The sequence below is a fragment of the Canis lupus genome, chromosome 19 (assembly GCF_048164855.1).
Source record: "Canis lupus baileyi chromosome 19, mCanLup2.hap1, whole genome shotgun sequence".
Taxonomy (NCBI): Eukaryota; Metazoa; Chordata; class Mammalia; order Carnivora; family Canidae; genus Canis; species Canis lupus.
Window position 1 is genome coordinate 13,184,836 of NC_132856.1, and position 1,148,475 is coordinate 14,333,310.

Below are 1,148,475 nucleotides of genomic sequence, written 5' to 3' on the forward strand. Positions count from 1 at the left end.
TCTGTAAAATATTCTCACCAGAGCTTTTGTTTTAAGAAAGAATACCACTGTTTCTTAAGGGTTTAAAATTGCAGGGTTAAATAATTTCTAAGATATTTTTCAAAATTTAATTTCCAAGGATTGTAGCACTTACACAGAATGAATCAACTTACTCATTCTAAGGTCAGAATTCTTTAACTGTTGTGTGTAGCTGCCTACTTCTCCCCAATATCCTGACCATATATTGGGAGGGAAACAGTAGGCCCAGAAGCATCATTAATGCTAATTGCCCTGATTTATCAAGTCCTAAGCAAAACATTTTTCCTTCTAGAAACCTGACAGCTACTAGTGAGAACATTCAATGCTGTTTGCCCAAAACTGTCCTAGTTTTAGTACAAAAATCCTTATGTCCCAGGAAACCCCTCAGTCCTGAGCAAACTAGGACAGTTGGTTGCCCTCTGACTCACAGACAGTGAGAGGTGGCTCTATTCTATTGTATAATTTCGCCATGCAGCCTCTGGGTATGCTCAATTCATGGAGCAGAGGAGACTGGTTGGATAAGTCATAATCTAGAAATCAGCAACCTCATTTCATCTGATGATCTTTAGAGGTGTAGGTGTCCAGAGCAGCCTATGTCTAGGGAAGCTGTAATCATCTATTATGTTTGGATAGCACTTAATAAATGAAGGCATTTCTGGGAACTTTATCTCATTTAACTGACCCCCTCACTTTCACCTCTTCATCATGAAGTTAGTATAGCTTCCATTAGCTTACAATCATATATTCATTTCCTTCAATCAGTATACACTTAAAATTCTATTTTCTTCCCTCTTTGTTTTTCTCTATGTTTCTAGCCTTTCTTCCTTGCCTTTACTTTTTGTAATGTGTTTCTGGAGTTGGATATTTCCACTGTGGCAGGAAGTCTTTTTGCTTAAAGCCATGATGTTTTCTCCTTCTTTCTTCAGTATTCAGCTAGTAATGGCCATCATTTACACAAACTTACTATAAACCAGGTACTATGTTAAGCAGCTTTAAGTATATTATCTTATTTGATCTTCACAATAACCTTAGGGGATTAAAGATAAGCAAATAGTGGCTTTGAGAGACCAAGGATCTGGCTGAAATTCATATGGAAAATGGCAAAACCAGAATTTAGATTCCCAACTCTCTCTTCCCATAAATCTGAGTAATCACACTACTTTGGTTTCCCAAGTGTATTCTTATTGCCATGTGCTCCCACTTATCCTAAAATTTTTGCCAGGAGCCTCCAAGTATTAAATCCATCTGCAAAGCCACATAACGATAAACTAGACAGACAATGTATTTCCCAAATAAGAGATAAGCTGACAGAGAAACAGACTTCCCTAAGATCAAAAGGGTATTACCAGAGTCAAGACAGTTCATTTTACTATTTAAATGTTCCTAAAATCAGTTAGTTTGCCTCTCTGAGATTTGGAATATGTTTTGGGACTTCATGAGTTCTGTCAGACATATGTTCTTACATTTTATGTCATCAGTTCCATGATAACTAGAGACAGCCATGTAAGCATGTCTGAAATCCTTAAACAGTGTGATCCAATAGATATCTCTGTAAAAATAGAAATATTACATATGAAAGTATTTTTTACCTGCATTATTCCAATATGGTAGCCACTAGCCATATGTGGTTCTTAAGCATCTGAATGTGGTTAAAACACAGAGAAACAGGGATGCCTGGATGGCACAGTCTGTTAGGCATTGGACTCTTAGTTTTGCTCGGGTTCTGATCTCAAAGTCGAGAGTTTAATTAAGCCCTTTCTTGGGCTCTGTGCTCAGCACAGAATCTGCTTAAGATTCTCTCTCCATCCCCGTCTGCCCCTCCTCTCTGTGCTTGCACACTTTCTTACTCTCCCTCTTTCTCAAATAAATAAATAAATACAGACATACATAAAACACAGGGAAATAAGAATAATTATATTAATTTTAATTGAGTTAAATGCAATATCAAGATATGTGTCTAATTGATATCATTATTAGACAACATGATATCTAGATTAGAAGTCTCAAACTATAGCCACAAGCCAATAAGTTCAGGTAGAACACAGCTATAACTATTTTTTAAATATATTGTCTGTGGTTGCTTTAGGGCCATCATGACAAAATTGAGTAAGTGACAAGAGAGCTGTATGACCCTCAAAGCCTAAAATATTTATTATCTAGCCCTTCACAAAAATTAACTAATCCCTAGTCTAGATCGCCACTTAAGGCCTATCTTTGCATTTATGTTTACAGTGGACTTTATGCCATCATAATTTGGAATAAGAAAAAGTGATAGAAAAATTGAGTCAAAGCACAATAGTTTAGGTATGCTGAGTACTTAATAGCCTACATACTAGCCATCAGCACCATATCCACACAGCAGTAGATCTACTGAATTGCTCTTAACTTTGTACCAACTTACTACAGATTATTAATAAAAAATGTGGTATTAAATACACAAAGAAGAAATTTTCTGTTTCTAATTCACTCATTAATTAGACTGGGTATTAATTTAATTTGGATTTTAATAGCTACGTAACATTAACCATATCTTCAATTAGGTAAGAACACTGTGTAGAATTATCACCTATCAGTATCAAGTGGTACTTGAATACTAGTCAGTGGCACTGTTTGGGTTAAAGAGGAGTATAAATATTCTGAACCTAGCTAACAAAACCTGAAGATTATTAATAATGTTCTCTTCAACACACTATGCGGACAAGCAAAGTACTGTTTAAGAAAAAAACACAAATAAATTAAGTACTAAAGCCAACTTGAGTTTCTAGATTTCTATTATTATCCCCAACATGAGCAATTTTGTTTCAGCCAAACAAGATTATCTATCACATTTAATTATTGGTGGTAATTTGAATTTCATATGATTTTTGTCTTTTTAAAAATTTTTATTTATTTGAGAGGGAGAGAGATTGAGAGAGAGAGAGTGGTGAGAGATAGCATGAGTCGGGGAGGGGCAGAGGTAAAAAGAGAAGCATGCTCTCTGCTGAGCAGAGAGCCTGATGCTGATTCCATCCCAAGACTCCAGGATTATGACCTTAGCCAAAGGGAGACACAACTGACTGAGCTACTGATGATTCTTATCTTTGCACCCCATGATTCTTATCTTTGTTTGCATTTATGTATACGTATCTCAGATCTGTAAGCAAAGAATAAGATAAAGAAAAACAGGAAAAACAAACAGATACAAGAGTGGAAGATAGCAAAGGTCATTGGCAGGGACCTCAAGAACGCCTCAGAGTTTGAGGATTCCCTGATGGGGGCACATTACAAAGACCCCTTCCCTGAATACTCCTCCTCATCCCCTCCAGTAATAGCTGACTATAGAATGAATATGGAATCATATGTTTTACAATAAAGTATTTTGTGTAAAATTCAAAAACTTCTGTTTGTTAAATCTTCTGAGATGTTTAGATGAAAGAAATAGAATCAGAAAAAGTGTCATGGTTAATAAAATTGCACAAATAGCTGCAGTGACCCACAAAAAGGAGACAGCTTCAGTTTTCAGATCAAAGCAAAGAGCACCAGACATTGAGCCTTTTCTACAACCTTCATGTTGTTTAAAAGATTAAAAGTATCTTTAGACCCTAGTCTCAGTCATAATCTGTGCATATGATTATAGGCAAAGGTAGGAAAGAATCCCACCTACTGCCACAATCTATTAAAAGTCTTTAAGAGGCAATGGATTTTCAACCATCTATACTTTGTTTCATTGACATAAATATGAAATAAGCAACACTGTCAAAAGATAATCAGCATCTAAAGTTATAGAATTATTTTAGGAAAAGAAAATACCAAAACTCATCTGCTTCTTGACTTTATCTTCTGCCAAATAATTTAGGTTGACATTTGATCATTGGAATAATGATGTTCACTGGAACATTATTCTGCATTTCATACCATAACATTTTATAGCAAGTGTGATCATAACAACCTGTTATAATAAGTGAGATAAGAAAGTAAGATCTAAAAAAAAGGTAGTTTAGTTATATAATTTCTAAGGCTTTAGAAGATAAAAGAAAGAGGAAAAAATAGGAAGGGAATTATAAATTGATTTCTTGAGTCCACAGTTCAACACAAGCCTTCTCTATTTAGGTCTCACCAAATAAATCTCTGCCCACCTCCCACAGAAAAAGTAACAACAACACAAATTATTTGGCTCATACGTAATGTTAGACATCGTTTGGTCTTGCAGCTCTAACCTTTTAAGAGCTGATAGACAAAGTCAACACCTTGGAACTAAATCCATGATTAACTCTTGCTGAAAAATCTCTTTCCTTTCCCACACTAAGGAGGAAGAACATCTCCTAAAGTTACATACATACTAAACATTCTACTTTGGAGATGTTTCCTTTATACTTTGCTAATTAAGGGAAAGAGATTCAACTCTGCAACTGCATATATTAAATCTGATTGATGTTAATCTTTTTTTTTTTTTTTTTACTTAATAAATCTCCAATCATTGCTATTTAAGACTTCATCATTTCAGGAGTAGGGAATGTTTACAGCTCTCAAAAAATGCCCAAGGGAAAAACAAATCCCCAAACACATAGATAAACATGCATACCCATATTGAAATAGAATTTTAATGCATTAAATCTACAAATAAAACATACCCAAATTATTGATGGGGTTTTGGTAAGAAAGCAAAACTCCATTAACCTTTAAAAGGGAGTCATACTGCACATATATTAAACTTGGAAAAAAAGAAAATCCAATCACTGACCACACCAAACAAAGGTGATGTATTTATTTGTGAGCTTTGTGATTTTAAGGCTCTTAGGTTGGATTGGCATGGCAATGTGGGGACCTGGGGTGCATATATTATGCTCTCTTGCACAGAAATAGAGTAACTTAATATTAATAAGGATGCTAAGTATTATATAACCTTAAACACAAAACATTTATAGCTTTGAATTGAAAAAAATTTTTATTCATGTTTGCCCCCAGTTGGAAGCAATCAGGATGTTCTCAACAGGTGAAAGAATAAACCAACTTTGGTACATCCTCTAATCAAAAAAACAAGTAGCAATGCATATTGCTAAGAAATCAATCTTTAAAAAAAGCTAGATGCTGTACAATTCCAAGTATATGATACTCAAGGAAAGGCAAAACTATGGAAACAGTAAAGAGATCAGTGGTTGCCATGGGTTCAGAGAGAGAGGGAGGAGGAATGACTAGATAGGCACAAGAGTTGTTTAGGGAAGTGAAACAATTCTGTATGATACCATAATTGTGGATACATGACATTATGCATTTGTTAAATCTATAGAACTGTGTAACACAAAAAGTAAACCCTAGTGTAAACTATGGACTTCAGTGAATAATAATGTATCATTATTGCTTCAATTGTGAAAAGTGTCCTACCCTAAGATGTGAACAACAGGGGAAACTATGCACAGGATTGGGAGGCACCAAAGAGTACATGAGAAGTAACTCTGTACTTTCTGCCTAATTTTCTGCCCGTAGGGGGAAAAAAGTCTATTAATGAAAAAGTAACAAGGCTAGAAAAATAACTAAAGGCAAGATCATGCCAAATACAGTAAGGAATTGTGTTTTGCGCCTAAATACAATGGACTATTGAAGACTTTCACTAGGGCAAGAAAGATTGCATGGTCAAATCTGTTTTTCAGATTAGTAATTCTGCTGTGTGCAGAAAAGTCTGGTGGGATTGGAGAGTAGAGAAATCACTCATGAACTATTGTAGTATTCCAGGTGTGAGGTGACGGTTCATGAACTGTGGAGACAGAGAAAAGTGGACAGATCTGAAAGCTATGTAGGAGGTAAAATCAAAAGGACTTAGTGCTGCACTGCTTTGCATAAGGGAATATGGGTTAAGATAAACAGTATAAATATTTTGACTACCTGGGACATTCGCTGAGATAGAAATGGCTGGATATATTAGTATCCTAGGGCTGCTATAACAAATGACCAAAAACTGGTGGCTTAAAATAACAGAAACTTATTTTCTCAAAGTTCTGGAGGCCAGAATTCCAAAATCAAGGTGTCAGGAAGGCCAAGCTCCCTCCAAAGTCTCTAGGAGAGAATTCTTCCTTGTTATAGGTGACTCCAGGTATTCCTTGGTTTATGCTAACATATTTGCAATTTCTGCCTCCCATCTTCACACAGTCTTCTCCTCTGTGTGTTTTCCTTTTCTGACTTTTAACAAAGTCAGTTGTCATTGAATTATCTAGATGCATCTAGATAATCCTGCATGATCTCATCTCTAGATCTTTAAATTAATTACATATACAAAGACGTCTCTTCCAAATACCCTCATATTCTCAGGTTCTGGAGATTAATGGACATTTTTGGGGGGGTAGGGGGGGCACCAAAACTGGCTATCATTTAAAACTTCCCATCATGAAAAAGAACCAAAGTTTGGTGAAAGATCATGGGTGCAATTTTGGACATGTGAAGTTAAATATGCCTTTGTGATGACTGAGAGAAGATAACAAGTAGAGTTTAGAGGGCAGACAAAAGTTAACAATGTAAATGTGTCATCTACATACTTTGTCAGTTTCTAATGAAAGAATGACCAAGGAAATAGTGCATTTATTTTCTATTTACTATGTGAATCTTATAAATAACTGGAGTCATTTCTTCAAACGGATCAAAAAGTATGTAAGATAAGCCATTCTAATGTATGATGCATATTTATAATAGCATCAAATCAAGAATACAAGGATTTATTTAATATTTTTGTAGGAATTTTACTCTTCTTTAAAGTCAAAATTCTGCATCATAGCAGGAAGACGGTGCTCTGAGCATATCCAGAAAAACATGTGAACTTCCAGAAATAGAGGGTGGCAGTGCAACATCAGTCATAGCTGAAGGGATGAGAGGAAATTAGGCCTAGTCACAGAAAAAGAGGCAACTTTTTCATGGTGTTATCATTTTCATCCATATATTCTTCAAAATAATTTGAAAATTTACAGTCAGCTAAGTAAATCAAGTACAATTTCTTTAACCTACCATGTGAAGCTCTCCAAAATACATCTCTATTTTGTCATTCCAGTATCATCTTATGTGCTTTAAATGTTTGTCAGATCAGACTCCTTGCCATTGGGTAACTTAAAACTACATTACCCACTTTATTCTTTATTGACATATTCATTCCAAATGAGACACTTTGCTCTTGATCTTGGTTTCTTGAATCTTAAACACTTTTTAAACTTCTGTAAGTGCCACTCCCTCCAGGAAGCCTTATGTGACAATTCCTAATCCACTATTCCAAGCCCCACCAAAAATCTCTTTGTCTCTATTTAGTATTTCCAGAACACAATTATTGAAATGTGATTTTCATGACTGAACAGGCCTTTTTTTATTCAAAATTTGGCCAATGGTTTTATAGTTAATAGCTACTACATAAATGTACACCAAGTAAAAGGGGTCTCATGTAATCCTCTTGTGTTATCCTTGCTCTAGAGACATGAAACCTGTTCTTGAAATATGCATTTATTATGATGACACATTTGGTTTTCTGCTCATTAAGAACTGGGGCCTATATCCTCTTTTCTTGAATCTGGGAGATCTTTGTGACCACGGTGCCTAATAGAATATAGTAGAAGTCACATCCTGTCAGCTTCTGTACCCAAGTCTTAAGGCAATGGCAACATTCATTTTCTGTCCTTTGGAATACTCATTCTTGGAACCCACCTGCCATGCTGTGGGGACGTCCATGTGTGGAGAGGTCCATATGAGGAGGTACCGTGGTTGGTAGCACGTGAACCAACATACACTTGTAAGCCATGCACATAAGCGATGTTGGGAGTGGATTCTCCAGCTTGGGCTTACATTGTATGGACAAGAGAGGGGTCATCCCTTCAAGTCCTGTTCAAATTGAAGATGGTGAGAAAAACAAGTGGTTGCTGTGTGTAGGTCACTCATATGTGTGTGGACAGTGAATTATAAGCAGGGAGATACTTGCCACTTCTAGGCCACAACAAGTAATAGCTGGTACAATAGGCCTTTCCAATTTCTCCTCTTGTCAACAAGGTTTGGAGGAGATTTGTGTTGAAATGGAGGAAACAGAACATGGAAAAACCTAGATTCTCAAGTAGCCACATAAAAGGAAATTGTTCTGGAAAAGCACCAGGGGCTGCAGCAGGCTTTTTTCTCAGAGAGTTATTTATTAGAGGATTGTTAATACTATTGTGTTAAGCCACACAATTTGAGGTCATGTTACCTTAGTATTACGATATCTCTCTCCTGATCAATTGATACATCAATTCCATTCTTCACAGAGAATCTTGAGAGAGTTGCAACTTGAAATAGGCTTTCAAACCACGTTGAAAGGAAATATAATTATTTTGGAGAACAGTGAGGACTTTGCAGTCAATATACATGTGTATGGGATAGGAAAGAGCTGAGTTTGTGTTTCTGTGAATGCTCCTAATTGCTTTTGGGCTATCAAACTGAACTTATCTGAGGATGCAGATGGAATATTTCTGATAAGTCATCCAAAAACAAACAGAGCAAACAAATGAAAAAAATTTAAACTAGTGTTTCATTCTATTTTTTAATAAGACAGGAATTCTCCAAAAATAAAAGCCTGCCCTGAATGTCTTATTGAAATATTTTAAAGATGTTTTGCTGTTACTTTTAAAACTTGCTATAGAAATTGTGAGAAGCTGAAAAGGCTGTCAGGCAGTGGGAGAATGAGCTAATTAACAAATTTTAAAAATTGTGTAGCATTGAGAAGGCCCTATATTTTCAAAATGTTACATAATTACAATAAAAGGGTTATACTGTCACAGTGTTTTAAGACCAAAAACAAAACAAAACAAAACACTTCACTGGAGTTTTTCCTACAGAATGATACTCACAGTACAAATAAACTGTATGAATACTATTACCTTTGATTCCTTCATTCTTGCTTCTCCAGTTCTGGCCCCACAATCCTCCTCCATGTCAATAAAAGAAATCTGCATTTATCTAGCTATCTTACCTCCTGCAAAATAAATAACTAGATAGGATATTTAGTTAAACAACTAAATAGCTGGGTAAGTCGATAAATAAATAGCTTTAAACAAAGATTTCCTCTTTGACCCTTCTTTTCTCACATTGCACTTCAGATTTGTCAGTTCCATCTTCAAGGTGCAATCATATTACACTTTGTCTTCTACCAAGGCCTCTCATTTGGAGGCAGCATCATGCCCCTTGTAGAAATTGCAGTGGCTTCCAGTGTGGGGCATGCTTATCCCCATAGGCATTATGGATTCTTCTCTACTCAGAAGCCAGAGGGATCTTTCCATAACTTAAACCAGTTCATGTCCATCCTTACTCAGAATCCTCCAATGGATGATTCCAATCACATTCAGAATGAAATGCAAGTGCCTCGCCTGGCCCACAAGGCCCTAAGTGATCTGATCCATGGCCATCCTGCCAACCTCATCTTTTCCCTCTTCACTCTTTGCTTATCCCTTTCCAACTTCAAAAGCCCCCTCACTGAACCCTAAGCATATCCAGCAGGCCCTGATCCAGAAATATCCTTTGCCCTGTTACACACCTGGCTCACTCAGTTTGGGGGGCTGCTCTATTGACGCAACCTCAGAGAACCTTCTTTGACCTCCCTGTCTAGAATCACAGCACACTTTCTATCCTCCCTGCTTTATTTTTCCTTCATTTTTCCTGCAACACTAAACTGATAAGTTATATATTTATAATTAACACTCCTTCCCACCCCATGAAAATGAAAATCTTGTATTTCCTCACCTTTCTATCATGGAAAGTATTGTACTGTGAACATATTTCACTGTTGGTTTTTGAAATTTAACAAACGTATTGTAGAGGTCTTGCCATAACAGTATAAGGAGATAGCCATTATTTCTTTTCATTAATTTTGATGTCATCTTCTTCCTCCCTTGACTTGCAGGAGTTTTCCATACATACACAGCTCGAGGGAATAAAGAGGAAGTAGCTTTGGTTAGTGACTCCTTGTGACCAGCAAGATACTCTGACCAAACTAACATGGTCCACTGGAAATAGAGCAACTCTGGAAATGGCATGCATGCATGTCCTCACCGTTCATTGTAGGAGCTCTTGGGAAGAGGGACATCATGAATAAAAAGGGCACAGGCCCTTTCACCTCCCAAGACAACAGCTCCCTCTGGACTCTCAGGTTTAAAGGACTTTCCTTGAGGGCTACTTCAGTCTCCTCCAGTAATAGCTCTGCCACTCTCTTTCTTGTATAAAACATCTGCATTGCTTCCATTGGCCTAAACATGTACCATAGAAGTTGATTTACCCTTCTTTCAGAGCTGAAGGACACGAAAGCCTAATTCTCCTCCTGACTCTCCTCCTTCATCTTCTCATCCTTCTCTCCTATTTTGTAACAAAAGTGACAGAATTTAATCTTGTAATTGGTTTGATAAATATTTATTGAAAGCTGTGTGTAAGACATTGTTATTGACATATTGACATATTTTCTGTTCCTGTTATGCTCATTTAGATTTCAGTATGCTTTTCTTTACATTAATCTTTGCTTGGGATTCACAGATTATCTTGAAAATAATTTAATGTCTTTCATGTTTTGGAAAATTCTTAACTAATATATCTTCAAATATTGCATCTGCTCCATTTTCTACAGTTTTTTTTAGATTTAAATGATAGATGCAAATTTGTATTGTGTGTGCATACATGTTTTTTAGTATTATTTTGTTTTTTCTCTTTCAGTTTGGATATCTTCTGCTATCTTTCAGGCCACATAACCTATACTCTGCAGAGATCAGTCTTTTGTTATCTAAACCCATCCAAAGACATCTTATTCTTGATACTGTATTTTCTTCTAAAATGCTCTTTTTTGAAAATAAAAAGAGTTCTCTTTTGTTTACTTGTTGATATATTTCTTTGCTTATTTCAATCATAGACCTTTTTTTAATGTTGGTCTATTAATAGCAACATTTGAATCATCTGTGAATCTGATTCTATTACCTATTTCTTCTCTCAGTTTTCAGCCATTTCATTCTTGTTTTCATCATGCCTCATATATTTATATTGGATGCCAGGCAATGGAAAATAAAATTATAGAAGCTCTAGATTACACAGTCTTCATCCTAAGCTGTTTTGTTTTCTCCTAGAAACATATAGAGCATAATTGGACTATTTTGGTCATATCTAAAACTTGGTGTTAGGCTTATTAGCTCTATTCTATATCACTTTTGCTCTTATTTTTAGAGTATGAGTCTTCCTCTGAGATTGTGGTCTTTACTCTTGGGGTATGGCCTTTCTTGGGTCTAAACTGAATGCCTGTGTTTTTGCCATTCCTTTTATGCTTTGGTGGAGCTTGTGATTCCAACTTTTTTCCCCAGCACTGCACACCAGCTACAAGTCTCTGCTCAGCTCTTTAGCTTCATGAGCTGTTGGGTTTTTATTAATTTTGTTGTTGGATTTCTTAGACCCTTACTTTGGAACACATATAATTTAAGAATAAAATACTGACTTAATGGTAATCAGTATGTAGGTATCCGTACTCCTTCTCTGTTATTTCAGTCTCCAAGATTTCCCCTGTTCTTGGCAACTCTAACAGCCTTGAACTTCCAACTCATTATGACTGCTGCTTCTGCTCAGGTTCTATTCCACTAAACTATGATCTGCAATATATCCCCAGAAAAATGTCTGGGATAGGGTGGCCTGAGTGGGCTCAGCAGTTTAGCACCGACTTCAGCCCAGGGCCTGATCCTGGAGACTCAGGATCGAGTCCCATGTCAGGCTCCCTGTGTGGAGCCTGCTTCTCCCTCTGCCTGTGTCTCTGCCTCTCTCTCTCCCTGTGTCTCTCATGAATAAATAAATAAAATCTTTAAAAAAACAATGTCTGGGATAAATGTTCTTTCCTTCCATGCTAATTGCCCTTCAATGATTTTTAAAAGTTATTTTATATATTGTATTCAGATTTTGTAGTTGTTGTTTATAAAATATTCTTTCATGGCCAGAACTGGAAATATTCAAAGGAAACTTAAAAAATAGTCCTTAGCTTTAGAGATGTAACTAAAATGTCTATAAATGATAGATGATACTTGAAATTTCATCAAGATAATTTGGAAAGGGAAGACTGCACTGAGAGAGGGTGTTTCCTTCTCATGGAGCAAAGATTGACCCATCTGAGAAAGGGAATATGAGGGGAAAGGCCTGATAAATTTATTCTCCCTTCCTTCCTTCAATAAACTGCTCCTAGGCATGGTTTCTTCCTACCAGTTCGCCTAAGACATACCATGAAGCTGTGCCATGTAATTGAATGGTGACCTCTGTTTTTATTTTTTATAGCTTATTATAATGGTGGCCAGAAGATAACACATCATCTGGTACTGCCTCTCATCCTTTTCTGTCTCCCTTCTCTTTTATCTTACTCTCACTGCCCTCGGTTAGCACCTTCCAAATAATGCACTAGCACTAGGGAGTTTCTATTTGTCTGGTTCTCTGGTTCTGTTTCTATTTGTCTGAAAAGAGGTAGCAAAATGAATTTGTTTTCTTTGGAACTCTTAAATAATAGTAGATGAAAATAGATCTATTTGAATTTTCAATGAAATGTCAGACAGATCAAAATTGAAATATCTAATATATTGTAAGAAATTACTATGTACCAACAAAATTCTGTGTTTAATGTTATTTTTTCAGAGAGGAAGAAGCAGAGTACTACAAATGTTAAGTTAAAGACCTTTCCAGCATCACAAAGCCAGTAAATGTACTAAGATTAAGATTGTAACTCATGTAACAAATTTTGAGCTCTTAATCACTACAGTTTTATTATAATTATAACTATAATGCTTTCTTATTATAACTGAGGCTATGTTTCTTTTTCATTGCTAATAATTTTCCTGAATGAAATAAATATTTTGGTATTATGGAACAATATCACAATGTTCTAAATAAATTTCAGCTGAATGACATTATTTTAAAAGAAAAAAACAAGCCAAAACTGGTACTAAAATTTGCTTTGTGCCATCTTTGGGAATTAGGGACCCAGAGCTAAATTAGATTTGATTGAGTAACAACAAATATTTGGAATGTTTTCCTCCTCAAATGTTCCATAGTGACTTATTTGTTAGACTTGATTTCACATGGCCTATTGGCTAGCTTCCTTTTATTCTTTTCTCAAGCTTGAATGTCAAGATCTGTACCTAGAAAGTCATCATAATTCATACATTTGGCTTTTCTCCTCTTCAGCCAAATAGCAACCATCATGTCCATGAAAACAGTCAGGTGCATATCCTCAGAAAGAATTAACCAACTTGGCTTTACTAACAGAAAGAAGCTAGCTGCTTACTCGGTGAGCTTTAATTTAAAGCTCACAGGCTCATTCACCAGCCCTTGGGTCATTTGATTTTTGAAGCACCTTTGATAAGAAAAAATTTAAAAATAAATTAAGAATACAGATACAAACATACACATATATATACACACACATATATATGTATATGTATTAATTCAGCTGTTACAATGAAAAACAGATTAATCATAGACATATAGACATTTCTCCTTAAATTTAACCTACTATTCTGCTTGGATGTGAGCTTGCATAAAACTGAGTAAAGTATTAATGACTTATTGCTTTCATTACGGATAATATCTACAATGATTTAACATTTTTTTTTAATTTTTCGAATACCTACATTCCTTTTCTTTCTTCCTTTCTTTCCTTGTTTTTGTTTTTGTTTTTCAAATTTCAGTTCTATTATAGGTTGGTACCTAAGAATTATGTGAAGTCATTATTTGTTTGTTTTTTACAGAAAGGATTTGTTTTCCTGAATACAATCTCCTCAAAGGACTGTTGCTCTCAAGGATTGAGCTGTTATAGGGGTATGATCAGAATGAGATTCTTTCTCTTTTTTCCTTGGACACAACAGAAAATCAGGGTGATTTTGTGTCATATTTCCATACCCCTAAGACCACTACCATAGCTGCCATGGCTAACAAAGAAATCTAGATTTATACAGCACCTTGCCACTTGTAATTTTCTTTTCATTTGCCCTGTCCATCTGATCTCTGCAACAATTTTGAGGCAGAAAAGATTATTACAATTTTTTAAATAAAGAAAACTGAGGCTCAGAAAAGTTGCATCTGTTGCTCCATGATACACATTTACTAGATAGATAATCCAGGACATAAAGTCTTGCTAAGTCTTTCAATTTTAAATTCACCTCTCCTCTTCCAGAAGGAGGCTTCTATGTTTGAAAAACATACTAAGTTAGCTGTCAATAGCACACAGATTCATAATAAGGGTCAACAGTCAAATCATGCTGTTTTTGCAAATTAAGGTTTTTTTTTAAGATTTTATTTATTTATTTGAGAAAGAGAGAGAGAGCATGAAAAGGGGGGGAGGGTGAAGGGAGAAAAAGACTCCCTGCTGAGCAGGGAGCCAGATGTGGTGCTCGATCCTAAGACCCCAGGTTCATGACCCAAGCCTAAGGTAGATGCTCAACTGACCAAGTCACCCAGGTGCCCCTGCGATTAAAGTTTTATTAAGACACAGCTATATCTATTCTCTATAGCTGCTTTCACACTACATTGGCAGGTTTGAGTACTTGAGATTTTATGGCCCACAAAGCCATATTTGTTACATAACTCTATAAATTTCCCTGCCTCTGTTTTATAGACAGTCTTCTTTATGTACCTTTTGTAGTAATATGATGTTGAGTTATTAAGAACTTAAGTGTAGTTGGAGACTATATTCAAACTTTGTTATTACTTAGAGTTACACTATCTGAGAAGGGATCTCATAATTCACTTAAAATGACCCCTCTATTGCACTTGCCATAAACTATGGAAAATATCTCATGGTCTATGAATCACTACTGCAAATTTTATTATTAATACTATAAGACTTATCATTAGTGATATAAGAATACTTTTCATTGTGAATTTCCTTGACTACTTCCAGTTAGAAGTATGAGGTTAATACAACCCACAATAGCTCTTTAGGTTTTGAACAACTCTAATCCTTGAAAGACTCTTTATATTGTCAGAAAATTATCTTCTTATGAAAAACATTAAATACTTATAAATCTTGCAATAGGTGAGAAAAATTTATAGATTTCAAATTCAACTAAAAGTTTTTATGCACTGAGAATATTTAAGGCATTGAAATAAGCATGTTAAGATGTTATGATGATTAAATATGATAATATGTATCAATATTTGTTATGTTTCCCATTTTAAAACTTAGGAATCAAATGTATTATCATTCTAAGAAAGTGTTAGGGTTAGAATTTAAGCCAACTTTTTCTAAGAATTAAAATCTGAGAATTTTATTATTATCATAAATTATTAAACTATAAAATATTAAAATAATAATTACTATAAATTACAAATTATAATTATTTATTATAATTTTATTATTTCCTAATGATTTACTATATTCTGGATTTTTTTCTATGCCATTTTCTGTATCAGTTATCTACATTGGTGAGTCAAAACTGTTTTCCTATTTTCCTTAAGTAGACTAAATAAATTCTCTGTTTTTGTCAATCTAGGCCTCTATGTGACCTGTTTGCTTCCCCAGAATTATGAAAGTATAGAGTCTGAAAGTTTTTTAAGCCCTTTATGGCAATATAAGCATTTCTACATTTCAAATATTAGCTCTCTCATTCCCAACTTTTCTCAAACATTTATTTATTTATTCATTTATTCATTTTTTACTGATTACTTTTAGTAAAATATCTATTGGTTAGCTTTTGAATTTTTCTTTCATTTAGTTCCAGAGTAGACCATCCTTTTTATCTGATTTTATTCTAACAAATGCTTGCGCCTCCATCTTATCCATTCTTGACATACCATAGCATCTTTTTCTTTCCAAGGTCATGAAATGCAGAATAGTTCTTATCTTTGAGCATGTCTCCAACAAGGTGCTGGAATTCAGCTTTACCTATGTCTTAGTTTCAATTCTATTAGATTCATTTCTTTCTAGCCAAAATGATAGCTTCATCCAGGTTCTATCCTGATATTATTTAAAGTAACTGGTGATTGATATGCCTTGGTTTGTTGGCCCCTCCATTTGTCTGATGCATATTTACTGAGCATCTCCCACTTTCCACACTGGACTAGGCACTGGAGATATAGTGATGAGTAAGCCAATGTCCTTGCTCTCAAAAATCTTAATTTTTACTCCGAATGATAAAACTGAACTCAAACTGAAGTGTGTATTAAACCTACAATGCCACTCCCTCTCTAATGGATTATTTCAACAAATAATTGGAAAACATATTAGTAATAATATAATAGTGTCTAACATTTATATGTTGCTTTTCCTGTCCCAAAAACTACTCTAAGACTTTATCTGGATTACTTTATTTCTCACAACTGCCCAATAAGACATATCATTATGATCACTATTTTATAAACAAGGAAACTAGGGTACAAAATGGTTGAATAATCTATATGACATATAGTACAGACAATATTCATGAAACGTGCCATACTTTTAGTCAAATAAGTCAGTCTTTGGTAATATGGACCAGGACATTGATATTTTTATAACCTTCAAAATGATTCAAATGTGCAACCCAAATTAGGTCTATTGCACTTGCCAAATCTCTTTCCTTCCCATCCTAAAGGATGATCCATTCCTGTTTTTTAAACATCAACTTGCAGGTCTCTCTAATGGAAAAAAGAAAAGCTGCCCTGTTCATTAACAATTTGTTCTCCAATGTCAAACATGGGTGTCAACAATGAGCTCGTAATTAGGAGAACCGACTTTTTCTTCCCTCTCTGATGAGGTAGGTATTTGTGGACAAACCACTTCTGCCTCTTAAGACTCTAGTTGTCTCTTTTCTGTGCACTTGCTATAAACTTTTAAAAGTGTACATTTATGGATCTCACCCTTTGAGTTTCTGCTATGTCAGTCAGCCCAGGCAAGATTAACTGGGAAAGAGTGTTTCTGGTAAAAACAAAAAAACAAAAGACAACTACACAAAATCTGAAAGGATTAATGCAAAAAAAAAAAAAAGCGAAACTTTCTCCAACCTGTAAAAACTTTGTAGGTTTTTGGTGTGTGAGCGCAGTGAGTTAAAATAACACTAAGATTGGTGAGTATGACTTCATCGGAAGTCAAAATAACAGGAAATGCCATTACCAAAATCTACCCTTCCTATCTCTTTTGTTAAAGATCGGCTGCTTCACCTGGGAGGCAGGTTGTCATGGTAATGGAAGGCAAATGGGCAAGACCTGGGAACAATGGGCAAAGAGATTATTTATAACCTCTATTAATGTCTTCCTTGAGCCAAGGCATGGGATATTGTATTACCTGTCTATCCTCTCATGAGGCAAGGATGTTTCTAAACATCAATAAAGTCACCCCAGAAACTAGTCTCTGCCTTTCTAAATTAATCCAGAATCTTGAAAGGATAACAACTACAGGTTGAGGACTTTAAGGCAATGCAGAGTTAATGAGGCAGATCAAAGAATGTTTCCGGTAAAATAAAACAAAACCCAAAGCCTCCACATTTCCTGTTCAAAAAACATGGCAGCACTGGAAAGAATGCTATATTCTGGAAACCACATGTAATTCTATATGGCCAAGTGGGTCAGACAACGCAGACCTCATACACCACGTTAAAAAATTTGGACTATGTCCAGAAAAGCAATATTGAGTTGATTTTCTCAAGATCACTTATCAAATTGAGAGCAGAATATTGACAGGATTACTTAGAACACCTGATTCTGAGATTAGGAACACATATTTGTGTGGACATATAATAAATGCATATCTTATAACGATCTCAGATGGAAAAGCATCTATATGTAACACCGATAACTCAATTGTGGCATACATTTTTCAAGGAGTAAACATCACTCACATAGATCCTTAACTTTTAGTCATTATCACATATTAATCCTCTTTGAAACTGAAAAACATATGTAAATTCCCTAAAGATTTTTTCTTTTCTTTCCACAAAGTAAACACAGTAGCCTCTCTCCTGCTGTTCTAGAAGCATTCAGGCAGCTCCTATTCCTTCCATTTGCTTCCTTGTTGGGTCTTCACAACTTCAATAATATTGCCAACAAGTGTCATAATTCTAGCATACTATGTTGTAGAAATTCCCATAAAGTCACTGTAAAACATGACTCTTTAAGCACCAGAAACAGATGTATGGCATTTTAAAAGCCACTAGCATAGGCAAAGTAAAAATTACCCCAAATCTCACATTATCCTAACAATAATACTAGAAAACATAACACCAAGTTTTCACACTCAGATAAATTTGCTGTTAAATATTTATCGGGCAGCCCCGGTGGCGCAGCGGTTTAGCACCGCCCGCGGCCTGGTGTGTGATCCTGGAGACCCAGGATCGAGTCCCACATCAGGCTCCCTGCATGGAGCCTGCTTCTCCCTCTGCCTGTGTCTCTGCCTCTGTCTTCGCTCTCTCTGAATGAATGAATAAATAAATCTTAAAAAAAAAAAAAAAAGATTTATCAACACTGTCCCAAATGGGACTATATCAAACTAATAAGCTTCTTCACAGCAAGGGAAATCATCAACAGAATGAAAAGGCAACCTACTGAATGGGAGAAAATATTTGAAAATTGTATACCTGATAAGGGGCTACCTATATGTCTAAAATATATAAAGAATTCATATGACTCAATAGGAGAAAAAAAAAATCTGACTGAAAAATGGGCAGAAAACCTGAATAGACATTTCTCCAAAAAAAAAGATATACAGATGACCAAGAGGTACATGAGAAGATGATCAACATCACTAATCAGCAGGGAAATATAAATTAAAACCAGTGAGATATCACTTCACACCTTTTAGCATGGCTATTATCAAAAGGATAAGAAGTAACAAGTGTTAACAAAGGTATGGAGAAATGGTGGCAAAATGGATGAAGGGGGTCAAAAGGTACAAACTTCTAGTAAGAAAATAAGTAAGTCATGGAGATATAATACACAGCATGGTGACTGTAGGTAATAATACTGTACTGTATATTTGAAAGTTATTAAGAGAATAAATCTTAAAAGTTATCACAGAAAAAAGAGATTGGAACTAAGTGTAGTGATAGATGTATTAGCAAGACTTACTGGGGTGATCACTTTGAAATATATACAAATATTGAATCCTTATGCTGTACACCTGAAACTAATATGCCAATTATACTTCAAAAAAAAGTCCCAAACTTTGATATCTATAAGAATCTCCTGAAGGATCAGTTAAAAAAAAATCACTCAAAATCTAAATTTAGCCAAACAATAACATTAGAAAATGTAACACCCAGTTTTCACACCTGCATGAATTTACTATCAGAGATGTATCAGTACTGTTATTTTTTTACTCTGGGATTTTTTTGGGGGGCATTTTTTGTTTGTGTTTTTCTTTTCTTGTCTCTTTTTTCAGCAATTTTGATTTGCTCCATATTGTTGATTTTATTTCAGGGCTTTGCTACTAGCTTTTCAGATTCATCCATGTGTTTTGCAATCCCTCTCTCATTAAATAAACTTTCTTAACCACCTACTACATGTGGCAAAGTTATAACAAATTGCCACATTATTTTCACTTGGGATCATTCCTAGGCAGAACAGATCTGATATTGGATAAAATATTTCAAAAGAGGATGTACACTGAGTTGTAGGGACATAAAGCTTTAAAGAGCAGTTGTGTCAAAACAGACAAGAGGTCAAGTCTGGTACCAGCATGGATGGTAGTATGCTTACTGTAATTGTAAACAAATTTAGAAATTCAGCCTGCAAGAGTCAGAGAGCTTATTTGAGAAAATGAATAATCAAGTGTCAAGGATCTTGGTAGTAAGAAGGTAAGATTTAAGTTGGAGGTCTGAACAATATATATAAAGTATCAGCAGCAAGACCTGTCATTTATAATGAGCCCCAAACCATATATATATCCTGTCTGGAAATGAGTTTCTCTCATGACAGTCAAGGAACCAAGAGATGACATTAAGTGGAGGATGAGAAGTAGGCAACTGGGAAGCTGTTGACTTAAAGGCTCCAGTTGCAGAAATCAGTTATCAGTTGAGTCGTTCTTAGGAGCAGCAATGAATTTATAAGGACCTAGACAAAAGAACTTTACAGAATTCTGGAGAATGTCAGGGTACTGGGAGCAAGGGTAAAATAAAGAAAAAGAAGACATAATGACTAATCAGTTCCCTGGCTGTATTTTCCATATCCAAGAGGCCCTTTATCAAGACTAGAGACCAAAGAAGAAGGTGGCTAGCTGTAAATATCATCATTTAACAGATGAAGGAACCCCTCAACTGATGTATCTTCTTTTCAGAACCCAACATCTGAATGCCCTGTGCTCACCTTAGGTTTTTTATAACATTTTGTATGATCCAGGGAATGAATGCTCAAATGACAATGTACTTACCTCAGATGAAAAGCAATAGCAGCACGCAATAAACACATTTATATTTAGTGAGGGAAATATTTTTCTCCCTATTAGTTAAACATGCCTTTATTTTCACTGTTCTTTGTCACAAGGTGGGAATTTATTTTCTCTCAACAAAAGCTTCCTAGAATGGGTTGTTAATAGATATCATGAACTCCTCGCCCCAATATTACTCTCATCTCTAGCTTTGTGTTGTCTGGTTTTAGGATACTGAAAAAAAAAAAAAAAGACCGTAAACCTCAGGGTCACCCTTTAGCCAAGTACTGATAATACCATCTTATCAAAACAAAGTAAAACAATACAACAAAACAAAAAACAAGAACATTGACACGTTCATATCTCTGTATTAGCTTCTCCTTCATTCAACAATGATTTTTCCTTTTAGAATCATCAGTTTAGACTTCAAGGTAAGGCAAATATGACCCCTCTGACACACCCAGGGAGATCACACACTTGGTCCACTGGGTACTTGTGGCTATCTTTAAGAAGTATGTACAGACAAAGGCTTGTTACTCTCTCATGGACTTTGACCTTCTTAAGGATTTATGAATCTCCCAGTCATGACCTGATTTACACATAATATAGTAGAAGCTCCCCAAATAGTTGCTGAATAAATGAGATGATCGACCAGGTGGCTGAAGTCGCCCAACTTCTTTCTAAATTAAATCTGGACCAAAGCTTCTTAGAAGCTTCTTAGAAGCTTAAAAGCTCCTCTACTACAGCCCAGAAAAGACCTATCTTTTAGGATAAATATCACCAAATATGTTTTTTTTTTTTAATTCTAGTGAAAGAAACTAACACTCTACCTTTTACCTCCTTTGTTAATGTGAAACATTTTAACACATTATAAGAAACATGTAACTAAGACTGCAGAAACTGACACCAGAATAGAAACATTCCATTTCTTCAGGCAGAAGGGCAAGCTGTGAGATGATTTTTGAGCTCAGGCTCTAGACAAAAACATCCCGGATTTGATCCTCAGCTCTGCCATAATTAGTAAGTGAGGCCACGAATAAATGATGCAGCCTCTGTATGCACTAATTTCCTCATCTGCAAAGTGACATGAAGCTCATAGGATGAGTATAGTATCTAGAACATAGGATTCCTATGGGGATTGATAAACTAAGACATGAAAAAGAGCACAGAGAGTACAGAGCCAGGCACATGGCTTTAGGTATTATTCATATTCCAAGCATGGGGTAGCATGAGAGCAACATTCACATTATGAATTATTTTCCACAGTAGGTCTATGAGAAAGTCCCAGAAATCCTCTTACGGCGTATGCTATTTTGCAGACACATTTTTAATAAATTGGTAGTGCTCTTTAGGGCAGCTGCTGTCAGAAACAAGGATTTCAGCTGCTCTTTCCTACTTGACTTCTATTGGATATAGTACCTGATATGTTCTCCACTTAGCAATAAGAGAGTTGATAGCTCAGCACTTTTGTTGACTAATTTTCTGTATTAGTTTCCTGATGGAAGAAACAAACAAACACAGAAATCAACTGAAACCAATTTGTTAAGGAGATTAAGGTAGAAACTGCCTATGAGAATCTGTCAGAAAGTGCTACAAACAGAGGTAACCTCCCTAGGGAAGAGGAGAGTAATTCTCAACATGTAAGAGTTAATAGTTTAAATTTTGTTCTTCATGGCTTCATGATCTGGGAAAAGGAGCAGATTTCTGGGTGTCAGGTACCCACATATTTACCATGGGTGTTCTGTGGTTTAGCAGGGAGGGGTGTATGTGGAAAGCCCCACTTTGTAGTCCTGGTGTCCTGCTTGCCAGTAAGCCAGTAAGCTCGATCAGTATATGGTAGCTGAGTCGGAGAACCAAGGCAAGACCTTTAATGAGGTTTCCTCATCTGAAAAGAGTAGAAGTAATAATACAAAATCTGTAATGCAATAGTGGTGACTTTAGAAAATAACTTTCAGAAGCATGGGTGCTAAGCATTTACATGTTCTCTTTTCCTCCATCATCCTTTCATACACATAACACTTTTCATGTAGCAGAGTTTATATTATAGAAAATATTTTTTTAAACTTTTTTATGGATTGGAAGGAAGTAGAGAACCTAGTGCCATAATTTCAAGCCAACCTTTCAGTCCTTTCTAGACAGACTAAGTTTGACATGATGGCAAAGTCAGGCAAATCTGACTTCAAATCTAATAATACATATCTAACTGGTGGCAGACCTTATTATGGGAGTCCAAGTACAGCCATCCTTTACAAACCAACCCTCAAACCTTATCCTTTCCATCCTTTGATTAAAATAGCTTATTTCTGTAATAAAAATATGAACCGAGTCCTAAAAGGAATAGTTGTGGTAGCATTAGTTACTATGTTTTTACTATAATCATGACAATAATATTAAAGATAGCAAGTTAATATTGAACAATCGCTGACTTCATGCCAGAGGCTATTATTGTCCCCTGACATGATCATCTGGGATGTCTGTCCTTCTGACATAAACCACCCCTTCTTCTTCCTCTCTCAGTGATGATGGTCTAGGTTGTCCCTGTGTTCTGACCACAGGAGTGGACGATTGAACTAGACCTGGTTCATCTGTGTATTTCCATCCTCCTGGGGAGTTAGAGCTAGGGATTTATCTAGAAATAATGAGAATAAGAAATTTCTCTTTTCCTTCAATTTGGCAAGTAGGAGGGTATCAGCCTGACTTTCTGACATGCCTTTTCTTATATCACAGAGAGAAGCTATCTGGAGATGAAGCAAAGGAAACTAGAACCAAGGGATAGATTTCTGATTCTATCCTGGGAGTTCCTAGAACCAGCCATCTTAGGACAATTAATCAGGGATGATTAAGTGATATGAGCCATTTTTTACTGAAATTTTTAAATTCAGTTTCTATCATTTAAAACCTAAAGTTCAAAGTGCCTACCCCTATTTTTTCAATCAAGAATTAGCACAGAAGTGCTTAGCTGGTTCAGCTGGTATGCAACCCTAGATCTCAGAGTTGTTACTTCTAGCTCCACGTTAGGAATAGAGATTACTCAATGAAGTAAAATTAAAAAGAAAAAGAAAAAAGAATGAGCATAGTTGCCAAAGGGCTTTATTATTCTATAGATTTAACATTTCTACCATATTCTCATAAAGACAACTTCCAGATAATCATATGCATGTGTACCTAAGCATGGAATTCAGACTTCCTTCTTAATACTGTACTGATGCACCAGGTTTTCAAGATCATCCTTCTTCCCTCTCACCTGCAACAATCTGAAAACCTAGAACTCTGATTTGGGATGCGAGTGTCTATATAGAAAATTAGTTTAAAATTCTGCAGTAAAATAAAATTTTAATATATCATGCCCCCAAAACATAAGCCTTATATGGAATCCCCAAATGTGGTTGAATTCTACAGAATGAGATCTGGAACCATAGAACAATGGTTTAGCTTATGTTCTGGAATTAAGGTTGCAAATTTTAGCAAGTCACTTTACTTCTCTCATCCTCTGTTTTCTCCCTTATGAAACGGGAGTAAACAGCAACAGGACTTCATGTGAGAGGAGTAAGAGTGGTGAACAGCAGATAGTGCATTCTGGAAAATGCCTAATAGCCACTTTGGCATCATGTAAGAGGCAAAAACATGGCATATCTCTAGACCCTGCTGCCCATTTTACAGACCAGGGTGACGGGATTTAGTGAGGCTCATTGCAGTAGCCACAGAGATGGCCAGAATTTCTCTGAGTTTTCCCCTTTATTGTGCTTGAATACAGATTCACTAACTCAATACACTATAATATTTATCTTTCTTCTCTCAGCAACATCACTATTCTGTGAACTACCTGGGGGTTGTTTAAAATGATATTTTCTAGTCTCTTTTCTCAAATATTTTGATTTTGAATTGGGGATAAGAGCCAGAAATCTGAATTTCTAACAACCATGCCTCGAATTTCTGATGCTGGGGGTGCACAGGTCATGCTTGGAGAAACATTGAGTCTAGACTGTGTTATGAAATCAAAGGAATGTAATCTCTATTCTCTTGGGTTATAGTTATCCCATTTTGTGAAGTGTTTAGGTTTAAAACTGAAATGTTCTGGCCACTTGTGTTGCAAAGGCCCCTGGGAAGGTGTTTAGGTGATAATTTCCCCATAGTACATGTTATAGTGGAAATTATAAATAGAAACTGCCTATACTTTAGGAAACATATGAGGTAGTATTATCATTTCCTTTTTGTGGCTAATGTTAGAGTCAAGAGAAGGTAATATGAAAAATGTGTATCATTTGCCTGACTAATGCTATGATTTAAAAAGACCAATTATTACACAGTGTTTTGTACTGCACGAAGCTAGGCACGTGAACAATAAATTAACATTTCTACAAAGCAAGAAGGTTCCTGAATGAATGACTATCTGTGTTGTTTAAGGGAAAAGCCTCAAATGTTATTTATAAATATTCATATTTCCCTCCATATGCTTAGTGAACACTGCTTCTTTATTGAATTTCTAGGAAACAAACAAAGCAACTTTTTAACCTGCAAGTGAAATGAGACTATCATTATGTTTATGCAGAATTGAAGGGGAGCTCCATCAAAATGTTATAGCAGAATTTTCCTAACATTTTATTCAAATATTTTTGGAAAACTGGAGAGACAAGATGAGTAGAATGTTTCATGTTGCCATGCAAGTGTTTTACCTGAAAACATTCTGGTTAAAATCCAACCTGTGAAGCAAAAAAAGCCTTGGAGGTAATCTACCCTAACACCTTGGCTTTACATTTAAAGACTCAGAGGGTCTATAAATTCAGAGATGGAGTCAAAGATACCAAATAAATTTAAAAAGAGATGGAATCCAGAACTTTCTTCCTCTTCAGCTAGTTTTGCCTCCTGTATACTTAGACCTCTGAGGAGGGAGAAAAAAGGTAGCACCCATTTTTTTAGAGGCCAAGTATTTGCACTTAATACTTGCTCTTTTGAATTCATAGATGGCTTTCTTGAATTAGCTAACTAGGTTGATACTGCTCCATCTTGCGACATGCTGATATTTTTCATAGACAAATTATCACCTTGTAAGTTTCATTAGCCATCAATGAAAATATAATACTGCTTTACATTTGTATAAAGTTGTAAAGCATTGTTCTCCTTTGCTCTTTTGTAAGGTAATTTACTGAAAGTAGATTGTGAGGAGTTCCCTCAGCTCCGAAGACTAATGCTCAGAGAGATAAAGTATCTTAGCTGTACTCTTCTAGCTCCGGACTCCTGATATGGTACTCTTTATACTCTCATAAACTGCTTCATAAAATAACTAAACTTTCATTTGATAGCTTCTTTCACATGCCTAACTACCTCCTAGGATAGGAGTCCTCTTTAGGAAGGTTTAGATGGCAATGTATTTTAAATGAATATATTTTTTTCAGTATTATTCAAGGAGTTTTGCAATGTCACAAATGCATAGATCTGACTAAGAGGTCCTGTACTATGTAAACTGAGGCAATATTTGCTTTTCTGGAAGAGTTTTGACAAAGGTCAGCTAATCAGGAATAATAACATGCAGTTGGCTTGCTGTGATTTCCTTCATTCATATGGATGACTAAGAACCAGGCTGCCTGCATTGCTTGTATATAAATCAGATGCAACTCTGATACATCATCTCTGACCTGTTTGACATATGTCAGATGGTCATAGCCCGAAGACTGAAATCTGGGGCTTTAGCCTCATAACAGGGGATTTCCCTTAAAGATTTATTGTACCTATCTTAAGGCCACTGTTAGAATGACTAACCCCTCTGTTCTAGTATTACACAAAGACCACAAATAGAAAGGGAAATCTTATTTTCTTCTGCCCTGAATCACTGGCCATTAAAAAGATAGACTCAGTTTTGTCCCCACCTTATAAAAGTGGTTGAAGATTATAGTACAGTCTTCAGAATGAAAAATTAACCTTGAGTCTAGGTTGATATACACTGTTAGCTAATGAGGATGGAAACACCTTTCACCTCCTCCTTTGGATTAAACCTCAGATACAGAGAGGTAAGAGTTTAAGATGCAGTTGAAGCAAAAGTTGAACTTTCAGGAAAATCAACAGAAGTAGGAGAAGCAGAGAGAACAGACAACAAAAGAATAGGGCAGTGAGATGAACACAGATACGGACAAACTGAATCTTTTCTCACTTCTCTGAAACCTGTCCTACCAAATGGGAATGACATTATTTTTCACATCATCAGGCAAGATTTAATGCATATCTACTTAGCTGTTTCATTAAGACAAAGACATATTGGTTGCATTGTCTTTATGTAATATTGATTAGCCCTCCCTTTCTAAAATCTAAGTACTTAGAAAACTGGTAACAAAGTCTCTTAGGAGGCATTATGGAAGGCACTGATTAATATTTGCTGCCATGTAGTCAATGGGGATTATTTATCATGCTCACCTTCTAAATCAGCACTCAGGTAGATACACATGCCTCAGTAAGCCTTCTGGGTATTAGATGATGGGTAATAGGACTTGTTCAAGCACAGGATTTCACACGAGAGACAAGTTTGCTTTTAGAAAGATGAAGGTCTTTTTTTTTTTTACCTCCCAGCAATTCCTGTTATTTGTTGGACACTGTCTAATAATATTTGGCTTGCACATGATTTCAGACCAGACGCTATTTTCTGACTTGAATTTAAAATGAAATAAAGATTTCTGGGTTCAAAGCCAACTACCACCATTTATTAGTTGGGTGACCCTGCAGAAGTCACTTAATCTCTCTGAGCCTTATATTTTAAAAAAAAAAAAAAGGTAATATGCAGATAATCATGACCTTATAAGGTTCCTATGAGGATGACTTGAGATAGCACAAGTAAAGCCCATAGCACTGTGCCTGACATATTAGAAGCCTCAATACATTTTAAACATTGTATTTTTTTATTTTTATTATAAGCTTAACATTCCTCTTCAACAGAGATTTTCGTACAAATAGAAACAATGGCATGTGGGATGGCCTCATCAAAACTAATCATTACAAACCCCTTAAACAGTGGTTATTGGCTTTCTCTGCACAATGGAATCAACCAGATTTTTTTTTTTTTTAAATATCAGTGGTACAGTCTGTCCACCAAGTGAAATAAATGAGATTCCCTGGGGTTGAGACCTAGATATCAATATTTTTTAAAGCTATTATTCTCAGGGAATCATTTTATTTGGCAGTTTGGGCTAAAAATGATTTGTTAGGGCAGCCCTGGTGGCTCAGCAGTTTAGTGCTGCCTTCAGCCCAGGGCCTGATCCTGGAGACCCAGGATTGAGTCCAGTGTCAGGCACCCAGCATGGAGCCTGTTTCTCCCGGTACCTGTCTCTGCCCCTCTCTCTCTCTCTCTGTCTTGAATAAATAAATAAAATCTTTAAAAAAATGATTTGTTAAAAATATAGACCATGTAGCCTAGGCCCTAGGCAAGCCTTATGGAATGTTCTTTCTCTACAGTTTCTGGTATACCTCTTTCTTTGAATCAGTTTCCAAAAAGGGTAGTTAGGGCCAATGGGAATCTCCTTAGTCCATCCACAGATCCCAATGATCTTTAAACATTTGTGGCAAGATATTTTTTTCTCATTGAAATCTTAATATGTGAAAACATTATTCTAATAGGATAAAAGCATTTTATGAATTCTATCATTTAAATATTAAATTTTTAACAACATTGGGAATTTTTTGATAAACACAAAATTTGAAGGTTGGTGTTCAGAATGTTGGTGTTCAGTCTCTTTGGGCTCAGTGTTCCAATTTTTACGGTGTTTCGTTTTTGTAGTACCAGACCAAGCAAATTCTAATTAACAAAGATCCTCTCGGCAATGGTATATTTTTCTTATATTTTTAAAGAACTCATTTGTAACCTAGGATATTTTTGATTACCTGAATTAGTTGCCTAAAAGGGTAGCAATATTTTTGGATTACTCTTTCAAATGTTTCTGCTGAAAAGATCTCCCTCATTTCATTTCATAAATATGTTATATAAGAAATATTAAAACTTAAAATAAGTACCTAAAGTCTACAAAATACAATCAGACATGTACTGACAAGAGCACTGTGATTCACAGATAATATGCCTGAGTTTTGCATAACATTTTAAAAAAATATAATGCCCATGAACTGTATAAATTGTGTGTGTGGATATGCAATTTTGAAGTGAGTAGATATGCAGAAACCTGAGATTGTAAAGATAAAAAAAAGGCTCTAAAACTTCTCCAATCAGGACTCCTGGGTGGCTCAGCGGTTGAGCATCTGCCTTTGGCTCAGGGTGTGATCTCAGAGTCCTGGCATGGAGTCCCATATCGGGCTCCCTGCATGGAGCCTGCTTCTCCTATCTCTGCCTCTCTTTATGTCTCTCTGTGTGTCTCTCATGAATAAGTAAATAAAATCTTTAAAAAATAAATAATAAAAATAAAACTTCTCCAATCAACGGATAAAGTTAAAAAATAAATAAAACCTCAAAAATATGATGTGAGACTGCAGCTTTATTCTGAAGCTTGTACAGCCTTATACAAGTTAAACCAGTGGTGGTCTCCAGTATTTTAAAAGTTGTGATATGATTCTTACGTGTTTAATTACTAAGAATAAATTTAATTTAATGAAATGTTTAATAATACCAGAAATATTTTAGCAGAACTTCAGAGACTTTTATTGTGAAAATTACTGAAATAATTACCAGCTTATCCCAAACAATATTTGCAAGCTAGTGGACTATGCTATGGTTCTCATTTAGGTCCTTATACATTCTTCATAACCATCCTTTCAGGACCGGTATAAATTTTATTCTTGAGAGGTCTGGATTACTTTGTACAAGACTAACACCCTGCAAGAAGGCCATCACTAGAAAGAAACTATCGTATTCATTGTCAAACAAGAAAACACTTGAAGGTCAATTGATAGCCTTGCCCGCACTGTTTATGTTCTGCCCCATTTGCGGGTTATCTTTAATCAGAGCCAAGATGGTCTTACTTAAGTCCCCTCAGTTTTGAGTTCCCATCTGCTCTTCCCCTCCCACCAGCCTACTTTCCCCTGAGGGTCCACCCAGTTTCATCCTTTTGTTGCCTTATTTTTCTGAGATAGTAAGTTGTGTTTCCCAAGATTACATCACCCTCAGATTTACTGAAAACTAAATCCTGTTTTTGCTTAAGACTCAAATTCTCTCAAAAGGATCCTGAAATGTTGACTGTTTTTCCTCAAACTCATCTCTTTGAGGGAGAGTTTTTAAAGCAATGACAAAATAATGGAAGTTATGCTTTGATAAAGTATACAAAGACCTTTGCTATTAAGTTCGTAATACAAAACAAATCATATACTTTTGTGGTCCCTGTATAAAATAAAACTGAAGAAAAGCAAAAATAACTTAGCTCTTTGCTTCGGAAAATAAGACTTTGAATTGAGTAAAACAGTATCCTTTTCAAAATAGAGAACTTGCTTATCGATACTTTAAGAGCCTCGACAGCCCTTATGTCATAAATTCAGCCCAGTTCTGAGCAGTTCCTCACCTTGCAAGGTCTGCTTTAACATTGCCTAGGGCAGATCCTAAAAACCAATAACCTCTGAAATCCCTTTTTTGAGACTCAACTAATTCTCTGTCAACATGTGTTCTTCCCTTAGACAGTCAGGCCTGATACACTTAGCTTTGTTCGCTTATCAACAGATTTTTCTGGTGGTCTTTTGAGGAATGAGAATTGATAGCCAGACTCTACCAGTGAAAAATAAGTAAAATAAAACAAATAAAATGGTATAAAGGGCATGTAGGCAGTTCATAGAAGAGGAAGCCCTCAGGACCTATAAAAGTCATGAAATATATTCAAAGGAAGAAAAGTTATTTCTAAATCATACAGAACATAGATGAAAATTCCTTACAAAGAAGGAGGCCAAACTTAGACTCTTTTGAAGAGCAGGATTCACATCATGAATCAGAGGTAGGCAACACAATGTAAGGAAAAATTTCAAGGCCAAAAAGCTCAGGATAGCCTTAGCAAATAAAACTATGTAATGTGGTTGGCAGACTAGTCCTGTGGGTCAAGTGCAAGTCAAGAAAAGGCTGGACAAGACACTGAAGACCAGATCATGAAGAATCTGGAGCACTTTGCAAATGTGACCTAAAGGATATAGTTGTCCTAGATGGCCCCTTCATCCTCATGTTGCTGATTAATTCTGATTAACAGGGAGCACTGCTCAAGCAGGTTATAACTTCCTAGAGGCCAGGGGATTTACTGTGAAGTGTACCCTCCACGTTCCAAGCAAGTGCCCTAGATGTAGGGATTTGAAAGCTTTGAAAGAAAATAATAAATACAACAAACATCTTTATTAGGGCCTTGTATTTGTGTAAGAAATTTATCATACGTAGCTTTGTGAGGCAGGGAGGCAAGGCAAGTATTATTCTTTGATAAATGAACAAGTGATGATTCAAAGAAAGGGGAAGAAAATTACTGACCACTGGCAAGGCAGCAGAACGTTTATACGTGTGTGTAAGCACATTTACATATATATGTTTGTATACTTATGCACACACATATTCATACATGCTTTTGTTTTTAGTGCTCACAACAACCATGTAAGTCAGATACTGTTATTATCTATTCAAAAACAAAGAAGCTGACACTCTGATTGGTTATCTTCCTAATGTCAGTTGGTGGAGCTTGCGCTTGAACTCAGCTCCCCTGACTCCTAGTCTGGTGTTCACTTCATTATATTATGTTTCTTCCCTCCACTCATAATTTTTCACAGTTCTTTTCTGAGATTACTTTCCCAACTCTTCCTACAATGCAGAACTCTAACTGCTGAGCTGATCTTCCTTGACATGCCCTGGGCAGATATTGCCAGCTTTGCTGACTTGTTTATGGCTCCAAACTGAAGAGCTTTCCTATTAGGTACTGAATTCAGACCCACATATCCTTGGGCCCCCAAAGACAGATGTGTGTAACATTCAGCTCACAAAACTGAAACTTGGGATGTGTCTATGCTTTTCTTTAGACAAGACTGTGACTTTTGTTCAAGCCTTCTGCCAACAGCTTCTTACAAAACATCTAATATCGGTTTCTCAAGAAGACAGCCAACTGTTAAATATATTCCATTTCTCATAAAGCTGGAAATAATTTACCTTCAGTCGCATTGCAACATATTTGAAAATTAGATCTCTTTGAGAAGGGACGTGGGGGGCATTCTTATAAGAATTTCTAACCATAGCAGCATCAAACATCATGCTTATGAAAAATGTGTAAGAGCTGAATCAGTAAATCCCATGGATCCTACCACCTACTGCTTTGTCTTGTTCTCATTAACTATCAACTCTCTTCTCTGCATCTTAAACTTTCCTCATAAATGCACAGTGCTTGGCATACAGTAGGGGAGTAAGTGCTTAAGATCATGGACATTTCTCTGTATCATAACCTCAGGCCCATAACAGGCAAAATATGTCAATTAGTTAGAAGGCTTTATTCAGAAATGATATTTTGAACTAGATTTTAAAAGAACTATTATCTTAAAAAATAAGCCAACTCATCAACTCAAGGTCAAGAATTATTTTGAGACACCTGCTGAATACAGTCATCAGTAAAACTTCAGTGCAATCTCATGTAAAAGCTACAAACTGGAATGTAGAGGAAGAGCAGTAAATCTGATTTTCATCTATTTTTAAAACCATTATAAAGTTTAGATCCACACAATAGCAAAATACTTTCTATATTCAAGGCCGCATCTAGTAATTTAAAGCAAATTAAAAAGAGGGTGAAAATTGATGGATATTTCCAACTCTCCCTAATCCTCATACCTACAATACATAAATGATTCAGATAAAAGCTGCAGGGCTGGAAGCTGCTGGAAAATCAGTTTCCCCTTATATTCTCTTCACTGGAAGGGCAAGTCTTTGACTCTACCTTCAGTGAACAACTGTTGACTAGAGAAAGGATTTCTTTTACTCCAATATGGCTACTAGCAGCTGAGTCAATTTCAGCCTACCTATTTCAGGCTCTATAGTCGTGCCCACATTCTGATAGACGAGCAGAAATAAAGAGGTGGCACTATTTGTCTTAGTTCAGGCTTTCGAGACTGGGTGTCTTCAACAACACACATTTATTTCTCACTGTTCTGGAAGCTTGAAGTCCAGGATCAAAGTATCTGCACAGTCGAGTTCTAGTGAGAACTATCAACCAGGTTGCAGACTGCCTACTTGTCCTCACATAGCACAAGGAGACCAGTCAGTTCTCTCCCCATTCTTAAACATGCCCTAATCCCATTCATGAAGGCTTTGCTCTCATGACCTAATCACCACTCACAGTCCTCAGCTCCAAATGCCCTCACAGTGAGATTAGGGTTTCAACATAGGGATGCAAGGGAACACAAATATTTGGTCTAGAATAACCACTGCAGCTAATCTTTTCTTGCAGACCATCTCAGCATTCCTTTTTATTTCCTAGGAATATTGAAGTTATTAGAAGAGCAATTCTATTTCTGAAATGACTTGTTTGGTTCAATACATTTGTGCCCCAAATATTGATGTGTATCTATGTATCAGTCACATTTTTAGGCACTATTACCTCAGTGACAAGACAGATCTGGTGCTTGCCTCCAGGGAGGCAAACAAGAGCTATGTCATATCTCGCCCTGGGGTCGGATTTAAAAGACTCTAACGGCCAATGAATTGTTTCCAGCCTAACTTTTCATGCTTTCTGCCATTTTAGAAAGGAAAAATGTATCCCAGGAGACCCAAGGGGCTGCTTTTAAAAGGACACCTTAGGTTGATAATTAAGGCTGGTGAGCATTTTTTTTTTACAGAAGACGTGCTAGTCGAGGAGCATTTAGAACCGTAGCAAGGAGAAAAAAAATAAGCCATCTATCAGGCTTTCTCAATTGGTTGAATGAAAAGGAGTAGAATACCAAGAATTTACTAATTTGCTTATTTTTGACTAATTTAAGCAATGATGCACATGCCCACCCATATTTATCAAGGATACACTGAATGGCAGGGAAATTTTCTGCTCTTATGTGAGGATGCTTTGCTATAGCTATATATAGACCCTAGTTAACATATCAACTTATCACTATAGCATCTTAGAAGCCATATGTATTTCTCAGAACAATTCACAACCATGATTATATTATAGCTTATACAGAAAAACGGGTTATTATACACTACCTGGAATTGCAAAGAAGAAGTGTAAAGTGTGTGTGTGTGTGTGTGTGTGTGTGCATGTGTATAAGAGGAAAATTGGGCAGAGGTGTGAGAGGAAGGCCAGAATATGTTTTGTCTAAGCCTGCCTTCTTCACACCAATTACAGTGAAAAGAAAATGTTCAATAATGATATGAGTTGAGAAACACCAAGTCTATAATTTTTCATTTAAAAAGGAAACCATGGTAAGCGTCCTGTGAATTTCTTCTATGGAACATGGCAAGCTGAACTCAGAAAACAGGATATGCACGGCCCTATTTAGCTCCAGGATTTATTTCTGTTTCCATGGCAATCCTGCCACATAAAACTGCATTACTCCTCCTGGTAAGAGGTCTTTCATTTGTCATGTAAACCTGTAACCCAAAAGCTGCCTTCAACAGCTGAGTCCAGTACTAAATGCACAGAAAACTGGCTAATACATTTATTTTAAATCAATAGTGTCACTACATTTTAATAACAATGGCATTCTTATTTGACATTTTATTTGCTACATCAATTCTAAAGTCCTATTTTATTAGCTAGTATGGGCCTTCTGAGTACAACTGCACTGGAGCTGCAGAAGTCAATAAAAGTAATAAATTAAATGTACCAGTCAGTCATTTTTCCTTTGCTCAGCTCTGTAAATCCCTCTGCAACCCTGTCAGCACTGAAACACCTATGCTAATGTCCTCCACTTATGTCACTGTTAAAAATAATAATAGATCGAGACTCTATTAGACTGGAGTGTGGCTTCAAGTGCCATTTGAGTCTCCACTGCCAAAGGAATATTACCATCAGTTTATCAATATTCTCCTGGGCACTTCTTCCAGTGAATGCTCACACTTGCACGTTCCATTCTGAACCTTGTCATAGCGCCATTTGAGTGATATACATCAGAATCATAGCCTTAAGCTAAAGGGATCTAGGGGTCTATATACTCCAATCTCTTCCTTTTAAAGATGAAAACAAAATTCCTGTGAGGTTAAAAGGTTTTATGTAAGGTCATACAGTGAGAGGTAAAGCTTGGAGAAGCTAGGATTTTGTTCACAATGGCAATTCTAGACAATCCACAGGTGAATATTTTACTCCCAAGAAGAAAAATTTGTAACAGAGATATTTTCCAAGGATCATCTGTAAACTTTGAAGTTGTAAATACGCTATTTTGATTGGTAGAACTGAACCGTGTGTTAGCAAGAGTTGTTTGAATATTACTCAAATATAATGAGTGTAAGGGTCACCTGGGTGGCTCAGTCAGTTAAGCATCCAACTGTTGATTTCAGCTCAGATCATGATCTCCAGGTTGTGAGATCAAGCCCCAAGTTGGGCTTCATGCTGAGTATGGAGCCTGCTTAAGATTCTCTCTTCTCTCTCCCTCTGCACTCCACTCTCCCTCTCAAATATATATATATATATATATATATATATATATATATATGATGGGTTTAATTCTATACAGTAATTATATGTATTGAATCCTAAAAGAAGTTGAGTTTTCTATAAGACTTGACGCTTCTGACAATGATTTATATGACTAAATATTTGAATTGTACTGGTGGTGAGTGTATACTATGTGCATGAATTTATTGGATTATATTGGAGGGGGGGCACTGAAATTACACGCAAGGCCATCTGCCTATCTGGCTCTGGCTAATCTGGCATCTACACTTGCCTAAGACAAAGGAAATCTAGCACCAATTAAAGTATGAAAGCTATCTTAACAAAATTTGTAAGCCCAGTTTGAATGTGGCTTTATATGGTAAAAAAAAAAATCCCTTCCTCTAATTCTTCCTAACCCAGTTGGTAGCCAACATAGCTGTCCACTGGAGGCCAACAAGTACCTGAATTCTTTGTTCAAGGATCATGCTATCTGAGAAGCATTCATATTACACTATCTTCCCACTTACCTGGAGCTCATTTGGGTATTCAGGATGGTAGATGGCCTCCATACGTTTGTTTGCTGCAATCAACACTATTTTATTTGTTTGTTTATTTATTTATCTATCTTTATTCAACTTTTTTAACCATCATCAATGGGCACTAACAGACATTTTTAAAAGTAAACTCTATACCCAATGTGGGGCTTAAACTCATGACCCCAAGATTAGGAGTCACATACTCTACCAACCAAGCCAGGAGGCCTCTGTAATAAACAATTTTTTTAAAGATTTTATTTATTTATTCATGAGAGACAGAGAGAGAGAAGCAGAGACATAAGCAGAGGGAGAAGCAGGCTCCTGATACCAGGACCCCAGGATCAGGACCTGAGCTAAAGGCGGACACAGTACTACTGAGCCACCCAGGTGCCCCTTGAAATCAACACTATTTTAAAGGGCACCATTTGTTGGGGGGGGGAATAGTGGTTTAAACAAAAGCCTTTGGAATCTCCTGGTAATTTTTAAAAGCTGTGGTCTATCTAATACATTAACATTCATAGCCCTTAAACAACTAACTTTTATTAGGTAGCTACTAAGTTCCAGATTCTGCTTTAGCTGCCATATACGATATTGAGAGAGCACGTGTGAGACAATTTATCCTTCATGGAGCTCTCTTTGCAGTGGATGTAGAAAGATTTCTATTATATCACATTTTCAGAATCTACTAAAAAATACTTTGAGCATTATTTCTCTTAGTCGAGAATTTATATAGCAGAGATACAGTGTTTCCACATTTTGAGAAAAGATGGAAAGTATTTTCACCTGAATTTCATCAAGAAATGATATTTGAAAGGCAGTGCTTCAGAAGTGCTCAGCTCTTCAGCTGTTTTTATATAATGCATAATTATCAGTGGCTGTGTCTCTGGAATTGACAAATTGAAGATCAACCTAATAGCATATGATGATAGGACTGGATCTGGGGAATCTCAATGAAAGTTTCAATGCAGTTGAAATCATGAAAACAAAGTTTTTAAAATACTGTTAAGTTTGCCTGGACTTATATATAGACAAAATAGAGTTTTTCAATTTATATTTTTTTTTCTTCTCATGTTTTAACTATGGTGAGTTATTTCTAACTAGGAATACATTTGGACACCAACTGGTCTCATCCTCTGCCAACCCCTTTACAACATACCACGAAAGACCACCAGATGGTCATACAGTTTCTACATGAGTACCTTGAATAATGGTTAACTCACTATCTTTAGGCTAATTGTTCAAATTATAATCATTATAAGGTTTATGTTCACATGAAATAATTTTTTACCCTATAATTTCTGCAAAGGCCATACAGAATAAATCTGACCTTTTTCTTGTGATATCTGATTGCATTTATAAAGATAGTTATTGTGACTGCTTTAAGTATTCTGTTCTCCAGGCTAAAAATTCTGAGTGGTCCCTTATCCTGTAGAGAAAAAGAATAAAAATACATGACAAAATCTACCAGGTGCCACAAGATCTGTTTTAAATTTTCTCTCTTTTAAATCTTACTTTTGGGATAAAGCGTTAATTTGCCTAATTGGACATGAACTTCTATCACCAGGGAGGATTACTATTCTAGCATTTGTTTCTATCAACAAACATTACTCATTCCTGGGTGACATGGATATATAGACATTGATAAAGACTAGATCTTCCTTAGATGAATTCATAGCCCTGGTAGGAAAGTCTTCCCTATATCCATCCATTCATCCATCAGTTCATTCAATATTTAGTGAGCACCAATGATTGTGACCAGAACTGAGAAGGCACTAAGAATTCAGTAGCAAACAAGACAGACAAGGTCCTGCTGGTAGAACTTGCATTTTTACGTAAAATTGTCAAATGACTAGAGAATACTAGAAAAAGATAACCTCATCATTATTACAAAGCAAAAGGAGCAAGACAGGGAAGCCTCTTTAATGCAAGTTGCATGAAGGATCAAAGATTCTCAGTATAGCTAGGACAGCCTACTATACAACTTAGTCTATAGCATTTATTAAGTATCATTGTATGCAAAATGTCTGGTCAGGGAATAAAGTGTAAAAGACTAGGGCATTGGACTAATTCCCTGAAAAGACTAAGAAAATAATGCCACTTGACATTGATACACAACTTTAAAGTTTGAAAAAAAAATCTCCACATAATAATAAATAAGATTTCTTACTTAGTGAGTAGGAAGTATTTCTGCATATCTCATTATTTAAGACATTAAAACCATCATGTCACTTGAATCTTATAGCAACTGCACGATGTAGCAAGTGACAGGATCATTAGCACCATTCTACAGATGAGAGAGAGAACTAGAATCTCAAAGAAGTGAAGCAACATTGTCTGCACTCAGTAAGAGATGAGCCTGAGAATTAAGACAGACTTCTAACTCATGATTTTATAGGGTTTTAAAAAATATTTGTGAGTATCAATTTAAGTCAAATGAAACTCTTATCTCAGGATCCTGGGTCTTGACCAAATTACTATTAATAAGTCTCTCTACTGAAGTACTGAAGGTTAAATTGTGGGAAGAAAAAAAAAAGAAATCTGTTAACTGTTATTTATATTTTCATTGGAATTCTCCTTTGAAAGCCTATGCTCCTCTTCATGAAAATGACATTGAAAGATATCCATTGGCTTATGAATGGAGAGTTTAGTGAACAAGTGTTTCTCTGCAGTTGGGCATGTCTGATAATAATTGGGGTATGGCACTAGGATGGCATTATGTTATCTTCAGGGACCACCAGTGCTTTTTAATGATATTTATCTTGTGCAATCATAAGTTTCAAATGCAAGTTTTTTCTCAAAAAAAATCAAAATATGCTAATAAATATGTGATGCCTATCTTCCTTGAGTTTAATCCCACAAAAATATTCAGCATCTGTTGACCATAATAATTCAACGTGCTGAAAAATCTCCAAACCTACAGTTAGTTAGCCATATAAATATTTGCTTATTTTTTTCAAACTAGAGGGCTTAAGTACAACTTCAGTAAAAATTAAAAAGCATTTAATAAGTATTAAATGCTGAATCTACACTTTAATAGTTTGCCCATTCTTCCAGAACTTAATTTAATAAAATATGTATATATCATGAGAAATATCCGAAGATAAGTCAACACTAACAAATAGATTCTATTAGAGGAAAATAGTATCCCCCTGCTGAAAAAAACAAAAAACAAAACGAAAAACCTGAACATGTTGCTTTAAGTTAAAACTCACCTATAGATTCTATTCAGTAATTTAAATGTGGGTAGGCCTGAAACAAAGAGGACAACTCTCCAATAGAGTGATAAGAATATATCTGGGAGAGGCATCCCAGCTGCCACTAAGAAACCTCTTCAATCCAAGCTCACAGACATTTGATGAGCAGCTACTATAAGCCAAGCACTGTGCTTGAAGTTGTGGGTATAAGGTCTGTGGCCACAAATGGTTTCCCAAGGACTTAAAGCCTGTTATGATAATGGAACAATGGATTATCATTACCCAGAAGAGATTCAATTTGATTTGTTTGACACTTGATAAAAGAGGTGATATTTGAACTAGGATGTGGAAGACAAAATGAAAAACAACATTGCAGACACAGTAAATAAAAGAAACAAGGCTTAATGATAGGGGAACACATGGCACGGTTTTTACAGACCAGTCCATGTTACGAGTTAGTAGGGGGGAAGATGGAAATGGAGAGAGCAGAAAGAGTATGCAGGTAGGGGCTACATTGCATGGGATCTTAAATATTAGACTTAGGATGTATGTTGTTCTTTCAGAATATTTCAAATTGTTTTACAAAGCAAATAAAACCATTTATCCCATAACCAAAAGCAAGGCTTATAAATCATATCCATTTTAGAGAGAAAACATAGTCAGAGCTGAAGAAAGGTTCTTATTCATTGAGAGGTCTAGAAGTGGAAGAGAATTAGATCATGTAAGACTATTGGAGGAGATGGTGAAGAGGATGTATGTTTGGGAGCTGAGCCAGCTACAGTTATATGTCACAAAGTTATACATGTAAGCATAAATATTTAGCAAATAAATCCTGAATTCATATTAACACACACACACACACACATACACACACACACACACACACACACACACACACACACACACACGACTGTCCACTTTCTTCCAGACCCTAGGGGTATACTTTTATGGTGCAAAATGCTCCACATTTCTGGAGTGTGATTTGCCTTTCAGGTGTAAGTGTCCTCATCTCTCAAAAGGGTTAACAATGACACCTGCCACATAGGCCATTAGGAAGACTGAAGAAGATAATGTGTGTAGGTACTGTGGTATTGCTCACTTAACATTTTGTCATCTGTTTCCTTAGGCCTCTGTTGTACTTTAATGTGTTTCTGAAGCTGCGCTGAATTAATTTGTATCATGCTTTGGCTTTATTGCTACATAAGCCCTATAACATTTGCAGTTTGTATCATGGTTTATGTTTGCACATATTTAACTAATAGTGGAGAAAAATCAATTAACCCAGAATCTTCTATGCCTACCACTTTACTATAAGTTCTAGGAAAGTAAAGATGCATTTTAATCCTTTCTGTAAACCTAGCACAGTGCAGAGTTCTAATACATAATACATGTTTGTAGAAAGAAGGAAGATGGTAAGGAAGAATGAAACTCAAGGAATATTTCAAAGCATTAAAAAATGACTAAAGCTGAATCAGTACAAAGCAGTTTAGAAGAAATAAAAGGTACAGATTACAATTGTCCTGTAAACATTTTTGTCAAAACAATGCAAACTCTCCTACTAACATTTATAAATGTAAGGAAGTGAAAAAAAGAGAAAAAATAATTTTTATTTAGTACACTGTCATTTAAAACACTAGAAAAGATGAGAATTAAGTTCTATTTCTTTGTAAAAACAAAACAAATCAAAACTTTAACAAGATAGGACATCCCCTCTGGAAAGATGGAATAGATGTAAATAAATATCTCTATTTTCCCACTAAGTGCAACTAAAAACCTACCTGTAAAACAAAATAAAGAGCCATTCAAAAGTGGAGAGAAGGCAGGACAGTTATAGTCCTTGCGACTCAAAGAATAACAGAGTGGAAAGCTCCCTAGGTTTTCATTTTGCCTCATACATCCCAGACTATGAGGTGGAGAAGCCATCAACCTGGATACAAAAAGAGAAAAATCTGCAAGAAAAGCCTGCTCTTCTTAGCCAAAGGACCACAAAAGGGGAACCTAGCAAGCTTTTAGATAAACATTCAACTCTAGCCAAACACCACAGAAAAACTGTGAATGCTCCCCACCTACACCATCAAATGACAAATGGGCAGCTTAGAAACTTCTAGACCAAGACAGTTTCACTGGAAAATTCTACCAGATATGTAAAGAAGAATTAACACCAATTTGAGAAAGTTAGACAGAAAAAATACATCTCATTTTATTTTATTAGTATTACCGTGATGTTAAAACCAGACAAAGATAGTATAAATTAAGTAAGTAGGTAAGCAAATTAATTAAATAAAACAACAGATCCCCTCATGAATGTAGACACAAAAATCACAATCAGAATGTTAGTAAATCCAATTTAACAATATATAAAAATATTTATATACTATGACCAAGTGGATTTTATTTCAGGGATGTAAGGTAGTTTCAATAATTAAAACAACAACAAGAACAACAAATCAGTGTAAATCCATCATCTTAAGAGAAGGACCACATGATCATATAAATTAGCAAAAAAGCATTTGACCAAAGTCAGTACCCATTCATGATTGAGATCTGAGGAAAATAGCAGTAGAGAAACCAAACTCAGCTTGATGAAGAACACATCCAAAACCTGCAGCTAACCTGATGCTTCATGGCAAAAGACTGAATGTTTTCCCCTATGACTGGGAGCTAGGTAAGAATGCCTGTTCTCATATTTTTTTAACTCAACATAGTGCTGGAAATTTTAGCTAGAATGGAAACCGAAACAAAAGAAACAGACACAAAAGGCATACAGATCAGAAGGAAAAGAAAGAAAACAGTCCCTATTTGCAGATAATATGTCTACTTAGAAAATCCCAAATAACCTACTAAAAAAAAAACCCCCAATACGCTTAAAACTAAGAAGCAGGTTCAGCAAGATTGTGGGATACAAGAAGAACATATAAAAATTGATTATATTTTTATATACTAGAATGAACATGTGGACTCCCTAATTAAAAATGTAATATTGTTTTCATTCACTCAAAAAAAAAAAAAAAAGAATACTAAGGGGTAAATCTAATAAACCATGTATAAGCTTGTTTGCAGAAACTATAAAATGTTCATAAAGAAATCTTCTAAGACCTAAATAGAGATTCTCTGTTCAGGGATTGGAAAAGTTCACATAGACAAAAGGATGTGAAGAAATATGTGAATCATATATTACTGGTAGGAATGTAAAAATGTACACCCACTTAGGAAAACCATTTGAAAATATTATTCTTAATAAATTAAATATACAACTAAGACAAGATGTAGCACCTGAACCCTTGGGCATTTACTGCGGGGAAATGAAGACTCATATTAGCATAAAACCTGTATACAAATGGATATAGCAGGTTGACCCATAATAGCCCTAAATGGAAACAACCCAGATGGCCTTCAGTGGATGGACTATGCAAAATAAGGACTGCCTATATATTTTTTTTTCTTAGGAAGCCACCAAACTGGGGACCTGGGCGGCTCAGTGTTGAGCATATGCCTTTGGCTCAAGTCATGATCCCAGGGTTCTGGGATCAAGTCCCGCATCCGGCTCCCTGCAGAGAGCCTGCTTCTCCCTCTGACTATGTCTCTGCGTCTCTCTCTGTCTCTCATGAAAAATAAAAAAAAAAAAAAATCTTAAAAAAAAGAACAGAAAAAAGAGAAAAAAAGGAAGAAACCCGCAGTCAGGCCTAATCTCCTAAAACTCAAATTTAACAATCTAGTGCTTTAGGGGATCCCTGGGTGGCTCAGTGGTTAAGCGCCTGTGCCTGCCTCGGCCCAAGGCATAATTCTGGAGTCCCAGGATGGAGTCCCACATCAGGCTCCCTGCATGGAGCCTCCTTCTCCCTCTGCCTGTGTCTCTGCCTCTCTCTCTCTCTCTCTCTCTCTCTCTCTCTCTGTGTCTCTCAGGAATAAATAAAATCTTAAAAAAAAAAAAATCTAGTGCCTTAAAATTCTGGGCCTCAAAGGAGAGTAGTGGAGACAAAGGCACATAGTAAAGCCAACGGGGCCTGATTTAGACAGCCTGAGTGTAGATCATAAGCTTCCCACAAGCTTACTCAGTATTTTTCTGCTCACTACTTTCCTCTCACCTCTTGGTAAGAACTCTGCCTAGAGGGCACAAGGAGATTAATAGGAGAAAATCTGGCAGAGAATATAGTTTATATAGTCCAAATGTTCAAGTGAAAACTAAGAAGCAAACAAAGGAAAAATTGTCTTTTTTTCTTTTTCTTTTTTTAAAAAAAAATTTGGGATGCCTGGGTGGCTTAATTGGTTAAGTGTCTGCCTTCCACTCAGGTAATGATGCCGGGTCCTGAGATTAAGCCTTACGTTGGGCTTCCTGCTCCACAGGGGACCTGCTTCTCCCTCTCTCTCTCCCTCTTCCTGTCATTCCCCCGGCTTGTGTGCTCTCTCTCAAATAAATAAATAAAATCTTTAAAAGAAAAAAAAAAAGAAAACATTCTTTCTGTGGAGGGCTTCAGGACTTACAGAAGTAACAGACTAGAAGCTAGGATCTAGTTTCCTGTTCTGGCATTGTCATTTAACATCCAAAGGAACTTGGTCACAAGACATCTTCTCTACTAGCTTCAATTTCTTTATTGTAATATAGGAATAGAAATCTCTGATCACTCCAAAGTAGTGGTTAATTTTTAATACATATAACATATCATAGATCTCTACACAGGCACTTCAGACATGGGAGTGAGGCTGATGTATGTAGCATGTATGCTCCGAATATGCTTCAATATTATCTGAATCCTGGATTTTAAGTATTAAATACCTTGGCTCTTCTAATTTGAAGTAGAGAAAATGTAGTCACTTCTGCACATGTCATATGTTCACAAAATGTAGCACACATGTTTGGAATTCAAGGAGTAGGAGGGCAAGAATGTGTGAACAAAGTCTGCTTGGCTTGGAGGAGGAGAAAGGTAACTCTATGTGGTCTGTCAATCAGTGTCAGTAAACATATTGAAGTGAGCAAAGGTTGTAAGAATTTAACAAGGTATCTTGCACCTAGTAAGCACTGAACAAGTAAGTAGTGGTTATTATTTATGACAGTTTCTGTGATTTTTCAAGTGATTCTTCTCACTTTTTTCCTCACTGCCCCTGAACATCTGATGCCTTTTTCCACACTCACTTTGTTAGAGCATTTTGACATATTAGAAACTCTTCATACCATAATTCAGCCTTCTCTAACATTTTCAACGTTAAATCACTCCCATGACATGGACATCCAATGATAATGTTCCAGACCTGCTGACTGATCACAGAAATGATGGTATTGAAGAAATCCTTGAAAGATTTCAAGTAATTGATGCTTCTGTAGGGAGGGAATGGAAGGAAAAAGTAACTAATATTTCAAACTCTTGGAAGTGGAAATTAGGTTGAACTATGCCAATCATGTAATGAATAAGATATAAAAATGACTTAGTCGTGAATGAAAATGCTATGATGTCCCTTTAGCAATTTATAGTGTTGATGGCCTCCTCTGTATTATCCTAACAAACTTAAATATACATGATATAACTTGGAGGGAGAAATATCTTATATATGTATTATATAATGACAGATTATTTCTTTAATGCTTTCCAGAAATACTTAATTGTGAAATAGCACACAAAGTGACAGGGGACTGCCCTTTCAAATGTCACTGAAATAAATGGTTCAACAACCAATCCTTGATTTTCATCCTTGGCAATAATAGTCAAGTGACTTTACATTAGGATTAAATTTCCTGATTTTTATGCTACTATAAAGATTGTACTCATAACCTGTATGTAATACCACTTTGCATAAGCCAATTTACTTTACTCTCAGCCCTGATATAATAAGCATTGAAGATTTTACTGTATTTCAAATAAATTATTATATCTCAAAATAGGGACACTTCTATGTGATGTTGAAATTCTCAAGTCACCAAAGTTGGCTATAATAATAAGTTTTACCAATCAACAATTGAAGAATAATCATTTACCTAGAAGCACCAATACCTCCTATCTCCTCCCAGTTTGAAGTAATTGTTCTCTTTTCTAAATTCTGGTAACATTCTATCTCTGTACTTCTAGTAGCATTTACATTATTTATATCTTGAATTATAATGATTAATGCTTAGATATTATCTCTCTCTCTGTGGATTTTGCTCTTCTCAATGTTCTTAATGCATGGATTTATATCCCTCTTACAGCCAAACTCAAACCATTAAAAAAGTCAGGTGGTCAATAGAGATTGCACAGAATAAAGTTCTTTTCTTTGGTGTTTTTTTTTTTTTTTCTAACTGTGCTGTAATTATAATTCATCAAAAAAATAATGCTCACAAGATTTCAAGCAAGTTTTTCACTTGAACAATGAACAAAATTCTCCAGCTAATGAAAAATAACAACAAAATTTTTGATGTATAAAGAACTCATACAATTCAATAATAACAACAAAATCCAATTAAAAATGTGCAGAGGAACTGAATAGACATTTTTCCAAAGAGAACATCCTAATAGCCAACATATCCATGAAAGGATGCTCAACATCCTGAATCATCAGGGAAGTGGAAATCAAAACCACAATAAAATATCACTTCATACCTGTTACAATGGCTGTCATCAAAAAGACAAGAGATAACAAGTGTTGGTGAGAATGTAGAGATAAGGGAACTTTTGTGCACTGTTGGTAGCAATGTAAATTGGTGCAGCCACTATAGAACACTGTATAGAGGTTCCTCAAAAAATTAAAAACAGGACTACCATATATTCCAACAATCATACTTTTGGGTATGTATCCAAAGGAAATGAGAATAGGATATTAAAGAGATATATTTACTCTCGCACTTATTGCAGCATTATTCAAAATTGTCAAGAAACAGGGACAACCTAAGTGTCCTCCAGAAGATGAATGGATAAAGAATATGTAAGATATACATACATATGTATATACATATATGCATACAATGGAATACTATTTAACCATGACAAAGAAGTAAATCCTGCCCTTTGTGACAACATGTATGGATCTTGAAGGCACTATGCTTAGTGAGATAAGACAGAGAAAGACAAATATTGTATTATATCATTTAGATGTAAAATGTAAAGAAGTCAAACTCATAGAACCAGAGAGTAGAATGGTAGTTACCAGGGATGGGGGTGGGGGAATTGAGATGATCTTGTTAAAGAGGATAAATTTGTGGGCAGCCTGGGTGGCTCAGTGGCTTAGCACTGCCTTCAGCCCAGGGTGTGATCCTGGAAAGCTGGGATCGAGTCCCACATCAGGCTCCCTGCATGGAGCCTGCTTCTCCTTCTGCCTGTGTCTCTGCCTCTCTCTGTCTCTCTCTGCGTCTCTCATGAATAAATAAATAAAATTTTTAAAAAGAGGATAAATTTGCAACTAGAAATGAATAAATTCTGAAGATCAAATGTGCAGCACAGTGATTATATTCAACAATGTGTTATATACTTCAAAATTGCTAAGAGACCAAATATTAAATGTTCTTAAAAAATAAGTGATAATTATGTGACACAACAGAGGTGTTAGCTAAAGCTATGGTCATAATCATTTTGCAATATAAGTGTAATATTAACATGTTGAAACCTTCAACTTACACAATGTTATATGCCAATTCAATCAAAGAAGAGAGAGAAAGAAGAGAAGAGAAGAGAAGAGAAGAGAAGAGAAGAGAAGAGAAGAGAAGAGAAGAGAAGAGAAGAGAAGAGAAAATGAACAAAGAAAGAGAAAAGAAAGGATGGAAGGATGGGAAGAAGGAAGGAGGAAAGGAAGTTAGAAAGATATACTGAAATTATACTGTGGAAGAATTCTAACAACAGATCTTTAGTCTGCTTACTTTTTAGTGTTAGGAAATCAAATTTCTTTTAAAAGTATTATGTTTTACCCTCCAATTCCATCCACATTGGGAGGGTATCATGCTGAGAGAAATAAGTCAATTGCAAGATAATTGTCATATGGATTCACTCATACGTGGAGTATAAGAAATAGTGAGAGGGATTATGAGGGAAATGAGCAGAAACGAGTGGGAAAAATTAGAGAGGAAGACAAAGCATGAGAGAATCCTAACTCTGGGAAACAAACAAAGGGTTGCTGAATGAGAGGTGGGTGGGAGGATGGGGTAGCTGGGTGATGGGCACTGAGGTGGGCACTTGAGAGGATGAGCACTGGGTGTTATACTATGGGTTGGCAAATTGAATTTAAATTTTAAAAACTGTAAAAAAAAAAAAGTCAATCACCAGAAACCAAAAAGTGTTCACCAAATGTATAAATAAATAAAAATACATACATACAGAAGTATGTTTTGCTATTCAATGATAATATCTTGTTTTTAATAAAATAAAATATCTAAAATTATGAGATATATCTTTCCTACATGCCTATTCATACTATGTTAATAACTATATAAATTTGAATTGAATATTTATTTCACCATCCTGTTGAGTGACAAATTCTTGTTTATATCATGCTATAGGTAAGATTTCCAGAATGAAATCAGTCTGTGTTCCTGAGGCTGGTATGAATTTATAAGCATATAATATAATAAGTCTAAGAGGAATAATTGTCTTCATACTTAGACTCAACACTAAAAATATAGGTTGGCATGTATTGTTACCTATTTATAAGTACATGACAAATTAGTCATTAGAGCTATAAAATAAAAAAAATTATCTTTTAGGACTTTATGTTCAGAGAACTAATTTTAAAATATTTTTGGCGGGATACCTGGGTGGCTCAGCGGTTGAGCATATGCCTTTGGCTCAGGGCGTGATCCTGGGATCCCGGATCAGGTCCCACATCGGGCTCCCTGTGTGGAGCCTCTGCCTCTCTATCTCTCTCTGTTTCTTTCATGAATAAATAAATAAAATCTTTTCTAAAAAAATACATAAAATATTTTTGGCTTTTTTGCAATGGATTTGTTGCCAGAACACAGGTGTTGTGAAAACCACCACTAAACCTAAACCAAAATGGGAAAGGAAAAGACTCACATCAACATCGTTGTCATTGGACACGTAGATTCGGGCAAGTTTACCACTACTGGCCATCTGATCTACAAATGTGGTGGGATCAACAAAAGAACTACTGAAAAATTTGATAAGGAGGCTGCTGAGATGGGAAAAATCTCCTTCAAGTATGCCTGGGTCTTGGATAAACTGAAAGCTGAACGTGAATGTGGTATCACCATTGATATCTTCCTGTGGAAATTCGAGACCAGCAAGTATTATGTGACCATCATTGATGCCCCAGGACACAGAGACTTTTCAAAAACATGATTACAGGCACACCTCAGGCTGACTATGCTGTCCTGATTGTTGCTGCTGGTGTTGGTGAATTTGAAGCAGGTACCTCCAAGAATGGGCAGACCTGTGAGCATGCCCTTCTGGCTTACACACTGGGTGTAAAACAACTAATTGTTGGTGTTAACAAAATGGATTCCCCTGAACCACCCAACAGCCAGAGGAGATATGAGGAAATCATTAAGGAAGTTAGCACCTACATTAAGAAAATTGGCTACAACCCCAACACAGTAGCATGTGTGCCAGTTTCTGGTTGGAATGGTTACAACGTGCTGGAGCCAAGTGCTAACATGCCTTGGTTCAAGGGATGGAAAGTCCCCCCATAAAGATGGGAATGCCAGTGGAACCACACTGCTTGAAGCTGTGGATTGCATTCTGCCACCAACTCATCCAACTGATAAGCCCTTGCATCTGCCTTTCTAGGATGTCTACAAAATTGGTGGTATTGGTACTGTCCCATTGGGCCGAGTGGAGACTGGTGTTCTTAAGCCTGGCATGGTGGTCACCTTTGCTCCAGTCAATGTTACAATTGAAGTAAAGTCTGTTGAAATGCACCATGAAGTTTTGAGTGAGGCTCTTCTTGGGGACAATGTGGGCTTCACTGTCAAGAATGTATCTGTCAAAGATGTTCATCGTGGCAACGTGGCTGGTGACAGCAAAAATGACCCACCAATGGAAGCAGCTGGCTTTATGGCTCAGGTGATTTTCCTGAACCATCCAGGCCAAATCAGTGCTGGATATGCACCTGTGCTGGATTGTCAACTGACATTGCTTGCAAGTGTGCTGAGCTGAAGGAGAAAATAGATCGTCGTTCTGGAAAAAAGCTGGAAGATGGTCCCAAGTTCTTGAAATCTGGGGATGCTGCCATTGTTGATATGGTTCCTGGCAAACCTATGTGTGTTGAGAGCTTCTCTGACTATCCTCCTCTGGCCGTTTTGCTGTTCGTGACATGAGACAGACGGTTGCTGTGGGTGTCATCAAAGCAGTGGACAAGAAGGCAGCTGGAGCTGGCAAAGTCACCAAGTCTGCCCAGAAAGCTCAGAAGGCTAAATGAATACTATCCCCAATACCTTCCACCCCAGTCTTAATCAGTTGTGGAAGAATGGTCTCAGAACTGTTTGTATCAATTGGTCATTTAAGTTTAATAGTAAAAGACTGGTTAATGATAACAATGCATCGGAAAAACTTCAGAAAGAAAGGAGAATGTTTTGTGGACCATTTGTGGGTTTTTTTTGTGCGTGTGTGGCAGTTTTAAGTTATTAGTTAAGGCCAAGAATTTTAATTTAATCAATGGTTCATGTTTGCTTAGGCTGACTCAAGGCACACACAAGTCATTCCTCTCTTACATAAGTCTCCAAATAAAACTGAAGATGATTCCATTTCTTATATAAGTAAATATATATAACATTTGATACTTTTATCCATAGGACATAGAAACAGGTTTAAAAATATGTTTAAAATGTATCCAAAAAGTAACATTATTATAGCTTACAAACAATTAAGGATGACAGCCTTAGAGATAGATTTTCTTCACTTTGGAATATCACAAATCTCTCTTATCACAGAAAAATGGAGATTCATGGCTATGTCCCCAATTTTTAAGCTGCCTTATGACTTATATATGGTCGCATATTTGTGGAATTGATAACATAGAAAATAGATTTGTTAGGGAAAGGGTTAAGACTAAATTATTTTTGGACAATTTAGGCTTTGAAAAATTCACCCAAGAAACACCCTAGGACAATACAAATAGTTTGATTCTTACTGGTAAATATATTGGGATCCCATTTTGTTTTTATCAGAATATGGCCAGTGTTTGTCCCTAGGTGTCCCTAGGCCCCCATCTATGACCATGAGAGCCCTCTCTGTATGCAAGCTTTGGGTCTGGGATTCTGTTAGGAAATGTGAGGAACTATCCTTTCCCATTCATAGCAAGGACTAAGTCAAATAGAACTTAGTTACATTGGGGTATCCAAAAGTTGGAAACTGCCCTCTTGAGACAGGCAACACCTAAGAGTGATTTACCTGGTAGATTTCCACAGACATAATCTTCCCTTTAGAAATAAAGATCCTGGTAGATCTACCTGGTAGATTTCCACAGACATAATCCTGATTTACCTGGTAGATTTCCACAGACATAATCTTCCCTTTAGAAATAAAGATCTTCCCTTTAGAAATAAACCTTTTTGGGAAATAAAGATTTCCCAAAAAGGTTTTGTGATCAATAGAAACCCATCATGAAACAACAGAGTAATCAAAAATGTTATTTCTAGAGTCAAATCCTCCGAGTTTGGGACCAAGCTCTCATTCTTTTAACCATGTGTCTTCAGACATATATTTTAACCACTTTGTGCCTAATATTCCTGGTATGAAATGTAGATAACAACAGTATTTATCTCAGAATTATTGCAAGGATTAAATTAGATTATATATATATATATATATATATATATACATATAGATATAGACTATACACATACACATATACACAGGGTGTAGAACAGTTGTAGGCATGACTTAACCACTCAATAAATATTAGGTTCATGTAAGCATAAAAATAAACTTGAGAAACACTGCATACAATAACTCTCTTCTGAAGATTACAGTGAATGCAAGCATCTTAAAGCCTCTGGAAAGTACTCAAAGAAATCTGTTCAACCCAGTATTTCCCAAACCTAAATAGTCATTTACTGACTTATTGAACTAATTTTCAGCAGAATATCCTGGGAAAAACTCTCTCAACAACTTATTGATGTCAAAACCAAGTTGAGTTGATGGGTGGTAGATGGATATTATTCGTTGTTGTAGGCGACAGGACCTACAGACTTTTCAAAAAGAAAACCATTCTCACTTTAAGCAAGTAATGACCTTGATCACTTTGGAAGAGAACTGTATGACAAAATGTACAGATTCAAGGTCAAGCTGCATGAGCGGAGACAGAAAAACCCCAAGATGGATTTTGAAGCACTCTTCAGAAGCCAATTATATCCCAATTCAGGGGTCATCTATCACTCAACACTTGAATGGCCCATCACTTTAGAACTTTTCGTCCCCTAATCAATTACTTATCTACACGTTACAAAGAAAGAAAGGTTGCCCACTGTGCCTTCAGCAATAAAACAAGGGAAAACTCAGACTTGTAGCTATCACTTAAGAGGGAGTTGGCTTCTAAGAACAGATTGAACAAGCTTTAATGGAACATTCAGTAAGTAGTTCAAGAGATCTCATATTACTTCTGATCCCCACTAAAATCTTCAGGTGGGTATTATCATCTTTTTTTTTTTTTTTTTTTTTTTAACATAAAGTAGTAAGAGCCAAAAAATAAAGCAACTGAGTGACACAACTAGGAGTCTGGTAATAACTAAGGCTATATTTGGATCCAGGTCTGTGAGATTTCAAAGGTAGTCCTCATTCTTCCACATGATGCTGGTTATTGATACAATGAGTATAGGTGATCCTTCTTTTTTTTTTTTTTAAGATTTTATTTATTTATTCATGAGAGACAGAGTGAGACAGAGAGAGAGGCAGAGACACAGGCAGAGGGAGAAGCAGGCTCCATGCAGAGAGCCTGACGTGGGACTCGATCCTCGGTCTCCAGGATCGCGCCCTGGGCTGAAAGCGGTGTTACACCGCTAAGCCACCGGGGCTGCCCTATAGGTGATCCTTTTTAACATCACAACTTTTAAATTATCTTTTATCTACGCTTGTCTTTTTTCTGGGACATAGAGTCAGAAACCTCTTAAGATAATGGAGTTATAGGCTTGGGGTTTTTTTGTTTGTCTTTTGTTTTTGTTGTTGTTGTTGTTTTTTCAGGAGATCATGAGAAAGCAAATCCCTATAAACAAGTACCCTCTCCATAAGCTAATCTTGAGTGAGAATGGTGAGAAACCCAGACAAAACTGTTGTGGAAGCTTTAAAATGCTAATATAGAGAAGGTTAATTTCTTAGGAATCTATAATAGAAGCAGAAAGGGGGCGGGGGAGAGAAAATGAAGGGCAATCAGAATTTGGCAGCTGAGAATTCACCTGAGGCCTTAAATTGTAGGAGGTTTTATTTTACTTTTTAAAAAGATTTTATTTATTTATTCATAAGAGACAGAGAGAGAGAGGCAGAGACTTAGGCAGAGGGAGAAGCAGATTCCCTGTGAGGAGCCCAATATGGAACTTGATCCCCAAACCCCAGGATCATGACCTGAGCTGAAGGCAGATGCTCAAACACAGTCACCCAGGTGCTCCTGTAGGAGATTTTAGTTCTCATTCAAACGCAATTCTCTTTGGCCAGTTTCTTCCTCAAGGTAGGTGGCTAGGGCTTAATATTTTTTCAATTTATACAAGTTAATGGCAAAACTGGATTAGTTATGTGGAATTCTGCTTTACCACCACCATTTTAAGAAATACATCTGTTCCAAAGATAGCTGAGGGACTAGCTGCTCATTGGAGAAAAAGAACCTGTTGATTTTGCCATCATCAGAGACTAGGACTTACAGAAATGAAGTTGACAGCAGTCACCTTTACAGTTAATTTAAGTGTTGTGCTAAGACAAGTAGCAAGAAAATGAAAACCATTTTGCATCCCTTCTGCTTCCAAATAATGTTAATAGACAGACTTAAATCCCAAATGTGTCCAGGATGGGCTGGAAGGATTTACAGGCTACATGCACCTGATGATTAGAGATAAATCTGGGCATCATTTATGTTAGTACCTATGGGGAAAGGTTCAATATTTCTACCTTTAATATTTGTTGTAATTCATGCTAATGGCTGTCAGTAGACTTGCTCAATAATTGGACTATAACATTAATGAACTGGTTTTGATTTACAACAATACCTGAGACTGTAAAATTATAATTATGAATGGCTGTTGAGAGAGGTATGGAGTCAGAAATCATATACTGATAGTAGACCAAAGTGCATAAATCATTAGAAGATGCAATATGAATTTGAGAGATAAACTGAATGAAGAAACCAAGGAGATGCAGCCAGCTGCAGGCATCGAAACTCATCAAGTTAAAGGGGAGAACACAGCTTTGTTCTAATAGAGGTGACACTCTCTCTAAAAGCAAATAAATATTTTGGGGTTAGTTCACATTGGAATTCCAGAACTAGAATGGCTCAGTGAGCAATAGAGAAAGTTAAATAATGTCATCAAGCACCTGGCTTTCTGCAGTGCCATTCACAGTATTAGCTTTATCCTGAGAATGGTGCCATTCAGGAGAGTAAGATGATTTCCAGCAGCAATTGGGTTTGTATCTTTGTTGCTTCACATGCAGTAGGAGAGAATAGGTTTTTTTCCCCCATAATCTTTAAACAGAATCCCTGAACTCCCTGGAGGTTGGCTCAGCTATGATCCTACACTGGTAACTAGGGGAATACCATGCTCTGAATAAAACAAAGACTTGGGATCCCTGGGTGGTGCAGCGGTTTGGCACCTGCCTTTGGCCCAGGGCGCGATCCTGGAGACCCGGGATCGAATCCCACGTCGGGCTCCCGGTGCATGGAGCCTGCTTCTCCCTCTGCCTGTGTCTCTGCCTCTCTCTCTCTCTCTCTCAGTGTGACTATCATAAATAAATAAAAATTAAAAAAAAAACAAAAAAAAACCCAAAGACTTTACCTATCTGATCCAGTGACTATGACAAGGGAGTGTTATTATTTTGATTAACTTTGACCAATCAAGTTTCACTCCTGTGACAGGGAGTGGGTCCAACCTCATCGAAAACATGTCTATCAATTGTCAATTTCAGGGAATATATTTTATAATGTCAAAGATATCATTTTCTTTTATTCTTTTAAGACTCAAGTACATATATTTGATAAAAATATAAAGAAGGAAGTGGTGAGGTAGGAGATATTAGCTACACAGATAGAATTACACTTAAATGATAGTTTCTACTATATAACTTATAAATGAGAACATTTTTTCTCCCAATGTTATATTCATTATTTATTTATTTATACATACATACATACATACTTGGAATTATAGGTTTAAACATATGCAGATATATCAAATGTCTTAAGTGGTGTTCTTGTGAACTTGTCAAGTGCCTACCAGTTGATTTTATAATTTAATAAAGACCTCACCTCTAAAACACAAACAGAATAAACTGACTTGGATATACTACATTTCTGAGCATAATCACTTGAATCAAAGAGAGATATCTGCTTAAAATAATTTACAAGTATAACCTAGTATTACCAAGCACTGCACAGGAGATAAAGAAGATTTCACTTATAATTCACATCAGTGAATTATTACTACTTACCAGTATGATTGAATCTGATTATCTTTTTTTCTATATATTTCAATTTATGATATAGGAATTCAGAACTGATTAAAGATGATTACTTTCTTCTTAAATTTTCTCAAACTCTCAATATTGTCCCAATGTGAGGCTGTCATACGGTTAAATTGGTAAACTTACAATGTAAGGAGGCTATGATGGAGCTGGGTCTTACCCAAACGTGGAAATAGTACCCTAAGGGCAACATTTTAGATTTGTTTAGCTTATCTTCTGGGAGTAGCTACCCAAGTACCAACCAATTCTACTGAGAGTGAAATCAGCACTGATCATCAAGTACCAACAAGTGGGAGAGAGGACATCTTGCTCTTTGGTTGAATACAAATTGTGGACAAAATTAAAAACAAAAATAAAAGGAAATCTTGGCAAAATAAATTAAGACAACGTGCTTAGCAGATTTCACAGGGAGCTGCAAAGAATCTTAAAATAATTTTCTTTATTATGCAATTTATTTTGAACTCTGTTAGGCTTTATTGAAGAAACTTGGCCTTAGTCATTAAGATGAATAATGAATTCTACCTTCCTTTGTTCAACACATATTTAAGGCACTGTATCAAGTACTAAGGGAGAAGCAATAAACAACAACAAAATTAATTAAGTGCATTTAGAATTTAATGTAGGAGACAATCCCTAAACAATATCACAAGCATATTATTAACCAGTTGCAATAAGCGGTGTTAAGGAAAAGCTGAAAACATTTAAAGTAGTATAACATAATATAATGTAGACTGGGGAGAAAGGAGATCAGACTTAGAAAGTATGAAATTTAAGCTGAACAGTTATCCTGACTTAAGAGTTGGGATGAAAAGCAATCTATTAAAATAAAGTTGCATCTCTAAAGGCTCTTAGATGGGAAGGAAACTTAGTCATTTATTCAGGAGCATGGCATCATTCTGATGAGTTTTCTCCTGATTTGTTATCTTCTGACAATCTCTCCTCATTTTATTCCAGAAGTTATATCAACTGGTATTTAGGCATCCTATCTATTCTAAATAACAGATTAAGGTACTTTAAACTAAGAAAAGGCTTCACTTGCAAAGTCCAGAGTGTTTACAGTTAGATTAGATAAGGAAATAGGTAGATACTCTGATGAGCTTACCAATACAAAGGTTACATTTATGATTAATTTCCAATCCATACAATAAGTAATCTTAAAAAAAAAAAAAAAAAGAGTTTCTAACTCTGTCCACTGAAAAGGCCCAGAATCAATGGTCAAATCAGTAGCAAAACTCTTAATACTGGATTAAAGTCTCTATCATTTTCTGCAAGATGCTGGGGAACTTTGGAGAAATATTTGGGGTAGAAAATGTTCAAGATAGGCCTAGAACACACTGCTAAACCAGAAACCAAGGAATTTATCAAAACTACTGAGGTCATGCCAAAGACCTCAGGATCCAACAAAAAAGATTTGCTGTGGCCAAAGACAGGAAATTCAAACATAAATAAGAATGACAACAATGACTGAAGCACACTAGGTATTTTACAGTCCCAGAGTTCAAGTAATTAAAGAGGAAATTTTTTTTCTTTCTCAGAGAATAACTCTGAACTCACTTTTAAAATTGGTAATAAATGAATAAATGAATGAACAAATGAATGTGAGTGGGGAAGTTGGGGTATGAATCAAACATTTACTCCTCCCACCTATATGAACTGTATCCTAGGGTAGCCAAATACTTAATTAAAGATGCTTCTCTTTATAGATTAGAATAGGTTAGGCAGACAGAGTTTTAGGAATTAAGAGGAACTATATGTGGCAATAGTAACTATACCCAAGAATTTGTGACTATACTAAGTATTTTACATATATCATCTCATTCAAGCCTCATAAAACTTTATTACCATCATAGGTATTATTCTCATTATGAAAATGAGAAGAGTGTAATTTAGAGAATGTGCCATACATCTATGAAGTGCTTGAATTATGACTTAAATCGTTAAACTCAAGCCATCTAACTCAATGGTTTTCCTTCTTAACCACCTTTAACAGTGATGATCTAAACAAGTTCAGAAGGTTATAAAATAATAAGAAGGAGCATCTAACATACTCTCGGGAGATAAAAGAAAGTTTCCAAGAGGAAGTGATGTATAATGTGAGATATGATTGACAGCAGTTTTTATTCACGAATGAGTGGAGTGAAGGAGATCATAGCAGCAACATTCCAGGCAAAAGAGGCACCATGAATTAAGGTCTGCAGCCTTGAAAAACAATAATGTATCCATTAGTTGTTAGTATGTGACAAACCACTCTAAAATTCAGTGGCATATAGCAATAAAAATATTTATTGCTCATGCACATATGGAATTCATTTCATTAAGTCTCTGCAATGCTGACACTGGTATGATTATTCCTGTGTTGGTGGGTTAACTGGGATCTCTGTTCTATATATCTCTGGCCATTCACCTGGGACCATGCCCTATTCTTGGCAATAGTAGAAAACCAAGAGTGTGAAGAGAAGCAAGCAAGTTCTCTTAAAACTGGAGATAGAATGAGATCTCTGGGTGGCTCAGTGGTTTAGCACCTGCCTTCGGCCCAGGGTGTGATGCTGGAGTCCCGGGATCAAGTCCCACGTCGAGTCCCACATCGAGTCCCACGTCGAGTCCCATGTCGAGTCCCACGTCGAGTCCCACGTTGGGTTCCCTGCATGGAGCCTGCTTCTCCCTCTGCCTGTGTCTCTGCCTCTGTGTGTGTCTCTCATGAATAAATAAATAAATCTGAAAGAAAGAAGAAAGAAAGAAAGAAAGAAAGAAAGAAAGAAAGAAAGAAAGAAAGAAAGAAAGAAAGAAAGAATACTGGAGATAGAAGTAGTGCACTGGCACCTGTGCTCATTCTGTTGCCCAAAGTTAGTCAGAAGACCAAACTCAGAGCTGGAGAGTCACAGTTAATCAACAGTGAGGGTAAGTGCATTAAGAGAATGATGAATAATTAGGGCCACCACTGACATCAATACAACACGTATAGCTAGGAGCTGCAGATGGCACATAATAACTGTCAGCAAAGATCTTAGAAGCAAAACAACTCTAGAACCTATCCTGAAGTCTATATTAGTTGTGATTTGTAGGGAAAGCTAAGAGAGTACATGAATGCCATTGAACGAGGTTGCTTCCTCTTCATAATCTCCAGAATCCTTCTTTATTCCTTATTCTTTAATTGTTGTTTTGAAAGGCAATTTCTTCTAAGTTTTCCAGAAACCAAAGTGTCCCTGTGAACACAACCACCAACACATTTGATTGTGTACTGCTAATCAGATCTTGGTGCTCCATTTTTACTAACTCTCAGTGTGTACCACATCAGCTAGAAAATGGCATTACCTAGGCCATTTACTAGCATCAAGTAAATCAGAAACTGTCAGACTCTTCCCACACAGCCAGCTCCCCTTACCTTACACCATGCTTTGAAAATGGCACTCATTCTTTTTAATGGCTTTTCTTTGGGAAGATACTCTCGCGTATCTCAATTACAGTGCTTGTGAACTGCTGCACCCAAAATGTGGTGAATTTGCTCTCTCCAGCTGTCATGAAGGAAACCAGTTTACAGAGAATAGTAACAGTTTAAAACTTAGAATGAGAAAGAAAGATCCACTCGAGTATCATTTTCTCAGAGAAAATAGATTTTTTCCTAAGTCAGGGCCAGGCTTTAAAATCTGGAATTTCTAAAGCTTTCTTTCCAAGCAGGACACATGGTAGAAATTGTTTGACAGATTGATCAATTTTTAAATTTACCTCCCCTAATGATTTTTGAATATTCAGATTTAAATAGAATTACTTTTCAAAAAATCTTGCCCTTTTCCTTCCACAGGGATCATTAGACTTTGATTCTGTGACATACCATTTGTGGTTTGGGGGTGAAGAGGATGTTTCTGACATATAAGATTTCCCTCACTTAATCATACCAGAATTGATTTCATGTTATTGTTTATGAGAGCAAAGTGAACATAGACATATAGGATTGGGTTTTAAAACTGGTTACTCTGAAGTCACAAGAAAATATAGATAAATATATATGAATAAGAGAAAACATAACAGTAGCTATCAGACATTTTCAAGTAAATAACTCAAAGACCAAGATACATAAGTAGAGAAAAACTTGAATAAAACTGAAGTCCAGGGACACCTGGATGGCTCAGTGGTTGAGCATCTGCCTTTGGCTCAGGGTGTGATCCCAGAGTCCAGGGATCGAGTCCCACATCAGGGTCACTGCATGGAGTTTGCTTCTCCCTCTGCCTATGTCTCTGCCTCTCTCTCTCTCTCTCTCTCTCTCTGTCTCTCATGAATAAATAAATAAAATCTTAAAAAAAAAAACTGAAGTCCACAACTTTTCATAGTCTCTTGGTATTGATTTGGACTTTCTTGATTAAGAATTACTACATTGCACAGAATATCTCAATTCACTTAGACATGTCCTATTCACTTTTTTATCATCTCTAGGCACATTGTTTACTCTGCATGCTTTTTTAAGACTGATGTATCTTCTCAGCATCTTGTTCTAGGTATCTCCACCAACCCTTTCTTTTCCCCATAATGATCTGTTGACAAGACCAAATCATTTACCAGTCCACTTTCTCACAATCTGAATTTTGTCAACTGTACCAACGTGGTACAGATCAACATGTTTCTCTGTCCTTTGTACTTCTTACAAATGGAGAATTGAATGAAGGGATTTGATCAGCATCAGGTTCGATTCTTGTGGTCATTTTGGGAAATAGTTTGCAGTTCCTCAGTTAAATGTAGAGTTTCCATATTACCTAGAATTTCCACTCCTACCTATATACTCAAGAGAATTAAAAACATAAATCTACACATATAAGTATGCAAAAATGTTTATAACAGTTAGAAAAGGTTATTTATAATAGCCAAATAAGTAGAAACAAACCAAATATCCATCAGCTGATGAGTGGATGAATAAAATGTGGTATATCTATGTAATGGAATAGTGTTCAACCATTAAAAGGAACGAAGTACCGATAGATACTACAAGATAGATAAACTCTGAAAATATTTATGCTGAGTGGGAAAAAAAGCTGGTTACTAAAAGCCACATATTGTATGAATCCATTTACATGAAGTGTCCAAAATAGGCAAATCTCTAGAGAAAGGAAATAGATTAGAGGTTGCTAAGGGGTTGTAAGGGGTGAGGAGTGACTGCTATTGGATTGTAGCTTTCTTCTTAAGGTGGTGAAAGTGCTATGGAATAAGAGAATGATTCACAATTTCATGAATATACTAAACACCACTAAATTTTAGACTTTAAAGGGGTAAGATTTTTTGTATGTGGACTGTTATCTCCATTCTAAAAGGTTATAGATGGTATATCAGGAGATGCCTAATGTCCAGTTCTTTCTTTTGTTATGTTAATGACTTTTGATGCTTAAAACCTAGATCCAACAATTCACTGGAGATTGAAAAGTGGTGACATTCTAATTCCATTGTGCTTTTAATAGGGATATTTTGTAAAGAGATGCTTCTCCTCATCTTTTATTTGGTTAACTAGTGGTGCAGTTTCTGTACAAAAGGTGAAATAAATGCTTGATTCTATTTACCTGCTTTCAACATAAATACTAAAGAAGCCAGTTAGTGCAAGTATACCTCAGACATCTTGCAGGTTGGTTCTAAACCACTGCAATAAAGCAAGTCAAATGAATTCTTTGTTTCCCAGCACATATAAAAGTTAGTTCACACTATATTGTAGTAGCATACTATACACTAAGTGTGAAGTAGCATTACATCTAACAAAAGTACATATTTTAATTTAAAAAATATTGTATTGTTAAAAAATTATAAGCATCACCTAAGTGCTCATCAATTATAATTTTTATTTTTTGGTGATGGAAGGTCTTGCCTCAATGTTGATGGCTGCTTACTGATCAGGATGGTGGCTGCTGAAGGTTGTAATGGCTGCGGCAATTTCTTAAAATAAGGCAACAATGAAGTTTGCCATGTGATTGACTCTTCCTTTCATAAGTGATTTCCCTGTAGCATGTGATGCTATTTGATAGCATTTTACTCATAGTAGAACTTTTTTCAAAACTGGAGTCCATCCTCTCAACTCCTGCTGCTGTTTTATCAATGAAATTTATGTAATATTCTAACTCCTATGTTGTCATTACAACAGTCTTCACAGTAACTTCACTAGGACTAGATTCCATCTTAGGAAACCATTTCCTTTGTGGATCCATAAGAAGCAACTCCTCATTTATTTAAATTTTATCATGATATTGCAGCAATTAATCATATCTCCATGCTCCATTTCTATTTCCACCACATCTGCAGTTACTTCTTCCACTCAAGTCTTGAATCCTCAAAGTTACCCATGAAGGTAGGAATCAACTTCTTCCAAAGGCCTGTTCATTTTATTTTGACTTCTCCCCATCAATCATGGATGTTCTTGATAGCATCATATGGCAAATCCTTCCCAAAAGATTTCAATTGACTTTATCCAGATCCATCAGAGAAATCACTATCCATGGCAGCCTTACAAAATATGTTTCTTAAATAATAAGACTTGAAATTCAAGATGATTCCCCCCCCACTTTTTTTTGTGGAGCTTGAACTCATGATCAAGACATCAGCTGAGATCAAGAGTCAGATGCTTAACTGACTGAGCCACCCAGGCACCCTCAAAATGATTATTTGATCCATGGTTGCAGAATGAATGCTGTCTTAACATGCATAAAAACAATAGTAACCTTGTTGTACATCTCCAGTGGAGTTCTTGGGTGACCAGGTGCATTATCAATGAGCCAAAATATTTGGAAAGGAATCTTTTTTTTCTCAGCAATAGGTCTCAACAGTGGGCTTAAAATATTCAGTAAACCATGTTGTAAACACATGTGCTATCATCCACATTTTATTATTCCACTTATAGAGCATAGGCAGAGTAATGTCTAAGAGCCCTAGGATTTTCAGAATAGTAACTAATCACTGGCTTCAGCTTCAAGTCACCAAACGTATTAGCCCCAAAGAGAGTCAGCCTCTCTTTTGAAGCTTTGAAGCCAGGTACTGACTTTCCTTTAGGTATGAAAGTCGCAGATAGCATCTTATTCCAATAGAAGGCTGTTTTGTCTACAGTGAAAATCTGTTGTTTAGTGTAGCCACCTTCATTAATGATCTCAGCTACATCTTTTGGATAATTTGCTGCAGCTTCTATATGAGCACTTGCTGCTTCACCTTGTACTTTTATGTTACGGAGATGGCTTCTTTCCTTAACCCTCATGAACCACCTCTGCTTCAGACTTCTCTTCTATAGCTTGTTCACCTCTCTCAGCCTTTACAGAATTAGAGTTAGGTAGGACCTTGCTCTGGATTGGGCTTTGGCTTAAGAGAATATTGTGACTGGTTTGATCTATCCAGACCACTTAAACTTTCTCCATATCAGCAACAAAGCAGTTTTGCTGTCTTATCATTCATATGTTCACTGGACTAGCACTTTTAATTTCCTTCAGGAACTTTTCCTTTCCAGTCACAACTTGGCTATTTTTTGAAAGATATCTAGCTTTCAGCCTATCTTGGCTTTTGACATGCCTTCTTCACTAAGCTGAGTCATTTGCAGTTTTTAAATTAAAGTGAGAGATGTGTAACTCCTCATTTCACCTGACCAATTAGAGGCCATTGTAGGGTTATTAATTGGCTTCATTTCAATATTGTATCTCAGGGAGACTTAAGGAGAGGAAGAGAGATAGGGAATGGTTGGGTGGTGGAACAGCCAAAACACACAGCATTTATTAAGTTCATCATATTACATGGGCCTTGTTTGTGGTGCTCCAAAACAATTAATATAGTGACATCAAAAACCACTGATCCCAGATCACCATAACATGTATTATAAAATAATGAAAATTGGAAAAAAGAAAAAGAAAATTAGAAATATTATGAGGATCACCAAAATGTGACACAGAGACACAAAGTGAGCAAAAAAATGGTGCTGATGGATTTCTTTGATGCAGGGTTGCCACAAACGTTCAAGGTGTAAAAAAAAACACAATCTCTGCAAAGCACAATAAAACTATATATAGTAAAATGAAGTATGCTTGCATATGTGTATACACACACACTATTATCAGTCCATGAATTTATATATTTAACAAGTTTTGATCAGTTGAATTATTCTTTTATTAAACAACAATTTCATTTATTTATTCATGAGAGACACAGAGAGAGGCAGAGACACAAGCAGAGGAAGAAGCAGGATCCCTATAGGGAGCCCGATGTGGAACTGGATCCCAGGACCCTGGGATCACACCCTGAGCCAAAGGTGGACACTCACCCACTGAGCCACCCAGGCATCCCTTGTATTTTCCTTCTTAAAGTCCAAATGACCTCATCTTTGTCCTGTGGGAGCCTCTACTCATAGGTTCCTGAGTCCATTTGATGTGGCTCTAGCAGTTTTCCATAGCTTCCCCTTTGATCTTTTACATTTTCGGCCTGACATCTGGAATCAGTTATTTCCCCAAGAATTCTTGGTGTCTTAGAGTGAGAAATGGTATTCTAAAAACCACAACTTGCACTCTTAATATGCTCAATGTTACTGGTTTGATCAAGGTTTGAGATCTTTTTCAGGACCAGACAAAAATACACAGATACACACATACATTATATAAAATAAAAGTATGTGATATTATAAAATACATACTATAGTTGATCCTTAAACAACATGGATCTGAACCGTACAGGTCCCCTTATACACATATTTTCTTGACACAGTACTATACATATATTTTTTCTTCCTTATGATTTTGTTAACATTTTCTTTCCTCCAGCTTTTTTAATTTTAAGAATACAGGGTATAATACATATGACATACAAAATATGTGTTAATTGACTATTTACTAGCAAGGCTTCCAGTCAACAGTAGGCTATTAATAGTTAAGTGTTGAGAGTCAAAAGTTATATACTGATTTTCAACTGTGCAGGGGGTCAGTGCCCTTAAGTCTTTGTGGTTCCGGGTTCAACAGTATATACATATAATTAATATATATTAATAAGTATATTATAATTACAATAATATATAAGATACATATGCTGTTATTAAATTTAAAATATATCTTAAGTTCATATAATTCCTCTATCTAAAACACAAGGCTATAGGACTTTACCTTTATAGCTTTTATCTGTATCTCCTTTCTTCTACATTGACAAATGTGGACAATGATGGACACAGAGAATGGTAGAAGTAGAATATCTCATAATGACTCATTTGCTTTTTTCTACAGTACACATAGAATCATTTTAGAATATGATGCGAATATTACTGTCACCAATCACATTCCTAAGAAAAATTGAAATATTTTGAGGAGTACAATCTCTGCCTCATTTAGTTGTGGTTTATGATATACATTGTCTGAGCACAAAGCTACTTCACTGGTGAGTTTAGAAAAACAGAAACATTTAGAAAAATTTTGATTTTTGTTATTCTTTTATGTCTTGTATCATTTTCTTAATGCCTTTTGCCTCATTATTTAATAAAATGTTGCACTTACAATCTGTCTGTGGACAAGTATTTCTGGTATAGTTTGATTATTAATTATTTTGTTCCTTATTACCTTTTCTTAGGATAATTTGATATGGCATTTGACTTCAAAATAATTTTTTATTAAATATTTTTATGAAAATTTGTTGACCTGAACTTTTATTTTTTTGACTTGAACTTTCAAAGGAAGCATGGCTCAGAATATGGTTTCAAGCATCACAAAGTTTGCTTATCCATTCCATGTATAGTATATTAAAAAATATGGTGGTTCACTATGGGATTTCCTGGCTCTGTTCCCTCCATACATTGATCTAGACTTTCTCTATCCTTTTCTATACTCTGATTGTCCTCCTCAATTTAGATTCCATGCATGGTAGTTTCTCCTCAGTTTGAGGTCTTATCCTAGATGGGATACCCTGGAAGGTAAGTTTGGAATCTGTGGGAGCTCGCACTGCACTGAGACTTTCTGTTCTTTGTATTGACTTGTTGCAGAAAACAAAACCCTGTCAGCATTTCTACTGTTCACATGTTGGCCCTCCTGTGTGACAATTGGTCTTTGGGATTTCTCAATTCTTAGGGTTTTCATGATCATCAGACACCCCATTGCTTCTCTCAACCCCAACACCACCCCAGAGATCCTAAGGCTATTGATAGCTGTCTTTTTTTAAAAATTTCTTTTTATTGGAGTTCAATTTGCCAACATATAGCATAACACCCAGTGCTCATCCCTTCAAGTGCCCCCCTCAGTGCCCGTCACCCAGTCACCCCAACCCCTCACCGACCTCCCTTTCCACCACCCCTTGTTTGTTTCCCAGAGTTAGGAGTCTCTCATGTTCTGTCTCCCTCTCTGATATTTCCCACTCATTTTCTCTCCTTTCCCCTTTATTCCCTTTCACTATTTTTTGTATTCCCCAAACGAATGAGACCATATAATGTTTGTCCTTCTCTGATTGACTTATTTCACTCAGCATAATACCCTCATGGTGGGTATTTGTCATTTCTAATGGCTGAGTAATATTCCATTGTATACATATACCACAGCTTCTTTATCCTTTCATCTTTTGATGGACACCGAGGCTCCTTCCACAGTTTGGCTATTGTGGACATTGCTGCTATAAACATCGGGGTGCAGGTGTCCCGGCATTTCCCTGCATGTGTATCTTTGGGGTAAATCCCCAGCAGTGCAATTGCTAGGTCCTAAGGCAGATCTATTTTTAACTCTTTGAGGAACCTCCACACAGTTTTCCAGAGTGGCTGCACCAGGTCACATTCCCACCAACAGTGCAGAGGGTCCCCTTTTTCCACATCCTCTCCAACATTTGTTGTTTCCTGCCTTGTTAATTTTCCCCATTCTCACTGGTGTGAGGTGGTATCTCATTGTGGTTTTGATTTGTATTTCCCTGGTGGCAAGTGATGCGGAGCATTTTCTCATGTGCATGTTGGCCATGTCTATGTCTTCCTCTGTGAGATTTCTGTTCATGTCTTTTGCTCATTTCATGATTGGATTGTTTGTTTCTTTGCTGTCGAGTTGAATAAGTTCTTTATGGATCTTGGATACTAGCCCTTTATCTGATAGGTAATTTGGTTTGTTGTTGTTGTTGTTTTTTATTTATGATAGTCACAGAGAGAGAGAGAGAGAGAGGCAGAGACATAGGCAGAAGGAGAAGCAGGCTCCATGCACCGGGAGCCTGATGTGGGATTCGACTCCGGGTCTCCAGGATCGTGCCCTGGGCCAAAGGCAGGCGCCAAACTGCTGTGCCACCCAGGGATCCCCTGATAGGTCATTTGTAAATAAATATCTTCTCCCATTCTGTAGGTTGTCTTTTAGTTTTGTTGACTGTTTCTTTTGCTGTGCAGAAGCTTCTTATCTTGATGAAGTCCCAATAATTCATTTTTGCTTTTGTTTCTCTTGCCTTCATGGATGTATCTTGCAAGAAGTTACTGTGGCCATGTTCAAAAAGGGTGTTGCCTGTGTTCTCCTCTAGGATTTTGATGGAATCTTGTCTCACATTTAGATCTTACATCCATTTTGAGTTTATCTTTGTGTATGGTTTAAGAGAATGGTCTAGTTTCATTCTTCTGCATGTGGATGTCCAATTTTCCCAGCACCATTTATTGAAGAGACTGTCCTTTTTCCAGTGGATAGTCTTTCCTGCTTTGTTGAATATTAGTTGACCATGAAGTTGAGGGTCCACTTCTGGGTTCTCTATTCTGTTCCATTGATCTATGTGTCTGTTTTTGTGCCAGTACCACACTGTCTTGATGACCACAGCTTTGTAGTACAACCTGAAATGTGGCATTGTGATGCCCCCAGCTATGGTTTTCTTTTTTAATATTCCCCTGGCTATTCGGGGTTGATAGCTGTCTTTACTCACATATATTTTGGAATGTATGGGGTATCTTTTGCCTGGTTTTGTTGCCAATGCTGCCATGGGTTTTGGTTTTGTTATTTACTGGCACAATCTGTTTTTATGTGAGGATTTAAAGAACTTCAAAACTGATGCCACCTTGTCACCTCTCTCTAGAATCCTGCTCATTGGTTTCTGAAAGAACCTAACTTCTTTGGAAAGAACTCTAAAATGTGCATATGAATAAATTATTGCTTAGAAATAACAGGGGAAACTACATTTCTTCAGAGATCCATATATACAAAGTTCTTTGGCCAAAATTTTAGAAAAAGAGTTGCAATTTAAAAAAATCTCCAAAAAGGCAATAATTACTTAAATTTCTACTGATTACATAAGTACAATATGATCTCCTCCAAGATAATTCAATCAGTGATAACCAAAGAATTACTTGATATGGTGACATATCTGGAAACTATTCATCACAAGAGTGACCACATTTTCCTCACTGTGAAAAGAAATTACCTGAAGGTTTCAGAATAACCTTTTCAGGTTCTTCCAGTCATGAAATTCTCCTCTGAATAAAAGTTTTTTCCACATTGGTTATCCTCTTTTGTTTCCTAAATGCTTTAAGAGTTTGTTTGTGTGCTTATTTGTTTGTTTACTAGTCTTAGTATAGAATGGTCTTATCAAGTGAAATTTGAATTCAGCTCCACATTCTCTAGTTATTTGCATACTTTCAGCAAAACTAACAGAAAGGAAAATGTTGATATATACAAAAGGAGCTGACTTACTTCAGCCAAGTATCAATTTACACTTCTGTAAAATATGGATTACGAAAAAACAGATACAATAGTCATGAGACTTCTGACCAGAAACAAATAATAGACATGACATTTTGGTAAAATATTAAGTACTTGATATAAATGCTAGTAATTTCTGTGAGTAGGACTATTCCTCCCTCATAATCAAATTTCATGTCTTTTATGTTTACACTAAACTGTTTTTGAAAGACAGCTTTCCATATATATGTAAGTTGTCATTTCTTCTGTGGTACCTACTGATTCAAAACAGGACATTTTTAATTCATCTGTTTCTAAAAATGTGTCTTTAGTTTTCTCGGAAACTTCTGTAAGGAATTCAGGAAGCTTTAGAAATGTCAGAGTTACCACAGCATAGGGATATAAGGACATTTTGCATTTTGCCAATGTCATCATAAGAAGTCAACAGTCACAGCTGTAACTGCAATTTAAGTAGAATTCTTTTACCATACTTTACTGTGAAATCTCAATCGGCCCACTATTATCTATTTTCTGCTGGAGTGTAAATACAGGTCAAATGACTTTCTTTGACATATGTTCAGTTCTATTCCAGCCCTCTTCTATTCTGCTCCTGTTTGCCTTGTCTAATCAGTGATCCACACATGCTCCGCCTCTTTGTACATCTCAGAAAAGACCTTTCTTCCAGTTGCTGTACAAATATTGCCAAGTTGTTCTAATGTAAAGTCAGATTCTGTAAGAAGAATTTCTGGGTAAGTTATCACACAGTTTCAGGACAGAGAAGCGAAGAAAAAGCCATTAAGGGGCGAGGATTTGAGCAGCGAAGATACAAGCCCTTAAGGCCTGTGCATATTTTCATGAGATGAGTTAGAGACAGTGTTTTTTTTCCTCTGTAGCTCCGTTGGAGCAAATTGTTCAAAGGAAACACCTTTCTGGTTTGGTTTTTCATGGCAGCTCAAAATAGCACAAAACACCCCTTCTTTTAAGACCAGGTTTCCCAACTCATTAAAAAGGACCCTAATGGATGGTTTGTCCCTCAGTGTTGCCTCCGGGAAAATTCAATTCCCCAATTAGAACTGTTAGGGGTTTGTTAACAGTAGAATTTGAGGGAATGTTGGACTCCCTACTGTGCCACTTCTTTTACTTTTCTTGGATGAAAGGAGTGTCAGATTATCTCACATAAACAGACCATTGGAGTAAAGGTAATCTTGATTTATACACACACACACACACACACACACACACACACACACACACACACGAGCTTTGAAATGAATTCTTTCCCATCTATTAAAGAAGACTTATGAGAGAAAAAAAAAGTTGATATGAGTGTTTAAAATATTAAGATCAGCATTTCAGTATCTTATTATGGTTTATCACTAATTGGAATTTTGTGAAGGAAATGTTATTATGCTATTTCAATAAAAAGTACAAGAGATCACAGTGAGTTTCTTCAGTTTTAACCAGTTTGATATCACCATTTTCTCCAACAGAATTGCTTCAAATTCTCTTACAAACCAGTTAGGCTTGTCCATGCCAAAATTCTTTATACCAAGCAGTGAAATGAAATTCTGTAAGATAAATATTCTTTTATTTTCTTTTAAAAATCTGAAACAGCACATGCATCATCTAGGAGCCAGAATGCCTTTCAACAGAGGTTAAAGCAAGCTAATATGGTAGCTTCTCTACTGTTGGTCAGGATCCACCCACCACCTAACACAATTGTGTACCAGGAACAAATTTCTTATACAACTTCCAGGAGCTGACCTTGCAAATTTTCCTTTTGTACAACCTCTGTGGCTTACATTACGAATCTGTCTCTAATCATTACTTCATTCCTCAAGAACAAAATGTTATTATTCAGCTTTCATTCGCCATGTCACTTTTGTGTCTGGGTCACATGAGCTTGGATAAGACCTCCCTTAAGAAGTGTTTGTAGTGCTCAGTTTCCCACAAAAAAGTGCATCCTCAGTAAAAAAAAAAAAAAAAAAAAAAAAAATCTCGTAGTTGCTTAATGTAGATTTAAATTGTCTAAATGGCTTTATTATTTGAAAGTGTGCCTTAAATCCTTAAGGCAATTTAAACCAGTAGTGATGAATGAAATTTAACCCTTTTGTTGCAGTATGCAGAATACAATTCATTTATTAGGCTTGAGAAAGACCTTTAAAATTATCTAAGGCAAAAGCCCAGCTTTTATAAAAGAGGAAAGTGAGTCTCTGAGATGTAAGTGAAGATCACTCAGGAAGACAGAATCAGAGCCCAAATCTTTATTTTTTTAAAAAAGCTTTATTTATTCACGAGAGACACAGAGAGAGAGAGAGAGACAGAGAGAGAGTGAGGGAGAGAGAGAGGCAGAGACACAGGCAGAGGGAGAAGCAGGCTCCATGCAGGGAGCCCTATGTGGGACTTGATCCCAGGACCCCGGGATCATGCCCTGGGCCGAAGGCAGATGCTCAATCGCTGAGCCACCCAGGTGTCCCCAGAGCCCAAATCTGAATGCACTGCTGCCAACACTCAGGGATCATCAGCTGAGGTTTTTAAGAGAAGACGAAAGGAACTCGGGAGTCAGAAAACCTTGATTGAATCCTAGCTTTTCCACTCACTAGCTGATAACTGGAGTCAAGGTTTAGCTTTCTCATCCATGGTGCTATATGAATATTAATTAATTAATCAATTAAAAATATATTTTAAATAAAATATAAATAGATTTTAGACTAGATTGTCCTAACTTTACCTGAATAAGAAGCTCACACATAGCCATTAGTCCAAAGCTTCCACTCTTCTCTTTTGGCCTTTTTTTTTTTTTTTTTTTTTTTTTTTTGAGAGTCCATAGCATAGCATAGATTCTATTATCTTCTTTTTTTTTCCTGCCAGATTTTTGTTCCTTTGAACATGCCTCTTCTCTTATCCTGTGTGCAATGAGAAAGCCAGAAAGCCAGACTTGTACATTTCTCATGTTGAGAATGCTTTACTGAAGCTCCCAAATAACCAGAACCAGTCTCCATTTTCTGAAGAAATTAATAAAACCATAGATGAAACTTCTGCTGGTTGGTCCCAGGGCCTGTCTTTAGAGGAGGGGTTGCAATTTTGACCTCTGAAGGTTGACTGTCACCCATGGACAGGATTTGTTTTGCCTTTCTTTGCAAAAGTTAAAATTGTTTTAAATGATTCCATTTTTGTAAGGCTTCAATAGTTTTATTTTTAATCACTCAATTAAATTTTAGAATTTTATTTTCTACCTTCTAATATTATGCAATTCAATGGCTTTTAATACAGTCATAAATTTGAGGGAACTTCATCACAAGTTAGAATTTAGAATATGGTCACTACCCTCAAAAAAATCCTCATGCCATTTAGCCATCACCCCAAATCCCTCTATCCTCCTAGCCCTGAGCTACCCACTGTTATATCTGCTGTTCTTAGAGATTTGTCTATTCTGGATATTTTGTATAAATGGAATTATACAGTATATGGTCCTCTGTGACTGTTTCTTTCATAAAGCATAATATCTTTAAGGTTCACTCATGTTTTAACACACATTGGTAAACACTCCTTTTTATTTAAATTTGTACTTTTAAATCTTGTACCATTCCTCCTCAGTTTTTCCTGTGAATAGACACACATGCATGTACACACACATACATTTCAATTATAAAAGACAACATTTTAGCTGATTTATGCAGTTATAAAATTAAATGATCAATTAATCTTTAATATTCTTACATGTATATTAGGAAATAAGCAGAGGGCAGGGGAATATAAATATTTTACTATAAAAAACAAGTGGTGCTGATGACAGAATGAGACAATTCTATGTTATATATATATCTTACATATCTTACATATATATATATATATATATATATATATATATATATATGTGCAAAATAGATGGGAAGCAGTGAGTGCCAATGACTTCAGTTCTGTGTGGATCCTTGTAATCCTAATGGGTTGTGTAGAGGGTTCAATTTGAGGAACAGGTGGAGACTGTGCTCATCAATACCTGCATGAGCATTTCCCTTCTTTCTGGTATCTCATATCTAGCTGAACATTTTCAGTATGCCACAGTAGAAGCAAACCACTTCCACAAAATAGCTTTGATGTGGTGGTGGATTAGAGAGATATTTTTAATTGCTACTTAAACCACTTTTAAGTAATTACTAACTAATACCTAGTTTTATTTGACTTAATTCAAAAGGCTGTTTGCAAAATAAATGAAGAACTGATAAGCCACCTTGTAAAGCCAACCTTTTTTTTTGTCTGGAAACTAAAACCCAGTTTGGGGGTACAGATTAAAACAGAACAAAACAAAACACTTAACTTCATATCACCACAGATATTTTGGACCAACTAATATTTTAAAATAAATTATAAAAGAACAGGCAAAATTAACTTAATTTGGAAGACAAAACTTTTTCTCTGCAATACATAAAGCAAAGCTTATTTTTTGTTATTTGAAACTGAATTAATAATAAAAAAATATTAGTTCATATCCCTGGAGTCATGTTGCAAAGCATCTTCTTTCAAGTGTATGTTCCATAATTTGAAGTCTGGCCACTTTTTGCTTCCCACAGATATCTAAGGCATGAAGCCTTCCAGGTGTGTCAACATGACATCCACCTTACAGCTGGGGCTTTGCTTTCAGTGCATCCCCCCTGACATTACTGAAGCAAACACTGGAGAGATTGGATGTAGTCCATGCTTTACTGTCCTTGTGATAAGAGGAAGATCCGTTCGCCTGCTGGACTTTTGCTAGTGGAGTCTAGGAAGATCTTTCATGAAGCCAGTGGAAAGCACAGCGATGGTAAAGGGACCGTGTGGGTTTCATATGAAGTTATTTACATAAAACCCAGGAAGGTTAGCTACCTGTCAAATACACTTTACAAAGGATTCTGAAACTAAAGACTGATTTTTGGTGCAGCTCTTAGATGTGGAAAATGGGAAACATTTTTACATACCACCAGCTTCACAACAGTCAAACATCAACTTGACAAGTTAGGTGCAATTTCCCTCTTTAATACAGATGTGAACACTAAGTTTTAAAGTACTGGTCCAGTGCTACACAGAAAATAAGTGGTATAAACATATTTGAACTCTGTGATTTCAAAACAAAACAAATTATCATGTTGCGCTGAGTTATAAAAGGAAAAGACTCTGTGGGTTCAACCTGTTTCTCCCCAACTCCAACTCAATACCAAATACAGTTAAATTTAAACATAATAATTTCTTCCTTACACACATATATATGAAGATCTTATAATCAAACTAATCCAAATTTTAGATCCTTTGCCCCATTTTCAGATGAAGAATCAAACTGTAAGTGGCAAGGACTTTTGACCACCTATTCAAGCTTCCTCTTTAGGCATAAAACGTATAACCCAGAGTAAGATTGCCTCAAGCCTGGCAATAAAGCCAGGTTAATCTAAACCAATTATTCTTCTGGCAATTATTATTGATTAGTGATGGCAGGGCCGCGGTTGGGGGTGGGGGTTTTAATTTGTGTCCTAAACTGACTCAGTTGGACTGCAAGCCATGAAATGCTGTTGACAATCATCTTGCAATTATGAGAAGAACCAGTCTTGGAATGAGGCCAGAGCTGACAACAGCAGAACCACCTGGATCCTTGATGGTATCATTAAGCCATTGTTGATGTCTTGCCTAGAATCTGCCTTAACTTTGAAACTCTTGTTTTTTTGGATACAATAACTTCCTCTATTGTTAGGTCAGTTTAAGTCAGTATGTTTGCTACTTGCATGATCTGATCCATGATATATAGTCATTGATTATATTGGTCAAATCATTTGTTTTCATTTTTGGACTCTTAAGAGAATATTTGGGGGCACCTGAGTGGCTCAATGGCTGAGCGTCTGCCTTTGGCTTAGGGTGTGATTCCAGGATCCTGGGATCGAGTCCCACATTGGGCTCCCTGCATGGAGCCTGCTTCTCCCTCTGCCGATGCCTCTGCCTCTGTCTCTGTCTCTCATGAATAAATAAATAAAATCTTTTTTAAAAAAAGAATATTGGGAACACACCACAAAAAATTTAGCTGAGCAAGGAAATGGCCAAATTATCAAACAAACAAATTCCAAATTTCTGATTCTCCTGGGGGGAATAAAGAAATCAAGAGCTCGAAATGAAGGGGAATTGGTGACTCAGAGTCAGTACATAAAGAATGGCCCAGAAAAAAAAAAAATTAAAAAAAAAAAAAGAATGGCCCAGGGTGACCCCAAGGGAATCACCCATCTGAGGTAATATCTCCCAAGTAAAATATAAAACTGAAATTATTTAAGATGCCATAATACTTTGTAGAATTAGATGCTAGCCAAGGGCCCTTGCCAAATTCTGGCTTGGGTATTCACAGCCTGTCTACCAACAGTCCTGTCACATGTTTTCTTTGGAAAGTGACAGCATGTTGTTGACAGAAAATTATTTTCTACAGACATTTTTCTATTTAAATCAAGTGCTGTTGAATTGTACAAAGCTACAGGCCAATGTGTTTTCACCCATGAATGATAAATCCAACAAAAATGAAGGAGACCTGGGGGAAATGCAGAATAATGTCACCTTTGTAAGGTTTTTATTATAAGCAAACACATCAAACACTATTGAGGAGAAGAAAGACAAATGTCTCTATTCCTCACCCCAACCCTCTTCTCATTCTTGGAAACCCAGTATATTACCTGACCTGATACTAAGTCAATAGTATCAGACTGTAGGCTCTATATGGAACAGATGTGTGTTACTCACTGATATCCCAGAGACCAAAGCAATGGACACTTCCTGATCCTAACAAATGCATGCTAAATGTACAGAGCACTTACACCTGAGAAGTTCACAATGTTTATGAAATACACATACAATTGGTGGCCATGTTGTCCACATTTGCAAATCTGCTTGGTGATTCTGACTGAATTTATTAAGCATTAACTTAATTTTTATCAGCTTTCAGGATCAATTTGTTTTATTAAACATACTAAGGAATCAAATGGAGTAGTATTATGGAAATATATCTGTGATTTACTAGAATGACTGGTGTGACTAGTCATGACACTTCACCTTCCTGAACTTAACATTCAACATATATTAAATAGTGTGTGTCCCAGGAAGTAATGAGATAAAGCTGAAACAGTAGCCAATACAGGAAAGAGAATAGATGCATACTGGCATATTTTTTGTCTATTACATCCTTAAAAAATATGGGATATAATTCACATACCACAAAACTCACCCTTTTAAGCTGTGCAAACAAACAATAAGTAAGAGAGAAATAGACTCATAAATTCAGAGAACAAACTGGGGATTGCCAGAGGGGAGGGGAGTGGGGGCTGGGTGAAATGGGTGAAAGGAATTAAGAGGTACAAACTTCCAGTTTTATTTTTTTTTATTTTTATTTTTTTAATATTTTGTGATGTCGAAGATCACTTCTTTTTTTTTTTTAATTTTTATTTATTTATGATAGTCATCAGAGAGAGAGGGAGAGAGAGGCAGAGACACAGGCAGAGGGAGAAGCAGGCTCCATGCACCGGGAGCCCGACATGGGATTCGATCCCGGGTCTCCAGGATCGCCCCTGGGCCAAAGGCAGGAGCTAAACCGCTGCGCCACCCAGGGATCCCAAACTTCCAGTTTTAAAATAAACAAATGATAGGAATGAAAAACAAAACATAGGAAATGTAGTCAATAATATCATAATACGCTTATCATGATGAGCATCTTGTATATAATTTTTGAATCACTTTTATACACTTGAAACTAATTTAATATATGTCAACTATACTTCAATTAAAAACATTTTAAGTAAAGTGTATAATTCAGTGAGTTTTAGTATATTCACAAGATCATGCAAGCATCATCGCTAATTCTAGAACATTCTCATTACCCCACAAATTCCATTTGGTTCCCCCCTACCCACTAGTAATCACTTCCCACATTGTCTCCCAGGCTCTGGCAAACACTAGTCTACTTTCTTTCTCTATGGATTTGCATATTTTCTGGACATTTTATATAAAGGGAATCCACAGTATATGGCCTTTTGTGTATGGTTTCTTTAGGTAGCATAGTATTTTCAAGGTTCATCCATGTTTTAGCATGAATCAGTACTTCATTTTTATGGCAGAATAGTTTTTCATTGTATATGCCACATTTCTTCATTTATCAGTTGACGAACACGTGTGTTGTTTCCACTTTTTGGATATTGTAAACATTTGTGTACAAGTATTTGTACAGACATATTTTTATCTCTCAAGTATATAAGTAGGGTCATATGGAAACTCTATGCTTATCTTTATTGAGAAACTATCAAACTCTTTTCCAAAGAGTTTACCTGCCTCATTTTACATTTCTTCCAGCAATGTATGAGGGTTTGATTTCCCCCACCACATCAATACTTATGTTGTCTTTCTTATGATAGCTATCCTAATGGATTAAAAATGGTATCTCAGTATGGTTTTAATTAAGGTTATTTACATTTTACTAATGACTGGTAATGACTAGATTTTGAGAATGTCTTCATGTGATTATTGGTAGTTTGCACCCTTTTAAAAGGAATACCTATTCAAAAGCTTTATCCATTTTTTTGACTGGGTTATTTGACTTTTAATTAAAAGTTGTAAGAGTTCTTTACATATTCTGGATGCTAGACTTTTACTTGCAAATATTTTCTTTCACTTTGTGGAAGTGTGGGGTGTCTTTTCACTTTATTATTCATTCATTCATTCATTCATTCATTCATTCATTTATTCATTCCTCAGAGACACACACAGAGAGGCAGAGACATAGGCAGAAGAAGAAGCAGGCTTCTCGCGGGAAGCCTGATGTGGGACTCGATCCCAGGACCTCAGGATCACGTCCTGAGTTGAAGGCAGATGCTCAACCACTGAGCTACCCAGGTCCCCTCACTTCATTGAGTGTTCTTTGAAACTCAAAAGTTTCCCTTAAGAATTTTTTTTTCACTTCTGATGAAGTTTAATTTATTTATTCTTTTGTTTTTTTTATTATTTATATTATATTTATATATAATATATATATATTTTTTATTATAGTTATATTTGTATTATTTATTCTTGTGTTTATCATGCTTTTGGTGTTATATCTAAAATCATTGCCTAATCCAAGGTCACGAAGATTTATACCTCTCTTTTCTTCTAAGTGTTTTGTAGTCTTAACTCTTATTTAGGTCATTTTGAGTTAATTTTTATGAATGATGTGAGATAGAAGTCTAACTTTATCGTTTCCCATGTGGTAACAGTTGTCCCAGCACCATTTAATGAAAAGATGATTCTTTAATTATTGAATTTTCTTGGCAATGTTCTTGAAATCAGTTGGACATATGTATGAGTTTATTTTCTATATTCATTATTCTATTCAATTGACCTATATGCCCACCCTACAGCACTACCGCACTATTTTGGTTATTGTGACTTTGCAGTAAATTTTTAAAAATCAGGAACAGTGAGTCATCCAAATTTGTTTTTCTTTTTCCAACTTGTCTAGCCTATTCTTGGCCTCTTGCATTTTCATATGATTTTAGAATCAGTCTCTTAATTTTTACATAAAGAAGTTGGGATTTTGATAGAAATTACCCTGAATCTGTAGATGTGTATGGGGAGCATTTCTATCTTAACAGTCTCAGATTTTTTTCAACCCATACACATGGGATGTCTTTCTATTTAGTTAGATCTTCTTTAATTTATTTCAGTGATGTATTTTTTTAGTGTGCAAGTCTTACACTTCCTTTGTTAAATTTATTGGTTTTTTATTCTTTTCAATTTGATGTGAATGTAACTATTTTCTCAATTTCATTCTTTGATTGCTTATTGGTAATGTATAAAATATCATTGGTTTTAATACATTCACCTTGTATCTTATAAAGCTACTTATTAGTTCTAATAGTTTTTAGTTGATTATTAAGGATATTCTATGTGATGTTATATAGAAGTGTGTTTAATTTCCATATATTTGTGACTTTCCCAAATTTCAAATTTCACACTTTGTGTGATGTCAATCCTTATAAATTTATTTAGGTTTTTTTCCTGATCTAACATATGGTTTATTCTAGAGGATATTTCACATACACTTGGAAAGCATGTGTATTGTTTTGAGGTGTGTGTTCTACAGATTCTTTTTTTTCTATTAAATTTATAGTGTTGTTCAAGCCTTCTATTTCCTTTCTGATCTTCTCTCTTCTTTCTCTGTTTATTACTGAAAGGGAAGTAAGAAGCCTCTAATTTTTATTGTTGAATTGTATATTTATTTCTTCAATACTGTCAGTTTTTGTTTCATGTATTTTGGACTTCTCTTGTTATGTGCTAATAACTGTTACACCTTTCTAATGGACTGCTGCTTTTATAAACTAAAGTGTCTTTCTTTGTCTCTAGCAACAGTTTTTTGTCCTTTCTTTTACTTGATACTAATATAAATTATTATTATATTTGTTATAATTATTGATATAATCACTATTGACATATTTATTATGTTAATTAGTTTAACATATTTGATATTATTAGAACATTACTATTTATTATAATAATTAATTGATAACTACTAGTTAAAAATATGAAAGTAATATAAATTAATATCAGATAGTAATATATTGTTGCCATCACCCCAATTATTTTTTAAAATGTCTCTGATTCATCAATTCATTGGCAGTTATGAAAACTAGCTTCTATATAGTGACATAGCCATATTTTCCAGGTCTTTGGATGTTTTATTGCCTTCTCTGTACTCTAAGGGTTAACCCAACCATGATTTCCAAGATTCTTCTTTAAAGGAACCAAGCTTGTTTAGACTGGAAATATAGAAAATAATCTTAGCCCAGGAGAATTTATGTTTGTTTATCGTGTGTTTCATAAACAAATGAAGGCAAAGAGGAAAAGAAACTTGAAGCTGCATTTACATATTAAAATTAACCTTTAAAAAAAGTTTAAAAATGCAGTACAAAGAATCTGACAAACAATCTAGGATCACAAATCTGGGCAATATTACTTGGAGAGTAAAGGAAAGCATACACTGTATTCTGCAGAATATTTAGATACTGTGTTGTTGATTTTTTGTATGTGTGTGGCCATACACAGGCCTATTTTCCTAACATGCTGACTTTAAGAATCACTGCTTCTAACATTTGACAGACTAACTCATGGTACCATACTAAACACTTTTCTGCCTTTACTCATTCAATCTTTGCAAGAACCAATAAAGTTAATGTCATTATGGATGAGTGAACTGAGGCTCCATATATTTAAGTAACTTGATCAAAGATACATATCCAGTAATAGATGGAACTAATATTTGGATCCAAGACTAATTCAGTGTTCTCACAGAGCTTGTAGTGCTCAAGAAGAAGTTCTAAATAGCAACCACAACTCTTCCTTTTGGGTACACTAGATTTCATTGATTTGAAAATTGTAAAGAACCTACTATTTGCACAGTAGTCATACTAGGACAATGAAAAGACAGTTTACAGTACAGTTAGAGAAGCAGACATTAAGCAAGATATTATGCAAATAATGATAAGTATTATGTAAGAAAAATGAGACATAAATGAGAGACTATGACAGAGGAACTTGATTTAGATTGTGGGATTAGTGAATAATGTGTTGATCATGTTGAAGGGTGAGTAGGAGGGCACAGTATTGACAGAGGACATCAGGCTGGAAAGAATTACTGATAGGCAAAAAGCAGAGAAAAAGTCAGAATAAGTAAAGCACCATGAGTGACAGGGAGAGCAGATCATAAGGAAGTTGAAGAAACAGGTAGAATAAACAAAAGAGCAGAGATCATGCTGGAATTTGCAGGCTATAATAATAATGTTTACTTTCCTAAGAAAATCAGAAAAACTTTAAAGGAACTTAAGCAGGATAGTGACATAGCAAGATATGCACTTTTAAAATATTACCTTGAATGGGAACTTTCTGGAATTCTTTTGCAATTTTTTGTGCGTCTACAATTATTTCAAAATAAAAGCTTTTCTCTTTCTTTCTCTTCCTTCCTTCCTTTTCTTTTCTTTTCTTCTTTTCTTTTCTTTCTTTTCTTTTTTCTTTTCTTTTCTTTTCTTTTCTTTCTTTTCTTTTCTTTTCTTTTCTTTTCTTTTCTTTTCTTTTCTTTTCTTTTCCTTTCTTTTCCTTTCCTTTCCTTTCCTTTCCTTTCCTTTCCTTTCCTTTCCTTTCCTTTCCTTTCCTTTCCTTTATGAGCTACAAAAGTACAGAAAATATTCCTCTTACTGAACTGTGAAAAATGAATGGGAAATAGGGAAATAAAGTGAAATCAGGGGAAGCAGTTAAGGGGTTATTTCTGTGGTCCAGAACAGGGATAATGGTGGTCTAGTGAAGGTGTTCGAAGTAGAGCTGGAAAGAAATGTACGTGAGATATATGCTACAAGTAGAACCTTTGTGAGAAAGATAAATGAGAAGGCTCTATCAAAAGGGACTCCCATGCATTTTGCATGAACATTTCAATAGCATCATTTCCTAACATGGAGAAACTAGAAGAAAAAGAATATTTCTGGAGGACAACTAGAAAATAAATTCAAGATGTACAGTGTTTGAAATGCTTCTAAGATGTACATATATCGATGTCAAGTAGACAATTGGATATATGGGTTTCAAACTCAGAAGAGGTAAATGTGTATGTCTTTAAGGTATAGGTAGTATTTAAAGCCATGGAGTGTGTAAACTCATGAAGGGTAAGAGACAGATGAGAAAAGAGTCACAAAGCCAAGTTCTAAGGAATAATACTGTTTAAAGATCTGATAGATCAGGAAAAGCCATCAAAAGAAACTTAAGAAGTTTAGTTAGTGAAGGGTTTACATTCTAAGACCGAAGATTCATTAGCCAAGCTTGAACACCAGCTATCTCTTAGGGTTAAGTTATCATGTTTTCCATATGGACTGAAACACCTAAATGGGATGTAAACTTTACTAGTGGTTGTGCAAGATTCATCAGAAAGAGTTTTCACAGTGGACAAAGTGGAGCTCTTCATCAGCTTCTGGCTTTGGCACACATTACTCATAAGTCTTGAATCACTGAAGGTCCAATTTCCCCTTAACTACTAGAATCCCTTCCATTCCAAAAAGATCAGAGATTGGATAATGGTAATTTTGTGCTACCTGAGGCATCTCCAGACAGATGAAATTGTTAGAAAACTCTTCCTCATACTCAACTAAAATCTGTCATCCTGTAGCTTCCATCCACCATCTTAGTTTTACTCCTTGGAGCCACACAAAACTGGATTCTCTCTGTAACATGACAGTGCTTCAAGTATCTGTACAAAACTCCTATGTCCCCCAAGACTTTTCTCCAGGCAAAATGTCACTGGTACCTTGTTTCATTCCTCATAGGACACAATTATGAGCCAAGTATACTGTGTTCTAACTTATAAAATGAGTCCCTGTTATGAGAGAAAGCTAACCCTATTAATAAGCTGAGTCACAGTGATTCAAACTATTTGTTATAAGAATCCGACTTGTTGGGATGCCTGGGTGGCTCAGCGGTTGAGCACTTGCCTTCATTCAGCTCAGGGCATGATCCCAGGGTCCAGGATTGAGTCCCACGTCAGGCTCCTTGCCAGGAGCCTGCTTCTCCCTCTGCCTATGTCTCTGCCTCTCTCTCTCTCTGTATCTTTCATGAATAAATAAATAAAATTTCTAAAAAAAAAAAGAATCAGACTAGTTTAGTAGTTTGATCAAAATCAGGCAATAACGCTTTAACACTAATGAAATTCCACTTGACTTAAAATATGAAACTGGCTTGATATACTAGTATTTTGCTATGGAAGGGCATAAATAGATAGGCATAAAGAGAAAAGCATTTGAAAAATATATTAATATTTCGTATAGAATACACAGACACACACACATCCTTTTTATTTATTTATTTTTTATTGGAGTTCAATTTGCCAACATATAGCATATCACCCAGTGCTCATCCCATCAGTGCCCCCCTCAGTGCCCATCACCCAGTCACCTCAAGCCCCCACCCACTCCTCTTCCACTGCCCCTTGTTCGTTTCCCAGAGTTAGGAGTCTTTCATGTTCTGGTTCCCTCACTAATATTTCCCACTCATTTTCTCTCCTTTCCTCTTTATTCCTTTTCACTATTTTTTATATTCCCCAAATGAATGAGACCATATAATGTTTGTCCTTCTCTGATTGACTTACTTTACTCAGCATAATACCCTCCAGTTCCATCCACGTCAAAGCAAATGGTGGGTATTTGTCGTTTCTAATGGCTGAGTAATATTCCATTGTATACATAGACCACATCTTTAGCCATTCATCTTTCGACACACATCCTCATTTAAAGCACAGCTAAAACTCTTATGTCTATATACATATCATTAAATAACTTCATTTTTTTAAAATGAAGAAACCTTTTCAAACATTGTCTCAAATTTGGTGGAGTGGATTATCTTTGGCTCCTCTTAATATTCCTAATCTTTGCTCTCACTATATTCACTTCAACTTTGGCATCGATATAAATGTTCAAGGAGAGGTCACAATGTCTATAATTTTATTCCAATATCCTCTTGCAATTTGGCTTAAAAAATAATGTGAAATAGTACCTTTACATCATATTCAAGTCAATAAATATTTTGAACCGTATGCTATTTTTTTCAGATCCTGTTAATGGTACTAGAGAATTGCATTTTTTTCTTCCATTTACACTGTTTTATTTTTATTTTCAAAGCAGGCATTGTTGTTCCCATTTTACAGATGAGGGAACTGGAGTTCAGGGTTGTAGAAGTTCAAAATCCAATAAACCTTTGTCATGCAAAAGATACTTATCTCAGTTCTGGAAATATATGTTTCAGGGTGCAGTATTAGGTGGTTAAAAATAATGGCTTAGAAATCTAAATACTCTGCTTTAGAATTATAAATCTATCACTTGGGAACTGTGCAATCTTTGTCAAGTTACTTAAACTCTCTGTGCCTCAGTGCCCTCATGTATTATTAAACAGGAATACTAATATCCATGTCTTCATTTACAGTGAGGATATAATAAGATGCATACAATATACTTTCAGATATTAAATTCTGGCACATGGTAGGTACACAATAAATGGTAACTAAAAAGAATAAAAATGGAAATGAAAAGTTTTCCTTTTTCTACTAAGGAGTCAGCTGTGTGTGTAAATACATAGTAAATAATTTGCCTTCAATTTCTTATTTCAGAAAACCTGGACAAAACACTGTCCTCTCTAATCCCAAGTCAAATACTCCACCTTTTCATATTTCTTACCTTAAAATATTTATGGGTCCCACTATGGTTGGAGACTTCATATAAATTCACCCAAACTCTTAAGATTTCCTCTAAATAGTGCATAGCTTAATGAAAGTAACTTGTTCTGACACATAAAGTAGGTAAGTCATGTTGAAGTTATGTTCATCTCACTCCCTGATTTTTACAATAAAATGCTAAGGTGCCCAAATAGAATGTGAAAAATGCAATCTTGCCATTTGTTTGGTGTTCCCTATTTTTACTCAATCAAGGGACCAAACCTGTGGCTACTCGATACTCCATGCATTCATCCAAATAAAGTATCAGGATAAATAACATTTAAACTGCATACTTGCAGTCTTTTAAACAAAACAAAAAAGCTGAATTTTTCAAGTTTTGACCAATGTTGGGACGCCTGGGTGACTCAGCAGTTGAGTCTCTGCCTTTGGCTCAGGTCCTGATCCCAGGGTCCTAGAATAGAGTCCCACATCAGGCTCCCCACAGGGAGCCTGCTTCTCCCTCTGCCTAATATCTCTGTCTCTCTCTGTGTGTCTCTCATGAATAAATAAATTAAATCTTTCTTAAAAATAAAAAATATTAAAAATAAAGTTTCAACCAATGTCTTTGACATTATTTAAATATATCCTGTCTCAGTCTGTTTAGTTGTGGTCCTATAAATGTAACAGGCATTTTTTGGCAGGCACAGCCAGAGACTGCTACTGCAAACCACATCCATTATCCCCCCTTGTACTCCTCAGGAGATTTTTTTATTCTATTCATATCCATAAGAGACTTCTTCTTCTTTTTTTTTTTTTTAACTAAGGGAAGAGAGAGAAGTTTTAGGCTTAGGGCAGGAAGGAAAACAGAAGTAAATAGTTGAATAAGCATAATATCCATGAAGGCAGAGTACTGGAAAAATGCATTTGTTCTTCTCTTTTTTAAAGTGCATATATTGGACATATATGGCACTCACTTCTATCTCCAGCACCCCGGACAGTGCCTGCTTGCTCCTGCAAGTGCTCAAATTAAGTATTTGTTGAGTGTAAGGTCCCTGGACTGTGAAGCCATAAAACAGGTGAGTTAGAGAAATGGGCCAGTTAAAGGAACTGCTTAAAAGGAACTCCAGGTTTGAACAATCTCTCCATCTCTAAGTACAACCTGTCACTTTTCTTCTATCCTGTACTTGAATTTAGGGACCCTCTGGAAATAGCATTCCTAGTAGAAATGTTGGTTTTCACATAGTGGCCAGTTCAAGTGATATATTCTCTCTAAATGACTTGGCAACCTCAGGGCACCTGGGTGGCTCAGTCGGTTGAGTGTCCAACTCTTGGTTCTGGTTCAGGTCATGATCTCAGGGTGGGATCAAGCCCTGCAATGGGCTTCATGCTAAGCCAGGAGTCTCCTTGGGATTGATTCACTTTCTCCCTCTCCCTGAATCTATCCCCCTAAAATAAGTAAGTAAATCATGTTGTCAAAAGACTTGGCAACAGGGAATGTGGGGTAAAACATGAATCAAAATATAGGGAAGTTGGGTTTGGACCATGCATTAGCATTCTCAAAGATAATCACATTGGAAATTGTAAGATACTCTTAGGGAGCTATTTGGCCAAACTTATGGTAGTTAGTATGATCAGGAGCTCATGCCATAAAAACTGGAGAATATGAAGGAATAATGACTAAGTTTATAATCATATCCAGTGTTTTCTGGGATTTTGGTGTTTCATAATGTTTATTATTGGATTTCCAATAATCTGGGAAAGTAAACTTGTGCTTATTTTCAATTCTCACTTTGAAGCTCTGTGGATCTATCAAAATTTCCAAGAGATAATGTTAACTGAACTGTTTAACTTTCCCCTTTGAAAACCGCATGTCAACTAAGTACAGAATCCATGCCTCAGTTCTATAATTCAAAGAACATTGTTATAGAGACAGTAACATTTCTTCAATGTCAAATATTTTTAAAAAATTTTTTTAATGTGAAACCATCTTTGAACTTTCAACTATAATGTGGCTGGTTCTAGACATTTAATGTAACAAACATGTTCACGTTTGTACAAAACTTTTCATGGATCTCCACAGGAAGCATTACTTTCTGAGGTTCTTTAGTGACAGAGTTATCAGAAGTGGTAACTGATACAGAATAGCTAGGCATTCAAGAAGACGTTTGCCATTGGCAATCACTGGTAATAGACGAGGAACCTTCACTTCTCCATCCAAAAGTACTGTATATTGTCAACAGCCACAAATTGTTTGCAGTTCCTCCCATCAAGAAGTGGATATTATTTCCCCATCACATGTTCAATAAGGTTTGGCTTTATGAGTTTCTTTGACTAACAGAAGGAAACCTAAGTGACTTTGTGTGACCTCTGAACCTTAGCCTCAAGATACCTTGAAGTTTCTGCTTTTGTGATCTTGGAACGTGAATAAGTCTGAGTTAGCTTCTCTGAAGATAAACACCATCGAGAGAGGCATAGCTGTCCCATCCGAGGCCCCAAACATGAGATTATGCTCATCCCAAAACACCCATCCCCAGCTTAGTCCTTCCAGACCAAAAGAACTACTGAGATAACCAAAAGAATTGTGAGAAATAATGAATATTGTTTTAAAGCCACAAAGTTTTGGGTTAGTTTGTGATGCAGCAAAAGCTAACAACCAAAGGCATAAAAAAATCAGGGGAATAAGTAGGTTAAAAAGTTAGGACCTGTGTTTGGTGTCTGGACTCTATTTCCTTTACTCCTCTCCCCTTCTCTTCCCTTCCCTTCCCCCTTCCTCCCCTCCCCTTTCCTTTCCTTGAGTCCCACATTCTAAGAAAAATTGAAACTATACAATTTTGTAAATTGTTATAACTACTTTTAAAAAATATTTATTTATTAGAAAGAGAGAAAGACAGTCAAAGGGGGAAAACAGAAAAAACTCTGTTAATAAACTTTCTGTTCTATTGTTGGCACCTGTTTGGCTCTCCCTTTTTGCTAGATGATCTTACACAAATATCTAGATGTCCAATACCCCTTCACACCACCCAGACTGGCCTCTTCAAGAAGCTTTAACTACAGACCTCGTAATTATATTTCTCATTGTCAAATTTTTTATGGGATCTGTGTTTCTGGAAGGACTTGATAAGCTCATCTGTACGAGATGTTAATTATTGATAAATCTTGGATTTTTATCTTATCAGCTAGACTTCAACTAATTAAAAAAATCCATGTGTTTATCAGCAAATGGGTTTTGATTCAAATCTTAACTCTCCATAATTACCACTACTTCATCCTTCAAGTGAATGGTTTTGGACAAGCTGTTTAAACTCCACTAATCTTAATGTTCTTACTCCTTCAAATGGTGCTATGGTTTGCGTTCACCATGTTTGCAAAAATTAAACATGTTGAAGCATTTTAAGGGCCGGGAACTTAATAGGTGATCATGAAATATTAACAAATTGCTTTCCAAAATTAGTTATAACCAGGGGCATCTGGGTGGCTCAGTTTATTAAGCATCCAATGATTGAGTTTGGCTCATATCATGATCTTAGGGTCCTGGGATCAAGCCCTGAGGAACAGGCTCCATGTGCAGGAGATAGTCTGCTTCTCCCTCTCCTGCCCCTCCCTCTGCTCTCTTTTAAATAAATAAATATTTTAAAAAATAGTTAAAACAGTTTACAAAATTGTCTATATAGTTTCTGTTTTCCTTAGTTAGACCATGGGATCTTCCAGACATTGATCATATTCTCAACCTTTGGTGCTCAGCACAGTACAGTGTTGAATGGTTAGTAGTTCTAAATAAATGTTTGTTGACTGAACTTTTTTTAAATGGTAGAATTTTCAGTCATATTCTGAAGATGCTTTACACCTGAATAGGTTGGTCTGCTTTTTCCTGAAATGGGGGTCCAGCATCACTGTCAAAAAAGTCCATCACATCATAACTGACTGTGTCCTAGCTGAAAGACAAAGATCATCAGTACCTATGCTTACACATCCCACTTACTACTCCACATTTTTAGGGATTCTAATAGTCCTTAAGCATGGTCAGGATCAACAAATTACACTTCTTGGGGTTTGATCCCAGCTTTGCTATAAATTAGCTGTATGATATTGCATATTTCTTACATATTCAATTTCTACTTCTCTAAAATGAGAACAATAATAGAATTTGTTTTATATAGTTAGGGATATGAATTGAGATAAATCCAATAAAAACATTTATCACACTGTCTGGTACACAGTAAGTGAACAATGAAAACTATTTTTTTTTCCAGAATAGGGACACGATTTTTGGGAAGACCTGACTAATTCCTCAAATAAGATCTCTCCAAATGTGCCTAAACTAGATAATGGGAGGAGGGGAATGGAAAGAAGAATTTGACTGACTACAGAGCAAGGCATTTTTTTCTAGGTCACTGAAGTTAAAACAATGTCAAACTCATAAAATATGGTTGATCATAGTGAGAGAAGACAGACACTAAAAGGTTTTCCATGTGTAGAATTGGACAGATCTAGCTATAGGATTTATGTAGATTCTTGTCATAAAGTAATGATGGTAAAGGAACTCTTAGTTCTGAGTATTTTCAAATTTTAGGTAATTTGTTCTATAATAAATGAAATTTGTGACACAGCCCATAGCTGACAACTCTTAGTGTCAAGTCAAGATTATATTCAAACTTCAATGGGAGCGTAAGTCAGTTTCTAAATCCACACTTAGGGCAGCCCCGGTGGCACAGCGGTTTAGTGCTGCCTGCAGCCCAGGGCGTGATCCTGGAGACCCTGGATCGAGTCCCACGTCAGGCTCTTTGTATGATGCCTGCTTCTCCCTCTGCCTGTGTCTCTCTCTGCCTCTCTCTCTCTGTGTCTATCATGAATAAATAAAATCTTAAAAAAATTAAAAAAAAATCCACACTTAACAAGAGAGTGTGTTAGTACAAGCAGCTGTTTTAATCTAAAATGTTCATATGGGACCTATAGTTTCTATTAACTCATTCAATGATTTGGTCCATGAAATGAATAATTATTAATATAATAAATATAAATATTAACATCTACTAGCCTCAACAAAAGCCATTTTACTGATTTGGAAGCCCCAAATGAGGAAAAAAATTACTGCAGAAAGAATATATGCCCTTTCTCACAGGTGAGGGACATATTACCAGTGCTTGACTTTTGCAAAGACAAAGCCACATAGAGTAGGACTAACAGAAATACAACTTGAAGTTCTGATCATTTTTGAAAGTTCTTGGTCCCTCTCTATCTGGCTGAGTAGTAATGAGGCACACTGCTATGTCTTTGGAGAATGGACTCATTTTAAGAAAAAGTTACATAAGAATTAAAATTAATTGCTGACTATAAATATATGCACGGTGGGATTCATTTATAGTGAAATATTTGTGCAGTTAAAGTTTGATTTGATTTTTTAAAAGATTTTATTTATCTATTAATGACAGAGAGAGAGAGAGAGAGAGGCAGAGACACAGGCAGAAGGAGAAGCAGACTCCACATAAGGAGCCAGACGTGGGACTTGATCCTGGGACTCCGGGTTCATGCCCTGAGCCAAAGGCAGACGCGCAACCCCTGAGAGACCCAGGCGTCCCAAAGTATGATTTTATTTAACAAAATATATCTATATAAAACTTTTTCATAAATATATTACAAAATTATGTACTGTGTATAAAAGAAAGAAATATCTGGGGTGCCTGGGTGGCTTAGTTGGTTAAACATCAAAATCTTGATCTCAGCTCAGGTCTTGATCTCAGAGTCCTAGGTTCAAGCTCTGAGTTGGGCTCCAGATTGAGCCTGGAGACCACTTAAAAAGAAAAAGAAAATAAAGAAACATAACACAAGACCTTGGATACTCTAAAGTCTATTACGTATCAGTTAGAGGGGCCTGTCATACCTGTAGGAGCAGGAAGTGGTAATGTGCATGCTGTGTGTTTGCTGATTTCCTAAGAATCCTCAAAAGATTGTTGTAAATCCCTATTATGATGACTGACTTTCAATCTCTAAATCCAATAAAGTATTTTTAGAAAAGCAACTAAACAAAATAATAAAGGAGAAAATTAGCATATGATTGAGTCCTAAGGATGATGCTTCAGCTTCTATCTTTAATGTGGTTGGCAACCTAGGGCAGGGAGAGGTTTCGCTTCTCTGTAGCATTATATCTAAGTAGCAATGATACATTCCCATTTGTCCAGGACTTGTTTGTCCAGAATTTTTAATTTTGTAACAAAGTAGTGTTATTTTCAGTTGCATTAGAATAAACCTAAAGAACTTTAATAGACCTCCACTTCATATTTTCAGCTTCTGCTAGGACTCATCTAGTTAGTGTGTGAATAGAGGGGTGAGTAGAGTTCTCACCTTAACATGTGGCTAAGTGTGGCCTGACCTATCTTTCCTGAACCTTTTCTGATGAAAACATCATTAATGCTTCCCTTTCAATGGCAGCATGCAGGGCACTTGGAAGTGGGTTATCAGACCAAGTGACTAACTCTTTCTGGTTTGGGTGGTGCTGGAATAAGATTTGGGACTGTTGCTCTGCTGACCACTTAATCACTAGTCAGGAATGTTGTGATCTATGCCATGCCTGGTAGACACAAAAACCATAATGTCACTAATTGGCAGGGATAGCAGGAAGCACGGGGAATTATAGATATAAGATACAAGTAGGCAATAGCAAATCAGAAGTCCTGCTGCAGAGCATATGAAGAATAGTCTGACAAATGTCATTGTTACATGAACCTCAAAAGCAGAAAGGTTAATATCAGTATAAACTTTTAGGATCCTGTTGTTCTCTCCCTAATAAACCAAAATATACTGCCTTTGTTGTGAAATGTTCAGTAAACATTAGAACACAGTTGCCACAACAAACTCTATGACAAAGACACATAGTACTCCTACTATAAATGATACTATTTTATTTAATTGAACTTCTAGCTAACAGTTTGAATACATAAAGAGACAGACCAAACAGGCTAAAATAATTGAATATTAATCTATATAAAAAGCATAACAAAGCACAAGATCAGACTTAACCAATTGTCTCCAGAGTTTAAGTATTCCTAGAGATAAAACTAGGAAGTTTCACATTCTCACTAAAACTTATGGACCATTAAGCACGAAGCAGAGCATCTACATAACCATATTCTAAGCTAAAGGCATATTGTGTTCATGCTACAAGTCATATTTTAAGAAGAAAAATTGAAAAAAGTAGAGCATTTCCAAAAATGGGAGACTAGAAGTATTTCATGCAAGGAATTAAGTCTCACGACCTGGAGAAAAGACTTAAGGAATCAGTAGTTAGCAAAAAATATTGACCCCAATTTAAAATCCAACAAACCTCTCCAAAGTACAAATCAAAGAGCTCTCTGTACTTAATCATTTATCAAGCAAATATTTAGTGAATCTGTACCATATGCCAGGTACTGTTTACAGCCCTGATTGTATGGCAGCGAACATGAAAAATGTGTTGCAAACTTCTATGGGACTTAAAATTCAGTAAGAAAAACAAATTAATAGATAAGAAAGATCATTAAATAAATATCATTTATACCTAGTTAAGTGCTATAAATGATGTAAACAGCTAATCTAATGCAGAAGGACTAGGCTTAGGGGAACCTGCTTTATATCAAGGTTGTCAAGGAAGGTCTTGCTAAGGAAATAACAGTTGGGTTAATATCTGAGAAGACAGCCTGCCATGCAGCAATATGAACATGAGTGTAAAGCACTTCAGGTAGGGAAGTCCAGCCAGTCCAGCACTTCTGGGAAGTGTATGAGTTGGATAATTCAGGGGGAAAAAATCAATTTGTTTAGGCAAGGTTTGGGTCCTTGGCTGTTAGGAAAGATGAACAAAGAAAGAAGTATTTTTAGTTTCCTTCCATGGTAGAGTTTATGAATTCCCAAAGATATTCGGGGCAGATAGAGTGTCAAGCCTATGCCTTCTGGCTTTTCCAGAAAACACAGTGAATTGACATACAAGAGGCTAGAGCTTCATAAATTTCAACATCTCTATTGATATGTTCCTTTCTCTTACTAAACTGTCTCCTCTGAACCCTTGAGGGGGTAGAGTTAACCATGGCCATTCTAAGGGAGAGGTTGCTGAAGCAATTATGCTGTAGGTGAAGAACATTGACCCCTTGCCTTTGGCTGGTGGCTTTAATGCAGATTCATACTATGAAGCCTCCACTCCCCATCATCACCACAGTGTTCTTGCCTCATATAGTTCCTTGGCTGCAACATTGGCTTCATTCCATCACTGGGTGAGCACTCTTCAAATACATGAAAGGCCATTATGTGGGGGAGTAAAAACTGTTCTGTATTACTAATGAGAACCAAACTTGGACTAGAGGGTAGAATTTTAAGTAGAGAGACTTCAGCTCGACCTTTCTAAAAAGGAGCATGCAGCACTGAGAACAAATCATCTTATATGATAGTAAGTTTTCTGTCCCTGGAGGCATTGCAGCAATAGCTTTTGGACTTGTGGGTGATATTGCATAAGAGATTCTTCTTCTGTGAGAAATTATTTGAACTGTCTTCTGTGGCCCTTTCTACCTCTAAGAAGCTGAGAAAGAATCTATTATTAAATAATGTATTGCTTGTATGAAAGAAGAAATATATAGTTTCTCTGAGCTGCCTGGGCTGCTGCTACTACACCATAAAGTCAGTATACATTTACCAATGATATGGGTTGGTTTGGAGGTTTTTAAGATATCTGCATCACTGAGTGCAAGACTTGGTCATATCTTTTTGGGTCCCATTGAGTTTTTTCCCCCAAAATGTAAGCATGATAGTCATGACTATGAATCCTAATGGTTCTCAATCTTTTGGATTCAATGCTTCCCTTGGATAATGAATTTCTTGTAATGTCCTTTCACTATCCTTAAATTAGATTCATATATAATATATCTAAACTATATACATAATTTAAAAAACAATGCCATAGCTCTACTCAAAGGGGAAAAATAGCAACAATTTATAATAAAATGCTATACATTTCAATATGAAAATAGATGGACACAACTACCCTAACAACACACAGAGGGTAGTTAGAAGTATGTTCTACATGTAGGATCACTGTGAATGTGACAATACACTGATTAGAGAGTATTGTATTAGTGGTTCCAAATTCACAAACAACGTTGCCATTGGCCACATGGTTTTCTGTAACAAGGAACAACTCTTGGTAAGGTTTCTAAGCAAAACAGAATACATACAATCTTAGCTCAGTTGACAGAGTAGTTCATTCTCAGAAAATTCAGTGTATTTCAAAACCAGGCAAAAAATACTTTCTGTGTGTGTGTGTGTGTGTGTGTGTGAATAAACTTAGGTCCTAAGCTCAGAGAAAGAGTGGTTCAGGTGATATTAAAAAGGCATTTAATATAGAGGACAATTCTTTTTTTGTTCCTTGTTACTCTATCCATTTTAGAACATCTGACATCCCTGGCCTCCTTACATTAATGCTTCTTTACTCTGATTATTGTGAAAACCAGGGGAAAAAGCACCCACAAATCTCCAAAATAGTACCTGGGGGAAGTTCTAAGTTATTTGAGACTATGGACATCAGACTAGAACATGCACAGTATCTTTATCTCCCTTCCCTTAGCTGTGGGAGGCGGCTAGAGCCAAGGGATATCTTAAACAGGATTGACTTTCTGAATCAGTAATAAGCCACTGTAGCCAAGGCACCGTGAGAACACCCAGTTCCCAAAGTGATCTGAGCAGGCTCTTCTATCAATAAACTGACCCAGATATGATAGTTGTGATCTCAGATAGCTAGAGATAGACCTCACAAATAAAAAACTCCTATTTTGTTTATGTTGTTTTGTTTTTAAAGATTTTATTTACTTATCTGACAGAGAAAGCACACGCAAGGGGAGCTGGAGAGAGAGAAACAGGGAGCTAAGCGGGGAGCATGATGCAAGGCTCCATCCCAGGGTCCTAGGATCATGACCTGAGTGGAAAGCAGACACTTAATAGACTGAGTTACCCAGGTGCCCCCATAAATACACCTATTTTGAAATGAGCAAATGAGGGCTCATATCCCTTCATGCAACCCTAGTATCAAGGCCACCTTGCAAATCACTTTTTTTTGCCTAGACCAGTTAGGTGTTTCAGTGGCTGTTTTAGAGCTAAAATAAGCTAAGACCCAGCTTCCATTGTGTTTAATCTGGTGAACTTTCTTCACATTGAATTTAACAAGGGAAACCATTTACCCCCAATGAGAAAATAGTGTTTACATGATTGATTAATTTCAGAATTACCAAACCCATTTCCTCCATGTAAGTCTGAATAGGACACACATTAGAGTTAGTGCCTGCAGGAATTTTGGAGAAGATGAGGATGTAGGGAAAATATGGGAAAAGAGTCATTTTATCAACATCTTGTTCTCAAAAGAGCTCCAAAATTGATGGCCTATCTACTCCTTATTGGAGCTCTCAACACAGATACATTGTTTCAAGCTGGGTAACTCCTGAAATGGCTGGAGAAACTATTTTATTTTGCTCTAAATTTTGCCTGTTAGCAAACCAAATTCTCCAGATTTGCACAGAAGGGATAAAACTTCAGTGAATACATGCCAATGTTCAGTCAGCTGTTCTCATTTTTCAACATCCCTATCCAGATTTTTTTTCTCACTCCACCCACAGAGAAAGGGGAAATATGGTCAGAAGTTGCTTTTGCAGCAACGGACAAAACGTTTCTCCTGAAGTATCACGACATCTCTGTGTGCGTGCGTGTGTGTATGTGTGTGTGCGTGTGTGTGTGTGTGTATGATAGAAATAAGGATAGAGCTAGGAGGAGAGTGTTAGTTCATTCACTTCTGGGAAAACAAAACATTCATTGTTAAATGACAAGGAAAATCTTATAGACTGATAAATTGATGAGTTCTTTATTGCAAAGTACCTTCTCATATCATTATGACTTGCAGCTTACAAAGCATTTTCACAAACGTGATTTCATTTCATCATCATTACAAACTCCTGGCAAAGGTATTGTCTCCCAGTTACGGATAATGACATAAAGGCCCAGAGATGTTCATAACTTTCCTTAAGTCACACAGTGATAACTAGAGGACCAAAAGCACCAGTGCTCTTTCTTATGTTACTTATCCATACAAATTGAGTTTTGTTTTTTATTTTTTAATCATCCTACTGGCAAGCTAAGCAGAAAGCCCCATGTAGATATAATATGTAAAGATATCGAACCATTTTTCAGAAGGTTGTTTTATAAAAATATTTTGAAGATAGCTAATTTCTGTACTTCAGTATATAAAACAATAAAGCTCTAAGACTTAGAGTGGAATGTGCTGAGGCACCAAGCTAGATTGGTTTGGAAAAATTGAAGACTTCGATCTCTACCTTAAAGGAAAAGCATCAGTAAGACATCAAATTGCCTACAATTTTAAACAACATTTAATGTGAGGCACTTGGGTGGCTCAGCTGGTTAAGTATCTGACTCTTGATTTCAGCTCAGGTCATGATTTCAGGATCCTGGGATCCAGCCCAGAGTTGGGCTCCCTGGCTCAGCGGGGAATCTGCTTGTCCTGCTCCCTCTGCCCTTCCTCCTCCCCCTCCCTCTGCTCATGCTCTCTCTCTCTCTCTCTCTCAAATAAATAAATAAATAACATTTAATGGTAATGGTTAGAATACAATTGTGAGAAATCATATGAAACGAATAAATGTTCAACATAGTTTTCACATATAAATTCTTTTTAAATATAATTTTATAACATTGTGGCTTGTATTGAAAAAATGCAACTTTTTAATTTGGCTTTCTGCTTTACACATAGATATTTTCCAAAGTGTAGAACTCTCCTTAATCACATCTTGGCTACAAATATGGATCAGTGGGCTATGTATTATAGGGGAATTTGGCCTGTTGGCTACATTGTACCTAGTATTATAGGATCATGAGGTTATTCTTGATGAAAGTTTATCTCAAACCAGATTGTCTAGACATTTCTAAGGACATTTCTAAGTCAAGATTGGGGGACCCTCTAATAGGTATCTGCCCCTCCCCTGGGATGAACTTCTCAAGCATGGCATGGCATCTCGGAATTGGAGAGTTTAGTGCCTTTGCATGGATTCAGCATGCGTTATATATCCAAGAAAATAGCATTGATCAGTCCTTACAATAAGTTAGCACTGTGCTAAGTGTTTTCATCCATTTTTCTATTCTATCCTCACATGTTCCTGTGAGGTGGTATTTCATTTAGGGTAATGGTAGCAGCTCTTACAAAAGAAATCTGTAATTTCAGAGCTTTATATAATAGAGATTTATTTCTCAGAGCAAAATCAGGCAGATGTTCTTAGTCTGTAGGCAGTCTTCCTCCATGTGGTGACTCAGAGGCCAAATCTCCTTTTACTGTGAGAGGCTAAACTTTCCTAGAGCAGGGATCAGCAAACTCTGGCCTGTGGGCTGAACCTGGCTGCCAACTGTTTTTTAATGATCCATGAGCTGAGGCTGTTTTTTTAAAGTTTTAAATATAGTAGAAACAAAACAAAAATATAGTATTTTATAATAGAAGAATTATATGAAATTCTTATTCTGGTATCCCCACATAAAGCCTTTCTGGAATATACCTGTGCTTATCTGTTTTTGTATTATCTATGGCTGCCTTTGCAGGACAAAAGCAAAATTAAGAAATTGCCATTGAGATTATGTGATGCACAAAGCCAAAAAATATTTACTATTTGGCTGTTGTGGATTGAACGTGTACCCAAAAATTAATATGATGAGACCCTAGCATCCAATGTGATAATATTCATAGGTGGGGCTTCTGGGAGTAGAAGACATCATGAAGGTTGGGCTCCCATGATTGGATTAGTGTCTTTATAAGTAAAGGAAAATAACCAGAGCTCTCTCTCTCTTTTTCCCATTGTGTGGTGACAGAGCGAAAAGGGCGACTATCTGCAAGCCAGGAAGAAGGCCTTCACCCAGAACCTAGCTATGCTGACACCTTGAACTCAGACTTCGAGGTTATGAGGCATAAATGTTTCTTTGAGCCATCCAGCATATGATACTTAGCAATGGCAACCCAAACTAAGACACTGGACATTGACAGAAAAAGTTTGCTGACCCTGGCTCTACAGCTTCCTTATAGACCGAGTTCTATCCACAGAAGAGCGTGGAACACATTCCAACCCACAGCTAAGAGAGGTTAGTGGCTTGCCCAAGGGTTTATGATTCTATAGTGTTATACCCAGGATAACAAACACAGGTCTCTCTGACCTCAAAGCCCAAAATCTTAATGTTGTTTCTTTACTATTAGACTCTTGAATCTCCCCACCAGTGTATTCATTCATGAATTTCCAAACCGTGTGCATCTTTGAGAGACGAATGATGTCACACAAATATGCCTCATCACATTATTTTAATTTAACATTCATTGAGCTCTAGCCATGCTTTAATAATAACTTCAAGAAAACAATGAGAAGTGTTTAGTATGAAATATAAAAACCCAGTGTGGCTCTGCATGTAATGACTATGTGCCAACCAGTTAATAAATCTTCAGAACAATAGCACTGCTTCCAATAATGTTTTATATTTTAAAATGATTAATTTTTAACAGTACTTTATATCCCTTGTGTAAAATGTCTCAGATCCCATGGGATAAGCAAACCAATCTCCATGTTACTATGAAACAGAAATAAAATATTATAGGATTTTCTGATGACTCTAAGGAGTTGAATGGCTCCTTTGGGACTGTAAAGTTAATTAAAATGAGCACAGAATTGCTATACTCTATTATAGCACAATTATGCTCTCCCTTTCTTTTTTTGTTCCCTCCTTAAAGACTTTACAATGAAGGTCAAAGTGAGAGCATTTTTTTCCAACTTTGCTTTTGAATGAAAGAAGTTCCACTCTTTTCTATGTATATATTTAAAAGAACCCAAGTTTTGCTAGCTTATAATTCCTTGGAGATCACCACATAATGTATAGAGGATAAAAGAATTAGAATTGGTTGTGAAACACTCTTAATCACAATTGCCATAGGTCTTTTCTACCTTATATTTGGGCCTGCAGAACAAGCTTAGACAAATTGATCAATATGATACAGTATGAGAAAAAGTAGAGACAATATCTTGATTTTGATATACTATCCTGGACACATAAATAGAACTCTTTCTTTAAAATATTGTATTTAAACTATACTCCAAGAGTCTTTCTAGCATTGGTAATTATACACAAACATACACATACACACATGCCATACCCCCAATAAATGAAAGAAGACTTTCATTCAGATGGAGCAACTTATTCTAAGGTACAAAGTGATAAGTGTTCCACATTCTTCCTGACTCATACTCTGAGGTACAAATGATAAAGTCTCTCAATTTTGTGGGCATAGGAAGAGCGGAATGAACTGGCTTCAGAAAAAAACTAAGGGTCTTTTGATATTGACAGGAAGTACTATACAGTATCCCAAAAATTCATAAATAAAAAGAATTTACCCTGCATATTAAAATGTTATGTGTTATCTCATTTATTATTTACAGCAAATTATCACTCTTTTACAGATGGGAAGCTGAGGCTCTGAGAGGCCAAACTACCTTTTCAAGAATACATGCTTGATTTGTAGTAGACACGAGATGCTAGCATACATCTTTCTGACACATCATGTTGCCTCTAATGTGATGACCACTCGTTCTTCACGCACATGTCACTCCCACCCAACCCATCAGTTCTTCCTAGCAGAAATGACAGAACGTAGCTTGGCTTTTGCAAGTCATTGGTGATAGTTATGCATCTTTCAAATTTATCACATGACAGAAAAATACTTTATCAGGTGAGCTCTTTTTAGTTCCAGATATCAGAAAAAAAAAGGGCTCTGAGTAGGACAAATAATAAAAGTAATTTATTGGCACATGTAATTATTACAAGAATTAACTTCTAATAAGCCTTCACTTACTAGCTCTAAGATGACTCTAAGGACTTGTTTTCTTTATCTTTCTTCTTAATCTTCTATAATGTCTATTTCATTCCAAAGCTTGCCTTTTTAATATTCAAGAAGGAAAACAAAAACACCCAGAAATATGTGGTTCCCCTTTCACATTGAATAGTAAAGGGAGTAGCTTCATCCTGACAAACTTTACTAATCTTGGATGCATTTTGATTAAATAATCTTATATGATAGGCCCAACTCTGAACTATTGTCTCCAGGAATGCATCAATTGTTTCAGCCTCAAAAATATGCTCCAGACTTGCAGTATAGGAGAAGTCAATTTCCTGGAAGCTACATGGACCCTTAAGATCAGGGGCTGCTAAAAAGCAAAAAGACAGATGGATGTTTCAGAAGTCTATCTAGTTAGAATAGGGTAGAGTATGCTATAGTAACAAATGATCCCCAAATCTTAGTAGCCTAAGACAACAAATGCTCACTTACTGCTAATTATTCATCTTTGTGAGCTGAGATTTCTGCTCTGTGTCATCATTGCTTTCATGGCAGGATCCAGGCTGACTGAACAGCCACATTCTGGAACACTGTCAGATAGGCTAGGTGCAGAAGAGAATGTGAAGAAATATGTCCAGTCTTAAAGAGTCTTCACTTTTGATCAAATTTCGAGAGCAAGTCACATGGTCAAATGTAACTTCAAAGGATGAAGGGATCTTTATGCTATTGTGTTCATGGAAGGGGAAATCTAGACTTTTTATGGGGAGCTTTCATAAGCATTCCTAGAAATAACCAACAAACAGTCATTGTATCTACCCTGAGTTAGAGAGAGAGATGTTCTGAGTTTCAATACCACCAAAGGACTTAAGGAAGACAATGTCATAAACCTGAAGAATTCTAGGCCTCCCTACATGGGAAGGAGGATGAATTGCTCTCAGGCACTCACTGAATTCTTACCTCCTTTCCATTGCATGATAACAGTTGCCTCACAAAGTTTATACCAGGAGAATCAACTACAATGAAAAAAAATACATAGAGCTAGGTTTAGATCATAAAAACACTCTATCTTCAGTTGTGTGGCTGGGCAATAAATTCAAGTATCTGACATTTTTTAGAACTCACAAATATACCATTCACTCCCCAGCTAATGGAAGAGATATGATCAGAAAAAAAGCAGGGGCTAATTTTAAATTTAACTTGAGACCACCAATACTAAGACTTAAGACACATTTTTGGATGCTCTCAGAGTACGTTGTCATAGATCTTTTTTCCATTCTAACAACAACAACAATTTTTGTGAAGCCCTGGCCAAAAGAATTTAAAATCTGTAATTCTGATTTAAAAGTCAATTTTGAAAAGCCATTAAGAGAATAAATAAAAATAAATGAGAAATAGAATGGCCTAAAAGAAAAGAGGTGTTCCAAGACATTGTCCAATGAAGAAGTCTGGAGGGTGGCCCTGATGAACAATGGGAGAGGAAAAAAAAAATCAGGACTCAATCCAGTCTTCCTTCAGAAAATAAGTAATAGGGATCCCTGAGTGGTGCAGCGGTTTGGCGCCTGCCTTTGGCCCAGGGCGCGATCCTGGAGACCCCGGATCGAGTCCCATGTCGGGCTCCTGGTGCATGGAGCCTGCTTCTCCCTCTGCCTGTGTCTCTGCGCCTCTCTCTCTCTCTCTCTCTCTCTGTGACTATCATTAAAAAAAAAAAAAAGAAAAGAAAAGAAGTAATAATGCTAACACAAGAAAACCTTATTTTCAATGTTACTATTTATTCTAGTAAAGGGAAATAAGAATCTTAATGACTTTGGGTAAACCCATCACTTGAATGATGTCATATGATTTTATGAAGTGGGAAGTGAAATGAAGAGTCTTCCCATGTGTATATATCACATTCTGGATCTTAGAGTTTGATCGTCTACTCTAAGATTTTTCTTTAACGGTATCTATCTAATTAACTGTAATAGCTTCTCCTAGCCTAGGAAAAATACTCTTTCAATCTTAAATGTTTAAAAGTGTTTATTTCTTACTTCATTCACTGAATATGTGTTACAGCCCAGCTGTGCACAGATGAGGAGGTAGGAACAGAGTGGTGAACAATACAGACAAGAATTCATGTTGCTAAACTCCTTTCTTATGCAAGCAATAGTCTTAAGGGTTTGACCTGGGCTTATATCCCATGAGGTAAGGACTGGTATAAAAGTTGGTTGGTTCAGGGACTATGGGTTGAAACTCAGAAATTTCTAAAATCAGCATTCAAGTTTGAAGGGAATGTTGTGACTTCAGAAAACCTTGAAATAGAACAAAGGAAAAAGTCCCAAGGTTCTAGGTGGCATGATGTGCAGACAGAACAAGGATTCAAAAGAGGAACAACAGAAAATGATTACACCAGGCTGGTTAGGAGCCTGGCACAATTCTAACTTTAACATAATAGGCCATTTAAACTTCACAGGAAGGCTATGAAAGAAGTGCTTCTATTATTCCTACTGAAAAAGAGAAAAGACAGGCATAGAGATCCAGAAACTTAGTACTTACCCAACATCACATCCATTAGCCTAGCTCCAGAGTTTGTGCTCAGAACCACATATTGCTATTGATAAAAGTAAACTGGAGCAAACAGATTCATTTCCTATTTATAAGGGCTGGACAATATCAGACTTAGATTATCTAAGGTATTAGAACATAAACCATGTTTCCATTTACAGAGCAACTTGCCTACATAGGAAGTAAACCATTTATTTCTGGAAAGACATTTGATTAACCTAGAAGCACTGGAGATTTACAAAAGCCAGGCCCATATTAGAGTGATTCCAGCAACTCTGAGGATGCAAGTATTCCTAGAGTAGACACCAAGTATCATATCTATCTTGATAAAGCATGGAGTTAAAAGCAATAATGATTACAGAATAAATGAATACATAAATGAATGAACTATGAATGACCATGGTTTAACTAAGTTTTCTTTTCAAACTTCTATTTCCTTAAGCAATTTTTGATATCCTTTATAAAGAATTAGACATTTCTCAATGAAGCAAAATAAATAGCAGTTACACAATTCCTAGAAGAATTCAGAACGTCTTAAGAATACATATCAGGATGCACCACACTGCTTGCTTCCTCCTACCCTATATGGGATTAGAGAATGGAGCATTCATGCAATGGTGATTCATTTGTTGGATTCATCAAATGAACCCAATGCTAATATTTGTAAACACATCCCTGTGTACCCTTAATTAGTTTTTCAACTTTTATTCTATTTCTGGCGCTCAAGCTCTGGAACCAACACAAAATAAAATAAACAAGCAACAAAAAAAGTTTCACACACCCATCAAGAGAAATTTTGGGTTGGGGGCATAGTCAGTGATATAGTCAAATGTTCCAGTTAACTAAGAGCACAGGCTCTCACAGTCTCAGGCTGTTTTGCTAGAGAAAATGCAGGATGCTTAGTTTCTCCAAATTTCAGATAAATAGTGAATAATTTTCTTAGGATAAGTATGTCCCAAGCATTGTATGTTTGTTTCTTTGCTTTGCTCTGCCATATTTGGCAAGCTTGTCACCAAGGTTTAAGAAGCAAAGGCTCCACTGGGAGAATGTTATAGTACCAAACACACATATCTGCCTCTAATTGTTTCTGCTATCCTGAGTAAGTTGCCTTGCCTCACTGAACCACAGTTCTTTCATTTGTCAAGGGAAAAGAGCTGGACTAGTTGAATTCTGAGGACCCTTTTTTCTGTATATTTCTATATTCTATTAATCTCTGAGAGTCTGGACTATATGCAAAGAACAGAAGTATGATGTCATTGTTTCTAAAATTCCTGTGAGGCAGAGAAATTATGAAGCATTCACTTATACTCATTCTCCCCAAGAAGGAGAGGAAAAGGACAACAACATATTAAACAAAGGATGAGGATGGGACACAGCTGTCTTCCGGAGAGTTCCTAAGAAGTAAGAGAGTATGCCCTGGGATGTCCTCCTCTCTAAAGGCTCCTGCTGTTCTCTTTGGAGGTTACCATTTGTTCCACCCACAGGGTTCCAAAATTAAGAACTGGCCTCTTTTGTGGGGAAAAATGATTTTAATGCATTTATAAGAAGCTAAAATACATACAGATATAAGAAAAATACTTTTAAAGATATATTTGCATATGTTTAGGCACTAGAATGCTGAATATCATTGTTATAGCTCAAGTTTTATGGGCTTTTAAAATTTTTACTTCTTAAATTTTATTTTATTTATTTTTAATTTATTATTATTATTATTATTATTGTGGGGAGGCAGACAACAGCAGGATACAGCTTGCAATTGCCATTTATCTAACTTAGCAAGACCGATTCATACCCTTTGCAGCACTTTCCCTAAGAGATCTGTATGAAAGATCACCCCAGTGCCTTCATTTCTACATTGTTCACAACTGCTCAGCATTTCCCCCTTCTGACTTGAGTTAAATCAGAAATGCAATGAATTACATGGAATATATGTGTGCACTGTGTGAACCAGAGTCTTAGTAATCCTTTCCTTCCTGGGCATTAAAAATACAATTCTTCAACTTCTACACACCGTGAGCACCATTTCTTTTCAGAGAAAGATAAAAACACAAAGCAACTTCTCATTTGGCAAGGAAATCTTTTAATAACAAGACCTCAAACAGGAGGGTACAGGGCTAGTTTGGAAAACTCACCACGTAACACAGGAGGTGGAGAGGTTTACCTTCTTTTGGCCACAAGGACTGAAGCATTAAAGCACACACTTTCCATCAGGCTTGTACATTTAGAGAATTCCAATCCCATATGATCTCATAGACTGCCCTGAGTATATCTTCCACAAGTCTTCAGCCCTGTTCATATTTCCTGAGTCATATACACAAGATGGCGAGCAGCATGGAATAAGAAAATACAATTCTTAATCAGGGTCTTTTAATAGTGACACTATTGATGTTTGGGTAGAATAATTCCTTGTTGTGGATGACTATTCTGTACATTGTATCATGCTCAGCATCACACCTGACTGCCATTCAGTAGATGGCAGTAACACATCCCTCCATCCTTAGCTGTAACACCAAAAATGTCTCCAGACCCTTCTAAATGTTCTCAGAGAGAAGGGAAGGCAAAATGGATCAAGTCAATCCATGACAGGAGCAATTTCAGCCTTCGGGGAGAGAATTAGACTCTGGTAAAAGAAAGCCTACAAATGAATATGTAAAAGGTGTCCATATTTCTTCTCACTGTGGTGGTATCTTTCTCATAGAGAGAAAGACAACCTTATATAAATTGTACAGTTTACTCAAGCACCATAAACGTTAAGGCATATAAAAATGTGTTGACTGTAATTGTTGTTTTTCTGTCTCTAGATGAACACTTCATTTGAATGTTGCCTTCCTGATTATCCATTCTCAATATGATCGTTACCTCTTAAATGCCACAGCTTTTTTACATACAACAGATTGCTTGCATTGGTATTTTTACATACAATAAATTGCTTTAATATGTATTCCTTCAAGATCTAGCCTCTACTTAGCCCCCAAACCTCCTCTCCTCTTTCTACTCCATGGGCATTCTCAAAACGCTTCTGTGTTATCACCACTGGTCAGCTCTCAGCCTGGAATGCACATCTCCTCATCAGACTGTGAGCTCACTGAAAACAGACCCACTGTGTTCCTCCTTTTATTGTCAACACCAAACAAAGGCTCAGGCACAGTAATGTTTGCTATTTTTTATAAATCATGAAATAAATTAATAATTTGTTCTGAAGAACTCTTAGATGGTAACTCTACTTTCTCTCAGGAGACAAATCATCTCTAATTCTCTAATCCTCCTTGTAGTCAAAGCTAGATACAGAGTTGATTCAAAGACTATGTGTTCTCTATTTTTTTCTCTGAATCTAAAACTTGGGTTATTGGTTAGAAGATGAAAATGGGCGTCTTGTGGTATTTGCAACCCTAATTAATTTTAGGTGTTCAGTAGAAGGGTCTGTTGTGTAATGAGTTAGAAATAAAAAGTGAAAAGAGAAAGCTGTGACTAAGACCCAAGTGCTTTAAAACTACCTAATCTGGAATTAGGTAGTTTGGATGAGGATGGGGGGAAGCGTAAAGAGAGTAGAATGATAGAAACCAAAATAATGAGATGTTTACCTTAAAAAGGCTAAATCAATCATGCAAAAATAAAGTTCCTTTGGAAATAGGAAAATCATCATGAAAGATGATGAAATAAGACACTTCATTAATTCATTACAGTAGAATTCTGTGTTGGTTTTTCGTTTTGTTTTGTTTTGGGTTTTTTGTTTTGTTTCCTTCTGGGGTTTTTGCCAAGGAGTGTTCTCTTCTCAGCCACAGTGTTCCATTTCAAAATTTGAATACCATACAGTGGCCTTAGGGACCAGCAAGCCGAGGGTTTTTCTTTACCAAGAGACGAAACTGGCAATACAAAGATTCAAGTTTTGGAAGTGAATTAAAATTTATCTTTCTTTTTTCATGCCACATTAACAATATTTTTGGTACAAGAGAGGATGGAAAATGTAGTGTCCTATCAATTCTCTATAGCTAATATGAGCCAAGAAAATAATCTAAATAAAGTCCAGTGGCAAAGAAAGCATGAATCATAAAGCAAAGCAATGCCAAACTAAGCCATGTTTCATCAGTCACCAAAATTAATCCTGAATTTCATCAACTCATGCAGACTGTGTCCAAAGAAATGTTCTGGGAGGCATATAGATTAAAATGAAGGACAGAAATAAAATACTAAAGTTGCATTTTATTTTCTAAACATGTGTATCTTCCACTGGTAATCAATGAGAATATGAAAACAGACTTCTAGCTAAAAGACTGTTTCACATAAGAACTACTACAGAATGCCGTAGTGAGGTAGATATCCTTTAATGCCGGAATTTGCAAACCTTTTCTTTCAAGGATCAGAGAGTAACTACTTTAGGCTTGGCAGGTGTATGGCATCTGTTGCAACTACTCAACTCTGCTTTTGTATTAAGAAAGCAACCACAGACAATACTAACGAATAGATGTGGCTATGTACCAATAAAACTTTATTTACAGAAAGAGGCAGTGGGCCACATCTGATGAGAGGGCCACAGGTGGCTGTCCACTGCTTCTTTAATGTATCAGGGTACCAAGAACTGAGAGTACTGATAAAAAACAATGTGGAGTTTGCTATTCTTTCTAATTTCTCAATAGATGCATGTTTACAGTTAATACCTCACGTCATTAATTTAAAATGGAACCTCCAGTGACTCTGAACTGGCAATTAGTTAAAACAAGGTAAATGTGTAAAATGCCTGCCAGTTAGCTATCTGATCTGCATCAATCCACATGTATTAAGTCAGTGAAAGAGCAGAAATGTAATTTTCCAGAACATGCAACCCTACTGCTCTGCACGCCTCTAATGAGGGAAAGCTAATTATTTTATTATCTTAACATAAACCTCCCCAAATTAAATATTTCCAGGGTTATAAACGGTTTGCCTCTGAGCTTTGTGAAAAGCTTAAAACCAGCCATTTCACTTTGGCAGACAACACTCTTGATCTCCTCAGGGTTCAAATAAAGCCTTGACATCTTTCAGAATTTTTTTTTCTTCTCACATAAAAAATAAGGCACTACTGAGTTGTTCTTATAGAGAGGTTGGTTCAATACTAATACTTCCTGTTGCCCAAAGGGTCTAGAAATTTTGAAAAAAGTTGGAATAGCCTTCATCATTCTTTAAATTCAGCTTTAATTTCATCAGTGGTAACTGATTTTATTTGCCCCTATTTTGCATTTTCATTTGAGCTCTTTCATAAATAAATACATATATCTATTTATTCCCCTTATGAAAGACAATTGTGTTATTTATTAACCCTTCCTTGGTTCTCTTCTCCTCCAAGCTAAGTAAATCAACCGTTTATATTCTTCTTTCCAAAATCTGTGTTGCTAGATCTGTCAAATTTGTCATGACAAACCCATTTGGGTGAGAATTTTGTCTCAATTTATTTAATTCTATGGAATTAAATTCTAGGATAAGAGAATGATAGAACAAATAACCAAGTTTGGCTCCTAACACAGTCTGTTGTTGGACTTTTAAAGCCTAGTGTTAAAAGCCTAGTGTTTTAAAGCCTAGATTTATCACTTTGTTCTGTGGTCAACAAAAAGTCACATTTCTTTAAAGCCACCAAGTACAATTAAGTCATAAACACCTGTTCCATGACCATTGGAGTTCATTCCTATGTTTCTTCAGGGAGAGATTATCAAGCCAATTTTTAATTTTCAATACCTGTTTTTGATAAAATGCACTCATATGTAAATGTTTTCATTTCTCCCCAAATGTAAAATACTTCTCAGTCCAGCTCTCTTTCTTTATCCTCTTTCCCATGCTGGTTTTTTAAATTCTCTTATTTTTCACAATACCCAGTGCAAATCCATGACCAATTACTACCCATACTTCCTATTCATAATTGAAGTTTGAAACCTTCAACTGCCTAAAATAAATGAATTCTCTTGGAACTTTAGTGGCAGAGGATAGATCAATGATTGCTATCTGCAAGAGTGCCTGCCATCACAAAGTCAAAGGAGGGGTGTGTTTCCCCCAGACTTGATTGTTCCCTCAGGAAGGAAAGTGTGATAAATGAGAATCCATTACCAGTTCCTTTAGCCTATCTTAAGTAGAGGCTCATGGCCGAGTCACAGACACCAAAATCTCCCAGATAAGCCTATTTGAAGGTATCCTATGCCTTGCTCAAATACTCACATTTATTATGTGTCCTTATATGAAGTTCTTAAGAATTACTTATGGAAGGAAGGAAGAAAAGAAGGAAGAAAAAAATCATTTATACTATTTATATGATAACAGTTCCCTTAGTACAACTGACTAATATGTTTTCTTATAGTTGCTTTAAAGTTTAAAATGCTTGAGTAGCCACCTGGAATTTTTTTTTAAATAAAATTGGAAGAAAGGGCTGTGATAGTCTACTTGTCACAATAACTAGATGAGTAAGAGTATTAGATTTAATGAAGGATATAAGTGAATACTATTTTCTTGTAAGATTTTCTCAATGTACTGTATTTTTATATCTAAGTCTTTGAATTAAGTTTCCAAGCACCCAAATAACATATCTGAGTTTTTTGCTTCTATGTTTGTTTCATTTTTTTATTGTCAGAAGACAATAAGAATGCATAAAGGGTTGGGCACCAAGGAAATGTTTGGGAACAACTGTAATTTGCTTATAGGTTTAGGAACACTCAAGGTTAAAGAGTTCATGTGTTTTCTAAATGAGAGAAAACACATCTCTGAGAATCCAGGCTCAGTTCTTCTCAATATGTCTATCTCATCATGCTATCTTCTCAATATGTCTATCTCATCATCATCTATCTAGGCTATAGAGAAAAACTATAACAATAGGCATGGTGCAGAGTGCTAAAAAACTAAAAGGAATAAAAAGTTTTTAAAAAGTTTTTTAAAAAGAAAAAAAACTAAGAGAAATTTGGTTTCCAGCTTTCTGAAATTCAAAGGCCTTATCAGAATTCATAAGACAATGTAACTTCCTAGTCTGCAAAGCTCACGTTCCTAAAGGCCCAGGGGGACTCAGCTTTTGAAGCTGCTGCCTACCTCTCTTGACAAGCTCAGTCTGCACTTTAACTGGAAAAAAGAAAAGCAAAGGAGAGAGAGAATTATTCTTTAAGTGCTCAGGAAAGGGAAGAGACATTTGCTTTATCATTATGAATCCGTCCTACTGGCTGCAGGAGTAAAATTTAGCATTTGGTCAGACAACCCCCTAACAAAGATCCATGGAGGGTCAGAAAGATACCCTGGGAAGAAATTGAAAATTATCAAATTCATAGAGGCATAGAATGGTGGTTGCCAGGGTCTGGAAGGAGGAAAAATGGAGAAGTGATGGTCAAAGGGTACAAAGTTTCAGTTACACAAGATAAACAATTTCTGGAGATCTACTATACAACATAGTGTCTACAGATGATACTGTGTTGTATACTTAAAATTTGCAAAGTGGGTAGATCTTGTGGTAGGTATTCCTAACACACACACACACACACACACCAATAATAATAAGGGGGACAGGAGGAAACTGGGAGGTGATGAACATGCTTATGGTATTGGTAGAAGGGATGGTTTCACAGGTGTATAGTTGATCCCAAACTTACGGAGCTGTGTATGTTAAATACACACTTTTTTTTTTTTTTAACATTTCAATGATAGCTCAATAAAATGTTTTTTTTTTAAAAAAGAGGTTAGCTAGTCATGGAAATGACACTTAAACCTTGGTTGTGCTTCCTGGTTCAAGTGTGAGGGAATTTTGCCTCCACAACAGAGAGAGGAGAAAAATGTGGTGATACTGAATGTTCTGTGGGTAATGAGAGATTAGAAAATTCAGAGACCAAAACTGATTTTTAGGAATTATCCTTAATGGTCAAAATAATTAAGCCAATTCTTCATTAAGGTCAATATCACATTTAAGAGTATAAGGGTGGTGTTTAGAAATTTGAAAAAAAAAAAAAACAACTAAAATTATTTCCGCCCAATCTGGTAAAAGTGAAAATGTAGTCAAGTGGTATTTAGCATTGTGAAAAAATTCCAACATCTGGAATAGGCACTGGAAGAGGATGGGCATGAAGAAAGAGGTTAGAAATGCTGGGATGATAATAAATAATTATAGGACACAGTTCTTATTCATAAAGGGTTTGCACAGAGGAAAACAACACTGCTGTATTGAAAAATAATGAACACAGGAAAGGGAAATAACTTTAATTGACAACCATGTGATGGACGCTGCATTGGGCACTTGATACATGTTATCATCTTTTGTTATCCATCCTCCTGTGAGAGGATAAAATGCTTCATTTTACTCATAACTAAAGAGACACTCAGAGTTCTTTATGTTTTGCAAATATGTTTACCTTTAAAAGACTAGAGATTGAACCCTGGAATATCCATATTTGTGTGTGTGTGTGTTTGTGTGTGTGTGTGAGATGTGTGTATATCTGTGTGTATATATGTGTGATATGTATACATAAATTATATATATATATATATATCATGAATTCTGTGAAATGTGCCTCTATCAGTCCATTTAGCCACAAAGGTTTTACACAGGGTTTACAATACCTCTTTGCTATTTTCAAACACCCATTGTGAAGGCTGTAGCACGATGCTTACTTGGTAGTTTGAAATTCCAGCTTGACCATGTGTGAACTATGTCTTTAAGCAACTTACATAATCTGCTTTTAGCTTTCTCAACAATAAATGCAAGCTAATGATACCTCCTCCGTAAGATTTGTGAAGATTAACTATGTAAGCCTGAGCACAGTGACTAGTGTATACAAACGCATTCAATAAAAGTTTGGTGTTAATTTATCTGTTTGCTGCTCTGCCTCCAACAATCTGAACTGTAATCAGCACAGAGTACACAATCAATAAATATTTGTTGATGGATTGCTTAGATGTATTATTCTCTCTCCCAATTTTTTTTCTGTAAAGGTAAATCCCCTTCATGCCAGACAAAAGTAAAAGGCATGGAAGGCTTAACCTCTGTCCCAATTAACCTGCTTTGTGTGAGGAGGGGCTGAACCTTCACTGTGACATGAGAAAATTAGAATCACACACATGTGAAGAAAGGCTGGACAGCCTCTCTGCTGAATGAATACAGCAAGCTTCTCTAGCAATGTGTTCTCCTTCAAAGAACCCAGATTCCATTAACTTGAGGTCAGCTTCCCTCATTGTACCTCTTGTTTGTCTCCCCTCCCAAGGCATTTATTTCCCTGACATTCCAGGAATGAGCTGAGCAAACAAAGGAGAAATAGAGCTGCAAGTACCCCCACTGAGCCAACAGGACCCCAGTGTGAAATGAGACAGCTCAAGTTATTATTTTACTTCCTTAAAGGAAACCCATGGACTTGGGTGAAAGAAGAGAACAGGAAGAAAAGAGGCATAAGTGTGTGAACACGAACGAGGCCCAGATCCAGAGTCAGTAATCCTCACTTTTTATTTATAGAGATATTGGCTACCTTCATTTGTTTTATTTCAAGAGTTACATGGCATTGCAAAAGAGCTTATTAAAATGTCAACACTCCTACTGCAGGCAAAGCTAACATTTTTTTGAGAAACTTCCATGGGCCAGTGTTTGTGCACATCCCTTTACATACCTTGCCACCTTCAATCCTCATAATGGCCCTGATATGACCCCATTTTTCAGTTGACGAGATTGAGGCTCAAAAACCTAACCACCATGGGAAAACTATGCTACTGTTGCACCATCAGTCTGACTCCAGAATGCATATATCTTAATCTTACAATTTGTAGCCATATAGGGATTTTGTGATGTTGATTACTTCTTAAAATGAACAAATCTCTTTGACCATCTTCTTGTTGCATAGAATTTTTGTCCATGGCAATATTTATAATGAAGGGGTGTTCATCTACACTTAACCTACATTCTATTCATTAAAGATGCTTTATTGAGTGCTTTTTAGGTAACTGTTTAATCCTACATAACTTTTTAAATGACTTTGTCATTAAATGGATACATGAAAAGTTTACGGTAGACATTCCATTCATTAAAGCAGTACTATACAGTTCACAAGTCTGTTTTCACATGCGTTCATTCATTTAGTTCTCCAACCAAATCCCTAGGGTAAATTGGTTTACTCCTACAACTCTCCAGTTAAGAACTAGGGACACACAGAGCTTGTTAATAGCACATCCAGAATCCAAATCCTGTGCTCCTCCGACTCCAAGCCCAGTGCCTTCCCCACTGAATCAGAGCTATCTACTATGATGACCCTGCACTTAGAATTCATCCAGTACAAACCAACCCCTCCATCAGATGCTCCCTATCAGCAGATGAGCAAAGCATAGTGGCTGGGTTGGTGGTTCAGTGTAACTAAATATTCATCAGAAGTGTGCACATTGGGATCCCTGGGTGGCGCAGCGGTTTGGCGCCTGCCTTTGGCCCAGGGCGCGATCTTGGAGACCCGAGATCGAATCCCACATCAGGCTCCCGGTGCATGGAGCCTACTTCTCCCTCTGCCCCCCACCCCCTCTCTGTGACTATCATAAATAAATAAAAATAAAAAAATGTTAAAAAAAAATCTTTAAAAAAAAAAAAAAAAGAAGTGTGCACATTAACGGCCACACACAATAATTAAACCCAAATTAATTTCCTCAGTCAATACATGCCACAGAATTAAATTAAACCTCAACAGAAAATGGGGCAGACTGTAACTATTAATCCTCCCATAAGCAACAATAATTATTTTTGCCAACATTTTTTCATTTGCATATATGATGCTACATCACAAATTTTCACATACCAGTGACAAGTCTCTCTGCTTTGCCAGATTAAGAATTAAGCAATATATTAGTTCAGATAGTCTGTCGGCAAAAAAATTTCCATGGATCCAGTTCAGGAGCAAACTGTTAACATTTGGGGCAGCCGAGTTCATTAATGTTAGTGTTATAATTCACAATGGGACTCACTGATTGCAAATATGTGTGTGTGTAGCATAACATATATCCCATTCATGGCTGAAGAATAATTTGATATATGGAAAGTGTCTTCAAGTCACATACAAAATACTTCAAAAATTCAACTTCAAAATTAATATATCTACCATTTTATATAATTATTACAGAGATCAGTCATGGCTTTCTCTGATTGGAAAATTGTGTTTGTAAAGTTCATTGATTTAATTTTTCAGTAAATTCTTACTGGAGATGCCTTATGTAAGCAGAGCTATTGACCATGGGAAAAGTAGCCACAGTTCCTTTCCTCAAAAATCTTGTTTTCAGTGGGAGACTGACATAGCTATGGCTAGAAACTAAATGGCTTATGCCAAAGTATATAATGCTCACTCAGGAAACAAAATATGCCTGAGAAATTAATATGAACCTGTCACTAGTTAGATTGTGAAACTTTGAACAAGTCATTTTACCTGTCTCAACTTTAGTTTCCTCATCTGTAAGAGAAGGCATGAGGTGCAAATAAAAAAAATATCTGCTGCATTCAGTGTATGTTCTCTATATACGAGGTATTACACTAAATAATTTGCGTGTGTTTTCCTTTTCTTCCCTCTACAGCAGTCCTATGAGGTGAAATTAACATTATCAGTATTGTCATTTTATAGGGTTAGAGGATTTAACTGTGTTCACATGGCCAGTATGCAAAATGGCAGGTTTTTAATTTGGTTAAGAGACTTTAGAGGTACTCTTATTTACTATTAAGTCATTTTGCCAAGTATGGAATTCAGAGACAGATATCAGCCCACTTCTCATGCTACATCATCAATAATCAGGATATTCAACAAAAACAGTAACTATTTCCTTTCCAATTACCAACTGATATTTTTTTAAAAATTATTTGTTTATTTTAAATAATTTATTTATTTATTTATTTACGAGAGACACACAAAGAGAGGCAGAGACATAGGCATAGGAAGAAGCAGACTCTCTCTGGGGAGCCTGATGCAGGACTCGATTCCAAGACCCCAGGATCATGACCTGAGCTAAAGGCACATGCTTGACCACTGAGCCAGGTGTTCCTACCAACTGACATTTTGTGTTTTAATTGGTAGCTCAACCATGACCAAAGAAAACAAAACAAAAGACCAAACAAACAAACAAACACATAATGAAACTCTTAATAACAAAAATGTTGTTTCTAGTGAGCGCAGTTCTACAGTTTTCACACAAAGCATATGCAATTTTTAAGAAGAAACATATGTGAATTCCAGCACAGAGCTATTTATTGGCAACTGATTAATATTTCCTTGGCTGTGAGCTTATTGGGGGAGTTTTGAGTTCTTCATAAATAGAATCTAGAAGACTGTCACCCTCTCACTGTTCAAGTACCACATTTTATTAAGGAAATTGAAAAAAAAATCTGTGACTTTGGGCTAACATAGCTACTAAGTAAATAAATAGATTTGTTGCCTTTTCGGAGTCCTGCCAAATAATACTTTTCAAGATATGCCTTAATAATTAATAGGCAAAAAAGTAAATAAATAAAAGGACACAGAAAGAGAATAGTATAAACAAACCCTGGAATTCTTTCATTGAGAATTTACCTGGTTGTAGCATATTACTGAGATCAAGATTTCAGTATAACATTTATACCAATGTTCCCATAGACCTTTAAACACAAATAGAAAATGTGGCTACCACATGGTTAAATTGCTCTAACATAATCTGTTTGTAAATGCAATGGATTTGAGTTTTATCTTCACAAATTGACCTTCTGGTCTTATGTATTACTCTGGCTTCCTTGACAGAATGTCTTTTCTTCCTTCCAGTGTTTTCCTCTCTGTCACATAAGAACCAGTCCTCCTTCTAATGGTTCCTGATCTCTGTGTGGGAATCAATGTGGCTTCAGGGAAGTTCATTATTTTCCAGATGGGTATGGCCTAGGCAAGATGTGCTTCTTATTCCACTGGACAGCATTGGTCATGGGATCTAAACTGTTAAGTCACTAAGAATTTCTTTTTATTTTTCAATTCTCTCTTTTTCTCGCTCTCTTTGTTGTTGGCATTGTTGGTATTATTGTTGTTGGTATTATTGTTGGTATTATTGCTGTTGTTGGGAGTATTGGTGCAAAGGCATTCTCTATCTTGCTTTTTGTGCAAAGGGAATAAATACATGGTCCCAGGAGATGCAGATGGCCATCCTGGGACTGCAAGAGAGATGTAATGTAATGAAGACAAGGAAAAGCAGATAAATAGGAAAGAAGGAAGGGAGAAAGATAAGGAAGGAAGGAAGGAAGGAAGGAAGGAAGGAAGGAAGGAAGGAAGGAAGGAAGGAAGGAAGGAAGGAGGGAAAAGAAAAAAGGAAAGGAGGGAGGGAGAAACTCTGACCTCACTGCAATGCTGAATCAAGTCTAAAATGAAGCTAGAAACCACAATAAACTCTTTATTTTTGCCCTAAATCTCCCTTTATTGTTAAGCCAGTTTGAGTTGGCTTCTCTCTTAAGATCCTCATGAACATTCTTACACAAAGTGTATCAGAAAGACTCATCAAACTGAAGTCCTTTTATACATACGATGGCCTTCCTTTTTCAGTTCTCAGACTTTTGGAACCTACCTAATTCTCCTTCACTCATCCATGGAGTGAATTAAAATATCTAAACTATATAACCACCCAGGCTGTGTTCTAGTCTTGGATCACTGGGGCTAATAATCAATTTTGGAGGCAGATAGATCTGGCGTCCAATATAAACTTTTTTAGTTATCGACTTGTTACCTGGCCTCTGCCCCAATTCCTTTTATGTAATTGGATTATTTTGATTTTCACAAAAAATTACCACAAATTTAGCAGCTTAAAGGACATGAATATATTACCTTATATTTCTATAGGTCAGGAGTTTGATAGGATTCTCACTGTGCCAAAATAAAGGAAGATATTCATAAGGCTTTGTTCCTTTCTGTCTTGCTGAGTAGGATGCATTTATTTTCCTAGCTTTTGTTCCCCTCCCTCCATCTTCAAAAGCAGAAAGGGCAGGTTGAGTCTTCCTCACATCACGTCACTCTGACCCTCTCTTTTGCCTTTCCCTTCCACTTTCAAAGATCTTTGTGATTACACTGGGCTCACCCAGATAACCAGGAAAGTCTCCCTTATTAAGGTCACCTGTCCAACAAACTTAGTTCCAGCTGCATTCTTAAATCCCCTTTACAATATAAAGTATTTGGATTCCAGGGATTTGGATATGGACATTTTGAGGGGCCATATTCTGACTACCACAGTAACATGCATTTCCCTTGTAGGTTTGTTTTAAGAATTAAATGGTATAAGCCATGCAAAGTACTTTGCACATAATGTTTACACTATAAATTGCAACTATTATTATTAAGTCAGAGGGAAATGAAGATGTAAAAGTCAAATCAGTTTTTTGACCTGCCTTATGCAACCTGTGGATTAGGGCCTTGAGATCCAGAGAGAAGTGTGTAGAGTTAGCACCTCTTCTCCATCCCACTTGACAATCGACCCCATTCCCAGGCAGTCACCATCCTCATACTGCTCTCTCTCCAGTACCCAGATTCTTGGTGTGGCTCTTACTTGGGTCTGTTCAAACTCTTGGCATGCAGATTCCAGATACTCCTTGGACCTTCACAAAGCAAGCCCGTATTAATCCCATATACTCTAATAAATTATTAAACCAACTGTTTGAGGAGGTTGATTGCTTAGACACCTGGGCATGTAAATTATTACCTTCTAACAAAAACTCCAAAGCTCTAAATCTATTTATCCTAAACTCAGCTATTTGATTCCCATCTTCATATTTGTCATAATATTATACCTCAATTATCACTGAAAGACTTTTTAAATCAATCCGTTCATTTCAATCAAAATTTTTAAGAGAAAATTTTATATCCCCACTTAGAAAAAAGAGAAAAGCTAATATAGTTTTCCATAAATAGAAAGTAACCAAAAAAGATAAACATAAGAAAACAAAAACAATGTCATTCAAATCCAGGTGGTTATTGTTTCTTGACAAGACTGAGCTAAAGGGAGATTAGAATGGTATTAAAAGCCCACAAACCTGGGCAACCTGGGTGGCTCAGTGGTTTAGTGCCGCCTGTAGCCTGGGGTGTGATCCTGGAGACCTGGGATCGAGTCCCACATGGGGCTCCCTGCATGGAACCTGCTTCTCCCTCTGCCTGTGTCTCTCATGAATAAATAAAATCTTTTAAAAAAAGCCCACGAAACCCAAATATTCCTTGACATAGAATAAGTAAATCATGGTACAGTCAATGGAATATGAGATCAAACTCTATAAATCACAAAGAATGTACAAACTCAAAATGGTGAGCATGAAGATGGTGGCTGGAGGGTATTTGAAAATAGTATTACAATGCTGCAGGGGCCAACATACTGGGGTTAATGTGAGATGATACATTATATGAGAATGATGATATGAAAGAGGCCCTGAGAAGGCTTTCTGAGAACCTTTATATTTCATATTAAGAGAGCACTGGACCTGGCCAAGACACAGCAGATCTCGCCTAAAGAACTGTGGACAAAATATGAGATGGATACATCCTACATTCTACCTGAACTGTGTCTGAAAGAGATTATTTGGGAATGAAAAGAGAGAAAAGAATGGGAAAAGAAATCATCATAGAGTTGAAATCTATAGTTGCAGCTGCTCTCAAATATTTTTCAGAAGTTGTGTAAACCTGTGGTTTACTGTGGTGCAGTTGGTAAAGTGTTGGACTCTTGGTTTCAACTCAGGCCCTGATTTCAGGGTCATGGGGTCGATCCCACCAAAAGGGCTCTGCACTCAACTCAGAGTCTGCTTGAGACTCATTCTCCCAATTGCTCTGCCCCTCCTCCTGCTCTTTCTCTCTAAAATACATTTAAGGTCATAATTTTCTTGAGGTGTGTTATATGTCAAAGCAATATTTGCTCCAAAAAAAATCCTCTTTGCAAATACACCCTAGCAACAACCTGAGTCTTTCTCCTAGTTGTAATCTAAAGGTTCACTACCACAACTTAGGAAATGCTGTCTCGAGCCAGAGAACTAATGATATGAAATATGCATAATAGATCAGCAGAGGGTCCCTATCTGTTGGAAGACCATTTCCCCAAGGCTGAGTTGGTGACATTCTCCTACACTTTCAGAGGACCACAGGGCTTACTTGGATCACAACATCTATCTCACTGTATTAAACACGATTATTTCCTAGCCTGCCTCCACCAGCCTCACTTCCTTGAGTACATGAACTGAATCTTTAACTGCAGGACCTTAGCGCCAAACAGTGTGCCTGGCAGATAAGGATGCTCCATAACTATCTGTGGAATGAATGAATGGATGAGGAATATGAATTCATCCTACAGACATAAACTGTATTGAGCTCACAGAAAAGAGAGAATAAGAACATGCATCTGGCAATGGGGAGCAATTGCACATAAATCCTGACACTAGCATACTTACAAGTTGGAAGAGAAAGGAGAACTGGGCTACTGATAATCAGCCTGAAACCCATTGGAGGACAGCTGCTATTACTTTGGTTTAAAAGAGCCTTGAGTGGAACTATACAGAGTCTGATACTTTTTACTATTTAAAGGGCCCAAGGTGGTGCTAGAGCTGTAATATCAGTAATGAAAGCAAATGTGTGAGCTGCTTGGACCTATTAAAGATAAGTTATTTCAGGTGCATTCAGAATAAGCACACATGGAGAGGTAGAGCCATTTCTTTTTATTCTTGCTGAGGACGAATCAGAGAAATAAGGATTTCTGAATTCTCCAGATAAAGCTCCAAATGTCTTTCAGCCACTAATTTACAAGTTTTTTGTATAGGCAGAACAGATAGTTTGTGTATATACATGTGGCGTATTTAGTATAATCTAATGTTACAAAAGCCTCAACATCCTTAGCAAAGCACCAGGTGTCCACTAGACATTCAATAAATGAAATGGATACTATCAAGCCCCGCCACTATCTGTGTGCCATTAAAACATGAAAGAGAAAAGAAATAGAGAAAGAGAGAAAGGGAGTGTGTAGTGGGGGGAAGGAAGGGAAGAAGAGCATGCAAGAAAGAGAAGACAGAAGAGAGACAGAGACAGGGAGGTAGAAGGGTAGAGGCAGAGGAAGGGAGAGAGAAGAAAAAAAGAAAATGAGGAAAAGAGAGAGAGAGAAAATAAGAAGCAAAGTGAGCATCAGAAAGACAGTAGATCTAACAAAACATTTTGGAGGTTTTACAAAAGTGAAAATAAAAATTAACCAAGAAAGTGAATTCTAAATGTATTCAGTAATAAGAGATGGTGTTATTAGATTAAAGCTAATGATGCTAACACAGATCGAAAAGGGAAGGACAAATGATGATGGGACATAATTACTTTATTGTCCTGTGCTATGGAAATTTCTGCTTAGATGTTCAGATCTCTGAAATGATCTTCTATAGCAAGAATCGAAGCAGGGAGTAGACTGTGGAGAAATGCGCCAGACTGGAAAGTCATCATCAATGAAGAAAGTTCATTCAACATCCTGTTCTTCAGATTTGGGAAAATACAAAATCAAAAGAAAGGTTATTCATAACAAAAGACAAGCAAGAATGCCCATGTGTCTATATTCCATCAGAGGGATGATATAAAAACTATTGTCCAGGCTATCAGAAATGATGTCATAATTCATAACTCTTTGTATTCATTCATTGCAGACAGCCTGCTGTTAACTTCTGAAAGGAACTTTCTAACTCTTATGTATCATTTCACACTAGAGTTGGGTATATAGGATAAAGGCACCAAAGTGACTAAATAAATGAGCTCGATGATATATGGTTTATCTCTCAGTGGTAGATTGTATTACTATTTGCTCAAAATTCTCTCTTTAGCATGTACCTCCCTAAGGGTGACTTATATGTTCCTACTCTGCTGAATCAAGATGTTTCATTTTGTTTAATTGGAAGAAGGCAGAAGTGACATCTGTCTTTCCTAAGTAGAAGCTCTAGAGCCAAGACGTGAGTGCCATGTTTCTTTTCCCACTGACACAATAATCAAAATGCTCTGAGAGAGGTTGCTCCATCAACCTAGGCCCTAAAGTGAACACAACATGAAACAGAGCCACAGCTGACCCATAAAGAACATATAGTGTCCTTTGATTTAATGTCCTTTGATTTTATAAGCCTTTGAGATTAGTTGGTATCAGAAAATAATTTATTGTGTCCTGATTGATATAATACCAAAATAAGAGAAACAAAAATAAAGGCCAGATATATAAATGCATTAATTTGTCCAACTAATAGCTATCAGACACATTCTATGTGCAGTCTTGTGCTAAGCTCTGAGGATAAAATTATGGACAAGACAAGGACTCTATCTTCAAGGACAAACAGACTAGAGTTCTAGCATCTCACGAGTAAGGAAGCAAAATGGGCTTGAGAATTCTGGAGAAGAATTGCATACAGAGATTCCATCTTCAGCAAGACATTATCAGAGAGGAGATGTTCCTAACAGCATCACTCAGAGGCAGAACTAAAAGGGAGACTTTGTATAGGGAAATAACGGGAGTTTAGAAATAACTAGTTAGGTCAGGGGAAAGAAAACCTTGGGTGTCTGGGTGGCTCAGTGGGGAGTCTGCTTCTTCCTCTGCCCCTCCTCCACTTGTGCTCTCTCTCTCTCTCTCTTAAATGAATAAAAATCTTTAAAAAAGAAAAAAAAACTTTGTAAACAAACTGTGGCATGTAGAGGCAATGGGAAATTAATAGATTTTTATTAAACATAATATAAGAATTTTTCAGGTGCCTGTGAAGAAAATAAACAGAAATAACTGGACTAGGGATGAAAGCCACTTTTTTTGTCTTAGGATTTGATCAGGATTTTTGGTGTCATTAAAGCCAAAATGTCACCCTGTCAAAATTATGTATTGAAGCCAATAATTTCAATCTCATATCTCATAACCACTGACAATTTGTGCCTTATGAAATGAACGTCAGAGCACCCTGCCTACCATGAATACACAGTGTTTATTCAGTGATAGCCAAAAAAGATCATATAGAAATTTAAAAAGATAGTAACTAATGTCTACAAAAGACCTAGAAACTACACATTGTTAAAAACTTAATCTTTTAATTGATCAGTTCTGCAAGCTAAAACCTGAGACTCAGATCAGAATGACAAGTTACGATATGGTACAGGTTTGTTTGTTTCTTTTTTTAGAAAATCATGGCTGGAAGAGACAATGCTAAGTGTTCATTAAACTTCATTTCATTTTCCTTTTTCTGGGTGCAGTGGAACACTTTTCAGCTTCCCCTGCAGTTAGGTTTAAAATCCTGTGATTAAGGTATATTTACTGGGAGCATGCCAGTATGTCTTTTTTAGTTTACTTGTTTGCTTTTGTTTGCTTCCAGATCTACGGAGGAATCTATTCTCTTGACCAGGAATTCCCCAGACCTACTATTTATTAGCATTATAACTTTCAAAAACTTCAAAGAAGGCCTGGATTAACAAAGGTATAAGAGTGTCAGGAGTTCTCAGCACGTTTAGAAGAACCAAATGAAAAAAGACATCCAAGCAAATGAAAAGAAAATACCTTTAGAGGAGCAATAGACACCAATCAAAAGAGTAAGGCCATTTTAATTCTAAATATCTAAGAGTATGGTCTAATTCAAAATTTATGTAACTTTATACTCAAGAAATAGAGAAGCAGTTTAATTTTAATTTTAATATAGCTATATTTCTAAGCTATAGTCACTTGAAAAAGAAAATATGCTTGAGGATTCCTGAATCTTAGAACTACAACAAGTATTTATTGAACTTGAAAGGTATTACATGGTTCACCTGTTCATCTTCAGAACAGCACTAGCTGATGTGCATGTATTCCTGGCATTCCTTATTTACTTAAAAGGAAATGGATTCTTGGAGAGATAAAGGAACTTACCGAAGCCCACACAATGGGGATACCTGAGTGGCTCAGTGGTTGAGAGTCTACCCTCAGTCAGAGCCTGATCCTGGGGTCCTGGGATTGAGTCCTGCATCAGGCTTCCTGCAGGGAGCCTGCTTCTCCCTCTGCCCTTGTCTCTGCCTCTCTCTGGGTGTTTATTTATGAATAAATAAATAAAATATTTTTTAAAAATTAAAATAAAAAATTAAAGCCCACACAATGGAGAAAATGTAGACATGAGATTCCAACCCAGGTCATCTGACTCCAGAGAGTATACTCTACAGTTTGCACAGTTTCTGTGACAAATGTGAAAATGTTGGTTGACATGAGGGCAGAAAAAGTGGATAGAACTGATATGAATGGACAGAATTGATAATGTGTTTACACCTGACACTGAAGAAGACCATAGCAGCTCTTTACATCATGATTCACTAGTGTGTCCACATGTCACAATCAGCTGGAAAATGTGCTCCAAGTAATTTTCATTACAAATTTCTGAAGGGTGTGAGCGCTTTATTATCATTAAATAAATCAGAATAAATTCAAAGTCATTTCTGTGGTAGCATGGTCCTCACTCATACTCAAATAACCCTTTCTAAATGGGAGATAAAAAAGTACATTGCCACCTTATGTAACAACATGGTATATCTCTTTACATATACAGATGTCAAAAATAATATGTATTTTTTAGCATTAGGTAAAATGCTTAAGAATCATCAAAGAGAGGAGTCAGGTGATCAATGAGAAGATGTGGAGTTTGAAGTATGAAAGCTATCAGTCACTATCATTACTGCCACTGTGGCCTAGGACAAGTCTATGACCATTCTGGGTCTTAGGAACATCCTTTATGAAACTATATATTCCAGGGTTGGCAAACTATGGCCAGTGAACCAAATCTGGACTGATGCCCGTTTCTGCAAATAAAGTTTTATCGGAACAGGACTATATCCATTCATTTTTATGTTGTTTATTGTTGCTTTATTCAAGCTATAACAGCAGACTGGAATGGTTGCAACAGAGACCATATGTCTGGGAAAGTCTAAAATATTTACTATAAGACCCTTTACAGAAAAAAGATTGCCAACCCCTGAATTAGACCATGAGGTCTATAAGATTCTCAAATGTTCCTCTGCTACAACATGTCACTCTAAAGTTATCCATAGCTCTCCTACTTAAATATGGGATAGTACAAAAAATGTACAAAATAGTAGAGCACTAGGATTATAATAATGTTTAATAGAAGTCTTTGGAGTCCAACAGATCTCCTTTTAAATACCAGTTCTACTATTGACCTCTACATCTCATTCTGGTTTCTGTAAAATGGGACAACGCCTATGTCATGTGATGTTGTAGAGCTTCAATGAAAGAAAATAGATAAAGGATTTATCATGGTGTATGACCAGAGTAAGTGTTCATTAAATACTAGCTTCTATTTCCATTGTAAATAATAAGACTACATTTTTATCATAGGGAGCTAGATATCCAGGTCAGAGCAATGGCTTGCTCCTTTATGCCTTCCTCTATTTAGATGCTCTTTGATGGGGAAAGGAAAAGGAGAGCCATTTATGCAGAACAGCATCAGTTATTCTCTTACCTCTGGATAAGATATTACCTGTGTCTGATCCACACAGCTCCCTTTCTTGGTCTATCACATGGTTGTAGCCAGAAAAATTCCTGCTCATCTTTAGAAGTAAAACTCTATGCATTTTCCTGCCTCAGTGACACCTAAATTTGAGTACAAGATAAATTAGTGTGTCTAGAAACAGCTTAAGAGTTCTTAATGGTGGGCAGCCCCGGTGGCGCAGTGGTTTGGCGCCGCCTGCAGCCCAGGGAGCGATCCTGGAGACCCTGGATCGAGTCCCACGAGACCCTGGATCGAGTCCCACGTCAGGCTCTCTGCATGGTGCCTGCTTCTCCCTCTGCCTGTGTCTCTGCCTCTCTCTCTCTTCCTGTGTGTGTCTCTATGAATAAATAAATAAAGTCTTTAAGAAAAAAAAAAAAAGAGTTCTTAATGGTCCACAGCAAAGCTACTAAGAAAAAAACATAGGTGAAGATATTCATTGAAATCAATAACCCCCAAATCACATTAATGCAATGTAACAGGTAATAATATAAAACCTTCTGCCTAAGGTATTCAAAGTTATCAGGCCCAGAGCAACTATAACTTGGTCCCAAGTATCAGACTCCTATTTTGTTTTATGGTTCTCTGTACATGAGCTATAGAAACTACTTCTGAGAAATCTCTAACTTCCAAATCTCTGACTTTTGAATGTATAAATCACATCAAACTACTATTCACCTCCAACAGGAATGAAAATGCAAAGCACAATGTCTACTATGTATTGCTTTTTAAGGTAGTGATTTCCACTACAAATGCTCTGAAACAATACCTCTCAGACTAACAGTGATAAAAGACCAGTGGAGTTTTTGTCTTTTTTTTTCCTAATCTATTACGACTGAGCCTTTAAAAAATACAATAATCATAAATAGCTAGTAAAAATGAAATTAAAAAGATGTACAAAAGAAACGCAAATTTAGGTTTTTCATTTATTAAATTCGAGAGACATAAAAATGACTGTCAAATTGCTCTAAAAATTTCTGAATTCTTTATTTCCATACATAACTTGTTGGGGACCAGGAACCAACAGTTGGCAGCCCCTCACCACTCTGTGCTCTACATTTGCATAAAAAGTAGGCAGATCTGGAACTTCCTGGACTGTGACGGTAACTTGAGATGTCCAAAATAAGCCCACGATGGAGAGATATCTTTGCCAAATAAATCATAGAGACCACCAGGGAGGCACAATTTGAATTCTCCTTAATTGGAGAATGGACGCAGAGGAAGGGCAAAAGAGATTTTCTGGCTTAACCATATATATTGTATGATTTACATTTTGTGCAGTGAGCATATAGTTACTACCTAACTGCATTTACAGTTTTCAAAAATGCAATTTAAAAAAGCAATTAAAGCACTTTAAAGTGGTATATTTTTGTTCAAGATTAACTAAGTGAAATGCAGAAGTCAAAGCCATAAGAGCAGCCATAGGGAATGTTATAGGTTCTCAAAAAGCATATGCTGAATTAGTGTCTGTTTTCATTTTCACTGCGTGCACAGCCAGCCAACTTCGTGCTAAGCTATATAGATACAACAGTGAACAACCCACAATCCTTACTCTTATGGGATTCTAGTTCAGAGAGAGGTACATGCAAATTAATTACTTCCAAATTCAATGCTAGAAATTCTTTTAATATAAAGATAGAGCAAAGGATGGAGTGGTCAATTATTCCTAGGGAAAAGACAGAGTATGTCATCTTTCCCAGAGTGCAACACTTTTATGGTATTGAGGGTATAACTATAGGGTACTAAGAGGTAATTACCCAGAAAGCCTGGCCATGTCAACCGGTATTCATTTTTCCAAGTTTATGTCTAACACTTATAACCCCTGTTACAAAACTTGTAATGCTTATAACATGCTCTCTCCCATTAAATCGCCATCTCTATGCCTTAACTCCTGTTAACTTTTGCTCTTCAGATCACAGAATACATATAGGAACAGGGGGTATCATGGATGATTTCCCCGGAAATGCTCAGGCAAGCACCATTTGATGCCCAGGCTCCACTATCTATCGCGACAGAACGGAGCAAAAACATCACCAAGAACTAAAATCTTGATCCACACTTCCCATTTTAAGGTCTTGGGGCAAGAATAACAGGGTCAAGCAGTACCCTGTGAACTTCCCATTGTAGTAGCTTTTATGACATTCTAATAATAAAAATGGTGATAATTTTTCCCACCAATCATAAACGTTGCCTGACCTATTGTCTGCCTACAGGAGTAGAGACTTGTTAAAACTACAGCTTCAGGGCAGCCCCAGTGGCTCAGCGGTTTAGTGCCGCGTTCGGTCTGGGGCCTGATCCTGAGACCTGGGATCGAGTCCCATGTCGGGCTCCCTGCATGGAGCCTGCTTCTCTCTCTGCCTGTGTCTCTGCCTCTCTCTTTCTCTCTGTGTCTCTCAGGAATAAATAAATAAAATCTTTAGGAAAAAAACAAAAAACTACAGCTTCAGAGAGATCAACTAGGGCTCTCCCAAACTGGTGGGGGAGACAACTTCCTACACCCATTCATACAGTGTCAAGGAAAAATTCTAGAGAGTAGTCAAAGAAAAGGAGCTAATGTGTGCATAATTCCAAGCAATCTGAACGATGGTTTCTTCCATTGGGAAAAGATGATTGTCCTACTTAATTTGAATTCACAAGTTCAGACAGACACACTATCATTCAAAGATTGGTTGAACCACCTTTTCTTCCCCCCATGGATTCCTCGTCTGCCTGAATGAAGCATGTTAATAGGTCACCTCCGCAGCCACAAATTTCACACGTGTGATTGAAAGTACAGAGATTCAGGAATTCATTTCACACTGCATATAGATATGACAGATGCTTTTCAATTCCTTTTTTGAGTGTATGCTATCAGTTCTTGCTCGCATTTTTATGCATACAATAGTACCCCTGGGGAAATGTAATTTAGAGGTTCTTAATTGTTAATAAGACAATTATAAAAGTACTTCTATCAGGGTGCCTGGGTGGCTCAGTTGGTTAAGTGTTGATTCTTGGTCTAGGCTTAGACGGTGATCTCATGAGTCCGGAAATTGAGCCCCACCAGCATCAGGGTCCATGCTCAGTGGGGACTCTGCTTGTAGATCCTCTCTCTCTGCCCCTCCCCCACTCGTGCACAGACACGCATGCATGCTCTCTCTCTCTCTCTCTCAAACTTAAAATAACTAAATCTTTAAAAAATAATTTCAATATTTACAGGCTGGCAAAGTCACACACAGTCTGGTGATTTCTTTCCACCACTATCACTATCTAATGATTTGTACATTACTTCCACACAGGTCTTCCTAAACCCCATGTCTTATTGCATCACTATCTATCTCGGAAATCAATAGCTCCTCAGTATCTACAAATATTAGAATATAAAACATTCTATTCTATTCTATAAAATATTAGAATGAAGTAGAATAGAATGGTTAAGAGTGGTCTTACAAGTCAGACTACTTGCCTTTAAATCTAGACCTTACAGTTATTGCCTATGACTGTTAGGCAGGTTATTTTATTTCTGTTTTCAGTTTGTGTATGTATTGTAGGAAATTATAAAATAATTTTTATTTTATATATAACGTATACACTATAAGATGTATATTATATGTAATATACATATATATAAAGGTGTTATATAATAAGACATTTAATACAGAATGTATAATAGATATACTAACAAATATATAGTAACAGTACATAATAAATATATAACACACAGTATATTTTGCTTATTATAATGTTTGATATATTTATATGTGTATATATGTATACATGCATGTTTAAGTGTACATATATGTTTGTATACATATAAGAAATACCTATATATCTTAATATTCACTTAGAACGTAATAGTGCTGGGAACATTTGTAAGCACACAGGGAATTTTAGCTGCTTTAATTTTATTACCTTCACATTTGGCATTCAGGGTGGCCCAACCATCTCTTTCTGGCTTTATCTGTCATCCTTTTTTTTACATATAGCCTAAATTCCATCAAGACTGCATAATTACTATTCATGCAGTTTTCCAAACTTTCCAACTACCATACATTTATTCCTGCTGCCAGGATTGTTGAGACCACTTACCCACAAATCCCACTTAGGATCCTTAAGCTAAGTTAAATGTAACTCTTACAGGAACTCTTCCTCCTAGTCTTCAATCTCCCTCCTTAGAATATCTACTGAAGAATAGCATGGGGTTAACTTTGATTCACTGGCCATGGCTTCGCAGAGATTCTACAGAGAAGAAATCAGAGATCAGACCTGACGGGAAGATAAGAGCATCGTGATCCATTAGTGATGTCTGCCATGGAGGCTAGAATGGAAGATAGCATCTATTTACCATCTCTTTCCTTTGTTTGTAACATCACCAAGGCACCTGAATGATTTAACTGCTGTTTTATGTTCATCTTTGACCTATGTCAATCTCTTTGAAGATATCTCATACTGCATGAAGGCACAGGCTCCACTTGATTCATGTCTGTGTGCCTTCCAGGGTCCAGCAGAGAATCTGGCATACCATATGTGCCCAAATTTTATTTAATTAGTTTGGGTTGCCCACTCTCACGTCTTTATTTAAATAAGTTCTCCTTTTAAGTCACCTTGGGGCTGGTTCATGTCTGAGCCAGTAAGGTTTTACTCAGGGGTTCTTGACTGGGTCCATGTCATCTCCATCAGCAATCCTGTTCTGCTTAGACCTGGACCTGCAAAGGCTGATGGCCTAATTAGTTCTGACAGCTTCCTAAAACTAATATTCATTCCTCTTGCCATTTTTGTTCTATACCTGCATCTTTCTCATCCTTCTGGTTCACTTATGCATTACCTATGTTACTTTTTTTCTGTATTCTTAATGCTCTGGCATCTGGGTCTTTACTGACAGGGAAAAGACTGTCCTCCCAGGACTAGCCAATTCTTTTTTTTTTTTTTTTTCTTATAAACAACAAATAACTTACTCTGTGAACATTCCTTTCATATGTAAGTAAACCAATGCAGAGTCCACTCCAAACCAAACCACCTCCTCTATCTGGCTCTTATACTCCAGAAGGCAATATTTTTCTGTCCTAATCATCCAGGACCAGTTCCCAGACAACTAGAGATACCCTGTATATCAGAGACAACCCTAAATGTGCTTACTCTGCCTTGCCTTCTTTACCCACAAAAATGACAATACAGGATCTGGCTCATGAGTTCCCCTTGTTCCCTCTACCTTCTGATTGACCCTGGCGTTTCCCTGAGTGGCCCATGTGGTGCAAAATACCCCCATTTTGGGGAGGGGGGGGACTGTGGATAACAAACTTTCTTTGTGATGGTAGCTATCTCTTGATCCATAAACCTTATCATACCTGAATAATAACAAAACCTATGTTTTAAAGCAATCTGCTGTTCTGTAGCCATTGATTCGCATTTCCTCACCTAGTTTTCAATCTTGCTTTTCAGAACACATGAGAGAATCATTATGTGCCTTGAATGACCAATTTTTAAACTCTTTCCTCCATTAGTTTGGAGATAACCATACACATCTTCCTCTCTAAATTACCTTAAAGGACTCTCTCAGCAGGAGCCCTGCTCTGGTTTATTACCTCCTAGGATAATGCCATTAGAGATAATCACATTTTGTAGATACCATCTTCAAAGAACAATTGCCTTAAGAGTCCCTATTGAAGTATTTTTCACTTATAACAAGATCTTATGATAGTTAAAAATAAATACAGCATGGAAACCTAATTCTCTGATTCTCTAATGCTGTGAACTGTCATGCAGATCAACACACTAGCATGTTTTGGAAAACTCCTCAGCAGAAGTAAAGTTTCATGATATTCTCTATCTCTCTTTCCTATTTTCCAGGAAGGCAGGGAGAGGAAGAGTATGTAATGCTACCAATGAACAGACTTGTACATTTAAAAATAATTTTTAGGAGCACTTGAGTGGGTCAGTGGTTGAGCATTTGCCTTTGGCTCAGGTCGTGATTCCGAGGTCCTGGGATCAAGTCCCAAACCAGGATCCCTGCAGGGAACCTGCTTCTTCCTCTGCCTATGTCTCTACCTCTCTCTGTGTGTCTCTTATAATTAAATAAAATCCTAAAAAATAATAATAATAATTTTTATTTCCAATCCTAGTAATATACAGAGTTTTTAATAGTAAGAAATAATAACAGAAGATATATCGAAAATAAGTACTTCCATTCAACCACCCTCTATTACTTCTATTACTCTTTTCATGCCAGTTAACCATGTTTAACCCTTCTGCTATTTATTGCCATGGATCATCACAGTCCATATTGCTATTTCTGAGTTTATCAATGATGTAGTAAATAAGGCTTTACCTTCTTTAGGTCACTCTCCATGAACATCTCATTGCTATAGACCTGTTCTTCTAATTTATTACATAATAATTACCAATGAAATAAATCACCAGAATTTGGTTATTGTTTATATTAACACCATTCATATTTTTTTAATGTAACTCTGCTAGTTCTTCCTACAAAATACAAAAGCCTTTTTGCATGATTTTCCACAAGGTCAAATTTTTCCCCTTGGGGAACCCTCCTTGGAGCCTTCTGCCTTCATATTCCAAATGGTTCTATTTTTTCTCCAGACCTGCTGCAAAGCTTCTATCCTGGAACTTCCCCATGAGAATGTTCTGTTTCCTGAATTCCAAGTTTTTTGTTTTGTTTTGTTTTTTTGTTTTGTTTTGTTTTGTTTTTTGATTGGTTTTCCTATTTTGATAGAGCACATACCCAACAGCTTCCTGGGAAAGTTGCAAGAAACAAAATGTTGAAGATCTTCCTTGTCTTAAAATATCCTTATTTTTTTTTTATTTTTATTTATTTATGATAGTCACACAGAGAGAGAGGCAGAGACATAGGCAGAGGGAGAAGCAGGCTCCATGCACCGGGAGCCCGATGTGGGATTCGATCTCCGGTCTCCAGGATCGCGCCCTGGGCCAAAGGCAGGTGCCAAACCGCTGCACCACCCAGGGATCCCTTAAAATATCCTTATTAAACATAACCTCTTAAGTCAGAGTTTAATTCTCCTTCAGTAAAGTGTATTTCTTTGCATTTTTTACCTTTCAGTGTTTGCTGAATGAAATTCTAATACCCAATCTGCTGTACATAATCTGCCACTTCGTCTTTCTTTCCTCTGTGATGTAGAATCTTGTCTTTGTCCTTCTTGGTCTCAGGTCTGAAAGATTTTCTTTTGTTATTTCTTCAACATTTCCCCATTATGTTTTCTCTATTCTCCTTTTCTGTAACACTATTAGGTGAATGTTGGAGCTCCCAGATTTACACTCTGATGGTCTTACCTTTTCTCTGCTGCAGTCCTATTATAAGTTTTTTGACATCATCTTCTAATCCTCTATCTTAAATTTCAGTTACTAAAATTGTCATTACCAAGTGTTCTTATTCTGTTCTTGGGAGGTTTTTTCTTACTTCTCCAAGAATATCAGTTTTATTTTATTTATTTTTAAAATTTATTTATTCATGAGAGACACAGAGAGAGAGGCAGAGACGCAGCCAGAGAGGGAAAGCAGGCTCCCTGGAGGAAGCCTGATGCTGGACTCCATCCCAGGACCCCAGGATCATGCCCTGAGCCAAAGGCAGACACTCAACCACAGAGCCAGCCACCCAGGTGCCCCCAGAATATCAGCTTTAAATGCAATTAATTTTGTCATCTTTATTCTTCTTTTTCTTTTTGTGCTTATTTCTTTGTGTGCCTTGATCTCACTCTTGCATACAGAAAACTTACCACACATATTTGGGGGTCTGTTGCTGCCTACCTGATTTTAAAAGGAAGGCATTAGCTACTTGGATTCCCATTGCATATCAGCCAAGCTATGGACTAGAGTATTACACTGTAAAGTGATCTGTTAATGTGAGTGTTTTTGCTGGAGAGGATAGAGGTATCTCTCAGGAATATGAGTCCAGCCATACATTTAGGAAAAGAGTACTGGAGCAACACAGAGCTCTGGATATGTGCTTAATTACTCTTTAATCAGACTGGTTCCTCAGTCATATTGCCTGCTGTATCTAGTATCCCCAGCTTTTCCGGGAGAGAAGAGAAAGGCAGTCAATTAACATCAAGGAATGGGGTGGGGTCTTGGTATTTAATTTTTCCTTCTACTGATTTCCGTTATATGGATTAGTATTTCCAATTGCTGAGCATTTCTGAATTTCTGAAAACTGAACTGTCTAGTCTCTATAAGGATCCCCCTCTGCAAGCATTTAAGTCTCCTGACTTTCTCTCCTAAGTTTCATTCTCATCAGGGTCCACTCTTGCATCTCTGCTCCATTTTCCAATACATGTTGACAACTCTTCTTTGCTATTGTCTCTTCTCTTTTCTTGTCCTGTAGGTCTATATTTATTTAATGCCTTTACTCTCATTTTATTGGGTTATCAGCAGTAACCAGAGGAGATAAATGGATGTGTTCTCATACTATACCCAATCCAAACCACAGCCTTGTATATTTTAACGACCAGATTGTTAGAGAAATGAACTATGACTGTGTTCACACATGGGAAATCAATGAGGTAAAATGGAGAAATATCCATTTCAACACATAAAGTAGGGAATTCCAAAAGCAAGGTTTGGACTGTTACATAATATAATTTAGGCAACTTGTTAGAAATAGAGGTCCAAATTTCTGCAGCTTTGAATTCAGAACATCTGGATGATGTCCAAGGATTGGTATATTTAACAAATTCCTTAGTTATTTTTGTGTTCTGCCACTGATTTGGGCCATCTTGTCATTTAAAATAAGGGAAAATTCCCTGCTGAATTTAGTCATGCAATTTACAAAGTAAGAATGCATCTCACTGCACTTAGAAATTATTCTCACTAAGTTTTAGACAAAAAAAGTAAGAGAATTAACATTTATCAAGCATCTAAGCCTTCTGCTATCTTTTTATAGAGCACTAGAATGATATAAATAGATTTCCCATTCTATAGATGACTAAGTAATTATGAGTGATATTAGGCCATTTACCCAAAGTAACATGACAAATTAGTACTAAAGTTTGATTTAAATTCCAAAGTTAGGGTCATTCTTAACGTATCTCTGTGCAATCAATAAGATGCTTCTTCATGCTTTTAATTATCAATTATAATCAACTGATTGCATGCTGCATTTAATCAGTGAACTAACCACTGTTAGAGATCAGAAGAGAAATACAATGTATCCCTTACCCTTCCTAGGCTTGAGAACTGAACTGAGAAACAAAACAAATACTCACAAAATAATCACAGTCTCTGTATGAATAACATTCCCCAAATTGGATTCCAAGGATGCTAATATGTGTACTGAATGGAGAAAAGGGGTAGGTTTCCATAATCAATAAACTGTGGGTAATTGAGTTGAACAACTTTAAAGAGGTATGCCTTTGTTTATTACAAAGCATCTAAGAATCTTTAATGCAAATGTGTATCATGGATTTCCAAGTAGAAGATTCAGCACTATTTACACATATATGGCCTATTTGTCCCCATCCAAATCTAAGATAAAATCCCACGGAAGATAATTTGGAAATCACTAATGGAACATGGCAATGTGCTAACTGTTCAAAGAGAAGAGAGTATTAATCATGACAAAGAAGTTCAAGATGGCTCTGAGATGAGTAGGTACCTATTTAGCCTTTGAGTAAACTAGACAGCCTAAAGGTTATCTAATGCCACAGAGGTGGTAGTGAAGAAGCTAGGGTAAGACTGACCTGCTTCAGAAGGAAGCCTCATACTACCATAGTGAGAGCTAATGCTAGTGCCTTTTGAAAGCAGATTCAAAAATCCTGGTTGGTGTTGGAGGTGGGAGTTGGTTTGAGTGTGGGATCTAACATAAAATGACTATGGAATAATGAGGATGATTGTCTGCCAGCCATCCCTAACTGTGATATCACCAAGTTGGAAGGAAAATAAACCCCAAGTTTGGAAGAGAGAAAGATGAATCTCTTCATTTAGTAGGCAGCCACTCATGTGACCCTCTAGACATTTTCAAAAAGTATGCTTAAATGTGTTTATTCATATTACAGCTAAATAATAAGCAAATAATAGAGTCAATAAATATTATTATGACTGGTAATGATATTATACTTTTATTTTTTTAAAGATTTATTTATTTTAGAGAGAGAATGCAGGCACACAGGAGCAAGTCAGGGGAGAGGAAAAGGGAGAGACCCTTCAGACAGGCTACCCTGGCTGAGCATGGAGCCTGACTGGAGCTCTATCTCAGATCATGACCTGAACCAAAACCAAGAGTCTGACGCTTAACCAACTGAGCCATCAGGCACCCCGATACTATATATATATATATATATATATATATATATATATATATATATATATATATATATATTTTAAATGACATAGTCATTCATTGTGTTGTAATTCCTTATCCAATTTTTCCCCAAACTAGAGATATATAGGGCAATCTTTACCATCTTTGACATGCCATAATTGAAGAAATATATGCATGTCAGGATTCTTTTGGTCACAAATGACAGTATCCAACTTAAACTAGCTTGATAGAATTTATTAGCTGTATTAACACAGAAGGGTATTAGGTCAGCTTAAAAGATCAGAGGAAATAATACATTTGTGAATGTCTTGTCCTCTCCTCAGGAGGGTAGATATCTTGTCCATCTTATTCATATCATGTCCCTAGCACTTCGGACAGGGTCTAACACTTTTAAAGCACTGGTTAAATATCCACCGAAGATATAAATACCATAAATATATTCTGAGTAAATAGCAGCGACCATCTTGATGATAAATATGTTAAGTACAAAGTATTCTAAAACTAAACTATAATAATTTTTCAGATGAAAAATTGAGAATGGAAGGGAATATGGGTTTTCTAAAGATACTGAATTGAAACTTTTCATCAAAGGTAATACGAAGAAATTGATAAAGCTAACTGGGGAAATCATTAAAAATTATAAAATAAAATAAATACCAATTTTATAACTTTAGAAATGATGGCTTACAGATTGTAGAATATCTTCAGTCCAAGAATTTTCCTTTCAGGAGAATTTGATTATGCTAGCAAGAAGACATTTTGGATTAAATTGTGTTCTTCCTTTGCATTCAGGGGAAATTTAAAGTGAGCATTAATAAGAGAAAACGGGTAAAAAAAGAGCAACCGGGGGGAAAATGAAGACAGAAAAGCTTAAATTACATTTGGATCTCGATAGGTAGAAAGATAACAGAGTCATGTTCTGGAGGTTCCTGAATGCAAGTGTGACAAGACTGTGCTTAGTTCCATGGTCACTGAAAGATTTGCAAGTAGGAAATTGTTATTTAGAAAGAGCAATATGGGGATGCTTGGGTGACTCAGTGGTTGAGCATTTGCCTTTGGCTCCAGTTGTGATCCTGGGGTCCTGGAATTGAGTCTTGCATCAAGCTCTCTCCAGGAGGCCTGCTTCTCCCTCTGCCTCTCTCTGTGTCTCTCATGAATATCTAAATAAAATCTTAAAAAAAAAAAAAAAAAGAACAAAATGGCAGCAGTGCTTACAAAGGATTACTGTGAAAAAAGCCTCGTCTATTTAACTAGAGACTAGACCATGGGGAAAAAACTGAAGTCTAAGTGAAGGATATGCAAGTGGGAGAGAGAAAAAAGAAAGAATGGTTTTAAAAGATCCGGAGAGGATGAGCAATGATGAAGAGGACATGGCAGTAAGTGTGAGGTCAGACAAGGATTTCAGTCGTGCCTTCACCACAACTCATAGACTGGTTAGCTGGACTGGGCACTCAGTAGTTTTCTTTTCCAGCAATTTCACATCTCACTTCTAATGGCTCCAGATCTCCTATCCTGACACACAGGGAGCACATGGCCCAGGCCTGGCCAATCACAGGACCATATCTCTTGGCACCATTGCTCATGTGACCCAAGCAGGGGCAGTTATCACCTTTCCCTGGGATTTACACACAGTGCTGGAAGAATTTCTCTCCATGTGGAGAAGTTCCTTTTGCAGTAGGAAGTCACAGAGGCAGGAGAGAGTCTGAAGTGAATTGAGTTCCTAATTCCAGTCCTTTGTCTTTCTTTTTTTCTGAAAAAGGCACCCCTCAATTCCAGTCCTTCAGGCACTCATACCTACAGCAATTCCCTGATTTTAGAGCTGCCTCAAAATCACTCAGTGAAATAGCCAATACATTTCCTAATGGGGCCTCTAGGTTAATTTTTGTCACTTGAAACCAAGAGTTCCATTAATGCATAAGCTCTCTGATGCCAGGTTCCTCAATTATGATATGGAAGCATTGACAATGAGTGCCCCACATATCCTCCGAAGTTGTAGCAAGGCTTGAAATAGAAATCATGCTCTAAACTATTAAATACTATAAAAATTAAAGCTCTCACTCTGAGTAGATGTTATTTCACCATGATTACTTCAATATATTTTAGATGCACAGCCATTTTGCTTCAAGATATTTATGTATCTGATCTAAAACAGTAAGAATCATAATGATAATAATTTATAATACCAGCTTTTATTTACATAGTGTTTTATAGGGCAACTAAGCTAAGAAAAAAAAAAAAAAAAAAGATACAGCTGTAGTAAAAACTCAGAACACCAGACTAGAGAACTCACTCTATCACAGAGTCTATCTAAACCATCCACAGATGCAAGATTTTACAAAGGCAAGGGCATAATTTTACCTTTAATATTCATCCTGACTTCAGTAGACGGAATGAGGCTCTATGGTTTTAGTGATTTAAAGATTAATACAATTGTTGTATCCAGAATAAAGTTTTAAAAATTTATAGTAAGTTGTGACAATGGTGTGCTATAATTTTTGCAATCTGTTCTTGGTATTGTACTATTAGTAAGGTTAGTTAGAATCATTATTCAACTACTTTAGATGCTATCAACTTTTTCTTTCCATTTAATTCCACCCTAAGCCCCTTTAACTAAGAACAAGAGATGAAGCTATGGAAGATTGACTCTAAAAAGGAAATTAATTAAGATCTAACATTGTGTGAAAGATTATATTTTGAAGTACAAGGAAATCATCTTTTATACTTATGTTGCCCAAATTTAGAAAAGACAACTTTCCCATTTGGTGTGTCCACGAAAAAGGCAGTGGGGAAAATAAATTAAATAAATAACTTTTGCCATTAGTTACATGAAAGTTTTTGGTCAAACAGGTACCATTAAATAATAAAAGTACAGTCCAAATCCATTAAAAGTGTATTTTTTCAATCAAGCATTGAATCTCTTCTCTCTTTTGTTAATTTCATATGCTTGCATAGGCAAAGAAATTATGAAATATTATTTGAATTGCTAATACAGGCCAACTAATTGTGCTAAAAAGAACAAATCCAGCCTGATGGCAATTATCCATGTGAAAAATTAGTTTTCTTAGGAGGTGGCATTGTGCAATTTGGCTTCTAATTGGTGTATGGCACCAATTAATGTCTAACAATGCATCTAGCAAAAGAAAAAAAATTATTGAAAAAAACTGAGTAAAATGCCATGCTTTGGTACTACAGAATAATCAGTGTTTGTCTCTTGCTCCTTCATTATTTTATTTTGTTGCCTTGCTGTTTAGGACTTGTATTTTCTTCTGGTATTGTCTTATCCACTAGCCTTTTCTGGATTTCCAACTTTGGTTAATTCACAATTGATAGGCACCCACCCACCCCACCTTTTGTTCTGTGCTCTGTGTTAGGCACTGGGGCAGCAACAGATGCGATCAACATTCATTCTTGCCGTGATGTTTCAGGGTCTCAGCTCTCATGTCTCTTCCATACAATTTCCCTGACACTATAAAATTATCCAGCCTCAGTATTTCCACAGCAATTTATAGTTATTTTTGTTCTGTGATTATGACGATGATGACTAGATTTATAAACGGTTTATTATGTGCCAAGTACTTACTTCAACAACTCTGTACACTTTAACTCATTTAATCATTATAAACCTGTGAGGTAACTATGCCTATTATCACATCCTTATTTTATGGAAGAGAAACTGCACATAGAGCAATTATATAACTTTCCCAAGGTCACATAGCCAATAAGTGAGAGTCATGCTTCCAACACAGACCGTCTCCAGTGTCTGCTCCTGGCCACTTCTCTGTATTGTCTTTTCTAACATTTCTCTCTTAGCCAACCTCTACCTAACTGACCCAAAGGATAAACTGAGAAACACACATGTGCACGCACACACACACACACACAAAAGAATATGAAAAGAAAAGATGCCAAATTCATAATATAAAATGAATGCTAAAAACATGTTTTAAAATTAGAGTGAGACAACTAGAAATGATGTGGAATCCCAATTAATAGACTCATAATAAGGGATCCCTGGGTGGCTCAGTGGTTTGGCACCTGCCTTCGGCCCAGGGCGTGGTTCTGGAGTCCTGGGGTCGAGTCTCGCATCGGGCTCCCTCCCTGCATGGAGCCTGCTTCTCCCTCTGCCTGTATCTCTGCCTCTCTCTCTCTTTCTCTGTGTCTCTCATGAGTAAATGAATGAAATCTTTAAAAAAAAAAACAAAAAAATAGACTCATAATAAAAAAATAACAAATGGTTGCACATGTTTATTTTAACCTGAAATAAAATGTTTTGTGTGTATATATATAAGCATTTTATATATTCATATATTCATATGTGTGTATATATATAATTTTTATTAATCTACTCTCTAATCAAAATTTACTTAAACAAGCATCCATCTGAATCATGTTGGTTGTTGGTTATCAATACATTTATCAAATTTATCAAATTTATCTGCTTACTTGTATGATTCCCATGAAACTCTAAGCTGCTCATTTAATACTGTGATTAGCAAGGTTTTCACACATTTGCAATGCTGACAAAATAGTGTTCGCATGGACAGGTATATGGGTGGAGGAGGTAGGAGTGGTATAATGGAAAATGGGAAATCTAGTGAAATTAGAGCATAGAATGTGTAGAGAGTTGAAGATGGGAATTCTGGAAAGCTTAGGCCAAATTACAGAGTTTATGTTTGTTGTGCTGGAAAGTTTGAAGATTATTGTGAAAGTACTTGGGAGCCACTTGATAATTTGAGGAGAGGAATAACATGATCACACATGGGTACTAAAAAGAAACCAGGTGAGGAAGACATAAGACACAGTGATATTGAGGGTATGGCAGCTAGAGGATTGTGCTTGGCCCATCTCCAAGGGGCCAATTCAGGAAGCTGAATTGACAAGGACCCAGATTCCTCTGAAATCCTTTCTAGCATTTGTCCTGAATCCACACTTTCCACAGGTTGCTTAAGGAGTGACAGTATGACAGGAATTCCAAGCTAGCCTGTTCCTGAAAACAGGAACAACTCTGATGGCTGACTTTGCCTTAGACTTCCTCATGGCCTTGTTGAACTAACTTTAGATTCTGTGCTGACTAGGAAACTTCTGGACAACCTCTAGGTTCTCTCTCTTTAACTCAGGGTCAATCAAATCCACATCATGGTCTGATGATTCTCCCAACCTTACCCGGCTCCCTCTCCATTTCCTTCTGCAGGCATGTCTTATAAATCTTGTACTTTCTATCTTGTATTGGTATCCACTAGGAGGACCAGTGGTGTGCTGGATCCAACTGATACAAGCTCATGAGAACCAATAATTAAATGTTCAGGAATTTTGCAAGCCAGTTTTCAAATACGCCATTATTAAAAATTAAAATATATAAATTTACAATTAAATAAACTATATTAAAAATAAAAATAATATTCAATACTCATTATCTAAATATTTTAATCTATTTTTCTCTTACTTAGGCTCTTGAAGTTACTTATTTCTAATGATGCAGATTCTATACAATGATGTTTGTCAAAGAACATAGTGGAACAAGGAAGTTATTAGCAAAGGTAAAGTTTCAGGCAAGGACACTTTCCTTTGGGGGCAGGGCAAGGGGTCTTATCATGCAGATTACTTATAATTACTGACCAGAAAATTCTAGACTGTTTGGTTTAAAATTCTACTAGAAGAGGGTGAAATTGCAATTAGGTTAGGTATTAAGCCTTGGCAGGGCTTAACATATACTACTCCATCTTGATCCTGTTTTTACTTTTAAACGATTTTCTTCTATGATCAAAATCTCAGCCTAACTAAAAGCTGTGATCAAAATCTAAGGCATTAGCACCATTCTTAGCTACTGCTCCATAGTTTCCCAACTTTTGTTGATCCTATTTTTTGCTGAATCTCTGTGGTAATTATGGACTAGAAATTGAGATTCACAATTTTTTAGTCAGTCATTCTCTTCATAACTTTTCTGACATTTCGGATTTAGGGACATCATCTGCTTGGTAGTTAGTAGCTGTGAACATGAGTTTAAAGCTCTTGAGAGAATACAATGCACCAGGAAGATTATTATGATAACTATATGCAGGATAATTCCTAATGTTTGGAGCATTCCCAACACCCAACTAATCAAGGAAAGACTGCTTCGAAGAAGTCACCCTTTTAAGCCAAGTGATCTTATGTAACTGAGTTCCAGCTACACCAAAAGTGTTAATCCAGGTACAGGAGGTAGTGTTAACCACAGCATAAATTTCTCATGGCTCAGCTAAAAGATAATCCTGTTATCAAGAACAACTTTGGCCAGAGAGTCTAAGGATCTCTGCTGGGCTGCTCCTGTTTAGCAATGGAATCTGCAATGTCTCCAAGGATTAAGGGAGGCTTCTGATCATATTCTCATTTGTATATACTCCTAATCCAGGAGTCAGTCAGGTTTTTCATGCAAATGGGAGAGAATTTCTTGGCTAAAATAAAAGGCCACCCTAAATGCCTTACAAAGATGGGTGTTGCTGGTGATATCTCAGCAAGTAGAAGTGAGTCTGATCTGGGTGACTGCAGAAACAGGGGGATGCAAGTATACAAAGATGCCTGTAGGAAATGTGTCTAGTTGGGTATGTACTTCTAAGAAGTGTTGATTAGTTTGTAGTCACGTGGAGAAAAGAAGAGAAATTTGTCAGAAGGTGGATAAGGGGTTTCTCTCATGACAAATTCAGTCCTCTGAAAGGTTACCAGACCTTGGCAGTGGCCTGGGAGATATAACTGAGGGCATTACCCTTCCAAAGCTAAATAAAAGAAAAGGAGAAAGTGTTTCATGTTTTAAAGCATGAAGTCCTGATCTGGAATCTTGGGTTGAAGCAGCTCACCTTGATGTCAACTAATTCTCTTCCTCATCAATTTGATTCGGAGGTCTCTAACATCTATACAGGACTAGATATCAGGTAGATCCTTCTTTAGCAGTGAGGTGTGCACCTCAGCTTCAGTGCCTTCTAATTTGGCAGCACAGTCAGTGGTCAGGACCATTTGGTAATATCCCTTCCAACAGGGCTCGCAGGCTGTCTTCCTCCAAGGATGCTTTCAGAATACCCGTTCACTGGACTCTAGACTGTGACCAACAGGATCCAGGAAAGCTGGATAATCTGTTAATGATACCTCTGAGCATAAGACACTCAAGACTTATGGTAGCTCATCATATTAGCACGAAATAACAAGGGATCAGCAGATGGTTATATACCAATAGATGTTGATCTGCCAGTGACCACCTCATGTGGGGTGAGTTTAAATTCCCAAAGGGGTTACTTGAAGTAGTCAGCAAGATCAAAGGCAATACTTTAGGTCAAAGGAGTCCGGTGGTTTTGAAAAACATAAAAATTTTAAGTTTGAGGATCCGCATTAGTTCTCTCAAGCCTGCTTGATGATTGAGGCTGATAAAGACAATGATAATTCCAAGAAGTTTGCAAGGTTTTCATTAAGGCTCATCTGATTTTCCCTTTGAAGTGGTTGCCTTGATCACTGGAGATCATGGAGGGTATGCTCCAAGTGGGAAACACATTCTCTAATAGTGTCTTTGCCACCGTAAGGGCACCAGCCTTGCAGCAGGGGAAGGCTTCAACCCATCCAGAAAACACACACATAACAAAATCATCATAACCCATAATAAGTAGCAGTTAAATAAGGTCCACCAGGTGTTCAAAGATCCAGACAGAGGAGGTCTGAGCTGGCAGGTCAGACCTAGCTGGTAGACCATTTTCACAATTTTATAGACATCTCCCCACCAACATCTATTCATAATTTGAGTCATCTTAAATACACAGTGGTGAATGAAGGAATGCAAAAAACTGGAAAATGGGGTTTGGGAGCTAAGAAGAACCAAACAGCTGTCTTGGGTTTTCCATAGCACCAACTATTTGTTTAATTTACAACCATTGTTTACTGATTTTAATCTCTCTGATTCAGGAGCAGAGTGTTGCCATGTTACAAGGACATCAGGGTGGCAACAATCTGGCAGCAAGGGGCTATTTTTTTGCAGAAGCAAAGGGGACTTCATCCACATGTGCCACAATCTTTATAGATTTTGTTTCTGCTGCCTTTACATGAAAGCCAACTGAGTCACTTCCCTAACACTCAGATTCAGTCTTTTTAGTGTAAGCCTCAATTTTGATCATTGCACAAGGTAAGAGAACAACAGTAAGAAGATCATTCATGTGTTGCCTATTTCTGATTGTGGTCCAAAAGCATGTAAGAAATCCTTTTGTTTACATAATATAACAAGATCAGAGACAACCTCAAAGGCATGCTGGTTATCGGTATAAATATTAACAGTTTGCCCTTCAGATAACTGGCATCCTAGGGTAAGGATGTGGAGATCTACTTGGGTGGTTTTAACTTGTTGGAGGTGTCCCCTTTTGAGTAGGACATATTGGGTAGTAATAGTATAACCAATTTTGAAAATTCCTTTTTTCATTTTTACAGTATGACTTGTAAACAAAGATTATATCAGGATTAAAGGGATATTTCATAAATCATGATGCGGTATAACAAAACAAAACATTATTACCTGTCAGTCATGGGGCTCACCTTTGTCAGGTAGAGGTAGTAATGTGGCAGGATTAAGGACTTTGCAACATGTAAGATGTAGATTTGGTGGTAAAAGCAGAAGGAACACATAGGAAGCTAGTCTACTTGCAGGGAAATGTTGAGTCAATTCAGAGTTAAGAATGCTTCGGACAGCATGGGAAGTTTGCAAATAAACATCATTTCCTAGGGTTAAATCTGCTGAAGCTTCCACTAACTTGTGCAGCTGTAGCTCTAAGACAGCTGGGATAGGCATGAGCAATTGAATCAAGTTGTATACTCTAACAGGCAACAGGTCTATGTTTATTTATCGTTCTCTTTCTTACATGAGCATTCCCAGGGCTTGATTCTCCCTTTCATGCACAAATAAATAAAGTGAAAGGTTTTAAATAGTTAGGTGGCCACCACAAGGCAGGCAGTGCTTGCAGTGCTTTAGTCTTATGCTTGTCTTCCCAGGGAAAGAGTTCAGCCCAAAATTTGTAGTAAGTTCATATAGCAGGGAAGCTAATAGAGAAAAACTAGGAACCCATAGTTTACAATAACCAATCAAGTCTAGAAACCTCCAAAGCTGTGGCTTAGTAATTGGTCTAGGAAATTCCTAGATTAGCTTCATTCTTTTTTGGAGACAGCTGAATTCCTTCAGTGCTTAGATCATGACCTAGGAAGTGTCCCCAGAGATGCTGCATCCCTTTTCAGCTAACCCTTATAGCAAGTAAGTGGAATCTTTTTTGAGCACAGCAAGAGGTCATCTATGTATTACAAAAGGGTTGCTTTCCCAGGGAACTGGAGGGTGCTTAAATCTCAGCGAAGTACTTTAGAGAAATAAGAAGGGGCCTCAGGGAACTCTTGAGGCATGGCTTGTCCAGGTTAATTGTCAATTTTTCCAAGTAAGGACAAGTAAATATTGGCTGTTGGGGTCTACAAGGATCCTGAAATATGCCTAACAAGGATCTATAACTGAAACATTTGGAGTCAGGGGGAACTGTGACAGTAGGTGTTCTAGTTTGGAATGACTAGAAAACAGGGAATAACTATCTTGTTAACAGCATTCAAATCCTGTACAAATCATCAACCTTTCCTATTATGTTTCCAGACTGGCAAGATCCTGCGTGTTCTGGAGACTAGTTCAAGGAATGATTAGCCAGCCCCTAGGCTATTTGGTCTTCTGGTGGCTGTGAGGCTGCATATGGCCTCAGGCTTTAATAGATATTGAGATAATTTAGGGAGAGGTTTAGTCCTATCTATCTGATTCTTTATAAGTTCTGTGCTTTTTATTCTTCCAATGTCAGTATTAGAGGTAACCCACTGATTTTGAGGCACCTTGACTAAATTAGGTACTTTTGCTGGAATCCTACTATGTCAAGGACAGTCTCTAAGGAGCATAAAAGATCAAGTTCAGGTAGGTCAGGAAACTTGAAGGGGAACTCTCCACTGGGGGCAAAAGTATTAGCCCTTTGAATGTAGAAAGGAGATCTCTACCTAATAGATTGGTTGGGATTATCTCATACAGCAGAACAGAATGTTTTCTATCTCATCTGTAGTGGATGAGATAGAAATTCTCTGAACATTATTTGATACCCCCACTGTGGACACTTTTTTACTCTGAGGAATTTGTCTGATGGTGGGGTTTAAAGTAGAAAGTGTAAGTGGGATGCCTGGGTGGCTCAGTGGTTGAGCGTCTACCTTTGGCTCAGGGCATGATCCTGGGATCCATGATGCATCCCACATCAGGCTCCCAACATGAAGCCTGCTTCTCTCTCTGCCTGTGTCTCTGTCTCTGTCTCTGTCTCTCTCTCATGAATAAATAGATAAAATCTTTTTTAAAAAAATAAAGTAGTAAGTGAGCTCTAGAATCAACTAAAATTTGGTTGGTTTCCTATTAATTTTAAGTTTCCCTATCAATGTTTAAGGGAATTATTGGTAATGGTTTGCCAGAGAATCCCTCAGAGTTCCACCACCCATGGGAGGGGCCTATACAGCACCCTCCTTTGGAGCTAAGTATGAAGCCCTGAAGAAGAATTTGTATGAGACCTTTGATGACAATCTCTTTTCCAGTGTCCCAGTTGATTATAGCAAAATATCAATTCTTGGACCAGCATCTTAATGGTGGACCTCTAGGAGAGTGTTTATTTGCAGTCAGCCCAGGTGTGTTTTGGGTCTCTGATCTTGGAACTGTTACAGCTATAAAAGCTGACTTTTTTTTTCAATTTTGCTCCAGGGTTATTTCAAAATGCTCAACTATGGTCATGGATTCAGTCAAGCCAGCAGCCTTCCATCTTATTTTCCACCTTTTTATTAATCCACCAATCTCAGGAGATAATCCTGTACAAAGAGCACAGCCAGAGCAGGCTGAGTGATCTTATTTATTATAGGGAACCCCAAGCACCATAGAGAAAAGGTTTCCAACTGGGTTTTAAAGTCTGCTGCAGATTCATCTTTTTTTGTTAAGTTTGTAAAATAGATCAATCAGTGCATGCAGAGAAGACTTAGGAATGCTTTGTATAAAAATCCAGTTGCTATTTTGTGAGCTGTTGCTGGTTCCTGAGATGTTAAAGACTGAAGATCTCAAGTATCATTCTTGGGGTTTTGTCATCTTGCTTCTCCCATTGCTTTTTGGGTTTCATCAGGTCCTACCAATGTGTACAAGCTGATAAAGATGGGGAAGACCAGGGTTATAACCTTCAGGAGTGACTCTAAATTCTTTAAAAAACATTTGGGTTTCCGCCTTAGGTTAGAAAGTCCTTTAACTGTGGCCCTTGGTTCAGTCTTTGAACAAAGGGTAAAAGATAACCTGAGGAGTTTCATTTGCAACCTTGAGTAGTTTGATTTTAAAAAGTAACTATCTATTAGTCTCTTCAGAGTGGAAAGGCTGTTTAGATAGAGAATTAGTATAACGGGAGTACTCAGGTGAAAAGGGAAGGTGGGGAGCAGGAGTCATATCAGTCCCATAATCTTTTGTTTTAGATACCTCTGTGTCTTTAATTTTTCATTAGCCTTTTGTAAATGAGTCTTTTAATGAAGTTATTTTGGAATCATGATGACTTTTGAATGCTTCTACATACCAATTAAAGTAAGCATCCCATTCTGTTTGTTCAACTTGAGATCCCTTGCTCTCAAGTGCATTTCTTAAATGAGTGATCTCGTCTAATTGGAATGTTCCCTATAATGACCACTGTAATTCTAGGCTATTTTTAGTAAAATTTTGCCATTTTGCTAGATATCTGCAGCTTCCAGGACTATAGCTCTTAAACATAAAATAAGCAGGTGTGTTGGAAGGTAGCACACTTAACTCTGGACCTAAAGGAACCCATTTCTTTGAGCAAGGTCTTGGGTTTGAGGGAGTCAAATTAACACCTAAGGGAGCCTTAAAGTGGTGAGTGTCCTAACAGTCTTTAAATACTCAACCTGCACCTACCAATGTTTGTGGTTTTTTTGAACTCCTGAGATTCCCACTAGCCACTAGTTTGCATTAGATTTTCACCTAAGCAATTGCATCACTGGGTATTTACCCCAAAGATACTGATGTAGTAAAATGCCGGGACACCTGCCCCGCAATGTTTATAGCAGCAATGTTCACAATAGCCACACTGTGGAAGGAGTCTCGATGTCCTTTGACAGATGATGGATAAAGAAGCTGTGGTCTATGTATACAATGGAATATTACTCAGCCATTAGAAAGGACAAATACCTACCATTTGCTTTGACATGGATGGAACTGGAGGATATTATGCTAAGTAAAGTAAATCAATTGGAGAAAGACAATCATCATATGGTTTCGCTCATATGGGGCATATAAAAAATAGTGAAAGGGATTAAAAGGGAAAGGAGGGGAAATGAGTAGGAAAAATTAGAGAGGGAGACAAACCATGAGAGACTCCTAACTCTGGGAAATGAACAGAGGGTTTCAGAAGGGAAGGTGGGCAGGGGGTTGGGGTAACTGGGTGACAGGCACTGAGGAGGGCACCTGATGGGATGAGCACTGGGTGTTATACTATATGGTGACCCATATAGTATATGGGTATACTATATATATGGGTATATATATGAAGTAAATCAAACTTCAATAAAAATAATAATAATAATAAATAATAAAATAAATTTTCACCTAAGGCCTCCTACCGGGCCCAATCCAGTTTTTAAGTTGGATGCAGTTGAATCCCAGAGGGTAACTACCAGCAGTGCCCTATGTGGAATAAGGGATTAGGAAAGGGATTGAAGCACCAGACCACAAAAAATGGGGACTGGGAACTGATTCCAAACAGATGAGGAACTAGAGCTGCTACTGGCAGTTTCCAACATGGAATCTGAAGATAGAACCAAGGGCTGGGGTTTCCAAACAGGGAACTGTCCAACATCAGCTAGATTGGAGCTCACGACAAAGAGGGTGGAGCTCAGAACCAAGAGGAATTTACTGCAACCCTCAGAAATGGCAAGACAGACAACTCAAAGTGTTCATGGGTATTGTGCTATGTTTCTCATTGTCTCCAAAGCCATCAGAAGTGTTCTTCAGGGGGGGATCCCTGGGTGGCGCAGCGGTTTGGCGCCTGCCTTTGGCCCAGGGCGCGATCCTGGAGACCCGGGATCGAATCCCACATCGGGCTCCCGGTGCATGGAGCCTGCTTCTCCCTCTGCCTGTGTCTCTGCCTCTCTCTCTCTCTGTGACTATCATAAATAAATAAAAAAAATTAAAAAAAAAAAAAAAAAAAGAAGTGTTCTTCAGGTCTTGACACTGCCACCAAATACGTTCATCAAGACCAAAAATGCGACCGAGTAAACTTAAAAATCTAATTGGCTTTATTCAGTGGCTCATGAATTGGGCAACAGGCTAACGAATAGAGGGGTGTTCTGAGAAGCCCTGCAGAACGGAAGGTGTTTTATAGGCAGGAGCTGAGTGAACAAGTAAGTTATTAGCAAAATAAAAGAAAGACTTGTTTCAGGCAAGATCACCACCCCTTAGGGGTTCAGGGCAGGGGGTCTTATCATTCAGAAGACCTCATTAGTCCTGATCAGGATATTCTGGACTGATTGATTCCATTCCTGGGAGAGGCTGCAACTGCAGGTAGGTAGGTATTAAGTCCTGGTTAGGCTTACATTACACTTACATTAAGTGTCTCCACTTTGGACCTGTTGTTTTTTTTAAGGTGTTTTACTACACATCTCTCTGTGCAATGACATCACATTGGTAGCTTGAAACTGGCTTTATAGTAAGAGTATCTATGCCATGGAAATCAACAAATGCTACAAATCAGCAATTGTTTGTTTTTATCACCTCTTTATTTCAGAAAGCCAGTTGCTAAGCATACCACTTATCTACACTCATATAGAGGACACACCTTTGACTTGAGAATTTATAGAAAATATTTTTAGAAAGGACATAGTTGCAATATCAGGCTAGGCTGTAAATTCTCTAAGGGTAACAACAATGTTTAACTTTTTTTTTTTTTTTTTTTTTACAAAGTGTGGTCAGAGCATAGTTGGGAGTTCACTTCAATCACACATTTTTAAAAGGAAAAAAAAAGAAAAATGGAATGCTAAGAATAAAGTAAGACTTAAAAATGACTCTAAACCAATGTCAGTTTTGCTCAAATGAAAACCAAGCCCTAGATTTGCTCATGCTCATATAGCCAAATAGTCATGAGAAAAGAGCTTACTTAAGAAAAAATACCAAAAACAAAATGAGCAGCTACACTATGGTAAGCATAGTATAATCTACAGAGATATTGAATCATCATACTGTACACATGAAGCTAATGCAACATTGTGAGTCAACTACACACACACACACACACACACACACACACACAAAATAAGGAAAAAGAAAAAAGAAAACTATAGTTGAAATCCATGTAGGACACCAAACCCTACCCGGCTGCTGCAAACCCACTGTGCATCTTCCTACAAACTGGAAAAAGCTGTCCCATCTCAAATAAGGTGCATATGAAATGGAGGGTAAAGAAAGGCTGTGTTTCAGATCCCACTGACCTGTGTAACTAAGCCCCATTATTCAAAAAAATGACCTATCATTAATCATGTTACAAAGAGTCTTTTAATCTGGGCTATGTGTGCATGAGCTAGGGTATAGTCTGACCCTTTGGTGGACATATAAGATCATAGCCAAATATTCAGGAAAACTGAGTAACAATTTAATGAAATTTGAAATTCAGAAGAAAATGTGAAAGTTAGATAAATCTGAATTTATGGAGATCGTATGGTATATCTAAAAATTTTAGAGTTAGACAGAAATGAATTTTAATTCCATTCTGGCCACCTAATAAGCAGCCTCACTGAAACTCCTTTTTTTTTTTTTCAATCTGCAAAATAATAATGCCATGTTTCATAGAATCTAGACTATGTCAAGACTCATCCTCATTACAGAGGTTTTTAAAATGTGAAAAAAATGGCCAACTGGGATGGCCAAATGTATTCTTATTTCAGAGATGTTCAGACTATAAAAATTGTGGATTTAGATTCTATGACATATGGTAATACCCTCCCCCAACCCATAGGTAATGGCTCTTCTTTGTGAAGATTAAATGATAACATATGTCAAGTTTTTGGCATAGCAGTCAGTGCTCAATAAATGTTGGAAGCTGTTTAAGAAAAAGGAGAAAGAAAAAGAAAAAGAAAATAAATACTCTGTAATCTATAGCAAAAGCAGAGTGAGATATATATTTATAGTTCCAAAGCCACTGTATTTTCCTAGTCTCCCTCATTTGCTCTGTTGTCTAAAATGATGTTGGAATAGAGCTTTGTAGAGGAAAAATCAATATTGCTTGTGGACACATAATTTATTTCAGTCCATCTTCATACATCTTAACTTAGACATCTTATGTGTCAAGTTAACGAATAAACCAAAACTATGTTGTCTGGGCTGTCTGTCTAATGCTTCACAACAAAAGTAATCCAAATGCTTCTAAATAAAAACACTGGTTTTGGGATTAAAAAAAAAATCACCCAAATTTGGACATGTGTGACAAATGTTTTGCATTTCATTTCCTCTAACAGGAAGCTGAGTCACTGTCACAGTGATTCCCAGACTTTGGGTTGTAACACCTCTGTAATGTTCATGAAATTTTCAAAATAAAATTCACTTCAGTTTCTCTCCATTTTTAAAATGTAGTACTTTTAGATCAAATGTAATTGGTAAAATAAGTCTTATTATACTTGAATGGAGAATTTTCTCTGGAATGTGAATCATTTCTATGCTGAATAACCTCCCTGAATTTTAGAATTGAAGCTAATGAGAACATTTGATGGAAACCTTCTGATTTTATCTACTTGCTTCTGCCTGGACTTTGTATTCCCTAACTAAAAATGTAAAGGGTTTTCTAGGGGAGTGTTATTCCAAGTGTGGTCCTCAGACCAGTAAATTACCTGAGAACTTGTTAAAAATGCAAATCCTTGGCCTTCACCCCAAACCTACTAAAGCACAAGTTGTGGTGCTGATGCTCAGTAATGGGTTGTATGAAACTCTTCCTGATAATAGCAATGCACACCAAAGAGTGTGAGCCACTGGGATCTGATGGGATCTCTGAAATGCACTAGAACTTGGATCCTTCCAAGAATGTAAGAGGGCATTGTACAGGAAATAGATCTAAGGTAACACAGGTGTTTATGTATGTAAATCACATATCCAGGAAAATAGTAAAACATGCTGTCACCAGATGTTTCCAAATATCCAGGTGTTCTTAATTGGATAGTACAGACATCTGGATGATGGTATGGACTTTTCATCTACTATAAATTATACAAATGAAGAGTTTTACTTCCTGTTAACCTATTCATTATAACAGACATCCATCACCATGTACACCCCATGAGCATCTTCTACATTTATTTGGCCTGAGGGAATTCTTTTTTAAAGAACTGTGTCATCAGTCTTACGTAAAATCCTGAAATCCTTCCACACTGGGGAATTACATGTGGCTCTGAGTAGCTCTCATCTATTTCTTTCCACTAGTTGACCTCACTTTAAACATCTAAAAACTTCCAGTCCCTAATATTGCCCAACCTCCTTCTCCAATTTGATTCTTACTATATATTGGAACTTCCCAAACTTTGTTACTCATTAAGCATCCCATTTAATATGTTCTCCTGTTCCCACAAATGACTCCAGATATTGCAATATTTTGTCTAGTAAGACCTATCAAGCAATACTAATTTTGTTTTCTTAGATTCATTATAGGCGTAATTAAGAGGTCAATCAGAATTCTGATCCATACAAGTTACCAACTATTCCCCCAGCATTTTGTTTGATAATAACAGGGTTTTATCTATGTGTGTGGGGGGGTATGTGTGTATTTGCCTGTGTGGCTGGCCAGTTTATGTGTATGCTTATAGTTTCTTTTTTTTTAATTTTGGAAATAAACTTTTGTTGTCCTATATTATTTATATGATCTCAGAGGAAATAATCTCCTCTATTAATAATAATAATCTATTAATCTCAGAGGAATAATCTCAGATCTCTCTCCTCTTAATTTTGCTGATAATGTCTTACACACGTATGTATGCTCTCTGGCTTCAACCATTCAGAGAATTCTATTGCTTTGAAAATAGAGTTCAAAATCACTTATAGAGCTAACAAGGACTCTTCCTCCTCATGCACCCATATCTCTGTCTTTGCTCTCTAAATCTCAACTGGCCCTGACAATCTCTCAGTTGTCTAAACAGGTTTTCTCTTTCTCACCCCAGGGCCCTTGCACACGCTCTTCCCTCTACCTGAAATCTTCTCCTAACACTTCTTTGCTTAATATTTATTCATTGATCAACTCTCAGTTCACATATCTTTTCCTGGAGACAGTTCTCCAAAGTCTCCTTCCTTAATACTTACTTTCATCATGATGACAGCTCTAAGGCTAGATAGAGTCTGTAAAGTATTATCTCTTATTAGTCCATGTTTTTCCTTATTGCAGTCTATATCAATATATTTATATAATTATTTGATGATTTTCTCTCCAGAATGTAAGGTTCATGGAGGCAGAAGCTACATTTAAATTGCTCTCTCTAATAGCCTCAATACCTACTATATGGTAGTCATAACATAAGAGTTCAATAAATATTAGTCAAATAATTGCAAAAATGAATTGAATGAACAAATGCTTTGGGCTTTTTATTAAGGCTGAGGTAGAGAGTAATTCTTGAATGGATCCTTATTGCTGAGAGTGGAAAATCTCTGATCCTCAAACTGATAGGACTTCAGAGTCCTATTTACATATCTGAAACCTCACTGCTGCCAGATTTTGTTACTTCACATGGAGAATTCTTAATGATGAGAAAATGCTCCTAAAAAATTATAAACATAAAGGCATGAAATACATTTTTATATTCAGTGTGAATTGGAATGTGTAAAAATATAAATGCAGACAGAATAGTGTCTGACCTCTTTACCAGCTTGTCTCATCATTGTCAGTCAAAGATGAGGATGGAGCCTTTAAAACAATAATGCATTCAAATTGTTATAAAAGGAAATCAACAGTTTGAGCAACAATAATAGTAGCAGCAGAGTACTTGTAATGGGCCAGGCACTATTCTATATGCTTTACGTGTAATTATCAAAAAATAAACTTAGGAAATAAGTCCTATTTTTATCTGATGTGTTTGCCTTTTGGATGCCCTTCTCCAAAAACTGAGTATTTACTGCTGCCCTCCTAGTTCCCTAGAGGAAACATTTCAGAAAGAGGTTATATGGACACAACGCAAAGGAAAAGAATCAGGAAGATCAGGAATCCTGAGCATTCTTTGGAGAAAAGAAAGATGGAGAGGTAGAAAATGATTAATGACTAGTAGAAGATGGTTTAACACATTCCTATTGCTTACCTATAGTACTGGGTTTGTAAATGACTATTATTTTCCTCTTTGTAGTATATTTTTTTTTTTTGTTGATTCTTTGTAGTATATTAATGATAATAACTTTTATAAGTTAAACCAGAAGTTGTCAGAACACGTATTTTGGTCAACTGTTCTATATGCCCCCATTAGGTTTGTCACTATAAATAATTCACTGTTGCAATTGTTTGCCATGTTTGTGCCTTCATTCTTTAGGTCAAAGGACACCTGAGGATCTGAATATTCTATAGACACAGCCAGAATGTAAACAGATTGCAAAGGGACTTATGTTGACTCATTAAATCCATGCTTGGTTTAGAGCGCAGTTTAAGTTACGCTTGAACAGGGGCAAAGGGAGAGAGAGAGTTGAGAAAATTCAAATTCATTTAAATAATGCTGCACTTGAAGAAAAGACAAGGTTTTTTGAGCTGATTTTCTGGTTTCCTTCTATATGTTCACTCATGCATTCAACAAATTTACTGAACACCAGAATTGCTAAGAGCTACTGGATAGAACACAGTTTAAACGTCAATGGACTTAGAGAATGTATAATCTGTATGTTAGATATTTTCTGTTTATCCTACCCTGAATTGACCCTTTTTTTCCTAACACAATCCAATGGTCTTTTGGAAAAATAGCCTCCTTGTGCAGCCTTACTCATTCCAGATGCTTTGAGAAGAACAACGTCTTCTTCAGGGATGAGCACGTGGCCTAAGCCTGGCTGGTGAGAGAAACACCCCAACATCTACACACAGAAACACAACTGTTTTAGGAGCACTATGTGACCCAAATCAGTCCATGAATAGGGATTCCCAAATGTATTAGATAAGGTAATACTGCTATTACAAACTAACCAAAAACATATAACAATTCATATTAACTGTAGTTTATTTCTTGTACAAATAAAGTCCAAAGTGGGTATTCCTGCTTGTTGGGTGGTTCTTTCCAAAATAGTAATTCAGGAACTCAAGCTCTATGCATATTTTGGCCCCACCATCTTTAATACTTGATATCTAAAGTTATCACATGAATCTCAAGCCGGGTTTAGGAAGGGAAAGAACATGGGGGAATTGCATGTGGCTAATGTGTAAGTGATATATCTCCCCTCTGCTCACATTTTATTGTCTAGAACACTACCTCATGGCTGACTGAGGGAGGTACAGGTAAACGTAGTCTTCCCCTGGTCCCAGGAAGAAGAGAAATTGGATTTGGAGAACATCTGGCAAGTCTCTGATATAAAGACTTTTCTAAATTTATTAGAAAAAGAATGTATCGTTTTGGAGGAGTGACCAAACTATAGACATAGAACTGCTATGTAACCACTGCTACTACTTGTGCAGAAAAAAGTTAACATGGCAGGTCTGAGGCTTCTTACTCTTTAGAAAGGCCCATTTGCCATTTTGGCTCTAGACATTTAGAATGCATCTGGGAACTTGGATTTCAGAGGGTTCATACGTCTTAATGGATGAATGGCTCTTGGTGTTTCAAACTGTTTGTAAAAACAGTGTAGTTTATCCTCAACACCTGCATTCCTCTTGGAGGCTGGAATTTTGGTTCATGTTAGGCAGAGCATGCCTACCGGTGCCTCCCACCTCCTGACAAAACCTGAGGCTCTAAGTCTCTAAGGAGCAACATTTCACATGCATTATTACAACTTGTTGGGGGAATCAAGTGCATCCTATATGACTTCATTGGGATAGAACTCTTGGAAACATTAGAACTGTTTTCCTCGGGAATTTATTCATGTGGATTTTCCCTTTACTGATTTTGCTATGTATTTGTTTGCTATAATAAATCATAGCCTTGAGGATGACTATATGCTGAGACTTGTAAGTCCTCCTGGCAAATCAATCATCAAATCTGGGGCTGGTCTTTGGACCCTCAGTATATCACCACATGGAAGGCATCTTCCTGGGATCAAAGCTAATGCAGAGGGGAAGAGTCAAGAGATGCAAAGAGGCAGATTCCTGATGGCATTCTTTGATCACCCAGATCAAGCTATAACTGAAGTCAAACAATTTCTGAACTTTCAAGTTATCTGAGACAATACATTTACTTTTGGATTTAAATTAGTTTAAATTGACATTTCTTTTTTTTTTTTAATTGACATTTATTTTACCTGTAACCATAGGTAGGATTGACTTACATAGCTTGTTATCAAATATATCTCGTAACACTTGAAAATATGATTAGTTGCTTCACTCAGTAGCTTTTGATTCAAAGAAACTAGGGCTCCCTGAAGCAGAAGCCTGGCCGTGATGGACAGAGATCTCCACATAGTCATGGAAAAATAAAATCACTAAAAAATAGGGAGAATAGAATGGAAAGAATCCAAAATCAAATCACTTTGTAAAAACAAGTGAGCAAGAGACAGGCCAAGGGTATTTGGCGGCAGAATGCCAGTGTCCATAATTTGTGCATAGACTTTTTGGGGAAACTAAATTCAGTGGACTATAAGCTCAATAAAGACAGAAATTTTGGTCCATTTATTAACAGCTATAACTCATGTGCCTAAAATAGTGCCTGGCTCATACTAAGCACCTAAACAGCATTTTTAAATAAATGAAAAGATACAGAATTGTATAAGAAACATAATTGTACAGAAAACAGCTACTTTGATATCAGGATATTATAGCTACCATGTTTTATTCATTCTTTAATTTCTTTGGTGATAAGAAAGTCAAACAATGTCTGAACTACAAAATGATATTGAATATTAAGAAACTAGGTTATTTAGCTTAGTAAATAACTTTTGTGTAAAAAAAAGAAAGAAAAGGTCAGGAATGGAACTCAACATGGGAATAGAAACTACATTCATTAGGCCTGCTGAACTCACTGTAATCACGTCAGTGCAGACTTTTTAAAGAATCAATAAAATAAACCATTAAAGTCATCTAATTCAGGAGTTCCCAAAAGCTTCTGCAAATCCAAACATTCTGGGAACATTTAAAAATATAGATTCCTGAGTCCTACCTAGACCTAGTAAATCAATAGAGAGGTATGGGCCAAGGGATCTGTGTCTTTAACTTCCCGAGGGGATTCTGATAATAGCTAGTTTGGGGAACTCTGTATTTTATCTACAATCTTAATTTCACAGATAAGAAAACCAATGCCTAAAGGCAAAGCTGGCTCATAAAAAAAGAAAGGATGGTTTTACTGTCTTCGGGATCAGAACTCAGGGGTTCAGATCCATCTAGTGTTCTCTCCAAGATACTACACTACCAAACTTGGTCAGTACCCAAAACACTCAGACCTTGCTTTCTGTGGGTTAGGACACTTGCCAGGAGTTACAAGACATGATTCCCCCATCCACTCAACCCATTCATTCTTCAGAGTTCAAACACAGAGGGCAAGAAATACAGATGTGAATGGCATAAGAAGACTTCTTGGATCCCTTCCTGAACACAAGATTCTAAATCTCTGTTAGAAGTCAAATTGAGGCCATATCCTCTGTATTGAAAGTTTAAGCCATAAGAATGAGGTTGGAGTCTCAGGCCCCATCCCCAGCCCTAGACACAGACACACAGACAGACTCACACAGACACACACACGGAGCAAGGCTCAAGGATCTAAGTCAAACTGAAACATGATGACAGTGTGATTGGCCCTATTCTGATTTTAATATTCACAATGTTTATAAACATTCGTTCCCTTTCCTTGTTGCCTCAGCCCTGGTGTTTTTTTATGGCAAATAAAACTAGTCTAAAGTCACACTAAAGAATCTTGGAATGTTCAATTTCAGGACATGAAGTCTGTGAATCAAGACAGTGGAACTGTCAAATCCACAGAAGTAGTTAAGAATCAATTTTGTTTCACTACCTGTATCCATGACTTTTTTCCACCATCGTGATTATGAAAGCAACATATTTTTTTCAGAAAGCCAATTAGAGGCTACACTAATCAGCATTTTTTTTTTTTTTTGGAAATCTAAATGGAAAATTGCAGTCTTGGTGTTTAAACAAATGTAAAACACATACATTAGTAGAGGCCTTTTTATCTAAAGATTGGGCATTCTCTTTTCCTTGAATATTATTTATTGCATCAATAGAGGATAATCTTTGGAGAATTAAAATGCATCTGAGTTTTCTGAGAAATCCTATTTATCCTTATAGGAAAGGACTTGATATTAGACTGATTTAAATTAAGTGCTTACAGCTCAATGGCAAAAAAAAAAAAAAAAAAAGGAGGAGGATTGTGACTTTGTAATTATCTTACTCGTATGAAATTGGCATTTGACATGGAAAAAGAGATAAGGTTTACCATAGCTAATTCTACTGTAGATATATAATAAACAAAATTCAACTGAGTAAATTTAGAGGTCTAATTGGCTTTATTCAATGAGGGCGGCATCCCATCTAGCAAATAGAAAGGATCTCCAGAAAGCTGTACAAAATGAAAGGCTTTTATAGGCAGACAGGGGCAGGCAAGGTAGTTTCTCACAGAGTGGATTGTTTCAGACAGGATTGTCTTATAGGGGACAGAAGGAGTCTATCTAGTGGATTATCTCACTGGTACCAAGCAAGTAATTCCAGGTTGACTAGTTAGAGGTTACATTCCTAGGAGAGGCTGAAATCACAAACAGGTTAGGTTTAAGCCTCGGTTTGCTGACACGGGGCTTAGCGAAAGTGACTGCATTTGGGGCCTGTTGTCTCTTTTTTACCCATTTCACCGTCTTGTTATCAATTAACTCATTGGAGGCTGTTCAGGTATTTCTTGTCACATTTTAACTGCCACAACTTCAGGTCTATCTTTTGTTCCTTGATTTACAGCCTAATTTATTTGACACATAAACACATGTGCTCATGCATTTATCCACTTCAGTGAGAGCCTTGGAACTATTTGTTTGAGCATATTCCATCACATCTTTGTAATTCAAAAGCCCTTGGATAAACGAAGGGACTGCACTCCTCAGTTTCATATTTATGAGCCATATCTGAAACACCACCCTGATCAATCCAAAGCCATTCGTATTTTACACACTTTTCAGCTCCTTTCAGATTCCAGGATCATTACTGCTTCATCATTTACACTTGCAACATATAATCAACATATTACCATGTATGCTGTGTTCTAATATTCTCTGTTTCACATCTGCTACTTTATTATCCTAAATTAATTTTAATACTTGAAGACAAGAATCATTTCTCTGCTTCCTTTTCCAGACTTAGTCAAGGATCAGGTATATCGTACTCAGTAAATAAAAACATCTATTAATTGAGTTCAATGACTGCATGTTGACTATTCACACCTTAATTATTTGGGGATCTAGTAAGACTCAGACTTTATTCTTGATCACAGCTCCTCAAACTTCACACAAATCACTTGGGGATTTCTTAAAACTAAAGATCCTGATATAATCAGTCTGGGTTAAAGATTGAGATATCATAGTTTCAACAAGTCCCAGGTGATGCTGATGATGTTGGTCAATGAACCAAACTTGGAATAGGGAGAACCTAGACTAGGAAATGGAAAACATTTTCTGTAAAGGGGCTAGATTATGTATCTTCTCGGTTTGTTGGGCCAAATGGTCTCTATCACACCTAGCCAATTCTATCTTTGTCATGCAAAAGCAGCCAGAGATAAAAAGTGAATGAATAGGCATGGGTGTGTTCCAATAAAATACAAAAACAGGAATCTAGGCAGACTTGGCTGGTAGGCTGTAGTTTTCCTACACCTGACCTAGATAATGAAGTCACACAAGACTCTGGCCTCTCCCTTATGAAGTTCAAATAGGGAATATCTATAGGTATTTAACTGTTAAAGTTTTAGTAAAATGACATACAGATAATCTAGGGGCCATACATCTTAATTTCGTTAGGTGATTAGTAATTAGCTGCTAGTTAGCAATTTACCTCATGTAAATTGGCTTAGATTGGTCTCAGGTTCTGCTACACTAGCAAAACAGAAAATTGATAATTTTATAGAGTATCCAATCCAGGAGAGCACTTCTATATAGTTTAGAAAATTTTGCCTTTTCTACTGGTCTAGGAGATGGTTGAAAAATCAGTCCAGAATGTAATTGCCTTGTTTTTCTTTAGTCTCTGCTTTGCCTTTTGCATTATTTCCATTCTATTCTTTCTCTTTAATTTTAATTTTTATTTATTATTTTTTTAAATTTTTATTTATTAATGATAGTCACAGAGAGAGAAAGAGAGGCAGAGACATAGGCAGAGGGAGAAGCAGGCCCCATGCACTGGGAGCCCGACGTGGGATTCGATCCTGGGTCTCCAGGATCACGCCCTGGGCCAAAGGCAGGCGCCAAACCGCTGCGCCACCCAGGGATCCCTCTCTTTAATTTTTAGATCTGAAAACCTGGTAAGTAAATGTCAATATCCACTGATACCTCCCTATTTCCTTATTATGATTGATTTCCTGAAAATCATCAATTATGTATATGGCCAGTTATTCTAAAGAAATAAAGTCACACTATAGACAGTGTTTTAATGACTGGAGATAGTCTTTGATAAAAGGAAATTTTCAATATTCCATGTTTGTGGACATAAGTTAGAGTATTAAACTTTCTAGAATGTCCTTTGCCATAATGATTTGTAACTGTACGTAAGAAAATATATATAACCCTGAACCAAAAGTTCCTCCTTTGGAACACTCTCTTCTTTGTGAAGATTGTAAATCACAGGGAGCTGTTCTAACTTGGGCTTGAATAAATCTTTCCCTTTCTCTTTAAAAATTAAAAAAATAAAATAAAATAAAAATAAAAAAATAAAAAATAAATTTTTTTAAAGGTTTGTTCATTTTGCATGGACATCCTGAAAATTCAATACTGATGTTTTTGTATTCATCTCTCTCAAATGATTATTGAGCATACACTATATATATCTTGAGTCCTATAAGCAAAGAAGAAAAGAAGTAAAAGCCACCCCACCAAGAGCCCCAGGGTTCTAGAGGTTACCCTCTCTTTAATTTTCAAAACAAATACAATTTGCTTCTGTCTGCCATGCGACAGGTTAGGTTCAGGGCCCTCCCCAAGTGCTTTGGACTATTGCTATAAAACAGTGCATTACCTCTCTTGTTTTTCACCTCTTGGGACACTTCCATTTCCAACTTTTTCTCTCATTACTCTGGCCATCTCAAAATTGCTACCACATGCTTCTTCTTCTTCCTTTTTTTTTTTTTTTCTTTTCCTGATTCATTTTGGACAAAGCTTTTCTTTTACCTCTTCAAGCACCAGTAATACTTGATTTCCACTAGGCTGTAGAAGAGTCCAAAATTTACTGCAGCGCAAAATTATAATGCAAGAAGGGAAGACAAAACACCCATATCAGACATAAGAATTCTTTCCTTGACCCATCAGCCACATCTTTTTTTCATAAGTCCTCCACCTGTTCCCTCTGTTACATGTCTTTTCACACAAAATTCTACTCTCATTAGCCCAGGAGGCACCAATTTTTCTGTAGCCTACTTCCATCTTCTCCACCTCTTCTTATTTTCACTCTTCTCAGTAGGAACCCAAAGTCAAATAATATTGTAATAATCTCCTCACCCAGGGAGGAGGATATTTTAGTTGATACTGTAGAACAGTTTAGCTTTTCATTTTCTCTACTTTGTTTCCAAAACAGCCTCTGGGCTTTGCTTTGGCATAATCAAATACTCATTAAAGGGTCCCCACCCCCATTCCAAAAAGTAAAAAAAAAAAAAAAAGTTCTCTTTTTATTCATATGAAATTCTCATCACCTTCTAGAAAATTGACACAGCTTCAGGCAGTTTGCAAAAGAGTGATTTTAATTTATTTATTGCTATTGCCTAATACTCAACCAAAGAGGAAACTAACTAGAACTGTAACAAATGTATGTTCAAAAGATACTGAGAGTGGAGAAAAGGACTAGTTCTACCTGAGGGAGGAGATAGGAGAAAATATGCCATCTTGGGTAGGTCTCAATCAAGGAGCTAGGAGACATCTTGACATGTGTGTTGGGGTAAATAGAGGTGGGTATGGAGTTTGGGAATTGAGTCTCTTAAAAAAATACATATTTATAAATTATAGTTCATGTGACTGAAAAGAGACCTTTAAAATTTTAGGGTGGGAAGCTTGACCAAAAATATATACCCAGGCTATGAAACCCTAGGAACACTTAGAGAAACAGGGCCACACACAGAAGTGGTATGTCTATTCTTTTACCAGTTATATTGATGCTTAGTCCTCTAGTGTCCTCTAGCTTGCCCAGGAAAGACCACAATTAACTTCCACATGAGTCCTGGGCATCAGTAGACCACGGATTCTTTGTATCTTATTCCTAAGATACAAAGCTAATAGCGGTTCTGAAAACCACTAATACCAAAGCCCTCATTTCTATAGATAGAGACTATGTCACCAAAGTGACTTTTTTCTGGTTGGTATCAGGTCTGAAGCTAGAATCCAGGTGTTCTGGTAACATCGGTGTTCTTCCCACTACTCCAAATTTCAGTATAATTAGTATAGAAGATTGTCATTCTGGAGGTTTCCTCAACTTCAAAATTTCTGGTGACACAACCAAGCCCCTCTGAAAACAGAACTGAGGAGTACTAGATACTTGGAATGAGTCACCTACACTTTACCATTACACTAGTACTTGGGATGGCATATATATTCATAGAGGTAGCCTAAAGTACAGCTGACTCATCTAGAACAAACAGAAATGCCACAAATTATTATGAGCCAGGATTTCTCATCCTTGGCACTATTGACATTCTGGGCAGGATAATTCTTTGTTATGGAGGACTTTCGTATGCATCGTAGGTGTTCAGCAGCATCTCTGACCTCTATCCACTAGATGCCAGCAGCAACTACCCTCCTTACCCTTCTGCCAATCTCCAGACATTGCCAAATACCTTCCGGGAAACAAAACTGTCTTCCCTATGTTGAAAATCTCTGTTATACATTATATAAATAACATCTTCCCAGATTTCACCAATACACCCTGTTAAATTAAGGGAGAAACCCATCTTGCAAAGCCTTGACTCTCTCAGAGGGGGAGAGTGGTGTCAGGATTTATTGGGAATCAGAAGTTTGGTTTATGGATGGGGCTTTCAGTGCAGAGACTAGATTAGGAACAGGTAAGAATCAAGATAGAACAGTTCAACAATGGTGGAAAAAACAAGTATTTTGAGTATTTTTGAAGTGAGGAATTCAAAGAACCTCAGGGTACAAACTGTCTGTTGAAGAGTTCATAGGTCTTTTGTAAAGTTCCTGTAATTAACAATCAACATTTGCAGGGAAAAGGGGAGCTGTGGAAAGAGCATACTAATGAAGACAGAAATAACAAAGTGATGTCAATGTAGATAACAGGGTGTGGCTTTATTTCCTGGTGTCCAGGCTGAGTCTGTGAGTGGCTTAGGTTCTCAACTGCCACTCTTTATTATTATTTTTTAAAGGTTTTATTTATTTATTCATGAGAGACACAGAGAGAGAGAGGCAGATGGAGAAGCAGGCTCCCCCTAGGGAGCCTGATGGGAGACTCCATCCCAAGGCCCTGGGATGATGACCTGAGCCAAAGGCAGATGCTTAACTACTGAGCCAACCAGGTGCCCCTCAAACTGCCACTCTTTAAACAGTTTCTGATTTAGTGCTTTACCCTGGTCTTCATTTAGATTTAAACTTTTTTTTTCCATTGGTCCTAAAAAATACCACAATGTCCTTCTGAGCCAGTGTGGCAAACATGCTGCACATGTCAATTAGAATGCCATGGTTTTATTGAGGTCTTAAACATTGAATGTGAGTTGTCAAACACACTGAGTGTCAGAGTTGCCCGTTTTTCATCTGGCAGGTGTAAGATGACCTTATGAGTTACTCGTGTTTCTTGACTCCATGACCTTGTTATAAGGATGTTGGCTTTGTATGGAATCATCAATTTCTTAATTAAATGAATGTTTGATTTTAATTTTAGCTCTGCATTCAAATGCAATGCTCCAAAGCTAGCCCTGCTACTCATGGATATATAGACCCTGTGCTCCAGCAGTCTGATTCAGACACTTGCCAAAAATATTCTAAGGATACCACAGCTTTTCTGTTTTCATCCTACTCAGGAGTATGCTATTCCTTCAGTGATGCATGCACAGAAGAGGTTGAGTTCCAAGCTGTGCAGACAGATAGCCCTGAGTTTAGAGAGCTCAGATCTACCACAAACCTGACGTATGACCTTAACTCCTTTACTTCTGCTATCTTATCCATAAAATGGGTATAATAATGTAAACTATTTAATAGGGTTTTTATAAAGATTAAATAAATGTTTTTAAACCATGTGTGAAAACGCTAACATAGACAGCTACTAATGTCTAGCTTCTATTTAACTCATTTCTACTATTAAGGCCCAGATCTTACTCTGGAAAATCATGCATTCCTCATAACCAGTCTGTAAGTTTCAGGTGTATCCCAACTACTTCTTCCAAGGGTGAAGCATGTCACCTAGATATAAACTAACAATCTCATTCTATCATATTTCTACTTGCTTCAGGAACCAACACAATGATCAAAACAAGGTGAAAGAGCCCATTAGTGCCAATCCCTAGCTTCTTCCCTAATTGTGAGAAAGTAGCCTTTGTCACTAGACTCAAATCAAAGATGTGAAACTCAAGTTGTCAGGGCCATCCCAGTCACCCAACTTTCTATCCCTCATAAGGCCTGAGATGGACCCCAACACTGACTGTCACATCATTTGTGTGCATGGTTCAGTGGTCTCTGACACTAATTCTATCCATGGATTTTCAGCTATGTAAGCCTGCAAATTCCTTATTTCTTTTTCTTACTTGGAACTACAAAAATTATGGCAGATGTGAATGCCTGGAAAATAGTATTTATTAAGTGCTTTTACTATTATTAGCTATAGGATTCCTTTGTGTCTTTCAGGACCTCCATCTTCCATTGAAACAAACTCTATGCAAATATTTAGAAGAAAATGGATTATTCCTACGGGTCATGGTGGGAAAAGTTCATGTCATTGATGGTTTCTTAGCTACAGACAGATACTTGTTGGCTTAGGAAAGGAGAAGGGAAGTAAAAATCACTTATTCTTTCTCCACTAACACATGTTTTAGAAGGGGAATTCGTCTTCTTGCCAGATTCAACATTACCAAAGATTTAATCAGATGACTCTACTTTCTGGAAATGTCAAAGGTGTAAGACTCCTCCTTTTACAATTTCTTAAATGAAAACAGTGCTTATTAATTGCATTATTGATTTGTGCCTTTTCAGTTTCTTAGTCCTCTTACAGAAATAAGGGAACTATGCAGTGAGCTTCCCATATAATAAATGAACCAATTTCCTTGATATTGTATTCCATACTGGAAATTCTCAGCATTCAAAAAGAGACTAAAGGACAAATATCACTTTACCAGTGGAATTATTTGCTAATGTTTTGCTCATCCTTTCTCCTGATTCTTTCACCTTGGTTCTAAAAGGGTATTTGATACTAGTTTTTGCTGTTGTCATTTGTTTGTTTTGCTTTTGGTGGGGGAGGGGGCGGATAAGAATCACAGATATTAGAGAAATTCCAGCGAAACATGTGTAGGTGTGTGCATGGGGGTAGGGTGCAGATATTGGGAAAAGAATAAGTTTGTTAAACTGGCCAGCAAAGAAGTCAAGTTACTCATTGCTCAGTTACTAATGTGCTAATGTAATAATGTGAGATAGTCAGAGGCTCTCCAGATATTAAATATAGGTTCACTCTTCATATTAGAAAGCACAAGTTGTCTTAGGTAACATTTTCATCTGTGTCTTAGAAGATTCCACTTACAATTAACTATAAACTAGCAATTTTTGAGTTTAGGCATGGCTAAGGAAACCTCAGTACACAAGGTCATGTGAAAATTAGTAACGGGAAGCTCATTCAAATGGAGTGGGGAGGCCAGCAGGTGAAGCTCTCACCATCTACTGCTCTTAGTCAATTGCAAAGCCAATAAGAAAAGAACTTGACCTTATACAGACTTGACCTTGCTTGTGGATACTACTCTACTACCCAAGCCAGGGAAAGACACACTTTCCTCATCCTCCTGGGCAACAGCTCCAAGAAGCCACCACACTGTGAACTCCCATCTACTTCCATAGATTTTAAGTTCAGAACTGCCTTCCCAACTTACCCCTTTTCTCCAGAGAAAAGTGTGCCTTTCCTTCCCCTGATCCTCCCATCCCCGCAACTGGCCTAAGGTTTTTTTTTTTTTTTTTTGGCCTAAGGTTTTGCACAGCTTACCTGTCCCAGATCAAAAATTTCCTTTATTCCCAAAAAACCCATCTCTGGCTGGTAAAATAACTTGGCAGTGTCTATTTTTAAGATTAATAGTAAAAAGGTGATATTCTGTGCTTTTCCTGAAGGAAAAGAGGAAGTCAACCCTGTAGTTCACCCAGCATTCAGGATATTACCACCTGTGAAAAGAAATAACAATGCTCCTCTAACCACTATGGTGAATCCTAGATTTACAACTAAAGAATGATTCTACATTCTCTTGGATGCATTGTCAAAATAAAGCCATCTTTTATAGGGACATGTGTTTTGCTCTCAGCTCTCAGCCATAGAGCAGAGTCCTCCTACCAGTCTATCCAAAAGTTTCTATCAGAGTCTAGTTTCTAGTTAACTTGGTATTGCTCATTTAAAAACAGCTAAGTCCAAAGCATGTTATGAAAGGGTCAGGTGATAGTTCCTGGGAAGTCTATAAATCTTGAGCTTCAGATTATAGCGTTAAAAAAAAGAATCTCAAAATGGAGTGACTCGTGCTAAGCCCTACATCAGCAAATCAAGACTTAATACCTAACCTAACTGCAGTTTCAGTCCTTCCAGGAATGTGACCTTTAACCAGTCAATCTGGAATTATCTGATCAGCACTGGTAAAGTGATTTGCCTAATAAAACTCTGCAGTCCCCCAAAAGAAGGTGCCCTTGCCTGCAATAATGTACTCTTCGCTAGAGTATCTTTCTTGCCCTGTTCCCCTGTACCTACAGAAGTCTCACATTTTGTACAGCTCCTCATACTTCCTTTCTATCTGCTAAAATGGGTTGCTGCCTAATTAATGAATCCTTAAAGCCAATAGGATCTTCAAACTTACTCAGTTGAATTTTGTTTTTTAACAATAGATTTGAGTTATCCAATAAATTCAGGTGTTTAAAAGTTAACACCTCTTTGTCAAACGACTTAATATCTGTGTCTGTGTGCATGTATGTATGTGTATGTGAGAAATACTGTAATTTAAAATAAAAAAAATATCTCAGTATTGTGATTTATAATAAGGAACATATATTTGGTCTTCATCCCTGTTTCTGGCATAGAACTAAAATACTTGGCATTTCCTAAATGATGAGAGCAATAAAGGTGTGTTTTGTTATGTTAATGGGTTGACTTTTGGAAGTCACCTAAGGATGCAGGCTGGTTACCAGTAGAGCCAACCATGTGATTAAAAGGCTGGGACTTTCAGTTTCACCCTCAGCCCTCCAACCTCTGCTATGGGGGAGAGGAACTGGAGAGTGAATTCTCTCAGCAATAGCCAAGGATTTAATCAATCATGCCTATGTAATAAAGTCTCCATAAAACCCCAAAGGACAGGTTTCAGAGACCTTCTGAATGGTGAACATGTGAAGGTGCTGAGAAGTTCCCTGTACTTTCCCCCAAACTTTGCCCTATGTATCTTCTCCATTTGGCTATTTCTGAGTTATATCCTTTCATTTTTAAAAAGGTGATCTAGTCAGTAAAATGTTTCTCTGTGTTCAATGAGCTACTCTAGCAAATTAATTGAACCTGAGGAGGAGGTTGTGAGAACCTCTAATTTATAGCCAGTTGGTCAGACGTACCAATAAACAGCCCAAACTTGTGACTGGCTTCTGAAGTGGGTTGGGGGAAACAGTTTTGTAGGACTGAACCCTCTACCTGTGGAATATGATGCTATCTCCAGGTAGATAGTGTCAGTGAGTTAAATTCTGGTATCTGAGAGTTGTTTAATAGTGTGGGGCAAACCTCCCCATGCCACGACATCAGAATTGGTACCAGAACCCTTGTACTGTGTGCTCAAATAATATGATAGCCTAGTCATTTATTTTAGGGATAAATATAAAAAGCAAGTTAGTTAATACAGTAAATTTGGGAGAAACTATATTTGGGTAAAAATCTTGTTATCTAAATGATTTCTGTGTGATGTGGGAGATGCCTCTAAACACAAAAAATGTTGGCTGCCATTTAAACATACAGTCAAATATTGATAATTCTAGGTACCCTGGTTCAAATAGAATAAAAAGATAATTTATATTTGGACTGGCATTTATTTAATGTAAATATTAAATAAAATTCTGTGATTCTTTGCCTTTTTGAACTCAAAAAAACTAAAGAAGAAAGAAAAATCTCATCTGCCATATGAAATTAGTAGTGGAGTTTCTACTTAATAGATAATCTACTCATAGATAATCAGGAGGCAATTTCATACATTATTTAGCACATCAGGAGATTTGAAAATAGGCTTTTTAAAAATCTAATGTGTGCCCAGTTCAAAGGAAAAACTTAAACACAGTGGGCCTAAATTAGTATATTTTTTAGGGGGAAAATAGAAGTATGCCATTAATTTTCTTTATGGTTGTAAGATGTTTCTAAGTCAATTTAATTTAAAACACTAATAATTTCATCAAAGGAAAAAAACAATTAGTGAGCATTAAAAGTTATTCAAATATGTAACTGAACATCCATCTAAATAGAATTTGTATTTCTCTAATTGTAGCAAGTCAATTAGAGAGTTAAACACAAATAATGGTGCATGTGATTTAGTCTCCTAAATGCCATAGGCAATAAAATGTATTATTTTAATATACTGTGTGTTCTGAAGTTTTAAAGGTTTATTAACATTTTATGTTATTCACTGTGAACTAAAGTAACAGACCAATTACTTATATGGAATGAAGCCCTTAAAGTGATTCATGTTCAGAGTGACTGCTTGAAGACAGCACTAAAAAAACACAATGTTGTAATGCTCTGACATTAATACTTTTTTGGGAATGTAGCTGGTAACATCTCAGAGCTTCACCTCATTAGACTTTAACCTCATGCAATGAATCTGGTTCTATTTCTAAGTCATCTTTCCTGTGTAGTATAGAATTATTAAGTTGGGCACTGTTCCTTCCTCTGTTTTTATTTTACACTATTACTTAATTCTGAATTAGGATCATCTAGGACTGAAGCTCCTTTATGCAAATTGTAATCTTCTTTTCCCAGTCTACTTGGTGGCAATGAGGGAAATAAACTGTCAACTTTCTGAAGAGCAGAGCTTAACCTATAAGTCTAGGCTTGCCAAATCTTAGCCTCTGTGGAAGCTGGGTCACTGAGAGTGGTCAGGAGCAGAATATGAATTTGCCACAAGGACCACATATGGCCTCATATGTGTTCCAATACTTTCTGTCATTTTGCAGAGTCTTAGGTCACTGTCCTCTGTAGCAGTCAGCTCCCAGCTATCTCTCAATGATTTGAAAAATGAACTTTTTACTTGTAAGGTAGTATAGTATCCAGATGAGGGCTCAGGTTTAGACCCAAACCAACCTGGGTTCCAATCCACCAAGAATGACATAGGTACCCCTAAGTAAGCTCCTGAACATCTTAGCCTCAGTTTTATTAATGGGAATGAAAATGGTACTAACCTCACAAAATTATTGTGAAGGTTAAACGTGACAATGCATGTAAGCCTTTTACCACCACACTTGCCATATGTTAAGCATTCAATAAATGTTTATGTATTACAATAAGTTGGAATAATTAATTATTTATTTCAAATTTTACATTAGGGTCCTTTATCATGAATCACAACTTTGTATTTCTTTTACTACAGATGTCTGTGACATTATGTGCTTGGTTTGAAGGTTAGCAAATACAAATGAATTTAAATGATATAGACTGTTACTACCTTTGCCAAAGCAACAGTCATAACATGCATTCAAAACCAAAGGAAAATGGATGTTGAATTACTCCCCTTTCTTATTCGTTGATCATGATTCTTCCTCCACTGAATCCTTAGCCATATTTTCGACAGATATTTGGGTAAGTCTGAACTAGAAGATCCAGATCCAGATCGCTGCTGCAGCCCTAATCCCATCCTGGCAAGATTCCCCAGGTTTGGAGGGTTACGAGAAGCTAACAGACCCGCCTCCACTCTCAGCTCAGAGGAGGGAGAAAGGAAAGATCAAGATTAGCTGAAAGATTCCTTTGAGTGCCTAGGACACACACACCCTTCTCTGAGCTGTCAGACTCCAGTCATATACGTGATAGCCAAATGTCCTACTTTATTGCCACATACCTATGGCTGATTGAATCAGGGTGGATACTGACCTGAACCAGACCAATAACAGTCATTCCTTTGGGAATTTCTAACTACAGCTGACAGAGCTCATTGTCTTCCTTAGTCACCTGGATTAAAGAAAAGGAGACTCAGACACTGGTGAGCAGCCCTCAGCTGCCCTATAAATAGGAAAGCCAAGGAAGCTGTCCAGAGAAGGAAGAATGAAAGGAATAAAAAGGATATTCAGGAAATCTGAAAGAATCTGGCCTTTGTTTCCCATGTGTTTGGTTTCATTTGCTGCCTCTTTTACTTTATTCTTGGTCTAGAAGACAGCGTATATCCTTATAATTACTCCCCCTTTTTTCCCCCCTAAACCCATTTAAGTAAGCTTCTATTTGATCTGGCCGAAGTAAACATGAACAAAACAGTTGTTCTCACCATTGTCCTTTTCCTCACTAATTCAGAAAGTTTACTAGTTCTTTAAGGGATTTTTGTCTTTTTGGTCCCAGTAAGAATAAAGTATGATTTATGCTCCACATAAAAAATACAACTGTTGTTCTTTCAAAATAGAACCAAAAAAATCATGAATATACTTCCTCAGGGTGTTTGTGTGTGTGTGTGTTAGCCACAATAGGGAAACGCATAAATATACAAAATATATTTGTTTCCAGTATTTTGTAAATTTTTGGAAAATATACTGTGAAAGAAAATACTACAGGTAACATAAAAATGCACAAGTTTGTTGTTGTTTTTTTTTTCAATGTGCCATCACATTTATTGCAGTTGACTCTCACAATGGCCCTGGGAAGGAGGCCAGTGAGACCATGAAGCATGAGAAGGCAAGTGACAAGTCCAAGATCACACATCAAATAATTCATCTGTCTTGGATATGACTCCAGGATATATGAATTAAAAGCCTTAATATTTCTTCCTTTATGTTGCTGTTGTTTTATTTTCTTTGTGTTTCCCAAAATGTATTCCATATTAGACTACTCTCATGGAATATTCCATAGTCCAGTAAATTTGGGAACTACTAAATACTCAATCCCTCTCTTAGAGATTTATAATGTACACTTATAGTCTATAAAGAAATGTATTCAACTTCATTGAATCCAGGGTTTGACCAACCTATTTTCCAAGGAATCATTTTAAAACATTGTTAAACCCATGTTGCCAAAAGAGCTGTTAATAAATTGAAGAGTGAATGGTCAGTTGGTTAAAAATTAAGACATCTGTAAATTTTGACATCTGTAACTACTATACTTTTTGAATATAACATTTTCCTACTGCTAAAAATACTAAAATACATTAAAATATGAAGATATAAAAATCAGCTTAAGTCTTGTGGCCCAGGGAGAACCACTGTCAAACCACTGTCAACACTTCATTGAGCGTAGTGTCATATATCTCTATCCATTTCTATGTGCAATTACAAATGGTTTTGCATCAATCAGATCTTATCATGTGATGATTCATCATGAATATCTCCACTTTCCTCCTTTTTTTTTTTTTAAGATTTTATTTATTTATTCACAAGAGACACAGAGGGAGGCAGACGGAAAAGCAGGCCCCGTACAAGGAACCCGATGTGGAACTCGATCCTGGATCCTAGGATCACACCCTGAGCCAAAGACCGCTGAGCCACCCAGGCATCCGGACTTTCCTAACTCTACCTGCAGCATATGACCAATGTTGAAAATGTGGTGTGTAGTTTTCCATGATTAGATAGATGACCAACATTATATATGTATCTTTTCTCACTTTACAATATGAAAACTGCAAGTTAACTGGCATAGAAAATAAAAAAGAAAACATTTGGTGCATATAATTAAATAATCTAGGAAAAGATATAGCTTCAGGCACAGTTGCCACAGAGGCTCAAACAATATCTCCATCTTTCCTTTTTCCTAGAATGATTATTTTTTTTTAGATAGACTTATCCCTTGAGGGGGACAAAAAGTAGCCTTTGGCAACCCAAAGGCTACATCCCTGCTGGTTTACTTTTTCAGCCAGAAGTGAGCATTTTTATCCAAATTCCCCTTACCACTCTTTCCCTCTGATTGAGTTGACTTAAGTCCTCTGCTTTTCTCCAAAAATCCCCAGGGTTAGGGAAATGCAAATCCCCAATGAGTGTAGCCCTTTGAACTGAGCATTCAGCCTTTTCAGACCTGATGGATTGAAATGAAGATGGTAAATCCCCAGCTAAAATCTGAGAGGGGCCAGGCCAGTAATAAGGTGAATGAAACTGAATTGCCACAAATAACCAAGGTCTTATAAATATGCTAAAATATGGAAACCAAAATCCAAAAGCATAATATTCCACTAAACATAGCATGGTTGTATTTCTCATTCTTAGAGAGTGAACTCTAGCATGGAACATTAGGACCAAATGAAACTGCTTACCAAAATGTATCCTGGATATCTTGGTCAGTCATCATAGGCTGCAAGGAACAGAAGTTATTTCACCTGGTTTAAGGTGGCGGGGACTTTATCACAAGTCTCCAGTAGAAGCTTAGAGAACCTCTTAGTGAGAAGTATAGCAAGGATAGCTGGGTCTCTTGAGAGATTAGAGTTTCTCAAGAAGGTTATCAAGGATTTTAGAGTTTTCTATCATTAGATTTCTCTGCACACATGCATCACTCTCTTGGCTTTAGATACATTTCCTCCATAGTCTAGGAATAATGATGTTCACTCTCTTGCTGATAAAAATGAGGTTTCTATCCCCTTTTTTCTATCTTTGTGTAACTTACCACTGGAATGTTATTCATTTCCTGATACATCTGCCCAAAAGTGTTCTGTCAGTGGTTTTGAAATAAAAAAATGCTGACTCTGTTGTGCCCAGGATCGCGAATCCGAGAAACCACCAAGGAGCCAACACCGATGCAAGTGCATGAGGCTTTATTTGCAAGCTCGAGCTTGGGTCCAAGTATACCCCACACAGCGGAGCAAGGACTTGGACTCCGAAGTGGGTTACAGCTGGGTTTTTTATAGGCTGGTCTAGGGGATTTTCAGAGGGGTGGAGGAATTTCTCAAGTTCTGTTTAGATTCTGATAATAGGGCTTTCAAAGGCATTGAGCTCTGTTCTCATTCTAATATGGGACTTTCTACCACGTGCGTGGGCTCTGTTGTCTTTCCGAAGGACATTCTGCAGTTTTTCCTGTAAAGTTCAGCTCTTATTCACAGGGGCCCAAGATGGCTGTACTTGTGCTAATGCTAAACTGGAGGTGGAATGGCCTTGATTTTTCTCAGCCTCCACTACTCCAGTCCCATCTCCATGTAATCTTTCATTTGGAATATACTCCTCTATTTCTTCTTTTTCTTTATTTCTGTCTATTAAGTAAAACAGCCACCTCTCCCACTCTTGAAGGTGTGGCCTTTATAGATGAATCATTGAAGCCTGCCCTGGCCTTTGGTTGTCTCTCAACCCTTTGCCATCCTCCAAGCGGTCTATTTCGTTCCTTCACAGTTGAGCATGTGGCAAGTCAGTGTTCCAAGGGGGAGGATGAGGAGTCAGACCCTCGGGCAGCAGGTTTTAAAGTATGCAGACATATACAGTCCTACGGGGCTGGCTAGCGGGCCAGGTGGCCTACAAGGTGCCCCTTGAAGGGCAGTTGGAAATATCGGGGCTCCAGACCAGTGTGTAAGCTCCTTTCTGGGAGATCTGGCCAGGGTGAGTGAGGGAGAGAGAGAAGACAAGGATGGCATCCTCCAGCCTCCCCTGAGAGAAAGTCCGCAGGCCTCAGGCAGGTGTGCGCCACACCCGAGGCCTCCCCTCAGGCGGAAGCTCCATGCTCTCGGCGCCTGCGCTGCGGCGGGAGCCTGCCGGGAGCCGCGTGACCGTGCCAGCCGCGGGTTCAGGCCCGCAAGCCCTGCCGAGAGCGCCTGGTGGTCTGGAAGGTGGCAGCTGGGGCAGCGCGTGCCAAGCGCCGCCCCCGGCCCTGGGAAGGTTTACTCTCCCGCAAGAGCCGCGCTGGCCACCAGAGCCCAGGACGCACAGGCGTCCTCCTGCAACGGCCGCCAACACCCAGACGCCAGCTGCTCTCCAGGAGGCACCTGTGCCCAGGAGCGAGGCGGGCACCGCCAGCCTGCCAGCCCCCGTGAGCAGCCCAGCAGGTTCCCAGATGTGCAAGGCAGAAGCCTGCCTCGCTCACTGAGGCTCTGAGACAAGCAAAGAAGCTTCTCCCACGTGAAGTTGGGCGCCCCTGTAGCCGCTCGAACCAGGGCAGGTGAGTTGGAGCATGCCAGGCGTTTAATTTTTTTTTATTTATTTATTTATTTATTTATTTATTTATTTATTTATTTATTTATTTATTTATGATAGTCACAGAGAGAGAGAGAGAGAGAGAGGCAGAGACATAGGCAGAGGGAGAAGCAGGCTCCATGCACCGGGAGCCCAACGTGGGATTCCATCCCGGGTCTCCAGGATCGCGCCCTGGGCCAAAGGCAGGCGCCAAACCACTGCGCCACCCAGGGATCCCATGCCAGGCGTTTAAGAACAGCCTTGTGGGGCTCAGGTCACAGCCCTGTTGGCTCTCAAAGCTAGATGTTTGGGGGGCTCATCTCCCAGGTGGGGGTCATAATAGGTGGAGGAGTCTGGCCTGGCGTTCACACCCTTCACTCCGCAGGGCAAAGCTCTGGGTTTTGCTTGCCTCCTGGACGACTGCACCGAGAATGGAGTCCACGGTGAACTTGTGCCCCAGCCTCTCCTACTTTGTTGTGAGCCTCCTCTTTCTACTGGATGCATAAGGATCCCTCAGCCAGGTGTGGCGGTGGTGGTAGTGGTGGTGGTGGTGGTGGTTTTTTTAAGAGAAATTCTTCCAAGCTGGAGATTCCATGTTATTGTGGGAGGAGGTGAGTTCAGGATCCTCTTGCATTTTCACCTTAAACGGGAACCTTATCTCCATGTGATCTTATAACCCCAGATTGGGTCCGACTGTGTAATTTAAAGTCTGTTTCTTAATTCTTATTTCTTGGATTGTGATATCGTGTGTCAAGTGTGCATTCCTGGTACAATCAGCCACAGCTGACGGGGGCAATTTGCATGTTATCCAAAGGATGTCTAAGAAGATGTGGCCAGGGGAGAAATGCGGGGCAATTTGCTGGAGGATTTGGAAAACCAACAGTTCTCAGACCTGATCTTGAGGCACTGTCATTAAACGTGCTGGTGCTGAAGGCAGACAGCCTAAATTTGAGTCATAGGTCCATAACCTATTTCCTATGTGGCTGGGAGATTTTTAAAATCTCATGTGCAAATATAAATAATGATAATACCTATCTCGTAGGGTTGCTCTGAACAACAAAGAAGCTAATTAGGCTAAAATTCTTAGATTCATGGTTGACACATAGTAAGCACTAAATAAATATTAGCTATTATTAAAATAGTAGGTGCATAAACTGTGTCCAAACAGTTTCAGACAAGGACTCAATGCATTGAATGAAATGTACAGCAAAGAGTGCTGCAAATAGATCATCCGTGATCTTAGGTCTTAGTAATCAAAAGAACAGGGAATGGAGACTAAAGTTCTACCTGAGGGCAAAGGTCCCTGGCCCCCACGTTTATGAACCCCTGGCTGACTTGGCAGCTACTACACATTGCACCAAGGAGACCTGCTTCAGCCTCCAATGGACTTATTCAGTTCAAAACTCCTTGCTAAACTGCTGAGGCTTCTCTTGATCAACTTTATATGGAGTGAGAACCTGTCCCACTGAAAGGTTGTGGGTGGGTGAAGCCCAACATGGCATAGCCTCATTAAGGCAGGGAGTGAAAGGCAAGAAAGCCAATTATAGCAGCTTGCAGCCCCTGTGCAGATGCTGCCATCAGGGGCTGCCAGCCACTCTTGCCTCGGGGCACCAGATAATAACTTCAGAATAGGAACTTGGACAGCCAGCCAGGCTCAGCTTCTACTTCACAGCTCATGGACATGAAAGGCAATACCTTTCAGAACAGCAAAAATGTCCTGAAAGCAGCAGGGAGATGGAGTATTTAATAGGTATGTTCTCCTGGTGGGCGGGTGTCAAGGAAAATGGTCTCTGGTTGCTCATTAAATGTTACCAAGACATTGAGACAGAGAAGGCACAAGGCGCTGAAGAAAAACTCAAACACTTTCACAGCTAGGATGAGTGGGCAGGTTTTGTGAGAATAAACTTGGCTAACTCATGAGAGGTTCTCTATTCTGAAGGCACCACAGGTGTGGGATGAAATTACAGAGAAAGTCAAGAAGAGTTTAATAAGTTCACAGATGTTCCTAATGCGAGTAAAAGTTAGGAAAAGTCAGGCTCCACTTTCACTGGATCTATGGTCCTGCCTCCCCCAGGACACTGATTATAACCTTCATAATTATAGGGTATTTAGAAAAGACTTTTCATGACTCTTGTTTCAATATATGACTCTCTTTTGAAAATCGACCCATGTAGAAGAGGTCAACACGATCGTGTAAATAAAATGTAAAGCACAGTGCCTGACATACAGTAGACATTCAAAACTCTGGCCACTTTTTTCCTTTCCCTGTTTTGTGTAACTTTTCATCTGGACTAAGAGTTTCTCATTTATTTCTTTATATTTATATTTGTTTGACATACATGTATATAGTGTAACTATGTGCCAGTCAATCTTAGCACTTTATATTAATGCATTTAATCCTAACAATAAATTTATAGGATAGGGTCAATTATAAACACTACTTTACAAATAGGGAAACTGAGCTTTGGGATGTTAAGTAGTGTTTTAAAAAATTAACTGGGTAGGGATCCCTGGGTGGCTCAGCGGTTTGGCGCCTGCCTTTGGCCCAGGGCGCGATCCTGGAGGCCCGGGATCGAGTCCCACGTCGGGCTCCCGGCATGGAGCCTGCTTCTCCCTCCTCCTGTGTCTCTGCCTCTCTCTCTCTCTTTCTATCATAAATAAAAATAAATTAATTAAAAAATTAACTGGGTAAATTTAAAGTTCTAATTGGCTTTATTAAATGGTTCTTGAATCTGGAGGCATCCCATCTAGCAAGTAGAGGGATGCTCCAAGGAGTTGTGCGAAATGGAAGGTTTTTATAGGACGGAGGCAGGACGGGAAAAGTTATTAGCAAAAGTAAAGAAAGAACTGTTTCAGGCAAGATGAAACAGTTTCCTTCCTTTAGATGAAAGATGTTTCCTTCCTTTAGAGGAAAGAGAAAGGGGTCTTACTAAACAGATTAACTCATCTTCCTTTGGGGAGTAGAGAAGGCCCATGTGACAGATTACATCATTTATGCTGATCAGAAAATTCCTGACTGGTCAAGACTGTATTTCTGGGGGAGGTTGAAATTACAATTAGATTAGGCATTAAGCCCTGGTGTACTGACTTGGGGCCTTACTGTAAGTGATGCCATTTTGTACCTATGGTTTTCTTCTCTCTTCTTTTATTTTCCTTTCGCTCTTTACTTTTTTTCTTTTTAATACTAGTAAAGGGTGAAGCCAGAATTGGAAGCTATAAATAAATGTATGGTTTTAGTCAACAGTGGTCTCAGAGGACAGAAAGGAAATATATTTATCTGTGTTTTATTTGGCCTCAGGTAGTTCCTCCCCCCCGGGAGGCATTCAGTATCTGCTTATCAAACTTTGGAAGAGCAAGCAATACACCTTCCTAAGACTCTAGTACAAACCTTCCCCATGTATACTGAAAGGATTCAGATTCTCACTTAAGAACTTAGAAGTAAAAGAAATTAATGGACAGAAGTAGCTTCTTGCCTGTGTGCTATACCAGTTTAGTTGGAGACCAGACAGCAAGTATAATCATAAAAAATGTATACAATTTTCATTCCATTTTCCAGGCGCAGAACCAAAATTCAGAGGCTCTATGTTGAATCATCTTATCCAATTCTCAGGCTGCTTCCAGTCCTGTTTTAATCCCTGCTTCTGCCACAGTGGGACAAAAGACATCTTCTGTTAGGATGCCCTCTTCTTATGAGTCTTTTGATTGCAAGGGAGTGAGTCCATCTTCAGGTACAGCTGGATTTCAGACTTTAATGGTGTTGTTGGTATTTGGTTACTCTTCCCTATCTTCCATCTGCCTTTCCCAATTTGGCTGCATTCCAAGAATCCTCCTTTAGCATAGTCAAATAGCTACGTCAGCACCCAACTTTATGTTTCCTCATTTTTATAGCCCATATGAAAGACAGAATTTCTCAGAAATTCTAGGCAGTTTGGTTATAATGCATAGGATTGGGTTGGGTTATATGCCATATATGAAAAAATCAATTAACCACTCTGGATCATGGGAATCAAGTTAGCAATCACTTTGAATCAAGGGAATCTGCTGTACTGATTGATTTCAGTCAGGACTAAATGCTCTTCTGCAGAACAAAAAGAATAGATTAGTGGCTTTGCAAACAAGTGCTACACAGTATTGACATAATGATTGTTCCTGCAGATGCAAACAACCTCCTTAATAGCTTCCACCTTTTTTCTCATCTGCCCTCCCACTTTTCGACCCTCAGGGTTTGTCTTTCTAAGGACATTTTCGTTTGGCTTTAAACTTGCCATTATTGGAAGATCTAAAGGCCACAGGCAGGATCCTGAGACATATAAGAACAGGAACAGGGTTTTGTCATCTTAAAAGAATTATCAGCCAAGGTTTATTCCCTGAACTACTTATAAGCATCTTTTCTCTCTCTCTCTTCCCCAAATGCCAAAATGAATCAATTGCTTACAGATAGATAAGTACATCTTCCTAGCTGTTAGATTCAAAGATGGGGCTTTTGATGCATTTCCTATTCCCACAGAAGAAGGCATACCAGGGGGACTCTGTGTGCTGTTAGGTTTGGAGTGAATAAGCAGCTCCCACTTAACTTTACGAATAATTTCTATAAGCAAATTTGAGTAGGAACAATGTTATTTGTGAGAAATTGTAAGAGTTAAAGAATAAGGACACAACGAACCCTTTTGCCCACCTCACAGCCTAAGAAGATATATTAACATTACTTTTGAAGGCCCCTCTGTATCCCTCAGTTATCTCCTCTCAAGTTCCCATGATTTTCACCATAATTTTTCCTCACATGGATATCCCTAACAACATACTGATTAGTTTGCAGATTTCAAATCAACTCAATAAAATCTTAACAGTTATATTTTATTGTGACTTGCTTTTTCACTCATATTCCCAAGAATTATCCAATTATACATAACTATACTATAGTTCATTTCACTGTATATGGCATTCAACTGCATGACTAGTCCTTGATTTATCCTATATTCTTGATAGGCACTTGTACCTTTTTCATTATTTGGCATTTATTAACATTTTCACACATGTGTCCGGGTACAATCTTTAGGGATTATCCTAGGGACTACTTTGCTGGGTCGTAGGGCTTGCCCATCTTCAATTTGACTACATAATGCCAACCTGTTTGCCAAATTGATTAAAACAATAGACACTTCCACCAACAGTGTGTCTGTTTTTGAGTAGATCCACATCCATGCCAACATTGATGTTGAAATACTTTTAATTACATTTTTACTTTTGAACACTTTAAAATTAATAGATAACTTGCGAAGAGAGTACAGTATGCCCCATACCAAATTTCTTCCATTAACTTTAGTATGATATGTTATTATATATTTATTTATTTATAGATTTATTTGTTTTTTTATTTATTCATGATAGACATAGAGAGAGAGAGAGGCAGAGACACAGGCAGGAGAAGCAGGCTCCATGCCGGAGCCCAACACAGGACTCGATCCCGGGACTCCAGGATCGCGCCCTGGGCCAAAGGCAGGCGCCAAACCGCTGAGCCACTCAGGGATCCCATGATATGCTATTATATTTAATGCATGAATAATACTGAGACATTGTCATTAATGAAAGTCTACACTGTATTCAGATTTTTATAGTTGTTTCCTAATGTCCTTTTACAGTTCCCAGATATCATTGAAGATACCCATATTATATTTAGTCCCGTGTCTCCTTAGACTCCTCTTGGTTGTGATAGTTAATCAGATTTTATTTTTGTTTTTGATGATCTTGGCAGTTTGTAAGAGTACTGGTCAGGTATTTTGTAGAATGTCTCTCCATTGAGATTTGTCTGATGTTTGTTCTCATGATTACACTGGGACTATGTATTCTTGGGAAGAAGACCACAGAGGTAGAGTACCATTCTCATCAAATCACTGCAGGGACACATGTTATCAACATGACTTATTATTGCTGATGTTGACCTTGATCACCTGGCCAAGGTAGTGTTTGTCAGATTCCTTCACTGCAAAGTTACTCTTTTCCCCTTTTTTCCATAATTGTGTTATTTGAAAGGACATCACTGTGCAGTAGTGCACAGTTATAGAGAGGAGGATATGCTTTAGCTCCCTGAGGGTGGAGTATCAATACAAATTATTTGGAATTTTTCCGCATGGGAGATTTATACTATTCTATTTATTCAATCATTTATATGATTGATGTAAATTCATCTATATTTTATATTTTGGTTATAATTCAACACTATTTTATTTATTGTGCTGCTCAAATTGCTCTAGCTTTGGCTACTGGTAGCTCCTTGAAAGGCTTTTTGCTTTTGTCAGTATGTGTGAGTGAATGTGGTATCTCCTCAGGATTTCAATCTGCACTTCTGTAACCCTTTACTCTGAGAATCACATTTGCTAGTTTTTCTATTGGATTGTAGGTGTTTTATTTTTTTTTCATTTGTCTCAATTTCTTTCTTTTTTGCTAAGTAATTATTTTTAGTTATATGTGTTAGAGATATTAGTGTTTCCCAATTTTGTGCTTCTCTTTTATTTATGAACACTCTTGGCATACTGAAATTCTAAGGATTAGTACAAATAAATAGTGATTTTTTTTAAGGTTGTAACTTTATAAGATTAAGAATCTCTTGACTTCCTGGGATGCCTGGGTGGTTTAGTTGGTTAACTGTCCAACTCTTGGTTTCAGCACAGGTCGTGATCTCAGAAGCCTGATATTGATCAGGATCTGTATTCAGCAGGGAGTTGGCTTGAGATTCTCTCCCTCTCTCTCTCTCTACCCCTCTCCCTGCTCACACACTCTGTCTCTTAAATAAATAAATAAAATCTTTCAAAACACCTCTCTACTTCCTGAGATTATAAAGATATTCTCCAAAATATTCTTTTGTAGACTGCCTTTCACCTCAGTGAAATTGATTTGTGTACATAGTGTGATTTAGGGTCCAATTGATATTTTTTCCATGTAGATGACTAATTATCTCAGCAGCATTCATTGAAGAGTAAATTATTTTGTTAATGATCTAACAACATTTTAACAGTATTGTAAATTGAGTTTCCATAATTGTGGATCCTTGTCTAGAATCACTGTCTTAATTCCATTCTTAAAATTTCTGTCCTTCTTAGGATATCACATGTCCTTAATTATGAAAGCCATATTTATCTATTTATTTTATTTAGTAAGGCAAGTTCTACCAAGATATATATTTTTTTAATTTTTTATTTATTTATGATAGTCACAGAGAGAGAGAGGCAGAGACACAGGCAGAGGGAGAAGCAGGCTCCATGCACCGGGAGCCCGACGTGGGATTCGATCCCGGGTCTCCAGGATCGCGCCCTAGGCCAAAGGCAGGCGCTAAACCGCTGCGCCACCCAGGGATCCCCTCCACCAAGATATTATCTTTAGGATTGACTTGGACATTTTTTGCCATTTGCTTTAGCATATAAATTCTAGTATTGTTTTGTGAAGTTCCACAAAGATCAACCCAAAACATAACAAAAGAGTTGATGGAATTTAATTGAATCTATAGATCAACTTGGAAACAATCTCTGTACAATATTGAGCTCTTTACTATATTCTAATCCATGTATGTGGCATATCTCTTCATTAAAGAATCTTTAATGTCTTTCAATACATTTTTAGGATTTCTTGCATAATAATATTATCTTCAGTGGGATGCCTGGGTGATTTGGTGGTTAAAGCATCTGCCTTTGGCTCAGGGTTTCATCCTGGAGTCCTGGGATCAAGTCGCACATTGGGCTCCCTGATGGAGCCTGCTTCTCCCTCTGCCTTTCTCCCTCTGCTTTTCTCTCTGTGTTTATCATGAATAAATAAATATTTTTTAAAAATTAAAAGTAAATAAAAATAAAAAATATCTGTACAGATAGCATCTATTAAGACCACCCGGTGCACAGAATAAACTAAATATATATATTGATAATAGGAAGAAAGTAAGTAAAACAAGGAAAGAGACAGGAAGAAGGATAAGCAGGGACTGTTTCTTCTGGAGCCTTACAAGTCAGCCTTGAATTCTGTCCAGGAGATGAGAAATCTGTAGAGTCTTAGGGAATTTTTTTTAAAAAATCAAATACATCTGGCAACCTCAAGAAAAATGAATCAAGGAGGAGCAAGAATGAATGTTGAAAGGAAACTACGGTGGCCAGATGAACCATTTGTAGGAAGTCTGCAGTGTTAAGCAGGTTGGAAAGAAAGATATTTATGTATTTGGTATGGAGAAATAAAGGAGTGATCCATTGAGAAAGCAAGTAATTTTAGGAATATTCTATGCTGTAATGCACTATAATTTATATCTGAAATTTACGAGTTAGAGCAATTTAAAATTTATATCTATTTTTATAGGTTTCAGTTCTACTCTGGAACTTCAAAGATGTGGTGAGTCATTCATAGGTATGACAACTTGAGAGTTGAAGTTCCTATGTGTATGTCATTTTACCTCAACTGGTTATTTCTTCATTTTATATGAATTATTTCCTAATTTTATATGATTTAAGAATTTGATTTAGATTACTGAAGTGCCACCATATAATAAAGGGTTACGATTATGTCTTTTTATAAGAATAACTTGATATTGAAGCTGAACTGGCCTAATAAACACCAGATAGGTTTAAAGTTGCTAATTTAGAGGATATTCTCACTTTCTTTGGATAGGGGATATGGGTAAAACATATGGAAATTCCTAGATGAGGAGACATTGGTGAGAATGGAGAGAAAAAAATAGTATTCTACATGCAGACTCCTATTGTTAATTTAATCAGCATTTCCATAATATTTCCACTCATGGCCCAACTAACGTCCTATGTGCCATAAGGTAGCAGCACAGTTAGACTATTACATGAATCCTACTAAAGGACAAATTTAATGCCTGACTCATCTTTGAACTCCCAGTGTTGAGAATGGGGCTTTGCACGTAATAAGTGCCCAATACAACAGATGTTTCAAAGAGAACCGTTCTGTCATTTTACTTGAAATAGCCAGTGATTTGTAGGCACATGCTTAGTGTCTCCTGGAGGTAATCCAGCCCTGCAAATGGTTATTTCTGCTGGGTTCCTGGGATCCCCACAAGGTACCAAAAGGGTTCTTATTAGATCTACTCAAAAATAGCTTCAGAAGAAGTTATGTGGGTATTGAAAAGTATCAGGAAGTGGAGGAAAATTTAAATGTTTGTACCGTTTACATGAATACCAAAATCATCTTTGTTAAAAGATCAAGAAACAAAGTATCAGGTAGTCTCTTCTCTTTTAGAATTAACCTTCCATAAATAATTCTTCTATTTGTGGCCAGTTAGTTGAAGCCAAGAACTAACTTCTCTGAGATAAATTTCAAATTTTCTCCCTTTTAAAATGAGATATTTGAGAAGTAATATCACTTGTAATTCAAATCAGGCCAAAGAGGCACAACTAGCATTTTTTCAAAGATTAAGGTATGAATGTTTTCAAACATACAGCAAAGTTGAAATAATTTCACAGTAAACATAAAAATACCTGCCACCTACATTCTCTCACTCATATTTCACTAAACTTGTTTTGTTATGTATCTATCCATCTATTCATATCTCTATGTGTAAATCTTTCTTGTGTTTAAGCATTTCAAACTCATTACAAACATCAGTAGGCTTTTCCCAAATATCTCAGCATGCATACCATTTACTACAAAATTGTAAGACACTGCATTTACCACCTTATGGATTATGTATAATGAGATAGTAGTAGCTCTCCAAAGCGTGGGCTGCTAAGATTTTCTAATTTTCTGTCTTCTTTGCTGACTGACACCAAAGATTGAGATTGAGAATCTCAGTATCAATGCCATTGAGATTGAGAATGCTCGACTTGTTACATAGATCATAATTAGTATTGTGTATTACAAGATAAAGAAGTTATTTCAGTAGAAAAACTTTCATATATGATATATAATTTGGTTGGATCACGAGCTACAAGTAGAATTTCAACATCAATGCACATAGCACAGTGCCCTGCCCCAAGGAAATACTTTAATGTATTTTCAAATCCATTTTAATATTTGTATACATACTTCCCACATTCAGTATTTATCTCATATGACTAACCTGAATTAGTGTAAAGATCTTTTACTCCCCAGAGCCCTTACCCTGTGCTGCTTTTTCTGATGATCAAACACTATACAATATAAAATAAAAAATAAAAATCTGCTCTTTCCCCACATTAATGATGTACTTCCACACTCTTCCTCTCATCATGGCATTTTAGTTTTTGGATACACATCTTACACGCTATAATGTGCACAGTCTGGTAACTTTCCTTTCTGCCCTATTATTTTTAGGAGTTGTGGTTTTTAAGTAAAGGAAAAGAATAAGTATTAAGACAGGAATTTAACTAGTCACTTCAAAAATCAATATCTATGCAGTGGAGCCTGGGTGAACAGTTTTTTGGCTGGCATGTTGACTTCCTTTTAAGTGATAATGTGTGTATCTATGCCTTGTCTGCCACCATTATGATTAATAATTTTGTTCTTAGCTCCAAAGAGGAAAATCTAATAATCTGGTTAACAGATCCATCCACAAAGGATGATTTCCCCAACTACTGGCCAATACATTGATATTGCAGTGAGTCTTAGTTTCTCCAACATAAATGAGATGAACTACATCTAAAGTCACTGATGCTGTTTATGCCTATGATTGGCTACTCCCCACCTAACAAGGGGCCTGGTACATAGTAGACATTCTATAAATGTTTTAATGCATAGATCTTACACTGTTATTTACTCTAACTGCAAAATCATTTTGAAATATGAATATAACAGCATACTTTATTATATTGTAAATAGGCTATAATAACATGAAATCAAAACCTACAAGAATATACAGAATAGGTAGTGTGTTAATTTCCTAGAGTTGCAGTAATAAATTGCTACAAGCTCAATGGATTAAAAAAACAGAAATTCATTCTCTCACAGTTCCAGAGGCTAAAAATCTGAAATCTAGGTGTTGGCAGGACTCAACTCCTTTCTGAGACTCTGAGGGAGAATTTTGCCTTGCATCTACCAGCTTTTGGTGGCTCCAGACATTCCATGTGGATGCATTGCTCTGATTTCTACCTCTGTCTTTACCTGGCCTTGTCCTCTGTGTCTCTGTCTCCTTCTCATCTATCTCAAATCTCCCTCAACTTTTCTTTATAAGGACACCTGTCTTTGGATTTAGGGCCCAGTCAGATAATAAACCTCATCTTGACCTTCTTAATTCCATCTACAGAGACCTCTTTTCTAAGGAAGCTTACATTCACAGATTGTAGGGGTTAGGACAGGGACATAACTTTTTGAGGGCTACATTCAACCCACTACTCACTCAGTATGCTATGCACTCACATACTTTCCTGTAGAATAATGCAAATCAAGAGAATGTTGTGCAGCAAAGCTTTTAAATGAACATGCTGTATTTAAGGAACAGCTGAGAAATATAACTGATGTATTTTTAACCAAGGCTGCAATTTCCCTTTGTTAATATCTTTGCTCTATAAAATGTATCTGGAACTTAAATCATCCAAAAGTGTAGCAAACTGTTGCTGTAAAGAAAATTTCATTATTTACTACCAACAAAATTAAATTAAAACTACTATAGATCTTAAAGCTGCAATTCTAATGACAGAAACCCTCCTTGGAACATCTCCTCTATGAAGGTGGAATCACTCAGAAACTCTTCAAAATTTCTATAACCAAGGTTGTTGGCCACTGAACTGTAATCAGTGCAGTAATGAGAGACAGGAGTTAACATAAACTATGTATCTGATAGCTTTATTGATGCTTTTTCCCTCCTCTAAGTGAAAACATTCTTCAGTCATTTGAACACTTTCTTCAGTCATTTAATGACAATTGAATTTGGCACATCTAAAAAAAAATGTATGTAACCACTAGCTTGAATTAAGATTAATATTCTTTCATGTTTTTCTTCTGCTGTTGTCTGAGCAACCTCTAAGCTACTGATTCCATAGAAACCTAACACAATTATTTGTGTGACAAGACAAAAAGGTATCTTAGACCCATGGTATAATATAAATCACATATGCTTTATTTTTGGGGTGGGGGGGACTTTCTTTCTGAGCTACACAATAGCAGATGACTGTGCTTTCATTTTATTTAGTGGACATTGCCCCGAGATTGGTGCTGTAGGTTGACTGATTGTTGTAGTTTTTCCATGCCATTCTAAACTTATATCCATTTTCTGGTCCTCCATAGGTATTTTAGAAGGATAATAGTCAGATGCCATCAAACTTAAAGCTGAATTTGGCAGGGCTTTGATATCTGAAACTAGAGGTAAGGTCTTTTATAGGCAGTAAATGTATGAAACAAGACAAAGAAGCCAATATCCAAGAGGCCTAGGTGAGGAGACCACAGATAGAAGAAGACTCATTGGTTGCTTCACTACAGGATACAAAGGGAAATGAATGGGACATGGGAAGGGAGGAGGAGGAGCATGCAGTGAGGTGGGGGAATGGTGACAAAGATTTGTGAAAACATCCAGAATGAGTGTTCACCATCAGGCACCACATGGTTGAAATAATGTGCAACTCCCTCTACTTTATAGGGTGGTCTACAGTTATTTTGTCCAAATGGTACTCTAGCATTTCATTGTTTCAGGCAGAAGGAAATATAGTCTACAAGTCATAGAATGAGCTTACCCATTCAAAAGATATTTATTTTTTTAAAAAGGTCTTCCAGGAAAACAAACAAACAAACAAACAAACAAACTATAGACACCTCTACTTTCTTTTCCCATCCATTCCTCACAAGATAGCAAAGTGACCCAGATAGTGGTATTTTCATGTAAAAGGGACCTGCAGAAAGTTAGAGGGATCTTCTGATCCTGGTTTAGCCTAAAGTTGTAGTTTGTCAAAGAGTTGAATTGGATAAGATATACAGTTTTGATTTTGGACTGGCTTTTTCTTTTTAAATCCTAAAAATGAGCCCATCTGTAAGTACCCAAAAGTTTCTAGAGGAACTATGTGATTTCCCCAAGGCTTGGTGATACCAAACAACATGTGCCAGAAGGCACTTTTTCTTTTAAATTTTTATTTATTTATGATAGTCACACACAGAGAGAGAGAGAGAGGCAGAGACACAGGCAGAGGGAGAAGCAGGCTCCATGTACCGGGAGCCTGACGTGGGATTTGATCCCGGGTCTCTAGGATCGTGCCCTGGGCCAAAGGCAGGCGCCAAACTGTTGCGCCACCCAGGGATCCCCAGAAGGCACTTTTTAAAGAATATGGACAGGGCAGCCCTGGTGTCTCAGCGGTTTAGGGCTGCCTTCAGCCCAGGATGTGATCCTGGAGACTCGGGACCGAATCCCACGTCAGGCTCCCTGCATGGGGGAGTCTGCTTCTCCCTCTGCCTGTGTCTCTCTTTCTCTCTCTCTGTGTCTCTCATGAATAAATAAAATCTTTAAAAAAATAAAAAATAAAAATAAAAAATATGGACAAAGAAAAATGAAAGCGCTGTTTGCATCCTACTGAGTCCTGCCGACTCTTACATTGATTACAAGTTTGCAATTATATGGGGATCCCTGGGTGGCGCAGCGGTTTGGCGCCTGCCTTTGGCCCGGGGCGCGATCCTGGAGACCCGGGATCAAATCCCACATCAGGCTCCCGGTGCATGGAGCCTGCTTCTCCCTCTGCCTGTGTCTCTGCCTCTCTCTCTCTCTCTCTCTCTCTCTGTGACCATCATAAATAAATAAAAATTTAAAAAAAAAAAAAAAAAAAAAAACAAGTTTGCAATTATAGAGATGAGAGCTGTGAAGGAAAAGAGCATAGTCCCTCAAAGCAATGACTTTGATTAGTGAAAGGGAAGAATAGGGAAACTGGATAAAAGAGAATTGTCATATGGTGACATCAGCATATGCAAAGGATAGGTGAGAAATAGGAGCTTGGTACATCAATGAACTGAGGATCACTAATGCAGCAAGATGTTAAAAAATAAGGGGGAAAGTGGCAGGACATGAGGCTTTGGAGTAGCCAGAGTTAGAGGTTACCTCCTAACTCTGTCTTTAAGCCTTGAATAAGAATTGTCTAGGGAGCGTGCATGGTTGGATGCATGTTCATTCCCTCTAGTGGGTGATGGGATGGGACAAATTGGAAGAATAGTACTATTCATGTGATGCAACTTGTCAAATATACATTTTCCTTCCTTGAAGCCTTTATGATGACACATCATTTTTCTTTTAACTTACTTCATTTACTTTAATCTGTCTGGTATTATAGTTTCTGGTATCCCTCTCTAATCCTCTTCATTAGATTGTAAGCTCCTAGCCTAGTACTCTTATAATAAATATTTGCTGAGCTCAAAGAAAAGGCATTGCAAATACCATGCTTATCCATGGATTAGCAGCAGATCACCAGGCCTGTGGGGCCCTGGTGGTATTTCAAGTTGCGGTTAAAATGTGTGAAATATATTTCTGGTCTTTGGAGGTTTTTTTTTTTTTTTCCCCCCCTCATGTATCAGCATTTTTCATAGTTCTTATTTTGGTTTCTTTTGTATGTTTTTAAAGTTTTATTTATTTATTTATTTATTTATTTATTTATTTATTTATTTAGAGGGAGAGGTGCAGAAAGAGAGGGAGAGAGAAAACCTCAAGTAGATTTGGCGCTGAGTGTGAAGCCTATGCAGGGCTTGATCTCATGATCCTGAGATCACAACCTGAGCCAAAACCAAGAGTTGGGTGCTCAACCAACTAAGCCACCAAGGCACTCCTATTTTCTTTTCTATTTTACAAAATTATTTCATATATTCAATACCCCAGACATTATATTAATTCATTCATGCATGCATGCATGAAATCATGCATTCATTATTCATGCATATTCATGCATGCATTTATATATACCACAGTGGGCACTAGAAAGTACTTAAGTTACCATTTGTGGGAATAAATTAATAGCCCTCCTGTCAATATGAGCATATTACTCAAAGTTTCTGGATCTCAATTTCCTGATAGCACTGATGATAAATACTGTGAGGCTTAAATGAGATCAACCACGTAAGGCACAACATCTATAATATTAAGTCATGAATCTATGTTACCAACCATTATTCTTTCTGTAATGTTATAATGCTAATAATGGGGGGGGAGGTGGAAAATGATATTTTCCAATGTAATAAATATATTTTCCATGTACTTTATAATAATATTTTCCATTTACTTTAATTATATTTGGTATTGACTTAATTAATCCATCATTAGTAGTGAATGTGACATTTCAGGTATTCTGAATCCTGTGTTTACTTAAGTAAAATCATGAATAACAATAATTGCTACCATTTACTGAGTGCCTACTAAATGCTGAAGTGTGGGCAGTACTTTACATATACTAATTTATTTCATACATCAACCTTGCAAGACAGGTATGATTAATTCCATTATAATTGAAAAAGGTAAGGCTTAGACTTGCCAAAGGCACATTGCTTATAAACTATGGAACCTATGTCTGGCCTCATGAAAACGTGGAAGCATGATTTCTTATGATTCCTTTATACCATGTCAAGAAGCTGTCTTTATGTCATGTTCTGAGAGATCTACTTCTGCTCCAGTGTCAGTATATAACTTATTCTAGCACTTATATGTTATATCAATATCTTCTGTTTACTCTTTTTTCTGACATTCTTCCTTAAAGACAAGGAGAATAGGGTTTGTATCTATATATCTTCTGTTTAGCATCAGTTCAAACACACTGACTCAATGAATGATGAATCAGTGAGTGAGTGATGAAGAATGGCTAATATCCACATACGTGTTCATAAACATATTTGAATGCTACCTTGAAATGCAAATCTAGTTGTTCTAATGACTTGGAAAGTGTTATAATGGTAGGATTAGAAAGCAGTAGCTATACTCCTGGACTGAACTTCAAGAAAACCTGGGTCTAGTGCTGGATGAATAAGAATTCATAAATACTTGTAATTATAGATTAATGTTTTAGCATCTAATTTTTCTCATCTCTAAACTAAAACTATAGGACTAGATTACTTTGAAATACTCTTCTTGTTTTAACATATTATGACTCTGGATTTTTTTTTTAAGATTTTATTTATTTATTCATAGAGACACACACAGAGAGAGAGAGGCAGAGGGAGAAGCAGGCTCCATGCAGGGAGCCTGACTTGGGACCCAATCCTTGGTCTCCAGGATCATGCCCTGGACTGAAGGTGGCGCTAAACTGCTGAGCCACCTGGGCTGCCCAATGACTCTGGATTTGAAGGAGTTCTTTCTTTCCTATGCATACAGAACACCATACCTCCCAGCCTACCATGCAGATTGGTAGGAGACATGTGAGTAGTTCTGATGAGCCATAAGTGAAAATAACGTATAAGGGAACCTATGCATTCTTCCTCTGACTTAGCAGAAAGAAGCAATGTGTTGAGATGGCAGAGGAGTAAGATAGAAGTTTAGGGACAGTTGCCCTGGAGGGAATTTCCATTAGAAAAAAAAGGAGGGGGGTCGGGGGGGAATCCCTGGGTGGCTCAGCGGTTTAAAGCCTACCTTGAGCTCAGGGCCTGATCCTGGAGTCCCGGAATCGCGTCCCACATCGGGCTCCCTGCATGGAGCCTGCTTCTCCCTCTGCCTGTATCTCAGCCTCTCTCTCTGTGTGTCTCTCATGAATAAATAAATAATTATAAAAAAGAAAGAAAAAAAGAAAAAAAGGAGGGGGGGGTGTCTGGGTGGCTCAGTTGGTTAAGCTTCTGACTCTTGATTTCCACTCAGGTCATGATCTTAAGATTGTAAGATCAAGCTCTGTGAAGAGCTCTGCACTGGGTGTGGAGCCTGCTTAAGATTCTCTTTCTCCCTATCCCTCTGCCCTGCTTTCTCTTAAAAAAAAGGAGGAAGAGGAGAAGGAGGAGGAGGAGGAGTATGAAAAAAAAAATCAATCCTCCTCCAAAGCCTGATAGGCACATTGAGTTGAGAAGGATGGAGGTGAGAGAGCAAAGAAATTTAAGACTTAAGAAAATCTGGGAATAAATCCTAAGTGTGGTCATTGGCACATACCGGGAAGTAGATTATGAAAAGATTAGCAAGATTTTTTAGGTCATTTGTTGCCAAAGAAACCTGAGTCTGGAGTTTAAAAAAAAAAAAAAGGCCTATGATTTAACATGAAACTTAAAATGGCCCTTGGTCTACCAATTCTTCTTGGATGAGAAAGCTTTGTAGCCCCTAAAGAGAGCATATGCCCCATGTCAACTTTACATGTGGCCAAGAAGGATAATGGAAGGAATGTGTCTCCAAGAAGGTAGAACCAGAGAACATGAATAACAGCAGCATGGAAAGCCAAGTCTTAAGAAGGCGGAGTCATAATATTGGAGCAGACGTGAACTTAGATGATAGATGACCCACAGGAGCTGGACCCAAAGCAGACTTGTGTAAGCCAGAAATACATTTGTATGTGTTAAGCCACTGAGCTTTGGAAGTTGGTGTGTTAACCCAGCATAGGCTAACTTAATCTGAACATTACAAGTCTATCTTTCATTTCTTTAATAGATGGTAACTTACATCTTACCAACCATACATCAATGACCAACAGATTCCCAGATAAAAGTCATCCCTATTTAGGTAAAGCATCCTAGGGCACTAGCCATCTCTAAGAGTTAAGGTCTAAAAAAAGCTTTCTAAAACATCTGGTGAGTATTCAGGGAACAAAACTTGAGAAGAAACTGGTCATTTTCCTGATTTTAAAACATTACTTTTTAATTCCATAAACATGAAAAACCATTCTTCCTCTTAGGAAACTGAAGTCCTAAAAACATTTTTTAAATCTATCAGAGATTTGGGGGACACCTGGGTGGCTCAGTGGTTGCGCATCTGCCTTTGGCTCAGGTCGTAGTCCCAGGGTCCTGGGATTGAGTCCCACACCAGGCTCCCCAGAGGGAGCCTGCTTCTCCCTTTGCCTATGTCTGCCTCTCTGTGTGTCTCTCATGAATAAATAAATAAATAATCTTAAAAATAAAAATCTGTCAGAGATTTAAAGTAAGAAACATGTAGCTATGTTTAGAGTTCATTTAAAAATAATTGTAAGAGGGGATCCCTGGGTGGCGCAGCAGTTTAGTGCCTGCCTTCGGCCCAGGGCACGATCCTGGAGACCCGGGATCGAATCCCACGTCGGGCTCCCGGTGCATGGAGCCTGCTTCTCCCTCTGCCTATGTCTCTGCCTCCCTCCCTCTCTCTCTCTCTCTCTCTGTGTGACTATCATAAATAAATAATTTTTAAAAATTAAAAATGATTGCAAGAGAACTGTACTTTAACTCTTTCTGAGATCAAAGTATTTGTGTGTGTGTGTGTGTGTGTATGATATAGGTGGGACATGGTCTGGGTATGTCCCAAGGACTCTTTTAATAACTTTATTCATGATTTACTAAGTTACTTTCATAGGTCAAATCCTTCTACTACATGTATTACGTGAAGACATTGTGAGAACAATGTGAAACCAAAGTTGGAGCTATTCTAAAACAGTTCACTTTTTGGTGAGCATCCAGGTTTGTCAGCCAGAGTGATTAAAAGCTTAAGAGCTACAGGGCTATAAGTGGCAATACTTTGGAGGTGTCAAGATGAGAATCCACTGGAGACCAAGTCCACTCACATACAAGGGGCCTCTGGGAGTCTATTTTAGAACTGTGTTTCTGATCTTGACAACAGGAAACACTAACACACTCCCTTTCCAAAAAGCAAAACTCCTTTCCCATTTATCACAAGGACCAAATTCACTGCCTTTTATTTTGTAGTTATTAGTGACTTAAGCATATTTATTACCATTTTATAAGTGAGGAAATAAATAGCATCAAAACATCCAGGATGTCAGGCCTTTCTCCAAAAGGGTCTCCAAAGCTTCTTATATGGAATTCCCACAAATAGCAATGTGAAGGGAGACCAGAGAAATACAAGAAAAAAGGAAAATTTTTTCCCTATTTAGTCAACATATTTTCCACACAAATATTGAGCCCCTCTACCCTTGCTTCCTGGATGAGAATCAGGGTTCTTGAAATTAACTGGAATACAACAGGCACAGAAGGGTCTCAGTGGCTTGAGACTGAAGTAATTCAATTCATGGTTAGATACTGCCCTTTGAGAGTTTGAAATCAGCCCCCAAAAGAACTTGAAAACGTACAATTCCAAAACAATCTATTCCAAGATGCCATAAAGGACATACAAAATAAGCTAAAGACATTTGTTATGTCAAAACAATCATTTCCTTTTAATTGACTCTGGGTTTTAAATATTGTGCTAATCCTAGATATGCTATCTTGAAAAAAATTAGAAGTGCCAGTCTACATCCTAAAATTTGTTTGCACAAAATCTTTTTAATATTTGGGTATTTGGGAAGCAGTTTGATATTTATTATAGGGGATTGCCTTCTTGACTAGGAAAGTAAGGCTTAGAGGTTTAATGACACGCTGAACCCATCAGGAGAGATGACGTCATGCTGCAGTAACCATCAATGCATGAATCTCAAAGTCTTAAACAACTAAGCTCAATTTTTCCTCATGTCATTCCATTGAGGATTGGGAAGAAGGCTTAACTGAACAAAGTCATTCAAGAACTTAGACTCAAGGAGGTTCCCCTCCAGACATGTATTTCTCAGAAGGTAAAGCAAGGAGCCAGGGGAATTGTATGGCAGTTCTTAAAGTCTCTGTTAGAAGTGACATATCACTTCTATACACACATCATTGGCCAGAGCAAGACAAAGGCCAAGTCTAATGTCAACCCTATGAAGGAAAGTATGTTTCCCCAGTGTGCCATTTTCATTAGCCAATCCAGTGTCTCTTCCATCCTTTTAGACCCTGCTTTCCATCCCAGGGAGCTTATAGAAACTATCTCAATGGGTGTCCTGCCCTCTGGGATATTCAAGGGAGAAAGAAAAGCCAGGTGAAGGTGTTTAGTCCCCTGGCAACCTCCCTGTAAGGTCACTTCCAGATTGCTATATTTCTGAACCCTAAAATCACTGCTTCTCTCAAAGCTTTTTTTTTTTTTTTCTCTATAGAATTCTCTCCTTTCAGGTTCTGGCTCCTACTCCCTGCTCTCATCCATTTATGCTTAGATTAGTAACACCTTCCCCACATTTTTGGCCATAAGTTTTTAGAGTAGTAAACCTATATTCCATCCTGTCTTTATAAACAGTCCCTTCATAAATAACAACAACTGGGGTTTATCTTATTTTGGGTACACCATTGGTTTTCTATTGGGACAGAAGGAGGGCAAGGCAACAAATATCAGTGATCAGTAACTTGGTCTTCTACAAGTCCTGTGATGACAAAGTGGTTAGAGCAGGATGACATGATGACATAGTGGTTAGAGCAGGAAAGAGGGATAAGTAATGAGACCTCACTGATTTAGTGACAATATATCAGGAACTATCCTACAGGCATAAGAATATGCCTGTCAAATAATCAAAAGTATGATACTTCTTACCTGCAAATTCCTCAGAATAAGAACTTAAAATCTAAGAATATCCTTCCAGGCATTTCTGGGAATATTAAAAAATTTGTTGTCTGCTCTTTTCCCAAATAATACCCACTGCTAATTAGCTCAAAGTAATTCCTAAATAGTGTAGCAGGAATCCAAGAGATATGCGTTTAGATATCCGATAGATTAAACATTGATTATATTGAGGGTTTTATCTAAAAATCACTTCATCATAGCTTGTCATACTATCTTTATTGATTTGTTACTGGCCACACTGTTCATTAAAATGCCAGAGAGCAAGGAATTCATTTTTAGTGCTCTTCCAAGTACCAGACTTTTTTTTTTTTTTTTTATCTCTTAACAGTATAATTCAAGGTCAAGGGTGCTTATTGTGTTTAGACAGAAAAGCAATCAAAGTAGCTTGGGTTTAAAAACACACAGAGAGAGGGAAGTTTGCAGTTTTTGCTTACCCCAAGGACTGCAGCTTTGATCACAATATGCGATCTGAAGAGTCTCTGGATATTTGCTGAGGTTTTAAGGTTTAGAGTGGGAGTTGTCTTTTTTCCTTTTTTTATTTCACTAGTTGCAGAAAGAGTGATAGTAATTATTGCCTTTTATTCCCAAGCAATTTTGCTTTCTGAGTGACTGCATTTTAAATGCTGTGATCTATCTCCAAGGTAATCTTAAAGTCAACAGCCTGCTTAATTCACTACTTTCTGGGGCTGAAGGTTGAGCTTAGAAATGTCTCCAGCCAGCTTCACCTAATCTTAAAGTTCTCCAGAAATAAGATGTTCAATATTTTATGTTTGATCCCCATGAACCTGATGGACCTTTAAGAAAATCCAATCAAAAGGTGACAAAATGACATCTAGTCTTTTGAAGACACTATACTATGAACTTCCCAGATGAGAAAGTATAAAATTTTATTTCTAGTTATGTGCAAATTCCAAAAGCTCCCAATCAATTGATGAGAAAAAGAAACACATTTCCATAGAAAGGTTGTAAGTAGACAATTTTCAGGAAAGAGAAGGAGTAAGGTCAATACATGTGGTAAGAGGGCCTGAGCTGAATATTAGGAAAGAACATGTAAATTAGGTGAAAATGAGATAGCATTTCTCTTGCGATGAGAAGGACAAAATTTATCTGAACACTTACCCAGTGCTGAGGAACAGAGGGGAAAATGACTGCTTTTATGCGTGGTTGGTGAAAAATAAATGTTGTACCTCTTTTGAAATTTGGCAGCATCTATGGAAATAAAGAAGTAGAATACCAACTTGTGATCAAGCAATCTCAGTTTTGGTAGCCCCTATAGAAATGAAGGCAAAAATATATGTAAAAGGATATTTATTACCTTATTTGTACTTCTAGAAAACTGTGGACAGCCTGAGTCAGTAGGAGTGGAATAAATTAGTTCTAATGTTAGCTGCAATGTAAAGAATGACTTAGATCCTTATCTACAAATCCGGAGAAAGGATAGCAAGGTATTTTTCTATGAAAAAATTTTTAAAAAGGATTGCAAAGAAATATATATATCATGATTATATTTTTATAAAAATAATATTCCAAACTGGGTATATGGGTGGCAGCCAGCCTCCACACTGGTCCCCAAGGACGTTGGCCTCCTGGTGTTCAAACCCTCATGTAAGCCCCTTCCACACTATAGGGGGTTGGTCTGTGTGACCCACAAAATACACCAGAATAAATGATATGTGATTTTTGTAGGCTCGGTTATCAAAGGCATTGTAGCTTATGCCTTGTTATTTTAATTGAATTGTGGATTTTTTTGCCTTCATTTTTATTTTTCCTGAGGGAAGCCAGTGGCCATGTAATGAGGACTCTCAAGGAGCAATATGGAGACATTCATATGGGAGGGAACTGAAGCTACAACGAACAAATATGGAGTCCCCTTAAAATTCTCCAGATTCTCCAGCTTTAGTTAAATCATCAAATGACTATAGCTTGTGTCAAAACCTCAACTTTAATCAGAAGAGACTTTGAGCCAGAACCACCCAGCTAAGCTGCTCCTTAGTTCCTGACTCTCTGAAGCTGTGATGTAAGAAATATTTGTCGTTTTTGCAAGTGCTAAATTTCTGGGTAATTTGTTGCAGAGCAACAGTTCACCAATACAATATGGAAGAAGTTGTGGAAGGACACATCATACTGTTAAATTGTTTACGTCAGCAAGGTAGAGGTGGAAACGATTTTAGAAATGTTTTTATTTCCATTTTTATATTTTATGCTCTAAAGTTACCATGCAGAGCAATTAAATGCTCCAAACATCATCCTGGTGATCTATTCATTTAACCAACAAATACTGAAAATATTGACTGAGTAATTACTCTGAGTCAAGCACTGTTAGATGAAAAGGTAAATAACACTCTGTGTTCTCAAGAAGACCTCTGATATAGGAAATAAAAACTGATATCTACTTTCTCCCATCTTAAATCATCATAAATGTTATAACAGTGTACATCAAATGTCATTGGAACACAGGGGGAAAAGAGGATAATTCTATTGATGGAAAATTTCTGACAATTTTGCAAAGAAATTTACCTCTAAGGTGCATCTTGGGGGACCAAGTAGAGTTTTCCAGGAAGGGAAAAAGGGGTCAGGTGGGAATAACAATACTGGAAAATACTAGAATTTGAGATTTATATAAATTTGGGTTATTCTCTCAACACATACTTCCACAAGTGTCTTCACGATCCCAGAAAATAAAAATTAAGAACCTGTGTTCAAAAGCATAAGACAAGTGATCCTTATTTACTTATATGTTGATTTGCTATGAGACATTAAGGGGGAAAAAACAGCTCAGTTTTTTCATTTCAAAATCTGTTTTTGATGGAATCCGATGATCTAGAGCAGCATCAGAGAACACGGTAGCTTGCTTGGGATCAGTCCTTACACAATGTATGGCCGCAGTCCAAAGAGCCAGAGGAAGTGCTCACCTGCATATTACCACGGATTCTCCAGGGCTAGAGACTAAATGACTGGCAGGCTGAGTGATGTTACTTTATAGTCAGTGCCAGTTTAATTGTACTTATGATAATGGGTGGTTTGGATTAACTCTGCCTTTTGTTTTTCACAGCTCTCCCTGGTTTTCAAAGACATCAGCGCTCATAAGCATCCCTTAAGTTACAAATGGTAATTACAAATAATGCTTTTTATTTTTTTTAAAGCTCATGTGTGTGCAGAGCAAATATCAGCCTAATTTTTTTTTAGAAAACAGGATCTGGCGAAAATACAGGACAAAATATTAAATAAGTGAAAGGGTGCCATTTTCTTCCTCATCCCTACCTCTTACCCTGTGATTATGGAGACCTCAGGGATCCATCTCTGTTATTTTATTTTTTTATAGCAGTCAATTTCTGCATTTATAGGAAATGAGAGTTGTGTATCTTTTATTTGCCTTATGCCATTTGGATAGCAATAATGAACTGGCATTACAATAAGAAAATTGACAATTCTCTCAATGAAACTGTTAATGTTACATCTCTTAAATTCTAGACACTTATGCTCAGATCAGTGCAGTAGGGGACAGCTGATTTTGTGGACTTGTCATTTGCATAGCTGGTTTCAAAGACAAAGAATTATAGAATGTTGGAGCTAGAAAGGAGTTATGTAAATTAAGATTCTGCAAATTGTAACCGACAGTAAATCTGACCAATTTTTAGCTTAGCCAAACAAATAACGTATTGACTTAAGTAATAGGAAATCTAAAGGCCAGGATCACTTCAAGGAAGATTTCAGTCAAGCCTGGTGGGTCTTTGCTGTCTGTAGTCTGATCCCCCACCATGAATTGGATTGACTCCATTCTCAAGGGTCCTTTGCCCCCTTATAGCACCTAGATGGCTGTCAACAGTTCTGCCCTTGCATTTTCTCAGGGTCAAATCCACCAACCTAGAGGACCTCTCTTTTGTCCTAGCATCTCCTGAATAAGACAGCACTGTTTGCTGATTGGATAGCTAGATCTAATGCAACACCAGTCATATGGCCCAGGGAATAGGCCTCAGACACAGGCCAGCCCTTGGACTCAGGGGTTGGGTCAAAATCATTAGAGCTATAAGGACAGGGAGTTTCAAACCCATGATTCTGAATCTTTTTAAAACAGCACTACCTAGTATACTGATGAAAAGTATCAAAAGCATCATGAGGCCTCAAAGTCTACATTGTAGTCTGACTGCCAACCCTTGTCTAGGACTTTGCCATAGACGGAATATTTATTTCTCCCTAAAATTCATATGTTGATGCCCAGTACTCAATGTGATAGTATTTACAAGTGTGGTCTTTGGGAGGTGATTAGGTTTGGATGAGGTTGTAGAGGTGGAGCCCCATGATGAAATTGGTGCCTTATAAGGGATGAAGAGCTCAGATTTTCCTCTGTCATGTGAGGACACAAAAAGAGATAGCTATCTCTGAACCAGCAACTGAGGTCTCATCAGACACCAAATCCGTGTACAGTTTGATCTTAGATTTCCAGCCTCCAAAACTTCAGGATCTAAGTGTTTGTTGTCTAAACTAGTCAATGGTACTTTTCTTATAGCAGCCCAAACTAAGACAAACTTTCAAACTACTTATTTCATTTCCCCTGCTTTTCTTAAATTTTCTTGCCTCCTGAGCTTTCCAGAATTCCAACAAGAGAGAAGAAGGCATTTAAAGCCTACTAAGTCTACTTGGACTTCAACATTAGGAGAGTACTTTCAACTCTGTATACCGGTCTCTCCTCCTTACATATCTCATGCTCTAGGGCAGAGACCAATAACCACTTGAGTGTTTAAGGCCCATGAGCTAAGTGATTTTAATAAATCCAAAGAAAAGTACTATCTCATGAAACAGGTAAAGTACATGAAATTCAGATATCATGCCCATAGGAAGACATTTATTGGGACACAGCTACACTCATTCATTTATATACTGTCTAAGCCCAATTTTATGCTGTAGTGACACAGTTGTGTAGTTGTGACAGAGCACATAGCCAGCAAAGCTGAACGTATTTACTATCTGGCCCTTTGGAGAAAAAAAGTTTGACAACACCTGTTCCAGAGCCGTTCTCTTTCTGTTATAACACTGGAGTTACTAGAGGTGCTGTAACAAACAGACCCTCCACAGAAAGTTTGATTCTAATTAGTAACACTGACTCCTAGGTTGGGGCCCAAGGATCTGCATTTAAAAATGTCTATGGTTGCTTCTATGAATGTCTTCTAAAGGTCACACTTCAGAAAAATCACGTCTTTCTCATAAAATATTCTAAGGAGGAGAATCTTGATAATGTACATTTGGATATTCCTTCAACACAGCATTCTGTTGGAAAGCAACATAAGGGCCTTGGCCATTAGAAGGACAAAAGTAAAAACCAAAGGCTATTTTCAAATTAACAATGGCACCTCATCAAAGGCAGTAGAAAATCATTGGCTTCTTTCCTGGTTCTTTCAGAGGAGTTTTTGTAGATGAGATAGGCTGCCATTTTCAAAATCAATGTTTTATGCTCCTTAGAGCCACAGCTTGGTTGAGTGTCTGACTTTTGGTTTTGGCTCAGGTTGTGATCTCAGGGTCATGAGATTGAGCCCCCAGTCAGGCTCCCCATTCAGTGCAGAGTCTGTTTAAGATTCTCTCTCTCTCCCCCTCTCCCCCTTCCTATCATGCTCTCTCTCTCAAATAAGTCTCTGAAAACAAAATGCAAATTCTTAGGTATACTATAGATCCCTTGACTCAGTAACTCTAGGGGTTAGATCTAGCCATCTGTATTTTAATGAGCCTAGTAGGTGATTCTGATGCAAGATTCAATGTTGTGGTCCTCCATTGCCTCATTTATAAAATAGGGTTAGTGATACTTTATATGCTTACAGATATAGCCCATGCTATACTGGGGATGAAATACTGAGTATCAGCCCATGCTGCCTCTTAACAAAGGCTGTGGGGAGGATGGTTAATAGTGTTACGCACAAGTGTCCAAAGTTGTACGGAGAGGAGGATCTTGTTCAATTCTTCTCAAATCTCAAAGGTCTCTCTCTACGGGCTTAAAAGTAGCCTCCCATCAACACAGCACATGGAGTCCACAGTTACATAGAGGAACAACTTAAGTCCAAGCAGAAAGAAAACATAGAGTCACCAAGCTACTGCTTTCCAATGCCAGTTCCCTGCTAAAAAGATAGATTCAGAACCTTCTAGGATCATTTGGAGGCATCTTAACACATAAATCAGACATCCTGGGGCACATCACATGAGAAAACAGTGGTGTCACTTCCAACTAGATGAGTTTTATTCTCTTGCCACACAGACTAGAAAAGTAATAGAGCCTGGGTCTGAATTCCTTAGATAGGAAACTCAGTCTGTACTGTATTATCCATTGATACTGTCTAGAAGTGGGTGGAACATGTATATAATTTTCCTCACAGATTGACCCAATCTCAATAAATCCCTTTCTCATGTTTGCAAAGTCCTGTAAGGGACACTGTTGTCACACATCCCATATCCTCCAGCCCACCTCTTAGATCATTTGCTCACGTTCATGAGCTCCCCTGTTCATCAAGTGCCAGCCTCCCTCTGACTCCCTGCCTGTCTGGGGGCTTTGGAGGAGCTTTTGCAGCTCCTGGGTGGGCCCCTCAGATACAGCCCTTTGAGCAGGAACTCTCAGTGATGAGAAATGGGTCCACCTTCCCTGTCTTTCTGGGTGGCAGTTCCTAAACACATTCTACAGGGAATCTCAGAGAGGTCCTAGCTGCATTAGGTCCCCCTTGCCCACTGTGCTACCCAGCCAGTAACACAACACCATTGGTTTCTCTCTACCTTGTCTCCTTTTCCCTGCTCCTTCATCTGTGCTTCCTGATACCACCTTCCAAATGGACTATTCATACTAAGTCCCTGTCTCAGGGTTGGCTTTGAGAAGCAGGTGAGTTCACACAGCTCGAACATGGGAGAGCTGTGTTCCAAATGTAGATAACCCAACTCCACATCCTGTGTTTTTTTTTTTTTTCACTATATTATACTTCTCAGTGTAGTACCTTAAATCTACAGAAGCACTGATCCTTGTCCTACATAATCTAGGAGATGAAAAATTCAATCTCAAGGAAATTAATCCCCAAACTTCATGAACTTTGATCAGAAATCACTGGGAAAAAAATCACTCCATCACTTAAAGAAAAATCCCTTTTTTAATTTATAAAACTATGAAGAACCTTCAAACCTAAGAATAATCTCTAGGTCACCAAACCATCAAGAGTATTGTTTGATGCTTGTCTCTGGGGAGACCACTAAGCACCATAAATGAATTCCAGCTTTTCCAAAGATGTCCACTGTAACAAAGGCACATTCAATATTTCCGCCCATTGAAACATTGTTGATTTTGTTATGCATCTCTGCATTTCAGAGACAGTCATTTAAAAAGCCAACTTGAATTACATGTATTTAAAAGAAGCTGCACTTCAGCTCATCTAAATACTTTTATTGTACAAACCTATAAAGAAAATAGCAGATTTCAGTAAGCAGAATAATCCCAGAGGAAAGTACCAGGAAGAAATAATGCTCTCAGCCATTTTCAGAGACAAGTAGAGAGATTAAAATGCCTTTGAGATCCATTCCATCTCAATGATCCTGCAATAAAAAGAGGAGGTGGAAACAAAACCTCTATATCCATCCATTAGCTCTATTTGAATCCCTTTTCTCCAGGAATCTTTCCTTCTGAAACTTACAAATGTTATCAAGTCCATAGCAATGATTTTGGCTTAACGTGTGAGATGGCAAACAGAAAAATGGGTAATGTAGATTTACTCTTATGAATATTTACTAATTATCATATACATTGTCATTATTATTGAAATGTTTGGCTTCTAATTTTACTCCCCCGCATTATTCTCCTATATTAAATTAAATCTGACTTGGAGATCCCACTAGCCAGAGTGATAAGAAATCAATTTAACTCTTTTTAAAAATATCACTTACTCGGGATCTCTGGGTGGCGCCGCGTTTTGGGCAACCAGAGTATTGAACAATCAGGACACAGAGGTGGTGGGGGCAGAGGAAGGCACAGAAGTTGATGAATCCCACGTCGGGCTCCCGGTGCATGGAACCTGCTTCTCCCTCTGCCTCTCTCTCTCTCTCTCTGTGTGACTATCATAAATAAATTTAAAAAAAAATTTTAAAAAATATCACTTACTCTTCTTAGGTTGTAAAAGAATCCAAGGGCATTATGCCATGTTTGGAAAATTGGGGAAGGGCTTATTAATCGTTATTCGATCACAGTAGGCATGTGAATTGTGAATTGTCCAGTGAGATCCATTGGAGACAGGCTGGGTCCTCTGTGCCCCCTATGGGACCCAGAGTTATTTAATAAAATTGTCAAAGCCATACCTCTCTCTGACTCTCTTTTATTGAAGTATGATTGACACACAATGTTCCATTAGTCTCCAGTGTATGTCTAGTGATTCAACAACTCTGTTCGTTATGCTCATCACAAGTGTAGCTCCCATCTGTCACCATACAAGGCTATTTCAATACCATTGACTCTACTCCCTATGATGTATGTTTTATTCCTATAACATATTCATTCCATAAATGGAAACCTGAATCTCCCACCCTCCTTCACCCATTTTGCCCATCCTCGCACCCCATCAAAGGTCAAAGCCACATCTCTTATGATTTAGGCCTCTAGCATCCTTATGGCCCCACATCATCACCGAAATAGTGCTCTGTGGTGGACACTGTTGCTCACCACGCCTAGACCAAAACAGGCCTTTTCAGTCTGCAGTGTGCTCCAGGATTCCTGCTTGACTTCCAGCTCCTTTCCACCTAGCCTTTCCTTCCATCGAATCCCCTTCCAAGAGAAGTACTCTCTCCTCTCATTGAGCTTGTAGAAACACCAATGCCAGATCTCCTTCCTGTGGGTGGAAGTGAGTAGGTGGGAGAAGAAATAAAAAATAATATTTTTTTCCCTCTGAACTCACCATCCTCCACCTGCAATATCTGATAATAACCAAGAATTCTGTTACCAATCTAATGACAATAACTATGTGCTAAGCTCTTTGCAGATATTAACTCATTTAATCCATTAACTCATTAATGAAATAGTATTATTCATGCTATTTTGCAGATTATAAGCTGAAACTCAGAGAAAATCATGGCTCAACAATGTCGTATCACTAGGAAGATCCTGACTTGGGATTTGGTAATAGACTATCTGACTAATAGTTATTATATTCTTGCTAAGTCACACCTCAGTTGGATTAATGATTGCTAATAATAAAATGTCTTAATAGCTAAGAAGTTTTGAGCATTTACTATGCCCCAGGCATTGAATTTAACATTATTCTAGGCCCTGAAGATAAAAGAAGGAGAAATCTTCTCTGCTTTCATTGTGCAGGACCAAAGACAACAGTGGGGGGACATCTAAAGAGTTAACTGAGAAGACTCTAATCAGACAGCTACAGGATCCAGCTCACATGAATTCTCCTGTCAGGTGAAGAGTACAGGAAAATGCCAAAGATAGGAGTAAATAAAAATTGGGAGAATTCAGAGGCACCTGGGTGGCTCAATTAGATAAGCGTCTGCCTTTGGCTCAAGTTATGATCTCAGGGTCCTGGGATCAAGCCCCACATGAGGGGAGGGTCCCTGCTCAGCACGGAGTCTGTTTCTCCCTCTGCCTTCCTCCTGGCTCATGCACTTGCGTATTCTCTCTCTCTCTCTCTCCCTTTCTCTCTCTTTCTCTTCTTTCAAATAAATAAATAAAATCTTAAAAAAAAAAAAAAAAGCTGGGGAGAATTCATCTGGAAGTTTTGTCAAGTAAGGGATGTAATAGACTAGAGAAGCCAAGAATAGATTCACAATCAACGCAATTCAGTTATTTCCTTATTTTTAAATTTTTTTTCTGTGGATATTAAAAGTATAAAGCCCATAATGTCTCTTCTGTTTTATTCCTTGCAATATCTGTCCCTTATATTTATAATAAAATGCAAACCCTTATAATGTTCTGCTAGACCCATCATGTTTTTGCCTACCTATCTGACATCAGGGGTCTCCTTGAATACTCAAACTCCAGAGTCATTGGCCTCTGCCACTTTCTCAAACACAGAAAACTCATTTCCTCCTTAGGCCCTTGGTATTTGCTATTCCTTGTATCTGGAATTTCATGTTCTTTTTCTTTTCTTGATCAGCTCTTTCTCATCAGTTAAGTCTCATTTCATATGTTGGAGAAATCTCTGCTACCCATTCTACAGTAACATTGCTCCACCTCCATTCATTCATTCATTCATTCATTCATTCATCAGATGAATCTTTTGATTTATTTTTTATTGAGGTATAATTAACAGGTAATTGAGGTAAAATTAATCTTTTGATTAATTTTTTATTGAGGTATAACTGTTATATTACTTTCAGGTGTACAATATAATGATTCAACAATTCTGTATATTACTCAGTGCTTATTGCTGTAAATGTATTTTCAGACCCTTTTATATATTTCATCCATCCCCCTGCCCACTTCTCCTCTGGCAACTACCAGCTTCTTCTCTGTATTTGAGTCTTTTGTTTGTTTGTCCTTTTTTCTCTTTGTTTGTTCATTTGTTTTGTTTCTTAAATTCCACATACAAATGAAATCATATGGTATTTGTCTTTCTCTCTCTGATTTAGCTCCCTTAGTATTATACCCTCTGATGATAGATATATACAATGGAATATTACTCAGTAATAAAATAAAATGAGATCTTGTTATTTACAACATTATTTGATCAGTGTTGAGCACTGTGTTTCAACATTGTTCTTGGCCCAGGGGATAAAGCAGGGAATGAAATTGGCTAAGTACGTACTTGCCCTCATGATACTTATATTCTAGTGAGAGTGTTGTCAATAATAAGACAGGGAGGAGAGCTTCTGAGGAGCATTACTTTCCTGGCTTGCTCCCTCTGATACTGCCATGAGCTGACTACATGCCTGCATGGAAGGTAATGGCTCCTCCTGGATTGTCCTCACCACATAGCCATGTACCAAGTTCTTATGATTGTTTCTTCTCCTTGAATCCCTCTTCATTGATCCCAGGGACTACATTTTTCCCTGTAGTTTCTCCATAACCTGCCTGTACCTTTAGTGTCTCTCTATTCAAATTCTCAAATTACCCAATAAATGAGTGCCAGGAGCCTAAGAATTATGGAAGACATCACTGGGGAGAAAGTAATTAGTTAGAAACCTGTAGGAAGTGAGGGAACAAGCAGAGAATAGCTAGGAAAAACATTCTAGAAAAGAACAGCAAATGCAAAGAAACTGTGTTAGTTTTGCATCACTGCCTAGCAAATTAAAACAAACTTAATGACTTAAAACAACATATATGTACTATTTCATAATTCCTATAGATCAGAAGTCTGGGCACAGGATGACCAGGTTCTCTGTTCAGGGTCTCGCACGGCTGAAATCAAAGTGTTAGCTGGGCGGCCGTAGGCTGCTGTATCAGGTGAGGCTCAAGATTGTCTCCCAGCTCATCCAGAATTCAGTTCTTTGCAGTTACCAAGCTGAGGTTCCTATCAGCTGGGAACTGCTCTCAGCAACAGGAGGCCACTTGCATTCACTGCCATGTGGCCTCTTCCACCCTCGAGCTAGCAACAGACAACACTTCAAATGTCAACTTCCCCTCCTGCCTTGAGCCTTTGACTTCTTTGTCTCTGACCTCTCAATCCAGATTTAAAGGATGATGTAATCAGACCAGGCTCTCCCAAATAATCTCCACATCTTAAAGTCAACTGATTGTAGACTTCACTTATATCTGCAAAATCCTTTCACAGCAGTACCTAGATTTGTGTTTGGCTAATTAACTGGCAGGTGGTGTGTGTACATCAGAGCCTAGGAATCTTAGGAGACCATCTTGGACTTCTGCCTATCACACAGCCTAAGGCAAGAGCTAGCCTCCTGTACTTAAAAAATAACAAGGAAGCCAGTGTTCTAGGTCTCCATGGGCAACCAGAGTATTGAACAATCAGGACACAGAGGTGGTGGGGGCAGAGGAAGGCACAGAAGTTGATGAAAGGCCAGAGGACAGGCCACTGCAGGGACTTCAGCTTTTACTCTGAGATCATAAGCCATTGAACTTAGTGGCATGATTCCACTCATATGGTAGAAGTATTACTCTGGCTGCATGAAAATAGGCTGCAGGGGAGGTAAGAACAAAATCAGAGAGACCACTAGGAGGTTACTATGATAATACAAATGAGAGAGGATGCTGGCTTGGAGTAGGATGGAGATGTTGAGGGTTGAGAAGGAGTCAGATTCTGGGTATAATTTTGAAGAGGGGGTTAACAGGTTTTGCTAATGGATTGAATATGAGCTGTGAGGGGATGAGGGGTCAAGGTTTATTCTTCATCCTACTGTCATTCTTTAAATTATTTATGTATGTATTGCCCTCTTAAAATATTTTATATACTTATTTAACTATTGTCTGTTGTCTCCTTCTACAAAGAAAGCTTCATTAAGGGAAGGACACTCTTGTCTAATGCTGTAACACTGGTGCCTAACATGGACTCTGACACAGAGTAGGCATTTATAGACACTTGTTGAATGAATGAATGAATGGCTAATTAACCGGCAGGTGACCTTTGAACTTCAGGCATTCATGTTCTTTTCACAAGTTATTCCAATGCAGAAAGAGTGGAAAGCAGACGTCTCCTTTAATACGAGATCAGATCCAAATTTATCAAAGTATTTTGTTCTAATATATTAGAATATATTGGCTAATATATATGAATATATACATATATTCTAATATATTGGCTTCCTGATGAAAAAATAATTGATTTTTCCAATTGTTTACTTGAATTAGTATTTTAGATTGTCTCCAATGTGTCCTAGGTGTTTCACATCTAGATGTTTCAATATTCTCTTCCATCACCTCGGATTTCAATTAAGTAGTTCAAGTTTTTCTTTCTTTTCCTGTTTCTTTTTTTGTTTTGTTTTGTTTTCTTTTTTATCTCCAGCAGTCATATTTTTCCAGTTTTCAATTTTGTAGACTTTCTGGAATAGAATTCCACTGCATGCACTAAACATTAAAATGCATTGCCAGTTTTCAAGGCAATGTTCCCTTGGTTCCTTTTTGGGCAATATGAGCTTTGTAAACAGCAGAATTTCATGACAACCTGCCCATGTTGTGCTTAAAAAAAACACTAAGACTGAAAGGGATGATGTGTCAAAGAGGTCAAGGCCTAATAGTCAGTAGAGAAAAGAAAGCCTGATAAATTTTAGGAATACTAGATAGTGACATAAAATCCAGCGTAAAAAGAACTTTTTTTTAAAAAAAGAAGTTCTATGTTCAAGGTGGGGTTGGATCAAGAGTCACATGCTCTACCAAGTGAGTCAGGCACCCCAACAAGGCCTTTTAATTGGCAAAACATGTGAGTCATTGAAACCATGAAAAGTTATTACAAGGATGTTCATAGTAAATATATGAAGTGGATTATAAATAATGAAAATAGATTAAGCAAAATCCACTTTTTTTACTCATTACTTTTTAATGCAACTTCAGATTTAAAAAAATAGACTCTTATCAAGTATAGACTAAGATTTCCTACCCAGGAACAACTGAGAGCCTTTTTCCTAAGATAAGGAACATGACAGGGATGTCCACTCTCACCACTGTTATTCATCATAGTACTAGAAGTCTTAGCCTCAGGAATCAGACAAAAAGAAATAAAAAGCATTCAAATTGGCAAAGAAGAAGTCAAACTCTCATTCTTTGCAGGTGACATGATAATGTATATGGAGAACCCAAAAGACTCCACCCCAAAATTGCTAGAACTCATACAACAATTCAGCAACATGGCAGGATACAAAATCAATGAACAAAAATCAGTTGCATTTCTATACACTAACAATGAGACTGAAGAAAGAGAAATTAAGGAATTGATCCCTTTATAAATTGCACCAAAAACCATAAGATACCTAGGAATGAATAAACCTAACCAAAGAGACATAGGATCTGTACTCTAAAAACTACAGAACACTTATGAAAGAAATTGAAGAAGACACAAAGAAATAGAAAAACATTCCATGCTTATGGATTGGAAGAATAAATATTGTGAAAATGTCTATGGTACCCAGAGAAATTTGCACATTCAGTACAATTCCAATTAAAATACTATGGACTTTTTTCACAGAGTTGGAACAAATAATCCTAAAATTTGTATGGAACCAGAAAAGACCCTGAATAGCCAGAAGAATGTTGAAAAAGAAAAAACAAAGCTAGGGGCATCACAATGCCTGACTTCAAGTATATTACAAAGTTGTGGTCATCAAGACAGCATAGTACTGGCACAAAAACAGAGACATAGATCAATGGAACAGAATAGAGAACCCAGAAATGGACCCTCAACTTTATGGTCAACTCATCTTCAATGAAGCAGGAAAGAATATCCAATGGAAAAAAGACAATTTCTTCAATAGTGTTGGGAAAACTGGACAGCCACATGCAGAAGAATGAAACTGAACCATCATCTTATATCATACACAAAGATAAACTAAAAATGGATGAAAGATCTAAATGTGAGACAGGAATCCATCAAAATTCTAGGGGAAAACACAGGCAGCAACCTTTTTGACCTCAGCCACAGCAATTTCTTGCAAGACATGTCTCTAAAGGCAAGGGAAACAAAAGCAAAAATGAACTATTGGGACTTCATCAAGATAAAAAGCTTCTGCACAGCAAAGGAAAGAATCAACAAAACTAAAAGACAACCTACAGAATGGGAGAAGATTTGCAAATGACATAGCAGATAAAGGGCTAGTATCTAGGATCTATAAAGAACTTATCAAACTCAACACCCAAAAACCAAACAATCCAGTCAAGAAATGGGCCCTCTATTATTTCCTCATGTGTGTAGAACCTATGTTTTCTTCTGTTCTGTCTTGTTTCCTTAAACCCCTGATATTATCACAACATTAAGGTATGATAATCCAGAGGTAGACAGAGGGATAGGGATGGAGTAAAGGAGAAGAAGGATGGAAGGGTGGGAAGGAGGAAAAGAGGAAGGAATTCCATTTCTCAAATACATAACAACTAGACTTGCAAGATACTCAGAATGCTCTTCTATAGCTCTTAGGATCAAGTAAGTTCTTAACCAAGTCAAAATTAGCATGTGAGGGATGAGCTGTGTGGAGGAATCACAAACAATTCCCTTGACTTTAGACAATTACATTTGGTTGTTTGGAGAGAGCAGAGCAGATTGTGTTCTTTGGGATGTAATACTAAGCACCCCAAACCAATGTAAGACACTGTCAGGAGGGCAGCCCGGTGGCTCAGCAGTTTAGCGTCGCCTTCGGCCCAGGTTGTGATCCTGGAGACGCTGGATCAAGTCCCACATCAGGTTCCCTGCATGGAGCTTGCTTTTCTCCCTCTGCCTGTGTCTCTGCCTCTCTCTCTCTCTCTCTCTGTCTCTCATGAATAAATAAATAAAATCTTTTTTTTTTAAAGAAAGAAAAAGAAACTGTCAGGAAAAATGTCATTTAGAGACCTCCAGTTTTGTCAATGCCTTTTGACAGAGCACCTTCACTGTGTGATTCTTTTATCATTGCAAAGGCCACACTGTGAGAACTGTTCATGCTAAAATCAGATTCTTTTTTAAGGATCCACAGAGATATAAAAACACACTCTGCATGTGTGTTCTTTAAAAATACTCAGTGTGAACAAACACTGATAAGACTTGACTGGTGGGGAAACCACCATAATTTTCCTTGATGCCTAGAACAAACAGGGAGTTTCTTCTCTACTTCTTCCTCCATCATATTCCTTATCTTCCAACCAGTTCTAAGCCCTGTCCATTTTATTTATTTATTTCCCTAGTATATCTCTTCTCCATCACCAATGACATTAATTTAAACCATGCTTCTAAATCTCTGGCCAATGTGGATGGCTCCTAAAACTTCAACATTTTCTAAATTTATACATGTATTCTCAATGCATTTGATTCTTTAGGTGCTTTGTGCTGATTTCTTTTCTCTAGTGTTTCCATCTGGAGAGTCAACAGTTCCCCACCCTTCACCCCTGCTAAATATCAATCATTTGTGGCATTCAGGATTCAGGCCTTTTTCTTTGATTGTATACATTCATTTTGGAACATCTCTTCCATTCTTGGGACTTTTGTTAACATCTATATGTTGATAGTTTCTGGATTTTTTCCTACTAAGTTTCAGACCTATATATTGAATCTCTACTTGACTATATTGAGTATATATTGACATTTCTAAATAGGTATCTTACAGGAACCTCAAATTCAAGGTGACCCAAACTATACCCATTACCTTATTCCTAGACCCATAGTATTTCATAAGAAGGGTTTCCCTCTTATTTAGTGTACTACAACCAATCCAGTTGGTCAGTCTAGAAACCTGGAACTTACTTTGATTTTTCTCTTGCCCTCATCCCTGACATCTAATCTGTCAATAAACATGTCCTGGATATTATAACTCCAAATTTCAAAACTCTCCACTTTTATCCATTTTACTGCTATCACTGTCATTTAAGCCAAGGACATCTCTGGTCAGCTTTATCCCTACAGCATCATACAGGGCTCCTAATTCCAGGCTTGCTCCACAAATGGGCATTCATCATCCTCAAGCCAAAGGGTCTACCTACAATTATCACATTATTCCTGTGGTGGTTAATTTTTTCAGTGGTTTCCCTTTACTTTAGGAGCTATCTGCCTTTGTAGGTTTATTTCTCACCATCCTCACCTCCCCACAAAATGAACTGCTTTTGGTTTCCCAATTGTATGTACCATTTTCTCCATCATTCCTGGATCTTCATACTTGTTCTCTTCTGTAACTTGCACATTCTTCCCCAAATCTGCCTTTTCCTGGCTGACTCCCAGTCAGTCTCCATCTTTAGTTTATACTTCACTTCTTTTGAGAGGCCTTCCCTGAACTCTTGATTGGGTCCTACACTGTTGTTACTTGGTTTTCTGTACTAACTCTTAGTCCATAGGACATAGGCTGTATCTACCACTTTACTGCTATTAACACCATAGTCTGGCATAATACTTGGAAAACAGCAGGAGCTTAATAAATGATTGTTGAATTAGTCAATCAACTTATATGCTTGCTTCTGTTTTTCTCATGAGACTGTGATATTTGTTAGTATAGATTGTCTAACTCTTACCTCTGGGTCCAAAGTACTTTATATATAATAGACATTCAATACATATGTATTAAATGGACAGATTCATGGATGGATGAATAAATCATTATAAAATAACAGAAAAAAATGTTATTTTTTGAAAATATTTCCAATAGTCCTTTTGGAGATTTCACAATAATGCACACAGGAGGTTACCAAAGTTGAGTAAGAAAAGAAGTCAGAGGAAATAAGGGATAGCAATAAAAGTTATGAAGAAATAAACTAGGGAGAAGATGTCATGACTCATCAACCAAATTATATCTTTATGTCCTTTGTTAAAATTATAAAATATGTATTTTATTAAATATATCGAGATAATTTTTAACTCTTTCAGGCCACTTTGGTCCCATACCAAGCTGTCCTATTGATACTTAGGGGAAAATGAGACTTTATTTTTGTATCCCCTTATCTCTGGCAAAAAAGAGAGTCAACTCACAGATGAGGGGAAAAAAAGAAAGATGGAAAGAAAGGAAGAGGAAAAGAAGGAGAAAGGAAGGAAGGAAATGAAGGAAGGAAGGGAAAAAAGAAAGAAAGAAAGAAGAAAGAAAGAAAGAAAAAGAAAGAAGAAAGAAAGAAAGAAAGAAAGAAAGAAAGAAAGAAAGAAAGAAAGAAAGAAAGAAAGAAAGAAAGAAAGAAAGAAAGAAAGAAAGAAACAAGAGACAAGGGGGAGGGAAGGAGAAAAACATACTAAACTGTCATTAATGAAGAAGCTTAATATTTTCCCTTAATTTTAAATTCCAAATTCATGACATTGAACATAATACCCTTTTATTTTTTAAAAAAATCAACTAAACTGGTCCAGTTATTTATTGTCTTAAACTTAGTGACTAAAACAACACAAATTGCTCACAATCAACAATCTGACAGTTTGGTGCAAAGTAGTCTTTGCTGTACTTGATGTCAGCTGGGGTGACTCAAAAGCTGGGAGCTAGAATCATCTGAAGATTTGCTTACATGTGTGAGGCTGATGCTGCCTATTCACTGAGACCTCAGCTAGGACTGTAGTCAGAACCCATACATGGTGTCTCTGGGTTGCTTGGGTATCTTCACAAAACGGTGGCTATATTCTAAGTAGAAGTGTCCCAAGGAAGACATCCAAGAGCAGGCAGTATTGCCTTTTATGACCTAGCTTCAAGTCATGCAACATAAATTCTGCTTCATTCTATTCACTCAGATGTCATGAAAGCCCACCTAGCTTCAAGAGGAGGTGAAAAGAGCTTCCATCTTGCTATGGGGGAAGTGCCAAAATTAGTAAAACACGTGTAAAATATTGCTGTAACCATTTTTATAAACTACAGTCTGCCTGTGCAATCTATATAAAGTTAGTTCATAACTGATCTTTCATGGATGGGAGGATTTGGAATGGAAATGGCTGATGGGCAAGTCCACAGTGCTAAAACAAGACCACCATGGGTTTAGGAACCATCAGAATTATGGGTAGCTTTACTTCTGCTTTTACTCCTTTCTCTCCTGATAATGGAATGACGTTCTGCCTACTTTTTACTTGCCCTCATCTCATACTTAGGCCTAAAAGGCAAAATCATGGGGTGGGACTGAACCTTTTCCCTGGTCTCCAAAAAAAAATAAAACACCGGCAGCCACCAGGAAAGAGTAATGAAGCCTGTCACTTAGTCTGTCCTCATGTAGTGCGGCTGGTGACTTCCACAGAAGACAGACACATGAAGCAGAAACACAGAGACTCAAAAACTATGGGGGGAAAGAGAGACAAATGTCAGAGACTCAATCCTCAATGTGACAAGGAAAGAGAGCTTGGATTGTCCTTGCCACAGTTGTTATTTTATTGGTTCAAGACAGATAATAGAAAGTCACAAAAGGCTTGAAGAAAAATTATGTTTATTCCTAACCTGCTACAAGGAATCTGTCATCTAAGTGAAAGCAGTAACCCTTATATTATAGGAAGGTCAGCGTTATCAGAAGGGTAGACAGAAGAAGGTTCTCTCTGTGAGTTAAACCTAGTTCACGTTTATTTACAACTTCACACAATTCATACCATATCCACATTCCTTTACCACGTAGCTGGTACAGTAGACCATCAATTTTCCTTCATTTTCTATATCCCAAGAAAGATTGGAAAAGGCGGCTATGATGATTTGGGGGACTCCCAACCTTGTAATATTCTCTATAGAGGCTATGAAATGTAGGGGTGAGAAAACTGATATGAATATTGTAGTTCTAATTCCTTGGCTGAAGACTTTAGGGCTTCTTCTCAATATGGCATCCACATTCCTTTCTTTTTAACAACCCCTATGTTTCTTAGAGATCTATCCCTTGTCCACTTTTATTTCACGTGGTCTGAGTAGAGGCTGCACCTGAGATCCCAGGTGGACATGTGAGTCAATGATTCGTTTGAGCCTCAGCATAGAGCTCAATTAGATCAAATCAGAGCTAATCCTTCAACTTTCTGGAATGAATGTTTGATTTGATGTTGTAAAAATGTGAACCTGGAAGTGCCAGAACATAAAGGAAACTAGGATGAGAGATAGAAAAAGAGAGGCTGGATCCTGATGATAGCATTCAAATCCTTGGGTCCAACTCTACCTGAACCTGCTCTCTGAACTTCTTTCTACATTATGTAAGCTAATTAACTCCCTTTGACACCAGTCTGAGTTGTTTTATTCTACTATTTGTCTTATTTGAAAAGCAGTAGATAGAACTTTCTACCATTACGGGTCAGATTAATTGGCCTTGGTTTACAACTGTTTTTCTAACCTCTGTGTATGATCCTACAAGTGGGTACAGCACAGCTGATCCCAACTTTATAGTTGAAATTATGACCACAGCAGCAATAAGGATTTTTTCCACCGGTCTCAACTCAGGCCTTTGCTTTGGCATCCAGATTGTTCAGTCAAACTTAAGAATAAATTTTATTCATAACTGCTTTTTCAACTTTAAGCAATATTTAGATTGTGACTAAAGAACACACAAAATAATGGCAAAAGATGGTGGACTCAAGTTTCCAATTGTGTGGATTTCATAGCTAATTTAGAAAAACCCTATGTTCAAAGCTTTGTTATATTTTTTATTCCGGATTTGCAAGCTGTGATCTGAGACAAGTCACTTTTATAGTTAGTTTTAATACTACGAAGTTAAAGGCATTATAACCTATTAATGGTTAAATATCAATGGTATTATTAATGGTTAAATATCAATGGTATTATTATTACTAATCTTAATGTTAGAATCCAGCTTATTTTGACCTTATCCTTTTGATGTCATTCCTCAGGTATAGAAAATAGTTCACATTTTCATCATAAAACTGATCAGTTTTATGATGAAAATGTTACCAATATAGTAAAATCCAACATTAAAATGCATGAAGTCGAGCACCTAAACTTCTAGTATTTGTTGTCACAAACAAAGCTATACTCCTCTTTCTGTTGCTTATCATTATTTTTAAAATTCTAAAAATACTATGTTTCTTTAAAGGCTCATTAAACTATTTTTTTATGGGATTTTGCAATGTTCCTGAGAATCAAATGAATCTACTAGGTCATATGACTTTGGAGGCAGATACATTTTTTAAAAAAGTAGAACCGTGCATTAGGGCCACATAACAGCCATGGTAGCATATACTGAGAGAACAATACACTGAAAGATCACCATGAGACATCATAAAATCCTGGAAAGAGAACAGAACATTTATCAGAATAGCCTGGAGGCAGCCTGACTCCACGTCTGCTAAACTTATATCCAAGAAGCAAATCATATTCTGTTTACTCAATTGGTACCTAATGAGAGGAACAGTTAGGAATTATTTTTTGTAACACTCTGTCTTTTTATATTTCCATGATTGGAGAGTAATTTCAAAGGAGCCAAACATAATTAATTGTACTGAGTGGGTGCACTGTGTGTGATTGAAGTACAGGAAGAAAAAAAAGTAGCTGTATGAAGCCCATACCTGGAGAAGAAGGAATAAGTAGCTATATTAATTCTCTTGGTGACTTGGGAGTGTGCATGGTAAACTCTTGGTGCGCTGTGGACATGATGTGATAAGCAACACGAGTCACTTTACTTTCAAGATCTGAGAGACATCGTCCTATGCTGATGATGTCACCAACACCAACTAATGCTCTAAAGCTTCATGTTTACCAATGAACTCATGGACCCAATGTTTAAGATATTTTGGATTGGGATCCCTGGGTGGCGCAGCGGTTTGGCGCCTGCCTTTGGCCCAGGGCCCGATCCTGAGGACCCAGGATCGAATCCCACGTCGGGCTCCTGGTGCATGGAGCCTGCTTCTCCCTCTGCCTGTGTCTCTGCCTCTCTCCCTCTCTCTGTGTGACTATCATAAATAAATTAAAAAAAAAAAATTTAAAAAAAAAAAAAAAGATATTTTGGATTATGGTTCATCTTTATCACCAAAGGAGCTCAGTCCTTCAAGGAAACAACTTTTAAATAAATGATACAACTGTATTTAAGTCATTGGACTGTACTCACAGGTTTGGTCATCAACTCAACCAATGAAGCGCATTTCCATAGCTGCTTGTAGTTGAAGCAGTGCAGAACTAATTCTTGGACCGAGACTTCTGATCCATCACTCTCGCTCCAAAAGTCCCATAGAGAGTGACACAAATTAGGAAAAATAATTAAATAATAAGTCTTTGCTTCTCCCTTCCTGTCATTCCACATATTCAAGTCATCAAATAAATGTTCCAAAATATATCACACAGCCTTTACTCCTCTGGACATCATCTCTACTCCCTAGCCTCTGCTTTTATCCTCTCTCAGCGTTTCCACTCTTGCTGAAATTCATTTTTTACAATTTTGTTTAAAATCTAAACTCTTTAACATGACCTATAAAGCCCTTCTATGGTCTGAATCTTGTTCTCTTTCTTTTCTTATTCCTTTCTCACTTCCTACCTCCCTTGAAATTCTTTCTCTTGTCTCTTCACGCAGTGCATGACATTCTCAACCTTCAGGACTCCTATAAATGTTTCCTTTTCAGAGAGGTCTTCCCTGATACCCTCTCTACAGCAATTCAGGATGCTCTGTCATAATCCTCTTCCACTCCTGTACATTCCTTCATGTATATAACTGATCTTTTCATTCATGTGTTTGCTTCTGTGTTAATTATCTTTGCCTCTCACCAGACCATGTGCTCCATGTGAACAAGAATCCATCTCAAAACACCATACTCAACAAATACTTATTAAACTATTAGAATCAAATGCTCAGGCAATGTCAAGCTTTCAGAAATTGAAGAAGACCTAGATTCCAAAATAGACAGCTGGCTTATGTCCCAGGATGTTAGCACCAACCTGTGCCCTTCCCTTGCCTCTTCTTCCCTCCCAGTCCATTTCTCAGTCTCCCACATACTATCACTGCAGCTGAGGCAAGCTCTGCCACCACTCATTGCAACTTCTGACATCCAGGCAATCACATATCTGTGCTGCCATGGTTAATTTTATATGTCAACTTGGTAAGGCCATGGGACCCAATGGTTTGGTCAAACACTAGTCTAATGTCCCTGTGAACATTTTGTTGTTGTTGTGTTTATGTGTTTAGTGAATTCAACTTGTTGTGTCTTTTTTTTTTTTTCAAACTTTATTGTTTAGAGCAGTCTTAGGTTCACAACAAAACTGAATGGACAGTACAGATATTTCCCATATGCTCCCTACCCCCTACTCACACAGCCTCTTTCACTATCATACCCCACTCAAGAGTGTTGTATTCATTAAAATCTATTAACCTATGTAGATACATTATTATTTCCCTAAGGCCATTCTTGGTATTATACATTCCATGGATTTTGACAAATGTATGACAAGTATCTACCATTACAGTATCCTACAGAATAGTTTCAGTGCCCTAAAAATCCTAAGTGGTGTTTTGAATTCATCCCTTCTTCCCCTAATTCCTAGCAACCACTGATCTTTTTACTGTCTCCATAGTTTTGTCTTTTCCATGAAACCACAAAACTTCATCCAGTATGTAGCAGTTTCAGATTGGCTTCTTTCACTTAGTAATATGCATTTAAATTTCCTTCATGTCTCTTCATGGCTTAATAGCTCATTTCTTTTTAGCGCTGAATAATATTCCATTGTCTGGATGTACTACAGATTATTTAACCACTCACCTACTAAAGGACATCTTGATTGTTTTCAGGTTTGGGGAAGTATGAATAAAGCTATTGCATGTGCAGGTTTTTGTGTAGACAAAAATTTTAAATTCACTTATGTTAATACCAAGCAGCATGATTGCTCAATCATATGGTAAGAGTATGTTTAGTTTGGTTAGAAACTGTCCAACTGTTTTCCAAAATGGCTATATGACTTCACGTTCTCACTACCAATGAATGAAAGTTTTCGTTGCTCTACATCTCTGCCACCATTTGGTAGTGTGTTCTGAATTTTGAACTATATAATAGGTATATAGTAATATCTCATTGTTGTTTTAATTTCTAATTCCCTAATGACATATTATATGGAGCATATGCTTATATATGCTTATTTGCCATTTGTTTGTTTTCTTTGGTGAGGTGTATGTTCAAATCTGCCCATTAACTGCCCTGAGTTAATGCAGAGCTTTAACTCATGACCCCAAGATCAAGACCTGAACTGCGATCAAGAGTTGGATGCTTAGCCAACTGAATCACCCAGGCTCCCCTCTTCTGCCCATTTTTAAATCAAGTTGTTCATTTTCTTCATATTGAGTTTTAAGACTGCAATTTGTGTAATAGTCTATAATCAGAGAGGTCTTTAGCAAATATTTTCTCCCAGTCTGTTGCTTGTTTTCTCACTTTCTTGAAGAAGGTTTTTTTAAAAAACATGTGATTAACTTCTTACATTTTTAATGTGTTATTGAGGTAGAATTGACATAAAATGTATTAATTTTAGATGTACAACATAGTGATTCAACAATTATATACATTATGAAATGCTTCTATGATAAATGCAGTTACCATCTGTCACCATATAAACTTATTATGATATTATTGGCTAAATTCGCTGTTCTTTACTTTCCATCTTTGTGATTTATTTATTTTATAACTGGAAATTTGTACCCTTTTATCTCTTTACCTATTTCTCTCATCCCACCACTTCTCAGTGCTCTAGCAACAACCAGATTGTTCTCTATATTTTTAGTCTATTTCTGGTTTTTTATTTGTTGCTTGTTTGTTTTGTTTATTACATCCCAAATATAAGTGAAATCATGATATTTATCTTTGTCTGACTTACTTCACTTAGTATAATACTTTCTGGGTCCATCCATGATGTTGCAAATAGCAATATCTCCTTTTTTGTTTTTTTTTTTTGTTTGTTTGTTTTTAAGAGAGAACACATGCACATGAAGGATGGAAGGAGAAGGAGAGTGAATCTTAAGCCCTGAGGCTTAATCTAACAACTCAAAGATCATGACCTGAGCCAAAATCAAGATTAGATGCTTAACTGACTGAGCCACCCAGGTGGCCCCATTTCATTTTTTTTATGACTAATATTCCATTTTCATATGCTTATTTGAATATAAAAATCAAAAATGAAATATTAAGCTCACACATATATATCCTCCATAATTTGTCTATTATCATAGTAATTTCATTAAACATAAGGGTGCATATGTCTTTCTCAATTAATGTTTTTGTTTTCTTTAGATAAATACCCAGAAGTGGTATTGCCAGGTTGTATGATATTTCTGTTTTTAATGTGTTGAGAAGCCTCCATACTATTTCCCATAGTGGCTGGACCAATTTATGCTTCTACCAAAGGGGCAGGGGGGTTCCCTTTTTCACACATCCTTGCTAACACTTGTTTTTTTTCTTGTCTTTTTGATACTAGCCAGTGTGAAGTCATATCTCATGGTAGTTTTGGTCAGTACTTCCCTGATAATTAGTGATAATGAGCACCTTTTCATGTGTCTTTTGGCCATCTGTATGTCTCCTTAGGAAAAATTAAGTCAGTAGACTGAGTAAAGTAGATTACCTTCCATAGTGTGGGTAGGCCTCACTCAATCAGTTGAAGGCCTTAAGAGCAAAGACTAAGGTTTCCTGAAGAAGAAGGAATTCTCATCATGACTAAGTCATAGAAACACTGCCTGAATTTTCAGGCTGCTGCCTTGCAGAATTTGGACTCAAGACTACAACACCAACTCTAATCTGAATTTCCAGGCCTGCTGGTATACATTATAGATTTCAAATTTGTTAGCTCCCACAATTATGAATTAATTCCTTAAAATCATCTCTCTCTCTCTCTCAATCTTTCTTTCCCTTTCTCTCCCCCACCCCCCAAAACCCACATCATTTGCACACACTAACATGACCATCAGGATTGATCGATCTATTGATCTATCTATCTCCTTCCCTCTCTCTGTTTTTCTGGACACCACTGGCTATACATGTGTATCATTAACTCCAAGAACTAGACCCAAAACATCAGCATGATTGGAATGAAATGAATCTCTCATGTGCATGTGTTTTGTTACAATAACATCCTACACAGATCAAGGACTAGGATTCTATAACTGAATTCTAGGCAAGGGAAATCCTGTTAGGTCAGATCTGAAAAAAATAAAGATTAATTTATTTTGATACCTTCAGAGCTCCATGTCTATGGCCAGACCCCCAGTGTTGGATGTCTTCTTTTGGTCCTCAGTTGCTCAGGGCCCTGTGAGACCTAAAGTAGAAGCATCATAGCAGAGTAATATTAGAATTCAGGCTTTCTTACCCATTAGATCTCAGGGCAAATCACAACTCTTTCCTCCCCAGCTGTTACTTAGTGTCTCAACATCTAATATTACTCCTCTCTAAAATGGGAGCATTGTTTTTGGGATAACGAGATGACACTTGTCAAGTGCTCAGCATAGAATAAGCATTTAAGTCAATAGCTGTTATTATCACCATTAAGTGCTTCACCAATAAGCACTCAATATATGTCACCTATCATGCTCTCCTCTCTGCTCTAAATCACAGCCTTTGCATATGCAATTCCTTCAGCCTCTGGCTTCATCAGCCACACTCTCAGTCTACATCCTCACTTCATTTGTGAAATTAGACTGATTTACCCCACAGTAGATTATCATAGTTCTTTCTTTTTGTAGCTATCCATCATTTGTTACTTAAAAAATAGCAGGGATTTGTGCCTGGGGCTGGTTTAAGTGTTTGCATGCATGCCAGTTACATTTAATCCTATAATGACTTTCTGGAGTAAGTACTGTCATGCTTGTATATTAACAAACTGAGGCTCAGAGGACTTAAGTAGCCTGTTTAGGGCCATCAAACTAGAATGTGATGATCATGGCCTGGAGATCATTGCCCATGATGCTCCTTTCCCCCATTCTCTGAAGGCATTTACTCTTTGGTTGATTAAGAAGTGAAAGTCTGATTAAAGATAAGCAACAGATTCTGGGTTGAAAACTCTAGAGTGTAATTATTTGGGGAACTTGGACAGATGGGAAAAAAAGGTGGGTGGCTCTTCCTGTAGACTTCCAGCACTTGACTTGAAGAAGAACCTTAATGGCCTCTGTCCCAGCCAAGAACAAAAGCTGCACTTTGACACTTTCAGTTGCTGACATTTTTGTTCCTAAGCACCTTCTTTACAGATGGAGAGTTTCATCCTGACAGAAATTGCGACAATCGGGTTATGAATTGCTCAAAAAGATAGAAGTACCACATGCGCTGGCAAACATTTCATTGCAGTTTGTGTACATCGAAGTACAGAAGACAGTATTAAGTGATTTGGTTACACCTTTAACAGAATTAATCAAAGCCAGTGGCTCTTCACTTTGATGTTTTTAGAATTACCTGGGAATGTTTGAAAGATTGCCGTTTAATCAGAATCTCTGGAAGTGAGGCCCAAACATCAGAGTCTTACAAAAGCTTTCTAGGTAGTTCTATTTTGGAGCTAGAGATGGGAACTCTAGAATCTCTAGAATCCCCAATCTAGGGTAATCTGTTGTTTCTCATTTATAATATTTAGGAAAGAAAAACATAGAGAAAGCATCTCTCATCTGTTAAATTTCTATGTTAGCCATGACACTAGTACAAGAAAAATATAGAGTTAAAAGAGACAACTATGAATATGAAATTTACCAACCAATAAAGAAAAGGCCATAGATAAAACAAAATATTGGTATAGTAATCGTGGTGAAGACAATTTTACTTCACCAACCTGTGATGAGAGCAGATATAATATCTGAAGAAAACTACTTGATTCCAATAAGATGGTGGGAAACTGTCATGGTAATAAGATGCTTTCCATTTATCTAGTGGTTGCAAGTCAGTTTTCATGTCAAACAGAAGAATTTCATTTATAACAACATAGTTCTGGGAGTTTAAAACTAATGATATGAATGCATAAGAAGTTTGAGACCAATAGCTTACCAGATATGGAAGGGCTATATTTAGAAACCTGTCAGTAGTTTCTCACTGATCCTAAGTTTAAAATGCTCCATAATCTTGTATCTAAACCTTTGCCATGTGGTTGAATAGTAAATCATTTGTTTAATTGACTAATGTCAAATCATATTCAATCTGAGCATTCCAATAGAGGATTTTTGGAACGATTATAGGAATAACATCTTATTTTTATGGAGAGACATAACCAAGATATAGCAGACTAATTTCACATGTGTCACCAATATAGGAATAGAGACTTATACCTTGTATTTTCTCCAACTGCTTCCTGGTTGCTGACCCTTAAAAACAACATAGCAAAATGGTAGCAGGATAAGTGGCCAGCACAGGTTGTAATTTCATCATAATACTGATCAATCTCTTCCAGTTGTTCAGCCCAATAGTGGAGAGAGAAAAATACTCAAATGATCAGATAAATTGCATGGGACAGGCACTGTGTCCAGCTTGTCTTAAGCTGGAGCAGTGAATTTTCCTAAATGGCCTTGGCAGATTCCTTGGACTCTATAGCATACTACCAGGTTCCTTTAGGAAATAAATTTGAATTACTGATGACCATATTCTACCCTCCATGCATTCTCTTACCCACATATATACATGCATTTGAGAGAGTCTCTGCCTTCTGTGAGAGATAATCATCAGGTCTTATTAGAGAGGAAAATTGGAAATTACTAAATAATAAAGTATTAAAAAAACAGGAATACTTAGATAAAAAACAAAATCTCTAAATATTGAAGTCAGGTAATGTGTAATGTCATCTTTTTTACAAATGCACTCTAAAACCTGTTGGTCACAAACAGCTAAGAAGCCTACAGGAAAATCAGAGTCAAAATTCTTATTTCAAAAAGAAATACATTATTTCCTCAACATTTAGGATATTTACACTCAAAGCACAGGAAGTTATTGATTACAACTTCCAATACCTGTATCTGAAAAAGCAACTAGACAATCAAAATTCAATCAAAATAAAAATAGTGAAAAAATTTTAAAAAACAAAAATGAAACACAATGAAAAGACAAAATAAAAATAGTGATAAGCCATCTATATTTATAGAAAACACTAGTAAATCATTTGTTTAGTTCATTCCCCTGCCAATCTTAAAATAAAAATAATCTGAACACAACATATTATGCAATTTATATTTTCCTGAGAAGCTATACAATAACAAATTTTTTGTTACTCAAATCATATGAACAAAGTATAGGACAGACTTGCTATAAACAGATTTACAGATTGGATCTTAAAGAAGCAAGTTTCTTGGCCATGCAATCATTACAATATAAGAACTTATAAGTTCTAAATTTTACATATCAGGTTTTCTTAATATGGAACACAATAACACTGATGATGTCATTTACATTTCTTTTTTTTTTGTCATTTACATTTCTCACACAAATATTCAAATGGGGAGGTGAATTAAAGAGATTTTCTAAATGCTCTAAAATATCAGGACTTTTTAACATTTATAAGGTGCTGACCTTCATGAAGAAAGTGATCAGGGGTGCCTGCGTGGCTCAGTCAGTTGAACACCCAATTCTTGATTTTGACTTAGGTTATGATCTCAGGGTCATGAGATAGAGCCCTATGTTGGATTCTACACTGAGAGTGGAATCTGCTAGTCCCTTTCCCTCTGCTCCTCCCCTTTCTCTCTCTCTCTTTCTTTCTAATAAATAAATAAAGTCATTTTAAAAAATGAAGAAGAGAGTAACTGTGTGGGGCTTTTTTCTTCATTGAGACAGATTTGTCCTCAAAAGTAATTACTTAGCAAACAACTTAAGGATATTCAGGGTGGGATGCTGCCCTAATTCATGGAATTTCATCTAACCAGAATGTGTGTCTGTGTGTAAGATGTCAGTGCATCATATGCTATATTCTCTCTTTAGTTTTATCTGGGGCATGATGTCCACCTCCATACAGTAAAATAACGAGAAGAAAAGAAGTGATAATTTAGACCTCCCAGGAAAGAATGTGATACTTACTTTTCTTACAGGTTAAGTGCAGATTTCCTTCTACCTGGACATATTACAGTCAGAAAGGACAGAAAAAAATGTGAAGCACAATGGCACTGATGAAAATACCACTTAGGTTTCTCATTCAAATGTGTAAATTGTCTTTATTGAGGATCTTGACAAGGAGTTCTATTAAAAGAGGATCATTAGTGCTGAATACACATTACGTGCTCAATGTATTTGTTTTCTCATTGGTGTGATCGAATAGCTGTGGCATGTGCTTCTCCTATTCTGCTTTATTTTACCTATATGAACAAAGACTGACCTCCTCTAAGTAGTTTGTTTAAATATATAAAAACAATTAGAAAAAAAGAAATAGAGGAGAAATAAAAAGCAATTTGCTTTATCTGAGTAATTTCCAAAGAGTGATAACTTTGTATCCCCAGTGATTCACCAATTATTTTATGTGGAATGCAGGGAAACATTTTTTAATTTAATAATTCATTTTAATTATAGATTAGAAAAATATATAACAATATTCAGTACATATTACTGCAACTTCCTTTTAAAATAAGTTGATATAACTTAACTAAAAAAAATGGAACCAGCTTAAAGAAAAATACTGCCTTTGTAATATAGTTCAGGTGGTATGCAAAAATGATGATAATTATGGTGTTTGTATGTACTTGACCAAAGTTGGAAACACCAGGTTAGTGGAAACAAGCAAGGAAAGAGCAGGGCCCATACAATCATGATATTTAGATGAGATTTGGCCACAAATTTCCAGATTGTGTGCAACTAGAAGCAGAGCCCTTCAGATATTTAACAAACTTTTGAGATCATTGGATGTCTTTTTTGGCAACCTACAGAGAACTTCTTTCCATGAGAATGATTTCACCATGACATTCTCACACTGGCAAACAGTGTCTAGTACTTTTTTCATCACATCAAATTACCTCACTACTTCTTTCTACATAGAAGCAAGTAGAACAGTATTCTTGGAATCCAACAGGTGGCACTCTGAGGGAGACTACCAGGTAACTGACTTGGGGTGACATAGCTGCTGTCAGGGAAGTGAGGGCCAGACTCCTTTCCTTCTTTGAGGTGCCTCACTTGGCATAGGAGGTAAGGGATGCCCAAGGATAACCTGCAATAAAATCATTCCCTGGACCCCTGGGTGGCTCAGCAGTTGAGCGTCTGCCTTTGGCTCAGGGCCTGATTCCAGGATCCAGGATCGAGTCCTGCATTAGGCTCCCTGTGAGGAGCCTGCTTCTTGCTCTGCCTGTGTCTCTGCCTTGCTCTCTGTATGTGTCATGAATATATAAATAAAATCCTTTAAAAAAATAAAATCATTCCCTTTTTGTGATTTCAGATCAGGAGTGCTACAATAAATTCAAAGTCCCCTTCAGTGGAACTCCGTTGAACATTTAAACATGATATAGTTGCTTCCTTTGGATTTATCTCTTTTTTAAAGATTTTCCATTTATTTATTTGAGATAGAGAGTGAACAATCTGGAAGAGGGGCATAAGGGAGAGAGAGAGACAAGCAGACTCCATGCTAAATGCAGAGCCCAACTCAGGGCTTGATCTCAGGACTCTGAGATCATGACCTGAGTCAAAACCAAGAGTTGGATGCTTAACGAACTGTACCACCCAGGCACCCCATGGATCTGTCATTTTAAAGTGAATTATGTAATGTTATATAGATTCGCCATGTCTCAAAGAGGTGGATCCGGAGTCTAGATTTGTGCTGAAGAATATTTCAAGAATGTTGCTGGGCATATAAAGCAGATTAAATTCCTTGCTGGAGCTAAATAGTGCTTCTATATCAAAGACTTGTGGGTTTCCCCAAAGCCCCTCTTTACAGAAAAGGAAAAGTAAGAGAGTTTGGACAGCATTGTCTAATAAAGGCTGCCAATCAAGAGGACACTGGTGAACTCCTTATTCAAGAGTTAATGAGATATTTGCAAACTAATTCTGCATTTTTAATTAAGTAAGGAGACTACAGCACAGCTGAGATAGAAATTATGAAGGAAATGCAGAATGTAATTCCACAGGAGAGGTAATTAGGAATTGTATTTATTATTTTGAGAATGGGAAACAGTGTAACTGTTAAAGTAGAGGGCAAAAGTGTTTTTTTGTTTTGTTTTGTTTTGTTTTGTTTAAGATTTTGTTTATTTATTCATGAGAGACACAGAGAGAGAGAGAGGCAGAGAGAAAAGCAGGCTCCTTGCAGGGAACCTGATGTGGGACTCAATCCTAGGACTCTAAGATCACACCCTGAGCCAAAGGCAGACACTTAACTGCTGAGCCACCCAGGAATCCCAGGGCAAAAGTTTCTAAACACAAGGAGATGACTCTTCAGTGGCTAAATCCTGAAGGACATTGCTTCTTTAACGTTCATGCTTTTATTATCTATCTATCTATCTATCTATCTATCATCTATCTATCTATTTATTTATATTTGTATGTTGTGTGTATTACATATGGTATTCTAAAAATGAAGTAAACTGGAGAGAAGAAAATACTAAGAAAATCACAAGGAAGAGAAAATATATGTATGGTACTGTCCGATATGGGAAAAAATCCACATGTAAGTGGACCCACACAGTGTTCAAACCTGTGTTGTTCTTTTTTTCTCCCCCCATGCTTTTAAAGCTATGTTCATCCTTTGGCATTAGAAACAGGGCTCTGAATGTCGACCAATATGCACTCAGTTAACTTGGTAAGCCTTATGTAGAAATTAGTTATGGGGCAGCCCTGGTGGCGCAGCGGTTTAGTGCCACCTGCAGCCCAGGGTGTGATCCTGGAGACCTGGAATCGAGTCCCACATCAGGCTACTTCCATGGAGCCTGCTTCTCCCTCTGCCTGTGTCTCTGCCTGCCTCTCTCTCTCTCTCTCTCTCTGTGTGTGTGTGTGTGTGTTTCTCATGAATAAATAAATAAGTCTTAAAAAAAAGAAATTAGTTATGTAGTGTGGAAGAAATGCCTCTATTTAACCCATTTTTTTTATTTTGGTGAACTATACTTTTTCACACTTTACCATTAACTATAAAGGCTACCTGTTTAATAACAATGCAGTTTTAATTATTTTACATGTTTTCACTATATAAAATAGAAATAAAGCACAGAATTCCAGTTTGGATCAGAGATTAAAATAAACTGTGAAGTCATAAATTACTCTAGGAGTTGACCTGTGGATTTTTGAAGGCACAAGCGGCCTGCCTTCTCTTATGCTCAAAAATGCCAGCCCAACCTAAGTCCATAACAAATTGGGTAAAAGTGTATCTGCTAGTGGGATATTTAGGTCAATCTTATCAATCCCCAAATATTTATTATCTTCAGTGGACCATTGGGTCCATTAGCACAAATCTTTCTCAGAAACAGTGAACCAATTTTTAATGGAATGCCTATACTGACTTGTTCATAGTGGTTATCTGGAGAAAACCATTAAAATTTTTCTGGGTCTGAAACTGATTTCTGTAGGAATGTGTGTTTGAATATACTGACAATGTCTTCTATCAGGGGGTAGGGAAAATTATAAGCCGGGTGCCATGAACTTGTCCTCTCTGTTCTAGCTAAGTCAATGATTCTCAACATTGGCAACACATTACCCTGGGCAGCTTTAAAAAATACTGATATCAGGCTGCCTGGGTGGCTCAGTGGTTGAACGTCTGCCTTTGGCTCAGGGTGTGATACCGGGATCCCAGGATCGAGTCCGCATTGGGCTCACTGCATGGAGCCTGCTTCTCCCTCTGCCTGTGTCTCTGCCTCTGTCTCCCATGAATAAATAAATAAAATCTTTTTAAAAAAAATACTGATACCTATTCTCTACCCTGAAAGATTCTGATTTGATTTTTCTAGATGCACCCAGATGTTAACACTTTTGTATAGCTTCCCAGGTAACTCCGATGTGCAGTAAGAGTGAGGAACCCCTGCTAAAGGACATACAGAGTTCAGAAAATCTCAAGTCTCCTGGGATCCATTTCTTAGCTTAGGTTTTACATGGTGTTTCCAGGAAGCTGGTCTTATTCTTTAACAGACCTGAGAGACCACTAAAAAATAACCATTTCTTTGAACCTAATAAATAGCATCTAACTCCTTTCGATGTATTTGCCATTAAAAGTCCTAAGAAAATACATGCTAGTTAGCAGACTCTGCATTTCCATGCGCCATCAACTCTCTTTTAAGTGACGCCAAAAAAGAGTCTTATTAGTGATTCATATTTTACACATTTATTAACCTGACTTGTAAAACAAGTAAGTGATAATTCTAAGTGATGATCATTTCAAAATGGTGGTGACACCTGAGTGCCTTTAATCTATTTTTTTAAATACACTTATTTAGCATTTACTCAATCTACTTTATTCTTCTGGGAATGCCACATCTCCAAAATAGCTTCCAGACTGTGTTAGGAAAATTTGAAATGATTTTAAAATAGACTTTCTCACTTCATGTGAAAATTGGATATTAAAATAGAAAAGGGAAAAGTAGGTTCCAACTGAAAGATGATTTTATTAGTCAATGAAACTGTGAAACTGTTTTCAAGTCTCAAATTTACTCAGACAATAATGTTTACTATTATATGAACTCTTCCCCTTCCCGGTCCCTTACCCCGCTGGAGTGCATTGCAGAAGGTATTATGGAGAGTAAGAAGATGCATCTCCATTCTTAGAGATGACTACAATCAGCATTGACTTTATACTTACCATGGATATATTTTACCCTTAGAGTTGTTTATGGTTCCTATTTCAGACCAAACATATAATAGGCACCTTCTATGTGCTTAACCTCATGCATGGTGCAGGGGATAGACAAATCAGTAAAACACAGCTACTATCCGTATGTAGCTTATAATCTTGCTCTTAAATTAATCCTGGCAAATGTCCATTTTTTTTTTTTTTTTTTTTGTTTTTCTGGCAAATGTCCATTAAAAATTACAACAAAACACCTGGTTTCCAGCACTGATGTGTGATCTATATTCAAAGTTATTCAGATTTGTGTGTAAATATAAAATCATTTGCATTTTTCAAGTTAAGAATATATAACAAAGATGCAAGATGGAAATTAATTGGGCAAAGAGGGAAGTCCTAGAATGATAGTGGTGGGGCTCTTGCAGATATAACCATCTAACCATTTAATAAAAATATGTTATTATATAGCCTCTTGACTAATAAAACATGTATTCACAAGAGGAGACCATAGAGCTGGGCCTATCATTTTGATAAGTTATTATCACAACAAGCATCTTTTTATATTAATCTTTATTTTGTAGGCAAAGAAACTGAACCTTAGAGAAGTTGGGTGATTTACTAACTTCATGATGTTAGGAAGCCTAGACTATAAACTTTACATATCTGAGCACTTTGTGTGGGCCTCTACTACATACTGCCTCCCCAAAGATGTACATAGGATACAGTACCTTGCTAATCCTTCTAGCAAGGGCAACAATCATATTTTTTTTTACCCCATGCACCAATTTATACAGAATTTACATATACAGAAATTAAGATTATATTAGTGATATAGCAGCAGGAAAATAAGTACTTATCTCCAAATTTCCATAGGTTTGTATGTTTTATCTAAACTGTTATTTTTGCCTAGGCACTATTACACGTGCTAATAGGGGCATGCAGTTATTACCAGAAGTTGATTGATGGATAGCTTGGGAGATAATAAACTTCCCTTCATGCTGAATTACTTATATTAGGTGGCCATTTATTCTAATATTCTAAATACCTACCATATAAAAATACATTAAATACCATAAATCTTTTATTAGTGTTTTTTTCCTCTTACATAAAAATTTTTTATTTTTGGAAACAAATGAGAAATGGGGTCTGGCCTTATAATTTTCCTGGACACCCAATGTAATAATAGCATAGGCCACATTTGAATATATGCATATATTTGGATTTCATTTGCAGGGTAAAGTAACAAAATAAGAGTTTATTCCAAAAATTGCCCATTGCATAAGTATAAAAAGGGACTGCTATTACATAAGCAATATTACTATTTATAAAATAGTCTTAAAAGAAGTAGCATCAAAAAAGGTATTTAGTCTTCAAATGTTATCACTGAGTTTGGATGTTCAAAATCTGGCATGATGATTCTTCACCAGTCAACACCAAGCAATGAGAAAAGCTACTACACCTCCCCACTAGTGCCAGGGAGGAACACACAAAAATAGAGAAAATAGTGCTACTCTTTTGAGGTGCCAATAACCATGTCAGTTAAACATAAAGCAAAAACAACAGCTAGTGATGACACTTGAAGATTTTCATTCTCCACTGGCAAGAAAAGGCCCACAATCCATAGGGACACAGGTGAGTTACTGGCTTCACCAAATTTATCTGTAGTAAAAAGCACACAAGTATAAGTGACATTGTGTCTTCATTCTAGCCCTAGATAAGAGATTTTTAAAGCATTAATGTATTTAATATTGTAATTTTCAATGAACCAAATGGATATGTTGCCTATTCTTCAATGCTCTCTAAAAATAATGAAATAGAAACATATTAAAGACATATTCTAATTATGTGTAATCTAAACTCCTGTAGGGCAAAAAAAGAAATCCTTTATCACCCACATTATCATGGGACATCAGAATGATCAATTCTGCAATCAACCTGGATTTTAATAATTGTGTAAGCTCATTCTTTTTGTCTTGTTAACAATGATATCTCATTTTAAAATACTGTTTGAGTTTTCTTATTAATTTTATTACATAATGTTTTATCTTCAGGAACCATAGTCTGGCAAGTATCTGGTCCACTGAGGGTGGTTAATAAATAGACATTGAATGAATCAGTAAATAAAGGAATACTGAATGAATCAATAAATTCTAAATCATTTTAACGAAAAGGATAGAATTAATTTAGCATCAAATTTTATCTATACTTGGGCAGCCCGGTTGGCTCAGCAGTTTAGCGCCACCTTCTGCCTATGGTGTGATCCTGGAGACCTGGGATCTAGTCCCATGTCGGGCTCCCTGCATGGAGCCTGCTCCTCCCTCTGCCTGTGTCTCTGCCTCTCTCTCTCTCTCTCTCTCTGTCTCTCATGAATAAATAAATAAAAAATCTTTTAAAAAAATTTTATCTATACTGATACCTATGAAAGTATACAAAACCTAAAAGCAAAAATAGTAATATAGTTTATTTTTAATTTAAATCAATAAGTTTTTAGATTGCTAATGTAGAAAAAAAAACAAGTTTTCCAAGTGAAAGATTACTAGTTGCTTTTCCCTCATTTGTACTATATTCAAGATTATACCAAATGTAATATGTTTTATATGCATGTACATAAATATTATGTCTAGAATATGCATATATCTATAATGCATGTATATTATATATATACGTTATATATATTATATGTTTTGTATATATGTAATATCTTATACTACTTATGATTTTGGCATATCATACCAATAGGACTTCAGAAGGAAGAGAGGAAGAGAAAAAGGGAGAATAGAAACAGTCTTTTTTTTTCCCTACTACCAGGAAGTACAGAAGAAAGACTGTTGAAGAGGTAAAGAAGGAAATTGCAAAGTTTAAGACAGAATCAATGCATATTACAGACTCACAAACATATGGGACAATTTTCAACTCTTAAAGCTTTTATTAGAGCTTACTCATCATTTTCTAATTCTTTGCCATGACATAAAAGGCTCTATTGAACTACCCTGCCATTTTCCCAGGCTCCATCTTACACGGCTCTCTCACTTGGCCCATATACTTTAGCCCCACGGGCTGTTCTGTCCCCCAGGCATATAGAAGTGACTGTTCTTTCTCATGTTAACTCTGAAATTTTACCTAAAGAGATGAAAAACCCTTTATAAAGTCCCTGCTGCTCATCCCCTCCCACCTTCTCTGCATCCCCCTAACCTCACAACCTTTCTCTCAGGACTGGTTTCATGTTCTGTTATTGTCAACTTGAAATTTTCAATATATTTTCCTTATTAAGGGACCCCACATTTTCATGTTTCACTGGGCTCTCAAATTATGTAGCTAGTTCTACTTGCTAATATAATCACTTTTATTTTGGTCTTTAGATGTTTTATAATTATCTAAAATGTTATTTTTTATTTATTCTTGCCTGTACTAAAATACAAGCTCTATAATAGCAGAAACCATGTTTATCTGCAGAGCAGGAATGGAAAAAGTATTTTTAAATTAAAACAATTAAGAGAAGTTTGCTTTAGTTTGAATGTAATCTCTCTCCCCACACACCACCTTAACCTTAGAAATAGAAAGACAAAGACTGCACAAAATGCTTTCCATTGCTAAGTGTTAAAAGATTGGCTTTCCTCAGCTAAATGTGACAACAGAATTCAGATTTACAACCAACAAATTTAGTGCAAGATGGAAATGCAGTTCAAAATCTTCTAAGCCCCCCAAGATCAAAGGGGCAACTGAGTAATGCATAGGGCTCAGCAGTCCCCAGACACATGTAGCACTAAAAATATTATAAGGAATTACTAAGGAGTATCAGGCTGAAGATGTCTACAGTCTTACAAACACAGAAATAGGACAGTGTGAATGTGGGTTGGGAAAGTACCGTCAAGTAAGAATAATCAAAGGTAAGTTATTATAATTCCCAAACTCAAAGAAAGGAAACAATGGTTGGATCACTAAAGAACCAGTTCATTAATTTATTAGTGTGGGAGGAAAGCTAGTTCTCAAAACTAAAATGGAACTCTACTTCATACTATATGCCATAATAACTATGTATAATGTAGTTATTAAATAGTCTTAGTCTACATAGTAATTATGTGATCTTATAGTCTGCTTATTAAATACACTTATTAGAACCAAAATTAATGGCTACATATCTTACTCCTAAATTTTGAAGCCGAAGTAATGTTATACTCATTTGTAGAAGGACTGCCTATTTTCCCTTTCATTCCAGACCTACGACTAGGTCTTCAATTTCAGATCAAAACGAGTGCCTATGGACAAATTATACCCTGACTAATTTAACTATGTCTACTCCAGACAAATGTGTATGCATGTATTACTTTAATTAACATTAGAGTTCTTGGTTGTTGTAGTTTTTTTTTTTTTTTCCAGCTCACTTGGTTGACACAATCTGTAAGAAATGAATAATAACACCTGGCTACTGTGGGTCTACTGGTCTGTTCCTAACAGTGAGCTTGAGGCTCCCCATAAAGAAAGGAAAGAGTTTACAGAAAAAGTGGGAAACAGAGTAACATCCTCAGCTCAGCAAAGTGGCTAACCTTAGGTACAACTTAAGATGCATGAGCCTGTGCCAATGGATCTTTGTATAATGCCAAATGTTAGGAAATACTCTATTGACAGAGAGTTTCCATTTGTATTGATATCTTCCCAAATTGCAACTGACTACCAGCTATTCTATTGGCCCTTCAGAAATATTTCAATAGATGGATAAAGACATGGACAGGACATCAGTCCAATAAAATACCAGAAATTTGATACTAAACTGATAAATTGCAGATATTTCTTGTGACTGCTATCTACCTAGCCTACTGGTTCTATTTCTCTAGTAGAACAATGACTGTACCTTCAGGTAGCAAGCAGATGAGAAAGACATGCCTCATAAACACTAATCAAAAGAAATTAATTATAGAGCTATATTAATGTGGAACAAAATAGACTTCAAAACAAGAAATACTGTCACAGATAAAGAGTATATTTCAATATTACATGAGGGTGAATTTATCAGCAAGCTACAGCAATCCCAAATGTTTATGTATTTAATAGCATAGTCTCAAAAGAAACAAAAGCATATAGAATTAGTAGACAAATAGACAAATTGATAACATAAATATTTGAAATATTAATAAGGATATAGAAGATGTACACAAAACTACTAACTAAATTATTTTAATTTATATTTTAGGACACTATGGCCAACAGCATGAGGATGCAAATCCTAGCCAGGTGCAGATAAGCAATATTCTACAAAGTAAGCCCAAATAAATTTTAATTAACTTAAAACATACAAACATGTTTTCTAATACAATAGAATTCAACTGAAATCAATAATAAAATAATAAATATAAATTAATCTAATGATAAATTAAGTGATATGCTTCTAAAAATCTCATAAATCAATGAAAAAAATCACAATGAAAATTAGAATGCATTTTGATCTGAAAATAATGAAAATATACTAAAATCTATGAACTATTCTGTTTGCTTTGGATACAGAAACCACAAAGAATGTTATTCTATTCTAATAATGAGGAAGTCAGATAATTTATAAAATCATAACCCTTTCTTAGACTATCAGAGAGCTAAAGTCATAAGACAAATGAGTGAACTGAATTATAGAGTGGCAAGTCCACCTGAAGAGACATAGAACAAATTATTTTATGTTTTCTAGAAAATGGAGCAGAAGGCAGCCATCCTGAAAGTGGGCAGCAAGAAAACAGTGACAGTTTTAACAATAGCAAAAACTCTTCCTACTTCCAGATGATATAATTATCATAAAATATATAGGAGTAAATCTAACAGAAAGCTGTCCAAAATTGCTTTACTGAAAACACAGAACAGTAATGAGAAAAAATTTTAAATACCTTTATCAACTTCACAGATTGGTAGAATTAATATTAATATAGATATTTTCCTAACATCGATTCATGGGTTGGTTCAGTGGAATCCCGGTCAAAAATTCAGTAACGTTTTGTTTTTTAAGAAATTGAGAAACTTACATCAAAACATGCACAGGTCCTAGTAGAACCAAATTTATTTAAAAATAGAAAATAAAAAATAAAACCAGATGACTTTACATAATACCAAAACAATTTAATAATAGACTGTAGATATAGATTAATAGAAAATAATAAGAACTCCAGAAATAGACCCAAATGTTTATATCAACTGATTTTTAACAAATGTGCCAAAGTAACTCAATATAAAAAGTAAAGACTTTCTAGCAAATTGTGCTAGATTAGCTGAATATACATATATTTAAAAATGAATGTAGACCTTTGCCTCATACCATGTAAAAATTAACAAAATGGATCATAGACCTATAGGTAAAACTTAGGACTAAAACTTCTATAATAAAATAGACAAAGTATTTGCAACTTTATAGAGTTTGCAATTTTCATTTTTATAGAACACATTTTAAAATCCAGAAAACATTAAAAATGAGAAATTAAACCATCAAAATTTTAAATGTTGCCTTGAAAAAAACAGCATTTAGGAAACAACAGGACAAGCCACAAATTGGAAGAAAACATTCATAACACATGTATCAGCTAGAGGATTATATCAAAAAAGTGTAAAATACTTGTAACTAAAAAACAAACAAACAAAAACATTTTTTAAAAAGGCAAAGATTTTAAAAAGGAACTTCATCAAAGACAGACAGATCCAGAGACAGAGTCAGAGGGACAGATGGAGAAAAGGGGAGAGATATTAATAGTCAATAAGTGCATGAAAAGATGCTACATCATTAGTCACTGGGGAAACGCAAATTAAATCTAAAATGACATGCCACTACATATCCATTAGACTATCACCTCCAGGATGAAGAAGGAAAAAAAATAAGTGTGTTTCATTTACATTTTAAAGAATCTTCTAGAAGTACTGCATTGCATATACTTTTGCTTACATCTTGAACAAAACTTAGTTGCATGAATATGTCAGCAGGAAGAGAGACTAGAAAATGCCATGTTTTGGGTGAACAAGTTCACAATAAGGAATAAGAGGAAAATGGACATTAAGAGAACTGGAGAACTCCCCAGTTATATAATTATTCCCAGATGTATGTGGATCATGCACTTTCATTTGTTTCAAAAATAATGTTTTGGAATGGCTTGAGCTTGCATTAGGCACAGTTTTGTTTGTTTGCTTTGTCAAATAGTCCTGTGAAATGATACATTACTGCATTTAAACAGCAGGTTTTTAAATAAAAAAGCAAAAGTACAGTGATTGGAGGGAGAAAGAGAGAAAAAAGAAACAGAACCTGCATTGGTTTTATTCTCTCATTCTATGGGACATGTGAAGTTTTATTTTTGTTGAAAATCAATCAATGTATCTGTGCTTTGTGTGAAAAACACCTTTCAAAGTAAAAATTGAGGGATCCCTGGGTGGCTCAGTGGTTTAGCGCCTGCCTTTGGCCCAGGGCATGATCCTGGAGTCCCGGGATCGAGTCCCGCGTCAGGCTCCTGGCATGGAGTCTGCTTCTCCCTCTTCCTGTGTCTCTGCCTCTCTCTCTCTCTCTATGTCTATCATAAATAATAAATAAATAAAGTATTTAAAAAAACAAAAAACAAAAAAAAAACAAAGTAAAAATTGATTACAAGGTGTACATTGATTAACCAAAGTGAAGAAAGAGTGACAAATCTGGCAATATCATTTATTGAACATAAATATGCAAAGATCAATTTTTATAAAGTCATTGACAAATTTGCAGAAATTATATCTCAAAAACTAAAATTATGATACTATTTATAAGTGCAAGGTAATACGAAATGTAAGGTTTCCCCTTTTGAAAAAAACATGCTAACATCTCTTTTTTTTCTTTTTCTTTTCTACTTTTTCTTTTTTTGTGGTTCATCATTGTGCAAGTTCAATCAAAAAATATTTCACTTTTTCTGGTCATTATTACTATTTGTTTCACTTAAGGTTATTATCCTTTCATAGGAAGAAGGAATATTAAAAATGATCTGTTCCGGTTGTCAAATCCATTAAGTATACCACTGATACATACAGAAGTGTCATGAGCTTCAGGTTTTATAATATGAGAAAATGGACTCTTTCTTCTTTGGCAGAAGTGGAATGGATATGAGGAAAATTCTCAGTTTAATTCCCAGTTTTGTCACTGAGTATGCAATCTCTGGGAATCCACTTACTGTTGTTGATCCTTTATTTACTCCTAATTAAAATTTGTATAATACCTCTTACTAAGTGGAGTGCTATAAAAATGTAACTAATTAATGCTATCAAAGTAGACCAAAATCATTAGAGAAATTTCAGAAAGAGCAAAGCATTACCTTTATTTTCATCTGTCTCAATCTCTTGTGTTTCCCTACACAGCTTGTTCTGATGGATTCTTTAACAAATTCAAAATTTGGCGAAAAATTGAAGAATCTATGTATGGTATACGAAAAGTATTAGTTCTCCAACTTGCTGCTTCAGATGTCCCTATATTCAGTTCTACCCACCACAATTGTAAAACAGCATGACTCACATGAACACCCTCATGAGGGGAATTAAAGACAATTATAGTAACAAAGACACAGACAAAATCTGGAGACTGTCACATATGTAGACTAGTGGAAGGGATTAGAGCTAGATAGATCAAGATAGAACAAAGGCTTGCTTAGCTTAGTTTGGCTTTGCTTTGTTTTCCTTTGTTTGTTTCGCCATGTGTCAAATGTGAAGTGGTGCCATCTTGGAATTACTATGGCTTTTACTTCTCCCCTATTCCTATTTGTAACAGAGGTAGTGGTACCCTTGGTAGGCCAGTTCTTTGGTCTTGTTTGAGGAGATATTCCTGAAAACCTCACCTACAGCCTATTCTACTTGCCTTCCTAATTTTGTCAGTATCTAATTAATTCTCTGTTTCAAAAACATTTTTTTTTTCTGAAAGTAGCAAGAATGGATTCTGTTAGGTGCAACTAAATATAATGTTCAGTGTATGCAAACATCAGTAGCTGTTGCTTCTGTTAATACTACTATTAATTTACAGAAAGGAAGATTTTAGCTTGAAGAAAGAAATTTCAAACAATTAAATTAAAATGGAATGGGCTCCATATTGAGGTTGTGAGTTAACCTCCTCCAGAGGTTTCAAAACCATAGAGGCATAAAGAGATATAAAAGAAATTCCCCCATAAGGTATGAGGGCTTTTGCTGTAAACCCCCCCCCCCCCCGAAATTGCTTCTAGTGCTGAGATTTGGTAATTCTATTTTTAAAAGGTGCCACTAGTGAAACCCACAGGAACTGAAGGGGTGTGAAACATTTTATTCAGAGGCAGAAAGAGCGAAAATGAATCTCTTCTTCCCCTTTTGCTTCCAACCCATTATAACACTTGCTGATGAGGCTTCTCAACCTGCAGTTAGCAGCCAGCACATCACTGGGCATGATGCCTATTAGAGTAGCTAGGAAAATTGCTTTTCAACACTGATGTATTGCCTCCATCAGGATTTTGGTTAGTTCTACTATTTGAAAAAAAATTTTTGATTTTGTTTAAAAACATCACAAATACTATATGTTTTTATTATATAGATACATTAAATAACATGAAACATGGTAAAATGTTTGATTTATTTTTATAAAACTTAATAGATGAAGTTATTTACATAGTATACATAAATGAGCACTACCATTACACTACAGTCAAAACTGTGGTAAAACACCCAAGGAAAATAAATCTCAAATTAACAATATTCCAATTAGCCAGAATGTCCTCCATTAACTGGAATACCTTCTCAAATCGCCATGTTGGACTAAGAAGTAAGTCATTATGAAAATAGATCATATATATGTTAGTTCTTGGAAATCACTGTAAATCTCCACAATTTCTCAAAGTTTGGCATTTATAGTTATTTGTCATATATTATAAACACCAAGAAAAACTCTCCAGACATACTTTGAGTTCTATAATAGTTAAACTCACAAGATTATATTTATTAATAAGAGTTGAAACAAGGGAGGATTTCTAATATTTTGATTTCCAATAGAATGTACCATTCCCTGAGCATTCATGATAGTGTTTTGTGGAAGATGACATGGGTCCTGGTTTCAGCTGCTTATGTCTGTGGCAGTAGGACTACTCAGCATCTTCCTGGGGGAAAGAGATAACCTTTTTACTTCATCTGTACAGACTCTCTTCTGGATTCTCTTCTGTCTCTCTGGAATTTTCCCTTGCCGTCTCTCCTATTCTACTCTCTTTAATTCTGACCATAAGTGGACCTTTCCCAGTCCAAATATCCCAAATCCCAATTACTCTGCCAAGAAACAGATACTCTTTTCCTTTTGCCCTGGAGATTTGGCTGCCCTGTTAGTCACCACATCCCAGGGTGAAACTGATCATTTCCTCATTACTGTGTTGCTTCAATTGCCCTGTGTCTGTTAGTGGCACCATTGTTCAGTAATTAAGCCTAGCAATGTCCTTAAAACTTGCCTGGCACATAGTGAGCACTAAAAACTGTTAGCCATTTGTTAATATTGTTGTCAAGTCCTCAGATCTCCATTTTTTTGGTCTTTGAGTCATTAGGCTCCTGATTCTTCCTTCCAAACATCAGTGGACAAGGGTTTTGGATACTATTACTTACTTACTTGTTTCTTAATTACCATCTTTCTGTACCCTTGGATTAGAACTATAATTATCTCTCACTGCTAAAAGAAACCATAACACTAACACACGAATGGTTGTAGCTAAAATTTATATCTATATATAAATACATACATAATATAGATAATAAATATGCGTTAAATATATCTGCATTTATAAATACCTATGTAAGACACTCTGTAAAGCACCTTATTTATTGATTTTAGTCAGGATTATGCTCAGTTGTGTGTAACAAACCCAACTAAATGAAATATGGGCGTATTTCTTTTATATGACAAAAAGCTTTGGAAGTGCTAATCCAGGTCATTCTAGTTAGCCAAGACAGTCCTCAAACATCCAAGTTCTTTCTGTACCACTATCTTTAAAATGTGGCTTTTCTCCTCACACAGAAAAAAAGACTATTCAAGGTCTGGGGATCATTTGGCATTTGCGGCATAAAGAAAATGAAGAGGGAAAGTCAAAATGTATATGTCAATGGAGTCTTTTGCTTACTATGTTTCATTTATCAGCAAATGAATAGCTTTCCCAGAAGTCACATTTAGTAGTATCTCACAATTCTTTGGCCATACTGCATCAAATGGCTACCACTACGTGCAAATAAGCAAATTGATGAAGTAGTCTAAGAACATTGCTGCCTCCTCCCACCCTCAAGTGTATTAGAAAGGCAATACTGGGGAATCGATGTTGATTGGGCAACAAATAGAATCTGCCCAATCATTTAATCCTCATAGCAGTGCTATTAGATGGACATTCTTATATCCCCATTATCAGAGAAACAAATGAAGGCTTAGAAAATTAAGTAACTTCCCCACAGCAAGAACATTTATCAGGTAGGTATTACTATATTCCTGTTTGTAGATGAGGGAGTTGAGTATCAGAAAATTGAAGTACCTTGTCCAGAAGTCAGGAGACAAGCCTGACATATGTAACTACAGAGTCACTCAATAATTCTAGACCTAATACCAGGACAATTACTATGGTCTTCTTGTCCCCACTGTCTCTTTTCCTATGTCCTCCAGGTAGATAAATCATTCTACCGTATACTTTTGGTATACTTTAGATATGTGTCTTCGATCTGCTCGTATACTTCCATTAGCATTTCAGCAGATGCTTTTTTGAGGTTCTGTATCACAACCCTAGGCTCATTCTTGATTCCAAACTCAGATGTAATAGAAGGCTCATGTGAATTCTGACAGCATCTCCACCATAAACACCTACTACATATTTCTGCTTCTTGTCTTTAGAACTTTCTCCAAAACCTCAGGAGCTTGCTTATTCCATGCACATGGAAAAATGAGGATTAGCACTGCTACAACCTGTAAATGATGGTGAAACTGAATTAGTAGATAAATGCTCCAGCCTGACTCTTTTTAAAGAGATGATTCCTTTTCCTTTTTTTTTTTTTTTTTTTTAAAGATTTTATGTATTTATTTGACAGAGAGAGAGCAAGAGAGCACAAGCTGGGGGAGCAGCAGGAGGAGAAGGAGAAGCAGGCTCCCGGCCAAGCAGGAAACTGATGTGGGGCTTGATCCCAGGACCCTGGGATCATGACCTGGGCCAAAGGCAGATGCTTAACTGACTAAGCCACCCAGGCACCCCTACAGAAACGATTCTAAGGCAAATTTTATATGAAGTAGTTATAAGAACATTCCTTTGGTGGGTGTCCTTGGGAGTGTAGCTTGCAGACCTTCAACTACAAGGGACATCATTGAATGAAGATCTAGGCTGCGGGGCTCTGAAATCTACCTCCATATACACACTGAAGCCATGCTGCTCCCATCTAAGGACTGGCAAATCTGCTCCTTGAGAATCCTTTGATGGACAACTTTGACTCTAGCACTTCCCACTGCCCTTTTGAAATTTCTGTGGACTATGTGGCAGTCTGGGATGATTTACCCCCCTCATTTTATCTCAAGACCTTTCCCATAATAGTGTTTTCATATTTAACATAGTCCTGGGATCTCCTTCTTGGAGGACCCAGATTGACACAGCTCCTCAATTCGTCCCTATTGGGATTGCCCACAGCAGTAACCAGTTCAATAATGCACTTGCTATTGGCTACTCTTCCTTTCTTGTCCTTCTTTCCTGATCCCTCACTTTTGTTTCCTGGGATCACCTCCCAGATAAACAAATTGCAATCCCTAAGGCTCTACTTGTGGGGATACCTAACCTAAAACGAACTTCTTTCTAGAGAATAACATTACTATCCGAATTTCTTAGACATTCAGAGTCTGCCACAATTTGTCCTGAAACTACTATTCTTTCTTTCCATTTATTTCCTACCCTAGCATCCAGATACTTCTCTTATTCTCAATTCCCCTGCACCCTTTCCTAAGTACATAGGTTTGTATCATTTTGAAATACAGTATGCCAGTTTCCATCATCATCTGGTACCCTGGTACAGTATCATTGCTCATCAATATTCATTCCTCTTCTAAAAGGGAAGACTGTACATCCCACCTTTTCAACTATGGCATGACCATCTGATTTTCATAAATAAAATATAAAAGAGTAAAATATAAAAGAATTGATGAGTATCACTCTAGGTAGAAGCTTTAAGAGCCAGAACCTACTTTACTAGGCTCTCTTTTTTTCTCTTCTGTAAAGACACATAATATTGAGAATTTCTGTTGTTTCAGGACCCAGTAGGAAAATGATGTGAGTAGAATTGCATCTGAACTATACTGTACATGAAACACAAGTGAGAAATAAAGATTTGTTTTCATAAGCTACTGATATTGGGGATCATTTATTACTGAAGAAAACTTAGACTGTTGTGACAGATACATAATATTCTATATTAAGCTGGATAGAACTTTACAGACTCAGTGATCCACCTGTCTCCCATAAGATACTTGGAATATATGGCCCCAGTTTTTCCTATATCATTTTTAATTTCCTAAGTTCTTTGAAGACCTTATGCCCATTTGCAGCCCATCTGGTTTTCTTCTGATACTGTAGCTCTGGCATGATGACATTTCATTCAGCTTCAAATATTTATTCTAAAAACTTAAGGTCAAATGGTTTTTATAAATAGGCTTTATCTTATTACATTTTGGTACAGAACAACTTTATCTCAATTGTATTCTGGCTATAATCAGACTTGTCAAAATGGAAGCAAATACTTTGTTTTGAGGAAAATTTTCAGATACTGAAAATTTATTTATTGGTCCAGGAGATGTTTGCAAGGAATGAGTGATGTATTCAATGGAATAAATCAGTGGGTTAATTAGGGATTTATTCCTTAACTGCAGTGGCACCCAAAGTCACAAAAATAGGCTAATGAATGATTATAGAAATTGTTTCTGAAACACATGTTCACATCTCAGTGTTAAATGCTAATAATTATATTAGAAATGTAAACATAGAAATGGATCAGAAAGCAAAAATACAGTATTATTTTTTGTTGCTTACAACTGATGTATGTAATATATTACAGTCTAACCTTAATCATTCATTGTTTCTGGAGTATCATTTTAGATTTCCATTTTGTTCTTTTTGTTTTCATTTTAAGAGCAAAGTGCTAAGAAAAGCAGAATGCGTTTTTTAAGAAAACATGTTTAACTGCCAAAAAGAAACATAAGTACTTTAAAATATGAATGTACAGGATGACTCATGTGCCAAGTGTGTGTGTGTGTTTTAACCTGCCCTCTACAAGAGAAGTAGCCCATATGAAAGTGAACTTTGTAGGGTCAGAGTCAATCAGTACTCACTATAAAAAATATTCCCATGTACTTCATGCATTTTCTTACAAATCATCTGCTAGTTCTTTACCCTGTTGTTGCCTAGGCTCCATCTATCAGAGTTTTGTCATAATTTCTGTGAAAGCATTGCAATTCACAGTAAATATTTTGCTCATAGATTATAATAAGAAGCCAACTGTCAGCGAAAAATATTGTAATAAAACAACTCCTGTGCTTATGGCAATTTTGAGTTTTATTTAAAAGTGCTGACTTATAGATAATCATTCAGTCAACACTAATCAAGTTCTCAGTATATGTAAAACACCAGAATAGACACTGTCAGGAGATACAAAACTTCGTGAAAAATTGATAGTCTAACTAATGGGGAATGCCTAACACATCAATATGAAAAATGCATGAGAACATATGGTACTTTTATACAGGTGACCTTTGAACAACATGGGTTTGAATTATGAGGGTTCACTTATATGTGGGGTTTTTGTTTTTGTTTTTGTTTTTTATTTTGATAGATAAAGTATAGTACTGTAAATATATTTTGCTTATGATTTTCTAAATAAAATTTTCTTTAGCTTACTTATATAACACTATATTATATAATACATATAGCATATACAATATGTGTTAATGAACTTTCTGTAATTGGTAAGGCTTCTGGTTAACAACAGGCTATTAGTTAAATTTGGGGGGATTTAAAAGTTATATATGGATTTTCAACTATGCACTGGTGGGAGGGTGGGGGATAGTGAGTGCCAGTACCCATAATCCCCACATTGCTCCAGGGTCAGCTGTATGCATACAGACACATATATGCAAACAAGCATATATAAGTATGACTATACATATGGATAATATGTATGTATGTATAACCTTTCTACATGCTGAAAATTTACTGTCTGAAGTAATAAATCAGTTATTCAAACCATTACTTGTATTTCACTGTTCTTTCTAAAAGGGTGCTTGGCATATAGAGCTTGACACTCAGTAAATTTTAATTTAAAAATAAGTTGGTGAATTAGACCTTAAAAGATAGAGACCAATTTTACAGTTCTCTCAGCAGATTGCACTTCTAAGCTTTATATATTTGATCCTCTATATTATTAGCCAGATGTGGCTTGGGTGACTCTAGGCTATTTTAAAAAATTAATTCCAACCTCCAAGAAAAAAGAGTTACATCACTAAGCATGTTTGCAAGAATACATTCTGATGATTATTCCAAATATTCCAAAAGATTTCAAGCATCAGGCAGAAGTGCTGTAATAAGTGTTTAGAACTCTGAAATGTTATATGAAAAGGGATCCATTTCCAAAATGTTATATGAAAAAGGACCCATTTCTATTGGCATAAGTAAATTCTGGCATGTTTATCATTCATGCAGATCACAAATTCTGATTATCAGTTGTAATTGTCTAATAATATGGCCTGCCCAATAGAAAGGGGTTTTGCGCAATTTAATATAAAGCACCATGGATTAAATCTATGTAACAAATTATTTAAAATACTCTAGGAAACAGAAAAGGGTCACTAATCATTTAAAAGATACTTTCACTGAAAACAAACTACATGCTCCAGATTCTGGAAATGCAAATTTGAAAGTTGATGCAGAAAAAAAAAAGGAAACAAAAAAGTTTCTTGGCCTAAACTCTAAAGAAAAGTTAAAGTTAGGAAAAGGTAAGGGATTCCCACTACTATTGATGGTGGAGTAGTTTATTACAGATCAATTCTCCTACTAAGAACTAAAAAACTACCCAAAAACTGTTTTTGAATGTGTTAAAAAGTGTTGGAGAGCTAGCAAGGTAACCAAGACTTTAGGACTTTGCATTACAGACAAAAGAAAAGTACACAGTCAGTAGATATATGACATTTTTTGTCCTTCGGGGCATTTGCCAATATGTAAGTGGCACAGAGCGGAGACCCAAGGAAGTAGAGTAAAAGGCAGTGGAAAATGATCTGGAAAGTGAAGCAGAACTTTCTAGAAGCTCACAAAGCTGGGAAAACAAGAATTGGAATTCAGGGCCAAGCAAGAAGGAGGGGTCTGATGAGGATCTAGAGTTTTAATTAGAATCCTAAAAAGACCATTCCATAGGAGTAAGAGTGAACAAGTTAATTCGATTAGTTAACACGAAGACTGAAATTTCATTCAAACAAGCTCAATCCCAAACTGGATTATATGTTCTGTTTCTGGTTTAACTGACTGTCAAAAAGCAAAATAAATTCTCCCTGGAAGAAAATAGTATCAGCCAGAGCTTCAGACAATCACAATTTTTCACAGGCAATACCTGTCATTCAGTCAAAAGTTATTAGCCCTGACAAGAGACAGGGCCAAATAATACCAAAAACAAGAGGAAGAGAAAACAGACAATAGATACAAATCCTTAGAAGATTACAATATTGACTTTAAAATAGTTATAATTAATATGTTCAGTAAAATAGATGGAGAATTTCCCCAGAAAAATAGTATTCATAAAGAAGAATTAAATGGAAATAACAGAACATAAAAACCTAACTGTTGATGTGAAGAATGAAATAGAAATGAATAAAAACCTTCATCACAGCAGAAAAAGATTTATTAACTATAATTTATCAATAATAAAATATCCACCCTGAATGAGTAAAGAATAGGAAATAGAGAAATGAGTGTAAGAGACATACAAGAAATGCTGAAAATGTCTAACATACAGATGACAAGTCTCAAAAGGAATGGAGAAAGAGTGGTCTGGAAACAGTATTTGAGAATTTCCCCGAACTTATGGAAGATATCAAGTTAAAGATCCAAGCAGCTATACAAACCTCACACAGGATTTAAAAAAAAAAAAAAGTTTAGGTCAGTATATTATAACTCCAATTACTGAAAATTATAGATGAGTGGTAGACAGGCTATTCCTATTAAGGGGCAGATAGAAAATATCTTAGTCTTCGAGGGCCATTCTGTCCCTTTTGCAACAATTCAACTCTGCTGTAAGCAGCCATAAGTGACATGTAAACAAATAGACATAGTTATGTTCCAATAAAACTTTATAAAAACAGTCAGTGGCCCAGATTTGCTATTGAAACCATAATTTGCTACAGACAAAAGGAGATTTTAAAAGTAGCGAGAGAGGAAAAAAAAAAGTAGCGAGAGAGGAAAAAAAAAGTAGCGAGAGAAAAGAAAACATCACTTTTAACAAAGCAACAACACTGATAGTTGAGTTCTCAACAGAAGTGGTGAAAGCTGCAAGGCAGTGATACTGCATCTATAATTTACTGAGAGAAAATAATTGCCCAATTTCCAATCCAGTCTTAAGGGTTATGAACTCTCTCTCCAAAAAGAAGGCAAACTAAAGATATTTCCAACCAAACAAAAGTTGTTTGTTAACAGAAGAATTTCACTAAAAGAAATACTAAGGAGAATACTTCAGGTAGAAGTAAAATGATCCCAGACAGAAGATAAAAGGAAGACATAAAATTACTGAGCAAGATAAATATGTAGCTAAATCCAAATGGACCCTTATTATAAATAATTGAGTATGTCTTACCTTGACTAAACTATGTACAAAATTAAAATTCAAGTCAAAAATAACCAAGGCACTAGACAATAGAATTAAGTATTCCAAATATGATAGAATTGTCTGGGAATTGGTAAAAATCTTCCTGTATTTTGCTTTCAATTAAATCTAAGACACATGTTGTAATCTCTGGGATACCCAGTAAAATAAGAGTAAAAGGACTTTGTAACTACCCAACAGAGAAGAAAATGAAATATTTTTTAAAAATTCTCAGATAAAAGAAGACAATATACAAAAAAGAAGAAAAGAATGTAAACCAGGAGAAAACAAATGTAAAAAGAGTAAAATGGTAGAGTTAAATTCACTTAAATTATATTACATCAAATGTAATAGATAAACTATTCCAGAAGTAAAAAGAGACAAAGATGGCCAGTGTGGATAAAAAGCTAAAACTCTAATACCTTAAATATAGGATGCAGGAGATAAAAAGTAAAAGAATGGAAAAACAAGAATGGAAAAAGACTTGTCATGCAAATACTAACCTAAATATAGGTGGCATAGAAACATTAAAATCACACAAATTAGACTTTAAGGCAGAAAATATTACATGAGATAACAAAGAGCATTTCATATTGATGTACATATTGATAAAGAGAACTATAAAAACTTAAATGTCACTTGTGGGCACCAAAATATATGCATAGCCTAAAAATAAGTAGAGCAAAAATAAAAGAAATGAAGGAGACAAGAGATGAAACTATAATCAGAGTATGAGACTTTTGCTCATATTTTTTGATAATTTTAGAATAAATAAACAAAAGTAAAGACAAAATATGTGTAGATGATATCAAACAACTAGCAATACAGAAAATTGCATTTAATGATGAAAGTGCACATTTCTTTCTGTACCTACAAAAATTTACATTATGCTAAACCAGAAAATTTCCACTGAGATTTCTTCTTTGACTCAAGTAATTTTGAAATTCATCACTTATTTTCCAAGTAGTTGAGTTTTTCTTGATGTCTTCTGGATACTGACTTTAAGTTTGTTCTTTGAGAATATATATTATATAAATAACAAACCAATCAAGAATAAAAAGAGAAATAATAAATTATCAATAAAAAAAATGAAGAGACATTACTGAACTCATATAGGAATTACAATGATATGAGAGGTTTTTATTAATAAGTTTATGCAAATAATATAAACTAAACTAAATTAAAAAGTGAAAATATGGAAGAAATCAGGGAAAGAAAGCATAGAAGAGCATAACTACCAAAATCAATACTGAAAACAAACAAACAAATAAAAAACCAAAATCAATACTGAGAAAAAATTTAAATCCAAATAATGCTATAGATATTAAAAGGATTGAACCAATAAGAAAATTTCTGATACAGAGGGCTTTGCTTAGTAACTCCTTTCAAAATCTAAAAGAAAAATATCAGTATGAACAAAATCTTCCAGAAAAAAGTAGGATTCCCTTCTCAACTTGTTTTAACAGGCCAACATAAACTTTATTCCACAAACCAACATAGCAATTTATTATATACAAGGAAAATTATAGACTAATCCTCTTGAGAACTAGCCTTTAAAATTCTAAAATATTCTCAGAGGAAAGCAAATTAAGAGAATTTGTCACCAGCAGACCTACCCTAAAAGAACAATCAAAGAAAATTTCCTAAATAGAAAGAAAATAATAAAAGAAAGAATCTTGGGACATCAGGAAGAAATTTTTAAAAAGCAGTTTAAAAAAATTAGCAAGTATAGTAGACTTTCCTTCTCTTCTAGAGTTTTCTAAATTATGCTTGACAGCAGAAGCAAAAACAAAACACTGTTTGATGTGGTTCTAAAGTATATAAGGGAAATATTTAACAAATAATTATAAACAAGGACTGATACATGAACAAAAGGGAGGAAAGGTTTTCATGCACTGTACTCCAATTGGCAAATGAGGATACCATTGGACTGTGATAAGGTGTATATATATATATATATATATATATATATATATATATATATATTATTTGTATATATATATAATATCTAAAGTATATACTAAAAAGCTATACAGACACTATAGATGCATCAAAACACTGTAGGTAGATCAAAATGGTATCATAAAGTAACCTACAGAAAGGCAGAAAGAAGAACTAAGAGAAATGACAGATAACAAAAAAATGGCAGACTTAATACCTAACATACTGATAATTGCATTTAATATAAATGCAAAGGTCTAAATAAACTAATATAAAGTATAAGGCTGCCATTAACTAAAAAATAATGACTCCACTCTATGCTGTCCATAAGAAACTCATTTCAAATATAATAGTATAAGCAGTTTGTAAGTAAGGAGATGGAAAAATAACCATAATCAAATTTCATCAAAAGAAACCAGGAATTACTGCATTGATATCAGATAATGTAGGTTTCAGGGAAGTAAAATATCACAGACAGTAAGGGAATTATACAGGGATAAAGAGTCAATCCGCCAAGAAGATATAATAATCCAAAATATTTATGTACCAAACAATAGGGATGAAAATATGGGAAGCAAAAATGGATAAAACTGAAAGGAGAAATACAAAATCCAAAACTGTTTATGGAAAACTAAACATGCCTCTCTCAAAAATGGGTAGGAAAACTAGAAAGAAAATCAGTGAGGGAAAAATCAACAGTGTGATCAACCAATAGGATCTAATCTACATTCATAGAATACTTCACCAAACAATAGCAGAATAGTTATTATTTTCATCAACATAGAAAATATCATCAACATAGAAAATCAAATACACAATAGAAAAAACAATATGAAAAATCAATAAAACTGAGAGTTGTTTTTTGAGGGAAAACAAACAAAATTGACAAAATGTTAGAATGACTATTATAAAAAAAAGAAAGAAAAAAGAAATAACAAATGGTTGTGACAAAATTGGGCAGCCACAGTTTGGGGTGGTTTTTTGTTTTTTACTCTTTTTAATGAGCCTTTGGCTTTAGTCTCACATCTTACATGATAATTAACACAAAATAGATCATTAACTTAAATGTAAAGCACAAAATTCTAAAATTTTTAGAAAATAATAAAACAAAATATTTGGTATCTGAGACTGCACTAAGAATTCTTAGACTCAACAGAAAAAGCACAATCCATAGAAAGAATTATCAACAAATTGTTACACATATCATAGACACAAAAGATCAGTAACCAGAATACACACAGATAAAGAAGAGTTGCTCAATCATTAGTAATCAGAAAGTGACATACTATTTAATAGGAATCAGAGAAATTTTTGTCAAAAAACTTAATGAACTAGGCGTTTGCAAGGATATGGAGACACAAGAACTCTTACACTTCTTTGGTAGGCTATAAGTAAGTGGAAACACTCTCTGAAGAGCAGAATATTTATCTGTTATCCAGTTACACTGAAGATGTGTACATATTATGGTTCAGAAATTTCATTTCTGGAATGTTTGCCTAGGGGATATTCATGCAACATTATTTATAATATTTTTTAAAAGGAAACAAAACAAATGGCTGATGGATAAACCATTGATATAATCACATGATGGAATATGATACATGTAGCATGTCAAATGAGTGAACTAGAACTTTTTGTGTCCACATGGATTTATATAATTATTTAATAAAAGAGAAGATAATGCAGAAGGACATCATTCACCTAAACTTTTAAAGCAAACCAAATTTAAGTATGTGTAATACATAAACATATGTGTAGAAAGATAAAAACATATATAGGAAGGACTATATACATCAAGTTCAGAATGGGGGTTACTCCTGGGTAGGGAAGGTGGAGAAATAAATGGGTGTTTGCTTTACCTGTAATACTGTATTTTCTAAATGGAGAAAGAGCAATTGAGAAGGAAAGTGAAGTTTGAATTCATTATGGCAAATTATTAACATTTCTTCATCCTAGCTGGTATCTACATAGATATTTATTACAGTATTCTCTTTAATCTTATAATTGCTGGCAATATTTCATAATAAAAAATATAAGAAGCTGGCCTGTGAGATATTTTTCACTAAAAGTACTCAAATACATACTTTCAAGAACATTCTATACAAATACACCCTTAAAAGTCGTGTTATGAGGCTGTTACTCATCAAGTATAGAAAATCTAAATAGGTGTCTGTATAAGCCCTGGGAGATATATGTTAGAGAGTGCAAAAGTGTAACAGGATTTGGAAAGTCTTTTCCAACCAAGAGATCTTACAAATAGAAATTAGAATTGTCCCTAATACTGTGTAAATTTATCAGCATCCTTCATAAAATGAAACTGTAGCGTAATGAATGAAATTAGAAGTCTTTTCCATTTACATTCTGCAAGTTGCACTCACCCTAGAGAAGCAGAATTTCACTTGCATTGCTCGCACCACACCAGACTGCGCCATTAAATATCAATTATCACCAACTTGGTCACGTTTCTTATGTGAATGGACTTAAAGAAAAATCCAAATTTGGGCATCTATTGTATTTTAGACTTCGCTTTTTAACAACGTAACAGTAGTATAGTAATACATTCTCGTTAGTCAAAGTACAAATAACACAAAGTGAAGGTTCTGTTTTGGATCTCCAAAATTCTACTTCAGGTTCTACTTGACCCTCCAGAGCAAACCATAGTTATCAATTTAGAGCAGGGCTTCTGACTGTGTCAGCATTATTGACATTAAGGATAAAACAATTCTTTGTTGTGGGGCTAGCCTTAAGGATGATTAATAGCACCCCTGGCTTCTGTCTCCGATGTGCCAATAGCACATTTCCTGTCCCAACTGTAACAATCAAAAATATCTCTGGACATTGCCAAGTGTCCTTTGGGGGCACAAAATGTGTTCTGGTTTAGTACTGCTATCTATATATATCATTTGAGACTTTTTACCATGCATTATTATATAGTATTTCCTGAATATATTAAAGTATATAGAGATTTATATATGGATTTTTAAAATATAAATTGTATCATAAATACATATTATTCTACACCTTAGTTCTTTTTTTGGTTCTTTTCATCTAGTTACTACATCATGTTATTACAAAACTTTCAACATCTATATCTTTTGTTCATTATTATTTTTTTCCCTATATATCATTCCTTAGTATGGATGTATTACTTTTTAACCATAAACATTTAAGTTCATTTAAATAAATTCAACCTTCTAGAAAAATGGTTTCACCTATCTGCTCCCAGTCATACCTAAAATTAATGCCTTTCTAGTCTGGGTGAGAGTTTCTTTTGTTTTCTACTTCTGCCAAACAGAATAATAATATGCGATACCAATATTTCAAAATGCCCTCAGTCATCTCTCACATGTTTTCTAAATTATTCCAACCCTATCCTCTCATTGCTGATGAAGGAGCCACAATGTCTAGGTATAAATAGGCCTTGGGTTTCATTCATGCAGTACCTATCACAGTCTGTTCTCTTTCCTTGGGCATTTTGAGGCTAAGCATTATTGCAGCTATAAATCACCCATTTGCAAACTCATTTCCCCTGAAAGGGCCTAAGAGCCTCTCGGGTGTCCTGCGTTTGAGAAAACATTGATCTGAGCTGTAAGCTGTGTGGCAAAGTGGAAAAGATTCTGGATCAGGAGCAAAAAGAGCCAGGTTCTGCTCTCATATACCTTAAGCAGGTTCCTTTCTACTCTGAGCCTCTGTGACCTTGACCTCAGACTTGAGTAAGCTGGTTTTCAGGCTGAAGCTCTGAGATTTCATGACTCTTTTAGATTGGAAGACCAAAGTTTTGTGTAGATTTTATTCTGCTGGCCAATAATTATCCTACTGCACATTCCTTATGCTCTTTGTTTTTGTTGTTGTTGTTTTTAAGATTTTATTTATACATGAGAGACAGAGAGAGAGAGAGAGAGAGAGAGAGAAAGGAGGAGACACAGGCAGAGGGAGAAGCAGGCCATGCAGGGAGCCCGACATGGGACTCCATCCCGAGACCCAGGGATCACGACCTGAGCCGAAGGCAGATACTCAACCGCTGAGCCACCCGAGCGTCCCTCCTTATGCTCTTCGTATAGACAAGGTAGAAAACTGGGAGTTTCAACAGTTTCCTGTGTAATGAATTAGCCTAATGATGAAAAATGAAAATACATTTTATGCTAGCTTAACTAGAGTATTAAAAGAATTTTATCTCAAGCGGTCAGCAGCACACTTTATTAGTCAAAATGTTCATTATGTATATGTATATCAGATCACATTATACAGTTTAAGTATGTACGATTATCTCTATTATTTTCCAAAAAAGTTAAAAAGGTTTGTTATTTCCTATATCACAGTATAAATAATTATTTCTCTATGTTTAAATTATTTGAGTTTCTTAAGAGTTGAATATAATTAATCATTCACTTCATTTTTGAATGAACAGAAACCTGGTTATTTGGTCTGACTTCAATTAACCAAATATTTTTAAGATCACTTTGTGAATGGTGCAGACACTGCTTCCTCATATCAGTTGCCAAACAAGGTCTTTCTTTCAAAATCAAAAATTTATGCTAATTAAATGTTGTTGACTTTTTTCTGCATCTCATCAAGGTAAATGGTATTAGACATTTTGCAGGCTCTACCAATTACCCCATTCTAACAACACCATCTATGGTATATTTAGAAAAAAGTGTTCTTAAACAGTTCTTCTTGAGGTAAAAGTGTTCATAACTTTGATCCTATCTATAGTCCCAAACTCTGAACACAACTAATTGAACTACAAGAATAAAACACAGCTAATCTATAGGCTGGGAAGTGACAAATGGGAGCCTGGATGGAGAGAATCTTCTTCATTAGGAATAGTTAACTGTTGATTACCTCAATCAGATCCCCTCTTAGGGTGGTCTGATTAGAGATAGAGGAAAATGCACTGGAAATGGAACAGAGAGGGGAAAATGCAGCAACAAGAAAGTATGTAAATAGCTAGGTAAGAGAATCCAGCAAGAAATTAAAACTGCAGGTAAATAGAAGTCATAAATTTGAGAAGAGAATTTCAAAATGGAAGGTTAGTTGCAAAATAGAAACAAAGATGAACCAAGTTGCTTGTTATGGAAGGATCCAGAGATTCTTACCAATAAAAAGGCAGTGAGGAAGACTGAAGGCCAGAGTCTATAAAAAGCCTCAACTATGTTCTTCCCATCCCATTTCATACCTTTGGGCCTTTGAGCTAAAAAAAGTATCTAAAATATGTTGCTGGGAAACAACCTCAGACAGGGTAGGAAGCAAGTCAAGGAGAAGTTACCCCACACTAACAGTAAGTGCAATTTCTAAACAGAGCAGCCCACACTACATATAAGCAAGGTCAAAATAAATAGTGCAGCAACTAGGCTGACAATATTCTTCAATAGAGAGAAATAGAAATAATAGCTGATGAAGCCAATCTATAATAAAAAATAACCAAAGAATTAGAAGAAAATACCCCACACATGTTTTGTACTTAATAAGAAGAACTTATTAAGTAACTAAAATAATACAAGAGCTTCAAACAAAATAATTACAAAATACAAAAGAAACTTCAGAGCCAAAATACATTTAGGAATAAAACTATATCAGAAAATTGGGGAGAGGTGATTAGAGAAAGTATGAGAATACTAGTTTTCTAATATTTTTAATAAGGAGGTTAACAGATAAAATTGCAATATTATTTAAAAACAATATTAATATTTATTTCTCAATGTTTCCAAAGTACTATTTTTTTAAACTGTAGAGGGATTATTGAGGAAAACAATAGTTTGTATAGTGAATAATTTTTGATATCCAATTCCTTCTATTTCTTTGAGTTTCTTTAATTTCTTTTTATTTCAAATTTAACATTTGCACGAAATTAAATTAACAATTCTGTTAATTAGTACTTATATAATGATGTCATTTTTAAAGAGTTTTTCTGATTTTGTAATGATGTATCTCTCCTCATGTAAACACAGACATTTGGAATGATATTCACCTAGTGGTAGTAATAGTTATTTCTGGAGAATAGAATTGGGTTTTGTCATTTCCAAATTTTCTGCATGTGCTTTCTATATTCCTTTAATTCCTTAATGAGAGAATGTACCAGTTTCACAAAAATAATAAATTTATTTTAAAAAACTCATCAAGCAGAGTGTAGCCCAAATCCTGAGCTGAGGCATACCAGTATCTCAGTTCCCTTTTCTTTTCTTTTCTTTTCTTTTTTTTTTTTAAGATTTTATTTACTCATGAGAGACACAGAGAGAGAGAGAGAGAGCCAGAGACACAGGCAGAGCCAGAAGCAGGCTCCATGCAGGGAGCCCGACAACTTGATCCTGGGTCTCCAGGATCAGGCCCTGGGCTGAAGGAAGGTGCTAAACCGCTGAGCCACCTGGGCTGCCCTCATTTCCCTTTTCTACCATTGTGATCAGAGATTATTCCAAGGAGAACTAGATAATAATGCAAAAAGTCTTTATTTCTTTAAATAAATAAGTAAACAAATAAAGTCAAGATATTTGCACATGTTTTTCCTCACCATCATCAAACTTAAAGAAATGGAATTTCAATAACTATCTGCTTCAAATGTTCAGCTTCACTTTTTTATTCCTTAAATTTGGGGTTCATTACCCTCTTTGGAAGCTAAAGAACACTACAGATTGTTTTTAAAAGAAAAATAGCCTCTACCTACACAAAATATTTCATAATGCTTGGGAGGGGTCCATGAGACCCATGGAGTTTACCCAGTGGCAGCATATGATAATCCCCTCTGTGTGCTACATGTCTTTGCAAGTAGTGGCATTCTGGTTCACAATGTGGACTCTGCCACCTGTTCCCCCACTGTTTAGGTGGTATCTTTCTCATGTACATTTCCACATATCTGAGGATCCACATTATAATCAAAAGCATGAGATTCATACGTCAAGAACAACACAAAGGGCCAATAACTAAAATGAAGATGTGTTGCCGATAGAAAAAATGATCCTATACTAGAGCATAAATCAGTGAAATCATTCTCTGAGGAAACACATGAAGCTTTATAAATGACACACACACAGATGCTGAGATGATCAAGGACAACCACTGAGCATGCTTTGTCTTCAAGAATCACAACATCTCAAGATAGAAAAAAATCGAAATCGAGAACAAATGAGTCTGACTCCATGTCTTTGCTACTGCAGAGTTTCTGTCTGCCACCAAATCTGTATTTTTCCATTCCAGGTTCAAATTCCCCAGGTGACAGCAGTTCTGTCATTTGCCTCAGGAGATGAGTCTATCATCTAACACTGCCAGCAAGATGTTGCTGAGAGTAAGCCTAACTGTTTCCATTATTTTCATCCCATTACTCCTAGTTATCCCCTATTGGGCCATTCTAAATACTGTAATTCCACTCTCATCTGTTTTTATTTCTTTCAAATATTCACAGGCTATCATTATTTCCCCCTGTATTTGTCCCTAAGCTCTTTTAATCTTTCCTCATAAGTAAGCCCTTCCATCATTTTTTTCTCTGAAGACATAGTTGTGGGTATAAGGGTGCCTTTCATTTTTCTTCATTGTAGGGGAAAAATATGGTCCATTTATAAAAGTTTCCCAGGAGATAAATCACCTAGATTCTGGGGAGTTGGAAGGTTTTGACAATGCATTACTTGCTCTGCTGATGATGCTTGAATTTGGGGGCTGTTCTCATAAAATTGGCCCCAATGGATCATTTGACACAACCTGTGCTGTTGACAATATCCTAGAGAGTCCCTCATTGGCTGGCATTGTCAACGCTCACCATAGCACTTCTGTGATCCATGTAAGTTGCAGTGAAGTCGTGAGCTCCAAATTGGTTACCAGCAAGAAATTCATGAGATGTATCACTAATGAGAAAGCAAAGTTTATTAGGCAGTGATGAGTTCAATTTCAATTATTCAACTGTTTGCCAGGCTGCCCTGACCAACAGTTATTCATAAAACATATTCTTTGCACCTGGGATGCATCCATGATTCCCCAACTCATTTAGAAAGCTCTGAGACATGGTATGGATGATGATAAACTAATGATTTTCATGCTCTCTGAGCTAGAAGAGATCATTACTGTTCAACTTCCCAATTCAAATTAAGTCCTAGGGCTTAGCTGCATGTGTATCAAGATGGTGCAGAACTCCCCTGTGACAATAAATTGAAGCGCTTCCATCTGTAAATGAACACTTCATCCCCCACCATATTTTACACAGCTGGGTCACAGAAGCAGATAAGCTATTGGTACCATGATTGCCCTGGGTTAACTCATAACCCACAATGTAACAGAGGTCTTTAGAATAAAGCATACTTCAAAGCCCAAACCCAACAAGAATAGAGTATTCTGAAGAGAAAAATAGAACTTTTCAAAAGGGAATGAAAATGGAATTCTTGAAAAAAAAAAAAAAAGTAACAAAGACAGTATTCAGCATTCTCAACTATTCCTCAACTACTTTTCTTCTTCTTGTCCCTCTAAATATGGTTCCTCAGAAACCTTTTCTTGAACTGGAAGTTTGATTTCTCATTTTCTCATGTTCTCATTGGTAGTATAAACTACCTTCATTTTGTCAGCTTTTATATAGGTAATTCCTGAATCTCTATTTTGTACCTCAGGTACAACATGCATATCTAACTTGTTTCTGGAAATTACCTGAAATTTTCATAAGCAACTCAAATGTGGAACAGCTCAAACTGAATTAAAATTCCCCATCTCTCCAAGTTTTGCTTAAGGTTCCAGTTTTCCATTTATCACATTCCAAAACCTAGACTCATCTCTGAATCTTCCTTCCCTGCTTTTCTTTCTTTCCCAATACACCAATTTGCTGTCCAGTCCTACTTACTTTCAAATAGAAGTCCTTCAATAAATGTCCCAAGGTTTATTATCTCATTCTAACTCACCACATTCAACCTCTTCTTGCTCAAATCAAAGTCTTTTCCATGTATGTTGATATGTTAGGTGAGAAAAGATTTTCATTATTGAGTAGTTTTCAACAAATGTAGACTTAAAAAGATATTTAACCTCAGGAATTCTTAGGGTTTTTAATATCATAATATAGATTATGAGATACAATATGCAATATGCAGCATTTACCAAATTTATCAATGATGGAATCCCTTTTTGAGAGAAAAAGTGCATTTTGGAACACAGAGCATGTTGCTAGATTTATCTAACTAAAATATTTACCTTCTAAAATGCAGTCAGTAAAGTTTATTTCCAGAATTCTCATTTTGAAATGCATTGTTTTTCTAACATAATACCAACAGATTTTTCCCATACTATTTCCTTTGCATACTTTGATGAAATCAAATTAGTTAACATTCCCTTGTTTTCCCAATTCCATACCTTCAATTATAACAGACCTCTCAACCATATATCTTCCTTCTTTCTCCTTATCCCATCCCATAGTTTTCTTTCAAAATTTATCCATCCTTCAAAACCCATGTTAAAGGCCACTTTCTACAAGGTACTTTCTCTAACAAAAATTTTTTGAAAGATGAACAACAACTAAATTCATTTGTTTTACAAGAATATTGTGTATGCACATTTACATGTGCTTTTGTGTATTTTCTTCCCCAGGTAACTCCGATTTCTCTAATGGCCTGAAATGTGCACATTTTTGGATCTATAATGTCATCTCAAAATATGCAGAAGAATAATTTGATAACATTCAAAACCTCCATGATTTAAAAAATCTTATTAAATTGAAAAGAGAATAAAATGTCCCTAACCTGATAAAGGGTTTATACTTAACAACAGCTATAACAAATAGTATCCTAAATAGGGAAGTATTTGAAGTTATTTCCTTTAAAATTGAACAGTGTGAATTTCCTTTAAAATTATAACCAAAAAAGGAATTCACACTATTCAGTATTCTACTGGATATCCTAGCCAGCAGAACAAAACAGGAAAATGACATTTCAATCATAAGAATTAGAAAAGAAGAACTAAAATTTTTACTATTTGTACATGATATAAATTAGTCTTCATGGAGAAATCAAGAATTTGATTACATCACTGAGAGGCATTCCATTTAAAAAAAGACACGAATAGATGTTCACTAAGTGGATCTCATTTTATTATGACTGAATAATAATTCATTTCATATATATGCCCATTTCTTACCCATTTTATCCATGCATCTATTGATGGGCATTTAGGTTGCATCTATGTCTTGGTTGTTGCAAATAATGCTGCAATAAACATAGGAGTACATGTATCTTTCAAGTTAGTGTTTTCATTTTCTCTGAAGTGGAATTCTTGGATCATATGGTATTTAGATCTTTAATTTTTTGAGGGATCATCAAGATTTCTTAAATTTTTCTGATAAGAGCTTAAATTGGAATGATTGCTTTGGAAAACAATTTAGAATAATTATGTAAAGTTGAACATTCTCATATCCTACAATTAAGGAATTCTCAAGGTACATAAGAGAGTCTTTTATACATACACACAATTATGCAAAATTATAATTTTTGTAACAGCAACTCAAATACCCAATGAAATGAGTATAAATAAAGTGTAATATATTTGGGATATTATGCAACCGTCAATATTTTTTAAAGCTATGGGTATATGCAACAACATGGAGAAATATCAACATTGCAATAATAAGTAAAATGTTAGATCTCAGAGGATTACAAGCAGTTTCTATTTTTGGTAAACATTAAAAGAAATTAAACAATATGCTTTTTTGGATTACATATATATGATGAAATATCATAAGAAACAGCAAAGAAAAGATTGGAGATAATGGTTACTTCAGACAGGAAAAGGAATAGGAAATAGGAAATAGAATAGGAAAGTCACAGAAAATGTCATGAATTAAGGATTATGATTAATCTAATTCTGCTCAGCAATAAAAAGAAGACAGGAATTGTAAATGGATTGGATGGTAAAGTGAAAGAAAGGACTTTAAGATTTTTGGCTTGAGCAACTAAATGGATGATCGTGCCATTTACTGAGATGGAAAAGACTTGATTTCATTTTGAGTTTGTTGGGGAGAAAAAATAATCTTCTCTATTCCTTTCTGAGGTTTTGGCTGAGACCTCTATGATAAAAGATAGATTCAAAACAGGAAAACAGGGATCCCTGGGTGGCGCAGCGGTTTGGCGCCTGCCTTTGGCCCAGGGCGCGATCCTGGAGACCCGGGATCGAATCCCACATCGGGCTCCCGGTGCATGGAGCCTGCTTCTCCCTCTGCCTGTGTCTCTGCCTCTCTCTCTCTCTGTGACTATCATGAATAAATAAATAAAATATTTAAAAAAAAAAAAAAAAAAAAAAAACAGGAAAACAAATAGAAATTTATTAACATGTATACCTCATGTATATATGAGAGATACCCAGGGAAAAAATGAGTAGCTCCCCTAGGTGGCTTGGACTTCAGGATTAAATACTATCTTCATAGGGAAAGGGGAAAGGGAATGTATCCCTCCTTAAGGGTGAGTAAATAATTGAAAAGACAAATGGGCCCTTAGAAGAACAGATCTAAGTTATGGTAGTCTGTGACAAAGTCTGTTTGGGTACGTGGTGTTGACTTCCAGTCTCCTCTGCTGTGATGGGTCAGTCCTTTCTGTTGACAAAACTCCTGGAGAAGGGATTTAACAATTGATTTCCTTTTGGAAGAGCTGCCTTCAGACACATAGGGAGTTCAGAGAAAGCCTCTATGCATTTGTTGTTTTTCAACGGTCTCAAAATAATCAATATACTAAAGTGGCATATTTTGAGGTGGCATGTTCTGAACTCCTATAGTCAGATTTTGGGTTAGCATATTCTGCTACTTTTTAAGTTGAATATGAAACATCCATGTGTAGAGATCAGAAACTCAGAGTGGCATCAGAGCTCATGTGAATATAGAGGACATGGAGCAGTAGTTGTCTCAGTCCAGATCCTTATCACTGTCTGTGTCAGGTCACACAACTAGACTACATGTTCCAACCAGCCTTTGAGCTGGGTAATAGTTATATGACTAAGGTCTAGCCTGTGTAGTTTGAGTGGAAATGTTACAGGACTCCTCTGCTTTCCTCTTCCTGAGGCCCCAGAGATAATGTACAAAACAATAGAAGGAACCAATGTCTTGTAATCACCGTAAGGAGCAAAGGCAGGATGCCTTGGTGGCTCCGTCTGGTAAGCATATGACTTGATTTTTGGCTCAGGTCATGATCCCAGGGTCATGAGATTGAGCCCTGTGTTGGGCTTCATGTGTGGAGCCTGCTTGAGATTCTTTCTCTCCTTCTTTTTCCTCTGCCCCTTCCTGCTTATTTATGCTCTCGCTCTCTCAAAAAACAAAAACAAAAACCAGAGAGGAGCAAAGGCACCCGTAAGTTAAGCCCATCTTAACAGTTATGTGATCCAGAAATAAACTTCTTGTGTGATTGAACCATTCTATAGTTTAATGGTTTGAACCATTACATATGTTTTTATAATATATATCATATAAATTAATATATTATTTAGATATATTAATACACTTATATTAATAAATATGTTAATAATTATTAATGTAAACCTATAAAGCTTCCCATAAATTGGCTGCCTTGAATAGTTTTGTGACCAAGAAATAAGTTTCTTGTGTGTTTGTACTATTTTATATTTTAGATATATATTATAAAAGTAATATACACATACAATATAGATATTATATAAATGTCATATAGCTCTATTAATAAAGTTATGTTATTTATTAATATAGATATCTAAATATCTAACACATACTATCTCTGTGTTAAAGCAATTCAATCTACCCATCTAATGCAGGAATTAACATTTTCAAGTGAAGTACTGCTTTAACAAAAAGTGATGAAATATGTAGTAATGAAGAACTTGTTGGACCTGCAACAGGTAGTGCAGAAATAGATTTCATAGTCTAGAAAGATGGAGATATGTCTGGTAAAACTGTCACCTACAATCATTTAGAAAGGAGATTATATCCTGAGCCTGTTGCACAGGAGCAGAAAGGAATATGTTAGAATATCAGTTGCTTATTGGCTATTTTTTGCTACTTATAGTGAGGAATTATAAGCAAAGGTATGCAAGTAGAAGTTAAAGAATGTACAGGGCTGAAAAAGCCAAATTCTTAAAGATTGCAAAGAATAGGAGACAATTGAAAGGAGGCCCATTAAGACTTCTCAGTTTAAAAATAATAAAAAACTCAGCCTTGTGGCAAAGATAGATTAAAGTTGTTATATTTCTACCCAAGCCTTTTGTTTCAGATAGCCTCAAGGCAAGCTCCATTAATTTGAGAGAAAGAGGCTTGGGACAAGGAGAAAAGAAATATGGAGGATACATCTAGGCAAAAACCTAAGACATGGTAGCTGCTACCTAGAACCCCCTAGAAGCAAATAGATCAAAAGTCTACTAAGTTTTTAAGAGTTTTATTGCTAATGCAAAAGCACAAGCTTGACCTAAAGGTACCTTTAACTGTTCAAGTCATAAAACATCTCAAGGGCTGAAAACTTGCATCAGTAGCAAGCAGGCTGCAACAGCTCCATATGGGCAACTATGTGCACTTGAGATGTGGCCAGGGGAGAAGTAAGCAAGGCAGAGCAACCCAGAGGGTGTTTCTCCCAGAGAACAGAGGGAGGGTGTAATGACTTTAATCAAGGAACTTCCTCCACTGCCAGGGGACTTCCTCGTACCTGTTCCCAGGATCCCATCATGGTAATGGACCAGACTGATGACTTTTTTTGTATCCTTCTCCTTTTGAATGGGAAGGTTTTTGTGTGTGATCATCTTATCTCTGTTCCACCACAGCAATATGAAATATATCTAGAAGTTCCCAGCCAGGGGTGATTTGGGAACATCTGGAGACATTTTCTGGAGTCACAACTGAGTGGTGGAGGGAGAGGCAGGGTGTAAGAGAAGAGGAGTAAGGAAGGGGGCTGCCACTGGCATCAGTGGGTAGAGGGTAACTATGATGCTAACTAAATATCCTACAGGCCATTCTCTACATAAAGAACTATCTACATCCATTTGCCTCCTTGAATGTTGCCCTTTGGATTTAAATAAGGTTATATGACTAAGTTCTACCCAGCAGAAGGTGAGCAGAAATGGATGTGTGCTGCTTAATGGCTGGCAATTTTAAGACAGTAGGTGGGTGGGTCTTCTGCTCTGTTGGCTAGATAGAAAAAACCTCAACTGATGATGGATCCACCAAGTGGAAAGAGCCTGAGCATTTCATTCACCACCCACTAACCGGAAACACTGCTTTAGAATGAGCAATTAAAGATTCAGTGTTTACTTACTATAGTAGTCCTGTCTACCTCAATTAAGAAGGTACTTTAGAGTTTGTACTTTATATAGGATAACCTGTGAAGGCTTAAGATAAAACTGGGTCTCACTAGACATTTCTTCTCTATTCATTTGAGTGCATCTTTTATTCAAGAAAATGTTTAATATACTTAGAATTGTGAAAATGCTATGTACATACACAAGTAAACAGCATTGCTTTTGACTTTAAGGAGCACAGGCAGTTGAGGAAGTAAGATGCTTAAAATAATAACCACCAATACAGGACAAAGAGTTCAACAAACACTTGTCTTTGAATGCCATTGTTTTGTCCATATATAGCTTCTACACACAATAGTAATTATAAACTTAAGTGCCAGCCATAACTTTTGCATATTAAACACAACCATTGCCTTCCTCATCTTGCGGCTGTGAGAGGAAGGACATTCTATGCAATCAGAAGGGAAATCGTAGGGGAAAGAATCTGCTGCTTATTTAGAGAGCACTTATCCAAAGGCAACCTATTTTGGAAGAAACTTGTGGGCAACTTACTTTGCTCAAAAACTTGTGGGCAAGAAATTCAGGAAGGGCTCATTTAGGCAGCTTGAATCTGAACCTTGTAGCATCAGCTGCTAACTGGGGTAAGGGAACCCACTGTGAAGGTCCCTTCATGCACACATCTGGTACCTTGGCACTCTTTGGCCTCTCTCTCTCTCTCACTACATGGTATTTCCACACTAGTTTAGGGTTCTCACGGCATGGGAGTCTCTGGGTAGACACAATTCTTATGAGGTTGCTGATTTCTAAGGGGGAGACATATAGACATATAAAGCTCCCAGGACAGCTAAGGGCCATGCTTAAAACAAGCATAGTATAATTTTCTCCATATCTAGAAGTCAAAGAAGTACAGAAGCTGCCTAGATTTCCCCCTGACAGAAGAGTGGCCAGGCCACACTGCAGAGGAGCATGAGAGGGAGTTAATATGGCCACTATCTTTTGCAAAGACAATCTGCCCCACTGTCAAACACTCCCCAGAAAGCAGTGGGGTAAGACACATATGAAACCAGGACAATATAGGAGCTCTAGGGTGGTTCAGTCAGTTAAGCATCCAACTCTTGGTTTCGGCTCAGATCATGGGATTGAGCCCTGTGCTGTTGTTCTGCATGGAATCTGCTTGAGATTCTCTTTCTCTTTCTCCCTCTAACCCTCCCCCTATTTGTCCTCACTCTCTCGCTCTCTCAAATAAATAAATAAATCTTAAAAAAAAAAAAAAAGAAAGAAATAAACCGAGACAATACAGGGGGATCATCAGACTAAAAATAAAGGTCTTCCTGTCCAAAGACACAGTTTATCCAGCAATGCTAAGACAATGCCCAAATAAACAAAAACAAGGTATAAAGATAGAGGTTAGTTTAAAAAGCATAAATGACTTTTAAAAGTAGGAAGACATGTACTCCAGAAAGTGGGCTTGAATGACGTCATTTGAAAGTACTAATAATATCAGCACCCACATCCCAAACTCTATTTTAGGTGCTAAGGATACAAAGATTATAAAACACAATTCCTTACTTCAAGAAGTTCACAGTCCAAAGGGAGTATTATGACCCCTTTAATCAATATTTTCTATCATTACCTACTCAGGCTGAAATTGTGGAATTAGAGAAAGAGGAAGAAAGAATTAGGACAGAGAGAATTTTTGCCTTAAAAACCTGGATTAAAAGAAGAGTGTGCTGATTCTTTGTTCAGTTAAGATCACATCTTCAATGTAAATCCCACCTAAATTAAATGTAATTTAAACACTCACATATTTGCAAGTTCAGGGGTGGGCAAAATATGGTATTTACAGCAGTACTTGTTCTTCCTTTCCATTGTAAATCACAGCACCATGTCCTTCTGAGATCATGTGTGGATTTAGGAATCTTTCCAAGATGGGGCTCCAGGTAGCCATTACTAATCTGTCAAGTTACTATGCAAGAGAAGACCTACTTGCCATCATGTTGGTGTGAAGAATTTCTCAATTAAAGCTTCTGAGACTAAACTCTGAGGTGACAACTGAACAAGCTAAAGACAAGTCCCCATTCAGTTAGTGTATTGATCCTCATTGTAAATCACCAGGGGATTTTTTAAAAATTATATTGCCCAGCTGTCCCACAGACCAATTAAATATAAACCTCTAAGGAGCAACATTTTTTTTTAAAGCACTGAAGACAATGTATGCAACCAAGGTTGTGACCCATTGTACCTAAATAAAGAATGCATCCTTAAACGTTTGGGTACAAAGACACTGATTATACAGCAGGCTCCCAACGGGGGACATTTGCTGATTAAGGCATTGCCAGATGACTGGTTTTTATTCCCAGTTGGCTTAATCCTCCAACTGATCTCCAGATGTAGAATATCTTACACTTGCTTCCATGTTTATATGCTGATAAAACTTCAGAATTAATCAGTGCATTACAAGCACAAGTTTGTGGTGTTCTTGGTCCTATTAATTTTTCATTTTACTTTAAGCAAGGAGTTTTTAAAGTATAATAATAATGGAGAAAGTAGTGTAAGGCTGTTTTGTTTTTCCTCTGGCTTGCTTGAAGTATTGACAGTATTGGAAAAAGTCACCAAAACAAAAACACTAGATAATAAAAATGCCCCCATTAGAAAGAAATTTATCACATCAAAATTAATGATTTTTAGCCAGTAACAATGCCACTCTTTTGCTGTCAAGTTAACTCAATTTCAATTTAACTGAGCCACTCTATCATCTGAATCAGAGTAACAGACAGAGATGAATTAAGGCGATTCAGAGGCTGCATATACTATGTGCCCTGGATAAAAATTAATCCTGGGGAATGTTTTTATCTTTTCACATTCTCTTCTCTCTTTCTCTTTCTTTCATGCTTATTTAAGAGTTATCTTTCTTAATTGCAATGATGAAGGTATCATTAAATTTATTCAATGTCTGTGATATTGATTTTTTTTGTTAAAAAAAAATCAAATAGAGAGTAATACCACACATTCAAGGGAACTATTATGGGGTCTTGATTCCACCTAACATTATAATCTTTCCTTCTGCCTTCTCACACAGTCTATGGCTATTTTAACAGATAACAGGAGTATCTCTGCTTAATTCTTTAGGACATTAGAAAGCTTACATTCACTGCATAAAAACAGTTCCATATTTTCTTTTTTTATGTAAGAAGAGTGAAAGAATGGGTGAATGGGTTCACAGGAAACTCCACTTGGCCTTACTTGGGATATTAATTGAGTAATCACTACCTGAAAGTGAAGACATTGAGGCACTTTCCTAGGCCATAGGGCTAAAAAGATGAGTAAGTCACGGTCCCTATACTCCAGAGCAAGCGTAGTACAACTTAATAAGCCTAACCATATTCCCCCTGGCAAGAGCTATGGAAGCCAGAGAGCAGTGAGACTGGCCACCTGCTGAAGACCTCTCTGTCCTGCTAGTTATACCAAGGCCTGGCCTCCCACACTTTGAGTACACTTGGACTCATGTCTTTTATTCATGAACACTTGGGTCATTTCCATTTCTTGCCTACTGTAAATAGTGTTGCAATAAACATAAGGGTGCACATATCTCTTCAAATTAGTGTTTTTCATTCTTTGGAACTTGTACTCATGTCTTATGTCCACAACCAGACAGCGAGTATCTTAAGAATAGTCTACTTTTTTCCTATAACTTTAATAAATTTTGAATCTTTCATGTGGTTCAGTTCTGTAGAGAACTGCACTTGAGAAACTCTTAGTAGTCTAACAGAAAGAAAAAAAAAGAAAGAAAGAAAGAAAGAAAGAAAGAAAGAAAGAAAGAAAGAAAGAAAGAAAGAAAGAAAGAAATCAAGTCTTTATTGTGTCTCCCCAAGACCATCAAGGGGGCCTATTCATAAGCCACAGCAAGTCTGCTCCAAGTCTCTCTCTTTCCTTCTCAAGGATCTCACATCTCACCACTGCCTTAATGTCAAAAGTACTTCCTTCCTAATTTATTCCCTTCTCTGCTGTCTCTTTCCAGCCTTTTTCTCTGCCATCTTTTCCTCCATGTCTCTTTGTATAATTGCTTTCATATTTTTCCTATTTATCTTTCTCTGGTGTTCTTTGGACTTTAAGCAGAGAAACTCCTCTTTTTCTCTTGCCCATCTAGTCTCATTCCTATCTACTTAGTTTTCTGATTCTGCTTAATAAAAAATTCAGGGAAGTGGGCAGGTAAATTCATAAAAGAGAGCAGGGAGAAAAAGCCTGGAGATGCTCACACTTTGGTCAAATAGATACATTTCCATCTCATCTCTGAATCTTAAAAGCTCAAGACTGTACTTTTCAAAAATCTGTTTTTCAGATCACCTAGATCAATTATTACCTGGAAGGTAGTTAAAATGACAAATTCCCAGATCTCTTGGTTTGAAATCCCACCTTGGACCTATTGATTCAAAACTTTGGGTGGGGAGCCTACCAGCCTGCATTTTAATAAACACCCGGCAGGGTTTTTTAAACAATTTGAGAATCTCTGCCATAGGAAGGTGAAGGAGTCAGGGCACAATTGAGGGCTGGAGTTTGGGAAGTCTGCATGGAACATATGGTTGTTGAGCCAAGTCTGGACAAATGAGTAGGATTTAGATAGGTGGAAGGCACGACGGAGGTACAAAGATATTTCAGGAATTACAAGAAGCAGAGGGGAATATGATGTAGTGAGTAGACAGTGTAAATTCTCCCAGGAGTGTGCACGTGTTTGGCTGTGGGTGTGTGGCAGAGCCAGACAGATTCCCTGCGAGTAAGATAAATTGTATGGCTTCTTAAGTGTACAGTGTCTTTCACACTATGCATGCTTAATCTTCAACTTTCCCACCCTAATTTGTAAACCATTATCCTTGCTTATTACATAAAAATGATTCTTGGGGCACCTGAGCGGCTCCGTTGGTTAAGCGTCTACCTTTGGCTCAGGTAGGGTCCTGAGATCGAGCCCCAACTCGAGCTCCCTGCTCAGCCTATTCCTCCCCCTCCTACTCCCCCTGCTTGTGCTCTCTATTTCGCTCTCTTAAATAAATAAATAAATAAAATCTTTTAAAAAAATGATTATTGTTTCTCTTAGTCACTCCTTGCTAGTGATCTTCAAATGTTTGTTTATAGTTTTTCCTATATATGAGTGACTAAAATTCTGGTTGGTATTCTTATTTATCCAGATTATGTGATAAGCTTAGGTAAGAATGTGAACAACTTCAATAGCTCTAACTCATGCTCTGCTAATGTGAAGACTGTTTATCTGAATGACCTCTCCTGCTGGAACCAGATCTAACGATATGAGGAATTTTGAAAAAATATTTTAGCTGTGTATAATGTTCCAAGACTCAAAATTAAAGGGTTTAAAAAGATGGCTTTGATGTCATAAAGACTAGAATATCTGTGCCCCTGTGGTGTGGCCTTAGATTAGGCCTAATTTCTAGTTTCTAATTTCTCTAGTTTCCTGTTTGATTAAATTGGAGTGAGAATAATTGCTACATTAGAATGTTTTGAGAGGAATAAATGTTATTATATGTAAAGCACTGGCACACTAACATGGCAAACATTCAATAAGAGGTACTTCTCATTGTTTAGCTCATTGTCTGTATATTTATCTATTAATAGCCATTAAAGTAATTAATATATTAGGATGTTAGGGATCATGTATTTCTAGGAGTTTTGCATAGTGGTTCACAGGATAGTCTCTGGAATCAGGCTGTTTGACTTCAAATCCCTCCAGACTTTACCAAAACCATTTGAGTGACTTTAAGCACTTACTGTCTCAACACCTAAAGGGAAATAAGAATATCACTTTCGTCACAACATTGTTTTAAGGATTTAATTAGATAATCCATACGGTACATTTGGAATAGTGCCTTAATAATTGCCAGCTATAATTATCACCACTGTATAAATAAATGTTTAGATGACATCCTCTATATTTTGCATTAAATCCTGATGAGGAAAGGGTCAAAATATAAATTTAATACTTTAAGGAGACTTCTATACAAATATAGAATGATTATATGACAGTGATTTATTTATAAGGGAACCAGTAAGATGGTAAAGCTGATTCTAAGATCATGTAAGGAGTTCAATATTTATTCATAAGTCTTAAGAAAAAATCAGTATTAGAATCAGATTGCAGGAAAACTGGTTATTGCCTTATAAGATAATAAAACTGTAACATTTTGAGTTACCTTTTCTACCATACAGAAATCTATAAGTAAGCATGTATGTTTATAGTGTCTGGGTCTGATTAATTAGTAAGTAATTATATGATTATTATTAACAATTCTTTTGATGGGCCTATAAACAGTATAGTAGCATGACTTCCAGTGGATTTATTATAAATGCTTCTGCTTTATTTCCAAGTTTTAAAATTTTTTTCTTAACGAATATAAGGCATAGCCACACTGGTAATTAAGCTATAAATGGCTTGAAATAAAAAGCTCATCTTCTATATTTTGAGTACTTCTTGAAGTATTTATTCAGTAACATTTATTAAATATCTATTATAGTTTCCATACTAGGTGCTGAGCATAAAGAGATAATATAGAAATGGTCTCTCCTCTTTAAAGATTCACAGAGTGGATACACTCAATATATTCTTGTCATTTGATCAAAAAGATGTGTACTCCATTTATTAAAGTTTTTAAGAGCCCAGATTCTAATATTAGGCTGCCTGGATTGGAGTACTATCTGGCTGTGTGACCTTGGCAAGTTTTTTTCTCCTTCTGAATTTCGACTGCCTTGATTATAAAGAGAGGATAAAAATAATACCTCATAAAATGTGTCAGATTATTAGAGGAGTCAATACTTAGAAAAGTGCCTGGCACATAGTAAAGGCATAATAAATATTAGCTAGCATTATTATTAGTACAATAAACTATTACACATTGTGTATCTGGATTTCAAAGACAAAACTTGCCTGATCCTAAAATCTTAACAAAAGACTAACACAATGCCTGGCTAATAAAAGATACTTAATATTTAGTGGATGAGTAAATGAATGAATGAATGAATGAATATGAACTTTTGAAATGCCTGCAAATAAAGTGACCTATTTCCCTCCTCACCCAATGACAACAATTTTCCAATGCAGAGTACTCAATTGTTAAAACTTCACCCACAAATTTTCATTTCTTCTATCTTAACTTCAGTAGTTAGCCTAACACAGTTAGTGTAGCCATAGACCCAGCATCCTATGACTTGCAAAAAATTTATTGAAAATCGAGTTCCAAACAAATTACTGAGCTGAGAGTTAATTATAAGAAATAGAGATACTGAATAAAATTGTTCTGTAAATGTTGTTTACTTTTCAGCTTATTGTTTGTTTATAACCTTCTTATCCTTCTTCCAATTATCAGCAGAAAGCACATTCCCTCAAACAATCCAATTGGCTTTCAAACTACAGAAGCCTGAGTCTGCAGAGCTTATGTTGCTCTAAGTGTGTGTGTGTGTGTGTGGGGGGGGGGGGGGGGGGGCAGGGTGCTATTATAAATGCGTCTGAAGAGTTGAAAACATCCTTTGATTCCAGGTGGGGTTTTTTTCCCCTTCCCAAGTGTGTCAAACCCCCAAATTGTCAGCAAGGATGCTAAGGCTGAGTGGGCCAGATGAAATGACCACTGCTTTTGAGTCAGGACACATGATTTGCAGGAAGAACAAATCACATCTTTGCCATTTAGGATTGTGCCCATAACATCCACACAAAAGTACTTGAATCCAGTTTTCTTATCTGAATACTATAATGAAAAAGAAACTATAATTATTTCTAGCAATTGCCACCTAGATATACCCTTTCTTATTGCCATAGGAGATGTTAAAAACCTCTATTATTGTGCATACTATACTAATATTGTGATTATTGACTTACTTGTTTGGTTCTTTCAGGAGACAGTGAGACTCTAGAGCATCAAATCCATCTTATTTTTGCAACCCCAATTGTTAAAGTGGTGCCTAGTATCCACAAGACATTTAATAAGCGAGTATTCCACATACACAATTTCATTTTCACCTACTACTCACTGGCTTACAAGCTCACTTGCTTATGCTACCTGAGACATGTGGCAGCAATCCTCACTGTCCCTTACAAACTCCAGTGATGTTTACCCACCTCTAGACTGGTTTGAAGCTGTTTCCCATGCCTACAGGGCTCTTTCTTTCTCTTGGGACTTATTTGAAATATTCATACCCTTTTAACATTTCTTCAAGCCTCACTCCACCTGACACAATCCCTTCCTCCTCAACTCACCCTAAGTAATTGCCCTGTTTCCACACTTGAACTCCACCACCAGCTGTTTCATACAGTTCCTGAATTGTTCCACATTGCTGATCATAGTTACATCATGATGTCTTCTTCTCTTTTGTACACTCCATAATGCCCAGTGCTTTATACAGACTAAAAGCTCAAAAATATTTTTTTTTTCAAATTGAACTTGCTCACATCTCATAAGCCAATCTCTTCCAGCAATTGCAATTGAAAGTGCCTTGTGTAAAACTGAAATCTCGGACATAAGAATGCCTAGACTATTTGATAATGGCAACAAAGCCAGTAATAGATTCCTTTCATTTTCAAAATCTTAAAAAACAAAACAAAACAACAACAACAAACCTAGTAACCAATTTGAAAATGTTAACTCGTGGTTCAATTATAAAACAAAACAAAGACTATTTTAATTTCTTTAGAGAGTGCACTCAGGAGAGTTGGGGGCAGGAGAGAAGCAGAGGTAGAGGGAGAAAGAATCAGGCAAGAACCTGGCTCTCAACCTGATTCTACATGTCCAAGGAGAGCCCCATGTGTGGCCTCCGTCTCAAGACCACTGAAATCAGTACCTAAGCCAAAATCAAGAGTCAGATGCTTAACCAACTAAGCCACCCAGGCACCCCCACTATTACTTTTTAAAAATCTGCTCTTCTGCCCCTTTCCACCCACTTGGGGTTATATCATTGCTCAGATGTACTTACTACAAAATGTAGTCTGTTTCTTTCTCTACTTTTTTTTTTCAATTTTTAATTTAGAAGAACATTGTTTAGAATGTATTTGAAAGAGATAAAATCATATTGTTAAGCTTTTTAAGGAGAGAGTGAACTGATTGATGGATTCCCTGTCTTTTTTTTTTTTTAAGATTTTTAGAATTATTTATTCATGAAAGACACAGAGAGAAGGAAGAGACACAGGCAGAGGGAGAAGTAGGATCCCCACAAGGAGCCCAAGATGGGATTGGATCCCAGAACTCAGGGATCACATCCTTAGCGGTAGGCAGACACTCAACCGCTGAGCCACCCAGGCATTCTGATCCCTTGTCTCTTCTGAAATCTTTTTTAACTCTTGAATAATTTATTTATGTAATCATCATAACCTTCCTCCTTCTTCATCCCCCTCCTCTCTGAAATTTGATGGGTAGAGTTCTTTTCAATAGTCTTAACTTTCTTGGAGCAAATCTAGCCCCCAGTAAGATATTTTGACCCATAGACACTCAAAATAAGTAAACCAATAAATAAAAATGAAGGAAAATGAAAGGAGAGGGAAAAAGACTATACTACCTGCAATGACTGTTGACTGATGTCTTCCTGCACGACTGGCTTTGAAAATCACTACAGAAACTAAGAGCATAGTGCTTCATCTCATTAGCAGTATGTGAAAGCCCTAAGCCACAGTTATAAAAATAGCAGACATCTTCCAGTAATATGCATGTCTGGGCCACAGTAGATGCCACCTGTGGTCCCCTGTAATGGAAGTAAAAAGATAAAATCACCATTACTTTACTATTTTTGAATATAGTAAAAAACAAGTCTTGTAGTATTAAAATATTAACTCATTCCAATAGAATAGAATAGAATGCATCAAAGTAAATCTGTACATATATAGTCAATTGATCTTCCACAAAGATGCCAAGAATACACAATGGGGAGAGGATAGTTTCTTCAATAAGTGGTATTGGGAAAATTGGATAGTGATATGTGAAAGGATGAAGTTGGACCACTATCTTACAGCATAGAAAAAAAATTAAACTAAAAGTGGATTAAAGACTTAAATGTAAGAACGGAAGTTGTAAAACTCTTAGATGAAACATAAGCAGAAAATTGGTCTTAGCAGTGATTTCTTGCATATGATACCAATAGCACAGGCAACAAAAGCAAAAATAGACAAGTGGGACTATATCAAACTAAAGAGTTTCTGCACAGCAAAGGAAACAATTAACAAAATGAAAAGGCAACCTCTGAAATGGGAGAAAATATTTGCAAACCATATATATATATATATATATATAGTTAACATATAAATATATGGTTAATATCTAAAATATATAACCAATTCCTACAATTCAAGAGCAATAAGTTAATTTATTAACTAATTAAAAATGGGCAAAGGACTTGAATAGACATTTCTCTAAAGAAGACATAAAAATGACCAGCTGGTATATGAAAAGTTGTTCAATATAACTAATATTCAGGGAAATGCAAATCAAAACCACAATGTTTTATCCCTTCACCTGTTAGGATAGCTATTATTAAAAAAAAAAGGATTAAAAAAAATTCATGAGGATGTAGAGAAATTGAAACCCTTGTATACTGTTGATGGGAAAGTAAAATGTTGTAGCTACTATGGAAAACAGTAAGGAGATACCTTAAAAAATTAAAATTATAACTCCATGTAATCCAGAAATCCCACTTCTGGGTATTTATCCAGAATCATTGAAATGAATACCTTGAAGAGATACCTGCACCACCATGTTTATTGCAGCATTATTCAAAATAGCCAAGATAAGGAAACAATCCAAATGTCCATTAACAGCTGAATGGATTAAAAAAATGTGGTATATACATACAATGGAATACCATTAAACCTTTAAAAAGAAAGAAATCCTGCCATTTGTGATAACACATATTGATCTGAAGGACATTATATTAAATGAAATAAGCTACTCACGGGAAGACAACAATTGTATGATTCCAATTAGGAGGTATCTAAAATAGGCAGACTCCACAGAAAAAAAGAACAGAATAGTGGTTGCCAGGGCCTAAGAGAAGGGACAAATGAGTTGTTCAATGATTATAAAGTTTCAGTTATGCAGGATGAATAAATTCTATAGATGTGCTATATAATATGGTGCCTACAGTTAACAATACTGCATTGATCACTTAAAAATTTGCTCAGAGGGTAGATTTCATGTTAAATGCTCTTACCACACACATACATATACACATACCCACAAATGAAAACAAAAACAACACAAAGAGACACAAGGATATTTTTGGAGGTGATGAATATGCCTATTACCTTGACTGTGGTGAAGGTTTCACAGGCATATACATATATCTAAACAATCAAATTATATACTATGTGCAGTTTTTAATATCAATTATACCTCAACAAAGCTGCATTAGATATAAATAATATTTTCCAATGAAGGATCTTGCAAATTATATAGCTGGTTCTGCTGGGATCATATTCCTTTTCCCACACTCTCCAGATGAATGGACAATGTACTTCATGTTCAACTTCATCTCATACGTAAAGCGGTAATCGTGATAGTTCAATACAATGCTGGGGAGATTCAGTGGATAATGTATGCAAAACACTTATCAATGTGCCTAACAAATATTAAGCATGCAATGTAGGTTGGTTTTTGTTACTATTATTTCTGGTTATGTTGGAAAGTGATGCATAAGGGAATGCCATCAGCTATCTCAAGTGTCAGGCAAGTGGATTGCATCTATACTTACAGCTGCATCATTCTCAAGTCAAGGAGTTTGGGCAGCAGTATAGAGAATATATGATCTATGTCATAAGGCAAATCCCTCTTGTTCTGTGGCTTTCTGGACTCCCAATGCCTGAAATACATCCCAGGCTTTCCCCAATTTCCCGGGAGCACCAGCACTCACATTCTGAGCCAAGTGAATCTGTTGGTACTCCTCTGGTTTATCACCATTCTCTGCCAACTTTAAAAAGCATCACACATGCATCAGAATCCCTGAACTTAGAATTTGCTATGCCCTGATTTGGGGTTGGGTAGAAAAACTTCCTCTCTGAAGATTTTTTTTAAGATTTATGTTTCTATTTTTCATTTGTTTTCATTGGAAGGCAAAGTTGCACCGTGCTCTCTGAAAAACTCCAGATGCCTATGTTGTGACCTGTCTTTATCTTTACCTTGCGCTCACTCATCTCTAAAGTATAGTCAGCAGACAGAGGATCCTAGCACTCAAGTCTTGCTTCCTTTTCCAAGCTTTCCAACCAACACATTCTCCTTCTCCCCATGTGGGCTGGAACTCAAGGGACTGTTGCCTAGCTGCAAGGAACCCTGGCAATACAGGGGCATCTTTAAGATAGTCGAAGTATAATAAGAAAATTCAACTGTTTGATTTGAGAAAAGATTGGCCCAGCAGGCAATAGAAAAGGATGGTGGGAAACACTGAAAAGAGACAGCCAGTAAGTTAGGGGAGAAATACAAAAATAAAAAATAAAATGATACAGGATATTATTATTTCAGCTTTGCCCTAGCTTTATCTGACAACTCTCAAAAAAGAATACTAATCTAAGACAATGGAAGTAGCTGAACAACTTCAAATGTTCTTTTTTTTTTTTTCTTTGTGGAATAGTTGCAAAAGGAAAATTACTTTGATTATATAGCTCTGTCAAAATCTACTTTCTTATTTGGGGGTTGATACTTATACCACATTCAAAGTGTGGTGGTATAAGGATTTAGGAGCAGGCACAAAAGAATAAGATTATTTAGAAATAATCTCCCAGGCCAACAGAGAATTTCATCAGACACAGGCACCCCAACTACATACTGGGAGTTGGGGCTGGAAGACCATTAAAGGAACAGTATATTACAGGTATAAGTAAAATTAAGTTACTGTACTATGAGGAAAACAAGTCCCCTCCCTCCATCATCATCTCTCTTTGCTCTGGAATAATTTACAGGAAATGTGATTTCTTTTGATTCCATAAAGTTACTTGGAGAGTTGTGTTGAACTACTTAACAGCAAACTTATGAATGCTAATGTTTAAAGTACACAGAAAATGATTTAAGTACTATTGTAGCTTTAATTCCTAACACTAGAGTTTGAAGAAATACAGTATAATTTAGAACACTTCCAACAATTTCACTTAACCTTGGAGTCTGCCTACATGTGGAGTTTTGATCATTTTTCTACTTAGCTGGAAACCCATAAAAGATCCACCTTCTATTCTGCAAGGCCTAGCTCTCAGGTTCTACCAACTCCACAGGAACTATACCGTTGACTCACCAGAGTCTCCAACTTGCTGACTCACCCAGCAGTTCTTGGAACTTGCTCACCTCCATACATATGTGAGCCAATTCCTTGTAATAAATTCTCTCTCTTTTAGTATATGCACATCCCATTAGTTCTGTTTCTCTGAAGAATTCTGATTATGACCCCCTCCTATGGGTACTATAATGGAACATGATATCTAAACAAGAGGCACAACTGCTAATACTCTGACTTGGTACTGTTTGGGGCAAGTACTTGAACATTCTTTTGGTAAAACTAGTTTATTTTTTAGTTTGGGTTAACATTTCTTTTCACTAAAACAAAACAAACAAATAAAAACCCAAACTGGCAGTGCTGTTTAAGGAAAGGAATAGCATATTCATAGCATAGTGCAGTCATCTGTTGAGCACTAAACCAGCCCTCTGTGGATTACTAGATGTTCATATGTGGGCACCAACAGAAGGTATCCCAGTTCTTAAGAAGAACCATAACAATTATTTTTCTGTTGCTTGTCTCATATTTACAAAAGAAACTTAGAAACATCCTCTCTGCAATAGAATATGAGTGTGTGTGTTTGTGTGTGTGTGTATGTGTATAGTGGGGTAGGGGTATTAGGAGGGAGAGTGTTCCACACAGATTATATATACATATTTGCAAATCTTTTCCTTCTTTTCCATGGACTTCACTTTAACCTCTGCCTTAAATATCTTAATATCTGTGTTTATCAATGAATAATTTTCAGTTCTCTAAAATCAGTGTTGAGATCTTATAACCAGATACTGGCCCTTTCAGAGTTTTATAAAATACAGTTTCTTTATTTTTATTTTCTCAGAACAGGATTCTTCAAACTGTGTTCTAGTATATCTCCTCAAAAAGATGCAAATCCAAATTGAAGAGGAGACCTCAAAAATAGAAAAGAAGAAGAAGAAGAAGAAGAAGAAGAAGAAGAAGAAGAAGAAGAAGAAGAAGAAGGAAAAATACAAGTTTCTCTGCTTCTAAACCCTAAGCTTACTACAACTTTATTTTCCTTTTAGCTATCACCCAAAAGACATTGGGGTACGCACATAGCAGCAGTGTAAACCCTCGGTAGATTTCTGTAAATGAACATGCCAAGTTCAGAAAGGGTCAGGCTTTAAATGGTATCTCAAAATAGAAGCCACACAATGACCTGACTAAATTATTGTAACCCTAAACTTGCCTTATTGTTGGAAATCTAGAAAATGCTGAGAATGGTACCTGATTCTATTGGCTCTCTGGTGCAGACAGAGTGGTGTAATGGGAGTCAGAAAACTTGGGCTCTAGACCCAATCCCCTTATAAACCTAAACAAAAGAATAAACCAAAATACTGATTTTTTAAAAAATGTATACATCTTTCTCTAAATAAAACCTCACACCAAAATTCAGGATATAAAACAGATAAAAGTAGCTGTCATTGACCGATTGCCCATCATCCTTATGGTGATTCCCCCAGTCAGAGCAGTTTGTAAACCAATGATCTTTATTTAGAGAGGTCCCTGATCCAGGTGAAAAGCCTTTTCATTTAATATGGATTCCTGGGCTCACTCCATCCAGATCATCTGAGTCAGAGTCAGGAAAGTATATTTTCCACAGCCCTTAGGTAATTCTTAAGATGCTCAGCTGGCTGGTAGGGATCAGCATTTAAAACTACATTCTACAGTAGAATCTAATTTTTTCAAGTATTCAAATCAACAACAACCAGATAAATAACATATGATTCCCTCTCCACAGTATAAGACTATTATTATTAGTCTCAAGTTACCATATTTATAACAGATGGCTTGTAAATTGTGCTATGATTCCAGCTGGGTCACACATGCTTATGTAATAAAAGGTAAATACTGAATTATTTGCAAGAAATTTCCATTCCTAATCTCCTCACAAAAGCTTCTCCTTTTCACCATCAAAAATTTTTCACTGGTTCTTTCAAATTATGTTATCTCTTCCGAGAGAGTAAGAGGGGCCACCAAAATGCATCCCACAAATAGAGGAAATGTACCTACTGAGTCACTAGTCCAGGGATTATAACCAAGTTATCAAGAACTCATTTCATGAGATAGTGAATCCAAAACAGTTCCACCATATCAACTTTCAAAACGGAAGTAATATATGTAAGGAAAGTGGCATGATCCTTGGGAAGTAATAAGCATTCAATGAATTTTAGCTACTGTTACTGTTTATTGTTAATATTATTATTTAAAGATTTTATTGGAGTGAGTGAGTGTGCATATGAGCACGTGCACTGTGGGAAAGGCAAGGGGCAGGGCGGGGGAATCTCAAACAGACTGTGCTGAGCATGAGCTCCACTTGGGGCTCAATCCCACAACCCTGAGATCATGACCTGAGCTGACACCAAGAGTCAGATGCTTAACTGCCACCCAGGCACTCCTGTTTTTTGTTATTATTGAAAGAAACAGTTTAAGAGATTTCCAGGCTATCTAGGTCTGGCAAATTGTTTAGACAAGGAAGATTTGTGTACGTGTGACAGACATTTTAAACATTATTACTCAAAATATGCTTTAAGTACCTCTCCTACAAAAGGGGAGGCATGTTTTGATACTACAACATTACTTCTCTACTTTTAGCATGCATTAGGATCACTTGGAAAGCTTGTTAAAAACACATATTGCTGGGCTCCACCTAGAGTTTCCAGTTCAGTAAATCCTAGGAAGGGCATGAGAATTTGCTTTTCTAAAAGTTTCCCTGTGATGCTGTTGCTGCTCGTCCAGGACAGCAGTTTGAGAATCATTGCACTAAAATATGCTTCATACTCCATGATCCTTAGAAGAAGGTCCCTTGTAGCCAAGGCCAAAGGTTATGATTAGAGGAGGATTGTCCTTAAGATTTTCAATTATGTGTAACAGCACTCTTAGGAGCTAGAACTGGTTAAGCAAATGTATACTCAAATGCCTCAAGTCTTTAAGACGTGAGGTGTAATGATCAGATTATCTGTTACAAAACTGACAACTAGAACTCACATTCCCTTGACCGTTCAAGAGAAATTTATTAGCTTAATTGGGAAATCCAAGGCACAAGTGGATCTAGACATGGCGCCAGATAGTTCGTGTTCCGACTCTCTCCACTAAGTGGTTCTGTAAGCCTCCTCTTTGTAGCTAACCTTAGTGTTTCCTGCCACAGACAACTCTTCTTCAAGAGACAAAAGAGAAGGCATCTCACAGCTCAAGATCTAGAAGGAGGAAAGATACACTGTATCCTCAGGTGAAATACCATGGAAGATTTATGATTGGCCGCACTGGAAACATATAACCACCTTTTAGACCAATCATTATGAGCAGGGAAACCAGATTGGCCAGCCTTTGATCACATGCTCAATATAGTAGCTGGGAGACACAGAATGTTTTGAGGGTTGGAGCAGATAGAGCTACCATCTGACAAAAAAAAAATCTAACAAAAAGGACTCTGTGTTGAAAATAGGGATTAAATACTTAGATTGGACAGAAGATCAAAAATGCTGAAGATAAGAAACTGAGATCAGTAGAGCAGGGAACCTCAGTTCCAATGGATTAAAATCTACAAGATCTCTGCCACAGCACCCTACAATAGAAAACTTTTCACGGGCAATCTGTTCTTTCAGTTGCTTGGTGATGCCACCTTCCTGTCACCCCTGGGGCTTTCTTCTGCCTGAAATTCTGAGTCCTGCTGCTGTAATTCCTGAAGTAGTTAACTCAAAAACCTGCATCACATAAACCCTTAGGATATGTTATTGAAGAAATAAATAAGTGGAGCAAAGAAAGAAGGAACCAACTTGGGTAAGTCAAGGGAGCTTTCTGAGTTCATTTTCTCACCTAAAAAAAATGGAATATGGTTTCTTTGGGAATTAAATATACATATGTCTTTGAGAATTGACAATGAAAATACAAATGCAATACTAATGATGCTGTGGGAGATTTGTTGGTTCTCTGTATAGCAAGACATCTATTAATGTTGCAAATTAAAAACCCCACAATATTGCCTAGTAAAGCTCTCTGAAACAGCTCAAATGTTATTGTAGGAGTATTTATTTCTTCACTTAAGCCACAGGTTCTCGATGCTGGCAGTATATACAAATCACATGGGAAGCTTTGTGACCTTCTCCTACCTAGATTCAACCCAGAGATTTTGCTTCAAATCATGAGGAGGGGTGGGGAGGGTCTAGGCATTTGTATGTTTTTAATCTCCCTAATTGATTCTTATATGCATCCAGGATTGAGGACAGACTTCAGCCCATTTTATCTTCATTAGTACCTAAATGCTTTTTTTGCCTCTTGAAAATAGGCTTCTCACTTGACTTTGGGTGAGTGTCTTAAACCTTAGATAGGGTATATGAAAGTGTCATTTCCCTTAAGTCATCATCCTCCCCTTCAAGAGTATGACAGGCCACTTTTGTAACAGTCCTTGAAGCAGAAAGTCTCTTCTAAATGTATCTTTCTTGCAGGGAACTGAAAGGAACAAATAAAGTAAAACAATTTAACCCTGTAGCTAAATTGATGACATGCACTAGAGATGAAATTTGTGCCTAAGAGGTTTGCAGGTATTAAAAGTTACTCCTGCTTTTAAGCACTTAGTAAATTAAGAGAAAGAGGCTGAGAGGCCAATTTAATTCAATTCAGAAACCTTGTAATCTGAATTCTAACTACAAATGTACTCTCAATTCACCAAATATTCCTTGCAAAAATTAACTTAGATGGGGTGGGGGAGACAAACCATTCCTTTGGCTGCATTCAGGTCATCAAAATATTATTTACTGCCTACTATAGTCAAGCAAAGCATAATTGCTTGAGTCAATGGGAGCCAGGGAATGCAAACAAATTTGGAAACAAAGACAGATGCCCAAGCTTTATGCTCCCCTAGGAGAGTTACAGTGACTGATATTGTGGGGTAGAGTGTTTCATTTGCAATCCCATTACATTTTACATGAGCTGCTTCTGTGTTGTGGGGTGAGGCAAGGGGCTATTCTGTGCATTATAGATTCTGGCAATATTTTTTATTTCTACCTACTAGATGCCAGTAGTATCCAGCTAGTTGCGACAACAAAACTGTCTAAAGACTTTGCCAAATGTTTCCTGGGGCAACAAAATGGCTTCCAGGCAAAAATCACTATTTTACAGTGACCACAGACTTAAGTCTTGGTTAGAAAACCATTTTACAGAAAGGTAATATTAATAACTGCAAATAATAATAATAGTAATAATACGATTCATTTCAATTATGCCATCACAGTTTACCAAGCTCTGTTCCATGACCGGGAATATATGATTTCATTTAATTCTCCAAATTTGGATAGGTTAGATGCTCCATTCATGGTCATTTTGGTAATAATTGACAGAACTAGGGTATAGTTTCAGATCTTTCTTCCTCTGGAGTCACGTATGGGCTCTATATTCTGCTTTCTCCATTCCCCCCTCCCACCCCACCAAAAAAGTTTGAGCTCTGAAAGGCAGGATGAAAGCTATAGAGGTGAATGAGACCAATGAATTCCAGTGTGTTTTAACATTGAGGCATGAGGGTCTTGATCTTACTTAGTAACCCTGGGATGAAAGTCCATGTGTTTCACCCTCAGCTCAGAGCTGCCACTTCAGCACCCCAGGAGCATTCTAGCACCAAATTCCTAGTATGGCAGGCCTGGGCCTGGCACAATACAGGAAGTAAGCACCTCCTTCCGGAGGAGTATAACCCCATAAGCAAATCCTCGGAAGTCACTGTTCTCTATTAAGAATTTATGCCTTCTCGAATTGTCAGTCTTTAAGTGGTAAGCTATACATATATCTGTGGGTCCTCATAGGACAAAAGGGACAGGAAATATGAGTGAGCTTTGGGGATGTATTAGAATTCCACATGAAGTTTTAGCTAAAGATTTCACTGAGGAACAATTTGGAAATGAGTCACCCCTGTACCACCAGGCCTCTTGCCCACTTAGCTCCATGCCCACAGGAGCCCTTTTGTTTGTTCCTCCAGTGCACCAAGCTTCCTCTTACTTTGGTTGAAAGTTGAGCCAGATACTTGTTTATTGGAATTAGGAGGAATCACTGTTTTATTCTAGTAGTGATAGAGGGTCAATGGAAAGTTCTAACTGGAATTATTTGTCTCATGAACATTTTAAGAAGCTATGGACTTCACAGAGCATTGTATCAAGGGCATGAGTCCAAAAGTAAGACACTAAGAGGTAGTTTTATTTAAGCTTTCAGTCAAGTTAAGAGCAAATGGCTCCAGTTAGAATGATGACAGTCCATATGAAGGGAAGTACCGAGTATGAGATATATTTTGGAACTTGAATCAAAAGAACTTCCTAATGAAATTAAATTTAAATTTAAAAATTTAATTTAAATTTAAATAATATTAAATAAAATTTAAAATAATTAAATAAAAGAATCAAAACTGCTCTTACCACTGGCTCATTGCATATACCATAACTTTTGCCTGAAACTTTCAACTTTCAACTTCCTGCTCCCCTCTGTGCTTACTGCCAGAAACAAAAGTATCATGTCTACAATATCCTCCAACTTCTACTCAATTGTCACTTCAACTTGGAAGCCCTCCTGATTTCTCTGACTTCTCTGACTAGACCAAATTCTCCAACTAGTGACTTATAGACTCTGAACATTCATTTGCTTATTCATTCATTGATTCATTTTAGGGAACATATGCATAATGCATGTATTACGCATAGTTTGTGGCTTTGGGTACAAAGTCTCTGCTCTTAACAAATGAGAGTATTTTTTATAGTACTAGGCTGAATAATAAGTAAATTATTTCTAAACCACAAAAAGTTCTTATGGTTCAACTGATATTAAATGAAACAAATGGAATAGGGTATTGAGGATAGAGTAACACTGTTTCAACACTGTGTTCTTATTTTAGATGGAGTCCTAGAGAAAGCCTCTCTGAGGAGTTAATTAAGACCTGAAACAGGGTAACTCAGCAATAGAAAGAAACAGAGAGCATTCCAGGAAGGGAAGTAACAAATGCAAAGGCCCTGAGGCAGAGAAAGAAGGTGGAGCCACTAGAAATTGAAGAATGGAAATAAGGGAGGCTATAGTTGAAAGTTGAGAGTTGAGATCCCTGGGTGGTGCAGTGGTTTGGCGCCTGTCTTTGGCCAAGGGCGTGATTCTGGAGTCCCGGGATCGAATCCCGCATCGGACTCCCGACATGGAGCCTGCTTCTCCCTCTGCCTGTGTCTCTGCCTCTCTCTCTCTCTGTGTGACTATCATTTAAAAAAAAAAAAAAAAAAAAAAAAGGTTGAGAGTTATCTTGTGATGGTGGTATAACCGTGAGACCTGATGAGTCTACTTAGGAAGGGAACAATCATTAGGTTCAAAACTGAACACTGGAAAAATTCCGAAGTTGAGTTAAGTGGAGAACCAGCAAACGAGATAGAAAATAACCTCATTATAAAGTGAGGCAGAAAAAAAAAATAAAACAGAAAAATACAGTATTCTCAAAGCTATTATATAAATGAAAATACAAGGTTAAGAAACATCTTATGTAGCCCTGCTTGCAGACCTCTTAAATGAGGATTAGCTGTTGACAAAATGTTCTTTGACAATGAACCAGATACGTAAGCCTGAGGGAAGGAATCTACAGAAGTGCCTTAAAAGGAGATGGGGTAATATGACACTGCCTGATTGGAGTATGAAAGATAAATTAATACAAAAACGATAAATGATCATTTTCCTTGGAGATTGGTCAGCCCTGAGGAATGGACCCTGGATGCAGTTGTTCTCTGGGCAGAGTCCTCATGCACATCATAGAGAGATGAAGCTGACAGGCTGATACATACAGACCCAAGCAGCAAACATTCCATGGCAGTTGCTCCAGACCTTTCCACCTCTGCTTAAACCCTCTGCTCCCTACACCAAATTCTCCAGTTTTTTAAAGATTTTATTTATTTATTCATGAGAGACAGAGAGTGAGGTAGAGACACAGGCAGAGGGAGAAGCAGGCTCCATGCGGGGAGCCCAATGCGGGACTCGATCCCAGGACTCCAGGATCACACCCTGGGCCAAAGGTGGTGCTAAACTGCTGAGCCACTGGGGCTGCCCAAATTCTCCAGTTTTTACTGCCATCTGCATTAGCCTATAAATTATAACCATGTGACTCATACTCGGGAATTATAATGGCATTTATATATAATATAGATATATTTGTGTATAATATGGTTTTGCATATATGTATATATGCACAGTAGATATACAAGATATGTAATATATATGTACATATGTTTTGTATATCTGAAAATTATATATGTATAAATAATACATGCTACCTACATATAATATGTGCTATATATAATAAATATAAAAGCAATATAACTTTCACCTGGCCAAAATATCAATGATAATAATAATGATAGTATTTGCCAGTTATTAAGTCTGTACTGTATCTGGCTGTTTTGGAAAATTTACAAACCAGGAGCTTTTCCTGGCAAAGTGATAGAGAAATGACTAAGTGACACAGATGATTTAATAAATTTACATAGCTAGTATAATTCTCTCCAAAATTTATGTTCCTTTTCCATAATCACTTTCTTTTGGAGTTAATCATCTGAATAACTCTCAGAGCTCTACTTCATTTTATCTCAGCAGACTTAGCCCATCTCTTATTACTTCTAGATACCAACATAAAAATAAATTATAAAGCTTTTCTTTCTTTTTTTTTTCCCCAGAAATTTACTAAATATCAGGAAATTAGCAAAGATAATTTGGAAACTATTTCTCACTTTTGGTTGCCTTTTTCCTTTTTACACTTTTTACAGTTTTCACCAGCCAGGTACCCATTATTTGTTGAGATTTAAATTTTCAAATGAGGATACTTCTTTTCCACCTATACCAGAACTTAACAAACCAAGTTTCCACATGTTTTGTTTAAAAAAGTTTTCTGCTAGAGATCCAAGAAAAATAGTTTCTTTTGGTTATGTGTTTTTCTGACATCCTCTTCCTCCCTTAGTGCCTTTGCGTCTTGGGAAATTAAAACCATTCCCAATAATGAGTAGATGTAAAAGACCACCTAGAAATGGTAGCTGAAATTAAAAGAAAATATGATACCCTTTTGATATTAAGTTAACATTAAGGAATTTGCCAATGTATCTAAGTGTCTTAAAAATTTACTCAACTGGTCTGTAATTTATTTTATACTTGGTAATTAAAACCATACCAGAAAAGAAGATGCATGTATTATCATTTGCTTTCTATTTGAAAATAGTATTCCCTCCTTTTTAATATAAGTACAATTAGACTTAAATTTTTTGAGCAGAAAAATAGATCGAGTCTGTTTCTGAGCTTTCCTTTTGTTAGACAGTTATATAAAATGCTATATAAATAAGGCCTTTTGCAAAGCTATGGGGATCAAGACAATATGGTATGGCACAAAAACAGATGAACAGATCAGTGGAACAGAATACAAAACCTAGAAATGGAGCCACCTGTGTCTCTGCCTCCCTCTATGTCTCTCATGAATAAATAAGTAAAATCTTAAAAAAAGCTTCTGCACAGGAAAGGAAACAATCAACAAAACTAAAAGGCAACCTTCAGAATGGGGAAAAAGGTATTTGCAAATGACATATCTAATAAAGGGTCAGTATCCAAAATCTATAAAGAACTTATCAAAGTCAACAACCAAAGAACAAAGAATCCAGATAAGAAATGGGCAGAAGACATGAACAGACATTTTTCCAGAGGACATCCAGATGGCTAACAGACACATGAAAAGATGTTTAACATCACTCACCATTGGAGAAATACAAATCAAAACCACGATGAGATACCACCTCACACCTGTCAGAATGGCTAAAATTAACAACTCAGGACATAACACATAAGTATATGGAATATTACTTAGCCATAAATAAGAATGAACTCTTGCCATTTGCAATGACAAGGATGGAACAAGAGTGTATTATGCTAAGCAACATAAGTCAGAGAAAGTCAAATACCTTATGATTTCACTTATCTGTGGAATTTAAGAAACAGAAGAACACATGGGGAAAAGAGAGACCAGCAAACAATAAAACAGATTCTTAACTATAGAGAACAAACTGAGATTTGTGGGAGGGGACGTGGGCCAGGGAATAGGTTTATGGGTAATGGTTATTTAGGAGGGTACTTGTGATGAGCCCTGGGTGTTGTATGTAAGTAATGAATCACAAAATTCTGCTGAAACTAATATTATACTATATGTTAATTGACTGAAATTTAAATAAAAACTTTAAGTAAGGCATTTTTTGGCAAAATAAAAAATTGAATTCAAACTGGATCAAGACGGAAGGGGAACTGAATTGAAATACACAAGTTTGGTTTGTATTAGGCTTGGCTGAACCTTGGGGCTCTCTTCCCATTTCTGAGTTCTTCTTTTTTTTTTTTTTTTTTAAGATTTTATTTATTTATGAGACACACACATAGAGAGGCAGAGACCTAGGCAAAGAAGAAGCAGGCTCCCTGTGGGGAGCCTGTTATGGGATTCGATCCCAGGACTCTGGGATCATGCCCTGAGCCAAAGGCAGGTGCTCAACCACTAAGCCACCCAGGCATCCCTCTGAGTTCCTCTTCTTTGTAGTCTTCCATGTCAACGTTCTTATATCTATGGTAACATTTCTACCAAATTCTATAATCCCAATGATCTAAAGAACTTGCTTCTTTTCCCTAAATTCCAACAAATTCCTGGCATTTTCTTTGTTCTAGTAGTTTTGAGCTATTTCATGGTGGTCAGGAGAACTTTTGATGGGCTATTATCACATTTTAACCACTTCAAACAGATTAATAATGGAAAATAGTTTCTCAAAAGAAGATGGGAACTTCATTACAAGAATCAAGGAGAGTGGATTTTGGATAGTTTAGGGTTTTATTTTTCCTCTACTGGAGAATCAAGAAAAAAAACCTTTCTTAGTCACATGTTTTTGTGGACAAATTATCTTGGACATCCAAGGAATAGCCCTCACTCAATGCTTATATTGTATTTGCTTCATAAAACTGACTCCATTTTTAAATAATTCCCTATTTGGGCCAGTCACCTTCTGATAATTTCAATTCCTAATTTAAATACAGCTCTACTGAGAAAGAACATAGATGCCTACTGCTTTTATATATATGAACCAATATTTATATATGAACCAATATTTCACTCGTTTCTTTCTGATACCTGACTTTCCTCAAGGTTTCTTTTTTTTTAAGTTTATAGTTTATTATCAGAAAGGTACATTACATAGAAACCAAATTTTAAACAACAATAATTTTAAAAATTTTAACTCCATATACAAAAACGAGAATCAGTGAGGAAACCCAAGATAGTTGTGTGGTAAGCATTTCTGAGGACTAGTGGAAACTTGTTAAAATGAACATATGTTTCAGCATCTTTACAAAATGCTAAAAGTAAGTTTTTATTACTATCTTAAGAGCCAAGAGTAGCAAGTGTCTGTTAAGAACTACTATGTGAGGTGCAATTCTTTTTCGGTTTTATTGGAATATAATTGATATACAGCACTGTGTAAGTTTAAGGTGTATGGCACAATTATTTGATGAAATATATTGTGAAATGATTATCATAATGAGTTTAGTTAATATCCGTTATCTCTATGCAGGTTAAAAAGGTAAAGGAAAAAATCTTTCCCTGTGATGAATATTCTTAGTATCTACTCTCATAACAACTTCTGATGATACCATACAGTACTATTAACTACAGTCATCATGTTGTACATCACATCTGTAGAACTTATTTATCTTTTAAGTAGAAGTTTGTACCTTTTAACTATTTTCATCCACTTCATTCTCCTCTACTCCTTCACCTCTAGTAACCATAAATCTGATTTCTTTTTTCTATGAGTTTGACAAAGTCCATTCATGTTGTCTCAAAGATTTATTTCTTTTTAATGACTGAATAATATTCCTGTGTGTGTGTATACATACCTCAGCTTCCTTGTTCATCTATCAATGGCCACGTAGGTTGTTTCCATGTCTTGGGTATTGTAAATAATGCTGCTATAAACATGGGGGTAAAGATATTACTTCAACATAATGTTTTTGTCTCCTATAGCTGTAGTCCCAGAAGTGAAATTTCAGGTTCTTGCATTTTGAATTTTTTGAAGAACCTCCATACTATATTCCACAGTAGCTATACCAATTTACACCAATTTCCCACCAACAACACACAAGTGTTTCCTTTCCTCACCGGCATTTGTTAAGTCTTATCTTTTCAATACGGCCATTCTAACAGGCATGAGGTAATATCTCATTGTGTTTGTGATTTGTAGTCCCCTAATAATAGTGATTTTGAGCACCTTTGTATGTCCCATTCATTAGCCATTTGTAGATCTTCTTTGGAGACATGTGTTCAGGGGCTTTTCCCATTTTGAATTGGACTATTTGTTTTGCTATTGAGTTATTTGACTTTATTATATATTTGGGATATTGATCCCTTATCAGAAACAGGGTTTCCAAAATATTTTTTTCCCATTCTGTAAATTGTCTTTCCATTTTGTTAGTCATTCATTTTGCTGTGCAGAAGCTTTTTAATTTGATGTAGTCTCACTTATTGATTTCATTACTTATGCTTTAGATTTTATATCCAAAAATTCATTGCCAAAATCGATGCCAAGGATTGTTTTCCCTAGGGTTTCTTCTAGGAGTTTTATGGTTTTCAGTTTTACATTTAATTCTTTAATTGCTTTTGAGTTAATTTTTGTGAGCAGTATTAGGGTTCCAGTTTTATCTTTTATATGTGAATATCCAATTTTCCCATAATTGTTGTTGTTTATTTTTTAAAGATTTTATTTATTCATGAGAGACACAGAAAGAGAGAGAGAAAGAGAGAGAGAGGCAGAGACACAGGCAGAAGGAGAAGCAGGCTCCATGCAGGGAGCCTGATGCGGTACTCGATCCCAGGTCTCCAGGATCACACCCTAGACTGAAGGCAGGTGTTAAACCTTTGAGCCACCCAGGGATCCCCATCCCAACATTGTTTACTGAAGATACTGTCTTTTATCCACAGATTATTCTTGTTTCTCTTGTCAAATATTAGTCGATCATATATGCATGTGTTTATTTATTGTCTCTCAGTTCTGTTCTGTTGGCCTATGTGTCTGTTTTTATGCCAGTACCATGCTATTTCGATTAGTGTAGCTTTATATTATGGCTTGAAATCAAAAAGTGTGATGCTTGCTGTTTTGCTCTTCTTTCTCAGCATTGTTTAGTTTATTTGAGGTTTCTTTGGGTACCATATACATTTGGGAATTTTTTTCTCTTTCTGTAAAAAATGTCATTGGAATCTTGATAGGGATTGCATTGAATTTGTAGGTAGTTTATAGTAGTATGGACATTTTAACAATATTAATTCTCCCATTTCAAGAACACAGATACATTTCCATTTATTTGTGTCTTTAATTTCTTTCATCAATAATTTGTAGTTTTCATGGTAAAGACATTTTACCTCATTGGGAAATATATTCCTCAGTATTTTATTGTTAATTTTACTGTAAAAGGATCATTTGCTTTATTTTTCAGATATTCTGTTGTTTGTGTAAAGAAAAAATACTGATTTTTGTGCATAATTTTGTATCTTGAACTTTACTGAATTTGGTGATTAGATCTAACAGTTTTTTGGTCGAGTCCTTAGGATTTTCTGTATATAAAATTATGTCATCTGTAAATAAAATTTTACTTCTTTCTTTCCAATTATGATGTTTTTATTTCTTTTTCTGGCCTGATTGCTCTGGCAATCAGTATATGTTAAATAGACGTGATGAGTGTGGACACCCTGGTCTTATTCCTGGTCTTAGAGGAAAAGCTCTGAACCTATCATCACTGTGTATGATGTTAGGTATGGACTTGTCATATATGGCCTTTATTATGTTGAAGTATGTTCCTTCTGTACATAATTAAGAGTTTTTATCAGAATGGATATTGAATTTTGTACAATACTTTGTCTGTTTCTATTGAGACGACCATATGAAATTCTATCTTTTCAGTTTTTTGCAGTCACACAATATTTTTAGGTATGCCAAAACTTGGTGGATAAGAGAGCCCATACTCACCAATTGGCTTGTTTGAATTTGGTGAGTAAGATTGAGAGGGCTTGGGGATCCCTGGGTGGCTCAGTGGTTTAGCACCTGCCTTCAGCCCAGGGAGTGATCCTGGAATCCAGGGATTGAGTCCCATGTCAGGCTCCCTGCATGGAGCATGCTTCTTCCTCTGCCTGTGTCTCTCTCCCTCTCTCTCTGTCTCTCATGAATAAAAAAATAAAATTTAAAAAGAAAAAAGGATTCAGAGGGCTTTAGTTTCTTCCCCTCACTGAAGTTTTCAGTTTTCTTGGAGATATTTGTTCAAAAGGAAAAGAAATTGGTAGGTTTGATAACTATTGAGTGATTTTATTTACATGTAGCACTTTACATGTCTTGAGAGGAAGATGGATAAAAAAGACAATACATCCTAAAGTTTAATTTGGCCATTCTATATTTTCATATATCCCTAGAGGCTTAGTTGTTATGACAGTGTGTGTGCCATTTTTCTTTTGCCCTCTTTCACTTAGCATGTTTTTCATCTCTTAACACAGTCTTCGTAACTAATATTCTAAAACCTTCCTGGCTGTTATAGACATTCAATGAATCTTCTTCTACCTATATGGTTCTTTTTGTTTTTTGTTTTTATCTCAGGCTGTAAGTTCCAGGGAGTAGGATATGTGTGCCAAAGAGACCAAACATAGTTTAAGGTAGTAACTCTATAATAATATATTGTCTTTCAAAAGTGTCAGGTAATTCACCCTCCTGGTTACAGAGCAGGAGTGCCATGATTTCAACATAAGGATGAACCACAGGGTGTTAAAGAAATCATGAAGACAGTCAGATGGGTTTAGCACTTTGGAGATAGCCAGCATGTATGAAGATTCCTCAACTTGAAGCAAAAACAAAGGAATGACAACTTTCACCTCAACATTTAATAGAGATCATGACCTCAAATGCCTTCAAAACTCTGGCAGGGAGTATGAATCAGCCAAGCAAGGTGTCCAGGAGCCTGTAGAGAAGGATAGAAACTACTCAAAATGAAGTGTTAGGCCCTGTCTGCCCCATCAGCCCCATCCAAAGAGCCATTTCTACTAAATAAATTTCCCAATTTCAAAATATGGGCCATTAATTCATATTTAATATGTATAAAATGTACTAATACTTGGCAGACAAAAGAGATGAGAGGGCAAAGGGGGGGAGGAAGGAAAAAAAGGAAGAAAAGGAAAGAAACAGTTGGTTTGAAACCTCTGCATACAAACTTTATAATTTATCTTTAGCAATCATCATTTCTTTATGGAAGCAAGGCAAGTCACAATGAGAAGATGCCTTGTAAAACTGATTACTGGGATTGGTGCTAATAGGGAAAAAAATACAAATGAAAGTGCTAAGCAACCAGCAACATCTAAAAGAAATGTCACTTGTGATGATGTACTGTATGCATGCATGAAAAGCAATAGATGTTGGGCTTTAACAGATGTAATTATATAGCATGATAAAGTAAGACACAAAAGGAATTGAACCACTCTTTCCAAATTACAAAGCTGTAAAGCATTCAGCAGTCAAGTAGTAAAAAGGGGAAAAATGTGTTTTACTTCTTTAATTTGTGTAACCTATTTTCCCCTCATAACAAAATGCCTAGGATGAACAGTGCTTTCAGGAATTGCAGAATTACTGTCCCTCTTCATTCATTTTCCAACTGATTTAATTTCTTCAGTAACACCAGCTACACAGGATCGTAAGAAGCCCTAGTTAGTGTGTCTTTTTCTAGATTTGCCTTTGGTTTTTTTTGTTTTTTGTTTTTTGTTTTTTTTAGATTTGCCTTTGTGACAAAAGAATATCTAAGTGATAGCGAGGAGACAGAGAATCCTCTAAATCAGAATAAGCTGTTGAAGAGATAAGAGAATTCAGGCTTCCAAGAGCAAATCTCTCCTCTCAATTCTCACTCCACTATAGAGTTTATTCTTGCATGTTTTGGTGGAAGGCAGGGGTTATCTGACAGGCATGACCACTTGAAGTTGTCCATAGGCCATCTGCTTTCACAAGGTAGGTGGAGTGAATGTAAGATTAAGGAGGATTTGGAGGAATGGGAGACAGGAGAGTGACAAAGACAAAAACCTAGAGGCATTTTTTGTTAGGAAAATATTTCCAACCTAAGAATGTAAGCAAAAAGGGCAACTGACAAGTTCTAGAAATTGCCCTTTACTATGAAAATGAAAGTCTGGGGACTGGCAGGAAGACAAAACCAATCCACAAATATAAGACATTGTTTCCTACTGTTTTTTAGCTATCTTTAGGCAGAGTTCTTGGTGGCACCATTTTGGCAGCTCTAAGTACACTTAAACTTAGCCAGTTTGCAGGGGCATCATTAAGAATGAGGGCATTTGGGCAGCCCAGGTGGCTCAGCGGTTTAGCGCTGCCTTCAGCCCAGAGCATGATTCTGGAGACATGGGATCGAGTCCCACGTCAGGCTCCCTGCATGGAGCCTGCTTCTCCCTCTGCCTGTGTCTCTGGGTCTCTGCCTCTCTCTCTGTTTCTCATGAATAAATAAAATAAAATCTTAAAAAAAAGAAAAGAAAAGAAAAGAAAAGAATGAGGGCATTTGAGGGGCACCTGGGCGGCATAGCTGGTTGGGCATCCCACTTTTGGTTTTCACTCAGGTCCTGATCCTGAGGTTGTGGAGCCCTGTATCATTCTCTGTGCTTAGTGGGGAGTCTGCTTGAGATTCTCCCTCTCCCTCTGCCCTTCCCCCCCACTCACACTCTCTCTCTAAAATAAATAAAATCTTAAAAAAAGAAAAAGTATGAAGGCATTTTTAAATCATATACTAGGGCAAAAATCCAGGTAATTCTAGCAAAATTAGCCTTGGTCTTAAAACTGCTTAATAGGTATCTTGATCCACAGGCCTGTTTTATCAAGGAGTTGTTTGTTATTAAATCCCTCCATTCCTAAGCCTGGCTGATTTGGTAAAACTCCTTTGTGAAGGACACTGCAAGACTTCCTTGGACTAGAAAGTGTAGTAAATAATCCTCTACAAGATCCTTTTAATCAAATCAAGCTCTCCCTCTCATTTCCTCCACTTGTTTTCTTGATCTGAAAGTGCCCCCGTGACACACAAGGTTCTCAGACATTACATCTCACTCTGTATCTCTTCTTTAGTATATGGCCCTGTGAATCAGAGATGAGCCATTCAATGGAGATGAATAATCTGCTCTTGAGATATTGACTCTGTTATAGAGAGATGACATTATCATCATCACTTATATTGATTGGGCATTTACTGTGTGGTAGGCACTGCTCTAAAGTTGTCACCTGTATCATCTCAATTAATTACTACAGCAACTAAGTGCATTAAGGGCTGCTTTTTATTCCCAATTTGAAGATAGTAAAACTGAGGATGAGAAATAGGAAGTCATTTTTCAGGGTTGTATATCTCTCCAATGACAGATCTAGGACAAGACCTCAAGTCTCACTCCAAAGCCAAAGTTCAATAATATAAAAGATGACAACGAAGAAGACAATAATGATGATAGCTGATGTTTGTTGAATATTTTTTATGTTCTAGGCAAAGTATAAAGCACTTGAAATAGAATAATCTTGTTCAGTTAGAGCAACCACTATGTGAGGCCAATAATCTCATCATAGTTATTAGGTGATAAAAAACAAGGTGTATAGAAGTTACTCCTTACAAAAGGTCATTGAGTGTGGTCTCATTAAGCAGAGTCACTCCCTATAGTATAGCAAAAGCAGTTTCAAACTGGCAGGTATCATATCTATCTTTGGCTTTAAGATCAATGAAAGCAACATGAACAAATTATGTAGCGAAACACAATGTATAGCCCTGCTTGCTTGGAGTAATGTGAGGAAATAACCAAATGAAAGCAAACAAATTACCCAAAAATATTAGCTACTAACTACCCATATCCTAACACCTTTGCAGAATTCCTTGGAAGCTATCAGTCATTCAGTTGTCAAATCAGGGACCCAATTTTTTTTTTTTTTTTTTTTTTGTCTCAGTATCCCCTTACAGCATCCTACCATACCAAAACTGTTTGGGACCACTTACTGCCAAAGGGTCCAGCTCCTAAGTAGACTGTAGTGATGTCTTATGTGTTTTGGAATTCCCAAACCCAGCTGAATGCTAAATTGTCCTTTGTAAATACTCATTGATTTCAATTATTAATGCTTAGGAATCAAGTGGTTAACAACTGGTTTCCTTTGACATAAGTATTCTCTCATATGCCCTGAGGCATTCTACTTTTAAAAAATTGTAACAATACACACTTATATTTATCCATAAAAATCATGGTTATGATATTGTTCTTTTCCCATTATATTACTGTGAAACTTCCTCGAGACTATTAAAGTTTGGGGACATAATTTTTAAAATATATATGTTTTAAAAGGGTAGGCTATCATTATTGTTTATTTACTTGGCAAACATTACTGAGATCCTATTATATGTTAGGCAGTTAGGGAAACCTACCAAGGGAGACAAAGATATATAATATATATGGCTCATTCCACCCGTAAAATGTTAGTTGCGAGCTTCACTATGCTGAGGATAAGCATCTTGCGTCATCTACAATTTGTTACCCACTTCATGTTCTTCATTTGCAAAAACAATTAATGATCCTGTTAGCAAATGTGTAAACAATGGCTATTAAATAAGTAAATATACAGATTTAACTACTCCTTTTGCTAATAAAATAAATCTTCTCTCTTAATAAACTGCTATGCACAAATGTAGTTTATAGATGAATAGCACTTAGACATGAAAAAAGTGCCCTGAGTGTGCAGTGGTAGAAAGCATACAGGTATCTAGAAATGAAGCATTAGAAAAATTAATCACATCCCTTCAGATCTAATTGCCTGTAGTCTTCATGGTAGCATTCATTAAAGAATTAAAAGTACATTCATTTTCAAGACTTTTGTTAAGAAAATGATAGTTTTACTATACCTTTAGGAATTATATCTGCAATTATATTACTTAATACTTTGTTTTAATACATTTTCTCAATGAGATGTTTTTACTCATTCAGATACTGACTATAAAAGCAAAATGAAATGTGGAGTTGTTACGATAAAAAAATTAAAATTCTATTGCCAAAAAGGGAGAAGTGGTAATTTTATATTCTCATTGCTTTCTCTAAATAACTGTCCAATCTTCTACTTTATGCTGGCAATGTAGGTAATGAATATAAATCCCTTATATTTGTAAAGCACTTGGCTTTTTATTTGCAGTAGTAAGGCAGATGAAGTACTTGGCCAAACCAACTAAAATTGGAGGTAATTTTTCTTTTGCTTATTGAGGTATAACATATATACATGAAAGCATGTAAAGTGAACTAACCCTAGTGTACAGCTAGCTGAGTTTTTATGGCTCTGTAACCACCACCAGATCAAGATCTGAAACATCTCCAGAGCCCCAGAAATTTCCTTCATGGCCTTCCCTAATCAGTAATGAACAACCAACCACCAAATCATAATAACCAGTAATGTGGCTTCTATTAACACTGTTTGCTTTTGCCTGTTCTTGGATGTCCTACGAGTGGAATTATGCAACATACATTATTTTGTGTCTGTTTTTTTTTCCTTCAACAAAATGGGAGATTCATCTATATTATGTAATTGGTGTGCGTAGGTATATTTTTTTTATTGCTGCAGCATAATATATGAATGCAATATAATTTATTCCTTCCTCCGTTGATAGATATTTGGATTGTTTCCAGTTTTTGTGTAATATGAGAATGAAATATTTTAAGCAGAAATATCTGCTTAAAAGTTTCGATAAGCCAAAACAAAGTAAGAAACACATGAAAAACCAAAAAATAAATAAGATTGAAATTAGCTTTAAACTTGAGATCATTTGTTGAACTAGGTAAACCTGAGCTTCAATTGTCACAGCCTCTCAGGACACAAGACAGAGTAAGCCACACAGCCAAGTAGCCAGAGGAAAAAAAAAAGAATCTAATAGGAACCTAATCTATTAAGCTGGAACTCTCATTTTAGGGTAAATGAGAAGGAAATCTAGCTCTGCATGGGACTGCAAAGAAAACTGCCCATCTTAAAATGTAGTGCCAAGTATAGGAGAAAAAAATTTACTCTGAAAGTTTATATCCTCAAGTTAGGCCCATGTGAGTTTGAAGCCAAATTTGTAGCTCTTACTTGATGCTAAAAACCTCAAGACTAAAACTTAGTTTTTCCAGTTATTGGTGCCACCCATGTACCTGGACTAAATTCTTTCTGGGAGAATTCACTTTTAAATAAAGCCTCAAAAATTCTCACAAAGATATAAAAATCACAAAACACAAAATGTGGCACCAGAGCAAAAGTCAGTAAATAAAATCTGCGTTGGAGTTATAAGATATAGGGGCCCTTGGGTGGCTCAGTTTGTTAAGCATCTGCCTTTGTCTCAGGTCATTATCCCAGGGTCCAGATATTGAGCCCTGCATCAGGCTCCCTGCTCCATGGGGAGTCTGCTTCTCCTCTCCCTCTGCCTGTCACTCCCCCTGCTTGTGCTGTCTCTCTCTCTCTCTGTCAAATAAATACATAAAATCTTTTAAAAATAATTATATAATATATATTATTAAAAAATGATGAATCTGCTGAATGAACTAAGAAATTAAAACTGTGAAAACAAGAGGCCTTAAAAAGACTAAGCAGTTTTAGATGAAAAAGAGAACCACATAGATCGTGTAGTGATAGAAAAAAGTAATAATTAAAAATAGAATCAAAAATGGAATCAAATATATAAACTACACTTAAACAGAATTCCAAAAGTAGACGTGAGAATGATGAAAAGATAATATTTGAAGAGGTGACAGCAAAGAAATTTTCATAATAGCAAAGAATTTTTCATAATCTTCCATAAATGGAAGACCGTTTATTGATTCCACAATGACAAAAATGAAAGAAATAATAACAAGATCCACTTCTGTGCACATCATATTGAATATGCAGGAAACAGACACAAAGAGAAAGAACTAAGATACGCACAAGGGCTATTACTTTCAAATGAATGGTGCTTGAACTGGCAACTGGCATCTTAAAAGCAACAGAAGGAGCCAGGAGTGAAATATATTCTGTGTGCTTAGAAAGTAATTAATCTAATTTAGAATGGTATGTTCCATCAAAAAGTTTTTTTTTTTTAAATTTAGATATATTTAACATATAACATCTTGGTTTTAGGTGTACAATCTAATGATTCAATATTAGTGTATACTTCAAAGTGGTAACCACAGTCTACTTGACATCTCTCACCATACATAGTTACAAATTTGTTATTGTGTGTGTGGTGAAATCTTTAAGGTCTATTCTCTTAACTTTTAAATATGCAATTCAATATTATTAACTACAGTCCCATGCTATGCAGTATATCTCCATGACTTACTTAGATTATAGCTGGAAGTTAGTACTTTTTAAATGTTTTTGCTAATTTCGCTTATCCCCAACCCCTGCTTCTAGTAAACACCGATCTGTTCAACCACGGGTTTGGGTGAATTTTTTGTTTGTTTATTTATTCTGGCTTTTTCTTTTGGTTTTGTTTTGATTCACTGATAAAGTCAAATGGTATTTACCTTTCTCTGTCTTTTCTCACTTAATATAATGCTGTCAATGTCTACTCATGTTATTGCAAAAGGCAAGATTCCATTCTTTCTATGGCTGTATAATATTCCATTGTACATATGCCGCATTTTCTTTATCCATTATCCATCAGCAAACACTTGTTTCCATATCTTAGCTATTGTAAATAATGCTACTATGAACCTGAAAGTGCAGATATCTTTTCAAGTTAGAGTTTTTGTTTTCTTTGGATATCTGCAACCATCATAAGTTGAGAACCATCTGTATAAGATTGCAAATATTTTCTTTCATTCAGTAGGTTGCTTTTTTGTTTCATGGGTGATTTTATGTGCTGTGCAGAAGCTTTTTAGTTTGATGTAGTCCTACATGTTTATTTTTGCTTTTGTTTCCTTTCCTTTGGAGTCAGAGCCAAAAAATCATCACTAGCACCAAAGTCACAGAGCTTGCTATCTATGTTTTCTTTTAGGAATTTTATGTTTCACATTTTGCATTCACATTTTTAATCCATTTGGAGTTAATTTTTGGGAAGGATATAAGCTAGTGTTCCAGTTTCATCCTTTTGCATGTGACTGTCCAATTTTCCGTTTATTGAAGACACTGTCCTTTCCTTATTGTGTATTCTTGGCTACTTTCCACAAATAATTGTATATGTGTGGATTTATTTCTGGGCTCTCCTTTCTGTTTATTGACCTATGTGTCTGTTTTTATGCCACTACCGTACTTTTTTTTTTTTTTATCACTAGCTTTGTGATATAGTTTGAAATCAGAGACTATGATGCCTCCAGGTTTTTTCTTCTGTTTTTCAAGATTGGTTTGACTGTTTAGAGTTTTTCATAGTTTCATACAAACTTTAGGATTGTTTGCCCTCTTTCTATAAAAAAAAAATGCCTTTGCAATTTTGATAGGGATTGCATTGGACTTGTAAACTGCTTTTGGGTAGTACAAACATTTTAACAATACTAATTCTTCCTGTCTGTGAGGATGGATATCTTCCATTTATTTGTGTCTTCAATTTCTTTCATTAATTTTTTATAGTTTTCAGTTCATAGGTTTCTCACTTCCTTGGTTAACTTTATTTCTAGGAATTCTTTTTTGATGCAAGTATGAATGAATGGTTTTCTTAATTACTCTTTTTTATTAGTTTCAGAGTTAGAATTTAGTGGTTCATCAGTTGTATATAATCCTCAGTGCTTATTACATCAAGTACCCTTCTTAATGCCTATCGCCCAATTATCCCTTCCCCCCACCCACCCTCCCTCCAGCAACCCTCAGTCTGTTTCCTAGAGTTCAGTGTCTCTTGTGGTATGCCTCCCTCTCAATATTCATCTTATTTTATTTTTCCTTTCCTTCCCCTATTTTTTTGTGTTTTGTTTCTTAAATTCCACATATGAGTTAAATCACATGGTATTTGTCATTCTCTGACTGACTTATTTTACTTAGCATAATCCCCTCTAGCTAATCCATGTTGTTGCCGTGGTTATGGCTGAGTGATATTTCAGTGTTCAGTTTTTTCAAATGTTTTGTTCTTTATCTGTTGAGATAACCATATAATCTTTATCTCTCATCTTGTTAAAATGGTATATCAAAGCGATTGAATTGTGTATGTTGAACCATACTTACATGCCTGGAATAAATCTCACTTGATCACAGTGTATGATCCTTTTAATGTATAGTTAAAATTGATTTGCTGGTATTTTGTTGGAGATTTTTGCATCTAGGTTCATCAGGGATTTTGGCTTGTAATTTTGATCTCTTGTGGCACCCTTATCTGGTGTGTGGATATTTGCCATACATATTTATGTGATCCTATGTTGAGTGTGTAAATATTTATAAATATTATACCTTCTCATTAGATTTAACCCTTTATCATATTGTAATGCCTTTCTTTGTCTATTATTATGGTCTTTCTTTTCAATCTATTTTGTCTGTTATAAGTATAGCTACTTCAGTGTTTTTTGGTTCCCGTTTATATGGAATATCTTTATCCATCCTTAACTTTCTTTCTGTATGTGTTTTTACACCTGATGTGAGTCTTTTATAGGCACCATATAGACAGCTCTTTTTTTTTAATCCACTTAGCCACTCCATGTATTTTCATGAGAAATTTAGTTCATTCAAATTTAAAGTAATTATCAATAGATACATACTGATTGCCATTCTGTTTAATGTGTCTGGCTGTGCTTCATTCCTTTGTTCCTTTGTGCTTATTGATCATCTTTAATGTTTAGATTCTTTTCTCTTTATATTTTGTGTATTTACTCTAGGGTATGTTTTGGGGTTATGAAGCTTACATTTAACAACCTATGTCTATTTTAAGTTGATTCCAAAAAAAGGTAAACACATTCTAAAGCTCTACATTTCACATTTCTATTCTTCCCTCCCCCCCTCAGTTTCTTATTGATGTCAAATTTTACATCTTTTTATCTTGTGTATCCCTTAACTAATTTTGTAGTTACAGTTATTTTTACTACTTTTGTCTTTTAACCTTGATGGTAGCTTTATAAATGATTTGTCCACTATCTTTACTCTATGCTTACTTTTACCACTGAGATTTATACTTTCATGTTTTCTTGTTAGTAACTGGCACTTTTTCAGCTTAAAGAAGTCTCTTAGTATTTTTTGTAAAGTCAGTAGTGTTGCTGAGCTTTTTTAAGTTTTACTTTTCTGAAAAACCCTCTCCTTCAATTCTAGACGATAACATTGCTGGAAAGAGTATTATTTGTTGGATTTTTTTTTCTTTCTGCATTTTGAATAATCATGTCGTTCCTTTGTGACCTACAAAGTTTCTGCTGAAAACTCCTCAGATAGCCTTATGGGGGCTTCCCTGCGTGTAACAAGTTGTTCTCCTCTTACTGCTTTTAAGACTCTCTCCTCTAACTTTTGACATTTGAATTATATGTTGCTCTGCTATCTTTGGATTCATCTTATTTGAAACATTCTGGGATTCCTGGATCTGGTTGTCTTTTTTCTTCTCTAGTTATCAGTCATTATTTCTTTAAATAAGTTTTCTGCCCCTTTTCTTCCCTCTTTTCCTTCTGGGTTGCTATAATGTGAACATTAGTCCACTTGATATTGTCCCATAAGTCTCTCAATCTATCTTCAGTTTCCTTTTCACTTTTTCCCCCCTACTTTGATTGGATAAGTTCCACTGCCCTGTCTTTGCATTCACTGATCCTTTTTTCTGCTTTATTTAGTCTGCTGTCCCCTTAATGTATTTTTCAATTCAGTTATTGTATTCTATATCTCTGTGACTTCTATTTGGTACTTTCTTACATTTTCTCTTTTTGCTGAAGTTCCTACTATGTTCATCCTTTCTTATTTTAAGTTTGGTGAGCAGCAGGGCTGACCCTTGACATCAGGTAAAGTACTTATTTCTATTTCATTAAGGTCTTTTCCTGAGGTTTTATCTTATTCTTCTGTTCAGAATGTATTTCCTGGTTTATTTCTTTTTAACTCTCTGTTGGTTTCTATGCATTGGATAAAATAGATACTTCTATTAATCTTGAAGGAGTAGCCTTACGTAGGAGATGAATCTTATTGTTCAAACTTGCCCTAAATTTTAGTTTTTGCTCAAACCTTTGTGATTGTCCAAGGAGACTATTTTATTTTTAGTGACTCCTAATAATTGAGCATACATCAAAACCTGTCGGTGTCCCAAAAGGGAGGATCTCAGCACCTAGATCGGAGTGATTAGAATTAGACCTTTGGGCAGCAGCCTTTAATGTCTGCAAATATATACAGGCTTAGGATTCCATAAGTGTAAGCTCTGCTGTGCACCAGTACCTGGTGACCTAGAGTGTCTACTAGGCCCTGGTTGACAAATCAGAGCTCCAGACAACTGTATAAGCTCCTATCTGGGAGATAGCAGTGAGCTGTATCAAGGCAGAAGGAAAACACAGAGATGGCATGCACCAGCCTACATTCATTGAGAACATGCCTGGATGTTTGCCAAAACTAAAGCCTGCCCCTCTGCCCAAAGCCGCAAGACACACAAGTCAGGCTCTTTCACACAAAGCCTCGGTACCTCTAGATGGTGACTTCTGGGCTGGGCCCCAGGCTGGGAGAGTCCAAGCACACAAGCCTTTTAATTGCCATTTCTCTGATTGTTTTAGTCTTGTGGGTCTCATGAATGTGGGCCCCATTTGTTGTCAAAGCTAGAAGTTTTAGGGTTTTGTCCTTATGTGCAGGACTTAAAAAATTGGGAGTGCCTCATGAGGGAGCAAACTCTTCACCCCTTAGGGAGAAGCTCTGGCATTCTAGTTCCCTCTTGACCATGAGGCACCATGTCATGCAGAAGTGAGGATTATGGCAAGATTGTGTCCCAGCCTTTCTTATCACTGTGATGTGTGTTCAACCAGTGTGTAGGTGTCACTTAGCCTATTTGTAGGTCTTTTTCAGAGGAATTGTTCCCTGTTTAGCTATGGATTTGGTATATGCACAAAAGAGGGGATTTCAGGATTCCCTTACATCACTGTCTTAAATTGGAACACTAATTTTAATTTTTTGAGGAAACTCCATAGTGTTTTCCACAGTGGCATGCCAATTTACATTTCTATGAAAAGTGCCCAAAGGTTCCCTTTTCTCCACATCCTCACCAACACTTGTTCCTTCTTTCTCTTTTGATAATAACCCCTATAACAGTATGAGGTGATATCTCATTGCGGTTTTGATTTGCATTTCCTGATGATTAATAATGTTGAGTACCATTTCATATACCTGTTGTTCATTTTGAAAAACAATGTCTATTCAGATCTCTGCCCATTTGTTAGGTTAAATAGTTTATATTTTGCTATTGAGCTTTAGGAGTTCTTTATATATTTAATTTCTTAGCAGATATATGATGTGTAAATTTGTCCTCCCATTTACTAGGTTGCCTTTTTATTCTGTAAATGATTTCATATGCTTTGCAGAAGCTTTTCATTTGTTTTAATAATAATCCCAGTTGTTTATTTTTGCTTTTGTTTCCTTTGCTTTTGATGTCAAATTAAAAAAAAAAAAAATCCTCTCCAAGACCAATGTCAAGAGATTACCACCTACATTTTCTTCTAGGAGTTTTATTTTCAATTTTACATTTATATCTTTAATCCATGTTGAGTTAATTTTTGTGTAGGATGTAAGATATTGGCCCAGTTTCATTCTTTTCCATGTGGCTGTTCAATTTTTCCAACACCATTTATTGAAGAGACTCTCCTTTCCTCATTGTATATTCTTGACTGCTTTTTCACAAATTACTTTTTCCATGTATATGTGAGTCTATTTCTGGGCTCTCTTCTGTTTATTGATCTTTATGTCTGTTTTTATGCCAATATCATGCTTTTTTTGTTATTACTGTAGCCTGTTAGTATAGCTTGAAATCAGGAAAGATGCATGATGCCTCCAGAGTTTTATTCTTCCTTCTCAAGATTGCTTTGGCTATTCAGGGTCATTTATGGTTCCATACAAGTCTTAGGATTATTTGTTCTATTTCTGTGAAACGTGCCATTGGAGTTTTGATAAGAATTGCATGGTACCTGTAGGTTACTCTGGATAGTATGGACATTTTAACAATATTAATTCTTCCAGTGCTTGAGCACAGAGTATCTTTCTGTTTATTTGTGTCTTCTTCAATTTCTCTCGTGAATGTCTTAGAGTTTTCAGTATACTGATCTCTTGCCACCTTGATTAAATTTACTCCTCGGTATTTTATTCTTTCTTTCTTTCTTTTTTTTTTTTTTTTTAAGGATTTATTTGTTTATTTATTCATGAGAGACACAAAGAGAGAGGCGCAGAGACATAGGCAGAGGGAGAAGCAGGCTCCCTGCTGGGGTTGGTGGGTCAATGCAGTACTTGATCCCAGGACTCCAGGATCACAACCTGAGCCAAAGGTAGACACTCAACCACTGAGCCACCCAGGTGTCCCAGTATTTTATTCTTTTGATGTGATTATAAATGGGATTGGTTTGTTAATTTCTCTGATAGCTCATTATTACTATATAGAAACACCACTGATTTTCGTGCATCAATTTTGTATCCTGCAACTTTACTGAATTTGCTTATTAGTTCTAATAGTTTTTAGTGGAGTCCTTAGGGTTTTCTATATATAATATCATGTCATGTGCAAATAGTGACAGTTTTACATCTTCCTTTTTAATTTGGACGCATTTCATTTCTTTTTCTTGGCTAATTGCTTTGGATAGGATTTTTTTTTTAAGATTTTATTCATTCACTCATTCATTCATTCATTCATGAAAGACACAAAGAAAGAGAGAAGCAGAGACACAGGCAGAGGGAGAAGCAGGCCCAATGTAGGGAGCCCGATGTGGGACCTGATCCTGGGACTCCAGGATCATGACCTGGGCCAAAGGTAGGCACTAAACCACTGAGCCACCCAGGGTTCCCCTTTGGGTAGGACTTCTGATCAAAAAAATAACTTTCAAAACATAAGTGAAGTTAATATCTTTTGAAACTAATAAAAAGACCTAATTTTCCACCTGCAGACTTGTATTCAGAAAAATGCAATATGAAAAAAAAGAAAAATGTAATATGGGCAGAAGGAAAATGATTTCTAGATGAAAGATATAAAATATGAGAAATAATCATGAGTAATAAATGTTATGAATATTCAGGTAAATATAAACAATGTTTATAAATGTTATAAATATTCAGGTAAATATAAACAAATATTGACTGTATACAGCAAAATTAGATAAAAAGAATAGACAACAGTAGTATATAAATTGAGAGGGAGAATAATTGTGGTTAAAGTGTTCTAAAAGCTTTGTGTTTGGGGGGTAAAGGTACTGATTAGCTTTCATAATTAAGTATAGTTATACTTAAGTATAGTTAATACTATAACCTTATAAATTAGGGTTAACTTCCAAATGACTACATGGAAATATTGAGTGAGAAAAGAAAATATAAAATATGGAAAGAATAGAATACAGAAAAAGTGCAACAATAGAAAACACAAAATAAGATGGAAAAAAATCCCCAAATACTAGTTGTTTTAAATGGATGTAAATGCTTTAGTTAAAAGACACAAATTGTCAAAGTGAATTAATAAAAATTCTAGCCATATGTCTTTGTTAGAAGGAAATCTAAAATATTATAAAAGAGGAAGTTTGAAATTACATAAAAGAATAGAAGATTTATTGAAGAAATATAAATTTTGGAAAGTTGAAATTATCTATAATGACATAAAAGGAAATGGATTTCAAGGCAAAAACATCAGAAAGGAAGAGAGTACATATGATTTTTTAAAAAAATTCAATACAGAAGAAGACATAAAATTCCAAATGTGTATGTAACATTTGGAATAAATAAACAATAAAACTTCAAAATAAATTTAAAAATTGAGAGTATTATCAAACAAAAACCCAGAAACTGACCAACATAAGTACAGCCAACTAATTATTCACAAAGATGCAAAAGCAATTCAATAGAGGAAGGACAATCTTTTCAACAATTAGTCCTGGGGAATTGGATATTTATAGGCAAAAATGAATTTTGACCTATACCTCACATCTTTTGTGAAAGTTAATTAGATTATAGATATAAATGCACAACTTACAGTTACAACAATTTTAGAGGAAAACAATGAAAAAAATCTCTGGGACTTAGAAAATGATGAAGAGTTCTTAGACATAAGAACAATAGCATGTTCCATAAATGAAAAAAAAAGGATTTTATAATAAAAAGTTTCTCTGAAAGATCCTATTAAGGTAAGAGAAGATAAGTTAGACTGGGAGAAAATATTTGTGATCCACATATCTTACTTGACTCACCTAGAATATACAAAGAATTCTCAAAACCCAACAATCTAATTAAAATACAAATACTTAAACATGAAGAGACATTTCATAGAATGGCACATAAGCACATGAAAAAGATGTTCAATATCACTGTGCATCAGGGAAATGCACTTGAAGACCATGATGAGATATCTTGGTCTATTCTGTTAGAATTCTATTAGAACAGCTTAAAAAAATATTGACAATTTCAAATGCTGATGAGGATGCTGAGAAAGCAAATCTGTCATCCAGTGCTTACAGAATGAAATGTAAAGTGGTCAGCCACTCTTGAAAATAGTTTGACCATTTCTTAAAAAACTAAACATTTGCTTGCCATATGACCTAGTAATTGACCTGCTGAGTGTTTATCAAGAAGAAAATACATGGGAAGCCTGGGTGGCTCAGCAGTTGATCATCTGCCTTTGGCTCAGGGCGTGATTCTGGAGTCTCCCAAGATCGAGTTCCGTATCGGGCTCCCTGCATGGAGCCTGCTTTTCCCTCTGTCTATGTCTCTGCCTCTCTCTCTCCGAGTCTCTCATAAATAAATAAAATCTTTTAAAAGAAAAAAAGAAAAAAGAATAAAAGAATACATGCCCACACAAAAACTTCTACACTAATAACTATAACAGCTCTATTTGTAATAGCCAAAAATTGGAAATATGCTTCTGAATAGGTATTTGTTTAAACGAAATGTGGTATATCCATACCATAAAATGCTACTTAGCAATAAAAAGCAACAATTAATGCACTCTATTTGGATGGATCTCAAGAGCATTACTTTGAGTTTTAAAAGCTAATCTTAAAATTGCATACTTGAATATTCAAGTTATATAACATTCTCAAAATGGCAAAATTATATACATGGAAAATGGCTTAGGGGTTGGCAAAGGTTAGGGATAGATGTGACTAACAAGGGAGTGAAAGGAGATCTTAGTTGTGATAGATTTTTTTGTATTTTTGATTGCAATGGAATCAATGTTACAAGGTCTACACATGATTAAAGGACATAAATCTATGTGTACACTTTGCACCAAAGTCAATTTCCTTGGTTTTGATTGTATATCATAGTTACATAAAATATAACCATTAGAGGAAAAGTGGGTAGAGTATAGGCAAGATCTCTTTGTACTCTTGCAATCCACCATTGCAATGGGAGATTCTTGATATTTCTATTAATAACTAATAGCACAAGCAAGCCAAAAGGATGGATAGGTGGATAGATAGATGAGTGAATGAATAAAAGAATGAATCAATCAATCAGAAGAAAAGAAAGAAAACTAGATGTAGAAGATTTTAACAACTCAAAACATTCGTTTTATATATATAAACATATAGGACATCGAACTAACACAGTATGAAAATTCTTTTAGAGCACAATTAAGTCATTAACACACAAACATGCATACTGACACATACAAGACACCCCAGTCTCATATAGCAATATAAAGCAAACACCAATAAACTTTTTAAAAATCAATTATAAATTACATTTTGTATCATAATTAGTAAAAAAAAAAGAAAACCTCGACCACATATGTTTAGAAATTAAGCATACTTCTAAATAATTTGAGTCAAATAAGAAATCATAATTGAAATTAGAAAAAAATGTACTGAATGATAATGGCATATAAAAACTATGTCATGCAGCTAATGTTGTTCTGAGAGAAATCTGTAGCTTCAAGTACTACAGAAAACAAAAAAGCCTAAATATAAACATATTAAGCTTCCATTTCAAACATTACAAAACAAACTAGTGGATCCCAAAGAAAGTAGAAATTTAAAAAAATATGTGAAGATAAAAGTGGAAATTAATGGTATACAAATTAATGATACAATATTCTCAACAAAACCAAAATTTGGTTCTTTACACAGGCTAATAAAATTAACAAATCTCTGCCAAAATTGATCAAGGGACAAAAGAAAGGGGGTGCAACTAAGGGATATTAGAATCATATAAGGGGATATAAGTACAGATACTACAGAATTACAAAATGATGAAATACTTAGAATTCATTAATGCTAATTAATTTGAAATTTGAATAAAATAGTCAATCACACAGAAAGGTGACAAACACAAAAAGAATAAATTGCCCAGACAAATGGGAGATCTGAACTTTTTTTTTTTTTTTTTAAGATTTTTTTTTTTATTCATGAGAGACACAGAGAGGCAGGGATATAAGCAGAGGGAAAAGCAGGCTCCCTGCAGGGAGCCCTATGTGGGACTGTATTGTCAGACCCAGGATCATGACCTGAGCCAAAGGTCAACCACTGAACCATCCAGGCATCCCCTGAACTTTTTTTAAATAACAAATTACTCAAGCCAAGAATAGGCAAATGGTTATAAAAATAATCTTTTCCTGTTAGCTTGAGCAGAAAAATACTAAAGAGGATGATGACTGCTTTTGGCTTTGGGTGTGTGCCAAGTCCCATATCAGTTACCAGAGCTGTGAGACATTACATTCACCCAGATAAGCTTCATTCATATTGGTCCCTCTGACCAGACTACAGGAGCCAGTTGAGGAAGATACAACTGCTCTCAACCCTAAACAGTAGGAATTTCTCAGTTGCACAAAAGGATGAGGGAGTTTGTCCTATTTATCCAAAGATTTACAGATCACCCCCATCAACATTTTCTAGCTCTGTAAGATCCACCTGGCAAATAACAGTATATGCGAGAGCTCCCCAAAAATGAAATGAAAACACCCAAAGCTTCCCTTAGACCTAAGTGTAGAAGTGGTTTGTGAGTTGGATGCTTGATTACAGTACAATGGAAAATAGCATGCTTTAAAAACTTGGCTCTTAGACTGTAAAGAATTTTCAGGAAATTACAATATGGTAAAATAAACTGAGCTTAATTTAAATTTCAGTCTAAACTCTGGTATTCCATTTTTCACACAAAATCAATTCATTATAAACCAATCTGCTCCTTTAAAAAATATGCAGTAACTGAAAAAAGAAAGAAAGAAAATGCAGAAATATGTGAGAAAATCTGAGACACCAACCATTTTAGAAGACTCAGGTCTTTGGGTTAATGGTTGACAATGTTGTGTCACTTTCATTTCCCGGTCACTTGTTTCCAGTCTTCATCAAATCTTTAAGCTTCCTGATGTCTCTTGATGCTTTCATCAATACTTGAATAAGGGCCACTGCACTGCACATTCATATCAAATAGGAAACAAAGATTGTTGACAAAGGATCAACTCATGCCAAGGAAAATTCACAGGGCACAGAAAAAGATGTTCACTTCTTGACTGTTTATTTTTCTAGACAACACATTGATTTTCATGGCAGTAGCTGTTATTCTTTGTTTATTGTTGGTCTTGCAACCCTAAGGAATTTTGAATTACAACAATTCAGCTCTATTTTACATAAAGCAAAGGTGTGGCAAGGCGTCTCCCATGTTAATTTCCCCACCATTACTTTTCCTCATAATCTGAGCTCCTTTTCTCATAATCTGAACCATGCAACAGCAATGTTATTCAATCTCTTCTAGGTCTTTGCATGTTTAAAGAACTATTTTATATATGTTAAAAAAAAAAAAAACACCCAGACTTAGGAAATATGCATTATTTTAACAAGTAAATTCTGAGTGTTTAGTCTATACAATGCATTTTGCTAGATCCAGGGCTGAAAACTTTTTTCCTCCACCAAATAGTGCAATAATAGAAGCAGCAGCAACCAGTGAATTTTAGAAGTGGAATTTTCCTGATTATGTCATTCTCTTGAACAAGTTTCCTTTTATTCATTTATGTATTCATGTGTAACAAACATGTAGACGACATTGTTTTTTATGCTCTCTAGAAAAACTTCACCATTCTGTATCCTCATTTCCTTAACTGTAAAATGGAAATGGGTTGATGATAATACCTCAGTAGGTTGTTGCCAGGATTAAATGAATTATTGTCCCTACAGCACTGAGAATGGGGTCTGGCGCTTAGAGGAACTCTACACGTGTTGACTATTGTTTCAGCCCAGGACTGCCAAGAAGGCACGGAGACACCCCATTGGGTGCTGACATTTTACTGGGGAGGTATAAGCCCAGGACAGGGAAGATGAGATTAAAAAGAGGTGAGGCAAGGAAGGAGCAAAGTGATAGGATGTGTGCTGCTCCATACCAGAGGCCACTTCACAGAAAGCTGCCCACAGACCAACAGGACAGTCAGCAGATAATGTTTGCCGCATACAACTTCTCGAGAAGGACTGAAAAGAAGATTGTATCTTCCTCCACGGAGGAGAGAAAAGAGAGGAAATTAACCTGCCTTGTCCCTTCAACCTCCCATTTCCATCAAGCAATCTTGAGCCCTCACATACTTGCAGGCTGCTGTAGCTGATAACTCTGCAGTCTCAGGAAGCCTGATCCCCCATCCAGTGCTATGTAGTCATCCCCATCTTTTTCTCTTATGCTCTAGTTGCCATTAACCAAGCAATGCAATGGGAGCTAAAAGCAACACCAAGGTTGTCTTTGAATCAGACTTGTTTTTTAAAGCTCTCAGTGTAGTAGAGTCGATAAAAGCAAGGCTTTAGAATTAGATATTCATTTTGGCTTTAGGATCTGCTACTTGCTAGTTGCACAAGTTATTTAAGCTGTTTGGGTCTTGTTCCTTCATCTACAAAGTAGAAATATTAATATTTACTTCTTAGAGTTGTTATAAAGGATAAATGAGCAGCAAAGTAATTAGAGCTGTGATTGGCACATAAATGTTCAATAAATGTTTACTACTACCATAATTATCATTGCATACAAATGAGAAGATTGGGAAAACCCATTCAGACCACTGGTTGTGAATATACTAGAATCATACTGGAAGGAACACACCACAGCTTACAGCGGCACAGGAAAAGTAAAATTGAATAATGACCATGATGGATTGGATCAACCTAGAAAGCCTGAATAAATAATTCAGAACTCAAACTACATTTTTCCTTCACTTCCCTGAATTATTCACAAAATTGCCACTTCTCCCCACTTTAATTTGCCTTTATAGATAACCAACATAAAGTCACTTTCTGCACCCTGATTTGATTTTTTGACAGTCATTTTCAAAAATATGTCATCAGAATCTAAATGCATTTATATCAGATATTGTAAAAATCCTATTTTATTCTGCCAAGGCAGAGTCAAATGAGAGTTTAAGGCCTGTAGAAAGGTATTCACTTCAACATATTTATATGGACATTGCACTGAGCAATGACTTAGCTATGGTGTTATTGATGGATGCCTTGTGTTAGACATTTAAATTTTTTAAATTGTCATCTTTCTACAGATTGTGCTGTACATTCCTGCAAACCCTGCTTGCTTGAGGCTTCAGTCTGGCTATTATCTAACATTAAAACAAGCATGCTATATAAGAGACCTATGTTATATCACAACAAAACAACTTAGATTTTTTTTAATAATACATGACTTAGAGCACAAAAAGAGAAAAAAAGCTTTATTTTTCTTAACCTTCTAAATTCATACTAGATGTTTACTTTACTTCTCTTTACTCTTGTTGCTTTTGAAGAACTTTAAAACATGACCCCAAGGAAACTACGTTTAAAAAGACAGAGGAAGAGGAAGAGGAAACTTGTACTAATTTTTAAGATTCTAATCAGTTTCAGATTCTAATCATTAAGAGCCTTAGCTTAAGTCTAATACATTGACCTATAGCCTAATGTTTTGTTAAGAATTTGTGGAGCAACAAGACTGATTGAAGTTTAAGCTCAGGCCTAAACAGTTGTTTAGTTTGTAAAATACTAAGTTTGTAAAATATTATGCTGGGTTAAAAATGTAAGATTCTCATGCATTGCACCTCCACTTTGAGATTTTTATTCAGGAAGTTTAGGATGGTAAGTAGGTATCTGCATTTTTGACAAACTTCCCAGGTGATGATCCTGATACAAAGAATTCATGGACAACAGTTTGAGCAACTCATGAAAATATGTATGACACCATTGATATAATATCTTAAAACATCTAGTAGCTAAATATTAAGACTGCTAAAAGTTAAGGTATATTTTAATTTTAGGTCCTAACGAGCCATTACCCCCCCCCCCATTTCCTTCAAAAATCATAGTTGTCTCATCTAGAAGTAAGTGATTTATCTCTCAATACTCTACATCTTTGCTGATATACTTACTTTTCCAGTCACCAGGTAGTCAAGAAAATCTAAATCTCTTCAACTGATTTTTTAAGAAGATTCTGGTTTTATACAACTTTATCTGCTGTTGGGGAATGGGTGATTGCCAATACATTCCAAAGATATACATACAACCAGTGATTTCTCAAGGGGCTTTTAGTGAGTTGAGAGTGTTTAACTTTGAATTTTGCTTCTATGATCACTGACCATTTTCTTTTCCTTTTTTTTTTTTTTTTTTAAGATTTATTTATTCATGAGAGACACAGAGAGAGAGAGAGAGAGAGAGAAAGAGAGAAGCAGGCTCCATGCAGGGAGCCTGATGTGGGACTCGATCCCAGGTCTTCAGGATCAAGCCCTGGGCTGAAGGCGGCACTAAACCTCTGAGCCACCTGGGCTGACCCCTGACAATTTTCTGATTGAATTTTCCTACTGAGTCTTCCCACACATTTGTATAATAATGCTCCATGGTGACCCCTAACAACTTCAGAGTAGCCCTAGTGGAAAACCTATAGTTGAATGATATAAATATATATCCAATTGTCCCAAAAAAAGGTAACGAGCATATATGTGCTTCTAGGAAGAATGGCCACAGAGCAAATGTAGAAAACAGGTTTTATCTCCAAACTAATTCCAACCAATTGATATTATTTCCTCATAGGACTGTATTATGGCAAATTGAAGATTTCCACCTAAAAAAACAATAACTACATGGGAAACAAGATACTTTTTATTATTATTCATAGACTCATAGACTAAAACTCAAGCCACCACATGCAGGCACCAGAAAAAGCTGGGCTAGAACTACCAAATTTAATATAAGCAGTAAATAGACTCGTTTGCTTTGTCCCACGTCCATCTTAATATCTGGAAATAGTACTACTTCCTGAATGGTCACAAATACAGTGGTCAAAAGTAATGTCCAATAGGCATGGAGGTTTGGCTAAAAAGATTGTGGTTCTACCAACTAGATAAGAAAATATGAGTGCTTAATTTTGCCCTCCACAGTGACTCCGTCCACTAACACATGAGGACATATCAAATTACTATTCCCTCCTCCTAATGAGAAGTGAGGGAAGAAGTCAACAACGAAATAGAAGCATTTTTGGATTAGGGAGAGGAAGTTGAGGAATCTTCTTCCCCAGGTAAATGTGTAACATTTAATTGTTAGGAAAACAAAGTAAAAATGTTTCTTATTGTTTTTAAAAAATCTTCAATACATAGCTTATATATGCTTCCCCTATGTAAGTTTTACTGATCCTTTCATTTAGACATGATCCTAAAATTTTTTTGCTTTGTGAACATTAATGCATTGTGTACATGTCTCTTAAAAGGTTATTATTACTCTGTTTTGTATTGACTTAAATGAATTTCTTTCCTATCATCTGTTGAGATCTCTATATTTAGTATGCACTATGTAATAATTACCACACTCAATATAGGGCCACATAAGTAAATAAAGAAATGACATATCTCCTCAACACCTCCACCAGAGGGAATAAAGACTGTAAATAGCTGTGGAACAGTGAGAAGCTGATGTAACATTTAACCAAAAACTAGATTTGGGGGAGCCTGGGTGGCTCTATCAGTTAAAATTTGGCCTGTTGATTTTGGTTCAGGTCATGATCTCAAGGCTATGAGATCAAGCCTGGAATTGGGCTCTGAGCCCAGGTGTGGAGGCTCCTTGAGACACTCCCTCTCCCACACCTTTTACCCCTCCCCCTGCTTGCATGCTCTCTCTCTCAAATGAATAAGTAAAATCTTCAAAACAGAACAACTAGATGTGGAGTTTGAGTTTTACAGAACTGATGAAGAGGTGACTCTTATGCATAAACCAGGGATAAAACTGGTTGTTTGATGTTTAAATCTTTGCTGTAAAAAGATGAAACAGATTTTATGAGATTTGTGCTATTTTCTTCGGCTTTTTAAACAAAGTCACATTGTCCGTATCCTCCCTTGGTAATCACAATCTCTCTTGCTTCATTATTCTGAATTTCTCTTTAACACTTTTCCAAACACTTACTCTTTTTCTCTTTATTCTTTCTCTCTCTTCTAGAACAAAGGTCAGCAAACTACAGCCCATGGGTCTGTGGCTTATTTTTCTCTTGGAAAATGACAGTAGCTACACCTATCATTTATCTATTGTCTGTGACTGCTTTTGCATTATAATGGCAGAGTTGAGAGGTTGTGATAGAGATCTTGTGGCTGGTCCACAAGCCTAACATTTTTACTGTCTTGCACTTTAAGAAAAAAAGTTTATTACTTCTCCTCTGTTAGAGTAGGGACTAAATCTATTCAGTTTTTAATCTCAGCACCAGGCACAGGGATCAGAGATTGTTGACCTGAGATCTACCATAGGTACAGGTTTCAGAGATGCATTAACTCTTGAAAATATGCCCGCTACATTGCATATCTGTGAGTATGCATATTCATTTGCATGTGCTCATTTATGTTTATTAAGGGAAGATTGTTCATATTCTCAAAAAAGAATCCTTCTGGTATAGCCAAGTAAGTGCCTATCACACCAAACTCCCCATGGACAACAGCTATAAATTCTGGAGCCAATACAGAAAAAAAACAAAACTTCCTAAAGGTACTGACTAAACAAAAATAAACAGATTTTAGGAAGGAGTCAAAATTTGAAAGGGAGCAACACTCAATAAGTTTCTCTTTCTCTCTCTTTCTGTCCCTCCCTCCCACCCTCTCTGCCTCCTTTCTTCTCCAACCCCATCCTTCCCTCTCCCCCTATCCAACTTCCCTCTCTTTCTTTAAATGAGGGTAGTCCACAGTTAGAGCCATAGTGGGTGTCTAAAATTCTGAAAACCCAGTCTTCCTGGTCTATAGAACTAGAGGACAGAGTTTGTGAAGTACACAGTCTCTGGAAAGTTAGGGCAGGGGTTCATGGAAAGAAGATAGAAGAATCCCCAAATTTCCTCCCCAAATCTCCCGATGAATGCCTGAACCATACATGTGTAGGGCAGACACTAAGCAACATAGATTAAAAAAAAAAAAAAGAACTGATAGGAATTTTCAGCTATTTTCCTAGAAAGAGTTTATACTTTGAGTCCAACCAAGTTAATAACCTGCTAAAGCAAAAATGCTTTACTTTTCTGAGAAATATAACAGAATCCAGAGACTCCAACACATAATATCCACAATGTCCAGAATAGAATTCAAAATTATTCAATATACAAAGAAATAGGAATGCATGACCAATACTCAAAATACGATAATAAACAGAAAGCCCCCAAATTACCTAAATATTGGAATTAAAAGTGACTTTAAAGCAGCTATTATAATTATGCTTAATAAGACAAAGGAAAATATGCTCCTAATGAATAAAAAGTTGAGAAATCTCAGGAAAAAAAAGGCAAATGATAAGAGAACCAGTTCTAGAAATTCTAGAACTAACAAATACAATATTTCAAAGGAATGTGTGGCACTTTTCTCAAATTTTAACTTTATACTACCTACTGGTTCACTGTTAATTTGGTTTGAGAAACTTGAATTTGTTCTCTGAAGAAGGAACATGCTATAACAGAAAGAAACAGTCCTGAAACAGCACTGAGGGCAAAGGTTTTGATCTATAAGAAAACAACCAGTGTTGCCTAAATAAATAGAGCTTGAAAAAATTACTTTTTCTCTCTGTACTCTGTTTTCTTTAGCTAAATAATGATGATATTTCTGTATAATAGCAGTGTTTTAGGTACAATTTATATAGCATGAAATTTGCTGAGTAAACTTTATTGGTGATGATGATGATAATTTTTATTTGGGTTCTAAAAGTGACTCTAAAACAGAAGTATCAAGATGGATGACTTACTTTGGCTGTTTTAGAGAGGTAGCTGAGAGAAGAGAGGCCAGGTTCAGATAAAGTAACCTAAAGAGAGATTTCCAAAAGTAAGGAGTCTCTTTCTGAGACATAGGTCCTATCCCTCTGTATAATTTGTCCAGTGATAATTAGCTTTTGACATCTGTGCTTTCCCTCTTAATTTAGTGTGAATAGTCCTTGTCAAATGATTCCTTTAAAGTGTCTTATTAACACCAAAATAATCATAAAATGATTAATTTCTAGGTACTGACTTGAATAACATTAATCTTGTTAAATCATTTGGTATAAATATGACTGTCACATGTATTTAAAAAGCCTGAAGACAACTTATTGTTTCTGATCTGTCATGACACTGCCATTGATGTTTGATGGAACTGTGGGCTCTACTCTCTTGAGAGACACATCTCACGTGTTTGACATGCACTGATAGCAGTTGTAATCACAGCACATAGGGAGGGGATATAGAATTTCAACTGCTTGTCAAACCTTTTTCCACAGTCTTCCTCCCCCACAGGGACTGAGATGCATATTTATAATATGAATTCTAATAATCTCTTGCCATTAATCTCAGGCAATTGTCCCAAGATGTGACTTAAATAATGGGAATAATTAGCATATGGTACTGAGGGTGAAACAAGGTCTTCCTGCTCTTAGCTCCCTTGGAAAAATGACTTTTTTTTTAAAAGATTTTTTATGTATTTATTCATGAGAAACACAGAAAGGCAGAGACATAGGCAGAGGGAGAAGCAGGCTCCCTATGGGGAGCCCAATGTGGAACTCGATCCTAGGACCCCGTGATCACGGCCTAAGTCAAAGGCAGACGCTCAACCATTGAGTCACCCAGTCACCCTGGAAGAAGGACTTTTAAGAGCTAAAGGATGAGGTCTTATACACAGATCTGGGACCACTCATGGAAAATATACTTAGGATATTCTTATGTATCAGTGCTTATAGTAAGTAGTAGGGGCATACAGAGGAGTGAGACATGTTCCAGTCATCAAGTTCTCCCTAACTAATGGAAGAATGAGATCTAGTTTCTAAAATTCTACTAGCCAGACATCTTCTATGTCATCTATAAACATTTGAATTAATCTTTATAAGCCTCCACATAAATTAGGTGCTATATTTTGCATTTCAAATTGGGCCCTTGAATCTCTTAATTTTTTTTTTAAGATTTTATTTATTCATGAGAGATGCAGTGAGAGAGAGGCAGAGACACAGGCAGAGAGAGAGAAGCAGGCTCCATGCAGGGAAGCCCCATGTGGGACTCAATCCTAGGTCTCCAGGATCACACCCTGGGCCGAAGGCAGGCGCTCAACTCATGAGCCACCCAGGCGTCCCAAGTCTCTTTTCAATACAAAGGAAGCTGAAGCTCAGGGGAGTTATGTGATTTTCCAAAGTCATAGAGGTCTGGAGTAACAACATGAAGATTAAATTTAATGTCTGTCTCTCTACAAAAACATTCTTAAATTCTGCTTCCTTGTTAGTGAGAATTGGTTTTACATTTAATCCAGTGAGGGGTAGGTATTGACTAAAGAGGATGAGAAAATAATACCCCTCTGAAGGAAAAAATCTCTTCCATAGTTGAAATGTTAAGTATAGTGAACTCAACTCTTCCTAATAATAACTATTGGCCAAAATTTGGCAGGAAACATAACTAGCTCTGCATGACAAAAACCACGATTCACCAAATAGTCTTATCATCCCTATATCATACTAGTCAAAGACACCTGTAGTGTTTATCCAGTTTGGAACATCATAATAGAGAATTTTTTGTTTATATCTAACACATGCAGATAACAGTCCCCAGTATGATAGAGAGGTATGCAAACCCAGTGATAGCATATGAAGAACAACTGCATAATCTGAGAATGCTCAAGTCTAAGAGCAGAAAATTTCAGCTGGGGTGGGACAGAAGACAGGTTATGAAAGTATGAGAATGGTCTTTCATTCTGTTATGTGGATACACAGAAGAGAAAGATTTAACTTGTTCTGTTTATATATAAAGGGCAAAACAAGCAGCTCTAGATAGAAATTTCAAGGTGGCTGGTCTCAACTCAGTATAACATCTCTATGTAATTATGACTTTTCCATCATGGAAGCCTGCCTGCTCTTGGGATCTTCTTTATCCTGTCATAGAAGGTATCCAATGAGGCCATGAGAAGTCACTTGCCGGCCATACTGTATAGATAAGATGCATATCTCAACAAACATAGACTTCTGACTTCTGAATTTGTAACCGTATATTAACCTTAGGGAAATATAATGAAGTAGTTGAAATTTAGCTTTTCTCACCAGACCACTCTAGTTTTATAGTTTCAGTATAAGTGAATTTGGTCAAATTATTTAATTTCTCTGAGCCACGATTTCTTCACCAAATAGAATTGGTACCGAGTACCTCCTAAGACTACTGTGAGAATGTACTATTGTGCATTCAAGAAAATGCTTAGCACATTTTGATTATTACATTTGTTTATGCTCTCTGCCTAAAAACTTCTTACCTGATGCGTCTTCAATATATTGCATCTAGGAATACAAATGTGAAGGGTTAAGAAAGTGTTTCTTAATAACAGTTGAGGTCTATGGCAAGGCCCAAGATGTTTGAGTGTTGGAGAACTATGAAATGCCCCAGAAACTTACTTATGTTCAGCAGTTTAGATGCTAGGGAAAGTAAGAACCATAGGAGAGCTGTAGAAATACACCAGACAGGAACATATTTTTGATGTGGTTTGAAAGTACCTGACACAGCATTCTTTAGACTGTCCAGCTTAAAATGTCCTTAAGTTCTACCTGGATTTGAAGAACTTAATAATGTGTCCTGGGTACCACCAGTTAAAACTAGCTTAATTCTTGAGGGATAATTATCATGGGTCTGGCTCTTTGATGTAACCTTTACTTTATGAATTGGTAAGCAATGATTAGGGGCACATGTATGGTTGGGTAGGCTCTTCCTGCGGTCACCCAACCAAGCAGGTAGTTGGGGGCTGAAAAGAGATAGGTGCACATTACTAATATCTATACCTTGGCAAAGGGATATATCTGCCCAGGAAAAGGGTTTGTTTTTATGCTTCAGAGATAGGTGTCATATCTATCTAAAATAGAAGTAAAATAGACCTAGGTGTGACAGTGTTTTGCTTTACTTTATTTGCTATATACAACAAATTACCTATGGTTTTCAGGGTGTCGATGTATTTTGAGAGATATTAAGCCTCAGAGTAGGCTCAGAGTAGGTTATAATATTAAGAAAATTATAACCATTGAGCTGTAATATTCTTGAGGGTAAAAGCATACCCATGTACAGAGTGCTGTCCACGCAATGAACACACAAATGTGCTCCTTCATTGAAGCACTGCTTATTAACACACAGGGTACCAAAGGTCCAGGTCTGAGGGCAATGCAAGAACTCAGTCATGTTTCTGTTCAGAAGCAGTAGACCAACAGCTACACCAGAAAGTAGAACATAGCTAAAGTCATAAATCGGTACAGACAACTGCTACTGAACATTCTGAGTAGGTCTGTATGCATTATGTGCAAATGGCAGGCCTAAAATAAAATGTCTCATGATTGTGAATTTATATTACAAGGAACCCCCACGTCTTTTCACTTTGACCTCCCTTAGCTAGCAGATGCTGTTGATGCTGGTCCTCAGAACGTCTCTGCCCACATGGATAACGCAGCACAATTAGGAGACAGATAATGCAAAAACAATCTTTGGTTTATATCTCCCAGTAAGAGGAGCCTCCTTTTTACACTTGCTACCAAGTGTCCTGAACATTCAGAAGAGGAAAATCCTGAAAGATTTTTGTTTTTAACAGAAATCATCACCATTATTGCTAATTTCATATGATATTGCTTTCTCTTTATTGCTATATCTTTATTATTTGGTGAACATAAAGTACCCCTATATATAAGATATCCACCATAAATTTGTTTTCAAATATGGCTCCTTATACATAAAAGATTATATGTTTTTTTTCATTCTTCAACCCCAAATTTTCATGCAAAAGTTGTTTTTTGAAAACAACTTATGAAAACCAGTCCATAGCATTTGTGGAAAACTGTCCATCATTGCAAATTAATAAGAAATTCTACTTATGCTCCCCTGTAAGCAACATTAATCATGGTTTAATCAAGTACTGAGGGAATGTGGAAGCCAAGATCCCATTTTGTAGTGAAATAATTTTTTTGTTTTTTGAGAACTTTTAACATCTTAGCAACTTTTGAACATGAAATATAGTGTTATTGACTATTGTTACCATGCTATATATCATATCCGCCTGACTTATTTTATAACTAGAAGTTTGTACATTTTGACCTTCTTCACCCATTTCCCTCACCCCTCAAATCCCACCCCTGACATCCACCAATCTGTTCTTTGTCTATGATCCTGGTTTTTTTTCTTGCTTGCTTATTTATGTATGTATGTATTAAAGATTCTACATATATTTGAGACCACACGATATTTGTCTTTCTCTGTCTGAATCATTTTACTTAGCATAGTGCCCTAAGAGTCTATCCATGTTGTTTCAGATGGCAAGATTTCATTCCTTTTTAAGGCTGAATAATACCCCATTGTATATATCATATCTTCTTTCTTCATTTATTGATAGACACTGTGGTTGTTTCCATATCTTAGCTATTGAAAATAATGCTGCAATGAATATGAGAGTGTATATATCTTTTCAAGTTGCAGTTTTTCTGTTCTTCAGATAAATATCCAGAAATGGAATTGTCAGATTATATGGTAGTTCTATTTTTAATTTTTTGAGGTACCTCCACACTGTTTCCCATAATAGTTGTACTAATTTATGTTCCCACCAACACTGCATGAAGGTTCTCTTTTCTCCACATCCTTGCCAACACTTGTTTCTTGGTTTTTTTTTTTTTTTTTTTTTGATAATAGCTATTCTAACAGGTATGAGGTGATATCTCACTGGGGTTTTGACTTAAATTTCCCTGCTTGCTGATATTGAGTATCTTTTCATGCACCCCTTGCCCATCTATATGTCTTTTTTTGGGAAAATATCTATTCACATATTTGGCTATTTTTAAATCATATTGTTTTGGGTTTTTGACTACTGAGTCTTATCAGCTCTTTATGCATTTGGATATTAACCCCTCATCAGATATATGATTTGTAAATATTTTCTCCTGTTCAGTAAATTGCCTTTTTATTTTGTTTTGTTTTGTGTTTTTTTTTTGGTTTGTTTTGCAGAAAAATTTTAGTTGGATGTACTCCCACCTATCTATTTTTGCTTTTGTTCCCTTTGCGGTGGGGGTCAGATCCAAAAAAAAAAATCATTGCCAAGACTGATGTGAATGAAATTACTACTTTTTAAAGGATTTTTATAGTTTCGGCTCTCATAGTCAAGTCTTTAATACCTTTTGAGTTAATTTTTGTGTATGGGGTAGTACAGTGGTCTGTGTTTATTCTTCTGCATGTGGCTGTTCAGTTTTCCCAACACCATTTATTGTGGAGACTGTCCCTTTCCCATTGTATATTCTTGGTTTCTTTGTTATAAGTTAATTGACTGTATATGCGTGGATTTATTTCTGGGCTCTCTGTTCTGTTCCACTGATCTATGTGTCTGTTTTTATTATAGTACTCTACTGTTTTGATTACTTTAGCTTTGTACTATAGTTTGAAAGCAGGGAATGTGATGCCTCCAGCTTTGTTCTGCTTTTTCAAGATTGCTTTAGCTATTCAGAGTCTTTTGTTGTTCCATACAAACTTTAGGATTGTTTGTTTATTGGAATACTGTTTCAAGTTTCTAAAACAACTGTGCTGTACACCATTGTACTAATTCTTCTTCACTATATGCCAAAGAATTATTTTAGAAGAAATGATCAATTTTAGCAAGAGAAAAATTCTATTATAGGTCCACTCCAAAAAATATATAGGTCCACAGGAAATTGATTTTATTAGGGCAGTTGCAAGTATGGCACTTCCAACCTTTTTTTTTTTATAAGAGATGGAAGAATTATGAAGTCATATCTAAAGTAAAAAGTATAACAAAAGAAGGTGGAAAGGGGGTCAAGCAAGAAGGATGTGTGGGTGCTCTTAGAAAGGCAGGCAGTTGTGGACAGAAGCCAGACTTTGAAAAGAAGAGTAAAGAAATGTTTAAGCCATATTTTGGATTTTGAGTATCCAAAGAATCCTCACATAGGTAAAATGTAGAGTTCTTTTCAGTAATGAATTGAGCCAGATAACTTTATAGCTATTGCAGGAGCAGGATGGAAGAGCATCACTTCACAGGGAAAAGTATGAATACAGGGGAAAAAATAGACCAAATTTATTCAGCATTGATGATGACCCCTATAAGCTTTGTTCCAGCCTTATGTAACATACCCCACGTCCCACTGGGACCTTGGGCTCCATCAGCAACATCCGCTGGGCCTCAGGAAATCTGCCACTAAGTCTAGAAATTCTTCCAGAATTTTCTGACTATTTCATAGGTGGAAATAGCTGTTGGAATCCCAAAGTGCAGAAATGATGATGGTAGCCTGCCCTAAACTGGCAGAAACAGAGATAGGCAGCCTTCTAGAAGAGTCAGGGTACAGATGCTTTGATTAGCTCTACTATAATGCACTCTGGTGGAAGAAAAATTACTAACCAAGTCTAGGCTTGATGTGGGTGACAGAAATCAGTGAAAAATAGGTTGGCCTGTTAAATATTTAATAATTCTTGAATTGTTTTTGATCTTTCAATCACATTGGCTAGTTAACTCTTTGTACCCTCTTTTTAGCTTTTTCTTTGAGTATTAACTGTTTTTTTTCTAATAGCATATCATGTACTCAATATAAAAAGAGGGAAGATATTGGCAAGTATAACATGAAAACAAATTATCCATAAACCTGTTTGACGTAAGCAATGTTAAACTGAGTGCATTTTTTTCTTTTCAGTTTCTGTGCATATATTTTTCTATCACAACTGTTATATTGAATATGAAATTGTATATTTTTCATTTTTATAAGGTACTTAGATTATGAGGATTTCCTTATCTTTCCAAACAACATTTTAATGTCTTCAGAATAGCTCATGATACCATTTACCAAAAATTACCTAAAAATATTTCCTGTATTTTGGAACACTTAAGTTTATTTCCAAATTGTTGTGATTTTGAGTTCTATTAAAATAATTCTTGATCATACATAAATTTATAAACTCATCTCTGAATAATTTCTTAAACTGCTGAACTAGGGCTCTTTCAAAGAGCCTGGTCATTTTCATGTCTCTTAAATTAGGTGGTTGGGCTGTTAAAGCCAAAGAGTGACAGTGAGTGTTCACTGGAGACAAGTCAGCAGCATACAGGCACCCAGTTATCAATGGTGCATATACCAAACTCAAAGTATCATAAGTGTTAGCTGCTATTTTTATTTGTGTTTAGAAAATAAGAGCTTTATGAATCCATCCAAATGATAGAAGGTATAAAAATTTCTGCTTGTTACTTTGGTAGTTGTCTGTTTTTGTATGGTATGATTCTCGCCCCAATTCCAGTGTGTATGTGTTGGGTTTTTTTTCCCATACCAAGCAGTTCTCCAATTCAACTCCATTCTGATGCTATCTACCTGGAGATAGAGTCCTATCTCACAGGTAAGAGCTCAGTCCCTAAAAGGCTGCCACACCACCACTTCAGATGCCAGTTACACCTAGGCTATAAATCAGAGGTTCCCATTGGTTTGATTAATTTGCTAAAGGCAGTCATAAACTCAAGCATTTTACTTATTATGTTACCAGTTTATTATAAAAGGATATAACTAGGAACAGTCAGATGGAAGAGATGCACGGAGTGAGGTATGGGAAAGGGGTGTGGAGCTTCATGCCCTCTCCAACTATGCCATTCTCTCTGAATCTCCAAGTATTCACCAGTCTGGAAGATCTCCAAACACCATTCTTGTGGGGTTTTATGGAGGCTTCATCATATATGCATGGTTGATTAAATCACTAACCATTGGCAGTTTAACTCAATATCCAGTCCCTTTCCTCTCCCAGGAAGGGATGTTGGGACTAGAAGTTCCAACCCTATAATCATGTGGTTATTTCCATTGAGAACCAGCCCCAATCCAAGTGCTTTCTAAAAGTCACCTAATTAACATAACACAGGATCTCCTTATGCTACTCATCACAGGAAATTTCAAAGGTTTCAGGAGATCTATACCAGGAACAAGGACAGGATCAAATATATATTTCTCACCATAAATCACAATATCACATATAGCCGAACGTAAACCTCCTTCAAGTTGATGATATTTATAACCTACTGGTTTGGTCTAGATGTTCAGATATCTCTAACGTCAGGCATATGCACCTTCCTACATGACTCACATTGCCTAATCTGTGCCACCAGTTCACATAAATTATTTCAGAGGTTCCACCTTAGCTCCCTAGTTCTGACAGTGAGGCCAAGAATGTGGGGATAAAGGCCTCATCAGGTGATACTAAAAGTGATCCTAATAGGTGATTCTACAGACCCATGATCATATAAGTAGGCCAAAAGCAGCATATTGAACACCTATGGCATACTCTCAGCTTCATCTCTAACTCTGGCCATGAAGTGCCTCTGGCTTCCTCCTTGTATCTCTCTCTTTCTGCTCTTAGATTTCTTTAGTGCTAGAACATAGGATTTGGACCAAAAAACACTCTGAAGTTATTCATGCTAAATACAAAAGTACTATGAGGATATAATAAATGCCTTTGTGGTCATCCTTGAGCCCTGGAGCACTGAAGTCAGTGGATGTATTCTCCCCTTTTCTTCTCCTGGGTAGATGATTAGAAGGATCTTCAGAAGGTCCTGAAAAGATTGAGCATTGGTCTCTTAGAAAGGAGGGGTGGAGAGCTATGTCAAAAAATAAAAAATTGGCAGCCTGGTGGCTTAGCAGTTTAGTGCCACCTTCAGCCCAGTGCCTGATCTTGGAGATCTGGGATCGAGTTTCACGTCGGGTTCCTACATGGAGCCTGCTTCTTCCTCTGCCTGTGTCTCTGCCTCTCTCTCTCTGTGTCTCCCATTAATAAATAAATAAAATCTTTAAAAAAATAAATTAATTAAAAAAATGCATTTTATTGGCTTTCCCTCCTTTCCTGAGGATCATATTTCCAGAGGATTATATTCCTAACTAAATGACCTGTATGCAAGACTTTGTCTCAGGATTAACTTTCTTGTAGAACCAGGCTAGAAAACAGCAAATAACATGTCTGAATGAGGCCCAAAATAAAAAACTAGACCCCACTTCATTGGTTACTTTTCCTTTAATAGAGCCCTTCATATGTTCTCTTTCTCTTACACTGATTTTTCTGTCTCTTCTGCCTTTTTCTAGGCACACATAGACAAAAGCATTTAAAAACATTTTAATGGGTTTAGAGTAGTAAAACATCAACCTAGGGAACCACTCCCCCTAGTAAATTAGATTAAAGATTAGCATATGCTGGTAATACAAATCAGTTCCTAAAGTTTGATGATCTATATTAGCAATTCCTCAAAGTATGGTTTGCAGATTCTGGAAGTCTCCATGACTCTTTTAAGAGGTCCATGAGATCAAAACTTCTGTTCTAATAATATTAAGATGGCAGTTGCCTTTTTCACTGATTCACATTTGCATTAATTGGATCAAAAGCACTGGTGGGTAAAACTGGCACCTTAGCATGATTCAAAATAGTGGAACCAAACTGTACTACTATTCATTGTATTCTTCATCAGAATGTACTTGTAACTTAAATATGGTTCAGTTTGGCAAGAATCATGCTGGATCAGTTTATCAAGAACTCCTTGATATCTGATTGCCCTGAATATCAGGTACCTTATCCCCCACCTTTGATGCATAAGTCCTTGACCTGACTCTAGCAAAAGGCCTGGTTAAGCAAGAATCTCCCTACTTTTGGTGTGTGCTTTTAGCATTTTTTCATCCACTGACCCTCTCCCTGTGCTCAATGGCTATAAATTCACAGGTGTCTGTGCTGTATTCAGAATTGAGCCTAATTTCTCTCCCTTATTATATCAGTCTTGAAACCTGTTTCAATCATCCTGATTAAATTCTTCCTTACCATTTTAACAAGTCTCAAAATATTTGTCTTTGACAATATATTTCACAGAGTAAAGCCTGTATTATTTAAGAGATCAATGCATAAGTTAAAAAAATTAGGTGTGGATAAAAGATCTATTCAAAATGCAAGAGAGATCAAGGGGTATTAATGAAATAGAGCATTGATAGGATTTTAGTGCACTGATATGATTTCAGATTGCACATTGCAGTTAACCTTTTAGAAACAACCATTTGTCAGGTTTTGTTGTAGTACCTAGAATGATTATCCACAATTATCTCTGAATGGGATATTAAAACACTCTTGTCCCTTGCCTAACTATTTATGTGTATGTGTTCAGATTTTCTTCATTTACTTCAGCCAAAATAACATATTGAAACAATCAGAAGTAGATATGATTCCAACTGAGATTTAAAAGATATAAAACAATGCCACTCTTCTCACTAGTTGTTTGCTTTAGAATATAGTTTTATTTTTCATATAACTATGTTATTAATGTGAACATGTAATTGGTTTACATAAATTAGGAAATAAAAAATCCAATTTCTTTTCAGGTTTAATTTTAAATTGGCAATTATTTTTTTAAAAAGATTTTATTTATTTATTCATGAGAGACAGAGAGAGAGACAGAGACAGAGACAGACACAGGCAGAGGGAGAAGCCGACTCCCCGCGGGGAGCCCAATATGGGACTCAATCCCAGAACCCCAGGATCATGCCCTGAGCCAAAGGCAGATGCTCAACTGCTGAGCCACCCAGGTGTCCCTCTAAATTGGTAATTATTGATAGACATAACTCACATTAACAAAAGCTTTCTAGGGTCCTCAATAATTTTCAGGAGTCTAAAGGGGTCTTGTGATCAATACACCTAGGAACAGCTCATTTAAGTTTATCAGGGATTCAATATTCCATAATAGTGATTGAAGAGATGGGTGAAAATAACAACCGGACAAATCAGGTCATTGATACTATGTTGAAATTGGTGGCTCTAAGCAAACTTTCATGGGTGTGACATTCCTGGAAACAATGAAAAATATCAGTCTATCAAAGAGAAGGGGTAACAAACACATGCCAAGAAAAGTAGACCTGGTTTTGGGAAATCTAATCACCAAATCAAATTGAATTCACTTGATCTTATTATAGTACTCCCCCCAAGACAAAAGTGTTATTGTGTTTCAAATGGAAGATAATGAAGTTAGTTTGGATTTCACTTACTATTGAAATTAATTTATGATGCTCAGTAAATATACTAATTATGAGAATTATGTTTCAATAAGCTGCTTTAATTGGGTAAATAAAATGTACTATTAATATTTCTGGAACTTTTTAAGAAACTTCAAATAATAGCAAACTCAAATTACATTCCCTCTCTGCACATAAAACTTACACTGTGTCTTTTCTAAAAATGGAATAGTATATGAATTCTAACAGATTTCTGTGATTTTATAGGCATAGTAAACCATCTAGAATTCTGAATGTCTACATTTATAAAGAAAGAGTAGTCATCTTTCTGGGTTCAGGTTTCAGAAAGACCTAAAGATTCTAAAGCATAAAAAATATAATTCTGAAGCACAAGGAAGACATGACATTGATCTGCTTAGGATGATTACAAGTTGACTTGTTTGGCATTGTTGAATTGTTTCCTGCAATTCACTTCAGTGCAGCCTTTTCATGAGATATATTTTCTCAGCTTCTTTAGTTGTATAGTTGTATTCCATGGTGCAAAGCCAGCTCTAGGAGTATAGGCACAGTTGATGCAACTAAAGAGTACCACCTGAAATACTTTCTGTGATGGTCTAGCTCAGTTAAAATATTTTTTTCAAAATTAGAGACTATTTTTCCAATAGGTGTTGGAACATTTTGATACTCAACACTAGCTATTGAAATTTATATATAATTGTAAATTATAAAAACAATTTCAAATATCTGTTTATATTCCTGAGGTAAGCCCCAAATAAATGGAACATGTGGTTGGTAGCTTAGTGGGGCAAGCTGAAAGGGATATGAGAAAGTCTGTGATGTTTGGGCATGTGCCACTGTCTAGTGTGAGGTTGAAGGATTTCCAATTTTATTCACTCTGGTCTGATTTGGTCTAGGTTAAACAGGAGATACAAAGTTGGTGAGGTTGATAATAGCACTGAAATTAGTCATCAAACATCCTTATACTTAATTTACAAAAGCAAAAACCGGTAATATCCAAAATGTCAAAATAGGGAAATAAGTAAAAGTGCAATAGAAGAGCACGTACTATGCTCCTCTATGGTGGAAGAGCATGTACCCATTAAAAATGATGCTTGCAAAATATTTTAATATGATTAGAATATATATAATAACATTAAATGAAAGAATAGGAGGGCAACTGAGTGGCTCAGTCAGGTAAGCGTCTGACTCTTGATTTTGGCTCAATTCATGATCTCAGGATCATGAGATCAAGGCCTGAATTGGGCTCTATGCTGGGCATGGAGCCTGCTTAAGATTCTCTCTCTCCCTCTCCCTCTGCCCTCTCCCTTCCCCTCCCCACTCCCAGCTTGTGCTCTCTCAAAAAAAAAAAAAAAAAGGAAAAGGAATTGTACAAATGAAAATACAAAATTTCTATAAACTATAGAGTATACAGAGTCAATTGATATGCATCTGAAACATGAATATTAATACATCATTGAGGGACTTTTGGTTATAAGTATTAAAAAACAGTTCTATTGAAAATAAAAATGAATGTGTTAAAGAAAACACATTGAGGTAGCTCATCAAATCTAAGAAAAGATAGAGAAATATAACCTGTATCAAGGAACAGGTAGGAGGAATTATGGATAAGTTCTTCATGGATTATCCTAAATGTTTCTTTTCCAAACATTTTTCTCTTAAGATTCAATTCCTTGTAGGGAGATAATGAGTAAATTCATGAGTCATCACCCATTTCTTAAAGAAGAGGTAACCTGATTCACAGTCCTACCAAGCAAACACAGAATAGGAAAATGGGAAGTGTGTTAAGAAAAGAAATATTTTGTCTGCTACAGAAGAGAAAAAATAATGTGTGTAGGTTAAAATCACATGTCCTATAAACACATATCTGATGACTCTAATAACATTAGTTACCGTTTGTTGCGTGCTCAACACTCTGGTTTCCCTGCTTTATAGGGATGCTCTTATTTTAATTTTTCAACATTTAAAGGTAGGTTTTATTACTAACCCCAGTTTACAAAGGTGGAAATTAATACTTACATAGGTTAAATTGCCTAATGTCATCCAATGAGAATATGATAGATCTGAAATTTGATCTGTGGCTGGCCAGCTACAAAGCCCATGAATTTGGCTGCCAAAATGCATTAGATGAGTTATTTTTATCAACACTTCAGTTTTATTATTTCTCTCTGTGCCATCAGACTAAAGCAAACATTGGACTAAATAGTAGGGCTTAAGCCATGGGTTTATTTCTAAATATAGAGATAAGCCAAAGGGGTATTTTTAAAATATTCACTCTAAAATATTTGAATTTTAGCTTTGAACAGTGTATCAAGCCCATTTCAATTGTTTTATTAGGATAAAAGGGTAGTTTCCTATCATAGTACATTTCAATTAGTCACGAAGAACAACCGAATACTGTTAATGAATGAGTGTTCCTGAAAAGTGAATTTCATCAAAGCCAATGGAATTGTCAGAGCTCTGACTAGAATAAGAAATATTTTTCATTCCATTTTTTTCATTCCAGGAGTCTTAGGGGGTCAGCATGCCCTAGACATTTTGTTCCTTATCTCCCAGACTGGTTTCTCAATTTTTCAATACTAGCTTTGGTTCCTTCAAGCAACTGGAAATATCAAAATTTTCCCCAGTTCCAATGTTGAAACTCACTTGAAATATGTCCAACACTTATTACTGAAATATGAAACATTAGCTTGCATAAGAATCGTCTTGTGAGCTTATTTTTTCTATTGAGGTATAAATGACAGATGACATTATTTTAGTTTCAAGTGTATGTGTATTTGAGTGTGTTGTTAAATTTGGTGTGCTAAGATTTTGTTGAAGATTTTGGCATTTATTGTTGGCCTGTAGTTTTCTTTTCCTGTGGCATCCTTGTCTTTGTGTGTGTGTGTGTGTGTGTGTGTGTGTGTGTGTGTGTGTGTGTGTGAGGGTAATTCTACCGTCATAACATGAGTTTGGAAATGTTTCTTCCTCTTCTATTTTTTTCTTGGAAGAGTTAGAGAAGGATTGGTATGAATCCTTTGAATGTGTAGTAGAATTAACCAGTGAAGCTTTCTAGTCCTGGACTTTTGTTTCTTGGTAGGTTTTTGGTTACTGATGCAACCTCTATTCAGTTTTTCTGGAGTTTTTGATGTTTAATTCTTCGTAGGTTGTACATTTTTAGGAATTCATTCATGTCTTCTAAACATTCCAATTGGTGTATTGTTGTTCATGTAGACTCTTATGGTCCTTTGTATTTCTGTAAAGAAATACAGTCGTAATGTCTGTTTCATTTATGACTTTATATATTTGAGTCCTACCTTTTATTCTTGATAAGTCTACCTAAAGATTTGGCAATTTTGTTTGTTCCAAAAGCCAGCTTATTTCACTAATCTTTTCTACCATCTCTTTAGTCTCTATTTATTTCCACTCTGAGTTTTATTATTTTCTTCCTTCCGTTAAGTTTAGGTTGTGTTTGTCCTTTTTTTCCCTACTTCCTTGAGGTGTTGTTGATTTATTCTTTTTTTTTAATATTTTATTTATTTATTCATGAGAGACCCAGAGACATAGGCAGAGGGAGAAGCAGGCTCTATGCAGGGAGCCTGATGTGGGACTCGATCCCGGCACTCCAAGATCACGCCCTGGGCTGAAGGCAGGCACCAAACCGCTGAGCCACCCAGGGATCCCTGAGATATTCTTGTTTCTTGGTGTAGGCATTTATTGCTCTGAACTTCCCTCTTAAAACTGCTTTTGCTGCATCTCATAAGCTTATATTTCTATTTTAATTTGTCTCAGTGAATTTTTTTTCTCTTGATTTTTGACCCATTGTTTTTTGATAGCATGTTGTTTATTCTTCACATATTTGTGAATTTTCCAGTTTTCTTGTAATTTATTTCTAATTTCATACCATTATGGTTGGAAATGATGCATGGTATGATTTCAGATGAGATCAGGTGCATTCAGGGTGGTATGGCTTGTAGACTTGATATTTCAGCCTTTCAATTTGTTAAGGCTTGTGCTGTGGCCTAACATATTATCTATCTTGGAGAATGTTTCAGGTACACTTGAGAGGGATGTGTATTCTATTGCCTTTAGATGAATGTTCTATATATATCTGTTAAGTCCATTTGGTCTAATGCATTGTTTAAGGCTGATGTTTCTTTACTGATGTCCTACTGGATAATCTATCCATTATTGTAAATGGGACGTCCCTTTATTTTTTTTTATTTTTTAATTGGAGTTCAATTTGCCAACATATAGCGTAACACCCAGTGCTCATCCGCCAAGTGCCCCCCTCAGTACCCATCACCCAGTCACCCCAACCCCCTGCCCACCTCCCCTTCCACTACTCCTTGTTCATTTCCCAGAGTTAGGTGTCTCTCATGTTTTGTCACCCTCACTGATATTTTCACTCATTTTCTCTCCTTTCCTTTTATTCCCTTTCACTAATTTTTATATTCCTCAAATGAATGAGACCATATAATGTTTGTCCTTTTCCGATTGATTTATTTCACTCAGCATAATACCCTCCAGTTCCATCCACGTTGAAGCAAATGGTGGGTATTTGTCGTTTCTAATGGCTGAGTAATATTCCATTGTATACATAAACCACATCTTCTTTATCCATTCATCTTTCGATGGACACCGAGGCTCCTTCCACAGTTTGGCTATTGTGGACGTTGCTGCTATAAACATCGGGGTGCAGGTGTCCCGGTGAGGGATGTCCCTTTATATTTTTGGATTGTTGTATAGTTCTCCCTCAAGGTCTGCTCTTATGTTGAGTGCATATATATTTTAAAATATATATCCTGTTGTTGGATTGACCCCTTTATCATGTTATAATGACTTTGTCCATTATTACAGCCTTTGTTTTTAGGTTTATTTTGTCTCACTATACCTTCACTTTCTTTTCATTTCCATTTGCATGGATTATCATTTCTTATCACTTTTAGTCTATGTGTGTTCTTACATCTGAAGTGTCTTGTAGGTAGTATATGGTTGAGTCTTTAAAGATCCATTGAGTTATATCTTTTGAATAGAGAACTTAGTCCATTTACATTTAAATTATTGGTAGGTATGTACTTAATGTCATTTTGTTAACTGTTCTCTGTTTTGTAGTTCTTCTCTGTACTTATCTATTTCTCTTACTCTCTTTCTTTGTGGTTTATTTATTGTATTTATCGGCATGCTTATGTTCCTTTTCATCTTTCATATGCATACTCTAGATTTTTGTCTATGGTTACCATGAGTCTAACATATAACAACTTATATTGTCTACAGTCTTTTTAAAATTGATAATATATGCTTGAACATATTCTAAAGCTCTACTTTTTTTTTTTAAGATTTTATTTATTCATGAGACACAGAGAGAGAGAGAGACAGGCAGAGGGAGAAGCAGGCTCCATGCAGGGAGCCCGATGCGGGACTCGATCCCAAGACTCCAGGACCCTGGATGGAAGGCAGGTGCTAAACTGCTGAAGCTCTACATTTTTAATTTGCCCTCCTTCAATTTTATATTTTTGAAGTCACATCTTACATCTTTTTAGCTTGTATATCCATTAAGTAATTATTATAGTTAATTTTACTACTTTTGTCTTTTAACCTGTACTAGCTTTTTACATGATCAATCCACCAACTTTACTATGTGAAATTTATTCTTTCACATGTTTTCTTGTTACTCGTTAGCATCTTTTCTTTACAGCTTAAAAAAAAAATCTCTTCAGTATTATCTGTAAGGCTGGTTGAGTGGTGATAAACTCCTTTAGTTTTTGTCTGTCTGTAAAACTCTATCTTTCCTTCAATTATGACTGATAAGTTTGCCAGATAGAGTATTCTTCATTGAGAATTTTGTTATTTTCTTTCAGCACTTTGAATATATTGTGCCATTCCTGTCTGGCTTGTATTATTTTCTTCTAAAACAAAAAACAACAGATAGTCTTATGAGAATTCCTCCATGTGCAACAAGTTGTTTTCTCTTGCTGCTTTTAAGATTCTTTGTCTTTAACTTTTGACATTTTAATTTTTATTTATAATTTGTCTTGATGTGAGTCTCTTTTGGTCCCTTTCTATTTTCGAAATCTCTAGGCTTCCTAGATCTAAATGCCTATTTTGTTACCCAGGTTAGGGAAGTTTTCAGATGCTATTTTTTCAAATATTTCTTGATCTTCTCCTGGGATCCCTATAAGGTAAATGTTACTCTGGTGTTATTCTATAAGTCTCTCATGCTATCTTCATTTTTTTTTCATTCATTTTTTCTTTCTGTTGGTCTGATTGGGGGAGTTCCATTGCCCTATGAATTCATTGATCTTTTCTTCTTTATTTAGTCTGCTATAGAACCCCTCTAGTTAATACTTTCAGTTTAGTTATTGTATTTTTCAGCTATTTGGACTTCTCTTTGGTACTTTCTTATATTTTCTATCTCCTTGTTGAAGTTATCACAGCATTCATAAAGTCTTTTCCCAGTTTTGGTAAACATCTTTATGACTCTTATTTTGAACTCTTTATTAGTTAAATTACTTATCTCTGTTTCATTAGTTTCCTTCCCCCACTCCCAGATTGTTTTATCTTGTTCTTTCATTCAGAATATGTTTCTCCATTTCTTCATTTTGTTGAAGTCCCCATGTTGGTTTCTATGCTAGATAAAACAGCAACCTCAGACTCTCCCAGTCTTGAAGGAGTGGCTTTGGGTAGAAGATGGACCTTATCATTCAACACTGACATAGCCCTTGGTTGTCTCTCACTTTTGTGATTTACCAAGCATCCTATTTTATTTTTAATGGCTCCCAGTATTTGAGGGTATGCTGAGACCTCTCAGTGTCCCATAGGTAAGGATGTCAGTCAGCACTTAGATTGAGACTCATTGAAGGCCAGACATCAGACAACATTTTTAAAGTATGCAGGTATCTCCAGTCCTGTGGGCCTATGAGTACATTCCCACTGGCTCTCAGAGCCAGGCAATCTGGAGGTGTCCATGGCAGTCAGTAAAATTGGGATTCCAGATAAGTGTAAGAGCTTCCTCTAAGAGAAAATGCTGCTGTGGAGCATTGCAGAGGGAGAACACAAAGATAGCATTCACCCTATGGGGTCCCTTGAAAGGATCACAGTCAGCCCTTAGATGTGTATAATTAGAAGCTTTCCCCTTAGGCAACAGCTATGATGATAAACTACTGGCTTCTTTTACAGAAAGATGGAGCTCCTAGGTCTGTTGATTCTTGCTGTGCCCTGAGGGTGGTAACTGTTTAAGAAGACTTTCTCCATTGGTTATAGTTTTGTGGGACCTGTGAACATAAGTCCCAGTGGCTACCATAGTCTGGAGGTATGCTGTCAAAGTAGTTGTAAAAATTGGACCTGCAGACAAGGGTATAAGCTCTCTGCTAGAAGATATTAGTGAGTTGGAGTAAGGCAGAGGCAGAGCACAAAGATTTTGTCTACTAGCCTCCATTCCCTGAGAGCCCCTCTGTGGGCCCCTAGACATTTGCCAGGCAAGGCCACTGCTCCTGGACAAGCAAATAAGCCTCTTGAAAAATCAAGTATGTATTTTAGACTGCTGTCTGTGCAGAGCCCTGGAGGTGGTAGTCTGTCCAGAATTCTGATTATTACAGTCCCATAGGCCCTAGGAATGCACACCACCCTGGTGTCCAGGGCCAGGTGATCAAGGGTCATCCCTTGGATGGCAGCTAGAAAGATGCTGGCACCAGTCATAAAAACTAGGGAAGTAGATGTGTGTAAAAGTTTTTCCAGGAGATAGGGGTACTCTGAATTGCAGCTATGGGAGAGTGTACAGATGGAGCTTGCTGGCTTGAAAAAGATAGAAAGTGTAAAGGTAGAGCCCCTTGGAAAGAAAGAAAAATGGTGCCCACCTGCAGGAGAGAGGCAGAGAGAGTGTAAAGATGGTGCCCATTGAGAAGAAGAAAAAAAATCTAGGATTTTGAAAAAAGAAAAAAGAACGACATACAAAGATGGCACCCCCTACCCTCCAACCCCAGAGAGTATTTCAACAGGCCTTTAGATACATGTTAAGTTAGATGGCTGCCCCTTAGATTGACAGTTTTAGAGAGGCAAATAAGCCTCTTTCACATAAAGTCTGGGTGCCTCTCAGTTGGCTGCCTTTGTGGTGGTATCTGGGGTGAGTGAGTCCAAGTGTGTGAACCCATTAGAGCAGTTTCTACAATCCTCTTGAGCCTTGCAAGGTAGACTTAGCTTCATTGGTTTTCAAAGATAGAGCTCATTTCTCAAGTGCAGGTCTTGAAAGTTGGGGTTGAAACCTTCTATTCATAGGAAGAAGCTTTGTGTTTTGAGTTCTCTCCTGATTGTAGGTCATAGAGCTGGGAGGTCATCTATGGTGAGATTGTGTCCTCAGCCTCCTACCCACTTCACTGTGTGTGTTGGGTTTTTTGCTTTCATTTTTCTTTTTATTTGTTTGTTTAATGTGTGTTTAGGTTTTTTTCAGAGGAAGTTGTTCCATATGTAGTTGTAGATTCAGCATTTCTGTGGGAAGAGGTAAGTTCAGAATCTTTCTACATTATCATCTTGAATCCTTTGAGAGCATCTTTAAAATGCAAATCCTGGCCTCTAGCTTTAAAGATCTGGTTGCTTAGATCCTGGGCAAGGTTCAGATACATGCATTTTACCAGGTGACCCAGGTGATTCAGATGGTCTCTGAAGTCCATTATAAACAATATCAGCTTTTATGATAGTCCAAATGCAAACTGAGAAACATTCTCTCCATTTCCTGGATGGGGATGTTGGACAGGTAAATCCAGGAAGGAGAGAAGTTAGTGAGGCCAAATTTCCTTGTAAACATGATAATAACATAATAATAGACTCCATGGCAGGTATCATAATGTCATTTGCTAGTGGAAGAAGCCTTATCTATGGAATGCTTTTAGCAAGATGTACCAAATCTGTTTAGGACTACTTATGGTAAACAAACCTAGAATATTATGGATTGATGGAACATGGCCCCCTAGAAAACATCCCAGAAGCTAAGTAATTATGGGATTATAAAATTGAAACTGTGACTAAAAAACAGCTTCTTTTTATTTAAATAACATAGCTACATACATTATTTAATGACCTCATATGTTGCTCTAAGTGCATCCTGACACAGCAAGAAAAGTCTGCAAAGCTGTGTTGATGATCTTGTACTTCTCTCTTTATTGCATGTATGTCATGATTAATTGTAATTATTTTTGTTTGTATTTAAATTCCAGTTAGTGAACATATAGTATAATATTAGTTTCGGATGATTCATTCTTAGTGATTCATCTCTTCCATACAACATCTGGTTCTCGTCACAAGTGTACTCCTTAATCCTCATCACTTATTTAACACATCTCTCCCCTAGTATTATATTTTTTTAATTATTAGTAAAGCTTGACAGAAAATAAATCAATTATTTGCATATGTCTGGCACCAGGTTCTTTTGTGCAATCTTACATACAAAATACTCCATGACTTTCCTGCCTCCATCATCTTTCCCAAAATGTGCCCTCTATCACCATCCATCAATAAACAACATGGAGTTAGGCAAATGCACAACACTGCCTCATTCCTAAATGCTTTCTCTTGGTCTCTCTTCTTGGTGTTCCTTTTGCCTAAAATTATTCCTTTCTCTACAGTTAACCTCACAAAACTCAGCTCGACTATCACCTCTCTAGAATCTACGAGAATTGATCACTTCCTCCTTTGTGTTCACCAGAATACTAAATCTTGATAGACTTCCTTCATGAGCCCTCTACCACTTAACTATATTGCTTTGTTGTAATATCTGTTTCAAATCCGGATTTATATTCATAGTAAGTATAAAAACCTATTTTTATGATCAAATAATGGCTAGATATTTACCCACTACAGGTTTTTCTATCACTAAACCTCATTCCATCCTGAAGTCCTTGTACAAACTAAGGGCTTTGCCATTACTTATAATTTTTGAATTTTTATGTTATATTAAAAGGAGGTACATTTTTATGGGTCTTAGAGTCCGCAGACCTGTGTTTATCCAACTTTCTATCACTAGTGCCTTGCACACAGCGTGAGAGGAAGGGAGGGCTAGGAGAGAGGGAGTGCCTATTCTTCCTTTGGACTTGATCCAGGACCCTCGCATCCCTATAGGACTGAAAGGAAGAAGGATTCCATCAATCCCTGGTGAAGAGCCAGCTCTGCAACTACATAGACCTAAGTGTCAAATGGGGCACCTCGATGGCTCAGTAAATTAAGCAACTGACTCTTGATTTTGGGTCAGGTCATAATCTCTGGGTTGTGAGATTGAGCCCTGCATTGGGTGCCACACTTAATGGGGAATCTGCTTGAGATTCTCTCTCTCCCTCTCTCCCAGTGCTCTCTGACTCAAATAAATAAATCTTTAAAAAAGATAAAAGAACTAGAAAGTCAAATGAACATAGATTCCCAGTAAATTCATCTAAGATTACAGGATGTTATAGCCAAATGCCACGCCTGCTGCGTGTTAAAACCACAGAAGCTTTCCTGTGAAGACCACAGCATTATCAAGTATTAAACCAAAGTAGAATTTTTGGTCAAGGCCTTGATCCTGTATACATTCTTAAGGAAAATAAGCCTTTGTGTATACATTCCCTTTCTAATTGGAAAAGGACTGTGTAGCTGTTGATTAATACCCATGCTGTGGGATCAGAGGAGATGGGGATCTTGCATATACAAGACACTGACTGGGAAAATCCAAATTCCATTGGCAATTGCAAGGTTCCCCAGAAACTTGTTTATAAAGCTTGAATGAATTTGGAAGTCCTGCCTTGGGGTAATGATGCAGTAGTTTTAACTAACAGGAATCATGGGGGACCCTTAAGAACACAGCTGTTATCACTAGATTATAGTCTCATCCTGGTAAGTGCCATTCAAAGACTGCTTTTGTTCACCACCATATAACCAGCATCTAGCATAGCACCTGGTACAAAAAAAAAAAAAAAGTGCTCAATGTATTTTGATTGAAATAATGAATTAGATGAATTGATCTGATGGAAACAACTGTTCATAATAACATATTTCTGCATACCTAAGCAGAAAATCCTTGCTGAATGAAGTGAAGGGATACAAAATAAATATCTGCTAGATAAATAAAGTTGGCTAATGCTTTGCAAATGTTTGGTTTTTGATTAGGTGTGGTTGGAAAAGAAATGGGAAGTGTATATAGTGGCAGGGACAAGCATAAGGGGCACTACCAGAATATAAGATAAATGAACTTCAAACTAAAGAAATCCAAACACATAATCTTTTACTGCTACACAGTTGTGAATGCAATTAATGAACTCCCAAAAGAAATACACACAGGATTATGGCTGTTGCTGTCAGATGCAGTTCAAGCAAATTCAATACTGAGCCTCATGCATTTAAAAAAAAAAACGTTTTATACTGCACATAACAAGACACTGGTCATTTTTCAGTAGACAAGGTTTCTGTGAAGACATCAAACATCCATGTCACACATTAGTAGTTTCTATAGCAGAAAAAAATGAAACCAGAAAGCAACATAAAATCTTTTAGGCTCAAAGAGTGTGATATTGTAATTTATATTAAGAAATATACATTTGGTCTTCATCTCCATTTGTGGCACAAAACTATGAAAAACCTTGGAACTTCCTGGGGTACTTGGGTGGCTCAGTCAGTTGGGTGTCCAACTTTTGGTTTTGGCTCAGGTTGTGATCTTGCGGTTGTGGAATCAAGCCCTAGTAGGCTCCACACTCAGCACGGAGTCTGCTTGAAGTTCTCTCTTCCTCTGCCCCTCCCCCTGCTCATACACACTTGTGTTCTCATTCTCTCTCTCTCTCTCTCTCTCTCTCTCATTCTCCAAAATAAATACAGTTGGAAGGGATTTGGAGAACTGCTAGGTTGGTGAACCAAAATGCTTCCACATGCTATGTGCTGGACCCCCAACTCCGTAAGGACAGAAGCTCCTTTGTTGGAAACCTCTCCTTTTGTATCTCTTTTTCTGGTTATTGATTCTTACCCTTTAATATCCTTTGTAATAAACTAGTAATCTAGTGACAAAATGGGTTTCCTGAATTTGGTAAGCTTTTCTTGCACATTAACCAAACCAGAGGAGGAGGATGTGGGAAACTCTGATCTACAGGCCTGCCTGTCAGAAGTACAGGGAACAATCAGGACTTGTGATTAGCATCTGATGTGGGGGCAGCTTTGTGGGACTGTGCTTTTAACATGTAGAATCCAATGTTATTTCTGGGTAGATGGTGTCACATTTGAGTTGAATTGTAGGACACCCACCTAGTGTCTGTGAATTGACTGGTGGTATGGGAAAAACCCCATGCATCAGAATTGGGTGCAGAATTTTACAAAGCACTAACTGAACCAAGGCCAGGCACTTTAGAAGGAGAATACCTTGGCATGACTTAATAAATGCATGTCTCCATCCTCTTCAGAACTTTAGTTGAAACACCAGAGTTCTTTTGGCCTTTGCCACCATATAAATCTGAGAGTACTCTCTTCAGGAGTTCAAGCTAAAATCCAAGTTACCTCACTGATATTAAGAAATAGATTATTGGGAGCAAAAAAAGAAAAGAAAGAAAAACACAACTTTGCTCTCCCTGTCAAACACTCTACTCTGGCTGTGTTTACATAGTGCTTATGCAGGAGGTTTGCTAAATCAGGGTGTGACAGTTGTCTCCCCCAAACCAGCCCTGTATTAGCTAGCAGCTGTAAGCTAAATGACAAAAAGCCAAAGCTGCTGTCAGCCCATTCTCCTCTGATTAACTTTCCTTTCTGCTCTTGACACAAGACCACCTTGCCTCACCACACACTCTTTGGCACCTCCCTGTTCCCAGACCCTGCTGTCAGTCCCGTCCCTTAGGTCTGCTGTGGCCTGCCCAGTCAAGCTCCACCTGTGCTGTCCCTGCCCAGCCACCTCCCCCACATCTGCCTCCTTGCCACCCTGGCCTACACCAGTCCCTGCTCCTCAACCATCAACAGCTGCTGATTACTCTTCCCGCAGATTTCAATATAACTATCCTTGCCTCTTGCCACTACCTACCTGAGAATATTTGTATCCTATTTGGCTTTCTGATCATCTGAACAGTTGTGTTTGACTGCTTAGAGCTCTGGGTGAGGGTGTGGATTTATTCAATGAGTTGAAATACTGGGAAAATTTGAGAGAATTTCCAGTTGAATTCAATTCAGAGAAAATTGCAATTTCCGGAATAAATACCCTCCAAATGCCAATTCTTATCTGCTTTTGTGAAGATGACAGTAGTTAGAGTACAGTTAGTTGTAACTCTGCATTGGGACACAATCATTTTTCAAGATTTATGCCAGGGTAGCAGAACTGTCAATACATAATAGATGCCTGAAATGCAGAGGACACCACCTATATGAGAAACTGAAACAAAAGGAGGCGAGAGATGCTACTGCATGTCCATGAGCCCATTAACATGGCAATAAGAGATAATTAATATAAAGAGTTTAATTTAGCATGAAGCCTGAACATAGAAGCCATTCAATAACAGCTATTGTTACTATTTTTTCATTATCAAGACCATTAGAAGTAAGTTAAAAAAAAAAAAAAAAAGGCCCTCTACAAAGACTATGTATGGGCTGGAAAAAAGGACACAGGGACGGATATACAGCAACCAGGAAATAAAAGGCAGTAAAAGATTTAAAAAGTCTTAAACTTTTCAGTGTTAGTCAAGGGCTGGTTGGACTGGCTAGGGAGAGGGAGTTTTGGGCAGGGAAAACTTTCCTACATGGTTGATTATGGTGTTAGTTTGTTAGAGGAGGCCGCAAGGAAAGTACAAATCCAAAATGAAGGTGTCAGGAGGGCTGATTCTTTCTGAGGCTGGGAGGAAAGGGTCTGTTCCAGGCTTCTCTCCTGGGCTTGTGGATGGCTGTCTTCATGTATCTATTTACATCTTTCCTCTATTTGTCTCTGCATCCAGTTTTCCCCATTTGAACAAGGACACCAGTCACACTGGTGTGAGGCCCCATGCTACTCCAGTTCGACCTTATCTTATTATATCAGTAATTGCTCTATTTCTATATAAGGTCAGAGTTAGCAAATTATATTTTTTAAACTGAGAAATAGCCAATAATAGGTATAAAAGTATGGCATTCTCAGTGCACGCATTACAGTGAAATCTTAACAACCCTTAAAAAGAATATTTGAATATTTAAGACAATAGAAATGTTCATAATATATTGTTAACTTAAAGAATCAGATCTAGGGGATCCCTGGGTGGCTCAGCGGTTTAGCGCCTGCCTTTGGCCCAGGGCGCGATCCTGGAGTCCCGGGATCGAGTCCCATGTCAGGCTCCCGGCATGGAGCCTGCTTCTCCCTCCTGTGTCTGTCTGTCTGTCTGTCTGTCTCTCTCTCTCATGAATGAATAAATAAATAAATCTTAAAAGAATCAGATCTATTTATTGGATTACGTGAACTGGCTGCAATAATTTCTATGTAAAGCAAGCCAAAAACTGTAAATACTTAAACTGTATTATAGCTGGGCAATGGAATTGTGAGAATTAAGAGAATTCCTTAACATCTATTTTTGTATCTTACAAATATTCTACAAACTTATTACATTTAAATAATTTTATAAAAAGGTTTTTTTAAGGTATATTTTTAAACCATCCTCTAGTTTGTCTCACCTGTGTTTCTGCATACAAACATCTCAATATCTCACGCAATTCTTTATAAGCAGATGCTTATTTTGATAAATGTCAGTTTATTTTGAATTTTGAGACTAAGAAAAATTAGAGATGCACTTTGTTTTTCCTTGTCTCACTACCTACGAGTCACATTGCTATGTAATTATAGTCACAATTTTATCTGATAAAAACAGAATTAGCTACTATTGATTAGTTTATTCAATTAACATTTTGTTGCCTATACTTTCTCAGTGCCAGACCCAGTGCTAGACTCCTGAGGGAGATCAATATTGTCAAGTCTTAACAGCATGAAAGGGGATGGAAAAAATATATTTAATGAAAACTTAAATGTGAATTCCTTTTGGTGAGGGCTTATCCATATGGATTTTGGTCTACCCCCGTCTGGCCAGCTAGTCTTCTCTTATTGATGAAAGCTGTCTATGTGTTTAGGTTTCCATCTGTGATATGCTAGAAGTGCGTTAAGGCCTAGCTGTAAATTATTGGCATTTTCACTCTGTTTTAGTTTGACAACTTGAGTGGAATAAATAGTTAAAATGGTCCATTGGTTTTCTGTAGATGGAGGTAATAATTTCGCACAGACTGAAAGTAATGGTGATACTGAGAAAAATTATCTTTTTTTGTGACTGTTCTATTGGGATAGATGGTTAATGTTTAAGCCATAATAGAACTCATGTAATTTCTCTCTACTGTCTGCCCCGATGAAGACAGTATCATAAACAGATGAACTATAAGTCAACACCAGACTCATTTTCCTGTAGAACACTTGAGACAGTTGTATTTCAAAAACCCAAGATATCTTGTGTATGTAAAAACATTTTCCTGGTGATTAATGCCACATCATTCGGACAAATAGATTCAATTTGCCTCTAAAAAATGAACTACAAATTTTTAGCAACCTATAAATTTCTTTGTCAAATACCTGATTTGGCTATCCCTGAAAAAGAGAAAAATATGCCTCTTGCAGGTGATTTTTCATGTAGGAAGATTTCAAAGAAAAACTTGAGTAGGGCCAGAATTGATTATATAAGTACATGATTTGTCAGTAAGGGAACATCAGTGTGAATAACTGGTTCCCAGGGCTTTGCCTACAAAACCACACAATGTATACATAAGCAGTACATACTTCTTTGATGATCTAGACAGTAGTTCTCAAGTAGAGAAATTTTGGTTGTCATACTGGGAGGCTGCTATTGGTATCTACTGGGTAGAAAACATATTACAATGCGTGAGAGAGCCCTCCACAAGAAAGAAACTACCCTGCCCCAAATATCAATGATGCTAAAGTTGAGAAACCCTGATTCAGATATTTTATTTATGCCAAACCAATTTTTTCTGTCCCCTCCAACCAATATGTCATATTAATGACACTAGTTGAACACCTGGACAATTGGATGAGTCTTAAAAATTTTAAGATCATAGTCACAGGAATTGCAAAGTTAAGTTCTACTTTAGCAATTCTTAATCATGGTGTAATGACAGCGCAATGACAAACTTTCGGTCACATTCAATTTTGAAACAATGCTTAAGAGGTCAAATTAAAAGTTTAAAAATGGGCAGCCTGGGTGGCTCAGCAGTTTAGTGCCACCTTCAGCCCAGAGTGTGATCCTGGAGACCCAAGATCGAGTCCCACATCAGGCTCCCTGCATGGAGCCTGCTTCTCCCTCTGCCTGTGTCTCTGCCTCTCTCTCTCTCTCTCTCTCTGTGTCCCTCTTGAATAAATAAATAAAATCTTTTTTAAAAATAAAAATAAATAAAAGTTTATAAATGACTTTAAAAATATAAAATAGAGAAGAGGCAAGGCTAATGCTGTCTGTCATAGTCACTTGTGATATGCTTTTTTGGTGGTGTAGGTGGTGTTTAGATATGATACCTATAACCATGCATGGCCCTGGTCATTGTCATGAGTGTCTGAGCATTAGTATAGCAGTAGTCACACAGGTTGAGAATGTACTGAGAGCTGCCAGTTTACAACACACAGATCAACATGTAGAAAACTCTTTATTCTCCTTGTTTTAACTCGGATGCTTGTGATGGCTGAGAAGTGTCCTTAGAAATTCCTTTAACAACTTATGTTGCCAAAACAATTAGGGCTCCAAACACCAGAAGGCTTAGAGGTGTTTTTGAATATTAATCTTTCCTAGGGGTTTTCTGCTTATGCCAGATTAGATAATGTAGTAAATGGATTTGAAAAGAATAAATCAACACATTTGCGTTAATGCTTTCTATTTCCTAGAAATATTTCCCTGGTTAATTATTAGATAACCCATGGTAAGCAAGTTATCAATTAATTGCTGAAAAATGAATGCAGTGTGTCTTTCACTTTGGTCTTTAATTGGCTACAACTTTTCTTTCTCATTAAATGCTAATTTAATTGTTTAAGTAAACAAGGCCATTACAACAGTAGTCAATTCTTTGGAAAACTGGTTTAATGATATACAAATTTCACTTATAATTATGAATCAATTTTTCTATAATAAACAGATCTCAGAGTTGGAGTTTTTTCATTATGGAAGTTGAATAGTCTGCCTCCAAGGAAGTAATATACCTAGAACTCTTAACTTTTTGAGAATGGTAGGTTATTATACAAGTGTATATATTTTTATATAATGTGTAATGTAATTTATTTAGAAAATGAGTGAACTTTTATTGTCTTGAAGCTCTAAAAGTTTAATATTTTTTTATCACTTTAACTCACCATAATGAATGGTCATTACTTTTGGAGTATCCTTGGGATGTTTCTCCAAGCCACAATGATTTAGAGGAGACCACACTATTTTTTACAAAACTATGCATATTTTTTTCTAGTTGTTTTCCTTTAAAATTTTCATTAAACTTACAATATCATATGTCTTTGTTCCTAACATGACCCCTTATCAAAGAATAGTACTTTCCCATCATAGATTAGTAAATTTTTAAAATCTTACTGGCTTGGGCACCTGGGTGGCTCAGTCACTTAGGCATCTGACTCTTGATTTCAGCTCAGATCACAATCTCAGAGTTGTGAGGTCAAGCTCCTGCTTTAGATTCTCTCTCTCCCTCTTCTGCCCTTCCCCACGCCATCCTACCTCCCACTCATGTACACACTCTAGCTCTCTCTCTAAAAAAAAAAAATTAAAAATCTTATTGGCATTATTCAAATATTCATGAATCAAGTAGCATCCAATTTAGCAGATGCAAAGGAGCCCTGAGGAGCTGTACAAAATGAGTTTTATAGGGAGATTGGAGTGAGAATAAGGAAGTTACACTAGGAAAAAAAAAAAAAACAGTTGGCAATTACAAGCTTACTTTCCTTTAGGAGATGTTTAGAATCTATTAGGCAGATTACTTAACTAGTGCTGATCACTAGTTGACTGACTAGCTTAAGATTGCATATCTGAGTGTAAGACTTTGTATGGTGACATAAGGCTTAGCATAAGTGACTCCATTTTGAACATTCGTTTTTTTTTTTTTTTTTTTTTAAAGATTTTATTATTTGAGGGAGAAGCAGACACCCCGCTGAGCAAGAAACCTGACTCAGGCCTCATCCCAAGACTGTAAGAGCAAAAGGCAGACGTTTAGCCAGTTGAACCCCCCAGGCACCCCTTGGGTCTATTGTCTTAATATCCCTCCCCACACTTTCAATCAGAATCTCAGAATGAGACCAAAATGTAAGACATCACTGTGGAGTTGCTAGAGGTTTTTGCTGAATCTCTTTTTGGTATTCTCAGGTTATGATGTTTGGTTCACTTTCTTCAAGCTGGTCATTTTCTTCATTCCCTTTCTGATATTCTAGTTGTAGGGAGGTTTTTCAGTTGGTGATTAAGGCTGTGAAAATGCATCTTAAACTTTTGAGAGAATACAACATATTCGTGAGGCTACTATGATTGTTATAGGTAGGATAATTCCCAATGTCTGGAGTCTACTTCAAAGCCATAGTCCCCAAGACCCAAACCAATCAAAATCAAGTAAGTCAAAGAAAGTCCTCACTGAAGGACTCACTTTTTAATCCACCTGGTTTATTCAGTGGTCTTTATGTAGCTGAGTCTCAACTTCCCCGGAAATGTTCATCCAAGTGCAGCAAGTGGTATTGGCCATAGCACAAACACCTCCTTACTAAACTAAAAAGTAATCAAGGTCTACCTTAGTATCCAGAACCATTTTGGCCAGAAAGTGCAGGGATTTTGTTCTTGGGAACTATTGCTTTAACAGCAGAATCTATAATATCTTGAAGCATTTACCAGAGGTTCCTGGTCATAGCCTCATTGGCACTTCTAGCCAGGGAAGGTAGGGATTTGCCAAAAATAGCTAATATTGAGTCATGAATGCATCATCATATTTTCTATTTGTGTCTATGGCTTAGGGCTGGAAAAATGACAGCCATGGAGACCCGTAAAATGTAAGCATCTGTAGGTCACAGGGAGTTTTATTCTGGTTAACCTTGCATTGTGTCCCTTTCTTTGTACCACGCTTGGATACAAGGTTTTCTGGGTTTAAGGTTGGTACCAAAGACAAGGAAATGGACCAGGGTTAGAGAGTCTGATATGAACGAGAGGGCTGAGTTTGTTTCAGAGAAGCTGAGGCATTGAAAATCAAGGAAAAGGTTGTCATGGGTAGAACTATAGGATTATCAGCATAGTGGTAAACTTACCACTTATTTTGAGGTTGGATTACGCCCCTTGCAATGGCCTGATAAATATGAACTGTAGCATTATCTTTCCAGGACAGAGCAAGGCAGATGTGAACAAAATAATCAAAAAGAACTTCATAGTGTTAAATATTAGGAAGAGGATGATTAGAGAGGGAAGGACAGAAAGATATATTACTTGAAGGAAGCAGTGTACCTTGACATTGGCTACCTCTCTTCATAGCCAATTTAATTTTGAAGTCTCCATCTTTGCACAGGACCAGATGTCAGGTGGAGACTTCAAAAGTTGTGATGTATGCACCTGAGGTTTGACACCTTGGAATTTGGCAGTGGTGTCAGTGGTCAACAGTATTTGGTAGGGATCCCTTCTGTGAATCCAACTTTTGCAAAAGTATCAGAATAAAATGTCACAGAAATGCCAAAAAAAAACAAAAACAAAACAAAACCCTCAAAAGTGCTCATGGTTACAAGATCTGATGGGAATTCATTATAATGGAATTGACAAGGAAATTTGGTTATTTCTGTGATACATAAAATTTTAAGATAATAACAGAATTATAACTGATAATATTATACAGGAACAATATCAGATTTCTAGAAATTTAATGTAATTTCTAAAACACTTAGGTTATATTTGTATAGATGCATTCTATTAAGGTTTAGCATTATTTTTTATTGATGTTTCCCACATAATTTAACATATGGAATAAACCAATTAGTTTAACATCTTCCAAGTGGGAGACAAATCCTTTGAGATTTTGAAGCACTCTTAGAAATTAGAAAGTTAGTTTGAGGTCACAAAGGCTATATGTAGATATTTATTTGGAGAAAATGTCAAAAGGTTCAAATATTTGATTAATAGGATCAGAGATCATCATGAAATAATATTTCACCAAAGTAACAATAGATGTTAAAGACAAATACAAAAGGTCACATAAATACAAACAAAACTTAGCTCTTTTAATATTGAGAAGACTGGGGTTTGTTTTTTATCTTTTGTTTTGTTGTTTAAGTAATCAAGGACCTGAAAAAGATAATGTGAAGCACAGTAAATTATTTTGGTTAGAAAGTCTTTGCTGTCCAGGCAGATTACTTAAAGGTAAAGAAATTTTTATAATCTTTTACCAAAAGTAAATCAAAAGTCCAAGAAATTCTGTCCTTTTAATGGAGAGAAAACCAAATTCTAATTTTGTATCAGTGTACTTTTGGTATTAAAACTCATTTTAAAAACTAAAATCATTTCCAGTTTTAGCTTGGCTACACACAAAATTCTTTTCCCAAGATTCCTTTCCCATTTTTATGTCCATTCAGATTCTGTTCTGTTTTTTTTCTCATTCTGGAACAACCAAATATTTGTTTGCTTTTATTCTTATTATTTCTAAGTTTTAATTATATTTATTGATTAGAATTCTTAACCCTTAGAATCTTTAATTCCTACTGAAAATTAAAAGGTAAACAGTTGTAGACTGTTAGACCAGGATTTTGTGGTTGGCAAATTTATAAATATATTTATAAATTTCTAGAAGTATATTCTCTATCATAGTAAGTTTTTCATTGTGGCACAAAGTATACTTACCAATAGACCCAAATATGTTTGCTTGTTCCGTAAAAAGAAGACAGTAGATAAACCTATGCTCAGTAGTTAACATTTGAGTATTTTATCTTATTTGGAAACTAGATTTTCAGTGACTATCATTTAGTTTATCTCAGTATAATTTTATCAAAATTATTTTGGACACTATTTTTAAGTAGATATGCCATGAAGTGTAATTTTTGTTTGAAAGTTATTTATAAACTTTTACTTTCATCTACTTACCTGTTCTTAACTATATTTAGATTACTTATACAAATTTCATGAGACATTAAACAGCTATCATCTCATCTTTCTTGCTGACAAATTCTGTAACAGAGAAAACATGAGCTTACTTGATTTTTTGTAAACCTAAGATGGATAAAAGCCAAATGCTCATATTATATCTAATACTGATAGCTCTAAAGACATGCCTGTTTTAATTAGACCAACAAACTTAAATTAGCTTTTATTTACTACAGATTATCATAGATCACATGAACTTTAAAAACATTTGAGTTAGTTTTTATATTTCTGAGATTATACCTAATTTTTTCAGCACCTGTGAAATAGAAATTCTTACAAATTACTTTTGGCAATACTATCCAGAGGTAGAAAAAAAAGCATACATCTGTAACATATATACATAGACATATATAAACATATGGACAGACATAAGTAGATCTTACAGCTTTTGTTTTAAAATTTTATCCATAAGAGTGGTATGATAATGCAAAACTCACTAGTATATATAAGAATAGTTAGATCCGCATTGTGTTTCTGGCAAATGAAGTAAGTTAAGGTTACTTGCTAAAGTGGCTTAAACTTTTCACTAATATTTGTGGTAAAGAATTTCAAGATTTTCATAGACATAGTTTTCAATTAGTCTTTTCTTCTTTCTGGTAAGAAAGTACCAGAGAAGACAAAATACAATATTTTACATTACAAAAGAGAAAGAGAAAGAATGTTGTTCCCTAAATCCAGATCTACAATCTTTTTGAGATGAATAGGGGGGGTTTAGGGATCAGTAAAAAGGATAGGTGGCCTTTGAATTGCTTCTAGAACTGCATTTCTGTTTTTGTAAACAGTCTGTGACACAATTATCTTTAATTCCTCAAGAATAGGGTTGCAACTTGAATGACATTAAGGGACTTGCCACACATTCAACTACATTATCTTCACTTGGCTTCTTTAAATCAGGGAGAAAATCTTCAACAAAGATGGAATTCAAAAGATTGTAGACACATAGTCATTTTAGCTTAGGGGCAAGGGCCTGAAAAAGAGCTATCAGGCTCTGAATATCAGCTCCCAGTTTGGCCAACTTCTGACCATAACCCTACTTAAAAAATCCTTTCAATTATCTTGTCATGTTTCCAGAGTAAGTGGAGTCCAAAGTAGAGATAATAGCCCCAATATCTAAAATTCTACCAGAATTTTGCAAGGTTTCCTATTAATTTCTAGTTTCTCTTTGGCTGCTTAAATGAATAACAGGTAGCAGTTTTTCAGAGAATCCCTTAGACTCCTGTCAACCCTGGGAAGGGTGCATAGCGGGATTCTCCTTTGAGGATAGATAAAGGGGTGTTTTAAAAACCTGGTCATATTTTGTTTACAGTCTTTTAGTCTCTTCAGAGGCAATTCAGATAGAGGATGAGTAGGTAAAGGAAGGGAAGGAAGATAGAGGGGAGAAGTAAGATGACTTTAGTCTTTTGGTTACCTCTTTAATGTTTCCTTAGCCTTTTGCAGTGAATCTTTCAATGAAGTTATTTTGGAATCTTAAAGCCTTTGGAGACTTCTGCCTACCAACTAAAATAGGTATCCCATTCTATTTGTTTGATTAGGAGCCCTTGCTTTCAAATGCACTTGTTAAATATAACATTCCCCATAATGACCATCATAATCCTATACTACCTTAGTAATATTTTGCCATTTTCACAGATACTTACAGCTTTCAGGGCCATAGTACTTAGATATAAAATAATTAGTGGTGCCAGAAGGTGGTGTATTCAATTCTCTAAAATCTAGGATCCTACTTCTTTAGTTAAAGCCTTGAAATACTTAAGAGAGGTGTACCAATGGGTTGGGGATTGTGTGCTGCTGCAGATATCTTAGAATTAGGAGGTGAATGCCCTAACACTTTTAACTGCTTGACCCATGCTCATAAATTTTTTTAGCTTTGGCTTCTGAGAGTCCCATTAACAATAGATTTATTAATCCTTTCCCCCAGTTACTGTTGGTTTCTGCTAATGTGCATATGATGTAAACAGAACTATGAACCCCACCAGTAACCAGAGATGGTACTATGAATTGGCCAAAAGAACACCTTTTGTGTATACCACCAGCAGTTCCCGAAGTAGAACTGCAGACTGAACCAGAAGACTCCAACAAATACTGACTGCAGACTAACCAAGGGTTAAGGACTTTGGTTCCAGGTGGAACAATCTGCTGGCTCAAGGTGACCAATTAATCCCTGGCCTGGGCCTATGGACTAAGGCCTAAGAACTAGTGCTCTATTAAATCCTCCCATTAATCTAAATTGACCTGTTAACCTTGGACTGGAAAGCCAATTAGACTGGGAGCTCAATGCAAAAAGAACAGAGCTTGGATCTAAGAATGTCCATGTCCTTCAAGTGGCAAGATAGAGAACTCAAAAGTTTCAAAAGGAACAATGCCTCTGTTTCTTATTGTCCCCAAAGCTCTCAGAAGTTTCCTTTGGATCCTATCACTGCCACCAAACAAAAAGCAAAATTCAACTGACTAAATTTTAAAGATCTTACTGGCTTTATTCAACAATTCATACATAGGGCTACATACAATCTAGCAGATAGAAAAGAGTTCTGAGAACCTATACAAAATGAAAGATTTATATAGACAGAAGGGAGCAGAAACAAGGTTAGAAGAGGCAAAAAGTGGGTGGTTATAAGTTTACTTTCCCTATAACGGATAGTAGGGGTCCATCAAGCAGCTTACCTAACTAGTGTTGATCAGGCAATTCCTGACTGGTTTAAGGTTTCCATTTCTAAGACAGCTGAAACTTATAATTAAATCAAGCCCCTGTTTGGTAACATGTAGCTTAGTAATAAGCAAGTCCATTGGGGCTTTTTAGTAAATTGATTAACCCAGTCTAATATTAAAAACAAAAGACCTCATGCTGCTTGGTTTGAACTTTTAATACTCATAAGACCTTTAAAAATAGAGTTCTGAAGTGCCCCTTAAGATGTTGTTGTAGGAAGATCTTGAGCTCATCTTCCATAGACACAACAATCCACTACATTTGGAATAAGTCCCACTAAAGGCAACCTAAAAACTGGATGAACAGAGCCTCCACAATAAGGCGCAGCATGGAGATATGTAGAAGAAGCAAGGATAGGTTCTTACTAAGGAAAAAAGCACACCAAAGCACAGCATTTGATGGCCTTCTTGCCATCAGTGAAGTATTCGAACTCCACATCAAGCACTGCAACCATTAAATCCTGACAGGAGAAACAAACCCCCAAAACAGCTGCTTTTGAAAAACCAACATGGAAGGGGATCCTGGGTGGCTCAGTGGTTTGGCACCTGCCTTCAGCCCAGGGCGTGATCCTGAAGTCCCAGGACTGAGTCCCACATCGGGCTCCCTGCATGGAGACAGCTTCTCCCTCTCTGCCCATGTCTCTGCCTCTCTCTCTTTCTCTCCCTCATGAATAAATAAATAAAATCTTAAAAACAAACAAACAAAAACAATAGGGTATGTCCTGTTGGAAAATTATTGAATTACACAGAAAGGAAAACCTGGTGTTAAGGGGCTCATGCACAGACCCATTGAATCCAAAAACCAGTACAGAAACACCAAGTCAAAAAGTACACAGGCAGTAAGTGAAGGAGACCCACCTACTGATAGTGGAGCACCTGCCAGTGATGCAAGAGGCATCTGTCTCTCTGCCCAGGGACTGAGACCAGGACGTTTGAGAATCCTTCCTGTAGATTGCTAATGCTAGGGGCTGCACCCAGCTGAGAGCTCTGCACAACCCTGCCTTAGTCCATTGCAAATAGCAAAATACACATTCTTCCCAATTGCACATGGAACATTCTCCAGTATAAATCACATTAGGTCACAAAACAAGTCTTAATAAACTTACAATGACTGAAATCATATCAAGCATCTTTTCTTAATGTATGAAACTAAAAACTATAAGAAGAGAACTGGAAAAAGCACAAACACATGGAGATTAAACAACGTGCCACTACACAACCAATAGGTCAATGAAAAAATCAAAGAGAAATTAAAAAAAACAAAACAAAACAAAAAAAACCTTGAGACAAATGAAAATGAAAACACAATGCTCCAAAATCTAGAGGATGCAGAAAAACAGTTTTAAGAGGTGGGTTATATTCTTAAACCTAAAGGTACTAAAAAAAGAACAAAGCTCAAAGTTAGTAGAAAGAAGGAAATAATAGAAAAAAAAGATTAATGAAACTAAAAGCTGGTTCTTTGAAATGATAAAGTTGATGACATTTACCACCAAGACTTTTTAGGGAGATAAGATTAGAGTCAAATAAATCAAAAATAAAAGCAAAATTACAACTGATGCCTCAGAAATACAAAGATCATAAAAGACTACTACAATTATATATCAACTAATTGGAAACTCTATAAGAAATAAATCCCTTGAAAAATACACTCCTCCAATACTGAATCAGAAAGAAGTAGAAAATCTGAACATACCAATGACTAGTAATGAAGTTGAATCAGTAATCAAAAAGCTCCCAAAAACAAAAGTCAAGGGCAGATAGCTTCACAGGTGAATTCTACCAAACATTTAAAATAAAATTAATACCTACCATTCTCCAGTTATCCCAAAAAGAAAAGAGAAAGGACTGCTTCCAAACTCATTCAATGAGGCCAGTATTACTCTGCTGTAAACCAAAGATACTACACAATCCAAAAAACTACAGGCTAATATCCCTGATGAATAATAGATGAAAAAATCCTCAACAAAATGTTAGTAAACCAAATTCAACAATACATTAAAGAGATGACAACATGATTAAGGGGGGGTTGATAGCAGAGATACATCATGTTCGATATCTGCAAATCAATGTGATAACCTGTATAAATATAATGAATATAAATCATATGATCATCTCAACATATGGAGAAAAAATTTTTGATAAAATTCAAACTCCATTTATGCTAAAACTCTCAACAGAGTGGGTTTAGAGGGAATGTACCTAAACACCATAAAGGCTTTTTTTTTCTTTTTAAGATTTTATTTATTTATTTATTCATGAGAGACACAGAGAGAGGGAGTAGGTACAGAAAGGCTGTGGTCTGGAAGAGCCCAACACCCCTTTTTCAGTATGTGTGGCAGAGCCCCAGTTCTGCTGGCCTCCCCCCTTGCTTTGATGGAGATCCACAAGCCTAGCCAAGCTTGGGGAGTCATTGCAAAGGGAACAAGACCAGGAAAGCAGGGGCAGTAGTGTGCCTCTGGTAGGATGAACATTCCTGGTAGGATCATAGGCATCTTTTGGATGGCATCCAAAGATGCTGGGTGGGCCCAGTGGTAAAGCTGGACAGAAGGTCAACTGGAAGGGCCCTGCCACTGTGGGAAGGCCAGCATGCCAGAGAGGACAAGGGGTGTACCCACGGGAGAGTGAGCTATAGCACTGGCACCAGCATGCAAATGCCTCTTCACTCCACTGCCTTCCTGCAGTACTACAGGTCTGGTGGCCAGGTTTAGGGGTATAGGTGGTTCTAGTCAATAACCAGGCCTCTTGGCTTCCTTAATTTCTTCCCTCCTCATTAGCCTGGGGCTGTAGTGCCCCCAAGTGGTCAGAACATTTTGGAAAAATTTAATTTTTTTCTGAGACAGGATAGTTGCTGCAGCTCTTCTCTCTTGGCAATGACCCTAAAGTATATATCCCCTTACGTAAATATTGAACAAGGCCACATACACCTATCCAACTTTTTTAATGTACAAAGTACTTTGACATAGATTGCCAAATCCTCATATTATTGATGGGAAAAACAAAATCTAAAAAGACTTAAGAGACTTGGGGCACCTCGCTGGATCAGTCGGTAGAGCCTGTGGCTCTTGATCTTGGGGTTGTGGGTCCAAGCCCCACACTGGGACTAGTGGGGGCTTAAAAGACTGGATAAAAATGAAAAGAGCCAAGATTTCAACTCTTCAAAAAAACAAAAAGTGCAGGAGACCGAACCTTTGTCAGGGGGGCCTCGGTGAACAGTGGACAGAAGGGAGGATGGTGGGCTAGGGTACACTGAATACCCTGAGGGCTGTGAGTGCTCAGACCCCAGTCCCTGGCCGGGAGCAGGACCCCAAGAATGGCTGTGCACAGGCTGGAGTAGACACTGGCTTCTCTGTGGTGGGGAGGGCTTCCTGGACAGGGGGACCCCACAGCCAAGGCCTGGCAGGAGAACCACGAGGCCCCCAAGGGCAGCACCATGCTGGGGCATGCAGGAAGGCCCAGAGAGGCCTGGAGGGGTAGTCAGAGAAGGCCTCCTGAAAGAGGCAAGCATGACAGGAGGAAGCATGACTTGGAAGAGAGGGAAAGAGGGCACAAGTAAAATACACTTTCCCTGGTGTGTCCGGGACCCTGCCTCCTCCCAGCCTCCTTCGTTCTCACTGTCCTTCCTTGCTCTGCTCCCCTGCAACCTGTACCTGTGCCACCGGTACCTAAATGAGCCAAAAAAAAAAAAAAAAAAAAAAAACCACACACACACACACACCTAGAAGCACAATTTCTGGATCATATGGTAGTTTGATTTTTTAAATTTTTTTGAGGAAGTCTCATGCTATTTCACAGTGGCTATACCAATTTACATTCCTACAAACACTGCCTGAGGGTTCCCTTTTCTCCATATCCTTATCAACACTTGTCCTTTTGGTAATAGTCATTCTGAGAGGTATGAGGTGTTATCTCATTGTGGTTTTGGTTTGCATCCCTGGTAATTAGCAATGTAGAGCATCTTTTCATGTCCTGGTTGGCCATCTGCATGTCTTCTTTGAAAAAATGTCTATTCAAGTCTCCTTCCCATTTTTTTTTTAAGATTTTATTTATTTATGAGAAACACAGAGAGGAGAGAGAGAGAGGCAGAGACACAGGCAGAGGGAGAAGCAGGCTCCATGCAGGGAGCCTAACGTGGGACTTGATCCCAGGTCTCCAGGATCAGGCCCTGGGTGGAAGGTGGCAGTGAACCGCTGAGCCACCCCGGGCTGCCCTCATAAAAGCTTTATATGAGAAATCCATAGTTAACATCATACTCCTCAGTGAAAAGTTGAAAGCTTTCCCTTTAAGATCAATAAGAACACAAGGATGCCACTCTTGCCACTTTTATTCAACACAGTATTGGAAGTCTTAGCCATGCAGCAGTTAGACAAGAAAAAGGAATAAAAGTCATCCAGATTGGAAAGGAAGAAGTAAAACTGTCACAATTTGCAGAAGCATGATACTCTATGTAGAAAACCCTAAAGCCCCCACCCAAAAACTCTTAAAACTGATAAACGAATTCAGTAAAGTTACATGATATAAATCAATACACTAATCATGAACTAACAAAGAGAGAAATCAAGAAAACAATCCCATTTACAATTGCATCAAAAAGAATAAAATAAGACTAAATTTAACCAAGGATGCAAAAGACCTGTACTCTGAAAACTATAAGACATTGATGAAAGAAGACACAAATAAATGGAAAGAAATACCATGTCCATGGACTGAAAGAGTTAATATTGTTAAAATGTCCACACTATCCAAAGTAATCCACAGATTCAATGCAATTCCTACCAAAATTGCAATGACAATTTTCAGAGAAGTAGAATAAACAGTTTTAAAATTTGTATGGGGACACAGAAGACTCCAGATAGCCAAAACACTCTTAAGAAAGAACAATGAAGTTGGGGACATTACACTTCTATATTTCAAAGTATATTATAAAGCTTTAGTACCCAAATAGTAAAGTATTGCCGTAAAGACCCATAGATCAATAGAACAAGATAGAGACCTTAGAAATAAACCCATGCATATATGGTCCACTTATGACAAAGGAGTTAAAAATATATAATGGGTGAAGGACAGTATCTTTAATAAATGCTGATGGAAAAACTGGACAGCCACATGCAAAAGAATTAAACTGTACCAGTAACTTACACCATAAACAAAAGCTAAATGAAAATGGATTAAAGGCTTAAAAATCTGAAACCAAAAAACTCCTAGAAAAAAATGTGGGCAGTAACCTCTTTAACATTGGTCTTAGCAGTATTTTTTGGATCTATCTCCTCAGGCAAGGACAACAAAAGAAAAAAGTAAATGGAACTACATCAAACTAAAAAGCTGTTGCACAGCAAAAGAAACCATGACCAAAACAAAAAGGCAACCTATTGAATGGGAGAAGATGAAGAATTCATACAACTCAATCACAAAAGAAAAAATCTGATTTAAAAATGGGAAGGAGGGCAGCCTGGGTGGCTCAGCGGTTTAGCACCACCTTCAGCCCAGAGTGTGATCCTGGAGACCTGGGATCGAGTCCCACGTTAGGCTCCCTGCATGGAGCCTGCTTCTCCCTCTGCCTGTGTCTCTGCCTCTCTCTCTCTCTCCTCTCTGTGTTTCTCATAAATAAATAAAATCTTAAAAAAAAAATGGGAAGGAGACTTGAATAGACATTTTTTCAAAGAAGACATGCAGATGGCCAACCAGGACATGAAAAGATGCTCTACATTGCTAATTACCAGGGATGCAAACCAAAACCACAATGAGATAACACCTCATACCTCTCAGAATGACTATTACCAAAAGGACAAGTGTTGATAAGGATATGGAGAAAAGGGAACCCTCAGGCAGTGTTTGTAGGAATGTAAATTGGTATAGCCACTGTGAAATAGCATGAGACTTCCTCAAAAAAATTAAAAAATCAAACTACCATATGATCTAGCAATTGTGCTTCTAGGTGTTTATCTGAAAAAAAAAATGAAAACACTAATTTGAAAGGACATATACACCCTCCCATGTTCATTGCAGCATTACCTAAAAGAGCCAAGATATGGATGCAACCTAAATATCCATCAGTTAAGATGAATGGATAAAGAAGATGTGGTATACATATATAATGGAATGTTACTCTCCTGTAAAAAAGAATGAGATCTTGCTATTTGCGATAACATAAATAGACCTAGAAGGTATTATGCTAAGTAAAGTAAGTCAGAAAAAGATGGAATCCAAAAAACTAAATATGCAAAGCAGAAACAGACTCATAAATACAAAGAAAAAACTAACAGTTGTCCAATGGGAGTAATGGGAGAAGGATGAAAAGGTTAAGAGGATTAAGAAATATAATCTTCCAGTTATAAAATAAATAAGATACAGAATATAATGTACAGCAAAGGGAATATGGTTAATAATATTTTAGCAACTTTGTATGGTAATCATGAGTAGACATTGTGATGAGCATTCTATAATGTCTGTATATATCAAAGTACTAGTTTTTATACCTGAAAGTACAATACTGTATGTCAGTTCTTTAAAAAAAAAAAAAAAAAAAAAAGTTTATTTCTTTGTTCCATAAGCAAGAAAACAAAACTTACAAGTTAAAATAAGCCACTATTTCTTTCAGGGCATCTTATAAAAGCCCAGATAGCACCTGAAGTTTTGGCTAAAGTATGTAACTTTACATATTTTCCAAAAGAGCTGGAGCACCCCAACAGTACAGGCCAGACAATATTGCATGATTCTTGAAAACTAAGAAAATAATTTTTGAAATTCTGCAAAAGTTTTCTTATATTCACTTCTCCTTCACTCCAGGAAAGTACATAAAGTTCAGATTATCCATAGCATGGCAATTTAGCTGCTCAACTCCCTTTGGAGCAATCCAAAGTTAATAGCCTCAAAAAAGACATGAGTCTGTTGGGAAGCTGGGAAGAACAAAACAAAACAAAACAAAAGAACAGGTCCCAGAAATAGAGAAACCCAGAGACACAGGGCAGAGTAGTTCATTTGCAAATATTATGTGAAATTTGTGTTAGGAAGGTGAATATGATTCACTCTTAGATTTTCTAATATGTAATAGAGGAGTATAACCAAAACTTTTCTGAAACTGGGGAGGAAGGTAGGGACTCATAAAATAGGCTAGTTAATTTTAAGTATTAGTTTCAAGTACTTAATTTTCAGGTTGGAGAATTTTAAGTATCTAATCAAATATTCTTAGAAAGTTAGAGCACAATAAAATCCTAAAAATAAATCTAGGAAAAAAGTGCAAGGCCTATAAGAAAGAATATATAAACTTACTATTTATAAGAAGATAAACTAATGGTCAAGAATATTAGAAGACTTAGAAGTATACAAAAGTCCTTTTTCCCCAAAGGCATGCATAATTTCAATGCAATTCCCTACTGTCTTTTTTTTAAAAAAAAATTTTAAACATTTATTTATTTGAGAGAGAGAGAGAGTGTACAAGCAGGGGAATGGCAAGCAGAGGGATAGGGAGAAGCAGGCTCTCCATAGAGCAGGAGCCCCATGTAGGAGTCAATACCAGGACTCTAGGATCATGACCTGAGCTGAAGGCAGATGCTTAACCAACTGAGCCACCCAGGTGCCCCTACTGGATATTTTTTTTATATATATATAAATTAAGACTTTAAATTTTACCTGGAAAAACAAGTGGATAAAAATAATAAAATTATGGGAAAGGAAAATGAGGAACACCTTTGATAACAGGTGGATGTCAGAATTCAATTTTAAAGCAATGGTAATAAGAGTTATCTGTATGGTTTTAGCAGAGAGATACTCAAACTAGAGGAAAATCAGAAGCTTCTTAAAATAGTGAATATACATAGGAATATATCAAAGGAAAAGAGTAGGAAAGAATAATTTACTTAGCATATGAGGTTGAGACAACTAGCTTTTTATTTGGAGAAGTTTTTATATCCATGTATTAAAGTATATTAAAAACTAGGTACTTAGGCACTAAAAATATAAATAAAAGATAATGTTTAAGCAAAAAATAAATAAATAAAAACATAAGAATAGTAGACATAGTGGGGATATGTAGGGACTAAATCCACAGACTTGACTGTAAAAATTATAAAACTCCCATAACTAAAACCATAATAAACAATAGCCAAATGATAGAAAAACAGATGTAATGCCTATGATAGACACCGAATCTAAAGCCTTATTTTATAAAGCAGCTTTTCTTAAACTTTTTGGTCTCAGAATCCCTCCACAACATTTAATAATCATTGGAGATTATTTTGTGTATGTAAGCTAAAAATCTTTAAAATCTTTCTGTGTATGTAAAAGACTTTGTGTACCCCAAAATCTTTTACATACACAAAATATCCCAAAAATCTTTTGTGCATGTAAACTAAATATTGGAAGCTAAATCTTAAACATTTAGAAAATCTTTTTAATTTATTAAAAATAACAAACTCATTAACTGTTAACAGAAATATTGTTGGTATTAAAAATCCTTTTACCAAAGCAGAAAAAAACAGCATTATTTTATATTTTGTTAATCTTTCTAATTCATATCTGCTTCATATCTGCTTCTGTACTCAATCTGATGAAATATTTCATATCACGTGGCCTCTGCAAGCATGGTTGACAAAGATAAAAAAGGAAGGAGAGGGAGGGAGGGAGGCAGAGAGAGAGAAGGAAGGAAAATGAACACTTACCATTTTAAGCCACTGTTGCCAGTGCATTGGGTTACTTGGTACCCACAACAAAGCAATCTTAACTGATCAAACTCTCCTTATCTAAGCGGCTCCATCTTTGCATCAACTCTCATATCCTTCTGAAAAGGCTGAAAAAAAAAAAAAAAAGTAAAACCCATGTTACAGAGCCTGTTTTGGTGACAGAGGTGAGGCTTAAATGATGTTAGGATAAGCAACCTCACTACTGCTTTTCCCCCCTGTATTTGTTTACATAGATAAACAGGAACAGCTGGCTTTATACGTAGGGAAGATAGAGTTTAGCTTAGTAGTATGAATTCCAGGGAAAGAATGGAAGAAGATAAGGAAAAGAACATGGCATCCCGCTACATGTAGAACCCCTGGAATTGGTGTGAGTTTCCAAAGTTCAAGATGTAAGAGCCAGAAATGATAAGTGGAAATAATTGTGAGACTCTGAGATCAAACTGCTCTGCTTCAGGATCCAAGTAGGGACACAGTATGGCCAGAATCATTGCAGGGGGCAAGGGAGGCTGTGTTCTCCGCATTGCTGCCTAGAACTCAGAAATGCACCAGTTCCCTGGAGTAGACCCTGTGTTACATATTTATCTAAACATGTTTCATTTTTCTCTTCCACGAAATGAAGACTGCATTTCCGGAGCCTCCCTTGGAGTTACATTGCAGCCATGTAACTGGGTTTTGAGGAAAGGAATGTGGGCAGATACAACATAGACCATTCAACATTTGGCTACAAAGCTTCCCTGTCCTTCTGTGATAACCTCTGAGGACAATTGTTTCAGGTGCAGCATCACAATATGGAGAGTCCCTGGATTTCTGTGTCACCGTTTAAAGGAAAGCTGCCAAGGGTAGCCAAGTAGCACAAAGCAGCCTGTTGTGTGAAAGAGAAATAAACTTTTATTGTAGTAATCTATTGAGACTTAAAGGTTTGTTACTGCAGCAGAGTGTAGCTATCATGACTAATACACAGCTCAAGAATGAAAACTTTGAAATCTGCAGATGAGCCTCGACTTGGATAGTAGAGGACTGAATATAATCAGTGAAGCCTATCAAATTACTTCTTGGGTAAAAGCTGTGTGGGAACTATACCAAGAGAGGAAGAACAAACCAGATAGAGCTAAGTGCTCTACCAGTAACTTGGTTTGTGATCACTTATAAGACATCCCATTGTGGCATCCCAGAAATATTTATGTGTACGGGGACAGTCTAAGATTGCTCATTGACAATAATCACAGGAATGGAGACTGAAGATAGCATTATTTTTGCATACTTGGGAAATGTAATCACTTTTGCTGTCACAATTTAATCTATAGGGATTATACTTCCATCACGCAAAATAATAATAATAATAATAAAATAAAATCAAAATCAAAAGCTGATCTCAGCTGCCAGGTCCAAAAATTATAATCACACTCATCTCCTTTCAAAGCTCTGCTTCATCATGACTCAAGAGCCTTGTGATCTCAGTGGAACTATCCAGCTTAAAACAAATAAAAGCTTATGTTTCTGACAAGTTAAAGAGAATCTGTCCTGGAGCAAATCTCTCTCTGCCAAATGGGAATCTACTTCTAACCTATGCCTTAAGAAGGGACTCGGATGTTTGTTATGCAAGCCAAACCTATATTTACTGATGCAGTAACCAGCTGACAGACCTCTGAGACTGGTCCAAATGAACAACTGCAAAAAAAGAAACACTCCAAGCAGGAATGATGACCTATGGAAATTGCATCACCATGCATGACAAAGGTCATAATTCCATACTGTCCACATAAGACCAATTATTCAAACTTCTCTCTAGATGAAGGGCCCTCTCAGTCATTTAGTTTGGGTATCAGGAAAGACTTAATTTTTAATTACAACCACTAGATTATTTCCCAATGTTTAAAACAAAACAATAGTAGCAACATTATTGTATATTCCAACCAAACTTGCTAATGTGATTTATCAAAAATAAGAAGATGAACTCTCCATCGGTCTCCATTTGAACTGATAAAAGCCTTAGAACAAATCCAGTGACCCACACTTTGTTCCAGGCCATTAGTCTGTCTACCTCTAAGATCAAGCACACTAAATGTTTTATTGTGTAGTGCAAAGGGAAGTAATCCCACCACTAGAGGACCCACAACACTGAATCATTCATGGACTTCTTATTTCAAAGTCTGTTATAACTCAGGGTGCCTCTAGGATTTAGGTACTTCATTAACACTATGATAGGCCTTCTGCACCCCAACTGTAGGGGGAAAAGTGTGTACTTAAATAGAAGCAATCAGTATTAATGCCAAACCTAGTTTACAGTTCCTGTAAAAGAAAAGACAGTATCTTTGTAAGGTCAAATGCAAATATGATGATGAACTGTTATATAAGACACTATTTTAAGAGCTCAGTTTGATTCAGTTTTATCATGTGTCCTTGGATAAATGTGAGATGTTGAAATGCTTTCCTAATTGGGGATTTAGGGGCTAAGGGAGGGAAGAAATAAATATTTCTCCATGGGTTATTTGATATCAAGAGTAGAATTTCCTAAATCCTCATTTTCAGAAGTGACCTAGAATCAACAAAGTTCTAGGTGAAAATCATATATAAGACAAGTCAATTTTATAAAAGTCATCTACTTTTGATATAAACATGTTCATATATTTCTGCTCTTGACACATTCTTCCCAGTTTGGAGGTGATTTTGCAGAGTGTTTTTATAATATGTCATTGACCATAGATGAGTAATTCAAATTTTAAATTGATCTGTGTTGCTTAAAGTTTTCCCATCAGCAGTCATCTTAGTTTAGTTGCTGGTTCCCCAGAACTGGTGCAATCAAGAAATCCTTGTTCATGGTCCGAGTATTGCTGAGCTCTGATTTACTGAATCCACTTGAGGCCTGAGGATTCTCAACATCAAATACGGATTGACAAAAGTATAGACTACACTGAGCTTTCTTGCTTTGAGGTAACATTAACTATATTTGATACATTATGATATATAATAAATGTCCTATAGTGGGTCCTGCAGATGAAATGCCCAAAACCTAGTATCAGTCTCTAAGAAGAGCAGAAATATATGTATGTTTATGCTGGGCAGTTTATGCTAAGTGCATAGGTGTGAATTTCACATTCACCTGAAATGATCTCTTCTGTTTCAAGCATACAACCAGAAGGGTGTCTGCTGTGGTCTACACAGAGGTCTTTGCACAATGGATGACCTTGCCTTAGTTTACCTTATGGCAGAAACACCTCTCTTAACCTTCTCCTTTATGGAAGTAGGAAAGAGCAGATATGGAAATACATGGCTATAGGAACCTTGCTTCAACTCAGGGAAGATAAGGAAGTTTGCAATTTTTCAATGGTCTCTGTGACAAAGCAAAATCTCTAGTCCCAGTGAATTCACATGATCATGTAAAGTAGTGTATTAGTAATGCAACATGACAGTAATGAGAATTAACTTTTTACTGAGCAATTTACAGATGACTAACCAAGTACTATCTATCTCATGTAATCCTCATAACAATCTATGAGGTGGATATGACTATTATTCCCCATTTCACTGATAAGGATACTAAACTTCAGCAAGAAAATTAATTCATCTAAGGTCACATATCTTAAGAAGCTTGAGCTAGCTTTGAACCCAGGCAGTTGGGCTCCAGAGGTGTTGTTTTAACCACTATGGTAACCTTCCATGTGGTCCCCCAATAACTGCACTTCGGATTGCCTTACACTTCTCAGTCCCCTCTTACATGAATCCAAGCTGGTCCTCTAAATGACAAAGATTCTCTCCCCAGTCTCTAGCCTGGCTCTCCTAAGCCCCATTACAGCTAGGTCTCAACCTTGACCTATAAACACTTGAACACAACACCAGGACAGTTTCTTACAACTCAAGGCCACATGTCTATGATGACTCTCACCCCTCCTCAAGTGCCTGCCTAAGAAAAATCTCCAAGCTATCCCAAGAATTTACTGTTTGTTTCAGTCAATACTGGAAAACAGGGTCTCTCAGCCTCTATGGAAAGTAGGAACCTCGGGATCCCTGGGTGGCGCAGCGGTTTGGCGCCTGCCTTTGGCCCAGGGCGCGATCCTGGAGACCCGGGATCGAATCCCACATCGGGCTCCCGGTGCATGGAGCCTGCTTCTCCCTCTGCCTGTGTCTCTGCCTCTCTCTCTCTCTGTGACTATCATGAATAAATAAATAAAATCTTTAAAAAAAAAAAAGAAAGTAGGAACCTCACTTCCAGAAGCACCAGTTAGCAAACCCAGATGGGTGTCACATGGACCAACCCCTGCTTCCTACTTGATGTAAGTTTTTCATTTCTCTGATTCTACTGAGACCCCAACCACCACTCCACTCCTTTATCCCCTCATCCTCTCTTTGAAACATCCAGTCACCTCTATATAAATTGAAATTGAGTTCAGTTCACACTAGACTCTTTACCTAGTGCCATAGTTACTGCTGATTACAATCTATTCTCATCATTTTACTGTTTAGCTTTGACAGTAACTTGTTGGATTCAGCAGAAGAGATGCAGAGTGACTTCCAAGTCTGGATCATAAGAGGACATGCAGCTTTCCACTTTGGCCTCCAGCATGCTCACCCTTGGATATTGGAGCCATCACACCAAGGAGCCACCTGGAAAGATGAGGAGGAGGCCTGAGACATCACTGAGACATGCTATCAGCAACTCACGTCATTCCATCTGAGCAGAAATAAGTCGTTCTTTCTGTTCAATTTGCAGATTTGTCAGCAAACTAATTGATAGTTGTTTGTATTAAGCCACTAAGTTTTGAAGTGATTTGTTACACAGCAATAAATAACTGGAAAAGCCCCCGCAAAACATAGGCCTTTTTCACTCTCCTGGGATGCCTGTCTCTCCTTCCAGCACTCAACTCTAGAGGTCTTCCGAGGTCTTCCTTAGCTTGTTGGCGCCACCTCAACTCACATTCCCACAAATACGATGGACTAGTGGAGGTCAAAATGGACTGAGTGGAGGTCAAAATTGACAAAGCACCAAGCCCACTTCTGGTCATAAAGGAGGGTAAAGTAATAAGAAAGAAAAATATAAAAAAATAAATAAAAAAAAAGAAAGAAAAATATCTAGTATTCCAAATTTAAAATTAGTACATATATAAAATTCTTTCCTGCTTCTTAAAGAATATATGCTATCAATAATATGTTAGCTGATTTGTATTCACTAAAGAGAATTTTCTTTCACAAATAATTTTGGTTTTGAGCACTAAGATATGAGCTTCTGTTACAAGTCTACAAGCACAAAAATCTTTAATGGTTCTATATTTTTCATTTAAGTATATTTAAATATATAAAAGATGAACTTAATTGTACCACTGCTGATTTACACAGGTGTTGTGGTTCACTATGTGAAAGACTTTGTCTAGGTAAGATTTCTAATGTTGTAAACTCAAACTTACTGGTAAAACAGAACAGAAAACATATTAATGCCTCAAACATTGTGGACCCTTAGTTGCAAAATGAGACCAACTGAAATAAAATTCTAATCAGGGCTTCTGAGAGTCATTACCCCGGAGGGAGAAGGAGACTGTGCTCCTATAAACCGTGACTCCCGAACTTGTTTCACATTGCACTTTGAGTCGTCAGACTGCTGAGTATTTACTAGTTTGCACTCAATTCACTGGAAACTAGCTAATGCCTTTGGCAATAGCTTTGGTGTTTTACTCTGTGTTATGCTTGACAGGGGAGCTTGGTTGTTCAGTCACAAAATTGTATTCCTTGTGAATCTCATTGGCTCCCATTTTCCTGTGCTGCAGAATGAGTGATGGGCCTCCAGAATCTCCCTCAATTTGCCTCCTGTTTGAAGTTACTTGGTCCCCTGACTCTATTGTTGATGCCTTCATACAACTTACCTTAAGGTCAAATATGGGACCTAGAATTATTATGAATGAAATGTGGAAGGGCTGCTCTGTGAATGGATCAGAGTGACAAAGCCCCTCAGCAACTTGCAGGCTTTAAAGACCCACTTACAAGCTTGAAGAGTTTTAATTTCAATGAATAGGGAACAAAATTTTTCTCAGCACGCTTTTTAACTGCTGGACAAAAAAGGAGGGGCAAAGAGGATATATAGAAAGGGAGGAAGGGAAGAAGGAGAGAAGAAGACTAAATCAGCTTTCATCCCTGAAACTTAAACCGAAACTGACAAAACATTCATCTGCATAATTCACAGGGCTCACAAGTCCTGAATTTATCAGAATAATTTCAAAATTTTGCTCATATGGATCCCATATCTACCCCTCATATTCTTACCAGTAACATCACTCATGATAAGTTTTATTTCAGAAACTACAGCCAGATACACATATATTGGTGTATCATGACACTTTTAATTATAAAATGACAGTTTTTAGTAATCCATAAAACATAAGCATTAAATAATATCTTCATTGCAAATATATATGTATAAATTCATAAGATATATAAGCATTAAATAATCACTGCAAATATATATGTATAAAGTTATTATATGAATTTTATACATATAGATTACATATTTTAAGAAAACTTCATTACAGCTTTCATTGACTGAAAAAATGCTGGCATGCCATCAATAACTCCAAACATTTATGGAATCTAAGCATGCAACACACAGGTACAACCTAAGCAAGGCCAACCTGCCTTGTAAAAATTTAGGACAGTTAGTAAGGGCCTGTGCTACAAAATGCCCCTGGAATAGAGGCTCTACTTCTTTGGAAATATCCAAATATATCTTGAAAAAGTGACTTCATTTCACTGTATGATTTCTTTCCTAAGCCACAATCCTTTCCTTCCTTTAATGTACAAAAGCAAGTAAAAGGAAATAGAGTCAAGGTACAGTGTTTAAAACAGTAAACGTGTAGCCTGTTACCCAAAATCCCTGTGATAAATGTATCTAGGTCGAGGGGGAGGTGAAAACTGCTATAGCAAACCCTCTTTCCTCTGAGACATGAATGGGTTCCTGGTCTCACCTGGAAGTGCTTCTCTAATACCTGCCATTCCCTCCCCCAACTCCAGGCCTAGGGACTGATTAGAAATCAGAGCAGGTGAAGGCAAGCCCATGATTTTGGCGTCTCAGTTGGTTCAGTGACCAAATTCAGAACAAAAAGTTTGAAGATTTATACTCCTGGTTACAAAGGGCCCAAGCATGAATATATTTATAACTCTGAACAAGTGGAACCCACCTAGTACCAAAATAATATAAATCAATTCGTAAAATGCAAACTTTATTTCCATGTTTATCCAACAGGGATAGAAGAAACAATGAAATATACGATAGTCTATGACCTCAAGCTCGTTAAAGAAATATACAACTCCTTTATGGTAGGACAATTACATGGCTAAGTCAGCACATTATTATTGGCATCTTCTAGGCTGGGGAGAAGTCAGAAGACTTACCTGCATTCTGAGCAACTCCTAGAATATTCCTACGAGTATTCTCTAAAAATCTAAGATTGTTATTGCAACATCATCTTCACTCCCATACTAAATTTACAAAGAAAAGCTGAAGCTTCCCAGATTAATGATAGGGCCTTTGGCCTTGTTCAATACTGTTCTAATCACTCAAATATTCAACAAATATTTGCTAAATGCTTTCTGAGCATGAAACAATAAGTTACAAAGGTATGTGTGACAATTAGCTCACCCTTTAAAAAGAGATTTTATGTAAGACAAACAGCAAGAAAGAGCAATGCAGGCAAAATAAAGTATATGTTTTCCCTGAAAGACATTCCTGTATTTGCCTTCAAATTCACATGCCTTGCTTCTATTACACTGAAATATGCAGTAATGAAGCAAAACATATGAACTCCATGTGGTCACATAAAACCTTTGAACTTAAGGATCTTGCAGCACATGACTCTTTGAGAGTGTCTTCTTTTGAAGGCAGGTTCAGAGAGCATATGTAAAGTGTTAAAATCCAGGCTGAGGAATTCAGACACAGACCAGTGAAAACACTTAGGATGTTAGCAAGTATGAATCAGCTATAGGGTAAGGAGATTATTCTGCAAGTGATATACATCATGGGCTTTTAAGAATAGAAAAAAAAAAAACACAGAAATATTAAAGCAAGTAGGGTTGGAAGGGGGAGAGAGAGTAAGCAACAAAAATTGATATGACAACTTCAAGAAAAGGAGAGGGAACTTATTCAAAGTATGTTTGGTAGGTCATAGAATTCAATAGAAAGTTAAAGGACCAAGCTTTGGAAAGGCCATGATCCAAAGATGCTGTGGAAATTCAGGTAACTGGGAATTTACAGGCATGCTTTCTAAGGCCAGGCCAGTCACAGAAATCAGAATCCATTACTCTCCTTCTCTGAGGCACTCTTCCGGGATGGATCTCCCATGACAGCCTGGCTTGTGTGGTGACTTCTTGGTCAAGAGAGGAGGTGCATCCTGACTTACAGCCCCTTCAAGACTTGAAGTGTTTTCCCCTTAACTTTACAAAGGACAATGGATACTCTAATTTTTTAAGTTAAAAAGGGCACTGAATAGACAAACACAACGGCTGCCCAAATGAAAACCAGCAAAGCAGCGATTGTTAAGGGAACAGGAAATTACAGAGCGTAGAGACCAAGCCCAGGGCTACTCGTACATGTCTCCTCTTGTCTAAACTCAAGATCAGTTTTGAGACACATTCTGTCAGAGATGGTACAGAGCACGAGTGGCAGGAAAGAACCTCATGTGCCCCTACGTGTCCCCACTTTGTATGCTTAGATACATTCATATGAATGGTTGGTACAAATGTGTCTGATCCTCCTGTCAGGAGCTTTTGGGCTGAGTGCTCTGTGCTGTCTCTTTCTCTTTCTTCCTATCTCCTCCAGGTGGTGGGATGGGACACTGCTCAATGTTCCTGTTAGGAATGAGCCTGCCAGGTGCATAAAGAGAGCAGGGTTTTTCCTTGTCCCTGTTTTCCCTAAGAGCAAGTTGGTTTGTAGTAGAGATCAGGGTAAATGCCAGAAACACCCTTCACCCTCATTCGTGGAAGAGCGATCATCCCCGAATGAGAGAAAAGACAAAGTTCCTCAAACACGGCCAACATTTCCACAGTCCTTGAACTACGGATCCCAAAAGCCCCCTGAACACATTCTCTTATATAAGCCATCACGCTGTATCTGCACCTGCCTCTGGACAGTGATCTCAAGTGAACAGGAGAGGAAGCTGAAACTTTGTCTCAGACGGACTATTAAAAGAGAGGATTTAACAACAAAGTTTCCTTTGTATCCAAAAAAGATACATCTATTTAAAAAGCATAAACAGTGTTTGTGTAAAAATAAAGGGAAAAGAACAATGTTTAGGTAAACCTTTCATTCTGCTTTTTTTTCTTCTTCCAGAGAAAGAGAGACACCGTGTGGATTTGAGAGAGAGTCCAACATAGCCCAGTTCATTTTAATTTCTATAAAGAAAAAGATTACTGCTTAAGGATCTGGTAGCAAAATAAAGCACAAAGATAGAGGAAGAGGAAGTTAAAGTGACCAGCACAGATGAACAAAAATCATGTGCTGTGGGCACAAATGCCTCAAGGACCATGTTCCCTCACTGTTAGCAAAATAGTGGAAAATAAAAGGGAATTCTACAGGTTTGTGTAATTTGAAAGCAAAAGTGTGGAGACGGTCAGAATTCCAGGTGAGCTCCATGATCTGGGTCTCAACGTGGGGATGTTCATGGAGACCACCTAGGGCAGAACCAAGGGAAAAGATTCCGCCTTGAAAGCAGTTCTGATTCATCAGCTCCCCTCGTATCTCTGCCTCAGGGACGGGATGACAGCACCATTAGAGAACGCAGTAAAGTAAATATACTTCCAATCATGTCCCACGTAACAGATATTTTGATTCGATTTGAATCAGCACTGCAGAGAATAGAACTTGGTTTGAATCTGATCTCATCTGACATGTACGAAGATGCAAAGGGAGAAAGCAATTTAGTCTGCAGCTCCCTCTAGTCGTGCTTAGGAAATAGCTGCAGAGGGAAGGGAGCAGCCCAGAGCCTAGAGGGGAAGGGAGGTGGGCAGGGAAGAGAAACAGATTGTCTTCATTGCTGAGCAGGATTGAAAATGAGCCATGTGCTTCCAATGGAACCTGTTTTGGTATCTCATCTGCAGCTACAGAGGCACTGAATGCTATGTGATTTAAACACTGCCCCTGAACACTGAGAAATAAGGGAATGTGCATGCATGCCATGAGCTCCCTGCCTCTATCTTCCAAGAGAATCCATAGTGTGTGATACTATGCTAGACTAGTCAGCCTTTTCATTCTGTGCTGAAGAGACTTAATATCTAGACCTACAAATCAGTCTATAAATATAAAGCAAAGTTAAATTACATGCAAACCTGTGAATAGGATCATTCATGCACTTGGAGACAAATACACTACACAAACTGTAAGGCTGACATACCTTCATTGACAGCCATACCAAGGTATGACAGCCCCATACCTTCTATTACTGATTAAAGAAAGTGGATCATCGAGTCTATGTGGCTGTGCTAAAACTAGACAGCAAGAAATGAAACCCAGGTCTCTGTAGCCTAATACGGCTTCCATTACAAAATGTGGCAGCCACTCTGTGCTCAGTCACAGAAAGCTCTTTTCTAAATCAAAAATCATTAAAAAACAAAACAAAACCAAAAACCTCCAGAGGTTCTTTCACCTTGCTTACTGTATGTGAAGAATTATGCTAGAATTGGAAGGAAGGAAAGAGGAAGGAAGGAAGGAAGGAAGGAAGGAAGGAAGGAAGGAGGGAGGGAGGGAGGGAGGTAAAAAGAAAGGATAGGAGAAGCTTTAAGAGATGTACAAGAATTTCTTCACATTATATATGCAGAGAGGCCGGCTCTTTAGTCAATCCAGAAAGCCAGTGGAGTTGATGTAGTTCATCACATTTTGGGAGTTTCACTTGAGACAATGCGATCAAAGTCAACATTGAGCCACACAAGAAAACTACTCTTATTACATTACAGTCATTTGTTGCCTCTGTCAGAGTTCAAGCAAGAAAGAGATTCATCCCATCGGGTTCAAGTGAGAAGATTTTAAGGACAAGATAACTTAGAGAGGGGAGGGCAAGGTTAAGGATGATGAGGTTCCCAGAAACTAGGGAAGTCCCAGTGCTGAACTGGGAGGCCACGGGGTGACAGTTCATTGGAGGAAATACTGTTACTGAAGTCCCCTGGGAGATAGAGCCATCGAAACTTTGCCACCTCACAGAAACTAGTGTCAGAAGGTCTTGCCTCCTGCCAGAGAAGCACTGCTGAAGCAGTATATCTCAGCCTCTCCATCCTCTTGCCTTCTGTCTTCTGCCTCCTATTAGAAGTTAGCTGGCAAGAAAGCCTGGGTGATCCCATCCACAGACATTCACATCAAAGTAGAGATACTGGCTTCAGAGGAACAGACTATAGTAGAACAGCAAATAACTGGGATCCCTGTCATTTCTGAATTAAAATGAGTTGAATAGCCACCTTTTCTACAATCTTGAATACTCCTGCTTCCAAAAACCCTACCCATTCCAGTTAGTAGCAAGTAAATGTCTATAAGTTTAATTATTCTTTTTTTAATTCTCCATATGTGTTAAACTATATCTTGCATAAACCGAACAGAAATATTTTGTTGACTGCTGGTCATAATTTCAAATGAATGGCCTATTTCTCTAGTTCTAAATGCATTAAATACTATATAGAAAGTGCTTATATAGTAACTTTCACAGAGTAAGTTCCTAATTAGTACTTTCATACCTTTAGTTTTTACTGTGGGCCATTATATTTGAAGCCGATCACCTCAATCAATAAGAATTAGCATAGTCTGACACATATGGCCCTTTTACCTCATCCAGGCATTTTCTCTGAAAAATCCTCAGTGCTGGTGTGCTGTCTTGGAATTAATCCTCACTGCCAACTTCTGGAATGCTGGAGAAGTATGTCATGTCAGGATGTCTTCCAAGGGGGAGACAATCATGGACAAAATGTGCTTTTACCACTACCCAATTGTAATGGAACAAGTGACAATGGAATGCCATGGGAGGAACCAACAGGAGACTAGGATTTGATTCTCATTCAAGTTCAGTGTGACCTTAAGCAAACCATTTCATCCCTGAAAGCCTGAGGCTCTTCATTCCAAAGGTAACCAATCAACCAGCTTATAAAAGAGATAAAGGGAGAATTGCTCTAGTTGAAGAAGGCCAGAGGAGACTGGAATATGCTTTCTCTTCCCTTTCACTTCACACTCAACATTCCAAGGAGTGCAGTAGGAAAATCCCCAAACCGGAAGACTGCTGAAGACCCACTTCTATTCTCATTTCCTCAGATATTAGTTTCCCCCAATTTTATAGGGAAATAAGAGGGAAAATACTTAATTTTGTTCTCACAAAGCATAAAATCTAGCAGTAAACTTTTATAGACTGCAGTGCAAATGGTTTAATAAGTTCATTGTCCCGTAGTGTCTGCTACATAATTGTGTTCATTCCCTTTGTGTATTTTAGTAATGAGAGTCTAATTGTCAGTGCTTATAATACATATAATCTCATTACTGTCACTCCCATCAGTATGCTTTCTCTTCAGCCTATACACAGTGTGTTCCACTTTCCCTCTCATCATAACACATAAATATTTCTCTTTTCCTGTATTCAGATTTCAGTCTAATTCCTGACAGTTACCAAGGCTAATCATTGAGACATCACTGCCTGCCTTGTTTTTAGTATGTTTCATTCACCATTCAGGCACAGTGCCAAGAAGTCATTATTTCATTGGTGTTGAATTGCCATGACCACATCCATGCCCTCCTACTAGAGTGGTTGAGACTTATTTGGAGTAGAAACTAATTTAGACATGCAAATGACTACACTCCTGACAGTGACTAGTTTGAAACACTGTAAGTTTAGACACAATTATATCATGCCTCAATTTCATTCTCTGTCAAAGGACAGATCTGGCTTCTATTATTCTTCTGGATGCCTTCCACTTCTAATAATTCTTTTTGTCTATAAAAGATTCAAATCAAGAAAACCTATCATAAACTTCTTGTTAATTATTTTCTCAGTAGGTAAAGCACAGGGTACTTTTCAGGGCAGGAAAGATACTTATTCGACACTGTGTATACATGCCATCATGCATTTGTCAAAACCTATAGAACTTTAAAACACAAAGACTGATCTTTATTGTATGCGAAATTTGAAGAGTCATTTAGAAGACTGGGGGGAACCTAAGGTTAGAATGTAGAATGGGACAAAATAAATTATATTCCACAAGTATAAAATAACTTCAATGAAGAAAGTAGAGGAAAAGATGATGGTCTAAGTAACTTTGGAAATGAGTAAATAAGATAAGACTAGATGCAAAAGAAGCTACAAAAGTACCCTACTGTAGTTGACAGAGTTATATCTCACATGGGTATGGGTTTTCAATTCTGATGCTTCCATCTAGGTAAATTGAAATTGAACAATTAATTGGATGCATGGCGGATGGTAGGGGAGAAAACAAAAATGATCCATGTGGTAATGGATCCAAGTTGGAGACCTCAATATGAGTATTTAGCTTGATATAGAGACCATATCTATATCTATATAGATATCTATAGCTTGATATAGATACTATATCTATACTATCTATAGATAGATATCTATCTTGATATAGATACAATGTATATCTATATCTATATCTATAGATACATTGATGGTTTCATGCAGAAATATTTATAGATGTGTACATATACAGGTGTTTGTGTATTTACATCAGTGAGTATATACACATATATTTCCTTGCTCTGTCATCTTAGAGGGCCTAGAAGCAACTCCCCAGTAGCAGGAATACACCTAGGGCCCACACCTTCATTTCTAATAATATTCTCTTATAAAAAATATGAACACAATGTGGACTTTAGTTAATAATAATAGGCCAATACTGGTCCATTAATTATAAAAGATATACTTTACTAACATAAAGTGCTAAGAAGAGGAGAAGTTGGGTATGGGGTTCATGGAAACACTGTACTATCTTCACAATTTTTTTGTAAGCCTTTAACTGTTTTAAACGATCAATAATATTGTAATAACATGATATGGTGACAGTAACTGTACTTATCATGGTAAGCACTGTGTAATGTATAGAACAGTCAAATCACTGTGTTGTACACCTGAAACTAATATAACATTGTGCACCAACTAAATATTTTTTCAAAAAATTACTATAAGTTAAAAAACTTTATTTAAAAATAAAACAACCAAATGGAAAAAAAATCTGATACTTGATAAAACATTCATAATTGGGGAAAAATAATTATCTATAGTTGAGAATGAAGCCCAAATATGGTCAAGTTCCACATATCTATTTGAATAACCACTATAATCTACACCATCCATTGATTGATAGATGCAAATAATCTACTGATGCTACTTAGTTACCTGTCCTGATCCTGAAATAAGCCCATTCTTAAGTTATTCAATGTTAGAGGCAAAAATATCTAAAACAACACTATTCTGGCAAATAACAAAAGATAAAGTTTACCCTCTAAAGAGCATCAAGAACTTATAACTATTGGGACACCTGGGTGGCGCAGCAGTTGAGTGTCTGCCTTTGGCTCAGGGAGTGATCCTAGGATCTGAAATCTAGTCCCACATTGGGCTCCCTGAGAGGAGCCTACTTCTCCCTCTGCCTATATCTCTGCCTCTCTCTGTGTGTCTCTTATGAATAAATAAATACATATTAAAAAAAAAAGAATTTATAAATATTGCAACTAGTCCTGTCTAGCCTTATAAATATTGCAACTATTCGTAACTAAAATTACAATGTGCATAGCACCTATTCAGTCATCACTATAAGCTTTTTATGCAGCTTGACAAAGAGTGGATTCAAGGCAAGTTTCAGAGTTGACCCCACAACAAAAATCCCTGTCCCTTTATTCAAGCAACTTAAGCTACTTTCCTACCATGCAAGTTCCTGCAAAAGGAGATGATCTCTAAGATATCTCTATAACTAGATCACAACTGACTCTCACAGTAAGGCATACCAAGTCAAATATAAGGTGCATAGTTGTGTGCTGGCACTGTTAACATAGAATCCTTAATATTAATTGGTTAGAATCCCCTCAAGTGACTTTTCTACATCCTGAAGGAGACAAAAGATAATAACTCAAGTCTTGGAAGCTGAAATGACTTAGCAAGTATCTTGAGAGTGGTATTTTTGGAAGCCTTGAAACCTTCAAAGGGAATATGGAGAGAAGCTACTGATAACAGTGTGAAAACAGAGTAGGCATTTCAGCTTCTCTCCCCCTTAAGCCTTCTTCTCTGATAGCACTCCACAATTATCATGCCATGAGTATCAAAGAAGTTGTTCCATAAATGGTAAGTTCAATTTTAAGAAATGGAAAAGCTTTTGCAATACCTCTTTAAAGGAAACCACCTATTAATGGAAAAGAAATTACTTACAGGGACTACTGTAAAGTCATTGGTCTAAACTTGCTTCACCAGCAACTTTCCCTAGAATAGCAGAAACTGAGAAAACTGAGGTCTGTCCCCTTTAAAAACTTGCCAAAAGATGTCTCACCATGTTGATTTCTTAAAACTTAAGAAGGCACCATTGAACAGTGCATAACTAGTGAACTCTGATTAGACATTAGGGTCACTGGGGAGTTAAAAAATTCTTTTCTGTGAAAATTCATTAAACTGGATACTAAATATTTGCAAATTTCACAGTATATAAATTTTATTTTAGTTAAAGTACTACAAATATTAAACTGTAGTTAGTGGGTTTTCTTTTCATAGTGATATGGTATTTAACAATCCTGAAATTACTTTCAGCGTCCTTTACACTTGAACAAATGAATACATTTAAGTACTGTGTGATACTGGATGGGATTTTAAAATATTATTATTGTATCTTTTAATATAAATAGGTAAGTTGATAGACACATAAATTTATACATACGTAAGGTGTAAATTTACATACATACACATATATTTCCTAGTCCTTTCTACAGAAAGAATCTACAAACAATGACACACCCGTGGCAATAATGTCTAGAACCCAAATCTTCATTTTAAAAAATCCTCCACTTGATGAAATCAGAGATTCATGAAGAAACATTTGATTCCAGGGCTAGGGCAGGGAAGGCATAGACTACTTGTCTTACCACAAAGGTTAAGGCATAGGAATGTGTCAAAAGGATACAGAAGCCAAGCTGAAGAAGCTTAAGTTAGCCAAATAAGGGATGATTTGATTCCAAAACAAATGAAAACAACAACAACAAATTATTCATCACAAAATAATGCCAGCTTATAAATAAATAAGGGAGGAATGATAGAGGGGGAAAAATCATTATTTTACAGTAGCTAATTTGATAAAACACTCAGGCAGGAATCATCACTGAATAAACATCTCCTGGGTGAAAAGATGTAGAAGAGGAAGGTAAATGTGCAGTATCACTTCACACAGGTAGACTATCACCTCACACAAATTTATAAAACTACCATCAAGCCTCAAATGAGCTCAGTTCCTGATAGAATTAAAGTGGTTATGTATCTGATCAGCACAAGTAAGATAAATCCTTTCTTGGAGATTTTTTTCTTTTTTTTCATCAGGAGCATTTATAATTACTTTAGATTAAATGAGATGCATTTGATAAAAAATTACTATGTATGCCAAGATATTTAATAAAAAAATTAAACTATGGAAGTTAGATAAATTGGTGGATACTTTAACCAGGGATTGAGATTTTCTAAAAAGTAAAATTCTAGAACTTAAAAATATATCTAAAATTAACACTTCAAAAGATTCAACATCTAATAACAACAGACTCAACAGCTAATAGTAGGAGATAGATGTTGAAGAGAATGTGACCTATGCACTGAAGGAAGGTCAATAGAAAATATCTAAATCAAAGAACAGACAAAATATAGTAAATATCACAAGAGATATGAGAGATAGAAAGGAATGCCTCATATGTGTAAGTGGAGAGGAAAGAGAGAATGTGACAGAAGTAGTATTTGAAGATACAATGGCTGAGAATTCTCCAACTTCTGTAAAAGATACAAGAGCCACAAATCTAAGACATTCTAGAAATCCAGACAAGTTAAATACAAATAAAAGCAAAGATAAATCATCATAGTTAAACTGCTCAAAATCTAAAACAAGGATAAGTTGTTAAAAACAGCCATAGGGAAAAAGGACAGAAAAAAAAAAAAAAAAAAAGAAAAAGGACAGTCTACCTTCAAAAGATAAACTTTATCTGTGAGAGGTGGTTTCTCAAAATAAACACAGTAGAGTCAAGGAAATAACAAATGGTATATTTGAAGTGCTGAAAGATAATAAATTCCAGCCTATAATTCTATTCTTGACTTCAAAAATTAAAAACATTCAAACAATAAAAAAAGAATTCACCACACACTTTTACTTCATTAAAAGTAATACTAAAATTAGTTCTCATGCAGAAGATAAAATGATCTCAGATAAAACATATACTTCCAAGAAATATTAAAGAGCAGAGAAAAAGTAAAATATGTAGGTGAACATGAATGAAAATTGACTATACAAAACCATAGTAGTAAAGTCTTTTAGGGTTTCATATATATGTATAATCAAACTGTCATCAGTAATCTAGAAGTTAAAAGTAGAATAAAGTCAAAGTGTCCAAAGCATTTTCTCTTAATGGAAAGGTGGTACAGTATTTGTTTATATTATATTGTAATAAATCAATAACACATGTGGTAATCTCTAGAGTAGCAAGTTAACAAAAGGGAGAATGGAATACGAAGAATATCTGATTAAAAAGTAGGTAAGACGGAAGAGTTAAAGCAACTAAGACAAGTGGGTCAAACAGAAAATAAATAGTAATTTGGTACATGTAAACTCAAATATATAAATAATTAAGTAAAATGGACTAAATATTCAAAGTAATGATAAGACTGTCAGAATGGATTTTAAAAATCAAATAATATTTGCTTAAAAGAGTCCCATTTAAAACATAAATGGTATCAAACAATAATCTACAAAAATTCAAACACAAAAGAAGGCAGTAATGGAGAAAATGAGGGACAAAAAACCTAAAAGACATGAGAAAGCATAAAACAAATTGGCAAAAGTAAGTGCCTTCTTATTCTAATTAAATGTCAGTGGATAGGGCAGCCTGGGTGGCTCAGCAGTTTAGCACCGCCTTCAGCCCATGGCCTCATCCTGGAGACATGGGATCAAGTCCCATGTCAGGCTCCCTGCATGGAGCCTGCTTCTCCCTCTGCCTCTCTCTCTCTCTCTCTTTCTCTCTCTCTCTCTCTGTTTCTCATGAATAAATAAATAAAATATTTTTTAAAAAATGTTGGTGGATAAACTCTTCAATCAGAAGAGATAGGTTGGGAAGATGGATATATTTTTTAAAAAGATTCAATTATATGCTGTTTATAAGAAACCTACCTTATTTCAGGATGTACATTGGTTGAAAGTGAAAGAATACAAAAAATATCTCATGCGAATAGTAAACAAAAAAGAGCATATGTGGCTATACTAATATCAGACAAAATAGACTTTAAATCAAAAGCTGTTATAAGAGTTAAAGAAGGAATTATATAATGATAAAAGGGTCAATTCACCAAGAAGATATAACAATTATTAACATGTATGTGCCAAACACCAGAGCTCCAAAATATATGAATCACACATTAACTGAAGGGAGAAATAAACATCTCGATAGCAATAATAGGAGACTTCGATACCTCCCTTTCAATAGTGGATAGAACATTCAGACAGAAGATCAATGAGGAAAGAGGTGACTTGAAAAACACTAAAGATCAATTGGACCTAGTAGGCATACACAGAACATTCAGTCCAACAATAGGAGAATATATTTTCCTCAAGGGCACATTGAACATTCCCCAGAATGTTAGGGAAAAAGAAACAACTGTTTAATAAATTTTAAAGTATCAGTATCATACAAAACATCATTTCCAGTCAGAACAGAGTAAAACTAGAAATCAGTGGTAGAAGAAAAACTAGAAAATTAAAAAGTATGTGGAAATTAAATAATATACAAACAACTGTGGGATCAAACAAGAATCATAAGATAAATTAGAAAATATCATCAGACAAATAAAATTCAGAAAACATACCATAACTTAAGGGATGCTGCAAAACCAGTGCCAAGAGGGAAATGAAGCTGTAAATGCTTACATTAAAAAAAAAAAAAAAAAAGATTCCGAATCAACAATTTAACTTTATACCTAAAGGGACTAGAAAAATAAGAACCAAATGCAATTCTAGAAGCAGGAATACTAAATAAAGTATTAAACATTACAGCAGAGACACATGAAATAGAGAGTAGAAAAACACATAGAAATCAACAAAACCAAAAGTTAGTTCTTTAAAAAGATAAACAAAATTGACAAACTTTTAGCAGATTAACTAGGAAAATAAGACTGAAATAACTAAAATCAGAAATTAGAGAGAAGACATTACTACTGATTTTGCAGAAATAAAAAGGATTATAAGTGAATACTATGAACAAAAAATTATGCCAAAAAATTTGATAACCTAGACTAAATGGACAAATTCCTGGAAACATGCAACCTACCAAGAATGAATCATAAAAAATAGAAAATCTGAACTGACTGACCCATAACTAGTAAGGAGATAGGATCAGTAATCAAAAACTGCCAACAAGGAAAAACCCAGGAACAGGTGGCTTCACTGTTGAATTCTACCAAACTTTTAAAGAACTAACACTAATCCTTTCCAAAATATTCTAAAAATTGAGGTGGAGGCAATACTTCTGATTTCATTCTATGCAACTAGCCATAGCTTGAATACCAAAGTTAGCCAAAGACACTCTAAGAAAACAAAGTTACTGATCAATACCACTTATGAGTATTGATGTAAAAATCCTCATAACATTCTGGAAAACTGAACTCAACAGCATACTAAAAGGAGTATGCACAATGGTCAAATGGGAATGGAATGATGGTTCAAAATATAAAAATTAAATATACCACAATAATAGAGTGAAGGAGGAGAAAATCCCATGCTCTACTCAATTGATGCAAAGCAAGCATTTAACAAAGTTCAACATCTTTTCATGATAAAAACACTCAATAAACTAGGAATAGAAGGAAATTATGTCAATACAATAAAAGCCCATATATGAAAAAAACATAATTAAGATCACACTCAATGATGAAAGACTGAAAACGTTTCTTCTAAGATCTGGAACAAGCAAAACAAATACATTAATAATAATAATAATAATAATAATAATAATAATAATAATAATAATAAATACCCTGTTTTTACTACTTTTATTCAGCATAGTACTAGATGTCCTAACCAGAACAATTAGGCAATAAAAAGAAATAAGTACATCTAAACCATAAAAAAAATGGCACTGTCTCTGTTTAGAGATGACATGATCTTATATGTAGAAAATCCTAACAATTCCATCAAAGGAAAAAAAAAAAACCCAAAACCTGTTACAACTAATAAATGAATTCAGCAAAATTCAGGATATAAAATCAACACACAAAAACTATATACATTTTTATACACTAACAATGAACAACCCAGAAAGGAAATTAACAAAACAATTTTTAGAATAGCATCAAAAAGAATAAAATACTAAGAAAATAAGCTTAATTGTGGAGATAAACTATCTATAAACACAAAGCTAAAAAAAATGTTGCTGACAGAAATTAAAGAAGACACCAATAAATGGGAAGACATTCAGGTTCATGGGTCAGAAGTCTTAATACTGCCAGGATGTTAAAGTATTCAGTACCTTCGGGATCCCTGGGTGGCGCAGCGGTTTGGCGCCTGCCTTTGGCCCAGGGCGCGATCCTGGAGACCCGGGATCGAATCCCACATCGGGCTCCCTGTGCCTGGAGCCTGCTTCTCCCTCTGCCTATGTCTCTGCCTCTCTCTATTTCTCTCTCTGTGACTATCATAAATAAATAAAAATTAAAAAAAAAAAGAATGCTAATTCAAAAAAAAATAAAAATAAAAAATAAAGTATTCAGTACCTTGAAAACACTATCCTAAGTGAAATAAGCCATTAAACATCAAGAAATGGGATCCCTGGGTGGCGCAGCGGTTTGGGGCCTGCCTTTGGCCCAGGGCGCGATCCTGGAGACCCGGGATCGAATCCCACGTCGGGCTCCCGGTGCATGGAGCCTGCTTCTCCCTCTGCGTGTCTCTGCCTCTCTCTCTCTCTGTATGACTATCATAAATAAATAAAAAAAAAATATATATATATATTAAACATCAAGAAATATTGTATGATTCCACTTATACAAGATACCTAATGTGTTCAAATTCACAGAGACAGAAAGTAGAATGGTGGTTGCTGGGAGTTAGGGGAAGAGGCAATAAGGAGTTCGCATTCAATGTGCTTCAATTGAGGAAGATGAACAAGTTCTGGAGATGAATGGTAGTGTTGGTTGCACAATAATGTGAATGTGCTTTACACCACTGAACTGTACACTTAAAAACTGTAAGAAAAATAGTATATAACATAAAAGTTATATATATTTTACCACAATAAATTATTATAAAAAAGCAGAATGTTTGAAAATAAGAGAATAAAAATATGCCATGCAAAAATATATAATGCAAATAAAAACATTAAAACCACAATAGCTGCACATTATTATTAGATAAGGTAGACTTTACATCAAGAAAAATGACTAAAAATAAAAGGGTATGTTTCATAATGATAGAATGGCCAATCAATAAGGAACTTATCACAATTCTAAATTTTTATGTACCTAATAACATAGCTTAAAAATATATAAAGCAAAAAGTGACAGAACTTAGAGAAGAGCCACACTCACAACCATAGTGGAAGACTAATATACATATTTTAATGGTTGATAGAACTAGCAAACAAGTAGACAAAAATAAATGGTATAAAGGAAGTGAAAAACACAATGACAAAACTTACCTGACACAAAGACAACATTATATTCAATAACAATAGGATACATATTAATTTCGAGTACACATTGTTCAAAGGCTGGGTCACAAAGCAAGCCTCAGAAAAAATGTAAATATGGAGATTTGTCAGAGTATTTCCTCTAATCACAATAAACTAAGCCAGAAATCAATAAGAAAAATATAATAAAATCTCCAACTCTAAACAACCCATGGACTACAGAAGAAATCAAAATAAAAGTTGGAAAATGTTTTTCATGGCATGATAATAAAACATTTAAAAACATCAAGAAGGGACACCTGGGTGGCTCAGCGGTTAAGTGTCTGCCTTTGGCTCAGGGAGTGATCCCAGAGTCCCGGGATGGAGTCCCACATCAGGCTCCCTGCATGGAGCCTGCTTCTCTCTCTGCCTATGTCACTGCTTCTCTCTCTCTGTCTCTCTGAATAAATAAATAAATAAGTAATCCTTAAAAACATTTTAAAAAAATCAAGAATACAGCTCATTGGAGCACAGATACAAATTAACAGCTTTAAATGAATATATTAGAATTTTTTTAAATGTACCATCCCCCCTTCAAAAAATGAGCCAAGCCTTAATCTCAAGAAGCTAAGGGAAAACAACAAATCAAATATCCCATTGATTATTGGCTTAGTCCATTCCTACTTCTATAATAAAATACTGATTCTTGTTAGCTCATAAAAAATAGAAATTTATTTCTCACTGTTCTGGAGGCTGGGAAGTCTTAGTGCCTATAGATTTGGTGTCTGATGAGAGGTTCTGGTTCATTGATGGCACGCTTTTCACTGTGTCCTCATATGGCAGAAGGAAGCAGGGACCTGCATCAAACCTTTTATAAGAGCACTAATCCTGTTCATGAGAACTCTGCCCTCATGACCTAATCATCTCCTAAAGCCCCATATCATCTTGGGGGTGAGAGTTTCAACCCATGAATTCTAGATGCACAAAACCATTCACACAATAGTAATTATTATTTGTAATTATTATTTACAAAGATAAAAGTTGCCTTTACAACAAAGAGTTGTGGCAGACACTATCTGAGCTACAGGACAACAAGCTAGCATTACTACTAATGAAAGAAACCTATATTGAGTTACTCCTGATGTAATGCAAGGGTAAGTGCATAACATCACCAATTTCAATTCTTGCCAAAATGTGTATTTGAATCTAAAAGGGAGGAAATAATTCCAGATTGTAGAAGATTCTACTACAGAGCTAGCCTGAATTCTTTAAAATAAGAGTTATAAAAATAGATTCTTTTTAAAAAGTCAGTGGATGTTCCAGATCAGGGTCAGCAAACTCCTATAGGAGATAAGACAGTAAATATCTTAGGATTTGCCCTATGGTCTCTGTTATGGCTATTCATATTTTGCTCTTGCAGCCCTGAAAGCATTCATGGGCAATACATACACATATGAGCATGATCATCTCCCATTAAAGCTTTATTTATGAACACTGAACTTTGATTTTATATAATTCACAGAACATTATTTTTCTTTTGATTTTTTTTCTACCATTTGAACATGTGAAAAACATTCTCACCTTGCAGGTCACACAGAACCAAGTAGTAGGCCAAATTTGGTCCTGTGCTCTACTTTGCCAACCTGTATTCTTTTTTTATTTATTTTATTTTTTTTATTTATGATAGTCACAGAGAGAGAGAGAGAGAGAGAGGCAGAAACACAGGCAGAGGGAGAAGCAGGCTCCATGCACCGGGAGCCTGACGTGGGATTCGATCCCGGGTCTCCAGGATCGCGCCCTGGGCCAAAGGCAGGCACCAAACCGCTGCGCCACCCAGGGATCCCAACCAACCTGTATTCTTGATTACAGGGATAGAGACAGGAAAATGACATGCAATGTGTGATCTTTGACTGGGTCTTGAATAAAAAAAAGAAGAAAGAAAGACAGCAGTAAAGTATATTTTTGAAACTGAGGAAATCAGAATTTGGATGTGTAATAAACAAAGTAAGCATATTATTTTCTAAGTGTTAGATAACTTGAATGTAAAAATGATAGTGTGGTTATGGAGGAGGATATTCTTGTTCTAGGCAAGTGCAAACTGAATATTTAAGAGTCAAGTGACATAATGTCTGTCACTTCCAAATGGACTAGGAAAACAAAAGAGGGAAACAAGTGTGTATATGTATGTGTATTCATATGAGAGACACAAGATGATGGAAGGCAGCAAGAAACAGATTGAGTAAACAAGGCAAAATACTGATCATCAATAGCTTTAGGGGAAGAGAAGGGTATTTATGGTACTGTTGTTTCAAATGGTCTGTGCATTTGAAATTTTCAAAGTAAGAAATTAGGGAAAATAAAATTAAATTAAAATACAATGTCCAGGCCCCACGCCAGAATTCTAGATCAACTGGCTTGTTGTAAGACTCAGACATTGGAATTTGTAAGAGCTTGCAATTGCAGCATGGGTTGAGAACCACTCCTGTAGGAGAAAAAAAAGGTGTATCAGGAAGGGAGATGTAGGTTTTCTCTGCCACTTGCCTTCCACAACTTCCTTCAAGCTATTTGGTTCACTAAGCCTTAGTTTCCAGGTCTATAAAATATGACCACTACTGCCAATGGCAGAGAGTTAACACGTTCAATGTATCTAAACACATCTAAAAACTCTAGCAATACATGTACAAAACTTTAGGAAACTTGATTGCTTGTGTCCTGTTAAGGAACTGAAAAATAAATAAATCAAAACAAATCTTTCAATGGTGTGAGTAAAAGGAAAGCGAGTTTGGAAATCACAGATGTCACATTCCTCCAAAGTTGCAGACAGCAGAGTTAGAGGGTATAGAGAAACAGAATGCAGAGCTAGCCACCACTTTTTAAGTAACTACACTGTGTCAGGCTTTGTATTAATTTTACAAATATTTAACTTTAAATATAACCTTACAAAGATTATTTCATTTAATACTCACAGCCTCCCTAGAAAGTAATTCTTTCCATATCACAGATGTGAAAACTGAGGCTTAGAAAAGATAAGTGATGTTCCTGAGGCTACATAGATGGTACACAAATGTAGGATTTGATCTGTTTGCTCATGTAATTTCAAGACTAAAACTATTAGTCACTATGATCTATGTCTTTTTAAAGTATGAAATCTCAACTCCTTTGATTTTGTTCACTCATAATGAGTCAATCTTCTGGGTAGCACCCTATCTCTAAAACTACATTCTTGAATTGTCATCATTCAGATCATAGATTACTCTTTTATTAAATGATGGAAATGTGCTCCATAGCAGGGCAGGAGACAATCTGCCCACATATATGGTGATTAATCTGTAAGAAAATATCTCATTGCTGCAGTACTGGAGGAAGAAGTCACTCAACTTAAACCACAGATCAGATGCTCCATCTTCAGGTTTGTACAAACAAACAACATGAGGTTTTATAATGTGTATTCATTTACTCATCCACTAATCCATCTACTCATTTATCTACTTTTATACATTGATCCATTATTTATTCACATTTATCTATTTATTTAATATATTAATTCTTCCAATTATTCATTTAATCTTTCAGTCAAAAAATAATAATTATTAAGGAGTGCCTAGGTGACTTAGTCAGTTAAGTGTTTGACTTAGGCTCAGGTCATGATCTCAGGATCCTGGGATCAAGCCCTGCTTTGGGCCCCCTTATCAGTAGGGGAGTCTGCTTATCACTCTCCCTTTCCATTTGCCTCCCCCCACTCGTTCTCTCTCTCTCTCTCTAAAAAAAATAAAATCTTAAAAAAGTAATTACTGAGTCATTACTATGCGTCAGGTACATTTCTAGAAGCTGTGATACAGAATCCAACAAAATAGATAATCATCTCGGCCTTCATAGCACTTACCTCTATAGGCCAAAAAAAAGTAAACAACAATAACAACAAAAATAAGTAAAATACATAGCAGAATAATTAGTAATTAGTGCTAAGGAGAAAAAAAAAAAACACAAGGAAGTAAAATAGCAAATGTTAGACAGGATGAAGGTGATAAAAATTTAGATAGATGGCCAGAGAAGCTTCACTGAAAAGGAAAAGGTGACTTTGGAAATGACTTTCATTAGAGAATAAAGGGAACAAAGGAAGCAAATTAAAAAACTCGCACATGTACATATATGTACCTACACACATATGCATGTGCACATGCATGTATGTGTGGTACGTATATATGTCAATGTATCCCCTTCTGCATTGAAAATGTGTTACTACTATATGTGTGGGTGTGTATCAACTGGATTAAATAGGCCACAGTGACATTGTTGATTTTACTGTGGGACAGGTAGAAAATTGGTAAGAATTTATGGACTGGCATTGGCCACACTTCAAGTAGCACTGACTTAAGGCACTGGAGGTCCAAGTAAAGTTATCAGGTTTTACAAAAATAATTACAGGGATTGAGGCAGAAGAGTGATATGATTGAATTTATCTCTTAAAAATTTCACTTTTACTTCAAAGATTTAGGTTTCCTGAGATGCAAAGTAAAAGGGTCTTCATGCCATCACCATGTCTTCCTGGAATCTCATATTAACTGGAGACACTTCCTCTGTACTCATGAGGCCCAGGACCCTGAACAAGGTGTCGGATTTCAAAGCATTGCTTGTTGATACATGGACAAGTTTGGTTAGGAAACTGAAAAATAATTGAACCAGCTCAAATCCCTAGCACCCACAAGTCACCTGGATTGAATTCTCTGCCTTTGCCAATGACACCATCCCTGTATCTCATTTCTATCTGTTCTGTTAGCAAGGAACTGCATTCAAAACCAACGGTGGGTGTCTCTGACTTTGAAAACTAGCCTGCCATCTAGAAAAGTGGAGTTAATTACTTATACCAAGTGACTGAATAACCAAGGGAATGTACTTTTGATGATGCTAATATATCAGCTTTATTGTAACAAGGTTTTGTTGGTCCCTTGACAAGACACTATAATACATAAAAGGCACACTACAAGCTTAGAAATGTCAAAACAGCAGCCCACCAAAGGAGCTAGGACATCTCAATGAGCTATTTTGGGGAGCTCATTGCTCTGAAAGTAGGGTGGACTGCATTTCTACTCAATGTTTAGTTAATTGAGCTTCAAATAGGGGAAATTTGAGTAGTTTGCAGCCCTTCTTGTACCTGAAAACAAACAGACTTAGCACTTCTTCATTTGGCTTACCTCTGCTTTTACTCTTATCCTCCAGCTAACCAACAGTAATAATGCTTCCAATAGAACTGTATTATGGCTACTTAACTGCCAGAAAAACACTGAATTCATCCATTATCTTTGATAAGTATGGTCACTGAGGGACATAGAACCATTTCCAGTCCCTGCCTCTCCTGGTCCCCATCTCCTGGAAGTAGCAACCCAGAAAAATCATTCCTTAGAGAAGCTAATAGTATGAAAGTTCCCTGGATTTTAGGATAAAGGAAAATGATCAACTCCTTTCAGGTGGCCCAGGGTAGATAGGAAAACACCTCTCCTCTCCCCACTCTACTTCACCCTACCTCTGGGATTTCCACATCCTAATCCCTGGAACCTGAGATTATGTCACATTACGTGTTGAAAGGGACTTTTTTTTTCTTTTTCTTTTTTTTTTTTTTTTTTTAGAGAGAGAGAGAGAGAAGGGGAAGAGGCAAAGGGAAAGGGAGAGAGAGAGAATCTTAAGCAGGCTCCAGTATGGAGCCTGATGATCTTGGCCAAAATCAAGAGTTAGATGCTTAACCAACTAAGCTACCCAGGCACAGAAGTTACAGACTTTAAATTAGGGAGACTATACTAAATTATCCAGATGGATCCAATGTAAACAAGTGGGCCCTTTAAAGTAGAAGACAGGCAGTATAGTCCATGAAAGAGATGCAATGATGGAAGATGAGGCAAGAAGAGATTCGAAGTGTAAGCAGGACTCCTTTGCCATTGCCAGCTTTGAGAATGGAGGAAGGGGGTCATGAACCAGTAAGCCAAGGCAGCCTGGAGAAGCTGGAATCAACCCACAGGTGACAGCAAAGAAACAGATAGCTCAGTCCCACAACTAAAAGGAACCAAGTTCTGCCAACAACTAGAATGCCTGTAAAACACCTTGTCCTCTCCAGCCTCCAGAAAGAAATACATTCCTGGTGACACCTTGATTTTAGCTCAGTGAACCCCATGTTGGACTTCTGACCTACAGAACTATAAGATAAAAAAATTGTGTTATTTTAAGTGACTAACTCTGTAGTAATTTGTTATAGCAGCAATGGAAAATTAACCCATGGTCTTTGAACGGCAGATACTTAGAAGACATTCTGTGACATTCAGAAAAGCATGGCACTAAAAAAGTAAGCAAGTATCTTCTGCCCATTTCCTTTAGCCAATTTAGTTATTTCATTATATAAGTTTGGGAAGAAAAGGAGAGAGAGAGGGAAGGAGGGGAAGTGTTAGGAGGGGAGGGGAAGAGAGGAGAGAAAGATTGAAAAAGAGGAAAATGAGATAGACAGAGGTAAAGAACAATGTCTACAAATGTCGTGGTCTTGAGATACCACCATTCCCCTCAGTGAGCACACACCCCAGGGAGAACCTGAGTCTGATGTTCTCCACTGAGTCTCAGGCCCTACACAACTCTCATGGTATAAACATCTTGTTATATTGAGTATGACATAGAAATGTGATGCTAGCATTTAATGAAACTTATTTTTCAGGGGAAAAAAATGGTCCTCAAGTACACAAGTCAGCTCCATCAGCTGGCAGTCAAAGAAAATATGATTCATTCCAATACTTACAGAAAACCTGGCTGTTCTTGACTAAATATTGCTTACATTGTTCTCCAACAGAGCACTTGCTCAAGAACATTAAAGGGTAAGTGAATACAATTTTGCCTTAAAACCTAACCTCGAGGAAAAGTGATTCTACTCTAAAGATAAAGGATGAAGTAGAATAGTTTTTCTTATTCACAGACATCCTCAACAATGAATTTTAGTTTGAACAGAAATTCAATTATTGCTGTTAGAGTTAAACAGAGATACACTGAGAGTTTCTCCAGCTTCCAAAAGTGAATCTTGACCTGGAGATCCCTTTTCAAATTTCACTCTCTGCAAACCTCTGACCCATAGGCTGAGGCCTGACTGTACGCTGTCCTTATTCCAGGCTAGCCAGTGGCAGTTCCCTGGCTTGATCCTTCACTACTCTATCTCACTGACATTTTTCTAATGCTTGGCCACATAATTGCCCAAAATGGTCTCAGTAAGCTGTGAGCTAATAAAGAATTAAAATGGATATTTAATAGAAAATTTTCAAGGAAATAAAAGGCTCTAATATGCAAAGGAGTGTTCCTTTTAACTGTGAAATCTCAGCCACTCTGACAAGCAGGAGGAGTTATTTTAGAAGACTCTACCAATCATGTATTCATGATGCTTGGTGTCGAGGTATGAAATCATAATGATCATGGGAAAGATCTCAAAGACATTGAGAAGATTGTGACCTAACCCCGTTAACTTACTCCTGGGCAAACATAGGCTAGATTGAAGATGTTCAGATGATTCACCAACATGAGTTAATGGTTTTGCCAGCAGCTCCTAGCATTATGATGCATTCATTGCTCACCATTCATTCATTCAACAAATATTTAATGAACACCTGCCAAGCACTGGTTTAGGTACTGAGGATTTAATCATAACAAAGTACAGTGAAGTGAAAATATTTTGGCCTAGAAATTAGTCTAATTTCCAAATGTTCTTTCTAACTTGCCTTTTAATTACCTCTCTATTTCTCCACTGAATTATTTATGTATCTAACTATACTTTCTCAAACACTCCCTTCCCAGGGGTCACAATTAAGATCCTCCCACCCAGAACTTTATGTCTTTGTACTAGCCTAATTTTCATAACCTGACATAAGTAGCCCATAATTCACATTAATCTCTAAGCATCAAACAAAACTCAAGAAATTGTTACAGAGTACTTACCACATAGGAGCATCAATTCAAGAGCTGGTGGTCATATAGCAAGGCATAAGATGGAATCCCCTTTCTTCAAGGAAATTAGAGTCTACTTAGGAGCATAAAATGAGTATCCTTAAAATGGAGCACAGGAAGATATAGGGACAGTTATATCCAAACAAGAAAATGTAGTTTCTATGCAAAATAAATGCTAGCTCAGAGGTTTCCCAGAAAGGGTGTCTTATGGCCTCAATTTTCATAATAGTTAGAACTACCCAGGAATGGATATGTAAGGAATTTCTGAAAAGAATAGTATGAGAAAAATAACTAGTGAAGTAGAAAAGCCTCAAATGCATTGGAGAATAATAAATAGATGGATTTTTCTCTACAAGGGATCGAGCTATATTTGGTGGAGGGGAGGAGTAGAGATATACAATTATTCTAATTTGTATTGAGAAAGCTTTCCTAACTTGGAAGTGTTAGCTAAAAAACAAGTTCTTGAGTCTTGCCTTCTTTCCCTTGATACCTTTTGCCCTCATCATATCTAATCTCCCCCTCTGGACTCTCCCCACTGGACAGATTTTCCATCCTCAACCTGAAAGCTTTTGCCTTGACCATAAGGGCTACCTGAAGCATTATGGACATCATAAACTTTCTGTAGAACTAATAAGTACCACCTTTTTAGAATAGGCAAATTCAAATAAATTGAATTATTTCAAATGTGAGCAATATTTTATATTTAATATGTGGAATTCACAGTATTCCTTGTCATGATTTTTTGTTCAAGCAGGTGATAGTACTTAATGTCAGGGTTAGGATGTTGGGAGACCTTCTAAAATTATGAGGATGTTAATTGCTCTATCAATCACCACAACTGATAGCTCTTGGTTTCAGGCCTACCAATGAGTCACCTCATTGACTAGACCTACCTAGTCAAAGTAGGTAGTTTTTATGGATTTAAAAATAGCTAAGTTTGTCATGGGAAAAGTGCCAGACTCAATTAAAAAATCATCTAACTTTCTCAGATCCTGAGGATCATAGTCCTCATTAACAGGTCAATACAAGAGCCAGTCCATACCTTTCCAAGTATATACTTAACACCTACAAACACTAAAGTATAGAAACAGTGTTGCATTTTGCCCTGCTTTATTTGCCTTCTTTAAGCTTACCTACATGACTAATCTTACTGCTTTATCCCCCTAGTAGAAGATACGCTAGCTGAAAGTCTACTCTAGGCTATAAAAATTAACTCTTATAATCTCTAACTGTAGCTGGTCACCCCAAATGGTACTCATGAGGTTAATCATGTAGTTTCTGGTTTTCATATTTATTAGAAGAATGGTAGGTCTTTATGAGGTAAAGACATTTAAGTTGCTCAGGTTTCTGAGAGACTGAGAATAATAGGTTTTATTTTTTTTTTTTAAGATTTTATTTATTTATTCATGAGAGACACAGAGACACAGGCAGAGGGAAAAGCAGGCTCCATGCAGGGAGCCCAATGTGGGACTTGATCCCCGGACCCCACGATCACTCCCTGAGCCAAAGGCAGATGCTTTAACCACTGAGCCACCCAGGCATCCCAATAGATTTTAACCATGAGACTGAGGCATACTAGATTTTAAGAAAGCTTATATTTGCTCCATCTGGTCAACCTAGGGAAATGATTGCTTTTGAAAAAAGAGTCATAACATTTCAAAGGCTTAGAAACAGCTGTTTTTGTTCCTCTCATGTGGTTTACTTCCTTTAGGTAAGCTAGTTCAGAAATCATCCACAAGGCAAGAGGGAATAACAAATTCTAATTCCCAATGTGTGATTTCCTATCAATTTAAATTTTCCCTTCCAATTGGCTGGGAAACATCCCACCCAAGCTCCTCACAGTGGAGGCTTTCACATGACCCTGTACTTAGGAGGATCCCTCTCTTAGTTTAATATTCTACTGTCACTGTCTTGAAATTCTTAATATCTTTTTAGTAAGGAGATCTGATTTCATTTTGCATTGAGCTCCACAAAGTAGTCAATGCTGCTTATAGAAACATTACATCAGAATGCTTTTGGCTACAAATAAACCCAACCAAAATTGACTTGGCCCATGAGAAACAATCTTAAATAACAAGAGATCCCAAACTGGGTTAGCCCAGGACTACTTTAACTTAACAATATCACTAATGAGGCACAAAAAAACAGTTATAAAAGCTTTTAGGTCCTTATGTTTTATTTTCAGTAATTCTGATGACAACTTCTCTCCAAGGTGGTAAACTCAATAATATTTTGAAGGCGTGACTAGCCAACTATATAGTCAAATTATATGGCGGAGTTTTCTGTGATGTTAGGGATAGCACAGAGATCTAGACTGTGTATCCTATTACAAGGTTATGAGACATATGGACTGTCTAGTTTCTTTACTGTGTTCATGCAATAGTAAAGGAACTTGTATCATCAGTCAACCACATGTGCCAATCACCAATGAAGGTTATTTCTAATATCTCCTTTAAAAACTAACAAACCTTAATATATATGTGTCAGTAACAATATTTGAATTAATTACACAGTCCCCTTGATAGTGTGGATTTCTCTTAGAGGCATATCAAAGTATAGAGTAAAGTTATCTTGGGGCACCTGAGTAGCTCAGTTGGTTATGTATCCAACTCTTAATTTCAGCTCAGGTCATGATCTCCGTGTGGTGAGGTTGAGCCCTGCCTTAGGCTGGGCATGGAGCCTGCTTAAGATTTCTCTCTCCCTTTCCTCCTCCGCCCTTCACCTCCTGCTTGCACATGTGTTCTCTCTTTAAAAATAAAAAAAAGTTATCTTACACATACACACAAAACCATATCACTCTATGTTGATGTATTTTTAAAGTAATTTACCAAGCATACAATACTACACATTCCTTTTAGAGTAAAGGAAATCTACTCCACTACTTTCATATCTCATTACCCAGAATTTGAATATCTTTTCGTTACCACCTCAGTTACTAATAACATTCACCCTGTTCTAGAAACTAGAACAGAGATCATATTCTCTGAAACACCTTTCCATAAGAGAAACACAAATAAAATTAAAATTTCAATGGAAAAGAGGTCAGATAACAAAGGTTATAAGAATGATAATCTGCTTAGGGGCACCTAGATGGCACAGCATCTGCCTTCAGCTCAGGTCAGGTTCTTAGAATCCTGGGATCCAGTCCTGTATTGGGTTCCTACTCAGCAAGGAGCCTGTTTCTCCTTCTCCCTTTGCTGTTCCTCTTGCTTGTGGTCCCTGTCTCCATCAAATAAATAAATAAAATCTTTAAAAAAAAAAAAAAAAAAGAATTAACCCACAGTAACCTTGTTCTTAACTCCTTTCCCTCACTGGAAAACTATCTTACCAAAGATGACTCAAATCCAGATATTCTTGCTCTACCAAAATATACATAAGAGTAAGTCTTTATGCATACAAATAATAGATATCTCACAAACTGGAACAGGGAGGTGTGTAAATCTGTTCAAGACACAAGGTAGGGAAGAGAGGTCATAGACTGTGAAGGAACTTGGGTGCTAGTCTTTACATTTTAGGTAATTACGTCAAAGCAAAATGGCAGAAAGTTTGAAAGTACAGGATACTCAACTTGCTTATCAGTTGTGTAGCCCAGATCAAATCATTTAAGTTTTCAGAGCGTTAGTTTCCTCATCTACAAAGTATATATCATAACAGTAGCTGCCAGTCCAAGATGTATGTAACTACCGAACGAAACAATGAATACACCAAGCTCAGCACTGGTAAGCATTCAATTAACAAGCCCTGATGAGGTCAAAGTCAATGATTCTAAAAATAGCCGTGAATGTTGGGTAGATAAAACCAGTGCAGAAGTATGCCTGTGATAGGGATTGGGAGCTAGGACTCTTACCATTTTATTAGAAACACTCACCCAGGGCCTGCGCTAAAGCTGTCCTGAAAGAGAAGTATGTATCCAGGTGCATGGTATGCCCAGGTATATGAGTAAATGTTTGTGGGGGTGAGTAGTGAGTGACAGGCCTTTCTTGTTAGTTACTGAATACAATACAGTGAGGTACAACTAAATTGTTATTTTCAAATTGTTTCCTATGCAGTACTACAGAATGGGCCAAAATATGCCCACTTCAAAGGCCTGACTTATACACAGAAAATACTAAGTTTATGTCTGAAACAAATTCCTCTATATACTGCAGCTTAAAAAAATCATCAAACCATGTATAACTCTTTTTTTTTTAAATCATCCTGGCAGGGTGCCTAACTTGCTTAGTCAGTAGAGCATGCAACTCTTGAACTTGGAGTCATGTATTTGAGCTAACGTTGGGTATAGAATGTACTTAAGAAAAAATAAAAAATAAGAAATAAAATCATCTTGGCATATCTCTCTGTGATTCCTCATACTTAAGAGTTTGCCAAGTCAGGTTTTTCTATTCAGAAATCTAGTAAGTAGGGGTCTATCACCAAAACAACAAAGAGATCTTAATTACAGTTATTCAAACAAGGCCACTATAATTCTCTATTTATTGCAACATGAAAAATTCTCAGAAGATAATCAATAAATTATGTCTTCCTTTTAGAAAATTCTAGACAACTCACTAATGTTTTCCAATACACTATTTGGAAGGCAGTTTCTGATTCAGGCTAATCAGGCAGTCTTCTAATGAAATTTCAGACAAGACTGAACTCCAAATTCCATACTTAGAAAACACTTGGGGTCAATGCATTTGCACACTAGCAGAACAGTACAAAAATAAGGCCTGTGGGAAAAAGCAGCTGATTCTATAACAGTTCAACAAGCCACGCAAAACTGAAATTAAGCAGTTTATGATTTTGTTGAATTACTTTTGCCTTTCATTCTCTATCCAGAATAAGGAGGACCAATAATCTGATATGTTGGCATGGAAAAAAAAATAAACAGCAATAAAAGACTTAACACTCATGTTCACATACACATATAAACATATCTAGAAGCATATAAACATAGGCTTTTCTTTTTCTGAAATATTAACTGGTGCAGTTTTTTTTTTTTAAGATTTTATTTATTTATTCATGATAGTCACAGAGAGAGAGAGAGAGAGAGAGAGAGAGAGGCAGAGACACAGGCAGAGGGAGAAGCAGGCTCCATGCACCGGGAGCCCGATGTGGGATTCGATCCCGGGTCTCCAGGATCGCACCCTGGGCCAAAGGCAGGCGCCAAACCGCTGCGCCACCCAGGGATCCCTGGTGCAGTTTTTTGATCTTGTATTACCTTATACCCAAGAGCCTTTCCTCCATTCAGCTAGATAAGGCTAACATCAGTACTCCTTGCTTCAAGGAAGGGAAGGACAAGCAGCAACAAAAACTCTAAGCTTTGCCTTTTAAGAGTTTAAGTCCTGGCAGGGACCATAGATCTGAGAACATGTGCAATGAGTGACAGCAAGGCTTCTGGCCTCCCACAGGTAAACAATAATTCTTTAGGTAGAGAGGGCTGGGAGAGAACCTACAAGGGAGAGAGGAAAGCTGAGGACGAAAGAAGGGTCTGTTTCATCTAGGCTGAGCCTCAGGGACAGGGGAGAAAATATTCCCGACATGTATAAGGAATATTTTGTATATGTTGTTTATGTTACAACGAAATGTTTTCCTGTGTTTATCAAAACCAATGTCTAGGCATGAACCAATCATTATGGAAACTAAGTGATGTCAGAAGCAATTTTTTGTAGTCTTTCAACTAGATAGAACATCCTTGGATTTGGAGGACTGAATGACAGAGAAAATAGGAAGGTGGTGACTTAGACATTGAAGGATCACCAAGACAGTTCTTGCATTTTTGTGTTTCAAGAATGAGCCTCATTTTCTTTGACTAACCAAGTCTAAAGACAATATAAACTCATGTGAATTTGGGTGTTTCCTTAGTTGGACAATTGGACTAAGAGGTGAATGAATCAATAAATTAGTTATTTTCAGCATTTCTTTTTGTTTCTTAAACTCGGAAGACACTATAGTATAATCATTAAAAGTCTGGATTAGTCCTGAGTTTATGTTTATAATCTTCTGCTAATTATATGATTTTATGTAAATCTTTAATGACTTAAACCATTTCCTTATCTGAAAAGTGGTGACACTATTTTTGTTGGGAGGATTACATGAGAGAATATATTAAATGCACCATGCCAGTCACATAGTGCTTATTAATCATTGGGAGCTACCCACTGTGGTGATTGTACTATTATTCTTATTGAAATACTTTGGAATCAACAAAATTGCAAATTGGTTTAGTCAAGTCGGAGCAGAAGATACAGCTAGAAAAAGTGCATGCAGAGTCACTCAAATCCACAGTCTTACCTACAAGTTAAATTTGGTCCCAAATTCAATTTACTGCAGTCTCATTTGTTCTGGACAATGTACAAGAACAGAGGATGAATAAATCCTGGGGTCTATCCTCTAGAGTTCACACTGAAGTGGGAGGGTGAGACACCTACACAGCATTAAAATAACTATCTGTGTGTCTGTGCTACAGGAAATGCTATTAAAAAAATAATAATAAGTGAACAAGTAGCTGAGAGGAGGAAGGAAACAATGCACGCTAGAGCACTCAGAGAAGACTTAGGGAAGATAGCAGACTTGAGTTCAGCAATAAATATATTGTAGACATTCTCAATGTGAAGAAGAGGGAAAAGATTGAGCATGGAAATTTTCTGGGATATCAGTTGAGAAGCAAAGTGACAAGGTGGGTGTCCTACCCTTGCTTTCTTGGCACCTACAATTTTCATGCAAGCACACTGACTTTTAACTGCCAGTCCCTGTGATCCTGTGCCTGGGGACTTCTGCCATCATTGAAGCCAGAGGCACTGGAAGATTAATACCCACTCCAAAGAAGCTCTTAACCTATCATGGCTGATGAATAAATAACCTAGCTCTCCTGTCCCTCTACCTCCCAACACGTCCCCAGCAGGATTACGTGCCAGTTGCCCCCAGGGAGAAGTCTGCTGTAGAACAAAACTCCCCTTTATTAGCTTCCTTTTCTGCTTTGTCTTGCTCCTCCACTCCCCTACAGTTGTTACTTGAAATCATTTTCTAAATAAATGACCTGTGTTTGAATCCTTGCAACGAGTCAAACCAAACCAAGACTGGTAAGGGAATAGAATTCACATTCACAGTTCATTTAACCATGGATTTCTTTTTTCTTTTTTTTTTCTTTTCTTTTCTTTTTTTTTTTTTAAAGCATGGATTTCTTAAGCACTTTCTATATGCCTGCACTAGCTACACACTGTGGATTTAGAGATGGATCAGAGGCACTCCCCGACTATATGGAGTTTACAGTATGGCTGGAAATACGAAGTACATTGAAAGTAAGTTGTATTGGTGTTGAATAGATCATAAGCTCCTTTGGGACTGGGATCATGCTTGATTTAACTCAATAATTAGTATAATCCACAGCATATGACAGGTACTCAACTATTTATTGAATAAAAAAGCATGATAATAACAATACAACGTATTTTAAAGGTTTTATAAGCCTTCAAGTGCTTTACAAAAATCATCTCCTTTAATCGTCACTGAAACCCCACTAGATAGGAATCATTTGTTCACTGAACAAAGTAAGAAATTCAGGATCAGGAAAAATGAGCTTTTAGGTCACCAAATGCTGGGGTCTGACACTACACCGTCTGATTCCACATGTATTGCCCTCAATATCTAAACCACCCTGACCCTTTCTCCCTTATAGCCATGTATGCAGGATGTAATTAGGAAGACATCCAAGAAGAGAAATCTGTCTTCATGTTATCAGGAGCTGGGCCAATAATAAACGGCAATGTGGCTACTAATTTTCTTCAAACATTGCTTGTGCTTGAACAGGATTCATGCTTCACTGGTTATAATCCTGACTTTCCTGGGAGATGCAGCTATAAGGGAAGGAGACACTCATTCCCTCACATCATGATAGGAAATTAGAACCTAGGACAGTGTGTTGACTGTCTGATTCCATTATCTCAATTTATGAATGACAGAGAGGTGCCAGATTGGTGCCCAAGGTCACAACTGCTCTTCAGTACCAGTGTCCTCCAATAGGCCAAGACAGGCAAACTCCTTGAGGTGAGAAAGGCAGATGCCCATGCTCTGGCCTCTAGTGGCCACATAGAAGGCCAGGAGAGGGGGAATTCAGCCCCATACATCACCACAGGCAGTATTTCTCAAACTACCTAGAGGGGACAGCCTGCAGTTTTTGTTTAATCCCCAATCCACTGCAGACCATTACCTCTGTAAAATACAGGAGTATAAATTACTAGACACTGCTCTAAACATTTCTCAAAACTTACTCTCAATTTCTATACTCATCTTATCATGGGCCAATAACAGTTTGTGGTTTGGCATTAGCCCTCCGACTACATACACGTTGAGCAGCATAATACAGGGGGCCAGAAAAGACAGAGGGGGTACACATAAGATGGCATACCAGCTTAATTATGCAAGATGTGGTGTGGTTTCCCTCCCTAGTTCTTCAAATACAATCGTTCCATCAGCAGTGTTTCCTTGTGTCACCTCTGACCTCCCACTTCACCTGGGACCTGTTTCCTGCATGCCCAGGATTCATTCCTCAAAGTTCCCTACACCTGGATTTCCCCTGATAATCCCTCAACAAAACTGATCCTGGTGCACATCTAGCTTAATTCTCTGTTAGAACAGGACACAAGGCAATTCTAGAAGTAGTTTCCAAAGTAAGTACTCACATCCTGTGGGGTGTAAGAATGATATACTGTGGAATATGGCAAACAAATATAGTTTTTTTTTTTCTACTAACCTTTTCTCTCCTCCTTTTAAAATGTCTCCTTTAAGGTATTATTTATAATGTACTTATTTTATCAGTATAGTCCATAGAATGAAAAAAACAAATATACTTGCCTTTGTCCAGAGTGCCAGCTCTTTTTATCCCCAGACTTCAGTGCTCAAGGAAAAAAATATCTTTTTTTTTTTTTATTTCAATGTATCTAAGATTCATTGGAATACTGCTCAAAATGTAGATTTCAAGTTCCTTGTAGATTCTGATCCATTGGGTCTGTGGCAGGACCTAGAATATGGATTTTTAAGAATCATCTTCCTCCAACTCAAGTGATGTCCAATGCTATTGTCCCAGGATCACCATGAAACACTCTGCACATAAAATAGTAGGACATTTTGTTAGAAGAAATTTATATAATTTTTGTGAGATTTTAATTGATGGCAATTTATGAGTAAGAACAGAGTGCTGATAATTCCTTTAACAGTGACATTTTAAAGTAATTAATTCCTACACTTGAAAACAAGGTCACTGTCTCTAAAACTTGATGTTCGTTAAGATTCCAAAAGTAGAAATTAAGGGAGAAAAAGTCATTTATTCTAAAAATGCAAACATCAAAGAGAACATGCTGTTCTTTTTGGATGAGTCCAAATGAATGTCATGTTGACTTGCAGAGAAACTATTAAAACGTGATACAAATGAAGAAGCTGAAGCATGTTTTGATGGATGTGGAGCTCAGTTGACAGCAAACTAGGCCACTCTTGGCACACTCAGCATTTGGAAAAGGGATTTATTTTCCAGAATGGAGCATATATTTGGAAGCCTCAGCTTTGGCAATGAAAACTAGAAGAAGAAATCCAGCTAATGGGATTGATATGACATCCTAGAAGTTTGGCAGATGAGAGTTCCTATCGAAGGAAGGTCTAACAAGGAGTAGCAGACAGAGTAGTCAAGAAAGGGTGTTCCTACAATAAACAGCAGACTTTCAATCATTGGGCAGGATTGATGGGATAAAGCAGCTTCTCCATACTGAGTTCATGAGATACAGGGGAGAGTATCAAAGCAGGACTCCAGGACAGCAAAGAAAGTCTACAGATAGAAACTAGATTACAAACAAGGGAGATTACAACTGAGAGTTGTTTGGCATGGAAAATCCAATCAGAACAAAAAGTTAACTTGATGCAACTGAACTAGGATCCTTTGAACTGTTCTTTAGGAAAAGATGGATCCTGTATCCCATGATGGCCTTGGTTTCTCTGTGGGAATAAACTTCATTGCTTTATCAAATATGTATGTGCTGGGCAGCCTGGGTGGCTCAGCAGTTTAGCTCTGCCCTCAGCCCAGGGCATGATCCTAGAGACAGGGGATCAAATCCCACGTCAGGTTCCCTGTATGGAGCCTGCTTCTCCTTCTGCCTGTGTTTCTGCCTCTCTCTTTCTCTCTGTGTCTCTCATGAATAAATAAATAAAATCTTTAAAATATATATATATAAATGTGCCATTCATAGGGCTGTGTGCTATACTCCAGGAGAATGCCAGAAAATCTGTTTCAGACCTCTTGCAGCATCCATTTTAGTGGGGAGAGAGATTCAATTAAATAACCAAAAAAATGCAAAATTTCAAATACACACACACACACACAGATACACACACATATACTCCTGGAGGAGAATGGATTAATGTGTATATGATGGAGAGGATTCTAGTCAGACAATTCAGAGCTAAACTAAGATTTGAAGGTGAATAGAAGTAAACTGGGTAAAGATCAGAGGAAAGACCATGCCAGACAAAGGGAACAGCATATGCAAAAGCTTAAAAGTGGAATGGAAGCTTGCATGGCTCCAACATGGGGTATAGGAAGTCCAGTGAAAAAGTGGTTGAAGAAATTAGTTTTTGAACTTTATTCTAAGTGAAATGGGAAGACTTGGAAACATTTAGGCAAAGGAAATAACAAGAGAGAATTTGAGATTTGAAAATGTCCCTCTGGATTTAGTGCTGAGAATAGCTTCGAGAGAGGCACAGATGGATGATAGTAATCAGATGGTTGTGAGAGTATCCCTGATGCAGAATGATGGTGGTTTTGACTAAGGAAGTGGCAAAGAACATAAAACTGTAAGACAAAATTGAAGGATAAACAGAATTTGTCACAAGACAGGGGGGATGTTGAGCAGAAAATCACACACATTAAATGTTTTTCTCAGTACCTTATTGTCTTAGCCAAAAAATTTCCATTGAATACAGTTTAGACACATACATATAATAGATGGATGGATGGATGGATGGATGGATGGATGGATGGATGGATGAATTAAACAGACAGACATTCAGATATCATGATGGGACAGATCCTATACCTAGTTCAAGTAAAATGCTGTTGGCTGCATCATCCAAAAATTTCAGGTCAAATGAAAAACATGCTTTTTCAGGAAAAATACAAAAATATTTTAACTTTTTGCTGAAAGAATTGAAATTCTTATTTTAAAATTTATCAGAAGCCTGGAGATCCCAGATTGCACTAAAAGAATTACTTTATACATTTACTGAGTGTCCTATGGAGGGCATGATACAGAGTTAAGAGGTAGAAAGCCAAAAATTAACATGGATCTCATATTAAAAGGGGAGGAGATGATGTATAACAGATAAATAGTCTCCTTAATAGAAATCTATGCAAGTTTAATGTGGTAATTTCTATTCTTCCTGAATTTTCCATTTGAATTGTCTCCTTCATTAAATCAATGACAAGACACCCTCACCTTGCCTTGGTGATTTCTGTCCAGCTGATCATCCTTCTAGGCACCTTGGTTGAGCTTGAGTCCCTCAAGCACTGCTAATCATGTTAGACATGCGGGCCATACATCCCTAAAGCAAACTCCCTTCATTAACTCTTTGCCTCAAGAAGACATCAAAGTAAATGAATGATTAATTCCTTATTTGGTCTAATCTAAAACTTGAAAGTTTATCAGAAGATAGCCCAATCTGTAAATGATATTTGAATTTTGGAAAGTTCAGCCTTCCTTTCTTGTTCATTAGTTCAATAAATGGTTATAAGAGATGGACATTATGCCAGGGCAAAGATGATAAGGCGGTGCCCACATGGAGAAATAGTGAAACAGGGTATTTGAACCATCACAAAATGAGCAATTCAGCTGTTGATGTAAATAGTAAAGATGGACCTCAAGAATAAATCTATGAGACTTTTCCTGAAGGGCAAATCTGACAACATATGATTTAGTAGAACTGACCAAGCCTTTACATGACAGGAAAGACCCCATGTTTAAATCAGATAAAACTTATAATGACACATAGATAATAAGCAGGTAAACTGGTCAACATCTCTTAAGTCATCCATTTGTTCATTTATTCACTGGAAATTTATTAATAATATGTACTTGATGCTGACCATTGTATGATGCACTAGGATAGGTTTTGAACAGAATAGTCCTTGTGGGGGAGAAAAGCAAACATGAAATAAATTATCTTACAAATAACTTTTTAACTTCAAAGATATTAAGGTCCATAAGGGAAAGTGCAGTGTGCTCCAACAGGATGGTGGACAGATGGAAAGGGCAGGCAAACAGGATGAGTAGGAAGAAGGAGGTGGAGAATAACAGAAGATAGAACATACACAGAAACTCTGAGAAGGGAGAGTTTGAAAAGGCAGAAGGTCCAGAAGGTGAAGTATAGTCAAGATGAAGAGAGTTATGAGACAAAGCCACAAAAAAGTAAGAGTTAGAGTATAAGCCTTCCAGTCAAGACTAGAGATTTTGAAGTTTCATTAGAAGAGCAAAATAAAGCAAATAAAGAGTTTAATCTCATAACACTACTTAGATATTTCTAGCTCGTACCCAGTAAAAGTTCATTAAAAAAAGAAAAAGGGAATGTTGTAAACATTCTAATTTGAGTAAATTAAAACTATACTACTAGAGCAATTACGTTTTATAATTTGCTTATGGGAAAATAAATTACAAATAAGACACTATTGCTAATTTTCTATCATCCTGCTCTATTGTCTCCTACAAATGCAGTGCTATAGGTCAAATCAAGAGTTTGAATAGCCCTAATATGAAAAACACAAGAAACAACATATGTTGTTGAGGATGTAGAGAAAAAGGAACCCTTGTGCACTTTTGGTGGAAATGCAAACTGGCACAGGCACTGTGGAAAAGAGTATGGATGGAGGTTACTCAAAAAGTTAAAAATAGAATTACCACATGATCCAGTAGTTCCACCACTGGGTATTTACCCAAAGAATATGAAAACAGTAATCTAAAAAGATGTATGTGACCCTATGCTTATTGCAGCATTATTTACAATATCCAAATTCTGGAAGCCCAGATGTCCATTTACAGATGAACGGATAACAATGGGAGATACACACACACACACACACACACACACACACACACACACACAGTGGAATATCACTCAGCCATAAAAAAGAATGAAATCTTGCCATTTCCAACAATATGGATAGATACAGGGCATAATGGTAATAAAGCAATTACAGAAAGACAAATACCGCAGGATTTCATTCACATGTGGAATCACACTTATGATGATCACTGAGTAATGTACAGAATTAGTGAATAAGTATATTGTACACATGAAACTAATATAACACTGTACGTTAGCTGTACTACAATTACTTTTTTAAAAAATGTGAACAGTCTTGTTTGTAGCAAAGATTTCAAGTTCAGCTAATTGATGTTTGTGCCTTTGAAAGACTATGACCAAAGTATTCCTGAAAATAAATAAAATAGCTTGATAAAGGACAGTTAATGTCTTTCTCCAGATTTAAAAATAAGGAGTGCTTTCCTTCAAATTTTCAATAGACACTGTGAAAACAATTCTACTTATATACCACTTTCATCCTAATAATTGGGTTTCTCTAGTGGAGAATAGATTTTGGAAGGGTAAACATTGTGATCTATCAGAAAATTTGCACTTACTGCTCACAGAAAACATTTAAGCATTTTAACTCAGCCAAAGAGAAGAAATAATTTTACTTTTCATTAAACTTGTTTGTGAGGAAATACAAAATTCTCAGCCTCAAAACTGTTTTTCATTTCCCCCAACAAACCTTACCCTTGCCAAATTGTTTCACAAAAATTGCAGCATTTTTAATGGTTTTTCAACAACACTCAAAGATTCATTTTCCTATGAGCATTTACACTGAAGTAGTTGAAAAACAACATGAGTTTGGATGGGTCTGAACATAAACAAGCCTGCGGTATAGAAAGAGCATTAATTTTCTTTAATCCCCAGAAGACAGACAACCATTTTCATGAAATTCCCATATGCACAATTTTCCAAGTCCTTTGGATTAAGATCATTATCCTATAATAAACACACCCTCCCTCTCCAGTGCTATATAATTAAAGAGCAACTTCTTCCAGCCATACTACCCTCATGTAACACTTAGCTCAAGCTGTTGGTATCTTGCCCATATCCTCTTGGCACTTACTCTTCCCAAAATTGCGGACAGCTTGTAAATGCATGTGGCCATAACTCTAAGGCTGAGGCTTCCCTTGGCTGTCAGAGGATGCTCAGCCTTCACAAGGACCAGACAGACCTGGCACGTTTATGACTCCAGGAAAGGCCTTCCACCAGTGACACACAGGAGTTGATAACATCTTTACCCTTCACATGGAACAACTCGGAGACTCAGTCTACACAATGTCCCAGAGGACCCACAGCAATAACCTGCTCATTAATTGACCTTGAAATAGCTTCCTTCCCGTGTCTGTCTCACTTCATCACTCCCCTAGTGCTTCCTGGCTTACCTCACAATTAAACTACTTACTTTCATATCATTGTTTCCAATCTTAGGTTCTGTGAATTGGCCTGAGGCAAATATATTTGCTAAATATGTTCCAAGGTATCATTCTTATTTCTAAACTGTGCTTAGTATTTTTGCAAAAATAAAAAAAATAATAATAATAATAGAAGGATCCCTGGTGGCTCAGTGGTTTAGTGCCTGCCTTCAGCCCAGGACATGATCCTAGAGTCACAGGATCAAGTCCCACATCAGGCTCCCTGCATGGAGCCTGCTTCTCCCTCTGCCTGTGTCTCTGCCTCTCTCTCCCTCTCTCTGTGTATCTCATGAATAAATAAATAAAATCTTTAAAAAATAATAATAATAATGACCTTTATATTTTCATAAGTAATGATCTGGGATGCCTGGGTAGCTCAACCAGTTAATTGACTCTTGATTTTGCCTCAGGTCATGATTTCAGGGTCCTTAGATCAAGCCCCTGCTTAGTGGGGAGTCTGCTTAAGATTATTTCTTTCACTCTCCTCTGTCCCACCTTGACTCACTCTCTCTTTCTCTCTCTCTCTCTCTCAAACAAATAAATAAATCTTTAAAATTTTTTTTTCACAGGTAATGATCTCAAATTCAGTAAATGGCAAAATATTTTTTGGATGCCAACAATGAATGCCAGGTCCTGGGAATAAAATTATGAACAAGGTACTCAGCCACTATCTTCATCAAGAGTATATCCTCAACCCCATGATAAGGAATCTTAGATTTCTTCTCTAAGAGTTTTTAGAAATGGCGCAATGTCCTGCATTTTGCCCTCTAAAATTCCACTTTAAGGTCTTATAACCTTCCATGAGAGACTAAATCAGTGGTAACTACCCTTATTTGGTATTATATAGCCTGATAAAAATCTAATGATATTCTTTCAGAAATATCCTCATATACAGGAGCACATACATGGTACATAAAATTCCAGAGATCTCTCCATCTTCTAAAACCCTCTGCATGAATCCTTTTAAAGATCTCTGAATCCAGGTAAAACTCCATGCTATAGACCAATGGGCTAGCCAATGGAAATACAACCCGAGTCATATATATAATCTTAATTTTCAGATGGTCACATTTTAAAGAGGCAAAAAAAAAAAAAAAAAAAAAAGAAAGAGACAAAATTTAGCCAGTATGTCCCAGTATTTAACCCAGTATGCAAACTATTAAGATTTTAAATATAATCAATATAAAATTTATTAATAAGCTATGTTTACATTATTTTTAAATTCTAAGTCTTGAAATTCTAGTATGTACTTGACACAGCACATTTCAATTCAGACAAGCCACATTTCAAGTACTCGGTAACCACACAGACGCAGAGGCTACCATATTGGTCAGTGCAGCTCTAAAGCAAGAGATAATGGAAGTTTGTCTTCGTGACCTTCCTCTTTTCCCTTTATAAGGCCCTTCTGCCCTTAGAGCATCATCCCACTATGGAATACTTCGCAACTTCTCAACTCATCTCAAGTCAAAATTATCTAGTGACTTTCCCTTTCCTGTTGTAACATGTGTCTAACTAGCTCTCCTGTTGATGAAGATTTAAAAACCCATTCATTCTTTAGTGTTAAGAGTTGATGCTTTAGGATAAGAAATGCAAATGATCTTCCATTGAAATACCAACTTCGACCATGATCTTCTCATTTCCAGAGTTGAGAAAGGCTCTGAGATTGCATTTAGACTCAGTGGGAAGGAATGTTATGATCAATAGCTATATTGTCCTCTGGTATACAAGTGGGTAGATTGCATATGAGCTGTTTATTTCCTGGAAAAATGTATTTATAACTTAGCAGATGTTTCTTAAATAACCTTTAAAAAGTAGTTTTAAGTAGAGAAATTTCAGGTATGTGCACTTAGCTGTCACTATGTGCTTTGATTTCTATGGTTAATGTTTTAAGAGTTTTGTAGAATATGCAACATGTTAAAATATATCAATATGGACATAAATATAGATATAGCATCTTCAGAAGGATAAGCCAATTTATGACACAAATGAGAAAAGAATTTGGGGAAGAAAAAAAGAAGCTCAAGAAAATTCTATAGCCAAATTTTCATGCTAGCAAGAATCAGCAACACCACTGGAAACTATCCTCTGACCAACTTTTTTGGGCTGTTTTGATGTGGGCCTCATCCATTCACCCATTCTTTGATTTTCATGACAACTTCATAAAGTAGATTGGAGAGGAGAAGTTGCTCAGTGGCCAGATGAGGACTGTGGAATAAGAAAGTAATTAGTACTCCCAATTGTAAGAGTATTCATGACTTCTGGGGACATTTCTTTCATTATTTTCTGTCAACACTTCTATCATAGTCTCTCTTCTAGAATGGCAGATATTGACTGCCTATGGGAAGTTATCTTGTTTACTTTGGTTTGTAAGTGTCTGGAGTTGGAAACTCTGTAAGTGGCCTTTTGTTCTCAAGAGCAGAATGAGGTACATAACTGGTTCCATGGTAATTAAATCCCACTCATATTTTTCCCCTTCACGTACTAAGGGGATATATCCAGGCATCCTCTTCCCTTGCCCTGCTCAGACTATCAATAAATGAATTTTCTCTTTTATACTCTATTTTCAACCCTTTCCTAAGGTTGGGCCAATGAAAAACAGGTGGAAAGAAATGCTTTGATGAGCACTGAGTGTTATATGCAACTGATTAATTATTGAACACTACATCTGAAACTGATATACTATATGTTGGCTAATTTAAATAAAAAAAGAAGGCAGTCCTGGTGGCTCAGTGGTTTAGCCCCGCCTTCAGCCCAGGGCGTGATCCTGGAGACCCGGGATCAAGTCCCACATCAGGCTCCTTGCATGGTGCCTGCTTCTCCCTCTGCCTGTGTCTCTGCCTCTCTCTCTTTGTCTCTCATGAATAAATAAATAAAATCTTTAAAAATAAATAAATACTTTGATGTTAAAGGACTAGAAATATTTATCTCCTACATAGCTAACTATATGTCATTCGACATAACAGAGAAGCAAGGTTCTCTAGGTTCACCTAGTCCTCTACAATTGAAATAAAATTAGTTAGAGCTCCACCCAATGAGTGATGGGACATCTGTCTACTGTCCATAATGCTCTGGAAATTTGGGAGGTGGTGTGAATATTTCTTCTAATCATCTCTGGCTGCAAATTCCTGATTCTAAGAAATTAGTTTATAGATCTCTTTACTGCAGCATTTTTGCTCCAATACTCTCCATAATGAATTATCACGCCTATTTTCTTTACTCTTCCCAATTCCACTAGCACAGGTAGTAAGACAGGAGGAGGAAGACACAGAGGTTTGTTTTACAGAATACCTTACAATTGCATGTATGACATCTCTGTTTGGTAGAATATGGTACAAAACTCCAGCAGGACTTTGTTTAATCCTCTGTTTGGGGTCCAATCTCTTTTTTCTCCATCATCCTGATTTCTTCTTCCTTGTTGTATGCCCCATCATTCAAGTACTCACAAGGTTATTATGCAGGACAGTTGAATTACTTCTTTGTTTTAAGATCTCTTTACAGACCATCAGCTAGTTCTCCCACATCTCGATGAAATATCAGAGTAGTCTATCATTTAACTCTCTCTAAACAGGTGAAGTTCCCTCCTGGTCCCAACAGTTTAAATAATAGAAAATTGTATTTGTTTTCACCTTGTCATTAAAGAGGTCCCCAGAAGAAGATTTTGGGATGAGGACTTATGTGCAAGTGATTTCTTAATAAATATTTTCCGGGGAAAATAAGAGTTTTCAGAGAAGCCTAGTAATCATGATAAGAAGGGGAAGAAACCAAACATAAATAAGATCTCATGCAAAATCTCTCAAAGGCAATGCTCATCATCCTTATCCCACAGGGAACTTTGCATTGTGAACTGTGCCTGAGAGTGGTCCTCACCAGGGAGCACCCCTGAGTCACTGGCTAAGGGCCACCCAGGCAGCTTCCAGGCATATGAGTACAGACTGGCTCACGGAGCCTTAGGAATCCTTCCAAAGATAAGCTGTGATTGCTGGTCATGGAACCAAAATCATATGGAAAGAGTTACACAAAATGTTAAACAGGAATCCAATGGCATATAAGTAGAATACAATCAAGGCACATGACAACCTGCTTCCTAAGAAATTATTAGCAGCTGGTATTTTTTTCTCATTTCTTTCCTTCATGTTTTCAACACACTACCATACCATACACAGACTTAGGTGCCACAGTACGCCACTCTCCACTTGCCCTTCCAGAAAAATTTATGAATCCAATGTCATGTAACTTTATTATCTTAATGTGTCCTAAGCAACAAGTAGCTAATTTGATTTTCAAGTTCATATACCTGAATATTAACATGTGGTACACCTTAGGTTAACATTTATACTTTGACTAATGCCTGTCTTAGAAATTGTAGACTAAGGAAATGATCCACTAAAATGGTATCAAATTATATATAGCATAGTACAATATAGAAGAAATAGTTTTGAGTTGGTAGACTTTTCCAATGATTTCTTTGAAATAATTGAATCCTTTCCACCCATAGCTAATCAAACCTTAGTAGAGATAGGAAAATTAGTAATAGCCATTTATCATGGCTCACTATATGCCAAGCACAATGCTCAGATAACTGTGTATCATTTAATCCTTACAACAACCCTATGAAGTAAGTGTTTTCTATCCCCATTTTGTGGAGATTGAGGGAAATTGTGACTTAGAAAGTTGAAAGAGCTTGCCAAAGAGGAAAAGCTAAAAAGTAGCAGACTTAGCATTCAAACCCCAAAAAGTATAATACTGAAGACTTTGTTCTTCTCCACAATGCTACCTTGCCCTCAACAGATAACTTGCGTTACTCTCAAAACCAGAGAACAAATTAATAACCAGATATTAGGGATAATGGAAGAAGTAGAAGTTTGGCAATGTAAGGTGTTCATGGTAACCCTACTGGACAACTCAAATTTGAGCTCTTTAATTTAATATAAATATGTGTGCCCGTGTTGTACATTGCTCTCTCACATACTCACATCCTATGCTTCTCCTTTATCCCACGGAAACACAAGATTAACTTAGACAGAAAACCTAAGTTCAAAGTAACCATCCTAAGAATGTTTTATAAGCTTCTAGTCCTCTTGCTAAGAGAAACTGAAGAAACAGAAAAAACAATATCCAGCTTCTCCTTATTTTTAAAAAATCGGAATCAAAGAACTTACTGTATTTCTGCACATTACAAAAACTGTGTGAGTACTTGCATGTTTTAAGTATCTCTCCATTGTATAAGTTTTCACAACACAGGATTTCTCAAAAAAATAAGCCCATAAAATATTATTAAGCACAGAAGAATTGAGATATAATGCTTCTGGGCAATTGACAGCTGCAAAATGATATGTAAAAAATGAAAAATGATTTCCAGAGCCTTCTGAAATGATACCAAAATGATGTTTAATAAAAATCACATCAATGTTAAAAAAGTGATTATTGCTGGTTGACCTTTTACCTCAAACTGCACTATTTTTAATAATGTTTAAAACATTTCAAAGGAAGCACTACAATATATTTTATTTTATGGCCTTTAATACTTTTCATGAAAACCTTTCATTTTGATGAATGGCAAAAGGAGAAAATACAGAACATGATTCTGGATATTTTAATGGCACCTCCATCTGTATGAACTATGAGCCACAACAAATATTATGTAGTTGGAGGTTGTTGCTCATGCATTTGAATCTTGCAATGATTAAGAAACCAAAAGTAAATGTGAGAAGAGATTTCATGGTTCATAAGATCCATGGAAATAGCTGTTGAAACTCAACTTCTACATGAGCAAAACCTCCCGTCTCTTAAAGCTAATTAGGACCTCCCTAATATTTACTTTGTAGAAGGAAAATATACCCTATTTCCAAAACACTAAGGAAGATATACATGGTCATGTTCTTTAACCTTAGATGTTAAAACTAGAAAAGTATGAAAGGATGTGTTTATTAGGGGATCAGGAACGGGCAAGAAGGAGGGTAGATTTAGACCTTCTTATATTATATTTTAACAAACATAAGCTTGGATTTTCCCAACAATTATATCCGTCTGTGTTCCAGGTACTCTAACTGCATATTACTCTCAAATGACACCATGTTATAAAGCAACCATTTATGATGTTCATGAATTCTGCAGATCAGGTGTTCAGACAGGAAACAATGCGAATGCCTGCCTTCATTCCATCTGCCTTAAATGGATGACTTTAGGTTTGAGGAAGAAGTCAGCAAAATTTTCTGTGAAGAGGCAGTTAGTGTTTTCAGTTTTGTGGGCCATAAATACACTCTCTGTCATGACTACTCAATTCTGCTGCTGAAGAGTAGAAGCTGCAATTAATAATACATAAATGAAAGCATGTGACTGTGTCCCAGTAAGACTATTTACAAAAAAAAAAGGCAGCCTGCTGGATTTGGCTCCCTGAGATCCCTGAAGGCTCACTGACTTGCATGTCAGGAGACTGATGAAAGCTGGCAATGGTGGGGGTAAGGGGTGGGTGTGTCTCAGTTCTTGTACATGTGAATCACTTCGTGTAGCTTATCTTCATGAATTATCTGGGATAATTCAGGCTTCCTCTCAGCATGGAGGCTGGGGATCTAAGGATTGCATATTGAGAGAAAGGATAGAGAGTGGACCACATGGAAGCTGTATCACACATGAGGCATGATTTCCACCACATTCTATTCATTGAGGCAGTCACAAAGTCCAACCCAGATTCAAGGAAAGGGGAAATAAGGGACCCTCCTCTTGATGGTGAGTGCCAAAGTTTGAGAGGGGCATGCAGGACAGGAAATATTGCTTTGGCCATTTGGGGGAAATATAATCTTCCACTATTTTACTCAACATACCAATAAATCTTTATACCTGCTAAGTTCTACACTGGACAACTGGTGAAGAAAAGTCAGTATCTGCCTTGAAAAAGATCACAAAAGTGTGAAAATACAGCTTTTCAAATAGATTTGTAAAGACAGTATAATGTAAGATATTATTGAGATATGAACCAAAAACAAAACATGAGGGAACTACAAAAAATTTGCTGCTACACAGCAACGTTAAATTGCAACATTTATTCTGGGCTAAGATAGAGGTCAGCAAACTACAGCTCATAGGCCAAATCTGGCCCACTGACTGTTGGGCCAATAAAGATTTATTGCCACAAAGACATTATCTTTCATTTAAGTGTTGCCTCTGGCTGCTTTTGCACTACAACAGCAGGGGTAAGGAGATGTGATAGATACTGGCTTGCAAAGCTGAAAATATTGTCTGGCCCATCAGAGAAAAAGTTTCCAACCACTGATCCAGAAATTTGCCAGGACTCAGAGGGAAAGGGAAAGAGGAAGAAACATGTACAAAGGTGGAGAGTCCTGCAAAGGCCAACACTCACTTGAATGACATTTCCTGAATTTGTTAGCTATGTCAACCAAGAACTGTTCAAGGTTTTACTCCTTCGATATTCCAACATTTTACTTATAACCTTGTGGGGCACCTTGCATCTTTGTGTGCATAAGGGTTCAGAGATTCCTAGAAATTCGGGGGGGAAATGCTTAATTATATCTACCAGAGATACAGAAAGGAAAGCAAAACCCACTAACACATCTGCTACACGTATGCCATCTTACACATACGTTTTCTGAAATGTTGAGGTTATGCTGATCTCAGATGAGAACCACATCACATTTATTTCCCCTGTCCATTCCCCTTGTTTTATGATTCTTTTCTCTCTCCACTCTACCTTCCTTCCTTGTAAATAGCATGAGTTGTGGAATCAGAATACATAGGTTTCGATTTCAGCTCTACTATGAACTATAGTATAATCTTGGGTGATCTACTAAATTTCTCTATGACTCAATTTTTTCTTCTCTAAATGAGAAAAATAATAACATACTCTTTAGGTATTAAACATTCAAGTTGTAGTGCCTGGCTTTACATAAGCATGAAATAAATGTAGCTTTCCCCCACTGCACTGTATCACTTTGTTCTCATCAACTGCATCAAGTCTAGCAGAACAGGGATTTTTTTTTCTTTCAAATCAAAGAAAGGCAATCAGGTTAATAACTCAATGATTTTTTTTCTTTCTCCATTTACTAAAACATGAATTACCTTTCTACTAAGCCTTGCCAGTTTACAGCCTACACTGCCCACTCAGGCTCTTCATGGGGCTAATATTTCTGTGCTTTGAAAACAGTAAAAGTGTTTTAGCATGAATTATAGCACCTGCCTTCTCTCTGACCCTACCTCACACCACACCCACCTTAAGCAATTCACTCCACTGCCTGGGCCTTCCTTCAGTTCCTTTGTTCCTCAGTACTCACAGATATGACCCCCAAACTCACCCTTCAAGACTCCTTGCAAATAATCTTCCCTCAAAACTGCCTTCTCTGACCTCTTCCACACCAAGCTAGATAACAGCCCCTCTTGCCTTTCCTCACAGAACCCATGATTTTGCTTTATTATAGTTAACAAAATGTATTTTTGTCTTGTATTTATATGTGTGTTTATTAATGCTTGTCTCACTCACTAGACCAGGAATCGACAAACCTCAGCCTGTGGCCAATTCTGACCTTAAACCTGCTTTTCTATAGCACACAAGATAAGATTGGTTACATTTTGAGTGGTTATATAAATACCTGTATAATATCCTTGATTTACCTCTTGATTTGCAAAATCTGGTCCTGGGCAGAAAAAGTTTGTTGACCTTGTACTAGACCATACTTCTCTTTTAAAAATGTCCATATATCAGGCATCTGGCACAGTGCCTGTCATGGAAGAAAAACAGATTACATAGATGAGTAAATAACCATTAAAATAAAAAAAAAATTTAAAGCTCTCATTTTAAGCACAGTCCATGTGCAGGACATCATTTGTTGAAGAAACTGATTATGTGAACAGAAAACAGTTTTAAACCAAAGCATTGCTGATTGGTACATCTCTGAAGGAACATAACTTGCTGATTAGTTATGAAAGGTAAAGAGCTCTATGCCTCTGCTCATCTAGTTTTTAAACCTCTACTTCCTGCTAAAATGCCTTGTCCCTCCCTCCACCAAAGTTTCACTCATTCATCAAGGCCAACCTCAGCCATCATCTTTCCCAAAGCCTTCTAATCTAGATTTGAATGACTGAGGTCATACTCAGTCTGTTCAGATCCTTTAAAACCATGGTTTTTAAACTGGTGTTTCAGAACCACCATCATCATCATCGGGGATATTGTCAGAAATTTACAGGGGGTGCCAACCTCAGCACCACTGAATTACAAACTCCAGCAGAGGGCAGGGATATAGGACAGCAATCTAGGACATAACAAGTGGTCCAAGTGACCCTGCTTGTAGGCAGTAACTCTCAGTCCTCGTTATGTATTATGATCACCTTGACACTTTTTAAATGCCCAAGCCTTAAAAAAGAATTTAATTTAAATGAATTGGCTAGAGCCCAGCTATTTTTAAATATATACGTGTAGGCATACTTGTATACATAAATACATGTGTCCACCCCGAGCTCCTTTTAATGAGCAAAGGAAGCTGAGAACTATCCTTACATGTTCATAATCCAGATCACTGATGAATTTTTACTAAAATAGCCAATAATTCAGCAGCCTTCTAGTAGAATAATACTTTATATATGCATATTAGTAAATGAAATCAAGAAACAAAAATACTGACCAGTATCATACTGACCATATTATAAACAAAAGAAAGACTTTTTAAGATATTGACAGTAACAATACCCAAAAGAGACCAGCTAGAATAAATCTTCAATACCGAATTATCACCTGAACTCTGTAAGCGAGAATTCACTGGATTCAAATTTATCTAAAACTTGGAGCATTCACAACTCACCAGGAATCAGAAAAGGAATAGTATTCAGCTTAGGTAAATTGTCACTTCAATAATTTAAAGAAAAACAATATCACATCACTAATACATATCTGCCAGTTTCATGAATACATTTGTTCCACATGGTATTCCAGTCACCTGTTTCAACTTCCTAAAGTATTGGTTTTATAAGCATTTTCTTTTCTTTTCTTTTTTTTTTAAAGATTTTATTTATTTATTCATTAGAGATACACAGAGAGAGAGGCAGAGACACAGGCAGAGGGAGAAGCAGGCTCCATGCACCGGGAGCCCGACGTGGGATTTGATCCCGGGTCTCCAGGATCGCGCCCTGGGCCAAAGGCAGGCGCCAAACCGCTGCGCCACCCAGGGATCCCTTATAAGCATTTTCTTCATTAGGATGGAAACATTTGCTTTTGAAAATACAACATTACGTCAGAATCTCTTGGGAGACCAGGCAATATATTTGCCAGGAAAACCATCATTTTAGTAATTCATCATGATTGATAAGGAATACAAATAAGGTATACAAATAAGGAATACAAATCTGACAGGAATTTTTTGAACCTGACGAAAATCCTTTAATCCCTAGATGAGGTCATATTAAATAGTATTTTTAAGTTAATCCAAGATTTGAGGGGAGGAGTGAGGAGGGAGAGCAATGGGAGTATTACCTTTCAGAAAAGTGGTAACTGGCAATAATGTATTAGCTTTGGCTTACTGCAAACACATAATAGAGTTTTCCCCCACCAAGTGGTATACCCTTATTACCATCTAAGTAATAATCAACCTTTAAACTAACACTCCTGTTAAACATGTAACAGGACAACTCACAGAGAAAGTGGTGCACATCTGGAATGACCTTATGAGGGCTAACAGAATTTGGCCAAGTCTTCCAGTGTAGTGTCTCCCCAGCACCTTGTCATCTGACAGGACATCTGTCCTGTTCATGCTCCTTCTTCCTCTAAAATACTATTTTTTGCTCTTAGCCCTGATCTCTTCTGACCGGTTGCTCCTCCCCATGAGCTTTTTCTCAGTTTACACCAGGGCCCCTCAGACTGTGGTGATTGACCAGATTTTTCTTTGTTTTATTACATCCATTACAGATAAAAAAAACTTTTGTAATATCTAGTAAAAATTAACTATGAGAAAAATTATATTTAAGGAAAGCATAAAAAAAGGTATGCTTGATTTTTTAAATTACATCAACAGACATAAAATTACTTTGACCAGCTGCTACAAAAAGTTCTTTCCCATTACTCCCAGTATCTGTACTTTTCTCTGTGACCAACTAGTAAAGCACAGTTTGTGAACCAAGACCATTTGGTCAACCACATTTTGAAGGACTATGTTGAGACAATTCAAGTCTTCTTTTTTTTCTCTACAATCTACAGCAAACATCTTGATAACTTCTTACACACTTATTTGATCTCCTTAATAGATCTTATAAGTCTAACCATAGGTAAAACTCTTGGAAATAAAGTCCATGTCATTGAATTTTAGTCAAAGGACTCATTATCAGGTATCCTCAACTTTAGCAATCCAAACAAAAGAAAACAAAACATTTTCCTCTCCAATGAATTAATCAGACTCAGCAATACGTATATCCCACAGTAAGAAAAAAAGGAATGATTCATCCTCTGATTCTCTAAACATCTTCTCTATTATTCCCCTAAAGCAAGTTCTGAGAACACAAGCCCCATAAGATGCTGCACCTAGGCACAGTACAAATATCCTTACAGAAACGAAGTACTAGGTACGAGGAATATGCAAAGATGGTGAATCATTCTCTAAGTTCAGAATGTGATATTTGTGCTAGTCAAGGTTCTCCAGAAAAACAGAACCAATAGGATATGTTTTTGTAGGCAGATTTATTGTAAGGAAGTGGTTTGTTTATATAACTATGGGGGCTGGCAAGTCCAAAATCTACAGAGTGGGCTGGCAACATTACAGATCCAGGGAAGAGCCAATGTTGCAGTTCAAGTATGAAAACTGTCTGCTACAGAATTCAGTCTTGCTCAAGGAAGGTCAGTCATTTGTTCTCTTCATGCCTTTATCTGCATGAAGCCCACACAGATCATGGAGGGCAATCTGCTTTACTCTTGGTCAGCCAATTTAAACGCTAATCCCATCCAAAAACACTTGCACAGAAACTTTCAGACTAATGTTTGACCAAACCTCTAAGCACCCAGACAAGGTGACATACAAAATTAACCATCATGATCATCATGCTATTCTGATTGGAGTGATAAATTATATACATAAAAGACAATAATGCATAGGAGATGAGTGAAGGGCCAATGAATAGAACAAACTATGACTTCCTCCCATTGCACTTAGGATAAAGGCCAAATTTTTAACAAAACCTTCAAGGCTTTGCATTCTCTGGGGCCCAGTTAGTTCCCTGACAAGCCATGTCTACTATCACTCCATTCCTTGCTTTCTGAGCTCATCAGTGCTTTCTTTCGATGTCTCAGTCATTCTGTGTCCATTCCCTTCATGGAACTTAAATCTTGTTCCTCCTTCTGGAACATTGTTCTTGTCTCACCACCTTTCCACTTCCTTTTACCTTTACCTCCTGCTCATCCTACACTCTGAGTTCAAACTTCTCAGGGTATCCTTTCCAACCTTGAACCCAAGGCTCCTGTCTGTTTACTTTCTGATTAAATGGTCTTCCCCCTCTTCATTGCACTAATATCAACTTGTAATTCCAGATCCTTTACTGTGATTAGTTGCTAACTGCCTGTTTCCTTCCACTAGACTGCAAGCTCCACAACAACTAGGACTCCTGGGTTCTGCCCACCAGTAGAGCCACAGTACAGCTTACCATTCTGTCCCCAGAAAAGCAGACACCCAATAAATATTTGTTGAATGAATAAACATCAGAAATAAAATGCAAAATATTTCATAGATTTGCATAGCTATTTAGGATGAAAAAGTGGGAGGTGGAAAGAAAAGTAAGTGAAGGGGATCCCTGGGTGGCTCAGTGGTTTAGCACCTGCCTTTGGCCCAGGGCACAATCCTCGAGTCCCGGGATTGAGTCCCACGTCAGGCTCCTGGCATGGAGCCTGCTTCTCCCTCTGCCTGTGTCTCTGCCTCTCTCTCTCTCTCTCCATCTATCATGAATAAATAAATATAATCTTCAAAAAAAAAAAAAAAAAAAAGAAAGTAAGTGAAGTTGCTCTGGAAAAAAAAAAAAAAAGAATATCCCTTAAACATTAAAAACAGAACTACCATAAGATCCAGCAATCTCGGGACACCTGGGTGGCTCAAAGGTTGAGCGTCCAGGGAGGTGATCCTGGAGTCCTGGGATCGAGTACCGCATCGGGCTTCCTGCATGGAGCCTGCTTCTCCCTCTGCCTATGCCTCTGCCTCTCTCTTTCTGTGTCTCTCATGAATAAATAAATAAAATCTTTAAAGAGAGACAGAGACAGAGACAGAGACAGAGAGAGAGAGAAGATCCAGTAATCTCACTCCTAGGTATAGAATTGACCCTTGAGCAATGCAGGGGTTAGGGCTGTGAGCAGATTAGTCTGCCTGGGACACAGGAAAAAAGCCATGGTTTAAAAGAGCAACTAGACTTTAAAGGAACCAGCCCCTTGGTATCTGCCAAAAAAGAGTATGGAGGTTCCTCAAAAGTTAAAAAATGGAAATACCATGTGATCTAGTAATTCTACTACTGGGTATTTACCCAAAGAAAAGGAAAACACTAATTCAAAAAGATATCTGCACCTCTATGATCACTGCAGCATTATTTACAATAGCAAAGACAGGGAAGCAACCTGAGTGCCCTGAATAGATGAATGGATAAAGAAGATGTGGTGTAAGGATATAATGGAATGTTACTCAACCATAAAAAAGAATGAGTTCTTGTCACCTGTGACAATATGGATGGATCTAGAATATTATGCTAAGTGAAATAAGTCAGAGAAAGACAAATATACGATTTCACACAAAAAAAAACAGAAAGAGTCACAACACAAAAAACACAAAAAAAGTCCATCAATAAATACAGAGAATAAATTAGTGGTTGTCAGTGGGGAGAGGTTGGAGGATGAGAAAAATAAGTGAAGATGTACAAAACTCCAGTTATAAAGTCAGTCAGTCAGAGATGAAAAGTACAACATAAGGAATATAGTAATATTGTAATAATGTTGTATGGTGACAGATGGTGACTACATTTATCAAGGTGAGCACTATACAATGTACAGAATTTTTGAATCACTATGTTGGGTGCCTTGAGGCTAATATAACATTGTATGTCAACTATACTTCAGTAATAAAAATATTTTTAAATGGTTAAAATAATAAATTTTATACTATATATATTTTACTACAATAAAAATTTATTTTTTGACAACAAAGAAGGAAAATCATAAGAAAAAATACATTGACAGTACCCAACTGTATTTATCAGAAAAAAAAAACAACACATATAATTGGACCCGTGCAATTCAAAACTATGTAGTTTAAGGGTCACTTGTATATCCAAAGGAAATGAGAACAAGGTAGCAGTATAATTCACAATAGACAAGGTAAAGAAGCAACCTAAGTGCCTGCCAATGGATGAGTGGGTAAAGTAGTTATGATATACACATACAAACAAACATCATTCAGCCCTGGGAAAAAAGAAAATCTTGTCATTTCTAACAACTTGTGTATGGAACTTCAGGGCATTGTGCTGACTGAGAAGTAAAACAGCAAGACAAATACTGTATAGTATCACATACATGGGGAATCTAAAAAGTCAAACTTGTAAAAACAGACAGTAGAATGGTTGTTACCAGAGGCTGGTGGTGGGTGAACTGGGGAGATGTTGGTGAGAGAGTACAAACAGGCAACTACAGGAAAAGTAAGTACTGGAGATCTAACGCACAGCATAGTGATTATAACACTGTATGATACTTCAAAGTTGCTAAGAGACTAGAGCTTAAATGTTCTTGCCACAGAAAAGAAGTGATAGTTATGTGACAAGATAGAGATGTTAACCAACACTACCAGTGGTAATCATACTGCAATATGTAAATGTGTCAAATCAACACATTGCACACCTTACACTTACACAACGTCATATGTCAGTGACATCTATAAATAAATAAGCATATACATATATACGTACATAAATATCAATACTTTAAGTAGGGTTATTTTCTCATCTATCAGCAATATTCTACTAGCAAAGGTAGGCACCTTTGTGTTCTAAAGATAAACAACCTATTTCTATACCATAGTAGATAGAGTAAGTCTTCTAGAAAGACTTCCTTCCCATCTCTCATTTCCCAAACAACGTTAGGTCATAAAGTCCTTCAAAATCACTTGGTTTTGGTTTATTTATATTTTTAATTATCTTGTTGGCATTTTATTAGCATCTTTTAAAAATATATGAATGCTCATTAATTTTTGAGATTAAAGATATAAATCTGAAAGGTAACTATAATAACACACCAACCAGAAAAAAAGTACAATACAATTTAATAATATTACTAGCACACTAAAAATACTAGCTATTGCCCATGTATGTCAAAAGATGACGAGGATAATAAAGCTCAAAAGAATTGTGCAATAATAACACACCCACAAGAACAGCAAATGAGGCATCTTTAAAAAAACTACTTTCAGAATAAGGGAGTGTTGTGGCAAATTACAATATCAAGAAGGCAGTAAAAGGAACTGAATGCTCTAAAGGTTTGTAAATTAAAGCAAAAAACGAGAAATTTAAGTATCGTTTATTATCCTGGTTTAGCAGAAGAGATTTGGGAAGTAAGTCACAATTACCAAGCTATGTCACAGAAAAACATCAGCAGAATCAGACTCCCAGGAAGGTGCTGCTGATGGGAAAAGGGAAAGAAAAAAAAAGTCCATCAAAGGCACCCAGAAAGAGGGGGGTTTTGTTGTTATTTTTTCCTTAAATCTGGATGACAGGATTACAACTAATTTAATCTTCTTTTGGAGGCCTTACTCTATTCTTATTTTTCTAAATTTGAAAAGTGTGGAAAAATAACAAAGGAGAAACATAACTATAAAAAGACACAACATGTTTAAAAGTCATGCAGAGTTTCTAAGCCAATACTCTTCCAGGCTAACAGAAAACACTTTCTATTCACTTTCCTTTCTTCATTTGCTTACTTCACATACAGTGTCTGAGAATCCACCAAGTCCAGAGCACTGTCCTAGGTCCTCTGAATGCAAAGGTGCCAGCACTGTACTGTTACCTTCCCTGTAGGGCAGGAGACAAGGACACTGAAAATGGTCCTGGGAACTAGCACTGTGATTTTGTCCTCCTGCCACTGCTCATAAATTCTGTCAGCCACAATCTCTATTAAACACACAATGCTTATCCATTCAGTAAACATTTACTTACGAAGCATAGCTCCGTGTCAAGTACAGTGCTGGGCACTTTGGATAGGCAATGACCAGGAGAGAGACAATCAATCACCAGCATGCCTCCAGATAAAAGGTAAAAACCTACAGGATTTTTCAAAGTTGCACTCATTTCTCAAAGCAATACTTTTGTCTCTGTTGAGTATTTGTTTGCTGATGACTCTTACTAAGTCAGTTCAATGGCTGAACGAGCGGTATATCAGTTAGGATTCCATTTGCCTGAATGCAGCAAAAAGCCTAAATACTGGGGCTTACCCATCTGGGCTTTATTTTTCTCACAAAAAATAAAATCACAAGATACTTCAGAATTGAGACAATAGCTCCCTGATGCCTTCAGAGACTCAGACTCCTTCTATCCTTCCGTCTATGTTACCTTCAGTAATGGTATTTCTACAAGAAAAAGTCTCTAGCAATATTTTTTACTAACAAAGGTAAAAATTGGAGCCATTTACTAGTTAATATCAACTTAAGCAGAAAAGAAATATCTGAAAGCATAATTTTAATAATAAATACCCAAAATTACAAAAGTAATCCCTTACACAGGATTGATGATTTAAGGGGTACCTGAAGGAGATAAAATGTATTAATGAGTTGTTTATGTAAGGGTAGGTACCATAGGTACAGATGATCAATCAGACAATTAAAGCTAAATATTACAAAGCAGCAACCATGATTAAAATCACTGGGCACTCTCCAGTTGGTAGGACCCTGCAAGGACTTTGTCTGCATTCTTTCATTCCTCCCAACACAGTTTTACGAGCCAGGGCCCCAGCATGAAACAGCCAGCCAGCCAAAAGAGCTTTCATAAAGGCATTATTTCCAGAAGCAGCAGCAGGGTTAAAGAGGTGAACAAGGCATAGTTCAAGCCTTCACCACCCCTTGGCAGAAGAAGCCAAGGGTCAAGTGATGCTCTGAGAACCCAGAGAGAGCAGGTCTGGCTGTAAGAGGGTGCTAGCCAGCAAGATGTAATTTTCTGGGAGGGGCGCAGCTAACCTGTAGTGACCCCATGGGAGTGAGGGGGCAAATACAATCTACTTCTGTACTCTCTTTCAGCACCTAGATCCCCCACTGGCACTCTCCATTGGTTGGACCCAGTTGGAAAGCAGAGGACAATGGGATGGATCAGTTTCCTGGGCCACACTACAAAATGGGAAAGGAAAAAAAAAAGGAACTGGAGAAACAAATGACCTCCAGTATAAACTCTGCAAGGTATGTCTCTTCGTTGTTCCTGGTTTACAGATGGATATAGAAACAGAAGTTAAAAGATGTTAGCTCGCTCACCTGAAGACTGAATCTGAAACCACTTCTGACTCCAGAGCCCCCCACCAATGCTCAACCATCAGGATATCAGCCACACCATTACTGAGGACAGACTTCCTTTCTCTTTCTTTCTCCTTCTCTCCCTCCCCTCCTCTCCCCTCCTCTCCCCTCCTCTCCTCTCCTCTCCTCTCCTCTCCTCTCCTCTCCTCTCCTTTCTTTCCTTTCCTTCCTTTCCTTTTTATTTATTCATGAGAGACACAGAGAGAAGCAGAAACAAAGGCAGGGGCGGGGGAGCCTGATGTGGAACTTGAACCCTGGACCTTAAGCTGAAGGCAGATGCTCAACCACTGAGCCACCCAGGCATCCCTAGGACAGACTTTAATAGCCAAATGGAGTTACATGATTGAATTTCTATCCCTCATCTCTGATATCTAAGAGACAGGATGTATGGATGGTCTCAGTTTGAATAGTTCATCCCAGAATCAAGGCCACATTGGGAAATTGTCCCCAAATCATCCTATCACCTGAGCTAAAGACAAGAGGGTCTCAAAGTCTGGTACCCAAATCAGCAGCAACAGCGTAGCCTACTGGTGTTGTGTTAGGTGCACATATACGCACCCCAGCTCCCAGCTTACTGCCTCAGAAACTCTGAGCTGAGGCCCAGCATTCATATTTAACATTCCCTCCCAATGATTTTGACGTGTGTTCAAGTTTGAAAACCACTATAACAGATGTTCTAGCTTCAATACAGAAGAGAAAGTCTAAACACCTGGAAGGTCACTTCTCCCAACCTCCCTGATGACAGCAATCATACTCAGGAGACCCCTCACAGCTTAACACATCATACCGTGCTGCATTTGTCTGCAAATGGGGAAGACACGAGGGTCTGAATCCAGTCAAGCAGGTGGCACATACCAATGGGGTTCTGGCTGCTGCCCTATTTTTCAGGTAACCTGAAACGGCCTAATTCATGACAGAACTGGTCACATTTGCTGAAGAGAGGAAAAAGTGGAGTGAGCTGTAAGCAGCTCTAATCCTCTTCCCAACAAGCTTTGCGTGTTGTCATAGTTCTGTGATTGTTCCCTGGGGACAAACTAGGACATGCTACTTTGCACATAAATACGATCATCCTGAGTAGAGCTTCCATTTTTAGAGTCCTGGTAATCACACTGACAGACTCCTGTGGGTCAAATAATCACTTCAAAACTGTGCTTTTGCTACCATTCCTCATGTTGTGAAGTACTTCTTACACTTCCCAGTACACCAGAACCACTTCAGGAATTGGTTCAAAAACAGATCCCCTCTCAAGGCCTCACTTCCAAAATTAAATTTATATGCCCAGGGTAAGACCAGGGATCTGCATATTTAACAAGCTCCCTAGATGACTCTAGAGTATCTGTTCTAGAGACCGTGCTGAATAAATAAGACTGGGTGGTCAAAGATGCAGGCTCAGGAGTTGGACAAACAAGGATCCATATTTGAAGTAACTCCACAACATCTGTCAACCTGGCTAATTTATTTACCTCTTTTCACCTCTGATTCCTACTTTGTAGTCTTGGGATTATTTAAAGTACCTGTATCATAGACTTGTTGGTAACCCCTAAAGAAGAAATTCCATGCAAAGTATGTAGCACAGTGCTCAGCACATAATATTTACTCATTAAATACTGAATGTTAGCCACCATTGTTTTGATGCTGCTAATGATGATTATCAACATCATCTCCATTATATTGATCAGAAAAGAAGGAAGAAGATGTATCGGTGGCTCTTTCATCTGATGTGTGTGAATTCTAACCTGGATTGCCTCTTTGTAAATAAGTTTCTTAGAAAATCAAATTAAATTTAAAAAGGTAGAAGCCCCTCCCCTGTTATGAGGAGGGGGAGGGATATAATGAAATGGCTTAATTAGGGAGCTTCAGAAGAAAGGAGACAGCTTCATTAGGGAGCTTCTTCCTGAAAGGAGACAATCAAGTCCTAGCTTACTCCCAAGTCAGGGTGAGGGTGGGAATAATGGAGGTAGAAAGAGAACAGGGATAGATGGAACCCACAGGGTCTTCATGGATTTATGCAGAGTGATAATGGCAGTGAATAAGCTTTATCAAAGTTTGAAGTACAAAGTAAACGTTAAGAGATCACTCTTAAACTTTAAATTTGAAAAAAACCCTGGAAAATGGAAGTTTTTGACATTTCAAATGATACATCATGTCCCTCAATTACCTACCCCTCCCCAAGAACCAAATTTAAGAATATAAAAGGAATTTTATCAGGGAGAAGAAAAATGTGGATGTGTGGGATTTTTAAAAATATTTAATAATTTAATTCATTTTCTTGCAAAGTTATTAGACCAAGAAACTATGCTGCTTTCTTCCAATAGACCAAAGTGTACCCCTGTTACTACACCAACCTTTACCTCTGCACAAAAAACTCAGAGTGCTTGTTCTTTTCCCTATTACTTCATTAGATAATATCCTCTAAAATAAATTTAATGGCTTGTCAGGATTACTAAATGAACAGCCGCAATGTAATCCTGAACCTCAGCAGGGAGGCAGTGCAACCAATCTTTGACTTTTTGTTTCCTCTTTTATGAGAAATCTTCACTTGCATCAGCTGATTACTTGGCATCCCCTGTGTCTTTGATCCCATACAAATATCTGGAGCCATTTGCCAAATAATCAGGCCCAAAAAATTTCACTTAGAGGAAAACAATGAACCATTTGAGCCCACAAGTCATCCTGACATTTGGTGGTCTACAATGATCCCGCTATCAATGTGACACTATCTGGACATGGATGAAGAGACAAGATAATAAGGCTTATTTCAGCACTGTCACTCTCTTTAACAAGGAAGAAGGGAGGGGTGGGGACTAGCTATTTCATATTCAGCCCACGTGTCTGCTCACCCCCTTAATGGGAATCCATCGGCAGCTTCAGCGTCCTGGTGAACAGTGCTGGGGGAGGTGGAGCATTGCATTAATGCTTTCTCCCTGATGAAACCATATGTACGGAACAGGTTTTGAAATAGGGATACTCAGTTTCTCTAGAACTCATCCTATCTGAAAGATCCTTCACTCTTGAATGACCTCTCTTGTTTCACTGTCATTTAGCTTTTAGCTTGTCTGTTCTTGATGCTCCCATCTCCTTTATTTAAAAATGAGAGTGTAAGAAGTGTGTAAGGAAGACCTTACTATTAGCCAGAATGCTCTGGATATTGACACATGCATAACATGCCTATAAATAAGTAGAATCGTGAGAAATATTTAATATTCAACCATTTTTGATCTTTAAAACTAGCAATCTCATACAGTTCCTAACACATACTGCCTTCCTCTGCCTGGAAGCCTCTTCTCTGTGCTCCTCTGCCAAGTAACTCCCACTCTTCGTTCAGAAGCTCAGTTTAATTCATCATTTCTGAGACCAGCCTTCCCTGACAAGGTAAATTCCCTCTATGATAGGCTTGTATGATACCAACTACTCCTTCACAGCTCCCATCTTAGTTATAATCTCATATTTTTTGTAATTATTTTAATACTTTAATACTGCAATACTTTTTAATACTTTTAAAAAATTATTTTAATACTTCTCTCCCTCTTACAAGTCGACCAATTCCATACAAAGAGAATGTGCTTTTTTGCTCACCACTGTTCCTCTAGCACAAAGCCTGGAATTTAGGAGGCATCAGTGAATATTTGACCAATGAATAAATGGGTCCCCCTAACCCACATGTATCTGGTGCATGTGACTAGAGTATTTTCCTTGATACGGCAGGAAAAAAAATTCAACTCTCCAGCTTTTCCCATAATTATACAACTTACTAAAGGTAAGCATCCCATCAAAGTTTAGACAGATGCAATGATTCAACAATGCTCTATGTGATGTTTTGGTCCATATTTGCTTATTACTTTCTTTCAGCATCCTTTCTGCTTTAGCTTCCACTAGCAGGTTCTGTTCAATTTTAGGCATTGAGATTAATTCCCTTCTAAACCAGGGAAGATTTAAGAAGTTCTTAACCTCAAATGACTTTGAACATTAATGAATCTGGTGGCTGAGCTTCTGACTTGCCCATGGGTCTGATAAACTGTCATAATCCTTTTAGTCTAATCCTGCCCGCTGCCTTGGTCTTAGAGTCTAGATCTCCATGTTACTTTAGTCCCGTATCTCCAACTCCTTTTTTTTTCTTATCTGCATGCAATTCGTTCGGAAGTGCCTATTTGCCTAATCTGGGTTCTGCCACCAGAACATCCCACCAGAATCCCCTGCCCAAAGGTCAAAATAAGATACCTTATGGAGTGATAGTTCTTAGGTAATTCAGAGAGAATGAACTCCAATGCCTGACTTGCCCCCTTTTAACCTTAGGTAGTTCTTCAAACTTTGCAATAATTACATACCCTATGTCATTAAGTTGCTAGGAAGATTGAATCATAAGAGAATGTCTGTGTGTCTAGCACAATGGCTGGCAATACAAAAAAACACAAGCTAAATGGTGACTATTATTATTTTTTTTTAAAGATTTTATTTATTTATTCATGAGACACACACACACAGATAGAGACAGAGAGAGACACAGGCAGAGGGAGAAACAGGCTCCATGCAGGGAGCCCGACGTGGGACTTGATCCGAGGTCTCCAGGATCACACCCTGGGCCAAAGGCAGGCGCTCAACTGCTGAGCCACCAGGGATCCCCTATTATTATTCTTAGTAAAAAGACACTGTGACTATATCAACTCTACTTTCTTCCCCAATACTAGAATAAAAACTAAATAGCTTTCTCTCTAAAGCCTTTACTCTATCGCATCTTTCATGGCACAGTGTCATGTAAGTGACCAGACTAGGTCAATTAAGAAGCAACCAGTTATTAAAAATACTGTAAGACAAAATTCTTACTGTTCATTTACTAAAATAACTACTTTGCTTCTAATTGCTTTTCCGGTGAGTTTTCCTTTTAATTGTAACCAATTCCCAGATCTGAATCTGTAGACTGAGGCTTTTGGCAAGCATCATCCCCTCTCCACTTTTTGGGGTCTCCAAAAGTCCTTCAGTTCTGAGGGTTGGGGCCCATTTGTGAATAGGCTGATGCTTCTGTCAGAGCAGTCACCAAAACTAATCCATGACGTAAAAATTGGCCCATTTCATTTGAGAACCACTGACCAATCTACGGGCCTTGGCACCCTTCACTCTCAAAGCATGCAGTCAGACTCCCTAAATATCTGTGCAGGCACTAATCCTACTGATCCACACCCTTTCTGTGAACAGAGGGCTCAGATCATGTCTTGTTTTGTTTTGTTTTTTCATTTCCACTTTCTTTCAATTATTGATTTTTCTGTATAATAGACACAATGCTGCATTTTGCATCACATAAAACTCACTTATGGGAGGATTTGCAAGTTTAAATTGACTGAATTTCCTTTTTATTTCTCTGTTTCTCATTTTTTCATGACTTGCCTTTTTTTCTCCTTTTGTGTGGTGTGTGGTTTTTCCTTATAATTATTAGTTTTTAAGAGGTAATCCATTCAACAAGGCTTCAACATTAAAGGGTACAAAAAAGTATACAATGAAAAGTCTCCCTCCCAACCCAGGTAATCATTGTTTCTCATGTCTTGTTTATCATTCCACAGGTTTTTATTCATAAACTGGCCAGTATATACATTTTTCTTCTTTTTTTTTTTACACCAACAGTAGTATATTATACCTGGTTTAGTGCACTTTTCATTTAAGTGTATTTTTAGTATCTTTCCATATGAACACATACTGACCTTCCTTATACTTTTTTACAACTGGATATTTCTTTATGGTAGGAATATACCATAATTTATTTAGTCAATGCCCTATGATGGACATTTAGAATAAGTCTAATAAGTCTGATCCTTTGTTATAATGGCACAAAATGCAACAAATATCACTTCATGTGTATCTAAGCATAATCACAGTATGCATCTAAGAGGCAGACCTGCTGGGTCAAAACATAGAGTTATACATTATAAATTTTTACACTACCACAGCCCGCCAAAGGGATGTACAAGTTTACTCACTTATCAATGTATGTCAGTGTTCCTTTCTCAGTAATTTACCAGTTAAGCATATGAACTTTTCCAAATTTTGCCAGTTTGAGATGAAGAACTATATGTGGTTTCATTTATACTTTTCTTACTATGAATAAGGTATAGTATCTTTTCAAATGTGTAAGAGCCATTCTTACTTCCTTGAATCTGACTTGTATATTTGTAAACTTTGGCCTCTTTTTAAAATTTACTTGTCTAAAAAAAAAGGGACTTGTCTTTTCATGATAGATTTCTGAGTCTCCTTTAAATATTGATAATATTAGCCCTTTGTCAATATGTGTTGAAAATACCCTTAAATTTATACACACAAGCATGCACACACACACACACACACACACACACACACTTTGCTTATATTTTGGAGAGAAAGGGATATTTTTATTTCTTTTCATTTTTTATGTAGTTTATCATCCTTTTATTCTATGGCTTCCGGATTTCAAGTTCATGTTATGAAAGTTATCCCATCCTATTCCATTCTCCCATTGTTTTCTTCTAATAATTTTACAGCTTCAGTTTTTCATTCAAAACTTTGAGCCATTGGTATTTTTCATACTGTATGAAGAGTAAGCCCATACTTATTACCCCAGATGTCTACTTAGTTATTTAATGGTCCAGCTTACCCCAGTGGTTTGAGAAGTCACTTTTCTCAGATATTAATCCCATGGTTAAATTAAGTAAATACAATCCTTCTAGACTTCAAAATCTGTTCCACTGATATTTCAGCCCATGTGCCAGTATCACTTTCTTCCCTTATAAGCCATTATTTACACTCTAATGTCTGGCAATGCTAATTTTTTTTTTTTTGAAATCATGTCTATATTATGGAGTAACAGAGGAGGCTAAAATCTTAATGCCTATGTCTTTCTACTCAAGAATATGGTATACCTTTCAATTTGTTCAAGTTTTCTTAATAAAAATCTCCTGCATTTCTTGTAAATTCCTTAGTATTTTATCTTTTGTGTTTCCTCAGAAGTAGAGTAATTTTTTATAGTATATCTTCTAAGTGGTTTGTTTCAGTATGTGAAAATTATTGAATATGTATATATTTTTAATTCCACTAATGAAATTATTGTCTCTAGTAGTTGAATCTCTTACTTTTCCCAGGTATACAATCAGACTATATGGAAATAAAAATATTTTACCTCTTCTTTATACATTTTTGTATTTCTAATTTTATTCTTGATCTAATTGTATTAGCTAGCACCTATATAGCTATATGAACTATATCACAGCACATAGCAATGATAGTATCTAACACCAACTGATTCTACCTTTAGTGCGGGAGCTTCTAGTGTTTTCTCATTAGGCATTTTGTTGGCTTATAGGATGGATTCTTCCTTAAAATAATAATCCATCAACTTAAAAAAAGAAATTGTATAAGCTTATTGATTGTATTTACTCTGAATGGAAGCTTAATTTTTTCAAATGTCTTTTCAGCATGGAAAATCATTATATTTCTGTTTAGATCATGACCAATGTGGTTCAATATAATTAAACCTTCTAAAACTATTATTTATGATTATTAATTATTTAGGAGTAGGTGTTGGCATCACTGCTTGTGATCCATAGCATTTTTTTCTTCTCAACTATCTGTGTCAGATTTTGCTAACAGCTTGTATTCTCTCTTTAAAACTATAATGGAAATTTGTAATCATTATTTTTCTATGCTCAACATCAATTTAAATAGTATTATAGTTTTCTATTTTCTAACAGTTTGGTAAAACTGCCCTGTAAAACTATCTTGGTGCCTTTTCATGCTATCACCTTAACATCTTATTCTATTTCTTCTGTGAAAATCATTCTAGTTTTATTATACAAAGTTCTGTGGATTCTTTTAGCAAATCACTTTTCCTATGAAAATGTTCATTTTTATTGTGTTCAATTGCTACACACACACAAAACAACTTCCAGGAAAATGGATTCTTCATGGAGCCTCATTCCCACTAGTTTTCTGAACCACACTGGAGTCAGATGGCTTTGTTGTCACTTATTTTACCCCTGCACTAAATGTCATAAGCAAGAACATTACTTTTTGTCTTTGAGGGCAAACACTACAGGACCCCAAAATATGCCACTTTGGCAAGTGGATTATTTTGAACTGAAGATGATCAAAGCCCAACAGACTCAGGAAAAGTTGTTTACCTTCCCCTTCACTACCTAAAATAATTTAGTTAGAGGACCTGTACCAGAATGAAGCTAACACCACAGGTAACTTTTTACCAGAAAGACTTATCTGCACAGAATGACAAATATTTTTTTTCTCAAACATTTGTTCATTTCATCTTCCTGTCAGTTTTCTTCCTCCCCTTTGAGCCCCCAGACTCCACCTCCTCTTCTTAGCTCTGAATGGCATATAAGCCGAAAATGCCTGTCTTTGGGGTCTCATGTTTTTGGGGCTTCCATACATACAAAATCTGGGTTTTTTTTTTTGTTTGTTTGTTAATTTACCTTATGTTGATTTAATTATTAGACCAGCCACAGAACCAAAAAGAGAAGAAGGGAAAATTTTCCCTCCCCTACAGTTTTGACACCTGGAACGGGGTTTTCAACTGCCTGGACATTGCTTGCTCTGTGGTCGCTATAACTGAAAGATCCTGGGACCCCTAATAGGAGTTGGTAGAAAGTAAGGATTCTTACCCTATCAGCCTCCCAGATCTCTGCCTGCAGGGTCTGATGGAAGCAAGAGTGGAGAGTCATTATCTTCTTCTAAATTCACATTAGCAGGAGAAAGCATTTGCATGAACTAGTTTCTTGGGTATAGCAACTCTGCTATAGATTTGTTTTGAGTACCATTGTTTTCTATTGATTTTTCCCCCCAGCGATAGTCATTGTTTCCCTTTGTCTTTGTTTGCTGTGTCATTTGTCATAAGGAGGAAAAACCATACAGTAGAACACAGGCATATGCCCTATAAGCCTCATAGACTGGTGAGTTTACAGTTCTCATCAAACCACTGTCACTTTAGACAAACGTTGCTATATAAAACCTAAATATATAAAAACTGAATGATGTTTTTCAGAGATCTTGTTCTGTGTCGTGGAGGCTTGGCTTTTAAGGATATCTTCTCTGGTCTCTGCTGTCCAGAAGGTGCATTCACCAGGGTGGTCAGTTGAATGGACTGAGGTTCTGAGACACAAAGTCACAAGCAGCACTCTTTTTGTCTGGCTGCGTCAGCTCTCAGAATTTATCATAAAGGGTCCTGGTCCATAGGGGCTGTGCTGTCCCAACCTTCATTGCTTTGTTAGTGCTACCAACATCCCATTCCAGTAGCACCTGTCCAGTGTCACAGATTAGCTGGCCTATGACTGGAGGCATCTCACATTCCCATGGGAAACTGGGCACACCATGTTCACTACACCATGCTTACTGCCTGTGATCATGGAGGCCTTTGATTTCTTAGGGTAACTCTGGGAGTGAACTTTTTGGATCTCATTAGGCCTGCATCTTTTACATTTTCTTGTCAGAAACCTCTTACATCCAAGGTTAACCCATAAAAGGGCTAAGTGGTTTGAGCTGTTATTGAGATTAATATAAAATCTTACTTGTCAATGGCCACATGAAGGATCCTTTGAATTGAAAAAGCTTCATTATCTAAAAAAATTTTAGAGAGCTCTTTTCCTAATTGTCTTAGTGATACCTATAGAAGGACCAAATTCAAAAGTGGATAAAAAGAAGTATAATGGCTAGCCTTAGGGACTGCCTGAACAAGATGAAAGGACCCAAATTAGAGCAAAAATTAGTCTACATCCAACGTATATTCCCCCTTCTGAAAACCTGGTTCCATTTCCTTAGCAAAATTCCTAAACTCCCCAAACTCTTCCACCTTCCCCAGAAAATCTATTACACATCCAGATGCCTGTTTTAGCTCCCCTTTGCCTGCAACATTTACAGCCAGTGCTCTGGCCTGTTCTCTAGGCCTAGTGGTACAGGTATGTATACACCTCCTCTTACTTGCCAGGGCTTTATAATCAGGGTCTTTCAGCATCAGGCAACATCATTTGTGGAGGTCCAGGGATCATCCATCACAAAGAATTCATGTCCTCTGGAAAACAGCAGATCTTTTAAATTATGAAGCACTTTTACCTCCACTTTCAGAAGATCCCATCAAATTTAGAAAGGAATCAGAAAGATTAGTGGTCATTCACAATTCCATTCACAGGGACCTGGATTGGCCGCTGAAAAATGTTCTTGCCACCCACGATTATACTGTAGCTAACAGACGACAAGCCAGAAACCCCTCTCACAGAGGAAACAGATGGCCAGAATTTCTCCCAGGCCCTCCTACAAATGATCAGGAAATATATCAACTGGAGGCTAATGTTCAGGGACTAATAGAAGCAATAATAGAGGCTCTCCCTGCTAAGGTGAATTGGTCTAAATTTGAATTGTGCACACGTAAATATGAACATTCAAATGCCTCTGTTGAATGCTTTATACAGATCTTTCAAAGGCATGCTACACCAAGCCTTGAAGCTCTAGAACACAGAAATCTTTTCATTTCTCACTTAGATGGAAATTTTCTCCTTGATATAAAAAAGCAAAAAAAAAAAAAAGCAAATTCAAAATATTGTGGTTAGGTGGACTAGTCAAGCTCTAATCATTACAATAGAAACACCTACCCAATTTTCTGAGGATAGCTACAGAAATGTCAAATAATAAAAAAGAAGATAAAATCAACTACCTTGATTTAAACTCTAACTTTTAGAGAAACAGAAGCATAATGCTGAGCACAACTCAAATTCCACTCACACCTCTTCCTATTTGCTTTCAAATACAGGTATCATAACAAATTAGGACATTACAATTGTCCTACATTTTTTAAAAAAGAAATATTTAAATAGTAATTACCCTAGACTTTTGATAATGAATATACCCCAAAACTCATAAGAGAAAACTTGCATACTTTACCTTGAAGATTTAAATTTTACCTTGCCTTTAAATATAAATATCCCAGGAGATAAATAAAATACTGTCAACAATGACCTGAAACTGAATTTTTAAAAAAGGATAAAAAGAGGAAGAAAAAGAGACTTTTCTAAAATGTAAACTTCTATAAAAGCTCCTTTGGCTAAACTCTGATACACAGTTTCCATAAGATTATGTCAAAGGCAAATACAGTTCTTCAAAGTCATCTCCATAAACAGTAGAAAGCTTTAGCCATCTAAGCAAGCAAATTTAATTGATTCCAACTCCCACCCCCCCCCCAAAAAAAAAAAGTTTGGATCCAATTATTCTTTTTATAAAGTAGCTAGTTTTGTATTTTTGCACCTTACTCATGGCCACAATCTTAGAATAAAAGCTATCAAATCTCTGTTTGCTTATATGTTTATATGTATGTTTATATATGTCAGTATATGTATATTGTAGATAGGTGATATATTTCTATCTCTGGATAGTATTGCCAAAATCATTTCTAAATATCTCCATTTAAATGGTTTAAAATAAGTACCTATATGAATTAAGTATTCTTAAAACTCTCAGAAGTAGAATAAAAACTAACCCAAGTGTTTTTCAAGTTCACATGACCTAAGACAATATTCAATAAATAAAAACTACTTTAAGTCTGTTGGTTTAATTAAACAGGTATGCCTTTAAAGTTATCAGCAATTAAGTATAATAACTTTATTCTACCCAGATTTACTAAAAGTCAAGTAATCTCAATGTTATCTGTTTTAAAACTTATCAGCAAGAAAAATAACTTAAGATGATGACTAGTTGATTTAATGTCTCAAATTTTTATGAGTAATCTAAGTATGATTGTTAAGAACAAGGGAAGTAAATAAGTGGGATAAAAAATTTTTAAAGATGTATTTATTTATTTGAGAGAGAGAGAGCAGGGGGAGGGGCAGAAGAAGGGAGAGAATCCTGAAACAGACCCCTCACTGAGCACAGGGTCCATCACAGGCCTCAATCCCAGAACTCCAAGATCATGATCTGAGGCAAAACCAAGAATCAGCCGCTTAGCTGACTGAACCACCCAGGCATCCCAAGTGGTATAAAAATTTTTAAGTAAAATTTTCAGCAATAATTATGTTTTATGATATGTCTACTTAAATAGTTTCCTAAAATTTTTTGGTAACTTACACTCTTAGAGTTTTGCTAAGTCAAAATAATGATGGAAATTTATTGAATATCTCTACCATTCCTTAAGTAAAATATAGAAATGCTAATTACTGAACATAGGTGTATCTACTTGTAACTTGTTATTACAAAAAATACATACTTTGAGAAAGTGTTTCTAAAGGTCACAATTGCCAAATTCTTAATTTTCACTAGATATTAGGGTTTTTACAATTTAAGAATGCTGTGCTCACTTCAGCACATATGCTAAAATTGGAACTACACAAAGAAGATTAGCTTGGCCCCTGTGCAAAGATGATATGCAAATTTGTGAAGCATTCCATATTTTTTATTGGGATTTAAGAAGAGGAAAGAGAGAGGGGGGCAGAAGATATATTTGAACAAGCTATAACTGAGAACTTCCCTAATCTGGGAAAGAAAACAGGCATTCAAGTCCAGGAAGCACAGAGAACCCCTCATAAAATCAATAAAAATAGATCAATAGCTTGACATATAATAGTGAAGCTTGTAAGTTTCAGAGACAAAGAGAAAAACCTGAAAGCAGCTCAGAACAAGAAGTCTTTAACCTACAGAGGTAGAAACACTAGACTGGCACCAGACCTATCCACAGAGGCCTGGCAGGCCAGAAAGGACTAGTATGATATGTTCAAGGCACTAAGTGAGAAAAATATGCAGCCAAGAATACTTTACCCAGCTAGGCTGTCATTCAAAATAGAAGGAGAGATAAAGAACTTCCAGGACAAACAGAAACTAAAAGACTTTGTGATCATAAATATTAAAGGGGGTCTTTAAGTGAAGAGAGAACCCAAAAGTAACATAGACCAGAAAGGAACAGAGCCAATATATAGAAACAATGACTTTATAGCTAATACAATGGCACTAAATTCATATCTTTCAGTAGTTACTCTGAATGTAAATGGGTTAAGTGTTACAATCAAAAGACACAGTACAGTACCACATTGGATAAAAAAGCAAGACCCATTGAAATACTATCATCAAGAGACTCTTTTTAGACCCAAAGACACCTCCTTATTGAAAGTGAGGGGGTGGAAAATCATTTATCATGCTAATGGACATCAAAAGAATGCTGGGGTAGCAATTCTTATATCAGACAAATTAAATTTTAAACCAAAAAAAAAAAAACCCAAAAAATAAAAAAAATAAATTTTAAACCAAAGACTGTAGTAAGAGATGAGGAAGAACATTATATCATAATCAAAAGGTCTATCCAAGAAGAAGGCCTAACAATTATAAATTTTTATGCCCCTAACATGGGAGCAGCCAGTGATATAAATCAATTAATAACAAAATTAAAGAAGCACATCGATAATAATACAATAATAGTACAAAACTTTAACTTCCCATTCACTGCAATGGACAGATCATTTAAACAGAATATCAACAAGGAAACCAGGTCTTTGAATGACATACTAGACCAGATGGACTTCACAAATATATACAGATCATTCCATTCATTCTAAAGTAACAGAATATACATTCTTCTCAAGTGCACATGGAACATTTTCCAGAATAGATCACACACTGGATCACAAATCAGATCTCAGCTGCTATCAAAAAATTGGGATTATTCCCTGCATATTTTCAGACCACGATGCTTTAAAGTTTGAATTTAATTACAAGAGGAAATTTGGAAGGAACAAAAATACATGGAAGTTAAAGAACATCTAACTAAAGAATGAATGGGTCAACCAGGAAATTAAAGAAGAACTTAAAAATTAACAGAAACAAATGAAAATGAAAACAAAGCTATTCAAAACCTTTGAGATGCAGCAAAGGTGATATATACTTTCCTAAGAGGAAAGTATATATCAATACAAGTCTTTCTCAAGAAATAAAAAAGGTTTCAAATACACAACCTAACCTTACACCTAATGAAGCTGGAGAAAGAACAGCAAGTAAAGCCTAAATCTAGCAGATGAGCATTATTAAACTTTAGAGCATAAATCAATGAAATAGAAACCAAAAGAATAGTAGGACAGATGAAAAAAACTAAGAGCTGGTTCTTTGAAAGATTTAAAAATATTGATAAACCCCTGGCCAGACTTATCAAAAAGAAAAGAGAAAGGACCAAAAAAATAAAATCATTTATGAAAGAGGGGAGATAACAACCAAAACTGAAGAAATACTAACCATTATAAGAACATATTATAAGCAACTATATGTCAACAAATAAGGCAGTCTGCAAGAAATGGATGCATTCCTAGACACATAGAAACTACAAAAACTGAAACAGGAAGAAATAGAAAACCTGAACAGACCCATAACCAGCAAGTAAATTAAAGCAGTAATCAAAAATATCCCAATGAACAAGAGTCCAGGCCCACCAGGGGAATTCTACTAAACATTTAAAGAAAAATTAATACCTATTCTTCTGAAATTGTTTCAAAAAATAGAAATGGAAGGAAAACTTCCAAACTCATTCTATGAGGCCAGCATTACCTTGACTCCAAAACTAGACAAAGATCCCACCAAAAAGGAGAATTGCTGACCAATATCTCTAATGAATGTGGATGCAAAAATTCTTACCGAATTACTAGCCAACAACATCCAACAGTACATTAAAAGGATTACTCAACACAACCAAGTGAGATTTACTCTGAGGCTGCAAGGTGATTCAATATCTACAAATTAATCAATGTGATACACTACATTAATGAAAGAAAGGACAAGAACCATATGATGATCCTCTCAATAGATGCAGAAAAAGCATTTGACAAAGTACAGCATCCTTGCTTGATTAAAACTATGCACATTGTATGGATAGAGGGAACATACTTCAATATCATAAAAGACATCTACAAAAATCCCACAGTGAATATCATTCTCAATGAGGAAAAACTTAGAGCTTTTCCCCTGAGGTCAGGAACATGACAGGAATGTCCACTCTTACCACTGCTGTTCAACATAGTACTAGAAGTCCTAGCCTCAGTAATCAGACAACAAAAAGAAATAAAAGGCATTCAAACTGGCAAAGAAGGGGATCCCTGGGTGGCTCAGTGGCTTAGTGCCTGCCTTTGGCCCAGGGCGTGATCCTGGAGTCCCAGGATCAAGTCCCATGTGGGGCTCCCAGCATGGAGGCTGCTTCTCCCTCCTCCTGTGTCTCTGCCTCTCTTTCTCTCTCTCTCTCTGTCTGTCATAAATAAATAATCTTAAAAAAATTGGCAAAGAAGAAATCAAACTCTCATTCTTTATAGATGGCATGATATTCTATGTGGAAAATACAGAAGACTCCACCCCAAAATTGCTAGAATTCATACATAAATTCAACAAAGTGACAGGATATAAAATCAATGCACAGAAATCAGTTGCAGTTCTATACAGTAAAATATGACAGAAAAAAAGAGAAATTAAGGAGTCAATTCCATTTACAATTGCACCAAAAACCTTAAGATACCTACGAGCATTCCTAACCAAAGAAGCAAAAGATCTGTGCCAAGAAATATAGAACACTTCTGAAAGAAATTGAGGAAGACACAAAGAAATAGAAAAAACATTCCATGTTCATGGAATGGAAAAATAAATATTGTTAAAATGTCTGTGCTACCTAGAGAAATTTACATATTCAATGCAATCCCTATCAAAGTACTATCAACTTTTTTCACAGAGCTGGAAGAAATAATTCTAAAATTTGTATGGAACCAGAAAAGACTCTGAATAGCTAAAGGAATATTGAAAAAGAAAACCAAAGCAGGTGGCATCAAAATTCTGGACTTCAAGCCTATACAAAGCTGTAATCATCAAAAACAATATGGTACTGGCACAAAAACAAACACATAGATCAATGGAACAGAAAAGAGAACCCAGAAATGGGCCTTAACTCTATGTCAACTAATTTCAACAAGCAAGAAAGAATATCCAGTGGAAAAAAGTCTCTTCAACAAATGGTGTTGGGAAAATTGGACAGTCACATGCAGAAGAATGAAATTGGACCATTTTTCTTACACCATGTACAAAAAATAGGCTCAATAACCAAAATGTCTTATCAATTACATTATAATAAACTCTCATAAGACCTTTAATCATTGCCATTTTTAAGACATTTTAAAATGTATTTACAGAGAAAATGTATTTACAAATGTAAAATGTATTTACATTTAAATGTAAATTTACAGATTTACTCTGATGCTTTGGCAAATGTTTCACCTTCAGAAAGATTCATGAGAAGGACTCAATGAGTACTCTAGAATACAGGTCTCTGATAACTTTAAGATCATATCACTGAACTGGGTATGAATTTTCAAAACTCTAATGGAAAAACTGATAGCTTCCTAAAAGTGCTAAGGAAAGATCAAGATCAATAGATATTAATTTGACGGAACTGAATAAACTTGGAGATGACTTTCTGTTTGAAACCTTGTTGGTTCTTTCATGTTATGTTTTTCCAGATTTAAGAAAACCTTATTCTCCTTTTTCATAGGCTATCAGCAATTTGGTAATATCTATCTTTCTGAAAAAAATTAAAAAATTTTCTCCCCACCTGATCCCTCCAGAATTTGGAAATTCTTAGTTAAGAATGATTATTTTCATGGCAATACCATTATTTTTATAAATTCAATAATAGTATGTCCTCTTGGAAAAGGATACATTTGGAAATTCTGATTACATTCCCAAGGCTTTGGCTGGTATGTTATATTTGAGAGACATATGCATAGAATCATTTATGACCAGGCAGCTTTAAAAAACTAAGGTTGACTTTGGAGCCAATAAAAACCATTGGAAAAATGGGCCAGAATCTTGCTTACAAAATTCCCAAAAGCTTTACCAGATGTAGTAAGGAAGATCACATCTCCTGGCAGGCCCAGGAATCTTGAGAAGAAAGGAATTAATCCATAAATATAGGTATTGCAGGCAAAGTCTGATAGCTTACCCTTAGCTTTGCTTCATGTCTTTGAGGCTTTTAAGACTTCAATCTGAAATTATGAAAAGTTGTGGCAAAAGAAATTTAAAAGAGCCTTCATAGTCCATCATTATTCTTGCTGCACTTAAATAAATAATCAGGCCAGACTTACTGAAACTAGATTTAATTTGCAAACAAGGGGTACTTGGGTGGCTGAGTGGTTGAGCGTCTGCCTTTGGCTCAGAGCGGGATCCCAGGGTCCGGGGATCAAGTTCCTCATTGGGCTTCCCACAGGGAGCCTGCTTCTCACTCTGCCTATGTCTCTGCCCCTCTCTCTCCATGTCATTCATGAATAAATAAATAAAATATTTAAAATAATAATAATAATTTACAAACAGATAAGTCATACTGTGGCTATCTTTGATAGAAATGGAGGTGACTGTAAATGGAAAGATAATGTTTCAGCAATACAACTTTATTCATATTAGATTCTAGTGCTTTTGATTGTCTTTGAGGGTGTGTTTTCTGCTGCAAACTAACTGGATTCTGATTTCCTCTAGATAATCTATACTTAGCTACAACTTTCCAAACTAACATTTCTAACTTTATCACCCTCTTGATTTGGAAACATTCAACACTAAAACTGCCCTCAAAGTCATGCAAACTAAAGTGGGACAAATTAATATAAATTTTAGATAAATCACCAGAATTTCTAACGTATAGACAACTTCAAGCTTGTTACTGATTGGACCACCACAATCCAATCACCACAGACATTCAAATTACAAACCAGAGCAACATGTCAGATTGCCACTCATTCCATCTGAAGATGCTTCAGGCCTTCACATCTATAAATCTTCTCAACTGGCTGTCTTTAGAATTTAGAAACTAGAATTTCAGTATGCTCCAATCACTAATCATTGTTTTAATTTTATTCCCATATGAATTCTTCATATTAAATACCTGACTGCTTGTCAATGTAAGCATAACTTCAGGACCCACCTGTATCACTACCTTCTGAAATAAGTTTAACTGAACTGACCTATTGCCAGAAATAGAAGATTGGTTCAGCAAGATGGAACAATAGACTAACTCAAGTTCTGGAGCATGAAACTTCTTGGGGAAGTTACAAAGGCAAAATTGAGGGAGAAGAGAATACATGACTCCAAAATATGCCACTGTGACATGTGGATTATTTCAAGTTGAAGATAATCAAGGCTCAACAGATGTATTGCTTAAAAGAAATTAGATCAAGGGCCCATACCAGGACCCTGGTATCTTTAGTTATACTAAAGATAACTTTTTATCAGAAAGACTCATCTGCAAGTTATCACAAATATTCTTGCTTACCAAAAATTTGTTCTTATCTTTTTGTGAGTTGTCTTCCTTCCCCTTGAAGCCCTACCCTCTTGTCTTTAGCTCTGGATGTCACATAAGCCTTATTTTCCTATCTTTGGGGCTTTCTTATGTATGATATTTTTCTCCTACTAATCTTATAACGAATTATTAGGCTAGCCAAAGAGCCTAGAAAGGCAGAAGGAAAAAATTTTCCTACCCTGTACATTTCACATCATGTTCATCTTCAAGAACTCTGACAATCTCTACACTCAGCCAGAATTGGGCTCTTTCTCCCTGATTTTCTCTGGTTCTTGTCAGATAGTCTCTACATGACCTCATTTGCTTTTGAAAGCCCTTACAAATACTTTGTATCTCTTTCCATATTTGATCAAAGAATAGAGTTTATATCTTTGTTTTACTATTTTCTTGATGTTTTTGGATAGGTTTCAGAATGAGAAAATAGGATACTGAGTTAAGAGGTTATTTTCCTATCAAATTATCACTTTATTTTTCATTCTTTCTAAATATTTTGTAGTGTTTAAATAATTTCAGGTTATTTTTAAACTTGAAAATAATCAGAATTTTGTTTTAGGAAAAAGCTTTAAATATCTAGGAAAGAGACTAAAATCATGAGAATGAAACTCCATTTTTAAAGAGAACATATCTAAAAAAAATAATAAAAATAAATAAATAAATAAATAAATAAAATAAAGAGAACATATCTAATAAAATACCTCTTAACTCTCCTCAAGTTTGAGTATCTTTATTCACATAGAATGGGTACCATCAATTTAAATTGAACATCAAGAGCACACAGAAAGGGAGAGGGACAGTCCTTACTTCATAAGAAAATTAGTCTGGTTGACTGAATACAATCCTCAACTTTTAATAATAATATTAAGCTTTTTCATACACAGCCCACATGTTCCCCTACCCCCAAGAAAACTGTTACCTCCCAGGCACTGATCGTTTTCTTTGACCAGCAAAGTAATCATCTACATTCTCCATTCTCTAGGCCAACCCTCAAGTAACAGAAGATCTGAAATCCAATCTCTGATCATGGAATATGAACTATGCTTGAAGAGATTTTTTTAAAAGGAACTGTTCAGAAGAACTCAGAAAACAGGAAGGTGTTAAGTAACTTCCCAACATTAGAGGACCCAACAAGATAGATTTGAGTTTATGCCTACCCTATCTTGTTTACTCATATGCCTCACCTGTTTAGCCTATCAATGGGAGGTTCCTCTTCTGTTCAGAGTTTGTGTTTATGTTATCTGCTAAACAAGAAAATAGTCACAACAGATCTTTAACACAAGGAAGGTTAAATGGGAACTTGTCAAGCAGTAGCTGAAGAAACACATTTGCTAATTTTCAACTGAGGACACTCTTCCCCCAGGTGGATGCTACCTTCAAATTTTGTGAAAATCCAATGAAAACCCATCAACACTTGTAATGTTTTATCCAGTGAGAGAGAAATGAAGGATGTCAGTGTGAAATCTATGAGTCCCCTGTCTCTTTTACAATCTTGGGCTGCATTTCAAAGAGAAATATATCATAATCTAGAGAATTCCATCAAAAGATACATTCATCCTTACTGGGCACAACATTGCTTACCATCACCATAAAAATTTTGTCATTAGTCTTGACCTAAATCATCAAGACAATTCTATTAACTTCTCTCCTCTTTTTCTCTATGTTGACACCTGAGAAAAAAATAGAATGAGTCTTCTATAAGTAGATTGCCATGATTAACTTACATTATGCAACAAAAATTAATGCTCAAAGTGTAAGCCCTTATCATCATTTGGTGTAGTTTTTCAATTGTTAAGGGAAAAGTGGGGTTTCAAAAAATAAAAAAGATTGAGTGGAGTGTGATGCTAATTCAATTAATTCAATTACAGTGCAAAGCAATGTAAACCATATTAAACATTTAAGGTCTAAGTCACTCCAAGCAAGATCAAATACTTTCTGAGAATGTGAACAAACTCCTTAATTATTAAGAATTTGGCCTTAGATGAAAAAGGAGGAATTCAGTAAGATGGAAAATTATGTAATCACCCAACACACAGTCTTGATACTTTCTGTTTCCTGTAAGTAATTTTGGAGAGGGAAGGGAATAAAGCATATGAATTAGCACTCTGGATCACTTGGCTCCTCATGTGGGATACAATGAAGAGAATAATTTGTCCTTTGTCAATAAATGTAATGGGCTGTGACTTTAAATCCCCTGTGGGAAATAACTATGTTTTATTGTTTATCTGCAGTGCAAAGACTCCCTCTGAAGACTTTATGCAACATGTCATTCAAGCAGATGAAAAATACACTCTGTAAAAGCACTACCTGCACTTTCGTTTTGAAGAATAGCTTTTGGTTAAAGAAAACACAAATATTTGCCTGTGTTTGGCCCTAAGAAGAATTGACTGTGTAAGCAAATTATCAAGCTAGTCATAAACTTCCCTCAATGCAAAAAGAAATACAGGAATTATTATCACAAGAAATGTCACTACTTCATACAAAATTTTTAAAATTCTATTTATATTTACCCAAATGGGTCAATGATTTCAGAATTCATATTGGAAAAGAGTGGCTTAGTGACTTAGCATGATTTTGGAAAGGTGCCCACTGGCTACTGTTCTGGAGAATGAACGATGCTATTGCCATTTATGACACAGCATGATGTTATAGGGGCTTGATCTGAAAAGGGTGAATCTAACCAAGCCTATTAGGAATCTAAGACACTTATTGGGAAACAAAGAAAATGTTATGATTTCTACATGTAAGTTGTTAGTTACCCTATCAACTATGAATAAAATTACCTTGAAGTACAATTCGGATACACAGATATCCAGGGTCTAGAGTCAACTGTCTAATTCTTCCAGCTTGGACACTTGCATGGGAAGGAAGGTGGGTGGTCTCTAACAGTAAGAAGTCATCTCACTAGAGGGGGTGCTGAACATTAAGTCCAATAGCAGACAACTTTTAAACAACAGAATCTGGGGGGAAACCGAGAAACCAGAAAGTCCTTAAATTTTATTATGAAAATACTTTTCTAAGTGAGAAACTCCCACATCTACTTCAAATTAGAATTCAACCAAAAAATATATTTTTAACTCCTTAAAATAGTGAATATGATATATGGTAACTCAAGGACTAAGTATGCTCAGCCAAAACCATGCATCCTCATTTATTCATTCAACCAGTATATATTGAGTGCCTTCTATGTATTGAGTACATGGATAGTAATGAATCAAATAAAAATCCCTGTCTTCATGGAGCTTACATTCATCCCATAAACCAGAGTTTGGACTTGAGTAAATCAATGTTTCTTATTTTCAACACTTTATTTGGTAACAATAATCAACACCCAATTGCTGAAGATAACATTTCCAAATTTTGTCTAAGAATACTCATTCAGAAATAGCAAATGTTCATTAATCCTTCCACCGTATTTTGAACTCATTCATATTCTACAAACCTAGCTAACAAAACATTTCCTTCTCAAACCCACAAGTTTTCTAACTATAAAAACTAGAATCAAAAGAGTGGTCAGTAAAAACAGAATAGATTTTATTTTTTTATTTTAAAATATTTTATTTATTTGACAGCACAAGCAGAGGGGAGCATCAGGCAGAGGGAGAGGGAGAAGCAGGCTCACCACTGAGCAGAGACCCTGAGGCTAGGCTTGATCCCATGATCCTGGAATCATGACCTGTGTCAAAAGCAGATGCCTCACTGACTGAGCCACCCAGGTGCCTCCAAACAGATCAGATTTTAAAATAAAATTTCTTAAGTCAGCACAGAAAGCTTTGTCTTTGGGATCAACAGATAATACCCTTTTTCTTACTTATCACAATGAAAGGCTTCCCAAAAGAAGAGAGAGAAAAAAACAAAAAACCTAAAGAGATAGAGAAATGGAACAAGAAATAGAAACAAGAAAAGACAGACCTCTAGAAAACAAGACAGAATGAGTATCGGTCAACCTATTTATAGCTATGGGGGACTGGATCTTTTGTCAGACTAGAGGACATCAGAGGAGGAATATCGGGACTCTTCAAGCACAAAATTACAAAGTAGAGTATCCCCAAAACACTAAGGCAAAAAAGCCCACTAGGGTTAGTGTTTGTCTGCATGTAGGTGAGGAAACTAAATTAGGATTCCTTGAACCTTAGAGTTATTGACAGACAAGACAAAACCTAGATATAATGAAGACAGAAGGAAGACTGGATAGAAAAGAAAGAAAGTTAAGACCACTGTATCCAGAATCAGATCTGCTGCTTGTACCACCTATGCCTGTGTGAATTTTAAGATATCTGCCCTGGGTGGAGAAATTACAAACAGCAGCCATTCTGAGCAGATGAATTACAAACAAACACTCCCTTCTGTGGTCAGGGACAGCTGCAGCTCTCCTCCAGCTCTACCTGCGTGCTTCTCCTTTATCCAAGTTCAGTCCTTTCTCAGAGCACCATTTTTTTCACACTACCTAATATAGGTCTCTCCTTTTTACTTTCCCATGGAAACCTGTTCTTTTCCTTCACAGCGTTTACTCCAACTCAAAATTATGTGTTAATACATTTACCTAAAAGAACAAGAACTTTCATTTACACTTTACTATATGCAGACAATATTTCAAAATCTTTGAGTCTGGTATCTTATTTTAGTCTCATGCCATCCCAATAAGCTACTTTTTTTTCACATTTTGTATATAAGAAAGCAGAGGTGTAAGGAAATTTGAAATGTGATGATGGTCACTCAGCTAGTCAGTGAAGGTGTTAGGATTCGAACTCAGGCAGCTTAATTTAAAAGATGTTAACAATTTATGTAATGGACAGTATTACATGAGAATAGAAAATAGGTCTTACTTCTTGATCACTATATTCTACACTTATAGTATCTGGTAAATGCACATTAAAGGCCCACTGAAAACATTTGTTGAATAAATGAGCACATGAATTAATAATAAAGGGAAATGTAGAAGGCATTGAAAAATTCTGAAAATTTTAAGAGGAAAAACTTGAAATTTATTAGATATATCCATTTTTTTTCTGTGAAGTTAAAGCTATTCATTGCTCACTTTTAACAGGGGAACACTTTGGTTTAACTAACAGAACACAAATTTTCTATGTCAGTGTAGAAACAACAGTCTAGATGAAATCAGAAGTCCCAAGAGTCTGTGAACCTGGTACTCCTGCCTATAAACTGCCAGCTTATGTCAGCCCAATGGGGTACTCCTAGATCCTTGCTGATCCAATACATAGGAAAGGAGTTTGCCATATGGTTGCCAAGTATTTACCCCCCTAAAACAATGTGGACCTAAAAAATGCCCAATGGATCCCTACCAGAACTTCCCACGGGGCACCCTCAGGTGCTTTTATACAAATGAGAAGGCACTAGGGTAAAAAACAGTAACTTTATCAGTACTTTAGACTACTGATGACAAGTTCCTAACAGCAGAAACACTTGAATTAAGCAGCCTATTTCCCTCTTGCCTCATTCTCTGCAGCAGTAACAGCTCCAGAGATTGACACATACTATCCTCACATTTTAATCCACCAATGATTCTTTGGAGACCGTTAACAAAAGCTATTCTCAGACCTGTGGCATGAACCAGGGAATAGCAAATGTTGTCTTCAAAAAATGAGATCAAACATTTTAGATTTCCAGGCTATATGGCCTCTGTCACAACTATTAATTCTGCTACTACAGCATGAAAGCAGCCATATACTGTATGTAAACAAATGGGTGTGGCTGTGTTGCAATACAATTTTATGTATAAAAAGGGCCTGAATGGCCTATAGGACTGTGGTATTTGTTGATACCTAGACATAGACCTTCTACAATTAACAATTGCCCTGGTTAAAATTTTGTCTCTTTCTGGTCAAAATGCCATCTCATCCTGGATAAATTTTCAACTTGTTCCATTCTATCTTCTTTGGAAAGTCCTGGATAAATTTTCAACCTGTTCTATTCTATCTTCTTTGGAAAGTGTTGATAAAAGAGACTGGAAGATGCAGATAATAAAACAGCATTTGCATGAAAAATGCAACCATTTCTATGGCTTGCTCTTTGCCTGTCAAATAAAACAGTGTATGTGTTGTTTTCTGAAAAGACTCAGAATTTTCTCCATTACTTTAAATAAAACATGTAATGTTCATTGTTGAATTTGTTTTCTTGATAAATACATTGATGTATTCAAGAAATGAAGGGAGTTAATATCAACTATGTTAAATCAAACTCTGAATTTACAAAAGATCAATTAGTAGTCTAAGTCTTTGGATTTACTGTTCTGAAGAAATTCCATCCTATGGATAATTACTGAAACTGAGGGGTCATTCTAATTATGCATCTTTTCCATAAGATTCTATTCTCTTTAAGAGTTGTAAGAGGCTGAGGGAAATAATCAAAGGATATAATTCTCCTTATCCACAGAAACTGTAACCTCAAGGTCTCTTTCCGATTACTGTAGGATGGTGTTAGCTGCTTAGAGAGGTTTTAGATTGACATGGTGATGACCTGTCTTATTTTCAAATACTTTTTTGGCATTTCAAAAGGATTTCTATCTTGTCTTTTTAAAAAGTATTCCTGTACCAGGCTTTTAAAACAGATCTAATACAGGACACCCTTTAAAGTCTCTACAAAATCCACCTAAGAAATCCTATAGTAAATGTCAAACACCGCAACTACCAGGGTCTCTGAAGTCTAGGGGTATGTCCTCTCTAGGAATCCCAGGTGCATGAAGCAGTAGGAAAGGAAGCAAATAACATCCATTGAACAACTAGGAGGCACTGTGCCCAGAGCTTTATTAACATACTATCCCCTTGTGTCATTAAATGAGAATAAAATGACAATTTCTGGTTGCCTGAGATAAAGGAACTGATCTGGGAAATGCATATTGTCATTTTTCTCAGCATCGGTTTTTCAACAATCTTTTATGTCCAATGAAGTTGACAACTAGTTGGTTAAATAGCTTGATAAATAACTGTGGATCTTGACTTTCTTAGTTTACATGTGGCCAATGTTTCCAATACTCATTTATGGTTGGATTCTTAAGCTAGCCCATAAATACTATCTTAAGACAAATGGAGCTAAAGATTTGTAATTACCATGTTAGGTAGAGGTAACTGGGCATTATTAAAAATCTGTTCTGTTCCCAACCCTGTGTCAGGTTTTTCCACTTCTTTCTACCTTCCTGTCCATAAAATAAACATATTACCTTTTGCAAAGATTTGAGACTTATAATGGCTATTACGGATTTATGTATTATGTTATGTGCTAGGCAGTGTAAACTACTTCATGCAACCCTAAGAGGTAGAAATCATTAACCTCATTTTCCAGATGAAAGTCAGAAACTCAGAGATGTTTCAGTTTGAACAATGTCACACAGCTAGATGGTGTCTGAGACAGAATCCACATCTTGTCTGTCTAACCTTGAAGCCTGTGCTCGTAACTGCAATGCTTTGCTTGTCAATATTTTCTTTTTCTTTTTCTTATTGTAGTAAGAGCACTTAACACAGGATCTACCCTTTTAAAATTTTTAAGTGCACAATACAGTGTGCACTTATTAACCTCAGGTAGAGCTGTTGTATAGCAGATATCTGTAATTTAATCATCTTGCCTAACTGACATTTTAGGCCCACTGAACAGCAACTCAACTCCTCACTTCCCTTCTCTCCAGCCCCTGCCAACCACCATTTGACTCACAAATTCCCCTACTTTTCTAATGATAGCTTTCATCTTGATTTTGGAGAATTCTTTCCAATTCATCTAACTGTAGCCTTGGTACTTAGGAAACCCTCATACTTGTACCATCTTCCTTAACGAAGGCTCCTTCCAATGCCCCAGATAGCTCCCCAGCCCTTTCCTCCTACTAATCAAGGTAACAATGAAGTCAAACATCTGGAGTTAGAATCCTAGGTCTGCCAATTACCAAAGTGGCATTAGGCAAATTTCCTTAACTATAAAATTAAGATTGACTTAGGTACAGCTTCCTGGAAGTAAACCCTGAAATAATAATCCATGTGAAAATTTTGATTTATTAGGAAATAATAAAATAATAAAGTTCTTGGGAAAATTAGTAGGGAAGTGGGAAAGTAGAGGAGGGATAAGAACCCTGCAACCTGTGATACAAGCAGAATCCCACTGATGGAAACCTTAGATTAGTTTCATAAGGAGCTGTGGAAATAGTGCAGGTCTTACTTTGAAGTCATTTTAATCAAGGTCAAGGGAGACAGAGTATTTATACTACTGTACTCAGTCATTGGTTCAGGGCTGTGCCAAGGAGACATAAATTCCCAAATGCTGTTCATAAACACAGGCAAAGCAGGATCCAGTAGCCTGAGGGCAGGATTATGTCAGAGGACTCACTGCTAGTTATGGGACTAGAAATACACTGGGGCTGGTCTACATGACAAGGTCTGGACAGGGCACAAATTTCACCTGCCACAGGAGTCATAACAGTTTTTTTCAAGAGGTTATCATGAGGGTTCCTATTTGTAAAGTGCTTATAAGATGTCTGGCACATGGTAGGCACTATTAAGTGAATGTTACATCAAACAAGTAAAAAAAACAAAAACAAAAAACAAAAAACCCTAAAATTGTGTGAGGCATCCTCAAAACAGCCAAGAAGATTTAGAGGAAACCCTAGATTTACAGTCTAGTGGTGCTTTTTGGTGTTTGTTTCAATTTTTTTTTTCCCCAGAATTATTTTTCAAGTTCTTAGGCAGGGCAGGAAGGGCTCAGCACCTCCAGGAAATGCAAGGATAGGGACCTTGAACATAGTAGCATGAAACCCTAGAGAACCAATTGCTCACTTACCAGCTCTGTTTGAGTATAACTTGAGTGAAACTAAGTAAATAAACAAATCCAAGAGTTTCAAGATCTCAATACAAAGTCAAGTGTCAAGATCCAAGATGTCTACCAAGGCTGAGCAAAGATCCTGAATGGCCATACAGCAATGGAGGGTAGTTTTCTCACCACAGGACCACCTCAACACAACTTAAAGGCAGCCATAGTGGCTAGGGGACCCAACCTCCAACTGCTCTCCCAATTTGTCCTTCCTCTGCCCTTCTGCCCTGTTCACACCTTTTGTCCTAAAGCACAACTTTACTGCCAAATCTCTCAGCAATTTACCCCTCTCCCTCCATGCCTAGTCATGAGATAAGAGCTCTCCCTCTCCCTCCTTGGAGCAACCACTCTACTTGGGGGAAGAAAAAAATTATGAAATGCATCCAATTTCCATACAAATACAGTGGAACTTGTCTCCACCTGTCTGCAATTATCCCTGCTTATAGATAGTTTCTTCTTAAATACAAGGACCATGTCTTATTCCTCATTCCATACCAATAGCTGTCTAGCATTAGAGGAGAATCAAATAATTTTCTCTCTTAGAAATATTTCTCATTGAAGAACATTCAAACCAAGATCTTATTTTGAAAGGCACATACTTTTACTTACCCTTAGATCTATGGCTATCACTCTGGCCTCAATCTTACTAAAAACTCCAGAATGGCTGACCCCAAAGGGGGAACCACTAGCTCTGTGGAATAATTTAAACAAGGAGACACTTCTCTCCCTTCTCCCAAGCTACTAAGCAAAGTACTCAAGATTCCCAGAGAAGTAGGTTAAGGCTTAGAGATCACAGCTGTAATTCTGTGTTTCCTAGTTTCCTAAAGTGTAGACACATGCCATTCATGGTCACCAAGATGATTTTAAGCAGCCTATGGGTAACCATGTTTTTAATTTGAGAAATGTTTTATTTTAGTATTTTAGTGTATACCAGAATATGCATGCATATGTGTATGTATATATATGTGTATGCATATATATGCACATAAATTCAAAATTCCTTAATTTTCAAATCCATAATTATAGGAATATTAAGAAAATATTATATAATAAAAATCTACTAAAATGTATTAACTTATAAAGGGGGCGTGGGAATGACCAAAATTTGATAAACATTTATAGTTACTATTAGAGTTATAAACAGAAGACCTAGATTCCAGTCCTGTGGCAAAAGAAATTAAAAGCCATATAAATGAGCAAGTCAATTAACTTGCCTGAGTTTCAATTTTCTCTTTAATAAAATAAAGCTTTGATAGTTTATTTCTAGATCCCTATTAAATGCAAATGTCCTATGCGGTGGCACTTGTGCCCTTATCACCAATTTAATCTTAGTGAAAAGGAGTTTATCAGATTTGTTCTGGCATCTAGATAAGTCCTGAGGAATTCCCACAGAAGCCAGACCAGTGGAAAGCCAAAAACATGAAAAATTTAGGGCCAACTAGGATATGGAGGAATAGGACCAAAGTCCTATGTGTATAAAAAGGCGAGAAAGCCCTATAAAAGATTGGGGTGAGATGAGTCAAAATGACATTCATCCAACTGACATTTTCACTAAACCACCAGAACTTGTAAGTCACCGTATTTCTCTTGGTAGCAAATATGATCAAATAAATAAGCAAAGAAAGATAAAAAAAGATTAAAAAAAAATTTCAGACAAACATTGAAAGCCTTTGCACAGAAAGAATTCCTGGAAATATAAATTTCTATTTCTGAAATCATATTATGGCTAGTCTACATTAACAGCTTTTGTAAACCAGGATATGCTTTTGTTTTCTCCAACTTTAACAGCTTCTCTGAGCTTAAATTTCACAGAGAAGATTTTAATGGTTTGGATGATGCTGTGTCTTAGTGTGCCGGGATTGTATGCCAAGACTGGCTCCCACCTGCTCTAAGGAGGACCTGCACTGGAGTTCCAGGGCTGGAGCTAAAGTGGTTACACTCAACAAGCCACACTTACCATCCAGAGGCCACCACAGACACCTACCCTCTCCCTACTTTCACTGACCCCACACCCTCACTACCTTCACCAGACATCCAGTAGAACATGTCTTTTATTTAGGATCCATCTGGCCAAGGTTATGATTTCCTCATTCAATGAAATGAATGTACTCAAGAAGGAATAAAAACCCAAGATCTCCATCTCACCAGGATCATTCAGACCAACCCGACTCAAAGACCAAGAAAGTGTTTAATAAAAATGAGAAGGAAACATGAACCCACTGCATAGAATCATACTGCATTGAAAGAAGGAAAATGCATAAACACTCTAAATTCATTTAGAGCCATAGTCTGGTTATTCCAGAACAAGAATAAATCTAGCAAATATCAGTGAATGGTCCCCACCAACTAGCAGATGCTTCAGAGAAGCAGTAGGTATGCTCCTAGACAATGGTTTAAATTTCAGATATTAAGGCTTTCTATTAAAAACAACCTTGCTGCTCACTTTTGATGTGCATATTTAACAAGAAAAATGTCTTCAGAGGAGAAAGGATCTCTATGATTTCCCCAAAGAGACAAGGAGAATATTTATCTTTAGTAAATATCATGCAGAAGCTAGAGAATTCCTATTATTTCTTAAATTTACATAGTGTCTCCCTAACTTTTGGAGACCAAGGAAAGAAAAATTAGGTTAGTCAAAGAGTAGTGAGAAATGTTCCTCAAGGGACCCACCATGACTCTCCCTGCTAGCAACTCTATTTTAGAGAAGCATGATCATTCATGTATTGAACTAATCATGGCAATTAAGGAAAGAGTGAACTCATAATTACTGCAAGTAGAAGAATGCACAGTCTTTTTTTTTTTAAGAATGTGCTGTCTTAACCATCTGTTAAACATCTTCATGCAACTGTTATGACAAAACTTAGTTTTTGCCCTTAGCCTGCTAACATATAAGACAAATAGCACTTGTGTCCATTAAATGCAGGTGGAAGACTTGTATTAACAAATAGATAGACACATATTACTTAAAAGCAGATATTGATAATTTAGGTGGATTTGAGGCTAATTTGCTGTACATTGCTATGAAGACAGAAAAGACATTTTGAAATAGCAAGAGTGAGTTAGAGAGAAAAGTGAAAGGAATACCAGAAGTAGAGAAAGAGTAAGAGCTGATGACAGTGGCACAGAAAGCAATAAAAAAAAAAAAAAAAAAGTCAATGCTTCCTTAAGCTGTTGCTTGGTTCTCTTTCTACATCTTTTTGTGTTACAAATCCCATTTTTCCTATTCCGTATATTTCTGCTGAATTTTTCTATTTAAAAATAGTGTCTCCATCATGGAAAAAATTACAAATCATAATAATAACGGGGGTATAATCTGGAAGAATCACAGACTAGGCTTGTTTACCATATAGCCTTAACAACTCATGCCCGTAGCTACTCACTATCCTCAAAGCCATATACATTCACCTTCTGGATTTCCTCCTGGTTCAGAACACATTAGGTACTATTTCAAAAATATCTTTACTTGCTGCTTCTAAATCTTCAATTAAATATACCCTACAGGGATCCCTGGGTGGCGCAGCGGTTTGGCGCCTGCCTTTGGCCCGGGGCGCGATCCTGGAGACCCGGGATCGGATCCCACATCGGGCTCCTGGTGCATGGAGCCTGCTTCTCCCTCTGCCTATGTCTCTGCCTCTCTCTCTCTCTCTCTCTCTGTGACTATCATGAATAAATAAAAATTTAAAAAAAAAAAATAAATAAATAAAAAAAATAAATATACCCTACAAAACCCCATGATCCAACAATTTCACTCCTGAGTATGTATCCGAAGGCAATGAAATCAGTATCTCACTGCAGCACTTTTCACAATAGCCAAGACAGGGAAACAACCTACGTGTTTTTCAATGGATGAATGGAAAAAGAAAATGTGGAACACACACACACACACATACACACCTTGGAATATTATTCTGCCATAAAAAAGGAAGAAATCTTACCATTTGAAAAAAAATAGATGAAGCTGGAAGGCATTAGGCTAAGTAAAATAAGCAAGACATAGGAAAACAAATACTGTGTGATGTCACTTTTGTGGAATCTAACAAACAAAAACAATTTCATAAAAACAGAGAATAGGGGCACTGGGTAGCTCAGTGGTTGAGCATCTTTGGGTCGGGTGGTGATCCCAGGGTCCTGGGATTGAGTTCCATATCAGGCTCCCTGCAGGGAGCCTGCTTCTCCCTCTGCCTATGTCTCTGTCTCTGTGTTTCTCATGACTAAATAAATAAAATCTAAAAAAAAAAAAAAGAAAAAGAAAAGAAACAGAATAGAATGGTGGTTGCCAGTGGCTGACAGGAGGGGGAAACAAGGTAATGCAGGTCAAAGGTTACCACTTTTCAGTTACCATAAATTCTTAAGATCTAAATACAACATGGTGACTATAGTTAAAGAGGTGGTATTGTATACTTTTAGGGTAGATCTTAATTCTCACCACACACACACACACAAAATTAACTATATCATGTGATGGATGTGTTAATTACCTTGATCTTGGCAATCGTTCCACAATGTATATGTATATCAAATCGTTACAATGTAAACTTTGAGCATATGTAATTATATTTGTCAATTACTCCTGAATAAAGTTTAAAAAACATTTACTACCTTAGAAATACTGTAGCTTGATAAAATAAAATGAAGGATACCCAGTTAAATTTAAGTTTCAAATAATTTTTCAATGTATGTATGTTCCAAACATTGCAAGAAACAGGGAGTATAGCTTTTGTTTGTCTTTGGTATGGTTTTCATTTCATTTTGTTTGTTTTTGTCAAGTCTGGAAATTCTCCTTATAAGATAAACTTCACTTTGCCCATCACAATAAACCACTCCAAGCATTGTGTGGCTTAGACAGAGTTGGAATAGAAGTTCAAAGAGATGGAAACCAGGCACAAAGAAAATGAGTAGCATTTCTGAATATGAGTTGAGGACAAAAATTCATGAACCTGTGGATGTGTTGGCTATGTTCACAACCTTTTTTGCACCCTCAAGTAAGAATTTTGAATTTCCCATTTCAGTTTTCTGACTCTGACGATGCAGAATTGAAGAGATGTATAAGAAGAAAAAGACCTTGGAGGAGTAGGGATGAAGGTATAAGTCAGATCAGAATGTGCTGAGATTTCGTTGGAAGAGAAGAGAAAGAATAGAAAAGGAAGAAAAGAAAAGATAGGGTAGGGAGAAGGACCTAAACCATAGAACAATAGAGAACAAACTTAAGGTTGCTGTGGGGAGGTGGGCAGGGCATGGACTAAATGGTTGATGGGGATTAAGGAGAACACTTATTGATGAGCACTGGGTATTACATGTAAATGATGAATCACTAAATTCTACTCCTGAAACAAATATTGCGTTATATGTTAACCAACTATAATTTAAATAAGAATTTGAGACAAAAAATGAGTAAGAAAAGGTAGGATAGGAAGGAAAAGAGTGGCAAAGACCTTGTTTTAGAACTGTTTCTTTTGCATTTTTGAGCAAGTGAGGTAGAGAGACATTTTGGTGAGGCAACTGTTTTCCAAGTGAATGAAACCTAAAGTGGCCACAACAGGCAGAGAAGATTTTTTTAAGATGTTTGAATTAATGTAGAGATACATTTCTTCCTGTCCATAGGTTTTGTGATAGGCAGCAGTAAAGGCTAAAGCCGTTCAGTAGAGAATGTTTCTTTGAAACTAACACTACACAGCGACTAGACAATTAGGACTCTGCTTGTATATTAGGGTTATACGCAGATGCACACTATGGACTAGCAGAAAGCTGGACAAGGGAATGAAAACAGCTCCCTGTCCTCCCTATCCTACATACTGCATGTCTTTATACATCTCCTTATGCTCGCAGCCTTTTAATGAGTTCAAGAATCTATTTAAAGAAGAAACACATACTTCTCCAAGAGAAAAAAGTTCTAATCATTTTTTAAAACTCATTAAGGACAAAAAGAGTTCAGAAAATGCCCATGATAAGGAAAAGAATGTGTTACTCCAACTATACTACTCTTTCAGATTTCTTCTATCATTCCTCCTCCCCTCTTGCATCATCAAGCAGGCCAGGTTTAGAACAAACTTTCACTTCACTTTGTCCCATGTAGGCTTCAAGTTTGCTGTCACCCTAATTAAACTGGTATTGTGGAAGACATACATAGATCTTGTAAAATCTTTTTTAAAATGCAGTAAGTGGCTCTTCTTTCCCACCTCTCAACTATATGCTACCGTATTATTTCATTTACAATTTACATATGTACTTCAGCATCAGCATTTGGTTCTCATTGATGTGAATAAGACATGCATATATATATATAAGGCAAGGGCATTTCTGAGAAAGTCCCCTCTTCAAGCTGGTCTTCTGTAGCATACAATTATAAGAAATGATGCTAAAGGAAAAGAGAAAGGAATTAAATTGCTTGGGGAGTACTAGGGGGTATCTATGCCTGTCTTAGCATGGAGTCACTTCTCTTGTTTACTGCTTACCTGAACCAGAGAATAGACTATGAAACAATAGCAGGATGGAGAGATAAGGTGAAAGGAAAAGCAAAGCAATGTGGTCATAATATCTTGTTCTGAATATCCCTTCAAATGATAATGTTTAGTATAATCTGGTGAATTATAAACTAAGGTGTTAGGCTTTTTTAAGGTCATATTTACTTTGCAAAATGTGAACAAACCAAAACACTTTGCTGTGATTCATTAATTTACTACAAAGGAGCCAAGAACATGCAATGGGGAAATAAATGGTGTTGGGAAAAGTAGACCGCCATATGCCAAAGAATGAAATTGGATCAGTATCTTATACCATACACAAAAGTTAACTCAGATAAAGATTTTAATGTAAATCCTGAAACCATAAAACTCTTAGAAGAAAACACAGACAGTAACCTCTTTGGCATTGCTTTTGGTGTTATATATATTATATATATATATCCACCATTGTTATATATATATATATATATATATATATATATATATATATATAACAGAATACTATTCGACCATAAAAAAGAAAGAAATCTTTCCATTTGTGACAGTGTAGATAGACCATGAGGGTATTATGCTAAGCAAAGTAAGTCAGATAGAAAAAGACTAGTATGATTTTACTTATATGCAGAATGTGAAAAACAAACAAAAGAAAACAAAACATGGAACTCAAAGAAGCAGAAAACAGGTTGGTGGTTGCCAGAGGTAGGGGACAGAAGGTAGGTAAAGTAGGTCAAGTGAGTCAAAAGGTACCAACTTCAAGGTATAAAATAAGTAAGTCCTGAGAGTGTATCATACAGCATGGTGACTAAATTATCAAGAGTAGATTGTATATTTGAAATGTGCTGAGGGAGTAGATCTTAAAATTTCTTATGAGTAGGAAAAAAATTGTAACCATGCAGTAAGAGATGTTAATTAGACTTATTGTGGTGATAATTTTGCAGTGTATACAAATACTGAATCATTAAGTTGTACTCCGAAACGAATATGTCATACATTCATTATATCCCAATTAAAAAAAATAAAAATCAGAACAGATCACATACGGATTTTAAAAAATAAAAATTTGTCAGGTGCTGTCATTATTAACTAGTACATTAATCTATTTTTTAGCACAGCACATCTAGTAGTAGGGCAAGAAAAAATCAGCCTGAGAGCTAGAAAAATCTGAGAAAAGGCAAAACAATTAACTGGCATAATTATTTTTTAAAAAACTAGAATTACATAAGAATTAAGTTTGACATGAGCAAGGTTGGAAACATTTTATTAAAGCAAAAAGAATTCATTCTCTTAAATATCCACCATTTCCCTTAATTTAATACTATTTCCAGCTCATGTTGACCTCTTACAGGTAAAATCCAATTCCCCTGCCAGATATATTTTATACACCGAGTGCTCAGAAGTATAGGAAATTAGAGGAATAGAGAAATAACGACAGAAACGGGGCCATGAGAGAAAAATCACAGTCTACAAATGAGCCAGGAAGAGCCAGGAAGGGGGCAGGAGGTTAGTCACTAGGGGAAAAAAAAAAATCGTTATAGTTCTGACAAAAATAGGAACAGGAGGTAAGGTTTTCAGATGTAAAGTTGAAAGTGAATTATAAAAAGCTGAACAGATATTATTAAAACCTGATTACCCACAAGAGAGAGCACACTACTTCTGCCCATAAAGGCAGTGCCTGGAAGTGACTGGAAAGCATCAATGTTTAGGATCAACTTTAGCTACAGAGTAAACTATGGGTTGTTTCTATGTTCAATCCCTAATTTTTGACCATTCTCTGGGTGCCAGTGTCCAACCTCGGGCTTTCTTTGTGTGACTTGGTATAGTTTAGGGAATGAAACCATGGTATGTGTTCATCAGATTTTACCCACACTGTTGATATTAATATTCTTTCATAATCAAGGAGAAATAAGCATTAGAAGTCATCTCAGACAGATGATCTATATAGTGAACCTGAAGATTGCTGTCTGTGTGTATGCAAGCCTGCCCCGCTGAGAAGCAGCCAGCAGTTTCCTTTGGTGTTTCTCATTGGAAGAATCACACCTCCAATCAGATGTTCCCCAAATGGCAAGGACCACCATGCTTCCTCCTCGGCTCCCAGCCTCACCTGGTCTCATGGTGCCCAGGAACTCTCTATGCCCATTTTCACTCAAAATGTACATGCTTTGTATCTTACTCCCGCATTGAAGAGATCACATGTGAATCAAGAAAAGGATTTTCAGTGGGTCACAACGCTGTAATCTATCTGGAATTATATTTGAATTCTAAAATACATTCAGGAGTTCTGGCAATATCAGTTACTGGGGGTGTGGAAGGGGTTATGGAGTATCCACTGGCATTCCAAAAACCTACCACTTGGGTGAATGCCATTCCAATCTTATAAGAGAAAGCTTGCATTCAGGATGCTTCTCAGAGGCTTGGGGAAGGAAACAAGCTCATTAGAAAGCCACAGCTCCTCTTGGAATTAACATTACTAAATAATTGATCCATTTCACCCTAGGGTCTCTTCTGGAAACCCAGCTGCCCTAAAAAGGCCATGCTTCGGGCCACTTCTGGGAGAGACCACACTCTTCAGGTAAGGAAAGGAGTGTGAAGTTTTCTCCTTCTCTAGCCGAGTGTCCTTCCCACATGTATTAGTTATTGAGACGTCTCTCAGTTGTTTTTATTTCCATCCCCCTGCTTCCTTCTTTCCTCCATCCAGCCATCTATCTATCCACCCATTCAGGAGCCTACAATGACACCAGCAGCCTGCTAGCTTCAGGGGGCAGAGCTGAACAAGCCCAACAAGGCTGTTGCCCTCATGGAGTTTATGTGCTAAAGAAAGAAAACAAATAATCATAGAGTTTAAGGATATGAGACAAATCAGTCAGTCTGATAGAGGAAAAAACTAGAAGGGGAGGTGACCACTTTTAACAGGATCATCAGGGAAGGCCTCTCTAAGGAGGTGGCAATTTAGCTGTTAAACAAAGGAAGAAGGCATACTATCATATGGAGTACTGAAAAACAGAATACTTGAGAAACTATGACTTGTAGAAAAAAAACTCGACATGGAAATGGCTTTATGTGTTCAAGAAACAGAAAAAAATGATACACTTGGAGCATAGGAAGCAAGACAGAGAGTGGAACATGGTAAAGTGGGAGAATTTAACAGGAAATAGAGTTTATGGAACCTCATAGCCTTGGAAAAGAATATGGATAGTGTTCTAAGAATCATGGAAAGCCAATGGAAGATTTTATAATAGGGGAAGACAAGAAGGGATCTGCACTTTTAAACAGATCCCTCTAGCTAATCTGTAGAGGACAAGATGTGGGGGAGGACAAAGGGGAAACAGCAGGTGGAACAGTTTGGAAATGGTCATAGCAATGTGGGTGTGAGAGGATGGAAATGTGGGTTTAAACATTCCAGTACAGATGGACAGAAGTGGATGGATTTCAACTACATTCTGGAGGTAGAAGCAGGAAGATTTGCATTGAAGGTAATGGAGGAAATTAAAGAGATCAGGATGTTTCATTTGAACAACTGGAAAATAAAGAGAAACACGTGGTTGAGGGAGAAAATTATGACATTTGTTCAGGTTAGAGATGCCTGAGATGTCCCTGCAGAACTGAGAAATTTATAGTTGAACAGTTCAGTCTGAACTGGGAAGGACTGAAAGCCTCCAATCTATGCAATGCACCAAGGTCTATGGGAAGTGTATGGAATATAACTGTATGGATATAAAGTATTTTGCTCAAGTATGTCTTAAGCAAAATCAACCTACTGTGGCCACATTTGCTAAATCCTACTGTATAAAAGAATAGGAATGCTAAGAAACCAAGGATACTATAACTGTTCTTAGGAAGAATATATATATGAAAAAATATATTTAGAATGTATTGAGTGGTAAATAAATTACATAGAAAAAACCTAAGGGAGACATGGCTGGAAGTCACAGTGTCACAGCACAAGGAATAGCATGCATGAAGTTCATCAGACCTGAGTTTCATTCTTAGTCCCTTACTGGTTATGTGTGTCTGATCAGTTCTTTCAAGTTCCTTAAACCTTGGTCTTCTCATTCTAAAATGGGCACATTATTGCTATACTCAAGGTGTTGATGAAATGTACAGTGGAAAATGGTTTGCCAATGTAAAATTGGCATCCACAATAGACAGGAACAACCAAGCTAAATTCCCAAAATAGATGGGATTTCAGTTGGGCCTCAAAGAACAGGTAAAAGTGTCAGCAACTGTCAGGGTTGTAAAGGCAGGAAGGTCCAGGTCAGGATAGCCTTATAGAGATTAGCAGGTATTGACATCCTCCCCAACAGCAGAGGATTGTCGTATATCATCTGTCAACCCACAAGTTCCCCTGGCAGCATCACTCAATTTGTGAAACTCAATATAGTAATCTTTGTGAATGAGTCTCAGGTAAATTGACACAGGTGACTGTTTCCTGTTCAGAATGTAAGAAAAATAACAGTTGACCTTCTTTTTCATCCAATGTACTAGTGGTCACATGGAAGGAATTTGAAACCCACTAAGACTTGATATATATATCGATATATTAATATATGGTGTTATATAGAGAGAAGATATAGTTATACATGTGTATTGAATATTCAATATATATAAGGCCCAACATATCATCAGTATATATAAGTCCTCGATACAAACCTAGTGTAAATGCAAAGACAATAAAAATTCTTTGTATTTTGGGGGTTGGTCAGAATGAACTTGGACATGCAGTACAACCTGGAGGTTGCAAATTTGAGGAGGTCTTGTTCAGGATCATCCCTGAAGTATATGGTTTTCCTTCATCGTCTCCTTATACAAGCTTCTCCACATAAATTACAACTTAACAATAACTGATCTTCCTATGAAAAAAGCCCTCATCCAGACCTTCTATATTCAGTGGCACAGGAGTTATATCTTCAGAGCTGTAGAAAAGGAAATGTCATCAGAACACTTTCCCTGGCTCTGCCAAGAACAACATTTTCCTAGTCACAATAATGAAAAGGCTGTTTGGAACCAATCTATAGAAAAGGTGCAGAAAACTTAATTAAGGTTATATCATAGAATGTAAATGTTAACAGACTTAACATTAAAATTGCTAGTGGAGCTGACAAAAACAGTGGTGGGAGGGGCCTGCTGAAGAGAGCTCAGAGGAAGTGAAGACCAGTTGGGCGTAAGGAACTGATCCATTCTATTAGGACATCTGAGTACTACTTGAATTTTCAGCTGCGTGTGTATTATTCTGATCATTTAAAAAATTAAATATAAATAGAAAACCAAATTCCTGATGAATAATACCTTTGGAAAGTTAAAGGCCATATTTCCTAATTCAATCCTACCTCTGCTCTCTAAGCACAAAGCATGTGTCTATTTTACCTATTTGTAGAATGCTTACAACCATGAATTGAACTGCACTGTTTAACTCATTATTGAGGCAGGTTCTCTGCATGCTCCAGACTTAAGAGCACTTCCTAAAATGTGACTCATAGACCACTTGCCACAAAATCACCTGAAAATCTGTTCATTTAAAAATAGTAACAACCTTCTCAGACACCATCTAGAATTAACAGATTCAGATTTCCAATAATGGGGCCCAGAATCCATGCCTCTAACAACTCCCCACCCGAAGTGAGGTTTATAAATATTATAGAGGTAAGAATCACTGCTGCGGTATTTCATTTCCATCAGAGTATCCTCTCCTTGCAACCATAAGCACTCAACTCCAAGAATTAGAAGTAAAGTTCTAAATGCTACCCAAAGCTGCCCAAATGAAGGGCTTTACTTCAGTTTAGCTTGGATTTCTTTGTTTATCTTTTAGAAAATCTTACAAATTTTCTGAAGCCTGACAACTAAAGTGTTTGAATTTATCCTTAAACAGAAGTTACAGTAAACATATTTTACTACCAGTGTGGAAAAGGCATGTAAAATTTTCAGAAAAGAGTCAGACCAAAACCCTTGGGAGCATTGTTCTGGAGGTCCCTCATTAAATATCAGGCTTAATACCACTAGTGGTTTGACCTTGGAAAGGTTCTGAAAAAGGTGGAGTGGCCAGGTTAGAAGGGCTCAGCCAGTGCTGCCTGGGAGACTGGGTAATTACCATCTACGTGAAGTATACTAAACAACCAGCAAGGTTGAACTAGTGCACCTACCACATAATAGCCGAGCCGCAACCTTATTCAGAAGGTGTCCCAAGTAGTAACTCGTAGAGGTGATTTTCCATGAGCTAAGAAGGGTCTGATTATCTTTACTGCCTTGTGAGCAGTAAGTGAATAGGGTTATGTGTGTGCAAGGAGAGGAGGGTACAGTACCTTCAGAGTTCTTTTTCAAAGGGTAACTCCAGCCATGTCATATCTGCTAAAAAATCTTTCAGTAAACCTATTTTGTCTCCCAGATACTGTTAAAACTTCATGAGAAACCAGAACCCTCCTTCTAAATCTCTTCTATGCTTATCTGTCAAACCAAAGCACTGACAAAAACTTAGCAACAGTACTATACTCTGTAATCCTACACTCTGTATCCTACGCTCACTGCAGACGTCATCAATCGAGGGCTTTTTTCCCAACTGAGTAAAGTACACTCTTAGATTCCTCTACACCATGAAATTCTAAGAAATTCTTGTCATTTAAAACAGTTGGCATAAGAACTGATACCTTCTTTCCTTTGTTCTAGCTCATGCTGGGCCATAATTCCTCAAATGTACCTTGATCATTCTTTCACATGGGACATTCCAACCACCCTAGACTGTGTATACTGGACTGTCAGATAAATTTCCATTTATCCTTTAATACTTCAGTTCACATATCATTCCCTCCATATTTTATCAGACCTCACTCTGATTTTTTTAATCTCAAGCTATTGCTGTTTGCTATCTCCATAACATTTTCTAACTCTCATAGGCCATTTTCATGATACATTGACATTATTGGTTGGCATGCCCATCTCCTAGCTAAAATCTGAACTCCTTAGGGATGCAGACTTGGACTTTCATAGCCTGAAATCTGGAAGTAAGCTGCATATTGATCTCCAATTACTAGTACCTCATCACATGTGACCAGGATCAATAGCTTCCCACAAGTGGCCAGCAATCTTTGCTGGTTACATGGTGGAGACCACATAATGGTAACCACTTGTCTTTATTCCTATTTGATAGCGCTTTCTCTCAGATCAAGGCCTGTGTTGTACCCAGTAGTGGAGAATCTGGCTTATGTAAAACAAAAGTACATTTTCTTCCCTTTCTGCCCCTTCCCAGGAGCCTCTGCCTCTACATCCCCATTAATACCTGGCCAAAACATGCCTTGCTATTTTATAATTTATTTCACCATGACTTACAGGATTTTATCAAAATTTCTAGGGAGTCTGTTTCATATTGTCTTTAAGAGTGTGGGCTCCGGATTCAGCATGCCTGAGTGGGTACCCAGGAATTCCTTGCTAGATCTGAAATCTCTCCGTGCCTTTCTTTCCTCATTTAAATGTGGTGGTAATAACAGCCCCTCTACCTTGTACAGCTGTGGTGAGAATTAGATGGGTTCACGTATGTAAAGTGCTTAAAACAATATGCGGCATATGATTAGTGTACAACAGAAGATACTTATCATTACCACATTATCATGATCATTTAATCAAAAGTTTCTCCAGGAACCCAGGATCAAGACTACATAGCTAGCCCTCCCCTTGAGACTCAGCTCAGAACATGACAAAATGAAAGCTGCAGGACATGCAGAAGGAAAAACAGAGTGAGGTGAGAAATAAATGAGGAAAGAGAAAAGAATGCTTTGTCTAGGAAAGGCTTTTAGGAGTAGATCATATCAATACCATTGGTGTATTTCCATGCTGAACTTAATTCTCATAGGCAAAGACCTTCTCATTCATCTATTTGTAAGCTGCTTAGAAAGGCATAAAACAACATAAAATAGTCCCTTCCCACAATAAATTTGCAAGGTAAAATATCTAAAACATATATTTAAATATTTTTTCTATATAATATGAATACATTTAAAAGTTTAAAATAAAAGATACATACTTAATGGTTGTGATAAAAATAAATTAGTCACATAGATACTTAAGAGGCTTTTAATTTCAAAATTTTATATATATCAATGAGAACAAAAATAAGCTTAAAAGCCTCAACCCAAAATTAGCAAAGAACATAGAGAAATAGTCAATTTGAGAAAAAAATCTAAGTGCTAATAAACAGTAAGATACCTTTAATTTTTAAGATTAGCGAGATTTCCAAATGATAAGACTGTCAGAGAAGACAAGGTGATATAATAATATAGTGGCTAAGGACACCTGGGTGGCTCAGCGGTTGAGCGCCTGCCTTCAGCCCAGGGCGTGTGTGATCCTGGAGTCCCAGGAACGAGTCCCACATCAGACTCCCTGCGTGGAGCCTGCTTCTCTCTCTGCCTGTCTCTGCCTCTCTCTCTCTGCGTCTCTCATGAAAAAATAAATAAAATCTTAAAAAAAATAATATAGAGGCTAATATTTATCAAATGCTAACTCTGTGCCAGACATGATTCATATATTTTACTCATTTGTCTTTCCCCAAATTCATTACAGTGAATACATCATTCTCCATTTTCAGATGAGGTAACAAAGGTAGAGAGCAAACATAAGGCACACATTTAGTGCGATGGTTAGTTTCATGTGTCAAATTGACAGGACCATGGTGCCCATACACATTGTCAACCATTCCTCTGGGTGCTTCTTATTTCTGTAAGGGTGTTTCTGGATGAGATGAATATTTAAATCCCTGGGCTTTGAGTCAAGCAGATGGCTCTCTACAATGTGTATAGATGTCATCTACTCAGTTGAAAGCCTTAATAGAATAGGGGCAGCGTTTGGACTCAAAAGGCAGCTCTTCCCTGGGTCTGCAGTCTGCTGGCCCTCCCCATCAAATTTTGGTTTCACTAAGCCTCTACTCTCGTGTGAACCAAATCCTTAACATAAATCTCTTTTGTGTGTTTTCTCTACACACACGTGTACCTTCAGCCAGTTCTGTTTCTTTGCAGAACTCTGACTCATACACTTAGAATATGGTGGAGCCAGGCTCCAGCCCAGATTTCCTGACTCGTAGACTTCACCGGTGTCCTTCACAGCTTCCCTATAAATGCGGTTATTATACACTCATTAAGAATCTCTTCAAAGTCCATACATTCTAGAGACTTCTTCTAAGTAAATAGTCAAATTCAAACAAAGGTTTGTGTATGCAGCACTTTTCTTAAAGTTAAAAAACTTGAGTCAATTTGAATGTCCAACAGTGAAAGTGTTAAATAAATTATGAAGCACGCACAAGAGTAAATATTAGGCAGTTATTAAATTATGTTTCTAAAGAACAATGCCATGGGGAATTACTCAGGAGATATTAATTTTTTAAAACAAGCTAAATCATTATCTATATGGTGTGATCCGAATTATATTATAAATGAATGTGTATTCATAAATATTTAGAGGCAAAACTGAAGATAATTATATAAAAATGTTCAGAGTTTTACTTCTGGGGGGTGTTATTTGCTCATTTTCTTCTTTATCATTTTATGTATTTTCCAAGAACTTTATAAAAACTGATGTTTCGAAGTCTTTTGTTGTTGTTTTGGAGTCAAGGCAAGAAAGGTAGCAATGAGACCCACAGGCCTTTAGGAGAGAAATCTATGACATGATGGGAAAAACAGTTTCTGGAGTGTATTCCAAACTCGTTTTCTCTGCAAGCTTCCTTTACTGATTTGGGAACTTGTAAACAAGTCCCTTAATTTGTTTCAGCCTCTGTTTGCTCACTGGTAAGATGGAGGTAATAAGCATAACTACCCATTTACTTCTCAGCAAGCACAAAGTGATAGAGTTTTGCTATTAAATGGTGCTCACTTGTACTCAGTACTTTATAAAAAGTATGAAGCATGATTTGTGATGATTTTTAATAGCTCTATTAAAATACTTGCATAAGATACAGTATACCATTTTTAAAGTGGATTCAATGCTTTTTAGAATGTTCACAGAGCTGTGAAACAATTAACACAGTAGAATTTTAGGAAAAATTCACCATGTCCATTAGTAATCACTCCCCATTCCCATTGGTTATTAGAATCCATTAATTAGCTTTCTATAAATTTGCCTGATGTGAACATTTCATTGAAATGTCTTTTCAATGAATTTCATTTCATTGAAATCATGCAATATGTGGCCTTTTGTGTCTAGCTTCTTTCACTCTGCTTATTTCTAAGGTTCATCCATGTCATAGCATATATCAGTATTTTATTCTCTTTTTTGGCCTAATAATACTCTATTAATATACCACAACTTATTTACTCACTGACCAATTGATGGGTATGTGGATTGTTTATACTTCTGAGTCATGATGAATAACGTTATGAACATTCATATACAAGTTTTTGTGGATCTCTGTTTTATTTCTCTCAGGTACATACCTAGAATTAACACTGCTGAGTCATATGGTAACTCAATGTTTAACACTTTCAGAAATAACTAAACTATTTCCCAAAGTGGCTGCATTATATTATAATAATATCAGCAATGCAGAAAAATTCCAATTCCCTTTAATGATTTATTAACTATATATTTTTTAACCATATATATTTTCTTATTAGTTGTTCTAAGGCTTATAAAATGCATGACAGTTTATACACTAAGTTAGTTTTGATGAGATATAGGAACTTTATATAGCTCTATCCTTTGCCCTCTTTTATTGCTATTATTACTAGACATATCACATTGATATATGCTCCAATCCCAACTATACATGTTTTTTTGTTGTTGTTTTGTTGGTTTTTGTTTTGTTTTGTTTTGTTTTAGAGAAAGAAAGTGTGAGCCGCCAGGAGGAGAATGGGAAAGAGAGAATCTTAAGCAGGCTTCATGCTCAGCTGGTTGCAGGGCTCCATCTCAGAACCCTGAGCCAAAATCAAGAGTCAGATGTGCAACTGATTAAGCCACCCAGGCACCCTTCCCAACTATACATTTTTAAAGAAGCTGAGAGAAGAAAGGTGAATACATATTTATAATTTGTTACATTAACCTTATTCTTCATGACATCTGGTTTTTCCATTTCTTCCTGTGTATTTGAGTTAACATCTGATATCTCCTTACTCCAAAACAGCTTAGCTCCCACCCATTGCATAGGTGGTAAAAGAATTCACCCAAGGCAAAACAAAGCAGATAGAAGCTTATTGAATACACTACAAGGGAGTGGTGGGCAGGACAGCAAAGGAGAGACTGCCAAGAAGCAGGGGTGGGGTGGGGAGGTGTCTGTAGTTCTCTGGCAGAGGAGGGAAATATGGGAATGTATGGAATTTTCTTTCATTGTTACCTGTGCCTGGTTGTAAGTAACCCATTGCAGCGCTAGGGATTATGGCTATTTTGAGGTAGGTCTCCTAATGAACCTGTGTGCATCCAGCCCTGTGGTCACTCTGGGCCCTTTTACCTTATTCACATTTCCAGTGCTCAAGCCCATTGCCTAAAAGCAGCCCCTACACAGAGTGTCTATGCCAGTGCTTTTTAAATCAGTTAAGAGAAGCAAAGAGAAGTGAAGGCAGCAAATTCCCTCAGTGTTTGTTGATCTGGGAATGCCATTTCACCTCCACTATTGAAAACCAGTTTCACTAGATATAGGATTCTTGGATGACACTTTCTTTCTGCACCTTGACTATGTCATCCCCAAACCTTCCAGCCTGCACAGCTTCTGATAACATGTCAGTTGTTAGTCTTGTTGGAGATCCCTTATCAGTAATGAGTTTTGATTTTTTTTAACTGCTTTCTAATTTTTTTCTTCTTTAATTTGGCTTTCAACGTTTGAGTATGATGCGTCTGGCCATCAATCTCTTTGCATTTATCCTACATGGAGTTGAGTTTCTTGGATGTATAGATTAATATTTTAAATCAGATTTGGAAAGTTTTCAGCCATATCTCATGCAAAATTGGACATTTTATTTTTTTATAATAAATTTATTTTTTATTGGTGTTCAATTTACCAACACACAGAATAACACCCAGTGCTCATCCTGTCAAGTGCCCCCCTCAGTGCCCATCAGCCATTCACCCCCACCCTCCGCCCTCCTCCCCTTCCACCACCCCTAGTTCATTTCCCAGAGTTAGGAGTCTTTATGTTCTGTCTCCCTTTCTGATATTTCCCACACATTTCTTCTCCCTTCCCTTATATTCTCTTTCACTATTATTTATATTCCCCAAATGAATGAGAACATACAATGTTTGTCCTTCTCCGACTGACTTACTTCACTCAGCATAATACCCTCCAGTTCCATCCACGTTGAAGCAAATGGTGGGTATTTGTCGTTTCTAATGGCTGAGTAATATTCCATTGTATACATAAACCACATCTTCTTTATCCATTCATCTTTCAATGGACAGCGAGGCTCCTTCCACAGTTTGGCTATTGTGGCCATTGCTGCTAGAAACATCGGGGTGCAGGTGTCCCGGTGTTTCATTGCATCTGTATCTTTGGGGTAAATCCCCAACAGTGCAATTGCTGGGTCGTAGGGCAGGTATATTTTTAACTCTTTGAGGAACCTCCACACAGTTTTCCAGAGTGGCTGCACCAGTTCACATTCCCACCAACAGTGTAAGAGGGTTCCCTTTTCTCCACATCCTCTCCAACATTTGTTATTTCCTGCCTTGTTAATTTTCCCCATTCTCACTGGGGTGAGGTGGTATCTCATTGTGGTTTTCATTTGTATTTCCCTGATGGCAAGTGATGCAGAGCATTTTCTCATGTGCATGTTGGCCATGTCGATGTCTTCCTCTGTGAGATTTTTCTTCATGTCTTTTGCCATTTCATGATTGGATTGTTTGTGTCTTTGGTGTTTAGTTTAAGAAGTTCTTTATAGATCTTGGAAACTAGCCCTTTATCTGATACGTCATTTGCAAATATCTTCTCCCATTCTGTAGGTTGTCTTTTAGTTTTGTTGACTGTATCCTTTGCTGTGCAGAAGCTTCTTATCTTGATGAAGTCCCAATAGTTCATTTTTGCTTTTGTTTCTTTTGCCTTCGTGGATGTATCTTGCAAGAAGTTACTGTGGCCGAGTTCAAAAAGGGTGTTGCCTGTGTTCTCCTCTAAGATTTTGATGGAATCTTGTCTCACATTTAGATCTTTCATCCATTTTGAGTTTATCTTTGTGTATGGTGCAAGAGAGTGGTCTAGTTTCATTCTTCTGCATGTGGATGAAAATTGGACATTTTAAATAATATGGGAACTCTAGATACTAAACTGCCATTACCCCCTACTTCTAGGGCTTATTATTGTTTTCTTGCTTGCTTTTAAGTTTAGTGACCTAGTTGGACCGTTTCATTGAAGTCTGTTTCGCCACAATATACAACATTAGAAACTGTTCATCAATTTCAAAGGGTAAAATGTTGGGTATGTACACATACTCCCTGGGCATCTGAGCTGATGTGCCTCTATGGGTATCACACTCAGCTGTTAGTCTCCATTAATTGCTATATGATTCCTCTGTTGTTTCTGACCATGTCTCCTGGAGGATAAATGGATCCATAGCCTTATCCAACTCAGTTAGGGCCCATTTTCAGTGGCACAGTTTGGCCAGTCTGAAGCTGCTCAGACCTCAGGAATTTTCTTAGCTCTCTCTGTCCCTGGTTCTATTAAACTTCTAGTTGGTCTACCATTTTGCTTATTGTTATCATTTTGCTTATTGTTACCCTTAGGGTGCCACTACTAATTGGTTGCTGCCAAAAGCTTCACTATTTTTGACAACACTCTTAAACATGAATTTCATCACTTTGTTCCAAAAATAAGTCAGTTCTCTTAGGGAGATCTGTGGAACTCTGTTTTTTACCTACCCTCCTAGGCAATATCTCTGTGTAAACGCAAGAAGGAAGGGGGGTTGGGGCATGCACAATGGTCTACTTCTCCCTGAGTGATACCCTGCCTTATCATCAAGGCTTCAGGCAAAGATGGTAGCAGGTGGTCTCAGCTTGTTCATCCTGACATGAAAGGAGGTGCTTACTTAAAATCTCCACTTTATAAGGAAGCCTTATAAGGCTTTTTTTTTTTTTTTTGATTTGACAAGCATTTACTAAACACCTACTGAGTGCTCAGCACTGTACTAGGCACTGGGGGGGTGCAGAGATACAAATGTAAAAGCTATTATTCCTGCCCTCAAGGAGCTTATAATTTAATTTTGGAAATGAATACAAATGAAACTACAATACAGAGTGCTAGAAAATAATTACAAAGCAACATATTAGTAAGTACACGGACCACAGTACAAACTCAAGGGATAAGTGCTGAGGCAACACAGAAGAAGGGTTATAAGGAAGCTGAGATGGGTTTCAGGGCCCAGTATTCTTGGCCTGCCATGCCTGGGGTAGAGTTTCACCCTAGGGCTGAGACTGGATAAGGAAAGGGAGACCAGTTTTGCCAGCAGCACCTGCCCAGAAGAGAGCTTCCACAAGAAGCTAGCAAATGAGGGTGAAGTATGTCAGGGGCAAGTCCCTCCTGGGGTGAAATGGTAGCTATGGACAGGCAGCTGTAAAAGAAAGAAGCTCACCTTCTTAGCTGCACATGCCTGGAGTATAATTTATAACACATGGAGCTGAAAAGAGAGGAGAGGGAGGAGGTCATGGCTTAAATGCCACAGATATTCACTGCTCTTACCAAGATATAGTGGGTTTTTTAAGTGTTTCTCCATTTTCTATATGACCTTAGTACAATTTCCTAGGATTTTAATGTCAACCACTTAACTGCTGAAAATTATATAATTATATATTATACAAATATATTTAAATATTTATACATTTATATATTTATCATGTATACAATTTTCAGCAATTACATGTTTGTTTTATTAGGGAGAAGATCCATCCACTATGCTTTTTACATGGCCAATCCAGAAGTGAATCTGATTGAGTTTTATAAGGAAAGAAAAGTCATGGCTACCTTGAAGCCAATAGCACCTTAAAAGAGTCCTAATGTATGACTACAGACTGTCTGGATAAAGGATGCATACACTTAAAGGCAAAGTCATATTGTTGACAGTTTTTTATGTTGCTACCATATTCCACTGATCTCTCACATAAACTTGGTGCACCAGCAAAAAGAAAGGACATCACTGAAATGCAGCCTAAGAGTCAACCCAGAATTCTCTCCCGCCTTGAAAATGAAACTCCCAATACTGAACTCTAGGATTAAGCCACTTAGAATACAAGCACCTGCTAGAGGCTGCAGAGAATAAAGCAAACAAACAATTCCACTTAAATGTTTTAGACTCTGAGTCCTACAAGCCCGAAGCCTAAAAGTATAACAAATCTACTTTGAAATTTCACCATTGAAGAATCACATGTAGAAATATACCTTTCTACAGACGCCCTTCAAGGCAGCCATAAAAGACCCATACAGAAAAAAAGTAAAAATCTTTTACAAAAAAACCTGGTAAGCAAGTAACTTTAAATGTCAGGCAGAAAATGCAAGGTTAGGCCATTTGGAAGCTTGTAATTTATTTAACATCGAAATCTCAAAATCAATTTTATGCTTTACCTCAAGTTAGAGAAGTTATCACAGCAGAGGGGCAAAATATTGGAAAACCTTCACTCTCCAAGTACCATAATTTAGCTACAGAATACCTAACTAATGGCAGGAAAACAGCAAGGAGTAGTACAAAGAATTAAAGTAATAAAGGTATGGCTGACCAAAACCCCAGGAAATGCTTCAAGAGCTACCCCTGAAAAAGCAGCCCCGGGAGCAAGGGCTGAGACAGAACTGGCAAGGTATGAACCTCCAATCTGCAGGCATTTCCACAGGAAGCCCAGAAACATGACCATCTCTTAGGAATCAGTTCTGGAGAAGTACAGTATCAGCATCATCTCAAGAAAGCAGAAAGACAAGATCTCTTTGCTCCATTTTAGGAGGAACCCCTGAGGCCATCTTGAACCAAATGTTCCTCAGCTTTAACAAGAGCTGTGGGTGTGATGGCAGGGGCTGGTGATTTGGGAATAGAACTCTAGAAGGTGATTCTGATCCTTTTCCCCACTATGAACTTCCTCCAACTGTTAGCAATTTTTTGAAGGTATATACCCAGAAGAAATATTTAAAGGTCTTAGTATCTAGCTCCTTCTCCATCTGTATCCTGAGAGCCCACCAGGCTCCCAACCCTGCAGCCACAGGGAACTGCATGCAATGTGGTTGTTGGCCCCACAACTGGCCTGGAGGTCCTTTTCCTCTTCCTTTTCATAGTTAATCTGTATTTTGTTAAGATTCTCATCTCTAGACCAGTGATTGCAAATTTTAGCATTCCTCAGGATCACCTGGTGCACTTGTTGCACTATAGATTGAGGGGCCCTACTCCCACCTAACTGAATGTGTCTTGGGTGGAACCTAAAAATTTGCATTTCTAACAAGTTTCAGGTAATGTAGTTTGTCCAGAAGGCATTTTTACAACTACAGCTCTAGATTACCAATCCGTGCAAGCACCAAATTTTGTATGCTTCGAGTCACCAGAATATACCCAAATGTCTAGCACTTAGCAGCTTCTGTAGTGCTCAGTGAATGAAAGTTAGATCAACAAAACCAACTAACATAACACTGAAGAAACTGAAGTAGAGCAAATACATTTTTTCAAAAATGGTAGCCATCCACTGGAACTATTCTGTAGATAAAAAGAGCTGTAAGCCCTAACTGGCAAATTATCAACTCACTTTTTTTAAAGATTTTATTTATTTATGAGACACACACACACACACACACACACAGGCAGAGACATAGGCAGAGGGAGAAGCAGGCTCCATGCAAGGAGCCTGATGTGGGACTTGATCCCAGGACTCCAGGATCAGGCCCTGAGCCGAAGGCAGAGACTCAACTGCTAAGCCACCCAGGCATCCCTCAACTCACCTTTTTTATGGTCAATACTTGTAAACATGAATAGATACAATGCACAGTAGGAAATCCAGCAAAAAAACAAAACCGAGAAATACAGAAATGCCTAGGCTTCTGACACAATCACATCCTTTTCCCCAGAAAAGGAGTCAAAGATGCAATAATTAACCACAATAAACTTGTTATTCTATTTACTAAGAATCTTAACCTTGAACTCTCCTGGGCAGCCCCTTGGTTTTCCTTATTCTTGTTCAGCAAGTCTGTGATGATTCTCTGGTTCCCTCTAAGTCCCTGGATGAGTGAGAGTACTTGGTGTGTTCCCCAAGTGACCTCTATAATGACTCATTTTTAGCACCACTGATATATGTTTTAAAAATAGTTGTAAATCACATATCACTCTTCTGCTAAGAACCATCCAATGGCTTCTGATTTTACTCCACATAAAGCCAAAATCATTACAATAGCTCCTGAGGCCCTATGTCATCTTGCCCCAACCCCGCCCCTGCTCCTCTGCACTCAGCACTTTACTTTTGCTCAAACTCCCACCCCAGCCATGCTGGCCTCCTTGCTGCTCCTTCTTCAGGCAATTTGAACTTTGCACTTCCCTCCACTTGGAGACTGTTCCCAGATATCCATATGGCTTCCTTTCTTGCTGCCTTTGGGTCTTAACTCAAATGTTACCTCCTCAGTGAGGCCTTCCCTGACCTCATTCTAAAAATTAAAACCGTCTCCCCAATACTCTATCTCCCTTACATGCTGTATTTTTTTTCATGGCACTTGTCACCATCTACGTATTACATATTTTACTTATTCATTTACTTATTATCTATCTCCTTCCACTGTAATATAAAATGCATGAGGACAGTGATTTTTGTCTGTTTAGTTCCCTGCTACATCATTTGTGCCTAGAAAAGTTAGAAAAGATCTTGGCACACCCCAGGTGCTCTGTTGGACACACAGAAAAATACTTTTCAGAACCCCTATCAAGAGTGAATTTGTGGGCACCTGGGTGGCTCAGTTTGGCTCAGGTTGTAATCCTTGGGTCCTGGGATAGAGCCCTGCATCGGGCTCCCCATGGGGAGCTTGCTTCTCCCTCTGCCTCTGCCTCCTCTCTCATGAATAAATAAAAATGTAAACAAACAAACAAAACAAAACAAAAAACAAAAAGGTGCATTTACTGCCCAACTGTGGGGATTGTGACTAGCTGAAGACCTCCCAGCTATCAGCTGCTTCAGCATCTTCCACTACTGTAGAGAGTTGCCTGCCCAGAGTCACATGCATCCTGAGGCCAGCCACCCACAAGTTTGTCAGTTGGGCCCTTGCATAGCTCACTCTGACAGGCAATGTTCACTCCAGACTCCTTCTCTTTCGAGTGCCTGGAATTTGTCAGGGCGTGTATCACTCACTATTTGTCATCCCTTTCTGCCCATACCTGCATCATCTCCCTGCCATTTTTTTTTTTAATATATAAATGCTGATCTCTGATAAACATACAGACCCTGACTTTGTCTCAACATCTACTTCCAGGCACCTCCAAACTGTAACAACACAATAAATATTTGTTAAATGAGTAAAGATACCAATGAATATGCTCCTGTGTCAGGAATGGCACTGGTATTATTCCAGGAGGGAGTATGCAGCTGAGTCCCTAGGTAGAGAGGCAGTTGAACCTGTTTAATTTAACAGATCTAAAGACTGAGAAGAAGTTAACAGGGTAAGGATGGTGAGGTAAGAGAAGAACAGGGAAGCCGCATTCTCGCATAGTAGCACTTGACAGCTAATCAGGAAAATGTTTGATTCCCATGAAAACCAGGGCCCTTGGGACACCTGGGTGGCTCAGTGGTTGAGTGTCTGCCTTTGGCTCAGTGTGTGATCCTGGGGTCCTGGGATTGGCGAGCCTGCTTCTCCTTCTGCCTATGTCTCTGCCTCTCTCTGTGTCTCTCATGAACAAATAAAATCAAAGAAAAGAAAGAAAGAAAAGAAAAAAGAAAAGAAAGAAAAGAAAAGAAGAAAAGAAAAGAAAAGAAAAGAAAAGAAAAGAAAAGAAAAGAAAAGAAAAGAAAAGAAAAGAAAAGAAAGAAAAGAAAAAAGAAAAACCAAGTCCCAAGTTCCTCATTCCTCTTGAAAAAGATGGACCCGGGATCCCTGGGTGGCGCAACGGTTTAGCGCCTGCCTTTGGCCCAGGGCATGATCCTGGAGACCCGGGATAGAATCCCACGTTGGGCTCCCAGTGCATGGAGCCTGCTTCTCCCTCTGCCTATGTCTCTGCCTCTCTCTCTCTCTGTGTGACTATCATAAATAAATAAAAATTAAAAAAAAAAAAGAAAAAGAAGGACCCTGTGGTAAGCAGATTAGTACCTCCCCAAAAATGTCTATATCTGAATCCCTGGAATTCATGAATATGTTACCAAACACGGCAAAGGGATTTTGTAATGGGGAGATTATTTTAAATCATCTTGGTAGATATAATATAAACACAACAAAAGCAAGGTAGGAGGGTCAGAGAAAAAAATGGAAGATACTACACTGCTGGCTTTGAAGTTGGAGGAAGAGGCTCTATGTCACAGAAAGCAGGTGGCCTCTAGAAGCTGCAAAAGGCCAGAAAAATGGATTCTCCCCTAGAGCCTCTAGGAAGTACAGAGCCCTTAATTATAGCTCAGGAAAACTCATTTCAGACTGTTGACTTCCAGAACTGTATGATAATAAATTGTGTTGCTTTAAGTCATTAAATTAGTGGTGACTTGTTACAGCAGCAAGAAGAAACTAATACAGACCCATTCTTGACAAATATAATCACTTGATGTTCCCTCATTCCAGGGAGACAAAATATCTGTCCACTGCACCAAAGATGGACATCCTTCACCATGAATAGAGCCAATGAACATTTATGTACAAAGAAATACACATATACAAGTACACATATTCCAAGAGCTGTGGTTCTCTTACAAAGAAATAACAGGTTGAACATTTATATCCTTCTAATTGTAGTGTGTGTTTGCCTTCATATACATAATATTGACATTTCAAGAATACCAACTTTGTGCAAGGATTATATCTGGCCCCTTAGATGTATTCTTTCATTTATTTCACTTTATTCCTGTCACGGCACTATGGAATAAATATTACTCTCTTTATCTTGCAAAGGAATACACCCATTCAGGGCAAGGAGATCAATTATGTTCAAAGCCAAGATTCAAAGAGATTGGTCTATTTCTCCTCAAGTCCATCATTATTTCTCTGAGACATTTAGGGATTCCTACTACAAGCATCTTCATACCCCTGAATTTTATATATTGTGCCATCAACCTCCTCCCATACACAACACACTCTATTCTCTCTCTCCAAATGAAATTCTATCTCCTTTATCCACTTGGCTTCCTAGTGCCTGCCCTTCATATGAGCTGTCTTTTCCACATGGAATTCTCTTCCTCCTGTCTCTGTCAGGTTACTTTTCCTTCACGTGGTGGCATAGATACTAAATCCTCCAAGATAATAATAAATCACCTCTGACTACTTAGCATTTGGTGCATTTCTGTTTAACTTCACAGCCTCAGAGTGAACCATCATAGCTGAGCCCTACTGATTCTTGCAGCAGCCATATCTCCAGGCCTGCCCTGAAAGTCATTCAGTCCCCAGCATAGTACTCACCATGCACAGGGGGACTCACCTGAGTCACAGAGCAGCCTGGAGTGTCCCAGGAATAGCTTGCTGTGAGTCTGGGCCAGGGTTCTGAATCAGCTAAAGGTTCTGAATCAGCCCTGTCTCAGAGGCTCTGAAAAGCTTTCAAGCCTGTTGCATTCTCAAATTGGATTCTATTGTCTTGTAAATCAAACCAAGTAAAAACTCTCATTTTTCCCTTAAAACAAAGCACAAATCCTAAGAGATTAGGTGCTTTTATTATGAGGTTTCATAGTATTCCTTTCTTCCCCAGTCATCTTACATCTATTTCAGGAGCTACTGCTGAACAGAATCTGTCTTCCTTTCTTTATCCTGAAGACAAAACTTTAATGTGGTTAAGGATCACTTTGATATTGTCTGCAACTGTTTGCTCAATGCATACTACAAAGCCATAAGAGAAACTTTATACTGATTATGTAAATTGGGTAGGAGTGAAAATGCATCTGCTTTCAGTTGTCAGAGAAATAAATGTATTAAATTATATATAACACATGGATCTCAGAGTTTTCAACTGTTAACTAAAAGAAAAATGTTTACTTAGTGTTTCATGGTTTGGGATACTTTTAACGATAATCCCAAAGAGCCACTTCCTGGCCTGAACGCTGACTACATTACATCATTAAATGACCTCTGTATCTGTCACACTGATGTCAACTGATGATGGAGACCTGCTTGAGGTTTTCTTATTTCCTGGAGCAGAGTGATAAAGAAGTCCTTTTTAACTCTCATTGTCTTTCACCAAAGTAAGACCTTAAGGAAACAGTCTTTTCTACCCCATTTAGTTGTCATTCTGTGATCTAAAGGGATGAAGAACAAGATTCATATAAACCATTTTGTGAAAGTAGAAGGAAAAAAAAAACTCAGATTCCGGGACACAAAAAAAAATCCTGCTATTATATCAGTATAAGGTACAGTGTATCTGCTGATCAGTGCTATGGCCTTAAAGACACAAAGCTAGTTTTCAGGGGTTGGCCTTCTATAGTGATCTGCGGGGATGACTAACTAGTAGAGTAAGAACAAAATAATGACAGTGATGGTAGTAATGACAGTAATAGTCATCAAGTAAGAGACCACTTCCTATATGTCAGGAATTTATTGGGCATTGCCTGCATTATATCTACTACTACTCACTAAAGCTCAAAGAAGCAATGCTATTATTATTTCCATTTCACAGATCGGGAAACTGAACTCAGAAAAGATGGAGGAACTAACTCAAACCCAGGGATTTCTGACTCCACATCCTGTGCTCTCTACCACTGTGATAGCTCTTCCCAATGACTATAGGTTCCCCATCACTCAAATAATTTACTCCTTAGTGCACCAGTTCTTAAGTAGAAGCAGTTGCTTCCTCTTAGAGGGAAAGGACTGACTTTATGTTATTTTTAACTGTGTATGTATTGTTTTTGGCTGTGACTTTTAAAAAAAGAGAATGAAGAAGCTCAAGGAGTAATGTAAATGACAAATGAACAAGAGCTGAAATGAGTTCAGACAGATTTTAGTAACAGTCAAAATCTGTCCTCAACAATTGTGCAAAGGAACAGTCCTAGAGTAACTTGTTTTGCACCCTATTAAACAAACAAACAAAAAACCCCACAAAAAAATGGCCATTGTGGCAATGTATGAAAAATACCAGACCTAAAGTCAGAGGATCTGGGCCTAACTTCTGTCTTTTTTTTACATCTTACACAAACCTGGGAAGATTAAAACAAAACAAAACACATCTATCTCAGTGTGCTAATAATGCACATTAAAAACACCATGTGTAAAAAAGCTTAAGACAATAAAAGTGAATTGAATCTGACTTCATATTGAATCTAAGAAATTATATATGCCAAAGGAAAAAATTCTGGCCTCTATTTGTTGCATAACAATATCATTGTTGTCATCTAAAGTTTAGTTTTTGGGTTTTTTTTTTTCCTAGATGTTGGCAGGTGCTTAACAAGTCATGGAAAAATTATGTTTTCTGTATGGAGCAATGGGATTAAGATTGCTCCATATTAACTCCAGACTAACATAACACCATTGCTTTATAATCAAATGCCCACTTGTCTAGATTTAAATTTTAGTTAGTAATTGACATTTTCAAAAGTTCTGTCTTGTACCTTTGTTTCTATAAGTGTATCATAAGAATAAGTATATCCTTAGAAAATGTTTAAGATACTCATGGGGCACCTGTACCCCAATGTCCTGCAGCAATGTCCACAATAGCCAAACTATAGAATTAGCAGAGATGTTCACTGATAGATGAATGGATAAAGAAGATGTGGTCTATAGATATAGAATATATTCTATATACTCAGCCATTTGAAATACTTATTATTTACTTTGACATGGATGGAATCGAGGGTATTATGTTGAGTAAAATAAATCAACCAAAAAAGACAATTAAACGGTTTCACTGTATGGAATATGTGGAATATAAGAAACAGCATAGAAGGCTATAGGGTAAGGGATGGAAAACTGAATAGGAAGTCATCAGAGAGGGAGAAAAACCGTAAGAGATCCTCAACTATAGGAAACAACGTAAGCATTGAAGGAGGGGGCATAGGTGGAAGGATGGGGTAATTGGGTAATTACCATTAAGGAGAGCACATGATGTGATGAGCACTAGATGTTATATGCAACTGATAAATCATTGAACACTACATCTGAAACTAAATATGTACTTCATGCTAGTTGGCTGAATTTAAATTAAAAATATTTTAAGCTAATTTTAAGAATAATTTAACATGGGCAGGTAATCAATCCCTCTTCATCCCCATGATAAACTGTTTTTTTGCCAGTAAAATATGTGGTATTTCCTTTTAATACATAGCTAGCCCATTAACATTAGTGTTTCTTTGTGTCATCTAAATCCTTAATCAGATAGAAAAACCTTTTCAATGAAGAAAAATGTACTGTGCATCTAATACATACAAGATTCCTCTCCAGGTATGTGGTGGTAGAGAGACAATAGGATAATTCACAAGAGGCTTGTTGGAATTATGAGACAGTATAGCAAAACCCACTCTAACAGATCCAGAGCACAACTGAGTGAAAAGTTCCTTGTAGGATATGGCACTTTGTGTGAACAATGGTCCCTGGGGCCAGAAGGAGACATGTTCATCTGGTAAGAGGCTACATATCCACAAGAAATGTTAAAAATGGCTGTTCATGCCCCTTCAAACAACCCCCCAAAACAGTAATAACTACTGTATAGCCAGATGGCCCTGAGAGAGAACAGATGTCCATCACCAATAAAATCTGTGAGCATTCTGCATGGGATTGTCTCACTTCAGAGGAACCCAATTAGCCACAGGTGAACTGACAAGTAAATAAGTTTAAAAGATCAGAAACAGAGACTTCTGTGGCCAAAACAGAGACTTTTTAAGTCATCAGGCACATTTCAGGGAATATGACTGACAGTCTGACAAACTGAATGCTGCAAGTCACCTGGTTAATTAGTCTTTGTTATTATTTTTAAAAATTTATTTTGGATTAACATTTTGCTGTGTCTTTAAGCTTAGGCTAAAAGAACTTACAAGATCAAGTATGTGGATAAAGAGTACAGTGTAGTATTTAATGGGTATACCACTAAAGAAAGGTGTTTTTCTATATGTAATATATTATAATTCACGAAAAATATTAAAATTTCATCAATAAAGATCTCTGAGACATGCTTTTACTGTATCTAGGTTACTTCCAGATGTCTTTTGCCTGTAATAAGCAGCGGTGGTTTCTCAGCTCTTCTACTTTCTGGAAAATTATATTTCCCTTAAGGCACTAATTCATTCTGATTCCCCAAGTTGGCTCCAATATGATGTAATCTTATTCTTTTCCATGAAGCCAGTTCATTAAGTTAAAAGTAAATGTCATTTTGTTGTCTTTGTTCTACTCTTTAAATAAATAAACTCATAAAATGGAAAATAAAGTCTTTTGTCTGCCATGTGCCCCCAAATGTGGTCATCTTAAAAATGGTAAGACATTACACAATGTAAAGTAGCCAATGAGTAAATGATGCTTGCAAACAGTGCTCTAAGGTTTCATAACTATGCAGCCCACTGACCCAGATAAATAACAGCCATTTGGATTCTGCTCCAAGAATTTGTTTTCTTCACTTTCTCTCCAAGGGAGAAAACGCCTGTGAATAAGAGAAACAATCACAACCTTCAGCAAAAACTACCTGAAAATGTAGACTTCAAAGATGAAGAAAGAATAAAGAGCACCAACAACAGGGAAGAGAGAGGAAGGCCTTGTAATGACAGCTGAGAATTGAATTCCCTAAGAAATTATCCAGTTAAGTCAAGATTTGTGATTCAATGTTATCATTATCAACCACTATTCCCTTGGAGACCTCAGGGATTTGCCAAGGTACAGGTTGAGTGTTCTGTCTGCCCCCAAAGTAAGTACTTCTTTTCATCCTTGACAGATACACAATAGTCTTACTTGGAAAACACTTCTCAAGGAAGCAAGCACTCTCCTCAGAGAATATCCCTTGGGCAGGAAGGATATGTCCTTACTAAATACTTATTTAAATAGTTTCCAAGGTTCATTTAAGTACTATAAATGATGGGAAGGGCCAGCCTCAAATCAAAAGCCATACATATCCACAAATATATTAATTAGGGAAAAAAAAAACAGAAGAGTGCCACTAAGACACAGGAGACACAGGTGTATGAGAACAATGTATCTCATTGAGTAATTTGAAAAACACAGCAGGAGAGTTAGGGAGAGCAACGATCAAAGAAGTACATCAGGGTGGGCCATCTAATAAGGAATAAGGGCCTCTTTTACTCCACAGTGAGCTCTCCTTTGGAACCCAGACTCCCAAGTTAAACAATTGGAACATATCTCTATCTGGGTATCTTTATTCATATAGTGTATGTTGCTAAGGAACACTGAATATGGCTAAAGATAAAAAATGTCATTTGAGCATTACAGTAAGCTTGTATAGTGAGGTCCTACCAACCCATTTCTATCAATGCACCTGGTGACCTAGCAGTGGTGTGATCCATAAATGTAGGAATGCTTGTTCTTCATTCATTGTGTCATAAAATGAAAGGGTCTGCTGTCATTAAGGGCATCCTCAATCACAGACCCCACCTTCATCAAATTCAAATACATATTAAATGTCAGGGACCCTTTGCCATCCCTGTAACCTGCCACAATGTTAATGAGCTCACTTAGAAATAGCCTGATACAGAAAAAGGAAGGAAGGAAAGGGGGGAAGGGGGGAGGGAGGGAGAAAGAAAGAAAGGGAAAAAGTAAAAGAAATAGCCTGGAACAAGTTCATATGAAAACTCAGCAAAATTCAGTAAATATTCACTTGGAAAATGAAATAAATTAGAAAATAACAGCATTTGGAGAGATTGAAAGAGTACAAATCATTGAGAATCTTTAAAGCTATACAAAGGATTTTATTCTTTATCTTAAATCAGTGAGAAGCTATCGAAAGGTTTAAAGCAGAGTGGTAACATGATCCACTTTGCTAACTTCAAAGATGACTCTAGTTGAATGAAAATAATGCATTACAGTCAGTCACAGGCCTCATATGTGTGGTATCATCTTCTCTCCATTTTGAAGCTCATATCAAAAAATGATTCCTGTACTTTTTTTCTAGGGGCCTTACAGCTTTGGAAGTTCCATGAGGGTAAGAACTCAAGTCTTCACACTTTTTCTTAACCTCCTCAATGACCATGTAAATGAATGCAACTTGATTAATGAACAAATGTGCTGTTTACTTGTAAATTCTCAAAAAGGGATGAGAAGGGGGGGAATTGTTTTCCCATATTGGAACAAGATCCATTATGCAGTATATGCATATTGCCATAGCCTCATCCTTATGAAACAATTTTTCATGTTGAAGTAAGTCGGTGCCCATGTCTGGACTTCACGTTCTCTCTGCGAATATCTACCTTGATGACAATCCTCCCCGTGGTCTTTTCTCCTCTCCTGCTGACATAGGAAATCCTTTTTCCCACCACCTCATTAGTCCTGTGCACACACTGACAGAGATTCTCTCCATGACCAAACTCTATGCAGGCTCCTCTGAATCTAACCAGACCCTTCCTTGGGTATGTCCCTTAAGAGTCCAGTTTTAGCAAGAATACTAAAATGACTTAGCCAGCATTCCCCCACTCAGTATCTGATCACCTTGATACCTAGTCATGTTTCTCATCACCCACCATCCATCAGGCAATGTCTGATCACCATGCTTGCCCTTAGCAAGAATCCCATAAGGTCACTTTAGCCAGAATTCCCTCTTCAACTGCTGTTCACTTTTAGCAATTTTCCATCCACCAACACCCCTCCTCACACAACCATGCTCCTTGGCTATAAATTCCCACTTTTCTTTGTTGTATTTGCAGTTGAGCCCAATCTCTCTTTCCTACTGCAAAACCCCATTGCAATGATCCCTACAGCTACCATGATAGTCCCTCTGAATTAAATCTGCCTTACCATTCTTTAACAAGTGTCATGAATACTTTTTTTTATTAACAACACACAAGAGGGCTTATAATATTTTCAAAGAACCAAGTCAAACTTTTCTCCTTTAAGACAAGAAAAAAAAGGTTTACATTTTCTGATAGGAAAATCAGTTTGGAAAGTGGGCATTTGGATACATTTTCCTATTATGATGTATATAAAATAAATTCTAATTAGAATCTTCAATTAAGATATTCTGGGCTCAAGATACACTCATCCAATATCCTATAACATCTTTAGCACAATCCTCCCTATTCAATGAGAGTCTCATTGTAGTAAGTAGCCAGTGAATATTTGCTGACAGTAAGAAATCTGGGAACTGCAAAGCTGTTTAGCTATCACTAATAATCTAAATATGTATTTTATTTTCATGGGTAGAGAGGAGAACTGACACTTTTCAGAAATACTTCCAACAAGATTTAAAGAGCAAACAGAAGGGTTATTGGCTTAGTGTAAGGTAACTAAAATATTCAATTAACAAAATATCTTATTTAATGTAAAAATTTTATCTATGGTTTTCTTTATCAATGAACAAGGCTTATTTTCCTATCAGGTACAAATTCCTCAGAAATACATTTTAAAACATACTATATATATAAAAATAAGGCAGAGAGTTAAAAATAATGGAGGTTATAAGAAATAAAAATGGAAGGGAAAAAAAACCACACTTGGACAAGAGAGACATCATCATGAATTCAATTCATGACCTATCAGATCAATGGCATATTAAAGATGGGGCAGCTGAAGGCTTATGTTGTCAAAAGAATCATGAGTCCAACACACTATAACACCTTACTTCGGAATTTCCCTTAACAGAAACCTTTGACAAAAATTCTTTTACATATTTTGTTTTTCCCCATGGTAACCAAAAGCTTTCCAACAAAAGTGTTACTTTCAGGAACAGATGCCTTTGGTATCTTTGGTTTCTTCATATGTTAACTGAAGATCTATCACATTGTCAATCTTCATTACCCTTTCATTTTGATAGGTGGATTTCCAAAAAAAACAAAAAAAGGCACATGAAACACCAACCAATCCTTTCACAAAGTTTACCAATCTGGGTGAAATTTTACTGCCATTCTTCGACTATGTATTTTTTATAAAATAAAATTTTATTTAAAAAGACTTAGGGATTACTGGAAAGACAGGCCATTAGAGACATAGGATAGGTTTTGAGTTTTTTTCAACAGCTTTATTGAGATGTAATTTATATGCCACACATTTTATTCATTTATTCCTAAATGTAGTACAGTTATGAATTCTACAATGATCACCACAATCAATTTTAGAACATTTTTGTCATTCCCAAAATAAACCCTGAGCCCCCATTCCCCTCTTCTCCAGCCCCTAGCAATCACTGATCTCTGTCACTATAGATTTAACTGTTTTACAAATAGAATATTGTAATATTCCATTGTATGGATAAAACCCATTTCATTTGTCTACTCATCAACTGATGAAAATTTGATTCAGTTCTACGCTGGGGTTATTATGAATAATACTCCATGAATATTCATGTATGAGCCATGTATGAACATATATTTTCATTTCTTCTAAATATATACCAAACCGTGGAATTTGCAGGGTCAGTCATTTTGAGGAATGGACAAACTGTTTTCAAAAATGGATGAAGGGGGATCCCTGGGTGGCGCAGCGGTTTAGCGCCTGCCTTTGGCCCAGGGTGCGATCCTGGAGACCCAGGATCGAATCCCACATCGGGCTCCCGGTGCATGGAGCCTGCTTCTCCCTCTGCCTGTGTCTCTGCCGCTCTCTCTCTCTCTCTCTCTCTGTGACTATCATAAATAAATAAAAATTAAAAAAAAAAAAGAAAAATGGATGAAGGTTCCAGTTTCCCTGTGAAGGTTTTAAATTCATGAATGCACATTCAATATTTGAAAACTTAAAATAGAGTTTTAGGCAGATAGTGAATATCTAGAAAATATAGCCTGTTTGCCTAGAAATTTTTTTTTTTTGGAAGTTTGGACATATTTCTCCACCAAATCCTATTTTTGCTTTCCTCCTTCAAGATAAGATCTATTAAATTGCATAGTGAAGCAGTTGGCTAAAAGACAAACTGGAAAAAGAGATACCAAACAGAATTCTGTTTTTCAGACAAATATTTCTTCTGCTAAATTAGGCTCAAAACTACACCAACCTGATGCTTTGGAGTTTAGTATTTGTACATCCAGACTATGCTTTGGATAGAAATTACGATTTTGAGACTCCACGTTTAGCATCTATATTACACCTGTTAACATCATTTATTGTTATCCAAAGAGACTTAAATTTTTACACACATATTGCAAGGTTTCTTTTTCACCTCTGTTTTCCCTCAATTTCCCTCTATCTCAGAGTTTCTGTACTGTGATGCCTTTGTTGTTACAGTACTGTTTTGAGCATATTATTCATTTTGCTTACATGAGATAGTATCTAAATTCTTCTTTACTTAAAAATATATTTCACCAGACAGGGAAAGGATGTTTTTTTGACTGTATAGAGAAGGGTTTTTCTTTAGTAAATTGCAGATGCTACTCCTTCTAATGTCCAGGGTAGCAAATGAGAATTCAATCTAAAGCTTTTTCCTTTAAAAATAACTTACTCTGTCTAGAAGATTCTATGGCTTTTTCTTTATGGTCAAAGCTGAAGAATTTGACTAGGTATGGGTCTCTTACTACCACTGCCTAGAAATTCAAGAGTCTTTCCCATCTCTGATTCAAATCCATCTTTAGCTCAAGGAAAATTCCTTATTTTATTTAGTATCCCTCCTACTGTTTTTTCTTTCTTCTTCCTCTGAAAGAATTATTACTCACTTATTAGATCTCTTGAAACTGACTTCCAAGTATCTTTTTTCTCTCATTATTTCCATGTGTTTGTATTTTCAATCTATATTTTGTGATATTTCTTTCACTTAATCATCAAGGGCACTAATTTAAGTCTCTGTAGTACCCATTGTCTCTTTCAATTAATATTTTAGTTTGAAAGCCATGATAATGAGTGTGTATATGTGAGTTTGCTATAGTGGAATCTACCTAAGTGCTCTATCATTTGCTTGTTCAAATTATCTGTCTCTTCCAGGGATTATGGCAGCAGAGTTGAGGACCTTACACTCACCATGTCCCAGGAACACAGCTAGGTAACTATTAAATCATCCTAAATACCCAGGAAATTGGCCTGAAGACCGGCAGAACAAATTCCACAACTAAAGGTAGAGAAGAGGCCACATCAAAGAAGGTAGGAAGAATAGAGATGTGGTTTGGGGGAGAAATGGATCATGACCACTGCAGTGGGGAGGGAGCCAAGGTTACAGAGAAGGGAGACAGACAGATTAGCACACATGGGAGCCCACCTGGGAAAGGTAAATCCCCAAAGCATCTAGCTTGGAAAGCAGGAGGGCCCAAATTTCATGAGTTACTGCAACCAGTGGAGCTTAAAAATCTTTTAAAAAAAGGGAATCCCTGGGTGGCTCAGTGGGTTAGCGCCTGCCTTTGGCTCAGGGCGTGATCCCCGGGTCCCGGGATCAAGTTCCGCATGGGGCTCCCTGTATGGTGCCTGCTTCTCCCTCTGCCTGAGTCTCTGCCTCTGTGTATGTGTGTGTGTGTGTGTGTGTGTGTGTGTGTGTGATGAATAAATAAATAAAATCTATAAAAAAGTCTTTAAAAAATAAGATTTAAATTAGAAAAAATATCTCTTACAATAGTTCTCTTTTGCAAGAAGTCATTTTTCCTCCGTGTTTTGTTTATTCTCCTTCTCTCTGCCTGCAAAGTCCAAGTGAGTGTGGTTTATTTTCTCAGAACTAGCTCTGCCCACAGGCAGGCATGTGCCAGCTCTGCCAGTCCTGGCTCAATGCAGCAGGAGCAAAACTCTGCACTCTCGTTTTCTCAGCTATGAAGTAGCAATTGTCCTGCCTCAGCGGTATAGCCATTTTAGCTACCTTTATGGTGATGCTGCTACCTTTCCACAAACAGGAATGCCAGGGAGCCTTCCCAAGAGCCATCCTGAGGATGTGGCCCCTCATTTTAAGGTTGCTACCTGCTGATCTCCAAGTCATAAATGCAGGTAATGACTCCCCTCCTTCCAAATCTAGGGCCTGAAGTCTATTTCTCACTTCAGCCCCTCCTTCTTCTAACCTGGTAGCTTCCTAACTCAGGATAGGTTAAAAAAAAAAATAGTATTATTAACACTAACAGCAATAACTAAGATTTCTGGGACACTTAATATGTGATATTTACAATAAAGTGGAGGAGGTTTCTCACTAGAGGCCTATTTATCCCTCATTAGTCAGCTCAAATGCATATAATAGACATCTTAAAGCAGGCACACATCTCTGCAAATAAAATAAGGCAAAATTGGAAGAAGTTATAAAGTTACATGAAAATATTTTAATGCCTGTTAGAAGATTTACATTAACTTCACACAGTGGAAGTACAACCAAACATACAGATTCAGAGGCTTGAGGATACATGGTCATCACATCTTAGAAAGAATCAAAGTTTTGTTATCAGAGAAACATGGGTTTGAATCCCTAATATATACTTTACTGAAATCAAATTCCTCACTAGCAAATAGGAAGCAAAATACCTTCTCCACAGGGTCTTTGTAACAATCAAATGAAAAAATATCTTCTCGGACCTGGCATGTTGTAGGTGCTCAATAAATATCAGTTCCCATTCTGCTTTCTTTCAAATTAATTTTTTAAAACAGAAGCCCTATGTGAGTAGGTTGTTTGTATGTTTGCTGTGTTCCAACAAGAGTTCCTCCACCAGAGCTCAAGCTCCCTGTTGGTGAGGAATGTTGTCTGTCTCATTCACTGCTACATTCTCAGGCACAAGAACAGTCCCTAACAGTAAGTATTTGCAGAATGTTGAACAGTCCTATCAGCTAATGTTGGTAGAGCATCTTAGTTTAAAAAGAACTTGAGTATTCACTATCTGATTTGAGCAGCACCATAGTCTCACTATGACCTACTTCAATTTATTAGAGAGGAACCCAAGGCTCAGGGAGGCACCAGTGACTTGGCCAAAAAAGGCAGACAGGGGAACAATGTCCAGTCCTCAGATTCCAACTTAGTGATCTTTGCTCTGGATAATACTACCAGATATTATCCCTTGTTGCCTTCTTGTACAATGTGAATGAGCTCCCCTACTATTTCTATATTTAAAAAAAAAAAAAAAAAACTTATTTCAATGGGTCATGTAGGGTCTAGGAACTAAATGATGTAGGATGTCCATTGCCATCCATGAACCAGACCAGCCTTCTTATTCCCTTTAGCAGTACAGAAATGGCCTCAGGCAGCTGAAAACACAAATGCTTCACTATCGTGAATTAAACTCTCCAGATCCCTTGAGAGACCAGTAGCAGCAGGGTAAGCTCAGACACAAAGAGGTTACAGGACAAGTAGCTCCAGGCCAAATTCATTCACAAACCTGGAGGAAAACTGTCAGAGATCCTTTGTAAAATGAGGAAGTGAAATGTTTTCATTTTACAGAGGAGGAAACTGGTTTCCAGAGAGGGTTAAGTCATTTGCCTGAGGTCACAAAGAACGGGAGCAGGATGAGCGAGCACAGGTTTCTAGCCTCCCAGACTACATCATCAGCACCATGAGAGCTTGATGAAGATGAAGGTGATTTGATGTTGCTGGGGCTGCCCCTGCTTCTGGCTCTGCTATCCTATAGTGAATACTTACGGTCCATCCAGCCTAGTGTGCTAAGTGCTTCACACATTTTACCTCATTAAATCTGCTACTGGCTTCATTCATTCCATTAACTTCAATTTACAACAAACTGAAAAAATAAACTTGTCAGAAGTTATATAGCAAAAAAAAAAAAAAAAAAGAAGTTATATAGCTAGTGAGTGCTGAAATCAACATACTTTCCTGTCCCTGTGCTAAGCAATTCAGAGAGCAAACAAAAACAAGAGTTATATGCTTCCTTCTAGAAGATAAGGCAATGAATCAACCAAACTAGTATGCTTTTTAAGATTAAGATTATTAGCTTGCTTGGTTAGACTTTCTCCAAAACCCTCACTTTACTATGATACAAATTCTACCCTTTCCCAATTACTCCCTGCCCCCACTCATAAGAACAGCCTTAAAATCACCCAGTCCCAGTGGTAAAATACCTCCAACATCTTCCCCTGATCTCTCCCCTCCCAGATGCCATGAAGTCTCCTATAGTGTGATGTTCTGTCTATGACAGTAGGTCTAATAAGCATGGCTTTGCTTGATCAGTAGGTTATTCTGGTGGGCTTTGAGGACACCAAAATAAGCAGGTGATACAAGGAGGGCTCAAAGCCAGATGGGCTACAACGCAAAGCCCACACTGCTAATCATCGTGTATTACCACCCTCTTCATCAACTTCTCCTTTGTCAGAACTCTCTATGGCTGAGTTTAGAAACCTCCCAAATACCCAAGTCATACTCAAAGGCTCCTACATCTGATCACGGACAAGTCTTCTCTCACCATTATCATAGCACAGTCTTCAATGTACCTGCTTCCCCACTTGCTGCTGCCAAGAGACCATACATGTCAGAAGAACAGGAATCTAATCTTCACTCATTCCCTCATTCATTCCCTCAACATTTATTAAGTGCCTACTGCATGGCCAGGTTCTGTGCTAGGTATTTATTCAAGATTTTATTTCCATCATTTCAGTACACAGAAAGCACTCAATAATATTTTTAGATGAATGGATAGTTGAATGAATAAAGAGGTGAATGGATAGGGCTATAAAATAATCCTACTTTGTAGGAACAAGTGGAAGGCATCTGGTGTTGGACTGAGTTTTTTTTTTTTTTTTTTTTTTTTCACCTTGATAATTCTTGCAGGCTCTTGACGGAAATGAAATGGAAGGAAAAATCCACATCACTTTTTTTCTCCTAACATAGAATGATAGGTAACACAACTGCACAGGAGTCAAATACCAGAAAAATGAGATTCTGTTCTACTTCTTCCTTTTGGGAATTGTTACAGCCCAATCATTTGAGAGAAGGGATTCGTGTCAGTAGCCTGATCATATCACTGAACATTTCTCCATGGTGGCCCTGAAAGTTAAATGCACTGTTTCTCTCATTCAGTGTGACAGCAGAAGCCAGTTAACAACCTTTTAGCCTTTATCCAAGTCTCCCATGTCTCACCCACCCAGACCACACCCCTCCCCAAAAAAACACAAGAAAATAAGGATGCAGAATGTTAGGTAAGCACTGAAGCTGTTTGTCTCTCTGCTTTCTCTCAAGGACTGTAACACTGATTGTGGAGAACCATGCAGTGCTCCAGAAAGAATGGTAGAGTGGAATACTCGCCAGTTACTAAAGACAACATTGCACACATATGCACAGTCCTGCCTACAATTCTTCCTTTTTTTCCTTCCCTCTTTCATGGTCATGAACAAAGAGGCAATTAAGAAAACTCTCAAGATGGAAAATGCCAAAAGTATTGTCTCTCCTCCCAGTCTCTTGGGACACAGCTTTCGGGGGTGCTGAGAGCATTTGAGAAGGGGTTGGCCACATCGATAACCTCTGTCCCCAACAAATGTACATAATCATGCCACAGGTAGATGTGAAGAAGTAGCTTAAAGCAATACCACCTCTTCCCCTAAGACCAGGAGCACAGGGCCGGAGTAACCATCCCTTGCCTTGTTCAACACGTTGCCAGGACTGAAACACGGTTACAGTTATGAGGCTAAGGTCATGGTTATATTGGGTATGAGCAGCTGACAGAGGGAGAGGAAAGCAAAGGGGAATAAATGTCAAGAAAACAAAGCAAAACAAACCAGATCAAACATAACCAACTGGAAACCAGCCCAGAATGAGAGCAGAGATTACAGAGTTTTAAAGACACAGGCTGGCTCCAGCTTCCTTTTGGGATACAGTCAGTAGAAAGAGCATTGCTCTCTCCCATATAAAAAAAACTGGACACTTGACAAATTCCTAACTTCTTTCAAAAATTGAGAGAACTGAGGTCATACAACAACCAACTAACCCAAAATGGAAGGAAAGACAGGTGTCTGCAAGTAAAGGCAGGACAAAGTGCACTCACTGACTCAGGGAAGACATCTCTGGATGTAAGAGAATTCATCTAAAACAATTAACAAATTAGTAAAGACCTAGTACAGGTTGGCTAGAGAATAGAGAGTCCCTGGGGCAGCATATAACAGGGATTTGTACCCACTTGTAGGCTTTTCTACTGGAGAGAAAGATTGGCAAGGGTCATGAGAAATCATCCCTTGAGGCTCATGCCCAAAAGGAAAGAGCAGCCCCAAACATGGAAAGCCCTGCCCAAAACAGATGCCTTGAGACAGCCAAAGCCTTACAAGCACTGGGGAAGGACAACAAACTGTCCCTTAGACCACATCAAGACTTCCTCAGACCCTAGGAATTTCTGCCTTTGTGAGACTCTTCCAATTGTGTTGGTGTAAAGATGATTATCATTCAGGCTGAATACGTTATTCTATATCCATTACTATTACATTCATTTTCTCTTATCACTTTAAATAATTAATATTAAAGCATTTGTGGGGACTCTAAAAAGTACGATGGGCTCCAGACACTGTGCTTTACTAGGACTAATGGGGAAAAGCCCTCCAGGCCTCAGTGAGAGGTAGACCTATAGCTGAGGACCAGGCAGGAGCACAGGGAGGGATATGCTAGATGCCCAGGGACACAGTACCAACTAAGACTGAGCCTTCCTGAGAACCATAGAACTCTCCATCTCTGAACATGACCAGCCTCCGGATCTAGCTACTGACAGTGGCACTAGAGCAAAAACAGGGAGAACACCCCCCCACCGCCCCACACTCCCCTCACACCCCACACCCCCACACTCCCCTCACACCCCACACCACCACACTCCCCTCACACCCCACACCCCCATACCCCCACTCCCCCCCCACCCCCCCCAGGAAAAGGGCAAACCGCAGGAAGGAGAACAGGTCAGTGGTTCACAGGGGGTGGGGATGGCAAACTAGTGGGGAGAGGTGTTGATTCCAAAAGAGCAGCATGACAGAGTCTTTAGGGGTAATGGAACTGTTCTTTATCTTGATTGTGGCTGTGGACACAGAATTCTATGCATTTATCAAAATGAACAAAGGAAAAAAGAGCTAAACAAACAACAATAACAACAACAAACCCACACTCAAAAACAAAGAGCAAACTGGTGGTTGCCAAAGGGGAGGCTGGTGGGGAGATGGGTGAAATAGATCAAGGGGATTAAGAGGTACAAACTTCCAGTCACAAAATAAGTAAGTCACAGAGATGAAAAGTACAGCATAGGGAGTATAATCAATAAGATTGTAATAAGACTTTTTGGGGACAGATGGTAACTACTTATCATGGTAAGGAGTCGTGCCTAAAATTGTTGAATCATTACGTTGTACACCTAACTCTGTACAATTAATTAAATACTTCAATTTTTAAAAACAGCATACACCAAAAAAGGGAATTTAACTATATGCAAATAAATAAAATTTAAATAGTAATATCTAGAAATGCATTCATACTTCTTTCTTCACTCAGTATCCTAAACTCAAGATCCCAGCCCTCCAATGTTTCCTGTGCTCTCTGCCCTTCCCACACAGCTTCCCTCTCACAAAGGAAAAAATGTTAAAAGATAAATAAAAGGTCCCCAAATGCAAATTTCAATACGTATTATTACTTTAAGTGCTGTTTGTGGATGAAACAAAGCAAGTTTGGAGGGTAATACAAAACTTTTAAATACTTTGAACACATTCTTCTTGTATTGATGGTCCAAATCTCCTTGTGTTACAATTCATTTGCTGCTTGGATAAAGAAATAAAGCACAATTATTAATGTGCCTGTGCCATAAATAATTAACCTCATCATGGGAGAAAGTGTGAAAGCTGGCTTAAAAAAACACTTCCTCTAATAGTAATTGATATTTATCTCTTCTGTCTTTCTAACTATTAAAAGCTGCTCATAACACTTAGTACTGCCACTAAGAGGAAGAATACTTAATCCATCATAATTTCAGATGATTTATATATAGATTGTAAAGGGGGCAGTTCTTCCCCTTTGCCATTCATAAAACAGTAAGCTTCTAATAAATCACTCAGCAAAGATTTCCATGCAAGTGCCATTTCTTCATGCTTTAGCTTAAAGGAATAGGTCCTGGACGCCACGATTATAAATCAAATTTCCATTGATATGATTGGTCCCATGTGTTCTTCATTAACAGATTTCAGATTTGAGAAAATCTGCTATTCTCTGCTCAGTCTGTTCAGGAATACGACCCTCTGTTTACTCATAAGAAATACAACCTCCCTGGCCTTGATGGCTGTGAGGGTGGAAATGAAGTCACTTTAGTGATAATATTTTACTGGCTCTTGCCCTCACCTGCTCACAGAGGACTTCTGGTCACCTGTACTGATTCACCTTAGGGGTCTAGAGCCCTTAAAGGTTATCTCCAAAGAGTTGAGAGGCCAGACTGGCATCTACTATCACCAGAAAGCACCTACCATGTCCCCTCCCTGGCCCAGCCCTGTCCTCTGCCCTTGAACACCCTAGAAAGAATCTTATCACTACCACTGCTAGGGGGACCCACCATGAGTTACCAAAGCCAGACCAAGAGCAATGTATCCAGCTTGGGATCCCTGAGATGCCCACGTTTGAGGTATCACACAGGGTTTCCACTGCCAGGGTTCCCCACCTGACTCCGAATCATACCATGTCATCCAAGTAGCTATCTGGCTTTGTTTTGTTTTTAATCAATCATTTGTCTTATTTGCTTACACAAGTTCCTCTTTTCTTTCTGTTCTTTTTTATTGTGGTAAAATACACATAATATAAACTTTGCTATCCCAACCATCTTGAAATGTACAGTTTTGTGGTATTAAATACATTCATACTAACATGCAGCCATCCCCACCACCTCTCTCCAGAGCTCATCTTGCAAAACTGAGTTTCCACATCCCTGGAACACTAAAAGCCCAACCCCCTCCTTCAGTCTCCAGCAACCACCATCCTACTTGGTGTCTCTAGGAGTTTGACTATTCTAAATAACTCGTTATTCTATATGTTGGCAAACTGAACACCAATAAAAGATAAATTTATAAAAATAAAACAGAAATAAAAAAGAAAAAAAAAGAAAATTGAACTAGGAAAAAAAAATAAGAGGAATCAAACATTATGTGTCTTTTTGTGACTGGTTTATTACACTTAGCATAATATCCTCAACATTTGTGCATGTTTCTCCCCAGCTTTTTCAACCAAAACCAAAAACCTAAGTAAAATAACATCTTGGAGCTGTCCAACAGTTCACCGACCACACCCAAATTTCAGTTTAGTCTCAAGACACAGGTCCCTACAAAGCCTTTGGAATTCAAAGCCAATTTCTGTCTAAAACCTGCCCCAGTGCCACCTATATCACCCCACCACTCTGTATCTGATTCACAGTGTTATTTGGAATGTTAATGAGCATAAGCTTCTTAATTGAATCAGTAATAGGATGATATATTTTGTTTTCCTGTACTCTTCTTTAATCAAATGTAAATAGCCTGATTCACTGCTCTTCAGTATAGCTATAGCTGTGCATTGCTGAGACTCACACCCTGCTATTATTATAGCATGTTCACAGAAATCACAGAATCACCACAACCCTAAAGAAGGCAAAGTGCAATTTCAAACACACCTGAAGACACTAGGGCTTAAAGAGGTTAACTAATCTGCCAGAGGCCACAGAACAAATTGTGGTCTAAGGCTCAAGTCTTTTTTATCCATATGATCCCTTCTATCTGCTACAGTTTATAAACTCTCTTGATAGGAAGTCAGGAATTATGATCCAAAGGGCATTCAGATATCCTACAATTACTCTAACTCTCACACATGGATTTCTTTCTCTGAGCTTTTTTTAAAATGACATATTTAGATGCTCAGGCTAAGAAAAAGGGACAAGATGAGTTTCACTGAAGAAACTTAATTCTCAACATTTCCCGCTAAAGCAGCAATCTGAACACAGTCTTTTTATGCAGCTTCCTGAGCCCCAAAAGTTCAAGAAACTGCCACTATTTCTTTATAAACATAAAATGCTTATTACTGAGCACCAAGACACTTAAAAATTATTTACGGCATTCAATATTTGGTAATTGCTCAAAAGTTTTTATTATGTCCTAAGTTTTGTTGCCACATTGTTTTTTTTTTTCTAAGTTACTTCTAAGAAATTATCTTATCTCAATCTACACCAGCCATCCTACTGTGAATCAAAAACTCTCATTACAAATAGGACAAATTGTGTACACTCTAAAATCCTCTCTGACATCTCCAGGCAATTACCCTGTGACACAGAGATATTATCATATATGAAACACTAAATGTAATTACACTAAAGAGCCTTGATTTACGTATTGGTTTTTCAGTATCCTAGAACACAACTCCCCTTTTCAAGCCTCGGTTTTCTCTTCTGTTCCTCAAGGTAGTTGGACTGGGCCACCTCCATCATTCTGTAATTCCAAGCGGACTACTCAAGTCTGGAAATGTGTATATGGTAATTACTACAGTGTCCACTAGGTGGCAGAAGAGGCAACTTCGCAGTTGGGGGAAAATGGGCTAGAATTCTAGCAACACAATGCTAGAAGGGCAATTTGGAATATGGTCTCATCATTTTATAGATGAGGAAACTGAAACATAGAGGGGTTATATTCCACTTTGCCTTTTCCTCTGCAACGCCAGGCAAGATACTCCAACTTGACAACTTGCCCACTGATGTAATAGGACTAGTTTTGTCTACCTAGTTGTGAGGTAGCATATATAGCACTTAACACAATGCTTGGGACGTAGTATATGCTTAATAAAAAGAACATCGTTATTTTTACTGTAAAAGTTATTGGAAGAACTGAAAACAGAAAGTGCATTTACTTCCCAAAATGTCGAAATGCAATGATGGTTAAATTATTAATAGCCTAGGAGGGATATCAGCTCGAACTTTGTCACCTTATGTAGGTAGGTGTTTCACCTGACCTGCAAGCTCTCTAACTGAAGTCATTGCCTTTCTTTCCTTCTTCATCACCCTGAGAAGCACTACTACTTCCTGAGAGGCCTATTTTTGCAATCTGTAAATTTTAATTTCTTTACCAATACCTATGGATATCCACCTTGACTTTGCTGTCATTTGTTGGAACTTGAGAGTCATTAAAGGAGGTGTGATTAAGTGGCCTTAAGATGGAAACTAACACCATTAATACCTAATATTTAATGGGAACTTACTCTGTATTAGACATTATACCAAGGGTTTTCTCTGTATGAATACATTTGATCCTTACAACAAAACTTTGAAATAGATATTTTCATTGCTCTCATTTTGCAGATGAGGAAATTGAAGCACAAAATCTATATAGAAACTTAATATATTCCATCACATAATAATACAATGTACCTAGTAACCCTGGAATTATTCTAGCCTTTAATTAAATACATGAAAATTGATGATCTTCCCAAAGATCAAACTCTCTAGAACAATTTTCCTTCCCTCAGTAAGGAAATTGGTACCATATAAAATCACTGCATAGGCCCACAAGAAGGAGAATATGAACCAACCTACCAATATCACAGTGTAGTCCCATCGAGCATTCTAATAGGTTCTCTACTTCTTCTCTCAATGGGATGATATATAATGTTTATAAATTATATTATTCTATAACAATTATATATTATATATTTTTATATTTGCATATATAAGTCATAAATATTTATAATATTTAATAAAGACCATCACTCTTTGGTAGCTGATTTATTTTCTTATTGTTGCTTTACAGCAAAATAAGAAAAACAGATCACCTCATAAATCTTCTGATTTGTCTAGTGGCCCTAATCAATGCTGTGATTTCTTCCAAATCTCTCTGCAAAGATCTAAGCTGATCTTCATATAGCCCTTAGATCCAACTAACAACTTTATTTTTAGCTCCCCAGTCTGGGCTCACTATGCCTCTTTTTCTTCCCTTCCCTTTAATTTTAACAAAATTAACTCCTGGAGAAAAGTCTAACAAATTATACTACTTATAATTTCCTGGGGCCTCCTAATTCCCAAATGGTTCCTGATTCTAATGAGACAATAAAGGATCCAAGCAGAAAATATTAGGAACCCAAGTGATCTAGGATATTAGGTTTGCCCTGTGACCAAACATGTGTCAACAATCAACCCCTCTCTTACCAAGTATGTTGTCCAAGGAAACTTGGAGCAAAGGGATGTGAACGATCAGCATAGCAAGGCATTCAGCTGAAAATAAGGATAGATTTTAGTGGTGGCAGAGTAAGCCAATGAATCTTGCCATTGTGACGTATTATGGCAAATATGTATCAGTAATGCTAAAGGCAGATACAAAATACAGCAGTGATACTGAAGGAGCTGGTAATGTGATTCTAAAGATCGGATGATGGGAGTTTATCTATGGAATGAGATAGAACGAAATGCATTTTACAATAATTCATATCATCTCTAACCTTACAGCTATCACAACACTTGAAAACTTAACCAGCCCAAGAGTCACCTCAAACCTCACCACCAGTGTTATGAGCTGAACTGTGTCCCTGCAAACTTTACATTTTGAAGTCCTAATGCCCAGTACATCAGAAGGTATTCAGAAATACTATCTATAAAGAGGTAATTAAGGTTAAATGAGGTCATTGGAGTGGCCCTAATACAGGATGAATAGAATCTTTATAAGAAGAGGAGATTAGGACACACAAGCACACAGAAGGAAACCAGGTGAAGATACAGGGAAAAGGGGGCCATTTACAAGCCAAGGAGAGAGACCCTCAGAAGAAACAAACTCCATTGACACCTTGATCTTGGACTTCAGCCTCAAGAATAGTAAGGGAATACATTTCTGTGGCTTAAGCCACCCAATCTGTGGTACTTTGTTATGGCAGTCCTAGCAAACTAATATAGACACTGGTGTCTATAGTTATCACCTACAGCCACATATTCATTTCAAACACCTAAGGACAACCTTCTGTGGAGAAGTTGCCTCTCAGCTTCCATGTCCCACCAGTGGAGATAATAGACACAAGTGTGCAGAATCCCCACCCATCCCACAATTTCTCAGCTGCCTCAGAACACAAAATTTCATTTTCCTTCCTGTCACTGTCACAAAACTGCATGCATGGCTAAGCTAATTCATCTTGTGGAATGTATCTTCTCAAGTATGTCATGGGAGATCTATTGGTTTTTCTCAAAAAATAAACACTTGAGTATGTTTTTAATAAGTTTTCCTCCCAAGGTTCAAATCTACAAGATTGAACATAAAAACAGAGAAAGCATGAACAAAAATCACTTGCCATGGGTTATGGGATGTATCCAATCAACCACAATGATAAAATGTGCAACTTTTTCATTATAAAAGGAAATAATTTATTGATAAAACCAGTGTTATCTGCCCCAATACTCAGCATCACTGTTCAGCAAAGGACAGACCAAAACACCCCAAGTGGCTACATGTAGCAAGTAATTTTATAGGCAGAAGCCACTGACATATTAAATTTTTTATATCACTTTCTTTTTAGTCAGCTCCCATAGCAGAATCCACCAGTCTCTTCATAGAACTGGGCAGTATCTTATACTGTCCACTTAAATCCATATCTTTTTTTCTTCAGTGTCTAACATAATGCCAAACCCATAAAAAAAAAAAAAATCCGTGAATATGGCCCAACCGCTGAGCAATATCATCTACTACGGCAGATCTTTCTAGTGGATGGGGGATTATTCGTGATAATTATAGAATTTAAGAAAGAATGCATATAGTGGAAGAGGAGATACAAAATGGTAGAAGAGAATGGGAAGGGGAGGGAAACAGTAGGGAGGGGACGATGGGCAACCAAAGAAAAGAGGGAACTACTGTCAGGGGAACCAGGAATCCAGTGCCAATGTATCTGTTTTCATCTTCATCCTCACTGTCTTTGGCTCCATTTTAGTGTCTGTCATCTTCCCTTCTATCTCTGTTCCTGGTCTGTTGGGATCCCTCCACCCATTCAACCCTAGCCCCATGCTGGTACATGTCCCTTCTCTTCCTCCTCTTAACGGGATCCTTTACTGGGAGCCAGCTTGCTCCAGGATCCCCAAGGTCATAGTTCTTTTTGGCCTCACAAAGTTTGAATTGTTTGAACAACAGAATTGTTCAGGTGAAAAGAGGCATTTTGGCAGCCAGGGGCCTAGGGAACACACACACACACACACACACACAAAATGAATGAATGAATGTATATTTTTACTAACAGACTAGAAAATCCACACATATGCAAGTAAAATACTCCTGCCATGAAATACTCAGAACCATACATTCAAATAATCTGTATAAGACTATCCAACCTTTTCTTAGCCCATAGAGCCTTTTTTTGGTAAACACACAGATTCACACTTTATTATATATGGCCAATGGAATTATGAAACCAATAGAACAAGGAATGTCACAATGACAACTGAAAATAAAGTTTGAGGCCTTATGATCTTTCAGAGACAAATTCAACATATATGGTCATCAGCCTGGAGCTTTATTACACTGGGCTACAGGGCATCCCAAGCCATGAAATCCATGTGGAGGATTTGTGAGGAGACAGTGTGCAATTGCAGAGAGGTAATTTACCAGCTTGGCTCTCCCTCATCTTATACTGGTTATAGGGAATTAACTTCTCTGTACCACAGGTTGCATGATCAAGCCTCTCAAGACCACTAAAAAGTAAGATCTGACCTCGACAGTATGGTGTTTCATTTAAATCCCAAAAGAGAGGAAAATCAGCTAATGATAACCAAAGCAGGGAACAAAGAAAAGCTGAAGAGTCTAAGAAGGTATATAAGGTTTGTGTCTCAACATAAAGACTAATGACAAATACCATAGGATTTCTTTCATATGTGGAATTTAAGAAACAAAACATATGAACATAGGGGACAGAAAGGAAAAATAAAGTAAGATAAAAACAGAGAGGGAGCCAAAGAGATTAACTATAGGCAACAAACTGAGGGTTGCTGGGGAGTGGGTGTAGGGAAGAATGGGGTAATTGGATGATGGGTATTAAGGAGGGCATTTGATGTAATGAACCCGGTGTTATTATACAACTGATGAATCCCTAATTCTACATCTGAAACTAGTAATACACTATATGTTAACTAACTTGAATTTAAATAAATTTTTTTAAAAACACTAATGAGAGAACCATCCCAAACAACTGTGTGTGTGTGTGTTGTGTGTGTGTGTGTGTAAAACCTTTGCAAGACTATATATGTTATTTTGTGGTATTTGCACAGACCAAGAGAACAAGATAGCATATTGAGAAATAGGTTCAATTACATTTGGGAATTTAATATATAATAAAGGTAGTACTTCAAATCAATTTTTTAAATGTTTATTTTTGAAGGAATGAGTCTAGAAAAACTTCACAGCAATCTGAAAAAAAAAATTAGGTTGGATTGCTATTTCATGCTTTACAGCAAGATAAAAACCTAATGGATAAAATAATTTTAAGAAAAGGAATAATAAATTTCTTTGGTAATGCCAGAATGGAAAATGCATTCCTAAGTAAGATACAGAGCCCAGAGACATAGAAGAAGGGATATGAGTTCAACTACAGAAAAATTTTAAATGTCAACACAGCAAAAAAACAAACCAAACAAAAAGCTTCCGGTACATACCACAGAGGACTAAGTTATACAAAGAATTTCTATAAGTTACATGGCAAAACCAATAACAGAATAGAAACATAGGTAAACAGTATAACAGCTAGTTCAGAGAAAAATACAACTGTTACACACACGTAGCAGTTCTTAAAACTTTCTTTTAGAGATCCCTGGGTGGCTCAGAGGTTTAGCGCCTGCCTCCGCCCACGGCGTGATCCATGGGGCCTGCTTCTCCCTCTGCCTGTGTCTCTGCCTCTCTCTCTCTGTCTCTGTGTCTCTCATGAATAAATAAAAAATCTAGAAAAAAAAAAACTTTCTTTTAAAGAAATCTAACTATAATGTATAGTGTAACTGTTAGGTGGAATGCTATTTAATAGAAATATATAAATAATCTGGTAAACACCATATTGGAAAAGCTGTAGAAAAAGATATTTTTATATATGTTTCTTCAGAATGTAATATGGTTGACTCTTAATGATAAAAGTTCAATAACATCTATATCTATCAAAAATTATATTTCAAGGACTAGGGCAGACAGTGTTTATGGTACATGCAATTGTGTTTTTTTTAAGCTGCCTATTCTTGAATATATATAGAATATATTCTAATTTTAATATACCGCAAAGTATTAAAGTGGTTATTTCTAGGGAAAGAAAAATAAATTCAGAGTCAAGGTTCAGAGAATATGATCAATGAATAGATACCATACAAATGGGGTACTTTATGTGTTTACTATTTAGAAAAATAAGCAATATTTGAAGTCTCTTCATCTTCTAATTAATAGAAACTTCTTGTAGGCTATTTCTACTTATTTTGTCATTGTTGTTAGCTAGGACATCCCTAGGTACATTTGAATCTCAATATAGATTCAATTTACATGTGCTCATAGTGGAAAAAGAAGGTCACAAGAAAAACAAAAATTTTAAGCAAAATTTTAGCATTGGAGTGGGACTGTGGGTAATGTTGTCATTTTTCTGCATTTTCTAAACTTTCTATACTAAATATATATGTCATTTTTATAAATAGTAAAATACGTTATAAATAAAAGATTTTATGTGTTACACTTTAATATACTAAGATGGAGAATTACCCTACTGGTACTAATCAAAAGAAAGCTCTAGGACCAAAGGGCAAACAGATCACTAACACTATGTTAGACAAAAAAGAAGAGGTAAGCAAAATTAAAGAAGAGAATAGCTTAAAATACCAGCAGGGAATACCACCATGCTAAAAAGAAAAAATGGTAAAAAAAAAAAAAAAAAAAAAAATTGTATCTATCTATCTATCTAACTATTCACATACACATTTATCTCTCCATATATGAGCACAGGTTTATGTATATAAATAAAATTAATTGTCATTAATTTCAACTACTTTGTGTTTCTCCTAAGTTCTTAATCTTAAATCTTTTAAGAACAAATGAATTATCAGCTTACCAAGTGGCAAGGTCTAGCTCTAAATATAAACACAAACATGGTACAAACTGTGGATTATCTCTATCTTGTTCCACTGTTTTTCCAGTTAACTTATTTGCTTCCAAAATATGCATATGAAGTTGGATATATTTTCAAGGAATATAAACTAACATCACATAAATACAAATTTGTTTATTAGAGTTGCTTTATTATTCTAGAACTTGAAAAGAACCAGGCAATAAATATTTTAATCTTTATGGTCACAACTATTCAACTCTGCTGTTGGAATGTAAAACCAGCTCTAGACCATAAATAAATGAACAGATGTGGTAGCTGTGCTACAATTAAACATGATTTACAAAAACAGGCAGCAGATGGATAAAGAAGATGTGGTACATACATACATGCACATATACAATGAAATATCACTTAGCCATAAAAAAGAGTAAGATATTGCTGTGTGCAACAACATGGATTAGCTAGAGGGTATTATGCTAAGTGAAATAGGTCAGAGAAAGACAAATACTATATGATTTCACTTATTATATGTGGAATTTAAGGAACAAAGAGAGAAAGAAGACAAAAGACAAACTCTTAAATACAGAGAACAAACTGATTGGTTGCCAGAGGGAAGGTGACTGGGAGGAAGGGTTAAAGAGATAAAAGGAATTAAGATGCATAAACCTCCTGTTATAAAAAAAAAAAAAAAATAAATAAATAAATAAGCCACAGAGATTAAAGTACAGCATAGGGAATATAGTCAGAAAGATTGTAATAATGTTGTTTGGTGACACAGAGTGATTATACTATCACAGTAACCAATGAGGAATGTAAGGAATTGTTTAATCATTTTGTTGTACACCTAAAACTAATATAACACTGTATGTTAATTATATTTCAATAAAAAAATAAACTGAAAGAAAAAAAGATATAGCCCATGAGCAGTAATATGTGCATCCTTGCTCCAAATCACAACTTTGTGTCTATCATGCCAGATAAAAAAAAAAAAAAAATTTAACAAAAAATTCTCTAAAAACACTCTAAACTTCTGTCTACATTTTGTAATAAGTATTTGGTGCTAAAATATGTATACATTGTTGAAAATTGAGAAAAATTGAAATTTCAAAAGGAAAATAAAAATATTTAGTTTCACTATCTAAAAATAGAAAACATTTAATATTAACACATTTCCTTCTTTTTACATGTATTGTTTTTCACACAGTAATGTATTAAGAATATAACATCTAGATGTTTACACTTTAAATTATAATACATAATCAAAACTTATAAACAATGATTTCAAAGGTATGTATAAAATTCTATCCTACAGGTATTTTAATATTTACTTATCCATCCTATACAGGTAGGTATTTGACTATTCCACTTTATCCCTACAATGTAAAGCTTAAGTTCTCATCATTGTACTTAAATCCTTATTTTTTAGAATGAACACAAATATAAGAAATTACAAAATGTTAACATTTCTGTGGCTTGCAATATACTTTTAAAAATTCCTTTAAATTCCCATCTATAGTCTGAGAGATGCCCCTAAAAATGTATAGTTACATATGTTCAATTAAGAACCATTACCCTATTAAAAAACAGAAATTTACATTATAAACTAATTTTTAAAGTACTACATCCAGTTCAAATTGTGTATCACTTGGTTAAAAGAAAGTAAGTTTAATGGTTGCTCTATGGCAGGACATAAGACATTTATTTGCTTCAGATTTGGGGCTCCAGAGGTAAGCACCACAGCAAAATCTCAGAGCAGCGTAATTAATCATCATGGACATTTCATTGTCAGTGAACATAAATCAAAAGGCAAGCACTTTCCCTCTCTGAGTGATATGAAACCAGCATAAACATGGAGAGAAAAATCTGATGCTTGTCAGTGGCTGATATGTATTTTTCACTTCTGCAAATAAGTGGTAGAATGTTGCACATGAATACCTTCTACCCTGTGATTTATTTTCTCTACCAAGTATTACTCAGATAGAAGAAAACTGGAGCAGAAGCCTTCTCCCAGCAACCTGGTATAAAAATGCCAACAGATAAAATAATCTTAATATCAATATAAATTGCCCAGCAATACAGCCAGCTTAAAATGATCATGGCTCCTTCAACTGCTTGGAAACGTTGTTTACCTCAAACCACAGGTATAGGAGATTATATTTTTCATTCGTTAAGCAATTGGAAAGTCTGCAAACAGCCCAGAAAATGGATCTGATAGACCCAGATTAGAATCCCATTTTTGCCTGCTATTGCTGTGATTTGTGGCAGTTTAACCATTCAAACCTGTCTCCTTCACTGCAAAAAAGAGAAAATATCTTTATCTCATAAATTGTAATTAACAATAAGTAAGATAATAGATACCAAAGTGGCTACCATGGAACCTAGAAAGGAAGTCTCAATCAGCATTGGTTGAATCAGAAGTTCTTCCCACATTCGAAGGACCAAAAACTTTTATTACATCAATCTCAATAATGTAGTATCTCAGTGATAGCAAAGGTCAACTTTACCTTTGTATTTCATTGACTAAAAGAGTTTAAACTTTATTTTAAATCTTAAGAGCCTAATTATAATGTTTCTGTAACTCTCTTTAATTTCATTAAACACTGAACTGGATAAATGACTTTAAAGCCTCACAAGCAAATTCAAGCTTCAGGACAGCCCTGTTCAAAGTGAATTTTTATATTAGCTGCCAAGCCTTACATTTTTCAATCTTGTGTTTGTATAAAATCCACCCATCATTTCACTGTACATATTTTATATGCACTATTACTGTTTCTTTCACTTTTATTAAAGAAGAGAATTGATTAAAATCCCTGTAAAGTGCATATTAAGAACTCCCCAGAGTGAGTAGACATAATATTGTATGAGATACTTATTGAATTCCTCAGAGTTGGGTATGATGTACATGTATTATGGAATTCTTAAAAATGCATGTTGTTGACTTGAATTTAGTGCTTTAGTGGGAAAAATTTTCCATTTCAACCTTAAAAAATAGATACTACAGTATCTTTCTGACAGATAAGCAAGATGATAGGTAATCTGTTGGAGTCTATTATGTAAATTCACTGCTGGTTTTATGAGCCAATAATAGGGCCAGCGGCTACAGAATACTGGAGAAAAAGATAGTTCCAACCTCTTTACAAACCCTGTTGTTACTGTAAAAGAAGAATCCCTGTGTGAGTCCACCATGATTCCCATTTATAACTGTACGGGTATCTTGGGATCAAGTTCCTCCAGAAATACAATCTGAACCAATGATTTGAATGTAATAATCTGCTAAGAAAATGCTCTCAGAAGAAACCTGTCAGGAAGTGGCAAAAGGAGGACAGAAAAGAAGTAGCAGCCAACAAGGGTATGACTTTAGATGGAAGTGGAGACTGCTTGATCCTGCTGGGAATTCTGGAATATTAACATAAAACTCCAGGTCTGTCTCTCTGGAGTCAATCAAAGGAGCTTGGACTCTTCTACTGATACATCAGAAAGTTATTCTGCCATAGTTAGCCTGGGGTAGGAGGGAAGTAAATGATCAAGCATCTCTGACTTTTCCTAAGGAGTAGGGGTGCTCCAAATCCAAGAACCATCCTCTGATGATCACAAGTATTTGCTTTAAGCAGCAAAATATGCAAAGGCTGGGAGAATGAGATAAGAGGACATAAATGGACACCAATTTATCTTATTAAATATGAAAATAATTTTAGATGTGTCTTTAGATCACAAAAAACATGGCTTCCCAAATGGTAAATAAAGTTTTTCTTCCTTACATGAAGTTACTTGTCTTCATGTTCTTACTGCCACATTCACTGTGTTTATAATTACATTTTAGAATCAAAGGCCCATGTAATAATGAGTTTAGTTGATTACAGCAAAGGGATTAATTGGCTTTTCACTTATCAAACACTGTCCCATGGTCCCAAAATTTGCATCTATGGTGATGCAAATCACAAATGGAAGAGAAGATCTCTAAAGAGAATAGGCCAACCTATCCTCTCCTTACTACACATTTCAAAATGCACTTCCCAGGGATAGTGAATCAATGGCCTTAGGTGGCATCTTAATCTACAGACAAGTAGTATCATTCATGAGAGAATAACTCATCAGCAGGAATTTAAAAGTGGAAGGGAAGGAGGGACCATCCTGAAAACTCCCGTAAATATTTATATCAAGAATCTTTCTCAGCCCTCACCAAAGCCTTTCAAATTTCAAATATTTAGATGCCTCCTCAATGCCAGCTGGAAAATTCCTCCACTAATGATCAGTTGGAGCTCAACTTAATTATTTAGTAGTCCTCAGTTGAATTGGGGAAGCACCTCACTTAGCAAGTGTTTTCACTCAGCAAGTAAAATAGTGCCCCCCATCTTTTAACATCCATACTTGGCAACTGAACACTAGCATATAGTATTTTCATACATAATTTCTGCCATTTCGCTGAAGAGCACAGAACACTTTTGGTGAGTGGAAAGTGTTACATCTTTTAAACATCAAAAATATGGACCAAAACTGATTGAGTACACCATTCATTCAACCAAAATTCTGGGGATCTTCTTGAGTTCCTACTTTAAAGAATGCTTTTATAATTTTCCTTATTATAATCCCTACTTTTATACATGTTCATTAACATCCTTTTGTCTGTCTTACCTTCTTCTATCTGATTTTGTGTAGTATTTCTAATATTTGACCAACCCCAAATAAGCTTCTATTTTCTTTAGGGTTGGGGGAGAGGGGAAGTGCTGCTTGGGATGGTTTGCAAAAATGCTCATCCCTTTAACATAAAATCAACTTGTCAAGGTCTATAGCTAAAGAACATGGAATGAGTTGTGGTGGACCTAAACTACTTCCTTGAGACATTTAAAACAACTTTAGCAAAGTTATCATGAGAGAAACAGAAAACCATAGGGATCAGGCTAAATCATGACATTGAGCCACACTATGAGAATGTGTTTACAACACATTCCTATAATATGTATGTTTCAGTAAAAGGCAGACTTTTAATGAAACGGAGCAAAACATTTCATAAAAAGTTAGGGAGCTGGTATCTAAAGTATGCCACTCTCTAAATTACTGTAATTGAACTTATTGTTAGGTTGTGAGAAGTATGACTTCAAGAGCTCCCTAATTGGTCCCCAGGCACACCAAGATTTCACCAGATAATGAAATGCTCCCATTAACCCATGCTCCTGTAACTTCCCCCGAGAAAACTGCTAGTTTCCAGGTTAGTGAAGATGTTAAACCTCCCACCGCTCTGTGTTTCTAATGGGTGAGCTGATGGAGGGAAGAGAAAGGTTTACATTACATGCAGTTGCTCTTTCTACACCACAGGCTCTTCTGGAAGGCAGGTGGGTGAGAGGGTGGAGGAGTTACCAGCAAGTTAGGACTCTCAGAGACATTTAGGAAATTTCCAAGGACAAAGAGAGGCATGGACTCCTATATAATTATGGAGTTTACAAAGATGTACACCAGGCAATTTTATTGTCCTACTAATTTAAGTTCTATATATCTGGTTGCTGAAAAAGCAAAGCACAGAAGAGAGAGGCCCAGTTGCACGTGATAGCTTGCTCGGGGTTAATTACTTTATTCAATAGTGACAGGGCTTATCTTTGGGAACTTGCCTAGACACACAAGACCAGAAGTTTCTACATGGAAAGCCACCATACCACTAGCAACCCATGTTTCACATGCCAGGTCCAAGATCCCATTTCTGAGGCAGAGAAATCTAGGTAAACTCAGAGAAATGAAATGAGCAGCAAAGAGGTGATTGAGAGGAAGCCCACTGATTGTCTTTACTTTTCCATAATTATATTACCATCTTCCTTATCATGAAACAAAATGGCCACATATTTAAAAGCAGACCAAAAGAGAGAATAGGGAATATGAGAGAGTGGGAAATAGGGATAAAGGAACAAAGAATTGTGCTGGCCTCTTAAAATTAGTATTCCATCTATCTATATATTTTGAAAAAAATTTGTATAAAATTGATATTATTTATCCTTAAATGTTTGATAGAAAGAATATAACCAGTAAAGCAAGTTGAACCTGGAATTTTCCTTATGGGAAGAATTGTTTCACATCAACTTTTTATTTTAGACTAATTTTAGATTTACAGAAAAGTTACCAAGATAGTACAGAGTTCCCATTTATCCTTCACTTAGTTTTCCCAAATGTGGGGCCTTTCCACCTTGACACAATTGATATTTAAGACTGGCTAATACTTGGCTATGGAGGATGTCTTACATACATTATGGGACATTTACTCATATGGTTAGCCTCTACCCACTAGATGCTGGCAGCACTGTCCCCCCAGTTGCGACAGCCAAAAATATTTCCAAAGGGGGACAAATTATTCCTGATTGAGAACCACTACCCTAATGCTAGCATCTTACACAATCATGGTATATTTATAAAATCTAAGAAATTAATCCTGGTGCATTACTATTAACTACAGACTATTCAGATTTCAATAATTTTTCTACTAGATATCCAATCTAGGATATCATACTGCATTTAATAAGGAAAGCATTTGAATTACAAATCAAACTTCTTTAATTGATATAAGATTCTTCAGCCTATTTCTTCTGGCATCACATATGATTAAAAAAATATTTCTCAAAGACTTTGCCCATTTCATCCAAGTTGTTAAATGTATTTACCTATATTTGGTGTCATGACATTTATCATCCTTTTGTTGGATATCTCACAATCATTCATGATACTGCTAATTTATATTTTCTCTCTTGTATCTTTATTATTATGGCCAGAAGTTTGCTTGGTGTCTATTTTATTGATGCTTTCAAAAAGTAAGCTTTCAGTTTTACTTATTTTCTCTACTGGTCTATTTTCTTTTTTGTGATTTCTTTCCTCTTATCTTTACTATTCCTTCTACTCTTGGTTTAACTTGTCCTCTTTTTCTAGCTTCTTTTTTGTTTTTGTTTTGTTTTGTTTTGTTTTTAGAGAAATACTGATTTTAATTCAACATAAGGTAAATTCTTAGCATCTGTCATCTTTCAGCCTAAAAATTAGCAAAACTGTTGAAACAAGGCACAATTTTCCCCATACTGTTACATGGCTTTTTCTAGCTTCTTAAGATGGAAATTTTAATTTTTATTAGAGACGTTTCTTCTTTTCCAATATAATTTGAAGCTATAAATATATCTCTAAGCACTATTTTGGATATACCCCACCCACTTTTTTTTTGTGTGTGTGTGTGTGTGTTTTCATCTTCATTTAGTTCAAAATAACTGAGTGCACGTGTGTGTGTGTGTGTGTGTGTGTGTGTGTGTGTGTGTAATTCTTCTTTGCTCCTAAGTCATTTAGAAGTGTATGTTTAATTTCCAAATGTCTGGGGACACTCTGGTCATTTTTCTGTTAGTAACTTACTGTTTGGTAGTAATAAATTCTCTATATGATTTCAATTCTTAAACATATCTAGTTGTTCTATGACCTAAGACATGATTACCTGGGTAGATATTACACATGCATTTTAAAAGAATGTGTTGCTGTTGCTGGACAGAATGTTCCATAAATGTGAAGTTAGGCAAGGTAATTTGTAATATTTAGCAAATCTTCAATATCCTTATTGATTTTTGCTCTATGTGTTTTATTAGTCACAGGGAAAAGAAGGTTGCAATTTTCATCTATAATCATAGATTTGCCTACTTCTTTCATTTCTGTTTTACTTCAGGTATTCTGAAGTTGTTAGGTGCAAACATAGTTCAGATTCTGGGTCTTTCTAAAACATTAAGCTTTTGTTTTTATGAAATGTCCTCTTTATCCCTCCCAGGGATATTCCTGGATCTTAAGTCTACTAGCATAATATTTATATTGCCACTCCAAATTTTTAATATTTAGTTTTTCCAAGATATATAATTTTTAGTTTTTACTTTTTATATATTTGTGTATTTATTTTTAAAGGAGACTTCCTATATACAGAATAGAGTTAAATCTGTTGTGGTGGTTGTTGTTTTTATCTACTGAGATAACTTCATTTGCCTTCATTATTCTAATTTTTTTTCTGGTTATAGAATTCTATGTTTACACTTTGGTTTTGGTTTCATTTCAATATGTCAAAATTATGGTTCCCCAGATCAATGGAGCAGGACAAATTGCAGAAATAGACTCACACTCATATAATTGATTAATTTCTGACAAAGGCGCCAATGCAAGTCAGGGAGAAAATCTTTTAAACAAATTATTCTGGAACAATTGGATAAAACTATGTACCTTCTCTCAATCTCTTTTGTAAATTTATTTTCAATTTGATATTTGAGTGGGCCTGAGTTTTATTCTACACTACTTTTTTTTTCTCTAGCATTCTTACATCTTCTCAGAGATTGGGGGAAAAAATTAACCTCACATCCATCTCCACCATACTCAGAAGTTAATACCAGATGGATCACAGATCTAAATGTAAAGCTAAAACTATAATATATCTAGAAAAAATAGAGAAATTCTTTATGTCCTTGAAGTAGACAATAAGTTACTAGGAAAAAATAACATAAAATACATTTAAAAAGGAGAAATTGGACACTATCAAAATGAAAAACTTCCAATTAAAAGACATGATTAAGAAATGGTAAGACTAGCAAAGAGAGGGAAAACATGCACAATACATATATTTGACTAAATATTTGTTTCCAGATTATTTATGAACTCCTAGGAATCAATAATAAAAAGGCAAGCCAGTAACATAGACAAAACACTTGAATAAAAACTTCAAAAAAAAAAGTTCCCTTGTCTTCTGATTTATAAATTTGTGATGAGAAGTCTGCAGTCATTCTTAATTCGTTACTTCATACATGTCCTTTTTTCTGGCTTCTTTGAGGTTTTCTCTTCAATCACTGGTTTTTGGAAGTATGATCATGACAAATGCCAGTGTGAATTGTGTGTGTTAACTTTTTTTTTAGTTTCTTCAATCTGTGGCTTCAGTGTTTAGCACTGTATTGTTGAAGCAAATGAAAACTTTTTGTTCAAAATTGCTAAAAAGACCCGCCTAGGTGGCTGAGTGTTCAGTGTCTGCCTTTGGCTCAGTACATGATCCCAAGTCCTGGGATCAAGTCCCACATCAGGCTCCCTGCAGGGAGCCTGCTTCTCCCTCTGCCTATGTCTCTGCCTCTCTCTCTGTCTCTCATGAATAAATAAAATCTTTTAAAAAAGAAATAGAAAATTGCTAAAAAATCTGAAAATCTGCTCTCATTTCTTCAACTATAGTTTCTGTCTTCCCCTTTTGTGACTTCTAGTACATGTTCCATTGTTAGATTGCTTGATATTGTTCCACAGGTCACTGAGGTGTATGCTTTCTGAAGTTTCTTTTGCTTTGGACTTGATAGTTTCTATTTCTATGTCTTCATTTTCACTAATCTTTTCTTCTGCTGTGCCCAATCTGTTCATTAACAAAAGTTTTCTTTTAGATATTTTTTAAATTATGAAATTGCATTTGGTTTTTATATTTTCTTTTTTTCTCCTTATGTGTCATATTTTCCTTTAAATCTTTTCCTTAGTCCTATATATGTACAATAGCTGTTTAATAGTTGTTTACTATATGTACTATACGTTAATAGTTGTTTAGTCTTTACCCACTGTTTTTATCAACTCTCCCTCATCCCTCAAGCTCTTTGATTTTTTTCTCCTATATACTGTTTATATTTTCCTTCTTCTCTGCATATTTCCAGTTTTGATGGAAGCCAGATATTATAGATTTTATGCTGTTGAGTGTTAAGTACTGGATTTTACTGAGTTCCTGAAAGGGAGCTAGACTTTATTCTGTCAAGCCCTTCAAATGTTACTGTAAATCTGGTTGATCCTTGCAGGGATATAGAAGCTTATAAGCTTTTAATGGTCTATTGTAGCCTTTACTCTAGGGCTACTGTTAAAGTGTCACTACCCTGGAGTTTTGAGTATATTCTATGCTTATTCAGTGATGACTCTCCACTCTGGCTTATGGGAATTTAAAAGGCTCCTGCTTTCTATGAACTTTGGCTTACAGCTCCCTAGTAACTATTACTTCCCGGCCAGTTGTTCTTTGCTCAGTCTCATGGAGTATTACCCTATAGGTACACATATTGGTATATGCTAAAAAATTTGAGAGGACTTCTCTGCAGGTCTCCAGTGTTTCCCTTCCTTTTCTTCTCTCTCCCAATCACTGCCCCCTTTCTCTCTCTCTCTCTCTCTCTCTCTTGCTGTGCAACTTCTATCCCATGCTCTACAGTCAAATTTTAGCTGTCTCACCATTCCTGAATTCTAATTTCTATCTCTTCAACTCAGCAAGATCACTAGGCTTTGTTTGTGTTCTTCCTTCCTATACCACAATGGAGACCATGCATCTAGGAAAACAGTTGGGTATACCCTAGGTTTCACCTGTTTGCCTTTTCTCATGAATCATAGTCCTATATTTCCTGCCATCCAATATTCAAAAATCACTAGTGTGATTTTATCCAGTTTTATACATGTTTACAGGAAAAGGTCAAGTCTACAACAGATACTCTTTTATGGACATAATTGGAAGTCTCCATGCAGCCTTCTGATGGAATTATCTACCTCCACTGATTTACTGATAACATAGCAAGTGTACCAAATGCTATACTGGGTAATGTCTTAAAATAAATAAGTTAACTTTAACTGATGTGGGAGGCTGTGATTCTTCACAAACATTCAGGGTCCCAAGGCCATAGCAGTAGTAACTAACTGATTTGGACCCAGTTCTTCTTGTCTCTTAGTTCACTACTCTTTGTATTTTAAGTAGTATCTTGTTTACAGAGAAACCTGGATGAATCCTCTGGAACTCAATTTCTCCCTTTAAATTTTCCATTTCTGTGCGTTTTTTTCAAGGTATCATTTAGTCTGACTCTCTGCTTTGAGAAACTCTAGATGTTACCATGCCCACTTAACAGATAAAGCCCTATGGATCTCAGATGACCTGATTATCTCAAGATTGTATGGGTAGTAAACAACGAGGGGAAATAGGGAAATAAGATTAACAATTACATCTCTGAAAATCAAGAATAACATTAACTAATAACCTAGTGGAGAGCACTGATTATTTGTGATTTTTTTTCAAGAAAGCAAAGCTTTCAAATAGTAAATTCTTAACTTGTTGTTTTATCTTTTTCTAAGATTTATTTATTTGAGAGTGTGTATGAGAGAAAGAAGAGGGAGCATGCAGGAAGCCCAACACAGGGCTCCATCACAGGATCCAGAGATCATGATCTCAGTCAAAGACAGACACTTAACTGAGCCATCCAGGCATCCCTGTAAATTCTTAATTTAAATCAACATCTTCAGTCTACTCTTCTAGCTCACCCTCCCAAATCTGATCTCTAGAAAATAGAATGCGGTTTTCATGCACTGACATTCTGTCAACCATGTCCTTAAGGAACAGATTCCAGGGTCTGCCTTATTTGAAATGACTGTCATGAGTTGACTTGTAAAAAGTAATTGGTTCTATAATTTCATACATGTCAAAATCTGCAACACACTGTTTCCTAATTGCTAATTGTTTTGTGTGTGCACACAGGTATAAAATCAATTTAGTTGCTCGGGTAGTTCTCTGGCATTGTCTATATGACACAAAATAGTAAAATGTGAGGATTATTTCTATCCTATAACTCAAGCTTTTCAAAGCCTTTTTGTCTCATCTAAAAGATTATGTCAAGGCCATAGCCTTCTGGGCCTCGGTTTCCTCTATTATAAAATGGCAGCTAGAAATAATTGACCTAAGTAGCTTTAAGGTTCCTTCCATTCCTAATATTTTAGAATTCTACTTTTAAGTATGTTTAGATGGCAATGTATAAATTAGGAACATTTATTAATTGGCATGTTCATGCTTATCCAGTACAATAATAATCCAGGTTTAAAATGGTGCCGAGCCAACTTGGCAGTATTTTCTGCATGAATGCAGTATTTAGTACCTTCTAATTATATGAAAATCAGTGAAAGCCTTCTAGAGTGTTAGCTATGGATAGGATACAAACATAATTGTTCCTAATGGTTCTGAAAATACAGCATGCATCAGAATCCCCTGGAGAGCTTGTTAAAACACAGATTGCTAGGCCCCACCCCAGAGTGTTCCACTTCACTAGATCTGGGGTGAGTCCAGAGAATCTAACTTCCTAAGATTCCCAGGTGATGCTGATGTTGCTGGTTCTAAGATCATACTTAAACCACTGATTTAGCCAAACTCATTGCCCCCCTGTACTCCAGTATTCCATAAATTAGTGAAAAGAGGTGTAGAGAAGACTATCTTCAACATTACACAATAAGCCTGTTCCAGAACCAGTTCTCCTGGTCATTGGCCCTTTGTATTATTTCTGCATGATCTTCCATGCTTAGTTTTTGTAACATTTAGAGACATATCCTAAAGGATGTTATTAATGTCTTTCTCTAGATCACAATGCTATACAGTTTCTTTTATAGACATGGTATAGTGCACAAGCCCAGACAGAAGGCTTATAACTTAATAAACGAAAAACAAGGAATTACATGTTTTTCTGCCCTTTACTCTTACCGATATAGTTTGGTATAAGCCCTTTTAACTGCAACTTATTATTTTTTATTTTTTGTAGCTTCCTTGACTTCGCAAAAGTGCTAATATTCATTCAATTGTCATAAATATAAAATAAAACCACTTCACATAATAATGTAACATTTAAAAATTAAATAATGGGAATTTTTCATATATCACAAAATTATTGAGAACACTATTTATCCTATAAGCAAAGCAGCTAAGAAACTTTAGTGATACATAATATGGATGTGTTTTAAGATGGAAATCCCAAGAATTCCAATTATAAAACTCTTAACTATTGTATGAATTTAAAGACAAAAGATCTTTATTTTTTTAACTACTTGGCATTTTTAGTGCATAATGCAAAACAAAAAAGTTCAATGGAGCTTTTTAATTCTGTTCTGTTTTATAGTCCCATCCCTTCCAGTTGAACCTCTTAGATGAAACAATCCTTTGAGAAAGGAGAAGAAGAGGCAGAGGGAGAGAAAGGGGAAGAAATGTAGAGAGTAAAACAAAGTTGCTTCTCAGAGCTCAAACTCTGATAAAAGTGATAGAACTCAATGAGGTTGGCACATCTCAAAAACTGGAAAGATTGAGGCCAGTCCAATTGACAGGCTATTAATTGGGGCTTCTTGTTCTTGTTGTCACTTGTGGTCTAGCTAAGGCAATAAATCACAAATTGTAGGAATGATAGAACTTTGTAAACTACATGTCAGAGGCACTAGATCAGATTAATAGGATCCAAGGAAGTGGACTAGTTAAGTCAACATCATACCTTTTCCCCAATTTTTAGTTTAAAAAAAATTTTTTTTTTTTTTTTTTTTTTTTTTTTTTGAGAAGGCAATGGCACTGAGTGTTATAAGACCTGGATCACCATTGCTTAGAAGAACAGCAACCATTAGCCAAAAGTATATCACTTTTTATCTTTCTTCTCCTATATGATCATTTCTTTTTTATGGCTCAATTGCTTATCTAGAAAGGTTAATCTCAATTCCAGTTTCCCATTATGATGCCTGGGGAGTTTTAGAAAATAATAAGTGCCCAAGTCCCAACCCAAACCAATTAAATAAAAACCTCTAACTGGGGCCACCGCCGTTGTTTCTGACATACAGCTTGGTGCAAGAAAGTCTTTACTAAGATCTTCTTCATAAGAGTTAACAATGTCCAGTTATATTTCTCCCCACTATGCAACATCAATTTATATTGTCTAGTAATAATTTCCACTCAGAAAGGAAGAAGTGAAGATGGGTCAAGAACATACACTCTGGTTCCAGACTGCCTGGGTTCAAGTCCCTTGGCATACCATTTATTTATTAACTAAGCAATAATTACCATTTATTAATCAGCTGACCATGTGCTTCACTTTATTATTAATAAATGTGCTTCACTATAAGGAAGGAAAGGAAGATAATACTCTGTAGAAGGGGAATAATGCTTTTTCTTATGACATAGGGTGGTTGAGATTAAATCCCTTATAACCCCTTTCACGAAGATGGCGCCGGCCCCTGTCCCACCCAAAGCCAGAGCAAAGGCTTTTGAAAGCTAAGAAAGCAGTGCTGGAAGGCATGCACAGCCACAAAAAAAAAAAAGATCCGTATGTTACCTACATTCCAATGAATGACCCAAGACCCTGCGTCTCTGAAGGCAGCCCAAATATCCTCAAAGAGCGCTCCCAGGAGAAACAAGCTTGATCACTATGTCATCATCAAGTTCCCCCAACTACTAAGTCAGCTATGAAGAAAATAGAAGACAACAACACACTTGTGTTCATTGTGGATGTCAAGGCCAATAAGCACCAGATCAAACAGGCTGTGAAGAAGCTCTATGACATTGATGTGGCCAAGGTCAACACCTTGATCAGGCCTGATGGAGAGAAGAAAGCATATGTTCGACCAGCTCCTGACTATGATGCTTTGGATGTTGCCAACAAAACTGGGATCATCTAAACTGAGTCCAGCCGGCTATAAATCTAAATATAAATTTCTTCACCATTAAAAAAAATAATAAATCCCTTATAACTATGCCTGTTACACAGTCAGAACTATCATTATTTCCAAACCTCTCCAGGAAACAAGATAGCCAAAGTGCTGAAAACACAGGCTTTAGGGTTAAGATGGATTCATTTCCAGGTCCTGGTTCTGCCAACATACCAACCGTGGGATCCTGCAAAAGTTATTTAATCTCTCTGGTAATTCACAAAATAAAGATAACAGTTTCTGTCTTATATGCATGTTGGGAAGATTAAAGGAAACCATATATGTAATGGGTTTAGCATAGAGCCTGGCTCAATAGTAAGTTCTTGTTATAATTATCATAGCTAACCTAAGAAGAAGAAATGGATTTATTATATACTCTGCTAAGATCTTCTGCTGATTTTTCCATCTCAGGTGAGATAGAGCATTGTGTTTGTAGAGGTCCCCAGTCTTTTCTCTAGGAAAGTAAAACAAAACAAAACAAAAAATCCAGAAAAAAACAAAAACAAAAACAAAAAACAATTCATGAAGGAATTGGTCAAGCTTGAAACTGCAGACCCTGATTGCCCCTGGGAAAAAATGGATTATCATCATTAATGTCTGCTGTCTCTAGCCCAGATGCAAGAGCCAAAGGCATCTTAATTATACACAGCCTCGCAAATTCATCTCCATAATTCTAATACTTCAAAAATTAACCTCTTGTCCTGAGAAGGTGAAGTTAAATGTCAGTCCCAGATGGAACCTGAAGGGGTATTCAGATTCAACATCAGCACCACAGTTGGCCACACAGCTGTGCATTCTTTCTCCAAATTGCCATCGATTTTTCCAGAAGCATAGCTCTAAAGACATTTTTAAAATAAAGATTTGAGGTAGAATTATGTTTTTCTCAATTTTAGTCAAAGTACACCTGAAGATTTGCTAAGACTTGAATTTGTATTTGGCCAAAAGTCTCATTTTGGGTAGGGAGATGACAAGAGGCAAAAATTTATGTACTGGCTTTTGCAGGTCAGTGTAGTAAAGGAAGATATCTCTGATCCTTGCTATTACATGGTACAGCTTTCTACTGGCTTAAGAGTTTAAAGATAAACATCACTTTTCTAATTTTGTCATTAAAAATACAAATTTATCTAACCTCTGGGTAGCAGTAAGAAAACATGGATCTAAAAAACAGAGCCCAAATGGCTGTGAATGACCCTGTGTTTATAAGTCAGTGAACCTGTCCCATTTATGCAACCTAAGGCAGCTGCCAAGTGAGATTATATATCAGAGCTTAAAATAGTGGTAAGAATATCAATTTTAATAACTAATGTTTGTTATTTGAGATCAACTTTTTAAAATACGTTAAATTTTTATGTCATTAAGCCATCAAGAATAATACATAGTGTTCATGAGCAAAGGGTAATAGATGGATCCTGCTAGAAATAAGGTTACTCTGAGATTCAAGTAAAACAAACATATAAACAGTCATGTGAAAACACCAGGAAACCCAGTAGTGGGCTTGGGGAACTACTACAGAAGCATGTTATAGAAGATCTGAACTTGTAATAAAGAAATTCTACAAAAATCTATTTTATCATCCTTTTATCATACTGTTTTTAGTGTGTGGAATTTTGCTCTATTAACTGGCAAAACAAAAATAAAAGGATTATTTTTCTCAAGATAATTTAATCAAAAAATTAAAGCAGGGGAGTTTTGTTCTTTTTTTTTTTTTTTTTTTCTGGGAAACACATCTATCAGTTTATGGTTCTTGATTCACCGCTTGTAAAATAGAAATGAGAGAACTTTCATTTCTGTTCATAATCCTTTTCCAAGAAAAACAGTAATTATTGACTATAGAAAGAGCAAGGGGTAATTTGTATTATGTGACTACCTGCTAAGTACCTATACCTTCATATGGGGTATTTCAATTCATCTTACAAAATTTTCTTAGATGAGTTTCAATACCCACTTTCTCAAACAACAGAAACTGAGGCTCATTGAAAATAAGCCATTTGTTCATACAGAACAAAGATAAACCTAGATTTTCTATATAGTTCCTTTCCCTGCATGGAAAGAAATAGCACAGTATTAAAGCCATGACTTAGTTTCATCCTGTTAAACCTTAGATGGATGTAATCCCAAGAATTCCTGTCCGATTAGAAATTGCTATCTACCAACTGCAAGCAAGTGTTTTGAGAGCATACTCATATTTGGTAATAACAGTCTTGTATAGTGGATCAACAATGCCTGCAAGTCAGAGAGGTGTTACAGGTTGAATTGTATCCTTCCAAAAAGTTATTTGGGGTCCTAACCCCATTACCTCAGAATGTAACCTTACCTGGAAATAGGGTCTTTACAGAAGTAAACAAGTTAAAATGAAGACATTAGGGTGGACTCTCATCCAATACGACTGTGTCCTTTTAAAAAGGGGGAAATTTCAACACACACATACACATACACAAACAGAGGGAGAAAATCCATGGGAAGACAAGGGACCACCAGAAGTTAGGACAAAGTTCTGGAACAGATCCTTCTTTAGCACCTTCAGAGGGATCATGGCCCAACCAACATCCTGATATCAGCTTCTAGACTCCAGAAGGGACAGACAGTAATTTTTTTAAGCCATCCAGTTTGTGAAAACTGGAAACGAATACAAGGGGGAAAAATATGGTGCCATAGCAACCACCTGTAACAATCATCTATTAGAATGTGAGTTTGTTCACCTCTGAATCCTTGGCTGAAAGACAGAATGCTCAACTAAACAATTTTTGTTGAAGTGAATAATATGGGAGAACGTAATGGGATGTTTCCCTTTGCCAACGCTATGTTGCAAAAGCAGGTCATACATTGTTTTTGCAGGTGTTCTTTGGAAGAAAAGATTTAAAGCTTACACTAAGAAGAGGAAAGGATGGAAGAGCCTAGCAAACCAGAGAATGAATAGATAAACTGAGTGAGGAAACTCTCTTTAACAGTGTCTGGATTTGGTGTCACATCTCTAGAGTGCCTGGAGGAACATTAAAGTCAAGAAGATTTTTATCAACCTTGACATGATTTTCCCCCCCTTGAGACTCAGGGCAGCAACGTGTTTCAAATGCTGAAGGCACCAAAGCAATTCCCTCTGTGATGGAATGCTGTCAGATGAAGTCACTCAACTCATTTGAAAACTTTCTCTCACTATGTTAAGCTCATTTTCTAGGACCATACTGTTTACATGAAATATTTTCAGATAAATATCATATATCAGCAGTAGGTTCATGAACCATAGCTAATAAAAAATGTAAAATTAGGATTGCGGCAGAGCTTAACTCTCAACAGAGGAAGGCTCTTTGGTTCAGAGCTAAGTAAGTTACCTAATATGGAATGATCTTACAGCTTTCCAACACCAGATGGACCGGTCTTATGGGCAGCTTTCACATCTGCTCCCAGGGGTTACTCATGTATGTCCTCCTCAAAGGGAATTCATGCTTGTGGCTTCATGGACAATGGAGAATCTGAACATGTGACTGAAGCAGAGTTTGATCCCAAAGCAATTCTCATGAATACAAGTTTTCTTGAATAAAACTAATTATTATTATTATTAGCATTCCCTTCCTACTTTCTCTGTGCTATGCACTGAACTGAGTGTTTTTCTTACATTATCTTATTAAATCATCATGGAGACCTAATATCATACCTCTAGAGAGAATTATTATGATTACTATTTCATAAATAAAAAAGTGGGACTCCTAAAGGTCAAGTAATTTGTCCATATTTGTTTAGCTATTAAGTCACAGTACCCATATTTGAACCTACATTCTCTGACTTCCAAGTATTCTATCTATGACACCTCCACCTAATTTATACTATCTTGTTTCCTATTTACAGTTTTCAACCTTCTTTATCATGACATAGTTGTTTGGGATATAAAGTTGAAAGAGAAAGCCATCATGTATAACTCTGGGAGTTATTTCTTCTTATTTTTACTCAACATATTTGTGTAGAGAGAGCACCATAAACTGGTATTACTATGATTTTAAAAAACGAAGAGGGCAGCCCGGGTTGCTCAGTGGTTTAGCGCTGCCTTCAGCCCAGGGCCTGATCCTGGAGACCCGGGGTTGAGTCCCACGTCAGGCTCCCCGCATGGAGCCTGCTTCTCCCTCTGCCTGTGTCTCTGCCTCTTTCTCTTTCTATCATGAATAAATAAATAAAATCTTAAAAAAAAAAAACCTGTTCAAAAATAAAATAAAAATATGAAAAAATAAAAATATAAGCTTTGCTACGTAAATTTATCCAGAGCTACTATACATTTCAGATTTTTGAGATAAAAGTCCTAGTTTTAAATATTTAGGTCATCTATTTCTCCTTGCAGTGTAGGAAATGTAATACCCTCAAAGAGATGGAACCCAGGAGTAGATTAGATCAATTAGAGCATCCAAACTTATAGTCTCTGGATGAAATTTAAAAAGCTTGTGCAGGGCAACCCGGGTGGCTCAGCAATTTAGTGTCACCTTCAGCCCAGGGTGTGATCCTGGACACTAGGGATCGAGTCCCACATTGAGCTCCCTGCATGGAGCCTGCTTCTCCCTCTGCCTTGTGTCTCTGCCTCTGTGTGTGTCTCTCATTAATAAATAAATAAAATCTTAAAAAAAAAAAAAAGCTTGTACAGAAGAATGAATATCATTCTAGGAATAACCAAAAGACTCCTTTTAAATAATCATCAACATAATAGCTATTATAAACCTAAGCAAAAGAAAAACCAAGGAGAAAAAAATTTCCTAAAAAGTGAACCCCAAAATCCATTTGACAACTATTACATGAAAAGGAACCACTGTTTACTGAGCATTTTCTATGTGCCAATATGTTATATAAACTCTTGTTGAATCACTGTTTTCATTTTTTTTTTTAATGAAAAAACTGGTATCCAAATAAGCAATATAAATTGCTCAACAGGCTCACAAGCAGCAAAACTAATATTTGGATGTAGTTTGACCCTAAAAGCTGTTGTCTTTCCACTGAATTGATTTCTAAATAGCACACATCTTAATTCTAATTCAGTTTTTACATCCAGACCACAGGTCAGTTGCAAAGCAGTCTTCCTAACAAAGCATCCAGCCAGCATCTGCAGATACCAGCCTCAGAGAGGAAAAGGGACAAGAAGAGACTTCAGCCTTGAAGACAGAGAGGTTCCTTCCATTAGTTAGAGCTACTGTTAAAGTATTGGAAGTTTGTGAGATCATTATCTAATTTGATGCAGTAGTCTTGTAAGAGCAATAGATTAGTCTGCTAGTCTGGTGTTATTAGTATCCGCAGATTTTAATTCTTAAGAATAGATAAGTTCAGAGACAGGAAGATCTTTCCCTTAAAACTGGTGAGTTTGGAGAAATGTAAAATTTGCTAATAATTCTCTTATTCTGGTTTTTAAGACTCCCTTTGAAATATTGGGATATTTATGTTTAATAATTATCAGATGGTGTAGTACTAAAGATAGTACATTTCATTCTCCATCCCAGGCAGACCACACAGTCTTTCAGGTACCACCTGCCTTCTCTTTCATCCTTTTCAAAAGAGAAAAAAATCAAAATAGCAAAACAGTCAAATTACAGCAAGAAAGAGTACAAATGTTCCTGGTTCTGGTTCCATGTTATTCTTTCCAATACATTCAGAATATTTAAATTTGAGACTGTAAAAGACCCAGACTGTGCAGAGGATGAAGACACTACTTTTACTTCCTTGACACATTGTGATATGTACATATTATGGTGGTTACATTGAAGCGATTAATTCATAACATGACAGAGGCAGCATCCAAACAGACTTACAGCTTATTTTTAATAAGTGCTAATACATTTATGCCTTTTTGCCAGACTCCCCTTCTACAAACATTTGGCTTCCCAGATTATATCCACGAAAATTAATGATCTGTCACTAGGCTTGCCTATGTCTTAATGAAGTAGTTACTCAGAGTGATTGAAGTCAGGTGTGAGCAACTTGCTTCTCCTGTAGATGATAAAGCCTTTCCTTCATTCTTTGCACAAATTTAATTAGGTGAAAGCCAAAAAAATTAATTACTGCTGCACAATGATTCTGCATTTTTCAACTAGTGAAAGGGATTTGTTGGTGTTTGAAAGCTTTCCTGCATAGTAAAGGCAATAAACAGATCTATCAAAAACTCAAATGCATTTATAAATTCTGTGCTTTGTGAAAAGCAAAATGCACAATTCATGAAAGTGATTATCTTTACTAAGCAAATCATAATTCACAAGACTAAGTGCTCTGGAGGAAAAAAAAAAAGTAAATATAAAGCATGGGGGGGTGGTTTGAGAAAAGAGTAGCTGAGAGTAGAAGGGAAAGGCCTTTGCTAAGTGGAGTCACCTCCTCCCAGGAGATGACACTCATGTTAAACCAGCATCCCACCAAGAGCCAGCCAAGAAGAAGTAAGAAGGAAAAATAGTTTAGACAAAGGGAATCCCCAGGTCAGAGACTCTGAAGCAGGAACATTATTTGTCCATTAGGCCAAGTTTCTTAATCTTGACAGTAACATTTGGGGCCAGATAAATTCTTTGTTACCAGGTGCTGTTTTCTGCACTGTAGAATGGTTGGCAACATCCCTGACTTCTACACCTAGATGCCACTGCTACCTCCTGCAGTTGTGACAACAAAATGTCTGAGGCATTGCAAAAAGTCCCCTGGGGAATAAAATCTCCCCTGGTGTTGAGAATCCCTGTGTTTGAGGAAAGTATGTAGGCTATGTGCCTGGACCAAGGAGAATTAAATCTACAGCAAGGACATAAAGTTAGGCCAGAGCTAAGTCACCCATGTTAGCACCACTTTAGGCCTTGGGACCTCAGAGATCCTTGCTGGCCGGCACACTTCAGGGCTCCCTGTCAAATATGCACTGGCCCAGTTTCAGTGTGATAAAACCAGAGACTTCATCTATCTCAAGAAACCAGGGGACACCAGAAGTATTCTGTGCCCCAGTGTCTGTGTCCAGATTCAGCATGCTTACCTCCCCTTGTAACACCTCCTCTGCCCCAAGCCATGTCACTGTGCTCCCCACAACCTGCCTCCCAGAGCTTTGCCTTCCTGCCTATCCAGGCAATTAATGCCTTACTCTGCAGATGACAGAAAACTTAGAAACCAAGAGAAGTAAATGCTCAATGATTTTTGAGAAAATGGTTTCATGAGGATGGTGATCATAGAAGGTAACTTCTTTGTGTTAAAAAGAAGTAATGAGGGAACCCTGGGTGGCGCAGCAGTTTAGCGCCTGCCTTTGGCCCAGGGCGTGATCCTGGAGACCCGGGATCAAATCCCACGTCGGGCTCCCGGTGCATGGAGCCTGCTTCTCCCTCTGCCTATGTCTCTGCCTCTCTCTCTCTCTCTCTCTGTGTGACTATCATAAATAAATAAGTAATTTAAAAATTTTAAAAAAAGAAGTAATGAGCAAATAAGGAATCTGGAAGATAATACATATTTTTATATATATTTTCTCATCTGTTTTGTTTCTTTATGAAACGGGACCATTTTTATTAAATACATATTTAGTCACTAGATAGGTTGGGAGAAAAACAGATTTTAACAGCATGCCTCTAAATAAGCCATTACAAATCATAGATAAATGAGTGAAAGGAAGACAGAGGAACACAAGGTGGTGAAGCAGCAGTGGGTTATCCCAAGAAAGTTAACTTCTCCTCAATAAATTGCTAATATATAATTACACAATATGTTGACTAGCAGCAGGGGCCTCATCTTTCCTCTGAGCCCCAAGACTAAATGATGCTCCATGAAGCCTGTGCTGGCAAATAGACCATTCCAATCCTTCCTTTGAGAGGGCATGAATTAATAAAGATTTCTTCCACTTAAAGTCTATAAATAGTGCTGTTTGGGTATCTCCTAAAAGTCAAAATTTTAGAAGAGATTTTCTGAAGAAGGGTGAGAGCAACTGTATTTTATCCTGTAGGCAAGCACCTGGATTCTCTAATTTCAGGTTTGGGAGGCATCAAATAACAAAATGCATAGTTCCATTACTGACATAAACCTATTTCTTAACAAAATGAAGCCTGATGGGCTTCCTATAGGTAATGTGGATATAGACACTGAAGGCAAGAACATTATTTGGATAGAATTTGATTTTCTATAAAATAGGAAACTTTATTGAAAGATGCCAAAACTATATGCATGCATTTCTTCTGTCAGGTGCTGGTCTAAAATAACCAGCCATTTTCATGAGTTCTCTAATCATCAATCCATTTGAATACTCATGGATTTTAAGTGTGAAAATCTTTCGTTTTTTTCCCCTAGTATCTAGCTGGACCAATTATTATACTGTTGCTAGAGATAAATAAATACAGAATTATTTGACAACACATTCATGCTTTGACCAGAAAAGGAATGGCCATCACTTATAAGGGTGTAAATCTATTTTCTGGGCCTAATAAAGGAGGAGAACTGTCAGGTAGACAATTGAAGGAGAATGTTATGATCCATGCATAAACTGAGATGGACCCAGCCAGACTCTAAATCCCAAAATGGGCCCCTGACAAACTCCATTATTTGACCAGCAAATACTTGTTGAGCTGTTACTTCAATCTAATTGCACTACAGGTTGCAGTATTATCACTCAATTCTCCCAATGATCAAGTTAATTAAATACCATTAGCCTTTTTATTTTTAAATGGATTGGGACCCAAGTCTCAGAGAGACTAAATACCTTGCCCAGATTACCAGCCTCATAAAAGGCACATTTGGGACCCACTCACACATCGGACTGTGTCTCAAGTAGGAGCTCAGTAAATGTAGGAGTAGGAGCTTTGGGACATTGATGGCAATGTTTCTATCTCAGTATTAAGCTCCACACATAGCTCTCAACTTAAGACTGCTGACTTGGTGAGCCAAATAAGTCAATTAAACCACAAATGAATTCATATCAGTACATGAGAGAATGAAGGTAGGCCTGTGGAATGAAGAGAGCAATTCTGACATTTACAAACCAGCCACTTCCAAGCTATTGGGCCAGGCAAAGCGACTCTGCATCTGTAAAGCTAACGCATGCCTTCCTCTGCCTGACACTCGGTTCCTTCCTCTCTTTATATGGGTAACTCAGGCTCATCTTAAAATCTCAGACAGATCCTACCTCGAGGTCCTGCCCTCCCTGATTAGACCAAATCTCCCTGTTATATACTCTTAAAGCACTGGAATCTCTCCCACATAGAAGTTACCACAGTTCAGGTTTATATTTTATTGTGTGACTACGTGATTGGCATTTCTGCCCCTGATGAGACAGTACACGTTCCATCCTGGTGACAGAAACCATTTGGGTTTGGGGCACCATTGTGTCCCTATTGCCTAGATAGGTGAAGCAAGCACCCAATAAATATTTATTGAATAGAAGAACAAAAGGTTCAGTTTCCATGATGGCTAACAACAAACAGAAAGCTGACATCCAGGGGCATTTCCAGCCCTCTAATGCTCTTTTTAAACACACGTGGCCATGCAGACTATAACACTAATGAGGTTTCCCTGTGTTGTGGACACAAAAAGCTCAAGTCAGTGTTGCATATCAGCTTCCTTTCATTTCTCCCTTCACTTTGAGCCTAATTTCTTAGATGAGCAAATACTACCCTGGCATAAAAGGTTAGTCAGGCTGTCCAAGGGATGCTGGAAAACATCATAATAAATGTAATGAAAGCATTTACTTCCACATGTTCATCATCTGTCATTGATGGGAAGAAGTTTGAAGCATGAAGTACAACGCAGAGGCCCTGCAGCAGACATTGACTGCATGTGCTCTCACCAGAACATGCTGGGTAGGTGCACTTAAACGTGAGCTTCTTCCCAGCAGGAAGTAAAATGGATCTGATCAAGGTATTGGGATGAAATGTGTTTCTGTAGCAAAGCGGGCTCACAACAGCCCTGAATGGAAGAAATTGTTTTCCTGTCGATTCTATTACCAGCTTGCTACTATTAAACAAAGCTGACAAAGCTCCCAGTGACCACTTTCAATTTCTATCTTAACACAAGAGCCTCTGTTTTCCCCCAAAACATGGTATGAAACCTTTGAGTGCAATTTATTCTCTTTCTTCATACTAGGTGTTCTTGAATCTTGGGCTCCCTCTCTGGCCGAGGATCAAAAACTGTGAAAATAGAAAAAAGGCTGCAGGGAAAGCATCCTGCTATGATAACATTTGCCACATCACTTTATCTTTCTCTGAGTATCTCGTATCCATCTTTAACTTAATTTCCTTGACATATCTTGCCCAAGACCAACTTAGGAATGGTTTCTCAGATCCGAAGACCTTACTGTGTCTTTCACACATTGCAACAACTACCACACTGATGATGTCAGGGTGACTGTTGACTTACTCATCACTCACCAGTCTGAGCTTTTGGAAGGCACAAAGTGTCTTATGCCTGTACTTCCAGAGCTGGGTGGTTTTGCCTGCAGGAAGCCGGAAATGGCTTTGGCTCTTAGATTTGAAGTCTGGCTATGCCACTTAATTCAGATGTCTGCAAGCTTTTTCCATAAAGAGATAGATACTAAATATCTGCAGCCTTGCCAGCCATCAAGGTGGTGTTGCAATGTCTCGACTCTGCTGTTGTAGCACAGAGGCAGCCAAAGACTAAACAGCAATGAGTATGTATGGCTGTGTTCCAATAAAACTTGATCTATGGAAATCTGAATTTCATAGAATTTCCTCATGTCATGAAATGTTACTCTTCTTTGGATTTTTTCCCAACCATTTGAAAATGTTAAAAATGGAAGAAAAAAAATCTCAGTTCTCAAGCCATACAAAAGCAGGTGAATGGTCAGAATTGGCCCGCCAGGCCATAGTTTCAGGACTCCTCCACTTAACAAAAGTGTGTCCTTGGGCATATAATTATATCTCTGTGTGACTCCATTTTACCATCTATCAAGTGACAGCATCTCTCTCATAGGATTGTTGTAAAGACTGTATTTGTCAATCTATTATAAGTACTTAGAACATTACCTGGCATGTAATATGCACTTGGTCAGTGTTTTTGTTGCTGTTATACTACCTGCCTAATAAATGATTTTTAGAACATATTTGAGTTTTACAGCCTATTATCTCCCCATATTCAATCAATCAAGTACTGAATAGATGATGATCTCTCTCAAGTATCTAGTTCCCTTTCACGGCTCCCCTTGCTAAAGACTTAGCTCAAGATCTTGTCCTAACTTCCCAGGATTACCACAGAAGGCTTTTTATTGGTCTTATGCTTTCTTCTTCCCCTTCTCATTGTCCACATTGGCATTAGAATGATCATTCTAAAAGCCAGATGCAATCATGTCATTGCTCTATGATAATCTCCCTGTACTGTTTCCCTAAAATGAGTTCTGTGGATCATTAATTCTGAGATATAAAAATACATTCGTTCTCAAAAGAGCTACGTGTTTAAATAAGAGTAGACAAAACTGAATAAAACAAAATTAAACAGATGATTGTTTTTATTGCAGTCCTTATGAGAACTTTTAATATGCTAATATGCATTGTAAATCTCCAGGAAATTGACAAAGTGAGGTAATTTCCCATTTTTAAGTGATCAATGTGTATCCCCCAGGACTGTTCTAGGACACATACTTCGGAAAATGTTGTTACATCCAAATCCTTTAGTTTGATATATATGGTCCTCCATGGTTCAGTTCCCAACTAGTCTAACTGGCGACAACTGTTCATGTGGCTGTTGCTCTTTCCTTATCTGGCTGCACGCTTCTGCTTGCTGCATCTTCTATTTGGAATGCTTGTCCCTTTCCTGATTTGTTTGCCTTATTATCCTCTATGAAGTACTCCCTACTAACCTTGGGCAAGGTTAAGGGGTTTTCCTTCCCATTCTCAGAGATATTTGTCCATTCCTTGATTAGAGCATTTATCACATTGCTGTGAATATGTATATACATATATACATATGTGTGTGTGTATATATATATATACATATATATATATATATTTTTTTTTTACCTCAAAACAATGACTGTGAGGGAATAGAAACTAGATTGTTGATTTATTTATTTATTTTTTAAAAGATTTTATTTATTCATGAGAGACAGAGAGAGAGAGAGAGAGAAAGGCAGGCAGAGGGAGAGTAGGCTCCATCTATGCAGGGAGCCCAACACGGGACTCAATCCCGGGTCTCCAGGATCATACCCTGGGCTGAAGGCAGCGCTAAACCGCTGGGCCACCCAGGCTGCCCTAGATTGTTGATTTAAAGAAAAAAAAAAAAAACATAAAATAAAGTGTTTTGCTTCTAAGTCTGATTTCATGTCTCACACCCTATGATGAAAACACCAGAGAGAGCATTATACTGATTCATTTCCTGGCTGGGGAAATAATGAGACTCGTCAAGTTCAATAAGATATCCTCAAGTCAAAAACTGTTAGAAACTCGATGTAATAGCTTTCAATCCCCAACCCATGGCCCTATTTTTTTTTTTTTTTTTAGATTTTTTTTAAATTTATTTATTCATGAGAGACATAGAAGGAGAGAGAGAGAGGCAGAGACAAAGGCAGAGGGAGAAGCATACTCCATGCAGGGAACCTGATGTGGGATTTGATCCCGGGACTCCAGGATCATGCCCTGAGCCGAAGGCAGGCACTAAACTGCTGAACCACCCAGGGATCCCTGGCCCTGGTAGTATTAAATTACCTAGACTCCCATACTAAAGCATGCCTAGCTAGTGTGGCAGTCATAACTTCTCTCTGATGAGTGCCCTGGACATAGGCATGGGCTAAAGACTTAGTATCCACTTTTCCTCTCCAAAGCTGCCACCTCTTACTCCATCCCCAGGATGGAGTCTTTCCAGCTCCCCGCCACCCCCAACTAGCTCCTCCCAAAACACAGACTCATAACATGAAGACAGTAAACACTAGGTAATAAAAATGACAAGCACGGACAAGTGTCTATGAGGATGGTCCTAGCTGGAATTGGGAAAACATTCTTAGTTCCTCATTTAGCATCAAGCATCTGGGATCTTACGATTTAGGGTTAGGCACTGTGTTACCTTCTGTCATTTTGGAATGAGCTAATTTTACAAACCTCTCCTGCTCCTTATTTATGAATAGGTTTACCACATGATAGTGGGACTGCAGCTCTGAGCTGGGGGTGGAACACATGGACTTTCATCCCAGGGTTACTAAGTAAGATCAAGACTCTCATGCCTTAATATTAAAACACACTGGAACTCGTTGGTCTCATTCACCTCTATGGCTCATGTACACCCCACCTTTCAGAGCTCAAACTTTTTTGGTGGGGCAGGACAGGGAAGTGGAGAAAGCAGAATATAGAGCCCATATGTGACTCCAGAGGAAGAAAGACCTGAAACTGAATCCTAGTTCTGTTCCCTACCAAAATGACCATGAATGAAGTATGTCACCTATCCAAATTTGGAGAATTAAATGAAATCATATATTTCCAGTCATGGAACAGAGCTTGGTGAACTGTGATGCCATAATTGAAATGAATCGTATTATTATTATTTGCAGTTATTAATATTACCTTTCTGTAAAATGGTTTTCTAATCAAGACTTAAGTCTTCTTAAAAGGCTTTTCTCCCTTTTCTCCTAGTTAACCTGTAGGATCCATATCAGTTTAGGTATTTATACTGTGATAATGAAAGGGAAGGGAGAAAAGTCTCAATGCCTCTCAAAAACTCTGCAATGTTTATCGATAAGGGTCACAGACCCAGGGAAAAATAGAAGGCACACTCAGAGGAGATTCTAAGGAGAAGTTAAGCAAAGTACTACTAACAGAGATAGGGGCAGGATTATGGACCTCTAAAAGGAATGGTAAGTAACTATAGTCACTAACAACTGCAGGAAGCCAAAATGTCATAACCAACTCTCTAGGCTACAGGGGTAAAGAGAGGAAAGAGTGTCACTGAAACCAAAAATGGGTGCGGAGGAAGGAAGGACTCTCAGATGCAAACTGCAGCTACTGCTAACCTATAGCTCTGACCCTGACTCCTCTCTCCCCAGCCTCCGGTCTCCTGCGTGCCTCCCATAGCCCAAACCCACTTGGAAGTCAGAGTTCAAGGAAGTCCAGATGATATAGGTCATAGGGGCCTGAGTTCTGGGCCTCAAACAGGGCAGAGAGGAGCAGAGAATGATGAGGGTTAGGGGTGGGTTAGGGGTGGGTTAGGGGTGGAAATTAACGTTGAACAATGTAAGTCCCAAGTTACTATGATTCACAACAAGAAAATACAAGCATTTCCCTGGTTTCCTCCTGCAGGAATTTGTTGGGGTAGATTATTCAAAAGACACAAATGCTGGTTGCCCTGTGTGCTGGCCCCTGGCAAGCAGAGGCTTCTCACTTTCTCCCCTATCCTTGGAATGTGCATTCACTTCACTTCCCTGCTCCCAGAAACTACCCCAAGTACACAGCCTTCAGTGATGTGGTGTTCAGACCATCTGGACTGTCAATTTGACTGACCTAATTAGAACCTTTATATGAACTTTTAAGTTTCAGCAGGCAGGTAGAGAGATCCATTTGTCTCTTGGCTGCCCAAAATAAGTTTCATAGCTAAGTTCCCTACCCATTTAGATTGGCTGGCCTCTTTCAGTCTCTCCTTGCCCTTCTTGTAGGGGAGTTGGTTTCAGATTTCACCTAGGAAGCTCCCAAGGAGGTTGTTACCCAACAGGATTTGAATGGAGTGTTTGCAAAAGCACCTTGATTTAGCCTTTCTCTCTTGATAAAACATCCTCTAGTGCTTCCCCCTCCATGGACCCTCATCATGTAATGTGAGAAATTATTCTATTTTGAAGGATATCTGCAGTTTTTCTCTGCCCAGTGCCTTTGCCCCTTTTCTAGTCATAGCACTTCAACTTTCCTTGGAGGAAGGACCTCCCTCCCAGCCCCTGTGGTCCAGTTGACCCTCCACCCAGCATCAGAAGTGAGGCTGTGACCTGATCCAGCCGGTTAGCATGTTCCATCACCCTGGCCACAGTCATGAGTCTGGAAACAGGCTGTAACTCAAACTGGCCCAAGGGGGAAGCTGTGGGAAGAATGAGAGGGACAGAGGAAGAGAGACAGACAGATTCCAAGACCCAAAGAAATTGCTTGAGCCCCTGAATCTAGCTGTGTCTGAAGAGTATTCCTGAACTTCTCTGGTATATAATTCACTAAACTCTTTTGAAGGGCTTGAAGCAGTTTGAGTTGCAAGCTTGGTTACTTGAAACTAAAAGCTCCAGATCAATACAGGTGTTGTATAACTACATGGCCCACAATGAGGCCATAAAAAAAAAAAAAAAAAAAAAGCCAAAAAAAAAACGCTCTTGAGAACTATATAAGACTTGGCCAAAAGCTTTAAGCTAGGCTTACAACAACATACTGCTGATGGTGCCACAGGCTCTTAGTCTGAGAGGGGATGATAAGGTGCCCTCTGCGGTGGCCAGCCCGGGAGTTCTAAGGGTTCTCTTAACTTACCCCAGGACCTCAAAGGGCTTTGGCTAACAAAAAACATGGCAAAGACTAGAGTTTCAGTGAATTCTCCTGGACACTGTCCCTTTCATGTCCATCTGGCTCTCTTTATCCCTAAGGATAGAGAAGAGATTCCTTCTCTCAGCCCACACTCTCCTCTAGAGCACACAGTGCTCCTTTCCTGAACATTAAATAAGATTTAAACACTGGCTTAAACAAGTGTTAGAGAGATCCCTTGCACTAAGAACACTGTTTTCAGCTTAGCAAGGTGCTAGTCACCTCAGCATAGGCAGTACTTCTCCCCATCTTTGAGCAGGTAGTTACATTCTCTCAGCTCTGACATGAGTCCAATTTCAAACCAGGGAGAGACTCAGCACTGTTCACATCTCACATGTAACAAAGAATCACCTCCACCTCAACAGTGGCAGCTAATGAGGTATGTTTTTCTAAATGTATTTAGAGAAATGTTTTCCAAATAAATAATAAATCCACGGCATACTAAGAGGTAAAAATTTTCCATGGTCATATAAGTGTTTGCAGTTTTTAGGTAAATAGGTAGGATTTCTTGAGGTTTCTAGTATAATCATGCGCGAGGTTAACCTAAAAAGGAAAGACATCATAGACAATATTTTTTTTATCACATTCAACCATGGGTTTTTGTTTGCTTGTTTGTTTGGGGTACATAAAATAGGATGAACTATTACACAAAAGACCCTATAAAAAATGTAAGGGATTAATCTCTAGCTATCCAAGAAGGGAAGCCTCCGAGTAGACAAAAATGGAGAGCTGTCATCACCTGTGGTTTGCACAAGAGCGGCTCTATTTTAATGTCACCAACACTCACCCAGCCAGCTCAAATCTGCTCTCACCTCCCTTACTTGAACTCCCAAGGAGGCAGCCATCAGCGTTGATTGTCAAAGTGACAGGTGATGTCAGTCAGGAAAAAGCTGTCACAGTCCAAGTCCCTTGTGACCATAGCAGTCCAGGTGACCCCATCCTCCACTTAGGGGGAAATAAAAAATCTGATCCCTCACAGTCATGGCACCACCTCAAATGCACACAGTCAAGCTCCCTGAGCAACAGCAAAACAGATGGAAGCATCTCTCCTTCCAGGTTGATTTTTATTGCTATTATAGTACAGTCCGGTCCCATTCTACATCATTATATTTGATAACTGTCATAAACCTGAAATCACTGCTATTTGATGTCAGGACAAAGTCACTCTTGGAACTGAACCATGCCAGGCTCAATCAACAAACCCTTGTCAGCTTCCCTTACCGCTTCCGTGTAAATAACCTGCCTGGTCATTCCTGTCAAAAACTCCAGGTAAAGGAATCAGGTAGGTGTTCAGCAGGTCTTACAACCCAAGACAAACAGTGTCTGTAGCTCTCATTTTAAGAGAAGACCACAACAGGATGAGGTTTTCTTTATCCTACATTCAAACCTCATGTTCTGAAGTTCAAAAATAAGAATATTAAAATATGCATAGAATCCCATAATCAGGATCTTAAGTAAAACTGGTGAACAGTTCAGTTGGTTTGGGTCCAATGTTTTAAAATTGTAGTCTGGGGTTTAATTCCCCCATGGCCTTGTTAACCAACTCCCAGACAAAAGATCCATTCCTCAGAGCAAAATATATCCCTTCCCCCTCCCTGCCCCCATTGAAGAGTAACCTCATGAGGGGCATTGTATTTTCATATGGTTAGAATTAATATATGTTATTTCTCATTATAGATTATGTATACAAAGGTATCAAGCACTTATAAAATGTCCAATAAATGTTAATTTCCTTCTTGCATAATTTTTTAAGTAAGTTTCACATGCAGCATGGAGCCCAGTGCAGGGCTTGAACTCGTGACACTGAGATCAAGAGAGCTGACATCAAGAGTCAGATGCTTACCAACTGAGCTACCCACGTGCCCTTCCTTCTTGCATATTTTTGTTTCTTACAGAAAGTCACTTAAGTTGAGACCTGTGGAAACATAAGGACACACCTTCAAGGCCACAACTTTCCCAGTAAACAACTTCATTTTGCTTTACAAGAACTTGAAAATGTTGCCATGAGGCCTTGCAGACTTGATTATCAAAACAGAAAAGCCAGAACATTAGAGATATCAGCTAAAAATAGGGACTATGAAGTAAGATGGATCTGGATTTAAATGTTAGTCCCACTATTTTCTAGCTGGGTGAACTGGGGCAGGTTATAAAGCTTCTGGGAATCTATCTACTAATCTCTAAAATGGAGATAAATATTTGATGCTACCTCAAAGGACTATGGGAGCAAAAATCAGATAAGTCAAGCAAAATACTTAGCGCAGTGCCTGACACAGAGTTAGTACATAATAAATCAAGGGAGAGGGATTTTTTTTCCCCAAAATATTAAGATCATATACTGTCCAGCCAGACTCTCTGAGTCCAACTTCTGGTCGCTGTATCATTTGGGGGCAAATTACTTAAATAAGCATACCTCAGTTTTCTTAATTGTAAAAATGAGGACATCCTTATCACATAATGTTGTGGGGGAGTCAATGAATTAATTCACACAGGGGACTTAGAACACTATTTGGAAATTAGTAAGTGTTACCTACTACATACTAAATCCATGTATCTAACCTAGTCAGTCTTGGCTGCATTATTGGACAGGGAATCACAAGTCAGTTGTCCTGAATACTCTTGTTTTCTTGATGATTTAAGGACACACCAGGTATCTAACATGGTTATAATGGAGGACAGTTGGAAGAAAGGCAGGGAGGGGCAAGGGGACACCATGCCCTGACACCCCTCTCCCATCCTAAAAGGAAACTACACTTAAAAGGAAAAAGACCTTACCCTTTCTACCTTTACAGAAAGGCAGGGAATGGCTTTGGGCATCCTAATCCAGGCCCAGAGGGTAGCTCAACAGCCAGTGGAATAAAGTTTGATCTGGTGGCCTATAGCTGGCCAGCATGCCTTAGGGCAGTGACGGCCTCCACCTTCTTGATCCCTCCTAGAGGCTATGAAAACCACTCTGGAAGGAGCCCTCCACCATTCATGAACAACTGCATGTTAGGTAGATGAGCACATGGACAAAAACCTGATTAGGTGATAGGTGCATGTGGGATTAATCAGGTTAAACAGCCAGACAACAATCTCCTAAGAACACCTTGATTTAGAAATTGACAGCAACACTTTCAGGTCCCCCCCTCTTCTAGAGCTTTGTACTATAATTTAATAAACTTTGTTTTGCTGCCCATCATTCTTTCATATGGTCTACCTCTTAAGTCTTTGAAGCAGTGTGACTGAGAACCATGGGCACTAAAGGAAAAGAAATCCTGTAACAATTAGATATTTAATGGGTAAGACGGGACTTTGAGCCATTCAGAGTGAAAAGCCATTGGTGTAAGAGTCTGGAAATCTTGGGTTTAGTCTACTCGTGTTATTAGGAACATGGCAATCTGTTTAATCTAGAGAAGGGCAATTATCAATAGTAGATCCTGTGAGGATCACCAAAACCCCCTCAGACTCAAGTCCTCATCCCCTGGCATCTGGGAATGCTGGTTGCTGACAGCTCACAGCTGCAATCCTCACTGCAAATTGCCCCACAGCTTGAGGGAACTGCCCCACCCAGGGTCATGTCCCCTCCCTTAATGGCTTTCCTTTATCCCTCCCCTCCCCCTTTTGTCTTCAAAAAAATTACTTTGCAAGATTTTGAAATTTCCCTGATTCCCTTTGATGTTCCTTTTAGTGGGTAGAAGAGAAGGTTGGTTGGTTGCTTTGTTCTTTATTTTTCAGTGAGGCTGTTAAATTAAAATTCTCTGTTAAACTCCCTTCTTGTTGGTTTCACTTGACAGTTCTCTTTATAGCATTTGACCAGTGATGCTGTGAAGTTCTGGAAGATCTTTGTGGAAGAGTTTTTCTCCTATTGTTTATTCATTGTCAGTTATTTTCTCTTGACTATGTGGAGGACATTTAAGTCCTAAAACATGTAAACCTTTGTCAATAAATTTCTTTACCTGCTAAAAAAAAAAAAAAAAAAAAAAAAAAAATGGCTTTCCTTTAAATTTGAAAGCCCCACCCTGGGCCTTACTTTGTAACAGCTCTGAATAGACATCCCAAGCCCAATGTTTCCCTTAAGGCAAGTGGTGGGCCTTAGTTGCAATTCCACTTTAATCACCCAGTCCTGCCTTCTCACTTCCTGACAGGCCCATCTCCTGAGAACAGTCCTTAGTAAGCTTTCCCCACGCAACTCCCCACCTCAGTCTGCTTACAGGCAGTACAATGGGAGACGCTACACTAGGTGCTATTCCAACAACCAGAGATAATACCAAACAAATATTTTTGTTGAGCACCAACACAAACAAGGAAGACTATCAGCTCCAGGGACATATCAAAGAAGATAAATATGGAAACTGTCCTCGAAGAACTACAGCCTAAGAGAGAACACAGAGGTTACATACTCAATGCGTTCAGCAAGTGTTACTGATGAAGGATAGAAGGAAGGCAGGCAGGCAGGCAGGCAGGCAGGCAGGGACAAGGAGGCCTGCCCTAAGAGGAAACCACCTTTAGAAGAATGTTACACCACCCTGGAAGGAGACCTCCAGCCTTTCCCATGTGATAAGTGACAAAAACCTGATTAGATGGCAGGCACAGTAGGGTTAATCAGATTAAAACAGCCCACCAACAAGCCCACAAAAATCCCTAGATTTAGGAACTCCAGTGGCAATGCTCTCAGGTCCCCTCTTTCCTCAGGAGCTTTGTACTATCACTTTGTTTTCACTAAATAAACCTTGCTTTGCTGCCCATCACTCGGTCTGGTCTACCTCTTCATTCTTCAGAGGGGCATGACCAAGGGCACCAATGGAGAAAAAAATCTTATTACATTATGAAATAGAAACAAGGATGTTATGAGTGCATAGAGTGGAGACATGACATAGTAGGGGATAAGGAGAGGAAAGGGGGCAGTGACTTGATGAAACTCATCTGGGGAAGTGATTTTTTTTTTAAAGGACCACTATTTACCTGGACCAGTAATCTCCCCCCCCAAAAATGAAAGTTCCTTGGTTTCTGATCAGTGAAATCATGCCCCCAAATGGCACATACAATGAGAGTTCTCATTGTTACTTGCCTAAAAGTATCTAATTATCATGTAAACTATTTATTCTGCTGAGATCAGGTCTTCCTTCCATAATTCACTTACCATTAAAAATCTAGAATTGCCTGATTTATAACTACATAATCCTGGATGGATTTTAAACATTTAAATCCATGCTGACTTATAATATTGAGTTCCAAACTATGTGGTGACTTTAGAATATACAAATCCCATGAGACAGAATTTTGCCTAATTATTAGTGGTGTAGGAGCAAGGGCAGTGCTGTGACCAAGACTGCGAATCCGAGAAACTATCAAGGAGCCGACACCGATGCAAACACACGAGGGTTTATTTATAAGCTCCAGCTTGGGTCCAAGTGTACCTGACACAGCGGAGCAGGGACTTGGACCCCAAGGTGGGTTTCAGCTTAGTTTTAAGGGCTGGTCTAGGGGACCTCCAGAAGGGGTGGAGGAATTTTTCAAGTTCTGTTTACATTCTGATATGGGGCTTTCAAGGGCATTGAGTTCTGTTCTCATTCTAATATAGGGCTTTCTAGGACCTTAAGCGGTAAGCTGTTTTTTTTTTTGTTTTTTTTTTTCTGTAACTGAAGTAATGTAAATTTCAGCTCTTAAATCACAGGGGCCTGAGATGGCTGTACTTGTGCTAACGCTGAACTTAAAGTGGAATGGCCTTAATTTTCTCGGCCTCCACAGGCAGCTTGCTTCAAAATGTGCCACTTTGTCATACTGAATATTTTGAATTAACAGTTTTTAAGAAACAGAGCAAGAGGAACATTCTGATGGCTCTTCTGTCTCCAGAAAGTAGGAAATAAATCCCTTATGTGAAAGAAACCCTTCCTATACCAGGAGGTAAATGTGGTGCCCAAGACTGTGAATCCAAGAAACCACCAAGGAGCCGACACCGATGCAAGGACACGAGGGTTTATTTGTAAGCTCAAGCTTGGGTCCAAGTATACCTAACACAACAGAGCAGGGACTTGGACCACGAAGTGGGTTACAGCTGGGTTTTTTATAGGCTGGTCTAGGGGATTTTCAGAAGGGGTGGAGGAATTTCTCAAGTTCTGTTTACATTCTGATACCAGGCTTAAGGGCATTGAGCTCTGTTCTCATTCTAATATGGGGCTTTCTACCACAGGTGAGGGCTCTGTTGTTTTTCTGATATGGGATTCCCTGAGGACATTCTGCAGTCTTTCCTGTAAAGTTCAGCACAGTGAACACATCACAGGGGCCTAAGATGGCTCTACTTGTGCTAATGCTAAACTTGAGGTGGAATGGCCTTGATTTTTCTCGGCCTCCACAATAACGAGACATTTTTACCACCAGATATTGGAAATTCGAAGCCAAAAAGGCTGTAAAAAAACAAAACAAGAACAACAAAAAACCTTGTTACTTTTTACTAATTTTCTGCCTGGCCCAAATTCTGTTTAGAATTCCTTATGAATTGAAGTTAATATGTTTCCCAAAATATTAAGATCATATATCCTCCTCTTTGACCTGTCAATTCATCACAGATTTATTGCCTCATCTAAAAAATATATAAAAACTGCCAGTCTTGGTCATTTCTTTGCATCCCCATTTCATTAATGGGCCTCTGCACACATAATTGAACTTTTTTTTTTTATCTCCTGTTAATCTATCTCATGTCAATTTAATTCTTAAACCAGCTAGATAAAATCTAAAGGATAGAAATGTTTCCTCCTTGACACTGGAAATTGCCCTTCTACCTGAATTTCCCTCCACATGAAGAAGCTCAAGAGATTGTGATGCTTCTAGCATCGCTCCAGTCCTCATGGAAAAAGGAAGTCACGATCCCAAGCTGGGGAGGTAAAGCTTGCCAAATTCTGGGGTTGAATATTATAAAGTCCACTTGCATACAGGTATTTGGCATATTACACATTACCTGATCTTAGCAGTAGGAAAGTTGTATTTTAGGTTCTATCTAATTTCTTTGTCTCATATCTTAACTTGAGTGCTTAAACCCCTACAGTTTTAACATTAAAATCCTGGTTAGATTCTGAAATGAGAATTCTGACAAGGTTATGACACTAGAATTCAATCTAGGCTGTCATTGCATTTCTAATGAGGCTATAACATGACAATACAAGGCTTGACAAATCTCTGGAGGTTCAGTTGTGTTAAAAAACAAAACAAAACACAAGCCCAAAATGGAGTCATTTGTCCTCTGAAACAGCAAACCAAGACCTAATTACAGTTTCAACCTATCCCAGGAATGTGACCTTTAAAAAGTCAATCTGAAATTTCCTTATCAGCACTAGCAAGATAATCTACATGATAAAAACAAACAACAACAACAAAACCTGCCTTTCTCTTCACTCCCCCAAAAGATGTCTTGCCCTGAAACAATCCTTCCTTTTCTTTTGCGAAAAATTTTCTTGCACCATCTTCTTCCTATCAAAGCCTTCCCGTTTTGTAAAATTCCTCAGAGCATCGCCTTACTTGCTACATAGGATGCTACTCAATTCATGAATTGCTTAATAAGCCCAATTAGATCTTCAAATTTATTTTCCTGAATTTTGTTGTTTAACAGTTGTTACAAATATGGAGGCAGAACCCAATTTATCTTAACTACTCTGCTTTATTTCCTGTTTGAAGAACTAATACTTAACAGGATTTTTTGTTTTTTGTTTTTTTATGCTAAAGGCCAAGGTATGAGAGGCAGTTGAGGAAAAAAAAAACACAAAACAAACAACAACAACATTGAAACTACTTTTTAGTTAAGCTGGATTTATTTCAAATCCTGAAGGATTCACCAAGACAAGCAGTAGGCTCATGGTTACATGGCCATTTTATTTAGAATCGTTTCCCCTTCCACACAACATACAAATCTTTCTAGACCTCGCGTATATGTCTACTATATTCATAACCAAAAGTATTTCTCTCTATTCTGGTCAGACTATATGTATTGCAAATCCCCAAACACAAATCTAACTTCTACAAGCCCTCTGGGGGGATTTTGTCAATAACAACAACAACAACAACAACAAAGTCTCAGCTGGTACTTTTAAAGGTCTTAAGAAGTTTGCAAAAACAATCCAAGTAACCTGAATAAGATCTCTATAAATCTCAGTCTCTTTGAAAACTAGAGTTTCAATAGCCTAAGAGTATGGGGGAGATGAAGAAGAGTTAGTTACTTCTCCATTTCTATGGCCAAGCTATCAACATCTTTCTCTCGCCCTCAAGCAACAGCTGGTCTCCTTGCATCCTTTCTTGCTCCCTTCCAGCTCACACTCCACATACCAATCAGAGTGGTCACATTAACTGAAACCCTTCATTGTGGAAGACAAGACTAGGAGCTGGCCTGAGGCTGTCACCACATTTGGAAGTTGATAGGAGCTGGCAACTCTCTAACAATTAGGCCTCGGTGGTTTCCTGTGTGTTAGGTTTTTTCCAAATGAAGGGGGGAGGATGGGGGGACAAACAAACAAACAAACGGCAGAGCCAGGCAGTAGGTTTGAGAGTGCTTTAATGGGGAGCGCTCCCGGGCGAGGTTCTCTGACTCGGAGAGGTGGCCAGTGTCAGGGAAGTCGCGCCAGGGTTGGGGAGTGTGGGGGTTTTTAGGCTTTATTGGTTCCAGGTCTGGATCCGGGTTAGGCAAGGGAACACCGTGTCCCTCCCTAGGTGATTGGCTGGGAGTGGGGATAGTACAGACGATTGGGGGTGGTCCCTGGCTGGAAAGTCCCAGATGGAAAGTTTTGTTTTTCTGTCTATTCGATTTACTGGAGATGATGTGGTGGTCACGGCTGCCTTGGAAGATAAGCCATTTTGACCCAATTTGAGATGTCCGCCATTTTGGGTGCCCGTCTCTCAGCCAGCCCAACACTGTGGACTATCCATAATTTCACAAAATATCACATCAGACAACATCTGATGGATCAAGATAAAGACAAGAACCTTTTGTAATCATGCCTGAACAGACAAAACATAAATGCTGTCCCAACCACCAGAATGCTGTTCCCTTGCCCTTCCCAGATAATGGTGACTGCTGTTTTTACCAATTTAACTCTAACTTCACTCCTTTCATCTAAGACTGAGAAACCCAATCATGGAATTATCTCATTCTAAGACAGCACACAACCCAGAACAAAGCCTTGCTTCCCTAAAGCCTTTTCAAATTACCAGATACAATCCCAATCCTATAAACCGCTTCTAACACCATTTTAGAGACATTCCATTGTCTGTGAGCATGCTCCAGTGAAAATTAACAGAGAAACCTCACTAAAACGAAGTCGGGAGGCCAGCTGGGGGAGGTCTCCTGTCTTAGCACATGCCCTTACCTACAGACCCAAAAAACCTACCTTTCTGGTCATACTTTATCTACTTTACTATCCTAACAGGAGGAGGAAGGTTTTTTCTCCTCTCCCAGCAACAGCCCAACCAATGACAGGCTATCACAACTCAGCCAATGAAAAGCCATCACACTGTGAACATCCAGTTTACTCCAATGGACTCACTGTTTACAACAGCTCCTCCTATCTTCAACTGTTCCTCTGTGAAGGAGTGTTCCTTTCCTTCCTTCTTGGGATGCGTCTATGGTTTTGATGTAGCATGGATGTTCCAAATTGTTGTTCCTGAATAAACCCATTTTTCCTGGTAAAATAACTGATGCTTTTATTTTTGAGATTAACACTCCAATATAGCAATGACCACTAAACCCACCATAGGTGTGTTCTGGTGGTCTTCAGCTGTATAGCACCAACAACTGTTTAGCTCAAAAAGCTTATTGTTATTCAGCCAGGACACCTGGGTTCAAGTTCCAGCTCTGCCACTTACTCCCCACCACATACTTCCTAAGCCAAATGACACAAATTTGTTATGCCTCAGCATGCTCATTCATAAAATAGGGAAAATGTAAATCATGTGCATTTCCTTCAAAAATTTTTAAGACGTATAAAATAATGCCTGCACAGAATATATTGCTTAAAACACACAGCTGGTCAAATCACTCCTATTTAAACTAATAGGCAAAATCATGAATGCATCTAGAAAGGTCTACCTACCTCTTCTGCCTCATGGGACCCTAATTTTGTCCTCTATAAAATGGGTCTAAAAGTATCATTATCAATAATGACACAAAGGTAAATTTCAAAAAATATGACCATCTTTGGAAAACCTCTCATCACTAGCACTTACTAGGCACAGAACAAATGTTATTTTACCTTCCCCCTTTGGAAAAATTATTAACTCTCTCGGAGCTTCTGCTTTCTCAACTGGAAAATAGTGGGATTAGATTAAACCAGTGCAATCCAAACTGCATTCTGTGGAATACCCCTCATAGGTTCTTTAGGAGTTCTGCAATGTTTTATTTTAATTTTGTCAGAAAAACTGGCATAAGACAGCTATTGTAATCCATAATATCCTAGAATCCATATGGAAAATAGTACCTTAGTGCCTCATATCAAATAGAAAATCGGTGTTTGTTGAATAAAGTTCTAAATTCAAATTTTTGAATTTGAAATTTGTTTCATCAAAATGACTTCATATGTTAATATCATACCAAATTTTTTTAATTGGAGTTCAATTTACCAACATTTAGCATAACACTCAGTGATCATTCCACCAAGTGCCCCCTTAGTGCCCATCACCCAATCGCCCCAACCCCCCGCCCACCTCCCTTTCCACTACCCCTTGTTCATTTCCCAGAGTTAGGTGTCTCTCATGTTTTGTCACCCTCACTGATATTTTCACTCATTTTCTCTCCTTTCCCTTTATTCCCTTTCACTAATTTTTATATTCCCCAAATGAATGAGACCATATAATGTTTGTCCTTTTCCAATTGATTTATTTCACTCAGCATAATACCCTCCAGTTCCATCCACATTGAAGCAAATGGTAGATATTTGTCGTTTCTAATGGCTGAGTAATATTCCATTGTATACATAAACCACATCTTCTTTATCCATTCATCTTTCGATGGACACCAAGCCTCCTTCCACAGTTTGGCTATTGGGGACATTGCTGCTAGAAACATTGGGGTGCAGGTGTCCCGGCGTTTCACTGCATCTGTATCTTTGGGGTAAATCCCCAGCAGTGCAATTGCTGGGTCATAGGGCAGGTCTATTTTTAACTCTTTGAGGAACCTCCACACAGTTTTCCAGAGTGGCTGCACCAGTTCACATTCCCACCAACAGTGCAAGAGGGTTCCCCTTTCTCCACATCCTCTCCAACATTTGTTGTTTCCTGCCTTGTTAATTTTCCCCATTCTTACTGGTGTGAGGTGGTATCTCATTGTGGTTTTGATTAGTATTTCCCTGATGGCCAGTGATGCGGAGCATTTTCTCATGTGCTTGTTGGCCATGTCTATGTCTTGCTCTGTGAAATTTCTGTTCATGTTTTTTGCCCATTTCATGATTGGATTCTTTGCTTCTTTGATGTTGAGTTTAATAAGTTCTTTATAGATCTTGGACACTAGCCCTTTATCTGATAGGTCATTTGCAAATATCTTCTCCCATTCTGAAGTTGTCTCTTAGTTTTGTTGCCTGTTTCTTTGGCTGTGCAGAAGCTTTTTATCTTAAGCCCCAATAATTCATTTTTGCTTTTGTTTCTTTTGCCTTCATGGATGTATCTTATAAGAAGTTGCTGTGGCCAAGATCAAAAAGGGTGTTGCCTGTGTTCTCCTCTAGGATTTTGATGGATTCTTGTCTCACATTTAGATCTTTCATCCATTTTGAGTTTATCTTTGTGTATGGTGTAAGAGAATGGACTAGTTTCATTCTTCTGCATGTAGATGTCCAATTTTCCCAGCACCATTTACCGAATAGACTGTCTTTTTTTTCCAGTGGATAGTCTTTCCTGCTTTGTCGAATATTAGTTGACCATAAAGTTCAGGGTCCACTTCTGGGTTCTCTATTCTGTTCCATTGATCTATGTGTCTGTTTTTGTGCCAGTACCACACTGTCTTGATGACCACAGCTTTGTAGTACAACCTGAAATCTGGCATTGTGATGCCCCCAGCTATGGTTTTCTTTTTTTAATATCCCCCTGTCTATTCGGGCTCTTTTCTGATTCCACACAAATCTTAAGATGATTTGTTCCAACTCTCTGAAGAAAGCCCATGGTATTTTGATAGGGATTGCATTAAACGTGTATATTGCCCTGGGTAACATTGACATTTTCACAATATTAATTCTGCCAATCCATGAGCATGGAATATTTTTCCATCTCTTTGTGTCTTCCTCAATTTCTTTCAGAAGTGTTCTATAGTTTTGAGGGTATAGATCCTTTACATCTTTGGTTAGGTTTATTCCTAGGTATCTTATGCTTTTGGGTGCAATTGTAAATGGGATTGACTCCTTAATTTCTCTTTCTTCAGTCTCATTGTTAGTGTATAGAAATGCCACTGATTTCTGGGCATTGATTTTGTATCCTGCCACGCTACCGAATTGCTGTATGTGTTCTAGCAATCTTGGGGTGGAGACTTTTGGGTTTTCTATGTAGAGTATCATGTCATCGGCGAAGAGGGAGAGTTTGACTTCTTCTTTGCCAATTTGAATGCCTTTAATGTCTTTTTGTTGTCTGATTGCTGAGGCTAGGACTTCCAGTACTATGTTGAATAGCAGTGGTGAGAGTGGACATCCCTGTCGTGTTCCTGATCTTAGGGGAAAGGCTCCCAGTTTTTCCCCATTAAGAATGATATTTGTTGTGGGCTTTTCTTAGATGCCTTTTAAGATGCTGAGAAATGTTCCCTCTATCCCTACACTATGAAGAGTTTTGATCAGGAATGGATGCTGTATTTTGTCAAATGCTTTCTCTGCATCTATTGAGAGGACCATACAGTTCTTGTTTTTTTCTCTTGTTATGATCAATCACATTGATTGCTTTACAAGTGTTGAACCTTGCATCCCAGGGATAAATCCCACTTGGTCATGGTGAATAATCTTCTTAATGTATTGTTGGACCCTATTGGCTAGTATCTTGTTGAGTATTTTTGCATCCATGTTCATCAGGGATATTGATATATAATTCTCCTTTTTGGTGGGGTCTTTGTCTGGTTTTGGAATTAAGGTGATGCTGGCCTCATGAAATGAGTTTGGAAGTACTCCATCTCTATCTTTCCGAACAGCTTTAGTAGAATAGGTATGATTTCTTCTTTAAACGTTTGATAGAATTCCCCTGGGAAGCCATCTGGCCCTGGACTTTTGTGTCTTGGGAGGTTTTTGATGACTGCTTCAATTTCCTCCCTGGTTATCGGCCTGTTTAGGTTTTGTATTTCTTCCTGTTCCAGTTTTAGTAGTTTGTGGTTTTCCAGAAATGCGTCAATTTCTTCTAGATTGCCTAATTTATTGGCATATAGCTGCTCATAATAAGTTTTTAAAATCGTTTGTATTTCCTTGGTATTGGTGGTGATCTCCTCTTTCTCATTCATGATTTTATTAATTTGAGTTTTCTCTCTTCTTTTTAATAAGGCTGGCTAATGGTTTATCCATCTTATTCTTTCAAAGAACCAATTCCTGGTTTTGTTGATCTGTTCCACAGTTCTTCTGGCTCTATTTCATTGAGTTCTGCTCGAATCTTTATCATCTTCTTCTGCTGGGTGAAGGTTTCATTTGCTGTTCCTTCTCTAGCTCCTTTAGGTGCAAGGTTATCTTTGTATTTGAGTTCTTTCCAGTTTTTAGATGGATGCTTGTATTGCGATGTATTTCCCCCTCAGGACTGCTTTTGCTGTATCCCAAAGATTTTGAACAGTTGTATCTTCATTCTCATTAGTTTCCATGAATCTTCTTAATTCTTCTCTAATTTCCTGGTTGACCCTTTCATCTTTTAGCAGGATGGTCCTTAACCTCCACGTGTTTGAAACCCTTCCAAACTTTTTCTTTTGGTTTAGTTCTAGTTTCAAAGCGTTATGGTCTGAAAATATTCAGGGGACAATCCCAATCTTTTGGTATTGGTTAAGACCTGATTTGTGACTCAGTATGTGGTCTATTCTGGAGAAAGTTCCATGTGCACTTAGTATGTCTTCCGTTGCGTTTGGATGTAAAGTTCTGTAAATATCTGTGAAATCCATCTGGTCCAGTGTATCATTTAAAGCTCTTGTTTCTTTGGCGATGTTGTGCTTAGAAGATCTATCGATTGTAGAATGCGCTGTGTTCAAGTATCCCAGTATTAGTGTATTATTATCTAAGTATATCTTAACTTTGGTTATTAATTGATATACATGGCAGCTCCCACATTCGGGGCATAAATATTCATGATTGTTAGGTCCTCTTGTTGGACAGATCCTTTAAGTATGATATAGTGTCCCTCTTCATCTCTTACCACAGCCTTTGGGATAAGCTTTAATTTATCTGATAAGAGGACTGCTACCCCTGCTTTCTTTTGAGGACCACTTGAATGGTAAATGGTTCTCCAACCTTTTATTCTCAGGCTGACCTAGGTGTCCTTAGGTCTAAAATGAGTCTCTTGTAGACAGCAAATAGATGGGTCTTGCTTTTTTATCCAGTCTGAAACCCTGTGCCTTTTGATGGGGTCATTAAGCCCATTCACGTTCAGAGTTACTATTGAGAGATATGAGTTTAGTGTCATCGTGATACCTATTAAGTCTCCGTCTTTGTGGATTGTTTCCTTGGACTTCCTCTTTCTTTTACAGAGTCCCCCTTAATATTTCTTGGCAGAGCTGGCTTGGTGGTCACATATTATTTCAGTTTCTGCCTATCTTGGAAGTTCTTTATCTCTCCTTCTATTCTGAATGAGAGCCTTGCTGGATAAGTATTCTTGGCTGCAGGTTCTTCTCATTTAAGACCCTGAATATATCCTGCCAGCCCTTTCTGGCCTGCCAGGTCTCTGTGGAGAAGTCTGCTGTTAACCTAATACTTCTCCCCATATAAGTTAGGGATCTCTTGTCTCTTGCTGCTTTAAAGATCTTCTCTTTATCTTTGGAATTTGCAAGTTTCACTATTAAATATCGAGGTCTTAAATGGTTTTTTTTTTTTTTTCCACTTGAACGGTTTTTATTGATTTTAGGGGGAGATCTCTCTATCTCCTGGATCTGAATGCCTGTTTCCCTTCTGAAGTTAGGGAAGTTCTCAGCTATGATTTGTTCAAATACACTTTCTGGTCCTCTGTCCCTTCCGACGTCCCCTGGAACCCCAATGAAACGTAGATTTTTCCTTCTGAGGCTATCATTTATTTCCCTTAACCTATCCTCATGATCTTTTCATTGTTTTTCTCTTTTTTCCTCAGCTTCCTTTCTTGCCATCAACTTGTCTTCTATGTCACTTACTCATTCTTCTACCTCATTAACCCTTGTCATTAGGACCTCCAGGTTGGATTGCATCTCATTTAATTGATTTTAAATTACAGCCTGATTAGATCTAAATTCTGCATTCATGAAGTCTCTTGAATCCTTTATGCTTTTTTCTAGAACCACCAGTAGCTTTATAATAGTGCTTCTGAATTGGCTTTCTGACATTGAATTGTAATCCAAATTTTGTAACTCTGTGGGAGAGAGGACTGTTTCTGATTCTTTCTTTTGTGGTTAGTTTTTCCTTCCAGTCATTTTGCTCAGAGTGGCTAAAAACAAGTTGTACTGGGAAAGGGAGAAAAAAAGAGAAGAAAAAAAGGGGGGAGGGGACAAACAGAAAACAAAAAACAAGGAGGGGTATCCTCTGACTCTATATACTGTAAGTCCCTAGACTTCCCCTGGAACTTTCCAGCGCTGCTTGGTTAAGAACTTGCGCTTCCCCTGTCCTTCCAGCTATCTTCTGGGGGAGGGGCTCCTGTGCTGAGTCTCAGGTGTGTGTACCCGGGGGAGCTGCCCCGCCCCCTGCCAGGTGCACGGCTCAGCGGGAGCTGTTTATCCTGTAAGACCCCTGGCTCCCTGGTGGCCCTGCTCAGTCCCAGGTATAAGGTGACACCAGGAGGAACAACTTCACTGGCAGCGGCCAGCTCTGCAGCTCTAGAGTCAGCTCCCGCAGTAACCACCAGAGTCTCCCAGTCCGCAGGGGCCTGGATGCTCCGGGGGTGGGGGGTGCTGCTCTGTACAGCTTGGGGCACCCAGTTGGCAGAAACATCCTTGTTGCCCTGTGTCCTCCCAGCTTCCGCCTGTTCTGGGGGAGTGCTGGATCTTGGGCTGTGTCCCCTGGCACCCTAGGCTCCCGGGCTGCGCAGCCCCCTCCGCCTGGAGGTGCCACCTGAGCTGCTTCCGGAGCCCTGCCGGGCATGCGCTGCAGCCCTTTAGGGAGCTCGGCCGCGGGGTGTGGCGCGCTCTCCCCTGGGGCGCAGGTCCTCTGTTAGTGCCCCTGGGAGCCTGAGGGCATCCCTGCCCCTCCTGGGATCCTGCCCGAGCTTTCTGTGAGCTCTTTTCCATCCCAGAAGATTGGTAAAGTTTCTGCTTCTCCGGGACTGGGCTTTCCTGTCCTGAGGGCACATGCCTGCCTGGCCCCACCCCCTTGGTTGCTTTTGTACTTCTTTATTTTTTTCCTCCTTCCTACCTTGATAGAAGCACGAACTCTTCTCACTGTAGCATTCCAGCTGTTCTCTTTAAATCTCAGGCTGAATTCGTAGGTTTTCAGGATGATTTGAAAGTTATCTAGGTAAGTTGGTGGGGACAGATGACTTGGGGACCCTACTCTTCTGCCATCTTGCCCAGCCTCCTATCATACCAAATTTTATAAAACTTGAGTTTCTAAATGTATGCTATTAAAATATTAATTTAATGGTTTATAAGCTTTTTTTTTTTTCAGAAGGAACAAAAAAGCTTCTACAAACACAAAACTTAAAATATAACTTGACTGAATCATCTCTAGGCACCTTCTGACTTGGGGTTCAGAGGTGGTTTTGTGTGTTTTGGAGCACCCTAAATATTTACCATTAAAAGAAAGTCACATAATATCCTGTATAATAACTTCAACAGGGATGTTGTTTGCATAGGCAATTGCTGCCTTTAAAACATGTGTACTGTTTGCCTAGAGAGGAGGAAAAAAAAACATGTTCACTTTGCAAAAAATGTCTCTGTCCTGTATTACCCACAGATGCCAAGACAGCCATAAACACATACACATGCCAGAGCCAACAAAAACACCATGACTACTGTTGGCTTCCTGATTCTGTGTACAGTGAATTACACTTGCAGTGCTGGATATTACTTTTTAGAGACACCAGTAACAAACCCTTGAGATGATTGCACTCCCTCCTGCTTGAATAATTCTATCCAGTTATACTGAATCATATTATTCTTAACAATCCAAACTCCACTAAAAAAAAAAAAAAAAAATTCAACAAGGCCCTGTTCAGCCTTCCTCTGATTACACCAGCTAAGATGTTGAAATATTTTAAACATGAACTGTTTAAAGGTGGCCATGATAACAGAAATCAGACTGGAAGAAACATTGATCATCACCTCCACAACATGGCTTAATAAGCAATCGTCACAGTGTTTCAAAGTATCAGCCGTGATCTAAGCCAATCCTGTCACATAACAAGGAAATTGAGGTCCAGAGAAAGGATGTGGTTTCTTCATACCCAACTGACAATGTTGTAAAAACACTAAGCCACAATTTCAGTCTCCAAATCCTTCCTATTATACTATATGAATCCAATATACCTTACTTTAATTGAGATCTAATTGAATTCCAGAACATAATCTAGTGGAGAGAATGTTCTCTTTCTGGGAACATGGTGGACAAATAAATGACTCTCCCACAGCAGAGAGCCAAAGGCTAGTACCTGTTTTTAAATCTTTATAAATGCAAAGATTATTGAGGAACAAAATATGGAATAGTTATTTGAGTATTTGAGGCCAAAAGCTAAGTACATAGACCACTGAAGCCACCTTTCAACTTGAGGATAATAGTTAACCTGTTGAAATTAACCACTGGTTTCCATGTTCTTGCCAGACTGAACTAAATAAAAGTTCAAGGACATCCAATAATAGACCCAATCCATAAAGCTGAAAACTCAAAGAACTATGCTTTTAGAAAATGAGAGAATTAAGAAAATAAAGAAAATGTGCTCTCCTCTAGGGGACTGCAAGAAAAGTTGCCTTGCTGGAATCTCAACAATGAGAGAAATTAAAAACAAATACCCAGAATGTGTAACCCAGAAGCTCTAGCCTTCACATGAGCTCACTGCCTGAATTCACACTATATAGGTAGTGTGTATCCCACAAAACCTCAAACCAAGAATTTATTTTAAATTGTTACCATTCTGGTAGCACCCCCAAACACAGAGCAGAAGCAAATAAAATTCACTCAGGATAATCCACCCTCATCTCAGGCTTTGAAGAATCCCCACTGGTAATAGTCCAAGAGACATATTCTCATAATAAAGATTCATTAAAAATGTATGCAAATAAATAATCAGATAAAAACTCACAAAGAAAAAAAAAAGAAAAAAAAGAAAAAAAAAAAAAAAAAACTCACAAAGAGTTCAGATACTAAGGTTATCAAACAAAGAAAGAAAACATGCATTCATATACACTTTAAAATTTTTTTTTTTTTTTTTTTTTTAATTTTTTATTTATTTATGATAGGCACACAGTGAGAGAGAGAGAGGCAGAGACACAGGCAGAGGGAGAAGCAGGCTCCATGCACCGGAAGCCCGACGTGGGATTCGATCCCGGGTCTCCAGGATCGCGCCCTGGGCCAAAGGCAGGCGCCAAACCGCTGCGCCACCCAGGGATCCCCATATACACTTTAAAATAGAAGAAATTGCAATTCTCCAAGCAACGTTTTAAAAGAACTAAGCTAGAAATAAAACAATCTAATACTTCATATTTAAAAAACTCAAAGAATGGGGGATCCCTTGGTGGCCAAGCAGTTTGGTGTCTGCCTTTGGTCCAGGGTGTGATCCTGGGGTCCCGGGATCGAGTCCCACATCGGGCTCCCTGCATGGGGCCTGCTTCTCCCTCTGCCTGTGTCTCTGCCTCTGTCTCTCTCTGTCTCTTATGAATAAATAAATAAAATAAAAAAACTCAAAGAATGATCTAGTTTCCAGTAAGGAGTAAATAAGCACACTCTGCCTATCCATCTCATTGAATAAAACCATAAAGCTTACATGCAATGCACTGAACAGCTTTGTGAGGATTCTGAAAAGTAAACAGAAGTATGCCAATTGGGGAAGAAAACTAGAACTTTAAGTACCACCAAACCAGCAAGGGGGGTTATCACTTTTTCCTGCTGGTATCCTCTGACCTGGAATCAGTGATACATAGAGCTGGGCATCAAGACTGACAGAGACCATCCCAGGAAAACGAAAGAGGTCTCCTAACACGAAGGAAGAGTAAGAGAAATCTCCTTTTTCTCTCTCTCTTTTTTCTGTTCTCTTGCAGCATAGCACCCAAATAGTTTCACAGCCAGAGCAGCCACAACACTGCACCAAAGAGGCACCCCTCAAGAGCCCAAAATCCTGAGGAAGAAGAACCTTCCTTCCTCTTTAATCTGAGAAGTTGTCTTTCTAGAGAGTGGGGCAAACCCCTATTGCTCTTTTTTCCTCTTTGTCCTTACCCTGTTGACACTTCCAGATATGATTTAAAATTGCCAAAACCTAGAAACAACCCAAATGTCCTTTGATAGATGAAGGGATAAATAAACTGTGAAGCATCTAAATGATAGGATACTCTATAAAAAGGAAAAAAAAAACACTATTAACAGATTCAACCACGGATGAATCTCAAATGCATTATGCTGAGTGAAAGAAGACAGTCTCAAAAGGGTTACACACTATAATTTATTTTGTTTATACAACATTCTGGAAAAGACAGAAGTATAATGACTGAGAATTCAGTGATTGCCAGGAGTTAGAGGCAAATAACTTACTCAGAGGCTCATATGAAAAACCAAGCTAGTGAACATACTCCACTGCTTCGTGAGGTAATGAGATCCTTTCATTTAGAAGTGTTTAAAGCAAAAAAAAAAAAAAATAAAAAAAAAATAAAAATAAAAAAATAGAAGTGTTTAAAGCCCCAGTGAAGTAATATATATCAGGGATATTACAGAAGGATTTCATGCTTTACAGTTTGCATAGATGCCCTCTAAACATTCCATTCCACCTTTGAGAGACTCTAACTTTAAAATAAAGTCTGCTTTGTATTGATATATACCTGATTATACCTAACATTAAATAAATATAGTCCCTATACTATACTTTTGGGTTTGACAGCTCATTAAAAAGACCTCAACAAACACCTTTTTAAAAAAAATTTTGTGGAATCAATAAATTTGTATTGGAAAGCCAACTTTATAAGGTAAGAAGACAAAAAAAAATTAAGATATGATCATCCTCTACAAATTTGTAACATTGCTGGGAAGAGAAATCATTAATACCTGCAATGTTAAACAACGTGCCAAAGTTAAATACTAATGCACAGTAATAATGTAAAAAAGGCCATGCATAAGAGCCTGTGTAATTTCCAAATTGATGTACAGGCATTAAGAGCTATGGGGAGGCAGGGAATTTACTAGATATTTTCTATATGCCTCTCCAGAGCCCTTTGTCCATCCTGTCTCTACCCCACTGTGTGGCCACTATGGATATACCATATGGATATACCAACAGACTCGTTTCCAGATTTTGATTGGATTCAGTCAATGGGAGGCCCAGTAGGAGATCAAGAGGGCAGAATAAGAGTGAGGTAAATGTGTTTATTTCCCTGGTTCTTGTCTGCCTACTTACTACAGGATCCTATTAGGTGTCCATCACCACTCCTTTACTTTCCCTTTCAGCCTACAAACGGTAACAGTTTCCAGCTATGACTAGCCTCAGGGTCCCTGAGGTCCCTCACCATCCCTTCTTGGTTTCCCTCAACACTGGTTGCACCTTTGTAAGCAGTTCATTTATTAAACTATTTCAAATCAATATAAGTTTGCCATTTGCTGGAACCCTGATGAATCTGGTAGAGAAGGGAGTGTATGCTTTGTGTATTGTAGTGTTTGGAGAAGCTTTAGGGAAATTGGAGTAGGGTTTTGAAGTATGAGTACAACTGAGACATTATTCTGTTTATAAGGCTTGTCCAATGGCTACTGACTACATTAGGCACAAGGCAGGGATTCAAAATCAAATCAACATGATGGAGAAGCACAAAGCCTACTGAGGATAAGGTGGGCCAAACTGACTTCAAAGAGAATGGTGGAATTGCTGGGTTGTTGGGCAGGTCTATTTTTAACTCTTTGAGGAACCTCCACACAGTTTTCCAGAGTGGCTGCACCATTTCACATTCCCACCAACAGTGTAAGAGGATTTACCCCAAAGATACAGATGCAGTGAAACACCGGGACACCTGCACCCCGATGTTTATAGCAGCAATGTCCACAATAGCCAAACTGTGGAAGGAGCGTCGGTGTCCATCGAAAGATGAATGGATAAAGAAGATGTGGTTTATGTATACAATGGAATATTACTCAGCCATTAGAAACGACAAATACCCACCATTTGCTTCAACGTGGATGGAACTGGAGGGTATGATGCTGAGTGAAGTAAGTCAATTGGAGAAGGACAAACATTATATGGTCTCATTCATTTGGGGAATATAAATAATAGTGAAAGGGAATATAAGGGAAGGGAGAAGAAATGGGTGGAAATATCAGAAAGGGAGACAGAACATGAAGACTTCCTAACTCTGAGAAACGAACTAGGGGTGGTGGAAGGGGAGGAGGATGGAGGGTGGGGGTGAATGGGTGATGGGCACTGAGGTGGGCACTTGATGGGATGAGCACTGGGTGTTATTCTGTATGTTGGCAAATTGAACACCAATAAAAAATAAATTTATTATTAAAAAAAAAGGTAAAAAAAACACAGAGAATGGTGGGTGTATGTGCATGTGAAGTGGGGGGGGGGGAGGAAAAAACATTTAAAGGCTGAAACAATATTTAGTGAATTTATAAGCTAAGCACTGTGCTAAGTTCTGAGGAAGAGCAAAACACAGTGACCCTACCTTCCTTGAGTACATTGGTTATCTATTGCCTTGTAACAGATTATCCCCAAACTCAGCAGCTTAAAACAACAATAACATTTTGTTATCTTACACTCTTTTGGAGTAAGTAACTCAGGAGTGTTTTGGTTGGGCAGTTCCGATTTGGATTTCTCATGAGTTTCTAGCCAAGATGTTGGCCACATCTGTGCCATCTGAAAGCTAAATTGGGACTGGGAGATCTGATTCCAGGATGGCTCATTCACATGGCAGTTTTATTTCACTTATTGTCAGGAGGTCTTACAACATAGACTCTTCTCTGGGGCTGCTTCAGTATCCTCACAACATGGCAGCTGGCTTCCCCCAGAGTCAGTGATACACCAAAAAGCAAGCCACAATGTCTCTTATGACCTAGCCTCAGAAATCACAATCTGTCATTTCCACAATACTCTACTGATCACAAAGGTTAGTCCGGGCAGCCCTGGTGGCTCAGCGGTTTATCGCCGCCTGCAGCCCGGGGAGTGATCCTGGAGACCCGGGATCGAGTCCCACATTGGGCTCCCTGCATGGAGCCTGCTTCTCCCTCTGCCTCTCTCTCGCTCTCTCTCTCTCTTTTTTTTTTTTTTTTTTTTTAAAAAAAAAGGTTAGCCCTAGTCACTGTGGGAGGGGAATATGTACAGATAGGCTTGCAAGAAGGTTAGAATCTCTGAGGGCCATCTTGGACACTCGTGAGAAAGAATTTATGGTCTCTATACATAATAACAAGTACACACACCAAAAGAGTAATTATAACCTATAGTCAGTACTGGGAAGGGAACCCACAGAATCATTAAGTAGCCCAGCAGAAACATCCAGTTGAACATGAAAGCTGAGATGGGGACTGATGGACTCATGTCAGCCATAAGGTAAGTTAAGGGCATGTGACTGGAGACCATTGGCTCTGGGCCAGTATAGCTCTGGTACATTCACCATTTTCTACATAGATTTTTTTCTTACCTATGGTAACAGTGGCAAGGAGCACAGCAATCCGCAGAATTCTTTATTTCTCTTTTTTCCCCAATTTTGGCATTCCACATCTTCCCCCATGGTTCCTTTGTCTCACCCAAATCTAGACCTATTCCTTTCTTTCCTGACAGGCAAAGTCTCCCTCATTTTCTGATTTCCTCATAGCAATTTCAGTTAAACTGAGAAACAAAATCAACAAAAATAATTAACACATGTAAAATATATGTATCACTTTATTCTCCCCACTTGTAAGAATTAAAAACCCCATAAACAACCAGGTGTTACACTAGAGAATACTGAGAACACAAAGAATCAGCCATGTGCATCTCTAGCTTGTCAGATAATAGAAGTGACCTCTGGTTTCAGAAACACCTGCAGGGGGTCCCTCTCAGGCCTATAGCTGCTAAAGCTGCAAAGCTTGTTCAAACACAGATGTCTAGGCCCTAACCCCAGAATTTTCTGATGCAGAGAGTTTGGGGTGAAGCCTGAAAATCTGCATTTTTAACAAGCTCCAGTGATGCTGATGCTGGTGGTCTGGGGTTCACACTTTGAGAACTACTAGTATATGTCTGGTTATCAACCTGCGCTGTGCACTTAAATCACTGAGGGTACTTAAAGGTATAGACAACTGTTCATACTCCAGGTATTCTGATACAGTTGGTGTGGGGTGTGGTCTAAGCAGCGGGATTTTTCAAAGCTCTATCAGGTGATGTTCATGTGCTAACTTGAGACCCACTGGTGCTGAACTTACCCAAAGCCATCATAGTTCCTATTGAACCTGCTTGCTGTCACTTCATTCAGAAATTGCTTCCAGAAAATAGCAGGCCAGCACTTAGGTTTTCACACTGGACTGTGATATCTCAAGATTTCAGGGGGATTGCTGTAAGGATGCAGTGCTTGCTTCCTTCTCCTATTTTATTTTATTTTATTTTTTTTTTCAATTTTTATTTATTTATGATAGTCATAGAGAGAGAGTGAGAGAGGCAGAGACACAGGCCGAGGGAGAAGCAGGCTCCATGCACCGGGAGCCCGACGTGGGATTCGATCCCGGGTCTCCAGGATCGCGCCCTGGGCCAAAGGCAGGCGCCAAACCACTGCGCCACCCAGGGATCCCATCCTTCTCCTATTTTAATCAGACCACCTCCTCTGTCATTATTTCCTATATTGCTCTTGCTCCTAGAGTTTCATTTGAAGAAAGGGTCCCTTGGCTAAAAGAAATATTTGAAAACCACTAATGTAAGAGAAAGCCCACTAAACTGAAAATGAGTAGGTCTTGCTTCTAGCTATGTAATCATTGTACCTCTCTGAGCTTTAACTTCAGACTTATTTCTAAAGCAATAGCTAATATTTGTATAGTGCTTGTCGTTATAAATGATAGTTTGTCATAATAAACGTATTTGCCTCACATGATCTTTATTTTTTTTCCACATGATCTTTATTTATTTATTTATTTTAAAGATTTTATTTATTTATTCATGACAGACACAGAAAGAAAGAGAGAGGCAGAGACACAGGCAGCAGGAAAAGCAAGCTCCATGCAGGGAGCCTGACATGGGACTCGATCCCCGATCTCCAGGATCACACCCTGGGCTGAAGGTGGTGCTAAACTGTTGGGCCTGTGGGGCTGCCCTCACATGATCTTTAAAATAATCCTATCACATAACTGATAACAGAGTGCCCATTTTGTAGGTAGGAGAATTATCTACAATTCAAGTAGAAAACTACAGCTTCATTTATCCAGCCAAAGCAATACTCAATCCAAATATTCTTAGTTTAAAGAATGATTCCTTCTGTTTCATGATGCTGCCATTAATGTCTTCTCTTTTATGACTAACATGAGTCTGTCTCATTTCCTTCTTATCTAGTAAAAGGAGCAATATTCTATAGGCTCATCTCCTCCATAAAAATCTGGAAATAATCTCATCTAGGGGTAGGAACAAAGAGGTTGATTTGACGGCAGTGGTCTTCAAAGCATGGTCCCCAGATTCATTACCTAGGACCTTGTGAGAAATGCAAACCTTCAGGCCTCATCCCAGATGTAAAGAATCAAACTTTGGGGGACAAAATAAAAATCTTTGGAAATAGAAAATGTATGCTTTAACAAGTGCCCCTGGTTAGAGCATTGTATGATAAAGTTTGAGAGCTCAGAATTAAGGACCTCTAATGCTATCTTTAGAAGCTCTGTCCTGGAGTAAACTTGGTGGCAAAACTAGTGGTGCTGAGGTAGGCTCATCTGGCTGCAAGAGCCAACTGTTAAAGTTTCAGTAATTGTGCACACTGGTTAGGAATATTTACACCATGGAAATCAGCCAACACTAAAATTAGAGCTCACACCTCTCCTCCTCTGTCCACAAGAGAGCTAGTTTACTAGTACACAATGACAAAATTCTGATCATTGATCCTACTTCTCAGACATGATTTGAAACCTTATTCCTAAAGCCAAGATGGTAGGCTCTACCTTGATTATGCCAGATGCCCCAAACTATTCCATTCACCAAAAATTGGAGAATTCATAGCCAAATTTGCTTAAAAATTTCAGTAGTTACCCTTGTTTTTGCAAGAGAATACAAAACCTTTCCACAATCTAACTTCCATTTCAGTCTCATGTTTAATCACCTTCTTCTTCTACCCTGCCCACACTAGCCTTCAACTATACTGTGAAAATCATTTCCCATTCCCCTACTTCATTGAGCCATCTCTACCTCCTCTGGTTCACTGCACAAGCTATTCCTTCAGCCTGAAAAATGCTCCTTCTCTATCTCATTTTCTAGGTCTCAAATCAGATAAAATCTCCTCCAGGAAGTTGTCATTATACACTTCCCTCCCAACCCTTCCCTTCTCACTCCCTACCCTCATCCCACAAATTAAGAAAATTATAGGCCAGTGTTTCTGATGAACACAGATCCAAAAATTCTAACAAAGTATTAATAAATCCAATTTAACAATACATTAAAAGAATCAACACCATGATCAAGTGGGGTTTATTCTAGGTATGCAAGGATGCTTCCATCCCAGCAAACTAATCAATGTAGTATATTATATCAACAAAATGAAAGATAAAAATCGATCATTTCAAAGATGCAGAAAAAGCATTTGACAATATTCAACATCCACTTATGAAAAGAACCCTCAAAAAAGTGGATATAGAAGAAATGTACCTCCACATAATAAAGGCTGTATATGATAAACTAACAGCTAACATCATACTTAATGGCGAAAAGCCAAAAGCTCTTCCTCTAACATCAGGAACAAGACACAAATACCTACCCTTGATACTTCTATTCAGTATACTACTGAAAGTCCTATCCAGAGGAATTAGACAATAAAATGAAATATAAAGTATCCCAGTTGAAAATGAAGAAATAAAACTGTCATTATCTGAAGATGTCATTATTGACATAGAAAATCCTAAAGACTCCTCCAAAACACTGTTAGAACTAATATACAAATTTAGGAAATTTTCAGGGTGCAACACCAATATACAAAAATATGTTGTATTTCTGTATACTAAAAACAAACCCTGGGCAGCCCCAGTGGCGCAGCGGTTTGGCGTCGCCTGCAGCCTGGGGTGTGATCCTGGAGACCCCAGATCGAGTGCCATGTCGGGCTCCCTGCATGGAGCCTGCTTCTCCCTCTGCCTGTGTCTCTGCCTCTCTCTCTGTGTATCTCTCATGAATAAATAAATATTTTAAAAAATAAAAATAAAAAATAAAAACAAACCATAAGAAAGACAATTTTTTAAAAATCCAATTTACAATTGCATCAAAAAATAAAATCCCTAGGAATAAACTTATGTAAGGGGGTAAAAGATCTGTACATTAAAAACTAAAAGACATTAATGAAAGAAACTTAAAAGACACAAATAAATGGAAAAATATTCTGTGCTAATGGACTCAAGCAATTGATATTGTTAAAATGTTCATACCCCAAAGCAATCTACAGATTCAGTGAAATCCCTGTCAAAAGTCCAGTGGCATTTTTCACATAAATATAACAAATAATTTTAAAATTTGTATGGAACCAAAAATGACCACAAAGCCCAATCAATTTTGAGACGATGCTTTCAGTTGTGTTCTTTCTCAAAATTGGTTGGGCTTTGTGGTCATAAAAACAGATACATAGATCAATGGACAGACAACAAAGCCCAGAAATAAACCTATCCACATATGGTCAATTAATTTACCACAAAGGAGCCAAGAACATACAATTAATAAAAAAACACAGGTTTCTTCGATAAATGGTGTTGGGTAACTTGGACACCCACATGCAAAGGAGTGAAACTACATTACTATCTTAAAACAAGAATTAGCAATACACAGAAAAATAACTCAAAATTTGAATATAAGACCTGAAACCATAAAACTCCTGGAAGAAAATACAGGCAGTAAACTCTTTGATATGGGTGTTGTGGATAATTTGATTTGACTCCAAAAGCAAAGGCAACACAAGCAAAAATAAACAGGGCCACATCAAACTAAAAACTTCGGATAAGCAAAGGAAATTTTCAACAAAATAGGGCAACTTACTGAATGGGAGAAAATTTTTACAAGTATTTTATCCAATAAGGATTACTATCCAAAATATATAAAGCACTTACAACTCAGTAGCAAAGAAAGAACAATTCTATTTACAAATAAACAGAGAATCGGAATAGACATTTTTCCAAAGAACACAACAGATGGCCAACAGATACATGAAAAGACAATCAACATCGCTAATCATCAGGGAAATGCAAATCAAAACCACAATGAGACAATACCTCCCACCCATTAGAATGGCTATTATCAAAAAAGGCAAGAAATAATCAGTTTTGGCAAAGATAAATGAAAGGGAAACTTTGTGCACTTTGGTAGAGATGTAACTTAACAAAGCTACTAGACAAAACAGTATGGAGGTTCCTCAAAAAATTAAAAACAGAACCAGGGCAGCCTAGGTGGCTCAGCGGTTTAGCGCCACTTTCAGCGCACGGTGTGATCCTGGAGACCAGGGATCAAGTCCTACGTCGGGCTCCCTGCATGGAACCTGCTTCTCCCTCTGCCTGTGTCTCTACCTATCTGTCTCTCTCCATCTCTCTGTCTCTCTCTGTCTCTCATGAATAAATAAATAAAATCTTAAAAAAAAAAATAGAACTACCATACAATCCAGCAAATCTACTTCTAGATGTTTTTAAGAAGAAAACAAAAACACTAATTTGAAAAGGTATATGCACCCCCATGTTCATGGCAGCATTATTTATAATAGCCAAGACTTGGAAACAACCTAAATGTCCATCGATCCATGAGTAGTAAAAGAAAATGTGAGGGGCACCAGTCAGTTAAGCATCTGACTCTTGATCTTAGCTCAGGTCTTAATCTCAGGGTTGTGAGTTCAAGCCCCACGCTGGACTCCATACTGGATATGGACCCTACCTAAAAAAGAAAAGAAAATGTGAGATATATAGATATACATAGATCTACATACATACACACACACACACACGAGAATAATATTCAGTGATAGAAAAATGAAATCTTGTCATCTGTGACAACATGGACAGAACTTGGGAGCATTTTGCTACGTGAATGAAGTCAGACAGAAAAAGATCATATGATTTCACTTATATGTAGAACCTAAACACATATACACCAAAAAAAAAAAAAAAAATCCACAACAAAACAACACACAAACTTAGGGATATAGAGAAGTGACTGCCTAAGGTAGGAGGTTGGGAGGTGGGCAAATGGGAGAAGGGTATCTAAAGGAATAAGCTTCCACTTATAAGTTATAAAGTGAGTAAGTCATAGAGATGCAATGTATAGCATGGTGACTACAGTCAGTAATACTGTACTGAGTATCTGAAAGCCTCCAGGAGAGTGGATCTTGAAAGTTCTCATCACAAGAAAAAAATTTGCAACTATTTATGGTGATGGGTATTAAGTGGATTTATTGTAGTAATCAATTTACCATATACACAAATACTGAATCATCATATCACACACCTGAAACTACTAAGTTATGTCAATTATACCTCAATTAAAAAACAAAAAGAAAAAGCAGAATGAATAAATTGTAGTATATTCATGCAATAGAATACTATATACAGCAGTGAAACTGAAGTACAACTATGTACAACCAAATGAATAAATCACACAACACAATGCAGAGTGAAAAAAGGCAGACATAAAAGACTGAGTACTATCTGGTTCCATTTTTATGAAATTTCAAAAAACAGGTAAAACCAATTTATGGAGGTAGAACTTAGGACAGAAGAAAGTTAGTGACTGGAGGAGGTATATGGGGGCTCCTGGAATGCTAATAACATACTGTTTCTTGAACTACGGACTGGCTACACTATAATTGTAAGGTTTCATTACAATTCAATTGTTAATTCATGGATAATTTGGTCATTGCTTTGTATGTATGTTAATCGACAAAAGTTTTCATTGAAAAAGTTAAAATGTCTAAGGTACTGTGCTGGGTGCACTGTGAGGAGACAAAAATGATCAGGCATGTATTCTCTGGTTTTTGGATTGTTAAGAAAGAGTGAAGACATGTACATCTGAAAACAAAACTAATAGCATGGACTAAATGAGAAGTGACCATAGCTAATAAGGGTATGCTAGAGCCAGCTTCTATGGGCCAATTTGTACACATCTTATCCTAACACCACAATCAGTAACATTAAATCAGTAGCTTTAAATTAGCCACGATGGAAATATTTATACCACAGAAATTGGCAAATGCTGCAAATCAGGGTTTTTCCCCAAAAAGGCTTGTTGTTAAACATTTACCAGCACACCAATAGCTACAGAAACCAAAAGCATTATTGGAATTAGAAAGACCACATCTTAGCCTATCTGAGCTCCAATATAGCCCAGTGACAAAGGATATGTCTTTTTTTTTTTTTTTTTTTTAAGCCTTTTTTAAAAAGTTGTAAAACCAATCTTTTCACAAGGTAAGAGAAACAGAAATACCCACAAACTCTCAGTTCTGGGATGCATCACCCTACTGCCCTCCAGTGGTAAATCTAATCTTGCCTACTTATCTGGAGAATGAGTTCAACTCAACAAATTCTGGGCGCTGCACACAGTCCTTGATTTAGTTTACGATGCTTATAGCTGAATGCCATTGATTCTATAAATTCTGGAAATTAAAGAGGGATAGAATTGATAGGTCATATTAATATACAAAGCATCAAAATATTTCTTGCTGGAATATACAAGAGTTCGGAACAAAGCATCATCCAGAGAATAAAGTCCATATATCAGGATGCTGGTTGCAAGTGGTACGACAACAAACCTGTCTACCCAAGCATGCTTTTTACAAACTCACAAGAAACCTTGTGGAATTTCAGAAATCCTACAACCTTGTAAATAATAGATCTTCTTCTGTGAGAATCATATAGTGAATAATACATTAGACACAGAGAATCTGAAATCCAGAACAAAGAATGAAACTGGGGAGAATTTAGGGTGACCAGAACTATGTGCTCAAAGTAATATAGTATTACTAACATTAACACTGCTAACATAGTGTACAAGAAGAGGGGAAAAAAAGAAGGAAAAGGAGGGGAGTGGAAGGAACAGCTTTATTGCTTAGAAATAAAACAAACTATCTCTGTTTCAGGATTATGCGTGAAAAATTAAAATTAATCAAAATGAAGCATTGTGGGGAAGCATTTAGTCCTTAGACATGAGGATATTAAAGGATCCAGAAACATTAATTTGTTGATCTTCATGGTGCCTGGAAAAGTTAGCAAAAGCTAACTACAGCCAACCTTTGAGTACTTTCAACCAGCCCCGGTTCTCAAATGTTCCAGGACACCCAGGGACTAACTCAAACCACACCTGGTATTTCTTTTACTATTCTAGGTGCACTGAATCTTAGAAGAGTTTGCATCATTTTTGTTTTAACTGACAAGAAACCAATCCAGAGAGAATAAAAAGAACCCTGTTTTTATGGTTTCTGTATTCAATAACAGAGAGGGAAAAACATTCCCAGCCTACATTTGTAGATAACTGAGTATAATGGATTAGAGTAGGTATCCTTCCAGACTTCCCAAAAACCTTCCTTTGACTTCTTCTGCCTATAGACCTGGGTCCTGTCCATAAAAGTGGCATGTGACCCAGGTCAGGCCAATCACAGCAGACCATTACTCTGAATAAAATGGCTGATTAAGAATTGAGGCTTGTCACCAAAGTAAAGACAGTTGAAATTCCTTCCTTGAACTGGTAAATAGGTATTCTATGGGATATATTTCATCTAGAAATCTCCATAGAACAGAGAGAGGCAAGAAAGGAAGGAAGAGATGGAGCCCCAATGATAGCATTTGAGCTTCTAGATTCAGTCACACCAAGAGATAAAATGATCCACAGACTTCTCAGCTATATGAGTCGATTCTCTTTTTAATGTTTGCTTGATTTTTTTTTTCTAACAGTTGCAACTGAAAAAGCCTAACACAGACAGTGGGGACAGAGGGTTCATATTAGAGGTGTCAAAACATCAATTTCATCTGGATATTGCCTTAACAGCAGTCAGTCTGGGGAAAATAAATGGATTATCAAATGGTAAAGTATAATAAGCCACAAAGAACCTCAAGTAATCCCATGAAGCAAAAACCAGAGCTCACTTAGAATGGAACATTTATCACTTTTGGGAAAAGGGGAAGTATATTTCTTTTCAGTTATCAAACCCACTCTTACAAATCAGGGTACTGAGTCCTCTAGACATTAAACATAATTCAAACTAGTGATTCCCCTAAATAGAGATGATGATTATTATTACCCAGTACTTACAAAGCCCTAGTATTTTACTTATAGTAACTCAAATGATCCTTGAAAGTATCCCATGTAGTACGTTCTATTTCTATCCTAATTTAAGAGATTAGAAAATAGAAAATAGAGGCATAGAGAGTTTAAGTAATTTGCCTAAAGTCACACAGTTAGTAAGTGACAGAGCCAGGATTTGCACATAGTTGTTTCAGCTCTGGACACCATGCCTTTAATCACTAGGCTATACTGACTCTTAGAAAGCACAGAAAATGGCAATACTGGGATCTAAATGCAGATATACAGGATTCCAACTTTCTGCTATCCCACTTTGCCCTGAAAAGGTAATGCCTATGTAGTTCAAAGTTGGGAATACTGTTGCATTTTCTCTTTAACCAGTTCCACCCACTCTTCAAAGGACCCCACATTCAGGCAAGGTCTTCACCTGCCTACCAGTCCTGTCTATGCCAGCCTGTCAACAGTCATAGGCTAAAATGCCACATATCTAAGCCCAAATATGGTCTTCTCACTAAAGTTGCCATTTCTGTAAAATGGAATAATACAATCTCCTAATCTGGTTCTCAACCTTAGACTCCTTCATTCCTTCATGTATTTATTTCTTTGTTCCTCCTTCAGCTTCACTTCCACATTACATCATCAATCCCTGCCTCTTTTTCTTTTTTTTAAGATTTTATTTATTTATTCATGAAAGACACAAAGAGAGAGGCAGAGACACAGGCAGAGGGAGAAGCAGGCTCCATGCAGAGAGCCCGATATGGGACTCGATCCCGAGACTTCGGGATCACACCTTGGGCTGAAGGCAGGCTCCCTGCCTCTTTTATGTGTCCCAGGCCTCTTCTATTCCCATTGCCTCCAGGCCCTCATCTCATCCCTGGAATGTTTTAAGAACTTCCAATCTCCTATTTTATATATAATACAGCTTCATTCATTTACACATTCACCTAATATTCACATTCCAACTATGTGCCAGACTCTATGCAAGGTGAGCACCAAAGAAGGTAGTCTCCCTGACCTCATGAATCTTCCCAAAAATACCACCTGGAAATTGTAAATGCCACCAAACTCCCTATTATCTATAGAACTGAGTACCTAACTTATCCTTCATTCAAGGCCTTCTGAAACTCAACCCCAATCTAATTCACCACCCCTATTTCCCAGTATTTCCCTTCATGTGGTCTTTGTTTCATACAATTCATACCCATCACACCATTGGCTAGCACTGGCCCTCAGTTCTTGGAATGTCCCCACCACCTGATGACCAGCACACTAAGAAGAAGAGTTGTGTTTTGTATTACTTTAAAATGTCAAAAACCATGCCCTACACATATTCATCAATTTCCTCAACAACAGCTCTAAAGACTCCATCATTATACAAATGGATCAGATCTAAAGACTCCATCATTATTCAAGACAAATGTTCTTCAAAAATTTTATACTTGCAAGGTCCTATAGAAAAGATGGGTCTTTATAACCCATACAGGACATTATATCCACACTGTCAGGCATTTTCATAGAGTAGTTTTCATCTGTAGATTAGGAGAGAGAGAGGAAAAAAGAAACATGAACAGCAAGGGTTAATGACTTCAAAGAGATGCCAGTAGACTGGGATCTGGAAGCTGCTGAGCCTACCTCCTGCTTGGTGTTTTAATTGATCTATTCAACTAAATAAAATTTGGTACAGACATTCTGCAGACACAGCTCAAGACTGGTATCCACATCACATCTGGGAGTCAGAGACACAGCCAGAGGAGGAACACCATCTGTAGAAACTGTGGTTTTCTCTAGCTTTAGGTTTGTCAGTTACCAAGGAATCAACAAGGAAAGAACTATGATTTGAACCTCTAGGTGTAGGCCATGTGGCCCATGGTCTTCCCTCTAAATGACTTAATACAGCCTTCCCAGAAAATATGGGAATTTCAACTTCCCTTCCCCAAAAGTAGCCTTCAGGGATGCAGAGTATCTTTCTCAAATTTGACAGGATTCTGGAAGTCAAATAGAATAGCTCTCCATGTGCTGGAAACCATCATAAGCCTCTATTTACAAACATAGTAATATTTTAAATTATATAAATAGAAATATACTACCAAGACCTGGTAATTACATGACCAGTAAAATTGCTTACAAATTTGTAAGGCATTCCTCAAATACAGATTCAGACCAGAATTAACAATAGCCACATCCTGGCTTGCCAGCCAAGGTTTATAATAAAGAGTTTATCAAAGTGGTAGCCCAAAGGTCAAACAAAGTCATGAGATTTGGAAGAAAAAAGGGTCTTATGGTGTTTTCAAACTTTTAAATCCTTGATATGACTAGTCCAGAAAGATGGAACTGAGCTTGAACTGACTTGAATATTAAATTGAAGTGTTATTCTGCTGCAGCAATCACTGATACTTTATGTTCCTCACCTTGAGTTATACAGATTTTAAATGAAAATGCTGAACGTTTATGAATAAAGCCCATAGATTTAAAAAATATTTGAAAGTATGTGTCTGCCATTGAAATCCTTGCCATTCATGAATTCACACTCTAGAGTGATACCATGGTTTTCTGAAATAGAATAGGAAAAAGATGAGAAGGTGCTGAAAATATTAATGAATCGAGTACTGTGACTTCTGTTGGATTTCTCCATCTCTATTTTGAAGTAAAGGTAATAATGCTTCCAATTTTATTCTGGGCTTAAATATCCAGCATCTCTAGGTCTCCTAACAATATTACACATGACTATAAAAATGAGCAGAGGACTGTACTTTTAGGTCAGTAATGTTGCCAGGGAAACTACCTACCTACCATCCCAGTATGTCTGCCTCTGATAGCACAGGTAATTCTGTATGCATGCCTTTTTTTCTCCCCATAACAAAACAGAGCTGGAAAACTGCCCTCAAAATTTTTAGTTACAAAGTCCTGTAGAAAAGATGGGATCTTTACAATCCATACAGAATGTCATATCCTCATTAGGTATTTTCTCTGAATCCTATAGAGTAGCTTGTAGCTTACATCTGCAGAGTGGAAGGCAAGGAGAAAGAAACATGAACAGCAAGGGCTGGTGACTTCTCAAAGATCCCAAGATACTGTCATGTGGAAGCTGCTGAGCCTACACATTACCTGGAGCTTTAGCCCAGCTATTCAACCAAATAGAATTAAAAGCAATCTTTCTGAAGTGACAAAAATGACAGGAAGTTCTCTTGTCCTTTCTCCCACTTAATATCAGAAGAATTTTAATATGGAATAATCTTTTCCTTTGTGCTCTTTTCCCAGAAGGTTTCAAACACATCAGAGACACCACTGGGTAATTCTGACTTTTCAAACTTCCAGTTTCATATCCATCACTCATGTTGAGTTTTTTCACTTGCCCTTTCTGGATGATAGAAGCCTGCTTCAGTCATTTTTCATCACGTAGGTCTGCTCTTCCTACTTGATTTGGGAGAGCTAATGGAGCAGTTAAAAATAAAAGTAGAATTCTCAGAGCACCTGAATCTGAGTGCAATCTGACACTTCCCAGCTGTGGATCGAAGACATTTGTCTCACTCTCTCTACCCATCTATAAAATAAGGCTATCTACTGTGGTCTCACAAATTTGTTCAGAGGCTCACATGAGACTATATGAATATTTATATGTGATCACTTAAAGGCAAACAGTTTTTAAAATTCTGCCTATTTATTTTTATTTGAATACATGGAGAAAAGTCTTGAAATGAATATTAAAAGAAGAATTAGAGGACCAGGGTCAAAGAATGGGGAAAGGAACAAACCTTTTACTAAACATTTAAATATCATTCTATTTAATACTCTTCACAACTCTATGAGTAAGATTTATTGTTCCTATTTTACAGATAAAGAAACTGAGGCTCTAAGGGCTAAGCATCTTTCCCTGACAAATATAACTAATGAGTGGAATAATAAGTAGTTGAACTCAGGTCTGTCTCATCCTGAGGCCATGGATTCCTTCTCAAGAAAAAGAAGGACAGTTGGATTTAAAACAATCAAAATAAGATTATGGCATCGACCAAACTGACAGGTCAGTTAGAAATATTTTAGTAGTAAATGACAGAAAGCCAAATCTGAACTGGTTGAGTACAAACAAATTATCAGCTTCTATAACTGACCACCAAGGGCAGGATTTGCTTCGGGCACAGCAGGATATAGAGGATGAATTGAGGTCATTAGGAACTCTTCTCTATCTTCTCCCCATTTTTTTTCTGAGTTGGTTCCATTCTCAAACAGGATTTCCTCTCCTAATAAGAAAATGGCTCACATTCCCTCAGATTTAAAGACAACAAGGAAAAGCAAAAGTCTAGCGTCCTGAGGTTCTAGCAAAGTCCTTACCGAGTCTCTATAGCTCTGACTGGATCAAATACCCATCCCTGAACAAATCACCAAAGCACCAAGAAGATGATGCCATTAAGTAAACACAAAGGCATACATGGTCAAGGGGACAAAGGAGTCACTTTAAGATCTAGAAAAGTTTAAAGAAGACCATGGCATTTAAGGTGGACCTTCTAGGACTGGCAGGCAAAACTGGTGGAGACAAGGTGATCACAGAAAGTAAAGGGAAGATGAGGCCCAAGCCTGAAAGGCAGCAAAATATAGGCAGTTTTCAGCTGGAAATCAAGTACATCCAAGTGAAGACAATAATGAAAAAAGCCAGGAAAGTGAGGCTGGCATCAAGCTTTCAAAGTCTTTGAACTTCTGATTAAACAGTCTTTACAAATTGCATTCGGTGGAAAATAAAAACCTACTAAGAACTTTTACGCAAAAAAGACAATGCTAGCAGGGTATTATATTATTATGCATGTTTAATAAATCTTTATCCCAGTAGACAGTAAACTTCATCAGACCAGGGGACATGTCTGTTTTGTCCTGCTATACCCAACATGTAGTACAGAGCCAGGCATATATTACATAGTTAATTGATAGCTGATGAATAAATTAATGAATAAATGAATGCTTGAATAATTTAAGATACTTTAGCCAAAGCAGTTTTTTATAGAAACTAGGGAAATAAAATGGAAAATGGAACTTGAACTAAGCTGTGATAGAAGAGAATGGGAAGGAGGATAAGAACAGGACAGGCAATTCAAGATCTCCAGGTCAGAACCACTTCTACAGCACACCTCTATTAAGTATTGCCAGCTCTTTATCACTACATAGACATGTTCAGATAGAAAGTTCCCCATGTAGTAGCCGCTTCTTCCCCCTGCTCAGGATTCCTCCCTGGAACTAATGCTATTCCCTGTGGTAATCTTCAAGACTCTAGAAGGATAAACTCCAAAATGAGGGACCTATGCATGGAGCTCCCTGTAGGGAGCCTGCTTTTTCCTCTGCCTGTGTCTCTGCCTCTCTCTGTGTATCACTCATGAATAAACAAAAATCTTTAAAAAAAAATTTAAAAATTAAAAAAAAAAATTAAAAATGAGGGACTTAATCCTTATCCCATGACACACCAAGCACTAAATCATCTGCCCAAATCATGAGAGGGCCAGTGTCTACCTTCCCCCACTCCTGGCCTAGAGAACATGCCCTACCACAAATGATTCCTTTAACAACATTTTCCTAATTTAAGCAGGCCTGGTCCACCTTGGGGACAAGATTGACCCTTAGGAATCTATGTGCTGATTTCCATACATCAAATTCTTGAACTGCCCATTCATCCTGCTAAACATCCACTTACTCTAGCTTCAGCCGAATTTCTATGTGAGTGATGGTCACTAAAGATAAAACAAAAACAAAAACAAAAACCTTCTACTTGCAGCAATTCACAAGAAGCATCATTCATTTCCATACGCTATTGTCTTAAGCCAAAAGTAAATTTAGCAATCCTATATTTTCCTGTTTCTAGAAGATCTTATTTAATTCATTGTCCTTATGTCTCAGTTTCTTTGTTCCCATAGCCTGCATTATAGCCCCTACTGTGCTAGGAGAGGCAACCTGAAAAATTGGTTAGGAACATGGACTCCAGGGTCAAAATACTATATCAAATCCCAGCTCTTCCACTCATCACCTGTGTGGTCTCCATCACATTATTCAGGCTCTCTGTGCCTCAGTCCCTGTGTCTATGAAATAGGAATAATAATAGCACCTACCTGATGGAGTTGTATGAGAATTTGAAAAATACTACATGTAAAGCACTTAGGTTATTAGATTATCATTATTATTATGGTCATCATTATCATCTAAAATATGTATGGAGAATTATATTAAATTTAGGAGACCTTGAACTAAATAGAATGATATTTTTTATTAGCTATTTGCCATCCAAATGGTAAGGTATCCACTTTTAAATACATGTGAGTGTTTTTAACCTAAATTTGAATCAACATATGTTTGCTAATTATCCTCTTTTATGTTTGTAGAAAGCTAGCTCATATGTCAATATTATTTTAGAAGTACAGCTCCTTCTGTTCACTCTAAATTGGGGGGAGAGGGAAATTTAAAGTTGCCATTAAAATGCCAAAGTGGCAAAACAACATTATGGTATCTGTTCAGAAAGGAATAAAAGTGATTCCCAATCTTGTCTTTACTAATCCGGCATTTTATTCTTCAAATTATTTTAAAGGTTCCTTTCTGCCCACAGCAGAAAATCCACATGCCTTAGTCAAGCATTCCACCATCTGGCCCAACTGACCCGCAGCACAACTCTATCGCTCACTAGACCCCCTGTCTGAAACCCTTTCCTGGCAAACTAAGCCTAATGTTTCTTCTCCCTCCCCTACCACTGTTGACCAAAAGTCCAATGCACTCATTTCCCCACTGTCTTAAATCTGATCTACCTCCCTATCCAACAGCCCCCTCTGCCACAAAGGCTACTCAGAACACTCCACCTCCTCCTTCTGAAATCAGACAGCATTTTTTTCTTCCTTTGAATTCCCACAACCTTCGATTTACATCTTGCAGGTGCTTCTAAACTCATGAACATAAGCACACTGCATAGAGCATTGGAGACAGACATTTCCATCTGAGGTGTAGAAATGATTTTTGTAATTCCCACACTCTTATAATATACAGAACTTGGATAAGTAAGAAATCAATTCTGATTTTGTCATCTGAGGCTTGTGAGTCGAAGCAATTCCCTCTGGTTTAATCAATGACTGAATTATACTGTTCATTTTAGTAACTAAGCATACAAGTCCTATCCTCTCAAAATCAGAATCCTCAGAGTAAAATTTGGCTGGTGGCTTCACAGTCATGTTATCAGAATTGGCAGGCTTAGAAAAATCAAGTCCTTTCAATTATTTACCTTAATTGTTGTCATTTGCAGACCCGGGATCTGCAAGACCCAAAAAGGTAAAATATTAGCACCTGGACTATAGGTCCTTACCATTTCTATTTTCTGCTGGGCCTTTTCAAGCCTGTATCATTCCCCATTCTGTCTTTCATTCCTCCCATTATTTAGCTTAAATATGAGTTGCTCTGAAAGATCATTGGTAATTCACATAAAATATAGTCCTGTTACTTTTCTTTTCTTTAAAAGGAGCATGATAATTGCAAACTGCAACAAACGGAGCTGAAAATAACTCCCCAGGCAGTTGTGCATTAGGAATTAGATTAAAATGAGCCCAATTTATTTTTAAATGACCTGGTAATTTGTAGGAAAGATTTAAGCTGCTTAAATTTTCATCAGTGGAAAACTGGGAGGCTCATGAAAACCAACCATTGGTCGCTGGGATGAGAGAATGGACCCTTTTCCCAGAAGCCAGAGAAGCAGTGTTGATGAATTGTTTAAAGATTTATGTTCAAACGGCAACAGGAAAGAAGAAAAACTTAATTTAACATGAGTTTAATCTGCTTTAAAAGTCTAAAATAAAGTGAGTTCAATGTCAGCTCACAATTATAAGTGCCAAGATCTGTACTTGGAACTAATTTTCCAAGTACAACTAATTAGGATTTGAAATCAAAGCCCTAGGAATTTTTTTTTTTTTTTTTTTTTGAGGCTCCTCTTTTACTTGCTCTTGTGGCATGAAGCATTTGCTTCTTAGCTAGGGTATGAGTATGCAGTATGTGACATATTTTATTTCAGTATAAATGTAAAAATATACTAGCATTGTTTTTCAAATTCCAGATATATCAAAGATTTTTTTTATATATATGACTACTAATTTTCCTCTTCTTGCTGTTTATTATCAACCACTTCTCATGGATTAAATGACTGTGTGTATGTGTATACATAAATAGACGTATATGTATATAGATTGTGTGTGTGTGTGTGTGTGTATATATATATATATATAGAGAGAGAGAGAGATGGATGAATATATCCATATAGATACCTATATTAAGATGTATATATGTATAGACATATGCATATTTTATATATCTAAAATCAAAAGAAATAGTTTGGTTCATCACTAATACATCACTCAAGTCTTTGAATCATCCAATTTAGGGAGAAAAATGTTAATAGAAGATTTTTTAAAGGAAGACAAAAAATTTTCATAATGGTTTAACCTACACAGAAACAAAACACATAAAGCACACAAAAATACAGAACCTCAAACATTTATTTACTGGCGTTGAAAACATGGCAGGCTTGAGTGTAAGGCACAGAAAAGTTTTAAAAGATGAGTACAGGACAGATATCTTCCATTTGCCTTCTGTCTTTTACTCCACAAACAATTTTTCTCCTCAATTCTGCTCTCTCAAGTTGACAAATGTATATTGTGTTCAAGGACTCTTATGCACTCTGGTTTCCGGCTGGGCTTGACATTGGGAACTTCAGCAGAGGACCAGAAGCAAGAAATGCATTCCCCTGGCTCATTCCTCAAGGTTAGAGCTTCAGTCTTTAGCCTCATGTTCCCTCAGTATCTCTTGCAGTTTCCTTATACTCTTCCCAAACCTTTGTAATTGGTTTCTCTTCAAATAAACCTTCATTCAAACTATCCTACTCAAAATAGCCATCTGTTTTCCTCCTACAACCTGATACAGGTGACATTCCTATCTTCCTGACCTTCACAATCTGGCCAGAAAACAGGGACAGTTTCCATGTAACTCTGCAGCTGCCATTTTGATTGGCTCAGCTTGCCTCTAGTGCCCAAAAGGTTAATTGCATTAATTGCATTCAGCAGGGTGGTATTCTGTGCCAAATGGCTGCTGGACAATCCCCTCTATGGCTTAAAGGGTCTGTTAAGAGGGTGGAAGTTTTTAGTATAAATGAATAGACTCTCAAAAAACTTATCCAACAAAAGTGTCCTACTGCTTAAGAATTCTTGTTGCTTTTGACATAATCCCATATTTTTTTAAAGTAGAGCTAGTATACAACAATTTCATATCAAGTCATATAAGTGCCATACCATTTGATTCAGTAATTTCTCTCACGAAAATTTACTCTAGGAAAAAATTCATTGGAATAAAAATGCTTATTCCAGATGCTTCTCCAATATTTTCTTATTTATTTAAAAAAACATTTGATAAATATCCAACTATAGAGGATCAATAATTAAATTAAGGAATATCAACTTTAATGGAATATTATACATTCATTAAAAATAGCCATAATTAAATCAACAGTGCTTTTGATAGCAAGCATAATTTTGTGTTTTGCCTTGGTTTCAATTAACAATAACTAAATATGATTTCAAATACTTTTGAAAATAAAATGCCTTGTAAATTTTGTACATTTGTAGATTAAAAACAAATTTTCAAACAAGAATTCATAAACACACACCAGTGATTAAAAAAAGTAGACATTGTTTTGTTAAAAGAATAGAATTAAGGGTGATTTTTCCATTTTGTTTCAAAACTTGATTAATAGCAGTAAAAACAACAATTCTACTGTAACTATTATAGAGTTTAGCCTCTGTACCAAATAATGCACTATGTGTTTTACATACTTAGTCTAATCCTCAGAACAGTTCTGTAAGGTTGGTATTTTGGTATTGTAATTGTCACTGACAGCTGAGAATTTAGGGTTTGACAAGTCAAGAAAATTGCTCAGAATGGTACAACTTCAAAGCTACAAAACTATGAATGATTAGACTCTAAGTCTACATGATTCCATATAGGTCACTGCTTTTCAAAAACTGTGCTTTAATACTGTGTGTGTTGCATGAATATGTGTGTTTAAAAATATGAGTGGAAATTTCAGAGTCAAAATTAAAGTACTATAATAGATCCATTTTCCAGTGACAGCCAACAGAGAAGTGGCCAGAATCAAACAAAGCACGACTATGCCAGCATTCTCTGGGGGAGGGTCAAAGCGTTAATCATTCAAAATAGCTTAGTTAAGAACATTTATTTACACCAAAACGCTCAATGTTTATATTCTTTCACTTCCACTCCCTCAATAATTCTTTAAAAAAGAAATCTCCCTTCACAAACTAATCTCCACCTAAACAATTAAGCTGATAACAGAACTCTCAGTATAATTTATATATGCTGAGATAGTAATGTATCCTTTCCTTATCATGATTTTCCCTTAGGCAAAATGAAGCAAGTACAGCACATTGTGAAGTCATTCCACAGATCAAATCACTCAGAGATATGATATAATTAGTTTTATGACAGTAAACATTTAATTAAATTAAGGAGGAACAATTATGACAAAAAGGATGAAAACATCAAAAATTAACATACCACTGACATTAATATGTCAAAATGAGAGCATGATTATGGATACAAATGTTTAAGTTGATAGAATTCTCACAAAGAATAAAAATGTGCTGTTGTGAGCATTCTATTCTCACTGTAGCAGAATCACAGTATCGTTTTAAGTTACAAGAATGGGAAAAGTATGTATTCCCCATAGTTTCTGTGAAGCATTTTACAAGACAAATTTAAGAAGAGAAAAATCTATAACCTGAACCAAGGATGGATTTTCTTGGTACATTTTTTCTCCATAAAAGCTCTTTTTGCATTTATGTTATCACATGCTCTTAAATAAGATTCAAAGTTCTTTGCTATTGTTTTAGCACAATAAAATCTGTTTCTCACACTGTGTGAATTAATGTCTACAAAGGACAATTTTACCAACTATAACCAAAGCAAGTTTATGTTAGCAACTGTTGAGGAGTGCTAATGAGTTAGTATAGGCCTAGTAACACAGAGAGCAAACATTAACCATAAGGTGATGTAGTATCCAAGCAGAAGAGGAATGAACCAGAGAAACAGAAAAACGTTATCATTATCTTTTTATAAATCAAAGTTCTGACATAATCCCTTCTGACATAATCCCTTCCAATCCTTTTCCAAGGGAAACAACTTGACAGGTCCAGGACTGACAAGTCTTTTACTTTGGTTTTTCTATTTTTCTCAACTAATTGCTGTAGAGTGTTTCTAACATTTTTTTCCTACTTGTTCTTACTTAATGGCCCATTGAGAAGAACATAGCTAAATACCCCCCCAGGCCCATAAAACAAACATAGGGAATCTTAGAAGGTTAAATAGGAAACCAAAAGAAAAAGGTAAGGATGCTATTGTAGAGCAAGCATCTCAAATAATAATACTATTAATAAAATAACAATAGTGGAAGTTATAGTATTTCCTAAAGAATTTCCTTGAGTACATTTTTTCCAATCAAGCATATCAAGCATAGGATTGGAGGGTGGGAGGGGTCACCTGGGTGGCTCAGTAGTTGAATGTCTGCCTTTGGCTCAGGTGGTGATCCTAGGGTCCTGGGATTGAGTCCTGCATCAGGCTTCCCACAGGGAGTCTGCTTCTCCCTCTGCCTCTGTCTGTCTCTCATTAATAAATTTTAAACATTAAAAAAAAAAAAATTGAATGGTGGGAGTTAGATATGAACTAAAGAAAATACCCTTAATGCAAGAGACATAATCACCACTCCACCACCCAAAAACATGATCCAGGTCAAAAATTAAAAAATGAGTAAAATATATCATACAAACAAAAAGAAAGCAAAGCTCCTGGTTATAATATCAAAAAAGAAGAATGTAAGCCAAAAATATTAAATATAACAAATATGTGCAGTTTATTATGTAAAAGAACAATTCAAAATAAAATTAAAACAATCATAAGTGTCTATGAAACAAAAAACATAGGAACATTTATATGGTAGAAAAATTAAAAATTAGTAGCATTATAAAATAAATCCCTTTTACTCAAAATTGAATAAACTCTTAAACATTCATCAAGGAAGAAAGCTAAATTGCACAATTTCTTTTAAAAAATAATAGAATACAGCTATGACAGTACAAAGAGGAAAATTCAAGCCCTGAAATACATTTATTATTAAGAAATAAAGAACTCTATGAGAGAAAGGATTAAATTTTTAATATATGAAAAAAGGAAACAAGTCAAAAAAATTAATAAGATAAACAGAAAACAATACATTCCAAAACATTTCAAAAGGTTTGTTCTTCAAAAACAAAACTACTGATTAACCTAGCAGGAAAAATGGGGATGCCATAAAACACACACTGTAATAATATATAGTACTTCACAGATATTTTTTATATTATAAAAGTCAACTTTTCCTAATTTCATCCAGTTTGAAAGATTAGATCAAACCAAAAATTTTCTAGGAAAGTAAGTTCCCACAGCTAAGTGATTTAAAAATCTAAACAAATCAATTCCCCATCCTTAGCACCCCCAAAAATGATTTTAAAGGAAATACATAAAGGTTTCAAATTGGTACCCAATCCCTCTTCCATAAAAAAATAAAAAAATTAAAAAAATAAAAACAGAAACAAAGACAAAAACATCAGAGCCAGATGAGTTTGTAGAGTGATTCTAATAAATCCTTAAAAATGACCATTTTGAAATCAATTTAAACTTTAATAAAAGGAAAACTTCCAAATTCTTTTTTTATGAAACAATTATAGATTATACACACACTAAGCTACAAACTAATCTCATTTATTATTCTCAGTATAAAGATCCTACATAAAATGGCAAATAAGCATAAGAAAAGATGCTTCAAATCATATGTCATCAGGAAAATGACAATTAAAACCATAACATGATACCACCATAAACCTATTAGAATGGCCAAATCCAAAACACTGACAACACCAAAATGCTGTTAACAATGTGGAGTAATAGGAACTCTCAGTCATTCCTGGTAGAAATGCAAAATGGTACCACTCCTTCAGAAGGCAATGTGGCAGTTTCTTTACAAAATTAAACATACTTTTGCTAGCATTTGTACTCTTGGTATTTACCCAAAGAAGTTAAAAACTTATGTTCACACAAAAACTTACACAGAGATGTTTATAACAGCTTTATTCATAGGTACTAAAACTTCAAAGAAATCAAAGATGTCCTTCAGTAGATAAATGGATAAACTGGAATATCAGACAATGGACCATTATTCAGCACTAAAAAGCAATGAGCTATCAGGCTTTGAAAAGATTTGGAGAAACCTTAAGTGTATATTCCTAAGTAAAATAAGTCAATATAAAAAGGCTACATACTCTCTCATTCCAACAAAAAGCAAAACTATGCAGACATTAAAGAGATCAGTGGTCCCAGGGGCTCAGGAAAAGAGAGGGATGAATAGGCAAAGCACAGAGAATTTTCAGCATAATGAAACTACTCTATCTGATATTATGATAATGGATATCATGTTAATTAGACATTTGTCCAAACCCACAGAATGTTACATACACCAAGAGTGAACTCTACTGTAGACTATGGACTTTGAGTGATAATAATGAGTCAAAGTAGGTTCATCAATTGTAACAAATATATGACTTTGGTAGAGGATGTCAATAACCGGGCTAAGTTGTGAGTGCACGGGGGCAGAAGGTATATGAGAAACCTCTGTACCTTCCACTCAATTTTTCTGTGAACCAAAAACTGCTCTAAAAAATAGTCTTTTTTAATTTTTTAAAAGTTATTTATTTATTTATTTATTTATTTATTTATTTATTTATTTATTTATTTATTTGAAAGAGCAAGAGAGAGAACAGGGGGAGGATCAAAGAGAGAGGGACAAGCAGACCCCAAGCTGTAGGGCCTGACATGGGGTTCAATCCCATGACTCCAAGAACATGACTTCAGCCAAAATGAAGAGTTAGCCGCTTAAGCAACTGAACTACCCAGGCACCCCAAAAATAGTCTTTTTAAACGTTCTATATAAATTATTAGAAAGAGAACCCAGCAACACATTAAAAGAATACTTGATAAAAATCAACAACTCACTGAAGAAAATCCATTAACATAAAAAAGTTGGATACATTCTTAATAAGATTATCTCAGCCCCAAAGCTGTTATGCTTAACAGTGAAACACAAGAGGCATTCTAATGTATCTTCAGAAAGAACAAGGATGCCCACAACTCTACCTTGATTTGACTTTGTACTAGCCAAGGAAATTAGACAAGAAAAAAAAGTTGGAAGAATGGAAACTCAGTATTTTCTTTTTTTTTTTTTTTGGAAACTCAGTATTTTCAAACAATATGACTGCATAGGTGGAAAATCCAAACTACTACAAGCGGTAGGAAAATTCAGTAAACCAAGAGCATGTAAAACTTAGAAAGCAGTTCCCTTCATATATAAAAACAATTTGTTAGAAGATATTATGGAAGAAAATCTTTACATTTACAATAGAAATAAAAAGGATAAAGTGCCTAGAAGTAAATTCCACATAAAATATATTGAAAGTGATACAACAAAAACTTCTAAATGTAGATACTTCCATTCATCTCTGGTAGGACCATAAATTGATACCATATGTAAGTAGGGCAAACCAACAATACCAATCCAAATTGCAAATCCATATATCCTTTGAGTCACCAATTTCACTTCTGGAAATTTATCCTATTGATACACCTGAACATGTGGGAAATTATGTAAGATAAATTTCATTTGTTGTATCATTGCTGTAATGGCTGAAGATTAAGAGAAATTTGTTCACTCATAGGACAATGATTTAGTGTAATATGAGGCAATAACATGCAGCTGTTTGCATATGACAAAGCTTTCCATACATTGATAAGATCTCCAAAATATTATTTAGGTTAAAAAGCAAAACATGCAGAAATTTATAGAATACTGTATCTTTTGTATAAAAAGAAAAAATATATAAACCTTTTGCTAAAGGAAGATTAAATAAAAACCTTCTTTAAGAGCACTTAAGGGATCGCCTGGGTGGCTCAGCGGTTGAGCCTCTGCCTTCAGCTCAGGCGTGATCCCAATCCCAGGATCAAGTTCCACATCGGGCTCAATGCGAGGAGCCTGCTTCTCCCTCTGCCTGTGTCTCTGCCTCTCTCTGTGTGCCTCTCATGAATAAATAAACAAAATAAAATCTTTAAAAAAAAAAAAAAAAGAGCACCTAAGAAATATGAGTGTGGAACACATGGGTGAAAAGAGCACACAAAGACAAGCTTGGAGAGGCATCTCTGCACAGCAACCTTGCAGATTACTTATTAATCACATATACATAATACCTAGTTATGTGGTTTATATGTAGTTTATGTTTTTAAATGTTGCTAGCAGCATTATAAATTGTGTTACCATTCTAATAGTCAAGATAAAGTAGGTTACATTGTAGTACCTAATCCTAAATTTCAGTGATTTTTCATAACAATGTTATTCTTCCCCACACTGCATGTCCATCATGGGTCAACTGGCTGGGACTCTATTCTATATATTTCTTTATTCAGCACCCAGGTTGAGAGAGAAACATTGTAAGTCCCCATGCAGAACAAAAAAAAAATATCCTGGAGGTCTTCGTACTGACCATTAAATCCTCCATCCCAGAAATAATATGTCCCTTCTGCTCATTAGCTAGAACATAAGGACCCCCACAAAGCACAAAGAGAGCTGTAAGGAGAGCAGAAACATCTTCTGGTGAGCTGTAGTAATGACTACCACGACCATTTTAGAGAACAACTTTACAACATGTCTTAAAAAGAAAGCCCATTTTAAGACCATAGATTATAACCCAGAAATTACATTTCTGAGAACCAAGTCTAAGGAAATATCTAAGTGCTAATAAATAAATGGCTAGCAATATTCACCTCTGGACATAATACTAACCAAGATGGGCAGAACTGTTACTTATCTCTTCCTGAAGCAGCTATACACCCCCAACCACCACCTCGCTGCCCACAAAAAGCAAGTTATAAGTGAGCTGTAAACAAAAGAGCAAGCAAGCCCAAGTGGAAATGCAGTGGTTTGCCTTTAATGCCTGGAGCATTGATCAGCTTTCTTATATACTCCAATTGTGAAATCTAAGTTGAAAATCCTCCACAATGAAGTAATATAAGATATTCATTTCAATGATTTCATCTCCAGCCCTGGGGTATTAGCTATGCAATAATTTTCACCTAAGTTCATTTTAATTTCAGTAGCAACAAATGTCTTCATTTAGCCAGGTCTTCACTAACAATGGAAAGTAGATAATTACAGAAGATGAAAAGATATTTAAGATTTTTTTAAAGGGAACCTAATATCACTATAATTATAGGAAAAAAAAAATATATATATATATATTCTTTTAACAGAAAGGTCATTTAGCTAATTTGAGGTAAAGCTGTACTTAACTACGATTTTGAAAGCCACTATAATGGATGGCTTATGTGCTTAGACTCTGGAGTCCAGATAGACCATGGAGTTTTGATAGGCCCAGGTTTAAATCCTAGCTTTGTTCATAGTTGTTTGAATTTGGATGCATCACTTAACAACTCTAGATTTTTGTCTCCTTACCTACAAAGAAAATACAAGTGGTATCTGTACACATCTCATGATGCTGTTATAAAAATTAAATGAGAGAGTAGATACCTAGCATTTATTGATGGGATGCATGTTTGTTGTTGAGTAAATGTTCTTTGTCATTTTTGTTACAGCTTGTATCTGTGATGGTTTATTTTTTTATTAAGTACTTTAACATATATCATGTCATTTTTAATATTTGAACCTAAGAACATTAACACAGTTAAATGATAAGGACATGTGTCTTTCATGCAAAGGAAAATAAATGACAAGTACAAGAGCAGTGGCAAAAGATGCCCCAAACAGATCAGAGGTGGGAGCTACTATATTTGGTTGTGAGAATATTGGCAAATATTCATAGAAGAAGCAATATCCACACAGGTCAGAAAGGATGAGAAAGCTACCGAAGAACAAAAAGATGATTTTGAGTGAAAGGATGATTATTACAAAGGCCTCATAAAAGTATACATTCAGAACAGCAAGCAGTGCAGCATGGAGACATGTTCAAGAGGAGTGGGAAGTCAGACTGGCAAGATAGGGGGTGAGGGGCAGGCAGGCAGGACAGAGGAGATACCCAAATGTCAGGGCAAAAGGCCACATCTAGTTCAGTACATCCGGGTGGGAAAGCAGGCTGCAGTTAGGTTGACATGTTTATTACAATAATATTCTGGGATAGGAAGAATAAAAACGGAAAAGCAAAGAGGAAAAATGAGGTATGTGTTGTGAATGCATATGGAAGAAAGTATATTTGGCAGAAGGAGCCAACAAGAAGCCTGGACCAGAAAAATAGGGGATTCTTCTTGGAGGATGGACAGTTAGATGACGATGATGGCAGTGATGACAATGGTGATGATGACAATGAGGACCATTTCATGAGCACTTGCCATATATTAGACTCTGTGCTGAGAGTTTTACATACATTTCTAATTTAATTCTCAGAAAATTCTAAAGATTTTTTTTATTTCATCATGAAAATCTCATGATGAAACCAAGGTTCAAAGAAGTTAAATGATTATTCCAGAATATCCCAGCTGCGAAAGCATGGTTCAGATTGTACTGGTTCTATTGCTCCTTGTTTACTACAGGAGCAAGGGGCGAACAAAAGATACACATATTCCCTGGCTCTATTTTAAGGGCATAAAACCCCACACCTTTTGCTTATTGGGACCTAACTTTTGGGCTTTCTATTTGCTCCAATTGATCCGACTACAAACTCCTTGAAGGTGGAAATGTACTTTTTTATGTTTACATCCCTAGATAGTACACTACATACTGTTGATCTATTTATATTTATTTATTCCACATTTACTGACTGCTTCCAATGAGCCAAACCCTGTGTTAGACACTAATGTTAAAAAAATAATAAAGTAGGACTCACAAGAATCAAAAAATGAAGCCATTGTTGTGGATAGATTGTAGGCTCATGGGCATTTTTTATTCTATCCTATCACTTTTGTGTACATTTGAAATTTTCCATAATAGAAAGTATTTTAAAAAGAAAGGCAAAACAGATTCCACTGGTAGTATTCTTGCCAAGACCACTGATGAGTTCCTTGTGGCTAAACATAATGAATACTGCTCTGTCCTCATTTTCCTTGAATCTGTCTCCTGAACACTAGAAAATAATTGACAGAGAAGAACCAGTCAGAGAGATGGGAGGAAATCATGGGCTAAGGAACCCACACATTCTCCCTTTCAATCTTCCTCTCCAACTGCTGTTTCTCAGCCATCTTTCCATATTTCCTTTTCTTGATCCCCTCCCTTAAATGCCGATGTCATGCATGTCTTCATTCCTATCCTTGGTTTTTGTTTCGTTTTGTTTTTTTCTTACCTGGCTCATGCTTTCTCTATGTTCTCATCCTGTCTCCAGACTTTCAGTACTATTCATATGGTGAAATCTTCCCAAACCATATTACCAGACCAGATCTTGCTCCTGAACATCTAACAAGAATCCAAATGCCTATGGGGTATATATTCTTGAATATTTCACAGGCAACTCAAAGCCAAAATGTCAGAATTACTCTCTTCAACTTCTTCCTTACCCAGCACCCTGCTCACAACTGCTGCCCTTGCTTTGTTATGTAATTCAGAAAGAGCACTATAGGTACCCAAAGGCATCCAACAATGGATGATCCCCCAAGATTCTGACCTCCAAAGAGTCTGCTTCATTTACCCATGTCATTTATTTAGTAAACAACAGAAAGATGAATGAATGGAACTCAAGACATAACCTCAAAGGATTCACCCTAGAGTACAAAACAGAATTGAATGTTATTTCAAATATTTCATTATATCCCAAACTGACTAAAAATGTTTTCCTTGAAAAGTTGACTAAATACAAATTTAGCTTGTGACTATAAGCATGTTCCTACTAGCATAGAGTAAGAAAAAAAAAATTGCTAGACCTCAACAGTTAGGTTTTATTTAAATATTTATTCAAAGACCGGCTAGTTTTAATTTTATGCTAGAGATAAGAAAAATCTGTTATCTTGAGATGCTACATCTTCAATACTACAAGCTCTAAGTAGTGAACTCACCTTCAAACGTAATCCAGGTACATTTTATTTGAACCTTGAAAGGTAGAACAGATTACAAAGAGCCAGGAGGTTTTGGAGAAAACTATGTTGAGTTATCAGTCACTCGTGATAGCTGATTTTCAGTAACTGAAATTTTAATGTGTGTATGAGATAGACCTGCACAGGAAGTGTTTGAAGACCAAACATTTTTCATATAGTCAAGCTTCAACTCAATTTCAGAAAACATATTATTTACCAGGCAAGACTTCTCCAAAATAACTTCAAATGCAAGCCTTTCTCAAAGATATTAGTAGTTACTTTCAAGGCCTATTGAAGGTTACATTGAATGACCTCCAAAATTTTCTCCTAGTTATGAAATATAAAGGTTTTAACTTCAGGGATCCCTGGGTGGCGCAGCGGTTTGGCACCTGCCTTTGGCCCAGGGCGCGATCCTGGAGACCCAGGATCGAATCCCACGTCGGGCTCCCGGTGCATGGAGCCTGCTTCTCCCTCTGCCTGTGTCTCTGCCTCTCTCTCTCTCTCTCTCTGTGACTATCATAAATAAATAAAAATTAAAAAAAAAAAAGGGTTTTAACTTCAAAAAGATGGAAATTAATCTTCAAATAGTGATGGCATAACTTAAAAAACTGTCTCAAAAACCTGCAATAACTGTAATATGTCCATGACCAATATTACTTCTAAGCCTTAAGAACAGAATGTGGTTCGAGGAACCAGAGGGGAAGGTAATATTGAGAATCAATTGACTTCATCTTCTGTGGACCTGGATCCTGTGAGTTCCTCCCAGGATCCAGGGTATCCATCTAGGACAGCACTTTGGACCCCCTTCTCCTTCTACCCAACAGTGGCCAGTGCTGTTCTTCAAAATGTAGCAGGCTAGACTCCTTCATACTCTGTCTCCCACTATGTTAAAGACAGTCATGGGTATGCTAGAGAGAGGTACTAGTCTAAAATCACAGATTTAGACAATCTCACATCTGTGGAGTGGAAAGAGTGCCTAATCTAATTCCTGTATCTGTATTTATGAAACAGAGAAACTCTCTTTCCACATAAAGCCTAACTTATATCATCTGGGATTTGAAACAATCTCTGGTCTGGGGTGTTTAGGATCTGATCATTATTTTGAAGACTGAGGAAAAAGGAGGGAAATCCACCCTGGTTAAAACCAAGTCATAGACAAGATGCAAAATGTGCATCTTCAACATCCATTCTTCACCTCTTCCCTCCCCACCACCATCACCTTTAGCATGCTGACCTGGGTCACTGCCCCAGCAACATCCTTTGGTCCCGACTTCCCAACCTCTAGCTTGCAAAATCTCCCAATCTTGGAACTGATCTGATAAACTGGAAAAAAAAAAAAAGTACTAAAATAATTTCCAATGCCTGTTTACAAGTAACTGATCTACACAGATTTTCTGGTGATCACAGCCCTCCATAATGGCTAAATAGTTCAAAAGTCAACTGAAATCATGCAGACCACTAGCTCTAATATACCTGGATCATCAATCCTACAGGAACTGTAGGAAAAGTAACATTCCCAACCTTCCCTTCCAACACAATGATCTTTAGGAATATGAGATTTGCATCTTAACGTGCTTTGTATGATCTATCAGCCAGAATTTTTATTCAACACAATCCCTGGCACTATGTTAGCTATGTGTCAGCTGCTTACCTGGCCAGCTTTGCCTTACACCACTCTGTACATCAGTTTCTGATCCCTGCCCCACTTTTACTTCTTGAAGATCTACATACATTTTCACATCTTCCCCCTCCTTACCTATACCTATACATTTGTCTCGTGAGTTTTTACTTATCTGTTAAAAAGTCTACCCAAATGTTCAGCACACATAGACCCATTTCCTGGCCAGGTTTTATTTACATCATATACTCTCTCAGAACTTCATGCACTCCTTTCACACAATTGTCAAAGCTCTGATTACTTTTCTGCTATTTAACATTTGTCCCCCACCAGCAGGCAAGCTGCACGAGGGCAGGGACCATCTCTATTATGCCCAGCAATGGATCTCCAGAATCTAGCATAGTGGCCCGCATAGAGTGCAGTTTCATAAATATGTGTAAGATAAATGAATAAACAAATAACTTGATAAAAACAGACATTTTCAAAACAGTCACAATATTGTCATCCTGCGAAGTTGGAGTTATCACCCCAAAAGAAATTCTGGTTAGAGAACAGAGGGAATAAAGAAACATGAAATGGCCTAAAGTTTTTGCAAATGAAAAGAAAACCTTGACAAACCACATGCCTTAGAACTTGGAAGACAAATCCACTTGCATGCTTTATCTTCCTGGAGGCTATATGCATTTGCATAAAAATGAATTTAAAATTCGAGAAAAAAAAAAGAGACTCTACTGTCATCCATTAAATAAATAGCTGAAACCTAATAAGGAAGTCTCAGAAATTATCATAAGCCAAACAGGAAGCCATTGTTGTTGTTTTTTTAAACACAAGAATTAGGCCCCAAACAATCCCAGAAAAATATGTGCAAGTTTTAACTATCATGAAAGAAGTACTGAATACTCCTCTCGTGGGGAGTTGTACTTTGCCAACTACTCAGTGACCAAGAGAATTCACTGTCCTCCACAGGAGATTAGGCCAGACCAGAGGCTCTAACCTTAGTCTGCTGCAGAATGACCTGGTCATTCTACACAGTTGTTGGGCCCCTTCTACACAGTTGTTGGGCTCCTCCAGTTTCCGATTCCGGAGGTCTGGGTGGAAATATTTCTTTCTTATAAGTTCCTAGCTATTTTGAAGTTGCATGCCAGTTTGGGGGTCATATTTGGAGAAGAATTACAAATTTTGAAATAAGAGGCAGGAAACCTATGATGTAGGTAGAGTTGGGAAGCTAAACTCACCTTTCCCCTCATTTCCTTCATTCTACCATATTCCCCCCAAAATTCAGTTTATTCTAACACTTGGCTTAGTTCACACCCTGAAGTAAAGAGAGCAGGTAGTTCAAGTGTAACTTCCTTATAGGCTGCTTCTTGTAGCCACATTATCTCCTCTTGAACCTCCCAAGAAGAGCTATCCAAATGGACTTGATACTTGGTATACCTTGACTTCAAATAACAAAAACAGTTGCCACTTGTTGAACACTCTCCATGTGCTCATGGTTACATGCCAAGTACTATACATACCTTAGCTCATAGTTCACCACCCTGGCGGTACATAGAACCCATCCTCATTCTTCACATATTCCACATGTGCCAATTCACCCATTCTCTAAAACTGTAACTCCAAAAGCAATACTCTCAGCATTTGCAGTCATTTCAAATATGTTTCCAGCTAACGTCAAACAAGGTGACACTCTACCTTCTTTCAGTTCTCATGTATAAACAATTATCCTTTCCACAGTATATTTAGTACCCCATTTTTCACATTTTTTGGTGACTTCACTGTTTAAAATGGCCCATGTTTAATGTTGACATGCTGTCTACTGTTCCCATGTGTAAGAAGGCTGGGATATATCTTATGGAAAACATACATGTGTTAGATAAGCTTTGTTCAGGCCTGAGTTACAGAGCTGTCGACCATTAGGTCAATGTTAAAGAGTCAACAACATATATAAAGTAACATGGCTTTAAACATAAACACACATAAAACAAGATTGTATACTGACTAGTTGACAAAAATGTGACCCAAAGTTCACAGGAACCTAACTGTATTTACTATTTGGTGTTTCTAGCAACTTTATAGACCATAACTATTGTGAACAATGAGAATTGACAGTACTTATAACAAAACAGGAGATATTTTTAACTTCTAGTTTACAAATAAGGAGATTGTAGCCTAAAGAGGTAAGAACACATGGCAAAGAAGTAACAGAGTCTGGATTCTAGCCAAGTTCTTTTCAACCATACTATCAGGCTATACACTGGAATACATGACTGAACGTCCTAATGGATGAACTCTGGGTTCAAATGTGGGCTCAACCCTGATTTCACACTGGGCAATCAGCTCCTTGTACCTGAATCTCTTTTTGTCCATAAAAAGGAAGTATTCATAATGCATGAATAAGTTAATATGTGTAATGTACTTGGGGCACCTGGTGGCTCAGTTGGTTGAGCACCTGACTCTTGAGGTCATGATCTCAGGGTCATGAGAATGAGCCCCAGGTCAGGCTCCATGCTGGGTATGGAGCCTGCTTGGGATTCTCTCTATCCCTCTGCCCTTCACCCACTTCTCTCTACCTTTCTCAAAAAAATACATAAATGTATGTGTAATATACTTAGAACAAAGCCTGAGTCTATCTCAAAACCAACAGTCTATAGGATCAAAATCAGACCTTACAGATGGACCTGAGGAAGGCAACCAACCTGGTAAAGAAATTACAGTCCAGCTAACAAATGAGGCCCTGAGGTGCAGGAAATTTACATTCCTTAGGTATCATGTCTCCCTCACAGATGGAGACTACAATGGATAAGTTATAGTTCTTTGCACATAGTCATGTATCATCTCTCAGGCAGTTGTGTTAAGTAAACTGACTGTTGGTTTCGGCTCAGGTTATGATCTCATGAGTCATGGGATCTAGACCCGCATTGGGCTCCATATTCAGTGGGAATCTGCTTTGATATTCTCTTTCTCTGCTCCTTCCCTTGCTCTCTCTCTCTCTCTCTCTCTCTCTCTCTCATATAAATAAATAAAATCTTTGAAATGCTTAGCACAGTGCCTCATCAGTACCAGGACACAGCATCATCTTGTCTAGGCTAATTAGTGTTCCAGCAACAATTTCTTTAAATATCTATTTAACATTTAGTCAAGATGGTAACTGACTGCCTTGAGAAAAGGATGCAGCAGAGAACCCTGTTGGCCAGTCCTTCCTCTTGCAAGGAATTCAGCTTTGGCCTCAGACTCACTCTAGAGCTAGGTTTATCAATATTTGCTCTCTTGACATTTGGACAGGATATTTATTGCATGGGGAGACAAGTAGCTGTCCTGTCCAGCGTAGAATTTAGAGTGGTGTCCCTGGTTCCTACCTGCTAGAGGCCACTAGCATTCCCCACCAGTTAGAACAACAAGAAATTGCTAATAGCCTAGATACTGCCAATAGCCTCCCCCAGAAGATGAGGGGGGTTCACCCCCCCCCCCCTAGTTGAAAACCACAGCTCTAGAGAATGAGGAAGATATTTACCTGATAAGCACCAACAGGATTATTCTGGTATCCCTGGAATCTAAAATGCTTGGTCTGCATCCATGCCATAGCATCTGTTCATTATTTCTACTATTAGCCATAAGAGGTTGAACAAGCCCCTGGGATATCACCCCCCCCAACAGGCTAGTGATGCATATGATATAAAATGTATATGATCTAAGCGATGCAGTGTATACATCTCACTGTGGAGGTGACCTCTGGTAAACACAGTCTCCCTTCCATTCTCATGATGTTCCCATGCCACTCAGAGACTGGCACCAGGCACAACATGACCAGCCTTCCCTCAAAGCTGCTGTGCCCAGTATATTCCAAGTGTGATACATGATAGCTCTCTTTGTTATTATTAAAACAAAATTTTACCCCCAACCTATCTTTTTAACCTGTTTTTTTAACACCAAATTCATCTACATAGAGAGAAACCAAGAAAATATTAATTTCACTCTCCTTTTAACAGAAAGGCCCTCACAGACTCCTGAAAAATTGTTGACAATGCTATGTTTCTAGGTGAGCAAAGAGCTTTCTTTCCTGCTCTGTGCAATCATAAATACATGCTGCCTCTTGATTCAAATTATATCACAGGTGCTGATTCCCCCCCCCCCCCCCCCCCCCGCCCCACTGTTCACAGACTGGACCTTATAGAGGTTGATTTAGGACATGAAGCTAGCACCCACAGCCTCTAAAAGTGCTTTGGAATCTCATTTCAGATGTAGCCCATTGCTTCGGGAAACTAAAAGCATAAACGCCTTCACCATAAATAACAGCAAGCAAGTGCCATATGGTTTGACAGTTGCATGTGGTTACATATCACATCATTAGCTCTTGCATTAAACACCCTGATTAACAAGGGAGTGAAGCTGCCTCCGCTTAGAAATTTTAGCCAACAGTGTCAGCAACTTAGCAGGAGTTGAGGCAACACCAGAAGTCAAACAAGCCAAAAATTGTCCCCAAACATTGCTTGATACTTCGCCATGCAAAACCTACAAGCAGTAGTGCTTCCAGCTTCAGCAATGATCCTAAAGAAAATACTGCAATGTCCTCTCACCAAATGCTCATTTACTTTGAGGGGCAAAAATGAGCCTTCTCAGAAGGGAGGTAATAGCTGTGCATATTCTTTCCTTGAATGAACTTTCTTTTGCTACATTTAGATAAGTCTTAAGTAATATCACCTTTGCTGGAGAAAATCAAACTCAAGACATTAAGGTTCAGAAATATAAAAAGAGACAGTTGGCACAACAGAAAGAAAAGATCTGTTTTAATAATAGCTAGCCTTCATAAAGACAGTATTTGCCATGAGCTGGGCAGATCCATCCTAAGAGCAGCTCATAAATTACTGCACTTACTCATCACCACAACAAAGTGATATAATGGTCTTTTTAGTATCCCCAACAAAGCTCAGACAAGTTGAGAAACATGGCCAAGTAAGTGGCAGAATTGGAATTTGAACATAGAAAGTGTGTCCCACAGTCTATGTGCTTAAACATTGCCATAAATGGCTTTATGATTTGAGTCTTATTCTCAGACACTCGAGGCTTATTCATAGATGCCCTTGTTAATAGCAAGGTTACTGGCTATTTAACCTGGAGAACCTCAACTTTTTGAGAGTACAATCTCTTAATCTACAAAATGGCAATGATATCTCATACCCAGAGATAACACACATAAAAATTCTATACAAATAAAAGAAATTATTAAGTACTGTGTCACAGCACAATGTAGTGGAGCATACATTAGTGTAAACTCACTTTGCTGAATATCAAAGCACGTACTAGAAGACATATTTTGACATGAAAAAATGTGCAAAAAGGAACAAAACTGAGCACAGAAAACTTATGTATACTTTGATATATGTAAATACACTTACAACAATATGTATAGACAGAAAAATTATGTTATGAAATTATATAGAAAGTTTGTCTTGTATAAACATACACATATCCAGATGTACATGCACGCAAACATATGTGTATCTGCACACATATCTACTATATATATCCCTTTAAGACTAGAAGAGCACAAGAAAAAATATTAACAATAGTTATTTTGCAATAGTGCCTGTTTTCCAAACTTTCTGAACTGAAAATATGTTGCTTTATGATTAGCAACCAAACCAGAAAATGTTCATTTTTAGTATGTATCATAGTCAGACAACATGAAATCTTCTAATATGTGAAATCATTTATTCTTAACTCAGAAAATCTGGGCAATAGTGAAGCTACAGAAACCCCCATTTTTAACAGAGGTGGGGAAGAGTAAGTCTCACATTCATTATTGTACTGTCTGCTTTCTCAAGTTTCCAAGGAGTTACCAAAACAAGGCAATTTTCCCAGGAAAAAAAAAAAATAGTTTAACCGAACTAGCAATATGGCCAAGTGCTCTGCTCAGAGATTCTACTGTATCTGAATTGGCCTGGCTCTTCAAAGAACTCATTCTGGTGATAGGAATTATTCTGGATCATCATCAGAAAGCAATATGCTTCTCATCCCCTTGCAGAAGTGGATCTGAAATCCCAAAGCATTCTTGCCTGTTCATTTGGCTGATTTAAAATAATCTCTGAAATTGGTGAAAACCATAATGTGCATTTTTAGCATCCTGCCTCTATCCTACTGCAATCAGCTTCATTTTCCTCGAGTATGACCTGAGTCAGAGAACGTCCTTCCTAAACTGCCTTTAATGGCCCCCTTTACACACAAATCAGGTCTCCACCTGCCTCGAGGGCTTCCACCATCTGGCTGTGGCATGGCTTTCTAATCTCATCTCCTGCTGCACCCACATCTGTATCCTGCGTGCATTTCTCACCACTGTCAAGTCAGGCTCCATCCTCATGGAGCCCCTGGCCTCACTGACTGGTGATTCCTTTCCCTGAAAGATCTCCTTCCTCCACATCTCAGCCTATAAAATCCTATCCAGTTTCCAAAGCTCAGCTCCTTGCTGAAGCATTTTACCTTTTTAAATTTTATTTTTAATTGGAGCTAAGTTAACATATTTTATTAGTTTCAGGTGTAAAGTGATTTGACAATTATATACATTACAAAATGCTCACCACAGTTAAGTGTAGTTACCATCTGTCACCATACAACATTATTACAATCTTATAGACTATATTCCATATGCTCTATTTTTTATCCTCATGACTTAATTACTTTGTAACTGGAAGTACAAACTTCGTAGCCCCCTTCACCTATTTCACCGTCTCTGACTCATCTCCCCTCTGGCCACTACCAGTTTGTGCTCTGCATTTAGGAGTCTGTTTTGTCTGTTCATTTGTTTTGTTTTTTAGATTCCACATATAAGTGAAATTATACTGTATTTGTGTTTCTCTGACTTATTTCATTTAGCATAATACACTCTAGGCCCATTCACATTGTTGCAAATAGCGAGATCTCTTTTTTATGGCTGAGTAATATTCCAGTTTGTGTGTGTCTGTGTGTGTGTATATGTCATATTTTCTTTATTCACTAACACAGTGATGGACACTCACATTGTTTCCATATCATGGCTACTGTAAATAATGTAGCAATAAATACAGGGGAGTTCCATGAACAGAGCATTTTAATTCTTCCCAAAAAAGGATGTGCTTTCTCCTCCTCTGAGCACTTTTTCTCCCAGTATTTTCTGCTTGTTTTTTTTCCTGAAAACATTCATTTCTGTATACCGTAGAGAATAATTAGATACCAGGACATCAACCTTTTCCCCACACACAGAGCCTACCACACAGTAGGTCTTTGCCAGAAAGTAAACAAAATAAGCTAGCATTAATATATCAAGTGCTTCCATGTACATTATCCCAAGTAATCCCCCTAATCCCTCATGACAGATGTCACCAACATGATTATCCTCCTTTTGTAGATTAAGAGGCCAAGGCTAACTTGCTGGGGTTCCCTGAGATTTTGCCAGTGGTGTCTCTCTCAAATATCTGCTAGCATTTTACTCTCTCAAATAATCTGCTAGCATTTTATTACTAGCAAAGATTTACTCATTGGTGCTTCCTGCCATCCACTCACCTTAATTAATCTACTTCTTGGAGAGGCCAGCCCTGTGTTGGCAGAGACAACAGCTTTCCCTCAACTAATGAGTCCCCAGGAGTAAGGTTACAAAGTGTTGTCTGTGACTACTGGAGCCAAGTTGGCTAAAAAGTCATTGGTCTTGGGATGCCTGGGTGGCTCAGTGGATGAGCATTTGCCTTCATTCGGTTCAGGGCGTGATCCTGGAGTCCTGGGATCGAGTCCCACATTGGGCCCCCCACAAGGAGCCTGCTTCTCCCTCTGCCTATGTATCTGCCTGTGTCTCTCATGAACAAATAAATAAAATCTTAAAAAGAAAAAAGAAAGAAAAGAAAAGCCATTTGTCCCTAAAGCTCACAATTATGAGGGTGGCTATGAAGCCTACCTGGCTAGCCTGACTTACCATTCATGCCTCATGTCCCCTCACTTTTAAGTGTCCTTTCACTCTCAAGGTGCAACTCAAATGAGTGTGTCCAGGAGACTGGCCACTGAGAGCAGGGCCCTTTCAGAGCTCTGAGCCAGCAGGCCAGTTTCAAGGAGATAGTCACCCTTGCTGCTTACAGGGTACCCCTGTCATTCTTCTCATCTACAAATCTTCCAAATTACAGTTGCTCCTTTGGGCTGAAGATATATTGCAGTCATTCATTCAACAAACAGTCATCTCATCCCTGCTATAGGACCAAGATTATCATGGGCTCTTAAGAATGAGAAAGACACGGGCAGCCTGGGTGGCTCAGCAGTTAAGCACCTGCCTTTGGCCCAGGGCGTGATCCTGGAGGCCCAGGATCGAGTCCAAAGGCTCCCTGGCTCCCTGCATGGAGCCTGCTTCTCCCTCTGTGTCTCTGCCTCTCTCTCTCTCTTTCTCTCTCATGAATAAATAAATAAAATCTTAAAAAAAAAAAAAAAAAGAACGAGAAAGACAGACTGACCAACATCCTGGCTCACAGAATTGTGTTATCTTTCCAGAGAGACTGGCCTCATATATGATTATGTGTCAGCATGGGCTGTTGTAACAAAAAAAACAAAACAAAACAAAACAAAACAAAACAAAAAAAAACATAGACTGGGCAGTTTAAGCAACAGACATGTATGTCTCATGGTTCTGGAGGCTAGAAGTCCAAAATCAAGGTGCTGGCCAATTTGGTTGCTTCTGAGGATTGACTTCCTGATCTGCAAATAGACATCTTCTTGCTATATCCTCATATAACAAAGAGAAATTTCTCTCATATATTTTCCTATAAAGCCAATAATCCTACAGTAGGTCCCTACCCTCACTGTCTCATCTAAACTTAATTACCTGATGAAGACCCTCACTCCAAGTACTATTACATTGTGGTTTAGGATTTCAACCTAAGACTTCGGGGAGGATACAAATATTCTATCCATAGCACCATGTTCCCTAAAAAGGTGCTAAAACATTAACATCCTCTCACAGTGAACCACACTTCCATAATGGGAGTCCTCTATTAATTTACTTAATAATTTATTCAAATATTTACTGAATATCTATTATGTGCCAGACACAGTATTCTTTCCCTGGTGTTATTTCACCAAACTACTCTTTTTATTTATTTATTTTTCTTATTTTTAAGATTTTATTTATTTATTTATTCATGGGAGACACACAGAGAGAAGCAGAGACATAGCCAGAGGGAGAAGCAGGCTCCCCACAGGGAGCCCGTGATGAAGGACTGGATCCCAGGACCCCAGGACCCCAGGATCATGCCCTGAGCCGAACGCAGATGCTCAACTACTGTGCCATGCAGAAGTCTCTCACCTCACTGCTCTTAAAAAAAAGGCCATCCCATTTAATGTATCATGTTTTCAAATCTGAACTGTCTTTACTAGAGTCCTGGATTTATACTCTTTCCCTATGTTATACTGCTGTTTAAAACCAAAGAAATGTATTCTCAATATATCATGCCCCATAGTCAGTGATAGAACTCAATGAGCTACAAATGCATTCATTGAGTCAACATCATTAGCCCTGGCTCTGCCTGACACACTGAAAATTTAAAGAGAAATAAAACCTCATGCCAGTATGAGCTACCCTCAAATGAAGGATATGAATGAGAACTCAGTGAAGGGAAGACAAATTCCAGGGGGAAAATGTCCACTTGTTGCCAGTGTGCAGACACCCGAGCTTTCCCCCATAGAGATTCAGACTCAGCAGGTCTAAGACAGGGCTCCAGAATCTGCAGAGTTCATATGCTCCTGAGGTGATTATAATGCAGACATCCAAGGACAGATGATTAAGCCAGAGCTCAAAAAAGGAGTGGCTCATCAAACACTCCTGGGTCAGAAACGAGCATACTTAAAAAAAGATACAGGTATGGATATAGATGATATAGATGTAGATATAGATATAGATCTCAACCTTTCTCATCCCTTGACACTAAGGCTAGTGGCCCAGAAAGTTCCAAATGGTTTACTATCATAATGAAAGATGCTGAAAGGAACCTGTCTTACAGCTGAAGACTTGTCAGAAGTGATATACACTCCACAAGGTTTATCTTATCTGTCACTATGCCTTAACTGTACTGCAAAGAGAACTCTTGGGGTGCAAGGCCACTTTAATTTCACCTCTTACTTCCATCCCTGTCTCTAAACCTTGAGGGAGAAAAGAGGTAGTAATAGAGAGTTGGCTGATATACAGCTTGTCGGTGTGCTAATGGTCTGATGTCACATGCCATTTCACAAAGGCTACTCAACAGCCCTTAGATATTAGAACCCAGTTACTCTCAGACGGAGATAAATTTAAAGTAGTACCCAAGGGACAAGCCTATACGAGGTCAATAATTCATGCTGGACCTGGGGAGTCTCCTGCTGGAATCAGCTATCTGTACAGAGAATGGGAGTTGTTTACTAGAGAACCAATGACTTAACTAAGGCCTGTTGAGCTGTAGCACCAAAGACTATTTCCATTGGCACTGCAACAGAGATTAATTTATGCCAATGGTATTGAATATTATTTCACTTTTAAATTATCAGTATTTGAAATCTGGCTAGCTCATTTATCTAGTATAAATCTTACCTATGAGAATTTGTCTTACAAATTACAGTTCTAGGCAATCTTTTCAAATTCTCTACATTGGGTACCCATGGAGCATGACAATATTCCAAAATTTTCCTAGAAAATAAATGTACTGTTATCAATTCTCTCATATACTTTCTTTGTTCCAACTGATCACTGAATAATGGATAATTTAATCTTCTCTTCAGTAGACATGCTCCTAGAATCATTGTATTATTAGAAATAATCAGGTACATCATAGCCTCTTTTAAACAGCACTAGATAATACTTCCAAATATTCTAATATACTTCTATAAAACACCCATGTAGAAGATCCATAAATAATACTAAGAAAACAGAGACTTTGTAAGGGTGCATGGGTGGCTCAGTCGGTTAGGTGACTGCCTTTGGATCCAGTAGTGATCTCAAGGTCCTGGAATTAAGCCCCCCATCAGGCTCCCTGCTCAGTGAGGAGTCTGCTTCTCCCTTTCCCTCTGTGCTCTCTCGCTCTCACTCTTGCTCTCTCTCTCAAGTAAATAAATAAAATCTTAAAAAAAAAAAAAAAAGAAACAGAGACTTTGGGACTTGGCAGCTATCATTCATATTATAATGAGAAAGTAACAAAGTATCCAACAATGGATCTTTAATTCTGATATTTATTAACCACACTTGACGGGATGAGCACTGGGTGTTATACTATATGTTGGCAAATCAAACTCCAATAAAAAATATACAAAAAAATAATTAACCACACTGTATTAAGTGTAAATCCTTAGGTGAAGGAATGAAACAATATGGGCAATTAGGATTCACTCCACTTAAAAAAAAAAAAAATCCTGCCTACTTCTTCATACACGTATGACAATTTGGTTTGTCATGCACCATGATCCTAAGTTAATATATACTGAACAAGTGATCGGATGAAGGAAATTTACACATCCAGAAGGTATTGGCTAATTTAAAAAAACAAAACAAAACAAAACAAAACAAAACAAAACACTGTCATAAAATCAGAAGGAGCAATGTTTTTAAAATGGATTCTCAACCTGGCCAGCGAAGTACCAAACCTATCTACTGACTCAGCTGTGTTGAACATGTGTACCTTGCAGTGAGCATATGCTCTCCAGTTCACCTGCCCCACTATTTTCTGACATGTATAAATTCATGCATTTCTGCCATTTTCTCTGGCCCCTAAAGGCATTGGAGAAGTCATGGCCCTGCCTTGAAATTAACTATGCAAGATTAGGTTCCAGAGGCCAATCTCATCATGTATTTTGCCACTTTGAGATAATGGAAAAGGAAAAAGGGAAGGAACACACAAAGGAAGAGCAAGAGGCTAATAATGGTGGGTTTTCAAATATTGGCAGAGATGATAAATTACTGCCTCCCTGACCCCTCTCTCTGGCTTTCCCCTCACTTCACCTCAAACTCTAGCTTCTGATTTGTGGATTCCCACTATGTTTAGCTATAATGCCCTCCTAGGCCTCTAAATAACAGACCCCTCCATCCCATGCTTAAAAGGACCTGCCTTTATCCTCACTAATGGATAAATTAAATCTCCATAAAATCTGAGTTTGGGCCCCATGTTCCTTCCCCCCATGTGGCCTTCTGTGTTCATGTTGTGAACACAACTGCCTTGTGGTCAAGTAAACCCTAACTTACAAGGGGTTCACTCATTTATTCATTGCCAAATATTTAAAGTGCACCTACCAAAAAATAAATAAATAAAAAAAAAATAAAGTGCACCTACCAAAACTCAGGCATCATTTTGGGAATGATAGTATAGCAGCAAACAAGTAAAAAAGACCCTAGAGTAAAAGAATTTACTTAAAAAAATAAACATAACTTAAGGATAATTTCAGAAAGTGGATCTGTATCATGAGGAAAATGAAACAGGATAAGAGAGAGGAGGACAGGGCCACCATAGATAGGAACAGACTCTCTAAAGAAGGGGCAGGTAGGCTGAAATATGACTGACAAAGAGAAGCCATCTATTCAGATATCTGGTGGAAAAACATGCAAAGGTCCTGTGGAAAGAACTAGATTGGTATTTTTGAGAACAGGAAAAAAGTGCCAACGTGATTGGAACTTGTAAGTGAGAGTGAAAGGAGATGACATCAGAGAAAAAGGCAGGGGCAGCTCCTAGAAGGTCTGGCAGGCAATGGTGAGTTGTTTGGATTCTACTCCAAGTGCAATGGACGCTAGCTGGAAGATGCTAAGCAGGGTCAAGGTGGAAAGTGTGATTAAATTTCCATGTCACGAGATCCCTCTGGCTGCTGCGTGGAGAATAGATTGTGGGAGCAAAATAGCTTCAGGGAAGGCCAGTCTGAGACTATTGCCATCATGCAGATGATGGTGGCAAGAATTCTGGTGGCAGCAAGGGAGGTGGGGAGAAATGGTCAGATTCTGGATATAGGTCATGGTGGAGCTGGCAAAACAAGCTTCAATGAGTTCATACCATTCTGCGCTACCTGTCTCCATCAAAAAACATTTTAGGTGCTGACAGATTGGTGATCCAGGTCTAACCAAAGGCATAATCCCTGAGGCTGACAGCACATCGCTTCCCATTACTGTACTAGAGCTGGTGGTTAGTACAGCCAGCAGCCATATTTTAAAAAACAAACCAAACAACAATAACAAAACAAAAAAAACAAAAAACAAAACAAAACAAAAAAACAAACCACATAGTGTTTGTCCGAAGAGTTGAGTAACAGTCGTAGTCCCGCAGATAACTCCCTATACTATCTCAAGACGGAACTTTCTCCTCTGTGAGACTCAGGTATCTCTCTGCAGAATGGAGCTAATAAAAAAGATAACTGAGAGATCCCCCTAACAGCACTGGCACACCAAGAGCCTTAATGCATCTCAGTGAGCTCCCCTTTTATACTTTGAAGCCATAGCTATCAAGTGATGACAGTCAACACTGAATGGTATTTTACTATGTGCTAGGCACCGTGTTAAGAACTATCAATGTGTTGTCTCAATTCTCATCTCAATACAATGAGGGAAGTAAGACTATCCTTATTTAATAGAGAAGACAAAAGAGACAGAGGTGAAATAAGTTCACAAGGACGGGACTTAGTGAGAAGATAAACTGGGATATAAACCCAGCCACCTTGATATGCTTCCTCCCAGTAAACAGTAAGGCAGCCCCTCCCCTGCTGTCCCAACTCCATTTCATATTCCATTTCTGAACCATCATGTGCCCCTGGCCAATGTTTTCCCTTCTACAAGGTAAATATCTCTACTTTGCCCAAGAGATCTTCAAGTAAAGGGCTTCTAAACTCCTCATCCTCTCCATCTTCATAGGATACTCTCTGGTTTTGGCACCTCCCCTTAAAAACGTGTCTCTCCTATGTATGGACACATTTCTCCACATATGGCTCAACCATGACAAAGCTCCCTGAGATTATTTCTTCCCACTGAGCAGATAGTTTCTGAATATACAGCTTAGGGAGGCACTCATACCTTCCTCTAGTTGTCTATATAACATCACACAGGGAATTTCTGGTTAAACAGTACAGAGTTATTGGTCATCAAATAGACACGGGAAACAGGAAAGCTGCATTCAAGTCCCAGCTATGCCACTGATCAGCAATGTGACGTTAGGTACATCCCTGAACCTATCTGAATCCCCTTCTGTATCCATGCAAGGGAAATAATAATATCTGCTCTGTGGGGTGGAGGATCAAATTGGATCATCTAGACACAGGACTTGGTAAAATATCTAAAATTTAAGTTCCTTAAAATGTTTAAATCTTAGCAATTATTATTTTTATGGGGGAAAAGGCTAAACTGAAGGACATGGGATAAGATGTCATGGGGCTTTCCAAGACCCTAAATGACAGACTATGGCATGAGAAACAATGCTACCTAACTCCAGTAACTGGGCTGAGAACCTGGAGCTACCCATCACAAACAGTACCCTGGTTAAACACAGAGGCTCTGACAATGTTCAGCTTCACCAGTTACCAGCTGTGAAACCATGGGCACCTTGCTGGATCTAAGTTTCATTTCCTTCTGGTTAAGTGCAAATAGCACAACACTTTACTGGGTGGATGGTATGAGGAAGACAGGAAATAATGTATGCTAAATGCCCACCACATTGCTTGGCACACAGTGAGGGCTTTATGAATACTGATGAGAAGTCACATCCTCCATTTATTTGACATTTATTTATTTAAGCACCTTCTCTGTGCCATGCATGGTTGTAGGAGCTCCAATACAGCATTGAACAAATAATTGTTCTCATGTTGCTTATATTCTATTGACAATAACCTAACAAATCTGTCAGGTGGTAATAAGAGCCATAAAGAAAAGTCAGGCTGGGTAAAGGATTAGAGAATGATGGGGTGCTACTTTATACAGGGTCATCAGGGAAGTGCTGATTACTGGGAAGTACCCCCAAGCAGGAGCTCTGTCCAGCACTATATTGCTGACATGAGTGGAGAAAAGTGGCTCTATCCCTGTACCTTGATTTGGGCTAGCTTATTTTTTTTACAAAAAGGTTCACGTTAGTATAGCTTGTTAACAGTCAAAAGGTAATTTCCTTTTGGCAACACTCTGATGAATAAAACATCGTCAGGAAGAGCAAGTAGAACGTGATCTGCTGGAGGCTATACACAGAGCATCAGAAATGAAAGGCTCTGACCTGAGCCACCACTGCAACAAGAAGCAAAGATAGCACATGTTCCCAGGTACTTAGGAAGAGAAAGATGTTTCTGTAAGTGAATAACACACCCTTGGATCTTCCATTTGATTTCAGAAGTAACTGAGCCTTTTTTCAAATCAGCCAAAAATAAATTAAGAGGAAAATGGACTCCATGAGAACACCTCAAATTAGAAACCTTTTCATATTGCAGTCTTTCATGCCTCTGGCATCAGAAGGCTGGAAAAGTAAAGCTAATCTCAATTTTTTCCTTACCCTGTATATTCAAGCTTATGAGTCTTCTGAGATACTTGTGACACTGGCATTCAAATCAATTCAGCAGGCACTTATTGATCTTCTACCACATACAAGCATACCTAGATAGAATATGATCCATGTTACAAGTGAGCTCGCAGCCAAGAAGGGAAGACAGCTGTATGAACAAATAATTGCAATCAAGCAGGAGGAGCAAAACAGTGGATCTTCAGGGTATAGAAAAGAAAGAAAATAGAGGGGCATTGAGGAATACTTCCTGGAGGTAGTGAGCCACCTGGGCTTTGGAAAATGAACAGGGGCTGAGCGGGTGGGAAACTCATGCCAGAGAGAGGCAACAGTGTGAATAAAAACATATAGTTCTGAAATAGCATGGCACACTCAAAAGAGCTAATAGAGTTGGGGATTTCAGGAGTATAAAGTAGAAGTGGACTGATATCAAGAGAAGAAGCTCAAAAGCCAGGTAGGTCTCAAAGAATCTGTTTGCACTTGCTTTCTTATTTCATGCATTTAAAGAGAGTGCTAATTGACTGTCTATTTAAAAATACCCATGAAAAACCATTAGTTAATTTTGTTCCTCACAGTGATTCACACATTCATCTCCAACTTTAATAACTTGTTATTCATGGCCTGAAATCTCCTTATCCTATCCCCTCTAGAGTCATACCTTAATGTATGAAATTGAATTTATGGCTACTGAAGGGTAACAGATTAATAGCACTATAAATTAATCTATTCATCCATATACTAAGAGTAGAAAACCTAAAAAGAGGCAGTTCAATCTAACACCATCTATTATTATGCCTTAAAACTCTAGCCCAGAGAAATGAGATGAAAATTTATAACCCAAGACAGAAGAGCAGGGGGCAAGCGACAGCTCTGACCACAGGGAATACTATGCAATTTTCAGTTTCCAGAACCCTCTTAGGAAGACAATTTTAGGCAGGAATTTCCTACTTTAAAAAACTGTGTTACATTCATATTGGATCAAATAGCAGTGTTTTATTGCTTCACTGATAAAAGAAGCCATATTAAAATATTACTTACTCCAGTCTGTCAACAAATGATATGATGATGGTGATAATAAATGAGTAAGGAAGCAACTAAGTAAGCAAATAAGGGACATACTAGCAACAAATTTCCTTTTTAATAATCTCTCATTGGCCATAGTTTGATCAGAGTCATCAAATATATAGCCTGTGTGCCACCATGCTCCATTCATATGACAGATATTACTGACCCACTGGCATTCCTTCCTTTACAGTCCTCAACCAGTTGCCTCAGGCTGCCATTTTGGAGCTGATAACCATAGTGTGCCACCTTCTCACAAAACTGAATGCCCCCTGTTGAAATCCATCTTCCACCATTACACCAAAGTTGGCTTTCTAAAAGTCAAAGCCAACCACATTGTTCAGCCACATCAAGAGTTTCCATTGGCTCATTCATACTTAGAAAGATAAATACAAATTTCTTAGTGTAGTCTAGAGGTGCTTTCACAATTTGGACTTCTATCACGTCTGTTTCCAGCCTCTCCCCAACCCCCTTCTCTTTTCTATACTCTAATTCAGATACCTACGTCATCCCCCCAACATTCAAATCTTTTAACAACACCTGGATTTTGTATCCGGCATTCCATTTTCCTTTATCTGGTAAATGACTACTCATGCTACAAAGTGCATGATTCAAGTGTCACCTCCCCAGTGACCCCTTCTTATAGCAGATATATGCTAGCATCCACTCCTCCTGGTTCAGGACATACCCCTCCCCCACTTTCAGCAGAAAGGGTTCAAAAGAGGCTTCAAGAGAGGTCACAGGGCCAAAGCCTGGCCAATGAGAATGGCATCATCCTGGACCCAGAGACCAGTTCAGAAGTCGACATGTGACACCAGCAGAGCCAGAATACATTTCATCCAGGACTCTTCCACACTATTAGGAAATAGGCATGAATTTAAAAAATCTGTTAAGGAGTCACCCTGCTCTGTAGATCATTTTTGCCATCATAACAGGAATAGGCTGGAGAAGTGTGAAGCCTTCACTAAAAAATCAATAATCAAACAGGGATGAGAAGCCTATTTCTACTTGAGTCCCTGAACTTTGTTTTTCTTAAGTTTGAATTTTATTTACCAAGAAAAGGGTCCAACTGATATATTCCCCTAGTGCCTCCAAATAAAGAATTATTTTCACTATTCCCTCTATTGTCCCACAGATCTCTTCTTAAAATCCCCAAAAGAGCAATTACTATGTCCTATCATTATTTAGACAGCTGTGTCTATTACTAGAATGTGAGCAATATATGTGTCTTATTCACTTTTAGGACACCAGTGCATGACACACAGTGCAAATGTCTGTTGAAAGAAGAGATTAAAGATGCTAAACCCCAGCCCACATTTCTAGTTTCATTTTCCTCTCAGAAGAACTCTACAACAGTTAAGGGCCAATGGCCCCACATTTTCCTACCCTCTTCATAATTTTCAATGATACCAAAGGTAGCCATTGTTCCATACTAGCTTGTAAGTCTCTCAAATCATGAACTATGCATTTCAGTGAAGTACCACATCAGAACCTCTGTGAGGCTACTGTGTGAAGAAACATAATATTAAAATGTTTATATAGGAACTGCAAGGAAATCTAATGTTTTTAAATGTAAATTATGGAAAATAAAATTCAATCCAATCTTTCTGGCTGGTAGGGCCAAGGATATATTCCGAATCTGGAAAGATAAATAGAAAAATGCTTAAGGAGTTATCTCAAAGTGGTAGGATATCAGGTGATTTATTTTTCTACTTTCTTTTTTATTTCTTTCTGAAATTGTCTTTATCATTTTATTTTACGAGGTGTATGGATTTATATTATAAGAAGAAAATAAAAAGCTCTTTTCATTTAAAAAATAAAATGTCTCCTTTGGCCCGATATGAGGGAAGATGGAAAAGTACCATCTTTACATGAATCAGAGACTCAGCCACCACTTCAGCCTCATGCACCAACCCCTCCTCTTCAGACCCTGATAGTTTGTTCAGAATCATAAATAATTGCCCCTATTCCCCCAGTTCACTGGGCTCTGCAGATGCAACTCTTGATCTCTAGGAAAACATGCCCCTCCAGTGATGTAAACAAGAGTGCCATGAACCACATCTGTCATCTTAGACTATTCACACTCAAAGATTTAGAAAAAGGAAACATATATCATGAACAGCCATATGGCAATCAAAATGAATCATATTTGCAATTAAAATTTCACACAGTCGCTCAGGGCCTGTGTCTGGAGGTTTCAGTTAAAAACAAACACAAAAAAAAGTCAATTTCTTTCCCATTCAGTTAACATTCCTTGGCAGGTATCACCAGCTACTTGAAGTAACTAAGAAGCTGAATATCAAGTGGCAGCCCCTGAAGAATCTGTTTTAAAACATGCCAGGACCCACACATTGCTTACTGCAAGAAAATTTTGCAGGTAGGAAGAAAACAGTAATCATAATGGCCAACAATGATTTTATTCCCCGAGGAGCAATCCTCAACTGTCCCAGATACACATGGGCTTCCTCACATCTTCATCTGGGCTCCCATAACCGCCAATCGCATGCCCTCCCTTAATGAAGTTTTCCAAAATCTTTTTCCCCTAAGTTCAGTTGATGTTTATCAAGCACCACCTTTGTGTCAGGTAGTGGTTTGCTTGGGAATGTTCAAAAACCAAGTCTAGTTAAGGCAGAGTCCTGGTGTATAGCATTTTTTGCATTCCATAATGAATTCCTTCCCATGGCCAATTTCAAGCTGAGTGCAAAGTCACTGAACATGGAATTGGAAAGAGATGTTCCATGCATATCACTATATAAGGTGTCCCCACCACAAACAACATAGATATAAATAATTTCAAGAGCCAGGGTAATAGCAAAAGATAGAAAAACAATCAAGAAGTGGTAATTTTCGAGTATTTGTTATATTTGTCTTTGAAGTTAATTACAGTTTTGTGTAATCTAATATTTAGTAATGATGTATTTAACAACGTCCACTCAAAATTCCGTACAATTTAACATTTACCACTCACAAGTCATTACGAGCCACATTACTGGTGTTGGGACTTGTGATAAGGTCTGAGGATACATGAATAAAATATAGTCTCTGCTCAGAAGAAGCTCTCGGTCCCATAATAAAGAGAGACATAAGGAAATTGCAGCAAAGCGAAAACTGCTCAGAGGAAATGTCTACAAAACACTGAGAACACAAACAAGCCTGCAGGGAAAGTCAGGGAGAAATTCAGAATATATTGGGAAAATGATGCAACATTTGAGTTCAGTCCCCAAACATGCTTAGAAGTGGATAGAAAAGAGTACAGACAGCAAGATAGACACTGGCATTTGAGTCCAAGGAAAGAGCCCATGTAAGATTTTAAATGCATGAAAGAGCCAGATATTCTCTGGGGATTTCAAGGCATTCGGAACATAGAGTTCATGTGAAGGAGAAATTGAAATGGATGTTCAAGTACTTTTTCCTATATGTCGAAACTATCCTCCATAACAGTGGTCTTAAGAAACATCAATGGCATGGTTCTTAAATAGAAGATTATTGCATCAATGCCCAAAAGCATTTCAGTATGAATGTGCCACTTAACAGTGCATGGGAGAAAGAGTGAGTTCTTGAAATAAAGAGATTGCAAAAATGCATAAGATACCATACCCACCCTTGAGCAGCTCACAAAAGCCACACAAAAAACAATAGTAAGAAAAAGACCATCTCCACACTCACTCTTGTACCAGAAACATGGACACATTGTGAAGGGGGCTGTGGTGAACTGTGTGATAGGGCTCCTAGATTTTCTTCACTGGTGAAGGAATTATTCCCCCAGATGCTGGAATGTTACCAGAAGATGACTGTGGACTGTCAGCCCTCTTTGAAAATGGCCTCATCCATAGCTACGCCCCCAACCCAGAGCAGCTCACATCCAATAGAGAGATGGACGATAAGGTGCTATAAAGTCTCTGGCCCTTTGCCTCAACTCAGGACAATGCTGAGGGAAGTTCCTCATAGACTGGGTGAGAATGTGATGAGAATGAATCTTTTTGCCCAGTCCTGCTTTCCTCTCCTTCCTTTTACTGGTATTGATCCTAGTAAACACCCTGCTTATCTCTGTTTCACAGTCTCCTTCCAGGGAATCCGATGAGCAGTAAAGACCAAAGAAGGCTTAATTCCTTCCCTCATTCAATAAACATTGGTTCAACTCTGACCATGTGTGAGGCTCTATGCAGAGCACTCAAGTTTCAAAAGTGAACAGAATAAATTAAAACAAACTACACAGTCATTGTTTCATGAAACCTAGTGAAGATAAATCTGAATCAAATACTCAAACTAATAAATGTGCAGAATGTACAATTACAAAAAAATAATTGCTCTGAAGGCAAAGAATACAGCTCCAAGAGAGCATGTAATAGAATGACTGAACTATGATGGGGACTCAACTGAGGGAAAGCAGTGCCAAGAATTATAAAAGGTCTAATATCTTCCCTGCTTGTACATCAACAACTTAGCCTGCCACAGCTAAATGGATGTTGGTGGAAGACAAGATTCCAACATCAGAGATGAAGGACAGTTTATTACTCACAGCAAGAAACAGAGTATAAGCATTTTTGTGCCACTTCCCTAAGCCCCAATTCCAAAGGAGTGATATGAAGACAGTCCAGTGACACCTGCCCATATGGTGGGTTTTATTACAAGATGAGGAGGGTTGAGCTTAGGGAACCCAAATCTTTTATAATGGGCAATGAGGGATCCTTAATCCCGAGGGAGACACTATCTTCCAAAGCTGGCCACCATTCAAATATCCTTGAACTCTTAGTCTGGAACCATTAAGTGCAAGAAGTAGACATGTACAAGCATGTAGAACCATTAGAGACCCATACAGAAATGTCTCCCAACGAGTGGGATATGTAAACCTGCTTCTCTAAGATATCTTTACCTTAAGTTCTGTATACCCTTAACTAAGGCTTATTAGGGACATGTTCATAATGGATCTTTGCCTTCTCTAAAATAGGATCTTAACAGTCCCGGAGACACTATGCAATTTCTTTTGGTATCTTAAAGGAGTTAAGTAACTTAGAATTTTTATGTACAAATGCTGTTTGTTAGGTGATGTGTAGGCTTGTAACTTGGACATTGAGAAACTGGAAGCGTTCAGTTGCAACAGAAACTTTTACAGCCTAAGTTTTGGTATCCTAGCTATAGATGCCAAAGACCCAGAAAAATAGGCATAACCATTCACTATGGCATATAAATCTTTGAGCATATAAACTGGGAAGAGATTAAAAATGAGACAGTATCATGTAGACCCAGGGCTGCACTAACATCATCTTCCAGAAATATTTATGCTTTGAATTAAGCTTTCAACGTTGCAGAGAATATTCTCATTACATGATTGGACATTGTGAGGTCAGAAAAGCTTTACAAATCTGAGACAGGTAGATCTAGGTTTTCCATGTATTGCTATAGGCCCCAGAGCTACCAACAGAATTAGGAGAGTATGAAATATCTATTTAGAGTAAATATTCTAGAATTATTCTACCATACTTCTATTCCCTAGGGTGGAACAAACTGCAAACTAATCTTTGTAAAGGTACCATTTTTTTCTCCCACATATGGCCTATGTAATACTGTACTGTGCAATATAATATAAAATGCTCTGGTACAGTTCTCAAAGTGTGTCCCCCTAACCAACACCACCAAAAACATCCATGTCACCTGGGAAGCTGTCAGATGCAAATCCTCAGGTCCCACTCTAGTCATACTGAAACAGAAACTCTAGGGTGGAGCCCAGGGATCTGCACTCTCACGAATCCTCCAGTTGATTCTAAGTATGTAAAAGTAAGAAAGCATTGCTGCAGAATTATCCAAGGATGTTTAGAGATGAACAGTACCATTGAACTCAGGAAAAATAGATATATCCTGCCAACATCAGCCTAGTGACTTTAATCTGAACCTTTCCTCCAACAGCCATAAAAGAAAACGGTTGACAACTTTTATTTTATTTTGCAATTTAACAGCCTAAGCAATAAACCCAACTGCCTGAATTATCTTTCTTATCAAAACAAAGCAGATTCCAGTCGGGTGTGATATACAGTGGCAACCACCAGATTCAAAGAAAATCAATATGCAAATCAATACATTTAACTCCAAGTCTCATCTGTCAAGTCTTTCATATAAACTGGCTTAATTAGGAGCTCAGTGAAATGCAAGAATAGGCCCAACTCAATATCCCATGCCAAAGCTTTATCAATAATATACAATTTTCCAAAAGAAGACACAAGGGATCAATAATAAAGCTGTCTTGCCTTAGAAAACTGAAAGCTGAGCTTCCCTCAGAGACAATTTGGTAATTCAACCTATCATACGTCCACTAGTAGGAGCTTAAAAATGGAAGAAAACTTGTCTTTTATTTACACAGAACCCTTGTCATTAAAAGATCAACTAATCTTTAAAAGCTGACATTTCATGTAAGCCTACATCATCCAGAAGAAGCCATTGCAATGGTTCTCAACATGGGCTACTCATTAGAACCATTGCCAGGATCATTAAAAGGCCCCACTATCAAGCTATACATCCAAGTTCAATGGTTCTTAACCTTTAACAGGCATCACAATAAACTGGAAGGCTTATTAAAACATGAGAAACCACACCTTAATAACTATTGCACCTCACCCCCAAACCAGTTAAATCCACATCTTTGAGGCTGAGACTCCAATCACACAATATTTTAAACTTCTGAAGGTAAGTCTAATATATAGCCAAGCTGAGAATCACCAGTCCATGGGCTGATTCAGCCTGTCCACATGTCCAAGATTTGTCCAGCACAAGATGTATATAAGAGAGGAATTTTTTTTTTGCATGAGCCTACGATGAGGGAGATTTTCCCCCAACAAGTCCAACATTCATTAACTGAAATAATGATACATGTGTCACAGTGTTTCTAACCACTGGATAATTGGAAAACTGGTGAAGGATGCTAATATTGGTGGGGTTCACCAAACATTATAATCTTGTGAATACTACTACTCACAAGAGAAGACTATCCTAGCAGATCTCATTTGCATATTATGTGAGGCCACTGTGGCCATATAGTAGAGGTCACCAGGTGGGCAATGAACCAGGACAGGTGTGAAGAGTAACGACTATGAATGTCTGAATGTAACTCTAATCTTTTTTAGAATATGGAAGGAGGACACTGTTGTAGCCAAGTCAAGAGGTATTAAGTGAATATTCTAAGGAGAGAAGACCAAAATCAGATTTCCTGGTAAGTTTCAGAATAGAATTATTAGATGAATTAGATGAATGTGTTTAGCAACAAAGCTGAGTAAGAAGATAGCCCCAATACATATCTCATCTGGCCCAAAGATGTTGGAACAGTTTTCAGAAGTAATTATAAAATAATAATGTTAATAAAAATAAATAAATACCTAAAACTTATTGGACCTTTTTTATGAGCCAGGCACAGTTTTAAGAATTTTGCATAGATTGGGGCACCTATGTGGATCAGTTGGTTAAGTGTCTGACTCTTGACTTCAGGTCAGGGCATCATCTCAAGGTTGTGAGATCGAGCCCTGCATGGTACTCTGCACTCAGTGTGGAGTCTGCTTGTCTCCTTCTCTCTCTCAAACAAATAAAAAAAATTTTTTTAAAAGAATTTTCCATATATTAGCTCGTTTAATCTTTACAATCTATAGAATGAGGTTTTTCCAGATACCAAGAGACATGGAGTAACTTGCTCTAGATCACACAGCTGTTCTGGGTGGAGTCATGATTGATACCCAACAGCCTGGCTCCAGAGTGCATTCTTGCAAACACACCAGAACATTTTGTGTGCCTCCCTCTGCCTTGCACAAGAGCACCTGCAGAAACTATTACACACCTCCAAACATCAGTTAGAATAGCTTTCATTGCTGACTACCAAGTTCAAGAGAAAGATCTTTAATTATATGTGTTATGTCAAATATATGCTCTGAATATTTGAAGCATGTAACATTTCCAGAAATCTAAGCTTTCTTTTCTAACCACACAGTAACAACCACTAAAGATAGTATGAAGGTACTATTGCTTCTTTACTATTCCTTAGTTCTACTGAAAAAAAGTACAAAGAAAAAAAAGGCATGCAAAAATCTCCAGGAATAGTGACTGTCCTATACTTTAATCTTGTTTCCCTGAAAACAAAAAGCATATGTGGCATATAAATTATTATACTCTTTGAAATGATAAAAGAATAAAAATGTCTCACCAATTTGAACGCCTATGATAAAGGACTACAAATCCAAAACGGATTATTAGACAAAAACAGTAAACTAGTCAATAAATGCACTCGGCTACAAAATAGAATTAAGTGACTCAACTAAATAGTCCATTTTACTGAAGAGTCTGAAAGGGTCCTCAGAGGGAACTGATAGATTTCACCAGAACCCCCTGCCAGGCCTCTCTGCCAAAAATTACTGCAATATCAGCTATTTGCAATCAAGCTTTTCACCTATTAAACTGACATAAAGCATGCATTTATTTGTTTATTGTCACTTTCTCTGTTAGAATCTAAGTTCAATGCGAGCAAAACTTTGTCTGTTTCCTACATACCCTCCTTTTTTAAGAACAGGGTCGGAAACATAACAGATACTTAATAAATATTTCTTAAATAGATGGATCAAATTGCCCAGAAAAAAAAAAAAGGAAAAAAGCAGTAATGCACAGGTGCTCTGCTAAGCAGGAAGCAGTTAGTTGTACTGTCCACTTGCACTGCAGATGGAGAGTATGCTGGCATGAAGCTGGCACTGTGTCTGAAGAGCTTTAAAGATTCTCCTTCCTGAGGCACCTGGGTGGCTGAGTTGGTTTAGCGTCTGCCTTCAGCTCAAGTCATGATCCCAGGGTCCTGGGATCAAGCCCCCTGTCAGGCTCCCTGCCCAGCGGAGAGTCTGCTCCTCCCTCTGCCACGTCCCCAGCCCTACTTATGCTCTCTCGCTCTCACTCTCTCTCAAATAAATGAATAAAAACTCTAAAAATATTGAAAAATAAAGATATTCCTTCCTACTGTATTCTAGACCTCTGACTTAAAAATGAGATATTAAATATTCTTTTACAAAGAGGCACCCTAGGGAAGCCTGGATGGTTAAGTGGTTGAGCATTTGCCTTGGGCTCAGTCATGACACCTGGGTCCTCGGATCGAGTCCCACATTGGGTTCCAGGCAGGGAGCCTGCTTCTCCCTCTGCCTGTGTCTCTGCCTCTCTCTGTGTCTGTCATGAATAAATAAATAAAATCTTTTAAAAAAGGCACCCTACTTTATTCTTAAAAATAAACAATTTAAAACAACCTAAACCCCCAAATGGAATACAGGAGTAAAGTAAGTGATGGAACATCCACACAATGCAACTTTTAATGACAGGAAAAAAGGCTCAAAATATAAAACAAAACAAACAAAAAAACAAAAACAGAAAACAAAACTTTACACACACTGTAACGCCAATTATGTAAGTACATGCACAGGAGTACAGAAAAGAGACTAGAAAGATATATACCATTAATATTCATGGTAGTTTTTTCGGGCTGTGGGAATAATAATCTGAGAATAAGTTGTTTTTGTCCTCATGCATATTGGTATTTTTCAAACTTACAATTTACCCAAAACAATTTTCTTAAAGACATTTTAATTGTATCTTATTTCCCTTGAGACATATAAATGATCAGAATTAAGGCAAAAGGTTAATGCATAAAATTCTCCCTTTATTTTTCATGAACAAAAATATTTGTTTCAATTTTATCAATTTTGAATTGCCAGAAGTAAGCACTTGACTGGATGGTAAAACACTTTCAATTTTAGCACACACTGGTTGAATAGGGTAAGCAGTACTTTTCAAACTTGCACTTTGCCACAGTAGGGTTTGTTTTTTTTTAATGAAGCTTTAAATGGAATAGTAATATAGAAAATGGAAACATTAATGATCTATCCAGGGGTGAAGCTGGCATTCAGAGTGGAGGCCATCATTCTTCTCCTGTCCCTGCAAGAACAACCTCAGGGACCTCTGAGCTCTTGGAAGATAACTGAGCAGCCACCACACTGGAAGCTCTGCAAATAAAAATCTTTGTATAAAAAGACCTTTTCCGCCCAGGTTCTTGAAAGATAGGGTCCTCTCCCCATACCTTCACCAGTGGTGAATAATCATGTGGTACAGTTTCTAAGCTTCTATGCTTGCGCATAATGGCTACACAAAATCCTGCTGAGTTCACGATCATAAGCCTTTTTCTAATCCGTGCATTCTAACATTAAAGTTTCATGGTACCTAGGGAATGCAAAGATACCAAGTCTGAGTCCATAAAGGATTCTTTGACATTTGCTTAATGTTTCGGTTTAATGCCATGACTGTTGTGACCACAGCAGACTTGAGGGAATGCAATCCAGGTTAGTTGGATTTGCATCACATGCATGGCTGGTTTTAGCTTGTTTTAAGATCCAACTTTCGGTCTTGCTCCCCACACCTCAGGGTAGTGGTATCTAAACTGTGTTTCCCAGATCCTTTACTCCCAAGGGGTAACCACTTGGAACCACTGCAAGGGAACTGGGGTAAAGGCAGGTATGAAAAGATCTGTCTGCTTCTCCTCTATTTCCGTGAGAACAGTGATTCTTAACCTATCTTATATACTGGCACTTAGCACAATATTTGATTTGTAAGGAGGGCACCACTGATAAAATTTGGAATTCAAAAATGACTATAGGCATGTCTTTCCTATGCATTACCACCTACTAGGACCTGCCCTTGAAGACAGGTACAGGTAATTCTATGATCCAGAAATCCCCCCTGCTAACATGTGGTATATATATAATAGTCAAGCTTATTTCCTTTGCATTCTTTCAAAAATATTTAAATGACCTCAAGAGCATTGTGCTAAGTGAAATATAACTCAAAGAAAAATACCATGTGCTCTCACTTATATGCAGAAACTAAAAACATCGAACTCGCAGAAGCAAAGAATAGAATGGTGGTTACCAGAAGCTGAGGGTAATGGGGAAATGTTGGTCAAAGGGTACAAGCTTTCAATTATCAGATAATAAGTTCTGGGGATCTAAGGTATGGCATGGTGACTATAGTTAACAATAGTGTATCACATACTTAAAAGTTGCTATGAGAGTAGAGCTTTATTCTCACCTGAACAACAGCAAAATGGTAATTATGTGAGGTGAAGAATGTGTTAATCTAACTGCAGCAAACATTTTGCAGTAAATTCACATATCAAATCATCATACCTTAAACTTACATAACATTTTATGTCAATTATATCTCAATAAAGCCAGAGAAAAATTGGTCATTTTCTATTATTTTTTATAAAAATTTTTAATAAAACTATATATACTTTTGTTTTTCAGTTATTAATATATCTTGGGTATATTTTCACACCATTAAATATAAATCAAAATCATTCTCAAACTATAGAATTTCACTGTAAATGTCTATCATAAATCTGTCTGCTCTTAAAATAATTTTCTAAACCACTGAGCAGGTAGGCAAAGTATTTTGCTGGGTCAGGAAGAGAAAGCCCTTCCTAAGACCTGAAATCACAGTTTAGAGTTAGTTACCAGATCTGATTCCACACAACACTAGGTCTGACAGCTGAGGAATGACCAATTAAATACAAAGCCACCTGCAGTTGTAACGAACAGGTATCTCTGATCTGTAGTCAATGTCATAGCTATTTAATACCTCCAGTTAAATGGTGGAGTTTTTTCATTGTTTCCTTAGGCAGAGATTGTCTGGACTATTCTTATCAAATCCTGTGCTTCATAACAGTGAATGAGAAACTAGATAGAGATGACCCTGAAAGTGCTTCCAAAGTAGGATTCTCTCCTACTCCACTCCCTAACAATCCTGAAATCTCTTCCTGTCTTTCAAGTCTTTAAATGTTGGTGCATCTACCTGGAGCAGTTTCTTAATGCAACACACATGTGAGAAGAACAGTCTCTGATACAAAATTCTCTAGCCCTACCTTTTTGAGTTATGGTGTTTTGAAGTTCCTTTCAAAATGACCATGAACCAATTGTATTTCAAAATCAACCAGAAAGCCCCCCCACCTTTTTTTTTTTTTTTTTTTTTTTTTGTAAGATGATGTTCCAAGGAAGATTTCTCTGGACCTAAAACCCAAGTTCTTTTAGAGGGACTGGTTTAACAAATGATGATCTGGGGGTATTTTAACTGAAAATGTGTAATGCAAGGGCTAGAAGAGCTATGCCAGTTCTACTCCCAGCCACCATTAGTCATAGTGAATTCATTTCTCAAACAAATATGTCACTTTCTAACTTAAAATTTTGCAATGGCACCCAGTAGTATGCACAAAGAAAAGCAGGTGCAAGAGTTATAAGGTAAGGATGAGCTCTCGGCTCAAGAAACAGAAGAAAGGCTAGTATGGCTGATGTAAAGAAAAGGATAAGGTCGCAGATGAGACTAGGGATTTAGGCAGGAGCCCCACCATATAGGCTTCTAGAATATGGTAAGGACAGTGGTTTTATTTCAAGCAGGCTGGGAAAACATTCTATGGTTTTAATCAGGGGAGAAACAGGATCTGACACACATCTTTGAATTGTGACTTCAGCCTCCTTGTAAAGAATGGCTTGAAAGTCTCTAACAGATTTTTTACATTAGGACTACAGAAGTGAAGGATCACAGGCTCTATCCTGGCTGCCCAATTGACTTTGCAGTACTCCTCAGTCTCTCTCTTTGTACTAAGAAGCTGTCTTTTAAATGTACACATTGGTTTCCAAATGGAATGAGTTCCCAAGTGGGATTGCATCAGCACAAAATCATTCCTTATTTCTAAAGCACCCAAGAATATAACAAACCTCAAGAATATAATGACCACAGACTTTTCCCCCTCATGCATCCAAAAAGTATCTATAGGGATGCCTAGGTGGCTTAGTAGTTGAGCATTGGCCTTTGGCTCAGGTCGTGATCCTGGGGTCCTGGAGTCAAATCCCTCATAGGGCTTCCCATAGAAGCAGGGAGCCTGCTTCTCCCTCTGCCTATGTCTCTGCCTCTCTCTGTGTGTCTTTCATGAATAAATAAAATCTTTTTTTTTGAAGTCTTTATAAAGTACCTATTATAAACCTGGGAGGAGATAATTAATATTGTACATGTTGATACGTTTTATAGATCTTATTAAGGAAACATATTGAAGATAATATGAAGTCAATGTGGGTTTTGCTGATGTTCTAGTTCAATAAGTAATATCAAAGAGATTCTGAATGCTCTCACCTTTGTTAGTAACAAGGCTTTCTCTTCATGCCATCCTAGGTTTGGCTAGCCTCAGAAAGGAGGTCATACTAGGATGAGTCCATGGAAAACTGGGAAGAGACCAGGCAGAGAAGAATGCCACTTTTAACTTGACAGATGCAGCCTGACCAATGGTGATCAGAGGTTCTTAAGGAGAAGAACTCTGTGTACTCACACTTCCTTGCAGCTTCCTGGTATTAATTTTGGAACATCCAAATTCTTGGAGGGCAAGGGTCTCCACAAAGGTCTTACCTCTCATACACCACATCTTCTTCAGAAATAAGAAACTTTACTTAAAGAATGCACCAAAATGGTTCTGTCCCATTCTTGGGCAACACTTACTTTGAAGTCTGATGGTCAACCTGATGTCCACTATTTCTACAGAGGGCAATTCAGTTCTGCATGTGAGTGAAGATTCCAAGGAGTTCTCTGGGTAGCAGTTATCAGGAAAACATCCTAATTAATATTTATCCTATCACACTGAAATTAAAATCAGGTAGAGTAATAAAGCACAAGGGCCTCTGTGTCAGTCTTAATCATCTGCATTTTTGTGTCATAGAAGATCCAGTAGAGAAGGGATAAGAAAGTGCTCTTACATTGCTTTCTTCAGATGTAATTTAATCTTTGTTCTTGCCACCTTTGGTTCCTGAATGCCCCCAAAAGTGTACATCACAATTTGACACCTCTCTCCTCACAGACAATTCATCATTTATTACAAATGTGTTTTACAGGCACAACAGAAAAGACAGACAAGATCCCTAGTTTTCTTAGGAACTTACATTCCTGTGGAGGAGAGGGTGGGGTGTTAAACAAGGAAGCTAATGGCTACACATTAACTAAAAACTAAGCAGAGGAACCCATAAATGAACATGAGTGTCCTACAAACTGTTATGAAAACAATAAGTCAGGGTAATAGGGTAGACACCAACAAGGTGGGGCAAGGGAGGTGTGGTGTGGATACAACTTCAAAAAGAAGGCTGCATCTGCTTCTTAAAACTACTGTAACAAAGTACCAAACACTGGGTGGTCTGAAACAACAGGAATGTGTTCTCTCATAGTTCTGGAAGCCAGAGTTGTTAAAATCAAGGAATCTGTAGGGTCATGTTCCTTCCACAGCCTCTAGGGGGGGTTCCTTTCTTACCTCCCCCAACTTCTGGGAGTCCCAATTATTTCTTGGCTTGGGCATTTGGGGACAGTGTAACTCCCATATCTGCCTTCATCTTCACGCACATCCCTGGGTGTGTCTCTGTGCCCAGATTTTCCTTGTCATACAAAAAGACATCAATCATTGGATCAGGGCCAACCTCAATGAACTCATCTCAGTTTGATGACATCTGCAATGACATTTGCCTTATTTCCAAATGAAGTTACATTCAAAGGAACTGGAGTTTAGGACTTTGACATACCTTTGGAGGGCATTGGCCTGGCTATGATTTAGATGAAGAACCTCCTAAGCAGAGAGAATAGAGAATACACCGGCCTCCACCTGGAGGCAGTTGCTTTGGCAATTTCTCAAGAGGAGGAAAATTTATGATGTAATAAGGTTTGTGGAGGAAGAAATAAAAGTGATAAGAAAATAATCATAAACACAGGAAACCACTCTTTAGGTCCCTGTGGCAGCATTACTTGTGATGGTGAAGAAGCACAAACACATGAAGAAATACTCAGGGAATGTACAAAGAACCACCACATGTCTATTCCGTAGCCATCTAAATGGATGTTTATGAAAATGGTGCAGAAAAATGGAGAAATACTAACACATGAAATTTTAAAATGGAGCATATTTGATATTTTTTAAATTATGCAGACATATCCATACCTATAAGACTATTGAACTATCAGAATTGCCACCCCATTAAAACATTGTGATGTTACGGTATTGAGATTATGGGTTTTATACTCTTAACTAATTTATGAATGTTTGGATTAATATCACTCTCTATAATAAAAAACTAAGTTTGTAGGAAAAATTACATTTCAAAAATTGGTATGTAATATGTAAAATCACAATTATGTATTTATTATAAGAGCTATCTAATTACAGGGTCTTGCTGTATTTACTTCAGGTTTATTTTCCAAAGAATCAAGTATTTTGGGTACAGCTGAAGTTCCCTGTGAAGAGGTGATGTTTTAAAACCAAGAATTCAAGACAAAGAAAAATCTGTCATAATATTCTTAAAACAACTTAGCCTGGTGAAATGAATGCAATTGTCATCAAGCTCTGTGAAACAGTGAGGGGAGGCTTCCACTATTGTCAAAATCATTTCTTGATGAGAACAGCTATTGGTTTCCAAAAGAACCAATAAAATGGCCTTAGCTCTACCATGAGAACATTTATATATTGCTCCACTTCCCACATTTTAAAAAGTACTACATGCCCACAAAATGACTGGGCTGTGTAACTGTTCTTAGAAGGGAGAATAGAGATTAATAAAAAGTTGGGGACAGGCTGAAAGACACTCCAGCTCATAACCACATGTGCTGATCAGCAGCCCTACCAATGAAACAAAATGGTTGCTTCAGGGGGAATTTTCTCTCCATTTTTGTAAAAACATGTGGCAAAGACATGCCATTTTCAAGTATCCCATTTTCTAATGTGTCCATCGAAAATTTAAGTGGAAAAATAAATTAGTTTCTTTTGGTGACATAATAAAATATATCTAACATGGAAAGGAGGTAAATTTTAATACCAAAAAGACTGTTACATTCCCAACCATAAAAAGAAAGGTTGAATCCCCTGCCTGGGTTACCAAACCTAAGTAATTGCACTTCCCTAAAGTTAGCACTCAAGCAAAGCAACAGTTGTTTTTACTTTGCTACTTTTCTTCCAGTCATGGTTCAGTTGACATTTTATACCACTCTGCCTTTTTGTTTTTTAAATTTTTTATTTTATTTTATTTATGATAGGCACACAGTGAGAGAGAGAGAGAGAGAGAGAGGCAGAGACACAGGCAGAGGGAGAAGCAGGCTCCATGCACCGGGAGCCCGACGTGGGATTCGATCCCGGGTCTCCAGGATCGCGCCCTGGCCCAAAGGGAGGCGCTAAACCGCTGCGCCACCCAGGGATCCCACCACTCTGCCTTTTGAAGCCCATTTTATAAAACAAAAACCAAAATACAATGAATCAAAATAATCAGATGTTTCAAAAACAAGGAGGGTGGGGGGAGCTGCTGCAAACTTGTTTTAGTGTCCCGGCTCAATCATTCTTTAATTGACTCAGGCAAGTCACAGGCTTTTTCAGCCTCAGGTTATTTCATCTGGAAATTAGAGATAATCATGACCACTTAGCATGTTGGGAGAATTAAATAGACTGCAGTATCTGACATTGTTTTGTAAACTATAAATTGTTATAACCCTATAAGTAATCTTACTACCCTTTAAAGATGGCAATGAGAATCAGACAACGAGACAACCCTGCCCAGCTCTCTCCCTAAACCATTAAAATTCATTTTAAGGCATTATATACTGATTATGATACTGCCATTCTCTCTGGAAGTTTTTATTTCCCAGAAATTTAAGGTCTTAACATCTGTTTAACATCACTGTAGGACCAAACATCAAATAGTAGGAAACCAAATATCTATTTTTCAAAGTCTCTACGTGACAGTTCTCTACTTTTCTCAATAATTTAACCTTCTAGAAATGAGAAGTGCCTGAGAAAGATTTTCCATATTCATTCTCAATAGACTTCCCTTCAAGCTCTTTAGCCAAGAAAGCCAAAGCAAGGATTTTTATTTTCAGAGGCAAATGTTGTCTAAGTTGAAACAATAAAGATCTCTTAAAAATTGAATATTTCCTCTGACCTCATGTAGAATTTTAAATTAAAGAAACATCTTAAGGACACCTGGGAGGCTCAGTTGATTAAGTGTCTGTATTCCACTCAGATCAGGATCCCAGGGCCCTGCTTGGCAGGGAGCCTGCTTCTCCCTTCCCTGTTTTGTTATCTCTATGTGTTTCTCTAATAAATAAATTAAATCTTAAAAAAAAAAAAGAAAAGAAACACCTTCAGGAACGCCTAGGTGGCCTAGTGGGTGGGCGCCTGCCTTTGGCTCAGGGTGTGATCCTGGGGTCCTGGGATCGAGTCCCACATCAGGCTCCCCATAGGGACCCTGCTACTCCCTCTACCTATGTCTCTGCTTCTCTCTATCATGAATAAATAAATTTAAGAAGAAGAAGAAGGAGGAGGAGGAGGAGGAGGAGGAGGAGGAGGAGGAGGAGGAGGAGGAAGAAGAAGAAACACCTTCAGATGGGTTGGTTTTTTTTGTTTGTTTGTTTTTAAAACGGCAACTTTGTGAGGTTAGCCAGTCGTTCCAACATGAATTCTTCTGGTTGGTGCAATTTTGGAGTTTTTCTTTGTGAAATCAGAGACATTTTAAAATCTGTGCAACATTAGGCTGTACATTTTCATCATGACAAATCATTCTTCATACTCAATGCAGTCAGGAGTGACTTGTGACTATTTCCAATAATCGAATTCACCTGCAAAGGTTGACAATTTGCCACCTTTGTCAGTGTTTGAAAGAATATGCTGTAGACTCTAGATATGTTACCTAAGAGAAATTGCAAAAACACATTGCTCAACATCAGCATCTTTAGAAAAAGTGATTACTTGCTGACAACATTGAAGAGAAGCTCACAATTGGATATATGAGCTCTAAATGTGTTTATTAAATATTGATCACAACAATTCTAAAATCATGTTTCTGCAAATAACTTATAGGAGAATACTTACAATAGTACATGAAAAGGAAAATGGAATAAAAACTATGTATTGTTCTTTCAGATAACCATTATTTATTGAACCTCTGTGTACTGTGTACTGGGCACTGTTGTAGATGCTGATGATCTAGCAAGGAAGAAGTTTATCATAATGTATCAGTTTTGTTTAAAAGCAAAGAGATTGATAAACAGTTCACATTTGACACATTCCAAGTTCTGTGTCAAGCACTTAAGTAATTTATTTTCTGTTCTGTGTTATTACTACAAGAAAAGTGCCATTATACCAATTTTACAGGTAAGGAAATTGAGGCATAGATTAAATAACCAAACCAATGTGACAGATGCAGAGGGGCAAAGCTAGATCTGGAATCTGTTTCTTTTTATACAACTCTGCATTTCACTCAGCTGTAACCACAGGACACACTGTGCTCCTAAATCAGCTATTATCTGCTACCCTCTCCCCACAAATCCAAAATAATCCAGCAGCCTTGTCCACCTGAACAAAACCGGGACACACCTGAGAATAGCAAGAACCAAACTTGTCTCCTAAAAATTATATCAATGTTGAATCCTCTAGGCCTTTCTTCAATAAATAAAACTGTAACAAATCATCCCAGTACACTCTGGCACCTACCCAATTCTATCTTATCTATTTAATTCCTTAGACTCTATTGCCAATTTTCCAGCATAGGAGACACTTGAACAATGTGGAGGTTAGGGGTGTCATTCCCACCACAACACCCCGTTGAAAATCTTAGTGTAACTTTTGATTTCCCAAAAGCTTAACTACTCATAGCCTACTGTTAACTGGAAGCTTTAGTGGTAACATTAAGAGGCAATTAACACACATTTCCTATGTTATAAGTATTATACACTGTATTCTTACAATAAAGTAAGCTAGAGAAAAGAAAATGTTATTTTAAAAATCCTAGAAGGTATCATACTTAAAATAAGAGATGAAAATCTGAGATTAAAGATCCAGATCTCCAAAGAAATAATCCACAAAAACAGGACTGAATAGGTATTATGATGACACTAAATTCATATCTTTCAATAGTAACTCTGAACGTGAATGGGCTTAATGACCCCATCAAAAGGCACAGGGTTTCAGACTGGATAACAAAGCAAGACCCATCTATTTTCCATCTACAAGAGACTCATTTTAGACCTAAGGACAACTCCAGCCTGAAAATAAAAGGTTGGGGAACATTTACCATCCAAATGGTCCTCAAAAGAAAGCAGGGGTAGCAGTCCTCTTATCAGATAAATTAAAGTTTACCCCAAATACTGTAGTAAGAGATGAAGAGGGACACTATATCACACTTAAAGGATCTATCCAACAAGAGATCCTAACAATCATGAATATTTATGTCCCTAATGTGGGAGCTGCCAAGTACATCAATCAATTAACCAAAGTTAAGACATACTTAGATAATAATACACTTATACTGGGAGACTTCAACACAGCATTTTCTGCAAATGACATATTGTCTAAGCATAGCATCTCCAAAGAAACAAAAGCTTTAAATGATACACTGGACCAGATGGATTTCACAGATATTTACACAACTTTACATCCAAACGCAACTGAATACACATTCTTCTCAAGTGCACATGATACTTTCTCCAGAATAGACCATGTACTGGGTCGCAAACGAGGTCTCAATGGATACCAAAAGATTGGGATTGTCCGGGATCCCTGGGTGGCGCAGCGGTTTGGCGCCTGCCTTTGGCCCAGGGCGCGATCCTGGAGACCCGGGATCGAATCCCACGTCGGGCTCCCGGTGCATGGAGCCTGCTTCTCCCTCTGCCTGTGTCTCTGCCTCTCTCTCTCTCTGTGTGTGTGACTATCATAAATAAATAAAAATTTTGAAGAAAAAAAAAAAAAAGATTGGGATTGTCCCTTGCATATTTTCAGACCATAATGCTTTGAAACCTGAGCTCAATCACAAGAAGAAATTTGGAAGAAATAAGCACATGAAGGTTAAAGAGCATCCTGCTAAAAGATGAAAAGGTCAACCAGGAAATTAGAGAATTAAAAAGATTCATGGAAACTAATGAAAATGAAGATACAACCGTTCAAAATCTTTGGGATACAACAAAAGCAGTCCTAAGAGGGAAATAAATCGCAATACAAGTATCCATTCAAAAATTGGAAAAAAACTCAAATACACAAGCTAACCTTGCACCTAAAGGAACTGGAGAAAGAACAATAAATAGAACCTACACCCAGCAGAAGAAGACAGTTAATAAAGATTAGAGCAGAACTCAATGAAATAAAGACCAGAAGAACTGTAGAACTTATCAACAAAGCCAGGAGTTGATTCTTTGAAAGAGTTAATAAGATAGATAAACTATTAGCCAGCCTTATTAAAAACAAAAGAGAAAAGACTCAAATTAAAAAATCATGAATGAAAAAGGAGAAATCGGGCAGCCCAGGTGGCGCAGCGGTTTAGCGCCACCTGCAGCCCAGGGCGTGATCCTGGAGACCGTGATCGAGTCCCACCTCAGGCTCTCTGTATGGAGCCTGCTTCTTCCTCTGCCTGTGTCTCTGCCTCTCTCTCTCTATCTGCATCTCTATGAATAAATAAATAAAATCTTTAAAAAAAAAAGAAAAAAGAAAAAGGAGAAATCACAACCAATACTAAGGAAATACAAACGATTTTAAAAACATATTATGAGCAGCTATATGCCAATAAATTAGGCAATCTAGAAGAAATGGACATATTTCTGGAAAACCACAAACTACCAAAACTGGAACAGGAAGAAATACAAAACCTGAACAGGGGAGCAAGGAAATTGAAGCAGTCATTAAAAATCTCCCAAGACACAAAAGTCCAGGGCCAGATGGCTTCTCAGGGGAATTCTATCAAACGTTTAAAGAAACAATACCTATTCTACTAAAGCTGTTCTGAAAGACAGAAAGAGATGGAGTACTTCCAAACTCGTTTCATGAGGCCAGCATCACCTTAATTCCAAAACCAGACAAAGACCCCACCAAAAAGGAGAATTATAGACCAATATCCCTGATGAACACGGATGCAAAAATTCTCAATAAGATACTAGCCAATAGGATCCAACAATACATTAAGAAGATTATTCACCATGACCAAGCGGGATTTATCCGCATGATACAAGGCTGTTTCAATACTCATAAAGCAAACAATGTGATTGATCATATCAACAAGAGAAAAAAAACAAGAACCATATGACCCTCTCAAAAGATGCAGAGAAAGCATTTGACAAAATACAGCATCTGTTCCTGATCAAAACTCTTCAGAGTGTAGGGATAGAGGGAACATTTCTCAGCATCTTAAAAGCCATCTATGAAAAGCCCACAGCAAATATCATTCTCAATGGGGAGACACTGGGAGCCTTTCCCCTAAGATCAGGAACACAATAGGGATGTCCACTCTCACCACTGCTATTCAACATAGTATTAGAAGTCCTAGCCTCAGCAATCAGACAACAAAAAGAAATAAAAGACATTCAAATTGGCAAAGAAGAAGTCAAACTCTCCCTCTTCGCAGATGACATGATACTGTACATAGAAAACCCAAAGACTCCACCCCAAGATTGCTAGAACTCATACAGCAATTTGGCAGTGTGGCAGGATACAAAATCAATGCCCAGAAACCAGTGGCATTTCTATACACTAACAATGAGACTGAAGAAAGAGAAATTAAGGAGTCAATCCCATTGACAATTGCACCCAAAAGCATAAGATACCTAGGAATAAACCTAACCAAATAGGTAAAGGATCTATACCCTAAAAACTACAGAACACTTCTGAAAGAAATTGAGGAAGACACAAAGAGATGGAAAAATATTCCATGCTCATGGATTGGCAGAATTAATATTGTGAAAATGTCAATGTTACCCAGGGCAATTTACACGTTTAACACAATCCCTATCAAAATACCATGGACTTTCTTCAGAGAGTTGGAACGAATTATTTTAAGATTTGTGTGGAATCAGAAAAGACCTTGAATAGCCAGGGGAATTTTAAAAAAAAGAAAACCATATCTGGGGGCATCACAATGCCAGATTTCAGGTTGTACTACAAAGCTGTGGTCATCAAGACAGTGTGGTACTGGCACAAAAACAGACACATAGATCAATGGAACAGAATAGAGAACCCAGAAGTGGACCCTGAACTTTATGGTCAACTAATATTCAATAAAGGAGGAAAGACTATCCAGTGAAAGAAAGTCTCTTCAATAAATGGTGCTGGGAAAAGTGGACATCCACATGCAGAAGAATGAAACTAGACCACTCTCTTTCACCATACACAAAGATAAACTCAAAATGGATGAAAGATCTAAATGTGAGACAAGATTCCATCAAAATCCTAGAGGAGAACACAGGCAACACCCTTTTTGAACTCGGCCACAGTAATTTCTTGCAAGATACATCCACAAAGGCAAAAGAAACAAAAGCAAAAATGAACTATTGGGACTTCATCAAGATAAGAAGCTTTTGCACAGCAAAGGATACAGTCAACAAAACTCAAAGACAACCTACAGAATGGGAGAAGATATTTGCAAATGACCTATCAGATAAAGGGCTAGTTTCCAAGATCTATAAAGAACTTATTAAACCCAACACCAAAGAAACAAACAATGCAATCATGAAATGGGCAAAAGACATGAAGAGAAATCTCACAGACGAAGACATCGACATGGCCAACATGCACATGAGAAAATGCTCTGCATCACTTGCCATCAGGGAAATACAAATGAAAACCACAATGAGATACCACCTCACACCAGTGAGAATGGGGAAAATTAACAAGGCAGGAAACCACAAATGTTGGAGAGGACGCAGAGAAAAGGGAACCCTCTTGCACTGTTGGTGGGAATGTGAACTGGTGCAGCGACTCTGGAAAACTGTGTGGAGGTTCCTCAAAGAGTTAAAAATAGACCTGCCCTACGACCCAGCAATTGCACTGTTGGGGATTTACCCCAAAGATACAGATGCAATGAAACGCAGGGATACCTGCACCCCAATGTTTCTAGCAGCAATGTCCACAATAGCCAAACTGTGGAAGGAGCCTCGGTGTCCATCCAAAGATGAATGGGTAAGGAAGATGTGGTTTATGTATACAATGGAATATTACTCAGCCATTAGAAATGACAAATACCCACCATTTGCTTCAATGTGGATGGAACTGGAGGGTATTATGTTGAGTGAAGTAAGTCAATCGGAAAAGGACAAACATTATATGGTCTCACTCATTTGGGGAATATTAAAAATAGCGAAAGGGAATAAAGGGGAAAGGAGAGCAAATTAGTGGGAAATATCAGTGAGGATGACAGAACATGAGAGACTCCTAACTCTGGGAAAAAAACAAGGGGTAGTGGAAGGGGAGGTGGGCAGGGGGTTGGGGTGACTGGGTGATGGGCACTCAGGGGGGCACTTGACATTTGAGCATTGGATGTTATGCTATATGTTGGAAAATGGAACTCCAATAAAAAATATACAAAAAATAATAATAATAAGTAAAGATCCAGATCGGATAACATTTTGTGTTACTTAAGGTAACATTAGCTGCCATAGCAGATAAACCCTGGAACCCCAGTGATACAACCTGATAGAAATGTATTTCCTTTTCATGGATACCCAATGTTGGTGCATCTTATAGCCTTCAACACGGTCCTCTATGCATCAAGACCACCTCATTTTATTTTATTTTATTTTATTTTATTTTTTTTAATTTATGATAGTCACACACAGAGAGAGAGAGAGAGAGGCAGAGACACAGGCAGAGGGAGAAGCAGGCTCCATGCACCGGGAGCCCGACGTGGGACTCGATCCCGGGTCTCCAGGACCGCGCCCTGGGCCAAAGGCAGGCGCCAAACCGCTGCGCCACCCAGGGATCCCCAAGACCACCTCATTTTTATTTGAGGACTGACTCTTCTCTAGCCCTTTGAGCTTTGACCCATTGAGGTGACTAATGAAAAAGATCATGCAGAAGGTAAGCCTGTTTCTTCATTTTTTCAAGAAGTGACACACCACTTCCACTCACATTCCATTGGCCAGAACTAGTCTTATGGTCCTTCCAGGTGCAAAGGGTGCTGGGAAATGTAGTTCTGGGTAGGAAACCACTTACCAGCTGGACAGGGACCCTGAATCTTTGGAGATCAGGTGATATGCTGGCCACACATCCTAACTAGATGGCATGGAAAATTACAATGAAAATATCTACAAATAATCCAACACATGAAAGGAAAATGAAGGGCAGAAATCAGAGTAAAGCCTGGAAAAGTTACGATCTGTTCGGTAATATAAGTCAGGGCAATGGGCAAGAAAGGCTATCTTGGCCACTTTGAAAGGTTACCTCAAAAAAAGGTGAGAAAAAGATTCTGAAGTGAAATTGCTTGAAAAGAACAAAAAGCTGAGATCATAATTGTTTCAATCAATAATATGACAAAGGAAACTAATTCCATTTAAAATGATGTCCTGTTTCCAGAAACTGTATGTCACTTTACAAGCTGAGATGTGGCACACATTTAATTGCTGTTTTGTCAGAACCACTAATTCTCTTGATTGTGTTGTGAAAACAAAACTACTGAAGAAAATCTTTTTGAAAGCCCTCAAAGAAAAATTAATATTTATACACAGCTGTCCATTTGAAACCATACAAGGTTGAAGTCAATAATTAGTATGATCAGAAAAGTTCCAGCAAGTGCCCTTATTTTGAGGTTATTTTTGTATAAGCTTTTCCCTCTTAAATAAATCTGTTGGGCATGAATGTGAGATGAAAATTGTGGGGTAACTTGGCAAATCAAGTTCTCATATGTAAAGAGTACATCATTTAGGGAACACCAACCATCTGGACTTGGGTTTTATCCAGTTAAATAACAAGAATTCAAGGTATTTTTAAATCCTCTACTACTTAGAGCAGAAGCAGTAAGGTATTGGGAGTGACACACCTCAAATTTTAGGGATGAAGAAGAGGATGAATAATAGGTTTGCCTGGTCCACCCCATTCCCTATTTTTCAGATGAGGGCATGGAGTATGTGACTTGGCCAAAACACAAAAATAGTTGGTGGTGAAACAATGTCTGAAACTTAGGTTTGTTGACCAGGAAGCAACCATTAAACAAGCTTCAATACCTATTAGGCTTGCCTTTAGACCTCTCCAGCAAAGAACTCCCTGCATACCAATATCAGCTACTCCAGCAACTCTGAGGATCCAGCTTGAAAATGGGGTCATTAGTACATCAGCAAGACAGATTAATCTCAATAATCAACAGCACTATTACAAGAATGACAGATACCAGGCAATGGGCCAGTAAGGTGGAGGAGAAGATTATAGGTCAGACTCTGCCAAAGAAAGGACCGGACTTTAGGGAACACACAGGCCTATAGAAGGTAAGTATAAGTTAACTTCTGATGTGTACTCATTCTAGTGTCTGGTCTCTTGACTTGATCCCCGCACTAAATGGACTCTGAACTTCGGCACAAAAGCCTGGGATTCTTCCAGGTACTACTGTTTTGAAGAATTTCACTGTTTATAATTTATGGTGTTGCTGTGTCCATCCATCCATTCCACAGAGCTTTTCTGAGTATATATTAAGAGCCAATGGTCAGGTGTTAAAAGCAAATGAATAGAATACAAACTTGGTTTTTGAGAGGCTCCCAGTGGAAAGAAGTAGAGAAAATATCATACCTCTGATTTTTCTATGTGCCCTCAAGTAGAAGTGCAGGCATCGATTAAGATGCTTAAAAGAATGGCAATACTCAATACCCAGGACCATTGGGGCAACCCAATAATCTACTGAGGATTTAAGGGTCCAAGATAAGAAATTGCATGTTATAGTATAAAGCCATCTACTCGAAGAGTGGTCTGCAGCCCTAAGCATAAACATCACCTTGGAGCTTGTTACAAGGACAGCATTTCCAGGGGTGCATGGGTGGCTCAGTTCATTAAAGCACCTAACTTTGGCTCAAGTCATGATCTCAGGGTCCTGGGATTGAGCCTTGCATTGGTCTCTGCACTCAGTGGGCAGTCTGCTTCTCCCTCTCCCCCTCTGCCCCTCTCCCCCACTCCTGTGCTCACTCTCAAATACATTATCTTTAAAAAAATAAAACAAGTGTAGCATTTCCAGCCCAGCTCCAGAACTAGTGAATTGTGTTCTACATTTTAATATAATACCAAGGTGATGTGTACATGTGTATATTCAAGTTTAAGGCAGTGAATGGCATACTAGAACTTAGGACTACAACTAGCTGTGTCCAAAAGGGATCAGAGAGAGGAAAACACAATTGATTTGTGAGTCAGAATTTCTCAAGTGCGGTTTGAGGAACAGTTTTCTTATGGTAAAATTCATCCTTTTCAAATGCACAGGTTGATAATTTTGACAGATATAGTCATGTAACCACCAGTGCCACCAAAATTAAAGAATGGTCACCCCAAAACTTGTCTTTGTACCCTTTTGCTATCTATACCTTCCCCTGAACCCCAGGCCCTAGAAATCACCAAGCTTTCTGTCCCTATGTTTTGCCTTTTTCAAAATGTCATATAAATGGAATAATATAGTATAGAGTCTGGTACCTAGCTTCTGTGACTTGGGATAATGCTTTTGATAGTCGTCCAACTTGTTACATGTATCCGTCATTTTTCTTATTGCTGAATAGCACTCAATTATATGGACGTACCACAACATGTTTTAGCCATTCACCAGATGATGAATATTTGGAATGTTTCCAGTTTAGGGCTATTATGAATAAAGCTGCTATGAACATTCCAGATTTCACCAAATAAAGACACTGAGAAGCGAGAGAACGTGATAGGTTCAAGAAATGAGAATATTTTAGTAGGGATAGAGTGTAAGATAGCAGCAGAAGCATAGTTGGAAGTAATGCAGGAAAAGCATATTGTATGGACAACTCTGAACTACTCTCAAGTCATTTTTATGAGCTTGAAGTTCAGAAAGCCTAGATTTGTGGATTACAGAGATCATCAGCTTGTTTGTTTTCATATTGCAAAATTTTCTTTTCCATCACATAAGCTAAATAGGAAAATACCAATTTTCCAAGAGTGTGAAAATGGATCTACCCACATGCCTATCCTAATCTTCTGTTGTCCAGCTAGAATTATGGAGCATGGGAATGAAAATTATTTATAAAGAGGAATTAATGGGCTCTAACCTCAATGGTCCAGTCGGGAGAATGCAGGAACCCATCACAGCTAATCTTTTGATCAAAACTGCTCCCTATCTCTACCTCGCCTCTCTGAATTAAAGAATGCAAAAAGCTCAAAATGCTTTTTCTTCCTCTAAAAGTATTTTTCAGGATTCTTCAACCTCTATGTTATATATATATAGAGAGATATGGGCTTAGTCTCTGGAAAATCCAAATGTCCTATGATGCCAAGGAAAATATTGGTCTCCAAGCTATTTGATAGACTTGGCTGATGTTAAAACACACTCCCCCCTCCCATTCCTTTCTTTTTTTTTTTTTTGAGTTTTATTTTTCTTTAATTTATTTTTTATTGGTGTTCAATTTACTAACATACAGAATAACCCCCAGTGCCCGTCACCCATTCACTCCCACCCCCCGCCCTCCTCCCCTTCTACCACCCCTAGTTCATTTCCCAGAGTTAGCAGTCTTTACGTTCTGTCTCCCTTTCTGATATTTCCCACACATTTCTTCTCCCTTCCCTTATATTCCCTTTCACTATTATTTATATTCCCCAAATGAATGAGAACATATAATGTTTGTCCTTCTCCGACTGACTTACTTCACTCAGCCCCATTCCTTTCTTTCATAGAGTTTCCTTTAGATTATGTTGACTTAAACATGACAGGACTGCTCGAAAGGATCTAGTAAAACATTACCTTTTATTTTATCTTCTATTTTTTTATAATATTTTATTATTTATTTGAGAGATAGAGAGAAAGAGAGAGCATGAGCAGACGGAGAGGCAGAGGGAGAAGCAGACACCCCACTGAGCAGGGAGCCTGATGCCGGGCTCCATTCTAGGACCCTGGGATCATGACCTGAGGCAAAGGTAGACACTTAACTGATTGAGCCACCCAGGTGCCCCCCTCCTTCTCTTTTATAAATATGATCACATGGTGACTCACTGCCATTTCCTCCAAAGTTTTCTCTTTGTACTTTATGTTACTGGTAGGGATGCCCAATCATCTCACAGCCTTGGTGTTTACTATGTCGTCACCTCTCCGGCAATTCTTCCTCTGTGGTTGGGACTAAATCTAAGAGAACAAGGTTCTTATTTGAGATCAGGAAATGACCAAGGACAAGTGAGAATTGGTAGTCCCATTCTCCCTCATTCTAACCCCACCTATCTCCATATACCCTCTAGAGGAGTCCTAGGTCCTAAGAATCAGCCTGCATTCTTCACTGATTAGGAAATGGCAAACCCAATGATGTTCCAGTTATGTCTTGTGATTTTCCTATATGCCTTCAAGGACAAGTACAGATCTTGACCAAGTTACTCAACAGGAAGTTAATATTCAACATCCAGGAACTACATGGGGAGTCTAATTATCTCCCAAGGATTTAAGGTTCCAAGATAAGAAAATGCATGGTAGGGAATCAAGCCATCTACCCACCACTGCAGCACAAGCACCATCTTAGAGCGTGTGAGAAGTGCAGAATATCTAGCCCTGCTCCAGATCTCGTGAATTATGATATGCCTTTTAATAAATTCCCCAAGTGGTATGTGTGTACATTCAAGTTTGATGGCAATTTCTTCAGACTGTAGGGACTAACAAAGTACTATCCAAATAGAAAGGACATCTAAAGAGAAGATGGAAATGTGCACAGCTAGAGATGGATGGGAGGTAGGTGAAAAGAGGTTGGAGGGAGTAGAGGACGACAAAGCTGACCAGTGTTCATGAGGGCACCATGTTATCTCAACAGATGGGCATGAATATTACCAGCAAGGAGCCATTCCTATTGCATCCCACATGATGAGTGAGGGTTGATGCCCCAGCTGTGCAAGCAGCTGTCTGCCATGAGGCTGTGCACCCAGCTAAATGGGAAATCTTTTTAGAAATTTATGAGCCATACTCAAGCAACAGCCAGAGCTCTGAAGCTCCCCATCAATCATGTCACCCCTTGCATGCTCCTTTTCCTTAATTTAGGCAAACAAATGCAAAGGGGTCTGGACCCCTCGGATCCTTTTCCCAAATATGCACACCAACCACAATACCTTTTAGTAGTAATAATACTTTCATTTCTATGAGATATGCAATTTCTAGTTAACACACATAGTGTCTGAAATGAGAAACTAAAGCAAAAATGATTCATCCAGATCTCATGGAATGACCTTATTTTTTGAGTAAGAGAAACACACCAGTCAACTAGAAAACCATGCACAAGAATTTTGACACAGGAGAGCACCCTGTGGATGTTCAATTTCAATGCATTTTGTTTTACAAGTGAGGAATGGTGGATCAAGGTCCCACCATCTATTAGTCAAAGGACTGACATTTGAGTCCAGGTTGTATTACCATTCCTTCGGTCCTCTTTTCCCCATTCTCTTGCTAAAATGCATGCAATAAATAAATACATAAAATGCATTAGGCCTTCTGTTTGAAACCCAACCCCACAAGTCAGAGCAAGTTTGACTTTGGGCAAATCACCTAACCTAGCTGAGCCTCCTAATATCTCCTTTGCAAGTAAGGATCATGACAGCTATTATCAAAGCAGTGTGAGAGTGAGTTTGGGGAACTACTTCATGTAATTTCTGGCACATAAGAGGCCTTCAGCAAATGGAAGAGAGAAGAGAGTTTTATTACTCCTGTACTTTCCTGCCACACAACTATTAGCATCTTGGCACGATCCCTGCTAGGAGTTTTCTCTAGCATAATTTTATTCACTCATAATCACAGTTTACAGGTACTGTCACATGGCACTTTATTCACAGGTGCAGCACCATCTTCACAGTCCCCATCTAACTGATCTGCCTATTTCACTGTGTGGATTACATCCTACCTGAAAACACCATCACATTATTCACTTGTTTACCATTTATTGCCTTTAGAAATTTACCTGCAACAAACTTCTTTACAAGCTCAGTTTGTCCATGTTTTGAGTTAGTTCCTCTGGCTAGCTTCCCCAAAGTAACCATTTTGGTTCTTTGAATATAAAGAACTCTCTAAAATTATATTTCACTGTAAGAAATACTTAAATCTCCACAAAACTGGGATTATCAGATCCAGAATTTCTTCACACGTACAAACACACACACACACACACACACTCAGAAAGAAATAATATGCAGACCTCTTTTAGACAATGACAGAACATATTTGGTCAAACCATTTTCAGAGGTATATTTAAGCACAAGGGAAGAACAGAACCTATAAGGAATATGATAACTTCATGTTAAAGGCGAGAATGATGCAGACAAATGCAGTATGGCTCAGAAAAGGAAATGTCTGAGGATTGGATTTACAGGGAAAGACCTAAAACTAATATATATGTATAGCTTGGCTCAGTTGCAAATAAAGAAAGAAATTCAAACAGCCTCTAAGCTTGAAAGAAGTATACATCAGAACAGAAGATATTTACCATATCTTACATTTTATCTATTTGTTTAACAAAACTCTTAAAAAGAAGGTTCCATAACACATTTCTCCCAATTCCCCCCTCCCCTGGTCTTGATCCATTAATATTAGACTTAATTATTTGGCATAATTAAGAAAGGAGGAGGAGGAGTCACCTCCTAGCTCATAAATGAGTCTTATTTACACTTTCTACTTTGCTTCCTTCCTCTGCTCTCAACTAGCATAAACCACAGAGCAGGTGAAAAAAAATGACATGGGATTATAATTTAGCTACAGTTTCACAATCTAAAAAATATTGAATTACTGTTTCTTCCTCTACTTTCTGATTCTCTTTGTTTCTTCTGAATGCAGACTGTGGGGCAGGTTGGCCCACCTCATATGCAACAGAGGAAAGAAACAGGAATGTGCCTGCCTTATGGAATGTGTCTTTTATACAACATAAGAAAAGCTGACCAATATGCATATTATCATTCTATTTGAACCTTACATGTCATTGGTATGTAGCATTTTATAATACTACTCAGCAACAATTTTTAAAAAGTGAGATTCAAGAATGCCATTCTGACTTGTATAATTCAGAGCAAGATTATAAAACAGCATTGCAACACATTACCCCACAGAAAGCATACCAAATAGCACCATTTGTAAGCAAAATAATAAGGAAAAGAATAGTTCAAGAGAGCAATTGTGGAAAAATAAAAAAACACACACACACAGACATTTATTTGAAAGGGGCCCTACTCAAATCTGTTTTACTATTTATGAAGTGCTTAGAGAAAATGAGAAATGAAGTATGACTCAGTACCCTAAGGCCATAATATTAAACTTTCTGTAACCCCAGAACTATTTCTCCAAACAAAATCTTACTTAGAAACTCAATATATAAAGCAAGTCAGAGAAGCAAGGTGGAAGCCAGAGTACAAATTTGGGAGTTCCACCAGCCCTGGCCCTGAGTTAACGCCACAGAACCCAAAACGTGTGGGGGAGGGCCAGTTTGACACCACAGTCCTAGGAGAAGCTGGAGAAGGGTTGAGTTTGAGATGAGACTGATGACAGAAAAAAAAAAAAAAAAAAGACAATGAAAAGAGTCCTTAAAAGGGAAATTAAAATGCAACAGAAAACAGGGTGTAAAGATGAGGGAGGGGGCAGCAGAGAGGGGAATTAAAAAAAAAAAAAGAACGGCAAATCAATGTGTTCAATATTAACTCTCAACTATTTGCCCAGAGCAGTTGCCTTTTAAATTGCTCTCTGACTGTTAAGACAGAAAATGCTTTGAGACCCATGATAAATGGTGTCAGATGATGCTGTTGGATCAGAAAACTTAGCTAAAACAACAGTAGGGCAGAGCCACATTTCACACACATCTCACTTCTCAACCTTAAAAACTAAAATAAATGTAATGCCTCTTCTAAACTCCAAGTATAAAATAAGACCTTCTAAACAATGAGTCAACACACACAAGATACATTTAGAAACAAACATTGAAAATGTTAGGAATATAGAACACATAGAGCAACCAGTGGTAACCCACAGCCTTGTAGGCAAGGGTCCCCACAATCATCTTCCACTGGATGGGAGTTTTGAATTTCCCACCTACCTGCCATTACACATCTCTGAGCCAGCCACCTCCAACTTTCCTGACCATTCCAGAGCTCTAAATCCCTGCAATTCTCTTTGTAGATAAACATACCCCTATACCTCTCTTTTACCAAGTCCATATAAACCCATATACCAAATATAGTTGCTCCATCCTCAGAGTTGACAACACACTTTGTCCCATTTGTTCTCTATGGCAATGGCTTTTCATAATAGTTGATAATCATTTGTGTGTGTGTGTGGGGGGGGGGGAGTTTCTTCTCTTATTATGCAGGAAATATCACAAATAAGGGAACTGAACTTCATTCTTGGTACCAGCACTACATCTAGCACATAGTGACAATGAAAGCCTTTGGTGAATAATAAAAACCAACATGTACTGAGGGTTCATTATGTGCCAGGCACAGAGCTTTAAGCATTTTATATCTGTTCTCTCATTTAATCCTTACAATAATCCAACATATTCTTTCCTATTTTTGCCATATTATAGATGTTTAAACTGAGACACATAATTGTTAAACACCTTTACCAGTTACATGAGTTCAGCAACAGTTGACACCAGGACTCAAACCCAAGCAGTCAAACCCCAGAGTCTCAGCAATTAATCATTAAGCTTAATGACTAACAAGCAAGAAAGCAAACAAATATAACAGGGGGCAAAGTTAAGGTATTTTTAAATATCCTTTCAATCCAAACATTCTAGGTTCAGCATAATTTAAAAATGCCCGCTTTGAAATCTTAGAGCACTCTGCCCTTTCAATTCTTTGTCTAGTCACCCTTTTTTATCATTGTGCTTTGCACAAATTTGATGACTTTAAGAAATTCTGAAATAGAGGCACCTGAGTGGCTCATTGGCTGAGCATCTATCTTTGGCTCAAGTCATGATCCCAGGATACTGGGATCAAGTCTTCCATCGGGCTCCCTGAGGTGATCCTGCTTCTCCCTCTGCCTATGTCTCTCATTCTTCATCTCTCATGAATAAATAAATCTTTTAAAAAAAAAAAAAAACAGCTTGGATGTATAACTCTATAGATGAGTATGCATCTATTTAGTGATGGGTATATGAGTGGATGATTGATAGGAACCTGAAACTCCACCTCTAACAGCTCCCATGCCTGCCACTCTAAAAGGCTAAAGGTTGATTGTAAACAGCAAATGACAGGGAAAAAAATAAAGACTGGCTTTGATTCCCAGAGCCAAATAGTAATAACCTCTCAAAACATTATTTTCATTCTGGCTGTGATCTCAATGACCATTTTGAGTTTAAAGCACAAAACTGTGTATATGCATGGATGAGTCTGTGAGTTAGTTCATGATCTGAGTCACTCTGCCTTGAATGGAATGCTAGTCCTGATCCCTTTCCTTTAGAAAGATTTTTGAAATTATGATCAAAGGTAAGATTAACTCACAAGCATATGTATCCAGCAGCTCCCTGAGGCCTGCCCAGACATTTGCAATAAACAGGTACACAGGTTTTCTCTAATTCGGAAGGAAGGAAGGAAGGAAGGGAGGGAGGGAGGGAGGAAAAATAGATATGTGAAGTATCAAAACCAAATAGCAATGGAAATCCTATGCCCTCAGGCATGGCATGCTTGCATGGAGCCAGGAACAGTTGTGAAGTATCCTCTAATAGCTTTCAAGGGTCTGTTCTTTCTTGGCTTTAAAAAAAAAAAAAAAGGGCAGCAGTATGAAAAAATAAATAAATAAATAAATAAATAAATACTGAGCTTCTATTATGTGCTGGGCTCTCGGCTGTTGAAAATAGTGCAATGAGGGATCCCTGGGTGGCGCAGCGGTTTGGCGCCTGCCTTTGGCCCAGGGCGTGATCCTGGAGACCTGGGATCGAATCCCATATCGGGCTCCCGGTGCATGGAGCCTGCTTCTCCCTCTGCCTGTGTCTCTGCCTCTCTCTCTCTCTCTGTATGACTATCATAAGTAAATAAATAAATAAATAAATAAAATATTAAAAAAATAAAATTAAGTGTTGATATTATTAAAAAAAAAAAAAGAAAATAGTGCAATGAGGTAAGCATAGTCTTTTCTCTCATGGAGCTTTTAGTACCATGATAAATTAGCTACAAAAAGTCAGCAATGTGATGGGTACTCTAATAGAGACATTCAGGATGATACAAGGCCAACATGGGATTATGTAGCCAGAGACCCCATACTTCAAGGGCAGGGAAATCCCCTCCCCCTACTTGGAATGGCTATTAAATAGATAATAAAGTATTTGCTAGGCAGAGAATGGAAGAAGAAAATATTTCAGGTAAAGGTTGTATCCAAAAGTGCTGAAGCTGAAATGAACATGGAACACTTAGGACTCTGAAAGAAGTTCAATGAGGCTAGAGCTCAGAAAGGGGAGAGGGAAGACACAGAGTTAGGAATCGGGGAAGGTTCCTTATTTATCAACTATCAATATGAATTTATCAAGCTCCTACATGTGTAAATCTGTGCTTTATAGAACTAGATTCTGTGACCTGTATAGAATTAGATGAATATGAAAAAATACCTTAATTCAGTCTAGCTTTGGACTTTCTTACTCCCTTGACCAAGCTGAAACTAGACATCTACTCATTTGCTGTATTATGGGCCTATCCATGAACATGATGCCTTTTCCAAAAGGCTTAATCCCCTGAGATCAAAGGTGTCATTTCCCTATAGGATTCAGTTCTCTGTGCAGTCACAATTTTTATAGCAGTAATATAATTTCATTAAAAAAAAAAAAGAAACCAAAAACTTCAAGATACATCACCTCAACATATGGTATTATTACTAACTACATACTATTTCTTTCTACCCTCATAGTTAGACTTGGGAATATAAGAACAGTATCTGACTTATAGAATGCTTTACAGAGCATTTTCATCGATTGTCCTTCATGTGAACCAGAGAGTTGACATAGGGATACACTACTATAAGGGGGGAAACAAATTTAACGAGGTCATGTAATTTCCCCCAAAGCCATATTAGTAAGTGGAAAAAAAAACAAGATTAATATCATAGCTGTTTGCAGTTCCTATTCTTTCTTTTAATAAAAGTGTTTCACAAAATATGATCCACAGAACACCTGGTTAAAATGCAGATTCCAGGGTCTTGCCTCAAAATCTCTGGAGGCTTCTCCATAATTCTTTTGGCACCCTTAAAGTCTTAGAACACCACTATTCACCAAAATCCACCAGAAGAACCTATTTTAAAAAATTGTTAGAACATAATATTGTCCAAAATCCATACTAGAATATTTATAACAGCATTATCTGTAATAACCAAAATCTCAAAATACCCAAATCCTTGTCAAGAATAAGTAATAATGGTATATTCACAAAATGGAATACCATACAGCAAAGAAAAGGAAAGATCTACAAGAACGTGCAATATTGTGAAATTTCACAATTAATATGGCATAAGATAAATCAGGCTCAAAATAGTATTTAATGTATGATTCCAGGTTATATGGTAAAAACAGGCAAAGCTAAGCCATGCTGTCAGAAGTCAGGATAGCAGTAACCCTAGTGGCCATAGGGCATGTGAGGTGGGGTGGGAGATGAGGCAGATGCACAAGGCTCATATGAGCATGCCTGCAGTCTTCTATTTCTTTATACAGGTGCTGCCACGTGGGTGTGTTTGATTTGTGAAATCCATGCAACAGCATACTTAAATGATATGTGAATTCTTCTGTGGTATATTATACCTCAGTGAAAATAAGTTTAAAATATATAAATGCCATTCCTAAGTCTTAAAAACTAGAAATCACCTTAAAACAAAAACTGTGCTTTTTGTCTTAAGGTTGTCTCCACCTGTGTGTCAGATTCACTGCCCTGGAATGTGCCAGACATCTGTCACTTACATGGCTCCCAGTGTTCTATCTTGGACAAGTCTGATCCTCAACCTAGCAATAGAATCATTATACATAATTATGTTTACTGGTTTTCTAACTACTACCTATTTACTGACCCCTACCTGCAATATCATAAAAAATAGCCAGCCATAAAATCAGACACCCTATACCACCAAGTTTCCCACCCCAAATAACAATTATGTATGGTGTTAGTTTATTTTCTTTCAAACTCTTTAATTCTAGGTGTACAAATATACTTTTGACATAATTAGGATGATTTGATAATTTTAGATCCTGATTTTTTCACTCCAAATTATATCATCAGTATTTTCTGAATCGTCACAAATATTTAAGATTATAATTTGAGGGATTCATTATTTATTAACTGATACTAAGAGTCTATTAAACTCCTGTAACATGTCAACCCTTCTGCCATGTATTTTTATGAAGTTGAAGATGTATGAAACCTAGATCATACTCTCAACAACTTTTAGGAAGATTATATGTGATTTTGGGTAAACAAACTCTTAATCTCTCAGAGCCTATTTTCTAATCTATAAAGTGGGGGCGATAGTACCATCGAATCAGGGTGCTTGAGAGAATTAAGACAATATACGTGAAATGCCTAGCATTTAGCAGATAAATAATAAGCATTTGTTCCCTGAGATAGGAAAAGTTTTATATATATATATATATATATATATATATATATATATATATATATATATGATTTATTTTAGGGAGAAAGACGGTGAGCAGGGGGAGAGGGAGAGAATCTCAAGCAGACCCCTCACTAAGCATGAAGCCCAACACAGGCCTTGATCTCACAACCCTTAGATCATGACCTGAGCTGAAACCAAGAGTCAGATGCTCAACCAACTGAACCACCCAAAAACCCCCCAATTCATATTTTAATAATATTCCTGGATGTTGTGTATCTCAATTGAAGTTTGAAGAGCACTTAGCTAGATGGGTTTTTGGTGATAAGCAAAATTCAGATACTCAGGGAGAAGATGGGGACAATGTGGGCATTCCATGGCTGGGAAGAGAAGGCAAAAGGAGTTTAGAAACCAAACTACTGAAATGTCCTTAGCAGGTAACTTACTTAAACAGTAAAGGAACGCAGTAAAAGATGAAACTAGACTTAAAAGCTCAGGTCATTTTACTCATGGACTTGGATTCTAGACAAAGAAGTTTTGCCCTTATCTCTCCTCTAACATTTCCTCTAACATCTTTACACATTTCTCTTTTAAATTCTGATTTTCAATATATCTATAATCCTATAAGAATTTGATTCTTAAACTGTGAGTAGCTGACCATTTAGAACAAAACCCCTGAGAAGATGGTTAGAAATGAAGATTCCTGGCCACACTCCCCAGCTTATCTTAGTGTGGGTCCTAGAATTTCAAGCCTGAGAACCACTATTGTTATCCAATGTCTGTCATAAGGACACACTTTACAATGTAACCACATTAAAATAAAATACAACTGTATTTTTGGAATTTTAGAATTTTACAATTCTATTCCTAATTTTTAAACAAGCACTAGGAGTTCAACCCACATGCATTGTTTAAGAAAAATGACCATAATCAATACCTAATACCAAAAGCAATAACTAGGTAATCAACAAGCATTAGCTGAATGAATGCATGCATGCATGAATGAATGAATGGCTAAGCAGATGATTTCAGAGATTACTCTGAAGTAAACAACTATGTGTATAAATTACAGCTGCATTTTCATACAAGAAGTAATAAGCAATGAATTCAAATGTATTCATTTTCAGAAAGAATGAAACTCACAATTGCCTGGAACAAACTTGTTTTGAAAAAGACCGACATGAATGTGATCAATACCCAACAACAGATTTTGTTATAAATTGACTCCAATATGGTTGGGAAAATACTGGTTTGGTTACAGTCAACTGTAGTTTGTGTTGGAGCTTTGGGGATGGTTGGGAATTTTCCTGTAAAGCAATGCATGCATCTGAAGGAGATTTTAATTATCTTGAGATGGGGTTTGATTCAGGACTATCAGAGTTTAACACGCTGCTACCCTTTCTAAGAAAAAGCAAAGAATTAGAACTTTTATCTGGAATTTTTTGAAATAATCACCTGAGAAAATAAGTATGAAGCAGGTAAAAATTCAATTTGGATTGTGTTAGAAAAATGGATGAGATGAAGAAAGTATTTCTTCACATTAGCCATGATTAATTGCACAGAACAAGAGGGAGTTCAAGTCACTGTAAGAAAACAGCTCACTTCCAGTGTTGATAATGGTCAACAAGCAGTGTCAGCACCCCATTTAGGCAAATTGCAGCATGAGAGTCTAGAGCAGGGGAATCTTTTGCAGTCTCTTGCTTACCTCTGCAAAGGCAGAAAAATCTCAAACTGCATAAGCAAAAATGAAAATGAAACCAAAAATAACACATTTCTGAAAACTGCACATTTTTTCTGGCTTTATGCAAACTTTGATCCAGGCCTCAGGCAAGGGCACCAAGGCATGGTATCCCCATCCTGCCCCACTGATCTTGTCCACATTGGCACAACTCCAGCTCCATGTAGTGCCAAGACGGCTGCCAGCAGGTTCAGGCTTCTGAAGCTTCCACGGTTCAAATTCAATATTAAAAAAAAAAAAAAAAAAGCTTTTCTTCCCAGTAACTGGGGTACTGACCTTAATTACACCAGTTGGGCCATCTGGAACTCCTTACTGAGGCTAAAGAAGGGTCAAATTATACTGATTGGCTGGGCCTGGGTTACATGCCCACACCTGGACCAATCAGTGAGGCCATGGGGATGTAGGGCTCTGATGGGTCTAGCCCTGGGGTTCCAAACTAAATGGTTTTCGAGTGACAGCTTTTATCAGCCATACCTCAAAGCTTATATGTGGCATTCACAGGTGGAGGGTGTGGCATACATTCAGAGCCATCACTCGCATAGAAACTGCGTTGCATCATCCCTAGGGCTTAACATCCAAAAATGGCTCAGGACAAGTTGCAACTTACCAACGGGGCTTATGAGGTATTTAAAGACTTGGTCTCTATTTCTCTTTCTCCTCCTTCCAACCTCCTTTGCCTTCTAAGCTTCTCCATATCTCCTACCTCTTAAGTCTGTGTACATACTATTTCTCTGCCTGTCACACCTCTGCCCTCCATTTTGTCTTCTCTAAACCCTTTGCTGGAACTCTTCCCCAGCATTCAGGTCTCCTCTGCAAAGAAGTCTAAGCTCATGTTATCCTCTGTTATCTTCACCCAAGGCATCCAAGTCTCCTGTAATAGCTCTGATCCCATTTTATAAAAAAATATTTGTCTTTTGCCATGACTGTACCATAAAAACTCAGTCAAGACAGGAATCATGTCCTCCTTCCTTTCCTTCTCCCCCACCCCACCCCACCCCACCCAGAAAAACAAAGCTCCAGGGAAAAGTTTTTGGGTGCCCAGAAAATATTAATAGATAAGCAAAATGGATAGATGGATTGAAGGATGAAAGCTAAAAAATAAAAATAGTACTATGAAAACATACATTAAAATATTCTAACCCTACTAAAAGATATGTATGTATATTATATTTACATATGAAGTATATGTCATACATTAGATATTTATGAAGGGTGTACTCTGTGCCTGGCTTGGTTTGAGGCACGGGAAAACATAAAAACAGTGTTAAGACCTAAAATAAACATTATAAATAAATAAACTACCTAATATTTTAGAACATAATAAGTTCTTTGAAAAAACAATCCAGCAAGATAGGGGACTGAGGAATTCTGGGTTGGCAAAAGACAATTTATAACAGGGTGGGCAGAGCAGTTGCCACTGAGAAGGTAATCGTGGAGCAAAGCTACAAGGAAGAGGAGGCAGGAGCCAGGCAGATATGTAGGACATGAGTGCACCAGGCAGAAAGAGAACCACTGCAAGGGCTCAAGTGAGAAGAAACCCTAGCTTCACACATGCTCGCTGAAGGACCCTGGTCACAGTCATCTTATTAGTAAGAAGAATGAAAACCACTTTTACCTAATTGCCAAAGCCCATTTTACCTATCTTTAATTACCAAATGTGGAAACACCACAGATGGTGTTGTGCCCAAGATTGCGAATCCAAGAAACCACCAAGGAGCGGACACGATGCAAACACACGAGGGTTTATTTACAAGCTCGAGCTTGGGTTCAAGCATACCCGACACAGCAGAGCAGGGACTTGGACCCCGGGACTAAGAGGCTTAGCAACTTTATAGGGGCCAGTGGCCAATGGGATACGCAGAAAGTTGCACAGTCATGCTGGTCCACTCGCAGGTGGCCGACTGAATTATGTTTTACCCTAAAGTATCCATTTGAACTGGCCTATTACTGAGCCGGATTTCCGGTTAGGGTGTGCCCTGGGCTTGACTAGGGTGGGGCAGTACCCTAAGCAATAAGCAGGTCAGCACAAGGCGGGTGCAGCACAAAATGGAGTCAGTCCTGCTCTGCTTGTCCAGGGGTAGGGGATTTTGTTAAATTTCCTGGGTCCCACAATAGGCCAGAACTTTTTACCTTTGACTATACAACTCGAGAGGTTTCTCTGATCATCCAAAAATGTGAGAAAATAGGAAAAAGAAAAAATAAAAACAATTTCAGCCACTGGGTATTGACTTAGAAGTGTTCATTTATGTTAACTTTATTCATCTGAGAATTTAATGGGCATGCTTTAATTATCTGGAGAGGCAAATGCCTAGTAAAATGTGGGAAAATCATGTAATGGCTATGATAAGTTTCTTTTTATTACTGCTTTAATAACTGCAAATTTCAATGGGTACCAACAATTATATTACTATTTTTTTTCAATTATATTACTATTAATGCCTATTTTATTCACTAGAAGTTGAGAAACATCTCTAAGCAGCTAGCTCGATTTTTTTTTTCCCTTGGTAATGATAAGCTTTGTTATTTGCCTTCTTCCCATCTGGCTTGCTTCAACAAAATGATAAAGAAAAGAGTATAACAAATTTAATTATGTGAGCCATGTTTCTAAGACTGATACTGTACTAATGAGGACACATTCAGGCTTACAGTCCCAAATTTGCTGAAGAGTTGGTTACAGAACAAGCTTTTTATTCTAAACTTCCTGAAATGGTTCCAATGATGATGAGCAAAGATGTCTCTTACAAATCTTGAAATAATACATCAAATGGCAGCAACAGGAACAGTGATCATACCTCACATTTACCGTCACTTACTATGTGCCAGGAACTATATATTATTCCATCTAATCTTCACAACATTCCTGCTGAAGTGTGTACTGTTCTTATTCTCTCTATACAGATAAATGAACTCCAGATGTTACTCTCCCAGTAGTGAGAGTCATGTGGGACTATGTGGTCCCATCCTCTTCACCAGTATGGATTGGAGTTGGATACATACCTGATCAAAGTAAGACTGATTGGACTATCCCTCCTGGGAGACATGAGCTAATTGGTGTCTGTAGGTGGATATAACCTCCTGTAACCTTCAGACAGAGAAGCAGAGAAAGGCTCTCTGCTATGAGAAAGGAAGGAAGCAGAGATGGAAGACAGTGCAGATGGAGGGGTGGGGGGGGGGGGAGAGAGAGATGTTCCTTTGATGATGGGCGCCTTTGCAGTACCTGTTTCCAGCACCAGCACCACCTCATGACTCAGGATCTGTGTATTTTCTAATAGATTCCCTGCTGTAGCTTAAGCTATCTAGGGAGGATTTCTCTAGCTTCCACTTAAGCATATTCTTTAGTGTTGGCTTTAATTCACTGGAGAATTTAATGGGAATGCCTTAATCAGGAACCTTAATGTGCCCCTCCAATCACCATCACTGACAGCAGGGAAGTAAGGACCAGACTAGTCGCAAGCAACAACTGAAAAATGAGTATATTACCAGGAATTTTTTTTCACAGTGTATCTCACATCCAAACCATTACTCAGCATTAATTCTGCACCCTAACTAAAAGGCATCAGCACAGCACTGTTAATAACAATACCCTGAAATCTAATACTCAAGCCACTACGCTGTTTAAACATCTTTTCCAAAATTTAACCCCAAAAAAGGCTTTATTGCCTTTCAGTAACACACATGAATATTTTTGAGTACTTGCCACACACAACCATTCGCCATTAGTTCCGCTCTCATTCCATGTTATTGTTTTCCTATATAGCACCTATCACAATCATAAATAATTGTATAAAATTTATTTTTAATTTGTCTCCCCTGCTAGACTTTTAATTCCATGCAGGCAGACTAAATGTGTCTAGAACAATAGCTACTACAGAGGGGACTCTCAGGAAATTTTTAATCAATTAATTAATCCTCTTTCTCTCCTTATTCCCATTTACAAGAACTCAGAGAAACTAAGAACCTTGCCAGTGCTCATGTAGCCAAGACACTGCAAAGCATGTTGACACTGAGCTCTTCCTAACTCTAAAATGCATACTACTTTCACTATGCTTTCATTCTCCTCTGAGTAAAGTCCATATGTCTTCTTTAATTACATGAAATACCACTTTTCAATGGCTATAATATTTTAGTAGCCTTTTAAGAATGTTCAACTTAACATATCTTTGGCAGTGAAAGTTGCATTGTAAAACAGTCACATTTTTTCACCTCCAACATAAAATTCCATTAGGTTATTACCTAGAGATATAGAGCAAGAATTAGATATGGTACAAACCATCTTTATAGCACATGCTATCTTGAAGCAGCATTTTAAATCCTTTCTAATGCAGAAATAGTTAAATACATATGAAAAGCAGTTTTTCAACATGCTTCAAAACAAGGCTAACAGGTAAAAATGAATTGAAATATTTTCATTCAAATCCCACTCTGCTAGACAATTTGCCTCTCCTCTCAACTTCTGTTGTTAGGTTGAGCTTGTAGCTGGATATGGTAGGTAAGGAAAAAGGGGAAACAAAGACTAGGAAAGAGTTAAAGGTAGAAATAAAAGAAATGGAGAGCAATATTTTTGAAATAAGGAAAATATCTTTTAAAATTTTCCCTGATATGCCAGTGTTCATAAACTGGCAACCTGCAGGAAAGACAGAAATATGATTTGGGTTAGTTCATTCTGTTCTAAAAATCCAATATATACCTAATATTTACACATAGCTGATTTGACATATACACACAAAAAGGTTGGATTTCTTTTTTTTTTTAAGATTTTATTTATTTATTCATGAGAGACACAGGGAGAGAGAGAGAGAGAGAGAGAGGCAGAGACACAGGCAGAGGGAGAAGCAGGCTCCATGTAGGGAGCCCAACGTGAGACTTGATCCCAGGTCTCCAGGATCAGGCCCTGGGTTGAAGGCAGTGCTAAACCGCTGAGCCAAAAAAGGTTGGATTTCTTATATGTTCTTTGAAAAATCCTGAATCATCTTAGGTTGGGACTCAGGCTGTCCAATACTCCCTATTCTCTACCACCCATTCATTTTTTCCAGACTTTACTCATTTAAAAAACCAGCTGGAGTGTGTATAATCTGATTTTGGTACCTCCAATCTGAATTCACAACCCTTCCATTTTCTCAAAACTCTAGTCACAATGGCTTCCTTTCCATTCAATTTATCTAAGACACGTAAGCTCAAAGTGGTGAGATGAAAAACATAACCCATCCAAGTGGAGACCAAAAGAGAACAGAGGTGTCTCTATTTACATCAGACAAAACAGACTTAACTCAAAAGTTCTAAAAAGGGACAAAGGAAAGCCTAACATTTGGATAAGCAATCAATTCATCGAAAGATATAACAATCATATATATGCACCCAACATAGGAGCACCTAAATACATTAAGCAAATACTAAAAGATCTTAAGGGAGAAATAGACAACAATATAATAATAATAGAGAGAGATCTTCAATATGGATATCTGCTTTATTGAAAGGACAGGTCATCCAGACAGAAAAATCAATATGGAAACATGGTACTTGAATTATACTTTAGACCAAATGTACCTAATAGACATATAAAAAGCATACAATATACACATTCTTCTCAAGCACACATGGAACATTCTCCAGGAGATATCATAGGCTAGGTCACAAAATAAGTCCTGGCAAATTTAAGAAAACTGAACTTATACCAAGTATCTTCCAAGTACAATAGTATGAAACTAGAAATCAACAGCAAAAACAGAAGGTAAACTGGAAAATCCACAAATATGTGAAAATTGAATAACATTCAATTTATTGAACAACCAGTGCATTCAAGAAGAAATCAAAAGGGATAAAAATCTTGAAGTAAATGAAAATGGAAACACAACATACCAAAACTTATGGGATGTAGCAAAAGCAGTTCTTAGAGGGAAGTTTATAGCAATAAATGCCTCAATTACAAAAACAAAGATCTCTCAAATGACCTATTTATACTTGAAGGAACTAGAAAAAGAACAAACTCAACAGAAGGAAGAAAATAACAAAGATCAGAACAGAAATAAATAAACTAGAAACAAGAAGAATATAGAAAATATCAATGAAACCAAGCAGGTATTTTGAAAAGAAACAACACTGACAAACTTTTAGCTTCATTAAGAAAAAAGAGTGAAGTGCAAGAGCAGACATTACAACTCGTACCATACAAATACAAAAGATCCTAATAGACTACTTAGAACAATTATATGCCAATAATTAATTTAGAAGATGTGGGTAAATTTATAGAAATATACAACATACCAAAAGTGAATCATGGAAAAAATATAATTCAGATTCAGATGTTTTCACTGGTAAATTCTACCAAACATTTAAGGAAGAGTTGTTGCCAATCTATTTCAAATTCTTTAAAAAAAAAAAAAAAAAAAAAAAAAGATTTTATTTATTTATTTGAGAGAGAAAGCGAGTAAGAGAGAGAGAGAGAGCACAAGTAGGGAGGTGGCAGAAGGAGAAGCAGACTCCGCCACTGAGCAGGGATCCTGATGTGGGGCTGGATCCCAAGACCCTGGGATCATGACCAAAACTGAAGGCAAATGCTTCTTTGTCTGAGCCATCCAGGTGCCCCTATTTCAAACTCTTCTAAAAAGTTGAAGAGTATTTGTCATTTCTAATGGCTGAGTAATATTCCATTGTATACATAAACCACATCTTCTTTATCCATTCATCTTTCGATAGACAGATACCCACCATTTGCTTCAACGTGGATGGAACTGGAGGGTATTATGCTGAGTGAAATAAGTCAATCAGAGAAGGACAAACATTATATGGTCTCATTCACTTGGGGAATATAAATAATAGTGAAAGGGAATAGAAGGGAAGGGAGAAGAAATGGGTAGGAAATATCAGAAAAGGAGTCAGAACATGAAGACTCCTAACTCTGGGAAATGAACTACGGGTGGTGGAAGGGGAGAAGGGCAGGGAGTGGGGGTGAAGGGGTGACGGGCACGGAGGGTGGCACTTGACGGGATGAGCACTGGGTGTTATTCTGTATGTTGGCAAATTGAACACCAATAAAAAATAAATTTATTATTAAAAAAAAAGTTGAAGAGGAGCGAATACTCCCAAACTCATTTTACAAGGCCAGCATTGCCCTGACACTGCAAAAGGATACTATAAAAAAAGGAAATTATAGCCAATATCCTTGATGTATATAGACAAAAAGATTCTCAACAAACTATTAGCAAATCTTTTTCAATAGTACATTAAAAGGATCAAACAACATCATCAAGTGAGATTTATTGCTGAGAAGGATGGTTCAACATACACAAATCAATAAACGTGATACATCACATTAACAGAATATAGAATGGGAAGTTTAGCCACAACAATTAGGAAATAAAAAGAAATAATCTAAAGTAGAAAAGAAGCAGCAAAACCATTTCTGTAGATGATAAAATCCTCTGTATAGAAAATCCTGAAGACTCTAACAAAAACTGTTAGAAATAATAAATTCATTAAAACAACTAGATACAAAACCAGCATACAGCTGTCAGTGGCATTTCTATATACTAACAGTGAACTGCCTAAAAGAGAAATTTTTTAAAAAACAATTCCACTTAAAATAGTATTAAAAAATAAAATACTTAGGAAAAATTTAGCCAAGGAAGTGAAAAATCTATAAAGCAAAAGCTGTGAGACATTGATGAATATTGTTTAAAAATGTCCACACTACACAAAGCCACTTACAGATTCAATACAATCTCTATCAAAATTCTTTTGGCATCTTTTTCAAAAAAAGAAAATCCTAAAATGTGTATGGAATCACAAAAGATCCCAAATAGCCAAAAAAATCCTAGAAAGTAACAAAACTGGAGGTATCACCTGTTCTAATTTCAAACTATATTACAAAACAATGGTAATACAAACAATATAGTACTGTTGTAAAAATAGACACAGAGATGAATGGTACAGAATCAAGAGATATAAATGCTTACACATACAGTCCACTAATGGTTGACAATTGAGCAAAGAATACTCAGTGGGGCAAGGATAGTCTCATCAATAAGTAGTATTGGGAAAACTAGATAATCATATGCAAAGAATGAAATTGGACCCCAATCCTATACCATTCACAAAAATGAACTTAAAATGGAGTAAAGACAAACACAAGAAATGAACTGTCAAACTCCTGAAGAAAACATAAGGAAAATTGTTTTGCTAATGTTTTAAGACCTGACATTGGTCTTAGCAAAATATTTTTGGATATGACACCAAAAGCACATGCAACAAAAGCAAAAATAAACAAGTAAGACTACAACAAACTAAAAATGTTCTGCACAGAAGAATGAAACTAGACCACTCTCTTGCACCATACACAAAGATAAACTCAAAATGGATGAAAGATCTAAATGTGAGACAAGATTCCATCAAAATCCTAGAGGAGAACACAGGCAACACCCTTTTTGAACTCGGCCACAGTAACTTCTTGCAAGATACATCCACGAAGGCAAAAGAAACAAAAGCAAAAATGAACTATTGGGACTTCATCAAGATAAGAAGCTTTTGCACAGCAAAGGATACAGTCAACAAAACTAAAAGACAACCTACAGAATGGGAGAAGATATTTGCAAATGACCTATCAGATAAAGGGCTAGTTTCCAAGATCTATAAAGAACTTCTTAAACTCAACACCAAAGACACAAACAATCCAATCATGAAATGGGCAAAAGACATGAAGAGAAATCTCACAGATGAAGACATAGACATGGCCAACATGCACATGAGAAAATGCTCTGCATCACTTGCCATCAGGGAAATACAAATCAAAACCACAATGAGATACCACCTCACCCCAGTGAGAATGGGGAAAATTAACAAGGCAGGAAACCAGAAATGTTGGAGAGGATGTGGAGAAAAGGGAACCCTCTTACACTGTTGGTGGGAATGTGAACTGGTGCAGCCACTCTGGAAAACTGTGTGGAGGTTTCTCAAAGAGTTAAAAATAGACCTGCCCTACGACCCAGCAATTGCACTGTTGGGGATTTACCCCAAAGATTCAGATGCAATGAAATGCCAGGACACCTGCACCCCGATGTTTCTAGCAGCAATGTCCACAATAGCCAAGCTGTGGAAGGAGCCTCGGTGTCCATCGAAAGATGAATGGATAAAGAAGATGTGGTTTATGTATACAATGGAATATTACTCAGCCATTAGAAATGACAAATACCCACCATTTGCTTCAACGTGGATGGAACTGGAGGGTATTATGCTGAGTGAAGTAAGTCAATCGGAGAAGGACAAACAGTGTATGTTCTCATTCATTTGGGGAATATAAATAATAGTGAAAGGGAATATAAGGGAAGGGAGAAGAAATGTGTGGGAAATATCAGAAAGGGAGACAGAACATAAAGACTCCTAACTCTGGGAAACTAACTAGGGGTGGTGGAAGGGGAGGAGGGTGGGGGTTGGGGGTAAAGGGGTGACGGGCACTGAGGGGGGCACTTGACGAGATGAACACTGGGTGTTATTCTGTATGTTGGTAAATTGAACACCAATAAAAAATTAATTTATTAAAAAAATAAATAAAAATAAAAATAAAAATGTTCTGCACGGCAAAAGAAAAGACTCAACAAAATTAAAAGGCAACCTACGGAATGGAAGAAAATGTTTGCCAATCTCTCTGATAAGGAGTTAATGTCCAAAATGTATTTTTAAAAATTCATACCAAAAAAAAAAAAAACCACCTAACCTTAAAAATCCCATTAAAAATGGCAGAGGACCTGAACAGACATTTTCCCAAAGAAAACAGAGTAATGGCTAACAGGTACATGAAAAGATGTTCAGCATCACCAATCATAAGGGAAATGTAAATAAAAAACACAATGAGATAGCATATCCTACCCATTAAAATGGCTGTTATCAAAAAGACAAGATGTAATAAATGATGGAGAAAAGGGAATACCTGTACACTGTTGTACACTGTTGGTGTGGTAGGAATTCAAACTGATACAGCCACTACGGAAAACAGTACAGAGGTTCCTCAAAAAGTTAGAAGTAGAACCTCATAGGATGCAGCAATCCCACTTCTGGAATATATCCAAAGGAAATGAAATCTGATTCTCAAAGAGTATCTGTGCCTCCATGTTCATTACAACATGTTTATTATAGCACAGTCACCAAAGATGTCCATCTATAGATGACTGGGAAAGATGTGGAAGTATCTGTATATGAATATGTATATGTGTATATATGTATGTATACACACACAATGGATTACTATTCAGCCATGAGGAAGAAGGAAATCCTGCCATTTGTAACAACATAGAGGGACTTTAAGGCCATTATGCTAAGTGAAATAAGTCAAAGACAAAGACAAATACTTGAAGATGTCAGGTTTACTACACATAAAAATGTGGGATCTAAGTATGTCAAATAAGTCAAACTCATAGAACCAGAGGGTAGAAAGGTAGTTGCCAGAGCCTGAGGGTTGGGGGAAATGAGGAGATGTTAGTGAAAGGGTACAAGCTATTAATTATGAGTACACTCTGGAAATCCAATATACAGCATGGTGACTACAGTTAACAATACTATTATATACTTGAAAGGTGCTATGAGAATAGATCTTAAATGTTCTCACCACACACAAAAAATGGTAACTATGTGAGGTGATGGAGGTATTAACTAGCCCAATTGGAGTTATCATTTCACAATATATGTGTATCAAATCATCATATTGTATTCCTTAAATTTGCTAAATTTAAGAGACACTAAACATTATCTCAAATACATATAAAGAAATAAAGATCTGCAATAAATTATAAACACACAGGTAAATATAAGTGACATTATCAATATATTTTTGTTCTATCTCTTGTCTTCTCCTGATTTAAAATACAACTGCATGAAGCAATAATATAAAACTGTGGTGCTGGGCTTATAATGTATAAAGATAATCCAGATAAGAATAGTGCCACTAAAATAGAACACAAAGCTACATAGGAGCAAAGTATTATCTATTCTTGTCATTAAGTTGGTATTAAGCCAGATTAGATTTCTATGAGATATCAATTAGAATGCTTATAGCAACCATTAAGAAAACTACTCTAGCTATATATAAAGAAATAACTATATATTTACACATATTAAATATACTTATAAATCGTATATAAAATATACTTATTTTAAATATAATTAAATATGTATTTTAAAGAACAGATAAGTCTTGCCTTATTAGTATTGTTTTTTTTTTTAATTTTTTTTAATTTTTTTTTATTTATGATAGTCACAGAGAGCGAGAGAGAGGCAGAGACATAGGCAGAGGGAGAAGCAGGCTCCATGCACCAGGAGCCCGATGTGGGATTTGATCCCAGGTCTCCAGGATCGCGCCCTGGTCCAAAGGCAGGCGCCAAACCGCTGCGCCACCCAGGGATCCCCTAGTATTGTTAAATGAAAATGTTTTTACACTATTATCAAAAGACAGATTTACAAGAAATATTTTTTTAAACACATGATGCAACTACATACTGTCTACAAGTGATACACTATAGATTCAAAGACACAAATATGTTGAAAATAAAAATATTAAAAACATATCATGTAAGCCAAAGTAATCAAAGATAGCTGAAATGCCTATAGGAAGATCAGAAAAAGACTTTAAGACAAAGTTACTAAAGACAAGTAAGGACATTTTATAATGACAAAAGGGTCAACCAATCCAATCCAACAGGAATACAATTATAAATACATATAAACAAAATGCATGAGCACTGGGTGTTATTCTGTATGTTGACAAATTGAACACCAATAAAAAATAAATTTATTAAAAAAGACAATGCTAACTGAATTAAAGATAGAAATGAACAATTAAATCTAGTTTTGAATATTTTTAAAAATCTTTCAATAATAGATGGAACACAAAAGCAGAAGATAAATAAGGGAACAGAAAACTTGACCAACACTGCAAACCAAGTAGACCCAATAAACCACAATAAAGGAATATTATTAGTTCTTCTCAAGCACACAGGTAACATTCTCCAAGACACACCTTATGTTAAGCCATAGAAAAACTCTGAATAAATTTTAAATGATTGAAATTATACAAATTATGTTCTTTGGCTAGAACTTAATGAAATCAGAAATCATTAATAAAAAGAAATTTATGAAATCACAAATAAGTGGATTTTTAAAAAAAAGATTTCATTTATTTATTCATGAGAGAGACAGAGAGAGAGGCAGAGACACAGGCAAAAGGAGAAGCAGGCCCCATGCAGGGGGCTCAATTTGGAACTCCATCCCGGCACTCCGGGATCACGCCCTGAGCCAAAGGCAGACACTCAACCACTGAGCCACCCAGGCATCCCACAAATAAGTGGATATTTTAAAATGCTCTCTTAACTCATCAGTGAGTCATGAAGAAAGCAAAAGTGAAATTAATAAGCACTTCGAGATCTGTAAAAATAAAACACAACATTCCAAAATGGATGGGATTTGGCCAATGCAATGCTTACAGGGAAATGTATAGCTCCAAACACGTATGATTTAATAAGACAGAAGATCTAAAATCAATAACCAGAACTTCTACCTAAAGAAATTAGAAAAAGAAGAGTGAATGCCACACAAAGCAATCTGAAAGAAGCAAATAATAATTATTAGAGCAGAAATAGAGAATATGAAAAAAATCAATGACATCAAAAGTTTTTCCTTTTAAAAGATCAAAATTAAAATCTTTTAGCCAGACTGCCAAAAAAAAAGTATGACTCCAGTTGCCATAAACAGTCATGAAATAGGGGATGTTACTATTGACTTTACCAAAAAGAAAAGAATTATAAGACAATACTATCAACTATTGCATGCCAACAAATCAGCCTAGATGAAATGAAAAAATTCCTGGAAGATGCACAAACCACTGAAACTGACTCAAGATAAAAGAAAAACTGTGAATTGGTGTAAAAAAATTCAGAGATTAAATTACATATACATGTAATTATGTATGTATATATGTAAATACATTTTTTAAAGATTTTATTTATTTATTCATGAGAGAGAGAAAGAGAGGCAGAGACACAGGCAGGGGGAGAAGCAGGCTCCACGCAGGGAGCCCAACGTGGGGACTCAATCCCCGGTCTCCAGGATCATGCCCTGGGCTGAAGGCAGCACTAAACTGCTGAGCCATCTGGGCTCCCCACATTTTTTTTTACATATATACATAAACAAAAAGGCCAGGCCTAAATGACCTCATTGGCAAATTCTACTGAACATATAAGAATTACTATGAAGGATGGTTTGATATTCACAAATCAATGCCACATCAATAAAAGAAGGAAAAAAAAGCATTTGAAAAAGTACAACATCCATTCATGATAAAAATCCTCAAAAAAGTAGGTTTAGAGGGAACAAACCTCAACATAATAAAGGCCATCTATGAAAAGGCATCCAAATTGCCAAGGAAGAAGTAAAACTTTCACTATATGCACGTATGAAAATATATACAGAAAATCCAAAAGACTCTACCCAAAAACGACTAGAACTAATAAATTCAGTAATTCACAGAATATAAAATCACTGTGCAAAAATCTGTTGCATTTCTATACACCAATAATGAAGTATCAATAAGAGAAACTGAGAAAACAGTCCCACTTATAATTGCACCAAAAATAATAAAATCTAGGAATAAACATAACCAAAGAGGTGAAAGACCTGTAAAATATAAAAAATATAAAAACCTGATGAAAGACATTGAAGATTACACAAAGAAATGGAAAGATCTTCCATGATCATGGATTGGAATAACAAATATTGTTAAAATGTCTATATTAACCAAATCAATCTATACATTTAATGCAATCGCTAACAAAATACTATCAGCATTTTTCACCTAGCTAGAACAAACAATCCAAAAATTTGTATGGAACTACAAACGACCCTGAATAGCAAAGCAACCTTGAAAAAGAAAAGCAAAGTTGGAGGCATCACAATTTGGGAATTCAAGGTTTATCACAAAGCTATAGTGATTGGGATGCCTGGGTGGCTCAGTGGTTGAGCATCTGCCTTCAGCTCAGGGCATGATCCCTAGGTCCTAGGATTGAGTCCCACATGGGGCTCCCTGTGGGGAGCCTACTTCTCCCTCTGCCTATGTCTCTGCCTCTCTCTCTGTTTCTCTCATGAATAAATGAATAAAATCTTTAAAACAAAAAACAAGGGCAGCCCCAGTGGCGCAGCAGTTTAGTGCCGCCTGCAGCCCAGGGTGTGATCCTGGAGACCCAGGATCGAGTCCCACGTCGGGCTTCCTGCATGGAGCCTGCTTCTCCCTCTGCCTGTGTCTCTGCCTCTCTCTAAACAAACAAACAAACAAATAAATAAATAAATCTTAAATAAAAAACAAAAAAATAAAACAAAAAACAAACAAAAAAACCACAAAGCTATAATGATCAAAACAGTATGGTATTGGCACAAAAATAGACATAGGCCAATGAAACAGAACAGAAAACCCAGAAATAAACCTACAACTATATGGTCAATTAATCTTCAAAAAAGCAGGGAGGAAAAGGAAGGATAGAAGGAAAGGGGTGGGAATTCCCTCTCAGTTTGTTTCCTCTTTGCCAAGCCAAACATGCTAACAACTGTTCTGGCCCATTCACTGGTTCATGAACTCTTTTAGCAGCTTTATCTACAATAGCCAAACTATGGAAAGAGTCCAAGTGCCCATCTATTGATGAATGGATAAAGATGCAGGGTGTATATATATACACACACATACACACATTATATATATATATATATATATATATATATATATATATATATATAATACATTATTTATATAATATACATATATATAATGGAATATTACTCAGCCATCAAAAAGGATGAAACCTTGCCATTTGCAGCAATGTGGATGGAGCTAGATTGCATTATGCTAAACAAAATAAGTCACTCAGAGAAAAATAAATACCATATGATTTCACTCATGTGGAATTTAGGAAACAAAACAGATGAGCATGTGGGAAGGGGGAGGAGAGAAGAGTGAGAAGGAGGCAAACCATTAGAGACTCTTAATGATAGAGAACAAACTGAAGGTAGATGGACAGAAGTGGGTGGAGGATGCGCTAGATGGGTATTAAGGAGCACACTTATGATGAGCCCTGGATGTTTTATGTAAGTGATGAATAACTAAATTCTACTCCTGAAACCAATATTATACTATATGTTAACTAACTAGAATTCAAATAAAAATTTGGAAGAAAAAAAAATTCTTCAGGTATCCAAATGAAGCTTCTCTTGTTTTAAAAAAAAATTACAGACATACACAGAGATACACACATCATGTATTTCAACAAAGGTACTTTTTCTAAATGTTCTAACAAAACTATGAAGCCACAGCACAGCATTGTTCAAATTAATACATTTAGAGTCCTCAGCATTGAAAACCCTGTAGATTTTCTGTTGTCGGCATGCAGTTATAAAGTCTTTTATTCAAGTGTATAAAATATACTTGTCATGTGGAACTTTTTCAAACATTTACAAGACTTCAAAATAAAATATTTATAAAATAAAAGTTTTGCTAAAAAGTAAGCATGCAAAACCACAATAATTCCAAAGGCATGGAAAGGATTTAGGATTCTGGAAAGATTGTTCCATAGTCTCTGTACTCTGACCACAAGCGTCACACAGTGACTAGCGCATAGTAGTTATTTGAGAAGTATTTTTGGAATGAATCAAACAGCCTCCTCTCAACCTTGTTCCCGCTGCTCCATGCATGTAATTTCTTCTCTAGTTCAGTCTCATCGCTCATATTGAAAGCATTCCTTTCCCACGGCCTCATAACCTTCTGCACATGGTGTTTCTATCACCTATCACCTTCTCCCCTTCCTCACCTATTCAATTTGAATTTTATGGATCTATCAAAGACCAATGCAAATTTCAGCATAGTAAACCGAGTCTGATTTCCTTAGTCCATAAAAGTCTTTTAAGAATCTGTACTTCTTTGGAACATATATACATGCTGTACATCCAAATTACCCAAAGCAGGGATCCCTGGGTGGCGCAGCGATTTGGTGCCTGCCTTTGGCCCAGGGCGCGATCCTGGAGACCCGGGATCGAGTCCCGCGTCGGGCTCCCGGTGCATGGAGCCTGCTTCTCCCTCTGCCTGTGTCTCTGCCTCTGTGTGTGTGTGTGTGACTATCATTAAAAAAAAAATTACCCAAAGCACATTTTTTTAAATTTAGGTGCCCAGGACCCATTTTAAAACTAGTGAGTCATGATGTAATTTGCAGATCTGTATCTTTTAAAGCTGCCACCAATCTACAAATCAGCCCTAGGAGACCATTCTTCTATACCACATAAACTTGTCTTATAGAGCGATACCTGCTTGTGCTGGTTTGTAAACATTTTATTGTGTCAAGGGTAAATGCTGAGAGAACTGAGCTGTAGTATAATCTTCTGTTACATTCCCCACAATCCTCTACACAGTACCAGGCACAGAAGCATCACTGGATTTATGAAATATGAGTTAACTTGGGCTAAAATTACACATTATACTGTATGGTCCATATAATTTTAATCTGTATGCCAAACCCAGTGCCTATAACAAGACTTGGAATAAAGTAAGTGCACAATAAACACTTGATCTGTTTAAATTAAGGTGAATAAAATAGTCACAGTTCTGCCACCCATGCTGATTTACAAACAATCGAATAATCATACTTTATGTCCCTAAAGCTCTTTCATGCCCATATCTCAAATTATAACCTGTTTGATCTTCCAAGGATGACCTAATGTCTGAGAAACAGACAATTGGAAAACTAGGATAGTAAAAATATGGAATATTTGAGTTGAAGGAATATCTTCAATCAACTAATTAATTCCATTATTTAGCCATTAGAAGGGAGGAAATCCTGGTATGTGTGACAACATGGAAAGAACTTGAAGGCTTTATGTTAAGGCCATCCTTTATTGCCCTTCTATACAATCAACCTATAGCTATTCTCATGGAGAAAACATAGGCTTACACAACTGGTTTGCTCTTTGGGTGCGCTTTACAAGCAATACATAGAATTAGTAAGATTCTTACTAACTTAACAAAAAAGCTAATCCATTCAGTTTTCCTCATCTCCTTTCACTGTGGCCCATGTCTACCCTAGATGTCTTACTTGATAATTCTTTGAACTATAAGGAGAAACACTTTTCAGATAGTTACTCTCTAAAAGTCAAAGAATTAGATCAACTCTTTCTAAAATAATTTTTTGCTTCTTCTACCAATAAAATCTTACTAATCTTCTGAACTTTTGGATGCCTACAGACTAACAAAATACATAGCAAAATGGGTGTTACCTCTATAATTTATCTGTACATTATTTTACTTTTCTGTAGATGTATTTTAGAAAGGACTGATTTGTGCAATTTTCACATTGGCCTTTAGACTTTTGACAATATGGCACTCCTAGTGTAGTTGGTTAACAAAAGGACTAAATGGAACTTTGAGATTCGATTTATACCGCTGGCTCTTTTTTAAAGTTTGTGTCGGGATCCCTGGGTGGCTCAGCGGTTTGGCGCCTGCCTTTGGCCCAGGGCACGATCCTGGAGTCCTGGGATCGAGTCCCATGTCGGGCTCCCAGCATGGAGCCTGCTTCTCCCTCCTCCTGTGTCTCTGCCTCTCTCTCTCTCTCTATCATAAATAAATAAATAAATAAATAAATAAATAAATAAATAAATAAATAAATAAATAAATAAATCTATCTTTTAAAAAAAGAAAAAAATAAAATTTGTGTCTTAAGTAATTTTAGATTTCAGGTAAGTTACAAAATACAGCATAATCTCCATCTAATCCTCACCCAGCTTCCCCTCATGTTAACAATTTACAAATTATACAATTATACGTAGTACAATTCAGACACACAATATTAGTACAGTACTATAAAACAGACCTTTCACCACTTTTTCCAATATTGTCCTTTTTATGTACCAGAATGCTATCAGGATCCCACATTATATTTAGTTTCTACTTATCCTTAGGCTCCTACTATCTGTAACAGTTTCTGAGCCTTTTCTCATTTTTTTGTGATTTTCATGCTTGCAAAGAGTTATGATCAATTGTTTTTCTGAACATCCCTCAGTTTGGGTTTGACTGATGTTTTCTCATGATTGCACTGAGATTATGCATCTCACATACCACAGAATATTACTGTCCTTCTCTGCTTCCTATCAAGAGACTTAAGATATTAATGTGTATTTTAACAGATGTTTAATCACTTGGTTAAACTGACATCTTGCTGTAAAGTTTTTATACTTCCCTCTATAGTTACTAATCACCTCGAGGAAGATACTTTATGAAGCCCCCTTCTCAAACATCCTCTCACTGATTTTAGCATCCATCAGTAGATATTTTCTCTTGTAATGTCTGTGTCATGCTGGTTTTCTGTTTCCTTGTTTTCTTCTACATAATTAAAATTTTACCATAAAGGAAAAGCTATCCCTTCTCCTCTATTTATACATTTCATCAATTATTCCTAAAATATATATATAAGTATTGATTATATACATTATGATTCAGTATTATCATAGTTTTCTACTCAAACTGTTCCAGCTGAGCCAGTGAGAGCTCCTTCAGCTTTTCCTGTGTGCTTCTGACAAGCCCCATCTTCTTCTGAGCATTTCCTTACTTTCTGCCACCACATAAATTTACAGCTTGTCTTGTATTTTTCTTTACCTCAACCCTATTTTAGTATATGTGCTGCCGAAGCGAGCACTTACCTCAACCCTAGAATAAACTTTCTCCAAGGAGTCATGGCTCTTTTTATGTAAAGAATGATATTTAGAAACCAAAGTCTGGGCACCAGTTGTGTCCATTGTTACTAGAGTGCTACTGCTTCTAGGCCTTCCCAAAGGGCAGAGCTAGGAACTAAGCAACACATTAACACACATCTCCATTTCTCCATCTAGCTGTACATAGAATCAAAACCAGGAGTTCATAATGATACTTCATATTCGAATTCTAATACTCACATAAAGTACTTTCAAAATTGCTAACCAATACCCCTATAAGTAATACATTTATTAACTAGATGATAGCATTTATTTTAAGTCCTTTTCATTGTTAGCTTCACAGTATCCAGTCAAGATAGGTTTTCAAACTTACTTGTGTTAGTTTTCTAAATTTCCATCCCATTCATGTAATCCATTTGTAATAGATGGGTGCATATGCTAGTGGTGTATTCCATCTTGGTTTCCTCCTACAGATGTTTTTTTAAGGATACAAACTCAGAATGAGCAGTAAATATCCCTAGAGATATAATGCACAGTATAGTGAATATAAACAATATTGTATTATTATCAAACATGCAGAGACCAGCTCTTAATTATTTCAGCCACTAAAAAGAAATGATAATCATGCAACTGGATAGAGGTGCTAATTATTGCCTCAAGGACAATCAGAATATATAAATGCATCAAATTAACATGTTGTACACCTTAAATTTACACAATATTATAGATTAAATATATTTCAATTTTTAAAAGTCTTTTCTTACACTATGATTAAAGAGGAATTCACCCATATTTTCTTCTAGTACTTATATGGTTGCATATTTTACATTTAGGTTCCTCATCTCTTTGTAGTTTACTCTTGTGTATGGTGTGAGATGAGACTGTATCTGTTTTCCAAGGAGCTACCCAGTTGTTCCAGCACCATTTGCCAAAAGATCTATCTTTATGTTACTGATTTAAGATGCCATCTTTGTCATATCCTAAGTTTCCATATGTATTTGGGTCTAATTCTGGAATTTCTGTTTTATTACATTCGCCTGTTTATCCATTCATGTGCTAGTAACACACTGTCTTAATTATCGAGGAGACAGAGGATGTTTTCATCTGTACTGGTGCTTACTCCCCCTGCATAATTGTTTTTTTTAGTGTTTTCCTTCCTGTATGACCATGTTAATCTTCTCATGTGAGCTTTAGTAGCAACTTGGCCAACTCCTTATAAGAGTAGTTGGCATGGTTATTGGGGTTACCTTGTTATCCTTGACTTTGGATAGTATATTTAAAATATCCTGAGACACTGCATGTGTGATCCTTCAAACATAATATGTAAAAGAAAAAAATGGCTAAATGGCAGGAGACATTTAAAAATAAATTCTGGTCTCTGCTCCTCCCCGTTCGACAGATAGCCGCATCTTCTGGTTCAGTGCCAGCCGCATCCCTGAGACACGATGGTGAAGGTCTGAGTGAACGAATTTGGCCGTATTGGGTGCCTGGTCACCAGGGCTGCTTTTAACTCTGGCAAAGTGGATATTGTCGCCATCAATGACCCTTTCATTGATCTCAACTACATGGTGTACATGTTCCAGTATGATTCTACCCACGGCAAATTCCACGGCACAGTCAAGGCTGAGAATGGGAAACTTGTCATCAAAGGGAAGTCCATCTCCATCTTCCAGGAGTGAGATCCCGCCAACATCAAATGGGGTGATGCCGGTGCTGAGTATGTTGTGGAGTCCACTGGGGTCTTCACCACCATGGAGAAGGCTGGGGCTCACTTGAAGGGTGGGGCCAAGAGGGACATCATCTCTGCTCCTTCTGCTAATGCCCCCATGTTTGTGATGGGCGTGAACCACAAGAAGTATGACAACTCCCTCAAGATTGTCAGCAATGCCTCCTGCACCACCAACTGCTTGGCTCCTCTAGCCAAAGTCATCCATGACCACTTCAGCATCGTGGAGGGCCTCATGACCACCATCCATGCCATCACTGCCACCCAAAGACCGTGAATGGCCCCTTTGGGAAGCTGTGGTGAGATGGCCGAGGGGCTGCCCAGAACATCATCCCTGTTTCCACTGGTGCCGCCAAGGCTGTGGGTAAGGTCATCCCTGAGCTGAACAGGAAGCTCACTGGCATGGCCTTCCGTGTCCCCACCCCCAATGTGTCAGTTGTGGATCTGACCTGCCGCCTGGAGAAAGCTGACAAATATGACGACATCAAGAAGGTAGTGAAGCAGGCATCGGAGGGCCCCCTCAAGGGCATCCTGGGCTACACTGAGGACCAGGTTGTCTCCTGTGACTTCAACAGTGACACCCACTCTTCCACCTTTGACACCGGGGCTGGCGTTGCCCTCAATGACCACTTCCTCAAGCTCATTTCCTGGTATGACAATGAATTCGGCTACAGCAACCGGGTGGTGGACCTCATGGTCCACATGGCCTCCAAGGAGTAAGAGCCTCCTGAACCACCAGCCCCAGCAAGAACAAGAGGACAAGAGAGGCCCTCAGCTGCTGGGAAGTCCCTGCCCCAACTTAATCCCACAACACACTGAGAATCTCCTGACCTCCAATTTATATCCTAGACCACGAGGAAGGGGAGGAGCTTGGGGAGCCCTACCTTGTCATGTACCATCAATAAAGTATACTGTACCCAGCCAAAAATAAATAAATAAAAATAAATAAAAATAAATTCTGACAATGGAATTGAGAATTGTTTGCTCAATATGGCAAGGGGGAAAAACCTTAAAAAAAATCAAGTGCCTCTTAGGGGACCCACTGCAGAGGTTAACTTCTTTTTAATATATATGTACTGCAAATATTATTGAGACTTATGATTCTTCTTGCCTAGAATTGTCTTTTGAATTGGTCTCCTATGTTTGTATTCACTGTCATTGCCCTAATTCAGTTACTTGGTTTTTTCCTTCTTACATCTGGGCAGCAAAATCCAATGATCTTTGGAAAGCATTCATTACCCACCCAAAACTTAAACCTCATCTCATGACATAGCAACACAAAACCTTGTGTTAATTTCTTGCTGTCTTGAGGAAAAATTCCAAATTATTTAGTACAGTATTTAAGCGCCTTTATGATCTGACCCAGCTCTGTTTTTTAGGTTTATCTTCTCAAGCTTTTGCCTTCATCCCCCTTAAGTTATGTGACATTGGTCATCATTATTGTCACTGATCATCATATCTGCATACCTTAGCCTTAAATGCCCCTAACATTTTTCTCCTGTTGGACTATAGAAGTTAGAGACTAAAAAAAATGAGCCATTGGGATTTCATCAAGATTGAAACCTTCTGCACAGTGAAGGAAACAATCAACAAAACTAAAAGGCACCCTAAGGAATGGGAGAAAATATTTGCAAGTGACATATCAGATAAAGGGCTAGTTATCCGAAATCTATAAAGAACTTATCAAACTCAACATCCAGAAAACAATAATCCAGTCAAGAAATAGGCAGAAGTCATGAACAGACATTTCTCCAAAGAAGACATACAAATGGCTAACAGACACATGAAAAAAATTCTCCACATCATTCATCATTAGGGAAATACAAATCAAAACCACAATGAGATACCACTACACACCAATCAGAATTACTAAAATTAACAACTCAGGAAACAAACAATAGATGTTGGCAAGGATGCAGAGAAAAGGGAACCCTCTTACACAATTAGTAGGAATGTAAACTGGTGCAGCCACTCTGGAGAACAGTATGGAGGTTCCTCAAAAAGTTAAAAATAAAGCTACCCTACCACCTAGCAATTGCACTATAAGATATTTATCCAAAGGACACAAAAATAGTGATTCAAAGGAATATATGCACCCCAATGTTTATAGCATATATATGTATAAAACATCTTTATCCATTGGATATCAGTGGAATGTTACTTGGGCATCAGAAAGAATGAAATCTTGCCATTTGTAATGACATGGAAGGAATTAGAGAGTATTATGCTAAGCAAACTAAGTCAGAGAAATAACATATGATTTCATTCATGTGTGGAATTTAAGAAACAAACAGAGGAATATAGGGGAAGGGAAGGAAAAATAAGATAAAGACAGAGAGGGAGGCTAACCATAAGAGATGCTAAACTCTAGGAAACAAACTGAGGGTTTCTGGAGGTGAGGAAGGTGGGGGGATGGGGTAACTGGGTGTTGGGCATTAAGAGGGCACTTGATGTAATGAGCACTGAGTGTTATATGCAACTGATGAAACACTAAATTCTACCCCTGAAACTAGTAATACATAATATGTTAACTAACTTGAATTTAAACAACCCCCACCCCAAAAAAGAACCTAAGGACTATACTCAAATGGCAGACTTGCTGCGATGCAGCTATGGTTCTCCTATGTGCTCCATGCTTATGTATATTGCAGAACTGATCAATACTGCTGATGAATTCCTACATGGTAGGTACCTATAGAACTCACCCAGTCTTCAATACAGGACTCAGCACATGGCAGAGTCCCCACAGCTCCGACAAAATGACCAAAGGGGCTACTGTGGAAGATAACATAAGATTAAGATAAAATTACCTTGGTCAGCAGCTTCATCGCTAAAGAAAAGTAGGAAGTGCACTCAGGCTTTAAAAGTATTTTAAGAACAATAATCCAGAATTTTCCCTGCATCTGTGCAACTAGAACAGCAACACAGTGCTGTGCTCTGTGCCTGGGGCTCTAATGGAAATGATAATAGATGGCAGGCCAGGAATACAGCTTACCAATTCCTATCTTGCTCACATCTTCTTTAATACAGAGAACAGAGCGACTGCTCATCTTTATTTTGCATTTGTACAAACTGGAAAAGGCAGCCCTTTCTTAAGATACTTAACACCTGTTGGAAAATTGTCATAATATACATGTTTTATTATATATAATATATATTATATACTATATATAATATGTATGCTTTAAAATATATAATTGTATTAAATCATATATTATGTAAATTGTGTATAAGTATAATATATTAATACACCATTGTAATACTTAAAGTCATAATATATATATATTCTGTTTATATTATAATACATATATAATTAGTATATTTAGCTAATAATATGTGCTATACATATCTAAGGGGACTATACTATGAATGACACTCCTCAGAGCTATACAGAGAACATCCTGCCCAAACACACAAGTTGACTATAACAAAAAATACAGGATGTATTATTGAGTGGAAAAAATAAAACCAATGTTAAAAGAGTGCATATGTCACCAACTGTGTGAGAGAAGGTGAGTATTATTTTACCCACATAAAAACATCTCTGCAAGGACATTTAAAAATGTACTACCTAAAAAAAAAAAAAAAAAATTTACTACCTTTGTTGAGGGGTAAGGAGGAAAGGACAGAGGGGAACAGAGGGAGAGAATCTTGTTGCTGTTTGACTCTGTAATCTTTTAAAAATCATGTGAACATATTATTTATTCAAAATAAGTACAAACATGATTCAAATAGAAAGCTTTCTGAACACTGATGAGGACTCACACACATCTTCACAGTGGTAAGACTCTAATGGTGACTTTCCCACCAGCAGATCCTCCCCAAGCAAAAATAAATAAATAAATAAAAAATCACATGGAAAGAGTTTGGCTCTTCCAAGCAAAAACCCTGAATCAAGAAGCATAAAAACATTGCCAGTAAGGTAAGTAAGCTCTGGATGTGTGCTGTACATTATTGTATCTGCAGTCACCAATACTATGGCACACTAAAAAATTTAAGAATATTAGCTGTCATGTTAAGTGTTCTTACAATGCAACTTTCAAAAATAACTTATTTAAACAAACAAACAAATGGCCTGCCCAGTTCTGGGCCTCTATTTATGGGCCAAGACAAAAAAAAAAAAAAAAAAGATTAGTGGTTAAACCCCAGGGAAGTCTTCAGTTTGAGAGCAAAATAAGAAGTAATAAGACCTAGGACGCTTGGGTGGCTCAGTGGCTGAGTGTCTGCCTTCTGCTCAGGCCATGATCCTGGGGTCCTGGGATCAAGTCCTGCATCAGGCTCCCTGCAGGGAGCCTGCTTCTCCCTCTGCCTCTCTCTCTCTCTCTCTCTCTCTCTCTCTCATGAATAAATAAAAATAAAATCTTAAAAAAGAGAGAGAGAGAGAGAGAACTAGGACCATGTAGATTAACAGAGTGGCCAGGCTCAATATATGCTAAAAATTAATCCAAGTCTAAAAGAAACAATATACTTTAATAATTTTAAGAGTCACAAAATTCATGAAACTTTAAACCTACTCATATAAGCCAAGAGCTGACAATATTGCTAGGAAAGTTGCTATCAGAGTCAAAGTTGATGGAGAAAATTTTCAACTTTTAATGTTTGTGAGCCCTGCTCCTGAGCTTGCAGAGAAGCTTTACTTTTACCAAGGTCAGAGTGACTTCACCCAACTTCAGAGCATAGGCTCTGTTTCTGCCCCGAGCACACATTATCCAACTGCTTCATTAGCAAATAACCTAAAAGAAATATTGCAAACAAAAAAATAAGAATAAAAATCCCCTAAGTTCTCTCATACCACCAAAGCCTACAACCTTGTGCATACTAAAAGCATAAGATAAAGTTTCTAATTTTCTGAAATGTCCTTCCTCATGATGATTTGTAACTCTTGATGTTACAAAAAAACATATATTACCCTACATTACATATTCCTTCTCCAGAGCATCCATTTCTTTGTAAAGATTGTGTACCCAGGGCATCTCTCTGCCTGTGGCTCAGAGAGTTTTGTAAACTCTCTCACCCTTTTAAGATGTTAGTTATTTGGAAGAAAGAGAGAGAGAGCAATCGAGGGGGAAGGGAAAGAGAAGCAGAGAGGGAGGCAGAATGAATCTCAAGTAGACTCCATCCTGAGTCTGATGGGGCCTTAATCTCACCACTGTAGGACCATGACCTGAGGCAAAACCAGGAATCAGATTCTTCACTGACTGAGCCACCCAGGCACCCCTCATTTTTTTCCAATATATTTTAAAAGGTTTGCTCATTTTTCTTTTTTTTTAAGATTGTATTTATTCATAACAGACACAAAGAGAGAGGCACAGACACAGGCAGAGGGAAAAGCAGGCTCCATGCAGGGAGCCCAATATGGGACTCGATCCCAGGACTCCAGGATCATGCCCTGGGCTGAAGGCAGTGCTAAACTCACAGGCTGAGCCACCCAGGCACCCCGGTTTGCTCATTTTTCAATGACAACTGCCAATGAGCATTTATCAGACCACCAGTTTTTAAAATATCTGATGATTATAAATATGCAACTGCATATTATTATTGGTGGTAGAAGAATGAAGTTATTCATCATATAGCAGAATGATGTTAATTGTATGAAGGTTTATAACTCAGCTTTCATCCTTTCCTTCCCCAGTCTCCACTTTATTGCACCCTGCTGCAGGAAGTCTGTACTTTTATTTTGGTTTCCAGCTCATTATATTAGCATAGATCTGAAAATAAATATCTTCCTAGATTCTAGGCTCCTTTACAGTCTTGGTAAGCAGGAACCGTAGTGTGTGATGTGTTAAGGTGTAACCCAGGGAAGTCAGTGTTGAATTCTCCTACACTCTGGCATATATAAAATCTAGGAATTTCCGAGTTCCCAGTATGCGGCATGGGGTGCTGAGGAATCAGTTACAGACCATTTGCAGGAACTAAGAGTAAAAGTGCGTGGACACATTTCCAACATAAGCTGCTCTAGAAACTTTTCCTTCTGTCCCTTCAGTCTTGTCAATTTTTAGGATAGTAGAAGAGCCAGCTGTTGAAGAGAAACCTGAGAAAATGCTTTTAGAGAATCCTTTTAGACACTTCTCTTTCCGAATCAAGAACAGACCAGAGCCTTCATTCCTTGATTCCTACAGAATATGTCTTGTAGCAAGCAATATTCTATGAGGGTCTGCCTTACAGAGTATGTCATATTTTTAGTTACCTCCAGACCCAAAATCTTCCAAAAGTCATCACTTGCTATGGGAATGATCTGAGTGTGAAAATGTATTGTATCTAATGTTGTAACAGTCTACCAAAAGATCTCAGTGGCATCACCAGCTGGAGGGATAGTACTTGCCACTCAAAAGAGAATTTTACTATAAATTCACAGAATTTTACTGCAATACTAAACAATCCTCCCTCAATCTAATTTTAAGCACCTGAGTCTTGTAATCCCAGAAATTATGAAACCATGTCTACTTCACTCCCAGTTTTTTTTTTCCTGAAATGTGAGAAAATATCCAAGCCATACTATACCTAATTCTGGATACATGCTTTTCCTAAGGATTTTTGCACATTTCCTGAGGCTTTTTTTTTTTTTTTTTTTGGTCTGCTCAGTGCATGCAGGTGGTCAGATGTGTGTGCACATAGACACACAAGGAATGGGAGAAATAAAGGAAATCATTTACTTCTATTTTACTTTGAAGTGCTGTAATTACATTTATCTTGAATGTATTGAACAAAGAAAGTCAAAGATAACCTAAGCCCCAAACCCACTGTATATAAATCAGAGCCAATGATCTCTAATAAGGCATAAAAGCATATCTAACAGTTCAATTTTTTTCTGAGCATCTGTTTTAAATACAGCAGTGTGCTACCTGTTGTGGGGGACTCAACACTAAATTATTGGGATCTTTTCACTACAATGGCTCCCATGTCTAAGCATGTCTGAATCAAAGCATAATGGGATGTGCTCTCTTATCTGAAGCTCCCATGAATCAATCCAAAACTATTTCCACACGATCATGTTCAAAGTCATTCACATGAAATTTGGGGCTTTCCATTTTAGACACAAGTGTGGCCAAATCCTTTACAAGTAAAGCCCCTGTTCTTCTCTTAAAGTTTACCATCTCAGAAAACAGCACCCATCACCCAATTGTCTGAGCTCCAAAAATAACAGTCTTCCTTTTTTTTTTTTTTTCAATTCTTACTTCCAACTCAGCCCTCAGCACTGCCCTCCAAAATATATCCCAAATCAGTCCTTCTCTCCTTTAGCTATTACCCCCGATGCAAGCTACCATTATATTTTACCAGAATTACTACAATATCTTCCTTACCAGTTTCAGGCTTCCATCTTTTTCCTTTTCTTTCTATAATCTCCACCTAGTAGTCAAAGTGGCTTTTTAAGACCTGATTCGGTCACCTGGTTTTATAAGTTCTATTGGAATACAGACATCTGTTTAAGTATTGTCTATGGCTATTTCTTGGCACAGCAGCAGAAATGAGTAGTGTTAATAGAGACTAGATGGGCTTCAAAGCCTAAAATACTCACTATCTAACTCTTAACAGAGTTTACTATTTCTTTTTTTAAAAAATATAAATCAGATCAGACCACCTCCCCCTCCAAAAAAGTTCAAAAGTCCTTCCTCCTTATACTTGGAAGAAAATCAAAATTTTTTTGCTTTAGCCTGCAAAACCCCACATACTCATGACTATATTAAATAAATGGGAGTAAGTCACTGGTTTATCCACTTTGGTATCTTTTCTACACCAATGGTACCACATTCAAACAGTGAGGAATGTACATCTAAAAACTCATTATTAAGGTATTAGGAGAATTGTTTAGATAAAGTGGACATACCACAGGCATTAGAATGACACAGACTAGAGCTTAATTCCCAGCTTCAATAAAGGCTTACTGAATTCCATTTCTCATTTGCCAGCTATTTATCTCAGAGTTCTAGAGAGGACTGAATGAGATGAGATCATTTATGTGAACACATTGTCACCACGATTTTACAAATTCTGGTCATGTTCTTCCTGGCCCAAATGCTCTTCACTTTTTAACCTGTCCTCACACATTTCCTTGATAATTAAAATTCCAACTGCTGGAGAAAAAAAAAATACATGAAAACAAAGTCCATTTTATTTTATTTTTTTTCTATTTCTCTTTTTTTCCAAAGTCCATTTTAAATGTTTAATGTCTCCTATGTAAATTTCTATTTTCCTTAGTTTTACTTTGCTTTATTTCTTTAGATAACTGAATGAACCATTTTCTTCCTCTAGAATTTACATCCTTTATGAAATCAAATACTCCTCATGGCCAACTGGCCTAGATATAGTTACAAACTAATAGTTTTACTTCTAGAATTTTTTTTTTTTTTTAAGTAAAACTTGGCAGATGCAGTAGTGAAGCCAAGAGACTCTTCACTATTGCTTCGGATCCAAGCAAATGCCTTTTGATGATATTGATTTACCTTATGATGCATAGAAACAGGATTATTTTTGCAACACCCCATCTAGGGATACATATTACTTTAGCTCATCCTGAGCCATTAGTCAAGAAATAGAGTAGTCTGATAGGAAACACTTAAAGCTTGTGAACTTGGTTCTGATTATTTTAAGACAGGATTATAGGAAGAACAGTCAGCTGTCTTGGCTTACTCCTATAGAATCACATGGTCCTGTCACTGCATAAGCAGCAGACCTTGTAAGCAGCAGAACTTGAGATAGGATTTGAATGCAAGTAGTTCATCTGGGACAGAATCCTGTAACACACCAGTAGGGGAGGGGAGAATGAGAAAGGGAAACAGAAACAATCAACAAAGAGCAAGTTACTATTGGATATAACTGGAGCTTATTATCACCAGGATCCAGGGTACCTCAAAGGTATCCCCATGAGGGCTGAAAGAGCCACATATTTACAAACTCTCTCCAGTAAATCACTGCCTGATGGAGGGCAGTAATTCTCTGACACACTAGGCCAAGTGTGCTCAAATCATCACAGAAACTCATAGGTAAAGAGAAGCAGACTCTTGGTAAAGACTACCAATTGGAAGTCTGGCTCACATAAACATTAATGGGAAGAATCAATTGGTTGCAAGAGGGACATGGACAGAATCTTCCACACTGGTAATCACCAGATCCAGTGGGGTGGGGGTCCATGGCTCAGAAAGAGATGGGGACAATGTCAAGACTAAGAATATTGATTCACTCATCAAACATTAGTTGATGACCTACTGCAAAACAGAGGACCTAGTCATAACTAAAACATGTAGAATATTTACTTCTCTTCCCTGCCTCATGCCCTTCTGCACATCCTACCCTCAGCAAGCCAAGCTCGTTCACAGGCACATGCTTCCTCAAAGATACTGGCTGGTAACTTTCTCCCCTGAAAGATTTCTTTTCCTATTAGGCTGACCTCAGCAACCTGTGTCCCTGTAAAATTTTGTAAAGATCTCTACTACAGCTTATCAAGGTATAATTCATCCTTTCATGTCTGTCTGCCTGCCTCTACCTGGCTCTAGGCTCCATAGAGCTAAGGGATCTAAGAACCTAGCACAGAGTGAATGTTCAAAAAAACTTTAATTGAATTGGACAGAAGGAAAATGCAAGGAAAGGAAAAAATCAGAATAATGGCATTGTAAACAGCAGGGTAGAACATATTTATAGAATGCTCACAGAATATTACCTTAAATATACACTTATACTAAGAAAAAGTATGGACAAGTAATATATAATTACATATTAACGACAAACTTTGTCTTTGGTTTATCAACATTTCCTAATTTTACTCCTATGAAGACACATTAGCTCTATAATTTAAAGCTTAAAAAGATTTTTAAGGCCTTGATCAAGGCCAATCAGGGTCAGACCAGTTATAGCTTTCAGATTTCAAGGCCAGACAGGAAAACCAGCAAGTAATCCAACAGGCAGGATTCAAATACAATAGGGTACTTGGAAATTGAGGTAGCTTCTAACTCTGTGACCTTCATCTGTGACCGGTTCTCAGAATGAAACCATGTGACACTATGTAGAGACTGGTGTATGAGGCTGGGGATATAGTAAATAATGAGGCCAGACAGGGGACAAGGGTGGTTGGAAATGAGAGTGTTCACTGTATCTTAAAATACTAAAACAAATTATATTTTTTAGTGATCTTCTTCAAACTCTTCATTTTACAGATGAAAGTATCAAACATCAAAGAAAAAGAACTTTTTAACAGGAAGTCACTATTTCTTTTGGTGTTGTTAAAGATTTTATTTATTTATTCATGAGAGACACAGAGAGAGGGATGGGGGGCAGAGGCACAGGCAGAGGGAGAAGCAGGCTCCATGCAGGTAGCCCAAGGCAGGACTTGATCCCGGGACTCCAGGATTATGCCCTGGGCCAAAGGCAGGCGCTAAACTGCTGAGCCACCCAGGGACCCCCAGGAAGTCACTATTTTGATGAACGTTCCAACTTGGATAGATTGAGGGTAGCTACTAGAAATGCTATTTGCTGATTCTCCGGCTAAAGTCAACCTCAACTATAGAGAAATTTGTGGTTGCTTAGTAATGTCTGCCATGGCAATGGATAGCTAAGAGGTGGCCCACGTGGCATTCTTTCCTTAAACCCTTAGCAACAGCAGGATAACCTGGCAATTATGACAGAAGCCACTAATTGAAAAAAGGTGACATGGCACCAAAGGCTAGTTTTCTAAGTTTATATAAGAAAACCTATACGTCGAAAGATGAAATGACTTTGTCTAAATTAACTAACATGGTAAGTGATAGACTATGGATTCAAATACCAATCTGTCTGACCCCAAACCCCTGCTCTTGACCATTATGCTATACGTTCCTTCTTATTGGCTGTTCTTGTCTACTACCCACTCATGTCACCCCTCCACTCTGACAGAGCTTCTCCTAAAACAGCTTCAACACTCATCTGCTCCTGATTTTAATACCTAGAGCTGCTTGTCTCAGACACAAAAACACAAAGTCCCGAGTCAATTTTCTCTTTCAGGTCCAAAGTTTGCCATTTCCTGAACCTTTACCACTGAATCTTTTTTACATGTCATTCGGCTCCAGCTCTTCCTTTCAACCTGCTTGATTTATTCAAATGTGGAAGAGTGACTCACAAGTTACATGAAGACAAACCCAGCTGTGTGCCAGAGATAATTATTTCAGAGTAATTAAAATGATCTATGGGCTGCCAAATTATACACCAAAATGTGATTCCACACTCTCTCCCTTATCTGCCTAGTTCTTCCTCTGTCTATCAAAAGAAACTGCTTGCTAGGGTAGGGGCTACACAGCCCTAATACACTAATCATTGCTATTCAGCAGCCTTTTTAGAGGGTCATCTCCACATGGGAGATTTTACAGCTTCAGAGAAAAATGCTGGTCTGAATTCAGAGAACTCCAAGATGACCACTTACGATACTTGCTGGTGGTAAGTTCCCTAAAAAGGTGTCCCAAACATCTAGAACCAACCATAATATCACACAGCAACAGAAGCAGTGGAGAATAAGGAAGGAGACTGAAGAGATGGAGAGGAAGGCAAGAGCTGTGTCTCAGTAGAGCTGCTCCTTCTCCCTAATCCACTGCATTCACTGCTACCTCCTGTTTTTGCACCTCAATAACATGGTATCAAGTTCCCCTCCAACTAGTTCAGGTCTCCTCAAGCAGAGACTCAGATGCAGATTCCTGTACATGCACTTTATTTTAAGTGTGTTCTTGGAACAAACCTATAGGGGCATGAGGGAAGTGGAGCAGGGCAAGGAAAAAGTTATGCAAAAATGTACTCTCAAGAAAGATCTCAGCCTGATGCCATAAACTGTATCACAGAGTTTGAGCCACTCAAAGGCAAGGTGGCTGGGCTATAGTATACCTTCATCAGTGAGTCACTGCTCACGGCCACCCCTATGTGGGAATGCTGAGGGAGAGGAGTTGGAGAGGGGAGACATGGATCATCTGACCTGTCACTCACAGCAGCCAAGAACAATCTCAGGAAAGAAGTCAGGTATGAGCCATTTGTAGCCAATACCCACAGCAGCTGAGAGAAGTAGAGGACAACTGGGTAGGGCATTCAGAGCACCCACCCTAACTCTCTTATAGTATTTCATGGCGTTGGAGAGAATGTTCAACCTGCCAAGGATCTCAAAATGGTAGTCCTGAAAGGGCTTATGGCCCCAAAGATACCCAGACTGGACTTCAGGGGTTGAATGACCCCACTGAAGTTGTTTACAAAATGTCCATATATATTAAATTCACAGGGAACAAAGAGTATAGATCTCATCAGATTCTCTCTAGTGTGTATGAACCCCTGGGTTCAGAAGTTCACCCATGAGGGATGCCTGCGTGGCTCAGTTGGTGAAGTGCCAACTCTTGATTTCAACTCAGGTTGTGATCCCAGGGTTGTGAGATTGAGCCCCATGTCATGTTCTGCGCCTGATGTGGAACCTGCTTGAGATTCTCTCTCTCTCTTTCTTCCTCTGCCCCTCCCCATCCCAGCCAAAGAAAGAAAGAAAGAAAAAAAAAAAAAGAGAGAGAGGGTGGGGGGAAGATAAAGCCAAATGTCTACTGCTAGCAGTGTGAAGCCAGCGAGAAGTCCCTGACATGGCTGCAATTAGATTTGAAAGAGCCCGACGTAGCTTACATCTGTAATTGGATTTTCCAATACAACTCCAGATCTGAAAGGGATAATGCTTTCCTGAATTGGAAAGAGGCTGAATGAGAATGCATATTCTCGCCCTTCTGAAAGCCCCTCTCCCCAACTCCCTGCATTTCCATCACTTTTCTCTCTGTAGCACTTTTCCTCCGTTTTCATCATGCTTTAGCACCACAGCACCACCTACCGTCCCTGATGCGGACAGGGAAGGTGTGCCTTGGTTTGTAGCAGAACCAGCAAGCATCACCAGCAAGCGCTGGAGAGGACACCATTCATCAGTCCTGTGACAAGCCTGGCTATGGGGAAACTGCCACTCAGCATTTCAAGCTGCAGGCTCGCTCCTCTCCCCTATTTCAATGCCAAGTTCTTCCTCTACCTAAAGTATTTTCTTGCAAAAGTAAATGGGTAATTCACATAGAAGGGAAATCTCACAGGGAATTAGACATGGTGCTAGGCTAGCCACAGAGTTTCTTATACTTTTACTAGGATGATTTGTGGCTAACAGGAAAAACTGCCCAGTAGAGCTAATTACTCTGGCAAGTAACCTAGCAGGCTGATGTGCTCCTCTGTCTGAGAGCACACAGAAAGACTACCCCTGTGGAAAGCCTGCATTTGGCTAAAAGCATACCCATCATTACAAGATGAGTCATTGGGATACATGGTGTTTGCTGAGTGGGAAAAGTAAATCTCCTTATGAACCTACCTTCCTTGGTTCATTCTCTTCAAAGGTAGGTGGCCACTCACACCTTAAAAATACATGTCTACCATCACATCGACCTGGGACCTCCACACCAGCCATGGAAATGGCCATCATGGCTGATATCTCCCCATTCTGCACAATTCAAGACCACTTTTTCCATTCTGCTATGTGGTGTTGGTCTGGGAGTCTGCCAAATGTTTCTTAGGTACCCTTGCTCATTACCTGCAGTTAGGGTCTGCCATGGAGGGACTGGAGGCTTGGGGATGATTCCCTCCTGTGTTTGGCTCTTGTTGACCTTATTCCAACAACATCAGGTAGCTCGTGTGTCTTTCAGAATTCATAGCTGCAGCCCCACAATGTTCCCTTGGGATTCCCCAAGTGGGCTGATTACCAGACACATAGCAAGCCCCAAATGTGAGCACCCAACCCTAAGCACCTCTCCCTCCCCCTAGAGCACCTAGCTCTTGGTAGCATCACTTTTTCCCTAGAGTAGTGACTACTACTTATAGCTAGCACTTCTGTGATACTTTGACATCCCCTTTTTCTTTCAGTCTTCCAAAAACCATGCAACCTGGATTGTCGCCTCTCAGTCTGAGACATCTGGATTGTCACTTCTCAGTCTGAGACATCTGAATGGTTTGGGTCTCCTGGTCAATATAGTACAGGCTATACAATGACTGCCAAGAAGATGAATAGGCTAAATGGTTTTTGAAGACCAAGAACTGGTTTATGAGTCCTACCTACTCTTCCAGGACGGTTTCAATACTGGTTAAAAGCAGGCACTGGGGAGTCAGATAGATTTGAGTTTGCATCCTGGTTCAGCCACTTCCTATCTGTAGACTGTTAGACAAAGTGTATAAATAGTCTGGCCTCAGCTTTCTTCTCTGTAAGATGGAAAATCAGGACACTGAACCGAAAGAGCTGTAGAGGGATCTTATATTACAACTCACACACAAAGTGCTCTGTGCAAAGCCTACTTAACATAATTAGCCTTCAAGAAAGATAACCCAAACTTCTAGTTTCAAGATAAGTTCTGGTGGCATAATGTACAGCATGGTGACTGTAGTTAATACTGTTCTGTATATTTGGAAATTTCTACAAGAATAGATCTTGAATGTTCTCACCACAAGAAAAAAAATGTTCCTACATGAGGTAACGGATGTTAACCAGACAGTAAGTATGGTGATCATTTTGGAATATACACATGTATCAAATCAGTATGTTGTACACCTTGAACTAATTCAATGTTCTATGTCACCTATAGCTCAATAAAACTGGGGGAAAATACTACTCTGTTTGGTTTCATTATTTTTTACCATCATCAAATTTCCTAATGAGGGAGTATTTGTGAAAGAAAATTCTAGGTTCTGGGTTGATACAAGAAAGCTACCACTCTGAACACTGTGAATCTCTGAAGACATAGCAGAGAGATGAACTTCCAACCAAAAGAAGTCTCAGCCACAAGATCTATCATACATCAGACAAGAACATGACCAATAATAATGCTACATTTAGTCACTGCCCAATATATGCATCATGCTTTACATGGACAACCATTTAAGGTGGATATTATAGTCTCCACTCTATTGATAAGGAAATGTATCTCAAGGGGTTAAAAGGAGAGGTATGTGTGCTCAAGAAAAAAAGAAGAAAAAAAAAAAACTTGCCCCAAATCTAACAGTAAGTAGTAGGACTGAGCCTTCCCTTTGATCTGGTTGACAGGATCCAGAACCCATGCTCTTCACTGTTAAGCCTCCTAGTAGAAAGACCAACAAGGTCACAAGGTAAGAAAGAAGAGCTTGTCAGAAAATAAAGATGGCAAGCATAGAACATGCTTAGAACATACCCTTTTTTGTATATCTCAGAACACAGAACACAGGTGATGTGAAGGTGTCATAGGTGGCAAGGCTACAGTGATGTCTCAGCAAACATTAAATAGCTTAGGTATTATAGACTCACACGTAGGGGTCTCTCTGACTTTTCAGCTCCAAATAATTCTTTCTTTTCAAGATTTTATTTATTAATTCAAGAGAGACATAGAGAGGCAGAGACACAGGCAGAGGGAGAAATAGGGTCCCAGCAGGGAGCCTGATGTGGGATTCTCAGACCCTGGGATCACAACCTGAGCCAAAGGCAGGTTGTGAACCACCCAGGCATCCCTGCTCTAAAGAATTCTAGTAGAAGAAAACACAATAGGAAATGTGGCCCCCATAATACTCTCCCCATCAGATACTCAACAGCCTATTTTAACCAACCCCAGTCATCCACTTCAGCACTAAAAGTAGATGCTACGTCCTACGCACAGAGAAAATTGCAACCCGGTGTCATCTGTATGAGAAAGCATATTATAACAGCCCAGGGCAATCATGGTCTACATGCATGCATATTATAGATTTACTCTTAGTGTTCAACTGAAAAAAGTAATTGATCATTGCTGATCAACTAAGTAAGCACTTCTTGTCTCTTAATTGTCTCAGTCAAGGCTCAGTTCACTAAAACCCATCAGCTTCAGCTTTGTAACAAAAATTATAAGTTAGAGAGGCCTCTGGAACAAGAAAACAGCTGGGAAAAGCTCCCACAGAACTTGGGCTGTGCCAGAAATCCAGTCTGGCAATACAGAGAAGTGAAGGAGGTTTTCACCAAACAGTCTAAGTACGTCTTGGTTACCTGCCTACATTTGCTTCATGGGACCATTTTACAAAATGCTCATCATGAAATCATTGTGAAGGAAGCCTCCTACCCACAATCCCCTTTTACTCACTCTCCAACTTAGTGGAAAAGATTTGACAGCCCCAGAGGAGCATAGAGCAACAGAGAGAAGCAACCCTGCCTTTGAATGCATTGTGAAAGGTGGCCCCCAACCAGAAACACTGAAAAGGGCTTTCAAGTTACATAGTTAATGTGACTAACCCTAACAGGACAGGTATCCTAGACAGAGAAACTCCCAACCCTTAATCTTTCTCCTCAGGTACCCTTCTGAAAAACACAACAGGAACATAAAAGAAATAGCAGAGCAGGTCTAGAAGACTCCGTCTGGAGGTCCCCCTGGGAGAGCATGTTGGGTCAGAAGTGGTGACCACAGCTTGGCAATAGAACAAGCAAGTACTTTGGAACCATGGAGAGCTGGACACTTTCAATTAAATAACTTGTCACTTTGAAAGCATGCTGAGGAGAAACATGTCTCACTTGACCTGTCAGTCACTCCCTTTTATTAATAATAGAGTGTTTATGCTTTGACTGCTGTCCTCAGGAGAATCAGGAGGAATGCTGACATGATTTGGTACCATTTCAAGGTCGGTAACATCTCAAAGGCGGGTTACAAATATTAAAAAAGAGAAAAACGACTACTCCCATTGACCAGCAGCAAGAGCCAAGGAATAAGAAAGAAAATAGCACTTATGTGATGTTTTCTCTGTGCACCCAAGCACCAGAACTCTATCTTCCAATGTGAGATACACTTAACCAAGGGTTGCACCTGAGGTGAAAGGTGGTATAAAAGTGAATTTTCTTTCATCTTCAGTAAGTATTTTTTGTAGCTATTGTTATAAGGGTGATGCTGCTCTGGCAAATGAGCTTGAAAAAGCAGGAGCCTGAGCATAATTGAAGTTCATGTCTTGCTCAGGTTAAGTCTGTGGAGGGCATTCCTGATTGTTGGCCTTTTCTCCTATACCTGGTGAATTAGGAAACCAAGCTACTTCTATCTGTGGCTCTTCCATCCCCTAAAAATTCCTGGGGTCTACTTCCAGCTGGCTGATGGAGAAACTGTGTATATAATGTACACACACTTCTTACCACTGTGGGCCTAACAGGGATACTTCACTTCCACTCACACTTGATTGGCAAGATCTAGTCTTCAGGCCACATCTAGAAAGAAGGAAGGGTTGATCCATGGTTGAGGAACCCCAGAAGCAATCCTGTGCCATGGACAAACAGACTGAAATATTGTAAGACAGCTGGCTGCCTTTACAAGAGACGGTGGGCCTGGATTTCCTCTTCTAAAATGCAAAATAAATCTAGTCTTAAATAAAACACCAATCATGAGTCAATGTAAAGGAAAAATTATGTCCAATAGTAGTACAGGTGGTATAGGATAGACCACAATTTTGAGTGAATAAAATGTAGACAACTCAAGACTAGAGTACTATGTCAAACTACAAATAGGAACCAGACTACCTTCTTGCTGTTAATAGAGGTAACATTTTTTTTCTTCTAGTTTTCTACCCTCTTTAGGACAACACTATTTTTAATGACATATTTGAGAAAAGCATTTCAGCTAAGTTATTGGAGAAGCAATTAGCCACTTGACCCTCTCAGCAACAGGTAGAGATGGGACTCTCTCTCAAGGGCAATGTTCTCTGGGCTATTTGGGCTGGTGAAAAGAGAACACAGGTACAATCTTCAAATATGTTAAGTCCAGGCCCAAGGATACTCATAAGAAAGGTCTTACATTATAGTTGCATTTTTTTTGTTTGCAGACATTTATTTACACATTAAGAACTTATTATTAGTTTTCTCTTTATCAAGTACTCCTGTCTCTGTCTTTTTTTTTTCGGTCTCTATCTTACTTGTTAACATGCTTCCATTTCTTATTTTTTCTCTCTGAAAATTCTTTGAGAGCTATTTCTTTTACTTCTCCCTTTGATGTCTTGCACCGAAATTGCACTTTTTAGACAACTGCATTTACTGAATGTATTTGTAAGCTTTTGCCACAATGTAGCTGTGTAATAAAAAGATCCTACATTCTTAAATAAGCTTAAAAATAAGCATTTATTTCTCACTTGTGAGTCTGCAGGGTAGACTATGACTCTACCGAGCTTGGTTCCATCTGCCTCCAGGTTGTAGACTGCATTCTGATCAGATCCACATATCACCTTATTCTCCTTGAATTAGCTACCTGAAACATGTTCTTCTAATTGAAGAGGCCAAACCAACTACACATGCATATTTAAAGCTCTGCTTAATATAACATTCTCTTTTGATTCTATTCTGTTACATCCCCTTTTAGTTCTACTGACCAAAGCAAGTCACATGGCTATACTTAATATTAATGCAATGGGAATGTATCTTCCTCTTATTCTAGGGAGGCACTAAAATCATGTGGCAAAGGGTGTAGATAGATGCAGCAAGCTCTTACTGGCAGAGAATAAGGAATCTGGAGGGAAATAATCCAATCTACCTCTCAGACAAAATTTTCCCTTCTAAGCACCCTGAGAAAATTTACCACAGAGGCAGTTATCTTGATTCAAGAGGCAATGGAATGAGAAAAAACAGAGATCTTTGACAAATGGTATAAAACCAACCTAGGACGTCACTTGGAAACAACCCAAATACACTTAACTTTTCATGAGATATTTCTACTTGCATTTCATAAAGTAGTTAGTACCAATCCATCTCAGAACTGAAGGTAACAGAAAAGCTCACTTATCTCAATCCACTAACATTTGATTGGTGAAGTCTACTCTCACAGCTATCTTTAGGAAAAGTGGTTCCCTGGAGTCCTATGAGGACAAGGATTTTGGAGCCACACCTGGGATCATTGCCTGGGTTTTTACAATGGATTATTGATGTCTGAGGTTGTGAGGGGCAACAACATGTGAACATATTACTCAATGTAAAGAAAAAAACATTACATTAATAGTAGCATAACTGGTTCTTGACTGTGGCCATAATCTTGAGGATAATGTAAATCCAGAAAACTCTAGAACACAAAACTCTTAAAATATTGAACTCAATCCTTTTACCAAAGCAATAGATTTCTCACACATGAAAATATTCATGACCCATTAATTCCATTGTTAAGTTTCAGAAACTTAACCCAAGAATATAAACACCAAAAATTCATATAATTTTTAGCTAAGAAAATAATCCAAAACTCACACTGCATTAATCTAATGATAGCTTTAAGATTAACATAGGCAATGGAACCACCAACAAGTGCATATCTGGAAAATGAAGTCCAATTTGGATGCAATATTTTCTTCTCTTTTTTTTAAGACAGGGAGGGGATATGAAAGGAGGAGAGGAGGGAGAAGGAGAGAGAGAACTTCAAGCAGGCTACAAGCCCAGCATGGAGCCCAACATGGGGCTCAATCCAACAACCCTGAGATCTCGACCTGAGCCAAAACCAAGAGTCAGATGCTTAACCAACTAAGCCACCAGGCAACCACAGTATTTTCAAGCACACAAATGATATTAAAAGTATAGTGATTCAAACACGCAGAATTCTGCTACTCTAATAAATTAGCTCTTTAATTTTATTTTGTTTATCTTTATCCATATTTATATACAACAGCTAAAAAAATACAATCTTCATATGGTCACTATTTTATCCTCAGCTTATTCATTTAGTATGATTTTCACATATTTTCCCAAGTTGCCAAATTTTTTCCACATAAGAAACTTTAACATTTGCATAATAACTCATCAAGCTATTGTTTGATACACCATAATACCACTTCTTTATGTTCAATATTTTAATCAGATCCATTAATTATTTACAAAGCTTCAGTTAATTAAGTAACTAAATTTTTGTTAAATGTTTACTGAAATTGTGTGGAAAATCCAAAAGACTCCCCCCTAAAATTGCCAGAATTCATATAGGAATTCAGCAAAGTGGCAAGATACCAAATCAATGCACAGAAATCTGTGGCATTTCTATACACTAACAATGAGACAGAAGAAAGAGAAATTAAGGAGTCAATTCTATTTATAATTGCACCAAAAACCATAAGATACCTAGGAATAAATCTAACCAAAGAGGCAAAGGATTTGTACTCTGAAAACTATAGAACACTCATGAAAGAAATTAAGGAAGATACAAAGAAATGGAAAAAAGCTCCTTGCTAATGGATTGGAAGAATACATGTTGTTAAAATGTCTATGCTACCTAGAAAAATCTATACATTCAATGCAATCCCTATCAAAATACCATCAATATTTTTCACAGAGTTGGAACAAGTAATCCTAAAATTTGTATGGAACCAGGAAAGACTCCTAGCCAAAGGAATATTGAAAAAGAAAACCAAAACTGGTGGCATCACAATGCCAGACTGCAAGCTGTATTACAAAGCTGTGATCATCAAGACGGCATGGTATTGGCACAAGAACAGACACATAGATCAATGGAACAGAATAAAGAGCCCAGAAATGGACCCTCAACACTATGGACAACTCATCTTTGACAAAGCAGGAAAGAATATCCAATGGAAAAAAGACAGTCTCTTCAACAAACGGTTTTGGGAAAATTGGACAGCCACATGCAGAAGAATGAAACTGGACCATTTCTTCATACCATATACGAAAATAGACTCAAAATGGATGAAAGACCTAAAGGTGAGACAGAAATCCATCATAATCCTAGAGGAGAACACAGGCAGCAATCTTTGTGACCTCGGCCACAGCAACTTCTTACTAGATACGTTTCCAAAGGCAAAGGAAATAAAGGCAAAAATGAACTATTGGGACTTCATCAAGGTAAAAAGCTTTTGGCACAGCAAAGGGAACAGTTGACAAAACCAAAGACAACCTACAGAATGGGAGAAGATATTTGCAAATGACATATCAGATAAAGGGCTAGTATCCAAGATCTATAAAGAACTTAAAAAACTCAACACCCAGAAAACAAAGAATCCAGTCAACAAATGGGCAGAAGACACAGACATTTCTTCAAAGAAGACATACAAATGGCTAACAGGCACAAGAAAAAATGTTCAATGTCACTTGGCATCAGGGAAATACAAATCAAAACCACAATGAAATAGTACCTCACACCAGTCAGAATTGCTGAAATTTACATTAGGAAACAATAAATGTTGGCAAGAACACAGAGAAAGGGGCACCCTCCTACACTGCTGGTGGGAATGCAAGCTGGTACAGCCACTCTAGAAAACAGTGTGGAGGTTCCTCAAAAAGTTAAAAATAGAGCTACCCTATGACACAGTATTGCTATTGGGAATTTACCTAAAAAATACAAATATAGTGATCCAAAGGAGCACCTGCACCCCAATGTTTATAACAGCAATGTTCACAATAGTCAAACTATGGAAAGAGCTCAGATGTCCATTGACAAATGAATGGATAAAGAAGTGGTGTATATACACAATAGAATATTACTCAGCCACCAAAAAATGAAATCTTGCCATTTGCAATGATGTGGATGGAACCAGAGGGTATTATGCTAAGTGAAATAAGTCAATCAGAGAAAGACAATTATCATATGATTTCACTCATATATGGAATTTAGGAAACAAAACAGAGGATCATAGGGGAAGGAAGAAATATAAGACTTAATCGGAAAGAAACCATAAGAAACTCTTAATCATAGGAAATAAATTGAGAGTTGCTGGAGGGGCTGTGGGTAATGGAATGGGGTAATTGGGTGTGGATATTAAGGAGGACACATGATGTAATGAGTACTGAGTGTTATATACAACTGATGAATCATTGAGGTGTACCTCTGAAACTAATAATACACTAGATGTTAATTAACTGAATTTAAATTTTAAAAAGTTTATTTAAACTGAAACCTAGTTGTTATTGTTTTTGGTAATCTACAAATCTAATAACAGTATCCACCATGCAAACTTCCACCTAAGATATAGCTATTAGCCTTTCCTCAGAGTTCTTGTTCACTATAAGTGAACTGTGAAGTCTTTCAGGTTGGCATTCAAACACATTAATTATCTTGGTGAAAGCATTCCTCTTTAGAGAAGCAAAGACCAATTCTGAAATGGAATCTAAAATGCTATCATATATATATATTTTAAATTTTGATGTATCTTCATTAGAAATCACACCAGTTGGAGGTACCCAGGTAGTGCAGTCAGATAAGCATCTGACTCTTGGTTGCAGCTCAGGTCATGATCTCAGGGTCATGAGATAGAGCCCTGTACTGGGCTCTGTGCTCAGCATGGAGTCTGCTTGAGATTCTCTCTCCTGCTCATGCTTTCTCTCTCTCTCAAATAAATAAATAAGTCTATTAAAAAAAGAAAGGAAGGGAGGAGGGGAGGGAAGAGAGGGAGAAAGTTAGGAATCATACCAGTTGGTTACCAAAGGGAAAAAGGAATAGCTTCTTTTTTTCCCTTTTCTTTTCTTTCTTTCTTTCTTTCTTTCTTTCTTTCTTTCTTTCTTTCTTTCCTTTCTTTTTTTTTTTTAATGCATCAAAGAGTCTTGCAACTACTCTTGCCAGTGAGCATCAGGGCTGAGGAGAAATCTGAGAAGATAGCTGCATTGGTTATCTGTTGTTGCATAAAAAATTATCCCAAAATACAATAGCTCAAAGCAAACATTTACTATTTCACAGTTTTTGACCATCAGGAATCCACCATGTATGAGCTGGGTGGTTGTCAGGATGTTGGCAGGAGCTGCAGTCACCTGAAGGCTGAAACAGGTGGAGGATCAGCCTCTGAAGTAGTTCACTCACATGGCTGTTGGCTGGCGGCCTCATTCTCATGACATGGGCCTCCACAGGAATTGAGTGTCACTTGAGTGTCCTGATGACATGGCAGTGTGCTTCCCTCAGAGTGGTGTTCCAACAGAGAGAAAGGAAATCACACTACCTTCATAACCTAAACTCCAGAGTTGCACTCTTTCATTGTATTTTTTCTATCCTCCTGTTTAATAGAAGCAAGTCACAACATCCAGCACACCCCAGAGGAGAGGAAAATCAGGCTTCACCTCTTGAAAATATGAGTAAGAATTTGAGGACATATTTTAAAGCTGCCACAGTAACTGCTAAATTACAAAAAACAATAATGCAGTAAGTATAGATTTTGTATTCACATATACCTTTAAAATTCTGGCTTTGTCAGTTATAAGCTATATAACACTGAGCCAATCACTTGGGGCAATGCTCTTGACCTCTTTCTTTATTGCTATGCCTCAGATTATTTGTTGTCTGCCTCTGCCTGCCTCACCAGATTATTATGAGACTCAAAAAAAGAAAGAAAGAAAGAAAGAAAGAAAGAAAGAAAGAAAGAAAGAAAGAAAGAAAGAAAGAAAGAAAGAAAGAAAGAAAGAAAAGAAGAAAAGAAAAGAAAAGGTAATGTAAAGTGGTGGGTTTTCATAGTCACAAATAAAAATTGAATATTACAACAGTAAGCCAAGTAGGCTCTCTGTGATTATTACTCAGTACTCTTCAGGTAGCAAATGACCTCTCTTGAATCACACTCAACAAAAGTTAAACAGAAAACTGAATATATTGGTTCACATAAGCAGAGATACTTCAGGAATGGCTAGATCCAGGGTCTTAACATTGATAGAGCTCTTTTTCTTTCTCTCCTCCTATCTCAGCTTTCAGGGTTTCTTTTTCTTTTGTATTTCCCTCTTTATAGTGGCTCCTTTACTTCAGGCTTATAACTGCCTCTCTCCATGTGGCCAGGAAAAGGATCGTAACCATTTCCATTTTATATCATCCTCAAAGCTCATAATCTGAAAGATAGGAAGCACCCTCTCTCTCCCAGCATCCACATACCCCATCTTGGGGAAGATTCTAATTAATCCTTCTTTGTCATTGCTATATTCAAAACCTTCCAATGCCTTCTCTTCACAATTCAATCTACCAATGTCCTCACCATAGACTATGAGCTTCTGTATTATTTGGCCCCTGGCTACCTCTCTGTATTCATTCGTATCACTGTGCCTTCCTTCACATCATTCTAGCCACACTGCTACAGCCCTAGGGCCTTTGCACCTAGTTCCCCTTGCCCTAAAATACTTTTCTTCATATGCTAATATGGCTCATCCTCTCTCTTCAAACTAAATGTCATGTCATCCATGACAAGTCTTCCATGAACACTTTTTCTAAAAACACTACCTATCATCTTCATCACTTTCAACCCTCTTACATGCCTTTTAAGTAAAACCATTATCTGACACTTTGTTGTATTTCTCCTTACTGGTTTATTTTATGTCTTTTTCAATACAGCATAAATTCTGTAAGCACAGAGAACCTATTTGGCTTACTGTTGTAAGCTAACACTAACACAGAGTAGGTGCTCAGAAAATACTGTTGAATGAATGAATGAAAATGCCCACCTGTGAACCAATCACTATGACTGGAGAATACAGTATCCTGGCCAGAACGAATGACATGTCATTCCCAGGGGGATCAAGATAATAGCACAACCAGAACAATGGATTTGGCAGTGAATCTCCAACCGAAAATCAAGGTACAACTTATCAGAAGCAGAGCGAAGGAATGCAGGGCAGGTAAAAACCACAGCTATCCCCCAGATCACATTTATACCAATTCCACACAAAACCCTCCAAATAAATGTGAAAGGGGAGGCCAGAGATAGATGGAGTAGATTTTAAAGCTGTTAGATATATACTCTTCAAGGCCAGCAGCCAAAAGCCACTGTGAAACTCATGCCAATTTCATAGACAAACACACATAACCAAAAATTACACAAATACAAAATTTATCACAATGCCTAATAAAAACTGCAACAAGCCCCAGCACTCTGAATTAATGATCATCAATGAGTGGCATGGCATTAGAAAAGTGAAAGGCATTTTGTGCAAAAGCAGATGTTGAGAGAGAGGCATTAAATCAAACCACAGTACCATGAAAAGGCAAAGTAGAGGTGGAAAGGATAATTTCTCAAAAAGTAACTTTCCAACTGAGAGAATGGATTGATAGTACTATCCGTTCTTTATAGGAAAGTTCCCAACAATGCATTTCCTTGTCATCATGATCTAATGTGGGTTACCAGCTATTACTCTCATTCGTCATGTTCCCCATCCGCGCTGTAGTATAAACAATATCAGGGATTTCTTCCCTCGTATTTCACAACACTTCTTGGAGGGGGTGGATTTTGCATTCAAGTGCAAACCAAAGTGTTCCAAATCTATCTAGGCTCATAAAAACTATAAATGACCTGGTCTGGGGCACACAGATGCCCACTGGTGCTATAAAATCTAAGTCTGATTTGCTGGAAGTCTTCCTTGCTTTAGAAAATTTACTTATCCTTACAATCTGATTTAAATTAGACTGGTCCCCATAAAACCAGATTGCTTCTATTCTCCATCTATGCAATTCCTTCACGCTCCAAGACAACTCAACTCTGATCTGCCTCCGTCTTGGAGCCCTATAAATTGTACCCCTTATTGAGTACCTGCTCAACTGCACACAATGTTTCAAACCCTCACAAAACAATCCTTTGAGCTACTGTCATCACCATTTTAGAGATAAACTACAGCTTCGTGCCACTCATTTGCTTACTCAACCCACCCCCACCCTTCTCCCCTCTGACTAGTATTTTGGCAGAATGAATAACTCAACTCTGATTGGATTCAAAAGCCCATACTCTCAATTCTATCACATGCCCCACCCTGTTGGTTACAAAGTTTTCCCCTACTTCCTTCAAGTATTTCTTGACTATTACAAAAAATACAGTATTTCTTGTTGTTCTTGATTTTTTTTTTATTTAAGTATAGCTGGTACACAATGTAATTAGTTTCAGGTATACAATGTAATAATTTGACAAATTCATATATTATGCTATGCTTACTCCAGGTTAGCTACCATCTGTCACTGTATAATGCTATTATAGTACCATTAACTATATTTCTCTATGCTGTACTTTTTCTTCCCATGTATAATATTTTAACAGGAACTTCTGTCCCTCCTTTACCTCTAGGCAGGCAAAGCTCTCTGCAATCTGGCCCTATCTCCTTCAGTTGGAGGGCACTTCTTCCTGCCTCCATCATATTGATGTACTCTCCTCCCATATCCTTGTGACAGACAGAGCTAGAGAGACATAGAGACACAGAGCTAGACAGAGATATTGAGATGCAAAGATACAGATAGAGACAGAGATAGATACACAGAGAAAGAGAGAAACACAAAGAAACAAGGATAGAGAGAGAGACAGGGAGACACAGAAGGACACAGAGACAGACACAAAGACTCAAAGAGAAAAGGAGACAGAGATAGAGATACTGAAACAGAGAAACAGGAATGGAGACAGAGCAACAAAGATAGACACAGACATAGAAACACACACACACACACACACACACACACACACACACACAGAAATAGATATAGCTACCCAGTGCAACTCACCCTGTTAGTTGTATGCAACTACTAGTTACATGGTGCTGTATGTAACCAGGTAATACTGACATAGTTTCAAAGCTATCTTTTATTGAGCTCTCACTGTCTGCCAAGATATGCTTATATGCTCTCAGCACCATCTGTACAATCATTTTAGGAAATATGTATTATTATCCCCATGTTATAAATGAGACACTGGAGGCTCTTACAGGTTGACTTTCTCGACTTGTAAAAGACAATAATAGCACTAGGTGTTATTCTGTATGTTGGCAAATTGAACACCAATAAAAAATTAATTTATTATTAAAAAAATAAAAAAATAAAACAAAATAGTTCAAATCAGGTGTGCACAACTCTCAATTCGAAGACTGTGTACAACAGCTGTTTCAAGATATTTTTTATTATCACATGGGTGGTGAGAGAAGTATGTTATTGATATACAGTGAGCACAGGTCAGGGATGCTGCTTAACATCCTGTGGTACACAGGACAGCCCTCCACATCAAAGAACTGTCTGGCACAAAACATCAATACAGTGAAAGTTGAGAAACTTTGGTATAAACATACTACCCAAATCTAACATCCAGCTTCCCCCATATGCTTTAGCCCACACCACTCCTAGACATCAAATTTATCTTAATTATATATTTATTCATTAATTTAACATTTACTGAGAATTTCTGAATTCATAGGGACAGATAAAATGATTTGGACATAGCTCCTCATAATCTATTATAAAAAGCAATGAGATGGGCTTCTAGTTAAGGAACTACTATGTCACTGGAATAAAAGGCACAACGTGGAGATTATAGTCAATGGTATGGTAATAGGATTGTATGGTGATAGGTGGTAGCTATACTTATGGTTAGCATAACAGATAAATCTATCAAATCACTATGTTGTGCACCTGAAACTAATATAACGCTGTGCATCAACTGTACTCAAAAAAATTCTTAAAGAAGAGAATTAAACATAAAGTTTCAAGTCAATGTGCCAAGTGCCATGATAAATATGTGTGCAAAAAACTACAGCAGTACTAACAAGGAGCATTTAACTCAGTAAATACAGAGCCATCATCCCCAATTCTTAATCCTAAAACCTGAAAAGTTTTGAAAATTGAAATGAACTCCACACAGCAAAGGAAACAATAAGAGGCAAAGGTAATCTACAGAATAGGAGAAATTATTTGCAAACCATCTATATGGTTAATATCCAAAATATATATAAGGAATTGTATAATTCAATAGCAAAAAACAAGGTATTGAATGGGCAGAGGCTCTGAATAGACACTTTTCCAAAGATGAAATACAGATGGCCAACAGACACATGAAAAGGTGCTCATCATCACTATCTTCAGGGAAATGCAAGTCAAAACCCCAGTGAGATAATAACACCACCCACCTGTCAGAATGGCTATTATCCAAAAGACAAGAGGTAGGTATTGGTAGAATGCTAAGTAAAGAGGTATTGATGGTGGGAATGTAAATTGGTATAGCCAATTAGGAAAAGGGGGAGCAGTTTCCTCAAAAAATTAAAACTAGAACTACCATATGACTCAGCAATCTCATCTCTAGGTGTTTATCTGAAGGAAATCCAATCAGTGTCTTAAGATAGATATATTTGTAGCCACATCTTCACTTCAGCACTATTCACAGTAGCCACGATGTGGTAACAACCTAAGTGCCGACAGATGAGTAGATAAAGAAAAAGTAAAATTTCACATATATAAAATATTATTCTGTCACAAAAAAAGAAGTAATTCCTGCCAATTGTGACAGCATGGCTGAATCTCCACAAGTAATCAGAGAAATCTTTTTCTGACAGATTCAACATTACTTTTTACCAGAAGCCTACACTGGACTGGAATAAAATTGTTCATCTGCATATCTCTCTGCCAAACTTCTTGTGAGAACTAAAGTTGTTGGGGTCTATTTCCTCACAATGTGATATTTATAATAAAGTCCTATTCTCAAAGAATTTTAGAGCCCATAAAGAATAGGTACAAGTACTTTTATTTAAAAAAATCTATGCCTACTGTATTCAATAAGGAACTAAGGGATTCAAGATTTCCTTCAAGAGTTCAATCTCGAGGATAACATTTACACAGTTAACGTTGGTACAATGTTGAGAAATCAACATTAACGAATGCTTGGCACAGATTTTGAAATTGAAGGTTTGGAAATGGACTTGCATATGAAATTCAAAGGACTCCATGCAGGTAATAGAAAGTAGTAAACTGGGACGCCTGGGTGGCTCAATGGTTGAGCATCTGCCTTCAGCTCAGGGTGTGATCCCCAGATTCTGGGATCAAGTCCCGCATCAGGCTCCCTGCAGGGACACTGCTTCTCCCTCTGCCTATGTCTCTGCCCTCTCTCTCATGAATAAAGTCTTTTTAAAAAGTAGCAAACCACCTTGCTTACCAAAGAAACTATCAAGTGAAAATAAGCTGCCACTGAAGAAATGCTGAGCTTTACTGATGATATACCAGCTGTGCTTTCTTTGAGTGATGGGCAAGGAACATTTGGTACAGGTAAATATAAGGACATTAGTAATGATGATGTGGATGTTACTGTGAACAGAGGTGAAAAAAATCTTTAGAGTTGAAAAGTTTAAAAAAAAAAAAAAGAGTTGAAAAGTTAAAACCAATCCAAGCTCTCTGCTACTAATGGTTCTTTTCCCCTTTCTAACACATTTCAAACCACTCCACAACTCTACAGAGAAACAATATCTAACATATATACAAGTTCATTTTTAAGTTAGTAAAGGTTGGTCATCATTATCAAAAAGACAATCTCTACTATATCCTGATAACCGGCGGTACAGGTGGTGAGAGTTTACTTCATATTCTCATAGAGCTTCCCTTGACTATATTCCAGTCTCTGCTCTTCCATGATTTAATGCAAAACTTGAGAAAGTTACTTGAATTTGATCTGAATTTCCCCCTGTGTAATGGCTATAATAATGCCTAATGTACCTTGTGCCAAGGTTATGAGAATTAAATGACAGTGGCTATAAAAGCTTGTTAATAAAGATAAAACTGTATGTATAATAAAACCTGAGTTCTACTTATCCCAAGACATATTTCTCAGAACACTAGTCTCAAGATAATTTGAGGGAAAAAAATGGTTTCTGAAAATATGCTTGGAAAATGCTATTTTATCTTTCTCTTAGATATTCCAAATACATATAAAAGGACTAAAAGTTTTGGGTGGCTCTGAAATTTAAAAAAAAAAAATTGTGATTAGACCTTGACAGTAGGCTCAGATATGCTTCAGTTTCTGAACATTCCTATTTAGTGGCTGTGAATTTTGAGCAGATTATTTAACCTCTCTGAGCCTCCGCTGTCACATCTACAAACAGAAATGAGGTAATCCCACCCCCCTCATAAAATTTTAAGGAAATTCTATGAAGTGATGTGGATAAAACATTTAGAGTGCCTGGCACATGGCAAGTGCCCAATGATTATATTTGCCTTATTAATTCTATTATTAACTTTTTTCTACCTCAGCTGTTTCCATACTCTTGGCCATGGCACCTCTTTTTACCTTGGGATAGATGAACAAACCTCCTCCAGCATAACTTCCAGGGAAGGCCATGTCATAGCTGAAGCAATGTATTTGTGTTCTAACCATCTCTCCTCTCTTCATTTTATAAATTCTTACTGTCATTAGTCTTAAACCAACTATGAGACTTCAGAGAGAAATTGCTCCCTTGCCTCAGGAAATGAAAGGTTTCTTCTGGAAATGGAAAACATTTCCAATGTCATGGGACAATATGTTATTAAGCGCAGATGAGGGTTCCTGAGAATAAGATGACATAGGTTTAGAGATGGAACGATGCCAGGAGGATCACATGGTAACAAGTGTGTGCTGGGGCATGCAACACTTAGGGTGAGTCTTGACATGAAGCAGGATTTAGCAGCTTTAGAAAGATGTGTGGGGGAAGAGGGAAAAATTCAAATTTTAGGACTACATGCAAGGCCTTTTGACCCACATTTTTGCCCTTGAACCCAAAAAAACTTAAAATGTTTTCCTTATGTAAACTACTTGCCTCAGCTGATCTTCCCTATTGTCCATTACGCTTCTCTTAAACCAGCAGGAGTGATATGGCACCTTGTCTCCAACTTCAAGGGTTCCTGAGAGAAACCATGAGGGACACACAACCCAAAGTATTTCTTCCTGAAAGAGGCTTCTCTGCTAAGCCTGTCTGCTTTTCCACCCTCATCACCTGAGTGAGGGGCCAGAGGAGAATGGAGAAGGAAAGTTCATAATTCACAATTCTGTAAGTTAAGCCCATGTTTAAACCTTTTATCAAAATTCTAGGACAAGAATAGCCAAAATATTTTGACTCACATGCCAATTCACAATTCATCATTAATGGCTGTTCCAAGCCCTATGTTGAGAAGGATAACGAGGCCCCATCTGCGCTCAGCAAGGAAGGGCACTGTGATGGGTTTAGTTGACATCATCTGAGGATGGAGGAGTCTACAGTACCACATGGCTATCATCTACTCCAAACAATGAATTTCCTCTGCCCTAAGCTCTACTTCAGACTCCGAGAGCCAAGAGCCTTGGTAATGAGAAGGCACAGAGAATCTAGTGAGGATAAGAGGAACAAAGTACCTGCTTCCTCTCCCATGACTCCCATATGAATCCTCCTTCTTGGTGTGTAGCCAAGTGCATTCCCCCTGAAGAGGATGAGTGGAAGGGTGCTAAGAACAATCCATAGAGCTGGCCTTTTCCTGTGACTGCCTGCAGACCAGACTCATAGCCCCAGGTTTAAAATAAGCATGGGCTTCTTTGTGAACATAGGCAATCTCTGATTCATCTCTGAGACCTGCTCACATAGCTTGCTCACAGAAAGCACATTGCTCACAGAATAATGGAGCAATGATCAAGTGCTTAGACTCACCTAAAAAGCCCCGCCAATTAGCACTGAAATTTTCAGATTTCCTGCCTCATTGATCGTAACAGAGCTCCCCTGGGAGATCTTCCCATGAGCTGCCTCATTCAGCTTTCCTCTTCTTTTTAGCAAAATAGGTGCACCTTATAGGTTTACATCTCATCTCTATATGAATGGTCCTCTCCAGAGCAAACACTGTTTCATTTCTCTGACTTTTCCTGAGCTTGAGTGTGGCAGGTAATAAAGCTCAAGAAATGTGTATAAAAGGATTGAATAAAATAAACTAATAAAATCATCTAACAACAACAAAAATCAATGGATTAACTATTTTTAAAACGAGGAATAAGGAAACTCCTTGGAGTGTAAAAATTTCCTATACTCAATTTTCAGGTGGACTCTGAGTTTGTTAGAATCCTGCGTTCATTGAATTTGTTAGCATCAAACATTTATCAGTTCAGATTGAGAGGTGGGAAAGAGGATGAAAGAAATCAAGGAAAATAAGAAACCAGACCGAAAAACTAGAGAGAGAGAAAGTGAGCTAGAGAAATGAAGCGTGGCAATGTGTGTTTCTAGTCGTATTGCTAAGACATGATGTAATTCTCACGATGCTGACAATTATGAAAGATCTAACAACAAAGGCCTCGAGTAAAAACTATGCACATATTTAGACAATGTATGGTCTGGCTTAGAAATTGTTAAATTAACCTATAAACCTGCTGTGTTTTTAGTCTAAAATCATAAATCCTCAGAGATTTTGGCTTCATAATTTTTTTCGAAACTTAGAAGATGCAAAAGGCTTTAATAAAAATGATATATGCCATTTATAAAAGACCATGCAGATGGTCTGGGATGGGAGGAAGACAACCAAATGGATAGGAACTAACTTTAAATGTAAATTCATTTACAGGAAATTGTCTCTAATATGTGAAACATCCATGTCTGCCAAAGTTATGAAAATGTGGACATCCTGTAAATATCCATCTGATGCTTATTGTTTTTGAATTTCCATGAAATCTCATTTTGAGAAGTTAGTTTTCTGCTCAGTATAGTTATGACATACAATCAATTCAATAACATAGCACTGAATTTTAAAATAAAGTTAATGTGCTTGGATATTCAAAGCGTCAACCTGATTTCTTTTTCTCATCCTGAACACCCGTCTTTCAGATGAGATTTATGTTTCCCATGCCAAGTATGGATTTACAAATCAAAGTAATTGAAGCCATTGCATACAAGAAAAATACTTTGGGACCCTTATAACGTTTTCTGTAAATGCATTTTGAAATATGAAGTCTGAGACAGGTGTAACCTTGAATATGAATGCCTCTAAGAACTACAGATTTTTCTGTAATAGATATCACTGACCAGAACAGTCTCCTTTTACAAAAGGAGCAGCTCGAGAAGAATGGCCCCCAAGAAGTCAAGGAATTGTCAAGGTCCACGGTTAAAGCTAGAATCAGAAGATACTCAACATTCCCCTTTTAGTCCAAACCTTCTGCTACAGTGTACAGACTACACTCTACCAACCAGAACCTCCATAAAATTCTCTAGGCAACCATAGAGTAAGGTTTGTATGAGTTGTTGTTTACTGTTTTGCTAATGATAAGCAATTGCAACACAATGTCAACTCCATAACAGCACAAATTTATATCTGTTTTGTTCACTGTGGTATCTCTAGCACTGGAATAGTGCCTGGCATCTGCAAGGATTCAGTTAATTGACTTGTTTTATGTGTAAGTGGTCTCTATGTGTAAGACACCAGGATAACACTTCACATCCATGACCTCATTTAATGCTGAAAATATTCTACTATGAACTGAACTGTGTCCTCCAAAGTTTCTATGTTGAGTCACCCCCATTGCAACTACATGTAGAGGCATGGCCTTTAGGAAGATAATTAAGGTTAAATGGAGTCTAATCTAATAAAACTGATGTCCTTCTAAGAAGCAGCAGTGACAACAGGGAGGCACATAGAGAAAAGGACCAGGTGAGGACACAGCAAGAAAGCAACGTCTGCAACCAAAAGAAAGAGACTTCAGGAAAAAACAACCCTTTCAGCACCTTAATTGTGGGTCTAGCCTCCTGAACTGTGAGAAAATAAATTATTTCAGCCACCCAGCCCCTGGTATTCCATTCTAGCAGTCCAAACTGACTGACACATATACCATCATATCAACAGAATCTTCATTCCATTTTTTAAATTTTTTATCCCATTTTTTAGATGAAGAATCTGAGAGACTGGGCAATTTCACTAATGTTACCATGGCTGGTTTCTGAGTTTCTAGAAGGTTAGTAGTTAGTCAAAAACAAAGGAGATAAAATTTTAAATAGATTTTGATGTGTGATAAACTCTTATAGGTTCCATCAAGGAAGTACAAAAATAAAGAATAGAAAAGTGTTGTGGATAGCAATAAAATAGCTCTTGGTTTCCCAGTTTTCTTATTCTCCTCAAATTTTAGGCCACACATAATCATGGCCTGTTTTCCTTTCCAAGATGGCAATGTCAAGTTTAGGAATAACACCCACTCATGGCATCTTGAGTGGTGATGGGAGTAACTTTGACAGTCCAGAAAGGATCCTACACACCTAGCAGTACCTAGGGGACAGTACACCATCTTCTGGGTCTCCCCTTTGGATCAGTAACCAAGGAAGAACATGCTTCTTCTCCTCAACCCACCAGCTTCCAACCAAAGCAAATTCCTTAGTGTCAAGTAAGATATTCTATTCCCACCTAAGTTCCTCAGTAAAGAACAGTGTAGATTCTAAGAATTCCTTATACTGAAAGGTATGTATGTTCATGTAAATCCATTTAATTAAAAACATAGCATTCATTTCAAGATTTCAGAAAAATGCCTCACTACTAAAAACTCTAGTCTTTTACATGCAACAAGATGAAATTTTCTTGGATCATCTTCATCCTAAGTCTGCGATCCTCCTTTCAGTTTAAGGTGGAAAAGCCTAACTATGTATCCCACATTTGGGAGGGTGTTGAAGAATGCAAACAAATGCACACAAAAACCCACAGGCAAAACAGCTTGTATGACATAAGCACGATTCATTTTGTCAGCAAGCTGATGCTTGATGAGTATTCAATCATAGTCCAGGACTCAACCAAAGTTATACTCCAAAGTGACCTTTCAACTTGACCACAATATGACCCTTGGAAAAAGACAAAGAGGTGATTTCTCTCAGGAAGTGTTCTTAAGTTTCCCAAGGGTAAGAAGTCAATTCTCAGACTCCACCCATAAATCGGCCTTGTTATAAGTCTGCTACAAAGCCACACAAAGAATCACATACCCCAAAAGTATTCTCTGAAGAACTTGGCAAAGTATAATTCTGAAGGGAAGCAACGAAAACAGAAGCCAGACTTGTATAATACATGTTCATGAAGTCCAAGTGCTGCAAGAATGCCTTGCAGTAAGGAAGAGAAAGCACAGTTTGAGGAGACCTCCTAAATTATAGGCTTAATATTCTTGCACTTGCAAACCAGAGGGGGCAGCACAGTACCACCCAGTCAAAACAATTCACCAAAAGAACATTCTGATAAGGCCTTCCAAGCCACTCTCTTCGAGAAAAAGTTTTAGCCTCCCTACACCTTATGTTATGAACTGGCAAAACATTTTGGCTAAATGTCTACATTCATAGGAAGTGCAAGATCACTATCCTAATAGCCAAAGAATTATATACCAGTTCCTCCTAATAGCATTGAGATTCTCCATTTTCGTCTGAAATAAGGAAATAAATGTCTCTACAGTTTAACATTTTCCCAGATCTTGTATCACACGGCAATATAATTGGCAACCTTGCCTTAGCAATATTGTGCTCAGGGAGAAAAGACATCCATCTTTTCAGTATACTTTTGTAGACCATTTAAAAGTGCAGAACTGAGCTGAAGAGCCACTTAAGGAGAAATCTGAGAGGGGACAGGACTTAAAACTATCATTATGCTGTCTTTCCAAGCTCCTAACTTGCCAAATGGAATATTCGAATCAGAACTAAGGCCCCCATCTGCAAACACATTGTAATCCGTACCTCTCAGGAGAGGAAGGCATATTGCTATCATGTAGAGAGAGATACAGTGTGCTCAATTAATATCAATTTATTCCCCCCTCCCCATAGAATTTAAATTCACCTAACACACTGAAAAGACTTAAGATATTTAGGCTCATAATACATTTTGTTAATATGTAGATAAAGAAACCACAAAAATGTTCTACTGCTCCTATCCAATTCTCCCCTCCTTACGGCTAGCTATCCAATCAGAAACCAGTTTTTTTGTTAATGTAAATCATTTTTGGGAGTTTTTTTTTGTTTGTTTTTGGTAGAGTGAATTGTTTAAGAATACAGCTCAGGAGTTAGAGTGTACAAGTCTACATAAGTCCAATGGATCTTCTGTATTAACCAAAATGTTCTCTAACGGTGTTGTTCAATCTGGGTGGCCATTAGCCGTGTGTGGCTCTTGGGTGTTTGAAGTGTAGCACAGGCATCTGAGGATCTGGTTTTTAAATATTTAAATTAATTTTAATATATATAGCTTCATGAGGCTAGTGTTCATATCAGACAGTGCAGTCCTATGCTCTACTCACTAGCTAAGTGTCTTTAAACATGTAACTTTTAAGTACTTTAGTTTCCTCACCCTTAAAACGGGGATAAAAATAATACCTCAAGGGGATTATGAGGGGATGAAGGATGGTAAACCATGCCTTGGTACAACACCAGAAACTCGGATTCTTCTCCCATAATGTCTTTTTCATTTCTCCCTTCTCTACCTTCCACTATGGTCCCCCCTCTGTCAAATTCTTAGTAAGCTCACACTATCAAAAAACCCTCTTTGGTGCACCTAGGTGACTCAGTGGTTGAGCATCAGAATATTTGGCTCAGGTCAAGATCCCAGGGTCCTGGAATTGAGTACCACATCAGGCTTCCCTCAGGAAGCCTGCTTCTCCCTCTTCCTATGTCTCTGCCTCTCTCTCTGTATCTCTCACAAATAAATAAAATCTTTTTTAAAAAACTGCATTTTGAATAAATACCACAGGAAGAAAATCTGGGTAAATATTTGATTACCAAACCAATGTACACCTTAAAAACAAAACCCTCAATCATTTGCTGCTAAACTTCTAAGTCCTGCTCCTGAAACTTCCCAAGTTGGATTTAAACATGTCTTTCCATCTCTTTCAGCTTATGGTTTGCTTGCTCAACTACTTTTCCACCTGTCTCTGAACTGCCCCTTCTCTTATCCTCTTGACTCTCCTATACCCAATTCTCCACCCTTGACTCCCCATCACATCAGCCAGCCCCACCTGGGAGAACTTCACACTTTTTCAGCCATCTGAGCTCCCATCCTCTAAAGCCTCTCTAAAACTCCATTCCAAACTATTTTCTCCCTTTCCATTGAGATGACCCTTTCCTACTTCCCTTAGCCAACAAAGAATTGAGAAAAGAGAAATATGAAGGTAACCAAGACAGAAAATATCTTGAAAGCTCACGTGGGTTACAGTATTAGTAGTGGTTTCTGGCACAGAAGAGATCTTTGATTTCAGGGAGAGTTGTCTACAAAATAAGGCTGCAAATAGCTTTTTGTCATTTGTACTCCCTTTCCAGACATTCTCTAACACTGTAGTTCTCCAACTTTGGAATGCATTCGAATCATCAGGAGTCCTTGGTGAAATGCTCATCTCTGGGCATCACTGCTAAAGAATCTACATTCATGTGTCTGGAGCTACCCAGAAATCCACATTCTAATGAAGACTCAGCCCCTTCTTCACAAGAGCAAAACCACACTGACAAACACTGCAAATGCCTCCTCTTCCCCTCTCAGCCAGGCTTCTGTTCCCTCTATATATGCCAAGGCAACAGGAATAACTACAGCAAAAAGACTTAAATCTCTTGGAAATAACAGACTCTTCCAAATGAGGGTAATTAGATGGAGAGGCTGGAGCAAGACATGATAAGCAGGCACACAAGGCAAAGACTAAAAGTCCTCATAGTAACCAGAGGTCAAAGCACATGGCAAATGACAAGTCCCAAGATAAGAGGTGGGAATTTCAGTATAAGCAGAAGGGGGTAGGGGGAAGAATTGCTACTATAAAAATTTAACCATGTGTGCAACATCACATTTAATTGCAAAATGTCAATTCTTAGAGGAGAAATTCACCACATTTTAACTCAAAGTATCTAAGCTGAGTCAGATTGAGTAATATGGTCCAAGACTCATCTAATCAGGTCATTTCCTGAGATCAGAGAAAGAGAACAAAGAAGAAAGGGTAATTTCCCAGCCTAAGCTGGGTCCTGCCATAGAAAGCAGATCAGAACATTTGCAGGAAATTGGAGGTGTTAAGAGAGAGAGGATCCTAATAATTATAGCTAGAGTGGCCACACATGCTTAGGCAGATGTTTATACCTGTTGTCCCAGCATCATTATTCATTTTGCCCCTTTCCCTCCCAGAAGTCTTGATTTAGCAAATTACAAAGTCACCCTAATAATAGCTAACACTCAGTGCTAGGCACTGAGCTAGGTGCTCTACTCTTATCATTTAAATCCTGTTATTACACGGGACTGGCATTAATGCTCTTATTACATCCTTCATTGAGCTGAGCAATGCTAGAAGTTATTGGAAGTTAAATTACTTGCCCATGACCACACAGTCAGTAAATGACAAGACTTGAACTCATGTCTGCAGAGGCAGTTCTCTTAATCCAAAATTGGTAAACCACAGGCCACAGACCAAACCCAAACCACTATCTACTTTTTCCACATAGAGTTTTATTAGAAAACAGCTACCCCATTCATTGGCATATTGTCATGGTGCTTTCATACTACAAAGGCAGAGTCAAGGAGTTGCAACAAAGACCTTCCGGATCTCAAAGCTGAAAACATTTACTACCTGGCCCTTTTTGGAAAACAGTTGCTGATCTTAATTCTTCCTATTAGCACAGGAAAGGCACCCAAAGCACAAACTCACAAACTTGACTCTCCTATCAGGGATGGCCCAAGGTCAAGGAGAACATGACAAAAGAGTAAAATAATTTTTTCAGTGTAGATATTTCCAATTTATTTGGAAACGTATTTATTAGGCAGAAGGGGTTTTTCGGGGGTCTTATTACCTTAAGGCTTATAACAGATTGAGCTATCAATAGCTACAATAAACAGAGCATTCTTGTGACAAAAAAGAAAAAAGATTATTCCAAAAAGCTTATAGTGAGGGCACATCAAGGGACATGGAAACCAGCTGGAAGAGCTCCCACTGGCCAAACGTTAAACAATTTAAGTGACAAAGTAATATTAGATTATAATCCAAAGTATAAATACCTGAAGCACCTGGGTGGCCCAGCTGGTTAAGCGTCTGCCTTCAGCTCAGGTCATAATCCCAGGGTCCTGGGATCAAGTCCCACTTTGGGCTCCCTGCTGAGCAGGGAGTCTGCTCCTCCCTCTGCCCCTCCCCCTTGCTATGATCTCTCTCATGCACTCTCTCTCAAATAAATAAAATCTTTTTTTAATTTTAATTTTTTTAAAGATGTATTTATTTATTCATGAGAGACATAGAGAGAGAGGCAGAGACACAGGCAGAGAGAGAAGCAGGCTCCATGCAGGGAGCCCGATGTGAGACTTGATCCAGGATCCCAGGATCATGCCCTGAGCCAAAGGCAAACACTCAACTGCTGAGCCACCCAGGCGTCCCTAAAATCTTTTTTTTTTTTTTAAGTATAAATACTTATTAGTCCATAGTGATATAAATGACTGATTAAATAATAGGGTAGAAGAGAACTCCTGTGCAAAGTTCCAAATAATGTATGTAGATATTCCAACCTAAAGGAGGAGAAGCCAAACTCCTCATTCCTTTAGTGTGGCCCACATAGTGACTTCCTCCCAAAGAGTAAAGGATAAAATGGTGTAGGGGGAGTAACTCTGCAACAGAGTAACCTAACAAACATGACCTCAACTAGGTGGTCAAATCTAAAGTGATGAGTCATGTGGATAACCTATGCCCTTGATCTGATGTGATAAGAATGGTACTTTACCTCTGTGGTCTTCCTCCCTAGATCTATAACCCTCCTTAGTCTAATCATGAGGAAAACAGAAGACATATCCCAACCAACAAACACCCTACAAAACACCTGACCAGTTTCCTCAAAACTGTCAAGGTCATCAGAAACAAGAAATGTCTAAGAAATTATCACAGCCAGGACACCTGGGTGACTCAGTGGTCGAGCACCTGCCTTTGGCTCCCGGGGTCCTGTAATTGACTTCCACATCAGGCTCCCCATAGGGAGCCTCCTTCTTCCTCTGCCTGTCTCTGTCTCTCTCTGTGTGTCTCTCATGAAAAAATAAATAAAATCTTGAAAGAAAGAAAAAGAAAGACAGAAAGACAGAAAGAAAGAAAGACAGAAAGAAAGAAAGAAAGAAAGAAAGAAAGAAAGAAAGAAAGACAGACAGAAAGAAAGAAAGAAAGAAAGAAAAGAAAAATTATCACAGCCAAGAGAAGCCTAAGGAGACATGACAACTCAGTGTGACGTGGGATCCTGAATAGGATCTCAGGACAGATAAAAGGACATTAGGTCAAAACTAAGGAAATCTAGATAGAGTTTGTTCTTTAGTTTATAATACTTATCAATATTTGTTTACAGAGTATGACAAATATACCATATTAACTAATGTAAGAGGTTAAAGCTGGTGTCAAGTGTATGAGAACTCTACTTCCTGCATGATTTTTCTATAAATCTAAAACTATTCTAAAATTAAATTTATTCAAAAAAATAAGATGACAAAAATAGCACCTACTTTTCCACATTTAAACTCACAGAAGAAAAAAAAACCTCACAGAAGAATCTAATTTGGAAGAGATTTCCTTTCCCTGCACAGTTTACATACTGTAATTCTAATTTTGTCTGGAAGGTGCAAAGCACAGATTTCAAAATGATTCCCACATAAATAATGCAGTTTGTGATTAGTGCCTAAACAGAATAAATTAAACCTAGTATATAGATTACCAAGTTACTCTGAGCAAAATTCTGTAGAAGAAAAACAACACTTGGGATAAAGGAAACATTGCTTACTGAAATCCTAGACAATAGTACTCAGGCTTCAACAGGGTAGATGGTCTACTTTGCTTGGCTTTTGGATGAATACAAATAGGGCTAGTGTCACCCATTGTTCTTTGAAAATTGATTTTCCTTCTCAGGAAATGTCTGCAAGAAAAAAATACATCCAGCTTCAAACCTATATACCTTACTGTCCTCTCACTGCTAGAATGTCTAAGATTTCTCTGCAGATTGCTGGCAAAGGCCATTGGACACATGCTACACCAAGAGGATACGTGATCCAGCTCCTACCTCTGTCTCAGCCACACCACCTTCTATTTCATAAATAGGCTCGATTAGCTTAACATGCTCTTTTCATTTTTTATATCACTGAATATAATTGTACCCAATTGTTTGTGTCATTATCCATAGAAGGCCCATCAGCCATCATCAGCTAAAAGCCTTGAGAGAGAACCATGTCTATTTTGCTCACTTCCATATTCTGAGGATTCTATGTACCCAAGTCCTGTCATGTAGTAGGCTCTCGATAAATATTTGTTGAATGAATGGATTTATCAATTGTAGGTTAGCTCAAGTCTACAGAAAACCCCCTAATTTCAAATCCATGCACTTCCTTCAGCAGTTTATTTAATATATTTGTGAGGAACATCAAATTCTCATTAGCTTCATTTGTGCTAAGTCAGTGTTCTAAGTTCAAACTACTCAGTAAAGGAAGATAGATTAGCATTAGCTTCATGTTCAAAGTGTCAGAGGAAAAATATAGAAAGCAAAGAGTTATACGTGAGCTTCCAACCACATTATCGATTTCTATTAACATACTTACTTGTCTGGAGGCTAATTTCTCCTGGGCCTTAGCTACTTTTTTTAGACTATGTCACTGCAAGTCTGTGCTAATTCACATAGCTCTTTAAGCCATGATCTTATGTTTTAAATATTTACCTCCCAAATAACACCATGTCCAGCTTAGAAATGTTCATAATTTATAGAAAATTTAGATTCAGGGACACCTGGGTGGCTCAACAGTTCAGCGTCTGCTTTCAGTTCAGGGCATGATCCAGGGTTCTGCCGGGATGGAGTCCCATATCGGGCTCCTGAGCCTGTTTCTCCTCCCTCAGCCTATGTCTCTGCCTCTCTGTGTATCTCTCATGAATAAATAAATAAAATCTTTATTAAAAAAAAAAAAGAAAATTTAGATTCAGTGTATTGCCATGGAAAGAGTATGCAACCAAGACTCAGAGGACCTTACTGAAGTCTTAGCTTAACCAATTTTACCAATTTCTTTTAACAGACTCAACTCTAGGCACACAGTGCAGTTGTAGGCAAATCATTTACACTATCTTAACCTCATTTCTAAATTAAGACAGAGAGATTAGGTCAAATATAGAATAAGTATATACAGCCACCATCCTGCCTACTCAAAAGTCCATAAAATAATATTAAAGTTATTAAAATAAATTTGTAGCATTCCACATTGTTTGGGTAGTATTTGCTGGATAAGAAATTGTGCATTGAAGCTCTTGGTGAGACAGAAATTCCAGGACTTCCTAAATGTGAAAGGCATGTAGAGGATCAATTCTAAAGGGATCCAAACCCAGAGAAAACTACAGATGACAATGCAATTTGCAAGAAGGCCACTAGAAAGTCTATGTGTTTCAGAAGAAATCTAAATCCAGCTAGAGATAATGAATAGGTGATTAATACAAGGAGGTGTTCATTTCACCAAGATGGCTGAGGGAGAAAGGAATGAGGATGGTAAATGACAACTCATATTTTACTGTGTATATTTAGGGGTTTATCTTGATTACAAAGAATATATTTAAGAGTTTATTTTGCATGTAAATAACACTGAAATAAACGTATTAATAGAATTAAGGGATAATTCATCCCAGCTCTAACTTCCTTTTCTTCTAAAGGTAGAACCACAAGAAAAGTATAAGCAAATTTCCCAGAGCTACTGAACCCATCACCTGGAAAAGAGCAGATGAAGGGACAGTTTTTAGGAATGTTACAAAATATCACATTTTATAATCAGAGTAACAGACTCTTGGTTTCTCCAGATGCAACACACATCTATGTTGTTGCTTCTTGAAGATCCCCCTTAAAATCTGAGCAGAATAATATGAAGACTTGCCTCTCCTGCTGTGAGTTTAAGTAAAGTCAGTACAGGTCATGAGAATTTTCCAAGGACAGAGTTGGTACAGGGCAAAGCATGAAAACATTTCTTGGTTTTCCTCCCATTTTGAAGCCCTGCTTTCCAAAGGCTGCCTATATCCGTTCAGACAAACCTCATTTCAATTAATCTCTTTCTCTGATTACAGGTTATCCCACTCTGTGGCTCCCAGATTACATAGCAGGAGGACACCAGAAAAATAAAGCTGGCATGTGGTTAGAAAAGTAAAAACTATAGAGGAGGCAGGTAGCAGAGTTATTACCCCCACAGTATGAATTTATCCACTGAATATCAAAAGGTCACTTCTCCTAATCTAAATTCGCCAGAGCATTACACAACTCCCATCCACTACTGAACCATTTCAAACTTAAACCCTAGAATAGGCTGCAAAAAAGGCTGAATATAAACTGTCTCCAGATGTCTTAAGTTGCTCTTAAAGGGTAAGAGAAATCAAGAGTTAAGTCTGGGACAATTGGTACCTTGCCCCTTTTACCTTTATACCATGGCTATCCCTTTATTTCTATAATATGGCAAGTCTCCTGGGAAATCAAAACTAAAAGGCAAGATTATGAATATAAAATATATCTCCATGCTATAGTGATAGACCAAAGAGACAGGCAGGAAATGAGGTTGAGGCTTTAGTGTCTGGGATAGAACAGAAGTTGAAATGCAAGGTAAGCAAAGAAAAGGGTTTGAAAAGGACAAAGAGAAAGAGGAATTTATTACATCTTTACCAAGTTGCTGTGGAGGAGGGGAGACTCTCAGACTCAAATAAAACCCACCTTTAGTGATGCTACACACTCAATGTTGGCTTAGGCAATACAAACATGAGGTCTTTGACTTACCCCTCCTGACTTAGACACCCTCCTAAACAATAAGACTTAGGATATGATTTTACCCCACATTAGATTGACCATTGGATGTGCCGCTCATGGAATTCTGTCCTGTGTACTTTGTCCAAATAGATCCAAAATTCTGAGCCCAAGTATCATGCTTCTGTGCATAGCTCCTACCAAAGACATGAGCTCACATTGTATGTACATATGTGCACACATATGTACATGAAACAAAATCATGATTACTGACTCCCCGTTCTATTCCTTGTAGGCACATTCTTTCCAAGCAAAGTAGGCACATTCTTTCCAAGCAAAGGTAAGGGGAGGGAAAAACACTAACAGTCCTCTGAGGTTTCACAAACCCCCCTAACCTCCTCCAGGAATCAGAAGAAAGTATGTTCACCTTTTCTCACTCTGTTTCCTTAAATAGCCACAATGCCAATAAGTAGAACAGGAAGACAGAGCCTGCCATGTGATTTATTACCTGTGCCAACTCAAGTGGAGTTGATAGGTCAAGGAAGAAATTAGCAATATCCTAGGGTTTAAAACAACAGCCTCCACACACCCCTTTTGTTTATAACTCAATTTCCTACAGAGCTCATTTTGCATTACTTACTCCCCACCAGAGCTTTCCCACAAGGCAGAGCCAATCTAAGGATGTCTGACACCCCTTATAATTACAATTTCCTCATTTGGGCATCGTCTCTCTTATTATAATGTCATTATCATAATATGGGGTTTTCACTGACAGGGCAGCTAGCAGCAGAGTGACGGCTCTGACAAAAACCATTAACTCTGCTTAGTCACATGCCTGCTTAGTTCACGTCCTTCCTGATCCTCTCATGGCTGATTCCAGGCTACATCTTTCTCTCTTGCCTAGTCCCTGCTTTTCCACTCCCAGTGGCTGACCGATAAAGTGGCTCCTGAATTTGCTTATTTATGCTAATTTTTATGCCTACCATCTCTTTGATTCCTTCCCTCCACACAAGAGATTCCCCTAGAGGCATGTTTTCCTTTTTTTTTTTTTAAGATTTTATTTATTTATTCATAAAAGACACAGAGAGAGAGGCAGAGACACAGGCAGAGGGAGAAGCAGGCTCCATGCAGGGAGCCCGATGCAGGACTTGATCCTAGAACCATGGGATCACAACCTGAGCTGAAGGCAGACGCTCAACCATTGAGCCACCCAGGCGTTCCTGTAGGCAATATTTTCTATTAAATAATAAGGAACAATACTATATTAGGATAACTAGAATTTATTAAGCATTTCTTTGTTTCTGACACCATGCTAGATGGCACATAGGATTTCCTTATACTACTGAATCTCTGTAACTATCTTATGAGAGGGATCCATTACTGTCTGCATTTGACAAAAGACAAGCTCAGAATGATCACTTTTCCAGCATCTGCCTGACTCCAACACCAGAGCTGTTAACCAATCCTCCACTGCCCACAGCAACTATAGGACCAGCATTCTGTATCAGGAAAAGGTCTGTACTATGGACTGCATGTTTATATTCCCACCCCACCCCCATACTCTTACACTGAAACTAACCCCCAGTGGGGAAAGTGTTTGGAGATGGGCCTATGGGAGGTTAGGTGATGAAGACGGGGCCCTGATAAAGGGATTAGTGCCCTTCTAAGAAGAGACCCCAAAGAACTTGTTGCTTTCTTTCTCTGTGCTTTCCAGCATGTAAGGGCACAGCAAGAAAATAGCAATCTATAAACCAGGAAGAGGGCCCTCACCAGGAACCTCATCAATTAACACTTTGCTCTTGGACGTCCCAGCCTCCAGAACTGTGAAAAATAAGTGTTTGCTGTTTAAGTTATCCAGTCTATGGCATGTTTCTTAAAGCAGCCCAAACTAATGGTTTGCCTCCCTCTATTTTCCTCTTAGTTTGATGACAAAGATGCTACAATGCCAAAAGCAGTAGCAGCAGCAGCCGCCGCCGCCGCCGCCACCCAAACTAAGACAATATATGTAGAACTGATTTAACGTTAATGCCCTAGGAAGACTGTTTGTATAAACCTATACAGATCTGAAAATGATCTTATTTGTATCCTAACTTACAGTTTTAAAAATTTAGCCACCACAGGCTAAGATGGGCAGGAAAATTATGATATATAGGAGGATTTCAAGAATTATTTCTTAGTTCATTTAGGCATATAAAGCTTCCAGGTGAGGTAGCTCATGATCCACAATTTCTTTCTGAGATTCTTAATAATTTTTTCCTTCCTAACAGGATTGGCTTTATTTATGGGCCCGTGGTACCTACTAATATTCACAGATGGGCACAGCATGGCTTCCAATACACAAGGCCAACAATTCTCCCCATTTTAACACCTAACATTCTACCATTTGCAGTTCTTTTGGGCTGTGTCCTTTTGCTAGATCCTCTTTAAAATATAAATAAATATATAAATTTATTCACTGGGAAAATAATACTAAGCTACTGATAGCTTACTGTGAATTACTACTACAAATGCTTCCTGGCCAAAATGAACTAGAACAAAAGGACAAAGAAGAGTCAATTCCTGGGGAAGAGAGGAGAGCCTTGAAATGCAGGAGGCTGCCCAAAGAGGATGGCAGATAATTCAAGCCAAACTCCCCCTGTTATGTTGGCCCAGAACAGTCCTGCTGTCTGTCATGAAATAGCTCAGCAGTGTTGTGTAGGAGGTGGTATCATTTATTGAAAGAATATTGGTCATAATCCTAGCCATTGGGGCCTACTTAGCCCCAGTGTATTAAGTCCAAAAAATAAAGTTGAAAGATTACACATGCTATGTTTGATCAGTTCCAATTGGCCAAGTGAGAGCCCCAACTGTAATAAACTTGACTTAAAGGTAGAAGTATTCAAGTATCATTTTTATTGAATCAAAGAGATCAGCTGCTTTTATCCTAATTAAAATTATACATCCTTTATTCATAAAACTTCAGTAACAATTTGAATTGCCAAAGTCTTTAATCCTGAAATTATTTGCCTTTCAGAATTGACAAGTAGTTATATTAAAAATGCCACCTGTCTTATCCAGTAGAGGTTGAGTGCAGCTCATTTAACCTGAATCTTTTACTAAATACATGGAGTATTTTATAACTTTAAAAGAATGGAGACTATGTAGAGAAATGTTTTTATTCTTCTTACCTCCTTAGTATCAGTTTATTTTTTTAAGAGGTATCTCAAGAGCCATATTTTACTAAATTATTTTTTAGTGTAATGTTCAAAAATACTAGATACCCAAAGGGCTCAGAAAACCAAGCATGTTCTTTCCTGTTCCAGAGCTGAAATCCATCAACACCAAAGCTATCAATATTGTTGAATTACAGTCATCAGAACTAAAATTTTAAGTCAAACAAACATCAATAAGCTCTGCCAGCCAGGACAGTTCAATCTTTAAAAACTCAACAATTTAAATTTTTCCTTAAACAGAAATAATAATTCTGGGCAACCCATCATATCTTAATGAGAACCAGAATCGTATCTTTTAAAATAACACTCTTTTTAAGTTGTTTAAAAGATTTATTTTGGGGGGCGGAGAGTGAGAAGCATGTACCTGAGCAGGTGAAAGGGCAGAGAGAGAGCGGGGAGGTGCAGACTCACTGCTGATCAGGGAGCCCTCCGTGATCTCGATCTCAGAACAGGGGCCTCGATCTCAGAACATGGAGATCATGAACTGAGTCAAAATCAAGAGACCTCGGCCTAACTTACTGAGCAAAGCAGTAACTCTTGATTATCCTATAATTTAGGGAGAGGAGCCAACTGAAATGGTATCTGAAAAAATACATTGAAATACTATCCAAAAATAAGGAATAACTATTGTAAATTTCAAAGTAAGCTCTTTCACTTTTCTAAATATCCAATTACAATGTCTGAAATGCCTCAATTTCATTGCACAGTAGGCTTCTATGCATTCTACAATCATGCAAGATCATCAGCATATATTCAGCTATCTCTGGAAAATATTTCTAGGTATTAACATATTCCTGAACCTGTACTGGAATCTCCTATACTTTCTGATCTAATTATCTTACTTCATTAAAATCTTAACTATCAGAAATAGGACTGAAAAGTCTAAGTAGAGGCCATAAAGCTTTAAGAAAAAAATATGTAAAGAAGCCAGAAAATAGCTAACATTTATTAAGCGATCATTTGGTTCTGAGCTCTTAACATAAAATTAAGCCCTTTAATCCTCACAATCACTCTACCAGGTAAGTATATTTATTCTCAAATAAAGATAAGACAACAGAGTTCACATAGCTAGTTAGTGGACATAGGCAAGTTATTAAAAGATAAGACAGGAATACCAAGCAATGCTAACTGTACAGAAGGCTTCTCCATCTCCCTTATCCATGGTTCTGCTTTCCGTGGTTTTAGTTGCCCAAGGTCAACCGTGATCTGGAAGCAGATGAACCTCCTTCTGAGGTACCATCAGACAATCATTAGTCACCTAATGCTACATCACTCAACTCACCTCACCTCACCATGTAGGCATTTTATCATCTCATATCATCACAAGAAAATTACAGGTGAGTACAGAATACTAAGATATTTTGGGAACTTTTTTCCTTTTTTCTAAGTTTTTATTTAAATTCTAGTTAGTTAACATACATTGTAATATTAGTTTCAAGTTACAATTTCGTGATTTAACATTTACATACAATTCCCAATGCTCATGACAAGTGTACTTTTTTTTTTTTTTTTTTTTATTAATGATAGTCACAGAGAGAGAGAGAGACAGAGGCAGAGACATAGGCAGAGGGAGAAGCAGGCTCCATGTACTGGGAGCCTGATGTGGGATTCGATCCCGGGTCTCCAGGATCACGCCCTGGGCCAAAGGCAGGCGTCAAACCGCTGCGCCACCCAGGGATCCCGACAAGTGTACTTCTTAATCCCCCCCCATCACCTATTTAACTCATGCCCCTACCCATCTCCCCTCTGGTAACTATATGTTTTCTATAGTTAAGAGTCTGTTTCTTGGTTTGCCTCTCTCTTATTTTCCCCCTACAATCCTTTGTTTCTTAAATTCCACTATGAGCGAAATCATATGGTATTTATCTTTCTATGACTTATTTCACTTAGTATAATACTCTCTAGCTCCATTTGCATCGAGAATGGCAAGTTTTCATCTTTATGGCTGAGTAATATTCCATTGTGTATGTATGTAATATATATGTGATAAAGATGTGTGTATATGTATATGTAATATACATAATATATAATTACATATATATACACACATATATATATAATAATTACATACACACACACACACCCTATGACTCACCAATTGTGCTACTAGGTATTTACCCAAAGAATACAGAATACTAAAATGTTTTGAAAAAGAGAGACCACATTCACATACATTTATTACAGTATATTGTTTTATTTTTTAAACCATATTACCAGTTATTGTCATTAATCTTTTACTGTGCATAATCTATAAATTAAACTTTATAATAGGTATGGATGTGTAGGAAAAAACATAGTATATATAGATTTCGGTACTATCCACTATATCAGGTATCCAGTAGGGATCTTGGAACATGTTCTCTATGGAAAAGAGAGACGACTGTATTTGCAATCAAGAAAGACAACCATATTTGCCCCTTGGTTCTTCTGTCAACACTGACTTCAGGCCCTCAAAAATATGGGGCTCACTATTATACTCTTCCATAATAAGACTAAGTCGTAGAATGGCACTATTTCCTGTTGAAACCAGTAGAAAGAATATAACTTTGTAACATCTTGGATGGGACAAACATCTCTGAACTGAAGACAGACAGGATGTTTTACCTAAAACATAAACTTCCACTGAATCTTAAACTAAAGAATCAGAAAATAAGCATCAAACATCCTTAATAATTAGAGGTGACAGATCTGATGCAGATTAAGTATTCAGAGAATTTAATAATGTATTACATGAGCTGTCTTGTTTTATTCTGAGATGGCTAAGATGAAGTAATAGAGATCAGGTTTAACTTCCACCTTAAACAAGTAGAACAATGAACAAAATCTATGAAACATCTTTTAGACACTGGATAATGAGAAATGCAGAACTGTGATCCCTGAGAGAAGGGAAACAAATGAGGTCATCCTAATGATTGTCCAGCTTTCCAACTAGAGGCAGACTCCTGACCACAGAGCAGGTATGGAGTTCAGGGCAGGGGCTGGGAGGGTCCCAAACATGGAAGTCTCACTGAATTGAGGAAATAAAGATTGGAGTTCAGGGTATTTCAAGGGGCTAGAGGTTACAGGGAAGAGATCTAGAGAGGAGAGTAGTTACAAACAAACAGAGCTTCTAAGTCTACATTGAGATAACCTGGACTCTCTACAGAACATGCATATGTGTAGAGTGAAACTTCAGGAGATAAAGCAAAGAGTAACCAGGGATCTATGAGATGAATGTCTTCCAGGTTTGCACAGATCTGGGTATCTTTTAAACTCCCAACAGCCAATGGGGAGAATCCCCAATGACCATTTGGAGAATTCAGAAGGGGCCCCCAAAAAGACCCCAAAGCAGTGAAAAATCGAAGTAAAACTAACTCCAAAAGTAGTGGAACTAAAGTATTCCTAAAGTAAAGGCTACATTCTCTCTGGCCTAACAAAGCTTTACAGTAAGACTGGAAAAGATTAAGCTGATCCGGGGGCAACTTAATTGTCTCCCAGAATAAAGCCCAACACTCTAAAGGAAGACAACAAAATCCCTACTCTCAACAAATCAAATATACAGTGCCCGCATTCAATTAAAAATTACTAGACAGTCAAGAAGTAGGAAAATGTGACCCACAAATTATTCAATAGAAACAGCAAGAAAACTATAGACTACATTAGAATATAAGCATCTGAAAACAGCTATTACATAGCTAATATTACATAATAATATTACATATTATTCCTAGTTCTGCTCTTAAATACTTTAGTATTTAAGAAAGACATGAACATAGTGAGAAGAGAAATGAAAAATACTTTTAAAAATACTCAAAACTTCTTGAGTTAAAAATATATTATCAAAAGAAAAATTCACTGATTAATATTTGTAACAAAGACGACATTGCTAAAGAAACGTAAGATTGAAGCTACATACAATGCAATAGAAACTATCCATAAATGAAGCACCAAGAAAAAAAAGAAAAGACTGAAAAAAATGAACAGCATCAGTAAACTGGGATGGTATCAAGCAGTTTTACATATGGATAATTGGAGTCCCAGAATTGACAGAGAGCAGAAATAATATTTAAAGCAATGATGGTCAACTTGAAATTTTATACCCAATTAAGTTATCTTTTAAAAATTAAGGTAAGGTACAGTCTTTTAAAGACACACAAAAACTGAGAGAATTTACAATGAGCAGTCTTACACTCCAAACACTGTTAAAGTGGAAGGTAAGTAAAATTATACCAGATAGAAACTTGAATCTACACAATGAAATGAAGAGTGCTGGAGATGGTAAATTTTCAAATAAATGTAACATGAATATGTGTTTCTGTTGCTCATATATGTAAAGAAGGAATGAGAGCTAGAGACTTCCTTATTTTGTGAGGAGAGGACCAACAGAAGTTTCTTTTTTATTAATTTTTTATTTTAATTCTAGTATAGTTAACATGCACAGTTACATTAGTTTCAGGTATATAATATAGTGATTCAACAATTCTATACATTATTCAGTGCTCATCATGATAGTGTACTCTTTAATTCCTATCACCTACTTCACCCATCCCCATAGCCACTTCCCTTCTGGTAACCATCTGTTATTCTCTATAGTGAAGAAAGAACTTTCTTTTTTTTAAGATTTTATTTATTTATTCATAAGAGACACAGAGAGAGAAAGGGGCAGAGACATAGGCAGAGGGAGAAGCAGGCTCCATGTAGGGAGCCCAATGCAGGACTTGATCCCCAGACTGGGATCATGCCCTGGGCTAAAGGCAGGCGCTCAACCACTGAGCCATCCAGGCGTCCCAGAAGTTTCTTTAAAAAAAAAAAAAAAAATCACATTGAAATATAAAGGCAAGTTATATGCATGCAAATGGTAATTATTTTTTCCCAGCTTTGAGATATATTTGACATATAAGATTGCCTAAGTTTAAGGTGTACAATATGTTGATTTGATACACTTACATATATTGTAAAATGATTACCATTCAGTGTTAGCTGACAACTGTGTCATGTCACATAATTACCATTTCTTTTTTGGGATAACACTTAAGATTTCCTCTCTTAGCAACTTCCAAATAGACAATATAGTATTGTTATCTAAAATCACAATGTCATACATTCCATACCCCAGAACTTACTCATCTTCTAACTGGAAGCTCATTCCATTTAACCAAAATCTTCCCTCTTCCTTCATCCTCCAGCTTCTGATAGTTACTATTCTACTCTCTGTTTCTATTAGTTCAGTTGTGTTAGATTCCACATATAATTGAGAGCACATTTGCCTTTCTCTGTTTGACTTATTTCACTTAGCCTAATATCCTCGAGTACCATCCATTATATCACAAATGGCAAAATAATGTTCTTACCTATGGCTGATTATATTCCATTATATTCATCTTATTTATCCATTTTTATTGGTAATATGTTAGTTTGTTAGATGTATCATAATAAAACACCACCAAAAAGGCAGCTGAAAACCACACAATTTTTTTCCTTTCACAATTCTGGAAGATAGAAGTCTGAAATCAAGGTGTTGGCAAGTCTTAACTCCAACTGAAACTTAGAGAGATAATTCTTCCTTGCTTCTTCTAGCTTCTGGGGCCTGAAGCTATCCTTTGGCTTATAGATAAATTATTCCTAGTTCTGCTCTTTGTCACTAGACTATCTCTCCTCTTGTGTCTCTTTCCGCTTTTTATAATGATACCCGTCATATCACATATCACATTTACCTCATCTTAATTATATCTGTAATCATCCTATTTTCAAATAAGCTCACATTTTGTGGGACTGGGGGCTTAGAACATGTATTTTAAGGGTACACAATTCAATCCCTAAGAGCACTCCACTGCCCAGGAAAGACTGATTCATTGACAGTGTGGCCAGTCTCAGTTCTCAGGTAGACAGTGTGACCCAAAACCCTCATCCTAAATCACATGGTTGGTCTTTCTGGAGTAGTGAGGCCCTACTCCAGAACTAGCAAGTGTGGCCAGTGCCTGCCCTAAATAAAGACACTCCTACCAGATATAACAGAGATTACTTGCCAAACACAAGGACAAAGGCCAAGACTCTCTTTGGAGAAGGCCAAATTCTTTATTATACAAAGTTAAAAATGTTTGACACTGATCTTTCTTAAAGCACTAAATAAAAAGGTAAAAGACCCAGTTTTTTCAGGCTCCCTGCATGGAGCCTGTTTCTCCCTCTGCCTGTGTCTCTGCCTCTCTCTCTCTCTCTCTCTCTCTCTCTCATAAATAAATAAATTTTTAAAAAATTTTTTAAAAAAAGAAAAGCAGAAAAAAATTAGGGCAGCACGGGTGGCTCAGCAGTTTAGTGCCACATTTAGCCCAGGGCATGATCCTGGAGACCCGGGATTGAGTCCCACATCGGGCTCCCTGCATGGAGCCTGCTTCTTCCTCTGCCTGTGTCTCTGCCTCTCTTTCTCTGTCTCCCATGAATAAATAAAGAAAGAAAAAGAAAAAGAAAATCAGACCCAATTTTTTTGGAAAACCATGAATAGACAGTGGAAACATAGCAATTGCTTGCCAGCTTCTTCAATCAAGCCAAAAAATTAAAAATTAAAAAAAAATTAGTGAATCTATGGTCAAAGCTTTTAACAGAATTTAATTTCTAGAATTAATTAGAAAGAATTTCATTGTTTATAAATGCCAAGAAGACAGCAGTGAAGTCAGAGTGGAAAAGACAAGTATTAATGCATACTCTGAGAAATGTTTTAGGAATTACTTCAACATTCATGATACAAAATAACTTTTTAAAAATCCTCTTATACCCTGTTTCAACAAATATCAGTAACACAAGTTGGTATGGGACCCTGAGAGACCATCTTGATCTCTATATTCTCCTCAATATCCCTGAAAATTAAAGGCTACTCTGAATTGGAGATATAATCTCCTTATTAAAAGGAAGTGGGGGCAGCCCTGGTGGCTCAGTGTTTTAGCACTGCCTGCAGCCCAGAGTGTGATCCCGGGGACCTGGGATTGAGTCCCACATCGGGATCCCCACATGGAGCCTGCTTCTCCCTCTGCCTGTGTCTCTGCCTCACACTCTCTCTCTCTCTCTCATGAATAAATAAATAAAATCTTTAAAAAAAAAAAAAAGAAGAAATGCTTAATTTAAAAAATAAATAAAAGGAAGGGGAAGCGTGTTGATGTTAGCACTTATGACTGGGTCCCAAGTAAAATCAGAAAATTGGTAAAGAATTTTTTAAATTTTTAAATTTTAACAAACTTTCTTAAAAGAAAAGTACCCTCAGTATTTGGGTTCCAAAACAAGTAATTGCCTATTTGAAAGAAATCTGCATAGAATTTTCCTTAAAAATTAGGAATATGTTAAATTTACATGAGGACAACCATATTCTAGATGAATCCACAGAAATTGAGTTCAAGAGACCACTCTTCACCTTCCCCATTTAATTCCAGCAATGCAAATCTGATGAGAAAAATAATTTTCCATAAATTAGGTTTAGGGTTTTCCTTGGAACACTGAATGAATCCAAAAAATATCCAAATTTTCTATTCTGCCCGGTTCCCACACCCTGAACCTGAGTTCTCTGAATATCAGACCACCCCTATCTAGCCTTTAGTTAACAAGCACTACCATTCTCTACTATCAACTTATGTGAGAAGAACACAAGGGTAACATTAAATGAGTATTACTTGCTTCTAGATCACCAAATTTGGGGATCTCAAACCACAAGCAAACTGAAAAAGTGAGAAGAGTAAAGAAAAGAGAAAAATTAAAAGTTTGGATTGGTCTTTAACATGCTTCCCTTACTGGATGCTAAAATGCCCTGCACCCAACCATTTTATTTTCATCTCTCAGGTAACAAGGGGTCACTCCCTCCAAGTACCTTCTCTGATTTATGTATTAAACTCCAACTCAACAGCAGCCTGAGTTCTCATCCTCCCTGCAGTAGCCTTTTATAGGGCTCACATGGCTGCACTGTTACTGTCTGTTTTCTTATCTCTTCATCAGATTCCAAACTAGGTAAGCACAAGACCTGTCTAACGTCATCCCCAGGTTAAGGATTTGTGTGGATCTTCGATACCTAATACAGTGTTTGGCACATAGTACTTGTTTTAGTCCATTCAGGCTGCTAGAACAGAATACCATAGACTGGGTGGCTTATAAACAGAAATACGTAATAGTTGAGGTGACTGGGAGGTCCATGATCAAGGCACCAGAAGATTCAGTGTCTGGTGAGAGCCTACTTACTGGTTCATAGACAGCCATCTTCTCACAGGGCTGAAGGGACAAGAGAGCTCCCTGGGTCTTTTTTATAAAGACAATATCATTCGTGATGGCTCCACCTTTAGGACATAATCATCCCCCAAATGCCCCATCTCCTAATACCATCACACCGTGGGTTGAGATTTCAACATATGAATTTTGAGAGACTCAAATATTCAATCAACTGCAATACTCAAGGGTTTTTTTTTTTTTTTTTTTTTTTTTTAGAATGGAAAGGTATAGCAGGAAAGAAGTGGGACAGAATGGCAGAGCAAAGCATGGCAAGCAGTAGAGTGGAATGAGAGAACTAGAATCCCACAGATATCCCTCTTAGTGATCTAACTCCCTAAACGTAGTTTGTCTGACTCCCTAAACGTATGAAGATTGCCATGGGCCAAAAAGAAGTTGCATCAGATCCAGCTAACAACAGGTTAAGACAGCTTATTACATGACCCTTGAAGTAAAGATGTAATCAACCAGGCAATATGGGAAAAAGACAAGTTCAACAACAGTATTTCTCTTGCCAGTGATGGTTAACTGTTAGCATGACCATGATAACAAGCAATACAGTAGTGCCTTTGGTTTATTCACAATTATTTTCTTTACATCACAAGCATATCGCAGACCCTTTCATACTATCTACATACTTCCCAAAGATGCATCCCCGAGTATCTCCTGCATTTTCTCCTTCAGCTTGTCATACAATCTAGATGGAGAGTCATTCACACATTCTCCAATTATTTATTGAGTTCCTATGATGTTAGATGTCTCTTGTTATTTTGAGAGACAAACTATTCAGAGCACAAGCTCTGGAGTTGGAGAAATGGATTTAAATGCTGGTTCCAGCACCAACTAGCACCTAGCACTGAGGGTCCCTCAGGCAGTTGTTGAACCTTTCTGCACCTCAGTTTTCTCACTTATAAACTAAGACTAAAAATATCTACTTCATGGGCAGGGTTACCATACACAGTTGGGTGTATTGTGCAGTTTTGTTCACGGACATAAGGGAAATAAATAAATGAAATGCCAAGTGCCTAACTCAAAATTAGCACTCTCAAGTGTTAGCTGATATTATCATGCTATGATGAATCAGTTATAGACCTTCTCCTCTAGAAGCTTCCATTGGAGAATGGGAAATGGGTCATGTGTAGATAGAAAGTAGAGCACCCACAGCAACTGTCAGTGCAGATAAAGGATAAGTGAACGTGGGAAGAAGGGGACTCTTCCCAACTAAGAAGACTGCCTGACACTTTCTCCTTTGCCAGATGCAACGTTTAGGCACATACCCAGTTAAAAGAAAGTGTCAGTTCCAGGGCTGCCAAAATCAAAAGTGAAAATCTAAGAGGTCAAAATTCATCATGGTGAAGCCCCACATTGAGGACCAAGTTCACAGTGCAGACATAGGAGTACCGTCTGTCACATTCTGAGGTCCATGTAATAGCTACAGATGCAGCAGAAGTGGCCTGAATGCAAGGTGGTTAATAATTCATTTCAATTAAGGACCTGTCCTGGGCCTGCCTTTGAATATAAAACCCTCTGCCCATCAGCATTAATACTCTCATAACGCATCTTTTCCCCAGTAAAGGATTGAGCGGGACAACATAAGTCAGGATGGTCAGTTTAAAAATGCAGCTGCCTAATCCAGCTTTAGGAAAGCACGCTCAGCTCTCCTCGGGGGAACAGTTCCGATTGATGACAGCAGAGCACACTGAAATGAAAGACAAAGTGTGGCTTTAAACTCCAGCCTGTAGAATTAGGCTTGTTAGGCTTTTTATATATGTGTTTCAGACTTAACTTCAGCAGAACACAGAAGCTATTCCTCTGTTTCCTGTGTCCTCAGCAGGTAACTTCTTATGCATTACTAAAATGTAAGTAACTTTTCTAATTGCATGGCAAAAATATTCCACACAGCAACTGCTTCTAATAATATACTTACGGTTGGCCATTTCATTACCTGATAATTACCAGGTCACTAGAGCAAATAATACATTCTTGTGGGATAAACTTATGGCAGTAATTTCAGAAAAAAAGAATAGGAAAGCACTCTTACAGTCACCAGCAGACCATGTGTAGAATTAGCTATTGAAGGAAAGGAATATAAATGTCCTTTTTAAAAGTAAACAGCAATACAATGATATTTATAGCAATTTCTGGATTATGAAATTAGAAAGGAAATGGCTGGGTGGACATGGCTCAATCCCCTCATTTTACAGGTAAGGACAAGGAAGGAGGCCAGAAAAGTGAGATGAGCTCAACTGGTTCACAAAGCTATTATGGCAGAGTCCACATGATAACAGGTTTCTATCCCTTATCACAAAGCTCTTCCTTTTTCATCAAAAAAATCCTCTAAATGCAACATAGATTTGATTTTTTAAAATCTTGGTTAACTGAAATATTTAGGAAATGTAAAGAACTAGTAACTGGATTTTCTAGTTAAACTAGGTTTAACCAACCAAAAATTAATCTTTCTGAGTTACAGTTTTGTAGTGGCTGGAGAGCCCAGATTTAGCATGTCAAGTCTATCTTACCCTGGTTCTCAGCAGTGACCTCAGCCACCACTCCACCTGGCTCACTCTCCCTCATCCTCCTGATGGCAATATAAACACCCTTTTTCAACCAGGTCTTTCCTACATTCTAGACTAGGCAACCTCTCCCAATTATGTGCTTCTATAGCTTTATCTCCCATTGTGAAATCACAACTTTTTCCTATATATTTAATATTTCTTTCCCCCCCGGACCAGTTCTCAAATCTGACCATGCATCACAGTCCCCTGTAAGGCTGGTTAAAATACAGATTCCTGGGCCCTACCCTTAGACTTCCTAGATCCCATATATGGGATGGGGCCTGAGAATTCACATTTCTAACCAGTTCCAAGATAATGTTGATCCAGAGACCACAATTTAGAAACCACTAAGCTGTACTACTAGACTCATGAAGGCAGGGACTGGGTCTGTCTTATTCATTGTTCTATCCCTAGCACCTAGCACTGTGCCTGGCATATAACTGGTTCTCAGAAAAGACTCTAAGTGAATGACTTTCTTCATCAGGGCAAAAAGTCATGGCTCTGAAAGTTGTGTAGAACATTAGGGAAAACTTGGTGAATGATACATAGGAACTCTTTATTCTAATAGTATCATTGCAATTTTTCTGTATATCTAAGATTATCCCAAAACACATATGTATGCTATCAATGAACAAGAACAAAACTTTAGTATCAGGCCTGACCATGTGGTGAAGGCCTACACGTTTCCTTTTTTATTCAGTTTCCAGTAGAAAGAGATAGCTTTTCTTGGTTTTCTCTCGCTGGAGACTGCTGCCCACAGTCAAATGCTGAATAACTGAACATTCAGCTGGCTGGCTGCTGGTAAAGTGCTCAGTCAGTCCTTTCCCTGTAATTGTGGCAGATATATCTGACTTCAACTCCCCCGGACCAAATGAACCAGTGTGCACCTGGATGATGCTCTCCTTTATTCAATGTAAGCATCTTCACAGCAAATCACTGCCCAAGTGCCCTTTGAGAATGAGCAGGGCCTGTTGGATACAAAAGCTGAGACAGCAGCCATCTTTTGGATGATTTATAGGCTCTAGGAAAGCCCCTTGGCCCCAAATATCCCCAATACTGCCACTGGCCTGGGATTTCCACCAGGAGAGAAAAGAGTCTCAGCTTTCAAGCCTTGCTTCTCCATAAGACTACTGCAACAGGGGCACTTGGGTGGCTCAGTGGTTGGGCATCTTCCTTTGGCTCAGGGCATGAGCCCAGGGTTCTGGGATCGAGTCCCACCTTGGGCTCCCCATGGGGAGCCTGCTTCTTCATCTGCCTATGTCTCTGTCACTCTCTCTCTCTCTGTGTATCTCTCATGAATAAATAAATTAAATTAAATCTTAAAAAAAGACTATGGCAACAATGCCAGCATGGTAGAACTTTCAAGTATTAGCCATCATTTTGGCCCCAGATGAAATTAATTTATCAGAGTAATTGCTCTTATGACAGCCAGCCTTGGGATCCAGCAAAGGACACACAGGAGGCTTGAGTTCATGAGAGAGAGGCCTGCAAAAGGCCCTAAAAGGGAGGAAGCAGTTAAATGGTGAACACCTGCTTGCTGGCCAGCCCTGAACTCACCATGTAATTTTGCTGGATATCATACACAGAAAAGATCTCATCTTTGCTTTCTCAGCCTCCTTGGGCTACTATAACAAAATTCCATAGAGGGGCTTATAAACAACAAAAATTGATTTATCATAGTTCTGAAGGCTTGAAGCCAGAGATTAAGATGCCAGCATGGTCAGGTTCTCTGCTTGATGAAGGACCACTGCCTGGTTCACAGACAGCCCCTCTGTACCCTCCCCTAGCACAAGGGGCCAGGAGCGTCCTGACACCTCTTTTCTCAGGGCACTAATCTCACTCTTGAGGGCTCTGTCCTCATGACCTATCCAGCAGATCCCACTTCAAACACTACCACCTTAGGGATGAAGCTATAGCTTATGAACTTTGGGAGGACACAAACATTTAGACCATAGCACTTGTCTTCAATTCAGGTAAAAACCAAAGTGCAGAAATATTAATAAATAATAGAAGTTTAGCATGCCAGAGGCTGGACTAGTTCAACATGCCAGAGGCCTCACTTAATCAACATGTCCATGCATTTAACATTGCACAGGTACTCTGATATCTCATTAGATGCTGTTAACACCCTATGAGGTAGCTATTACTGTCTCCCCTTTAGAGTAAACGAGGCTTAGTGAACTGATTGACCCAAGCTCCCATGTTAGTTAAGATGCAGGAGTAGGGTCTGAACCTGGGGCTCTCACCATACTCCATGTTGTTTTCTTTGCTACTCTCCCCAAAATGAAAATGGATTATTGGGCACCCCGGGTGGCTCAGCGGTTTAGAGCCGTCTTCAGCCCAGGGCGTGATCCCAGAGACCTGGGATCGAGTCCCATGTCAGGCTTCCAGCATGGAGCCTGCTTCTCCCTCTGCCTGTGTCTCTGCCTCTCTCTGTTTCTCAAATAAATAAATAAAATCTTTTGAAAAGAAAAGAAAATGGATCAGTATTGATAATGTGAAAAGCATCTGTCCAAACCTGACTGCTTCTTCTGGCTGCCAGTCCTTGGGAAAGTCATTAACAACTGCCAAGCCTCAGTTTCCATACCTAGAAAGTAGAGTTCCTGCTCCATAGTAAGCACTACTTCAGCCTTTGCTTTTAGTAACATTATTTTTTTTCATGCCTAAAATTACTTTCTTTCAAAATCCTGCTATTTGTGATCACCTGGATTGAAATTGAGGGCATTATGCTAAGTGAAATAGCCAGAGAGAAAAAGACAAATACTATATGTTATCACTGATGTGGGAATCTAAAAAAAGCCAAACTCATAGGAACAGAAAGTAGAATGGTGGTTACCCAGGACTGAGGGACAGAAGAAATGGGAAGATGTTGGTCAAAGAGTACAAACTTTTAGGTAGAAGACGATTAAGTTGTGGGGATCTAACGTACAGCATAGTACAATATTGTATCTTATATTGGAAAGTTGCTGAGAGTAGATCTTAAATGTTCTCACCACACACACACACACACAAAAAAGGTAATAATGTAGTATATTGGAGGGGTTAGCTAATGCTTTGGGGTCATAATTTTGCAATATTTAATCAAATCAACACATCGTAGACCTTAAACTTACACCATGTTTTAAGACAATTATATCTCAAGAAAACTTGGAAAAAAATTACTGCCTTTCAGTTGAATCTCTATTCTAGAAATGAAGGATAGAGTGATAAATAAGGAAGGAAAATCCTGTAATTTCAGGGACAATACACTTGATAAGTACAAATTGATAAGTACAAATAAGTAAAACAAGATTACAGATGGTGATGCATGCAAGTTAGGAAGAAAACAGGATTCATGATGAATGAGTTGGGAGGCTGTTACCTTAAGAGAGGAGATTAGTCAAGGCCTCTCTGAGGAGCTGGCATATTTAATGCTGAATGTGACTGCTAAGTAGCCAGTCACATGAAGAGTTTAGGAAAGAGCACGGCAAGTAGAGGGAAATCCAAGTACCAAGGCCAAGAGTTGTAAAGGGCTGTGGCTTGTTGGAGGACTAGAATGAAGATGAGCATGGCTGGGCCTGGTGTGGAAGGAGGGAGGCAATGGCAGAGCAGACTGAAAGGCAGAAGGGAGCCAGAGGACACAGGTTGCTGTTGGTCCTGGTAAAGTCTGAGTGTCATTCAAAATGTAAAGAGAAGGGGCACCTGGGTGGCTCAGTGGTTGAGCATCTGTCTGTGGCTTCGGTCATGATCACAGGGTTCTAGGATCAAGTCCCACATCGGGATCTCCACAGGGGGCCTGCTTCTCCCTCTGCCTATGTCTCTGCCTCTCTCGGTGTGTCTCTCATGAGTAAATAAATCTTTTTTAAAAATGTAAAGAGACGATATTAGACATTTTGAAGTAGGAGAGTGATAAGACTTGTTTTTTGTTTTTTTTTTAATCATTTTAGTTCTTGTGGAGAAAATGAAATGTAGGCAGGAGTACAAGAGAAATGGCCAGTTAGGATGCTTTAGGATACCCAGATGAGACACGGTGATGATGGTGATGAGAGAAGGGTACAGGTGGGAATATGGGCCAACATGCAAGGCACTTGGGAGATTCAACCTCAGTGACTCAGATTCCATGAGGAAGAAGAGAAAGGAAAAAAATCCCAGTTTGGGTCTAGAACCTAGTACACTGGTTTGAGCAATCAGTTATTGAAGACATAGAGGAAAAGAAATTAGGGGAAAAAAAATAAAATAGAAATCTGTCCTAGATATTTAGGTTTGAGATTCCTATGAAACATGTAAGTTGAAATGCTGCATAGGAGATACAAAAATCTAGAGCTAAGAGAGGAGAGGATGGGTCAAAGGTATACATTTGAGAATTTTCAGAATTCAGACACTTTCTAAAGCCAGGGAACTGGAAGAGAAACTCTGGAGAAAATATGTAGAGATGGAGAAAGGGGCTCAGGACCAAACCCTGAGGAGGGGAAGTCAGCCAAGGAGAAAAAGGAGAAATGGCCCAAACAATGTGGCATAGGAGAGGCCTAGGCAGGAATGAATCAGGATGGAAGGAGTTCAAAGATGCTAAGAAGGTGCCAAGATGAAGACAGAAAAGGGCCCACTAGACTTGGCCTCAGGATGTTCAAGACAAGGCCCAGTTTTATGGGCCTGGTACATCTGGAAACCTGTCTTCAGGCAGTTGAAGGGAGAATGGGACGTAAGCAACAGGAAACAGCAAGGGAGATGCCTCTCACCATGTTTGCAATAAAGGGAAGAATTGGAATAGGGTGGAGGCTGGAGGAGGATGTGGCATCAGAGGCAGGCTGTTTGTTTTGAAGAGGAGTGAGAGCCAGAGCTCATTCATATACTGCAGCCAGCAAGCCAGTAGAGAGAGAAAGTGATGCAGGAGAGACTAAAGTTCCAGGCGAAAAGGGGCTAGATCCTATAGCATCCACAGAGAAGTCAGCTTTGGAAGGAGAGCAATAGGGACACTCTTTCTAGGCAAGCACAGTGAAACAAGGTAGGTGGGCAATGATGCACATGGGTTTGAGAGATGGATAATGAATGGCACCATCAAGACTTCCAACAGCCTTTGTAAAACACCCTTACTCTTGGTGTTCCAAGATGTCATGACTCTATAAGCTAGGATCACAAAACACAGAAATGGAATTGTTTTTTCCATGTGTGAAAGACGTTTAAGGTCAAATAATCCAGAGCCTGCCTTGCTCACAGAAGAGGTCCCAAGGAGTTGACTTGTTCATGACACACAGCTTCTTAGTAACATTGAAGAGAACAGAAATCAGTTTATCAAGATCTTAATCTTTTTGTATAACAAACTGTTCCATTCTCTGCCTTGTACTTTCATAGACTGAAAAGTTGTCTTAGTACATTGCAAACACTTAACATACCAACTTATGTTCCAGATATTTTCCCCCCTTTCCTGCTACAGATAAAATCATAGGGAATTAACCTTTGCATATAAATGTACCAAACAATGCTGCTGTGAAGGGTAGAAGAGGACACAAAAGCAGGAAACCTGCGGAAGGTCTCAATTAGAGCTCTGATGCTATCATCACAACAAGGGGTAATTGGGTATTTATGGAGCTATCCAGATTGAAATATTGCCATGGCAGATTTTTCTCTAGCCTCTCCACATACCCCTTAATCACAGTTCTGAAATGTTTGGCTTGAGGAAGAAAATGGGCTGGAAATCCAAGCCAATATGACAAGAGGCAAAGTTTACCACCAGAAAAAATGGTCTCTTGATCTTTTTGAAACCTGGGGACATCTTCCCACCAATAGCAGAACAAACCAGCAAGCTGATCAGCTCAAGCTAAAGGGAGGGGTTGAATAGACTCTTAACTATAACTTAACTAACTGATGATTAACTAGAAGGGAACTGGGTGGGGGGATGGGTAAAGTAGGTGATGGGGATTAAGGAGGGCACTTGTAGGGACACATGGGTGGCTCAGCGGTTGAGCGTCTGCCTTTGGCTCAGGGCGTGATCTTAAGGTCCTGGGATCGAGTCCTGCATTGGGCTTCCTGCATGGAGCCTGCTTCTCCCTCTGCCTACGTCTCTGCTTTTCTCTCTCTGTGTGTGTCTCTCATGGATAAACAAATAAAATCTTAATAAAAAAAAAAAGGAGGGCATTTGTCATGATGAGCACCAGGTGATGGATGAAAATGTGGAATCACTATATTATACTAATCTAACATTATGCTGTATATTGTGACTGAGTTTCTCCTACAAAATGGAGACATGACATATTTAGCTCAAGGTACAAGGCCTAAGATACCATCAATTCATTAATAGATGTTAGAGGTTATGATCATTATTAAAAGTCACCCAGAATAGAAGAACAGCAGAAATTCAAGTATTGGCCTGATTCCTAAGCCTTGCTATTAATTACTATACTGCCTCCTTTCTGAATGGCAAATGAAAAAACGGATGAACACAGTTACCTGATGATTTAACCCCTCTATCCCATGCACAGACGCCTACTTCCCTTCTGTGAGTCAGTACACCACCTCTGTACTAGTTTCCTAGAATTGCTGTAACCAAGTAGCCCAAGCAGTTGGCTTAGGCTAACAAATTCATTCTCTCCTAGTTATAAAGTCTGCAAGTCTGTAAACAAGATGTTGGCAGGGGCATTCTCCTCCAAGAGAGAGGCAAGAATCCTTCCTTGCCTCTTTCTGGCTTCTTACCCGCCTTGCCTCATCAGTCGTTGGCCTTCCTTGGAACTACACGACTCCAGTCTCTGCCTCTTTTGCTTCCATGGGGCCATCTTCTTATGGACTCCAGGGATATTGGACCAAAGCCCACCTATTCCAGTGTGACCTCAACTTTCATCTCCATCACATCTATAAAGATCCTTCTTCCAAATGAAGTCACACTCACAGGTACTAGGGGGCAGGACTTCAACTTCTTTTTTTAGGGGACACAATTTAACATGTAAGAATCTCTCAGATGGTTTCCAAAGTCATCCCAGACCCCATGTGCCCTTTTCTCCTCTCTTTTAGCACTGAAACCTCCTGTGCTCCCTCCTCCTCCATTCAAAACAAGCTTTTTGCAGTCCACTATTTATTAAAACATGGGAAGAGTCCACAGGCATTTTCAGCACAGATGGGCATTTCTCTCCAAGAGCAAGTTCAGCTTTTTAGCACAAAATCCACAAGCACAGGGGGCACTGTGCCCTGTTTTTATTTCAAGCTGCTTAAGTGATCATTTATGGCAGGACATAAAAATTATCACTGTTTTGAAACAGACACTAGGCTGGTATTCTAGGTAATGATACCTCTGGGCCAAGTCATTATTTTTCACAAGCTTTAATTATCAGGATGGGCACACTGTTATTTATTAAATCCTTTGCACTCCATAGACAGTGTCTGAATAGGATGAACACCATCTCTTTTCGCGGCTATGCTCAGTTTAAACAGATTCTTCTCACTTTCCCTCGATGCTGATCAATTAATGAAATCAAGAACAGGATCTGAATCAATATGTATACACATAGGACATTTTGTCCTAGTGCCCGTGGCCAAGTATGCATGCCTCAGAATGAAAGCATCCAGGTTCCAATCCTGGCTCTGCCACTTTCAGCTGTGAGATTTGGGGCACGCAGTCCCCCTCTTCCTGTTTCATGGATATGCAAGAACTATCTCCTGGGGTTTGTCCATAGTTGAAGTGGCATCAGAACTAATATTATTGTTTTATTCCTCGAGTTCAAAGACTTTTAAAGAAAGAAATGAAATGTATCCTCAGAGAGCTGGCCCATTTCCCTTTTCCAAGACCTGTAAATAGGCATTTGTTGCCCACTTTCTATTCCCCAATTCAGAAACAAACTCTTCACCTCTAAGTGGCAGAGGGCTGCTGCTCCAAAGAGAGGTCAGTCATATTTCTGAAACCTGCTACAATTTACCAAGCACTTTCAACTCTTATAGGGTCCCAGCAACCTGAGAGGTCGACCATTACTGTTACCCCCTTCATGTACTTACAGGTGTCCACAGCTTAAGTGTTTATGTGAGGGAGGCTGTGTGTAGAATGATTCCAAGTATAGATTCCAGCCCTCCTTTGTTTGGGTTCTAATCCCAGCCTTATCACCTATTTAACTTCTTCGTGACTCAGCTGCCTCATCTGTAATGTGGGAATAATACTAATACCAACCCCATCTCTTAAAATGCGGATTTTACCAACTTCATGGAGTTATCATGAGGATTGAAGCAGTTAATATGTGCAAAGTAGGGGCCCCTGGGTGGCTCAGTCAGCTGACCCTCTGCCTTCAGCTCAGGTCATGATCCCAGGGTCCTGGGATCGAGCCCTGCATCATCAGACTCCCTGCTCCTTGGGGAGCCTGCCTCTCCTTCTGCCTCCCTCTCTCTTTCTCTCTAATGAATAAAGTCTTTAAGAAAAATATGTGCAAAGTATTTGATCATTATCTGACTCATAGTCACTGCTATGAGTTAACTCATAATAAATGCTATGTAAGTGTCTGTTAAATAAATGAACAAATACATGGTAAGCTCTCAATAAATACTAGCTATTAATGCCTGTATATTACTGGCCATCTCAATGATTAGCAAATTTTGGGCCACAGGACAAATCTAGTTCTCTACCTGTCTGTGTAAATAAAATTTTATTGGAATACAACCATGTGTACTCATTTACTAAGGCTACTTTCCAACTCCAGTAGCAAAGTCGGATGGGTGCCACAGATACCTCATGCCCCACAAAGTCTCAACTATTCACTGTCTGGCCCTTTAAAAAGGTATTTGCCAACCCCTGGTCTCTTAATTCTTCCAGGACAAGATTGGGCTTTGTTTCACTCACCATTTTATTCCCAGCATCCAGCGCAGTTCCTAGCACTCAGTAGATGTTCTATAAATATTTGTTTCAATAATGAAGAAATAACTGAAACCCTATTTCACACATCAGGACATAAACAGTAACAGCCATTATTAAGCACTTCCCACATGTCAGACACTGCACTTCCCACATGTTAGACACCACGTCAAGCACTTTGTCTTGTGAAGCCATTTTAACCCTCACATCAAATCTTGAACTCAGGTACTAATATCATCCTAATTTGGGATAGGAAGAAACTCAAGTTGAAAAGGCAGAGAATTGCACAGAGACTTAGCTGACGTGGGGTCATGCTGAAGCTCCAACCCTGGTCATCTTACTCAAAATCCCATATTCATGTTACTCCCTATCCAGGACTGAACTATTTGAAAAAAAAAAAAAAAAACAAGCCATAGGGAACTCTGGCTATCAGCTTCAGACTGTATTCTGTATCCCTTTAATCTGGACTCTTGTTTTCCCTGATATAAGATTCTAGGATCAACGACCATATAAAAATCTGTCCAATTTACCTTAAAGGTTGAAGTGAGCCCCCAACTACACCAACCTTGCCAGTTGCAAAGTAACAAACAAGTCTCACCATCACTCATCTTCTCAAAACTACAAAATGCAAATCAATAAATGACTGGTTTGAATTTCTGCAGTGGGTCAGGTCAATTTTTTTTTTCAGCTCGTGATCTGCACTAGACTCCTAACAATATTTTTTGTGTTGGGAAAACTAATAGTAGGAATGTCTGACGTCTTAGAAATCAAACCAGAAATTTATTCTGATAAGTAATTTGAGGTTCATTTTATTTTTTGCACTTATGTTTAACATAAATCTTGCCTACACATAGATTTGCCACCTGTTCTGGACCTATTTTATGCTTCTCTGTGGATTTGCTCATCCCCACCTACCCTCCTCAGAGCTCAGCCCTGTGCTCAATGGAGAATGCAGCCTGCTGCTCCTTTCACCTCTTTCCCTATCACTACCAGGTGTCTCAGCCTCCTCCAGATAGAAACAAGCCAAATTCTGGAGTCACCTTTACAAGATGATCATCAAGGACAACTCTAGCAAGCATTAAACTGTGATGTGGTTAGTGTGTTATTACAGCATAACCCGGCATTAGCCTAACTAAATCCATTATCATTTCTCTTTCCACTCTGCCAAGAGTTTGAGACTCTCTGCCTTCAGCTATCCCCACAAGGCAAATTGGAACATGTTGGGCCATGGTGAGTAACCATCTTCTGAGATATTAGAGTGCTGGGTGGGAACAGCCCCATGATGTCCCAGTAATAAGTGACCTATCTTGTCTAGTGGCAAGCTCAGCTCTTAAATTGAGTTTCCCCAGAAACATACCTGAGGCAAGGATTCAAATGAATTAGTTCAACTGGGAAGTGCTGGCCTGGAGTGGAGACACGAGATGGGGACAGGAAGAATATCAGTTAAAAGTGTGGTTGGAGTAAATTATAACCGTGGGCACTGGGATCTCAAGTTCTTTGGAGAGCTCTGCAAGACAGAGTGACACCTGTCTCAGACTTTTCCAACCCATAAGCAGGGGATCTGTAGCTCTTATTCATCAGCTCTCCATCTGCCTTTAGTTGAAGACTATCCCTCCAGGATAGCCCAGAGCACCATTCCCCCACCCTAGACACACACAGCAGACTCAACAACAAAGAAGTCCCTTGGGCAGAGGCACAGGGTTATGTATGTAGGCACATGTGTCCTGTGTGTAGAACTTACTGCCAAGAGTGTGAGACACACCCCATGTCAGCTATACCCTCTAAATCCAAATTATGCCAAACTCAAACTTATGCTAACAAACTGTTCTCCCCTAGGCAGAATATATTGTGTCTGTCTATTCAAAATGACCTAAACAGGGCAGCCCCGGTGGTGCAGTGGTCTAGCGCCGCCTGCAGCCCAGGATGTGATGCCAGGGACCCGGGATTGAGTTCCACGTCAGGCCCCCTGCATGGAGCCTGCTTCTCCCTCTGCCTGTGTCTCTGCCTCTTTCTCTCTGTGTCTCTCATGAATAAATAAATAAATATTTTTTTAAAAGTTCAAAATGACTTAAACAACTCAAATTTCCTATCACAAATATACAAAGTTGTGAAAAGGTGATTAATCTCTAGGTAGTGTCTACACATCAATTTAGTGCTGCTCATCTCACTTGTCAGCCCAAGGCATTTTTGGTGGGTTGAAAAGCCCAGTGCCCTGGCTACTCTGCAAATGCCTCCTAACTAAACTCTTTAGGTCCAGATTTCTTGGCACAATGTGGCCTTCAGCAGAGCTGAGGCATCCTGAGAAAAAGCTATTCCTTGGAAGCAGCATGAATGTAATCAACAGCATTCCATTTTCCGTTCTAAGAGTCCTCTCTCAACAAGTCCCCATTTCTGTAATGAACTGCCTAATCTTGGACATTTTCCCCATGGAGAAGTGATTAAGTCTATCACCATTATTGTAGGGGCGTCTTAGTCCCATTAAAATGACCTCATTGCCGTTGTTGATTCACAGACCACTGCAATTATTTGCTGAGTCTTTGTGGGTTGAAAAGGCCAATTGAGATCACTTTACCTTCCTTTCCTATGCATGAGTTAACTTAGGAAGGTTCTGGAGAAGTATAGGAGTCACAGTTTAGTTCTCTTAGCACTGATACTGGATTGCGTGGGGCTGGGGTGGCGGGGGTGGGGGGAGAGTTACACAGAAATTTTAGCACCAACTTTAGTTTTAATGAGACAACTGTTTGAACTCAACTCCTCCAGCTCAGCAAATCAGCTACGGATGGCACAGAAGTGTCATTTTTTTTTCCACAATGTAGATATTCAAGGTGACATTGAGATGGCTCCTGTATTTTTTAACTAGGTAATTAAAACAAAAAAATGATTATTTGCAAGTGTAGGGGCATGTCTGATTAAGTACCAGAGTTGAGAATTACCATCAATTCACTGATGCTGGACCAGCCCATATTGGAGAGCCATATGGATGACATTACTAAAAGAGGCACTAATATACAGTTTAATTTTAGATAAAATTGTCTCCTGGTTTTATTAAAAAGGAGGGGGTGTTTAATGATCTAATTATTTGGAAATAGGTCAGTTAATTTAATTGTACCATACAGAAAGGAGGGTTCAAGGGAAGACGACATGATTAATAAGCTCCTACCAGGCAGAGAAGGCAGCAGAGTGTCCAAGCCATGTGAGTTATGCTTCCTTGACAGCTTTGGATTATTAAGAAAACAATTGCCAAGACATAAACTAATATTCAGAAGCAGTTGCCAGATAATATGTTGTCTTTCCAATGGTTAGAGTATCTCATGAAAAGCCCTCTTGACAGAGCTACTCTCTTCTAGGGCTGATTTACAGAGCATCATTCCCAGGAAAAAGCAGTTAAGTTTAATTTATAGTGACCCAGGGCTAACCAAGGAAGTGGAGTCAGCAGATAGCTGGCATGAGAGTGAAAGATGAGTTTAGCTACGCATGTAAATCTTTCTCTATTTTATTAACTACCGGACATCAAAGACAACCAGCTTTCCAGCTACTTATTAGTACTTTGCCCCTCCATCAAAATGACATTAGCCATCCAAATCTTAAATGATACAATGTATCCTGTCCTTGCTGAAAGGGATTTGAAACATCATCTAGTCCAACTCTTTGGGTTTCCAAGTGGGAAAAGTGATGTCAAAATGATTAAGTGGCCACCTGAGATCAAACCAGGTAGTATGTGGCTGAGTAGTGCTATAACTCTGGATCAGGTCCCTACCTTTGGCTTAGGGCTCTTTCCACCACTTCCTCCATCAAAGAGCTCTGGATTTTTTTAAGACTATTACTAACCATACCAGACTGGATAAACTGTAACATCTATTTAGCCAGATCTCCAGCCAGGCCTTTTGGGTCAATTTAGGTACATTCAGAAGCTTGGTTAATAATACTCAGATCACCAGGTTACGGGTACACTGAAGAAGTAACTTACTAAGCAAAGTCCATATGAAATAAACATCCAGTGATCTTTTTCTCATCACAGCAATAAGATATGAAGCTACCAAGGGAGAGTCTGGCCATCCTGCAGGAGCAAATAAGTAGTTTCAGGCTTCACCTGTTCGAGAACAGAGACAGGGCCCAAGTGATCTCCAAATACCTCCCTTGGTTCTAAGATTCTATAAATTCAATTTATATATTTCAAGGTTGAATCTGTCTAGCTCTTCACCGGTTACAAAGCGTGTTCATTTATATAAACTCATTATCTTCTAATAACTCTTAGAGGTGAGAAAGGCAGGAATAATAGGTTTTGAACAACCCTGGAAGAGAGCAAAGCATAAAGGTAAAGAATAACAAGACAAGAAATCTGCATACAAGCCTCAGCCCTGCTCCTCGATACCAGTGACCTGATGAACTTCTCTGAGCCTTGGTTTCTTCATTAGTAAAATAACTATCACTGTATCCAAGATGTGATCAGCAAGTCTTTTTAAGAAAGTAGTCCAAGTCCCCTGAACCCTATTCCAGATGGTTTCTATCTCACCACTCTGCCTCTCTATTGTCTTTCCCCACCTGCCCCTGGCATTAACCAGGTCTTTCATTTTCTGTATTCAGATGCTTTGACAGGCCTTAAGGGCCTCCCCCTCCAGAGCTAGTCAGTTCCTAGAAATAATGAACAACTCACCCAAAGATACACATTTCAAAGACAAACCAATCCAGAGCCCATACTCTCCCCACCAGCTCTTTCATAGGACTCTCCAGACCACTAGCCACTTTCCCTAAATGGCCCAGGGCCAGGCACCAGAAGACTATGGACAGCCCCTATGCCCCCCAGAGCCCACTGAAACTGTTCAAATCAGCCAATCCTCCATTTTCCCGCCCTGCCTTTCCCATTCCTTCCCTCAGAAACCATGATAAAGACTCTCACCACAGTCTCATCCTTTCCCTCTGCCCCTGACTGACTCTGATACTTCCTTCTGTGCTCCTCTCCTCTTGGGAGCTGCCAATGACTATTCCTTCAATGACAATCATCTCGTCTTTTGGCCTCATTATACCTGAACTTTCTGATAATACACTGTACTTTGAGGTACCCCCACTGCATTTTAGCCACCCTACCACCAGCACAAAAGGTTGCGTTGTAGATAATCAGTAAGCGACTGTCATAGTCAATTTTATGTATCAACCTGGGACACAGTGCCCAGGTATTTGGTCAAATATTATTCTGGATGTTTCTGTTCAAGGGTGAGGGTATTTTGGGGTGAGATTAACATTTAAATCTTAGAGTTAAAGCAGTTTGCTCTCCACAATGTGGAGGGCTCTTCCCATTAGTTAAAGCCCTAAAAGAAGACTGACCTTCCCAGGGAAGAAGACTGCCATCAAATCACCATTAGATTCAATCCACAACTTTTCCCTAGATCTTCAGCCTGCTGGACTACCCTGCAGATACTGAAATTATGGGCCTCTATAATCACATGAACCAATTCCTTAACATAAAAAATTATGCATATATACCCTTTTGATTCTGTTTCTCTGGAGAACCCTAATCTAGTAATAGTGAGATTAAATGGACAAAAACACACCTTCTATGAAAAGAATGCTCATAGCAGCCCTCTGTAATAGGCAAAAAGAAGCCAATGGTTACTCACCAGGGTTTGGATATATGATGGTCCACTCATCAGATGCAATACCAGACAGTGGAAAAAATAAACTGGAACTACACTCAACATAGACAAGTCTGCAAGCATATCATTGAGCAAGGCAAAAACCAATCTGTGGTGCCAGAGGCAGGACACGATTACCCTAGCCAGAGGAACTGGAGGAGGTGGGCACTTTTGGAGTGCTTCCCACAATGTTCTGTTTCTTGACCTGGCTTTTGGTTACCATATGAACCAATTAGTGAAAAATGCATTAGTCTGTATATTGATGATCTGTGCCCTTTCCTGCCTATACACAACCTTTACAAAAGGATACAAAGATAGAAAAAAATAATTTTTGAAATAATTCATTATTCTAATCTGCAGCTCCCCTCAAGAGAGAGCCAACGTTCATATGTTGGAAACTCAGCAACATAGAAGGGAAATGTTAAGCTTGCAATTATCTTACATAACTGAATGTGTTATATGTTCCCTACACTGAATTTTGGAAAGCATGCTATGGCATCTGTGTCTTATCACTTGAAACACTGAGAAAGATCAGGCTTTTGAGCCTTGGAATCACCCAGCAGATATATCAAGTGCTCTTTTACTTCCACAGGACACAAAGTCCCACAGAGAACTTGACAAAATAACCCTCCCAGCATCTAGGTTTTTTCAGAATATGGAATTTCCCAATGTAATTATCTCAAGTTTCCCTGGGCAAGTTGAATAAATTAGACATGCAATCTGTACTGCATACTTCAAGAACTGTGAGTTATTCCCTGAACTGGAAAAAAATAAAATTAAAAGCCAAGCAATCTAGAAAACCATTTTATTGCCCAGACAATGACAGGAAATGTGCTTGAATGTGAGGCTTGTAGGCAGGGGGAGTGGTTCACCTTTCCTCTTTTTTAGTAGTTATGAGAGGTGGTTTCCCTCAGGGAATGTTGTTGGTTTGAAAATGTGGCTTCAGCTATCACCTGGGAAAGGAGCAATGTGGGCAGAGGAGATCTATGTGGGCCAGAAGGTCTTCAGGCCCTTGTGTCTGTAGCTCATGGGTTATGGCCTTCTCTACTGGCCAGGGCCCTGCAAATACAGTCTGCACTGCTTAGGCTGCACCCTTGCCCTGCCCCATTCCACTCTGTCCAGCCTCTCCCAGCTGCCCTGCCACACTGCCCTGTTCACCATAGCACTCTTCACTTCTGACAGTTACAGCAAGGCTCCAGGCATCCAGACAGGCACACTTTTTAGATATATGGTGCTTTATCCGGAAAGCTAAAACATGACAAACTCCTTCTCACAGCCTCCAGACCTGGTTCTCCTTCCAAAGGCTTTCCCTCACCCTCCCTACACAGGGTCTGTCCATGCCAGACACCCCGCCGTCCTCAGTACATGCCTTTCCCAGGGTACTAGCCATGATACATCACAACCCATGGGTACCTGTCTACCTGTTTGGCTGGATTCTGAGCACCTTGAGGGTTGAGAATGTCACTTTCAGTTCTGAATCCCCAGCAACCTCTCTCTGGTCCTGTCCATCAAGGTGTGTGTCTCTCTCTGAGCGTCCTCCCCAAACTCCATCCCCATGTGTGTGTGTCCTCTTCCCTTTCCTATCCCCCTCCTGCTCAGTCTCTCCCCCGCTTCCCCTCCCGCTCTGCCTCCCTCCCTCTCTTCCTCCCTCCTATCCTTCTAATCCTACCTCTCTCTCCCTACCCTCCACCCTGCCCTCTCTCCCTCTCATGCTCCTCCTGCTATCTCTATCCACATAACCACTCCCTCTCTTCCTCTCTCCATCCCCTCCACACTCTTTCATATTCCTCTCCATCTGTCAGCACTGGTCTCTCAGAATTAACCCTCCCATGTCAAGGGGCTTAACCATGTGGTCATTCTTATAGCTCCATGACCAGAGAGAAAAGAGAGTCTCCTTTGGTCCTGAATTCAGTAGAAAAAGTCCTGGGGAAGAATTCTGATTTGTTTAGCTGGGGCTCCAGGCCTTTCCTTCAGACCAGTTACTGCAGCTGGAGATGGGACATCTCACACCCTGAGTTGGGAGAAAAGGGAAGAAAGGAGAAAGGTGCTGAATCAAAATAGCATATATTTAGTATTTTAAATATGCTTATTAAATATCTGAATGAAGAAAGGAGTAAATGAAAGAATAGGGATTAGACAGCTGGATGCTTAATGATAATTTCTTAAGGCAACTTGAGAACTTCTCTCCACTAAAACAGATGTTCAGTTTTTAGGGTATAGATCCTTTACCTCTTTGATTAGGTTTATTCCTAGGTATCTTATGCTTTTGGGTGCAATTGTAAATGGGATTGACTCCTTAATTTCTCTTTCTTCAGTCTCATTGTTAGTGTATAGAAATGCCACTGATTTCTGGGCATTGATTTTGTATCCTGCCACACTGCCGAATTGCTGTATGAGTTCTAGCAATCTTGGGGTGGAGTCCTTTGGGTTTTCTATGTACAGTATCATGTCATCTTTGAAGAGGGAGAGTTTGGCTTCTTCTTTGCCAATTTGAATGTCTTTTATTTCTTTTTGTTGCCTGATTGCTGAGGCTAGGACTTCCAGTACTATGTTGAATAGCAGTGGTGAGAATGGACATCCCTGTCGTGTTCCTGATCTTAGGGAAAGGCTCTCAGTTTTTCCCCATTGAGAATGATATTTGCTGTGGGCTTTGCATAGATAGCTTTTAAGATATTGAGATTTGTTCCCTCTATCCCTACACTTTGAAGAGTTTTAATCAGGAATGGATGTTGTATTTTGTCAAATGCTTTCTCTGCATCTATTGAGAGGGTCATATGGTTCTTGTTTTTTCTCTTGTTGATGTGATCTATCACGTTGAATGTTTTACAAGTGTTGAACCAACCTTGCATCCCAGGGATAAATCCCACTTGGTCATGGTGAATAATCCTCTTAATGTATTGTTGGATCCTACTGGCTAGTATCTGGTAAGAATTTTTGCATCCATGTTCATCAGGGATATTGTTCTATAATTCTCCGTTTTGGTGGGGTCTTGGTCTGGTTTTGGAATCAAGGTAATGCTGGCCTCATACAACAAGTTTGGAAATATCCCATCCCTTTCTATCCTTCAAAACAGCTTTAGTAGAATAGGTATTATTTCTTCTTTAAACATTTGATGGAATTCCCTGGGAAGCCATCTGGCCCTGGACTTTTGTGTCTTGGGAGGTTTTTGATGACTGCTTCAATTTCCTTGCTATTGGCCTGTTCAGGTTTTGTATTTCTTCCTGTTCCAGTTTTGGTAATGTGTGGTTTTCCAGAAAAGCATCCATTTCTTCTAGATTGCCTAATTTGTTGGTATATACCTGTTCATAATACACTTTTAAAATCATTTGTATTTCCTTGGTATTGTGATCTCTCCTCTTTCTTTCATGATTTTATTAATTTGAGGGTGTTCTCTTTTCTTTTTAATAAGGCTGGCTAAGGGTTTATCTATCTTATTAATTCTTTCAAAGAACCAACTCCTGGTTTTGTTGATCTGTTCTAAAGTTCTTCTAGTCTCTATTTCATTGAGTTCTGCTCGAATCTTTATTATCTATCTTCTTCTGCTTGGTGTAGGCTTTGCTTCCTGTTCTTTCTCCAATTCTTTAGGTGAGGTTAGCTTGTGTATTTGAGGTTTTTTCCAATTTTTTGAAGGAGGCTTGTATTTTGATGTACTTCCATTTTAGTACTGCTTTTGCTGTATCCCAAAGATTTTGAACGGTTGTATCTTCATTTACATTAGTTTCCATGAATCTTTTTAATTCTTCTCTAATTTCCTGGTTGACCCATTCATCTTTTAGTAGGATGCTCTTTAATCTTCATGTGTTTGAGTTTCTTCCAAATTTCTTCTTGTGATTAAGTTGTAGTTTCAAAGCATTGTGGTCTGAAAATATGCAGAGGACAATCCCAATATTTTGGTATCAATTGAGACCTGGTTTGTGACCCAGTATATGCTCTATTCTGGAGAAGTTCCATGTGCACTTGAGAAGAACGTGTATTCAGTTGCATTTGGATGGAAAGTTCTGTATAAATCTGTGAAATCTATTTGATCCAGTGTATCATTTAAGGCCCTTGTTTCTTTGGTGATGTTCTGCTTAGAATATCAGTTATTTGCTGAAAGTGCCATGTTGAAGTCTCCTACTATTAGTGTATTATTATCTAAGTATCTCTTTACTTTGCTTATTAATTGATTGATATACTTGGTAGCTTCCTCATTAGGGGCATAAATATTCATGATTGTTAGGTCTTCTTGTTGGATAGACCCTTTAACTATGATATAGTGTCCCTCTTCATCTCTTACTACAGTCTTTGGTATAAGCTTTCATTTATCTGATAAGAGGACTGCTACCCCTGCTTTCTTTTGAGGACCATTTGAATGGTAAATTGTTTCTACCCCTTCATTTTCAGGCTGTAGGTGTCCTTAGGTCTAAAATTAGTCTCTTGTAGACAGCATATAAATGGGTCTTGCTTTTTTTATCCATTCCAATAACCTGCATCTTTTGATGGGATCATTTAGCCCATTCACGTTCAGAGTTACTATTGAAAGATATGAATTTAGTGTCACCATATTACCTATTCAGTACCTGTTTTGTGGATTGTTTCTTTGGGCTCCCTCTTCCTTTTACAGGGTCCCCCTTAATATTTCTTGGCAGAGCTGGTTTGGTGGTCACATATTCTTTCAGTTTCTGGAAGCTCTTTATCTCTCCTTCTCTTCTGAATGAGAGATTTGCTGGATAAAGTATTCTTGGCTGCATGTTCTTCTCATTTAGTACCCTGAATATATCCTGCCAGCCCTGTCTGGCCTGCCAGGTCTCTGTGGAGAGGTCTGCTGCTAATCTGATATTTTTTACCCCATATAAGTTAAGAATCTCTTGTCTCACACTGCTTTAAGAACTTTCTCTTTAGCTTTGAAATTTGCAAGTTTCACTATTAAATGTTGAGGTGTTGTACGGTTTTTATTGTTTTTTTGGGGGGGGACCTCTCTATGTCCTGGATCTGAATGCCTGTGTCCTTCTCCAGATTTGGCAAGTTCTCAGCTATGATTTGTTCAAACATACTTTGTGGCCCTTTCTCTCTCTCTCAGCCTCTTCTGGAATCCCAATTAGACATATATGCTTCCTTCTCAAGCTATCATTTATTTCCCTAAACCGTTCCTCATGGGCTCTTAATTTTCTCTTTTTTCCTCAGCTTCCTTCTTTACCATCAACTTGTCTTCTATGTCACTCACTCTCTCTTCCACCTCATTAACCCTAGCAGTTAGAGCATCCAGTTTGGACTGCATCTCATTTAATCTATTTTTAATTTTGGCCTGATTAGATCTCAATTCTGCAGTAACAAAGTCTCTAGGGTCCTTTATGCTTTTTTCCAGAGCCACCAGTAGCTTTGTAATTGTGCTTCTGACATTGCATTTAAATCCAAATTCTGTAACTCTGTGGCAGAGAGTATTGTTTCCTGTTCTTTCATTGCTAATTCTTCCTTCTAGTCATTTTGTCCAGGGCAGAGTGGCTGTATGAGTGGGCTGAGTCAAAAAACATCAACCATAATCTAAGTACAATACACTCTAGATGATTCTGAAGAGGTCAAAGACTGGAAAATAAAAGAAAAAGAACAGAACAAAATAAAACAAAAGGACCATTAAAGTGAAAAACAAAATTTAAAACAAAGTAGTAGGGCACCCCGGGTGGCTCAGCGGTTTAGAGCCACCTTTGGCCCAGGGCATAATCCTAGAGAACTGGGATTGAGTCCCACATCAGGCTTCCTGCGTGGAGCCTGCTTCTCCCTCTGCCTGTGTCTCTGCCTCTCTCTGTGTGTCTCTCATAAATTAAAAAATAAACTTTAAAAAAAATAAAAAAACAGGGATCCCTGGGTGGCGCAGCCGTTTAGCGCCTGCCTTTGGCCCAGGGCGCGATCCTGGAGACCCGGGATCGAATCCCACATCGGGCTCCCGGTGCATGGAGCCTGCTTCTCCCTCTGCCTGTGTCTCTGCCTCTCTCGCTCTCTCTGTGTGACTATCATAAATAAATAAAAATTTAAAAAAAAAATAAAAAAAAAATAAAAAAATAAAAAAATAAAAAAACAAAGTAGTAAAAATAAAAATCCAAAAACCAAAAACAAAGAAGAAAAAAGAAAAATAAAAGTAAAGAAAAGAGAAAAAAAAGGGGAATGGTGGTGGTGAGGAAGTGGTAGTGGAGGGAGAATATAGTCTACCTGAGTGGTCCTAGAGGGTGATCTTCTTGGTTCTGAGTGTATTTTGTTCTGTATGTTAGGAGCTGCTCCATCCCAAATTTATATAAACCATCAATACTTATATAAATCCCCAACACTGGGATCCCTGGGTGGCGCAGCGGTTTAGCGCCTGCCTTTGGCCCAGGGCGAGATCCTGGAGACCCGGGATCGAATCCCACGTTGGGCTCCCTGCATGGAGCCTGCTTCTCCCTCTGCCTGTGTCTCTGCCCCTCTCTCTCTCTCTCTCTCTCTCTCTCTCTGTGTGACTATCATAAATAAATAAAAATTTTTAAAAAAGAATTTTAAAAAAATAAATAAATAAATCCCCAACACTGACCACAAAAACATAAACAAGATAAAAGAGGGGGGCAAAATGAGAAGAGAGAGAGAACATAATCTCAGAATGAAGCAACACGTATTCCACTTGGTTCTGGGTGTATGTTAGCCATGTTTTAGAAGATAGTAACTTCCACCATTGTAAAACAAAATGAGGCAGAAAAAAAACAAATACCCATGTCTCATATATCTACGAAAATTAAATCGAATATGTTGAAAGGAATCCAAAGTGAAGAATATATCTAAGACAGTAATTGTAGAAATATGAAAGTCAGAAAGGAAAAAACTTAAAAATGAAGAGTTGGTTAAATATTGTAGTTAAGGTGGGAAAAGAGAAAAAACATTGGAAATTTTTAGTCTGATATAAAAACGAGTCATAATGGAAAAAGAAAAAAGAAAGAAAGAAAAAGGACCCTCTAGTTCTATATACTAATTTCCTTCAGTCCTAGAGCTTTCCAGCACTGCTTGCTTGTTCAGTAAACTTGCTCTTCCCTTGTTCTTCCAGCTGGTCTTCTGGGGGAAGTGTCTGCTATGCTGATTCTCAGGTGTCTGTGCCTGGGTGGAAATGTCCCACCCCTCACTTGGTGCCGGGCTCCAAGTGAGCTGTTTATCCTGTGAGGCCTCTTTTCCCTGGCAGCCCCACCTCTCCCAGGCACATGGTGAAACAAGAGGAAAAACAACAATGGCAGCGGCCAGATTTCCAGCTCTAGAGTTGAGCTCCCCAAGAGTAACTAACCTCAGTCTCCCAGTCCACACTGGTCTAGATGCCCCCCACCCCTGGGGGCAAGAGGGAGTGTGCTGATCTGCACAGCTTGCGGGGTGCCAAGCAGGAGACTTCTTGTTGTCCTGTGCCCTCCCCACTTCCACCTGTCCCAGGGGGAATGCAGGATCACCAGCTTTGTCCACTTGGGCACCCTGGGATCTGGGGCCCTGTGCTGCTGGACCCATGCCCCTGGGGACTGCCTCTCCTGGAGGGAACAGGGTACAGCCACCTCCATCCATTGCCAGCCTCTAGGGTAAAGGCAGTTCCGGAGTTAGCCCACCTAACCGACTGGGTCCTCCCAAATGCCCCAAGGCATGCGGCACTCCAGCCCTTTACCGGTATCAGACCACAGTTTGCAGTGAGTTCCCCTCCCCCCCGGGCGCCCCTCCTCTTATAGTGACACCGGGAATCTTGAGGCTTCACTGGCTCTCCTCTATTCTGCCCAATTTCCCTGCTGAGCACTTTTCCATCAGGGAAAACTCCAGCACAGATTTTTAAAGTTCCCGTTTCTCCAGGGCTCGGCTTTCCTGTCCCGGAGGCCCTTGCCCCTCCACTTTAGCTCTGCTAGTCTTGGTTCCCCTCCCCCACTTTATTCTTTTTCCTTTTTTTCCACCTTCCTACCATGTTAGAAGGGAAAACTTTCTTCTCTGTAGCATTCCAGCTGTTTTCTCTTTAAATCTCAGGTTGAATTGATAGATGTTCGGGATGTTTTGAAAGTTATCTAGGTTAAGTTTGTGGGGCCAGGTGAGTTGAGGACCCCTACTCTTCCACCATCTTGCCCCTCCCTCCCACCTGTAGCTCTTTCTGCTGGTTCTTTCTTGGACTGGTTTTCGTAAGAAATCCTGTGTCTGACCTATGGGGCCTCTGAATGAAAGAATCAGCCCAGGATTCCACCTGCCAACATGGTCAAACTAAAACAGGCTGAAGCTCAAAACAAGAATCTCCCTTCTGCTGTCTTCCTAATGTCATGTCTGACCCAAGCTCAGGAGGCAGATGAAAGTGAGGACAAGATCATTAGGAACCAAATCTGTACAAATAGGGATGCTTACAAATAAAAAAATCAACACAATGACCTCTTTCTGGGCATTGCATCATTTCTGACATGGCCCCTTTGGAAACAGCCTCTCATGATACAGCAGGCATCAGAAGGACCACATGAAACCGAATAAAACATCAGTGCTGGACAACTATGGTTCATCATGCATTTTTAAAACCCCAGTCTGCAAAGAACAGAGAATTGGCTCTGATCAACCAGACACACATACAGCCTTGTTTTAGCTGGATGAAACTTTCATCTTTCAACTCACCTCAGGGCTTTCATATTTAAAAACCAGGCAGGAGTGCAACTAAAACTGCAATGTATGTTCAAATACCAGTTCTTTAAAAAAATTTTTAAAATAAAAATAAAAGATTTATTTATGAGAGAGAGAGGGAACAAGCAGGAGAGGGAGAGAGAGAAACTCCAGCAGACCTCATGCTGAGCACAGAGCATGATGCGGGGCTTGATCTCATGACCCCTAGGTCACAACCTGAGCTGTAAATAAGAGTCAAATGCTTAACCGATGATACCACCTAGATACCCTGACACCAGTTCTTTCTAATGCGCCTATTCAGCACGTATCTTGGATGTGTCAGAGTCACTGCCACCCCTTCTCTCAGTTTCCACATTTATACCACTAGAACAATATGCTCACCATAGGTCTGCAGAGACTTAGGACAAATTAAAAAACAAACAACAATGCCATAAAGTACTTTGTGCTCCTCAGCTAAAACACAGTCAGTAGATTCATGGTGTCGGGCAAGTGAGCTAGGGTTGTTAAGCATTATTTTTTTCTTATCTCTAGAATAATATCTCCTTCTTCTCATGGTGACTCTGATGACCAAACCTAAAATAATGTAGGGAGTGGGGGGTGAACCACCTGAACCAAGGCAGTGCTTGGCCTTTGGTCAGTATTTCAAATATGTTAGTTTAAACCTAAAGAGAGAGAGATCCCGAACTTCCATTTCATTGTTGTATTTCAACACAAATGCACACACTCAACACTCTAAGAGGCAGAGATCCACAAGGTACAAAGCTAGACCTTCAATCGGGACCCTGCCCCTGAGACTCCACCCCCATACCAACCCTACATTTATTAAAAACAAAACACAGATAGCAGGAACCCCATTAGTCAAGGAGAAGGGAGGACACCAAGACAGAGGATGGTACAGAGAGAAGAAGTAACAGAAAATGACAACCAAGACAACTGAAATAAAATTTTCTATTAAAAAGGGAAAGCAAGCAAAGGATATAGGAAGAAAGAAGAAGGGTTATGGGGACAGAATTCTCTGTGAGCTAGTCCAGGTGCTCTGCACAGTACACAGTAAGATGGGATTACCCCTTCAAGGATCTTATTAGGGGAAATGCCCTGTGGCAGAACACAGAGGGAGTCGCCACAAGGAATGCAGGTCTGCCCCTGGAGTGAAGGGAAAGGAAGGTAGGTCAGGGGACTGGTTCCCAGCCCACCCTGCCATCTAATGGAAGCTCGTTAAGGTCAGGATCAGCTGCACAGAAGTGGGGGAGGTTTGCCTCCAGTGCTCATTGCAACACTTCCACAAGTCAGCATTTTCCTTAATAGGGCAGACAGCTGAGCTTCTCACTCCAACTTGGTGACACATGAGCCTGTCTTATAGCACAGGTCAAACAATGAACAAAATGACAGGCAATAGGGCACCTGGGTGGCTCAGTGGTTGAACATCTGTCTTTGGCTCAGGTCGTGATCCCAGGATCAAGTCCCACATCTGGCTCCCCACAGGGAGCCTGCTCCTCCCTCTGCCTATGTCTCTGTCTCTGTGTCTCTCTCATTAATAAACAAACAAAATCTTTAAAAAAAATAGCAGGCAATAGAACACACCACACTAGGACTTAGAAAGCTTATTAAGTGAAGGGAAGAACTTATGGCTCTTGTTCCAAACAGAATAGTCAGGGGAGACTCAGTGATGTGAGACTCAGTGAGTCTCAGGGTTGGGGGAAGAGACAAAAAAAAAAAAAAAAAAAAAAAAAACACATCAGAATATACTCTCGTCTTGATTTGGGTTCTCTAGAAGCAGAACATGAGACAAGGATTTGGTTGGCAAGTATTTTATTTAGAAGATGAAGCAGGGAGGCAGGAGTGAGGGGGTGAGGAGATGGAGGCAGGCAAAGACGCTAATGTAAGATGTGCTACTGAGGTAGCTTCAGGCAATGGCAGCTCAGGTCACCCCAGGACCAGAGAAATGCAGTGCACCTTACAGATATGGCCCAAAGGACCACAGTCTACAGCATTTATCCACGGACTGGCATAGAGCTATCCATTGGGAAGCTGCTCCCCTAATTTTCCAAATAGGAATGTTCCCTATATTGGAGAAAGCCTCAGGCAGAGAGCCAACTCTTAGGGTAAGACATTGCCAGTGGCAACCAAGTCTGAGTGTGCATGAAACTGCCCATCACAGCTACAGCAAATACCAGAGCTGGGCCCAGAGCTGAGGTAGCATAGCCATTTGGTATAGCTCCAAGGACAAATGGTATATGAAGGGACTGTTAACCTTGCATCTTGTTTCACCTTTATGCAACACTCTCCATTACCTTCGGTCCCAATCCCTGCTATGCTGTGGCATGTAACACTTTACCCACCACAGCCATCAGGGCATTCACTCAATAATGGAGGAATCTTAGATTCAGCCCTGTGGCCCAGTAGACCAGAACTCAGGGTAGGGGTGAAGGAAATGGGGCAACACCAGGCCATTCTTTCTAAAAAAATTTTCTAGAGAGAGCATGCAGCAGTAGGGTGGGGCAGAGGGAATGGGAGAGAGAGAATCTCAAGCAGGCTCCATAACCAGGGTGGAGCCTGCCTGACACAGGGCTCAATCTCATGACCCTGAGATCATGACCCGAGGCAAAATCAAGAGCCAACTCTTAACCAATTGAGCTATCCGAGCACCCCAACACCAGGCCATTCCATCTTGAAACCAACCCCCCTCTGCGTAACTCCCACCCAGAATGAAAACATACCTTGCAGGAGGGTGGATGCACAAGGACTTGGCACTTGAGGTAGGATAGGTATCTGAGTTCTGGCTCATATCACAGCGACCTCTTTGCCACTGCAGGTAACAAACTTGTAACCAAGCGGTTTGGAACACCAGCAGACAAAACTACTTCTCAGACCCCAAGCTTTGCTCCTGCCACACTGCAAGGAGATTTCAGACTGGTGAGAAGCTACCACCTTCACCTGTTGCAATTAACTAAACATTTAAGTCCGGTGGTATTCCGACTGTGGTGTTTATCAGGACCTGGAGCGCTAAGAAATCCCACAGAGAACTCTGCTGGTTGAAGTGGAAAGGGCCTCAGAGTCTTGACCATTCCCCCCAGGAGATTCTGATCCACACCAAAGCTTAATAACCACTAATGTAATAATCCTGGATCAGAGAGTCTCACATTTTACAGTGCATATGATTCACCTGGGGACTTTGTTCAATTACAGATTGGCAGAGCAGGCCTGCTGTGGGGGCATGAGCATCTGCATTTCTGATGGCTCCCAGGCAATCCCTACACAGCTGGTCCACAGGCCACTTTGAAGAGCCAAGGCCTTCAAGGCCTTACAATGGCTTCACAGAGAATCTGTAGAATAGTTTTCCTGGGTACTGTTTTCCCAGTCCCTTGGTTCCCCTACAGCGCATGTGGCTCCCAGTGACTTTTTGGGTGCAGATAAGGAAAAAAGTTTTTGCTATGCTACTGCCCTTTTTTGAAATTTAATAACATATTTTATTTAACCCAGTATATCCAAAATATTATGTTGACATTTAATCGACACAAATGTTATTAATGAGGTATTTGATATTCTTTTCTTTCTAGTGCTAAGTCTTAGAAATCCAGCATGCATTTTATACTTCCAGCCTATCCCATTCCAAATAATAACCACATGTGGCTACTGGCCCCTACACTGGATGACCCACTGCCCTCTTACTCTCTGACTTACTTCACAGTCTGGAAGTTCTTATTCTGTCAACTGATGTCCTTCTTTTCAAATACTGGGCACTCCTAGTGTTCAAGCCAAAATGGCATTAGAAACAGCACACTTATCCAGAGAAAGAAAAGGTGCCCAGGCATCCCTGAACAATTTTTTTTTTTTTTTGCCTCTAGTTTTTCAGTGGCCTCCTGGAGGGTCTGGGGTGACCCACCATCCTAGGTGGCCTTGGGCTGTCCCAGGTTTAGCACTGAAAGGTCTATATCCCAGGAAATGCTTCAATCCCAGGCAAACAAAGAGAGTTGGTCACCCTTGCAAGTCTATTTCTGTACGGATCACTTACTGCCCCTACTAGGGACTCTTTTCCATGAGTTCCAGAGCTTCCCAGGTTCAGCCCAGGATGGGAAATGTGTTCAAGTTCCCTTGAACACATAAATATCTGCACACAGGAATTGTAGCACAGTCAGGGCCCCTCCAGGCCTATAAGGCCCCCAAAAGTTATATAGCTTCTCTCTACTCCCATCTGCTATAGTTCTGATATTGATTCTAAGCCCCAGCTTATTTCACTAGGTTTCATGGGCATTTTAAGAATGTGAAAGCATTTTGAAAACTGTCAGGTATTAAGTAAATGTGTCTATTATGAATACTAACTAAGCAAGTATTAGATGCCAAGTCCTAGGTTAATGCCTTTATGTTCATTATAGGACTTAATTCTCACAACAATCCTATGAGGCAACCCAGACATTATTTGGAATGGGATAGGATGGAGGTGTAAAATGTATGCTGGATTTCTAAGACCCAGCATTAGGAAGAAAAGAATGTAAAAAAAGCCTGTTGTTGTCTTTATTTTAAAGATGAGGCAATGAAAGCTCCAAGAGGTTACATAACTTACCTATGGTCACAAGCCTTATTCAGTCTCAGATGTATAGTTTGAACATAGGACTCTGATTCCAAAGTCTAGAAAAACAACAAAGCAAAATAGGAAGACTGAGAATGGAAAGATACATTGATGACAAGACTAATCTCCATACTGCAGGAAAAACACTCTAGATATAAGAGTATATATTACTAACTTTAAATGGATTTGAAGCTTGTGAGGCCTATTCTTCCCTCTACCCCCAGCTCTGAGTAGGAGCACCTGCTGTTCCCTATGCCTGGAATACTCCAGGCCCTAATCTTCAGGTGAAGGGAGCTCCCCTGGATGGAGATCATCATTCTGTCCCATTCCTCTGCTTTATTTTGGTGTAATACTCATCAGAGATCTGCTGTTAACCTTATGTCTGTATTAATGAAGTTTGTGTGTTATAAGAACAAGGTCCCAAAACAAACAAACAAAAAAAGGACATCACCATGTCCTGGAGGCCTAAAACAGGCCCTCAAACTTTTGTTGATTATTAAACAAACATAGTACCTGAAAAATTGTGGAATAAACTGACAACAGGGAGGGAAAAAAAAAAAAACTTCTATGTGATTTTTTTAAAGAGGCCTGCAATCAACACAGAAAATCACCCGTGGTGCAACAGCTTATTTTCTTAGGATTGATATATCCCCATTTGCAAACTGACCAAACCACAAGAACTATATTGAAATCATCCCTTGTGGGAATGAGTTCACTCTCTGATTACAGACTAGAGCCAATTGATTTCAATTACCAAAAGTGTCACCACAAGAGACAAAGGCCTTGGCTCTGTAGAAGTCAAAACCCAAGTCAGCCAAACCAGAAACACCTTCATGGATCTGGTTGTGTTTTGAATCATTTCCATAGAAACGGGAAGCATTCCCAACAGAGGCTTCCTAACTTCCAGTAATTATCTTAAGGTCTGATTAGCATTTTAAATGTCACCTGTATAAATTAAAACTGTTTACAGCTCACAATGGCATTATTTTGTGATTCATGATTCTGCAGCAGTAGCCAAAACTCACTTTTTGGAAAATCCCATTCTGAATGTTACCTGCTAGATTGGGCCTGGTTAACTATCCAGCTTCCCTTTTCATTCTTCAATGTGGTAATCTCCCAAGAACAATTTGAGTATTGGGGTTATCAAACTTGTCAGGCAGGCTACTTGAAAAGAATTCTTCAGGTTATATAAGTTATTCAACACAATTTCCTGCTGGCTTACAGAAAACAAATGACGATTTCTGCGTGTAGTTCTAGATCAGTCAAGCACCACTCATTATCATCTATCTTGTGGGCGTGTAGTTAACTTTCCCAGAGATTAGGGGATGGGACAATGAGTCTTTGAGGTCACTTCTAGTCCTGTTCATTTTTTACAAAAATGGTACTTTAAAATAGCTCCCTTTTATGCATACTTTATGCCACCAGCATATCACACTGATTTTACTTAGTTTTGTACCACAGTTATAGAGTATAGAGGCATTTTCTGCTCCTCTGGCCAGAGGCAGCTGGGGAGAGAGAAACACTTGGGCTGCAAAGTCAGTTGGAGAGGGATTCCAAGCTTTCCTCCACCACTTAATGCTCTTGGACCTTAAAGTCCCTTAGTCTCCATTTGCCTCAGCTGTCTCACGTCCAGCTCCACAAAGGGAGCAAAACAGAGTATGGCTTAACACTCAGACCAACATGGGAGAAAGCTGGATGGAAGCCCCTAATGCCCTCCCAGGCACCGTAGTGATCTCTCCAAACTTCCACTTCCCTGCTTTTAATCCTTTAAAGCAGAAGTTAGCAAACTTTCTCTGTAAAGGGCTAGATAGTAAATATTTTGGGGTTTGTGGGCCATACATTCTCTGTCTCAGCCACTCAGCTATGCCCGAGTTAGCACAAATGAAGCCACAGACAATATGGAAGGAAAAGGGAGGCTATGTCCAGTAAGACGGATCACCTTTCTAGCCCCATCTACCAATCTGCCCTGCCTCCACCATGCTTCAGCCACACTCTTTCTGTTTCTGGAACAATTCAAGCTCTTGCCTTGAGGCTTCGCACTCGCTATTCCCTTTTGGGGGCAGCCAGTTCTGCTCCCAAATTGGCATATGCCTGATATCTCTCAGTTTATCATCAGTTCAGAGAAGTTTCCATAACCACCAATTGGTCAGCGGGTCTTTAACAGTTGTCCCCGCTTTATTTTCTCATGGTGCTCACCAGGCTCTGATAAATGACATAGAGGAAGCAGATCCCACAATAATAGTTATGCATACAGACCACTGAACCTTTCTCAATATTATGTGTAAAGTTTAACAAACTTGTTATCTTATCCATTTCTTTGTTTCTCTAAGTCTTATCTTTAATTGTGGTAAAATCACATAACATAAAATTCATCTTACCCACTGTTAAGTTTACACTCAAGTGGCATTAAGTACATTCACATCATTGTGTGACCATTACCACCATCCATCTCCAGAACTCTGTTCATCTTGCAAAACTGAAACTCTGTCCCATTAAACAACTCTCCTGCCTCTGTCTTCCCAGGTCCTGACAACATCTTATCAAGTTTTAACATTAAACCTTACTGGGCAAAATTTAATTAAGGAAATATCAATGTCTCCTGAACAATTTTACTACCAAATTTCTACCCCTGAGTCCCTTCAACGTGGAGGTTCTGGGACTACCACTGAGATCTGATACTTCCTTACCTGCTTTTTGTCTGTTCCTGTCTCTCTCCCTCACTACAGGATAAGCTCCATAAGAACAGAAACATCATCTTTTCCCTCACTGGGTGACAAACAACTAGCACAAGCTAATACTGAACAACAAATGTTAGTGAAATGAGTAAAGAAAGATGGGAATGATCATGATTGGGTTAGACCTTGAGCTGGGCTCTCCAGAGGCTTTGGATGTGTAAATAAGACAGGACTTCAGCTAGAGGGTAACAGTAGAAAACATAAGCTCCTGGAGGCCTGGGTAGTATCTAAATTGTATCAGCAGAGGCAGGTACCAGCAGGTGGAGGAGGAAAGAAAGGAGAGAAAGTGGGAAGAAGCAGGTAGGAATGTAGAAAGAAAGGAAAATCAGAATGTACTGGAATCTCTGCCCAGAGTATGCATTTGAGGGTCATGGAAAGAGAGGACTAAGGAAGTAGGGAGTGTGGTTGTTAAAGACCTAGGAAGCATGGTCCTTGACCAGGGAAAGTCACGATGCTAGCTGGTGAATAAGGAAAATGTCACTTGCAGCTTTGGCAATATCAAGGTGAAGAGGTGTGTCCAGGTGTCACATTTCTCATAAAAACTTCATTTTCTGAACTATAGCAACAACTGGAGGCAAATGTTGACATTTCCATGGCAAGAGTCTCATCGTAATGAATCTTCTCAAAAAGTAGAGGGAGAAAAATGGTACATCTGTGACAATGTACCGACTGATCTTTCCCACCAAAAAGAAAGAGAAAAAAACCTGTCCCATGGAGCCCGCATCTCCTTGATACACCTCTGATCTTGGTTCTGGCTTTTAGACCTAATGTCCCTGTGATCCTGGGCTTTGATCAGATAGATGAGATGCTAATCAACAGTGTGTAGGCTGGGAGGCTGTGTATTTCCTTACCCAGGAATGATCATTCACAAAGGATGTGACTCACCAACGAGCTCTGATCGTGATTTTGTGCATCAGGCCTCCAGGAACCCTGACTCATGCACATGCCATAAAGAGATTGTTTTAAAGTGGTTGAAGGCTCACAGCAAATTTATACAAACAGAAGTGAGTTAAGTGTGGGATTTACTGATGTAAATCTCTACTCAATGATTCAGATAGTGTCCTCTCATAATTAGTCCTATGTGTAATATCTACCTGGAGGTATTGTTCCTGTTGGGCTTAATAAGCCTTGGCTGAAAAATTATTCTGTGTAACTGATCCTATTAGGGAGTTGAGTCGGATAACTATACATCTAAGCTCCAAGTTCTTGAATTTCAATCCAGTAGGGGAAATTAGCTCAATTGAGCCAAGAGTTGTTACAAGGATGGTGTTGGAAGGAAAGTTAAAAACCAGCTAGTCCCACCTATGTATTTTGCAGTCTGGGAAACTGATTGGCTAAGGTTAAGGTTCAGGAAACTGACACACAGCTTCATGATCTGACCCACAAGCATGGGTCTTTATACCCTTTATATACTGCCAGTGAGCTGCATGCTAGAGAAGGAAAGATTAGATGAAACTAAGACCTCTACCTTCCTTAAAGAACTTAAGCTTCCTTAAAAAAGCTTAAAGAACTTTGAAAGAAACCAGCCTTAACACAGAAATGAGTGATGTTAAGTGGCAGGTGGAAAAGTTCAAGAAGTGGGCAGGAGTAGTCAAGGAGGACCTCCTGGAGGAGAAGATGCTTGGTCTGGGCCTCAAAGGAAGGGGAGGATTTGAGAGGAAGGAGTGATGCATGACTGCAGAAAGTTAAGAACTGCAAGTGCAAAGTCTGACACAGGCAGGGCAAGAGCAGACAGAGAGCCTATAGCACACTCACCTGCAGAAGAGCATGATCACATAAGGTCACCAAAAGTCACAGCTTTGACCCATCCTGCACCTCTTGTGCTGGTAAATGTTTAACAGCCAGCTTTTGAATAAGAAGGAGACCTGATTTACAGCCTCTGCTAATTGCCATGGCGTAAACACTCTCTCCACAGATGATTACAAAGATGGATGACTTTAACAAAAGGCTCACAAATTTTCTGAAATTTTAACTATTGGATCTTGCAAGAGGCTCCAGCACAGTTCTGCCTGGGACCTCTGTTTACATGGATTCCTCTCTCCTCATGTTCTTTTTAATAGCTGCCCCTTACTGAGAACTTACAGATCAGAGTCTATGCTAACACTTGACATGCATTAGCTTCTTAATTGTTTACAAGAATCTCATGGGGTAGTTAATTTTTAATAATTACTATTGCTGTTTTGCAAAAGGAAAAGTGATACTTAAAGATATTTTAAAGCCAAACGCTTATCACTCTAAAACTCATACTCTCAGCTTTTTTAAATTTTTTTTTTTTTATGATAGTCACAGAGAGAGAGAGAGAGAGAGGCAGAGACACAGGCAGAGGGAGAAGCAGGCTCCATACAAGGAGCCCGACGTGGGATTCGATCCCGGGTCTCCAGGATCGCGCCCTGGGCCAAAGGCAGGGGCTAAACCGCTGTGCCACCCAGGGATCCCATACTCTCAGCTTTTTTTTTTTTTTTTTTTTAATTTTTATTTTTATTTATGATAGTCACAGAGAGAGAGAGACAGGCGCAGAGACACAGGCAGAGGGAGATGCAGGCTCCATGCACCGGGAGCCCGACGTGGGATTCGATCCCGGGTCTCCAGGATCGCGCCCTGGGCCAAAGGCAGGCGCCAAACCGCTGCGCCACCCAGGGATCCCACTCTCAGCTTTTATACTATACTCCTCCTTCTCCTCTGACCACTACTAATACTATTGTTCATAGTGTTATTGCTCTTCTATTACTGATCTTAACCCTCAGAACTCTTCTGACCCAATGCTGAAAAAACCACCCAGAGAAATGACTTGCCAGCGGATCCACTGTCTATCTTCAAATATGAAAATTAATGAGGGTAGCTGTCTACCTTTCTAAGTATATTTTATTGATTAGATTTTGAAATCTTTATATTTCAATAAACAGGTTGAGGAAGTGAAGCTATGCCTTATGAGAAAATGCCAATATATGAGTAGATGAAATGGAAAAGAAACTTTGGCTTCTGACCTTTAAGTTTTAGATCTCACAGTGTTTTTAGGAACAAGTTAGTAGAAATGCATGACTACTGAATTTTGTCCTCTTAACAATCCAAGTTATTCTACGACAATGTCTTCAGTGAGGTTCCCTGGAAAAAGAGCCTGAGAGGAGGATTCTTTTAGGAAGGAAAAAAAAAAAACTAAAGGAAGTGAGAGAGACAGAAGAGGCAAAGTGAAGATGTGGTTTCAGCTGGAGTCTAGCCCCAGCCTGATCCTGTATGAAGTTCTGGAATACAAATGGTATCATAGCCCTGCCCCTCCTCAAGACAGGAATAAAAGACTTCTATATCATACCATTGGCTGTGGGAACCATAACCTCCCAGCCATTTCCCACTGAGGTTCTGACTGTTGGCCTGTGTTTTAGAGAAAAACACATCCATGAGTCTTAAGCCAACACTCGTAACAGGTAAGGGAGGTGGGGGTAAATTGGGCACAGGGGGACATTTCTTTGGAGATTGTGGATGGCCTAAGTGGAAAGATCACTGAAAGTTCCCCATTTAAAAGTGGTGTGTCAATGGCAAGTCGGCTTTGTAAAGCTGCAATGTTAAGTCGATTTAACCTGCTTGCCAAAGAAGCTAAAAAAGAAGATTTACTTGAGGCTAGTACATACCATGCAGCAAAGTGTATGTCTGGATCCTATCAAGAAGCTAAAACTTTGTTGAAATCCTACTTGCAGCAGCATGGCTATGGCTCCTGGATTGTGAAATCTCTATAGAACAATTTAGTATGTGATTTAGGCAATCCATTGTCATATTAAAAATCTTTTATTTTTTGGTGTCTTTGACTAGTAAAAAAAAAAAAAAAAAAAAAAAAAGGATCAAAGATCCATTGGTTAAGAAACCAGAAACTAAACTCAAACAAGAGACAACTTTTCTAGCATTTAAGAGAACAGAGGTCAAGACGTCCACGGCTTGAGGTGAGGTAAATGAGAGCACACAGAGCATCAGACAGGTAACAAACTAAACTCCTAATCTAGCCCAATTTGCTTTTGTTCAATCAGTCAATCACAGAAATTTGTCAGCAAGGTTGGATGCATGGGAAATCTTGCATCCTGGGTTAAGATTTCACATCAGCCATAGACTCAAATGTTTTTAGTAAAATACAGAATTTCTTGGTAGGGACTGAAATTGTCTTTGTCTTCATATGTCTAAAGATCTTCTAGGGCAAGGACAGAGTTTTATTCACTGTGGGTCCCTGGAAACTAATAGTTAGCATATAGTAGATGCTAAATAAATATACTGATAAGTCAAATGCTTAAAAATCCCTTATATATATGGTGACTAACTCAGTTTCCCTAGAATTGTTCAATTTTAAAACTAAAAGTCATGCATCCTGGACACGTGCCTCAGTGACAGGCAAACCAAGACAACTAGTCACCCTACCCTGAGTCCTCTCTGCTTCTGCATTATGGCTGCATTCAAATCAATTAATCCCTTCATCTTTCCTACATGTCTCCCCAAAGGGAAACTTTTAAAAGTCTTTGTGTAATAAACCCATAGGAATATCTTCAAAATGACTAATAAATGTTTCTACTGCAATTTGAATCATTTCTACTTTTCTTGACTCTAAAAGAAATACGACAACCACCCTCAAGCCCTTTCATAGGAAACAGTAACCTGTAGTCCTTCTGTCCTTCCTTTTCACCTTCCTTGTCACTGCCGAGAGTAGCCAGTGTCCGTGGGTGGGTCTCTGAAGGACCCCAAAGCCTTCCTTCAAGCTTAAAAAAAGGCTGACTACCACTATGGTTCCAAAAACTTTTCTTCTACATCCCCTCTATCAAAATGTATCTGTCCTGTGTCACACTCTCCTGCCCAGATAGTAATGATTTGATCCTCAGAATAACATAATGGTTTGACCTAGTTAGGACAGCAGAAAGGTAAACACTGGGGCAGCTTTTCTACTAACAGGGACCCTTGGCATGTATAACAATATTAATAATAAAAAAAAAAAGGTTAAGGAATAAGTGAATTGAAATGAACAATGAGGTGTTCATATTGGCTTGCATAACCCAAAAGACATGGCTGGTTTAGGACTACCCATTCTGCTCTCCTCTGCCTTGCCATCTTTCTGTTCCAAACTCTCTTCATTGGGGGACAACTACATCACTGACAGAGTCAGGCTTCTACGGTCCTTGCTGCCCATATTGCCACAGAAATAGGGAACCCCTCCTTTCCAGAATCCATACAACAAATCCATCTCACAGGAACTCAGGTTGTGCCCACCAGGGTATGTGCTTGTCCTGAGCCAGTCATTCTGGCTGAAGAGAGCAGGTTCCTCTGACTGGTCAGGTTGGGATCACTTGCCCCCTATGTGGCCAATGAAGGGAAACAGAGAGAGAAAGCAGAAGGAATAGATGTGGGCCCGACAAAAACTAAAGCTTTGAAAACCTCAACCATCTGGCTCCATAATTCACCTACCAATGGGGTTTTGCCTCATCGCCATCCTTATTCTATCTTAAAATATTCTGGCCAAGGTCCTGGAGCCTTTTTAGAACACTTTGGGGAAGGGGCAAAATGTGCTATTGAAAGTAATAATTGCCTGTGATGAATTTTAAAAGTCAAATAAATATCATAGCTAAGGTGCTCCAAAAATGTGGGAAATTTTCCTTAAGAGTGGGAGGTTGTGTTGGAGCAGCCTAGAGAAGTTTACAGGTGTTTTGGCAAAGCTATCCCTGGTGGATGCCAGAAAGACCTGCCCCCTCCCAGCTGCATTCTCCATTTTTGGGGGCCCTCAGTAGCAACTTCACTCTCTAATTGCCTGGAGTTAGTCATTATGTCTCAGCTGCAAGACTTGGGAATGCCAAGAAACCAGCTCACCCAGAGGCCTTTTGTGTTTTAAGTGTTTAAACCAAAAAAGAAATTTCCTAAGGAAAGTTACCACTTAGATTTATGTGGGCCAACAGGCTCTGGTTTGGAGACATTTCCAGGCAATCCAACTTTGAAATCCTTGGGGTTCATAAAGAAATTCAGAGTAGCAGTATACATAGAAACGAGAATTTATAATCCTTTGCACTTATTCTTGTGTATGGCACAGACTACTAAGTAAGTTGGCCAAATCAGTTTGGGGAATTCAATTCAATTCTATGAACATTAATTGAGCTCTGTTCAGTGAGGATGCTTTCAGCTGCAAATAACAGCTGAAAGAGCCAATTAAAATTGGCTTTAAATAATAAGAATTAATTACCTCACATAACACAAAGTTGGAAAGAGGCAGGTCCAGAAGTTGGTTAATTTAGCAGTTAAACAATGCCAGAAATATTGGTTGGTTTTTTTGAGATTCCCATGGAAATAGAGTCATGATTCCAAAATGGCTACCACAGCTTCAAACATAACATCCTCACACAACAACATCCAAAGGTAGGAAGTCAGGTGGGATTTCTCCATGAGCACCTCTTTCTCTTTTTCTAAAAGAGGAAATCTTTTCCACAATTCATCTCAACAGACTTTTCCTAGATCTCTCTGGGGAAAATCAGATCCCATAGCCATCCTTAAACCAATAAGGCAGGAAAGAGGAATATGAAGGCCATAATGCTTTAGTCGATTGTGATTCATTCTTAGGTCTGGGCCCGCCTTCAGAATTTCTAGAGCCCTCGCCTCCTAAATAAATGGAGGGATTTGTTGATTAGGAAGAAAAGGTGAAGCAGTGGCTACAAAGTAGGCAACAATTAGTATCTTTCACAGCTACCTCTGAGCTCTGCTTTGGACATATGAAGATGGATAAACCATAGCCCCTTTTCTCAAGGATCCACAGTGATAGAAGCATTCACTCAATAATCTTTATTGCTTAATAATAAAATGTATTTGAAGTGGTAAAGAGCTATGCCAGACGTCATTTTTTTTAGAAATTTCTACAAGCGTCTCCCATCCCACATGCTCTTCTTACAATGTGGTTTTAACATTCTTCCTATCAAGAGGTGAAATCTACATTTTCACCCTTTGAATCAGGGTAGACTTCAAACTCCAGCTGAAGTGGCACCACAGGTCTCCTAATGCTAAATTTAAAAGTCAATGCAACTGCCACCTGGTTCTTTTTGGAGGCTCTCTCTTGGAACCCAGCCACCATGCTGTAAGGAAGTCCAGACTTCCCTGTGGAAAAGCCCTGTACTAACCTGCCAGCCATGCTAGTAAGCCATCTAGATCCTCCAGCCTCAGTTAACCCACTGTAGCTGATGCATATAGAAGAGAGATGGATTGCTCTATGGCCTCTAGCCAAATCATAAATTTGTGAGCAATGTAAACAATCACTGTTTTCATAAGCCACTAAATTTGAGGGGAGGGGGATTGTTAGGCAGTAACAGATTATTGGATCTGAGCTAACTTTAGAGCTAAAGAAAGGAGTTTGAAGATGGTATAAATTACCTGCTATCAGAGCACAAAGGAAGGAAAAATAAATGTTTACAGGGGAGAAGAGAAAAAGCAATTACAAAGGGATCAGACACCAGGGAAGAGTGGTCAATGTTAAGTCTCAGAAGATAAGTAGACTGCAGAAGATGGACAAAAGAAATGCAAACAAAGTGAATGTTCACTGTGCTTTTGGAAACCATGGAGTATATATGGTAGATATCTGTTGGGTTTGACTCCTGGGGTAGACCTTGCTGGCACTCACTGAGATTCTTGGTTCTCCTCTCCCCTTCAAGACACACATCCTCTTTAAGTGAGGTGTGACCATATGACTTCCTTTGGCCAGCTAATTGTCATAGGAAGTGTCATGAGTCTCTTTTGGTGAAACATTTAAGAGTCCATATGCAATTCTCCATTCTCTTAACTTCAACCAATCTTGAGGTGTCATGTTGAGATGAGGAAATCATGAGACGATAGAGTTTCTGTTAGCCTGAGTCCCTGATTATAAAAGTTTCTCGAGTTTTTTAAATGCCCTGACTCAGTTTCAAGGTCCTAGCTAGAGGCCCATCAGTTCCTCTTCTAGAACAGCTGATGAAGTTCACACCCCCAACCACTTTCCTTATCAGCCTTTCACACCTCAGGTCACTATACTTCCACCCTAATTCCTCCCAGGGCCAAGTTCCAGACAATGAAGGATAGCCCCTATGCTGCAGAGTTCACTGAAATTATTCCAGTTAGCCAATCATAAGCCTGCTTGCCCTGCCTCACCCTTTTCTTTCCACATAAACCACAATAAAAGTGCTTGCCCATAGTTCTCTCTCTTCCTCTGGCCCCATGACCAAGCCCAGTGCTTCCCCATTTGGCCATTCATGGGGTGCTATGTTCTCCTTCTGGAAGTTAGGAGTAAAACAAAACTGTGACATGCTTTCTGGTTTCTCTCTTGATCTTCATCGAGCCTCATTTAACTCAAGTTAAAACACTAAACTACTATAATAAGCATGGGTTTCCTGCTAATTTATGTTGGACATGCAGCTGGTGCCTCAAGTAAAACTTGCTTTAAGCCACTGAGGTTTGAGGCTGTCATCGACTGTAACATAATCTAATCCATCCCAGCTGAGAACTGCCCAATTTCTATTTCCCTTCCTCTTGTGACAACACATCAAATTTTCATTGGTAAACCATCTCTTTCTGACTCCCATGTGGTTAAGGTGTTGACTTCAGTTCCCTGACTCCAAGAGAAATGTCACCCAAGCCCAATCAGCATAATTCATTTACCTTCAAAAAATATCCCAAATTTGACCATTCCCTTTTACCCTCATCAACCTGGTCCCTGACAACTTCATTTCATCACTGGGTAACTACATTTGCCTCTTCTCTGGTTTCCCTAGTCTCTTCTATAGTCTGTTTTCAACAGAGTAATCAGAGGGATCATTTTGAAAAATAATTCACATCATGTCACTCCTCTGCTCAAAACCCTCCTACAACCACCCATCTTCCTCAGTAAAAAAGCAAAGTTGGAAGGACTTTGGTCAACAAAGTCATACCTGATTTGCCCCTTCTCACTTCTCTGTCCTCTTCTATTTCTTTCCCCCTAGTTCACTCTTTTCACTGGCCTCCTTGCTTTTCCACAAATTTTCCAGGCTTCTTTCTGCCTCAGGGCCTTTCTACTAGCCATTTCTTTGGCCTGGAGCACTTTTTCTCCATATCTATATAGCTTACTCCTTTATCTCCTTCAAATCTTCGTGCAAATGTAACCTTCTCGGTAAAGCCTTCTATGACACTGAATCAAAAATTCAAATCTGCGAATCCCCAATATTACCTATCCTTTTTTTTTTCTTACTTTATTAATTTTCTTACTTTATTAATGACCACAACACCATCTAAAATGCTGTACACCTTAGTACTTACCTGGCTTCACTAGTATATAAATTCTATGAGAGCAGGAATTGTCATCTGTTTTATTCATTTATATTCCCAGAGAGGAGCATAGTGTTTGGCACATAATAGTTGTTGTAAATATTTTTTAATGAATGAAAAAATTAATGAAAGACTTCCATCTCTAAGGTTATAGTTATTAATCTAAGGATGACCCAAATCAGACTAAAACTTAACTTCAGAGTCTTTGGTTGGAAATATTAGAAATTTGTGGCAGACTGACTGCTGACAATCAAAAATGTATGCCCTCCTAAAGAATTAATGTCAATCCTTCTCAAACTTTTCCAAAAAATCAAATAGGAGGAATCCCTTCCAAACACATTTTATGAGTCCAGCATTGTTCTCATAGCAAAGCCAGATAAGGATATACAAGAAAAGAAAATTATAGACGAATATCCCTGATGAACATAGACGCAAATATTCACAATAAATACTAGCAAACTGAATTCAAACCACATTAGAAGGATCATACACTATGACCAAGTGGTTCAACATATGCAAATCAATGAACATGACACACTGCATTAATGGAATGAAGGGTCTCAATGGATGTAGTAAAGGCATTTGAATAAATTTAATATCCTTTCATGACAAAAACTCTCAACAAATTAGAATAGAATGAATAAACCTCAACACAATAACCAAGGAGTTCAAAGATCTACATGCTGAAAGCCATAAGAACACTGGTGAAAAACACTGAAGAGGATAGCAATAAATGGCAGGATAACCTATGTCAATGACTTGGAAGAGTTAATATTGTTATAATGTTCATACAACCCAAAGCAACTTACAAAGTCAAAGCTATCCCTAACAAAATGCCAATGGCATTTTTCACAGAAATAGAAAAAAGGCATAAAATTTGTATGAGAATACAAAAGACCTCAACTATCCAAAGCATTCTGAAGCTGAAATAATAAATCTGGAGGCATCACTCCTCCTGATTTCAAACTAGAGTGCAAAGCTATGGTATTCAAAATGGTATGGTATTGGCATAAAAACAAACTCATAGGTCAATGGAACCCACACATATATGGCCAACTAATCTCTGACAAGGGCACTAAGAATACACAATGGGAATAGAATAATCTCAATAAGTGGTGTTAGAAAGACTCAATATCCATATGCAAAAGAATGAATTTGGACCCTTATTATACACCATACACAAAAACTAACTTGAAATGGATTAATGACTTAAATATAAAGCCTGAAACCATAAAACTCCTAGAAGAAAACATCAGGAAAGAACTTCTTTTTTTTTAAGATTTTATTTATTTATTCATGAGAGACACAGAGAGAGAGAGAGCAGGCAGAGGGAGAAGCAGGCTCTATGCAGAAGCCCCACATGGGACTCCATCCCAGGACTCCAGGATCATGCCCTGGGCCAAAGGCAGGCACTAAACCACTGAGCCACCCAGGGATCCCAGGAAAGAACTTCTTGATGTTAGTCTTGGCAATGATTTTTTGGATATGACAATGAAAGCACAGACAACTTAAGCAAAAATAAACAAGTGGAACTACAGGAAAATCAAAAGCTGTTGCACAGCAAAGGAAACATCAACAAAATGAGAAGACAGTCTATGAAAGAGGAGAAAATACTTGCAAACTATATCTGATAAGGGATTAATGTCCAAAATATATAAGGAATTCATACCACTTAATAGCAAAAGAAAAACAAAAATATATGACCTAATTCTAAAATAGGCAAAGGATCTAATGTATTTCTTTCCAAAAAAGACATGAAAATGGCCAACAGGTTTATTAAAAGATATTCAACATCACTCATGATCATCAGAGACATGGAAATCAAAAAATGAGGTTTTGCCTCATACCTAGTAGGATGTCTATTATCAAAAAGAAAGGAGATAACAAGTATTGGTGAGAGTGTGCAGAAAAAAACTGGTGGGAATCAGGAACACCTGTGTGCAACCGTCATGGAAAAGAAAAAAAAGTTCTTATTGTACTGAGACAATAAATTGTAAGGGCTTGCTTGTTATACTAGCTAGCATTATGCTAACTTATTCTGAAGAAGCAGCTTTGATGGGTGCCTGGGCGGCTCAGTTGATTAACTGTCTGCCTTTGGCTCAGGTCATGATCTCAGCGTCCTGGGGTCCACCCTCACATCAAGCTCCCTGTTCCGTGGTGAGTCAGCTTCTCCCTCTCTCTGTGATCTCTCTTGCTCTCACTCCCTCTCAAATAAATAAATAAATAAAAATCTTTAAAATAAAATAGAAAAAAAGCAGCTTTGATTGCTCTGGCTGCTGAGCAGACAGGTTGCAAGCCTAGGGGTATTAGGGCTACTGCAAGGGAAGAGCCTGCCTGAACTAACTGGTCATGGAGTAAAGCAGATCTGAGAAAACATCAAATTCACAAAGACATCAATTTGAGCCCCTGAATAAAGTCACTTCCACCAATGAACTTTTTCCAGTAACTCAGCCAGTAAATTCTCTTTTGCTCAAGCAGGTTTCAGTTGCTTTTACTCAGAAAATTCCCAAGACAGAAAGTCTCGACTGACAGTAGATGAGTGGAGGAACATAGGGGGAAAAGGATCCAAAAGGAGTTTGAGTCAAGATCATGGTAAACCTGCCCCACCCAAAGACTTTGGAATTTAGAATCATTCACTTAAAGCGAAAAGGACAGGAGATTAGGATTTGAGAATCTGCAACATCTTGTTACTTAACTAGCAATAGGCAGTGTTCTTTTCCAAAGGGGTAAACCACATCAAAACTGGAATTTCTTTCTTGCCTAGAAGCAATTTGTTGCTCCATCCATGTACCCTTCTGGATCTGGCTTGCAACTCTATAGCAGTAGATCTCTACAATTTACCTCTAGGATTGAGAATTTTCAGATTTTAAAAGACAGGAAGAAAACTGAGGTCCAATTTTCTTCAAGCAAGTAGGCATCTTAAATATTTTTGGCAATGTCACCATAGAGCAAGTACTCTCCCGTGATCCATCAGTGCTTCAGGTCAGTTACCTTCCTGGTGGCTACTATGGACCACAGTTTTCCAACCAGCTGGAGAACACCTCAAAGCTGTTTAAAGTCCTAGAATGTTAAAGCTAAAGGAAAATTACTACAGTATGACGTATTTTTTACCTCACTGTGCTCCAATGCCCTTGTAAAAAAAAAAAAATATATATATATATATACACACACACACACTCATATATATGGGTTATTGTAAAGAACATAAGACATATTAGATATAGCACCTAGACATGTGCCTCCTACATAATCAATCAATAAATGTTAGCTATTTTTTTCCAACAAATATTTTTTTTCCCATTTTTTTTTTATTGGTGTTCAATTTACTAACATACAGAATAACACCCAGTGCCCGTCACCCATTCACTCCCACCCCCCGCCCTCCTCCCCTTCTACCACCCCTAGTTCATTTCCCAGAGTTAGCAGTCTTTACGTTCTGTCTCCCTTTCTGATATTTCCCACACATTTCTTCTCCCTTCCCTTATTTTCCCTTTCACTATTATTTATATTCCCCAAATGAATGAGAACATATAATGTTTGTCCTTCTCCGACTGACTTACTTCACTCAGCATAATACCCTCCAGTTCCATCCACGTTGAAGCAAATGGTGGGTATTTGTCATTTCTAATAGCTGAGTAATATTCCATTGTATACATAAACCACATCTTCTTTATCCATTCATCTTTCGTTGGACACCGAGGCTCCTTCCACAGTTTGGCTATAGTGGCCATTGCTGCTAGAAACATCGGGGTGCAGGTGTCCCGGCGTTTCATTGCATTTGTATCTTTGGGGTAAATCCCCAACAGTGCAATTGCTGGGTCGTAGGGCAGGTATATTTTTAACTGTTTGAGGAACCTCCACACAGTTTTCCAGAGTGGCTGCACCAGTTCACATTCCCACCAACAGTGTAAGAGGGTTCCCTTTTCTCCGCATCCTCTCCAACATTTGTTGTTTCCTGCCTTGTTAATTTTCCCCATTCTCACTGGTGTGAGGTGGTATCTCATTGTAGTTTTGATTTGTATTTCCCTGATGGCAAGTGATGCAGAGCATTTTCTCATATGCATGTTGGCCATGTCTATGTCTTCCTCTGTGAGATTTCTGTTCATGACTTTTGCCCATTTCATGATTGGATTGTTTGTTTCTTTGGTGTTGAGTTTAATAAGTTCTTTATAGATCTTGGAAACTAGCCCTTTATCTGATATGTCATTTGCAAATATCTTCTCCCATTCTGTAGGTTGTCTTTGAGTTTTGTTGACTGTATCCTTTGCTGTGCAAAAGCTTCTTATCTTGATGAAGTCCCAATAGTTCATTTTTGCTTTTGTTTCTTTTGCCTTTGTGGATGTATCTTGCAAGAAGTTACTATGGCCGAGTTCAAAAAGGGTGTTGCCTGTGTTCTTCTCTAGGATTTTGATGGAATCTTGTCTCACATTTAGATCTTTCATCCATTTTGAGTTTATCTTTGTGTATGGTGAAAGAGAGTGGTCTAGTTTCATTCTTCTGCATGTGGATGTCCAATTTTCCCAGCACCATTTATTGAAGAGACTGTCTTTCTTCCAATGGATAGTCTTTCCTCCTTTATCGAATATTAGTTGCCCATAAAGTTCAGGGTCCACTTCTGGATTCTCTATTCTGTTCCACTGATCTATGTGTCTGTTTTTGTGCCAGTACCACACTGTCTTGATGACCACAGCTTTGTAGTACAACCTGAAATCTGGCATTGTGATGCCCCCAGATATGGTTTTCTTTTTTAAAATTCCCCTGGCTATTCGGGGTCTTTTCTGATTCCACACAAATCTTAAAATAATTTGTTCTAACTCTCTGAAGAAAGTCCATGGTATTTTGATAGGGATTGCATTAAACGTGTATATTGCCCTGGGTAACATTGACATTTTCACAATATTAATTCTGCCAATCCATGAGCATGGAATATTTTTCCATCTCTTTGTGTCTTCCTCAATTTCTTTCAGAAGTGTTCTATAGTTTTGAGGGTATAGATCCTTTACATCTTTGGTGAGGTTTATTCCTAGGTATCTTATGCTTTTGGGTGCAATTGTAAATGGGATTGACTCCTTAATTTCTCTTTCTTCAGTCTCATTGTTAGTGTATAGAAATGCCACTGACTTCTGGGCATTGATTTTGTATCCTGCCACGCTACCGAATTGCTGTATGAGTTCTAGCAATCTTGGGGTGGAGACTTTTGGGTTTTCTATGTAGAGTATCATGTCATCGGCGAAGAGAGAGAGTTTGACTTCTTCTTTGCCAATTTGAATGCCTTTAATGTCTTTTTGTTGTCTGATTGCTGAGGCTAGGACTTCCAGTACTATGTTGAATAGCAGTGGTGAGAGTGGACATCCCTGTCTTGTTCCTGATCTTAGGGGAAAGGCTCCCAGTGCTTCCCCATTGAGAATGATATTTGCTGTGGGCTTTTCATAGATGGCTTTTAAGATGTCGAGGAATGTTCCCTCTATCCCTACACTCTGAAGAGTTTTAATCAGGAATGGATGCTGTATTTTGTCAAATGCTTTCTCTGCATCCAATGAGAGGATCATATGGTTCTTGGTTTTTCTCTTGCTGATATGATGAATCACATTGATTGTTTTACGGGTGTTGAACCAGCCTTGTGTCCCAGGGATAAATCCTACTTGGTCATGGTGAATAATTTTCTTAATGTATTGTTGGATCCTATTGGCCAGTATCTTGTTGAGAATTTTTGCATCCATGTTCATCAGGGATATTGGTCTGTAATTCTCCTTTGTGGCGGGGTCTTTGTCTGGCTTTGGAATTAAGGTGATGCTGGCTTCATAGAACGAATTTGGAAGTACTCCATCTCTTTCTATCTTTCCAAACAGCTTTAGGAGAATAGGTATGATTTCTTCTTTAAACGTTTGATAAAATTCTCCTGGGAAGCCATCTGGCCCTGGACTCTTGTGTCTTGGGAGGTTTTTGATGACTGCTTCAATTTCCTCCCTGGTTATTGGCCTGTTCAGGTTTTCTATTTCTTCCTGTTCCAGTTTTGGTAGTTTGTGGCTTTCCAGGAATGCGTCCATTTCTTCTAGATTGCCTAATTTATTGGCATATAGCTGTTCATAATATGTTTTTAAAATCGTTTGTATTTCCTTGGTGTTGGTAGTGATCTCTCCTTTCTCATTCATGATTTTATTAATTTGAGTCTTCTCTCTCTTCTTTTTAATAAGGCTGGCTAATGGTTTATCTATCTTATTAATTCTTTCAAAGAACCAACTCCTGGTTCTGTTGATCTGTTCCACAGTTCTTCTGGTCTCGATTTCGTTGAGTTCTGCTCGAATCTTTATTAACTCCCTTCTTCTCTTGGGTGTAGGATCTATTTGCTGTTTTTTCTCTAGCTCCTTTATGTGTAAGGTTAGCTTTTGTATTTGAGTTCTTTCCAGTTTTTGAATGGATGCTTGTATTGCGATGTATTTCCCCCTTAGGACTGCTTTTGCTGCATCCCAAAGATTTTGAACGGTTGTATCTTCATTCTCATTAGTTTCCATGAATCTTTTTAATTCTTCCTTAATTTCCTGGTTGACCCTTTTATCTTTTAGCAGGATGGTCCTTAACCTCCATGTGTTTGAGGTCCTTCCAAACTTCTTGTTGTGATTTAGTTCTAATTTCAAGGCATTATGGTCCGAGAATATGCAGGGGACAATCCCAATCTTTTGGTATCGGTTCAGACCCGATTTGTGACCCAATATGTGGTCTATTCTGGAGAAAGTTCCATGTGCGCTTGAGAAGAATGTGTATTCAGTTGAGTTTGGATGTAAAGTTCTGTAGATATCTGTGAAATCCATCTGGTCCAGTGTATCATTTAAAGCTCTCGTTTCTTTGGAGATGTTTTGCTTAGAAGACCTATCGAGTATAGAAAGAGCTAGATTGAAGTCACCAAGTATAAGTGTATTATTATCTAAGTATTTCTTCACTTTGGTTAATAATTGATTTATATATTTGGCAGCTCCCACATTCGGAGCATATATATTGAGGATTGTTAAGTCCTCTTGTTGAATAGATCCTTTAAGTATGATATAGTGTCCCTCTTCATCTCTCACTACAGTCTTTGGGGTAAATTTTAGTTTATCTGATATAAGGATGGCTACCCCTGCTTTCTTTTGAGGACCATTCGAATGGTAAATGGTTCTCCAACCTTTTATTTTCAGGCTGTAGGTGTCCTTCTGTCTAAAATGAGTCTCTTGTAGACAGCAAATAGATGGGTCCTGCTTTTTTATCCAGTCTGAAACCCTGCGCCTTTTGATGGGGTCATTAAGCCCGTTCACGTTCAGAGTTACTATTGACAGATATGAGTTTAGTGTCATCATGATATCTATTCAGTCTTTGTTTTTGTGGACTGTTCCACTGAACTTCTTCTTAAAGGGGAATTTTAAGAGGCCCCCTTAAAATTTCTTGCAGAGCTGGTTTGGAGGTCACATATTCTTTTAGTTGCTGCCTGTCTTGGAAGCTCTTTATCTCTCCTTCCATTTTGAATGAGAGCCTTGCTGGATAAAGTATTCTTGGTTGCATGTTCTTCTCATTTAGGACCCTGAATATATCCTGCCAGCCCTTTCTGGCCTGCCAGGTCTCTGTGGAGAGGTCTGCTGTTACCCTAATACTCCTCCCCATAAAAGTCAGGGATTTCTTGTCTCTTGCTGCTTTAAGGATCTTCTCCTTATCTTTGGAATTTGCAAGCTTCACAATTAAATGTCGAGGTGTTGAACGGTTTTTATTGATTTTAGGGGGGGATCTCTCTATTTCCTGGATCTGGATGCCTGTTTCCCTTCCCAGATTAGGAAAGTTTTCAGCTAGAATTTGTTCAAATACATATTCTGGCCCTCTGTCCCTTTCGGCGCCCTCGGGAACCCCAATTAAACGTAGGTTTTTCTTCCTCAGGCTGTCGTTTATTTCCCTTAATCTATCTTCATGGTCTTTTAATTGTTTGTCTCTTTTTTCCTCAGTTTCCCTCTTTGCTATCAACTTGTCTTCTAGGTCACTCACTCGTTCTTCCACCTCGTTAACCCTCGTCGTTAGGACTTCTAGTTTGGATTGCATCTCATTCAATTGATTTTTAATTTCTGCCTGATTAGCTCTAAATTCTGCAGTCATGAAGTCTCTTGAGTCCTTTATACTTTTTTCTAGAGCCACCAGTAGCTGTATAATAGTGCTTCTGAATTGGCTTTCTGACATTGAATTGTAATCCAGATTTTGTAACTCTGTGGGAGAGAGGACTGTTTCTGATTCTTTCTTTTGAGGTGAGGTTTTCCTTGTAGTCATTTTGCTCAGTGCAGAGTGGCCAAAAGCAAGTTGTATTGGGAAAAAGAGAAAAAGAGAGGAGAGAAAGAAGGAAAGAAAAGAGAAAGAGAAAAAAAAAAAGGGAAGAAAAAGAAAAAAAAACGAAAGAAAAAAAAAAAGAAGAAAAAGAGAAAGAAAAAGAAAGGAGAAAAAAAAGGGGGTGGGGGAAGGAAACAAATCAAAAAGCAAAACAAAACAAAAACAAAAACAAAAACAAACAAACAAAAAAAGAACCACCGGGGAGTATCTTCTGATTCTGTGTACTTTAAGTCCCTTGGCTTCTCCTGGAAGTTGTCCGTCTAGCTGGTGTTCTGGGGGAGGGGCCTGTTGTGCTGATTTTCAGGTGTTAGCAGTTGGGGGAGCTGCTGTGCCCCTGCCTGGTGCAGGGCTCGGTGGGGGTTGTTCACCCCGTGAGGCCGCAGGAGGAACAGCCCCAGTGGCGGGGCAGCTCTGGAAACCTGGATTCAGCTCCGGCAGGAACTCCGTCTGCAGGGCCTGGAGGCTCCGGGGCGGGGCCGCTGATGTGCTCAGCTGGGGCAGGGGCGTCCTTGCTGTCCTGGGCCCTCCCGGCCTCTGCCTGTCCCGGGGGAGGCGGGATCCTGGGCTGTGTCCCGGCGCCCTGTGCTCCGGAGCCTGTGCTGTTGGATTCGCGCTCCCGGGCCGCGCAGCCCCCTCCGCGGAGCCGCCGCCCGAGCCCCTCCGAGCTGCTCCTGGAACCGCGCAGCCCCCTCCGCACGGAGCCTCTTCCTCTGCCCGAGCCCCTCCGAGCTGCTCCCGGGGCCGCGCAGCCCCCTCCGCGGAGCCGCCGCCCGAGCCCCTCCAGCTGCTCCGGGTCCCGCCGGGTCCCGCCGTGCGCGCTGCAGCCCTTAGGGAGCTCGGCGCACTCTCCTGGGTGCGCAGTTGCTGTTACTGTCCCCGGGAGCCCGAGGGCATCCCCGCCCTCCTGGGTCCTGCTCCAACTCCCTACGAGCCCCTTTCCCCCGGGAAGGTCGGTGCAGCTCCTGCTTCTCCGGGACGGGGCTCTCCTGTCCTGGGGACACTCGCCCCGGCCTCAGCCCGGCTCCTCGCGGGGCCCCTCCCCCTTGGAGGCCTTTGTTTCTTTATTTCTTTTTCCCCGTCTTCCTACCTTGATAGAAGCGCGAACTCTTCTCACTGTTGCATTCCAGCTGGTCTCTCTTTAAATCTCAGGCCGAATTCATAGATTTTCAGGATAATTTGAAGGTTTTCTAGGTAGTTTGGTGGAGACAGGTGATTTGGAGACCCTACTCTTCCGCCATCTTGCTCCTCCCCCCTTTTCCAACAAATATTAAGTACATACTATATTCCAGGCTCTGGTTCTGTGCTATATACTGGGAATATAATAGCATGCAGATAGATTCTGCCTTTGTGGACATTACAGTATAATGAGGAAAAGAACTGAGAAAATAATTATGCAGACAACCGCTAAGTTACAACAGGAATAAATGCTATCAGGGACCATACAACAGAGTGGCCTGCTCACATTCCATTGGCCCACCCAGAAGTCAGATGGCTGTGTATATAAGAATTCCCACATGGAAGATAATCAAACTTTCTGGACTTCTTCATACACATTTTCAAGTTTAGTGTTGTTTTCACTCTGAATCACACACAGCAATTAAAGTGGGTATAGGCATAATCTTTTTTCAGGGCTCAAGACCTCCAAAGAGTCCTAACATGGCAGAGAGACAGGAGGAGTGAGTTCTCTTTTAATAAGAGATAGTCCAAATTATTTTACTGTCATAAAAATTGCTTGAAATAATTGGTTATTTAATGGACACTTAAAAATCTTAAGAAACATAAATTTCTGTCTAGCAGTACATTATAATGGAAGCTTGATACACTCTTCAGTAGGCAGACAGATAGATGCAAGAAAAATGCGAAGATTGTTCTAAGGAGCTCTTTATAAGGCCTTCTTGTTCTTTAAGGCTCTAAGTACACAAGTGAGGGCTTATTCCTTGGGAAATCTTTGTGCATGATAGTTAATGGAAAAGATTATGAAAGTAGATTAGATGAGGGGACTAAATACAGCCAAAATTTTCCCCCAAAATTGCTTTACATTTTACAGCATTAGACTCAAGGAGAGTAACACTCATTATATCTTCATTTCCTATGGGACAATCCAGTTCAACTAATTAAGGTTTAACTGGAAATTCAATACATTATGCAAATGTCCCATTTACGTACTATCATGTCAAGCAGGTCCTGAAATGTAGTTGTAGTTAAAAGGAGTAGGATGATACCCTGGTTCTCTTCCGGAGACACTTCAGAAGCCATGAGTGGCACTCTACAGCCCAAGCACAGTAGAATAAATCTTGAAGATAGCTATGGTCTTGTTACTACAATGGCTCTCTCTCAGTGCAAAGGTGCTACAGGAGAGGGATTCTCAATTTCCTTATTTTTAAAGAAACTGAGGTATAATTGGTTGCTTCTAAAGGGCAGCATGACTTTTTGCGGCTTGTCAGGAACAAATATACAAAGCAGGCTAGCCAGTCTCACTGCAGGATAGAGAAATACAAGCCTGCCAGGCAAGGGCCAGGGCCAGAGTACAGTGAGAGATTTTAGGAAGTGAACCACATTTTAGCAACAGAGGGAATGAGAGATGAGGCCCATATTTTCCCCTCCCCTAATGGGACCCTACATATATCCTAGACTACCATGACTCACTATGCATGCACTAGGCCAGGCCTTTGCTCACACCATGCCTAGAACGCCCTCCTATCATCTCCCCGTGCAAACTTCAAACTACTTGCTATGAGAACCTGCACAAGTCATTTAAGAAGTGACTATACAAAAAAAAATAAAATAAAATAAAATAAAATAAAAAATAAATAAATAAAAAATAAAAAAAAATAAATAAAATAAGAAGTGACTATACTAACTACTCGACTGGCTTAGTAAGAGGATTAAATACGATCTTGTATTTAAGTACCTATCACATTGCCTAGAGTACACTAAATAATGTTTAGTCATAATAAAATAATTACAACCTATAGAGTACTCACTATGTGCCAAGCCCTGTCCAAAGGGCTTTACATTATTACTTTATTTCATATCAAATCACTAATCATCAGGGAAATGCAAATCAAAGCTACAATGTGATATCACCTCACACCTACTAGGATGTCTATTAACAGAAATAGAAAAATGTTCTTCATAGAGGGAAACCACGTGCAAATGGCCTGTGGTGGGAAAAATCAGTTTATATATGAAGGATTAAAAGGGCCAGTGGGGCTGGAATGCAGAGACAAGGAGAAGCACTGCAAACTATGTATTTTGAGAGTAAAGTGGGGACCAGACACATGGGACCTCTCCAGCTACGTTGAGGAATTTCATCTCCCCTAACCATTCATGAGCTTTATTCGGTCTTAGTTTCAAGTGGCTGGTCATTTACACTTAGCCCATTCTACTTCTGTAGAAAATTCTTTTTCACATTGGGTTAGAATCATGTTTCCTTCGGCTTCTAGCTGTCGGCTCTGTCCTCTGGAGCCCTACAGAGAAAACCTACTGATTGCACTGTTGTCTCTCCAGATCACATTTCCTCTAAACTTCCTGCTACTAAGTTTAACCCATCCTCATATTACAAGGGTTCAAGATCATTTTCCATCAAAGTTACTAGAGTGGAACACACTCTAGTGTGTCAGTGTCCTTCCTCCAATGTGATGCTCCGAACCAAACACTGGAGGTTGGGCCAGGTAGGTAAAGACTTTCACCTCCCTCGTTTAGGATGCTTCACTTCTGTTGATGAAAGTCCTCTTTTGAATGCCACCTCAGTCTGCTGATTCATAAGAAGCCTGCAGACAACTAAGACCTTTAAATCCATTTTTTGTAAACTCTATTAAGCCAGGTGTTTCTCATCCAATATGTATATAGGCATTTATTTTTAATTTATACTTTGTTTATTTTGGAAATGACTGTCAACCTAGAAGTGAAACAAAGTATATATCCACACATTTAAAATAAAGATCCAAGGGAGGGCAGAAACATTACATTTTCAAAGTAGTTTTTCTGAGTTTAAGGGCAGGAATGTATATGTTCCCCCATTCAATTTTATCCTATTGATTTAGGACTCTTGGCACTGTTTTCCCAAATCTTTCCTTTTTTGAGACTTAAGCCACTCTCAGCAACGAACCATCTGCCAATTTGCTGTTGATCTATCACCATCCTTACCTAGCTCTTCATTCTTAGGTCAGAAATCTCAGTTCCATTATTTATTAGCTGCGTGACCGTCAACTGGTTAATTAACCTTTTTGCACCCCATTGCTGTGAGCAGCATAATTGTGCCCACTTCACAGAGATGTCATGAGGATTAAATAAAGAAATTGATGGGATTTTTCCATACTTTCTTTCCCCCTCTTGCTAGCTAGATGAAAAGGATTCTGAGCCTAAGGGAGGGTGAGGCCCTGAATCTCTCCAAGAAGAAAAGCCACTCACCAATCAGGGACACCTGCCTCCAACTGTCACGGGAGAGAAAACTAAGCCAGTTGTAGAATGTCACCTGCCTCCACAGTCCATTCTGCCCAAGTCGAAGAGGCACTGCCTGCTGCTTTGTGAGTTCAGAGGCAGAGACAGGGCTGCATTGGTCCTGGACCTATTTGTCCCCAGGTCCACTCCTCCCCATCCTCCTGCTTTGTCCTGCATCACAGCAAAGCCTATAAGATGTGCTTTCCAGGCACCTGCCTCAGCTTGCTTCCTGTGGCTTTGGCCAATGGGAAGCACTGGCAAAGCAGGAAGAGAGAACAGCCAGGGGTTATTTCCCGGGCCTCACTGGGAGTGGCTGTATCCCCTCCCTGCAGACACACCCACTGGTTCTACCAGCTTCCTAAGGTGACCCAGCCCCTAGGGTCCAGGTGTACATCTCTTGCCTTTGCCCCTAGAGCTGGGGAGTACAAGGGGCTTCCCCCTATTCTTATTTCTGGTTGCCTCGCTGTCTCCTGCTAGGCATGTCAGTCCTCTGTCACCCATGCATCTGGCTGTCTCCATGAAAGCGCTTCTATATTAAATATTCAAGGGATTTCTGTTCCCTGGCGAAATCAATACCCTAAAAAAGGGAATCATCATTCTTCACACCATGATTGAGACATTTACTAATAATGAGCTTTGATGACTTTCTATTTCACCTCTGATTCAGTAAATGGCACATTCATCTCAGACAGTGAACATTCTTTTGTTCGTTGGGAGTTTTTGGTTGGGAGTGTGTTTTTTGTTTTATTTTAGCCAGACACAAGGAGGCATATTTTAAAATTCCTCTGCCTCCCCTAACTCCAGTGTAATCTTGGGACCCACAAGATCCTCCTAACTTGTCTTGCTCCTCCTACTCTTGGCCCCTCAATAATCTGTTTTCAACATGCAGCCAGAATGAGTCTTTTTAAAATGTAAAAGTCTGGGATGCCTGGGTGGCTCAGGGGTTGAGCATCTGCCTTTGGCTCAGGTCATGACCCCGGGGTCCTGGGATCCAGTCCCGCATGACACTCCCTGCAGGGAGCCTGCTTCTCCCTCTGCCTATGTCTCTTGCTCTCTCTGTCTCTCATGAATAAATAAATACAATCTTTAAAAAAAATAAATAAATAAAAGTCTGATCATGTCACTTGTCTACTTAAGCCTGCTAATGGCTTCCCATTACACTTGGAATAAAATCCATACAACTCATGGGGTGCCTGGGTGGCTCAACTGGTTAAGCAGCAGACTCTTAGTTTTGGCTCAGGTCATGATCTCAGGGTGGTGAGATGGAGCCCCACATTGGGCTCTGCACTAAGCATGGAATCTTCTTGGGATTCTTGCTCTCCCTATCCCTCTGCCTCTCTCCTATTCACATGCATGCTCTCTCTAGCAATCAATCAATCAATCAATCAATCAATCAATCCATTTAAAATCCAAACAGTTTGGGTGGCTCAGCGGTTTAGTGCCTGCCTTTGGCCGAGGGCGTGAATCTGGAGTTCTGGGGAGTGCCACATCGGGCTCCCTGCATGGGGTCTGCTTCTCCCTCTGCCTGTGTCTCTGCCTCTGTGTGTGTGTGTCTCTCATGAATAAATAAATAAAATCTTAAAAAAACAAAAACAAAAAACAGTCCACCATGGTCAGCATGACCCTATGTCATTTCCAGCTTTCCTGTCTTCCCATCTGGATCTCCTACCTCTGCTGCTCCTTGGCTCATCCTACTTCTAGCACATTACTTCCTCCTGTTCTCTCAGTCCACTTGTTCTCATCAGCTCCCCTGCCCCCCAGAACCTAGCCTAGCTTTCTTATCATTCAAATCCAACTTAAATTACCTCCCTACCCCTTGGTCACTTTCTATCTCTTCAACCTATTTTTCCCCCATAGAAGTGCTAATTAACAACAACAACAACAACAACAACAAAAATAGCTGGTTCATTTATCTGATTGCTTATGTGAGAGCACAACCACAATGATCCTATTCTTCCGCTGTCTCCCCAGCATTCAGAACACTTAAGACACATAGATACTTATTGAACAAATGACCAAATCTCATATTCTCAGATGAGGAGACTGAAGCCCAGTAATGTTGATTAACTGGCATAGGACCTCCCAAACTAAGATCTGATGTTATACCTTCTTGGCCCCTCTGCCATACTAGTCCAAACATACCCACCTTCCATCCTAGAACTTCTAATGCTATATGGCCAACACTTTACACAGTTTGGACAAAAGATCACCCCAGAGTTGGGTTGGACTCTTCTGTGGCATATTTGTTTAATAACATGGCTGCCTCTTAGCATTCCACATCTCAATGAACTTGGGCTTCATGAAAGCCAAATAAACAACCACTATTAATTGCACATTGAATTTTGTTGTGAATACACTCATTGTTGAAATATAATTTTTCCTGGTTATAGATCCTCACATAAATGAATTTATGTTTGCAACTATACATAAATGTTTAAATAATACCTCCTTCTCCCACAATCTTGTGCTTGCCCTTGGCAATTGGCTCTTGAACTTTTACCTGGCTGAAAGATCCACCATGGTGCTTTGTTCTTTAAAAGGTATTTCCCTTGAGGGCAGCCCCGGTGGCGCAGCGGTTTAGCGCCGCCTGCAGCCCAGGGCATGATCCTGGGGACCCGGGATCGAGTCCCGCGTCCGGCTCTCTGCATGGAGCCTGCTTCTCCCTCTGCCTGTGTCACTGCCTCTCTCTCTCTCTCTGCATCTCTATGAATAAATAAATAAAATCTTAAAAAAAAAGATTTAAAAAAAAAAAAAAGGTATTTCCCTTGAGGTCCTGGATTTTCTTGTTATAATTTGACATTAAAAATAAATAACAAAATTGTTCGGCCAGCTCAGGGATCTTACCCATCTCAGCTGAGCTTCAAGCTCACACCAAGAATCTAAAAGGTCTGAAAGAACTCCCAGCCTATTCTTTAGGGAGTGTGGAAAACTGAAAGAGTTGTACCACATACATGCTGGCAGCCAGACTAACAGGGAGCAGTGTTGTCACATTTCATCTGCCGAAGGAAAAGAGAAAGGACTGGACGTGGACTTCAAGATCAAGTCTTGCTTTGGAGACTGAATTCTGAAGACATTCCCCAGGGCAACTCAGAGAAAATGTCTCAGGTAATCATATTTTCCCAGACTGAAAAGGAGGACACACAAATATATGAAAGAAATTCCCTTTTTTTTTTAAATTTATTTTTTGCTTTTTGTTTGTTTGGATGTGTGCAAATACAAGTAGGTGTGTGTGTGTGTGTGTTGATTCTGTGTATATGAAGAAACCAATCAAATTTAGAATATATTTCCAATGTTGGATTTTTCAGGATCTTGGGATAGATTGGTTTTATTTATCAAAATGGAAAGATTTTAAAACATGATTCTCAAAAAGTGCTATATGTAATATACACTGTTAATGTCTACCTTTAATTCAGCTTCAAAAAGAGACAAATAAAATACTTTCCATTTCTCGCAAAAAAAAAAAAAAAAAAGAACACTTTAAGTAGTTCAACTTGCCTATATAGTAGATTGGAAAATTCTTAGGCCAAAACTCAGGATTCTTTCAATTTTATACATCTAATTTTACCTCTTTTATAACTATTAGTCAGCATAGGCTAGGCTTTTGCTGCAGTAACAAATAACCCTCAAATCACAGCCTCTTAACTTGGCAAAGGTGTATTTCTTGCTTAAGCTACATATACATCAAAGATACAGATCTGCTCCATAAAGTTATTCAGGAATGCAAGCCAACAAAAGCTTCATGATCCTATAATGGATCATTAGAAGTACTGTCCCTCAGTCTGGAAACCAGTGGCCCCTGAGGGTGGTGTAGTCACAAGAATAGACTGGGAGCTTGGTTTCCCTGGACTTTCTGGGCACTAAGCCTCCTGGGATGCTCCTCTGAGGAAGTGCTCTACTCTTTCAATGTATTTTTTTTAAATTTCTCACCAAATGCCTTAGGAAACAGTCAAAATGTCAACTAGTGCATAAGGCAAACATGGAGGAAGGGTAGAAATCCCAGAGGAAAGACAGCCTGGGCCTGTCTTTTCAACCTATTTGAACACAAATCTACCCTCTGGATCACCCAAGCAGGGGAAAAGAAGCTGGAGAATTATGTACAGGTCATTCAGTGCCTGAGTCCAGAAGATATACCTTCTGCTCACATTTCTTTGACCCAAATTAGTCATGTGGCCTCACGTAACTGCACAGAGGCCTCAGGAATGGAAAGGAACAAAGGCAATATTGGGGTGATCACTACTGGCTCTGCTACACACAAACCCTCCAGCCCTCAAGTAGAATTGACCAAGAGCCCCTCAGAATCAGACAGACCTAGTTCCCAGTTCCTCTTAATTACTTGCATGACCAGTGGCAATTTATTTAACCTCTCTAAGCCACAGTTTCTTCATGTATAAAATGGCACTACTACTACTAATACTAATACTAATGCTAATAATAGTGGATATGTTATCAGGTTTTTGCTAGAATTAAGTGAGCAGATTCATGTAAAGTACTCAAAACAGTGTCTAATGCATAGTAAATCCTCAATCCATGGTATTTATCTTACTGAGGAGCATAAAAAGGAGGATATCCAATTCCACAATTCTTAAGGTGCCTTCAAGAATCTGTAGCCCCAGGTCTTTCCCATTTCCACATCCACTGTGGCTTATCATGGATGGTCAGAAAGTTTAAACAAATGTTAACTCAGCTGCCATCTCAATACTTCTCAATTCTTCTCCCCTGTGTGCCACAGCTCTCCCTACTGCTGTCTCCTCATCTAGAATGTCCGGCTCATGTCCAGCTGCCTTTTCAATACTATTCATCCTTTAAGCCCACTGCCACCTCAAAGCTTTGTCACACCATACTGATGCATAGGCACCCATTTCTCCTTCCTCACAATTTCTACTCTCTTCTGTGCTCACTCCACATTCAACACTCTGATCTTCCTGTTAACAAGACTGTTTATCTCTTAGAGTAAAGACTGTCTATTTTGTGCTCCCAGCAATAATTCATAATAACAGCAATGATAAAATACCACTATTTTGAGCATCTACCAGCCAGTTTCTGTACAATAGCATTTTGCAAACTTGAGCACGTCTCGGGGTCACCTGGAGTGAAACACAAATCACTTTTGTTAAATAACAGATCACCACACTCTGATTCAGTAAATCTTTGATAGAGCCTGAGAATTTGCATTGCTAACAGGCTACCAGGTGAGGCAATGCTGGCAGCCCAGGAACCACACTTTGAGAGCTCCAGTGACACAAGGTGTTTGCCATTGTGTTTAATCCTCACCACGATCCTTTGAGGTGGACAGACAGAGCTTACTTGGATATCTAGCTGATGACACTGTAGCTCTTGGAGCAGAGAACACTTGCCCAAGCCTACCCTACCGGTAAGCAGCAGATGCGAGACTGTGACTCAGCACTGGCTAAGGCTCTGCTCTTCATCACCAGAGGGATGGTGGATATTGATTCTGTCATGATATACAATAGTTCATTACTTACTGAAAGAAAGGTCCCCTTTCCCTTTGTATTAAAATTTTCATCAAATTTGAAAACCCAGAGCTCAGGAACACTAAGGTATTTTTTGCTCTTAGAGAAGTTTGCCCTAGCTCAAGATAAAGATGAATCTTCCCTGGTAACTGCAGCCCTAAATCAGAAGCATAATAATAGCAATGGATACAAGAACAACAAAATGTGAGCAGCAGCCACCACCCAGGCGGCTTCCTCTCTGAGACCCAGGCTATCTTTCCTCTGGGACTTCTACCCTTCCTCCGTGTTTGCCTTATGCACTGGTTGACATTTTTGACTGTTTCCTAAGGCATTTGGTGAGAAATTTAAAAAAAATACATTGAAAGAGTAGAGCACTTCCTCAGAGGAGCATCCCAGGAGGCTTAGTGCCCAGAAAGTCCAGGGAAACCAAGCTCCCAGTCTATTCTTGTGACTACACCGCCCTCTAGGGGCCACTGGTTTCCAGACTGAGCAACAGTACCTTTGCTTCTCTGCCTGGATAAATGCTGTTGAGATCCAAAGATGGGGTGACCCCAAGGATCTTAGTAGCATGGCTTGTGATATTCAGAGAGATTTGCGCATTGAAAATAAAGAAAATGGCAATAGCCTATGTGACCCCCTCCTCTTCCATGATTCTCTTGCTGCACAAAACCCAGTATCCTAGGGAATGTCTAGCCTTGTTTAAGTCTAATTGTCCAGTATACCTAGAAACATATGCTTGCTCAGTTACAGAGTGGACAAAAGCAAATATAAATGCATGGAACACGTGGAGGTAAAATGATCATGATGGTAAAAGAGACTCAAAATCATGGAACATAGTTAAAAGAATAATATTTAGCAAGAGCAGATTGAGGACATTGAAGCCTTTGCAAATGTTTCAAGTGTTGGCAGCACTTCCAAAATGGTGTCCTGTAATATATTAAGGGTCATTCCCTGCAGGAAGGCTCCGAGGGCAAATACATTTAAGGAATTTGGGTGAGCAAAGTCCAAAAGATTTCTAAAATGCAGGACTTCTCAGGGCCTTTCATATTATTACAGGTCTTGTGAATCTCCAAGGGGGTCATAGGTACAGTGTGTTTGCCAGGCTTATTTAGTGAGAAACTCTCTTCCCCTAGAAATACCTTTCATATTTTTCACAGGATACTGTGTTTTCCTGGAACACACACAGATTCACATACAGGACACTAGTTTCACTATGTCCAAACTTGTTCAAACTTGAGAATAATTGTACTAGATGACTACGGTTTGGTCTGCACAGCCCTAGGAAACAATAAAAATAAGTTGCCATATAGCACTTTACAAGGCTTATATCTTCTCTCATTTAATCCTTACAGGAATCCTGTGACAGATGCCAACCAGCAAACCTATTATTTAAAAGTAATAGATCAGCGCCTCGAACTAATGTCACCTCACTCCCAGTTCATTGGGCATTTTCTGAACTGACTGGAAGAAGTTAGTGAATCCTCCATCCCTCCAAGTATCTGAGCCTTTTCCAAGTCTACACAACAGCCTTAACTGCTAGCTTTTATTAAGTTATTAGCATCCTGTGCTAAGCTCATCTCATTAATTCTCACAAAAATCCTATGAGGTATAAACTAGCATTACATTCATTTTCCAGATGAGGAAACTGAGGCTCACAAAGATTAGGGGACACACCCTCTGTCCTACAGTCAGATTTATGTTAATCCAGAACTGCTTGTCGAACCAGCTGACCTGTCTCAGGGAAGCTCGAAGAATAAAAAGGGGATTGGTGACATCTGCTGTTGTGATGCTCTCTGAGAGTCATATCTTGGTACAGGTTTTCACTGCCCAGGGCCCTATCCATTCCCTACCCTTCCCTTCCCGCCACCCCCTCCCCCAGCCTTAAATGCAGACTCAGCAGTTCCAGGAAACACCTGCTAGAAACAAGCAATGCCACTGTGTCTAATTACCTACCCCACAATGGTTTGCAAAGTATGTGGTCTCTCCTACTTCTTTCTTTTTAGTAATTTATGGTGAACAAGTTAAAGTCACTTTGGGGAACCAGATACAGAAAGAAGCACCTGCTTCTTCCAGAGAAATGATGACAGTGGCAAAAACCCTTACTATTCACAGGGTTTGTTTAAAGAGACATTCTGTGAACACCTCCTAATGATTACCTGAGGTATTAATTAGCTTTATAGGTTTGTTGTTACCCCATGCTTCTCCTTTGTCCCTCTGCTTTGTAAAAATTAAAGTTGGAAACCAAAAAGCTTCCAAACATTTTAACAGCAAAAGTTTAAGGGCTAGGCAGGAGGAAGTGATCATAGATCACACACAATTCAGAATCTGTGCTGTGAAACAGAGTAAATTCTCATGACTTGTTATCTCAAATCAGTAACCATTCAAGATCATTTGGGGTCATCATTCAAGATCAGATGAGGTTTTCATCCCTCATCTTTCTTTCATAGAATGTCAAATGTGTTATTTCAAGTGAGTTAGAGCCACAAACTCAGAAACACCATACCTCGGTATGATGATTTTTTTTTTTTACTTAGTCCGTGTATTAGTTTGCTTGGGCTGCCATAACAAAATACCACAAACTGGGTGGCTTAAGCAACAGATGCTTATTTCCACATAGTCCCGGAGCCTAGAAGTCTGAGACCAAGGTGCCAGTAGGGTTTGTTGCTCCTGAGGTTTCTCTCCTCAGTTTGCTGGTGGCTGCCTTCTTGGCTTTGTCCTCACCCAGTCGCCCTCTGTGCCTATACATGTCCTAATCTCCTCTTAATAGAACACCAGTCATACTGGACAGGGCCCATCCACATGACTTTCTTTTACCTTTATCCCTTCTTAAAGTCCTATCTCCAAATACAGTCACATCCTGAGCTATTGAGGATTAGGATTTCAGCATATGGACTCGGTGAGGACACAATTCAGCCCATAATAATCCCCAATATATACTCAGCATCAGCCATGTATGTGGGACTGGAGATTCAATGTGGAGAAGATGCAAAGATCCCGCCCTCTTGGAGCCTATAGTTTGGTGGAGACACCAAAATTAATGCCTACTACAGTACACGGCAACTGGTTATCACAGCCATACACAAAGGTGCCATCAGTCACAGCCATAGTCATGAGGGAGCAGAAAGCAAGCCACCGGCAAAGTACAAACTGATACCCCACATCCTACCCTCCAGGTGGGATACGTGTGGCATTCCTCAGGCACTTCTGGCTGCCCTAGAACAAAGGAAAGGGAAAAACAAATGGTGAACTGAAAGAGCTCACAATCCCGCAGGACATGAGTCTTCATCAGTCTGCAACTGAGAGAAAAAAAGCAATCTCCAGAAACCTGTAGACTCAATTTCCGGGAGCCCTAACATCACCCTCCCTTCCACAGGATAGAAAAAAATCTTATATAATCAGCCACCCCTCTAACCCCAGTGCAGCTCTACCTGCCCACTGGTCCTGTCCCCAGGCTTTAATAAAACCACCTTTCTGCACCAGAGACCTCTCAAGAATTCTTGCTCGGCCATGAGCTCCAAACCCCAGCACTCTAAACTGTATCAGCAGTTGAAGTCCTGCTCACAGCCTTTCATTAACAGTGCTCTCTTGGTGATTTCTCCACTTTTCTGCCACGCTGTTGGTTGACCAACTAAGCTGGCGCCTCTGATAGCTCACTGTGAGCATAAGGATTTGTTCCCTCTTATGTTTCTTGCACTCAGCAGATGCACCTGACACGGTGACCCACGCCTGACAGCCATTTTTGTATGGGTGGGTTGGTGAGGCCCTGGAGGCCAGGAAGCGTCTAAAATAGCAATAAATTGGGGATCCTTGGCTCAGGGTTTAGCGCCTGCCTTTGGCCCAGGGCACGATCCTGGAGTCCGGGGATCGAGTCCCACGTCGGGCTCCCGCATGGAGCCTGCTTCTCCCTCCTCCTGTGTCTCTGCCTCTGTGTGTGTGTGTGTGTGTGTGTGTGTGTGTGTGTGTGTGTGTGTGTCTGCCTCTCTCTCTCTCTCATAAATAAATAAATAAATAAATAAATATAAAATAAAATAAAAAATAAAATAAAATAGCAATAAATTGAGAGTCACTGCTCCGGCCTTCAAAACCCACCTTTGTTACTGATTTCTTGACGTCGTGCCACTCACATCACCTTGGGCCTCGATCTGGTGTGTATGCGAGAGGTCTAGAGCAAACCAAGGCTCCACGGCGCTCCGAGGCAAGCGAGCAGGGGGCCTGCAGGACAGCGAGCAGCCCCGCCCCACGGGACCCGCAAGGCTTTCTGGGAAACGACTTCTGGCCAGCGCAGGAGGCAGAAGCCAGTCATGGGCCTGGGCTTCAACCAGGAGTCGCCTTTCTGTCTCACCTCCTGCACTTTGCATAAAATTCTGTGAGGTAGGCCGCCCGGATGGCCCAGGGATTTAGCGCCTGCCTTCAGCCCAGGGCGGGATCCTGGAGACCGGGTTGGAGGCCCACATCGGACTCCCCGCATGGAGCCTGCTTCTCCCTCTGCCTGTGTCCCTGCCTCTCTCTCTCTCCTTTCTGTGTCTCTCATGACTAAATAAATAAAATCTTAAAAAATAATAAAAAAAAAAAATTCTGTGAGGCTTCTACAGCTAAAGAGCTTTGAAACCCACTACGGATTCTAAAGGTCATTCTGTTAATATCCGGGTAATGACTCTGTGTCCGGAAGCCACCCCGAAGCCACACCGGAAGTCGTTGTGGGCCGCGCCATTCCCAGCAGCCCCTCCGAGGGCCCGAGTGTCCGGTGCAGACTGTGCGTGACCCTCAGCGGCCTGGACTGCCTCAGGGATGCGTGAGCTGATTGTACCCGGAAGTAAGAAAGAAGTCACGTTGCCCAGAGAGGTAAGGGGTGGGGGGAGGGGAGAGGGAATATCTCCCTCCTGTCCGGGAAAATCCCATGTCACTTGTTCCCTCAGGCTTTTCAGGCAGTGATAGAATCCCCCCCTCATCAAACCTTCTAAATGCATTCCTCTTCTTCGCCTCACAGAGCTGCATGACACCTGGTGCTGTCACAGCCTGCCTGAATTGAGGAAATCCCCCATTGCTGTTTATTTTTAGCTTCCTTGCTTACGTTCTTATTTCCGACTCAAGCTGGATGTTTTCTCTTCTTCACGCTCTCAACCTGGCGAGAAGACCCAGATCTTTGGGCGCAAGCGTTTGAGCCTGCCAGTCTTTTGAAGGTTTGACCTCTGTGGTCAATAGGTGGCAACCCCTACATGTGTCTCAGTAAATACATTTAGGCACTGGCTGTTTACTCTGTGCAAGTCTCTGTTCTAGAACACTAGAGGCTTCGAAAATGAATCTGGTATGGATCCTGCCTTGACAGACTTCAGAGCAAAGATGGGGGGAGGGGGGCCGGAAGTAACGAGGAAACTCAGGGCCTCAGGCGACAAAGCTGGAAACCTCCCCTCTGCAGCCCACAGGAATGTGGTTAGTGAGCGACAGTCGGCCTGGCCGATGAACAGTGCGTGCCATGAAACGGAAAGTCACTATTCCCGGGAGGCTTGTACTCTGGGTCCCCACACCCAGAATGCCTGTGGTTCTCACGCCACCAGGAAACACGATGCAGAAATATCTCAGGGCATTCTTTGCAGGCATCCAAAATAAGAATCCCTCACCTCTGCAAGACTCTTCCTAATACCAGAGGGGCAGCCATCCCAATTTTTGACAGAATTATGGTTTAGGCAACTGTATAGACAAAAGTTTAACACAGCAGGTCTGCAGCTGCTATTCTTAGAAAGATCTGCTAGCAAAGGTAGCCCTTAGCTGGGGTTGGGGAAACTGGACTTCAGGAGGGTGCCACCATTCCCTAATTGAGGAGAGTGGCCTCAGTGTGCCTAAATATGTTGTACAAACAAAGTTATGCTAGGAGCCTGGAATTTTGTTCCAGGCCATACATGACCAGCCCCAGTAAAAACCCTGGGCACTAGGTCTCTCATGATCTTCCCTGGTAAACAACATCCATACGTATGTCACAACCCAGTGCTTGAGGAAGTAAGCATATTCTGTGAGACTCTGTGAGGAGAGGGCTCATGCCTGGTTTCCTCAGGACTACACTTTTTTTTTTTTAAGATTTTATTTATTTATTCATGATAGAGACAGAGAGAGAGAGAGAGAGGCAGAGACAGAAGCAGGCTCCATGCAGAGAACCCGACGTGGGACTTGATCCCAGGTCTCCAGGATCACGCCCTGAGTCAAAGGCAGGTGCTAAACCGCTGAGCCACCCTGGCTGTCCCTTTTTGCTGATTTTGCTTTGCATCCTTTCCCTATAATAAATCTTAGCTGTAAATATGATTTTATGCTGAGTCTTGAGAGTCCTCCTAGAAAATCAATGAATCTTAGGGACCCACAATGCAGTGACCCTATCCAAAAATCCCAAAATTCACGGGCTTCTCTGAACCTCTCTTCTGAAATATTGTATGGACATGTACCTACCCCAAGCCCCCACCACCAAACACATCACTTGAGTCATAGGATCTATCTGGTTCCCTGCATCACATACCTTCCCATGGCTGGCACCATTTGTATATCACCAGAAAGCTCAAAATCCCCCCAACATCTAAAGATCATTCTCTCCCTGACCAGGGGAACTTTTAAATCTCCGGTTCAACTAGTCACCAGATTCAGCATGAAGCTTTCTTGCTGCTAATTGTGCTCTTACTTTATACACTAATCTTATTCCAAAGACCAAGGCTCTATCCTGTCCCCTCAATTTGGTCACTAAACCTGTCTTGATACCATTTCCAGCCCCTCTTGAGTCCTGCTTGAATTGTTTTATTGACCAGCACCAGCAATTCACCACTCTAACTGTGACTCTGACGTCTCTACATTCCATAGACATTCCAGTGGATTTGGAAGCAAACAACAAAAACAACAAAACTAATGGAAATACAACAAAACAAACTAAGGAGTGAGGAGCACACACAGGTACATCCACACTGGCCTTAAATTATTGATGGGGTTAGGCTATTACTCACATATACTAGTTGATTACTTGCAATGTTGTTGCTGGCTTTTGTGAAGCAGGAAGCATACTTGGAATTAAAGTACCCTGCTCTACAATGCTACTGTTTCTAAAATGAGTACTTAGAGGATAGCATACCATAACCTGGTTGTATAGAATGGTTGGGATTTGAGATGCAATAAAGATCATAGATTTTGGTCCTCCATACCTTCTTTATTCTCTATAACATCAGAATTGTTGATCATCCATGAATATAAAAACTGCTTATTTATCTAGGATCTAGCCAAGAAATGGTGAAAACTCTATTTCCTTTATGCACTGTGATAAGCACAGTAGAGAATAAAGGGGTGGAGGGATAAGCAAAGATAGAAAGATAGGTGCACAGGATGCAATGTTGGCAAAACTGTGACCAGCACCAAGCATATGTGTGGAATGAAGGATCTTGAGGACAAGATTGACTTCTAAATAGCCACAAAATGGAGATAATTTTTTCCCCTTACAGATCATCACTATCTGGGCTTCTATTTCCTTACTTTAATTATTGGGTATTAGTAATCACGCTAGATTTGTTTTCCTCTTTGTAAGTAATGCAATAATTTAGATAGTCTGTTACCAAGTAGTGATGATCCACCAGAGATGGACATCAAAACTCAAGTCTTATTTGGAACATGGGACTACAATCAATGATAACTCTTTGTTTAGTCACCTGCTATGACAATGAAATGAAATATATGTACATGGATTCAAATATGTGTATATATTCAAATATGCCTTCACTACACATTTAATGTACATTTTAAATAACATTCAAATATACATTTCATACATATATCAAATCTTGATGAAACACATTAAATGTCTATTTCTAAAGCAACTCTGAAGTTAGTAGACTCTAAAGTATAAGTTAGTAACTTTGCTTTATGAGTTTACTCTTTCTTTGGCTACAGCATTCCTTTTAAGTCACCCTGATCCACAGCCCAAAGTCATAACCTCAGACCTATGTGTCACTGAGGGATTAAAGTAGTTTAGCTTCAAGAACTCCAGAGCACCTTCTCTTTGCTGCTGGCTAGCACTACCAAGTCCCAATGACAGGTGAACTCTTCACCTTCCTAAGCAGTTTGAGTTGATCAAAGGAAAATCTTTACTTTGTAGTTCTATCACACATCTGAGTAGCAACTAGAAAGATGCTTCCCACTCCCTCTAGTCTCCTAGAATATAGTCTGCCTCGTTTTTCCCTTTGGAGCAGAAAGATAAACAAAATCTCTCTCTCTTTGAGCAAGGCTTCCTTTATCCGTATTGGAAAGTGGCATTTCCCCCATCTTGTTTGCAGTGGCGTTCCCTCTAATTTCAATCCCCATACCTGTCTTTCCTCCCTTCTTCAAACACTGATTAAATCTGAACATAACACCAAGGTGATGTACTTGGACTTTTGACTTTACTTAAAACCCATTTTAAATATAAAATGTTTCCACTGGTGTCAAAGAATTCCTTCTAAAAGAATTGAATATTTTTAAAACATTTTTATTTGAGAGAGCACATGAGAGAGCACAAACAGAGGGAATGGCAGAGGGAGAGGGAGAAGCAGACTCCCAACTGAGCAGGAGTCCAACGTAGGGCTGAATCCCAGGACCCTGAGATCATGACCTAAGCCGAAGGTAGATGCTTATCCAACTGAGCCACCCAGGCACCCCAAGAATTGAATATTTTAACACAAATATTTTAATGAATAAAACTGGAGTTGAACTTGAGTTTTGGATTAACAGAGGTAGACTTAAATATAGATGCTCCCACATAGTTCTGTGACCTTGACAATGACATGAAATTCACCTCTCTCAAACTTCATTTCATTATTTATGAAATAGGAAGGATAATATTGACCTGAAAATGTTATGAGAACTAAGTGAGGTGAGGATGGCATGCAACAAATGTCTAGTGCATTATTGGTAACCACAGGAAAACGAGCAGCTGCAATTGTCAGAGTCCCACACTGTATCTAATGTATCAGGACTTTGGGAAAAAGCAAATGGCTTTGAGTAAGAACATCTGGCTTCCAGTAATGCCCAATCCAAGCACCGACTACAGATCTTCAAATAAAGCAACAGTGATCATATATGTCCACTTGCTAGGGCCAGCCTGGCTGAACACCTCTCATCTGGGAGTAATAATAGCACCATCTTGCACTTTCCAAAGGTCCAGTTTGGGAGTGTAAACTATACAAGTACTCTAGTTAAATAAAGTTAATTTGTTAATTAGGCAATTAGTTATGGCTTTGTGCTTCATTTTCTTGTAAAAATAGGAAAATACCTGTCTAATATATCTCACTGATTTATGAGGAAGAGCCTGAAAGTGTTATTTTTATCATAAGAGCTATCGAGGAAAATTTATGTTTTTAGGACAACAAATGAGGATTTGCACTGTCACATAAGAAAACAGAAGATCCTCTATTTATAAATTTTTCCTCCTCCTAACCTCATTTTGCGGTAAACAGAGCTAAAAGCCAGAATCAGCAAAACTCTATAGCCCTTCTCCTGAAAATAAACTATGAAAAATGACAGAGTCTTCACACCCTGTTAGCTCATAGCACACTCACCATTACCTCCTGTCTGTGTCCAAGGCAGACATTACTAATCAATCACAAGATTTTACTGCATAGCCCAAAGCCGAATGCAGACTCCTCTGGGCACTTGAAGCAACCACTCTTCTGAACTAAAGTTGATACACAGAACAAATATTTCCCCTCCCAATTTAGCCTAACAGCTTCATTTTATGTTCAAGGACACTAAGAGAGAAATGACCCAGTTAGGGCTGAATCTGAGAGTTGTACCCAGGCCGATTATTTTCATTATACCTTACTGACAGATGACTGGCCTTAAAAACACATTTTGTGGATCAAATCAAAGCAGACAAAATTACACTGGGGCAAATGGTCTGCTAAGAGTTTGGTAAACATATCCACAAAATGTATGCATATAAAGTAAGAGTCTCCTTTCCTTATATATTCATCAGCATCTAAACCAAGGCATTTACAGTGGCTTTCAAGGTTATAAGTAATCTCTGATTGTATTTCCTCCTGTTCCCTACTCCAGCCACGGCCTCCTTAGGAACTTCTTCACACATACCTAGTTTGTTCCCCGCTCAGGGGGTTTGCACTGGCTGTTCCCTCTGCCCAAAATGCTCTTCCCCAGATATCTGCATGGCTCACTCCCTTACCTCCTCCAATCATTGCCTAAATGTCTCCTTGTCTCTGAGGTCTCTCCTAACAACTAATGTAAAATGATAACCCACTCCCATTCCAGTGGCACCTCCAGCCCCCTCAGCCCTGGGCATATCCAGAGCCCTGATTACCTTCTAACATTCTATGTCATTGAATTATTTATTATGTTTTCTATTTATAGTATGTTTCCTCCAGATAGAATATAAACTCCAGGAAGGTGCATGTGTGCATGTTTATCTGTGCACTCATGTATGTGTGTATGTGTGTGTACTTCACTGTATTCTCAACATCTAGACTAGAATTGGGCATATTGCTGGCACTTGGTTCATGTCAAATTTCCTAGTTATAAGGAAGCAATATATACCAATAGAGATGTAGAAGATCCATATATTTGTGATGAGTTAGCTACACAAAGCATCAAATAATTTTCTAAGGTATTTGTCTGAAGAATGCCAGGAATTCCACAGGACTGGCTGAAAGTCAGCCCCTCTTCCCACCCCCATCAGCAGAAAAGAAGTCTGAACACAAGCACCCAGGAAACAAAACCTCACGTAATTAGGAATGAGTAGAAAGATGTGCATATGTCTTTGTGATCTCACAAAGTCAAGGGTGAATCTACCGGACAGGCAGAGACCATAAATACCCTATAATTTGTGAATCTAAGATAGACAAGAACCTAACTGGCTTGCTGTTTTGTTTGAGAGTGTTGGTTTCTGGAATGGGGTTGTGACTACACTGGGTTTTTAAAAGGTGCACTTTAGAAAATAAGATGTCAACCATAGCTGTCTTTGTTTCCTCTGAATGCCATAAGGACCAAATTGCCTGTTAATTACCATACAACCTAGCACTTGACTTTAATCTTTTTTATAGATCTCAACTTATTTTTTATGTGTAGATCTTCACTGCGTAACTAAATTGTAAAAAGTTAAGGATGGAAACTGCATTTGTTCTTTGCTTTGTGCCCTCCCAGGTGGTCCTGGGCACACATTGGATGCTACCAAATCATCAGTACTGTTCACTGAGGGTTTATTTCCTCTTCATTCATGTTCCAAAGAGTCACAAACATCTCTGAAGGACCTTCCTTCTCAGCAAATGTGAATAATGAAGCTGCACTAAAAAGAACTCAGAAAGAAAAAGATAAGATCCCATCCTTGAGAAGGTCGTGGTAAAGCTGGAAATACAGATGTGGGATATAGATGATAAATGTTCTATAGCACAATAGCAAAATGTTCCAGAGGAAGCTAGAAGAGAGAGCAGCCTGAGGTTTCAGGGAAGGCTTAGGGAAGTGAGAAGAAGGGATGGTAGATGACAGAACAAAGACTAAATTAGGTTACATCCTTACTGTTTCTGGACTATTTCTTGATGCTCACTTCTAATGCAATGTATCTGCATAGTTCTAATGGATCATGGCGGAAAAATGAAGGGATCTAATTTCACCACAGAAAGAACCGCCCTACACTAGCTGACTATCTTCCTCAGAAAAATGGGAATTTTCTGGGTACCAAAGCACAGCTAGGATTGCCCAGGAACCATAACAGAGAAGAACTCATGGTTTCAAATGAAAAGTAAAATAAGACATGCAAGCCCTCCTTCTTTTTCCTCTGAGTCTGTTGTGACTAATTACTTGTTCATTTATTAAATTAACAAATCATTACTAAGTACCTACCATGTGCCAGCAGGAGGAATAGTAGTAAGCAAGAGCAACAGGATCCTTGACTGTATAGAGCTTCATTTAGCACCCCCAAAATGACTGAGAATCTGCCAAGAATTGGTTCTAAATCCAGCAAAGAGACTTGAGTTATTAAGAGACAGGAATGTGTTGCCTGGAAAATCCTATCCAGCAGGGTGAGTGTAACTGAATCTTACCTTATGGTACCTCCAAGTCCCCAAATGCCATAAAATGGTAATGCAGACTTTCATGCTCCCATGATAAAAGGACATTCAACATCAGGCTACCTTGCTAAACAAAATCAGTCCCTGTCTTACTTAACCTTCTCAGTGTAAATATGTTTCAAATAAAATAAAGACTGTTTTACATGACCACTGTCAAGAACATCTGACTATACATAGCCAAAGAAAGAAATAGCTATAAAGGAATTCAGAAATTATCCAGCTCCCTCCTTCATTTTACACATGAGATGTCCTTACTTGAGCTAAGGAACTTCATGAGAAATAGCCCAGACTGGCCCCTGGGTCTCCTGATTCCTAAGACAGCACATTTTCACTACTGCTTTATCTTCTCTCAGGCTCCAGTCCAAACTAAATACTTTTTTTAAAGTTGTGTAACAACCTGGACTACATTTGATACTCCCACTGAAGTCCCAGGCACCATAATTACTTCTAGCATTCGTTGATGGTTTGCTATCCTCTCTGCGGCATAGGTGATTACATTTTATCAGACAAACCTCTACAGTATCCCCAAAAAGTAAAGGTCAGCAACCTGCAGCCAGCCAGCGTGCCCACAAAAAGTCCCCCAGCAAAGTCTACAATGCATCCAATGCCTTTGGAGAGCCCCAAATTGAGAATTAAAACAGCAAACTGAGCCAGCCACCAGTACGGATTAAACGTCTACACATTTTATCACCTTGTAATTGCTTCTCGGGTAGTTTTTCCTCAGTGCCACTGGCTTCTGAATAAAAATTTTAATTTCAAGGTAGCACTGTAATTTATTGCACCTGTTCCTTTTGTAGTATAAAAGCCAGTGTAATCTCTCTTCAGGCAAACAAGCTCATGTTGCCATGATCTGTGGTGCCCTCTGTGTCATGTTTATGCGCTCTACCTTAATCAGTTTATAATTAGAAGGTGAAGAGAATGGTGGTGTTTACAAATAGAATCTGAAATGGAGGATGAGGCAGCCACCAATAGATCTGTCTGGAATGTTCAGCACTGACTCCTTTCATCCATCAAAAAAATAAAGGCACTAAAATTATCCATGCCCGTGGCAGAGAAGGAAAGCTTCCATTTAGCTCGTGACGTGGGGAGGCTGGATGCTAGATGCTGCTGTGTATGTAATGTAGGATACATAGGGATAATGAATCATAGAGCTTGAAGGAGGTGCAGTGTCCTGCTAATAAAATCACCATTTCAGGGGAGAAAGGTCACAAAGAGGTGATTGATAGAGGTGTGGAGTGTCATGAATTTTAAAGTTTTGTTCCAGCCTTGTTCCCCATCACAGGAACTAGAGAAGTCAGAAGTTTCCTGATGTGCACAACACACACTTCAGATTGTTGGACATATTAGTGCTTATGGAACTGTACTAGGCAATATGATGTTAGAGGCAAACAATACAGACCAGACCCCTGCCCTCATGAAGCTGACATTTCTGGTATGAGAAACAGCCAAAGAACAAGTAAGTAAAATGAGAATTATGGATTGTGATAAGGGCTTCAAGTTAAAGAGATACAATACAGAATAACTGGGCAAGGGGTGACAGGAAGCCTTCAACAATCATGGGTGACCTCTTGGAGGAGATGACATTTCACCTAAGACCTAAAGGATGACCTCATGGCAGACCAGCAAGTCTAATAAGGGTTAAAGGGGGTCAACTTTATTAAGTGCCTAGGATGATACTCAGTTTCAGTGATTTCACAACTCCAAAACTTTCCCCCCACTATCCTCTGAGTTCTCATTTTCTCTCTTGTCACACTGAGATGCACTATTTGGTAGGTATGGCTAAACGGCAGTTATATGCCAAGCACAGCTCCTACACTTCAGGTCTGATAATACTTTGAATCCTCATAACAACCCCATGTGGTGGTATCCCCACTTAATAGAAGAAGAAACAGACACCAAGAATCAGAGTGATTTGCCTGGGTCAGACATCTAGCAAATGAGGAAGCTGGACTTCAATGGATCAGCTGCTGGGGCCTGAGCTCTTAATCCCACAACAGGCTACCTCTCAGGGGTAGGTCTCAGCACAATATAAAAGGCCAAAGACTAGGAGTTAGATGAACACCTCTTAAAAGATAGCAATGTGATCTTAGACAAGTCAGCTCATCTCAGATTTCTTGATTGGGAAGTAACCATAACAGAACCCAGCCCCAAGTGCCTCAAATATGATCATCAGCATGCAAGCTCCTTGAGAGGCAGAAATCTCTTTTCAGTTGTAAGATGGTACCATCACTGTTATTTTCAAATTGAAGACCAGATCAAGCCCTAAAAAGCCTCAGAAGGTTTACCAAAAGAACACTGTAATCCTCCAGGAGAATTCCTGTTACATCTGGCATCTCTATTCTCTGACCTCAGGAATCACATCCACACTAAGTGAATACCTACGGACCGAATTTTTTCAATTGACTTTTCAAAGTTTTGGATTCAAGAAGGCTTCAAGACCTACCCATGTTTAAGTCTTCTCACCCAATGAGACCATGAATCTCAAATCTACTCATTTACGGTCCCACACAGGCATCTATACCCAAGTGGCTTCTTGCAACTGTAAGCGAAATAATGAAAAGTTGGTAATTTTTAAGCATCTTTCCATCCTCCTGTCAGTACCTATGTATCCTCTTTGCTTCCTGTAACTTCCTATACACTGCCTACCCCTGTAGCAAAGACTCCAAGAATTTGAGTGCTCCACATCAGAGTTCATCTTTCCTGTATCCCAGGATTCAAACAAGGTCTAAGTGACACAAGCTTATCTAATGAACAGATACCATCATCTTACATCCATATAGCTCTTTAAAGTCTACAGAGTTCTATAAATATACAATCTAATTTAATAGCATGACAGGCTTCTAGGTATTGTCATCCCATTTTACAGCTGCAGAGATTGAGACTTGTCAATTTGAAACCATTTGCTTAAAATCACTCAGCTAATATGTGACAAAGTTAGAGCTTGAACCAGATCCTGGGATTCCACACTATCATACTCTCTACCATCCAAATTTCTGTTAGATGATATTCACAATGCAGGAGTTTTTAAGATGGCATCCATTAACATCTCAAAGCACAGCAAAATGTTAAGCATAGGGCAGCTCTGGTGACTCAGCGGTTTAGCGCCGCCTTCAGCCCAGGGTGTGATCCTGGAGACCCGGGATTGAGTCCCATGTCGGGCTCCCTGCATGGCGCCTGCTTCTCCCTCTGCCTGTGTCTCTGCCTCTCTCTCTCTCCTCATGTCTCTAATGAATAAATAAATAAAATCTTTTTAAAAAAATGTTAAGCGTATGACTTTTAATCAGAGATTTTGGGAGAGAATGTGTCCATGATTGTAGTACTCATCAGATTATTAAAAATACTCAAGACACAAATAGATAAGAAGCACTGTTAATATAAGTGATGAGGTACTCACTCCTCAGGAAGGTGATAAGTCTTATTAACCTTCCAGAAAGGTCAATTTCCTCCATTCATCCTTAGCTGAGTTGTGTTGTACAATTCCATGCTTTGATTAAAATTGAAAATTAGAGGGAAAATTGCTTTTACTTCTATTAAAAACTATTTTTTAATCATCATTCTTTATTGTATCTTAAGGCTAGGAGAAGGAAGGGATCAACTAACCCAGATCACAGAGGGATAATAGAGCCTCTAATACATTCCCAGTGAATTTTCCTTCCTTCTTGTCCCCAGCATCCTCTCAAGGCCTAAACTCACTGATTTCCAAACTCAGCACAAATGTTAGGGTAAAGTAGAGTAGGAAAGGGATAGATGATATATTATTCAGTGTTCTCCAAAGAAACAGAACCAAAAGACACATGATAGATAGATAGATAGATGATAGATAGATAGATAGATAGATAGATAGATAGATAGATAGATGATAGATAGATAGATGGATGATAGGATGGGAGGATTTATTTTAAGTAATTTATTTATTTTTAAAAAATTATTTATTTATTTTAAGGCATTAACTCACATGATTGGCAGGCCAGCAAGTCTGAAATCTAGAGGGTGGGACAGCAAATTGGAAACCCAGAAAAGAGCCAGTTCTGTAGTTCAAGTCTGAAGGCTTGACTGCTCAAAATTCATTGTTGCTGGGAGGCGAGGGGCGGGGGGAGTCTTTCTATTCTATCTGGGCCTTGTCTCCAACCAACAAAACATGGATGGTTTGGCTCCTACCTGTTCCCAAAATCTCAACTCATACTTCTACTCTACTTTTTTCATTCCAGTCATACTGGCTTTCTCTCTTTGTCTGCCTACCTCCCTCCCACCACAGGGTCTTTGAACATGTTGTTCCTTCCACGTGAATACCCTTCCCCACCCTTAGGTCAACTACGCAGCTCCTATTCAAATCTCAGCTCAAGCCTCATCTGGTCAGGAAATTCCTTTCTGACCTCCATGGTTGGATCAAAGTCACCTATTACAAATTTTCGTTGTCACATTTAACTCTTATCCATAGTACTTAGAATACTAGCAAATTTACTGGTGTTACACATTTACAATGTCAAACACCCTTTCCACACTGTCCCCAGTGACTGCCATAGAGTTTGTCTTTGGTTAATATTTGCTGAATGAATAAGTAAATAAAGCACATTGCTCTATGATACATTCAGCAGTGGATAATGCTACAGCAAGAGAAATAGGTCCTAAAGAATTTCCCTTCCTGATTTGATTGTTCTAAATCCAGACTATCTAAAAAGAAAGACCTTCTTTTATTTTTCTAAAAGAAAAACCTTTTTGAGAAGTCCCGCATCTCAGTTTTATCTGCATCTATCTTTAATCTGCCACTTCCATGTCTCAGCAACCCGGCACTGTAAACTATCTTCAAATATCATGTCCCATTTTCCCAGAGTTACTTTCCTTTACTAACAGTGGAGCAGATCTCACATTGTCCCAGAAGCAAAATAAACCTTTTGTTCTCACTTCGGAAATTATCTCTTTAATGAAATCCATAGTATTGAGTTATGCACAAGCATCTGATTTCAATGCATCTGCCATACTAGCTTTCAGATTCAAAATATCCCCTCTTGAGCAATAATGTTTTTCTCTTTCCAAAATAAGGAAGTCTTTGTCTCTAACACTGGGTCTAGGTACTGACTCAACTGAAGTCTTTGCTTGTGAAAGTGCAAGCTATTTAGAAAAAAGGACTCAAGGGGATCCCTGGATGGCTCAGTGGTTTAGTGCCTGCCTATTGGCCCAGAGCGTGGTCCTGGAGTCCTAGGATCAACTCCCACATCAGGCTCCCTGCATGGAGCCTGCTTCTCTCTCTGCTTCTCTCTCTGCCTATGTCTCTGCCTCTCTCTCTGTCTCTGTCTCTCATGAATAAATAAATAAAATCTTTAAAAAAAAAGAAGGAAGGAAGGAAGGAAGGAAGGAAGGAAGGAAGGAAGGAAGGAAGGAAGGGGAAGGGAAGGGAAGGGAAGGGAAGGGAAGGGAAGGGAAGGGAAGGGAAGGGAAGGGAAGGGAAGAAAAGAAAGAAAAGAAAAAAGAAAAGAAAAGAAAAGAAAAAAGAAAAGAAAAGAGGACTCACAGCACACCCACCCCTACCCATTGCCTTGTCAATTAAAAGCCAAACTACTGAGTTCATCATTCAAACCCCAGGATTAGGCATCAACCTGCTGTGGCATTATCTCTTTCTGCTACATCCCTCCATGTATCAGTGAGCAACCAGTATGGAAAAATAGACTCTTGCCATTCTCTCAACATGACTTGTGCTTTCTCATATTTTATTTAGTACTTAGTATTTATAAATGTATAAAGAATTTTTAAGAGATGTTTACTAGTAAACTTTATCAGGATATTCCAGGACTGCAATTATTCACTCTATTCGGGTCACACAAGTACGATTCCCTAGACCACTTTATCCCCACCTAAGAGATGGGTCAAGACCTCCAGCCTTTTTTAAGCTGGTCATTATGATGATCCCTATTCAAGCTCATCACTTGAACTCTGGTTGCTACCCATTTTAATTTCAGAGAAAAAATATTCCAGATAGTATAAGGACTACTCTGGATTCTTGGGAATTACTGTACCATACTCTGCCTATTTTCACATTTTAACACCTCTGAAATGAGATGTATCTTTCAATCACTGTTGACCAAGTAGCAATCGTGATAGACTCCCTAGTGCCAGAGCATCAAAACTTGCAGAAGGGGATGGGGACTCAGAAGAAACCTGAGAAACAAAAGTTGAGAGCATTTTTTAACCCCACCTTCCCAAACCAACTTCTTGCAAAGGATGGTGAGAAAAAGGAGGTAAGCTAATTAATTTAGTAACATTCTAGACACTGGAATCCATAGTCACCTAGCTCTCCATAATTACACATCTGCTGGGCAGCCCAGGTGGCTCTGCGGTTTAGCGCCACCTTCAGCCCAGGACCTGATCCTGGAGACCGTGATCGAGTCCCACGTCAGGCTCCCTGCATGGAGCCTGCTTCTCCCTCTGCCTCTCTCTCTCTCTCTCTCATTAATAAATAAAATCTTAATAAAAGAAAAAATTACACATCTGCTGTAAGAGTCTAGCACTAAAGGCTTGATTTTTTTTTGACAGATTCTTTCACAAAATACTTTATCACCCACATACTTCAAGGCACAGAGAACAATACTATGGAAAAACACAGACAAAAAAGACTCTGGATCAAAAAGTAATTCTAACGAGTCAAACTCTGAATGAGAAGTTCAAAGAAAACCTTAACTATTTTATTTCACTTTTCTTTCATATATACACAAGATTGATGTACGATTTTTAAAAATCTATGTCTAATTATAAGCGCATTCTTTCAATAAGTGTAAAATAGAAACACTATAAGATTTTTTTTAGGCATAAAGTCCTAGTTTAATTGACAGTGTTTTTTTTCTTTCCTAGCAGTTAATGATATTATGATTTATAATAACAAATATATATTTGGTCTTTGTCCACTGTTCCTTCCACAGACCTCTGAAAACTCTTGGAATTTCCTAAGTGATGAGAGTAATAGAGAAGCCTTGTATTATGTTAATGAGGTAGCTTTTGGACCCCTCCTAAGGATAGGGGCTGGTTGCTAGGAGAAGCAACCATGTGATTGAAAGGCTGAAACTTTCGGTCCCACCCCACTCCTACTCCCATCACTGGGGGGGGAAAGAGAGGCTGGAGGCTGAATCAATCACTAAAAGCCAATAGCTTGATAATCATGTCTAGGTAATGAAGTCTCTGTAAAAACCCAAAAGGATGGGGCTTAGAGAGCTACCAGACTGGTGAACACATGGAGATTTGGAAAGAGAGCATGCTCTAAGAGGGCATGGAAGCTCCACACCCTTTCCCCATGCCTTGCCCTATGCATGTTTTTCAAATGGTGGTTTCTGACTTAAACCTTTAATAATAAACCACTGATCTAGTAAGCAAAATGTTTCCCTGAGTTCTGTGAGTAGTCATTCTAGCAAATCAATCAAATCCAAGGAGGGGGTCATTAGAACCTTCAGTCTATAGCCTGTGAATCAGAAGCATAGGTGACAACCTGGAGTTGGAACTGGTGTCTGGATTGGGGTGGGAGGGGGAAGTCTTATGGAACTGAGCCATTAACCTGTGAGATCAGACCTTATATCTAGGTAGATAATGTCAAACTGAGATGAATTGTAGGACCCCAGCTGTTGTCAGAAAATTGCTTGATGGTGTGAAGGAACACACACACACATAGAACACACACATTGTAATTGGTATCAGAACCTATTTAGTAGTACATAAAATAATGGCATATCTTACAATGGATGGTTTCTTAGATTTGATGAAATGTGATGTTTCTCATTTCAAAGTACTGTAGTGATTTTCCGGGTTAACCCATTTTACTGAGATGATTGATTAGCATGTAGGGGTCCCCTGAGCCATCCCAAGTATGAAAAGAAAACAGATAGTATAGATTTTCAAGAAGTGCAAATCTGAGCACTGAACCCTAGGACGTGATAAATCCACTGAAGTCCTTTCACCCTGTGAGAACTAAATAAGACTTCCCCCTAGCACTCATCAAAAGCCATGCCTTTGGACTCCTAGAAATTGAACACTGTTTTTTATTTTTTTTTATTTTTTTTTGAACACTGTTTTATATTCATTTCTGTGTCCCTCAGAATGCCTAGCACAAAGTTTCACACATGTTCAACCCTCAATGAATGTGTATTGAGATAATGACTTCCACTGAAACTTCCTTTCCTCTTTGAGTCCATTCATCCAATACCTCTCTGCTCCAAAGCATACATCAAGTCACTGAGATCTTGATACTTAATGTTGCTCCTAACAAAGCATGCCATCAAATAAATATTTGCTCTGTTTTCCTATTAACACTGCGTGTCTGCTGTTGCTGATCTTTTTCATCTCAACCCTGAGAAAACCTATAGTGTTTCCACCAATGGGATAGAACTCATCTTTCCTGCAATCCACCAGATTAATCACAGCTGGATTCTATAAGGAAGCAACATGGGCTTATGTGTGTCATCTCTGATCAGTTGATAATAGCTCACAAAAAAAAAAAAGAAAAAAAAAAAAAAAAGAAAAAGAATCCTGAGGCCATATTTGGTTCAGCAGGGAAGAGACCTATGATTGATTATTAATGTCTGCAGGAGACATCAAGGTACCACCATACATGTGTCACACCACACGATTCATGCAGCAAAAAGAATTTCCCTCATAGTCTCCCACAATGTAAACATTGAAATGAATCCTATAAAAACATCTTTTGGTGTTTATAACTTGCTTTTCAAGATTGTCTACGATTTTTTATTGTGTACAAAAATGTGTGTGTGTGCATTGGTTTTGCCACATAATCAAATCTATAAATTTTTCTTTATTGTTTCTGGAATACTTTTCACTCTAAAAATGATTCTATTCTAATACTATGGAAACTTGCATACATCATTTTAAGTAATACTTTTTAGGCTTATTTTTATATTTAAATCATAGATCTACTTGGAATTAATTCTAGTGTAAGTAGTGAAATTGTGAAACTTTTTATCACATAAAATATCAACTTCACATCAATTATTGAATTTTTTTCCATTTATGTGAACTGTCTTTTAGATCTAATATTCTAGATGTTAGAATTCTACATTCTATTGCTCTTCATTTCTGCCCATTTCTTTGCAATTAGCATTATATGTATATATATATATATATATAGCTTTACAATGTATTTTAATGTCTCATGGAACAAGCTCTTCTCTTGTTCCTCTTGTTTTTCAGCAATAACTGGCCAATCTTAAATGTTTATTCTTTCTTTAAAAAAAAAAAGATTTATATATTTATTTATTTGAGAAAGAAAGCACATATGCGAGAGTGGGGGAAGGAGAAGAGGGAAAGAATGTCAAGCAGACTCCCCACTGAGTACAGAGCCCCAATGTGGGGCTCAGTCTCACAACCCTGAGATCATGACCTGAGCTGAAATCAAGAGTGGGATGCTTAACCAACTGAGCCATCCAGGTGCTCCACATGTTTATTCTTTCAAGTAGACTTTGGGATCATTTTTTAAAAGCTCAGGAAAAAAAAATCCAATAATAATCTTAATGAATTTTGTATTTATAAATTACATAAGGAATAATTTAGTTCTTTATAATATTGTCTTTCTCCTCTCCCAAATGATTATCTCTTAATCTAGCAAGGAGTCCTCTCTAGTCACACAGCAGAGTTTCATTCTTTTCTTTATCAATATCCTGAGCATTTCTTTGAAGTTTATGCCTAAATAACTTATATTTTAAAGACCACTGGGGAATGACTCTTTAACCAGTACATTCTCTTGCTAGCTCCTGCTGACACTTAAAGTTACTTTTTATAAAATCTTTTTAGTATATGCCTCACTGAGTGTATTATTTCTAAAGTTGTTAATTAATTTTCATTGTTATTTTGCACTAAGAGCATACAAAAATATAATTTCTCCCTTTTTTTCCAAAACCAATTCCTCTTGTTTATTTCTGTTCTGTAACTACATTTGCTAGCACTATAAGTAAACAATGTTCAAAAGCAAAGGTAAGAGCAGGCATCTGGTCTCAACTTCTATCATAAAGAAAAAATACTAGTGTTTTAGCATTGGCATGACTCTGGCTACCAGTTTGAGATTCTATTAAGGAAGATATTTTCTATGGTCATTTCACTTAAGGAGCCGTATCAGAAAGACATGTTAAGTTAAGCAAGGGCTTTATGAGCATCTACTGAAATAAAGATTTATCTTTATTCCTTAGTCTTGTGTATTAGTCAACTATGGTTGCAATAATGCTGTGTAACAAACCAGTCCAAGTTTAAAATTTTAAATATTGTTCACAATAGCACTTTAAAAAATGAAATATGTATAAATTTAACAAAATATGTATAGGGTCTGTAGACATAAAACTATAAAACTCTGATTAAAGATATCAAAGAAGATCTAAGTCAATAGAGACATTCCATGCTTACAAAAGAGTCAATATTGCTAAGATATCAATTTTTTTCCAAGTTGGCCTATAGATTCAACACAACAGACTGATCTTAAAGTTAAAAACAAACTGAATCTAAAGTGTGTACAGAAAGCCAAAAGACCTAGAATAGCCAACAAAACACTGAAGTAGCAGAAAGTTAGAGGACTGATACTATGTAATTTTAAGAGTTATTACAAAGCTAAAGTAATCAAGACACCCCATTAGTGAGGAAAGAATGAACACACAACTCAATGTAATAAAATAAAGAGCCTTGAGATAGCTCTATACATATATAGTCAACTGTTCTTTGACAAGGGAGCAAATACAATTCAAAGAATCTTTTCAACAAATGGTGCTATGACAATTGGGTGTCCAAATGCAAAAATAAATGAACTTACCCACACACCATATACTTTTTACAAAAGTTAATTCACAATGTATCATTGACACAAAATTATACAACTTCTAGAAGAAAATATAAGAAAAAATCTAGTTAACCTTAGGTTTAGTGGTGATTTTTAGATACAACACAAAAGCATGATACACAAAAGAAAAACATTATAAATTGGACTTCATTAAAATTTTAAAACTTCTTTACAAGGGCACTGTTGAGAGCCTCAAAAGACAAGCCACAACCTGGGAAAATATATTTGCAAAGCACAGACGTGATAAAGGACTTGTAGCCGAAATACATGAAACATATTAAAACTCGATAATAAGCAAACAAACAACTCAACTTAAAAATGAACAAAAGATCTGAGCAGATACCTCGCCAAAGAATATGTACGTTGACAAACAACACATCAGTCTGCTCAGTTGGTATTGTATCAGATAGGACCATTTGGTTGCAAGCAACAGAACTAGTTTTTTACTATCTTAAACAAAGAAAAAACTTATTGGATTTGCATGGAATAGTTTACAGAACCAAAAGAAAATCTAAAGAATGAAGGCTCAGAAATATAAGAAGCAGGGAAACCTCAGGGATCTGAGTACCAGAAACTAAGGGTCCGTCTCCATGTCTCTCTGCCACCCAAACAGGTGAGCACCTACCATTTCTTACTCTTGTTTCACTATACTCCAAATTCAACTTCCCAGAAGAAAGGGTATAATTCATCTACTTTAGTTTGATGCCCCCCCCAATACTACTAGGACACTAGTACCTGAATCAGGGAGACGGAATGTGTTTCTAGAGTGAATTCTGTCTGACTGTGTTGCTATTACCTTAAGACACTGCAGAACTCAATTAAGATTTTATTTAAAACTTTCAAATACATACATACAAGAAAACTCTCTGGGTGTATACTATCTTTTGTCTCTCGAAACAGTGCCTCTGTTTTAAAAAATATGGATCCTTGTCATGACTGATTTTTGTTCCAATAGCTTATATCGACTAGGAATTATGCTCCTTAAAATTCTAAAGGAATCTGTCCATTAAAACATCTGGATGCAGTGACTTTTTAAAAAAATACAATATTTGTATTTCCTACTACTTAAGTCAATTTTAGAAATCCATATTTTCTGCAATAAAACATATATTTTATCCATGTTTTCAAGTTTATTTTCATTGGTTATATCCTCTTGTTATCTTCTAACTGCTCTTTTGGTTTTTCTGCTGTTTTGCTATTTATTGTTTTCTCATCCCTAACTTATGTCTTTCTGTTTTCTCTAAATTTTTCCCTTGAGTTTTTTTAAATTCAAATTTATGTTTTTATTGGTTTTTAAAGAATTTTTAGATTTATCAGTTCTATCTTTTTCTAATTAATTACATTATCATTAATTAATAGTAACTAAATTGTATGAAGTCCATATTTATGCTTTTGTTAGTTTTTTATTACACTTATTTTGACTTCTAGCACTAAACAATTAATTTATTTTTCTCTCACTCAACACAGATTTTTAAGGTCATAAACTTTCCACTCAATGCAACTTTGGCTACATTCCACTACTTTTTTATATATGGCTTTTTCAGTATCTATAGAATACTGAATATAGAAATATAGAAACTTTTGATTTTCTCTTTGGCCAAGGAATTATCCAATAAAGATATTTATGGTTCCTAATCAGTGAAGTTTCTGCTTATCTATTTGCATCTCCATTCATTATATCTAGGTTTATTTATCAGAAAATGTGACTCAGTCTATTTCTATTTTGAAGACTCTATTAAGAGTCTCCATGTGGCTGGATGTACTTAAGTATTTCAGAGAGAATCAGAGATGATGCAACTTTATAGTCTAAGGAGCAGTCCATGGCTAGTGTAGAAATCCATCAACTACCTACCCCTATCTACCCCTGTTATTTTAAAAAGTTGCTTCCCAGGAAACCTATGTGAATCCTAAAGTAAACTGGTAAAGTGAAATTCTCCCTAGTACTAAGATGCTACAAGGCATGGCACTGGGGGATATGAGATCTGGATGCAAACTCCCAGCTCTACCACCAGCCAGCTAAGTGACCTCAGGCAAGCTTCTCATCCTCCCTGAACTCCAGCTTCACCCTTCAGCCCTATAAAAGAGGCTGAAGCACAAATATTTGCAAGCTCCAGTCTCTCTAAACCCAGAGGCTTCAAAGGGCTTTGGGAAGCACTATCTCTAACTCCATTCTGCAACATGAAGTGATATAACTAGATGATCCATAAGATCCCAACCAGCTTTAGAATTCTCAAAGGAAATGAATCAGTCACCCATGGTCCTTGCTTCTAGGGCCTGGATTAAACAATTGTACCCAGATTAAAAGGACCCACAATATAGAAAAGAAAGTAGGAATTAAGTCCAAGTTTTGATGGTAGATATAGCTGGACATCTACTGTCCAACTATTCTGACCCTCACTTATCTCATCTTTAAAATGGATATGATAATCACCAATCTCTTACAAAGTTTAAATAAGATAATAAATAGAAAGCACTTTGTAAACTGTGAAGCACTGTAAAGCATTAGTTCCCATTATTAAATACTCATGCACACTGATGCCTCCAATATCTTATGTGTGTGTTATAGGGTGTTAAATTTAACGGAATTGTTAAACTTACTGCCTTTTATTAAACAGGCAGTCACAGGCAAGTCTAAACAGTAAAAGCAAAGGAATAGGTATTTTGCCTGAATTACCTGGGTAATCACAGCTAAATCACTTTGATGCGTTAAGAAGAGTAAGAATTAAGAGTATCTCAAGGCTGGGGAAGGACTTAATAACCTCACTACATTTTCCTCTTCCCCATTATTTTATAAAATTGAGTCTGAAAGAGAATTCCATTACACTACATACTGAAAAGGAAATGAAGCCATAAATTCACACTAGACTAGCACATTAGAATGGGACAAAGTCATATCTGGTGACTAGTGTGTCAAATGAGTTTTCATGTAAGGTGCTAATTGTTTATATTTTATGGAAGAAGGTAATAAACCAACACTCTGTTGCTTTCTCCTAACTCAGAGTTGTATGAGGAGTCATTTTGTAAATCCCAGCCCAGTGATACTAGTGGACACAAGGAGTCTATAATCGCATTTCCCTAGATGCAGGCTAGAGAAAATGGATTCAAAAGATTTCTTCCTCCAGCAAAGAATAATCCCGTGTTTGTCTGAGGAAGTCTGTATGCATATTGTCCTTTTAGCTTTTGAGGAAAGCATCACAGCAATGATAACAATTATAAACCGACCATCCTCCCAACAATTGAGAACGTCAAAGTCATGCCTCCTGGAGCTGGGCTCTTAAACCAAAACCATGCCAACTGGCACAGAGAGACTCACTCAGGTGTCACTCAACCACTTACATGGTAAGCCCAGCTAAATTGCTCTCATTCTAAGGGGAAACCTAACACCACACTTCTTTTTTTTTAACAGAAGTCCTCCTTGGGGGGGGAAAAAAAAGTCATCCTTGGGGCACCTAGGTGGCTCAGTCACTTAAGTAACTACCTTCAGCTCAGATCATGATCTCAGGATCCTAGACTCAACTCCAAGTTTGGTTCTCTGTTCAGTGGAAAGTTTGCTTCTCCCTCTCCCTCTGCTCCCCCTCCCCCATTTGTGTTCTCTCCCTCTTTCTCTCTCAAATAAATAAATAAAATCTTTTTTAAAAAGGCTTCCACATAATCATTTTTCTCTTCAGAGCAAAGGATGATGTTAAAGAGGCATTGATTCAGTCTCCATCCAGGACATATAACTTTATCCTGTTCTTTTTTTTTTTTTTTTTTAAGATTTTATTTATTGGGCAGCCCCCGTGGTGCAGTGGTTTAGCACCGCCTGGAGCCCAGGGCGTGATCCTGGAGACCCTGGATCGAGTCCCACGTCGGGCTCTCTCTCTTCCATGCAGAAGCCCGACGTGGGACTTGATGCCAGAACTCCAGGATCACGCCCTGGGCCGAAGGCAGGTGCTAAACTGCTGAGCCACCCAGGGATCCCCCTTTATCCTGTTCTTAAGCCATGATTTATCTGCCTGTGTCCCTGTATCCTTGATTCTGAAAAGCATCTATAAAATGGAAGTAATAATATTCTCACTGCCTACCTATAGTAGGGTGAATGGTAACCCCCAAAAGAGATGTCTGTGGCTTAACCCCAAGAACCTGTGAATGTGACTATTTGAGAAACATAGTCTTTGCAGATGTAATCAAATTCAGGATCCCAAATGAGAACAACCTGGATTATCTGAATGTGCCCTACCTAAATCCAATGATAAGTGTCTTATAAGAGTCAGAAGAGCAGAAGATAGAGACAGAACAGAGATGGGAGTTATGCAGCCACAAATCAAGGAATACCTAAAGCCGCCAGAAGCTAAAGGAGGCCAGAATTCTAGCCCAGAGATTCAGAGGGAGGCAGGTCCTGCTGACACCTTGATTTTTGACTTCTGGCCTATGGGACTGCGAGAAAATAAATTATCATTGTTCTAAACCACCAAGTTTGTCGCCATTTGTTAAGGCAGCCACAGGAAATGAACACACTACCTTAATAGGGTGATTACTAATTGTGAATAAAGAATTTAAATCATTTCTGGACTGACCAAGGCCTGCCTGTGAAAATGATGGTCAGAGTCCTATTTCCTCGGAATCTATCACAGAGTTGAGACAAATGTGTGTGGAATGTTACATCAGCCTTTGCTACAAAAGCCTGGAGTGTGGAGCTATGAGTTGACATGCAGACCATGCACTTATGTGGACAGAAGTGTGTAAAAGTCTGGTGGCAAATGGAGGCCTCAGCTCTTCTCTGTCAAAGTGACCCACATACAAGGTTCTTGTTCTGGATAAGCCTACACACCTTTTTGGGTTAGGAAACAAAGGAATCTGTGTCCTTGGGTAGCTGTTGGGTGTACCAAAGAGATAAAGCCACTGTGAGCCTACATTTCCTGTCCTTTATACAGCTGGAAAAGATAGAATGTGATTCAGTCCTATTGCATCTTGTGAAAGTGATCGCCAATTCCAACCTGCACTTACCCCTGTACCAATAAAATAAAATAATAGTTAATACATACTGACACACCTACATACATATGCAGGGTGTTATGTGCCATTTCTCCATGAATCCTCACGTCCTAATGAAATTGGAATCATTATTCCCATTTTAGAGATGGAATATAACATTTAAATAACCATTCAGTAATAATTCAGAACTTTGGGAGTTTTTTAATTATAAACTTCACATTAGGGAAGCCCGGTGGCTCAGTGGTTTAGCACCACCTTCAGCCCAGGATATGACCCTGGAGACCCGGGATTGAGTCCCACGTCAGGCTCCCTGCATGGAGCCTGCTTCTCCCTCTGCCTGTGTCTCTGCCTCTCTCTTTCTCTCTGTGTCTCTCATGAATAAATAAATAAAATCTTTAAAAAAAAAAAAAAAAACTTCACATTAGGACACCTGGATGGCTCAGTTGGTTAAGCATCTGCCTTTGACTCAGGTCATGATCTCAGGGTCCTAAAATCCAGTCCCAAGTCAGGCACCCTGTTCAGTGGGGAGCCTGCTTCTCCCTCCCCCTCTGCCATTTCCCTTGCTTGTGTCTTCTCTCTCTCTCTCTCTCAAATTGAATAAATAAAATCTTTAAAAAAACAAAAAATTAAACCTCACATTATGCTTCTACCTGTTGGCAAGATGAAATAAGTTCAGGGTATCTTGTCAAAAAGTCACAAACTGATATCTCTCAGGTTACATCTATTTCCCAGACATATTCTATTTATAAACTGTGTTAGTTGTCAGTTGTCTGAAATCAGGAAATTTCACATTAAAATCTGAATTTCTGGCTTATAGTGAATAAACATATCTTGCAACACAGGGCTCACCTTCTTAGCATATGTGGGAGTGTAGCAGTGAAGGTGCCTTTTAGACAGAACCCTTCAGTTGACCACAGTCCCCACTATTCCCTCTTGACTCTCCAGACACTGAGGCATAGGGTCAATTACCATTCATCACTCCTCACTCAGCTCAAGAAATCTACATGTACTCATTTATATTTCTTAGATTTCTTCTTGGCCACTGCTGATGTATGAATTTGTAACCCTGACATATTAGTTTTCTATTGCTGCCATAACAGATTACCACAGTTTTAGAGACCAAAAACTAATTACCTCACAGTTCTGTACATCAGAAATCTAGAAACAGCATGGCTAAGCCTATTTTCTGCTCCAAGTTTCATGAGGTTGAAATCAAGGTATAGCACGGCTGTACTCCTTTTTGGAGGCTCTCAAGATAGATTGTGCCTAATCTCACTCAGATTGTTGGCAGGATTCAGTTCCATGTGGTTATAGGACTGAGATCCTTATTTCCCTGCTGGGTGTCAGCCAGAGGTCATTGGCTGCCAGTGGAGCTAGCTTTCCAGGGCTCAAGGCTCTCTTCCACCATCTGAAATACCAGCAGTGGCAGGTTCAAGTTCCTCTCATGCTTCAAATTTCTAAGATGTCCCTTTCTAAAATATTTCTCTTTGCCTTCCTTTTCCACCACATTTTCTTACTTCCTCTTCAGTCTTTATGGGCTCATGTGATGACAATGCATCCATCCAGATAATCCAGAATAATCTCCCTATTTTATGGGGAGATGATTAGTAACTTTAATCTGAAAATCTCTTCATAGCAGTGCATAGATTAGTACCAGCTTTAATGAACAGAAAACAATTTATATTGGACACATTAACTTGTTACATGCAAATGATTCTTATTAGCACAGCATGAAGACATCTTAGGCAAAGTATATAGATGCTCAAAAATGTGCTAATAGCAGTAAAATGGAAGTAGTATATGCCTCATATGGATAAGATAAGGATTAAATGAGATCATGTAAAGTTTTTAGCACAGTAGTAGATATTTGTTGTTTGCCTCCCAAAATATACTCTTCATTCTCTGGGGAAGAGAGACCCTATTGTATTCCATGACTCTTGCACTCACCCATCCACTTCTAGACACAGTCTTACAAAGATTGGCAGTGAAAAACCCAAACCATTTATTTCTGGAAAATGAATGGGCACATTACTTAAGCCAGGAATAATAAATTCCTCCATGGCATCTGAATCTTAAATGGATCACATCTGCTACCTAACATAGTTCCAAAACTGATACAAGAAGTAGCATATATATATATTATAAACTTATAAAAAATTGATTTATCAAAAAAAGATTATCAAGATATCTATACTGAAAGCTATAATACATTGCTGACTGAAATTAAAGAATATCCAAATTAATCGAGATACATACCATATTCATGGATTAGAAGATATTTATAAGATGTCCCCAAATTTATCTAGAGTCATGGACCTCTTACAAAATTTCCAAGATTTTGTACAAATTGACAAGCTAAGTCTAAAATGTGTATAGAAGGTGGGATCCCTGGGTGGCGCAGCAGTTTAGCGCGTGCCTTTGGCCCAAGGCGCTATCCTGGAGACCCGGGATCGAATCCCACGTCGGGCTCCCAGTGCATGGAGCCTGCTTCTCCCTCTGCCTATGTCTCTGCCTCTCTCTCTCTCTCTCTGTGTGTGACTATCATAAATAAATAAAAATTAAAAAAAAGCTTTTTAAAATAAAATAAAAATAAATAAAAATAAAAAATAAAATGTGTATAGAAGGACCTAGAATATCCAAAACTATCCTGAAAAATAATTTAAAATGTTGAAGGACTAGTATTCTCAATTTCAATAAAAACTATTCATCCACAGTAATCAAAAATGTATAGCACTAACTTAAAGATAACTAAATGACATACTATATGTTGATAAATTGAATTTAAATTAAAAATATATAACCAATTAATGAAACAGAATATAGAATTTATAAATAGAGCTACACTTACACAATCAATTGATTTTCAACAAAGACACCAATGCAATGCAGTAAGAAAGGAAAGTGTTCTGAAAAAATGATGTTCAAATAGCTAGGTATCTATACTGAAAAAATGAATTTTGACTTCCGTCTCATACCATACACAAAATATAACTGATCATAGACCTAAATATAAAAGTTAGAATTGAAACACTTTCAGGTAAAACATAGGAGAATATTTGTATGACTTTCATGTAGATAAAGATTTTTTAGACAGGGCACAAAAAGATGTGCCATTAAAAAAACATACATAAATTCAACTTCATCAAGATGAAAGACTTCTCTGCCCATCAAAAGAGGCCATTAAGAAAATGGAAAAGTTAGCCACAGAATGGAAGAAAATATTAGCATTGCATGTTTCTGACAAAGACTCATTCTCAGAACATTTAAATTTCTATTAATCAAGAATGAAAATGTAACCCCATGTTAAAAAAAAAAAAAAGTGGAGGAGAAGAATTGAATAGACATATGGCAAAGGAATGCGTACAAAGGGCCAATAAGCACGCACACACAAAAGTGCTCAATATCATTAGTCATCAGAAAAATACCAATTAAACAAACTGTGAGATAACCACTATGCACTCACTTAAATGGCTACAATTTAAAATTGACACTACCAATGTCATACAAGCATTTTGGAAAACTATCAAGCAATTTTTTGTTACCGACCCTATGACCCATCAATTTCACTCCTAAGATATTATACGAGACTATTTGTAGCAACTTAATACATAAAAGCCAAACCTTGAGGCAGGGAAGATCTAAGTGCTCAACAATGGGAGGAAGGATAAGTAAATTGTGGCATATTCATACAATGAAATACTACTCAGCAAAAAAAAAAAAAAAAAAGTAATTGATACAACAATAAAGATGAATCTTAAAACCACATTGAATCAAGGATGTCAGAATAAATAAAGTCCATTCTATAAGGTTTCATTTATATGAGGTTCAAGAACAGGAAGAACTAATCTCTGGTGGTAAAAATCAGAAAGTAGCTGCCTCTGGGTGAAGAGATTGTTTAGAAAGAGGCACAAGCAAATATTCTGCAACATTGGAAATGTTTTCTATCCTGATGGGAGCCATAGTTACCTGTGTACATCATTTTTCACAACTCATCAAACCATATACTTAAGATCTGCAAATTTTACTATACATAAGTTAAACCCAACTACAGGAATATACATTTATTTTTAAAAGTATGCAGAAGAAGAAATAAACGTCATTTAAAACTTGTCGTTTCCATCCCTGTGCTACTTTATAGCAAACGTTCTCAAACTTAAAGCTTTACTGACTCCTTCATAAATACCATTTTTAGCTTTATATTACTCCCACACTTCATTAATGCCAATTTGGGTTTTTTTTCCTTTTAGTGTTGAACAATTCTCTAGCTAAGCATCTTCCAGGACATGCATCATGCAAACACTGCACCAAATGAGAGAAAGTGAATATGCCTAACCCCAATTACATGGTATAAAAATAAAAGCCTTGTTATTGACCATGGGAACTATGTGAACAAATTAAACATGGCTTAATTGTGCTAAGGAAAAAGGAAGCAACGGTTAGAGTTTAATAAGGTGATCCATGGGGTTCATTAACATGAAGTAGAATTTATCAGAAGAGGTTTTTGGAACCTAATTAATTAAACCCCCATCAAATAGATGCATTCGATTAATATGATCTCATTCTGAGTTTAAACATCAACACTAATTAACCCCATAATTTATATATTTCCCAGCCATGAGAGGAACATTAGTCACATTAATAAAAAAAATCACAATATTAATGAAAATAAATCGAGTAGCAAATGCAAATGAGATGATGTGACCCTTTGGCCCATCCCATTTTAAATTCATTTCTATAAATGAATGATCTAGAAAAGTGTCAGGTGACAGTATGTGGCAGTATTTCTTAAAATTAAGTATGTGTATGTGGCAGTATTTCTTAAAATTAAGAAATATATGTTCTATTCTTAGTTTTGCCACCAACATAGCATAAGACTTCAGCAAGTTACCAGGAGATTTTGTCTTGGATAACAAAATACAGGATGATGTGGGAAACAAAGTCAGAAGAGAAATTATTAAATTTCCTTAGTACCTACAGCCCACTAATAAGTCCTTGAAACAGGCAGAGTGACATTCCTCAACTGCCTCCATGTTAATACTTTGCTAAGGACAAAAGGCAATCTTAGCCTGGTGCCCAGGATCCTGTCAGTCTACTTTAACGTATGAAAATTCCTCTAGAAATAGATTTCATATATTTCTAAACCCTCCAAGATATGTGTTGGCAATCATCCCCCAAGCATATGGCCCACCGATATACATCTGAAGGGTCTCATGACTAAGGGTTTATTAGACGGTCATAAATTACTCTTTCCCAACAACAGCTAGCCCCCTCAAGGTGCTGGAAACCTTGTTTCCAAAATTCCTTAGAGACTTAGCTATCCCTAACCCCATCCCAGCTTGAAAGTGTATAATGGGCCGCTCCTCGTGACTCCAGTGCAGCTCCTTCTTCCCATGGTCCTGTACCCGTGCTTTAATGAAACCACCTTCTTGCACCAAAGATATCTCAAGAATTCTTTCTTGGCTGTTGGCTCTAAACCCTAACATCTTTCCTATATCACAGGATCTCCCTGTTTCTCATGGTTTACCTAGGAAGTGGGCTTTTGAAGAATCTGGTGCCATGCATGAGTCTTGTTCTTTATGGACACCCTGATTATCCATGGCTGCTATCAGAAAGTTACTGAATCATGGCCTATCCTGAAATGCAAGACTTCTTAAAAATGCAAACCATTGTCTTCTAGAAATACAAGCTGTTTTCTTTTAGAAATGTTTTCTTTTTTCAGGAGGAGAAAAATTAAACGTTTCAGGTAGGTCAGAATTAGACTGAGGGCAAAATGGCAAGACTGCTTTTTCCTCCATGTAGAATCCAAAGATTGTTCAAGTCCTCATTGGGCCATGTACTGTTTGACTTGGGCAAACCCTTAATCACTGATAGAGTGAAAGAAGATAATACTACTGCTGTAGGATAACTCTCAAACAGTTGAAATTACGATATTCCTGAAAATATAAAACAAACATGTGTTTAAAATTTTTATTCAACTCATTCATTAATGACACAGCCAATAAAATACCATGATTGGTTCAAAGGAGAGTAGAAGGAACAGAAATATATTTAGTCACTCAAAAGGATGCCAAAATAAATTTGCTCATAGATGCAAAACTGGTTAATACCCTACAAGGCAATAAATGGTAATATTTGGGGCTATCCCTTTTTACCACAGGGAAATCAACTGCATCTCTCCTGGACAAGATTTATTTGCATCCCTGTGGAGAGGAATTATTTACATTCCTCTCAGACAAGAATCATTTGCAATGCTATTCATTTTTTACAAGTTAATTTCTATCCCTACAGAGTTGTAAAATAGCCTAGTTCAAGAGCCTGAGAGACAAACTACTGCCCATGGGTCAAATCCAGCCCACAGCTTGTTTTTGTACAGCTCACAAAATAAGCATGCCTTTTACATTTTTAAAGAGCTGTTTTGAAAAAGCAGAGGAGAATAAAAATATTCAACAGATAATATATATATTCCACAAAGCCTAAAATATTTAGTATCTAGTGCTTTATACACATTTTCTGACCCCTGGCTTGGTCAATAGACGGTCTCACTCCCTTATAGACTTAGATAATCCCTGGAGGATTTGCTAAATAATGTTTGTGCAGTAGTGAAAGAAAACCATCCTCCCTTTTGCCTATTTTCAAGTTTTGGATCATTTTCTTAACACTACCTTTCATGCCAACCTACCAGAATTGTTGTGAAGTCAGTTTAGCTAATAACGCAGTTAGGAAACTCTAGAGTGTCATGTATGCCATACATGCCTTAAGTGAAGGGTTGGTGGTTTCAGAAGTAATCCTTCAGGGGCACCTAGGTCAACTGGCTCAGTCAGTTGAGTGTCTACTTTCTGCTCAGGTCATTCTGGGATGGAGCCCCACATTGGGCTCCCTACTCAGCAGTGAGTCTGATTCTTCTCTCCCTCTACCCCTTCCCTCTACTCATACTCATTCGGGAGGAAGGAAGGAAGAAAGGAAGGAAGGAAGGAAGGAAGGAAGGAAGGAAGGAAGGAAGGAAGGAAGGAAGGAAGGAAGAAAGAAAGAAAGAAAGAAAGAAAGAAAGAAAGAAAGAAAGAAAGAAGAAAAAAAGAAAGAAAGAAAGAAAGAAAGAATCCCTCAGGTATGATGAGTTCATAAGGACATCTACCCAAGGTGGCCTCTCCAAAGATATTTAGAATCCTGAAGTAAGATGTGTTTGCCTCCATGAATTCTGCTCCACTGTGTCATCTACAATACCATTAGGTTTTGTAAGAAAATCTGCACTTTTGTCCTTCAGCATTGGCTCATAAATCGTTATGTATATTGGGCCTTTTACTAAGTTTGTACTTTTTTTAAAGCTACAACTGCTTTCATAAAGACAGCACTGTCCTCCCTCCCCCACAGCCCAGTTAAATATGACGATAACCACCTCGGTATATTAAGCTTTTTCCCATGCCAACCAATACTTCCTGAAGCTATTAATATGTTTTCTAATAAATGAGGGTGATTAATAAAATTAAGCAACGCTTTCCGCTTGCCCGCTCCAAAATAAAACTCCTACTGATAATATATGAAAACCCATTCCAGCTTTATGAAATATACCATTTATCTCCATTAGTTGGCTTACTAGTATCTATTGACCTCCCACTGGGTGTGAAACATTCTGCCACATATTTTAGCAGATGGAAAAATAAAAAGAAGATCCCATGCATGTCCCTAAGAAGCTCAAAATCTATTTTGAGCAATGCAAACCATACATCGACAAGGGCAAACCCATGAAATGCAAAATCCAAAGTATGGTGAGATCAGTAGGGGTGATATCTTAGCCTTAGGAATCAGAATAGTTCATGTACTTAATTCCAGGAAGTAGTCAAAGAGAGGTTTCCTATTTTTGTAAGTATCTTTGCAAACAATAGTTACTACCATGAAAAATCAGGGTGTTTCAGATAAAACAGAATTACTGTTTTTCTTTAAAAAGTCTGATGAGATGGCAAACCTGGACCAACATTGTCATATGGCAACAATCAACTAGATTCTTACTTCTCAGAGGATGGAAGATGGAATCATCTAGCAGTTTGTTAGAAATACAGAATCTCAAACTGGACAGCCACATGCCAAACAATGAAACCAGTCCATTTTCTTACACCATACACAAAAATAAACTCAAAATGGATCAAGGACCTAAATGTGAGACCTGAAACCATAAAAATCCTAGAAAAGGACATAGGCAGTGATGTCTCTGACATTGGCCATAGCAACATTTTTTTAGATATGTCTTCTAAGGCAAGGGGAAGAAAAGCAAAAATGAACCATTGAAACTACATCAAAATAAAACATTTCTGCACAGTGAAGGAAACAGTCAACAAAACTAAAAGGTAACCTACAGAATGGTAGACATATCTGATAAAGGATTAGTATCCAAAATATATAAAGAATTTATGCAACTCAACACCAAAAAAATCCCAAACAATCAGATTAGAAAATGGGCAGAAGACATGAACAGACATTTCTCCAAAGAAGACAGAGAGCCAACAGACACATGAAAAGATACCCAATATCACTCTCCATCAAAACTACAATGAGATACCACCTCATACCTGTCAGAATGGCTAAAAATAAAAAACACAGGAAACAACAAGTGTTAACAAAGATGTAGAGAAAACGGAACCCTCATGCACTGTTGGTGGGAATGCAAACTGGTGTAGCCACTCTGAAAAATTATATGACTCAGTCGGTTAAGTGTCTGCCTTCAGCTCAGGTCATGATCCTGGAGTCCTAGGATCAAGCCCCAATTCAGGTTCCCCCTCAGCAGGGAGTCTGCCTCTCCCTCTCCCTGTGCCCTTCCCCCTGCTTCTTCTCGGCCTTTCTCACTCACTCTTTCAAATAAATAAATAATTTTTTTAAAAATAGTATAGACTTTCCACAAAGTTAGAAATAGAACTACCCTATAATCCCACAATCACACTACTGGGTATTTACTCAAAAAAATACAAAAACACTAATTCCCTGGGATACATGTACCTTTATGCTAATTGTAGCATTATTTACAATAATTAAATTATGGGAGCAGCTCAAGTGTCCATTAATAGATGACTGGATAAAGATGATGTGGTATACATACAATGAAATAATATTCACCCATAAAAAGAATGAAATGTTCCCATTTTCAACAACACAGATGGAGCTAGAGAATATAATACTCAGCGAAGTAAGTCACCCAGAGAAAACAAATATATGATTTCACTCATGTGGAATTTGAGAACCAAAACAAATGAGCAAAGGAAAAGAAAGAGAGACAAAGCAAGAAACAGACTTTTAACTTTAGAGAACAAACTGATGGTTACCAGAAGGCAGGTGGGTAGAGGAATGGGCAAAATAGGTGAAGGGGATTAAGAGTACACTTATCATGATGAGCCCTCAGTAATGTTGAATTGTTGAATCACTATATTGTACACATGAAACAAAATAGAGCACTATTCATTAATTACCTTAGAATTAAAATTAAAACCTTAATCAAAAAAATATGGAATCTCAGCCTCCCTCCTCCATTCCAAAACTACAGCCCCATAGATAAAGTGCTCAGGAGGTGCCCAGGTATATTATAGGTATTCAGTAATGAGAGTATGAATGTAGTAACAAATAAACCAATGAGTGGAGGAATGTCCTATTAAAGCCAGAACTTCAAGTGACAAATATTTATGTCCCATCAGGTACTGCTAGGCCAAGGGGATGCAGATAAATAAAATACCATTCCTACTCTCAAGGAGTTCCCAATACATCTGGCAAGCCTGAAAAATAAGCCATAATTGCAACACAAGAGAATCTGAGCTATAATAGAAGTGTAACTGTTATCTATTGCTTTAATAACATACATACCAAACAATCACAAAACCTCAGTGGCATGCTGCAATTATTACTTATTGATCATGAATCTAGGGTGGTCAGCTAAGTGGCTTTGTTGCTCTTGGCTTGACTTAATTACATACCTGGGAGTGAACTGAAGGTCAGATGCTCTTGGTTGGAATGACAGGCTCACCTCCCCATGTGTCTCTTGTTCTCCAGCATACTGGCCTGGACATTTTCATGGGAATGGCAATATGTACTTTTTTTTTTTTTAACTACAAAAGGTTTAAATTTTATTTTTTCTTTAGATAAGGAAAATCCATTCTCCCAAGGAAATAATAGTTTTGCACAAAGACTAAAGAAGCTACATCTGCCTTGTGATTTAGGTTTGTTTTACAATCTATGAACTGCCAACACTGCCTATTCACCTGGCAGCACTTCTCAGTGATGCCCTTGGCTTTGAAGCCCAAAGCAGACTGAAGATATGGCAAGAGACAATTTGAAAGAAATAACTCACTGCTGAGCCAGACTTTGTGAACTGTCCAACTGGAACTGACCTTCAAAGGAATCCTAATAGGATTATGGACAATACTTGGAATTTCATTGTGAAATGACTCAGAACCAGCAGAGACACTCAATGGCTTTGTCAAGTCTTTCTCTGCATTATGTCCACTAACATTTCATTGGCCAAAGGAAATCACATGACAAATTCAGAAACGAGGGGCAAGAGCTTCCAAGTCACATGGCAAAGGGTATGGACAGATGAAGAAGAACTTGGCCATTTTTGTAATCCACCATAAAAGGTATGAAAAAATTGCTGTAGGCAGAAACTTAAAATCTAAGCACAGGAAAATGTACTTGGAAGATTTTCCATTCCACAACTCCAAAATCATTTTTTCTAAATGCTATCCAGACCAGAAAGAGCACTGCCATTCAGAGCCACATAGAAATAACAAATAGAACTCACTGATCCCTTTCAGTACGTCAGGCCCTATGCTAGGCTCTGCACACATACTAACTTATCACTTCCTCCCCAACAACTCTAAGACGTGCATGACTACTCCAGCTATAGATAAAGAAAACCAAGGTTCAGGGAAGTTTGATGACTTTCTCAAAGCTGCACATCCAGGATTCAGTCTGAAGCCTCTGCTCTTCTCACCTACAGCATAGAAATTAAACTCATGTCCATCCCCTTATCCTTTTTCTTGCTGACAGAGGCTATGTAATGGTTTTCACATAAAGATCATTTCTGACCAAATGTAGAGTCTCAAGAATTAAAATTTCAATAAGTGAACCATCAGGAGTAAATTCTAGCACAGGTCAGCCATGAAATTGCAGTGTGTATATTTAGGGCTGTTGTATACTAACAGACAAGGCCTATTTGTTTTCTTTTTCTGCAATATTGAATTTTTAAATTGCTTCCTTGGTTCAAAAAGTTCTGATGCCATTTGTGTTGTGTCAGTTGCAAAACAAATTCAAGTAATCCTGAAGAATCTAATAATCATGTGTCAACCAAAGATGAGGGCTATGTTTTTTCATTGTATGAATAATGCATTTTTAATGAAACCATTTCACTTCTCAAGTTTGAAAACTATAGCCTAAGTATTCCCTCCTATTACATTATTTTGTTCTGGGTGGTCATCTGCCTGACTTCGCTCATAACTTCAAGATATAAGAAAGGAAGAAATCAAGTCCATAGACATGAGCATTCAGGGTCACTTGGTGTTGAGTTGCCATCCAAGAAAACTTTCTCACCCTAAAGAATTGGATTCTCACTTGGTGCAACCCATTTGCTTTCTCTCCTGAAATACACAATTTTCAGTCTGTTCCAGAAGTTGGCTTCCATCAATGTCTGGTGTGGAGTAAAAAGCTAAAAAAAAAAAAAAAAAATCAAATGAAGCCTTGCCTCAGCAATCCTGTCAAATTCCTTAGTGGAACTTCTAAAATGGCCCACTTTTCAAAGTGACATAACAAGCAATGAGCCATTTAGTGATTCAGTTGGAAATACAAAGCCTAGGCTGTTTGTCCTCAAGCATTCCCATAAAGAAGGAAAAAACCCAGCCAGGAGAGAAGAGAAATATGACTTTTCCTTATGATCTACATCAGGGATGGTAAGACTTCCATTCACATGACCGCTCCTGTCAAGTGGTGGCTCTACCTGGAATGCTATGTTTAGAACAATTCTGAGCTCATGGGTGGACATAATGGGACCTATGTAGCAGTCAGTTAGTAATGTCTGCTTGCAGAAAGAGGAGCAGCAGCCTGTGGGCCATCCTGGCTTCCTTCTTCAAAAGTCACAGTTGTTTAAACATTCATTCATCTAGTTATCCAGGATGCCTGATTATACACAGACGGTAGAATAACTCTTCTAATGCCCAGCATAACAAATGGCATTAAAGAAATTAGTTGATCTCAGCATCTTTCCACAATGGGTCACTGCGAAGAAAAGTGATCTAGGGCTTTTCTCTGCCTAACAGCATCAGAAATCCATAACATACTTACATTTTTATTCTTCATATCCCAGTTCCATAAAATAGGCTTCACCCAGCTGGATATCTCTTTAAAGATAAAGAGTTGCGCTTTCCTGTTCTCTCCCCACAGTTTAGAAATGGAATGGTAAAAAATGACCATGTAGCCATGTCTTTCTGCAGTCCCCAAATCAGATCAGTGGCCTCCTGCTGGACAGACGGTCAGAGGATACCAAGAGTCTACTCAATAAAAGCCATGTAACCCCGGAGCATGACTCTGAGGATCACAACAGATCATTAGGTAGAAATTAGCTGCCTTTCTGGTCTGGTACCTCATTAAAGTTCAAAAATAATTGTTGTTCTGACTAGTTAGCACGTATTGTACATCTCTCCTTATCACCTTGTAGTGCTACCAAGAGAGAAACAGCCTTATTGATTGATGTCAGCACATACAACAACAAATGGCATTGTGTCCATCGCATCAAGGTTGCCCCCCACGTGATGTGCCCACCATGGTGGAACAGGACAGCTTTGGCTTAGCCCATGTCTAAGCAGCATGAGCCAAGAAGCAGCCCCCCATCCCCATTTCTTTTCTCTCCTCTTTCCATCTTTCTTTTCCTTCCATTCTAACGTGTTCTTCTTATTCCTTTTCACTTTCAACTTTCCTCACACTTTGTTACCTTTCAACTTTTCTTTCTGCCTTTTTTTTTCTTTACGTTTTTGCTTTGATTCTTACCTTCCTCTTTTTTCTTTGTCTGCCTACACCGTTACTTATTTCTAGCCACTGAGCCTCTGAGTTCAACATGTATCAAGAGTGATTTTTCCCACGGTCGCACATTTCACATGGTCATGATCACGGTGCCATCAGATCCTTTCCAGAGAAGGGATATATTGCTGGCTGGGAGAGGCATGGGGAGTGAGGGGGATAAAGTGCACTATCCAGCTGAGCAATGGTGCTGTCATTGCTTAAAAAGAGTCAAAGAAAAGTCTGCTTCTAATAGTCCTGAAGCTTCATCCAAACTAATGGGATAAACTGTGGCAGTGGGATGCTTTGGATAGAAAATAATTTTAATCCATATTTTAGTTCTTTTTTATTATTCTTTTAATAAGATTTGGGGGGAAGTTGCCATTCCTTGGTTGCAGCCAATTTGGCCTGATTCTCAGCTTGCCCAGCACCCTGGGCAACTCACCTCAGAAAACAAGTCAATGGCAGGAAGGCTCAGGGGTCTCCTTTGGCCTGGGCTTTATATCAGTGGTTGGTCATGGCTAAGAGACTCAGAGCTGAAAATTCACCAGAGCTCACAAAATACTTTAACCCCTCTCTCTGGCAGATCCTTCATTCTTGCTTTCCTGCTGAGTCCCCAGTTCCTATACACCACATCTGACTTTCCTGAGAGAAAGATTTACTATAAAATCTGGATCTGTGTTTAACTTATTATTAAAAGATTGCCTTTTTCAAGGGCTTACGGATACCAAGATTTTTTCATAAATTAATCCCTTTTAATTTTCACAGCAATTTTCTGAAATGAGCACTGTTGCTGTTTCCATTTAACAGATGTGAACACTGAAGCCTAGATGTGGAATTTATTTACCCAAGGTCACATAACCAGTACTCGTGCAGCCATGACTGACAACCCTGCAAAGCTCTTGTTCTTTGTGTCTTTGCTCAACCATCTCCTTCGAAAGCCTGCAAATGCAGCTGTACGATGACCAACTTCAAGCCTACAGAACCCCATAGACTGGGTACCCAACCTCCTAGGCCTCACTCAAGTTTCATTTTCTCTGTGATGCCTTTTCTAATGCCCCAGCCTGCATTGGTCTCTCCCCACAGAGGACTGGTCCATGTATGTTTAACATTTTGTACTGAAATTTCACTTCCTTTTTACCATTTTCTCTGTCTCCCTACCTAGAATATGAACTCCTTCAGGGTAAAAACACTTCCTTCCACTTCCTATCTTTGTCCAAAAAGGATAGAGATTCTCCTACCAGGCTCTGCATATCAGTGTCATCCAGGGAACTTGCAAAAAATAAAAATGGCTAACACCTGTCCCTGGGCTCCTGAGGTGGCCTCTCTGGGAAGGGCCCTAGCATCTGTACTTTAACCCATATCACTAAGTTCTTCTGAGGCATAGCAAGGCATGTAAATAGCTTATCTACAACAGATTTAAGCAACTCTCCTCTCAAAATGGCTATAGAGTCCAGTCAGAAATATTTTTCACAACAAAACTCCCTATCTTCCTCTAGCTCCCACAGCTCCTGATAAAATAACAGGTCTGGATAGTCCCCTGTGCCCTCAAGTGACCTGGATCCAGGACTGTACTAGATCCTGGCCCAAGGGCGTTCCATTTTCTCAGTGGAGATAGAAGGCCGGATTTATGCATACATTCTAGGGAGTTAAACTATACTAAATGCTGTGTCAGAGGTATATACAAAATGCTCTCTGAAACCTGCAGAGGAATTGGGGAAGCCTTTGCTAAGGAGGTTAAATTGGTTGAAGGATGAATAGATGTTGTAGAGTGGGACTGGGGGTGGGTAATAATTGACTTGTGAGGAGACGCAGAACATGTACAAAGGCAAAGAGTGGGACTCAAAAACTGTCGCTGTTGGGATGCCTGGGTGGCTCAGCAGTTGAGCATCTGCCTTTGGCTCAGGGCACTATCCCAGGGTCTGGGATTGAGTCCCACATTGGGCTCCCTGAGAGGAGCCTGCTTCTCCCTCTGCCTATATCTCTGCCTCTTTCTCTGTGTCTCTCATGAATGAATGAATAAAATCTTTTTTTAAAAAGTTGCTATTTTTTAACCAATAGAGAACTGGTTATAAATGATAATATATCTATACAGTGGAATACTATACAGATGCAAAACATGAGTGCAGAATTCTATCAAGTAATTTGGAATCATTTCCAAGATACATTGCTAAAACAAAAAAGAAAAAAATCAGGGTATAGAATTATGTGAATTATACGATTTTATGTGTGCTAGAAAAAAACATAGAGGGAGACTGTGTATATACACACATTTGTGTTAAAAATATTCTGGAAACACAATGAAATGCACTGTGAAGAGTGACTGGGGGGATAGATGTCAAAAGAAAAACAGAATAAGGGCACCTGGGTGGCTTAGTTCGTTAAGTGTCTGCCTTGGGCTCAGGTCATGATCTCGGGGTCCTGGGATGGAGCCCCATGCCCAGCTTGCGCTCAGTGGGGAGCCTGCTTCTCACTCTCCCTCTGCTGCTTCCCCTACTTAAGCTCTCTGTCAACTTAAAAAAAAAAAAAAAGACAATATTTCACGATGTACCCTTTTATACTGATAGGTTAATGTGTATACATTAATTCATTGTTTAAAAAACCAGTTAAGTGTTTTAAATATATTTTGTTGGTGATCAAACAAAAGGATAATGAATGCCATTCTACAGAGTTGTTTCCAGTAAAAAGTGCCCCATCACTCAGGTGTTCGAATGCAACCTGGTCAACTGCCAAGCCAGATGATGTAGACAGGGAGAGAGATGGATTCAAGCAAGTTAGTTGGATGAGATGACCTTCTAGGTATCAAGCCACCAGGAAACTCGAAGAGGCTCCATGCAAACATCTGGGGGCAGGGCTTGCATCACCAAATTCAATTAAACAAGCCCACGAGGCAACTAGCATTTACTGCAAATATTTTTCTCACATATGCTACTTCTTGGTGTCTGTTGAAACTGGCTTGCCCATTGCACCTCATTATCATCCTCCAGCCCAAGAAGCCGTAATCTCCTCATTCCTGCTCAACTCCAGGGTGGCATTACCTTTGTGATAGGATCAGGCACCTTTCTTAAGAAATTTCCGTTGAGCTCCTCATTGTTAGAAAAGAAATTTCCTCTGCTGCCTGAAACCCACTGGTGGGTGTAATTTGTGGCATTATGCCTTACCACCAGGAGGGTGCATGAAGGCAGGAACATTAATCAAATTTGGAAACAACGAAGAAACAGTGGGCTCCGAGTGGATCAGCATATGATCAGCAGCCCACAGTATCAGATTTTAGAATGTGAAAACCGGAAAACCTTGGGGCTTAGCTGTGCATGTATGAGATTAAAGTGCCAATCTGCAGACCACCCCAAAGCCTTTGACAGCAAATATTACCTCCAAATGCATAATATTAATGTCATTTATTTACTAATTGTTTGTATTTCCTTTCTCTAACATGAGCTGCAATTTTTCTGAAAACTATAATTTATCAAATCTATATAAATTTAGTATCATCCCTAGCATGGCACCAATGGCATAGAGATTTAATAAGTGCTTCTAGCCAATGAAATGTTTGTTGAGCACCTACTATTTACAAAGGGCACCCTTGAGGACATATTGTTGGATGTTTTACCAAAATAAGTAGTTGAGGGTGCCCTGGGTGGCTCAGTCTGTTAAGCGTCTGCCTTCATCTCAGGTCATGATCCCAGAATCCTGGGATCCCTGTTGAACAGGGAGCCTGCTTCTCCCTCTCCCTCCTCTGCCACTCCCTGTGCTTATACTCTCTCACTCTCTGTCAAATAAATAAAATCTTAAAAGAAAAAATTGGTCTGTGTGGTATTTTTTCACCTCTGGGCCTTTCATACATTTCACCCTGCCAGAAACATCCTCAATCTTTGAAGATTCTACTCCTCCTTAAAGGCATAGTCAAATCCCTCGCCTTCTGTCCCTGATCCTCTGATAACCTTTTTCCTTTGAGATCCCATAGTGCTTTGTATGTCCTGAGAACACTCTTCATGAACATCACTATATAACAGTTATACTCCTTATTCTCCCTCCCAGAGATAAGGATCCTGATTTGCTTGATCAGTATCCCCTCACATACAGTGTCTAGCACAGAGCCCTATAAACATCATGTTCCTAATTTTTTTTTAAATAAAGAATAGGAACAACCATATGATATTGTACTGGATTGACTAGTACCCCTCACATCAAAAAAATGTGTCCACCTGAATGTGCTTATTTGGGAAAAGAGTCTTTGCAGGTGTGATTAAGGATCTCCAGGTGAGATCACCCTGCATTAACGGAGGGGGGACCCTAATCCAATGACATGTATTCTTACAAGAGACAGAAGAGAAGACAGAGATACAGAAAAGGAGAAGGCCCTGGAAAGTCAGAGGCAGAGATCAGAGCAGCCCTGCCACAGCCAAATGCCTGGAACCATCAAACCTGGAAAAGACAAAGAAAAATCCTCCCCTAGAACTTCTGTAGATAATATGTTCCTGCCAACACCTTGATTTCCGACTTCTGTCCTGCAAAACTGTAAGAGAATAAATTTCTGTGGTTTAAGACTCTATATTTGGGGGCCTGGGTGGCTCAGTCAGTTGAGCTTGATTTCAGCTCAGGTCATGAATTTGGAGTTTTTTTTTTTTTTTTTTTTTTTTGAATTTGGAGTTTTGAGATAGAGCCCCATATTGGGCTTTGTGCTCGGTGGGGAGTCTGCTTGAGATTCTCTCTCTCCCTCTACCCCTCCCCCTGCTCACTTGCTCTCTCTCTTAAATAAATCTTTAAAAAAAAAAAAAGACTCATGTCTGGTGGTAATTTGTTACAGCAAGCAGCAGGAAACAAATACAGTTACGGTCTCTGGTTTTAAAGGAATTATTGGGGAGACTGTGACATGCAGTTTGTAAAAAGATATTCACACATAAAAAGACAACAGTAAAGTCAGGTGTCGTTAGGAGCTGGGGCAGTTGCACGGATTTCAGAAACCAGGTGCTTGTTGATTCCGTAAACATTGATTGATCATCTCTGACGCTCCAGGCTCTCAGAATTCAGCAGTGAACAAGGCAGGGAGACGTCTAGCCTCATAGAGCTTACTGACAGCAGAAACTATAAAACTCAAAAGCCTACAGGGGCCAGGCAGGTGATGGAAAGCCATAAGGTAGGGTGAGTGAATCTATCATCCACCTTCCCACTTTTGATAAAACAGGTTTAAAGAGAATTATTTCTTTACTTTAAAAAATATCAGCCACAAGAATGATGATAAATAGCGATCAACACTCAGACTTCATTTGGAGTGAAACAGCAGGGACAGGTAGAGACTAGAAAACTGCAGACACAAAGCCCCCAACTGTTGCCACATGGAAATGAGAGCACAGACTTGCTTGAGTTTTACTCTTAAAGAAATGAGAATCCCAGGGTCCCCCCGCCCCCGTTTTACTGAGAAATAGTTGGCACATGTCATTATAAGTTGAAGGCATACAGGATGAAGGTTTGATTTATACATATTGCAAAAGAGAACTTCACATTTTTTTTACTGCAATCTCCTTTAAATGAAGGCTCCAATGTTTAAAAATGACTGTACATGCCAGAAAATAGACCCGTGCACTTGATGCAGCCCTGATGGCTCCCAGGCTTCTGATTCAGATATTAAATTGGTTCAAAAGAGAAAGATCTCCCTATGAACTGTACCAATGAAAGAATGCCGCAGAGCCCGTGAGACCTGACCTGGACCTTTAAAAGCAGGGAATATTCTTGGCAAGGAAAGGAAGAATATTCTAGTATTCCCAAGGCTCTTATTGAATGGGAAGCTACAATCAAATATTTTCACGGCCTTTCCAACCCTGAGCTGGATACAGAGATGGGAATGCATAAGGTACATGCCAGGCAAAGAATAGACATGTGTAAAATGTAAGAAAGACTGTTAAATGGGGATAAAAGAACCTTCCTCTTTTAAACTCTGGGCTTATTTAGATCAAGTGGAAATGCAGAGGTTCCTGATTCTGACCATGGCTTGTGCTTGAATTCATAGAGGGAACAGCTGTTGATAATGATCATTTTATGGGAATTCTAAAATTCAGAGACATCTTAGAGAAGAAGAGCTAAAGATTCATTTATGCACTTATTTATGTATATGTGTAAAGCATCTGCTAAGTGCCAGGAGTTATTTTATTTTTTTTAAGATTTTTATTTATTTATTCATGAGAGACACACACAGAGAGAGAGAGAGAGAGAGGCAGAGACACAGGCAGAGGGAGAAACAGGCTCCACGCAGGGAGCCCGATGTGAGACTCGATCCCAGGTCTCCAGGACCACACCCTTGGCTGAAGGTGGCGCTAAACCACTGAACCACCCGGGCTGCCCAAGTTATTTGAGAATACAGGGATGCAGCTCTGAATAAAGCAGGCAAAGTCCGCATCTTCAGGGAGCCTCTATTCCAGTGAAAGAAGAGAGATAACCAATAAACATGTAAATACATAAAATGTCAATTGTATAAGCCGTGTACCTTTCTGGGGAGGAGTTCCAGAAAGAGTAAAGAGCAAGTGCAAAGATCCTGAGGTGAGATTGATCACAGCATGTTGAAGGAATACCATGGAAGGCAAAACTAAGAGAATTCTGCGATCCCCCACTCCCTGCCCCACCACTGTGTTACTTCCATGTTTATATATGTTAAAAGAATTTTGCTGCTACAATTAAGACTACTAATCAATCAGTTGACCTTTGGTTAGGAAGATTATCCAGGTGGGCCTAATTTAATCATATGAGTACTTTTAAAACAGAGCGTTTGATCTGGCTGGCTGCAGAAGGGAAAACCAGAGAGACCCAATGCAGGAGAAAGATCCACCACACTTGCTGGCTTAGAGGATCTAATGCATATTTGCTAGCTTAGAGGTGGAGGGGACAACATGGCAAAGAATGTGGGTGGCCCCCAGAAGCTGAGAATGGCCATCAGCAGACAGCCAGCAAGAAAATGGGGACCTCAGTCCTACAATTGCAAGGAACTGAATCCTGCCAAAAAACAATGAATTTGGGAGTAAACTTTTCCCAAGAGCCTCCAGACAAGAGCCCATCCCAACAGGAAAGCTGATTTTGGCCTGAGCAGAAAATGTGGCTGAGCCTGCCCATACTTCTGAGCCACAGAACTGCGAGATAATAATAAATGGGGGTGGTGTGTTTTGAGCTCCTATACTTGGAGCAATTTATTATGCAGCAACAGAAAACTAATGGAAATAGAGAGGTGGCCAATATGGCAGGAGTGTAGTTAGCAAAAGGGGTTAAGAAGATGAAATCGGAGAAATAGCCAGAGGCCGGACAATGCAAGCCTTTATGTGCCTTGGTCAAGCCACTGGACTTCCACCAAATGAGATGGGACACCCCCAGAGGGTGAGTAGAGGAAACGTGGCCTCGACTTGCTCCCCAGAGCTCATGTTGCTAGACCAACATATATCCAGAGAAAGCAACTTTGCTGTTGGAGTTCCCAATGACCTTCAGAGGCGCTGCTAACTACTGGATTATAAAATATTCAGAAGAAGCCAGCAAAACAAATGGAGAACGGCTAGAGAGGTTGAGAGATGGACCATACCAAGCAGAGGATTAAAGACAGGCCTGCAGTTCAGCAGAGCAAATCCGTCAAGAGAGATCACAGAAGGCGGCCTGAAATGCAACCGCACTGCTCACTTTCTCGGGCCCTGTGTGCAGTAGGACAAATGCTTGCAGGAGACGTTTCGCTAACAAACGTGTGTGCCGTGCAGACGCAGGCTCGGGAATATCTGAAGCTTGCCCCCACGCCATCTGGCGAATGATTAACATGTGATTAAACCCGATGATTAGGCACGGCCAGGAATTTGATCGCTAATAGTCAGAGACTCAGAGGGCAACTTTTATCGACAGTTGAGTGCTTTGCCAGACACTGCCTCCCAGAGGGGCTGGGGGGTTGGAAAGATGACTAAGGAGCCTCATGGTGGGAAGAATGAGACTGTAGACCCGTGAGATAATAACAGCAATAGAGAGAGCCAGAGCCTCCCACACACACACCAAGTCAGAAATACCTCAGGTATAATTAAACCCTACTCCAGAATTTAGCACCTTTTTGTAATAAGAATCTTTACATGCAATCCTCAGCATTCTGTTGCCTTGGCAAAAAACCTATCTCTTGACATTCGGGAGGTTTCCATCCCATTTTCAAAGAACAGTCCTGGTGAAGATGCCTTTAAAGAAATGTGTTTTGTATCTGCAGGGACTTGGCCAGTAAATACCCCCTTCCCCAGCAGAATTGGTTCCCATTCTCTCCCTGCCTTCTCCCCACCCCCATCTGCACTGGCAAACCTGGGGCTGGACCTGCTGTGGGGCCCCAGCTGGTGAAGAGGATCCCCAGCAGGCAAAGACCGGGATCTCCATGTCACATGCTTCCCGGGGAGGATGCCTTGGAGTGTCCACTGTCTGCTGGCCTTTGGTTCTGGTCCCTGGGAATGGTGGACTCCTGAGTCAGGTTGGACTTGGATTTGGGACCGGTGACTTATGCTTTCTTGACTGGCTTCTCATCAGTTTTCTCTCAACCACCACTTTATGAGAACTCTGATTTTCTATTTCCATTCTTGTCCATATTTGCTTTTTCCCGCCTTCCTGTTCTCGCTTCAAGATCCAGGGTCAGAGCCTAATGCTGTTAGGTGTAAACTAGAACTAGAAATTCTGTTACACTAGGAATACATGTGATTTGAACACAAAGTGAGTTTGTGATGATTTGGACGAAAACGCATATAAGGCCCTATGCAGTGTGGTTGGCACATTACAAATGCTGAACAAACGTTAGCCATTTTTAGCAGGAAAACTGGTGGTTGTGTGGGAAAGGATAAGGATGAGACCCAGACAGTGTGCTTGTAGGAGAGGAGACAGGTGTGGGAAGAGAATTTCAGAATCCTATTTACAGGCAAAAGGCACCATGTAATGGACCCCATTTTATGAGGATCAATTCAGCCCTATGTTCACAGAAATGCAAAATGTGGCCCTGGGGAGTTTGCCTAAAGCCATGTAAGTTTCAGTACGCTGTATTTGAAAATCCTAGTGATGGAAAACTCGCTTTAGTCCTCTCACCTTCTCCACCACGGTGGTGATGATCACCTCACCTTCATTCGATAATTATGTATCAAGTGTGTGCTGTAGGCTAGATCCTAGGTTACTGCAGAAAGCAAAAAAAAAAAGTCCTTGCCCTCCTGCATCTTAACAGCCTGGCCAGGAAGATAGATAATCAATATATACATATCATAAGTAAGTCATCACAGTCAAGATTAGTGGTATGAGAAATAGGAAAGAATCTTTTTCAGAGGGAGTGTTCAAGAAGGCCTCCTGAGGGGCTCCTAGGTGGTGTACTCAGTTAAGCCTCAGATTCATGATTTCAGCTCAGGTCACAATCTCATGGGTTGTGGGATCAAGCCCTGTGTAGGGCTCAGTGCTCAGTGGGGAGCCTGCTTGGGATTCTCTCCCTCTGCCCTTCCTCCCACTCTCTCTCTCTCTCTTTCTCTAAAATAAATAAATAAATCTTAAAAAAAAAAAAAAAAGGCCTCCTTCAGAAGGTGACATCCAAACTGAGGTTTGAAGCAAATGAGAATAAACAAAGCAAGCCAAGAATGGGAGTAAAGACCTGAAGTGGGAAAGTGACAGCAATCACCATGTATTGAGCTACTTACTACATGCCAGCCCCCTTCCAAGTCCTCTCACTTGACTCCACAGCTCTGCGAGGAAGGTACAATTTTTCCAGGGGTGAACTGAGACTCAGCTCAAATAAATCGCCTGAGGCAAGTCACAGTGCTAATATTGAGTGGCATCAGCATCTAGCTGTGGTGCACAGCTTTTGTTTTGGAACTCCAAGGTCAGAGCAAGGCAATGGACCAGAACCAGGAGCAACACAAAAGACAAGCCTTCTGGGCCAGGGGGGAAAAGACCGGAAGCCACCACAATGGATTTCAAAGGATTCTCTTAAAGAGAATCATAATCATCATCATCACTATTTCCTCTGTGATGCTCCTGTGCCAGGCACTGACTGCTAAGCCTTCCACCAGCAGCTCTCAGGTCCTCCTCCCAGCTCCCCCTAAGTTGAGCAGTGCTACATCCCTGCTTTGCAGGTGAATAAAGGGATGGAACACCCCTTCCCCTGTTTCCCTGTCTCCCCGACCACCAGGTCACGCACAGACCCAAGTGGAACCCTGATTTCAATCTGGGGTACTGACTGTCAAGGTGAGTGATGAGGGAGACTTAAACCATGTCCTATGAGCACTGACCAGAATACAGTTTCCCTGAGGAAAGAGTGCAATTGAGAGCCAGGGATGGGACACTGCGAGTATTTAGAAGGTTATTTCTTAGGGAAGCTGGGCTAGATTTGTTGACCTCAGATCATAGAACTCAAATCAGTGGATGCAGTGGAGGCCATCAGCATCCCACTCAGACCCCCCTTTCCAGGTCCATCCTCTCAAAGCCAAGTGGCTGGGTGTGCTGGCAGACACGTTCTCACAGTGGCACCGTTTTCTGGAGAATTGGCACAGGAGATTCACCACAAAGCAACTCAATGTTTGCTCTGTCCCAGCCATTCTTTTGCAACTAAATTTTGACACGTATAATGACTGTCTGAAAATCCAGCCCCCATTTCTATACAGCTTGCTTTAACAATAACTAAAAACAAAAAACAAAAAAAACAAAACTGTGATTTGGAAACAAAATGAATTCCACGGTATTCTGATTCTCCTCAGCAAGTAGACACATACCAAAAGAGGACACAGGTAATTAGCACTCTGAAAATACGGTTTGGGAGTTTCTCCCTGCCGGTATTTTATTTAAGTCTTGGGGCTTTCCCTCCCTTGGCTAATTAACAGGTCAGTGATTTCGAGTCTCTTTGCACACCTAATATTTGCTTCCTTAGTTTAATCAAGGAAAGATGGAGGCAAAAGCAAGGACATCTGACTGTAGCAAAAAGCACTTGTAAAAAGCATTAAGCCAAAATCAAATATTTATGCTTCGGCAAGCTAGCTAACTGATTGTAATATCCAGGGATAATAAATCATTTGAAAAAAGGGAGAAAAAGCGATCAATGTGAATAGTATAATTTGCCTTTCATCAGGAGCTTTTGATTTTTTGTTGTTGCTGTTCATCTAACAATGATAGTTTCTGATTTTTTTTCTTCTCATTTCAAAATACTTTTCATTTCCCTCCCCGCACCGCCCCCCCACCCCCGCCGGCCACTCAGATGTGCAGTGTTATTACAAAAGATTTTGTGAAGGAGGAACTGGATTTGGTGCACTGCAAAAAGGGGACGTGTGCACTTTTCTTTAGCCCTCATCTCTGTTTCAGTGGCTCCTGCTGTGGTTACATGATTAAGAAATTGATTGAACTTAGGGAGACCAGAGCATTTCAAAGAACAGCCATGTTCAAATTACAAATTTCAGTAAATGAGACTTATGAGAAATATTATCAGCCACCAACTGGCCAATATTTTTCACCCGCAGCCACTCCTCCCTCCCAGCCAAGCCCAAATGGACACCAGGTAATAAGCAAGCAGGTAGGTAACAGAAGAAAAATGATAATGAACAATTTGACATTCTTCACCATTAATGTTTTCCATTTATTTATTTACTTATTTATTTATTCATAAGAGATACACAGAGACAGAGAGACAGGCAGAGGGAGAAGCAGCTCCTTGCAGGGAGTCTGATGCGGGACTCGATCCCAGGACTCCAGGATCACGCCCTGGGCTGAAAGCACATGCTCAATCACTGAGCCCCCCAGGTGCCTCCACCGTTAATGTTTTCTAAAAATCTACCTTTTTAGTACTTCAAACAGTACCATTCATCTTGTTCCATTTTTAAAAATTTTTATTATGTATTTCAGTTACAAAATCTTCCTAGAAAAGTCTGCAACAAGGTCATACCTGAAGATAAATTGCCCTACAATTTATCATCAGACTATAAAATACCTGATCCTCAATGCTTCTAGAATTTGGCCCTTCTGATTTTTAGAATGTATTTATAACAGCTTTATCGAGATAAAATTCATATACTATACTATTCATCCATTTAAAGTATACAATTCAGTGGTTTTTAGTGTAGTCACGGAGTTGATTTTCTTTTGAGTAACCATAATAGTGTTGTTTTAAAATGATCTTTTTGGAGGGAGAGCCATAAAGAAGAGACTAGAAGAACTTATAACCTCACAAACTTTGAACTCAAAGCAGCAACTGCTACTTTTCTTCTACTCATGGCTTTGTTATTTGTAAACGTTTAATTTTTTTTTTTTTTGGACACATTTATTTGACCAAATCTGACATTCCACCAAGAAGTCCTCTATGCCTATGCCGTTATTTGTAAACATTTAATTTTTTTTTTTGGACACATTTATTTGACCAAATCTGACATTCCACCAAGAAGTCCTCTATGCCTATGCCGTTATTTGTAAACATTTAATTTTTTTTTTTTGGACACATTTATTTGACCAAATCTGACATTCCACCAAGAAGTCCTCTATGCCTAGTGTCAGTACAGAAGTAGTTTCATCAGGTTAAATCCTGCACCCTTGCTCTGGAAAGCTGAGTTAGGACTTGGTGGCTGGAAAATAAAACCTCTGTTTCCCATAGTTTTCCTTACTGACATTTTTGGGCACAACTTATTGCAGACTGATCTTTATGACTTCATTATTTGCTCAAGGAAAGTGATTTATTATTAGTAGCACCAACATAAATTCATAGAGGAAAAATCTTTATAAAATATCAATGAACCAAGTTTCACTTTTTATACTATAGGCTGCCCACATGTGATTTGCATGCCAAACACACACACACACACACACACACACACACATTCAGTCACTCGTACTATGGCCAATGGGTCTGATTCTATTGTCTTTTCCTTTTATAAGAGGAGATAATTAAATTTGAACACTTACTGTCCATTCAATTTCTATACATCATTCCTTCTCACCCCAGGTTTCCTGAAATTCTTGGAGAAATGGAGTCCAGGAACCTGTATTTGAAACAAATTTTCAGGGTGACTCTGATGGCCATTGGGAACATTGGGAACCAAGACTACTCCATCACATACTGAAGACTGGTTATTCAATGCAAGCAGTGGATGGCTTTGTTGGTGATATTCAGGGAGACTGATACACCAGAATCAAATTACTAGCTGCTAGAATCTGAATGTTTGTATCTTCCCAAAATCCTATGTTGCAATTCTATCTCCCCTGGTGATGGTATTAAATGGTGAGGCCCTTGGATGTTGATTATGACATGAGGTGGAGGCCTCCTGAATGGGATTAGAGTCCTTATAAAGAAGGCACCATCTCTTCCCTTCTTCTTCCCCAGAGATCCCTCACCTCTTCTATCATGTGAAGACACAGCGAGAAGCCACCAGCTATGGACCAGAAAGTGGGCTTTCACCACAATCTAACCATGCTCATAACTTGACCATGGACTTACAGCCTCCAGAACTTTGAGAAGCAAATTTCTGTTGTTCACATGCCACCCATTCTGTGGTATTTTGTTGTAACAGCCCCGACAGACTACGATGCAAACTGTTCTGAAGTTTGAGAGTGCCTAATTCAGCACGTGTGCTACTCTAAGTCCACTCTATGCCACATGCAAGAACTACAAGATAAACAAGACTTGACCTCTCCGTCTTATAGGAATCTGGATATGTAAACCAATAAATCACAATAATATATTTTAAAAGTACAAAACCAAAAATCTGTATGTTACAAGGCCAATTTGGGGGAAAACTTTTAAAAATCACCTTCAGGTTTCTGGTATCTTCTCTTTCTTTCTTCTGACCTCCCATCCCACCACCCAAACACAACCCCGCCCCCCCACACACACACAATACACACACACATACATACCATGTACTCCCCACTCACACATCACACAGATATGGCTGCCAAATTTAAATAGCCTGTTCAATTAGACTCTCAGACAAACATATTTGGGACATACTTCTACTAAAAAGAAATTCATTACTTATCTGAAATTCTAATTTAACCAAGGTCCTATCTTTTACTTGGCAACTCTTCACACCTCCTTCTCTTTCTGTCTTTGTCTCTTTCTCCCTTTCTCTCTATCTTTCATACACCCACAGCCACCCACACAGAGACACACGCACACACACACACACGCGCACACACACACACACACACACACCTCTGCCCTACTTTCCATAGGTCTACAGATACTGCTGAAAATCCCCACAAAAGAGTTCTGAGTCACTATCTTTTTTACTTTCTATATTTTTGGCTTGAATTTTTATAACACATTATGTATTTGAAATGAGAATATTAAAAAATTGTTCAGAAATTATTAAATGCATATTTAGTCCCATCAAGCCATTGACATTCCTAGGAATGTGCCCTCTTCTCACCAAGTTCATGAATCACTACAGAGAATGTTTCAGGGAACTGTGGGAGCTTTAGAAAGGGAAAAGCAAAGGTCCGGTAAAATGGGCAGCTAGGAACAGACACTGGAGAGGCAACCAGGAGGGCTCTTGGCATGGAGACTGCTAACTGCATTGGTTGTTTTTTTTTAAATGGTAAAACCTACTACAAAACAGGTACATTTGGCTGAGCCATAAGTGTACTGTAATAGTGGCTGATCCCAGGCTAAAGGGGCTCTACTCTGCTTGCCCTTCCCCTACATTCAGATGCTATCTTTTCCTAATTTTTTAAAGACTTTATTTATTTATTTGAGAGAGAGAGAGAGAGCATGTGTGTGAGCACAAACTGGTACAGAGGGAGAAGGAGAAACAGGCTCCTCGCTGAGCAGGGAGCCAATGTGGGGCTTGATCCCAGGGTCCTGGGATCATGACCTGAGCCGAAGGCAGATGCTTAACTGACTGAGCCACCCAGGCACCCCATCTTTTTCTAATTTATGTAAAGGCCCCATGTGAACCTCTCAAGAGGTTAACAATCACCTCAGTGAGTTAACATTTAGGAGAAATTGTTACATGCCAGCTAGCGTGCTAATTGGCTTAAGATGCACCATTGTTGGTGGAGATTTCCCTGTTACAGAAAAAGCAAAGTTCCAGGACATTTAGAGCACTAGCAGGTAACACAGGCACTTGTCTAGTGCACATGTGGAAGCTGGCACCCCCTCTTTCACCTGGCCTCCCTCACACTGGCTCCTGAGGGAAGCAGAAGATTGCTTTTGTCAAAGATGGCTGTAGTATGCCCTTCTGCGATGTGACACTCTGACCTGGAAACCTGGTAGGCTTGCAGGAGCTTTAACCAATACAGTAGCACAGAGTTGACACAGATAGCTTTGGAGGCTAGGTCTAACAGGTGAGGCAGCTCCCCATCATCTCTAACTACCCTGAGGCGGCCATGCTATAAAGAAGCCAGTGAGGTAGACTCTAAGTCATCCTCATCTGGGCACCAGATGTGCAGGAATGAACCTTCAGAAGACTCCTGCCCCCTGCACTTGCACCACCACTAACTTTTGAGTCTTCCCAACAGAAACCCCAACATCCCAGAATATTGGCATGCCATTTCCACTATTCCTTGTCTGATCTCCTGATCCACAGAAGCCATGGGTGTAAATCATTATGTGTTGCAGTAACTTATTACACAGCCTTAGCATACAGACCGACAGAACAGAATGCCACCTCATGCATGAACCTGATGAGGGCCAACAAGTTCTATCAAAGCCTAGAGGAGGGATCCCTGGGTGGCTCAGTGGTTTAGCGCCTGCGTTTGGCTTGGGGCATGATCCTGGAGTCCCGAGATTGAGTCCCACATCAGGCTCCCTACTTGGAGCCTGCTTCTCCCTCTGCCTATGTCTCTGCCTCTCTCTCTCTCTCTCTCTCTCTCTCAATCTGTGTCTCTCATGAATAAATAAAATCTTAAAAAAAAAAAAAAAAAGCCTAGAGGACAATGTGGCATAATCGAGACCAACTGCATGGTCCTGAAATCAGCCAGATGGGCTGCTTCCCTCTCTGGCCTCAGCAGTATCTCAAGCCCATGTGATCACACCAAGACAGAAACTACAGGACATAAAAAATCAGCAACCAGTAAAACTGGCTTTACTCTCTCATTATTGTCTACCAGAAGCCATACTAAGCTCTATTGAGACTTTCCCTCACTGCTCCAAACCTCTGGGCAAGTTTGGTTCCTTCAATATTCTCAATACCCCTAGACCCTTAGGTTTGCAGAACCCACTCTACGATGAGGCAGGACAGCAAACTTTGCAGGTACAATTTGGGGGCTACTATTCCTCAAGGTGAGGGGTAGTTTGATGCCTCTTAGTGCTCTGTCATGGAAAGAAATTCAGGGGTTGTGGTGCTATTCCATCACGACTCCCTTGAGCCTTTCTTGGCAGATAAAGTAGAAGCTTCTCCTTAATATGTATAAGAACATGCCTAAGAACAGTTATAACAAGCAGGCATGATTTCTAAATGAAGGAGAGTTCAGCAGACGGTTTGCAAACATTAAGAATTCTCTTAACTTTGTGCAGATTTGCAGCCCAAATCTGGGAAAAGACACAGGAAACCCACAAAAAAGGATTGTTAGACACTAGCTCCAGTTCATTAATTCCACCGATCACCCGTGAAATAGAAGAGTCACTCACCACATGATGTTGTTAAGGATCTCCAGGGTAAGGGATTTTTCTGAGGGGCTCCCATGACATTTGCATATAATTTAAATAAGCACCTGTGATTATTTAATAAGGTCCAAGAGGATGCCCCAAATCACTCTGTACCCTCATTGTATTCACAATATAGGATGTCCATTGTCTCCAAGAAGTAGAATAGCCAGGGGGCACCTGGGTGGCTCAGCGACTGGGCATCTGCCTTTGGCTCAGGTTGTGATCCCAGGGTCCTGAGATCGAGTCCTGCATTGGGCTCCCTACCTGGAGCCTGCTTCTCCCTCTGCCTGTGTCTCTCTGCCCCTCTCTGTGTGTCTCTCGTCAATAAATAAATAAAATTTTTTTTAAAAAGTAGAATAGCCAGGATTCATGAAAAAGTCTTGGGTCAGTTGAAGAGGTTGTGCACAGCTATTTAAAAACAAAATGAATGGCACTCGTTTTTCAGCAAAGACAAAAAAATTCTCCCACTTGGAGCCTCTACTGGTAACAAGCCATGGGCAGGATGGAACTGGCAGCATGGTCCAGAGACTTCACTTCAGCTGGCTCTGCTTATGTTCTAGGCTAATAGTCTCCCTGGAAGGGACATCATTAATCGGGGATCCCTTCTGAAAGAGTGACATGCAACGTACTTCCAAGTCTCCAATAAGTGACATGACGCAGTGGTCCAAGCACTAGCCGAGAGACAGCCCAGGTCTCACCAGTAAGACTTCAGTTGTATAAATATTAATAAATGAGTTCTCTGGGAACAAAATAGGCCCAATGCAAGTGCTGGGAAATATTTTCATCATCATGCTGAGGGTCCCTATTATTCTTTGTGATGCTACAACCACCATGTAGCCACTGCCAGGTTGACTGGGGTAAGTCATTCCTCCTTAATAGCCCCCAAAATAGCAAAAGTGTTCCCCTCTTTCCCAGAAGTACTGAACTTGGAACAATTTCCCATTGCTGTCCTGAGAACTGAGTATTTATCTTTCTCTGTCTCAGATAAAATGCCTGTCCCTAATCCAGGGATAGCAACTAGGTTTCTGACCTATTTTCTCCCCTACTAGGACTATAGGGAGAGAAGGATCCTAAGGCCATGTCTGGAGTCATGCGGAAAGAGTTCCATGATTGATTAATGATGTCTGCAAGGGATCAGGGAGCAGACATTGGCCATGGGTTTGTTATCCTGGCTGTAACCTAAAAGCTGCTATCCCCAAACAGCAGGGCTGTTCTAAAAATCAGTCCTAACTTAGCAGGAGAAATGTAAACAAATGCTTGTTTGGTGCTTTGTGTGTGTGTGTTTTTTTTTTTTAATATTGCTCTTTTTATGCCACTCGCAGTTGATGGGAAAAAAAACTGTGAAAAATGAGTCCATTTTATTACACTCCCAGATCCTGCTACTGATTCTAGTGGGATTAGTGCTAATAAACTTCTGAGATGGAAGATTGAGTTGTAGTGGCTGCAATCCCCATTTTATATCGTTACAGATAATATGTACCCACCAAAAGTAACTTTATTATTCTTCTGACATCTTTTATCTAATTCAGAAATGGGCAATTCCAGCCATGAAATGTGTGTGCTGCATGCCAATATTTCCAGAAGCTGGGCAAACGCCTGCGTGCTGATTGCACGTGAAGGATTTGGGCTTGGTGCCCCCACACCTCCCTGCAGCCCCTGCCACCCTGTGATCACCTTCACAGGAGGAAGTTAGTAACAACTGCATCCTGCTTCTCAGACACTACCTGGTCATGATTCAGGAATCACTGAACTGCTTTGGACTCCTCTCTGTTTTAAGGGCTGGGGACCATCTTCAGGTCGAGCATAGTCTAGAGTTGCTGACCTCAGCCCCTGAACATTTAGAGACTCCAAACTGAGCAGAGAGGGCATCAGGCTGTGCCTTAGGCCAGGAGCTTCGGGAGACCTGGATTCCACGTGAGTGCCATCCATCAGCACGTTGCACCATAGTGGGAGTGTTCTGTGATCTGCTAGTCCAATAAGGTAGCCATGTGTGTCTACTGAGCACTTACACTGTGGCTGATGTGCCTCAGAAACGTGAACTATTTAATGTTACATCACTTTAATTAATATAAAGTATTTAAGGAGCCTTTAGTGACTTTGGTCGAGGGATTTAACTTATCCAGCTCTCTCTTTTACTTCCTACACTCTCAAACCCACTCCTTCCTCTCTCTCTGCAGCATTGTAACCCCCAATCTAAGCGATCCTGTCTCTCCCCAGGATAGCCACCGCGGCCTCCTAGCTAATTGTCCTTGCATTGTGGATGGTAAGCACCTATAAAAAATAAAAATTGGACTAAAAAAACCCCCTATCAACAGCTTCTCAGTGCTTGTCAGATAAAGGACACACTCACTAACATGATTTATAGATCATGTTTTTAGGGTCAGTTTGTAAGATCCTACGTGGCCTGCTCCCTCCTACTTCCCCAGCATGAAGCCTCACTGCCACATCCTTGACCCTGGGCCCTAGCCACTCAGGCCTTTCCCTGTCACTTGAAGCCTCATGTTCTTTCCTGCCCCAGGCTCTTTGCACATTCTTCCTGTCCTACCCTTCGCCCTCTTTCATCCCCCTCCCCCTCTGCCTTATTTACTCTTGTCCATCCTTTAGAACTTGGCTCAAGCATTACTCCTCCAGGGAAGCCTCCAGTTTGGGTCCCAATTCTCTGCTGTAAAGTTTATGAAGATTAGAGTCCAACCCTTCAGAGGACCATTACCTGCCAACTTCAAGTTCATTGCTCATATGATAAGAGAGAACACAGCCTTATCAGAAATGTAGTCACATGCCAGAGGAGGAGGGCACAACTGGAATACCTAGGAGATGTGGGGGGATTGGTTTAAGGACACTCTTTCAATGCAGGGTCAGACTGGGCATATGCAAATTTCATCTCATAATCATTGAGGACTGCTGAACACAGCAAGGCAAGAGTTTTGAAGCTGTCTTGAAAAGTCATTTGACGAGGCCTGTTAAGCAACGTACAGCACTGAGAAAGGGACATTGACCCTAATGAGAGCTAGTTGGGAAGTCTCAATTTGGATAAATAGATTTTCCCAAACAATATAGCTATTCGGAACTTCAGCTTCTGGCGTGGTTTGTCCCGTGACACACAGTCAATAGTAAACTCTTGTTAATGAAGATGGTGAGCTGAGTGTTTGCAAGTGGGTCTGCTTCTCAGCTCAGATGGGAATTTGTTAAGTATGCACTGGGTGATCGTTTGAATAATGTCTCTCTCTGCCTCTAGGCTGCAAACCCCATGAGAACAGAAACTGTATCTGCTTCTTGAATCACCACTGTACCCTAACACTAAATCTTGTCTGATGTCTGGCAGTAAATATTTGTGTTGCAAATACATAAGCAAACAGGAAGAAGTGGACCAGTGAGATTTGTGCACTGGGTGAGGGCCTTAAGAGAAAAATTCTGGGAGGAGGAAGAGGTGGTTATTTAGAGGGAAGAAGAACTGCACAGAATGGGGAGCATGCCACTTGATCAACAAACATGTGATTCTGACCGCAGACGTACTCTCAAGAATCAAAGTTGGTCTGTCTTCTGACTTCAGTGTCTACAGCTGCCTATTTCTCTTTCCTGCTCTTTCTGTCCAGGCATCTAGGTCCCCTCAACATGCCGCTCCCACCTCGCCATTCCACTACCAGAACCTTAGACCAATCACATACCATCCATTCCTGCAAATTAAAGTTGTGTGGCCTTTTTCCCAGAAGCCTCTTCCTCATCAGGTTTGCTTCTTCTTGTGGAATCAGAGGCTTTTCCCCTCATAAAGGGAACCCCATCAACCTCCAGTGAGCCTCTTCTGCATGTTCAGGTACTTCCCGAGCAAGCATGAGGTTGAAAAGAGGGCTCCCTGATCATCTGCAGAGATCTCTGCTGGCAGGAGTTCGCCCTGCCAAAGTTCTTGCAAGCATTGTCACAGTTCCCTCTTGTGCTCAAGGGTTAGAACTCCTGTGTGACCAGCACTCCCTCCTTTTTTTTTTTTTTAAGATTTTATTTATTTGAGAGAGAGTGAGAGAGCAGGAGCAGGGGGAGGAGCAGGCAGAGAAGCAGGGTCCCCACTAAGTGTATATTTGTAAGAAAATATCCGCACAGATACACTTTTAATATTAAAATAATAATATTAATAATAATATTATATTATATTATAATTATGTAATATTAATAATTATTATTAATAAAAGTAATGATATTAAAAGTCAGATATATTAATTATATTATATAATTATATAATATATAAATTTATAATATATAAATATATAATAATATATAAAAATATGATATTAATATAATATTAATGATATATTAATATAATATATTATTATATAATAATATATATTAATAATATTTTAATATTTGGCTTTTAATATTAGTCACTTTTGGAGGCTGGAATTTAGGGAATATTCTACACCCCTGGGCCTCCTCATAAAGCCCTCGGCAAAGATGTGTGTGATTCACTGATGCTCTTGCTGTAGGTGTTTTGGGGCATGGGATGGGGGTTACCCACCCATGTGGAAATGACCACTGGGACTCAATCCCAAGACACTGGAATCATGACCTGAGCCGAAGGCAGACACTTAACTGACTGAGCCACCCAGGTGCCCCAAGGACTCCCTCCTTGACCAAACTTTACTCAGGTTCCTCTGGGCCCTCTTGTCAACTAGGCCTTGACCTTGACCATCCATGTCCCTGGCCTACTGATTCCAGTTCTAGCAAAGAAACCTAAGTCAGTGTAGCAAGACTATCACTGATCTTGCTATCAGTCAATTTTTTCTTAGTGATTTTCCATCCATTGACCCTCACATGCTGCTCACTGGTTGTAAATCCCTAGATGACTTTGCCATATTTGGAGTTCAGCTTAGTTCTCCACTGAAGTCTCTCTCCCTACCATAATAGCGCAAATGAAATCTGCCTTGCCATTTGTAACAAGCATCCAGTGCCAAAGTTTTCTTTTACATGTAAGCTTACAGAGAGACTCTTGTGAGCAGAACATGGCTACTTATGTCCACGTTAATATCCTCCCACATTCCAGGGTATAGGACTCCTGAATCAGAGCTCTTCTATTGTAAAAGACAGAAATCCAACTCAAGCAAGCTAAAAAAAAAAAAAAAAGGGGGGGTTTGCTCATTCCCATTTCTTTTTTTTAAGATTTTATTTATTTATTTATTTATTTATTTATTTATTTATTTATGAGCACGAGAGTAGGGGGAGGGGCAGAAGAGAGGGAGAGAGAATCACAAACAACTCCACACTGAGTGCAGAGCCCAACACATGGCTCAAACTCATGACCTGAGTTCATGACCCAAGCTGAAAATCAAGAGTCACCTGCCTAACTGACTGAGCCATCCAGGTGCCCCTGCCTGTTCCCATTTCTAGGAAGACTACAGCATGACTAGATATCGGACTCAAACTTCATCCTCAAGTGAAGGTCTCTCTCCCCATTTCCTTGGCTGCTTTCCCTTTGTGACTTCATAGACAAATTCAAGACTCACTTGATCCTTTGTATTTCTAGCATCACAAGGAGAGAAATATCATCTTTCATCATCTCACCTCCAAAAAATGTCTGAAGGCCCTGCCCAAGCCAAACATCAACTCATGGACCACTCCCCAGTTCCCTGACCAACCTGAGACCCTGAGATCTCCAGGGCAGAGATGCTCAGTCACCCTTAGTAAGCAACTCCCCCCCAAAAAAAACACAGAGAGTGGGGAGGCAAAGTTACTCAAAGAGAACAACAAAGAACAGACACTACCTAATGCTACTGCAAGTGTGGTACATGGATCAGGCAATCCTTAGGAGCTCATGAGAAATTCAGGTTCCTAGGCCCCATCCCAGATGAACTGATTCAGAATATCTAAGAGTGGGGCCCAGCAATCTCTGCTTTAAGAAGCCTGCCAGGTGATTCTCTGCATACTAAAGTTTGAGACCCACTGCACTCTTCTACCCATTTGGTCAGAAGTCATAAACTGAAGAGTGCTGGTGGTACAATGAGCTGTCACTCCTAGAAACAGAGTCTTGAAATGAGGACCATCCAGCACTTATAAATGTCTTCCCATCATTTCTTAATCCCTCAGGGGTCCTACTTTGTGTCAAGTACTAAGCTAGATTCTGCATATCCAGAGACAAATACAAAGCCATCTTAGTCATACAGAACCAGAGATTTTCGGTCTAGAATGAGCTTTATAGATGCATTATCACATTCTATTGATAAGATTATGAAAGAATACAAGACTTCCGGAGAGCAAACAGGCAATATATACCAAGAAGCATAAGTATCTCTGTGGCCCATTAATTCAACTTCTAAAACCAAAACTTCCTAGGAAGTGAACAGTGACATGGCTCAAAGATTACATATAAATCTTGGTAGCATTGCTCATCATGAGAAATAATGAAGGCAATCAGAATAGCCAATGTAATAGGAAAATAGCTAAATAAATTATGATTCATTCATGAAAAATCACATTCATGACTAGTTTTTAATAGCTTTGAAAAAATGATTACCATACGATACTAAGTTTCATAGAAGTACAATATTGGCTCTGCCTCAGTTATTACCTCCCAGACTCTTTGTATTAGTTAGCTCCTGCTGTGTAACAAATTACCCACAAACGTAATGCCTTAAAACAGTACCACTGATTATATCACAGTTTCTGTGTGTCAGGAAATTGAAAGTGGCTTAACAGGGTCCTCTGAGTCTGGTTCTCTCACCAGGCTACAGTCCTATGAAGTCTCAGTTAAGGAAGGACTAGCTTCCAAGATCATTCTGGTGGTTATTGCCATGATTTGGCTGCTCACCGGCTGTGGGCTAATGGCCTCCTTCAATTTCTCATCACATAGGGCAGTTCACACCATGGCAGCCTGCCTCATCAGAGCAAGCAAGAAAGACTGCCAGCAAGACAGAAGCCACAGTCCTTTATAACTTAAACTTAAAAGGGCTATCCCATCAATTCTGTCATATTCTACTCATGAGAAGCCTGTGCTGACAAGTAACCACTCTGTGAACGTCTTGCAGTCAATGTCACAGTTCCTTCCTGTGCTTGAGAGTTAGCTCAACCATCCTCAGGAGTTGTACTAGTAGATTAGGCTTAGGATCCCAGCAAGGTTACAGGGACCCCTAGGTCCAGCCTGCACACAAGGGGCAAGGACTACACAAGGCCATGAATACCAGTAGACAGGGATTGCTTGGGGCCCACATAGAAGTAGCCTGCTTCACCTTCAATAGTCAGCCAGAGGCCTGCAGCCTGAAGCCTACCTCATCCTTCCCATCACCCTCATCAATGCCAAGGGAACAGAAAAGACTCTAAGCACCTGATGGTTTGAGGCAGACACCAAGGAGAACATAAAATAAGCAGATGCAAACAGTGAAGAATGAAACATTTGGAAAAGCCATCTTATGTAAACACCAAGACTATAGATAACAAACAGTAGAAAAGCACAGATGAAACAGCCCGAGGAAAGTTAGGTCTCTCATGCAAGTTTAGCCCCAGAACCAGGGCCTCAGTCAAAGCCAGAAGTGACTTCTTCAGAAGCAAAACAGGTCCTTAGCCAGGTACACAGAGCAGGAGGCCTGGGAGGGGCACTCATCCCCCTTGCTGCCCATAGAAATGTTGGCCCCTAATAGTACAATTCTCCTGTGGAAATCCCTTCTCCCAGGAAGCTGTGTGCATGTCTTACCCACACACAGGTGGCCTACTGTCTGGCCAGGAGATGGTGCTGTGGTGCCAGGGCCAGACTCCCTGTATCTCCACCCTTGCCTTGCTCTTTCCTCCTAACTATCCTGCTTCCCTCCTTCCTTTTCGAGTCCCCACCCTCCTCAAGGAATCCAAATTCCTGTCTCAAGTTTTGCTTCAGGGGATTGACCTAAAATAGTGATGAAAGCTACGAGATAAAAAAAAAGAAAGAAAGAAAGAAAGCTACAAGATGCAGAGCACTGTTGAAAGGACGGGTCCTCCAGGACATGTGACAAGTGCTGGAACACTACGGCAGTTAGCAAAAACCAAATAACCAAGCAAAAGGGCTTGGTATTGAGGAAGTAAAAACAGGGGCCCTGTAAGGAGTATTGGCTGTATTTGAGTTGGCATAACAAACTCAGGTATTAAAAAACAAAACAAAACAAAACAAAAACAGGAGAATGTGGCTGATAGTCTCCTTAAGGGTCTCAAGCAGGTAGGTTAAGGTATCAATCCTAGGCCATCTTTGCACCATGGTCACCAAGAGCATCATGTTGATCAGGGTTCTGCTCCTCACCCTCAGATCAATAAGAAAGAAGCATTATCAATTAGCAATAGTCAACCTCAACACAGGAGCGAAGTACCAACACTGTATGCCTTGAACAAAAGCTTTCTCTGGACTGCAAAAGTGAGAACGGGCTTTGGAGTCAGAGAGACCTGTGTTAGAACTCTGAACCAACTTCCTGTTAGCCCCAAGCTACTTCCTGTAGCTTTAAGCAAACACTCAACTCCTCTGTCTCAACACATTAGTTTCCTATGGCTGCTGTAACGAATTACCACCAATTTGGCAGCTTAACACAACACACATACTCTCTTCCCATTCTGAAGGCCACAGAGTCAATTACACAGAGCTTACACCAAGGCTGTAAGGAGGCAGGACTGGTTCCTCTGGAGGAACCTCTTGGCCTCTTCCTCCAACTTCAAAACTCATCACTCTTTTCTCTGCTCACATCACCTCCTCCTATTCTGAGCCAAATCTCCCTCTGCCATCCTCTCATACAGACACTTGTGATTCCATTCAGGAACAACCGGGACAATCCAGGATACTCCCCCACCCTCAAGATCCCTAACCTAATCAAATCTGTGAATTCCACTTTGCCATAAAAGGTAATGTTCACAGGTTCCAAGTATTAGCACCTAGATTTGGGGGAGCCTACCATACTCAGTTACTCAGTTTCCATGCAGTAGGAATATGCCTGTCTCTTCATGGTATTGTTCTAATGATCATAACACTCAATAATAGGCCTTTTCTCTTCCACAAGGATCCAAATTGTCTTTAAGTCCCAGTCCCACCACTGTAAAGTAAAAAATTTGGCCTTATCCTAAGAGAGCTCTAGACTTTGTCCTTAACTTCTGGAATGTAATCCATGTTGTACTTGATAGGAGTGTCTTTGTTGAGGGTAGGGACTGGCCATATTGGATCTTGGAGTGGGGCTGGCCATACCTGATAATCATGGGATGAGGGATAACCAATGCCAGAGAAACAAACCATGTGATTTAGAGTGGGGGCTTTCATCATGCTGTACCAGTTGACCTACAACTGAGTTGAACCACAGGAGCAATTAATCAATCAACCATTCATGTATGTAATGAAGTCCCAATAAAAACCGGACACCAAAGTGTGGGGTAAACATTCCCTGATTGGCAATACTGCATGAGTATTACCACACACCGATGCCAGGAAGGTGATGCACCCTGAGGACAATAGGTACTTCCCATTTGAAACCTTTCCAGATGAGTGCCCAATGCCTCTCTTTTTTTGGCTGATTCATCTGTATCCTCTTACTGTAATAAATTGTAACCATGAATATAATAGCTCACAGTGAGTTCTGTGAGTCCTTCAAGCTAATTATCAAATCTGAGGATGGTTTGGGAAGGGGGCTTCTCCTTTTAACCTTGTAGTTGCTCACAACTCCTTATGTTTGGTGTCAGAAGTGAAGGAAGTCTTGCATAGAAACTGTTCTTTTAACCTTGATTTGGAGAACAAAGGCAAAAGGAGAAAAATTAAATTTCTTTACAACTTACACTTATTGACAAGTCCTTGAGAGGCAGAGTGACCTTGCTTCAGGAACTCAACTGCCTTGCTAAGGGCAAAGGCAACTTTAGCTTAATACTAAAGGCAAAAGGCAAAAGGCAACCTTAGCTTACCATTAGCCTAAACTCCAGGAACCTGTAAGTCTTCCTTAATATATAAAAATTTCTTTGGAAACTTCCTTTATTTCTACCCCCCCCAACCAAGATTCATGTGAGCCATCATTCTCCAAGCACTGATAGACATCTAAAGGATCTCATGACTAAGGGTTTACTGGACAGTACTAAATGATCTTTTCCTAACAACACTAGCCCCTCAAGGTCCTAGGAACCTAACTTCCAAATTCCTTAGAGACTAATGGGCTCTCTCTAACCCCTTCCCAACTTGAAAGTCTAGAATCAGCCACCCCTCACAACCCCAATGCAACTCTTTCTGTCCATAAGACCTGTCCCGTGCTTTAATAAAACCACCTTTTTGCACTGAAGACATCTTAAGAATTCTTTCTTGACCATTCACTCCCAAACCCCAACATTTTCACAGCAACCTTTATAGTTTGGTTAACTTGAAACAAACACCCACTAGTCCTATGACTTTAGGCATTTCTTTGTGCCTCAGTGCCCCAACTCCAAACTGGGGGTACCTGATAGGATCACTGTGAGAATCGAATTAGTTAATATAGGTAAGCACTCAAAGAGAACCTGATACACACAGAGTAAGCACTGGATTGCACATCCTCCATGGAGACAGTATCACCAAGAGGGCAAAAATGGTTCCTAGAGGCAAAGGAAAAAAGACTTAAAATTGTTATGTATCAAGATTTATATCCAGTATATAAACAGGTAAATAGTATTTCTATAGTATTAACATTTCATAATGGGGAGGATTAGAAAAACTCTAAAAGGCTCCTTTGAGGAGGCAAAAAAAAAAAAAAAGGCTGACAAACACTGACCTAGATAAGGTAGATAAGGTCACCTACAGTGATGGTGGTGACACAGCTCCACCATTCTGAGGGCCTGAAACATGGAAATGGGCTCTGTGACTTGGGTATCCCTAGTATCCCAGTCTAGGGACTGGTCAGCCTGGTTGTTTTGCCAAAAAACCCACCCCCTTCTCAGCTGTCAGTGTTGTGATCTTGTAAGGCTATTCTCAGCTGGGGAAATGCTTCCTACCTCCCTCAGCTGGCAGCACCTTTATGTGTGGCTGGCCTCACCCCCATCCTTGTTTCACATATTATTAAAACCAAATCATCTGAATGTCTGAGCTGAGAGAATTTTACTTTTTTTCCTCTTTGAAATCTATTTTGAAACGGATGGATGTGTAAAAAACACATGCAATGTAAATTAGCCTCAAAATGACTGATTTTTCAGTAATTCTGGGGAAAAAAAAAAAGAAAGAAAGAAAGTGTTGCCCTCTGAAGGTGTCATCTATCCACATACAATTTGGGTTAGAAAAAGAAAATCCTTATCAGTACTTTATTATGTAGCTCTCAACCCAGACCAGGAAACAGTGTAATTTGAGACAATGAATATCATCAATGCCATGAATTCAATGTAATTGTATTTCATTGAGAAAAGGAAAAATGTCTCTCCTGGCATACTTGTGTGCCTCTGAGTGAGGAGAAAGGGAAAGACGAGGAGCAAGAGCACTATACCATCTGGACTGTCAGAATAAAGATGAAAAAATAGAACAGACACTCACCCCCGTCATTGGGAATTCAGTCACATGTTCCTGAAACACAAAATACGAACACCATTAAGCTAAGGTCAAAAGTAATCAGCTCGAGGCTGCTTTTTCTCTACAGTCCAGCCATCCCTCACTGAACACCTCCACAGATTCTCTCCCCCTGCTGAAGCTTCAACCCTTTTAACAGAAGGGGTGGGGAAAAAAAATTAAAAATAAATAAATAAATGAAATAACAGAAGAGGTGAAGACGAAGCCTGAAAGGGGCAGAGTTGGAACTCGAACCCACGTTCCCTGAGCTTTGAATGACAACCCTTTTAGTTTCAACAGACAGAAGCAAGTTCCAGCCAAAGAGGGAAAGGATTGTTTCAGCAAGCTAAAAAGTCCAGGAGAGGACGCCTGGGTGGCTCAACGGTTTAGCGCCTGCCTTTGGCCCAGGGCGTGATCTTGGAGTCCTGGGATCAAGTCCCACTTCGGGTTCCCTGCATGGAGCCTGCTTCTCCCTCTGCCTGTGTCTCTGCCTCTCTCTCTCTCTCTCTCTGTCTCTCATGAATTAAAAAAAAAAAATCCAAGAGGATTTTTGACATGGCTGGATTTAGGACTTCAATGAGATCTGGGTTCTCTGCTGCCCTCAGCTCTACCTAAGATCTCAGGCAGTGCCAAAGCCTCCATCTGGGGGATCAGGGAGGTGAACGCTGATTGTCTGGACCTGGGTCATGTGCCCACCCCCAAGACTGTAGGGAAGGAGAGTGAAACCTTTTGAATTGAATGGGGTGGAGTGAAGATCAAGATTAAAGGGTAAAATATGGTTCTCTGTATCATCCAAGAAACAAAGAATAGGGCCCCTTCTCCACCCAGCGTACTAGCCTTTCTCCTGGCTCTGCCCCCATGTCTTGCCGTGCTCTGACATTAGAGCATAAGCTGATTTCTGTAAAGGCACAATCCTCTCACTCTGCCCTAGTATCCAGAAGAGTGTCTGGCACCTAATAGCTGTTGAGTATTTATTTGTTCAATAAAAAGAACAAATGAATCAGGAACACCAAGCCTGCCCCTCAACCAGTAATGACTTGGTTCAGGTGATAGGGCTCGTTAGAGGGGATGATAAATGATCAGCCCACGCTCGGCTCAAGAAGGGCAGGAAGTGGATGGCTTCCGAAATCTCTCCCCCCGAGGTGGCAGGAAGACCAGCAGGCCCTCCCGGAAGGTCACCGGCCACTCAAAATCCAGAATCCTTGTTAAAGCAAATTGCCAAATCCACCCTCCTCCCCTGAGAGTCCCGTTCTTTAAGTCTTGGGTAGAGCCCATGAGTTTGCTTTTCTTTCTTTTTAAAGATTTTATGTCTTTAGGGCAGCCCCAGTGGCCCAGCAGTTTAGCTCCACCTTCAGCCCAGGGCATGATCCTGGAGACCCAGGATCCAGTCCCACGTCAGGCTCCCTGCATGGAGCCTGCTTCTCCTTCTGCTGTGTCTCTGCCTCTCTCCCTCCCTCTCTCTCTCTCTCTCTCTCTCTCTCTGTCATGAATAAATAAATAAAATGTTAAAAAAAGATTTTATTTCTTTATTTGAGAGAGATCGACACGAGGAGGGAGGGGCAGAAGGAGAAGCAGACTCCCCACAAGCAGGGAGCAGGATGGGCTGATGCCAGGACCCTGGGATCCTGACCTAAGGGGAAGGCAGCCGCTCAGGGGACTAAGCCACCCAGGGGCCCTTAGGAGTTTGCATTTCTTTTTTTTTAAGATTTTATTCATTCATGAGAGACACAGAGAGAGAGAGGCAGAGCCCAATGCGGGACTCGATCCAGGGTCTCCAGGATCACTGCCCTGGGCCAAAGGCAGGCACTGAACCGCTGAGCCACCCGGGCTGCCCCTGAGCTCACGTTTCTAACAAGTCCCCAGGTGCTGCAGCCGCCGCTTTAGGGACCGCATCGTGAGGATGAGCTTTCCCACAAAGACAGCGTTTCCTAACTGCATTGCAGAGCTGGCCGGCAGCTCCCGGGCGGCAGGAGTCCGGAGAAGGGTACAGCAGGAAGCAGCCTCAATGAGCTGCACTTGCGAATTTTATTAAATTAGTCCCAAAGGTAAGCCTTGAAATACAGGATGTGCTGCAGTTCCCCCCCAGCAGACTCCCGAGGCAGCTTTCAAACTGTGACCCTCCGACCACAAGCCTGGAAGCCTGGGACAGTGGGTTGAAAGGCAGACTCTGACTCAGGGCCATCAGGAATTGTTTAGCAACCACACCAGGGATTTTTTTTATTTTTTATTTTTTTAGATATCTAGAAAGATTATGAAGGATTAGCCTCACCTGAGTATGGAGGCTAAATTCCCCCCTGCCCCCCAGTCCCCGACTGCAAGCTAGAGGCCCAGGAAAGCCAATGGTGTAGTTTCAAGTCCAAGCCCAAAAGCCTGAGAGCGAGGGGAGCCGAGAGGGAACTCCCAGTCAGAGTCCGAAGCCTGAGAGCCAGGAGTCCTGATGTCTGAGGGCAGGAGGAGATGGACATCCCAGCTCAGCAGAGAGCAAATGTTCCCTTCCTCTGCCTTTTTGTTCCATTCAGACCTTTAGCAGATTGGCTGCCTGCCTGCATGTGTAGGATGATCCTATTTGCTCAGCCACCTACCAGGGGCAGGGGGGGCAGCGGGGGCAGCGGGGGCAGCGACAGCCAAGGGCCAGCCACCGTCCATGAGGGAGACTGCCGCAGAGGCCCAGCCTGGCCAGCCGTCTTACAATTGAACAGGGGATTCTTATTTAAATGTTAGAACCGCTGCCTCAAGGACTGCAGGGTTGTGTAGCAGAACAAATGAGGTCAGTAACGAATATTCTGTGAATCCTCTCCAAACCAGGGCTCACAAGCACAGGGGGGCAGCCAATCTGAAGGTGAGGGAGGAAGAAAGGAAAGGATATCCCCACTAGCCCCTGTTTGATGGACCTAATTAGCCCCATTTTACAGATGAGTAAACTGAGATTCGGAGAGGGTTAATAACTCACCCAGCTAATAAGGAGCAGAATCCAGATGCAAAACTACAATGTCGACTTTGTATACTACCTTCTGTCTGCCAGATCGGACAACAGAAACCAAGGCAGGGCAGTAACCAGAAGGGAAGGCTCACCAGGACCCAGACGTGTCCAACATCCAGAGTACAGGTTCAAGGTGAGAAACCGTGAAGGAGAGCCTCAGGAAGCCATCCTCTGGGAAACTAACTCTCCATTGTGCAATGCCCTGTGGGTGCCCAGAGACACCCTCCCAAGTAGCGAGCCCAAGCAACTTCACAAGACGAAAATTAAGCCACCCACCCGAGTGCTGAGGAAAACCTGGTGCACTTCCCAAAGACTAAGTCTTCATTTTCCCTTTTCTTCCCTACCCCTTGTTCTGAAATATCACCATCTAACTCGGCAGCTTGTGGTATTTACCTAGTCTTGGTCTCAAAAAGAAAACAAAACAAAACAAAAAAAAAAAAAATGAGAACCCCAAGACACAAGGCATTGTGAGTCTTCACCGAATAACCCATACGAAAGAGATTGCACTCAGGAGGAAGACCCCATGAAGACACCCAATGCCATCATTGTCATTGTCACTATTACTCATGTTTCAATTAGCAGCACACACCGAGAGTTCGATACAAGATTCCAAAAGACCATGAAATTACATTTTTTGCACACCGAGTTTAAAACATGCCAACACTGTTTTTTTTCTGTACCCCTGGTTGTTAAAACTGTATTTTTTAGAGGCAGCATTAGAAAAAGTGAAGCAAGAGTGGCCTCTTGTGGAAGTAATGACATCTACAGCGATTTGTAGAGCTCGAATGGCACAGAATCTTCTGAAGCCCGCTGGAGGGAAACGGTCCTTTTTCAAAGTGAGTGGGTTTGTGTATATGTGTTTTTAAAGATTTTATTTATTTATTCATGAGAGACGCACAGAGGCAGAGACACAGGCAGAGGGAGAAGCAGGCTCCCCACAGGGAGTCTGATGTGGGACTCAATCCTAGGACCCTGGGATCATGCCCTGAGCCAAAGGCAGACAGTCAACCACTGAGCCACCCGGGTGCTCCTCAAAGTGAGTGGTTGAAGGTCATACCTAAAACCTGTGGCCATGTTTAGCAGACTTTCCTCGAGGCCATGAACAGCTGAACCCCTCTTGTCCACCACCAGCCTTCCTACCCCATGCTCCTCAATCACCCAGGTGAGTCCATAGCAGGTGTTCAAGAAATACATGCTGAGATCCGGTGTTCCAGCAGCTTTATTGGCATGTGTGGTATGTACCACTGCTTTCTTCCAATAGCCCTTGGAGTAGGGGGGCATGAAAACTAAAGACCTTCCCTCCTAGACTCCCATTCAAAAACAGTCAGCCAACCCACTGATGAGCCCTCACGTAGGTTTGCATCCTCATAAGGAAAAGAAAGGCTGAGGCTAGCAGAGGAATAACTGAACTAAAAGTCTTCAGGGGCCCCAAATCCTTGGGACATTTGTCCACAAGGCCATGCACGTGATTTTATTTTTCCCTATTTTGCCAAACATTTTGCCACTTTTGACACTGCACCAGAACAAACTGAATTGTGACTTATTTTTCGTAATTTGGGAAACCAGTTTCACACAGAATGTTAAGATTCGTTTATTATGAAACTTGACACACACTGGAGAGGATCTAAAACATATGGACCAAATAAAGACTAAAACTGAAGCAGCCATACAGCTACAAATGAACCCAGGATAAAACCGGACATTGCCAGCACCCCTGTGTGCCCCTCCACCCTCACATCCACATCACTCCGGGGATGACACGTATGCTAACTTCTAAGATAATCATTCCCTTTTTTTTCTTTATAATTTTGCACACGTGTTTACACACCTAAGCAATAAATTCCATTTTGGTTGCTTTTGACCTCTATATAGACCATTGTGAAGTGCATCTCTGCTCTGGAATATGCGGTTGTACAGATCAGGCCTTTTGTTGGACATTTGCGTGGTGTCTCCACGTTTTGCTTTGGCAACCATCTATCTCATTAAGTGTCGCTGGGTTCTCACATGCCAGGGATCCTCTGAACTAGATGCCAGCAAATGTTTGTCAAACCATGAATATTTGGGGGTTTGTGAACCAGATGGTCTCCCGCAACTATTCAGCTCTGTCACTGTATCAGAAAAGCAAACGTGACCGTATGTAAACTAAATGAACGTGAATGCATTCCAATAAAACTTTATTCAAAGACACAAAAGCAAACCAAAACCAGTGGCAGCTTTGGATTTGGACCATGGTCCAAAAGTCTGCTGACTCCTCTTAAAGAGGATTTCCTTAGGAGTGAAATGCCAAGGCCCCTCCGTCGCACAACTGCACGGCAGCCCCAAGTGGTGCGGCGCCCGGCCTGGCACAGCCGGGAGCTGCAGCCCTGGCTGCTGGGACAGAGGGCATGTTCCACTTAACTCCGCTGGGTAACACCAAGCGCTTCCCCCCAAGTGGACTCACAAGTTTGCATTCCCATGAGCAGTGTGGAAACGTCCCCAACACTCGCATCCTAACCAGTATCTGGTATCATTAATTTTTGCCAAATCCATGGGTGTGCAAGAGTTTTGCTTTGCAACTTGCTGAAAAGTAGCTGAGTCCTGACATTTCTGTCAGAAATTTGTATTTCAGAAATGCTATTTTCTGACGGAAATACTATTTTCCTGTACATTGAAGATAAGACATTTCTCCTTGGGCACTTAAGTGGCAGAAGCACATGGTTTTGTATCTCCCTCTTGCCCCTTGCCCAAAATCCACGCGGAGGCAATATATACGTAATGTATATGTACATTGCTGAAGCAACTGTTTTGATCATTTAAATTATGCCTTTAAACTTGAAAAGATCCTCCTACTAACAAAAGACAGGCAACCAAGACTGGTGGTTGAGGCTGATGCTATTGTTTTGTGGAAGACCACAGACCATATTAAAACCTGAAAAATTCAAACCCTACTAGTGAAGGAAGCAGAGTGAGTGGGTATCTCCGTGTTCCTGGGGGGACCTTTAGTTCTTTTAAAACAGACCTGGTTGGAGGAGTGGGAGGTTCAGGGTCCCCACTCCTTTCCATACTTAACCAGGGCTACAGGTCTACAGGGTTCTTTTTCTGTTGTTTTTGTTTTTGTTTTTTTAAGATTTTATTTATTCATGAGAGACAGAGAGAGGCGGACACAGGCAGAGGGAGAAGCAGGCTCCCTGCGGGGAACCTGATGCAGGACTTGATCCCAGGACCCCAGTATCATCACCGGAGCCGAAGGCAGATGCTCAACCACTGAGTCACCCTGGTGTCCCTCTGTTTTATAAAGTCAGCCACTTCATAATATTTTATTTGAAGAATTTTATAAGCTCTTTAAAAAGAGTACAAACCACTGTTCCATGTTCAGCAACTGACAGAAAGCCAACACAAAAACTGCCCCACGTAGAGCCTATATGATGCTGCCCATGGTTCAGTTTAGGTGCTACAGCCAAATGTTCGAATCCTGGGTACCCACATTGACTCTCCCACTTACTGGTTGGGGAACGCTGGGCTGATGCTACACTTCTCTGAATCTGTTCCCACATGTGCAAAATGGGAGTAATGATTAAAACACCCGCATCAGGGGCCTCTAGGCAGCTCAGTTGGTTGGGCAGCTGCCTTCGGCTCGGGTCATGATCCCAGAGCTCCGGGATCAAGCCCTGCATTGGGCTCCCTGCTCAGCGGGGAGTCTGCTTCTCCCTCTGCCCCTCACCCCACTTGTGCTTTCTCTCTCTCAAATAAATGAATGAAATCTTTAAAACAAACAAAATACAAGTCCCACATCGACTTAGTCCATGCTTTAAATGAGATAATACCTAGTAAAATCTTGCTATGGTACAGGCATGAAATTTAAGAAATGCTAGCTATTATGATTTTAGGATTTTTTGCAGTATAATCCGGAGTACAGTGGAATGTCCCTTTGCTAACTCTACACTAAACTCTTTAGGCTCAGAACCACTTGTCTTCTTCTAGTGAAGAAGTAGGTTTGGTGTAACTAGACAATGAGAGGCCAAGAACCCAACTACTTTCCTTCTTTGCTCTAACTGCTAGGAAGTGAGGCTCTATAACCGGAGGGTTGGGAGTCAGGGAAGGGGCAAACAAATGTGAGACACAACATATATACAGACTGATATAAGTATAAATATAGAGAGTAATTGAAGAGTATATAACCAAAAAATGTGAGGTAATTTTAATTAAACCATTGTGATTTTCATGGAATGTGTGTTATTGTAGTATTTGTTAGCTTTTTTAATATTTGTGATTTGTTGTGATTTTTTTCTCATTCTACAGACATATTTTTTACTTTTGCATTTCTAATTTTGTGTTCATAATTTTATATTATTTTTCATAAAGACACCCCCCGAACTGGGATCCCTGGGTGGTGCAGCGTTTGGCGCCTGCCTTTGGCCCAGGGCGCGATCCTGGAGACCCGGGATCGAATCCCATGTCGGGCTCCCAGTGCATAGAGCCTGCTTCTTCCTCTGCCTATGTCTCTGCCTCTCTCTGTGTGTGTGTGACTATCATAAATAAATAAAAATTTTAAAAAATATATTAAAAAAAAAAAAGACATCCCCCGAACAGTCCCCTGCAAAACATGGGAAAGTTAAGAGTGTCCTTCGTATTAAGACTCTCCAAGGGGAAAGCTTTAAGCGGGATTCTCAAACTGTGGTCCCCAGACTGGCAGCAATCAGGCTCACCCAGGTGCAGAGCCTCAGACCTACTGAGTCAGAAGCTCTGGGGTGGAGCCCAGAGATCGGTGTTGCTACAAACACTCCAAGTGACTCCAGGGAACTTTAAAGTCTGACAACCACTGTCTTTAAACACATCAATTTCCAAATCCTCACCATATGCAACATAAAAGTACACATGTGTACTTTCCCTGAAATGGCGTGGCTTGACCTGTGAGCGGCCAGTCCTCAGCCCCCATGACCCCTGTCCGCCTTGGTAGGAGGGGACACGTGGCACAGATCCAGAATCTCACTGCGCTGTGTGCCCGGCCCTGACCTATAGGAACCTCTGGAGCACCAAACGGCCCACAGGAAACACGTCTCAGGAAACAAACTGCCTCTTCCCTTCGTGGCCTCTTGGCAACAAAGCCTCGATCCAGACTCAAGCGCCTCCTTCAGTTCCCGCAGCAAACACAGCAAATCTTCGCGCCTCCTCGCTCGGCGCTAGAATGCGGGGGGGGGGGGGGGGGGGGGGGGGGGGGGGGGGGTTCGTGTTAAGCAACATGTCTATTAGGACTGAAAAATGAAATCAGACTTTTTCCATCAGCAAATCAGCCTGCTAGGGACGAATAGCTTGAAAACAAGGACCAGCTTAGCCAATTAGGTTACATGGTGGGTATTTCCTCCCAAATGTGTTAAGACTACACAGCTCCAGGGTTTTGATGTAAATATATTTAAGGGAAGTGACAAGATAAAGGCACTTATTTTTAAATGTATTATTAGATATATGCCAAAGTTAATATTACTCTTTTAAAGATTTTATTTACTTGACACAGAGAAAGCACAAGCAGGGGGAGTGGCAGAGGGAGAGGGAGAAGCAGACTTCCCACAGGGCAGGGAGTCCAACGTGGGTCTCAATCCCAGGATCCTGGCATCATGACCTGAGCCGAAGGCAGACACTTAACCAACTGAGCCACTCAGGTGCCCCTAAGATTAATTTTCTAGCACTTTCTGAGTATTTCAGGTTCTATAAGGTGCCTCTAAATTTAAAAATAACAGGTACAGGGACACCTGGGTGGCTCAGTGGTTGAGTGCCTTCCACTCGGGGTATGATCCTGGGATCGAGTCCCACATCGGGCTCCTGGCGGGGAGCCTACCTCTCCCTCTGCTTATGTCTCTGCCTCTCTCTCTGTGTGTCTTTCATGAATAAATAAAATCTTAAAAAAAAAAAACAGGTATAATGAATAATCATTTGATAAATCTCGGAAGGCATTTCTGGGATATATTTTATTAAAGTGAATGACTCTAATTGAATAACAAATCCTTTTTGCAAAGGGGCTTTCTCTTGGTTGGAGAGAGGGCAGGCTCCCCACTTCCTTCACACCTCCACACTGGCACAGAAAATGTTCTGATTCATGGAATGCAGTGCAGCTTCTGGATGTCTTTTTTTTTTTTTAAGATTTTATTTATTCATGAGAGAGAGAGAGAGAGAGGCAGAGACATAGGCAGAGGGAGAAGCAGGCTCCCCCTGGGGACCCCAATGTGGGACTTGATCCTGAGGCTCTGGGATCATGCCCTGAGCCAAAGGCCGATGCTCAACCGCTGAGCCCCTCAGGTGTCCTGTTTCTGGATGTCTCAATTCTCAGAAGCGGGAGGGCCATGGTGCCTCAGGCTGGGGTCTCAGGAATCCGGAAGCAGGCTTACTGCCCTGTCCCGACCTCCTCCCTCCCACCCTGTGGAAGGGGCCATGGGGGTCTCAGACCAACGATTGAGGAACACCCCTCTGGAAATGGCCCACGGTATTCCCCGCAGCAAAGACCCCCTTCTCTCCAGCCAAACTATTCATTCTGGTACTTACATGAGCTTGAGGTCACAGGTTCAGAGTGGTTCAACTGTGACCTAGGGCGGGGTTGCTTACCTTCCAGTGTCCTCAGCTGGAGAAATGGAAAAATAGAACTCACCTCCCAGGACTTTGGTGAGGCTTGAATGTGGTAGGTTTTAAGCCACGTGAGCATGTGCACACACATGCACAAACACACACGTTGGAGCATCATTTATTTGATGAGCCAGTGAGGAGCAGACTGTGCTGGGCACTTGCCCACAACTCCCTGGGGCGTGTGGGGTACAGGCACCACTGCTAACCACCCTGCACCTCACCTTCTGGCTCCTTAGGGTGGACAGGACAGCAGCCTATTTGCCTGATTAAACTCTGGAGAAGTAAGGTATGTAAAGGTGTTAGCAGCTGGCACGTAACAGGCTCTGATAAAATGTGGCTCATTCTGCTCACAAGAACCCTGGAAGTGGAAATCATGTGAGACTCTGATGCGAGCTGCTGATCCAGGACAAGCCCGGGCTCCGGCTCTGGCCTCTTCAGGCCAATCTAAGTCCTTATCGCTCCCCAGGGTCCCTGTGTAAAAGTCCTACAGCTTATCCTGGCCATCAAATCCAACTTGACTATAATTATAGGAAATGCACACACACAGCTACTATGTGCAGATGCCACTTTAAGTACTCTACATGTCTGAATCCACACTGTCCACCCCATGTATATGGACTGCTGTTGTCATTCTATATAATAGATGGGAAAACTGAGGTCTGATAAGATTGTGTACCTTGCATGACTTGGCACAAGGCTCATGGGTGGAGTTAGGAATGGAATGTACCTCAAACAGTGTGGGTCCAGAGTCCCACTCTCAGCCCTGGCGCTCCCCTGCAACATCTGGACAGGATGCTCCAGGACTCTCACCACCACTGATCAAGGGCATGGGTGCTCCCAATACCAAGGCTCTTCAGGTGCCCCCTGGGCATAAGGGCCCCACCCAGCCTTGTCAAGAGGGTTACAAACCCACAAGACTTCATAGAAACAACCACCACCAACCCTTACAAAGGGGCAGTGTACTTTTTTTAAAGTAGCTCCACACCCAGCGTGGAGCCCAGTGGGGGACTTTAACTCACAACCCTGTGATCAAGACCTGAGCTGAGATCAAGGGTCAGACCCTTTACCAACTAACCCACCCAGGTGTCCCAAGCCAGTGTGCTTTACTACCGGCAAGGTACTTCCGATCTCAGGGCTCTCTCTCTCTCCTTGTTGCAACTCACAGTTTTTCAAAAGCCCCATCAAGGGGTCTCAGGGGCAGAATCAGCGATCTCCTTCCAGACCCCATCTCAGGGTCAGCAGAGAGATGGTAGCAGTAGGGATGGAGGCCATCTCGCTGAAACCCTCCCGCCTCAGGCCTCCCCCACACCAGCGCACCCCAAGCTGACTGCATGTGCGGCTTAGCCTGTGAGGTTAGGAGAAATGAATCGCCTTGCTTAAGATACCAGAGAACTGGTTCCAGAACCTAGAGAGATTCAGATAAATGGCAACAAGAATTGCGAATGAGTCAGTGCCTGAGAGAAAGGAGGCTAATGCAGAGGGGAGAGGGTGTGGGGGACAGGACTAAACCACATGGCAAGGACAGTTCAATAGAAGGTGTGACAGACAGACATGGAACGGTACTACTCAGGGCTCAGCTGTGGAAAAAAAAACAACACAATGTTTTTATTTGTCTAGTTTTATAGTTTGTCCTGTGTGTAATGTACATGTGTGAGTATATAAATGAGAAACAAAATGACAATTCAAAAAAAAAAGAATCTTTTAATAAAAATTACTCATAAAAATCCTAATAAATTTCAAAGAACAAGATATTTCTTAGTACATTTATAAAAGAACATTTGGTCCTTTTACAAAAAGCTCCCTCTTAATTTAAATACACTTCTTATTTACAGATTAAACATAAAATATCATCTATAGTTGCAAAGCATATTGCACATTACAGAGAGAGAAGCATGTGTATATTTCAATAGGTTTTCCCAGAGTTTCCAACTCCAGATTTTTTTGTAAAAACAGATTTACCTTTTTTGTGCATAATAAATAAAAATGCAGCTTGTGTTTTGCCATTTAAAACTAAAACAAAATACCTTTTAAAAATATTATTTCTCTGCCTCTCAGAAAGAGGGAAAGGGGGTAATGAATCAGGAAGGTCCACAGGTACATTTTCCCGGATTCACATCCAAACTCCAGCAGGAACAGAACCCTGAGCCCTGCAACACCTAGGGACGCGCAGCCCAGCCAGCCCACCTTCCCTCTTTCACAAGGGTCCCTGCCCTGCAGGGAAGAGGCACTAGAGAAGGAGCTGGATGTCTGGGAATGGAAAAGGAAAGAAGAAGATTTTCTTCAAAAGTCCCTGCTCAGGTACTCTGGTTAGAGCCATCATTCAGCCCTACCATTTCACCAGCATTCAATTTCAAAGTGTCAATAGAGAAAGACCTCTGGAGCCCTCCAGAGAGAAGAAAAGGATGTCTGACGTTCAGTCCACAAGATTCAAAGCAAAGGATTACAGTTTGCAATCATTCGGTAAACTGAGCTAAGAAAATAGCTAAGAGGGTATTTTTCTTTGCTGGGGGAGGGGAGGGGAAATGAGGGGAGAGAGGGGGAGGGAGGTAGGGGGAACCACGTTCAGGCCCTCAGATCGCATACAGAGCCTCCTCTACAATTCACCTACATAGACACAGCCCTCGTGCATAGACACACAATGACTTCAGTGATGGCACGTGCCCCTCGAATCCGGGATAGCCTGGGACCAGGGATTTGGAGGCACAGACCGAGTTTGGGTAGAAGAGCTGGAACAAACTGTAGAAAGATGTGAAAATTGGAAGCTGGTTCTTCACCAAGGCCAGCACATCCGGAAGCCAGCCAACACTTCCTTTGTCACCTACTGTTCCAGAAATGGACTTCCTTGGTCACATCACCCAAAGTAGCAGTGCCTGCCCTGTGCTGACTGAGAACTGTGGTGGGAGATCCAGACTCTGCCAAGCCTAACTGCAGGGCAGCTTTCTACGACAGTTTTGCAAAACTATTTTCCCCCGTGTTGACCAAAGCAGACTCTAGACACTTGCTACACAGGGAACTGGAGGAGGGGGCAGGCTCACAGCTGTTCCAAAGGATGACATCTGTTCAGGGATCAGGGCAGTCCTGGCACAAGACACTCCCCTCCTTGGCCCTTCCCTACCTGACATCCTGCAACACAGAAGAGAAGAAACAGCAACTGTCCTGCAAGATACAGCACAGGTGTTGACACTCTGATTTCCAAAAAGAACACAAGTAAGCTTTGACCTTGGCTCAGAGAACCTTCCTTTCACGACTGGCACTAGACAATACTGGGCCTCTAGTCCCATAGATAATGGGCTAGGTAACATCAAACTTTCGACCAGGTAGCCCAGAAGCTCAACCAGCAGGACTGGTCTGCAGTAAGGCCCTCACCCTCAGGCTCACCACCTGGTACAGGTCAGAGCCCAGAAGTCAAGGGGGCTTGAGACTCATACAGAACACATCTCCTGCCAGCCTGTGGCCCCTGGCTTATGGCAGTGGTGCTGAGGCACAGGTCCCTGGTCTGAGCATGAGGGGGATGGAATGCCAGAGCAGGTGACAGGTTACGGGCCCGGATGAGAGGGTAGTGTTGGAATGCTACATATCGATGTCACAGAAGCTGGAGACAGAATCCAGCAGAACCACAAGAGAGAAAACGGATACGGAGGGCCCACTTTCTTCCCTGACGTGCCCCATCCTCCCAAATGGGACGTTCATGGTCCCACCTCAGTGTGCCTGGACAGAAGCTATGGGGACACTCGTGCCTGTATGCACATGGCATAAGTAAAATGAGGCATTTTTATTTTACCAAGTCAATGAAAACACTTAAAATATAGAGTATTCTCAAAATGTTCTATTCAGTAGATGAGACAAGGTTGATAAAGAGAATGCTTCTGAAATAAAGAAAAAAGGTAAAACAGAAGCATCTGATTTTACTTTACAATTTGCATAGTAAATATTTAAATGACAGAGGTGATACATTTATTACTGAAAATCCCTTTTTTAAAAATCACCAAGAAAAAAAATTAAAAAGATAAAATAAAAATCACCAAAAACTGAATTCTGTATCTATTAAAAAAGAAAACAAAAACCAAAAAACAGTAACACTGAAATTTTCAAGAAGGAATAAAACTTCTCCCTTTGATTGGTATGCAATGGCTCAGACCACACTTCTGGTTTTAAAAAATGAACAGGAAATCATTTGAAGTGGGCAAGCAGAGACAGGTGAGCAACAGGACAGGTATGGCTGGAGGTTCTTAAGAGACTTCTACCTTTTGTACCAGGATTCATTTCAACCTCAGATGTTACACAGAAGCCAGGCTGAGGGTTCAAATCCACCTCTGCTCTGTATGAACATTCAGCCTAAGTTCAAAGAGAGACACTTCTGTTCTTAGAAAGAAGCCATTCTAGCACAACTTCCTCCTAATGCAGGTTTCCTTAAAATATCAGGCTGGAAGGCAAGGACTGGCCAAGAATTTTCCAGAGCCTTACTAACACTCATCCCTTCCCCTTTTTCACTGTGGTCCCACCATGTGACAATATGAAACATGCCTGCTAAAACCCAGCAGCAGCTGTGACATTCAGCAGCCCCTACCAAAATCATATAAGGCACTAATCTAAAGCCTGTATTACACAGAGAAACGGCTCAGGGATGCCAGAGAGTCATCTGATCATTTCTTTCTCCCTGACTTAATTAATTGGCACAAGACACAGAAAACAAAAACAAAATAAAATTCTAACCCAAATCCGGTCAGAATTGAGAATCCTTGGTTAGTAAATATGAAATAGATGGAAGCTCAGACATTCTTAGGTATTTTTCTCTCTCTAAAAGGCACCTGGTTCTGGAACTATGAGAGTTCCTCAGGTAAGTTCAAAATAAATGTAATACAGCGTCCAAAAGACCTAGCTGTGTGACAACTTAAGACACTGCCTTTTGAAATTCAGATAAAAGCTATTCATAAGCAATTAACTTGTAACACTGTGAAGATACCTGCGGTGCAAATGAATAACTGAATGATATTCCCCCGTGTGATCCAAAACCGTCAGTGAGGGAGAGCCAATTGTTTAATGAGAGAGAGAAAGGAAAACAAAATGCAATAAATAGGGATGAACCTCAGGCCCTTCGCACAGAAATTTCGTTCACAGTCCTCTAACAGAGAGGTAGCAATACTGCAGTCACAGCAAGTGCCGGAGACAGGAACACACTGGTTGGATTCCAAAGTGTGAAGCTATGAAGATCCACTCAAAGATGCCTCATCCACACTGTGCTTATAAAACCAGCATGTCATAAGAAGCCAATCTCTATGTACCTTCTTACTTTAAATTATATCCTTAAGAAAAACAGAGCATTTTATTGAACAGAAAAGAAACACTAATATATGCAAGATTCTGTTAGGTGTGTGTGAGGAGTGGGACAGAAATTCCTACATCATTGCAGATGGCCAGACTTCCATCCTCTTCTGTCTCAGACTGGATCTCTGCACGGCGCGGGTTCAGCTGTTTACATCCCGTATCAGATGAGGCCACACAGAGGAGAGTAGATCAAATCAAGCCAACCATCTGGTCAATCTGCCGCATATAGATGCTCTTTAAGGGCAGGGAGTATCTCCTCTCGTCAGGAACACGATTGCACTAGAAAGAAAAAAGAAAGAGGAAAAATGTAAACTTTAAATTAAAAATCCAGGTATTAATTGCTCAGGGAATAAAGTAGGATTTCTCAACCTGGGCCCTGGTGACATCTGGGGCCATCCTGTGTGCTGCAGTATGGTTAGCAGCATCTCTGGTCTCTCCCGCTAGATGCCCCCTCACCCTTACTCCCCTAATCGTGACAACCAAGATCGTCTCCAGACATTGCTCAATGCTCTTTGAGGAGCAAACCATCCCTAGTGGACAGCCCATCACAAAATTTAAAAAATTTAATATCTGCAATTCAGAGGTGAAGAAGTAGAGACCTAGGGAGGCTAAAAAACATCTGTCCCTTGGGTCCTTAACTTAATCCATCCAGAATTTTAGAAAATACTCTAGCTATATGAAGATACAACTGGCCTTCAAACAACACAGGGATTGGGGCACTGCCCCCCAGTGTGGTCAAAAACCCACAGAAAACTTCTGACTCCCTAAAAACTACTGATGGCCTACTGTTGACTGGAAGCCTTCCTGATAACATCAACAGCTGATTAACATGTATTTTGTATGCTGTATGTAGTCTATTCTTACAATAAAGTAACTTAGAGAAAAAAAAAAATGTTATTAAGAAAATCCTAAGGAAAAAAAAATACATTTCCAGGATGGTACTATATTTTGTCAAGAAACACTGATGTGCAGTTCAGATCTGCAATGGTCAAGGGTCAACTGTCCTGTGGTTTTTCTGAGTTTATGGCTCTTTTCATCCACAGCTAAAATCCTAAATGCCTGACAGAGTTTTTTTTGTTTTGTTTTTCTTAAAGTAAAAGCCCTTTCCCCCCTGCAAAGGAGATGCAAGTTTGAGAACCAAACACATTTATCTGCAGTTTCCACATACATTCATTACACACTTGCCCCCAAAGAAACACATTCCCACCCCTCTGAACTACCTCTGTGCCCTGTTCCTCAGCCTTGTAAGATCAAGGCCAACAAACAGGTCCTTCAGTTGGCCCCAAACTCTCCCCAGCTGTGCATTTGTAGGTGCCATTCCTGCTGCCTGAACAGCACTTCCTGGGAAGCTCCTCCTCATCCTTCAAGGATATTCAGAAAAGCAACCTCCGCCAAGAAACCCTCTGTATTTTCCCTGGCAGATTAACTCCTCCCTCCCGTGTGCTGCAACAGCACTTCACACAGTGCCTTACCAACAAACACCCAAGGAGGAGTGGGTCTCCCCACTAGGCCATGAGCCTAACGGAACCCCTGGGACGGGCCGACATAGCAAGAGCCAGGCACAGGATCAGGTCTAAGATGAGTGTCTCCTTCCCGGCCACCTGCTGGTTCCAACAAGAGCCAGGATCCTCTCTGTGCCTCCCTTTCTCCACATGTGAAATGAGGAGCCCAGAGGCACCTACCCTCATGGGGCTGCTGTGAGAGGTTAACATGCACGACCGGTTGGATGCCGGGGCCTGGGCTTTGGTAGGTATTATACACAAATGTTAACTGTTACTATTCCTCTCCCCCAGCTCTCCTCCTTCCATTTCCTTCCCACTTAGGCTGTGTTCACCTGGTCTACACTGCAGGGCCTTATGGCGATTTGGGGGAGTTTGCTCTGCTCTGGTCCATCAATAATAGCTCATGGCCCTTCAATGGGATGCTGAAGGCCAAGTACAGAAGCACAGCCTGGGAGGGCGGGGTGTCCACTAACCAGGGCAGTTTAGAAGAAGATGGAGAAATCTTGACAGCATAGCTTTTTCTGAGCAGAGAGGTGGCATAACACGGTTTGACTTTCAACTGATGCAGGGTCTCCTTCCCCATCCTCACTTTCAAACCATCCTATTTGACTCTGATCAATACAACTATCTCGGACTCCTACCACAAACTCCAGGACTTGTTTCCAAATCTTTCCTGTGTTCATCAGGACGATCGAAGCATGCTCAGTGAAACCCTGCTTTAAATGAAACCGAGTTTCTTCTGCACTTCAAAAAGCATTTCATTAAAAGTCACAATGACTGATGAATGCTTTTTTCCCCCTCTCCTGCTGGTGGGTGATTTGGCTGGGCCTCCTCCATTTGTCCTTCCAGCTCTGCTCTCCGCCCTTCCCATCCTGCTCTGGCCCCCAAGGCCAATTTGACAGATTAAACCAAAAGGTCCCTGTGGTCTCTGCCTTCTGGTGAGCATTGCCAATGAGAAGCTCCAGTAGATGAGAAGGGAAGATGGTCAAGGGCTTACTCTGCTGGCTCTTTCCCACAAGGTCACTGAAGCCAGCTAAGAACAAGACTTCGCTGGGAGACCCCCTTGCTCTGCACACCTCTCCCCATCCAGGTTCCCATGACCATGAGCCCCTGGAGCCCCTGCAGCCCCTACAGCTAGGAGAGAAGTGGTGCTGCCCCCAGGGGTCTCCACATCCTGACGAGATCCACGTCAATGGCCTTTTGGGAAACTCCCCTCCAATTGACCCAGTCTGAGTAGGCCACCAATTTTTCTCTCAGGGACTTTGGATGACAAGTCTGTATTATTTTCTCCTCCTCCACAGGCAAGCCAAGCCTCCCCCTGGAGAAAGCAACTTACATTGGAGCTGGAGTTGATGACTTTTATCTCGGGTGATTTAGGCCCGTGCACAGACTTCCCCTCTGGGTCCTGCCCTCCCTCTTCAGAAAAGAATTCCTTCCAAGGAGATTCCCGAAGATGTTTGTCCACAGATACAATGTGTCCCTCGGTTGTAAACATGTATTTGGTTCCAGATTTGTGGACTGGATTCTCCTCATCAAATAGCTGGTAAGAAAGGAAAGAAAAAAAAAAAAAGAAAAGAAAAAAAAAAGATACAACTGATAATTGTAGCACATTTGTAACAAATTCAGACGAGTATGTCCCAGACCACTCAGGGAGTAGAATTTACTGGGTCCTCAGGCTTTTCAGGGACAAATGGGTAAAAAGGTGATTCCCAACTGTGGCTGCAAAGCAGAATCGCCAGTTTTGTTTAAACTCAAATGCCTGAATTTCCCCCATCCCATCCCACCCTGCTCAAACCTAAAGATTCAGAAATCCCAGGACTGAGACCCAAACTTGCTCTCTGGATGACCCCCACCCATATGCTCCCCTGAGAGTTCTGGCACTAGAATTCTAGAACTACCTCCAACTCACACACACACGTAGGCCCTGAACTGGAAAATGCTGGAAGGGAAGAAGCATACACTTTATCTTTCACCACATCCCAGGGCCTGGTAGAGCAAGACACCTGTGCCACCATCCCATTGATTCCCGTCAGAACACAGGCCAGGCTGTGAGGACAGAGGCACACAGGGCAGTGCCTTCCTTCAACAGTAGGCGTGTGACAGGAGCATCCAGAAAGAACACCTAACTGAATACAGGTCAGTGGGTGGAGAAGGCAGGTGTCAGGTAAGTGTTAAATGAGCAAACATTTAGAACGGAAATGTCAGTGATGGAAGAAACCTTACAGTCCCCTGAAGCATTTGGCAGATGAGGAAAAAAGAGGCTCAGCACAACTTGTCCATTTCCACAGCTCACAGGAGAAGAATAGGGTAGGCCTAGGTTTTTTCACCCCAGAGCCTATGTTCTTCCTTCTAGAACAGCCTAAGGAGTCTCCATCATTTGCTCTAGAACTTGCCCTGTGAACACTCCAGGCATTGAGGGCTGCAGAACGGGGACGCACGCAGGGCTTCTATCAGCCTGCAGTGGCCCACCTGGCCCTGACGCAGGCACTGATGGAGAAACCTAGGCCCCCACAGGGATGGGACGGCAGGGTGGCCATCTTCCCGTGGGCACACCTCCTGCGCAGTGTCCCCTGAAAAGCCACACCAGATTAGACTGGTAATTCCAAACCGTGGCTTTGTACCAAACCACAAGCCATTGTCAAAATTACAGATTCTTGAGCCTACTCCTGAAGATTCTGATTCAACAGGGCTGTAACTTTAACAAGGGCCTAGGGTGTTTCTGATCCAGCTGGCTCCTGGGCCTGGGAACCAGAGACCTCAATAACACGGCCTGTCACTACAGCTCATTTACCTTAGAATCTCAGCCTCCACACTGTTTCTGACCCTCTGTGCCTTGAGGAAGTATCCTTAAGTACAGCAGTAGAGAAGGTAGTAGAGTAGCCACATGCACATGCCACTCATACCATGTGTGCATGCTGCAGAGTAGGAAAGAGGCAAGAAAAAAAAATAAAAAAAATAAAAAAAATAAAAAAAATAAAAAAAATAAAAAAAATAAAAAAAAAGGAAAGAGGCAAGAGCACTGCAGAAGTCAGCACTGGGAGTGAAGCCTTAGCTCTGCCATGCAATCACCCCAAAAACCCAGGCAAGTCACCTGACCTCTCCGTGCAGATAGCAGCTCCCATTACGGAAAAAAAATGAATGCTGACAAATGACCTTAAAGGTTTCCTTCAGGTCCTGTGACTCTGTCTCTTTCTATACACGAGAAATGTGGGCCTGGACAGAGAGCCAACCAGGCTGGGGTCTTAGCCACACTCACACACATCAAAAGACTTAAAAGCTGTAGATACTGCCGCTTTCTCAAAGAAGCCTTCCCTGATTGCCACCACTCAGGTGGGCGGGTCCTCTATTAACCGTGACCATGGCTTATCGGTTGGTCGTGATCAATCGAAAGTTCATTTGTTTGTTTACTTGACGACACTTCCCCCATGAGGTTAGAAACCATAGCGGATGACAGCAATATGCTTTTGTTTTGATAGTACTGTGTCCCTGGGCCAGCACATGTCCAGCACGGAGAAGTGCCCAGCGAATATATGCTAGATGGAAGATCAAATAATGCATGCTCCAAGCAGTAATAAACATTTTTGGGGTTAACCTTCTAACACACTTACCAGATACAAGTATTTACAGGTCTCACTGAGAAAGAAGCTCTCCATCCGGTCCTCTTTGGATTTGTCTATGACATGATGCAATGTAGCATACCCACACCTGCAAAACAATTGCCCTATTAGTCCTACCTCTGCTCCTTCCTGCTTGCTTATTAATTTAAGAAGCAGAAATAGACTATTAACAGAAAAATCAACCAAATTATCAAATACCATATGAAAAACAAATTAGGTTAGATTTAAGAGCTATCCTTCTACAGCCTAGACTATTTGCAAATTCATTAAAAAGTGGTTTGGCTGCAAAATCATCAGGTTAGTTGTGGAGGGAAAGAAGGTGGAGGTGGTGGAGGGTATCTGCCAAGAGTTAACATGACACCAAGAAAAGGACTGGCAACAAATTTAGAACTGATTGAAATTTTTTGTCCCAGTATCTGTAGAACTGACTTAATGGGTAGTCTAAAATACTATTTTGTAATAAAATAATTAAGATATGCTGCTAAGTTGAAAAAAAGCAGGTCCCAAAATTGAAATACAGTTCTTTTTTAATATATACATACATACACACATTATACATACAAATATATGAAAATGATTGTAAGTATATAAACTTAAATGCTGATTGTGGTTATCTGAACATGGAGATTATGGTGATAATAGTCTACACCTCCATATTTTCTGTAATCTCTAAATTTTTAGTACATGTATTATTTGTAAAACTAGGGAAAATAAGTTACTTAAAAAGAATATACATAGTCTACTAGAATCTTACAGAAAAAAAAAAAGTGAAAAAAAATTAAAAGTAATTCCCACATAATGGACCTGTCCTGCTATGCAAAAAATAAGCAAATTCCCTAAAGAATAAACATTAATGACCTGTTCTATAAATTAAAGTGCAAAACAGAATACTTCCCCAGAACAACTGAAAAGAAATCAAAAGTGGCCAACAGAAAAAGGAAGGAACTTAGGAAACTAACTTGACTTTTGTGTACTTTTCCAGACTCTGCAGAATATCCATTCCTACATGGAGGTAGAAGGGATTCTTGGTTGCCTAGAGAGAACATGAGAGAGTGTGATCCAGCAAGGGCCTGGAAAACATGCCATCAATAAACATTACGGTGACTGCAGGAATCTCCCGAGGAGGTGAGTCACTGGCCAAAGGCAGGCACAGCGCCCAGCTCTCTTGATCTTGAAGGGTCATAAATGTTCAAGAACTAAGATGTTCTGTTGGTTCACATCAAAGTCCATCTACAGTGTGTTTAACCTTAACCAGGTCAGAGGCAGTCCGCCCCGGGATAGAACAATACCCCGCTCTGGCTCTCCAGCTCCCCACCATAATCAGAAATGAAATAACGCCTCACTGAGAGTACCATATGTGAGAACAAATCTATTCTTTCTTGCCTCAGAACTCCCTAGAAACATAAGATGCAAGCCTAAGGCCACAGGACTCAGCCCCCATTCCATGTGTAGCCTTTAGAGGAAAAGCTGAGAAGAACAAGACTCTCAAACAGGAGGCCCCCACACTTTCCTCTCAAATTGCCTGATGAACTCAGTCCCTAGGGTCGCTTACTCTGCTCCATGCTCTTATATGGTTTCATTAGGAAACCAATTTTCTGAGAAAATGAGACCTGTCCACCACATCCAGTTCAAAAGCTGGGAATCGTCTTTATTTCATGCCTAGTGCCAACCTGCAGCAGCATATGCAAACTACTCTGTCTAAGGGCAGCAGTCTGTGTGGGAGGAGAGCACAGGGAGTGGCCTCCGAGGGTGGAGCCAGAAAGCTGCAGGTTTCTCTGCCTTCTAAGAAAATAGTCAAAGGGAGAAGAAGCTGAAAATAGGAAAGAAGAAGTGACAGAAATGAAGAGGTATAAACCCAAAGGCAACAGACCTAAGCTTAAGAGAACTCCGGTAGCACCAGGCATGGCATCCTCAGAGCACATGGAACCTGACTGTACACCCAGCTCAGAGAAGAAAGCCCGGAGGCTATCTTTGCCCTCTTCTGAGAGGTCATCTAAGACTCACACGGTCTCTCTTTACACGTGAGGACTTTGACCAGTTTCATAGGATTTTTCCCTTTTTCCTCTAGAAGCAAATGGCACGATTCAGTGTTCATTTTATCTTTACTAAATCCAAACCCCAGTACTAATCCTACTACCAAAACTCATAAAAATAAGTATCTTCTTGTCTAGGCTTGCTCCCTGCAGGCATCTGTCACAGGTCCCCTGAGGTGCACTGAAGACAGGCTTTGTAGAAAGCTGCTGTGTTTGTGAATGGATGCACACTCCCAGTGTGTATAGACGGACGGCAGGCCCAGAAGTATAAATATCTGCCTTAGGCTGCGGGGGAGACTTCACAGTTAAAGTGACAACCTCTCTGGCATTAAATTTCATGGAAAAATGAACACTATATGTTTTTTTAAGCGTTAAACAAAAATAGGCATTCGGATGAATCCCAGATGATTTCCTTTACCCAGAAAAAGAATTCCTTTCGTCTGAATAATTATTACACAGACCAGTGTTCCACAGCACATGAATACAGAACTATATCCCAAAAAAGAGTTCTTTGGCCAAACAGATCTAGAAAACATTGAGTACTAAGTCCTCTTTCATGTGTCAGGGTGGGAGAGAAAAGCCCCATGGTACAGGCACAATGGGCTTTGGAGAAGATTAGATCCAACAATTTGGTGTGAGACTTGCAGACACCTTCTCTGTCCCAGGGAACCATGAATCACACTAAACACCGACAAGCCTATGGTTAGGTGGCAACCGTATCACAGTCACTAGGAAACAACACACCTCTACACCACTCAGCCAATGTTTGCTAAAAACCAGCTGCTAACATTTAAATACAAACTACTGATCAACAAACTCTAGTACCTGGTAGAGGAGATATGTAGACTCCACTAGCTCTGGTCTCAGCGGGTAGAAGAGCACATCGGGGGCCTGGAGCTGCCAGTTATACCTCTCAGGGAGGGCCCCGTAGCGTTTCCAGATGGCGTAGTAAAAAGCATGGAGGCAGATGGCATCTTCCACATCTCCTATCAGAACCTACGGAGAAGACACAGGTCACCAGGCTAAGAATCTTTTTTCAGAGCGGCAAGACATAGTGGCAAGGCCCTGGGCTGTCCCTCTGCCCCCCGGTTCTCATCTGACCTGACTGGAGACAAAACATGGTTGGAGACAAAATCAACCCAAAAGGAGCAACCCAGGAAAAAGGATGCCCTCCCTAACTGACTCACAATTCCAAATTGATGCAAACTGCATGGGACAAGAGGTTTACCATTCTTATGAGCAAAGAACAAACAAAATTAAGAGACAGATGATTCAAAAATCACACTTTCCAGCCATGGTTTTACACTTACTTAGTATGGCTCTGTTCAATATTCTGGGGCTGATCCCACAAACAGAATAATCAGGACATATATTGTGCTACTAACCTCCCAAATCCGGAGGAGCCAGAGAATGCTCTGGTCTCAGAGAAAGAAAAGAGAAAAAAAAACACAAACGCTTTCCAATGACAGCTTTTTCTTGGTAAACATGATCACAAGATACCTGCAGCCCGGGGAAGAAGGCCTGCAGAGAGTCGATCCAAGTGTTCATCAGCTGCCCACTGAACATGTTCACATTGACATACAGCGGGGGGTCTCCTTCTCCTTCATTACAGGCTTCCCGACTAAGGACCCAAGCAGAGTGGTCAAAGGTGAAAAGAAAGATCACTGACAGAGCTCCAGCCCAGCTCCTCCCACAGCTCCTCGCGGTTAAACTTCAGTGGAATCAACATTAACGCTTTCTCCTAACTCACTCTTTAAACCTTTGGAGATAAACTGCCTCTACCTGTTGATACCAGACTCTAGCATAAGGTAACATCTACCATAGAATAAAAGTTCTTAATTTAGCCGTTGTAACTCATCAGGGATTTCACCATATTTTTTGCAGAAAACACTTGGACGTTCAGGCTTACGAATACTGCCACATAATATGGTATCTAGCATGGGTCTTTGCTGGATTTGACTGGAGTGGAAAAGCCTCTGGTTACTTCTCCACACAAGAGTCTCTTCTCTGATAAAGTCCTATACCAGGGGCCCAAAGGAACGAATGCATAAGCAAGATGCTCAGGGATCATCACTCAATTTAGTTTGGGACTTTAAAAAGCAAAAATGACTAAACCCTGGCCAGACGGCCTCTTACTAAAACACAGCCCTCACATAAGGGGTTCCTACAACAGCTAACATAGAAATGAGTCTAAGAAAACCCTAAGATGCAGAAACTCAGTAGCTATTACTTGCAAGGGACATTTAATAATAAAAGCATATGAAGAAAGAAAGGCCCAAGGAAGTAAGGTGACATCGGGGTAGAAGCCACTGTAGCTTTGAATGGCACTCCTCTCCTGCCCCCCTGATTGTACATGAGTAGTAGCAAATAATGCTGTTTTAATCAACAGAGGGGGGACATGTGGTAACTGTCCTTCCTCTCATTAGGTATAAAGACCAATCCAAACAAGTCTTTGAAAGTAAAAAAAAACAAAACAACTCAGTAATTGTCCTGTATTACAGCTCCATCTGCAATTAAAGCCCCAGTGAAACATAGGCACATGTCACTCCTTGGGACAGCCAGTCTCCACCATGGCCCCAAAGATCCCTGACTTCTGGCAGTCACAAAGGGTGTGACTTGTACGGCCCCCTTCCACACTGTGTCAGGGTTCGTCTGTGGGACCTATAGAGCCAGGCAGAAGTGCTGGTTTGTCATTTCAACAGTAGGTCATGACAGCACCCTTTGGTCTCTCTTTCTACCTCTCTCAGATCACCCACTCTGGGGGAAGGCTGCCACCATAACCTGCCTACAAAAAGGTCCACATGGCAAGGGATTGAAACCTGCCAACCAGCAGAGGCATGAGCCTACAAGTGGGTCCTCTGGCCCTGACCAAGCCTTGACAGGGCCATAGCCCCTGCCGACAGCCTGGTAACAATCCTGTGAGACTCAGGGCACTCCGCGGCTCTTGGATTCCGGAACCTTCTCTTGAGTGAGATAATGTGTGTTGTTGTAATCCACCCAGTGCTGGGGTAATTTGTAATGCCACAGTGGAAGGCTAATATAGCTAATATAGCTCTTCACCCCCAAAGGTCCAATCAACAACTAGGAAATGGGAAGATGAACGCCGAGACCAAACAGTGCTGTGGAATCATGGTGAGAACGCCACAGGGGTTTGTTTTACAGGGCAAGAGAGGAGACGCACCCTCTTCTCAGGTAGTTCTGAATACTTCGGTATGCTGCATTAAACATTTCTAGGTCTTCCTTTTCTCCAAAGAGAATGTAAGATTTCAAGAGGTATTCATAGAAGGAGTCCAGGCCGGCGCCCAAGCCGCTCTGCTTGCCAACCCAGCGGCCTGTCTGAATGTTCACCACGTTGCCTGCAAAAACAAAGAGAGCCCGTCGGGCCCCAGTTACACGCCAGGGTGCCCTCCTACTCCAGCCCCCACTGCTCTTCCACATCCTTGTGCTTAGCAAAAAAGTGAAGGCAGAAAGAGAACGCTTAGCCCTCACGTTTGTATCAGTCTCATCAGGGGCACAGAGAGCCAGGAAATCTTTCTGAATATAAGGTGTTTAAATACTGGGATAAAACTGGGAAAAACACTTAAGACACAAGAAAAGTAAAGTTGTCATTTTGCCTTTCCAGATTAACAATGCATTTCAAACGCCAACTGAGTGTTCAAACCTTTGACTTGGTAATGCCATTCCTGGGAACTTATCCTTTGTGAAAAAAAAATGTTTTTAAGAAAAAGTATTGTGCTGTTCGTCAAGAATTATGAATTGTATGATTTATATTATCTGTAAAATGGGAGGGGGGAGAAAAAACAGAAATAATCCAAGTGTCCAACACAGGAAGAGTTAATGGACTATATGTAGATTTTAAAAACAATAGCTATGAGAAAAGAAATAAACCAATAGCTCTGAAAACAAGGTAACGACACAGAAAACCTGAACTGCCAAATGTAAGACAGAATAAAAATGCTTATTTATATTATAGGTTGAAGGTATATAAACACTTGCACATGCCAGACTGACAGAGTGTATGGAAATTTAAAAGGTGACAATTTGTGGTGACACTGGCAAACCATTTGGTGGTAGGGTAGCAATTTGGGCAACTTTTTTATTTCCACTACTGTTATTAAACACAACAAATATGTCAATAAGTTTAATAACTTAAGGCATAATCAAAAATCACTCGTGGGGCCCCTAGCCAGCTCAATCAGTGGAGCATGGGACTCTTGATCTCAAGGTCACAAGCTTAAGCCCTACACTGGGCACAGACATTACTTAAAAAAAAAAAAAAAAAAACACTTTCAAAAAGCAATGCTCTTGCAGTGACACTCTATGGCTCTAGGACAACCAATCAGGTTGTCCTAGAGCCATAGGTTTTTTCTTAGTGTAAGACAGTTTAAAATAACATCTTGAATAGCAAAAAACTAGTAATTAGTGAAGATAAATGAGGAGTACATAGGGATCCAGTATTTATTCTACTTTCTCCCTGCGTGTATAGGTTTGAAATATTCCAAAATAGTTTAATATCTTGACTAGCATTCTCAAGAGGAAAAAAAAAATCCCACCTAATATAGGTTAATCTGGCCTTTCAACCTACTACCACACGCCCAGGGTTTTTTTTTTTTTAAAGGGGAAAGCCACTCTACCAGTAACACTAAATTCCTAATTTAGAGCCTTATGTTAAAATAATATAACCTGCCTTAGAGGCAGTTCTTTTTATAGCATTTCTATTAACAATTATTTTCAAGTAGAATATGCCAGGGGATTCAAATCAGAGGGAACCCTCAAATGGCAAAAGCATTATTCTTTCCCATCAAATGTTACAGCCTCACTCTAAGCAGAAAGTCCCACAGAAACTAGACATGAAGACACTGAGGGCCATTCTTCCTGAGGTGTCAACTGTCCAGTTCAGCAGTACAGACAGAAAGAGTGGAGAGGACGTAGAGCCCTAGAGAAGAGGAAAGGAAAGGGGACCAAATGTACACAGTCCCAATGGCCTGAGAAGGTGCCATCATACCTAATAATCCCGTATCATTGCTCCGCAGGTTCCAAAGGGCTTTCACAGCACGTCTGGCCACCCACTCAAATGTAGAGTCCCCTAGGAGTCGGCTCAGAATCCCAAATTCCACCAGGAGGGAACCAGCTCCTGCTGTGCACGTCTCATTATTGCTGTCAGGAGGAACACCTGTCTTTAGATTCACCTGGGGACAGGAAGAGACAAAGGATTTGTGGCAAGGCGTGATGAACCCTCAGGGCTAGAAGGCCAGGTCATAGCCACTAGATTCAACAAATGAATCAAACTTACTACAGTGGACTCAGCTCACTGCCTCCCATGTCACACCTGAGATAGATAAGGGAGTTAATGCTTAAAAGACACAAACAATGGGACACCTGGGTGGCTCAGCAGTTGAGTCTCTGCCTTTGGCTCAGGGCATGATCCTGGAGTACCGGGATCGAGTCCCACATCAGGCTCTGCAGGGAGCCTGCTTCTCCCTCTGCCAGTGTTTCTGCCTCTCTCTCTGTCTCTCTCATGAGTAAATAAATAAAATCTTTAAAAAAAAATAAAATAAAAGACACAAACAAGACAATAAGGACACCAGAACCTTGTTTGAATAAGAGCAAGTGTCAGGGGAATGGTTACAATGCTATTCGCTAATCTACCTCTTTCTAGCACCAGGCTTTGGCATTCAAAAAAAAGGCCAGCTGTGGAATCCCTTATAAATTTTAAGTGAGCTACTAGGAACTCACCCCTGCTCAGCGAACATAAACAAATCATGGACTAGTAGACAAGGGAGATACAGGAAGAATGTGACAGCCTCTTTCATCACTGAGGCTCTGTGGGCTGGCAATTCTCTGCTGGTTACCTAAAAGCCTGACTCAATTCCCAAAGGAGTTCTGAGCTCAGCAAATTGCATGCCACAAAGATATAATCTCATTCCAGATCTTGCATTTAAGTCAGCAGCTAACTGGCTGGGCTGTGCAGGCTTTTACTTGAAAGATCCACGTGAGGCATTCCCAAGAACATTCACCAGGACCCTAAAGTACACACATGAGGGTCTTTGGGGAAATGTACTCGAGCCAGAAATAAAGACAAATTCCCCATGCTATTCTATAGCAGGAGATATAAATCTCACATGCAGCAGAACTTCAGAATACTGAGCACAGGAACAAAAGATTCTTAAAGGGAAGAATCAAAATATGTCACTGTATGCCTGACATGCAGTAGGTGCTTGGTAAATGCTAAAGGAATTAAAAAATATATCATATTTAGGGCCAAATTCTCTCAAGGACACAGCTTTCCTCTTTCACATTACCTCCCCTTTTCCCCCAAATAAATTAATCAAAAAAGAGTTTTAATTCAGGAAGATGCAGAAATGTCAAACTGGTCTACCTACCCGAGGATAGGGGATCCCTGTCTTGGTGTTTTCAAAGGCAGGGAGGAGGCGCACAGCCAGATCGTGAGCCATGTGCAACAATTCGTTATCATAATCCTTAATTGTCATGTCACCAAAGGGCTGCTTGGAGTCAGTTATTATTCTGTGGGCAGAAAGGAGGCTTCCTAGGACCCTAAAAGACAGTAAAAGACAGGATGACAAGAATACAAAAATAATAAAAGCATGTTGTTTGTCAGGGCATACAAACCAGTTTAGAGTGACAGCTTCAAATCCCCTGAACTCAGAGCTGCCCAGAATCAGAGGAACTGAACTGAATGGCTCCTTGAAGGTCTTTCCAGCCCTGATAACAAGTGACCGATTCTAGTTAACCACATTACTGGAAAGGAGAAAGAGAACCATTCACCTGAGGCTGCCAAGAATAATCTCACTTAAAGTAATAACTAATGGCTGGCAGTCTCCAACATCTCATCAGAAGGGAGGGTCCTAGCCATTCTCAAAATAAACATTACCTTTCCGTATTCATAAATGACTCTTGATTTCTCTCACTCGGGGAAAACACTTAACCATACCGGAAACAGGAAAGGTCAAGAGAATAAATAAAGGTCAAGAGAACAAATACTAACTGGCTTTTCTAGTTTGGGCTCCCAAGCAGCTGAGAAATTCTCCACCTTCTGGTGAGGAGGCAAGGTGAGGAAGAGGAAGAGATGGAGAAGGTGAGGAGAGGTAGCAGAAGGCCACCGGCTCAGATCTATGTCTCCATGGGCCAGGAATCATGGGACACTTCAATGATCTCAAATGGACTGTGACATGTGTTGGTACAAATGTTGTCATAACTTTAATTTTAAATAAATGACATCTAGAATGGTATGCAGGAATACAGTTTTCTAAATGAAATGATAAAAGAGTCACAATACAACAACCTAAAGAGGCAAGAGGCAAGGTATGGAACATGTGCCCAATACCTTGGTGGTAGGAGTGGAGGGGAGGAGGGAGGCAGGGTGGGGGCAGTGGGGTGGGGAGAGAAGAGAGAGTGGCTCCAGAGGGGAAATACACCCAAATGATAAGAAGGGGTTCTCTGTGGGTGGTAGGTAAGATGGGAAACTTTCATTTCCTTCAGAAATACGTAGGGGTTTTCCTAGGACGCAGTGAAGGAGACCAGACACAAAGTGACAGAGAAAATCTGCCTTAAAAGGGCACCTATCTCCCACCTTTATTAATGCATGAGTCTTTCTTTTTTGGCCCAAAATGAATTACTTTGAAATGACAATTGTTCCACTGTTGATAAAGCCCACAAGGCAGAGGAAAAATGGACACAGCGTCCATAAGGTCCCCACAGACGCTACCTGGGACAGCCTCCCAGGAATTCTGCTGCTTACACACACAAAAAAAGCCTTCAATATACTTCATGTACTATTTTACCTTATTGTGGCCTCAAAGACTTGGACGGTGGAATCTTTGTCAAATGAAACTGTGTTGATCACTAACTTGACTGCTTTCTGGAACTCAGATGAATTTCCCATTATCTTTAAAAAGAGGAACACAAACCATTACAACAGCCTGAAAGGACACTGAGGGACCACTTCATCTAAATGTCTGTATGCGGTCTTGCCATCCATGGGAGGACCGGAAACACAAAAGGTAGAAAGGCATGGTTACCTCTTAGAATATATTTCGGGACAGATGGCAAGCCCATTTCCTGCAATTCAAGAATCCTGTCTCCAAATGGTCAAACTGTGAAATAATTCCTCCTGAATCATTAGTACCCCTCACCTTCCCACTTGACTCTCCCTCAAACTTTGGTCTGATATGATTTAACATGCAAGGCACCAGAGTTCCTAAAACTCTTGAAATGAGTAAAAATAAATCCAAAAGCCAAAGCAACAAAAATACAGCTTTCCCTATGCTCCTCAAATAAATCGACAGCTTGGGTGCTTGGCTTCCAGGAGACCAAAACATCTGTAAAAGTGACTTGTTGCTGGTTATCCAGATGTCTAACACTTTGAGAAATAGTAGCATGATCTTTTGGAATACAGCATTCAAACAAACAAAACATACAAATAATCAGCTCCATGTCCTTTTTAAACAGTAATCTAAAATTATGATTCCTATTTTGGGTACATGACTATGATCTCATACTAAGCTGCTCTTTCCTATCTGAAGTGCAAATTTGGTATAAAATTTTATGGATTAACTGAACCAAAATGCTTTCATTCTGTTCAAAAATCTAGGACAATCCTGGGACTTTAAGGACATCATAAGGACACACACACAAAGGAAAAACAAATAATTTCATCCAGACACTATTTATTTCAAGTATGCCTTATCTCTTAGTATTTATTGGTCTAATACATCTTTTTTTTCCCCTCTTCATTGTTATTTTGTCATAAATATGCAGGGCAAGTACAGACGTTTCTTTCCTGACTTATAGTTCTTTCTTTTTAAAAGATTATGCAATAATGCTACAAGTTGCAGCCAGTGGTCAGGGGACTGCTATCTTCTGAATGATTCCACAGCACATCTGTTAAAGCCTGTTTAAAATGTTAGCAAGAGAACAAGAAAACCTCAACTGAAGTAACACCTGAAAAATAAGCCTGAAGTGCTAGCACACTGAAGACCGGATATTCTACAATGAAAACCACAGAAGTAGCTTTGTTTCCTTACAGATGCTTACCAGCAACAGTATCTGTTAGCAGCTGCAGAGGCTGATATGATCTCAGATCAAGTGGAGGATGATGCTGAAGGAAGCCAGTAACTTTCAATTACATATTCTAATTTACCATTTTAGTTACACAGCTAGAGAACACAGTAAGCAGGCTGCGAAATCATTCACTCAGGCTTAAGAAAACCTGGATTGGACAAAATGGTTAAATCGCCTTCTTTACCGCAGGACCTCTCAGAGCCTTTAAAATGCTGGTGTATTCTGTCGCTAATAATGGGACAGGCATGCAGAATTTCTCAAGTTCATTTGGGAACGCAATTCTTCATTTAGGGAATATAACCTTGGAAATAGTGTTGGGAAATGCTGAATCTGTAGAAACTCATTTTTTTGAACACATATCTGCACTTCTACTATGTATCAGACACTTTTAGGTGGAGAATGCAGTGAACAATAGAGATTAGATCTCCATACTTAATGAGCACAGCAGAGGGATACAAAGACACAATGGAGGCCAAAAGAGAGAGAGCAGGGACAAGTGGTGCTCTTCCATAATGTATATGAGTTTGGGGAGACTCTTTTTTAAGCAATACCTGTAAGGCTGAGTCAGCCTCTGGTATCTTCAACAAGTTAGCTCTAATTAGGCTGCACAGACTTGTCTGGGCACATTGTGATCTCCGATGATACATGACTGAAGTGGAACAGCGAGAACCCCAGAAGAGAAATTGGCCCAGTAAAACATCGTGCCACCACAGGGGAATGAAAGCCTGAAGGCCCCACATACCCCGGGCCTAGGAAGTTGCAGAGCTATCGCCCGAGCTACTTCCAAGTCCTAGTCAGTTTTCTCCAGCAAACTCCTGGGCAGCTGTGATGCACATTTGGCTAGCATTACCCACCTGTAGCCCCTGACAGCTTTAAACTCTTCTCAGGAAGTTAAAACAGACAAGAGTACATTATTAAATGCAGGATTTGGGCTCGACTACGGGTAAGAATTCTCCAATGGTAAAGGCACTGGACAATGAAGGGGAGCAAAGAGGTTGTGCAATCACCTTTATCAAGGAGGTTTTAACACGCTACACTGAAATACGGTCCCTTGGAAGCAGAGTAGGAGAAGCAGACCAAGCACATGTGACGCACAGTGGGATGGTAAGGACCATGCCACGGTGCCATCCAGCTTGCAATGTGCTTCTTCAAATCTGCTCAAAGGTCTCCAGCTCCCCAGACTCCGTGAGGGAAACCATGGGATGATGGAGGAAAAGGCAGCACCCAAGTTGGCAGCCCGAGCGTGGACAGAACACGGAGCGGCACGCAGAAGGGAGCATTTCTAGAGAAGGTCTTGTGTGGGGGCCCGGGAGCAGGGCCCAGTACATACTCTTGGGGAGCATATAGCTGGATGCTATTTCGGGGGCCCTAGTGACCCCTTTTACTTCTAAGATCTTAACTACGGTACTGAACTTGAATGCAATGCTCTACTGATTTCCTTTATGGAATAAAACAGTGGGACACTGAGAGAGAAATTGGTTTTCCCAAAACAATCATACTGTCTTCTCCATTTTTTTAGGGGGATCACATTTCTTTTCCTTTAACCTTGAATGCTCTTCTCATTCTCAGCATTGGGGTCATTAAAATAAACAATGGCTATCAGAGCTATGAATACATTTTGAGTGTCAGGTTTCCCTGGAAGAAACTAAGGATAATCAACTCTAAAATACCTTAATTAATTAAAAAAATAATAATAAGGCTAAACACTTACTGCAAGAGTATCCAACGCATCAACAAGAGTCAATGAATAATTCCCTAGGACATCATTGATGTTCAGATTTGAACTGAAAAAGAAATAAAATTAAAATTAAAGAAAGGTACTTTATCTTAAAAGAAAAAAAGGATAGTAAAACTAAACACCCATCAGAAACCACAACTGCTGGCAACTCGTATTTATTCAGGGACAATTATAGGTGTGTCTTATAGGTCTTATGGCAATGGTCTTTCTATAGTGTCTACAAGTGGACCCAAGTAACCCAACAACAGTGATGACACTATTGTGCAAAAGGACATGCAAAAGGAAGTCCGGAGATGGTGACCCAGAGTCGTGTGCCCTCTCTGGGGTAGTTTTATCACCACAAATCACCTCTCTCACCAGCTCCAAAGAGTTCTGATTTCAAAAATCATTAGAAATGAAAAAAGAAAGATCCTGTCATGTGACCTACCCATGACCCTTTAATACAGAAATCAGACACTCCAGCAGGTTCCATACAAAAAGAAGGAAATACCTCAGTTAGGTCTGATTACCACTCAGCTGTGCTTTGGTTGGGGGAATAAATTAACCTCTTGATCCCATTTTCTCATTCACATCTCAAAGAATCCCCATCACCTCTACCAACTCTCAAGAGCTGAGCCAAGGCAGGACTCCTCTGTGCTGGAGCTGCATCCACATTTCTGCCCATACCTCCTGTCCCCACAGTCAGCACTCGCTTTCCCTCCCTGAAGCAATCTGAAGACACCGACTTCAGGCCTGTGGTGAGGGTAAAGCTCCCCAGTCCCTCGCACAGCTCCTTATAACCCCAAAAATGATGGACAAGGACAACGATGAGGTCCGGGAAGGGCCAGGATGGAGCAACCGGGCAGCCTGACAAATCCCGGGGATGTCAGTTACTTCCCTGTCTCATTCCTACAAGCCCAGAAAGTAAATGGCGAAAGCCTGAAAAGATGGAAAGTAAGGAGAGAAAGAGGTCAGCTGTTTACTTTTATTAAAGACCAAAGTGGAAGGGCCTAGCTTTATCTCCGACAGCAGGTTCACTGACATTATGGCATCTTCCAGCATAGCCCCAGGCCACTGGAGCTTCTCCCTAAGTCCCTCTGATAGGGCCTGCTCTGGCCTCCCGTGTCCTTCAGAAAGTACCCCCTCCCTAGTGCCTCGGGTGGGTGAACGGCCTCACGTGAAGCAGCCCACGCCAGCTCAACACTTCACATCTGGGCTGACGTGAGCCTTCCTGTTGCTTGGCCGTATGCTGTGTCACCCCACTGGATCTGGGACAAAGAATTCAGAGCCAACTTTTAGGGACCTTTTTTTTTTTTTTTTTTTTCCCAAAAAAGCTCTACAGAAGGGGGCTATCGAGGAAGCCGGCCTATCTTGTCCCTCACAAGCCTTGAGGCCAGCACTCAGCAGGCATGGAAAAGTGCATCTGCTTCTTCTATTTGTAGATTCTTTCTAAATAAAGTTGTATAATTGCAAAAGGTCCTCTAAAGACGAGAGCTGTGAGTTAAAATAAGCATGTCAAGGGCAATGCCAGCCAGAAAGGATACAGGAAATGCGTGAAGTTGAAGGAGGTCAAAGTAGACACAGAGATGTCACGCTAAGTCTGCCAACTCAAGAACATTCTGTTGGGTTTAAATATTTAACTGCACTGCTCTGCAGCTCAGAGCAAAGTGGGTTCCAATGACCCACCTCATCAAAAAATGGCTCCCCCACCACTTCGCATCCAACCTGGAGGATGTGGAAAATACACAGAGCTGCCCTCTCCTGAGCTGTAACCTCGTCAGGGCCAAGGTCACCCTCTCCCACTGCAAAGGCCCCTGGAAGGTAGTACGCAGATTTTAATCACTGCACTCCTTCACATGTTTTATTGTACTTCTCCTTTTAGGCTATAAGTAAAATGGACCCAGTTTTAAAACACCTCTCAATACAGTGCCCAAGCAGCCACTCATAATGAACAATTGTAAAAAATGTCACAGTAAAAAAACAATAATCTTCTACCAAGTAATTGCTATATACTCTTTCAAAATGCGCCAAAATAGAAAGGAGAAAAGAAAGAGGGGTGTGAAGGGAAATGTAGATTCCATAAAACCCTCTTGGCCTAACAGCAGCATATTACTGTGATTCCATTGACACAAGCCCACAATGTAGGTAAGACTGTGGCCTTGTTCCTTGTAGCTCCTCTTGATGGATGGCCAGCCTGACTTCGTATCTGCTAAGTGCCTCAAGCCAAGAACTTAATCTTCCAGTACAAGGCCAGGCTCACAAGTACACATCTTTCCACATCACCAGCTGGCTGAACCACAATGTCCCAGAATTAGACTTTCCACTTAACCTACCATGTGTGACCGTTCATGACATTTGCCCCAGTGTCAATCTGTTAGGTTCTTATTACCCCAAAACAGAGCTGGAAAAAGCTACAACCTTTGACAGAGATAATTTTTGATTATGTAACTAACAAAATCAAACATATGGTAAAAAAAAAAAAATCTCCCACATACAATTAACCTGTACCAGCTGTTCAGAAATCTACCTGGTACTGGGTAGACACAGACGTAATATAAGAAACAGTCTCTGTGTCAAGGGATTGATAATCTGGGGAGACAAGACAAAAGGAAAGGAATACACAACAGTACTCAATTCTCAAGCAATGTTGAAATGTGAACAGTAGCTCCAAGGAAAGGAACTGAAAGGAGAACCAAGTAGACCACGAAAAATCGTCTTCAAAAGTTCAATAGCATTGGAGAAAAAGACTTAGGTCTGACTCTGAAGAGGGACAGGATGTTAGAAAGAATGCACAGGAAGCCATGTTAAGCTAAGATGAATGGGTAGACTTGCTGACAAGTCATCAGTTGGGGTTGTTCACAGATTTGCTTTTTTACCTGAACAGCAATATGGCTAGGGAGGAAGCAAAGAAGGATCGTGCGCCCAAGTCTTGAACTATTGTTTTAATTTACAAGATTACAAAAAATATAATATCCAAATTCATTTGAGAAACTTTTGAGCTTGGATCCTCCTACCCAAACTAGGGATGTGAGAGTACTGACTTTGCATAGTAATCTGTAGCTGGACAGAAAAGTTTGCTATTTTGAAGCGTTCAGGTTTCATTTACGTCACATGAACTCCTCACCATACCTACAGTCAGACAAGACAGGCAAGACAAGCCTCAAATAAATGTGACTAAAAAAAGATACACAGCTCTAGCACCCATATTTTGTTTCTGTACTTTTTATATAATATTCTAATGATTAGGTCACTCTATATTTTATTTTTTTATTTTATTTTTTTTAGGTCACTCTATATTTTAAATGCATCATTAGAATACACTTGACAATTGTCATTAAAATACATTTGATTTTTTTTTTTTAATCTAAAAAACTATAGGGCGCCTGGGTGGTCCAGTCAAGCGTCTGCCTTCAGCTTAGGATCTCAAGGTCCTGGGATCAAGTCCCATATCAGGCTCGGTGAGCCAGCTTCTCCCTCTCCCTCTGTGCTCTCTCACTCTCACTCTTGCTGTCTCTCAAGGAAATAAAATCTTTACCAAAAAAAAGATATCCAACAAATAAAAGAAAATCTGAGAAATTTTTATTTCCGGTTATTTGTTTTGGGGATATAAACATATCTTATTGTTTCAGAGCCAGCATGACCAAGGTCTAGTTGTAAACTTTCCTCGAAAATACTACTCTGAAAGGAGTTAAGTTAAAGAAAGGGGAGTAAAACAACAAAACAAAACGAACCTTTCCACTTCTTGGAAGCAGCCAGTGTGAGGGTCTAGTCAAGGCCACCCCAACCTGAGTTCTTTCACCTCCTCACAGACACCAAAGGTTTATCCACCAAACAGATTATTAACCTCGGGGCACAAGGCTTCACACGACCCTGCCATCTTTCAAACCCCATCTTTCCAACAGCGATTTCTCTCTCTCAAAGCAACCTGACCTCAGTTTACCCACACCGCCACTGTACAATCAACCAGACCACGACACTCATCAGCAGACTTCATCCTGCCACAAAGGTCTAAGCCACCCGGAACTACCAAAAGGGACAAGCAAGTTAGTCAACTGCCACGTCACCTGCAGCAGAGGGGCTCCAACTCTCCCAAGAGGTCCTAAGGTTCACGAAGAAAAGCATCCAAATGTCATCAACTCACTCTCCTGACCACCACATTCCCCATTGAAGGCACTATCACAAGTCCTCATTAAACTGTTTTCGTTAGATCCAGGCCATAAAAAGCAATCTGAGGTAAAAGTCTCTGAGAGAATAAGGACACGTACTCAAAGTATCCTCTCCCTCCCTGTAATGCCATCAGCATTAGTGAGAAAATACAAGTAAGATCCAAAATATGTACACACACTTTGTTTTCAACTATGTAAAAAATGTGTAGGCATATGGGCGGGAGCTGGCAGGAAAAATAAATTAAAAATAACTGTCTGGTGGGGATTTAGGCTTTTTTATTTTTTCAAATTTTCATCTTTCTTTTTAAAAAAAAAAGATTTTATTTATTCATGAGAGACAGAGAGAGAGAAGTAGAGACACAGGCAGAGGGAGAAGCAGGCTCCCTGCGGGGAGTCCAGTGAGGGACACGAATCCCAGGACCTTAGGACCATGACCTAAGCCGAAGGCAGATGGCTCAACCACTGAGCCACTCAGGGGCCCCCAAATTTTAATCTTTCTTTCCTCCAACAGTAACAACAAAAAATGAGATCAAAAGAAAATACATAGGCATAAAGTCTGGTACAGGTAAATACCAACAAATAACTCATTAATTTCCTAATATCTTAATAAATTTTTTCCTCAAAAAGAAAAAAAAAACTGAGAAAATACACGCATAAAGCCTTGATATAGTGAAGCAAGAGAAAATAACTCATTTCCTACAGTTTTTTAAAAGGCCCAGTCCTGGGCAGCCCCAGTGGCGCAGCGGTTTAGCGCAGCCTGAAGCCTGGGGTGTGATCCTGGAGACCTGGGATCGAGTCCCACATCGGGCTCCCTGCATGGAGCCTGCTTCTCCCTCTGTCTCTGCCTCTCTCTCTCTCTCTCTGTGTGTCTCTCATGAATAAATAAATAAAATTCTTTAGGAAAAACAAAACAAAAGGCCCAGTCCCTTGAAACTAGCTTGGACTGTGCCCCTTGCTTCACTAAAACTCAAGCTCCTCAATTTGCCATGTAAGATATGATTTTGTAGATTGCCAAGCCATTTTCTAAATTCTTCAAGCCCCTTTAGTAAATGTAAATGGGCTTCCTTTTCAGAATTTAAGGGCCGGACTCTTCCTTTTGCTAGGTGAAGGAAGATACATCCCCCCAAAGTCCAAAAGCACCCACAGGATGTGCGGCCGAGGCCCTGGGCAGCCCGCGCCCCCCGCGCCCCCCCGCGCCGCCGCCGCCGCCGCCGCCGCCCGGAGCAGGGAGTCCCCCATCCCGTCCAACAGGTCATTCCCTCCAGCGGGAAGGTCCGTAGCTGGGTGTGCTGTCCTCTTGGACTCTGATGTCAACAGCAGTGACCCTGGAAGCTTGGCCTCCACGGGCAAGGCTGGTGGAAGGGGAGGACGGGCTCAGCTTACTGGACAGTCCCGCCACCAGAGTGGAGGAATTTATGGGGCAGATCATGGTGACAGTCAACGCCGCGGCCCAGGAATCACGCCCTGAGGATCCGGACCCCAAATCGGGGCCAGGGCGCCTGTCCCTCCCTCCGTCTCGCGTAAGTATCCCCAGCCTGGGGGGCAGCGCCTATAAACGAAGGACAGGACACTGCAGCCCCGCGTTGCCTCCGTCAGTCACCGGCTGGCTTTGGAGAAGTCCTTTCCCGGGATCAACTCCCCAATTTCTAGGTATAAAAGCCAGGGATGGGCACGAGGGCTTGCTGTGAAGCTGCGTTTACAAGGGACTTCATTTTGATTGTGTGCGTGTGCGTGTGTTCCTCTGGGGAAGGGGGTGCAGGAGATGAGAGTCTAAAGCCCCCGAAGATGCCCCGTGGCACCGCTGCCGCCCCCGCCGCCCCCCCCCCCGGTCTGAGCCTCAGTTTCCCCGCTGGCCAGCTGTCCCGGAACGGGGAGACGCCGGGAGGAGGAGGCAGGAGGCCAGCCCCGCCCGCTCACGCACCGCCCCCCGAGCTCGGGTCCTGGGGGTCCTCGGGCCGCGGCTCGGGCGGGCGGGCGTGGCCCGGGACCCGGAGGTCGGGAGGCTGCACCCACCCGGGGCGGCCGGGCCGTCGGGCCAGCGCCGGCTACTCACGGGTCCCCGCGGTCAGGCCCGCGGCCGCGGCAGTGGATGGGGTTGAGCTCGTCCTGGGGGAAGGCGTGCGCCATGTAGTTGTCGTAGCCGAAGACGAACATGCCCCGCGCCAGGTCGCGCATCTGGGCGCGCAGCTGCGGAGGGAAGGCGCCGCTGTAGCGCCGCTCGTACTCGTCCGGGCCGCGGCCGCGGCTGCCCAGCACGTAGCCCCAGTGCGCCGGGCCGCACACCGCCGGCCCCGGCCGCCCCCGCCGCCCCCGCCCCGCCGCCGCCGCCCCCGCCCCCGGGCCCGGAGCCTGCAGCCACGACGGCCCCGACGGCCCCGACGGGCCCCCGGGCGTCCCGGGCCGGCGGGCGGGCCCCAGGGCGGGCGGCGCGGGGCCGGCGGGGGCCCTCAGGCGCTGGAAGCCGAAGCTGAGCGGAAAGCGCTGGTAGAAGCCCATGCTGGGCCCCAGCCCGAAGACGAGCCACAGCACTCCGTGGAGGCCGAGCCGCAGGAGCACCAGCCCCAGGACGAGCGCTCGCCATTGCATGGTCGCGCGGGCGCCGCGGGCATTCTCTTAAAGCGCGGGGGGCCTGCCCCGCGGACCGCCGCACCCCGCGCCCCGCGCCCCGCACCCGCGCCGCAGCCCCGCTCGCTTCCCCTTTAAGGAACTCCCCCGTGACGCACCGGGAACCGGCCCATTGTCCCCCACCCCCGGCGAGTCGGGCCGGCCGGCCCGCCCGGCCCCGCGTCCGCCCGCCCAATCGCCCGGGATTGGCCCGGCCCGGGCCGGCCTCGTGGGGCGCGGCCGGGGACTCCCTCCTGCGCCATAGGCCGCCGGGACTTCCGCAGCGCCGCGAGGCTCCGCCCCGGCCCCGCCCCCGGGCCCGGCCCCGCCCCCGGGCCCGGCCCCGCCCCCAGGCCAGGCCCGGCCCCGCCCCCTGGGCGGTCCGAGTCCGGACGGGCTGGCGTGGCGACCAGGGGCCGCTCCGGCTACTGGCGAGGAAACTTGCAGCCAATGGGAGCGCGGCACGGGAGCACCGGCAGACACCCGACCGCGACGCGGCCCCCTCGCCGCCGGGCCCTGGGGAGCGCGCGTCTCCCGCCTAGCCGGGGCCGGAGAGAGCGCCTCCAGCCCCGGGTTAGGGATGCTGCCAGCTAAAAGACGTAAGGGACAGGAGGGAGAGGGGCATTCCGTAGGCCAGGAGCTGCTTTTGCATTGCTAAGGGCACGGTTTTTAACCAGATCGCTGCTCACAGCGGGGATGGGATACTACCTTGTGGTCCCGGATGGCGCAAAAAGGTATCCTGAACCCTACTCTTTTTACCAGAACACCCTAATCTGTAAGCATCGCTCACTGTGCTTGTAAGACCCATATTCCCAGATCCTGTCCGAGACCTAGCCAATGGAGGTTCCTGGGAATTTGTGTGTAACAAGTGCTCTTGGGCGGTTCTTAGCATCCGGGGCAGTTTCAGGAAATTCTATTGCTTTTGTCTCAGAAATAGGAGTTTAAAAAAAAAGAGAGAGAGAGAGAGAGAAGAGGGAGAGTCAAGGCTGCTGCTACCACCAATAAGAGTCCCCTCCCGCCCCTCCTACTCCCACTGTGTCTCCTCTGCAACACAGTAGAGACCTAACCTTTGGGGTGTAGAACGGATCCCTGGTCAAATTACTTTACCCATTCTGTATCTACTTCCTATAATTAAGGAAGTTGCAGGTGTCCGCTCTGAAGGGCTATGGCTCTCATGTAACGATTCAGCTAAGGTTTAGGGGTTTTGTTTGCTACATTTGTAGATGTCTGTTAACGTGTTCCCTCAAATTTAGACCATGTGTTTGTTACACCATGGTTTCTGAAGAGCTTGGGAAGCAAAGCCTGATGCCATGGCCCAAATCGGAAATTGGCTGGGTGACCAAAGGAGTGATTAAGAGGATGATGAAGTTGTCATGTGGCAAAAATCTTCACATTTTCAGAGTCAGGGGACTTTTTGCAACATAGAGGAGGTGTATGTAACAGGGACTGAGAAGGAGCCCAAAGAAAACATTTTATTATGACACAAGGTAACTGGCACCTAGTAAGGCCCTTTTTGTTGGCTGAGACTTACTCCTCCCTGCCAAATCCTGAGAGATAGGCCTGCCCAAGCATTAAAGAGTATAAAGAGAGCTTGGACCAAGGTCTTTTGCCTACAAAGATTCTGCTTTTACTTCTCTGTGACAGGCAGCTAGGAACTCTGCTAGAAATCCAATCCTAGGGCTCGATCCTGGACTTTCAGGTCGGCCTTCCCAGAACTTGCAAACTGAATGCGAATATTAAGGTATGTGTCGTTCCCTTCGTAAGCTATTTTAATGCAAATTTCTAAAGTTTCAAATTTGATCTTGCACCATGGTCAAGGGCAGTCCACATTAACACAGCCCCTATTCTCACAAATGGAGACATTTGTTCTAATCAAAATAAAAACAAATTTTTCATAACCAGAGAAAATCATCCAACTTCTGAAAGATGCTTTTCCTGGTAAAACTGATAATAGCTGCCAATCGTATATGTCTTACGGTTTTCAAAATGTGTTCGTTGTTTAATCTTCACAGAAAGCATTGTGAGGCCTATTCACAAGCCCTAAGGGAAGAAATCAGGTTGGAAGGCTCAGGTTCTCTGAGCTACTTACTGTAGCCAGAAAAAGAGCTATCACCTAGGTCTCCTGAACTTTAGCAGAATCTATCAAAACTAGCTAGCCCCCAAAGCAAATGAAGACTGGTTTTCCTACTCTTCCTAAGCCACTCCAAAGGCAACATTATTGACATTAGCCTCTGCTAGGCACAGCCGAAGAGTTAGAGGCCAGGTTCGGAAAGTGTTTCATCTTGAATTAAACTGAACCAAAAGAAAATGGATTATTTTGTGCCTTTTAGATTAGCCTAGGACTCCCCTCAAGGTAAATGTGGCTGCTAAGATTGGGATAACACCCCCCCTCTAATAAGAAAATCTCAACCTTAAAAATCAACTACGAAACAGTTTTCTGATAGTCTTTTCTGCACAGTCTCATGTTCTATGGTAAAAATGGCTTCACTCTAGGGGACACCAAAGAGATGACAACTAAGAACCCAGCCCGAGAAGCCCAATTGCTAGGTGTTCAAATCACAGCTCTGGCCTGAGTGACCTTGGGAAGTAACTTTTCTGGACCTGGTTTTCCCATCTGTGAAATGAGGGTGATAAGAACAGTCCTTAGAGCATATGGCAGTTTTGAGAACTGAAATATTCAATATATACAGCGTACCTACAACAGTGTTCCATAGTGAACCCTATTCTTAACTACTCATGAACTCTGTGAACTGACCAGCATTAGTCAAAGTACCTGATACATTTGAACCAGAGGTTTGTTGGATGAATTAAACAAGTAAGCCTCTCCTATTTTCAAAGCACTATTTTAGGAGAAAAATGTCTAAAGAAACCAAATATAAGACAGGACACGGACTAAAACTCACCACAGTCCAAGACCAGATGAAAGAGCTTTGAATCCTCATGTCTAATATCAGTTCTACTTAACCTGTTCCAGCTTCTATACCTCATGATCCTAAATTTCTGTAATTTGGAATTATATCCTACAAGGCAATCCAAAGTCAATCTCCCTCTTACTTTGATAGTTGAAGGAAGTGACCTAGGAGATGTATTTTGGTGCCTTTAAAAGAGATCCACCATTGTAAATAAATAGGACATTCCAGTTTTCCGAATCAATCTTGTGAGTCTGAGTGAATCAGTGCACTAGGTTCCTAAAACTACAAAGCCAAAAAATAGCAGTGGCCCTATAATGACCTCAAAGGATATAAGGGTACTCCCAGAGATTCCAACGTTAAATCAGGGTTAAAACAGTCTATTAAAAGGAAGATTTTTCTGCTCTAAGAAATTGATTATCCAAAGCAATAATGTAAAACAAATGACATAATGATGACTTTTAAAACAGTATTGCTTCTTTCTGAAGCATTATATACTTGCTTTGTAAAAGGCGAGGGGAGGGAGACTTAAGCAAAAAAGGGGGAGAAGCAAAAAAGGGGAGACGAGGGATCCCTGGGTGGCGCAGCGGTTTAGCGCCTGCCTTTGGCCCAGGGTGCGATCCTGGAGACCCGGGATCGAGTCCCACATTGGGCTCCCGGTGCATGGAGCCTGCTTCTCCCTCTGCCTATGTCTCTGTCTCTCTCCCTCTCTCTCTCTGTGACTATCATAAATAAATAAAAATTTAAAAAAAAGGGGGGGGAGACAAGGAGGAAATTACCTATAATCACATTAATTGGGTGGAAATCTAACTGCAGAATTAAATAGTCTCCTCAGCTGATTAAGAAAAGCCAAACTTCATGTGTTTAAAATTATATAATCATCATTCCCACCTTTTTAATGGGCAGAAATCCAGAAGCTTGTTAACACACTGCTGACAAGGCACAGGGGACAGGAACTGGTAGAAATAAAAATTGGCACATCCTCTGTGAAGGGCAGTTTGGCAACTCCTAGCCTAAGTACAAAGCCATTTACCCTTTGACATAGATATGCTTCTGTGAATTGTGGCAAACTTAACGTAATCCACTGCAGTACTGGTTACAAAAGCAAAAGGTTATAAGCAACCCAAATGTCTATCAACAAGGGACCAGTTAGGTAAACTATGGAATCTCAAACAGCGAAAAAGCACATACACAATGAAATGGGAACCATGCTCCTATGAAGGAGAATGAAGAACTCTCTATATGTTGATATGGAAAGATCGCTAGGACACAGTAACTGGAAAAAAGCCATGTTCAAATTAGTATGCAACCTTCTGTGTAAGAAAGTGGTTTTTAAAAAAAGGTGTATGTATTTCTATTTGCTTTTTATTTTGTATAAACACTAGAAAAACAAATTAAGTGATGTAAGGATTGATTACCTGTAGGGCCAGAGTGGTGGTGGAAGGGTGGTTACTCAGTCATGGGTTGAACCAAGTATTCATGTTTCTTTAGGTATTTTCAATTTTTGAATCATGTGACTTACCTATTAAAAATCATTCAAAAAATAAATGGAACCCAGAAAGAAAAGTGGTAAGCTTCTTTTCCCCACCTGTTCTAACTACTAAACCACAAATGAAATGCAGTGATTATCCATCAGGAATTAATATTCACCATTCATAGGCTGTGCCTCACCCTTTAGGTTACTGGTTTTCAGAGAAAGTAGGCATCATAAAAACTCTTAACCTTCTTTGAAGGGTGAGGACAGCTTGTGCTTTCATAAATCAGTTAGTGGTATGATAAATATTAACAATTTCTTTTTCAATTACAAATAGGAAAAAGGAGTTAATTCAAATATTGGGTAACAGATAGTAATGGTGACTTTTAATATGTAGAAACAAGATATCAAATTGTGTGATACAGACTGTACAAAACTGAGAGTAGGGGATCCCTGGGTGGCTCAGCGGTTTGGCCCCTGCCTTAGGCCCAGGGCTTGGTCTTGGGGTCACAGGATTGAGTCCCACATCGGGCTCCCTGCATGGAACCTGCTTCTCCTCCTGCCTGTATCTCTGCCTCAATCTCTGTGTCTCTCATTAATAAATAAAATCTTAAAAAAACGAAAACAAAAACTGAGAGTAGGCCAAAGCTGTAAATTATATAAAAGCTGATTGGAGGAAATACCATAATTGGCAATCTATTAATGTTCTATTTCCCATGTTCAAGAGGGAATACATTGATTTTATAGGGGGTTTTCTTTCCCTCTCATTACTTTGAAAAGCAGTATTTTCTAACTGCTCTAAGTTTTCTCCAAGCTCCAAATAAATTCTAGCAGAACCCAGTAACATGGCAGTTATAAAGTGTTAAACATTAGCTCTAGTTGACCCCCAAATTGGTAGTAGGTTACATATTTTTCCACATTGTATACCAGAATAAACATTTTTCTGCAGTCTGGGAGAAATGCTTTAAAATTGTTAAATGCCTTTCAAAATATAAGCCTGTATTTATTACAGCATTTCCTTCAAACAAAATCTAAGTTATTGTATCATTCTGTAAAATGTCTGTGATCTCCAGCCCTTAACTGTGTTAAAGTGATAAAATGTAAATATTACGTTTTTGGATTGCTTTTGGATTATTTCCAAGCTGAAAAACATGCAAAGTTAACATATTCACTAGGACAAGTGGGCCTTTTCATCTGTCTTCTCTGCTGTTTTACCACCATCCACATCTCTTGGCTGCTAACACCATAGTCTGTTAGATATTACATTAGGAATCATCTACTCTTCATTTTACAGTTAGGAAAAGTGCAGAGCCAGAGGGGATTCAGCAACTCCTCACACAATCAGTTAATAACAAAGAAAGGGACCCATTTTCTCAAATGTCAATCCAGCACTCCCGACAGAGCCAAACTACATTAGTATTTTCAAATGACAAACTATTTTCCTACCACATCCATTCCTTTTATGAATGTAAGACCTACAAGCCCCAACAAAAGAACTTAAATACCTTTCCCCCTCTAATTCTTACTAGGATATCTGCATTACCTAAGTTACCGGCTGCCTTGCAGTTTTAAAATAGAAATTACCTTACTGAAGAAAGGGCTTGTTAATGAAATGGAATAATGAATGACTACTGCTATTGCTTAGATTAAGGAACTTCCCTTTGCAATCTATCTAGCACGTCAATGACCTGCTTCTATTTCCCTAAGAACAGTCAAGAAGCAGCAATTTAAAAAGCACCCATTTTTATTAATAGCTGAGTGTTAAACAGAAATTATGTGGAGGCTATTTACTAATCAACAGGAAACACCTGCAGTGGGCCACATATTGTAGAACTGCAAGCTTAAGGGAAGTTGGCAAGAAGACTAGTGTTTGCTTTACTGTTTTCAAGTATCTTCGCAGGCATATACGTTGCTGAGGGCACAACAGTTAAAGTTTGTGAGAGAATAAAATATTTCAAATACTCAATATGGTGGTATCCCCGCGATGGCATTTTTAAAGTAAAGTATGTGGCCAAGTGGATGTTACATTACAATACTGGCTACAGTGAATTCAGATTTCCCCTCCAGTTCTTACACTGCCAGACCATGAGGCTGGAATTACCGAATCAACAGGATTTCAGTGTAACTGGATCCTGTATGGATAGAATTACAAGAGGCAGTTAGTTCCTCAGTCAAAACAATGAATACTAAAGTAGCCACAGTTCAATATATCCAATTTACTTGACAGAATCAAAGGGATTTTAGAAGTCTCCATTTTTGAAAGCAGTAATAAACTTAAAATCAAGGATACAGTAAACTAAACTTATATCCACCCCGCCCACTCCCTCCCCTGACTTACACACTCCTTCAAAAGTCGTTTGTAGGAGGGTGAGGAGAAGAGAACCGAGTTAACTGTCTGACTAAATGCCTCCACTAATTCCATACAAGAAATGAAACTGGATATCCTAGGGACTTCTGTCCTAGAAATGCTAAATCATACATCTAATTGGACAACAAGGTCTGGCTGTACACAGTAACAGTATGCATATAGAGAGAAAACCAAGTTGAATTTTCCTGACTAAAACTATAAAATCATTTCTACAATAGTTCTGATGAACTAAGTGTCCACTTTTATAATGCAAAAGATAACATGTAAAGTAGGCCAAATGGCTTTAAAAATATGCTTTTGTAGGAAAACTGCCATGTTCAATTATTTAAAATCTTTTCATTCTGGAACTAAAGTCAGTAAGTAGGCCTGCCTTGCAATTTTCAGTTTATTAGATTTTTGTTAGAATTTTTAAAACAAATAGATTATAAAAAATGCCTAACTAGCTCTTGCCACTTCTATAAGTCCTAAATTTGGTGTATTATGACAGCTTGCAAGCAACAGCATCTCTTCCACCCTGTCCCCCCAAAAAAATCGCAATATCAATCTGTGGATATTTTAAAAGTTTATTTCTATTTTAACTAGCCAGTAGCCCCAATTCTTTGAGAAATGAGCTGATTTCTTTCTAGCACAATGTCTATGGACCTTGCTCATGGTAACTTTCTTCCCATCCCCTTCCAAAAAAAGTCAGCACCTTCCATCATGATGCACATTTTAAGTTAAAATTGTCAATACAACCCTCAAAATGCAAGTTTATTGAATAAAGCTGAGAAGAGCAGTAAACAGACAAAAAAAATGCATCACCTAAATAAAAAAAAATTCACGTATTTACAAAGTTCAGTAACTGTTAGGTTTTCACATGCAGAAGTTAATGCACAGGAAAATGTTGGTAATAGAGTTTGGATGTCTTGAATGCTAAAAGCAATGAACAGACAGAGAAACACATTAAGTTTTAGCTATAGGTCAATTAATGAACCTATGCGGTCCCCACACAGTCACACATTTTAGTTCCAATTCCTCCTTTTAGGCACGAGCAGATTGCCACATTATTTGTAATGGTTCATGGTAACCATTAATGGTGTTGAACTACGGTAGCAAGTTTAAATATCCCTTCATTTACAGAACCATTCATCCCATCAGGGAAGTATGCAACATGCTTCAAAGAATAAGAACAGAATTTTAAAAGCTGAGATTCTACTCATAAAAATATGAATGGAGGAAAACCAAGTAGTATCTGTGCAACACAGTGCAGTATTTTGTACAGAATATTGTTAAGGCCATGGCAGTCTATAAATTAAAACTGGTATTCATTAAAAGAACTTACTGTTGACTGCACTTTTGAGTGCTCAACATGTTTGGAAATGCACTGTCTACATGAGTGCTGCTTAACAAAAGGAACAAAATCACACACAGTGTGAGGCAACACATAAGCGGGTGTAGCATAAAGTTTTATCTACTACAGTGGTTTATGTGAATAACAATTTACAAGTGAACCAGTATTAATATGTCCCTTTATGTATATGGACATCACTAAACTACAAAACATGTTCGTTTTTTAGTTTTTATACATCTCCGTATCATAGAAGCAAACAATACACAGCATCAGTTCCTCAGTTCTCCATGTGATTGATTATTAAACAACCTGTAGACGTTGCGCATGATTACATTAGATAGAGCAGGCAGGTCTAGAGTTGTCACAATAATCAAGATGTCTAATGGCACCAGACAAAAGAGTGCCAAACTTTACATCAATAAGAGAGAAAAATAAGAATTTTTATTTGTTTCTAAGTATCTATTGTGCTGAAAGTCTATGACTGGATATAAAAAGTCAAGAGTTAGAGTGTCATGCAGCAGCACTGATTTAAGGACTAGAGATAGAAAGAACAGGTGTTTGAACAAAGTCTGACATCCTTTACACATTTTATTATATTGGCTGGAATGCTCTAAATTCATGAAAGCCTTTGAGAAAAATCTTCCTTCCCAACCCTTTAAAAAAGTGTGTTGAACCCTGCCCCCCCACACACCAAAAAAGAAAGAAAGAAAGAAAAAAAGAAAAGAAGGAAAATAGAGAAATAATGATCTGGACAGATACACAACAGCATGCCTTAGTTCCTCCCATATCCCCAACTGCTATCTGGTGATGAAGAATTCTCAGAAAGCAGAATGTTTTTAAAATTCATATATAATCTCGCCAGTCTAAAGAACCAATAACAACACTGATCTGGTGCCTCCGCTCGCTCTTTGCAGACCATTTTTTAAATTCCTAAGGTGTAATTATACATTTCACATGCATTTGTGAGATATGTAAACATTTTGCTTATATCCCACATGAGTCAGGCTAAAGGTTTTCTAAATACTGTGTGTGGCACTAGAAACTTCATGCTGTATCAAGTCAGTATCAGTATTAAGCTAATGGACTCTATAATGAAATATCATAGACATTTACTGAAAACCAATATAAAAATCTGGCCCAAAAAGACCAAAACAGAAATATGCAATTTTCTTGATTTAAGATGGTCAAATGTGTGTTTTCTTTAAAAAAAAAAAAAAAAAAAAAAAAGCTCTACGCACTGTTTAAGACAAGTATGTATAAGAAGCTTTTGTGTGTGTGCTGACTTTATCATGACAACTCTAGCTGATTCTTTATGAAGGATAAGGGATACACATCTTCAGCAGTGCACAAGAGAAATAAACTCTGAAAAAGGCAATTTCTTGGGTTTAGGAAGGACCGTATTCTGGGAAGTACTTCAGAGGAACGGACAATAATTCTAGAATTATAGCCAGGAAGGACTGGAAGACTTCAGGAGATGCTTCAGCTTCTTCTAGATTTTGAATGTTGAATAAGCCACTGAAGTGTGATATCTATAGATGGAGGGAAAAAAATTGAAGGCGTTAAGATACCAAGTTAAGACACTAAACAGAGATAGTATTTAAAATGCAGCTACTTCAAAGTACATGCTGGGTCTGCCCTCTTCTGCTTTTCTGCATCTAAACTACTATTCTCCATTACCTAAACTTCAAGAGGACATTCTAAGGAATTGAGACTAAAGAGTCTCTGATCTAAAAGTTAAATTATGCTCAGGACAGCTTGTACCACCTTTTTTTCATTGAAAAACTTACAGACTGCCTGTTAAGATCAGTACTGTATGTGAAGTACCAGGAATGCAAAGATACAGGAGAATCCCCCTGCTCTCAAGGAACTTTTAGTATCTAAGTTGAAAAACCTAAAACTCATTTGCAGTTGGGTGGAGGGGTGCCCCACAGATTTCCAGGCAAAGGAAACAAAAACAAGAAACAAAGGCATGAATGGTGTGGAGATCTGGATGGATTATATGTGATAAGATATGGATGAAGGACAGGAATGGGAGAAGGGACTGTTGCTTATTGCTAAGGCAGGGGTTCTCAATTTCACCTTTTTGACATTTTGGACCGGGTAATTCTTTGCTGGGACAGGGATGATGGCCTTTCCTGTGCATGGCAGACTATTTTGCGGCATCCGTGACCCCTACCGCTAGATGCCACTATAACTCCCCCACACACCCACAATTGTGACAACCAATAATGTCTCCAGGGGATTGCCAAATGTCCTGAGGAGCAAAAATGTCCTTAACTGAGATCTATGGGCTAGACAGAGCCAATAACCCTGTATACCACTCTAGGATGCTACTAAATTTGAGTTTTATTCTCAAGTGGAAGTTACTAGAGAATTTTAAGCAAGGAAATTATTAGTTTAGTTAGTATGATTAACAACGGCAATAGAGGAAGACAACTTGGAGTTATCAGTAGCACTATCACAACAAGAATAGGAAATGGATGAAGGCCTGAAGCAAACAAGTGCTGTAGCGATGGTAGAAGGAAAATGCAGAGTTGACTAAGATAAAGAACAGAGAGACTGACAGTATGTAGTGGGTAAGAAAGAATCTGTTGGCTTCAATGACCTGCGTTGGTCATGTTGACAAACACAGTGGCTAAAGAAAGAACAGACTTGAGGAAAAAAAGATTAAGAATTTAGCTGTGAAACACACTGAGTTTGAGGTGCAGAAGGTAACAGGTATGGAGATGTCCAACAGGTAATTTTAGCTACATGGATCTCAGAAGGCGATGGGGACTAGCAAGATGTCACCAAAGAGGTGACAGCTGAAGCTACCGTAGCAGAGATCAGCCAAAAAAAGCACTTAGACTGACAAGAGAAGGAAGCTAAGTCAAAACATTGAATTACTGTCCTTGAGTTCTTTAAAATGTGTCATCCGTGTAAAGGGTATGTGAGCATCTACCAGAAGTAGCATTCTATTCTCCAAGCCTGAAAGATGAGTGCAAATTCAATTTCCCAGCTAATATACATTACAGAAAATAGACACACATATGAAGAGTCTCAGCCAAGAGCTGAGATCTGAACAAACACAATCTGTTCAGAGTTGTGGAAGCAATGAATTAACCTGCTTGCTGAACCAGATCATGTGTACTTTTAAAAGGAGGACAGCAGTACGTAGTAAGAGCAAAGCTACATTCATTAGAATTGAATGGGGGAAAGGTAAATCTAAGAGTGAAATGCCCAGGTTTAAATATTTAAGAAATTCACTTAAAAAAACAAAAACAAAAACAAAACTTGTGGACACTGGACAGAAGTTACATCCTAAAGACAGATGGATCCTTAAGACTAGATTAAAAAGCAGAAAAGAAGTAAGATACTCAGATGAAGCAGTCATCTTCCAAGACATAAAGGGCCACAAGTATGAGTCATCTTTGCAAAGATCATGTTCACAGAAGTAATCTGTTCTATGTGTGGTTTGAGGACACATTACCAAAGTATTTCATATACCACACTGGGAAGCTGGAAGAATATACAACCCATGTGCATGGAGATACTTTTGGGACAATTTAGTAAATTCATAAATTTAGTTCCAAAATATGTTGTAAAAGCTGAAATTAAGGAGGATATTCTGATTTGATTACCCAAGAAGTCTAATCTTGGCTGTTAGTTGTATTTCTTGCTCCAAATTAATAGGCATTCTGATTTACAAACTACTCATTTTGAATCTAGTTAGAGTAGATCTACTTCCTTGGGCTTGAAACTAAATGAAGCAGGAGTTCTACAATCACAAACTGGTGACTATGGAGCCCTATGACAGACCATGAAGATCAGCCTCACCAGCTCTCCTGCATTTACCTCCTAAATGAGCTCACAAGATTTTTTCAGGAAAGTATCTGGCTAGTGTGTCAAGGTAGTAAGACAAAGACACAAAACTTAACAAGAATTCCTCCTAACAAAGGAAGGAAATTTTCAAAGATTTTACTTATTTATTCATGAGGGACACAGAGAGAGAGGCAGAGACACAGGCAGAAGGAGAAGCAGGCTCCATGCAGGGAGCCCGATATGGGACTCGATTCCAGATCCTAGGATCACGCCCTGAGCCGAAGGCAGACGCTCAACCACTGAGCCACCCAGGTGTCCCAGAAGGAAAATTTTGTTAAATAAATTCTAAGTAACCCTAGTGCTTGAAGAGTCTATTCTCAAATTAACTAAATGCTTACAATGTAACAAGTTACTTATTCTATTCATTTAGAGAAGATTTTGTGTCCATAAGCAAAGTACTAGGCTCAGATTGCTTTTGGGTGCTCTTTTAAGGGAACTCAGGGATGCTTGGCTGGTTCAGGGAATGGAGATTGTGATTTCTGATCTCAAGGTTGTTAAATTCAAGCCCCACATTGGGTGTGGAGATTACTTAAAAATAAAATCTTAAAAAAATAAAATAAAATAAAATAAATAAAGGAAGCCCAGAATTAGCCAGAAAACTATCAATACTCTGAGCCCATCAGAGCATGTTTGAGGAGGGGTGGGGAAAGAATTGATAGACCAGAACCAATACACACTGAATGAAGGCTAATGGGGGAAAAAAATTAAGGGAAAAAAAAAAAAAAAAAAAACCCAACCTTCTAAGCACACTGTTTTGGCACTATTACATTTTACTCCAATACAAGTTTTTGTTGTTTTTTTTTTTTTTTTTAATTGGAGGTATGACTATGGTAGAATGGTGTTTTTGGCTTTGAAGATGGATGAAGGAGCTATAAGCCAAGAATGCAAGCAGTATCTAAAAGCTGAAAAAGACAAGGAAATGCATCTCCAAAAAGAGCACAACCTATCACCTTAGTCCTTAATTTCTAGCTCAGTGAGAACCATGACAGACTTCTAACTGACAGCAGCAATAGAAAACTAATACACCCATGTGACGTCCATCATATGTCAAATGCTGCAATGCATTTTCAGGTTCCCTCTCACAAAAGAATTTGTAAACTGCTGCTATTACCATTTTATAGATGAGTAAAACCTGGAGATCAGGGAGGTTAACTGCTTTGTCCAAGGCCAGTCAGAAAGTAACTTAGGATCAAGTGTTCTGGCCTGAGGCTGCCTGACCCCAAGGCCCATGCTGTTTGTAGCCCATTATGCAGCAATGATGGACAGCCTCATTTTTCCATAGTGACCCACAGAGCAATTTTTTCACCAGTGACCACTAAACTGGGAGAGGTAAAGGTGCCATGAAAATCTCTAGGCTCCTATGCAGGTGCTTCAAGGTACATGCATTAAACTCTCTTTTCTCATTTTGGTTGAGACTGTCATGCCAGACAAAAACTGTGACTCAGCCTGACTAGCTTTTGTCATGAAGGTAAACTTTACCAGTGAGTATATTTTCTTGCACTGTTATAGGTCTTTTCACTCAAGCAGTTAACAGGTTAAATAGCCTTTCATCTTGTCAAATGCTTCTATTCATATTTCCTTTTTACCTTTGGACCCATCTCACCCATTCCAATCCACTTTTATTAAATAATCTCTCACAAATTAGTTAAGAAACTAAAGGCTCTTATACTTAAATTCTTTAAGGACACTGTATTGGATTGGATAGTGTCTCCTAAAAATTCACTCCTACTCAGAATCTCAGAATTTATTCAGAAATTATCTTTACAGATAAAAGACAAAGTTGCTCTGAATGAAGGTAGGACCTAATCCAATGATATGGATCTTTATGAGAAGAGAAAATACGCACACACACACACAGACACACACGGAGAAGGCTATGTGAAGCCAGAGGCAGAAACTGGAGTGAAGTATCTGTGTTAAAAAGTAAGCTAGGGGGATCCCTGGGTGGCGCAGCGGTTTGGCGCCTGCCTTTGGCCCAGGGCGCGATCCTGGAGACCTGGGATCGAATCCCACATCGGGCTCCCGGTGCATGGAGCCTGCTTCTCCCTCTGCCTTTGTTTCTGGCTCTCTCTCTCAGTCTTTCATGAATAAATAAATAAATAAAATCTTAAAAAAAAAAAAAAAGTAAGCTAGGAAAAGGCAAAGCTGGATACTCCCCAACAGCCTTCATGGCCCTGCTGACACCTTGATTTTGGACGCCTAGCTTCCTGAACTTGAGAAAATAAATTTCTGCTGTTTTAAGCCACCCAGTTTTGGTACTTTGTTATGGCAATTCTAGGAAATTAACACAGACATTAAATAGATAAAGAATACTTTTGGCTTATTCTTCCAATAGAGCACTAACATACTGCAGTAATATACTGGTTGAATAAATGAACAATTGTTTTAGTGCCTACAGAACAATTTTTGTAAAGTCTTTTCTCAAAAACATAATTTTGTTATAAAGCACAGCTGGATACTAGTTCTGCCAAAATTAATACAATAAATTGATATCACATAATGTTTAACTTCATGTCTATTTCACTTACTACTTTAAATAACATAGAGCACATTCAGGATGTTGTATTTGCTGTCAAAAGATATAATATCTATTCTTTTTCCTAAGGCAAAAACAACAGTCCTGTATAAAGGAAGTCACTTAAACAGAAATGGGGATAATAAACAGTAAGAAGCACTAAGATATCCCTTCCAGTGATATCCATTTTTCCACAGTCATTTCTTACCTATATTATCCTTTTCTTTGCAAGAAATTGAATAGCAGCAAATTTCTCTATCCTGAATAGCAGACAGGTTCCTATAAGAAGCAGAATTAAGAGAATAAGGTCTGTGCTTAAAACAACTATCATACCTATCACTCTTTGTTCAATTTTCTTATATTTTTACACTGAAGAAATTATTTTACTACTACTAAAATTTTAGAAATTCACGTCACTGGTAGGCCAAATTTACCACGTTTACCTTAAAACATGGCTGTAATCATTACTAAATAACAGGAGTGCCTGGCTGGCTCAGTCAGAAGAGTATATGACTCAATCTCAGGATTGTAAATTCGAGCCCCATGTTGGGTATAGAGATTACTTAAAAATAAAATCTCTAAAAAATAATAATATAATGTTGCTAAGCAAAGTAGTGGGCAAAAAAGTCTAATTTAGAAAAAAGTTTTTTAAAATATCATCATTCTTAAGACATACATTTTTTCAATTAGCTGTTTCTCATCCAAGGCATTAGGAAGATCTCTCTTGTTTCCAAGTACTAGTACCTTTAAAAAGAAGAGATATTAACAATAAACGTTTATGTAGGAAAAGGTCACAGAAGCATATGATAGTCATATTTGTAGACATTAAAATTGGAATGCTACCACATGCCATAATATTGAGGCATATTTGTGTAACTGGTGGGCTATCTCATTTATTTAATCATTCAAATTAGCGTTCATTTTAACTTCTACCACACAGATGACTTAATTCAATGTGGCTGCCAACCTCTATTTAAATTATTTTAAGTCTATGGTATGCATTCTGAAATTTCTAAATAAATCTGTACCAAAATGTAATTATGATCTTAACACAACCAAAGTGGGGGAATAATTTTTTAATCATTTTTTGTTAGCCATTAATCATACAAACACATAAACATGCTTTTAAAATTGATCCATCCTATAGAATGTCATGCATAAATATTCTAAGACAATGGTTAAGTCTGGAGATCAGGATAAATATAGTAGTCATAAACTCTAGGAATGAATTAATGTCATCATCTGGTTGTGAGATGTCATTTGAAAAGAAAGGAAAGCAGAGACAGCTTCCCAATTACCACCCTTTCTTTCTCAGGTATGTTCTTTCTGCCATAGAGAAAACAAAGAATATGAGTACATATAATGTATTTGAGAATATCCATACTCTAAGGTCAGTGTTCTCTAAGAACATGTAATCTTTGATCCATCTCAACAAAGTACGTCATGTCTACCTTGCCACAGCTATTTCTTTCACTTAATACACCCCTACTCCATACACTTTGACTGATTCTACTTATAAGACCTAGATTCTTACTTTGCACAAAGGACAAAGAGACAAGGACTGAAGCACAGAGAGCTGAGGACACTGGGAGCTCACAGGGGAATGTTCAACCACAGCCTGTCTCCCTTTCCCCAACTTTCACCCTCTCCATACTTATTTAAGTCACACTAGGTTCTCAAGCTGGATCTGCCTGAATTTCTAAAAATAATTATCACGGTCATTTGTGATCAACTGTCAGTTTGGGGTTGCCTGGCATTTTAGCCCTCTTACTACATTTAAGAACTCTCCTACCTTATGAACCTGCCTCCCAATGAAGCTACTTGGTTCAATGGATAATTTTTTCCCTAGCTTTCCTTTCTAAAAGAGCATGGACATATAATCTAGAATGAACCAAACTTTTCAATGAAGAGTCAGTGATGTAAGAAAGCAGGATAGAGAACCCTTTCTTTCTTTCTTTCTTTCTTTCTTTCTTTCTTTCTTTCTTTCTTTCTTTCTTTCTTTCTTTCTTTCTTTTCTTTCTTTTTTCTTCCTTCCTTCCTTTCCTTCTTTCTTTCTTTCTGAATGACACAGAGAGAGAGAGAGGCAGAGAGACAGAGAGGCAGAGACACAGGAGGAGGGAGAAGCAGGCTCCATGCCGGCCGTGAGACTCGATCCCGGGACTCCAGGATCGCACCCTGGGCCAAAGGCAGGCGCTAAACCACTGAGCCACCCAGGGATTCCCAAGAGAACCCATTTTGATAGGGAAAGGAAATCAATCAGCTAGATGACCTTCCAATCAGAACAATTTGTGTCTAGTGTTCAGAAACTTCATGTGGTAACCAGACTTACTCTGTGGTGGGAGTTTGGATATGACCCTGACAGCTGCTTAGCTTCCTTGTTCCAGCCTATTTCTCGAACCTACTTATTTGCAGCCTTCTCAGAGACCCTGGGAGCTACCCAATATTATTTCATTGAATTCCTTTCTACTGAAGTCAGCTTTCTATTGCTTGCAACTAAAAGACTTACGGTGTCCATAAGGTGTCCACTGATTTTTACTTTTTTTTTTTTTTAAGATTTTATTTATTTATTCATGAGAGACACACAGAGAGAGGCAGAGACACTGACAGAGGGAGAAGCAGGCTCTCTGCAGGAAGCCCGATGTGGGACTCAATCCCAGGACTCCAGGATCATGCCCTGGGCTGAAGGCAGGTGCTCAACCGCTGAGCTACACAGGCATCCCTGATTTTTACTTATGGTAGGTATATAGAACTAGGAACTAGGTCCTAACACAGGAGAAAAAGAATAGACTTTGAAGTCAGACAGACAGGGATCCCTGGGTGGCGCAGCGGTTTAGCGCCTGCCTTTGGCCCGGGGCGTGATCCTGGAGACCCGGGATCGAATCCCACGTCGGGCTCCCGGTGCATGGAGCCTGCTTCTCCCTCTGCCTGTGTCTCTGCCTCTCTCTCTCTCACTGTGTGCCTATCATAAAAAATTAAAAAAAAAAAAAAAAAAAAAATGAAGTCAGACAGACATAGATTCGAAACCTGGATGCACAACATACTAATGTTGCCATGTAACCCTGAAGAACAAGTGTTAGAAAGGAGGGATAACCACGAACCTCATTATGCTGTAAGAATTAAATGTGATAATACACCTCAAGTATTTGACATTCATGAACTGGTCCTTTTCCAGCATTATTCAGCTCAACAAACGGCACCACCTTCCATCTAACTTCATGAACCAAAAACTACGAATTATACTTTAGATCTCCTCTTCCACCAAGTCTGGTGGACAGTGTTCCTAAATATCCCTAAAATCTGTTTTTTTCTCACCATCTTGTCCACTACCAACACCCTAATCCATGGTACTGTAATTTGTCAGCATAACTTCAACAGCTTCCTAACACTGCCATCTTACAGTCCCATTTGCCACTTTAATCCATTCTTAATCTGAAATCAGAATGACTTAAATAATAAATCTGATCATTTAAAACACTACAACAGTAAGGTGCCTGGGTGGTTCAGTTGGTTTGAATGGTTGAGTGTCAGACTTGATTTTGGCTCAGGTCCTGGTCTCAGGGTCATGAGATCAATCCTTCCCTGCCCCTCTGTGTGGGGCTCCAAGCTCAGGGCAGAGTCTGCTTCTCTCTCTCCCTCTGTTCCTCTCCCACCCAAGTGTGCTAAGAAATAAATAAAATCAAGAAGAAGAAAAGGAAAAGGAAAAGGAAAAGGAAAAGGAAAAGGAAAAGGAAAAGGAAGGAAGGAATCCTTCAGAAAAAAAGCTTTATAACACTACAAGAGCTTTCCCACACAGTCCATACCCAGTCTCCTCTAGGATCCTTACTGCCACATGGCTTCACCACTCTCCCCACCCTCTTACTTTGCTGTTTGCTCTAGAGACTGGCCTCCTCTCAGTGCCTTGCTTCCTCCTACCAAAAGGCCTTTGTCTACATATCCCTCACAATTCAGCTCAAGTAAGTACCTAGGTGGCTCAGTGGCTGAGCGTCTGCCTTTGGCTCAGGTGGTGATCCCGGGATGAAGTCCCACATCAGGCTCCCTGCATGGAGCCTGCTTCTCCCTCTGCCTATGTCTCTGCCTCTGTCTGTCTCTCCATGAATAAATAAACAAAATCTTTAAAGAAAAAAAAAATCAGTTCAAGCATCATTTCCTCAGGGAATCCTTCGTAGATCTTCCCTCAAACTAGATCAAATATCCCTTCTAATTTACAACTCTTGCGGCCCCTTGTACCTCTCCTTCATAGTACTTAACAGAGCTGTATTATTCAAATGATTTCATGGCATCTACCTTTCTTACTAAACCACAAGCTTCATGATGGGAGTGAGCATATTTCTATTCACTTCTGTTCACCACTGTATCCCCAGGACTGAGCATTGCTTCTATTGCAGATAGTCTAATATATAGCTGGCTAAGAAATAAATAAATAGCACAGTGCCCAGTATATGGCTAATATTCAGTAAAGGTAAGTGTTTTAAGACTTTAAGACATAATAGCTGATTTCAAATATAATATAATCATATAATTATAATCTTAATAATAAATATTACCATCATATAATATAAAATAAGAACTCCATACTTACTGGAATTCCTTGTAACTGTGGTTTATCTAGAAGATTATGTAGTTCATTTCGAGAAGCTTCTATCTTTTCACGATCTGCAGCATCTATCATGTAACTTAAAAAAAAAAGCAATTTTGATATGTCTTCTCCAAACCTCTGATGGCCACAATTAAAAATACAGAGTTTTTAATTTTCATATTTACATTACTAAGGGGCACCTGGATGGCTCAGTTGGAAGAGCATGCAACTCTTGATCTTGGGGTCATGAGTTTGAGACCCACATTGGGTATAAAGATTACTTAATAAACTTTTAAAAAATGACTCACACTACTGAAATCGTTAATCAAAACAAAGACCTAGATAAAGAAAAGCTCAGTACCCAAAAATCTTTCAAACAGACTATACTTAGGTGCAAATACATGATAATAAAACACTTACATCACTTAGCTCTTAGCTGCATAAACAAAAACATAAATAAAATTCTCATTCATGATTAAATTTTTTAAAGTTTCATATTAATGGGATTACCTAAGAAAATAAAAAGACTACTAATTGCATGAAATAAAAACTGAGCCTTTGGAAGTATTAAAAACAACTTTTTTCCTGGAAACCAAAGTTGACTTTTTAAAAAGTGCTTACACAATGGCATTGACTCCTCTGCAGTACCTTTCCCACATGCTCCGGAATCGGGGTTGTCCTCCTATGTCCCAAATCTTTAAATCAAGACAGACAAATCTTAATAAAGATATTTTAAGTAATACATTGAAGAAAAAGTATCAGAAGAAGAGTAGTAGTTCTGGGGTCCACTTCTAAACTTGAAGTTCGTATTTAATATGTTTACAATTGATCTAATAAGTTCTACTAAAAAAATTTTGTGCAATACTTTCTTTGCTTGTAAAACAGTAAATTTCCAAAGTGAAAATGTATCTTTAAGATAACACTTGTAGCATCTACAGAATCATACATCATCCAGATTTGAATACCAAAAGAGAAAACAACAGTTCATTCAGAACCTATTAAAGTTTAATTGTCTGACAGGAAATGCATTAATGCCTAATGATTTTTCTGATACAAAATTATTGTATCCATATGAAAGCTACTACCCACAATAATTTCATAATTATGTCTACTCCGTAGATACTATTCTGGACACAGTGCTACATAAATGTCTTAAGTCGTGGTATTTACCTTCAAGGGGCTTCCAGTTTAACTATAGACACCTTTTTATGCATAAAAAGACCTATATGTGAAAAGTGAGATGCTTCATTAGATGAGCTCCAGAAAGAATTCAGTAAGCAGCTTCTGTGAGCCACAGAAATTGGGTGAAACCACTGTAAGGGTCTAGACAATTAGAAGTAAACTCCCATTAACTACAGAACATACACACACACACACAAAAAAAAAAATATGGCCTCTGATAAACAGTTCAACAGTCCATAATTTAAAACCCATCAAACTCATTCTAAAAACAAAATTATGTTTAAGTAGTTAGCTTTCCTATTTTATAGTTTTAATTTTACGGCTTGGTAGCAAAGAAAGTGAAAACTAGGTTACCATATATGCACCACAAATATAATACTAAATTGCCAATATTATAAATAATAGGTTACCTTTCAATATAAAATACTGTTCATGAAATAATATAATCACATTCTAAATATGGGATCTCAAACATGGGATTTTTATTTCCTAGGAATATCCACATCCCAAATTTTATTCTGACAAGCCATATCCTAAGTTTTTTCATGGCACTTAATAACATTTCAACTTAAACATTTTGATTTATGAGAGAAAGAAAAAAACAACTGATTTACATTCTTTTGGAACATATTCATAAGAAGTACAAATAAATATGTAAAAAGCAAAGAAAAAAACAGAAAAATTTGTAGCTGTGCAAGATCACATACCTTTATTGTGACGTTACCTTTAGTTACTTTCCTCATGTTGAAGCCCACGGTGGGTATCATATCTTCACTGAATTGACCTGACTGAACAAAAGAAAACATGTGAAGTTAGATTAATCAATATTTATTAAGACATATAACATGGCATAAGCTTCAGACATCAACCATGTTTTTTTTTAATTAAAAAAAATATATATTTTTTTAGAGATTTTATTTATCCATGAGAGATACAGAGAGATGCAGAGAGAGAGGCAGAGACACAGGCAGAAGGAGAAGCAGGCTCCATACAGGGAGCCCGAAGAGGGACTCGATCCTGGGTCTCCAGGATCCTGCCCTGGGCTGAAGGCAGCGCTAAACCGCTGAGCCACCGGGGCTGCCCTCAACCATGCTTCTATAACCATTTTAGTATATAACTAACTTTTTAGTGGGGGTAACAATCTGTCTTAAGAAAACATTCTTTATAGGTGCTTCTTTATAGTTAACTCTCACTTTCAGCTCAGGTCATGATCTCAGGGTTGTGAAATTAAGCCCTTGGGTGTTGGGCGGAGCCTGCTTAAGATTCTCTCCTCCCCTTGCTCCTACCTGCCCCCCTTAAAAAAAAAGAAACAGAAAAGAAAATATTCCTTATATCCATAATTCTTTTTTTTTTTTAATTTTTTTTTTAACTTTTATTTATTTATGATAGTCACAGAGAGAGAGAGAGAGGCAGAGACACAGGCAGAGGGAGAAGCAGGCTCCATGCACTGGGAGCCCGACGTGGGATTCGATCCCGGGTCTCCAGGATCGTGCCCCGGGCCAAAGGCAGGCGCCAAACTGCTGCGCCACCCAGGGATCCCTATATCCATAATTCTTAAAGGGATACATGATTTTGTTCATACAAACACATATTCCCCCGTTTAAAAAATTAACTTTTTACATTATTTCCTTAAATTTAAAAAATATACTGTAACTATAAATGACAATTTATTCATTTCCCCACCTATACATAAATGTTAACACAAAATAGGAAATCAGAAGCAAAACTTCAAACTTTTCTATTTTTAGGATTTAAATTATTTTGACAATAACTGTTAACAACTTACAGCTAAATAGCTTTTCCAAGCTTGTCTTTTACAAGCTTATAAAATATTTTGTCATTTTATAGGTTTTCCTTTTATGTAATCAATTGTTTTTTCTTATGACCTTATCATTAAGATTAAAATATTTTATAATAGTTTTTGAAAACCTTTTTAAAATTTAAAATGTTCATCCATCTGGAATATGATTTTATAGTACAAGAAAGTTACTTCTTTCAATCATCTCACTCATTTAAAAATTCACACATTCCTAACTATTTGAAATGATATGCCAAATGCCATACAGAGACAGTTCTATATCTAAGTCAATACTTCTCCATTAGCCTGTTTATTCCTAAATTAGAATTAGATGAATTACTGTAGCTTGTACAGTTTCTTATTCTTATATAGAAGATCAAGAATTTGGAATGTTTTCAAAGTTGTCTGGGTTCATCACGCATTCCAAATAAACTAAAAATTCTTATTTCGGTTAAAATATTGACTAGAACTATATTAACTATATTAATTTGAGAAGGACTGTCCTATATCAAATTTTTTTAACCATCAAGTTTTTTAAATTGTATTTAAATACAACTAATTAATTGTCAATGTAATATATTATTGGTTTCAGATGTAGAGGTCAGTGATCATCAGTCTTACAATACCCAGTGCTCAGCACGTCTCATAGCCTCCTTAATGTTCATCACCCAGTTACCCCCCTCCCATTCCCGCCCCTCCAGCGACCCTGTTTGTTTCTTTTGATTAAGAGTCACTTATGGTTTGTCTCTCTCACTGATTTCGTCGTATTTTTTTCCTCTCTTCCCCTATGACCTCCTGTTTTGTTTAATTCCACATGAGTGAGATCATATAATTGTCTTTCTCTGATTATTTCACTTAGCATAATATCCTCTATTTCCATCCATGTCATTGCAAATGGCAAGATTTTCTTTTTTTTTTTTTTTTGATGGCTGAGTAGTAGTCTGTTGTACATATATACTACATCATCCTTCATCCATTCATCTGTCAATTGATATCTGGGCTCTTTTCATAGTCTCACTATTGTGGACATTGCTGCTATAAACATTGGGGTGTAGGTGCCCCCTTCGGATGACTAAATTTATATCCTTGGGGTAAATACCCAGTAGTGCAATTGCTGGTTCAAAGGGTAACTCTATTTTCAACTTTTTAAGAAACCTCCATATTGTTTTCCAGAGTGGCTGCACCAGCTTGCATTCCCACCACATTTGAAGGTTTCCAAAAATATGGAATGCTTCATGAATCTGCATGTCATCCTTGCACAGGGGCCATGCTAAATATCAGTTCTTGATATTTAATCACTATCAAGTCTCTCCACACAGGCGCATGGTTTGTTCATTTAAACATTCAAATCTGGAATGCCTAGGTGGCTCACTGATTAAACATCTGCCTTTGGCTAGGGTCATGATCCCAAGGTCCTGGGATGGAGTCCTGCATCGGGCTCCCTGCAGGGAGCCTGCTTCTCCCTCTGCCTGTCTCTGCCTCTCTCTGTGTGTCTCTCATAAGTAAGTAAGTGGAATCTTAAAAAAATAAACATTCAAATCTTTTATATCCATCAGTAAAGTATCGTGTCATAATTGCTTTTGTATTTCTTATATTTTTTTAAATTTTATTTATTTGAGAGAAAGGAAGAAAGAGCAAGTGGTGGGGGTGGAAGGAGAGGGATAGAAGAGGAGGGAGAGAATCTTAAGTAGACTCTGCACGGAGTGCAGAGTCCAATGCAGAGCTGAATCCCATAAGCCTGAGATCATGATCCGAGCGGAAACCCAGAGTTGGATGCTCAACCGACTGAGCCACCCAGGTATCCTTTATATTTTTTTGACTACAATTACAGACTATACCTAATGAGTCACAGCTAATACTGATTTTATACATTCTACATATTTATATATTTTATTTACCAAATATCAACTTCTCAGTTGACTTGACTCTTATTTTTAGGTAAACAGCCCAGGGTTATAAAATCTCTCAACAAAGGAATGGTTGAACAAATAGGACTATTTTCAAGGCCTTAACACTGGCTAATTGTTTGCTGTGACCTTATGCTAGCCACACATGATTCTAAAACTGTCTGCAAGTCCTGAGCATAATGAATTCCAATTTTACAAATTAATTTCCTCTACATAACTAACTCCAAAGTTCTACCTTCCCCCCACCCTGCTCCATTTGGAGGCATTAGGCTGATTTCAGAAAAAAGATGTTAACCACAATCACTGCTTTCATTTATATTAAACATTATAATTCTCAAAACTTTCACATGATTTATATGTGAAAATCTAGTCATGACATCAAAACTACATATATCAAAACAGTTATGATACAAAACAACAAAAAAAATAACCTGATTGATTAAAAGGGGGGCAGAGGTATCACCAAAGACACTATATCCATGAAAGCAACAATAAACTGACTTCATTAAAATTAAAAACTTCCCTATGAACAAGATTTAGAGTAGTTACAGTTAGAAAACAAGCATTAGAGTAGGAGAAAATATTTGCAAAACAGATATCCAATAAGACTATTATCCAAAATACACAAAAACTCTTAAAATCCCAACAATATAAAAAGAAACACTCTAAAAAATGAACCACAGACTTTAACTGATACTTTATCAAAGAAGATAGAGATGGCAAATAAGCATATGGAAAGACACTGCACATCCTATGTGATCAGGAAAATGAAAATTAAAACAACAGGATTTCATGGTACAGTTATTAGAGTGGCTGAAATCTGGTATACCAATAATACCAAATGTTGGTAAGGATGTGAACAACAGAAATTCTCACTCATTACTAGTGGGAATGCAAAATGGTACAGCCATTACAGAAGACAGTTCGGTGGTTTCTTACAAAACCAAATATACTCTTACCATTCAATCCAGCAATCATGCTCCTTAGTATTTATCCAAGAAGTTGAAAACTTAAGTCCACACAAAAATCTGCGTATTAATGCTTACAGCACCTTTATGCATAACTGCTAAAACTTGGAAGCAACCAAGATGTCCTTCAGTAAGGAAACTGTGGCAGATCCAGGAAATAGAGTATTATTCAATACTAGAAAGAAATGAGTTACCAAGTCATGAAATGACACGGAGGAATCTTAAAAACATATCTAAGTGAAGATTCAATCTGGAAGGACTACATACTCTATGATTCCAAAAAAAATGACTGAAAACATGACCTCAGCAATATTCTGAATAAGGCAAAACTATGGAAACAGTAAGATGATCAGCGGTTGACAGGAGTTGGAGGGGCAGGGAGGAAATGAATAGGCAGAGCAGAGCGGATCTTTAGCCAATAGAAAAACTGCATGATACCGTAATGATGGATTCGTGTCATTATACAGTTGTGCAAACCTAAGAATGTACAACACAAAGAGTGAAAAGTCATGTAAGCTATGGACTTTGGGTGATTATGTCAATGAAGTGCATCACTTGTAACAAATGTACCACTCCGCTGCGAGATGCTGATAACGGGCGAAGCTGTGAGTATAGAGCAGGAGGTATATGGGAAGATCTGTACCTTCCCCTCCTTGATTATGCTGTGAACCTAAAACTGCTCTAAAAAACTCTTAACAAAAACTTTTTTTTAAATGGGCAAAGGACTTGAAGAACATTTCTCCAAAGGAAATATACAAATAGCTAATAAGGACAAGAAAAGATGCTCAATATCACTAGTCATTAGAAAAATGCAAATCAAAACCACAGAAGATACCGCCTCAAATCTATTAAGATGGCTATTATCAAAAATGAAAACAACAAAAAACAAAGTAAGTTGCAGTGAGGAAATGGACAAATTGCAACCCTGGTGCACGGTTGCAGGTGTAAAATGGTGCAGCTGCTAGGAAAAACAGTATGAAAGTTCCTGAAAAGGTTAAAAAATAGAATTACCACATGATCCAGCAAATAGACTGCAGTTATATATCCAAAAGCACAGAAAGCAGGGACTCAAAGAGATAGCTGTATACCCATGTTCACAGAAGCATTATCCATAACAGCCAAAAGGTAGAAGAAACCCAAAGGCCACTGGCAGATGAACAGATAAACAATATGTGGTCTATTCCTACAATTTAATACTATTCAGCCTTAAAAAACAACTTATTCATGCTAAAACACAGATGAATCTTTGATGACATTATAATGTAATATATATTATTATATCTAACATAAAATAGTATTCATTTAGGGTGCTCCTTAGATGTTGTTTCTTCATTTCCTTCACCAATACTTCTTATTGGTTATAGAAGCTAACAATAACTTTCTCTAATTCGGTTGCTAGTGCTAACAAGCAATTTAGGAACCAAATAGATGTTACTTAAATGGAACCAAGAAATATTACTTAAACTTAATTATGTATCATTCTATTTAGCAAATTTAACAAATAATGCCAAACACCATTCTTTGCACTTAAAAATATTTTTTGTAATTTTTTTTTAAGATTTTATTTATTTATGAAAGACACAGAAAGATGCAGAGACATAGGCAGAGGGAGGAGAAGGCTCTATGCAGGGAGCCTGATGCAGGTGTCGATCCCAGAACTCCGGGACCACATCCTGAGCTGAAGGCAGATGCTCAGCCACTAAGCCACCCAGGCGTCCCAGCACTTAATAAATATTATACAAGCAGCACTCATTGATTTTGTGACGATGGATAGAACTATAGTCATCTACACACAGTATATAAGCCAAAGTCTCAAGGCAATATTTGTTTAGCTGGGCAAAATAAATGTGAAGCAAATAAGATGGCAAAAAGAAGATTACCCTCCAAGTCTGGGAATCTTATTACCAGTTTTGCAACTTACAAACCACATGCAAGTCATTTTACTTTTGGAATGAAGCTACCTTATCTAGAAGAGGAAATTGGAAGAGTATGTCCAAAGTTTTGTTTTATTCATATGCCTCTCATTTAAAATACAGTTAAGCAAGAGATGAATGCCTACAACAGTAGGAAAATGTGGCTCTCTTTTCCCAAAATTCTTTGGTATGTCAAAGGCTAAAAGCAAATCTTGTCCCAGAAACTTTTCCTTTATTGCTAACTCATATGTAGAGCTGGGGAGAACACAGTGATAAACATTTCAGTGCTTTAAAGTAGGGATTCTAAATGAATTAGGTTAGATTTTACAGTTGCTCTTTTAAATGCACAAAAATGCAGAAAGCAAGCTATTAACAGCATGGGAAAATAAGCTTCTCTTTGCTTGTTCTGTCCATCTACAGTAGCAATCCAATCCAGTCTAATAAACTTGAAAAGACAAGTGGAAAAATACCTGCTTTGACAAAATCTCAGAGTATTCTCTAACAAAAAAATTTTTTTAAAGGATTTGATTATCAAGCTACTTTGTAAAGACAGAATGTAGCAAGCAACATGACAAATGCCTAATATAAATTTCTACTTTTAGCTAGAAGACACTACTGGTAACAGGCTAAACAGGAGTCTTTTGTTTTTTAAACAACAAACACTATGACTCAATTGTTTAATTGCCAAAATTCACACATTTGCTAAGTGAGAATATATGGCCAATAAATATGCAAGTTAGTAATTTTTCTTTCCAAGAACCTTTAACATAAAATTATTATTACCAATACTAATTTTTCTAGTTAGTAGTATTATTACGCCTCTTTTATTTCACTAAGTGGAATTGCTGGCAATATTTTTTTTTAAAGATTTTATTTATTTATTCACGAGACACACACACAGAGAGAGAGAGAGAGAGAGAGAGAGAGAGAGAGGCAGAGAAGCAGACAGAGGGAGAAGCAGGCTCCATACAGGGAGCCCGATGTGGGACTCAATCCTGGGTCTCCAGGATCCTGCCTGCCCTGGGCTGAAGGCAGCGCTAAACTGCTGAGCCACCGGGGCTGCCCAAATTGCTGGTAATATTACTCTTAGATTTCAACTTACATTAGTGAGAAGAACGACAACCTATTTTTTGATGGTGAAGTACTTAAAATGAAAAGTAGATCTAGGGGGAAATCTTGATGAGGAGCAAGCTATGGTCTTTAAGTATATCCCCACAAACCACTCATTAATTACAGGACGAAAAACTAGTAAGGACACAATTGAGAAATCAGACACCTTGACTGAGGGATCAAAATCAAGAGATGAGGCTCAGATGGACATCACGTGCCCACAGAAGTGATACCATGAGAAGGATACAATATCCCCCGAGTCGCACTATTTAAGCTGAGAATGCATAAACTAAATCTAGTCTAATCTTGAGGAAACATCAGACAAACCCAAACGAGAAACATTCTATTAAATGGGAGAGGAAGGGGCAGCTGGGTGGCTCGATGGGTTAAGCAGCTGCTTCTTTTTTTTTTTTTTTTTCTTTTTTTTTTTTGGCTCAGGCCATGATCCTAGAGTCCTGGGATCAAGCCCAGAGTTGGGGTCCCTGCTCAGTGGGAAGTCTGTTTCTCTCTCTGCCCCTCTTCTTCCCCATGCTCGCTTGATGTCTCTCAAATAAATAAATAAAATCTTTTTAAAAATAGAAATAAAGGGCTATGGTACATGTATTTTACCTATGTAAAGTGACACACAGACTACACAAATAACAAAGCAAATGAAATAAAATGTTAATAGTCTGATCTCTGTAAAGGGTGTATGGATGTTCTTGTAATGCTTTTATTCCTACAACTTTTTTGTGAATTTGAAGCTATTTCCAAACAATTCATTTTTTAAATGACAATTTTTAAATGAGGATAATCAAATATCACCTTCTCCTATACTACATCAATGACAACTGGATTTAGAAGATATTATCAGTCATGCCACTACTACCTATTCCCTACAATATTAAAGCTCATGAATACACTCAGTCATAAGGAATTCCAACAAGTTGAGAAGCAAGTCATTGCTCATCTTGTTCTAAAAGGAAATTCATTTACAGATGTCTTTTTTTTAATGTTTTTTAAGATTTTATTTATTAGAGAGAGAGAGAGAGAATGGCAGAGACACAGGCAGAGGGAGAAAGAAACAGGCTCCATGCAGGGAGCCCGACGTGGGACTCGATCCCGGGTCTCCAGGATCACACCCTGGGCTGAAGGCGGCACTAAACTGCTGAGCCACCTGGGCTGCCCCTACAAATGTCTTCTAATAGAAAAATTGATATTTTATATTTTATAATTTTGGTATAAAGTAAAATCCTCTGGGCTTTAAAACTGGCATTTTAAAATCTACTCCAATGTTTCAGTATTTATTTACAACCTGGAAATGAATTATAGTGTGTTCTACATCTAGGATTCTCTTAGTTTTCCTAAGAGAAACATATTTTCCTTTTCTTTTCTAAGCACTTAATACAGTAATTATCACTGAACACAGACATCATGTCTAAGGCAATCTCCCTTACAACACTTTTTTAAGATTTTTATTTATTTATTTATTTGAGAGAGAGAGCACAAGTGGGGGAGAGGAGCACAGGGAGAGGGAAAGGCAGGCTCCCTGCTGAGCTGGGAGCCTGACAGGGCTCCACCCCAGTACCCTGGGATCATGACTTGAGCCACATGCAGATGCCTAATTGACTGAGCCACCCAGACACCCCTAAACACTCTTTTTAAGGGGCTAGAAAAGAGAATCATTCACTACAGTAGCCCTTCAAGAGTCATTAATATAACGTTCAATTTTCTCCCAATTTTAGAACACTATGGACAATCTCTCCTTTAATAATTTCCCAAAAGACAATTTGTTCTCAGTTTTATGTGTAAATCTGGACTTACTTCCAACTACAGATATAAATCATTCCAACAGGACACCAGTTTGAAAGCACACATTAAAAAATTTGTTTGGACAGCTGGAATCTTATTAACCAAGGAATAACTTCTCTCAAAATTCCAGTGGGTTTGTTTTTGAATTTTGTTTGGAGAGAGAGGGATTCTCTTTAATACTTACCATACAGAATAAAGAACCATCCCCAAATTTTAAGTTTCAGGTTCCTCAGGAACATAATCAATCAAGGCCTCTTTTCTTCAAATGGCCCAAATTCTCAAAATGGGCCACTGTTCTAAATAAACTAAACTTAGAAATTATTTCTCTGAAGCAAATCAAATAATAAAAACTTTCTACAAAATCATGAAATTCCAAGATTATCCTTTTTTAAAAAAATATTTTATTTATTTATTCATGAGAGAGAGAGAGAGAGAGAGAGGCAGAGACACAGGCAGAGGGAGAAGCAGGCTCTATGCAGGGAGCCCGATGTGGGACTCGATCCCGGGACTCCAGGATCACACCCTGAGCCAAAGGCAGACGCTCTACCGCTGAGCCACCCCCACAAGATTAACCTTGAAAAAAAAAGATGCAACTTGAAATACCAACTCAAAAAAAACTTCTAACTCTAGCTAAAGAAATAACATCCTTAGACTCTTGCATGGAAACGTCCCCTGTGTAGACTGCGGTCTAGATGCCAATGCTTTTCATCTTGTCTGGCAGTTCAAATCAGCCCAGGGGTTCCCACCTGGGCTCAGTGAGGATGTGCTCTTCCGTCTGTGTTGTCTGTACAGATGAGGGAAAAGTGGTTACAGCTCTCAGGCTTGGCATGTATCATCTCTAGACTAGGGAGGCCACTGATAAAAGCCTGTTTCACATATGATCCAATCATCAACAGCATACAGAGACAATGAATGTGTGTTGTACCAATTCATAAACACCTCTATTGTTTACCCTTTCCTCTGGTCATAAACCCATAAAGCTACTCTGCCTCTGCTCTTACTCATTCGTTTATTTATTCACTCACTTATTCAAATAACAGAGACAAAGAAATTAGGAAACAAATATAAAAATATTGCATGACAAACACATGCCATTTAAAACAAAGATAGGGATCCCTGGGTGGCGCAGCGGTTTAGTGCCTGCCTTTGGCCCAGGGCACGATCCTGGGGGCCCGGGATCGAATCCCACGTCGGGCTCCCGGTGCATGGAGCCTGCTTCTCCCTCTGCCTGTGTCTCTGCCTCTCTCTCTCTCTCTGTGTGTGTGTGACTATCATAAATAAATAAAAATTAAAAAAAAAAACTAAAAAAAAAAAAAAATAATAAAACAAAGATAATATGGATGACTGGGTATCTAGGAAGACTGCCGAAGTAGACATTTAAGCATCTAAAGATAATTTATAATCTACATAGGATAATAGGCCAGCTTCTACAGATAATCTATTATTGTGCTACTTGAATATGAGTAAGGAAATGTAAATTTCAGTCCCACCTATGACACTTTCAATTGCATATAGATACACACAACTTTGAACGCTCTTGCTCAGAATGCAAAGGTTCTACCTCCTGTCCTTAATAGCTGCTTCTCTTAAGTGTCTATTGCTACTTCACTTCCTCTATTACCTTAAGTGTTTACTACTCCCTTCCCTTTGCTTTTCTTTTTTCCCTAGTCTCAAAGGCTACTGTAGATAGGAGTTTCTGCTCCCAAACAGGACGTCTTTATTAACAAGTGCATTCTTTTCATGTCTGAAGCAAATAAATCCACTCCAACTCAGAAGATGTAATATTTAACTCTTAACTGCTGTCCAGGTCCTCACAAACCACTCAAGCACTGCCTCTCTGCCCCACAGAGGTGCTCTTACTACACTTCTCCGCCAAGGACCACACCTGAATCTAAAAGTGTCCAGACAAGTCTCTAGGTATTAGTATTAAAATTGCTAGTGTCTGGTTTGTTTTGTCCTTTATTAATGTTGTTAAATTTATGGTAAATTGGCAAGCAATCAAGTTTGCCTTGGGAGAACTGGAAGTGAATAGCTTATTTTTCAAGTGAATTACTGGTAGGTTTTTACATTATTAGCATATATATAACACCCCAAACAGTAGCAACATGGATTTTAAAATATCTCTTTTTAAACTCAATGAGTGGAAGGCATTATGTTTTGACACTAGGCTATGAAAACTAAACATAACAGACAAAAATTTTCCAAATGAAAACTTTTTAAAAGCATAATGGCAAAGGGAACTCTCTAACTACTAATTATTAAATACCTGTCATTCCAATTCAACTCATTTTAAACAACTAATTAATCCTTACTGCTTGCTAACACCAATAGGGCTACTTTGCAGCAATCTCCTTTACAAAGATAACTCTTGAGGATTAAAATGTTCTCAAAATCAGTTTCAATTAGGAACCTGAAAACTCTCATCTCTGCTAACCTCTATTCCTGAAGAAAATTCCTTTCAAAAGGTCTCTAATGATTATTTTCTGTGTTCACTATAGCTTTCATTAACAGCACTTTAATAACGGTTTTTTACTAAATCTATATATCCAAAGAATTGCTGAAGGGAAACTCAACTTGCTTGTCTGTAAAACAATTTACTAGTGAGCATCCCTAGTTAAACACGCAGAGACCACATCACAGTGCATTCTCACTTACTCAGAAATTATCACAATGTAGTAATAACATGAAAATGGACCCCAAAAGAAATCAGTGCTACAGACCTTTAGCAAATATAGTTTTGCTAAATCAAGTCACTAATATGTCTGAATGTATTTCCCATAAGCACCAAGGGTGTACCATAAATCTTTAATAAACATCTGTGTCTTTATATAAAAAGACTACTACTCATCTTCACATGTGAGCTAAAGCAGGTTCTAAAGTCAGAAACGTGAGAGTGGGAAAAATTAGCATATAATCACATTTTTAGGCCTTGATACTACTATTCTACTGGTTGGTCTCTAGACATTTCAACTACTTTTTTTTTATTTTTACTTTTCTAACTTAGTTGTTCATAAAGAAAGCCATTTTCTATATTTAAAATTTCTTTCCCTCTTTCTGGGAAAAGGAACTAGAACTAGAATGAGAAGGAGACCTCTTTTAATGCTGCACGTGACCTGCTCTGTGTTCATGTTTAGCTTGTTCAAAAAGAAATTAGCAGAAAGTTTCTTTCAAATCCCAAAATAGGCTTCTATTGCTAAATTAAAAGGCGGATTCCTAGAACCACCCAAATCAATAAGTTATATGTGTAACAAAAGTCCGTCATAAAGAAAACTGCTTTATAGAATAGCTTCATCATATGTATCAAATTTTTAATCTGCTAACAGTACATTTCATACTCTTTAAAACAAGATAAGAAGCCTACTCCTTATCAAATCTATGAAAGCCAGAATCAGAAAAAAATTTTAAAGCTTTTTAAAAGATTTTATTTGAGGAAGAGATTGAGAGAACATGGAGGGGGGAGCAGTGGAAGAGCAGGGGCAGAAGTAGACTCCCCAGTGAGCATGGAGCCCAATGCAGGCTGGATCCAGGGACTGGGATCATGACCTGAACCAAAGGCAGATGCTTAAAGGACGGAGCCATTCAGGCACCGTTCAGAAAAGTAAAAATTTTAATGTAATTAATAAAGCCCATCCTAAATAAGTAAAAGAGCTGATAAGCGTTTCAGTACAGTTTAATAACTGTGGAGTTACTATAAGAGGCTGTGGAATTACTATTAAGAGGTCCTGTTCATTTTCTCAGGTAATGAATGTTAAAACACAATAATACAGAGACAGTGTTAGTCTGGTGGTTATGACTGAGACTCTGGAGACAGTTATACTAGGTTATAACTCTGGTCTAACCACTTGCCTAGCCATATGGCCCCCTTGCACATTCCTTAACTTTGTAATGCACCTCACTTTCCCCAAATATAAAATGGAGAGAACAGTCTATCACACAGAGTTGTTTAAAAATTAAATCAATTTTAAAAATTAAAACACATACACTATTTACAACAATGCCTGCTTCAGAAACAGGTATAGGGAAAGCATTTAATATTTGCTACCGGGCAGCCTGGGTGGCTCAGCGGTTCAGCACCGCCTTCAGCCGAAGGCATGATCTTGGAGACCCAGGATGGAGTCCCGCGTTGGGCTCCCTTCATGGAGCCTGCTTGTCCCTCTGCCTGTGTCTCTCTGCCTCTCTCTCTGTGTCTCTCATGAATAAATAAATAAAATTTTAAAAAATAACAATAATATTTGCTACCATCATTATTACAGAGTTCATTAAGTGTAATGTAATGTTAAAAAACAATACACACAGGGTTAAGATTAGGTAAGCACACTGCATCTTATCCGTTCCACTGACTAAAAACTGTGGACAGAATGCAAGCAGCAGCTGAGGGCTCTAAAAAGTAAGTAGCACACAAAAAAGGAAATCAAAACTTGAAGCACAAGCAATCTGGTGCTATTTCCTAGTTGTGTTGTTTACTTCCAATCTCCCAGCCTGGATTCAATTGCCAGAAACACATACCAGGCATGAACAGAAAAGGCTTCAACAGAAGCACCTCTTTGGATCTGAGGAGCACGTCTGTGTGTTGGGGGTAATGGCAGGAGGAAGAAAGAAGAGGGAGATTAGGAAAAATCCCCTCCGTGTTTTTTTCCTTTCTCCTGCTATAGCCTCCAAACAAACCCAAGCCCAAAAGCAATGAGCATCTATAGCAGCTATGGTCAGTCAGGTATTCCTCAGAGGGAAAAGGATCCTCTGTAACCATAGGAACCCTGGTCCAAAAAATGCTTGGTAGTGTGGGGAGGATTGAAAGAGGAATCCCTGTTGATTATTTTTTTGTCTATTCTCTTGGCCCCTGAGATAGATTCAGTTGAGGGAAAGACATAACAAAGGAGGGATTATGAAGCCCCAGGTTTATAGACAGAGGATCAGGAAAGTGGGAAAAGGGTTGTGAGCCATAGTATGGGGGAAATTTGCAAAGGAAAGATCTAGAGAAACAGATCCCACAAAGTTGTACATGAACTCCTGGGCTAATCCTTAAACTGTGATATTTGGATCTGACTCTAAAGAATAACATAAAAGACCCTGAGAATTAAACTATTAAGTAGACCACTTACCAGGTTTCTAGTTAATGTCCACAATATATAGCTGGGAATGATCCAAACAGTACTACTGAGGCTTTGAAAACAGGACTTAGAACATTAGAAACATTAGAAACAAAGCTCACAGAAGAAGGCAGGTTGGATTTTTTGGCCTAAACCTAACTGGGTCAAATGCACACTAAAATAAAACAAGTTATCCTCCATAGGTTGTAAACAAAACCTGGAGACTCATAATATCCAAAGTGTCCAAAATAACTGAACATATGAGATTCAAGAAAACTAAACAACTAGCAAGGGAAAAAGTCACTGAACAGATGCCAACATCAAGATGACCCCAATGTTGGAAATACGGGACAGAGACTAGCTATCATAACCCAGCTCCAAGGATGAATGAATATAACATGAAATTTCAGCAGGTAGGTATAAGCCATAAAATAGAACCAAATGAAAATCTTAGAGCTGGGGATGCCTGGGTGGCTCAGCGGTTGAGCACCTGCCTTTGGCCCAGGGCATGATCCTGGAGTTCTGGGATCAAGTCCCACATCAGGCTCCCTGCATGGAGCCTGCTTCTCCCTCTGCCTGTGTCTCTGCCTCTCTCTCTCTCTCTCTCTCTGTCTCTCATGAATAAATAGTCTTTAAAAAAAATTTTTTTTTAAATCTTAGAACTGAAAAATATAATGACAAAACAAAAACAAAGCAAAGCAAACCTCAATAGAAGGTTTTTTGCTTTTTTCCTCAATAGAAGGAGCCCAATAGATGGGCTCAATAGAAGAATAGAGATTACAGAGGAAAAAGTCAATGAACCTGAAGATAAAGCAAAAGAAATTATCCAACCTGAAAAAGAGAAAGTAAGATAGGAAAAAGAAAGAGCCAAGCCTCAAGAATCTGTAGGACAATATAAAAAGGTCTAATATTCATGTTATTGAAATCCCAGAATAAGAGAAAATGAAACCACAAAGGACCCCAAAAAGTCAAAGTAAAGGCCCTGTGAGAAAAGGCCTCATACTCCTTGATTTCAAGTTCTATTACAAAACTTGATTTCAAGTTCTATTACAAATTACATACTCCTTGATTTCAAGTTCTAGTAGTCAAATGAGTATGGTATTGGCATAAAAACAGACCCATCAAACAATGAAACATAATAGTGACTCAAAAATAAACCTATATATATGTGGTCAATTAATTTACAACAAAGGGGGCAGCCCAGGTGGCTCAGCGGTTTAGTGTCGCCTTCAGCCCAGGGAGTGATGCTGGAGACCCAGGATTGAGTCCCACGTCAGGCTCCCTACATGGAACCTGCTTCCCCCTCGGCCTGTGTCTCTGTCTCTCTCTCTCTCTGTGTCTCTCATGAATAAATAAAATCTTAAAATATATATATATATAAAAATTTACAATAAAGGACCTAGAATTTATAATGGAGAAAGAAGAGTTTCTTCAATAAACAGTGTTGGTAAAACTGCTACTATCTTATACCATTCACAAAATTTAACTCAAAACAAATTAAAGATTCGAATATAAGACCCAAAACCATAAAACTCCTAGAAGTAAACAGATGGTAAGCTCCTTGACACAAATCTTAAGAATGATTTTTTTAATCTTGACACCAAAAGCAAAAATAAATAACTGTGAGTACACTGAACTAAAAAGCTTCGGCACAGAAGAGAAAACAATTATCAAAACGAAAAGACAACTTACTGAATGAAAGAAAATATTTGTAAATCATATATCTGATAAAGGGTTGATATCCAAAATATGAAAAACTTATACAATTCAATAATAAACAATCTAGTTTAAAAAAAAATGGCAGAAAACCTGAAAAGGTGTTTTTCCAGAGATCTACAGATGGATATCACACATATGAAAAGGAGCTCAACATCACTAATCATCAGGGAAATGTAAAGCAAAAGCAAAACCAAGTGCAAATCAAAACCTCATGCTATTATTCCTTGTGCACTCTTGGTGGAAATGTAAATTGGTACTATTGGCCTCTATGGAAAATAGTATGGAGGCTCCTCAGAATTAAAGACATAACTACTATATGATCTAGTAATTCCATTTTTGAATATTTACCTAAGGAAGTAAAAATATTAAAAATATATGTACCCGACTTTCACTGTAGTATTATTTATAATAGTCAAGATACAAAAATAACCTTAAGTGACCAATAACGGATAAATGAATAAAGAAAATGTGATATACGTATATTCATATCAATTCACATATGTATTCATATATATGACTATTCAACCATTAAAAAATAATGAAATCTTGCCATTTGTGACAACATGGATGGACTCTTTATCTTATTAATTTTATTTATTTATTTATTTATTTATTTATGGCATAAAAACAGACCTATTAATCAAACAAATTTTTTTTTATTTTAACAAAGTGAAATAAGACAGAGAAAGACAAATACCATATGATTTCACATGTGAAATCTAAAAAGAACTAAGCTCACAGATAAAGAAAAAGACTGGTGGCTGACAGAGGCAGGGGATGGAGAGGGGAGGGGGTTGTGAGAGAAATGGGTAAAGGGAATCAAAAGGTACGAATTTTCAGTTTTAAAATAAGTAAGTCATTGGATGTAATGTATCATGCTGACTATCACTAATAATATTGTATTGAATATGTGGAAGTTGCTGAGGGAGTAAACCTCATCACAAGTAAAAAAAATTTTTTTGGTAACTGCACTAAATGATAGATGTTAACTAGATTTCTTGTGGTGATTATTTCATAATGTATACAAATATCAAATCATTATGTTGTACTACTGAAACTAATGTTATATGAGAATTATACCTCAATTTAAAAAAAAAGAGAGAATAACAAAATGTCCAAAATTTGGGGAAAGATAAACTTTAGATTCAAGAATGACAACAAACCCAAAGCAGTGTTAAGTTCAAAGAAATCCACACCTGGAGAGATCATAATTAAACTACAAAAAAAAAAAAAAAAAAAAACTTGAAAGTTGCCAGAAACAACACATGACCCATGAGAATATCAACTTCAATGACTATGATATTTCTCATCAGAAACCATAAAGGCCCCCCTCCCCCAGAAGCCCCTCCTTGTTCCTTGTGAACCTAATCCTAATAAAATTCTGAGCAAATTGAAAAAAAAAAAAAAAAAAAAAGAAAGAAACCATAAAGGTCTTTACAAATGTACTGAGGGGGAAAAAAAAACTATCAACTTAGAATTCTATATCCAGCAAAACATTCTTTAAGAATGAAGATGATAAAGACATTCTCAAATGAAGGAAAACTAAAAGAATTTGTATTAGTAGATATACTCTAAAAGAAAGGCTAAAAGAAGTCCTGCAGGCATACAAGAAGCTAACAGGGGAACCTAGAACTTCAGGAATTAAGGGAAAGCAATAGAAATGGTAACATCTGGGTAAAAGTAAAGTAACTACTGTCTTCCTCTTGAATATTAAAATGTTTGATGGTTGAAGCAAAAATTACAATCTTATCTGGTACAATTTTCAATAGATATGACAAATGCACCCTATAGGGAAGAAAGCAAAGGGACCTAAATGGTGGCAAGGTTTCTACTTCCACATGAAGTGTTAATATATTAATTCTAAGTAAGCTAGATGTATATATATTGTAATCCCTAGAACCACGAAAGAAGCCATAAAGAGAGATGAGTCAAACTGCAATAAATTAAAATAGTGAAACAGTCCAATTGAAAATAGAAAAGAAACAAAGGAATAAAAACAAATACTTAAGTTGTAGAACTAAATCCAAACAGGTCAATAACTATAGCAAAAGTAAATGCTCATCTAAACACACCACTTAAACAAAGATTGTCAGAATTTTTTTTTTTATAAGATGACTCATAATGCTGTCTCCAAGAAACCTACTGTAAGCATAATGATAGAGGAAGGTTAAAAGTAAAAGCATGGAAAGAGTAACATCATGCTGCCACTGACCAAAAGAATGCTGGAGTAGCTAAAAATTTTCAGAACACAACAAACCACACTTCTACACATAGAGCTGCATCCCTCAGGTTGTCTTTTCTTACTGTACCCTTGAATTCATTTTAAGCAGTCTGGAAACCTGTTCCAACACTCACTAAATAGAGAATTAAGGACAAGATTAGAAGATTAGTCTGTGTTGGAATTTAGCCATGAGGCTTAGTTCCTGAGGAACCAACCAGGGAACATTATTTTTAAAACTGCCGTGCAGAGTCCCCAAAGTGGAAAAAAAAAAAAAAAAAAAAAGCTAACCATTATCTTGTATGGGAAGATGCCCTGACCACTGCTACCTCTGAAAGAATACAACTAGGTAGGCCACTGGGAGCCGTGCAAGCTTTATATCACATATTGCCCTAATTTCTTTGAGACAGGACACCCTGTAGGATTGAACTGACTCATTCAGAATTCCCAAGTCCAACATCATCCATTAACTACTTTTGCTTCCCGTTCAGCTCCATTTCTTTAAAAGAAGTTATACAGGGTTTTTTTCTGGGCTATTAAGAAATCTAACTGGTGATGAGAATTTTATATAATTTTCTGAATCTACCTCTTTTTATTTCCAAGATGATAAACTTCACTGCTCACTGAAACTATAACATCCATTAGTAGCTATATAGATCTGCAATTAAACAAATGTCAGAGACATTACAGAGAAGTTATCCAGAAAGTGGCTCTTAGTTTAGAATTTAACCCATAACTCCTACTGCTACTCAGAACCTTTAAATGTGGGATCCCTGGGTGGCGCAGCGGTTTAGCGCCTGCCTTTGGCCCAGGGCGCGATCCTGGAGACCCGGGATCGAATCCCACGTCGGGCTCCCGGTGCATGGAGCCTGCTTCTCCCTCTGCCTATGTCTCTGCCTCTCTCTCTCTCTCTCTCTCTCTCTCTCTGTGACTATCATAAATAAATAAAAAATTAAAAAAAAAAAAGAACCTTTAAATGTTAGAATGAAAAAGCCTCTAAATGTAACCAAGGATTAGAGCATATCATGCCAGATGACAGCATATGCATGACCTCTTATCAGATCTCTTTTCTAACTAGAAGATAAATGAAACTGTTGAAACCCTGCTCCACAGGTATATCATAAAACAGATAGGCAATACTCCCTTCCTTATCTTTTAAAGACTAGCCCAGGCATCCTTGACAGCAGTAATGGAATCAACTTATAAATATAATTCTGATGTCAGACTCTAGAGGAAGCAAACTTTGGCACCTATCATTAGGATACATTAAAATCTGGATTTTAATTTCTTAGTTCTTTATCTCCAACTTGTAGCCTTTTCCTGCCTTGTAGATTTGCAACCTTATCTCCTCCACTAATAACATCATGTGGATTGCCTCATGCTTTTCCCCACTGTAAAAACTTTGGTAACACTGCTTACTTTTTAAAATATTAAAATTACTAATTTCCTGAACACATTTTAAACCAGGATATATCAAGTCTTTTAGCTATCTGTTAACTTACGTATCAACAGAGACATCTCTGTTTCTACATTTTTCAGTTTAGCAGTATAGTGTGTGGCTGCAGAAAATGCCATAGTGTGAATATATTTCTCTTTCAGTGGCTGCTTTTCACCCTCTGGCTCTCTCTGGGTGTCCCTGAAGAAACACTAAACATTGTAAAGCTACTCCATTAGCCCAGTCAGTGTTATGAGCATTGCTTCATACAGAAACGCAACTCTTAAATGATGGGCAGTCATGAAATACTGAGTCACTGTACAGTGCTCAGATTCCAAATTGCTGTGTCTTCTAAATGCTAGCATCATTATTTATTCAGTAGCTGTCTACAACCCCACTTACTACTTTCCAGGTGGGGAGCTTGGCAGAGAATTAGAAGTACAGAAAAAAGCTAGAGTGACAAGAATGTTTTCCCGTTATATGTGATTCCTGCATCAAGAATATATCACCGTTATTAATTAGCCAGGCCACGTGTCACTGACTTACACTATTAATAACAATAGTAATAATGATAATAGCAACATGACACCATTCACCTTACCTGCTTCATTTTACAGAAAAGGAAGCTTGAGATCAACAGCACAAGGTCACACACGTAACAGCAAAACTGGGATTTAGACCCAGGTCTGAATTTCAAAACCCTAATGTTACTTTCTACTGGAATATAATGCTTCAGGCATTTGAGAGTTACCTGTTGATAAATAAGTGAAAGTCATTACTCGTACGGAAGCTTGAAGTCTATTTTAGGTTGCTCAACCACAGGAACAAAAAATACAAACTCAATGGTTAGCTGAAAGATTATAAATCGATACTATACTAATAATATATAGTAAAATACCAATTAGGACCAATCACAATCTCTTCCACCAAGCCAAAACTAGCAACTACAACCAAATTTACCAACAGGAAGATAAACCCAATTAACCAGCAAATTTTTCAGTAGATTGCCCCAAACATCCTACCACATCTATAATGGATTATGGCAAAGGACAGTCTGGGATTTTAGCTTCTCTCTCACAATGACAGAACCTTCATCAAGAACAGAAACTGGAGGCAAGCATAACCTCCATTCTGGAACTCAGAAACCTTTCACCCTCCTTTAACACTGAATGAGGACTGAGAGGAGATCCATTTCATCTGCCCTCTAATACTGGAACACATGTTCCTGTCCTAACCCCCAAATACTACATGAGCCACACTAGTAATTATCCACTGCAGAGCATTTATGCCAGGCACTATGCTGATTTATCTCACCTCACACCAAGAGCCATGGAACAACTATTCTCAAATCCAAACCACCAATGAAGAAACTGAAACTTTGAGGGGGTCACAGAGCTCTGACAGATCTAGAATTCAAATTTAGGTTATGTCTGACCCAACATACTTAAACAATGCTCTACACTACTTCACTCTAATAAGTCAATAATTATGAGCACCTTCTGAGTCAGGCACAGAGTTACGTTTAGGGGACATAAATAAGAAAGTCTGCAGTCTGGAAGTAGAGACAGATAAATAGATAACAGACCCAAATAAATACAATTTTGGACAAAGTGCTATGAAAAGAGAGCAGAGAGCAATTAACTTTGCCTTGGAGAAGAGTTAAGGAAAGGCTCCATAGATCCGGAATCTAAACAATATGTAAGACGGTGTCGTCTAAGGGGAAAGGAGCACCAGTAGATAATGTATTGTAGACAAAGGAAAATAGCTTGGTATCTTGAGTGTTTCATTCTCCATCATTAACACGATCTAACACGTATTTTATGGCCTTCCTCCTCCTCCCCACAACCATCTTGCTAATTGTCACTGGCAAATTTAAGCCCAACTCCAAGTCAAAACAAAACAAAACAAAACCACTAAAATTTACAAGTGTTCCTAAAAAGGGTAACACAGAGAAATATTAAAACCACCAGTGAAGTAGACTTAAAGTATTTGGCAACAAATTGACAAAGAAAGCTAAAAACGGCTAAGAAACACCACAGAGGTGATGTCCGATTTCCAAACTAGTCTCAGTCACAGGACTTGGAAGAGCTATATTATATCAAGTGGCAAAGCAAGGTCCTAAAGGATTTGTCTGTAAACAAGGATTCATCATACCTCATCTTTTCAACGGAACAGGACATTCAGGCTGAGTTACAGTTGCATTCCAGGCCCATCTCAAAACTGTCACTTAACCTCTTTTTTCCTTTTATAAGCCAGTGGGTATCTACTTAACAAGGGGGCCAAAAGAATCATACAATGCTTTGTATGTGAATGCACTTCGTAAAATAGACAATTGTTTCATTATAAAAAAAATAAGCCAAAACATTTTTATTGAACACCCCCTGTGTGTTGGAGATAGTAGAAAAGTATGATTAAGAAACAGTAGAATGTCTGAGAACAGTCTTTGTGTTAACTATCCTTAAGAATGACATAGCATAGAGGTGCCTGGATGGCTTACTGGTTAAGCATCTTAACCATTAAACTCTTAATTTCAGCTCCAGGGGTTATGATCTCAAGGTTTGACACTGAGCCCCATGCTGGGCTCCACATGGCACAGAGTCGGCTTCTCCCTCTCCCTCTGATTCTAAATGAATCTCTCAGCAGATATCTAACAGCCTAACTGGAATAGAAGGACTGAGGATCACACCATCTTTCCAATCATATGGTAAAATAATCAGTAATGTAACCCAGTAAGAGAAAAAAAAATGATATTCTGAGTCTAAAACTATCTTCATGTTTACCCAGTACCGAAGAAAAATCACAACTTAAAGCCCAAGAGATCAAATATCCTTTATGTTTAAAGCAAAACAAATTACAATGATCAACTTTTCTCTTCAGTAGAAGGACAGTATGTATACACAAAACTAAACCAGATGCTTTCCAGGGATAGAAATATTCCTCTCCAAATTAAAGAGTGAAGGCTTCCAAGCCTACAAGAGCCTGAGCCACTTTGAATATACAGCCTTCATTCAGCTGCCTGAAGGGTCTGTGGATTAGGACCTCTTCTGGGCAGCTACAATCTGGGCACAGACTCATGTACACAGGCACCATAAACAAATCAAGATAGTCCAATTGCAATTCTGGAGTAGTGGAGAACATTCTGTTGACTTCTTGCTTAAAACAACGTTTGCAAAATAAGTAATAAGCAGAGTAGGATAACACAAATCACAAGAAAGAAAATATTCTACAACATTCTTTTGAAGAGAATCCAGGATTGGATTCTCAACTACTTCCTAAGTTTTTTTTACTAAGATTAAGATATGAATTGATGAAATTCTAATTCTCAGTTTTAGTCCCACTGTATCTAAAAATAATAGCATGAATGCCCTTCCTAAATATAAATTCCCTTTATTTCATTAACCATATATTTTATACTCAACTCATACCTATCTCTTCTCAACTTATTCCCCCTTATCCATCCCATATCCACTACTTGATGGTACAAGCATATTCTTCAATTCATTCAACTCCTTAAAAAAGTCTTTGACGGGATCCCTGGGTGGCGCAGCGGTTTGGCGCCTGCCTTTGGCCCAGGGCGCGATCCTGGAGACTCGGGATCGAATCCCACGTCGGGCTCCCGGTGCATGGAGCCTGCTTCTCCCTCTGCCTGTGTCTCTGCCTCTCTCTCTCTCTGTGTGACTATCATGAATAAATAAATAAAATCTTTAAAAAAAAAAAAAAAAGTCTTTGACAACAACCCCCCCTTGTCCTGCACATCTGATGCAACCATTAAATTGCACTCATTCTACTGCCATAATAAAGCCATCTTTTCCTTAACTCTTACCTTTATGATCTCTTAATCAGACCTTTGTAATAACCTTGTGATCAAGCTCTATTTCATTGGTCTCTATATTTGCTACTAAATTCATCCTTTAGAAAACAAATCTTACTTCAACCCCCTGCCAAAAAAAACCTGAGCAAGTGTGGTGAAAATTACAATGGAAATATGATCAATCCTAACTTGCGAAGACACATGCTCTCGACAGGAAGAGAGGAATATGTAAAGGTTAAAAGATTGTCAAACTGGACCATCTTCTAGAACTCTGAAGAAAATTACAAAATCATTAGGCACAAACATTTCAATCAGTCAATAATGGAAAATAATGCCTGCAACCAAAATATACATATACAGATTGATTAAAGCCTATGACATATGTTCAAAAGAAGAGAGGTTGGTTCCCTGGATTACGGCAGAAGGGGATCAAAAGCTCCATCTTGAACTGGCTGAACTTGAATTGCCTTTTAGCCATCAAAGTAGGTAAGTCAAATAGACTACATGAGACCACTTAGCACGTAATCAAGATGATCCTGTCACTGTTATCAAGAAAGCATATATTGGGCATAATTATGTTAAGTGAAATAAGTCCAAAGAGAAAGACACTTACATGTGGGATCTTTAAAAAAAAAGGGGGGGGGGTTCACAGAGAACAGACTTGGTGGCTGCCAGAGGCAGAGGGTATAGGACGGTGGTAGAGGAAACAGGTAAAGGTATGACCTTCCAGTTATAAAATAAATAAAAGGTGATGTACAGCATAATTAATAATACTATACTGCCTATTTGAAAGTCAAAGAAGTAAATCTTAAAAGTTCTCGTCACAAGATTTTGAAAAATTTTCACTATGCATGGTGATGGATGTTAACTAGTTAGACTATGATGATCATTTTGCAGTACATACAAATATGCAATCATTATATTATACACCTAAAATTAATATGTTGTATGTCAATTATAGCTCAATGTTTAAAAAAAGCAAATATTTGTGTATATATAAAAGGATAGGGAGAAAATTGGAAGGACATACAGCTTAATGTTAATAGTCATTAAATCCTAATGGTATTAAAAATATTTTTTGTTTGTATATCTAATGCTTTTTTGAAACAATATGGATTATGTGTATTCTTTTTAATAATAAAGTTTTAAGTTTTTCGGACATTCAGCCATTGAATGAAGAAAACAGTAATATCAAAATAAACCAAAAGGTAGGAGTGAAACAGCTAGATTTTGGAGGCAGAAAAAGTAGGTTTCTTCCATTTCCTAGTTTTTCCTCTGATAAGAACTATTCAAAAATAATGAAGTCTATATATCTGCATTCAAACACTCTCCATACAAAACAAGCTTTCAAGAAAAAGTAGATCTAGTAATCAATGTCTAAACCAGACCTTAAACCATTTTCAGAGAAGAAACGCTGCCTAAAGCTCTTTCTGGTACAGCCTGCATACAGTCTCAGGAGCCCACTTCTCATCTAGGAGAGGACAGGCTACCACAAACACAACATACTGCCTTTTGCAGCTTACAAATTCATGGTTGTCAAGAGTGATTAAACCCACTCTAATCTTAAATCCTGGTTTAAAAATTAAAGCAAACACACCCAAATGGATACCAATATTATGGTTTTATCCAAATTTAAAATTACAATCTAAGCATACACTTGTATAGGGCACCTAAATTCTAAAGGGCAGACACTACTGCCAAGTGCCCGTCTTTCCTTCCTATAGGGATCAGTCTACCTCTCTTTTACCATAAAGATGCATTCTTAATTCTTAACACTATTCCAAGCTTTAAATACTGAAATATGAAAATGGAAATATGGGTTCATAAAGACATATATTTGAGCACCTAGTATGTAAGAACTGGAATACATCGGTGAACAAAAGCAACGGAAATCCCTGACCTGAAGGTGAGCACATTACAGTAATCTAGCAGCTAACATTTATGAAGTACTTCCATATCGCATGCCTTGCTTTGAACACTGTTCAAAATGTTTTACAAGGATTAACTCATAACTCTATGAGATGAGGTAGAAACTACTGTTATTCCCATTTTACATGTAAGGGAACAGACACTGAGGAGTTAAATAACTTGTCAAAAATAACACAAGTCAAAGAAGAGTCAATATTTGAACCTCAATAGTCTGGCTCTCAGTACCTAACCTCTATTCCATTCTAATTCATGCAACCAGCCATTTAAACATATTCCAAAAAAACTCATTCATACCACATTCATATGCCAACAAATTTAGGCTCAGAATATATTCTTACAATATTACTACTTAGGTAGAGCTAAAGTAATTATCATCAAGTAAACTGGCAAAAAAAAAAAAAAAAGACATTTTTAGGATCATTTTGCCAATCATCATCCAAGGTTTGCTTTTTGTTTTAACAACAAATGATTATTTTTCTAACCCAGTTTCAAAGGGAAATCTTCCAATTTTCAAGCAGAAATATCACAACTTAGATACCTGAAACCTAAAGATACTATTACAATTTTTTTAAATACAGTATTTTTAGAGATGATTTTAAAATGAACTCTAAAGCTTTGATTTTTTTTAAATGTAAAAAGAATTGCCTTTTGGGATATGAAATAAGAATGTTATTCTAGTGTATAAAACTAGACAAACTATGAAACTGGATCCAAATACAAGATCCAATGTCTAATTTAAGAAACAGTGTAACCTTTAAAAATAATAGCACAATACAATGTAAGCCTTGTGATTTTAACTTTGAAGAAAGAAATTAAATTATTCCATTAGAGATTCCAACTTTGGTTTGTCACATCCTAGAAAAACTAAATGCCTTAAATTATCATTTAATTTTGACCTATTCAGTAGATAAGTTAATATTTTTTCCTTGGTTTTTTCCTTATATGAGCACAAAGGACACGAATCAATTTTATTATTATAAAAGATACACAAGTTATTAATTTTAAAAATTCATATACTATAGCTTCAAAAAACGGTCTACTTGGCAAACATTCCTTTCCTTTTTTTTTTAGACAGACAGGTGGGGGGACAAAGGGAGAGAGGAAGGATCTTAAGCAAGCTCCTGACAAGGGGCTGCATCTCATGACCCTGAGATCATGACCAGAGTCCAAATCAAAAGCTAGATGCTTAACCAACCATCCAGGAGTCCCTACTTGGCAAACTTTCTTAGATTCTGATTAGAAAATAATATTTTTTTTAACTCCCCCCAACCCTGCAAGAAAAAGCAGCAACACACTATAATAGGACAAGATTAGGTAAGGACTGCATGGAAATATGCCAGATTCCTGGAATACAACCCTTAATGCAAACCACCATTAAGCTTAAAACAAATTAAAACAAAAAACAGCTAAAGGGGATGAGCTGTATTTATATGGCTTGCCTAAAAAACTCAATAAAAAAGAAAATTGAAAAGGAATTATGTTCTCTATAATCTTGGTCTTAGTTGCTGAAACAGATACTTCTTTAAACATTAAATACAGAAGCAAGCAATTACCTAACAGAATAGTTTAAAAATACGTTTACTTATCAACAACTAAATATGTTTTGCCCTAAAAATAACAAAGGACAAATACTTAGCTGAAGTCCAACTTTATACATGAAATCTGTTCAGAGGACATTCTCGGTAGGAGCACATACTTTATTTTCTGGAAAGCAATTTTGCCATTTGACATGAAATATGTTCCCATCGTTTGACCCAATGATGTAACTCATCCTTAGGAAATGCAGAGCACATTGATATAGAGAGGCAAATCTGTATACTACTGAAACTACTGAAATGTCCAATAATGAGGAAATGATCAAATATATTATGGTACAGCCACAAGATAAAGCCATAACAGAATAAATTATAAAGGCATTAAAATAGTTTTACACAAGAAAAATGCATATTCCATAATTAGCAGAAAAACTAGATATCTCAAAACTTTTTTAAAAAGTGTTTGGATATATTCATTTAAAAAAAAACAAAGAGAAAAAATAAAATAAAAAACTAAAAGGACAAAAAAGGAAATATTTTGAAATGTTTACAGCAGTTAATCTTGGATGGTAACAGTAACATGTGGTTTCTCCTACTTTATTCTTTTCAAATTTCTAATGACCCTGAATTGTCTTGATAATTAGAAAAAAATCTAAAAATAATACTTAAGTAACTAGTTTTTATAGGTGCAATGCATTTTGTATCTATGTTCAGTGACCATCCACTTTAATCTTTGAGAAAGTTAAAAAATGCTTTAGTTATGAGATATGTTCTAAGTCAGTAATTTAAAACATATTATTGCATTCTAACAGCTTTTTAACAAGAACATTCAGCTTTTGATATTCTAGGTCTGCATGTCAAAAATAATGGGAATGGGGATGAAGGTAAAGAACTTAGAAGAGAAACTCCCTAGCAGGATGCCTCATGTGCTACTACTCCTAATGTCAATTTGAAGACTACCTTATTGGAAGGCTAGTTTTTACAGTAAAATTACAAATTTACTGACCTATAGATGTGAGCCACATTATAGTTTCTTTAAAAACTATTTGCCCCTTTCTTACTCCAGAGTAAGTAATAAACACTCCGATCAAATTCAGAATTATTTCTGCTTTTTAAGGAAAATAAACATAGCTCAATTACCCAACAATGCTTGTTAGCCAGTTATTTAAATGTCCAAACATGATATAATATTCCAGTACTCCTACTTTATATAATTATCATTCCTTCCCCTAATTCATATCCTCAATACAGAGATATGCATGTGCGCGCGCACACACACACACACACACACACACACACAAATAGTCCTCAAATGTTAATCAACATGCTGAAGACGCTTTGGTTTAAATGTTATCCAGATTCATAAGAGTATATTTATGAACAAATATATTTTTTAAAGATTTTTAAAGGATTACGACCTGCCAATCCACAGCTATATGATTCTAATCTCAGCTGGATTTTAGAGGTAGACCAGAAAAGTAGAAAGGGAACTAACCCTAGGTTCTAATTTTATCTGTGCTATGAGTTAGCTGCCTTAGGAATTTCACTTACTTTTCTGGATCCTTTAGCTGCATCTGTAAGATGAGAGTAAAATTAAACCACCTAATTAAAAGTTCTACAAATCCTAAAAAAAAATTACTTTGGGGCACCTAGGTACCTCAATCAGTTGAACGTTGAACTCCTGCTTTTGGCTCAGGTCATGATCTCAGGGTCCTGGGATCAAACCCCAGCAGGGCTCCAAGCTCAGCAGGTAATCTGCTTTAAATTCTCTTCATTTGCCCCTCCCCCAAGCAATGTTCAAAAGTACCCTCCCCTCTCTCCCTTATTAAAAAAAAAAAAAAAAAAAGATTGTAGGTTCAAATTCCGACAATCGTTACAAATATCTCCTTTTTCTAATTCTCAGCAGTGATAAACTTTCCTTGGAATAACCAATTTAGCATCAATACTTTACAAAAATGTAGACAAACTTTTATACAACTCATTTCAAAAACAAAGTTATCTATAAAAGGTAGCTTATAACACTTTGCTAAATCCTATTAAACATTTCTTAGTAACTCCTGTAACCCATGTAAGAGTCTCCGTTAAAAATAAAGATTACTCAATGTACTTTACACATATAGGACACATGATTTATTATGCAATAACTGCCAGAATACTTAGCAATGGGCATTATTTCATTCCTTAACACTAATGAGAAAATTAACAACTAGAGGGGTTTCTTTGTTTAATGTTAAAAACAAAGAGAACAGTATGTATGTTAAGGGTCTCTATGTAAAAATATTAGATAAAATAAAGTATCATCCCATTTTTAAAACTACAAGAATATGAATTTTAGGATTGAAACTCTCTGTAAGTAAAATGCCCGATTTCAGAAGAAGGCCAAACCCTACATATAAATAATTCAGTTTCACAAACCTTTTGAGTAAGTTAAATGACATTTCTGAAATTTGTGTTAACTTTTAAGACAGAATATAGAGACACATTTTATGCAAAAAGTTGATTTTTACCAAAAGAAAACTGGCATCACCTGAAACTTTTCATACCTGGCAAGTTACTTGTTGAATGCGAGTAAATAAATGGCCAACTTTCTAAAGTGAGATCAAATTCAACCAATCTGTATTTTTGAGTCTATAAATCAAACATCTTATACAAAATATAAAGAATAGCTCAATTAATTTTTTAATTTTTTTTCAATTAATTTTTTTAAATATAAGGCTAAAATTACTGTCATGGAAACAGTTTTTATCTAAAAGTCTGTAAAAATCACTTTACTAAACTTTTCCTCACCCTCAATATATTCGATAATAATCACAGATTAAGTTAGAGTCTGAGATTTCTTTTTAAAAAGGTATAAATTTTATTGAGGTCTCTTTTTCTCAGGATCTTAAAGGCTATGACCAATTACAATCCAGATTTTTTTCTAAGCCAAACCTACCCATATCACTACAATTCAAAAAGAATTGTCTAATGTAAAAAAAAAAAAAAAAAATAGTGGAAACACTAGTTCACTTTGAGTTCAACAGTGTTCCAGAAGCTCTGCTGTTAAAATAATCTAATATATTTTTTAAATCGGGGCGGGGGGGGGGGGGAGAGTACATGATATGATTATTTGCCACAGTCCATAAATCCACTCTTGGAGCACACATTTGGATAAATCAGATTCAAAGAAGGAAATGAACCCAGCTAATTCCCTTCTGAATATTTTTCAAAACACTGTTTCTGCATTAAAGAAGCAATGTATTGGCTACAAATAACAACAGCTACCACTTACCCAGCCCCTTCTATGGGCAGGCTTGGTGCTAGTCACTTACTATGTGTCATTTCATTTACTTCCCAGAACAACTCTTTAAGAAACATATTATTATCTCTATTTAATAGATGAGAAATCAAGGAGGACTGAAAGAAGATACAAGGCTGCTGAGTGGAAGAGCCAGATTGCAAACCCAGAGTTCCTTGACTTCAAAGTTCTTGCTCATTATAATAAACTACACCATCTATGAAAAACATAATAAGGGGCGCCTGGGTGGTTCAGTGGTTGAGCCTCTGCCGGTGATCCCTGGGGCCTGGGATCGAGTCCTGCATCAGGCTCCCGGTGCATGGAGCCTGCTTCTCCCTCTGCCTGTGTCTCTGCCTCTCTCTCTGCCTCTCATGGGTAAACAAATAAAATCTTAAAAAAAAAAAAAAAAGAACATAATAAGCATAATTTTCATGCTCAGGCCTTTAGAAGTTCTTCAAAGACTTACTAAACTTTTTCAAGTTTCCCAAGAATAACTACTCTGCAACAAATACAACAATTAATTGTAGTAATACACCTACATCTACACTATATATTAATTCAGTCTTGTAAAAAAAAAAAATCAGGTTTACAAGGAGATTCCAATTCTTATCTCTCAAGAGAACACCAGAAAATTTACAGTTAACTAAGTCTTTCCCATATCCTATAAAAGCTCTAGTATGAATATTTAATCTACAGGGATTTTTCTTTAATTTTTATTTATTTATGATAGTCACACAGAGAGGGAGAGAGGCAGAGACACAGGCAGAGGGAGAAGCAGGCTCCATGCACCGGGAGCCCGACGTGGGATTCGATCCCGGGTCTCCAGGATCGCGCCCCGGGCCAAAGGCAGGCGCCAAACCGCTGCGCCACCCAGGGATCCCTCCACAGGGATTTCAAACTAATTTTGGTGCTATCATATACTTTCCACTCTACTATATATGTTGAAAAGTTAGTCATCCCAAGCCAAAACAAAACCCAAAACATCACCACCACCACCACATCACTAGAGGAGCCAAAGAGGAGCCAAACAAGTAGGCAAATTTTCTTTTATACTTATATGCAACGTTCCTCAAAGGAAGTCTGGATCTCTGCTCGTCTTTTTCTTCAAGTCTTACTCACTCCTGCTGCTCCACTACTGCAGGACTAAGAGTCACACGTTACATATTTTCTCCCACAAGGGAGCTGTGTTTGAATCATTCCTGTAACCAAACCAGTTGGGCCACTGGTCTATGAAATAAGGATTTCAACCACCATCTCTAAAAGATGGAAGAACTGCTGCCCTCTCTCTTTAAAACAGTTCCAAAGCTCATGCCTGACAAGTAGGAGCACCTATCAGCTACAAGTGAGTCACATCAACTCCGGGCCTCTAAACTGAGATGGAAGAGCATCTTTCTCTCTTATTCCTTCCCCCCAACTAACCACCCAAGCAAAATTCAATCATCATCCTTCCACTCAACCGAGGCTGACTAAATAAGCACCACACTGCGTGCAATACAGGTTCCCAGGGCAAGCTCCCTCCTAGACACCCTTTCCCTGGAGAAGCAGAAGCCCCCCCCCCCCCCTTAACTGCTTGGCTTAATAAATGCTGCGGACCACCGAGCACTGGACGGGCTGGAAGCGCCCCTCCCCAGTCCCTACCGGCGAGCCCAGGCAGCGCTGAACTTGCTCTCCGCCCCCAGGGGGACCACTGAAAACCAGTAAACTGCGTTACAGGGAGACATCCCGTCCGCGGTGCTCGGGAAGGCGCCCCGCGCCGGCCTGCTGCTCCCCGCACCACGGCGCTCCCCGTCCCGAGCGGCCACTTGAGGGACGCTCCGAGCCTCACGCTTTCTCACGGGGCTGACAGCTCGCCAAATCCCACCCTTCGGGGAAGTGACAGGCTGGAGCGAAGCCTTCAGGTGTCCCCCCCCCGCCCCGGAGCAAACCCGATGCGCAGACCCCCATCCCTACACGCGCGACGAGGCCAACGTGTGCCCCTTCCAAGCCCCCGCCCGCGAGGAGGACCCGGCCGGCCCTTTGCAGAAGGCGGCGGCCGGGCGCGGCGCACCACAGCACGCGGGAACCCCGGCCCCCGGCCCCCGGCCCCAGCCCGCGGAGGGGGCAGGAACGGCTGACCTCCTCCCCTCGTCCCACTCCCATTAGCCCCGTCGCGCTGACGGCAGCCCCGGCCCGGGCCTTCGGGCCGGCGCCGGGCCGGACTCGCGGACGGCGGCACTCACCGCGATGACATTGACGAAGGTGGTCTTGCCCGAGTACTGCAGCCCCACCAGCGTCAGCTCCATCTCCTCCTTCCAGAAGAGCGAGCGAAACCAGTCCAGCAGGCGGGAGATGAGCGCCAGCATGATGGCGGCCGGGAGGGAGAACGCGCGGGCGGCCGGGCGGGCGGCGGCGGCGGCGGCGGCGGCGGCAGCGACGGCTTCCACTCGAGCGGGCCTCAGCCCCGACCCCTCAACGGCTCCTCGGGGCCGCGGCGCACCACTGGCGGACACGGGCGGGCGGCGGCGGCCGGAGCCAGGAAGCCGAGCGGGTCATATGACTCGCCCTGCCCCCCACGCTCGTCCCCGCGCCACCGGCGGCGCCCACGGCAAGAGCGACGTGGCCCGGGCGGCCGGGCGCGGCTGCCGCCTGCAGCGCCACCTGCTGGAGCCTCCGCGAAGCGCCGCGTACCGGGGAGCGGCCCTGGGAGCGGCCCCAGGGCTCCCCACCTGCGCTGCTGGCTGGCTCCTAACAGGGGTCAGCTCACTCTTGCGGCAACCGTTTATGGACAGTCGGCTCTCCGCGGAAAGTCTTCAACGCGCGAGCCACTCGCCATGCAGCGAAGACCTCTTCCTACATTTTTGGTCGTCGCAAAAGATGGGAAGCCCTAAGTGTTGTATCAAGGGGGAACCGATTTAAAAAAACCCCGAGTGTGCGACCCAGCCATTGCACTGCTGGGGATTTACCCCAAAGATGCAGATGCAGGGAAACGGCAGGTCACCTGCACCCCGGTGTTTCTAGCAGCAATGTCCACAGTAGCCAAACTGTGGGAGGAGCCTCGGTGTCCATCGAAAGATGAGTGGATAAAGAAGATGTGGTCTATGTATACAGTGGAATATTACTCAGCCATGAGAAAGGATGAATACCCACCATTTGCTTCGACGTGGATGGAACTGGAGGGTATTATGCTGAGTGAAGCAAGTCAATCGGAGAAGGACAAACATTATATGGTCTCATTCATTTGGGGAATATAAAAATTAGTGAAAGGGAATAAAGGGAAAGGAGAGAAAATGAGTGAAAGTATCAGTGAGAGGGGGATCCCTGGGTGGCTCAGTGTTTTAGCGCCTGCCTTTGGCCCAGGGCGCAATCCTGGAGACCCGGGATCGAGTCCCGCATCAGGCTCCCGGTGCATGGAGCCTGCTCCATCCTCCTGTGTCTCTGCCTCTCTCTCTCTCTTTCTATGTCTATCATAAATAAATAAATAGATATTTAAAAAAGAAGAAAGAAAGAAAGAAAGAAAGAAAGAAAGAAAGAAAGAAAGAAAGAAAGAAGGAAGGAAGGAAGGAAGGAAGGAAGGAAGGAAGGAAGGAAGGAAGGAAGGAAAGAAAGAAAGAAAGAAAGAAAGAAAGAAAGAAAGAAAGAAAGAAAGAAAGAAAGAAAGAAAGAAAGAATCAGTGAGAAATACAGAACATGAGAGACTCCTAACTCTGGGAAACGAATAAGGGGTGGTGGAAGGGAGGTGGGCCGGCTGTTGGGGTGACTGGGTGACAGGCATTGAGGGGGGCACTTGGCAGGATGAGCACTGGGTGTTATGCTATATGTTGGCAAATTGAACTCCAATAAAAAATATACAAAAAAATTTAAATTGGGGATCCCTGCGTGGCTCAGCAGTGTAGCACCACCTTTGGCTCAGGGCATGATCCCAGAGTCCCTGGATCGAGTCCCACGTCGGGCTCCCTGCATGGAGCCTGCTTCTCCCTCTGCCTGTGTCTCTGCCTCTCTCTCTCTCTCTCTCTCTCTCTCTGTATCTCTCAGGAATAAAAAAATAAAATCTTTTGTAAAAATTAAAATTAGAAAAACAAAAAACAACCATAGTGTGGCCCCAAAAGGGAATACTATGCATCTATAGAAACAAATGAGGAAATTCTCTATAAACTGATATGGGATGATGTCCAAGAAATGTTTTCAAGGACTGTAAATGCAAAGTATGTACATATATACAAGTATCCAGTGTATCTGCATAAAGAAATGCTGGAAGACCAGTAAAAATGGTTTCCTATGGGATAGAAGAAACTGGGTGGCCAGAGGCAGGAATGGGAATGAGACTTCTCTAGCTGTCTTTTGTTTGTCTGTTTCCACTATGGAAATGAGTTGCATGTTCAAAAGTTTAATTTAATTAAAAAATAAATGTAAATATCAGCAAGTCTTTCATACTAAAAAAAAAAAAAGGTCCTTGCCCTCATGGAGCTTACATTCTAGTGAAGAGACATGTAATATAAGAAACAAATAAATAGAAGATATAATGCCATGTAGTGGGACACCTCGGTGGCTGAGCAGTTGAGTATCTGCCTTTGGCTCAGGGCCTGATCCCAGAGTCCCGGGATTGAGTCCCATATCGGGCTGCCTGCATGGAGCCTGCTTCTCTCTCTGCCTGTGTCTCTGCCTCTCTCTCTCTCTCTCTCTTTCTCTCTCTCTCATGAATAAATAAATAAAATCTTTTAAAAATATAATGCCATGTAGTACTGAGCATTATAAGGAAACTGAACAATAGAAGGATACAAGAGTAGCCCCTTGTTCTAGTTAGAATCAGAATAGACCTCTCAGAGGAGGTAACCCTGGATGGGAAGACTGGGAGGAAGTGAGAAAGAGAACCAAGCACAGATCTGATGGAAGCACATCCCAAACAGAAGGAACAGCAAAGACCCTGTGGGAGAGGGGGCATGGAATGCTCTGTAAACAGAAAAACAGTGTGCCTAGCTCAGATTAATAAGGCAGGGAGTAGAAAGAGATGTGGATGGAGAAATAGGCAGGGACCAGAGGAAATAGGACCTGGTATCCCTAGTTCGGATATTACTCTTGGTATGATGGGGAATCAGGTGAGCTAACCAATTTATATTTTTAAAAGTTGACTCTGGTGGCTCCAAGGAGAATTGTCATTATGGGTTGAATTGTGTCCCTCCACAAGGTATGTTGGAGTCCTAACCCCCAATACCTCAGTGACCTTGTTTGGAAATAGGGCCATTGCAGACATAATCAGTGAAGATGATCATACTGGAGAAGAGTCGACTCTTAATCCAAAATAACTGGTATCCTTATAAGAATAGCAGAAGATACACAGGAGAGGAGAAGACCATGTGATGACAGAGGCAGACACTGAAATGTTGCAGCTGCAAGCCAGGGAACACCAAGGAATGGCCAGGAAGCCACCAGGATCAAGAGGAGAGGCATAGGAGGGGATCCCTGGCTGGCTCAGCGGTTTACCGCCTGCCTTTGGCCCAGGGTGTGATCCTGGAGTCCCGGGATCGAGTCCCACGTCGGGCTCCCAGCATGGAGCCTGCTTCTCCCTCCTCCTGTGTCTCTGCCTCTCTCTCTCTCTCTCTCTCTCTCTCTCTCATGAATAAATAAATAAATCTTCTAAAAAAATTTTAAAAAAGGAGTGGCATGGGACAGATTCTCTTTTACAGCAAAGGACCAACCTGGCCAACATCTTTATCTTGCACTTGCAACCTCCAGAACTGTGGGACAAACTGTGGTTTTTAGCACTCAGTTTATGGTTCTTTCTTATGGGAGCTGTAGCAAACAAATGCAGAGGGAAAGAATAGAAGTGGTGAGATGGTTAGGAAGCTGTTGTATTAGTTTTAGGAAGCAATGATGGTGGCTGGAACCATGACTTGGTAGGTACTTAGGTGCTGACCATCCAGAGCTTTCATTCTGGTTGGAAGGACAAGAAACAAATAAACACACATATGAAAATGAGAAATTGAACATTCCTCAACCTTTACAATTATTGCAGTTCCCTTCACCTCTAAAACCATTTAATGAAAAAGTCATTCTTACCTTCTAATTCTAGTTTGCCATTAAAAGAATGGGGGGATTTTTTTATCATATAAGCACAATATTATGGCTGTAATATCAAATAATACAGAAATGTGACAAGAAAAAGGTAATCCTCAATCCCCTCATCTTTGAAGTAACTCATTTTAACAGTTTACATTAAGTTAGATTAAGTAAGGTAGCAAAAGGCAGGATGATATACTTATTACATATAGCCTACATAGTTTAGAAGGGCTGATTGTGATCATCAGCTCCTCTGCCCATCAGCTGTGTGAACTATCGAAGTTGCTTAACCTCTCTGTGCCTCTATTTATTAATATTCACTAAATGCTAGTTACTATTTCTAGGGCATAGTATCTTAGGACATTTTGTTAACAATTCAGGGTTTCCGCTTCTCATCTTTAAATAGGGATGGGGTGCCTCAGTGGCTCAGTCGGTTGAGTGTCTGCCTTCCACTCAGATTGTGATCCCAGCATGCTGGAATCGAGCCCCGCGTGGGGCTTCCTGGTCAGCGAGGAGCTTGCATTTCTCTCTCCCCACTGTTCCTCCTCTCTCTCACTCTGTGTCTCTCTCTCTCTCTCTCATAAACAAATAAAATATTAAAATAAAATAGGGATAAAGGTACCACCCTTATTTGTTGTTTTAATTGAAGAGACATTCTCTGCTGAACTCAGTCAAGTAGTGTACTAAATTCTATGGGATTTAGTACACTCTTGCCTTTGAACTTTGTGTAGAATTAAGTTAAAAGAATAGGAATGCAGGATCATGTGCTCAGACACATTCAAAAGTCATGTGTAAAGGTCAGGAATCCCAGTGTCCTGCAGTGTGGATGGTGAGGATGGGATAAGAGATAAGAGGGACTGATAAGTTTGCCTTATGGCTGTTGTAATAAGAAACATAAAAATCTAGGCAATCAGAGCTGAATGCATCCTTGAAGACCCTTTTAGTCTCAGCTATCAGAAAACTGAGGCACAGATGAGGTAATATCACAGTTAGGGACATGATTTTAAATTGTAATCTCCTAAGGACAGGGACCATTTCTACTTAAATCAATAAAGTCATTTTGAGCAAATGAAGCAGTCAGTATGAGGATTCTGAAATCTAGTCTCTTAGGCATCTGTTTTGTTAGCTTCACACTTGTCTAACAGGATAATAGCTTTGGCCAAGGAATAAAATGGGTGTGACACATTCCATATGTTCCTACTGACCTCATTATCAGCCTCATAGCCTCTTAAAATGACAGCAGCTGGACCTCATCCACGGGATATTTCTGTACGTTAGCCAAGTCAGTTAAGAATTTTTCATTAGCCATGGATGTCACTCCAGGCCGTATAGATGCCCCCCCCCCCACTCCCATCTGCAAGAGGAAGAGTGTCAGCTCTGCCTTTTAAATGGAAACTGTTGGCCTCAGGAAAAGAGAAGCAAGAAACAGGGAGTTCTCTTTAGAAGTGTCAGGGGGGAAGAATTCCTGTCCTCTCACAAATCCTTCTAGCTGGACTCAGAATTAAATTGACATGAGACAGATGAACAGGAGAAAATAAAATTCAAAAGCATATCTACAGGGAATCCACAAAGACGTGGAAACTCCACAAAGACTGGCAAAGTGAGGTATATATGTCATCCTGAAATAAGTGGAAGGCGGCTGGGGGCTGGGACTTCAGAGGAAAGGAATGCACTTCACAGAGCAATATGAAGAGGAGATGTTTTGTTTTTGTTTTTTTTAAGACTTCATTTTTTTGATAGGGGCTCTGACTCACAACTCCAAGACCACGAGTGGCACGCTCTACCTGCTGAGCCAGTCGAGCACCCCAGAAGTTTGGTAATTAGATGTTAGCCCTGTGATGCAAATGAGTCACTCGGATAAAATTTATCTCTGCTAATAATCCTTATTCTTGGAAAGACCCCCAGTTTTGATTCTTCTAGGTAGGTAAAAGAGGTGCAAAAATTTCTGTGGAGCCTGCAGGATCCAGGTGGCCTTCAGCTCAGGATAATCATCACGCCAGTGCAGCCTGCCCTTGCCCCTACAGAAGGAACAAACATTCCTCATCATTCTAAACCTGAGCTAGTCAACCCCAGTTTAAGAAAAGCCAACCATTTGAGAATTCCGTAGGTAGAAAGTAGGTACGTAATGCAGTGTAGGGTGGTGCAAAGAGCAGTCTGCTAAGAAGGAAAAGGCTTGTGTTCAATAAAATAAAAGTTGTAATTTTGGCCATAAAAACTAAATTACCGTGCAATCTCGGGCCAGTCACCTCTCCTCTGGGCTTCCACTTCCTTAGTATGAAGTAAAGGTTTGGGATAAGATAAAATTTAAGAATCTCTTTCCTCTAAAACCTTATAATTTCATAGCAGCCTAATTGTACTGTTCAGGAAGGGATTCCTACATGAAAGAGAAAATAATTCTTTTTTTTAAGCAGCCTTTATTTGGGGAAGGAGTGTTTTAGGTGTACTAAAAACTGAGCAACTAGGACGAAGAGTTCCCATAACCCTCCTTCCTCAGTCACACCTTCCCCAATTACATTTGTTAACTTTCTTACAGCTGTTAACAATTGATGAATCAATATTGCAACCTTAGGGGCAGCCCGGGTGGCTCAGCGGTTTAGCGCCGCCTTCAGCCCAGGGTGTGATCCTGGAGACCTGGGATTGAGTCCCACGTCGGGTTCCCTGCGTGTCTCTGCCTGTGTCTCTGCCTCTCTCTCTCTCTCTCTTTCTCTCATGAATAAATAAATAAAATCTTTAAAAAATATATTGCAACCTTACTAACTAAAGTCCTTGGGGCAATTGAGATTGTTTTTGAAAGGGGGTTGGGGAGGACAGCAGGCCCAAAATGGAATCCCTTGCCCTCATTTAGGCAAACCAAGACTTAACTGCAGGAATGTGACTTTTCCTGTCATCAACTCCAGACTGACCAGTCAATCTGGAATTTCCTGATCAGCACTAGTGAGGTCATCAGCATGATAGACCCTGGCCCTGGCCCAAAGGAAGGTTATCTTACCTGGAACAATCTTTGCTTTTACTAATAACTCTTGTCCCGCCCCTGTTTCTGCCTTTAAAAGCCTTCCTTTTTTGCACAGCTCCTCAAAGCTCTTTTCTGCTTGCGGGATGGGATACTTCCAGTTCATGAGTTGTTGAATAAAGCCAATCAGATCTTTAAATTTACTCAGTTGAGTTTGGGTTTAACAGATTTGTAGCAGCAGTAGGATCCAAAAGGAACCTCTGATGGCATTTGGAAACAGTGAGAAACACACTCATGGCACTGGTGAACACTGTGAGTTCTCTGTCTCCCTGTTTCTCAGGTTAAGTTCTCTCAGTTCTCAGCTCTGTTCTTTGTATTGAGCTCCTTGTCTCATTTGCTTTCCACTGTTCCCTACTTGGTTGGAAATTCCAATCCTTGGTTTTGTCCCCAGATTCCAGATTTCACATTGGTACTCCTGGTGGCTGCTGTAGTTCTCCATTTGTTTTTGTTGTTATTGTGGGTTTTGTTTTGTTTTGTTTTGTTTTCATTTTAATCAGACTGCAATCCTGATTCTTTGGAGTCTGCTGATTCAGTTCTTTTCCCAGGCTGGGTCCAACATAGGTACCAGAGCCAGATCGGATCTGAAATTGGACTGAGTCTGACTTAAACTGGGTCCGATGAGTATAGGTTATTGCTAACGGGAATCTCAGAAGCCAAAAGAGCCACAAAATTGGTGGTCATGAATCAAACAGTTAAAAGCTGTTACAGTGCTGGCCACCTAACCCAAATAGTCCCATATTATGATGAGATGGTCATGGGATGGGTTAGATTGATACTAGGTCACCTGCTAACCTCAAGGAAATTTCTGTGCAATGAGGTACACTGAAACACCACACAATCCCCTACCCAGAGGCACATCCATTTGCCTAGCTTCAAGAGACACTGAAACTTCTTTTACTCGTAGGTAAAAGGAATGGGATTTTTTAAATCTAAAGAGTTTGGGCAGCCCCAGGTGGCTCAGCGGTTTAGCAACATCTTCAGCCCAGGGAGCGATCCTGGAGACCTAGGATGGAGTCCCGCATCGGGCTCCCTGCATGGAGCCTGCTTCTCCCTCCGCCTGTGTCTCTGCCTCTCTTTCTGTGTGTGTCTCTAATGAATAAATAAATAAAATCTTTAAAAAAATAAATAAATCTAAAGAGTTATGCACAGGCTGCCTGGGTGGCTCAGTGGGTTGTGTGTCTGCTTTCAGCTCAGGTCAAGATCCCAAGGTCCTAGGGTCGAGTCCCCATACTCAGACTCCCTGCTCAGCGGGGAGTCTGCTTTTCCTTCTGCCCTTTTCTCTGCTTGTTCTCTCTCTTTCAAATGAATGAATAAATAGAATTTTAAAAAGATAAGCACACTACTTCCAGCATTTTATGGTTTTACCTGCTCTTTTTATGTCTAAAAATGATAGTCCCAGAAAGCTGTAGATACCTACAAAAATGGCAAAATCTTATCTAAAAACATAGAATTACAATGGGCATTAAAGGGAACAGGCCAATTGGACCAGATTGTTTGAGATGTGCACTTGAAAGGAAGAGTTCCTGAATTAAACCAAATGGAATACCTATTTTAACTGGTATGCAGAAGCTTCCCACAGGCTTCGAGATTTCAAAATCACTTCACTGAAGAGTCATTACAAAAGGCTAATGAAAAATTAAAGACACAAGTGGTACCTGAGACTAATGTGACTCCTCCTACTCCCTCTATCCTTTCCCAGAGTGTTCCCAGTTTCCTAATTCTCTCTCTGAATTGCCTTTCCACTCTAAGAGACTATTAAATAGTTACTTTTTAAAATAAAACCCCCTAAATTTGCAGGATGCAACCTGCAACCTTGGTCCAATCTCAGATGCCTCCTTAGGCATCTTTTACTCCTTGGTCAAAGGTGAAATTTAGGGCTATAGGCAAAAAATTTTCTAAACCTAGGGAGGATCCCAGAAGTTTTTGGAACAATTTCAAGTCATCATCAGGATTATGCTCCCTGGCTCCCAGATCTTTATCAACTCATGTGCGTATTGGCATGATGCCCCAAAATGGGCACAGGAAGCAAAAATGGCAAACCCCCAAGGATGATATTTGAGATTCTTAATCTTTAATATGCCCCTCATGAACCAGCCAAAGCTTTTGGGGAAGCTGATTTTTTAGAATCCATTCAGAGAGTTTTCCCTGACTGCACTGATTGGTCTATTATCGAAACATGCAAACAAAAGGAAGATGAATCTGTGGCAGACTTTAAGATCTGTTTGGAAGTTCTCTTCCCATGGCATTTTGGTTCCATACAACAAAGAAGGTCACCCAAACGTTCTAGCTGTCCTATTCTTAAATGGATTATCTCCTGAGATTAGTGAGTTGGCAAAAAAGGGCAAAAAATAAGATGGGAGGCCATCAGCCTGACACAACTCTCAAGGCCACAGTCGAGTACTTTGAAAGGACTTTGGAGGGACACCTGGATGGCTCAGTGGGTTAAGGCATCCCTCAGCGAGGAGCCTGCTTCTCTTCTGCCTGCTGCTCTCCTTGCTTGTGTTCTCTTGCTCTCACTGTCAAATAAACAAAATCTTAAAAAAAAAAAAAAGTCTTTTTAAATGAAAGGACTTTGGAACAACAATGTAAACAAAGGTCTGCCAGCTATTTGCTTTAGAACCACACAGATCCAAGGCACTTAGCATAATACCTGGACCTCCCCCATTGCACCTAAGGGTCCATCATCAAAATGCAGGTCCAAGGATTAACATCTCAGCTGTAATCAACTGGGACACCTGAAAAAGATTGTCTCAAAGGTCCTATGCAAATTCCCTAACATCTACTTCAATACCCCCATATCTATGCTGGAATGAGGGCACTTACCAAAGTTGATGGGACTCTGAGAGATTTTTCTGGTAAGCTGCTACCTTATTTCCTTAAACAGTGAGGGGGAAACAAATTAAATTTAATGGCTGTGCAATACTGCCAGAAATATTTACTGTTTGTGCCCGCTAAAAACTGATAAGATATTTGGAGGGATTTAATAACTCTATGTCAGAAATTTGGCCAAATTGGAAGCTGATATATAGAGCCTGATAGGAATTTTGTATCGTCTTCTCTCCCCTAAGTTAAATGTATCTAGCAGGCAAGGAAAACATTCTAACAGAAGCAAGTGGGTATGTTAGTCCTTCATATCCTTTAGGTGGCAACACAATTCTTTGAGGAATTAAAGACAGCTGTTTTTTTGTGTTTTTTGTTTTGTTTTGTTTTACAAATCTGGTCTTTACAGGACCAGAGATGGTGGCTCTAGAAACAGTTCAGTCTATCTGTCCTTTTTACCAACCCTTCAAACTTCCCTATTTATCTCAAAAGGTGTATAGGAACTATTTTTTTCCTGTGCCTTTGTGATGTAAATGTTCTACTGAGATCATATCTAGAATTCCTACCTAGACCATCTCTTTGATACCCAAACTTCAGGGAGGTAATTCTTATCAAAAGAAAAAACAAAAGGGGGAAAGGTCGTTTGGAACTTGACTTGGAGAGGACAAATCTAAAGTGTCTTCTACAGCATGGTACTGGCACAAAAACAGACATATAGATCAACGCTACAGAATAGAGAACCCAGCTGGACCCTCAACTCTATGATCAAATCTTCAACAAACCAGGAAAGAATATCCAATGGAAAAAAAGACAGTCTCTTCAATAAATGGTGTTGGGAAAATTGGACAGCCACATGCAGAAGAATAAAACTGGACCATCCTTTTACATCATACACAAAGATAAACTCAAAAAGGATGAAAGATCTAAATGTGAGACAAGAATCCATCAAAATCCTAGAGGAGAACACAGACAGCAACCTTTTTGAACTAGGCCATTCAAAACCCGTCTTGCAAAACCCGTCTCTAAAGGCAAGGGAAGTAAAAGCAATAATGAACTACTGGGACTTCATCAAGATCAAAAGCAAAGGAAACAGTCAACAAAACCAAAAGACAACCTACAGAATGGGAGAAGATATTTGCAAATGATGTATCTTATAAAGGGCTAGTATCCAAGAAATATAAATATAAAGAACTTATCAAACATGCAAAAAGTAAGTAGCCCAGTCAAGAAATAGGCAGAAGACATGAACACTCATTTCTCCAAAGAAGATACACATGGACAACAGACGCATATAAAAAATGCTCCAGGGGTGCCTGAGTGGCTCAGTGGTTGAGCGTCTGCCTTCAGCTCAGGGCATGATCCCAGAGTCCCAGGATGGAGTCCCACATCAGGCTCCCTTCATGGAGCCTGCTTCTCCTCCCTCTGCCTGTGTCTCTGCCTCTTTCTGTGTCTCTTGTGAATAAATAAATAAAATCTCAAAAAAAAAAAAAAAAAAGCTCCACATCGCTTGTCAGCAGGAAAATACAAGTCAAAACCATAAGGAGATACCACTTTACACTGGTGAGAATGGCTAAAATTAACAAGACAAGAAATAACAAATATTGGCTAGGATGTGGAGAAAAGGGAACCCTCTTACACTGTTGATGGGAGTGCAAGCTGGTGTACCCACCCTGGAGAATAGTGTGGAGGTTCAAGAAGTTAAAAATAGAGCTACCCTACGACCCAGCAATTGCACTACTGGGGATTTACCCCAAAGATACAGATGTAGTGAAACGCCAGGACACCTGCACCCCAATGTTCATAGCAGCAGTGTCCACAATAGCCAAACTGTGGAAGAAGCCAGATGTCCTTCAACAGATGAATGAAGATGTGGTGTATGTATATGTATATGTATACAATGGAATATTACTCAGCCATCAGAAAGGATGAATACCTACCATTTACATTGAAGTGGGTGGAACTAGAGGGTATTACATTGAGTGAAGTAAGCCAATTGGAGAAAGACAATTATATAATTTCACTGATATGTGGAATATAAGATATAGTGAAAGGGGGGATCCCGGGGTGGCTCAGCGGTTTAGCGCCTGCCTTTGGCCCAGGGCATGATACTGGAGACCCAGGATTGAGTCCCATGTTGGGCTTCCTGCATGGAGCCTACTTCTCCCTCTGCCTGTGTCTCTGCCAATCTCTCTCTCTCTCTCTCTCTTTCATGAATGAATGAATAAATAAATAAATAAAAATCTTAAAGAAAAAAAAGAAATAGTGAATGGGACTATAAAGGAAAAGGGGAAACTGAGTGGGGAAAAATTAGAGAGGAAGACAAATCATGAGGGACTCCTGACTCTGGGAAACAAACTGAGGGGCGTGGAAGGAGAGGAGGGAGGGGATGGGGTAACTAACTGGGTGATAGGCATTACAGAGGACACCTGATGTGAGGAGCACAGCACTGGGTGTTATACTATATGTTGGCAAGTTGAATTTAAATTTAAAAAATTAAAGAAAAGAAAGAAAATCACTAACTCAAAAAAATTTAAAAATATGTATGTGTGTGTGCTTAATCAGGAGCTTTATTGTTACATCCAGACATGAAGCACAAAACTAGCATAAACAAATAAATTCTAAAAAAAAAATTAAATGTCTTCTCCACAAATATTAAAAAGCTGTAATCATCTAAGCAAGTAAACTTAATCTAGTCTATCTCCCAGAAAAACAACTTAGATACAACTTCTTTTTTAACTAGTGAGTTTTGTATTATTGTACTTAATTCATGGCAGTAATTTTGAAATGGAAGCTAAAAAGCCTCTGTTTACATCTGTTTGTGGGTGTCTATATGTGTATGTGTTGTAGATACATGGTATAATCTATTTCCAGATGGTGTTGCCGAAATTAATATGTAAAAGAGCTCTATTTAGTTGGCTTAAAGAAAATTAAGTGTTTAAATAAACTGAATTTGGGATGCCTGGGTGGCTCAGCAGTTAAAGCGCCTGCCTTCGACTCAGGGCGTGATCCTGGAGTCCTGGGATCGAGTCCCACGTCTGCATGGAGCCTGCTTCTCCCTCTCCCTGTGTCTCTGCCTCTCTCTCTCTCACTGTGTGCCTATCATAAATAAATAAAAAAAATTTTAAAAATTGCAGTATATTTTTAAAAAATCTTTAAAAAATAAATAAGTAAATAAACTGAATTCTCAAAAATATGATAGGAACTAACCCTAATAAATTTCAGATTCACATGATCTGGGAAAATATTCAATATTAAAGCTAGTTCTACTTGGTTGGTTTAATTAAAACAGGTATGTCTTTTTAAAAATATATTTATTTATGTAAATAATCTCTGTACCCAACATGGGGCTCAAACTCATGACCTTGAGATCAGGAGTCATACTCTCTTTCGACTGAGCCAGCCAGGCACCCCAAAAAAGGTGTATCTTGAGAGTTAGCATTAGAGTACTTTTGTCCCGCATAGGCTTACTAAAGTCTGTTAACCTTAAAAATAGACACTGCCAGTTATTTTACCAGCAAAAGATAGGTTTATTTGGGGGAAAAAAAGAATTGCAGTATGGGATAAACAAGGTGCAGCCAAACCACACGCAAATCCAGGGAACCAAGGAGAGACATGCTTTTTGAGGAGAAAAGGGGTAAGTTGGAAAGGCTGTTAGGAACTAAAAATCCATTGAAGTAAACTGGGAGTTTACTATGTGGTGGCTTCTCATGGGCAGAGCTATTGCGCAGGGGGTTGAGGAAAGCCTCTCTTCCTCTGGCTGGAGTAGCATCCATGTTCAAGATCAAGTCCATGTAAGGTAAAGTCCACCTCTTCCTGTTGGGTCTCCAATTGACTATGAGTGGTAAGGCGTGAGAACTCCCTGTGCCCACACATCACAGCTTCATTTTAATGACTTTCCCATCACCAATTTTCAGAGGTCAAATAAGTTCAGGTTATCTCTGTTGCAAAATTTGTCCACAAGAAAATTAGCTTGAGATGATGTCTTACTTTGTCTAACACCTCATGAAGTTTTTGAGTAGTCTAAACAGAATTGTTGGGAGCAAATGATTTAGACAGATGTCTGTGGGATAGGAGTTTTTAGGTGCAATAATTATGGTTATTGTATATGTCTTTAAAATTAACTTCCAAAAATCTTTTTGTGTGGCTGCCCTGATCGGATGGGGGCCATCAAATATGGGGCATCCCAATTGGGTGGGGGCCTATGGTGCGGGCGGTGAAAGAATTCATTCAAGGTAGAACAAAGGAAATAGAAGTTTATTGAATATATCAGCCAGGAGCAAGAAGGGGTGGGCAGGACAGCAAAGGAGAGGCTACCATAGGGTGGTGATGAGGGACTACAGTTATGGGGCAGAATGTGGTGGTGTGGAAACATATGGAATTTCTCCTTTTTGATAATCTTGGGAACTGTGCTTGATTGTAATTCGTCAGTTAGGGCCTATGGCTATTTTGAGGTGGGTTGCTTAATGAGCCTGCATTCAGCTCAGTGTCCACCGCTGATCCTTTTACTTTATTCAGGTTTTCAGTGCTCAAGCCTGTTGCCTAAAAGTGACCTCTACATTCTGGTAACTTGAAACCTCAGAGTTTTGCTAAGTTAAGTTAAAGATGTAAATTCATTGACTAGATCATTTCCAAATCAAACATGAATTTACTAAGCATAGATTTACCTACTTTTGTCTTATTACACAGAAACTAAAGATAAATTTGACTCTGTTTGTAAATATGTCTTGTGCCATGTAGAAATGGAATATGATGAAAAGCATATGCTTCCAGGGGCACCTGGGTGGCGTAGTTCGTTAAGTGTCTGACTCTTGGTTTTGGCTTAGGTCATGATCTCAGGGTTATGAGATCGAGCTCCCTGTGGTGCTCCATGCTGAGTCTGCTTGAGTTTCTTCCTTTGCCCTTCCCTACTGTGCTCTCTCAAATAAATCTTAAAAAAAAAAAAAAAGCATAGGCTTCTAGAAATTGTACTCATAACTTTGCCAGTTTAAAGAATATTGGTGTAACAGTTCACAATAGCTTGCTTCTTTGGAGGGGGGATACAGAGGGAAGGAGAGAGAATCGTAAGCAGGCTCCACACCCAGCATGGAGCCCGAGGCAGGCTCAATTTCAGGACCCTGTGATCATGACCTGAGCCAAAATCAAGAGTTAGGTGCTTAACTGACTGAGCCATCCAGGCACCCCAACACGAAAGCTTTCTTCTTGGTTCTTGCTAGAAAGTAAAGTTTCCAAGTTTCTAATTAACATACATAACTAAAGCTACCAGAAATAATAATTAATATACATAATTAAAGCTATCAGAAATAATAAGTATGCAAGGAAGGTAGAATGAGTTTTGGGGTAAGAAAAAATATGAGATGTGATGATGCAGTTTTGTTAAGAGAAAAGAAAATAAATCTGTTATCTAAGTCATCATTGCTTTTTGGTGGATTTGATTACTACTCAATATTATGATTTCAGGGGTAAAAGTATGCATTTTGAAGTCAAGCAGGTATTTATTTGCATCCTAATTCTCCCACTTCTGACTTTTGGCAAATTACTTCACCTCTCTGAGCCTAAAATGCCAATAATATCTACTTCTCAGGGGGCAGCCCTGGTGGCGCAGCGGTTTAGCGCCGCCTACAGACTGGGGTGTGATCCTGGGGACCCAGGATGGAGTCTCGCATCAGGCTTCCTGTATGGAGCCTGCTTCTCCCTCTGCCTGTGTCTCTGCCTCTCTCTCTCTCTCTCTCTCTCTCTCTGTCTCTATGAATAAATAAAATCTTTAAAAAAAAAACATATCTACCTCTCAGGGTTGTCATGAGAGTCAAATGCAATAATACAATAAAATCTCTTAACACAGTGCTCTGCCCATAGAAAGCGCTCATTAAATGCCACTATTCTTACTTCTCACATCCAAGATTCCAATGCCTAACGTGGAAATTCCCTCCTGGTTTTCCCTGTGACAGGCATGCTATCCAGAAAATGATGGACATAATCCCCTCCTAACAGTTCACATTCTGTAACGGCACACCCTGGGAGTCCTCACTCGGCTGTTCTCACAATCACTCTAGGAACATTTAGAATATACATCCTGTGGTTGTTGTGTTAAGGCCAGGGTTTCTCAACCTCTTGTACTACTGGCATCTGTGTTTGGGGCACCCATCCCATGCACTTAGAATCTTTAGCATCATCCCTGGCTTCCATCCACTAGGTGCCAGTAGTACACACTGGCTCTCCGTTGTGACAACCAAAAATGTCTCCAGACATTACCAGATATTCTCCAGGGGCAAAACTGCCTCCAGTAGAAAACCACTGTATTCAATAATTGTTTTGTTTTGTATTCCCTATTTCTTGCTGTCTTGTCCTTTAAATCCACTCTAGAGGTGGGAGGAGTGGTCTCCCACCTCCCACGAAGAAGGAGTGTTTCATCACTGACATCATTCAATGTTGCCAGCACGGAGGTAATAAAAAGCAGATCAATTGTTGTTTTGTTTTGTTTTGTTTTGTTTTAATAGGTTATATATTTATTTGACAGAGAGAGTGCACACAAGCAGGGGGAGCCACAGGCAGAGGGAGAGGGAGAAGCAGGCTCCCCGTTGAGCAGAGAGCCCACCGAGGGGGCTCCATCCCAGCCCTGAGCCGAAGGCAGATGCTTAACAGGCGCCCCCAATAAACTGTTCTTGATTTATTATTGCGTTTACTTTTTTTCAAAAGATTTTATTTATTTATTTATTCATGAGAGATACAGAGAGAGAGAGAGAGAGAGAGAGAGGCAGAGACACAGGTAGAGGGAGAAGCAGGCTCCATGCAGGGAGCCCAACGTGGGACTCTATCCTGGGTCTCCAGGATCAGGCCCCGGGCTGAAGGCAGCACTAAACTGCTGAGCCACCTGGGCTGCCCCTGCGTTTACCTTCTTTACAGACAATGCATCCCTTTTCTATTGTGCCCAGTGTCCCCTTAGAATGCCATCGGTCTATGTGCCCATTCTTCCTCTGCCCCTGTCACTCTTATGTAGCAAAAACATCCCACTGTCCCTTTAAATCACTGCACACACTCCAATATGTAAAGTCTTAAGAAACTGAAAAACAAAAACAAAAACTTTATTTCAGTTTGTGCTAGCTGCAGATGGGACCTTTGGGAAGGGACATAGCGCAAGATTGGCTACTTCTGTTTCCCAATATATTTGCTTCTTAGAACTGCCAGGATGAAGGACCACAGACTGTGTGGCTGGGCAGAAATGTATAGTTTCACAGCCTGGAGGTTAGAAGTGTTGACAGGCTGGTAACTCCTGAGGACTGTGACTGGGGGGTGGGGGTGGGGGCTCTATTCCAGGCCTCCACCCAGCTTCTGGGGATTTGCTAGCCATCTTTGATGTTGGTTGGCTTGTAGATGCATTACCCCATCTTTGCTTTCATCTTCACATGGCTTCATTCTGTGTATGTGTCTGTCTCTGTGCCCAAATTCCCCCCTTTTAGAAGGACCCCACCCTAATGACTGCATCTTAACTTGATTGCTTCTGTAAATATCTTGTTTCCAAATACGGTTACATTCTGAGGCACCGGAAATTAGAGCTTCAACATAACATTTTTTGGAGGGGAGTGGGGAGGACACAATTCAATCCATAGTACCTGCCTAAGTGGCTACCCCTATTCTTCCATCAGTGGGATAAAACAGAGTTTATTATCCAAAATGAGACCATTTTGAAAGTGAAAGAAGGAGATGCCTGGGTGTCTCAGTTGGTTAAGCGGCTGCCTTCAGCTCAGGTCAAGGTCTCAAGGTCCTGGGATGGAGCCCTATGTCTGGCTCTCTTCTCAGCAGGGAGTCTGCTGCTTCCTCTCCCTCTGTGCTCCCTCTCTCTTGATCTCCATCTCAAATAAATAAAAAAAGTCTTAAGAAAAAAAAAAAGAAAGTGAAAGAAGGTGCTGTTGATAATTATAGCAGAACCTCAGATGTAAATCAGAACTCTCCTGGTCAAACTAAGCACATGGTCTTCCGACCTATGAAGTATTAGACCTAGTGGAGGTGGAATGGAGGTGGAGTGGGTTATGTGAGCCAGAAAGTGTTGACCCTGATAGATGCTGGCACTTTCTGGGTGTGACAGATATTTCACACTGACTCTTTAACTCATGGAGCACTGGCAATATCTCACCAATTCACTGGATTAGGGCCAATGCATCTCTCTATTCAAGCAGGTGACCTGAGGATCCCTTTCTTTAGCATCGGAAGATCCAGGAGTCTATTTTCTGCTGAGGTCTCCTCATACCACCAGGAAGCCTCCAACGATGAAACCCAGTTCTCTTCACAAATGATCCCGATCTAGTTCCCTGGAAACCACTCACCATACTTGGCCTCACAAACCGTGGACACGAGACTATCCCTAGTGTGGTAGTATCTTTTTGCTCCTTAGTTAGAACAGCTAGCCGACCCTAGTGACACATGTTTTGAGATGACACAAGCAGGAGTCCACTGCATGGCCCAGCCTCTCTGAGTGGTTCATTTAAAGCCTCTTTCCACAACTTTAAGATGACAATTAGGTGCCTTCACAAACCCCCTCACTGGGGTGAGGATGGAGGAAGGGCTCAACTCACCAACAGCTGTCTCCAAACTCTATTCATTCCTTTCTCTTTTTTTTTTAAGATTTTTTATTTATTCATTTGAGAGAGAGAGAGAGCAAGCAGGAGAGGCAGAGGGAGAGGGAAAAGCAGACTCCCCATTGAGCAGGGAGCCAGATGTAGGGGATGGATCCCTGAACCCCGGGATCATGACCTGAGCTGAAGGTAGATGCTAAACCATCTTACCCACCCAGGCACTTCGGTCCTTTCCTTTAATTTCCCCCTCTGGGCCCACCCTCTCTGGAGGAAGCGCTCCGCATCTCACAGCCCTTCCTGTTGCAAGGACTGCAAGGCGACCTCACGCAGCACCACGTTGCCATGTGACATCTATTATTTTGGCACTTCAGCCCAAAGCAGAACCAAATGGCTTCATTGCCACCACCTTTTTACTCGACTATTATTAACCAAACTGGGGCTGGGATGATCTTACTCAACTTGGCATCCCAGCGTCTAGCTCCGGGTCTGACATCTGGAAGGGAGGGCTGTTGCGCGTTGCCCAATGAGCCAAGGAACAGCCGGTTTCCAGGCCTCTCTGCCTCGACAGTGCTCCCGTTTGGTTTTATTAAACCCCTAAATCAGGGCAGCCCCGTGGCGCAGCGGTTTAGCGCCGCCCTCGACCCAGGGCGTGATCCTGGGGACCCGGGATCGAGTCCCACGTTGGGCTCCCTGCATGGAGCCTGCTTCTCTTTCTGCCTGTGTCTTTCTCTCTATCTTCTATGAATTCTATGAATAAATAAATGTTTAAAAATCTTTAAAAAAAAAAAAACAACTCTAAATCAGCTGGGGATGACCCGGCCCCCGCAGGGAAGGGGCGCGCGGCTCCCCGGGCCTGGGCGCTGCAGCCGGTTAGCTCCAGCCGGCGGCCGGGCGCGCTGCAGGCGCTCGGGGACGGGAAGGGCGTCATCCGCGGCCAAACCGAGGTCAAAGACGGCCTGCAAGCGTTCGGGATGGACGGGATGGACGCGGCCGGCCAAACCACCCCAGGCGTTGACCAGGCCTAGGCAGGTGGTCGGCTCCACCGCTGCGCCTGGGAGGATGGATGGGGGCATCCAAAGGAAACTCTGCCAATGACATCGGGTTCTGCACACTGCTCTGGGACCAAAAATAGGCTAAGGAACAGAAGCATGCATGGATGCATGCATTTATTTATTTATTTATTTATTTATTTATTTTATTTTATTTTTTATTGGAGTTCAATTTGCCAACATATAGCATAACACCCAGTGCTCATCCCATCAAGTGCACCCCTCAGTGCCCGTCAGAAGCATTTAAATCAACCTTTAAAGGTGTTTGTTTTTTTTTTTTTTTTAAGTTCGTTTATTATTTTACTGGTTGCTTGGAGGGGAATACAGAAGCAGTTGGGAAAATACATTTTGGTACGAGAGGTATTTTCTATAAAATGATTTGCATAATATACATTAGCAGAAGCGTCTGATACGGTGTAAAAGACTTCCACCAGCTCAGGTGTGTGTGAAGTAGAAGATACAATCACCATCCCCTCCCTCATCCCCACCCCACCCCAGCTTGACTTTCCAGAGGTCATTGCTCTTGACAGTTTGGTTAGTTTTCTTCAGTAACAGTAGTACTAGTTAGTGTCAATAGCAGTAATGATAGTAGTTTTCTTTAGTAATAGTAGTAGCAGCAATAACAAGAGCAAAAAAATGGATCATGGCCTCATTTCTGTGTCAGGCACAAGGTAGATGCTTCATGTAGACTATTTGATTTCACCCCCATATCCTTCCAAGTCGGGGATACTTTTGCCTGCTTTACAAATGTAAAAGCCAAGGGTTAGAGAAAGTAGGTAACTTACCCAAGATTGGGCAGCTTTCTGCATATTTTTATGTGAGTGCATATATATGGGCTTATTATGTATATTTTCTATTAATGAGATTTAGAATGGCATGCTTTTATGAATCTCACCTTTTTGCCCCTGAACATATCCTAGACACTTTTTTAAAAAATGATTTTATTTATCCATTCATGATAGAGAGAGAGAGAGAGGCAGAGACACAGGCAGAGGGAGAAGCAGGCTCTATGCCGGGAGCCCGACGCAGGACTCGATCCCGGGACTCCAGGATCGCACCCTGGGCCAAAGGCAGGCGCTAAACCGCTGAGCCATCCAGGGATCCGCCATAGACACTTTTAAATCAGGATTTATGACTCTGTCTCCTTCGACTGAGCAAGACAATCTCTCTAAATCTCAGTTTCCCTGTTATTATGAACCCAAAAGTTAACCTATATATGTAAAATACCTGGCTGGCACATAATATGTGCTCAAGCAATTACAACTTATAATGATTCACATTACTAGTTAATGTTTAGGTGAACACCCATTAAAGGAGGTGGTTTTTGTTTGTTTTACTTTAATACAATCATCCTAATGCCACTAAAATCTACTGAATTTAAATGACCTGCCATTTTTTTTAATTTAAAAAAATTTGTTTATTAATGAGAGAGAAGCAGAGACATAGGCAGAGGGGAGTAGAAGGCTCTCTGTGGGGAGCATGATGGGGGGCTCAATCCCAGGACCCTTGGATCACGCCCTGAGCTGAAGGCAGGCACTCAACTGCTAAGCCACCCAGGTGCCCCTGGCCTGCCACTTTTCTCTGGGTGTTTTGTCTTGAGGATTTGGTTGTTGTGGGCTCAGAAAGCAAAGAGGAAAAAAGTAAACAACTAGGAAAGAATAGTTAGGGAACTATTTAATGAGGCTCAGAGAAACAAATGAAAAATGCAAAACAAGCAAAATCCCAAGAAAAAACTCTGACAATAGGAGATTAAGCCTGGTCTTTCCTCTCATCTATAAATCCCTCTGGCCACTTGAGACGAATTCCTGGGTCTAGATGAGGTCTGCCCAGGTCCCATCACCAAGTGAGACTTTAACGGAAGCCTCCTTCAACAGAGCTCAATTACTAATCTAAAATAATGTGGACATGCTTATGTTTTTGTTGTATCTTTAGTATACTATTCCTTCATGAGATAGGAAATTGGCCTCAAGTCAGGGTTGCAAATTACAACCACTGATTTTTAAGTTCCAAAGGTGGTGGGACGCCTGGGTGGCTCAGCGGCTGAGCATCTGCCTTAGGCTCAGGGCATGATCCCGGGGTCCTGGGATTGAGTCTTGCATTGGGCTCCTTGCAGGGAGCCTGCTTCTCCCTCTGCCTGTGTCTCTGCCTCTCTCTCTGTATCTCTCATGAATAAATACATAAAATCTTTAAAAAAAAAAAAAGCTCCAAAGGTGGTTACTACTGTTGCAAGGGGTAGGCATTCTGGATGCTGCTGCTTCCATGTAGGAAATAATTTTGATATCTCCTGCTAATTTCTTCTTGTCTCTGATGAAATAAAACAACAAACTGAGAATCTTTTGAAATTGTAGTTTCATTCAACAAACATTGAGCACCTACCTTATGTTCCAGGCACTGTTCTAGGCAATGTGACATCAGTAAACCTGGAAAAAAAAAAAAACAAACAAACAAACAGAAAAATAGAAAAGAAAACCTAAGAAAGAGTGTCCATTCTAGTGGTCTGAACTTCAAATGGGCAGGGAAAACCACAATTCTTGATGATCTGTTTTCAGTAACAACAATCCGACTGTGGCATACATAGTAATTTAATAAAAACAGTAATTCCTTATGCTGATTTAACCAATATTAATTGCCTCATGATCCCCGGGTTAGTAGTGATTTTATGTCTTTAGTTTTGAAATTGAATTAGATCCAGCTCACAGCCTTGTATGTCAAGATTAAAAGGGAGTCTGGTATCTGTCTCTTAGGGTGTCCTCTCTACCTTGGCATGTCAGGATTCCAGAAGCGACCTCAGAGCTTAAGAAGGAGATCTGTTGGAATTTCAATAGGAAGCATCCTGAATTCTCGGTCCAGAGTTTATCTCAGGGTGCTACTGTTCCAAACTACCATTTGATATTATTGTCAGAAATAAGTCATGTGTTACAGACACGACCTAAAATATTAAACCACCTGTAGAGCATGGGCATCAACCAATCAGAAGACAAGCCAACTATATAGTGCCAGTGTAGGGTGCTAGAATGCCCACCATGCCAGGCATTAGCCCTTGAATACTAGATCATGGACACTGGAGGGAGCCATGTGAGAGGGGTCAGGTAGAGGGCATGCTTGAGGGTGGGGTGGGGATGGGGTTGAGGAAAAGGCTACTTAGCGACCATGACAAAAGTATTTCAGTGTGTTGCCCACTTATATAGCCACACCTGTGCATACAGTTAAATAGCCTACTCATGACTTGTTTGTCAAGTGAGGCTGCTTACTGTCAGAGTGGGTTCTTGTTTGCCCAATTTCATGCCCTAGGCAGTGGGTCCTTTGAAGAAATGTGGGTCATGTCTGTTCTTTTCCTTTGATGCCAACCTTGACCCAAGGAGGCCTTTACTACACTCTGCAGTATTTTAACCAAGTTCTTACAACCATCCTCCTCAAAAGCTAATCCCTCCTCAAAAGGGCTGCTTCTGTGGGGGTTCAGCAGGAATTTGTTGATTTTACTCTCTTTTCTTTTTTTTTTTTAAGATTTTATTTATTTATTCATGAGAGACACAGAGAGGGAGAGAGGCAGAGACACAGGCAGAGGGAGAAGAAGCAGGCTCCATGCAGGGAGCCCGACGTGGGATTCGATCCCAGGTCTCCAGGATCAGGCCCTGGGCTGAAGGCAGCGCTAAACCACTGAGCCACCCAGGTTGCCCTTCACTCTCCTTTCTAAGCAATATCATTGGTCCCACCACAGAAACCCTTGACACACAGGTTGTGCATATGCCTTTACACAAGCAAACACACATGCACACGCACACACACCATTGGAAGAAAGCTACCTGTATTACAGGGACTCTCAAACTTCAGTGCACATAAGGAACACTTGAAGAAACTTAAAATGTAGATTTGCAGAAATTTCTCTCCCATATCCCGAGAGTTTCTAGTTAATTAGGTACTGAGTGGGAGAGATTTTCATATTTTAAACAAAATGTCGCAACTTCCCTGACTCGGGCCACCTCTCTGAGTCATGGAACCTCGCCTGGGAGCGCTCCCCATTGAAGCACTCTTGAACCTACAAAAAATAAGTAAATAAATAAATAAATAAATAAATAAATAAACAAACAAACAAAATGTCCTCTGAAGAGGTAGATCGGATGCAGATGGTCAGACAGAAAGAAATACCAGTTGGTTATTAGCAAGGACTTCAGTTCCATTTATACATCACTTTGTTTTTTGCAAAGCAATGACAGATGTGTTGCCCTTTCCAAAGCTCTAATGCTGAACACAGAAGTAAATTATAAACTCTGAATTTGGTTCTTAACATTTCATTCTATTAGTCTGTTTCCTTTTAAGTCATCTGTGGAAAATATGCCCAGAAATTTATTTTGAGACTGGAAGTTAGCGCAAGGATACAATGGAACTAGAAGTTGCATGGTATATTTTCCCAGCCATACAACCTCTCTATCTCATTTTTTTTTTTTATCAATATCCATGGAGATGTGAATTTCAGGAGATGAAGTTCAGGAGATGAAGTTCAGGCCATCTCCTGATGGCCTAAGTCAAGTACCTTACATTTATTCATTTAGGATATATATTTCCTATGAAAGAGGTTATGGTTGGCCAACTCTCTACCACATGAAGTAGAATGCTTCTTCTGAACAGTTTCATGCCCCATATAGCCTCAGAGGGTCGAGTTACATATGTTCAGCTTTGGCACCATTTCTGATCCAATGAGACATGGCCTGAGATGGGAGTTCATTTTTCAAATAACATGACAGCTCTTGGAAGAAAGCCTCTCATGGGACTATTTTCCTCAGAAGGGCTAAGAGCAAGGCAGTCTTTTTTTTTTTTTTAAGGATTATTTATTTATTCAGGAGAGACACAGAGAGAGAGAGAGAGAGAGAGAGAGAGGCAGAGACACAGGCAGAGGGAGAAGCAGGCTCCATGCAGGGAGCCTGACGTGGGACTGGATCCCAGGTCTCCAGGATCAGACCCTGGGCTGAAGGCAGCGCTTAACTGCTGAGCCATCTGGGCTGCCCAACAAGGCAGCCCTTTGAACGTTTATGAAGGCCTTTTGACTTCCCTGTGTGTTCTCCCATTGACTGGGAGCATGTGGGTATATGCATGCAATGGAATGCTATTCAGCTTTTATTTTTCTAAAGTTTATTTATTTATTTAGGTAATCTCTACACCCAACATGGGGCTAGAACTCATGACCCTGGGATCATGAGTTGCATGCTCTTCTGACTGACCCAGCCAGGTGCCTCCTATTCAACCATTAAAGAGAAGGAAACTCTGCTATATGTGACATGGATATCTGCTATATGGATAAACTCGAGGACATTATACTAAGTGAAATAACCAGTCACAGACAGACAAGTACTACATGATCCTACTTACATGAGGCATCTAAAGCAATCAAATTCAGAAAATCAGAGTCTGGAATAGTGGTTACCAGGGAATGGGGGACAGGGAAATGGGGAATTACTTATTAACAGTCACCAAGTTTCAGTTAAGTAAGTTGAATAAATTCTAAAGATCTTTAGTACAAAATTTTACCAATAGTCAACAATAATACATTGGCTTTTTAAAAAATATTTTATTTATTTATTCATGAGAGACACAGAGAGAGAGAAGCAGAGACACATGGAGAGAGAGAAACAGGCTCCATGTAGGGAGCCTGTGATGTGGGACTCAATCCCGGGACTCCAGAATCACACCCTGGGCCGAAGGCAGATGCTCAACCACTGAGCCACCCAGGCATCCCAATAATAATACATTGTTGACTTAAAATTTACTAAGAGAATAGATCTCATGTTAAATGTTCTTAACAAAATAAAGGTTTTTTTCACACCTGGAACCTTGCTTTCCATCTTGTTGATTGTTCACTTCCCTCAATTCTCAGTTCAGAACTTCGAAATTCATTACTTGTGATTGACCAAAAAGATTCTCTTCATTTTTTTACAGATTTTATTTTATTTATTCATGAGAGATACAGAAAGAGACAGAGAAAGAGAGAGAGAAAGAGAGGCAGAGACACAGGCAGAGGGAGAAGCAAACTCCATGCAGGGAGCCTGATGTGGGACTGGATCCCGGGTCTCCAGGATCAGACCCCGGGCTGAAGGTGGCGCTAAACCGCTGAGCCACCCGGGCTGCCCCAAAGATTCTCTTCATTAAATTATTTCATTCCCCTTCTTCCACTCAGGTTTTTTTGTTCCATTTTGAAAATATACACATGTGGGTGCCCGGGTGGCTCAGTTGTTGAGCATCTGCCTTTGGCCTAGGTTGTGATCCTGGGGTCCTGGGATTGAGTCCCACATCAGGCTCCTTGCAGGGAGCCTGCTTCTCCCTCTGCCTGGGTCTCTTCCTCACTCTGTGTGTGTCTCTCATGAATAAATAAATAAATAAAATTAAAAGAAAAAAAAGAAAATATATGCATGTATGTTTGTGTGTGTACGTGTGTATATGTTACTTTTTCAAGACTTCTGGTCAAGCACAGGATTTGGTCTTGCAAGGCCTACTGAGAAGACAGAAAAGATTCCCTTTTTATACCACTGAAACTATAACTATGGGAGAAAACAAAATAAGGGAACCAGCAGCAAAGCTAAAGTATGGGGGAAATTCTAAAAGGTAGAAAGGAAATGGAATTTGGTGAATGGAGAAAAGAGCAGAGGGAAAGCATCTGAATAAAGAGCAATCTTTCCCAAGGAGAAAGAGAGAAGCTTGAGGGTGGAAGTCTACAAGAAAAGGTAGTTTGGAGGCTATGACTGGGATTAAGAAGAGTGGTCCAGGTATCTATTGCTTGTTAGAAACTACCAAAGACTTAAAACAATGTCTATTTGTTTGGCGTACAAATCTGCAGTTTAGGTAGAATTCAGCAGGGACAGCTTGTGTCTGCTCCTCTCAGCACCGGAGCAATTTGAAGGTCAGGGCTGGACCCCCCAAGGTCTTACTGGGCATCTCCATCTCCATGTAGTTTCTCTGCATGGTCCCCCCAGTGTGGTGGCTTTAGGACAGCTGGGCTTATCACATGGCAGCTCGAGGATCCAAAAGGGCATGTCCTGAGAGAGAGCCAGACAGAAAATGTATTGCCTTTATGACTTAGCTTCGGAAGTCATGTAGTATCACTTCCACAGTAGGCAGACCCTCCCCAACTCAAGTGGTGGGAAAATAGATCCCACCTCTTGATGGAACAGTATCAGCATCATGTTATGAGAAGAGTGCTCATGATGGGATATAATTGAGTGGCCATCTTTGAATAATACAAACTGCCACAGATTGTATTTAGGCCAACTGGACCAGGTAATTAAGAAAAACCAGAAACAGTGAAGAGAAGGATCAAGATAGATATACAACTAATCTAAGAAAAAAGAAAAAACAGTCCAGGTAACTTTGATTTTTTAATAAGAACTAATTAGCATAATTATATGAGACTATTTTATATTGATAAAATAATTTAAGCTAATATGAAAAAGAAATAAGAAGAATAAAAGAATCTGACCAAAATAGCCAAAATTAAATATTGAATGGTCTGACTGAATACTAGGACAGATGAGATGAGGCTGAGATTTTAACCTAAAAGATAGTCTTCAATAAATCCCCTATGATGTAGAGCAAAAGCAAAGAGGTGAAAAATACTTTTTTATTATTTGTTATTTTTTATTATTTTATCTTATTTTTATTTTTATTTTTTTTATTTTTATTTTTTTTTTTAAGATTTTATTTATTTATTCATGATAGTCACAGAGAGAGAGAGAGAGAGACAGAGAGAGAAGCAGAGCGAGAAGCAGGCTCCATGCACCGGGAGTCCGATGTGGGATTCGATCCCGGGTCTCCAGGATCGCGCCCTGGGCCAAAGGCAGGCGCCAAACCGCTGCGCCACCCAGGGATCCCCTTATTTTTATTTTTTAAAGATTTTATTTGTTTATAAGAGACACACAGAAAGAGGCAGAGACACAGGCAGAGGAAGAAGCAGGCTCCCTGAAGGAGCCCAATGTGGGACTTGATCACCGGATCCTGGGATCATGTGCTTAGCTGAAGGCAGATGCTCAACCACTGAGCTACCCAGTCATCTCGAAAAATACTTTTTAATAATTAAAGTTGGTATTTGCCCGAAGAAGTTAAAAACTTATACATCCATGGGGCAGCTGGGTGGCTCCTTGGTTGAGCGTCCAACTCCTGATTTTAGCTCAGCTTATGATCTCAGGGTTGTGAGATCGAGTCCTGTGTTGGCCTCAAGCTGGGTGTGGAGACTGCTTAAGATTCTCTTTCTCCCTCTCCCTTTGCCCCTCCCCGTGCTCGTGCTCTCTCTCTCTTTCTCTCTCAAAAAAGGAATTACATTCTGGTGAGTGATGTTGATAATGGAGGAGGCTGTGTTAAAAAAAAAAAAAAGGTAACATGTAATTTAAGTCCACTGGACCCCAACTTCCATGTAGTAGGAGTATCAGAAACAGCAGAGACAACAGAGAGGAGGAAATCATATCCCCAAATAGAAGAAAATGTCCTCAAGAGGAAGAAAAGTGTGACCCTTTGGAAGTCCAAAAGATCTCTGAGTGCTAAATTGGATGAATAAAAACAGGCTCATGAATAGAAAGATTCCTTTGAATTTTCAGAATTCTCAGGATGAAATGAAAAGAAAAATTATTCAAGAACATCCATGCTCTTTGTACCTGAAAGATTAAATAGGTTACCTACAAAGCAAAGAACCACACTGGTACTAAACTTCTATCCAGCAAATGTGAATTCTAGAAGTCAGTGATGTTTTCTAATCATGAATGAAAAAGTTTTCGACCCTAGGTTTCCATACACGGCCAGCATGAATCAGACAACATGAAGATGTATCCATATATGCTAAGTGCTTATTCTCCCAATTTAAAAGTAAAATTCTAAAAGAAGTATTCAACTATGCTAAGATACTACTGTATGCATCCAGAATGGCTACGATGAAAAAGACTAAAGCTCTCAAGTGTTAGTGAAGATGTGGATTAGTTGGAACTCCGATACATTGCTAATAAGTGTACAGAATAGTACAACCATAACAGAAAAACTACATGGCATCTTTTTTTTTTTTTAAAGATTTTATTTATTCATGACAGAGAGAAAGGCAGAGAGAGAAACAGGCTCCATGCAGGGAGTCCGATGTGGGACCCGATCCTGGAACTCCAGGATCACACCCCAGGCCTAAGGCGGCGCTAAACCATTGAGCCACCGGGGCTGCATGGCATCTTTTTCTAAAGTCCAACATGCACTTATTCTATAACCTAACAAATAGCACTCCTAGGTACACACACAAAAGGAATAAAAGTGTAGGTAACCAAAAGATTTCACACAAATGTTTACAGTAGCTTTATTCTTAATAGTCGAAATCTAGGAAAAGGTAAAAAATAAAAAACTCAGCAGAAAAAAAAAAAAAAAAACTCAGCAGAAGAACGAAAAAACAAATTTTGGTGTATTCATGAAACTAATTTGTAGAGAAGAATGAACTACTGATACAACAACATGGATAAATCTTTAAAAAATTATATTGAACAAAAGAAGCCAAACAATAGAGTATACAGGTCTGGCTCCACTTAAATGAAACTCTAGAACAGGCAAAAAATAAACTGTGGTGAATGAAATCAGAACAGAGGTACCAGGAAGGGGAGGAGGCATAATTGACTAGGAAGGAGCACAAGGAAGCTTTCTAGAGTGATAAGAATGTTGTGCACATATACTATATATACATTTTATATATATATTTAATTTGACTCTACACCCAGTTTGGGGCCCAGTGCAGGGCTTGAACTCACAACCCTGAAATTAAGACCTGAACTGAGATGGAGAGTCACACATTTAACCAACTAGTCACCCAGACACCCCAAGAATGTTATACAACTTGATTTTGATGTTGCGTACATCTGTAAAAAGTTAACAAGCTGTACACTTAAGATTTGTGCATATTCCTGTATGTAAACTATATTTGTAGGGGCACCTGGGTGGCTCAGTGGTTAAGCATCTGCCTTCGGCTCAGGGCATGATCCCAGGATCCAGGATCGAGTCCCACATGGGGTTCCCTGCATGGAGCCTGCTTCTCCCTCTGCCTGTGTCTCTGCCTCCCTCTCTCTCTGTGTTTCTCATGAATAAATAAATAACATCTTAAAAAAAAAACAACCTATACTTCCATTAAGTACTGTTAAAAGAAAAAAAACAACAAGTCAGGAGATAAAATTCATTAGTTCTAATGATCGGATGCAAAAAGGGGAGAGAGATGGGAGAACAGAGTTTGACACTCAAAGATGATTCTCAGGAATCTTTGGTGTTGTCAGTTGCGATGGAGAATAAAGGACCGCGAGCAAAGGTCTGAGGGCTGGAGTTCTCAGTCAATGGCACAGGATGTCATGTGGGTTCTGTTACAAGTAATTCCTTCCCACTACCAATAGCTACCAAAGTTTTAAATGGTATGTTTTAATATCCTTAAGTCAGCAATTGTGAATTTTAGATTATTGCTATAATGAGGGTGTTCTTTTTTTTAATTTTTTTATTTATTTATGATAGGCACACAGTGAGAGAGAGAGAGGCAGAGACACAGGCAGAGGGAGAAGCAGGCTCCATGCACCGGGAGCCTGACGTGGGATTCGATCCCAGGTCTCCAGGATCGCGCCCTGGGCCAAAGGCAGGCACTAAACTGCTGCGCCACCCAGGGATCCCTAATGAGGGTGTTCTAACACACATTCTAGTGTATAGTCTCTGATGGGAAGTGAAGGGATGAAATTCAGCCAGCAAAATAGGAATGTGAATCACCTATAGTTTATCTATGCCAATGTGACCTGCTGAAGACATTAGAGTGCTCACATGCTTACAGGACACATTGAGGATTACTATGCAATAAAATAAACCAAAATACACAACAACAAAATAAATAAAAATGAGACATGCAAGCACAATGAGAAATAAACTCAGGCAAGAAGCCAGGGTAAAGATAAAAAAGAAGCAGTGGTGGTTAAATATGTCCCAGAAGAAGAGAAACCTAAAAAGCAATGAAGGGAAATAGCCCTGAACATTGATGCTCAAGCCATCTGCCAAGTAGCTGAAGTTTAAGGGCACAGGATTACATTTCCTTCTCTACGGGTCCAATTAGACTAATTAGTTCTGTGGTAAGTAGTAATTACTTATGGTGATATTCTAACAGTTTTCTTCAGTTTAAAATTTTAGAAATGGCCCAGCCCACCAAATAGGAACGTGAATCCTATTATATATGTGTATGTATATATCATATATATCATATATCCTACAATATAATATATAATATATATCCTATAATATATGTAATAAAAGCATTATAATCTTGCCAGTAAAAAAATTAAAATAATGAAAATTGGAAAGCCTGGTGGAGGTAAGAACTAGACGAAAATGCTAATGTATTACTTTCCACTTCATTCACTGGGGGGTGTCAAGAGATTACTGTCTAAATTTCAAAAATAAACCGAGATTGGATTACATTATTTTAGGTCATAAATATCACCATTGTAGAATTAAAAATAATACTTATGGATCATATATGAGAACTACCTCTTGGAGGGCTTAAAGGGGTTAGGAGCAAATCTGAAAGCTGGCTGCTGCCTTACATCACTATTCCCAACATTCCTTGTCCAGGATGCCAGCTAGGGATCAGCATGAGGCCAGTTTGCATCCCTATCATTGTAAAAAGTTACTTAAATAATTTACAGCTAACAGAAAGTTAATAATAACAAAGACATTAATGCTAGCAAGGAATTTCCACCTGGGTACTGTCCCTCTTGCCTCCTTTCCCCTCCCCAAACACATACATATAGCCCTCTTGTTTCCATAACGCAACTTCCTCTCAAGCAAGGCTGTCAACTCTGAGGGGTCAGGAAGTGCAAGTGGGCACATGGGCAATACTGTGGCTATTTTTTTTTAATTTTTTTAATACTGTGGCTATTAAATAAGTAATCCATAATTCAAGGATATTAAAGATCTTACAATGTATAGGACAGTTCAACCAACAACTGTCCTGCCCAATATACCAGTAGCAACCATTAAGAAGCACTGCACTAGAGTGGCACTCCTACCTCTCTGTCCCATCCTCAGCCCCAGGGAAGGAGTGACTTCCCTAATTGGTGGAATTGGGAGGAGGACTGAGCAGAGTGACTCAGGTCCTGCTGGGATCTATTCTCCTGGGGATCTGCCAGCCTGAAGAGAGGTTGAATTTGGGCCTGTTCTTTACTGGGTGGTAGGCTGTCCAGCAGATACTGGAATCCATTCATATCAAAGTCTGGGTGGGCAAAATCTGTTAATTCCAGCAAAGTATTAGCAAGCCCTTTGGGGCACAGTTCTGAAGTCATGATCTGCCGTCACCCTTATCAGTAATAAAAATGACATTTTAATCTCTATTTATGGAGCGTCTGGGTGGCTCAATCAGTTAAGTGTCCATCTTCAGCTTGAGTCATGATCCTGGGGTCTTGGGATTGAGGCACACTGGACTCCCTGCTCAGGGGGGAGCCTAGCTTCTCCCTCACCCTCTGATGCTCACCCTGCTTGTGTTCTCTCTCTTGCTCACTCTCTCTCAAATAAATAACTAAATTTTTTTTTATATCCCCATTTATCCATCTCTCTTGTCTTATTTCCTAATTGTTTTGAATTGGGAAGGGAATCAAGGAATGGCATTTATTGGCTTTAAGACTTAAAAAATGAATAGTTTGAGAGACTTAAGAGAAAATACTAAGGGATATAAATGTCAATATTCTTTAGATTTTTCCAGTGATTTTAAATTTAAAAATGTCTATCACTTGGAATGATTTATGTTACTCCTGTGAATTTCAGAATTCTGAAATAGTATTTTTATTTTTAAAGTTACACTCAGCCGAACTCTAAAACAGACTTGAGACTGCTTCCTTTAAAAAAAAAAAAAGATTTTATTTTAATTTTTTATTTTAGAAGGAGAGAGGCTGACAGGGGGCTCGATCCCAGGACCCTGAGATCATGACCTGAGCCAAAACGAAGAGCCAGATGCTTAACCAACTGAGCAGCCCAGGTGCCCCCAACTTGAGGCTGCTTCTTAAAAAAATGTATACAATTGCACAAGATTTTATTTTGTGCTTAAAAATAAAGTAGGGAAAAATGAGAGTCCAATAACAAGATAAAGCTAATGAAGTGTTAGTACATGTTCTCCAGTGCTATAAAATTATTAAAGGTAGGTAGGTAGGTAAATTAAGTGCTAAACTTCCAAGTAGCCAAAGCGAAAAGGAAAATATGGTTACTTTGAAGACTGACTTTGTCCAGTGAATATAATATTAAATTGTATTTTGACTGACACACGCACTACATATACATATACACATATATACATGCAGTGACTTTGAGGAGAGAGTCAGAATTACTGACATTGGTGTCTGCAAGAACTTTCTTTAGGAGTCCTCTTGAAGGGGGTACTAGCTGATGTAATGGAGATCTCTAACAACTCTAAAGAAAATATAGTCGTGAATTACTCTCAGCTTTTCTATGGTTTCCTTCAATGCAAGCCATGAGCATTATGCCAAAGCATAATTTAATAAATGGACTCTTTCAGGGACCAAGACAATCCAAGAAAACTGCTCTCTGATGGTCTGGCTTGATGCCCAAACTTACAAGAGATGGATTGTTTCACCACTTATAAGTATTTTTGGATAGTAGTTATTATCTTGTGTATGTGATAAATGTTTGAATTCTATACTGCCAATACCCCATCACCCTCGCGAGGACATAAATCATTCCAAATCTTGGACTTTGTTTTTTATTAAAAAGCACTTGAAAATCTAAATGTTTTTGGCCTAAGATTACACTGCTTGAATTTTTTTCCCCAACAGTAATAATTCACTCCTCTGTTATTTTTTTCTTGGTTGTCTCGAATGTCTAGTCTTCAAAGTGTGAAGTCATCACATGGGGTATGGTACAGAAGAATGTTCACTGAGGTGAGACAATAAATCATGATAACTTCCTATTTATATACGGGGGGTGGTGGAGAAAGGAAAAAAGGAAGAAAGAGAAGGAGGGAGGGAGTGGGAATCAATCAGTCAAGCTTCTCCTCACTTGGTATCAAGTGACGATGTGGAAACATGGTATGAGAGCCACTCTGAGAGAGTTCCACAGTGCTTAGAGGTTGAAAAGGCACTCTTTTGGGGGTTCATCTGCTATGATGGATGCCTCCTATGCATCACTTCAAACCCCCCCCCCCGGGCCCCCTAATGTGTAAAGAGTGAGCTCTGTTGCTGCGTGGAACCAGTGTCATGCCAGCACTGAGATGGCCTGTGCTCTCTTGTTCCTTGGGAGCCTCGCCACAGTCCAGAAGATCATGGATGTTTATGTCCACAAAGCCACTCTTGACCAGTGCAGGACAGGAGCCAATGGCTAGACGTCTGCTTCTCTTTTGTCCTGTAGGCACACAGCTCTGAAGTGCACTCCATAAGGCCTCACAAGGTCCCGGTGAGATGAAGTACCTACCTCCCTTATCCAGAACAGCGAGAGGGGCAATGTCCTAAGAGATTCTCCTACTGGTTTTCCCTCCTTTTTTTCTCCCCCATCCTGCATCACTGTGCCCTGGAACTCCATTCCCAAATGAACTAGCTGCAAGAGAGACTTTGTACCAGGCTCTATTTCTGGGGGTATCCAACTAAGACATCTATCTGCTTCTAGAGCATTTTACAGTGTTCCTACTTATAGGGATTTACAGGTTTTGTCTTTCAACTTTAATAAAATCAACTTCCACGTAATGAATCAATGCTTTTCAGATTGCAGCAAAGCTATTAACTGAAGACAAACCTCTAAGAATGCAAAGATAAGAAAATAAGAAAATATCAAAGCTGAGTCTTCTCTTACCAGATGAATTCCCCATCAGACATAGAGAACAAGAAATAAATTTTTAGCCTTAAGAATAAATTAAAATAAATAATTTGAAATATCCTTATATTTATTTCATTCTTTTAAAATTCCATCTTAGGGCAGCCCCAGTGGCGCAGTGGTTTAGCGCCGCCTGCAGCCCGGGGTTTGATCCTGGGGACCCTGAATCAAGTCCCACGTCGGGCTCCCTGCATGGAGCCTGCTTCTCCCTCTGCCTGTGCCTCTGCCTCTCTCTCTCTCTGCGTCTCTATGAATAAATAAATAAAATCTTTAAAAATAAAAAATAAAAATAAATAAAATTCCATCTTAGTTATATATGGGGTTTTATAAAGTATGTAATATGAGTAGAATGGTCCATGTCTAATTCACAAATAAATGAATGAACATATATTGGGAGCATGTACTCAAATTTTTTTGCTAATAGGGTACAAGATCAAAAAAGTTTGGAGAGCACTGGTCTAAATAAATTCAAATGAGGGGCTCCAGGGTGGCTCAGTCGGTTAAGCATTTGCCTTCAGCTCAGGTCATGATCTCAAGACCCTGGACTGAGCCCCACATCAGGCTCCCTGCTCGGTGGGGAGCCTGCTTCTCCCTCTCCTGCCTGTCACTCCCCTATTTGTGCTCTCTCTGTGTCAAATAAATAAATAAAATCTTAAAAAAAAATAGATTCAAATGAGCACGCCTTTCCAGTGTTTTAAAAATAAGTTCTGCAGACCTGAGTTATCTGCAAAAGTTTCCCTCAATAACCTATACTGACAATCAGGGGGAAAATCACTGAGAGAAAGGGAGAAAGATGTACTGTACTGGGAATATCCTCATCATTTTATTGAGAATAAATAAATGTTCCCAAATGAACATTGGGACATAAGTGTTGATTCAAAGACATGGTATCACTATTTTCAAATGATCTCTGCTTTTGCAGGTTTCTGGATAGCTGGGAGTTGTTAATCCATGAAGACTATATTAGCTTGGATTAGATCTGAAATTTAAAAAATTAAGTATAAAGGGAAACATGGCCTTTATACCAAGGTTGGTAGAGGAGTTATTTTCAGCTATTAATAAAAGTGCTGATTACTACTTAGATTCACCAAAACCTGAAGCTTCTTGCCTTACACAGTAATTCAACATTTTCCATATTTCATTCATTCGAGTATCATCTTCATGATTTTAGCCAACCTCCATCCATGTATTAAGATTTCCATTCTCACCTTTTTAGCTTTAATACATTTATTTAAGAAAGAAACTTGTCCAATGCTTCCATAAGTGGAAATTAAGTATCACTTACCATAAGATGAAAGTAACCATATATTTTTTTAATTACAACTAAATTTTTAAAAATTGTCCATGTACCTTTAGCATTACCTTTAGTAAGTGAAAGATAAAAGCATAAAACTTTTGGAGGTAAATATAGAAGAATATCTTGAAGACTTGAGATTGGCAAAAGTTTATTAGATCACAGAATGCAAAATCACAAGAGATGATTTTGGTAAGTTGGACCTCCTTAAAATTAAAATTTTCTGCTTGTCAAAAAACATACCTAAGAGAATGCACAAGCAAGCTACAGACTGGGAGAACATCTCTACAAAACATATACCTGACTCGTATGCACAGAAATCCTACAAGACAGGAGACAATGAATCTGGGGCACTTGGCTGACTCAGTGGGTAGAGCACATGACTCGAGCTCAAGGTCATGAGTTTGAGACCCCTGTTGGGTGTAGAGATTAGTTAAAAATAAAATCTTTAAAAAAAGATTTTTACATAAAAATAAAAACCAAAACATTATTTATTTTTTTAAAAGATTTTATTTATTTATTCCTGAGAGACATAGAGAGAGAGAGAAGCAGAGACACAGGCAGAGGGAGAAGCAGTCTCCATGCCGGGAGCCTGATGTGGGACTCCATCCCGGGACTCCAGAATCACGCCCTAGGCCAAAGGCAGGCGCTAAACCACTGAGGCACCCAGGGATCCCCCAAAACATTATTTAAAACAAAGAGAATGAATCCAATTTTAAAAGGGCAAAGGTAACACTTCATAAGAGAAGATATAAGGATGGGCACTAAGTATATGGAAACAGCGAATGGTTTATTCATTCCACAAACATTCACTGAGTATTAAATATGCGCCAGGTGAATAAGACAATGACTGCGCTTCTGAGGGTTTCCCTGTTGGTAGGGGAGGCAATTGAACAGACTCCCCAAATATCATGTGATGAGTGCTGTTAGAGAGGGAAACTACTCTTCAGGTTTTCATGTACACATATAGACACATATCTATATACACATATACATTTATATGAAATGCATATATTATAGGTAATGCCTATATCAAATATCCTATACAAGTGAACATATAGTTGTTCACTGATTTAAATATAGCTTTATATTAATGAAGATTTTTTTTTCTTTTCTTTTTTCTTTTTTTTTTTTTTTCTTTTTTTTTTTGTTTAGAGAGAGCATGCATGTAAGCAGGGGGTGGGGTGGGAAGGGGCAGCAGAGGGAGAGGGAAAGAAAGAACCTCAAACGGGCTCCATGCTCAGGACATAACTTGATATGAGGCTTGATCTCAAGACCCTGAGATCATGCATGACTGAGCTGAAATCAAGAGTCAGATGCTTAACTGACTGAGCCACCCAGGTGCCCCTATGTTTATGAAGATTTTTATGTGCTCCCAAGATTAAGAGCCCTTCATGTGTTTCTTTAAACATTTATTCAACATCTAAGCACATTAATTAAACCCAAATAACTCTGTGCTTTGTCATGATTTTGACTGAGATGAAGCTCAGGGGAAAATTCTTTGGTGTTAGCATGGTCTAAGTATTTTGATTTGGGTGATTATATACGCTGATATTTGTGGTAGTAAGGTATACCTCAATAAAAAGTTTTGAACGATAAATTAAATATGCTTCTGCCCTCAAGAATATTATAATCTAATTGGAAAAGTAAGGCATGCTGAAAGTGACCACAGTAGAAGGCAAGATGTGTTAAAAGTGGTGGATTAGGGAACAGTGTAGCTAAGAGTTAGGAGCACAGGACCTCCATAGCAGGAGATCTTGGATTTGAAACCAGCCCCTCATTCTCCAGCTTTGTGAGCTGGGGCCTGTCCCTTCATTTCTGTGAACCCCTTAGAGTTTCCCAGCCCTATAAAGTGTGAGTCATGCTACTTGCCTGCCAGGATCAGAGTGAGGATTTGACGAAATCCCTTACGTAAAGCACTTAGCACGGGGTCTTGCACACAGCTGAGTCCAGCAAGTTTCAGCTCACATTGTGATTATTCCTAAAAACTCTCACAATATGGTGAGTATAAATTCTCACAACCACAGTAGTCTGCAAACCTCAGCCACCTTTATTTATCTCCAGTTCCACTTAACCTCTCTGCCTAGCCCTTGTTCTTGTTCTCCTGCCTGGCAAAACCCAAAATCTCAGTTCTAGGTTTTCTCAGATTTCAGATTTAAGCCCAGTCACTTAATTTTTTCTGCTTCCCAGATCGGGAGGTGGTTTAGGTTGTGTCATGGTTCTAGGAACGTGGCATGCTAACATCCAGTGTGATCAAGTTTGTTCCATCAGAATCCTATCTTGAAGGGCCTGGCAACATTATCCCTCCACACTGTCCCTCACCCCCTAACCCCTTAAACTCCAGCCAACTACTGAATGTGTTATCACCACAGCGGAAGATGGAGGCATGTTTTAGCTTGACATGAGCTAAATGTTCTCATCACTTAAAACATGGTTAGCATATTGTAACGCATATAATTGTCGAATCACCATGTTGTACACCTGAAATTAATATAATATTACATGTCAACTATATTTCAATTAAAAAATAAAATAAAATTGGGGTGCCTGGGTGGCCCAGTTGGTTAAGCTCTGTCTTCGGCTCATGATCCCAGGGTCTAGGCATCAAGCCTCCTGTCAGGCTCCCTCTTCAGTGGGGATCTGCTTCTTCTTCTCCCTCTGCCCTTCCTCCCCACTTGTGTGCTAGCTCTCTCTCTCTCTCTCTCTCAAATAAATAAAATATTTAAAAAACAATAATTAAAATAAACAAGGGACACTTAAAACTTATTTATTTATTTGAAGGTGGTGGGGAGAGTAGACAGAGAGGGATAGAAGGTCTCAGGCTGACTTCATGCTCAGTGTGGAGCCTTTCACAGGGCTGGATCCCATCACCCTGAGATCATGACCTAAGCTGAAACCAAGAGTCGGGCGCTTAATTAACTGTGCCACTGAGGTGCCCCTAGACACTTTAAATAATGGGGAATGTTAGGTCCCACAAAGCATCTAACCATGTGTTCGCCAACATGGGATACTTCTAAATTGCTGTTCTTTTTATCACTAATCTGTCTCTGGTTGCCCGGTGTTTCTATGTTCCAAAACCGGCTACCAAGAGACTTATGAATAATAATAATAAAAAATCACAAGCTGAATTAATACATTGCTAGAGGACTTCATATCCCATATAAACAGAATCAGAAGAATGAGAGGGGCAAGGCAGTGTGGGGAGGTAAGGAAAGAGGATGATAGCGATAATAGTGATAGATATATTTGTTATATGCTAACTACTGTGTCAAGAATTTTTTTTTAAAGGGACTTAAATTTTTTTTTCTTTTGGTATTGTCTCATACAGCTTCTATATTTTTTTCCTTTAATGGGAAACGACAGCAGATAGTGGGAGGAAATATTCTAGCTCTTTTAGCACAATCAGCCTTGGTGTTACTCAGCCCAAAGCACGATTTCCCCTTTGGTCAGGAGGTTTTCATACATTAGCTCATTACATCTTCATAATACCAAAGGATGAAGTACTATAATCATCTCTATTCTAAAGATGAGAGCGGAAAAGATTTGACGTGGGAAAGAAATGCACTGCTCTCATTTAAGCCACCATTATTTTGGGTCTCTGTGTCTCACACCCAAATCTAATACTGTCTGAGCCAGTAATTGGCTGTCTTGGTTTTACTACCTAGCCCTGTGTTCTCCTTTATCTCTGTTATTCTCATGATGCCATTGTTACTCATTGTATACTCAACAGGTATACAGCAGTCATGGAAAGAGCACACTCAGTTGGAATTTTTTTAACTAATAGATTTTACTTTTTGAAGCAGCTTTAGCCTCACAGCAAAATGGAGTGGAAAATAGAGAGGGTTCCCATACACCTCTTGCTCTTACATACCCACAGCCTCTCCCATGATCAACATCCTACCACCAGAGTGGTGCCTTGGTTACAGTTACAATTAATGAACCTGCCTTGACACATTATTATCACCCAAGGCTGTAGTTTATATCAACATTCACTCCTGGTATTGGATGTTCTATAGGTTTGGACAAATGTATAATGACATTTTTTTAAAAGCCTCCATTTTCTATGGAAAAACCGTAAAGCCAGACATTGGACTTACTAATTTTAACAACCACTTCTCATTTTAATAGGGTACTCAATAACAGAATTTTCTTTTTTTTTTTAAGATTTTATTTATTTATTTATTTATTTATTTATTTATTTATTTAAACGAGAGAGCAAGAGAGAGAGCATGCAAGAGTAGGGTGGCAGGCAGGAACCAGAGGGAGAGAAACAAGCAGACTTTACACCGAACGCGAGCACAGAGCCCAACACTAGGCTGGATCTCACAACCCTGAGATCATGACCTGATTGAAATCAAGAGTCAAACATCTAACCAACTGAGCCACCCAGGTGCCCTCAATAAGAGAATTTTCTACCCTATATTCCATGGACGCCTGTTTCGGGTGATATTATTAGGTACCTGGAATAAAAAAGTTCTTTTTTAAGTTTTTATATTTATATTATTTGTAAAAACATACATATAACTTTGGGAAACAATCCATGTGCTCTCCTCACCAATGTTCTACTCACTTGCCCACCACATGCATGCTGGAATATTAAGGATAATAAGAAATCGTGCAAGAGAGAAACTGGCATAACTAGGCTTAGCAATTCTTTTGGAGAAACCCCTATTGAGCAAATCTACTGCTGTACAGTTTTAGCTGATTGAATCCTGCCCTATACCAGGTTTGCTTGGTTCTTCTCAGTGAGTGTAGAGCCATACTCTACAGATAAGGAAGGTGGGTGCTCAGGTCACCAGCTGGCTGGCAACACCTGTCAGGATCATAACTCAGGTCTCTGGATAATTTTTACAGAAATCTTTGTGATAAAATTGGCTGAGCTCTTAGAGGTTACACATGTTCTGATATTTCACAGCTGATAAAGAGCAAGCCAGCACAACACCTGGTTCCTATGGTCAGCTCAGGTCACAAGGTAATCTTGTGGATCACAGTGAAATGTTCAGTCCCCACCGAAGAACAGTAGCAAACCCAGTCTCTTAAGAGGAGATTAGTTATCTTCAGAGGATGACACAGCTTTGCCGCTGGATCCTAAGATTCTCTGCTGTAAATCACCTATGGGGGCTTTTGCAGAGCAGCTCCAAACATCTCTCTGCAGTAGACACTTCAAGTATCATCCCATTGGCTGCCTCATCCTGTTGCTCAGTCTTCTGATATTCTAGGCTCTGCATAAGACTGACATATTTGGGGGTTACACAGTAAGTGGGTGAGGCATGAAGGTTTGGGGTCTTCCATGGGGCCACAGCCAACATGCTTGCTAAAGGCAAAGGAAATATGGAGTGGGTAGAAGAAGGCAATTATAAGTATCAGCTCTGACTACTTGCAAAAACCAGGACTGTGATAGTTATGAGCATTCTACCTTATTTTGTTATGAATATATTTGTCTATATACAAGCCAATTTTCCCCTCTTCCATTGCCCTATCATCTAACATAAGATATATTAATAGTAGTAAACTTTATATTTCATTGTTGAAGTTACAGGATATCAAAGATTCCGTGTGACTCACCTAGGAAAGAAATGATTACTCGAAAATGGACAAAAGCACTCTAGATCCTTTATCAAGGAGAGATTTGGCATGTTTTTGGATCAATGAGGCAAACTGTACTATGTTTCAACCATAGCATTTCTCATTGGTTAAATTTCCAGCTATTAAAGAAGTACTAAATATGAGATGGGAATGAGACTCAAAAGAGTCTAATTCAGCTAGTGCTCATATAACTTAGAAATAATATTACATCTGTCCATGTGATGTAATTCAGCATCCTTTGAAAACCAAGTATACAACAAAGCTCAAGGAAACCGGTATCTTCGCATTGGAGGATTAATAACCAAATGCCACTTGGGGGAACTTGTTTTCTCAGACTTCTTAGAACTTAGAAGCAGAAAAGACTTCGCTGATACCAAGAGATGGGTTGGGGGAAGGGGGATGTTCTGTGTAAGAAATGGTTGTTGGTGCCAGGTGACTCATTTTTAAACAACTTCTACATTTGGCAGATGGTGATAATGCCAGCACTTAACGACAGAGCTGAGTAAATCAGGACGGCATGTTTCCACACTTCTCAGATGCTTATTTCTAAACATTATGTAAAAATCATGTCGCTGAGTACCTCTCTCCAATGACTCATGGAGCCTAAGGGAGGCTGCTGCCTCTGGAGTCCATTTTGCCCTCTCGTTGAAATGCTATAATGCACCATGTTGACTGGAACAAGGTAAAGGATCCAGATACTCATTTTCAGATGTTGAAAACATCATGCCACAGGGTATTTACCACAGACATTTTCTGTCTTGATCATTTCTTATATGAATACTGTCATATTGATAAGACCTTCAAGTCTTCATCAAATTTCCATGTATCACAGACACATTAAATTATGAAACCATAGAATCTGTGGGATAGAAGGAACTTATGGTCATTGAGGCTGGGGCCAGAAATAACAAACTTCTGACCAAATATTTTATGTTCCATCTTCCATGGTACAGAGTTGCCACTAAGAAGTGGCTACCCAGGGAAGCAGTACATTACCCAAAGGCCTTTCATTTGTGGAACGCCATGTGACTAGTACTGGCCAATGGAATATGAGCAGAAGTGATGTGTCACTTCTGTATAAGGCAGTTAAGAAGAGGGTCTGCCATTTCTTTTCTTTCCTCTTCCTTCTGGATATAGAGGTCTCCAGGTCTCTAAGAAATGGCAGAGCCATGAGATGAGCCTGGGTCCCTGAATCACCACATGGAGGAAAGTCACCAGGAACACTTTTTATCAGATTGTTATATGAATAACAAAGACATTTCTACTGTATTAAACCACTGAAATTGAGGATTTGGTCATTATAGTAGCTAGCATTTTCCTTAGTAATATAGTGGCCAACTTCCATCTCCCTGTCTAATGTTTTAATTCTCTTTACAACTCATAGGGAGTGAAGTAGGAATATCCAGAAGGAGTATATATAATGTCAAGATGATGGACATCGGTATCAGGCCAACTAGGGCTTGGATTCCATTTTTAATGCTATACTATGTGCTCTTGGTATGTTCAATTAATTTCCCAGGGCCTTGGTTTCCTAATCTGTAAAATGGGCATAATATTAGTACTTAAGTCATAATGTTGTTGAGAGAAGTAAAGGAGCTCATTCTTGTAAGACATAATTATTCAAGAAATGAAGGCTTCTGTTCTTATTGGCATCATCCTACAAGTGATCATCCTACCTATGCCAGTGGTAATATTAAAGAGATCAGTTTGTAAGTTTTTATTGTAATCAGTAACTTTCCAGAGGGCCAGAGAAACTTAGGGTTACAGATGCCTTCCCTAATTAGATGCTAGGACCTTATAAAATTGGTTAGGGGTAGTGGAATTGGAAATATAAGTCCAAGCAGACTTAGGCACCAGGAACCCAGAGACAACAAACATCGAAGTTTCTGGGCACTAATACATCTTAGCAAGGCCCAGGGCCCTTTAGTGTAGAGGAGATGGGAGTTGCTGTTTCCAAGATGTACAGGTGACGTTGTATGGGATGTAAAGACAGAGGGTCTGTAAGCACAGGGCTGTTCTCCAACTGGGCCTCAGGAAATGGGGCTCTCTCTTAAGAATTCTAAGAAAACACCAGAGATGTTCTCAGGTGACCTTGAGAAGAGGAAGCAACAATACCAGGAGAAGGTTTGGGAGGAATACTGCTGAGTACCCAGGAGCAACATGGAGGAGAACAAAGGACAGGGAGAGTAGTTCAAAGTCCACACTCTGAAAGACTCAAGCTTTCTGTCTTCAGTTCCTATACCTGCTTCTTCAGCTCTGCTCTGAATCCTGGGGCCCTCTTTCTTTGTCCTTTTAGCAGAAGTCTAGAGCGAAGCCTTTCTGCTGACCCCACTGTCACCTGTGGCCTCAGGGCAGTCCTTGGTTGGGATCAGGAATCTGAAAGAAGACTCTCCCTTCTCTTCCTTTGCCTAGATGCCAAGGGTTGGAAATGCAAAAGCAGATGTTTGGCCCAAAACTACTACAAAGAAATATGAGAACAGCCTGGCTTCTGTCACCCCCCGGGAGTGATGATGAGGAGAGTGATAATTCAGACCATGTCTCTATCCAATTCCAAGATCCCTGGGACCAAGCTACTGAAGCAGACTTCAGGAACCTGGACCCACCACCTGCTTCAGACCTACTCCCTGAAGAAAAAGGAGGAAAGAAAGGGAAAAACAAAAACAGAAGCTCAGGAATCCACAGCAAGTGACACTGCTGGCCTGGGCTAACTTCTCCATCTGCTTTTCTTTTATTCCTGTTTTTGTATTGCTATTGTAATTTATAAACATTTGAGTTTGAACAGATTAATTCTGGTAGGGCTGGGGGGTGGGGGAAGGGGCTCCATAACATGAGGGAAAACCCAGAAAATTTCAGAATAATGTGTTTTCCAGATTCCTGTCTTTATACCAAAATAAAGTATTGACCATCAAGAAAGGAAAAAAGGAAGGGAGGGAGGGAGAGGGAGAAGGAAGGAGGAGTAAAAGAGGGAAAGAAAGAGGAGCTCTTCAGAGTAAATAATACTTTATCTTGTGCTTATCTTATATTCTGGTTTTCAGCACCTGTAAGACTGATGACCTTGAAGAAAATAAGGGTATGAATTAGCACATAAGTGACCATTCCCCCTAGGGCACACATCTGAGCAGCCCATTCTAGCTCTGGACCACTCTATTGAACATTTCCCTTTACACTGAGACAAAATCTCTCTGCCTCTGGTCCTCTCCCCAGTCTTAAATCCACACAGAACAAGTCTAATCTGCTTCCACATGTAGAGGTCCATAGTGAAGGCCTGTCCATGCCAGGACAGAAGGAAAGTGTGGTCTTTGTGGAGGGTTAGTTCTCCTTAGGCAGTTTTCATCTTTGGAGCAGTAATAGGCAACTTTATCCATGCTTTTATTTGAGGGATTCTAAAGGACTCTCAGCCCCAGGTCTTCCCTCTAAACTCCAGTATTGGCCTCTTTCATTGTCACCTTATTCTTCCTTAGTGTCCCTTATATGGACTGTAGTCTAGAGGCAATAACACTCAAGATAGCTAGGTTTGAAGGTGGGGGCATGAGAGGTGAATCAGTTTGTGTTGGAGTGTGGCTAGAAAGCCCTCCAAATACTGGAGTTGTGTATATTCAATCAGCACAGAGCACAGCTACTCCATCACCACCAAGGTCACCCAGCTGGGACAGGACCAGGAAGCCAGGAACACCTCCCTCTACCCACCCTATTCTGACAGAATCCAGCTTTCTCTGATCCTCTCACCTCCATCTATTGTCTTCTTTTCTAGAATGTTCCTTCCAACAACTATGGAGAAAAAAGATTTGAGAGAAGAGAAAAGAGAGGATATATATTTATTCAGGATCTTAAAGTCGGCTTGTTGTTAATTCTCCTCAGATAGAACTTACTCTTCTGATTTCCTCAGCCTTCTACTCATATCTTCTCCAAATGACAAATATTGTTTGCTGATCTGTCGTTCCTCCCTTTTCTTTTCTTACGGTAAAAGCTTTCTGAGTTTCCTCTGATGAGCTAGTCTTCTCAGTCCACATGGTTCATTCAAGACTGACCACACACAGCTCACCATCCCAGAGATGAACTGAAGACCATTAGCTGATCAACCAGAATCATGGTTATTGGCTTTGATGTGGAAACATGACAGCAGCCAGCCCAATGAGAGTCTACACCACAGCTTTTGCTGGAACTATTGGCAAAAAAGATGCTAAGTTTGCTAAGTTAATGGAACATAAACCTGGAGCTGCTGATTGTCATTGTCACCCTCTCCTGAGGAAAGCCCGCTGAGCATGAAGCCAACACAAAGGGGAGAAAGAACAAGAGATAAAGAGAGACAAATTTTGACTTATGGCCATTCAAGTTGAGTATCTCTCTGCATCCAAAAGAATTCTGAGAAATACTTGGTCCCAGTAAGTCTCAAATATTTAGGTCTCAAGACCTGTTTGCACTTTTGAAGTTTATTAATGACTTCAAAGAACATTCACTCATATAAATTATTCATATTGATACTTACCATACTAGAAATCAAAATTAGAGAATTTAAAAAATTCCTACCTAATAAAACAAATAACAAGCCCATTTATGGGCTTTCTATGTTAATAGAAATAACATATTTTGATGAAAAATAACTATATTTTCCAAAATAGTATCATTAGAGAGAAATCTGGCACTGTTTTACATTTTTTCAATTCTTTAACAATGTCAGGCTTACTAGGAGAGAGTTGAATTCTCATACAAGCTTCTACATTAATATATTGCCATATATTGTTTTTGGTTCAAGTGTATGAAGAAAACCCACCTCACAGAGATATGTATCATTGGAAAAGAGAGAGGTATTTTAATAAACTTTTCAGGGAGTTGTGGATATTCTTTTTTGATATCACCTCCAAAATTGACAAGAGGTACTTTCTTTCTTTTTTTTTTTTTTTTGTTTAAGGAGTTTATTTATTTATTTGTGAGAGAGAGGTAAGGGACTGAGAGAATATCCAAGCTGGCTCCCACTGAGGGCAGAGCCTGACGTGGGGCTTAATCTCACTGCCCATGAGATCAGGACCTAAGCCAAAACCAAGAGTCAAATGCTTAATCGACTGAGCCACTCAGGTACTTCAACAAGGGGTATTTTCTTAGAGATAAGTTAATAATGTGGAATCTGAAACTGTAAAAATGATCTTTTCATATACATTCTCTAATGTATACTCATGATAGAATGGGAGTGATAAAAGGCAGAATAATACCTTAGAATTAAGAGGAAAATAGTTTTGATTTTGTGAACCTTCTGAAGGGTTTCAGAGACCTCCAAGAGTTCCTGGACTGTACTTTGAGAACTGCTGTTCCATCCTAATCCTCACCAGCTCTGACTCTGTGCATTTTTCTAATGTAAACTTCTAAAAAGACACAGGAACTGATTTAGTTCATTCAGCCACTGTTCAGTAAGAAAATCCCTGTTAGTTATTCAACAAATACTACTGGCTGCTTCCTGTGTTCCAGGCAGCATGCTAGGAGCTGGGAGTACAGAGGTGAGCAAAACAGAGCTGGAGCCTTCTCACATGTTACTAACAGCCTCCTGCGGTGCACAGACATTAATCAAACAATATAGATGTGATATAGCCACATTGTAAACCTGGTGTGCATCATGAAGGAAGCTACCAAGAGTAGCAAGTCAGAGAGAGGTAAGGGATTGGTTCCTGAATGAAGTAACTTTTAGGACATAAAAAGGACAAGTAGTCATTTGCTGGAAAAGTGGAGTAGAGGCATGGGGGTGGGGGGTGATGGTGTAAGAATGTAGCTTGCTTTCAGGTAAAGGAAATAGCATGTGAAATGTCTTAGGGAAGGAGAAGCTGCAGGAAGCCAGAATGGCTGGAAAGGGAAGGTGGAGAAGAACACATTGCAGGAAGAGTCTGGAGAGGTAGACAGATGCCATCTGTTAGAGCACTTGCAAAAGACCATCTTCTCCGCTGCTGGCCCACCTATAGAGCACTGCCTTTGAGTCAGGCACCTGAGACTGGTTTAGTTACTTGGAGCTACAGATGCAGGGTGGTAGCGCTTGGCCAAGGGACTGCTCAGAAGGGATTATGCAAGTCTGGTGAGCATTCCAAGTGGAGTCACAGTGCCCTCGGAAAATCATATTCCACATCTCATTGCTTCACAGTTACCTGACGCACACCCACCCTCCAGTTAGGAAGCCCTGAAGATCTTCTACATTTGCCAGTTCATCCATGCCTGACCTTCAGCAGGCTCACCGTCCCAGGTGGGGCTCTCTCGAGGGGCAGATTCTGAACTGGAGATTACCAGCAGGCAGTGCTCTCGGAGCCCACACATGGGAAAGGGAACGACGGAAGCAGGAGTAGACCGAGCGAGAACTGACCTGCAAGGCAGTTTCAACAGAGGTCTCAGCCAATCCCATGGGCAGCTCTGAAGATGCACTGGCCCTTCTCAATTGTCCCGAATTGCAGCCACTCCAGAAGGAAGCATGACCTAGGAAGGAAGCATGACAGGACAAGGCTGTTTTCCTCAGTTAACATAATCCCTGACATGGGCTGATGACAGAAGGGTGTCTTCAGCCTGAAGGAAGAACTCTTCTTCCCTGAAGGAAGGCCTGAGTGGTGCGTCACCACACCATGGATCCACTCAGTGAGAATCGTGGTGGTGTTTATGAGGACAGCAGTGGCCAGGACATCAGGAGGACCGAGTTTTAGGGCTGGCTTTCTCTGGAAAGCCAGAGAAATTTGGCTTTGATTTCTCTGAAATCAGTCACACACAAAAACTTGTAGTTGCTGACCTGGGTCCACTCTATTTGTCTCCCCACTTTATCCAATGTCCTTTCTCTCTCAGCAACCCACTCTGTTTTATTCTCAGCTCTCCAAGTTGCGTGCTACTTTGGCACCCTTGCAGTGCTGGTAGGAATTGTCTCATTGGTGTGCTACACTTCAGTATACGCTCCATGAATGTAGGGACTTTGTGTTGTTTATCTTTGTGTCCTCAGAGCCTGGAACACAGTCCGCATAAAAATATTTGCTGAAAAAAATCAGTAACTGAGGAGATGCCTGGGTGGCTCGGTGGGTTAGTGTCCAACTCTTGATTTTGGCTCAGGTCGTTCACAGGGTCGCAGGATCAAGATTCCTTCCCTTCCCCTCCTCCCCTGCCCCTCACGCCTCAAATAAATAAAATCTTTAAAAAATTGGTTACTGAGGCCCAGGCAGAGCGGGTGTATGGGTTTGCTGAGGCTGCCATAACAAAGTGTCACAGACTGAGTGGCTTAAACAACAGAAGTGTATTTTCTCACAGTTCTGCGGGCTAGAAGTCTGAAATCAAAGTGCCAGGAGGGTTACTGCCTTCTGAGGCTTGTTTTCTTGGTTTGCAAATCTCTGTCTTCTCCGTCTTCACATGGTCCTTCCTCTACCCATGTGAGTATCCAGATTTCCTCACCATAGAAGGACACTAGTCATACTGGATTAGGGGCCACCCTCATGATCTCATTTTACCTTAATTACCTCTTGAAAGACCCCCCATCTCCAGGTGTAGTTTTGTGCTGAGGTACTGGAGAGTAGGACTTCAATATACACATTTGGGAGGAGGGGTGAATGACACGATGCGACCCATGACAGCAAGGGGATAAAAGGCCATGTTATAGGCTTTCTCTCTTAGAAGCAGAACATATCACACTGACAGGAAGACAGGGACTCAGAGGTCTTAAGTGCTTGATCAAGGTCACACAGCAGGCAAGTGGAGAAGCTGGAGCTTGAACCTAGATCTCCTGACCCTATGCCTACGGTCTACCATTTCTAGAGAATACCTGGTGTTTGTCCTCACAGCCTCCCAACCCCATGATTTAAATTGCTAACATCCTGCATCAACAGAGCTATAATCAGCTTAATTATGTGGTATTTTGTGATGTTCTCTCTAAGTCACCTGTAGGCCTCTCCAAGGAGAAGGGAATCTGGGAAAAAAGAACAGAAGCCCAGATGTTGCCCGCATTCAGGGGAGAGAAGCAGGAACAAACAGCTTTTTTTGCTCCCAGCCTTGTCAAGGCTGACGCTTTGGTCCCTTCCCTGAAACTTAAACCAGAATCAGAACTTACTTCATTCTGTTTCATTAGCTTGGAATAGGCCCAAGATAAGGTTAAAAATCAAAGAGTCTGAGAAAACTGCAACCAATTACCCTGAAAAATATGCTAAGCCTGAACAGATTTATTCAATGTTGCTTAGTGGGTGGCTTCACAGGATGGAGGCCAAGATTTATCATCTGCTTGGCTTTGCCTTTGATTATTCATTGACTGGGATGGCTTTCTTACCATAAGCTGATACAGTCTCCCGCCTCAGAGAAAGGGGGGGGATTACAAAACACACATTTACTGATTCACTTCAAACAGAATGTTTTTTTAAGAGAGACAGACCTGTGGTGCTAATGAATATTCTCTGTTTTTCCTTTTGAAGTCACAGCAGGAGATTAATGAAAAATCTAGCAACGAGTAGAAAGGAGCTGATAGAATGTTCTACTAATTCCATTGGGTGTTTAGCCAAACACATATTCTAACCACCTGTTATAAGCCATGCACTGTGTGCTAGCTATTGACCCAGGTTATCTCACTTTGCTAGCAAAAAACCCCACAGGGAAGTGTTGTTATCCCCATTGTACAGATGAGGAAACTGAGTCTTTAGAAATGCATTGTCCAATATGGTGGTCACTAGCCATGGATGATCATTGAAACCTACATTTAGAGTAATTAAAGTTTCTTTTTCAAAGATTTATTCATTTATTCAAGAGAAGGAGAGAATGAGCGGGAAAGGGGGTATAGAGAGAGAGGGAGGGACAGATTCTCAAGCAGACTCCCCCACTCAGCATGGAGCCTGATGTAGGGCTCTGTCTCAAAACCATGAGATCATGAACTGAGCCAAAATCAAGAGCCAGAATCCTAGCCCACTGAGTCACCCAGAGGCCCCCTAAAGTAATTAGTTTTAAAAGTCACAAAAGCCACAGTTCAGGTGCTCAACAGCCATAGGTGGCTGGTGGCTACTGCATTGCACAGCACAGATACAGAACATTTTCACCATCACAGAAACTTTTTCTGGATACACTGCCATAGGATCTAGAGGCAAAAAAAACCCTGCCATTTGCTTAAACAAAGACAAGATTCAAATCCGGCTCTCTCTATTCTGAGTCCAGGTTCTTCCCACTATTGCATCACATCCACAACATCTATGATCTTCCCAGTAGGGAGACCATGAGCTCCCCAGGGGCTGAAATGTTCTTTGGTGATCCCTGGAACTAAAAACTTTTTTTCTGCCCTGAAGGGTGTGTTGGGAAATGCCGAGAAATGGCCAGCAGGTGGTGTGCATGTCCCATGTCTTATAGCTCATACCATCGCAAGGCTGGCACAAGTGCTGGCAAAAGCCAAAAACTTGTTTGTTTTGACAAAGGACTTGTATAGATATTTTCCCCAAAACAGATGTACAAATGGCCAATAAGCATGTGAAAAGATGGTCAACGTCATTAGTCTTTGGAGAAATACAAATCAAAACCACAATGAGGTACCACTTCATACTTATTAGGATGGCTGTATAAAGAAAGAGAGAAAGAGAAAAAGAAGAAAAATAACCAGCAGAAAAATAACATGTGTTGGTAAGTAAGTGAAGAAATTGGAAATCTTGTGCCTTGTTGGAGGAAATGTAAAATAGCACAGCCATTGTGGAAAACAGTGTGGCAGTTCCTCAAAAAAAAATTAAACAAGAATTGCCAAAAGATCTAGCAATTCCACATGTAGGAATATACACAAAGAAATTGAAAGCAGGTGCTTGGAGAGATAATTGTATACCAGTGTTCATGGCACTATTACTTACAATAGCCAAAAGGTAAAAAGAACTCAAATGTCATCAATGGATGAATGGATAAATAAAATGTGATATATCCATACAATGAAGTATTATTTGAGGGCACCTGGGTGGCTCAGAGAGTTGAGCATCTGACTCTTGATTTCAGCTCTGGTCATGATCTCAGGGTCGTGGTGTGTGCATGCGTGCTCTCTCTCTGTCTAAAACAAAACAAAACAAAACAAACGCCACTATTTGGACTTTAAAAGGAATAAAATTCTGATACCTGCTACAATATGGATAAATCTTGAAAACATGCTAAGTGAAATAAACGAGGTAGAGTAGGATTAATATTATGTGATTCCTTTTATATGAGGTACCTAGAGTGGTCAAATTCATAGAAAGTAGAATATCAGTTATCAGGCTATGGGGAAGAGATAGTGAGGAGTTAATGTTTAATGGGTACAAGAGTTTCAGTTTGTGAAGATGAAAAATTCTTGTAGACAAATAATAGCCTGTGAATATAGTTAATGCCACTGAGTTGTACACCTAGAAATGGTCAAAATGGTAAATTTTACATTATGTTTATCTACCCACAATGAAATTTTTTAAAAAAATAGAACAAGGAAGGGGTGCCCGGGTGGCTTAGTAGGTTAAGCGTCTGCTTTCTGCTCAGGTCATGATCCCAGGGTCCTGGGATCGAGCCCGGCATCAGGTTCTCTGCTCTGCATCCAGGAGTCTGCTTCTCCCTCCCCCCAACCCCCACCCCTTGGCTTGTGCTCTCTCTTGATTTGTCTCTCTCTCAAATAAATAAGTAAAATCTTAAAAACAAACAAACAAGGATAAAGAACCTTTCCTCTTGCAGTTTTGTAGGTGGAGTTTGGCTACTAGGTAGGGAGAGTTCTACAGAGGTATAGAAAAAAGGGAAGGGCCAGAACCTCAGTGCCATGCCTGGCTCGTCCCACATTAAGCACTGTTGAACCATGTAGTGCCTGCCGGAGGCAGAAAGAAAGATGGTCTAGACATTAGTCTAGCATCCGTACCTCTATCTTTGATGGCCAAGTCCAACCTTGCTTGCGAAGATACCTTCTTTTCTCAAGATGTGGGACTTTTAGGAACTTAAAAGATAAGTGGTACAACAGATACCCATTGCCCATCTCCAGAAATGCTGATGTGAACAGTAAGACATGGCCTTTAAGAATTACTTAAAGGGTGGGTGCCTGAGTGGCTCAGTTAGTTAAGCATCTGACTTTGATTCAGGTCATGATCCCAGGGTCCTGGGATTGAACCCTATATTGGGCTCCTGGCTCAGCAGCGAGTTTGCTTCTTTCTCTCCTTCTGCCTCTGCCACTTCCCACGCTCATGCTCTCTCACTCCCTCTCTCTAAAATAAATAAATAAAATCTTAAAAAAAAAAAAAAGGAATTATCCTGTTTACCCCCTCCCATGATTAACAGGCATGAAAGTTAGTACTGCTCTACACCTAGGCCTACCTGTTTTATTTTACAGGGGTCCCCATCATAAATGATGCATATTTTCTTCTCCAACCCCCTCGCCAAGATCCAGTCTGAGATTCACGTGTCCCAGAATGTTGTGACAAAGGCTCTCCCAGCCCTGGTAATTGTTATTGCTGTGAGGTGTGGTTCAGGACAGGGAGGGGTTGGGAGGGCCAGGGAGGCTCTGGCTAGGGTCCCACTTTCAATAACAGAAACAGAGGGCTGTTTCTCAGAAAGCTGCTCTTGTTCATACTCCTTATTTGAGCCCTTGAAAGCTTCCACATCGAGAAGCACCTGCAGAGGATTTTGATCATGGTTGTTCTTGTCTTATTAGAACCCGTGGTCCTCCAGCCCATACTAGCATCCACGGATCCCAGAGCAAGACCATAGGAAGCAAGGAAGTTTCCTCTCCAGTATCACCATTTTGGCCCAACCTGGGCCTTCTGGAGCTCGTCCCACTTATGGGCCATCTGCCTCTGTGTGTCATCCTTTATGGTGATAAACAGATTGAGCATAAGCAATGTGGCGATGATGGCAAAGGCAAAGTAGCTGATGCCAAATGTGAAGAGCAAGTTCACTTCATAGTTGGCAGGCTTTCAATGATGGTGAGGAAAAGCTGAAGGGTGTTGAAGAGTGCCACAGGGTAGTCATGGACTTGTCCCAGATTGGCTGGGTACTCTGTCTGGAATATGACATAGAATGCTGAGGCAAATACCAGAATAATGAGGCTATCAGCTGGCAGAAAGGCTTCAGGTCTCCAAAAATCATCTTCTGGGAGTGTCTGGCTGGTTCAGCCAATAGAACATGCAACTCTTGACCTCTGGGTTATGAGTTCAAGTCCCATGTTGGGCATAGATATTACTTTAAAAAATAAAATAAAACCATAAATTGTTTTCTGGATCATGATAATGAAAAGATAGAGAGCATCTGGAATCCTCCAACGAAGTACATAACACTGCACCAGCCCAGCACCAGGGCAACGGACACAGGCACCATCTCTCCATTCATGTTGGAGAACCACATCCTCATGTTCACCAGCACCAGGCAGGCCTAGGTGATGATAATGACATGGAACGGCCCTCAGAGGACAGTCTGTCCTAAATAGCAAGAGGCACCAACACTGAAGATGCCCAGGATCTCTAGGAGTAGGATGACCACAGTTTCAATGAGGATCACCAACTCCCTCACCAGCCAGATTTTATCCTGGTGAGCCACACAGGTCTCCTGTAGTGGTTTCTGTTGGAAAATGGTGTTATCTCAGGACTCTGAGGGGACAGTAGATGTAGCAGATCGTATAGAGTGGGTACAAGGCACCTGAAATGCAGAAGTACCACTGCCCACGTTTCTTCCACCTGAAGCTCACAACCTGCTTCACTGAGGTCTGTTCCAGGATCTGATGAGCCTCCTCCTTCCTGAGGGAGACCATGAGCTCTAAAAGGACACGTCCTCACCCCAGGAGTTGAACTCTGTGAGGTCATAGAGACTGGAGGTCAGTAGCCAATTCCACTGGATGTGCTTCCGCTTCTGCATCAGGTGCTGGAACATCACAGTGTTGCCCTCCACTCCAGCCAGCTTGAAGGGGGTGAGACCCTGGTGATGCGGCATGCTTGAGGTCCCGGGCCTGCAGGTGGTCACTGCACCCATTGTAGGACAGCAGCAGTTTGTACATCTGGCAGGTAAAGGTTTTGTTGGGCTGGAGGATGAGGATGTGCAAGATAGTGTTTCCCAGGGGGTCTTGGGCCCAGGTGGTGGTTCCATGCTCAATGAGTAGCCTCATGATCTCCTCACTGCTCACAGGCAGCAAAGGACAAAAAGGTGCTCCCCAAAGTAGATAATGTTGCAGGGGCTTTAGTGGAAAGCTGTGCCTGTAGCTCTTGCAGAGATGTTGGCCCTGTGGGCAAGCAGGGCTCACACCAAGTTCACATTCTGGTTCATGATAGCTACGTGTAGAGCAGTCTGACCTACAGATGGCTCACCCATGGTGGGCTTCTTGACCAGCTCCAGGGCAGCTTCCATCAGCACCATGGCTGCCTCAAGATTGTCCCAGAGGACTGCTGTAGGCAATGTCATCTCTCCCAGGACTCCTCCTGTACAAAGTTGCAGGTTCATTCCAGTCGAAGTTTCTTTGGGAAACATAGGTTATTTTCCTTGGCTGCCTGAATCTTCTTTTGTTGCAAGATACAGGATCTTGTCCAGAAAGCGCCCCCCAGTCCTGCTCTCTGACCAGCCCAGGAAGCCAGGAGTCTCTGGAGTTGGATCCAGGGCCCATTTGCCTTGGACGGTGGAGCCCCAATGTCTTCTCCTTTCAGGCACTGGTAGGTTATGGAAATGCGGTTTCCATATCTAGGACTATGCAGCCACTGAGGAAGAGGCAGGGTCTGTTTGGGGTTGGAACTGAGAGTATCTCTTCCATGTGACTTGTATATGCAGCTTACAGTTTGCATCTTTGGGGTGTGTGTGCATGTGTGTGTGTGTTTATGTGTGTGTGCACGCGCGCATCGGTGACCATACACTCACTTTGTTGCAAGAAATAGCCTATAGATACCATTGGAATTGTTCACTCTTTCTCTTTCTCCCCTTCCTACTTCCTTTCTTTACGTTCTTTTTCTTATCACTTAGAAACTTTGCAATAAAGATGTTTACAAATTGGAAAATACAGACAGCTATCTTCCGATGTCAACTCCCTTGGCTTTAGATATATCTGAATATGGATAATTCTGAAATGTACATCTCCGGACAGACCCATCCCTGAACCTGCCTACTTAATACCACACTCTAGCAACAAAGGGGCATTTCGTAATGAATTTGACCAAAAAGGAATTCTCATTTCCCTGACCCTTCTGCCTCCCAAACTTGTTCTTTGCTGCCTTCCCTATTTCTATAAATAGCACCATCACCCACACGGTTATTCAGGCCCAAACCCTAGGCGTCGGTCCTTTAGTGATCCCTTTCTCGCATGCACGCACACATACACACGCACGTTACATGACTCCGTCAGCATATCCTGGAGGTTCTACCTCAGAAAGAGATCCTGAATCCATCTATTTTTCTCCATCTCCACAGCACTTCCTCCATCTGAGCTGTCACTCTCTTTCGCCTGGGCAGCTGCAATGGCTTTTAACTGGTCTCTATGCTCTGACCTTTGTCCTTCTCTAAAACTGAATCAGAACAAGTCATTCCCTTTAGAATAAGATTCAAACTCTTAGAGTTCTTGTAGGCCTACAAGACCCTTCGAGGTCTGGCCCCTGCTTATCTGTCCGATCTCACCTTCTAGGACTCTCCTGGTTGGTCACTGATCGTTCCTCATGGGGCTTCTCAAGTATGCCAAGCCCATTCCTACCTCACGCCCTTTGCATGTTCTCTGGTCTTGATTCAGGGGTTATCAGCACAGAGAGGCCTTTCCTGATGATTCTAAAGTGGCCTTCTCCTTCCAGTCTCTAAACTATCAGGCTATTTCTATCTTTCAGAAAAATCACCTCAGTTGCAAACAACACAGATGCTTTTTCCTTACTTGTTTCCTGGTTTGGTGTTGGTCTCCCACACTAGACCATAAACTCTTCTTTGCACTGGAATTTGAACTCAAATCTAACCAACTCCAATGTTCCAGTACATTTCAAAAGAGAAGGAAAAATGCATCCATAAGAACTCAAATATATGAAAGCATATTTTCCATTAAAATCACCCTCTTGTCTTCCTACATTCAAAACCCTGAATTCTTGCTCTGAATTTTCTTCAGAACCAAGCTACTCAAACGCTTGATCACAACATGGTTCTAAATAGGCTGTGATACAGGAAATGGAGAAGACCACATTTTAGAATAATATTGGTATAACCCCATTCTTCAAATTAAAGGCATATGGGAAAATATCGCTCATTCTCCATGAACATAACCCCCTCACATACACCTACACATACACCTACACCTACACATATACATACACATACACCTTCTATGGATATGTCTAAAGTCTGGAAAGCGGGGATCCCTGGGTGGCTCAGCAGTTTGGCGCTGGCCTTTGGCCCAGGGCGCGATCCTGGAGTCCCGGGATCGAGTCCCACGTCGGGCTCTTGGCATGGAGCCTGCTTCTCCCTCCTCCGGTGTCTGCCTCTCTCTCTCTCTCTCTCTCTCTGTCTATCATAAATAAATAAATAAATAAATAAATAAATAAATAAATAAATAAATAAAACCTTTAAAAATAATAAAAATAAAGTCTGGAAATAGACTCACTAAATTGTTAACAGTGTGATGAGGAGAAATTTCCTCCTAATAGTTACCTCTGGGAAATGGGATTTCCAAGAGAAGGGAGAGGGAGGAGAGGGCTAATTTTCAACTGGAATGCACCAAATGTGGGCTTATCCACTGGTCACAGCCAGTGTTCATTCTTATCGGGCTGTGCTCTTGCCATACCATCTTTTAAATGTTTTCACTGACACCCAGAGGTTTTACTTTGTTATACTACACACTGCCATATCACTTAAATTCAGTACAATACACAAGCATTTATTCAATTCTCTTACCCCAAGCTTACATCCTGTATTTGACAATATCCAGTCCAACCTAATACTGGGGATCTACTGTGTGCCCCATACTAAATACTGTGGAGGGGCAAAGATGGATAAAACACAATCCCTGCTCCCAAACCTCACAATCTACGACCAAGGATATCATCATCCAGCCTGATCACTGACCTTGGCCTCAACAATTTGTTCTCAAAAGCTGTTGGCTCTAAAAAAACAAAACAAAATCTTTTCCAATAAGCAAAACCAAAGAAAATTCTCGAGGGGTGGGATGAATAAAATCCTGCCTGCCTCTGGAGAGAGTTCCAAGAAAATACCAAAAGTCTTTGGAGAAAAAAATAGCAATAAAAAAAAAATCCTTGGTCAAAAAGCCTTGGATGGGACTATTACTTATCTGGTGTATAAATTTTGGCTCCAAAAAAAAAAAAAAGTCATTCTCATTTCCTTAAAACTGGAGTTTTTGCTCTATCACAACTCCTTTTTCTTAAAACAAATATTCTTGTTGGCTTTACATTGCCTTTACTATACTGAACTGAAATTCATAGAGAGTATAATCTACCTACAAAACGTGTCTAAAAAACAATTTATTGCTCTAAATGTCATGTAAGGAAGAAATAAAAGATATGATTTACAGTACAATATGCATTTCAATATGAAAGTGCTCAGATGATTCAAGAAGACAATGATATTTATCCTTACTTTTAATGAATACATCCAGAATTCGAAAAGTGAGACAATACTCAACAGAAAGTTGTTGACCACTTTGCTTTATATCTGCTATTTCCAAATAAGGGCTAAAAAGGCACACATAAAATTTCCACAAATGAAACTGCTATAAGTAAAGACTGATGCAATTGTGTGGCACTAGTGATTCAGATCCCAAGTATGGTACTGCCATTAATGACATCATTTTCCAAAATGGCAGACAGCTCTTAGTAAAGTGAGAGGGCTTGTTTTCATTTATGCAGAAGTATCATTCCCGGGAAGTTTGGTGGCTATTAAAACCATACTGATATTTATGTTTATATGGGGAAAAAAGAAGGAAGATCTATGGTAAGGTCATGAAAAATAAGTTCTCACCTGTGTAAATGTATGGTGGGACATTTACATTTTTTTAAGAATTTCATTATTTATTTGAGAGAGAGCACAAGTGGGGAGTCTGCTTCTTCCTACTGAGAAGGGAGCCCCATGCATGGCTCAATCCCAGGACCCCAAGATCATGACCTAAGCGAAAGGCCGATGCTTAACTGACAGTTACCCAGCTGTCCCATGGTGGCACATTTCAAATCTTCAGGGGACACAAGACAACTCTTGCCCCACAGGCTTGCCTCACAGTGGCCTGCAAAACCAGTAGGACATGCTACTTCCCCATCTCCACTTCCACACCCGTGCAATCCCTATGAAAACCAAAGTGCCCTCACAAGGAAATATCCCCTGAGGATGGGTACTGCCCCCTTCGAGAAGCACTTCCTTGAAGTCACAGCTCTTAGGAGAACTTCAGGTTTCTCAGACATTTGGGGGGAGTTACTGCAATGCCTAGTCTGTGCTCTACCACTCAGCTGGGAATCCAAGGGGTAGCAGCAGAAGAAATGATATTACCTCCAGAAAAGAAAAATCTTGCCCCTTTGATAGGCTTAACCTCAGACAGTTGGTAAAACTCCAACTCCAAAGAGCATATAGTTCTGGGGAAATACATAGGGACAGCAGGAAACTAGGCCAACAGATGACACGACCAGAAAAGCCCTGTAATTAACAATAGGACAGTAAGAACAGGAAGGTGAGCTGTAGCCACAGGAAAACATGGGGGTGTACAGCAGGATTCCACCTACAAGACACGGCCCCAGTTGCTGAAGAATCATAGTATAAAGACACTTCTAGAAATTCGCAAGAGAGAGAGAGAGAGACAAGTAGAGAGGATAAAGGGTATTGGTTAAGAATTTGGGCCATAGGATTAAGAAAGGTTCAAATCCCAGCCCCTCCACTGATAAGTGTGACTCTGGGCCAGTTGTATTATTTCTCTTTGATTCAGTCTCCTCATCGGTAAAATGGGCACTAACAACAGTTCTTATCACATGGGGTTGTTCTGAGGATGAGATGACATCACAGGTAAGATGCTCAGCATGGTGCCTGGGGGGCCTGTAAGCTGCTCAAACGTAGGACTGTCTGGTTTTGCTCCCCTTTATCCCCTGGAGTACTTGATGCTAAGCAGGCACAAATCAACCCTAGTTGAATGAAATGACTGGGAAGGCCTTGTAAAAGGTACCATTCTCACTCTCAAGTATGATATAGAGAAAAGGAACAGGATACTGGAGCCAGGGTAGGAAGTGGGGACTTGGTTTCTATCCTGGGACACAAGATTACAGGCAGTACCATTCACAAGAGGAAGCCAGAAGAGCCTAGTAACTGAACCAATGCTCCTGACACCTCTGAGTGAGGATGGCACTGGTCTCAGTGGCTGGGGGTCATTGAGCTCCCGGGAGAAAGCAGTGCAGGCCCACCATGGTGGGAAGAGAACCAAGGGGCCAGACGGCACTAGGCACCATGTGCACTAGGAGGAGGCCTCGGCCAGACACAGAGGAGCACTCTGCTGGCCTGCAGACGTGTGGCCCCACAACAGGAAGGGTGGGCCTGCCTTCTCCCCTCTAGGAACTGGACATATCAAAACTAAACGAGGACCATACAAAGTAAGAGGAAAGTAGGCCAGCCCAGGCTCCTTCCCCCTACCAGCTCCATATCACGTCACTCTTCCCTTTGTGTTCTGAGCTCCAGCCACACTGGCCATTTCCTTGTTTCTCGAAAATGCTAAGCTTCCCCACCCACATCCCCACCACCCACTCTTTGCTAGGTTAATTTCTACTCACCCTTCAGATCTTGGTTCAAACATCACTTCCTCAGAGAGGCTGTCCCTGAACTCCCAGGCTGGGTGCGGGGCTCTCCACACTCCTGAGGGTAGATGCTATATGGAGTCCATTACCCCATATCCTCTGGTAGGTAGCCCAGTGCCTGGTACATGGTTAGCCCTTAGGAGATGTCAGTGGAAAATAAATTGGATGGGAAGAGGGAAGAAGCCCCAAACCTCAGAGCAGGGTTCTTGGGTTTGTCCTAAAAGGTAATCAGATCCATAACTCCATTCCACTAGACTAACTCCACTCTTGAAAAAACGAGGCCACCAACATTCCTGATTGAATATTCATTTTGCAATAACTTCTCACCCTATTTCAAGCCCTAGCTCACAGTGAAGATTTATGTCATCCTCTCCTCTCAGACGCAAATGGCTGTGGTAGCAAATACTTTGATTTATTTCCCTCTCCTCCCCTCTGTCCAGCAAGATGCCATGAGTGATGTTGGGTGTACCATCCCTTTGATCTTGCTGGTGAGAAAATATATTTGGTACGAGATCCCAGGCAGAAATGAAATCTGAAAAATAGATTTCTCTCTACTTCCTTATAGCTTCTGCTATCCCACCACCACCACACAAACAAACCCCTGCCAAGCTGAAATCCACCAAGCAAGACACCTGAGCACCATTTTCTGGCTCATGGGCAAGAAATCAGTTTATTTCCAGGGATTTTGTCATTGGTTTTTCTCCTGAATCATCACTGTGGGGAAGCTTAGATCCTGGTAGATGCTTTCAGGGTGCAAGCAGAGAACAGTTGGTCCTAGAAGTCCAGCTCTTGTTGAAGGCACAGAAATGGCACTCTGCCAGCATTTGGCTTCTGATAGCATTTGGCTTCTGATTATCACCTCTAGGCACTGAGCTCCCATTCTGAGCCAGCAACTATGCTATTGCATGCTTCACTTACATGATCCTCTCTAATTCTCCCAACGGCTCAATGGGAACAGATATTTTTCTTATTTCCATTTTACAGATGAGGACAACTGAGGCAAGTTGAAGTAACTTCCCAGACCCATGTGACCAGCAAGAGATGACAGTAGGTGTCAAATTAAGGTCTCTTTGCCCCTGCAGATTGATCTCTTAAATCCCACACTTTGTGGCAAGAATAATTTCTACATATACTTATAAATGCTAAAAAAAAAATGCTACCTATTGAGTACTTTGATGGTTAAATGAGTTAATGGAGTAACAGTAGCAACAATACCAATGAGAATCATCGTAGCTAAGTGTTCAATGAATGTTACTTGTTGTTGTTGTTGTTGTCGTTATATTATTAGCCCTGTTTAAAAATATCATCTTAAAGGAGGGAGAGGCCATCCCTCTCAAGACTCTTCTAATCTTTGGCTTCTGCCCGGGGTCTGGTCACAGAGACAGGTGTGTGTGTGACTGGGCCGTCTGTCAATTGAGGTGGCCACAACCCAGTTGCTTGGTTCCCCCTGGGTCAAGGGTATACCATCACATGAGCCCCAGAAGCACCCAAGTGGGATTTGAGATGCACCCATGAAGGTGACAAACCCCAGCTTCTATTACTAGTTCCTAGAACTAGGCTGTTTCCCCACGTAGAGTCCTGTTATGATTCATATGGAGTGAGAGCTGAATGACAAGTTCAAGTCTTTCTTTTTTTAAATATGCTGACCTGAAGAGACCTTGGAAAAGTGGATAGGGCATGTTTAATAGTAGAAGACTCCTTTAGAAAACCTGGAGTAATTTCAAAGAGAAAAAAAAGTATATATGTATATATCTCAAAACCAGCTTATAATGACAAACATAATCCTTTCTTTCATGATTTTTAAAATGTGGCAATTCTCTATTATAAAGAATCTGGTTATCCAGGCAGTAGTTCACTGAGGAAAGGGGATGCTGGGATCAGCAGTTCATGTACAGGAGGAGGCAATTCACACATAGAGGGAACTCTGGGTGGGGGCCATTCAGACCTGGGTTCAAATCCTGACTTCACTCCTTATTAACTATAAAACTTGAGGCAAGCTTTTTGTAATTTTTCTGAACTGATATTAGGATAGTCATGTCCATGTCCACCGGGTAGACTTCTCATGGGAGTTTAAAAAAATCAAGTACTTCAACTGAACAGGGGAAGTAAGGCATAACAGTGAGGGCCATTAAATCTGCAATCAGATGTGAGATAAAATCCCAGTTCAACCACCTCCTTATGATTTTAGATGGGTGGCTTAGCTTCCTTGAGCTTTATCCATGACAGAGCCACCTACTTCCAAGGGTCGGAGTAAGGATTATGTGTGATAGTATAAGCAATGCCCTTAACTTGGTGCCTGGCACTTTAGGGAGGTCTCCAAAAAAGGTACTGCCACCTCTTAGGTGTGGACAGGATCATACCCTGGGCTTCTTTATGCTCTGGTCAGAGGTTTGAAGTGAACTGCCCAGGCAGGAGTTAGGCAGCAATTGAAGATAGGCTATGAGGTCCAGCGTGGAAGAAAGTACAGCATGTTGGTGGACGCTTCTCTGCTCTACCCCAGAGCCCTCCTAAGACCTGATTGCCCAATTTTTCCACCCCACCAACTGTATTCTTAAGTTTGGGCTCTTAGGACATTTATCAGTGTGCAAATGCTGAGGGAAGAGCTGAATTTTAAATTGATGCCAATATTTCTTATGGAGATGAGGCTAATAAAAAATTTGGTGGCGTGAGAGTCATAAGACATTTTGCCTCAACCCTACAATAATGGAGAGTTGCTTCAAAGACCACTTGGCCACACTCCTTTTCTAGGTAAATTTAGTCCTGGATATAGTTGCAGATTAGCACACCTGCTCTTTTTTCCTTGCCACAAAGTAGGCACTCTTCCTAGTTAAAAAGGGATCTTTGGTTGACGTCAGTAAGGAGTTCAGTGAGTAGCCAATTGGATCATGGAAATCCTATTTGTACCAAGACTGACGGTTGATGAACTTCTTCTGCCCTCCCCAAAGGACTTCTTAAAAAATTAATTCTGACGTTCTACTCTGTGATTGAACTTGATGGATAAATAGGTGGGCTATATAGTAAGTAGGTACTTTGGAATTTGATGTATACCTAATGCCACATTTCTGATCTGCAAAACCGGACAAGAAAGCCTGCCTTGTAAGTTTAATGTGAAGATTCAGAATGGTTTTCCCTCTTACCTCTTCACACTCAGCTCTCCCTCCCTAGAGCCTGGGGCAGCAGACAGTTTTCTGCTCAGCTGCCATCCTGTACTCCTTCTATCTCAGAAGCAGGATCCTGGTTGGGTTCCCTCTCCTTTAAGTAACCATGTTCTTTATTTGGGGGGAGAGGAGGACTGGCCCCTGAGGCAGTCCTAGGGAATGAATCTTGTTTCATTCAAGCCTGTCCCGGCAGTCCTGATCCTCCTGCCAAGCAGGTAGTTCAGACAAGAGCACGGGATATAGGTCTGGTCAATGAAATGGGGGACAATCTGCTCAGGAGACTCTGGGAAGGCTTTAGTTGTTTTTAAAAAGGGATACAAGACAGGTGTGTCTCCCTTTCTATCTCCGAGTGTTGTCATCTGAATGCAAGAACTGAAAGAAGGCAGTCATCTTCAGACCATGAGGAGAGCCATCCTACAAGGTTAAGGCAACAGAGAATAGCTGGGCAGAAAGCACACGGAACATGGGTGTTGGATGACAGTGTCTAGTCAGTGAGTGAATCAAGCCAGCGACTCCTTGATATTCGGGCTCCTTGTTATATCAAATAATAAACCTCCTCGTTGTTTTAGCTACTTGTGGGCAGTTGTTGGCAATCAAAGGTGTCCTCCATGGTGGTTGTCAGGGCTGTTTGGAATTATTTGCATTCTTTCTTTCTAGGCACATGGTAAGTTTGCACTTTCCCACCTCCTTTGACATAAGATATGAATATTTGGCTTGCTTTTGTCAATGAAATGCGAGTGGAAATGCTGTGTATCATCTCCGGGCAGAGGCTTGTATGTGCCAGCATGATTTTCTGCTCTTTTGCCCTGCCTCGGCTATCCACAAAATAAGGATGGAGTGTCCACCAATTTGGGTTCCCCGGGGACTATGATAAACAGAGGCTCCTGCAGTGAACATTACACACATAGCAAGAGCAAGAAATTGACTTGATTGGGTTAAGCAGTGAGATTGGGGAGTAGCTGTTGCTGCCTCCCAATCTAGGCTTTCCTGACTGATACAAACTGATACATTAGAATAAAAGAATAGAGACTCGGATAGAGAAGGTAAAAGGAGGTAGAGATTTACCAATAGAAGGTTAACCTTTGTGCTGTGAAGTCTGAATCGTTTCTAAATAATTCATTCTAAGACCAGACTGTTGTACAGAATTCTTATCCCCTGCCCACATTGCTTTTAAGAATCAGGCCCCATTCCTCAGTGGAACTAGACAGAGAAGCCACACGAGAGATTAAATGAAAGAAAGGGCTAGACCCCGGGTGGAAGCATAGGAGACATGACACTGGATGGATGCAGGGAGGCTGGGAGATGGAGATAAGGAAAGGAAAGTTTCAGGGAGGTCCCACTGAGCTCCTAGAGTGTTGAGATCCAAGGCCTACTCAAGCGGTTAGACATGGATTGACCAGAGCAGAGACTTGCTTCTCACTTCCTCTGTCTTTGCTTAGAATTCGCCACTCAAACCCAAAGCAGACAATTTCTTCTAGTTATGACATGCAAAGTTTGGCTAAGAATAAATCAATTCACTTATAAAGGATGTACCCGTTTCCTAGGGCTGCCATACAAAATGTTACAAACTGGGTGGCTTAAACAATGCAATTTTATTTTCTCAGAATCTTGAAGGCTGGATCATTCAAGATCAATGTGCCAGCAGGGTTGGTTTCTTATGAGGCCTTTCTTCTTGGTTTGTAGTTGGCCACCTTCTCTCTATGGGTGACATGGTCTCCCCTGGTCTCCCCTGTGCGTTTGTCTATCAGTGTCCTAATCCCCTCTTCTTATAAGACCATCAATCATTGTGGATTACAGCCCACCATATGACCTCATTTTACCTTAATCACTTCTTTCAAGGCTCTGTCTCCATACACAGTCACATTCTGAGTTAGTAGGGCTTGGGACTTCACCATATGAATTCAGGTTCTGGGAGGAGGGTGCGTACACAATTCAGCCCATAAGAGATGGTGACATCTTTCCTTTTCACAATAACAGTAATAATGCAAAGATTTTATCTGTACCGTGCCTGGCACTCAGTCATTCCCGTAAAAGGTAATCATTAATACTGTTGGGTTTCATAACAGTTTCATAAATTCCCTGAGGTCAGGCACTATGTCCTTGAGCTTCTTTGCGACCTCTACAGTTCTACATTTTATCATATATGTGGCACTCAAAAACTGTAGTGCAGTGGTTGAGAGCATAGACTTTAAAAGCCAAATACACTCAAGTTCAAATTCTGACTTGTCATTTAGGGGCTAGATGACTTCAGGAAAGGCACTGAAATTGTGTATCACGGTGTCCTCCTCAGCAGAGTAGATTTGAAATGCCTACCTGCATTAGTTTTCTCTGACAGCCGCAACAAGTTACGACAAGTTTAATGGCTTACACAACACAAATTCATTCCCTTACAGTTGTGGAGGTCAGACATCCGAAATCAGTCTCACGAGGATAAAATCAAGGTATCTGCACAGCTGTGTTCCTCCTGGAGGCTCTAAGGGAAAATTCTTTTTCTTACTTGTAGAGGCCACCTGCCTTCCTTGGTTCATGACACCTTCCCATCTTTAAATCCAGCAATTGCATCACGCAGACCTCTGCTCTTGTCATCACATCTCCTTCTCTGACCCTGTCTCCCCTATCTCCCTCTTTCACATTTAAGGATCCTTGTGACTACAGTGGGATAACTCAGGATAAACTCCTATGTCAGTGCCAGCTGATTAGCAACCTTAACTCCATCTGCAACCTTAGTACCTCTCTGCGCCATATAACTCAACGTATTTGCAGGTTCTAAGGAGTACTTCACCTCAGAACTGTCATGAAGGCCAAATGAAATAATACATGTAAAGTGTTTAGGACTGTGTTTGGCACAGTGAATAATCAAAGAATGATGTTCTTTGCTTCTGAAGACCTTGTTCCATAAAATTACTCATTGAAGGCCATTATCATTTGGGAAAATACGGGCTGGTACAAATGAGTTACTTTGAAATTTAGGCAAAATTTGTTTTGGTGTAGTGATGTCTGGGATCCCAGCATCTTTGAGCAAAAAAAAAAAAAAAAGCTATAAATCATCAAAGCCAACTCTCTAATTTTACTAAAGGGCTCAATGAGGCCTGAAGGTGACCATAAGAGGCAGAATAAGGGCTAAAAGCTAGATTTTAGTCCTTATTTAGTATGATACAAAAGTTTAATGTGCAATCAGGAGGCAATATTTTAATAATATTACATTTAATAATTTTAGTTTTAATAATATAATATTTAATAATTATTTTTACTACTTCTCTCTTCCTAATCCAGGAACACTAGAATCTGATGGCAGTCTAGATCTGTCAGCAAAATCATAATTTTTTGCATATATATGGCATTGTTTTCCTAGTAGAGTCAAAAAAACCTTATGTAGAACGTTCCTCTAGGAATAAGGGGCCTGGTTGGTCATGGATAGTGACCATGTGTTTTTTGGCCTGATGGGCAGTATTTCCTTTGGATTCCACTCTCTGGCCCATTCCATGGTAAACACTCAGCTCATTGTCTCCAACCTCTGCTCAAGGGTCGCCACATGACCCAGGCTTGACCAGTCACAGACTTTTCCCTGGGATTTTTGCAAGAGCCATTGGAAAAGATCTCTGTCTTTTGGAGTACAACCATAGGACCACCAGGAGCTGTCTCATTTATTACATAAGAAAAGAGAAGCATAGGGGCGCCTGGGTGGCTCAGTGGGTTAAACATCTGCCTTCACTCTGCTCAGGTCATGATTTCAGGGTCCTAGATGGATCCCTACATCATCTCCTCAGTGGAGAGTCTGCTTGTTCCTCTCCCTCTGTCCCTCCTCTCTCTCAAATCAATAAATAAAATATTTTTTCTTTTAATATTTTATTTATTTATTCATGAAAGACACAGAGAGAGGCGAGACACAGAGGGAGAAGCAGGCTCCCTGCAGGGAGCCTGATGTGGGACTCAATCCCAGGACTCCAGGATCACGCCCTGAGCCAAAGGCAGCCGCTCAACCACTGAGCCACCCAGGTGTCCTTCAATAAATAAAATCTTAAAAAAAAAAAAAAAAAAAAAGAGGGGAGAGAGAAGCATAATGAAATCATTTGGGACCCTCAGAAAGCCAAACACCTGGAGACACTTATTCATAAGAGCCAAAATAAATCTTTTTCTTTTTTTGCTTAAACAAGTTTCTTCTGCAACTTGTATCTAAAAGAGTCCTCACTTTTTTTTGTATATTTTTTATTGTAGTTCGATTTGCCAACATATAGTATAATACCCAGTGCTCATCCCATCAAGCGCCCCCCTCAGCACCTGTCACCCAGCCACCCCATCCCCCGCCCACCTCCCCTTCCACTACCCCTTGTTTGCTTCCCAGAGTTCGGAGTCTCTTATGTTCCAGCACCCTCTCTGATTTTTCCCACTCATTTTCTCTCCTTTCCCCCATAATCCCTTTCACTATTTTCTATATTCCCCATATGAATGAGACCATATAATGTTTGTCCCTCTCCCATTAACTTACTTCACTCAGCATAATACCCTCCAGTTCCATCCACATCGAAGCAAATGGTGGGGAATTCATCGTTTCTAATAGCTGAATAATATATACAAGAGTCCTCACTTTATATTTTTTTAATTTTTTTAAGGTTTTATTTATTTATTCATGAGAGACACAGAGAGAGAGGCAGAGACACAGGCAGAGGGAGAAGCAGGCTCCCTGCAGGGAGCTTGACATGGGACTCGACTGGAGACTCCAGACTCCTTGCTGAAGGCGGGGGCTAAAACGTTGAGCCACCCAGGGATCCCCCAAGTCCTCACTTTTAAAAAAAAGTCTTTTTAATATGAGAGTGGGGGGCAGAGGGGCAGAGAGAGAGAAAGAGAGAATCTTAAACAGCTCCATGCCTAGCACAGAACCTAAAAGAGGTGGGGGGAATCAATCCCACAACCCTGAGATCATGACCTGGGCTGAAATCAAGAGTCAGATGTTTAACTGACTGAGCCACCCAAGTGCCCCTTTAAATTTGTAATTGAAGTATAGTTGACATATAATATTATATTAGTTTCAGGTTTATAACATAGTGATCTGACAATTACATATATTACAAAATGCTCACCACAAGAAGTATATTTACCATCTGTTACCATACAAATTATTACATTATTATTGGCTGTATTACCTATACTGTAATTTTTACACCCATGACTTATTTATCTTATAACTGGAAGTGTGTATTTCTTAACTCCCTTCACCTATTTTGCCTATCCCCCACCCTCTCCCTCACTAATACAGCTATTATCAATGTAAATAAAGCCTTATTTTTTACCTTAATCTTTAATGGAAAATTACTTATAAATTGGAAAGTTTCAGTTCTTAGTAAGTGATTCATGAATCAATACTGAAAGAATTTAGGGAACCTTTTTTTCTTTTTTCTTTTTTGATGTGACTAAAGTCTCCTTATATAAGTTGGGAATATGAATGAGCATTCAGTTATTCTAAAAATTTTTACTGTGCACTTAGTATATGCCAGGTACTTCTGGGACCAGGGAAGCAATCAAGGTTCATTCTCCTTTTCACAGTAACTTATGTTCACTGTGGTAACTTAGAAAACACAGACACAAAGAAAGTAAATTAAAATTATGTATAATCAATCATCCAAAGAGTTACTATCACTATTTCGGTATATACAGACCCAGACTTCTTTTTCTATGCACAGGTATTAATAATATTATTTATTAAGTGCCTCATCTATGCTAAGCATCAGACTCAATGCTTTCTGTGGATCATTATTTTCTGAATCCTCACGTCAATTCAATGGAGCAGTGACTTTCATTATCTTGATTTTATAGTTTGAGAAAATGTGATATGGCAAAGTTAAGGAATTTGTACAGAATCACACACCTAGTACGTGGTGGTGCTTTGTTGAATGAAATAATTTTTTTATTATTTGAATACAAAAAATAGGATAGGAATCTTTTGTATCTTGCTTTCTTTGCTCAATAACATATTTCGAAGGTATTTCCAGATAATAAACCTATCACTTCATTTTTAAACACTACAGTGTATTCTAAAACAGGTGAACTTCAAGTCACTCAACCAAATGCAAATATGGACTTTAGGCTGGTTCTAATTTTGCCACAACGGTGGTAACCATAGTGTAGGGTAGGCCTGGTGGTTTCCACGAGGGTCGTCTTCCAACTAGAAATACATAGCACTTCATAATCTGCCACTCACTGTCCCTATACCATGAGCTCTATCTTCTAGCCACCCTGATCTGCTGGTGCTTTCCTGATAAGGCATGACCTTTCACATGGCTATATCTTTTTTTTTTTTTAAGATTTTATTTATTTATTTGAGAGAGACAGAGATCATGAGAGAAAGAATGAGCTGGGAGGAGAAGAGGGAGATGCAGGCTCCCTGCTGGGCGGGGATCCTAATCCTGGGCTCGATTGGAGATCACGGGACCCCCGGGACCACCACCCAAGCTGAGCTTAACCAACAAAGCCACCCAGGTGCCCCTGCATGGCTATATCTTTAACCAAAGTGCTTCTGTTATTCTTCTGCCAAGGATTCCCAGTCCTCATATGTCACCTATCCCATTTCCTGATTCCCAGCCTGGTGCTTTATCACCTGGGTTAGCCTCTTGGGATACCAACAGGATAAATAGAGAAAAGCCATGCCACTCCTCCCTAGCACATTATACTCTCATCATTCTTAGATGCGTATCTAGAGTGCAAGGCATTTCTTTTTCATCTTAGAAACCCCAATGCCTACCAATGTGCTGGCATACAGGTCAGCAATTGTTTGCTGAATTAAAGGAAACTGAATTATTAGCAATAGGAACCACAGCAGTGGTGATAGCTTCTTTCTATCAAGCATTTACTCTGCTCTAGGCAATTTGGCTAATTGCCTTATGTGTGTTATTTTAGTTAACACACATCTATATAAAGTAGTATTCTTATTGTCTCCTTTCCTAGATAAGGAAACTAAATCTCTGAGAGGTCAATTAACTCGCCCAAGATCACCCAACTAATAAATAAAAGAACTAGGATTTGAGTATAGTCCAAGTGCAAAGCCCATACCCTTAGTCGTCATACTTGAAGTCTCCTGCAACTCTATGATCGTATCCATTCTTTGAATAAATACTTCCATAAGCTGGCTCTAGACACAGAGCATGGCACCCACAGTCCTTGCCTTCCAGAAACTGACAATCTTATTAATCAAATCAAATGTGAGTAAGCATCAGAATCACCTGGAGTGTGTATTGAAAGTACAGATTTCCTAGCTTTTGTGATTCTGATTCAAGCTATTTGGGGTGGAGCCCAGGAATCTGTATTTATGTAAGGTCCCAGGCAGGACTGACATTCAGCCAGTAGGCACTGGCATAGCCCCACTGGATGTTAAAATATTGACATTATTTCCGAACCAGTTGGTAAACATACATTGCATCAGATGCCCTGAGTGTAGGTGACCAACTGTCCTAGCTTTGCCTGGGAATGTTCCAGTCTCAGCAATGAAAGTCTGACATCCGAGGAAAGCAGAATGGTTATTTACCACATCTAAGTGTCCCCTGCCACTCCAGCTAACCCTGATCTTTCTCGGATCTGCCATGGTTCAGAGATTATAGGGTTAAACCCTGGCATAGTATGGGCCTCTCTGATCGTAAAAGCTGTCAATTCTAATTAGTGGGGCTTCTTGCCTTTTCTGTTGTTAAAAATTTTGAATCTCACCTCTGGCCCAAGTGACTCTGATGCAGGTGGCATACAGACCACTCTATGAGAAACGTTAGTCCAGTTGCCTGATGCCAGAGTAGGCATTGAGAAGATTTAAAAAAATATAATGCTACCAACACTTATATGATGCTTAGTATGGACCGGGAACCTTAAGAACTCTACACAAATTAACTCATTTAATCATCACTACAATACTAAGGAGATACTGTGACTATCCCCATTTTGCAGATGCAGTAATTGACGCCTGAACAGGTTCAAGCAACTTGCTCAAGACCACACAGCTACTAAGGGGGCAGAACAGGATTTGAACACAGCTTGGCTCCAGAGTCAAAACAAACGCTCACATACAGCAGCCCTAGACTCTTCATTACAGCCGAAGCCTCAGAAGACCCCATCCCTCTGCAACACAGCTGGAACTACTATCTTGTCCTGAGCCCCCAGTGTCCAGATCTGAGCCAATGACACACTGTGCCAAGGTTCAGGGCCTGCAGGCAGCACCCTCCTTCGGATAATTGCTCCTTGCAGGAGCTGTTTGCAGAACTCACAGAGGCTCTCCTCACATGGCAGCAAAGTCTGAATATCAACCATATTTAGGAGCGAGGGATTGAAGCATATGTCAGAGCCAGAGAGAGGAACCAAGTGACAGCCTTCTTCTGGGAAGGAGTGTGAGTTTTTTACAGGCAGGGCTGCTTTTTCAGTGAACTTCTCCTCTTCATTTTTGAGTCCACCTGTTACCAGACCAGATGGCCCCCCGCTAGCCTTTTCTTTTACAGGCTTCAAATAAAATGCAACACCCTCTGAGATTTAACCAAATTCCACCCACTGACACTAGCTCCCTCTTTACCCAGGTGCTCTTAAAGTCATAGAATGTGACACCTACACAAGCTGACATTCACGATTGGGAAGAGGAGGCCCAAGTGGGTGCTCAGACTTTCATTGAGCCCTTCAATAAACGCTTGCTGGGCTCTCACTGGGGACCCAGCATCGTACTAGGTTTGCGGGTACAGATGAGCGAGGCAGCAACGGCCCTTCATGGAGTTTACAGTCCAGTGGCCACCAAAATAGGATCTATTCGTTTTTACTGAGAGAGGTGCTCTGAAGGAGAAGTAAATGTGACTTGAGGGTGTTTGCCAGAGGAGTGTGACATATTGGCTGACAGGGAGGCCCTCACCTAAAGGCAAGGCAGACAAGCTGCGACCAGAAGGAGAAAAATTGGTGTTGGCTCAGAATAGGAGGAGGGAACAGACATTCTGAACACAAGGCTCTGTGTTTGCAAAAAAAAAAAAAAAAAGCCTGAAAGCTGGGACAAGGGTGCACAGCAGCTGCAGAGGAAGGCAGACGTGCTGGAACTCGTTGGCCTTAGAGAGACATGTGGCCATTCTCCTGAGGGTACAGCAGCATTCCAAACGGCAGAATGACACAGTGAGATCTGCATTTTTAAAAGACTCTTTTGACCTACAGCTAATCAGTAGCTGAGGGGGAGCTGGGCCTTGAATTTAAGTCTCTGGTCTCCCTGTCCAGTATTCTTTCTCACCAGCCCAGATGGTGTGTCCTGGTCTTAGCATTTGTGTTTGAGGAACCTCGTTCCATTTATGTCCAAACCCTTTACGAACGTCTGCATCTTCTGCATTGTCAGAGTGAAGAAGAGCTCGAAATGCAGGCCCACACGGATGGCCTGAGCCAAACCCCAGCTCTCTAATTTCTAGCTGTGTGGTCTTGGGAAAGTTAATTAACACTTCGGGCCTCAGTTTCTCGTCTGTAAAATGAAAATAAAAATCCAGTTCGGATCATCCTGATGACAATTTAAAATGATAATGCCTCTACTGTGTTTGACCTAAAATCAATACTCAATAAATAGGAACTCTTCTAATTGGAATTCCCTTCTCTGAGGGCGAGTCAACAATTTTTCCCAAAGTTTTCTGTACATAGTCTCTCAAGGTTTTCCAAGATGAAAGTCACCTCTACATTTTGTTTCCCTGGTCATCTCTGCCCTGCCTTGGGGAGTAACCCAGGCCTGGGCAATCACAGTGCTCCAAGTCCATCCAGGATTGGGTTATTGATTCAAAGAGGGCCAATGATAATCATGGTCTGGAATCCATATATAGATGCGATGAGCACAAAATTCTCTCTTCCTCACCGTTGAGGATGCTGACAGCCACATTAACCAGAGGCCAACACGCAGGGAGAAATTAGAAAAGCAGATCTGAGAGTCAGATGAATAGAGAGGGAGTTCAGGCAGCACTGAGTTGCTGAGTCTAGCCCCTGAGGTCATGGTTGTTACAGATCTTTTTTTTTTTTTTTTTAATCAGTTCTGTGAACTATCCCAACAGCCCTGCAAATTTCTCAAGTCACTAAATCCCCATCTTGCTTTAGCCAAGTCGAGAGGAGTTTTGACACTTGCAACCAAAAGAGCTCTGACATATTGTTCTGACATATTGTATATTTGTCAGGGTCACAGGCAATTCTGAATCATCGACTTAGAGCCCCAGTGTTCAAAGAGACCTCAAAAGGTCATCCAAGATGGCAGCTTTAAAAACAACAACAACAAAAAAAAAAAGAAAGAAAGAAAGAAAAACAACAAGACAAAACACCAAAAAAAAAAACCCTTTTCAGTAGCAAAATCTTCTTTTCAATTTTCAAGGACCCAAATATATAAAACAGATAAAAGAGGAAGTCCCCTTAAAGCTGCAAAAATGAATGTGTGGGTCTTCAGCCCTGCCTATCATCTCCTGATTCTGCTCACCTCTGCTGCATCCACCTGAAAACAGTCCTCTGGTCCAACTTCCTACATCTGGAATCACCTTGACCACATCTTTGACACCTGGTCCTCAAGTCTCAACTGAACATGTCCACAGCACACAGCTGAGGAAGCCTCGAGGCAGTCCACTTCCTTTTGCAGACTTCTCTGGTAGCAGCATGGTTCCTCATCTGCCTCCTGGTAACACTCACCCATCAGGCTGAGTCCTTTGGGGTGAAACAGGACTAATTAAACACACCTTTCTTATGGCAGCCCTTCCTGAAGGCAATTTTCATGTCCCACTTAGTTCCTGGCTTATGCAGGCTTAGTTACTTCTGACTATTCCTCATGGGACCTCATGTCCAGCTGGTGAGGTGCCTAAAATAGGCACACTGCTGTACAAGGTGTGATTTAAGGAGGGACAGAAAGACAGAAGGCTTAGAGGAAGTGTTTATTAAAACATGCGCACGCGCACACACACACACACACACACACACACACAGGTTTATGGCACCCCCTTTACTTCCTGTGTGTAGCATTATCCCTGTGCCAGGCACTGTGTACAGGGCTGTACACACCTCCTTCTTATCCTTCCATCCTCACAATACATCCATGAATTCAGGGATTACTTTTATCTTAAAAGATGAGGTCCTTGGGGATCCCTGGGTTGCTCAGCGGTTTGGTGCCTGCTTTTGGCCCAGGGCGTGATCCTGGAGTCCTGGGATCGAGTCCCACTTCGGGCTCCTTGCAGGGAGCCTGCTTCTCCCTCTGCCTATCTGCCTCTCTGTGTGTCTCTCATGAATAAATAAATACAATCTTTAAAAAAAGAAAAAAAAAAAAAAAAAGATGAGGCCCAGAGGAGTTAAAGTACCTGGCTCAAGTTTAAGAGCTAATATTTGGTGAGACTGGGATTTGAACTCAGGTCTCACTTGACTCCAGAGCTGGGGGTTTTAGGTGTATTTCTATTAGAAGACATGGCTCTTCTTGCTGTTGGTTACCCAGCCCTGGAAGATGATAATATGGAGCACTGAAAGGATTGCATTGTGCGGATAAATTTTTCCAGGCTTTATATCACTGTGGTCAGGACACAAGGCAGTCACCTCCTTTGCAGGTGAGCCTTGGAGAATATTCTCTTTCAATTTATGTTTTTAATTGAAGTGTAACTGATATACAATATCCTATTAGTTTTGGGTGTGCATCATAATGATTTGGTATTTTTATACATAATGAAATGTTCCCCATGGTAAGTCTAGCTGCCATCTGTCCCCATATAAAGTTATTATAATATTATGGACTACATTCCCCATGCTGTACATTACATCCCAGTGACTTATTTTGTAACCAGAGTATGTATGTCTTAATCCCCTTCACTATTTCTCCTGTTCTGTGGCTCTGCTCCCCTCTGGTCACCAATACTTTGTTCTCTGTACCTATGAGTCGGTTTCTGTTATGTATTGTTTATTCATTTGTTTTGTTTTTTTAGATTCCATGTATGAATGAAATCACATAGTATCTGTCTTTTGGAGACACTTCTTTTTAAACATAACATAGTCCTTGCATGTTAGAAATGATTTAATCTGTTATTTGAGCAAGCAATCAAAGATATGGGGCTCTGGGGTTGGAATGATAAGACATGACTGTCTGCGTGACCAAATTGATTGCAGTTAACCCAGCTTCCCTTTTTTTCTTGTCCATAGAGAACCTCTGAGTTCATCCACACCACGAACCTCACTTGGGATTCCACTGGGCTTAAGGAAGAGAATCTGGGGAGCAGCAAAGTGAAGGAACCAGTTTGTCCAACTTGGAGCTCATGGTTTCACCGGAAAGGGAGCTCGGTCTCTGTTCCCTGCATTCTAGCTCCCGGGTCCCATCAGCATTCCATGGCTATGTCTGATGTTCCCTTCAAATGTGCCTTAGGGATGCCTGACTGGCCCAGTGCTCCTGGTGGAGCACAGGACTCTTGATCTAGGGTTGGAGTTCCAGCCCCACACTGGGTATAGAGATTACTTGAGGAAACTTAAAAAAAAAAAAAAATCAAAGCTCAAAAGTTAAAAATAAAATTTTTTTTCTGAGTGCCAGGTGTGAACCCTAATAGTAATAGTCGCAATACTATGCCTGATGATTTTATTGAGAAATTGTTAGGCATAGGTACACACATCCTCTCACTTAACACTCACAACATCCCTACAAGCTAGTACTGCTATGATCCCATTTTAAAAGACATGGTCATTGAGGTCGGGGGAAACTGAATAACATATCAAGGTCTCTTGCCCAAGGTTGTCCATTTGTTAAAGGCATGGCTGATATTTGAATTCTGATATTTGACCTACAGCCAACTATCTTGATATATTAAGTGGAAAAAAGCAGGTTTCAAAACAGTATAGACCTGTATTCAACAATGAAAAGGAACAAAGCATGTTACATGCAACAACAGGGATGAGTCTCGCAATAATTATGCGAGGAGGCAAAGAAGCTAGATAAAAATGTACAGTGTATGAGTCCATGGACTTGATACATTCGATTGATAAAACTCTAGAAAACGCAGACTGATAGGGAGTAACAGAAAGCAAATCAGCTGTTGCCTGTGGCTGCAACGGGCAGGAGGGAGAGATTATCAAGGCATGAGTAACCTTGGAGAGTGATAGAGTTCACTCTCTTGCTCCTCTGGATTGTGGTGATGGTTTCCCAGGCGTATAGAAATGTCAAAATTATGGGGCACCTGACTGGCTCAGTCTGTGGAGTATGTGACTCTTTTAAAAAAATTATTTAAATTCAATTAATTAAATATAATGTATTATTGGTTTCAGAGGAAGAGGTGAGTGATTGATTCATCAGTTTTATATAACACGCAGTGCTCATTAAATCATGGGCCTTCCTGGAGTGTGTGACTCTTGCTCTTGGAATTGTAAGTTTGAGTCTCACATTGGGTGTAGAGATCACTCAAAAATAAAATCTTGGGGGCTCCTGGGTGTCTCAGTTAGCTAAGCATCTGCCTTTGGCTCAGGTCGTGATCCCGGGATCCTGGGATCGAGCCCCACATCAGGTTCCCTGCTTAGCAAGGAGTCTGCTTCTCTCTCTTCCTCTGTCCCTCCTGCCTGCTTGGGCTCCCCTCTCTCTCTCTCTCAAATAAATACATAAAATCTTTTTTTTTTAATTTATTTATGATAGTCACACAGAGAGAGAGAGGCAGAGACACAGGCAGAGGGAGAAGCAGGCTCCATGCACCGGGAGCCCGACACGGGACTCGATCCCGGGTCTCCAGGATCGCGCCCTGGGCCAAAGGCAGGCGCCAAACCGCTGCGCCACCCAGGGATCCCCATAAAATCTTTTTTAAAATAAAATAAGATGTTTTAAAAGAAGAAAGAAATGTCAAAACTCATCAAGTTGTGTAGTTATGATGCATATAGTTTATTGTACAGCAATTATATCTTAATAAAGCTTAAAAACCTGTATTAGGCATGATTCTGGTTTGGTTTTTAAGGGGAAAAATGAAAACATATACAATGCATATGTCTGTAAATATATTTATATATTATTTCATGTAACTTGCAAGGCTCTGTGTGATCTGGTGGTCTCTGACTGCCTCCCCAGCATCCTTGCTCACTACTGGCCCCTGAATGCTCCATGTTGGGCAGAGTCTGACCTTCCCTCCCTCCAGCACCCCAAGCACTCGCTCACTTGTTTTTCTCACTTGTTATTCCCTCTACCGGGGACACTGTCTCAACTCCTCGCCTTTGCTTAACTAACTCTTCTTGATTCTTTAGGCCTCAGCTAAGATGTCCTCTCCTCCCTCAGACCAAAGCACTTGCCTTTGCCACCGGGTACCCTAATTGTTGAATACTGTTCCCTGTAGTTACCTGTTAAGTTTCGTGAAGGCAAGAGACTGGTTTGTGGAGGAATTCTTAATAAGTAGCACCACACCTGCCACATGGTGGGTATTCACTAGATAAGTGATTAAATGAATGATCAAAATGATATTTTAAAATCCTAGTGAATAAGAACATCTGTATATTAACATAGTAGTGTTTAAAAGCTTATGTGGGGCAGCTCCAGTGGCGCAGTGGTTTAGCGACGCCTGTGGCCTGGGGCGTGATCCTGGAGACCTGGGTTCGAGTCCCATGTCGGGCTCCCTGCACGGAGCCCGCTTCTCCCTCTGCCTCTGCCTCTGTCTCTCTCTCTCTCTCTGTGTCTCTATGAATAAATAAATAAGAAAAATCTTTAAAAAAAAAAAGGAAAAACTTTTTAAAAAAATAAATAAAAGCTTATGTGATGGAGATTCTCCAAAATGTGCACCAGCATAATGTTAGATGCACATCAACATAGCCTGTCACAGGGGCACCTCGGTGACTCAGTCGATTGGGCTCTGCCTTTAGCTCAGGTCATGAGCCCAGGGTCCTGGGATTGAGCCCTGCATCAGGTTCCCTGCTCCTCAGAGAGGCTGCATCTCCCTCTCCCTCTCCCTCTGTCACTCTGCCCTGCTCCTGCTTGCTCTCTCTCAAATAAATAAAGAAACAAAATCTTTTTAAGAATTGCCTATCACAGGGACACTTGGGTGGCTCAACGGTTGAGCGTCTGCCTTCGGCTCAGGGCGTGATCCCAGAGTCTCTGGATCGAGTCCCACGTCGGGCCCCCTGCATGGAGCCTGCTCCTCCCTCTGCCTGCGTCTCTGCCTCTGCGTGTGTGTGTCCCTCATGAATAAATACAATCTTTTTTAAAAATTGCCTATCACAGAGCAGTTAGGAATATAATATTTAGAGTCAATCACATGTGGTTCTACCAGTTGCCGGCTAAGTCACCTTGGGCGAGTTAGTCTCTCTCTCTGAGCCTGTCCTCTTCTCCCTCTGGGGGGTGGGGGACTGCGCGGTTAGGGAGCGCCAGTGAGGCCGTGCCCGGGAAGCGCTTGGTGCAGAAGCAGCACACTAGGTGCTCGGCTACTCTTACCACAGTTGTGCGGCGCCGTGTGCGTGTGTGGGGCCGGCGAGCATCATCTGTCGGCCAACACCTCACGTCCATTCGAGTTCTCTTCTTTTACCAAACATTTCTCGTGTAGTGCCTCAGCGGCCCCTACGGGAGCCTTCCAGGGAGGTGAGGCCATGTTACCCACTCTGAAGGGAAGCTGAGACCCAGAGGGGCTAAATGACTTTGCCCCAATTACAGAGAAGACACGCCACGACGCCCCCAGAGCCAATCCCATAGCACCCTCCAGAGGCTACCTGCTGGGTCTTGCCAGCTCCTCAGACATAAAAGTGACTGAAAGCCCCGTCTACCTCCCGAGGCAAGCCCGAGTTTTCCTGGCAGTGCCCGGACTCCGCGTTCTCTCAGCCACCAGGCCGAATCCTGTTCCGACCGTTTTATCTCAGCTGCATCTTACCTCAGGCGGCTGATAACCTCTGACTGCTCCGCTCCAACAGCAGGTGGAACACGGCCTCCTTTCCTCAGGCCTCACCACAACCCCTCCAGAAACTCCCTGGCCTGGCAGAGGGACACCCCGGCCACCACCCCGCCCGGGCAGGCACCCCATCCCCCCTCCTCTGCCTCACACTTGCTGCTCCTCTGTTTTCCCACGACTGCCCTCCCTCTGGACTGTTCTTTTCCCACAGAAATACTGAAATCTCCTCATCTGATTGGGCAAGACCACTTCACCATCACACACACACACACACCCCTCAGATTATCATCTTGCCTGCAAGCTCAGCCCTCAGCCAGAGAAAGGCCCACTGAACCTGGCTCGCACTCCATCCATCTCACAATTTGGAAGCTTCAGTTTGTTTGGCTCAGCACCAAAACCTGTTTGATGGTGTGCTCCATTTTGTATTTTTTTTCCTGATATTAAAAAGAAAAACCAAAAAGGACGCGTGTCACATAAAACCTCGGTTTCAGGCGTCTTTCAAAAACGCGGGGAAGACGTGACAACACGTCAAACGTGGCCGCGGCAAGCTGACGTGAAGTAATGGCTGCCCCCTCAGCCAGGGAGACTGTTACTCTTCACCAGAATCCACCAGGATCCTGGGTTTGTGTGACTCAAGAGTCTGGCCTCTGGAAGCAGCTGAGTTGTAATCCCTTCTCTGGCGATATAACCCAACTGGCAGAAGTTTTGCGTCAGTCCTCTTCCTTCCCTTCTGTAAGTGGAAAGACCCAGTATAGAGATATTCATTTTTCCACTGATGTAAATTATACTACCACCCCAAATTAGATAGCAGAGACAGTTACATGCAGTTTGGTTTTAAATACATTTTCCACCCCAATGCAAAAATGTTATACAGCATATTTAGAATCTTTCCCCCTCTCACAGTAAAAGGTTTTTTTTTTTTTTTTTTTTTCATGACAACTAAAATTCCCATTATTCAACTGTCTACCATGTGCTTTGAGATTTGGGGATGATTCTAGCTGGTTCCAGAATTGTAGCTGAAGAAGCATAATTTATATCTTGAGTAGCTCGCAGCAACGTAGCCCCTAGCACATTTGAGTTCATGCTCAATAACTGAATTGCTTTTTAGCTCACCGTTTAAAGTTCAACGCATATTTTCAAAGGTAGCTCCAATTCCTCTTAGGCCTGACTCCATTTTTGCTACCTCTCCCAATGTGCAAATATGCAGACCCTCAATTTCTTCCAATGGTCCTTAGCCTGGGGCAGAGACGAACTGGTCCCAACTGTGTAAACTTTCTCACAGCTGACATTGAATATCCATGTGATTTGTTTTCACTTGAAGAGTGCCCTGCAAACACCATCTGAGAGGGCAGAGCAATTCCTAAAGCAGCAGTTCTCAGCGTGTGGTCCCTGGACCAGCGGCATCAGCAGCATCTGGGAACTTGGAAATGCAGGCCCTCCCCTCCGCCCCCCAGACCTACTGAATCCAAATCTGAAGTTTAACAAGAGCCCCAGTTGATCCAAAATAAATAAATAATAAACAAGGTCATTCCTTCAGTGAAGAGGACAGTGAAGTAAATAGAAGAGAGGGTGATATGACAGTGACTAGAAAGAGGCCACTTTCCATAGAGCAGCTGTTCTCAAAGGTTTTGGTCTCAAGGGGCTATTTACACTCTTGAAGATGGTGGAGGACCCTAATGAGCTTCTTTCACCTAAGCTGTATCTACCCGGAGTTGCCATTCTAGAAGTTAAGACAAATAACTTTTAAAAATATTGCCAGTTCATGGAAAATAGTAAATTTGACATATTGACATACGTTTGAGGAGAGTAGCTCTATTTTCTAAAACAAATGGAACTAATGAGCGGAATGGCACATTTTTGCAAATCTTCTTTAAATGTCTGCTTTAATAGAAGACAGCTGGATTCCCGTATCTGCTTCTGCAGTCCGTTGCAGCACCCCGTGTCTCGGGGTCTTTGGGAAACTCTAACTTGGGAGAGAAACAGCGACAAAGGCAGATACCCTCTTGCTATGGTCATGGAACTAGTTTTGGCGTTCAGACCCCTGGAAGGGTGGGCGTCCCCAGGCCGCGAGGGCCGGTGCTGTGAGGCGTGATGGAGAAGGGCCTCACAGCGCAGTGGCCTGTAGAGCAAGTTCTCAACGATCTGTCCCGGGTGGGAAGACTTCTCAGTTTAAATAACACAGAGGTTGTGCAGCGAGGGTGTCCATGTGACTTCTGGCCCCACCTTGGTCCTAGAGAAGCTGCGGGACGGTGGATAGGTCCCTTGCCCTCTCTGAGCCTCAGTTTCCCGGTGGGAGGAGCGCGCTCCCTAATATTCCAGCCCCACCCCCGCTCCCCGCCCCCATCCCCACCCCAAGTGCGTGGGAGGTCCCAGCGGGAACCTTAGCGTAATCCCGCGTTTGCCCAGCAGAGGGCGATGGAGACCGGCCCTGGCCGGACACCTTGCGCTCCGGGCCCTCGACCTCCCCACGCAGACCCGAGCTCCCCTCGCGATCGGGGCGGCCTCCTTGGCCCCAGCTGGCCCCCAGGTCTCGTAGGCGACCCGGGCCACCTCCCGGTCGCCCCCGGGGGCCAGAGCGCCCTTCAAGTTGAGCCGCACGTGGTCAGCTTGGGACGCTCGCTCGGGAAGCCTGGGAAGAGCAGAGGGAGGGGAAGAACTGGTTTAGGCAAAGACACATTTTTCATTTGTCCCCCCCCCCCCCCCCCCCGCCCCCGGGCCTTTCGGTGAGGAGCCACCCAGGAGCTGTTGACTCCTCACAGGGAAAGCCGGGCGGGGCGGCCGGAAGGGAACAAGACGGAGCGCTGCGCCAGCTCTCCCAGGGGGCTGCCCGCCTGCAGGCGCGGGGCTGTGCTTGCATCAGCGCGGCCCGGACTGGGGCAGCGGCCGCCGGCGACGTCAGCCGCCTTCCCAGAAGAATTCCACTGCCTGCGGCCGGCCCGGCGGTGTGGGGGCGGGGGCTTTTGGTTTCGGAGGATGACACCACTCGCTAGCTGCATCTCCGGTTCGCGCTCTGTTGTCATGGAGACCACAGCATCTTGGCAGCTTGGGTGAGGCCAACCTGCCCGAGAAGTGACCCGGACCAGCTCAGGAAACCACCAGCCGGCCCAGTGACATGGGGCTGCAGGTCCTGGGCTCTCCCCTGGGGACGCCCTGCTGGGCCACCTTCCTTGTCATACAGGATTGTCAAGACTCCAAGCACCCTTGCCCAAAGGGCTTGGAAACAGCACCCCCCCCCCCCACTGCTCCAGCCCAAATAGAAAGAGGAGTCCTAAGACGGAATGTGCCTGGCAAAACAGACTTTTCAATCCTCTGAATTATTGTTTTTTTTTTTCTTATCTTTCTATGGAGCAGTTTCTTTCTTTCTTAAGATTTTATTTATTCATTCATGAGAGATGCAGAGATATAGGCAGAGGGAGAAGCAGGCTCCCTGCGGGGAACCCCGTAGGGGACTCCATCCTAGGACCCCTGGATCGTGACCTAAGTGGAAAGCAGACACTTAACCACTGAACCACCCAGGCGTCCCTTTGGAGCAATTTCTTAGGATTCTCTTTAGAATATTCACTGGCTTCATCCACATTCTGTGAAGCAGTGATTGTTTTAAGTCACTTAGGCAAGTTTATACGGAGCACCTAGAGTGTGCATTGAACTGATGCTTTTTTTTTTCTACTGCAATGAGACCAGGCATTCAGTCTTTAATTATGTGTTAGTAATGATTGAGAAGATCAGAGCACAAATAATCCTGAAGAAGGAATAAGAAATCTAGAATAATAATTTAAACGCAGCTGACTTTCACTGAACGCCCACCCTAGGTCAGACACTGGGCTAAATCCTCTAGAGTTACTTTACCACATTTGATAGTCTCTATTCTCTGAGGTGGGTTCCATCGTTTTGATCCACGCTTTGCAGATAAAGAAATGGAGGTACAAAGAGGTAAAGTAACTTGTCCATGTCCTACAGCTAGTAGTTTAATACTTAATAGAATCATATCCCCGTCTGTAGTAGGCATTCAATATGATTGCACTCTGCTTTGGAAAGAACAGAGAGAGGGCAGTGTACACAAACATCCCAGGAAAAAACCTCATTCATTTGTGCTGTTTCCATCTAAGATTTATTATAATATGAAAGCAGGCAAAGGTAGGGTTCCTTTTTTTCTCCAAGGAGAGAAAAAAAGTTGCTAAGCAAATATTATAAACAAGGTGAGAATATTTTTATAGGACATTTTGGAGTTTAGAAACCACTTTGCTACCAAGGATCTAACTTCATCTCCACAACACTCGTCTTAGTCCCAGTTTAGAGGCACATTTTTTTTTCCCCACAGAAAACCTTTTAACCACTTAAAAAAAAAAAAAAAAAGTAGACTTTAAGGACACAAACCTAAACCACACATAATAGCCAAAAAGTGGAAACAACCCAACACATGCTATAACATGGATGACTTGAAGACATTATGCTAAGTGAGTTAAACCAGTCACAAAAGGACACATTTTGTAGGGTTTTACTTTTATGAGTTACCTGGCATAGACAGATTTATAGACAGAAAGTAAAATAGAGATTATCAGGAGCTGGGGTGGTAAGAGGGAATGGGAGTTATTTTGATGGCTCTACAGTGTCTGTCTGGGAGGGTGAACAAATTCTAGAAATAGATGGTCGTGAGAGTTATACAACACAGTGAACGTAAAACAAAACAAAACCAAAAACAAATCCCACTGTGAATGTACTGAAGGCCACTCACTTGTCTACTTCAACAGGGTTACAGTGATAAATTTTATTATACATATTTTGCCACGATGAAAAAAAATTAAGAAAACCAACCACCTCAGCGACTGGCATTCTTATTCTACTTTGTCTTTTAAAGGGAGACTCTCATGCATTGATTAAAGCAGGTGCAGCTTTAACCCAAGTCCCATTTCTTGACTTTGCAAGGGTTGCTGCCTCCACTTGAAAGTAAGAAAACGTCACACCTTTAAAAATAGCTCACAATCGTCCCTTTTCGATAAATACAGGAGACTGGTATTCCCCTCAGGTATTCCAAATGAGCAAGATCTGGCAGGGAGTGGGGAGGACCGGGGATGAGTCACCGGCTTGGCAGGTGAGGTCATCATGGGGTGACCAGCTGCATTAAGCAGGCTCCCCACCTCCCACATCTCCCACCTTCTCCCCTTGGGGGCAGCTAAGTCAACAGCCAGCTTTGCTGGAAGTCTAGCTGCTCTGGTGTGATGTTCAGTGTGAAACATTCCTCTTTATGACTCCGTGACTCAACAGCCCAGCAGATGGGTTCAGTGAAGACTCCAGTAACCAAAGCCAACTCCGAGGTCGAGACCCTGGACTGCCAAGTCATGGTCTAAAAGCAAAAGAGGGGAGACATACATCCTTGGGAAGGGAGGAGAGGTTGTTCTCTGTTGGAATGCTAAATATCTAAGAAATGATGGAATTGTTCTACTTATCTTGATTATCCTGATTAAGACAACCTAAGAGAGTGGCACATGGAAGAGAACGGTAAATATTTGCTGAATGATTCTTAACTTTGGAGGAGTTCGGCCACAAGAACAATCTCAGACTACTAGTAAAACATATATATTTTTAGGTTTACCAACTCTGGTTTTCTCAAAGAAGCACCAGATTTAGAGCTTGATATATTTTTGTGGAATAGACACAGGTTTTATGTGAACAGCTTTGGTTATCAATACAAAGAATCATGTTTATTATGCAGATAACTAGGTTATTAATAAGTGGTGATGTGAAGGGACTTTCTTGGACATGTTTGTACACTCATCTAGCAACCATTAGCAGAGGTACCATGCATATAAAATGAAAGAAAGTGAGAAAGAGAAAGTTTTTGATTTATTTGTTTTGCCTTTTTCCTCTTCGGTCTCTATATTGTTGAGTCAATCTGGTATGGTTTAAGGTACAGAAGCCTGCGCATAAGACAAGCCTTGTATTAGTCAGGCAGGGACTCCTGGCTGACAGGGACATAAAATGCATTCAAATTAGCTAGAGGTGGAAAAAATCCAAAAGATGGCTTCAGGCACAACTGTATCCAGGTGTCCAAATGATAATGTTGGGACCTGTTGTTCTAGACCTCTGATTTCTGCCTTCATAAGCCCACAAGATGACCAAAAATCTTCCAGTAGCTCTGGGTTTACATTCTACAGGCCTAAGACCTCATTAGACAGAAATCTTCCTTCCCATCAAAATTATCTCACAGACTGAGAACCTCACAGACTGAGAAGTAGACAGATGTTGTTTCCATAATAAAAAGCAGTGGTTGCTGGGCAGGCAAAAATAATAGGTGTCTATTCCCCTGGCATAAATGTCTACCCATGGGATAGAGGGTTTGCACGTTAGGTGCCTCTTGCCTGGTTTGTCCATGAGTCAGTCCAGTGAGGAGAATGTTTGTACTCTGGACTCAGCAGTCCCAAGTCGAAACTCTGGCTTTTCACTAGCTCTGTGGCCTCTAACAATTCACTTAGAAGTAATCAGGCTAATAATAACTCCAGTGTTGTGAAAACGAGATGGTTGCTAGGCAGTATGTGCATTAACTCGTTTACTCGACAGCTCTGCAAGGTAGTTATTATTATCCCATTTTACAGACGAGGAAGCTAAGGTCCAGAGGGATTAAGTAACCCACCCAAGGTCCCTCCAGCCCAGGGCACTCTGACTCAAAGTGGCCTCTCTGGGTCTCCTTCTCTTTCCCTGCAAAATGGGTATGAGATGGAGAAGGGGGTAGAGGAAGATGAAGAGGAAAAGGAGAAACAACAGTAAAATGCCCATAATAATATTAACTACGCCATAGATCTAGTTCTCTTTGTTTCTTCCACTCTCATTTTCCCTTGCTTCCCTTCTCTTTCTTTCTTTGGTTACTTCGTATGGTCCTTTTTTTTTTTTTCTTTCCTCTCTCCCTCCCCTCCATCCTCCTTCCCTCCCTCCATCTTTCCCTTCTTCCTTCGCCCCTTCCTCCCCCCCCCCCCCCCCACTTCTTTCCTGGCCTCCTTTTAAAGTTCTGGCCTGGTGCAAGGTGTGATTTATGAATCACAATGGAGGCAGGATAAACAATGGGGCTTCATTCATTATTTACAGCACTCATCCTCACAAATATGCACCCCCCTAGAGGAACCGTGCTGCACTCTGGCTTGCCCAAGATCACGTTCACCGGGATGGGGAAAACCGAGGTGACTGGCACCCCTTCAGTGCCCACCTCATGCCTCCATGCTGGTGGATCTCTGCTTAAAAACTGCTAATTTGTTTAATCTGGACTCCACTCTGACTGCGGTCGGGCCCTTGCAGGAACACCCTCTCTCACTGGTTTTGGCTTCGGCCCTGGCCTGACCTCCTGAGCCCGCCCAGGGGCCCGATGAAAAGGAAAGGAAGTGAGCACCACGAGAAGACTGCCTTGGGGCGTTGAGATAAGCACCTTTCATTTGGACAAGTTGTAACTAGAAATCAAGAGGAGTTGACATTCAGCCCAGAGAGCTGGGCTGTACCCAGATTCTGGCTGCAGGGGGTGGGGGCTGGGCCTCCCAGGTAGATGCAGGGGTGACACCTAGAATATGACCTTCCTGGGAGGTGGTAGGGGAGTGGGGGGAGACACTTGGAAAACAGTAAACCTCCAGTTCCTTAATAACCATTTTATAGAGTTCTGGCCTTGGGGACAGGAAGTCCACTTGGGTGGCAGAGTGAAGAGGACTCTGTCTCCCCCCAGCACCCTCAAAATCTCCACCACTCCCAGACGCCCCACGACAGCTCATGGAGTGTGTGTGAGTGTGTAAGTCATTCTGTGCGTGCCCACAAGCCCTGTTTGAAGGCCTCCCCACCCTGCCCAAGCCCCTTGGTTTCCCTCACCCAGGCGGGCCCTACAGGTGGGTTCAGGGTCTCCCCTCTGGGGGCGCCATCGCTGGCAGCAGAAAATTGCCTCCCATTCAGCCCTCTCTGACCTAGGGGGAAGGCCCCAGTGCAGGGAAGCTGTGGGCTGGGGGAAGGACGTCTGGTGCAGCTCACAGTACTACCTCAGCCCGGAGACACAGCATTTGTAATCCCCACTTTATAGATGAGGAAACGGAACACTCCCGGGTTAGCTAAGAGTAACAGGGTCTGTTAGCCGGACAATCTTATTTCATGGACTTCAGTCGCCCCCAAGAAGCTGGACACCTGATACTGTGATTTCCTCACCAGTGCTTCTCCTGCTCTAAAGGCACTCACACCTTCCCTGGGGAACTCATTAAAATGCAAATTATGATTCAGCAGGTCTGGGAGGGGCCTGAGATCCTGAATTTCTCACAGGACAGGTGACACCATTTTGCAGTCAGGGACCACACTGAGTCCACAAGGCTCTGTTTTCAACTGCCTTTCCAAGGTGCCTGGAAGACAGTACATTTAAGCTCAGCACTCAAGCAGCAGCAATGGGAGGTGTAGGATTGTGCTATGAGAATTGAGATGTGCTGGGAGAGGGGTGCCAGGGTGGCTTGGGAGGTTAAATGTCAGTTTCTTGGTTTCAGCTCTATTCATGGGCTCAGAGTTGGAGGTGGAGCCCCCAGTAGGTCTCCCTCAGCAAGGAGTCTGCTTGAGAGTCTCTCCCTCTCCCTCTGCCCCACTCCCCTGTGAGAGTGTTCTCTATCTCTGAAAGAAAGAAAGAAAGAAAGAAAGAAAGAAAGAAAGAAAGAAAGAAAGAAAGAAAGAAAGAAAGAAAGCTTTTTAAAAAGATTTTATTTATTTATTCATGAGAGACACACAGAGAGAGGCAGAGACAGGCAGAGGGAGAAGCAGGCTCCCCACAGGGAGCCTGATGTGGGACTCGATCCCAGGACCCCGAGATCAGGACCTGAGCCACTCAGGTGTCCCATAAATAGATAAATCTTTAAAAAAGAAAAGAATTGAGATGTGCTGTGAGTATAAAATATATACCAGATTTTGAGATTTAATGAGAATAAAGTGATATAAAATATCTCTTTAAAATCTTTGGGTATTAATTACATTAAAATAATAGTATTTTGGATAAACCAGGTAAAATAAAACATTCTAAAATTTATTTTACCTATATTTTTTTTTACCTCTTACTGTACCTCTTGACCCTCTTCACCTATTTTACCCAACCCCCAAACCCCGTACCCCCTGGCACCACCATCATTTCATATGAGTACTAGAAAATCTTAAATTGTGCCTGTAGCCTGCATTATGTTTTCATTGAATAGCTCCAGTCTAGAGTAGCAGTTGTCAATCAAGCAGGGGCGATTTTACTCCCCCTCTCCCCCGGGGGTATATTTGATAACGTCTGAGGCATTTTTGGTTGTCACATCTAAGTGTGTTGCTGCTCGCATCTAATGGGCAGAGGCCAGAGATGCTAAGTATCCTACAATGCATAGGCGACAGCCCCTCACGACGGAGAATCATCCAGCCTAGAATGTCCATAGCGCCCACGTGGCAAAATTCTGGTCAGAGTCATCTCTACTGTCTCTGAAATGATTTTACCACTTGTCTGTTCATTGTTTTTGTCTCCTCTACTAGAATACGAGTCCCACGAGACCAGAGATGTCACCTACCCGTGGTCCTAGAACAGCACCTGCTGTGAGTCACGCGTGGCACTCTGGAATGTACGCGGAGGATCTCTCTAACCACCTGAGCCAACCAGGTGGTGTGAATTCACCCATGCAAATTAGCACGGGCTCACCAGCCACAGGTGGCGGAGTACAGTGAGACCGCTCCGCCCTGAGATCAAGCTAGGACAAGACAGACTAAACGTCTGGGCTGGATTGCCCTCCCGAGTGCACATGAATCAGTCCGTCAGTGGCAGGCATTAACCCAGGGAGCAGAGATAGGAATTGTCTCTGAAGGGCTGTCAGTCTTCTGTCCGCCTGCCCAGCCACACCCTGGCAGGCCTTTCACCCATCAATCTGCTGTGGTTTCCAGGGACTTTATTTACCACCTCGTGGTGGTTTCAAAGGGTTGGCTCCAGCCCATCTCATCTCCTGCCTCTCCTTCGTTGTTGGGCTCTGAGGAAGCAGACCCAGGATTTCCAGGGAAGAGTCATCTTCTGGGGAAGGCTCTCCTTTCACCAGAGGCCGGTGGGTGGGGAGGGTGAGACCAAAAGAACAACTCGGGTCCACCCAGGGCGTGCAAGGGAACAGAACCAGGGCAGATTAACTTCTCTTGTTCAGATAACTCTTTAATCTTCGGTGTAAAGTCTTGAAAGCCATGGTTCTGGGCCTTCGCCTTTCCTACCCGTCACTCCCTAAGGCAGGGACCCGTCCCGGTGGGAGTCGGGAGCCCAGGTCTGGCCCCAGCACTGGGCTACACGGCCTTGGGGTGGCGGGGGGCTCAGTTTTCTCTTCCATAAAATGGAGGGAGGGAAATGTGTAGTGCTGATCTTTAAATCTTCCAGCATTTCGCTCCTGTCTTCAACGAAGAGCCCAGGCTCCTTAGCAGGAGCGAGTTTTCCTCCGGTCAGCTTCCTGGGTCCCAGCCCGCCACCCACTTCCTTGCCTGGTCACATACGCATCTCAAGCTTCAGCTGAATGGCCCACCTTCAGTCTTCGCACACGTCCTTGACCACGGAGTCTTCTAGAGTAGGGCTTAACATCACGCGTGGTCGATCCCCAGGCACGCACTGACTCTGTGCCCTTCAGCGTTACTTAACTCTCTCTGCACCTCAGTCTCTTCTGGGAAATGAGAAGGACAGAGGACCTGATTGATAGGATTATTGGGCTGGTTAAGTGAGGTGATTCTTGTACGGTTGTTAACAACAGCGCCAAACACTAGAAAAGCAACAGGGCAAAAAGCTCCAATCATCATTATCAGTTCTGGGAACTGTTCTCACTCATCTCTCAGGAATCAGCTCAGTTGTCACCTCTTTCAGGAAGCCTTCCCTGACTCCCACCTGCCAGCTGAGGTAGCCTGCTCTTCCTCTGGCTTCTGACTCACCCCGAACTCACCTCGGTCACCGCCCCTATTGCCTGTGTGGTAATGGCCTGTTTACTGGTCTTGCTCCCCTCAGTAGACTGTCACTTCCTTTAGTAGAAGTTGGAAATGGACCTCCCGCTGGCCCCAACCACAAGTGTGCTTTAACTTGGACTACAAGGGAATTTGGCAACGTTTTAATGGGATTGCTGGACTTTGAAAATAGGGTAATTCTCATAATAATAAATAATAATAATAATAATAATAATAAAGTTTATGGAAAAATATAGGAAAACAGGATGATTTTACATAAAATACTAGATTTCCAGCTTTTCTTGGAAAATTAGAAACTGTGCTAACACAAGCCACCATCATCACCTGCCCCCGCAGGAGTGTCACCTTCAGCAGGCTCACATGCACGCTGTTGTTTGCTGCAGGCCTCTCCCAGCCCAGTTAGCTCACACTCTCTGCCCCAGAAGTCCAGTGAGATAAGCCTATCCTCTTGATCGGGCACTTTTGAGAGTGAGAGGGGGATGTTATTTATAACCACAAATAAACTGGACAGCCCAGGAAAAGCCAGAGCATATACCCCTCCTACCCCACTCCCACGCTCCCCCATCGATAGGGCGGGGTCTGGGGCATCTTTGGGTCCCACACCACATACTTCCTGACACATAAATGCTCAATAATTGGTAAAGGCAAGAACTGGCATTCTTGAGCATTTGTTCAATGTGTTAACTCACGCAGTCCTCCCAAGCATCCTGTCAGGTAGGGACTGTTGTCTGCATTCTATCAATCAGTTGGGGATACTGAGGCATGATCAGTTGGCCACCTCAACTGCACAGCTGAGGAGTGGGCAACCAAGGCAGTCTGGGTCTGGAAGACCCTGTGTTGGCCAAATGAACAAGCAGCTCTCAAGGTCCCTCTCAGCTGTAAAAATCTGTGGTTTTTTCTGTTTTTTTTTTTTTCCTTTCCTGTTTTCTCCTTTCTGCCCCCAGCCTCTCCCTCCTTTTGTCCTGTCCAGGCTCTTGTATTCTCTGTATTCTTGTATTTCTCTGCCTCTTGTATTCCCTTAGCTCTCCCACTCTCTCCTTCTCAGTGTTTTCCCGTTCTTGTTTTGCCTCTGTCGCTGTGTCTCCTGGGGGGGGGCTCCTGGGTGTGCTTTCTGTCCGGATTTCTCACGCTCCTTGGCTGCTTCTCTTGCTGGACTCTCTCACCATCTCTGGGCTCTCCCTTTCTCTCTTCCTCCTCCTCCTCCTCCTCCTGCTCTTCCTCTCCCTCTAGCTCTCATGCAGTCTCATCAACCATGACTAAATAAACACTTTTGTGGTGGAGGAATATGTTTTCAGTAACTCCCCGTTGGTCTTGGCTCGCAGGGATCCGCCAAGCCGGGCACCCGGCCTCCAGCGCACTTTGCTGAGAACTGCGGACAGAGGCACGTGGGCCGGGAGCCTGGAGACTCAGTCTCTGGGGTACGTGCCTCTGTCCCTGTAGGAAAAGCCACTGCGGGGCTCGTGCCTTTCAGCAGCCAGCCTGCAGAGAGCCAGGCTGGCCTGGGTCCGGGTCTTCCTTTCCAACAGGCTGACAGGCAGGTAGGATCAAGGCTGTGCCTTTCTGATCCCCAAGAGCTGGATAACCAAAGTACGGGGGTCTTGAAAGCCACCCCTCCAGTGAATGGGATCAAAGCACCCCCAACGAATGTCTTTTGAAGGAAGAAGACAGTCTTGGGATATTATTTCAAAGGCAAGGAAAAAGGCAACTTTTTCTTCACAAACCAGAAGGAAAGGTATAGGGTGGGACAAAGTGGTTCTCCTCACCTGCTACGTGTGCAAGGCATGAAGAGGAAGGCGCAGCCAGAGAAGAAAGAGAGAAGGGAAATTAGACAGCAGTCAGTCGGTGGCCAGAGGAGGAGAAGTTGGGGGAGGGGGGAGGAGTGAGAGGGGTGACAGAGATTTTAAAAAATTCAAGGTGACCCGTCAGCAGCTTCAGGCTGAGGCAGCTGCTGGGTTGGCTCTGCTCGAATGCACGAATGCACGAATGCACGCGCACCTCCTGAGGAGGGAGGAGGAGACAGGGACAGAGAAAGACCACACAGACATCGGTGCCCAGGCTCAGATCCCAGACGGGGCTCCACCCTCTTTTCACCTTGGTTTCCAAATGGGTGTTCTGGTGCGCTGGAGGGGAAGTGTTCAGACAGAGCTCTGTCGGAGGCGGTGAGTCAAGGCCCCACCCAGCCCTCGGCCGCCCCGGGGGGCCTCCTGCCCGCAGGCCTGGCAGCTGCTGGGTATTATCAGGACAGAGCAAGGCAGCAGCAGGGCCTGGTGGGCCGTTCCAGTTCACTCCGGATGACCTGTGGCCACAGGGTCTCGCTCCAGAGCTCTGTTGCTGGGGTGGCTCCATCCATCCTGGCAGTTAATGGTGAGCTGGCTCCTGAGTGGGATTTCAACGTGCACAGTGCAAGGGAGACAGCCTTGCAGAGCAGTATCAGCCTAGCTGCAAAGACTGGTCAGCGAGCAGCTTATTACTCACCCACCTCTTTGATTGCAAGCCCTGAGAGGGCAGGAACCCTGTGTGGATCCCACTTCAAAATCACACTTGGCGTGCAGGCTGGTGTACATTCGGAGCTCAGTAACTGATGAATGAATCAGGATGCATTCAGATCTCTGCTTGCTGTGTGACCCTGCTTGGTTCCTTGACCTCTCTGAGCTGCCACTTCCCTCATCAATACAATGGGATAGCGGGTGCTTGGGTGGCTCAGTCGGTCAAGCATCTGCCTTCAGCTCAGGTCGTGATCTCCTGGTTGTGGGATCAAGCACCATGTAGAGCTCCCTGCTCAGCAGAGGGTCTCCCACTCTCTCTCCCTTTGCCCCTTCCCCCCTGCTCATGCTTCTCTGTCTCAAATAAATAAAAAAAATCTTAAAAAAAAAAAAAGAGTATAGACTAGATGTCTCCCTGCCCCCCCAACTTAGTGAAAAAAAGGTGATGGGGGCACCCCACCCCGTCTGTAGTTGTTGCTCAATATGGCAGGCATGCAAATGGAGGAGATATTTTACACAGTTTCTGTCAGGATTTCTCACGCTCCTTCGCTCCTTCTTGTGCTGGACTCTCTCACCATCTCTCTGCTGATTTTACGCTTTGTAAAATCTGCAGCTTCTCTTGCTAGTGGTTCCAGATGTGTCATACCGATGTTACTTTTTAGGAAGACAGTGAGGTGATATTATTGAGAGCTGATGCTCTGGAGGCCCAAAACTTGGGTTCAAATCCTGCCTCCACCCCTCCCTCCCTGTGTGATTCTGGGCAAGTCTATATTTACAACAGAGCAGCCGGAGGCTCCAGTGAGATAAATCCCATGCTGTCCCCGGCACATAGTAGATGCTCAATTTGTTTTAGTCATCATCACCGGTTTCCACTGCCAAACCCTATGAGGCAGACAAGACTGTCCCTAGGGTGCAAAAGAGGAAACCAGAGCTGGCCAGGTGGAGAGGCGTGTCTGCAGGCAGAACCAGAACTAGACATCTTCTGCCCCCAAGGCCCACCACAGCTGCCAGAAATAAGGCGGCGGATCACCGTGCCTGCCTCCACCCCTGGCCCCGGTGGAGAAGTGAAACACAAACCCACCAGCGTCAGAAAGAAGAGAAGGAACCAGCTGAGGTGAGGAGAGTTGAGTGGCCCCCCAAATCCTGCCAAAAGGACAGTCCAGGACGAGGTCAAGTGGAGGGCAGCGAGAGGGTGGAGGCGGTGGGAGGATAGTGTGACAAAAAGGGGACTGGTGGCTGAGTCGGCCAGTGCAAGGGGTGAAAAGCCGATCCTGAGAATGCGGAAGGAAGCCCTTTTATCAGCGTTAACAAGAACAGAGAGGGAAGTTGTTTGCATCTGGTCAGATACCTCGGCTATGACCTCCTGTCTCGAAGAGAAGGGTCCCTGCAAGCTTTGCTTTCAAAAGTCTCTTGGGAGAAAACACATGGCCCCGATTCTTAGAAGCTGCCCTCACCCCAACTGCATACACGTCTCCACTGCTTTTTGACCGGCTCCAAGGGGTGGGCCCTCTGCCTGCTGTACCTTCAGTCTCTAATGAGAGTTAACATTTCCCAGGCTTTCAGCCTATCCATTTGATAGGTGAAGACTGAGGCTGGAACCCGGCCTCTCTGGTCCTCACTCTGCCATTGGTCGGCTCTGGGATCCTCGTGGCTTCACGTGTCCTGCCTCAGTTTTCCCATCTGCAAAGTGGACACGTTCAGACCACATCCTCCTTTCAGTCCTTCCTCTTTCTTTCCCTCCAGAGGCTGTGGAATTCGAAGGCAAAAGTCACCCTGATCAAATGGTGTGGATTAATGACCCGGCCCTGAGGTCAGCCCCTGGAAGCAATGTAAGATGGGCCCAGGGATCTGAGATTCCGACCCCCACAGGCAAGCAGAAGTGTTCCCTCCCACACTGGGCCGCCTCCCTTCCTGAGCAATTCTGCTCCGATTCTGTGGGTGAAGCAGCTGTGCCTTGTGCAGTGTTCTAATGCCAAGCACGTCGTAGGTCTTAGACCAGGCAGGATGCTCCATCTGCACTGAGCACTTACTGAGCACGAGCCAATGGTAACCATGTCTTCCCTCCTCACAACAACCCGAGGTAAGACACGTACCCTTCCTCCATGCCATTTTATATCCATGGAAGCTGAGGCCCACAGAGGCACCTTGTCCACCTTGCCCTGTCATGTAGCTGCTGGTGACAAAGCAGAGGTTCAAACCCAACCTGAGTGACTCCTGATGGAGCCACTCTGTTGAAATCAACACCAGGTGATTGGGATATGTATACTTTGCTTTTCTCTTTTAATTAAAAACATTTCCCCCCTTGTAAAGAACACAGATTGCTTGCATTTTAAAAGGGAGGAACCAATCAAAGCATTTACAGATAACATGACATATTGTCTGGAATTTGATTTAAATGAATCCAATTGGGGGGAAATATAAATAACACAAAATTGTGCTTGGGTATTAGGTGTGAGGTTCTTTATACTGTTCTCTCCCATTGTGAACATGTTTGCGAGTGTCCCTGATCATTTAAAAACATAATTTACACTTAGCATGTAAAAAGCAATTAATTCAGGAGAACAGACTGGCCCAGGAGGGGCCCTGTCCCCGGGGGATGGTGGCAGGGCGTCACCCCGCCCCACAGCTGAAAGCACTTTAAGGGCACCTCAATAAGGCATTCATTATGGCCTCTGGTTCTGCTCTCCCTGGATCACAAGGGTCTTCTCTGCATCCAAGAGAACAACCTGCCCCAAAACTGCCAGCCAAGTGGCAATGCGTGTTAGGGTTCCTGAAGCCACACTGCAGTTTTGTGATGGAGTCTGGAACCATATGGGGTTCACGTTCACGCAGTTGGGACTTGTGGGGAGTCTCTTACCAATGTGCCAGCAAAGGCATAGGACTATACCTGGGGCATCTAGAAAATTGGGGAAGACGAGATCTCTGACTGCCACACAATGGCCAAGTGTCCGGAGTGGCCCCTCTCCACAGGCCCTCGAAGGCCTCGTGCACTCTGCCCTCGCCTTCACCCAGTGTGTCCTGGGACTTCCATCCATCCCTCTAGGCTCCCCCTGAAGCAAGGATACTTCCTGTTTGCAACCTTCCTTGCAACTGCTTCTTCCTCAAACAACTGGGACTCACCTCTCTATTGACCTTCATTATATTAAACTATCGTCAGGCATTTATTATTGAGCACCAACTATATGCACTGCAGTTATAACAAATAGCAAGCAAATAGATAGCTAAGTGGCATAGGTAACACACACAGCATATAACAGACGTGGTACCTACATTCCAAGAGCTTCTAATTTTCTAGGAGAGAAAGGCAATAATCAATTATTGATACTATTGATCATTGAATTATGATTCTGACAGGTGCTTTAGAGAAGTATGGGAGCTGTGAAGGCACATAAGGAAGGATGAGATCTGATGGGGGGGAATGCAGAGGATTCAAAGTAGGCTTCTTAGAGAAAATAGTGTCTAAGTGGGGTTCTAGAGATTTGATGCATTCACTAGTCAAACAGGGAAAAGAGGTTATTCCTGACAGAGGAAACAAACAGCACATGCCAAGGTCTGGCGTGTGGAAGGAAGTGAAGGAATACAGTACACTCCATGTAGTCTTAAGGAGCACGACGGGGAGATAGTGGAGGTGGTTGAGAAGTAGCTGGTGGCAGATAGCAAAGGAGCTTGAAAGCCGAGTTAAGGATGAGGTACCCTGAGATTGTGTGTGTGTGTGTGTGTGTGTGTGTTAACACTGTTCTTTTAAACGTAAAATGATCACTCTGATTATGGGGGCTTGCCTGGTTCAGAGCAGGGCAAATATGGATGTTGCAGAGCGTGCTAGCTAGCTCATATGGCACATTTGTGAGAATTAGGAGAAGTCACAGCCCTCTAGACTCATGCTTAGGAAATGGAACCTGGCCTGAATTTGAGCACCTGTTAACTCTGACCCTGTACTCTGGTGCAGTGAACAACATGTACGACTGCACACAATGGACATGGATTATGAGAAATAGAAACATCAGAATGCTATAGAACATCTGTTGACAAATCTGCCTCCTCCACTTTCGGGATCTTGAATTCTGAGTTCTTGAGTTCCACATTCATTTTGTAACCTCAGTACACACAGGACATGTTCCACATATTTGCTGAATGGATTATTCTTTGGATACTTGTTTTCCCTTTAGATTTTCTGTCCTCTTCCTTTTCTACTTAATTCATAATGACTTCCTTTTAATGCACACCTGCTAGGTGTTAGGAAGCACCGTGTTAGACATTTTGCCTTTGTAGTCTTCCGAATATCTTATCCTCTGCCCATTCAACAGTGACTGGGGCCATGGTCACTGGGCCATGGTCACATAGCTAAGAAGATGGGCAGGGGGCAGGTGATACTGTGTGTGAATCTTTCAAGTCCTCAAGGCCTGGAGAGGGGGGTAGAGGGTAGAGAGCAGCATAGCTTCTGGTAGGTATTCTGGTGGTTGAATTTCTAAACGTTGAACCCTAGAATGTCAGAGCTGAAATGGACCATTTGGGGCCTCATTTTACAGACGGGCCACCGAGGCCCAGAGAAAGGCTGGAAATTGCTCGAAGTCACGGAGTACGTCAGAGCCAGAGCAGGACTGGAAACCAGGTCCCTTGACAGGTTTGGAAGAAGTAGATAGGTATCAGGAGTGGAGATTAGAAGAGAAAGACGGAGGGGGGAAATAGCTCTCTCGAGATGGTATCTGATGGTGATGGTTATCAGAGAGGCTGCCTGGGGTTAGCGCAGGACGCGGAGAGTCCTTGGAGACTATCTGCGGGGGAGGAGAAGCTAGAGAAAACAGGACTTCCTCAAGGAATGGGTGGGTCTCTAAGCTGGAATCCATCTGGATCCAGCCTGGCCATGAATGTTTCAGGCATGAAGTGCAATTTCTTGCTCTGGGCCTGGTGGGTCTGGACACCCTTGGCCACTAGCCAAGGCCAGGCCAGCCTTCCCTGACAGCGAGCCTCTGAGGCCTGCTGCTGGGGCGGGGGGTGAAGGCAGAGAGAAGGCCTGGTTCCCCTTCCTGGGGGCGCCTCCGCCGCAGGCGCCGCGTGAGAGGCCCCCGCTCCAGTTCTCTGTCGATGTCTGCTCGGGGGTTTTCCTGGTTCTGGGTCTGTATCACGGCTCCTCTTCTGTCACATTGCCTCGGGTCCCAGTAGCGTTGCCCTGAGCTGGAAAATCCCTCAGAGCCCGAGCAGCCCGTGACCATAAAGGCAGGAAACTGTGACACGGAGGCACGCAGGGTGTGAGGTTTATTCTTGGTGTGTGGTTGGGAAGGGCGGGGCTGAGCAGGGGTGGAGTGGGATGGGATAGTCAGGAGAGAAAAGAGAAATCCAGAAAGAAGGAACCCCAGAGAACTTCAGACTAGTTTTCCTTCCCACAGCGGCACCTTTGCTCCGGCTCCAGGATAGCCTCCCCACCTTGGGACTCCCTGGAACCTCCTGGGGTCACATCTCAGGTCCAAGGGTCCAGCTTCTCAATTCAGGGAGCCCAACCTATGGGATCTGGTCGTAGTAGTGATGGTGGTAATTCAAGTAATCGTTGTCATTAGTCAAACCCTTTCTAGATGCCTGGCTTTGTGTACCTAGTACAGTGTCTGGCATACAGGAAGCCCTCAATAAATGGCAGCCTTATTGTAATCCACATATCCACTCAAGGAGTAGGTATTAATCCCATTTTATAGGTGGGATAACTAGGCTCAAAGAGCGTAAATCATTTCGCCAACGTCATACAGCTATTCATTTGTCCATGGAGTCAACAAATATTTATCAATCCCTCCTGTGTTGGTGGCCTCCGTCCTACATGAGAGGAAGAGAACCCTGAGGACAGTTCCTGTCATCAGGTTTATTTGTGTATGTTCTACTGCAAGGTGAACAAATAAGCAACAAGGGAAACAATTGTAGATGAGAATAGGAAGCAAGCAAGGCAAGAAAATAGAGATGGTGAGAATGCTGGTGTTTTAGCAAAAATGGGTAAGCGAAGGCTTTTTTTCAGAGGTGCCACGTGAGCTATGGTTGGATGGGTGAGAAAGGACCTGGGAATGATTGTTCTCAGCAGGACTAACAGTAAGAGCAAAGGTCCTGGGGTGGGAAAGAACCTGCAGGGTTTCTAGGAGGTCCAAGGAGGGACTGAGGTGAACAAGGAGAAGCATGGGAGGAGGGGAAGTGGGGCAGCAGGGCCCGGGTCACAGCAGCCTTCTAGACCTCAGGAAAGTGATAGCTTTGTCAGGGGCTGTCAGTAGCAGAGGCTGGCTTTTAATCCATAAATTCAGGCACTCACAGCCAGCCCAGGGTCTGTCCCTTTGGCCCAGACCTCAATCCTGACTTCCTTGGGTTCCTGCTGGCCACAGCCCCCTCCACTCGCAGAGTGTCATGGGACACAGGCAGAACCACTCTCATCTGCCCAGCTCAGGGGACTCTCAAGCCTGCGGGTTCCCCACTGAACAACAGGAACAAACCTGGGTCATCAGACAATCAGGCCTAAGGAAGCCATCCCAACCCAAAACTCTGCCTTCCTTGCTCCCCGCAGGCATCTGGGTCTTCTCCTGCCTGCCTTCTCACCATTCCCCCATGGTAGAATCAGCACTGGCTGCCCCTGAGCTCAAATCCTACACCCCCCCCCCTTTTTTAAGATTTTATTTATATGTTCATGAGAGACACAGAGACAGGCAGAGACATAGGCAGAGGGAGAAGCAAGCTCCATGCAGGGAGCCGGATATGAGACTCGATCCCAGGACTCCAGGATCATGCCCTGGGCCAAAGGCAGGCACTGTTTACTGGAAGACATGACCCACTGAGCCACCCAGACATCCCCAAATCCTACCCTCCTTACCAGTGGGACAGTGGGCAAGTGCTCTCATTACCTCTCTAAGCCTCCCTTCCCTCCCTGTGAAGTGGGCTAACACTTGTGTGCTCTCATGGGGATACGGGTGAACACAGATTAGGGTAGGAGTAAATTCAGCACACACGGAGAGCCTGCTCTAGGTCAGGCATGTGCTCATTGCTTTATCGGTATTAACTCACTTTATCCTCGTATCAACAACATGGGGTAGCTACTGTGGTCAGAGCCACCTTTGTGGGTGTGTGGCCTGTGCAGTCACACAGAGCCACCCCACACTTCAAAAGGCCCTGCCCTTGGTTTTATACTCAGCCATTGCCATCTTGAAAGTCTTAATTTTTTTTTTTTTAAGATTTTATGTATTTATTCATGAGAGAGAGAGAGAGAGAGAGAGGCAGAGACACAGGCAGAGGGAGAAGCAGGCTCCATGCAGGGAGTCTGACGTGGGACTCGATCCCGGGACTTCAGGATCACACCCTGAGCTGAAGGCAGACACTTTAAGTGCTGAGCCACCCAGGTGTCCCAAAAGTCTTAATTTTTCAACAAGTGGCCCCACATTTTCATTTTACCTTGAGCCCTACAAACCATACAGCTGAACCTAATTATGATACATTCATCCAAATATTCCAGAGGTATTTATTAAGGCAGGCATAGTTTAAGGCCCTAAGGAGATAGCAATGAATAAACAGAATTCCCGCCCTCATGGAGTTTACTTTGCATCACCTGCCAGAGGAGAGAATGGAGGTTCAGAAAAGGTAAGAACGTGGCCGAGGTCACACAGTGAGAAAGGGGTCACACACACTCTAGGTTCCAACTCAGAGCTCATGACCACAATACTAGCCCCCGCCCCCCACCAGCACCACACCAGCCACCCCAACGTAAGGCTGGAAAGTGTCTAAGAGGATGCCAGGCAAAGAAATAGCGAATACCGTTCTAAGAGCTTTAAATGTAATAACTCATTTAGCTACAACAACCCCATTTTAGAGACCAGGAGACTGCGTCTCAGGGAGGTTAGGTAACTTGTCCAGAGTCCCAGTGCTGGTAAGAAGCAGGAACCCAAGTAGACTGGCTTAGAGCCGTGCTCCTGGCCTTGCCAACACATTGCCTTTTGAAGTGATCATTTAGAAAATGACTTTTATAATTATTTTCATCACCATCATTTTCATTTTTGTCTCTGGAGCCCCCATGCACACATGAGGCATGACCCAAATCACTTCATGCAGAGTGAAAGGATTGACACATGAATGAGCAGATTCGTTTGATGTAGGTGCCACCCCACCACAGCACCCCAGCCATCCCAAATCTGACATGATTTATCACCTTGACACTCAGCTTCTCTGACTTGCCTTGAGCCAGTGATGAAATCTCTCAGTGCTCAGGATGTAGAAAACAGGGTCGTGTCTTCCAGTAAACAGGCCGAGGCTTGCAGGGAGGGGGTGCCGTGGGGAGGAGTTCACAGCGATGGTTATCACTGAGTAAAAGCTTTCCTTTTCCTCCCTATGTGATGACGTGATGACCGGGCTCCTGTGGCAGAGGTTCCCTCCCCCTAAAGGCTGTCACTGTTCAGAGGGTCTCATCGCCCAGGTGTGGGCTGATCTGAGGACTGTGTCAGTCAGGCAGGCCGTAGGCATTGAGTGGTTTCTAGGACTTCAGAGGAGACCCTTGCCCAGACTTGGCATGACGCTCATTGATGCCTGACATCCCCTGTCATCCATTAATTATTCAGCAAGGAGTTATGGGGTACCTACTATGTGTCAAGCACTTTTCTAGGACCTGGAGAATAAAACAGACAAAAATCCCTGCCCTCGGGGAGCTTATATTCTTCTCAGATATATCCACTGGAAATTCTTTTGAATGGATGGCAGACACTGGGAATTTTGCCTTGTTGGGTGCTGGGTGTTTTTTCACTCTTACAAATATTTTTTAAAGGTTTATTTATTCAAATCTTTTTAAAAAGATTTTATTTATTTATTAATTTCATTTATTCATTATTTATTTATTTTATTTATTTGTTCACTTATTCATTAAATATTTATTCATACTGAGCCACCCAGGTGCCCCCACTCTTGTAAATATTATCGAGCTTTGTCAGGACACAGTTAAGGCACCTTTTAGTTGTTTCAGGTGGGAGAGTAGATCAGGTCTGTGTTATTCCGTTTTGTCCAGAATCAGTTTTTCTTTAAGAAGAAAAGCTCTAGAACTGGGAGAGGTAAGAATTGAAAGCCCATTTGTTATTTGTACCTTCATGTGAATGGGTTTCTAAGATCCTTTCTTAAGCATTGTGCTAACAGGAAGTGAAGAACTGAAAGACACTAGCATGGAATGTAGGATTCAGAAGAAAAATCCAAAAATGTTCATGGAGAGGTGCCTGGGTGGCTCCATTGGTTAAGCATCTGCCTTTGGCTCAGGTCTTGATCTCAGGGTCCTGGGATGGAGACCCACGTCCAGCTCACTGCTCAGTGGGAAGTCTGCTTCTTCCTGTGCCTCTCCCTGCTGCTTGTACTCTCACTCTCTCTCAAATAAATAAATAAAATCTTTTATTTATTTATATAATTTTTTTTTTTTTAATGATAGTCACACACACAGAGAGAGAGAGAGAGAGAGGCAGAGACATAGGCAGAGGGAGAAGCAGGCTCCATGCACCGGGAGCCCGACGTGGGATTCGATCCTGGGTCTCCAGGATTGTGCCCTGGGCCAAAGGCAGTCGCTAAACCGCTGCGCCACCCAGGGTTCCCTATTTAAATAAAATCTTTAAAAAAAAATACTCATGGAGCCATTATTTTATTTGAATTCATCACAATCTTGCAAATCTTCCAATAGGTCAAGGGCTTCTTTCCATTTTATAGGTGAGGGATGAATCTTGGAGAGCTTAGATGTCTGGCTCAAAGCCAGGCAACTGGTTAAAACCCAGGGCTATGACTTCTCCCCTAGAGTTCCTTCCAACAAACCTTGGGTCAGAGGTCGCCATCCAGGGAGGGAGAACAAAGGGCATCTACAATCCCCAGCACCTGTACTGACTTGGCTAGCTCACACACCTGCTGGCCTTGCTCCTTCTGTTTCAGGTTTTTATGAGAAACAAGCTTGGAGCAGAAGCCAGTACAGCTCCTGTGCCCTTAAGCAGCAGCTACAGGTTAGAAAGATAGTGAGCAATGTGACAAGAACGTAGATTCTATGAGAACGGGGACCACAGTGGTTACCCCTGGGGCCCCCATGCCCAGCACAGCACCTGGTTTTTGCTTTTAAGATTTTTATTTATTTATTCATGAGAGACACATACAGAGAGAGAGGCAGAGACACAGGCAGAGGGAGAAGCAGGCTCCACGCAGGGAGCCCGATGTGGGACTCGATCCTGGGTCTCCAGGATCACGCCCTGGGCCAAAGGGAGGCACTCAACCACTGAGCCACCCAGGCATCCCCGGCACTTGGTTATTAAGGAATATTTGTTGGACTGCCAAGCACGAGGGAATGGGTGTGTAGGTTAAACAGACAGTAATGAACACCTGTCTCGGTTACTTCAACTACCAAATGGAGATGATGATCCCTTTTCAATTTTGTCAATGTATTTTAGGCCCTGTGATGGCAGGAGTTTGTGTCTGTTTTATTTAAGTGCTGCTCTATCCCCAGCATCTAAAACAGTACCTGTCACACAGGAGTTCCTTCAGAGGTAGTGTTGGGTGCAGGGACAAGAGTGAAACACGTGGGTTTCAGTGAATGTGTACCCAGTAGGTCCCAACATAGCATCATGGTTCAGAGCAAGAAATTTGAAGTCAGACCTGAGTTTGACTCCTGGCTCTGTTACTTCTACTTCTATGACCCCCCCGCAAAAAGTCTCTGAACTTGTTTTCCCCAGGACATATAACGAGGGGAGTCCTCTTCTCTGCATGACGTGTCCTGAGGATTAAGTAAGGTCCTGTGTGTGGAGTGCTTAGCACAGTACCAGGAATGAAGAAAATGCTCCAAAGTTATTAAAGTTTTCATGTGGCTAAGAGTAAAGGTGTATTTTTTTTAAGGGTTATTTTTCTCCCAAAAGGACTTTTATCCCTGAGGCTCCCCCTCAAAAGACCCCAGAGGTTGTTCTCCTGAAAGATGAGGCTGCCTGGAAAATGAATCCGTCAAATCTGTTGGCAGCACAGAAACTCCTTGAGCCCGCAGGGCAGCACCCCGACGTGCCTCGCGCCAGCTGGATCCTGATGCAGCTGGATTCGCTGTGGGAGTGCCAGCCTCTGCCCGGAGCCCTGGTCTGCAGCAGCCCTTTGACATTGGGATGTGCCTTTTCTTGTCTGGTTGGCCTGGCCTCAAAGCTAACAAGCAGCCCATTCCCACACCAGGGTGAAGTGGGTGCTCGAGAGATCACCAGTGGAGATAGTGAAATCTAGTCCCCCAGTGAAGGCGGCCAGCAGATAAAGTGACGGCCCTGGGCTCTATCATTCTCACTGCGGCTCATCCACCCTCATCGATGGATCTAGTCCAACTCCCAGGTCAGAGTTCTGGGCTCCCTGGCCTCAGCTCGTAGAGCCTGTGTATGTGTCATCAATATTTGTCACTGTTTGCCTTAGAAACGTTGGTCATTATCAAGGAAGATTGCTTTGGAAAGAACAGTCAATGAGCCTGGCCTTGCTGGAGACACCAAGGCAGGGTAGCCGGCCCCAAGGGTGATTAGACAAGCCTCTGACACCAGAGGATGAGGCTATTCAAAAGATAAGGTAGGAAGCGTGCACACCACACACAACACTTTCAATTCATGAAAGCAATTATTCTGTTGATTTAAGAAGAAGGAGATTCCGGGGGCCCCTGGGTGGCCCAGTTGGTTGACTGACTATTTGTTTGATCTCAGTGCTGAGATCGAGCCCCATATCAGGCTCAATGTCAGACCCTAATTGTCCCTCTCTGTCCCTCCACTTGTACACTCTCTCACTCTCTCTCAAATAAATAAATAAAAGGAAAATAAAAAAGGAGATTCCAGACCTAAGTGTCCATATTTCTTTTTGATATTCAAAAGTACACCATGTCTTTCTGGAACTTAAGTTTCTCAGGCCTCACTACTTCTTTGTGGCTTTCCTCCCCATCTGTTCCTCTCCACTGCAAGCTCCCTTCAAACACGTGTGTGTGCATGTGTGTGTGTGTTTATGTGTGTGTAGCTAGCTCATGTGCTTTCCCTCATTCATTCAAAAATAGGCAGTATTGTCCAACGGTTAGGAATGCACCTGGGAAAACCAGGGCTAGAGGTTGTTCTGACGATTGCCAACCTACCGACTTCCAGGTAAGTGGTAACTTATCTACTTACTCTCTCAACCTCCTCTCTCTCATCTCTAAACTGGGTATGATAGTACCAACCGTATAAAGCCAGGTGACAGTCACCTAAATGAATACCCACAAAGCATTCGAACAGTGCCTGGCATATAGTAAGCACTCAATAAAGAAGATACGTGCCGTTCTTAGTCTCTAACAGCCAAGACCAAAGGGAGGAATGTGGGGTGATGAATCTGGGAGTAACTAGTGTAAGCAGAAGTGTAGCCAGCCCTTGGGACAATGGAAGGGCTTTCTCTCTCTCTTTCTCTGTTTTTCTTTTCTTTCTTCTTTTTAAAGATTTTATTTATTCATGAGAGACACAGAAAGCAAGGCAGATACATAGGCAGAGGGAGAAGTGGGCTCCCTGCAGAGAGCCTGATGTGGGCTCGATCCCAGGACCCCAGGATCATGACCTGAGCCAAAGGCAGATGCTCAACCACTGAGCCACCCAGGTGCCCTCTCTGTTTTTCTGTCTCTCTTGTCTCTGCCTGTCAGCTTCATTCCCTGAAACTGGCCCCCTCCATGTGGCAAGAAACATGACCACCAAAGCATCCTACTTCCTTAAAGAGAAACAATTTTCTTCCTAGATCCAAGCCCTCCTCCACCCCCCCAAAATCCCAGGGAAAGACTGATTGGTCTAGCTTGGGTCATGTTTGTATTCCCTGGACCAATCAGCTATGGGGGTAGGGGAGAGGAAGAGATTCCTCCTACCCCGGGCCCCCCATAAGGAAGCCCCCACTTCTGACGCTGTCTTCTCACCACCCTTAGCACTTTTTATCATGTACTGGCTGGAAGGCGTGTCATCTCCCCAAGTAGACTGATAAGCTCCATAAGAGCAAAAATGATGTTGGACGCTGTTTTCATGCTTCTCTCTCCCCTCTCACCCTGCCCGTCACACATAGGATGGCAACATCCAGCACACTGCTAGTCACATGATCATGGAATCTCCCAGATAAGGAAAGAGACTGAAGAAGTAAGACACAGAGACAGCAATTTGCCCAAGGTCACACAGCTCCAACTAGACTCCAGGTCTCCCACCCTTTGATTTCTGAGAGTTTTCTCTCCCTCCTAGGGTTAAGACTCGGGTCCTCATCCTTACAAGGAAACCTCTGCTGGCCCAGTCACTTCTTGCCTCCTCAGGTTTATCTCATCCATTCTATACATCTTCAAGGTGGTTATTATTTTTATTATTTTCATAGTTGCCTGAGGCACCTACACTGACCTACTTTCCTCTCAGAGATAAAGGGATTGTGACTCTGCATTCCAGCCAAGGTGGCTTTTTTTCAGTAATTTGCCTCACACCCCCCAACCCCCAACCTTTAGGGCTTTCGCACTTGTGGCTTCCTCTGTGTGGAACACTATTGGTTTTCTGGGGCTGTTGTAACAGAGCCACAGATTGGGTGGCTTCAACAGCAGAAATTTATGTTCTCGAGTTATGGGGGCCAGAAGTCCAGAATCAAGGTGTTAGCAGGGTTGGTTTCTTCCAAGGGCTTCGAGGGAGTATCAGCTCCCAGTCTCTGCCCCAGCCTCTGGTGAATTGCTGACCATCTTTGGCATGACTCTGATCTCTGCCTTCATCCTCACATAGCCTCCTCCCTGGATCCTGTCTGTCTCTGTGTCCAAATTGCCCCTTTGTACAAGGACACCTTATCAGATGAAGGCCCACCCTAATGACCTCAGGTTAACTTCCTCACCTGTATAAAGACCCCATTTCCAAATAAGATCACATCTGAGGTATTGGTGTTTAGAACTCCAACATCTTTGGGCGGGGCGGGGGGGGGCACACGGTTCAACCCATAATAAGCACCTTTGTCACCTTCTTCCCTACTCCAACCAGACAACTCCTCCTTATCCTATCTCAGGCAAGCCTTCTCTGACACCAGGCCCTGTTGTTTTCTCTTGTACACTCTTCCTTCATGTTTGTCATGGATCGTTGGTATCTGCTTAGGTATCTGCGAGTACCTGTGTCCCCCCTCAGACTCTCTACTTCATAAAAACAGGAGCATGACTCTTCCATGCACTGCTACAGCCCCGAAGCCCAGAATCTGGGCTATCAGTAAAGGGTATCAGTAAATATCTGTGGCCTGAATGAATGATCTATTGAGAGAGGTTAGTCTTGCTAATCACAAAAAACGATGAGGAGGTATAAGCTGGCGCCTCAGAGGCAGAGAGGTTAGTGAGCCACCAGGGGCCAAAACCCCACCCACACACACCCTTCCCACCTTTGACTAATGGTCATCGTCTCTCCCTCCCCCATTTGCCTGGGAGAATTCGTGTCAGTAGAGCCTTGCAAACCTCAGGGAAGCTGGAGGTGAGTCAGAAGGGACGCTGAAGTGAACAGCTCTGAAACCCGACCCCTGGCATTGAGCTGGGGGTGGGGTCAGGTTCATGGAAGGTAACGGTGCCTGCTTGAAGACTCCAGGGGCCCTAGGCAGCAGCATCTTTCAGGAAAGCATTCTAGTTGGTAAGGGGCCAGGTAGGCCCCAAGCGCCACGTCCCTGAGGTTGCTGTGCCACCATGGCCTGTGAAGGGTGGCAGGGTGGACTTCATTGTGTACACCCCTTCCCCAGTGGCCATTCTGGGCTCACCTGTGTAGGAGATACAGATATAATCTTTGCAGCTTCCACTTTCTCTCATGGAGGTGAGGGACACTTTCGTCTGGCCCAATTGAAGCAACTCGACTTACTCCCAGCATAAGAATTCCAGCCCCTGTGCTTCCTAGGACCCCCCGGGAGTATGGCACAGGCAGTAAAATCCCAAAGGGAAAAATGAAGCCCTCCCAAACTCAGCCTAGGACCAGGGCCAAGCTGGAAAAAGTGACTTGCTGGCCAGTCACCACGTTTTTCCCCAGTGAAAGGCTGACTCATTGCAACAGGCCTGGGCTGGCTCGGACTCGAGTCGGTGGCTTGGAACATGCCTGGACAGTGAGCGCCTTGTCTGAAGGGCTGGTCCACGAGAAGCCACGGGTCAGGGGAGCCCAGGCCACTGCCCTGGGAAACACCCGAATGCGGCCTCAGGAGCCCCTAGGGAAGTCGGGTGGGGGCCCCCCCTCCTCACCCCTCCCCCAAGCTCTTGGAGGCTGACATAGCCTGTGGCCCAAAAGGTCTGGAGAGATCCGAAGATGCCAGAGGGGGATTAAGCCCTAATATCCCCAGGGATAAATGTCATGATGCTCTCTCCCCATAGAAAGTTCAAACAGAAAACAACATTAAACAAAATAAACATAGGAAGACCCAATAAGGTCTTGATTTGCTTCATGAGATTATCTCAATAGATTTCTTCAGAAATATCAAAAAGAAATGATTTTCCAGTACTGGGGGCAAGGGAAGGAAGCTGGGGCTGCTTTCCCAGTGCCCTTTGTGCACCTGCTCATCAGGCATCATGCACAGAGTGCAGCTTGTCTCTGGTGGATGCCCTAGAACCTCTTCACTCCTCATGACATTGTCCATGTTGTCATCCAGGGCTCTTTGGCAAGGACTTTTGAGTCATACATTGGCTTAAATCCTGGCTGTGCCATCTGCCTGCCATGTGACCTTGGGTAAGTCATTTGATCTCACTGAGTCTCAATTTCTGTACATGTAAAATGGAAATTACACAAGGTAGCACATGCACAGTGCCTAGCACAGTACTTAGCACAGAGTCTGGTATATATGCTAGATCTCTCCCAGCTTCTCCCCTTTATCCCCTACAGAGCTTCTCTCAGAAAAGAATGTAATCAGTCATTTGCACTTTAGTATGAATAAGCTCCTATTAAGCACCGTTCGTTCTTTTCATTCATTAATTCAACAAATGCTTGTGCACTTACCATGTGCCCGATGTGAGCCAGGTGCTACATACTCAAAGTACAGATTTTTCCTTTCATCATCACAATGGTTTCTGCAAGATCGCGAATATTTCCATTGAATGGTGGAGGATACTGAGCCTCAAAAAGGTGAAAGAATGTTCCCAAAGTCCCACAGCAGAGTCTGCATTCTCTTGTTCACTCAGGAAACCCTGGCTGAAGTTTTGCTCTCTTTCAGGAGAGGCATGCGGGACACAGCAGTGAAGGAATTGGACCCCGATCTTAAGACCCTGAGAGGCTACCGTGTGTATTTGTACCTTTACTTTAATTGTACATCACTTTAATTGTTAAAGTCTTTTATTTTCTATTTTTTTAAATTTTTATTTATGATAGTCACAGAGAGAGAGAGAGAGAGAGAGAGAGAGGCAGAGACATAGGCAGAGGGAGAAGCAGGCTCCATGCACCGGGAGCCCGACGTGGGATTCGATCCCGGGTCTCCAGGATCGCGCCCAGGGCCAAAGGCAGGCGCCAAAACGCTGCGCCACCCAGGGATCCCTAATTGTTAAAGTCTTGTTCAAAGCCTGTGCATGTGGCCAGAGACAGCCTTCCCCTTCCTTCCAGTTGACTGTTGGAGGGAGTTGCCTTCTTCCTACTGTGCAGAACTGGTCCTGCCCAAGGCTGAGCTGACAAACCAAAAAAGCCTCCTGTCCTTTCTTCCACATCATTCTGGGGCTCTGCTCAGTGCCGATTTCCAAGACTACCTTAGGAGCATTCCATTCTTGTCCCCCCCCCCCCTTTCTTTTTCTTTCTTCCTTCCTTCCTTCCTTCCTTCCTTCCTCCCTCCCTCCCTCCCTCCCTCCCTTCCTTCCCTCCCTCCCTTCCTTCCTTCCTTCCTTCCTTCTTTCTTTCTTTTTCTTTCTTCTTTCTTTCTTTCTTTCTTTCTTTCTTTCTTTCTTTCTTTCTTTCTTCTTTCTTTTTTCTTTTCTTTCTTTTTCGCACTTCATGATATGTAATACAGAAACAACACATGTTCATTATTAAAGAAAATACAGAAAAGCAAAAATTCTCAACGTAACATAACTCCAAGTCCTGCTAAGATGGTTAAAATTTTGTTATATTGTCTGCCAGGACTTCCTCTCATGCAGTTATAATACAATTAATAATGGTGATAACAACGGTGATGACACTGATTTCCACTAACCCTGACACAGAACTTCCTCTGTGGCAGATACCCTTCTAAGCATCTTAATCATTTTAGCTAATTTAATCCTTATAGCAATTCAGTGAGCAGATTATTATTGTCCTCATTTTATAGGTGCAGAAATTGAGGCAGAGAAAGAGAAAGTTTAGAAGTATAGATGCTATCCTTTATTTTTAAAATGGGATCATTCTGAAGATGCTGTTTTGTGACCTACTTTTCCCCCCCTTAACAATAAATAAATAATAATAAATATACTTTCCCAACATGCTTTTTCATGAGTATTTAGTATTCCAGCATCAACCAGTCTTCTAGGTCATTTCTCTGATTTGTTTTTGTTTTTTACTATGACCCAGAGAGTCCATCCTTGTAGCTAAATCTTTGAAAACTTGATTCATAACTGCCTTAGAATAACTTCTAGAAGTAGAATCACTTGGTCTGAAAACAGACACGTTCCAAAGCTTCTGATGTCTCTTGCAAACTACTTCCTAGACAGGCAAGTCTCCTCGGTTGCTCAAGAAATATGAACTATCACAGCCACATGGAAGACAGTTTTGGGAATACCCATCATAATGACAGATGCTCATGCTATGGACCCAGGAATACCACTTCTGGGTGTTTACCTTGTAAGTATTATACATGTGCAAAATGATGCATGTATAAAAGTAGGCACTGCAGCCCTGTTGGAAATAGCAAAAAGGATCAGAAATAACACAAATGTCCATAATAAGGAACTGGTCAAATAAAAGATAGTATATCTATACAATGATATATTACACAAGTGTGAGAAAGCCTTTCTATATATTCATGAGGATAGCTGCCAAGATATAGTAAATGAAAAATAAGTGCAGAATGGTGTAGATAACATGTTATTTCTGTATATAAAAAAATGACAGCCCACATTCATATGTGCACACATAAACATAAATAAGCTCTAAAATAAGTTGAAACAGTCCTAGCTGCCTACTTGTAGGTGACTTTGGTGAGGCCAGAGGGACTGGATGAATTGGGACAGGAGAAACATCTTTTTCACTGATCATTTTTCATGATTTTAGGTCTTGAAACCATTCTGTACTTGTACTCAGAAAATTAGTATTTAGGGGTGCCTGGATGGTTCAGTCGGTTAAGTGTCTGCCTTTGCTCAGGTCGTGATCCTAGGTCCTGGGCTTGAGCCCCATGTCGAGCTCCCTGCTTAGCAGGGAAGTCTGCTTCTTCCCTCTCAAATAAATAAATAAAAATCTTTAAAAAAATTTTAAAAAGAAAATAAAATTAGTCTTTAAAAATTGCCTTCCAGGAGACAGCAAGTGAAACGTGCATTTTTGGTAACTATGTACTTCCAGCAACTGTGCGGTTTGGAATACTATTTTCTTTATCAAGCTCTATTAAAAAATAAAAATAAACAAAAATTGTCTTCCGGTATTGTTAAATTTTTTTAGGTGTGATAATGCTATTATAATTTTTTAAGAATGCTTGCCTTTTAGAGATATGTATTAAAATATTTATAAATGAAGTTATATAATGTCCAGATTTGCTTCTAAATAATATATGAGCAGGGGAAGCAGATCAGTACATATATTACAGGTGAAACTGAGCATGCACTGACAATTGTTAAAGCCAAGTTACTGGCACAAAGATGGTTCGTTATGCTGTCTCATGCATTTAAAAAAAATAATTTATCAGGGTGCCTGGGTGGCTCAGTCAGTCAAGCATCTGCTTTCAGCTCAGATCATGATTCTGGAGTCCCAGGGATTAAGCCCTGAATCAGCTCCCTGCTCAACGAGGTGTCTGCTTCTCCCTCTCCCTCTGCTCCTCCCCCTGCTCATGCTCTCTCTCTCTCTCTCTCAAATAAATAAATGAAATCTTCAAAAGAAATTTATCGCAGTGAGATTCACATAAAATTAACCTTCTTCTTTTTAAGCAAGATGGGGCTTGAACTCACACACTTGAGATGAAGACCTGAGCTGAGATGGCGAGTCAGACGCTTTACTGCACCCAGGCACCCCCAAATTAACCATTTTAAAGTGAACAATTTGGCAGCACTGAGCACGTTCATGAACCTATGCAACTATCACCTCTATGTAGTTCCAAAATAGTTCCACCACTTCAAACTAAAACCACTGTACCCATTAAATACTCCCCCCCCATTTCTTCCTCCTTCCAGCACCTTGAGACCACCAGTCTGTGTTCTGTTGGCGTGCATTTACCTATTCTCAGTATTTCATATAAATGGAATAATACATATGCGACTTCTTGTGTCTGGTTTCTTTTACTGAGTACAATGTTTTCAAGGCTCATTCACATTGTAAAATATATCAGTACTTCATTGGTTTGTAGTCATATATATATGTACACACACACACACACACACACACACCACATTTTGTTTATCCTTTCGTCCACTGATGAACACTTGAACTGTTGCCATCTTTTGGCTGTCGTGAATAGTGCCATTACGAGCAGTGCATACACATGTACTTGCTGGAGTACCGGTTTTCAATTCTTTGGCGTATATACCTAGGTGTGGGGTGGAAGGGTTCTATGGTAATTCTGTGTTTAACTTTTTGAGAAGCCACTTACATGTCCCCAAGCAGCTGGACCGTTCTAGATTCCCACAAGCAATGGATGAAGTTTCCAATTTCTCCACATCCTCGACAACACTTGTTATTTTCCGTTTTGTTTTTTCTTCATTACAGCCATCCTAGTGGGTGTGAAGTGATAACTCACTGTGGTTTTGATTTGCATTTCCCTGATGACTAATGATGTTGAGCATCTTTTCATGTGCTTCTTGGCCATTTGTATATCTTCTTTAGGGGAATGTCTATTCAAGTCCTCTGCCTATTTTTAAATTGGGTCATTTTTCTTTTTGTTGTTTCTGTCTACTTTTATATATGTTTTAAATTCTCTATAGTTAAAAAAAAGATACAAAAATATTAGATATTGTATTTAAAACTTTAAGAAACACTTACTTTTTTATTTTCTGGAAAGAGAGTACATTTCCCTCACCACCACCCCCTACCCCCACCACCGCTTGAATTCCCCAGAGACCCTTGCCTCATCCCAATCTCCATATGCCATTCATAATGCGATTCCAAAAAAAGCATTTGCCCTTCAGACAAATAAATAAGCACAAGTCTCTTCCCTTTCTCCTCCTCAAAGATGAGTGGGAGATGTAGAGAGCAGGGCTGAGATTTAGGAAGAACAGAGGCTGGCTGTCCTCATCACTGTGGCCTTAGCCAGAGGCTGACCCCACTACCTAGCAGCCTCGTGTTTCATTCCCTGATGTCCCACCTCAAGGTCTTTGCTAAGATTCCTCTGAGAAGGGAGGGTCCCATCTATAGCAGAAGAAACCTTCTAGGCCCAAATCCAGCCACATCACAAGACTGGATGGCCCAGCCGCGAGACAAGCATGTCAGTGGCTTCCATAGCCAATGGGAGAGGCTTCACCCAGCTCATGTTCTGCTGTGGTAGTCGGGCCAAACAGATGGCTTGGGATAAACAGGGGGGTGGAGGTGGCTTTGAGTGGCCTCAGCCTCCGTCTGGAGCCTAGAGAAAGAGGCAGGCGATGTGAAGGCCATGCCAGAGGAAGGGGCTATAGTTTGGGGCCTTCCAAACATGTGTGTCATGTTTTTAACAGTAGAACTCTTCTTCCAACAAATCATTACAATATATAAGACAGAGAGAAAGGAAAAAGGAAGCTGCTTCAGCTGAAGAGGCAGCGAGAAGCCCAGAGCCTCCCCTCCCTCCATGCCACGTGGCACCTCTGGGAATTCTGGGTCTCAGGAGAACACACCGATCCTGTTAACACATAGTTGTTATATGAGAGCACTTGGGAACTCAACACATTCTGTCTCTGTGAGCCTTGTAGTGGGCTCTAGAGGCCTGAGGAGAAACCTGGCAGCAATGCACGCTCCAGCCTGAGATACCAGGCCCATTCCCCAAAGTGAAGCGGCCTCTTGCTTACCCCTCACCATCCAACTACTAGGGAAATGACCAAGGGCTGGACAGATGGGCCAGGGTTCAGTGGGCTGTAGGAAGCTGAGAGAGATAGCAGCTAGCTGCAGTGGCCTGGTCTCTGAGCCTGCCCAGGTTCCCTTCCAGCAAGAAAGTGTGGAACTCAGTGTCGACCTCCCTCTCTCCCTCCCTCCCTCCAGCAGACTTGCCTTGACCTGAGCCCTCCAGGTCAGCCTCCTGTAGCTCCTGTCCCAGGCCTCTCTACCTGTACCTCTCCTAACCTTAGGAGAGATGTGAGAGTACCCCTAGTCCTGCCATAGAAAATATAACATAGAATTTCCTCAAACCCTGATTCTGGTTCTCAGCACAATCTCTAGCCCCTGCTCCCAAGTGGCCCCCAATTCCTGTGGGGTTAGTTCTTTAACTAGAGACCCATTTTTTGCTGCAGGTTGGTGTGTGGGGGCATCTGTAAGGAAGCAAAGAGTTGGGCAAATAACCTTACTCTGAGTGTCAGTTATCTCATCTGCCCAGTGGGGATCACAGTACCTACTCTACGGGGCTATTTTTGAGGATTAAATGAGATCGTGCACGTCCAAACCCAACAGCAGCTCACTTTAGAAGCAGTTCCATACCAGAGAAAGGGCATGATGCTGTCTTTTACATGATGTGTCACCTCAAGTGAGGCATTTCCTCTCTCTGACCGCCAGTTGTGTCATCTGTAAAATGGGCACATTAATATCTATCACAGTTGCTAGAGGAAATAGAGATAATTCACACAAAGTGCTTAATATAGTGTCTGGCACAGGGAAAGTACTCAAAATATGGTAGTAACAGTCGTAATTATTACTACTTTTACTTTTATTATTATTACTATCATTTAACTAGAAGGGCAATGTGATTTTGTAGTTAACCACATAGACATTGGAGCCAAATTGCCTAGGTTTGGATTCACCGCTAAAGCTGTGTGACCTTATACAGGTTACTTATCCTCTCTGTGCCTCCGTTTTTAAAAACTGTATAAAGGGATTCATAATTATCTCATGGTGTTGCTGTGAGAATTAAGTTCTCGTATGTGCGCGCTTTGAAGAGGTCCTGGCGAAACATAAGTGCTATACCAATGGGTTTGCTGTTAACAGCAGTAGTCCTTCTGTTGCAATTATTATTATTATTAACAACCGGACTCGGAAAGCCTTCTCCTTGGATTCGACTAAGGAGAGCCACAGTGCAACATTCACCATCCCACTAATGGTTTAGCAACTTGGAAGCTGTGTGACCTTGGGCAGATTACCTCCCCTCTCTGAGCCCGCTTTTATTCATCTCCAAAATGTGAGCCATAATACTGCCCATAATGGTGCTTCTAGGTTGTTAGGCTCCATTAACGAGCGATGACCCGTGGGAAGCTTCTAGCTTGTAGTTAATTAGGCCCTTGTCCCAATGCCCTGCCTAAGCCCAGCTCCCTACCCCACCCCTGCGGGAGGGCGCTTGGAGTCCTTCCTGCTGGGCGGGAGGGGGGCTGCCCGGCGCCCGCTGCCAGGCCCTATTCTGGGGGCCGAGCGATCCCGGGGCCGTGCCAAGCTTCCCCGGGGATCAGGTTTCTGCTGACGCGGTGCCAGGCACGTCTGCTTCCAGGAACCGGCAGCCGCATTTAGCCGCGGGCCGCACATGAAAGGGCTGCAGTCGGAAACGTGACGTTGTGTCAACAGGCGAGGCAGGTCAGCGCTGGGTGAGACCATCCCGGCAGGCCTGGAGGGTCACGCCCTGTCTGAAGGCGGCCAGGTCCCCAGCCTCCGCTCCCCTGCCTCTTGCCACCTCTCCCGGGCCTCAGGGCCAGCACTTCATCCCCTCACACTCACTCCCCTTTGAAACAGAGGACCTCTTTGTCCCCATGGGCCGCGGGTTGGGGTGCGAGCCCCTCCTTGCATCTCCCTCGGAGCACTTGGAACCTGCCACGAGTGGGCTGGAATCAAAGGCAAGAGCAAAGGGGTCCAGAGGGCCTGCGGCTCCCTCGGTACAGGGGTGTGTGAGCCGCCCGGCTCCAGGAGAGGGATTCTGGGTCGACTGTCATGCGTCTGATCCCTCAGATGTGTTGTTGGTTCAGGGTGCTCCAACTGCTGCCTTCAGTCCTGGCAAGCTACTCCTTGAGTTATGGGCCTGGGAGAGAAAAGGGGGCTTGCAAAACCAGTCGGGCCCTGATTTCAACCCCATGCTCCATCCCCAGGATAAACTTGACTTGCTCAGGTTTTTTACCAAAAGTCTAGCCAGAGAAGCCTAGCAATTCATGGGGGCGTTTCAGGGACTTGGGCCGGGATGGAGGGGGGAGACCTAGAAGCCCTAAGGAGCTGCAAGGAGGAGAGACTTCCAGAATTTGTCATCTGCTTGCTATAGGGCATGTGATAAGGGCTCAGCATCCTGATTTTACCTAGTCAAGACCAGGCTTGGAAGGCAGACAGATGAGAGGCCATGGGTTGTCTCTAGACTCCCAGTGCGGTGCTCCTTCCGTGGTGCCATGCTGCCTGGAGAGAACTGTGTCCTTCAGAGTATGCATTCCGCATCTCACACAGCCAGGCAATGCTCGCTCTCACCTGCTGGCTGGCTGGTCAGGAGACAGTGAAGGCGACATCTGAAGCAAAGTCATGAGGGGCAGGTGGTGCCTTTGCCTGGCTGGGAACTCCCTGGGGGCAGGTTCCCTGCTCAGGCTGCAGACATCCAGAGGGTTCCCAGAGGACTCAGATACTTGGGGATCTGAAGCATGGCAAGCCAGGCACTGGCCAGCAGGGACATCCCTGATGGGGAGAAGGGGAGAGGCAAAAATACTCGACCCGGTCATTTCCCACTTCTTTTCCCATGGAAATTTTTTTTCTTCATAAGAGCACTTGACTAAGGAACACCAATATTCATTCACGCACAAACACACCCAACGAGAGGAAGTCCAGGAAGGATGTAGAAAATAATTATGGAATGTTGCCTTCAGCAGCAATAAGACAGGATATGGCAAATCCATTAGACTTTGCTAGACTCAAAAAAGTTAGACTGGCTTGGCAGAGGTGCTATCCCCAGCACCAATTATTATTGCATAATAATCCATTAAATCTTTTCTCCATGTGCCTACCCCTCCAGCAAGCTCCCCAGATCCTAAGGCCCAACGATTCTATAATTTGATTTTCTGTCAAGCTCTAAGGATCATGACAAAAGCAGGCTGGGGTTGGGGGGACAGGGACAATGTACTTTTTTTTGCCTAATGCTGGAAGGAGGCGCAGGGTGGCCATGAACTTTAGCAACCGTTAGTTAAAAAAAAAAAATTTAAACAAATATTTACCATGAAATTGACCAAGTTTATTCTGTCTGAATACAAGGCACATAAAAAGCTGAATGAAATGACGCCAAGATTAACTAGTTGTTGCCTCCAGCCAAGAGGGGAGGGAAGAAGACAGCCGTATCACACAACTGGGGCATTCTAAAAAAATGCAAAAGACCATCTTTTCTCTTCCACAGGAAAAGGATTATTTTATTAAGTATTTTAAAACAACTACTTAACATTGACTCATAGATAAAAATATTTACAATTTCACACCTTCAGGAAGGCTCCAAAATATAAACACTGTACCTCTCCCTAGAGAAAAAAATTATTCTTCTCTTCAAAAACAGGAATACATTCATTTTTCTCACTTTGTAGATCAAGTAATTATACAAATAAACATCTGAAACATTTTCCTTTTTAATATATTTATATAATATATATTTATAACAGTTTTACAAATAAAGGCAATGACTTTATACCAAAATAAAAACAGGAAAAGAAAAAGTTAAAACACGATCGGCGATCAAGCATAGTGCATTTCAAAAAGCTGGTGCAGGGCTAGCTGGATGAGTCGGAAAACAAGTACTCTGGACCAAAAATAAAACTTCTTTGAAGGAGACAGAATCCTTTTTAGCAATAAGGACACTCCCTATGCCGTCGGGCGAGGGGAATTAGCCTGCAGAAAGGATCTTGCTGTGCCAAGAGCTGGTTAGGCCTTTAAGCTAAGCTTGGTAAAGGAGTTTTAGGATAGAACTGAAAACTGAGTCTAGCTCTGCTCGTTGAAGGTAGCAATTTGTTACTTGGCTTTATGCATTTTGGGGATGACTGCAGCATAGGCACCTGCATCTCGCAGACCCTGCTCTGGTTCCTGGGACAGCAAGATCATTTTCTAGGTGAGACCTAGGAATAGGCACCAGAGGCCCTGGGGCCTCCTCCCTCATTCCTTGGCAGCTCAGCTTGACCAGGGGGCCCTTTTCAGTTCCTTATTAAGCTAATCACTACGAAAGCCTGAGAAGGGAACTACATTCTCTTTATTCACCGGAGAAGGCAGCAGCGGGTGGGGAGCAGACCTGCAGAAATCTCCCCAAACCACTACCGTGCTATGCCAGTGTCTGCTACCTCACCACTTAGCAGAAAGCTCAGTGTGGCTGCCCTCTCCCCTTTCGGTGAGTCACCGCAACAATAAAGGGAGAAGGGTGGGGTCATTAGAGCTGGCTGGGAACTGCGCTCTGGAAAGCCCTCTTTTGAAAGTACCTTTCTCTCAAAGCCACAGACCCGGCTCCCAAAACGAAGACTGACTCACAGACCAAGACTTTGAAGCTTTTGAAAATCCAGCTGATTTGGATGTATCTGAGGGGGCTATTCTCCGGGTGGGGGAAAGCCCAGAGATCTGCTACAATCCCCCCTAAGTCTCCTGATGTCAGGCAATCCTTCATATCTTCCCTACGCCAAAAGGAGCTTTAATGTCCTATACCAGCACACGATGCACGCGAGCGCAGGCGCACGCACGCGCACACAGATACACACACGCACACAGGGACCCCAAAAATCTTCTCTCCATGCCTCAGATTATCTCAGCATACACACTAGAACAATCTTGCTGCAGTCACACTTTCTTTTTTGAGGGGGGAGGGGGAAGTAGGGAGGAAGGAAAGCAGTGCGGCAAGGTCCCCTAGTCTTTGGTTTCTAAGTTTAAAGGGGGGATCTGCTTCAAAGCTTGGAGCAGGGCAGAAGAGTCGATGGCCGGATGGGCTGGCAAGGGAGAAGGGAGTCTCTGAGGCATGAGCAAGGGGGCTGAGATCTTGTCTGGGTTCATGAAGCTGGTGAGGGCTGCGGCGGAGGCGTTGAGGCCCGGGTATAACACTGGGACGGAGGTGGGATACCAGCACTTCTCCAGCATGGGCAAGTAGGCAGTCGCTGACGGCGGGATGAGATAGAAGGGCAGACAGAAGGGAGGCTGGTGTGGGTGTGGGCCCAGGAATGGGGAGCTGATCAGGTCACTGCCAGTGAAGTGGCCTTCATCATCTGAGAGCTGCATCCTGCTCTTTTTTGTTGGGGGTTCTTCAGATTCTTGCTTAATAACACCGATCCTTTCTCCCATGGTGAACCTGCGTCCATGATCGCTTTTGAAGTACTGCTGCTCACCACGCAAGTCACCCTTCTCTGATTCTCCTCCGTAGCCACTGTCTGTGTCCGTGTCACTGCCACTCTGCTCCCCACTCGAGTGAGCAAAAGTCCGCTGGATGACCGGCACACAGTTTTTCCCGGGGCCTTCAGAGCCTTTGGCCAGGGAGCTGGGTTTCTCCTTGAAGTCCATGGCTTTGGGAGCCGGGTCTGATGGTTTCCTGGAGGTCCCCCCCTGCAGCAGCTCTGAGACCACACGGTGAAGGTGGGTGACTAGCTGTGAAGACTTCAGGTCCCGAGTGTTCTCATGCTTGGCCAGGTACTGAAGCACCTCCCGGGCACACGTCTGGAAACCTGAGCAGAACATCTCTTGACCTGCTTCAACATTTCTCCCCGACAGCTCACCTGGATCAACACAGATCCAAAGGAAGACATTTCAGAAGGTCCCGTGGTTCACCTGGATACCTACACCCGGGAGCTTTCCTTTCGGTTAACAGCACTTGCTGACTTTGTGTTCCTAACTCCAAAAGTAATACGATCGGGAAAATTTTGGATTACACTGAAAAGTATAAATAATAGAACAAAAATAATCCACTATCTTACCACTTACAGGTCAAATATGAGCTATAATGGCTGCATAATAACCCAACATAGAAACAGAACATAATTAATAGAGATGGACTATTTTCGCTCATTGAATTTATAGCTCATTCTTGAGTTTTCATTATAAGCGACTCAGCAGTGAACATCCTCATATGTTTAGAGGATGCTCTTACCAGAGCAAGATTGGACAGGACCAGTCATAGAATGCGATAAAGAATAAAGGAATGATGTCACCTACGTTAGCTTATTTTCAATTTAAAAAGTTGCAATTGTGCTGGAATCTTTAAATTTCAAAGCTCTTTCTAAGCCTTTTCCACGTATCCTATCTATACGCCCCAAGACATCAAGTACGATCATCTTCCTATTTTCAATAAGAAAGCTGGCAGAAGCACTTGCTAGGTTTCTGGGATTCTCATCACATGGGTCTTGGAAAGAAGGGCAAGAAGAATGGAATGAGGGAGCGAGTAGAAGAATTTCTCCCCAGCCTGTACAGTATTATTTGGAAGGGGTGAAACTAGAAGGTTACAAGGTGACTGTGATTCTCTGGAAGTCAGTAGAAACTAATGATGAAACTTCAGTGGTTTCATTAGATTGTGCAATTCACCAAGATACCTAGTGGCTATTCAGGGAACCACATGAAATGTACGAAAAGCTCCTGCTGTCAACCTGCCAGGATCATACCACACACAGAGTGATAAGGAAGTAGAGAAACAGGAAAACACTGGGGCATACCCATGATTTACTCTCCAATGAGAGAGGACTAAGAAGACCAACTGTAAAACACCCAGGATACAAATTATAGGTGCCTTGGCATTTTAAACAGGAGGAGGAAAATGTCCCAGAACCCAGAAACCCTTAAACCAAAATGCCACGGAAATATTTTACCACTTGACTAATATGTATTCATGCCAGGTGGCACACAGCAGCATTCCAAACGAAAAGTCTGACCTTTTAGGAAAGATAAAATGACATCTCCCCCAACGAATGTGCATAAGCAATTTGTTGTAGGAATGTTTCTTATACCAGATGTTGAGCCCAGAGGCTATTTGTGCTACAACTCTTAGGTGATGATAACCAGACTCGGGCACTCACCAGCTTGTAAACCGCTCTGCAGGGCAATGATTTTCTGCTGCTGCTGGTCAATTAGGTTTGTTAGTGCTTTCACATGCTTCAAGGTAAGTTCCAGAACGACTGCTTTTTCCAAGTGACCCAAAGTCTGGAATAAAAAGAGCCTTAGTCAGCAGTGAGCTCAGAGAAGTCCCACCTCTGGGACACTTAGTAGCAATGGGACATATCTCTAAAGGGTTGGTGGGGGGAGGGAAGAAATAGCATTTCCTGTTTGACTATATTTACTTTTAAATTTGGAGATGATGTTTTTAAAAAGTGTGTGTCCGTATACATACATGCACACACTTCTGACTGAAGAATAAAAAAATGAGTGTCACTTATCTTTGAAGGCATTTTTGGAAGAGGTGGCTGCATCAGGAGAAAGCTCTGACAGATAAATTTCTCCAGCAGCCACTGCTGACCTTAACTCAGGGGAATCCGGAGATAACATTTCTCTGCAGTGGTGTCAACCTGAGGAGGGACTTCTACTGTGTCTGGCAGCCAAGAGGCTTCCCCTAGCTTCTTTTCCTGACACCCTTTCATAACTTTCAGCTCATCCAGGCTTTTTACTTCCTCCTCAAATACTATTTTTTTTTTTCCTTTCCCCAACCGAGCGCTGCCAAGCCAGTAAGCTGTCGGCTACTGCCAAGAAAGGACAGGACATAAAAATCGCGCACCCAAACAAGTCCTCTTTATTTTTAAAAAGGGGGATGGCCGAGAGTAGGGGGGTAAATAAAATCTGCGTGTTGCTTGGTTTAGCCAAGTCAGCAAAACTAAAGAACCCTGAAAATCACCAGAAAGGAAAGACCTAAACTCTTGAAAACGAAGGCTAGTTGGTGTTGGAGCCAACTTGGAGAAGTCCAAGCGGTTCTCACTTCATTTGCATGAGGCTGCCAGAAAAATCCCAGAGCCGGGGGGAATGGTACCCCAAAACAGAGCCACCCGCCAGCCCCGCGCCGGCCATCTGGTCTGCAGTTCCCTGTGGGGCCTGCAGGCGGCGGCGAGTGACCCCCGCCCGCCCTCTGGGTAGAAGAGCTGGCTTGGAGCGGGGCCAGCTTCTCACTTACTGTAAGTTTGAGATGTTCGGGTAGGAGATCCTTCAGCTGGGCGATGCACTCGTTAATCCGGTCACGTCTCTTTTTCTCGATGAGCCGGTGCGGCAGTTTGTAGGTCTCCTGCAAGGCGCACGGGGAGGCGGTGGGCGCCAGGGCAAGCGGGCGAGAAGCCCCTCTCCTCCCCTCCCCTGCGGCGCGATAAGAGTTGGGGCCGCGGAGTCACACCCAGAACCACTTTCTGCCCCTTCCCGTCCAAGCCGTTTCACAGAAGCACCGAGCCCACACCTTGCATCCCCCCGCCAAGCTCCAAGTGCGAAAACTTTTCTTGGCAGCAGCGCGCGCGCCTGGGGCTGGGGTCCCGAGGGGCGCGGTGTGTCTTACCTTGCTATCCTCGCTCCGCTTTATTCCCCGCCTCGACTTGTACACTTGGTACATGTGGGCAAAATCCATCCTGCAGGAAGAGGGGCCAGGTAGGGTCGTGACTTTGCGTGCCCGAAGGCTGCAGGCGCCCTGGAGGGTTAGAGCCCCCCGGACGCGCCCGGAGCTGCTCCGAGTTGAGAGCGGCGCAAAACGCAGGGCCGGAGCTGAGGCTTGGAGGGGCCGGGGAGCGCCAACTTACCCAGGTAGGTCTCCGGGCTCCAGTCCCGGAGCTTTGGGCAGGCAGGCGGGGGGCGGTTGCGCGCTGGGGATCCGCTCCATGGCGCGGCGAGCCGGGGCCACTGTGCACTCCCGTCTGCAGTAGCGGAACGTCGGGGTGAGGACTGTCCTGCAAGGGGCTCCCGGGAGGGGGGCTGTCTCTCCGCAAGGGTTCCTCCGGGTCTGAGCTCCCCGAAATCCGCTTGGGCTGCCGGGCGCTGCGGCTTTGAGGTGCTGCTTCAGTTGGGGGCGTGCATGGTGTCCCCGCGGCCTCTGGCTCCGGCTCTGCGCGCAGACTGGCGGTGTGTGCTCCCTGCGCCGTCTGCGCGGTGCGAGCCAAGTGAATGAGAAGTGGGGCGGGCGGGGAGGCGGGAGGGAGCGCGGGGGGGGCCGGCTGGGCGGAGGGGGTGGGGGGGCGAGCTGAGGAGTAATGGAGAGGCTGCGGGCTGGGTTAAATGGGAGCGAGTGGGTGGGTTGGAGCTACGTGTTCTACCCTGTGACTCCAGGCACGTCTGGCCGCTGCCAGGGAGGGAAGGAGCGACCTGCCCGCCCTCCCCCGGCTTCATCACATGAGTCTCACGTGTTGGACAACGCTCCCGCGGCTGCGAGGGAGCCCCCACCCCCAGTCCCGGCCCCCAGGTGTCTGCGGCTGCGGCGGCCTTTCCCCGAAGAGGGGGTGGCAGCGCGGCCTGGGTCCTGCCCAAGCGGGCGGGGGGCGCGGAAGCTGGAAGGGGCCGGGGAGCCGCCGCCGCCGCCGGGCCCGGGTGGTGGTGGTGGTGGGGGGGGTAGTAACGTGGGCGAACCTGCCCCAGGGAAATGAAGTAAGTTCCCGTCTCCTGGGAGGGAACGGGGGAGGACGGATCCGCCCGCGTCTGACTCAAGCCGGGAGAGGAATATCCCCTCGCTCGCTCCAGCCCAGCCCTCTTCCTCCTCCCCCGCCCGGCCGGCTCCGAGGAACCGGCGCGCAGCGGAGGGAGTCGCCCGGCCCCCCTGCCCTCCCCGGAGGCTGGTGCTGCTTTCCGTCCCGGCTTCCCCGCCCCCACCCCCACCCCGCGCCCGGCGTCCAGGAATCGCCCGCCGCGGGGAGGGGCCGAGGGGCGGGGCGGATGTCACCCCATGGGAAGCGGGCCGGCCGCCAAGCGCAGGGGCAGCCGAGGCCGCCGCCGAGCACGCCGCGCGCACCTGACCGCCGAGCGAGTGCGCCGCGGGCCTGGCTCCCCGGGCTCGGCCGCTGGGGACAGCCCGCAGCCGCGCCGCCCGCACCCTCCCGCGCGCTCCCGGGGTCCCGCGGCCCACGTCCGCCCCGCCTCGGCCAGGCCCGCGCGGAGAGGCCCCGGGCGCGGCGCCCACGTGCCCTCCCTCCCTGCCCCCTCCGGAGCAGAGGCGCCCGGGTCGCCTCCCCTCCGGCTGCAACGTTACACAACTGCGGCGGCGACGCCTGCCCTGCGGCAGCACCGGGCGTGACGCTTCACGTGGCCGGAGCTCGGGCCACGGGGCCGCCGCCTGCGAGGCCCTCCCGGCCGCCCCCGTGGGACGCGGACCCCGGGCCCGGGGAGGGACGCGGTGTGCCCGCCGGGGTGGGCCGCCCCCCAGCCTGCCGGGAACTCGGCGGCGCTGTTGGCGGTCTGCACCGCAGGGAGGGAGGAGAGAGACCAGGAAAAACTATCTGCCCATCACGTTGAAATCTTAGCCTCCGTCCAGTGGATCCACGTTGTCGAGCCCCCTCCCCTGTGCCGGGCGTTGTGGCCTTCGCCAGAGATTCCCGGGGGGTGGGAAGCAGGCAGATGCTGCCCTTGAATTTACAGGAACCTCTGGGAAGGGAGACGCTGGGCGAGGAGGGGAAGGCAGCCCTGGGAAAATTACATAGGTGCCACTGGCTGGCAGAAAAAAAAAAAAAAAGCTAAGTTTGTTTTGTTTCAAAATTTATTTAATGCGGACCCAGATGCGTGGGAGGAGGAGGAGGAGGAAGCCGCTAAGCCACTGCCCTGAGCTTGGGGCAGAAAGGCCTCCCCAAAGCAGCCCCAGACCTCCGCAAGGCGCACGCGGGGGGGTGGGGGGGGCGTGGGGGGGGGGAGGCCGCACCTACCCCGCACCCGCACCCCCACCCCCGCAAAGCCCGGTCTCTGTGACCTTCTAACTCAGCCTGGACAGGGAAAACAGCTGAAACTCCAAGCCCGTGGTGTGAGCCGCGCTGATGCAGTCAGAGGAGGGAGCCAGTGGAAATTCATGACTAAAATAAGGCCTGGCTGGGGATTTCACTGACCTCCGCGCTGCCCTGCCCTGCGAGTTGAGAGATGACTGTAAGCGGTTCCCACCGCGCCTCGGGTCAGTCACCCCGCCGCTGGGGGGCCTGGCGGGGGGAAGGGCCGAGCAGAAACCGGGGCGCCGCCGGGGCTGGCCGAGTTCCGGCCCCGGGCGCAGTTCGGGGGGTGTCCGTCTTAATCGGGGTGTCCTTGACAACCTAGAGGACTGGGATTCACACTTTGACCAAACTGGGAGTGGATTTCCTTCAGGTCGCTTTGGAGAGCTCCCACTTCCTGTTTATGTTTCACAAGCGTCGAACTCATTAGCAAGTGTGAGAAATGCCTCCTTCTCTAACTGCTAACTGACGGGACCTCCCTGGGGGCTCAGGGATCCTTCCCTCCAGAGTGTACTGGGTGCTGGTTTCTGTGATCAGCCCTCTCCAGGGAGGGAATGGCTGCACCGCAGCTTCCTGCCGGGAGGTGGGCTGCGGAACCGCAGGGGAAGGAGGCACCGGCCTGCCCCGGGTTGTGCTTTCAATCTAGGGCGACCTGCTTCATTGCACGGCTAAGAATAAGGGTGAAGGATTGTCCTCAGGGCATCGAAACCACAGTTCCACCAGGAAAGAAGCACTGGGGGGAGGAAGGAACACATGTCCTGGAACTGTCATGCACCCAGCCCCCCCCCCCATGCTAGACACGAACCCAAACATTTCAGTTTTCTTGGCACAGTGTCCCTAGAATGCCTTGATAATATCCATACTTTTGGTCCTTACCTGTTCTACAATTGGACATAACAAAATGTATGCATTTACTACACTTTGTTGCAAATGTATTCTCAAGCATTTGGTGAAATATCACCAAATAGAGAGAGTGGAAGGAAAGAAGGAAAGAAGGAAGGGAGGGAGGGAGGAAGGAAGGAAGGAAGGAAGGAAGGAAGGAAGGTCGGTCTCCACCCTACCAAAGTTCTATCATATCCAGTTTTCATATATTTTATACCATTTAGTCTGCTTTTCTTCTCTCAAGAGCTTGTGATTATTTTTTCATTAAACAAAATAATTCCTTCCCAGCCTGCATCTTTCCACTCTGAAGAATCTTGAAATTTCAATCTGTCATCTTTTGTAGATACTTGCGTAATGCTGTTTTAGTTTTTAGACTGTCTGTAAAAACTTTGTCTATGTTAATTCATTTACACCTCACCACCACCTCATAAGGCAGGTGTTAGCTCACTTTTACATTCATTTAACACATATGTATTGAGAACCACAGTGTGCCAGGCACTGAACTAGGCCGTAGGAATACATGTGTCCTCTTAAGGAAATTGAGGTTCAGGGAGGTTAAATAACCTGCCCAGGTTATATAGCCTGAGATTAGATCTGGAACTAGACCCTACACTTGTTTGGCTCCAAGGACCGTACTTTTAATCGCTATACTCTTGGCTGCCTGGTAGGGTTGTACGAGTTGTGCACTGTTCAACTCCAGGGGGAGCCATTCACATCACAGTCTTATGTGAGAGCACACTCTAGAGTTGTGCATTATAACACTGAGCAGCTGTACTGGGTAATTCTGACATTTTGGAGCCCTCCCCACTATTTTGTCTCTTTTAAACGTAGAGAGAACATGATTTTGTACAGGGAAGGACAGGATTTTTCTTTTCTTTTCTTACTGAGACTCAGCATTTTAAAGGTCTGATGCTGTGTGTTGGGAAGTCTGTACTGTTACCTGGTTCCTTTCCATGTAGGAAGTTAGAGCTCACAGCCCCCTGCTTTCTTGCTCATATATCACCATTTTTTTGGCCTATTTATGGATTCTCGAATTTTTTTTTTCACATTTCACATATCACTTTTTTTTTTTGGAAGATTTTATTTGCTTATTCATGAGAGACACAGAGAGAGACAGAGAGACAGAGAGGCAGACATAGGCAGAGGGAGAAGCAGGCTCCCTGGAGGGAGCCTGATGTGGGACCTGATCACAGGAACCCTGAATCATGACTGGAACCAAAGGTAAATGATCGACCACTGAGCCACCCAGGTGTCTCATAAATAAGTAAATCTTAAAAAAAAAAAAAGAATTGAGATGTGCTTTAAGTATAAAATATATACCAGATTTTGAAGATTTAGTGAGAATAAAATGATATAAAATAACTCTTTAAAAACTTTTGGTATTAATTACATTAAAATTACACACATATCACATTTTTATATATCATGACCCAATAAACACACACAAAAACACATACTTTTAAGTACATTTAAGTATAAGGCAGCCAATCCTGATGAGGCTATAGCAATAAGCCAGACAGTACCCTCTCTCTCTTACTCCTAAGTAACCACTGCTCACTTAAAGAAAAACTTAAACCATTTGGAAAGAAGCCAGTTCAATGTATTTCAGACAAAAATTTTACAAAACAATAACCTCTTGATAAATGAATTCTGATATTTTCTAGTCTAGTCAACTTTATTTAAAAAATATTCTGGGATCCCTGGGTGGCTCATCTGTTTAGCGCCTGCCTTTGGCTCAGGGCATGATCCTAGAGTCCCCGGATCAAGTCCTGCATCAGGCTCCCTGCATGGAGCCTGCTTCTCCCTCTGTCTGTGTCTCTGCCTCTCTCTCTCTCTCTTATGAATAAATAAATAAAATCCTTTAAAAAATAAAAAATAAATAAAAAATATTCTGGTCTTGGGGTGCCTGGGTGGCTAACTCTGGACTTTGGCTCAGGTCATGATCCCAGGGTCCTAGGACCAAGCCCCTAGACAGACTATATGCCCAGTGGGGAGTCTGCTTGAGGATTCTCATTGTCCCTTTCCCTTTCCCTTTGCCCCTCCCCCTCCGCTTGCCTGCATGTGTGCGCTCTCTCTGTCTCTAAAATCAATAAGTAAAAATCTTAAAAAATATATTCTCGTATTTACTTAATAAATTGACTTTACAACCCACCACTAAATCCTGATTTACAATTTGAAAATATGGTCTCTCCACTAAGAGACAGTGTTGTGATTTTAGCTCATTCCCACCAGAAAGAAATCAATAGCATTTGTACACTTAAAGATCTTTAAAATCATTTATAAAAATGTTAAGACTGCTGGTCCTGTTTGAATTCAATGTTACAAATGTTTCCATTCAGGATATCCTTGCCGTATACTCAAATGTAGAAATAAAAATATTCAGTTTCGTATAATGTTATATGTTGGTGAAATGTAGTTCCTTCATTCAGCTGAGGATGTTTTCTTCTATTGCTAGATCTCTGAAAGGGTTTATCCTGAAAGGATACTCAATTTGTCAAATGCTTTTTCTTCATCAAATGAAACACTCATGGTTTTTTGCTTTCATTTTGTTAATATCATGAATTACAACTTTTTGAATATTAAACCAACCTTGAATTCTTGAAATAAGTCCATCTTGATCAATGTATTATTCTTGTTTTTATTGCTTGATTTGATTTGCTAATATTTGCTGGGGATTTTTGTGTCTGTGAACTGTAGGCATCTGTAGTTTTTCATGTAATCTTTGTCAGGTTTTAGTGTCAAAGGAATGCTGGTCTCATAAAACAAGTTGGGAAATTTTTCTTCTTTTTTCTGAAAGAGCTTATGTAGGATTGTTACTATTTCTTTTTTAAATATTAGTAAGAGAAGCTGCTTGGGCCTGGAATTTTCTTTAGGGGAAGGTTTTTACTGTGTATACATTTTCTGTATTAGATGTCAGATATTTAAACTTTTTATTCTTTTCTCAGTTTTGGTAATTTTTGTTTTTTAAGGAATTGGTCTACTTTGTTGAAATTTGTCAATATATTGATAAAAATTTTTATCTCTTTAATATCTATATAATCTGTAGTGATAAACACTTTCTACACTTTTAAAAAAATTTTTGTTAATTTGTGTTTTTTTCTTGATCATCTTGCTAAGAGTTGTATTAATTGTATTACTCTTTGCAAATATCCAAATTTTGATTTTGTTTTGATTTTCTCTGTTCACTTTATACTTGGCTAATTTTTTCTCTTGTTTTTCTCATTCCCTTTCTTCTAGCTATTTTGGATTTAATTGGCTGTGATTTTTCTAGTTTCTTGTGATTTTAAATCTTTCTTCTTATAAGTATTCAAAGCTAAAAGTTTTCCTCTAAGAATTGCTTTCACAGAAACTCACAATATTGGGTATTTGCATTTCACTTATCATTCAGCTCGAAATATGTCCCAATAGTTGTCAGTGTTCTTTGATTCATGGGTTATTTCAAAGGGTATTGTTTAATTCCCAAATATTTGTGAATTTTCCAGAAACCCTTTTTCTTTTGAAATAATTATAGAATCATCAAAAGTTACAAAAAGATACAGAGAAGTTTCGACATCCTTCACTCAATTTCCCCCAATGGTACCATTTTACATAACTATAATACAATATTAAAACAAGGAAATTAACATGGGTACAATCCACAGACAGTTTTCAGATTTTCACCCATTTTACATGCACTTACTTGCATGTGTGTGTGTCTGTGTATAGTTCTATACAATTTGATCAGACGTGTAGATTACTATAACTGCTGTTGTAGTTGCAAGATGCGAAACTGTCCTATCACTACAAAATCCCGTCATGCTACCTCTTTATAGTCATACCAATTCCTATCCCTAATGCCGGCAACCACTAATCTGTTCTCCATCTCTGTAATATTGTCATTTTAAGAATGTTACATAAATGGAAGCACATAGTATATAACCTTTTAAGATTGAAATTTTTTCCCCATTCCGCATAATCTCTTGAGATCCATCCCAGTGATCATGTGTATCAGCAGTAAGTTTTGACGAGTGGTGTTCTGTGATGTTGCTGGGTCACAACGTGTTTGTCCATTCACCTTCTGAAGGACAATGGAGTTGTCCCAATTTTTTATTATAAAACTACTATGAACATTTTTCTACACGTTTTGTGTGGACATAAGTTTTCTTTCCTGAGACAAATGCCCAGGAATTGAATTCCTGGGCCATATAGTAAATGTATGTCTGTGAAGAAACCTTCTTAATTGCAATGTATGAAAGATCTAGCTTCTCTTTATCCCTACCAACATTTGCTATTGTCACTATTTTTAATTTTATCTTGTTCAAATAGGTGTGTAATGCCAGGTATCTTTTTATGTTGATTTCTAATTTATTACTATTGGGTAAGAAGATATACTCTATTGGATTTTAATTCTTCGGCATTTATTAAGATGTCTTTCATTATCCAGCACATAGTCTATCTTGATGAATATTCCTTGTGGGTTGGAAAGCATGTATAATCTGTAGTTGGGTGCATTATTTCATTAAGTTGGTATTTTATCAAGTTGGCTACAGTGCTGTTCTAATATATCTCTTTACTGATTTTTTTTTCCACTCTGTGTCCTAAAATTACTCAGACAGGAGTATTAAAACCTCTTCAACTAGGAGTGAAGATTTGTCCATTTCTGTCATTTTACTTTATGCATTTTGGAACTCTATTCTTCGTTGCAAATACATTTAGGATTGATATGTCTTCTTGATGATTTTATTCTCTCATCATTAACATTTTTTTCCTCTTTCCTTGTAGCATTGTTCTTATTCTGAAGTCCAAGATTATTCATCTATCTTTGTCTGATATTATTAACATAGCCACTCTGGCTTTTCTTTTTTTTTAAAGTAGGCTTTTTTAAGTAGGCTTTTTTTTTTTTTTAAGTAGGCTCCACACCCAACATGGGACTTGAACTGATGATCCTGAGATCAAGTCACATGCTCTACCAACTAAGCCAACAAGGCACCCCCACATTGGCTTTTTTATACTTAGTGTTTGCTTGATATATTTTTTCTACCCTTATGCTTTCAATCTGGGTCTTTATAATAGAATTGTATATTATTAAATCATGTTGTTGGGATGCCTGAGTGGCTCAGCGGTTGAGCATCTGCCTTTGGCTCAGGGCATGATTCTGGGATCCAGGATTGAATCCCACATTGGGCTCCCTGCTTTGAGCCTGCTTCTCCCTCTGCCTATGTCTCTTTCACTCTCTGTGTGTGTCTCTCGTGAATAAATAAATAAAATCTTTTTAAAAAGTCATGTTGTTGGATCTTGCTTTTATTTTTATTTTATTTTTTTATTTAAATTCAACTAGCCAACATATAGTACAAATTTAGTTTCTGATGGATCTTGCTTTTATATCAGTCTGACAATCTTTGCCTTTTTATTGTAGAGTTTAATATATTTATATTTGAGATAATCATGAATACAGTTGGGTTTAAATCTCACATCTTGGTATTTATTTTTCTACATATCCCATTTATTCTTTGTTTCTACTTTCCTACCTTCTTTTGGGTATATTGCATTTTTTTTTTAAGATTTTATTTATTTATTCATGAGAGACGCAGAGAGAGAGAGGCAAGCTCCATGCAAGGGGCCCGATGTGGGACTCAATACCGGGACTCCAGGATCATGCCCTGGGCTGAAGGCAGACACTCAACCACTGAGCCACCAAGGATTCCCAGGTGTATTGTATTTTTTAATCATTCCATTTTGCCGCCTTTTAAAAAGTATACTTCTTTGTAGAATATTCTAGTGGCTGTTTTTGGGCAGTGGTTCTTAAGCTTTACATGTATTAAAAAGAGCTAGAAGTCTTTTTTAAGTTATATATATATAAACCCTCAATAGTATTTTTGAATACCATGCACACAGATAAATATAGATGTAGATATATTACTTTAAAAAGCCATTTGGCATTTACCCATCTATTTGCCCTTTCTGGCGCTCTTCACTTCTCAGATCTGAATTTCCTTCTGATATCCTTTCTGTTCTAAAATGTTTATGTTAGCTTTTCTTGTAGTGTTGGTCTGCTGCAGATGAATTCTCCCAACTTTTGTCTGTCTGAAAATAAATTTATAAATTTATTCTGCCTCCATTTTTGAAGTATATTTTCACAGGTTATGAAATTCTAGTTTGACAATGTCTTTCTTAGCACTTTAGGGATGTTCTATTGCCTTCTGGCCTCCACTGATTCTAGTGAAAAGTCACCTGTTACTTATATCATCAATCCCTTACACTTATACCTTTTATCCCCTTTCACATTTATCATTTCCCATTGCTTTTCAGCAATTTTACTATGATTTATTTAGGTGTGGCTTTTCTCTGTATTTATTCTGCTTGGGGTGTGCTTGCTGAGTTTCTTGGTTGCTATAAGTTGATACTTTTCATCAATTTTGGTGAGTCTTAGCCAACAAAACCTCAATGATTTCTTCTGTCATGTTGTCTCTTCTCTTATTTCTGGGACACCATTTATGGGTTGTTTGAAATGAGCCCTAATCCAGTCAGATGCTCAGTTTCCTCTGCTCTTGAGTCTGCTACTAAGCTCATGTAATGAATTTATTTTTGATATTGTGTTTTTCATTTCTAGAATTTCCATATGGCTTTTTTTCTAGTTTCTGCTGCTTTGTTGAAATTCCCCATCTCTTTGGGGCGCTTGGGTGGCTCAGTTGGCTAAGCCTCTGATTTTGGCTCAGGTCATGATCTTGGGGCCCTAGGATTGAGACCCGTGCTGGGTTTCCTGCTTGCAGGGAACCTGCTGCTCCTCCCTCTCCTCCCTGCTCGTGCTCTCTCTCTCTTCCAAATAAATGAATAAAATCTTTAAAAACAAGTTCAAGGGGATCCCTGGGTGGCTCAGAGGTTTAGTACCTGCCTTCATCCCAGGGCATGGTCCTGGAGGCCCGGGATCGAGTCCCACATCGGGCTCCCTGCATGGAGCCTGCTCCTCCCTCTGCCTGGGTCTCTGCCTCTCTCTCTCTCTCTCTCTCTCTCTCTCTCTGTGTGTGTCTCTCATGAATAAATAAATAAAATCTTTTAAAAAATAATAAAAATAAAAACAAGTTCAAAATTCTCCATCTCTTCACACATGTTGCCTTCCTTACCGTGCAGTCTTTTAAGATTTTTATATCATAGGTATTTTGTATTTTAACATGCCTGCCTGATAATTTCAACTTCTAAGCTATTTTGGATCTGCTTCTATTGCTTTTTTTCTGTATTAACCATGAGACACATTTTCTCATTTTTCTCTAGGTCTTAAATTTTTTTGTTATTGTTGCATGCTTCATATTTTTTAGGAAAGTAACATACAATACCAAGTAAATACTTACCTCCAAAAAGAGCAAGCCCCTTCTTCCATGAGAGGCTGAGTCAGTTTGATCTGTAGTTGAGCTGGGCCTGGGCTTTGTTATAGCTTTAGTTGGGATCATTTCCCTACTGCTTTCAAACATTTTGAGGGTGTGATTAGGATTTCCCCTTCAGCAGAGCCTGAGATCTTAGCGCTGATGAGGTTCTTGAGATCTACCTCTACTTCAAAACCAAGCTAACAGGTGTGAGAACTGGGGAAGTCTCTCCCTGCTCGATTGCCTGTGATCACTTTCTGATTTTCCCTTTGCCAGTTGTCCCCTATTTCTGCCACTCTGGAGAGTCTCCTCCAGCCCTTTGGTCCCTCTCGGCCCTTTGCAGATCCCTAGACTTTCTGAAAGCAAAAAATGACTCAAGGAGTGCTTTTTGGCCCATGTTCCTTGCCTTCAACTTAGGCGAGCTATTTCCAGCCCTATGTGAGGCCTCGGGGGCCTAGAGAGAGGTGTAGACTTGTTTTGTGGTTATGGCCATTCGGCTCACAGATAGCCTTATGAAGCTGAGTTCTCCTTATCCTGTTCATTACAAAGCCTCCTTTCCTCTGCCGTTCCACTAGACATGACAATGGCCCATGGGTCTCCTCTCTCCTACGGAGAGCTAGTCACTTTCTTGAGTTTAGTGCATTTAGGTTTCTTTGTGCCATCAGTTCTCTGATAGGTTAATTGTTGGGGCACCTGAGTGGCTCAGTCGGTTAAGCATCTGATTCTTGATTTTGGCTCAGGTCATAATCTCAGGGTCATGAGATAGAGCCTTCTGTCAGGTGCCATGCTGGGCATGAAGCCTGCTTAAGATTCTCTCTCTCTCCCTCTGCCTCTGCCCCTCCCCCACTGCTTGTGTGTTTTCTCTCTTAAAAAAGAAAAATCAATTTTTTCTGCTTATCTGACCTGTTTTAGTTGTTAGGGTGACAATGACAGTCTCTTGTCCTGAACTAACAATCCCAGGACACTCAAGAAATAGATAGAATGTGGTTTATATCACACAGAGTGTAGAGGAAACTGTTAAGAAAAGGTATTGAGGAAATCTAGTAAGAGGCAAGCCTGTAAGTCATCAAACTGGCTGATTTGGTGGGGATATAAATTTGTTTTCAAGTGGGCAGCTGCCATTCTGGGAGCTAGAGTCAGGAGCAGTTCATTGCCTAAGGAATCAGGCCTTTTATGGCTCTGCTCTCTGCCTGAGGCCTGGCGACACCCACTCTGCAAGGAGGGAAGGATGGAGAAAGGTTGTGTGGAGAGGGTTTGGGTAGCTCCCTGAGAGCCCAGCCAAGAGTTTGGCTCTGTACATGGAGTGGTGGCAACTGCAGAGAATATTCATTAAGTGGTTACACATTAGCGCCTGAATCTCATTGTCCCTTTTCCTCGCAATAACCAGATTAGATTCGTTTTCCTCGAAAGAGACTTACCAATTGGAATTTCATAGCTCTGATATTAGCTAAAGGTCCTATGGTATTTATGGGATTAATTAATGCACCAATAGAAGAGAAAATAAAATTTCCTTCATTTTCTGTACTTAGTAGTATGGTACTCATCTCAAAGATAATTATGGTCCAGATTGCCTTGTTAGGAAGAAAGCATGGAGAGCTTCAGAAAATCATTATAAACCAGCTGAATATAAAGATTCAGTTTATTTATTTTATTTTTTAAAAAGATTTTATTTATTCATTTTACAGAGAGAGAGAGCGCGCGCACAAGCAGGGGGAGTGGCAGTTAGATGGAGAAGGAGAAGCAGGCTCCCCACAGAGCAGGGAGCCCAATGCAGGACTCAATCCCAGGACCCTGGGAACATGGGTTCCCAGCTGAAAGCAGGTGCTTAACCAACTGAGCCACCCAGGCTCCCTATAAAGATTCGATTTAATAATAATTTACCATTCAAAGAAATATAGAGGGGGGGAGTCTAAAAAGTTTTGGTGACATCTTAGTCAAAGAAAATTTAAGGGGTCACAGTATTTATGTCATCAAAAATATTAACTGAGCATTTTCTATGTACCAGACATATACTACATGAATGAAAATTTCATGATGTACTCTTATGATGCTTACAAATCTCATGGATGGCAATTTTATTACTTTGAAGCATGTAAGTAACTTGAACTACGCTAACTAATTATTGCATACCATTCTCTTAGGGCAACTGTTTAATGAGTAGACAGGAATTATTCAAAATTACCATGATTTTTTCATACAAACAAAGGTATTTTAACTGGAAAATAACTTGTTCTTATAAGTACTTAAATCAAATTTCTCCAGATATTCGACCATATTCCTTTTCTTGAGCAGTGCCCCTTTCCCCTTTTCTTCAATGGCACAGATAAATTAAGGCTGACCACCAGCCAGGTAGTTAGTACAGTGTTTGCAAAGAGTAAGGCCTTAATTAAATGAGGAATGATAAATAAGATTAAGAGATTCAAGAAAGCAGGATGATATTAGTGGTAGTTAGAATCAGTCTTTGCAAGTAGGATGAGCCTTGTGGGAGTTACTTAAAGCCTCAGTTTATTCATCTGTAAGATGGAGTAACAATAGGAGCTACCTCATAAGGTCCTTGTGAGGATCAAATTAAATGATGTGTTTAAAAGCCTATCACAGTGCTGGACATATACTAATAACTCAATGTTTGTTAATACTATTTATTTTTATTAGTAAAAGAATTGCTTAGCCTATCTGAACGTTTAGTAACATAGATATAACTTGGGCATTAGCAGTACAACTAGAATTTTCTCTGCAAAAAGTACCGACAGTAACCTCAGGTTCTAAGACTGGAAGGGCTTTGTATTCAAATTGCCCATTGCTTTTGGGACCAGCATCAAGGTAACAATTTGAGAGTTTTTAACTTTTTGCCCAATAAAAGGTAACATTGACCTTCCCTAGATTTTTAGTCTCCAGAATAAGCTAATAGGCGTTTGTTGTTATTGTTAATAAACAAAGGAGATCTTGAGTTTTAGCTTTTAAGTATTTATATATCTATATCTATATCTATATCTGTATCTATATATACATCTATTATATCTATATCTATATCTATATCTATATGTGTGTATATATGTACATATATATAATAGATGGATTCTGAAGAATATGAATTAACGTTTATAAGAATTGTGACTGGAGTGAAAAAAAATGATTACACCCATTTTTAAAGTATCTTACCTTAGAATCTAAGAAAAGTCATGGAAATTTTTAGAATTAACCTATATAAATTCATTCTGCAAAGAGTCAGGCAGTTCCATGGGGGTGTTCAGAGCTCTGTGGTTTTGTCTACAGGGTGCCAAAACTTTTGAACAATTTAAGCAATTGGCCAGTATTTTTTTTTTAAATAAAATAAAATAAAATCTGTTTGACAGATAAACCTGGTTAGTTAAGGCATCTGATCTGGTGGCCAGCTGTGCCCGGATGGACTTTGCCTGGATGTATCTTTTTAAATAGTTTATCACAAATAGGGACTTGTGATAAGAATAGCAAAGAAAAATAGACAGGGATTGTGTTTGATAAAACTCCCAACAAATACAGTATGAAACCCTGGCCAAGTGACAGCTTGAAGAAATCACCCAGGACCATTCATATTACAAAATGTAGTTAACTCTTGATTATATATAGATTATATATTCGTTCATTCAACACAGTTTTATTGGATGCTGAATTTGTCTGCTTGGGCTACCATAATAAAATACTATAGATTGGGCAGCTCCAACAACAGAAATTTTTTTCTCACTGTTCTGGAGGCTGGAGGTCTGAGACCAGGGTGCCAGCATGGTTGGGTTCTGGTGAAGACTCTCTTCCTGGCTTGCAGACAGTTGCTTTCCTACTGTGTCCTCGCAGGGCAGAAAGAGAGAGACAGAAGGAGACAGCAAGGTCTCTGATGTCTTCTTGTAAAGGCACTAATGCCATCATGAGGGCCCGACCCTCACAATCTCACCTAATACTACTTATTTCCAAAGGCTCTGTCTCCAGATACTGTTACACTAGGGGTTAGGGCCTCAACATATGAATCTGAGAGGAACACAATTTAGTCTATAGCAAGTGCCTTCCTGTGTTTGGTACCAGAAATACAAATATGATCTCTATCCTCCTGGAGGAGGGGAAACAGACAACAAACAAAATAGTCAATTGATTTCTGAAGATGATGACTGCTATGAAGGAAATGAATGGGTTGGTAGAAAATAATGGAGGGAGAGACAAGGAGGCCATTGGCCCTTCCAATGATGGAGCATTTAAGCTGAGACCAAGCAATGAGAGGGAGCAAGCCACCAGAGACTAGCCAGCAGAAGACAGTCAGTCAACAGATGGACCACACATGCAAAAGCCCTGAGGTGGGCAGGGACTTGCCATGTTTTAGTACCAGATACATGGCTATTGTAATTTAAGGGTCATGGCTGAACAGTGAGTGACACAAGAAGAGACTGTAGTGGTAGCTGAGGGCTGGCTTATCTGATTATCTCCCTCAGTAATACTGAGGGGTTTATTGGTATCTTGTCACTTGTGAGCTAAACTCAATTACCTACAATATTGTAAAATGTCTCTGGACAATTCAGCTTCCACAGTTCACTTTGCCTACAGGGATACCATTTGAAACCAAGACACTTGACCACCTATGGTAATTTAGAAAGACTCAAGATGTGCAGTGCCATCATCAGTACAAGATGAGTTAAGCCCAAACAATGACCTGACGCAGGTTTTTGTTATTCTATTAGTATGCAAATCTTAAAACATTAGATATCACACTGAGATCAGCTGGGGATCAGCAGCCATGCACAAAGGTGTGACCAATTAAAAACTGATCCTCTTGGGCTGGAGGCTGACCATCCTGAGTTTAGATCTAGATCTAAACTCGGATGACACACTAGATCCGAAGCAGCAAAGTGGCTCGCATATGATTAAAACGCTGTTATCTCCTTCTATAACCTACCCACCCTAACCCAACAGGCATATTTTCTGATCTTTTGTCTCAGCACAAGAGCCCAAAGAGGTCTTTGTATCCAGCTCTGACGTTATGCCGATGACATCCTTGAGAGGTAGAAAATATTTACTTCATTGGCCTTTTGGTAAGTTCAATAATTTTCCCTACCTAATATCACCAAGTATTCAGGAGTAGACTTCAAGTTTCTCCTCAAGGCACTTCCTTTCTGTCTGTTTCTCTGTGTCGTAGTGAAAAGGTTCATGAAAAATATGCTAAGATGCAAGAGCAACATGTAAAATTGACAGTTTTTTAAAAAAAGATTGTATTTATTCATCATGAGAGACAGAGAGAGAGAGGCAGAGACATAGGCAGAGGGAGAAGCAGGCTCCCTGTGGGGAGCCCCGTGTGGGACTCGATCCCAGGACCCCGGGATCATGACCTGAGCCAAAGGCAGACACTCAACTACTGAGCCACCCAGGGGCCCCAAATTGACAGCTTTTAATCTTCAGTGTCTGCAACCTGGAAGGTAAGTTTTAATGACTCTTTTTTTTTAAATTTATTCATGAGAGACACAGAGAGAGAGAGAGGCAGAGACACAGGCAGAGGAAGAAGCAAGCTCCATGCAGGGCGCCCAACGTGGGACTCAATCCTGGGTCTCCAGGATCAGGCCCTGGGCTGAAGGCAGCGCTAAACCACTGAGCCACCGGGGCTGCCCAGGTTTAATGACTCTTAAAGGCTGGGTACATTGCATGGATCCTCATCGATTGAACCACTTGACTGTAGAAAGTATTGAATGTATTACTAACATCTAAGTGCTAATTGAAATGTTTAGTCATTAAGAGAAAATGTATATCGTTACTTAAAGGGTCTGATCTAATAGTATGCAAATACTGAAAAGAGAAGAGATATTTGAAAACTTATGGGAGGCAAGACAAATCAATCATTTCATGTAATAATGCAGACATAGCCCCCATTTACACCAATGAGTCGGATTAAATCCTGAGAAACATGATTCTTTCAGCTTTCTGGACATGGAGTGTGCAACTCCTGGTGCCAACTCTCAGGAAACCCAAGTTATTGCCTGGAAAGTATAGAGATATTTAGTAAATATAGTAATCATTTTAATTCTGCCAATATGCCCTTTCTGCTTTTTAATTCTTTCATGACCTGAACTATAAGGTAGAACTATTTAATATCAGTTGTTTGTATTAGAGCCCAATTAGATTAATAAACAACCAAATAAAACTTCATTTATTACCAAATATTTCAGCATGTCATCTGATTGAGTATGGTTACTATACCCATACTGTATGTATGTATTTATTTATTTGGATTGTATTCATTTATTTGAGAGAGAGAGAGAGAGAAAGAGAGAGAGAGAGAGCAGGAGCAGAGGGAGGGATAGAGGGAGAAGGACGAGCAGACTCCCGCTGAGCAGGGAGCCAGGGGCTGGGCTGATCCCAGGACCTGGAGACCCCAACCTGAGGGGAAGGCGGATACTCAATGACTGAGTCACCCAGGCACCCCCCCAATGCAGTATTTAAAAGCTGTATATTTTACTATCATTATTTGGATTCGGTTTACCCTTAAGTATTTTTACTTAAAAAAAAAGAAAGAAAGAAAGCCCAGGATTTAGGATGACACTGAACTCAGGAGTATATCGAGTATACTTGAGCATATGCCCCTTCTAGACAATTGTTTTCATGGATTTAAAGAAAAAGGAAGGGCACCTGGGTGGCTCAGTGGTTGAGCGTCTGCCTTTGGCTCAGGGCGTGATCCCAGGGCCTGGAATTGAGTCCCACATCAGGCTCCTTGCAGGGAGCCTGCTTCTCCCTCTGCCTATGTCTCTGCCTCTCTCTGTGTCTCTCATGAATAAATAAATAAAATCTTTAAAAAATGAAAAAAGAAGGAAAAAGGAGGAGGGGGGAAAATAAGTTTGTAGACTATACACACTTTCTTGAACAAATGATGTGCTTAGGCTTTCTGCCCCATCCAGGTTTTCTCATTAGCTCTAAGATTAAATCGAACTTTACATTGGGAGGGACATCAATAAAGAGATGGTACAAATAGAAAGAGCAGAGATCTAAGTAGAAGATCCAGCTCGGAAGAGAAACTCTGAAAAGAAGTCAGGAGCCTTTATCTGGTTCTTACCTGTTAATTCTGTAATTCTTTCCCTGACTTCTCTTCCATGTATGCATCCATTCGCTCATTGATTCAGTTTACTGAGTACCAGACACTGTCCTTTGGGAATTGTCATTAAGGAATCCTTTATTGACTTTCTGTTAGTCTCTGTTGTTTTCAAGAATGAGAGAAACAACAAGCAGCCACTTCTGGTATGTGGAACAGATGAGTCCCATTTGAACTTCCTTGCCCTGAATTAGCTCAAACGGGCAGCCTGGCTCTTTCAGAACACTAACCGGGTGCCAATGCCCTTGGCCAGATGTCCATCGCAGGCTCTGGCTCTCGGATAGGGCCAGGAAAAGACTCTATGACTCTAACGCTGAGCCAGAATCTCTACAAGATGTGTAGAAGAAGATACAGAGACGTTTGTTATCATCATTCAGAATGCTGACCCCTGACTAAACCCTGCCATGGAGGAATGGCCACAGAACATTTCCCAAATCGTTTTCTTGGCAGATGTGTTTCAGGGGCGGTAGCAGGTGCTCTTTCTGGCCTGGGGTGGGGTGAGGCAAATGAGGCATCTAGGATGTAAAACTTGAAGGGGGCACTGGCTCTTGAGCCCTGGTTGTTCAAGTGCTTTTTTGCAAGTGGGTGCAAGTAGTCACCCTGCTCTGACCTGGGTTCCTCACCTGCCTTACCCAAGTTCCCGCCCTGTAAGTCATTCTTTTTTTTTTTTTTTTAATTCCCCTCATTCCTTCCCCAAGGAATCCACTGGCAAATGAACTTAGAAAATGTGGCTCACTGTGTACAGTATATTCTTCAATTCCCCATCTGCATTTTCTGGTTTATACTCAGTACACAGTTTACTCAGTGTCTGTGATGGGCTCTGAGAACTCCTTCAGTAAAGAAATCCTATAAGCCTATTTAACCTGCAGTTCCCAAATGTATTTTTGGCACTCTTTTTGCTTTTTAAAGAAATACTTATTAACATCTCATGGGGCTTTTTGGAAGTTGGTTAAGATCTACCCCAGAATGATTGCATATGGAACATACTCTATTTTGAAAACCTTTCTTTGCTGAATAATAGTTATTTTCTATTCTGGGTTTGAGTTCATTTGCAAGTTGCACTAACTCCTCCAGCATCCGAATAAGGGAAGGTGAGAATGTTTATTCATACCTTCCAGTTCCCAGATTATCAGTTCATTTATTCAACCAACATTGATTAGGTACCTATAGTATGTACTAGGAATACAAAGGTGAGTGAAATAGGAGCTCCTCAGTGGTTTAGTCAGTTAAGCGTTTGACTCTTGATCTCAGCTCAGGTCTTGATCTCAGGCTTGTGAGTTCAAGCCCTACATTGGGTGCCACACTAGGCGTGGAGCCTATTAAAAAAAAAAATGGAAGAAAGAAAAACCAAAAACAAAGGTGACTGAAATAGAGTTCTTTACCCCTAAGGGACTAAGAAGGAGTGGAATAAGTTGAAATACAGCTTGACATGTGCTATAAAAGAGCAAGACAAATAAGGGAAGTAGCTCACAAAAATGTCCTTTTATGATTACACCTCCAGAGTAAATTAGTTGCAATTTACGATATTTTTCTATCTTTCTTATGATGCCTAGCAGGGGCTATACATAGAAGAGATGCTCAGTAAATGCTTGCCAAATAAATCATAGTTGAGGGAAAATCTTACAATTTAATTGATGTACACTTGATTATAGTGTCTATTAAGGATCATTTGCAAACATACTTTTTTTTTTTGCAAACATACTTTAAAGGAAAAAGCAAAAAGTTGTACTAACACTTCTAAGTTTCCGTTTCCCTATCCATAAAATAAGGATAAAAGCTCTAATTTCATAGGGTTCTTGAGAGGAGGAAATGAGAAAGTACAAAGAGCAGCTGTGTCCCCTGGGATATCAATAAACTACAATTATTATGACTATAATACAGTATGCTTTTTATCCACAAAGTTGCCAAAAATGGCACACTCTGATTTCACAGAGGTCACCGAGAGCTTTATACAGTTTCATCCATGTTCTTTCCTTATTGAGAACGTGGTTTTGAAAGGTTGGGGTGAATACATGTAGGCCAAGAGCCCTGGGTAAGACCACACACACACACACACACACACACACACACTCAGACTATACCACACCCCCCCACATATACTACACACACAACACACATACAGCACACCACATTTCCACAACACAATATATAACATACACACAGCTCATGCCACAGTATACACACTAAACCACACACACAGCATTACCCTGAAATGCATACCACACACACACCACATCACACAGATAGTGCACACACATATACATACTGTAACACATCCACCACACACATACCACACATACAATCATACAACACAATACATAACACCACATACACTGCAGACTCTACACTACATACACCAACCACATGTGTAGCTCTGCCCCCAAATACACACCACCATACACCACACCATACACACTCATACACATGATATACCATGCACATACAACATACAGATTCTAATACACACCCCCAAAACACATGCAGCCCTACCCTCAAATAGTACCCCCCACACACACACACACCCATGCCGGCATACTCACCTTCCCTCCCACAAAAAGCACCAGCAGCACGTCCCTAAATGATTTGACTTCCCCAATCTTTAATGTAAATTTGCCCTGAAAGAGTCAGGTTAGTCCTTCCTCTGAAAGCTCTGTTTTGAGACACAAAGGCAGGTACGATAACTAGAAGAGGAAACCCATGAGCACCCATCAGCAAGACACAGCATCACATTATCCAGTTAGCTTTAGATTCCTCAGCCGGCTCTCTGTAGTGTTCTCCTTGGACACCTCAGTGGTTTCTGCTGCATTGTATAATTAGCTGAATGCCCATAATCCCCACTAATCTAAATGGTCCCCGAGTAATAGCTCTGAGCCACACTCTCCTTGATATCCCTGGCTACCCCTGCAGTGTTCTCTAAACTGGAATAGGCATTCCAATTACCTGAGTGACTGGTTAAAAATACAGATTCTCTTCAAAATCTCTAGGAATGGGACCCAGTGAGCTGTGTTTATAGCCTTCTGGGGAGATTTTAGACAACCAGTGTGATGTTTGGGATGCACAGTCCTACGGTGCTTTGCTCTAGGTCTTGCTCATGGTTGGCTTCCATGTTTACTAAAAAAAAAAAAAGAATGGAATGACCTATGAGAGAGCCAGGCCTTGACAAATAATAAGGTATTTTGCAAAGGTGTGTATGTGTGTACATGTATGTGCCACATGGTCTACAAATAGAGATTGGCCTGTAGTATAAGATGTTGCCTGTCTCCAAGACCAGGTAACCCAGAAGCCAGAAGATCCCACGAGAGAACTGATACCACAGGGTGGCAGTAACCTGAAGGAACCTGAAGCAGAGGGGACCCCTCCCCATTTGCCTGTGGCTCACGCTGTAGAGCAGCACAGCTACTGACTGGGACAGGCTGCACTCTTTTGGTTGCTGATTACAGACAGCACCAGGTTTACATCATGTTATCCCAAGGATCCCAGAGAAGAGCTGTTCTCTCTCAGCATCCACAAATAAAATATCAGGATAGGAGCCTGATTGGCCCAGCTTAGGTCACATACTCTTCCCCGGGCTAATCACTATGGCCATGAGGCTGGGGCATATTGTTGGCCAATCCAGCTTTGGCTAGGGGATAGAGTCCTGTGATCCACACCCCTAACAGAAGCACATGGAGTGGGAAGCAGCAGTTGCTTGAAGGCACGGTGGCTACTGCCAGAAGGCCTGGAAGGGATGGCTGTGGGGATGAAATCTATGTCTATTCCCAGCCATGACCTTGATCTGCTCTAACCCCAAGCAGCCAGCTAGCCTGAAGGGGTTCAGCCTATCCCCCAGGCAGAGCTTCTTAAACCTCTCTGTTGAAGGACCTTTCACCTTAAAGTCACCCCAAAGATAGTGCGTTTTTATTTCCTGGCATCTAGGGACATGGCTCCAAGTGGGCATACTCCGTTTTAACAACTTTTGGAAGTCCCCTGTTTCAAATGAAGACAATTTGGTGAACTGTAATATACCCATTTGATTCAAAAATAATGTTTTTTCCCTAAATTTTTATTTTGAAAAATTCTGAACCTACAGAAAAGTTGGAAAAACAGCGACATCCATTGGAAAAATAATCGACATCCATTTTCCTTCAGATTCAACAACTGTTAATATTTTGCCCCATCCACTTGATTTCCCTCTCTTTGCACACACATATATATAGAAAGATAGAGGCACAGAAATAAAAGTATTTCCTTTTTTTTTCTTAGCCTGTTAAGACTTGGTTGCAGGCATGATGACACGTTACCCTGAACCCTTAACTTTGTATCTCCAAAAGATGAAGACATTCTCCTACATAACCACGACTGATTATTATACTAGAAATTTAACACAGATATGATATTATCTAACATGCAGTTCATATTCAAGTTTCCCCAAGTGTCTAAGTAATGTCCCCTGCCTCTGGGATCCAATCAAGCCCGGCACATTGTTTTTTTGTTGTCTTATTTCTTCAGTCTCCTTCTTTTTTATCTTTCGTGCCATTGGTATTTTTGGAGCTCAAGCTCCAGTGGCAAAATGTACCTTAATTTGGAACTCTGAGTCTTTCCTTATGATGAGATTCAACATTTTTGGATGAAATACTATGTGCTTCTCAGTGCATTCCCTCAGGGGCGCATGATATCAGTGTGTGCAATTATTGGCAATGTTCACTTTGATCACTTGGTTAATATAGTACCTGCCAAGTCTATCATTATAACAGTACATTTTTCCTGTATAATTAACAAGTAATTCACATGCAGTCATGTGAATACCCTGTTTTCCAACAACCTTCCACCCTGTGGTGATTTTTGTCTCAATCAGTTATTACTGTGGTGATTATAAAATGGTGATTTTTCTATTTTTGTTATTCCGCATTTGTTAGTTGGTATTATTCTGTTATGAAAGATTTTCTTGGGGCAACTGGGTGGTTCACTTAGGCATCCTACTCTTGATTTTGGCTAACCTCAGATTTGGTCATGACCTCAGAATCATGGGATCAAGCCCTATGCTGGCACAGAGTCTGCTTAAGATCTCCTCTCCTTCTGCTCTCCTCTTGCTCTCTCTCTCAAATAAATCTTTAAAAAAAAAAAGAAGCTTTCTTTCTATCCAATATTAATTTTTATTTTTAGCAACAATATGGACTAATGGATTTTAAAAATTCAGTGCGTTATAATCCATCCCTGTTTTTATTCATTCTCATGCTCATATTGTCTGAAATTTGGCCAGTGAAAGTCCCTTCATGGAGGCTCGTCTGTCCTTTTGAGATAGCCACATTAGTTTTCGAAAATGTCCTCACTCTCTGGCAGAAGAAGTTCCAGAATGACCTTGTATTTTCTCTGCTTAGCCCTGGAGTAGGCCATTTCTCCAAGGGGCCCTGATTCTTTTTTTGGTATTTAGAAATCAAGATATAAGTGGTGGGTGTACTAATTACTACTGGAATGACATTGCTTCCACACTCTTGTCAGTGGATAGGAAAGGAATACATGTATGTATATACATGCACATACACACATATGCTCGCACATATCTAGAGCTACTTCTATGCCTATCTACACATATGAGGTCATACTGTTAGCCCCAGTTCCAATCAAACACCATAGGATTTGTTCTGTTCTTCTCCTTTTCCATAGTTGCTACTCTGTTCTTCAACAGTGAGAAATCATATAGAAGATAAATTTAATCTTGCAAACGCTGTGTTATATCCATAGAATGGAAGTCTACTCGGTAATAAAGGGGAATGAACTAAGGCTCAATGTGGATTAATGGATGGATCCAAAAAAATTTTGTTGAGCAAAAGAATCAGACACAAATAAAAATTAGATACACATCTTTTGTGTATTGTATATTCCATTTATACAAAGTCCAAGAACAAGCAAAGCTAATCTATAGTGATGGAAATGAGAAAAAGTGGTTGCTTCTGGAGGTAGTGAGAGAACTGACTTGAAAGGAACACAAGGGGCAGCCGGGGCGGCTCAGCGGTTTAGCGCCGCCCTCAGCCCAGGGTGTGATCCTGGAGACCGGGGATCCAGTCCCACGTTGGGCTCCCTGCATAGAGCCTGCTTCTCCCTCTGCCTGTGTCTCTGCCTCTCTCTCTGTGTGTCTCTCATGAATAAATAAATAAAATCTTAAAAAAGAAAAAAAAGAAGGAACACAGGGAACTTTCTAGAATGATGGAAATGTTCTAGATCTTGTTCTGAATGGTGGCTACACAGTTGTATTCAAGTGTCAAAATTCATTGAATTGAACACTTAAGATCTGTATGTTTTAATGTATCTTTAAATTATCTTTAAAAAGAAAAATATAGGGCAGCCTGGATGGCTCAGTGGTTTAATGCTGCCTTCAGCCCAGGCCTGATCCTGGAGACCCAGGATCGAGTCCCACGTCGGGCTCCCTGCATGGAGGCTGCTTCTCCCTCTGTCTGTGTCTCTGCCTCTCTCTTTCTCTCTCTGTGTCTCTCATGAATAAATAAATAAAATCTTTTTTTAAAAAAGAAAAATATAAAAATATGAAAAATAGGGGAGGTGTATGGGGGATGGGGTACCTTGGTGATGGGCATTAAGGAGGGCACGTGATGTAATGAGCACTCGGTGTTATATGCAACTGTATGCATAGTTAAATGAATCACTAAACTCTACCTCTGAAACTAATGATACACTATATATTAATTAATTGAATTTAAATAAAATTAAAAAATTTAAAATATGAAAAATAGTTCTTAAATGACAAGATAGAAGATTTCACTCATAATAAGATTGCAAATTAAAACAGCACTAAGATACCACGTCCATTTATCTAAATTTCAAAAATAGAAAATCTTGACAATAGATACTGTTGGTAAGACCATGGGAAAACAGGCAGTAATATCTAAAAATACCTAAATATCTTAAAGTACCTAAATATATTTTTAAATAGCCGTATTTACCCTTTGCCCCATCAATCTCACTTCTGGGAATTTATCCTGAATATATTGTCTAATACTAAATTTCCATATAGACTTGGGTCTATTTCTGGATTTCCTATTCTTTTCTGCTGGTCTGTCTATTTATGTTCTAATATCATACAGTAGTAATTATAGGGGTTTTGTAATATATTTTATTTTTTAAAATTTATTTATGATAGTCACAGAGAGAGAGAGAGAGAGAGAGAGAGAGGCGCAGAGGGAGAAGCAGGCTCCATGCACCAGGAGCCCGATGTGGGATTCAATCCCGGGTCTCCAGGATCGCGCCCTGGGCCAAAGGCAGGCACCAAACCGCTGCGCCACCCAGGGATCCCGGTTTTGTAATATATTTTAATGTCCACTAGAGCTAGTCCTCCCTCCTTGTCTTTTTTGTTTGTTTTTCAGTATTCACATATGCTTTATATTTTAATACATATGAAATTTAAAGGAACTTATCTAGCTCCAGAAACAAAAACTTAATGGTATTCTTAATTGTATTGCATTACATTTATAATTTAGGGATAAGTGACATCTTTATGATAGATCATACTTTCTAAAAACACAGGATGTCTTTCCACAAAGTATACTTTTACATCTTTCAAATTTTAAAGATTTCCTCATATAGTTTTACACATTTCTTGTTAACACCTAAGTATTTTATCTTTGTTGTTGTTGTTGCTATTGTTAATGTGGCTTTTGTTTTCATTATCCCTTCTGGTTTTTTTTTTTTTTTCTTCTATCTGGTTATTATCTGTGTATACGAAGCTATCGATTTCTGTGGGTTAGTTTTATATCATCCTATATCATTGAATTATTTTCTTATTTAAGTTTTATCTTTGGACCTCCTGGGTTTTGCAGGTCTAATGTCATATCATCTGCGAATATAGGTCGTTTTACTTTTGCTTTTCTGATTCTTATGCATCAGATTGCTTCTATCTGTCTAATTGCATTGGCTGATACCTCTAATACTGTATTCAATAGTAGTAGAGATAGTTGGCATCCTTGCCATATACTTACTATAGTGACAACATCTCTAGTGTTTTCCAATTAAATAAAAAGCTGGCTTTTGGACTTAAGTAGGTTTTGTCATATTAAGGAAATCTCTATCTTCCTACTTTATCAAATATTGGAATGAATATTGAATTTTATCAAAGCCTTTGTGGCATTTACAGAAACAATCATATAACTTTTCTTATACTAATATGGTGAATTATGTTAAAGGATTTCCTAACATCAAACCATTTTTGCATTTCTGAAACAAATTCCACTTGATCATGATGTATTTTTAAATGAGGTGGTTTGTGGTTTTTTTTTTGCATCAATATTCATAAGTGAGGCTGATCTTTAGGTTTTTGGTGTGCGCTATATTTATTAGGTTTAAGTATAAATGTTAAACTTTATAAAAAATTTAGAAGTTTTTTTTTTAGAAGTTTCTATTTTCTGTGCTTTGGAATAATTCATGTAGCTTTGGGATTATTCAAATTTGAAAGTTTGGTAGAAATCCCCTGTGAAACCATCTGAGTGTGATGATTTTTTATGGGGTAGTTCTCTGAAATATTCTTTAATTCTTCCATGGAAATTTGTCTGCTTAAGCATTTTCTCTCTACTGGGGTCAGTTTTGTAAAATTGTATTTCTAGGAAGTTATCCATTTCATCTAAGTTTTCAATTTTATTAGTGAAGGATTGTGAAGAATCTCTCATGACTTAAAAATGTCCTCCATTTTAAAACTTTTCATTTTTTGTTATGTATATTCTTTTTTGTCTTCTTGATTAGGTTAGCTAGTGTTTTCCTCCACTTCGAAGGAATTGTTATTCTTATTTACCAATTAGTTATGTAATTTTCTGGAGTTTTTACCCTATTAATCAACACGTATGACTTCTTTCCTTATGCTTTCTTTTGGTTTTAGTTGTTGGTTTTCTAGCTGTTATGAGTTGGAGTTTTGTTTACTTGTTTTTCCATCTTTTATTGTTATTTATATAAGCATTTAAGGCTATGAATTTTCCTCCGACCGCTGCTCTCATGTATCCCATAACTTCTCATATATAATGTTTTCATTGTTACTGGTTTTTGGAAATCCTGCTTTTGTGGTTTTTACTTCTGCTTTTACCTAAGTATTGTTTAATAGAGTATTTTAACTTTCATCTCTAAAGGCCTTTAAAATATGTTGTAGTTTTATTGTATTGAGATCACAATTATGTTTTGAAGTACTTATCAGTTAAAACTTTTTACTCTGAAAATATTAAAATTAATATGAAGATGTGCTATATTCATCTGGTGACATCTTGTAGCCCCTGGCATATGACCACATATCCCTGATAGCACATTTGGAACTTTTTCCATACTTTCTAAAGGACAGAATCAGTTCTTCTCATATGTTCTAGTATTACTTTCTTATCAATAAAAATTAGTATTTAATTTAAATAGTCTGGATAAATCAAACTGTATTGGTTCATTAGAGTGTCAACCTAAAATATGTGTTTATACTCATTTTCTTGCAGCTCAATATTTTTATGAGAACTAAATCTCTCCCTTTGTCTCATTCCACTGAAAATATTTGATCTCATGCAGTCTTTTCTCTGTAGGGTCAAGATCACATAAGGGGTTACAGTTCTACATTAAGGACAAAGTGATGACCACAATCTGGCACATGGCCTCACCATTAGTGTGTTCAATAAATACTTTAAACATTGATGAGCAAATGAATGAATATAGTACATATAGATTATAATTCACTTTTTTGTACAAAATAACATCACTCTGATAGATCTTCAGGTATTTAAGTATGAATACTTTAATCTTACTGCTAATAACCCCTTTTTTATCATGCTTATAATCTAAGTGTAATGGGTTGGGATGCCTTATAGCTTAAATACAGTGCATTGAAAAGAGCATTTTCAAGGGTGGCATGAGAAGACTAGAATTTTCCCAGGCTAATGGGAAGGAACTAATTTCTCAGGCTGCCTTCACATAACAAATCATACAGTCTGTCAATTGATGATAGAAAAAACAACTCTTGAAAGGATCAGTGTTGGAGAGAAAGGATGGCTTTCTTTTCTTTAGGTAGGGGTCTCTAGACAGAATGTGGAATGGGACATAGTTTTATTTTATTTTTTTATGAAAGTTATTTATTTATAAAGTAGGCTCCATGCCCACCATGGGGCCTGAACTCATGACCCTGAGATTAGAAGTTGCATGCTCTACTGACTGAGCCAGCCAGGCACCCCTGGAACATAGTTTTAATAAGCAAAACTCTTAGAATTATGTGGCAGTCTGTTACATTTGATAGCCTCTAGTGAACCATGCCTCCCAGTATTTATGCCCTTGAATAGCCCTGTTCCTTGAATCTGAGCTAATAAAATATGGTGGAAGTGATACTATGTAAGTTTCAAGCCTAAACTTTAAGAAAGCTTGACCACTTCCACTTCACTTTTGGAACCAGACACCATGCTGTTAACAGCCCAAGACACATGAAGAAGCAACATAGAGAAGTATCAAGGCACTTCAGGAGTGAGGCTTCTTGGATGTACTACCCTAGTTGAGCCCCCAAATCCAGAGTGGGCAAATTATGGCATCCAGTCAAATGTGGCCTACCACTCAATTTTGTAAATAAAGTTTTATTGGAACATAGCCATGCCCGTTCATTTATATATCATCTGTGGCAGTGCCAAATAGTCATGGCAGAGACCTGACAGCCTGCATAGCCTGAAATATTTACTGTTCGGACCTTGACAGGAAAGTTTTCTGATCCCTGTCCGAGATGGCTATAGCCTCAGCTTATATCACAGGAAGCAGAATGCCCAGCTGAACCAAATCAACCCACACAATCCCAAGCAATAACCAAATGGTTTGCTGTTTTAAATCATTAAGTTTGGGGATGGATTATTATATAGCAACAACTGAAACAAATTATAAAATCTGATATCTGTATTTTATAAACTTGATGATTTCATGGCTTAAATTTTCACCTTTTCTTTTCTGTTAACTTTTAGTAGGGTCTATTGAAGTTTTTCTAACTTGTTTTGGTCACGTGTCAGAGAAGCTTCTCTCACCATTCTCTGTTACTAAATCCACTGGATGTTTCTTAGTCTTTATCTCACTTGAGTCTTGGTCAGCCTTTGATGCTGTTGGCCATTTCTTTGGTCTTGAAACATTTTCCCCTCTTGTTTGTTTAAATCATGACCTCCTAGCTTTCTTTTGTCTTCTAGGAAGTTCTTGGTCAATTTCTCTTTGTGGGAGCTGATCCTCTGCCTAACAATTTTGGAGTTCCTCAGGATTCCCTCTTAGATTTCGTTCAGCATTCAGCTAATAGATTTTTTTTTTTAGATTTTATTTATTTATTCATGAGAGACACACACACACAGAGAGAGAGAGAGAGAGAGGCAGAGACACAGGCAGAGGGAGAAGCAGACTGCATCCATGCAGGGAGTCCGATGTGGGACTCGATCCCGGGACCCTGGGATCATGCCCTGGACGTGAGAGCAGGTGCTAAACTGCTGAGCCACCCCGGCATCCCTCAACTAATAGATATTGAGTCTACTATATGCCAGGCACTGTTCTAGGTTCATGAGATATGTTAGTGAACAAAATAAACAGAATTCCCTGCCCTTGGAGAATTTTTAAATTCTAATAAATTAATAAAAATACATTATTTCAAAAGCCTGAATTTAATGTGTGTTTTAGAAAAGAAAAGAAAATAAGAGAGTATGCAGTGGGGGGGGGGGTAGGATTTAAAGAAAGGTAGTTAGAACAAAAATCTGAATCATTTGAATCATCATCCTTGAGATGATGTCATTTGAGCAAAGCCTTTAAAAAAAAAAGATAAAGGCGCAGGCACGTGGATACATAGAGAAAGAACATTCTAGGCAGAGGGAGCAACAGTGCAAAGAGACCTAGGCAAGGAGTGTGCGTGCGGTGTTTGAGAACAGGAAGGATGCCGCTGTGGTGGAAAGAAGATGAGGTCAGAGAAAGAATGGGCGCCAGGTCCTGTAGGGCCTTGTAAACCATTGTTAGGATCTTGTCTTTTCTCAGTGAGATGGGATGTCCCTGGGGAGCTTAGAGGAGATGAATCAAGTTATCAAACAGATAACTCAAACTGCTGAATTGACAGGAGAATTTGGGTGTCAGGAGACTCTTGGAGAGGACAGGCCAACACAGTGCCAGCAGAAACCAAGAGGAGTACCCATATCTTCTCATTTGACATACTTTTTCTGGACCATCTGAGGTACTGATGCTGCCATGTTTTTAATTATCATTCATGTGCTGCTACTCCCAAGTCTTTTCTTCCAGCCCAAATCTCTCTCCTGAGTTTCAGATGTACATAGGTGAAGACGTACTGGCCCTCTCTCCCAGTGTTCTATAGACCCCTCAGGCTCTAGTGTTTCCTCTAAAGCCTTGGTCTCCTTCCATGCTTCCTCTGCTTTCCCACTAAAACCATGCAACCACACCTTCTCACCAAGGCATTCTTGTTAGGCCACTGCTAACACATGTTAGCAAACAATCTTTGCTAGCCTATAAATGCTTTGCATTCCATTAACACATCATTATGGTTTAGTTTATCAGATTTTCTGCCAGTAATGGTGGCATGAAGGATTAGACATAGGATAGGTAGGTTTTAATTGGGACAAGATGATGGGTGCTGTCTTAAGAAACAGTTCAGGGCAGGGCACCATATTGAGGGGAACTGAATGCTCTGAGGAGAAAGGATGAAACTACAAAGGGAATTCTCTACATTTTGGAGTTTTTCCCAACAGGGGCACTGGTACTGGGTATTGTAAAGACACATAATTCTCAAATTGTCACTTTTGTTACAAATAGTACCTTTATCATGTAGCCAGCAACAGTTAGGCTCCATATATGTCACAGACTTTTAATTTGTGAATTCAATTTTCTACCATCTCTTGCAGGAATTTTTTTGTCCACTCCCCATTATAATTTTAGAATTAAAAAAAAAAAGAATTTAGCATTCATTCTTTTGACTTTTAGCAAAGGAACTAGTTTTGTTCTGGAAAATATTTAGTCAGAAGGATGTGTGTGTGGTGATGTCTTTTTCCATGATCTTTTTTTTTTTTTAATATAATTTGTAAAGGAGCTTAAGAAATACCTTAACCTTTTCTCTTACAAATGGTTTTCTTAAAACATTTATTACATTATTATTTTATTTTATTATTATTTTTTAAAGATATTATTTATTTACTTGAGAGAGAGTGCGGGAGAGTATGGTGGAGGGGAGGGAAGCAGACTCCCTGCTGAGCAGAGAGCCTTACATACATGGGGCTTGAAGCCTGAGCCAAAGGCAGACGCTTAACCCACTGAACCACCCAGGTGCCCCTATTTATCATCTTTAGAGAGAAAGCAGGGGGAGGAAGATTGAGAGAGGGAAAAAATCTCCAGCAGATTTTCTGCTGAGCGGGGAGACTGACATGGGGCTCAGTCTCAGGACCCTGAGATCATGACCTTAGACGAAATCAAGAGCCAGAGGTTTAACCAACTGAGCCACCCAGGCGCCCCTTTTATAAATTTTTTTTTTTAAATAACTTATACAAGGGGAATAAGTCTTCCTAGGTTATATTTTTCCCATATTATACCTATATGTGGGAAAGAGTCTTGTAAAAATCATTAATGTGAAACTAACTAGGCCAATGAGAGCTATTATTTTTTATTAGAAAATCAACTGCAAAATGAATGTTTAAAGGCAAGCTTAATGTCGTTAATAATGTAATTAAGTCTCATTCCTTGACACTTGAAAGCTCTGTTTTATTTATTCATCATATTCAACAATCTTTATCAAAGGCTTGCTCTGTACCAGGCAGCATGTTTGTGCTAGGGATAGAGTACAGACAAAACAGAGAAAGAGCTTGCTACCATGGAGTTTAATTCTAGTGGGGAAGGGAGACAATAAAACAGTAAAAATAATTACTACCTGTAATAAGTGCTAGGAAGGAAATAAACAGAGTGGTATTGGAGTGGAGAGAGAAACAGAGAGAAAGGCAGACACACAGAAAGACGTGGGAGGCTGTTTGAAGAAGGGCCTCTCTGAGATAGATGAGTGTGGGTCAAGTCCTGAAGGATGGGATTGAGGCTGCCAGGAGAACTAGGAAACGCCTCCCAGACAGAGGGCCCAGCAGGAGCAAAGGCCCAGAGGCAAGAAAGGCTTCATGTTCCAGAAACAGAAAGGAGGCCAGCATGGCTGCAATGAAGTACCCAAGAATGACAGAGGTACAAGACAGGCTGCAAAGAGGGGCAGGACCCAGACTGTGTAGGACATGGATGCCTTGGTAAGGAATTTGGGTTTTATTCTGAATATGATGGCAAGACCATGAAGAGACTCTATAAAGGAATATAGTAACCAGATGCTCTTCTCTTTTTAAAAAGATTGTGGCAAAATATAGATAACGTGAATTTTACTATTTTAACCATTTTAAGTGTACACTTCAGAGACATTAGTGTTGTACAGTCACCACTATTTATTTCCAGAACTTTTTCATTCTCCCAAATGGAAACTTCCGTACCCATTAGAGTTACTGTAGGCTACCTTGTTTGAGGATCATTTTTTGTTTAAAATGATTTTTAAATTTTGTATATCCATTTAAATTTTGTATATCCATTATGATTTTTTTAGGCTCTCCCTAGGTAGATGTCTTTCCATCCAGGGAATGCTATGACTCTAGGAGTTCTGTCCCTAAATCTTGTCCTTATACCTGTAACCCAGACTGGAGCCCAAGGTACCACAAGCTAATGCTTCTGATTGGGGGCATGTAGGAAGTAGCAGCTGGACTGTAGACCAATGCCAAGCAAATATGTTCCTCATGTCAAAAATCAGCTATACCACTTTGGAAAATAGTTTGGCAATTTTTCCAAACATTAAGATATCAAATGATCGTATGACCAGCAATTCTACACCTAGGTACCTACCCAAGAGAAATGAAAACATGTGGCTCCATAAAGACTCGCACATGAATGTTCATAGAAGCCTTATTCATAATAGCCCCAAAAGGAAACTACCTAAATGTCCATCAACCAATGAATGGGTGGATACAATGTGGCATATTCATGCAATGGAATACTTTTCATCATCCAGAGGAACAAACTACCCACACATGTTCCATCATGGAGGAAGAGCAGAAACATGCTGAGTGAGGAAGCCACACATAATAAAGCACATATTGTATTTGGATGAAATATCCAGAAAACGCAAATTTATAAAGACAGACATTAGGTTAGTGGTTGTCTGGGGTTAGAACTGGGAACAGAGATCAGCAGTAAATGGGCACGAGGGATCAATCTTATCAGGAAGATGAAACTATCCTTACACTGATTTATGATTATTGTTGTACCACTTGGTGAAGTTACTAAAAGTCATTGTTACACTTGATATGGGCGGGTTTTATGCATATAGTGTGATACTTAATGCTCCCTGGAAGATAAAAAGTCTTCTGGTGGACCAATGTTGAAACCTTTTTATAGAGCAGAGTGAGAGGGAAAAACCTGTCCTAATATTGCCAATGCCCTGCTTTATCTGTGCTGATTATATTTGGAATGGCTCTCAACCTGTCTATTGTATGTATGTATTTATTTATTTGAGAGAGAGAGAATGTGAATGGAGGTGAGGGGAGGAGCAGAGGCAGAGGGAAAGAGAATCCCAAGCAGGCTCCACACCCAGCTCAGAGGACTGGACTTGATGCATGCAGGACTTGATCCCACCATCCTGAGATTGTGATCTAAGCCATAATCAAGAGTCAGACACTCAACTGGCTGAGCTACCCATGTGTCCCATCAGTCTCTCTATTTTACAAAGAATTAAAGTCTCTCAGACCATTTTTTAAAGAATGTAATTGTTTCAGTTTTACCCAATAACTGTAATTCTTATTTCTTTCAGTTTTGCCTGACTAGGATTTAAGATCTGAAATAATTTCTGTTCCCTGAACTATTATGTTTGCCTCCATGAAAACTGGTTATCTCAAATATTATTGCTGAAGATTTCACTGTTGGCGATATAAAGGTTTGAGGAATTTGTTTTTTAAACTTTCAGAGGAGCATTTGTTCCTCAGAAGGCTAAAAAGTTCTGACAGATATGGTAGGAGAGGAAAAGCCTTCACAAGAGCACTTGGCCAATGTTTGCTAAAATCCTGTGCTTAGCCGTTTTTAAAAGTGATCTTCAAATTAATTTCAGTTTTACAGTGTGTGATAGGAAAAGATTGGCTATTTTACTAAAATATGTTTGTAGGGTAGCAATTTAAAAGGAACCCAAGAAAAAAGTCCTATGGTGTGAACTTGGGTAAGTCTAATTACCTCTATTTTTCCTCTTTTCTCATCTGTACTGGGGGGACAGCATCTACCTGAAATAAGGCAACATATAGGAACACCCAGAATAGTGACTGCCAACTAGGAAGCACTCCGTAGTGTCTTTTTGTTTTTTTATTCCCACGGAAAACACCATTGGTAGTAGTTTGTGCAGGGTTGATTTATTTGGACTTTTAAAATTCTTTACACAGCCATTTCTTTTCAAGGAACAGAATGAAAACCATTGTGTATATTGGCTTTTGAAAGAACAAAGCAATCATCAACTGCATAACCATCACCAACAACAGACATTTATAAATGCAGGATGGTGTCACGGTTATGAGCGGGAGCTGGGTCAGCCTACCTGGGTGTGAATGCCCACTTTGCCATCACTAGCTCAGTTGAACTTGATCTATTCAACTTGATCTATTAGCTTCCCTTAGCCTGGTTTTCATTAATAAACTGGAACTCGTTAAGGTACTTTTGTCATAGGACAAAGGTTGGAAGATAAAATGTGTAAAAAAGCACAACACGGTATCAAAATGGAGCCAAACTGACAACTATTAGTCAGTACAAATCCTTAGACTTTCTATAAGAAACCATCCTTGCTCTTGAGTAGTTAGCAATCTCACTTGTAAATGGAAACCATTATTGTAGTTGTAATGAAAGGCAGAGAAATGTATTGTCTGACTCTTCTTTAGGCTTGAGGAGATATGTGCAGTTGGCAGGTCCAAGGAAGATTTGAATTAGACAATGTTGATCTTCTTGTCTTTGAACCTCCTTTTAGCAGTCTTCTCTCTCTTCCCCTCCCCAACTTTGATGTGTCTTCTCTGGCTGACTAGGGTCTTCATGTTATCTCCTGTGGTAGACTGAAAAACATGGCAAAAATATTTTACAGATACTCCCATCAAAAGGTAGAGTCTGTTTGCCCACACCTGGGGTTTGGGCTGGTCCAGTGACTTTCACCGACCAACAGAATGTACCAAAAACAGTAGCCTGCAAATTTAGGAGTCCCAAGAGGCTTTTCGGCCTCTGCCCCTGCCTCTTGGAAGACTTCCCTGTGGCCACCACACTGTGAAGAATCCTAGTGTGAAAGACCATGAGAGGAGAGAGGCCTAAACATTGCAGATGAGTCCACTGGAGTCCAGCCCCAACTGACCCACCAGCTGCTGGTGGCCACATGAGCGAGCATCAGTGAGACAAATATGATCCACAGAACTGTTAGGAATAATAAACCATTGATTCTCCTGAGTATATTCTTAGGAGTAGAATTGCTGGGTTATGGGTTGGCTCTGTGCTTAACTATTTGAGAAACTATTAAGATGTTTTCCACAGTGGCTGCACCATTTCACATTCCCACCAGCAAAGTATGAAGATTCTAATTTCTCTGCGTCCTCACTCAAACTTGTTATTTTCTGCTTTTATTTTTGTTCTTTTTATAGCCTTACTAGTGAGTGTTTATTGCTAGTGGATGGTAATACAACTGATCTTTGTGTATTGATTTTGTGTTATTCAACTTTGTTGAACTGGTTTATTAGCTGTAATGGGGCTTTTGGTGAATTTTTAAGGCTTTTCAATATATAAGTTATGTTACATTTGAATAGAGATAGTTTTACTTGTTCCCTTCCAATCTGTCATTTATCTCTTTTTCTTGCTTAATTGTACTAGAACTTCCAGTACAATGTTGAATAGAAGTCGTAAGAACAGACATCCTTACCTTTTCCTAATCTTAAGAGGGAGGAGTTCTTTCACCATTAAGTATAGTATTAGCTGTTGGTTTTCCATAGATACAGCATGAGGGTTTTTATGTGTTCTTCTAAGGGATAGTTTATTCATATATAAGAAAATATATCTTAACTGTTAGATGCAATGTGTAGACCTTGAGTGGACGCAGTTATGGTCTACACATTGCATTTTGGTTATTTCTCTTAAGTCTTTTATCTAGAACATTCTCATATATATGTTAATATGTAAATTATATATAAATAATACACAGTAAAATATATAATAAAAGAATTTTTATAATATTGATGTTTTGAAGAGGCTAAGTTACTTGACTTTGGGAGTGTTCCATAGTCTAGATTTGTTTGATTATTTCCTCATAGTATTATTTACTCTGTTCTTTTATTCCCAGTGTCTCTGTAAATTTGAAGGTTAACCTAAAGGTTTGATTAGATCCAGGTTAAATATTTTTGTTAGGACATTTAGTAGGTGATTCTACTTACTGCATTCTTTCAGGAGGCATGCGATGTCAAGTTCTTCCCCTACTAGTGATACTAAGTTTGATCATGTAAGTAGTATCCAACAGAACTATCCCTTGAACAAAGTACATTTTCCCCTTTCAGGTTCTGAAGTAGTCACTCCTTTAACCATGAGAGAATATCAAAGACTTGATTAGAAGGAGAGGGGGTAGAAAACAATTTGCTTTTTTTCTTCCTTATATATCCCAATTCTAACTAGTGGTTCAGACAACTTTTAGGTACAAATAGAATTTAGAAAAAAAAAAAGAATTTAGAAGCAAGCATGCAAATAGATCACGTGACATGCTATAGCTTGGAGTAGTAGGTACAGTCAGTCAGCATCTTACACTGGGATCAGTGAAAAGGTCATTGCATTAGAAATAAAAATCAGGGGGCCCCTGGCTGGCTAAGTGAGTTGAGCACCCAACTCTTGGTTTTGGCTGGGGTAGTGATCTTTTGGTTGTGAGATCCCCACATCAGGCTCCATGCTCAGCAGGAAGTCTGCTTGAGATTTTCTCCCTCTCCCTCTGCCCTCTTTCCCTGCTCTTTCTCATAAAAAAAATAAATAAATAAATAAGTAAGTAAGTAAGTAAGCAAGCAAGCAAGCAAGCAAGTAAGCAAGTAAGAAATCTGGGGTGCCTGGATGGTAAGTAAGTAAGTAAGCAAGCAAGTAAGAAATCCAGGGTGCCTGGATGGCTCAGTCAGTTAAGCATTTTTTTTTTTTTTTTTTTTTAGTTAAGCATCTTTCAACTCAGGTCATGATCTCAGAGTCCTGGGATTGAGTCCTGCATCAGGCTCCCCTTAGGGAGCCTGCTTCTCCCTCGGCCTATGTCTCTGTTTCTCTGTGTCTCTCATGAATAAATAAATAAAAATCTTTAATAAAAAATGTCAAAATAGGGATCAAAGTTTCAGTTTCTGCCACTACCTAGTCATGTGGCCTTAACTCATTTAACTATTCTGGGTTCCAGTTTCTTCATCCATGACTCAAGATGGTCTTTAGAGTCCCCTACAGAATCATAGTTCATGATTCTGTGGTTTCACTCCTTTTCATTTAGTGAAAAATATTTGATGACATTTATTAGCTACACAATGTGGGAGCTTTTTTCTTTTAAAAATCAAAACATGGGGATCCCTGGGTGGCTCAGTGGTTTAGCGCCTGCCTTTAGCCCAGGGCGCAATCCTGGAGACCCGGGATCGAGTCCCATGTCGGGCTCCCGACATGGAGCCTGCTTCTCCCTCCTCCTGTGTCTCTGCCTTTCTCTCTCTATGTCTATCATAAATAAATAAATAAATCTTTAAAAAAATAAAAATCAAAACACTTGAGAATTTCAATTAATCTCTTCATTAGGGAATGTCTACTCCATGTAGGTGCTCAGGTGCTTGTGAACCAGGAAGCTAGTTTTGATGAGTGGGCATTTATTTTGCTTTTATCATTATGTTTTATTTTATTTTTATTGTTTCCCTTTTTTCTCTATTACTTAAGAAAATTTTTGGTCAGCTATATTACTTTTTGTCAGTCCTGTGGCTTGAATTGTGTCCCTCCTTCCCTCATCCCCCCATTCCTATGTCCATGACCTAACCCCCAGGACCTCAGAGTGTGAGCTTGTTTGGAAATAGGGTCCTCACAGATGTGATTAATTAAGTTAAAATGAAGCCATTAACCCATATGGAGCCTTAACCCATATGACTAATATCCTCAAGGATAGGGAGAAATTTGGATATAGATATAGGTGCACACACGTGCAAACACACACACACATCCAGCCAGAGAATCCTATGTGAAGGTGAAGTCAGAGACTGAGGTGATTTATATACAAGCCAAGAAATACCAGATTGCCAGCAGGTCTCCAGAAGTTAGGAGAGAGGCCTGGAACAAATTTTCCTTATAGCTCTCAGAAGGAACCATCTGCACTACCACCTAGATCTTGGGCTTCTAGCCTCTGGAACTGGGAGATAGTACATTTCTGTTGTCTAAGCCACTTAGTTTTTGGTATTGGTTCCAGAAACCCTAGCAAACTAATATATTTGTTATCTCTGATTGGTAATGAATTCCTTGAGGAAATATAATAATAGCCTATATGGAAAAAAAAGAAATCATGGGCTGTCTCTTATGTAGATGTTAGAACCCTCACCGGGTTGAAAAGGTCTTTTTTTTTTTTAACTTGAATTCAATTTGCCAACATATAGTATAACACCCAGTGCTCATCCCATTAAGTGCCCTCCTCAGTGCCTGTCACCCAGTTACCACATCCCCCCACCCACCTCCCCTCTAGCAACCCTCAGTTTGTTTCCTAGAGTGAAGAGTCTTTCATGGTTTGTCTTCCTCTCCAATTTTTCCCAACTCAGTTTCACCCCCTTCCCTTATGGTCCCTTTCACTATTTCTTATACTCCACTTATGAGTGAAACCTTATGATAATTGTCTTTCTCCAATTGGCTTATTTCACTCAGCATAGTACCCTCCAGTTCCATCCATGTCTATGTAAATGGTAGATATTCGTCCTTTCTGATGGCTGAGATCCAACTGCTTTCTGATGGCTGAGTAATATTCCATTGTGTACACACACACACACACACACACACATATATACACACACACGCACATCTTCCTTATTTATTCAACTGTCAAGGGACATCGTGGCTCTTCCCACAGTTTGACTATTGTGGACATTACTGTTATGAACATTGGGATGCAGGTGCCCCTTCAAATCATTACATTTGTATCTTTTGGGTAAGTAACCCAGTAGCACAACTGCTGGGTTGTAGGGTAGCTCTACTTTTAATTTTTGAGGAACCTCCACAGTGTTTTCCAGAGTGGCTGTACCAGTTTGCACTCCCACCAACAGCATAAGAAGGATCCCTTTTCTCCACATCCTCACCAACATTTGTTTCCTATCTTGTTAATTTTAGCCATTCTCACCTGTGTAAAGTGGTATCTTATTGTGGTTTTGATTTGTATTTCCCTGATGACAAGTGATGTGGAACATTTTTTCATGTGCCTGTTAGCCATGCAGACACATCTTCTGAACCACTCATGGAATACTTTGCTATTATTATGTCTCTAGAAAGTTTTGTGCATATGTACATGGGCATGTGTATGTGCTCTCAGGCATGTATACAAATGCTAACCTCATCCTTTCAACAGCTTTTGACTTTTGATACCAAGGAGACAGACTAGAACAGAATTTAAATATCTTAGTTGTTTTAGCATACATATGGTCACATCTACAATACAAAAAAATTATAGTCAGACTTTTGAATGAAAATTTAATAATTGCTCACACTTCCTGTATGGATATACAGAAAGATTTCGGCCATAGAGAGATAGTAAGGGGTCCAGCTAAGTAGAAGAGACCTCTCAAAAATACAGGTGATCTGCTAAAAATTTTCATTTATTTCTAAGCTTCACCATAATCAATGTAGAGTTTTCAATACGTGTTATATTTCAGTAAGTAGTTTAAAAAGCACACAGATGCAAAAATGCTTTTGTTTGGTTCAGATGAGTGGCTTCAGAAAACTATATGGATCTAGTGGGTTTTTTTTGAGCATTGCTTGCTTTATCTATTCTAACAGTATAATTTGTTATGCTTTGGAAGAATTTCCTCCGCTGTGCCCTCATGATCACTGTGATCCCTTCCACTTATAAAATGCTATCAGCTTAACATAAATAATGGCAGAAGGAGTTGGTGTTAGCATGAGTTTTTCAAGTATGACTTTTCAAGGTTGACATTCTGACATAAGCCTTCTTTAGTGATTTGTAACAACAAAATCATCTTGCAAATTTAACAACGAATCTAGCTTTTGTTATAAAAAATTTAACTGCCTGTGTCTTTGATTATGTACTGTGGTAAGAAAAGAGTACTTAAGCAGGGAGCCTGATGCTGACTCTGGGATCATGACCTGAGCTGACTGAGCCACCCAGGCACCCCAAACGCAAGGTTTTAAAGCGTTTCTGTTTTGCATAAGGTAAAGTGACGTGATGAATGAGGAATTTGCGTTCATCCTAAAGATGACCGTGGTATCCTCCATCTGGTAATGAACTCCTTGAGGAAATATGATTGCCTGTAGGGAAAGTAAAAAAAAAGGGGAGGGGGCTTCTCTTGTGTGGAATGTCAGATCAGGTTGAGAAAGTCTGATTTTCATTTTTTTTTTCCAATTCTATCTCAGGCTACACACATTTTCTGAACTCTTCATAGGTACTTTGCTGCCGTTGTATCTCTGATAGGTTTTGTGCCTACGTACACATACACATGTGAACATGTCTAGATGCCACAGGGTCACAGCAAAACTCTTTCACTTGTGGTTGAAATTAAAATGGTTTTCTCAGGCACACAGTTTGGAGTGAAAAGTCATTATCCAAACATTATACACAATATTCAACTTCTATGGTGGTATAAAAAGAATGGAGACTTCAGATTTTTCTCTTAAGATTCACAGTGTTACAAAGACAAATGAAAACCAAAATGAAATCCTACAAGCCCAAAGGACTTTGACAGCACTTTGACACTATCAGCCTAAAATACTGCCTTCACCTAGGCTCATGGAAGTTCTAATAAACACCGGAGGTGGCATTCATCCAGGGGTAAAATTTATTCCATAAAAATTGTCTTTTCTGTAGGGATTCTTCTAGAACTATCAGCACTTATCTCACGAATGGTCCCGAAAATGACTCCATAGTCCATAATTTATCTTTACAAGCATGTGTCCTAAGAGTCCAGCTCCAGCAATTTCAGTTTCAAAACCCAAAGAGATATAAGCAGGACTGTAACTTATGGCACAAACGTGATAATAATTGGTGATCAAATTTAATCTGATTCCAGATTTTCTAATGATGATACAGCATTACAATGTGGGGCTTCAGAAATGTTATAAATAACACATTTTTAAAACGCTGATATTTTTATGATCTCATTTCATGTCTGTCAGTTTAGGTTATTCAAGGCATCCATCAGTGTATATTGAACATTGTTCCACTTGTTTGATTTTCTTAGATCCAACTACTTCTATTAAAACCTATGCTGACTTGGGTTCTTGAATTACAATAGTGAGTTTCTCAAAGTTCACATGTTTGGCAAACAGAATTATTTTGATACTTCCTAATTCTTTTCTTTTACTACTTTATAGGTAGTTTGGACTGCCAAACACAAGTTGCAGGGAAACTTCATAGAATGGGGAAGGATCAACTATTATTTACTCTAGTTAACTATTCCAGTTTTATTCACAGCATCAATCTGTCTTCAGCCACCTCAAGACATGCACTGTGTTTGAACTCTTCCCCCCGCTCCAGCCCCCACAAACTCCAGTGTTAGGAGATACCTAAGGGCTCAGGAAGCCATTTATTGATAAAGTCCCAACTAGTACCCACAAGACCTAAGGCTCATATATATTTAAGCAACTCTTAATAGGAGAGGGCAAAGATAGGAATGCTCCTTTCCCATCTACTCACCTAAGGATGTGCTGTCTGCACTTCTCTTTAAAGGTTGGGTGATGCTTATGGTATGTATGTTGTATGTATGTGCATGCACCCTCCTGAACCTGGTGTGAATTGTCCAAATGATTTCCCCTTCTTTCTTTTAAATGTCAGCTTGAGTAACCCTTCTTCTGGGAAGGCTTCCTCCCCTGGCCTAATACGGGGTGTCAGTCAGGACTGCCATGTTGCACAACTACACGGGCACGATTTGCATTGTGTTTTAGGGGGATGGTACCCCTGGAGTTAAGGCAGTGAGGCAGTCCTCCCCACATGTCCCTTTTGTGTGCCATCACAGCACCCTGGGCTTACCTCTTCCACAGACTTTACCCAGCTGGATTGTAACTGTCTGTTTCTTTGTCCATCTCCCCTCCTCAAGGGTAGGGACTATTTTCCTCTTGCAAATCTGAACTTGACACAGGATGCACTCAGTAGAGGCTCATGAAGGACTCACCTGAGTTGCTGAATTGGGAGGCTCTGGACTCCCGCTCCCTGATGTCCTGCCCTGATTAGCCAGTTGCTGTGCACCTGGTCTTGTTTTAGGAAGGGATGCTACTAAATCCATATGGGGGCTTCCTGTTCCCTGTCAGCTTCTCCTGAGTGTTACCTCCTGTCAGGCTCTAGTGCCCTGTGGACCTTCTGAGAGAATGGGGCTACCTGAGAGGCTGGATTGGGAGAGTGCCTAAAGAAACACAAGTGCTCCTGGCTTGGTTGGCAACAGGGTTTTATTTTAAAATTTTTATTTATTTATTTATTTATTTATTTATTTATTTATTTATTTATTTATTTATTTAAGAGCAAGTGAGAGAGAGAGAGAGAACACAAGATGGGAGAGGAGGCGGGGGAGGAGCAGAGGAAGATGGACAAGCACAAGCTGATTCTGTGATCACGACCCTGAGATCACGACCAGAGCTGATATCAAGAGTGGGCACTTAACCAACTGAGCCATCCAGGAACCCCTGCAACAGGGTTTTAAACAAAAGCACTCCCACCCCCTCCTACAACCCCTTCTCTTTTCTGAGGTGGACCTATCAGTCCTAAATTCAAAAAAATTTTTTTAATGGCAGAGGATTATAAACCAGTAAACTCTGATTTTTAAAATTTATTTAATATTTTATGAGTATATAAGTATAGATGGAAGTATCAAAATCATTGAAATCAAAAAAGTTGGTTCAGCTTTGTGGAAAACAAATCCTTCTGCTGTAGTACATTTTTCCATTAAAAAAGAAAAAAGAAAAACTGATTTTCAGAGTCCTGCCAACAACACTCTAAATGTAAGTGCTAGATTTGCAAATAGGCTTATATTCAAATTTAGAGAATATGCATATTCAGAGACTTATTATTCAGGAAATATTTGGTTATCTTCAGACTAAGTAAAACTTTTGGCTAAAAATAAGAGGGGTAACATATAAATAGTGGGGAAAGTTAGGGAGCATGCCATTACAAGAATAGAATAGAGAGAAAGAGGTAAGGAGAACTGTGTTTTCTGTTTTGACTTGCCTTTGCCACTACCTGAAATTCAATTAAATTTAACAAACATTAACTTGGTACCTAGCGTGCAAAGGGTTGGAAAATGTAATCTTGACCCCTGTGTTCTTAGAGTTGAATAGGCAGGATATAATGGAATAATGAGACTGATTCACCAACACCCTCTCTTACACCATTACGAAGACCAGATATAGTTCACAGTTTGTACTTCAGTTCCAGAGGTGGGCTCTGATTGGTTTAAGCCTATTATGGTAGCTCCGCCCTTCATTATTGACTGGTTCAGGGACTCATCAGGCCACAGTAGTTGGTTTAGAAATGATTGTGTGACCCAGTTTAGGCCAATGAGAAACAAAAGAGAATTTTCTCAGGGTTTCAGGAAATGGTCCCTCTCCTAAAACAGAGAATAGATAGTATTCTTCCTAGAGCCCCTGTTGGGTATGAATAAAAGACCCAGATTAGCTGCAGCTTCTTGCTATTTGTCTGATGATAAAACTTGTGAAAAAGAGTCAAAGAAAAAAGGAAAAAGATAGAGCCAATAAAATCATAGAGAAATGGATGGAGAACCCTGATCAAGCCTTACCTGAAGCTGCCTACCTACTTAATTTCAGTTATGAGTTGATAGCTCCTTAAGGATTGTTTAAGGCAGTTGGAGTTGTCTTTTTTTCATACTGATGCAAGCAATAAGCACTTGTCAGAATATGATAAATGATGTTCATATTATACCCAAGAACAAAGCAGAGTCCGTCAGAGATGGGATCCTGTGGCTAGTAATTATAGAGTGCAATAATAAAAGTATTATCAACTAGAAATTAAACGAGGCTTACCAGGATGAATTAATGCCCTGCAGAATAAATAGCAAACATGAAATAAGAGAAACCTAAGTTAGAAATGAATCATAGAATTTGAGAGTTAGAAGAGATCTCAAAGCTTAGATAGGAAAGCCCCTAGGTTTCCTGCGCAGAAATAGGCCCCTAGAGGTTAAGTAACTTGCCTGAAGTCACAGAAGTGAATTGAGCAAAGTTGAGGACCTAATTTTTTTGAATCCCAACTGAGGTTCTTTCTGTTACAGTTTCCTCTCTAAAGATAGGAAATGAAATAGGAAAATGATATTTTAAAATGTCAGCGTCGGAAGAGGAGAGAGGAAAATTCTGCGTTTTTATTTAACGGGAATTTAGGAAGCTCATAATAGAAATTTTGGATATTTTGTTTTTAAATCAGACTGTGGCCTTTACTAAAAGGTTGAGCATATGCTACCATGTGGAACCACCTGGGGTAGCTCTGTTGCTAGGCGCCCCGCCTGAAGCAAGGCAGTGCTGGTTCAACCCGTTCTCACCTAAACCCTGACCCCCCCGGAGCCATCAGTCAGCTGGCTCTCCCCAGAGTTAGACTATACATTCCTTTGCAGGATCAAAAGTCGGTCTCTCAGGGGCCAGACCAAGAGCGTGTTGAGCCTGGTGTCTGCCTCAGTATAGGCACCGAGGGAGATTTCTCTCTTTCTTCCTTCACACATTGAGCAAGGTAAGAGATTGCAATAGAGCCCTATTATGTTAGAGCTGCAACAAAGCACATCTTGAATTAGAACTGTGTTCTGGTCTCAGGTGTTCTATTTTAATTGCTCTAAGATCTTAGACACGTTTAATCTCTGAGCCTCCATTTCCTTGTCTGCTAAATAACAACCGTCTTGCCCACCTTTCGGGGTTGCTGTGAAGATCAAAAGAGCTAATGATTGTGAAAGCAGAGGGTGAATTCTCCAAGCCTGTTATCATGATCTACTTCATACCCTTCGGTTTAGAGATCAGGGAGGCAGGAGCAGCTGAGTGATTTCCTGAGGTCTGTTGGTGACAGGTAGACCTGCCTCTTCCTGAGGTTGGGGAGAGCCGACCTGCAGCAGCGAGATTGGTGATTACCTACAAAACGGCTGCAGGATTTGCTAGATTTGCTCAACCACCACCTAACAAAGCTACATATGAACACTGGACTCTAACATCTTTCTTGAAATGATGCCCTAAGTATAATAAAACATGATGTACCATGTCCAGAGAGATCGTATGAACAGTCTAGCAAAATGAAGTCCGTCTTAAAAACAGCTTCCAGGGGGATCCCTGGGTGGCTCGGTGGTTTAGCACCTGCCTTTGGCCCAGGGTGTAACCCTGGAGTCCCGGGATCGAGTCCCACGTTGGGCTCCCTGCATGGAGCTGCTTCTCCCTCTGCCTGTGTCTCTGCCTCATTCTCTCTGTATCTTTCATGAATAAATAAATAAAATCCTTTGGGGAAAAAAAAAAAAAAAAGGCTTCCAGTGCTATTTTGCTTTTTTAGCTCAAGAGAGGAAAAATGCTCCAAAGAGCATTGTCTGGGGAGTTCCATGAAGGAAACAAAAACTTTCTTACGGACTTGAATTAATGTTACAGTCGTCCAGCAAATCATTCTCTTCTTCCTAAATTCTCCTTTTGCCCAAGTTGGCGAGCCCTGCAACGTGAACACTTGAGGTATTTACTCACACTTAGCAGGAGTCTCCAGGGTTCACAACTGAAACAAGTGAAGTCTCAACTTAGCCAAAAGGACTCTAAGATCATACAGTCTATCATCTTGTGTGTCTGTCTTATGTGTTTGTCTGTTTGCTGCTTTCCATAGAGGGTTTTGAAGGTGTTTATACAAATAGGTGCTCTGTCCAAGAATAAGATAGAGTGAGTTTGGAGAAAGGAAAAAAAAAAAGTGGGTAAGGAAATGTGATGAACTGCCAGACATAGATCCCCGATAGCCCAACTCAGTTGCCAGAAGTGAGGGTGGGGGGACCAAAATCAAAAACCCAAAAAGCAAACGCTAAGCCTTCTAGAAGCCAAAAGCCAAGACAATCTTTGCTACTGGTCATTGCCATTTGGTTCATACTCAGCAGCCTGCGTGGGGCTAGAGGAAAGGGGCAGAAGGCAAGCTTGGCTTACAGCCAGCGCAGCACGCTCCGATGGAACCATACTAGTGAGAGCATTAATGTGAACCCTGAACTCTGAATATTCACTTTTAAAACATCCATCTGTCATCCACCCACCGAGCTCAGCGGAGTGGCTGCTTAACTTCTCCAGCGAGTACCCGATTTACAGATTCTCCTACCTCCAGCAAAGTGGGCAATATCCAATTTCCAAGGCTGTGTTTGCTCTCATGGAAGCCACTTGGAGAGTCTGCGGCCCTTGCTAATTCACTGCCCTAGGCGACTGCTTGTTTCATCTCTGTGCTTTTCCCCGCCAGAGTCATTGTTCCAACTTATTTGTATGAGTCAATGCTCCTCCATACTCAGAAGCCTCTTCCAGAGCTCACTCATTAGTCAAATCTGTTTTTTCACTAATCAATTATATTCTTTTGTAAACTAGTTAATCTGAAGGAAAGTGAGTTAGCTAATTTGGAAAAAACAAGTGTTTAAATCTTGGTAATATAATGTTTTCATGAAAAGCGCTTCTCTAAATTAGAGTCAAGTTGCATATGTGAATAATGCAAGTGGTTGTGGAATTTTAGGAATGGGTCTTTATCACCATGTCCCATCTCACTAGAGTTTCCTCTCTTCTCAGGTGTTCTTTTTTAACAGGTGTACCATATATAAACTACTTCATTCCTTGTTGAGAAAAAGAAGTGTGAAAGGACAATAGGTGTATATGGGAGGTAAGATTGAGACATTCGAAGTAGGCAAAGAATGAGAGATACCAGTTGGACAGCTCAATTTAGCTGTGTCCATAATCATTATTTAGTGATAATTTTTATCACCATCTGCTTTTGCTAATCACGTTTTAAAAACTAGGACCTTAATTCAACCTCTACAGATTGTTTGTTTTAAACTATTTGGTCTATCTAACAATGAGTGAGAAATTACCAGAACCTTTCAGAGAAAATTTTTAATTCATTTACACAGACTTGAATGTTTAAATTACATGAACATATCATCACTTTTATTTTAGTCAGTTTTCTTCTCTTGTTTTGATCTGCTGTTTGACTTTTTGCCTTGCCAACCCAGATTCAACTGTCTTCAAAGATGTCTCTAGCTATCATTTAAAAAAATCAGCTTTCTTTTCTTTGGATAATTCTGCAACCTGGAGAATTAAAACGACATTGTCTAGTTGTGCCGTTGACTCATGTGCAATCTTCAGAAAAATACATCATTTTCATGTGGCTGATTAGGTTTTGTAGCAAGGTTCTCATAAACATGTGCTCTTTGGAGAGTAGCAATAATTCCGTCTGTTTTTCTTTCCTGTTCTTTGTCATATACAATGTGGAGGAGGTACAGGGGATGTAAATTACTAAAATTCTCTATACCTTTAAAAATGCATGTCATATGGCAGAGATTTTTGTTATCTTTGTTGAACAGTACAGTTTAGGAAAAGAAACTATAAATCTATAAAACTGATATCTATCGGAATGTTTTCTATGGATTCTAGCTTTTTTTTTTTTTCTTGTCCATCTGTTGCCACAAACTAACAAATGAGAAACGGCAATTATTATGAAAGCAGAATAACCAAAGAGTGGTTCTCTTCAGTTTTGGAATAGGTTATACTACTTCATATTCATCTTTATCTGAAGATGTCAAGTATCAGTGGAAATCTCAATGCTTCTATGAGATAGGTATTTTGTTATTTTACAGAGAAGGATAATGCTATACTGAGAGGTAAATTACATCCTGGGGTCATATCACCTTAGCACAAACTAAGATTTTAAAGTTCAAATTCAAGGAACAGAAGTATGATTTGCAATCAAACCATATCAACAGAGATTCCCAGATTTTGACACCAAGGCTTTGTTTATTTGACATAAAATAGGTTGACTGGCTAAATTTTTTTTCCATCTCCCCAGTCTTCCCTCCACTTAATCAAATAAAACATAAGGTTCCTCCTGCTCTCCCAAAAGTTTCATCTGTAAAACAGAGATGATAACTCCTAGAGTTGTTTGGAGGAAGAAAAGAGAAAATGGAGATATCTTTTTACAGACACTGGCACTTGGTGAAGTATTCAATAAATGTTAACTGCTATTAACATTATGATCAGTTCATAAAGAAAATAAGTGGAGGACTTCAAAACCCCTGACTTGGGGCATGTTAAAAGAATGTTTATTTCCTTCACAAAAGAGAAAGTTTCTATTGTTTTTTTCCAAGAGATTGGAAGGGATAAAATACTCTTCTGTATTCTATGATGTGTTAGTATCTATCTTGCATCTATATATCTATTATCCATCATTATTTGTTTTCATCTTTTATCTATTATCTATTACTACCTATTATCCTATTATGCAAGGATAAATTTTTATCCTGTGACTTTTTGATTTACCCATGGCCAATGACAAGAATCCGAGACAGAATTGTCAGGATAACAAAAGAGAAATATTGAGGAGGTAGCCAGCAGCCACTTATGAAATTGCCAATATCTGATGATTTTTTACCTAAATAAGTGGCAATTTCATAAGATTCAACCTAAGAGACTCTGAACCCAGACACATCCAAGCTAAGAATTAAAAACCAAAGAGACAATGTATTTTCCACTGTTTCTTCTTACCTGCTTGCGAGACATATGAAACAAACAGCAGAAAACCAGTAGAATAAGAAATACTGATTTACCAGGCTAGTGCAAACTTTAGAAAATACTGTTCAATTCAGCACAATTTGTTCTTGTATTTTCCATTTTCATAAGGCATTTTAAATATAGTAAATGTCATTTTCTCAATATAAAACAGAAGCTAATATCAAATGATATATATTTTTTAATCATGGCTATTTCTAGCATGAAAGCCCACTGTCCTTTAATGAAACAAAGATATTTTAAAAATTTACAGTAGATCTGCGGTGTCTGGATGGCACAGTTAAACATCTGACCCTTGGTTTCTGCTCAGTGTCTGGGGATAGAGCCCCAGGTCAGGCTTTGTGCTCAGCATAGAGTCCGCTTAAGGCTCTCTCTTCCTCTGCCCCTCCTTCCTGCTCTCAAACTCTCTCTAAAATAAATAAATCTTAACAACAAAAAAATTTATGGTAGATCCAGCTTCACTTTTAGAGGACAAGATTATTTTTAATAAAATTCTGCACTGCTTTTGCCCATGTATTTTTATTATGTGCTAAATAGCTCTAATTTTGAAGAGGATTTTTATAAGATAATTTTATACCTTCCTTCTTGCTGTTTTCTGCTTCCTTAATTGGTCACCTAGCTAACAGAGCTCTACTTGAAACATGGCTTCCTTGTCAAAAGGGAGAAGGCAACAGGCTTCTTGCTACCGTCACCTCCGCTGGGATTATTATAGTTCTGCAGACCTCCCTTCACATAGGCCGAGCAACCATCCATTACAGTGTGTGCGCGCTGCCCTCCCAGGACAGACTAACCTCCAGCATACCAATAAAATCATGACGTGCCCTCCAACACACAATTAAATGTCGCTGAGGTTTTCAGATGTGACATCTTTAAGAGAATTTCATATGCGAAAGTTTCACGAATCACACACTCTGGCAAATTACCAGGACACTAGTCTCAGCTGGATCTCCTCGGGAAAACAGGCTGAAGTATTAACAGGAGGGCTTTGGAAAGGCTCCCCATGGCACCTTTGCTGAAAAGATATTAAACCAAACAGCTGCTGATATGGAAACCGGCTGTTTGAACTGTAACTCGGTTAGATATGTTAATAGGGGAAGACTATGATGTCTGACAAACGTGACGCAGGAAATGACTAAACAGTTAATGCTTATTACTCTGCAGTATTCTGAGGCCGGGGAGGGGGTAAGGGTGGTATCGTGTGGGCACTAAACAGTAACCCAGGGCTGTGAGACTTGAAAGGGACCATTTCTTTTGTCCTTCTTTCCAGAGTTTCAGGCATTATAAATATTAACTTGTCCAAGATCCTGCTTTAGAGCAATCATTGACAGGACAAATGAAACATTTTGCAACACCTTAAAAAAACAATCCTATCAGTGTTACAGAGCTACTTTGCTACTTTTATTATCCTGCTTCCTAAAAAAAAAAAAAAAAAAACCAACCATGAGGCCTCAATAGCTCTGGCACAATTTCTGTAAAGGTGATGGAATTTGGCCCTTGAATGACGTGAAAAGATGCACGCATGGATTTTGCAAGTTCATGCATCCACATACATAAATGCTGGGCTTAAGCCAGGTTTTAACTGTTTGGATTTTTAAAAATAAAATAAATACAGATGCCATAGTATGGAATTTTATTTAAAAGTACCAAAAGTTAATTAAGCATATAAAAATGTACTGGGGCTATGTGCACCACTGATCTTTCACAATATTAGAAAAATGGAAGAAAGCATTCTCCCTTACAAATACTGTCATTTTAAAAAAATGTTATTTATTTATTTGAGAGAGAGAGCAGGAGAGGGGTGAAGAAAGGAGCAGCAGAGGAAGAGGGAGAAGCAGGCTCCCCACTGAGTAGGAAGCCCCTAAGAGAGGCTCTGTCCCAGGACCCTGAGTTCATGACCTGAGCTGAAGGCAGATGCTTAACCGACTGAGCCACCCAGCTACGCCACAAACACTGTCATTTTTTAACCAGTAGAAAAATCATCAATTATGCAAAAATGTCCGTAAACACAAACCAAGTAATTTCCAACATAACTCAGGACCATCGATGATAATGCCAGAAATATTCACTAAGCCAGTCTCAAGCAAACTATGGTCTGAGGGCCAATCCAGCCCCCAGCTGACCTGGGACCCAAGGATGTTTTTTATTTTTTTAAAACATGGTAACAAAGAAAGCGCAGAAGAATCAACAGCAACTGTTCATAACCGGCAACGTCTAAGATATTTCCAGAAAAAAGTTTGCCTACCCCTGTAGCAAGCAGTTCCAAACTCCGTGAGGTGAACTGCGTTTTCCATCTCAGACCACACGAAGGTGAATAAAGCCTCTGTCCTAGTGCTGACTTACCACAGTGGGGGCACAGGCTGGTGGGTAAGCTAGGCCGTGAAAGAAGATGGCGTCAGATAAGGGCTTCAAAGGAACAGGCCTCAGGGTTGGTGGAGAAGTAGGGAGTGGCTTGTTAGGAGGGCGATTCTTCAAATGAACCTTCAAGGCCATTGGAGATTTTGAGGGATACAGGAAGGGAGAGTGAAGAGGGGATCGGAGAGACCAGAATGCAGGCAGTTTCTGTAACCCGCTGAGACTCACTCTCAGAAGCACTTAGGTGGCTGAAGGTGGCCTACCAGGCCGGGACGTGAGGTAAGGGTTTTGTGACAGAGGCCATGATCTGGAGTTTGTATGGAGTTGAGACATTTGTTCTCTTAGAGACCAAAAGGACAACTCATGCTTTTACTTTGGTGTCTGGTCTTACTGGACTCTCGTGTGGTCCCAGGGAAGTGTTTTATTGCAATCGGTGAAAAGTGAGGGAAATAGTCCCTTGTAGGCCATGCATCTAGTAAATGAATGGCTTTTGGCTGTAGGTCAATGAATAACATGAGTATATGCAGTTACTAAGTCACCATTAACGAATAAAACTGGTAGTTTCAGTGCACTCGTCAGAATTCTTGAAAGCCTATTTTCCAGACAGTTCAAATAGAGGCGAGGCAGCCGAGGTGAGATTGGTGAGGCTGCCAGGAACACCAAGTTCTGAGTTTGCCCCTGACTCAGTGTATGACCTTCGGCAAGCCACTCAACTTCTCACTATCTCAGTTTCCTTGGCAATAAAATGGGGGTAACAGACCTTAGCCACCTCTTAGGAGGAGTAATAAATGTCTGCAAGAAGCTTTCAAGATAAGTGCTCCTGAAAACTGGGGGTGGGGAGAGGGAAGAGGCTCTTTTTCAACAGTTTAGAAAGAAAAAAAAAATGAGATTTTCAAAATTAAGGTAGGACACTGTTGGCAACTTCTGAGAGCCAAGAGCTTTGTAAAACAGAAAGGATTATGGTTGCTACAGATGGCTAAAGGTACCTGTAAACTACCAGTAGCATTCTGTGACTGTCTTCTCTAAATTAAAATTAAGAGACAAATTATTTTGGTTTAATGGTGAGAGAGAATATGGAAAATCAGACAACACTGCTCTAGACAAGGTGGCCACAGTGGCTGCTATGTCTGTACTCCAGAAGTTAGAATGTTCTGCTCCTTTCTTCCTGTGTATTGTTCAGTTACAAAGTTGCAGAAAGAAAACATTCCTTTCTCTGCTTCCTTTTCTCTTATTCGTCCTAGAGAGGGGCTTGTGGCAGCCACGTCTATGCTGCCAGAAGAGCTGCCTCAGAGCTGCCTGTCATTGGCCCTTGGAAGCCGAGGGAGATACTAAAGTTTCTAGAGAAAGTTGAAGAAGCAGCTGTGAGGTATACCATCCTATACCTGGAGCAGACCACCAGGATAGAAGACATGCTCTGCACTACCCTGGAAATTTGGGCTGGTGAAATATTTCTTAGGATCCTTGCCTTCCCCTACCCCCTACTCCTTCACTTTTCCTCCTTTTCTTCTTTTTTCTTGCTCTTACTCTCTCTTCCTTTCTTTCTTATTTATTCGTGAGAGACACAGAAAGAGAGAGGCAGAGACAGGCAGAGGGAGAAGCAGGCTCCCTCCTGAGAGCCTGATGTGGGACTCTATCCCAGGACCCTAGGATCACCCCCCCCCCCCCCCCGCCCCCCGAGCCAAAGGCAGACGCTCAACCACTGGGCCACCCAGGTGTCCCTCTTCTTTTCTTTCTTAAAGCAATCTTTACTTTACAGTTGGCTAAACTGGAGAAACAAGCCAAGATAGTTAGATTTGCAATTTGCTATCTTGTTGGGAGGACACTAGCTCAAAACCACAAAGCCCTGAGTTTGACCCTAGCACCCTGTGGCTCCTGATGACTCATCCTGATAATTATCATATTGAATCTTCTCTACTGGTTTGATAATAACAATGAGTGGAAAAAGAATTTCTATCAAATGTTATGCCTAATAATTGGTCTCCTGATTGCCTTCGTAGACTCTTGGTTCTCTTCGTTTCCCTGGTATGTATCAGACGATACGCTATTGATGCAACTCTTGGGTGCTGCTTGGTAAAACAAAAAACACATAGGTATGCTGTTTTGGGACCCTTGGAGAATGCGGCCTGGGTAAAGGAGGGAGCCACAGACACAAGTACCCGTCAGAGGTGGTGGCTGGAATAGGAGAAAGTGCCCTCTGATGAAATCTTGATTTTATGTGGCTTTTCTATGCAACATGGTTGCTAAATAGCAAAGTTAAGCTGGGGCTTAACTGCCAGGGTTCTGCTTTAGATTTTGGAGCTCTGGGTCCACGGATGCTCCTTTCCATCCCATCCATTTCTAACTTTCATCACTTTTTCCTCTAAAGAAAATGTACCTCTGTGACTCAATGGCATGCCAAGGCCATTTGAGCCTTCCCAGTGTTCCAAAGGAAGTATTGATTTGAATTCAGCTGCTTAAACAATTAGTCTCTAAGACAGCAGCTTGCAACTTCCTTAAAGTCATGGTGTGGGTTTGAAGGGGAAATTAGCTTGTTGGTAATTGTTTTAGTTTTTCATTTCGCAGTTATTTCATCTGGTTGTGTGTGGTCTTTTGAGCCTCATACTCTGCTGACTTAATCTCTCTGTGAAAGTAAAATGGGAAGAAGACTAAATTTCTGTTCAACGGAGCTATGCACTTTCTGACATGGAATCACTTGCCTATCCTTAGTAAAAATCACATATGGATGACCCACATATGAATTTCCCCACAATTCCACGCAATGATGTATATAAGTTATATGTATGTTATATATATATGAAACTTCTCTCTATATAGAGAGAAGTTATATATATGTTATAACATAAATGAAATATATAAAAGTGTATATACATGCACCGAAGTATGTATACATGCACCAAAGAATTATATTATTCACAGTAGCATTAGTCGTAATAGTAAAAATTAGTGACGACTCAAATGTCCATCAACTGTAGACTGGATAAATAAACTGTGGTATGTTTGTACGATGGCATGTTACATGGCGATGAGAGAAAGTGAGCTCCTGCTACACACAATATAGATGAATTTCACAAACAAAATGCTGAGCAAAAAACTCAGACACAAAAGGACACATACTTATGAATCCGTTTATCTGAAGTCCACAGTCAAAATTTGTCTATAGAGATGTATTCTGATAGAAATCTGAACAGTGAGTTTCTTTGGGGTGGGGGATATAGTTCTTAAAGGGAACTCCTAGAGTTTGGTGATAGCTACACAAGCATGGAGCTATGCAATAATGATTTGTAAACTTTTCTGTATGTATAGTCTATTTTATTTTAATAAAGGTTTACTTTGAAACATGCATAGTCATTATTATCAGTTTGAGTTTAGTGTTATTTCACTTTTCATCAGAATGAAAGAGATCAATATTGCACAAGTGCTCTTAAGCTGCAAACAACAGGAGACCCAACTCAAAATGGTTTAAACCACAGGTGGGCCAATTTTTCCTGTAAAGGAACAAATACTAAAGATTGTAGGTTTTTGGAGTCATGTGACTTCTTGTGAGTACTCAGCTCTGTGTTGTAACAGGAAAGCAGCCACAGATTATGCATAAACAAAGGGGCAGGGCTATGTTCTAATAAAACTCAAGCGAACTAGGGGGTTGTCTTAGAATTTTGCTGTCCACCAATTCTAACCTGTAACATTAAATCAGGTAATAGCACAGTAGAAAGTGCCACATTCAGAAGAAATGGGCTTTATTTGTCATTCTCCTTGCTTGGAGGATTAATGTTTAAAATCCAACTCTGTAAAGACCATGATAACATGGAAGTCCTGAAAGATCTTTAGCTATTCGCTGTAGCAAGATGGTCAAAATACTCAATAAAACACTAAACTCTTTACATGAAAACAATCGAAGTGGCAAGGGCTTTTATTAATTTTTAAATGTTATTTGTTTGTGGACTAAGTAATACACTAACAGCATTCACATTTCCAAAGATAAAGGGGTGTGAAGAGAAAATCTCTTTCCCAGTTGTTTTGTTTCTGGAGACAACTAATGACTGCAGTTTTTGGTTTACTGTTTACTTTACAATAGGTCGTGGAAACCCCTTCACATCAGTATATAAAGGGCTTCCTTGTCTTTTTTTAACAGCTACATAATGCTCTGCTATGGAGATGTAGCCCAATTTAACAAATTTCGTATTGGTAAGCATTTAGATTATTTCCAATCTTTTGCTATTACAGAAAATTATGTATTAAATAACTTAGTACACACATTATTTCACACATGCTTGAGCACACATATAGTATGACTTGAAATTGTTGCATTAAAATACAGGCCCATGTATGATTTTGATGTATATTGCCAGATTGCCCATGATGGTGTTGAACAATTTAACCTCTCATTAGTAAAATTGGAGTGACGTAAACCATGCTTGTTTCAACAGCGAATTTAACTTGATTTTGCCCAATCGGACAGGTGAAAATGCTATCTTTATATGAGTAAACTAGAACTTCCTTCTATTTATTTCTTTTTCTGCAAACTCTCTCTTTTTTCCTGTTGATATTTTTCATATTAATCTGTAGGAACCCTTTACGTGTTATCTGAATTGCAATTTTTTCCTAAAGTTTGTTTTTTGTCTTTCAACTTTGCCAGTGTTTTGTTGTTGTTTGGCCATACGGAAGTACTGGCTTTTATGTATATACCAATCTTTTTTTTTATGGATTCTGGCTTTTATTTTATATTTCAGGGCCTACCCTATTCTGAAATTATATTTAAAAATTACCTAACAAGGGATCCCTGGGTGGCACAGTGGTTTGGCGCCTGCCTTTGGCCCAGGGCGCGATCCTGGAGACCCGGGATCGAATCCCACATCGGGCTCCCGGTGCATGGAGCCTGCTTCTCCCTCTGCCTGTGTCTCTGCCTCTCTCTCTCTGTGTGACTATCATAAATAAATAAAAATTAAAAAAAAAATTACCTAACAATTTATTCTTCCATGCTCAGAATTTTCTTTCCCTTTCTTATTTCTAAAAATGTTATCCATCTGGAATTTATCATGACAGAAGGTGAAAGGTTTGAATCCAACTGTAATATTTTCTCCCCAGAGCTGCTCAATTGCTTGAACACCATTTATTGAATGGGCATCTCTCTCCACCGATAAGAGATACCGTTTTAGCTTATACTAAATTTCTTTTTGCATTTTAGTCCCTTTCTGTTTCCATTGAGCTGCTATCTATTCATGTATTGTGCCTTTTTAATGATTGTAGCTTTACGTTTTAGTATCTAATGCAGCTAAGTTAACCCTTGTTTTTCTTTTTCAGGGTTTTCCTGCATACGTTGGCATGTTTATTCTTCCATATAAACATGGAAGAATTGACCTCTTTATAAAATCCCTTTTATCTAAAAACATAAATATCCTTCAAGTTGTTCAAGTCTTCTTTATGACCCTCAGTAGCTTTAAAAATCTTCGTGTAGCTGTTCACTTCTCCAGTTTATTCCTGGGAACTTAATCTTTTTTGTTGCCAACACAAATGAGGTCCTTTCTTCCATTTTATTTTCTAACTCATCATTGTTTCAAGGACATTTAAAAACCAAAGGGAAAAAAATTTATTTTTAGCTAAATAAATGGAATTTTCTAAACCATAATAAGTAACCACAGCAGTTGTAATTTAATTCTGTTCAGAATAGTTGCAAAGGAAAAAAAAATCCCAAATTCATACAAGTAGAAGGATATTAGGAATAAATTAAAATATCTTTTTAAAGTTGTTTTTTTGATTCACGTTTTAATCTTAAAATAGAATCCATATAATTTTCTTGTTCTCACACATCACTCACTGTTCATCTTTTGCCTGGTAGGGTACACATGTTTTTACCCAGTGCTTCTCAAGGCGCTCTGCTAATTGCTTACCTCTCCCCAGGGGAAGGCTGGCAGCTCAGTTATTCTCTTCTTTTTCACCTAGATCTTAAGGGAGAAACGCTGCTGGGAACTAGAGCTTACAGCTCATGCAGAGGAGATGGCTGATGCCTCCTCCCATCCCTCGCCCCCACCTGCCAGTTCCCCTCGACAATAGCTGGGAAAGCAATATGTATCCAGGAAATCCCAGCTCTACTGAGAAATGAGAACATTTCCAAGTTAGCTGGAAAGAAGCAAGAGGGAAGTTCTATCAAGGACTTCCAGATTTGCAACCTGGGAGGGTACAGGATGGAGGACTAAATTGTTCTGGGAGAGGAGCCTGGAACTGGGAAGACACTAGGCTGTGTAGCCTTAGGGTAGAGATTTCTTTTGGTAAGTGGTCACATTAGAGTCTTGGTCTCATCTTAGAGCTGAGTTGGTTGGCTCCCTGACTTTGGAAGAACCAATTGATTAGGCCAGGAGAGGAAAGAGTAGGGTTACTTCCACCGAGATCCTTTCATTCAGGGAACGGACTGGAGGCCATAGACTTCTCTTCCTGAAAACCAAACAGTCTTTTTACAGGCAAAATCTCTACTGAACACATTGCTTGGGTTCACTGGTGGCCTTTATTTATTGGGAGGCAGTCAAGAGGCCTTTTTTTTTTTTTTTTTTTTTTTTAATTTTATTTTATTTTTTTTTTTATTTTTTTTTTTATTGGTGTTCAATTTACTAACATACAGAATAACACCCAGTGCCCGTCACCCATTCACTCCCACCCCCCGCCCTCCTCCCCTTCTACCACCCCTAGTTCGTTTCCCAGAGTTAGCAGTCTTTATGTTCTGTCTCCCTTTCTGATATTTCCCACACATTTCTTCTCCCTTCCCTTATTTTCCCTTTCACTATTATTTATATTCCCCAAATGAATGAGAACATATAATGTTTGTCCTTCTCCGACTGACTTACTTCACTCAGCATAATACCCTCCAGTTCCATCCACGTTGAAGCAAATGGTGGGTATTTGTCATTTCTAATAGCTGAGTAATATTCCATTGTATACATAAACCACATCTTCTTTATCCATTCATCTTTCGTTGGACACCGAGGCTCCTTCCACAGTTTGGCTATCGTGGCCATTGCTGCTAGAAACATCGGGGTGCAGGTGTCCCAGCGTTTCATTGCATTTGTATCTTTGGGGTAAATCCCCAACAGTGCAATTGCTGGGTCGTAGGGCAGGTATATTTTTAACTGTTTGAGGAACCTCCACACAGTTTTCCACAGTGGCTGCACCAGTTCACATTCCCACCAACAGTGTAAGAGGGTTCCCTTTTCTCCACATCCTCTCCAACATTTGTTGTTTCCTGCCTTGTTAATTTTTCCCATTCTCACTGGTGTGAGGTGGTATCTCATTGTGGTTTTGATTTGTATTTCCCTGATGGCAAGTGATGCAGAGCATTTTCTCATGTGCATGTTGGCCATGTCTATGTCTTCTTCTGTGAGATTTCTGTTCATGTCTTTTGCCCATTTCATGATTGGATTGTTTGTTTCTTTGGTGTTGAGTTTAATAAGTTCTTTTGCATAATAACAGTAATAAGGAGTAGAAAGGCTACTGTATTTGGAGGGCCATGACTTGCCTCTGTTCTTTACGTGGGTTTCCTTATTTTAATCCTCACAATGGCCCTATAAGTCAAATATTACTATATTTCTAATTCATAGGTAAAGAAAGTAAGGTTGAGGGAAATCACACAACATTGCAAGACAGAGTTAGGATTTGAAATCAAGTATCTGACATTAATGATCATTTTTTTTTAAAGATATTTATTTATTTGAGATGGAGAGATAGCACACAAGTGGGGGGAGGGGCAGAGGGAGAGGGAGAAGCAGACTCCCCACTGAGCAAGGAGCCCTATGCAGGGCTTGATCTCAGGACCTGGGGATCATGACTTGAGCTGAAGGCAGACACTTAGCCCACTGAGCCACCCAGGTGCCCCAATGATCATGCTTTCTACCATCACACTTGGTCTTATAAAAATGAATGGCAAATCTCAGTATTTTGAAATAAGGATGAGCAAAGAGATTAAAGTTTTTCTATATATTAAATATTTCTTCCTGTAATTTTTCATATTAATATATTCATTCTAAAAATGTGAGTTTTACTTAATACTGACTGGGCTCACGTTTATGAGGGGTATTGTGAAGTCCATTCATAAGCATATATTTTTTGCTTTAAAGGACAGCTATATACACACCAACATTGAAGTATAAGTAACAGCTCAACCAGCATGTATATTATACAATGTTCCAAAGACTATTCTACTTGTGACTATAATTCTGTACTCATGGTTTGTAACATTCTTCCAGAGATGTCAGATGTGTGTATATGCCTGTGTGTGTGTGAGTGTGTGTGTTTATGAATAATGTGATTTCCTTGTGGGTGTGAATTTCATCCTCTCTGTGATTCCTGTGCCCTAACCATATTGCTAGGCAACACAAAGCAACACACATCCCACATTCTCCTAATTCCGTTTAATGTTTCACCAATGGACCTTTGGTTTTATATGCAAGCAGAATCACACCAGTGGGCTTAGGATTTTGGATCTTTAAATAATCAACTGTCCACTCTGATCAAACCAAATGATCATGACTCTCAGAACTAGCAGAAATGAGGAAAAGCTGGCATAAAGCAAATATACATATTTGCTTTAAAGCTTTGGTGATAATTCATTAGTGAAACCTAATGTGATTCTTACAGGTGACATCAAGGAGAGAGAGAGAGTACTGGCCTCCTTCCAAAGTACTCCTAGGACTTGGAGGGAAATCGTATGTGGAATATTCTTTCCAATATTGGTGGTGTGGCTCCTGTATAATTTGCCAGATGAAAATCAGGTGCACATCTCTTCTGTCAAGATAGAGACCAAAAAAAAAAAAAGATAGAGACCAATATTTTCATGTCAGGCCCCAGTTTAGTAGAGTACAATGAATATACTCATTATAATTTCCTCATCACAAACTAAAGTCCCTTACAATCCTCCTGCCCTCTGTTCCTAGGGAAAGGTCAGAGAGAGGCATCAGGAGGCATGAAGCATACTGGCATGAGGCCTACAGTGGACAAACACACAGATCTTCATCACTACAAAAAAGATGCCTTGATTTTCTCCCGTCCCATCAAGCCAAACCTCAGAGGACCGCAGGAAGGAGAACTTGTAAGTCTTTACAATGCTCATCAGCATTATTTAAGAAGCAACATCGCACAGGTCAGAAAGTCCTATGATAGCACTCTGAACTGACGCTCGACCTATAAAAGCAAATAGCCTATTTTAATACCTTAGTTGCAGGCTTAGGAAAAAGAACAACCAAAATTTTTGCCCTTTGGGAGATGAAAATGACATGGAAATGAGGCCACTGGTAAGAACAACACATACAGGAAAGTGTGATTGTATTAATTACCCAAGGCTGTGTAACAGTTTCCCCAAAACTTAGTAGCTTATTTTTTAAAAAGATTTTATTTATTTCTTTGTTTTAGAGAGAGAGAGAGAGAGAGAGAGAGCACGAGTGGGGATGGGGAGAGGCAGAAACAGGCTCTATGCTCAGCGGGAGCCTGACTCAGGGCTTGATCCCAGGACCCTGAGTTGATGACCTGAGCTGAAGGCAGATGCTTCGCCAACTGAGCCACCCAGGCACCCCAAAAACTTATTAGTTTAAAGCAGTAAAAAACATTTATTACTTCACACAGTTTCAGTGCATCTGGAACTGTTGATTCTATCTCATCTCTTAGGAGTTTAAAGTTAAGATGACAGCCAATGCTGCACTTGAAGGTTAGACTAGGGCTGGATAATCCACTTTCAAGATGGTTTATTCACATAACTGGCAAGTCAGTGCTGGCAAGAGGATTTACTTGGTCACCATATGGGAGCTACATGTCCTCACAATAGTATCTAGCTTCTCCAGAGTGGACAATCCAAGAGAGAGCCGGACAGAAGCCACAGCATCTTTTATAACCTAGTGCTGGAAATCATAGTGCGTCAATTCCACAGTATCCTATTGGTTAGACAGGTCATCCATATTCAGTGCAGCAGTGGACCACATAAGGGTGTAAAGACTAGGAAGTGGGAATCATTGCAGGCTATCTTGGAGGCTGGCCACCATAATGATAGAGCCATTTCTGTGCACACAAGATTGAGTCGAGATGCAAGTATTGGTTGAGTGATTAATGGCACTGGACCAGTGGTCTCAGTGCAAGCTGCAAGCAATGCCTGTATCAGAATGCCCTGAAGCACTTTAAATAATACTGATTTCCCTGGCCTCTTCCCATATATAGTCTGATTAAATCAAGGATGATGCCCAGATCTAAGAATTATTGGATTAGATGATCTCCAAGTTCAAGTCCAACCTTAACCCTGTTCCCCAAACTTTCCAGATCATGGGTGTGACCCAGGGCGTTTGTTTAAAATACAGATTTCCAGACCCCACCTCCAGTGTCATGAATTAGTAGCTCTAGGAAGGGCCCTATAAATCTGTATTTCTACTTGATTTTTTTAAATTTGGACCAAGTCATTCAACATGATTGGAAATTCTAAGAGGTATGAAAGAATTTCATTAAGAATTATCTTTGCAAAAAAAAAAAAAAAAAAAAAGAATTATCTTTCCCAACCTTGTCCTCCCCAAATCCCAATTCACCTTCCTAGAGAAGGTGATCATTATCACTTTGTGTGTGTGTGTGTATATATTCTTCCAACAATAAATGAATATTTAAAACATATATATATATGTATGTGTATATTTTAAATTTTTCTTCTTTTAAGGCAAATAAAAAATCAAAAGCATATATGGTACAAAGCAAGTCATTCCTGCTCCTAATCACCAGCTCTCCTCTTCAGATTCAAACACATTTACCAATTTCTTGTGCTTTCAGAGCCAGGACTCTGAAAATTAAAAATGACTCTGTCATTTTTAATAAGTGACTCAGGTATTCTTATAACCCAGTGTGTTTGGGGCACCATAAGTTTATCATAGTAAGTTGAAATAGCTAGAAAACTTCATTTGGCTACTTATGGGTTATATAAATCTCATTTAGTTGAACTCTATCCTGGATATTATAGTTAGAGTCTTTCTTTCATTTAACCATTGCTTACAAAGGCCTACGATGTGCCTGGCCTAGTCAGTGGTGAACAATGAATCCAGCTCACAGGAGCTCATAGTCTAATAGAGGAAACAGCCACTTCCAGTGCAAGTGCTATGAGGAAGGTGTGCATAGGGCAGCCCCAGCAACTCACTTGCACTATAGGTGGGTGAGGGCTTCCGGAAGGAAGGGGTTTCCACACTGGGACAAAAAAGGATGATGAGGAAGTACTATATGGGCAAATGGAGAACCAAAGTATTCCTGTCAAAGAGAAAGGAAAAATGCAAAGGTACCAAGTTTTGATCTAGCACACTTCTCTCAAGCAACCTAAAAGTAAAGCATCTTGGTGTTTGTGTGCAAAAGAGGCTCAAGATGAAACAAGGGAGGTAAACTGAGGTCAGAATAAGATGGGAGGACATATAATGGCTCTGAAAGTCAGGAATTAAATTTGGGAATGATGTAATCAGTGTAAAAAAGGGATGTTGGGGGTGCCTGGCTGGCTCAGTCAGTAGAGCACGTGACTCTTGATCTCAAGGTCATGAGTTCAAGCCTCACGTTAGGTGTAAGCTTACTTTAAAAAAAGATATTAAAAAATTGATTTTGATGCAAAAAAAAAAAATGAATTGGAATGGGTAAGAGTGGAGGTGGGGAGATAATTTAGGAAGTTGTTGTCAGAGGAGTTAGGTGCAGCCTGAATTAGATGGCCATAATAGGGATGGCCATTGTAGGGATGGAAAGGACAGCAAACATTTTGAAATTATTTGAAAGGTAGACTCAGCGGGACTTGGTGATTGACGGGGCATGGAACTGGGTCACTTCCAAATTTCTAGCACAGGCAATTAGGTGTTCTGCATTTCAGTAGGGAACGCAGGTGAGAAAGCACTTTGGGAAAAGGCATTGGAGAGAGTGAAGGATGAGTCTGACATTTTGAGTTTGAGGAAGAGAGAGAAATTAAATGAAAATCTAGCATCAGACTAAGAAATAAGAGTTGGTGGTTGGTTGTCAATTGCAGGACAGTCATCTCCTAATTTGTCTCTAAGCCCTACTTAGCTTGCACTTCCACCACTGCCCCTGCTTTTGTCCTACCCCGACCCTTTCCCATCCCTTCTGAAGCAAGCTGGTTCAAGCTTTCTCCACCCTTCATAGTGGAAGGGGCTAGCGATGGTCCTGTGTCCATAAGCTGTGTCCTTCACAAAATTCAGTAGCTTCCAACAGTGTATTAGGTTCTGTAAAAAGATAATACTTTTCAGTTGATTATCAATGATTACCTGATGGTTCCATGCTTACCAGCATAGTGCACAAAGTGGACTCTATATCTTTGTTTAGTTCTTAGTTTATTCTGGGTACTGATGCTTTGTAGTGCACAGGCAACTGACCGCAGGATGGATATATTTGAAACAAGGTAAGCCTGCAGCCATAGTTTTCTTTGCCTTCTGGACTTATTAATTCTTTTTGCTGGAATTAATAGAACTTAAGCTAATTAGATGTTTGAAAAGGCTCACCTTTGTTTTGTGCTGTGAATAACCAGCCAGAGGCATTTTAAATTGTGAGGGTGACTAAGAAAACAAGGTCTTTGCTATTGTGTGGAGAAATCTGAAGAATTTTATCCATTCTTCAGTTCTTGCTAAATGGCTCATTGTATGCTATCTGTATGGTATGGGTCTAGGACAGATTTCTCTCTGAACTTCACAGCATGGGTGGAAGGGAGTAATTTGGCCTTTCCTTTTTCCTGGCAGTCGGTGCCAGTCCATTTATATGGTATGTTCACAGGAGAGCTGACAAGTGTTGAGAGGTTTTATTTGATATGCATTTTTTCAAAGTAGAAAAAAATCCATAAAAATAGGTACTTTTAAGCTAGTTTTCCTAGTTAGTCTTAAGGTCATAACCCATTCTGTTTCGCTAAAAAGTTCCACCTCAAACCGACTAACTACCTGTGTTAAATTCTTCGGGCTGTGTTTAATATTTATGATGAAATCATGTACTACAGGGACAGTTTTTAATGATACAAATGCAAAAATCACATTATTTTTCTGTGTAACTTGTAAAAGCCATTCCTTCTAAAATGGGGCTGCTTATGCTAATTTGTTATAGTTAGTGAGTTGCAGGCAGCTCTGTGAATTTACTTTTCTTGGCAGTTCTAGAATATCCTGCCATAACACATACTGAAAAACTGTTTGATGGATTATGAAAATCTGGATGTACTAAAGGTACATCTTGTGCAAACCATAAGATAAATACATGATTACATCTTTAAAAATCTGTTATCTCATCAGGTTAAAGAAATTGTCATTATAACAACCCAAAGAAAATTAAACTATTTTGAATAGAAGATATATTTTCCATTTGTACATGCTATAAATATTTTTAATATCCAATGCTGGCTTGATTCTGCTGGTCTTTCTGAAAATACTGCCTGTTGGAAATATGCTGTATTCTATGTAGAACCCACCTTATAGATGGGTAGCCACTTCATTGCTCTAGTTGATATTCTTAGTAAAGTGTAAGAAGTACTAGTTGTTGGGATTATTGATGCAAAATATTTTTTGAAATGTGATCATTACATTTAACGAAGCCCGCCAAGTTCTATTACCTCGAAGATGTTGAATTACTGGTCCTGTCAATATTAAATTTACACTGATACATGATTGCTTCATTAACAATAAATGAAAAATGTATATAATTGGATTCAATTATATGTTAGCTACATGTAACCAATACCTTTGAAATAGTCTCTAACCTCTAACACTTTTCATTTCTAACAGATGGAAAGGTGTTGGGGGGAAAAAAAGGCAATTCGTTTGTTCATTTATTCAAATAAATATATTGAGAAGCTCTTATGTAAAAGGCACTCTGCTATATTTTCTTAGGGCCTAGGGAATGCACCTTGATAATTAGGAAAGATCTGGCTAATATCTTTGCATTCTATCACGAAGACAAACATGAAATGACAAATTATAAATTATTTAGTGATTATGGGAAGTGTTTCAAAAGATACCAGGAGGGTGGGTTGAGGGCAGATAACTGGAACTAGTTGGAGAAGCATACTTATTTTAAGGGAATTTTTAAAGTTTAAGTTGCATTTGGAATGAACTGAGCATTAATCTTAATCGTGTCAATTAAAAAAAAATAAGAAAGATAAGTTCTTGTATTTAAGGTAAAGAGCCAAAAGATCTCTAAGAGAAATATGGTGTCGTGTGGTAAGAATCTTATACAGACAGGAAAACATCCTTGCATGTGCTAAAAACATCTTACCACTTGAAGGGATGATTTTTAACCCTAGGCTAAAAGTAAGATATTATATCCCCCTTGAGAAGGAGGAAAAATGGCTAAGAAATGCAGATGGCCAATTAACTTCTTTAGTTAAACTTTGTGCACATGATAAAATATGTAAAACTTCACATAAAAAACACTTTAACATGTTTATATGCTTATAAATGCTTCGAATGGATTAGAATGCTTCAGTGACAAGGTTAGGCTCTTTGATTAGTGGATGTTCTCACATATTTCAAAGCAAAATGGAATTTTATCAGAAGCTGAAGCATAAGGACAGAGTTGTAAGAAGAAATTCTAAATTGACTAAGCAAAGTCAGGTATGAGATTAAAATAATTTTTGTGACTTAGTTTTTCAATAATGAATTTTAACCAAACTTAATTTATTTTAAATTTCTAGCACAACATGCAGTTTTAGAAAATGTGTCAGTAAAGAGATGTATAATCGGAAGCAAATGTGATCATCTACTAGGCTTAGATTAGGTTAAAACGTTCATTTACCTTTAATTTTTGAATAGGGGGATCCCTGGGTGGCTCAGCAGTTTGGCACCTGCCTTCAGCCCAGGGTGTGATCCTGGCGTCCTAGGATCAAGTCCCACGTCAGGCTCCCTATGTGGAGCCTGCTTCTCCCTCTGCCTGTGTCTCTGCCCCTCTCTCTCTTTCTGTGTCTCTCATGAATAAATAAATAAAATCTTTAAAAAATAATAATAATACTTTGTGAATAGGTAATAAGTATATTATTGAAAAAACAAACAAATCCAAAAATCAAACTGTCTTTCTTTCAATCCTATCTCCTACCCACCCTGTTCCCAACCAGCCTGGACCACATACTTGATGGTATTATTACTCGTGTGTAAATATGGTATCTACCAGCAAATATCAATATAGGCTTGTCTTTTTTTATACAAAAGGTAAAATACTGCACACACTTGTGCCTTCACTTTATTTTTCACTGAACATTATTTCTTAAAGATCTTTTGTCTTGGATGCAAAACCTTTCATTTTTTCCAAATTTTTAAATATTTATTTATTTATTTTGAGAGAGAGAGACAGAGAGCATGAGTGGGATGGGCAGAGGAAGAGGGAGAGAGAGAATCTCAAGCAGATTCTGTTGAGCAAGGAGGCCCACGTGGGGCTCAATCTCATGACCCTGAGATCATGACCTCAGCCAAAACCAATAGTCGGATGCTTAACCAACTGGGCCACCCAGGCAACCCTCTCTGTCTCTCTCTCTCTCTCTCTGTCTCCTTTTTAAAAAAGATTTATTTACTTATACTTCTTTTTATTTTTTAAACAGCTGTCTAGTATAGTATGGATGTACCGTCATTTATTTAACCAGTCTCTTGTGGATAAGTATTTGGGTTGTTTCCAAAAAACAACTCTATAGTGAACAACCTTGTGTGTGGTCATTTCACAATTATCTCCAGAGAGGTAGAATTACTAGTTAAAGGATGTAATCATTAATAATTTTAGCCAAAATGTCCCAGAGGATTTATACCACCAGCAGCAATATATGAGAATATGTGTTTTTTTCTTATGTTATTTATCTCTTAGGCTTTTTTTGTGAATGATTGGGGGGAAAATGACATCTCATTTTCTTATTGTTTATCTCTTTTAAGATTTTCCAATTGGACTGTTGGGTTTTTTTTGCCCCTCATTTTGAAAAAGGTCTTTTATATTAAGAAGGTAAGATCTTCATTAGTAATATGAGTTGTAAATATTTTTATCTCACCTTATCGTTTGTATTTTGATATGCCTGTGATGGCTTTTGCTGCAGCAGTTTTATTCTTTTGTAGTTTAATTTACCAATGTTTTCTTTTATGGCTTTTGGATTTGATGCGTAGCTGGGAAGGACAACTTACCCCAAGATCACTAAGAGAGTATCTTGTTTGTCTGCTATGGCTTGAGTAGTTTGTTGTTGTCTGTCTTCAAAATTTTTTTTAAAGATTTTATTTATTTATTCATGAAAGACACACAGAGAGAGGCAGAGACATAGGAAGAGAGAGAAGCAGACTCCCTGTGGGGAGCCTGATGTGGGACTCGATCCCAGGACCCTGGGATCACAACCTGAGCCAAAAACAAGCACTCAACCCCTGAGCCACCCAGGTGCCCTGTCTTCAAATCTTTTATGCATTTCAAATTTGTCCTGGTGTAAGATATGAATTTTTCTCCTAAAATGGTAACCAGTTATCTCAATATCGAGTATTGTTCTTAGTTCCGTATCCCTTTTCAATTATCATTTTTATTCCATATGTATTTGATCAACTTCTGCACTTTTTAAAATATATGTATTTTTACACATTTCAACTCAAAAATATTCCCATGCTGTTTTTGTACTTAGGCTCCTTTTAGGTAACTGGATTGTTTAATCTTTTGTTTTCTCTATTAACAAATAGGAAATTTGTATTTGTTGCTTCCTTGAGCAATATCTTTAGAAAGTTATACAAAGTAAAAAATGTGTTTGCAATTATGTGAAAATATTCACATCAGAGCAAATTCAGCAAAACCTGGAATCTTGTTAGAAAAATCTATTTCCAGTGAAATTCCCTCAACCCCAGGGAACCTCTATATACACAGATGAGAAGTGATTTTTGGTTATACATAATTGTATTTTAAAGAGAAAGATGGATCAGTTGGGCATTACCTGTACCTCAGAATCTCTCAATGAGGTTACTTAGAGACTTAACCCTAAATTGCATTTATTGCAGGCTGGTTTTGTTGCTTTTTTGGGGAGTGGTTGGCAGAGGGAGAGAGACATAATCTAAGGAAGAAACAGGCTCCACACCCAGTACAGACCCCAATGTCGAGCTGGATCCCAGGACCCTGAGATCCTGACCTGAGCTGAAATCAGGACACATAACCGACTTAGCCACCCAGGCGCTCCTGGTTTTGTCACATTTAAAATACATTTTTCAGTTGGAAATGACAGCGGGCTATTTACATAATACTTGTAATTGCAGGGCTTTAGTGAAAATATCAGGCCTGCAAGTTTTAGATAATCACAAGCAAAGTCATGTGTGTGGAGGAAGAGGAGTAGAGATATGTCTGATTATTTACTCTCTGTGGAATGTACACAGATTATTTCTGGTGCAATTTAATCTGGAAGATTATATAGCTGACAATAAGAGATCAAATAGATCTCCTCCAGACATCAGAATTTCATGAGTCAGTTGTAAGCATGGAGCACATAGGCTACATCTGACACTGGACGACTCACTCAGGTTCTATTCCTGACTTTCCTGAATCAAATAAGGTTTGTTTGAAAGCCTGAAGTTAGTATTCATATAAACAGGGAAGTGCTGAAACCAGCTGGCATTTTCTTAACGAAATAAATAGAATGGGAACTTGGAATATTTTTTTTCTTGATTATTGTGCTAGGTGGTCACCATAAATGACTCAAACCTAAGTCAGCTCTCTGTCTCTTTTGGGGGGAGATGTCAACAATAGCCTTTTACAGGGTTTACTGAATAATTTTCAAACCATACGTTGAATTTAATATAGACATGGCTATTTATAAGAATACAATGACTACTTGACAATTTTGGAAGAGTTCCATAGTATGCTACAAAAAAGAGAAAGCTGTTCCACTACTATCAGACATGGAATAGAACATCCAGCATTAGCTGGATCCTACACACAAAATGGTAATAAAAAGAATCAAAGTTATTTTTTAGGTTTGTATCAGAGTATCTTTCTTCTTCAGAATATTGATCCTGAAATTAAAATGAACATATCAAAAATGCAAGTCTTAATCTACCCATCAGAAATATAATATGATCACTTGGGAAAAATCTCATTTAACTATACACTGAATAGTTTTGCCTATAAATAACAATACATATAAACGTAAGTACATACATTCAAAACTATTTTAAGTTTGCTCAGCTCTATATTTTTGATGATCGAAAGGGAAAAAAAAGTAAGCATTACTGAGAAAATGATCCAAATTTCTTTCAAAGAAATTTTATTGAATATGAGCACTGAACTGCTTTCTTGTATGAAATGATTGACCAATGTGTGGATTTTTTTTCCCAAAGATAAGGAAATAAGCAAATCAAAATTAGGATTAAGAGTCTGGATGACTCAAATGCTAAATGTCTAATTAAATGCTCTTCATGCTCCAACTTTGTTGGGCCTCTTTTTATAATAGGGAAACAACAGATAGTAACCTGTGATAACTATACAGTAACTGTACAGCTGATAAGAAGTAAATTGATAGTTACTACTGATGAGTGAAGAAAATATTGGAATAAGAAAAAAGAAGAGAGGAGCTGTCAAGTTGCTCGTAAGAGGCAAAGAATGAATGAAACTGTGGAAATGGTGATTATTTTGCAGTAAAGTGATGGAGGCCAGGATTACAGTCTATATTTCTGTTTATAACCTTCAATGCCTACTATGGCTTTCATTGTTCACTGATTTTGTTGCCTGAGCAGCATGAATCTCCCTGTTTGTTTCCTTTTTAGTAGTTCTTCATTTAAACTGCTTCTTACAACTGAAAGGTTTTCTTCTTTTTTAAGGAAAATAAGACTGGTATTAGGTCAGATTACTTTCTGACTAGTGTGTATAATAGAAAACAATTACATTAATTTAAAACTCCCTCTCCTGATATTTTAGACACTCTAGGGCTTGTGGGTTTTTTAAAATTAATGAATTTATTATTATTTTTTTTAAATTAATGAATTTATTAAGCATGTTCAATGCCTATGGGGATAAGACTTGGTCCCTATTCTATAAGCAAATGATTTTTAAAAAGATTTTATTCATTCATTCATGAGAGACACACAGAGAGAGGCAGAGACATTGGCAGAGGGAGAAGCAGGCTCCCCTGTGGAGAGCACGATGCAGGACTCAATCTCAGGACCCCAGGATCACGACCTGAGCCAAAAGCAGACGCTCAACCACTGAGCCACCCAGGTGCCCTTATAAGCAAATGATTTTGTCTGAGGGACTAAGTTGATGCTTTCTTCCATCTAATAGTTAAGTCTACTTTAAATGTTCAAGAACATTCTAGTCATGGGATTTCAGAAGGAAGAAGGCTACATGAATGATCATTTCAGAAAGGTTTTCCTGGAGGAAGTTAACATCAGTTCTTTTCTCTACTTCTACACTTTCCCTGTGATTGGTGAAGAGTCCGAGAACTGGGTTGTTCGTGCTTAGAGAAGAATAAAGGGCAGGACAGATGGGATTCAAGAACTTTGTACATAAACTTGGGAAAGTTGCTTGTCACTGGGGGTACTTGGAGGGTATGCGGTGTGGGAACAACACCCCACCCCAAATTTTTTTTCCTGGAGTTTCCTCTTTCCTCGGTTGGTAGCTGGAGATGCCATAGAGGGAGTCCAGGTGGTACAGAGGATGGATAGGATTAGATTTGAGTGAAAAAGTCATGGTTTCAGGAGGTTCACTGCAGCTTCTGAACCTGAGGAGAGATGACCTATCCCGGGAAACATTATGAAAAGCAGTTCCTCTCAGGATGCCTGAAGCTGGCATTGGGAGGAATTGAGTAGAACTCAGGGAAAGACAAAACATACCTTCGTTTTTGATAGGAACGGAGATAGGAGCAGATGCACTTGACGTCATGCTGGAGATGCTTTTGTCTCTGGCTACATTCTCAGCAGGCTTCCTGAAAGTCTTTCCAGCCGCCTGAGATCTTCTGGTTTTCTTTCTCAGACTTCTTCCTGCCAGCAATGAACTAAAACAGAGTAGCAGACACTCCTGATCTGTTCGTCTCTAGCAATCACCTCTTCCTTTGAAAGAGAACCCCTCACATTCAGACTCCTGGATCCTGCTTTCTACTCTCATTTCGGACCCAGAAGGTCCCATTGAAGTCCAAGGTACAACTCTGAATTCCAGGAATTCTCTGACTTTTGATCAGGTTCCCAAATGAATATTTGCCTAATTCTGTACTCAGGTCATTCTTTACAAATAAATACGTTCTAAACCATCCTATGCAAACTACTCTAATACTACTGGATCTTTCTTCTAGGTCTGGATTTTTAGAAATGAATGTTTCTTTAGGAATGTCAGCAAACCTAGCCTCAAGATGCCTGCCAAATCTTACCTCGATTGAGCATTTTGTTGCTTACTGAGCTATTCTTTTGATTATTTTTATCTGTTTACAGCCAAAAAGCTATGATGATTTGCTATAGTCAATATGTCATCCTGACCCTCATTTAACAAATATGAGCATTCTAACTATTTGCATGGCACTAAAATGCTTTATTTTTGCCTTGAGTAAAGCACTATAATGACCTTCCTTCTTTTTTTGAGAAATGGGAGTTGCTGCTTATCCAACATGCTTCTATGTTTGATTTACCATCACACTATTTCTTCTTTTTGTTTATAGTTTTCTGTATTTTTTGGAGTTTCTGTACCAATTATTCATATAATTAAAAAACCATCTGAATAGAAACATTATGCCCCCCAAACCGACAAAAATAGAAACCTTAAAAAACAATATATGAACATGCATGTGGTGTGCACACACACACACAATGTAACTTTTTAAATCTTTTTTTTTTAAGATTTATTTATTCATGAGAGACATGGAGAAAGGTAGAGACATAGCAGAGGGAGAAGCTGGCTCCCCGCAAGGAGTCTGATGTGGGACTTGATCCAGGACCCCTGGATCGCAACCTGAGCCAAGGGCAGACGCTCAACCACTGAGCCACTCAGGTATCCCACAATGTGACTTTTTTTTAAAATTTTTATTTATTATTTATGATAGTCACACAGAGAGAGAGAGAGGCAGAGACACAGGCAGAGGGAGAAGCAGGCTCCATGCACCGGGAGCCCGACGTGGGATTCGATCCCGGGTCTCCAGGATCGCGCCCTGGGCCAAAGGCAGGTGCCAAACCGCTGCGCCACCCAGGGATCCCCCACAATGTAACTTTTAAATAACGGTTCACAGTGAGGAAATTTTAATAATGGTGATATTTGATGTTGGCCTATCATTTTCCTATTTCATAGTTGTTTTCATAGGTCTTATATTGGAGGTGGAATAAGCTTTAGTAGAAGTCAGTTCACATCTTGCGTCTGCCGTACACCAGATATGGCCTGGGCAAGGTGTTGCATTTCCTAAGCCTGAGTGATTTCTGTACCTGTCTCATAAAGTTATTGTGGAGATTTGGTGGAACAACACATATAATGTACTTAGAGGGTAGAGATAATAGGAAATGTTCAGTTCATGTTACTTATTGTCTGACCTGTGTGTTTCCCCCACAGTAGTCTTGTAAAAAAAAGTAGGCCCTGTGGGATTACTTTCATTTTACCAAGGAGAAAACGAATGTTTAGAGAGATTAGGTGAAATGCCAAGCAATTCTTCAGTTTTTTAAACTGAGTTTCAGTTACAGTATTAATGCCAAGACTGGAAAGGATCATCAGGTGAGTTTATCCACCTTTCTCTAGGGTGGAGTAAACACACAGAGAACTTGAAGCACCTGTTGAACCACTCTTTTGGGTTGAAGAGAATCCCTAAAGAACTGACACTGTCAGATATTCTTTATGGTCAGGGAGTTAATGGCCTAAAGTTCAATTTGATCTGAACATTCTAATAAGGCAGGTTCAAATCATTCTTCATTTTTCTTGGGTGGGTGGGTGGGGGGTGATACAAATAAATTATATTAGTTGCAATAACTTCCTCATCTCTAAATGAAAATGACTTGCCTGAGAATGTCTGTGAGTGTGTAGCTACTTTAGAAACTCAAGCTTCCTTGGTTAATGTGGCTTTGCAAAAGGAGCACGCACAGACTTGGAACTGCAGGGTGCTGGCTGGCCCTTGCCTTATTTGGCCAGATGTGTTAATCCAGCAGCTTAATATGAGACAGGGCTCTTCTTTTAAGCTACTTGAAAAGTAATGCATCTCATCAGCTTGTGACAAAGATGCACTCTGTGATTTCTTCGCAGCAATTTCATTTTTTTACTAGATTAAAGTTACCCCCGCAAGCACACTTTTTGCCATTTTTTGGCAAGTAACCTAATTTCCTTTTTTTCTGACAAATACTTTTTAATACAGATTCATTCCATTTAAAATGAGTCAAAATATTAAAATGTTTCAGCTAGAAACAAACTCACCTCTCATTCTACTGTGCTTCTTGCAGAAATAATCTTGGACTGCTCAGCTTTAAAAGAGATAAGGTATGTAAATGAAAAAGTCCCAATAAACATTATTAAAGGGTGACAACTCTCATTATTAAAGACTTTTTTTGTTCAGTGATGGATTCTGTTAGCTATACATTTAACTTAAAGACATGAAATGTTAGAAGTCAGTTGACCAACAAAATCTCTGAAATCACATTGTTCAGAAGGCAATTTAAAATGCAAACGTTGGGGTGCCTGGGTGATACAGTTGGTTAAGCATCTGACTCTTGGTCTTGGCACAGGGCCTGATCTCAGGGTCTTGAGATCAAGCCCCGTGTCAGGCTCTGCACTCAGCTCAGGGTCTGCTTGGGATTCTCTCTCCCTCTCCCTCTTCTTCTCCTGCTTGTTCTCTCTCTCTCTCTCTCAAATAAATAAGGAAATTTTAAAAAATTAAAAAGATAAATTTCAAACATTAGATACATACCAAAGCTTTTGGTAATGCAGTTTTTTGGTAAACTTGAAAGTGGAATCTCCAAAGATAGTCTGGAAAGCCAATGTTAAAAGGTTCATAAAATCATATCTTCAGGTTATAATGAAAACAGTTTAGGAAATGAAGCTGAAAAACTAGGTTTAGAGATCAGACCACAGACCAATATTTAATGTTGGTACAACAATCTGCAAAGAAGATGTGGATATTTTTACTGGATATTTAATTTTATTTGTAAGAGTCTCAAAACAACTACAAAATGCCATAGAAGTTTAGCAGCTCTTCTCTGATTAATACAGGTCCTGGGACACGTTTCTGCAATAATAGAAATGTTAGTTTTGCTGTTCACAAACTTCAATTTGGCTAAGTGTTAGGCACAATATGATTCCTACCAGAATTATAGCGAGATACTGCACACTTCACTTCCTGTCCTGAGCATGAGTGTTGCCAGGCAACAATTAAAAAGGCACTGCATACCTTTGGTGAGGCACTGCCAGATTAAAAAAACAAAATAGCAGGTGAACTGGGTTGAGAAGCCAGAAATCCCTCAGGAATAAAAGATACTGAATGAATGTGGTGTGTCTGCATGAATGTGCAAGTAGACATGTAAGTAATTAGCATTCATCCATACAGAGCATGTTACAGAGCATACAAAACTAATTTCTTTAAAATATGTGGCTGCCAGAGCCAGATTAAATTCATAGTCTTAACCTTTCTATGACTACCCTATTTGTTTCAACTATAAGCAGTGAATCTATTTTTTTAAGAAGGGGCAGGTTTACAAAACAGCAATAACAGTAGGTTATACACATTCCCCTCTCCCCAGCTATAATCCAAATCTCTGGGCAAAAAGATGATAAACTGTGGCCCCTAAACCAAATCATCTGTAAGGAAAGTGAATTAACTTTCATAAGTATTGTGATTAGCAATAATTTTTTTTTTAAATCAAAGCTTCTGGAATTAGTTTTTTTTATCAAGATTTTAGTCCTAGCATGAAATTCATATGCCGAGTTTGGAAGCTGGATGAGGTGAGATTGTTTTCCAAATATGGTAACACTAACCTAGCCTTTCCCATATGCTCTTTTAACAGGGTGATGTTGGCACATCTCATCAAAAGGTGGAGCCTATTTCCTTGAATATGGGTAGACCAGTAGCAGGGCAGAAAGGACATTATCCGACTTCCAAATCTAAGTCATGCAAAGTGATGCAACTTCTGCCAGTTTCCCTTCCTTGGGACTGTGTCTTAGGATCTCTGAACTGATTTATAAAAGCACCAGCCAGCCTGAAGCCACCAAGAGGGGTAGACCACGTGGGAAGCTCCATGGAGATAGTAATCTCAGAGAAGCCCAGCTGTTCTAGCTCCAGCTGTTCAAGTTTTCTTCCCACCGCCAATCTCCAGATGGGAGAGAACTGACCTTTAAGCCAGCCTTACCTGATGCTGAAGTAGGGCAGAGACTGGCTGTCTTCATGCAGCTATGCCCAAATTGCACAGTCGTGAGCAAAAGAAGTGTTCTTAAGCCCTTAAGGTTTCTGGTGGTCTATAACGCATCATGAGATAACCAGAACATTAAAATTGAAGAACATTTTGTGATAGTTAAATGCTAAGTGTAAGTTAATGTAACTGGAGCAGGACTGGTTGATTAGCAAAATTAATAAACTAATTGATGGCCTTAGTGTCTTGAGTTTAAAGCAGAAAACCACCTTGTCTGGATGAGATACATGGAAGTGTTGGTTGATCAGGTTCCTTACTCAGACTTCTGAGACCTAACTATTGTCAAATGGCCTGATTTCTTAATTATGATAATCAAGTGAATAGAATAAGGCAAAGGATAAAGGGGGTCTTTCAGTTGTGTCTTTCTCTTTAAAAAAACTTATTTGTTTATTCATGAGAGACAGAGACACAGGCAGAGGGAGAAGCAGGCTCCATGCAGGGAGACCAATGCGGGACTCGATCCTGGGTCTCCAGGATCACACCCTGGGCCAAAGGCAGGCGCTAAACCACTGAGCCACCCGGGGGATCCCCAGGTCGTCTCTTTCTCATGATTCTCTGGGTCAGGAATGCGGATAGAGTTCAGCTGGGTAGATCTTCCGCTCCATGTGATTTGGTGGGGGTAACTCATTCAGCTGTGTTCAGCTTGTAGCTAGGCTGGGCTGGAAGGTCCAAAGAGGCTTCCCTTGCGCATGCTGCTCTTCCACATGTTGTCTCTGTCCACGTGCTATGGCTCATCACTCAGTAGTCAAGCCCGGCTTCTTCAAAGCCTGGGGGCTGGCTTCCATGCTTTAGCAGGAAGCAGAAGCTGTCAGATCTTTTAGGGCCCAAACTGGGGAGTCTCAGAATGTTCCTTCCACTGCATCCTATTGATTAAACGAAGCCACAGACCAAGTCAAGGGGTGGAAAGAGACTCCACTTGCTGATGGATGTTGTGTCATGCACATCCTTGTGTGAGGTGGGGGGAAATTGATGGCCATTTTGGGGACAAATGGGATGAGTAATTGTCTTTAAAGGGAGAGTGGCTCTAATCCTCGCTCTGCTTCTCTAACCAGCTACGTGGTGTTGGCCAAGTCACCTATTAATATGCTTGACCATTTTGCACACATGCCAGGTGAGAAGAATAAGCCGTGAACTCCAGAAGCCCTGTCTAGTTCCAAAGTTTGCTTCTCATCAGGGCAGAGCCTATACTAAGCCTGGAAGGTGGGGGTCGGAGGGGAACACAACTAATGAATTCTCCAATTGTTCTCTCCTGGGCTATTGTTAGCCTGTGTTTAACCTCAGCTGTGGACAGGGTAACTAGTGACATCTCCCTAATCAATCATCACGTGAACTCCGCTTTTGAGCGATCATATGTTCTTGTTACAACCTTCCCTCCCCTTCCTGTGCCTCCTCTGTCAGTCTCATGGGAAGGGAAATCAAAATGCTGTTCAGTTTCACAGCTGTTATTATCTTTTACAGGGAGCAGGAGGCACTAGAGCTTCAAAGGGAGTTGGGGTAAGGATCCTGGAACCTGGATTTGACAAAATAACTTACCCAACTGAATAAACATTGTGTTCAACAGTGTGAACCTGTTGCAAGATGAGACCCCTGAAGCAAACTGAAACAGGTTTTTTTTGTGTGTGTTTTTAAAAGGCTTCAACCAGGGTTTTTATAATTTTGAAATACACAATTTCTTCAGCATGTATTCCAAAAAACTTCATTTTAGGAGGATTATAGGTTGCCACAAGGACATCCTCTGAACTAGATTATTTGGTGAGGTGCAGTACATATAAGATCCATGGTAGGTGTACAAGGAGCTCCTTAAGGAGCTCAGCATTCAGTAAGTTATCTGGCACCTTCCAATCTGTGGGGCAAAGTTAGACGAAGCATTTGAGTCCTTACAGGCTGTATCGTATCGCCCCAGGAATTTCAGCAACAGCATCCAGGTTCAGGCAGAGACCGGTGTACCTACCTTATCCAGTTATTCCTTCACCATAGTCTTTGATTTTCAACATGGGGTTAGGGTAGAGACACGAAAACAATGTGCAGAGAGATCTACTGGATCCCAGATTATCTTTCTGGTACTAAACTATCAAACCCCCTTATGTTCTTCCAACCTTGTTGCCAGAACTCTCTGGACTCCTCAAATAACGAAATGGTAATGTTTTTCGGTCATCATACACAATGTACAAATCTTCATGCTCAAGAATATCATTACCATTAGAACACAGAACAATCTGCTAGATCTGCCATCCAGTCTATTTTTTTTGTCTTCATTCTTTTTCTCTAAGCTCTAGTTATCTCCCCTCACCAGGATTTTCTTATCCTTCTTTCCTTAACACACGACACTGCCTCCCCACACACCCTATTTCCAGCGCTTCCATTCCGCCAAAATTTCAACTCAGGCTGTACAAATCCAAATGCAGGAAAGATCTTCTTCCAAACATTATGAAGAAAGATGTGATTAAAAGCATTCGGTGAACAGTCAATGAGTTCTAAAATCTCAGGAGGAGAGGGTGGCAGAGAGAAACAAGAACGTTAAGATCTTAGATCAGTAAAGGCTTTTTTATTTGTTCAATTCTCATTGTTCCTTAATCCTTCTCCCATTCTTACAACTGTCTGACAGAAATCCTCAGTGAAACGACTCACCCTCGGAGACAAGAGAGACAAGAATAGCAGCAATTCTGTATTAACAAGAAAATGAAGTTTGGAGGTAGAGTTGCAGATCTGGAGCTATCTCCCACGGTATCTGCACCCAGGTAGCAACTTAAAAAAACCTGTCTATGGGAACTCATAATCGAGCACAACTATATGCTGCCAAACAGGACAAATGGGGGATGCATGTTTGACTAGGTCCTGTATCAGCAATTTCACATGTTATCAGAAACCATCATGACAGCTTTTAAGGAGTGTTTAAAACAACAAAAATACTTGGTGTTCTTAAGGGGCATGTGGCTTAGTTGAGGGACCCATGGCATGAGAATATACACCGCTGACATAGGTACATAGGTCGGGCTTGGGACAGAGCAATGTGGTCTAGATGTAGCCCTATCTTTCCTTCGTCAGGCCATCCACGAGAAAGCTGCACGACAATACCTGTAATTGGGTTAATGACAGAAGTCTAAGTGTCACTGAAGTTCCAAGCGGGCCCTGGACTTGCCCAGGAGAAGGCCGCTGGCCAGGTGAGTGACCTTGGATGAGGTCATCTCCATGAGCTTGCTCTTCCTCCTGGAAGATCACCAACCAGGGCCCCGGGCAGTGCTCCGCGGAGGACCACTACTGCTCCACGCGCTGCTGCGGCAAAGTAACTGCGGGTGCTCCCGACGTGATGGAGTCAGTGCGGGTTCGAGTGACTTAACCGTAAAATGGGAGAACCTGGAGGCGTTCTTCCTGGCTTTCCCCGAAAGGGCAGTGTGTGCAGCCAGGGGTACCTATTCCCTTCCTTTCCCTGGGAAGCAGCCCTTTCCCCGAGGCCTTCCCCGACGCCCCCGCCTGCCCCTCCTCCCCCTGGATGGAGCCTGTGGCCTCCGCGGCCTCAACCGGGCTCCGAGCCCCGCATCTTCACACGCGCGCGCACAGCGCAGGCAGCAAAGCAGCAGCGCAGCCCGCAGCAGGGAGCCGCACGCGCCCGGCGGGGTCGGCGCGGCCTCGAGGGGGCGGGGCCGGGGGCGGGGCCGACGCGAGGCCCTGGGTCGCTATTGGTGGCGGCGGGGCCACGTGGGGCCCCACGTGAGCAGGGGCCCTCGGGCCCACGGACCCCGGTCGGGGCGCGCAGGCGCGCGGCGGGGTTGGGTGAGGGCGGCGGAGGGCGTGTCCGCGAGCCGTAGCACATGCTCGGCGCGGTGCCTGGCAGCTGGTGGCGGGAGCGGGGGCGCCGCCTTCTGTCGACGGAGGCTGCTGACGGGAGCACGACCCGGGTGGGAGTCGCCCGGGGCCGGGCCCTCTTCCTCCGAGAGTCCGCCGGCGGAGCCTGGGGCCCGGCGAGCCAGGCAGAGGCCCTGGGACGTTGGCGAAGACCCGCGTGCTGGGCCCGTGTGTGCGCGTTACGGGCTCTGTGACCCCTGGCAGGCCCCTGAGGCCGGGCCTCAGTTTCCCCTCCTTCTAGAGGGCTTGCGACGTGAGAGTGGCCGAGAAGGAAAGAAAGTTCACGTCACAAGCACTGCCTACCTAGTGAGTACTTAGAGCCCGGAGTCCCGCCCTCGCCCATGGAGAGCCGGTCCCTGCCTGGGCGCCGAGCACGCTGAAGGTGCCCCGGTGGGTGGGCGCCGGGCTCCGGGCTCCGGGCTCCGGGGTGGGCCCTGCGGCGCGCGCGGCTGCCGGCCCGCAAAGGGCGGCTTTGCACCCTCGCGAAGCAGAGGTGGATTTTTATTCTCTAGGCCAACCAGAGGGAAGGAATGCAATTTTTTTTAAAAAAAGATTTTATTTATTTATTCGTGAGACACAGAGAGAGGCAGAGACACAACACAGGCAGAGGGAGAAGCAGGCTCCACGCGGGGAGCCCGACGTGGGACTCGATCCCGGGTCTCCAGGGTCACGCCCTGGGCCTAAGGCAGGCGCTGAACCGCTGAATGCAGTGATTAATTTATTAAACACATTCCTGTTCGTCCCTGCCTTAGGAAAAGGCTGCCGAGTCTTAACTTTCTGAATCTCTCGTTGGTAGTGTTTTAGAACAGGTAAAGGAGACATTTAATTGATCTTTCTGGATTCGCTTTTACGTTTAGACCTGATGACCGAGAAAGAAAACGATTTAAAAATAAATAAGTAAAAAGAAAACAACAACAACAACAAGAAAACGATTGATTTGTATTTGGGGGCAGTTAATAGCGTATTGTAACAATTTGGGGTGAAATTGTCGGTGCTTAACAGGGAAGCTGGCAAAGACATTGAACTGTTACTGTGGCTCCGTGTTGAAAGCTTGAAAAAAATATTCATGGGCTGTGCTATATTCCCTCTTTCTTCTGGATTCCATAATACTCCTGCCTCTATTGTCTCTAGGTGGTCCTTAAAAAAGAAAAAAATCCTTATTTATTACTTTTGTGTAGATGTGCATTTTGACCTTAATCTCACCTTTTCTTACCAGTAACCACTTTAAGATCCTGTTGCTACAAGAGTTCAGGGAAAATCCATTTGTAATATTATTTAGAGAAGCGTGACCACACCCTGACTTCAGCAGAGTGTTGAGTAAATCAAGCTACTGTTCTTTCTGGAAAAAACCTGCAGCTGAAACTGGGATCAGGGATAAAGAAACCCAGCTGGATGTTGCCCCAGTGCCAGTGGTAGTTTCTGTTTATGGTCTGGTTATCATACAACATGCTTTGCCAGAACGTGACTAGTTTTTTGTAAACCTACCATGACTGCATATAGTATGTGACACCTTGTGTCTAAAGTATGTATCAAATAGCTAATTGATCTTGACCTACTAAGTGAATGGGAGATGTTCGCTAACATCGGTAGCTTGTTTCCATGGAGGTCTTTGTTGGAAAAAGTAGCCATTTGATTGATGCTATCTAATTGAAAGCATATGAGAGATTCCAGGAACTTTTTCATTTATTTTCAATTTTTCATTTTAGTATTGTAAACAGTTGTAGAGTTTACATGCAAACGTTTCAGTTTCCTGAAATTGGCTTTAAAGAATTAGTTGTCTTTGGTTTCACTATTTCAGTTCAACATAGATGATTTAATACAGTATAGTAGCTGAATAACTGCAACAATTATAACAGATGTTTGTTGAGCATGTACTATTTATGTCAACAATTTATGTGTATCATTTATTTTTTTATTTTTTAAAAATTTTTATTTATTTATGATAGTCACACAGAGAGAGAGAGAGGCAGAGACATAGGCAGAGGGAGAAGCAGGCTCCATGCACCAGGAGCCCGACGTGGGATTTGATCCCGGGTCTCCAGGATCGCGCCCTGGGCCAAAGGCAGGCGCCAAACTGCTGCGCCACCCAGGGATCCCTATGTGTATCATTTATATCCATAATTTCACTTCATCATTTTGGACCCTGGGGAATAAAACTGTTTATTATATGTTTCCCTACCTCAGAAAATTTGATGTTGTTTTCTCTTTTATTGTTTTTTAAGAGAAAAGAATCTTCCTGAAAAAGCTACGCCTTTCAGTTGTGATAGAAATCCCGGATATTTATGTTGTTTCTTTGAGAATACTCGTTTTAACTTTTTTTATTTTTCCTTTGTTTCAAATGAAATAACTCAATCTTATACTGTTAATGTGGGTCTTAGCCAAAACTGATTATTTTCTTAATTTAATAAAGGATCAAGAATTTTGATTTAAGGGTACCTGGGTGGCTGAGCGGTGGAGTATCTGCCTTTGGTTCAGGTGGTGATCCCAGGGACCTGGGATCGAGTCCCACATTGGGCTCCCCGTGGGGAGCCTGCTTCTCTTTCTGCCTATGTCTCTGCCTCTCTCTCTCTGTATCTCTCATGAATAAATAAAATCTTTAAAAAAAGAATTTTGATTTAACAAAATACTTAAGAATTTGCTTGTAAAATTGGTATGAATAATGAGGGTTTTAAAACAAGGGTTTTTGACTTTAGAAAAGGAGAAGTAAATTTGTATTTATTCTTTGCTTCATTAAAATAATAACCTGAAAATGTAGGAAATTAGAGAGCACTGATGAATAAAAATAAGCCATTAGACTTTGGGCACCATGGATTAGTTTTTGACACATTATGTATGTAAGTATGCTTATAAGTGTGCATGTATACTTGTATATAATGATATATGTGTATGTATATGTACCATTATTTGATTTACAGAATCAAAATTTACCTCCTTTCACCCAGTTCTCCTATATCACTTTGATACAGATATTAATTAACTCACGTGAGATGCGAAAAGAGAAGATGAAGGGAATTGCCCAATGTTTTTTGAATCCAAGTTAAATATAAAGACATAGATAGGTTAAAAGTAAAAGGATAGAGAAAACATATACTATGCAAAACACTGATGAAAAGAGGGATGAGGTGGCTATATTAATACCAGACCAAGTAGATGTCAGAACAAGAAATATTACCAGGAAAGATGAAGAGCATTGCACAATGAGTAAGGGGTCACTTCATCAAGAACATATAATAGTCATAAATGTAAAAACACCTAACGCAAAAACTGAGAGAACCAAAAGGAGGAATATAAAAATATACAATTTCAGTTGGAGATGTCAATAGTTCTTCAGTAATCCATAGAACTAGTAGACAAAAGATGAATAGGGTTGTAGAAAACCTAAACAGCCCTACCAACCAACTTAATTTTTTTTTTTTAATTCTTTTTGTTTATTTATGATAGTCACACAGAGAGAGAGAGAGAGGCAGACACACAGGCAGAGGGAGAAGCAGGCTCCATGCACCGGGAGCCCGACGTGGGATTCGATCCCGGGTCTCCAGGATCGCGCCCTGGGCCAAAGGCAGGCACTAAACCGCTGCGCCACCCAGGGATCCCCCCAACCAACTTAATTAAATTGACTTTGAGAGGATACTCCATACAACAACAGCAGAATACACATTCTTTTCAAATATATATGAAAAATTCATATTTAACCTAACAGAGATAGATTTTCTGAGCCAGAACATGAACCTCAACAAATGTAAAGAAATACAAGTTGTCTGTTCACAAATGAATTCAATGAGAAATTAATAACAATATCTGGGCAATTTCCAAGTATTTGGAAATTAAACAGCACATCTCTGAGTAACCCATGAGTCAAAGACAAAGGCATAAGGGAAATTAAAAATTATTTTGAATGGAATGGCAAAATGTATGGGACTAAGCTTAAGCAGTGCTTAGAGGGAAATGCATAGCATTAAACGTACTTAGATTAGAAAACAAACAGTAAATCAATTATCTCACCCTCCACTTTAAGAAACTAAAGAACAGAAGAGCAAATTAAAGCCCCGAAGAAGCAGAAATTAGGAAATAATTCAGGGCAGAAATTAAATTTGAAATAAAAGTAGAGAAAGTCAGTAAAACCAAAAGCTGGTATTTGAAAGATGAAATTGACAAACGTCTAGCTAGACTTGTCAGCAGGAAACAGAGAAGATACGAATGTTAATATTAAGAATGACAAAGAGAACATCAGTATATGTTCTACAGAAACTAAAATGCTAATAGAGAATATTATGAACAATTTGGTTAATAAATTTGATAACTTGGATGAAATCGACAAATTTCTTGAAAGACTATCAAAGCTTACTTAAGAAATAATAGATAATCTGAAAACTTTCCTGCAGGACGACTCTGATAGCTTCACTGGCCAGTATTTAAGGAAAAAATACAAATTCTATACAAACTCTTCCAGAAATAGAAAAGGAGGAAACACTCCCCAGCTATTTTTTTTTTTTTAAGGCCAGTATTAACACCTCATACCCATTAGGGTATAATAGCTACTATCAAAAATAAACGAATAAGTAAAAATAAGTATTAGGATGTGGAGAAATTGAAACTCTTATGCCCTGTTGTTGAGAATATAAAATGATAGCTGCTATGGAAAATGGTATGGTGGTTACTCAAAGAATTAAAAATAGAATTGCCATATGACCCAGCAATTCCATTTCTGGGGTTATATCCAAAAAGATCGAAACTAGGGTAATAAAGAGATATTGTACACCTAACCTATGTTCATAGCAGTATTATTCATAATAGCTAAAATGTGGAAGTACTCTAGAATGTCCATCATTGAATAAGTGTATAAGCAAGATGTGGTATATGCACACAGTGGAATACTTTTCAACCTTAAAAGGAAGGAAATTGGGGATCCCTGGGTGGCGCAGCGGTTTGGCGCCTGCCTTTGGGCCCAGAGCGCGATCCTGGAGACCCGGGATCGAGTCCCATGTCGGGCTCCCGGTGCATGGAGCCTGCTTCTCCCTCTGCCTGTGTCTCTGCCTCTTTCTCTCTCACTGTGTAACTATCATAAATAAATAAAAAATTTAAAAAAAAGGAAGGAAATTCTCACATACGCTACAACATGGATAGACCTTTAGACATCATGCTAAATGAAGTAAGACAGTCACAAAAAGACAAATACTATATGATTCCATTTACATGAGATGAGTAAAAATCATAAAGACAAAGTAGAATGGTGGTTTTCAGGAGATGGAGGAAGGGAGAATGGGAATTTATTGTTTAATGAGTACAAAATTTCAGTTTTGTGAGATGAAAGAGCTATGGAGATAAATGGTGATGATGAAGAAAAACCATATGATCATCTCAATAGATGCAGAAAACATTTTACTAACATCTGTCCCTCACTCCTGGTAAAGCGTTCAGAAAAGTAGGAATAAAAGTGAACTTCCTCTACCTGATTAAAGGCATGTATGAAACACCTATAGCCAGCATCATACTTAAAGTGAAAAACTGATTTTTATCCCCCTAAGATAGAGCAAATCAAGGACTTTGGCTCTCACCACTCCTATTCAACATTTTTCTGGAGATCCTAGCTGGTGCAATAAGGTAAGACAAATAAGCACACAGATTGGAAAGAGAGAAATAAAATGCCATTATTGGTAGATAGCATGATTGTCTATGTAGAAAATTCCAAAGCATTTACAAAAAAGCAACTGTATCTAGTAGGAAGTTTAGCAAGGTCACAAGATACAAGGTCAATATATGAAAATTAATCCTACTTTTCTAATAGCAAACATTTTGAACTTGAAAAATTTTAAAGTGCTATTTACAATAGCATCCAAACAAAATACTTAGTATAAATATACAATATATGTGCAAGGTTTGTATGCTGAAAATGGCAAAAGTGATGGCAGAAATCAAAGGAGATCTAAATTAGTAGAGAAAGAGACCGTGTTCATGGACTGGAAGACTGAATATTGTCAAAATATGATTTCTTACCAAATTACTGTATAGGTTCAGTGAAATTATAATCACAATGTTAGCAGTTTTCTTTGTGGAAATCAGGTTATTTTTAAAGATTTATTGTAGAAAGAGCATGCACTCAAGTAGGAGGAGCAGAGGGAGAGGGAGAGAGAGAGAACCTTCAAGCAGACTCCCTGCTGAGCTCGGAGCCCAGTGAGGGGCTCAATCCCAGGACCTTGAAATCATGACCTGAGCTAAAAATCAAGAGTTGGTCACTTAACCAACTGAGCCACCCAGGTACCCCTGGACTATTTTTAAAATTTATTTTCAAATGAAATCTAGGTGATGTAGAATGTTATATTAGTTTCAGGTATACAACATAATGATTCAACATTTATACACATTAGGAAATGCTTACCATGATAAGTATAGTTATATCTGTCATACAGAATTACAATAGTATTGACTATATTCCCTATGCTGTACTTCACATCTCTGTTACTTATTTTATAATTGGCAGTTGTATTTCTTAATCCCTCTCACCTATTTCCCTCATCCGTCTGGCCCCCTCCACTCTGGCAACTACCAGTTGGTTCTCTGTATTCTTGACTCTTTCTCTTTTGTTTGTTCATTTGGTTTTTAGATTCCACATACACGTGAAATCATATGATATTTGTCTTTCTCTGTCTCACTCATTTTACTTAACATAATACTAAGTCCATCCATGTTTTTGCAATGGCAAGATTTCATTCCTTTTTATGACTGAGTAATATTCCACTTACATGCATATATCCATACACACAACATTTTCTTGGAGGGACAATTGTTTTTTTTTTCCATATCTTGGTTATAGCAAATAATGCTGCAGGAAACAGCATTATTATATATGATATATATAATATATATATTATATATATCATATATATATTATAGGGATACATATATCTTTTCAAATTAGTATTTTCATTTTCTTTTGGTAAACCACAAGTAGAATTACCAAATCATATGGTATTTCTATTTTTAATTTTTTTTTAGGAACTTTTATACTTTTTTCATGGTGGCTCTACCAGTTTACATCCCACCAACAGTCCAGGAGGGTTCCCTTTTCTCCACATCCTCACCAACACTTGTGATTTCTTTTTCATTCTAGCCATTCTGACAGGTATGAGGTAATACCTCATTGTGGTTTTGGTTTATATTTCCCTGATGATTATTGATGTTGATCATCTTTTCATGTGTCTGTTGGTCCTCTGTATGTCTTCTTTGGAAAAATGTCTATTCGGATCTTCTACATATTTTTAAATTGGTTAGGATTTGTTTGTTTTGTGTTGGAATTCTTTGTATATTTTGGATATTAGCCCCTTACCAGATACATCATTTTCAAATATCTTCTCCCATTCAGTAGGTTGCCTTTTCATCTTGTAGATGATTTTCTTCACTGTACACAAGGTTTTTGGTTTGATGTAGTCCCAATAGTTTGTTTTTGCTTTTGTTTCCCTTACCTGAGGAAACAGATCCAAAAGCATATTGCTAAATCAGTGTCCAGGAGTGTATTGCCTATGTTTTCTTTTAGGAGTTTTATGATTTCAGGTTTTACATTTAAGTCCTTGATCCTTTTTGAGTTTATTTTTGTATTAATGTTAGAAAATGGTCCAGTTTAATTCTTTTCCATGTGGAAGTCCAGGTTTTCCAACACCATTTATTGAACCGAGTCTCTTTCCCCCATCATATGTTCTTGCCTCCTTTGTTGTAGATTAATTGTCCACATAAGCTTGGGTTTATTTCTGGGCTCTATATTCTGTTCCATTGACTTATGTATCTGTTTTTGTGCCAGTGCCATATTGTTTTAATGATTACTGTGGCTTTGTAGTGTAGTTTGAAATCTGGGAGTGTGATACCTCCATTGTTGTTCTTCTTTCTCAAGATTTTTTTGGCTATTTGGGGCCTTTTGTGGTTCCATATAAATTTTAGGATTATTTGTTCCAGTTATATGAAAACTGTTATGGGTATTTTGATGGGGATTCCATGGAATCTATAAATTACTTTGGGTAGCATGAACATTTTATTTTTTAAGATGTATTTATTATTTTAGAGCAAGAGAGCACAAGGAGGAGGAGAGAGAGAGAGAGAATCTCCAGTAGACTCCCTGGTGAGTGCAGAGTCCAATGCAGGGCTTGATCCTATGACCCTGAGATCATAGGATCTGAAACCAAGAATCAGATGCTTAACTGGCTGAACCACCCAGGTGCCCCTGTGTACTATGGACATTTTAACAATATTCTTCATCCATAACTTAGTATATCTTTCTTTTTATTTGTGTCATACTCAGTTTCTTTGATCAGTATCATACTTTTCAGACTACAAATCTTTCACCTCCTTGGTTAAATTTATTCCTAGGTATTTCATTCTCTTTGATATAATTGTAAATGGCATTTTTTCCTTAATTTTTCTTTTGCTAGTTTGTTTTTAGTATATAGAAACACAACAGATTTACAGATTTTTGTATGTTAATTTTGTATCTGCAACTTTGCTGAATTCATTGATTAGTTCTAATAGTTTTTGGTAGTGTCTTTAGGGTTTTTTATATGTAGTATCATTATCATCTGCTAATAGTGACAATTTGAGTGCCTTTTATTCCTTTTACCTGTCTGATACTGTGGCTACAACTTCCAGTACAGTGTTGAATAAGAGTGGTGAAAGTGGACACCCTTGTTTTGTTCCTGATATTAGAAGAAAAGCTTTGAGCTTTTCACCATTGAGTATGATGTTAGCTGTGGGTTTATCATATATGGCCTTTATTATGCTGAGGTATGTTCCATCTACGTCCAGTTTGTTGAGAGTTCTTATCATGAATGGATGTTGAATTTTGTCAGATGCTTTTTCTGCATCTATTGAAATGGATATGATTTTTACCCTTTATTTTGTTAATGTGTTATATTAATTGATTTGCAGATATTGAACTATCCTTGCATCCCTGGAATAATCTTACTTGACTGTGGTGAATGATTCTTTTAATGTATTGTTGAATTCATTTGCTAATATTTTGTTGAGGAGTTTGGATATTGGCCTGTAATTTGCTTTTTTTGTAGTGTCTCTCTGGTTTTGGTATCAGGGTAATGCTAGCCTTGCAGAATGAATTTAGAAGCAATCCTTTCTCTCCAATTATTTGGAATAGTTTGAGAAGGAGAGGTATTAACTCTTTTAAAAATTTTTTGGTAGAATTTACCTGTGAAACCATTTGTTCCTGGACTTTTGTTTTTGGGGAGTTTTTTGATTTATTGCCTTAATTTAATTACTTATTACTAATTTCTTTCGATATTTTCTATTTCTTCCTGATTCAATCTTGGAAGATTGTATGTTTCTAGGAATTGATCCATTTTTTTCTAGGTTCCCCAATTGGTTGGCATATACTTCTTCATAGTAGCCTCTTATAATCCTTTATATTTGTGTGGTTCAACAGGCTGTGTCTAATGTTTATATAGAGAAGCAAAGAACTTACCACAGCCAAAGCAATTTTGAAAGAGAAAAGCAAAGTTGGAAGACTCATACTACCTGATTTCAAGACTTACTATAAAGTTACAGGAATTAAGACTGTGATTTTTTTTTAATTTATTTTTATTTATTTATGATAGAGAGAGAGAGAGAGGCAGAGACACAGGGAGAAGCAGGCTTCATGCCGGGAGCCCGACACGGGACTCGATCCCGGGACTCCAGGATCGTGCCCTGGGCCAAAGGCAGGCGCAAAACCGCTGAGCCACCCAGGGATCTCCAAGACTGTGATTTTTTTAAACCTATGGTAAAGCATACATATAACATGAGACATACCCTCAATAATTTTTTAAGCGTACAATACACTATTATTAACTGTAGGCACAGTGTTGTACAGCAGCTGTCTAGAACTTTTCAATCTTGCACAGAAGTTTATATTCATTGAATAGCAGCTCCTTATTTCCACCTCTTCTCAGACTTTGGCTACATTATTGTATTTTGTGCTTTGATGACTTTTGACTAGTTTAGATACCTCATATAAATGGAATCATGCAATAATTGCCTATGACTGGCTTATTTCATTTAGCATAATATCCTCAAGTTCCATCCATTTTGTGGCCTATGACAGGATTTCCTTTTTCTTTTTAATGGCTGAATTATATTGCACTGTTTGTATATACCACATTTTCTTTATCAATTTATCTATCAATAGGCATTTAGGCTATTGTGAACAATGCTGAAATAAATCTGGGGTGCCAATTTCTCTTTGAGAACATGCTTTCAATTTTTTTGGATTGATATCCAGAAATGGGATTGGTGCATCATATGGTTTGTTTGTTTGTTTATTATTTATTTATTTTGAGTAATCTCCATACTGTTCTTCATAGTGGCTGTACCATTTTACATTTCTATCAACAGTACACAAGGAGGGTAGCCTGGGTGGCTCAGCAGTTTAGCGCCGCCTTTAGCCCAGGGTGTGATCCTGGGGACCCAGAATCGAGTCCCACGTTGGGCTCCCTGCATGGAGCCTGCTTCTCCCTCTGCCTGTGTCTCTGCCTCTCTCTCTCTCTCTCTCTCTCTCTGTCTCTGTCTCTGTCTCTGTGTCTCTCATGAATAAATAAATAAAATCTTAAAAAAAAAAACAAATAATGAAGAAGGGTTCCAGTTTCTCCACATTCTCGTCTATGCTTGTTACTTTGTTTTTTTTTAAACTTTTTTTTTTAATTTTTATTTATTTATGATAGTCACAGAGAGAGAGAGAGAGAGGCAGAGACATAGGCAGAGGGAGAAGCAGGCTCCAGGCACCGGGAGCCCGACGTGGGATTCGATCCCGGGTCTCCAGGATTGCGCCCTGGGCCAAAGGCAGGCGCTAAACGGCTGCGCCACCCAGGGATCCCTGTTACTTTGTTTTTTTGAGAATGGCCATCATAACAGGTGTGAGGTATAATCTCATTGTAGTTTTGATTTGCATTTTCCTGATGTTTAATGATGTTGAGCATCTTTTCATATATTTCCTGGCCATTTGTATGTCTTCTTTGGGGAAGTATCTGTTCAGATTTCTTGCCCATTTTTAATCAAATTATTTGTGTTTTTGCTTTTGAGTGGTAGAAGTTCCTTACATATTTTGGATATTAATCCCTTATAAATTTGCAAAATATTTTCTCTTTTGATAGAGTGCTTTTTCACTCTATTGATTGTTCTCTTTGCTGTACAGGAGCTTTAGAGCTTTTAGTATGATGTAGTCCCAACTTGTCTATTTTTGCATTTATTACACATCCTTTTTTGGTGTCATATTCAAGAAATCATTCCTAAGATCGATGTCATGAAGCTGTTACCTGTTTTTTTTTTCTTTTTCCCTTAGAGTTTCTCAGTTTCAGGTCTTACATTTAAGTTTTTAATCCACTTAAGTTGATTTTTGTATATGATGTAAGATAATAGTTCAGATTCGTTCTTTTGCATGTAAATGTCCACTTTTCCTAGCACTATTTGATGGAAAGAGACTATCCTTTCCCCATTGTACATTCTTGGTGTCCTTGTTAAAGGTCAGTTGACCATCTTTGAAGACAGGATGATACCGTCAAGGAATAGACATATAGGTCAATGGAACAGAATATAGAGTTCAGAAAAAGACATAAACATGGCCACAGGTGTCGAGAGGGCGTAAAAGATAGTCATGTCACAAAATGGTGCTAGAATAATTGGATGTCCATATTTTTAAAAAATGAACCCTGATCCATACTTCAAACACATACAAAAATTAACTCAAAATGTATCGTAGACCAAAATGTAAAATCAAAACTATAACACTTCTAGAACTTCCTGTCCATATGGTAGCTACATGTGGCTATTTAAATTTAAATAATTAAAACTAAATACAATTTTAAAATTCAGCTCTTAGTTCTAGCCACATGTCAAGTCCTCAGTAGCTATGTGTGGTTTGCTATAGCTAGTGTATTGGTTAGCTTGGAGTATAGCACATTTTCATCATCACAGAAAGCTTCATTGTACACTGCTGTTCTGGAAGAAAACATAGGAGAAAATCTTAGGGATTTTAGTTAGACAAAAATTTCTTAGGACACAAAAAAACATGAACCATAAAAGAAAAAAGTTGATAAATTGGGCTTTGTCAAAATTAAAAGCTTTGGATGTTTGAAAAGCTATGCTAAGGAAATAAAAAGACAAACCATAGATCAGGAAAAAAAGTTTAGTATTTGCAAAACACGTATTTAATAAAGAATCAGCAACCCGAATATAAAAAACAAAACTTAAAATTCGGTAATAGTAAAAGAAATAAAAATATGAACAAAAATTTGTACAGACACTCACCAAAGAAGAGATACAGATAACATATTTTTAAAGTTTTCTGATCTTATGCAGGTATATATTGGCTCCCCACCCCCCCCCATCAACAAGGCTTATTGGCTGGGATGTTTATGGTCCACTTTTGTTTTCTTTGAGTTTCATTGGGTCTTATTTATTTTTTTAAAGAGGGGGAAGTGGGGCAGAGGCAGAGGGAGAGAATCACAAGCAAGGTCCATGCCCAGTGGAGCCTGAGTGGGGCTCAATCTCATGACTCTGAGATCATGACTTGAGCTGAAATCAAGAGTTGGTTGCTTAACCAATTGAGCCATTCAGGAGCTCCTCACTGGGTCTTATTTTTAAAGTGCTAATGCTCAAAAGTAAAACGGAGAAAATAAGGTGTGTGTGTATGTGTGTGTGTGTGTGTGTGTGTGTGTGTCTGAAAAAGCAAACACATCTCTTTAATAGTTGTTCTGTATCAGTATCAGAGTATCAATAGTGAAGGTAAAAGGAAGCAACATACTGTCTTAGGTAATCTTATACAGCTTTACCAGTTTTACAGTCATGTTAATGAACTGATTTTTCAACCTGTTTGGACCATAAGAAAATGTGACCTTCCTAATTGTATTCAAATCCTTTAAGCTTGAAAACAGATGGGTGATTTGCTTTTTTCTTGGCTTAAACCTAAGTGCTTGCCCAGACTCTGCTTAGGTGTATGTCATAGGCAGAACAACAGCCCCCTTAAAGATGTCCACATCCTAATGCCCAAACCCTATGAATATGTTACCTTACATGGCAAAGGGATTTTGCAGATGTGATTATGTTAAGGAATTTGAGATGAGAAAATCTGACTGGCCACTGGAAGTTTTGAAAGTGGGAGCAGGCCACAAGCTGGGGAATGCGGGCTGCCTCTAGAAGCTGAGAAAGGCAAGGAAATGGATTCTTCCCTAAGGCCTCCAGAAGCAACACAGCACTGCCAAGCCATTTTAGACTCAAACAACCAAAGTGCAATTTGTGTTAAGTCACTAAATTTTTTTAAAAGGTTTTATTTATTTATTCATGAGAGACACAGAGAGAGAGGCAGAGACACAGGCAGAGGGAGAAGCAGGCTCCATGCAGGGACCCTGATGTGGGACTCAATCCTGGGATTCCAGGATCACACCCTGGGCCAAATGCAGGCACTAAACCATTGAGCCACCCAGGGATCCCCCTAGCCACTAAATTTTTTGTAATTTGTTATTACAGCAGCAATAGAAAGAGAATAAAGCATAACTGGAGGACTGCTCCATTTGCAAGTTCTAAAACAATTTCTTTTTTTTTAGGGAGGAGCACACCTTATCTTTTTTTTTTTTTTTTTAAAGTCTCACTACCAGCCTTGCTGGGCTCTCCAGTGAGCATATTTTTTTTTTTTCTCTTACTCTCCTACTCAACTCTGAAATGATACTCCATTCCAAAAGTGTGCACATTGCATGTGCCAAAAAGGATAAAGGTATTGTGATGCAACCCAAACATTAGCAGTACTTCTCAGACTGTGGACTATGGACAGCCTGCATCAGAACTACCTGGGGAGGGCAGCCTGGGTGGCTCAGCGGTTTAGCGCCAACTTCGGCCCAGGGTGTGATCCTGGAGACCCAGGATCGAGTCCTGTGTCAGGCTCCCTGCATGAAGCCTGCCTCTCTCTCTCTCTCTCTGTGTCTCTCATAAATAAATAAGATATTAAAAAAAAAAAGAATTACCTGGGGAGCAAATTAAAAATGCAAATTCTTGGACCTGGCCCTTTTTTCTCCCCACCCCCACTAGCTTTTAGAAATGTTTTCAGTCAAGTTTACTGAGGTATAATTTACATATAATAAAATTTACTTTTTAGGTGGTAGTTCTTGAATTTTGTGAAGCCCATGTAGTCGTATACATATACATAATCACCAACACACCAAAGATCTTTCCATTACCTCATATATTTCCCTAGTGTCCCTTTGTAATATATCTTTTTCCCATGCACCCTGTCTCTGGCAACCACTGATCTGATTTTTGTCTCTGTAGTTTTGGTTTATCCAGAATGTCATATACATGGAATGACACATTATGTAGCCTTTCAAACCTGACTTCATTTATTTAACGTAATGCTTTTGAGATTCATCCATGTTGTATGTATGTATGTTCATATGTAAATGAACTGTAATTCTTTGTTACCCAAAACGGCCCTAACTTCCTTCTGTTACCTAAATTGTGTTCTGTCTCTTTGGGGATAATCTGAGAACTGCTACAGTCCTCATGGATTATAGAGGGAAGGTGTCTTTTAGTGTTGTTAGATGACGGGGCACGGTGGAGAGAGGAGTGTGGGGGTACACGTGAGTTTGAATTTGCACCTTTGTGGAGACAACACAGTCATGCATTACCCTGTTATAAGAATTGAAAGGGAGAGAGTGGGGTCACTTGGTTAGAGGGAGCAGTGGAAGATGCTTTTGAGTTATGAAGCAGGACTGTAGGAGCCAGAGGCATTACAATTAATCTTTAGTTGTAGGATTAAATGGTCAATTAGCAGCAAGAGGGGTAGTAAGTGATTGTTCTATATGTAACTCCCTTTGGGCCACTACTAGATAGTCCTTCTTTATTGAAAGACTCCTAACTGGCTTTGGCTCCAAGACCCTCGAGCAGATTAAGTAAAGATTTGCAAAGAATATTTCCCCCCACAATGTAATGAGCCCCTTTGACAGGAACTGTGCTAGGTACCTATGATACAGAAATGAGCTAGTGCCACCATGATCCTTAAGAACTTTTACATTCCTTTGTGTCTCTTAGAATTTTTATCTAGTATTGTACAGGTCTTCTCGAAACAGGTGGGCAGGGAAGGAGTGGAGTTCCCAGCACCTGATCAGCAGGACTGCACCTAGCATAGTGAAGCAGTGGCATAGAGAACAATGTGTAAAATCATGTGATCTGCCGTGGAATCCTAGGTTCTAGTTTGGCCGAATCCCTTTACCTTTCTAACTTGATTTTTTCTTCTTTAATATAGGAATTTATCAGGAAGGAAAAAAAAAGCTACTTTAAAAAGCTGGTTGATCCTTGAGTTGGAAGCTAAGGACAAGGGAATTATGGGATTTTTTTGTTTTGTTTTGTTTTGTTTTGTTATTTGGTCAAGGTAAAGGGCTAATATAGAGGAGTGGTTGGGACCTTATTGGGACCTGGGGGTTGAAATTGCATAGTAAAGAAGGAAGAATTTTTTTGTTTTTAATTGAAGTTGGAGGGAATTTTTAAATTATGATTTTGCTTGGGCAGGAGTGGTGAGAAAGTGGGCCCCAGGAGTAGGGTAGACATGAACACTTGCTCCTCCAATGGCAGAGAAAGAAGGGCACGTGGGCTTGGATGTCTGACTCTCAATTTTAAGTAGTTTCCTATTCACTGTTATAATCTTCCTCTCATAAAGATCTACTTGCATGACACCCAGATGTTAATGTGTTTTGGAGACAGTATGATGGGTTGTGTCAGCAGTAGAGGTGAAGTAAAATAGAGGGGAGATGAGAATCGGGTTGCATTTGGAGTTTAGGATCAGAAATGACAAGGAATCATTAGGAACTTATAAGCACCCTCCTTAGGGTCCTTGAAATTATTAGGGAAAGTGCTGGGCTCTCCACCATTATGTGAGAGCTGATTTAAAATATGCATTTGAATGCTAAATGACAAATAATATAATTTAGAACCATGCAGATGTCAGGGATAATAATCTGAGCAGGATTGGGAGGTATAAATAAGAATGTTGGTTATGGAAACACATCATCATCCAGAAGATAAAAACATCATTCCATGAAGAATATTTTGAAAAGTCAGATTTAACTTAACACTGATCATAAATATAAGAATAGTTATTTGGAAGTCATAAGCTATGAGAGATAGTTTTCTTTCTGTATGAATTCAGTTCAGATTGGTAGTTAAAACATAATTTAGATGTTAGAGATACAATTTTAAAAAGATGACTCAATATGACCCCATGTGTCACGTTTAGACATGAGGATTTAGGATCCTATGGTAATATCAGGTACATTTAATAGGAACAGAGAGAGCAGCTTTGATCATTTAATATTTGGCTGAGATTGTGGATAGGTATGAGAAAAAGGAAGTGATTATGCTGCAAAGAAATGGGAAAGAGCATGTTATCAGATATGTATTAGACACTTGACATAAATTGTCTTTAAGGCTCACTACTGCCCAAAGGAGTAAGTAATATGTCCATTCTTTAGATGGGGGGTGATGACAACAGTGATGAAAGGATTTGCTCAGAGAGCACGAAAGCGGTAGGGCTGGTACGAAGACTGAACCAATTTCAAGTTCCTTGTTCTTTTCATCCCACCCGGCTGCCCTGTGGGCTCTGAAGTGAGTTAATGCTCAGCCCCCATGCCTTGTGTGCTTCTTGTCCCAGTTTCATACCAAATCTCAATTGTTTTTCTTCCAGAGAACTTTTATAGAAAGCTGCTGACAAGACTGGATGAGATGCTACAGCTGACAAGTATATGAAAAAGAATGAAATAACTTGAGTTCTGGAGTGAACAGTTAAGTTCCTGGATTGTTGAAAGTTCCATTCTTTACATGGGACTAACCATCTTTTGTGAGGTAATTACAGAAATGCTGGCGAGCTCTTTCCATTAGTGGTTCTTGCATACAGTATGCACTTCTTATGTTGTGGGGCTCTTTTTTGTTGTTGTTCACAATTCACCTTAGGGGTTTTCTCAAACTCTGCATTCTTATTCTATAGCGGTTTTTAGCTTTCTTTTTTCTTTCCAGGCTGGGTGGATGATGCAGTTTCACTTCTAGGTGTTAGGATTCTCTTTCACACTGGTTTGTCATGACCTTAAAGTATTTTAAGTTTCTCCTTTGGTAAATTTTTCTTTTTTAAAAATATGGTACCCCAGTAAGCCAGAGATTTGTTATACCAAATGAGTTTATATAAAATGCCAGCACCTGGAGAAGCCATAGTTCATAAGCATCGTTGGAGTTGACCAAATGTCAAACCCCACCAGGGATCTACATTTTTATTTATTTTGACAGGTTTTGGGG

General features: G+C 39.0%; 3 protein-coding genes, 6 long non-coding RNA genes, 1 other non-coding gene and 4 pseudogenes across 41 annotated transcripts; 7 read left to right on the forward strand and 7 right to left on the reverse strand.

The window, feature by feature from the left end:
* Positions 1-101,453: 101,453 nt before the first annotated feature.
* Positions 101,454-271,992, reverse strand: LOC140609906 (uncharacterized). Of its 8 annotated transcripts, none has more exons than XR_012011622.1 (10): positions 270,529-271,992; positions 269,308-269,398; positions 267,921-268,103; positions 218,026-218,061; positions 215,960-216,041; positions 211,870-211,971; positions 198,982-199,147; positions 198,213-198,380; positions 191,430-191,519; positions 181,694-182,143 (listed from the first exon to the last, which is right to left on the reverse strand). It is a non-coding gene; the product is annotated as an uncharacterized lncRNA (long non-coding RNA). The 8 variants fall into 8 exon arrangements; XR_012011623.1 differs by lacking the exon at positions 270,529-271,992 and adding an exon at positions 270,264-270,512; XR_012011624.1 differs by lacking the exon at positions 218,026-218,061 and having other exon boundaries at positions 181,695-182,143; positions 270,529-271,990.
* LOC140611192 (cytochrome b-c1 complex subunit 7 pseudogene) lies at positions 114,662-114,902 on the forward strand (annotated as a pseudogene).
* On the forward strand, positions 202,218-273,693 carry LOC140609904 (uncharacterized). Of its 7 annotated transcripts, XR_012011616.1 has the most exons (7): positions 202,218-202,408; positions 226,287-226,373; positions 227,160-227,256; positions 229,609-229,674; positions 248,047-248,250; positions 251,373-251,460; positions 272,449-273,693. It is a non-coding gene; the product is annotated as an uncharacterized lncRNA (long non-coding RNA). The 7 variants fall into 7 exon arrangements; XR_012011619.1 differs by lacking the exon at positions 227,160-227,256 and having other exon boundaries at positions 272,449-273,692; XR_012011617.1 differs by lacking the exon at positions 248,047-248,250 and having other exon boundaries at positions 272,449-273,689.
* Positions 273,694-303,732: 30,039 nt separating this feature from the next.
* On the reverse strand, positions 303,733-774,118 carry LOC140609909 (uncharacterized). Of its 18 annotated transcripts, XR_012011633.1 has the most exons (15): positions 772,927-773,816; positions 772,004-772,050; positions 738,576-738,640; positions 736,732-736,906; positions 437,560-437,736; positions 436,358-436,446; positions 435,961-436,020; positions 433,436-433,478; positions 407,572-407,700; positions 393,285-393,533; positions 384,444-384,525; positions 359,063-359,257; positions 354,635-354,762; positions 343,218-343,301; positions 340,237-342,425 (listed from the first exon to the last, which is right to left on the reverse strand). It is a non-coding gene; the product is annotated as an uncharacterized lncRNA (long non-coding RNA). The 18 variants fall into 18 exon arrangements; XR_012011641.1 differs by lacking the exons at positions 340,237-342,425; positions 772,004-772,050 and adding an exon at positions 303,733-304,123 and having other exon boundaries at positions 772,927-773,817; XR_012011642.1 differs by lacking the exons at positions 340,237-342,425; positions 772,004-772,050 and adding an exon at positions 318,685-319,712 and having other exon boundaries at positions 772,927-773,817.
* Positions 428,773-428,876, forward strand: LOC140611505 (U6 spliceosomal RNA). Its single transcript, XR_012012655.1, has one exon. It is a non-coding gene; the product is annotated as a U6 spliceosomal RNA (small nuclear RNA).
* On the forward strand, positions 477,209-484,449 carry LOC140609907 (uncharacterized). The gene is made up of 5 exons (XR_012011629.1): positions 477,209-477,297; positions 477,401-477,479; positions 480,098-480,253; positions 480,988-481,078; positions 484,254-484,449. It is a non-coding gene; the product is annotated as an uncharacterized lncRNA (long non-coding RNA).
* On the forward strand, positions 526,956-529,051 carry LOC140609912 (uncharacterized). Its single transcript, XR_012011651.1, has 3 exons — positions 526,956-527,026; positions 527,125-527,252; positions 527,866-529,051. It is a non-coding gene; the product is annotated as an uncharacterized lncRNA (long non-coding RNA).
* On the forward strand, positions 653,385-654,545 carry LOC140609908 (glyceraldehyde-3-phosphate dehydrogenase-like; annotated as a pseudogene).
* Positions 773,107-789,277, forward strand: LOC140609911 (uncharacterized). Of its 2 annotated transcripts, XR_012011650.1 has the most exons (4): positions 773,107-773,208; positions 773,507-773,679; positions 775,675-775,764; positions 787,437-789,277. It is a non-coding gene; the product is annotated as an uncharacterized lncRNA (long non-coding RNA). The 2 variants fall into 2 exon arrangements; XR_012011648.1 differs by having other exon boundaries at positions 773,107-773,679.
* Positions 789,278-849,019: 59,742 nt separating this feature from the next.
* Positions 849,020-877,462, reverse strand: EDEM1 (ER degradation enhancing alpha-mannosidase like protein 1). The gene is made up of 12 exons (XM_072785298.1): positions 876,833-877,462; positions 870,608-870,680; positions 867,618-867,721; positions 866,199-866,370; positions 864,821-865,004; positions 862,997-863,171; positions 861,316-861,436; positions 860,641-860,811; positions 858,742-858,815; positions 857,774-857,870; positions 855,502-855,705; positions 849,020-852,942 (listed from the first exon to the last, which is right to left on the reverse strand). Exons 1-12 carry the CDS (start codon positions 877,363-877,365, stop codon positions 852,853-852,855), a joined length of 1,998 nt encoding a protein of 665 aa, XP_072641399.1. The 5' UTR covers positions 877,366-877,462; the 3' UTR covers positions 849,020-852,852.
* A 7,221-nt stretch (positions 877,463-884,683) lies between these two features.
* Positions 884,684-930,592, reverse strand: ARL8B (ARF like GTPase 8B). The gene is made up of 7 exons (XM_072785299.1): positions 930,316-930,592; positions 898,306-898,386; positions 897,038-897,111; positions 896,420-896,513; positions 892,517-892,584; positions 892,049-892,119; positions 884,684-886,993 (listed from the first exon to the last, which is right to left on the reverse strand). Exons 1-7 carry the CDS (start codon positions 930,436-930,438, stop codon positions 886,944-886,946), a joined length of 561 nt encoding a protein of 186 aa, XP_072641400.1. The 5' UTR covers positions 930,439-930,592; the 3' UTR covers positions 884,684-886,943.
* LOC140611528 (U6 spliceosomal RNA) lies at positions 900,614-900,701 on the reverse strand (annotated as a pseudogene).
* A 24,574-nt stretch (positions 930,593-955,166) lies between the features above and the next one.
* Positions 955,167-985,008, reverse strand: LOC140611219 (transient receptor potential cation channel subfamily V member 5-like; annotated as a pseudogene).
* A 61,896-nt stretch (positions 985,009-1,046,904) lies between these two features.
* On the reverse strand, positions 1,046,905-1,052,582 carry BHLHE40 (basic helix-loop-helix family member e40). Its single transcript, XM_072785300.1, has 5 exons — positions 1,052,234-1,052,582; positions 1,051,996-1,052,065; positions 1,051,627-1,051,734; positions 1,050,545-1,050,668; positions 1,046,905-1,049,254 (listed from the first exon to the last, which is right to left on the reverse strand). The coding sequence occupies exons 1-5, from the start codon at positions 1,052,311-1,052,313 to the stop codon at positions 1,048,398-1,048,400; spliced, it is 1,239 nt and encodes a 412-aa protein (XP_072641401.1). The 5' UTR covers positions 1,052,314-1,052,582; the 3' UTR covers positions 1,046,905-1,048,397.
* Positions 1,052,583-1,148,475: the final 95,893 nt, after the last annotated feature.

What these genes read in the sequence shown, in the direction of transcription:
- BHLHE40 (XM_072785300.1), bottom strand. Translation starts at nt 1,052,313, where the DNA reads ATGGAGCGGATCCCCAGCGCGCAACCGCCCCCCGCCTGCCTGCCCAAA. An exon ending in GAGCCCGGAGACCTACCTGG is followed by an intron (nt 1,052,066 to 1,052,233) that starts GTAAGTTGGCGC and finishes CTCTTCCTGCAG; the next exon opens with GATGGATTTTGCCCACATGT. An exon ending in CCGAACATCTCAAACTTACA is followed by an intron (nt 1,050,669 to 1,051,626) that starts GTAAGTGAGAAG and finishes TTTTTATTCCAG; the next exon opens with ACTTTGGGTCACTTGGAAAA.
- EDEM1 (XM_072785298.1), bottom strand. Translation starts at nt 877,365, where the DNA reads ATGCAATGGCGAGCGCTCGTCCTGGGGCTGGTGCTCCTGCGGCTCGGC. An exon ending in GTCTTTGAGGCCACAATAAG is followed by an intron (nt 866,371 to 867,617) that starts GTAAAATAGTAC and finishes ACTGTCTTTTAG; the next exon opens with GGTCCTAGGAAGCCTCCTTT. An exon ending in CTACATATCTCCTCTACCAG is followed by an intron (nt 858,816 to 860,640) that starts GTACTAGAGTTT and finishes TGTTCTCTCTAG; the next exon opens with GCAACCAAGAATCCCTTCTA.
- ARL8B (XM_072785299.1), bottom strand. Translation starts at nt 930,438, where the DNA reads ATGCTGGCGCTCATCTCCCGCCTGCTGGACTGGTTTCGCTCGCTCTTC. An exon ending in AAACAGCTAATTGAAAAAAT is followed by an intron (nt 892,120 to 892,516) that starts GTATGTCTTAAG and finishes TGCTTCTTATAG; the next exon opens with GAACCTGTCTGCTATTCAGG. An exon ending in CAAAGAAAAGGATAATATAG is followed by an intron (nt 886,994 to 892,048) that starts GTAAGAAATGAC and finishes CTCCATCTATAG; the next exon opens with ATATCACACTTCAGTGGCTT.